The sequence below is a fragment of the Ambystoma mexicanum genome, chromosome 2p, assembly GCF_040938575.1.
Source record: "Ambystoma mexicanum isolate Mex_15411 chromosome 2p, UKY_AmexF1_1, whole genome shotgun sequence".
Taxonomy (NCBI): Eukaryota; Metazoa; Chordata; class Amphibia; order Caudata; family Ambystomatidae; genus Ambystoma; species Ambystoma mexicanum.
In genome coordinates this window covers 146,176,023-147,163,603 of record NC_090923.1, presented here as the reverse complement: position 1 = coordinate 147,163,603, position 987,581 = coordinate 146,176,023, and the positions used below count along the sequence as shown (strand labels likewise).

Here is a 987,581-nt window from a genome sequence, read left to right as displayed (position 1 = left end):
GTGGGGATTAGAGCAATCGCTGTACTCCGGAAGCCCTGCCACTCTACCTAGCCTCAGAACATAGCCCACCAGGCTCTTAATACTAACCAGCTTCACAACTAGTGAGGATTGTGATTATTACCCGAGTCGCAACTAGAGAATACTGCGACCATTGGCCTGTGCCACATTGAGGCAGAACTGTGAACATTGGCCGGCGTCGCACTCAGAGTGTTAATGTTGCATTGAATCACATCTAGAGAGTGCCACATTGAGATAGAACTGTGACTATTGGCCTGCGCCGCATTGAGATAGAGGTGAGAATATTGTCCTGCGCCAATTGAGTTAGAACTGTGAATATTAGCCTGTGTCACATTAAAATAGAACTGAATATTAGCCTGCGTCACACTCAGAGAGAATTGTGAACATTGCCTTGTGTCACATCTGGAGGGGACTGTGGGTGGGGGTAGAGGAAGTGAGGGTAGGATGGGTGGGTGTTGGTAGTGTGAGGGGGGTATGGTGGGTGTTGGTAGTGTGAGAGGGGGGTAGGGTGGGTGGGGTAGAGTGTGGGGTCAGTGGGTCAGGGTAGAGGGGTAGGGAGGGAGGGTGGAGGTAGAGAATGGAGGTTTGGTGGGGGTAGAGAGAGTGTGGCTAGGCTGGGTGAGGGTAGGGTGGATGGGTGCAGAGAGTGAGGCTACAGGGAGTGGGGGTAGGGCGGGTGATGGGTTAGGGTGGGGATAGGGAGAGAGGACATGTTGGGTGGGGGTAGAGAGATTTGGGTAAGTTGAGTGTAGAGAGAGGGGGTAGGGTGGGTATGGGTAGAGAGTGGGGTTGGGGTGGGGTAGAGAGATTGGGGGTAGGGTGGGCAAGGTTAGAAAGAGTGGGGTAGAGAGTGGGAGAAGTGTGTGTGGATGGGAGTAGAGAGGGGGTGGGGGTAGGGGGTGGGAGGTTGTGTGTAGAGAGTGGGGGTAGGGTGGGTGGGCAGTAGCAAGTGGGGGGTTGGGAGAATAGGGCTGGGAAGGTAGAGGGTGGAGAGAGTGGGGCAAGGGTGGGAGGGTGGGGGGTGAAGGTAGAGAGAGTAGGGTGGGTGGGGTAGAGAGAGTTGGGGGTGGGTTGGCTGAGTGGTGGTTGTTGTTTGGGGTCAGGAAACTTGAACAACACAGCAGCCTCAGCAGGACTTTTCAAATGTAGCCTAAAATAGCCCAAACATAATCCAACTAATGCATGTAATGGGAGTGGGGTTTGGTGGGGGTAGTGGGAGTGGGGTGTGTGGAGTTTGGGTTGGAGAGTGTGGGCATGGTGTGGGTGGGTGACGAGCTTCCACTTTGCCTGTGGTGTATCTTAGCATCACGTGAGATAGTAGTTCTTCATAAATCAAATACGAAATTTCTTTGCAACAATAAAGATGACTTTATGGAATAATTCAATCAAAGTATGGCCCAAAATACCTACTGTATCCAGGGGCATTATCGTATAGATTAAACATCCTTTAAGCAGTTGTGGCCGTGCATATACTTCATGATGACTACTTGTCAAAGCTTTGCCAAGGAGGGTAGCTTTTAATGCATGACAAACATGTATTTAAATGTGTAATGCACTGGAGTCGATCAATGTTTTGAATAGTCAAATCATTAAAAACAATCCTTTTCCAGATACTTCTAGAGTCATAATGTAACTGAGTGTCTTTCACACCTATGGTAATTTTATGAGTTAATTGCCTTGATGAAGACTGTTTCGATTCTGGGGCGTGCATTCTTGGATGACTTCAAATGAAACAACTAGACTAAGGTAACATATTATATTTGTTTTAAAGAAAAGAAGTCTCCTGTGTCCACCTAATACCAGAACTGTACACCAAAGCAATAGTTGGTAGACAAAATAAGCCACTTTTTCAGTAAGCTTTTCTGCAGAAGAAGATTATCACTTCAGATACCCACTTCCTCTACTGCAATCAATTAAAATCAGCGGTATACAAAACCCTTCGACTCTTGTCAATTAAAGTACTGCACCTAGAGTTAAGCTTTAGATGCTCCCGCAGAGCCGAAAACAACCGTTAAGTGGTTGCAGATTTAACTAGCGATGGAAGCGCTTTGTAGAGAAGGAGTGAAGTACCCCACCTCAACTACTTTGCCCATAGTGCCTATATGTTGGGAGCCATAGTGTGAGACATGTGCAGTACTAGTGAAACTACTGATACCTAGGAGAATCTGGGAAGCAAGGTTCCCATTGAGAAAGCTATATCTACATACGAGACAGTACAATGGTCATTTGAATGAAATTCCAGAAGAAACAGGACAAATGAATGACGAAGATGAATGGTGATTTCACACAAAGAAAAACTGACATAAATAGAAGAGATGCAAGAGAATGCAGATATTCTATAAGGCATCAAGAAAATATCAAGGATAAGTGACATTTTCGGACCAAGGTGAAGAAACCTATGCCACAGAACTGATGAAGATATCAAGCCAGTTTACACATGTACATATGCAAAGAAATGCAAGCAGACAAGGTATTCCGGAGACTAGCTTTATAATGAATAGATTGCGTCATGCGCCAAAATTACTCATCCCGCGGTAGCGGCTGTGTAGTTATGGTTAAGTTGCTAAACCCATAGGAAGAGCACTTTTTGGATGGCTTATAACTTCGCTCCCCCTGGAGGAATCATCAACAAAAGTATATGGACCACTCTGAATTTTTTTGCAAAGTTTGGTGAGGTTTGGTCCAGGGGGGACAAAGTTATAGGGGGGTCCCAAAATTTATTTTTTCCCATAGACTGAATGGAGAAAAAATGTCTGTTGCGCCTACAGCCCAAACCGCTGGACGGATTTTCAACAAATTTGCGGCAGAAGTGGCGGCTTGGTCCCGAAAGCGTGCTTTTGTAAATTTGGTGAAAATCCGTACAGTAGTATTTTTTTTTTAAACGACCGAAAAGTAGGTCTAAAAAAATGTTGATGTCTATATCCGCTCCGTGGACACACTTCCCTGTTCGCTCTGCGGACAGGACACCGATTGGATAGTCGGCTTGCGCCTTGTCTGCGGACACGGAACGTGCTCTCTGATTGGATGGGATGTGGCGTGAGGTGCGTCAAATTGTTTCGATGCGCCCGCCATAATGGATACGCGGACATGCGCTGGAAGTAAGCATAAATCCAATTTTGGGGAGTGTTGGTGTGTATGAGTGCTTGGAGAGGGTGGGGGAGTAAGAGATGGGTCAAATGCTGTTTTTGTTTAGGTGGGAGAAGGCCGTGATGTGTTTGTGGTGTCCGCGGACATATAAGACACTGGCCGCACTACTGGCTATTTTAGTTTAGTATGATGTTGGTTTTGGGTCGTTAGAAGAGCATTGGGTGAAGAGGGTATGTATTGAAGAGTTTGTACGTTGGTTGTATTTATTTTTTAGAATGTTAATTGAAGTGCACAGTTTTGAGGTGGATGTATTATGTGTTTGGGTTGTGGTAGTTTGGTGGGTGTCTGTTTCTATGGGTTTGTTATGCTGTGGTGGTTGTGGCCAAGGTCTAGAGTCTTGGGTGCATGGCCGAAGGCCGTACGCCATGCACCCAAGAATCTAGGCCCTGGCCACAACCACCAGAGCATAAATCAACAATGCTACCAAACATTTTTATTGTGGTATGTGGGCTGCTTAGGGGATATGTTTTCAAAAATGTGAGTACTGTTTGGTAGTAGTGTAATAGTGTTTACAGGATAGTAAGATAATGCGTGGATTGGGTGAGGGGAAGCACTTACTTTTTTGGGTGGAAAGAGTAGGTTTCTTGCGAGTTCTCGTTCATACTTCAGATGCTGTTAATGTAGACATGGATTTATTTGTTTTTGAAGCAGTAGTGCTTTCTGATAACTGCATAGCATGCACCTGCACTTTTCTTTGCCAATGTGCATTCTGTATATTTTATTTAGAATCTGTTAGTTGAATGTTCTTTAGAAATGAGTACAATAGTAAGTGCACAGAGCACACTTGGCTTCGTAAGGTGGTGTTATTGGATGTTAGGGGATAGAAGAAATAATCGTATGCTTTGTTTGCTATTTTTACAGGGTAAATGGCAGGAACTGTATGGAAAAGTATGTAATGTATGTATTTGTGAAGGTATGGGAAATAAATCAGAAGGATTTGATGGGGTCAGCAGCTTATTACTCAGTTGGTTATTACCAAAGTACTGGATGATTCTGTGGTGTCAAGGAAGGACCTGGTGCTTGTGTTGCAGACTGAAGGGAAGGGGGGAGTTGTTGTATGTCTTGCTTTACAACACTGTACATAGTTGTAGATGATGTGATAGATATGACTGCACCTGTGCATAGTTGAATGCTGTTGTGAAATCTAGCATGGAATGGGCAACCAGCTGGAATGAGAGAGCTGTCTAGATTGGAAGAACAGTTGTAGAGGCAGTGGATTGTTTCAGCTGGGAGCCTTTCAAATGATATTGGCTATCTGGGTGCATAAATAAAGATGCATGTACTCATCTTGGCTGCGTGTAATTTTATAACACACTAGAAAGCCTTTTTCCATAATTATACTGTTATTTCTCCCATCTTTTAACCTGAAATGGCACTTTGTTAGGTAGCTGTGTGTGTTGTGTCTGATTACTAATATAGTCATTTGGAAAGGAAGTTGAAATGATAGAATGTATGTGAAATATGCAGAATGTATAGAAAGGAAATTGTATGTACATTTTTTGCACTACAATGCATTAAATGCTATCATGGTTGAAATGTGGTTAAATACGTGGCAGTGGTTACAGAAATTATAGAATGAATGAAGAAAATAACAGTTTGCACATTGCAGTTAATAATATGGGTAAATAAAAATTTGGAGAGCAGACAACTTTGCAAGTGACACTTGATCATAGCAGATGGGAGCAATGACAGTAAGCTTGTTTTACAGGTTACACAGGGTAAGTGGCAGTTCTGTTTATATGCCTTTATACAATAGATGTACATGTACTATACATGCCAATCCTCCTGATTTCGGCGGGAGACTCCCATTTTTCCATTAAAAATATTGTTGTTTTTCACATTCTGCTGCCGAAAATACATCTTTGCCCAATGCATTCTTATGACACAAATGTTGTCTCCTGATTTTTCGCAGGTTATTTCCCTCCCAGGTGGGTTGGAATGTTGGCATGTATGATGTACTGTGCAAAAACTATTCTTACCTGTACTTTGTGTTCATGCATGTGGATGTGCATGAATCTGCAAGTCGAAATGGTGGAGAGTTTACTAGTATTTGCTGTAAGTGCTTTGCAGTCACAGCGCAATTGTACTCAGAGTGATCAACAGTACATCTAAAGTGCTTAATTGTGATGATGTAGTTAGATGTAAAGATCTTGCATGTGATTGGTGGATGGTTGTGTGACTGCTTAACAGTAGCCGATGAGAGAATGGTACAGAGGGTGACGTGGAAAGGGTAGAAGGGCTGCCCCAGTGTTACTTACATGCTCCGCAGATAGTGCGGCTGTTCGCAGACAGGAAATGGCACACCCGGGGCTTCAGAGCATGAAATGGGAGTGTATTTTAAGGATTAGCCAATCAGGTGTTGAGGTTCTGCTTCATATTGAGAGAGGCTGTGTGTAGTGAAGATGGCGGGGGTGGAGAAAGTCAGGGTGGTGGTGCTTGGAGATATGTTTGTTAATGGTTTGGAGCAGTATGCAAAATGTAGGAATGTGGGAAAGAATTTTGATGTAAAAGGAGTGGAGGTGGTGTGGAGCACTGCTCCTGGCTTCAATTTGCAGGCAATGGTAGAAGTTTGCCAATATATGGCTAGGGTTAACAGTCCACATGTGGTTGTCCTGCATTGTGGTGCTTTGCATTTGGTTTATGTCAGTGCCCCTACTTTGTTAAAAGATCTAGAAAACTTGGTTCAGGCAGTAATGAAACTACTTCCAAATGCCAAGGTAATTTTTTCTGGTTTGGTACTTAGGACAATATGCAACAATAGTTCTGTTTTTTGTCCTCAGCAAAATATTGCTAGGTGTTTAAGCAACCGAGGCGTGTTTGCTTTTATGCTTAAAGCTGGTGTGTTCTTTTGAAACATTTACAACATTGACTCTGGTAATGTTGATTACTTTAAAGAAGATGGCATGTCTTTATCTTTTGTGGGAAATGCCATGCTGTTTTGGAACATAAGGGTTGCTTTGGAGAAGCTAAAGTGAAGATATTTGGAGGAAAATACGGAAAAAACAGAAAATTCAAAATAAAAGGTGTTTCTGAAGCATCTGCAAAGAAAACAACGGATCTTTTTAGAGCCAACCTCAAAGGGGAAATGGGGCACACTATTTAAATTTGAATTCCCCACACTCAGATTTTTCGATTTGTCCACGGACAGCGCGTATTACATACAGGATTTTTGAGGTTGAGGGGTATGCAAATGAGACATAGCACAGCAAGGGATTGGTCAATAGGGTTTACTTGGTGTGATGTGTGAGCAGAGAGTTTGTCAGAAAGACTTTTTTCCTGAGAGGAGAGGAGATAGCTATGGCTGTGTGTTTTAGAAAGCATATTGTCTGTATTGTGGGAGATTCGTGGATAAATTGGTTGGAGGTGCATGCAGATCGCTGCGGAGTAGCTGTACATCTTGGATTCTCTCATGTGGAAGTGCACTGGCATGGAGTGTGTGGAATGAAGTAGCTGGATTTGGTACCACTTTGTGCTACCTTGGTGACAGTGTCATCCAGACATTATTACTATTCATTGTGGAGGGAACAGTTTACGACATGTTCCTGGAATTTCTTTGTAATTTGCAATGAAAGAAGTACTTGGGGAATGTCATGGACATTGATCCAAACTCCAGAATAATTTTTCCCCGTATTGCGCAGAAGCTTCAATCTTCTTCATTTGGTCCACAAATGGAGAAAGCAAGGTGCAAAGTTAACAAGGCTGTCTGTGCCTTTTTGAGAGATGTTGGTATGTGCTCTTTTCACAATGAAAACATTATGTTTTGTAGTACACACATTTTTCGCAGAGATGGAGTACATTTTACTTATCCCGGCAATCAGATTTTTCTGCGAAATATGCAAAATGCATTGCAACCTTTTTTTTAAATTACAGCAATCCATTTTGCAGCGGGACAAGAGGGGGCAAGGCGCGCATTCCAGTTCCCAACCGATATACTACCTGAAACAAAAATTACTGGGTTAAAAAAAGTGTCGAGTACATTCACAGGGTTAAATCGCAACTGCTGCCAAAATGTTCATAGGTTTGAATCCCTTCAGCTGCATTTGTAATGCTGTTCTCCATGTTCACAGGTTTGAATCTCTTCAGCTATATTTGCACTGCTGTTCTCCTCCTAGCGCTTTCCTGTCTCCAACACTCACCAGGGAGGCTGTGTTGCCTATCTTTCCAGGTGATTCCAATATAATTGTTATTGCAGTCTCTAAGGATTATGGTAGCTGTAGTGAAAGCATTTTAACAATTCAGGTGACCAGATAATGACTCCCCTCCAGAAGCACACATCTTTCCCTTAATAGGGGAAGTGGTGAAAACCATAATTATGGCTCTCCAATGTGGGGCATTATAACCCCGGTGCTCCAGCCCCTGGAGTCCGGATCTCCATAAAAATACATGAAAAACAAGAGGGGGCAAGGCGCACATTCCAGTTCCCAGCCAATATACTACCTGAAACAAAAATTTCTGGGTTAAATCCCAAAAGGGTCCAGTACATTCACAGGGTTAAATCCCAACTGCTGCCAAAATGTTCATAGGGTTGAATCCCTTCAGCTGTATTTGTAATGCTGTTCTCCATGTTTTGCAGTATGTGTTGACCATTTGAAGTTTTCAAAACAAAAAAAACCACAAAAAGGCTCTTTTCAGAGCCACCTCTTCCTCCCCAAGAAAAGTGCAATGGTCGTGACAGGGCAGCACTGCAAAGATTTTAGCGGTCCGTGGACAGTCCGCGGACTTGTAAAAATGCACAGGGCCTTTGCGCATTTAAATGACACTTCTCTTTTTGAACTGTGAAAGGAGGCTCTGAAAAGAGCCTTTTATTTTTAGTTTTTTATTGTTTTATTTTTTTTGGTTTTGTAAACGCGACACACAAGGAAAGGAAGGGAAAGGAAGGTAAGGAAGGGATGCCAACCGCGGGGATAAGAAAGGGCAGGTGGAGAGCGGAAGATGTAGGGAGAGCCTTATTCAGGTAGGTAGCAGTTCTTCTCATGCTCCTTGACCACAGTCTCGAAAGCACTTTGAAGGTTCTCCCATGCAGAGTACTGCGTCGCAGGGCATGCACAATACTGTGAACATTGAAAGGTAAGGATCAACAGCATCATGTTATGCCTGCGAGGCAGCTAGAGGGATGCGCTGCCCCACAGGAGTGTCTCTTGTGGTGGCAGGAGGGGAAACGGAGGATGCTGCAGGGGAACTCGACCTACTATGTTTATTGCAAAGTACAATGTTACGAATAGCCACACCGTGGAACGATTTTAGGTGTCGCTTCATTGATGTAGTACCATAGCTGTACAAACCTGGTTTCCCCAAGACTCAGCACCAACTTGCACCGATTGCAGGTCACCTTGTGTGCACATGCTTTTGGTACTCCATCAACAGTGGTAAATAACCTCCACACCCAAGATTTGCGGTGAGAACTAGTAGTAGGGACTTCCACTACCTCATCCTTGTCATCCTCTTCATCACTGTCCTCTGTATCCTGACGCCTGTTCCCCTCTGCAGGCCCTTGGGGAGGTGTTGGTGGTGGAGGGGGTGGGGGTGCTGCTGAGACAGCAGTAGCACCAGCACCAGCCATGGATGCCATCAGGACAGCTGTTTCAAAGAGCAAGAGCAATCCAATGCAACAAGGAGCAGTCTCTGTCCTGGAAGCCCAAAAACAGAATAAGGAGCAGCTCTGGGGTGTGGCCTTTTATAGGGGTGCTGAGGCGTGCTTCACGGACAGCCGCGCTGTCCTCGAACATTTTGAACACCAAGAAAGGGCTGAAATTCCTAAAAGTATGCAGATCACCAGGGACTTAGTACGGAACATGTGCAAGGGTGTACTTTCCCAGGAAAATATCTTGGATTGCTTAAAAAAACACTTTTAAGTGTTTGGGGGCCTAGACAGTGCTCGCTTTGCTTAGTGCACAATGACGTCGAGGACACGTTGGTGAATGGGACACCGTAGGACACCAAATGCGCGGGTTCGGGTCTATACATACGTAATTAAAAGTGCGAAACACATGCAGCGGTCAGTTGCGAACAGGCACAATGTTTGTAGGGGCAAGGGTGTGCTACGCATGCGTGTGGGTGTTCTACGGACAGTATTCAGGTCCCCAAACAAATTAAATGTGTGTCACAACTTTGTGGACAGGCGGACATATTCATTCTGGTTACGGACAATGCGAACAGGGGAAATGTTCTTTGGACACTTTCTTTTGCATAGCTACGAACATGCAGATGTCTTTAGTGTTCTGCGGACACCCCATTTTGACTACGGCAATTCGAACAGGTATAGTGTCCTTAGGACACCACATTTTGCTTAATCACGGACAGGCGGACATCTTGTGTGTCCTAAGGACACCTATGTTTTGATTTGCAACAATACAAAAAGGGTGTACTGTCCTTAGGACACCCCCATTTTGGTTAATTGAGGACATCCCGGACAGCCGCGCTGTCTGCGGACAGCCTAATTGCCTTTTAAAAAAAAATAAGACCCAGAGGAATATACTAACACACTTCAGATGTTTTATTATTGTATACAAGTATAAAAATTATGAAAGAGAGGGGGAACCAGAAACTGAAACAAATACAGGAGAATTAGGGGTTTGGACATTATGGGTGGTAGGGGAGGAAGGGATTGAAGTATCATCATAACGTTTCTTCTTGCTCGGGAGGTTTTGGGGATAGTTGGCTGGGACATGGAGAGGGGGAACAGGTACATGGGGGACAGTGATACTTAATGTTTTCTTTTATAGGATCCTCCGCAAAGTTTTTTAAAAAGAATTACATTTTTTCAATAACAGATCAATTTTTTAGCTCCATTCCCTGCAGCAGATTTTCTAATGTCTTTCTTGGTATATTATTTTTAATGTCGGTATGGTCTGTTAAAAAAAGATTGTTAAGTACACATAAAGTAATGGTTATCAATTGGCTTAGATAGAGAAGTGTAGTGTCTACCATTAGTATCACTGTCTTCACTCATTTCATCCCAACGAAAAGTTTCTTCTAGCCAATCCAAAGTACTGGACATTTCTGTGTCAAAAAAATAAAAAAAAAAATATTAATTTTAGTGTACCTAATACAGAAAATGTATAAATATATGCAATACATGTAGTGTACTCACTAGTTTGTTACTAAGTTTTGCTGTTACTGCTACATAGGTGTCTTGTTGATTTTTGCTGTGCAATTTCTGTGAAGTAATTCTGTTGGAGGCATATTTATTGTGTTTTGGTATATTCCACTATGTTGCATATGCTATGTAATTGGACTGTTAGTTTCTAACATATACAGTTTCACTTCTTATTTATTATTCAATGTAATTTATTGATGTGCTGCTTTTTGAACACGTCTAGTGTTTTATTTGGAAGATATAACAATGTAAGATACCCCCTGAGTTTTTGGATAGTGTTGATGTTGTCCGAGTCCGTCCGCGAACAGGCGCATGGCCCACAGATATCGGACCCACTAGCGCAGGTAGGGGGTTCAGTATGTTCTATGTTATATGTATATAAACTAAGGGCATCCTAGTAAACATGTATCAAATTTACATTATCTATATATCTATATTCAGTGAAAAAAAACTTTGTTACAGGAAGGTTATGGTTCCAAGTAAAACCGAAAAAAAACCCTGTTATGGTAAACTAAGCAACCATAACTTGTGCCACCACCGTGCACTGCTAAGACTAACACCCAGGACATCAAAGATGACATCACAAATGTCACTGATTACATCACTGATGACATCACATGTCTGGCTGCCTCTTTTTTCCTTTACTGACATATCTAGGCCACATGGTTTTCTTCAGTAACAGTCAGGAACTAAAAATTCAAAAGGTACTATATTTGTAGACTTATCCTTCAAATATGTTCTTACAGTAATTCCCTTAGGGTCCAGTTACACTATATGAAACATATACATAGGGGAAGACACAGGCTTGAAAGACGGCAATCCTTTCTGTGCATGAAGATAACCAGTAAGGTTATCAACACTTTCTGATAGTTCTGCTGTTTTTTTATTACTGTACTTTCCATGTATATGCTCATATTTGTATACATTGTACTCACACTACTATCCTTAGGGTCCAGTCACGTCATGTGATACATATACATAGGGGAAGTAGCAGCTTTAAAGCAGAGCAATCATTTCTGTGCAGGAAGATGATCAGTTAGGTTATAAACTCTATCTGGTAGTACTGCTGCTTTTTGTTGCTTACTTCACTTTCCCTGTATATGCTCATATTTGTATGTGTTGTTGTCTCTTTGTGTTTTGTCTGTAATAATGCAATTATGTAGTAAGTGAGTTTTGTTAGCTACTTATTACATGTTTCACAGTTCGCAAAACTCTAATAGAAAGCATTTATCATTTCACTATTCAACATGGCAAGATTATTAATATTGCACCTCCATCATGTATGCTGCACACAATGCCTATGTTTCTACATGAGTAGCTTAGTATACTGGAAAGTACTTCATAATAGAATTCTATTTGCGTCAATGCATTGCTTAATGGACTACGTACCTCATGATATTTATTCCAATGATCCTTGACACTTTTTTGTCAACATTACAATAAGAATGCCTTGTACAGACTTTTCATGAAAAGTAAATGCACATGTAATGTCATCAGTGATGTCAGCAATGACATTTGTGATATCATCTTTGATGTCCTGGGTGTTAGTCTTAGCAATGCAAGGTGGTGATGCAAGTTATGGTTGCTTAGCGTACCATAACTGCCGAATTTCTGGGTGTTTTCGGTTTTACTTGGAACCATAACGTCCCTTTTAACAAAGTTTTTTTACTGAACATACATGTGTATATATGAGTGAGTAAGTACGTACAATAGCAGAGCTGAGCAAAAGAAGTAAGGCTGTTTTTCCAGTATGTCGCAGTTAGAAAAACAAGTGAATTACAGGCGAATCTCAGAAAGGCGAGGCTGATGAGCCGAGATGCCAGGGCCGTATCAGGCTGGAGTGAGCTGACATTGGATACAAATCATGTGAAAGAATGAAGCTCCTGTTCAGAAGGTGTCACGGTGCTTGCCCGCAGACATCAGGAGCAGACCAGCCTGCCCAGGGCACTGGCACCCATGGGGACCTTGAAGGCTCCAAAGGATTGCCTAAGGGCTTCCTGGATGCAGTCCTGGCGCCGTTGGCGCCAGGCTCATACTGCCTTCTCAGGCAGGGCAGGTTATCGAGTAACAATCACTTGCAGCCCAGTCTGAGGCTGGTTGAAGGGACTACTTTACCTAGGGACTATTTGATAGGGTGTGGTTGATGGGACTACTTTACCTACTTTAACTACTTCTGGGAAGCTATTTAAACCACGCCCGCAGAACACAACACGCTTCCCGTTATTCTGCACTCCTCCAGCATAACGCTCACCGTGTTTGCAAGCTCCAGTCCTGTCTTCAGCCACGCCCGTCCTGGTCATCGTGATCCGTGCCTGCAAAGGAAGGAGAGAGCAAAGAATAGAACAAGACTCTTACCTGATTCTCTATCTCGATCGTCCGGGAGTTTTTGCATCTGCAGAAAAGGAACACCAGGTGAACCGCACAGAGGAAGAAACAATTTAAAGACATTGAGCATTGCGCAACGTGATACTCACCTGAATGCTGTTCGTTTTTGCAATCCAACGAGGCACACGCACGCGATCGCCCTCCCGGAGCTGCCGCACCTGCTGAAAGGAAATGAAAGCATCAGGTGAGCTACGCCTCTCTAAAGACATTCAATCTCACGCAGCATAGATACTCACCTGAAGCTGCATTCGCTTGCGGTTCCACGAGTCATCATCACACGATCTTCGCTCCGGAGGCAACGCACCTGCGGAGTAGAAAAGGGACAGCAGATTAGTTACACAGAAGAACAATATTGTATGTTTAGACATTATAGCATTGTGCAAGTATAGAAACTTACCTTGGCATTCTATTCACCTTTTCCAGAGGGGAGTCGCTTTTTATCCGGTGCATACCAAAGGGGAATCTGCAAAGAAAAGACACAAGAGTGAACTTTGGACACCCTGAACTCTAAAGCAATCCGTGCTATCTAATATTGGTATAAAGACTTACCTCAGAGTCATCGTTGTCTGGAACTCTGCCATAAAGCTATAGGATCAGTGAAGTTAACTGGATCCCTGAACCTCGACGCACCCCTGCACACAGTCACAGGATGGAGAGCCCACCCTTCATAATATTAAGGTGAGACATAGTAGAAGGGGGCGCAAGGGGGTCATGAGTGTTGGAAGTCGGTCCTCCTCCTTACAGCTAGTTAACATATCATTTCAACATTTTAGTCAAATCTTCCTTCATGCCAGAAAGACGAAACTAAGTGGGCAAGTGCAGTCATTCATCACTTCGCTACGAGTCACGCTGGTGGAGGCCGCTGCAGTCCAGCTTCGTTCGGCGCCCCTGTGGAGACCAGGTGAGCGTAACAGAAGGCATGGACAAAAACAAGAAGACGTAAGAGGTCTATTAGAAAATAATATTTTAATACACTAGAAGCTTGATTTCGTGGTGTTCAGTCACCTGAGGAGATGTTGGACTAGTATGATGGTCAGACCTATGCACGAGGGCAGAGCGTGCCTTCTCTCCCCTGAATTTCCCAGAGCAAAGAACACTTCCAAAGACAAGTTCAAAGCCCTAATTGACAGAAGACCACTGAGGTGATGATCAATGGTTATATTAATTGGTGGGAAGCTTTGGTTAAAACAAGCTCACCAGCACCTGGACGCCCAGCCTGCGTGCTGCTCTACGTAGGTGGGAAGCTATTGACGGAGGTTAGAAGCTAACCAATGATAGGGGACGGCACAATCATGAGTCCTATAGTTATGTAGCTAATGGAACGTTGTGTATTTAGTGACGTTCATAGTAACCTGTTTGAGAGGAGGGCTTATTTGCCCCACCTGATATTAAGAAGCAAATCATATTATTCCGCTGCCCTAGATAAGTACTTAGATGATCCTGTTAGACCTTATCACATTTGCCACTAGGTTGTTGTAGTTTGCCACGTAGGATGACTTAGTAGTACATGGGTCACCTATGATGATTTTTTGTTATATAAACAAGCTTTTTTCTAAAAAGCATTGAGAGATTTTGCGCCTAGACGTCCGTTGATGTCCGTTGTACTCCCTGTTTTAGATAATTGATATTAAAACAGTTATACTTTTGCCAACTACCTGAGTTGTTTCGTTTATTGATGTTTGAATAATTTCTGCATCCGCCATCCATCTCAAGGGTATTCTACCTCATCTTAAAGGGTTGGGAACTCCAGTTCAGCTTCTGCCCATGCTTGTACTTGTAAGTCAAGCTGCAAAGTCTGTTCCTCTAATAGGGACTTGCCGGAGCTTTAACCAGGGTGAGTGTGACTGACAGTGATTGAGGGCAGGAGAAGCCGAGCATTCTCCCTTTCATGTATATAAGCACAACTATAAGCACACAAAAGAGAAGACAAGCAAATAAAAACCACAACGAGCGACCTGTAAAATGTATAGGCGACTTGGACTAAAACAAGCCCAAAGTTGCTTATAATAAGCGACATGGCAACACTGCTCACAAGGCACTTGTCCAATGCGAGCTGGTGCCAAAGATATGGTGTTTCCGGGTCCGAGGGTGGGACTTTTTCAGGATCAACCAATTAATTGAATAAGTTTCGTGCCACCTGCCAATGGAAACTCGGCACTAGTATCCCAATGACAGTTAATAAAGTAGAGCTTCCTCCTTGCGGGCAGTAAGTGAATCAGGAACAGCGGTCCGAGCTTTCTTTGATACAGAGCTTGCCAATTGTGCTTTGTAACCGGACAGGCGACTGTGCTTTGTAACAAAGGGCTGCATTACAGATATGGTGGTGGCAGTCGCACTGGGGATGCCGGCAGCACTGCCAAGCTGAAAATGGCTGCAGCATCAGCTCAACTTGAAAAGAGATCGCTACGCAGCCGACAAAGTCTGACATAAATTCAACTAACACAAAGCATTGGTTAATATAGTTCCACACATTTATTTTGCTCCAACTTCAGAGCGCCACACAGCTCACCAGCAACAGCAGACGGACGGGGGACGTGAGCGAGAGGGTGAAGGCACAGGTGGTGCTTTGGCCATTTCATCGCTGAGCGTTAATGTTTCCATGACAATGCCATACACAGTTCCCAAACTCCCATTCTTCTTTCTTTATAACAACAATGTTTTGGCATGATTGGGGCTTCCGACACAAAGCGCCAAAACCAAAAAGGAAGTTCAGCATGTTCAAGAGGCTTCGGAAGAAATCGAAGGAGGTAAATAGGGTCCAGCAAAGGCTTCTTAAGAATAGGCAGATTAGTTACATGCTTAAAATAGAGTGGAGAACAGACAAGTAGAGCAGTATTTAAGAGGCGAGTCCAAAAAAAAGGGTACACCAAAGAAATAGAAGAAGATAGCAAAGAGTGAAGAGGAGCGAAAAGAGATGGGCACGGTAAGCCACAAGAGCAGATGTGAGTAGTAGAGAGACTTGGGAATGATCAGAGTGGGGTGTTGCGTCCCAAAATACTTGACTGGGCCTGATAAAGATCCCAGTTGGTGTGTCTGTGATAGTAGGGCTCATGCAGTAGTGCAGAGGAGCACAGGGCTTTGCTCTTCCTCCTTTCAGCATCTTCTCCCAGTGCTCTTGTACAGTGGCAAAATTCACCACCAAGCATACCATAGAATTGACTAGATTAGAGGTAACCTGGGATCCATCACAAATGGCTTTTCTGAAACCATAGGATTGAAGAGAGAAAATGGAAAAGTCCCTTTCCCCCATTCTCATCTAAACCATGGCCTAGAACATCACGGCCCAAGCACCCCTTGCAAGAGGAATTTGACCTACTCACTTCTACACCAGATGGCAAGATCCACTGTGGCCACACCCCACACGCCCGGGGAGCCTGCCCACTAATGAAACCACGTCCGGGAACCTCAAGTGGAGCTGACATTAACTTCATGGACCAACTTGATTAAGACAGCAACCACAATCATCATCGTTAGAGATGCCATGACGACATTGCCAACAGACAAGAACCCACTTGCCACCATGCACATTGGTCACTCACACACCAACCTACACGAAGAACATCTTTGTTACTTTTCACATAGGCCTTCTACAGCACCCCAGAAAGGCAAGATGCCTGAAGAGCTCGTGTATATATGCTTGCAGATGCTTTTTCACCACCTATCACTATGAAGACGCCTATATATATATATATATATATATATATATATATATATATATATATATATTGCTGCTGTGACACTCGGTCACCCCTCGCGACCTGTCAAGTGACTCCAATCAAGCACTCCCACTAAGTCAGTGTCTTGTCTGGGATTGCTCAAGCGAAGCCCTTATTTATATATTATTATGACAAGTTATACTCTGGATGATAAACCCTTATATAACACCCTTCTCTATGAATCTCACTGAGCCAAGAAGTAGGTTTGTTTTGCAATTTAAAAGATTTATTGTAAAAATTAAACAACATATATATATTACACTTTTATAAATAAATTAATATTTGATAGCACACGTATGTATATAATGTTGGTCAACAATAGATAATCTGACACTAGCACACTTCTTTACAATCAATGAGGAGTTAGTATAGGAAGGATAAGGTAGCGGAAAATACTTTTATGGTTTCAAGGAAAGCAATGAGGGAAAAAAGCAGCACAGAAATAAACTTGATATGATTTCAACAAAAGATAATATGATCACTTTTTCTTTGACAATACCTTCCCCCCTATGCAAGAGAAGGAGAGCACACAATTCTCAGGAATACAAAATGCAATACCAATTTCCAGTTCCCCCCAGCGAGCTTAGAGGAAAACAGTTATGATTTTAAAGCAGGCAAGATCCTTTTAAATGTGGTGGCAATGAAGTGAAAAATATGCTGAAAATGCTTTTAATTCCCTCTAGAGGTTCAGGGTGAGTGAGAGATACTTTAAATCAGTTCGGGTCAGCCCTACCAATGATTCAGGGATGGTTATCAGGTTGAAAACGGGATTCAGTAATGGAAGCAAAAGACAGATATTTTTACACGTGGTTGAAATGAAGCAAACTGTCAATTCGCGGCACTTTTTTTCCGAGTGCATCGATCGCGATTGCAGAGGAACTAAAAGTCGTTTCTAGGCTTGTTGGAAAGCATAGAATTAACTAAAACTCGCTTCTAACACAAACGGTCCAAGAGATACGGACAATTTAGTGGAGGTAGATTTTCAGAAATTAAATTACAGTTTCAGAATGACAGATGCACTTGGAAGGTTTGAATCAACAGGATGGACACATGATTCCGTATGATGCAGTTCTAATAGGTTAAAATAGTTTGAATTAGATTATTTTAAACTAAGAGATTGGTTTTGCACAGTTCTGGCTGAGTACTCACACTATGAATTTGAAATAGGCAGTCAGGGTCTGGTCAAGTTTGCCCTCTCTGGTACTGGTTCTGCTCACAGCGATCTGGATACAGCACTGCTTTCTGGGTCTGGTACCGGTTCTGGCAAAAGTTCTTGGCATAGAATCCAACAGCTCGCCCGGCTGTAGAATAGTTTGGTTGGATTGCTGGATTCTGAAGGCCTGCTGAGAAGAGTTCTCAGCTCGTGGGTTAGGCCTTTGCTTTAAATTCTGTAGTATATCTGGAGTCTAAGTTCTGGATGTTCCTTCTAGATGTTGTGGTGTCCGGCAAAATGCTCCGCAAGAAAATGAAAAGTGAATGTTGCCTGCCCAAGCAGTCTCTTTTTATGTGTTTTGAAAGTGGGTGGGTCGGCTCATTCTGCATGCCCAACCCTCTCATGATTTGATAGGTCAAGGATTCTCTGTGACCTGATTTGTGAAGGGATAGTATGTCAGAGTGAGTCAGAGTCTTACAGTCTATTGAAGAAACGCCCCTTTGCTTTTACTTAGAAAATGAATTTTTCATAACTAACAGGGTTCCCAGATACACACGTCGTTGAAACTACATACACATTTCACAGATTAATTTAATATACACTCTCGCCCAACTCTGATCCCCCTCAGAGCCTGGGTTCACAAATGGCAACATTTTGTGCTTTTTAGTGACTTTTGCCATATTTGTTTTTCCTCAAAATTTACACAGACCTGCACCCCTTCCCTGAGCATATTACTGGAAATTACTATGTCTCTATCCTAAACACAGTGTCTGCAATATTAATAAATAGCGGGGTTCAGTCCCAGAACACCGTACAAAGTGGAATTTGGGCTCAAATCGTGAGGGCATTTTTCATTTTCAGGATCCCCAAATTGTACATTTCTGTGAGCTTAATACAAGATTTTAGAAGCATTTAACTTAAACATATATTTGCTGCAATATGAATCCACAGTCCTGTCTGGCCCGCCCCTAGGAACTGGGGGAGTCAGGGATCACATGTCTCTCCTTCCAGGCAGAGCTCTGTTTACAGTCCACACCCAAAATCAGCATACCCCATTCAATTGCAAGGGTCTATTGTATTGGGTCCAGCAGGCAGCAGGGAAGTCCCCTCCCTCTCAATCAACAGGGCCATGTGATATCCTGCCTCCTGGTGTGGGTCTCTGGGGTGTTAAGAGTTCTCAGGAAAGGCCAGTCTTTTGAACTTTTAATTACATAAGACCCCCTTCTGTTCACTGCCCAGTTCTGCAAGGCAGCTCTCCTGTCAGGATTTATAGAGCGCCAGCGCCGGTCAGTGTCCAATGCCGGTACTGCACCTATTTTTGACAGCTGTCTTGAATTAATACATTTCAAAAGGAAAGGATTTTACTTGATAGTATATGATCCTTGGTTGATATGGCATTGATGTGGATCTGTAGTAGAGTAAAGTAAAACACTCAACCATAGTTGGATTTTTGTTTGGTGGTTTTGGGCCCATGATGTTAGCAATTTTTAACATTAATAAAAACGGGTTTTGAACAGAACCATCTTTCTTTGCACTGGTGGGTGGCAGGTCAGGGGACCATTTTGGTGTGCACGGAACTGCACGGTTCTCCTAGATTCTGGCGCAAATGTGGGCTTTTCCACCATCTTGGATTTCCTAAGCCCACAGCACTAAATGTTGCAGCATAATAGTCCAAACGTGGGTCAGGACACCCAACAGACCCCCATATTATGGCTTATGTAGCGCCACCCAGAAGCTGGGCCAAGGTAGGCCACAAAGCAAGAGTCCCTAGGCAGGAGCCTCTCAGACGAAAATCCTCTCAGATGAAAATGCAAAGTGCTGATCGCGCAGAACGAGCCCCAACGAGAGCCCACAGCCAAGGGCGCGATGTTGCCCTCTACATGCCGCGCTCCCCACGCCAAGGTTACACCTGCCAATGCCAAACACTCCTCAGAGCGAAATACAAATCAAATGCTCATAATTCCATCCCGGCCACAGTCTATCCACAAGTGACCAAGCCGAACTGACAAGATGCCAAGCTTACGAGACATAAACTCGCTCAGGTCCCACGTCTGGGACACAGTTTGCAACAACAAATTGGACACCTACAGCAATGGGAAAGACATGCACCTTAGCCCATAGTCAGATCTGTCCATTGTCGACCACTGGCACATAGTTGCACATTGTTGCCAGTACCAGGTACACCGCGAGCTGGGAACGGCGGTGGTCCCAGGCTTGGGGGCTCGCGGGTGAACCAATCAGAATACGAGGGGCTCATCACTGACACCATTATAGTTAGTCAATCACCAAGTGTCCCCTTGTAACAACTTCAGTGTAACAATTGTTAGGGACAGCCAAGTGTACCACCTGACCCGTGCTCACCCAATAACCCTCTTCTCTATAAGTAACCATACTGACCCTACCACTTGGGGAGCCAACCCGAAGTGGCGATAGGTTTTAAGGATAGTTTTCCCAGGTGACGCAAGTAGCGCGTCATACAACGGTGAAAAGGGCCTGCGGCCCCCACTAATGCTGAGAGCCTCTCCGGATGCATGCGGTCTGAGAGTTATCCCTGCCGTTACTATAATAAACAGAAGTAGCTACCTTGCTCGTGTGTGTGCCTCATACTCCTTTTGGGACGCGGGAGGAGTTGGGGCCTTCCAAGCCCCGGAGGTCCGCGGACAGCTCTGCCGGCCCCTGGGAAATCACCCCAAGTTGGATTAGAGGTCTGAAACATGTGGCTCTCCAGATGTTTGTGACTATGACTGAATGATGCCACCCCAATGGCCATGCTGGCTAGGGCTCATGGGAGTTGTAGTCCAAAACATCTGGAGGGCCTAAGGTTGCAGTTCCCTGGTGATATATATGATTTCTAGATGGGAAAGTTATTAGCCGCTATCATAGAGTGTGGGAGAGGAAGCAGATGCAGAAGCCTGCGGAGTTGATCAAATCAAGATGGCATTACATTAAATAAGTGTCTGCATCTAGCGATAATTCAACTAAGGCGCTGACATTTCGGATAGTGTAAATATGCTCTGAGCCTTTGTGGTTGGAACATGCCTGCCTGAGAGTTGTCAATCTGAGTGGGTAACAATTCTTCATAACTCCAGTGCACCACTCTGCAGTATTTGGAAAAGAGGATGATTGCGTAGTGGGAGCCATGAACAATTGACCTGGTGTGTGAGAATAAGACTATGCAGTGAAGTTATGAAACCGAAGATCACAAATCCTTAAGTGGTCTATGGAGAACTGTGACTGGGTGCCGTTGACAAACATGCACCAGCGTACTCCAACATAGGGTGTTCACCATGACCCACTTGTAACGCATCAGAAAGACTTATATAAATAGTTTACAATGTTTTGAGGTTGTTAAAAAATAAGACTCAGGTCCAAAGATAGTGGTTGTTGCTAATATACTCTAATGTACTGAATTCGACCAATCCTTCATTTCAAAGATTCATACTCTTAGGCAAGAGATGATTTTTAGGGATGGCCAATTACTCACTTTAAAACTGACCATGTGGAAGATGGAGTATATATAAATAATCCACTGTACCTTCTAATGTATGGTTTCAGGTGCTCTTCTGATGGTTTTCTGGCATGCTTGACCTTGTCTACTACTAGAATTATATTGGGCATGTCCAACCAGATTAAGTCTGTTTTGCATGCAGCTACTAACTAAAGCCTTTTGGTCTACAGGCTAATTTTGGGGTCTGTGATACTGGCTCGCAGATCCACATGATTTTATTTAATTTTCATTTCATTATTTAGTGGGATTTTATAGCACAAATCAAGCTATAGAGTTCTGTACAAGGCTAACAGTTATTAGTACTCAATTTAGGGTGGGGTAGTTAATCCAGACAGGAATGATATATTTGTGTACAAAGTTGCAGATGGGAGATCAGAGAAGGGTAGAGTAAGAATATGGGGCAGGTGTAAGGGTGATGATAATTTAAGGGCTCAGTAAAGAAGTGTTTCATCAAATTCTTTCTGAATTATTGAGTGGTGGGAAGATTAAGATATGAGGATGGATCATTCCATTTCCTGCATCAGAGTTGGGAGTTGGAGCCAGGATCAAAACTCAGAACAGGCAGAGTGGACTAGAGCGCATGGCCCATCTGCAGTAGATGTATTGCCTTTCTGAGAAGTTGAGTTTCTCTGCCAGGTAGTGGTGTCGTAGATGTAACAATATGTATTATAGCAGGTCTTTTGGATGATGCAAGCCAGACATGGCAGATGAAGATATGATCTTATTTTATAGCATTGATTAGCCATATGACTGTGTTTAGTATATTCTTCAATGGGGTTAGGGTGTCACCGAAGATGGTAAAAGCCTAGAGCCTGGACAGTTCTTTTTTCTGAAGAGTGGAAGGTAGAGTCTTTTAGAAGGTATGAATTTCTAGATTTTTTTGCCCATGTTGGCTTTGAAGGAGTGGTCCTGATCCATGATAAATCATAGTCATTCGTATTTGAGAATAGTGTAGGCAATCTGTTGCATCTGCATTTGTGTGAGGACATCCCATGTTGTGGGTTAGGGTATGGGACTGAGGAGGTCCCAGGGACTGGGGACCACCACCCGCTATGTAATGTAATGTCTGAAGGGGGAAATGCTGGATTCAACATGTTTTTCCGTCCATCCCTGCACTCCTGTGTAATGCTCGCTTTGCCCCCCAGCTCCTACTGCCAATAATAGGAATTTGGGGTTCATGGCCATGTCCCAACATATCCCTATTGAAGCACCAGCCCTTAGGATTGCAGAATGTCCCCTCTCTTGGTTGTCCAGGTGAAGGGAGCCCTAATTTGGAGGTAGAACACATTGTGCCCACAGAGAGACTGGAACCTGCATACAACCAAAGCAATCTCCCCTTTTAGGAAACCCAACGATGGGCTGAAATATGGAGGATCTAATGTGAAGGAGCATTTCCTGTAAAGGAACTTGTGCTCTGTGATCACTAATGCAAAGTGGAGCTGCTGCAGGGAGTCACTTAAACCACTCGTGTCCGAGAGTTTAAGAATCTGTTTCAGTTTGAGACCTCATGTCTGCTAGCTGAGACAGTGGGAGTCTGCAGAGCTGGACTCACAAAGGAAGAACACAGCTCAGCACATCAAAAGCAGCACAGCTTGGACCCAGAGCTTGCTTACCAGCAGCAGCAGCAGTCAGTGGAAACAAACATGGAGAGTGGCCTTAATAAAGGCTAGGACTGTGAACACGCCTTCCAAAAGGCCATTCAGTCTGCTAAGTTGTCGGAAGGCTCCAGTGTGGGCAATATGCAATTAGAAGAAGCAGTGGGGAAGCCTTTCTTTGTTTAAAGGATTAGGAGAATTTAATATGTGTGGGAATATCTTCTCTGGAGGTCCATTGGAGAGAGAGTGCATGGCAGAGCAATAAAATGGATAGAGGTAGAAAAGTGATGAAGCAAAATATTGCGTATTTGGAGGCACTGATGGGAGGTATGCTGGGGGAGGAAAGATAAAGAGCGGAGGAAAAGTGCGGGGAGACAGAGAGAGCATGAGTTACAGAAGGGTGAAATGAAATAAGACCAAACAAGAAACAGGACGAGGTGGTGATAGTAATAGCCAGAGGAACTGCAGATGTACAAAACTGAGAAAGGTGTCTCAGTACTAGACTACTGGGGACATCGGGAAAAGAAGTGGTGGCACTAAAAGAGAAAAGTGTGTCAGAAGGCCCAGTAGGGCAAGTAACAACGGACAAAAGCCTAGATACTAATAATCGAATCAGAGGCGAGGAGGGGTAGAAAAAGAAAGTAGATAAGTTACATGGGCAGAGATTGGCATCTTCCCGCTGCAAAGCAGACCCTCCAGCCAGAGAGAGAGAGATTATTTTCTCTAGGAATTCCTTTTCCCCCATCCCCTTGTCCAGACTGACTCTACTTTCAACCTTTTCTTTCTTGTCCACCTCTGGCAGGCTCCAAATGGCTACCCTCTGACAGTAGTGCCCGATGCAAAGCTACTATATATGTCTAGCATGAAAAGCAGTCGAATGGTATTTGGACCTCAGGCATACAACATCCAAGAAAAGAGGTTTTGTACACTTAAATCTCCAAAGACTACAAGTTATTCTGTTGGCCAAGGCAAGGTGATCGCTGAGGACTGGAGGGTTAGGGTCTGATAAAGCAACTTTAGTTGTTCTTTGTTTGCTGCACCCATCTTATTTTTCAACCTTCCATGAAACCTTAGTTTTGTGTTCTTTAATAATGATCGTTCTTGAAATAATATCCCTGCCTACGATTTATCTATTGATTCAGTTTGGGACAAAGGTCACTCTTCAATCTGGTCATGTTATGTATTTGTGATGAAGATTAACTCTGCTATGGGGGCGTTGAGCTATTGGTTGCCAGTTTAGTAGCCTGAAATGGAAGCCACCTGGCCCATACCTCTCTTGAATGAGGGAACCACCAAACGGTAACTCCTCACTGAGCGTACAAGTCTTTGATAATTAGGTCAGACTGGAGAAGAGACATTTCAGACCATGCAAACTGATTTAAACTTCACTGTATTTGATAGCAATAGTAAGGTGGTTAGATGTGTTCATACTTCTAGATATAAAGCAGAGGCATATGGTAGCATCAGCATTCTGAACATGCTGCAGTTGTGCCAAGGTCTCAGCTGGAGGTCCTACGAAGGATCTATTTAAGGAAGGGATAAGGGCATTACCTCCATCACACAGTGAAGAAAAGGAATTTAATGCAGATGCTTCGTTACCTACAAAGTTGATTAAAGAAAGACATTATTATTATATTACATACTTGCGTACTCTACCAAAGAGTACTCTGAGATTTTAGACTGTGTTAAAAGCTTCTGGGGGATGCTCGCATGCTTGCGGCTACGATGGCTGCTTTCCTTTGAGTGGCAGGAAGGAGGGGGCCGAGACAAGCTACAGCCCACTGTCGAGAGTTCCCAATAGCGTGTTACGTGCAGGAAGGAGCTGTGCGACGGCCACTTCAGTTTGGGGTTTGGGGGACCAGAGCTTTGCCGCACACCAGCAACAGAGGAGCATCTCTTCCCCTCTCCGCCGACCAATGGCTGTGCCGACTGGCCCCTTGTGACACGCTGGTGCAGCGCTGTCGAAGTGAACTGCCCAAGAGGCTTAAGAGGGGATCGGCATACGGATCGGCAGTGCAGGCGAGTCATAAAGATATCCTGCTCCGGTGCGGCCGTGCACACAGCTAGCAGCCCTGGTTACAAGCCGCAAGGTCATATTGACTCAAGGTTCCCCCCTGGAATTGGGCTTTTGCCCTGGGCCCCCATGAACCCATTGCACCAGCTGCTGAGGTGAGCTGGGGGATGGACTGGTGTGGGGGGCCAGCAGCAAGCAGAGGACTGGACCTCCCTTGGGCCAGTGAGCACCCCGCGCATATGCAACTCGCTGCCTTTGCTTGTGGAGGGGCAACCCTACCTCCCAACTCAAGTAGGAGGATGACAGCACTGTAAACTTGCACCATAAAACAGGGAAACAAACATCCCCAATCACTAACTCAATGGGTGGCCTGAGGAAAACCGGGTGCCTTGTAATACAGAACGTGATAAGACTGTGCCTTGCTTCCGCTGATGATGCTTAACCAGTGGGGCCATACCTTTGTACCTGCAGGCATATCTGGTGAAGCGCCCCACTGATTGGCCTATTTCTGACAGCCTGAATCTACATAAACAATGCCAAATTACCACCGGAGTGCGGTTCTACAAGAGAGGCGACCTATGACGTGCACCGCCCCAGGCCCATGAGTGGGGAGGACTGGAGGCCGATGGCTAAAGGCAACAAGTCGCCTGATATTCACGTAGAAAGAGGGGCTGCACTCTGCATGAACAAAAGAGGGTCCCCGGGGCAAAGTGGTGGGGAAGGTGGATTGCCGCCGTCTCTGTAAGGGTTCAGGTCCAGGGGATCGACTGGCCCTCCCTCTGAGCTGTGCTTAGTATTGGTGGAAATAAATAAAGAGTGGATTTCCCTATTTGAATACCAAGCTGGACGCGATGGAATACAAGATGGATTGCATGCAAGACAGGCTTGAGAAGGAGAGCAGCCACACTAGTGAAGTGGAACATTGGGTCAGGATCCTGGTGGTGACTCAAGCGATTCATGGCCTGCAGGCAGTAGTCATCTGAGACAAGAATGAAGACCTTGAGGTGAGATCCTGGCGCAACAATATCAGAGTGGTTGGAATCCCGGAGTCAGTGCCTGCTCAGAATATGGAAACTTTCATCGGAGGTGTTGAATGATCTGCCATCTGCCACTGTCACCTCAGTTCCTGATGGAGAGTGCAAATCGAATGTCCACCCAAAACCTAAGCCAGGTCCGAACCCTCGCCCAGTCATTGTCCGCCTTCTGAACTACTTCAGCAGGGACGTCATCCTGCATAGGGCACGAGAACTGGGTGAGCTCCAGTATAAAGTTACCAGAGTCTCATTCTACCAGCACTTCACTCCATCTGTTCAGAGGGCTAGACTATCCTTCCTCCCCAACAAGAGACTGTCAAGAGAGAGTGGACTGCAGTATGCAATTCTATACCCATCAAAGCTACAAGTGATCCACAGGAATAAGACACATTTCTTCACAACCCCAGCCGAGGCTATCAGTTTTGTGGAAACACTCCCTAAGCCTTAGGAGCACGTGGCTCCGACTGGTGACCCCTCCTGTGATGGTCTCCGTGTGGGTGGGAACACGCTTGAAAGCTGTGCTGATCATGTGCTGAGCCAGGGAATAATTGTGGAACCCTATTGTGACTGTGTGCTGGAACGCTCGTACATGGCATGATGATAGTATTGTACTGTAAAAAAAATGCCTGTTGCTGGTCATCCAGAAGATGATAGGCCCTCTCCTCCCGGGGCAGTCTCGGAGTGGGTGGTTGTTAGATGTTGCTGAGACCGGTGCTCCCGGGTGGGAGCCCTGATGTTATGTTGAGGGTTGGTGGTCTACGGGGTTGGTAAATCTCACTGCTAGTTGGGGTTGGGCAGTGTGTATGGGTGGGGGTGTAATGGGCTGCGATGGAGCTGAAGTTGAGGGGTTTATGGGAGGGAGGCTGGGTGATGGGGCAAATGGTTCAGGGAAAGTTAATTTTGAAAACTGATTCACATCTATTTATGATGCAGTGGCACAAGGTTGAACAATGCAGGTGGGAGCGCGGGCCATGCCTGGTGGTGTAGAGCTGGCTGGGTGTCTGATACTATGGAGCAATGGCTGGTCCAAAATTATGAGTTGGAATGTGAAAGGACTGAATAATTAATTAATTACTGTGAGCGCCATGGCGCTGAGGTACTCCTGTTGTAGGAAACCCACTTGGTTGGAAGAGCAAAGGAGGGGGGGCTAAATCTTGGGGGTCAAGCAGATACTACACATCGTACTCAACATATTCAGCTGGGATCACAACACTCATTCACAAGTCACTCCCATTCCATCTGGTGGGGAAGGATATTGACCCTCAGGGCATATTTGTGATTGTAGCGGGTAGCTAGTCCCATGTCCCGACAACACTTGTGAATGTTTATGGCCCCGATGTTGATAACCCTGTTTTTTTTTTTTTTTATCACTCCTAGTTAGATGTTATAAATACATGCACACTAGTATGGTTTTGGTGGGTGATTTCAATGTTGTCTGGAAATGGCAATGGATAGATCCTCAGGGACAGCTTGCCCTCTCCCCCAACCAGCTGCAGTGGTGCGACGATGCTCGTCCGAATTTGGGGTGCAGGATGTGTGGCGGGTGCTCCACCATGGGGTGAAGGAATACTCCTTCTACTCATCGGTGCATGGCACATCGGTGCATAGCTTGGACTATGTGCTAGCGAGTCTGCCGATGCTGTGAACGATGCAGTGCTGCCAGCTGCTGCCAAGAACCCTATCAGACCACTCCCCTGTGTAATGGTCAGTAAACTTAGGCAGGGAAGGTGTGCCCAGGCAACACTGGCGATTCAAGGCAACAGCCATGTTGGATGTAGTGTACCGTAGTGAGGTTGTTAACCTTATGGGGGAAGCTACAAAACCATTATATTAAAAAAGACAGTCACCAGGGGGGCACGGATGGGGTGGTGCTCAAACACCACCCCATCCCCATCCTTCGGGGTGATTGCATGGCTTTAGGACTAGGTGTTTTGAAGACCATTAGGGGACAGCTCCAGGAACACAAGGACAAGATTAAGGCAACAGAAATGGCATTGGTCTCGTCGGATGATGCAGTAACCAGTGCGGACTGAGAGGGCTTATGGACCGATTTACCGAATTAGCTGCCAGCGAAGTGAAATAGCTAGCACGCCCAGTGATGGCGCGTCAATATGGTGAAGAGGACAGATCAGGTCAGTTAATGGCGGTGATGCTACGACATGAGTAGGGGGCCTCTGATATTGCGGCGATGCGACCGCTGGATGGGCAGGTGGTGGTGGAGTCTGATGTCATTCTTGATAATTTTAGATTGTTTTACAGATGTGCGAGTCGCGGGGTCCCCGTTTGAAAAAGACCTGGAAGAATATCTGGAGGCGGCAACGCTCCCCAGGCTTACCCCAGAGGCAATTGAGGAACTCGCTAGGCCGATCTTGGTTGAAAACATTCTTGCTGCTGTCCGGGCACTCCTCTCAGCTAAGGCTCCAGGGTCGGATGGCATAACATCGGAAATTCTGAAAAGAGTTAGGACCAGAGGTCGCTAAGTATATGGTGGGGGTCTGGGAGGAAGCACTGGGTTCGGGGACAGCTGCCCCCCCACGGTGTGCAAACCGGTGGTGATATTAATTCTAAAGGATGGCAAGGACCCACTGGAGAGTGCCATGTACCGTCCAATATCCATCATTAATTTAGATACCATGATCTTCGCCAAGATCCTGGCAGATAGATTGCTTCAATTTATCTGGTTCCATGTAATAATGTCGCCACAAAAATCTCGCCATGCAAAAATATCGCCAAAAAATGGCCATTTTTTGTGGCGACATTATTGCATGGAACATGCGGGGGACACCCCCGCAACCCCCAATTTTTTTTTTTTCTTTTTTTGCCCCTGTCCCCATATATATGGTCACCCATATAATATCGCCACAACCTTTTCCCGGCGATATTATTTACGGCGACCATATATATGGGGATAATATTACCTGATACCATTTATCTGGGGTGTAATGCACCCAGACCAGTCAGGGTTTATTCCGGGATGATCCACCGTGCTGAACCTCCGTCGTATGTTTGCTATACTAGCCCAGATAGACCCCAAGGTGCAAGCGGTGGCGGCTTTCCTTGACATGCAAAAGCATTTGACTCTGTTGAATGGAGCTAGCTCTTCGAGGTGTTGAAGGTGGTGGGAGCCCACGACAGTGGTGAGACTTCTGTACACTGGCGCAACCACTAGGATTTGGCCTGGTCAAGGCACCCGTCAAGGGTGCCCATTGTTACTTTTTGCACTGGCAATAGAACTCCTGGCAGCCAGGCTCAGGAAGTTTCACTTAGCATGCAGACTTGCAATGGGGGGACCGGGGAGGTCGTGTCTCTGTACGCGGACAATGCGATCTTGTATTTGAAGGCTCCGAGCAAGAGCCTACATCCGCTATCACAGGAGGTAGCGGTCTTTGGCCGGTTTTTGGGCCTCTGTGTGAACTGGTCATTCCCGCTGAATGAGGCTAAAATCAAGCTAGTGGATATTGATGGTTACATGTGGGAACAATAGTCTGTTAAGTATCAGTAGAAACTCTCGATCGTTGTTAGAAGAGAATGACTTGAAATACCTGCAAGTGCTAAGAACCAAAGTGAATAAGTGGTGTATACTACCGCTAACTCTTCTTGGGCGGGTGTCCATTGACACAATGTTGGTGGTCCCCAATTGTTGTATATGTTTCAGAATGGCCCTGTGTGGCCGGCCGCAATATTTCTTACTGAATTAAAGACCCTACTGGTGAAACTGGCGTTGCACCCAAAATCTATGCGAATTAGTTGGGACACTTTAACTCTCCCGTGGGACCGGGGTGGAATAGGGGAACCTGATATGGAGTTGTATTATCTGGCGGCGTAAGTGCAATTTCTTTCTTACTGGATGCCAGGATCGTCAAAATACCCACATATACGGATTGAAAAATGCTTGCTACGACCTTTTGCGGCCCAGGGGGCGTTGGTGTCAAGTAAGGTTACAGACAAATGTACATTTGGCCCAATGGTGGGCTCAGTGCACGCATGGAAAAAGTATTCTTAAAAGATTGGGGTGGATTTTCCAATTTATATCTCTGGAGTTATTCAAGATGGGGGATAAACCTAATAAAAGACTGCAATACTTCTGTATGCCGATTTTAAACTACCTGATTAACTCAGCCTCGGCTAGATGCCTTGTCTCCACCATATACAGTCAGGTACAGCATGATTCTCCCTAGACACCCTTGAAGTGTAGACAACATTGGGAGAGGAATGCTGGGTCCCCCTTTACAGACAAACAATGGGCAATGTTGCGTGAGCGCTCCCACAATGGAGTGTTCAATACCTGCCTCCGGCTGATTCAGCTTAAGACACTCCAAAGATGTACCTTGCACCAGCCCGTGCCTGGCCGACTTCGTCCACATGCTGTGGTCCTGTCCCCAATTGCAAGACTTCTGGGTGGGGGTAACGGGTGTCCTCTCCTGTATGCTGGGGTGCGATGTGCCTTGTGAACTGCTGTGCTGCATGTTCGGATGGCTTCCTACTGCACCAGGCCTAGGCTGAATGTTTCTGACCACTTGCATGATAGTGGCCCGGAGATGTATATTAATGAAGTGGACCGGTCGGGCCCTCCTACCACTCGGGCTTGGCTGAATTAATTGATCTGGCTGTAGGAAATGGATGGGGAATGCAGAGCACTGTGTGGACTGCGGGCTCGCCCCCAAAGTATTTGGAGCCCTCTGGTGTCAGGGCCCGGATCGGAGGTTGAAAACTAAACAGTACCAAAAATAATGTCTGCTATCTGCTCTCCACTGCCTTTAAGATTGGTTTTGCAATGAGATACTGAAGGTTGTATCATTCGACTGTGTCTACCACTATGCATTACTGAAATGTTTGTTTGTGTTTGATGTGTATCTCCCTTAATAAAAAAAATCTTTTTTTGAAAATAATATCTTCTGAGCTTGTGTCTATGCAAGTGGATCAAAATGCTAAACTACGCAGCAATACTCAAATTTTCCAGGCTTACGTTTCAACATATTCTCCAGAATCGGATCTTGCATAGATTCCAAAGTGGTTTGAATATTCCTTGTCATCAGGCTGGGAATCCCCGATAACATTAAAAGCAGTGTCCATTTACATTTTAAAAACTGCTGTCACATTAGAGCTCTTTTAGAGTTGTTTTGGGTCATAATAGCCCGCAGCCAATAGACCGGTCTGTAATAGTAGCAAGGGAGCTAATATGAGTGTCCCCGTTTACATGCAAGAAAAACTGTGCCCTGGAAATCCCCTGCCTCAGGAACGGAAGACCCAGCCATGGGAAAAGGTTCACTGTATTTATTAGCAATTCAACGACAGGGATTGTAGCATGAACAATGTAACGTTTTCCAAGTGCTCTTGCTCTCCAGATGCCTGCCGTCCAGTTTTCTTACTCTGCGAGTCACAAAAATATGGTTACATCCCAAAAAGGAACAGGTAAGTGGATTGGTTAGCGAGGTGAACTATATACACATTCTATAATGGGTTGGAGCAATTATTGGGCAAGCCATATCTGGTGGCTCCTCCTGGGACCACCTCTACGTGTTGCGAATTTAAGGTGATTGGCTAATGCAACATAGTGTAAGCTTAGCGTGGAAGGTGATTAGGGACTGATGAACAGGAAGGGTCATCTCAGCCTTGAGGCTTTGGACAGTTACAAGGCCAAGTGCAAAAACTCAAGGTAGTGGAAACGACCCCAAAGGTGCTGCATTTTCCCAATAGGTTACCATATCCGTTCTCATAGTCCTTGAGACAGAACATTCAGCTTTGAACCTGTATTCCTTTTGTATCCTCCTGCCTTGGTTTCTATGGGAACAGACACCTCAGTCTGGCTCGAATGAATAGACTCTGTCTAGCAGGTTCAGGTCACATGTGTAGGGACCACAAAATAGATTTCTCTTGCTTGCAAATATGAGGATTTTCGGCTTCTGTCCCATGCAGGTGCCCTATCTCTTCTGTTAACCTGAAACCTTCTTCTCTCGGTTTCGTTAGTGAGGCTGTGCACTGTGTCCACGCTGGAAGCCTGGTCTGCATGCTTAAGCAGGATCAGCCTGCCAGCCTTTCTCTGTGTTCTTGAATTCATCCTGCTTTTCCCATTCACTCCAATGTGCCTATGGCTTCCATCATTATTCGCATGGCTGCCCATGTTAATTGTGGTTAAGCGTCAGCAAGCAGTTTATATGTATTATTATGCATCTTACGGTTTCCGCCTAGCAAAAGGTATACGTGTGTCAGTCCTCCAACTATGTGAGTAATTAGCATATCCTTCGTGCCTAACAGCAATAAAGCTAATATGTCTGCGTAACTTCATGCTGGGATGTCTATGTGCTTCATGTCTAACGTAGCTATGTCATGATGTCAGTCGTGACATCTTCATAGATATTAGAGGGGGCCTATGTAGGGAGATAAAGAATTATATGAAATATACCAAGTGGGGCAGAATTGAAAGACTTTAACAAACATTTTTCAATAATTTATAGCAAAGAAGCAGAAAGTGGAAAATCCTTAACCTGGAAGGGAAATAAACCAGGTTAAACTGGGAGAGCCACAGCGTGATGATTGAAAGTCAAGCGGATGCAAGTAACATTGAAGATTCAAATGAATGCAAGTGGCATTGTGAGTCGTTGTAGAGACTGTCAGAGACTATCTTATGCTGTGTTTCGTTTGCGTGACCTGCAATTGGTGGACCGTGTGGTCTGAAAACTATGCCTAGAGCGATAAAGTAAAACTATTGAAATGCCTGTGGAATTTTCCTAGCAGGAGAGCGTACTGCAAATCTTGTGTCAATTTCTACGAACTGGAAATAATTAAAGAAGAGTGTTCTGACCAGGAAAGGAGCCTGATTAACTAGATGATAAAACCTGCCTGTTTGAAGAAGATAAAAATCCCCTTAAGTAAAGAACGTTTGGTTTTGGAAACCTTTGAAATATTTTTAGACGAGACGGGCTGTGACGCTCCCCCTACTTGCTGTTGTGAATTGCCTCAGAGCTTGTGGAAGGGTACCCCATTACAAGTTGCGAACTGTGAGAGATTGTGAACATTTGTTGATTACATTGAACTATCTTAAAGCTTGGGGGAGGGACCCCCTCTGCGAGTTGAGCACTGTGAGAAACTGTAAACACGTATTGAGCACTTATTGTTTGGAGACTAAAAACCTGTACACCTTTTCCCAGGGCCAGGTCAGGTTTTGGACACAGACAGAACTTTTGATTTGGACATCCTGACGCAGACAATACTTAGCTTTTTTTAGGTAGGGAGCCCCCATTTAGAATAGTGCAAGTTAGACCTTTTTTCCAGCCTCATTTTTATTTAATACAAGTTTGTAGCCAGAACTACATCTCTTGTGTCTGTGTCTGCTTACAATGCTTTTGCAGTATGCATCCCAGCTTGAATTCAGTGGTTTCTACTGCGGGCAATAGGCACTCCTCTAAACCATCTTCCCCATTCATGGTTCCACCCGATAAGGAAGGCAAACAGCTTGAATCCTTTGGAAAGCGCAAAATATGCACAGCCGTGACCCACCATCAAGGTAGCCAATTCCATGGGTAACTGTCCTCGTATGACTGGGAGTTATGGTACATATGGGCCCCATCCTGGATTTCTTGCCTGATGACAAGAAAGAAGCTTTCTCACTTGTTTGTGAAGATGAAGCTGTATTGACCAACCCTCTATATCCGTGGCCGTTGATATTGCAGACACTGGTGTCCACCAAATGGGGAATGGAGCTATCACGCCCCATCTGGGTTGGCTGAAGACAACACATTTGTGACCAGAGGTACAATCTAAGGTCATATATATGCCCTTAAATGGGGAGGACCTCTACGGGAAGAAGGTGGATGACATCCTCCAAACCATCAACGTCAGTCCTTTTGCATTGGAAAGGCATGTTTTTCCTAGACATCTTCCCATCAATCTTACTTGTACCATTTAAACATATATGCCACATCTGAAGGCTACAAGAGAAAGACCTACCGTGGCAACCCATTTTTGGGAATCCACGTCTACCTGTACCTGGACGACTGGCTGGTCAGGATCGCCTCTCTCCCTCTGGCCCTTCGACACACAGAAGCTAACATTCTTTGTTTATCAATGCTAGGATTCTCTGTCAATTATACAAAGTCCTGCTTGGCTCCTCAGCACGCTCTTTTTTGAATCCCTGAAGTCCCTACAAGGGATTATGTCTTCCTGCATTCCCCTGATCCAGCACTGCAGGCTTCGGATGAGGCCTCTCCAAGACTTTTTCAATACCTGCTGGAAACGATTGGGAGGACACAACTCTTCTCACATGGCCCTACCACTCCAATATTATCCAAATGGCACTCTTCTGGTTGCCAAACCATCAGGTGACCGTCATGACAGATGTGTTACTAGAAGGCTGGGGAGTCCACATGGACATCTGCCATGCAGAGGCATCTGCCATGCCAAAGGCCCCTGGTCACAGGAAGAGAAGCTACTACACACCAACGTCCTGGAGTTTCAATCAGGGTTCTGGATGCTGAGGTCCTTTCATCTAAAGCTTCAGGGCTGAGTAGTTCGAGTGGTCACTGACAACACAACCACCATGTTTTATATCCCCAATCAAGGTGGCAACCTTTCTCCCATTCTAACTTCACTAGCCTAGGCTCTGTGGAAATGGGCCCCAGCCCACAGTATGTTTCTCATTTCGTTGCATCTGTCAGGTATACACAACAAAGCTGCACTTTGGGTTTGAACCCATCAGGCTTACACCAGGCTTACAAGCACAAGACTCTTGCTTTACCTTTTTATCTCTGCCTCGGCATGGATTGGCGCATTTCTCAATCAAGTTACATCTTGCAGCCAAATCAGCGTTTGCGTATTCCTCTAGTACCTTCTTTATGGTCTCAGTCTCATTCCAGAATTCCTCAAGGAGCTGTTCCATTCCAAACTGCATTTCAAGCACTGGTTCCTGCCTAGGAGTTGAATGTAATCCTCTCCAAGCTTATGTGTCCTCCCTTCGAGCCCCTACACAAGACCAATCTAAAGTTCCTGTCCTGAAAGACTGCCTTTTTGTTTGTGAGGGGTGTCTGGGAAATACAAGATTTTTCATACAAGCCTCCCTACCAAGTATTTTATTCGTCCACGGTGGTTCTTTTCTCAAATTGTACTTTCTTGCCCAAGGTTCCGTCTCTGTTCCATCTATGGTTTGACTTTTTTTCTTTGGGTCCCCCACCACTCTGGCTGAACGCTTCTTTAATTCCTTGGATGTTGTGTGAGTTCTGAACTTCTATGTTGCTTGCACCAATGAATTCAGAAAATCTTCTCCGCTATTTGTCACATTTGGTCCTTCGGCCATGGGTAAGGGTCTTTCCAAGTCCCCCATTTCCCTTTGGCTGTCTGCATGTATATCAAACTGTCATCAGCTGGCCCACAGGTCCCTTGCAGGCAGGCAGGCCTAGAGCTCCCTCTATAAGGGCTGTTGCTGCTACTACAGCGTTTCTCTCTCTGTGTTTCCCTGGTAGATATCTGCAGGACTGGCACATGGACACTGGTGCACACCTTTATGAGGTTCTACTCTGTCGACCGGGATTCCACAGAGGAGTCCAAGGTCAGCTAAGCAGTGCTGCGCAATCTGTTTTGGAGAGGTGAGTTTTTTTTTCCAGGTAAGCCTTGCCTCCACCCTTATTGTTTCTTGTAAGTACTGCTTTGTAATCTATTCAAACACATGTGAATCTATGAAAGATCCAATGAAAGATGGAAAAGCAATAAGTTACTTGCCTGTAACTCCTGTTCTCCAGCATTGGTATCTTTCATCTTCTATCTCCAGAACATTGGGCAGTAGATCTCATAGACTCCCAAATTTGGGAAATCACCACGTGTTTGCTTTTAAATCTTCACTCCAAATATCATAAAGTCTGACCAGGGACTGGAGTGTGACATAAATGACCATATTTGTTGTCGAGACAAAGCTCTCTATGCCAATATCATCTTTTTTCCCTGGTTTCAAAGTGGAAGTAGTGAATGCAAGTTTCTGTGAAAATTCCACAGCACGTCTGACCCTGTCCAGCTTCTTGACAGTAGAGTTTACTGTTGCTGATACAGAGAGGGCAGGTGACCAAACCAGATTGAAACCGATTTTCAGACATCACTTAATGAAGTGCCACCATTTCAACACCAGCTTCACAGCCGGAAAATACCACCCCTGAAGAATTTGCTAGAACATATGATACATTTTTGATACAGACAAGAAATATGTTGGGATGATAATGGCTTCAATCAGGCATCCTATACATATATGTTTAGGATTTTAATATGTTACTTAAATTGGGCTCATTTATTATGTGTAATGTTTGATTTATGTTTGTTAACATGTCATGGTTGTATGGTATCTTGATTAACTGTGTATTTGTGTCATTTGATATATGGCTTTTTATCTGGTGTTACTACTTGTGTTCTCACTAATTTGCGACTAGGTCTATGTATTTCTTTATCTACTATTTTATGATTGAGTATTTAACTACTTTTTTGACAGTCTATTGATTTGTGCAGATTCAACCAAACACTCGTTGTTCCGTGATCAATCTTTTACTTTTCATTAATACATTTCATATATTTTTTTTTTTTTGCAACATCAGTCTAATATGTCTCAGCGTAACACTGTGACATCAGACTTTTATTACAACATTTTTTTTCGCGTGTTCCTCCAAAAACGCTACCATTAGATCAAACCGAGAGAGAAAAATGCAATAAAAATATGTGCAAAGAGAACACACAGGAGCAACCGAAGCCACCGTGCAAGTGCCATCTAGCTTCGTGATTAGGGCGGCACAGTCTGAGTTAATTGACCCACAGCCTTCAAATTGAGAGAGGCGATGAAATCAACTATCGCACAGCATAGTTTCACCGAATTGCCTGCCATTGCATGAGACCACCAATCTCGAGAATCTGGGCTCGCAGGATAAAAGTTCCCAAGATGTAGGATACGTTTTGCCGTAATTGACGTGCATTTAGTTATTAAGTGTTCAAGGGTTTCGGGCTCCTTCAAGCAAAATCGGCATATATCATCAGTTACTTCTTTGGAATGCCGAAGCCACAACATGGCTCTTGTGTCAATGGCGTTCAGCCGTATTCGCAGGAACTGCTCACGATGGTGTCTCGACGGGCAGTTCGTCAGATAGTTACATGGAACTCCCTGCTTAAGTTCACCTATTCCAGCATCTAATGTTGAGGCCATCTTTCTCCTTTGTTCGTTATTCTGAATCCACTTCACAGTCTCAAACTTTTTTTTCGCAGATTGTGGTCTCATTATTAGTTCGTCGATATTTAAATCGGCACCAGTTAATAACTGTGTCGAACGTTGTTTCCATTCTTCAAGTAAATTGGAGTGACCAGGTCCAGCACTCTTGGAAAAAATCTGATAAGCAGGAGACATGGGCGATGCAATCATTTTCCGGAATGCCATTAAAGATTTCCACAAGACAGTAGTGTGTAACGAGTTTAAAGAAAGCTCATGTCTTAGCTGAGTCATTGAAATGTATGTTGGTAGCTTCAGGATTCGCCGCCAAAAAGTGCCCTCGCGTTTCTACCAAAAAGCCATGTCTATGCACCAGCCTGCTTCCGAGCCAAAAGTAATGGCCGGAACTACTTTTTGAGAATAAAATGTCAATATGGGTGTAAGAGTGAATTTCCCACGTAATTTGTTCAAGAGCTGTGCTTGTATGCTGAATTGAGTCATTCGAGCTATTAGGTCGGTTTTCCAGTGATGTTCACAAAGGGAATTATTAAAAGAGATTCCTAGGTATCTTATTGAGTCCACTACATCAAGCGGATTCTTATCGATGTACCAAGTGAAGGCCCTTTGTCTTTTAAGGTTTGGTCTACCAATGACAACGATCTTGGTCTTGTCAGTGTTTATCTCCAGATCGTTTTTGATGAAATATTCGTGTAAGTTTATCAATTGCCGTTGTAGGCCTTTCTGGGTCTTATCTAAAAGGACCACGTCATCCGCGTAAATGAGACATCCAATTTCGGTGTTATTTAGAATTGGTGGAAAACATCTCACATTTGTACGATGGGCTGGGATGTCGGCAATGAAGAGTTTGAACAGCTCGGCAGCTAGTGGGCAGCCTTGTTTCACGCCCATGTTCGTAGGTATTTGATCAGATAAGGCGCCTTGATTGTTTAAGCGTATGCTGATGGCTGTGTCAGAATGAAACGCTTTTATTGGATCGATCAAGTTACTTGGACAGTTCCAGTTTTCCAATTTTTGCCATAGCTTAGAGCGATTGATACTATCAAAGGCGCCACGTAGATCGATAAAGGCGACATACAGATGTGTTTTAGCCCTTATACTTTCAAGTTTTAAGATGGTCATTAGCAGCAAGTTCACTTCAACGCCGACTCCTTTTGTGAATCCTGTTTGTCGCATGTCTGGGATTTGTTCCACGACTGACCATTGAGAAAGCTGCTGACGTAGAAAAGAGGCAAACATTTTTCCAATGGTGTCCGAGAGGGCAATCGGGCGATAGTTGGAAGGATCTGCCCTATTGCCCTTCTTATGGATGGGAACTATTATAGCATCCCGCCAAGAAACAGGTATTTTCTTCGTTGAAGATATTCTAGCAAATAGGGATTCTATGAAGATAGCCCATTCCGCCTCATTGTTTTTTAACATTACATTCATTATGAGGTCCGGACCAGCGGCGTTAGAGTTCTTCAAAGACCGAATTGCGAGTTTTATGTCTTTGGCTGAAATACGCAAGTCCCATGAAGACGGATTTTGCTTAGAGCCGCTTGCGACTTCATGTTGTGGATTACTGAAAATGTTTGCGTAGTGACGCATCCATTGCGCTGAGTCAATTTCATTTGACGCCGTGGGCTGATGTTTGGTATTCCCAGAATTGAGGATTGCCCATATTTCCCGTGAGTTTTTCTGGACTAGTTGTTTCATTAGTAGCTCAGCTTTGTCCTGCTCTATTATTATTTTCTGAGATTTTAACCAGTTACGATATACTTTACGTCGTCTATGGATTGCAGAGATGATGGAGCTCGTATCGTTGGTAATCTGGAGCAACTTATTCAGCTTCCTCACGTCATGTCGCATCGTTTTTTTGGCTTGCGTCAGAATTGACGATGATATATGTTTGTGTTTATGCCCCATGGTAGAATTTGCCACTCGAACAGTTACGAAATCGGAGAGCAAGGGGAGATAATCGACCGCTGTTGCTTCTTCGTTGCTGAAGTTTTGGCTGATCTTTTGAATTTTTGCTTTGTCGATCCTTAGACGGTTGCCACCTGCATTCACTGAGATAGGAATGTCGTAGCATCGATTTTTTGTTGGCCATTCCACCGGACAGGTGAGCCGCATAATATTGTGGTCACTGTTGGTCATGGGTACGATTGTTAATGACAATTCTTTTTCAAACAGGTTTTGCGATACCCAGAAATAATCAATGATTGAATGAACCTTATTGTTTGACCACGTTTGCTGTGGAGGGCGGTCGCCTGTCACATGCCCGTTGACCATTTGGCAATTCCTCATGTGGAGTGCTTGACTTCATTGACGACCCCGAAACGCTATTTCTTTAGCAGGAGCTGGCTTGTAACTCTGGGTTCCTTCATCGTACTTGAACCAATTGTAGTTCAAGTCTCCTGCACAAATTATTGAGAGATTCTTATACTTCAATATGACGTCATCAAGTATCTAGATTATAGACTCGATGAAGGATTTCGTAGTGATTTTCCCCGGGTTCCAGTACCCATTTAAAATGAGCAAATGCTTCCTCGCGCCTATGTTTGGATGATTTGAATGTAGTAAGGCGCTTTTTACAAACGGATTGGGGATGTATACATCCTTGAGCTGCCACCATGTATTAATCCTAATCATCATTAGAAGGCCTGATGAAGGACGCCCTATTTTGTTTTTGATTGCAGGATTTAATAAGATCATAAACCTGTCTCTTGTTGGAGGCACACTTAGCCATGTCTCTTGCAAACATATGACAAAAGCTTTTCCCACATTCACATCAAAATGATTAAATAAATGGGAGAACCCTCTGGTGTTCCAAGAGATGAAATCACGCGGACATTCATTTCCGGGAATTAATGGCTAATGCCAGTCTGTTTTGCCATTTCTCGTATTGCTTTTAGTAGTCTGATCAGAATGCGATCTTTGGCAGTCGGTAATGTGGTCAATCTGCCGTGGGTCCGAACGTCTTTGGTCCTTTTGATTGAGATTGGCCTGTTCTGGACTTAACTTTAGATTGGCATGACTGGTGCTTGTTGGTTCGAGAGAAATATCGAATCCATAGCTCAGTAATGCTTCCGCAGCGTTCATGATGGTGTTGCGGACTAAGGCAGACGAGATGTGCAAGAGAACTTGATCGCAGCTACGTTCAGTTGCATACTCCACGATTTTTATGTCGTCAGATGTAATTGTTCGTAGTGATGGAATACAGGTGAATAATTTCATCACATTACGCCGATTCATGTTCAAGTCATCCTCATCTTGATGGAGATATTGCAATCGTAATTTGCAAATTGAAAAATTGGTTCGAGAACTCAATGATGTGGAAGCCTTTGAGATGTAACGCGCAGACTTATTTCCTTGAGAGCTGGTGTATTTTGGATTCAGGCGAGATGACTTTTGTTCCTTGTTTTGCTCAGACATCTTTGACTTGTTATCAGGTTTCACGTTGCTGCTTGATGCTGACACTCTATTCGAAAAACGCCCCACTTGTGGAACTTCCAAAGCCACGCCAAGATTGGCGGTGGGTTGAACGTCCGACGTGTCGTCAGAATATGTGGATAGATCGCAAATATCGATCATGGATTTAGAGATATTCCCTGCAGAGCTTTCAGGATCGGAGTCCATTCTTTGACGTTTACTGGAGTGGACTTCCGATGGCCCTACAGCGTGTGTTGATCTGACTTGATCTTTTGCGGTGTTAGCCACAGCCTGTTTAGTTGTATCAGCACGCTTAAAAAGGCCTGGGTTCGCATCTATAGGTAGATTGCGAATCAGGTTTCGTGTGTTTAGAGACGGTTCACCTTTCCTGGTTGCCTGCCTCGATTTTCTTGGTCGTGTTTGTGTCGATGGCCCCTTTAAAAAGCCTTCAGTGGTTATTGGTTGAGCTTCTTGTTGTTTTGACGGTCCTTGGAAGATTCCAAATGACACTATTGGCATCGTGTCAGTGTGTATCACTGGTGAATCAAGCTGTGATTGGCACGTAAATTGAGCGGTCGATGCAGCATTGCCAGTTGAATCAGACTTGTGCTTGCTTGGAACCGAAGCTTGATTCAGTTGAGACACTATTGCGGGGATGGCCTTGGGTATTAAGTTGGTATTAAGTTGGCTGTAGAGCTGGGAGATGGCCGCTCTTTTAATTTGTTAGAGCCTTGGCTCGAGGACTCTGATGAAGAAATTGAGCTTGCGTCAGCTGTGCTTACTGATGATAATCCAGTTGTTTGGGTGTCCACTCTGGATATTAACTCAGCAGAAGAGTGCCGCATCCACTTCACTGCCTCAAGTAGACCGTCTGCAAGCTTAAGGTTCGCTCAGCTTCCTGGATGAGCTGGCTTTGTAGAAAGTTTGTAACTGAGTTGGAGCTATCCATCTTTTCTTTTAGAGAAATGATGAGTGAAGACTGGTCTTTGTGGGCCTCGTGGAGTGATTCATACATCTTCAAGAAGGGCAGAAGTGCGGCTGACGAGGCGGCCAAGACATTGTTGCAGATCTGCATGGCAGCTGCCGACGAGAGGCTAGGCTTAGACTCGGCACTAGTTTTGTCGGCCGTATTTGAATGGGAGCTATTTACTGAGTCAGACTGGGGATCAGATGTTAGAGATGAGTCTCCATTTACATTCATAACGGCACCCTTTGGGGCGTGTGGTGGATTTAAAAGCGTTCTCCTGTTTCTCGAAGAATGCACTGGCGACATCCTGTGCTGCTGGATGCAAGAATTGTGTGACCGACGACTTAAAGCATGGATTTCTCTATCATCAAAGCTACTGCGGCTGTGTACTAGGTTTCCACAGTGTGGGGCGAGCCCTGACGAAAGGTCAATTTGCCCATCACAAGGAGGTTTTAGCAGCGCGTTACTTGACTTGTGGGCCTGGTCGTGCAAAGTCTCCTGGACTCATTGGATCTGGCCAGCGAACGGGAAACTACACGTTCGCGACGTGGCATCGTCTGTCTCAAAAAGTTGAGCCCGTGGGTAAAAAAAGGAGGCACAAGGGAGTGTTTTTTTGAGAGATTTTACTTCAGTTTCTCGACAGGGGGAGGCTCTTTGTCCTGTGTTTTTAGGGTCAATGTGATCCTTATTGTTTGAATTGATTGCTGTGGTGCCGCCGGCCAGAATGGTGTCGTCATGATCGTTGACGCAAGTAGCAGGTTCTTTCAAAAGTTTTGAAGATGGTGCGTCCAGATCGGTTTGTGATAAGGTGCCCTCCTCGACTTGCGAAGCTTCCATAAGCTCGGCGTCGGTCAAGTCAAAAGCCGTAAAAAACTCATCTCCTTTATCGGAGTGAATTTGAGTGACAACGGCTGGTGACACAACATTTCGTTGAAGGAAAGGCAGATCAAGTAAGGATAGTAAAGGTCTTTGTGGGAGGTAAGCATCTTCTTTGTTTACATCCATGATTGCAATTGGGTTTTCGACCTCGTTTACTGGGTCAGGCTCGGTCACGCCTGTGGCCGCAAAGTCTGTTGCCGGGCTCGATGGTCTCATTTCAGTGAGACACTCATTGACAACAGTTACAGTTTCGTTTAGGTCAACGTGACCAGATGATAGTAGGCAAGTTGTACTATCGGAGTTGTCGAAAGAGATGGTCACGCTCAATGGGCCTGCAATTTCTGCCCCGTTCTCAACAATAGAGGTGTCTGTACTGGCAGGGAATAGGTCGGTTGATAAGCATTCAAAAATCTTATTCTTTAATACAGGTGAAGGACTGTCGCGGTGGCAGGATACCGTTTGTGCTAAACGTAAGTCCAAGCAGTTCTCAGGCACTCGTTTACGTGGCACTGTGCTTACCTTAGAGGACTCAAGCGACGAGTCGGCTTTCAGGGCGGTCCATGGGTTTTGCATCCGACGTTGTTGGATTGTCTTTCGTCGGGTGAGGGGGCCAGTGCCTGGAACCGCCAGGCCACTCGTGCCTGATTGCGCCGTCATTGCGGTCGCGCTGTTCGTTAGGAGCCTCACAGCCTTGACCAGCCGCGGACTGCCGTAGACTGACTCTACGCTCGACACCGCGCGCGCTCCGCGCTTGGGGTGAGTTTAAGTAGAGTACGCCCACCGGCACCAGCAAGTTCCTTAAAGGCACAGTGCGGGAGGACTCCAAGCGGCAGCACAACCACGTCGCTGCAGCTCCTCTCAGAAAAAAAAAAAAAAAAAAGATAGTCGACTGACGTAGACTGACTCTACGCTCGACTCCGCATGTGCGAATTTACCACGGGACCCCTCCCCCGCACCTCGCCACACCTCGCCTCGCCTCTCGTCTCTCACCTCTCACCTCTCCTCTCACAGGCGTAGCGTAAAACAGTGTGAGGCTCCGGCAGGCGTTGTTTAGGGGCTGCTGGCAATGGAGCACTGGAGCACTGGAGCACTGGGGCAGTGGGGCACTGAGGTTTTTCCCCAACAACTCTGGTCTCACAGCTCACAGTGCCCAGCCCACAGCTCAACACCCGGCTCGACACCCGGCACATGCCACAATGCCCAGCCGCTTCAGCTCTACCGGCTCCTCCGGCTCCTGCAGCTCGCCTCACCTCCGCTCCGCTCAGTATGGTGCTGACTTCCTGATAGAGGAAAGAACCTTAGAGGATTGTCAAGCCGCACCAGTGAGCCGCTCTGCTCTCCGCTCTCTGTGAGTTTCACGCTGGCCGCTTCCGACAATCGCTCACTTTCATATATTAAGAATTACGACTTCATGGGATAGAATTGAATTCTTTACGCCCTTCTTCAGATGCACAACATACCCGTTCTTCTTTTATGTACTTTATATTATTGAACCTGGTGTGACCAGGGTGTACAATATCCTGGGGTCCCTCTCTTTATCTATGTGCTGATACAGAGAGGGCAGACTCCTCAAAAAGAGCCAGTGTAACGAGGAGAGAATCAATCTCTTAATGAGGCACATATATTTGGCCTTCATTCTCTAAACTCACACACAGCTCTAAAAATGTTTTCGACTTCCGCCAGAGGTCGATTACAAGAACTATTCATTAAATCCCCAAATACTTGAGTGAGCAGAGGGGCTCCTTGAAACTCTGGGCTAGGCTGGAAGGTCTACAATCCATAGAAGATTTAGAGGCCAGTGAACGGGGGAGTGAATGAGTCATTTTTGTCTCCTCCTGATTGCTGGATGGAATATTCTGTGAAGCCAGGGAATGTATTGTGGAGTTTGAGGGAGATGCCACAGAGGCAGCCTGATTGTTGAGCCCGCTTTGTAGATAATATCTTGGAGGATTAGTTGATGACAAAGTCGTATCAAGACCAAAAGCAGGCAAAATAACAATGAAAACATTCAGATCCATTGGTAATAACCTTGTACCATGCCCACTAATACAGCCTCTTAAGGTAAAGGTTCACAGAGCAATTTGTTCTTATGGCAACAAGCTGTCAAGCTCCACTCTTAGCAGTACTTACTGCAGCTCTCAGATCCCAAAGAAAGGGTTTACCTTTATATCCCGTCCGGCAGCAGCTCTTAGTCTATGTCGCATAGCTGAAGGACCGGGACGTCTGCGACACTTGAACGCCTGAGCACTGGCACATCCCCCAGCATTCCAGAGCAGAAAATCAATGGCCTGTGAGCCAATAATGCACCCCATGGGAGTCACACCAGGTGGGCTAAGAACATGAAGTGTAAATTATGAAGCTCCCAGCAGCTGACACTGCTGCTATGCTGACGCTTGGAGTCTCAGTATCTTAAGTATCAGCACGGCAGGAATGTGCTCCAAGCCCTCTGTGCCTTTTTGGCTATGTACTTTTGAAAGTAAATGGTACTGTCAACAATGTGGCCTCTGGGAGTTTGACAGCTGAGGGGTGAACCCTGCCGTTGTTGCATGGGTTGGTGATTGGTGGGGGGCTGATGAGGACAAATTCGGTCTTGGGTGCGTTCAGTTTAAGTTAAGCGTTTGACATCCATGTCTGGATAGTAGACAGGCATTTGCGGTGGCCAGCCATATCCTTGTGTCACTGACCTTAAGGTGCAGCTGATTGTCCTCACCGAACTGATGCGTTGCTATGTTGGGGTCATTTAGGAGAGTTCCCAAGGGTTCCGTGTATAGATTGAAGGCAATTGGGGAAACCTTGGGGGACCCTACACGTGACTGGGATTCAGTTGGATCCGAATGAGCTCACCTGTACGAGCTGGTGCATATCAGAGAAGTAGGATGCAAACCATTTTAAGAAAGTTCCAGATAAGCCCATCCTGTTGGCGAGGAGGGTGAGGAGTATTTGGTGATCAAGTGGGGGAACCCTTCACAACTCCTTCACTACCCCATCCCATCCCCTCCCCATCAGAACAACTGCCCCTTATACTCTTTAATTAAGGGGTCAAGGGAGTGCTGCCTGTATTTTTATTATTGTCATACATTCTAGCCGGCTACAAGAACTAATATATAATATAGATTAATTCTACGCTTTCCATCCATCACTTTTAGATATCTGGTTATTGTTTTGGAGCCATGGTTAGGTCAAAGAAGAGCTCAGTATTTTTTCATCAGCAATTGACAGAGCAGTTGTGCTTTAGAGGACAGGAATCATTCAGTATTCCCTTTGCCTCTTGACAAGACCAGGGTACAGGCCATGTCACACAATGCAAACTCAAACCTAAGAGACAGTCAACAATATCTCCCCACCTGAATCAATCAATGTCTTGCTTATGCTGTCTGCACGTAAAATGTAAGGAGGCCACAAAAGAAAACTAAAACCCAAAAAAGCTCAGAAATATTGTCTTGCCAGAAGTAGAACACTATTGTCACTTCCCCAGCCCCTTCGCTGTTAGAAAAATTAGCCATATTCCCACCATGTAAGTCATCACGACACTTATGCCTCCAATGCTGCTTGATAGTACCCTTAAAGGCCACACAGGACCTAGTTGCATTCCGAATCTTCCACCTCTCTGCACGTCTCTCTCATCCCTCAGATTTTGTTTGCATAAAGTGGCTGTATCCTTCTTCACTTTCTCTGCTAAACCAGCAGCTTGCCTCTGTCTCTGCCTCCCATCCGTCTGCTAATGCTCCTCTAGTGCCACTGTTCTTTGCTCTCCAAGGTACTTCTTTTTGGCTTGGTCTTCCCCAATGAAGCTCACCCGGGATCTAGTGGAAGCTTTAGTTTTACTGACGCACAGGACCTAACTGAGGCCTGAGACTAGCAGGACGCTGCACTGCCCACTTTCTGGGAAGAATGATGGGAGGCGCCATCACTATCACTGTGCCCATTCATCTCTATGCCCTTAAATAATGGGTTCCTTAGCTGGGGCTCATGATTGCTACTGGCCTCTAGGAACCCCCAACCTCCTTGCTTCCTCAAAGGTTTGGCTTGAGCAGTTCGGCTTTCCTTAGCTCACTACCTCATGAGTGCCCCTTTATTGATATAGATCATGCAGATCAAATACTTTCAAGGCTGCTCAAGTCAAGTGCCATTGAAGTGATTAATAAATGCCTGCCAGTGCTTCTAATGTTATCGGAACACTTTATTTTCTATTTTTGATAACTAAGCTATAGGCACAGTCTGTATCAAATCCCAACCGCTGCCCACCAGTGTGATGAAATGACTACAGCCCCGCAAGAGTACAATGATGAGCAGTGTCTAAACCACCACTCGGGCCTCGCATTACTATGAAACAACAGTGATCCCCGCAGTAAAGGCCAACCAAGCAAAGTCAAGAGATATACCTTCTTCGCCTTTTGCAGTAATGTGGACTGAGCACAGACTATTCTCTTAAGAAGGGTGTGAATGCGAGACAGTAGCAAACCAAATAACAATAGTACAACAGTCCAAACTAAATGAATATCCAAACTAGGTTCTATAAAAATATACATAATTTAACAGATAAATAGAGTAAGGGTGCAGAGGAAGGACTTGTTTGGTGCTAAAGACTTTTATTAAGTGATAGTCATAAATCAAGTGAACATCTATCTTTCCCTATTCCTAATAGGGGTTTCTCTGCCTCAACTAAAGATCTAAGGTGACTGTCAGGGTGTCTGTTAAACTAAAAGTGTCCACCGTCCGGTGTCAAGAAAACCTTACTTCTATAAACTAAGGAATAAAGCAGTACTGTGTATGTGTTTAATGCTGCCCTTCTCCCAGGTTATGGTAAACGTTCCACACACTGTTTCTTTGGTGGGTCAGGAGAATGCCTACCTTTTCCTTACATTCAGTCTCAGCTAGCCTGGGTAATTGACTCCCTTCCCCAGGCCTGTTGGACCTGCCTCCTGTTTCGAGTTACCAGGGGAATGACTCCTTTCTCCTGGTAATTGTAAAATAATCTCTTACAACCAGGGGGAATTACTCCCTTCCCCTGGTCTTCTCTTCATTAGGTTTCAGACTTGTATCACCCAACAGTGAATGTTATTCGGGTCCACGACCCTGGCTTCTCTTCTTTGTTGATTGGGCCCACTTGGTTCACTTCCTGGCCAAGAACTGCCACGAGGAAGATGACATATCAATCTCTTAGTTTGGGTCCCTGACACTTGTATCTGTTCTTCTTCGGTTTGCCCCACTTGCTTCACTTCCCTGCCAAGTACTGGCACAAGGAAGATCACTCATATCAATTTCTTGGTTTGGGTCCCTGACCCTTGTTTTTCACCCCTTTTCTTTATGTCCTTTTTTGTCCTTGCTTGCCAAGTACTGGCATGAGGGGGGTTAGTCCTGCTCATTAAATCTGTACAGTGTTTTTGCCTCCTCTGCCTTCCAGCTCCTAGCGGTCCCTGCGCCTCTCCCATTAGCTTGTTCTGGGGAATTTCTCTTACTCTGTGTGCTGAACAGGCATCTCTGTGTCTTAACCTCATGGATCTCCTGCCCGGGCCCTTGGACCGATGGTATGGACACTGCCTTTTGCATTTACGTCGCCATCTGCCAGCCTCCTTTTACTATCTGGAAGCAGTTTGGAAAAGGAGCCTCGTTGTCCTCTTGATTCTGGGAGTGGACTGCTCTGTGCTCCGTCCTGACCTTCTCTGTGTCTCATTCGTGGTTCCCAGCCTTCACGGTCTCATATGCTGATTGGCTGTCTCTCCCTGATAGGCAGTCCTTTGGTTTTTATGCCATAAAAGGAACCACGCCTCCACGGAAGTCTATACCACTGTAGTTCCTTCTTGGTATTGCTCTTCATTGTTCCTGTGTTCCACCTCGTTCAAGTACTTGGATGACCCATGTTCCAGATATTCTTTGTCTCAGTACTTTCTAGAACCTTGAGGTATTCTGCTTTGTAACCATACATAGGTCTACTGTCTAAAGAGAGGTTAGCAGATGCGGTGGCCAAGGTAAGGCCCCCACGGACAGTCAGCACAAGGAGCTCTCTCTAGTGCCCCCACCCTCGAGTTCCGGTTTATATAGCATATCATAGGCAAACACTAATATGTCTCTGTACTTTCACAATAGGGGTGTTTGGCATGACATTACAAACATTTGGCAAGAACTGTCGACATCTTCCTTGTGACCTTGTGACGCAGTTCTGCAGAGACATTGTGTTGTATTATGAATAAGCGGCATTCGCAGAAAGCCCTTCTGATATCTCCCATATATGGGGCTAATGTTAAACTTGTAGAGAATAAGCAGAAGGGAAGGTCTGATGTGTCCTCTGCCCCAGGAGGGGTTTAGGCCTGTCTGGGGTGTCATGCAGAGCAGGCCCAGGGTGATCGAGGGAGGTGACATGGAGGGTCTGAAGCCTAATTGTAAGGGAAAGCCTAATAGCATTGCATAACATAGCAACACACCTGGACCCCCCACACCTAGTAACAAACCGTGTTTATGTGACAGGACACATAAACCACGGGCACAGTGGCTCTCAACCCACTTAACTAGGAGACAGCATCATGTCTGACTAGCTCCAAAACCTGAAATTTATTGTGACAGCGCACAATCCCTTTCCTAAATCACAAGAAAATGCAATCAATATTTAAACATCGTCTTCAAACAGTGCAAGCAGCAAAACAAACTGCAACATAAACAGCTAAACCCAACATGAAAAATGCATAATCCAAACAACCAGTGCGCCAAGCGATACCAAATTTACCAGTAGTATAAACAACAACAACTCTTCGTTCATTCTTACCCAGAACATGACAAATAGACATAAACTACATTATACAATAGATCAGTTGTTTGTCAGAAAGGCCCTTTCAACAACAACAAAAACTCCAACTTTCTTGCTTTCTGTAGTCCATAGCTTGACTTTATCATTGTTTTATGTTTGTCGAGAACATTTGCAAAAACATTAAACACTGAAAATTAAACTTTCAGGCTTCTATGGTGCGCTGTGCCAGCTCTTTCTGCATTCGGATCGTGCTGCAGTGATACAGAGAAGAGGTGGTCATGGGGAAATGCACGGGCACTGCTCTGCTATACTATGGGACACTATCTGTTTCTTTATTTGACAGCCATAAACTGTACAAAAACTTGTAATACTATTTATTTCTCAGTAAATGGCTAATCATTTTTTAAAATCCTTACGCGCAAGATAGCTTGCTGCACTCAATCTGAGTTATTCAATTTTATCTCTACTCCGAATCCAACATCTAGCAACTAGAAGCCCACAACAGACAGACCGAAGACAAACTCAATGAATGCACTCGACAGAACTGATCTGCCATGCTGCTCTCACACAAATACTCGGCACAAAACATCAGGGCTTGTAAGGAGTGAGAGAAAAAGCCTATAAGACATTGCAAAACAACTTTAGTCAAAATAACATTCAGTGCCGAGACAACACAGTGCCATACGCAGAAGGTTAACATTTACCACTCCGTTTGAGGAAAATCCAATCAGGTTCACTGTAATGCTCTGCGACAGAGATTTTCCAGGGGCCGCTTCCCAACCACACTACTGAGTTTGGCATCTTTGCAGATAACAGGAGTGCCAATGCTTCTTAACAGCACTCTAAGTATTATGAGGACCTAATGTAACCGGCTGGCGGTGGCCGATGGCAGCCCCCAAGAAAAACTCCTGGTCAAGCCTGACCAGATATCACAGCACCATTTCTGTGGTAGCCAAGATAAGGCCCCCATGGCCAGTCTCAGTTTGCAGCAAATAAGGCGATCACACAGCCAGGTGGTAAATCAAGCTTCATGTATTTATATCACAAATACACATCATACAGAGTTATCAGCAGGGGAAAAACAGCATGCAGCATGCAAGTGTTCGGGCAGTTGGCACAATGAGCTATCTCTAGCGCCCCCACCCTTGAGTACTGGTTTATATAGCATATCATAGGCAAACACTAATATGTTTCTGTACTTTCACAATGGGGGTGTTACTTGGCACAATATTACAGATATTTGGCAAGAACTGTCGACATCTTCCTTGTGACCTTGTGACGCAGTTCTGCAGGGACATTGTGTTGTATTATGAATAAGCGGCATTTGCAGAAAACCCTTCTGATATCTGCCATATATGGGGCTAATGCTAAACATGTAGGGAATAAGCGTGAGGGAAGGTCAGACGTGTCCTCTGCCCCAGGAGGGGTTTAGGCCTGTCCGGGGTGTCGTGTAGAGCAGGCCCATGGAGGACGAGGGAGGTGACATGGAGGGTCTGAGGTCTAACTGTATGGCAGAGCCTAATAGCATAGCAATCCTGCACATCATAGCATAGCAATCCTGCACAGCATAGCAAACCTGCCACATCACAGAAAAAGGAGAGGCTAGAGTGTGTGGGGGTCTGATGTTCTCATGAGCGCTATACTCTATAAGGTTCCTCATCTCCCTAGGGGGAGGCCCTCCCCATGAGATCCACCCGCATTATACCACCCCCAGGAGGACTATCGGGTAGTGGCCTCACCTCCCTGGCCTCATGGGAAAGGGCTCTCCCCTGGCGAGAAGTGACGACAGCCAGTGATTCGCCACAATCGGCAATAAAAACTGTATTAGAAAATACTACCAAGAACCCACCCTTATAAAGGAAGACAGAGAAATGCAGTCATGAAGCAAGCACTCTAGATTCTTAGTTGGGAGGAAAAGGCTATAAATCGCCACAATGTTGTCAAAAATAATATGTCTTTGGTTGAAAAGGTTCAAAATGGATGATTTAAAATACTCTCTAAGGCCCCACAATTGGACCTAGGGGACTCAGGCCATCCAACAGTACCCTGATCAGTTATTTGCAGTTCAACAACGCCAAACCAGGTTCTTTATGTTGTGTGAGTGGGTCGTACCTTGTGTGGATGTAGCGAGTTGTGGTGATCCAGACGGGGAGGAAGCGTTGAGTCTGTTTAGAGATAAAGCTGCTGAGGTTCAATACAGCATTTAAATCCTGCCGGTCAATAAGGCCACGAATATTGGTTCGGCACAGTCACGCTTTGGGTCAGTGAAGAAGATCCTGGTGGATCTAGGTGCTGTTTGAGATGTAATGGTTCAAAGATTTCTGCAGGGGTGGCTTTTTGTTTGAGCCGCAGCAAGGGGTGTGCTGAGCTGGCACTGTGGAACAGTGAACTAGTTTGAGGTGCAGCAATAGCGGTTTGAAGAAGTGCCAAAGGCAGCACTGCAGGTCATGCTGGTTTGAATGTGTTACAATACAATCTACAAAGGTTGGACAGAGGTGCACATGGTAGAATTCAGGGGACAAGCCGCTTTGCTACTTCCATAGCTTTGAGTCCCAATCAGGGGCTCAGAGGCTCAGGGAAAAAAGGAGTCCTTGTTCTTGTTCTCCAACCCGGAGGAGGCTGCCTAACACCTGCAAGAGTACTTCAACTTCAGTGAGCTGCTGGGTATTAGTATAGCTGGCAAAGAGTCAGCAGCAGTTCACCCCAATGTGCCCTCTGAATGTGTAGGGAGTAGAGCTTGCCTCTGCCTTAGAACACTCATTCACCTCACTGGTGGAGGACTTTGGGAAAGTCTGCAATCCCAAGAAATATCCCAATTAATTCTTCTTGAAGTCCAGGAATGAATCAATGAAAGAGGGGGAGATCCCTTCCTTATAAAGGAAGCAAACCATGGGGGATTGGTAAAAGCAAACCCGCTTTAAGGGGTTCAAACCATTTTATGGTAACATATGACTTGTGCCTTTTTCTTATCAACCCAAAGGTCTTTGCTGTGCAGGAAGTGTAAGAGACAAAAGGGAAAGAAAAGCTCACAGAAAACTAAGAGGGAGTATTCCTTCTCTCTTGTGGTCTTCTCTACCTGATTGCCTAAACACAACTCCTTCTCTAGAACGTAGGTATAAAAAACCCTAGTGTAAAGCAGCCGTTTGATATGGAATTGTCTCTTTAAAATTAGGAGGCCAGAAGATCTCCTGTTGCGAGTCAATGGTCCTGGCAGGGAGGAATTACCCAACCTCCCAGGGAGTCAACAAAGGCAGGCATCCTGCCCTTTGTCACATTAACTGGAATGCAGCCAGGCAGTTGCCTGGAATGCACATTGCCTCTCATAGATGTGCATGGTTCACAGGTTAACACTGGTAGGCTACAATAATATGTGGCTTTTATTAATTATGTTAAGCATCAGCCCCATTACAAAGCCTAGGCATGGTTTATGTTTCTAGATTATCCTGCCACCAGGCTGATAGTTGAGCATAATTACAAACATTTTGAAACAGAGGGGCAGACTTACTGCAACCTCTGCAATGCCATGACTTTGCTTCCATTGCAGGTGCCAAACAGGGCAACTGTGACCTCGGAACCTGCTCTATGCCACTAGAGAGCAGGAGCTGCAGGTCAGGAGACTGACGCAGCAGGGCAGAGGCTCCTGAAACAGGGTTTGGTTAGCAGACCACCCTTTCTGAGATGGAATTATGTGCATCATTTTATTATTTCATCCATCAAAAAGCTAGAATTTAACACCCATACTAGAAGGCAATACCTCACATAGTCCCCGTCTGCTGCCTCCAGACTTGCTCCCAAAGAGAGTTACTAAAGGGCTCTCAGCACCGGCAGTCAACAGCATCACACCGCTGTGTCTGACGATGTGTATCTCCTGCTTATTGGGCATTCAGTCAGATCTCAAAGATAGTTTACAATCTCCTTTGCACTTCCCTATGTTCTGCTTCCTCCCTCTGCATGAGAGCCCCATTTTCCATGTTTGGACCCGGGATCCTGCAACTTGGAAGTCACCATGTGGTGGCTACGCTGCAAGGTTTCCTGCTCAGGATTTGTCGAATACAGTGATCCAGCAATCATCAAGTTCCCAACCACTTCACACCTCACACCTCAAGTCCAGGCGAGTTCACTGCTCACTAACACACAGCTGCGACTGCACTGGTGAAGGCTTGCACCACTGCTCTTTCAGCCACCCCGCTGGTTTCACTCTCGCATTGGCAATCCCTTTATCTAGGCCTAACTTATATTTGGATTCAGAGTAATTAACTTAAATATGGGATTAAATCGCACAGGGTGACATCAATTACTCACCTTTTATCTTGATTATACTTTTTCCTGCTAATCATCATCAGTATAATGATTTCTAAAAAGCTTAGTAAGGACTATGACAACTGATAATGTGATTAATTGTGATAAAGATTACCGTCAGTAAATGCATTACCATCTTGTCCCTTCACCTCATCACAGTCCTTATATCTCTGGAAAATACACAAGATAACCTTTGATCGATTCCCACTCCAACACTCCAATCCACTACTTCCTCTCACATAAAAGGTCATTGCCTTGATTTAGTGCTAGCTAGAGGAAAGGGGATCAGTTTGGTTGATACTCTGCCCATTTATTGGACAGACCACTACCTTAGGTTGTTTTATATTAAAATCGAATTGCACAAGGTCCTTTTGGAGACCTCTGCAAGTACCAAACAGATGCAGGAAAAAAAAGATCTGAATACCATACCAGGCATGGAACTCAGTACAGCACTGACTAACTGTATTCAGTCTAATGACTGTATTACCCTTTCACGAGAAGGTACTCTAGCTATGAGCTTTATCTGCACCAAATATGCACCCATGAAAAATATGGCCTCCAAGAAAGCTTCTAAACCTTGGGTTACTAGAGAGCTCTTGGAGATAAAGAAGGAACACAAATATCATGAAAATAGATGGTATAATTCCAAATCACAGCTAAGTCGCTTTTTCTATCGACTAAAATTTCATCCGCAATAAATCACCCTAAAAAATTATTTAAAACCATTGCTGATTTTGTCAATCCAAGTACACATGCACCAGTGAAAACTTCATCTGAGAATCATGCCAATGGTTTAAATAATTCCTTCAGAGATAACATTTTCATAGAAAGCGAGCTACAATCCCGGAATCTGTGGCTGTTAGTCCTACTATAGACCATGTGGGACAAAAAATCCAGTTTGATTTTAAGAAAGTTTTAGCTGAGGATATTATACCACTCTTATCTGAGCTTAAACCCACAAACGATTCTCTTTTCCCATTGCCAGCTTTGGTTGCCAAATGACTCTGTTTGGAACTTACACCTTTTATGTCTAAATTTGTCAACCTCTCACTTGCCCAGGGACTTGTCCCAGATGCTTTGAAAATCTTGATTGTTACTCCCTTGTTAAAAAAAACTGGACTGGATCCAGAAGACTATGGCAATTATCGTCCTATCGCAGGTCTTCCCTGGCCAGGCAAAATCTTAGAGAAAGTAGTGACTAAACAGTTATAGGACTTTGTCGAAGATCACGGCCCACTCCATCCTTTACAGTCTGGCTTCCGTTCATTACACGGGACAGAGACTGCACTTACGGCGATCTGGGATGAAATGTTGCAGGCAGGAGATGCTGGGAAACTCTCCATGCTTGTGATGCTTGATCTCTCAGCCGCATTTGATACAGTGGATCATAGTATTTTGCTAGATTGCCTAAAACATCTGATCAATGTGGGTCGCGGGGCACTTCAATGGTTTACATCTTTTCTCACCGACCGTCAGGAAAGTGTCAGAGTAGGGGGTTTTCTTTCAGAAATACTCTCTCAGCGTTGTGGTGTGCCACAGGGTTCGGCTCTCTCTCCACTTTTGTTTAATATTTATCTCCGTGCCTTCATGAACATCCTGGAAAAATATAACCTCAGGTTTTATTCTTATGCTGACGATACTCAGCTGTACATTAGAATTGATGATGTAGACAATGCTCTTACCGTGGTTACTAGGTGCCTAGACGAGATAAGCACTTGGATGGAGGAAAACTGGCTGCAATTGAACCCAAAAAAAATGGAGGTGATTCTGTTTGGGCCTAAACATTTCCTTGAAGGAGGAAAATGTCCCCCTCCTTCTCAGTTTTTGGAGACTAGCCTTAAATATTCCCCCAAGGTAAAGAATCTGGGCTACATTTGGCAGAGTGACCTGGGATGTAATGCCCAGGTCTCAGCCAAGGTACAGTCCGTATTCTATAATATCCGTCTTTTGCGCCAAGCTCTACCTTATGTGCCTAATGTAGATCGTGCTGTAGTGGTGGGAGCATTGGTCAACTCAAACGTTGATTACTGCAATGGACTTCTGGCCGGAGCACAGAGTAATCAAATCCATCGTCTCCAGAAAGCACAAAATGCCGGAGTCAGACTGGTGTTTGGTGTACCTAAAAATACTCATATATCAGGTCTCCGCCGATCACTACATTGGTTGACAGTCGAAGATCGGATCAAATCTAAGACCGGTTGCCTGGTTTATCGATGTTTGCATGATATGGCACCAGCATATTTAATAGATAAATTGAAACAATACCAACCCACTCGTACTTTTAGGTCGGAGGACCATCTCCTCCTTGTAATTCCTAGGATGAAGTACAGGGCTAGAGGAGATCGGTGTTTCTCAGTGGTCGGACCCAGATTGTGGAATAGTCTCCCGCTATATCTGAGACAAGCTAACTCCCTGATGACTTTTAGAGCAGGTCTTAAAACTCATCTCTTTAAATAAACTTGGGATTTTGGATTAGTTTTTTGTTTTTACAGTACTGTTTTACCAAGTTGGTTCTCCTGGACTTCTGAGCCTCTCTGTTTTGTTCCAACTGCGCCATGATACGATTTGGTTCGTTGTGTGCGCGTTTATAAGTGTTTCAAAATTCAAAATTCAACACTCAATGACAAAAAGAAAAAGAGTTGATAAGTATAGTAACAACTGTCCTCCTAGTCCCTTTCATCATTTCATCAAGCAAGGACAAAAACTCAGCACTTTTCTGCAGCACATAACAGACATTATCCATTTTTTATTTCTGTTGGTAACCGGGCGACTGCTTGGCATTAGCACAATAGCCTCCGTTTTGCCGTTGGTCCTTTTACATCCAACCAGGCCATACCCCACTTATGATTATGTTTTGGAGGGGATTCTGGCCATGTGGGATAAATAGGGACTCTGGACTATGAGGAAAGTATACACTATGGTGAGTAAACTTTTCTTATGTCCCGTCCACTTTCCTCCATACTTTCATAGATTCCCAGGCACTGGTACCAAGAGAGGAGAACAGAACTATGTCTAACCTACCCAAAAGATTCTTTAACACTGTTGGGCCAAACTAAACACTGGCCATGGAACAGTCATGCATATAGTAACACTTGCAAAAGTCTAATGGAGTAGCCCTCATTATTGCCTTATCAATGATTCCCCATTAGACATGGTGTGGAAAAGCCACCAACTCCAACTTTTGCCCATACTGCAGGCACTTGAAGACCCTTGGAGGAGATAGATATTTGGCAAAATAGCTCTTCAAGATGTAGGAGACAATCTAGAGGGAAATGGTAGCCTTGGAGGTCTGCCTACACTAGGATAGTTATCACACCTCCATCCCACCGCCCCCAAGAGATGAAACAAGTCTCTAAGACTAGCAGAACCTCTTGGTTCTGTCTAGGTAGAACTAAAGGGCTCTTCAAACATAGAAAACTCAATACGTTCTCCATGCCTTCGAAGAGGAATAAGAAAAAGGTTAGTCCGAGGTTTTGTGGTTTTAAATGGGAGTCTGTGAGCATCTTAGGAAAAAATGATGAATCTTGAAGACGACCTTGTCCTAGTGGAAAACTCTGAACGTTTTTCCTACTGATAAGCAATCCAGTTCTCCTGCACTTCTGGCCAAAGCGCTAGCCGCAGGAAAGTGGAGTTTTTCCCAAAACCAGGAGGATATCAGATATGCTTTCTCTGTCTACATCCATTGTCTATTCATCCTGCACTGTAACTAAGTCATTTTCTTGAAACAGCGCCTCGATGCCCCCAGGCTGCTGGGCGCTTTACAAATGCAATATAAATATCAAAGTTAGCCATGGGTTCAATGGACTTGTGACTGAGAGAGTCACATACTGATCCCATACTGGATGAACTGGTTTGCCAGGGGGGGAAAGGATAGCAAATTGTGTAGGTGACATTCCAGTACAGTGTTTGAGAGAGAAAAGGAATTCCAGTAAGCCCACACAAGCCACCAAGTAAATGCAATTAGAATCAATCTGTAAACTAAAACTGAAAATATCTAGAGTACACGCCAATGGGTTGACTGTACACTTAATGCCTCAGTGGGAGAATTTAGTGACTTGCTTTTATACTGGGAGCATTTAAAATCCATTTTAGCATTTGACTTTGAATGACTTATGTTCCATTCCAATGATCTAAGATGATCTATGATCATCTGCACTGGTATCAAATTGCTAAGAGCATTGATTGAGGGGAGGGGTGGAAAAGACCACCGTCCCTCTGAGACAGAAGGTGGTGCCTGATGGTGACCGAACTAGAGGGACCCCCGCCAGAGTCTGCAGGTCCAAGGACCAGAACTCTGCTGGCCACTAAGTTACGATTAATATCACTGTGCACTGCAGAATTTAATGCGAATCAGGGGAGAGTGGAAAAGGCATATGCCATTATCCCCGCCCAGTGACTCTTGTGAGTATCCCACTAGCAAATCGGGACGCCTGCCCAGCCACAAGTGCACACTGGTGGTCAGGTGCATGGCAAAGTGATGCATTTGTGGGTAGCTCAAACGAAGGAACTGAAAATTAAAAAATGTCTCTGGCTGACATTGCGTTTACATGCTCAAGCATCAAAGACATTGGGATGCCCACATGTGCAACGGCCGCTTGAGTGGTCATCTGATTAGCACATCTAAGCCCTGTAAAGAGAACGAAGTCGAAAGCATGAATCCTTATGTCACAACCACAGTCACATAGCAGCATATCTCACAATCCAAATTATGACAGAATGTTTTAAGTGTCTTGATTAAAGGAGGCCCTACCTAGGATAAATCACTAGGTTGCTGTGGTCCTGTGATCTATTTCACTATGTGTATGGCTGGTGCAGCGAATAAAATCAGGGAATATCACAAGTATGTGCACCGTCATTGGTAAGGTGCCGAACAGATCTATGAGAGGCCGTTATGGACATAATTCAACATTGGCAACACTTGCTTCTCATTAGAGAAACCAGTACACATCATGCGCTGAAAAGGTTTAGCCCGCTCGAACGATGATGACAAAAAATGGAACTGGCGGTATGCCACACGGCTATAAAGTGGGGAAGAGAGCGGGAGATTATTTGCAAATATATCAAATAATGAAATACTGATATCAAATAATGGAATCAGCATGCCATATCTGCTAAGTAATGGAAATATGACTGAACATTCTTGCTTTGTCCTTTATGGGCACACATACAACTTACCCATGAAGTTATTTTTTTATTTGAATTTTTGTTCATCACTGCCACTACCCTGAGGGTCTCGAAACGCCTTAAAAGGTACAAAAGGTTGGCGATGAAACAGAAGTTACAAAAGGTTTTCAGGTAGGATAGGAAGATGAGGAGAGACAAGTGGCAGCCGCTGAGATGGACGGGCAAGATTACATGTGGGTACACAGGTAGCTTTTGAGGCTCTTTCAGAAAGTGGTGATTGATGGAGGGTGCAGTGCCGATGTAGAGCGTCAGAATGAAGATGCGGCATTAGGGATTGATCCCGAATTAATAGGCAACAGGGATTTAACCCATAACAGAAGATTCATTAAACTACGGATGCTAAACAGAGCAACAAATGAGATACTCAAGAACAAACTTATAATAAGGCCTTGAGAAGGACCATACCGGTCGAAACACGTGTCGGCTATACTATTACTTCATGATCAGAAGATAAAGGAAACACCAACTTGAATATATTGTCTGGACTTTTTTATTTGAACGAATCATATGATGAACTACAACATAATGAGGAATACTAGTCTCAAGCGCGGAGATAGTCTTGCAATAGTTTGTTAACTATTCTCAAGACCGATGTGGAGTGGTAGGGTGCTGCAACCTCTGTGTACCCATGGGGTAAATGCTTGTTTTGTGTGCATGTTAGTTTGGAGAGAGGAATCTGTAGAAGATGGTGGCTAGCTTGCCTGGTGTTTGAGTGATGTGTTGCAGTTTGTCATGAAGGTACAATGGGGTGTGGAGGGGATGTCTTAGAAAACAATGCAGAGCTCTGAAGGCAATCCTCTGATGAGGTAAGCGGAGCTAGCCGAGAGCTGGGGCGATGTCTGAGTATTTAGGTAGATGGAGGATGGTTGTATGGTTACAGTTTATGCTTTTGCAGAGAGCTAAACCGCTATATGCCCTCATTTGCTTTGCACTGGTCCACGCATGCAGCTGCCGGCTTCTTTTTTCTCCACACGCACGCAGCGTGTTGCTGTCCTTTCATTCAGAGGCAACTCTTATTTTGTCAAGTCAAGACACGGGATAATGTCAAGTAGGCTGAAATTTAAAGCCGTCCATTTCGGTGAAGCAATGTGTGCCCCCAGCAGCAGCAGCTGCGGAGTTGTGTTACTGGCACTTGGAATAGCTCACGTGTCAGAAGGGTCCTATCTGTCCGGGCTGGAGGTGGCGTCCGTCCTGCAAGCCACGGATTTCCTGTCCCTGTCCCCACATTTACGCGTGGACTGGCACTGAAACCTAGCTGTCTGCGCCCGGATTAACGCGATCATCTCTGAGGTAATGATTGTTATGGTGGTTGCGGGATTATCGGACTTCAGTTTGGCTCTCCAGCTGGTTGAATATCTCACTAATGGTAATGTGATATAATCGGGAGAATATTAAGGATAGACCAGCCGCATAGATATTCACGTGAACGTACAGCATTTAGAACACACTGGGGTGCGCACAGTTCTAAATAACGTCAGAGGCTAGAAAGAGGCTCTCAAGTCAACACTCGATTGTTCTGCCATGCACAGCTGTCAAAGGGATTCCCTGACAATTTTTAGGATTTTTCCTATTCCCATTTAGTAATGTCCCCTCTAATATAAACTAACCACGTCATCACATTTCTGGGTTTTTTGTGCGCACATATTGGAGGTGGCATGCCTACGTGCAGATATTGTGATTTACGTAACACACACACGCCTGCAACATAAATTTGTAGTATTCTGTTTAAGCTGGACTACAAGACAAGCTACCATGATAACATATGACAAAATGAACTAAAAATAGATTGTGGCGCTCACTGGAGTAATAGTCGTGAGGGCGGCACTGGATATAGACTCGAGCGCTGTTATGCAACGAAGTTGCCATATCTTTTTGGACACCTACTGACTATTAACTAACATGAATCACTGTTGTAAAGAGAACTGCCACCAGAACCTACCCACAGAAGTAAAGTTCATTCATTCATTTAGAAGGTGGCCATTTTAAACGGATTCTTTCTAAATATCTTTAATCTCTGTAACCAGGCCACTGCTAACCATTTTCCCGGGATTATTTCAGGCAATGTACACCCTCATTTAGCCAGCAACACCCACTGCATGCCCAGGTATGGTGTCATTGGCCCTGCTAAAGCCAGATGTGGCAAATTACACCGTCGCCACGCCAGGCATCATTTCCCGCTGTTCAGAGAGGAATTGCCCCAGCATTTCGGTGCTGGACTGCCCATGTGGGCGGGACCAAGACTGATATGCAAATGGATATTTCCCATCTGTGAAAGGTACAGTGAGCAAAAAGTGTGTGCTGCAAACTCTCATCTCAGAACAGGTTATCATGCCGTGTTCATTCTGGAGAGGAGCGCCTGCTACCTTTTTTAAAATCATTTCCCACTGCACTGCCACCATCAGGCAGGGGTAGGCTAAAGTACCAAGTAAGGTATCTTGTGCTCAAATGCACAAATAATCTGGACAGTATATATATACCACACTCAACTACATGTATTACATAAGGGGCACACCTAACAGATGCCTACTTACAACCATCTCAAGCCCAGGTACACCGACCAGGTACCTATGCCAAGCTCAAGGTGTCACTAAGTGTAGAGTGTCGAGACAACACTGTTATAATGTTGCATTTATAATGCGCCTATACACAAGTGTTTCTAGGCGCGACAAGACAAAGAGGGGGGAAACAGAGGGAGGACAAAACAACGATCTTACTAGGCCTTGTGTTATTCAGATCGCGCAAGTGCAGGGAAGTGGAAGGGGGAAGTGCCGAGGGGTGGGGGAGAAGTGCAGGTAACTCAAAAAGTGCAGTCAGCGGGTGGCTCAGTGCAGGTAACTCAATAAGTGCAGCCAGCGGATGGCTCCTAAGTGCAGAGAGAAGGGACTGTAGGGTTGCAGATACAGACCACAAGTGCTGGGCTAGCCAGGAAGCAGTGTGAAGGGCAACTGTACATGAAGGAGCCCTGGCCCAAGTTCCAAGGATAGCCAGGTGACCAGTGCATGGAGCAGTCGGGACGTCAGCAGGGGAAAGGAAGAGAGAAAGCAGAAGCGAAAAGGAAGGTCTTGAGTTGCTTCCGGAACCTGAGGTGGTTCTGCTCCAGTTTGAGAGAGGCAGGGAGGCTGTTCCAGAGGGAGGCCCCAGCCGAAGATATAGATCTTCCCCCAACTCTCTGCTTGGAAAAGCGACTGACCCTCAGAGAGTTGGAGGTGGATGAGCGGAGAGCTCGAGAAGGGAGATGTTTAGGAAGAGAGAGATGGAGATCCTTATCTACTCGCTTGGACGCTTTGGAGAGCGACATTGCAACTGCAACTTTGGCAACTTTGGTGGTCGCGTTTCTACACACCAAAACCCCTGACCTTTACATTTCTTTCCTGTCTGCCTGGAATGAGCTGAGCCGGGTCCCTTGGTTGAAGATTTAACCTGATTCGCTGAGCGAATCCTGACTATAGTGTGAGTGTTGGTGTCAATGTCGAAGTTGGAGGTGGGATGACTCCCCCTAAATGCAGTAAGTTACTGTTCACACTTCTATTTCATCGCTTGTTTTGTTTGACTGTTTTGGCGCCTGTTGTAGCCGTAATACGTGCCCATTATGCAGAAGAATTATAATTTAAGGAGTAACCCAATCACGGATGAAGTAGGTCAAAGAGTGGAAGGCTTGATATTAAAGACCACGGAATCTGTAGCGGGAGGGAGGCTGGCAAGTCTGGGTGGATCACACACTTACAAATGCATATGGGTCCAAACACACCGCAGCACAGCAATTTAGGCATAATTTAAATGTTTGAGGACTTGCCACTCATGGGTCCAAGCTTAGGGAACACAGTTTGTGGCATCACAGAGAAAATTAACTTGAGCAGCATAGAAGCGGCTGTCTTCAATGTTGACCTGCCAGTAAATGGTACTATTGCTGCTAACATCGATTTGGTGGCGGGCCAACATAGGGAGGGGGTAATTGAGGCTGTTTTAATTGCAGCCACAACTATAAGCAACGACGGGCTGAAGGTTGTTAACATTAACTTCCCCTCCTCATCACCTATCATAGATGGATCAAAGAAGACTCATACAGTAACCTTTGACGTGTCCCCTGGTATGCAGCGGGACGCTAAAGACACTGATTCGCCCCCTTCTTTGGCCGATGGCCAACCAGCCCCAGGCTTGGGTTTAGTTTATTCCCTGGAGGACACTGTACCCGGCCACGGATACCCCACAGAAAATAGCAGGATACACAGAGCATCAGCACCACCCCAATTTTTTTTGCATGTGTAGAGTAACCTCACACCAGAAAAAATACAAACATCTAGGGAAAAAGGCAGAACACACCTCCTGCATGGAGAACAAAGATGGAGAACAAGGTTTAATCTCACAAAAATACAAGCGCTAGCTTTTAAAGGTACAAAGCGTCACAAGTGACATACATAACATAGGTTACAAATCCAGATAGCTGGTTGGAGTGACCCTATACACATGTAGCCTGCTCCGTATGGGATGCCAGGCAATTGCCCCAGCATATTCTACCCATCTTCTTCCACGTGGGGGATCTTCTTCTTTTGTCACAGGCCATCATTTCACAACTCAACAGTGCACCTGGTACCAAGAACATGAGTGAGGTGGTTACTTTTAAGGTCATAAACTTAACTACTCAGAACTGCGTGCACCTCCGCTCCTTCCCCAGACATGTTGGCGTAACCACTTCTTTCTCACTCGTGGCATAAATGTGTTACCCTCTACCATGGTACCTTGCTGCATAAATCACATGGACTAATAGTGGGGACAGTCCACTCCTACTCTGTGATCTTCTTGATGGATTGGTCACTTTACAGTTTTGTGGCCAGGGGTCTTGGGCTGCTCAGTGTGCTGAAATGTTTGTATCCTGGTCTTTGGAGGTCTCGGGCTGCTATAACCTGTAGATCTGGACAGTAAATGCCTAAAAGCCCCCCACCCCCTTTCTCGTGCAGTGCACATTCTTTCTGGGTTGCATGCACTTCTAATAAGACACAATGAAGACCTGTGCGTGTTGGTTCAAGAAATGAACCTTCTGCAAAGCTGCCAGGTCTGCGAGCAACCCGTGCATGCACAGCCTTCTAAACCAGGAGACTGAATATAAATGAACTAACATAGCTGTGGCACCAGCCTTGAAATTCAAGATGGCGTCTAACTTCTAAAATGGAGTTTAATTAACAGATGTGATTCTATTGTTACTATTCACTACGTTTCCACTACAATCCAGCTTCTATGAGTAGGCCCCCTTCATTCTACTTGCGGGCCTGAGACTTTTGCCCCTGCTTCCCACCACATGGCAGGACACCTTGGGCCTGCAAGGGATATGTGTTGGCAGGCACGGCGGGGCTGATCAGGAATTAACTGCATAAATGTCTGAACTTCGGCAGCACCACGACCATCGGAGCGTCAGTCCAATCTAGTCTTGGGCTCCCTAACACCCTCCAAGGCTTCATGGAGCAGCAGGAAGGAGTCTGCCATAATGGTTGGGCGAAATGTAAGGTTGATATCTGGACACTCCATGATTGGAGTGAAGAACACAAGCTTTACCTTGCATCCTCCCCTACAGGGAATGCCTAAAATCCAGGCAGCTATGCCCCCATCATAAATCAACAAAACCATTTCAGACTTCTATAAGACAACTGGCCCACTTACAAGTACTGATCTCAGGTCTCAATAATTGGCCCAGATGGGCTTACTAATGATGAGACATACACCAACAGTCAGGAGACTTTTAATTCCCCCCATCAAGATTGACAACTTTCCTTATTTCCTGACAGAGCACCCAATTAGTCTGACTAATTCACTTGTGGAGGACATTACAGCAAATGTAATCGTCCTGCAGCAGCATTTACACCACACACTCAGAGAACTGGACAACCAGGTTAGACTGACTGCCCCAAAGATGTCAGCCCTTAACATGGTTGTAAACTGTGTTTCCTCTCTATATGACAACATATGTTTGAAAGTGATGACACACACTCTTCAACTTATTGATGTCAAGATCAACCTGAAAATGTTCTACAACTCTGTCACTAATTCGGCTGATATTTTAGGCTCATGGGGCCATTCGTCTGGCGAAATGGGCCAATCATTAACCAACGGCCACATCCATAACCACCCCATGAGCCCTGCGGTGACAGCAAATGTGGGTTTGGTCCGTAAGAAAACACACGGGCCAGAACAAAAGACAAGAAAGCCAGTAGAGTTCCTGCATAACATTAATCTGACGGATGACATAGCTGACCACGTGAATGAGGATGGGGCTGATACTTGTGCTTTGGTCTATGATGAAGAGAGAAAGAGTTATCGAAGTTGGTGCTGGAATTTAATGATGATTAATGATGCTATTATTGGAGATGTCCCTCCAAACTTCGCATTGTCACTCGGGAGGAAAACATCATTCTTATACTACCTGTTTTGTCTTCTGAGTAATTTGATCTTTGTGAAGAAGTAAGGTTCAGAGATACATCCAGAGTGACCACAAATGGTTGACAGCCCACATGAAGTGTTATTAGCCTGTGGTGGGACCAACCTATTTGGTGATATTGCAGTCAATGTTTCCGGTAATCGATTAACCTGGTTTGTTAGAAATGTTGGCAAATATAACAACAACATGAATTCTTTTTTCCCCACAACTTCTCGGGAAGAGAAGAGGGAAGCAGTAGCACCCCAATTTTTCCAGGCGTATGTTGATCAATTCAAAACGATTTCCGTCGGTAATAGGACGGCAGCTCGACTAGTGACACTCTGTTTTGATCCCATCATCCAAGAGAGGAAGAAAACTTTGAGAAGAGCCTTAAGGGGTTTGGCAAGGGAAGGTCTGTGTAGGGCAGAACAAAGGGGAGGTGCTAGAAAACGTAGGCAGAAACACAAAAACTGGGTCAAAAGCTATACATTAATCTCATTGCAAAACAAGGTTGAGGAAATGTTGGAAGCATTAACCCGGAGTGACTCACAACATTTATGGGAGGTGGTTAGCAAGATGAATACTCCGCAAGAGCAAGTATTAAGTAACCATATTACCAAGATGATCTGGGTGAATCACTTTCTGCAGCTCCACAGAGAATCAAATAATCTCTTACCCGTTGAGCGCCTGAAAATCCCATTGGCCCTGACCCTATCAGTGGACCTAATTGAAGACTCTAATTCAAGGGCACCAGAACCTAACGGGTTGTCCAATGCAGTATTGAAGCGGGACCCCCAATTGTGGGCCCGTGTTCTATACATAAGGTTCTCAGAAATTATAGCAACTGGGGTGATGCCCCCTCTTGGTATCTTGCAGTAATAGAGCCCATTTATAAGAAGGGAGATAGGAACAGTCCTCTTAGCTATCATCCTTTCTACCTTCTTGACTGTGAAAGTCAAATCTTCGTGGGCCTAGGGCTGAGGGAGCACCTCTATGGGAAGCTTGCAAAAGTTCCAAACGGGCTTCTGGAGAGGAATAGGGACCGACCCGACGTGAGCGTTTTTGTAGTCCACTGCCTGAAGGAGGAATCAATGAGGGTTGGTAGCCTTAGAGTTCACATCGCGGCCATCGATTACTCCCAGGCATTTTTCTGCACAAAACCGCAATTTACTTTGGCAAAATGACTGATTATCCTGCTCTGCTCACTATTTTGGCCCACTTATACGATTCAAAGCTTTGGTTGAACGGGTAGGGAGCCCTGATGGAAGCTTTGAATCTAAAAGAGATCCCTGCCAGGGCTGCGTATTGGCTCCCTGCCTGTTTAACCTCTATCTGTCAGACCTGTGAGAGTTTTTGGACAAATCTTGTTTTGCTCCTCCATGGATAACAACTCTGACAGTTCCCTATCTCACATATACCAACAACGTCATCCTTCTTTATAGAGCCCGGTGGTCTTGCAGTTGATTTGGGAGTACTTATCTAGGAATTAACTTGAATCAACGAGAACAAAACAAACATTATTAGGTTTCACTACAATGTTAACAAACAAATGGGCTATAGTTGGTCTATTGGCAATTCAAGGGTAAACCCGTCTCGAGGCTTTGTCTACCTTGCCTTTGGATTAGATGCGGTTGATAATGTGGTATTTTATCATCGCGTTTAATGGCTATGGCTAAGTAATTATCCATCCAAATGTGGAAAATCAACTCTAGACTTTGCTGCTTTTCGATATGCCCTCTCCTAAAATTTTATAAGATGAAAGTAATTCCAAAATTGTTATATGGCATGGATATTGACATGAAAACTAGGTCCCTACATTTTGATAGGGTACAGTTTTGAGTGTGGAAAGAGGCCTTGAATCGTCGTAGCTGTGTTCCAATTGAAGCCTTACATTTCAAGTCTGGTTCAACATCTCTGGGCTATCAACTAGAGTGGAAAATTCTATTGCTTTATAGGAAACTGTTTGCGCTCCAAGGGGGTCTCTATATTCTGATGTCGCTGAGATTATGAAGATTCCATCTATTAGCCCGTTATTGAACTTAACAAAACGAGTTGACGAGGTCCTTTGTAGATGTGAGGAAACAGTGGAGGCCCTCACTTCCAGTGCTATGCCACTTAATAAAGGACTGTTTGACTGTGATTGGATGTCCACTGTATTTAAAATGAGATCTTCCAAAGAAGTCTGTGCCATCAGGTCACCTCTGGATGGGGGTATTGAAGAGTGTTGCTTTTGTAATCATAACGAGGTAGTTAAGACCAGAGAGCACATTCTTGTGGCTTGTCCATCACTACAGTCCCAGAGATCGTTGTGGCTAGGCCAATTCATTCATAACCCGGATTACATAGTAACGGGTGAGCTATTCAATAGAGTTTCTGGTGGGGAGGAAACTGCAGTGACTATTTCAATGGTTAAGCTTTTGTAACATGCAGGTCTGGTTCGAATCAGATGCTGAATAGCGTGCACCACATAGAGTTATGGTGTAAACTGGACATTTTTTGAATGACTATTGGTTTTTTAATAAATTCTCTTTTGTTCTATTTCATTTCATTTGTTGTACTGTGGAAACTGTGATTGTTTTTTATCTTGATTGGTATCTTTGTTTTTTCTTTGTTTATTATCTCTAAGGCTGGGTATGAACAACCAAAACCACACTAAAAAAATAAAAAAACAAAAAAAGCCTCAAATGTTCAGGCACAACCTCATGAACAAAGTACAAACTCATATGCTTACGCAATCCTTTAACTCCAAGGAACTGCAGTGTTATGCAAGGTGCAGCTTCATGCACTGAAGCCTGCAGGTTCCACATGTCAACCTATCTGTAATGGTGGAGGGTTAGGCTTGTTGGGTAAGGGTAAGTGGAGGACACTGAAAAGTGTATTATAACTAGATTTGGTATGTTTATGGGATTTATACAGCACACTGCTGCCATTTGCATGGTCTCCAGGCACTCAGGCAGATCTGATAAAGGGGGATGGTGGGCTGGGTTGTATGGCCCTGTAGCCCTAAATTTAGGCTTTCCTGAAGATCAGGTGTTCCTCAATTGCGTGTATTTCCCTCTGAACGGAATTCCAGAGTTCTGTTGAGATGATCGAAAATGCTGATCTGCCTTATTTCATTTGCAGATAATGCTTTGGTTTAATACTTGCTAGACCTCCAGGTTTTTCTTGCTCTGTAGATGTGGAGTTTTGCTTGTAGGTATTCAGCTCTTTATCCATGAAATTGCTCTGTAAACATGTCAAAGTGCTTTAAAATATAATAAAACACTACTAGTAACCAGTGCAGAGATCCAAGTGCTGGTGTATGTGCTTGCTCCTCCTGAGTCTTAGTAAGAATCTTGCTGCTGTGTTTTGGAGACTTTATAGTTTGGTGTGGTAGTCAGGCATTCCATGGTAAATGCTGTTTGCCTAGTCTATTCTTGACAAGACAAGTGAGATGATGGTGAATAATCTGTGTGAAGGTGAAAAGGGTATGACAGGTAAGAGGACTTAGGGAATATCAGTAATATATGCCTTCCGATTTGCATCATTGTTCTTCGTGATTTACAGTAATCTACCATCCGGCCCCAAACTTTTGTTTTGGATGTAGGGCTTCTGGATAACAGTTTTTAAAGCTGGTTGTGAGCAGGGCCATGGACCCATTGGGCTGTTGACCCCTCCCTAGAAGACCAGAAGGCTGAATATCTATTACACCTTCCTTTGGTCCATCAGATGCATCATTCACCCCAATTCAGGGGATATTTAGTTTGACAAAGAGATGCTAATCATTGAAGGCTTTTGACCTCTCCCTCTCCTATCAGAACTACGGGCTGTCCGTCATGGCATAGTGCTATCTTCTACTTGCAACCTCCTCCATTTGGGAGGGAATAAACCCTCACAAGCCTGGGTATGGTGCCAACTCTGCATATCATTCACCCATTCTATTCAAAACATTCAAGTCAAATACAATTGCCATACAATCCTCACTGGTTACAGTAACCTATTTCATAAGAGAGTCCACCAAACTAGTGATGTGTAACAATTCAAACTATAGGTTATTTATCTTAAATCACAAGGCATTTACACATCACAATTAGGGAGTGTAAGATGTTTAAATCGGGTGACATCCAATTTGGGGAATTTTCCAGCCACCCCAAACCATGCGTGCACAAGTTTTATTTATTGTATAAAGTTATTTTTTGGAACCTGGAAGCCCAATTTAATACTGTTGATTGCCAACAGCCTCACTTCCATTTCGGACATAAACACATGCAGGGTTGACCAGAAGTTCTATTTATTAATAAAACATATATAATTAAATTAATTTAAATATGGACACATTTTGCATCTATGAAATTCCAGCTTCCATGGTCAAAACAGCATTTATATTAAAGTAAACGTTTGAAGCACATGCATCACCATATGTACATTAAGGGGCCAATTCATGGAACAAATATGCGCCGAAAATCGTGGCGCAAGCTGGCGCAAGCGTGAAAAAGCAAGCGCACGCGTGCGAATCATGGAAGGCCCTGTGCGTGTTTCCCCGGGAGGTGCGCCAAATCCTTGCGTGGCGCACACGGGCGCACATGTCATTGCAACATCCAGAACGCCGTGCGTGACGCGCACAGTGAAAGCGCACAAAGTCAGCGCACACACCAAAAAGAGGGCTGAACACGGGGCAGAACACGCGGAATGGGGAACAACACGTGAAAAAGAAGGCGTAACTGGGGAAGAACTGCAGGGAAATACACCGAACGCCCACACACACGCGAACTACACGTATTCATGGAATCGGATAGAGGAAACCCGCGCATGGCCAAAGACAAGCACAGGCCTAAACACGTCTGCCACACGAAGGCAGGCGGTAGCGTCCCTCCGCATTACAAAAGTGCGCGCAAACAAAAAACACGTATATAAAGCTATGATGAATGTCCCATTATGTGGTCCCCTAGGAGAAATGACGTGTCACGCAACGCTCAGGCATCCCAAAAAAGCAAGAAAAAGAGATAAGCGACCCCTGCAGCCCACTTGCTTGTAAAAAAACACACGCAGTACGCTGTGGCAGCCAGGAACACAAAAAACACCTACGTGATCAACACGCAGGCTAGTATGCCCTGAAAAAAAAGGGGTTTGCGAATAACAGGTACACCGCATTATTAAAAATAGCGTGTGCGACTCACCGTCTGCCTTGCATGTAGAAGTAGAAGGCGTAGCCAACACCCACGCCAAAAGTACGCACTGTAGCCGCTGTGAAGTAATTGTATGTGAACCCCAATGCCTGGAAAACACACGCACAGCTTTCCATGAAAAGCACATACAGAGCGATGGAAACCTACGTGGGACCTTCAACCCGTGCCAGGGAAACGCCTGCGCGCACATTATGTCACATACGCGCTTACGCGCTAAGGGCCTTTCCTCGAATTACACGCTGACGTGCAGTTTTTTCACGTGCCAAATCACTCTGTATCAAGCTGGCCACGCCACAACACACGGAAGACCATGCTCCTGCCCAGAAGGCCATTTTCCTGCCCCCCAGAACCCCGAGCCTGCTCCCACCTGCCACCTGCTGCTGCTGCCTGCCTGCTGGCCACATGCCCTGCTATTTGGTGCCTGCACGTCAGCCATCTGCAGGGGTCCAGTTGCTGTGACCAACCCTGCTGGAACAGAAGACTCCCGACTGAAGTTCCATCGCTCCACAGCCTAGCAGCAGGACCCAGTTGCCCACCCACACCTGCCTCGGGGGTTGCCATGTTGGGGGAAACACCATCGGAGACCACTGGCAACCCCCAGCCAGAGAGGCAGAGGGCTACCAGCTTCAGTGCCGCAGAAGTTGGTATCCTGGTGGTGCAAGTCCTGGTGCATTACATAGCTCTCAACTCACACGCTTTTGGCGGGTGTCACCCGCCTTGGAAACAGCAGACTCACCCGCCAAGCCTCTGACACGCCCATTCATTTCAATGGGCCTCTCACCCGCCAAACACAAAATCGGGTGATTTCACCCGCCTTTGCATCGCAAATGGTTGAGAGCTATGGCATTATGATGCCCTCTTCGGAAGACCACGCGCCGACAATGAAGGATGGAAGAGGATCTGGAAGGTAATCGTGGCTGCCATCAACATGGAGGGGGTGGCAGCCCATGACATGGCACATGCCCGGAAGCGCTGGGAGGACTGCAGGTCCAGGAACCTCAGCAAGGCCCGGTGCATCTTGGAGGCAGCGCATGCAGAGGGGTGCCGGGTCTGCCTTACCAACAACCAGATGAGGGTCCTGGAACGTATATGCCTAGCGCTCCACCTCCAGGTCCTTCAGAGGCAGATCCGTCTGGAGTCGAGCGGTAAGTGTCCATGGGTACTGATTGGGCGCAGTGCATGTTGAGGTGTGCCAGGAGTGTGCAGCTTGGACATATGTCTGGAAAGCCCCATGTATGGATGTGTATGTACTGTGGCATGGTTGTGGTGTGACACATGGATGCTGGTTACACCTTCATGTACGTGCATGGCATATATGTGTGTGTGTGTTTGACTTGTGTGTGAATGTGATACGCCATGGATGTTTTGTGACACAGACATGTAGGAGGCTGATTGGCAGATGTGACATAGTTGCCAATGATTTCACTGTGACAGGTGGTGGAGATGTACAGATGCATATATGTCTGGTGGCATGTGTGCATGTGTTTGGCACTCACTGTGTTGCATGAGACATCAGGCTAACCTTCAGATGCTCATGCTGTTGTATGTGCATGGATGTTGCTGCCTGTGTGTGTGGGTTCAAATGATATGTGTGTTGGGGAGTGTGATGCCATCTGTGAAGTTTGACACTGCCACTCATGTGCAACTGTCATGTGTGTTTCAGACCATTTTACAGTGCCCTGATACCTGTGTACTATCTCTCCCTGTCTGCAGCGTCAACTGATGAACAGGGCAGAGATGGTGCTGTGGAGCACAGCGGCAGGGATCCCACCGCCAGCTGGAGACGCAAGGCCCAGCTCCCCTCCCGGGTTGTCATCTCTTCGGGGAGTGAGGAGTCTGGTGCCACGTCCGCGGCCACAGCTGCCGAGGGTAGGTCCAAGAGGCGGAAGTCGGAGGTGAACTCCTCGGCAGCAGAAGGGGCAGCTGAGCCCCCACATGGGCCTATGGAGGAAGATGTCATGGAGTCATCCAGGTTGGTGGGGGGGTTGGTTGAGGAGGAGGCCGTGGAAGGCCCACGCACAGGGCCTGGAGGGGGGCATTCCACTGGTGCTAGTGGTGCAGGACAGGGACAGGAGGCAGCACAGGCCGCCGCGGAGGTGCCTGTGTGTAATCCTGTCCCCGATCCTGTGCTGCATCATCCCGCACCAGCAGGGATGACTTCGTCCAGACCCATTTTCAGGGAAGGGAGGCGCAAACAACAACTGGCCTTCCTCTCCCTGCGGACGTGGCTATCCGGGACCGAGTTGAGCCTGTCCTGGCTGGTGTGGCGTTGCGTCAACGTGGCATTCAGGATGACGTGCAGGGTTCTCGTGTGGACAATGCACGTAATTTTGAATGCCTCATTGACCGCGTTGACCTACTAGGACGGGTCAGCAGTGCTGGGTTCCTCCATGTGCTGGAACTTCTATCGACCCCCTCCTCAACTGAACCCCCTATGTGGCAGTCGTTCTCCGTGCCATCTTCCTGCCTACGTATCACCTGGGCACCCTGTGGAGCTGCCCCTGACCCAGGCTGGTGGAGGACACATCCCTGCCACAGTCGGGAGTCGCGGGTCCAGCAGGGGCGGCCCCCCCAACAACTGGACTCCAGCTGTGGGAGGACGTGCAGGCATCAACAGGCGGGCACATGCACGGCAGCAGCAGGATCAAGGTGGGAGCGATGATGGTTTGGGGCCATCAACATCACAGGGGCAGGCATCGGCCAGAGGGCAGGAGGACCCTGGATTGGGAGTATCTTCTGTGTGGCAGCGGTTGGGCCGGCAAATAAATGCAGAGCGGCGGCAGGCGGAAGATGCACGGCTCACTATGGTCAGGGCGGAGAACTCCATGTGCAGGGCGATGAGGTGGGCTGAGTGCCTCGAGGCAACTCGCAGGGAGTTGGAGGAGGCCATGGTTGCATCCCTGTAAGACCTCAGGGCAAGGGAAGAGGCCCGCCTCCAAGACGTTGAGGAAGAGTTTGATGATGCCCTGGCTCGGGACATCAACAAGTGAGCCGCCTTTGTACATAGTTCTTTAGGGTTAGGTTTCCTTTTTTTCCTTTATTTTGGAGTTCATGGACTTTGCTCCACTTTATGTATATAGTTATTTTTATCGGCTTTTTGGTAGGTATCCTTTGGTTTGGGCATCATGGACCCTTCGGACTTGCAGTGTATATAGTTCCAGACTTAAACATACTTTAGTTATTTTAACATCCCATGGATCAATGGTATTTTTTATGTTTTTCATGTACTTTATTTGGACATTGGAAATGGACCACTTCCCTTTTTTCCTCTTGCGGATTTTTGTTTAACATTGGACTTTTATTTTTATTTTTTTCATTATCTCTTAATTTACAATATGTCAATATGTTTTTTCATTACATTTTTAATACATATCATATATCTTCATTATTGGTGTGGTCTACTCTCATTGGTTTTGTGCATGTCTCTATGAGCATTGCCTCAGTCATGTGTTGCCACTGTGTGGCTCTAATGTACATTTATGCATGGCCATAGTGGTTCTTTTGAGACTCTCATGGCATGGGTAATTTGGGAGTGGGTGCAGTGGATGGTTGCGTGCTTGTACTGGGCGGCAAGGGGGAATAGGGTTGACATTAGGGACATGGGTCTGTTTTGTTAGGACATGCTGTTTGGTGGGACATGAGTCGGGGCCTGCTGGCAGGTGCCCGTCACTGCTGGGTGGGTGGGGGATATGTGTTGGGGCTCACAAGTGCATTGTGCCATGTGGGCTGCCTGCAGGGCATGGTCATGGGTGTAGGGTAATCCCGAGGTGAGGGCTGCCTGCAGGGCATGGGGAGGGGGGAAAGGGCACACCCAGGAGTGCCCACACTGCTAAATCGCGTGTAAAACTCCCTGTGCATCCCTCGGAATACACACAGGCAGCCCATCGTCCCTCCCCATGGCCCAGAGGCAGCCCATCCACCCTCCCCATGCCCCACAGGCAGCCCATACCACAGGGAGGACTTTTTCCACACATTTGACCTAATGCGAGAGGAGTATGTGTATTCCGAGGGGTGCGCGGGGAGTTTTCCAGGCATTTTCGCTAGCGCGAGAGGGGTACGTGTATTCCGAGGGATGCGCAGGGAGTTTTCCACGTGCTTTCAATAGCGCAAGTGGGGTATGTGTATTCTGAGGGGTGCGCTGGGACTTTTACACGCGTTTTCGATAGCACGAGCGGTGTACGTGTTTTCTCCCCCGAGGGGTGCGCGGGGACTTTTACATGCGTTTTCAATAGTACGAGCGGGATACGTGTATTCCGAGGGGTGCGCGGGGACTTTTACACGCATTTCCGATAGTGCGAGTGGGATACGTGCATTCCAAGGGGTGCGCGAGGACATTTACACGCGTTTTCGAATACGCAAGAGGGGTACTTGTATTCTGAGGGGTGCACAGGGACTTTTACATGCGTTTTCGTGCTTGGGGGGGCTGTATGCTGGTCCCCTGGCCTTTGTGCCATGTAGGGGATTTGTGCGATGTTTTTGGCGCATGGGACGAGATTGGGGGCATTACTGGCACTGGTGCAGCGTCACTGCGACGCTCTGCGCCACAGATGTTGAAATCCATGAACACGCTGTGCGTTGAAATGGGTTTTGACGCACGCGGCTGGCGCAGACTGACGCACGCGCATTCTGTGCGCCAGCCGCGTGCGCCACTTGTGCGCCGAATTCTATAAATTACCCCCTAAATGTATCCTGAGCACACACCCACCATGCGTTGAACAGTGTATGAGGGCTTGGGATAAATTGTCATTTTGTAGAAAAGCAAATTAAATCAGAGCATTTCTGAGTATCTATATATCTCTACTTTTAATGAATTGCAAATAAATACCCCCCCTCACTGAACAAGTCAGAATTTCAAACCATGTTCTAGAAAACTCAATTGGAAGACAGCTACTTAATATTCCAGCATGTGAATCACTTAAAAAATGAAAGTGCTTGTTTGCTAAACTCCTTTGAGTGGTGTTTCTATTGTAGTAATGTGTGAAAGCGTACATTCTCATTTTCAATGGGCAACTTAAAGGCGGGAAAATGGGATACGATTAATCAACCTTTACCAGTTTTCTTAAATGGATCAGCACCAGTATCAAGAGTCTGCTTGGTGATGTAAAAAGGAACTGTCCACAATAGCCTTATTTTTTTAGGTATGCATACAGTGAGATGTCCTTTTAGCTCCCTAACTACTTCTTCTGTGTTTGATCATTACTCAGAGGAGTCAGTCTCCCAGTTTACACATCATAGGACCTAGTCCTACAAATCTATACTTCCAGAAGCTTATAAACTTCTAAAATATGCATTAATTTCTCAGTATGTCAAGTCTGTTTACATAGCCCTACCCCTCAGTTTATCAAATGAAAGGGGTAAAGGTTTTAATCTATTACACTTTAGAGCATGTTTCCACTCTGAATTATATTTCCCCTTGGGATTATAGTTACAAAGTAATTTATTTTGGCTGTCTCACAACCAGGCGAGTACACCTTAAGGATTGGTTCCATTCTCCCATCTTGTAACAGGTGAGAACCAGTCTGCAAGATGGGGTCAGCTTCCCTCAACAGCCTGGTCTCCCTCTTTCTGTATTGGACCTGTCTGCTGTTGTTTCCACTGAAGAAGGTCTGGGTTTTTAACTCATTTCTATTTCGTATATTGAATTTATAAAGCGCCTTTTGCCAAAAGCGCTATTACAAAATATTAGAAAACAGTAACATTTACATGATATAGCAAACAACAACTAAAAACAGAAGGACGGGAGAGAAACAGAAAGTCACTAAGTAGAAAGAAGGGAGAGAAGATGACTTTTCAGGTTATATTGTAAAATATGAAGAGCTGAAGAAGAGCAGATAGCGGGGGAAAGAATTCCAGTGTTTAGGGGCTAAGAGGGCAAACTATCAGAAATGGGAACAAGCAGTGAGAGGAGACAGTGACAGTGAGTAGAAGCAGATTCTGTGATCGGAGAGTCGAAGAGGGAGGATAGAACAAAACTAATGAAGAAAGAGAAGCCGTGAGTACAATTCAAAACAATTGATAGAAAATGGTAGAGAAGACGTGATTCAAAGGGAAGCAGTTAAAAAGACTGTAAAGAAGATGTGATAACGGAGTGAAAAGGTAAAGCGAAGATAAGACGAACAAAGGATTATAAATAGATCAGCGAGGAAGACGATGTGAGGCAGGGAGGCCAAGAAGAAAAGAAGAGCAGTAGTCGATATGAGAAAAGACCAGGCAGAACAGAAGAGGTCTAGTAGCATGAAATGAGAGATAGGGCGAGCACAATGGATGTTAAAAAGGGCATAGTGACAGGAGCGAGTAATAGAAGAGATATGCAGGTTAAAGAAAAGCGAAGGATCAAAGATAACCCCAAATTGCATAACCCCTCAAAAGACAGACGCAGGGGAAGAGTAGATGGAATAGTTGACGCAGTAAAAACCAGACCCTCGGTTTAGAAGGATTGAGGTGTAGAAAATGAGAAGACATCCAGTTTCGGACAGCAGAAAGGCATGTTGATACAGTGGAGTGCAGAATAGAGTGAAAGGAAGAAAAAGAGAGAAAGATTTGAATATCATCTGCGTTCCGATGAAAGGAAAGATTAAATCAATAAATAAGAGCAGAGAAAGGGGCACGGTAGGGAGAGAAAGGGAGAGCACCAAGTACAGAAACTTGATGGACACTGTAGAGAAGTGAGGATGAGATGTGTGCAGCCCAAGTTACAGAATACGACCGCTGAGAAAGATAGGAGCAGACCCCTGCTCCAGGTAAACCTCACTTACAGTGCGCAACTTTTAATCCAACATGGGTCCAAATGAAAGGAATATATTCCATTCTCCTTTCTGTTATACATTATACTTTCTCTCCTTCAGTCAGCCAGTCAGGTTGCAAGTGAGTGAGTCCATGTCCCTGGAATATCTGGCATGGACGTTTAAACAAGAGAAACCACTTCCATTAGAAGTGTGCATAATTTTCTAATCCAATTGGTCAATGTATGTGATTGGACAGTGTTCCAAAAGCAGAAGAACAGGATCCACAACTAGCAACCCTACTTCCATACACATAAGGTGGTTGGTGCCTCAGAAAACATATGACATACACAGGTTGTCAGTGAAAATATGCAGAACCATACACCAGGTTCAATAGAAAATACATATTTTAATTGATATACATTGTAACGTAAAATTTTAAAACAATAAAAGAGCAAATACAAGACAAATATTATTGCGTTGCGTTTATGAAGGAGCCATACATAATGTGGCTCAGGAGACAAACACAGGATGTTAAAATGTAATTCAGTCTTTTTGTGATGTTAGTAACAAAAAGTGGCAGATGAAATCAGTCTCCATGTGAGGATCATTTCTCATGGAGTGTCAACACATATTTGTGTTTCTAGGTATTAAAGAAAACACCAGTATCGACTAGATCTTTTATCAGTGTGTCTTCAAAACCGTCTTCAGGACACTTAGAACAGTAGATATCAGGGCAAGTTCACACTTTGCTTCGTGCACAAGGCCTTGAGTGCCAAAACACTTTTGACGATAGTTCCATACCGAAATAAGAAACAGCACGCTAATGTGAAGCGTTAGTTATCGTGTAGAATGGTGCAGACAGAAAAGGAAATCTGTCACGCTGACCTGAGTCTCTGCAGGAGCAATGGAGTCCTCCGGTCCCTTCTCTCTTTTTACACCACCCCTGGTTAGTATGAAGTCTGACCTGCCAAAAAAGGTAAAATATTAGGGTTTTTTAAGGGAATTGTCTAACCCTCTGCCTTCCCCCAAGCCCACATTGATGACTGATTACTATAGTGCATGTCTCACCAGTGGGATTAATTTGGTGCACACTCCATCCTGCTCGTGCAGGGGCGCTATTCTCTGGGAGATGTTCGGGCGTTGCTGTTCTGCGATTAGTGTCTACTGAGTTCGTGGTTGCCCAGTTACTGCACTGGGTTTTTATAGTTCAGGTAAGTTCTGGTAAGCAGTATTTTTTTTCTTTTTATTGTTTTGGTTTATTTACAAACCTTTACAAAATCACAAAGATATCAAACCTTGATTTTACAGAAAATTTAAAAGTAATACAAGAATAAAAAAAGTACCAAACTGTGTTAACAGATTAATCCAAAATTTGCAAATTTTGTATGAAAATATTCATATCACAGTAGTCTTACATTACATTTCCAGAATAATTTTTTTTTTCTCTCAAATCCAGATCCTCAGAAATCCAAAAAAGAAAATGTTACCCTTATTAACTCAAATCACAGACATTTCTTAAAAAGGTTGTTACACAGATTTTTAAACTTGTGCAATTATCATGCAGCATTCTATACCATATGAATTCTCTATTCACTTCATTAGTTGAAACTACAAATTTCGAAAAATACTCTAACCTTTGAGTCTTTAAATAGGGGCAAATCAATAAAATATGTTTCAAAGTTTCCACAACAGCAACGATTTTACAAAATGGGCACCATGGATCTCCTTCTAAGTTGCGATTTCTAATACATTTTATTTGATTAGTAGGTAAAACATTAAAGCGAAAGCGCATGAAATCATTACGCAGCCGCTTACACGGGTATTTGATCAAATAGCCTTCCATGACAGCTTGCCATTTCCAGGTAGAACAGGCAAATTTATACAGTTTTGAATCTAAAATTTTCCCTTTCATTCTTTGCCAATCAAAACCCATTAAACTGATCTTCACTTTACCCGGCTTGTTGCATAATGAAATCACAGATAGACCTAGCTCTTTCAAACAAGTCTTGCTTTCACATTTTAACGCATACATGAAGGGATTCAATGATTCTTGGTAAGCACATGTATACAAAGTTTCATCCATTGAAGTTTTATATTTTTTCCAGAGGCATAGTCTCTTCCAAGTTGCATAGGAAGAAAGTGAGTGCAAACCCAGTTCATATCTTATCAGGGCCAGTGGTATACATTTGGGCAAAAACCATAGCACAGCTCTCCAGATTTTACCTTCAATAGTGGTCAGATGTGCATGTAGTTCATCAGAAAATAATTCAATTCCATAAGTTAAACGTGGTATAACTTTTTTGTTATAGAATTCTCTCAACGGAACCATAGTAAATTTTCCAAATTTGTTGTCAATAGCCCTCAGCTGTCAAATGGCTATTTCAGATTTCAGAGTCAACTGGCTTTTTATCAGACTAGTGGAATCCTGACTAGAGAAATAAAATCCCAGGCACTTAAATGAGGGTTGTGCCTTAATCCTCTTTCCTTCACATGTCCAAGCAAAAGCACTCTCTTTTTTTATTATTTTTACCAAACCGGACAGTAACTGTTTTTGCGGGATTTATTTTAAGTTTGAGATTCTCTATAAATATTTCGAAGGCTCTAAGTATCCTTTGTAGTCCAATTTTGGTTTTGTCCAAAAGAAGAAAATCATTGGCGTAAGCCATCCAGGCTATGCACACATTATTCAATTTGGGACATACCATACCTTTACTGCCAAGGGCGTTTTGAGAACCACATACACAAAGGTTGAAAACCGTAGGGGCCAGCATACAAACCTGTCTTAGTCCGTTCGGAATAATGATTACCTTGGAGAGTAAACCCTCTGTTATTAAGCAAACCTTCAAACTAGTGTCAGTGTACAGAGCAATAATAATCTGGAGTAAATGAACTGAATACCAAGTTCTTGTAACTTTAGCCACAGAAATTGCCTATCTACAAGATCGAAGGCAGAGCTACGGTCCATCGAGGCCACAAATAGAGGTCTCTCTCCCTGCTTCATGGATTTGGCTATTAAGGTTTTCAACACAAGACCCCCACAGGCTGTTCCAATATTTTTTTTTGAAACCTATTTGTTTTAAATCAAGAATGGATTTAGCTGTAATCCATTCTTGCAGTTCCCTTAAGACCAAAGAGCAGAATATTTTTGACTCTGTGTCAGCAATTGCTATCGGCCTATAACTAGTGGGACACATACGTGAACCTTTCTTGAAAACCGGTATGACTATGGAAACTTTCCAAGAAAGTGGAATAACCTTGGTCTCTAAGATGTTGGCATACAATGTGGACAGAATATTTCCCCATATTACAGGGTCCATATTTAACAATTTATTAGACATATTATTCGGTCCGGTGGCTCCTGAGTTTTTAGATTTCTTGATAAGATCTATAATATCATACATTGAAGCCTTCAAAGACCAAGACTGACTTTCAGCAATTATTAATTTACATGTCGCCTCATTGACAGTATATAATTTGGAAAAATGGCACCGCCATACATCCTCATTAATAACATTCACAGCCATATCCTGAAGCTCTATATTGAATGTGCCAATTTTTATAAGATTGTTTAATTTTGTTTTTTCTCATGCTGTATTCAGAAGGTAGTAAACCTTCTTTTTTTAATTGTCTGAGTTCTCTTCTATGTAAAAATTTAAGTGCATGGACCACTATATCCGTGTGGTGTCTATTTTTGATCTTCACTTTCTTACCCGTCTCAGGAAGAGTAACCAAGTTGTCAATGGTATTTTTAATGTAGTTAGAGAAATTTAAAGATGAGTAGCAATCATCACGATGGAGCTCAGACATGGATAGATAATCATTTATCATTGTCGATGTAAACTTCACATTCTTTTTGTGGCACCATTTAATTCTGTTCCCCTGCTGATTTAACATCACCCTGTGAGTATACTTTTCATTAACAGGAGTTTGAAAATCAAAGGCCATTTTAAAGGTGATAAAACAATGATCACTCGTGCTAGAGTCCAGAACCTCAAAATCACTTATAATCCTAAAAATACCAGAAGAAAAAAGAATATAATCTATAGTTGATTCAAGACCTCTGGCTTTCCAAGTGTGATGGCCCCCTCTGAGAAGATCTAACCCCAAGGATTCCGCAAAGTGCATCCACAGCCTTCCACGTAAAATGCTGTTACCTCCCACCCGTGAATGCTGTTCTGCATTTGCCAACATTTCATCACCCGATAGCTGTTCACAAAGACAGTTGGCATTCATATCACCAGCCATAACAATTTGACCTCCCCGGTTTGACTCTCGCCAGGAGTCAATTATTACACCCAATTTGGTAAGTTCCCTTCCAAGTTGCTGGTCAGTCAGTTCACTAGGGTTCTAATAGATGTTAATAAAGAGGACAGAAAGACAATCTTTGTTTGTTCGTAATTTAAATGCAGCCACAAGAAAGTGGTGTTCCAGACACCATTCCCCCATTTTGGAGAGAAGATTTGTTTGTTTGATGGCTATAAGTAAACCACCCTTTGGGCAACCCCTATTGGAACCATGTGCACAAATGGTAACAACAGTAAACCCTTCCCAGCACAGCTGCTCCCTTGACCAAGTCTCCGGAAGAAGAACAAAGTCAAATTGCGATAAATAGCTCATAACTTTTTCATTATTCAAAAGATTCAAGCAACCCCGCGAGTTCCAGCTCACCAGTTTAAGGGTCAAACAGGAGGTAGAGGGGTTTACCAAGTTTTCTGAGTGAATCGATAGATTCCCTCAGAGTCAAGGCCAACCACCTCCATTCCTGCTTGTTCAAATCCGATTCATCATCTGAAGACTTATTAGCTTGGTTTGATTCTGATTGCTCTGCCTCATGCAGCCTAGGCTTCTGTTGTAGTGGCACTTGAGTTTTGTGTTCATAGATATCAAAACCTAGTTTTTGAAGTAATTCGGCTTTCTTTAACAACAGAGACCTTACCAAAGGAGAAGGAATAACGACCCTTACATAGTCGTATCTAAGTCTGTGAATAAAATCAACCAAAGTGATATCCGCAGAAGTGATCAAACTAAGCTCAGGTATAGTAGCTAGTAAGGATAAAATGTATGATCTGTTTAATGAGATATGACCTTGATCTTTAAATAGTACTTTCAAAATCAGACCCGGGATTTCAGGAAACACAGGTTTTCTTAAATCGGTGTCCATGTTATCGGAAAAGGAATCCACAATATCAGTTTCGTGTTCATTAAATTTGACTTTGTGGTCAGCTCTTCCCGTCCCACTAGGTGCATTCCCCTGGGTTGAAACGGGGACCTCTCCTTTTGGCAGTCTAGATTGGTTAATTCCCAAGGTACAATTATTAATAGAGGCCTGATTCTCACCCAACACCTTCAAAATAATACGCCTTAAATCATTCTCTTTTGCCTCTTCATTAGTACCCAGAGCAACAACAATTGTCTCATGATTGGCATTGGAAAAAAGAAACTCACATTCCCCATTCACATTGTTATTAACATTAGAGTGAGTGTCTGTTCTTCCAACACCATTGTTGCTACTCCAATCCACACTGCCCAAACCAGTATTAACTGAAATTTCAGATTGTTTCACACGAGTGGTTACCTTAGGTTGCATTTCATAGATCGATTCTCTAGTGTGACCTACACAGTTGACTAATATGGGATGCAGCATTTGTACAGCCTTGGGGGCACTGTTAGTAGTACAACCTTTGTGGTGTTTAATACCCCAGACACCTTTTGGGTTTTGATTTTCTTTACTAAGGTCCAGAGAATGAGGTCCTTTATAGATTTGATACATGATATCTGATTTTCGTTTTAAGGCTTCACTCAAAGTATTCTCTCCTTCTGTGAAAGCGCCTCTTTGAGCACATTCCACATCAGTTGTTTGTCCAGTCATGATAGCCGTTGTCAAAACATTAGCCCCCGAGTTTGTCTGAATCAAAGTAGGGTCCAAAAGCATAGCACCCTCTTCACAGGCTAATTGTTGTATGTCCACTTTTCTCATACATTTTTGCAACATTTTGTCTCTAGCCGCATTGTTGTTTTTTTTCTTATTTTGTTTGGCCAATTTCTTACTCTGTCATTTAGAAATGTTCACCTCACAGACGTCGTTCTTAAGAGTCTTCAAGGAGCCATTTTTTCATTACCAATGTCAGTGGCCTCTGCCTGTGTCTCAATAATTAAGCTTTCCGAGAGTGAACCACCCCCAACTGCTTGTGTAGATGGAATAATGATTATCTTTTCAAGTGCAGCATATTTATCCAGGACAGTTTTTACATTATCCCTTAGTAGCCCTTGGACATGGGCCACAATAATGGGGGTTTCTTTATTCAATGCCTCAGCAAAAGACTCAGTTATATACTGAGGCATTTTCAGAAACTCTGCAGTTAAATTAGTCAGAGCTGCTGTCTGTTTTCTCATTTCCGATAGAAGCAGTCTGTTAAATATGCTTAGAGTTGCAATAAAATAAGATCCTACTCCCCTATCGGTCGGTTGATTTTTAGGTATAGCATCCGAAACTGACCCATGCCTTGCTTCCATAGATGGGCTAAATGGGGTATCAGCAAAGTTGTCATAGCAAAAACTGCTTTTTTTCATCACATTAGGTTCCTCCAAAACAACCTCTTCCACAACGTTAGTCTCCCTCCCCGAAATAAATTCAGGTAGTTCTTCATCTGCAAAGAGAGGTTGCGAGGGATCTATTGCATCGTCTGTAGTTTTACAATTAGGAGAACAATCCAGCGCGCATTGCAACAAGGCTTTTTCCTCATCACTAATAACTGGAAGAAGAAGAGCAGCAGCCCGCGCCAAACTCGCACGACGTGTGCTAACAGCATTGAAAAAATCAACTCTAATATCTTTCATTGCAAAGGCAGCTTTCTTTTTTTTCCATCTTCGATCACAAAAGGCAGATTGAAATACACCTTATTGCCCACTTAAGCAAAGAGACTCAGAGAGAAGTAATGGATCAATTACGTCTGTCAAAGTAGCACATAAATGAAACAAAACCAACTAAGTCACAACTTATTCTTACCAGCCAAAAGTCCAACACTGAATCTTTTTCCACCACAGTAGATCACCAATCATGTACTACTAGGGGTAGAAAGTAACAAAAAAAACGTTAAACCGACACCTCGCACCAGTCACAGTGAACAGTAAACCGTGCTTACTGGTGCTTCATGGTGCACGCGCAGGTGCGCTGCACCATGGGTATTAGTAGAAAAGAAAAAAAAAAGAAAAAAAAATCAGAGCAGGCAGGGGGCGGAGCCAATGACGCTCGCTGCAAATCAAGGAAAAGAAAGCAAGGTAAGATACTTGAATTACCTAGTACTTCTTATAGTACTTCTTACAGTAATACAATAGTACAGACTAAGAGTCCGTACATAAATGCCCATAAGTCTGTATTTTTACACAAATCCATTGGCCAACGGAGTTTAGATACAATCCAAAAACGCTGTGTAATCACCTTCAGACAAAGGCGGTGTTGCAGCCAAAGATGTCCTCTTGGCGGCACGGCAGCAGCAACATGTGAAAAGGTCCTCACACTCCTCCAGCCGGTCCTACCAGTAAACAGTGCTTACTGGTGCTTCGTGGTGCGCTGCACCATGGGTATTAGTAGAAAAAAAAATAAAAAATCGGAGCAGGCAGGCGGCGGAGCAATGACGCTCATTCAGGCAAAGGCGGTGTTGCAGCCAAAGACGTCCTCTTGGCGGCACGGCAGCAGCAACATGCGAAAAGATCCTCACACTCCTCCAGCCCGTCCTACCAGTAAATAGTGCTGTCACGATTCCTCCCACGCGCACACCACTGGCCCGGGATCGTGTGGTCTCCAAAGCGCTCCCCCGCCCCCCGTCTCGCTCATCCCTTTCTCCCTCTCCTCTCCAGGACTCACGTGGATACTCACATGCCTTGCACACGCGGCCGCGCCTGGTCCGTACCAGGACTGCTCTCAGGCTACGGCCGTTTCTTCACTGGCAGTTACCTTGGCGCCTGGGATCACGAAGGACTAGCATCGTGCTTCCGCGTCGCGGGACTGTAAGGTCGCGTGACGCGCTTGCGCGATCACGTGACCCAGCCGCGCATCACGTGACCCGAAGCGCTCATCACGTGACCAGAAGCGCGAGTACTTAAACACAGGAAACCCAGGTACTCATTGCTTCACAGCTGTGCTCTGCATCCTGTTTGGCGTTACGTACTTCGGATCATTGAGTACTCACGGAATCGACCTGGCCTGCTCTACTGGACTCTTCTTGGTTTTCCCCTTGGATTTGTTACTTGGTGATTATTTTCGGCTTTCGACCACGGACTGTTTGGACTGCCTCACGGATTCTCCCTCTGGCACTTCGACTCTTTGGACTTCTTGTCTCACAGCTCCACGTTTACTCCTGCTAACAGGCGGATAAGCCGACTACTACTCCTTTTGGGGTAATTCAGTCCACGTGGGTCCCGTACCTCCCCATTAGTTTCATCATCTCTACCTTGACCTCCTTAGGTAAGACCTTTACGTTTTTCCTAACACTGTGGTTTATTGCTTATTGCTTGGTACCTAATCCGCATTTTCTTGCAGCAGCTTGGGGTCCCAGAGGTTCGCGGTCCCGGATTTGAACATCTCCGCCTGTGGCCTCAACGGCTGCGCAGAGAGTGACTTTGGGTTCTCTCTGTGCGGAATTTGGGGACGGAGGCCTCTTCTGCCTACACGACACTCAAGTCACAACAAGTGCTTACTGGTGCTTCGTGGAAATTAATATTGAAATCAGCAGTAACAAAAAATGGAACGGAGAACACATGACAAGGACTTTGGTGATCTGTTAGGAGCAGCCGTGGCACAGCTCCCCGAAGTGCAGCCAGTAGTCCTTCTTGCAGTACAGCTGTCCGTCCTTCTCATAGTACTTGTGGGACAAGGAGGCACCACACTCGCAGCACACAAGTGACCGATCTAAACAGCATCTTCTTTCTCCTACAGCCAGGTATCCAAGTGCACGAAAAGAAGCAGTCACTTGTCACACCAGTTTGTAGAGTCACCAAGTCCGTGACCACCCAGAACCACACTGGGGTTGTATAATTCAAATAACTCTGTTCCGCTATAGCGTTTGCTGATTCGCGTGCCCAGTTTCAGCACTGAACTGTAGAGCTGACTGTGAAGCGGAGCTGTGGATCAGAAGAATTCTAACTTATTTCTCTGCAGGGTCCCCAGCGTCGGATGAAATTATCACAATAGGCGGTGGAAAAGCTGGTTCTTGCTCCAAGCAATGCGCAACGTGTATTTCAGTTCTGTCTTTAATCGCGCAGAGCGGGGATCTGTATGCGCAAAAACTCACTGCTTGCCTGATTGCCTTTCTCTCTTCTTCTCGTTCCAGTATCGAAGCCGATGATACGAGCGCTGAAGCCAGCCACGGGAAAACTGAATCAGAATCTGAAGACTGTGAGCTGGACGGCGGTAAGCGTGTGCTGCAAGCTACAGTAAGCACACGAAGCACGGGTTGATCTCCGGGTGTGGATTATAAAGGCAGCCATGCCTGCAAACTAGAACGCACTGATTGCTTCAGAATGGCACACAATGCCCATATTGGAGTGCCAAGAAGTGAAATAAAGCATGATTAAACAGGGACAAGGTGTGTAACTTCCTATGGAATGGGAGTGTCTGTTCTGATTAGCTGATGTGAATGTTCCCCCACCTGCCCGTGCAAAAAGGGAGAGGGGTCTAATTGGGAGCCCAAAGTTGGTAGTCATAATAGTACTGTGTAGAACGGTGCTAACAGAAAAGGAAATCTAGTCTGAGTACCTGTGAAGCTGCATCTGAGAGAATAAGTTGCAACTTATGCAGATTAATCCTCCAGCGAGACAACCATCCAGTAAAAGGCTTCACACACTTAGAAAAATTACAATAAAAGTGTTTTGGTACACAAGGGCTTGTGCACGAAGCAAAGTGTGATCTGGCCCTGATATCTACAGTGCTAAGCGTCCTCAAGACGGGTTTTGAAGACACACTGATAAAACATCTAGTCGATTATTGTGTTTTCTTTAATACCTAGGAACACAAATATGTGTTGACGCTCCATGAGAAATGATCCTCACATGGAAACTGATCTCATCTGTCAGTTTTTGTTACTAACATCACAAAAAGACAAAATTACTGTTTAACATCCTGTGTTTGTCCCTTGAGACACATTATGTATGGCTCCTTCATAATCACAACACAATAATGTTTGTCTAATATTTGGTCTTTTATTGTTTTAAAACTTTACGTTACAATGTATACCAATTAAAATATGTATTTTCTATTGAACCTGGTGTATGGCTGTTCCTATATTCACTGACAGCCTGTGTATGTCATATGGTTTCTGAGTCACCAACCACCTTATGTGTATGGAAGTAGGGTAGCTAGTTGTGGATCCTGTTTTTCTACATTGCCTTCCTCAACCACAACAGCCCCCTGTCAAAAAAGAGGAATTTCTTTGCTCAACCCTTTTTTACCCCAGTGTTCAAAAAGTAACATCCCACTAAACCAACTGCTAATTGGGCATATTAATGAAGAGGGAAGTCTTATTGGAGTGACTTCTACAACCAGTTGTCCTCCCAATTGATGTGATGTCATCTTGTAGATGTGCAGATTAAACAATTGTAACTTTCTAAAATAGCATGTTGTACAAATGTGATTGTGTTACTAATCAGTTCATCAGATTACTATCACTCAGGCGAATTAAATTATGTGATTTGCGTCGAAACACGATGTGTGGTTTGTGTGTTACAGATGTTTGTATTTGTCTAATACTTTTACACAACAATTCAATTTCCAGCTTAGAATAAAGGGCTCTCTGGCACAGATGCTAGGACCTCCCTTAGCATTCGCCTAGCCCAGGGTCACTCTACTCGCCTTCCTCCTTACAATCTCTTACCCCCCGCATTTGCATGCTCTCCACTCGTACCTGCCCTTCCTAGCATTAGCACTTTCCGGTCTGACTGGCACTTTCCCCCACCTCCCCACTTCACTGAACTTCTTGTTACTGTACTTGCATGATCCAAATGACACAAGGCCTAGCAGGATCATTTTTGTTCTTCTTCATCCCTGCCCCCTCTTTGTCTTGTTGCTCCTTAAAACACCTTCTGCTCTATGTCTATGTAAAAAATATCCATGTGTGCCTAATTTACATAATTACATGAGCATTAAAATAATAATTTCATACTCAAGTTGACCGAGCTTTCAACCTCATCATTTGAAAAAAAATACTCTCTATGACCTTTCATTCAGCAGTTAAAATCAATAATATAATTTCCAATGTGAGGTTCATTTAGGTATATATTGTTTTCTTATTTCCAAAATATTACATGGCATCTCTAGTTTCTCTGCAGTGTAACAGAACATCTGTTATCAACTCCTTTTGGAGCTGAGTGCTGAGGCACTCATGACTCCTGTGAATGCTGTTGCCACGGTGCAAGTTCTTTGACTGCTGTCAAGGCGATTTACCACTTCAGTGCAGCCCCCTTGAGTGATCCTAGGATTTAACTTTTGTAGACATCCAGTCTCTAAAAATGCAAAGTTCCTTCTCCATTAAAGATGTCATTAAAGATGGGGGATTTTATTTCTTGAGAGGTGACTGTTGCAGAGGGCCTATTTCTTGATATTTAAAATCTTTAGCCTAAGCTCAGAGACAGGAAAAAAAGTTGTAAATGAACATCATTTGTTTTGATTTTAGGGGCCCGCAGATAGAGAATCAATTCCAGGCAGAGTCATCAGATTTTATGATCGGATTCCACAGTCACACCTTTCTCCAGGGAAATCCCGCCATTGCCCCAGTCCTGTTGTTGTGTTGCGGTGGATTGGGTGAGCAATATCATTCAGCCAAAGTGGCTTTATTCACAAATGTGGCCCTCCTTTCTCCATTGCATTTGTCACTGAAAACAGAGCAGTATAACTTTTTCTTTACACTCAAAGTCCTTTCCCAACTTATTTTTAATATCTCTGTATGTTTCTTGATATAAAGCTGATTTCTAGTCCTGTAAAGTAAAATATCACATGTAAAATATACACAATGCCATGCCCAAATTCGGGTTTTGCCTCTCCTGTGACATGCTGTGTTTTTCATCTCAGATTGGACAATTTTTCAATGAGCAAATGATTGCTGGGTTCTTCTGCTTTGGACACATAGTCTGATTATAGGTGGGCTGCTGACATTTCCTTGTACATCTCTTTTTCAAATGCTGTGAGCAAGCTGAAGCTCCCAGTTCTGTTTTTAAACTGGTGGTGGTCTTTCTTTGAATACTTTCCTTTGGTATAGATTTTCCTACCTGAGCATGGCTTTTTTGGAGGAATGTCCCAGTTAAGCACTTTCCAATTTGTGGTGGTCTGTCATTACTTAACAGTTTTTTCTCCATGATGCACTTAACATAAAGAAATATGCACCTACCAAGCATCAAGGATAACATCAAGAAATCAATGAAGAAAGTTATATTTCAGCCTATGGTGTGTGATTCAATCAGTAAGTTCCGACGTCGAGTGCTTGTGTTGCATTCACTGAGACCTGATTGTGCTAGTAAGAGACTAGGGTGCCAATATAGCTTTGACAGTAAGCTCCTGAAGTGAATGTGGTTGCAGTGCCCGTAAAGGCCTGTGCACTATACATGCATGTGGAGCAGTAGCACTTAGGCGAATGTGTGCACATGAAAGAAGCACTTAACTTATATTCTTCAGAGCACCTGTGCAAATCCTGTGAACACTGTCCCTTCAAATGATTTGGATATTTTGCAAATAGAAAGACTAGAGGAGGAACTGCCTGCATCATTGGTTCTTCAGTTGTGAGAACCAATCTTGGGCAGGCAAACTTTTGTAGTTAGCCGCACAAAAGATGGCGACTCTTCATAATCTTGTGATATGTGGCCCCATAGTGGAATTGCGCTTTTCTGCCTCCATAGTTCTTCTCATTGAGATTTGCAATACTGATGAACACACAAAGTGCCCTTTCTGCCATGAGATACCCAGCATCTCTGCAACTAACCTCCCACATATTTATTCCCTCACACATCACTGATATGTTTAAAAGCAGAATAATTGCACCTCTCCATAGTATGGGGGTGGATGCAAACTACACTGCCGATGTGCAAGGCTTTAGCCTTGCCAAACAGGTTGCATGATCTACTGTACTGAAGAGTAGCCACTCAATGCAATACGTGATTTGGCACTGAGCACCTAGTGAAGTTCTGCACTGTGTTGAAGCTTTTATTACACTTGTACATGCTTTGTCACCAAAGCGCTGATAGTGTACAGAATGGGATGCTTGACTTGGAGCTAAGCAAGGCAGTGAGCTATATTACCATATATCCTCCAGTGCTTTATTGTTTTTGGGTCAGGCTAAATAGAACATTAACTGATAAATGTTAGATGGACCCTGCTGCCTCCATAATTCATGCCAAAGTACAATATGGTGAAAACTCAGCTATAGATAGTCCATTTTGGAAATGCCACTTCCACTGTGTGTTAGGTGGTGGGGGTTGGGAAGTATATAGTTTTGCATCAAAGAGTTCCTTTCATGTATTCTGCCTATTACATTGATTCTTTCACCTGTGTGTTACATTTACATTTATTATTCTTATTTTCTATAGGTTGGCAGGTGCTCTGAGAATGAATGACCGAGTGGATCATGGTGATGCTTTGGTCATAAGATAATTTTATAGCAGTCAGTGGTAATGAGTAGTTGAAGTTGGGAGGGACTTCATTAAATGAGCTGCAAACTCTTTTTTGTCTTTAAGGAACTATTTGCAAAATTAATTAATTCAAAAAATAATTCAAAATTATTTCACATGCTTTGATCAAAAACACTATTTTTAATCCTAGTTCCTAGCAAGAAACTCAGTGTGAGGAAATGACTATGTCTCTGCAGGAGTTCAAGGATGAATAGTAGCTAAACCACTTGCTCACCCTACACTATTAAATCAGGAGTGATTCTAAATATAATATAATTATAAAACAGGCACAGCCCGACAGGTATATCGCTGTAGTATCTTTTCTTACTTTGGGCTTAAGGAAGGCTATAATCTTCAGGACGGGTATAAGTTAATATAGTTGCAACATCAACAATATGACAGTACCAAAATAAAAGAATGTCCAACCGCGGTTCTAGAAAAATAGGAGTGTTTATGAAAACAAAACAATGCACACAACTAACAAAAAATAATAAGGACCCACCTCTAAAAAGGGAACAAAGAGAATGCAGCCTTTAGGTATAAAGGTGGTACGCCGGGTGAAGAAAGGGAGCATGCAATTGATTTGAGCAGCACATGCCAATGTTCATGGATATGACTTTTAGGAAGAAAATGAAGAGGATGCTTAAAAGCCACAGGGATCCTTTAAGGCAGACCAAGGGGACAGGGCACTTTCAAATGCCTTATTTTCTTGTCTTTGGGGAACAACAGCATTGAGCCAGGCTTTCAGCTCAAACCGAGTCTGGGAGATTTTTTGGTGGTGAGCTGGGGTGAAGTCGAGAAGTGGCAGGAAAGGGTCCAATGATGCTGTGCTGTTCGCCAATGGTGACCGCCCGAGGGTCAAATATTCTGGAGATAGCAGGCGATGTTAGTTTGCTGGTGCTAGAAAAGTTGACAGCCTAGGGTGTAGAGAAGTGGAGTGAGCAGGCTAGTCTGGTTCAACATGGTGCAACATGGCATCAGGGTACTGTCCCAGCATCAGCTCCCAGCATGAGCTCGGAGCTGCAAGTAGCTTATGGTCAGGCAGCAGTGTCGAGTTAGGAATGATTGTAGATTCAGCAATTCTCATGATGGAATTTTAGTGTCGCGGCTGAGCGAAACTATAGATGCAGAGGCGGTAGGGCATCTTCAAGGTCATAGAGAATGCCAGCAGTTCCCGGGCATCAAAGTTGCCCAAACCAGCATTGAGGAAGTTTGGAGATGCAAGGAGAGCCAAGGTTCACTTCCATTCTTTCTGTGGGCGCTGGGAGACACACTTCAGTGTCTCAGGAGCAAGGTAGGTCCTTTGTGTTGCACATTCCAGCCAGGAAGAGTTGTAGAGCACACCTGAAGGGTACTGCAACCTTTTGTACATCAGTTCCTGGGCACCAGTGTCTCAGTTGCAGAGGCCTTGTTCACAGCAGTGTCAACCAAAATGTATCCCTAAGGTGGTTAGGAAAAGGACCTTTCTTTTCCTTGGAGAAATCTAGCTTCACCTCTATGATAAATCAGGTAAATCCTTCTTGTCCTGCAGTCCAAAGAAGAATCATCTAAGATAAGGGTTCTTTCCTTTTAAAGGCAAAATGTAAGAGGGGATTCATCCAAAGAAATCCAGTTGTCAGGGCTAAAATCTAGGCAGCTGAAACAATTATCAGTTGTCTTGTGATATCATACTCAGAGTGCTTTGTCGTCAGGAAGGGGTCAGGGCAGGATGTGTAGTTAGCCCTAGCAGAAATCAAGATTTTGAAACCACTCTCCCGGCTTACCCTCTGCTCTGCACTATTCTAACTCAACAACCTTCCAATATCTGTCGACTTCAAAGGGACTCCATTGATCAGCAGCCTTGTGCGAGTGTGTCTTTGATATGTCAAGACTACCTTTGAAGCACCGATTCTTAGTGGACTTCATTATGAGGTTCCTGTTGATGAAGAAGACATAAAAATCAGACTCCAGTTTAGATGAGATTAGTTTGGTAGATATTTAACTGCACCAGCTGCAAGGAAGACACATGAACATACCAGACAAGTACCCATCCTGTGCATCCCCACCCCTATTACTTCACTTTCAGTAGGTGTTCTAACACACTGAAGCTTATGAGCATGGAATAAGAATGTATGACTTTTTAAGGAGGTTCATCACACCAAGCAAGTATGTGAAAGCAGCCAACGTTGGAGCTCTCCTGGAACACTCCCTAAACCTTCTGAATGAAAGCAGAGCACTTGTGTGCTTGCACTTCAATTGCACCTGCTATGCTTTATCAGTGTTCTGTTTGCAGCTAGTGCAACCTGCTGGAAATGAGTTGTGTGCACAGATTTATATGAACAAGGATGGTGCCTCAGTTAGGCAAGAATGTGCATATATTCTGTCTTCAGTGTGCCAAAAAGGAAATCCAGCTTATTAGCAAGTGTATATATGTTAAGATGAAGTCCTCTAGCTAAACCTAGGCAATGAAGATTAGAAGGCAAGGCTTGTTTTTGTCATTTGTTATTGCCATCAGTGTTTGCTTAGACATACATTGCAACTTGATATTTCCGCGACTCCTCATTTCAACCTACTGCCGTATTCTTTCCCAATTCTCTCTGCTGAGTCTAACTCTGCTAGTCTTACATCTTCACACATATTGAGGGAACAGTTCATACAAATCAATGTGAATTTTTTAAATATCAAAAACAACTTTTCATGAACCTGTAATTAATTAAGTCTTTTTCTTCAGTCATTTCAATGCTCATCTAGCCAACAAGTATTAATAGGATAATACCCACAGTGTGGTAATGCAAAAATCAGCATGAAATCTTCTAGTGAGCCAATTGAACTGGTCAACCAGTGCCATGGGGGCCATCTAGTATATGTATTTTCTGCATACAGTACATATGTTCTCGTATGAGTTATGATGTGAGATTAGATATGATACATAGGGTCAATAGGTTTTTTTGGTACTATAGTGCATTTAGTAACTTGATCATGAGTGATCAGTGAACAGAAAATTGCTCTATCATTTGTCACTTTCTCCAGAATTTAAGGACCATTTCAGCATCTGCTTATGGTTCACTTTAACACCTACTCCAGGCATTATGAGTCCCATGATATCATCGAGAGTTCCCAACCTAATACATTCTTCTTTCTTTGTGGACAAGGCACTTTAGATAAATGTCTAATGGCAGGCAGAATGTACCCCATGCAGCATCTACCACCCCACTCCATGGGTAAGAAGCTACAAGCATTGGTTTCACCAATAAAGTACACTCTGTGACAAGTGGAATGTCCAAAATTCACAAATGAGAATCATGTGTCAAACGAAAAAGTAACATTGTTAATAACCAAAATTGTTCTAGTATATAGAGATTATCTGCATCAGTTCATGCCCAAACAAGAACCTCTATCATTGTCACAGAGGAACGGGGAAAGTTCAGAGGGCCTGAAAATCGTAGCAATGAATAATGACCAAAGCATGGTTTAGGACCTTTTGATCCAGAAACTAGTCTAAGGTTATTTCGAAATATCATCCCAGTTAAAGAGAATGTGATTTAGTTTCTGGATACAGGAAAGCCAGAAGCTAAATCATGTGTAAGTGGAACACAGTTCCAGCAATAGGAGATGGTCTTAATGCAGGCATACTGCCATGTAGCATGGAAAAACATGTTTTCTTTCAATCCAAGGGTGTTCATTAGAACTGTTATTGTGAACGACAGCACTGAAGTTGTAAAAGTATCATTTTCTAAGCCAGCTATTAAGAATAGTTATTGTCTCAGCTGAATGCTGCTCTGGATTTGTATGGCAGGCAAGGCACGTTCAAGATTTAGTCAGTTCTTACAAGTTCTCGAAAAGCTGGTATGCTGACTATATGGCTAAACGCAAGAGAACGAGCAATGGGAGCATACCACAGTTGTCATTCGGATTGGTTAGCAGATGAACTGAAAGGTCACCTGGATCTGGCATAGGTGACCCTAAATGCAAATCACAACAAGTAGGCCAACCAAATACAGAATCAATCCAGCAACACAGTTGTACATCGGAACCCAAAAAGGTTTTTCACAAACAATATCTTTGCTGCACCTCTGAACATCTCCTTCAAGTGTCTCATGATTCAAATGAGTCATGACGCTCGGAAACACTATACACAAAATCAGGCAGACCTCTTATCAGAATACAATATATTCTCAGTACCCTCCTCTAAATGACAGAGGTTATAACCACAGTGCACTGTAAAATCAGAGCCTTATGAAGCACAAACAAGCACAGGCTGCCATCATGCCGTGCTTGAATCGGCACTCACTGACAGTGTGAATCTGCAACTTGTTGGAGCTGCCTGAAACACCATCACTGGAGCATCAGGATAAACCTGAGAAGGTGAAGCTATCGCAGTTCCCGTCTCAGGATCACTGCATATGTGTAAAGACATCAATGAGGAAGAGTTGGCGGATGCCCCCTCTCCAGTATTGACCAGAGAAATGGTCACAGATGCTGTTGAAGTTGCTGAGGTGGGACTCACCGCCCCGGACACTTCACGGCTGTCTGAGTGGTAAGAACCTGTAGAGGCCAATTCCAACCAGGTTCCTGTGCTGACTTTCTCTGGTGTATTCCCAAGTACTCCCATTTTCATAGCTGAAGGGAAGGCAAGGTGCGGCAGCTGGACCAGGATGTCTTTCCATGACCTGCAAATGGAGAAATCAGATAAACATGTGTAAGTCCCTTGTGAAGGCTAAGACATTTCCATCTTCTAGTTGGAGAACCAAACACGTTGAGTTCACAACATGGCATACGCATAGGATGTCTAGTCAAAGTCTCATGAGCCAATAACATATGCTTCTTGTTGGAATTATTTTGCATATGTAATTATACTAATGGCAATGCTTCTGACCATCAGAAGCCAATCTCTTCACAAAATGTGAACAGGAAGTTTAATATCACCCTTACAGTATTGAACTGTTCCACTAGATTGAAGATGGTAAGCACAGTAAAAACGCTGAAGACTATTAAGAGCCCTCTACATGTCTCTGACCACCGGCCCAGAGAAGGAGAAGCCTCTGTCACTTTCAATAATAGCAGGAAGACTAAATCTAGGTCCGCAGCTCTGAGGCGTGGAAGTGGCACGAACCAACCACCCCCACTGTGGTTTTGGCGCCTGCAAGACTGGGCATACGAGAGTGAGGACAACAGGGATGAGGATTAGGAAGAGGTTTTGGATGGGTACGTGAACATAGGGTAAGTAACACAGTGTACACGGTATTAGCTCCTAAACACTCTCACACGTACATGCCTAGATGACCCCCCCCCCCCCGGAATCTATGCAGTGCACAACAGTGGGCTCTGGCATGTACCAGTACTAAACAGAAGAATGCTCTGGGTATGGCTGCTGGAGTGTCCCTTGTTGACTCCTCACCTGTGTGCACTCTGGTCTGGACAGCAGGAGCAGTTCAAATGCTGCAAAGATAGCCAATATTACTTCACACGAATAAGGCTGCACGTGGCTCACAGCTTGCGTGGGTTCAACTGTGGGAGGCTATGGGCTCTGGGTTAGCAGCATAGGAATGCTAATGACATGCGGGGGCCGCATGTGTGTTTTACATGCAGCGCTATTTGTTGCGGGCCGCACCTGGCTGAGTGGCATGCAGCATTAGTTGGAGGCCGCACATAGCTAATTTGCATGCAGCGTGCAGGTCCGTGAGCCTGTGGTCCTCCGCATATCAGGCTGAGGTTGTCCGTAATCAGGACAGCCTGTACGCCATCCTAGTAATGCTTGCGTTGCCTATGATGACCGGGTTAGGCGCGCAGGTAAATGTGGGGTTGCTTGAAGCTTGCAGCAGCTGGTGCGGTACTTCGGTACTTAGCTTATGGGGAGCAGGGGCCCGTTTTCGGGTTGGGCCCCCTGCACATATCCCCCTGCTTCCCCACTGTCTTTGAGAGCACTGCAGCATTATAATAACTTTGCGAGGGGCTGGGATCGTGATCATGTGGGGCGTGGCTCCACGCATGTATCCCTGTGGCCGGTGCTGCACAGCATGCATCTTGCCTGGGAGGAAACTCGAGCACAAGCCCTATGCTTTGCTCAGCGTGCATGCACGCCAACATGCCACTCCCAACATGGCTTGTTTATTGTAGTTCCTGGCCATGGGACTACTGGGAAGTGTGGTTTTGTAGGCTTCTGTCCTGCAGTGAGAGCAGAGAACCTTCGATAAGGCTTGATAGTTTTGTAACACTTTTGTCTTTGGTTTGTTTGTCTTTTTGGCCTTGATTGTTGGTTTCTTGAGCCTTCATTCCCCACTGCACTCGCACCACACACACTCTAGCTTCCAGCCTTGAGAAAGTTTAGGCTCTGTGAGAAGTTTCTTAGCCTCAGTGATGAATCAGCTTTTTTATTTTTTTATTTAGCAAGGACAGGCCTCCATCCTCCCTGTAAATATGTCAAACACCACGGGACAGAACTCACATTTGAGACATTAGGGAACCTTCATGAAATCGATCTGCACATTAATAAAGGGATCATCCAGGGTTAGATGTACAGACGGCAAAGTCTATACAGCTTTTTCCACATTTTGGGTTAAACAAATAGGACAATGTAAAAAAATAAGTCTGTACTACTGTGTACTGTAAGTAGGCAGCATGCCAGTCTCTATTAATCACAGCGATCATTACTCCTTACCCACAATGAGCTATAGAACGTGTCAATCCGGCAAGATGAGGAAGGAGCAGTCAGGGCTCTACTAGGCAACCATCCACAGAGCATCAAAATACTACCGTTTTATTCTCAGGAGCCCAATCCTACAGCACCGCTAGAATGGAAAGAGTTGCAATCAGTGATTGTTGCACTGAAACACAGACAAGGATAGTGTTTGGTGCCAGGGGTGCCTTCTGTGGCTGCAGTTCAGCCTTATTCATCAGTCAGGCTGTTGCCCTCCTCTGTAAAGTGTGGAGCAGAAGATCATCCATTAAAGCACAAGCTTATGTTCCATTAAGAATAGGGGTAACAGTGGAGGTCAGATAGCCATGCTGCTTCCAGAGCACACCAAAATAGTGCACCACACCACTGGTGTACCCGAATCAGTATACATTGGAGCTATTGTACCCATAGCCATGACACACGCATGCATGAGTTCCACCAATTCAAAACCCTAGCCAAATGAACATTAGCCAGCTGATATGCCTCCAAAACAACATGTGGCTTACATATTACGTAACTTGCAGAAACACTGCCTAGGTTATTACAGAAACACAATTCAACCACAAACATAATCATTTAAGGGCTATGAAGTCTTCTAGGGATCATGACATTTACAATTACCACTATACCCTCATGGGCTCCCCAACTAAGGGAGTTGGGAGGAGTGAGGCAGGTTTTAAAACAGAGCATTGATTTAAGGTTACATTCACTGTAACGATTAGCAATTTATCATAACTTGTCAACTGGGAATTTTAAAGGTCATGGGTCTTGCCCTTCAGAAGCTGCAGAAAACAGGAAGTGATACCAGAACAATACCTGGATGTCCCTGATACAAAGCATCAGCTTTCCCAACTAATACATTAATTGCTGCCACGGATTGCAAAAACATGATGGTAACCCTGAAGCCACATGATCTAGTGCAGCATTGTAATATGCAAAAGAGCAGGTCTCATCACCATGCATTTCAGTTAAAACACCTTGACCAAAATGTTCCCGTTCATCATAAAACAGGGTAAAAGACTGTTAAGAATTGGGCAGACCCAAAGCTGGAGCTTTTACAATTCGTGCTTGATTTTTAGTAAGGCTTCTTCAGCTTCAGATGACTATTGGATGGGTAGAGGATCCGAATCAAGAGTAAGATTTTGGAAGGGGTTACTATTCAGGCACATTCCAATATCCATTTCTGACAGTTAACAGTTGTTCCAAGAAATCCTCTCATTTGATTTTGAATTTGGGTTTTGGACACTTGCAAAATCACATTAATTCGCTATTCAGATAGGTGTCTTAGCACTGCAGATAGGTGAAACAATTTTGCCTTTGATGATAGAACCATGAACTTTGGCACACGTTTAGACCACACCCTAATGAATATTTTTGGCTATGAGAAAATCTCTGATTTTTTCTATAACAAAGTTGGCAGCCCTTTTTAAAAAATGGTGACTAGTTGTCATTTAGGTATCCTAATTTGTGTAACTATTAATTGCTCAGTCATTTACTTGTGGTCATGCAATGCTTATTGTACATTTTAGAAGTATGAATGAAGCCTAATAGAAATAATGTTTTTTTCTCATAATGTATAGCACAATATATACATTCATTGATTTAGTCAATGGAAGAAAAACAAAACCATTAACAATTATTGAGTGATGTTTATGTAATGCAAATACAGTGTCTTTTATTACTGATTGTAATGTTATATGTTATTGTTTGTTATTGAATGAATATTGATACTATTCCTCAAATAGATTTTTGGTAATAACCTCCCCCTTAGTTCAGTCAGTACAAAGAGCATCACAAGTACAAAGAGCAGTAAGTACACTGGAGGGCAGCCTTCTTACACTTGTACTATTATGTACAGCCACATTGAAAGAGTTCCGTGTACGCTTGCATAGCCTCTGGTAGGGTTGTACAGGATCTTTCCCATCCACCTTCACCCTTCTTCCACCCCCAATCCCTTAGCGATGGAAGCTGAGGTGTTGCGACCATCGTTTGGGCCTATCAACAACCAGCCTGGTAGGCAGTTCCTTTTGTATGCTGAGCGCATCTTGATTTGGAGATAGACTCAATTGCTCAACCTTTCTGAAGATTGTCAATTGCTCCACCAGTCAATAGATGTTTTCTTGCTTCATTGACATGTGTGTTGGTTCTAGTACAATCATATAGCAATACTACAAATCATTCCAAAGGCTTCAGCATTTCTTCTACTGCCTGCTGATTAGGCCTGCCAGCCAATCCACAAAAAGCTGAGGTGACATGTCAGTATGCATTGCAGGTGTCCCATGCAGTCCTCCTGCCTCTTCCTCCAAAAAAGGACCCAGTGCCACACCCAGTTATTGCATGAAACATCAGTAAGGCAGTACAACGATCAGGACCCAAAGCTCTTGCTAACTCATGAGCGGCAAAGAACCAGAAGTTCTTCCAAACTCCAAAAGCAACCCAAAGTTCCTCAATGTTCAGATGTTGTGCCGAATTGATGGCAAGACCTATGACGTCGGTGCCCACAGTGCGTATTTTGGCATTGTTATATCCTTACTGCACAGCATCACATAAATAGTATGCTTCTTTGTGTGAGCATGGAGCCAGTACCACACCATGATGATGATATATAGAAAGAACATTGTTACTATTTGTGGTAATTACCTGCTTGTTTGTGTCAATAGGTGTTAAGGTGTTTGCCAAGAAAGAGAACAATTCAGTCTTATCAACCCTGAGAAAATCCTACCCATTTTTAGGAAGTGCATTTCTTGGTTCAATGCGTTTCTGGACACCTTTTACCCCCTTTTACTGCGTGTGTCACACTTCAAGCTATCAGGCCTGTACACAACCCAGGTGATATCTAGCCTTGGAACATATTGAAGATGAGATTTTATGTAGGGTATAAACACAGTACTGGCATAACCATCTAATATTTTTGCAAATCCTGGTGTCAGCATGTTGACAATTGCAGCGCCGACAAGGATGGTCATTTGGACTGTTGGTTTGGAAGTAGTGTTTTTCTGGGTGTGAGTTCTTTCAGACAAGTCAATAAATCAGACTTTGTTCTGGTTTTCAGACTCCATAGATTCGACAGTGCTGGAGGATAGGCTTGTTTTTGGTGTCTAAAGAAATCATCCAGGTCTCCATTACGTATCTGGTCTAGAAAATAGTGAGCAGTCATTCCTCAGCAATGTCAGCTGTAACTGTTTACTTGGATTTTCACGAACTGGAGGATGGCTGACGTGGTGGCGGTTACTCCGCTTAATAGGATCTGAGATACGTTTAGTTTGATTACTAAGCCTGTTGCTGACATCATTCATACTGGTTAACTCAAATTCTTTCAATATTTAGCAATGTGTCTGCAACTGGTGGATGTACTATATTTCTGCTGTGAAGTACCTTTAGATCACAGCTGCTCTCCCTAAATTGGTTTTCCATATTGTGTGTTGCATGAGTAAGAGACCCAATATCTTCAGCAAATGACATCTGTGAATGTTTGTTGGCCTCGTGGTGACACTCCTAATTTTCCCAACTCTTTGTAGAATTCAATTCTTCAACTAGGCGGCCCATCTCAGGACCATCCAACGATGCAGAGCTGTTGGGTTTTCTGTCAGGCCTACAGCCCTTCCATCACCTTTTACTGATGTGTTATGTTGTTCATTGGCCTGATCAATGGCAATAGCATAGAACACACTCTGACTTTTTTGTGACAAACTTTCTTTGCATGAATTCTGCATAGATGTTAGGGTAATGCTTTTAAAGGGAACCCATATCACGTAGATGGGCAGGAATCCATTGTGCATAGTGTGCATGGTCCAAGGAGTAGAATGACGTAACAATCTTGGATAGCGCCTCTAAATAGAGCTGAAAATATCCTTGTATCGCTCTTACAAAAGTCATCATAAGTTCTAGTTTTAGAATGATGTACCAGAATTTCAATTGGGTACCAGCATCACTTCTGTCTTTACACCAGTCTTCAAGTGACTAAACTTGACTGCTATCCTCTATGTCTTGCCTGTAGTCATTGCAGGCCTGCTGAAGATGTAAAAAGAGACTACTGGCTGTGATTTGATGAGCCCTGTGGGTACAAATCACATGGGAACCTTTTATAAATGTATCTGCTTTTCCAGCTGTGGTAATATCGGCCCGAACAAGTGCTCCAGTCCACTCACTTTCATCGAAGAGATTTCCAAGAACCTTGAGAACTGCCATCTCATTATGCAGCCCACCAAATATTACAATAAATTGATCTTCGCCATGAATAGTTGGCCAGTTGCACTGGATTTGTTTTGCCAATGCATAGAATGGCTACTCAAGCGTAATGTTTGGAATCTCCCCAGCATTAAGACCTTTAATTGTATGGTGAATTGAATTGTGATTGTATTGTATTCATTGAGTGGTGAATCATGGCCACTGACATAGCATGATCTGGAAATAGAGGACGCATGGATGAAAATTTTATTTCACAATCTTTTTGAGTTTCTTCTTGTTGACTTGCGTGATATGGTGCCAAGGTGATTACTTCATCCCTTGTAGGTTGTCACAAGCCAGAACCTTTTACATGCTTCAGCCAGGTATATTCCTTCCTACTGTTGGCAGAGGACAATCGGTTCTCATAGGAGGAACAGGGGGTAAGCTGGTGCAGCACTCAGGAAGATGTTTAGTCACTTGCTCAGCACAAGGAATTTTAGTCATAGTCCAATCCGTCCCTGTAAAATTATCATCTGGATGTTGAAATATTGATATTCCTCTAGCATGGAAAGAGTCATGAGCTGTGGAAGAGCTTGTATTGTGGTCTATATTGTCAACCGCACTAGTTTTGAACATCCCTCCTTTTAACTGAAGAGGAATGACAGCATTTTCTGTGTGATAGTGATAACCCATTTCATTGCCAAGTTCAGATGATATGTATAGCACACAGTCGTCTGATTTGCTTAAGCTGAGCTTCTGCAGGGTTTCAATAGGTTCCTGCTGGCAAGTTCGTGCATGGCTTAAATACCTAAGTAGATAGGCAAAGGAGTTTCCCGCTCTCCATTGTGCCTGAAGGCTCTTTCAGACTCATACTTCCGACGTCTCACTAAACTGTTGTATGTTAGTAACTAACAGTGAGGATTGGTTGTGGCATTGTTGGAGAACTTGAATGTGCTTTAATGTTTGGGATGTTTGTAACCATAGCAACCAGTGCTAACAGAGATGCTGGCACAGAGTATTCCTGACACTTGTCTCTAAAAGATCAGTTGAAGTGATTTTTCATTTTAAAGATGTCTCTTCTCACTATATTTGCTGCTTTAGAAAGATGAACAGTGTCACTATCTGCTTCGCATTCATATGCTTTGCTCAGCGCAGATCCAATATCATTATTAAATATAAGCATCACATGATGGCATTGCTTATGTGCTAGTAATCAAGTATCCTGTTTTTCAGTTCTGTAGAATGTATGCGTCCTGAAAGATCACTGCTAGGTTGATTCATCCGCATGCTGTACAGATTGTATAGGTCAACAAGTTTAAATATGGGTGCAATTTCATTGTCCGTTCGAGCATCTTCAATGTATGTTAAGTTCTACAAATTGAATTCCATGGTTAGTTTGGTCCATCAAAGTCCCTTGTGTTTTTTGTGTCTCTTGCTCTATTACATAATAATATGAGGCAATGAATATGCTACATGACATCTTGTGCAATAAGATCACTTGCACTCAGTTTACCAAGCAGGGGGTTATCTTCTAGTTTAAGGGCACAGTGACAAATGTAAGTATCAAGGCCAAATGCAGATGGAAAATATAAAGGACACTCCTATCCAGTACACATAACCTGGATTCTGATATCGCAGCTCTAATCAGACAAGTCTTGAAACAAACAAACATTTTTAATTATTAACGCTAGTTCTACACACATACAAGTTCTGGCCTTCATCAGGACTTCCCAATATTGTTTTTAATATTGGGAATTCCTGAACAAGGCCCGGCAATATCAAAGGAGGTTCTTGTGCTGATAGCAGGATAGACCCCATAGACTTTGGCCCAAAACAAGGATGTGTCGATAAGTGTTGTTCGTGAAACATTGTAGATGGTGACACTGTGGTCACTGAGTTTTGTAGTTGGATGCACAATCACCACACAACAAGTCGACAAAGGCGCAAGTGCAGTGGAAAAACTGGGATTGTTACACAAGTATTGCTGAACAATAAAACAGTTTTTTCCTCAATTTAAATTCTGATCTGTGCAAGATCTCAAACAAATACATTGTGTATATGTCACAAGTCTCTCCCCTTCTCACCTGTTTTTCCTTGCTTGTGACCTTCTCGGATGATTTCTTGCGCACGGTCCGGGATTTGTATAGACCTGTGTGCTGGTCTTCGGGTTCCAGCGTGAGGATAGCAGTCCTACACCAGGAGGCGTTCAGATGTCCAGGACCACGAACCAGGAAGGGAACACAGTCTGAGCTCGCCGTGAGCCGAGCGAAGGCGAGGATCCAGGAAGAAGCTCGAAGGTAAGTTTGAGGAAGGGGAAGGAAAGGAAGAAGATTCAAGGAATCGGGGAACAGGACTCGGAAGGAAGCCCCGAGCGAACTCCGGCAACACACGTCCGATTACACCGAGCGGCAGCGTTGAGACGCGCAGAACCGCGGGGCGTGACTGTTTTGTAGAATGATGAACGTAACGCGTAAAGACTGGTAATCTGCGTTCAGCATCAAACGGCCATGTTGGGAGATCACGGAATTCAGTCCTCTATGGGTCAGGGACCATGTCCAGAATGGACGCAGGTGGCGGTTCATGACAGTATGCCTCCTCTGAAGCCCAGCTCCTCCGGGTTTGCCTGGATGGATGAGATGGTATCTTCATATCAGCCGGGGGGCATTCATGTTTGAAACGGGTTCCCAGGTGCGTTCACTGGGAGGATACCCTTTCCACTCGACCAAATACTGTAGTTGACCACGTTGATACCTAGAGTCACGAATTCTGGAGACCTCATATTCGAGGTGGTCATTGACAATCACTGGGGTAGATCTTGGAGCAGTTCGAGAGGGCTGAACATATGGTTTTAACAGAGAAGTGTGGAAGACTGGATGAATCCTTTTCCATGACTCTGGTAGTCGGAGTTGAAAGGCCACTGGATTAACAATTTCTTTCATAGAAAAGGGTCCGTAATACCTGGGAGCCAATTTGTTTGGTCGTAGGTGACGAGGAGGGAGTTTAGAGGATAACCAGACCTTATCGCCTATTGAATAGGAAGGCCCAGGTCTTCTTTTGGAGTCTGCATAATGTTTAACATCTCTTCGGGCCTTTTCTAGGTGTTCCTTTGATTCTTTGTGCACATTGATTAGTGCTTCAATCCAGGAATCAACCGCAGGAACTGGGGGAGGATGTGGGAGAACGAATGGTAGGACTGAAGGATGAAATCCTTGACTACAGAAGAAAGGACTGGCCTTGATAGCAGAATGATCCGAATTATTGTATGTGAATTTGGCCACAGGTATTAAGAGTGACCAATCATCCTGGACTTTGGTGGCGAAGCAACGAAGATACTGTTCCAGGGTTTGGTTTACTTGTTCGGTAGCTCCATTGGTCTGTGGATGATAACCCGAATTCCCAATATACGACATAGCCGTTTCCAAAACTGGGATATGTACTGGGGTCCTCTGTCGGAAATGATTTTGGAAGGTAGTCCATGAAGCCGGAATAAGTGTTAAAGAAAAATCCCAGCAAGTGCAAATGAGGATGGTAGTTTGTATAGAGGCGCAAAGTGAGCCATATGTGTGATCAAATCAATGGTAACCGTTATAGTCGTGTAGCCTTTGGAAGAAGGTAGTTCTAAGATAAAATCTGTGGAAATGATTTCCCAGGGTCTTGTTGGTAGTGCTGGTTGATGTAGGAGACCTGCCGGTCTTTTATTGTCATGTTTGTTCTGATTACAGACTGCACAAGTCTGGACATGGATCTTGATGTCCTCCTTCATCCTTGCCCACCAAAACTGTCTTTGTATAAAACGGAGGGTGTTAGTGATGCCATGGTGTCCTGAATGGAGAGTATCATGGCATAAGCTTGTGATCTTTTGTCTCAATCCAGGAGTAGGGATGACCAGCTGATTGTCCATGAATAGATATCCGTCTATTGTTTTGATATTCCAGGGTTGTTCAGAGAACTGAGTTTGGACTTGAAAATCCTCCAAGAGAGTAACTGCTTGAGCAACAAATATGGTGTTGGGAAACACCTTAGGAAAGGTCCGGTCCTTAAGGGGTTCGTAATCAGGACGTCTGGAAAAGGCATCTGCTATAATGTTAGGTGTTCCAGGAAAATGATGGATTTGAAATTGGTATTGGGCAAAAAAGAAGGCCCAACTGGGTTGGCGACTGTTTCTACATTCCAGGGATTGTAGGACTTGGAGATTCCGATGGTCCGTGCGGACTTGTTCTTTGGCTCCTAGATGGAGATAACACCAATCAGTGAAGGCTTGACGAATGGCTAACAATTCCTTCTCCAGGATGGGATAATGAGAATGGGAATCAAGGTGCAGGAGAGATAGGCAATGGGGTGTTCTAACCTGTCGCCAAGTTCCTGTTTCAGGTCTGCCCTGATGGCGTAGTTGGAGGCATCAGTTTCATCAAGGAAGGGTCGGTCAGTGTCGCGTTGGGCTAGGATGGGAGCTTGTGTGAACTCCGACTTCAACCATTGAAATGCCGAATCTTGGGCTGAGGTCCACTGAAAGGGGGTATCTTTCTTTAATAATGTGACAATGGGGTGCACAATCTCAGAAAATGTGGGTATAAATTTCCTGTAGAAATTAGCAAGCCCCAGGAAGGATTGTATTTGTTTAACATTGGTTGGAACAGGCCAAGATAGGATGGAGTCACACTTGGAAGAATCCATTCCAATCCCCCTTGGGCTAAGAACGAATCTGAGATAGTGAACGGTTGATAAATGGAAAAGACATTTCTCGGGATTGGCCAGGAGCTTATGCTCTCGTAAACTTTGTAAGACTGCCCTTACATGTTCTTCGTGTTTCAGATGGTCCTTGGAGTAGATCAGTATGTCGTCTAAGTATACAATGATGAAGAGGAACAGCAAATCAGAAAAGACCGATCCATGAAACATTGGAAAATTGCAGGGGCATTAGCAAGTCCAAAGTGCATGACCAAGTATTCAAAATGGCCGAAGGGTGTTCTAAAGGCTGTTTTCCATTCATCACCTTCTCTTATACGAATAAGATGGTAGGCACCCCCAAGACATAGTTTTGTGAAGATGACTGCACCTCTCACTGCTTCCAGGATGTCCGAGATAAGAGGCAATGGGTAACGGTCCTTGAGAGTGGATTGGTTAAGGCCACGGTAATCCAAACATGGCCTAAGCTCCTTGGAATCCTTCTTAGGGACGAAGAAAAGGGAAGCGCCCGCTGGGGACTAGGATGGTCGAATAGTTCCATTTTCCAAGTTGGTGTCCAGGTATTCCGGGAGGGCTTTATAGAAAGAAGAAGCTCTTTGGTTTGAAGGGTTATGGATCCTGAAGATAAGGGTCTCCCATCAATAGCTTCTACAGGTTGCATAGTCTCTCGTGTTTCGTGGGGGATGTTGTGACTAGTGACCCAATCATGATCTATGAATATGCCCATGGCTCCGCAATCCACTAATGCCAGGATGGGGTAGGATTCTTTCTTGGAAGGCGATAGGAATGCCTGTAGAATCACAAGATTGTTTTGTACTGTAAGCAGTTTCAACCCAGCACTCCAACTAAGTCAATGCCTACTATGGGATGCCCAATGGAAACCCTTATTTATGTATTTTTATGTCAAAAGTTCTTTTAATTCTTGATGATGTACCCTTATATAACGCCCCTCTCTTTGAATCACCCCGGCCTCACTGAGCCAAGAAGTAAGTTTGTTTTGCAAATTAAAAGATTTATTTGAGGGATTGTACAATATATATGTCAAACTTTTATGAATATAAACAATATCTGAATATCACACTTATGAATATTTATGCAATGATCAGAATGGGTAATATGACAATATCAACAATCTCTTTAATCAATTATGAGAAGGAATAGGAACATTAATGTAGCAGAGAATACTTTGTATGGGTTCAAGGAAATGCATGCAATGATATGAAAGAATGCAACACAGAAATTAACTTGATATGAATTCAACCAAAGACAATATAATCACTCTTTCCCTCTGTTACTACTCACTCCCCCCCAATATGCAATATGAAGAGATGGAATGGGGGCACACAGGTATCAGGAATAACAATCAACAATTTCAGTTTCAATCCCACTCCCCCCTCCGAGCAAGCTTAGAGAGAACAGTAATGATTTTAAACCGGTCAATTGTTTTGAATTGTGGTTTGAATTGAATGGGAAAAATGCTAAAATTATTTTAATTTGCTAAATTGAATTACGAACTAGTGAGAGTGGCTTTGGATTGGTTCAGGTCAACACTAGCAATGATTGTTGAATGGTTAGCAGATGGAAAACGAAATTCAGAAGTTGAAATCAAGAAATAGCTGTTTTTACATGTGGTGAAATTGTGCCAAATGCAAATTCGCTGCAACTTTTCCGCGTGCGAGAAACGCGATTACGGAAAAACTATAAGGAATTGGAATGTCGTTTTGGGTTTGTTTGAAAGCTGAGGATGTTAGCTTCAAAATGACATTTAAATTTCGTACGGTTCAAAAGTTACAGAGGTTTTAGTGAAGGTCGATTTTTCTCAAAAGAGTCGAGATTTCAAAATGAAAGATGCGCTTTAAAGATTAGGAACCAAGATGGACTTGTACTAAGGGGCTATGAAAGTGCAAGATACCCAATAGCCAGCCTCCAGAACATCCGCTCTGACTTTTGTCCTCCAGGACACTTGACTTTCTTCAGAAAATATATTTAGCGCAAGGATAATTTATCGCTACAGTTATCACAAGACTATATGATGAGAGGATTCAGGATGGACACAAGATTCTATAATGCAGTTCTGGATATGTTGACATGGATTGAATAGGATTACTTTAAACTAAGAGATGACTATGGACAGTTCTATACTAAATACTCACTACTATGGCTTTGGAATAGAAAGGGCCCGTCAAAGATCTGGTCAAGGGTTTGGCTGGGATTCGCTCGCCACCAGACAGGTCTCAGGCGCTTGGTCCTGCTCTCAGCACTCTGGTCTCTGTGCGGCCTCTTGGATCGGATCGGACAGGTTCTGAGTTACAGCTCTGCTGGAATTATCTGGATCTTGGGTTCTAGCAAGAGTTCTTAACCAGAAGCAGAAAACAGCTCAGCCAGGCTGTTGAATGGTTTAGGTTAGGCCCCGTGGAAGTTTAGGGGTTAAATCAGGTTGCTAGATTTTAAAGGCCTGCTGAAAAGGGTTCAGCTTTTTGGGTTAGGCCTCTGCTTCAGGAGTCTGGAGTCTGGTTCTGGAGACAGGTTCTTCCTGCAGAGCGCTTCGCCAGTAGATCAGTGATGAGTGAAAGTGTGTCTCTTCTGGGTCCTCAACAGTCCCTATTTATCCATTTTCCAAAGGGGTGGGGAGGCCGATTATACAATGCCCAACCCTCTAAGGATCTGATAGGTCAGAGAATTCCCCCTCTCCTGATTTGAGAAGGGAACAGTGTGTCATGATGTGTCACCATGTGTCAGAGTACCACTGTGTTTAGAGTCCAGAAAAAATCCCTCCCCTTTGTGTCTAACCAGGAAATCTACTTTTCATAAAAAAACATATTTCCAATATCAGAAACTTGTTGATAATTCATATTTACATTACAGATTACTTAAGGTACACTTCTGTCAAAGTCTCATATTCCTACGAGTTTTGGTTTACAAATGACAGTTTTTCACACTTTTGGTTGGTTACACATTTCGGATCTGTACAATTTTTTACATATGCATGCACATACCCTCTGGGCATATTCTTGTAATTGTTCAAGTTCCTAACATAATCACAATTTCTATAATATGAACATTTCCGGGGTTCAGTCTCTGAATGTCGCACAGATTCCAGATTAGTTTTAAACTGTGAGCAAATTTTTCATTTTAGTAACCTACAAATCACATATTTTTATCAGTTCTGTACAATTTGCTATAAGTCTTTTTCTCAAACAATATTTTCTTCAGTGTCAAATCCACATTTTCAGTCTGGCCATCCTCCAAGGCTCGGCTGAGTCAGAGAGTCACAAATAGAGTCGCATGGTCTTCTTCCTGCCAGGGCAGTTGGTGTCAGTCACACCCGGATTAGCATTTTCATTCAGCTCAAGGGAGTCCTTTGTCTTCACTCAGAGCAACATGCCAGAGTGCCCCTCCCATTTCCTTTCACACTTGCCTGTCAGATCCTCAGCAGAGCACAGGGGAAAAGATTCCTTTGTTTGGGAGAAGGTGTTGAATGTCTTTGATGCTCAGTGTGGCTAACTTTAACTTTTAAAAACAATGTCTGAAATTGTCTTGTCCTAAAATATAAATGTATCAATCAATTTCTTAATTCAAGCCTTTTTAAAATAGTTTTGAATTGTATCCACCTCTTAGGCTTCTGATAGCAAGTCCTTCTTTGGCATACTTTGAGCTCAATCTACAACTTTAAACATGACAGGTTTTAGAAATCACCAGCTTCTGACAGAGGTGAGTAACGGTATTGCACCCATTTTCAACATAATTTTCCAAGCAAGCAATCTTCAATGTGGATTTTCTTCTGATAAGTGTACTTCTGTGGACATTGTATTTATGTGGATTCTTGAAGTCGAATGATGTTTAACACCCAACAAGGAGGTTGGATCTTTTGGGTGGTTTGTGAGCCATGATTTTTGTAAATTTGACAACCAAGAAAAATTGATTTTCACACAGCTCTGTGTTTCTTTTTCAATCAGCCTTGCTTTTTGGGCAGCCAAATGATGGGTTTTGGCAGTGGTCTCCTGTGTTACCACTTAGATAGGCAAAAGTGGATGGCGGCCTATTTTTCAGATTTTTACTGCGCTCTTCTGGGTGATTTTTAGCGAGCAGCATGCTTTCCGGCGGCCATTCTGATGTTCCTGATGCAAGCAATGCACAGTAACGTTGCAGGGCCTGGACTAGTGGTGTAAAAACATACCACAGTCCAGGAGAGCTCAAGGAAGGAATTGATGAGGAGCAGACACCTTTCTCCCGAAACTGTGCCCCATCTAGGACCAGGAGCTGGCATTTCCCAAACGCCGTGGTGGAGCGATAGGGCACTCTCTCACAAGGTGTTTATCGGAGGCGCAGTGCATGCACAGTCCAGTGTGAATCCGGCGCATCCTTTCTTGTGGGGTAATGGGTCCACGGAAGGCCCCCAGTTGCATGGGTTCTGGATCCGAGTTTGGAGAAGCTGCGGGCTCTGGTCTGTATGGATGGTCTGTGGCAGCCTTTTGGGATGTTGACTTAGACTTCCTTTTCTCTGCCTTTCTTTCCTGGATTCAAAAGTCGATTTGTAGGGAAAGGTCCATGAGGGCCTGGAAGGAGCTTGGGCGAACTATGCTGGCTAACTCGTCCTTTATTTCTTCATTTAGGCCTCTTCGAAAGAGGGTGAAGCTGGCTTCTTGGGACCAATCAGCCTCTTTTACAAGTTGTTTAAAGCGGGTCACATAGGTAAGCATATCCTGGGATCCTTGTTGAAATTCAAGTAGTCGTTCTTGAGCGCTGTAAACTAGCTCTGGACGATCAAACATGGCTTTTAGGGCTTACACAAACCCATCATAATCATCCAGGAGGGCGTTGCCCGAATTGACTATGGGGGTTGCCCAGGTCAAGGCATTACCAGTGAGGTGTGAGATCATAAACCCCACCTTTGCTCTTGGGGTGAAATGCACCAAACATGAATCAAGGAAGGCACGAAGGTTCTTTGGAAAGCCATCATATTTGTCCGCTACTCTTCCCAATAAGACACTTGTCCTCATTACGACCTCGACGGTAGCCATGACTCTATTGGCAGCATGGCTGCCACCAAAATCGCAACCGGGTTCCCAGAATAAGGAATTACCGGGCCATTCCGAGTCCGCAGGGCCCGGTAATTCCTCCCTCCAAGAACCCAGACCTTCCCCATTCCCATTTGAGCCCCCATAGGACTGAATGGGAATGGGAGAGGGAGCAAGCAACGGGCCGATTACGAGTGGCCCGTTGTTTGCTCCCTCTTCCCCTCGCGGGATCCGGTAAGCACGCCTGGTTTTACCAAGCATGCTTACCGTGTCCCACGAGGGGACCTCGTAATGTGGCGGAACGAGTTTAACGGGTCTGCATCCTTTTGCGGCACCTGTTAACCCGTTCCGCCAGGGTCATAATGAGGCCCACTTACTTTAGTTGCAGAGCCACAAGACAAGACTAGCTGCTTTAAAGCAGCATTCTCTGCCTTAAGGTTCTGGACTTCAGTGGTTAATTCCTGCATACCTCGCATGAGGTCTTCAACCACGGCTTCCATCTCTGTATTCGTATCGTTTTTTAGGCATCTCAATCTGTCACAAGTCTCTCACCTTCTCACCTGTTTTTCCTTGCTTGCAACCTTCTTGGATGATTTCTTGCGCACGGTCCGGGATTTGTATAGACCCGTGTGCTGGTCTTCGGGTTCCAGCGTGAGGATAGCAGTCCTACACCAGGAGGCGTTCAGATGTCCAAGACTGGGAACCAGGAAGGCAACAATGTCTGAGCTCGGAGGCACGGAACGCCGTGACCCGAGCGAAGGAGAGGATCCAGGAAGAAGCTCGAAGCTAAGTTCGAGGAAGGTGAAGGAAAGGAAGAAGATTCAAGGAATCGGGGAAGCCCCGAGCGAACTCCGGCAACACACGTCCGATTACACTGAGCGGTAGCGTTGAGACACGCAAAGCCGCAGGGGCATGACTGTTTTATAGAATGTTGAACGTAGCGCATAAAGACTGGTAAGCTGCGGTCCGCACCAAACGGCCATGTTGGGAGGATAATGGAATTCAGTCCTCTATGGGTCAGGGGCCACGAAGTCCAGAATGGACGCAGGTGACGGTTCATGACAGTATACATTTTAGATGCCGGTTAGAATTGTGCAATTTCTGCCTCACCTCCACTCAATGTGTTTGTTTTTTATCTTAATCATTGTACTATATGTTGTGATGTAGACCTTTGCACCAGAGCTTTTATGTGTGTAGAACTAGCTTTAACAATTATACATTTTTGCTTGTTTCAAAACTGGTCTGATTAGAGCTGTGATGTGAGAAACCGGTTATGGTACTGCATATGAGTGTCCTTTTTATTTTCCATGAGTACACCCACGTAGGCATTTAGTGTTTTCACTGAAATGTGATCTATATGATTTGTGAAACTGAGCATTACATCGTACCAATGTTGCCTCGATACCTCCACTTTCATCAAGACACAACAGAGTAGATGTCCTTGGTAAACACACAACACTACTAAACCCCACAAGCAGATTGGATATTATCTTATAACCCGTCACCTTTGTATCAAGTTTAGTCTATGCTGGACAGTGAAGAACCTCTGAAATGTCTTCTTGGCAGATGAAACACTTGGTCCACTGTTTCTGTGATTTATCTAAAAGTACCAAGCTTTAACAGTTTCATCAGCTTGTGTACTCTCTCCATATTTGTATCTTATCTTTCTTCTTCTTAAATTCTCATACAAACTGTTTGATCTGTGAAAAATAAATTCATAATATTACGCTACTCTTTTTTTGCACCCTTGTTTTGTGTATGCATTTTTATGAACTATTGGATGTTTTACACACATTTATAACATACATTCACGGAAAATCACATTTAATATGGAAGTAATTAAGTGTACTTGCACGATCCTTACGCACCGTGTCTGAAGATCATATGTCTGTTCTGGCTTGTCTTCACCCCTTAATTGCACTGGTACAACTGCAGAATCACTGTCAGGCCTATTTGCTGTATCTCAAACTGTTAAATGTATTTTACGCACTTACTCTACCTGTGAAGACTTTTATTGTCTTTGAATTTCAAGGCCTCTGAGCGACTGTTGTTTTTTCCCCCATGTTCCCGCCCTGCTTGAGCGCTTTGAAACACTTGCCTGTGTATAGGCACTTTATAAACAAACAATACCATACCATACCAATTAATAGCATCAAATAACACATGAAAGAGCAGATTAAAAATGTTCAGAGGTTGTAATTTTGAATGTCTGCCACTAGCGTTAGTGGGAAAATCTGGGATGGCCTCATAGCCAAGGTAAACCCTTTCCATACGTGGTATATGTGCCCCAAGTGGTATCCAGTGATAATGTTGCTAGGGGAAATAGCTGCCAGGTGGTGACATTTCCCCAATAATGCACTCTCCAGACAATCAAACACTTTCCCAAAATATTCTAGGATTGGAGGTAATAATATATAACTATACCCTTCCTTTCTAGAATATTTGGGGAAAGAATTTTAGGGGTCAGGAAAAGAGGTCACCGGCCTGGTGACTTTTTCCACAGTGACATTATCACATGGAACCCCCCCGCCCCCAAGTTTCATGCTTTCGTCATCAATAGAACAATTCTCCCAAATATTTCACCTATCTGCTTCTCTCCCCAGCCAGCAGAGATATCATGACCAAGATAATGAACTCTGGTTTAACATAATTTAAGGTTTTCTTTAGCGGCTTTGTGTCCCATCAAGGCAAGAGTTTTCAACAGATCCAGAGAATCTTGTTTGCAAATTTCCAATGAGGGGGACGTCAAAAAAAGGACATCAACATATGGAACCAAAATTCATATCCCTTTGAACACTGGTCAAAATATTTTTTGAACACCAGGGAATATATATTTTTTAAGTCTGGTAGAGTGTGTCAGATGTTCCACATACCCCTTGGGCAGCCTCGTGAAGCAATTCTGAAGATTCGTATAAGTAAAGAAAAATAAAAACAGACTGGCAAGGTGCACAGGTATAGAAAAGAAGGCATAACACAAATCTGCCACATTGAAATGTGTAGCAGTGGCAGGAATGTAGGGGAGAATGGTAGCAGGATTAGGAACAGGAAAAGGAGGCTTAACCGCATCATTAATAGCACAAAGGGCTTGCACAAAACGATAAGTATCTTTCTCAGGATTTTTGATGGCCAAAATCAGGGTTTTACAAGGACTATGGGAAGGTAAAATAATTCCCTGCTTAAGCAACCATTCGATGACAGTCCTTATACCTTCCCCAGCTTCTTTCGGAATTGGGTACTGTGGGAATGCACAGAAGAGGTTTAGCTGAGTTCTGAGTAATGCACCCGCGTTCAACATTCAATATGAAATCCCTCTTTATTTACATTCATGGACCACAATTGCGATGGGACCAGATCCAACAGTCCCTGTCGCAATGAGGGAGTATTGTTACATGGATCTTCTTTCATATTTGGGCCCTTGCAACACAGCCGAAAATTCGAAATCTCTATGTACTGGGACATCTAGACAAATACCATCAGGAGAACAATGGATAGTACAGGCCATATTACACAAGACCAGTCCCAATAAATTCACATTCACAGATGTGCTCCATGGAAGGGCTCCATCGAAAATCATGACCCTCGGAGTATAGAGGAAATAAATGGATGAGTTATTGGGCAACCACAATTCCTACAGAATTTACCACTTCCTCTGAACAAGGGGCCGTGGAAAATGAGAGGCTCTCAAAGTTGAGCATTATGCTCCGGTATTGATAAGGCATAACACACTCTTTCTGCTACCAGCACAGTTAATATAAGGTGAAGGATTAACCTGTATCAATGGTTCAAAAACATTATAAACCTACTGGCTGCCCTTTTGTGTACTAAATGGGCTTGATGTCGGAGGCGGCCGTGTTAGGCGTTGCGGCCTGACGTTGCCTCTTCCCGTTTAGGGTCCCTTACTCGGATCTCCATGTCGGGAGTCCGGGACCAGAGAGTCGGAGTAGGCAAGGTGGCGAGGGCTGCAGCAGTGACTGCTGTCGTATGTGGAGCTCATCCGTGAGGCTTACAGCTGTACACTCCACTAGGCCGTGCCTGGTACATTCATTGGAGCCTTTTGAGCCTATTTTCCAGCCCATTGCCCGTACTGTCCCCAGCTCTGTAGTCCGTACTGTCTGTAGCTCTGTTTCTCTCCAGCCATCGTTTTAGCTGTGTCTCCAAATACCTCCAAATATCTTTAAGGGCCATCTAGCTACCTGCGCAAGTGTAAGCGTTCAATCGGTTCTGTGCCTTCATTCGCGGTTAAGTGAATAACACAGGCTTGTGCCTACTTTCCTGGTGAACACTAGAGACAGGCTTTCCCGGCATCGAGAAAGTCCAGGGGACCGGCACTCTCTGGCCTTTAAACATGACAGTGACGAGGATGAAGGCAGTGTCGGGCATTAACAAGGGTACTGACCTGACCATCATCATGTCTAGGGAGGAACCTTCTATGGAGGAACCTTACATACCTATGCCATTACTAACCCCTCGTAGGAACAACAATTGTTTATCAGAGGTTTTAGCACTTAATGCCAAACGTAGACTAAAGCTACAGCAAGAACAGCTTGCCTGTTCTAAACTCCTGCTCACTCAATAGTAAGGAGTCTCAGAATGATCTTCAGAAGGATCTCCTTGGTAAGGATAATTAGGCCGACCCCTTGACACCTTCTGTTATACCACCGGAGACAACTCCAGCCAACCCCCAAGCTAATAAATGAGGGTTCAATGGGCTGAAGGACAAGAATAGAAGTGGATCAACATGAGGGATATATTCTGATGGGAGCCCTCTCTGGGCTATTTCAGTCAAAGATAAAGGGGGACTGGCCAGGACAATGCACAGTACTTAACTTAGACAAGGATTCGGTGGAGTCCAATACCTCAGAGCCCTAACGACTTCTCCAAGAACAGTTCTTGCGAGACCTTGAGGCCTGCTCGAACATGAAGGACTTTCAGAGATGGGCGGCCTCGGTTAGTTCCAACATGCTCATCACAGCCCTTCACATCGCGAAGAGACCGAACCCTCCCGAGTCAAGAGAACGGACAACTTTTCACAAACTTCCCCCCCTAAGAATGGTAATAGGTATGATCTTCTCTCAGCTCGCATAGAGCCCTGTGCTACTGGGGCACTCTCTCCAGGGCAGCGTGTTACACCGGCGCCAGGTCGGGGGGCCAATGTCTCTCGTGAAGCTATCATGCCTCTCTTTAAGTCACTTACTTCAATGGCTCGGCCACCCAGTAGTGACATTCGACAAAGAAAAACCAAAATGGACCAAATTACAGACCTGAATATTAGGAACTTTGCCCTAGATTCAAGGAATTTTATAATTACTATTGTTGCCATGCCAAGCCAATTTGAATCTAGGGAAGCCCTGAAAAATAAGTTTTTGGCTTGGCTTAACTCTATATTGGGCCCTAATCGCGTGAGAATGCTGGACTTAAAAGTACTCCGGAGAATTCAGATTGATAAGTGGTGCTCTATGGCCAATACCGACTGCATTGTTGTGGGTTGTGGTGCCAGCAGCTTACCCATGTATTTAAACAAATGTTTAAATCTCGCAACATGTGTGTTTTATCTACCAACCTCAGAATTGTTCTGAATTAATTCGCGAATGGTAGTAGTCTTTGTTAACAGCATGTGCGTTCACTCTTGCTCTGTTACACACATGTCTTGCTTTGTAGAACACGGCCATAGTCAACCCTCTCAATGTTTGGTGTTAAGATACTTGTGGTTGTATGTGTGTTTAATGTTTTATTTTGTGCTTTGGTGGATAGGTTAGTTGTATGATTTATGTCAAGCGCCCTGATGCCTGTGGGCTTTCGGCGGTCTATAAGCATACAAATAAATAAATAAATAAATAAATGTATTCGACAGCAGAGGTGGTGGAAAAGACTGTCTGAAGCAAGGAGCGAGCAGTGTTGTTCGAGCCGACTGCTGAACCGGTCAATGCCTGCACTTCCAATGCCCAAACTCTTTAAAATAATTGTATTGATAATTGAATACATTCATAGTCTGTCTATCCTGCAGTCCTATGTGACCCATATTAGCCAGGTCTTTTTCTCTTCCTCTGCCCTGTCCTCGTCCTCTGAAGCTGGCAGCAGTGGTCGAAGTGGACGGGGCGGTTGGGAGAAGTGCCCCTCTACTTTCTTAAGTTAATCTTTACTGTTCTTATACTTTTATTTTAAAAAGAAACAATTCCGGAATGGTCTCGTTGAAAGATAAAAGCAGGCACGTTTGTTTGGGGGTTTGTATTATGTGTGTGAGATGTGGCGCAGTGTTGGGGTTTGTGGTGAGTGGGGCCAGGTCAGTAGGGATCATAGCTCCACTACTTCCTTTCGTACACTTCGACCACAGGATGCACCACCCTTTCCTGCACACTCTGGTGCTGCTGAATCTGTAACACCATTGGTACAGCCTCCGTGTTGTTTTTCTATCTTTCGGCATTTTCATGGAAGATCTTTGGAACTAGAAATACTTCTGTAAAATGCTTGCCTTCCCACTAAATACGGTCTCCTTGAATTACTTTAGCAATCTTGGGCTGCAGTTCCATAACCAATGTGCTGAAAAAGTTGCTTGCAGTGCCATAATTCCTGCATTCAAAATCCCTGAAAACTGATTCAAACCATCTACATTTTTCAGAATAGTCAGTAGGGTTCTCACCTTTAGTCTGTTTACATGTGTTAATGTTTGCCAATCTGTAAGATGGTGTAAAGCAACCCATCAGTGAAATCTTTCAATGCCTTCAAGAAAGGGGTCTACAACTTACGGCTTTCCAGATGTATTCTACTACAACTCCACCATAACCTGCAGTCAATGGTGAGGGTTCACGGTAGTTGAGCCAAAGACATTGGTAGAGCCACAGGTTGTGGACCTCTTACCTAGAGGGGTCCTTCTATGGACAATTGCTTTTCTGTTTCAGTAAAGGGAAAGTGTCTAGAGCAATGCTCCCTCTAACTACTTTTCTCTGTGTTGAACTGGTGGGCGTTCATGCAAACATTATTTTACATGTGAGCCACTGAGTAACGGGTTAAGCCATTTTGTGAGTATGCATAGATAGTGCACTATCATTTCTGAAGAGTGTGTGCAGGGGAATTTCCTCCTCCATAACCTCAGCAATTCCTTACAAATAGGTATAAAAGGTACACCCTACAGCACTTTCTTCAAAGATATAGGCAAGAATATGATTATAAAGAGAGCTGATCAACCAGTTCAAGAATTCAAGATATGCCAAAGCACCTACCAAAAGTACTCCTTTGCCCACAAAAAAAAACATTGTATGCTCATTATAAACAATAGTTTAGTTGTGGCTATTAACTTATGCCATTGGAAATAAAAAAGACTCCTGGGTATTGCAAACAACAAATATTGCTTAGAACAACTGATGTGGCTGGCAAACAATTCAGACATGAGACATTATTTGCCAGATGAAACATTGGCAGCTCAAAGAAGTGTGCCATAAAACATGCCAATAAACGTTCATGTGCTACTTTAAGTAATTCACGGGCCAGGAGAACATGGCTCTCATAATGTGCGTCAGTATGATGACTGAATCATAATAACTACAGCACAGAATATGATGATCAGAATTCATGTGCCACTGCTTACTGTGATGAATCTGATGGTGTCATCACTTCTTTCCCGGCGGTAACCTCTCCCCATGTGGCCAGGGGATGGCAGCCGCTACCTAATCCTGACCCTGGGGGTGGTGGCTATATGAGGGAGGATCACATTGGGGGAAACAACCTGTGGGATAGTGGCATGGCATCATCGGATGAGACATGGTATCTCCCTTTTCCTTAAGAGGATACCCTGCCCATGCCAAGTGCCTTTATAGCATATTGTCATGCTTTCCCTTGTCCACCTAGGAAGAGTACTGCACAACGTTTTATAAAATCTGAATGCAAAACAATTTCTAAAAATGTGGTTTGCCCTTTAAAACTCAGGAAAACATCCTTTCAGGCTCTACCTACAAGTTCTCCAGAATTGACTTACCCTTAAAAATCATTGAAGACATTGGGCCTCATTACAAGTTTGCCGGTCCGGGACTAATGGTGCCGGTTAGCTACTGGCACCGTTACTACCGGACTGCCAAACTACGAGTTCTGCGGGCGGGTGCCGTCCCGCCGCCAGGTCTGACCTGGCGGGCGGACCGGCATCCGCCCGCAGACACTGACGTTAGAAGGGTGCCGGTGCTAACATCATCCCCCATTCCCATTGAGCACTAAGGGACTCTAATGGGAATGGGGATTAATTAATTCCGGCGCCCGCGAATGGTCAAATACCGGATCCGGCTGGGCCGTAATGACCCAGTAATTGCCCATTCGCGGGTGATATGATATGATAAGGCATTTATAACGTGTCTATACACAAGTGTTTCAAGGTGCGACGAGGCAAGGGAGGGGGAAAGAGGGAAGATAGACAAGGATCCTACTAGGCCAGGTGTCATTCAGATCGCGCAAGTGCAAGGGAAGGAGGGAAGTGCGGGGGAAAGGGACAGTGCAGTACATGGGTTAATAGAACGGCCAGCAGGTGGCATGTGCAAGGGTAGAGGGTAAGTGCAGGCATCAGGTGTCAAGTGCAGATAGTGGGACTGTAGGGATACAGAAAACAGTCCCCAAGTGCGGGGGTTGCCAGGAAGGCAGTGCAGGTGTGCGACTGGCGGGGGAGGAGGCCTGGGTCCGAGAGCAGAGGGTGGCCAGGTAAGCCAGTGCAGTTTCAGCCAGGAAATCAGCAGGGGAGAGGAGGAGAAAAAGAAGAAGGACAGAGAAAGGTTTTGAGGTGCTTCCGGAACCGGAGATGGTTCTCCTCAAGTTTCAGGGGGGCAGCAAGGCTGTTCCAGAGGGAGGCCCCAGCCGAAGAAAGAGATCTACCGCCAACTTGTTGCTTGGAGAAGCGACTGACCCTGAGGGCGTTGGAGGCGGATAAGCGAAGAGCTCGAAAAGGAAGATATTTAGGAAGAGAGAGTAGGTACTGGGTGCCGGAGAAATTGCACGTTTGGCGGCAGCCTGCCGGTTTTACCGGCAAGGCTACTGCCAAACTTGTAATGAGGCCCATTGTCCTGGACTCAATATACAAATCATCATGAATGCACTTCTATTCCCATAAACGTCAGATACTGAGACAAGGAAGATGGGCTGAGCAATGTGGAGCAACGAAGGCCAAGAGCTCAAACAATGCTGTAGTTGTTGTGAGTGTCTACATGCACCTGGGAGATTTAAACAAGCCAACAGCTGACTGGGGCCTACTGCTGGCGGGGGAAGGATGTCTCTCTCGGTATTGACCAAAGAATCGTGAGGCGAGAAAGTACTCGTGGCTCGTGTGGAATGAGAAGGAGAGCTGTCCAGAAGCAAGAACATGGTACAAGAATGCCAGAAGCCAGTAGAGGAATGCTGGGCATTTGCAGATATTATAAGGATGTATCCACCGTACAGAAGCATGAGACACCGCCGAAAATCCCAGCGGGGACCGCGAGAAAAGCCAGGAAGCAAAGCGGCAAACAAGAAGAAGACATAGAACAAACGCTGCAGGCTTACCATGTGAGACACAGAATGCCACGAAAGAACCGATGAGTGCTCCCAAGGGAAGCAGGGAGACCGGGGTGTATTGGCAGCCATGCTAAATTCAAGTACTTGTTGATAAAGCACACAAAAGCGAGCAAGCTAATGACAATTGCTTTAAAGGGGAAATTAAAACCACTATAAAAACGTTAAATTCTGTGATTGCATATGAAATGCAGATATGAAAAGTCCTGGCAGAATAATATACCAGGCGGATGAAATAGTAGAAAACATCAAATGTGGAGGGGGGTGCAAAGACCACCTCAGAAAAGCCATGGCAGGAGAGTATACCAGGCAAGTCAAAGATACAAGAAAATACATATGAATAAAAAGCCCTGGCAGCATAGTATACCCGAAAAGTTAAAGGTACAAGAAAATACAGATTGCAAGTATAGTTTTGAATGAAAGGACCTGTCAAGAGAATATACCAGGCACATTTGAATCACTGGAATATATATGAATGAAGAGCACTGTCAGGAGAGTATGCCAGGCAAATACTGATTGCAAGCGTGTTTATAAAGGAAAGCCCTGACAAGATATTATACTAGGTGGATACTGGTTATGAGCATGTGTATGTGAAAAGCCCTGGAAGGAGAGTATTACAGGTAAATATAAATTGCAAGCTTGTTTATAAAAGGAAAATCCTGGCAGGATAGTATACTAGGAGGATACAAGTTATGAGCATGTGCATGTGAAAAGCCCTTACATGAAAGTATATCAGGCATGGTGAAGATGTACAGTGTATAAGAGAAAGAAAGCCAAGAAGTCCTGATAAGAAAAAACACATCATCAGAAAAAAGCTGTGATAATACATGAAGACAGGATAAACCTGCCAGGAGAGTTAGCCAGGTATCCTAACGAGATGAAGATTGAAACCCAAGTTGTTTTGTTCTGGTTGTGTTGTTGAGCAATAGAGAGTCAAGGAACTGAAATTCCTAAACATAAACAATAGTGAAGAGAAATCCTGGGGAAAGGAGCCACCTTCTGGAACCAGAAACTACCTTGTGTTAAAGTTACGCATTTCTTTTTTAACATTTATTCACCACTAAAGGTCAAAGACATTATCATTTTCACCATAAAGTTGTTTTGTCAGAATGTGAGGGCCAGAATAGTACTTTGGACACAGGATGTTTTACTTTGGACATTCTGACGACTGACAGATCCTTAGTTTTGGTTTTAGACAGGCAAACACATCTCGAGCAGGGACAAAGAGGCATTTCCCAATGCCTTTTAATTTTAGTAAAAGTCTTTTACCAAACGTATGAACCCCTTGTTTCCGAGTCTCATTCCTAGGTCATCACATTACCTTCAACACTAGATTGTCCTGTGAACACAGCAGTGATAACTCTTACTCAAAATCAGCTCTACAGATAAGAGGCATACATGCCACCCAATTGTACTGTAAAAACAAGAAAATGTGCCTGACAAAAAATGAGAACAAACAAGCCCAACAAAAAATCGGAAACAATGAACAAATCGGAGCCTACAACCTGCTTCTGCCCACACAGTCCCACATATATTTTCGAATCAGGGACCAGAAAAGCAGTTCTATTGGAAGTAGCTCTAATAATATTACTGCCTGATCTCAAGAGGAAATTCAAGGGGAGAGAACTTAAGCATTGTGGCAAAGCAAATTACTTTTTTACTTCTTAAAAGATCATTTGCTTCCAAGTAAGGCATCAAATCTGATCAGATTCCTGCTTGTAACCATTGCATAGTATGTGAGATGACTGGGCTGCATATAGTTGTTTTCCCCACCCTTCCTCACTCCAGCCTAGATGAAATTCAGTAAGAGCCTCACTGAGGTATTTCTTTATGGAGGTGCTTTGAAGATCATCACATATATTTACATTTTGAGTTAATAGCAGCAATCCTCAGAGGCACAACACATGGAGTGTCTTTTCCTGTAACAAGGGTCCCTCTTCTGCAATACCTTAAAAAAAATGTATGAGGATGCTAGAGGAACTAAACACAGAAAGAAATATGAATATATTGAAAAGCCATCAACAGCTGAGCATAGAAAGAAACAGAATGTACAGTCTCATATTCTTTTACTAGAGTTTGCTATCCTTTAATACAATAAAACAACACAGTTCCTTCACAGTAATGTACGGCCCAAACAACTGACTTTAAAAGTTGCTGATTTGTTCTGTGCCCCACCGGACAGTTCTCCTGTGCCCCGCACCCATGGATCCTATGCTGGCCTCCAATGCTAGTTGACAGAACTCTGTAAAATGTAAGGATATATAGCAGTAAAACACTTGCTGGGACATTTGCATACCCACAATACTTTGCAAGCAAATATTATGTAAAGCCTCACCATAATATTATGGGCAGTTTAAGAAAATGTCATTAACATGCATGGAAACCATTATTTTGCAGAAACCCGATTGATTGCAAAATCCCCTTATATTGCTGGAAAGGATTATAAAAGTGCTTAGTGAAACCATTTTTGTATAGCAGAGAATTAGCATTGCATTTGTTAAGGCCTGTGCCCAATGGAACTCTGAAAAGAATGCATGCAGGTTATGTGAAAAGCAATTTAGCTGTTTAAATATTCATTGCCCTAATGCTATGAATGAGTATTGCCAGGCATATCCCATATCCATTATCCCTTGAAGACCAAGCAGAGGCTATTGCAGTGTTGCTCTCCACTTATAGAGTAACATTAGCAATGTTAACACAGAAGAGGCTGTGCATGATATTTGCCAACTCAAAATCATTAGAGGGCAAATTAATATTGACGATTCATAATGCAGTAATTTGCAAGGATACTTCAAAGCACCTCTGTGACATATGTGCAAAGAATAGGAATCATGGTATGATGTTACACAACCAAGTAGACTGCTTACTGACAGTCAGTATATATTTCAGCTGACATTTGGGCTACATAGTGCAGGTGACGTTTTGCTGAGGCACTTTTGGCTATGGACATTTCTGTGCTGGAACATTTTTCATATTACAACCTACATAAAACTACTGTTGCTCATGCCCATTTAGCTCTTCAGAAAGTGGGAATTACCTTTGTATGCTGCTAAAACTCTTCTGGGCGGCACCGAGAGGGAAGCTGGGCAAGCGCACATGCAGACAGCTTATAGGGAATATTGGTGAGGGAGGGTAGCCCTCAATAACTGGTTGACATTAGAACAATTAGGGATCTAACAGTCAATGATAACCTGCAACTCTTCTTGAAATAACAGGATCTTCATGAGTCTTAGGAAATCTTTGCACAATCTTGAAAAGATTAGCGGAGGTCCCTTGTGCACTATGACTAATGCATCGCCTGCCTTAGGCAACTAACTGGCTTAAAGGGAATGCTGAAGCACCAGTTCAAGGGGATGGGTTACGGAACACTTAAAATGTTGAAGATGCATGCGAGCAGCCGAACAGATTAGGATTTAGGCATCCATTGCATAATGCAGCAAAAGCTGAAAGAGGTCGCAATGAATAGACTTCTGGTTATAGGCATTGACTGTTAATATACTGGAGGTTAACAGAAAGATGATTCTTGGCTTTGAAATTGGTTAGGCGCGCTTACTGGTGGTACCGGACAAGAGGCAGCTACTACAATTTGATTGGGTACCTAATAAGGTGCAAAATCCAATATGGCACGGTTCTATGAGTCTAAAATGTCCTCAGAAGTTTCTCTGGTGGGGGTAACAACTGCAGTGCCAGATAAATGGGGTCATCACAAGTTTGGCTGTAGCCCTTAAGTGTGGCGGTAACACTATTACCACCACATTTAAGGGTCCTTCAAATATCGAGTTTGGCTGCATTTACCCCCAGCTCCAAGCCGGAAAAAATTCCCATTTTCTGACACAATGAACGCTGCGCTATAAGCACGCGTTAATTGTGCCAAAAATTCCCCATTGAGTCCAATGGGAATAGGGAATTACAGTTACCGCCAAACCCTTCATCCAGCACCAAGAGCGCCGGACCGGGTGTCGGTAACACTATTAGCGGGAGGGCCCAACTTGTGATGAGGCCCGAAGTCTGTTGGCTATTAGGTGGCATTGAAAGTCCTGCCTTTAAATTCGAAACTAATGTCATTAACATAAGAGGTTCAAATATGGGCTTTTGAATGAGGCTTTCCAATGGAGATGATATTTGAGGAGGGATACACAGTTGTAATCCCTCCCATTCCCTGCCCCTAGCCAATGTAATCCCTTTGGCTAATCCCACCCATTCCTGCCCATCTCAGAACTCTTTGATTTTGTGTGAGCTCTTCCATGGAGGCAGCGATCTCGAATGGCTGTCTCTAAGGGAGCTCTCTGGAAACAAGCAGGCCATCTTTTAATGGTACAAATGCCATGCATCTTCCAAATAAAATGATGCATTTTTCAAAGAGCTAAAGCAATTTGCATTTTGGGAGCTTGTTTTGATTTTACTTAAATATGAAAACAGGTTTGGCAATGGAATTAGATCTGTGCTACTTTGGCAAAAAACAGGTTCCGCCAATCAACCCATGCCATTCTTCATTCATAGAATGAAATCAATTTTGCAAATGTGTGTTTTATTTAGAAAATACTCAGCAACCGCCCTATGCTGTTGCACAGCATTCTGTTAAACTGGCTGGTGCCGAGCTGTAGGAGCATTGATCCATTTGACATGTGTGCTTACTTCATTTTCAGGAACACAATAGGATTCTGGGAACAACATGCATGTGAGCACGCCATGGTCACTGTTGTGGGACTGCCACACTTGCAGGATCCCTCCTCCCCAAACACCCACTGCATACATGGAGGAAGCTGCAGATGTCTGCTGTCGCCAAAGCCTCCCCTGCAGCAACACCCCTCCTCTTCCTCAGAAGAAATCAAAGCAGTGAGACCTGTAACTGTGCTCAGAGCTGCCTGGATCCAGTCCTTTTTTCAGTTGTTGGCAATCAGGGACTCAGTGATATTACGTGGCAGCTGCCAGGCATAGCACAATGAAGCAGCAGGGGCGTGTCCCGACTAAAGAAAATATTGTTTATTTTGTGAATGTAACCCACTGGAAACATGTCAATTAGTTGGCCGATGGTGGTATCGAATATATTTACCCTGTTGCATTCTTTACCTCTGCGCAGTTACTGTAAATTGTTTAGCCCTGAGTGACAGCAGGCATGTGCCAATGAAATGCTGAAGTGGACATCCAGGTCAGCGTATGGTGTGTGATGTGAAAATCAGGAGCTGCGGCAGTGCTGGCAATCAGTAGGTGTGTGTTGAAAACTTTGTACACTTTTGCAAGCATTGGAAGGGATGTTTGAGTGAATGCATGCATTTGAATGTGTGCAAATGCAAATGATTAGAGTGCAAGAGTGCATGACTTTGCTAATAACTAGTGTGTAGATGCCACACGTCTGTTAACGTTAATGTAGTTTGTGCATGCAACGTGTGTGTGTATTTGGAGGGCTGGTGATAGCAGGGTGGAGGCGAACAGTAGTTGAACGAAAACGGTGCATGGCTTGCTTTGAATAGGCCTGTTGTGCACGCACAGTCCAGGTTTCATTCTCCACACTCCCCAACCCCATGTACATTACTCAGGACAGGGAGGTCTATTGATGATGTTAGGGTCACATTACATGATTTTATCCCCTCAATCCTAAGACCCTATTTGGACTAATACTCATTAGAAAGCCCTGTGTGCACAGTGCTCCCCTATTCAAGTAATTCTTTGCTTTGTGCTAAGGGCACAATTATTAAAAATGTACTGCGTGTTAATTAATTTTAGACAATTGTCTGCAAGTGTGGCCAGAATATTGCTGTATTAACAGTTTAGGTGGCATCAATCAAGCAGCTGCTCCAGAAAACCAGAGACCCTCCTCTCTATCAGCTGCAGTCAGACCCACTAAGCTACCACAAAGAGATGTCACAATGAGGCATGCAGACAGGAATGCAGTTGGGGTAAGAGCCGAATATGGCATGTGACACGTGCCAGTGACACGTGCCACTACATGTCACTACTCCAAGAGACACGTGTCATGCCAAAATATTTCTGAATTGAGGAAAAAAAAAACTCAGATGTGCATGTCACTACATGTCAAACAATGTCATAAAAGAAAGAACTTTCGATCTATCATTTTAAAACCCATTGCAGGGACTTGATCAGATGAGTTCCCAAACTCATGCCTATTTTCTTAACCACTAAGCCACCACGTTATTGTAGTGAAGAGCCATCAGTTTCCTTAAAACACAACTGCTTTGTACTGTTATGTGCTTCAACGTTAATCATTTTTCAGTTTTAAGTCAAATCCTATTCTATAGTACTAAATTTAAAGAAGAGTTTCATACACAATCTGTTACTGTTTAATGCTTAAAATGTCCAATTCTATTGTTTACATGTTTTCCAAAACAGCATGGTAACAATACTGAAGTGTATGTAGATTAATTCATACTTTTCACACTTTACTGTATGACGTGTGATAAATACAGTACAGTAAAAATGTACTGATAACATGTATAACTTATATTACAGAGTATATGTAGATTCATGAAAACGTTTTCATTTACAAATGCTGCTAAATCTTCAGATTTAGGTTAAACAACACTTACATATATTACATTCAGTCTTGCCCAATGAAAGTTTTCAGAAGCTCTGCAAGGCAATGTAATATAGTTTTTCATTTGCATAGCGCCTTTTCCCATTGGTATGGTCTCAAAGTGCTGTAGATGAATGCCCTTGGGGGCCTAAAGTCCATGGTATGAGCAATTTGGCAGATGAGTTTAGAATACATGTTTACATTGTGGTGTGGTCTCCTTTAAGGTGCACAGATGGGGTATGTCATTGTGCCGTGTCAATAAATACAGCATTGCGTCAGCATGCAGGGCAGTGCGCGAGCAGGGATCGAAGACCCCACACGCTGCGTTTGTGTCTCTGTTCGGGTCGGAGAGGGCATCCGTGCACCCAGGCCTGCTGGTCCCATCGGGACACTGCATGAATTATGGTCAATACAAAGGAGGGTAGGAGTGGCCAATCCTCTACTAGCTACCCGTATCGAGCTGGCATGTGGAAGGCTGCTGTAGGACCGTCTGAATAGTATGCGTATGCAGGAGGCTCATTATGTGTCAAGCTAGACTGAATTTTTGTCATTGGGGGTAGCTGCTGCATTTTTATGGCAGATGTGTTGGGCGATATATTTTAAGAGTGGTGTGTAGTGGCAGATGTGTGTGGGTGGGTGGCCTTGCCATCGTTTATTTTTCATGAGCATGGAGTTTGATATGTACCTGTATGCTCTGGCTTGTTTCCTGGTTTCGTAGATGTGGCATGCATTCTGCCCTTTTGACCGCTGGAGTTTATTTTTTCTGGTCTCAGTACATTTTATTTGCAGGTTCATTGCTGCCCCGGCCTACCTGCGAGGTAGTTGCCGGGAGGTCTTTCGATGAGTAAAAACTGTGGGTAAGGGATAGATTGATGAGAAATTTCACAAGGAGGGATTCACACTCTGCATTGCAGGCTTGTTGCTCAGAGTGTGAGATGGAGAGGTGCGATTTGTGGAGGATGACGATCCTGCCTGTTCTGCAAGTTCTGTTATGGGCGATGAGTGTGTAGCCTGTGGGAGAATGCCTTGTGTGCGATGGGTCGGACGTCATGAGAGAAACAGGTTTCTGTGATGAAAGGGATGTCTGGACTTTCCGAGGCAATTAGGCTGTATATGTTGTGTCGCTTTTTGACAACAGATCTGGTGTTAATGAGGATGCATGAGAGTAAGCAGCGGGGCGGGTGTTTGCCCCCGGAAAGGCGGGCTACGGAGTGCCTGTGGTGGGCACGGAAGGGATCCCCTGGTGGGGCCCTCCATTGGGCGGTGCAGTCTGAATAAGGGAAAGGGTAGGGAGTGCAGGGAGAGGGAGAGAAAGGGGAAGTAGAAGGGGAGAGGTAGTTAGGGGAAGGTGAGCTGTCTCTGATGTCAAGGTGGTATGTGAAGGCTATGAGTATTCTTTGAAGGTCAGAAAAGAGGGTTTGTGGTGTAAGGTTCCAAGGGAGGAGGATTGGAGTGGGGGAGGGGGTAAAGGGAGAGTGTGAGTGGGGATTGCAGGTGTGGAGTCAGGAGGGTAGGGGGCAGGAGAAGGTACAGGGTGGTGAATGGGGTCGCTGAGGGGGTTGTTGATGAAAGGAGTTTGGACGAAAGGAAGGGTGTAAGGGGGAGAGATAGGGAGAGGTGTGCTGAGATCAGAGGGTCCGGGTGTTTCAAATTCTGTGTTTGAGGGGGTTCTTTGGTACATGTGGCGTGTGTGTGAAGGTCAGCGGGGCGGACCAGGTAGAGTGTTGGTAAGGGAAGCATGAGTGACGCTAAGGGAGGCAAAGACTGAGGAGTGAAGGGGTCGAGGGGAGGGTGGTCACACAGGTGTTAGAGGCCATTGTGGAAAGGTTAGGGCTAAGGTTTATGAGGGGGCAGCGGGAGGTTCTGAAGGAGACAGTTGTCCCCCAACGGCTGGTTGTGTGGAGGGTGCTGTGGGGAGGGGTCCACAGGGCAGTTGGCCATATCTTCGGTGCGCCAAAGTGCCTCTCTGATCTGGGAGTTGCTTTTCATGGTGGATAGCATGTTGCGTCTGCTCTGATGTCTAGAAAGGCTAATGGGGGGGCTGCTCCACTATCAGTGTACTCCAAGGAAGCTAGATTAGGGAAGGAGGCAAAGTTTGAGGCGCTGCTGTAATCAAGTTTATGGCTACAGGGAGATTCCATGCACTGGCTTTTCTCAGAATGCAACTAAATTTAACACAGTAGTGAACTCCAAAGCACTGCTAGCATGGGTGGGAGGGCTGGAGAAGTTCAAGTACAGCTAGCCTGCACTCAGAATGCAGCTACATTCAATGCAGCTCGGTGACAGTTAGGTTCAACACAATGCTGTGGTTCAAGCACTGCTAGAAATAAAGCATATGCTAACCTCAAATTACAGCTAGCTTCAGTGAAGGGGCTATACTCAAAGACACCTCAAAATAACACGGTGGCAGACTCAAAGTGCAGCTGAATTCACTGCAGCTAAGTTCAACACAGTGGCTATACTAAACAACCAGTTACTTTTTTTATACAGTGGATATTGTAAGGATGCAGAAGTAGACGCAGGACACAAAGGCGGCATGCTTGTTGGTATAGACCTATATAGGACTGAAAATAAGCAAGAACCCTACCGGTCCCGACGACTAAGAGGGTTTTCCCTGCTGCAACCAAAACTAAGGATAACGTCAGAATGCGAGTCAAAAGTATACAGTCCACTGTCCTGTGTCCTAAACCTATTTCCGTCCCTTACACTTCAACAGAAAACCTATAACTAAACTACACCCTTTTTAGAACAGGATGACTCCCTTCTTCGGGATGCTTTAGGCAGTTCAAAGTTCCTAAACAATATTGGGAAGGCGTCTCCCTTCCCCAAGCGTTCCTCACCTTCTCTTTATCAATAGTCTCTTTATCACAGTTATGTCTTCTGCCAAAGGATAGGACTCCCTTCCTCTGGTCTTCTCGTGCTTTATACCAAAGGTTCTCTTCCCCTGGACTTCTCATCTCGTTCTGTGGGTCTCAGACCCCTTTTGCAACTCTGTAATGTATCTTAACTAGTCCCGGCTCACTAAACTGCCAAGCCTCTCTTTCAGTCTCTCTGGGTGTTCTTTCACTCCCTCCTTCCTCAACTTGGCTCTGTTGATGTTTGGGTCCTTGACCCCACTTTCAGCTTTTCAATCTCCTTTAACTAGGCCCGGTTCACTATCCTTCCAGGGCTCTCTTTCAATTTCTTTGGGGCGCTCTTCTACCCCAGCCATTCTCAACTTGTGTCTCTCTTAAATGTTTGAGTCCTTGGGCCTCATTACACGGACGGCGGGAACCATGGTGCTATTAGCGCCATGGTTGCCGCCGATATCTTACCGAGTCCGCCATGGTGAATGGCAGAATTACCGCCCTATTCCAAGGTGTGTGGGTGCGGTAATTCCCCATTCACCATGGCACTTCCCCATTCCCATTTTTGCCCCCATAGTGCTCAATGGGAATGGGGAAAGCAGTAATTATGGCACTGCAAATTGCGGTACCGTAATTACCTCCTAGGTCCCTTTGCGGGTCCCGTACTTAAGGTAGGGACCGACAAAGGGACCTCGTAGTAAGGCGGTAAGGGTTTACCGGCACTGGTACCCGTACCGGTAAACCCTTACCGCCATCCGTGTAATGAGGCCCCTTGACTCCTCTTTCAGCTTTGCAATCTTTTTAACTGGGCCCTCTTCACTATCCTGGAAGGCCTCTCTTTCAGTCTCTTTGGGGCACTCTTACACACCCGATGTTCTCAACTTCTGTCACTCTTCGGTCCCACTGGGACGAGGAAGATGGCTTTGCGCTTCCTCCCAACCACAGCCTCAGGGGTATATGTGTTCCTTCCCAGTGCCCCTCTGCATACCTTTGTACTTGGTCGGCAAGGGTTCTGTTCCTCTGCAATACAAGACAGCTTCCTCTTGACTCACGCAGTCTTGGCATGGTATTCGGCGGCTGTATCACACTGGTTTCTCTCTGCGCGTCGGGTCTTGCCTGGACCATTCAGGAGACTTTGCTTCTGCCACTGGACCGCAGATCCCACAACCATGTAAGTCGTGTTGCTTCCCCGCCTGGCGGTTCTCCGCCTCTCTGTTTCAGGCAGCCGTGTCTACCAAGGGAGCTCTCCTCAGCATTTGGCACCCCAGCGGAAAGCTGCTCTGTGGCAGCACGTAGCCTGCAGCCATCAACCTGCAGCGACTGATCAGGTAAGTAAAATCTGGGTGTGTTGTATTGTCCTGTGCTCAAAAACATGCCTTTATTTCCCTCTTCTTGGAAAGTCGAATTTGGGTGTTTCGCATTCCGGTTACTTTGTGCATTGATGCTGGTTCTCTCTAGGCTCCCACCTAGATCCCACCCCCATGAGTTACTTGTTCGCCTCCAGTGTCTTCCTTTGTTGTGACCCCGGCCCCCTCCTCCTTCCCCTGCACATTCGAGTTATGTGCTACAGTACAGAGCATCTCTATCTTCTCTCACCCCCTTCCCTTCCACCTATCTCTCTCGCACCTCCTATGGTGCTCTCTCTCTCCCCTCTTCTATAACTGCTTCCTCTATCTCTTACCCTATTCATCTCACTAAGTCTGGAAGGAAGAAGTTCAAGAGGTACTTCCTTGTCTCCAACCCAGGCCTCCCTCTCGCTGATACCTACACCAGTGCTTCCTCCAGACAGTCTCTCACTGACATCCTCTTTGTCGCTCCCTCTCCAGACCTATGGACCCTTCATATGGTCTCTGTCCTGTCTCCTTTCTCCTCCTCTCCCATAAACGGTGGCACTAGGCAGGAGGTCCTCTTGGCCCCATTCCACTCCTCTAAGACCATCATTAATGTCCATCTGAACGGCACTGTCCTGGTTCAGGGCCCTCAGCCCAATCTCCTCCTTTTTGATAGGCATTTCCTGCATCTTATCAACTTCCTCCCTTCTCCTGCTACCTCTTCCGCCACCTATTTGGCACCGTCATCTTTCTTCTCTGCCCACCGTCAGTCCCCTCTACCACCTCTGCAGAGTGTACCTCAAGACTGTACCCTTCCTCTGAAGTCTTTCAAATGTGGCAACCTGCTCCATGTCGCCACTCTCAACTTTCGTTCTGCTGTCAAACACTCCTCTGACATCTGTCACCTCCTCGAAGAACTACGACCTACATATGCTTGCTCTCATCGAGACATGTCTGTCACAAGTTTTGACATTCTCCTCCCTGTGGGCTTCAAGATCCTCTCCAAACCCAGAACCAACTGACCTGGAGGTGGAGTGGCCCTGATCTTTCTGGAGTGGGTCCCGGCCTATGTCATACCTTCACAGGCCTACTCCTCCTTTGAATACCTGGTCTTCAGGCTCTCTATGTCTCCTGGCCTCTCTCTAACTGCGGCCACCATCCACAGGCCACCTGGCCAGGTCGCCCTCTTCCTCTCTGAACGGGCCGACCTCTCTTCTTCTCTCCTTGCCTCTACTTCTCAACTACTCCTCCTCAGAGATCTCAAAATCCACCTGGATGCTTCTAATCCCTACGATGGGCTTTTTCGCAACCTCTGCGACACACTCTCTCTTTCCATTCTGCCTTCTGGCCGGACACATTCTGCTGGACATACTTTGGATCTTCTCATCACCTCAGATGAGGTGATGAGATAACCCTCTCACCACTTCTCTCTCTTGGACTGACCACATTCTACTCTCCTCTCATCTGAAACTCTCTATCCCTCAGGCAAAGCCCCCTGCAGCGCTGCCACCTACCTTCTCGGTACTTCGGCCCATTAAGTGTGTGTCAGTGGATGCCTTTGCTTCAACTTTCTCTGCTCTTCCTACTCCTGTAGCTGACTCACATCCTGACACAGCCCTTTCAAATATGCATCTTTCTATTTCCAACACCATGGACATCCTTGCCCCTGTCATGAGAATTCAGCTTAAGCCTACCTCCAAGTGCAACAATTGGTATGATTGCGACCTCACCGTCCTGACACTCAAGTGCAGGGGAGCGGAGAGGAAGCTGAGGGCTTTGGGTGCATCGTCTGACAAACGGGCCTGTCGCTTGCTCCGAAAGCAATAAAGACTCTGTCCTGTCCAAGAAGAGTACACACATTCAAGCCCGCGTCTCTTTGGCCTCTAACTACACAGCCAAACTCTTTAAAATATGCAAGGAACTGGCCAGTGCTGTTGCAGTCTCCACCTCTCCTGTTCGCTGCCAGGCCCTCTGTATGTTTCTGGCCTCTCACTTCTCTGCTAAAACTGAGGACATCCTGTCCTCTATCTCTTCTTCTTCTCCCTCTTCCTCTCTCTGCCCCCCTTTGGCCCAAATAACTCTCTTGAGCGCAAATTGCGAACATCCAAAACCCCTCTCAACAGATCTATGTTCTCCCGCCATCACCGTAATTACAAATCCAAGATCCGAAAGGCCAAAAAGGCCCATTATAATAAACGAATCCTGAACTTTTGCAACAGCAGCAAAGAGCTCCACAGGATCATCTCTGAATTCATGAAACCCTCCTGCAACCCTCTGCCCTGATCACGCCCACGCAAACCTTCTGCGACTCCCTCTCCCTGCATTTCTACAACACATCACAAGACAGGATGGCAACCCTTAATACCAGACTTTCTACCCTCACCCCCTGCCCCACACCTGCCCCTCCTGACTCCACTGCTCCATCCGCCGCAATGCCATCTTTTCACTCTTTCAACCCGATCTCGAGAGACTAGTTTCTTGATCTACTATCCGGTAGCAGACCCTTCGGATCTGCCCTTGACCCCTGTCCGGCCTCCCTTCTGAAAGAAATATTCTCCTCTACATGTGCAGGAGAACAATGTCCATACTAAATCACTCCCACACCTCTGGCATCTTTCCCAAAGCCTTTAAAATAGCGCATGTCAAACCTCTTCTGAAAAAGGCATCCTTTGACCCCCTTGAGCCTAAGAATTCCAGGCCGACTATCAACACCCGATTCCTGGTGAAACTCATTGACAAAGCTGCTTACTCTCAGCTTAACTGTTTCGTAGAATCCAATAACCTACTCAACCCTGTTAATCAGGCTTCAGGCCGCGCTATGTAACAGAAACCACTCTGATCTTGGCCTGGGATGATCTCAAGATCTCGGCAGACTCAGAGGGCTGTGCAGCGCTGGTTCTCCTTCATTTATTACCTGCCTTTGACACCATTAACTGTTTTATCCTCATTGACCGACTCGAAATCCTCTCAACCGTCTGCATCGTCAACACTGGAGTACCACAAGGTGCCTGCCTCTCTGCTCTCCTCCTCAACCTCTATAATAATAATAATAATAATAATTAGGCTTTTATATAGCGCTACGAACCCTCAGGTATCTGAGCGCTGCTTATTATTACCCACGGTGTGTGGTGCTCATTTATCGACCTCGGAAGGATGAAAGGCTGAGTTTGGCCCTGCCGGGATTCGAACCTGCGGTAACAGGCTCTGCACGGATGTCAAAGCGAGCGCTCTACTCGCTGTGCCACTTGACCGGCATAGTGGCACCACTCTACCAGGGATCATCCGTGCGCACAACCCCACCTGCTACAACAACACTGACGATACCCAAATTATCCTGAGAATTCCCAAAACATGCTTCAACCCACGACCAGACATTGAAGCTTGCCTCAGAGACATTGACCGATGGATGACAAGAAACCACCACCTTCTATGCACTATGGACTCTGGGTTAAACCTCTCCCATCAGATCAATAATGTATCACAATCCTGTCACTACCACCTCAAGCTCCTAAGATGCATTTTCCCTTAGCAGCTTACCCCAACATACTCGCTGCTATTATGTCCACTGTTATGTCGAGATTCGACTATGCCAACTCCTTATATTTGGGTGCATCGGAATACCAACTTAATAAACTCCAAAGTGCCCAAAACGCTGCTGCCAGACTCCTTCTTGCACTGGGACACAGGGATCACATCTGCCCCGCTCTTCTCGCACCCTTCAATGGCTCCCTATGGGATGAAGGGCCACTTTCAAAATCCTATGCATTACCCACTGAGCAGTGCACAAGACCGGTCCAGCATACCTACAAGAGAAGATTACACCCTACCACCCATCATGCACCCTAAGGTCAAGCACTGCCCCCTTACTAGTGATTCCAGCCTCCAATGCAACCAGGATTGCAGGGTCTGCCTACTCAACCTTGGCTCCAATTCACATTTTACCTTCCTCGTGACAGATCCATAGTTCACTTTCTGCATGGGTCGTCAAACTTTTGATATCTTCTTGCAATCTGGGTGTCGGATCGGCATCCAGTTTGCAATACGCTAGTTTGTCACCCAACAGTCGCAAGCATTCCTTCTCGTAGTCACCAGTTTGCATAATCACTATTCCCCCTCGCTTGTCTGCAGGTTTTATTGTAATTCCCTCTGTCCGACAGAGCCTGTTCAGGCTCTCTCTTTCGCCGCTCGTCAGATTGTCTTGGGCATAATTCTTCTTGTTAATTACATTAAGGACCTCCCGAGAAACTATTTTTGAAGGCCTCAATCTCAGGTGGACAGGCATGTGGAGGAGGGTTGAATGACGATTTCTCTTTCAGGCCATTTCTTTTGGGTACTGTTTCTCCAGGATCCCTTTGTCTTCGATTCTAACTCTCTTGTTTTTGTAAGAGAACTTCAAAATAGTGTTTCAGGCGTATATTCCTGAAAAACCTGTGAAGTTCTAATTCAGTTGTAAATCGATCCGCCCTAGCTACAGGTACAAAGGACAGGCCTATAGATATTAAATCCCATTCTGATGTATCCAGGACATGTTTGGCTAGATTGACAATGGGTATCTTGTCAGTGTTTCTCACTGATTCTGATACCATGGTCTGGTTCTCATACTCTTGTATAATCAAACATGGCCAGCAGGGTCAAACACAGGAGGTAGAGGTGCACAACCCCAACAATGGTGTTTTCAAGGGGACAATCAAAAGAGCCTCCACGACAGAGCCCCGGTATGAGAACCAGACAATGGTATCAGAATCAGTGAGAAACACTGACATCCATTGTCAATCTATATGTCAAGTCTATATAGGTAGAAGGGAAAAGAGCCCATATTTCCTATACAATACCCATAATTGGGTCACTGCCGCAATTGCTTCAAGCTTAAGAGCCTGATTCCCCAGACCCAAGGACCGTTTTGCTTTTAACAGTACACCAAGGTTTCTAAATTCAGTAACCTCCTCCATTCCGGTTCTACATCGATTCATAACGAGGATCTTTGACTCGGGCACATTTATGTCCAAACCCAAGTCCACAAAGTAATTAGCCACAGTATTTAATGACCTTTGGAGGCCCATTGCAGTACAATCCATAAGGACAAGATCGTGTGCATACAGAATGTAATGCAGCTTCAGGGAGTCCAGTCTAGGGGGATTAACCACAATACTAGCTAGAGCTGCCCCTATGCCGAGATAATAAAGATTAAATAAAAATGAGGCTAGTACACATACCTGTCTTAAGCCCCGCTCGATAAGGATCCAGCCAGAGAATGATCCCCCTTGATTCAGGCTGGCTTTGAGTCCAATGTCTGAATGTAGGTGTTCCAGAATATTAACCAAAAGCCTTTGATATGTCCAAGAAAGCCAAGTACAGGCAACGTTTGGTTTGCGCTGTCTGGTTTGACAAAAGCTTTATCAACAAACAATTCATGCCTGACTGGATTAGGTCATATCTGCCAGATTCCTCAGCCCAACCTTCAAGGTCCTGCAAAAGTGAGAGAAGATTTTGTAGGAGGCATTAAGAAGGGAGATGCATCTCCCTTTCTTGAAGATCACAACAACTATCGCCTCCTTCCATTTCTGGGGAAACTGATGAGTAGCCAGGATTTTCTGAAATAGCATCAGTAAAACTGAGTAACGTCATGAAAGCTTTTGTTCAAAATGTAATTTTTGAATATATTAATTAGTGATGATATATATGGGCAATATTAGGGATGGTCCAAATCCTATATTAATGAAGGTGGGGTTGTAGAGAGCCTAATTTCAGATCAGGTTGATTCGGCCTTCTGTTTTCTGCTGTCAGCAGTTGTTTCCTCCATAGGGCCTCTGGCCTCCTCAGCGGCTGGCAGAGCGCCCCCTCCTTCTGTCAAACCTGGTGAATAGCCGGTGCGCGAACACTCCTTTGAACAGTGTCTGGCCTTTGTCTGGAACAGCAAAGGTGCAAACAAATCTGGGCATGTTTTTGACAAAAGCTCTTTAGCTGCTGCAGCTGCCTCAGAGGACGCCAACTCCCTAAGTTTCAGGTTGATCGTTACTAAAATCGATTGTCTGCACTCTGCTGTTATCGCACAATTGGGGTTACCTATAAGACAAACCGCTCTGTGTGCCCAACCAGCCAGAATATACACATGAATAGAGGTGTCAACTTTGGCCACCATTTGTAAGATCTTGGACAATGGATCTACGGAATCGAGTAGCGTGTCCTGGCACGCTACCCATGAGTGGTCAATGCTCTTTTTCAGGTCCTTGGTGTACTTCGCCATGAGTGTAAACATACAGGGGTCCACCTCCGGAGTGTTCGCTACTTTATCCAGCAGAGAAGGTCTGGGAAATTCTGCCTTCAGTTTGCTCCTCGCCTCCTTATTTGAAGGTGTGTGCAGTCGTTATACGCAATTTAGACATTTAGACATAGTGCACGTATATAAGAAGATGCCATTTTGCAGATATTAAGTAGCCATAGTCGAAGCATAGGGCCTGCACGGCCATGCAGAATTTAGTATGTTAGACGCAGGCCATGAGCCTGAAGGGGAAATCTGAATAGGCCCAAGTGCTGACGAGAGAGGCCCACGCTGCTAACCTTTACAGTAACTCTTCTTTGTTCTAAAATTGTTGCCAATATGTGTGTTCTAGAACGAATGTTCCCTGCAAGGCCAAAAGACAGCACTAGGCGCCTTGGTACGTGTTATCACACACAGGCCAAAGCAGGGCTCCGACCTTCACCCAGCCAACCCCAAGTTATAGCCCCTACAACTGCCCTAGTGCCAAGAACCCTGAATCCCGAGATACCAGGTGACCCCAGAACACTGACCATAAACCAATCCACCATAAAAGATGTAAGAGCATGGTCATTCCACCTTTATTTCAAAGCAACATGATTTGTAATGCGAGGTATAGGGAAGGATACAGTATACATCAAAAGCCTTGAAAACCAATAGACGCGATCGAGATGAGTGAAGGATGTGTGGGTTAGTGTTGACTTCGAGACTTCCCCTGTGCCACTTTTTGAGCATGACAGGTGCATTATATAATGATAGAGTAACACTGTTCGTAAATGGAACTAATTGCTTCTTTGGCCTTGGTTCCCTGGAGACAATGAGCCCAGCAGATCCCACGTGATAGAAGACTGATGGACTGGGCTAGGACCAATAGCCTGGCATACCCTATGGAGTAGGCCGCCCCTGTATAAGGTTGCACCAACCAGCCACGTGGGTTTCCACTGTATACAAATGACAATCTATGATGCGTTGTCCCCTTTTAAGCTTCTACTCGCACATTTTTTGTCCAGAACGTTCCATGGCAGCACAGTTCTTGCTGATGCACCTATTTTTGTAGAAGAGTTTATTGGGCCACCAGGAAACCACAGAAACATGCAGACAACAGCACATGTTCTACCTTCCCACTGGTGTCCCAACGAAAACGGCACCTCACATGTGTGTGTGCTTACCTGGGTCGAAAGAAAAAAGGGTATACTGTCCGCAACCCCAGCGGAGGTCCCAGGGAGACCTGGCAGGGTCTGCATGCCTCACTGATTGGAAAAGCTGTAACTGATAACAGCCAGAGGTCTAAGGGCGCTGCCCCTGGCCTTGGGCGCCTGTCTCCCATGTGGGTTGACCGTCCCCAAGCCCAGCAGCGGTTCCACGGAGCTCCAGCAAGGTCCACATCCCTCCCCGGAGGGAATAGCTGTAAGGCAGAGCAGCCAGAGCTCCAGGACAGTCTGGGGTGAGGTTCCCGGCTACGGGTGCCTGTCTACCATGTGGGTCGACTACCCCCAAATCCAGAGGCAGTTCCAGGGAGCCCCGACAGGGTCCCGCATCCCTACCCGGAGGGAAAACCTGTAACGCAATGAATTAGTGCAGAAGTTAAATAACTTGAAGTCTACCAATAAAGCAACGTTGCTGGTAGGTGATTTTAATAGGTAGCGAGGTAACTCACTCGACAAGTATGCCTTCTTGTAAAACCATGAATAATATGGATTTGAAGGTTATAAATAATGAACCGATGACAGCTAAGGGAAATCAGCTAGATTGGATAGTAACACAAAACCTTAATACACAGATGGTGGCGACATTGTCGTGTATTTGGTCCGACCACTTTACAGTTACTTTCGAGGTAGAAACAAATTATCCTCTAAAAAAGCCATATATCCACACAAAAAGGTTCCATGTAGAAATTTTAAGAACTAAGGGCCCTCTCAACTGGATCAATGCCTAATAAAGATACAGGACAATTTTCAGGAAGGGGACTCATGTGAGGATATGCTTTGGCAATACTCATACCTGATCTCCGATCTTGTGGAACAGCTAGCACCACTTAAGTCGAAACTGGTTAGGAAAAATACCAACCATCAGGCTTGGTTTCATAGTGAGCTAACTAAGATGTTTGGAAAGGAAGTGGCTTAAACACCCGTTTCTAGTTATTAAAGAACAATGGAAATGTATTCACTTGAGATATATAAAAGGGCATTAGAGAAGCCAAATGAAACCAGTATAACGATTTGATAGCAGCCGCACCAAATTCCACCAGCATATGATTCGACATTCTTAAGGCCATAGAAAAACCTAAGGCTCTATCTCCCCCTTTTGCCCCTACGCAAAAGGATTGTGATTTAGTGCAAAGGGCTTTCGCTTGCAAAATTCAGAAAGCCAGAGACACTATAATTTTGGCTAGAGAAATGCCCAATAGGGTGAAATCCATTTTAGAGGGGGAATTGAGACAGAGGGTAGCAGCCAATTTCAATTTCCAGCCCATCTCGGAAGAGATGGTTAGAGTGCTTGATACTATGAAACCCACCTCATGCTCTGAGAACATAACACTTCCAAAAATCATATTGGAAATATTTTCACCAGTCCTGACCAAAATAGTAAATGCCTCATTCAAAGAAGGCACGCTGCCCAAGTCCATTAAGGAAGTTACCATCACCCACGTCATTAAGAAGCCAGGCCTAGATCCTAAGGACCCCGGCAACTTGCGCCCCATCACTAACTGCAATTTTATACTTAAGGTCCTGGACAAAGTAGCAACAGCTCAACTCCAGAAATATGTCAAAGCCAATTCTATCTTGCACGACAAACAATCGGCCTTCCGTGCTGCACACAGCACTAACACCGCTATGCTGGACCTACAGATATATATGTTCATCATTCTTGATGGGGGCAAGACAGGGTTACTGATGCTTTTGGACCTCAGCACGGCCTTTGACAAAATTGAAGATAGGATTCATTTTAAATCCCTGACACTAGTGCATAGGTGCTTGTACATTACTGCGCCAACATACCTCAAGAAAAAGATCACACGTTACACCCCAAATCATTTATTGAGCTCAAAGGCTCAAGGGAGGATTACAGTGCATTCTTACAGTTGAGCCACTGGTCTGGGCAGAGCTTTTCCTGCTCTAGCAGCAAAGTATTGGAACATGTTTACTTAATTCTCCAACTTGAACCCAGCCACTGGACTTTCAGAAAGAATCTTAAAACCCACCTGTTTAAATCATTAATATTAGACCACCGGATGGCACGTTAACTCAGGTTAGAGTGTTTCAATTTTGCCCGTTTCGTCCATGTTTTGTGTATGTGCCCCAATGCCTGTGGGCTTTCAGCGCTTTAGAAGCATGTATATAAATAAAATAAAAATAACGCATCCCAGCCAGAGGTCCAGGATGGTCAGGTGTGATGTCCACGGCCTTGGCTGCCTGTCTCCGATTTGGGTGGACAGCCCCTAAATTCAATGGCTGTCCCAGGGAGCCCCGGCAGCGTCCCCGTCCCTTCACAGAGGAAGAGTCTGTAACGGGACAGGGGCGCTGCCAGGGCTCCCTGGCAGCACTGCTGCACCTGGGGATGGTCGACACACATCGGAGACAGGCGCCCAAGGCTAGAGACATCACCCCCGACCATCCAGAGTCCTGGCTGGCCTGCATTACAGCTTTTCCTTCCAGGGAGGGATGGGGACCCTGCCTGTGCTCCTTGAGACTGCCACTGAACTTGGGGACGGTAGACGAACAAGGGAGACAGGTGCCCAAGGTCGGGGCCATCACCCAGGCCATCCTAGAGCTCTGGCTGGGCTGAATTTGAGTTTTTCCCTACGGGAAGGGACGGGACCCTGTGTCACCGGGATCGGTGATATCTTCGTCCGAAAGTGTAGCTTCTGAAATCTCCCCCTCCCCCGACTCCTCACCTTCTTCTTCCTTCCAAGAACCCTTCTTTTCTTTTCTTCGAGTAGACACCTTTTTTTTATGAAGATAGGGACGACCCCGGAAGGAAGCCACCGTGCTCCCCAAGAAGGGAGAACAGGGGGCCCACCCCCGGGATCGACCAAGAGGGGAAAAAGCCTTAGGCACAAAAAACCCCTGTAGTATCGTTGGGTGTCTTGTAGACGTGGAACCAGGAGTACTTATAAGGTAAGATCTGGTAGCAGTGGCTGGAGACAACACGTGGAGTGAAGACTCAGAAACACAGGCAGTCCATTAAGAGGTCCGAGGAACTGGTACACAGGCTAAGTGAGGAAGTACTAATGCAGCAAGCAAAGGTAGTCCAGGGGAACAGGCCGGAGTCTGGTACACGGGAGGTCACAGAAGCAATACTGAAGGTAGGCGAAGGAAGAGCGGAGAGAGTAACAGACCGGAAAAGGAAAAAGGCGGTAAGTGAAGATGGGAAGGTGGGAGGGGAAGCAAGATGGAAGGAGGGCAAGGGAGAATACTGCGAACCAAAAGAGAAAGGGAAAGGCAGACAGGTACAGCGGAAAGAATAACAGAAAGGTTCAGACAGGGTACGAGGACCCGACCAGCAGCAAGCGAGAGAGCAGCACGAAAGCCACAGGTAGCAAGCAACTCAGCCTACGGACGAAACCGGAAGCGTTGCAACGCGTCCGTGACCCGGAAGTGGCCGGTTAAAACACCGGGCCGCGGAGCGTCTAGCCAATCGGAATCAGCAAAAGGGAACCAGGAAATAGGGGGCGTGGCCGAAGCTAGGTTCCGCGTCGCCAGCGGCTCCATAGACGCCAGGAACTCGGCGGTATGACAGTATGCCCCCTCCTATACGCTCCTCCTCCGGGTTTCCCTGGATGGAAAAAGTGGTATTTGCGAAGTAGGACAGGAGCATTAATGTGTGAGATGGGTTCCCAAGAGTTTTCCGAAGAAGGGTAGCCCTTCCACTTAACCAAATATTCCAGCCTGCCCTTATGATACCTGGAGTCACAGAGTTGGGCGACCTCATATTCAGCTCGAGTGGAACCCTGGGGAATAGGAGTCTGTCTAACCTGTCATGCCCATGTATCAGCATGAAATGACTTAAGTTGGGAAGCATGGAAAACGGGGTGTACCCTTTTTAGGTTATTGGGTAGTCTTAGGCGAAAAGCCACAGGATTGATTTTCTGTATGATCTCATATGGCCCTAGATATTTTGGAGATAACTTGGAGGGATGTACCCAACGAGGTAAATATCTAGTGGAGAGCATAACTTGGGTACCCACATCCCATCCTGGTACAGGTCTACGATGTTTATTGGCTTGAATGCAATATCGGGCTTGGGCTGACTTAAGGCCTTCTTCTACCTTCTTGTGTGTCTCTCTAAGGAGGGAGAGTGAAGAATCTACTGAAGGTACGTTAGTAGAAAGGCCCGAGACAGGAAGAATGGAGCGAGGGTGAAAACCATAAGTACCAAAAAAAGGGCTGAACCCCAGAGCTGCATGTGTGGAGTTATTATAAGAGAATTCAGCTAGAGGGAGTAATGTGCACCAGTTGTCTTGTTGGTTGTTGATAAAGCATCTTAAGTACTGCTCCAGGGTTCCGTTCAAGCGTTCAGTTTGCCCATTGGATTGTGGATGGAATCCAGAGGTGAGAGCTCTTTCAATACCTAGTCTGCTACACAGGGCCTTCCAGAACTGGGAGGTGTACTGACTACCCCGGTCTGAAATAATCTTGTTAGGTAGACCGTGTAACCGGAATATGTCTTGGAGAAACACTTCCGCCATCTTGGCTGCCGTAGGGACGCCAGGTAATGGGGAGAAGTGAGCCAATTTGGTAAATGAATCCACTACTACCATGACACAGGTGCATCCTTCAGACGGAGGTAAATCCACTATGAAATCAGTTGAAATTGTGCTCCAGGGACCCTTGGGTACAGCATTAGGTTCCAGTAGACCAATTGGTCTTTTTCGGGATGATTTACTCCTCAGACAGATGATGCATGACTGAACGTACTGCTCTACATCCTTTCTCATTGTAGGCCAATAGAAATGTCTTTGAAGATAGTCATGAGTACCAGCCACACCCCTGTGTCCTCCTAGTTTATAGTCATGACACCAGACAAGTGCGGTCTTACGAAAAGCCGGAGTGGGTAGATAAAGTTTTCCTCCTACTAGGTAAAGACCGTTCCTGATTTCATAGGCCAGATCTTTAGAGTGTTTTTCAATTTCAAAACGACCTCCAGAATCCTCCTGTACCTGTTGAAGGAATTTAGAAATTATTCCGATAGTCCTGGACTGGGGAAACATCCGTTCAAGATTCGTCTCTGACTCTGACACGTAATCACACCGGCGGGAAAGAGAGTCGGCTACAACATTATTCTTTCCCGGGATGTAAGTTATGCTGAATTCGAATTGGGCGAAGAAGTGAGCCCATCGGGCCTGTCGAGTATTGTAACACTCAAACTGTTTGAGAACCTGTAAGTTCTTATGATCAGTCCTTATGGTGAACGGGAACCTTCCTCCTTGAAGTAGATGACGCCATTCTACACAGGCCGCTTTCATGGCTAGAAGTTCTCGCTCAATAACCGAGTAGTTCCTTTGGCTGGAGTTTAGGGTCTTCGAGAAATAAGCCACCGGATGTTCTGTACCCTGGATTTCTTGAAGAAGCACAGCCCCTATTGCGGCTGAAGAAGCGTCCGTCTCTAGAATGAAGGGTAGATGTTGGTTTGGTTGTTGTAAAATGGGTGCTGAACAGAAGGCTTCTTTAAGAGTACCAAAGCTGTCTTCTGCCTCCGTTGTCCATTTAAATGGAGTTGCAGATTTCTTTAAGAGCGAGGTGATGGGTAATATCTTTTGAGAGAAATTTGGGATGAATCTCCGGTAGAAGTTTGCTAACCCCAGGAATTTTTGTATCTCTTTGACTGAGGTGGGTGAGGGCCATTCAAGGATGGAAGACACCTTATTTGGATCCATGGAGATTCCGTGGTCTGACAGAATGTATCCTAAATAAGGAATGGAGGAGGCTGAAAACACACATTTGGTGAGTTTAACCGACAACTGGTTTCTCTGTAGTCTTCTGAATACTTCCCTAACATGTTCCACATGGTCTTCAGGTGTACGAGAGTATATCAATATGTCATCTAAATAAACCAATGTGGTTTGGCACAGGAGATCTGAGAATAGTCTGTCCATAAATCGTTGGAATACCGACGGGGCATTTACCAATCCGAACGGCATTACCTGGTATTCAAAAAGTCCGAAAGGAGTCCGGAATGCTGTCTTCCATTCATCTCCTTTCTGCACCCGGAGTAAGTGATACGCATTCCTCAGGTCGAGTTTGGTAAAGATGGTAGCACCCTGTACAGCTTGTAGGATATCGGTTATCAATGGCATAGGATACCGGTCCTTTATGGTAACCTTGTTTAGGCCGCGATAGTCTATACACGGCCTCAACTCCTTAGAATCTTTTTTTGAGATGAAGAACAGTGATGCCCCTGCAGGGGACTTGGAAGGCCTAATTAGCCCGTTCTCCATGTTGCTGTCCAGGTACTTTCGGAGGTATTGTTTTTCTTCTAATGATAGTGGAAACATCCTACCGAAGGGTACCAATGCACCTGGGGTGAGATCGATGCAACAGTCTTCAGGCCGGTGAGGAGGGAGCTCTACGGGTATCTTTTCAGTTGCCACTTCATTGAACTCCTTCAGATAGTGGGGAAGACAGTGCACCGTTTTGACTTCGCAGCTATTAGTGGTCTTGACGGTCTCGAATCTTGGTTCTGGCAAACATTCCGATTTGCATAGTGAGGACTGAAAACTAAGTAGGTTTCTAGACCAGTCTATACAGGGGTTGTGTCTGCGTAACCAACAGATACCCAGGATAAGAGGGAAGTGAGCAGCTCTGATAATATCGAATGTGATACTTTCGGTGTGTTGTTGGATGGATAAAGTAAGTGCTTTAGTGGTATGAGTGATCAAACCCGAGCTCAAAGGTTCGCCATCAACTCCTTCCACCTTTTGATCTTCGTTTTTGGCTATCCTCTTGACTCCATGTCGTTCTGCCCAATGGGTATCCATGAAGTTTCCTGCTGCTCCACAGTCGAGTAGTGCTAAAGCGGTTACTTCTTTGGGGCCTACTCTGAGAGAAACTGTGAGCACCATCAACCGGGAGTCCTCAGATGTTTCTGTAGAGGATACAGAAAGTGGTGCGTAGGGACTAAAAGCAGCCCCTCGGTAATGCGTCCCAATGCTTACCGAGGGCGAGCGTTTCCCGATCTTCTGGGTGGTACTTCCGGACAATCTCTTAATAAATGTAATGAAGATCCACAGTACATGCACAAGGAACCCTCCCTGCGCCGTTTCCTTTCTTCCGGTGTCAGTGGGGCTCTGGTGGTTCCAATCTGCATGGGTTCTTCTTTAGTTGTCCGTTGGAAGGGTATAGACGCTGGTGAAGGAGTCTCCATGGGAGGGGGTACGCTTAGCCTGTTCTTCCTCTTTTCTTGACGTCTTTCCGTCATCCTGAAGTCAATTCGGAGGGTAGCTGTCAGAAGTTCGGCGAAAGACACCGGTCTTTCTATTCGGGCAAGTTCGTCCTTCAATTCCTCCCTTAAACCTCGCCGAAATATGGCATACTGAGCCTGTTCCTGCCAACCTGCCTCTGCAGCCACCTGTTTGAAAGTGGTGATGTAGGTCAGTAAATCAGAATTCCCTTGACGGATGTCAAGGAGGTCCTCCGAGGCCAAGTATGTACTCTCTGTTCGCAAAAAGGTTTGTTGAATCAGGGCCTTAAAGGCATCGTAGTCCTGTAAAACCGGGTCTGACTGGTTTACTAGAGGGGTAGCCCAAGCCAGGGCATTTCCGATCATGTGGGTGATCATAAACCCCACCTTGGCGTGATCTGAGGCGAAGGTCTGAGGGCGAAAGGTAAAATGAAGATTGCATGCGTCCAGAAATTCTTTAACCTTCTTTGGGGATCCATCAAACTTCCCTGATACTAGGGGAAGTGGAGGTAAATCGGCTAAAGGTCTTTCTCTGTCCGTCATACGCTGTTGAAGGGTGGCGTTAGCAGTCTTAAGGTTCTGCATCTCTAGACTTAGACTTTGTACAGCGGCTACGAGTTCTTGTACCTGCTGTGGGGTGGCCATCTCTTTTAGGCGTTGCAAACTGTCACCGGGATCGGTGATATCTTCGTCCGAAAGTGTAGCTTCTGAAATCTCCCCCTCCCCCGACTCCTCACCTTCTTCTTCCTTCCAAGAACCCTTCTTTTCTTTTCTTCGAGTAGACACCTTTTTTTTATGAAGATAGGGACGACCCCGGAAGGAAGCCACCGTGCTCCCCAAGAAGGGAGAACAGGGGGCCCACCCCCGGGATCGACCAAGAGGGGAAAAAGCCTTAGGCACAAAAAACCCCTGTAGTATCGTTGGGTGTCTTGTAGACGTGGAACCAGGAGTACTTATAAGGTAAGATCTGGTAGCAGTGGCTGGAGACAACACGTGGAGTGAAGACTCAGAAACACAGGCAGTCCATTAAGAGGTCCGAGGAACTGGTACACAGGCTAAGTGAGGAAGTACTAATGCAGCAAGCAAAGGTAGTCCAGGGGAACAGGCCGGAGTCTGGTACACGGGAGGTCACAGAAGCAATACTGAAGGTAGGCGAAGGAAGAGAGGAGAGAGTAACAGACCGGAAAAGGAAAAAGGCGGTAAGTGAAGATGGGAAGGTGGGAGGGGAAGCAAGATGGAAGGAGGGCAAGGGAGAATACTGCGAACCAAAAGAGAAAGGGAAAGGCAGACAGGTACAGCGGAAAGAATAACAGAAAGGTTCAGACAGGGTACGAGGACCCGACCAGCAGCAAGCGAGAGAGCAGCACGAAAGCCACAGGTAGCAAGCAACTCAGCCTACGGACGAAACCGGAAGCGTTGCAACGCGTCCGTGACCCGGAAGTGGCCGGTTAAAACACCGGGCCGCGGAGCGTCTAGCCAATCGGAATCAGCAAAAGGGAACCAGGAAATAGGGGGCGTGGCCGAAGCTAGGTTCCGCGTCGCCAGCGGCTCCATAGACGCCAGGAACTCGGCGGTATGACACCCTGGCAGGGTTTAACTGTGACCGCTGCTGGACTTTGGGAGGGTCAACCCACATGGGAGAATGTGCCAAATGCCTGGGAAATCACTCACTGAAGGGAAAAGCTGTAACTGAGGCCGGACAGGGGTCCTGGACGGCTGGTGGTGCTGCCCCTGGGCTTGGGTGCCTATCTCCCATCTCGGTTGTCCATCCCCATGCCCAGCGGCAGTTCCAGGGAGCCCCGGCAAGGTCCACATCCCTCCCGGAGGGAATAGCTGGAGAGATCAGCCCTAGCCGATCACAGAGTAGAAAATCAGGGGTGGATGGCAGGCGGAAGAACCAATGGTAAACCCACTACTCTGCAAAAACGTAAAGTGTGCGCGACTGCCCAGAGGAGAGGGAATAGTCGTATACACTGAGACTAGAGATGCAGAGAAACACCTCAGACTGACAAGAGAAGCTAGTGCGAAGGTAGGATTCATACAACTGCCCCTACTGGGGAAGGGAGGGGGGGGCAACCTCTATTTATACCATGGAAAAACACTGACAAGGAAAACATGAGATGCAGGTTACCTTTGTTAACAACGGATGCATGGAAATGGATATACAAAATCGAAATAATGACAGCAGGCCATAGATTAGCACGAGGGGACGTAGAGGGACTACTAGTGGCGATCCTCGGAGAGGCCGCTGATGACGTATGGAAAAGGACGGGGTTCCCAGGAGCGACTATCCATGACACGGCGCACAATGGTTCGCCATTTGCAAATTGCAGAGCAGCCGTATGGCAAGCTTTAAGGACACAATACCCAGACATGGCAGACATTATTGCGATTATGGCCCGCAAGATGGGGCTAGACAAAGATCCCCTACCCTATATTCAAGAGATCCAAGAGCTTTGGCGCATTGAAACGTGAGAACCGGTACAGGAGCAGCTCAAGAAATTAGTGGGTATGGAGGCAAAACCTTGGCCAGAAATACAACTCACGATAGTACACAATTTTAGGCTATTGTAAGAGAAAATAAGGAAAAGGAAGCAAAAGGAAGCAAAGCTAGTGCAAAAGAAATTATCGAAGTATGCCTTAGAAGGGGCAGTACTGACAAGTGTAGAAGCACAAGGGACACCACAGCAACAATATGCACCGCAGCCCACGGGGTGGGGGGGGATTTATGGGGCAGGGGAACATGCAGCATGGGTTTCGAGGAAGAGAGGGCCCCCCCAGGGGACACGGTATGGGCCACAAATACATCACAACCAAGGAGGTGTCCAAGGAGGGTTTTGAGGATATGGGCAATAGGTGTAGCAGGGCCCAGGTGATTACGCAGAGAGTTTCAAGGGGCAAGGGAGGGAGCGACCACAGTGCTGGTTGTGCGGACAGATAGGGCACATGTCTAGAGTGTGAAGAAGCAGGGGGGTGCAACACAATTGGGGAGCGCAGTATCAGCAAGCATACCAAGGGGACCAGGATGAATACTACACACAGGTCCAAGCACAACAACAGCAAGGACTGACACTGAGTGCACACCCGCAGACACACCAGCCTATGACACAGATACCACAGAAACAAGCATCCATACCTGAATATTTGCAATTGCTCAGACTCAAGGTAACACACAGCAGCTACCACAGACACAGAACAGCATGCCACCTAGCGACAGGACAATGGCATGCATAGACTCCATAGCAATGACCCCCATTAGGAACCTGGGAGGGGTCACCATGGTGAGGAACAATACATTTTCTGGCAATGGGATGTCCTGGTACCCTCAGAAGGACAGCACACAGATGGACTTGATGTGTTCTATCCAGTCGATCACACCCAACCCTGCGGAGTAACCATGCATTGGGTGTCAATATGTGACAAGACTTTTTTCTTTCTTGTGTAGACACAGGGGTGACTAAATCCTGCATCCAAGACGGATGCTTTAAGTTGTCAGGTGATGCCATGAATACTCAAGGATTCTCTGGGGCTAAGCAAGTGGTTCCTTTCAGACATTAGCGCCCTTTCTATGGGGAGCACGATTTATCTTTGCCTTCAGTTTACTCTTGACAGACAACTGTAAACATACTAGGGAGAGACATCATGAGCAGACTTAACAAGACTATTTCAATTATAGACAAGGGGAGAGTGTGCTCTAAACCAGGGATATACTTTCTCAACATAAGGGAAATCATTCAAGCATATTGTGGACGGAAGGCACAGAGGGGTGTGCCAGTGGACGAGGAGCTGTTCCAATATGGGACTGAGATTGCAATTGCATGGCTCCCAGGGCTTCAAGGGAAGATGTGGCACATTCCAAATGAGTATTTGCTCAGACCAGAGATACCATTGGATCAGGCAGAAGGGACAGTAATACCACTGGAGATCGAGGCAGTGATTGTGGGAGATGAGTGGATAGCAGTACATGGGATGGACAACACAGGAAGATCATGGCGAGCAGTGATCACCATAGCTGAAGGGTAAAGATTGCCCACAGTGACAGACCAAGAACCAATCAAATACAACAGATCAGACCATGAGATGGTGTTCGAAATGAGTGTGACATATTGGATAAAGATACACTACAGAGAGGTACCACAGAGGATGGCAATGGCGCTGAAGTCACCACCATCCTTCTAATAGGAGGATTTGGCCAACTTTCCCAGCATCCTATGGAACACTAAACCCTATGATGTGGGGCTTTTGAAAGGAGTGGGGGGGTGAAGATAAAGCTGAGGCCAGGAGCAATGTTGCCCAGAGTTAAACAATACCCACTATCAAACGAGGCTGACGAGGGCATATATTAGGCAATTGCAGCACTAGTGCAGCGGGGCATTCTAGTGACATCAGAATCACCATGCAACACTGCTGTGTGCCCAGTCAAGAAAGCAAAAGAGGGTCATGGCATTTTATCTTTTGGTTCCGAATCCACAGTCAATTTTATTTAGCATTCCAGCAGAAGCTGTCTGTTTTGCAGTCATAGACTTGAGGACTACCTTCTTCCCTATACCATTACACCCACAAGACTGACAAGATTTGACTTCCTTTATTTAAAGACACAAGAAGTGTAAACATACAAGACTTCCTCAAGGGTACTTTTAGTCACCCTCCATATTCAATAGGGCCCTCCAGATGGACCTAGGCAACGTACAGATGGAGAACACGGTCATACAGTATGTAGATGACATTTTGATTTTCAGCACGACAGAAGAACAGTGTAGAAATAACTCAGTTCACATGCGGACAGTGCTAGCTGACAAGGGTTACAAGGTGGACAAGGCCAACTACAGTACTGTCAGAAGGAAGTGCTATACATTGGACAGGTGATCTCCCAAAATAGCTGACAGGTGACTCCGGAGAGGGCAGAAGCAATGCAATATGCAGGACTGCAAAACGCACGACAGTGAGGGAGAGGCAATCATTTTTAGGACTGTGCAGGGCATGGGTCTTTGACTACAGCACTCATACTAGGCCTCTACCGAGTGCTCTGAAGGAAGCACAGAAGGGACTCAAGATAATACGATGGACAACAGAAATGACTGAGGCATTCGATGAGCTGAAGGAAGCAATATGTACAGCTCCAGTGTTAGGGATCCCAGATTACAAAAACGAATAATTCTAGTTCTCACACTCCGATGGGGTAGTGATGACAGCATTTCTGTCACAGAAGATAAGCTTGGGGCACAAGCCACTAGCATACTACAGTGGGACGCTTGGCCCAGTGATGAGAGGACATCATCCTTGCGAACAAGCTTTGGCTGCTGCCGCATTAGCAGTAGACAAATCAGCAAGTATTACCATGGGGTGCAACACCACTCTTCACGCGGAGCATGCCCTCTTTGCAATAATGGAGAAATCAAAGAGCACACTGACCACACAGAGAGAGCATGTATGATGTGTTACTATCAAACGATCACTTAAGGTAGTGAGGTGCAGACTCGTCAACCAAGCGACTTTTCTTGCCGACATCTTACAGGACGGTGACTATGCACATGACTGCACAGAGAACATACAAGAACTCAGTGACACCCGCAAGGTACAGGAGGACACCCTTGAGGGGTGAGACATGCTTTACATTGATGGATCCTCGACAAGTGACCAGATAGATGGGTCAGGCATACAGGAACAGCAGTGGTGAGGCTAAGAGAGGATGGAACAAACGAGGAAGTGATCAGTGCATGATTGCCATCACACTATTCAGCACAGGCAGCAGAATTAGTGGCTTTAATATTCGCACTGGTACATAGTAGAAGAAAGGAGGTGACCATTTACTCAGATTCCCCGTACCTGACGTCCACAATACACTCTAGACTGTCATGATGGATGAGGAGGGGCTTCGGGAGGGCTGACAGGTCCCCAGAACAACATGCACATTTGTTGGGCAGGTTAGTGGAAGTCATACAATATCCAGAGCAAATAGCCATAGTGAAATGCCAAGCACACATGCAGAGGGAGGATCCTGTCTCAAGGGGGAATGAAGCAGCAGACACAGAAGCAAAGTGCACCTTGAAATAGAGGCTTCGTCACATGCACGTGACTATGCAAAAACAATGATACTAAAAGAGGGATACAATATATTGCCAGCAGCACAAATAATGGAGCTGCACCCAGGGAAGAAAAATACCTATGGACTAGGAGGAGATGTACAATATCTCTAACAGATGCCCTTTGGTGACAGAATAACACTGGGAAAGTGGTCATGCCGCTCATATTGTTGCACACAGCATTGACTCAGTTACATTATCCATCACACACAGGGAAGGAGGGGCTTACCGCCCATATTGGAGAAACATTTTTCTGTCCCAATTTGGCAGAACACGTGTCTGAATTTATGACCAACTGCCTAATCTGCAAAAAGTTTATGGCAGGACATACATTGAGAGTTGTGAGAGTAGCCATAACTTGTCCAGCTGGTCCTTTCCAACATTTTCATGCTGTCTATGTTGACATGATCCAAGTTAACCACGCATACTGCTACATGATAGTTGTAGTTTCCCCTATTCACTCGGTGGATTGAGGCAGGCCCCTGTTCTCATCCTGCTGCCCTCAGTGCAGCCGAATCTCTGGACGGGAAGTGTTCCCACGATGGGGCATGTGTGAGGTCTTGTGGTCTGACAACAGCTCTTACTTCGCCAACGAGATGTTCAAGCATATAACAAAGTTGCTGGGAATTCAACACATGTTTTCATGAGTTTACCACCCGCAAGCAATCAGACTGTGTGAACGCCTCAATGGTCTCTTGAAGGAAAGCATTGCCAAAACCAAAAATAGTACACAAGAATTGGCTCCACTGCTTACCATTGCCACTCTTTGCATTGCGCAACAGGCCCGTGTCCGACCACCATTTAACCCCACATGCAGCTTTCCCTGGCTCCTCCCACGAGGGCACTAAAAGACGCAGAAAGTGGTGCAGCTGTGTTAGGCCAAGAAATGGATGACTACGTTACTTCCTTAATTACCAGTGCATCTTTTATCTCTCGCCAAATATGACAGCAGGAAGGCCCTGAAGCCAGCGGAGAAAACGACATTGTCAACGACCCAAAGGACTTGAAAGAACTAGTTTGCCTGGGGGATCAGGTCCTTTTGCGAAACTTTGTCCATTGATAGGACAGACCCAGATTCAACAGCCCATACACAGTTGAGACGTGGCCGAAGGAGCAGTGAAATTGGATTGAAAAACAGTCTGAAACCACCTCGAAGACATCAAGCCCTACAAAGCTGTGACCTTGCCTGGCAAAGAGATCGACAGGGCAAACGATCAGCAGCAAGATAACTCATAACATACACTGCCGAGCGGACTACACCCAATAGTTACTCGCTCAAGGGCAGCAAAGTTAGGTCAAGGACGTCCTGCACATTCAGAGTCAGGATACACGGTCTGTTATTTTCTCCTCTATATACATTCTTCGTGAAAGTGAGACTGTAATATTTGATGATTGTTCATGTTGTCCAATGATTTACAACTTGATACATTTTCTGGCCAATTTGTCAAGTTTATTAGATGACCCAACTGATTCCGAGCATGTCCACCTAGAGTATACTATCTTGTTTTCATAGCATACTTGGCCCAGGCTTACCCACAACTTGAACGAGGAAACCCTTCAGTTCTTGCAATACTAAGAGACCCTGGAATTAAAACGGTGTGGGAACAGCTATTTGCATTTGCCATAAGTGATTACATGGCCCACGGGGCTTAAAAATAACCTGAAATTAACCAAATAATGCTCCCTTTTGCGCATTTCAGTCAGGCAACTGAGATCTTCAAACTGAACAAGGATCCAGCAGCACGGGCAAAAATGTGCTTATTTTGTCGTGTCTCTTATTCCCAAGTGGAGTATTTGTATTCACATTCTGGAGAATCTCGCTTGTGTCCATTGAAACTGCTGTATCCACTACTAATATTACCCCAACCCCAGTACGCTGAACAACCATGTCTGGTGGACAGGAGAGCACTGAAGGCACAATAAGAAGAGGTAAGCGCAGTGCTGACACTAACATGAGGGGTGTATACCTGTATCTCACCAACACTGCTCGAGTGTCTAATAACATGTGGTACAAGCACATGACAAGAGTAGGTAAGAAAACCACCAGGGAGATGGCTGCTCATTAATCCCCTACGCCATGAGTGCCTCCAGAAAATGTATAGCAACTGAAATACCAGCAGCAAGAGCCCAATGCCTCTTCATGGTTACAACTCGAGGAAGATTTCAAGGGAAGACAGCAACATTGAGATGGATGTCTCAGGCAACCTTCTCGTACAAAGATAGTTACATAAAGACTATTGACATGATGAACAACTAATTGGCAGTTGCACCAAGCTATACAATATATAACTGAGGAGCCACAGAAAAGCGGCATGGAAACGATAACACTGAAGGAACTGCACTGCCCAAAGAGAGGGGTTAAGGAAATAGGCGGAGAACCAGGATGTTGGTAAAGACCATGGATGCTTATGTATGGCCAAGTATACACAGAAGAATGATGGAAAGATGGAGTAGTAGGAAGCAAAGCACACACACTAGTACAAGCACAAGTTAATACCGTACAAGTAGAGAATGACAAGTGCCTGAAGGAAAGGTATGCAAGTGCCAAGTTGATCACCTGGGTAGAGAACGAAGCTGGCCCGATGCCTATAATACCCTTGAAGAAACGAGCATTGTGCTACAAGAATGAGGGAGAAGTGAAAGTTGGTGAGAACACTGAATGTCGGTACACCTTAAAGCATCCAGCTATGAAGATAGGCACCGCAGTACTGATGGATCATTACTGGGCATGTGGATCCAAGGCATACGAGAAGCTGCCAACCAACTGGAGAGGAGTTTGCTCCTTGATACACATCAACATGCCATCACTGGTAGTGCCTCAGAAGGATATAAAGCTTGAGGACTTCCCTAAAATGGACACTAATAAAAGGAAGAAAAGGTCAGTTAGATTGGAAGAAAAAGTAGGAAGGAAACTGAGGAAGTGAGTAGAGTGAAAAGTAACTATTTCTCAGATGATGTGCCACCTGAACACAGGCTATTTAGCAGAACAGAATTTTTTTGCGTCTGTGGTTCCAGCAATCTGGACATATACCAAGGCAAAATGGAGGCAGATTACCAGGTCGGAGTTGATGCTGATGATAAACTCTACAGTGAATGGATTCAGTGTGATAAAAGACGAGCTTGAGCCGTAAGGTTGATGGTGTTCCAGAATAGATATGTTCTGGACCTTCTCACAGCAATGGAAGGAGGAGGAGTTTGTGCAAAAATCATGAGTTCCTGTTGCACGTTCATACCTGCCAATTTCGGAGAGAATGGCACACTGACCGAAGCAGTGACACAATTGTCAAAAATGCATACCAAAATGGAGAAAGAAGCCAAGGGGACTCAAAAAGACAAAAGCTGGATAGCATACCTCTGGTCATGGATGCCATCATGGCTGGCAAACGGACTGAAAGTATTACTAGGGGCACTAATATTGGTACTAGTGGTACTATATGTGATAAAGATCTGCATCACTCAATGTCACAAGATGACAGAGAAATTGATAGGGATGAAGGTGATGATGATGTGAATATAGAGTTGCAAAGGACAAGATAGGGGAATAAAGAGACAAGCTGAGAGCAAGACTAAGGCGATTTGCACTATTCCCCTAGGATAAAATGAAGTTAGACAATCCATATGACAGCAAGAATTTCAGAGGGAAATGGGTATGGTGCAACCCAGAAGGAGAGTGCAAGTACATGACCTGGAATTTTGACAATCATGCAAATTACTACGGACATCTCGGAGGACTGGTCAAGATATTTTTGACAATCATGCAAATTACTACAGACCTCTCGGAGGACTGGTCAAGATATGGCTACCCATAATAAAGGTAGTACCATATACTGAAGTGGTCAACAGGTCAACCAGAGGGGGGACTGAAGAGAGGGTCCAAGGAATGCCCCTCCTCACCCCCAGGAACATAACAGGACGTAGAACCAGGAATGCTCAAAAGTCACCCATCTTATTTCGGATGAATCCCAAGTGCAGTTTGCTGACCAGCTGCAGAAAAATGGAATACATCCTCATAAATGCAAGCTCAAGAGCTCGATTTTGTGGTTTACAAGCATGTGATGCCGCCGAGCTAGACAATGGGCACTCGCCTGTGGCGGGAAAGAAGAACCAATTCCAGCACACCAGTCGAGGAATGAAACAAGTGTAAACGTGGAGCGTACTGTCATAGGCAAAGGCGGTACACTACCAGATACAATACAGACACATAGACGTTTCACATCGCCTTGAAAGGGTGCACAGAGGGCTGAGAACCGAATCGAGTCCCAGGCCTGGGGAGATCAGCCCTAGCCAATCACAGAGTAGAAAATCAGGGGTGGATGGCAGGGGGCAAGAACAAATGCAAACCCACTACTCTGCAACAATTTCTTGAGGACAGGACATGCCAGCCACCTGACATATGAGGACCAGTAGAATAACCTTGATAGGGAACTTCCATAGGGGTTACCACTCGATACCAAATCATTTGTGGTGATACATTTTTCGAGGAAGGGCCCAGGGGTGACGTAATGTGTCCACAAAACCGGTGCATGGAAAGCTGATAAGTACCGAAGAATATTGATTGTCTTGTATGATCTCTGACAGTTTTTTGTAATAAACCACAGTTCTAACTTGGTGTTGGCTAAGTCCTACATTTATTCTGGGGAAGAGTGTTGGGCACTTGAGAGACAGGCAGACCACCAGACGACCTCTGGTATACCTGGGAGAATTGGGGTCTGTGCCAGTTCTGGGGCTGGGTTTGGGTGGGGCTCTGTGCTTCCTATGCTTGTCAGTGTTTGTTGATAGGTCAGTCCAACTCTGCAGGTTCTTCCCCAGGTCTCTGGTATTGGTCCTGCCGGGACATTCTCTGAGCTCTATCAGTAGTTTTGGGCTCCTTTTGCTTCCTTGTGCCATCTGGTTTTGCATACACGTGGGTGCCGGTATTGGGCTTCTCTGCCTTGGTGGCTGAGGCCATATGCCTTCATATTGCTGATCCCTCTGATGGCATTTGGCAGACATTGCCTGTGTTTAGGGCCATGGGGTGTAAGGACCACCCCCATCTATTTGGGTTTAGGGAAGTCTTGAAGCGAGTTTTGTTGCTGGATGTTCTTTCTGGGCTTGGTTTTTTCATGCCCCAGCCCTTGTGGGGGTTCTCCTCCTTGGGATTGAACCCTGGTCTTCTTTTTCCTTCGGCCTTCTGCGGTTGAGTCCTTTGTCTTCCTTGACCTAAGCTGCCTGGTGCTCTTGGCTGCTTTCTCATCACTGTTCCTTCGGCTCAGAGGTCCTTGGGGTGGGCCTCCCTTCCAATGGTTGCCTGTTACTTGGGTGGGGTGCTGTGACCCACTTTCCTCCCTTGTTGGTGCCAATGTTTCTTTCCCTGCAGACATGGTTCTTCCCACTTACGGGTCCCCTATAATCCTAGGGTGTGGGCCTGAGCTGCCATTGCTGTGGCTTGCTCTGTATTGTTATCCCTTTCCTGAACTGAGGGGTTTTGTATGTCGGGCAGCCGCTTGATTGCATTGGCTGGGAGGGCGACTTCTGTGATGTTCATCGGTCATTGCCTTCTGGCTGTATCCTATGGCTTCTGTATCGGCTGACTTGTTGGTCCCTTTGGTTGTGCTGGGGCGCTGCCCTCTAGCCAGGCTCCCTTCGGGAGCTCTGTTGGGCTGCGCCTTGGGTTACCCTTACGCTTTGTACGGCTCTGCTGGCTTTGTGTCGCTACTCCCAGTGATGGTTCCTTTAAGGTGGATTGTGCTCTTGGGGTGGTTTCCTTCTGCCTTGTGCTTTGGTGCTGGTTGCTGCATCTGTGGGCTATTGTGGTGTGTGTATCATTGGGCCCTTCCACATGAGTTGGGCTTTCTGTCTGCTTCAGAGGTAAGTACTGGGACGAGAAAGAGCGAGGTGGATGTAATGCCACGATTACTTACCGGTAATCTTCATTACTCTTAGTCCTAATCTTACTAGTTGCGGTACTGATGACCCACCGCACATGCACGGGGAGTGGACAGTCCCATGATCCGACGTGGTAATATGAAAACTGAGGATTGTGGGCAAGTAGGAGGTTGTATAATTTAAAAAAAAAACTTCCAGGGAATCCTGAAATCGGGCCCCGGCGCAACAATTACTACGCGAATGGGGGCATGAAATGCTTTTCACGCCCCCATTTCCTTCCCCAGCGCTCTCCCCCAATGAGAGGAGTGTGCCTGTGAGCACACCCCCTCCCCACAACAGGCCAGCAACATAGAGGTAGACTAACATTTTATTTGTATTTACTTTGGTTCTACTTCTATTTCTGTGGCCCGTCGCGTTTAAAAAAAAATCTGGTCACCCTACCTCAGAGATAAGTACTGTGACGAGGAGGAGTACGACTAAGAATAATGAAGATTATCGGGCACTAAATACCCCACAGAACCTCAGCATTAGTTTCCCCGCTGTGCATTCCTCGCACTCTTTCTCCCATACCGTACTAAATTTTACCGACTGCTCCCTTTAGAAAATGAACATTTCACCCTCGTTGCAGGAGCGTTCCACAGTGGCGGTTATCGCTACATCCATGACGTTCCATTGCTTAGGTACGCGTAGCCTGCAAGAGCTCATTACACATGTATTGCAGCAAGGCCGTTTCTCTGTGATACAAAAGGCAGAGCTGAGCCTCAGCAATGGCAGCGCGCGCCGCGCATGTCCGATTTGTACGAGTTTCATCGACGTCATGCGTGACCGTCCACGACGTCGTAGGACGTTCCTTCTCTGTGTCGGAGGTACACAGCGTAACAAAAATGCTGCGAAGATGACGCCGAGTTGACGTGTTATGGCGCCCCCTACTGACAAATTGTCATAATCACAAAAAAGGCGGGCATCGTAGAGCTCGTGGCTGAGGTAAGTCAGTGTCATATTTCATTCAGGAACGATGCCACTTTAAGGCAATTTCGAGTCGTTTTTGGGACAAAGTCAGTGATTGTATGGAGCACTACTCAATCGAAATATTGTTTGGCTAGAGATGGAAGGGTAGTCACCAGAAGGGAAATACAAACCCTTTAAAATCAGAAGAGTCTTTGAGAGACTAATTTGTAAGTGTAGGATATTTCTGAATACAAAATGTATGACAGGAACATTCATAACTCTCAACTTTTTGTGTCACCAGGGGTGTGAAAACATGCAATTTTGTTTTTTTGCAGTGAGAGCCCATTGAAGGGCATACAACTCAAATCACATGCTTTGAGCGGGTGTCACCCACCATGCAATCATTGCACTCACCTGCTAAGCCCCTTACACACCCATATAGTTCAATGGGCTCTTACCAGACAAAAATAAAATTGGCTCTTTTCACCCACCCATGGGATACAAAAGGTCGGGAGCTATGGCAGTGTATGATATGATATGATATGGCATTTGTAACGCGCCTATACACAAGCGTTTCAAGTGTTTCAAGGCGCGACGAGGCAGGGAGGGGGAAACAGGGGAAGACAGACAATGATCCTACTAGGCCAGGTGTCATTCAGATTGCGCAAGTGCAGGGGAAGGGGGAAGGGACAAAGCGCAAGGGGAGGGGAAGGGGCAAGTGCAGTACAAGGTAAGTATATATAATAAAATGAATAGGGCCAGCTGGTGGCAAGTGCAAGGTAAGTGCAGACAAGTGCTGGGAACGGGGGCTGTAGGGATACAGAGACAGTCCCGCAGAGCAGGGGTTGCCAGCGAGGCAGTGCAAGTGCAGAGTGGCTGGGCGCAGGACCGAGGTCGGCGAGAGTGGCCCAGTTGCAGATTCGGTGCAGATTCAGCGAAGAATTAGCAAGGGAGAGGGAGAGAGAAAGCCGAAGCAAAGAGGAAGGTTTTGAGGTGCTTCCGGAACCGTAGATGGTTCTCCTCAAGTTTCAGGGAGGCAGGAAGGCTGTTCCAGAGGGAGGCCCCTGCCGCGGAGAGAGATCTACCCCCAGCTCGTTGCTTCGAGAAGCGGCTGACCCAGAGGGAGTTGGAGACGGATGAGCGAAGGGCTCGGGAAGGAAGATATTTAGGAAGAGAGAGTTGAAGGTATTTAGGCCCCAGAAGGCCTTGTAGACAATGCAGAGGGTTTTGAACTTTATCCTCGCAGCCACTGGGAGCCAGTGTAGAGACTTCAGTCCTGGAGAAATACGGTCCCTGGGCTTAAGGCCAAGGACAAGTCTCGCAGTTCTGTTCTAGATGAGTTGCAGAGGGCGGAGAGTGGAGGCAGGCAGATTAAGAGAGAGGCTGTTACAGTAGTCCAGCTTTGAGAGAACCAGGGCCCGTGAGACAGTGAGCTTCTGGGGGAAGGAGAGGAAGGGAAGAATACCTCTGAGGAGGTGCAGCTGGTAGTGTGACTTCTTAGAGACGTCAGATATATGGGGAGAGAAGGAGAGTGTTGAGTCGAAGATAACCCCGAGGTTTTTTGCCGTGCAGGTAAGTGCAGGAAGAGGGCCAAGAGAGGCCGGCCAGAGAGCTGCAGGGAAGCAGGGAGTGGGTGTGCCGATGAGTAGAATCTCAGTCTTACTGGCATTAAGGCAGAGGTCATTGGCAGCACACCATTCCTGGATAGCCGACAGACAGTCAGAGATGAGGGAAGGAGAGGAGGAGGCCGAGGGTAGCCTGAAAATGAGCTGGGTATCGTCCGCATAGCACTGAAAGTTGGGGCAGAGAGCGGCGATGCGGTGGGCAAGGAGTGCCAAGTACTGGTTGAACAGCCAGGGGGAGAGATTTGATCCCGGGGGGACACCACAGGTGGAGAAAAAGATGTCAGAGAGCAAGGACCCCAGTTGGACCTGGGAGGGTCGATTGGAGAGGAAAGAGGTCAGCCACGCCAGAGCCTGACCAGTGATACCCAGGTTATCACGGAGACGGTTGAGCAGGATGGCATGGTTGACAGTGTCAAAGGCAGAAGAGAGATCGAGCAGAATGAGAACACACGGAGTGTTGGAGTCAAGGTTCAAGAGTAGGTCCTCACGGATATTCAGGAGAGTAGTTTCCATGCTTCTGGCAGCTCTGAAGCCAGATTGATGGTCATGAAGACTGCCAACAGATTCAGCATGGAGGTTAAGCTGGGAGATGGCCAGTTTCTCCAGGAGCTTGCCCAGGAAGGGAGTGATGGAGATTGGGCGATAGTTAGCCTGGCAGGAGGGGTCAGAAGAGGGTTTCTTAAGAAGAGGGTGCACAAGGAAGTGCTTAAGGGGGGATGGGAAGACTCCAGAGGGATAGAGTGGTTGCAAAAGTCAGCCAGGGCAGGAGCCAGGGCGTCGATGTGGTCCTTGATAGTTTTGGAGGAACAGGGGTGAACCTGTTTGGATGAGACTTTCATAGATCGGACTTGTCTGGAAACCTCATCAGCAGAGAAAAGGGGAAAGGCAGAGAAGGAGGGAGGAAGGGTGGCTGTAGAAGGGCCAGAGGAAGAGCCAGGAAGAGAGGGAGGGAGGTGATAGGAGGAGAGTGAGGACAGGATGTCCTGAGTTTTAGAGATGAAGTGAGAGGCAAGTGCAGTGCAGAGGGCCTGGGAGGGGACAGGAGAGGTAGAGACTGCAGCAGGGTTGGCAAGCTCCTTGCAGATTTTAAAGAGTTCGGCCGAGTTGTTAGATGCCGCAGAGATGCGGGCTTGGATAAAGGCTCTCTTCTTGGAGAGAACGGAGAGACGGTATTGCCTTTGGAGCAGGCGGCAGGCCAGTTTGTCAGAGGATGAACATGAAGCACGCCATTTCCTCTCTGCCACCATGAACTTGCGTTTAAGGGTAACGAGCTCCGAGTCATACCAGGAGTTACATTTGGCTTTAGGCTTCAGGCGGATTCTCATGACAGAGGCAAGGGTATCAAGAGTATCAGATATAGCAGAGTGGAGCATGGCGAGGGCAGTGTCAGGGTGGGAGTCAGAAGAATGGGGAGGGGGGGGTGCGAAGGTGGCAGCGAAAGCCTCAACTGACACGCGCTTCATGGGTCGGATGACCGAGAAGGTGGGTGGCAGTGGTGAGGGTGGCTTTGTCAGTGGGGTAAGGAGGGTGATGTGGGAGGATAGGAGAAAGTGATCACTCCAGGAGAGAGGGACGGAGAGGGGAAGGTCAGAAGAGATCAGAGCATCAAGAGCGTGCCCTGAAGAATGAGTAGGCCCAGACGGGAGAATAGAGAGTGAGAGAGAGTCGCAGAGGTCACGAAAGAGTCCCGTGGGGGGACAGGAGACATCCAAGTGGATGTTGAAGTCACCAAGAAAGAGGAGTTGAGTGGTTGAGGACAGGAGTGAGGAGGAGAGGTCAGCCCACTCGGAGAGGAAGGAGGAGATTTGACCAGGTGGCCGATAGATAGTAGCCACCGTAAGGGAATGGCTAGGAGAGAGAGAGAGACGGCAGACAAGGCATTCAAAAGAGGAGTATGACTGCGTAGGAGTGACAGTGGCAGGAATCCACTCAGGGAAGATAAGGGCTACACCCCCCCTGCACGGTTGGGCCTGGGCACGGAGAGGATCTTGTAGCCGTCGGGTAGGAGTGTGTCAAAGCTGGTGACAGAGCTGGCCGTGAACAATGTCTCAGTGAGACCGAGGACGTCAAGGTCCAGTTCCTCAAGAAGGTGACAGATATCAGAAGAATGCTTGATTGCAGAGCGAGAGTTAAGAGTGGCAATGTGGAGAAGGTTGACATCCTTGAAGGACTTCCGGGGAGGAGTACAGATCAGAGGTACGCCCTGTGGAGGTGTAGAAGAAGGAGCAAGAGAGGGGGCAGGGAGGGAGGGTAGAGGCAAGGTAGCCGAGGACAGAGGAGGGGGGACAGCAGGAGAGGAAAGGAAGTTAATGAGGCATGGGAAGCGTCTGTCAAAGAGGTGAAGGTTGGCCTGAGGGGCTTGGACCAAGACGGTCCCGTTAGCGTAGACATTAATGATGGCCTTAGAGGAGTGGAAGGAGGCCAAGAGGACATCCGAACGGGTGCCACCATTAATGGGAGAAGAGGAGAAAGGAGAGAGCACAGAGACCATATGAAGGGTCCATAGGTCAGGCGAAGGCACGAAAAAGAGGATGTCAGTGAGAGTTTCCTTGGAGCAGGCACTAGTGTAGGTGTATGCGATAGGGAGACCTGGGCTGGAGACCAGGATGTCCTTTTTAAACTTTTTCCTACCAGATTTAGTGAGGAGAGCAGGGTAGTCAATAGAGAAGTAGTTAGAGAAGATAGGCGAGATAGAGAGCACCATGGAGTAGGAGGGAGTGGGGAGGAGGACAGACGATACAAGAGCACGCAGGCAGTGAGAGAGCGGCCAGCCCTAGTTTACCACATTACAGAACAGTGCACCTCCAGTGCATGAGTGCGTATTAGGTACAGAGGCCACCTAAGTTTGAGAATCCTGCGGGGGGAGAAAAAACCCTGATTACCAAAATTCAGGGTCGTGAATGGGGCTTGGCGGGTGAGTAAAATGAGTACAGGGCGGGTAACACCCGCCAAAAGCATGTGAGTTAAGAGCTATGAACATTGTTGTTGCATGCTAACCAATTCCCCTGTTTGAAGCGATATAATATGACTGTTTTTTTCTTTTCTAAGTGAGACCTGCCATCGTCTATAATACCAATCGTCATCGTTTCTGCTCCTTTGCGGATCCACTGCCCTGATGTTTGTTTATACCAATGCAAAGTCTAAAATAATAATTTTGTGCAGAGAAAGAGTGCCTCATCATAGCTTTGGCGTTATCCCGGTAATAGCGCTGGGATACCACCAACGTTATTAGCGTTACCGCTGCCCGGTCTGGCACGGGTCCATAGGGCTTGAGGGGGATTTTCGGCGCTTGCGGTAATAGCACCAGCGGTAATAGTGCCGAAAACGGGCGGAAAGCTGGAGATGATTTACCTCCAGCTGATAGCTTTCAACCCAAACTTGGGATTGGGTGGAGCACTAATGCAGTGGTAATAGCGTTACCGCTGGATTTTTCCCGCTCCACCCAACCCCTGATGAGGCCCAAATGAGAAATTACAGTGTGTTTATAATGGGATCTGAGAGAGCCGCTAAGCCTGGCAAATGGAAATTGAAATGTGTGATTGCACACTGGGAATTATTACCCACGCTCACGTTCCCCGCTTCATGCATCTATTTGCATACAACAATTAGCTGTAGCACATTGCTCCAGCGAGACCACATAGATGGGACAAGTGGGTTGATTTTGGAAGAACAGTCAGAGAGAAAATCAACTAGTGTGTGCATAAATGTAGAGCAATTTAAGGGAAAAAATGTGTTTACAATTACCTTCATTTAATGACTTCTTTTGTCAAGAACACACACCATTTTGTTTCTTTCAATGTCTTTTCTTCTTAGAAAGGATTATACTCAATAGTCTATTTCTTCTCTGAGCATAAAGGCAAAGTTTAATTTTGCCTTCTGGCCACAGATTGGTTGAGCATGCAGCCGAGCCTGTGCATTTGTTGCATACGCAGCAACACTAATAATTATCCAAAAATAGAAAATTGCAAATTCATTTTTAAACCCTGCAGTCTCTGGTCCCTTACATCATCTGTCAGAACTCCAGCATCCCCCTCATAGCATAGTCATGTCACTGCCCCTCCACATTCAATGTGCCCAAAGTGTTATGACGTCATTCCTGCAGGCCACACACAGTGAAAATGTATGTCTCCAAATACCAAGCCAGATCTTATCTTGGGGCATCCCATGTCGCTTATGCTATCCTACTTTTACCATGAAAAAGCACCCCATTCAAGATATCTGTATTTTCTCTCTGGTCATGCTGCTGTCAGCAATGGCTGTGGTGGCTCTAGAAAATGTACACCTTGCAATGCACATCATGGAAACAGACAGAGATTGCGTGAGAGAAGGGAGAGAGAGAGAGAAACATAGATTGACAGGACAGAGAGTGTCAGAGAAAGAGCAGAGGGAGAGCGGGGAGAGAGAGACAGAAAGAGAGAGAGTGAGAGAGAGCTAGATCGCACATGGCATATAAGATATGGGCACAGCTAGCGTAATAGTCACCCACCCCTAAATCCTCCCACTGGCTGTGCACCACTTTCCAAACCTTCCCAACACGGAAGTCTACAACAAAGCCTGACACCATTCCTCATTATTAACATTGCAACTTCCAAAGCAAAAATTCTCTCCTGCCATTCCATCCTTAATGTATCATGGGCTAGCCTGGCCATCCAAATAGAACTACTAATTCCTCCCTCATTTTACTGCTGCAATGGTCATAACCACCGATCAACAAAACGACCTCTGTAATCGACATGTAGGAAAATCATCCCGTGGTGCTTTACTGTCTCTATGTCATTTTAAGTTATATTCCACAAAATCCCTCAGCATGCCAATAAGCTCAATTAGTTAATACTTGTTTCCCCATCAGGGCTAAGTGTACATCATACTGCATAAACATTATGGGAGCCCAACACCATATCCCCTAAGGCCATCTATTACATCCATAGTACCTACAAAACATTTCAGGTTCCTATTTAACGTTCTACTCTCACCAGTCACTGCCACTGGTCCTTTGCTCCATGCCAAAACTCTACTGGGAACAACTCAATCTAGATTGTTAGTATCACTTCCGTTTTCAGTGCCCCACATTGTTCCTAACAAATTCGTTTTACCATCAATGTATAATCAAAATTGCTGGGATCCTGTAAACTTTCCCATTATGGAAGGCAAGTGAGCCACTTTCATGCCCCTCTTGCCCTTATCATGCCAACCTTACCATGATAGCACACCAGCTACATTGCAGTTGCATTCCGTAGGCCCTTCTGCCTGCATACTGATCTGCCCTATTCACTAATTTGTGTTTGTTTACAATGCCACTCACATTTTCTGTATCGTCTGAGTAGAAATAAAGAACAGTGGCATTATCCTAAAAGTATGAGTAGAACAATCTTTACTGTACAACCTTAACTTACAAAGGGCCTTCTGCAAACTGGACAGCCCTAGTCTGTGTAAAAACATCCCGTTTTCGCCTGGTCTTGGTCCCATTGGTTTTTTAATCATCCTTCGATCTTCCTCCATCCCAGTAAGATAAGCCCATTGGAAACTCGTAACCCCTCTACTACCCACCAGCCCCTTAAACCTGAATGTTCCAAAATAAATCCACAGCCAACATGTTTTGAATAAATGCTGTTCACAAGCTGATAGGCACATCTCCGCCAAAGTCTCCATCAGCCCTCTGTATAGTCCTACCATCGCCAACCCTCTCAAAGCCCTGTTTTTTCATCTTCGCCTCAACCAATCCTCTAACAACCTCATCATGTTTCAACTTATTCAGGTCAAAACCCCAGGAACATTTTCCATAAAATGTGATCTGAACCAATTTCTCTCTATACATCACTTGCAAAAGTCTCTTTTTTAACATATCTGGTTTAGAACTCAACACATTTTTCCTTCTCTTCTCTACAACATAGAAACATTTCCAGTGCCAAGTTCCACTACAAAATATCTTTCCAGTGCCGTGCTACACTACTAAAAACGTTTTCAGTCCAGAGTTTCATTAATCACAAAGCCAGACTACTCGCTAGTGTTGTGTGTTGATGTCAATTGTTTATCAACTAGAGCCAATGCCCTCGCTCGCTGTGAGTCTTTTGGAATCTTGTTGGCAGATCCTCTGCTGCGTAAACCAACCCCTGGAATCTCTACCAGTGGGAATGTGATATGGTACAGCTATACCATTATCAAAAGGTGGGATATGCTTTGCTTTCAAAACAGTGTTGTGCACCATGTAATCCAACGTAGACTCTCCCGGAACCTTCAGCACCCCCTTGTCTCTGCCAACTGCCTGAACTTCACTGCCACCACTGATTCATTGCCCGCATTAAAGTTCACTGTATTATTCCCCCCTACAATGTGAAAACTATTAACAGCTGCAGAAATTCCAACATCGTTATAACAAACCTCTTAGTTTGTCAACTTTCCAACCTTCTGTTTGTTTACCTTTTGTCCTGCCAATATAGTCCAAAAACCCAGCATCAGATTTACCTAAAAAATATCTGCTCCCCTCACTGAACCTGAGCTCTGTGCAACCACATCAGCACTCAATTAGTGTTCTGCAAAAACATAAGCCGTATCTGTAAATCCTACCTTCCTCCACTCACTTTGTGAGGAGGAAAACTTGCCATCACTGATGACCTAGTCTATATTCCTACAAGACGTTCTGCCTCCTACCACCATCTTACAATCAGAGTTCAAATGCCACAGAAGATTCTGTACCTTTCTCAGTTGCATTTACATTCACGGGTTTATCCTTTTTTGTATGCTGCAGCAGAAATGCCAATGAAGGGCATAGTACCCTCATCTTCTTACGATCATATAGAAACCCCAATTCCTTTATCAACTGTACAGCCAGATAGCCAGCCATGTAGCACAGATAGGAGAGCGCTCGCTTTGATATCCGTGCTGAGCCTGCCAACGCAGATTCGAATCCCGGCAGTGCCAAACTCAGCCTTTCAGCCTTCTGTGGTCGATAAGTGGACACCACACACAGCGCTCAGATGCCCGAGGGTTCGTAGTGCTATATAAATGCAAATTATATTATTATTACAGAATTGAGAAACCACATTGAATTTTTTCAGGAACCCACATATGCCTACAGCAATGCAGAACAAGATGGCGGATAGTCCCGAGGCCTTGCCTTTATTGGCGTTCGACTCTAGGGAGGCTCCCACCCCTTTTGCCTCCTCTACTCTGAGCCTTCAAGATGCGCACTTACCGGATTGTGCACTGCTATTGTCTCAGATGAAAGCTGGTTTTGACTCCGTCAATTGCAAGCTGGACTTCTTGGTCTTCAAAATGGAGCAATCAATAAAGAGAACGGCTAAATCTCTGAAGCCGAAACTGGACAGACTCCCTGGAGGATGAGAGTGCAGCGACTCTGAGCCAGGTCCATTCCCTATGCAAGGAGGTGAATACCGTTCAAACTAAGAATGAGGATCTCCAGATGAGGTCCCGCAGAAACAATGTTCATATTCACGGCCTTCCCAAGGGGCCACATCACCCAAATATTGAGTCCTTCAATAAGAGTTTTATTGAGGAGGTGTTGCAGGACCCCCTGCTCTCATCACAATTTCTGGTGGAATGGGCGGACAGGCCTTTGGCACCCACCTCAAAGCCTCAGACCGGTTATCGCCTGTCTGCTAAATTACGCTGACAGAGACTCGATACTTCACTGAACACAGGAGCTGGGGCAGCTAAAGTATCATGGAGCCTGGATTTCCTTGTGTCCAAACTTATCAGTGAAACAGACAGCGCGGGAGAGGGATCTGAAATATGCCATGCTCTTTACCTCTAAACTGAGAATTGCTCATTATGGCAAAACGTTATTTTTTACTAATCCAGATAAGATGGCTTCATTCCTGGACTCCATGCAGAGAATGGTCAATTCTGAGACTAGACCCGGGGATGCAGGCAACTGAGTGATTCTTATTTCAGTTACTTGTATGCTGTCCAGGTGCCTACTGGCAGGGGAGTGTTGAGTACTGTGTCTCAAGTGCCTGATAGACACTGATTCTGATTGCCACTGTCTTATTCAATGGCAGGGTTTAGTATTCACTTGTTCAAGAATGTAACAGTTGAGTCTACCCTTTGCAAAATGAGTCTGTTAGGCACTGGCGGCCTCTCAGTGTGGGGTAGGGTCATCACAGCGGCTCCTCTGGCCCAAGGGCAGTTGCCCACAGTTGTGGTTGTGGGTTTATGGGAGGGTTCAAACTACACATTGGGTATTGATAGTGAGGGTAAGGAGCGTGGGAGATTAAGGGAAGTTGGTTACCCAGTTGGACTTGGTTAGTCACTCAAACAGCAACGCAAACAAGGCTGCAAGCAAGGCATGGTATGTATTTGTTCTCTGCATCATGATGGGCACTCCGGTAAACAGGCCCATTGGCACCTCGGGCAACCTAAAATCAATCAGACTGTCCCCTACGTAACTGGAATGTAAGGGGCCTGAACAAAGCACAAAAGATACAGGCGTATCTGGAATCTCAAGGCATCAACATTGCGCTTCTTCTGGAGTCCCACCGGATAGGCGCAGGCAATGTGTACTTTGCAAAGGTCTGGGGCCCCCTTGGTTGGCACAACTTGTTTCCTTCTAATTCATGCAGCGTGATTCAATTAGTCCCCTAGTGTCTCCCTTTTACGGTCTTCAGTCACGAGTTGGACCCTGACGCAACATAAGCCTGGCAGGGACAAAGATAACATTGGTAATGGAGGCAGGGAGGATAGCTCAAGGGCAACGCGTTTTATGTTGGAAGCAAGACAACGCATAGCAACACAGGTTTGAATCCTGGGCTTGTTCTGAGAAACTGGTTGCTAGTATTAAGCACGTTATAAAAGAACAATTATAATGTGTATGCACCCAATATAGATGACCCCCAATTTTTTCTCAGCATCACAAATACATGTCTGAAGTACTGTGCTTCCCACATTATATGGGCTGGGGATTTTCGCAGTATCCTGGACATTACCCCAGTACATCCCTACGTCAATCTCTCGGGCAGCTAGGGAGATTCACAATAGCATGGAACAGCTCGAGCGTATAGATCTTTGGCACACACTTAACTCAGATGCTCGGGAGTTCTCCTTTCACTAGTCTGTGAATGACATACACTCATGAATAGAGCTGCTCCTAATCCCCTGGGCACTGGTACAACAAACGGCAAGCTGTGAGTTGCTTCTTAGAACTTATTCGAATCATTCCCTATTGAGGTGGTCCCTTTCTTTGGGCTCATGTACATTCCTCGTCCACCCTGGTTCTTTAAAGGTATGGAGCTTCAAGATCCTGTTTATAAAAATGAGCTGGACAAAGCCATTGAGTCCTTCTTTGAAGCAAATCTGGGATTGGTCCCTAATAAAGCCACAATCTGAGAGTCTTTTAAAGTATGTATCACGGGTATATCAATTGGTCTCAAAACGGGTGTATTAAAAGTTATCAGAAAAGAATTGATGTTCATGGAACTTGAAATTTAAGACCTGGAAAACGCAATGATAAATCACTGATCTCTCCTCTACAATCCGAATAGGTTACACTTAGAAGTGCAGTGGATAGGAAGGTACCATTTTTCAATGGCCCACTCCTGGAACGCAGATTTGCTGACGGGGATAATCCAGGACGCCGGCCTGGTTGATCAGAGGGAAACAGGGTAGATTGGATATTGCTTCCCAGAGCTCGACAGGCGCTCTACTGACAGAGAGGTAGGCATTGGGAGTGCTTCTTCATTATTATTCAGCACTATATGGAGCCACCTCGGTGAAATTTCCGGACGATATCTCCCACTACCTACGGGAGATTCCCATTCCAAAACTGTAACCAAAATGCCCTTAAGGAACTTAATTCCCCTTAAGGAATTTAATTCCCCAAACCAAGCAATAATTATATCCTAGAGTCTATTTCTGCATTTTTGTCATTAAAGGGGCAGACGGCCTGAGTGTGCAATTCTAGAAAGAGCTTGGCTCCAGGCTGGCTGGGTTTCTCTCTGAGGTATATAGTGAGGCTCTTGAACCTGGCTGGCATGTGTTAGAGACAAAGGAGATAGTCTGTATTCGAAATAAGTTACCCAAGGAATTGGCCGTCTGCAAGTTTTGCTGGAATTTGAAGGTAATGGAAGACTTAAAACATCTATTATTATTCTGTCCCGTGCTGCTGCCGCCCCAGCGCATTGTATAATTTGGGAAGTTTGTCTATATTCTGGCGCAAGTAGACTCAAAGAGCCTATGGTTAAGCATGTTGGGGGGCAGACCAGTAGCATAGACACTGGCTGTGGTGAGATTTCGAAAGATTTTAGGTTTATGTAAATTACATTTTGTGTAGTTTTATGGATGTTTTGGTCATTTGTGTTTTACTTGGGCAGTCATGTTACTGTTCATTGTTATCCTTTTTAGAAGTGTAAAATCAGAGATGTGTTTAATGTGAACATTTAAAATGTGTTGTCTATGTTAATGTGATGATAAACCATAACCAATAACAACAACAAAAAGAAACGGGCTTGATCCCTGACAGTGACTATGTATGAAGCCCTCATCTCGTTTCTGTTAAAGTGTGATAAGAACCCAGTGTCATTAGCTCCTGCATGCCCATTTCCCTTCTTAATCTGGACAATAAGATGTTTGAAAAATCATAGCCAATTATTTGGTCAAGCACATTTCTGCCGTGATTCATAGTGACCAGTCAGGGTTCCTCCCTGGCAGATCCACTGCCTTGAATCTACCCAGTTTGTTTGCGGTTATCGCACAGGTGGACCCGAAAGTAAACACGGTAGCATCTTTTTTAGATGCATAAAATGCCTTGGAATCCCTCTTATGGGACTTATTGACTGTCCTTGAGTGAGTGGGGCTGCAGGGCTATCTTTTGGGATGTGCTCACCTGCTTTATTCTGCTCCCTCTGTTAGAGTGATCACATTGGGACGCTGCTTGCATTCACTCAACCTTGGCAACTGCACCAAGCAGGGTTGCCCCCTTTCTGTGCTGTTATTCGTAATTGCGATGGAGCCTCCTGCTAGGATTAGGCGGCATCACATCCACAGGGGCCTATCCCTGGGAGAGTGTCAGAGGGGAATAATCTCTCTCTATGTGGCTGATGGGTTCTAAGTTAAAAGATCTTTTTCTAAAGATCACTTCCAAAAAAATCTATTTAGAAAGACCACTCCATGACGGCACGGAGCAGTCTTTCTAAATTGAACTGTCACGCCCCCTGCCACACACAAGTTTGCGCAGGGGCTGACAGGCTCAGCGAGACCTGGAAGGGCAGGACGAGGAGAACGGGTAAGTGTGTGGGTTTGTGTATGTTGGTTTGTGTGTTGTGTGTATGTATGTGTTTTGGATTAGGGGTGTCTTGGGTGCAGAGGGGTGTGGTGACGGGCGGAACAATAGGGGTGGGGCATGAGGTAATAGCATGGGAAAGTGGGGCTAGGGATGGGTGGGAGGATCAAAGAGGGGCTCGGGTACTGAAACCCTGCGAATTGTAAATAAAAATGAGGCAGTTCTGTGTGAAAAGACCACATTATTACGGTCTCGGATGTATGATCAAAAGAAAAAACGGTCAATAAATATTGGTCTTTTTCTCATGAGATCTTAATAATGAGGTCTTTTCACATAGAACCGACTGATGTGCTCTTATTCATCAACGTCCGCCCCTAAGAGAATGTATCCTCTTTTACTCAAAAAATAATAAATTATGGTCTCTACTCTGGACTGTGGATCACCTGGTCTAGTCCATCCTCTTCTCATTAACAAAAGGTACTCCTAAACCAGACAACCTGGGGGGTTACAGATGGGAACCTCAAATGGTAAAGTATTTAGGTATAGCCATCAGTAAGGACCATTAGTCACTGCTTCTTAACAACCACATTCCCCTGTTAGAACTAGTGGAACACAAACGTACTAGATGGTGTAATCTCCCGCTGTCCAACTAGGAGAAAACCACCATGGCCAAGATGTTAATATTCACTAAATTCTTGACTGCTTCCTAAGTTGTTCCATTGATAGTCTGCCTAAAGTTAAAACCCTTGGCGTTCTTTTCGATCAAAAAATGAATATGACCGCCCATGTCAACAGCTTGATATCCTCATCTTCCTATTACATCACCTGCTTAGGCAGACCAGACCTTTTCTGACGCATAACAACTGCACAACCATTGCTAGAAACATCATCAGTGCAAAACTACATTATTGTGGGAGTCTGTTGCAAGATATTGGGAAAAGCGACATAGCCAGGCTTCAGGTTATTCAAAACAGTGCGGTTCGTGCTGTTGAAGACTTGGGTAAGGGGGATTGCATCTCTGAGGCCAGGAGAGTGCTTCACTGGTTGCCAGTGGATGCGAGGATCACCTGCCACCTGCATTCCTGGACTCATAAATGCCTTTATGGGCAAAGTCCAACCTATTTATCCAAAATGGTTTCTTGGCTGCCCTTACGCAGAATGCTGAGATCAAATAATGCCTATCTCTTGTACGTGCTGTGAGCTAATCTAACCAAGGTTAGCCAGAGTGCATTTCACTATGTAGCACCTAAATGTTGGAATCCTAACCTTCCGACCTTAGGGGCTGTGCTTTCCTTGATTGCTTTAAGCGTGGATTAAAAACTGCTTCATTTAAATGAATGATTCTGTTTAGTTCTTAATGTCTGCCTCTTCAGTCGTGATTTGCTAGGATTTTTGTTATCTGCTTGTCTGTCTTGTTAACGCTTCAATGCCACCGGGCCTTTCATAAATAATAATCAACAAACACTCCCGTCCACCCGGTGTGAGACTGGCATGTTATCAAGAGATGACACAGACAACAGATGTAACAGTTTTCAGAACCTTTATTAAAATATTGGGATGGGTGCAATGCCTAACGTGCCCTACAGCTATGTTGGGAATAACCCTACCTAAAGAAACTAAGGAAAAGTCTAAGTCAGTAAATTCAACTCAAAAGTCTGTGTCGAAACTTATGCTTGCCCTCACGTCTAATATAGAAATGTAGTGGGTGGATGTTCTAACTTAAATAGTGTTCAACCTAAAGTCTGGAGCAGTTTCTAGCCTTCTTCACAAGTTCAGGATACAGTTCCAACCACAAAGTCCAACAAGCATTGGCAACGCCAACAGTTTTGGCCTGCATACAAGTATTAGGCATTTGCCAGGCACTGCTATAAGATGCCTAGGTACTCGCACTATTTTACACCTGCTACCATCAATGGCAAGTTAATATCTCTGCGGCAGTGCCTGGTAAGTGCCTTTCCCATACCAACACAAAAGCCCAAACTGTTGGCATTGCCAATGATTGATGTACAGCTATTCAACATAAATGTTTATCCAAGTTAATTACACACAGGTTGGTGAGGAAGATGCATTTTTGTTTAAGGTATGAATATGATGAACAAATGACAGCTGTGGTAATTCGAAAAGAGACACCCTACATCCAGGAATGTGAAGAGAGTATTAGCCTGACAGGATAGCTCAGGGGCAACGTCACTGCTTTGAAAACACGATGATGCCAGTGCAACATTGGTTCGTTCTCCGGTCCTGCGGTTTGAAGCCGGGGGAGTCTGACACAATGTAGATGACCAATACCACTACGCGCTGCTGTTAAATACCCTTGTCCTTGCACCATTTTGTAGCTGCTACAATCGATGGCAAGTTAATACCACTACAGCAGTGTCTGTGAAATGCCTTTCCCGTGCCTATCCAAAATCCCAAACTGTTGGCATTGCCAATGCTTGTTTTTAAAAGTAACAATTTATTCCGGGTTACACAAATACTTTAATGAACACGGCTCTCGTCACAGTGCTGCATGTCATGAAGGACAGTGCTACTCTTTTGGAAATACTGAGTCTTATTTGGTGTGCCACGACTCACATGTACGATTATAATGGATCAATGCTGCTTCTTCTCATGAGCGCTTTACTGTCTACGAGTTAGAGAACTTACGTGCAAGTCACACCATGAGGTACAGTGCTTTCACCATTGACCCTCTATGAGGTACTAAGCATTCAGTGTCAATGTAACAGGCGTCATAAAATATCACACTGGTGTGTCACCCATAATTTAAGCGGTGCAGCACTTTCTGCCACGGGCAGTTTATGGTGCAATCTCAGCAAGGTGATGCAATATATGCAGTGCATTATAGCTGTACCTTGGGCACTGGGTGCGGCAAGACTCGAAACGAGCCACTGGAATGTGCAAGACTATTATACAGAGACCCTGGTGCGAGGCACAATACTGCTGCTTTATATGTTTTTTTAAGTACAGCACTGACGTGCCATGGACAAATGAGTCATACATCACCAGGCACAGTGTGGGTACACTGATAGGATGCCGGTAAATGCTACATCACTTAGCCTAAATATGCTACTACCAAACAACAACGAAAACAAATGATTAGTGTCCAATTTTTTTACACAACTACTATTCCCCCGCTCCCAATCCCCAGCAAGGCTCGTCAAGCAGGTGAGTATGCTCATACCTGTTCCAAGGATGATCAAGTCAAATTCTGAGGGCAAACTCTCGGCCATCCTGGAGCAGGATGATGGAATTGATTATGGAAGTGATACTCACGTTTCCAGTGCAGGACGTTTAGCAAATGCATGTTGGGAATTGTGGTTTCTATTCCATGTCAGAGCCCACTACTTTGTGCGCACCGCTGGATGCGCACACAGTGTTTGGGACACAGTGCACCCCGTCATCCCCTATTCGAGCAACTGCTGAGCGCAGGACGTTTAGCAAATGCATGTTGGGAATTTGTGGTTTCTATTGCGTGTCATAGCCCACTACTTTGTGTGCACCACTGGATCTGCACGCAGCGTTTGGGACACAGTGCACCCCATCATTCCCTATTAATGCAACTGCTGAACGGTGGCACTATCAGCTTTCTTAAGTAGCCTAGTGACGAGTGTACCACTCGCTCTGCGCACTTTCTATCAGCATGCCTTTTGAAGTTGGATTTCGAAGGCAGAAGAATGTTTTGGGGATGGAGAAATTAGCAAATCACAATTTTTTTATGGAACAATATGGAACGCTTCACACAGTATCCTGTAGGCGTCCATGATAGCCTCGCTGCTTGAAACACCATGGGCTGAATCCTCATGGCAAGAGTGATTGAATGCTGAAATAAAATGTCAGCCGTACAGAAACACATACCGCAGAACCAATGGCATCCTTTTGACATCATTATCTGCACAGCCAATCAGGTCGTGTTTACATCAGGAGACACTTGAAACACAACCCACAAATCAGTATATGGAGAATTTGAAAGCCATTTTACAAAACACGTATCTTTAACAAAACGACTTTATTTTGAAAACCAAATATATGAAAATGTTTAACATATCTTAAAAGATGCTGTTAAAAGCATCAATCAAGTGAAATAACTTTAACATGAATTAACAGATGACGGCCGCCATTTTGGAAGTAAAAATGTCTGACACATTCACCACACAGTTCCCTTCCCTAAGTTTTGAGCACTTGCTCTCAATGTTCAGCAAAATTCACATTGTTCAATAGCATTCATATTTCAAAGTTGCTTTCGCACTTCTCCTTGTTGGGGCGTCCTGGTCTAGGCACAGTTTACAGGCTGCACGGCCCACACATTACAGGTCACGCAATCAGTTGCCCTTACCCAACTTTCTACCACTTTGGCCAGTTACAGGATTTCACCAGTTCTTAGATTCAGGTCTTTGCCTTTTTTGATAATTCTTTGGTTCTCCTTTCTATCATGCACAAGCTTGACTTTCAGTTACAGATTTGTTTTGCGTGATCAGCATTTTGCTCACACTTCACTGGCTCCCCTCGGGTTGCTCGTTCATCACCTTCACTCTCTTATTCACAGTATTCTTATTTTGTGATACTTTCACACTGTTCTTTGTTATTTAGAGACTTTTGAACACGTATCACTTAACTGTTAACACTCGGACACAATGTTCCCTCAGCGGATGGGAACTGTTCCATGTGCCTTGCGGAAAAGGCAGATTTCTTTCACTTAATGTGATTCTGTCTGGTGGATCTTGGGTGTTGTCATGTGCCTCCGATATTCTGGGTGCCGTGGTCCCCTAAGACCTGTTGGCCTGCCTCCTGGGTAAAGGGTTTGATGCTTCTGGGGGGCCTGGAAAGTTGCCATCCAGACTCTTCCTCCCTGAAAAGTGCTGAATCTGCATGTCCTGAAACAGCAATATTACTCCCTAGGAGACAGCCTGGATGAGGGACCTGGTGAGGTGCTAGGAAACCAAAATAAGCTATAGTAGTCTGTGCCCACAGTGCCAGTGACCCTCGGGATATTTGGGCCCCTTCATGCAATACTTGCTGGAGATATCCGATCAGTTCTCATCACACGCTCACTGACACCTGATTGAGTGGTTGTCACTCCAGGGGCTCCATGGGGGATTCAAAGTGCCCTCTGGTGATTAATTGGAAGGGTTTTGTAGGAGGTCCTGGGGTTGTAAACAGAGCGAACTATGCACTACTTGAGGTGGGGCAGACCTGTTAACATGTACTGGATTGTGTAACTACTTTGATATGTATGATTATTAATATTTCTTTCTTCTTCTTCTCTCTCTTTTATACTTCTGTGGTGAAAGACTTACTGAAGTCAAAGCACCTAATAATACATAAAACATATGTCTAATGTGATTGCTTGGATTTGTTGGCTTTGCTTTGAAAAGACCTTAAATAAAAGATTTTTTAAAACATTGTGCAACACCTGTGATCATTTTGACCAGGGGGAATCCAGTTGAGTGACCCTTGCAATGGCCCCACAATTCTTCCTTTCGTTAGTTCCTCCCACATCTTCTACTCAAGCTCTACATGGCACCACTGGTGGAACTCCTCAATAACCTTGACATCAAGATCCACCGATATGCTAAAGACACCCTGCTCTGCTCGAAGGCCATTTTGGTCAATAAAATCCATCAAGTAAAACTCATCCCTTTACACATTCAGGTATGGATAACAAGCACCTTCTTAAAACTGAAACCCAGGAAGACATAAAGTGATTCTCAGCAGGTACTTTACCAAATATACTCAGATTTAGGATTGACTGATGGCAATTAAACTAATGTCTTTGTTCCTCATCACACCACCTCACTTGGCTTCATCATTGACAGTGACCTTACCTTCAATACCCATGAATTGATGAAAAGACAGTCTCAAACCAGCTCTCTCTCCTTTCCAAAATCTGGCCTTTCATTATACCGCAAACTTTATACACTTGGTTCTTGCCCTTGTATGGGGCCAAGGTTATCCATGCCAGATTATCGACCTACTCCTTAGCCCCACTAAAATGTCTTTAGGAAGCCACAGCTCATCTCATCACAGGGCTGATGGCTACATCACAACGATCCTCAGGGAACCACACTGCCTACCCCCTAAGCTGATACAATGTTAAACAAAACATGCATCTTATTCAAGCATATGACAAGCAAGGTTCCAACCTAACTAGCTGTAAAACACAGCATCCTCGGTGTCCACTGCAGCACCATATCTAAATAATTGCCAAACTAGAAGTTATGTGATACAAGAAGTAAAGAACCAGACTGTAGGAGTTCTCCTGAAAACTTCCAGGACACTGGAAATTCCTACCAACACACATCTAATAGGCCCCAGCTCCTGAATTTCCAGACAGAACTGGCGACCCTGCTTATGAAGGAGCACATTGTCACTTGTAGTCCACCTGACAGCATTTCTCTCCACCCCACCACCCAATACTGGCTCTCCTGCTATTCTCTCTTTGTTTGCTCCATTCTTTATTACTAGTTGTGCTATAATGAATTACATACATACATACATACATACATACATACATACATACATACATACATACAGTTAATTATACCCTCAAAGTATCTGTAACTCAACTTGGAACCAGACTGAAAAGTGCCTCCAATAAAGTGTCCCTTCTCAGTCTCTATAATATTGCAGCCACTCCTTCATCACTGATGACCAGGAACAAGGTGGACCAATGAGTACCTATTTCAATGGGTTATAATCATATTTGACGTAATGTGTCAAAACCTTTTCTACACATCATCTCGTGGCATACCCATGGTTTTCATTCTTTTCTTCTCAACACCAAAGGTCTTTCTTTGCTTTGGTCCTCAGATGTATTTTTATTGCAAGAGACCTGGCTGCATGATGGCTTTTCATTAGACAGCTACATAGTACTAATACATGCTGCCACATTATTAGATAATGGGCGTCCTATTGGCAGTCTTTGCATAGGCGCTAAAACGCATTGTCAGTCTCCAGTAAAATATCGTTGGTGAATTTGTATGACCATCTTTGCGTTTGAGGGTGATGAAGTCTGAGTCGTACCAAGATTTGCACTTGGCTTTGGGCTTCAAGCGGATCCTCATGACAGGGGCAAGTACATCAAGAGTGTCAGAGATAGAAGAATGGAGGTTGGAAAGGACTGTGTCAAGATGTGAGTTAGCCAGAAGTGCAGGAGGGGGAGAGAAAGTGGCGGCAAAATCCTCAACTGACACGCACTTCATGGGTCGGATGACCGAGAAGGTGTGTGGCTGTATTGGAGTTGGTTGGGCCTGCGGAGTATAGAGAGGAGAGGAGAAAGTGGTCACTCCAGGAGAGAGGAGTGGTGAGAGGGTTAGAGAGGGGGAGGTCTGAGGAGATCAGAACATCCAAGGTGTGCCCTGCAGAGTGAGTTGGGCCAGAGGGAAGAATAGAGAGAGAAAGAAAATCAGAGGTTGCAAAAGAGTCCAGAGGAAGAACAGGAAGCATCCAGGTGGATTATGAGGTCACCGAGGAGGAGTTGAGAAGTAGAGGCAATGAGGGAGGAGGAGAGGTCCGCCCACTCAGAGAGGAAGGAGGTTACCTGGCCAGGCGGTTGGTAGATAGTAGCCACATTAAGACAGAGGCCAGAAGAGAGAGAGATCCTGCAGATCAGACATTCAAAGGAGTAGTAGACCTGCATAGGAATGATGGAGGCAGGGATCCACGTCAGGAAGATCAAGGCTACACCTCCACCGGGACAGTTGGGTCTGGATGTGGAGAGGGATCTTGTAGCCATCAGGAAGGAGAGTGTCAAAATCCGTGACAGATCTGCCCGTGAACCACATCCTGGTCAGACCGAGAACATCAAGGTCGAGTTCTTCCAGGAGACGGCAGAATCTGTGTTTGACAGCTGAGCGAGAGTTGAGAGTGACAATGTGGAGAAGGTTGCAACCCTTGAAAGAGGGGTACAGGTCAGAGGTATGCCCTGCGGAAGTGCAGAAGGAGCCCAAGGGTGGGCAGAGGAGGAAGGAGGAGAGGGCAAGGTAGCCAAGGAGGAGGATGAAGACGCCAGAGATGTGGCAAAGGAGGAAGGCTACAGGGTAGCCAAAGAAGAAGTAGAGGAAGCCAAAGATGTGGCAGAGGGTGGAGGCAGAGGAGCCAGAGAAGGGAAAGAAGGGACAGCAGGAGAAGAAAGGAAATTGGTGAGGCACGGGAAGCGTCAATAAAAAAGGAGGAGGTTGGCCTGAGGGCATGGGAACAAGACAGTGCTATTTAAGTAAACAATAATGGTTTTAGAGGAGTGGAAGGGGGCCAGGAGGGACTCCCACGGGTGCCACCATTAATGGGAGAGGAGGGCAAAGGAGAAAGCACAAAGAACATATGTGGAGTCCATAGGTCTGAAGAAGGAACGACAAAGAGGATGTTGGTAGGTGTGTTCTTTCTGTTTGGTTAGTGAGAAAAGATTTCAGCATTGTAATGCAGAGTTTTTTATGCCGCATTCTCCAGTCTCTTCATTAGCATTGTGTTTCTGATTGTTTCATAGCCGGCTTATATGTCTAGTAGTATGAGTTCCGATTGGGTGCTTTTGTCTGCGTTCTTTTTAGGTCGTCTCATATGGAGAGAAGTGCTATTCAGTGCCTTTCATGGGTCTGAATCTGACTTGGGATTGGTTGAGTATTTCGTTGCTTTCTACATGATTGAGTAGTTCTTTGTAGATGTGGTTCTCAAGAATTTTCGCTGGGTAAGGTAGATTGGGTTGTCTGTAGTTAGTAGGGTCTTCTGCCTTTCCTGATTCGTCTTTTAGGAGGGGCTTGATGTATGCTAATTTGAAAAACCTAGGTACTATTCCCCTGTTTAGGGATCAATTCATTAGTAGTTGAAAGTAAGAGGACAGTGTTCTGTGGATGAGGAATTGTTTGAAGTTGCACGGTGGACTTGGCTTACTCGGGAATCGGCGAGATTGGTGTCTTTTATTAGTTTGTTGTAATGTTCCTCGCTTAGAGGTTTGAATCTATTGAGTGTTATGGTGGTTGATGGTGCGCTGGTATCCGTAGGTCTTGGTGTGGGGGGTTATGGGTAGGTATTTGTGGTAGTACGGTGTGCATCGATAGTCCTATGTATTGTTTCTATTTTTGCTCTTAGATGGGTTGTGATGTTGCCACATAGGGATTTTTATGGTACGATGCATTTGTTGCACGAGGTTAGGTCTTTAATTTCGTTGATGATTGTGAACAATTCTTTTTGTGAGTTTTTTGCCAATTGGATTCTTGTAGTGTGATACGCTTGTTTTGCTTTCAGGACTGCTGATTTGTATTGGATTTGCCAGTCTCTATTTGTTTCTGTCCAATTGGTTGTAGTCTATTTCCAGTTTGCAGTTTGTTTTTTTGAATTCTCCCAGTTCTTTGTTGAACCATCTTTCTGCAAATTTCTTTGGGAAGGGTTTGAAGAGTTTTGCTGGTGCTAGTTGATCTACAGTGTTTGTGATCCAGGTGTCCAAGTTTCTCTTCCACTGAATCCGGTGTCATTATATTTAGCTGGGAGGTGTTTGATTAATATACCAGAATATGATATGATATATGATATGGCAGTTATACACAAGTGTTTCATTAATATACCAGAATATCGTTACTCACACAAAAATAAAAAATATCATTACACATAATTATGATGGTGGATCAGCGACGACACTACGGCTCACATGCTGGAACATGGCACCAGGACCTTTAGTGAAACAGAACTATTGGAGAACAAATTGTCATTTGTTGTGACTAAGGGTGTAGTGGCATCTGATGATAGCTCTAATTTAGATTAATCTTTAAGAATACACGTTCCCCTTGAAGATCTGTAAGTATTTCATACAGAGCAGCGCTGGGTGTAATTTCCAGGGGATTGCTTTGATTGACAGATTTATATCAATGCAGAATCTCACTGCTCATGGCTGTTTTGAATTCATGCGTGATTTCCATGGTTGGTACTCAAGGGTTTGGCCAGACACTCTCTCACTGGTGGCCTCACGCTCTAGTTCCAACAGGAATTGTTCAGCCTGAGGATGCATGATGCACTTAACAATGTTGTAGCACCATTGCCTTCCTAATTTGGTCTATATGAAGCTTAACATGTAGGGACTTTAGGCACCTCACTCCTTTGAATAAGCATTGGAACAGGGATAACAATGAGGCTACATGCAAATTGGACCATGCTCAAAGGTTTTGCAGCTGAGGAGTGTTCAAATCGTTCATGATGATGTCACAAAGAACTTAGCTAGTATTGACGTGCCCATATGTGAGGTTTCAAATACGAATGCTCTCTTAATTGGTAGTGGTGTTGACAGCAGAGCTCTTTGGTTTGGTGATGGTAGAGGACAAAGCTTCTCGTTGCTGGATTTAGAAATCACAATAATGGATGATCCAGTGTCTATGATGACCTGTGTCAAAGTCTGCCCTATTGGCATTGGACTCTTTGGTTGTCTTCTTTTGATAGGTAAGGCACCAAAGTCAGACAATAGGAGGAACACTTCCTCTTCTATCACCTCAACAGTACATTAATCACTCTGGTTTCGAAAAGACTTTTATGCTGTTATTGCATCTACTTTGAGCCTGCACGTTGTCCGCTCTGCTGTCTCTTTCAGTTCCTGCCCCTGTGCGACGATCTTCAGATACTGCTGAAATGATTGCAGGACAGGCCTTTTATGACACAGTTCAGGTGAGGACAATCCCTGCACAGGATAGGCATGTCTTTAGGAGCTCTTCGGATGTCTGTTGTCTCCTTCCTGTTCGTGTCATCGGTTGTCTCCCTGCTGGTTAATCTCTGGCTACATTGCCTCATCAACTATAACTGCGCGTAAGGCTTCTGCCATTTGTTTAGTATAGAAGTTAGCTCTTGCCCGCTTCAGGATAACTATTTGCCTGATTCCAGGTTCTATAAGTATAAATTTGCAGAACTTGTCAGACGAGCACCCTCTTCGGCCATCAAAGCACAAGTCCATGCTAGTGTGAAGAGGCTGGCATGGAAAGCATCCATTCATATCTTCGGGTTCTGAACAGTTTGTCTCAGCTTAAACATCATGTAATCCACATTGACAAGAAGCCATGTATGTCGTTAAAACAGCATATTCCACATAATGAGTCATCCATCACAGGCAACGTCTTAAACATATGTTGAGCCGCATCTGCTGCAAAGTATAGTAGTAGTGCATTTTACGCCACTTTTACTATCTTCCCGGGCAGCTACGAAATATATTTGCTGTCTTTCCAGTCATAAGGCCCACCTCGAGCCAAGCGTTGCAGGAGCGCCATGGATTTCGAACTCGCCAGGTGGAGATATATGAGATATTGGAGTCCCCAGCATGGGAAACAGTGAAGCCATGCTTTGTGTTCCACTCATAAGGGCTCCACTGGTATGTCTCTGGAGAGCGGGCTGACATAGCCATGCTGGCAGAGCCATCACTGTGACTCCTCTGGTCCATGTCAGGACTGCATAGACAACTACCTCCATGTGTTGAGGAACACCAAAACAGGGACTGTGCTACGAAACCTTCCACATTTAAGAGTAGATGGACAGAAGGACAGTATTCTGGCCTGTAGTTATCCCTGCAATATGGCAGGAGGGACTTTTGACGTGGCCACTCGCATGCATAGAGGTATGACTGCAGGGCTATTTTTTCCTTATAGCCCACGGGGGAGTGGGGGCGCAGCAGTTATCCACACATGTAACGTAAGAACCGGACCTCCTCACAAGAAAAAGGAACTTCTCATGGGCTGGACATAGCTCTGGCAGTGCCTTTGGCGAAACAAAATTTGGTGCTTCCACTCCCAGTGCCCCGTGAAAGTGGGAGCTGGAGGCTTTTCAATTAAATAGGTTGGCTCTAGCCCTTGGCTTGGGGGGCTTAAACGTCCCACTTTGAAGAGGTTACGGGCAGCAGGCAGCACTCTTTCTTGATATCCGTGTGTTAAACATTGTGCTACAATGGGAAAGGTTTGCTAACAAGAGCCAGTCAGATTTTCACCTGGGAGAGCAGACTATTTACATTGAAACATTCATTAATGTGGCGGCGGCGGCAGCAGCAAACATACATTGGCAGAGGACAAAAGCCTGCTGGGGCGCTATCAATATACCCGATGATGGCGAGCTTTCAAAAGTGTCATCCAGCCACCCTCAACTCCCCAAAAAATGCTGAGGCTGGATCCACGACTGCGACAGCTCAGGGGAGCTCTTCAAGGCTCCCTAATGCCCTATTTAAAAGAATACCTCCCAATACCAGCACAGGAAGCTTTTCTGTCTTGTGGACAAGGGTTGACCAAGGAAACTCCCAGATCTGCTTCAAAAGACTTAGCACGAGACTGGCTGATGAAACAGCAAGTCACACATCCTGTTCAAAAGATGGCCATATTGGTATATATGTCCTGCAATTTACATACATTTTTTGGTTAGGCTGAGTATTGTGACCAATGGAAACAGCAAAGTTCAACTTCGATTGCTCATTCGAAAGAATTTCTTGCGGAATCGCTATCACAGACATGTTTGAAATTTACAATTGTGGGCATTCTTGTTAATAATCCCCACTATTGTAAATTTCAAACATGCATTTTGCATAAAAGCAAAGAGAGTTTTGGGAACACCCGAAGGAGGGAGCTTTTCACTTTAATAGGGTGCCACCACAACACCTCGGGGAAGCATTTCAAAAGCTTTCCTGTGTTGGCATGGCAGTGGTGTCTTCTTTAAGTGAAAATCTTCCCGCTCAAGCTCTGTGTGCCGCGCCAACTCTGAGCTTGGGGAAGCTTTCGGCTGCCACATGCTGTTGTGGCAGCGGTGCCCTATTCAAATAAAAGCTCCCTGCTTGAGCGTCTGGCGCCAGCACGAAAACAGGAAGATTTTAACTTAAATAGGGCGCCTCCACCACGCCAACTCGCGGGAGCCTTCCAAGGGCCTTTGTAATAAAAAAGCATCACCCCCATTTTGGCACAGTAGCAGTGCCCATCGCCAGTAAAAAGCTCCTCCCACGGAGGGGCGGCTTTTCACCTACGTAGGGCGCCACTGCAGCACCAGCATGTGAAGCCTTTTATTTGACACAGGGCCCCACTCAGAGGCGTTTCTAGGGGGGGGCTTGTGGGGCTATAGCCCCGGATCATTTCGTTGTAGCCCCGGATAGAAGCTCAGTTGCTACAGCCAAAAAGGCTAGCTAGCCCCCAGTCCTGACAGTCCCAAAATTAGCATAGCCCCTGATCTTTTCCAGACCTAGCATCACCCTGGGCCCCACTGCTGCGCCAGCACAAAGTAGCTTTTTAAAGGCTCCTCCATGTTAGCATGCCAGAGACTATGGCGCCTTATGTAAATGATATTAGTTTAGCGGGCACCCTGTGCAACCACTCAGATCCCCCATGCCCGCTCTTGCCATACCAGAGTAGCACTCAGCTACCCCCACTGACAAAGCCAGTTCTAAGGGCATATGGGGAGTTTGTTTCAGTGTGCAGGCAACCAGTGCATACATAATGCATGCGCCAACGCCTTTTGAGTAGCTTACACAGACTCCTGCCCAGGGCGCAGGTGTCCACTTTATTACTCATGCATGGTGACATTTTATCCCGTTACTCTATGCGATAAGTAGCAGTGAAAACACGTGCCGTCAACTCATCAAAGAACACCCAGATGCCGCAACACGTGGTAGGTACCACAGAGCCCCAACAGATGACCTGCAGCAACGCATAGACATTGATACTGCCATGCAGTGCTAATCTTTCTATATGCCCTATATTTCAATGCATGATTGTTTTCAGCATTTCGTGCAATAGGTTCTGTAGCTATACTGTGATGAGTGAACCAGTGCTTTACATTCCCCAACACCATAGTCATAGGAAATGGACTGAACGCCGCAATCTATGAGTGTGTAGAGTTTCTATGATCGAACGCGTAAGGAATATTATAAAACAAAACCTCATTACAAGTTGGGAGGTGTAGAAAAAAAGTGGTGGTAATTCCGTTATCGCTACTTTTCCCACGGTGACAAATTATAATTATTGTGGATTTACTGTGCAGTAAATATGCTGGTTTTCATACGTAAAGTGGTGGATTCACCTCCAGCTTGCTGCTGGAGATCAATGCTCCACTTCACTTTACTTCCAACATTCAGATGATATACCGCACAGTAATTCCCAGCCAGCGGTAAATACACCAAAAATCCTGATGGAGTCCTGTAGACTCCAAAAATGGGTAGTTACTACCACTTGTAATTCTGTGGTAACCCCACGGGACAAAGTGGTGGTAACAGTAATTGAATTTGTTGGTAATTTGGCAGAATTACTGCAGAATTACCGCCACATTCGTAATTGAGTCCCAAAAGATGTAGCACAGTTTCGTTTTTCACATAGGTCATGCCCTGTAATCTTCACTACCACCCCCACTCTCACCCCAGCAAGAAATTGATGATCATGGGTAGGGGCTGCAAGGGAAGTGTTTGGAAATGGTCATCTTGTTCCGATCGAGACCTGTTGGTCCTCATTAAATATTTGGAGCGGAATAAGGATTCCTTCACTTGTGAACCCAATGTTTTGATGTCACTGGTACAGCTTGAGTACCAGAACTGAAGGCAAAATAATGATAGCGTGCCATGTCAATCACCGCCTAGGTCCACCTCACAAGCCCAGTGAGTCTAAGCCCCATGTATTTCTTAGGTCATAGGAAATGTGCATACTACAATCTGGGTATGCTCTGACGTCCGATCACCTCTCTGCGCATAGAACGGTTTGAATTACATGACTTCCTTTTTCACATACACATTCTGTCACTTATTAACGCAGCCATAGCTAGCCTCTAAATACTAAAATCCTTTGACCCATCAGAGATCTTGAATTGAAAATTTGGGAATATGATAATAGCACATCGATCTGTAAGGGTTAAGTACATTGCCTAAAATCAGCACCCTCACATCATGTTAACCAGTATTTTATTCTGTTTCCTCTCCTTTCTCACCAGGGTTATCAGTTATATTAAATCATGAAAAGTGAGGACATGAGGCAAAGGAAAAAAGAGGGCAGAACCAAAAATGGAGAGCGGGCCAGGAATAAAGCAAAGAACAAGAGTAAACAGAATGACAGAAAACCTGGCACCACAGAGGCCGAGGATGTTCCTTTGGTCTCCAAAAAACAGCAAGCTGAAGAGAAAGTGGCCATGGCAAAGCTGGGTGAAGAGTCTGCCAAAGCCATTGGCCTGCAGGTCATTTTTCCATACTTGTTGGCCGGAATGGGAATGGTTATGGCAGGCATGGTGTTGGATTCTGTTCAGGTAAGAGGATTGGAGTGCCTCTGCTCTTAACATATTTCCCAAATGCTACACTATTCTAAAGCTAGTTACACTGTAAAGCTGGTTCCTTTTCCATGATTCTTTAATTAAACTTTGTGTGAGGCTCCCTTCAAAATATTGCATCATAATTATATAAATGCGAATACTGTATCACTGTAGTGGGTTTCATTATATGTGTGCTACGTCGTGCCATGTATGATTTAAAGTAGAAAAATAATCAAATTTTCTTTTCAGCGTTGTCATCATGGCTTGTCAAGCACTTTAATTAACATACTGATACTGAAATATAAGCAATTCTAATGTAGCAAGTTTACTTTTTATGAAAACGCTGCAAGGATCCATATCCGTTGCTTTCAACACCTGATGTAATGAGATGATATTTCTCCAACATCAATGAAAACTGTTTTCTTCTCGTAGCAGAAGGCATTTTATTATGGCTACCTTTAATGTGGATGAAATGTGTTTGTTCTGTTATGGATTTGGAAACTTTCTGTTGTGATGGTTGCTCGGGATTGAGTGGGGATACAGGAAATGGTTCTGTCCAGTCGTGATGTCCATTATTGAGGCGCCTGCGTTCAAGTGGTTGCAAGCTCTGCGTATAAAGTAATCGCGCCTTGAAACACTTGTGTATAGGCGCGTTATGAATGACATATCATAACATATCAATCATGGTATCAAAAGAGGCTCTGGTTGTTTCTGGTCATAACTGAGAACAAGTTCACACTCCTCGATAGGAGTATGAATATGACAATCACTTGTATGTCATGCTCTACACACATAGCCAAACTCTACAGCCACCTTCTGACCAAACCTGACAAAAAACGCGTGAGTCAGTGCAGTGAACTCTTTCTCGTCTAGGCCCCTCAAAATCTGCAATCGACTTTCTCTTAAAATAGGGGCTCTGCCTATCATAACTCTCTGGAAAGTCTTAAAGTGCATTTTCATCTCCTAAAAAGCTATAGAAGATGCCTGTTCTCATCACCCAATGGCTGGATAAGAGTGGTATGGAGCCTATCACACTTGTGGTCTGCTTACGCCTGGAGACTATTGGGTTTGTAGTTTGTGCATCATAGGCTACCTAAAAGGGCAAATAATATAGATAACTGGAGGAATTAATTGATGCATAGATCAAAGAATAGCCGTGTTGCTATGCATGTAACATTAACTACAATTGACACGTCCAGTCGACGTCGTTACTTTCACAATACTTTTACCAACATTTAAAATGGATACTGTGGCACTGACTGGAAGTGTATGGTGTAGCAATGATTTTTTTTTGGCTTTGTAAACCCGTATGTAGGCCTTTACATTCTACTCACTTCACTAGCGTACCATGCATACCTTGAAATGAACATAGCTACAAATACATGAAATGTTTTTATAGAGTTCAAATTCATTAGTTTAAATTTCATAAATGTTCTCCTTGTTCTATGTTTAAACAACATGTCAAAACGTGGTTTAGAGGTCAGCTTGCCCTTAACTGATAGATAAGCTGGCACTGCAATGTTTTTTCGCTTGCCAATAGCTGTCACGAGATGTGTAGTTTAGTTTAGTGTATTACTTAATATAGCACACCTAACCCAGGGGGATCTGGGCGCTTTTGCTTGAATACAAATGGGGTTACCAAGATTCAGCACACAGGTTACATAAATTACAATATACAGCATGTTATAATTACAAAATTACATGATATAGTATTACAAAGTGGCCTATTTACAGTACAATCAGAAATCTAGGTGCAGGAACACAATCTAGCAGTAGCACTCCATGAGAGGTACAATAACTATGATAGGCACCCGACTTGGGTTACAGAAATGCCAGGATACATCCCATCAGACAGTGAGAGACAATTCTATACATGCATTTACAGAGAGATGAGAAGGTAAAGGGGGGAATATTGCTGACAGCTTTATTGTATTAAGAGTGCTGAGTGAGGAGCCAGTCTTTTACTTTGGCTCTGAAGGCCCAGAATGAAGGTTCGGCTCTAATGGCTGGAGGGAGAGGGTTCCAACATTTGGCAGCTAACACAGGAAAGCTAGAGCCTCCTGCTGATTTCAGATTGTATTTCGGGATGTTGAGGTGATTGAGATGGTGGGTCTGCCCGACTGGATCCTAGAAAATGTGTCTAATAGATATGTAGGGGCCGTATTGGAGAGGCCTTTATGCGTGATGACTAGCGAACGGAATGTGATTCTGTCGCCCACAGGAAGCCATCGTGCGTCCTGTTTGAAAGCTCAGATATGGGAGGATCGAGGGATGTTAAGTGCCGATCTAAGGGCATTATGCTGGAGCACTTTTTAGATTTTGTACTGATGATCCCAGGAATAGGGTGTTACAATAATCCAACTTTGAAAGGATCCGTGCTCTGGCTAGCGTAATGCGACTGTTGGTAGATAGGAAGTGTTTGCAAGCATTAATGATTTTGTTGGTATATGCGGTAGTTGAAGATATGGTGTTAACTTGTTTTTTGAGGGATAAAGTGGAATCTAGATTTACCCCTAGTGTTTTCACCTCGCTAGCAACTTCGATGGTGTTCCCATCAATGTTAAAAGCCTTGTAGCTTTTATCTAAGTTATTAAGACAAACTTGTGAGCCGATGATCAGAAGTTTCGTCTTATCGTTTAGACAAAGGCTGTGGGCGGCCATGCAGGCTTGAATCCAAGGTAGATATCATTTATCAATTTGGAATCTTTCACATAGCAGCCAAAGAGCGTAATGAAGAAATGAGTGTCATAAGCATAATTAGTGTAGATGACACCCAAGTTAACACGACGGTCAAATAGAAGCTTAGTAAAAATGTTATAGAGCGTGTGCGAGATGCATGGACCCTGCGGGACTCCACAGTAAATATGTAATGGAAGAGCGGCTGCTGAGGTAGAAAAGACCCTGTTTGTTCTATTTGATAGGAAAGATTGGATCCAACTGGCAGCTTTCGGTGAGAAGGCTGCAGTTGAAGTTAGGTGTTTGGTCAGGATTTGATGGTCGACAAGATTGAACGCTGCCGATAGGTCTAATAGAAGGAGGATGTGGACTCCACAGTAAATATGTAATGGAAGAGCGGCTGCTGAGGTAGAAAAGACCCTGTTTGTTCTATTTGATAGGAAAGATTGGATCCAACTGGCAGCTTTCGGTGAGAAGGCTGCAGTTGAAGTTAGGTGTTTGGTCAGGATTTGATGGTCGACAAGATCGAACGCTGCCGATAGGTCTAATAGAAGGAGGATGGCCAGCTTGCCCTTATCTTTGGATTCGTTCATCTGGATTTTCAGATCTAGGAGGGTGGTTTCGGTGCCATGCCTTGGTCTGAAACCAGACTGGCGAAGGCCTAGTAGCTCATTATCTTCCACCTGTTTTTGGATTTGGATATAGGCAGCACGATCTAGTATTTTTAAGAGAAATGGCACTGTTGTAATGGGTCTGAAATTGGTTGGAATGTTGGGGTCTAGGTTGTGTTTTTTAAGAAGCGGCATGACCCAAGCCTCTTTTAAGTTATTGGGGACTGTTCAGTTTTTGAAGGAGGAGTTAATTAATGCTGTTATGAACAGTGCTGGTGCTCTTGCTCCTTCTTTGATGATGGGAGCTGGGCAAGTATCTTCCTGACAATTGGAGGGTTTGAGGCCCAGAATTATATTTTCTACTTGTTTGGTGGTAACTGGCGAAAAGCGGAAAGGAGTGCATGAAGGGGCTTGAAGATCGGGTAGTTTGTGATTGATGGCATTTGAGGCTAGGCTCTTTTTTTAAAATTCTATTTTGATTTAAAGTAAGGTTATTTTGTTTGAGAGAGCCTTCTGGATGTTTGCACACCAGGCCTCATCTTTTTCATGCAGGTTTCTGGGGGAGGTGCAGGTGACTCTAGTTCTCTTAGTATGGAAAAGATCTCTTTTGTGCTGGACTTGGCGTTCTGAATTCTATCATTATAGATTTCTCGTTTAGAGATCATGATAGCTGCTTTGTAGGTATTAGCTGCTGTAGTGAATTTTTCTTTGTTGAGGATCAAGGGGGTTTTTCTCCAAGTAATTTCCACAGATTTCTCGGCATTACAGAGCAGATTTAGGTCATCTGTAATATGTGATGCACATTTTTAGAATTCCAGGAATGATAAGCACCCACTAAACATGCACCCTCTGACCTGTTCCGGTAGCTCGAATATGTTGAATATGAGTAGCCCCCTAGGGAACCTCTTCCTCTCCCACGTTCTAATTAAGTCAGGAGGGAATGAGCTCTCCAGGGAAACCCTCTGGGGTAAAAAACCCTGACCGCTCTCTGTAGATGTATGCCTTCTATGTTTCACAGGATGGAGTGAGGTTCCGGTGCAGTTCCAGGTGACTGAATGCAAATACAACAAGGAATAAAGGAAAGGAGAGATTAGAAGTCAGTAAGTATGAGGGCTAAAGAATGAAATAAACAGAACCAGCTGTTTAAGAAACAATTACCCTTTAGAAGGTGAAATGCACATTAGAATGTTCACGAGTGCAAGAGTAAGATTTCCGTCTGCAATAAAGATATTACAGAAATAAAGGTTTCTATTCTTGAGTCCCTAAAGATGGTAACTTCATTCAATCTGCTGGGAAGAGTGTTTTACGATACCTGAGGGACAGAATCTGATCGAGAAATAAAGGTGTGTGAATACCGTGGTGAGAATTCTAGATATTGAATCTGCTGTGATAAGGAATAGAAACAGGGGATACGATTAGACTAATCTATCCAAACCTAAGCGTTGGGGAAGGAATGAAGGTAAGAAAAGATACCTGATAAGCAGGTTTCAATCGTGAAGTACGTGGAAATTGTTTCTGTGATACACAGTCGGGGAATGTAAACAGTAGCTGGACCGGATAAGTAAACACAGAGCGTTCCGGCCAGTCTTGCTGTACATGATCACCGGTGGAAAGTGAAGGATCGGGTCTGAGCTGTCCTTGCACTCGGAGTGAACAGACGATACGAGGCGTAACAACTATCCACGGAATACGATTTGGAAAGTCGAAGCGCTGTTTGGTAAGAGTAGCAACGCACTTCGGCGTTGTGCATGCCGATAGATATCCTGATCTTTGCAGAGTGGGCGGAGCCATGGTTGCAAGTACCCACTGCAAGGCTGGAATGCTACAATCTGTCGGCGCCACCATCTTGGGAGAAACAATGGATGTAATTTGTGACTGGGACCAACGGTGCCGCAAAGACCATCTTCTTCAGTGAGATATGACATCATCTGTAAACCATTTATTTAAATGGGCGAATGGTTTAGCCTTTCTAAGTTTTAGTGGGGCAATTTTATTTAGAGCTGATTCCAGTGTGTTATTATACACTTCGGCCAGAGAAGAAGGGTCCTTGTCTGAATTACCAGGTATGATAAGAATGGGCTGTAGAAGGGGCCTTAGGTTGTCAAGAGTGATGGCGCGCTTGTTTCTGAACAGTGTTTGTGGAGCTATGATTGAGTTTTAGTTAGGGCTATTCTTCTCCTGGATGGAGAAGGTGATGCAGTAGTGGTTAGACCAAGCACAGGGTACATTATTGAGGATTGTGGTGGAGCAATTGAGGTCTGCCAACCAATCCAGAGTTCTACCTTTGGTGTGGGTTGGCTCACTGAATCGGAGTTTAAAGCCTAGTTGGATGATGGTATTTTCTAGGGTGATGGCATTCGCATCTTTGGGGTCATGGAGTCCTAGATTCAAGTTCTCCAGAATGATGGTTTGTGACCCAGGTTTAGTGTTTCGTATCAGGAGCAAAGAGATGTCTTCGTCGAAGGAAGAGATGGGGCCGGGAGGCCGATAGATTAGATGGAATAGTAAGGTACGAGTGGTGAGAGCGGGAGTTTAGCTGGTGTTACATTGATGGGAGGGGAGTGCTTGTAAATTCTCTGAGGCCAAGTAGTGATTTGGCTATGAAAGGCACACCACCACCTTTGCCAGTAGCTCTGTCAGCTCTGATAATTGTATAGTCATCAGGGAGGGCTAGCGCTACAGCGGGGTCTGCAGCTGGATATAACCATGTTTCTGATATGCCAGGATGTCTAGTTGGTTGGTGGAGATAAGATCTGAAATATCAATAGCATGGGCAACCAAAGAGCGAGCATTGATGAGAGCTCCTTTGATGGTTGGGATGTCAAGGGGTGGGCCATCTGGTGATGAGACTATAGGTAAGCATTGGTTATTGATGGGGAAAGGGTGCATCATGCTGGAGATAGTGGAATGTGCCGTGGGTGATCCTCTGCTAACTTGTAGACTAATATGGTTAGTTTTTGCTTTTAAGTGTGGGAATCGAGATCCCAATCTTGCATTCCTCCTAGTAAGAGAGCAGGGGACGAGTGGCGTTGGACGGGAGGCATAGCAGTAGATCCATTCTGCTGGTGTAATTTGGCAGGCATTGGTTGCAGCTGGTGAGTTGGGGCCTGCAGACAGTACATTGGACTGGATGGGAAGTAGGAACTTGGTGTAATGGAGTGGAACAAGGGTAGAAGGGTGACCATAGTGAGCGTTTCCCTACGCAGTGTGGTCATTAGGGTAGAACTCTGAGAGCAGAGCATGTGATTGGAGTGGTGCTACATGCATCTGGTATAAGCCAGAGCACCCACCAAACAGTAGAGGTAGTCTTGTGGGAGAATGTGAGATGATAATAGGGTAAAGTAATCAGCTCAATAGACCTGTGATGGGAATCTAGGCAGTACAGTGGGGCGATACCATGTCTAGGCGCAATAGGCAGTATTAGCGGGTAATGCAGTGGCTAACAAAATCAACAGTACTAGGTGTAATGCACAGGCTAATTTACACAACAAAGAGGTGTGAGGGAAATTACGTTTTCATCTGTTCTATGGGCATCAACCCTCAAAAAAAGGTAGTTAACCTTTAACATAATACACAAAGGCTCATGAACAGGACTCCAAACCTTCAGAAATTCACAGGGACAAGAACTTCGATGGACAGAACACTAATTGTCACTAGGAAAATTCAACCTACTGACCAACACAACAGTTGTCAAAAATACTTTTTTTTATTAATACATAATGTAAAATACTAATACTAACACCAATTTGTCCAATAGTACATATTCATATAACTGACAAAAGACAGGTACATATAAACATACAAATGAACCGGGAAGTAAACAATTCCTTCCTCTTTGTACAAGGCTCAAAAAAAGAATTACTAATGTAGCCTTGTAATCAGAAGACAAATTTCAATCAGCAATCCACTTATACAACTCACAATTAATCCATTCAAAGTCAAAATAATACATACCCACTCATCCCAACAAGTTTCATTCCTCTCACAGTCAACATACCATAAAATCAAGGGAAATTCATTAGGGGAACCCAATATCTGGGGAGCATGTGCAATATACAACACAAATCAAGTTATGATCAATAGTGGTTTAGTTTACAATTTGATGACATGATCTGTAGCTTACTAATACACTGCAAAACAGTCCAAACTTTATTGCAGCTTCAAAGTTTGCTGCCTTGAAAAGGCAGGTGGTGGTTGTTCTCATCTGGAAGAGAAATGGAACATCGGTATAACTACGCCTTATGTCCATTACATGAATTCTTATTCACAATTGGTTAAATCAAAGGTGAACATATGTGGTATTTACATTTTCAACCACTTTTCACGTTATTAATACTCTTAACATTAGCTTGCTCCGGACATTTGAGCAGCCTAGGCTGTCACACTTACTATATTCGTGGTTATCAGATAAGCAAGGGAAAATCAGATGGAATCAGAGTCTTAATTTATTTTCTCACTTTGCTCCTCTGTATTTAGATTCAAGATCTATCATCTGTTGCTAGGCCAATCCTCACTCTAGGATAACCTTCAAGTTCCACAATGCCACCTGGTCAGAACAAACGTCAATGTTACATTGCAACACATATGTACACCCAGTGGTCAAGAAAGGTGCTCACCCAAAAGTGGAAGGGCGTATTAACAACCGCTAGTATAATTGTCATCAATCTCAACAGGTAAAGGCAGACAAGCGCACTCATTTGTAATGGTGTAGTTTTCGTATCCGTCAGCAAATAGTGCTGGCAGCTGTGTATCACTGTCTGTATCAATGAACAGGGCAACACAGGGACGAGAAGACAGAACAACTAGTGTTCCAACCGGGTCGCAACTAACAATATCTTGGGTTACACTTATTAGGTCGGTCATAGATTTTATAATCACCTGAGGTGTCCACCGAGTACGATTATGGATAAGCGTATTGACTCGTGTGGTCTTGTCAGTGGACGTTAGGGCGGCATTCCCTCTACCGAGCTGTCAAAAAATGCAGAATCAAAAGAACAGACAGACAATGTCAATGCAGAATTCGATAGTTAACTGTGTCTAAGTAGACGTACAAACACATTGCATAAATCACCTGAGGTATGCAGTGTTAGTGACCCGTCTGTTGGGCTCAGGCTGGGGTGTTGGGGGTTAACGGCAGCATGGTCGATTCAGTCCCAGGTGAGCTGCGCCCGTGGTTGGTAATGGGAGAAACACATGTCTCTGCAGTTCGCTCACTACAGGTACCTATCGGTGGAAGTCACACAAAGGTGTTGTTGTTGGTATACTCTACGGGATTCACTCGCGGCATGGAGTGTCAGCATTGGGTTTTTATGGCGCCATGCCGTAATTACGTCGACTCGTCTTTGACCATCGAGGAGGGAGTGGTCCCATAAAGCTCTAGCTATGAGTAGTAACAATTAAACCACTCCCGTGAATCCAAAAAGTTTCCGCCAAACGATGCCGCAGATGGAAACACCCACCATTATGGAACACAACAGTCCAACTCCTGGGTGGAAATTTTCTTGTACCGGGTTTGTTTAATATTTAATGGAATTAACAGCGGTTGCTGGAAAGGACGGGCCTTTGTTAAATGGTGCATAGCTGTTGGCAGCTTTCTAACCCAAACTCTGATGTAAACGATAATCTAAACCCTGAAGTTGAGACATATCGCTATGTTTGAAAAAACCTCGAAAAAGTTCATTAATAGTTTACAGCCAAGATGCATACAAAAAAGTGTTTTCTTTTTTATAGGAATGACTTCAGTCAAACTGCCCATTTTATCATCTAACCCCTTGGCTGTTGTTTTTGCAATGTAAATCAATCTTTGCTCTTTGTTCAGTAGCCGTTGCTTATCTCTATTATCATCTGAGCTGGGATTGAGTTTCCATATGACCGTCCACCCTAAATCATCCAATGTGTTTAGTTATTCGACCCAATGGTCTACTAAAGGGGCATTTTGGGTCCAGTTGCAAATACAACTCCTATGTTCTCCAATTTGGGTTTTAATCTTCCTCTCTGTTTTACCAATATATCGTTTTTCGCATGGACACCAGATGCCGCATATGACCATGGTCGAATTGCAGTTGGTCGGGCTTTTCTGTGTCCAAGGGGTTGTCAAACCCAGATGAATCTCGTTACTTTTGCAAGTCGAACTGCAACTCACGCAAGTGCCACAAGGAATATGACCAGTCAGTTTTGGCATACCCCACTGTTCTGGGAGCGTCATCTGTTTGGCCAGAGTCCTACTGATATTGTTTCTAGTGACGTTATCCTTTATATTGGCACTCCTTTTAAATGCTATAACCAGTTTCACTAGCAGTTTAGCTCCATGGGACAGAATATTCCAGTTCTTTACCACCATTTTCGTGATTGAGTTACAAAGGTGACTGTAGGTATTGACAAAAACCAACTTGTCCTTTTTGTCTTCTGTAGATCTTACTTGGTATTCCAATAGAGCATCTCTATTGTTGTTGTTTGCCCTTTTTAGGGCAGTCTCGGTTAATTTCTTTGGGTAGCCTCTCAGTTATAAACGTTCACTCAACATAGCTGCTTCTGACTTAAAGTCCTTTTTATGAGTGCTGTTTCATTTCAGGTGTAAAAATTGTCTGAGCGGTAGGTTGTCTCTAACATGCCTCGGGTGGAAATTTGTGTAGTGTAAAAGTGAATTCTTATCTGTGATTTTGTGATAAGGCTTTACACAGAGAGTGTTCTTCTGATGTTCGATTGTGATGGTAATATCTAGAAAATGGAGCTCATGGGTACTGCTAGTGTTGGTAAATTTCAGATACCTATCTTGCGTGTTGAGCCATTTGCAGAATTGATCCAATTGTGTCTCATTTCCCTTCCAAATGACGAAAATATTGTCTATGTATCGTCTCCATATTCTGATATTACTCAAGAACGGATTCTGGTTCGAAAGAACCTTGTTGGTTTCTAATTGCTCCATGTACAAATTAGCAACACTTGGTGCTAAAGTAGCGCCCATAGCCATGCCTTGGATCTGCTTATAAATGTTTCCATCGAAGTGGAAATAGCTCTCCGTAAGTGCCATCTCTTCTGCACACCACAAAACAAAAACATAGGGGTGGTTGAAGTAGGGTATTCTAGAAGAAGTTTTTCTTCAAGCATCATCAGGGAGGCTCTTTGTGGGATACTAGTATAAAGAGCCACCACATTGAGTCCTAGTAAGATCTCGGTGTCAGGATCGAAGTCAAGTCCTTCTACTTCTTTCTCCAACATCAATGAAAACTGTTTTCTTCTCGTAGCAGAAGGCATTTTATTATGGCTACCTTTAATTTAAACAAACTCATTTTCCGTACCAGAGGTTGTAGGAAGAAATCAACGAAGCACGATAGGGGCTCCAAAACTGATCTTACACCTGAAACAATCGGTCTACCAGGGGATCAAGACATTTGTGTATTTTCGGTCATGTATAGCACTGCAGAGCCTGAGGATTCACAGCACACAAGAAATCAGCTTTTTTAAAGGAGATCCAACCGCGTTGTTGGGCTTTGATGACTTTTAGCTTAATCGTTTCTTGTAATCTTGCTGTTGGATCACTAGGCAATGGTTCATAACAGTCAAGATCGAGCAATTGTCTATTGCATTCTGAAACATATTTTGTATGATCTAGTAAGACTATTGCCCCACCTTTCTCCGCCTTGCGTATCACAATGGTTTTATTCGCAAGGAGATTATTCATTGCCATTTTCTCGCGGTTATTGATGTTACAAAAATAAGATTTGTCTCTTGCTGATTTTTCAAGAATGGCTAAATCTCTCAGTACCCTGTTCTCAAAGACTTGAGCTTCCGCAGTCCTTTCATTGACCGGTACACAAAATAACGATTTTCTGTGTAGACCAGAGTCCGTATTTTGGACATCCGTTTTTTGGTCTTGAAAAAATTCTTTCAGGTGTATTCAGGTAATGCACAGTCTAGACAAAGTCAACAGTACTAGGTGTAATGCACAGGCTAGACAAAATCAACAGTACTTGGGGTAATGCACATTATGAACAAAATCAAGAGTGCTGGGGACTGGGGATGGGATGCTAGGCAGTACAGTAGGGCGGTGCTATGTCTAGGCACAAAAGGCAGTGCTAACAGGTAATGCACTTGTTAACAAAATTAACAGTACTAGGTGTAATGTACAGGCAAGATAAAATCAACACTACTAGGTGTTAAGAACAGGCACGATAAAATCAACAGCTATACGGGTTAAGCACAGGCAGAACACAATGAGCTGCACATGGGGTTATGCAATGGCTTAGACAAGATCAACAGTACTGGTGGGTAAGAGCTGAGTCTAGGTATGATGGTCAGTGCAAGTGGGTAACACAGTGGCTGGACAAGATCAGCAGTAATAGCTAGTAATACAGAGATTAAAACGTGCTAGGCAGTGCAAATGAGCAAAACAGGAAAACTGCACAGCGATTAAATGCAAGACAGCATCAGCCTTGTTCTTCTCTGAAGAATAGTAGGTCACCCCCTTTATAAATAGTAAGCAAAAAAATATTTTGGATATATTCAAATAGGAAGTAATACCATAGATGTACCGTAAACGTAAGGGTTATAAACAGTTTGAAGAAAGCTGTCTAACAACGTGGATTTTGTGGCTGATTTTGAGTCTTAACTGTACTTCAACTATTTCAACAACGGCTATTGCATAACAAATGTAAGTCTAGTATTGAAAAGCAGAATTTCCACCATGATAAACACACATTGACAAAGCCAATATTTTGATACCATATGCATAGGTACCGCTGGGAAGTGTCAGAAGGATTGCTCCATCAGAGAGTTCACAGGTATATAAAGACCACATGGAATGAACCTCAGACAAGGGACTCATATCACAACTGTGCTGGGTTAAAGTACTGTTGGTCGATATTTCATTAAGTAGCCATATGCAAATATTTCCTGTCAAACAATTTTTTATTCTGTACCCAACACGTGTTTCAACCCGCCTGGGTCTTTCTCAAGGCCAGTTGTATCAATGCTGTAGCCGGTTTGACCAATGAGGATTCTATTAGATACTGATCAGTACTGCCAGCTGTCCCTTTACCAACTTGTCAAGAATGTTTTCCAATAGGAGTCTTCTTCAGAGTTATTCACTTCTCTCGCCTGTGTTTGGTGGAGGTTCGCTCTTAGGTTGGATGAAAAAAAATGTAAGGTTCTTGGTCAATCAATTCAACTTTACTTAGGTCAATAACCATACTTGTACAGAACAATACAAAAACACTAAATTACCACCAATATAATTCCTAACCAAATACAAAAAAACAATATTGTCATAAAAACAATTAATTAATAGATTAATTGGCGCCTGGAAACACCCTTGTATAGGCGTCATAAACATGTACAATAAAATAAATAAAAAGATAATAAACATAAAACATGAATCATTAAATGGATAATAAAACATCTTTAGCTAAAATTGCTGAGGATATTCTCTCTTCTCCACCATACTTTGCCAAGATAACTCGAAACAGAGGGTGTGGGTGTTAGTGATTTACATAGTTCTTTGGCTATACACTGGGATTGTATACCTCTATTTGCAAGGCATGGTTTAAAGTTTTTCCTGCAAATATCGACTTATATGTGCACTGAAATAGATAATGCTGCACCAATTCAATTATCCCAGGACAGAATGGGCAACAGACAGGGCTTTAGCCCACCTGGCCTTGACAGAGTAAATTGGTAAAATACCACGACAAAACTTTATAGTTGAAGCTTTTTGTGTAGGACTTGCAATAAGGCGAAGTTACTCTTCCAGGGAATACCCATGCTTAATTGACAGATAGGTATAGCCAATCAACAAACACAAGCACCTACTTATGTGTTGTCTTGTGGTATAATCTCAATGGGCATCCAGAACTTCCTGCTTGCTGTTTTCGGGGATGCCCTCCGGGTTAGCCCAGTAGTGTTCCAGGTTCAATAAACCTAATGCATCTTTGATATGTTTAAACCATGGAATAGTTATGATGTTCTGATAGGTTAGAATACCTCTTAGGGCTAATCTATATTTAGAATAGCTATCTCGTGCCCAAATGCATTCCCAGAAAAGCAATGGTTTCAAAGCCACATGATCCTGTATGGGCATACAGTGAAGTTCCAAATATAAAAGAACATTAGGTCTTTTTTTTGGCAGTCACAGTAGTTTCTTATAAAGTTGTTGTCATGGCTTTAATCTTGCAATGGCCCCATATCTCAGCACCATAAGTAGCAGATGTGATTGCCTGTGCTCTATTCATTTTAAAATATTATTTCCATATGTTTTTGAGAATCATAATATTCCATTACCTTTCCTCATTTGCTTTATCCGGATGTCTTGCCCATTTTCCATCTCCCGAGATCCTAATCACAAATAATCAAAATATGAGTCCCCCTCAATAATAATTTCTCCTATTGTGAGGTAAATACGTTTTGGTGGTCAGTACAAGTTCTTGGTAATCAACAAGAGTCCACTACTATTACTCTGCCCTGGCTGGACCATGACCGGATACTCAAAAGGGCTGTGCCAGAGGTTGCCGTCTCACCAGTTGGGGTAGGAATCTTAAGTACCTGGGGACTTTTACTTGTTAGTCCATAGATGAAAACTCCTTCTTCATGTGAGGCTCTGTCGACTCTCTCCTGGTTTATCTGCATGTGCCGCCTGAAAGGCGCTGAGTGTCACTATCTAAACTGGTGGTGCTGGACACTGACCTTTGGTCTGCCTCATTAGATGCAGGACCCAAGTTGTTAGTTGGGCATTGGGAGCCATCAGGACTTGCCAACCCAGTGGTTGGAATTTGCCTGTGACGTATACAAGTGCGGGAGAGGAAGGATGGTCCCTCTGGCATGGCTTTCTTTACTTCCACTATAGAGAATTATCAGGGCATTGTGGTTTTTGTGGCCCCAGCCCACTCTCAGTCACTCCTAGTTGGGGTAGTTTTCCTTTACTAAAACCTCCTCCTTCTCCAAATTCCAGATGTCTGGCTCCTCCCTATGGGAGTATGCTCATAAACAATGCAATTTAGTACTTTACTCGTCATTGATTTCTAGTTGTTCTATCGTTTTTAGTCCTTGGGCTCAACACATAAGTCTCTGCATTAATGAAATGTTTATATCTGTGCTGGCAGGATAGCTCAGAGGGGTTAATTCTGCCCCATTTATCTTTTCTGCAGCTTTCTTTGTCGAAAATGTTTGCCAAAAAAAGGCAAGGTAAGTGGGGGTGTCCCACTTTCCCCCTCCCCTATCATTTATTCCCTATACACCACCCCACCCTACCGCTTATATGCCCCGCATATTTTTCGATGTATTTTTTCTGCAAAACATTTCCGGCAAAAAATGCCACGAAAAAAACCAGGCGATGAACGTTAGACCCTCATGGGCAACACGTTTGTCTTGGAAGCAGAGAAACACAGTTCAGCACAGGTCCGAATCACGGTCCGCGCCTAGAGACTGGTCTCTGGTGTTAAGCATGTTATAGAAGGTTAATCAATCAACACAGCAACTCAGCAAAAAAAAAGCAAGCTTCATGGCCAAGAAAACAGATTCTTCGCCAAAGAACCCCTCACCCATCATGTATTAGTCATAGTCTGGGTGTTAAAGTAGCCCCACCTTCCTTTCTTGTGCCTTGTTTGTTAGGGTTTGTGATGAGGCAGGGGAGGATGAGGAAGATCAGAGACAATTAAATGAGGGAGATCAGAGCAATTAAATAATTAAATCACCTTTGTGTCATTAGGAAACTTGGAAGAGTGAAGTAATGAGGTCATAAAGGGTAGTGAAGGGAGGGTCCTATCTCTTGGAAGACAAGCGAGTGGTTCAATGAGAGACAAAGAGGACTTTCAAAATAGGTGCTTTTCTTTAATACTGGACTTCGATGTGTTGTTTTTCAGGCTTTGGAGAAGAGTGAGGAGGAAGGGGTTACCACTGAGGAGGATGTTGTTTATGAATGGGCCTATTGACAATACGTTGCCCAAGAGTTAAGGCAAGTTATGCTTCTGTTGAGCGTCTTATGAAGATTTGGTTAGAAACTGTTTGAGCTGAGCTGAGGAGAAACGCAGAGAACTGTTGTGAGCGGAGAGCCTGTGAAGCCGTTGTGAAGGTCGGAAGCCTGAAGAGAAGAAGAGTAGATGAGCCGTAAGTGATCGATCGAGATGGCTTCAGCCCGGCGCTGCTGGGTGAGGAGCCGACAGAGCAGCTGTGAATGACCAAAGCCCCGATTCAGCCCCCACCCTTGCGGAGGAGGGGCCAGCACTGCGAAGCCCGCTACAGCCGCCAGAACAGCTGAGAGGTCCCTCGCAGCATCACTCCAGCCCCCACCGTTGTGGGGGAGGAGTCGACATACCAAAGCCTTCGCCAGCTGAGAGATCCAGCGAGGCTTCGCTCCAGGTCAACGCGGCGAACAAGCCGGCTGCCAGTGACAGCTGATACGAACGTCACAAGGAGGGGACGGAATACTTCTCGGAGAGAGAGGCGGAGCCACGTTAGGAAAAGGTGACAGCTACGAACCACAGAGCAGTTAAAAGGGGTGAAGCTCAGAGAGAGGAGGAACTGCTTCCCGATTCCAGAGTAGGTCCTTAACAATGAACATGCTACGATTATATAAATAGAAAGACTTGGTTCTGATTGATACGTGACCACAACTCTTTGACTGCTACACCGGCCCTGCCACTTATAGGGTAGAAAGTAATTTCACAAGAAAGACAAGGTGCATAACAAGAGATTGTTTGTTTAACAACCTCGAAGGTTAACTTACAAAGGCATAAAGATTTAAAGACTCTTTTCCAGCAATATGCACACGCGCCACGTCAGGCAAACCGAAGAAGAGAAATAGCGGCTGGCGAAGTGGAGGAAAAAAAACAGAGACAGAGCTCCAGCTGTAGAGTTTATTGTTTGTTCTGTTCTGAAGCTACTAAATATAGAGAAATAAACAGAGTTTAAACCGAGCTGTGTTCTGAGTGATCTATACCCATCTGCTCTTCTCTCTTACATTTGGTGGCAGCGGTGGGATAGACTGGAACACGATGGAGGAGTTGATAAAAATATTGAGCGAGGGCCAACAGTTGTTACAACAAGCTCTGCAGCTTCAAGGTCAGCAGGCACAAGCTGATAGACAAGCCTTCCAGCAAGCCCTGCAGCTCCAACAGGCCCAATTATTAGAAGCCACCAACTTGAGAAGTCACACACCGGTGCCAACGTCGGTCCTTCAAACGTTTTCCAGCGGGGAAGACCCTGCGCACTTCTCCGTCAACTTCGAACGAGTCGTCAGGAATGCCCAGTGGCCAGCCGAGAGGTGGTGTCACTACATCGCCCCTCTCATGACCGGAGAGATGCAGGGTGCCTATCAGGCAGCTAACCCGGCGGGAGACACCAGCTATCCAGACATGAAGCGGGTGGTGCTGGAACGGCTTGGGCATGATGAAGAAGCTTATAGGATCAAATTCAGGGATACTAAGCTCTAGGCAGAAGAAACTCCCCGACAACACTTTTACCGAATAAAGGAATTTGGGGAGAAGTGGCCGCAGACCAGCTCCTCAACTACCCACGAGATGGCCGAGAAAGTAATTTTGGAACAATTTGTGAAGGCCTTACCCTTACCAATGTAGAGGTGGGTCAGGCAGCATCATAGACCTACCTTGGTCGAAGCAGTCAACATCGCCTCTGCATATCAAAAAGCCGCACAAGCGAAGCTGATGTTCTACCCCTCCGCTCCCAAGGCCGGGGGAAATCCTGCGGGTGTGGGGAACCGGCCTGCTTCTCAATGGCCGAATTCGATGATCAGAAAACCGGAATGGGAAGGAGCAAGATTTCGCCCTAACAGTGAAGGAGCGGGACAGCACATATTGTCCGACCGCCTAGCCTCAGTGCACGGGGGCCACAATGCTTTGAATGTGGGGAGTGGGGCCACCTAGCAAGATTATACCCAAGGAAAACTAAGTCAGAACCAATGGATGTGGGATCTTTTGAGCCAACCAAAGAGGTCAACCAGTGTGGTGCTACCCCAAGCCATAAAGCCACATACCAATATGTCTGTGAAGCTCAGGTAGAAGGTCAACCAACCAGGGCGATGTTGGATTCGGGAAGCTTACAAACGGCCGTGAACCCAGACCTGGTAGGTGGAGTGGAGTAATTGAATGAAAGTATTCCTATCCGGTGTGTGCATGGTGACATTAAAGTGTACCCAGTCAATGATATCATGATAAAGATGGCTGGGGAACAAATAAAAGTAAAAGCCGCCATAATGCCAGCGTTGCCTGAACCCCTATTAATTGGCTCCGACATACCTGATATTCCTGGGCTTATCCAGAAAGTGGAACATCAGTGGTTGAAAGAAGCACCTTTTTATGATCAAGAAGTCAAGTTACAAACCAATTAGGTGAAGAAGAGTAAAAATGCAAAGATGTTGGAAAACACACCTAGCTCGAACAGAACATGTATCCCATGGCTGTAGACTGGAAAATAGATGAACAAGGGGATAGTTTCCGTATGGCCCAAGAACTCGACCCTCTATTGAAACATGCAAGAGTCTCAGCAGAAGTGGATCCAAAGGGGAAAAAAAACACTTTATCAAAGATAATGGTTTGTATTATCACATAACGGTTGACCCTGGCAATGAGACGGTCCGTCAATTGTTGGTACCTAGCAAGTATTATCGACCAGTACTTCAGGTTGCCCATCTTCAAGTAGGGGAAGGTCATCTAGGCGTGGAGAAAACCTTGCAAAAGGTTCTATTGACCAGGTGTATATGGCCAGGTGGCCCATTTTTGTCAGCGATGTGCGGAGTGGCAAAAGAATAATCAACCTTTTGAGGTGGGAGTATTTTACTCCCTGTTTTTAAACTTTGAGAGTAAATGTGATTTTAAGAGAGTAAAAATGACTTTTCTCCTTTGCAAGAGAGTAAAATGTATGTGACATCCAGCAACGCATGCACAAACTGTATGGAAAGCCTTACATCCATGTAGATAAAAATCAAAAGAAGCCTTCTGGTTTGTGTCAAGTAACCTGATTTTTGCAATGCCCTCTGCTCTAAACCTGTGTGTAAATGTACGCAGGAAAATAATAAAGCTGTTGTATTTGCAAGATTTTCATGCGTAAAAAGGACTGGTACGCACCTTATCTGGAGGCCTGTACCCAAGGCTCCTCTCCAATCCATGCCGTTGATATTAGAACCTTTCCAACAAATTGGAATGAATATTGGGGGACCTTTGGACTCTACACAAGTATTTGCTGGTGATTGTAGATTACGTAACCAGGTATCTTTAAGCTTTTCCCTTGCGCTCCACGAAAGCCTAGCAAATATGTGATGTCTTAGTTCCTTTCATCTCAAGAGTGGGCATACCTAAGGAGATAGTTACGGACAGAGGTACCAACTTCATGTCAACTGTGTTAAAGCAGGTATGTGAAACATTACACATCACCCAACTAAAGATTGCTGTTTATCATCCACAAACGGATGGTCTGGTTGAGAGATACAATCAGACCATAAAACAGATGTTGAGGAAGACCATCCAACCAGGGGAGCGGAATTGGGATAGAGTGTTACCATGAATTCTGATGACATTGAGGAATACACCCCAATCCTCTACGGGGTTCGCCCCATTTGAACTGTTGTGCGGGAGGCTGGTGAGGACTCTATTGGACATTCTAAAGGAGAGTTGGGAGGAGCAGGCGAATCCCGAAATTTCCTTAACAGAGTACGCTTCACAGCTTAAATCAAGAGTAGAGAAACTGCAGTCAATAGCACAAGTGCATCTCCAAGTAAACAAGTAAACAAGAGCAATATTACAACCAGAAGTCATGAGTATGAAGTTTCCAGGTAGGAGATCGGGTCCTTGTGCTCCTCCCTATGACTGAAAATAAAATGCTGGCGTCATGGGGCCTCATTACGACCCTGGCGCTAATGGATTAACGGCGCCGTAAAAGGCTGCAGCGCCATTAACCCATTAGCACCTAATTACGAGGTCCCTTTGCGGGACCCGACCTTAACGGCTGGTCTAGACCAGCCGTTAAAGTATGGACCCGCAAAGGGACCTTCGCGGTAAGTATTGTACCGCAATTTGCGGTACCATACTTAGCGCCTTTGCCATTCCCAATATGTCCTATGGGGCAAAAATGGGAATGGGGAAAGGCCATGGAGAAATGGGGAAATACCGCCCCGCCAACCTTGGAATGGACACGTTACGATACTGGCACCAACCATGGTGCTAATAGCGCCATGGTTTAGCGCCGGTATCGTAATGAGGGCCATGGTCATGGAAGGGACCTTATACAATCGATGAAGTATTGGGACCAGTAACCCAGAGTTCGTCAACCTGAGAGTAAGATCACTCTTCAGACTTATCACTTTAATCTGCTAAAGAAATGGATCGAGCCTGATGTTGTGGTGGCTATGATTAATGTGGAGCAGGGTTCGGCAGAGTATCTACCGACAACGGAGGCGCCGATAGGAAGAGAGGCTCTAAACTTCAACCCAAATTTAGATCCTGTTCAGAAGAGGGAACTCTCTGGGTTGGTGGAGCGGTATGCGGATATATTTTCTTCGATACCAGGGAGGACTTCTTTGACTTGTCATCACATTCAAACTAACCCAGGAGCAAAAGTGAGAATGCGACCGTACAGTATCCCAGAAGCAAGATTACAAGCTGTCGAGAAAGAAGTACAGGAAATGCTTCGCTTGGGGGTAATTGAACCATTACATAGTGACTGGTGTTCATCTATGGTGATGGTGCCGAAACCAGATAGGAGCATTCGCTTCTGTATGGATTTTAGAAAACTAAATGAGGTGTCCAAATTTGATACTTATTCCATGCCTAGAATTGATGATCTTCTGGAGAAACTGGGTAAGGCAAAATTCCTAACAACAATTGATTTAAACAAAGGTTATTGGCAAATACCTTTGTTTTCTCCAGATAAAGAAAAAACAGATTTTGCTTCTCCTGGTGGATTGTTCCAATTTGCTGTCCTTCCATTTGGTCTTCATGGTGCACTGGCCACTTTCCAACAATTGATGAACTACTTAATAAAAGGTCATGAGAGCTATGTGGGCGCCTATGTGGGCGCCTATTTGGATGACATTGTGGTGTACAGCCAAAGTTGGGCGGATCCTTTGAAGCATCTTGCGTCAATTTTTCAGATCATCAGACCGAAACAGGAAAAGAGAGAGGCCTGTTAGGGAGAATTCTCATTTATGGCTAATTCCCCTCACCTAGTGAGTCCCCCAGCAGCTTTGCTGGACTTCTGGAGTTTATTTTTTTCCACTTGGTAAGAGTGAGAGCTTTTTCCCCCACTCTTACCTGTGTTTTGCTATGTGTTTACATCTGTTTTTGTGAGTGTGGACTCTGAGGTACACCACTTCAGTAGCCCCCTTCTTTGTGTGTGTCACACAGCACCTTCAGTGCCGTGGCACAGGGTTGTCTTTGAGACTCCCCTCGACTCCATTTCGGAGGCGACTACTGTCCCCCAGAAAAGGGTAAAGTTACCATTAACTTTACTTAGTCAATCTACCACAGATCAGTACACCCCATCTTCCATAGAGTACTGGAAAGGGTTAACTCGTATCCCTTTTTATCTGTACCTCCTAGAGCATGGTTTCGCTGTTTTAACATTTAGATTTGGCTGGTGGCAGTGGTATCTACCCTAACTTTTCTACCACGATTATATTAGATAAACGTGGCACTGTTCTTGGCTATTATATTAGCCTCGAACATAAACCCGCTTGACCAAATCGTCTTTCTTTTGGCTCCGGTTGGGTTTATTCGCCATTTCTTTTTGTTAAAGTCCTTCTTGTGTTTTACTTTGCGCGGCAAACCAGGTTCGCCTTCTTTGTTCACTGTCTTTTGGAGGGCTTCTGCTCAGAGGCTCTCCTCAAGGCGCCTGGGTGTCTAGGTGGGCTGAATGTGAGGGAGGGGTGTAGTCACCTCCTGCACAGGGTATCCTAGGAAACCCAAGTCGCACTTTGTCATAATTGGCCAGGGTAGTTGTCCGGGCTGGCCAACCCCCCTGCTGGGCGATTGACAGCCAGGCTTGGTGAATGGGGGTTTTTCGCATAAAAGGCAGGTCTCTTGGGCTAGAAGTCAGAGAGTCGCCACTGGAACTAGAAGGAACCGAAGAGAAGCGGAGAGAACGACGGCTGCTGCAACTACCCCGTCCCGGTGAAGCCCTGCTGCAGTCCTGAGCTATCTGCCCTTTAACATCTCAGAGAAGATCCAGACGGGAGTCTTCTTCCCTTGAGCTTGGTGGGGATAGCCAGCTCATCTTCTTCAGCCAGAGGATCCTCTTCTGTGGTCGAAATCGCTGCACACTGCTGTAGTAATCCGGATAGCCACCTGAAGAGCCTCTCCTGTTTTTAAGGAGTGCACCTTTTATTCCGTGTCGCTGCTGCCGGCCTCATCCCTGTGTGGTGCAGACCCCCTTCAGACATCCTTCCTTCTCGATGAAGCTCCAGGAATCGTGGGTCTGCGGGAAACCAACAGGAATAACTGCCAGGGCACCAGCTGCACCATTGGAGCAAGGTACCTTGTTCTGTTGAGGAAACTGGGTGAATCCCTTTTCTTCATTTTTAAGGCTTGCCCTTGTCTTCCCTCCTTCTTATAACTTTTGCCTCGGAACATTGACAATTTCGAAGTACTTTTGGCTGAGTTGAATCGTGAACTGTCTGACCGTGTGATCTTTGGCAACTGGCCCTGGTGTCTTTCGACCCTGGCTCCGGCCTTTGACTTTTAAACTCCTGTCTCTGAGTGTTTCTTGATTCTGCCTGCCTAACCAAAATATTGCCTGTGATTTTTGCCTCCAACTCCCTCTGGGTATCTCAGGTGCTAAGTGTGTTTTTGCCCCGGTAGCATTTCATGTCACGGATACGCGTTTGTTTAGTAGACCAAGCTGTCATAAAGTGATCGCAATCTTATTCGCGGTAACGTGTTTTGTGCCTAACACCGGTTCATTCCAACACAGGGTACTTACCTTGAGACTTACTGTACAAAGTGAATTGGTTACTTGTAGTATATTTAACGTGTGGTTTTTATTGAAGTTTCATAGAAGTGTTGTGTTTATAACGAATGGTTTAAAAATAAAGGTACTTATATTTTTCTACCTGAAACCTTGAGTCAGTGTTTGCTTGAGTCACAGTAATTGTGGTCCCTTTGTGTAATCTCTGCTACTGCTCATATACTCTTGAGATAGGCCTGGCTGCTACCACTATGACATAGTAGTAAAGGCTTGTATCAAAGGTAAAACTTGTATCAGCACCTGTAGTCTTAATTGTGTGTAGTGGTCCTTAAGGGCACCTCACAGGATTCTGCCTAACACTGGTGGCAGTGGTGGGATTTCGAAGTAGAGTGATTACACTTAGAGTGCTGCTGTTGCTTGGGTTCAACTAACCACAACGCTAACACCACTAAGTCTATTTAACTGAGAAATCATGCCAAATATGGAAAACTACACTGAAGAGAGTCTTTTACTCTATACTGCCGAGGTTCTGAGAACCATGTGTAGGGATAAGAATATCTCTGATAAAGGAAAGAAATCTGAACTGGTTGCAAAGTTAATGGGAAAAAGTCTGGAGAGTGGGTCAGAAGGACCTACCACTCCAGAAAATGTGGATTTTGATGTTTCTGATTCTGAGAGTGTTAATGGTGAAGAAGTAGATGAGTCCTTGCTAGGAAACCCTGCAACTCCCCTGCCTGCTCAGAATGCACAACCTCTGTCCACAGGGACCCCCACAGGTCCTACACTTACTCTTGAATTTATTGCACTTGAGAAATGAGACTTGAATTAGACGTGAAACGTATTGATGCACAAACATCAAGAGTTAAGGCTCAGAGAAATGGAGCTTAACCATGAACTAGAAATGAAGAAACTGTCTCTAGAATATGCTTCTCTCATAGAGTCCTCTAGGTCTTCAAGCCCTAAGGGACCCCGTATGCCAAAGGAAATTATTGGTATGTATGAGACTAAACTTGATATTTTGGATTGGTTAGCAATGTTTGAGTACAATCATGGGATTCAAGGTATCTCAGTGAATCAGTTGATTTCTTGGCTTTTCTCTAGGCTCCCCCCTGTTGCAAGTGATGCTGTAATGGAGTTGGGGCAGGAGGATAAACAGGATTATGAATGTGTGAAACTAGCATTAATAGCTAGATTTGGGAAGACCCCTTCCCAGTATCTTAAGAGGTTTAGAACCCTCAAAAAGCATGATGGTACCCCTTGGGGTACCTGGGTGTGTGAATGTTTGAAAAACCTAGATGGTTGGGTTAAGGGTTGCAAAGTGAACACTTATGAAGGTTTGAGGAATCTTGTAATGTTGGAGTCTATTTTTAATGTCTGCTCTCCTGAGCTTAGACAGCACTTGGGTGATTCAAAGGAGATAGATCCTAAGAAGCTAGCTAAGGCTGCTGACTTGTGGGCTGCCAACAGGGATACTCACAAGGATTCTGGGGCTACTCAGAAGAAGGATGAGGGGAAGCAGCCAAAGAAAGACAACAAAGAGAATTCCAATAATTCCAATCCAAAAGAGGGCCCCAAACATAACCAGGGTAAGCCACAAGGTAAACCGAATCAGGCTAGTGTACCACCTGGTTCCACACCAGATGGAGGGCAGAGCAAACCCCCATTCCAGAGAGCATTTGGGAAATGCTTTGTTTGTGGGTTGCCTGGCCATGTGAAAGGAGATCCCAAGTGTAAGGGTAAACCTTCAGGGATCAACACTGTCTCCTTAGCCTTCTCCCATGTGGATGTGATAGTGTTTCTCATTCGCCGTCCTCGACAGCTGACCTTCCTCAGGTTCCTCAAAGATTCTGGCCTTCACATACCCAGCAGAGTTTCTACTTCCTTTGCCATCTTCTGATATCTCCTATATTCTCCTCCCACCTGTTCTGCAATCTCCTTGATGCTCCACTACTTGCTTATTTCACCTCCCCTCTTTATTTCACTTCTTTCAGGCTGATATCATGCCTGCAGCACCTCTTTAGAATTCTAACTAATCACTGATGATAGCTCTTCACCGCTCCTCCCATAAAATCTCTCACAAACATTTCCACTCCTTTTTGTTTCGTTCACTCCTTTTGATACTCTACCTTCTGGTCTTTTTTCCCCCACCACCATATCACTCTGCTTTTTCTCCTGGTTGATCTTCAATTTCATCCTCATCACCACTCCCTACTTATATTCTCTTATTTGCTCTTTGCATCCTCTACTCTTCCCCCTCTTTCCAGCCTTCTGCTCTCCTCTCCAGCTTGACATACTTCTCTCTGTCCTCCTATTTCCACTCTTCTGCACCACATCTCATTGTCTTCAAGCTCCCATCACCCTCTGATTATCCTCGGCCTTATGTAATCTTAACCACAGTTCTCAGGACTTTACTTGCTTAATGAGGCTGCCGTGTGTGTGTGTGTTTGTGTGTGTGTGTAGGTGTGAGTGGGGAAACATAGATGGTTAATCTTCTGTTAGCCACAGTGTTTTTGCTGCCCCTTGGCCTGCCTCTTCATTCAGCTGAACCACAGCACAAGCTTTCAAGCTGAGTTGCCACCATCTATGATTTCCAGTTCACACATGCACTGGAAGGGAGAAACTCAGTGGAGCTCAGAGATCCGTGGTCTTGTCTGGCATGTGAACTAGGAGCAGACAACAGAAGTACCTCTGTGGAAAGGGATTTGCACATATATATTTGGGTTTCTCTTCACTGCTTATCGGTATTTCCCAACCACAGCTCTCTATAAGCCCATATCGGGTACATTAAATCTTCCAGGGACTTGTGCAATAATCACAATTCTGTAACAATGGATGACGTGGACTCTAATAACCCTAAGGAAGTTAGCTTTGTTACCAGGTATCTTCCTGTCAGTCCTTTAAAGGGAGAGGATTATGTATCTTCTTCTTGTGAGTCCCTGCTACATAGCTGGGTGGGTTAAGCCAGGGATCCTCCCAGGTCTACCACCAGTCCCAGCATTGTTTATCATGCAACGGCACCAAGGCTCCATGGTTTCCCTACCAAAAGAGTGAGGCAGGTAATTTTGTCAAGGGGCTCTACTACACAATTTCTCAGCAAGCAGTGCTTAATGGCATGGAGTGAGAGTGGCAAAAGAATTAGGTTAATAATATTTCACTTTCTCAAAAGTAAACATAAGATGAATGCCTGTGGAAGCGAAGATAGCTGGGAACCGAATAATAATCAAAATAAGCAGTGAGCAAGAGGGGCAGGATCAATTGACAGTGATTTAATTTTATTCTATTTGCCTCATTTATATATAGCACAAATACAACCCAATGGGTGTCACATTGCTGGGAATCCAGAAAACACAGACCAGTGTAAAGATACTGAAAGAGGGAAATAGTGCTTACCGGCTCTGGGCTGCTCCTGTTCCTTGGGAGCGAGGCTGCCTAAATACTTTTCCTAGGAATCACCCCAGATTTTGAGTTACCTACTCTTAGGATATGGGTTGGAGGAGCTCCTGCAGCGATTATGAGGTTAATATGAAAACACAAGATGGAAAAACTATGGCTAATGGTGTCAGGATAAAAGATTAATAGAAAACATGTGATGGGACCTGATATCATTGGACTTAGTGCTACAGTTTAAGCCCAGTTTTTGTACCCTAAATAAATACAGTTTAGTTCTATACGATATCACTTAGGTCTCTTCAAGTCACTTTCAGCGTCAGGGCGTTTTAAGCACATCAGCAAGTATCTTCCATGATTTGTTCTACTAGAGTCGAGACTCAGATATTGTCACTCTATGGCTGGAGTTTACCTTCCTAAACTCCTTGTTCGAATAATCTTCAGCCAGAATTTCTCCCCATGCATGTGTGCATCTCAAACTTTGTTTTTCACACCAACCACCCAAGCATCATCTTCCTACGCTAACACCACTGCATGTTCCGGTCTTTTTGGGCTGCATTGGTCAGAGTTCAGTTTTTGTCAGTTTCACTGGCAACTGTGTGTGGGGGGTATACCTTCCAGCAGGTTAGCAATACTCATTACTCAAAATGTCGGAAAAAAGAGGATCCCAGATTGGAACCCTCCCGTCCCCTGCACACTGTTATCTACCGTCATAAGACAGTTAAAGAAGCATTTCGAAATGTAGAATAATGAAAAAACAGTTATACAAAATGTTTACATACACAATTCTCATAAAGATAGTCTGTATGGATTAAAAGGAGAAATATTGAATGAATACACCATTTTTTCAATAAAGATATACAGGTGTCCAATATCTATGGCTGACACGTTTCGAGACTTTCTCTCTTCTTCTTCTTCTTCTTGAGCCTATTTGGACTATGAACAAATGATACAAAAGAAATACTATAAGGATACTTGTTAACCTCGATATACATCACACATCTTAAAAGTAGTCTGTCGAACACATTTGATATGGGTCAATCATGTATTATCCATCCACCTGCATCAGTACCTTTTCTAGCAAATATACAACAAGGCATGTGGATCCACCCCTCACAAAAAACAGATGTCTACGTATCTACAAAAGATATAAGTCTAAATGAGGTAAAACCCTGACATGGCCTGGAGTTCCCAATAATGTAAACCCACACTGTGATGATACAAATTCTCATCACCATATGCTATCATATTACATTGACCTCAGTGCACCAAAAACTCTTCTTCTTGTTTCAATACTCATTACTCCTCAGGTTTTATTTTTTACCAGCGTCTTGGATAAAATCATAGGCAGACTAGTGATATCATTCTCCAGTTCTCTTACTCACACCAAGTTCTTAAATCTGTGGTGTCAAGAAGGCTCTCAGTGCTAATCCCGTCTGTCTAATCTCTGTCAGTGTATGAGCCACAGTTTCCCTGTCTTAGACACCTCCATCAGTGGGCTTGGCCTTACCAGAACCCCTATAGCTGGTTGCCTGCAGAACTCCTAAACACTCATGGGGGCACCTCAAGCCCATTAGGTATCCACAACATGACTTCATGTAATACCACCACCACACTAGCATTGGCCTCCATGAAAGTTCCACCAGCCAGTAAAGGAAGCTCTTACCCCTTCATTTGATTACATTTTTTTCTGGTTCAAAACAATAAACGGTAGCACTTCATTGCCCCTAAAATCTATTGATCCTCAACAGACCTGTCACAATTGCCTTTGTCACATCCCCCACTCTTTCTAAATTCCCCATCATGATTTTCTTTGGGAAGGGTCCTTTACCGTTGGTAGCTGGAAAGCCCATCACGTGGTTAAATATGATAATCCTGGGATCTACTGGCTCAGAGATGGCTTTAATAGGACTTTCTTGAGAGTCAGACTTGGGGACATTGCAGGGTGGTTCCAGCATCATCATTTTTGTAACCAGGCTGAGAAGAGACTTTGGGATACTGGTTAATCTTTAAAACTGCTCTGGGCAACCGTAAGCCATTTTGGGAATAAGACAGATTTGCACTTAGGACTACAGAGTCTAGGCAGGATCACAGCCTTCACAAGGATAGTTTCATTTTTTGGCATCAGAGTGTCCTTAGTACAGCCCTCACTAATCCAAGCTGATGCCTATAATCTGCTTGTGTTTTACCAGGAGCATTTCTGCGCCAAGGGAAGTTTGGTAAATAAAGAAAAACATTGAAAATGGTAGGCTGCACTTTAGAGGGGCTGGGGCACGCCCTAAACCACCAGGGAATTTTGTAATGTAAAGAGGGGTGCACCTCTCCACCCCCACCTCAAATGGAGGGGCAGGCCATCTCATGTAGCCCTCCCTGGGGTCAGGTGTCCCTTCCTAGGAGCAGATATCTCTCTCCCCCCACTCCATTTTGGGTGGGGGGAGAGGGATACCACCCCTTCCCATTACAAAATTCCCCGGCACTTTGGGGTGCCCCACAGCCACCCCCCCTAAAATCCTGTCTACCATGTTCACTTTTTTGCTCCGTTTACCCAACTCCCTGTTGCGCAGATGGGCACAATGGTGTTGCATTCTGCCCCCAGGGTGTCCAAAACCTACTGCCCCACCCATTGGGGGCCTGTCCAACATTTTCTGGTGGCTCCTCTCCCCCAACCCCAAACGGATGGAGGGGGCACCTCATGCAAGCCTCCCTGGGGCTCCGTCGAACGGCTGCATGAGGTGCCCCCCTCAATTTGGGGTGGTGGGAGAGGGCCACGTAAAAATGTGGGACAGGCCCCCCAGTGGGTGGGGCAGTAAGGTTTGGGCACCCTGGGGGAATATTGGCACGCCAATGTGCCCATCTGCGCCAAGGCAAGTTTGTTAAACAAAGAAAAACAAATTAAAATGGTATGTTGCATTATAGGGGGGCGGGGCTGAGGGGCACCCTAAACTGCTGGGGAATTTTGAAATGTAAAGGGGGTGCATTTTGCCACCCCCCCAAATGGAGGGGCTGGCCATCTCATGTAGCCCTCCCTGGGGGCAGAAAAGGGGGGGCCTGTCATACACTCCTCCCTGGGGTCAGGTATCTGCCCCCAGGGATGGCTGCATGACATGGCCCACACTCCATTGTGGGTGGGGGGGGGGGAGAGGGCCACCACCCCTTCCCATTACAAAATTCCCCAGCAGTTTGGAGTTCTCCACAGCCCCCCCTATAATGCTTTCTACCATTTACACTTTTTTCCTTTGTTTACCCAACTCCCCTTGCCCCCCCCTTTCATTTGGGATGGGGGGGAGAGGGCCACCAAAAAATGTGGGACAGGCCCCCCAGTGGGTGGGGCAGTAAGGTTTGGGCACCCTGGGGGCAGATTGGCACACCAATGTGCCCTTCTGCGGCAAGGCAGGTTTGGTAAACAAAGAAAATAATTGAAAATGGGAGGCTGCATCCCTATTGGATGGGGGGGCACCTTATGCACTCCTCCCTGGGTCCAGAAATCTTCCTCCAGGGAGGGTTACAAGGGGTGCCCCCATTTCCACTTGGGGTGGGAGGGAGAGGGCCACCACCCTTTCATGTCTTAAAAGAAATCTGTGGGGGCTAGTGGTCCCCAACCCCCTCCCCCCTCCCCATTTCGTTCATATATATATATATTTTTGTTTTCAAATATCCCCATCTGCCCCCAGGGGTCTCCATGCCGGTGGAACCCCCGCGTTCAAAACACATCCCTGGTGTTCCAGTGGCATTGTTGGCACGGGTCGAGCGCTCTGCGCCCAATCCGTGACCAGCAATGGTTTCACAAAAGGTGTCGTTGGAAAGGGGAGAATCTCCCCTTTCCAACCACCTGCCTTAAAATACAGCCGGAGAATGAGGCAGAGCAAGGTGGACACTCACCTTGTGTTTTCACTGCGGCAGCCAAAAGTGGCTGCCGCAGTGAAAATACTTTCAGTTTCACGTCGGCGTGCGTTACGCACGCTGACGTGAAACTGAAGGTAAGCCAAACCCCTGGCAGTGAGGGGGGACCTCCCCCTCACATAGCCCGGGGGTTGCATTACAGTTTTGTTCGATCCCTGCTTTGACGGGATCGCAGAAAACAGAGTGCCTAAAAGGATGAGGTATCTCATCCTTGGCAACAAGGAGGTAATCCCAAGGACGAGATAACTTGCCCTTGGCATTTAAGGGGTTAAAGTGCTAATGGATGATAGGAGTATTGTGTTCAGCTAATCTGCTTTCTCTTGTAGCAAAAATCAATTAATCTCTTTTATTTGTTTGTTTTGCTAACTACATTGAAATCATTGCAGAAGATTAAAGAACATATGGCGTCCTCAAGGAAAGACATTATTAACGTATCTCTAATTTTTACATCTGAAGGAACAGTTTGTCTCGGGCTATAGCTCAACCTCTTCCCCCTTCCCCAGAGCTGGATGATTCCATCTCGGCTCATTTAAGATGTGATGGGGTTAGTTCCAATGAGAAGTCTCCTGCTATCTTTGTACATCATACCATCATGTCCAATGACCCTTATCAAATTCCTATGGAGGATATAGGTTTTCTTACCTCAAGTTATTCAGAATCAGATAATGGGGATAGAAGCGCTGACAAGGGCTTTGCTGTTACCAACAGGCCTCATTGATTCTTTGTTGAATACTCCTTCCCTGTTCTCAATGGGAGAGATCTCCCTGTTAGCATTATCTGAACATCTTGAGGAAGAAAGGCAGGGGGCTGTATCATTTAGTTCAGCACAAAAGCCCGTAAGGGTATCCTCACAAGGAGACTCGGATTGTTATAATCATAAGGCTATTATGCAGTCTACCCAAGTGGATATGTTAAATAAAATGAAAGCGCATACAAAAGGTTTATTAGAAATATGTATTCTTTTAGCCTCACTGATTTGTGTGGTTAGGGAAACAAAGGACGATTTTCAATCAAGGGCCACCCCTACTCATTTAGGAAAATCTATTGGGGTTTCTGTGATGCAGGACGACCAGATGAGTCAAACTGAATATGCCAACCCACCTAATATTATATACCCGAGGGACGCTGTGATCACCACTCCTGCAAACAGCAAAGGGGCTGTCTCCAGCAAGGAGGCTCACAACATTAGAACTTCCAATTTTTTTTTTTTTTTTTAAAAAAAAAAAAAGAACTTAAAAACAATACTGAAGTGTTCGAACACTTATTCTAGAAAATATATGCGCCAGGTTGCGTTTTCAGACTAGCAAGATTGTGAGCTTACAGAAGAGTACCCTTTGTTGATAGACGATGCTGATTGTAGGATGGTAGGGGAACTCAATGTACAGTCGGCCATGACAGCCAATGAGTTCCAGGAAGATAAGCAAAGGGATCAAGGGGATCAAACTGTTAATGCTCCAATGCTCTTAATTCCGAACCTAGATTGACCGACGCAATGAAACATAAAGGGAGGGGGGTGGAGGGGCGTGGCCTGGAGCGCGGACTATGCAGTCGCCTCCTTGATGGCCTCCGTGGGAAGCCTGCTGCATCCCAGCTTGTGAAGGTTCCCAGGCAGCGTTTTTGGACCCAACTCGGTGAGGGGATGTGAGAAGGTCCGGAGCCCCGCCGCTGAGCTGCTGGGACCCGGATTTGCCGAGACAAAGATGATCGGGCCGCCTGCATTTCGCGGCCCCTCCGCCGCGTAATCCAAGATGGCGGACGGGACCCAGCGACGACGGCCGAGACGCGGCCTCGCCATCGGAGCTCCTCCTATGGACCCCTGAGCACTCCGGCGATCCAGCTGACATCCCGGGCGGCGGGAGACGAGGTAGGAGCTTCGGGCCCCGGGGCCCCCTTTGCTTTCCCCTCTGTCCCGGACGCCCCCAGGAGAAGAAGACCTTGCAGCCGCCCCAAATACACCGGGGGCGCGCCACACCACGCAGCTGCGGTCCCTCGGCTCTCGCCCTCCGCTACGCCCCGCCGCCACTTTGGAAGAGGGCGAGCCTCGGACCAACTCCACCTCCATCAGACTTTGCACCCCTGCAGGAACAGATCTCCATAGTTCCGGATGGCGGCGCCACGCTCTACTGCCCTCCTAACGGTGACATAAACCCTCTACTGCCACCATTACCACCAGGAATCCGGCGGGCACCCGTGGCGATCTGGACCCGCGCCCTCCTCTCTGAACTGGCGTGCCCCGGCACCTGAGCTGCTCCCGCTCGTCCCTTTGTTTGCTTCCTGGGGCGCCCCAGCCCACGCCCGCCATCCCCCCCGCCCAGCTTGGTACCAGTGAGACTGGGACGACACTTTAATCCTCCTCCCCTTCGCACTAGAAGCCCCTGCAACCAGGACATCGGAACACTCATTCCAGCCCCCGGAGTGTCTCAGGCTACCCTCAAGCCATCGCCACTTTTGCGTATGAACTGCCTGTGGCCCTGACCCACGCTTGCCAGGCCACACCATGTCTAGGCAACCGAAATCCGCCAAGTCCTCAGACATAGCAACAATGCTAATGTCGTCCGACAAAGCAAAGAAACTGGACACTCTTCCCCCCGCCTCACGAGAATCTCTGGACAACAGGGGACCGTTAGCAACTAAGGAGGACATTCGTGATTTCATGGCTGACATTAAAACCGAATTTAGATCATGTATGTCGGAGCTTACGGCCAAGTTGGAGACTACCGATAAAAGGGTCTCGGAGATAGAACAGAGAGTGGGGGAGATTGAGGATCGAGCCCAGGACCACGCCTCCTCCCTGTCTGAGATTCAGCGCTCCGTGGGGCTTTTGCAGGACAAATGCGAAATCCTGGAGTATAAGCAGGAAAACTTGGAGAACAGAGCCCGGCGCAACAACCTCCGCATCCGAGGGGTTCTTATGTCAGTCCCAGACCAAGAGCTTGCCGGATACGTGGGCCTCTTCTTTCAGTCTCTCCTCCCAGATATGGAGGATTCACTGCTGCTACTGGATCGCACTCACAGACTGAACCCCCGCCGTGGAGTTGAGTCAGACGGCCCTCCTGATGTGATCACCAGGGTGCATTTCTTTACAACAAAGGAAGCCATATCAGCAATAAGTCGCTCTGAGAACGAAATCACCTTCCAAGGGATCCCTCTTCAGATCTACCAAGACCTATCTCCGTTGACCCTCCAGAAAAGGCGAGCCCTTCGCCCACTAACCACCTTCCTTCAAGCCCAAAAGGTTCGCTATAAATGGCTCTTTCCTACAGCCTTGCAATTCTCCTATAAAGGTACCATACGCAGGATCAATCATCTGGACGACGCTGGAAGTATATTGCAGCCGGTCCCCGCTAACTCCTCGCCCTTACAGGCCACTGAAGCGGCAACTGACTCGGACCTCATAGCCTCCCCTAGGCCCAAACAAAATACATGGTCGAGGGTTCCGAGATTTAGGAGGAGAAGATAACCTGGAACGACCTTGCAAGGGACCCTTCCGACCCCTATGACCCAACTCAGCGATCCTGGCGCAGCGGAACCAACCGCCACTCTTGTAAACACGGATGGATTTCATCCCCGATGCAGCGGACCCCCCCCCACGGCTCATGCCCAGCTTCAAGGTACATTCCATCTATGAGTCCTTGGAGCAAACCACTCACATTTTCAGCCATGTTGGCTATTCTTTGGTTCACGGCCCCGTTGGCCAGGGGAGGGCCCAACCCCATAATGGGTCCTCTATCCCCAGTTAAAACTTGGACTTCCCGTTGGCGGTCCGAGCAAAAACCCCAGAAGCAGGATAACAGATGGCCACATCTCCCACGACATAATGGCTGATTCCTCAGTAGCTCCCCCCCTCCCACAAGCTTCATCAGCGACCCCAGGTCCCGCTCCGGAACAGCAAACCTGGAAGTTTATCTCTCTAAACGTCAAGGGCCTGAACTCACCGGCTAAACGCAAATCAATTCTACAAAAACTCCAGAATGAGGCCGCCGCCGTGGCCATGCTACAGGAAACTCACCTGCTACCGGCAGACTTCAGCCGCCTACACTGTCGTGACTTTCCAAAACAACTCTTCGCATCCGGCAACTCCAAGTGAGGTGGCACTGCAATCCTGTTCCGGAGGGGGCTGAATCCCCAGATTCTGGACACCATAAGCTGCCCGGAAGGACGCTACATAGCAGTGAAATGCCTACTAGCGGGACAACTGTTCTCCCTGGTCTCCGTATACGCGCCGAACCTGGGCCAAGCACCCTTCTATGATTCGCTAACCACAACTCTTTCGCCCTTTCTGGAGGGCCAGATAGTGATCGGTGGGGACTTTAATGGGGTCCCGGACCCCGTAAAAGACAAATCGCACCCACCCTCCCCCGGAGACTTCACCACGGCCTTAGCCCTCCTGCGCTTGTTCAGGACTTTGGGAGTGGTGGACTCATGGAGAGTGCTCCACCCATCTGAAAAAGACTTCTCCTTCTACTCTTATGTTCACCGGACATTCTCCAGGATAGATCTCCTTCTAATATCCCCGCAAATCTTCGCCTTCACTGAAGAGGTGACCATAGGCTCCAGAATCCTATCCGATCACGCCCCGGTCACCTTGGAACTCCGAGTTCAGGGTCCCCCTGATCCCCAGCGACGCAGATGGACACTATACGACCCCATCCTTAATGAGATGCCACTCAGAGACGCTATCACAACCACGATCGTCAATTTCTTCAAGGAAAACCCTAGCGAAGATACCTCCCTAGCTAACACCTGGGATGCAATGAAGGCAGTGGTGCGGGGAGAACTGATTGCCAAAGGGGCAGCCTATCATAGACATAAACAACAAATTCGTCAGGGCCTTGAAGAAGAACTGGAGAAGGCAGAAAAGACCCATAAGGAGAAGGGCTGGACCCCTAAAACGCAGCGAGCTCTCCGAATAGCAAAAAAGAAAATTGAAGCCCACTATGCGGAACATACCGCCCATCAAATGACGAAAGCCAAACAGTTCTATTATGCCAAAAATAATAAAGCAAACAAACTACTGGTGGCTAAACTGGCTAAGATAAGAAGAAACAACACAATCGTGGGCCTACGGGACCAGCAGGGCAAGACGCAATACTCAGATCACGACAAGCTTCGAATTGCATCGGCCCACCTGACCCAGGTAATGGCCGCCCCGCCTCGGAAGGTCGAAGAACAGAGGGAATACCTGCAAAGCGCGGCGCTCCCCCGACTGGAGGATGCAGCCCGGGACTCATTGGAAGCCCCAATCACCGGCGAGGAAGTCGATGAGGCGATAAAATCCCTCAAGTCTCGAGCCCCTGGCCCGGATGGCTACACGACGAAATTTTATAAAACTTTCAAACCCCAACTCCTCCCACCTCTGGTACAGCTGTTTGATTCATTCAGAACCACGGGCACTATAACCCCGTCAATGCAAGAATCAATCACCGTCTTGCTGCCTAAACCTGGCGGCGACCCAAAGAATCCTGCGTCCTACAGACCGATTGCTCTGCTCAATATAGACGCCAACATATACTCCAAAATTCTGGCAACCCGCCTGTCCCGGACCCTACCAGAGATAATTGACGCCGACCAGAGTGGCTTCATCACACACCGTTCTACAGCTGATAATATTCGCAGAGCTTTGAACCTGGTGGAACTTGCCTCCCGAGACTCCCGAGAGCTGGTGCTTCTGGCCCTGGACGCAGTTAAGGCCTTTGACAAAGTGGACTGGAACTTCATGAGGCTTACTCTCGAGGCCTTTGGCTTTGGTCCAGAGTTCTGCGCCATGGCTTTGGCTAACTATTCTGCGCCCAAAACCTTTCTTAGAGTCAATGGCATCCTTTCTCCCCCTATTGGCCTGACCTGCGGAACCAGACAGGGCTGCCCGTTATCGCCACTGCTTTTTGCATTAATCATGGAACCATTCGCCCAACGGATCAGGCGAAACCCGGAAATCAAGGGCTTCCAATCGGACACAACACACCATAAACTGGCCCTATATGCAGACGACGTCTTACTAACCATCACAGAACCTCGCACTTCCTTCCCTCAGGCCCTAGCTGAGATAGAGAGCTATGGAAGGGTCACCGGCTTTGCCATCAACTTCCGGAAATCAGCTGCCATGGGGGTGGCCCTTTCCCGAGAGATTCGAGAGGCTCTGGCCCCGCTATGCCCGATACAATGGTCAATTAAGAGCATCAGCTATCTGGGGGTCCAGATCCCAGCTGACCCGGGGGAAGTCTACCGAGCAAACTTTCCCCCCACTGTTCACGGAACTCGTGGCGGACTTAAAACGGTGGACGGCGCAAGAAATCTCACTGATGGGCCGTATCACGGCCTGTAAAATGAACTTGCTTCCGAGGTTCCTATATGCTTGCTCTTCGCTCCCAGTACCGATCCCGGCACCGGCCCTTCAAAATCTGCAAAAGGAAATGTCACGGTTCATTTGGAAAGGGAGAAAGCCCAGAATCCCTAGGACCACGATGCTGGGCAATGCTAGACTGGGTGGCCTCGGAGTTCCAGACCTACAAAAATATCAGATGGCGGCCCAACTCGCCTGTATCCGAACATGGCAGATACTTACCAACCGCCCGAGATGGGTGGACCTTGAACAGGCGCAACTGCCGCTCCCGCTACGTTTTCTCCCACATATCAATCTCTCCGAGCGCCGCCAGTGGCAGAACCTCCTGAGGTCCACCAAACACACTGTGGCTACCTGGGACAAAGCACTGAAACAAAAGAAAATCCCAGTGGGACTCAGCCCCTCCTCACCGGTGTTCCTGAACCCGGCCTTTACACCTGGCTGGGCCACCCGGAACTTCAGATCCTGGATAGCGGGAGGCCTGGTGACCCTGGGGCAACTTTTCGAAGGAGGACAGCCCTGCACCTTTAGGCGATGTAAAGAACTCTTCCAACTTCAGGAGCAGGACAGATTCACGTATATTCAGCTGCGCCACTGGTGCTCCCATCCACAGACCCGCCAAGCTGCCACCCGCCCCCCCACGGCCATTGAACTGACTCTAAATGATCTCCCAACTAGGGGGAGCATCTCCACCTTATACAAACGCCTCCAACCTGACTTTCTAATCTCTAAAACCCGGTATATGGCCCAATGGGAGGCAGACCTGGGCCGCCCAGTCGAGGACCAGCTGTGGGTTGACATTTGGTCGCGGGCTCATACTTCTTCATCTTGCATTACGAACAGGGAAGGCGCCTATAAAATCCTCCTCCGATGGTATTATTCTCCCCTAAGACTACACCATATGAACCCGACGCTCAACCCGAACTGCTGGAGGCAATGCGGCCAAGTAGGGACTCTCTTCCATATGTGGTGGTCATGCCCGAGGGCCCAGGCTTTTTGGGAACAATGCCTAGCAACAATCACAGACATCACTCAGGTGCGACTTCCCCTGGAGCCCGAGCCCATCCTCCTGGGAGCCCCAGTCACCGGAATCTACCCCAGATCTGGCCCTATGGCCAAACTGTTATCCCAATGCCTATTGGCGGGCAGAAACGTAATAGCTCGCACTTGGAAAACAGCAGAAGGACCGTTAATGCCCTTTTGGTGGGTAAAAATCTGGGACATCTTAATCGCAGAGAAGGTGACGGCTGCCGGCCGCCTACATCGCTTCGAAAACATTTGGGGCCCAATCCTAGACTTTGATCGGAATTATCCAGCCCTGACATACAAGCCCCAACTAGCCAGGAGGACTTTACGGGACGATAACTCCCAGCGGCGACAGGAAGAAGAAGAATGTTAAGACACGGGGGAGGGAAGGGGAGAGTAATCTACTGTGCTTTCTTTATGCCATTTGTCGTGATTGATCATTTTGTATTGCCTAATCCTGCCTGTTTAAAATAAATATTTAAAAAAAAAAAAGGGAGGGGGGTGAAGGGCAAACAGCCCACAGTGTTCGATATATTTAAACGGACGGACTCTGTCTCCACGGTTAACAATACGTCGTTTCCTCAGGTTCCCGTTGGGGACCAGGGGACGACTTAGTACAAATCACACAATTGGACTTAAGAGCCCAACCCCCATGTCCCAAATAAGGCTGAAAGCAATTTTACACCTTTTACAACTGAAATGGGTATAGGTGGGGGGGTGGTCACAGCCATAACATCTAGTGCCGGGACTTTACATATAAGCAATGGATCCGTGCCCGGGTATCTTGGTGAACCAGAAATAAGAAAAATTGTGAAAAATATTTTGACCAAGGACCATATGCATACATTCCAAACAGGTAATCCAGGTTATCAGGTTGCGGGGGTGAGTGCTATGGATCTTTAAGGATGACTGAACCAAACAACGAACATGGTGGAAGTGGACACTCAAATCAGGGTTGGCCGGCAAGAGATGACCTGAGACAAAATATATATTAACCATCTGTAAAATCCGGACCTTTTAATAACACCACAAAGGCAGTTCCTAGTGTGTCTATTGACCCATACAAGGCCCTGTTAGTTAAAGATCTTATGAATCATTTGTTAGATAGGTCAAAGCAAATTTCATCTGCACCCACATTTTATGCTAATATTGCAAATGTCATTGATTCTAATATAAAACAGGACCAAGGTGGGCATTCTAACCGCTCCTTTCGTACAGATAGGGATTTACCGATGAGAGAGACAGTATTTCCGGAAGAACCCAGTATTATTCTTAATTAGATGTTTGATCAAATGGGGCCACATTCCTTAAATAGATCTTACATATTGGCTCTCATTGACAAAATCCCAGCTCTCAGACTTGTTAGTTCTAAGGACATAACATTAGTAGATTTCATACACCCAAGACGCTATGATTATGTTAGATTGGTTATCCCTTCTTGTATGATTTTTTTAAAGGAGGCACCTCATGTTCAGAGAATGGGTTATGATTTGAGCCCATTTTCTGTTGGAGGGGATGATGAAGGCGACAGGCCAATACAGGATGAACTGATTGAAGTACATTATAGCCCAACCATACCGAATGAGGTAGGGTGTAATCTAAATTCTGTAGAGGAACCTAATGGTAACAATAATCTACGTTGGCTTGCCCTGTCTCTTCGTAATATCATTTCCCAACTTAAGGAAATAAAAAGTCCCCTTTAGTAATGAGGGGCCTTTAGCATTTCTTTAACGGACGTTAGATGTTTTTGTTCCCTGTCCTGTGACCCCTCCCTCTGCTGCAATCTTAGAAAGTACGATATTATATTTTTACAAGAAACATGGATGTTAGGGTCTCCTGTTTCTGATGGATATGAAACAATAGCCGAACCAGCTAAACAAGGTCCTAGAGGTTGTCCAGCCAGTGGCCTTTTAATTGCTATGAAATTGTGGAAGGGCCGTAAGGTTTTAGAAACTTGGAGAGTGTCTAAAGGCTTACTCGCAGGAGCAGTTTAAGTGTCGGTTAAACCCGGGATGAAGATACTTTCGTTGAACCTATATTGGACCCCGTCAGATAATCTAGCTTACACTCTGGCGAATGTAAATGTTGTATTGGAAACCTGGTTTCCCCAGCAGTAAAATAATGTTTGCAGGGTATTTTAATGCTGATTGTTTGTCCAGTACCTTTTCTGATATTGAGAATCTTATTTCTGAGAGCACAGTGGTCATAAGTAAAATGCTAGAGGGGTACAATTCTCTGGGCCAATAGGAAGAGGGTAGAGGGCACAAAATTGTGTCTATTTTAAGAGGTTGGGGTATGACAATGCTCAACGAGGATCACCATCTTATTACGCCAACTTGGACTAGCTGGAATGCAGCCTCAGTTATTGACTATGTATTTCTTACTAAATATTTGCATAATTTAGCTACTAATTTAGTTGTCTTACAAAATATTTATAGTGATTATGCCATGTTGAGTGTACAACTCGAGTGGCTCTTCTCTCTATGTCCGAGGGAGTATCTTCCTGTGTCATCAAAGACTAACGTAAGATGCAACAGTATATCTTTGCACAACAATAACATTTATAAATTAAATATGGTAGTCCTAAAGGACTTTGAGGGCTGCAACTATGAGACAAAAAATGCCACTTATTAATATTCTGTTTTCGGTTTATTTAAAGTCTGTGTTGGGTATAATACCCAAGCTTATAAATAAGAACACAAGATCCAGAAATCATCATCATAAATTAGATATTCAGGTTAGGAACATGAAAATAGATACAAGAAAGGAGATCTGTATGGTCAAGTTATCCTCCAAAACGGAGGCAGATATTGCCAGTTGGATTATGCACCTGAGACAGAAGAGGAAGAATTGGCTGAAATCTCATCGTCATTTAGCCCTCCAAAGGGACACTGAAGCTATGATGGAAGCTCTACGACAACAAAAAATAAGACAACTAATTTCTGGTCACTACTCAATGAAATGGAGATAAACCAAATGGTTATTCAGACTAATCCAATTGCAGAACAAATCTGGTATAACCATTTTGTAAAACTTTATAAATCGATATCTCCTCAGCCTACCAAGCCGGACAATGTGGCCATAAGCTTTGACTGGCAGGGACTGGTAGAAGAGAGTGCTATTGAACGTGCAATCAGTCTGGCAAAACCTTCTAATGCTTGTCCCAATTCCATTTCCAATTTAGTGTTTAGAGAGACTGGACCATTTTGGTCTTCAATTTTGGGATTTTTGTTTAAGGACATTGTTTCTACTATGTGAATGCCCTCATCCTGTAGGACTTCTTCCGTAATACCCATATTTAAAAAGGGGACAAATCTTCCCCTTTGAATTACCACCCAATCGCTATTATGGATGCAGACCCCAAGATATTTGCTGCAGTGATCTTGGCGCACATAGAGGTTTGGTGTAATTCTAACCATATTTTTGCCTTTAATCAGATTGGGTTTTGGAAATCTTTGGGAACGGACTGTGGCGGTATTGTGTTAGCCAGTCTTCAGCACTCGGTATGGTCCGGGAGCTCACCTCCAATGTATATAGCCTCCATGGATCTTTCCGTGGCTTTTGACAGGGTTGATCGTTTGACCCATTGGGCAAAACTGGAAAAGCTGGGTCTGCTGGCGCCCTTATTACGAATATTAATACATATGTATGAAGGTTCCTGTATACAAGTTAGGTTAAATAATCAGGGCCTACTATCCCGCCATATTCCAATTAAAAATGGTCTGAGGCAGGGTTGCATTTTTGCTCCCTGCCTATTTAACATTTATGTAGCAGATGTTGCTATTCCTCTATCTACTGCTTTGTTTCTACCTCCACGAATAGGACGGGTAAACATCTCTTGTGTAGCCTATGCTGATTTCCCGCTAATTGACCAAACTCATAAAGGATTACAGCGTTTTTTAACTGGCTTTGATCAATATATGAAAGCTAATAACTTTACTGTTAATCCGCAGAAGTCTGTGATAATAACATTTAGCAAAAATAAACGTGGTATTCCTTATCAATGGTCTTTGGGTAATTGCAGATTGCAAGTAATATCTTCTGTGGTGTACTTGGGATATCCGATTATATCCAAATACACAAAGGCCTTTTATAGAATTTATTTGAAAGATAAGACATGTACTTTAGCCAGACAGATGAGAAGAATGGATGGGAAATATGGCACATTTTCTGCATTGCCAGTGCACAAATTCTATCTGGCAAAAGCGGTACCCAAAGTTTGTTATAGCTTAGAATTCTTTCCTACTTGGATATCATCTGAAATTAGCACTTTGGAAGCTATGTTATGGCGTTCTGTTTTCTATTTCCTCCCAAAGTGCGTGTCCATATGGCGATCAGATATTAAGTGGGCCTACAATCATTACAAAGTATGGTTATTTGGCGAAGACTATCTCTCTTTACGACATTCTACATAAATCCAGAGAGAAGTCTTTATGCTTAATTGAGAGTTGTGTGATGGTACATTGAAAAAGGGTTTCATCTATGTATTTCATGCAGATTGTATAAAGAAGTTGGGGATCACAGATCTATTGGTTGAAACTTTGCTTATTAACCAAAAGAAAGCAAAGAAATGTATCCAACAGTGGGATTGGGCTAACACATGGACGAATTGTTTAACTGTCGTCTTTAGAGGCATATATTCTCTTGCCAAAAAGAATTGGGTACAGCTGTGTCTTATTTATGCTGCTTTCCAAATAAGGCAATTACAGAAAGAAGCAGGAAGACTCTGTGGGCCAGATTATTACTGTAAATCACAAATCTGAAAAAATTGTCCAGAGAGCGAATTATGTTTATCACAATGGTGTATCAAATTTTATTCACCATGATACAAAAAATTAATAGAGTCAATTAATGACATATTAATTTACACTGCATTATTATATCACATAAAAAAGAAAGCAAGGGTATACATACAAACTGGCTAAAAGTAGTCCAACAGAGTAAACATTCATAGTGCAGCATTCAGACCATACACAACACGCAGTGACATTCAACCATACAACAATTGCTAAAAGGCATAACAAAATTGATAGGCAATAGGAGGTGGGATAACTTTCCTCACATCCAATCTGATTATTTTAGTATTTGAAGTTTTACAAAAGCAGCAATAGAGATAATTAAAAGCAATCTATCGCAAGGGTGGATCTAGGAAGGAGAATATTATGTAGGTCACATCCCTGGAGAATTGGCTCAACCGGTTTTCTCGTAGAATGTACTTTGGACAACGTCTTCATCAGGAGAAAGATGGGAACATTCTCTTGAAGGGTGGCCACGCACAACATTAAATGCTGCTCTCTGGGCCTCTTGGGGGTTTCTGTGTGTAGAAAGTTGATGATGCATGGTCCCCACTTAGCAAGCCCTTCCCACCTGGTGCCTTCCTGGTTGCCGCTCTTTTTCCCCACTTAGCATGCCCCACCCGCCTGGTGCCTTCCTGGTTGCTGGTCCTTTTCCCTTCTTAAGGAGCCCTTCCGCCTCTTTTCCTTTGCAGATGGGGAGCAGGTGCAAGTGGATCTTGGTCACCTTGCCTAAGCCCCGCCTACCTGGTGCCTTCCTGTTGTTGCTCCTTTTTCCCCACTTAGCCTGCCCTGCCCACCTGGTGCCTTCCTGGTTGCCGCTCTTTTTCCCCACTTAAAGAGCTCTTCAGCCTCTTTTCCTTTACAAATGGGGAGCAGGTGCAAAAGGATCTTGGTCACCTAGCCTAAGCCATGCACACCTGGTACCTTCCTGGTTGCCGCTTTTTCTCCTGACTTAGCAAGTCCCGCCCACCTGGTGCCTTCCTGGTTGCCGCTCTTTTCCCCCACTTAATGAGCCCTTCAGCCTCTTTTCCTTTACAAATGGGGAGCAGGTGCAAATGGATCTTGTTCACCAGGCCGAAGCACCGCCCACCTTCTTAGCCCTGCCTATTCCTTCCTGCTCTTTACTCTTACATCAAGGGCATCTGAAGCGAAGGGCAATCGAAGAAAAGTGCAATTTCTGTTTGGACCTGTTCGGACCAAGAGGATCCAGGGCCCGAATCCCTGCTCAGACAGCAGGTAAGCATTCACCAACATGTATCTACTCCCTCTGTCCACACAGGCAATCCCCACCCCTCTGGTCCCCCTGTGATGGTCCCTTGTGCCCCTCCCTTCTCGCACACAGGTTTTGCCTGTTTTGCTTGATTCTTCTACCCAGCCCCCCCCCACCTACTTCTGCAGGAGTCTGTCCTGATACATTCTCGGTGCGTCACCCTTTCTCATGGTGGCCCTGAATCATGCTGTTCTCATATTCATCTTGTATACAGGCTTGCAACATTATGTGTTACTACTGACTTCTGCAATTGTATTCACTCTCCCCTCTTGCTTCTCCACTCTTTTTGACTGCTTACTCTATGTTCTCTGCTCCTCTCCCTTTCTCCCTTTTCCTATCTCCTCCCCTCCTCCCCTTACTTTCTTCTATACACTCACTCTATCAGAATTGTCACTGGACCTAGTATTATAGCAACCTCGTCTGTCTCCTCCCCCCTCCCCTTGCTTGTCCCCACCCACTCTCCAGCACTATTTGAAATTTCGGCAGACCTAGTACGATTGTCGCTTGTTTTGTTCCTCCCCTTCCTTTCTGCACCCCTTTCCCTCACCTTTTGTTTTCTCTGGCTCTACCAGAAATTATGTCAGGCCTAGAACAGTAGTCACCTGTCTGTTTCCATTTCCTTCCCACTCCTCCCACCTCACTTCCTTATCTATGTCTTAGCTCTTGCACTATCTGAAATGTCAGGCCGAGTATGATAGTTAATTTCACATCCTTACTGTTCATGGCCTGTAAGAATGTCATTGTATTTCCCTTTGTTCCCTGCCTTGCCTTGAAGTATTTTGAAACACATTGGCCCTCATTACGATACTGGCACTAAACCATGGCGCTATTAGCACCATGGTTGGTGCCGGTATCGTAACGAGTCCGCCAATGTTCAATGGTGAATTACCACCCCATTCCAAGGTTGGCGGGGCGGTAATTTCCCATTGACCCTTCCCCATTCCCATTTTTGCCCCATAGGGCTCAATGGGACTGGGGAAGGCGGTAAGTACGGTACCGCAAATTGCGGTACCGTACTTACCTCGAGAGTCCCTTTGCGGGTCCCTAATTTAAAGGCTGGTCTAGACCAGCCGTTCAGGTCGGGTCCCGCAAAGGGACCTCGTAGTAAGGCACTAAGTGTTTAATGGCGCTGCAGCCTTTTACGGCGCCGTCAAACACTTAGCGCCAGGGTCCTAATGAGGGCCATTGTGTATAGGTGCTATATAAATAAACTATCATATCATATCATATCATATCATGGTGGTTTTGGTACTGCAGCTCTGCAAAGAAGCTAGAAAAATCAGGAGAGAACCTCTATTTGAATACTCCATGCTATTGGGGACACTCTTTATTCCAAATGGGGACATCATTTACTCATACATTTCTACGTGTTCCCTTACAGCATATTTCTAGTTTCTGTGATAAGCGGTCATAAAACCATGTGATGGTTTTTATTTATTTTATGGGGCCTTTGATGAAACTCTTTTCTGCACTTCTTCCCTCTTTCAACCTGAGTCCACTCTCCCTCAGATTCAGAGCTATTGCTGGAACCCTATTCATTGTTATCATCTGGGCCCTCCCTTCTGATCTGATTTTGGGAATGATTTTTAAATGCACGAGAATGGGCTCCTCCATTTGTTCTGTTCTCTGGGACTTTGCAAGGTTATTTTCCCAGGATCCCTTTTAGAGGTTGGATAATAGTAGGCTTCTTCCTCTGAGGATTGAAAATAAACACTGTCTCTTCCCCTAGATGGCCTGGAAGAATCCCCCCAGTTTGCCTGACAGAAGAGACTTTTGAAATGCCAACCTGGGCTGAATATTTTGTCTTTCTATCTCTGTCCAGTGGGCAAGATGATTTCTCTTCAGGATAATTTTCTGAAGTTCTAGGTCTCTCAATCCTTCTTGATATTTTGTCTCACATCCAGATGCATTTTTATTTCCACTCCTGTCTTTTCCTGACATGCTAAATAGGGCACCCTCCCCCCTTCTTACTGTTAGAGTGAGAGGTAATCTATGTCTGATAAGGAATGCTGTCTGGTCAGAAATATTTGGGAGAGGGTATGTGAAACACTGCTCAACTCCTTGTTCGCTACAGAGGTCAGACATATTACGTCCCGCAGCAAAGAAACATGGGGATCATATTGGACCTCAGTGTTCTGACAAGGCTGTCCTTGAGGAAGATGAACTGATTAGGGTTGAGACCATTAACAGTATTTGTTTGCAGAGATTCTGGTCTCCCTGAAGTGGTTCCAGCAGGGCATCCGACTTAGACCAGACTCAGTATCGTTTGTCACACATGCAAGAAATTTTCTGTTAAGTCACCAGGAGGAACATGCACAAGAATTGAGGAGATTTGAGAGGCATTGTGTGATAGACCCTGTTGAAGCTTAAGAGAGGGTGTATCCCATTGTGGTGGTATGGAAGCCCAATAGGAAAATACAATTGTGTGTGGATTTTAGAGCAGTGAATTGAAACAGAATTGTGGACAGATTTCCCCTCCCCAATATTTGTTTTGTGGGTATTACCAAAGTGGTGAGCACATTAGGCCTAGCTTCTACATACATCTAAGTCAAACTGCACCCAGCATCCCACACCTACACTACTTCATCACATCTAAAGGCATTTATTGTTTCAAAGAAAAGCTGTTTGGGTTAATCTCCGCAGTTTAGTATTTCAGCCCCTCAGGCACATTATATTCATAGACACCAAGCGAGTCACATATTTCCAAGAAGACATATTGGCTTCAGGGAGGACTGAGAGAGAACATGATCTTGAATTCCAGATTACCTTTTGGAAATTAAACTTGTTTAAGACATGTGTTGGCATGTCCCTCATTCTTTTCTTTTACAGCTGCCACCTAAGCTTAATACTGGCAATGAGGATGGGATGTAGAAATGGAGAAGGACTAAGATTGAGCATGATCAGAGGAAGATTTAACCTTGCAGAGAAAAGTACATATTTAGGGGAATCTCTATTGAGTATTTGTGTCACAATCAAAGTGAGACAGGTGTAGATTTCAAGAAAAACTTAGTCAGTGCCCTAGTAGATCTGGCTGTGCCCAAGGATCAACATAAGGTGATGTCTTCATTAGGTCTAGTGGAGTATTACTCCAAGTTCGTGGATCACTCTGTTTACAAGTGCAAACACGTACACCATCTTTGTAAGAAGGGAGTGGCATTTCAATAGACAAGTGTGGGACAGGGAATTAAAGATATGAAGCAGGTCATTGTGAGTGCTCCTGCATTGACCCAGTTTGTCACAGAAAGTGACACATGGGTCATGAAAGAGGCCAGGAAGATGGGGTGGTCCTCCTACTGAACCAAAGGGGAATGGAGAGAGTCATTGCATTTGCTTCATGTATTCTTAGAGGGACGGAGTTCAAATACTGTGATTGCAAAGAATCACTTAGAGTTGTGGATGTGGTGAAAAGGTTCTGTACGCTCTTAGGTGGGGCGTGTGTTTATAATTCTTAGTTTTATTGAGAAAGGTAACCAAAACAATAGGTGAAATTGTTTTCCTATCCAGCACCTATTGTCCAAGTCCAACATTTCTAATATCAACAGGCTCTACTGTCTAATGCTCAAAGTTCCTAGGCTTGAACAGGACCTAATGTAAAGGTATTGGAGTTCCTGGAGGATAGCATTCCATCCTTTGCCTTGAGATTCTGCTACCCTCCGACTACTGGTTGCCATTATTATTATTATTATTAAAAATAATAATAATAATAATAATAATATTATTATTATGGTATTTATTGAGCACAGACCTAGCTTCGGGAAGCAACAGAGTGCTTTACAATCATAGGAGGAAAAACACAGTGAGGGAAGCAGATACACATGGAGTGGGGAGCTAACAGGAGAGGGCGAGTGTGGACATTTGGCAGCAAGTGATCTGCAAGCAACCAGGGGAGGAGACAGTGTGGAGCAGATTACCGAGTTTCAGGTAGGGTGGGGAGTGCAGGTTGTGTGGACCTAGGTGTTAGGGCGAAGTCATTCTTTGAAGAGCAAGGTCTTGAACGATTCCTTGAAACGATGGGCCAAGACTGATGTTGACAGGGAAGCGATTTCAGAGTCTTGGAGCATAGACATAGAAGGCCTGTCTTCTAGTTCTTTCTTGCACCGTTGTAGTTCAAGTCTGCACATTTCCTTACTTGGTGGATTGCTGGCCTCTGTAGATGCTGAGGTTCTCATTGAGGTAGCTTGGGGACTTTAGGGTGACAGCCTTGTTAAAGATGAAACAGAATTTAAAGATGATATGGGCTTGCACCGGGAGCCAGTGCAGTTTGATTACGGCCAGGCGGATGTGGTCGAAATCCTTTGATGAGCCTTGCTGCAGCATGCAGAACCCATCTCTGGGGTACCGCAGTAGTCAGCGGAAGGCCTTCCAAAAGGGCATTTCAGGCATCCAGGTGGTAGAGTACCAACGCTTGGACAGTATATCTAAAGTTGTTTTCTGGTATGAAGGGCCATCCTTAACTCCTGAAGTTTGATGTAGCAAACATCTGCTAGCAAAAATATAGTTTTCCAAGTTCCCTTAGGGAATATGCTATGAACAGGGATTTCTATCCCCTGGCAGGACGCTTGCCAGACTGAAGTTATTCTAACACATCAGGCATGTGTAACCCTTCTTAGCTTCAGCCCACAACAGCCTCAGTATTCTACTCATTGTACCAGTTTATTGGTTCGAGAGAGGGCCTGACGTTTACAGGCTTAGTCTCTTTCACAGGCTTCTGCCAGCGTCTAGGTTATAGCCACCTCCGGCCTAAAATTAAATCTTCTCCTGGCTATAGTCCACTGCAAGCTTTCTGCAGTGCTTTCTCCTCTCGCTTTTGTCAGTGACTGAGTCATAGCTCTCTGTAAGCTATTACTCCTGTACACCTATTTTGCTCCTTTATTTCCTGAACTACTATTGTGGACTACCGTCCTCACACCATCATAATCTGTTTCTCCCTGCATCATTTATTTTTGTCTATCCTCCTAGAGCACCTAATATTGCATTGTTTAGCCAATCTAGCTATTCATGCTGTGCAGAGTGATTGTAGGGAATACTTATTTAGCTGCCTTTCAACCAGCATGCCTGCTTCCCTTGCTGTGGACCACCTGTGCACTCATTTTTCCAAGCAGACCAAAGGTTTGTATCCCCTGCCTGCCATATTGAGGTTAGGTGGCTATCCATTCCCTCTTCCGGCTTACATCTCTGCTCACTCCCACGGATTTCTCTGTGTGTAACCCAACTGGGAATTTTCAGGGGTCTGAACCCTCTGACTGATAAGCTCATCTCTGTTTTCGAAACATCACAGAGTGGTTAGTGAGCCACCCATGAGAGATTTACAGAGCTTTATATACCGGGAGTCTATTCCCGGACAGTGAATTGATACAGGGCCCCTCTAACTAGTGAATTTGTTTCTCCACTTATATTTCTCAGTCAGCGTCCGGACAAGTGAGATCTATACTTTTCCCCATGCAGTACATTTGTGGATTGTTGTCGGGCTGCACACCAACTTCATGAAACTTAAAGGGTCTTGTACTCCACTGCTTCTGTGCCCGGGGTTGCTGGAAAGGGAAAGAGAAGACTGTGTGGGATCCTCCATATATCCCCTTCCATGGTTGCATCGCTGAGCAAGTATTTTCTCATAGCCCCAGAGTCTGCCTGTCTCCTCTAATGCTCCCACCTCAGTCCATAGCATCACAATGGTGACATCCCATCCATCTCTTTAGCTTTTGATCACATAACTTCTGCAAGATGAAATGCCTCATGTCCCATACACGACTATCCATGTCCTGTTTCAAAATAATAATGCAGAAAATGTTTCTGTTTAACCCATTTGTAATACTTAGAGAAAAGGCTGTAAAATCAGTAACAATAAAGATTGCCCATGCTTACAGCGCAGGGTAGTCTTGATTCAATTAAAGACATAGAGGTGAGCAACATGCTTAACTTTCGTTAATACTGCCATTCACAGTATTTCAAATGTTAATATAAACAACATTTTAAACTCAACATTTTGTTTTAGGAAACATATGAAAATAACTCGGTGGCAACGTGCGCGCCTTGGAAGCAAGACAACACGAAACAACACAGGTTCGATCCCGGGTCCTCGCTTAGAAACCACTGGGTGTTTAAGTGCCTTATAAATACGCAACTAACGAAAAAAAAAACAATTCTCGTAACAGCGCCTCGATGCCCGCGGGCTGTGTGAGCGCTTTAAAAATATAAAATAAAAAATAAAAATAAAAGGTCTAGGAGTTTAAATATCCAGTAAAAACTACAAACTCCCATGAGCCTCTTGTGTATACTAGTCCCGAGTCACTCTCTGTGCACCTATCAGTGCTTGGGACCTCGTATAAATAGCCTCCAACTCAGGTCCTTTCCTCTTTCTTTTGGCAGCAAAACTCTGCCCGAATTGCTCAACATTAACTCTCAAACTTTGAACTCTTGTGGAACCCAAGGGCCCTGTCTTCACGTGTCGGCCAGGGCTATGGTTTTGACGGAAATCCCAGTGAAAAAGACTGGCCCCGAAGAAACAAACTGTGCACAGCTTCACTTTTTTTCTTGTGTCTCAGGTCGTCTTCTGCTCTTGTTTGTTTTGTTTGTTTGTTTTATTATTTATAATGCGCCTTCATACCCTCGGGTAACAGTGCGCAGCATTTACATGAGATTGTGAAGCTTAGTTACAACAACAACAGAAAATATATAACATACAGTAATATCAGGAATATATACATTTGTACAGGTATGCATCAGTGGGTACAGCAAGCGGGGTCTGATAGACTGGGCACCTGGCTATGATGGGAGGCCTACGTTTTCAGCCATAGAATGAAATTGGAGCGGAAGTCCTTATAGTGCAAGTCCATTCTAAGGGGAGGTGGTAGAGAATTCCATAATTTTGCAGCTTTGACTGGGAAGCTGTTGCCTCCTATGGTAGAACGTTTAAAGTTGGGGACAGAAAGGCAGTCTTTGTAGGCTGTTCTTTTTGGTCTCAAGGAGGTCGGTCTATGGAATCTATTGATGAGATAGATGGGGGCAGCATTGTTGAGGAATTTGTGAGTGAGTGATGCTGTTTTTAGGAGGATTTTGTCTTTGACAGAAAGCCAATTGTTCTGTTGACGATATGCTGTAATGTGCTCTCTTCTAGAGATGCCCAATGCTGCTCTAAGAGCATTATTCTGGAGAGTTTGGAGTTTATTGGTAATGGCTTTTGAGGACCCAAGATAGAGAGCGTTACAATAGTCCAGGCGGGACAGTATGAGGGCTCTGGCTAGGGTCAAGCAACTTGTATCCGATAGGAACGGTTTGGCTGCACGGATCAATTTGCAGGTGTAGGCCGTGGATGAGGCTAGATAGTTCACCTGTTTGATGTGGGAGAAGGTGGAGTCAAGGTAAAAGCCCAGGGTTTTAACCTCTTGTCCCACCTTTATGCTATTTCCATCGATCATGAAGGAGCAATAGGCAGAACCCAATTTCTTCAGGCTGGTAGTAGTACCTAGAATTATAAGTTCAGTTTTATCATCATTCAGGCATAGTCCATGTGTGGCCATCCATGCCTGGATGATGACGTACCCTCTATTCAACAAGGCCAAATCCTTTCCATAATCCCCAGAAAGCGGAAGGAGGATCTGGGTATCATCCGCGTAGTTGGTGTAGGTGATACCGAGATTATCCAAATCATCGAAAAGGGGCTTAGTAAATATATTGTACAGATTGGGTGAGACAATGGAGCCCTGTGGCACGCCACAGGTGATGGGAATGGGGTCTGCTGCAGCTGTTGTTGAAAAGACCCTCATAGTTCTGCCATTGAGGAAAGATTTAATCCATGTAATGGCCTCACCGGAAAAGTGGGATGACAAATGTAGTTGAGTGCATAGGGCCGTGTGATCGACCAGGTCAAAGGCTGCGGAAAGGTCTAGGAGGAGGAGTAAGGCTGCTTGGCCTTGATCTCTAAGTTTGTCAATCTGGGCTTTCAGGTCAATGAGGGCAGTCTCGGTCCCATGTTGAGGACGGAAACCTGATTGCCTAACTCAAAGTAAGTGGTGTCCTTCCAGATACTTCTGAATTTGCACGTTTGCAACCTTATCTAGTATTTTTAGCAGGAATGGCACAGTCGTTATGGGTCTATAGTTTGTGGGTGTGACTGGGTCAAGTGTGGGCTTTTTTAGAAGCGGCAGTACCCAGGATTGTTTTAGGTTGGTAGGGATAGAGCCAGTGGAGAAGGAGGTATTAATTAATTTTGCGATAAAAGGGGAAAGGTCACAAGCCGCATCTTTAATGAGCTGTGCAGGGCACAGGTCGCCCTGACAGATGGTTTTAGTGACAGGATGATTTTTTCTACTTCAGGTATAGTGACTTTGGAGAAATGAAAGCAGGTGGTTTCCCTTAACGTAGGCTTCTCAGGTGATTTGGAGGTGGGAGTGTCATTTAGGGAGGCTGTTTTGTAGGAAATGTTATTTTGTAGCTTAGCAATCTTGTTGCTCCTCTTGTCCCACCTCTTGTTGAATTTCTGAGCACCAATTTTTATCTTTAGTGCAGGTATCTGGCGGTGCAATAGGGGTTTCTACTTCTTTCAGGATGGAGAATAGTTCCTTCATATTAGATTTTTCTTGGGCTATGCGTGAGTCAAAAGAGGGTCGTTTAGCAAGGTATATTTCCTTTTTGTTGAGGGCAGCTAGTTTGGTTAGTTTAAGTTTGTTAGGTACTGAAGGGTGTTTTTCCAAGTGGCTACACAATTTCTTTTTTGCTGTCTTAAATATTTGAGGAATGGTGTATACCATTTGTTCAGATGCGTTTTAGGCTTACCTGGTCTAAGTTTGAGGGGAGCAATTAAATCCAATGAAGTGGACATGATTTTATTATATTCTTCAACCATGGTTTCCGGGTTCAGGTTATCCGGGAGTGAGTTTAGTTTGGGAAGTTAGTTCGGGATGAGTCTCTCCACAGTACTGCTCTTCTTATTTCTTGTGAGTGTGGGTGGGGCCCTACTAATAGGTAAAGGTGGTGGCCGGATGGTAGAGAGCGTGAACGATACCAAGTAGTGGTCGGTCCAGGCTAATGGTGAGATGCCGGTGATGCTGGCTAGACAATTGTAGTCCGCCACCCAGTCAAGTATTCTGCATTTGATGTGAGTAGGTTCCATGCATCTTTGGGTAAATCCTAGATTGGTTAGGGTACTGAGTGTAGTATTGGCATTTTGGTCCTCTAGGTCGTTATAGCCCATGTTGAAGTCCCCAAGGGTGAGTACTTGGGTGGAGTTTTTGACGTTACTAGATAATATAGTATTAATATCTTCATCGAAGGTTCCTATTGGGCCTGGAGGGCGATATATCAGGTGTATGTTAAGAGTTTGGGAATTGGTAAGAGGGACTTTAACAGAGAGTAGTTCACTTTTTTTCTTGTGTCTCAGGTCGTCTTCTGCTCATGTTTGTTTTGTTTGTTTGTTTTATTATTTATAATGTGCCTTCATACCCTCGGGTAACAGTGCGCAGCATTTACATGAGATTGTGAAGCTTAGTTACAACAACAACAGAAAATATATAACATACAGTAATATCAGGAATATATACATTTGTACAGGTATGCATCAGTGGGTACAGCAAGCGGGGTCTGATAGACTGGGCACCTGGCTATGATGGGAGGCCTACGTTTTCAGCCATAGAATGAAATTGGTATGTTCACCTGTTTGATGTGGGAGAAGGTGGAGTCAAGGTAAAAGCCCAGGGTTTTAACCTCTTGTCCCACCTTTATGCTATTTCCATCGATCATGAAGGAGCAATAGGCAGAGCCCAATTTCTTCAGGCTGGTAGTAGTACCTAGAATTATAAGTTCAGTTTTATCATCATTCAGGCATAGTCCATGTGTGGCCATCCATGCCTGGATGATGACGTACACTCTATTCAACAAGGCCAAATCCTTTCCATAATCCCCAGAAAGCGGAAGGAGGATCTGGGTATCATCCGCGTAGTTGGTGTAGGTGATACCGAGATTATCCAAATCATCGAAAAGGGGCTTAGTAAATATATTGTACAGAGTGGGTGAGACAATGGAGCCCTGTGGCACGCCACAGGTGATGGGAATGGGGTCTGCTGCAGCTGTTGTTGAAAAGACCCTCATAGTTCTGCCATTGAGGAAAGATTTAATCCAGGTAATGGCCTCACCGGAAAAGTGGGCTGACGTATGTAGGTGAGTGCATAGGACCGTGTTATCGACCAGGTCAAATGCTGCGGAAAGGTCTAGGAGGAGGAGTAAGGCTGCTTGGCCTTGATCTCTAAGTTTGTCAATCTGGGCTTTCAAGTCAATGAGGGCAGTCTCGGTCCCATGTTGAGGACGGAAGCCTGATTGCCTAACTCCAAGTAAGTGGTGTCCTTCCGGATACTTCTGCATTTGCACGTTTGCAACCTTATCCAGTATTTTTAGCAGGAATGGCACAGTCGTTATGGGTCTATAGTTTGTGGGTGTGACTGGGTCAAGTGTGGGCTTTTTTAGAAGCGGCAGTACCCAGGATTGTTTTAGGTTGGTAGGGATAGAGCCATTGGAGAAGGAGGCATTGATTAATTTTGCGATAAAAGGGGAAGGTCACAAGCCGCGTCTTTAATGAGCTGTGCAGGGCACAGGTCGCCCTGACAGATGGTTTTAGTGACAGGATGATTTTTTCTACTTCAGGTATAGTGACTTTGGAGAAATGAAAGCAGGTGGTTTCCCTTAACGTAGGCTTCTCAGGTGATTTGGAGGTGGGAGTGTCATTTAGGGAGGCTTTTTTGTAGGAAATTTTATTTTGTAGTTTAGCAATCTTGTTGGCTAATGCCTTTTGAATTTCTGAGCACCAATTTTTATCTTTAGTGCAGGTATCTGGCGGTGCAATAGGGGTTTCTACTTCTTTCAGGATGGAGAATAGTTCCTTCATATTAGATTTTGCTTGGGCTATGCGGGAGTCAAAGGAGGATCGTTTATCAAGGTAGATTTCCTTTTTGTTGAGGGCAGCTGGTTTGGTTAGTTTAAGTTTGTTAGGTACTGAAGGGTGTTTTTCCAAGTGGCTTCACAATTTCTTTTTTGCTGTCTTTAATATTTGTGGAATGGTGTGTACCATTTGTTCAGATGCGTTTTAGGCTTACTTGGTCTAAGTTTGAGGGGAGCAATTAAATCCAATGAAGTGGACATGATTTTATTATATTCTTCAACCATGGTTTCCGGGTTCAGGTTATCCGGGAGTGAGTTTAGTTTGGGAAGTTAGTTCGGGATGAGTCTCTCCACAGTGCTGCTCTTCTTATTTCTTGTGAGTGTGGGTGGGGCCCTACTATAAGGTAAAGGTGGTGGCCGGATGGTAGAGAGCGTGAACGATACCAAGTAGTGGTCGGTCCAGGCTAATGGTGAGATGCCGGTGATGCTGGCTAGACAATTGTAGTCCGCCACCCAGTCAAGTATTCTGCCTTTGATGTGAGTAGGTTCCATGCATCTTTGGGTAAATCCTAGATCGGTTAGGGTACTGAGCGTAGTATTGGCATTTTGGTCCTCTAGGTCGTTATAGCCCATGTTGAAGTCCCCAAGGGTGAGTACTTGGGTGGAGCATTTGACGTTACTAGATAATATAGTATTAATATCTTCATCGAAGGTGCCTATTGGGCCTGGAGGGCGATATATCAGGTGTATGTTAAGAGTTTGGGAATTGGTAAGAGGGACTTTAACAGAGAGTAGTTCACAGGAGAGGAAGTTTATAGAGGTTACAGTTCTCATGGTGAGGCTGCATTTGTGTATGATAGCAATGCCCCCTCCTCTGGAGTTGGCACAGTCGTGTCTCAGAATAGAGTAATTATCTGGGATTGCAAGCATGAGCACTGGGCCTGCTTCCGGGTGTAGCCAGGTCTCTGTAACGGCAAGGAGGTTGAGGTTGTCTTTGAGGATCAAGTCTGCAATTTCGTTAGCGTGAGCTACTAGTGACCGAGCCTCGATTAGGGCTGCCTTCATTTGGGGGCTTGCGGTAGTCTCTTCTCCTAGGAAAAGATGAGAACACAATCGTGAGGGTGGGAATACGCCTGAGTGTTCATACTTCATAAACATACTTTCAATTATTGCCTGTTTGGGGATATAATGCTCGCCTCTGTGTCTTTAATAGAATCAAGACTACCCTGCGCTGTAAGCATGGGCAATCTTCATTCTATGTTGAGATAGGAGGCGAGCATTATGCTTGTTCAAAGCTGTCCACCACTCTATTAGCTATCTGAGAGATAGGCTTAAAATAAAAGGTCTTAAAGGTCCATTCGGTAGACCAGTGTGCTGATCTCATAATGTCTTAAAGATACTCCTGCTGCAAAGGCTATGGAAGCCATCGGGCCCCTCGCTGAATGTGCACCATACTTGTATAAGTCTATGCCTGCCCAATGCATAACTTCTCCATCTAGCTATCGTGGCTGTAGCTACTGCGTGATATGGCTTCCTGGGTACTATGAGAAGCTGAGTCACTCCTACCGGTCTCATGCTGGCAGTGGCTATCTCGTTATCTTTTATACATTGCGCTACACCTAGTTTCTTATTCCTTGGGAAATAAGGGTAGGAAATAATGTTGGAATCACATTTTTTCCGTTTTGTTATACTGAAGGCTACACCTTCAGGGTAGAAAACCTTCCTCTCTACCTCTAAAGTTTTAACATTGGAAACTCTCCTACAGGCTACCAAGCAGAGCAGCATTGCTAGCTTCCCTGAAAGCTGAGATCGCAAATGATTGCTATTATCTGGCCCCTCGAGAAGCAACCGAAAGACGTCTTTCACGTCCCAGAGAACAGTGAGCATTTGGGTTCTGGCGGTTTCCGCAACTTACTCCTTTAAGTAAGCGCACTACAGCAGAGTGTTCCCCTACTGGTTTTCCTTCTATCTAATCATGTCCCACTGATATTGCAGACCTGTAAACACTGAGCATCCTGTAGGCGCACCCGTGGTGAAACCTATCTGCTAGGGAATTGAGTATCTGAACTAAAGGTGCTAAAATAGGATCAATACTGTGAACAGCATACCAGTCGGACCAATGTCACCAATCAGCACCATAGCTCCGAATGGTGGAAGGCACCCAGGAATGTCTAATGAATTCGGCAGCCAGCCGCAAAATGCCTGACAATTCCCAACTCTTTCTGAAACCCTGCATGGTATCAAGCTAAGACTGCCTTCTTCTATGAGCGGGTGTGATTGGCTGTTCGGACCTAGAAGAAGTTCTTGGCTGTGTGGTATCCTCCTCAGGAAATCCAAAGAAAGTTCCATCTCTACTGAAACCAGGGCTGGGACTTCCATAATGGGACTAGTATCACCAGTTCCGCTGACTCTGCAGCCTTTCGCTAGAAGTCTCGTCAGCATGATAAACGCCAGGAAGGCATAATGGACTGCTTCGGTCCACTGGTGCAAAAATGTGTCTGCCGCCACTGCCCCCGGCTCTATCCTCCAGATGAAGTACCTGGAAGTCTGTGCATTATATACAGATGTCTGATGAGAGACACCACTATTACATCTAGTTATGCCAAATAAATGACAATCAATGTATCCCCAAGGTGCATAACATGGAGTTTGATACATAAGGTTTAGAACATACAAATCCTACCGTCATGGTACATCAAGACAGGGGTCAAAATGCGCAGGTACAACGACAATGTGAGTGAACATAATAACATAAAAAGAAAACAGTGAGTATATTGCAACACTGTGACTCAGGGGAGTCTAGGTCAAACTCTATCTTATGCACCTTGTGGATACATTGATTGTCATTTATTTGGCATAACTATATGTAATAGTATTGTTCTGTGTGGTGTCTCTCAGCAGACCTCTGTATATAATTGCTTCAAAATATAATGAAAAATGTTTTGGAAAACAATGTAGGGGTGTCATCTTTTTTGTGATTAAGCAGATTGGTTCATCTCCATATGCTTAAAAGTGCTTGTGGTACAGTGTTGTTTTTGCACTAGACCCGTTCAATTGTGTCTAACGACAATTTAGACCTCCTGGGCAGAATAGGGTCTTAACCAGGAGCCCTTTTTTTGATCAACGGAGGTGTATTCTCTCCATATTGAAGTCTGTACGTCAGCCATTCATTCAGACTCTTCAAATGTATAACTGGCCTTATCTTTTCTCCTCTGTTTACTAAGAACATATTGCTGAGGATCGCCAAACCTCCTTGAGTATCACGCTATATTGCGTCTTGGCTGGCTAAGCTCCGTAATTCGCTGTGAAGTAGCGCTGTTTCTTCTAAGGGCATATGAATCGGTTGGGGTTCTACTCTCTGAGCATGCTCGCCTGTGAACTGTAGGCACCCATGCATCACTGGATAGCCATCGTCATTGGCGCTCCCTCCCACTTTCGGGATGCTTGCGCTTTGAGTACTCACCACCTGCTGCGCTCTGATGTCTGTAAGAGCCTCTTCCTCTGAGTCCCCTGGGAAATCGCGATCTGGCTGGGAAGAATGTGTCCTGTTGTCTATTCTCCCAATATTGGGCTTGGGCCCTTGGGGTCTCCGCTACATGTTAAAGTGACCGGATGATCGACCCCAATGTTGTCTGGTCCGTGCAAAAATGCACCACGGAAATATTTTCCGTATTAAACTCTGACCTTTCCCTAAAGCAGAATATGTGCCTACGAACTGTGCCATCTCTTTGTACCACCTGCTGCGCTCTGATGTCTGTAAGAGCCTCTTCCTCTGAGTCCCCTGGGAAATCGCGATCTGGCTGGGAAGAATGTGTCCTGTTGTCTATTCTCCCAATATTGGGCTTGGGCCCTTGGGGTCTCCGCTACATGTTAAAGTGACCGGATGATCGACCCCAATGTTGTCTGGTCCGTGCAAAAATGCACCACGGAAATATTTTCCGTATTAAACTCTGACCTTTCTCTAAAGCAGAATATGTGCCTACGAACTGTGCCATCTCTTTGGCGAAGGCCTCTCTGAAGAGTAAACCTTTCGCACCTTCTTCCGCTTCGTATGAAGACAAATCGCTGAGCTTGCTGTCAATTTTCAGAGGTACTCCCCTTCTCCTCTCTGACAAGAGTGCACACACAGTTGGAGATGCCTAGAAGACATACGGCTCACTGAGCCCAAATCCCTACGGCTTGGGGGTCAACTGGGGTACAGGTATCTTTGGCCATTTCAGCTAGGTCCATAATCTTTGCAAAAGGGCCCATCAGGTCTAATCATTTGTCTTGACTGCCTCTTCAAGCACAATCAACGCCTTAACGAATATATCTGGCTGTCTTAGTGACAAAAATCACCATTTGAGGGTCTAGATCTGGGGTGTCCATTACTTTGCCTGGTCTCATTCTGCAGCGAACCTCTCTGTGTGGTGGCTTTCTGATATGTTGTGAAATGTACAGGGACACTCTTAAATACATTGTTCACCCATGGGGTAGGGTGTCGTGGGTGTGGCACTGTCGCATTCAGCAAAAAGGATTTCTTAAGTCTGCTGACAGGATTGACCAACTGTTGGGGCATTGCGTCAACCCCTTCTTTATGGCCCAGGGGGTTCGAAGAGGGTGGCCTCTTACGAGCCTTCTTACACCCCTCATGGTGAACCTCTGTCTGGGGGTGTCTGGCTGATATCCCCTCACCTGGGCTATCTAGCCGTCTTTTCCTGGAGGCTTCTTGGTACACTTTCTGCTTGGCCAGCATAGTCTATAGCATGTCTAGTCCTTGTGTGAGGGGCTGCACTCCCTGCGACACAGCATGCGCGATGGAGTCTCGTAGGACTCTCTTAAAGATGAGGAATAAATCAGTGTCCGCCTCTGTAGGCTCCTCTGTTCACTCTTCTTCATTCCATTCTGGGGAGATGCTCTGTGATGCTTTTGAGCCTTTATAGTATGCCATGGTGTGCCTGTGTTGCTTGAACGGGCATGGTGCTGTGGAAAATCAGCCTGTGCAGCGGGTTCTGCCTAATATAATAATCTGCCTTTCTTTATTTTATTTTTTTATATATAGGATGTTTATTCTATCAATTTGCAGTATCTGCGCAGCGTAATAGAGCTCACACGAAGCCCCGACGTGAAAAGAGAATTGAATTGAGGGCTTGAGGATGCCGTAAGTGACGCAGCGCGTCGTGCTCTCCTCCGGGTCCTAGTGCCCTCCTTTTCGGTCGGCCACAGCGAGAAAACGGGAACCAAGCTAAAACCGGGGTGGGGGGACGGGACCGCCTGCCTAATGTGAGCTCCTTCGCTCGCGGCTCCCGTCTCAACTTCCCATGAAGCTGCGGTGGTCTGGGAACACCTAACGCTTCTAAAAGTACTGCGCGTGCACTGTGTACTGAGGTAAGAATTCTGACGAGGATAGGAGCTAGAAATAAACCCGAATGGCGGTCCCGCTCGGGGAATAGTTTACATCCTTGTCCCCCCTAAGGGAAAACACTTGTTCGTGTAATACTGTACAGAACTGTCCCTTGTAAGGGAAATCATAGGACACACACTGATAAAGGGCCTCATCACGACTTTGGTGTTAACACTTAAATCCTCTGGATTTAAGGGTCCGCCAAATCAGGACTTCGGCGGATTTCGGCCCAGCTCTTGGCTGGGGGGAAATCCGCCGAAAATTTGCGCTATTACCGCTGGCGGGAAATCCACCAGCGGTAAGAGCGCAAATTTTCCACATTGAGCCCAATGGGGAATGGGGCATTCCCGAATGGGCTCAATGGGGAATGGGGAATTACATTACCGCCAAACTTGTGATCCGGCGCTATTAGTGCCGGGGAGTTCGGCGGTAGGGCTAATACTGCTGGCGGTAATACCGCCAGCGTTACCGACAAAGTCGTGATCAGGCCCAAAGTCTAATAGAAATGTTCACTTCTCTGAGTGCAGCAAAAAGAAAGAGCAAAGGACCCGGGTTGGAGGCTATTTATACAAGGTCCCAAGCACTGATAGGTGACCAGAGAGTGACTCGGGAGTCGGGACTACCATACACGAGAGGCTCATGGGAGTTTGTAGTTTTTACTGGACTTTTAAACTCTTAGACCTTTTAGTTTCGTAACAGACAAAATGTTGAGTTTAAAACGTTGTTTAATTGCAATTTTAAATGCTGCGCGTTGCAGTATTAAAGAAAGTTAAGCATAATGCCCGCCTTCTGTCTTGACATAGAATATTTGGTTCTGTAATTGTAAAGGAACTTTATGCCATGGCACGTTCACTTTCGAGCATTGTGCAGTAATTACGTTCACATGACTCTAGGGTTAGCCGTTAAGGATTTAGTAGATTAAATGTATTCATAAATACGCCCCCCAAATGTCCTTGTCACCATGCACTGCAGAACCTACATTAATCAAAAATAACAACAAATCGAGTTTTGTAGCTTTCTTATTGCGGTGCGTTTTGTGTTATAGTACTTATTCGGAGCATTATGTTAAATACATTTTGAGAAATTGTGATTTACCTTAGTTTACTGGAAACTCGCTCTAATCTGAAGCGATCAATGCAGATAATGTTTGCATCTGAGGCCGATTGGTGAGTTCTGTGGAATTTTGTACCAGTATATTTTCCCATCCTGCTCTGAACTCCACACGAGAATAAACCGGGGCAGGCCGAGCACTCGAGACTTCCTGGCAAGCACACCGAAGGAGAATAGAAGTAGGTACACTGGATCGAGTACTTCTTACAGTTTACCTCTGCGTTTCCCTGAAATCTCATGCATCGACAAGACTATCTTGAACAAAACTAAGAAAGGAGGGCTACAGAATCTCAACACGTGGAAAGTCGCAACATCGATGAAGTTGGTGGCCAAACAGACTCTATTCCACACATACGACAAAAAAATGAAGAAGCTGCATTGTAAAACCTTGTAACAGCATGACTGGAAGAAGGGCCTCCAGGTTTTCGTAGACACGGGCTCGTCTTTACAGCCTTGCGGACCTTTGCACCAGAGTCACAAGCAAGTATTTCTCGTTTTGCCTCTCGACCTTGTGTTTCATTGCGTGGAAGCGCGCAGTAGCTCAGACTGTTCCACATTCTTTTCCTTCCTTGTAGTTGCAATTGGCGACCTCTCTGTACCCTCGGAGACACTTCAGCGCCTTTTCTATTTTTAAGGCTGTACGAATGCTTTGAAATGCTGCACTTTTCTGGCCTATTTTCATTCAGAAGGAAGAAGGGCAGCGAACTTTGTGAAAGCACATGCCAAGAAAGAGCTGGAGCCGCACAAACAAATTAGAAACGTTTTCTTTATTTCTTGACCAGCCGAGGATGGGTTAACAGAGTTGGTCATGGTGGTCACTCAGCTGGAGCTGGAGCTCTGCTTTCACGGGAAGAAGTTGCGAGGATTCACGTGTAAGCTCACCAGATTTCCCAATGGATTTGTTCCAGAGACATCGTGCAGCGTTGCATGCCAGGTCTTTCTTCCCTTCCTCCTGGCAGGTCTGGGAATGGTGGCAGCCGGCCTTCTGATGGACCTTGTTCAAGTAGGTAACGTTTACTATCTCACGCAATCAAATGATGTTTTCCAATTCAGACAAGGAATCATATGTAAAGTGCAGTAGTAAAATAAAGTAGGAGTGATTTTCCCTTTTATACTACCAATTCAGAAAGCAGACAGAATATGTCTAACATATTATGAATGCTTTTCACCATTTCCTTATAAGTGAATGCATTAGTTCATTTGTATACATGTATTGTTTGAATAGAGCATGGAGGATGCCAGACTCCTAGTTTTAGTTTAATTGCTAATCATCAAGTTCTCTGTGTGACTGTATCTGGTTAATCTGTATTAGTTTGTAAAGCGTGGTCCGAAAAGTTTAATGGCTACTTTATATCTCAGCAGATACCGCATTATGGCTGTAGAGTCATTGTTAGCTGGACCGTAGTTATGTTGATCAGGGAGCTTAAATGTCACAAATATTTTAACAAGTCCAGTAAAATATGTATTGGGACTGTAGCCAGGACTTCATGACAGGGTGTCCCTATACCATTTACACCTAGGCGTAGGACAGTGGCCCCTGTGTGCTGTGCTGTCACCTGCCACAGGGGAAAATGGGACCTCAGGGCACACTCTTGTCAGTGGCCACAGAGGGCACGTGGTACAGTTGATGGAGGTGCTTATTGGTGACTTGAACATCACCTGAGGAAAGGGTGGATAAAATCCTGTGTGGTCCCTTAAAAAAAGTATGTCTTCAGTTTTGCTATGAGGTACCGTCACCTTCAGTGGGAAGGTGATTCCAATAGTGGGATGATGCATATTCAAGCCAACATTTGACCAGGGTACTACCTCCATCGAGTGATGTTTTACTGTCAAGAAGAGCAGGGGCTTTTATTTTTTCAAATGCATGTTTATGGGCATTTGAAGTGAAAACATACCGTTTTGTGCTTGTGCCAACATTATACAATGCATTTCCCTACTTTTGCTCTTTCCTACCATTCAGCACCCACTAGAGATCTAAAAGCTAGCTGGTGAAATGACACCACACAGAGATATTTACATCAGGTCCGCTAATTATTCAGAAGATAAATAGAGTGGAGGTAGGGTGGTTGGGTGTGAGAAGAGTGAGTGGACGTAGTTGGGTGGGTTTTAGTAGAGCGAGGGGAGGTATGGGGGGTAGGGCATGGGGGAAGGGCGAGGGATTGCGTGTAGAGCGGGTGGAGGTAGGGTCAGAAGGTGGGATACGAGTGAGTGGTGGTAGAATGAGTGAGTGGGGGTAGGGACAGTGGAGGTAGGGTGGGTGGGGGTAGAGAGAGGAGGTGGGCAGATGGATGGGGATAGAGAGAGTGGAGGTAGGGTGAGTGGGAGGGGGTAGAGAATGTGGAGGTAGGTTTGGTCGGAGCAGTAGAGAAAATGGAGGTATGGTGTGTGGATGGGGGAGTAGAGGGTAGTGGTAGGGTGTGTGGGGGTAGATATACATGATGTAGAGAGGGTGGGGTAGAGAGTGGGGGGATGGGTGGGTGAGTGGGGATAGAGAGAGTGAGGATAGGTTGGGTGGGTGGGGGTTAGAGAGAGTGGGCATTGGGTGCGTGGGAGTTGAAAGAGTGGGTTAGGGTGGGTGGGTAGAGAGTGGGGGTAGGGTGGGTGGTCAGGATTGAGAGAGTGGGGTATCGTGGGCAATTAGGGTAGAGAGTGTGGGGTAGGGTGGGTGACTGATAGTAGAGAGAGTGGGGGTAGGGTGAGTGGTTGGGGTAAGAGCGAGTAGTGTGTAGGGTGGATGGGGGGTCGATAGTGGGGGTAAGGTGATGGGGGTAAGGACTGGGGGTACGGTGGGTATAGATAGAGTGGTGATAGGGTTAGTTGGTGGGGGTAGCGAGAGTTGAGGGAGTGGGTGGGTGGGGTAGAGAGAATGGGGGTAGGTTGAGTGGGTGGGGATAGAGGGAGTGGTGGGTAGGGTAGGTAGGGGGGGATTCAGACAGTGTTGGTTGGGTGGGTGAGTGAGGGTAGAGAGAGTGGAGGTAGGGTTGGTGGGTGGGGGTAGAAGGAGTTGGGGTTGGGTGAGAGGAGGTAGAGAGAGTCGGGATAGGGCGGGTGACTGACTGTAGACCACCTGCCAAAATATATCGTACTTTTTCCGGTCCATAAGATTCGTGACACCTTTTTGAGATTACGTTTACATTTATTACCAACACGAGAACTATTAACGAAAACAAAACAAATCCCGACCAATTTAGCATATTGTCGATTCTGCAAACAAACTGAAATTCCAAAGACACTTTTCCACATAATCATGGAATGCACTGCATTGACTAAGAAGCGCAGTTTGTTTAGAGAGCTCTTCTTGCCACCCAATATTTTCCGATGGAACTAAAAGAACGGTGGACACAGATTTTGCTGGGTAACAATAGGAATCTACTTTATACTATTATTTACTTCTGGAACAGCATAATGGAAAAAGATATAAAAGACTGCATTTGTAAAGTTAATGAATTTTACCATGTGATTAACAGATTGTATATAAATGAAAAGTTTAGAAATAAACTACATCATTTTAATAATAGAAAAAAGACTGACAGTAGAGAGAGTGTGGGTAGGGGTGGTGGGTGTAGAGAGAGTGGAGGTAGGGTGGGGAGCTGGGGAGGAGAGGGTGGAGGTAGGGTTAGTGGGAGTAGAGAGAGTGGAGGTAGGGTCGGTGGGTGTGACGGTAGAGAGAGTGGAGGTAGGTTGGGTCTGAGGGGGTAGAGAGAGAAGAGGTAGGGTGGGTGGGAAAGGATTGAGAGAGTGGAGGTATGGTTGGTCAGAGGGGGTATAGATAGTGGCGGTAGGGTGTGTGGATGGGGAGGAGAGGGTGGATATCGGCTGAGTGGGGCTAGGCGGAGTGGGGAATAGGGTGGTTGACTGACAGTAGAGAGAGTGTTGATAGGGTGGGTGGGTGTAGAGAGACTGGATGTATGGTGGGTGGATGGGATGAGAGGGTGGAGGTAGGGTGAGTGGGGGTAGTGAGAGTGGGGATAGGGTGAGTGACTGATAGTAGAGAGTGCGGGTAGGGTGTGTGTAAAGAGAATGGGGTAAACAGAGATAAGGTGGGTGGAGGTATAGAGAGTGGGAGTTGGGTGGACGGGTTGGGGTAGAGAGAATGGGGGTAGGGAGGGTGGGGATAGTGGGAGTGGTGGTAGACATGGTGGGGATTGAGTGGGTGGGGTAGGGTGGGTGGTGTAGAGAGAGTAGAGGTAGGACAGGGGTGCGGGGCAGAGAGTGGGGTTAGGGTGGGGGGTTAGGGTGGGGATAGGTAGGGTGGGGTAGGGAGGGTGGGTGGCTGTAGAGAGAGTGGGGATACTGTAGAGATAGTGGGGGGGTAGGGTGTTGGGGGTAGAAGGGGTGGGGGTAGGGTGGGTGAGTATGGGTAAAGAGAATGGGGTAGGGTGGGTGGAGGTAGAAAAAGCAAGGGTAGGGTGGGTGGGGGTAGGGAGATTGGGGGTAGAGAGATTGGGGGTATAGTAGGTGGGTTGGGGTATAGATAGTGGGGTTAGAGTAGGCATGATGGGGGTAGGGTGAGTGGGTGGGTGGTGCTAGAAAGGGTGAGGGTAGGGTGGGTGGATGGGGGTAGGACGGTTGTGGGTAGAGCATTTGGGGTTAGATAGGGTGTGGTTAGTGTGGGTGTTTTGTGGTAGGGAGAGTGGAGATTGGGTGGGTGAGGGTAGAGGGGGTTGGGATTGGGTCGGGTTAGAGAGAAAGAGGGGGTAGGGTGGGTAGTGGTGCGTGAGTGGGGTTAGAGAAAGTGGGGATTGGTTAGGTAGGTGATGATGGTTGGTTGGGGGCAAAAAACATGAAGAAAAAAGAAGCCTTGAGAAAAGTACCCCAAAATAGCCCCAACACAACCTGACTAGCACACATAATAGGGTGGGGTGTGGTGGGGTCGGTATGGATCAAGAGAGAATGGTGATAGAGTGGGTGTGGGTTGGTGGCTAGCTGTGGAAAGGAAGCCTCAGGAGGAGAATACAAATCTTCAGTCAAAATATCCCAAAAATATCCCAAGTGTTCGTGAAAAACAGTCGAAAATAGCCTATTATGAAAACATTGCGCAGCTGGGAAATGGAAAGGCCGGCACCCGACTTCTTCACACAAAGCTGCTGACAGGAGCAAATATTGTTGGGCAACTTCTCATTGTGGAGTAGGGGGAGGAGATTGGAAAAAGGTTTTAGTGATTTGGCAGTTTCATGCAGGCATCTCTTTTATAACAATGATTTTGGCAATTTTGTGTAAACCAAAAAGGCTACCATGTCCACTTGAAACTTTTTGCCATCTCTTGAATCCCACCAATTATCGCCTGATCACCATACTTTGTTGCGTTTCTTTCTGCTTTACTTTTGGAACATATTGAGGCTTGGGCTGCTGGGGCTGGAAGCTTATACATTTATCAATTTGGTTTTAGGAAAGTGGTTGGCACTGACCTAAATGGTTTTTTATTACATCTTTTGTGGCATAATCCCACTTACGGAAGACCCCTCTATATGGCTTATGTTGATTTATCCAATGTGTTTGATAATGTAAATAGATCTAAAATGTGGAAGAAACTTTTATCCTGGGGTATGCCAGCCCCCCTTTTGGACATACATGTTAACTTGCATCTTAACTTCTCCTTGCAAGTCAGGTTGAATATGTCAGGCAGATGTTCAAGATAATATTAACTTTTGATAGCCTGCGTCAAGGATGCATGTTGGCCCCGCTGCTTTTTCATTTATATTTTTCAGACTGTTGTATAGTTAATGATTCAATGGAATGCTAGTGTAGCTTACATTCAGGCTGCGCTCAGAATGTTTGTTTTTGAAGGAGAATGTTAAGGGAGATCTAGAAGAACTGAGTCAGTCGATGTTGGCAGCCGTAGTAGACAGATGTAACCGCAGTCATTAGGCATATTCTGAATGCTTAATTAAGGTATTCTTACCTATGAAGGACCTACTGGCTTTATTATAGTGGAAACGCGGTACTACACTGAGGGTGAGCGGCAAGAGTACAAATCCCTGTGTTGAGCGGCTGTGTTAGACGGCAGGAGGTTGCCTGACCTTCGTCTGCGGATCGGGTTCGGAGAGGATGCACCGGAGAGGATGACTTTGCGCCCTGCTCCTCGATAGTGTCTGCAGCCCTGGTGTGGGGCACTGTGAAGTGGTGTTGACGTGGTGAGAGGGACACCTGTTGCTGTGGCAGACAGTGGTGGGACTAGGTCATGAGGGTCACATGGGTATTTGGAGGACAAAGTCATTCATTCAGTTAGATTTTGGTGGCCACACATGGACAAATTCATTGAGGTGCGTGTTAAGGAGTGTGATGAGTCCCGCAATAGCGACAAAGTGTGGAAAGCTGGGGTTCCTCCCCTGGTCATGCCTCAGGTGCCCTATATACCATGGGGAACTGTAGCAATAGATTTGCTGGAACCATTGAATTTTCCCGTGACATGAAACATTTATGTGTTTGTTGCTATAGATTTCATTTTGAGCGGTCTGAGTTACGGGTGCCCAAGGATTTTACCTCGAGGAACTTGATTAAGTTCTTAGAAAATGTGTTCTGGAGAGAAGTTTGGCCCTCAAAACTATTGAGCGACAAGGGCCCTCAGTTTGTGTCAAAGGAATTTCAGTCATGGTTGAAAGAGAAAGGGGTGGTGCAGATGAGGATGGCTTTGAACCACCCCATAGTAATGGATGTGTGGAGCCCTTCAACAGGACTGTCATGGACAGGGTCAGATGGTTGTTTCTAAACAACAGGGATTGGCAGAGAGACTTGATCTGGAGGATGTTTCAGTACAGGATGTGACTCCTCATCCTACCACAGGAGTCACTTTGTTTGAGCTCATAAGGGGTTGCAAACCCAACACGTCATTGCCTCCAGGGTGGTTATATAGGTCTACGGTGGTTGACCTTGATGTTGGTTGTGATTTGAGAGTGTGACGAGGCATCCAGGTCCTGGTATGATATCAAGCATGGGTCTAAATCCAGAGAATTGTCTGCTGGTGATCAAGTCAAAATGAAGCTTCCCAGGAAGCCCAGAAAATGGAATCCAGATTTTCTGGACCCAGAACTGTTGAGAAGGAATATGGAAGTGTGATGCGCCTAGCAGGAGGCGATGTTTGGAATAAGAGCAGAGTGGTGAAGTGGGTTCAGTGCGTTCAAACATTGAGAGTTGGAAGTGAAGGTGTGTTCATTAAAGTTATATACACTTCTGCATGCAGAAATTTCTGTTTCTCAACCCCTTTCTTCTATTCCACACCACAACCCTCCATTTTGTCCCACCGCCACCATTTCCCTTCCCACATTTAAAATTTTTCTCAGTCTAAAGGAGAGTAAGTGTGCTGTACAGTTAAGGATTCAATGGAATGCTAGTGCAGCTTACATTCAGGCGGCACTCAATGTTTACTGTTCAAGGAGAATGTTGAGATCTAGAAGTAGTGAGCCAGTTGATGTTGGCAGCCATAGAAGACAGATGTAACTTCAGTCATTAGGCATATGCTGAATGCTTTATAAGGGTATTCTTACCTATGAAGAACCTACTGGTTTAATGTCCAGACTTCAATGCTATGTAAAGTGAGCTCTTTCCCACAGAAATTTGGGACCATTCTCTTTTATGGCTGGCCTACGCAGGCGTATTGAGCCTTTTTTCAAAGTCCCCAACCAGTCTTCAGAGATCCTTAAAGTATTTGAGGACATCATTAAGTTTAATAACTTAGTTATTAACTTGGTTAAAACAAATATTCTTAGCACATCTAAGTCATGGAAATGTAACTCTTTTGTCTGGAATTTGGGACAAAAAAGTTTGGAAATTGTGAATGAATCCATGATGAAAGCCCTGAGTAAACACAATACAAGAGATCTCTAGACTCTCCTTAATCAAAACACTGGGCCTGATTCCAAGTCCGGCGGTAACCGAGCTGGAAAAACCGGCAGGTTGCTGCCGGACTTGGAATGAATTACTGCCTCTGTGATTGCCGGCATCACCATGGCTTTACAACCCTTGTGACCTGGTAATTCCAGAGGCGGAATTCCGTAAATCCTCATTCCCATGGAGTCGCATAGGACTCCACAAGGATGGGGACAATGGAAACACTGATTCCGTCCATGACGGAGCCGGTGTTTCCACTTCCGTCTGCAGTCGGGTGGCATTACGCCCTCTAGGTCAGACCTGGCGGGAGTGGCACCTCCCGCCTTCAGAACTCGTAATCTGCCGGTTCGGAAACAACAGTGGTGACGGGTTTACCACCACCGTTGTTTCCGGACCAGCAGACTCTAAATGAGGCCTATTGTCTTTCAACATCGACTGGATTTCTCATTTCAAATCTCTATACAGCCCTAAGACGGATCTAGAAACTCTGACAAATCATCACAGAAACGATAATAAAAACTGGTATAAACTCTGGGATTACGAAGAAATCCTAACACACATTAAGAGACTAAACACCTTGAGAGCACCAGGACCTGATGGCTTAAGCAATCACACCATCAAAAAACAACCAGAAGCCTGGACCAAACTATGCATTCATAGCTTCAAACTAATTTCTGGAAACAAATGCATACCAGACACATGGAAAACGGTGATCATAATCCCTGTCTTCAAGAAAGGCGAAAGGAACCAACCAAAAAACGACAGCCCGCTAGCAATGCTAGACCCAATAGGAAAGATTTTTGCATCTATCCTTGTAAAGAGATTCATTGAATGGGCAAAGACAAATAAAAAGCAGGACCCACGACAGACCGGGTTTGTAAACAATGTAGGAACGAATATCAATTTGCTGGTCCTCAACCTACTGAAACAAGAATCTTTAAAAACCCAGACTCCAAAACACGCCATTTTTGTTGATCTCTTAATGGCATTTGGTAGTATCAACAGAAGTAATCTGTGGAAAAAGCAGAGGCAACACATCTGCCCGTATGAACTGCTTGAACCAATTAAAGCCCCCTATACTGATACCGCCATTCGAATACGGCTGACTAATGACAGAGTTCTCTTGTCAGAGATGAAAACAACAAACAGACTCAAGCAAGGGTGCCCTTTAGCTGCCTCTCTCTTTAGTTTCTATCTGTACGATGTTGCTGAGAATCAAAATATCATTGCAACCAATCCTCCTAGAATGAACGCAACCTCTGTCCCTTATATGCTATACGCAGATGATATAGTGATAATGGACAAGATGCAAGTCTGTTAGGCAGAAACCTGTGCAGTTCCCTTAGGGAACACTGCAAAAGATTTAAGACTACAGGTATAGCAGTAAACCCACTTGGTAGCAGTCTGTACCACCCAGATTTACCTGGTAGCTGTGGCTGAGCAGTCAGACTTCCCTTAAGAAGAGTTAGGCAGTATGCGAAGTATACACAATAGGTACCTAAACACAATAGTACAAGCAAACACTGACCAGAGCTTGGTTTCAAAAGTATATAGTTATTTATTTTAAGAACACATAAGTTGGAAACACTCTAGCAATATATAGTAAAACACGTCAAACACAGTTATATGGAAAGCAGTCCCAACCCTTATTCCTATCTAGACAACTCTAGGTTAACATCACATAATTCAAACAGAGGTGAGTGCTTAACTTTAGATGACACTCTAGTAGGTTCAAAGAAGGGAGAGAAAAAGCAGGAATAGGCGAAACACACCACTCTAAGGTCAAGAACACTTTCAATAGGCTCAAAGAAGCATAAAGTCACAGGTGAGCAAAAGTCACTAGGCAGGGCCCACTCTTAGAGCAGACAGAGCAAAAATGTGCCCAAGATCACACTGTTATTAGGGATTTAGAGTCTTGCAAAGAGTTCAGGCGGAGTTTAGAGAGGCTTAGAAAGTTTAGCCAGGGTGTCCCAGGCACTCCCAGGTTCAAAAAGCCGGGGGCTAAAACTACCCCGTACAGTCGGTGGCAAGGGAAGCCAGGCGGAACACGGAACCTTAGACGGGAAGGATCCTCCAGCGGTGGCAGTTGTTCCAGGCAGTGGCAGCAAGGCTCGACGTCGGTCAGGGGAGAAGAAGTTCTCGCTGAAGAGCAGAAGAAGAAGGTCGTTGCACTGCCCGGGAAGAAACCAGCCGCGGAGTCCTCCGGTTAAAGGGTTGTACCGACTTTCGCGGTTGTGGTAAAAGTGTGGTATTCCGGTTGCCGGGGTGCTTGGCACGGGCAAGGCGGCCACGAGATACCTCGAAGAAGCGAAAAGAAGGTGAAAACTGGTTGTCCCCACCAGTCAAGGGAAGGAGCCACTCCGTTAAGAGTTCTCCTCGGTCGTTGGGAAAAGTGGTGAGACGGTTCAGCAGGGCTCCACCTGGTGGTGTCGTCGCAGCAGGTCGGCTCAGCTCTTCCCTCGTCGGATTCTTGGTCCTGTGGCGACTTCTGAAGTTCCAGTCCCCAAAGCCCTGCTTTTATGCAGCAAACCCCCATTCACCCAGCCTAGCTGTCACTCAAACATGCTAAGTGGTGAGCCGGCCGGCTCACCACTTGGGCCAATCAGGACGGAGTGCGACTTGAGTTACCAAGGTAACTCAGTCCAGGGTGCCTAAATCCCCCTCCACCCCTCCTAAGTACCCCAGACAGAGTGGCACCACTTTGGAGGGCTTCTGTGGAGAAGCCCGCCAAAAGTGGGACAAAGGGCTCCACTTCGGGTCAGAGTTACAGAGGCGAACGCCAACGCCATTTTAGAATCAAGTTTTGGCAAAAAAATCCCAACCGGAGTTATAATAATAAATATATAAACCGGCGGTATGTTTGAGGCTACCGTAAATAAATAATTAAATGTGTTAGCCTAAAACAATGGGAAATCCCATAGGAAAATATTTGCGGTCGAATATAAAAAGTAGTTTCCACCGGCACCAGCCAAAACTCGATCAGGGGGGACGGAGACGTGCCCCCTTGACTAACAGACCCTGGGGCAATCGAATTGCCCCAGCCAGTACGTCCACAATATGATGGTTTGTACTGGTTCTGTTCAGGATTTAAGACTAGTAAAGTCTTTGGTGACTTTACATGCCCTGGGAGACAGTAGTCAGTCCCAGGGTATGGAGTCTATGTTGGGGAGTCCCTAGGACACCCCTGGGTTACGGCACAGAGGGTGCTGTGTAACCCACATCACAAAAATACATGAGGCCCTATGGAGTAAAAGACCCCATAGCCCATTCAACACAAGGTTTAACCAAGAAAACACACTTCAACATGCCCAAGGGTGAGGGTAAAAGAGTCTCACTCTTGGCAGGAGAAAAAAAGAAACCCTAGAAATCCAGCAAAGCTGCTGGGGGACTCACTAGGTAGGGAAATTCAGCCTAAACAGAGAATTCTCCCTAACAAAGTCAGCCTCCAAAAAAGATTGAAGACTCTTGTAAATTTCCTTGAAAGCAAAGACATGAAATTCAATTCCAGCAAGACACAAGTAATGACACTGGGATATTGTAAAAGAACTCAGTATACCTGCCAACCATCTATTTGGAAGGGGAAAAACTGGAGGTAGTTAAAGAATTTAAATACCTCAGCATCCGCTTCAACCAATCTAAAGTCGAGTTGAACTGGTCCATCCATCTGAAGAACAAAGCCTGTACACTAGCCAGACAAGGCTTGATTATTCACAGGAAATACGGCCACTATTCTATGAAACCAGTCATCACCTTCTATAGGCAGAAAGTAACCACAATATTACTGTATGGAAGTGAATCATTACTCAATATCCCTCAAGCTATATGGATCTTGGTTGAAGGTACATCCTGGCGCAAGTTCCTCTCTCTAGCACCGTCTTATCCGATGCCTAGAATACGCCATGAACTCGCTTTGCAATCGCTATACTGCAATAAAAACTGGAAACAGCTAGATATATAAAGAAAGATAATCAATAGTGACGACATCCCGGCAACCTATATATTGAAACAATTGAATAAAACATCGAATGATTCCATCGTAAATAAATGGAAAGATGCCTGTCTGCATATGCCTAACAAAAATGATGTCTGTTGAGACGCTGATAAACAGACCTATGGAGGTGAAAAAAGAGAATCAAAGAAAATGACTGGATAAAAACTGTCAGCAACAAAGCCCGATAAACAATGAATATAATTTCAGAGAAACTAGAGGGCTTAATGAATTACCAGCATATTTGACAAGATTCCCCTCCAGAAAAATCAGAGACTTATACCTCAGACTCCGTTTGAACATTCTCCCTACTATAGATTACTTAATCACAACTAAACAGATTCCAGAAGAAAATAAATTCTGTAGATTTTGCAAGCAAATGGACCAAGATGAGACGATTTATCATATTCCAATGAAATGCCCTAGCTTGAATGAACAAAGGATTCAATTTGGAAAGGTGATGCCTCACCCTAAAACAAGCTATGGAGAAGAAGAGAGATGGCCCAGATAATCTCTGGCAAAAACAAAAAGATGATTATTATGACAATTCAATTCTGGACACATATGATAGATGAAACCTGTAGATAAGAAATGTTCAAATTTTAAATAGTAATGAAATAACCAAATGCACAATTTGATGATGAGATATGGAAATGTAAAAGTTTGTATGCAAACTATGACATTTTAATTAAAATATATATATTTCTGAGGCTTGTGGAATCTGCTTAGATCACATGCTGTGCATAGGCCGACATCTAGTGGAAGCTGCGGAGTATTACAGTTTGTTTTTCGAAACTCGAAAATGGGCGTCGACACAGGGCGTGCCAGTAATACTATCCCTAGTGTGACGTCCACTGTACCCAAGATCCCTCACGCGTCTAGGATCCTCAGATTGTTTTTTTCCGCCATACTGGTCGGAAGCATCTTGCGGAGTCCCCTGGCCTTAGCCATACTTTTGCTAAAATTATAAAATAATAATCTATTGACATCCTTCCCCACCCCAACGTCGAACTTTGACACTGGACGCCGGCTGGAGAAGAAATCGACCGTCGGCTGCTGCACAACGGATTTGGGCCTCGGAAGGCCGCTGGCCTCGGCCCGGGCCTGGTAGGCCGCTGGCCTCGGCCCTGCAAGTAGGGAGAGTGGGGGGTGGTACATACTCTACACTCTTGGTATATAGGTACACCTTATATATTTCCTACACTTAACAGCCCGCTGCCTCAAGGTGCGTATGGAGGGTACCCCTTTTCAATTCTGCCCCAAGTGCAACCGCAAATACCCTTGGGTCGACAGGCACGCCACGTGCAATCTCTGCTTGCCGAGGGACCACCCCGAAGCGAACTGCAGAGCGTGTAGTAGGTTTAAACCTAAGACACTTAAGGACCGTTTGACGAAGCGTTGGGCCCACCACGCCAGGCAGGCGGCCATGGCAGCGGAGGGCGCCTTCAGCGATGGCAGCGACGCCGTACTTTCGGGCGGCGAGGGCATTACGGCGTCGAAAGACAGCCGAGCGCAGGTCCCCGACCTCGGAAGGTCGTCCGGCAGGGCGGCTATGGGGAAGACCCCCGGCGACGCAAGCGCTTCACATACTACACACACTAAACACACTAAGTCCAACCGAGACTCGACGACGTCGAGTTCTCGGAAAGAGGCACAGACAGAACGGTCCAACTCGGTGTCCTCTGGGCGCTCTCGATCGAGATCGCCGCATGACGCCAGGCAATCATCCACTCTTGCCAAGAGTGCCTCGCTCCCTAGGCTAACAGAAGTTCGATCGTCGGAAGACGAAGATGACTTCCACCCCCAGGCCGCGCTCCAGGAGGCAGAGCCCGCAATTAAAACCAGCAAGGCCCCACGCTCAAAGGACAGGGACACCTCTCCCGATCCTCGACGCCACAACCAGCAAGGCTACTCAGGATAAATCCCATAGAACTGCTGAGAAAGTCATTCCCAGTTCCAAAAAATGGTCCAGTGAAGACATAGATAGGGTCATGTCAAGAATGTCTTCCTTGGCTGATATTTATGATAAAAATCCTCAGGCTCTACTGATCCTATCCCCCCGAGTAAGAAGGCCTGGTTTGAAACCCCGATGAGGTCTGAACCCTTCGAGGTACAACCTTACGCGACATCATACGCTCGATATCAAGGAGAGGCTTCCTTTGGTGGAGACCAAGAGTTTGATATGATAGAAGAGCAAACCGGGACGGGATACTATGGGGATGATGAGGACCAGGAAGAAGAAGAGGATGACCCGGAAACATACAAAGTAGATTCCCCGGTAGAGAACGAAGCCCCGGTTACCGACTCCCCGGTCGATAACCAGCCCCTCCTAAACGAGGTTCTCGCTCGCGCAGCAGAACATTTTCACATTGACACCCACGATGTACAGGAGGAAAGGGACTTCGCAGAAGAGTTAGTGGGAGAAAGGAGGCCGGTTGCCCAGACCATCCCTATCCTTAAATCCATTCAGCGAAGAATAGATCCGTCCCTGGTGAACCCAAACCTCACCAGAGCAGTCAATCCTAGGGTTGAAAAACTTTTCAGGGCAGCTCAGTCTGACCCTCTCTATATAAGAGGACATCTGAAGCCAGACTCCCTAGTTGTTACCAACACTCGTAAGAGGGCTGGAACACCCTTGTCTTCGTCAGAAGCTCCTCCCGAAAAGAAGAGCAAAAAACTATACGGTTTCGGCAGGAAGGTAGCCTCAACGTCCGCCTATCAAGCAAGGATTGCTAACTCCACCACCCTGTTGGCCAGCTACAACTGCCATCAGTGGGAAGAAGTGGCGGCTCTCATAGCCTCTGCTCCTGAACCGTTAAAGGGCCAATTAGCTCGGATTTCCGCAGAGGGTATAGCCGTGTCTGGTTGCATTTTGAAAGCAACATTCGACACCGCCGACAACGCAGGCAGATTGATAGCAGAAGGTACTGTTATCAAGAGACATGCATGGTTACGGCAGTCTGGTTTTAAGACAAAAACTCAGGCATCATTATTAGACAAACCGGTGGAAGGCGGTGGAAGACGTACTGAAAAATGCCAAGGACGAATACGAGAGACTCAAATCCCTTGGCCAGTTAACCAATAAACCCCCCAACCAGAGAGGGAATAGTAATTTTCGTCGCCCACGCGGCCAAAATTCCCAGAGAGGATCTAACTATTCCCAGGGGCAGGGTACACAGTGGAACAACAACCAACAATCTACCCAGGGTTACGGCAGAGGTAATAGGAGAGGTCGTGGTAAAGGCAGAGGCAGCCCCAGCAAGGGAAACGGCACGCCTCCACCAAAGCAGTGACGCTCAGTTCAGGGTCCCTTCTCATGCAACCCCAGTAGGGGGACGCATTTCAAACTTCACCCAGGCTTGGGAAGGGATCACATCAGACAGATGGGTGCTGTCAACAGTATCCACAGGGTACTGTATAGAACTACTGCAGCGTCCCCGGAACCATCCTCCACGACAAAAAGTACACTCCCTAGAACATCAGAAGATTCTCCTCGAGGAGATCGCCATTCTTCTACAAAAGGACGCGATAGAACTCGTCCCGGGACACCAGGTAAACAAGGGTATTTATTCAACTTACTTCCTTGTGCCAAAGAAAGACTTGACAATGCGCCCAGTATTGGACTTACGACCTGCCAACAAGTATGTCAAGCCCCAAAAATTTCGTATGACCACGCTACAAGAGGTAATCCCCCTCCTAAAAAAGGGGGATTACATGGCAACCTTGGAAATGAAAGATGCTTATTTTCATATTTCCATGTTCCCAGCGCACAGAAAGTACTTGCGCTTCAAGGTGGACAGTCGCCACTACCAATTCAAGGTACTTCCCTTCGGGATAGCTTCAGCACCAAGGGTATTCACCAAGGTACTGGCGGTGTCAGCTGCACACCTACGCAGGGAGGAAATCCCAGTGTACCCTTATCTGGACGACTGGCTCATAACGGGGGAAACCCCAGGAATTTACAGGACAAACATTCAAAAGACTATCGACCTCCTCCACGAATTGGGCTTCTCAATCAACGAGAAGAAGTCAAGCCTAGTCCAAGCACCTCAAAACAATTCCTAGGAGCAATCCTGGATACCCAGGAGGGGTTGACCTTTCCTTCAGAAGAAAGAATTCGGAATATACTACTGCAAATTCCGCATTATCAGTCCGGTCAACAAATAACGGTACGCAAAGCAATGCGGTTACTGGGCATGATGGCGTCATGCATTTACCTGGTCCCCCACGCGCGCCAGCGCATGCGTCCCATGCAGGAATGGTTGGCGAAACAGTGGTCTCAGGCAAGTGGTCAGTGGGACGATCTAGTGGTCGTTTCGCCAACACTTGTACAAAGCCTCCACTGGTGGACAAGAGAGAATCTCGCAAAAGGGAAACCCTTTTACGATCCCGAAGTACAGGCAATAGTCGCCACAGATGCATGCCTGACGGGGTGGGGAGCTCACCATCTCCACCACAAAGCACAGGGTCTCTGGTCTCACTCAGTGGCCAAGAACCACATCAACCTGATAGAGCTTCTGGCAGTATTCAGAGCGCTTCAGGCGTTCGAGCCCCATCTACCAAACCTGTCAGTGCAAATACGGACGGACAGCACTACAGCCATGTTCTACCTGAACAAGCAAGGAGGGACTCGCTTGCCAAATCTGTCCAAGCTTGCCCAGAAAATCTGGAGATGGGCACTCAGACGGAACATCTTCCTGTCATCGCAACATGTTCCAGGGGAGCTCAATTCCCTAGCGGATGCTCTGAGCAGAGACTCCCTCCCAGAGGAACACGAATGGGTTCTTCACAGAGAGGTCGTAGAAGATCTCTTCTCTCAGTGGGATTTCCCCACTATAGACTTATTCGCCACAAGCGAAAACAAACAATGCCCAGGATTTGCATCCAGGTTCCCCCAACCAGACTCCCAGGGGAACGCCCTATGGATGAACTGGTCAGGGATGTTTGCGTACGCTTTTCCACCAACTCCTCTCATCAGGAGAGTGGTGAACAAGATGAACAAGGAATCGATGACGCTCGTCCTAGTTGCTCCCATGTGGGCAAGACAACCGTGGTTCCCACACCTACGCAGGATGGCGGTGTGCGAGCCCATCAAACTTCCAGCCTGGTACAACCTACTGTCCCAGCACCAAGGTCAAACAGTGCACCAGCAACCCAACTCAATGAACCTGGCAGCATGGCTCCTGAGGTCATAGAGTTTGGACATCTCAATTTGCCACAGAGGTGTATGGACATCCTAAAGGAATCTAGGAAACCAAACACAAGGCACTGTTACTTTGACAAGTGGAAGAGGTTCGTTATCTGGTGCCAGAGTAGACAAATCAACCCGGTTGATTGCACTCCTTCCAACATTGTTACATACATGCTCCACCTGCTGGATGCAGGATTGGTTTTTAACTCACTGAAAGTACACCTGGCAGCCCTCTCGGCTTACACCACTTCCCATAGCAAGGTGTCGTGGTGGAAAGTACCAGTAGTTAAAGCCTTCATGGAAGGAGTAAAGAGACTTCACCCTCCTATTTCAAACCCACCACCAGGTTGGGACCTTAATGTGGTGCTAGCCAAGCTCATGGGCCCCCCTTTCGAACCCATGCATAAAAGCAGTCTCAAACACCTGACTTATAAAACGGCCTTCTTAGTAGCTATTACTTCTATAAGAAGGGTCAGTGAAATTCAGGCTCTGTCAGTGTAGGATCCCTTCTTTACTATCTATAAAGACAAACTGGTTTTACGTACACACTCTAGGGTCTCACCTAAATTTATATCAAAATTCCATGTAAACCAGTCCATAGAGCTTCCGGCTTTCTTCCAGAACCCGCAAAGCTCTGCTGAGGTGAAACTACACACCCTAGATGTGCGTAGGGCGGTCCTCTACTATGTAAATAAAACAAGACCGCTAAGGAAAACAGATCAACTGTTTGTCTCCGTAGCTACAGGCAGAGAGGGGGATCGCGTCTCTAAAGGTGCCATCTCGAAGTGGATTATTAACTGTATCCAGCTGTGTTACTAACTCTCTGAAAAGACTCTGCCTTTTACGCCAAGAGCCCACTCTACTAGAGGCATTGGGGCCACTCTGGCTTTCATTGCAAATGTCATCCTTGACACCATTTGCAAAGCAGCTACTTGGAGCTCTATTCACACTTTTACTCAGCATTACTGCATTGACACACATTCCAAGGCAGATACACAAGTGGGACAAGCAGTTCTAAGACACTTATTTGCTCATGACCCTTCTCACATCCCACCTCCTTCTTCTGGTACTGCTCGCTAATCTATGCACAGCATGTGATCTAAGCAGATTCCACAAGCCTCAGAAGGGATACATTACTCACCGTAATCGTATTTCTGATGCTTGTATCTGCTTAGATTCACATGCGACCCACCCTTCCTCCCCTCCGAGAGAAGGCGCATGATTGCTTGTAGTCTTACCTTTCTGTCTATCTGCTTGGATTATCTGTACTCACGCTACTCCTCATGCTACCTCATGTCAGAAAAAATACAATCTGAGGATCCTAGACGCGTGAGGGATCTTGGGTACAGTGGACGTCACACTAGGGATAGTATTGCTGGCACGCCCATTTTCGAGTTTCGAAAAACAAACCGTAATACTCTGCAGCTTCCACTAGATGTCGGCCTATGCACAGCATGTGAATCTAAGCAGATACAAGCATCAGAAATACGATTACGGTGAGTAATGTATCATATATATATATATATATAGGTTTTCGTGTCTGCTCAAATGAATATAAAGCATCTTTCCAAAAATATGTGACAGAAAGTAATGGGTCTTTGCAGTACAGATGGGTAAGCTTGACTACAAATATGGTTGATTTTCACTCTTAACACTGTGGACCAAGGTCAAAATACCTTTGGCGCGGGTTTGCACACCCTTAATATAGTACAGAGACTAGATAAACATTAGATTCAAGGTATTTAAAACTTTTTTATACAATGTTTTTTGCTTAACTTTAAACTCCAATTAATACTCCAAAACACTCCTAGTTTGTTTTAAAAACACCAGTTGTATTAATTTCACCAATCTTTCAAAACTACAATATGCAGCCTCTGCCAGAAAAGGCTACCGATGCCAATGCATTTCGGACCATGTGTCCATTATCAGGGCCAGTAGCTCTATACAAATTACAAACAATAATATTCTCAGTCACCCAGACCATATATGTATACGAAACCAAAAATGACTGAATAGTGTTAGACATCATTCCAACAATTCACAAAATGGCAGTTAGAGTACACCAACCCATAATATTGGTGAAAATAAACAAATATTCATCACCATCACATCATCAATCAGAATACAATCAACCAATGGTGTCATAGTTGAAAGCATCATAACAAAGACCATTTCCATTAAAAGAAACAGAAATAATGCACTTACCATGCAGTAGTTCACAGAGCAAATTGTTGAGTAAATAAATTGTACAATATAGCAAAAATAAAAAATTACAATGACAAGAACAATAAGGGACAAAAACAAGACATAACATAAAATAAAAAAGGGGAACAAATAGATGGAGATAAAGGGTTAGAGAAAGGTCAAAATAGATTCACACTATGGCCTCATCATGAGTTGGGCGGTATCCCAGCGGCATTCCTGCCGGGATACCACCCACGCTAATAGCGCTACCGCCACCCGGTCTGGCGCAATTAGTTCCGGATCACGGGTTTGGCGGAACGGTCTTTCCCGTTCCCTATTTGACCCAATAGGGAATTTTTCGGCGCGTTTACCATCGACGGTATTACCGTGCAGTAATAGTGCTGAAAATTGACAAATTGCCGGCGGATTTCCCCCCAGCTCAGAGCTAGGGGTAAATACTGCCAAACCCATGATTTGGCGGACCCTTAAATGCGGCAGTAATAGTGTTACTGCCACATTTAACGGTTACCGCCCAACTCATGATGACCCTGTATATGTAGTTTACAATACTACTTGTTTCAGCTGTCTAAATCCTACTGCACAACATACCGCCATGATGGTCATATTCCTTCATTCAAAGCAAAGAGAGCACAATTTATACTGTGGAACCCTCAATCTAGGTACCAAGTCATACTTGGCGTTGAATCTAAGATCAATGTGTGTCAGAATGACACAAATGTCGGACGTATGCAATCCAACACATCCGTGTCCTACGGATCGCGGTATCAACTAACGAAATCTAAAGGAAAGTGCACATACGTTCCATCAGATGCTACTATCTGTGCAAGCCAGATATTATAATGTAATGCCTATGTGACCTCATCCTACTTGTCATTCGAAACTCGTCTTCTCGCACAAAACGATATGTGTGTCACTTCAATCTCTCTCTGAGTATTTTGTTAGAGAAGAGACCCCGTGACCTTCTCCCATGTGACTGCGTGAAAAGTCCTGTGTGGTTCAAACATGTAATGAGAACCAACAGCCTTGTCTACATGTTATAATGTTGTTGGGGTGATTATCCCGGGGTCGGCAGAGCCGTCCGCGGACCTCCGGGCTGGGAGGCCCCAACTCCTACCGTAGTTCCCAAAAGGAGTATGAGACACACAAAAGGAGCAGGGTGGTTCTGCTTTTTATTATAACAACGGCAGGGATGGGTCTCGGATCGTACGCATCCGTCCAGACTCTCACTCTTAGTGGGGCTCGCAGGCCCTTTTTACAGCAGTATGACGCGCTACCTTCGTCACCTGGGAAAGTTATCAAAAAACCAGTTGCCACTCCGGATTGGTTCCCCGAGTGGTAGGGTTAGTATAGGATACATATGGAGAATGATTAGTGGTTAAGGATGAGTCAGGTGGTATACTTGGGTTGTCCCTACTTTTAGATACTTGAAAATTGCAACAAGGGGACCCCTGGTGATTGGCTAATACTACTGATGTCAGTGATGAGCCCCCCTGCGTTCTGATTGGTCCTCCCGCGAGCCCCCAAGCCTGGGACCATCGTTGTTCCCAGCTCGCGGTGTACCTTTCATTAGCAACAATGTGCAACTATGTGTTTGTGCAGACAACGTACAGGTCTGCTCATAGACTTGTGTGCGGGTCGTTCCTATCGCCGTAGGTGTCCATCTTGCCGCTTCGCTGTTGCAACCTGTGTCCCAGACGTGGGACCCAGGCGACTTTCTGTCTCGTGGGTCTGGCACTTTGTCAGATCGGCTTGGTCACGTGTGTAGAGACCGTAGCTGGAGCAGAATTCTGCACATTAGATTTGTATTTCGTTTCTGTGGGCTTGGCTTTTTTACAGGTGTAACCTTGGCGCCGGGCTGGTAGCATGCGAGTTGCAACATTGTGGCCTTGGCTGTGAGCTCTCGCTGGGGCTCGTTCTGCATGATCAGCACTTGTACTCTTGCTCTGAGAGGATTTTCATGGTGGGGCTCTTACTTGCGGCCTACTCGGGCCTAGTTCATGGGTGGCGATACACAATCCATTGTATGGAGATCGCGTGTTGACATGGTGTCACAAGCAGTGTTAGGTATACATGATGGTGTTGTCACAGGGCGAGTGGTGGGAGAAGCGTCAGCAAGTGTATACATGAGTTCTTCAAGCGTCTTGCGTTTCTGCATTACTCTAAAAAGGCCTATGTGAAAAATAAAAATGATGCACGTCAGTGGGTGTGTCAGTCACCTACGTCATAGCACTGGATATGTTCTTCATGTAGGTTGGTGTGTGAGTGACCAGTGTGCATGGTGGCACGTGTGTTCTTGGCAGTTGGCTAGGTCGTTATGGCATCTCTAACGATGTGGATACTTGTGGCTGTTGTCTTAGTCGAGTTCATCCATGCCGCATGTGTCGGCTCGAGTCGGACAGGCTGGTGGGCATACCCTTATGTTCCTGAACCAGGGTATTTTGTCATCTGGTAGATAGACGAACCCGTCCAGTAGGGGGTGCCTGGGCCATGATCCTCTAGGCCATGGTCTTGATGAGATTGGGGGGAGCTTGTTTTCCCATTCTCCCACTTCTCCTCTTACTCTCCATACTTTAGTTATTCCAGCCAAGTGTCCATACTGGTTGACATGATCTTCGAACGACCAGTACATATAAACACAGCTGTCACCTGGTTTGCAGTATACCCATCTTCCAACATAGCTCCTCTGGTTTCTTGGGTTCTCCCATTTTACAGATGGCGGATCCAAGGGGTTGGTAATGATCTGTTTACGCAGTCTCTCTCTTTTCTTTATTATCACGTTGGTGTGCTGGTCGTCATCAGTTGGCATCAAGGGGTGCATGCCGACCATTTCTATCATTTTGTCTGTAGTGCATGCTTTCCTGGCCTTCCAGAACCTTATTACAACCAATACTGCTGCAGCTAATATTATGGATCCAACTATAATCTTCAGTCCATCTGATAGCCATGAGGGCATCCATGATCATATGGATGAAAACCAGCTGGTGTCCTTCTTTACCCCTTTGCTTTCTTCCATAATTTTGGAGTGCATCTGTGCTAGTTGTGATACTGCTTCAGTAAGTGTCCCATTATCTGCGTCGTTAGCAGGGTTAAATGTGCAGCATGATTGTCATATTTTTGCACAAACTCCTCCATCCATAGCTGTGAGAAGGTCCAACACATATGTATTTTGTAGTGCTACCATTCTTACCGCTCGTAGCTCTTCTTTTATGGGGTTGAATCCATTACTGTCGTATTAATCGTCATCATCAGTTCCCACCGGGTGATCTGAAGCCATTTTGCGTTCGCATATGCTTGGAGTCCTGGGTGTATTATTGATGAGAAGAACATTGCAGCCCTGCTGAATAATCTGTGTTCTGGTGGAATGGAAGTGAGTGCTGTTTCCGATCTTCCCCAGAGGTAGTTTCCTGTCAGGCGTTCTCCTTGTCTTTTCATTCTTGGTAGAATGTTATTGTTGTTATTTTTCTCTCCTTCTTGTGATTTTACAGACCTTTTCCTCCTCTTGTTCCCTTCGTCCATCTTGAGAAAATTGGCTATGTTAACATGTTTTTGAGGCACTACCAGTGATGGTACGTTGATGTGTACCATGGTACATATTCCATTCCATAATGGAGGCAAGGTGTGGTATGCCTTATCCCCGCAGGCCCAATAGTGGTCCATTATAACTGCCGTTCCAGCACCCCACTCTGGTAGTTCCGCTACGCTTCCACAGTTGGCGTTGTATCCCACATCCAAATCTCTTTTGTGTTGGTAGCATAGTTTGGGTGCAGTCAGTGGTAGTATGCTTATTGGGTCTTCATCCTCCTCCATCCACGTCAGCTTGGGTACATATTTACCCCACATCGTCCAACATCTGTCGTTGTGCTCCTGTATGGTGGTAATATTTTCTCTTGTTATCATGTTGGTCCCAACCACTCCTATTTCCCATTCATTGTTCATGCATATTTTCCCAGTTATTGTTATCAGTGGTTTCTCCCAGCATCCTTGTACACCAGGAACTTCAGTGGCGTACAAATCACACAACAGGTATTCTAGCGTTACTTTCTTCGTTTCTCCTTTGTCGGGGCCATCCGTCATGTATCTGAATGCTTCAGCATGTAAGCTGCATCTATGGTAGTTCAAGTATGTCTTGAGGACATTATTTTCGTATGGGTATGTGTCCCTTGTTTTCCACTGCATTCTCACCACCGCCCCTTGAAATCGTCCCCTCGTTTGAAATAGTGCTAGATATATTATACATTGCACTGTTTTTTCCTGTATTTCAGTGGCAACAAATGTTCTTGATGCGCTCATGGCGTATGGGATCAATGAGCACACATAGCAGTTGTCCTCAGTTGTCTGCTTACCAATTTGGGTCATGTGCTGGTACCACATGTTGTTTGAGACGTGTGCTGAGTCTGTTATGTAATTATCGATACCTTTATTGTCAGTGTATGTGCTGCGTTTAACTCTACCTCCCTTACCTTTAGGGTTGCTAGTACCACCTGATATCATACCTGTTACAGACGTGGGAGGGGGTAGGTTAGTTTTGGATACAGCCACAAAATTGGTAGCATAGCTTTTCTGCCATACAGAAGTAGCCAATAGACCAGTGATGACGAACACTCCTATCAATTTTATTACAAGAGCTATTCTCACTGGCATTTTTGCTCTTACCTCGCTGCAGTCCGGCAGCTTATTCTTGCGACGTTAAAGGTGCCCGCCTGAAAATCCTGAACGTGCACGTTATTATTGTTAATATTTGTTAGTTAAGCTCTCTCTATCAAGTAATCATTCCGTGCCCAGGCGAAGAGCTGCTCCCACGCTAATCTTAGTGACCTATCTCTTAGAGCCGGCAAGTGCTTGTGAAGATGGGGAAATGATTGTTCTATGGGCAACACAAATGCGGTGTAATATACGCGTACCCTCCTTCTTTTTAGGTACTTTGGCCTTCTTATATGATATACAAATTGGTGTGATAGGGCCTCAGGGGAGTTATCATCTGCAGGCAGCATCTACTCCTGGGCACAGCACGCTGTTAGTTACTTCACTTTCTAAACAATACAATGATATGCGGTACCTGCATGTGCGAGAGAAGGTAGAAGAAAAACATACAAGTGTTTTATATGTGTGTGTGCAACATCCAAGTTCCTTGTACAATGTCCTTCAATCGGTAGTGTCTTTTACGGGGCTGGGGCTCGGGGGACTGGGGCTGGGTTGGGCAGAGGTTTGTTTACTTTGTGATCTCGTGACCATGGGGTGGGCTATGGGCAAGTGTCCAAAGTCTATGGCAGTGTTTGTGGCTGAGGAGTGGTCAGGGGCAGTGACACAATTGTCCTCAGCGGCGGTTGCTGTATCCTTGTCTGTAGCTGACGTTGTCGATGTTGTTGGTCTTGTAATGGTCCTGTCGTCAACGCTAGGGCGGTTCTGATGTTTGTAGGGCTTCACGTCGTGTAGGTGATTCCAGACACGCTTATCGTGTATTTTCACCGCTCTGGGATCCACTGCCTCTACCAAGTGGGGCCCGGTAAAGCGTGGGCTGTTCCACTTTCTATTGAAGTTGCGGAGGAGCACATGATCTCCCTCCGCAATAGTGCATAGTCCTTCCTTCTCTTGTTCCTCGTTGGTGTCTTCTTGTTGAGAGCTCTTCGACCCGCCCCGCTTGCGCTCGAGCTGTTGAGATACAAAGGCGACACTAGTAATCAAGGAAGACACATATTGATACATTTCGTCACCAAAAACAGTTGCAGTGTTATCATGGTCAGTAAATGCTCTTGATGTTGGCGTTAAAGGAAGGCGCATTTGACGTCCTGTCACCACCTCGTGGGGAGTGAGGTGGTGATCAGATCCTGGCCTATTCCTCAGCTCTAATAGAGCCAGCGGAAGGCAGTACAACCAGCTCTTTTCAGTTGTCTGCTGAATTTTTGCAATTTCCTCTTTTAATAGGCCATTCAGGTGTTCACATAGACCGTTGGCCTGCGGATGGTATGCACATGCACATGCAAATTTATGTTTAATACCCAGCAGAGATGTGATGTGGTCAAACATTTCATTAGCAAAGTGTGGGCCGTTGTCAGACCGCAGCACTTCGCAAACACTCCACCTAGGGAAGACCTCTCTCACTAGAAATTTAGCTGCTCTAAACGCATCCGCGTGTGAGCAGTGTCCGGCCTCGATCCACCTGGAGGATGGACATACCACTACAATCATGTACCTATGTCCTTGACATACATTGATCATATCAACGTAGTCAATATGGAGGTGTAGGAAGGGTCCTTCAGGCCGGGGTATAGTACCTTTTATCACTTGCAGCGTGTGACTAGCCATAAACTGTTGGCATGTGAGGCAGTTGCTGATGAAATTAGTAACATGAGAATTTAACTCGGGGCAGAACCAAGCCTCCCTAATTTGTGCTGCAATCACTTCCTTCCCTTTATGTGCTGGATGATGAAGCTGGGCCAGGGCGGTGTTCAACAGTGCCAATGGCATGACCACCTTTCCAGTATTATTTTGACACCACAGCGCGTCTGTTGGGGACATCGTACATCCTCTCTTTACTCACAGTTCCTTTTCTGCCATTGGTGTGGCTGCCTGCAATTCCATTATCTGTGTTGCAGGGAGATGAGTGTACCCTTCCTTCATCATCATCTGTCTTACCATTGACCTCCCCCTCCCTCTCTCTGATTCTGGGGGGTCCATAATTCACCAAAATATGCAGCATGCTTGGCATGTGCGTCTGCTGTTTCATTACTTTTCGAATTATAGTCATCTCCATTAGTGTGTGCTGGACACTTAACGAAAGCTATCTCTTCGGGGTCGTTAATTACTTCAATCAATTCTGCTAGCAAGAGGGCATGTTGTACTGGGGTGCCATCAGCTCTTCTAAACACCCTTCTCTGCCACTTTATCAACCCGGAGTGCACCGTTGATGTGACACATGCGCTGTCAGAGTATATAGTAACTCTTTTGTCAACACTTTCCTTTAGTGCCGAAATCAGTGCAACTAATTCCGCTGCCTGAGCCGAATAATGCTGCGGTAATTGCACGCATTTTACTGGGACATACATCAAATCTTCCGTCATTTTAACTGCTGCTTCCCCAGTTCTCCTTATCCCATCGCTCTTGTCAATAGTTGATGAACCATCAATGTACAATATCTCACCCCCTTTAAGGGCATCCTCCTCCACCTTCCTTGTGCTGGAGTACATTTCAATAGTATGAGTGCAATCGTGGGCATAATCACCTTCCTCAACAACTTCCGCTATGAATCTGGCTGGGTTTACGTTACTGCATCTGACAATTGTCAATTCGGGTCTGGATAAGATAATCTCGTAACATCTATGTGGTCAGTGTGGACTTGGTTTGTTCAAAATTGCAAACAGTGCATGCTCCACAAATAATGTGGTGGGGCACCCCATTGTTATCAATGATGATTTTTCCACCGCAAATGCAGCTGCGGCGAGGCCCTGTTCGCAAGGGAAATGTCCTAACATGACAGGGTCCAAGTGACTTCTGAGTCAATACTGCTTTCGTTACTGTTGAGTCGCAATGTGAAAAAATGAAAAATTGATGTTCGTAATTTGGAGTGGCTAGTACGGGAGCTGTGGATATGGCGTGTTTCAACTCATCAAACGCCTCTTTCATTTCTCTTGTCCACCCCAATCTCTTGTCCCCTTTTTGTGCCTCTCGTAGTGGTATGAGCTGTAGTCGAAAACCCATGCTCTACAGTAGTTGCATAGGCCCAGGAACTGCTGCAGCTCCCTCACAGTTTGTGGTTGTTGTGTGTTGGTTATGGCTTGTGCTCTTTGTGGTGCAATTTTTCTTCCGTGCTGGGATATTAGTTGGCCAATGTATAGTACCTGTTCCTGACAGTACTGTAACTTTTCCTTATCTACCTTGTACCCCTTTTCAGCCAACACTGTCAGCATTTTTACTGAGTCTTCCCTGCACCTCTCCTCAGTTGTGCTGCAAATTATTATATCATCAACATATTGCAGCACCCTGCTCTCCATTTCACTTTTTCCCAAATCCATCTGTATACTCTGTTGAAAATTGAGGGTGACTCGCAGTACCCTTGTGGTAATCTTGTGTGTTTCCATTTTGTATTCCTGTATGTGAAGCTTGTAAAATCTTGTGAATCTGGGTTCAGGGGTATTGAGAAAAGGGCATTTCTTAGGTCAATTACGCTGAACCGTGATGCCTCTGCTGGTATTCCACATAGTATTGTGGCTGGGCTTGCTGCTATGGGGTATTCTGCCTCTACTATTTAATTCAAGGGCCTGAGGTCCTGGTTGAAACGCCAAGACCCTCCTTTAGCCTTGCAAACTGGGTACACAGCCGTGTTACATGCTGACTCTGATGGTACCAATATGCCATTATTTATCAGGGCTGTTATTGTTTCGTATATGCCCTCATCTGCCTCTTTTGATAGTGGGTATTGTTTCACTCTAGGTAGTATTCCACCCTTTTTCAACTTTATTCTTACTCCTCCAATGCTCTTTATGCAGCCCACGTCATAGGGAATGGTGGCCCACAGTGATGCTGGAACTTTAGCCATGTCTTCCTCGTAAAATGGTACTGCGGTAGATGCAGGTGCCTCCGGTGCCATTGCCATTTTCAGTGCTACTTGCTTGTATGTCACTCTTAACCAGATGTCAACACTCATCATAAATACCATCTCCCCTTCTCCTTTGTTCTCTGAAAAGAGCTCTTCGTCAGACACCTGCATCAGCCTGCATCCCTCAGCTAGTGCTATTACTGCTCTCCATGCTCTCCCTTCCCTGTCTTGGGCATGTACTGCGATGTAATCTGCAGTTGCTATAATGCTCTCGATGCTCACCAAAATCACCTTCCCCTCTGGTTCACTAGTTGGTATCTCAGGCCCGAACAAATATGCTACTGGCCTCTTCCAAATCTTCCCTTCTATTCCTGGCATCCATGCAAATGCCATGTCTGTTCCATATTGGAACAGTTCGCCATCCACAGGCTCAGCTCGAGCTACTGTCTGGCCACAGTAAGCTTGCAGTATTTGTTGTGCAGTAAGCATGTTTATTCCTGGTGTGGAGCAAATTATGCCGTTCTTCGTGAAGGAAATTGTCATATTTAATCTGCTCATTATGTCCCTTCCAAGTATGTTCACTGGCGACTCCTTTGAATACAGGAGTGGGACAGACATGCTTCCTGTGTAAGGGTTGTGTCACAAAACAGTCACCCTCCCCAACTGTGTTTGTTGTAGCAGTGTATCAATGGGTGTCAATTTATGGTCCTGTATTTGAGTGAGCTGTTGTACTGGATGCACTTGTTGTTGTTGTGTTATTGCCACCTACTGCTGTGGTGGTGTGTATGTCTGCAACTGTTGTTGTGGTTCAGCGTAGTGGTGCATCTGTTGCTGTGTCTGTTGTGGTGATACTTGCTGCTGTGTGTTGCTCTGTTGTGTTCCCTGCTGTTGTTGGTAAACCTGCTGCTCCCTCATAGACCCTTGTGGTCCCTGTTCCCCCCAGGCTGGTGGGGTGGGTCTCATTCTACATGTGCGTGACATGTGTCCCAACATTCCACAAACCCAACATACAGGTGGTTACCTGGCCTGCCATGGGAAACTCCCCGCATTGTCTTGGTACCCTTGTTGCCCATTGGGGTAGTAACTTCGAAACCCTCCCCCTTGCTGTTGTGCATGTTGGCCATATCCTCTCCCTCTCATCATTCCGCCCCTTCCCCGGGGGTTGTTATAATATCCATTTCCCGGTGGCATGTACCCTCCTCCTGTGGGAGCCGTGTATGGTGGGGGTGGTGGCATCTGTTGTGTTATAAGTTGTCGCGGTTGTGGTAATGGTACTATTTGTTGTTGCAAGGAATCTTGTGCAGCCACTACTTGCGTGGGGTTTGGTGCCATTATTGTCGGTGTAGTTATTAGTGCTCCTTCCATGGTATACTTAGTTCATTTTTTCTGCACTAATTTTGCCTCTTCTGCTTTCCTATCTTCTTCCTTTTGTTTCATCTTTCTTTTCTTGCCACATCCTACAGTGGTGTATTATTGTTAGTTGTATTTCCGGCCAGGCCTTAGCTTCCATTCCCACTATCTTCTTCAGTTGTCTTTGTACTGCCTTTCCTTCCTCTCCTTCCTCCGTCCTCGTGCCTCTTGCTCGAGCTGCTTAATCAGTGCACTCCGCTCATCCCTCAATTCAGCCAATCGTTCTTCCAACATCTCCTCCTCTTCCTGTGACAGCTCTCCTTCCCTTGTGTTACTCTCCTCACCCCCTATTCCAGTACAACCTGTGTCGTCTTTATTCATTCTCCTCACCACATCTTTTTCTTCTCCTGTTAATGTTCCTCGCAGCTTTAAGAGCACCTGCGCTGCTATCCATTCGTCTTGTCCTATGTTCGAAATCTGCTCCTCGCTTTTCTTCCCTCCCTTTGTGCGCGCCTGCGTGCATCTCGAACCCACCATGCTCGTCACCTCCTCCCCCCTCTGGTAGCTACCTGTAGCGGTATATGGTGGAGGGCTGTATGCGGGGTTGAGTAGCCCTCAGCTTCCGTCAGTTGTTGCCTTGCTGCTTCTCGTAACTCTGTCACAGGATATAACCCACCTTCCTCCTTCTTCACTACCTTCGCTAGGGCCCTTAATGATAAAAAGACTGAACTCCTTATTGTGGCATCTAAAAACACCCGGGCAAAACTGGATCCTAACTACGCCTCTTTTCATATTGCCAACAACACCATCACAGTTCAAAAGAAACTCAAGACCTTGGGAGTAGTTCTTGATGAGGTACTCTCCATGAAACCCCATATTTTTAGCGTAAAATCTAGTTGTAGTGTTATAAACAAGAGAATCGGATGTATTCAACCATTCATATCGGAAGAGAGCTGTGCTCTATTGTCCACTGCATTGATACATTCAAGATTGGACTATTGTAACAGCCTCCTGGCGGGCACCACAGCCTCTAATATTCAATCCTTACAAGTGGCACAGAACAATGCCGTGCGAAACATCTTCAATCAGTCAACGTCGCACACACATCTCTACTTTTAGGAAAAGACTCCACTGGCGACCCGTTAAACACCGCATAACGCATAAGATGCTTACTACGACCCATAAATGCCTCTGTTCTAGCAGCCCAACCTATCTGTCATCCCGTATAGGCATCAAACCCAACGTGAGGATCCTTCATTCTTCTTTAGCGGTCACTCTCAATTATCCCAAATTCAGGACAGCCAAATTTGGAGGCACAACACTGGATGTTCAGGGTCCCCTTTTGTGGAACACACTTCCAGCAGGTATACGGCAGATCCAGAGTTACACCGCGTTCAAACGTGCCGTCATGACTCACTTATTCAACTTGGAATAATTTCCTGACCCATTTATCCTTTTTCCACTTTTCTTGTTTGTCCTCGTCTTGTTTTTGTTCTTTGTACGCCCACGGGCATGTTGGGGCATTACAAAAATTAAAATAAATAAATAAATAAATGTCTTCTATCCCTTCCCTCTTTACTTCTACTTCATGTCCATTATCAGACCTTTCATCCCCCTTCCTGTCTCTTTCCGCGCACTGGGCCTCATTACGACCCTTGCGGAAATGGAAAAATGATGGCGGAAATGCAATACCGCCATCGAACACCGCTCGTTGCGATCATGACCCGTCACCGTAAAGTACGATGCCATTAGCGACACCGCAGTGAACGGCAACGCTAACTGCACCAAGTACGCGCACGCGCGCCTTGCAAAACCGGAATCACCGCCATGGCGCAACGGTACGCGAATTCTGACCCTAGCGGACATGTACTGAACGCCATCAAGCACGTCGTAAAGTACCATTCCGCCATGGCGAGAAATACGGCATCGTGAACCAACCGTAAATGGCCCACTGAGTGCCTGTACTCCACTCCCTGGCCACATTGCACAACTCCTGGCAGGCGCAATGTACCCACACTATGCAACCAGTGAAATCTACAAATCACCCATGCATGCCAACGTAGAAAAGCATGCAGGGGCTCAAAGCGCCCCGTGAGTGGGCATCCATGTACGGCATGTCACCATAGCCGTACTGACGCAGCACAGGCATGTGAAGGTACAATACATCAAAATGAAAATCAAGAACACATGACACAAAACAACAGTAGTCCCCCATCGCTTGCCACCAGCGCAAGGCAACATCCAAAACAGCATCCTGAGGGGGATTGCACCAGCCCTGTACTCTTGCCAGTAAACAAACCAACCATCAGCAGAAGCATGTACCACACAAGTTGGCAGAGTGACTGAGCAGCCAGGCTCATCCCAAGAGGGGCCGATGGGAGCTGCAGGGCACAGATGGCATCAATACAGAAGCTAATCCAATGGACATGACCCCAGTCCCCCTCCAACAAACGCACGCAAACACAGTCACCTGTGACCAGCCACATTCTGAACATCCCATCATTCCACCAATCGACCTGGCTGACAGGCACCAGTCGGCCAAAAGCCAATCCCCCGCCCCTGAACAGCACATCATGTAAACAGTCACAATGGCAGCCCCTATCCGTGACCATACTGTGCTACGTAGGCAAACGCGGCCAGTACTGTACCACACAACTCAACTCAGAAGGCGGAACACAATGCAGATCATCTCGCAATACATACCGCCACAAAGCGAAAATCGCCACATCACCTGCAAAGAACAACGCAACACGACAAATATCGGAATACAATTTAAATGCACATCCAAATGACAAAGGCCCCACAGCAATTTGCAAAATAACACCAAAACAACCATCATCACCGAGGGCTGCATCTGCAATAATTGACCAGCTTCCACTTGTGTGACGCCCTGTACCATCATGGCACACAGGGCCTACATCAACGTTCCAAAAGGCAACATGGAAGCGGCAAGAACCGCAGGTCCGTCCCATGAGGCAGGCACTAGTCGAGCTGAAAGGCCGAAATGTTGCACCTAGCCACCAGTACAGCGTAAGGGCATGTGGCCCATTGGCGATCGTCCCATAAGATCGAAATGGTGCTCCACTGATTCACCCGAAGCTGCAGGAGTCGAGAGTAAAAACCATCTGGAGGAGTGGCGTAGAGATGGCATCTGCAATAGGGCAGGAGATACCTGTCACCCAAAAGAAACACAAATTAACCGATTGCATTACGGGACTCATGATGCATTACAATCTTCATTCAACACACCAAATCCACACCCATATGCATGCTAGCCCACTCCAAAGGAATATACACAACCCTAAATCAGTATCGAATCATAACGAAATCAATCGAGCTAAATACACCATTGGCAACGTCGGTTACTGTGCATGCGTCCGTCAAGATAGAACCCATGACATGGGATTAGTAACGTGCCTAGAGACAAGTGTATGAAGGCACGTCGAGACAGGGAGGATCCGACAAGGGCAGATAGACGTATGTCCCACTATGGCAGCCTTGCATCACATAGCGCAGGGGAAGGGGAGTGATTCAAAAAACCCATGTACATGGCAGACCCTAAACGGAATCATCAGTCCATGCATCCATTCATCATTCCCTCATCCCGCAATGAAAACGCATGAATATTCACTCACATTATATGTGAAACTTCCATCGCGTCTGTGCGTAATGCAGTCCGCAAAAACCACTGTGCCCCTGGCCGGATCTGTAGTGTTGTGAAGCAAGATGGATTTGGGAACGTCCTGCCTTATCGTCCACTACGCTATTGCGCATCCCATTCAATTCATATCATTCATTGCCTGCTCGTTATGGGCCATGTCCCAAGGACATTCTACAATAGAACGTTACATTTCCAGCCAGACCTGTGGGCGTATCCTCGCCGCTACTTCAAAACCAAAAATGCTGGCCTTCGAATTCCTCACTTGCAACATTACGTCGAAAAGGCTTCTGTGAACGCTTGCATTCACAATTACATCAATGTAGTGCGGCTGTGTGTCATAATGCTAACTGGCTGCAATCACAAATGGGACGCCACGCCCGTCGGTGAAGTACGTTACTGTGCTGCATGAGGGTCGGCCATCGATCGAGCCCTACATACCACTGACTCTTCACAGGTATGTAAGCGGCTGCAATCATAGCATGTGTAACAATGGGAGCATAGCATGAAAATCAGTCAAAGTACATCACACTGCCATCGGGATTTGATACATGATTCCAATCCCAAGATGCCATGCGGCCAAATGCAGCCTTACGTGCGGGACGTGCTCGGCCAGAAGGGATAGCATCTGCCACAGATTCATTCAATCAGCACAGGTGGAGGCCATACAGGCCGACAGCACATATATTGCAGACCCAAACCCCTCCCACAACCACTCCCACTCCAAAATGCTACCGGCAGGACTAGCGATGTTGGGCCTGGGGGACCAGATAGCACTGCAAGTGCTACAACTACAAGAAGACGACGAACAACAACAGGTACAACAACCGGGCGCACAGGGGAGACGGAGGAGAAGGAGGAGGTGGAGGGCAAGGCAGGGTCAGCAAGCCCCACAAGCACTGCCACTACCACCACGCAGGCGGCCCGCAATCCCACGCCTCCGAGCCGATCCGTTCAACCTCACTGCTGAGCAGATCCACACCCTCTACCGTTTGGACCGGGACACCATAATCGCCATTGTGGACATGACACATGCTGACCTCGTGAGCATGATAGATAGCCCAACCGCCATCCCACCCCTACTGAAGGTGGTGTCTGCACTCCACTTCCTGGCCACAGGCACCTACCAGCACACAGTGGGACAGTTGCATGGCATTTCACAGCCACTGTTCTCACGGACACTCTTCCAAGTGCACGATGCCCTCCTGAAGCACGCCGACGACCACATCACACTACCACGCACGTACCAGGAGATTACCAACGCAAAAGTGGGATTCCATGCACTTGGCGGCATCCCGGGTTGCATTGGTGCCATCGACTGCACCCATGTTGAATTGGTTGTCCCACATGCCATGGAGGTCCAGTACCGCAACCGGAAACAATTTCATTCAATCAATGTGCAAATGGTGTGTGACTCCAACAAGATATTTACGCATTGTTGTGCCAGATTTCCAGGATCTACCCATGATTCTATGGTCCTGAGGAACACAAGAATACCACGCTACATGGAGCGACACGCAGGGCACAGATCCTGGCTACTCGGTGAGTCTCATTCCATGCATGACAACGTGGCCCATTTGATGCGTCAATGACCTTGCAGGAGGGGGGGGGGGCTACTTAGCACTATCATTCCACTGACACCCTTTATTCGTCTCATACAGGTGATGCCGGGTATCCACTGAAGAGATGGCTCCTTACACCAATCCGGAACCCACAGAACGAGCATGAGGAGGACTACAACCATGCCCACTCACGTACCCGTGTGGTCATTGAACAGGCATTCGGCCTACTGAAGGCTCGTTTCCGCAGCCTCAGCAGGTCTGGCGGGGCACTCATGTACAGCCATGAGAAGGTTTCTAAGATGGTCATGGCATGTGTCATGCTGCACAACATGTGCATACGTAGGAATGTGCCCATGCCCCCTGACGCTGTACTGCATGCACCTGAAGATGATGATGATGATGAGGGTGGGGATGTGGAGGCACCTCAAGGAGTCCATGAGGCACAGGATGCACGTGCAATCCGACAGAGCATCATAGATGCATGCTTCTAGCAACCACGCATGGTGCCCATTACACGGAAAGGGGACCTGTGGCACTGTGTGTGTGTAGTACAGGCACATTGTGGACTGTACGCCTATGAAGGCCTCGTACGCAAATATCAATGTCCACACATGTCATTGGATGATTATGAGATGCTGTATTGTTAATGTGATTTGATTTATACACCCTATGGACCCGCCACCCAGTGAAGCCCAACACACCCCCTCCACCCTACTACCTCCCCCCCCAACACCAGTGTCCAAATATGCATGCTGTCCGTGGTTGGACGCTATTGCAAGCCCCCTCTACGGGTATCAGGGGCACCCCTGCCCGTGGAGCGCAGGTTCCTGCCAGATCTGCGTTGGGGGCTGCCCTGGACGGAACTTGCCACGGATGATGTCTCTGCCTGCTCGCGTCCATGCATGTCTCTGAGGGTTTGTGAGAGCTCCGAGAGCACACGGCGCACAGCAGCAAGTTCAGCACAAACGTCTTTGGACGTCGCATGCAGTTCCCCCCTCAGGCTCTCGGTGCTTTTCTCCATTTGTGCTCTCAGGCTCTCGGTGCTTTTCTCCATTTGTGCTCTCAGGCTCTCGGTGCTTCTCTCCATTTCTCCCCTGAGGCTCTCACTACTTTTCTCTATTTGTGCCCTGAGTGTCTCGGTGGATGTTTCCATGGCTGCCCTGGAACCCCCGCATTCATTTGCATGGTCCTTGAGTAGCGTGGACACTTCCTGCTGTTGCTCGATCAGCAGGTCGAGGGACTGTTGCCTCTGCTGGGCCATGGACATTTGCGGTGGTGTGACAGGGGGGCTGCTCAACACATGTTGCCTTGGCACAGGACTTGTGGGGGTTGGCCAGTCGTCGTCTTCAGGGTGCCCCTGCGTGGTTTCGTCATGGTGTAGGGGATGGGACATGCAGGGGGATTGGGAAAGGTCATGGATGGTATCTACGTCGCCAGCACTGTTTTCCGTGTCGGAGCATGCTGGCATGACAGCTGTGTCACCTATGGTGCTGCTAGCACCAGAGGCAGTGCCATCAGATACGTTCTTTGGGGGGACCTGTGGTGCTGGGGTTGTGGACTTGCTGGCTGCTGGGGTGCCTGTTGCAGTCCCCTCCAGTGTGCTGCCACTTGATTCCTGCTGCTGCCGTGTCTTGATCCTTGCACCTGAGGTGGAGGCTCTTGGGACGTTGGTCCTGGCCCTCTTTGCAGGCGTGCTGGTAGGGGTGTCCTGCAGCTCGTCGTTGGTATCGGACCCTGTGGTGGAGTAAAGAGGGGCGAGCGTTAGTTATGGGTCTGTCGGATTTGGAATGGCAACGTATCAAATGCATTGGGGTGGTACATGAGGCTGATTTGGGACTGGGCCTTGGAGGTGGTCTCATTTTCGTGTGGATTGAGGATGCATTCATTTGGCTGCCTGCAGTTAAGGGGTGCATGCTGCACATGTAGGGGTTGTTTATGGCATCTTGATTGATTTGTTTATTCATTCTGACTTTTAGAGGGCGCTGTCAGGGCAAAGTATGTATTGCACTATGGGGTCACATGGTACTGCACATGTTCGTGGTTTGTGGATTTCGCATTGTTTCTCTTGGCCAACCTACCTGATTCTCCGGATGTCGGCACTCCTTTCTCCATCCCTCCGACTCCCTCTATGCTCTCCATTCCTATGGTGGAGGCGCAGATATCCTCCCAGGGGGTCAACTTGATGGGCGACTCTGATCCCCCCCGGTAGCTGTGGCGATGTTCCTGTTCGCAGAAAGTATGCTGCGTACGCGGATCCGCAGGTCGTCCCACCGCTTGCGACATTGCTGTGGCGTGCGGGGTGTTGTCCCCACCGCACTTACGCGCTGTGCCACCAGGGCCCATATGGCCTTCTTGTTGGCAAGGGCCGTCCTGGTCATTTGACTGGAGAAGACGACGGCGGCATTTTCCTGGAGGGTCTCGGTGAGCACGGTCAGTTCCTCTCGGGAGAAGTGTACCTGCCGCTTGCGGTCACACGCTTTCTTGGCTACCTTTCCCATATTTATTTTTTTAACTGGGGTTGCTAACGGGTTGGGATGTGTGTCAGGGTCGGATTTTTAATGGTTGTGTTGGGATTCGGTTTTTATAGTTGTGCGGCGTGCTGTTTCCCGTTCCGGCCACATGCTTTTACTTCCGTTTCCGTATATTTACGGTGGCCGTAATTTGCGGTGCCCGCTCGTTACGGTGACCGCTCATTACGGTGACCGCTAAGATGGGTGGCGGTATTGCACCTGGTGCAGCGTACGGCGGCGGTAAGGGCCGTTTTGGGGTCATTTCCGCCATCGCAGCCTTTCGGATTCCGCCATGGCGTAATGCTCGTGCCCGATGGGTCGTGATTAGCCGCACTTTGCTCCTTCGTGCAATGGCGGAAACGCTATTTACGCTGTTGCGGTCCGGTCAGTCACTTTCCGCCAGGGTCGTAATGAGGGCCACTGTGCGTTACTGGTCGCCGGTTCCCCATTCCCTTCTTCCTCCTTAATCTCCTTCCCCTCCTTTGTCTCTTCGCTCCCCTTCTCTTCTGCCGTCCCTTCCATGGTGAAAAAATCGGTTGGTCCTGGCCGGGATCCCTGGAACATCCTCCACAACTTAAACACCTCCTCGTGATGTGCCAACTTCTTCCCTTTGTGCGTGTTGTGTATGTGTGTCAGCAGTGAGTGTTGGACGTACGGATCAAAACTGCCGTTAGGCGGCCATGGTGTCGTCATTTTGTTGTCTGTTCCTTGTGTCCATTCTATGCTATATTTGATAAGTTTTTCCCTGTGTGGCTACAGCGTTTTGCAAATATGTTGCAGGGGGTAGTCGGAGTGTTCCCCCACCCTCCAGATCCTGACCCGTATGACATGGTTATACTGTTCCTTTAACTCCCCTCAGCACAACTGTCGTTACCTGGCCCCGTAGATTGGGGACTTCCGACGTCCACTAAAGGTAAAACAATCAAGTAGAACAATTACAAGTATACAGTCCTTTTCCTCTGTTTGTTTCCTTCCCTTGATACCGTTTGTACGGCCCCCTGCAGCCACGGCACACGAAGTCCCCTGCGGCTGCGTGCCCTGTGTGACATGCTTGTACAGCCGCCCCTACTTTTCCACTCCCCTCTTCCTTCCACTTTACTCAGCGTGGCCGGCGTTCTCCGTGCACGGTCACTTCCCCCTTTTTACCCTTCCCGTATTTGGGGGTGGCCGGCGTTCTCCGTGGGCTGCCTCCCCACCTCTGTTGTGCCGCCCTTATCCTCTGCTTACTCCCCTACCACCCTTCAAACAACGCAATGTGGTCAAGGTGTCCTATGAAGGCCCTACGGGTGACGTCACCAACCTCTTTCAACTACTACCGGTAAGATCTTTACACTTCAAGAGAGCGCGCAATAAGTTTTAACTTCTTGTCCCCGTTAACCCCACAGCTGTCCTCTTGTTACGGCCGGAACAAGCTAACCAACAATTCACTCTTATAATCGGACTGCGCACGCTGTGTCGCCTCGCGTGCGACACGCCCCTCACCAGGGGAGCTTAACCAGCCAATTATCTTCCACACTCGGGAACAATCTAGCTACCTCCTGCAGGAAAACATCATCTATATATCGAGTTTCAACTGCTCAATTAATAGGGATCCTTATCTACTCATTGATCAAAAATGTCAATTCATAGGAAAGCCACACACACCCCCTCTACAGGTGCCCACGATCTGGACCAATCAGTGTCTACGAGCAACCGCACGTGGTGCCTTCTGGCTCCACCCATCCTGCTCCTGTGACGTGGTAGAGGACGGCCCTCGTGCCTGTCCCGTTACCGCTCACTCGTCTATCAACACTTATTAATCAAATCCTCCAACACACTGTAATAACACCTCCCGCCGCCCTTATTACAACTCCTCCCCCCTCCCTCACAATGTCACATTGCTCGTTGGGTATGCCATACTCACCAAGTTCTCATGATGCGGGGCCGCTCGACTGCGTGCACCCCTCCAAGCGGCTCGCCACCTCCCCTCGTCTGGACCACGTCTGGACACTCGCCAACCGCGGGCGAGATACTTCTCAACCGGCTCCCGAGGGCCAATATCCGGATTGCGCTGGCCGGGCTTCTCGCAGTTCCGCGATGGTCCTGTAGTCCTCAAAAGGGGACAGCGGCAGAGGGGGCCACGCCGCCGGGCCTCCTCGCAACGAGAGGCCTTGGAAAAAGAAAAAAACAAAAAAGGATAGACCTTAAAGAGATCTCAGCAGTGCTTCCAACTTGTCGGGGTGATTATCCCAGGGTCGGCAGAGCCGTCCGCGGACCTCTGGGCTGGGAGGCCCTAACTCCTCCCGTGGTTCCCAAAAGGAGTATGAGACACACACAAGGAGCAAGGTAATTCTGCTGTTTATTATAACAACGGCAGGGATGGGTCTCGGATCGTACGCATCCGTCCAGACTCACTCTTAGTGGGGTTCGCAGGCCCTTTTTACAGCAGTATGACGCGCTACCTGCGTCACCTGGGAAAGTTAGCAAAAAACCTATTGCCACTCAGGATTGGTTCCCCGAGTGGTAGGGCTAGTATAGGATACCTATGGAGAAGGATGTTAGTGGTTAAGGATGAGTCAGTTGGTATACTTGAGATGTCCCTACTATTAGATACTTGAAAATTGCTACAAGGGGACCCCTGGTGATTGGCTAATATTACTGACGTTAGTGATGAGCCCCCCTGCTTTCTGATTGGTCCTCCCACGAGCCCCCAAGCCTGGGACCATTATCGTTCCCAGCTCGCAGTGTAGCTGTCATTAGCAACAATGTGCAACTATGTGTTTGTGCAGACAACATACAGGTCTGCTCATAGACTTGTGTGCGGGTCGTTCCCATCGCCGTAGGTGTCCATCTTGCCACTTCGCTGTTGCAACCTGTGTCCCAGACGTGGGACCCACGCGACTTTCTGTCTCGTGTGTCTGGCACTTTGTCAGATCGGCTTGGTCACGTGTGGGGAGACCGTAGCTGGAGCAGAATTCTGCACATTAGATTTGTATTTTGTTTCTGTGGGCTTGGCTTTTTTACAGGTGTAACCTTGGCGCCGTGCTGGTAGCATGCGAGTTGCAACATCGTGGCCTTGGCTGTGAGCTCTCGCTGGGGCTCGTTCTGCATGATCAACACTTGTACTCTTCCTCTGAGAGGATTTTCATGGTGGGGCTCTTACTTGCGGCCTACTCGGGCCTAGTTCATGGGTGGTGATACATAATCCATTGTATGGAGATCGCGGGTTGACATGGTGTCACAAGCAGTGTTAGGTATACATGATGGTGTCGTCACAGGGCGAGTGGTGGGAGAAGAGTCAGCAAGCGTATACATGAGTTCTTCAAGCGTCTTGCGTTTCTGCATTACTATAAAAAGGCCTATGTGAAAAATAACAACGATGCACGTCAGTGGGTGTGTCAGTCACCTACGTCATAGCACTGGATATGTTCTTCATGTAGGTTGGTGTGTGAGTGACCAGTGTGCATGGTGGCACGTGTGTTCTTGGCAGTTGGCTAGGTCGTTATGGCATCTCTAACGATGTGGATACTTGTGGCTGTTGTCTTAGTCGAGTTCATCCATGCCGCAGATGTCGGCTTGAGTCGGACAGGCTGGTGGGCATACCCTTATGTTCCTGAACCAGGGTATTTTGTCATCTGGTAGATAGACGAACTCGTCCCGTGGGGGGTGCCTGGGCCGTGATCCTCTAGGCCATGGTCTTGATGAGATTGGGGGGAGCTTGTTTCCCATTCTCCCACTTCAATGTAGACTTTCATTATATAACTTTCACTACCTGTACATAGTTCCAATTGAGAGTGTTAAATCACATGAACGTGTCGTATCATCTTTGAGAAGATAACATAACACTACACTCGCTGTAATTTAAAGTTTTATGGAAACATAATGCGGATCAGCCCGTGCTTGGATATCTAATAAACTAAACATGTTACAATTGGTGTAATGCTGATGTCCTGCAGTAAAGGTAGGTAGGAGATTGGTGAAACTTGAACACCTTGCACATCCAGATTTTACAAGAAATTTAACCGGACTATCTGATAATGCATTAGCTCTCAGCCAATCCTGTGGGATAGGCTGTTGCATACCCGTACGCTTACTAAAAGACTACATGTGCTCTTCTATGAATAAGAGATAACGCTGAATAGTGTCACGTACCAGTGAAAACTAATAGTGTCATGTAAACCTTTCTGGTGGAGCCTACACGTGGGTACAGCCTACGTGATAAATCAGAAAAAGACTGGAAACAGAGAAAAAAGGGAAGGAAAACACAACAGTCAGCCTATGACAAACAACTGAGAAAAATGTAATTAACCCAACTACAGACAAACAAAATTCAAAAACAGTTGGATGCATGATCATCAAACATTGTCACAAACTGTGTCTGTATTCAACTGCCATAGTCGCAAAAATAGTGCAATTCCATATGCAATCTGATGTACATTGAAATCTTATTCATAGAAAACGGTGTAAATTCAGTTCTTCATTCATGACATAAGGCACTAAGGATTCCAGTCTGTGAACCCAGAAAGCTTCTCTTTGCGCTCTTCTCCTTGTGATGTCACCTCAGAATTCCTTGTGTCAAGAAGGGTAGTGTACGAAGTGCTACGTTCTGACAATATACCGCACTTTGGGAAGAAGTATTTGAGCACATCACTATCCTTTTGGGAATAAAGCTCAAATTCTTGTCCACCTATCATCCTCACGCAAACAGCATTTGGAAGCACCTAAACAGCCTCTTCGAAGAAAGGATTGCCAAAATTAGCGATACTCTTAAGAAGAGTTGTCTACACTGCCTTCCTTTAGCAGTATTTGCTGTACGTAATCAGCCAGGCTCTGACCATCACCTGACTCCGCATGAGTTGGTGATGGGGCGCTTAATGCATACTCCCATTGCTCCTCCATCACAGGGTTGGAACTGATGTTGAGAATGCTCCAACTGTGTTTGGGGAAGGAAATGCATGATTATTTGGCAGCAATGATGGAATCTCTTACATCTATGTCTCGACAAGTGCAGATGTGGGCTCGAAGAACACAGACGAAGTACCTCAACAAATTGATCCAGACAATTTGTTAAAGCCCCTTTTGTTGTACCCAGGAGATAGGGTGTTGTGCCAAAGTTTTGTTACGAAGTGGCACAAGCAACGCTTCCAAAGACCTTACATCGTGGAATCTCTCACTGCATTTGCTGTCAAAGTAGAAGGCGAGAGAGCCTAGATCCACCTCAGTAACATCACAGTATATAGTGGTGAGACCCCCCCACTCTGCAAATAATGAGCTGAAGGTGAAGAAGACATTAGAAGACTTCAGACAAGATCGATGACGAGAGCCAATCAACAACAAGAAAAATAAAGACGCGGTGTTTTTTCTTACATAAATGTACATTTGTTCCAACATCCTTTAAAGATGCTCATTTAAAAATAAAGTGTGGCCATTCGGAAGTGAAAGACAAATAACAAATGTTCCCCATGGCCATCCTATTGTTCCTGGGCCTGTCATTTTTTGTTTACACTTACACCTTTCTAGGAGCCTGGAAATCTGTCTGACAGTATTGTTATTTAACATCCGGACAGATATTGTTCTGGAAAGACACTTCCTCTCACTTTTAACCAGGTTCTTCCTGTAAACACGTGCTCTCTTTAAGAAACAAAAGAAACATTTCCAATGACAGAAAGATACATCCATTGAACAAGATTAGGTGTTTTCTTTTAGCGCCTAGAAGATCATATACGCATAGGTGTCTGTAAAAGGTAGCTGCCCCAGCAATCATGATAGGAGCAACATATTTCCCCTTTAGTTGTCTGTATTTTATTTACTGGTTCACAGTGCAACACTGTAGCATGTAATGGAAGGCACGATCAGCTTTTTATGTGATCCATGATGTTAACACCAGTACAATACGTACAGTAATGCCAAATGAAACAACCCCTAAGACATATCCCAAACATAGCACTCCAGGAAGGAGGGCAAAAAGAAGTGTACTTTATAATAGACACTTTGTGGGACAATGGGCTTCATTACACGGACGGCGGTAAGGGTTTACCGGTACCGGTAAGGGCACCGGTACCGGTAAACCCTTACCGCCTTACTACGAGGTCCCGTTGCGCGTAGGTACTTTAACGCCTGCTGTTTAGCAGGCGTTAAAAACCAACCCGGAAAGGGACCAGGGTGCTAATTACGGTACCGCAATTTGCGGCACCGTAATTAGCCCCTTCCCCATTCCCATTATGCCCTGTGGGGCAAAAATGGGAATGGGGAAGGGCAATGGGGGAAGGGGGAATTACCGCCCCGCCAACCTTGGAATAGGGCGGTAATTCCCCTTTCCACCAAGGCGGTGCCGGTATTTTACGGGGATGGACCAAGGTGCTAATAGCACCTTGGTCCTCCGCCTACCGTGTAATGCGGCCCAATGTTTTGATAATATTCCCCATGTTTCTAATCATTTATGGTATCAGTATTTGAGCCATGTGCGGAAAGAGACATCTGATGAGAGCTGTTTTGTGTGTTCCCTCATATCCTATGCCATGAGTGCCTTCAGAATATTCATACCTAATGCACTGACAAACGCGGTTGAGAAATTCCTGAATCTTGAGACAGAGGTCAGCTACAAATAGTAGGACATATATTTCGGCAGAAGGCTGATTGGCTATAAAGCAGAGGTGCTGCTAGAGCAACCAGAAGTGGCTGTGCAAAAAGTAAATAAGGAGTGCCTCAAAAAATGAACTATATGCACTAAAATTATAACATGTGAAGTGGCTGACGCTCCCCTTTAAAAATGCCGCTCTTTGCATAAAAAATACGAGCACAGTAAAACATAGGGGAAAATAAAGGGTGCAAACGCATCTACGATTTGCCTGGAATGAAGGTAAATATGGCAGTATTAATGGACCACTATTGGGCTTGTGGTTCCAGAGCCTACATGCAGCTCTTTCCGAATTGGGTAGGCATTTGCTCCCAAGTGGTAATAAGTGCACCGTCCTAGTAGTTCCCCAGAGTGCGGTGCAGATTGGTGATTTCCCCCGAATTAACACACACCTAAGAAGTAAGAGCTCCCTCACCGTTAAACACACAAGGAGGGATAACTATTCCTTGGTAAAAGCAGCCAGTGCGTATGACGCCATACCAGGCAAGCATAAATTATTCAGTAGCACGGAAATGGTATTTACATCCTTCTTTACTGCCGGCTTGCACGCGCATGCCAATGCCAAGTGGTCGCAAAAAACACGGTGGGAACTGCTGCAGAAAAGAAATAGCCCTGTGAAAGGCTTTAATGCCATAAGAGACAAACTGAGAGCAGTCTGGCTTATGACGTTATTACGGCCATGGAAGGTGGCGTGTGTACAAACATTGGACCGTCTTATTGCACGTAAATACCTGCCCGTGATGAGGAGAATGGAACCCTTACAGAGGCGATAACCACCTTGAAAGAAGTGAAAACAAAAATGGTGGAAGAGGCGGACGACATTGTAGATGATGACTGGTTTACCTATCTGTTCTCATGGATTCCCACCTAGGTGGCTAATACATTCAAAGTACTAGTGGCCATACTGGTACTAGTACTACTGACATTCTGTGTCTTGAGAATAGCAATAAGCCAATGCAAAAAAAAACTGCCAAAAGGGCTGTAGGAATGAAAATAGTGGTAAACTTGGATACTCATGTACAAGAGTATACACAAATGGATGACTTTCTCCGTACCCAAATAGTGAAAAGTCCTATTACACCACCTCAGTCAAAATTCTCCTATCCTCTGGACTCCCACAAATACACAGATCACTGGGTATATTGTGACACTGAGGGGGAATGGTGCTACATGACTTGGAGTCCAGACAAACACGTGAGTCGTGAGGGTAGCTTAAGGGGGGTGAGTAAAATATAGGTATCCAAATTGCCCTATTTGGGTGAGAGCAGAAGAATGAGTGTGGGGGAGGACTGTTGGAAGGCAGATGAATACGTGATCCTTAGATTCTGCCCCTCCACTAAATCAATACCGCAAAGGTGAAAGACAATACTCACTGAGACAGCCGTTCCGCCCTTATCCCCCGCACACACAACCGGGTTTGGGAATAATGTGAACTGAAGATGGCAAAAGCATACTCATATGTCCCCTCCCCTTTCCTCCATACGTGTGGGACATTCCGTCAATCGGACGGGACTGGAGCACTTTTAAAGCATCAAAAAATGTACTTTTGTGTCCATTGTCTGCAGCCCCTCCTTCCAGAGCTCCACCCCACGCATCGCCCTTTTGTCTTTTTCTCGTCGGGGTCAGACACAGTTGCATCTCAGGGAATATTTTTCTTTTTGTTCCCCAGTCCTTTATTTTCCTGCTCCGGTTCCACGGTCTTCTTTCTTCCGTCTATGCCGAAGCGTCTGGGATTCATGTCCTGTTCATCGTGAGAACGTCTTTTCACGAGGTCGGATCCCCACTCTCTTTGCCTGGAGTGCTAAAGCCTGAACACCGGTGGGACTCGTGCTTCTACTGTGACTCCCTCTCCGTCCAGGCACACCAGCGTCGGCTTGTCAGGTGGGAGGAGGTGTTCCAGCAGATTCCTCCACCACATTTACAGCAGTTCATTGAAGAAAAAAGGAAGCAACTGGCACTTTTGTTCCTTTTTAGGACACCCTGGCCAGGGGACTCCTTCCTGGGGTCTTTTGGGTCTGGGAGGGGCTCAAGTGGCTCTGTTACCAGGGATCTCCCTAAGGTGTCCCGAAAAGGATCTAAACGGCACTCCGGAGTTTCCTCTGAGGTCCACTGCAAAGGGGCTGCCAAGAACAGATCTTCATCCAAGGTTGCCCTTTTGGGGGCTAAAGGTAGGCCCAGTACTTCGGGGGCCGTTGCACCGGCGTCAGTCCTGAGGTTTCCAAATGTGGAACTAAGTGTACATAGTCTCGGATCGAGGTTCCTGGTAAGGTGACTAAACGTACCTGGGGTACCAGCGAGGAACCCCGTCTTGGGGCTATGTCTAAGACCAGCAAGATTGAGGGGCCCCCTTCGAGGGCTCTGGCTTCTGGGGGGACTCTAAGCCTTCCCACACTCAGGCCCGTAGTCAAAACTATCCTGCTGAGATGACAAAGAAGCTATTTCAACACCTTATGTCTTCTAGTACCGGCTCTGCCTCGGTCCCCTCAATGGGGACTAATACATCAGCAATCTCTAAGGCAGTGGTCTTCAACTTTTTTGGCCTGGGCCCCCCCTGAGCAAAGTTTGGGCAGGCCGGGCCCCCCCAAAAGTGCCAGATGGGCAGTATGTAGAAATCGCTATTAACATTTGTGTGCCGTCACCGCACCCTACTCCCAGTACGGACCCTGGGCTCTCCCCACCCTACTCCCACCACTATCCCAGTGCTGCTGCCCATCCTGCTCCCACCACAGTCCCATAACACAAGGATACACGCATCCAGACACATTTAAATAAATAAATCGCCAAAAAACGTACCTTCTGCAGGGGCCTGTGCGTGGTTGCTAAAATGTCCCGCTCCAGGTTGCTCTGCCCGTATATGCGAGGAGGCGCAGGAGCACACCCTCGCAAATACATACATGCAGTGCCCCAGCCAGCATTTCCAATGAGCTATGCAAGGCTGGCGAAGCAAAACACCCCCAGTGTTGCATGGCTCAGTGATCATGTCACACCCCCTCACCCATTATGGATGAGCTGGCAGGCTTGGACTGGCCTATAGGATAATAGGGCAATGACCGTACCAAAAATGCAAAATGCTAGTGTAGGCCAGTCAAAATGGGACACTTTTTTGGCCAATGTGGGCCAGTTTGAGGAGTTACTTCACTATGCAGCAAGTAGTTTTGACTATTGTTGCTGAATAAATATTCTTTAAATATCACAATTTGTTTACATTTGAACAAAAAACAACCCCTTGGGTACTATTCAAACAGTCTGTGACTAAAGCACTGAATATCCATTTGCAACTGCTGGCCATTTTTTCATTGGTGCCTAAGACCGTTTTATGGTCCAGTCTGGCCATGTGAGCTGCCCCTTCCCATTTCCTCCAATCTCTAAAAAAGAAATAGTTTGAAGACCTCGGTGCAAAAGCACTCTAGATCTTCTAGCACCAACTCTGCTGAGGCTCCTTATGACAAGGATAAAATGGAACGTGAGTCCCCTGGGCTTGAGCGATACGATCCCTCAAGCCCAGGGATCGTATCTCTCCAGGACTGAAATCTCTGCACTGGCTCCCAGTGGCTGCGAGGATCAAGTTCAAAACCCTCTGCATTGTCCACAAGGCCTTCTGTGGCCTGGGGCCTCATTACCTTCAACTCTCGCTTCCTAAATATCTTCCTTCTCAAGCTCTTCGCTCATCTGCCTCCAACTCCCTGAGAGTCAGTCGCTTCTCCAAGCAACAAGTTGGTGGTAGATCTCTTTCTACGGCTGGGGCCTCCCTCTGGAACAGCCTCCCTGCCCCCCTGAAACTTGAGGAGAACCATCTCCAGTTCCAGAAGCACCTCCAAACCTTTCTCTTTGCAAATGCGTTTTCTCCTCCTCTCCCCTGCTGACCTCCTGGCTGATTCCAAATCTGTACTAGTTACCTGGCCACCCTCTGATCCCGGGCCCAGGTCCCTCCCCCACCAGTCACACACACCTGCACTGCCTGCCTAATCAACCCCTGCACTTGGGGACTGTTTCTGTATCCCTACAGTCCCACTACCAGCACTTGCCTCCTGATGGCTGCACTCACCTTTGCACTTGCCACCTGCTGGCCTTTACATTTACGTATTGCTGTTATTCTATTCCCATGTACTGCACTGTCCCTTCCATCTACCCCCCGCACTTTTCCCCCTTCCCCCTCCCTTGCCCTTGCGCGATCTTATTGACACCTTGCCTAGTATGATCGTTGTCTGTCCTCCCTTTGTTCCCCCTCCCTTGCCTCATTGCGCCTTAAAACACTTGTTTATAGGCACGTTATGAATGCCATATCATATCATACCCCTGTGGTCACCACGGCCTCACTGACATCTGTGATGCAGTTCACCTCAGGCATTAACAAAATGGCAGCCCAACCCCTGCGGTCTACGGTGGCCATTTTGTCTACCGCTCTCACACCAATGTTCACAACGGCTGGTACCGAGGGGCCTGTTTTTGGGGCTGAGCAGCCTTTTCCACGTTTCATGAATAATAAGAATCCATTCTGCACTCCAATGGATTGGCATGCTCGGTCTCCGCTGCCACACACAGTCTCGCTTCCTCCTACATCTGCTTCCTTTGTTTATGTGGATCCATTTGGTGGAGGACCATTCTGGCAACCATCCTCTTTGCATTCCTGGGGTATGCCCATTCTGAGCGGCCTCTACCCCCTCAAGCGCCTACGACTTCTTCTGAGGATGCGTTTTTTGGCAAGTTTCAGACGCTTATGCATTCTGACCCAATGAAGGCATACTTTAAGGATTTATTCACCTGTGCTAAAGACTCCCGTGGTGCAGTCACGTGCTGCAGATCATGATTGTGTTCCTGCCGCACTCGATGAGGACCAAGCGGACCAGGACAGCGACAACCCTCCCCGCTCTATTAGAGCCTTTCACGACCGGGTTGTGGATATGATGGCGTTGCTAGACATCCCAATACCCAGGCCTCCAGCTCCACAGGAAGGTGTTCTGTCTGGAACCTTTACTCTGTCGACACAAGAGCGCACTGGCCTATTCCTCCGAGTTTCAGGAATGTATTCCTCCTGACAAGCTCGAAGACTTTAAGAGCGGTTTACCTGATGCCAGAGTTCTGGTGCAGGACCTGCTGGAAGCCGCGGCCCATCATGTTGACACTGCCACTTGGGGCATTATGGTCGGAGTAGACATCCCTCGCCAAGCGTGGCTGCATGCTACAAAGTTCTCGAAGAAGGTTCAGGACAAGGTACTGGATCTTCCTTTCGAGGGTAAGGAACATTTCCACTCCTCCATTGATGAGGAACTCACCAAGACCAAGGCAAGCACGCAAACTGCTAAGTCATTGTCGGTCCTTGCAAAAACCCAGCTAAGGCAGCTTATACTCTGAGGTTGGGGTCTCAAACACGGTCCTTCTCTGGTTTCAGAGGCTTTCAGGACCTCCAGGTGTGCCGGGCAGATGCACCCGCTGGTGGGCCTCGCCGCAAACAGCAAAGGCAGGTGGGTGGTTTTTCTCTCAGTCAACAGCCCCTTCAGCAACGGGCAGTCTCCCTGCCGATAAACCATCTAAATGATGTTTTTATCCAGTGGGAGGACAAATTCCGTCTCATCTAGAGGCGTGGCAGACCATCACAGAAGACCGATGGGTTTTGTCCGTCGCCCGGGTGGGCTTTCGCTTGCCCCTTCCCCTTACCCCACCTTCTCACCCTCCTCTTCAGCAGACTGCGTGCTTTCCCTCAGAGCCGAGGTACTGAAACTTCTAGACCTCAGAGTGGTGAAGCCTGTTCCCTTGCGGTAGCAACGGGAGGGCTTTTACTCATTTCTGTTTACAGTGCCCAAACCCAACCAGGCCGGCCTGCGCACTATCCTCGACCTCTCAAATTTCAATCTTTCTACATCAAGATGATTACGCCCAGCCAGATAAAGTCCTCTCTCCGGAAAGGCGATTGGCTCAGTGTGGTAGACCTTCAGGATGCCTTCATGCATATCCTGATCTGGAGCCCGCATTGAAAATATCTGCGGTTCTCCTTTGGAGCAGAACACTTTCAGTATAGTGTGCTATCGTTTGGTCTCAGCTCAGCACTGTGTGTCTTTACGAAGAGGATGGCGGTCATTGCTGCATTCCTCAGACTGCAGGGAGTTCATGTATAGCCATACTTGGACGATTGGCTCCTGCGCTGTCCTTGCCCACAAGTCTCAACGGCCAATCTTCAGTCCTCCAGCTCCTGTTCCATCTTGGGCTGTCAGTGAACTGACGGAAATCGTTGATGACGGTTGCGCAAGACCTGATCTTTCTGGGTTGCCTTTGGGATACTGTCAGTACCAGAGTGTTTCTGATGGAGGACAGGATTGCAGACCTTGCAACGATGTGTCAGCTCTTCCTCTCACATGTCGGCCTGGTGGTTCCAGAGACTCCTAGGCCTCATGGCTTCTTGCGTGTTAGCTCTACCTCTTGCATGACTGAAAATGAGGTGAATTCAGCTTGCTATTCGAAGCTTTCCTCCATACTTGGGACTGGACCGGAGCACTTCTGTAAAAAAGCATCAACAATTTTTGATTTTATCCTTCTGCATTGTTACACGAGGCCATTGCACGTGACTCTAACCCCGCCCTCCTGAGCTCCACCCCGTGTATCGCCTTTCAGCCCTTTTCTCTGCGGTTCTTCTTTGAGGATCCTGTCGGTGAGGTACATTCTTCAACCTTCCCACGTGCAGGGTCGTGGTGGTACTGGTTCTGTCGAGGGGGCGCAAAGGGCAGTCATGCATCACAGGCCGTTGAATACTGGCTCTGTCGAGGTTCCTCCATTGGAGGCTAATTTTGGGACAGTCCCTAAGATGTCAGGTAAACATCCTAGACTTGCCAGTACCGGCTTGGCCGAGGATCCTTGCTTCAAGGCTAAAATGTCACTTAAGACCGCTGACTCCCCTGAAGAGACAGTTGCCTCACTTTCTCTGGTGATGCAGTTCACCTCAGGTGTTGACAAAATGGTGGCTCAACCTCTATGGTGGCCATTTTGGATACCTCTCTTACACCAAGGTACACGACGGCTGGTGCTGGGAGCATTCCTTTTGGGGCTGAGCAGTTTTTTCCACACCATGTGGACAACAAGAACCCGTTCCGCCCTTCAATCGATTGTCGTGCCCAGGCACTGCTGCCTCATACAGTCTTGCTCTCCCCTGGTTCTGCTCCTCTCATCTATGTGGACCCAGCTGGTGGTGGACCTTCCTGGCAACCATTCTCCTTGCATTCATGGGGGCATGCGCCTCAAGAGCGGACTCTAACAGGTCCAGCGCCTAGACTTTCGTCTGAGGATGCGTTTTTTGGGAAATATCAGACGCTAATGCACTCTGATCCCATTAAGGAATACTTTAAGGGCCTGTTTAGGGAAATGTATCCGGGTTCTCCTGTACCACCTTCCATCCCGGCTGTTCCTACGCAGGTCCCGTTCGTGCCATCTCCTCCACCTCTAACTGCCAGACCGCCTCCACAACTTCCTCCTCTACCTCTGCTTTCCCTGATAGAGAAGACGTCGGGGGATCAGCCAAACAACACTTTAGGCTCTGAGATGCCACGTGCAGTGGATCAGTCTACTGTTCCTGCTTCACTGGACGAGGGCCAAGCGGACCTGTACAGCGATGAACAGCCTCACTCTATTAGAGCATTTCATGACCGTGTACTGGATATGATGTCTTTACTTGATATTCCAATGCGCAAGGGCCCCACTTCACAGAAGGGGGTGCTTTCTGGAGCCTTCACTCTGTCATCTCAGGAGCGTACTCAGGAGCGTACCAGCCTGTTCCTCCAAAAGGATGTCTTGGCTGAGGCCTGTAAGGTCTGGTACAAACCCCATACCGGGCTGCATCTCAACAAGACGATTAATGTTCGATACAAACTTCATGCCTCTACTGCAGCAGCCCAAATCCTCTCTAAAGAGGATAAACTTCTTGACGCCATTGGTAGACGAGTCTTTTCCAATTCGGCGCTCCAACTTCGTCAGGCCAACACCAAGCTCATCCTGGCAGCAGCCAATCTTAAACTGTGGAGGGAGCTAGTCTATTTCCAAGAATGTATTCCTGCGTATAGGCTAGAAGACTTCAAAGCCGGTTTCTCGACGCCAAAGTGTTGGCACAGGATTTGCTGGAGGCTGCACTGCGTAGATACCTCTGCTCGAGGCCTCATGACCGGGGTCAACATCTCCCGCCAAGAGTGGCTCCATGCTACAAAGTTCTCAAATGAAGTGCAGGACAAGGTACTAGACCTTCCTTTTGTTTCATTCCTCCACATATAAGGAACTCACAAAGACTAAGGCCAGTACCCAAACCGCCAGTTCTTTATCGGTCCTGGTGAAAGCTCCAGCTAAGGCCCCTTATACGGAGAGCCAAAAACTAAGGTGGGGACCCCTACATGGGCATCTGGAGTAAATTCAATATATACTAAACAAATAGGATGCCCTATGTGCTGAAAACCTCAATAAATGTTTTTCAGAAAATGCATGCTCAGGGCCAGAGAAAGTGTTCTTATAAAAAATATAGCATTTTATTCTGTTAGAATTTCATGAAATACATCATTTCTAAACAGTTATAAGAAAACAATTCATTTCCAATAAACATGTATTTTTAGTAAACAAAAGTTTTTTTTTGTGCAAATAACGCATTTTTGTAAACATTTTGTAAACGTCGATGCCGTTTTTGTAAACATTTCTCCTATACATATATCGCTCAAAACTTAAAAACATAGGCAAACAACATTGTTAAAAAAACACTCCTCAGTATATTACGATTATTTCAAGAATGCTCGGGGTTAATTAATCTCCCTGTGCACAAAAAGGTAAATAAATTACCACTGTTAGGATGGGCCAATAAGTACCCAACTGTCTTCAAATAGAAACCAGGAAACACCCTTACTATACATTCCTGCTAAAGCTCAAATGTTAGCTTAAACAAATATATATAAGCCCACAAAGGTGCACAATAAAAAAGGGTTAAAAATATCTGTGAAAAAAGGCTTTCGAAGGGATTGTGTCCTCCGACGTATTCCTTATCTTAGATATCTCCTTCCAGCTTTGCTGGCCTCGGAATTTTTTTCTCTAGAGGGCGCTGCGCATCGACGTCCGCCGAGTCGATGTCCCTCGACAGCCGCCGTATCGACGTCGACGTCATCCTGCCTATAAAGGCTGCGCGCAGCGTCCGTTGCTCAGTTCCGTTTTTCCGCGCTTACTCAGTGCCTCGGAATATTGCTGCTCAGTTTCGTAGAGAATTAATCCAATTTCCTCGAGATATTCGATCCATACTCGATGGCTTCCTCGTCGGAACCGACGACCCCTCGGTCCGGCTTTAAAAAATGCAGAGACTGTGGAAAAAAGATGTCGCTGACTGACCCTCACAGAGTTTGTCTGTGGTGTTTGGGAGCTGAACACCATTGTTCGGAGTGCGAGGACTGTATGTCCATGACAGCTAAGGCCCTGAAGGAGCGTAGGGGGAAGCTGGAAAAAGGTAAGACTTCTAAAGCTTCTTCTTCCTCGACGAAGTCGAGACATTCGTCTCCTCGTCACCATTCGCGCTCTAGGTCTCCAAGCGGGTCCCATCACTCCTCGAGATCGAAGCACTCGAAGAGGAGACGTCGAAGATCCCCTTCTTCGTCCTCCTCTTCCTCTGTTTCACCTAAGAGAATCCCTTTCCCCACGAAACATAGTTCCCGGGCTGAATGGGAGGAATTCTGAAAAAATATGATGAGCGTCTTCGAGAAAGCGGCCTCGACCCCCTCGAAGACTGCCGAGAGCGATGCTCTGGTCGAAAGACCCGAAGGTCCAAAACGCCGCGAGTCGCAGTACCCGGCGAAGGAAGCTTCTCGAGCGAGTCACGAACCCTCGAGTAAAGCAAAGACCTCGAATCCTTCTTCGAAGGTTCCGTCGATGCCGTCGACGAAGGTTCCGTCGACGCCGAGGTCGGTGTCTTCGACGCCGTTGTCGAAGGGACCTTCGACACACGGGTCTGTCGACTCGACGCCATCCTCAACACCGACGTCGACGCCAAGGAAAGTCACGGTTGCGGCGCACCCAGTAGCTATTCCCAGGTCTTCGATGACGATGTCGTCGAGATTGTCGACATCCTCAAGCAGAATTCCAATTCTATCGAGGACCTCGAGGCCTCCGCCTTTGTTTTCAATGCCACGTTCGAAGCCTTCGACGTCGACGACATCGACGTTTTCGAGGCCGATTACAACAAGTTTGGCACCCTCTGCCTTGGAGATGGGTTTCACACCCTTTGTGAGTTCAGACCAATTGAGAACAATGTCCTCAATTATGGAAGAGGGAGAACTATCTGACCAAGAAGAGACATTTGAGTTGCAGGGATCTGCAACCCCATTTCAAGAGGAGTTATCCTCAGAGGAACGCAGATTAAAGGAACTCCATGATTCCTTACATGAGGCAAGTGGTTTAGACACTTCCCCTGAGGTGGAGTTCGCTAGGCCAGACCCGGGGGAGCATGCTGAAACCCCTTATAGAGCCTTAATGGCCAGGATCACAGAATTTATGGGGTGGTCAACACCTTCACAGGCTTTCCAACAGGATGACCTCACGGATATTCTTGATAAAGGTCCACAGGAGGATCCTATAGTACCTTTTCATAAAGCTCTTCAAAGGAAAATCATGACGAACTGGGAAACCCCAGATGTCGTCCCGGCAGTAAATAAAAAACTGTCTACTAAATACAGGGTATCTTCTGCAGACCCGGAGTTTTTGTCCAAACACCCATCCCCAGAAAGTCTGGTGGTACAGGCAGCATCTTCTACTGACATCAAGACTGCTTACCCTACCGTCCCACAGGACAGGGACGATAAAAAATATGATGCTATGGCTAAGAAAGTCTTTTCGGCATGTAGCATGGCGTTAAAATCTATTAATGCTACTTGCACCCTTGCTAGATTTAGCCATACACTTTGGGAGTGTGCTTCTACAGCGGCTGACTGCATCCCGGAGGGAGAAGAAAGGGAGGCGTTCCTAAATATCATACAGGACGGTAAAGACGCTATGTGCGAATCCCTCCAGACGGGCATTGATTCGGCTGACAGTATCAGCAGAGCAATGGCAGCAAGTACAACAACCAGGAGATTTGCTTGGTTGAGAAAGTCTGGTTTTGCCCCAGATGTGCAAGCCAGGCTCTTGAACATGCTATTTGATGGCTCTTCTTTGTTTGGGAAAAAGGCGGATGACAGTTTAGAAAAACTGCAAACATCAAAGACAGCAGCAAAATCCCTAGGCGCTGCAATCCGTCAGACATCTTTTCGTCTCACAGGAACCTCTGCGAGAGGCAAGTCCTTTCGCTTCTACTCCGCATTCGGAAGAGGTAGAGGACGACCGGCTCAAAGGGGAGAAAGAAGACCTACCCGAGGTGGACGGGGTAGATATTCAGAAGCCGCAGCAACAGCAGGTGCCTCTTTACCATCGGCATCTGCATCAGCCGCCCCAAAACCACTCTGAGGACTTCCCTCACAAGACACCTGTAGGAGGCAGGTTAACTCAACATCTGGGGGAATGGCAGGCTATCACGTCAGATGCTTGGGCATTGGAGACAGTTGCACAAGGTTACTGCCTGCCTCTCCTACGCATACCTCAGAGTCATCCACCGGGGATCAGCTCTCAAAAAGCTCCAGATCCGCTCCTCTTGCAGGAAATTTTAGACCTGCTAGAGAAAGGTGCCATAGAACCGGTACCTGTAGCGGAGAGGAACAAGGGCTGGTACTCCCCTTACTTTCTCATTCCAAAGAAAGACGGAGGACTGAGACCCATCTTGGACTTGCTAGAATCGAACAAATTCCTCAGGAAAGACAAATTCAAGATGGTAACTCTTTCTCAGATCCTTCAGGCCCTTCTGTTCCAGGACTGGTTGGTATCTCTGGACCTTCAGGACGCTTATTTCCATGTGCCAATCCATCTCAAACACAGGAAATACCTGAGGTTCGCAATTGGCAACTCTCATTATCAATTTCGAGTGCTGCCATTTGGGCTGACCTCCGCCCCGAGGGTCTTCACCAAGATAATGTCGGTAGTGGCTGCAAGTCTAAGGAGGGAAGGGATTCACGTCTACCCCTACCTGGACGATTGGTTGATCAGAGCTGTATCTTCGGAACAAGCTCAGATCCAGCTAGATCATGTTGGCCACTCCCTTCACAGACTGGGCTTCTCCCTCAATTTAAAGAAGTCACAAATGATACCATCGCAGAGACTCCAGTTCATCGGAGCGATCCTGGACACTTCCCTGGGAAAAGCCTCACCACCAGAGGTGAGGGCTCAAGATATTCTACAGATGGTTACCAAGTTTCAAAATGCCCAACGTCTCCCAGCCTTCGACTTTTTGAGGTTGCTAGGCCTCATGGCATCCTGCATTTTCCTAGTGCCAGAGGCTCGCCTGAGAATGAGATCCCTCCAGTGGGCACTGAGAACTCAGTGGTCACAGTTCTCAGGGAGAATGACAGATATTCTTCAGGTTCCCGACAGGGTGGCTCGAGACCTTCAGTGGTGGGCCTGTCAGGAGAACATTCTGAAAGGAGAGCAGTTTTGGCAACCCTGGCCGGAGATAACAGTAGTCACGGATGCCTCACTCACAGGGTGGGGAGCCTACGCCAAAGACTTGACCATCAGCGGTCGTTGGTCTCCATCGGAGTCCAGACTACATATCAACCTGTTAGAGCTGATGGCCATCAGACTTGCGCTGAAGGCTTTTCTGCCATCTGTACAAGGAAAGAATGTCCTGATAATGACAGACAACACAGTGGCCATGCATTACCTCAACAAAAGAGGAGGCGTAGGATCACTACCTCTGTGCAGAGAGGCGATGCAGCTCTGATTTTGGGCAATCCAAGAAGGAATCTCTCTATCAGCAGTTCACCTAGCCGGAGAGAAGAACTTGACAGCGGACGCTCTGAGCAGGCAGAGCACAGTCTCCCACGAGTGGGAACTAGCTCAGGAAGTCCTTCAAGAGATCTTCGCCCTTTGGGGAACCCCTCAGGTGGATCTGTTTGCCACCAGTGTCAACAGGAATTGCGATCTGTTCTGTTCAAGGGAATTTCCCCCGAGAGGAGCTCTGGGAGACGCGTTCATAGTGGACTGGGAGTTTCCGCTTCTGTTCGCGTTTCCACCGGTCCCTGTCATTCCTCAAATGGATTGGGCCAGGAGAACGTGGTACCCGGACCTTCTAGACGTGTCCATCTGCCCTCCAATTCGACTTCCACTCAGAGAGAATCTGCTCTCACAGAAGGGAGGTCAGGTTCTCCATCCAGACATCAAAACCCTCAACCTTCACGCTTGGCTTCTGAAACGCTGAGGTAAAAGGATTGGGACCTCCCTGATGAGGTTATGGAGGTGTTGCTTTCGGCAAGAAGGCCAGCAACAAAATCTTTATACCGCTGCCGTTGGAACAGATTTTGCAGCTGGTGTAGAGAAAAGAATATCGATCCCTTTTCATGTGGTACAGCAATGGTTTTGTCCTTCCTACTTTATTTAGCAAATTCAGGCCTTCAAGTTGGCACCATCAATGGCTATCTCGCAGCGCTATCCATCTTTAAGCGCACTGTGGAAGAACCATCCTATTTCAAGTTACCCTTGGTAATACAGTTTCTAAAGGGGTTAACTAACGTTTATCCCCCAAGACCATTCCAGGTTCCCCTATGGGATTTAAACTTAGTCCTAACTTTCCTGATGGGCACACCTTTCGAACCACTCCACTCTTGTTCGTTAAGATTTCTTACCCTTAAGACTGTTTTATTAGTAGCACTTACATCTGCTAGAAGGGTGAGCGAGTTACAAGCTCTTTCTTGTAAACCCCCTCATACAATCTTTCACAAAGACAAAGTTGTTCTGCAAGTGAAGCCTAATTTCCTCCCAAAGGTGGTTTTTGAATTTGATATCACTCAGAAGATTACCCTTCCATCTTTCTATCCTCCTCCCCATCCGGGGAAAGAGGAAGAGAGGTTACACAGACTGGACCCAAGAAGGGCTTTAAGTTTTTACATTAGTAGACTGGCTAGGATAAGACAAGCAGACCAGCTGTTTGTAGGCTACGCAGGTCACAAGATGGGGTTACCGATAACTAAGCAGACCATTTCCAGATGGATCATTTTAGCCATTTTGGAATGTTCTAAACTGGCAGGAAAAGAGCCCCCTCAAAATCTTAGGGCTCATTCGACCAGAGGTATCGCAGCTTCATCGGCCCTCAAAAGAGAAGTGCCGGTTAGAGACATATGTGCGGCTGCCACATGGTCGTCCGTCCATACCTTTACACGGTTTTACAACTTGGATTCCTCCTCTAGTCAAGAGACTAGGTTTGGAAGGGCAGTATTGCACTCTATTCATCAATAAGAGGAAGCATGAAGTCAGTACTCCCACCTCCAATAACAGAATACTGCTATGGGAGCCTATCTAAGATAAGGAATACGTCGGAGGACACAATCCCTTCGAAGAACAAGTTACTTCTTACCTTGTAACGTTCTTTCGATGGGATGTTCCTCCGACATATTCCTTATCGACCCTCCCATCCATCCCAGCAGTACTGCTTCCCTTGTTGTTGCAGTTTACGCTCCTTCAGGGTGATTAGTCTAGTCCAGAAAGAATTATTGTGGGCTACAAAACGGAACTGAGCAACGGACGCTGTGCGCAGCCTTTATAGGCAGGATGACGTCGACGTCGATACGGCGGCTGTCGAGGGACATCGACTCGGCGGACGTCGACGCGCAGCGCCCTCTAGAGAAAACATTTCTGAGGCCAGCAAAGCTGGAAGGAGATATCTAAGATAAGGAATACGTCGGAAGAACATCCCATCGAAAGAACGTTACAAGGTAAGAAGTAACTTGTTCATCTCATCTATACCTTTAAACATCATTTTTGAAAACTCTTTTTGCTGCTTTGCAAAAAGTTCCAATTCTCATGGTTTCCCACTGTGTCTTCACACTAGCGTTCAGTGAGTAAATACAGATGTTCTAGTTCCACTTCATAGGCTAAGTTTTCTGCTAAATTCAATTCCTGTAGGCATTGAAAACAATAATAAGTACATTTTAGCTGAAACATAATATGTTTCTTGTTTGTAAAAGCGGTGTTACATCGTTGTGCTTTAGGTCTTTAAAGTGCTAGTGGCTGTAAAGGTGTATCGGATTTTACACAAAAAAAGGGCATTTTACCTTCACTAAGCATCTAGCGAACCAAGGCACACGTGCTTCCCCACTGCAAAATTCGTCCAACTACTATTGACTAAAAGGGAAGGGGGGTGGAGGGGATGAAAAAAGAAAAGAAAAAGAGAATACTCAATGGACTTGTCTCTTTACTTAACATAAAGATTTGTCTGGGAGAGGGTCCTAAACTAGCTTACCTTAGTGCTTGCTTCAAGGTCAAGAGCCTCGCCTGCTCGGAACAACGCAAGGAACAGCAACGCGGAGGTCAGCTGCGCCGAACTGAGCACTACGTTTACTTCCTGCTTACCTATAAAGGATAGCTGCACTCAAGTCTACCAATCGCGCGGCAGCTCCTTCAAACATGAAGGAGATAGAAAGAGGACTAGGCGTTACCTCAATGCTACACAAGTCCAGAATCTGGGCATAGAAACAAAAAACTGACTATTTCTTCAGAATTTATTTGAGCAAAGTCACTCTCTGATGTATAAAGATGGAATGCAACAAAGGCTAAAAAGTTAATACAGCCCAAACGGATCAAAAACGTTTTCTTCCTGCTTACCTATAAAGGATAGCTGCGCTCAATTCTACCAATCGCTTAGCAACTCCTTCAAACATGAATGCGATAGAAAGAGGACTAGACGTTACCTCAGTGTAACACAAGTCGGGAGTCTGGGCATAGAAACAAAAAATTGACTATTTCTTCAGAATTTATTTGAGCAAAGTCGCTCACTGGTGTATAAAGATGGAATGCAACAAAGGCTAAAAAAGTTAATACAGCTCAAACGAATCAAAAAGGCACACCTAAATGCCTATTTTGTCATTTGAGAATAACGTAACTACCAACGCCGGTTCATGATGTTTCACAACATTTCTGGACACAAGGGTATGCTAACCATAGCAGATGTATTAACTCCATTCCTCCTACGCATTGAGCCCATCAGTGTTACCTTTGGTATGACAAATCCACCATTGTTCCCTTTGTGAAAGCCTTTTGGCAGTATTTGCTAAATCTGTACCTCTTACTTTCTCGATGGCCCACCATTTTAAAGTATCCGGGTTATGATTAAATTCCTGAAAGTGAGCCACAAGATGTGCGTTAAGCTGTTTGTTCCTTAGTTTTGATCTATGTTCAGTGACTCTTAATTTCACTGGGCGCGATGTCTTGCCTATGTATGTTTTTCCACAAGGGCATATAATAGCATAGATTACGTTACTGCTGTTACATGTAGTATGGTCCCTCAGGGCCCAAATCCTCTTATTAATACTGATGTTTTTGCAGGGTGTGGTAAGGTTACCGTTGCAACATCCACCACAGGGTTAATGGCCTAAGACTACTGGCATATCCCATAGAGTAGTAATTAATGGTTGTTTATCTTGTATACTACTCCTATCTGCTTTACAGGTCCAATTTTTTATATTCTTTCCTTTCTTAAAGGCAAACATTGGTTTAGCCAAAGTCGGTAAGTTTAGTTGTTGATGCAAATGCCAATGTTTGACTATGATCTTTTTTATCTTATTTTGATGTGTATTAAATGTTAATGCACATACTAAACGATCATTTGGAGGTTTGAGTTCATTATCTTTTTTGGAAAGTAATATCTCCTGGTGTTGATACCTAGCTCTTTTTTGGGAGTTTCTAAGTAGTCTAGGTGGATATCCTCTCTCTTTTAGTCTGTTTTCAATAATATTAGATTGTTTTGCAAAATCCTCTAATTGGGAACAGTTTCGGCATGCTCTAAGAAACTGACCATATGGGATATTGGAAACCTGTGAATGGAAACTTTCATGATGGAGGATGGCATTCCTATCTGACTCTTTCCTACATAAGTCCAGCAATAGAACACCATTGGTTTCTTTAATCAATAGATTCAAAAATGGGATCTCCTTGTTATTCAAATGTATTGTGAATTTCAGATTAGAATTTAGCTCATTTATCCACTTAAAAAAGGCAAGATGATTGCCTTCTTTTCGGTCCCATATTATTAAGATGTCGTCAATGTATCTTTTGTAGAATTTCAGTGCTTTTTAAAAAGGATTGTGGTATGCCAAGATGTTACACTCTTCAAAGGCCCACATATATAATGTTGCATAATTGGGGACAAAAGGCATTTTTTGTCAATGCTATCTCAAGTAACTCAAATAAGAAGTCGCTGGGTACTGTGTCTATATCCAACCTTGTGTCTAAGCATTTCTTAATGACTCTTAGTGAGTCTAATTGCGGAATGTTTGAATACAAAGATTCGACATCAAGAGTAATCAGAAGTTCACTATCTGCGTTGAAAGGTAACAATTCCACAGCTCGGATCACATCAGTAGAGTCCGCTAAGTAAGTGGGTGTTAATTTAACCAGTGGTTTCATAAAGAAATCCAAATATTGGCCAATGGGAACTAAAATGGACCCACAAAGGGATGCAATAGGCCTTCCCGGTCGATTAGTTGTAATCTTATGTATTTTGGGCAAAATATATATTAGAGCGGTCCTGGTCTTATTGGGAGTCAGAAACAAAAATATTTTTTCTTTAAGATACCCTTTTCTAGAGCTGTATTGCATAATTCTCTAATGTCCTTCAGAATGGACTCAGTAGGGTCACCTTGTAGTTTGACATATATATCTGTGTTGTTTAGTTGCCTCATCATTTCTTCGTCATAGTTATGTGCATCCCAAACGACTATTCCTCCTCCCTTGTAAGCCTTTTTAATTACCACAGATTTTTCATTTCTTAAGGACTGCAAGCATTTCCAATCTGTTTTGGAGAAGTTGAAACTATGTTCTGATGTTTTTGCACCGTTTGCCCTTCATAAATGGCCCCAAAATTCCATAGTACAGTTTTTTCAAAGATTGCTGTCTCCTTTGAAATCATGTGCAACGTAGGGGTAAAAGAAGAAGCTGGTATAATGGGTATTGGCCCCTATCATTTGATTATTTGTTTCACTCACTCCAAACAAAATCTTTTAAGTCTAACTTAACGTAGATGGGCTCGCAGTTCTATTTGTGTCTCCATCTGGCGTGGATTCTTCGTAGGGATAAAGGAGAAGCCTTTTTCCAAAAGGGAGCTTTCTTCTGATGAAAGTGTCCTATTAGAGAGGTTGAATACTGAGGAAGGTGAACTTACCTTATGTAAGACCTTCTTCTCGTTTCGAACACATTTTGTAAAGGCAGTGGTCCTACCTGCTGAGGTGGAAAAGGGAGTTCAGGCAAACCTTGGCCTTGAATATTAAACCCTTGGGGATAGCCATACGGGGGAAATAATGGAAGACATTTTGAAATCCTCTCCTACCTCCTCTCGCACGCCCTCTATTTCTCTGTCTCGGGTTGTACTGATTGCCTCTTTGGCCCCTCTGGCTGCCTTCTCCATCATCTGAAGACGTATCAGAGAAGGTCACTCGCTTTGTTCTAGTAGCTACGCCCATAGTGCTAGTGTCTTGATCCTTCCAATATTGCGGTCCTTAATGGTTAGGGCTCAAATAGGGATATGCTAGCTCCTTAGAGAAAATTTTCCATCTTTTTAGTTGTTGTTATTTTAATGAACTCATTAACTTGTTTTTCAATGGTTTCAAATTTTTCTTTAATGTTCAATATAGTTTTGTCTGTAGCAAAGACTAATTCAGCTTTCTGAATTTCTTCTTCTACTAACATGCTCTTTTTAATAGCTGTGTTTATCGTCAACAGCATCCAATCCCTGCTACATTTGGTACCAATTCCTGAAAATGCATGTTTGTATTCTACATCATCTACAAAAAGGCAGGGTTCATTATTATATTTTTCTTTAAATATTCAGTGAGGAGATGGCTGTGCATTTTTGTACGAAATGTCTTCTTTTTAAGACTAATAATACTTTCACTAGAAATATTTAGGTAATATTGTCTACCTGTGGCTTCTCAAAATATGATGGCCCTTTAATTACCTCTGCCAATTGTTCTTCGCTAAACCAAACTGCATCAGATGCAGCCATGATCGGAATGTACACAAGACATTTCCAACTGCAAATGAAGACAGAATCGCTGTGACGGATAAGATCAAACCTCACTGCTAAACAGAAAAAAGGTGAAAGCACTGTCTTCCCATACAGCAACATTTTTATGCTCTTAAATCCCAAAACTAAGGTGGGAACCCCACATGGGCATCTGGGGTAAATTCAATATATACTAAACAAATACGATGCCCTATGTGCTGAAAACCTCAATAAATGTTTTTCAGGAAACGCATGCTGAGGGCAAGACAGTGTGTTCTTATTAAAAATATATCATTTTATTCTGTTACAATTTCATAAAATACATAATTTCTAAACAGTTATAAGACAACAATTCATTTCTGACAAACATATATTTTTAGTAAACAAAAGATTTTTTGTGTGCAAATAACGCATTTTTGTGTAAACATTTCTCCTATACACATATCGCTAATACACAATTCAACAATTCATTATCACAACCAAATCTGGTTTGTATAAAGACATTCTAAATAACTTTTACAGTAGTAATATTCCTACTTTGACAGTCCACCATTGTACATCAACTACAAGTATCCAAGATTATTCTAGTAGTATTCCTCTCATCATTGGATTTCCTTTTGTATAATTTTGACTTGATATCAATTGGCCAGATTTTTCATAACCATTGGTCAACGTCTTCTTCAGGATTAGTAGACTTATTCAAAGGCTTTATCAATGCTACAACATATAAAAACAACAACACCACCATGATTTAAAACATTAACTAATGCTTAAAAACATAGGCAAACAACATTGTTAAAAAACACAATCTCTGAACTTCCTCAGTATGCTACCGTTATTTCATGAATGGGGAGCAAACTCAAATTTTTGTATAGACTCAAACCCAGAATGCTCGGGGTTAATTAATCTCCCTGTGCACAAAAAGGTAAATACATTACCACTGTTAGGATGGGCCAATAAGTACCCAACTGTCTTCAAATAGAAACCAGGAAACACCCTTGCTATACATTCCTGCTAAAGCTCAAATGTCAGCTTAAACAAATATATATAAACCCGCAAAGGTGCACAATAAAAAAGGGTTCAAAATATCTGTGAAAAAAGACAATCTCATCTATACCTTTAAACAACTTTTTTGAAAACTCATTTTGCTGCTTTGCAAAAAGTTACAAATCTCGTGGTTTCCCACTGTGTCTTCTCACTAGCGTTCAGTGAGTAAATACAAATTTTCTAGTTCCACTTCAGAGGAAAAGTTTTCTGCTATATTCAATTCCTGTAGGCATTGAAAACAATAATAAGTACATTTTAGCTGAAACATAATATGTTTCTTGTTTGCAAAAGCGGTGTTACATCGTTGTGCTTTAGGTCTTTAAAGTGCTAGTGGCTGTACAGGTGTATCAGATTTTACACAAAAAAAGGGCATTTTACCTTTACTAAGCATCTAGCAAACCAAACATTTGTTTACTAAAAATATATGTTTGCTTGAAATTAATTGTTGTCTTATAACTGTTAAGAAATGATGTATTTTATGAAATTGTAACAGAATAAAATGATATATTATTAAAAGGAACACACTCTCTGGCCCTCAGCATGCGTTTTCTGAAAAACATTTATTGAGGTTTTCAGCACATAGGGCATCCTATTTGTTTAGTATACCCTTATACATAGAGGTCAGGGTTCCAAACTCTTTCCTTCTCTGGGTTCAGGGGGTTTCAGGATCACCGTGCGTGCCGATCTGAAGCTCCGGTTGGCGGGCCCCGCTGTAAATAACAACGGCAAGGTGGCAGGTTTTTCTCTTGGCCAGCAGCCTCCTCTCCAGGGACAGGTAGTCTCCCTGCCGACAAGTCATCCATATGATATATCTGGTCGATCGCACAAGACTCCGGTGGGGGATGAATCTCGTCTCATCTGGATGCGTGGCAGACCATCATCGAAGACCGTGGGTTTTGTCCATCGCTAGGGCGGGGTTTCGCTTGTCTCTCCCCAATACCCCACCCTTCAACCCTCCCTTCAAGCAGAATGTGTCACCCTCCCTCAGAGCTGAGGTACAGAAACTTCTAAACCTCAGAGCAGTGGAACCTGTTCCCCTTAGGGAGCAAGGGGAGAGCTACTACTCCCGTCTGTTCCCAGTGCCCAAAACCAACCAGGCTAGCCTGCGCACTATCCTCAATCTTTTCCAGTTCAACAGTTCAATCTATCTTTTCCCCAAGAGAAATTCAAGATGATCACTCCCTGCCAAATAAAGTCCTCTCTTCGGAAGGGCGATTGGCTCAGTGTGGTGGACCTCCAGGGTGTGTACATGCATATTTTGATTTGGAGCCCGGATCGGAAATATCTGCGGTTCTCTGTGGGAGCAGAACACTTCCAGTTTAGAGTGCTCCCTTTTGGTCTCAGCTTGGCACCGCGTGTGTTTACGAAGATGATGTCAGTTATCGCAGCATTCATCAGACTGCAGGGGGTTGGACGATTGGCTCCTGCGCAGTCCTTGCCTGCAGACGGTTACGGACAATCTCCAGTCGCTCCTTCAGCTCATGTTCCATCTTGGGCTGTCGGTCGACTGGAGGAAATCATCCATGATGGTCTTTCAAGACCTGATCTTTCTGGGTTTCCGTTGGGACACTGTCAGTACCACAGTGTTCTTAACGATGGACAGGATTGCAGACCTGTTGACCGTGTGCCAGATCTTCCTCCAGTCTTCTCACATGAGGGCCTGATGGTTCCAGAGACTTCTAGGCCTCATGGCTTCTTGCATGTTGGCTCTGCCTCTTGCACGCTTAAAGATGAGGCACACTCAGCTAGCTCTTCGGAGCTGCTGGTTCCAGGCTTCGGACCCAGATTCCAAAATGATCACAGTTTCATCCGGCATGATGGCGGATCTACAATGGTGGTCTTCCGCCGGCAATCTTTCAATAGGGACCTCATTTCAGGAGTCCTGCCCACAAGTAACAGTGACTACAGACGGTTGTAGGTCAAAGGATCGACAACCAAAGGGTCGAATGGCCAAAGGATCGACACCAAAGGACCGAAAACCAAAGGATCGAATTTATTTTTTTATTTTTTTTACTTTTTTTTTTGGGGGGGGGGTCCCACAGCCCCTGTTTTTTTACTAAAAACCATTTTTTACCTATATGAATACATAAAAAAAATATATAATAAAAAAAAAATCGATTCTTTGTCCTGTCGATCCTTTGGTGTCGAGCCTTTGTCCTGTCGACCCTTTTTTTTCGATCCTTTTACTAGACACCACTACAGACTCCTCCCTTCTGGGGTGGGGAGCGACGCTACATCACCTCGAGGTGTTCGATGTGTGGCCCCTCAAGGGAGGCAGTTCCATATCAATTACCTGGAACTCCTGGCGGTGTTCTTAGCGCTCAAAGCTTTTCAAACGACTATCAGCAACAGCGTAGTCCATTTCCACACAGACAATTCTGTTGCAATGTTTTACATCAACAAGCAGGGCGGGACCAAGTCTTCTCTTCTTGTGGATCTAGCTATACAGATGTGGGACTGGGCCTTCCAGCACAATGTTTTGGCTACCGGCGGTGCACATCCCAGCTCACATCAATGTGGCTGCAGACTCACTCAATTGCCAGTTGGCAGCCAGTTACGAGTGTGAAATGAACAGCGAACTCCTCCCCAACATTTTCCACCAATGGGGCACGCCAAAGGTGGACCTCTTTGCAACTTTCTTCGAACATGAAATGACCCCTTTATGAATCCAGGAACGGGCTCGAAGCGTCCTCCCTGGAGGACGCCCACGAGATTTCATGGGACAACATGAAAGCTTATGCTTTTCCTCCATTGCCCCTGATTCACCGGTCACTCTGCAAGCTCAGAAGCACATCAAACTGCACTCTCCTGTTCATGGCTCCCTGGTGGCCAGCCAGGTTCTGTTTTTCGGAACTACAGCATCTGTCGGCACTTCCCCCGATCAGATTACCGAACATTCCCAACCTTCTTCACCAGAACAATCATCAGATGTGGCACCCCTCCCCACAATCGTTCAGCTTGGTGGCCTAGTTCAGATCTTTAGCACAGTTCTATCTGTCCGAAGACAATATGCACATTATCCAAGCAGCCAGGAAGTCTTCTACAAGGACTAAATACAGGAGCAAACGGCTCTGTTTTTGCCATTGGTGTTTAGCTAAACAGCTTGATCCCAGGCACGCTTCGGTTGAGACCATTCTCTCCTTTGTGTCTCATCTGGGAGCTTCCAACATTCATGTCCTCTCATGCAGGACTTACCTTTCTGCTATTGCGGCCTACCTGTCTACGGACAGCTGTCGTTTTTCATTTACTAATCCAGTCATTAAAAGTCATTTTGCAGGTCTTCTTTATCTTTTCCCGCCGGTGCGCACCCCTCATTCCATACCTTTCTTGGAAGATTGCCTTTCTGATTGCATTAACATCAGCGAGGCGAGTTAGTGAACTACAAACTTTTTCCGTGGAACATCCGTTCCTCACGTTCCACAAGGATGAGGTTGTTGCTTCATGGAGCTATGTTTCTTCAGTCGAGGCTTGCTCTCTATCAACCTAAGAGAAACCTTTGCTCGCCTGACCAGCTTCTGGTTGGCAGGCTGATCCTTTTCAGTGCTAGCACCTACGTTGTGGAATGCGCTTCCACCGCATATCAGGAGCATTCAGGCACGATCCGTCTTCCGTAGGCAGCTAAAAACCTGTCTGTTCTGAGTCTGTTTTTTACTCCTCCCTCTCTGATGGTTCACTGTCTCCAGTGCCTTGATGCCTTTGGGTCTTTGCCGCGTTTTATAAATCAGTATGAAATACAATCACTTCAATTTATTTAGCATTTATTTCACAACTATTCTTAGACATTATGGGATTGCATAGTCAATAAATAGAAAATGTAGTCAAGTTAACAAACTGACCAACACATTTGCAAATACAATAATTCAATTAATTGCGTATATCCAGGTTTCATTCAGATTTTTATGGACATCCTGAAAACTGTTAAGCAAGTGTGACAGGGTCAGGGTCATGACCATGTCAGGGGGAACAGGGACCCTTCCCTTACAAATGACCAATAAAATAAATAAAACATTCCCAACCTGAGATAGACAAATTACCAGTATGTATACCGTAGCCTGTCCAACCCCAGAGACAGAGTGAGGGAGTTGGTGGGGCACTTCCTGCCCCCTTGCAGTGTACATTGTATATGACAGCTGGTACCATTGTCTCTTCCACCATGCCTGCCAGTCTTTTTCAGAGCCTCAACTCCCAGAATACTCCTGGGTGCAACCAAGAAAACCCAGATTTGAACCGAGGCAATGGAATAGAGATTGAGCATGGAATGGACTGGGATTTTTCCTGCCAAAAAGAGATGAGAAAGCAAACACCCAGCCCACCACCTCCGGGAGAATGGCGGAGCACCAGAAAACAAAATGAGTGAGAAGGGATTGCAGAGGAACATGAGAGACACATTCATCCTCCAAATAGCCATTTGGGAACCAACCTCACCACCACAGGATGAAAGCTGCTAGTAAAATTAGCAGCCTGAGCACATGGCTGCCATCCTGCAAATGGAGTTTGTAAAGGGTGTGTGCTAAAGGCTTACTTCAAGCCTTTCAGACATACCTAAGCCAATAATTGGCCAAGGGGAACATGTGAACAGGGAGGCTAATAAATCCCGGAGGAGCATTGGAAGGGGGTAGGCTGGGCTATAAGAGATTGGAAAGTGTGCAGGTGAGGGCTGGTGGAGCAGTGATGGACCAAAAAGCCAGGAGAAGTTGGGATAGTGGAGTGGAGTGCTAAGGAAACTGTGTCAATGTTCTCAGGGTGTGTAGGTAAGATATTGTGTGTAGGAGATAGTGGTAACTGTTGAGTGTAGAGTGGACAGAGGGGTGTGAAAGGTAAAATAGAGAGAGAGAGAGAGAGAGAAAGAAGTGTAAGTGATTTTGAGAGGGAATGTGATTGAGTGGAAGTGATAGAGTGTGTATGGTAGAAGAGTGTTGAGAATGTGCAAGGCAGTAGTGGGAGTAGTGAGTCATTTGAAAGGTAGTTGGGAGGGAGAGCTGGAGAGTGTAAGAGGAGACAGAGGAGTAGATACTACAGTACATGACTTTGGACTGGCTTTGCCCTGCAAAAATACTTTGCACAGTTCCACGACTCAGGGTTTGTGTCAGCACCGCAAAGTCATTTTTAAGCAGTGCAAAGTCACTTTGATTGATGCAAAAAAATCCTCGAATCGAGCCCTTTATATATATGCTCTCCCTCATCTAAAATTGGTGCTAAAATGGGGCCTCTAATTTCACAGCCAATCAATCCTCCTATCCAAATATTGAATCTGGATGAATGAGTATATGATTCATGGTTACCAAAACATTAAAGTTAGGGTGAGTGTAGTAGAAAAGTTACATGAACACCAAGGACAGTGTGTATTGTGTACCTAGAGATTCGACGATGCAACCTTTTTATCACTGATATTTGTCAAATTTAAAGGTGTGTGCTTAGTCCTAGGTTCCCAAAATGCACTTTGATTTTATGGAAAGCGGTCAGGAGCTTGCACTGGTGGTATTTGCCCCCTTCCCTTTTCTTATAGGGGTACTTCCAAACAGTAAAACATAACTGTAGAAACTGTCCATCTTTGAATACTAACCTTCTATCAGAAAATAAGTTATATAGTAATTCTAGATTTTGATAATATGTATTGCTCATGTAAGTGTAAAATTCACATGATTACACTGTATAATGGCATGGATCAATAGAAATGAACATTGTAATCCTTTAAAAAGAGCCAGTTAAATAATGTATTTTTAACAGGTTATTTTGCAGAGATTACACACCATTTGAATTATTTATTTTGTGTTCCTTCATGGAAAGGTTTGTGCTCTGATTAAATCCATCCGTTTCTTCTGTGAGCACCAAGGCAATGCTTACCTTTGTGTGCTGACTGCTGATTGAACAAACACTAGGAGTTAATACAAACTAGAAAATAAACACAGTTGTCGGCCCAGTAATTTAGTGCTTAGGTCCCTTACCATTGCTGGCACAACCCTCGAACTACCCACAGAGCCCATCTTTGCACCTCTCACTCACCTTGTAGGCACAATCCCTCCTCAGTGTGATGGCGACATTCATACAGGACACATACAATGATAATGTAGTTTCCTGATAATAGACTGGTTCCCCTCTATGTCACTACTGCTCTGGTTCTAAGTTTAACCAAACAGAACACAGCAAACCCCACGTCTCAATATATGTTTTTTCCCCTGGACTGGCTGCAGTCAGCAACAGCTAAGGTGGCTCTAGTAAATGCAAACCTGTCAATATGATTCTTCCGCACAGAGATTGATGGACAGAGACAGAGTGGGACAAAGAGATAAAGAGACGCCACAAGTGATAGAGAGAGAGAGAGAAAGAGAGAGAGAGCAAGAGAGAGAGAGCGAGAGAGAGCGAGAGAGAGCGAGAGAGAGAGAGAGATCGGCTGATTTATTTTATGTAGTGCTATTGCTATCTAGTTTTGTCAGTGGTTGAAAAAGTACAGATTCAAGTATGAGTGCATACCCTTTGGGTTTACCATGTACTTTGTCTATGTGCCCCAACCTGGTCAAGTGGGAATGAGAAGGTGAAACACTGGCTAGGAGAGGGTCATCTCTTGCATGGAGTAGAGAAAGGCTTCTTTTTCAACCGCAAGATACGAATGCCTACGATGTAGGGTAACCTACAGTACTGAGTGGAAATAAAGACGTACCAAAATGTTCCTCAATCTTCTATTTTGTGGTTAATGTTGGTTTGATTTGAAGGTTTGGAACTATTAGTAAGTACTGTTTATCTTCTTTTCTTTACAGCACTGGGATGTGTTTAGACAAATCACAGAGGTGTTCATTCTTGTTCCTGCCTTGGTGGGTCTCAAAGGAAACCTGGAAATGACACTTGCATCTCGGCTCTCCACTGCCGTAAGTTTTACAGCCATTGGCCCTTTGATTTCCATTACAGTAAAGTGATTTAATATTGTTGCCCCTGTTTCCTTTATCTTTATCATATATTGAGTTTTTATAGTGCTACATCCAACTCATTGACTTCTTCAGGATGCTCAAGAGCATTTTTGAAGCAAAAGTTTCTTATGAAAGATGAAGATGGGACGTTTTACAGGTCTCTAAAGTAAAGGCAAATACCAACACTGTTCATTCAGGGGGAGCAGTACAATCTTATTTATCAGACAAACACTTGTTGCAATCCAACTATTTTCAGTTAGATTTCAAGCACTGAAAATTATCCTTTTGTTCTCTGAATTGAGAGTAGAGCAATCACTATTCCTGGGCTTTTCCTTTGCATAGGCCTGACTAATATTTATTCTATTTATTTCTTTGAAATGATATAGTGCTACCGTCAAAGCGCTGTACTAAAAGGCTTATAGAATGGTAACAAATTCATTTTGAAAACAGAAGGTGTCCATCATAGAGCTACAATTTCATTCTGGACATACAAATGAAAAAACAAAAACTACAGAGTACAGAGTTTGGTCAGAGGGTACTGGCAGAGAGGAAGGGCATTCTAGAGATTAGAAGAAAGAAGTGCAAATGGGCGAAAGCAGGACTGAACACAGGGAAGGTGAGGACTATCCAGATAGAACAGCAGGAAGAGGAAAGAGTACGATTGAGATTATAGAGAGGGACCAGAAAATAAAGAAATGAAGTCACTGGACCATGGAAACAATTACGAACAAAACAAAGATAACTGAACTAATGGAAGGTATGAGAACATAACATGTGGCAAGATGTCATGGAATGTTATATATATTGTAGTCCATTGTCACAAAATCCAAATGCCACAATTGTATTAATTAAATGTGGACACAGAGCCACATGATATATACCAACCCTTGCTTTATTTAGCATCTACTGTCTCATCCTTTCATCTGAAGGAAGTGCTCCCTGATATGAATTCCAGTTCAATATTTCCAATAGTTTCTACTGGAGCAAGTGGCTGAAATATAGGTTATTATATATCTCCTGAATTGCTATCAAGAACATTTAAGGGGTGATTTTATTATGAGGCGAATTTCCATTGTTTCTGCTATTTATAGCATATCACACAACATGCTGTCCCAAGAAAACTAGTAGGAATATAATTTCCACAGTCCTCAGAATAGCATTATTAATTTGTCAGATTGCATGATAATGAAAGCCGTGCTTCTTTATTCCTCAGCAACAATTGGACATATGATCTATATAGAAAGAACAATGAACACACAAATGGCTTGGACATCCCATGCATCAAATGCCTTTAGCACATGAACATTTCTATAATTAAAACATCCAAGTTTTGAACCTTTCTCCAAATATCCCATGAATATGTGCGGTACCACTTCACTTACTGTCATTACCAGATAATCTAATAACTGAAAGTCACCTAAGAGGGCAAGGAGTTGGAAGACATTGCATCTCTTTTTGAGCATGTAAGGTTGACAGGAATGATTTTTAAAGACTATGGCGAGGGGCAAAAGTTGAAGCTGCCAATGTTTCCTAGATTGTCTTAGATCTTAAATGGGGTGAGTCCTAAACACTTTCAGGATATCCATAATGAATACTTTGGAGGAATATGTGCATGTACTGAACTTCCGTGAAGATAATTTCTATAATTAAGGATTGCATTGAGGATCTCCAGAGCAAGCGCTTCGTACAATCCCCAAAAACCTGTTTCCTCACTGTTTAAAATGTGAGGCTCAGTCAATTCAGTTCTCTACTAATCCCAGTGCTATTATGTACATCTTGAGAAAAAGCAGTGTTACTGTTCAGAATCCTCTTGTAAAAGGATATTCGCATGTTGAATTTGAATCATAGAAACCTAGGCTGGGCATAGTTCTATTCTTTGAAGCTGTTGAATTTACTGAAGATGTCCGTTTCTCCCCAAACACACATTAGCACTCCAAACAGCAGCAGATAATATTCTCTGTTATTGGACTTTATACCACAAATCGGTTCCATGTGCATGTCTCCAGGCATTTACGTGAATCTGAAAGGGGAAAATGTGTAGCACTGGGTAAGTGAGGAGAGGGAAAAGACAACAAGTTGTGCTTAACTTTTGGGGTATGTAGTAGCAGGAGCAAGGTGTGTCTGTGTCTGTGTGTATTCTAGGTGGATATTGAATTTGTTCTCCAGAGACGTTTCGTTTTGAGATGTAAAACCTCAAGTGTCTGAATAATGAAGATATTTTTTCCAGTGGGTGAGTTTTGCAAGTTGATTTGAAAGATGTAGCGTTGTGACTGTTTTGGTGTGGGGAAAATGATTTGTTTAGTCATTTGTGTTGCTCGGTTGTTGAGCATGCGATTAATGACGGTGGTTGAACAGGAGGTTGTTAGTCGGTAATCGTCCTGGGAATGCTAAATTAGCCTCCTTTGTGAGTGGTTGGGTGACTGACCGATGCTACTGTAAACTCATTGTGGCGGCTTCTCATCCATTTGAGACTCCTTTCTATGTACTGATTTTGTATTTTCGCATTCTCAGAATGTCTCCAATCAGAGCATTCTTAAATGCCCCTCCTCTGAATGACAAGTGCAAGAACTAGAAATCTATTCAGATGAAATCTGCATCATTCATTTGCTAGAAATGTTCTCATAAAGGCATTGCTTTGTACGTACACTATTAGAAAAACAAGCAAGGCATCCTTCACTGTCACCACTTATTAGACTCTGACAATGATACCTATGCTTCTACAGTTTTGTTTAATCAACCAGTAGAGACCCTTATTAACAAAAAATGTTTTTGAATGACATTTTTCATTCCCAAATTAATTGCCGTACTATGAACTTTAAGGTTTCACATTTTTATATTTACACTTTTTAATAATAATTCTACTATATACTGAATAATATTATTATCACCGGAAAACCAGTCCCAGAGTACTTTGTAACCAATGTTACATATTACTGTCATTATTTCCCACATGGGAGGTGAAGGGCTGAGTCGATTTGACAGGAGTATCTAACCCAATGACGCACTGCCTTGTCCTGTTTCCAAGGCGGGCTTGTCGTGTTTGAGCTATTCATCCGGCTGTATTTGTGTTATGGAAACTGTCTTAAATTTTGTAAAATATATGCAACCCTTTTAAAGGAGAAATGAGATTTACACATTTAAAATGAACTTTGATCACTTGATAAACCAGACTTGATTTAACGTACCTTGTCCAAGTTTTAAAGAGGTACTCCACATGGTACCTGCTGCAAAGAACTTTCAAAGATCATTTTGAACTCAGAAGAGCGCGAAAAGGTGGAATATGTAGTCCCGGTAAGGTAGCTAAGTCTTATTGATTCGTTTAAAAAGTCGGAATTCAAAATTACAATGTGCCCATCCCTATTATGGAGCATAATGGGGTTATGTCTCCAAGAGGTCAATATAAAATGCACTTAAAGAACAATCGAAACCTCTAAAATCAAGTCTAATGCATCATTCTTCAAAAGCCAGATTCACTGCTTCGTCTCCTAACTCGTTTTTTTTTCTTTTACAGCTGTTTATTTTTTTACAGATTTCTGTAAAATAGTTTGTTTTAGCTGTAGATACTTTAACAGATGCAGTTATTCTACTGAAGATGCGTACTTCCCACACTGAGTATGTGTTCTCTGTTTCTAGGCAAACACTGGGCAGATGGATGATAGCAAGGCGCGGTGGAAGATGGCCACCTGCAATTTAGCTCTGATTCAGGTAAGCCTATACCAGTTTACATTGTTTGTTTTGGTAAATCGCACATCTCTTGGGATGGTGCATCATGATAGCACGTTAACAATGATGTATGCCAGAGCCCAAAATGCTTATTATCATGCTGTCTGGCATCACAGAGCGGTGGACATCAGCGATGGTCCTGATGTTCGGTGGCGCAAGACACTACATTCAATTTTGTCTTGTAATTATGTGGCGAGCCCATGAAATGTACTGAAATCACTTTAATATCTTTTTCATGCCCATGCCTCTTGTTCCTTCATCCTTTCTCTCCCTAGCGGTCTTGACTGACAACATTCACTCTGCCTACTCCTTGGTCTTCCTCTAAGATGATTTTACCACAAGTTTCTCTCATTCATTCTCAATCTCCTCATTAGCCTTGTTCATCTCCTTAAAGGCATGGCCTAGTAAAAAATGTTATTGTCCCTACGGGTCGGCCATGTTTTTTTAAGCCTAAGTGGCTCGATTTTAGAAAACTTTCCTATGGACCTTACCCGAGTTTTCGTCCATTAAACGCACGCGAAAACAGGCACCAGGGACCACCATTTTGTGATAATCCTATCACTTGCTGCATCGCCCTGGCTGCTTTTGCGGCACTAAATCATATCCCCCATCCCTGAGCCTGACATTATCAAACATTCATATTCCCCGCCTCTCTCCGTGACGTCACTGTGCTGCGTAGGCAAACGCGCCCAGTCGTCTTCTACGCGACTTCACACAGAACCCGGAAACCAACACAGACCATCTCACAACACAGCGCGCCACAATTCAGAATATGAAACTGTACTTTAAAATAAAACAGCAACACGGTACACGTGGTAAAGTACATTTATTTGACATTAAGAGGCCGATTCATGGAATAATTAGCACCGTGCAAGTGGGCAAAAACGTGCGATTCTCAGTGGAATAGCGAAAATCGCAGTGCAAGTGCGAAAATCGCACGAAAAGCAGCGCACATCGATTCATGGAAGGGCGTGCGCGAAAAAACCATCTGATGTGCGCTAAAAAAGTGCGCGGCGCACGTTGGCGCACAGGCCATCTAACGGCGTGCGCCAGGTCACAGCGAAAATCGCACAGGCCACAGCGAAAATCGCACATAGCGCGGCGCACACAACAAAAGTAGGCGGAACACGGGTCGTAACACTCGGAATGGGGAACAACTTGCCAAAATGTGGGCGTCACAGGGGAAGTACAGGGTGCAAGTGCGCGGAATGCCCACACGCTCGTCTACAACACGTATTCATGGAATCGAATAGGGCAGAACAGCGCACGGTCAAACCAGCGCACAGGCACAAACACGACCGCCACAAGAAAGCAGGCGGTAGCGTCCCTGCGCCTGTAAAAAATGTGCGCCAAAAGGTGCGCCAACAAATAGCATATATATACAGTTATGATGAATGTCCTATACTGTGGCCCTCCAGGACAAATAACGTGCAAAGGGGTACCCACAAACACGGACACCCGCTGACTGAAAAATAACGTGTGCGTGTATTTCGGGGTGCGTGGGAAGTTTCACACGCGATTTGGCTGGATACGTGGATTCCAGGGTTGCGCGGGAAGTTTCACACGCAATTTGGCTGGGTACGTGGATTTCAGGGGTGCGCGGGAAGTTCCACACGCGATTAAGCCGGGTACGTGGATTTCAGGGGTGTGCGGGAAGTTCAACACGCAATTTGGCTGAGTACGTGGATTTCAGGGGTGCGCGCGAAGTTTGACACGCGATTTGGCTGGGTACGCGGATTCCAGGGGTACGCGGGAAGTTTCACACGCGATTTGGCTGGGTACGTGGATTTCAGGGGTGCGCGGCTAGTTCCACACGCGATTTGGCTGGGTAGGTGGATTTCAGGGGTGCGCGGGAAGTTCCACACGCGATTGGCCTGGGTACGTGTACTACGGGGTGCGCGGGAAGTTCCACACGCGATTTCTGCAGGGTACGTGTATTGCGGTGGTGCCGGGGAATGCTACACGTGATTTGGCCATGTGGGTCCCCCCAGGTGTTCCCTCTACACCCTCCACGGCCCCTGCAGGCAGCCCACACCACAGGGTACTACCCTGCACCCCTGCTCATGTCCCACAGGCAACCCATCCACCATGGCCATGCCGACCAGCCAACCCACATATCACCTTGCACCACTGATCACAAACACATGTCTCCCACCACCCCCACCCCCCAGCAGTGCAAGGGCAGCCTCCACCAGGCCCCCACTCATGTCTCCCACCACCCCCAGCCACCAGGGGCAGCCTCCACCAGGCCCCCACTCATGTCACCCACCACCCCCACCCCCCAGCAGTGCAGGGGCAGCCTCCACCAGGCCCCCACTCAAGTCTCCCACCACCTCCACCCCCCAGCCACCAGGGGCAGCCTCCACCAGGTCCCCACTCATGTCTCCCACCACCCCCTACCCCCCAGCAGTCAGGGGCAGCCTCCAACAGGCCCCCACTCATGTCCCCTATTACCCCCACCCCCCCCGCAGTGCAGGGGCAGCCTCCACCAGGCCCCCACTCATGTCACCCACAACCCCCACCCCCCAGCAGTGCAGGGGCAGACTCCACCTGGCCCCCACTCATTTCTCCCACCACCCCCACCCCCCAGCCACCAGGGGCAGCCTCCACCAGGCCCCCACTCATGTCTCCCACCACCCCCTACCCCCCAGCAGTCAGGGGCAGCCTCCACCAGGCCTCCACTCATGTCCCCTATTACCCCCACCCCCCCCGCAGTGCAGGGGCAGCCTCCACCAGGCCCCCACCCATGTCTACCACCACCCCCACTCCCCAGCCACCAGGGGCAGCCTCCACCAGGCACCCACTCATGTCTCCCACCACCCCCACCCCCCAGCCACCAGGGGCAGCTTCCACCAGGCCCCCACTCATGTCCCCCGCCACCCCCACCCCTCAGCAATGCAGGGGCAGCCTCCACCAGGCTCCCACCCATGTCTACCACCACCCCCACCCCCCAGCCACCAGGGCCAGCCTCCATCAGGCCCCCACTCATGTCCCCTATTACCCCCACCCCCCCGCAGTGCAGGGGCAGCCTCCATCAGGCCCCCACCCATGTCTACCAACATCCCCCACCCCTCAGCCACCAGGGGCAGCCTCCACCAGGCACCCACTCATGTCTCCCACCACCCCACCCCCCAGCCACCAGGGGCAGCCTCCACCAGGCCCCCACTCATGTCCCCCACCACCCCCACCCTTCAGCAATGCAGGGGCAGCCTCCACCAGGCCCCCACCCATGTCTACCACCACCCCCACCCCCCAGCCACCAGGGCCAGCCTCCATCAGGCCCCCACTCATGTCCCCTATTACCCCCACCCCCCCGCAGTGCAGGGGCAGCCTCCACCAGGCCCCCACCCATGTCTACCATCATCCCCCACCCCCCAGCCACCAGGGGCAGCCTCCACCAGGCACCCACTCATGTCTCCCACCACCCCCTACCCCCCAGCAGTCAGGGGCAGCCTCCACCAGGCCCCCACTCATGTCCCCTATTACCCCGACCCCCCAGCACTGTGGGGCACCTGCCAGCAGGCCCCCACTCATGTCTCCCACCACCCCCACCCCCCAGCAGTGCATGGGCAGCCTCCACCAGGCCCCACCTCATGTCACCCACCACCCCCACCCCCCAACAGTGCAGGGGCAGCCTCCACCAGGTCCCCACTCATGTCTCCCACCACCCCCTACCCCCCAGCAGTCAGGGGCAGCCTCCAACAGGCCCCCACTCATGTCCCCTATTACCCCCACCCCCCGCAGTGCAGAGGCAGCCTCCACCAGGCCCCCACTCATGTCACCCACAACCCCCACCCCCCAGCAGTGCAGGGGCAGACTCCACCTGGCCCCCACTCATGTCTCCCACCACCCCCACCCCCCAGCCACCAGGGGCAGCCTCCACCAGGCCCCCACTCATGTCTCCCACCACCCCCACTCCCAGCCACCAGGGGCAGCCTCCACCAGGCACCCACTCATCTCTCCCACCACCCCCACCCCCCAGCCACCAGGGGCAGCCTCCACCAGGCCCCCACTCATGTCCCCCACCACCCCCACCCCTCAGCAATGCAGGGGCAGCCTCCACCAGGCCCCCACCCATGTCTACCACCACCCCCACCCCCCAGCCACCAGGGCCAGCCTCCATCAGGCCCCCACTCATGTCCCCTATTACCCCCACCCCCCCGCAGTGCAGGGGCAGCCTCCACCAGGCCCCCACCCATGTCTACCATCATCCCCCACCCCCCAGCCACCAGGGGCAGCCTCCACCAGGCACCCACTCATGTCTCCCACCACCCCCTACCCCCCAGCAGTCAGGGGCAGCCTCCACCAGGCCCCCACTCATGTCCCCTATTACCCCGACCCCCCAGCACTGTGGGGCACCTGCCAGCAGGCCCCCACTCATGTCTCCCACCACCCCCACCCCCCAGCAGTGCAGGGGCAGCCTCCACCAGGCCCCAACTCATGTCACCCACCACCCCCACCCCCCAGCAGTGCAGGGGCAGCCTCCACCAGGCCCCCACTCATCTCCCCTATTACCCCCACTCCCCAGCACTGTGGGGCACCTGCCTGCAGGCCCCCACTCATGTCTACTACCACCCCCACCCCCAGCCACCAGGGGCAGCCTCCACCAGGCCCCCACTCATGTCTCCCACCACCCCCTACCCCCCAGCAGTCAGGGGCAGCCTCCACCAGGCCCCCACTCATGTCCCCTATTAGCCCCGCCTCCCCGCAGTGCAGGGGCAGCCTCCACCAGGCCCCCACCCATGTCTACCACCACCCCCACCCCCCAGCCACCAGGGGCAGCCTCCACCAGGCACCCACTCATGTCTCCCACCACCCCCTACCCCCCAGCAGTCAGGGGCAGCCTCCACCAGGCCCCCACTCATGTCCCCTATTACCCCCACCCCCCGCAGTGCAGGGGCAGCCTCCACCAGGCCCCCACCCATGTCTACCACCACCCCCACCCCCCAGCCACCAGGGGCAGCCTCCACCAGGCACCCACTCATGTCTCCCACTGCCCCCACCCCCCAGCCACCAGGGGCAGCCTCCACCAGGCCCCACTCATGTCTCCCACCACCCCCACCCCCCAGACACCAGGGCCAGCCTCCACCAGGCCCCCACTCATGTCCCCTATTACCCCCACCCCCCCACAGTGCAGGGGCAGCCTCAACCAGGCCCCCCCAGGTCTACCACCACCCCCACCCCCCAGCCACTAGGGGCAGCCTCCACCAGGCACCCACTCATGTCTCCCACCAGCCTCCACCAGGCCCCAACTCATGTCACCCCCCCACCCCCCAGCAGTGCATGGGCAGCCTCCACCAGGCCCCCACTCATGTCCCCTATTACCCCCACCCCCCAGCACTGTGGGGCACCTGCCAGCAGGCCCCCACTCATGTCTACCACCACCCCCACCCCCCAGCCACCAGGGGCAGCCTCCACCAGGCCCCCACTCATGTCTCCCACCACCCCCTACCCCCCAGCAGTCAGGGGCAGCCTCCACCAGGCCCCCACTCATGTCTCCCACCACCCCCACCCCCCAGCAGTGCAGGGGCAGCCTCCACCAGGCCCCCACCCATGTCTACCACCACCCCCCAGCCACCAGGGGCAGCCTCCACCAGGCACCCACTCATGTCTCCTACCACCCCCACCCCCCAGCCACCAGTGGCAGCCTCCACCAGGCACCCACTCATGTCTCCCACCACCCCCACCCCCCAGCATTGTGGGGCACCTGCCAGCAGGCCCCCACTCACGTCCAACTCATGTCCCCCTGCACCCCCACCCTCCAGCAGTGCAGGGGCAGCCTCCACCAGGGCCCCACCCATGTCTACCACCACCCCCACCCCCCAGCCGTGCAATTTGCCTGGGTACGTGTACTTCGGGGTGCGCGGGAACTTCCACACGCGATTGTACGTGTACTTTGGGGTGCGCGTGAACTTCCACACGCGATTTGCCTGGGTACGTGTACTACGGGGTGCGCGGGAAGTTCCACACGCGATTGTACGTGTACTTCGGGGTGCGCGGGAAGTCCCACACGCGATTGGCCTGGGTACGTGTACTTCGGGGTGCGCGTGAACTTCCACACGCGATTGGGCCTGTGAGAGTGGGTTACATGTATTCCAGGGGTGGGCGGGAATATTTACCCGCGACTGTGCCTGTGAGAGCGTGCTATGTGTATTCCTGGTGTGGGCGGGAAGATTCACACGTTCGCCTACGACATGCCGAAAAATGGTCCAATCCTGAGACACGTACGCCAGCATGAAGCAGGCGTACGTCGACCCGCGCAGCATAAAAGTGCACGCAAACAACAAACATGCTCATACGCCAGGATGAATATACCATTCCTTTGGCATGCGTGATGACCAGGTGTATGGGAGGTACAGGTTTCCCCCACACATAATACTGGACCTGGTCAGTGAGTGGGAGGATGTCCTCACATCACCCACCCTGTGCTCCCAAGCACTCAGCCCCCTGGAGAAGGTCCTCAATGTACTGCACTTCTTGGCCCAGGATCATTTCAGCGGACAAGTGCCATAGTGGGTGGGGTGTCACAGGCCACGCAGTCACGCTGCCTACACCAGGTCTTGAACATCATCACTGCACACCCATCAGTCCGTAGGCACATATACCTGCCCAGGACACCTGCAGAAAGGCAGGCTGCCACCCTCGATTTCTACGGTGTGGCACAATTTCCAAAAGTGCTAGGTGCCATTGACTGCACCCATGTGGCACTACGTCCCCCCAGGGCATCTGAGCACATCTATAGGAACCGCAAGCACTGGCATTCCATCAACGTGCAGGTAGTATGTAATGCTAAGGGAATCATCACCTCAGTATATGCCAACTATCCATGGTCCACCCACGACAGCTTCATTTACCAAATGTCTACCCTAAGCCGGGACCTAGAAGGTGGCCGGCATGGCGATACATGGCTGCTTGGTGAGTATGAATGCCACTGCACATGCATGCATGTCAGATGCAGAGTTATGTCACTACCCCACTAATGATACCCATCACCTCCTCACCAGGGGACAGTGCCTACCCTCTGAGCACCCACATGATGACGCCAATTCGGAACCCCATCACGCCTCCAGAGGTAAGATACAACACAGCCCATATTGCAACCCGGGGCATAGTGGAGCAGACATTCGGAGTGCTCAAGTCATGCTTTCGCTCCCTTGACCGGTCTGGCGGGCAGCTGTTATATGCGCCCCCAGTAGTGTGCAGGATCATAGTGGCAGCATGTGTCCTGCACAATGTTGCAACATGCCGGGGCCTGGCCGTGGACATGGTGGTTCCCCCACATCCCCAACCACATGCACGCCCGCTGCGCATGGGAGGGGAGAGGGCACGGGGTGAGGCAGCCCGTACGCAGCTGGTGGATAATTACTTCACATAGAAATCACACCCCAGTGGAGTGCACACAGGCCTGGCACATACCATCTGATAAGCAATGATGACTCGACCTGACAATTAAGACAAACTAAGGGACTGTCAACTGTCAGAACCATAGCAGCCTGAGATTGTTCATGTGGAAGGGTCACAATGTGTGCATCCCTACCTACACAAACACCACCAATTCAGTGTCATGAAAAGACACTTCCATGCTGCAGAAATGAATACCCACTTGCAAAATACTACATGAAAACAGTGCCATGTCACCCACCCCCTCCCCGGCACGGCCACACAACACACCATGGCATGTCATGCAATGTGAGAGGAAAGAAATGAATCCCCACAACATGCCCCAAGTGTCAGCAGCTACAGTGTCCCTAATGGAAACCTGTCCACACATGAAATGCTCACAGTAATGCAGGACCTACAACCCACATTACCAAATACTTACCAAGAATACCAATCACCTACACAACCTCCAACCTACTTTAAACATGCCATTACAGACTTAAAAATTAGCTAGCCTCACCACCTGATGATGACATCCCTCCAAACACTTGCAAGTATACAGTGTTAGCGCCACGCAAGAGTGTAGGCGCACTGCTTACAACATGGACTCCAGTTCCAAGGTGGACCGCATTGTGAAGACATGAGGAATGTACCTGAAAATATGGAGGATGAGATGGATGCAGAGGCACATATCAATGCACCACGCAGTGTACAATACAACAACAATATGCACTATGAATGTATACACAGTATTGACTACAGACTGCCCACACAGCTCATGGGAGTCCAATGTCACCATGTACGTCAATGTCACTTGGGCACACCCTTTGCAAGCCCATGGAAACGGGAAGCAGGAGGGGTGTGTGTGACAAAAACCCAAGCATCTGAACCAAATCCATGACAAGCCTGCATGTGCCCAGCCACAATGCAGCGTATGCCCACGGGAGCCACACAAGGCAACACACTGTCCCCAAAAAAAAGAGAATCAAAAATGGCCATTAATGGGCCTGGGGGGTTTGGGGAGGCCACCCAGGAGGTCCGAGGACAGGGTGCACACCAAAACCCACCTGTGTGGATCTTGCGAAAAAAAACACCTCCATGGGCTCATGGCCTACACGGCTACCCTATTGTGGGAGTATCACTGCTGTCGCTATTCTCACCCTCTGCAGCTGCATCCGGAGGTGGTGGCACTATGGGAGGCAGCCCACGCAAAGCCCTAGTCTGTTCCTCCATGGCTGCAAGCATACGGGTGTGGTAGGTCTCGTTCTGGAGGATGAGTGTGCGGAGGTCCCCATGCAACAACTCACGGGATGCCCGGACCTCCGCCCTAGTTGCCTGCATCTCAGCTGAGAGCGTACGGGTGAGACGCTCCAGCTGCTGTTCTGTCCTTCGGTTTGTTGAAGCCTCAAGCACAACAAGAGTCGTCCTGAGGTGAAGGAGTTCCAGCCTCAGGGCTTCCCTGTGGCCCTGGGACTCCATGGAGATGGCTTCCCGCAGAGTCGCCAGTGCCGCCCGCCTGTCCCTGTCGGACGCCAACATGTCCTCCCTGTGTGACTGGCAGATGGAGTCGGTTGCCTGCTGTAGTCGCTCCATCAGCCTTTCGGGGGGGACAATGGAAATGGCCACCCTATCCATGGCCTGAGCCATCATCTCTGATGATGCTGCCTGTTGGGTTGCCATACCGTAAATGGATTGCTCCCATGCGGTATTGCCAGGTGGCATACGGCCACCACGTCGGCGGGCACCACACCTGTCTGGGGCAAGGCGAACTGCGCCTTGCTGTGCCGGCACTGCCTGAGGCTGCAGGACTGCATTCCCCCTCTGATCTGCTGGCCCAGGAACAGGATCAGATGTCGCGGAGTGTGACCCTGCATCCGTAACCACCAAAGGCGTACCTGCCAACACTGACATCCCCATTGAGGGTTCTAACCCTGGTGCAGGTGGGTCGGACAGAACAGAATCCCTCCCAGGAACACTCACCTGCGACAGCACGTAGGTCTCATCATCGGAATCAACACCTGAGTACAGCTCGGGGGAGGTGCAGCCAGAGACACCCCTTGAGAGCACGACCTGCAGCAGTTGTGGGTTCTCACCCACCACCACACCACGTCCCTCACTGGTGGTCGGTCGGCCCTCAGACCCCTCCTGGGTCTGCACCATCTCCACAACCCCAGCAGTATCAGGTGCGTCTTCAAGACATAAAAGAAAACAAATGGAAACAGGCATTAGCACTATGGCACACAATGAGGGCTGAGAGGCTACAGAAACAGTACTTGATTGACACATGTCCCACATGACTAAAACACTCCCATGCATGCACCGTCACTGCGTGTGATGGGGAGGCAGATGGCACACATTGATGACACCAAGATGGAAGATGAACACATTTGCTGCATGCTGCCTAGCAGTGGCATCACACATTGGCCAGTGATTGGCAGGTCAAATACACATGCCATCACACAGATGGCATGTACCCTAGCCATGAAGTGAAGAGGGAGAGGAGGTCACCAATTGTTCATTCAGTCCAGTTTGTTCATATGATTGATTATTTTCATTGTAATGGTTCTAATGTTTAACATGCAGCTGCCAGTCAAAAATGGTCCAATAGCACAGGGACATGTCCAAACTAATCATGTCCACGAAACTGAGACAGTCCACTGTACCATAGCCATGTCAGACATGTGACAATAGGACTGAGAAATCCCGAGTAAAAGTGGTGGTATGCAAACAATCTGCCTGAATAAACAGAGGTAAATAAGCAACAGTGTAGTGGCAAGATGACACTCCAAGGGCAACTGGCGTGGTGTTGGGCTGGATGTCTAATGTTGGCCGAAGGGATGCTGCTATACCCAAATGCTGTTGCCAAGAATGTTTAGGAAGAGGCACATGGGTGAGCCAAACCACTCAGGCACACACAGCCTCCCCTGGCACTCAAACAGAAGCCCTCCACACACAACATGCACATGGATGACACACACATGCGTGTGCACTCACCGGACAATGCCTCGTAATCTGCCACTACTCCCACGCCTTGGATCTGTTCCTCCGTGACGTAGGTCCCAGCAACCTGCTCATGTGGAGTGAGTTCTATGTCGTCTGCTGGAGACCCACCTCCAGTCACTAGAGTTGCGGCATGAATTGAGGCCAGCTTATTCTTTGCCCTGCGCTTCAGATCATTCCAGCGCTTGTAGCAATCATTAGCTGTGCGCCTCACGATTCCAAGGGCACTTATGATGTCCGCAATGGTCTGCCAGTGTGCCTGACGTTGTGCAGGTGTGGTCTTGGATCCTGCGGACACATACTCTACAAGTGCATTCAGTTCGGCCTCATTTTAAGCTGGGCTTCCTTGACGGGCCGGACTGTGTAGCCTTGTCTGAGGCATCAGCCTCTACTGGACGAGCACTCTTCCTCTTCCGCTTGGAAGGTGGTGGGGATCCGGAGTGTCCTACGCCGCTCTGGACACTAGGGGCAGGAGCGTGGGATTGCACACTCAGCATGGGAGTTGGTGCAGGCATTATCTCAAGTGTGATGGTGTCAGGGGGAATGTCAGCATGATGGACTTGGACCGACACTGTCCTGAATGGGTGTGTGAGAGGTGGGGTGGATGGAGCCGCAGCTGCCCCTGCAGCCTCCCCAGCCTGCCTACGCGGGGCAGCAGATGACCTAGCTGCCCCTGATCCACGTGGCCTGATGACACCAACGTTCACCGGCGCACGTGGCCTAGACCTGCTGACCTGGAAGTCAGCCATGGAGTCACCCTGTGCCAGGTCCGGTTCCACAGTGGGTGTTAGGGAGACTTCTCTGTTTAGGCTGAATTTCCTAACCTAGTGAGTCCCCCCGCAGCTTTGCTGGATTTCTGGAGTTTGTTTTTTCCCATCCTGCCAAGAGTGAGACTCTTTTTCTCCCACTCTTGGACATGTATGTGTGTAATTCCTTCGAATGTCAATGTGTTCTATGGGCTATGGGGTCTTTTACTCCATAGGGTCTCATATGTTTTTTATGTGTTACACCGCACCCTACGTGCCGTAGCACTGGGGCGTCCTAGCGGACCCCCACCATAGACTCCATACCCGGGGACTGACTACTGTCTCCCCGGGCATGTAAAGTCACCATTGGCTTTACTAGACCTAAATTTACTAACAGAACTAGTATAAACCATCTTATTGTGGACGTACTAGTAGGGGTAATTCGATTACTCCTGGATCTGTTACTCGAGGGGGCACTGTCCCGTCCCCCCTCGTCGAGTTTTGGCTGGTGGCAGTGCAAACTACTTGTTATGTCCGACCCCGAACATAACCCTATGGGATTCGTCCCATTGTTGGAGATTGATACTTTTTCTCGTTAATCTCTAACGTACCACCGGTCTACTTATCTTAAATAAGTTTATCGGATGGTATTTTCTGCCAGAACTCGGTTTGTAAAATGGCGTCTGTGTTCGTCTCTGTGACTCCGAAACCAAAGGTTGAGCCCTTTGTTCCACTTTTGGCGGGCCTCTGTACAGAGACCCTCCAAAGTGGTGCCATTCTGTCTGGGTTACCACAGGGGTGTAGGAGGGGGTTTAGGCACCCTGGACCGAGTTGCCTTGCCAACTCCGGTCGCACTCTAGAGTGATTGGCCCAAGTGGTGAGCCTCCCCGCTCACCACTTAGCATGTGTTGATTGACAGCTAGGCTGAATGAATGGGGGTTTTCTGCATAAAAGCAGGGCTTTTGGGACTGGATCTTCAGAAGTCGCCACAGGACCTAAGAATCACGAGGGTAACGCTGAGCCGACCTGCACGACGACACCTCCGGTGGAGCCCTGCGGAACCGACTCACCACTTCCCGACGACAGAGGAGATCTCCCTGCTGGAGAGTCTCTTCCCCTGACTGGTGGGAACAACCAGTCCCCTTTGCTTTTTATTCGCCTCAGGACGCAGTGGTCGAATTGCCCGTGCAGAGCACCTCGGCAACCGGATAGCCACTACCCCTGTACCGCGACCAAAAGGTGGTGCCTTGTGACGGAACACTCCGCGGCTGGTCTCTTCCCTGGTGGTGCACCAGACTTCACTTTTCTTCGACGACGAGATCATCTCTACTCTTGGCAAAGACCCGACGTGCATCCACCACCAGGAACAACTGCCCCCGCCGGAGCTGCCCTCCACAACAAGGTACCGTGTCCGCCTGGCTTCCCTTTCGATCGGTTCGAGTGAGGTGTCTTAATCCTCTGTGTTCCGTTGGGTCGCCTCCAAGCTTTTCTCATTTATTGTTCTGAATTGGTTCAATCTGCCGATAACAATTTGCTACAAAGACTTGAATGCATCTCCACTAGAGACTTTTTGGGACATCGCGCCTTGCCTCTCTCCGAGTGGGCCTGGCCTCTGAACTTTACGATCTATTGCGATTCTTGCCTTCCTGCCTTGCATTTTATCCCCGAAGGATTGAACTGTGTTGATTTCATAACCTGCCTATCTTTTTCTCTTCCGTTCTAACTAATATTAGAGTGTCATCTAGGTTGAGGTATACACCTCTGTCTGAAAATAAGTGGTACCGGTAGAACCTAGACTTGTCGAAATATTGCTAGGGGGATTGATTGTTTCTTCTTCGTAGAGTAATTGTGTTTGATTTGTTTGCCGTGAATTTGCCATAGTGTTTTTCATAGATGTTTCGTTATAAATAAATACCTTAATATCTTTACACTAAGCCTCGTTGCGTGCTTGCTTGTCTTGCTATGAAGAATTGCCCTATTTTGTATACTCCACATACTGCTCAACTCTTGAGGGAAGTCTGACTGCTCAGCCACAGCTACCAAGTGAATCTGTGTGGTACAGACTGCTACCAAGTGGGTTCACCGCCAAACGCCTGTAGTCCTAAATCTTTTGCAGTGGTCGCAGAGGGAACTGCACAGGTTTCCGCCTAACAGTGGGCTGGTCCAACAAGGGCTGAGCATGGATGGTGTCAGCCACGGTAACCTCAACCAGGGGGGGGTGGCATGGGTGTCCCTGACTGCTCCTCCACACATGGGGGGCTAGCGGCACCCTGCAAGTCACGGCCACGTCCCCTACCGGATCCACCACGGCCACCACTTGGGGCTCGGCCACCTTTGCCACCCTTACGGCTTGTTCGCCTCCCAGCCATAGCACTGATGTTATTGTGCGTATGGGAGTTGATTTGAACTATTGTCCTGGGCAATTGGGGGACAAAGGGCTTGGGTACCAGATGGTAATCGTACCCTAGTGCTCTAGCAAGGCTGTATGTCACCCCTGGGGAAAGATGACGGGTCACGCAACGCACAGGCACCCCAAAAAAGGGAAGTAAGGAGCACGCAACCCCTCCTAGACCACGTGCATGGAAAAATAAACCTGCACTACGCTGTGGCACCCAGGAACACAAGAATGAACGTATGCGTGTCACACGCAGCCTAGAATGACCTCTGAAGGGGTACGCGACACACGGGGCAAGCACAGATGTTAGATACGTGCGCGACTCACCGTACACCAGGAACAAAAGCGTGAAAAATATGCACCTGTGCGCGTTGGCAACACCCCTGCCAAAAGAAGAATTGTACGCTGTCTGAGGAGACAGGACAACAGTAGAAGGGAACGCTGTTTGAGGAAACAGGCCCAGGAAAAAGAGGAAAAGAGAAAAAACTGTCAGAGGTAACAGGGAGTACGAACTGGAAACGCCGTGAAGTAAATCGCGTGTGAACCGACAAGAAGTACAGATTTCACCCACTCGCTCTCCACAAAAAGCACGTACAAGGAAATGGCGTTCTACACGTACCTTTTATACACACGTCACAGACGCGCATACGCAATGAGGCCATTTCCACCAATTACGCGCTTTGACACTCGGACGTGTATCTCTTCAATTTTTACATGCGCCATTCTCTACGGCCATGCGCGTGACGTCACAGCTGCGCATGGTGGCCTTTGGGCCAATGAAATCGCATATGCGAGCACATGTGGTAAAACTGCACGTCCGAGTGTCATCGCGTGTAATCGGAGGGAAGTGAGCGTACACGCGATTGGCCTGGGTACGTGTATTACTGGGGGTGCGCAGCAAGTTCCACACGCGATTGGTGGAAATCCACATGTGCTCTGTCATCACGTGTAATGAGGGAAACACCCGCGCGCCTCACGTCACAGACGCGCTCACGCGCTAAGGGCCTTTGGTCCAATGAAATCGCAAATGCGTGCTGACGTGCATACGCGCTTAGGGCCTTTCCTCGATTTACACGCAGACGTGCAGGATTTTCATGTGCTAAATCACTCCGTATCAAGCTGGCCACGCGTAAGCACACGGAAGACCACGCTCCTGCCCAGAAGGCAGAACTACTGCCCCCCAGAGCCCCGAGCACGCTCCCACCTGCCATCTGCTGCTGCCTGACTGCCTGCTGCCCACGTGCCCTGCCATTTGCTGGCTGCACATCAGCCAGGGGTGCTGTTGCTGTGACCACCCCTGCTGGAACCGAAGACTCCCAACTGGGATTCCATCGCTCCACAGCCCAGCCCCAGGACCCAGTTGCCCACCCACTCCTGCCTCTGGGGTTGTCATGTCGGGGCAAACACCATCTGAGACCACTGACAACCCCCGGCCAGAGAGGCAGAGGGGCACCAGCTTCAGTGCCACCGAAGTTGGTATCCTGGTGGAGCAAGTCCTGGGGCGGTATGATGCCCTCTTCAGAAGTTCCCGCGCCGACAAGGAAGGGCAGACTCGGATCTGGACTGACATCGTGACTGCCATCAACGCGGAGGGGGTGGCAGTCTGCGACTTCCAACATGTCAAGAAGCGCTGGGAGGACTTCAGGTCCAGGACCCTGAACAAGGCCCGGCGCCTCTTGAAGGCAGCGGATGCCAAGGGGCGCCGGGGCCACTTGTCGGAAGAACAGATGAGGGTCCTGGAACGCATATCCCCAGCGCTCCACGTCCAGGTCCTTGAGAGGCTGACCCGTCTGGAGTCGAGCGGTAAGTGTACATGCATCCTGATTGTGAGCTGGGCGTGTGGTGATTTTTCAGTAGTGTGCAGGTTGCACATCTGTTTGTATGGAGTCGAGTATGGGTGGGGGTGTACAGGGCCGTGGGGCTAACACATGCGAGGGCTGGAATGTGTGAGACATGGATGGTGCTTGTGTGTGTAGGCTTGCATGCCAAATGCAGTTGTGTGGGCACACATGTTTGGATGAATGTGTATTTAAGTAGACATGTCCTTGATGTCACGCACGTATGTTGTTTTCAGCTGCATGTATCAGCACTGTGTACATGTGCATGTGTGTGTATTTGACAAGGGTGCAACAGTGATGCAACATGGATACATGTGACAGCGGTATGTGGAAGCCTGATGGGCAGATGTGACATGGATGCCCATCTGAACACTGCGACACTTGGCAGAGGTGTACACATGCATGCAAGTGTGGTGGTGTGTGTACATTTGTGGTGCACTTCCTGTGTTGCATGTGATGTCTGGCTCACCTTTGCCTGCTCATGCTGTTGTATGTGTATGGATGGTGCTGGCAGTTGCGATATGGCTGTGGTATGGCTCATGTGTGCGAGTTGAAATGACATGTGTGTTGGGGATTGTGATGACATGTCTGTGGTTTGCCAATGCCACTCATGTACAACTGTCATGTGTGTATGTGTCCATTGTACAGTGCCCTGATGCCTGTGTTTTATTTCTCCCTGTCTGCAGCGTCAACTGATGAAGAGGGCGGAGAAGGTGCTGTGGAGCACAGCGGCGGGGATCCCACCGCCAGCCGGAGACGCAAGGCCCGGCTCCCCTCCCATGTTGTCATCTCGTCGGGGAGTGAGGAGTCCGGTGCCGCGTCCCAGGCCGCAGCTGCCGGGGGGAGGTCCAAGAGGCGGAGGTTGGAGTTGGACTCCTCGGCAGCAGAAGAGGCAGCTGGGACCCCACAGGACCCAACGGGGGAAGATGGCACGGAGTCATCCAGGTTGGTGGAGGGTTTGGTGGAGGAGGAGGCCGTGCAAGCAACAGAGACGGGGTCTGGAGGTGGGGATCCCACTGGTGCTAGTGGTGCAGTGCAGGACCAGGGACAGGAGGCAGCACAGGCCGCCGCGGAGGTGCCTGTGTGCAATCCTGTCCCTGATCCTGTCCCTGCATCATCTTGCACCAGCAGGGATGCCTACGTACAGACCCGTTTTCAGGCAGGGGGTGAGCTCACGACAACTTGCCTTCCTCTGCCTGCGGACGTGGCTATCCGGGTCCGGGTTGAGCCTGTTCTGAGTGGTGTGGCGTTGCGTCAACGGGCCATGCGAGGTGACCTGCAGTCTTTTCATGAGGAGACTGCACGTCATCTCGAATGGCTCGTTGACCACGTCAGCCTGCTGGGACAGGTCACCCAGGCCGGATTCCTCCGTATGATGGGACTTGCTACGACCCCCTCCTCAACTGAACCCCCTACGCGCCAGTCGTCCTCCGTGCTATCTTCCCACCGATCAGTCACCTGGGTGCCCTGTGGAGCTGCCTCTGACGGTGCGGCCAGGCTGGTGGAGGAGGCATCCCTGCCACAGTCAGGAGTCGGACGTCCAGCAGGGGTGGCCACGTCAACGACTGCACCCCAGCCGGCGGAGGATGTGCAAGCAGCAGGAGGCAGTGCACGGGCAGAGGCACAGCAGCAGCAACGTGGTGGGAGCCATGAAGGCTCGGGGCATTCAACATCGGAGGGGCAGGCATCGTCCGGAGGGCAGGAGGACCCAGGACAGAGAGTGTCTTCCATGTGGCAGCGGTTGGGCCACGGCATAGAAGCAGAGCGGCAGCGGGCGGAAGAGGCACGGCTCACAATGGTCAGGGCGGAGAACTCCATGCGGAGGGCCCTGAGGCGGGCCGAGTGCCTCGAGGCAATCCGCAGGGGTTTGGAGGTGGACACGTCGACGGCCCTGCGGACCCTCGGGGCCATGGAGGAGGACCGCCTCCGGGACATTGAGCAGGAGTTCGATGATGCCCTGGCCCGGGACATCCACAAGTGAGCCGTCAAACTAGCCCGCTGCCCTTGTACATAGTTATGTAGGTAGTGTTAGGTTTCATTTTTTTTTTGATTTATTTTGGACCTTTCGGACATTGGCCTCATTTTTGTATATAGTTTATTTTTTTAGTCAGTGTAGTTAGATAGGTTTGCTTTCTTTTGTTGGGATAATGGACCCTGGCTTGTTCGTATGTACATAATTCACTGTTGGATTGTATTTTTCTTTCACCTTTTAACCGTGGAGAAATGGCTTTCTATTTTATTTCCCATTGGATTTTTTTTTCTGGACAGTGCCTTTGGACACCATTACTTTGGATTTTGATTTTTGGTTTTGCTTTTTTTCACGGACATGCTTCTTTTCATTTTTGTACATTCCCATTTCTGTTTCTTTATTTTTGATTCTATTTATGTTTCCTTCAATACATATTTTTTTATCACACTTCAATGTGTAGTATCATCTCATTGGTTTAATGCATATCATGATATGGCTTTTGAGATTCACTGACACCCATTGGGTGTATCTGAGGGAAATGGGTTTGTTTCGGAACTTGCAATTGGTGTTCTGTCATGTAATTGCCAATTATGAGTGGGTGGATGCAATACTCGGGTGGGTGTTTTGCATTTGGAGGCTGACCATAGGGACCAGGGATCTAGATTGTGATGACATGTTGGCTGGGGAACATGAGTTGGACATGGGTGGGGGCCTGCTGGCAGGTGCCCCACAGTGCTGGGGGGTGGGGGTGCAGGGGTACATGAGTTGGACATGAGTGGGGGCCTGCTGGCAGGTGCCCCACAGTGCTGGGGGGTGGGAGTGCAGGGGTACATGAGTTGGACATGAGTGGGGGCCTGCTGGCAGGAGCCCCACAGTGCTGGGGGTGGTGGGAGACATGAGTGGGGGCCTGGTGGAGGCTGCCCCTGCACTGCTGGGGGCTGGGGGTGGTGGGAGACATGAGTGGGGGCCTGGTGGAGGCTGCCCCTGCACTGCGGGGGGGTGGGGGTAATAGGGGACATGAGTGGGGGCTTGTGGAGGCTGCCCCTGGTGGCTGTGGGGTGGGGGTGGTGGGAGACATGAGTGGGGGCCTGGTGGAGGCTGCCCCTGGTGGCTGGGGGGTGGGGGTGGTGGGAGACATGAGTGGGGGCCTGGTGGAGGCTGCCCTGCTGGGGGGTGGGGGTGGTGGTAGACATGGGTGTGGGCCTGGTGGAGGCTGCCCTGCTGGGGGGTGGGGGTGGTGGTAGACATGGGTGTGGGCCTGGTGGAGGCTGCCCCTGCACTACTGGGGGGTGGGGGTGGTGGGAGACATGAGTGGGGGCCTGGTGGAGGCTGCCCCTGGTGGCTGGGGGGTGGGGGTGGTGGGAGACATGAGTGGGGGCCTGGTGGAGGCTGCCCCTGGTGGCTGGGGGGTGGGGGTGGTGGGAGACATGGGTGGGAGCCTGGTGGAGGCTGCCCCTGCACTGCGGGGGGGTGCAGGGGGACATGAATGGGGGCCTGGTGGAGGCTGCCCCTGGTGGCTGGGGGTTGGGGGTGGTGGGAGACATGGGTGGGGGCCTGGTGGAGGCTGCCCCTGCACTGTGGGGGGTGGGGGTAATAGGGGACATGAGTGGGGGCTTGGTGGAGGCTGCCCCTGGTGGCTGGGGGGTGGGGGTGGTGGGAGACATGTGTGGGGGCCTGGTGGAGGCTGCCCCTGCACTGCTGGGGGGTGGGGGTGCAGGGGGACATCAATGGAGGGCCTTGTGGAGGCTGCCCTGGTGGCTGGGGGGTGGGGTGGTGGGAGACATGAGTGGGGGCCTGGTGGAGGCTGCCCCTGGTGGCTGGGGGGTGGGGGTGGTGGGAGACATGAGTGGGGGCCTGGTGGAGGCTGCCCCTGCACTGCTGGGGGGTGGGGGTGGTGGGAGACATGAGTGGGGGCCTGGTGGAGGCTGCCCCTGGTGGCTGGGGGGTGGGGGTAATAGGGGACATGAGTGGGGGCCTGGTGGAGGCTGCCCCTGCACTGCTGGGGGGTGGGGTGCAGGGGGACATGAGTGGGGGCCTGGTGGAGGCTGCCCCTGGTGGCTGGGGTGTGGGGGTGGTGGGAGACATGAGTGGGGGCCTGGTGGAGGCTGCCCCTGCACTGCTGGGGGGTGGGGGTAATAGGGGACATGAGTGGGGGCTTGGTGGAGGCTGCCCCTGGTGGCTGGGGGGTGGGGGTGGTGGGAGACATGTGTGGGGGCCTGGTGGAGGCTGCCCCTGCACTGCTGGGGGGTGGGGGTGCAGGGGGACATCAATGGAGGGCCTTGTGGAGGCTGCCCTGGTGGCTGGGGGGTGGGGTGGTGGGAGACATGAGTGGGGGCCTGGTGGAGGCTGCCCCTGGTGGCTGGGGGGTGGGGGTGGTGGGAGACATGAGTGGGGGCCTGGTGGAGGCTGCCCCTGCACTGCTGGGGGGTGGGGGTGGTGGGAGACATGAGTGGGGGCCTGGTGGAGGCTGCCCCTGGTGGCTGGGGGGTGGGGGTAATAGGGGACATGAGTGGGGGCCTGGTGGAGGCTGCCCCTGCACTGCTGGGGGGTGGGGTGCAGGGGGACATGAGTGGGGGCCTGGTGGAGGCTGCCCCTGGTGGCTGGGGTGTGGGGGTGGTGGGAGACATGAGTGGGGGCCTGGTGGAGGCTGCCCCTGCACTGCTGGGGGGTGGGGGTGGTGGGAGACATGAGTGGGGGCCTGGTGGAGGCTGCCCCTGGTGGCTGGGGGGTGGGGGTAATAGGGGACATGAGTGGGGGCCTGGTGGAGGCTGCCCCTGCACTGCGGGGGATGGGGGTAATAGGGGACATGAGTGGGGTCTTGGTGGAGGCTGCCCCTGGTGGCTGGGGGGTGGGGGTGGTGATAGACATGAGTGGGGGCCTGGTGGATGCTGCCCCTGACTGCTGGGGGGTAGGGGGTGGTGGGAGACATGGGTGGGGGCCTGGTGGAGGCTGCCCCTGGTGGCTGGGGGGTAAGGGTGGTGGGAGACATGAGTGGGGGCCTGGTGGAGGCTGCCCCTGGTGGCTGGTGGTGGGGGTGGTGGGAGACATGGGTGGGGGCCTGGTGGAGGCTGCCCCTGCACTGCAGGGGGGTGGGGGTAATAGGGGCCATGAGTGGGGGCTTGGTGGAGGCTGCCCCTGGTGGCTGGGGGGTGGGGGTGGTGGGAGACATGAGTGGGGGCCTGGTGGAGGCTGTCCCTGCACTGCAGGGTTGTGGGGGTAATAGGGGACATGAGTGGGGGCCTGGTGGAGGCTGGCCCTGGTGGCTGGGGGGTGGGGGTGGTGGTAGACATGGGTGGGGGCCTGGTGGAGGCTGCCCCTGGTGGCTGGCGGGTGGGGGTGGTGGTCGACATGAGTGGGGGCCTGGTGGAGGCTGCCCCTGCACTGCTGGGGGGTGGGGGTGGTGGGAGACATGAGTGGGGCCTGGTGGAGGCTGCCCCTGCACTGCTGGGGGGTGGGGGTGCAGGGGGACATGAGTGGGGGCCTGGTGGAGGCTGCCCCTGGTGGCTGGGGGGTGGGGGTGGTGGTAGACATGGGTGAGGGCCTGGTGGAGGCTGCCCCTGCACTGCTGGGGGGTGGGGGTGGTAGGAGACATGGGTGGGGGCCTGGTGGAGGGTGCCCCTGGTGGCTGGGGGGTGAGGGTGGTGGGAGACATGAGTGGGGGCCTGGTGGAGGCTGCCCCTGGTGTCTGGGGGGTGGGGGTGGTGGGAGACATGGGTGGGGGCCTGGTGGAGGGTGCCCCTGACTGCTGGGGGTAGGGGGTGGTGGGAGACATGAGTGGGGGCCTGGTGGAGGCTGCCCCTAGTGGCTGGGGGTGGGGGTGGTGGGAGACATGAGTGGGGGCCTGGTGGAGGCTGCCCCTGGTGGCTGGGGGGTGGGGGTGGTGGGAGACATGAGTGGGGGCCTGGTGGAGGCTGCCCCTGCACTGCTGGAGGGTGGGGGTGGTGGGAGACATGGATGGGGGCCTGGTGGAGGGTGCCCCTGTTGGCTGGGGGGGTGGGGGTGGTGGGAGACATGCATTGTTGGTCAGTGGTGCAAGGTGACATGTGGGTTGGCTGGGGGGCATGCCCATGGTGGATGGGCTGCCTGCGGGACATGAACAGGGGTGCAGGGTAGTCCCCTGTGGTGTGGGCTGCCTGCAGGGGCCGTGGAGGTTGTAGAGCGAACACCTGGGAGGACCCACACGGCCAATTCACGTGTAGTACTCCCCAGAACCCCTGAAATACACGTACCCTGCTGAAATCGCGTGTGGAACTTCCCACGCACCCCTGCAATACACGTACCCTGCTGAAATCGCGTGTGGAACTTCCCGCGCACCCCTGGAATACACGTACCCTGCTCGCACGGGGCCAATCGCGTGTGGAACTTCCCGCGCAAACCTGAAATACACGTACCTGATGGAATCGCGTGTGATACTTCCCGCGCACCCCTGATGCACACGTACACAGGACGATCGCGTGTGAAACTTCCCGCGAACCACTGAAATACACGGTCCCTGCTTCGCGTTTGCTGTTTGCCAGCCCTGTGAACTGGTCCAGGGTTGGCGCAGCCCTTTGCGATTATTTGGGGATTTTGAGGGCTTTTCCTTGTGCAAGGGCGTTCTTGGGGGCGTAACTGGCGCTGCTGCAGGGTCGCTGCGCCACGGCTGGTTTTGGATGCGAAAATCCATGAATACGCTGTGCGCGGAAATCGATTTTAGCGCACGCGGCTGGCGCAGACATTCGCACGGGCATGCTGTGCGCCAGTCGCGTGCGCCACTTTTGTTCGAATTTCTATGAATTACCCTGTAAATGTTTAGAGAATATTCAGCAATTGCCATATGAACTCCGAAAGCCATTTATTTTCTTTTATCTGTATCCGCAATGGTACACAGGGTGTTGCTTTTCGTTAAACGAAGCACTTTGGAAGCATGGTGAACGGCAAGGCTGTTCCATCAACTAGGCACTAGTCCATCGTAAAGGTTGATATGTTGCTTCTAGCCACTAGTACAGCGTAAGGGCATGTGGGCCCTTGGCGATCGTCCCATAAAATTGTCAGTGTGCTCCAGGTGTCTCACGAAGAAACCGTCTACTGGTGTCTCAAACCGATGGCAGTAGCAGAAGGGGAGCAAATACCTGTTATGAAAACAAAAAAATTATAATTAGTCTCGCCAGCCGATCTTCATTAATATTACTCATTTTATTTATTACAGCCGATCAGAAACTATTTGCTTGCAAGGATAGTTCAATGGAGTATGTTCGGCTCTAAAATCAATGCGAAAAGTAACAAAATAAATCGAGGCCAACACACAATGATAAACGACAGTTAGTCTACATGCGTGTGGAATGATATGATATATGATATGGCATTTGTAACGCGCCTATACTCAAGTGTTTCAAGGCGCGACGAGGCAGGTGGGGAACAAGGGCAGAAAGACAACGATCCTACTAAGCCAGGTGTCTTTCTGATCGCGCATGGGGAAGGGGGGAGTAAAAGTGCTGTACATGGTTAGTCGAATACAAGATAAATAATAGGGCCAGCTGGTGGCAAGTGCAAGGTAAATGCCGGGAGAAGGGGCTGAAGGATACAGAGACAGTCCCGTAGTGCAGGTAGGCAGTGCAGGGAAAAGTGGCTGGGCCAAGGACCGAGATCGGTGAGACCAGTGGACCTGCATGCCCATGTGGCCAATACGAACATGTTTTCCTTGCTTTTCCTAGCTCTTCATTCATTCATTTATTCATGCATCCATTCATTAAATCTTCATTCCGGTATAAAAGCGTGTAAAGATTTACTCACATTATATTTGAAATTTCCATTGTGTCTCTTCGTAATGCAGTCTGTAAAACGGACCGTGCTCTTGACAACGATTTTTCGTATACTGAACTAAAATGAAACTCGGTCTAGTTTCTGAATTTTCTGCCTTATCGTCTCTTGCGTTATTGCGCACCTCCTTCAAATATAGTTCTTTCGGCATGGTCCCTGTCTCAAGGTAAAAAAACAATAGATCCTTATACTTCCAGTGCGACTTGTGGGCCTCATCTGGGCGCGAGCTGAAAATCAAAGCCGCTGTCCTTCGCATTCTTTATTTGCAACATCACATAGTAAAGGCATCTGTGAGAACTTGAAGTTTAGAATCCCTCTATGTGGTGCACCTCAATGTGCAAATACGAACTGGCTTCTCTCCCAAATGCCACGGCCCGCTTGGCGCGTTCTAAGTCCCCCAATTTTGTCCCCGTTGTTTGCGAGCTTTGCAGCCCAAATGGAGACATTTAATTTTTGGTGGAAGGTCAGGGAAAGTATAAAGTACCACAGGAGTTGAGTTAAAAATGAGATTTATTGCTTGTTTGTTTGTTTTATTTGCAATACGCAAGCCTCCCCTCCGTAAACAGTGCACAGCATTTACATTTACATGAGATGAGATATGAGAAAAATATATACATACACATATATGAGGTGAATAGAGAGAATTCAAAGATGACACCCAGCTTGTTCGCCATCCATGATGGTGAAGGTAGAGGTTAGGGTTACAGGTACACTGTACAATAACTTTTACTTACAAAAAGACAATCGTATTGCAATTATTTAAACTGGGATTTGTACTTCACAACCAGCTGTGCTTCGGGTGGACATGGCACAGTCGCAATGTTCGGTGGCAATGGATCACTGCTCTGCACAGAAACGTCCAAAATTCCATATCTGTGCTTCTCTAAAACAGCAACAATAAGGCCTTTCACAAAGTCAAACTGCATTTCATCATAGACTGGTTTGATCACCCATTGCTTACTTCGTTTTGAAAACACCTTAGTGTAGCGAGGCATCCTTACTTTACCCCTAGTCCTAGATTGTTCACGACCGACATTGCTGTTATGGGCCAAGACCGCTAGTAGAGTGCGATGTTTCATGCCCCGAAAGCTAAAATGCAAGCGCTTTGGCCTGTACTGTAGGCACATATTGTGGAACACCTCCAAATCTCCTCTGTGACAGAATTCTGTCAGTCCTCTCAAATCTCTTGATAGAGTTTTGTCGAAAACAATCTTCTCAATGGCTTTATGTGTCGGTGAAGATGGAATCAACCACTTCTTCTTCCGTGCCTCCTCTGGGGACAAAGGGCCATGTTCACATTGGTGGAAATGTTGATTTTCTGTCCAGCGGTGAACGTTGGTACAGTGGTCCATCAGTGACCGCCATTTTTCAAGTAGTATTTACACTGACCCTTCACAAGTTTTTGAGCTCCACCAAAGATGGTTGGTGATAGAATGTGACCACTGCAAAATACTTTCAAAACCTTTTTTTTTTTCCTGCAGCCGAAATTTTCTTACTGATTGATTTAGCAAGATGCCATACGACAAATTGATGATTAATATGTGGGAACTGCTCTCTCATTGTCTTGGCAATTGAAACGTGTTTGTCCGTGGCTATGAGGTTGATGTGCATTCCCCTTGATTGTAGATATTCCACTGATTTTATAAATCCTAGTTTCTCCATGGCCACTGACGATGTACATTGTGTTACCTGCACGACCACCAAACTCACAATTATCTTACTATCCATGTCCTGAAAGTGGTAGGTGCAGTACTTGGCAGAAAATCCAGGGCTGTCGCACTGTCCATCGCCGGCTAGCCTGAATCGTTTGCCTTTGAATGTACTTGCTAGAGACAATTGTTCAATTTTCCAAGCATCACTAATGGCCGGAAACAGATAATCACGTTGGTATATGTAGTACAGCGATTTAGAAATGAAATGGAGTCCCACAAACTGAAAGAAAGCCTCTAACTTTCTAAAACTGGAGCCACTAAAAAGTGATGCAGCTGCACACAGTAGATTGCCTACTGGCATTTTCCCCAGCATCGTTTGTGCAGACCATGAGAACCTATGATTTAATCTACAGGCGGCATTTATTTTGACGTTACTGCCTTTTATTTGACGAGTCACATTAATCAATGGCTTCCCACATACTTTCCCTCTAATGGAATGCACACATTTCAGCATACTTATAATTTCCATCAAATACAATGTATTTGCTCTCTTTCATTAGACTGTCATCCTGCGTCAAGGCCTGTGACTTTGAGGAGATTTCAACACATTGGAAAGTAATATCGCTGATATCAAGTTCTGATGCGTCTATGGATGCTGCGGCTGGTTCATTCTCTGTCATTTCGACATCTATTACTTCAACATTGATGGGAGAACACAACAATGTCGGCAGGTTTTTGGGTGGCACATTTTTGGCGGGTGTAGATTGTGTGAATTGATCTGCAACTACTTCAGAGCTATCTTCAATACATTCAATAACATCTTCTTGTGGTGGTGCGGTCGCACTGTAGCAATGGTCCAATGCAACTTTGCTGTTTTCTCCAAACACAGTTAGTTCATGTTCTGGCCATTGGACATGAGCATCTCGAGCCTGAACACGCCTCGCCTCAATTAATAGTTCCTCCATAGTGTACATGGTCTGGCAAGCAACATCTCTCATTCGCTTCACTGTCTGTATATGTATAGTTCTGACACCCACGGGTAACTGGAGGAGAGATTGGAAAAGGGATGTTCAGTTTAAACACAAGATAAAGTGTAGTCCAATTGACTGGAAAAAAACATAAAATAGTCCCCAGCACAAACATTTTTTTTAAATGATGAACTGTTTGTAACTAACCTTTTTTTGTTTTTTTTTCTTTGCAACTTTTTTGACTCGACCTTCAACATCTGCACGCTGTAGCTCCGATTCGTTTCCGCATGTCTTCCCTTCCTCTTGCGCTGCAACGACTATATTTTCTGTATCCATATAGACAGCACGGAATGAGGCTCCATCGTCTCCCTGAAACATAGTACTTTCATTACTATGTATCAAAATATTGTTAGCATAAAACACACATGAGGACAAACACACAGGTACATCTCAATAGCCAAACACGATTTAAACATTGTGTGCAACAATCAAACGACAAGTATTCGACCAGTGATGATCTATTTCGATGGAGCTGTCAGTATCCATACCTCTGGCTCTGCATGGACTGCCATGAATGGTTGTATTGGAGAGGAGGCATCAGCCTCTCCCTGAAACACAGTACTTGCATTAGTATGGTTTTTAATATTGGAAACATAACACACACTTGGGGTCGACGGCACAGGTACATATAAAGAGATAACCAAAAATGATGCATTGTCTAAAACAATCAAGGAAAATATAAGTATGCAGATTTCATCGACTTATTTCTCAGATTCCTTTACATCTGCATCATCAAAATGGGATGTTGTGATTGTAGTGGAAGCTCCGTCGTCTCCCTGAAACACAGTACTTGCATTAGTATGGTTTTCAATATCGGAAACATAACACACACTTGGGGTCGAACGCACAGGTACATATAAAGAGATAACCACAAATGATGCATTGTCTAAAAGAATCAAGGAAAATCTAAATATGATCACATTTCATCGACTTATTTCTCCGATTTATTTACATCTGCATCATCTAAATTGGATGTTGTGATTGTAGTGGAAGCTTCGTCGTCTCCATGAAACACAGAACTTGCGTTAATACGGAAGAAAGTATAGCAAATGGAATCACGTTATATGATCTCGCATGATGGAGCTGTCAGTATCCATACCTCGTGCTGCTGAAGAATATCTATGGATGTTGCAAATGTAGTGCGCACTTCCGAAAGCTGTTGCGCCGATTCGTATACGCATGGTCCCGCTTCCACTTCCCCTGGAATTACTTGAATGTCAGGCTCTGCATCAAGTGCAGGGGTTGACGCTCCATCAACTGCCTGAAACATAGTACTTGCATTAGTGAGGATTACAATAGTGAAAACATAACACACACCTGGGGTCGACAGCACAGGTACATATCAACGGCTAACCACGAATGAAACATTGTGTAGAACAATCAAACGACAAGAATTCCAGCTCTGATGATGACGCTCGATGGAGCTGTCAGTATCCATACCTCCTGCTGGTGAAGAACATCTAGAAATGTTGTAGATGTGGCGGATGCTTCAGCATCTCCCTGAAAGACAGTACTTGCATTAGTATGGATAGCACTAATTATAACTGAAAACAAACACCAGTGGACGATAACTAAGGTGTATATCAATTGGAAAGCACTAACCAAATATTCGGTAAAATAATTACACGATAGAATAAAACTATTACTTGACATGCATAAAACAAGTCTGTAGCGGATTAGCCTAGTAAGATTACCTGATACGCGCTAGCAGTGGTTTATAACTGCGACCACGTCAAGGATGTAGAATGTTCTTGCTTCAGATTCAAGGGATAGTCAAGAAGTTGTAAAGGTAAATTAATGATTGATAATGAAATGCCAATATTAAAAATAGCCATGTAAGGCGACAGAATACTTGAAAAATGCTTAATACAGCACAGTTCCCTGTTCCCATATATATACATTGCGTTTGTGGGTTATGAAATCGAAAAAGAATATATTGATAAATGTCATTATTCAAAAAACTATACACTCATATCAATATCAAAATTATTACAATGGATAGAACACCTACAATATCAATTAATCCATTCGGCTACCTACACACTACCGCAAGGCCTAAAGCTAAATCCGGACACTTGACTCACTGGTGGCGGAATGTGGACGAATAGAGTGGGAATAGCGTTTTCGAGCAATTTCTGTGTCGTTCGCCGTTTATTCTTCTTTGTTACCCAAGATGTTGTGTACATGTCCAAGGAAAAGTGCCGGCTGCAGATGCGGTATCGATCACCTCTCTTGTCCTGTAAGACTTGTTGGACTCTACTTTCCAGCTCCTCCAGTGGATATCCGCAATGTCTGACCCATTCTCTTATTCGATCAACAGTTTTCGGGAATACATGCATTGTAGTGCCTTCAGATTTCGCATGGGTCTTCGAAGGGCAACCGCTAATCGAACAGGCAGGCATTGTTGATAAATCTGAAAAGTAAATATCGACATTATTATACAATCTTCAAGAATAAAGATTTGAACAAAAAGTAAATGAATCATACAATGATCAATGCAAGGTTTGTTTTGGTCGAAGGAACTATACCAGTTCATTATGTGCGGCTTAGTATTTGCATAAGTTGCAGAAATGTATAAATGATGTGACTAAAATCTGAACATGTGACTCGTCCCTTGGATGTTCTGTCTTGCACGAGAAGGAAACATGCTTACATTATAGACTGGACCCCCGAAGGATGCAATTCGATGACAATAGACACAGATGAAAATAAATAGATCTATTGATAGCATAGCAATCTAAACTCAAGTCAATAGCAATGAGACCAATGAACATAGCACTATTGTGTACTCTACTCGCAAATAGATAGAAATTTAAAAATCTGCGAAATATGACTAGGGTACATGGCCTTACCTTGACCAACAAACAGTTGGATTCAGCAAGCAAAGCAGTATGTTGCAGGAGAATAGGTGGGTGGCCACAGGTAGCACACTGATGGGTTTGCTCTAAGCGGTCACAGAAGTTCACGGATAGCACGACGACGAGCAGATTAGCGTAGATCTCAGTGGTTGCCAGGTAGCACGTTCAGGAGTTGACTTGCAAAGCACAAAGATGTTCTCATGAGACATATCAAGTGGTTTATAAAGTATTAGAAACAGAGGTGTGTTTGTGAATGAATGACGTATGTATGTCGTGGTCTTAGGGGGGCGGCCTGCTTCAAGGGGAGGCCTGGCTGGAGACACGGGGTCTGAGGAGGCCATGTGAGCAATGGCCCCTTGGCATGGGATACCTTTTGAAGTGTACATGCAGTTTGGCACCTTGGCCTTTCGCGCCCGTGACAGCGCGCATCCCCGGGTGCGAACCGCCTTTGATAGAGGGGGTGTGATGGATGGGCCTGGGGCGTGCAAATAAGCACAGGAACACTGCTTAATGGAGACACACTTATGTGGATTGCAGGGGGGCGGCCTGCTTCAAGGGGAGTCCTGGCTGGAGACACGGGATCTGAGGAGGCCATGTGAGCAATGGCCCCTTGGCATGGGATACCTTTTGAAGTGTACATGCAGTTTGGCACCTTGGCCTTTCGCACCCCTGACAGCGTGCATCCCCGGGTGCGAACCACCTTTGATAGAGGGGGTGGGATGGATGGGCCTGGGGCGTGCAGATAAGGCACAGGAAGACTGCTGAATGGAGACACACTTATGTGGATTGCAGGGGGGCGGCCTGCTTCAAGGGGAGGCCTGGCTGGAGACACGGGGTCTGAGGAGGCCATGTGAGCAATGGCCCCTTGGCATGGGATACCTTTTGAAGTGTACATGCAGTTTGGCACCTTGGCCTTTCGCGCCCCTGACAGCCCCCCATGCCAGCGCTCATCCACTGGCGCGAACCGCCTTTGATAGTATATCGTTGCTTATCAATAACAAATGCCACATAGCAGAGATTCTTGTGAGCACAGACCCACACTTCAACCGGTGTATTATAGTGGTCAAGACCCTAAGGCCTGTATAATCCAATGGTAATTGTTAGTATAGATATATGTGTGACTTTTATAGAGACATAACCTACTGAAAGACTTTGAACAAGTGTTATTTAGTGCATGCATTATCGAGAATATGTTATGTTAGCTTAGATAGATAGTGACCACCCTGCTTCACAGCGACCAGACCTTCACCCATTCGGAGCACAGATGTCTGACGTCCATCCTTGAATGGAGACACACTTGATTCATTTAAAAAATCGTAACAACCGTTGTTAAAATATATGTGGTGTTTTATTTTGTATCATATTTTCATGACACAAAAATACAAGACTTTAAAGATTATACAGGTCAGGTTGCAGCACAGCGAGAGAAAATCCCCTGTACTGACCGCTGTCACTCGGGAACGTTTCTCTAATGGCACGAACGGCATAGGCGGATATCACTCATCGAACGCGGTGTCCAAGCCTCCCGTGGAGCCACCATGTAAAGGAACGATAGGCCACCAGCCTGTACCACCTGTGAAAAGGAATGAAACAAACTGTTTTTAAATGACCAAGATAAGTTTAATAAACGTTTGTTGTCAATGACAATTCTTGTAACTAATGGCATTCTGCACGGACAAATGCTATCTAGACAATGCACACTATTGAACGACTTACATGCGTTACAATGATATGTAGATGTAATTTTGGATATAATAGAAGAACATGAAATAGGAGTGGCATGACAAGCAGAGAATACTTACTCGTTACTCGGATTACGAGGACGAACAGTTGCGCGAAGTTCGTGCATAAGCACCATCATTATTCTCAACACGGCCCGTGTGAGGCAGGCTGCCCTGAAGTCTGGCAGCTCGGTGATGCATTGCGGTCGTGGCTCGCCTTCTAAAATGTAGGCCAGGCATCCCAAGTTTTCTCGACAGCAGCAGTTCTCCTCCTCGGTTGGCATTAGCTCGCACCAATTGCATGTGCACCAGGTGGAGACGCTGTCCATGCGACTAGGCCCAGGCTCTTCATCTGTTGATTCGTCCTGCCAACTGCCGTCCGAATCCCCATCGTTTTCACGTGCTTCCCTTTCCAGTAGTTCCTCCTCGGTATACTCGGGCTCATACATGTAGGGCATTATTGTAGCCATTGTGTGGTAAACAAAGTAAAATAATTTACCAAGATGGTACAGGTGTTCACACAGGCTACAAGCGGCGAAGGTAGCTGACCAGAGCACAGAAACGAGTCACAAAATACTCTAAGTAACACAGAGAGAGGAATGGAATCGAAAACCTGCTGCTGTGTGTTGTGAAACGGTCTGTTTATTCTTATTGAGGAAAGAGGTATCCTGCCATTTCCATGGCGATACGTCATTAGCTGAAGCACAGCGAATGTTGACACAAGACGTGCTTTGGTGTTGGGAAATGGGCGGTACGAGTCTGCTGATGACAGGCTCAGGGGCGGGGGAATTGATTTAGTGCCGCAGAAGCAGGTCAGCCAGGGCGATGCGGCAAGTGATAGGATTATCACAAAATGGCGGCTCCCTGGTGCCTGTTTTCGCGTGCGTTTAATGGACGAAAACTCGGGTAAGGTCCATAGGAAAGTTTTCTAAAATCGAGCCACTTAGGCTTAAAAAAACATGGCTGACCCGTAGGGACAATAAAAATGTTTACTAGACCATGCCTTTAAGTCTGGCAATTCCCATATGCGTGCAACTATTTGAAACTCCAATGAACCTTGAGGCCAAGGACAAGGCTCGCAGTCCTGTTCTGGATAAATTGTAAAGGTCGAAGACTAGAGACAGGCAGATTTAGAAAGAGGCTGTTGCAATAGTCCAGCCTAAAGAGGGTGCAGGCTCTGGAGACTGGGAGCTTGTGGGGGACAGTGAGAAAAGGCAGAATACCTCTGAGGATGTGCAGCTGATAGTGTGACCGCTTAGAGACGTCAGAGATGTGAGGAGAGAAGGAGAAGGAGAGGGTGGAGTCGAAGATGACACCGAGATTTTTAGCCTCACAGGAAGGAGCAGGAAGAGGGCCCAGGGTGGGCAGCCAGAGAGGGAGAGAGAAAAGGAGGGAGGAGGTGTCCCGATGAGGAAGATCTCAGTCTTACTGGCATTAAGGCAGAGATCATTGGCGGCACACCATTCCTGAATTGCGGCCAGACAGCCTGGTATGAGAGAAGGAGCAGAGGTGGCTGAGGGGAGCCTGAAGGAGAGCTGGGTGTCATCTGCATAACACTGAACGTTAGAGCAGAATGTAGCAATGCGGTGAGCAAGACATTCCAGGTAGTGGTTGAAAAACCAGAGAGAAGGGTTAGACCCCTGGTGAACACCACAAGTAGAAAGAGAGATAGAAGAGAGGAAAGACCTGGGAGGGTCGGTCAGTGAGAAAGGAGGTCAACCAGGCCACTGCCTGACCAGAGATAACCAGGTTGTCGCGGAGGAGAATGAGCAGGATGGCGTGGTTGACTGTGTAAAAAGCAGAGGATAGCTCGAGGAGAATGAGGACAGAAGGAAGGTTAGAGTCAAGATTAGAGAGCAGGTCTTCACAAGCGTTCAGTAGAGCAGTTTCCATGCTAATGGCTGCTCTGAAGCCAGACTGGTGGTTGTGGAGACAACCAACAGATTCAGTGTGCAGATTTTTGCACAGGAAAGGAGTGATTGAGATCAAGCGATAGTTTGCCGGGGACCTCCTGTGTGGCATAGATGAATACTCATCAATATCAGACAGGACAGGGACTGGCCTTCTTGATCAGTTGGACTAGGCCTGGTTAAGTCTAACTGCCTCATGTTGCAGTGTTCTTGATAGGTGGCATGCATGAGGTCGGTTCACATTTGTTCATGAGGGGTTGTAAATGACTGGCATGAGACCCCTCTTGGGAAGGGCGCCTCACCTTGATCAGTGGGCCTTGTCAGGGTGCCTTAGGGCCTGTTTATAATTTTTCAATTTTCTTGGTGAGACTCTCACACCTGCTTCTCTCCATATTTATTTCCTGTTGGTATTCAGAGAGCAGTTTTGTTTAATTCTGACACTAAGGCCTGATTAATCCCATGCACCCTGCTCTGAGCTACCAACCGATCTTTTGTTTGCCGCACCTCATGCTGAAGTGATTAATTCTCCCTCTGTGAGCCTTGTATGCTGCGTGCATAGTCAAGATGATTTTGCTTCAGGAGAAGAATCTCTTTCACTTGCTCATCCCTGCAATTCTCTGCCTCTAATAGTTTAGCTTCTATTTGTCTCACATGCCTTTCTAGCTCATTCCCTTCTTCTCTAATTCTGGTCAGTTCCTGAGAACCTGACTGTCCATTTGCTACCTCAATTTCCACCTGATTTATCCTCTGTAATAGGACACTGTTACCCTGATTCAAGATGTCTTTTTCCTGAATCAGCTGCATCCTCTGTTGTTTAAGAGTACTTATACCTCGGTGCATTTCATCAAACTCCTTTTGTGAGTCCATTTAATTAATGATAAACTGACTATTTTCCCTTTACAATTTCCCTAATGTGTTGTTTGAGGGACACAATGTCATCTAACAACCCTCTCTTATATATATTCTGATCATTTACCTTATGTTGCAGTGTGCTCAATACTCCTACATCCCGTCCCCGCCCTTCGGGATGGGACCGAAGCACTTTTGAAAAAAAGCATCAAAATGAAAATGTGTTGTCCTTCTTCTCTTTTTACGCAGGGTACCGCACGAGGCCGTAATCCCGCCCTCCTGAGCTCTGCCCCTCGCATCTCCCTTCAGTCCTTTTCTCTGCGCACTTGCATCACCGGGAAGTATTATTCTTGTTCCTGTTGTTCTCTTCTTCTGCTCCGGTTCTGTGGTCGCGTAGATCTGCGGCTATGCCGGAGCGTCTGGGATTTGTGTCCTGTTCTTTATGCGAACGTCGCTTTGCTAGGGCGGATACCTGACCACCACTGGAATTCGTGCTTCTACTGCAATTCCCTCTCTGCCCAGGCACTCCAACGCCATCTTCTTTTTTGGGAGGATGTCTTTCAGCGAGTTCCTCCACCTTTTCTTCATTTTTTTATCGAAAAAAAAGAAGAGACGCCCAGTAAATTCCTTACTTTTTAGGGCACCGCCGCCGGAGGACTCCTTTCCGGGGTCTTCTTGGCCCAGGAGGGGCCCGAGCAACTCTACCACCAGGATTTCTCCTGAGGTGCCTCGCAGGCCTAATAGGCGTACCAGAGTTTTCTCAGAGGGTTCCCACGACGGACCTGCCAAGACCGGAACACGTTCCGAGGTTCACCTGTCAGGTGCTAAATGTCAGCGCAGTTCATCTGTGGCTTTGGACACCGGGGTTCGCTTCGAGGTCTCAGTTTCTGGAGATTTCCATACAGACGCCGGGGCTCGTCATGAGGCTTCCTTTTCTGGAGCTTTCTGTGCCAAGCCATGGCTGGAGGCCCCTCTTGAGGGAGCTACACATACCGGGACGAAACCCGAGGTTCCTCTTTTTGAGGCTAAGGTCTGTACCGACAAAACCAAGAGACCTGTTCCTAAGGTCTTATCTGTAAGGGTGATTTCTCAGCTCTCCCTGCTTTTCACGGTGATACCGGTTCTGTGGAGGGGACAAAGAGGGCGGTCATGCAATGTAACTCCTCAGTTACCGACGCTGCCGAGGTTCCTCCTCTGGAGGCTATTGTTGGGACCACCTCCAAGATGTCGAGTAAACATCCGAGATCCCCCAGTACCGGCTCTGCCGAGGATCCTTGTGTCAAGGCTAAGATGTTACTTACGTACCCTGACCAGCCTGAGGAGATGATTGCTTCATCTACACATGTGACACAGTTTTCTTCAGGCATCAACAAAATGGCAGCCCAACTCTCATGGTCCACGGTGGCCATTTTGGATTCTTCTCTTACACCTACGTTCTCGACAGCGGGTGCTGGGAATCTTACTTTTGGGGCTGAGCAGCCTTTTTCACCTCAGGTGGAATGTAAAAATCTGTTCCGCCCTTCTTATGACTGGCGTGTTCGGATGCCACTGCCACATACTGTTTCGCTTCCGCCTTCTTCTGCCCCGCTGGTCTATGTGGACCCGATTGGTGGTGGATCCTCCTGGCAACTATCCTCATTGTGTTTGTGGGGGTATGCCCCATATGAGAGGCCTCTGCCTACCCCAGTACCTAAACCTTCATCAGAGGATGTATTTTTGGGAAATTTCAGAGGCTCATGCATTCTGATCCTATGAAAGTGTACTTTAAGGGTCTTTTCAAGGAAATCTACCCTGACCCTCCAGCTCCACCTTCGACCCCGGCGGCTCCGGCGTCTCCTGTGGTGGTACCACCTCTTCCTATCGATCCGCCTCCAGTGCTCCCTCTCCTACTCCCGCTGTCTCCCATAGAGAAGACACCGGTAGAGCGGGATAGCACTTTAACACCTGTGGCGGCCCAGCCGTCTGCTCCCGATTCGCTGGATGACCATAAAGCAGATCTGGATAGCGATGAGCAGCCCCGCTCTATCAGAACATTCCTTGACCGGGTTCTGGATATGATGGCCCTCCCCGACATTCCAGTACCTGAGGCCCCCGCTCCGCAGGAAGGGGTGCTTTCGGGAGCGTTTATCTTGTCATCACAAGAGCGTACCGGCCTGTTCCTCCAGAAGGACGTTTTGGCTGAGGCCCGTAAAAATCTGGGATAAGCCCCACACTGGGCTGCATATCAATAAGAGAATCGACGCCCGATACAGGCTTCACAGCTCTGAGGAGATAGCCTTGGCGTCTTGTCTGCTCCCTTCCCCGACGGTGGTAGCTGCGGCCATGCTCCAATCTAAGCTAGCCTCTGCGACCTCTACGGCTGCAGCTCAGATTCTCTCCAAGGAAGACAAAATTCTGGACTCCTTGGGCAAGAAAATCTTTGCCAGCTCAGCACTGCAACTTCGCCAAGCAAATACCGAGCTGATAATGGCGGCAGCTAATATGAAGCTCTGGAAGGAGTTGGCTGATTTCCAGGAGTGCATTCCTACCGATAGGCTAGACGACTTCAAGGCCGGTTTATCAGATGCCAGGGGGTTGGCACAAGATCTTCTGGAAGCTGCGGCACACCATTTGGATACCTCGGCTCGAGGCCTGTTTGTGGGAATTGACACCTCCCGCCAAGCGTGGCTCCATGCAACAAAGTTTTCAAAGGAGGCGCAAGAGAAAGTTCTGGACCTGCCCTTCCATGGCAAGGAATTGTTCCATTGCTCTACAGATGACTAACTTGCAAAGACTAAGGCGAGCACCCAAATCGCCAAATCTTTGTCGGTCCTGGCAAAGGACCCAGCTGAACCTCCCGTTGGCGTCACCCGTCAAAAACAATGTGGTCGGTTTTTCTCTCGGCCATCAGCCTCCTCTCCAGGAGCAGGTAATCTCTCTGCCAACAAATCTGCAAAATTATATTCTTTGTCAGCTGCACGAGACTCCGGTGGGAGGACGAATCTCGTCTCATCTGTAGGCGTGGCAGACCATCACGAAGACCGGTGGGTTTTGTCCATCGCTCGGGTGGGCTTTCGCTTGCCCCTCCCCCTACCTCATCCTTCAACCCTCCTTTCCAACAGATCGGGACACCCTCCCTCAGAGCCGAGGTTCAGAGCTTCTAGACCTCAGGGCGGTGGAACCTGTTCCCCTCGGGAACCAAGGAGAGGGCTTCTACTCTAGACTGTTCATGGTGCCCAAACCCAACCAGGCTGGTCTGTGCACCATCCTCAAACTTTCCCAGTTCAACCTTTCTCTTCCCCAAGAGAAATTCAAGATGATCACACCCTGCCAAATAAAGTCCTCTTTCGGAAAGGTGACTGGCTCAGTGTAGTAGACCTTCAGGACGCGTATATGCACATCCTGCTATGGAAACCGCATCGAAAGTATCTGCGGTTCTCCCTGGGAGGGGAGAACTTCCAGTTCCGTGTGCTCCCATTTGGTCTCAGCTCGGCGCTGCGCATCTGTACGAAGATGATGTCGATCATCGCAGCTTTCCTTCCGCTACAGGGTGTTCATGTACATCCGTACTTGGACGATTGGCTCCTGCGCAGCCCTTGTCCTCTGATAGATATGATATGATAGGTTATTTTTAATGTGCTTAATACTCAGAGGTTTCTAAGCGCGGACCCGGGGATCGAACCTGTGTTGCTCCGTGTCATCTTGCTTCCAAGGCGAGCACATTGCTGCTGAGCTATCCTCCATAAACAGGCTTTGAGCAATCTCCAGTATCTCCTCTAGCTCCTGTTCCATCTTGGGCTGTCGCTGAATTGGCGGAAATCTTCCATGACGGTCTCCCAAGACCTGATCTTCCTGGGTTTCCGTTGGAACACGATCGACTCCAGGGTGTATTTGACGGCGGACAGGATTACGGATCTGTTCACTATGTGTCAACTCTTCATCCAGTCAGAGCACATGATGGCTTGGTGGTTCCAGAGACTTCTGGACCTCATGGCCTCGTGCATGCTTGCTCTTCCTCTTGCGCGTCTCAAAATGAGGCGTACAAAGTTAGTTCTTCAGAGGTCTTGGGGTCAGGCTTCGGAATCGGATTACATGATGATTCCATTTCCATCCTGCATGATGGCAGACCTTCTATGGTGGTCCTCAACCAACAATTTTACAGTGATGGTTTCCTTTCAGGAGGCCTGCCCACAAGTGTTGATTACCATGGACTCCTCACTTTTGGGGTGGGGAGCAACTCTGGATAATCTTCAGGTCCATCATCTATAGACGCCACAGGACAGGCAGTTTCATATAAATTATTTGGAACTCCTGGCTGTTTTCTGGCGCTGAAAGCTTTCCAACCATCCATCATGAACCCGGTGATCCGCTTCCATACAGACAACTTGGTATCAATGTTTTATATCAACAAGCAGGGTGGTACCAAGTCACCAGCTCTTGCGGACCTTGCCATTCAGGTTTGGGAATGGGCGATTCCGGCACAGCATTTGGCTGCTGGCGGTACACATTCCGGGGAAACTCAATGTGACTGCAGACTCACTCAGCCGGCAGACAGCGGTCAGCTACGAGTGGGAACTGAACATGGAAGTCCTCGCCAACGTTTTCCGCCAATGGGGCACTCCAGAAGTGGACCTTTTTGCGACTGCCACAAGCAGGAAACTTCCTCTATATGCATCCAAGAACAGTGTCGGGGGCCTCCTCTCTAGTGGATGCGCTCGAGATTCCGTGGCACAACATGAAGGCATATGCCTTCTCGCCTCTTCCTCTGATTCTTCAGTCACTCTGCAAGATCAGGAATGCATCGAATTGCACTCTCCTGTTCATAGCTCCTTGGTGGCCAGCCAGATTCTGGTTTACGGAACTTCAGCATCTGTCGATTTGTCCTCCGATCAGACTGCCGTTGATTCCTAACCTGCTTCACCAGTGCGATCAGCAGATGTGGCACCCCTCCCGGCAATCATTCAGCTTGGCGCCTGAATTCAAATCCCTAGCGCAGTTTAACCTGTCTGAGGACAATATGCACATTGTCAAGCGGCCAGGAAGCCTTATATGAGGTCTCAGTATAGGAGCAAATGGCTCCGGTTTTGTCACTGGTGTTTAGCTAAAAAACATGACCCCAGACATGCTACGATTAACACTGTCCTTTCGTTCATTTCTCATCTGGCTTCTCCAGGCATTCATGTCTTGTCTTGCAGGACTTACTTGTCGGCTATTGCCGCCTACCTGTCCACTGACACAAGTTCCTTTTCTTTGACAAATCCAGTAATTAAGCATTTTGCAGGTTTAGTGCATCTTTTTCCACCTGTACGCAATCCTCATCCAAAGTGGGATTTAAATGTGGTCCTGACCGCCTTATGCCATAAGCCATTTGAACCCATGGCTACGACGGATCTAAAGTACCTTTCTTGGAAGATTACCTTTTTGATTGCAATGACTTCCGCAAGGTCGAGTAAGCAAGCTTCAAGACTTGTCCGTGGAGCACCCTTTACTTACCTTCCATAAGGATAAGGTTGTGCTGCGCACTCATCCTTCTTTCCTTCCTAAAGTAGTGACTGATTTTCATTTGAATCAATCGATCTCCTTAACTGTCTTTTTGCCGGACCCGGTCTCAGACGGCGAGAGAGTATTACACAATTTAGAAGTCAGACGAGCCCTGAAATTCTATCTAGACAGAACAACTGAACTCAAGGGCTCCTCCCAACTCTTTGTCACGTTCGGAGACCCAAAAGGGAAAGCCGCTTCAAAAGCTACTATCTCCCGATGGATTGCCTCCTGTATCTCAGAGGCGTATACCATTCAAGGCCTTTAACATCCGAAGGGCATTCATGCCCATCTTGTACTTGTCAAAGCGGCTGCTGTTGCCTTCCAAAATGATGTTCCCTGAGAAACCATTGCCAAAGCGGCTACGTGGGCTTCCCCATCAGCTTTTCGTAAACATTACTGCTTGGACCTGAGCTCCAGGGCTGATGCTCAATTCGGCTAGGCTGTTCTTAAAAACCTTTTTCAGTAAGGAAGTTCCATTCCCCCATATTACCTTTGAGGGGTGCTTTGGAATCTCTGACAAGTATGGAGGAAAGGGGACGGTACGTAGTAGTATAACAAAGTTACTCACCGTAGTGACTACCTTACTCCTAGCCCATAGTCCCCTTTCCTCCATACGCCCACCCGCAGTCCCCTCTAATAAGTATCCTTTATTATTGCTTAAATGGTCACAGACCTGGCGATAGAAACGGACTGAAGGACGACGCGTGGGGCAGAGCTCAGGAGGGCGGGGTTACGGCCTTGTGCGGTAGCCCACTTAAAAAGAGAAGAAGGAAAAACATTTTTCAATTTTCATGCTTTTTATCAAAAGTGCTCCGGTCCCGTCCCGAAGGACGGAATGTCCCACAAGTATGGAGCAAAGGAGACTATTCACTAGGAGTAAGGTAGTCACTACGGTGAGTAACTTTGTTCATTTTCCACATAATCCTTATGTGCATTTTGCAGTGCAGAAAACTGTGTTTCACACTCTGCACTCTCTTGCTGCTGAGTTCCTAACTCATTTGTAAGTTGTTCAATGAGATCCTGGGCCTGTGACAAGTCACCAGCCTGATTTGTCATTCTAGCCTCACTATTCTGCCAACACTCGTTCACTAACAGCAAATGAAAACATAACTGAGCATTTAGCTGAGCCATTTGTATTTGTTAATCACGAGCAGTTGTGGTCATATAGAATGCCTCAAGCGCCTGGTGTACCATTCCACCTTCAGGCCAAATATCATTGCTTACTGAGGTAACCTCCCACGCAATTCTGGTTTGGCAGTTTCCAGCATCGCCCTCAACCCATTCTCCTTTAAGAAATAATTTAGCTAGGAGATGCTCCCTGGCTTCACCAATTTATACAGTACTCATTTTCACAATGGCTTTTTGCACCTTAATAAAACTTTCTTTATGCAGGGGCAAAAATCATCCTGTTCCTGCTTGATTTCCTCACACAAATCAATTCTTACACAATCTTAATTTTTCACCTATACACCTCCCTGGAACTTAGGGGTCAAGTCATCGCGGCACTTTAACAAAAGAAAGGGGATTTTCCCTCCACCTTAATGCAATTGCATCAAAATGTACAGTTTTTCCCAATGCACTTTGCCATGAGTCGGAAATAGCCAGCTAAATCTCGGCCACAAGACCCCAATGTGTAACGGTTTATTGAGAGACTACCCTCAGCACGGGGAGTTTCTTCCCTCCCAACTCAAGGTGTATGCAACAAACTGTTTAACAGATTATTTTATTCCGCCCTTTCTCCAATTTATAATACCCCTTGAATTCCTCCCCCTGAGCTACCAATGAGCCAAGAACCAGGCCGCTGTACAGAAAATATGTTTATGTTTATTCTGATTAAATGCTACAAAACTCGCACTGAAATGTCAAACACCACTTTATCCGTGGCACAACTTGATGAACTTCTCTCAATATAAATAAATCACGAACATGAGTTGAAAATGACACAAATCACATTTTTCTACTTTCTCCAAATTACACTTCAAGAAATAATTAGTGCTGGTCAGTGAACACATTGATAAATGTAACGTTATGCAATTTCGATTTTCCTGTGTGCTTAAAAAACTAGCAGTTTATTTTTACAAATGTGTGCGAATACATGTGGCTATTATTATTTCACCCAGAACTTCCGCTTTAAAAAAACACAGGGTGATTTAGCGGTTTGCTACTATGGTCTGAGTTAGGGAATCTGACAGAAAAATTGTAATTGGAATTGGAATAATCTGGGAATTTTGCATTTTCCACCACCCTCCACTTAAAGGCTGGTGTTATGGGAAAGTTGGACAAAAAGATTGGACTGATCTAAGAAGAAAGACACCCCTCTTAAAGAAGTCGGGGTCAACTGGACAAAAAGGTTTACCTAATTAAATTTTAGGCTATAGTTTTTCAGTGCACACTGGGAAGTGTGCTTTGTTAATTTTGAATTGTAGCAAAAATCACCCTGTAGTGTTCCACCAACTGGGGAATTAAATGAATGTTTTTAGTTAAGTAGGCCAAGGATCTACACAGTTTCTGCCCCCAGCCACCCACTATAAAGGAAAAGGATTTAAGACAAGCAGGCTCCCCCACCTTTTGGTTTCTCAGGGCTCCGTTCTACAAACATAGAAAGCCTCTATTTAAAGTTCAGGAATGCCAGCTGCATGTCAGGACACCCTGGAAAGATACAGCAGGGGTCTGATCATTCCACTGTCAAGAATAGCCTCCAGCTCTCTACCATAGGACACCGTCAGCGTTTAGCCTTTCCTAGAAATAGACAGCTCCACCCAGATGCACTCTCAGCAATCTCCTCTTGTGTTTCCTTGTAGCTGTCAGATTGTATTTTCCATCAGCTCTCTTCGATACTACCTTTCAACTGCTCTGTACCTTCCTTTTAGTGCATTCCCTCTTATATAGCAGCAATGACACCATCAAGTTTACAATCTAAGGGGAGTACCCTGCAAGAGGGGAGTACCCTGCAAGAGGTTTCGCAAATAGGATTGGACAGTTACCCTTCTCTCTCCTCCTAAATCCAGCCCTTCTTTACGGATTGGTTTAAGAGTCTGGAGCAGACATATGGCAGCTCCATTTCCAATCCCCATTTGTTCTCATGTCAAATTTTGGCCAGAATCTAGTGATGTGGCAAAACTTCATAATTTTACTCGCAACTGCCACAATATATAGATTTTCATATTCAGTTTGTCGTGCCTTGAAACACTTCTGCTTAGACACGTTATAAATGCCATATCATATCATATCAATCATGGGGAATTAAATAAGATGACAGCCAGGTCAGTATCATGTTGCACGGCTGTGTGGCAATTTACCGCAATTTTTACCAAAAATGTAATAGTTCGGAACATGTAATGTATTCCCCATATTTCTAATATTACCCTTCACTCGTGCACCAAATCTCATATTTGAAAATGTTCAGATCAGCCAGAAACCCACAGATGGTCATCACAGTTCCCTGAGTCATAGGTGGATGAATTTTATATCACCTCAATCACCTAGAAATTACATAAAAATTGACACATAAATAAAACAAAATCTGACTAATGGTTATTGGGAAAAAAGGCCAAAGTTATAATAGTCCTTTAAATTAATTGTAAGTCTGTATATTCAGCAAATGGCAATTCTGATTCATCCAGCCATGTGTCTCTCTCTGGGCCAACCTGAGACCAGAGTTTTATGAGTCTCTTTGAAGTTGGTAGTTTGCTCTTTGAAGTTGGAGTTTCATCCTCCCTTAATTGTATTGTCTTCACACCTCCTGTCTACATTCTGGTCATGCCCCAGCCAAGGGAAAATCGTCCTGTCACCCTGCAGAGACAGCAAGTCTAAAGGACAATTGGTTTCCACACCTTCCAGAGACTGCATTTTATTTCAGTTGTAAAATATCTGGGGCATGGAGTAATAACCAGCCATCCAATGGGGGAGTTCTTTATGACATGTAACCTACAGCAAGCAAACGGGGTTGCCTCTAGCCCACAGAAACGTTTCCATGAAAACAAAGTGGGTTTTCTTTTCAAATGTCTGCTGGTATTTTACATGTGTAAAATAATATACATTGCTTTTTGTCAACACACACCATTTTCCATGACATTTTTATGTTGGCAGGGGTACATTTTTTCACATTTAGATTGCAAACACATGAAAAGCCGTTTTTGTGTCAGTGTTTACAAATCCTGTTTTTCATGTGAAAGCGACCTTTGAATTCCCCTTCCTTTGTAAATTAAATAGCTGCTTTTCCTTGGGTAATGACAGATAGGCCTGTTCACATGGCCCTTCAGTTTTCATTTGCAACCACAAAAAATGCAAATCCATTTTTTTGTGTCAGTGTTGAAAAATCCTGCTTTTCATGTGAACTGAAACGTTCATTTTGGGGCCTTTGATTGTACCCCAAATTCCAATAAGCAGCTTATCTGAATCGAAGTCCGTGAAACAGTTAACTAAGACAGGATTTAACCATTTCACATTCTACAGAGGTCTGTTACAAACTGCAATTATACAATTAGAGATGTACTAGATAGTTTAGAAAAAGCTATTGTAAACCATATGACATCATATAAAATACCATTTATGTCGCACACATCACAAACATTTTTCTTTTTCCTTTAAATAGCAGAGGGTATTATTGCCCAACACAAATGGAGCATATGTTTTACACTTGGAATAACAAAAGACAGGGGCGAGGATCACCTGCCGATTACATTGAGATCTAGGGAGTAGGCACACTAACCCATTGAGTTACTTTACAAACTTGAAATAGATCTCAAATGGGATGAGAAAGGTGGGCGCTGAATGGTGGTCAAATGCAGCAAAACATTGTTGATTTGCAACTAGCCTGAACTTGCAACAAGTGAATTTACAAATCTTTATCTTTGCTTTTAGCAACACAGAAGATGCACACACAAAAGAATTTACCTGTTTACTTAATAGTGTGCCGCTCTTGCCAGTATACCTTTTTATCTTCTGTTCAGTAATCCCTGAACCTCACAATGTTTCTTATCATAGAAGAATGGAATGCTTCTTCACAGGCTCTGTCTTCAAGAGAGATGTGTGTGAACAGTTTAGCAGCACAGGTCCTTGCTCCCTCCTGTCTTGTCAGTTCTAGCTTTCTCAGGATAGGAAACAACTTGTAATCTTTGGTAATGAATTATAACTTCCTCCGCTGTTAGTGCAAATAGTTATATAGAATGTGATATACTATTGTTCAACAAATCATTATTTATTATATATTAGTTTTTATACACAGTAAATATATTATTTTTTATACTCTTCAGAATCTTACGCTCCAGTATGGAACAGCTATTATGGCTTGCACTAGATAAAGCCGCTCGTTTCTATGGTAGAGAAGTGAATTCATAACAGCTGGTCTCTGCGATCTGACGTATAACGCTCCGGTCGGTGGGAAACTTTGCACAGCTCGCATTTGATGTCCCTGAAGAAATTCCTAGGTTAATTCTGTTATGAAGGAATGAAAAATGTCAACCATTTCTTCCCTGTCTCCCCTCCTGCATGGTTGCACCTATATGCTTTTGGAAAAACTGCAGAATCGCTGTCAGATTTATTTGCCATTATCTACACTTTTAATTGTATTTATACACTTACTCAGCCCAGGCAGACTTCTTATCATTCACAAATTCAAGGGCTCTGAATGACTGTTGTTTTTCTCCCCTTGCCCCCCTCTCGGAGCGCTTTGAAATGCTTGTCTTGTGTATAGGCACTGTACAAATAAACATTACCATACCATACCATACACCATATTGACACGGCTAGTCGTGGAATAGTGATGGGTGCAGACATGCAGAGAGTTACTTGGATGCCCGATACCAAATGTACGCAGGAGGTACAGGATCGTATCCTCAATCTCCGTTTTGATGGACCTTCACCACTCCTCCACAGATGAGGAGCTAGATAGGGATAAAACCTCCATCCCCAAGAAGAACCAGTCTGCACTGTGGGCAATCCTGTACCTCTCCTTCAACCTCCATCACCCCAATAAGGCGTTCAAGATGATAACACCTCTCAGATTCTTGGCTCAGTCCAGAGCAACGATTGGTTTTGAACGGTGCACCTAAAGGATGCCTATCTCCATCTACTGATAAGAGACCCACACCAGAAGTTCCTCAGGTTTTCGATTGGCAGGCACCACTAACAATATCGGGCCCTTTCGTTTTGGCTCAATACAGTACTGAGTTTATTCACCAAGGTGATGGGTGCTGTGGCCAGCTTGTTATGGATCAGGGAAATCCATGTGTACCCCTACCTGGACGACTGCCTGGTCAGGCTTCACCCAGCCAGGAGTCTTCGGAAGTGACCAACATCCTGCTGAGTACCCTGTTCAATCTGTGGATTTCAGTGAACTTTGCCAAGACCTTGCTTACTCCAGCCCAGAGGCTCACATTACTGGGGTTTGTGTGGGATTTGAGGCTGGGTAAGATTGTTCCTTCGCTACTAGCGCATCTTCAATATTTACTTGACAGTCATGCATTTTTGTTCCTGGACAGTGATTAAAGCATGGTTTTACCAGTGTTTATTGGGACTCATGGTAGCTTGCGTCCTCTATGTTCTGCACACAAGGTTGAAGATGAAGCCCCTGCAACGCCACATGAGCGGCTCATAGACACAGACCACAGGCAAAAAGTCACAGTGCTTTTCCATACCAGCCTCTCTGGGTCAGGATCTACTGTGGTGGTTTGACCAGAAAAATCTTTTGCAGAGGGTTGCCTTCAAGGAACCACTGACCGATACAGTCATCACAACATACTCGTCCTTCAGCAGGTGAGGAGTTAACTTGGGGACCTCAAAGCCCAGGGACTGTGTGGTCCAAGCAGAAGACACAACACATAAATGCATTGGAACTATGAACCATTTTCTATGCGCTGTGAGCATTCTTTCCGAACATCTGCTAGAAGTCGGTCCTTGTACAAACGGACTGCTCAACTGCTATGTTCTATATAAACAAGCATGGGAAACAAGGTCACCACGTCTATGTCAGCTGTCCGTCTCCATCTTGGAATGGGCCCTGGCTCATGACATTGTGTTCAGGGCAGTCCGTCTGTTCGGGGTTCTGAACAAGTAAGCGGATAGTCTCAGCCGATTAAAAAATTCCAACAACGAGTGGGAGATCAATCCCTTGGCGCTATGCCATATCTTCTTGGATTAGGGTCTCCCGAGATGATCTGTTTGTTACACTCGAGAACAAAAAGGGTCTCTGATACACCTCTCGGGCAGTATGGGTGCAGGATCTCTGGGAGACGTGATGAACATATCCTGGGCGGGGAAATTCCTTTATAACTTTCTGCCAATTTCTATGATTCCCAGGGTGTTAGCCAAACTGAGAGGAACCGTTGAGTGCAAAACTTTACTAATAGTGCAACAGTGGCCAGCCCGCTTAGGGTACTCCGAACTGGTCTGATTCTTCTTCAACCATGGCATGGCATGACCTCCTTGTCCAAGAACAAGGCAAGATCCTTACTCAATGCCCTCAATTGCTCAGTTTAGCAGTAATTTAGGGTTGTCCACAGAGAACATGAAGGTAATTCGGGTGGCAATGAAGTAATTGACATGATCGCAATACAAGAATAAATTAAGCAGGTTCTGTCATTGAGCCTTGGGAAAAAGAGTCAAACCTCTCACCAGCGACTTGGATGATGTGCTGTCCTTGGTACCTTTGGGCGACTCAGTCGACTCATATCGCACTTATCTAGCGGCCTTTGGCGCTTACCGGAACATGAGCAAGCCTACCTTCTCCACTGCAAATCCAGTCGTACAAAGATATCTAGAAGGCCCTCTTCGGTTGCAACCACCTATTCAGAGGCCCTGTTGGTTGCTAGTCACTTCCGCAAGGAGAGTGAGTGAGATACAGGCCTTCTTGGCTTCAGGACCTTAAATATGTTTTCACAAAGCAAGGATGTGCTGCACACGCATTTGGCATTCTTGCACAAAGTAGTTTCCTCCTTCCATATAAATGAGGAGGTTATCCTACCATTGCTTTTTCTGGAACCACAGTCATCTGCAGACTCTGTCCTTCGCTCTTTACATGTCCATAGGGTGCTCACATTTTACTGACACAGAACCAAGTAATTCAGACAATCTGATAACCACTTTGTCACCTTTGGGGGACACAGCCCAGGCAGTCAAGCATAGAAGGCCACTATCGCTCAGTTGCTTGGGTCGGCTATTAACTAATGTTACTCCTCATAGAAGCTGTCTACCCCTAAATGTATGCATGCGCATGCAGTAAGGGCCAAGGCCACTGTTGTAGCTTTTCAGAGACATACCCCATGGGACGTCATCAGCAGGGCTGTGTGATGAACTTGAAGAAGGGCTCGGACTACATGTGGTCATGATTCAAGAGTTTTATTTAAATAAAAACCAAAAATACCTAGCAAACTCTATCACTAGGAGGGAAGTTCCCACCTAACAAATGTAATTCAAGTCCAAATACAAAGTCTTTTTTCCTAATCCTAAGTAGCTAACTGGCCCTACCATTTTAGAAAATGCCTTCCTCAAAAGAAAAGGGAGGCTGTTTCATTAGCCTGTAACTATGGCCCGGGGGGCATTACCTGGGGCGGTATTGGCCCGCAGTGTCGTGGCTTATTGCCACCTTATGGACTTCTGCCTGCCCATTTGTATTTGACTTGTTCTCAATCTTTAAAATTTCTTTTAGTACCAATTCATTTTGCAAAATCTACAACTGTCTTAGCCTCTGCTAAGGAAACTGTTTCTTATTGTAAATGTTCCAATCCCTCTAGGACGACTTGAATATACACTTCTTTCTTCCCCACCTTTGTAGTGTTTGGGATTTCCCAAAATTCTGTTAGCTGTGTAGTAAAAAGTATTATCTCTCAGTATACGATTCAACGTAGGGTTCTTGCCCAGTCAAGTAACACTGCTCCCTGTGTATATGCACTATGCTGTCCGTGTTGTAGAGTATTCTGCTTCCATTTAATCTTTCGCAACATGGGATGTCTACCTCTGCTTCCAGGCCACTCTTGGGGCTTACTTCAACTTTGATGTACAGTTTCTGTTCAGTGAGGGCTGTGTAGCCGTCTCACTCTTTTAACTTGGCAATCTTTGTCAGCTATTCTAGCCTTGTATTGCATTGTTTGTATCCCTTTTCTCTATAGATCAGAGAGGGGCAGGTGCCTGTTACATTCTCTTGGTTTTGTGTAGTATTGGCGGCTATTCAAGCCTTTCAGTACAATGTTGTTTACTCTCTGATTCAATGGGACTGTAGGCCTGCTACATTTGTTCTGGATTTCGTTCCTATGTCGGTTTCTGTGCTCCTACAAACCCACAGTCAGCTATCTTGCTCGCCTTGTAGCGTCTCTTTCCCTATTGGTGCCTCTCGTGGCGGGACAGACGGTTGTCGGTGGGAGCTCAGGATCTTGGGCTCCTCTTTTCTCTCGGGTCTCAGAATTGGTTTCTGGGCTGCAGGCCTACCACTGTTCTTCAGTGGTCATGCCACCCAGGAAGACGGTTGTCTTTCCTTTCTCTGTCTCGCCTTGACGAGAGCCTCTTGCCTGGTTAAGACACCCGCCATACAGCCTCCAGCTCCAGGGTACCCGGTTTGCTCATTACAGTTGGCTCTGGGACTCGATGTAGCTCTGCCTCTCCAAGACGTAGGTGCTCCAGTGGCTCGCCTCTGCGTAGCACTTGTTCTTCTCATACCATGGGAGATCCCTCTCCATTCACAAAACACTTGCATCTTATACGCATCATTATAATGAATGAAATTATGTCTGTCTTTCATGCTTATGGTACTCAGGCGAGATTCACCATTGCCAGAAGCCAATTGTGTCAAAGAAGGATCTTTGTGATTCATAGTTGTAACAGTGAAAGCAACAGTTCTTTCCAAATCCATATATGCAGAAAGGGTAGTTTAGACTGGGAGTTTCATGTTGGAATGAGAGTCCTTGGGCCTCATTACGACCCAGGCGGTAAGTTACCGCCTGGGTCGTACCTTTACCACCATGGCGTAAACTACGTTTACGCCATGGTGGTTGGTGGACTTACCGCCCCATTCCGAGGTTGGCGGGGCGGTAACTCCCCAATCCCCATTTACCCTTCCCCATTCCCATTTTTGCCCCATAGGGCATAATGGGAGTGGGGAAGGCGTTAATTACGCCACCGTAAATTACGGTGGCGTAATTAACAACAAGGTCCCTTAGCGCCATGGATTTTAACACCTGCTAAAAGCAGGTGTTAAATCCTCCATGGCGCTAAGGGACCTCGGAATCAGGCGGTAAGGGTCGGCGCTGTTTACGCTGCCGTAAAACCCTTACCGCCTGGGTCCTAATGAGGCCCCTTGTCCCTAAGAGGGGAGTCACTGCCAGTGAGGTGCCATTTGCCCAGACTTGCTTAGCGGGCTTACCTACCAAAGCTTAAAAGGTGGTGCCTCCCCTCTGGGGAGAAGGGACAAATTGTCCAGATTCGTCACAGCTGCCACAGCTGCCAAATGTAGTCACTACAGTGAGTGGATCAGGTTGGTAGGAAGATCCCAATAGCTACTATTTTCCGTTGAAGCACCCAAAAAATAAGGGGGTGTTTTTCCAAGTCTCTCAAGTGTTAAAACCGGTATAAAAATAAGTTGCACCTGTTGTAACACTGAATGTTTTGGCTGGCGCAGTTGGGGCATGGAAAAAGTGACAATTTCTGCCTGCCCCATATTCTCCTCCTGCCAAAACACCATCAATTGTAAATGTTGCCTGCCGTGATCGCATGGCAAGCAGCGTTTACAATTAGAACTAAACATGTCGAGCAGGGTTGAATTGTAATTGTGAACACTGTTTACCATGCACGTTTGGTAAGCAGTGTTCACAATTGAAATTAAACCATGCCCCTGACATGTAATCGTGAGCGCTGCCTGCCATGCGAGCATGGCATGCAGCGATCACAATCAAAAGTAAATGCTGCCTGGCATGGTTTACTCACATTTGCTCACGTTTACTCACATTTGCCCTTGCAAATGACGAACATTTGGCAGCAGGGCCCTGGCTACGCCTGAGTGCAAATGTGCCAGGTCCCTGCTGTCAAATTATGAACTGGAGCAACATGAGCTCCCATGCATTAATGCCAGCATGATTTTGATACTGGCCTTAATGCATAGGACTGCTATGGAATCTGCCAGCATTTAGCACCTGTTAAGAGCTGACAGATTCCACATGTTAAATGTTTACCACCTTGAGTACATGGTGGGAGGCATTTATACTGCAAAATGTAAATGATGCCTGTAATATTGGGTCAGCCTAGATTTGTATGCATTTTGTACACTTCATGTTGTAAACCAAGAACAATTCAGGGAGAGGACTAGGTTTTAGGGCAGTTTTTCTAAAGTCCAACTAAGGGCTTCATAAAACCGTATCTGAAGCAGTACACATCTCCACGCTTAGTATAAGGCTGTAACACCTTAGAACATTTGGTAGCGTAGACAGAGCAGCCAGACGTATCTTAGGAGAGAGAGAGGGCTGTAGTTTGGTACAAGGAAATTGTAGCATACATATGGTCCAAAGAAACACTGAAGCACTGAAACACTGTGAACCTCATTATGAGGTCGGCAGTAATCCGCTGATGCCACCAGCGGATTGCCGCCGACCCCGAAACGCTGTTTCCGGCGCCTGACATCCCAGTGCCACAGGGACATTACAAGTCCCGGGGAAACGGGAAGTCAGGTGCCGGATTTGGCAAGTCCATATTCCCGACGAGTCCCATAGCACCGGCACTGTTGCTAACAGTGTCAGTGCTTCCGTGAAAACTCTGCCTACCGGGCACGATGCACCCGGCAGGGTCAGACCAGCCAGGCGCGACAGCTCCTGCGGGCAGACTTGTAGTGTGGCGGTCCGGAAATAGGAGTGCCAGTAAGCTTACTGGCACCCTTATTTCCGGGCCACCACACTCTTATGAGGCCCCTAATAAATTTTTATAAATACATGTAGGCCACTTGGGAAAGGGAAGTACTATCACATATCATATAAACACAATTATAAAAACCAACTCAATAGTTATGGTATACAAACCAAAGTATAACCTTATTTAGATTACAATAAGCAGTTAAGGTGAGTCAAACCTATAACAGGTTCAGAATAGCATTATGCTATTCTTGGGGAGTAAAACCAGGTTAGGTATACTTTCAGAATACAATAAGAAATTCAAGGGTAGTAGGCCCTATTGGGCCCAATATACATTGTTATTCAGTTGTAGGCACACTTAATTAGACCAACACTGTTGCAAGTATCTCTTGCAACATAGGTAACTTTCTTCTATTATGAATGTATGCAGTTACACACCAATGTTAATTTTTAGGACACAGTTCAGAGGGAGTAACTAAACTTGTATACTACCTAGAGGGGCCTTAAGCTGCTCAAGGATGAGTATGAACACAGTGAAATTGTTTTAGTAGTACTTTGGAGCAATTCAGGGAAAGCACAGCCCAACAGGTGAGTAATTTACCATGTACTCTTCTAACCGCACACGCAGTGACTTCAGTCTGGCAAGTAAGAGTACTTATTTGAATTAACTCAGCAACCTTACAGTTTAATAAGGGCAGCCGCTATTCAAGGTCAGTAAGTAACCTAATTTCTGATGTTTGTTAATCTGCTTAGAATCACATGCTGTGCATAGGTCCGACATCCAGTGATCACTGCGGAGTATTGCATTTTGTTTTTCGTAGTCGAAAAGGGGACGTCGACAAGGCGTGTCTGAAACACTATCCCTATAGTGACGTGCGTTGTACCCACAATCCCTCACGCGTCGAGGTCCCTCAGATTGTTTTTTTCCGCCCAGCTACTGGTCGCCTTTACGCGGAGCTCCTCGAGAGACATTGCAGATTTCATCTCCTCGACCTTTGGTTGTTTTCCTATTAATATATAACACATAGAACCCTCCCTCGACTCAGTTGTGAAGCTGTTTCTCCGCCGAGCAAGATCTTCGACGGAGGGGACGAGCGGAGGAGATCCTTCGGCGTTGCCGAACACGTGGCCTGGCCTCGCAGGCCAAATACAGTAGGGAGAGTGGGGTCGTGGGACATCTCTGTTTCCTTTCTGAGAATGCCTTTCCTTTTCCCCTTCCTTTCCCTTGGGGTCGTTATCACGATTTACTGCCTCGGCTATGGAGAGGACACCCTTTAGGTTTTGCCCGCGTTACAAGGGCAAGTTCACTTGGAAGGACAAGCATTCACGGTGTAACCGCTGCTTGCCCCTCGATCACAAAGAGGAGGGTTGCACGGCTTGTCGGCTTCTTAAGCCAAAGACTCTAAAAGACCGTAGGGTCAAGAGGTGGGCGGCCTACGCTATGTCAAAGGCCGATTCCTCACCCGCCGCTGCTACCACCGACAGTGACGAGGAACGTGATAACACGACCTCCACTACGGAAGTCGTAGAGCCCTCTAAAGAGCGCTCGCGCTCTTCGTCGTCTGTCCCCGGCCCCGAAGGGCTCGGCTCACGCACTGCTTATGGGGATGAACACCCCGGCGACACTGACGCACACGATACCACACATAAGCACACAACCCACGGTTCTTCTTCGTCGAAGACGAAGAAAGCATCAGCGCCCAAGGAGACGCAGGTTCCACCGGCGGCCTCCTCGGACCGTTCAGGTTCGAAGCCCCTCTCGCAACCGCAGCCGCGACCAGCGACTGGGCTTTCGGCAAATAAGTGCGCCAACCCAAACCATCGGCCGGCGCGCACCAGCAGAAAGCGCACGCCGCCGTAGAACGATCGACACCTGTAACGTCGAAACCACAGCCCTCCTCTGACAAACGAGTCGCAGAGAGCTTGGCGAGGATCGTTGTAGCCGACGCCCAGAAGCGTACGCCGAAAGACACGTCGAGCGCTACGCAAAGGTCGAGAGACACGCCGAAAAAGCCAGAAGAAAGACAGGGACTACCCCCTTCAGTCGGGGGGACACTCAGCACACCGGAAGGCTTTTCGGAAGGCAACGGGACACTTTCCTCGACGTTATGGGAGAGGTCGAGCCGTTTTCAGGCGGAAGACACTAATTTTCCCCCGCTAGGCCGCTCAGGGGTACCCCATGAGACCATGGAAAGGCTCCATCTCTGCATGGAGAGAATGGAGAGGTTTATGAAGACCCAGAACGAGGACCCCAGGGCCAAATATCCGAGACTATTCAATCCCCAGCAGGACACAGCCTCAGATTTCCATAATGTGTATGACCTCACTGGTGAGGAACAATACTTGGAGGAGGAGGATGAATTTGTGGACGATGAAGAGGGACAGAACCAGGAGGAAGGTCTGGAAGACAGCCCAGACATGGTAGGAGAAGGCTTCAGAGAAAATCCAGAAGAAGGGCCTTCACATCCCTGGCAATCCCCATCAGTATATTCGGACACTGATGTCCTGAACCTAAATTCTCCTGACAATTCACCTGTTAGGAACACGTCTCCCATAGATGATCAGCCCACATTCAATGCCCTGTTGCGCAGAGCAGCAGCACATTTCGAACTGGACACTGGGGAGATCTCTCCTGAAATAGACTTTGTGGAAAGAGTAATTAAGGAGAAACCCCCGGTCAGCCAGACCATTCCCCTCCTTTTCGCTTCAGTGAAGAGAAGAATCATCCCTTCGCTATCCACGCCCGCACTAATCAGAGGAGTTAATCCAAGAATTGAAAAACTTTTCACTCCTTCACCCTCAGACCCGCTGTACATCAGGGGATATTCTATTCCTGACTCCCTTGTAGTAACTAATACAAGGAAGAGGGCAGGGGTGCCGCTGTCCACCAGCGAGGCACCACCTGACAAGGAGGGCAAGAGATTATATGCCCTTGGAAAGAGAGTCACATCCTCGGCTGCCTTTTCTGCAAGAATTGCGAACAACAATTCTTTGCTAGCTAGCTACGCGGATGCGCAGTGGGCCAAACTGCGCAAAGACGCCGAAGAAGCGCCAGAACCACTACGGACACGCCTGCTATCAACTATTGGCGAGGGAACCCAGGTCAAGCAGAGCATTGTGAAGAACTCTCTGGATGCTGCAGAGACAGCGGGACGTTCCCTGGTTCAGGGAATACTCCTAAAACGCCATGTATGGCTGCGTAACTTAGGGTTCAAACCGGAGACACAGGCGTCTTTAATAAATAAACCTATTGAAGACTCAAACCTCTTCGGGAAAGCGGTGGATGAGGCTCTGGAGATGGCTAAAAAAGAGTCCGATACTATCAAAACTCTTGACCAGATCTCTAAGCCCACTACCAGACGCGGCTATGGCAACAAACGCTTTTTTCGTGGCCAACGCCAACAGCAGAATCAGCAGCAACAGTACCCTGCCACCAATTACCAGACCAATAGTGGGCAGTACAGCCAAAGAGGCCAGCGCCGTGGCAAAGGGAGAGGTCGGGGGTCCACCCCCAGAGGCTCCCAAGCCCCCCAAAACACCAAGTGACGCGAAGATTCGCGTCCCCTCCCATGCAACACCGGTCGGGGGCCGGCTAACATCCTTTATTCCAGAATGGGAGGGAATAACGTCAGACCGCTGGGTACTTTCCACCGTAGCCCACGGATACTGCATCAAATTTTACGGTTCCCCAACATACAGACCCCCGAGGGGACGACGCATGACACCATAACACCTTGCCATCCTTCTCCAAGAAGTAGAACAACTGCTGGAAAACGGAGCCATAGAGGTCGTGCCTCTATCTCAGGTAATGGAAGGTATTTATTCAGTGTACTTCCTAGTAACCCAAAAAGGATCTAACCATGCGCCCTGTATTAGATCTGCGCCCAGCGAACAAGTTTGTCAAACCCCAGAAGTTTCGTATGGTGACCTTACAGGAAGTGATCAACCTGCTATCACAAGGAGATTACATGACAACACTAGACATGAAAGATGCATACTTTCATATTTTAATGTTGCCAGCGCACAGAAAATACCTCAGGTTCATGATAGAGGGCAACCACTACCAGTTCAGAGTGCTACCCTTCGGCATAGCATCTACACCAAGGATATTCACGAAAGTACTGGCAGTGGCAGCGGCCCACCTGCGCAGGTTGTCCATCCCAGTTTACCCTTACCTCGACGACTGGCTCATAACAGGGGATTCTTACGAAACATGCTTCTCCAATACCCAAAAGACTGTAGACCTTTTGTTCCAGCTGGGCTTCTCCATCAACGAAAAGAAGTCCAGCCTAGACCCCAGCCAGATCAAACAATTCCTATGGGCTCTAATTCAAACAAAGGACGGCCTCGTCTTCCCCTCCAACGAGAGGGTCCAAAACATGCTGTTTCAGATCCCTCAATATGTGGCCGGTCGAGAGGTGACGGTACGCAAAGCAATGCGCTTGCTAGGCATGATGGCGTTGTGTATTTATTTGGTACCTCACGCGCGCCTACGCATGCGCCCAATGCAAGAGTGGCTCAACAGCCAGTGGTGTCAGGCCAGCGGACTATGGGACGATCTAGTGGTGGTCTCGCAGGCCTTGGTTCTCTCGCTACAGTGGTGGACAAAGGAAAACCTGGAAAGAGGGAAGCCCTCTGCCACACCCGCGGCGGAAGCCACTCTAACCACAGGCGCATCCCTCACAGGATGGGGGGCTCACCTATCCCATCAGACTGCTCACGGAGTGTGGACTCCGAACGTAGCATCCAAACACATAAATCTACTGGAGCTACTAGCTATGTTCAAGGCGCTAAAAGCCTTCCAGGAACACCTACAAGGCAAAACAGTGATGGTCCTTACAGACAGCACCACAGCCATGTACTACATCAACAAGCAGGGGGGCACCCACTCTCCAGGACTGTCCAAACTGGCCCAAAATATATGGAAGTGGGCTCTCAAACAAACCATGTTCCTACTGTCACAACATGTACCAGGGGAACTCAATCTGCTGGCAGACAAACTCAGCAGAGATTTCCCCCTGCCCGAAGAGTACGAATGGCGACTGCACGAAGACATCGTCTTCGACGTCTTCACACAATGGGGATTCCCAGAAATAGACCTGTTCGCAACCCTGGAGAACTCACAATGCCAAAGTTACACCTCCAGGTACCCCCAGAACCAATCCAAGGGGAACGGTATGTCGATGCAATGGTCAGGGAAATTTGTTTACGCTTTTCCCCCGACTCCCCTTCTCAACAAGGTGGTGCACAAGATTCACCAGGAACAAGTGACCATGATACTGGTGGCCCCAATGTGGGCCCGACAGCCATGGTTCGCTCACTTGATGGAGATGTCGCTATCTCCCCCAGTGAAACTCCCCTGCCCGTACAACATGCTGTCACAAGACAAGGGCAGGACTCTGCATCCATGCCCCCAGAACATGAACTTAGCAGCCTGGCTCCTGAGATCATAGAATTTGGACATCTACAGCTCCCGCAGAGATGCATGGACATCCTCAGGAAAGCCAGAAAACCTAACACTCGCCACTGCTATTCTAGCAAGTGGAAGAGATTTGTCATCTGGTGCAGAGGAAAGAGCATCAACCCGATTGACTGCTCTCCCACACATATTGTTCTATACCTGACCCATTTATTGGATTTATGTCTAGTGTTCAATTCCATTAAAGTCCACCTAGCGGCATTTTCTGCATACACCACTTCCCAACTCAAAGTGTCGTGGTGGAAGATCCCTGTTATAAAGGCCTTCATGGAGGGAGTAAAGAGAATACACCCCCCGATAGCTGACCCAGCTCCCGGATGGGACCTTAACGTGGTACTTACCAGACTCATGGGCTCACCATTTGAACCCATGCACAAAGCATCTCTTAAAGACCTCACTCTTAAGACTGCTTTTCTAATAGCTATCACCTCCATCAGGAGAGTAAGTGAACTACAGGCTCTTTCTGTTCTAGACCCCTTCGTTACAGTTCACAGAGATAAGGTGGTTCTACGCACGCACCCAAGGTTTGCTCCAAAATTCATATCGAAATTCCACATAAACCAGTCTATAGAACTACCAACGTTCTTTCAAAATCCTTCCAACTTGGGAGAAAAAAGTCTGCACACACTAGATGTGCGCAGAGTGGTCATGTTCTACATGGAAAGAACCAGACCACTGAGGAAGACTAATCAGTTCTTCGTCTCGGTGGCAGCAGGAAGAGAAGGGGATGCAGTTTCAAAGTCCACTATTTCTAGATGGATTGTTCAATGCATCACTCTCTGCTATACTCTTGCTAAGAGAGAACTGCCCTTTAAGCCAAGAGCACACTCTACTCGAGGCACGGGGGCGTCCATAGCATTCATTGCAAATGTTCCCCTTGAGTCCATCTGCAAAGCGGCTACCTGGAGTTCTGTGCACACCTTTACAAAACACTACTGTCTAGATGCACACTCGAGATCTGACTCCCAGGTGGGGCAGGCAGTATTAAGACATCTTTTCTCTACTGTTCCTTCTCATAACCCACCGCCAACTCCGGGTACTGTTCGCTAGTCTATGCACAGCATGTGATTCTAAGCAGATTAACAAACATCAGAAGACAATGCATTACTTACCGTAAAAGCATTTCTGATGGTTGTATCTGCTTAGATTCACATGCGCCCACCCTTCCTCCCTGCTCGGATGGAAGGAACATAGACTTCCTTTTATATCTCTCTTTTCTGTACTCACTCACGTCTAGAAGGCTCCCTCAGGGCAGAAAAATACAAACAGAGGGACCTCGACGCGTGAGGGATTGTGGGTACAACGCACGTCACTATAGGGATAGTGTTTCAGACACGCCTTGTCGACGTCCCCTTTTCGACTACGAAAAACAAAATGCAATACTCAGCACTGACCACTGGATGTCGGACCTATGCACAGCATGTGAATCTAAGCAGATACAACCATCAGAAATGCTTTTACGGTAAGTAATGCATTGTCATACTTTTCAGAATGGTATTATACAGTTCTAAGGTACGTACAAACTTTATGACTATTTTAGAAGTGATCTAAAGCAGTTCAGGGAAAGCATAACCCAATCGTACACTGTATTTCAAGGTAAGTAAGGAACCTCATATACTGTTAAGAGAGGCTACAAGCAATCCAAAGACAAGTATTAACTCCAAGACTGTTTTAGAAATGCACTTAAGCAGATCACGGAAAGCCAAATCCCAATGACACACATTTAGACGAGCACACAGCTAATCAAGGTGGGTAAATCCCATTGGAAGGCTTTTACACTCATTCACTTTATAAATGATAAAACATTACCAACTCTATTACTTTCTAGAAGTGTGTACCACAATTCGAAACTATTAAAATAACTTAAAGGTAAGTATAAACGTTTAGACACTTTCTAACTTCTTCTATTGCAGAGATATAGTTACCACACTAACTCATTTACAAGTAAGTAATTTTACACCCAGGCAGAACCTGTAGCATCGAAATCCTTCCCTAGTCTATAGCATGAGTTTTTGAAGTTTTCCAAGAGGCAGAAGAGGGGCTGCTTACCAAGGCATCAGAGACGGTGGAAAGATGAAGAATGTCAATTTCCCTTTTTGGCTAAATTGTTCACAATTGCAATTCATCCCTGCTTGATATGTTTAATTCTAATTGTAAACGCTGGTGCCATGCGAGTACGGCAGGCACGAGTTTACAGTGGATCCGTTAGGGGTCTGGCTGCTTTATGCTGCTGCATAACGAGGCATACCCGTTAGGGATCTCCAGCATTTGTGCTGGCATGAAAATCCATGACAGAGCAAATGTTGGAACAGCTGAAAATCAAGTTGCGTTCTGCTCCTACTCTTGGCCATACAAATGAACGAAAATGAGGGGTAACATTATTGGAAAGCATAAAAACTTCCCTCATGGCTTTACTCCTTCCATTAATGTTACCTACCATTGAAAATGAGCTCCATAGTGTTTTGGCTGTAGGAGAGTATGGGGCATGCAGAAATTGTCATTTTGTTCCATGTCTCAATTGTGACTGCCAAAATATTCAGTGTTACAACAGGTGCAAAACCAGGTATAAACCTTTAATGTGTCTTTTTATAACGGTTTTAACACTTGAGAGACTTGGGAAAACACCCCCTTATTTTTTGGGTGCATCAATGGAAAATAGTAGCTTTTGGGATCTTCCTACCAACCTGATGCACACACCGTAGTGACTACATGTGGCAGCTGTGACGAATCTGGACAATTTGTCCCTTCTCCCTAGAGGGTAGTCGCACCTAGAAACACTTCCGTACAGGCGCATTATAAATGCTATTTCATATATCATATCATATATCAAGGGAGCCACCCTTTTGAAGCTTTGGGAGGTGAGTCCTCTAAGCAAGACCCTCCCTAGAGGTCTGGGCAAGTGGTACCTCACTGGCAGTGACTCCCCTCTTAGGGACAAGGACTCCCATTCCAACATGGAACTCCCAGTCAAAATGACCCTTTCTGCATATATGAATGTTGGAAAAAACTGTTGCATTCACTGTTAAAACTACGAATCATAAAGATCCACCTATGACACTATTGGCTTCAGTCAATAGTGAATCTCGTCTGAGAGCCATAAGCATGAAAGACGGATATCATTTCATTCATTCTAATGATGTGTATAAGATGCAAGTGTTTTGTGAATGGAGAGGGAACTCCCATGGTGGGAGGAGAACAAGTGATATGTAGAGGCGAGCCACTAGAGCACCTACGTCTTGGACAGAGCTACATCGAACCGCAGAGCCAAATGTGATGAGCAGATCGAGTAATCTGCCAGCGGGAGGCTGGATGGCGGGTGTCTTAACCGAGCAAAAGAGGCTGTGGTCAAGATGAGACAGAGGACAGAAAGAAAAGCATCTTCCCGGTTTGCGTGATCACTGAAGAACAGTGGTGGGCCTGTAGCCCAGCAACCAATGCTGAGACCTGAGAAAAAAAGAGGAGCCCAAGAACCCGAGCTCCCGCCGACAAGTGTCTCTACCGCCACGAGAGGCACCAACAGGGAAGAGATGCTACGAGGCGAGCAAGATACCTGACTCTGGCTTTCTAGGACCACAGAAACTGACAAATGTACGAAATCCACATCGAATGTTGTACGCAAACAGCCCCATTGAATCAGAGAGCAAACAATACGAACATTGTACTGAGAGGCTTGAATAGCCACCAATACTACTAAAAGCCAAGAGAATGTAATGGGAACCGGTCCCTCCGATCTATAGAGAAAAGGGATACAAACAATGCAATACATTGCTCACTCTCACCAAAGTTTCATACAAAATTGGACTACGGAAGACGTTGCACGGCTCAAGATGCCCTGGTATTGGTGTTTTACAGCCCAGCAAAGTTACAGCACGCTGAGGAATGGCTTGTTTTGCAGGTCTTCTCAAGACTAGTGGATCTCCCCAGCCTGTGGGTAGGAGTCATCAGATTCGGGACCCCCAGGTCGCTTGGAAAGAAGAGTTACTTCATGCTCCGGTACACAGCAGGCTCTCTGACCACTGGAAATGGTTACAGCTGTTGTTTCTTCATCTTCCTTTCAAGTTTGGTTCCAGTGGTCGACTTGTCAGCAGCTTCTAGGATTGGAGTATTTATCAGGAACTACAGCACAACATCTGCAAACTCTCCTGGCAGTTCACAGAAAGGGGAGGTCTGGCTGTCCAATCAGGACAGCAAGGCCCCCAGTAGGAACTGGTTCCTTTCAGGCAAAACAAAGGGCTGCAGAGCTTTGGACTCCTCCCTTGCTTCCTGGCTTCTCAGACACTCTGGAGCCTTGGTGGGGAATACAAAGCATTCCTGCCAAAGACAAAACTTCAGCCGAGGTCTTTCCATCTAGAATGGCAGAAGAAGACCTAAGAAAGAACAAGCAAATGAGAAATGGTGAAAAAAAGAAGTAGCCCACCATTCTAGCAGAATGGTGGCCCTACTGTGCATTACCACGGATGATTTGATAGCCTATGAGTAATAATGACTAAACATCATAAAAGTAGTTTCATTGCCACCAGCCATTCAAGTTAACTTGTAATTGTAACCGAAATGTTACCAGGTAAGTGAGAAATGGAATACAGTGTATCTCCCAGCACTCCACATAAGGTGGGGTGTGCTGGCTCACTATATAAAATGTAAAGGGGATGTAAATTCCACTTTACCCCTTGGGAACAGTAGTTCACCCAAGTACATTAAAAATAAATTAAAAACAGAAGCCCAAAGGGACAACCCAGCCTAAGCCCAAAAGGAAACTATAACTCCAATCACACAGTATGGCGGGACATGGAAATGTCACCCATAATAGGAGTAAAAGGGGTGAGAGGGGAAAAAGATTCCCACTAACCTAGGGAAAATGAAAAATAATCACCAGGTTCAAGAAAAGAATTCTAGGGTTGACACAGTTCAGAAAAAATATTCACATTTGTAAAAATCGTACCTAACCTTACCTTTTTCATAGTAAAAATAGTACAGTTTTGATGCTAAGATGCATGGAAGTGCACAGGTTGCCAGTCCCCTGAGTGAAATTCACACTTTGTTTTAAATTACACATAAGGTGTTTGTATGGCGCACAAATAACCTGCTTGTTTGTATCTGCAACTCCTGAACACTCTAAATCAGTGGGAACCTTTAGGTAGTAAAGTAATGTGATGTAATTCATAAAATAAATGCGCAAGTGTGTGAATGTGCAACAGGTGCATGCAACAAAGATACATATGTTGGATACTTGCAGTCATATCTGATGTTTTGAAACAAAGTTTGAATGTATTTGATGTTTACTTTGTAGGTGCAGGCCACCGTTGTGGGACTGCTAGCCGCTGTTGCAGCAGTCATTCTGGGAGCGATATCCAAAGGCTACGTGGATCTGGGCCAGGCAGCAGTGCTGTGTGCGAGCAGCGTGACCACTGCCTTTATTGCAGCTCTTTCTCTTGGTAAAATGGGCAGCCCACTGCCACTGATTCTTAACCTGGAGTTTTTGTAAAGCAATGCAGCATTAACCATATTAATAGTGCATATTCATAGAAATGTTACATTAAAATACTTTGAGTGTGGAAACTGCACCTCAAATATCAAAGGAGCAAGGTGATCAAATAACAATCTGGAAATCCTTTCAGTTACTGTATTTAAATTAGCATTCTTTGTGTGCCCTTAAAACAAAGATCATGCTAGCTCTTTTGGAAGATCATATTTGTACATGCTATCCCCTTTCCTCAACACTCATGGGTACTCTACATGAATGGGAACAGAACCTTTTGCATAATAAAAACACTACATTTTCAAAAACAATGACAGAGTAGCAAGGGCATTTGTGCAGCCTACGGCAACCCTGATACTGATTCCACTGGTGTGCTGCCTACTTGTTGCCTCCTGTGTGCCTCCTTCTATGTGAACCCTCCCCCTCTGGTGCTCACTGTGATGCGTGGCTGTGGGCTGTGCTTCTTCTCCTCCCTCACTCTCCCCTCTTGCCTCCTTGCACTCCCTATGGTGCTCTCAATCTCTTCCATCTTCTCAAATTGCTACTCTATTTCCTATCCTATCCCTCTCACTAAGTCTGGAAGACAAAAGTTCAAGAGTGATATCCTGGTCTCCAACCCAGTCCTCCCTATCACTGATACCCACATCAGTGCCTCCTCCAGACAGACTCTCACCGCCATACTCTTTGTCCTTCCTTCTACAGACCTAAGGACCTCCCAAATGGTATCTGTTCTCTCTCCTTTCTCCTCCTCTCCCATTAATGGTGGCCTGCAGTGTTAGGCCCTCATGGCCTTCTCCATACCTCCAAGACCATCATCAATGTCTAACTAAATGGTACTGTCATGGTCCAGGGCTCTCAGTCCAATCTCCTCCTTCTTGATAGGCATCTCCTGCATCTAATCAAATTCCATCCTTCTCCTGCCACTCCATCCAACACCTTTCTGGCCCCTTTGCCATCTTCTTCCTCCTCTTTGGCCCATTTGCCACCTCTCTCTATAGCCTCTGCCCACTCTCAGGCCCTTCTACCACCTCTGCTGGCTGTGCCTCACCCCTGCACCCCACCCCAGAAGTCTTTCAAATGTGGCAACCTGCTCCATGTAGCTACTCTTAACTCTCGCTCTTCTGTCAAACATTCCTCTGACCTCTGCCACCTCCTTTAAGACCTTGGCCTGGATGTCCTCGCTCTCACCGAGACATGGTTCACGGCCAGCTCTGTCAAGAGTTTTGACACTCTCCTCCCTGAGGGCAAAAAGATCCTCTACAAGCCCAGACAAAACCGGCCCAGAGGTGGCGTGGCCCTGATATTTCTGGAGTGGATCCCTGCCTCTGTCATTCCTACGCAGGCCTAGTCTGCAGGCTCGCTATCTCTCCTGGCCTCTTTCTGACTGTTCCCACCATCTACAGGCCACCTGGCCAGGTCACCCTGTTCCTCTCAGAATGGGCTGATCTTTCTTCTTCTCTTCTACCTTCAAGCTCTTAGGTTCTCCTCCTCTGAGACCTCCACATCCACCTGGATTCTTCTAATCCCTTCTCTGGGCTATCCCGCATCCTATGCGACTCTCTCTCCCTTTCCATTCTATCCTCTGGTCTGACACAATTTCCTGACACACCTTGGATGTTCTCATCTCCTCAGACATCCCCCTCCCTAACCTCTGACAACTCCTCTCTCTTGGACTGACCACTCTGTGCTCTCCTCTCGCCAGAAACTTCTTGTCCCCCAAGCAAAGCCTAACCCAGCACTGCCCTTCTTGGTCATTCGGCCCATGAAGCGAGTGTCAGTGGGTGCATTTGCCTCTACTTTCTCTGCTCCTCCTGCTCCTGCGGCTGACTCGCACCCTGACACAGCCCTTGCTAACCTGCATCTTTCTATCTCCAACACTCTGGACATCCTTGCCCCTGTCATAAGAATCCACCTGAAGCCTACCTCTAAGTGCAACTCTTGGTACGACTCGGACCTCGCTGCCCTGAAAAGCAAGTGCAGGGTGGCTGAGAGGAAGTGGAGGGCTTCTGGTGAATCCTCCGACAAACTGACCTGCCGCCTGCTCCAAAGGCAATATAGAGTCTCTGTCCTCTCCAAGAAGATGGCCCATATCCAAACCTGCGTCTCTGCGTCCTCTAACAGCACAGCCAAACTCTTTAAAATCTACAATGAGCTGGCCAATCCTATTGCAGTCTCTAACTCCCCTGTTCCCTCCCATGACCTCTGTATGGCTATGTCCTCTCATTTCACCACTAAAACGCAGAACATACTATCCTCGCTTTCCTCTTCCTCTCCCCCTTTCTCACTCAGGCCCCCATTGGCTGCCCCTCCCTCTCCTGTTCCTTTTTCCTCCTTCTCTTGTCTCTAGACAATTCCGATCAATGAAAGTGTCGTCCAAACATGTGCTTCCCTGCTCCTCCAGAACCATCAAGGACCATATTGCACCCTCGCTCCAGCCTTGGCCCATTTCTGTAATCACTCTTTCACCACTGGATCATATTCCTCTCTCCTCAAGCACTCCCTTGAGCACCCCCTCCTAAAGAAACCTTCTGCTGATCCTACCTGTCTGGCAACCAGCACCCGATTTCTATCATCCTTTCTGATGCAAACTCCTGTAAAAGCTGGCCATCTCCCAGCTTACCTTCCACACTGAATCTGTTGGCTGCCTCCATGACTTCAGAGCAGCCTGAGGCATGGAAACTGCTCTACTGAACACTCGTAAAGATCTGCTCTCTAACCTCGACCTCAGCTCTCTCTCTCTCTCTGTATTCATCCTCCTTGACCTTTCCTCTGCTTTCGACACAGTCAATCACGCCACCCTGATCAACTGACTCCATGTGAACCTTGCCATCATGGATCAGGCCCAGACATGTCTGACTTCCTTCCTCCTGGACCGTCCCTTCCAGGTCCAACTTAGGTACTTTCTATCCATCCTCTCTCCCTCCATATGTGGTGTTCTCCAGGGCTCTATCCTCTCACCCTGGCTCTTCAATGTCTATCTGGCCCCTTTGGCCCACCTGATCTCCACCATCTCTTCTAACTTTCAGTGTAATGCAGATGACACTCAGCTCTCTTACAGGCTTCCCTCAGCCTCCTCTCTTCCGTTGCTCATTCCTGACTGTCTATCCACGATTCATGATTGGTGCGCCTCCAACGAACTTTGCCTTAATGCCACAAAGACAGAGATCCTTCTCATTGGGACTCCTGATCCTACTTTCCCTCTCTCACTCTGGCCATCCTGCTTGGGCACTCTACCCTCGCCTTCTTGTTCTTGGTATCATCTTCGACTCCACTCTCTCCTACTCTCGCCACATCATAGACCTTGCCAAAAAGGCCAACTTCCAGCTGCACCTCCTCAGAGATATTCTACCTTTTCTCGCTTCCTTCCAGCTGCACCTCCTCAGAGATATTGTACCTTTTCTCACTTTCACCCAGAAGCTCACTGTCTTCAGAGCCCTGGTTCTCTGCAGGCTGGACTACTGCAACAGCCTCTTTCAAATGGATTGTGTCCTTCCACGTATTCCTCATCTATGATATCTTCGTTTCCAGCTTCAGCTGCTTCATAAAAAAATGTCTCTCAGCAGAGGGTACTGTGAGTCAAGACGGCTTCCATCTCGGCTAACGTCACCGTCGAGTGTTAGGCAGAAACCTGTGCAGCTCCCTTAGGGACCACTGCAAAAGATTTAAGACTACAGGTGGTTGGCAGTAAACCCAATCGGTAGCAGTCTGTACCACACAGATTTACCTGGTAGCTGTGGCTAAGCAGTCAGACTTCTCTCAAGATGAGTTAGGCAGTATATAGAGTATACACAATAGGTACAGAGATACAGTAGCACAAGCAAACACTGACCAGAGCTTTGGTGTAAAAGTATATAATTATTTATTTAAAGACACACTTGTAAATTACACTAGCACAAAAAAAGGTAAGTAAATTCAACACACAGTCACGATTATATATATACAACCCTAATTACTTATTAGACAAGTCTTACTGAGAAACACCACTTATTTTCAGACAGAGGTGAGCGCTTAACATAAGATGGCACTCTAATAAGTTATTTAAAAAGGGAGGGAAAAAGGCAGAGTTATGAAAGCACACAAATCTCAATACTTTTCAAAGAACCACAGTGAGGCAGGTTAGGCAAAGTCTACTGGATAGCAAGGAAGTTCAAATGCCAGGCCCACTCTTAGAGAGAGAGCAAGCGAAATGTGCCTAGGATCACACAGTGGGGTTATGCTCAAAGAGTCTTTGGAAATAGTTCACAAAAGATTGAGATCAAGTCAGGAAAAGTTAGTTAACAGGCCCCAGGCTAACCCATGTTAGAAAGTCGAGGATTTACTGTCACTCCGAACGATCTGTCGCAAAGGAAGCCAGGCGGGACACAGTACCTGAAAATGGGAAGAATGCTCCAGCGGGGGCAGTTGTTCCTGGCAGCGGGTGCAAGTCGGTGTTTCGTCCAGAGGAAGAGGAGGTCTCGACGTGGAGGAAAGCTAAAGGTCGTTGCACTGCCAGGGAAGAAACCAGCCGCAGAGTTTCCCGGTTACAAGGTACCACCCTTTTCTTCGCGGTATTGGTAAACCGTGGTATTCCGGTTGCCGGGGTGCTTGGCACAGGCAAGGCGGCCACAAGATGGTCCAGGAAGGCGAAAAGACGGGCAAACTGGTTATCTCCACCAGTCAAAGGAAGAAGACTCTCCGGGCTGGAGATCTCCTCTGTCGTCGGGAAAAGTGGTGAGATGGTTCAGCAGGGCTCCACCGGTGGTGTCGTCGTTGCAGGTCGGCTCGGCTTCTCCCTCCTCGGATTCTTTAGGTCTTGTGGCGACTTCTGAAGTTCCAGTCCCCAAAGCCCTGCTTTTATGCAGAAAACCCCCATTCATTCAGTCTAGCTGTCACTCAAACATGCTAAGTGGTGAGCCGGGCGACTCACCACTTGGGCCAATCACACAAGAGTGCGACTTGAGTTGCAGAGGCAACTCAGTCCAGGGTGCCTAAACCCCCTCCAACACCCCCCGTGGTACCCAGACAGAGTGGCACCACTTTTGGAGGCTTCTGTGGAGAAGCCTGCCAAAAAGTGGAACAAAGGGCTCGACTTGGGTTGGAGTCACAGAAGCGAACACAAAAGCCATTTTGGAACCAAGTTTGGGCAAAAAATACCAACTGGTGAATTTATATTAATTTAATAAACCGGCGGTATGTTCGAGGCTATTTTAAAAAGTGGTAGCCTCGGACAATGGGAAAATCCCCTAGGAATATATTCCCGGTCGAATATAAAAAGTAGTATCCACTGCCACCAGCCAAAACTCGGTCGGGGGGGACTGGATAGTGCCCACTCGAACAACAGACCCCGGGGCAATCGAATTGCCCCGACCAGTACGTCCACAATATGATGGTTTGTACTGGTTCTGTTCACAATTTGAGACTAGTAAAGCCAATGGTGCCTTTACATGCCCTGGGAGACAGTAGTCAGTCCCAGGGTATGGAGTCTATGTTTGGGGTTCGCTACGACACCCCTGGGTTACTGCACAGAGGGTGCTGTGTAGCCCACATATCAAAAACACATGAAACCCTATGGGGAAAAGGACCCCATAGCCCATAGAACACATACAAAGTCAAAGGAACACCTTAAATCATGTCTAAGAGTGGGAGGAAGAGTCTCACTCTTAGCAGGAGACAAAAATAAACCCCAAAAATCCAGCAAAGCTGCTGGGGCACTCACTAGGTTTGGAAAATTAGCCTTTACAGAGAATTCTCCCTAACATTGGCCCCCCCCCCCCCAGACTAAGGGACAGGAGGATTTCCATCCATCCACTCCTGGATGAATCTTATACCGCTACTCGATGACATACATCCTAGAGAGACCATCAGCATTTTGGTGGTGACACCCTGACCTGTGCTGAATGGTTAAATCAAACCCTTGCAGGCAGATTGACCATCTCAATAGTTTTGGATTTTCCCCTTTCATTTGCATCAACCATCTCAAGGGTTGGTGGTCAGTCTGAATGACAAAAGTAGAACCATACAATTATGGCCTAAACTTCTTCAGTGCCCACACAATAGCAAAACATTCTCTTTCGATAGTTGCCCGCCTTGTCTCAGGATCCTTCCGCTTTCTGCTGATGAAGCGTGCTCCCTACCTTTCTCATCCAGTTGGCTAAGGACTGCACCTATACCTACATTTGAAGCATCTGTCTGCACAATGAAAGTTTGGTGGTAGTCGGGAGCTCTTTTTGGAAATTTGGAGAGGAGATTACATTCAGTGGATAAGCTATGGTCCCATAGTTCTCTATGAAATTCCTGTAATACCCAGTGAGGCCTAGGAAGACTCTCACCTGGGTTTGAGTAGTAGGTGTTGTCCAATTTTGCACAGCTTCAATCTTCCTGAGCAAAGGCCTTATTTCTCCACCTCCTACCTCATGCCCAAGGTAGACCACCTTACTCTGACCAATTTGGCATTTACTTGCCTTTATGGTCAATTTGGCCTGTCCAAGAGCCTGCAAAACATGTCCTAGGTGGTTAACATGCTCGTCCCAGGATTGGCTGAATACTGCAATGTCATTCAAGTATGCCATGCAGAAATCCTCCATCCCAGCCAGAACCTGATTTACCATACTTTGGAATGTTGCAGGTGCATTTTTCAATCCAAAAGGCATAACCTTAAATTGGTATAAGCCAACTGGGGTAGAAAATGCAGTCTTCTCCTTGGCATAGTATTTGCCAATAGCCTAACGTAAGGTCAAATGTGCTGAGGAACTTGGCTGAACCAAGTCTGTCCACCAACTCATCTGTCCTTGGCAAAGGGTGGGCATCAGTCTTTGCGACTGCATTAAGAGCTCTGTAGTCCACACAGAATCTCAATTCTTTGTATCCTGCCTTTGGTACTAACACAACTGGGCTAACAAAATGGACTAGTAGAGGGCTCTATTACCCCGAGATCAAGCATCTTCTTGAACTCCCCTTTGATGTGGTCATTACATTTTCTGACATTCTATATTCTCTGCTTTTGACTGGCAGACAGTCACCAGTGAGTATATCATGCTGTCCCCAAGACGTCAAGCCTGGTGAAAGAGAGAACAGAGAGGCAAACTGATTTAACATGGCTTTGCACTCTTCCTGTTGCTCAGGTGTCAGATTCGAAGATATATTTACTCCTTCAATCTTTTCGTCCAAGAGTAAGCCTCTGGGGAGATCAGGGAGAGCTTCACTCTCTTCTTCCTCTTCTGTTGAAGCTAGGAGCAAGGCTCCTACTTCAGGCCTGGAGACATACGCCTCCAGGCTTTAGTCGGTTGGTGTGGAAGACTCTGGGAGCCTCCTTGGGATTGCCCAAGTCCACCAGATAGTTCACCTCTCCAAGTTTACCCACAACCTTGAAGGGTCCCATCCATTTATCTTGAAAGGCCCTCTGCCTTGTTGGGATCATAACTAGAACTAGCTGGTCTTGAGTGAACTCAACCATGTTAGCCTTTTGGTCATGCCAATGTTTGACCAAAGCTTGTCCAGCTTTCAGGTTATCACTTGCTTCTGCCATCATTTGTGACATTCTCCTCCGGAGACCTATCACATAGTCAGTCACTCTGACTGGCTTGGGGGAAGGAGCACTCTCCAACCCCTCCTTAATCAGGGCCAATGGACCTCTGACTGGATGGCCATAAAGAAGTTCAAAGGTAGAATGACCTACTCCCTCCTGAGGGACTTCTCTATAAGCAAAGAGAAGGCATGGCAATAGAAGGTCCCACTTTCTTTTAAGGGGATCCTCTAAAGCACCTATCATGCTCTTCATGGTTCTGTTGAACCTTTCTACCAACCCATTTGTCTGAGGGTGGTAGGCGGTAGAGAAATTGTAAGTAACTCCACAGGTTTTCCACATGGCTTTCATGTAGTGGGACATAAAATTAATTTGACCCCCTGTCAGAGATTACTTCCTTAGGAAACCCAACCCTGGTAAAAATACCAAGGAGGGCCTTAGCCACAGCCTGAGCTGTAACAGTCCTCATAGGAATTGCCTGAGGGTACCTAGTAGCATGGCCTACTACAACAAGGATAAACCTGTTGCCTGAGGAGGTGGGGGGATCAAGGGGACCAGCAATGTCAATCCCTACCCTCTCAAATGGGACTCCCACAACTGGGAGCGGCACTAAAGGTTCCACATTCTTGGACCCAACCTTACCAGATGTCTGGCGGGTATGGCAGCTCTTGCAAAACTTATTAACCTCAGCCCCCATCTTTGGCCAATAAAAGTAGTGTGAGAGCCTTTCCTTGGTCTTCTTGGAACTCAAGTGACCAGCCAAAGGAATCTCATGGGCCAGTTGCAAGAACTGTTGTCTGTTTTCTTGAGTTACTACAAGCCGCTTGTAGTCTCCAGGTGCAGACTCAGTCGGTTCACTGTAGAAGAGGCCATCTTCCCAGTGTAACCTATACTTTCCAGGCTCTTGCCCATTAGCCTGAGAAGCTGCCTGTTGGCAAATACCTTCCAGAGTTGGACATTCTCTCTGCCCCTTACTGAAGTCTGCCCTGTTGGGTCCACCTTCTGCCAGTAAAGACTGCAGCTCAGGATGGTCAACTGTAATGTCGGTGATAATTCACAGGAAGAAATAAACACTTAACTGGCAGGTTATCCCAAAGACTCACCGGTACCTCTCTTCCTCTCCTTGTGACTGCGACCTTAGTGGGAAGAATCTGCTTGTTCCAACAGGGGGGACGAATGCGAAAAGCCCCCCAGATACCCCTTCTCCCCACTAGAAAACCATAGAGGAGAACAGATCTCAGGGAAACCCTCTGGGGAAGAAAACCCAGTGTCGACGGCTGCGGGAAAGTAGTCTTCAATGCAGCGGAGATTCAGGTGAAGTTCGGAGACTGGTGGTCTTGAAAAGAAAGAAAATGGTAAGTACTTGCAGGTAGGTGAGAGGTGGAAATGTAAGAGAGTATGATTCAGATTACCCTTAAACAGGAGTGGGATACGAGGAAAGATGACAGCCGGAAACCTCCGAGAATCCCTAGGGTAGCATGAAATAGTGAGATTAGAACGAGTAAGAGGACTGGATAGAATCGGGATGAGGCCACGGGAGAATCTTTTACCTGGATAGAAAGAAGGACGGAGCTTGGAGTTGAGTCAGTAGTGAAGGGTTTGGAGCGAACGGGTACAGTACCTGTGTCGCGTATGTCTGTAGATGTAAAAAAAGGGAGAAGGTAATTGAGTATGGAGACATCCGGAAGGTGGAGGATCTGTGTCAAAGTGACGGATCTCGGAGAGTCTGAATGTCGCTTACCGCGTTCCGGAGAGGAACCGGTGAGCCGTTTGGAGCGAGAAAGTGTTGGAGTCCGGGGAGTCAGGAAACAGAGACGTGGTACGGTAGGCACTGAAATCGAGATAGGATAAAGATTGTTTAAGATACAGAAAGGTTAGTAATATGCAAGACGTATCAGGAAGATCCTAGATGCAAACTCACGGAGCGCTGTCGAGGAGTAACAACGCATCCGTGCGTCGTTCACAGGAACAGATAAACCTTTTCTCGGGTAGGGGGATGGTACTTCCTGGATACTGAGGCGTGCAACATCTAGACCCGCATCTTTAGTTGCGGCGGCCATCTTGCCAGTAAAAATGGCCGACACCCGCCGTCCCAAGGTCCATCGATGCCACAAGGACCAACGCCTTCGGAGAGGTGTGACAGTATGCCCCCTCGAACGACTCGGTCCACCCGGTTTATTCGGATGAGATCGAAAAAACTGGCGGACCAGATCTGGAGCATGAACAGCTGATGCAGGTTCCCATGAGCGATCGGCCGGGGAATACCCCTTCCAGTCAATCAAGAACTGCAGACGTCCCCGAAAAAGACGAGAATCGCAGATGCCAGCCACTTCATATTCGGGACCCATCGGAGTGACGACAGGAGGGGGGGCACCAATTCTTACTCGGGAAAAACGATCAACAACGTCTTTTCAATTGTGACACATGGAACACAGGATGAATCCTGGACCAAAACGGAGGGAGCTTGAGTCTGTAAGCAGACGATCCCAATCGTTGCAAAACAGGAAAGGGACCGAAGTATTAGGGGACAATTTGGAAGGCACCAGATGTCGGGGCAGAAATCGTGAAGCCAACCAAACTAAATTACCCGGCACCAATCTCGGAGCCGGAGTGCGATGCCTATCAGCAAAGCGTTTGACACGGGCCTGGGCTTCCAGAAGAGAGGTCTTAGCTGTCCGATGTCCCGTCTGAATAGTATCAATGAGATTGTCCACATCGGGAAACTTGAACGAGGAGACTGGACCACTGGGAAAACACATAGGGTGATAACCGTAGGAGCAAAAGAAAGGACTGCGCCCCAAGGCAGAGTGACGAGAGTTATTATAGGCAAACTCAGCCAAGGGTAACAAGGAACACCAGTTGTCTTGCGAGGCAGCAATGTAACAACGCAAATATCCCTCCAGAGTCTGATTAAGACGTTCCGTCTGACCATTCGTCTGTGGATGGAACCCTGAACTTAACGCTTGGGAGATGTTCAAACTCTTGCATACCTGCTGCCAGTATCGAGAAGTATATTGCGAACCGCGATCAGAAAAAATTGTTTCAGGAAGCCCGTGAAGAGAGAAAATTTGTGAAAGAAAAATCTTTGCCATCTGGGCTGCGGTGGGAATCCGAGGAAGTGGAACAAAATGTGCCAATTTTGTAAAGTAATCGGCTGTGACCATGATTACCGTGCAACCGTCCGACAATGGAAGTTCAACAATAAAATCCGTTGAAATCATTTGCCAAGGACGGTTAGGGACAGGCATAACCGATAGGAGACCTGAAGGGACAGACCAAGGGTATTTAGATTGTAAGCATATGGCACAAGCGGAAACATAGTCTGTAATGTCTCGAGTCATTTCCGGCCACCAGAAATTTCGCTGGATCAATTCCTTGGTATTAGTCACACCTCTGTGACCAGCTAGGTAGGAGTCGTGGCATAGATGTAGAACCATTCTTCTTCGTTCCACCGAAGGGAGAAAGAGCTTCTTGTCTTTATAAGCACATCATTGGGACAAGGTACATTTCCAAATGGACACAAACTTAGGATTCAACTGGATGAATTGAAAGGTCGAATTTGCCACATTGTGAAGAAATGTGGTAACCACCTGCACAAATTTGACTCGGGGGGGGGGGGGGGGAAGGCTCTGATCGGAAAGGCGTAGAGGAGTTATAATCCTTTCTGGACAAAGCATCCGCCTTAAGATTGGCTCTTCTGGGAATAAAAGTAAATACAATCTCATAAGGCGAAAAGAAGTGTGCCCAACGTGCCTGTCGACTATTCCGGGTCTGAGAATACTGTAATGCGCGTAATTTACTGTGGTCTGTTCTGACCTCAATCGGGTGTCTTGCCCCCTGTGAAGACGGATTTCTGAACTCTGTCCTGGTGGCGCAGAAGTTCAGAAGGCCAACCTAATTACTTGGAACAGGATAACCTCTGGACGAGCCAGACCAATCAAGGTAGCGATCGCGGCGGTCAAGACTAGGTCTCAAGAGGGGTGAGGGTGACTGAAAGCCCGCAATGAGCACACAAAGCAAGATCGCTTACAAACTACTCCAAACAGTTGTTATATTAAAAATATATACACATTTATTTCAAGGCCTTTAAAACAATGACCGTAGCGAGAAAATCACAATATAACGATAGTAAACCAACACATACCATATCAACACAATATATATACAAATACAACAAGTCTCAAGCGTTATATGCACGAAATGTGTAGTCCACCTAAAAGGGAGAGAAAACAGGCAGTGCGCAATAATGATTAGACCCAGTTCGCCTTCAGAGGCACCTAACTAGATGGAAGTCCGAGCCCTGCGAAGAGTGGAGCCTTGTGCTCAAAAGTACCTGCATGCGCTGGTGCCAACGGGCAAAAGGAGAAGCTCTTCGAGGGAAATCAGGCAGTTCAGTTTAGTGCACAAAAGAAGAAGAACAAGTTCCGCGACTCAAGCGCAGCCTCCACAGTGGGCAGAAGCAGAGCGCGAGTACGGAAAAGGGTGCTGTTTGACACAGCGGGGAAAAGCAATGGGCTCCTGCAGGAGGGTGACCAGATCCTAGCTATGCTACTCACCGGTCCCCGATGCAAGCAGACCCAGGCTTCTCCGCGTCCGTTTCAGTAGCTGGCAGGTTCAGAAGAGCAGGGAACGCCTCGTCGTCGTGTTGAGTAAAAAGACGTCCCAATTGAAGAAACCCGCACAGTTTGTTACCACAGCAGGGCAACGGAGCGGCCGTGTGTATCTGAGCCAAATGTACACTACTCACTTTCGACCTGGGAACGCCAAGTGTACGAAGCGTGTGAGAGTGACAAGGACTCGAAACACTACACAACCTGGCGGCGGTTACAGAGCAAGACTCCCGTGTAAGCTGGTCAGTCAGCTGGATGGCCCAGAGACGCTTCCGAAGGCTTACTGGCAGGAGATGGTGAAGATGCCGAGAATAGCTGTTCCCGCTATTCCAAGGGTCGAAGTACCAGTACAGGCCTTCTGGTTCGATCAAGGTGAAAAGGGTTTCACAAGGCAACATCAGTGCAGAGGAGAAGTCCTTCAGCGGGTCACCAGCGATTCCTCGGTCCAGCCTCTTGGTTGCAGGATACTTGGCTCCTGTATTCCTTCGTTCGTGAGAACTCAGGAGATCGACCTGGTAGTGGTGTTTCCAGCCCCCTCTTATCCACGGTTCCCTTCGCGCCAAAACGGAGGGGACCCAATGGGAGATCCGCTCATCAACACTCACACCATTCGTGGACCAATCACGGACCACGGTGGTCCCAGGCATTCACACCACCCTAGACTCTCTGGCACCCAGGATGTGTATTGGGACCAGACATCCCAGCCCACATCCTGGAGGCACACACAAGACATGTAGAAGCCCGCGAAAGCATCCGTGTTTCGCGGGAAAGTACATGCCCAAATAAGGAAGGCCCCGGGTCGGCTCGAACTGGGGAAGGTGAAGGGAGCAAGACGGTCAGCGGACAGGACAAAGGAGCCTCGTGGTCTGGCCATTTTGGGAGCCAGGCCACCATTTTGGGTTAAGCGCGAGAAACGCGCTTAGAACGCCAAAAGGAGCTCAAAACACAAGAAACGATCGCTGCCACCATTCCCGTCCCTGAATGACTTGCACCGATCAGATACAATCCTAAACGAGTATCTAGGGCCTGTAGAAGGCTAGAGACCCAAGAGAACTGTAACTTAGCTTACAGTGCCCTCTTGTGTCATGTTGCACGAAAGCCGCAACATGATAAAAGAAACTACGGGAAACAGCGTTCCCCGGTACTGACTGTTTTAAGGGCATGTCAGTTTCCCCGTAAAGGAGCGAAAGCCCAGAGGAGTGCGGCAGAAGGCTGCACTTCTCTGGCAAAGTCAAGAACAAGGTGAAAAACAATAGCAAAAAGTTTAGGGGTTGCCACATGGAAGGAAAATTACCTACAATTACGAAATCTTTCCTAACACTCGCCCCTCCCAGACTATGGACAGGGGGAACTAATCCACCCCTGGATGAGTCTCTTGTTCAGGTTGGTTAAACATTCTGGACAACCCATCAGCATTGCTATGTTGGACACCTGGCCTATGCTCAATAGTGAAGTCGAAGCCTTGTAGACTTATGGACCACCTAAGCAACTTTGGATTCTCCCCCTTCATGTTCATTAGCCACTTTAAGGGCTTATGGTCAGTTTGCACAGTGAAGTGGGTCCCATAGAGGTAGGGCCTCAGCTTCCTTAGGGCCCACACAACAGAGAAACATTCTTTCTCTACCGTGGACCATCTGAGCTCTCTGTCCTTAAGCTGGCGGCTAATAAAACCAATAGGGTGTTCCTCACCCTTCTCATCTACTTGTGATAGTACAGCTCCTATCCCAGTGTCCGTCTGCACGATAAAAGGTCTTTGATAATCAGGGGCCCTGAGGACAGGGTCCTGGCACAAGGAGTCTTTTAAGCCATTGAAGGCCTTCTCACACTCGTCGGTCCAAGTTACCTTCTTGGGTTTCTTCGGAGTTGTGAGGGCAGTCAGAGGGGCAGCTATAGTGCCATAGTCTGCCACAAAATTGCGGTAATACCCCGTGAGTCCTAAGAAGGCTCTCACTTGGGTTTGCGTAGTGGGGGTAGGCCAGTCTTGTACTGCTTGTACTTTACTGGGAAGAGGCTGTATCCTCCCTCCACCTACTTCATGTCCAAGGTAAACCACTGAGCCTTGTCCAATCTGGCATTTAGTAGCCTTTATGGTCAGGTGTGCTTTCTGAAGAGCCTGGAGCACAATCCCGAGGTGTTTCACATGGTCTTCCCAGGTGGCACTGAAAACTGCTATATCGTCCAGATATGCAAGACAAAATTCGTCCAACCCATTCATCACATGATTCACAAGCCTCTGGAAAGTGGCAGGTGCATTCTTCAACCCGAACGGCATTACCCGGAATTGGTAAAGGCCGTCTGGAGTAGAAAATGCTGTCTTCTCCTTGGCATGTTCTGCTAAAGCTATTTGCCAATTGCCAGCAGTGAGGTCAAACGTGCTGAGGTACTTGGAGGCACCCAAAGTATCCACCAGCTCATCTGTTCGAGGCAAGGGGTGAGCATCTGTCTTGGTGACAGCATTCAGAGCCCTGTAATCCACACAGAACCTCAATTCAGAAGTGCCTGCCTTTGGAACCAAAACCACAGGGCTGGACCAAGGACTACTAGAGGGTTCAATCACCCCAAGGTCTAACATCTTGTTGACCTCGGTCTTAATATAAGACCGTACTTTGTCTGACATCCTGTATCCCCTACTTTTGGTAGGTACACTGTCTCCTGTGTCAATGTTATGTTTGCACCAAGGTGTCAAACCAGGCGACTGTGAAAACAGGGGGGAAAACTGCCTAAGCAAACTTTTCACCTCAGCCTGCTGATCAGAAGTCAGGTGAGGGGCCACTCGGACACCCTCAAAGGAGCTATCTGAAGGACCGCTTTGGAACAGGTCGGGGGGAGGTTCAGACTCCTCTTCCTCCACATCTAAAGCCAGTAGCAGTGCTGCAATTTCGGCTCTTGGGACGAAAGCCTTCAGCCTATTCATGTGAAACACTTTTGGAGCCTGTCCAGGCCTTCCAAGGTCCACTAAATAGTTAACCTCACCCAGGGGCTCCACCACTGTGTAAGGGCCTGACCATTTGTCCTGTAAAGCTCGAGGCCTTATGGGATTCATGATCAGGACTTGCTGACCAGGTGTAAAGTTGATGAGGGAAGCTTTCTGGTCGTACCAATGTTTCACCAGCGCTTGTCCTGCCTTCAATTTATCACTAGCCAAGCCCATCAGAAGTACCATCCGTTTTCTGAGCCCTAGCACATAATCAACTACGTTGGTAGTAACAGGGGGAGTGGACCTCTCCCATCCCTCTTTGACGATGGCTAAGGGTCCCCGTACGGGATGACCGAACAGAAGTTCGAGGGGCTGAAGCCAACACCCTCCTGTGGTATCTCTCGGTAGGCAAACAGGAAGCATGGTAAAAGAAGATCCCATTTTCTTCTCTGAGGTTCCTCCAGAGCCCCAATCATGCTCTTTAACGTTCTGTTGAAACGTTCCACCAGACCATTGGTCTGGGGGTGGTATGCAGAAGAGAACTTGTAGGTGACCCCACATTCTTTCCACATAGCCTGCATATACTTCGACATAAAGTTGCTGCCACGATCCGACACATCTTCTTTAGGGAAGCCAACCCTAGTAAATATGCCAAGTAAAGCTTTTGCAACTGACTTGGCAGTTACAGTTTTCAATGGGATGGCCTCAGGATATCTGGTTGCATGGTCGACCAGCACCAGGATAAACCTATTGCCCGAGGATGTTTGCGGGCCAAGGGGACCAACGATGTCGATCCCTACCCTTTCAAATGGTACCCCCACAACTGGGAGCGGTACCAACGGAGCTTGGATTGTCGCGCCAACCTTACCAGACAACTGGCAGGAGGCACAACTCCTGCAGTGACTTTCTACTTGCACCCCCATCTTGGGCCAGTAGAAGTGCATGGATAACCTTTGCTTGGTCCTCTTCATACCAAGGTGACCAGCAAGGGGAACTTCATGCGCCAACTGCAGGAGGAAGGGCCTAACAGCAAGGGGAACCACCAACCTCCTATGGTCTCCTTCTGTAGACTCTGTGGGCTCACTATACAGGAGTCCACCTTCCCAATAAATCCTATGCGTCCCAGGAGGTTCACCCTCAAGCTGGGAGCAGGCCTGTCTCCTTAGGCCTTCCAGAGATGGGCACTCACGTTGGCCTTTACTGAATTCGTCCCTATCAGGACCTCCTTCAACTAACAAGTCTTTTAGTTCAGGATGATCGTTGGGGTCAAATACTTCAGGCATCGCCACCTCCTAGTCAGGCCCGGGCGATTGACCAACTTCCTCCACCGCAGTGGTAGACGAGCTCGGGGGAATATTCTCTTTCCCTCGTCTTGACTTGTCGACTCCTTTCGCCTTGGGTTTCCCCTTCGGCTGGGGCGGCGTATTGGTCTTGGCCAATGCTGCCCGTGCTTGAGACCGTGTGTAGGGTCTTTCGGCAGTGTCTCCTACGAGCCCTAAAGCTCTGAGATCATTACCTAACAAGACCTTTCCCGGGACGTTTCTCTGAATGCTCACTGGAATCCTGACTGCTGTACCATTTAAAGTAAGATTTAAAGGTATTACTGGGAACATACGAAGTGGGCCGTCAGCCAACTTAGTGGGCATCAGAGTAGCTCTGGCAACTTCCTCTGAGTCTACCAACGTAGAATCCACTACAGTGCGACTGCACCCACTATCCCTAAGAGCTGGAGTATCTACTCCATTGATCAGCACACTGTCTTTAAAGTAGTGCTTGGTATTATCCGGAATCCTAGCATAAGCCTCTGCTACTTTAGGCTCCCAGGAACCCAGGGACACTAAAACTACCTCTGCCTCTATCCCGCTGGGAAATGAGTCTGAGGAGAAGGATGCTCCTGTAATCTCTTCTTCCTCGTAGGAGGAGAAGGCCAGATTAGCGGAGTGGACCCCCAAAGGTCTAACCTTACACCGGGGATCCCCCTTCACGTGGTCAGTTGCTCCACAAGCAAAACACGATCCATTGGGTCTGTTTACATAGGGAGGCTTATTGTAACCAGAGTTCTGTTTCGGAGGCTGACCTCCACTACCCTGTGAGTTCTCTTGTGTCTTACCCTTATTTTTCTTTTTGTGGCCATTATGAGAAGAAGATTTATCAGATTCTCCACCCTCCTTATCTTTGGACTTTTTCCCTTCCTCTTGCTTACGAGGATGAGTTTTGTCCTTATGGGACACTCGATGTGACACCCATAAGTCGGCTGCAATGGCCAGCTTCTTAGGATCTATCTCCTTCGAATCGGCCAAATGCTGCTTAAGCTCCGGGGAAGAAGATGCAAAAATGTGTTCCAGCATGACAAGATTTATCATGCCTTCGAAGGTAGAAACCTTATAACCTTCGACCCAGCCAGTTAAGTTTTTCAAGGATTCAGTGACATAAGATACACAAGTACCACCTTCCTTTTTCTTATACTCTCTAAAACGTTTCATATATTGGGCCGGAGTCTTCCCAAACTTTAACGTGAGAGTTTGCTTTAACATTGCGAAACCAGCTCGCTCAGCCTTCGACATTTCCATAATGGCACTACAGCCAGAATGGGGCAGTCTGCTGAGTAACCAGGCAATCTTATCAGCATTGTCAACTTGTTGAACATCGCATGCATACTCAAACACATTCAGCCAGTCCATAATGTCATTCCTTTCCTCATACACACTGAGCAGATCTTTCGGAAACCGTGGATGAGAGGAGGCCCCAGACCCATGTCCAGGACCCTTGGACCCATTTGCAAACTGAAGCTTGGCCAGTTCCAACTGGTGATCCCTGTCTTTTTGTTTTTCTGCCTGTTCGATTTTTAGTTTGGCTATGCTGAATTCAAGCTCCTGCTGCCTAAACCGCAGCTCTTGCTTCTTGAATTCAAGCATAGCCTCCCCATCAGCACTGGCAGAGGAAACATTAGACATCTCGTCCTCCCTGTCCTCGTGGTCGCGATGGATCAGTGCAGCGGCAGAACCGTCGGTTCTACCAGTGAGAGCAGCCCCACCACCTTCCGCACTGTCCTCAGAAGTTATAGCGTCAAGCTGCGCTTCTTGCCACGCCACGATTCTTTGGATCATTTCCAATTTCGTGCCTTGAGAGGAAACACCTCTCTCCGCACACATCTTTTTCAATGTTTCTGATTTGGAAGCATTTAAAGTTAACAAGGTATTTGTTTCCATACTGTTAGATAGGACTATGGCCTTTTTAAAGTTATACTACAACAATTCACTACGTGTCCTGGTTGGAATAACCTGAAATGCCTTAGTTCGTGCGCAACACTGGATACCTTCAGTCGTATCCCACCGCTGTACACCAATTTGTTAAGACGGATTTCTGAACTCTGTCCTGGTGGCGCAGAAGTTCAGAAGGCCAACCTAATTACTTGGAACAGGGTAACCTCTGGACGAGCCAGACCAATCAAGGTAGCGATCGCGGCGGTCAAGACTAGGTCTCAAGAGGGGTGAGGGTGACTGAAAGCCCGCAATGAGCACACAAAGCAAGATCACTTACAAACTACTCCAAACAGTTGTTATATTAAAAATATATACACATTTATTTCAAGGCCTTTAAAAGAATGACCGTAGCGAGAAAATCACAATATAACGATAGTAAACCAACACATACCATATCAACACAATATATATACAAATACAACAAGTCTCAAGCGTTATATGCACGAAATGTGTAGTCCACCTAAAAGGGAGAGAAAACAGGCAGTGCGCAATAATGATTAGACCCAGTTCGTCTTCAGAGGCACCTAACTAGATGGAAGTCCGAGCCCTGCGAAGAGTGGAGCCTTGTGCTCAAAAGTACCTGCACGCGCTGGTGCCAACGGGCAAAAGGAGAAGCTCTTCGAGGGAAATCAGGCAGTTCAGTTTAGTGCACAAAAGAAGAAGAACAAGTTCCGCGACTCAAGCGCAGCCTCCACAGTGGGCAAAAGCAGAGCGCGAGTACGGAAAAGGGTGCTGTTTGACACAGCGGGGAAAAGCAATGGGCTCCTGCAGGAGGGCGACCAGATCCTAGCTATGCTACTCACCGGTCCCCGATGCAAGCAGACCCAGGCTTCTCCGCGTCCGTTTCAGTAGCTGGCAGGTTCAGAAGAGCAGAGAACGCCTCGTCGTCGTGTTGAGTAAAAAGACGCCCCAATCGAAGAAACCCGCACAGTTTGTTACCACAGCAGGGCAACGGAGCGGCCGTGTGTATCTGAGCCAAATGTACACTACTCACTTCCGACCTGGGAACGCCAAGTGTACGAAGCGTGTGAGAGTGACAAGGACTCGAAATACTACACAACCTGGCGGCGGTTACAGAGCAAGACTCCTGTGTAAGCTGGTCAGTCAGCTGGATGGCCCAGAGACGCTTCCGAAGGCTTACTGGCAGGAGATGGTGAAGATGCCGAGAATAGCTGTTCCCGCTATTCCAAGGGTCGAAGTACCAGTACAGGCCTTCTGGTTCGATCAAGGTGAAAAGGGTTTCACAAGGCGATAGCAGTGCAGAGGAGAAGTCCTTCAGCGGGTCACCAGCAATTCCTCGGTCCAGCCTCTTGTTTGCAGGATACTTGGCTCCTGTATTCCTTCGTTCGTGAGAACTCAGGAGATCGACCTGGTAGTGGTGTTTCCAGCCCCCTCTTATCCACGGTTCCCTTCGCGCCAAAACGGAGGGGACCCAATGGGAGATCCGCTCATCAACACTCACACCATTCGTGGACCAATCACGGACCACGGTGGTCCCAGGCATTCACACCACCCTAGACTCTCTGGCACCCAGGATGTGTATTGGGACCAGACATCCCAGCCCACATCCTGGAGGCACACACAAGACATGTAGAAGCCCGTGAAAGCATCCGTGTTTCGCGGGAAAGTACATGCCCAAATAAGGAAGGCCCCGGGTCGGCTCGACCTGGGGAAGGTGAAGGGAGCAAGACGGTCAGCGGACAGGACAAAGGAGCCTCGTGGTCTGGCCATTTTGGGAGCCAGGCCACCATTTTGGGTTAAGTGCGAGAAACGCGCTTAGAACGCCAAAAGGAGCTCAAAACACAAGAAACGATCGCTGCCACCATTCCCTTCCCTGAATCACTTGCACCGATCAGATACAATCCTAAACGAGTATCTAGGGCCTGTAGAAGGCTAGAGACCCAAGAGAGCTGTAACTTAGCTTACAGTGCCCTCTTGTGTCATGTTGCACGAAAGCCGCAACATGATAAAAGAAACAGCGTTCCCCGGTACTGACTGTCTTAAGGGCATGTCAGTTTCCCCGTAAGAAAGGAGCGAAAGCCCAGAGGAGTGCAGCAGAAGGCTGCACTTCTCTGGCAAAGTCAAGAACAAGGTGAAAAACAATAGCAAAAAGTTTAGGGGTTGCCACATGGAAGGAAAATTACCTACAATTACGAAATCTTTCCTAACACCTCCAATAGCAGGTGTCTCCACTCTTCAAATGCTCTTTTTATAGCCAGTAATTCCTTTTCGAGCACTAAATAATTTATTTCTGAAGGCGAAAGTGTCTTCGACAGATAGGCTACCGGACATTCTATTCCTTGATCGTTCTCTTGAAGCAGAACGGCCCCAATGGCCTGATGAGATGCGTCCGATTCGACAATGAATCTTTTGGGTTGGTCTGGAGTAATCAGGACGGGTCCCGTGAGGAGATGTTTCTTCAGTCTCTCAAATGCTAGATGTGCCTCTTCCGACCAATGAAATCGTACATCTTTCTTAAGAAGAGCTGCCATTGGGAGAATCTCTTCTGAATAATGCGGGATGAAACGTCTGTACAAGTTTGCAAATCCCAGGAATCTCTGTAGATCCTTGATGCACATCGGAATAGGCCATTCGGTAATAGCTGATATCTTCCTAGGGTCCATGACTACCCCTTTCGCTGATATTATGTACCCCAGATATGCCACCTGGTTCCTGTGAAACTCGCATTTGTCCAATTTGCAATAGAGATGATTGTTGAGCAATCTCCTTAGGACTTATTTTACATGATGACTGTGTTCAGATGGTGACGTAGAGAAAACCAGAATATCATCTAAGTAGACTATAACTGTGTGAAGCAGGATATCTGAAAATAGGTGGTCCATAAAGCGTTGGAAAACAGCTGGGGCGTTGGACAGACCGAATGGCATTACTTTATATTCATAATGTCCCAAGGGAGTACGGAAAGCCGTCTTCGCTAGCTCGTATACGAATGAGATGGTAGGCCCTGCGGAGATCTAGTTTTGTGAAGATGGTAGCTCCTTTAACGGCCTCAAGAATATCTGGTATGAGGGCCATAGGATAACGATCAGGGGTAGTAATTGTATTGAAGCCCCGAAAATCAATACACGGTCTGAGTTCCTTAGAGTCCTTCTTGGGGATAAAAAATAAGGAAGCCCCAGCTGGCGAGGTGGATTCCTGAATAAGCCCATTGCGTAGATTCTTTTGGAGGTATTCCTTGAGGACTTCTCGTTCTCGCCTAGATAAAAACATACATGCGACCGAAAGGAATCGGTGCATCTGGAACAAGTTCCAAGGCACAGTCATCTCTACGATGTGGGGGAAATTCTGCATATTCTGAATCGGAAAATACTGTCTGAAATTCCCTGTATTCGTGCGGTAATTCTTGAATATTGTTCAACATAGAGGTGGAATACGTTTTTTCTAATGCTGAGATCGTGGGACGAAACCCCAGAGCTCCGTCCGAGAGACAGTGTGTCAAACAATGTTCTGAACCTAGGAAGACAGTGCCCGCCTTCCAATTGATGTAAGGATTATGGGCTCGAAGCCAAGGTAATCCTAAAATCACCGGGTAGTGTGCCGTACAGATTACATCAAATACAATGGTTTCTTGATGGGAAGAAATATTCATCAGCAATGGTATTGTTTGTTCCTTTATGGGACCTGAAACTAGCGGACTACCACCCACCGACTCAACTGGTATTGCCAAGGTTTTTACAGAACATGGGATTTTATGAGTTGTCCTCCAGTAGGTATCGATAAAATTCCCTGCGGCCCCACAGTCTATTCAGGCCGTGACCAGAATGGAGTCTGAATCTCCCCATTTGATTTTGACTTGCAAGGCCAGCATAGTGAGATCTGGGATGTCTGTTACTTGTGATGACAATGTAGCTGTTGAGGAACCTGTTACTGACTCCCTAGCCGCGGTTCCCCTTGCGGTTGGGAAGTGGCGTTTCCCTGTCTCTTGACTGGGGTGAGAGGGCAATCTTGAACTGTGTGTTCTTTGGAACCACAGTACATACACCGCCCCTTGACTCGACGTCTATTGCGCTCCTCAGGGGTAAGTGGGCCTCTTGTAGTTCCTATTTGCATAGGTTCTTCAGCCTGCGTTCTCCCGACACTATGAGAGTAAGTAACAGGCTGTCCCACAAGACGGCCGCAACGTTGTTCCCTTAATCTTTCTTGCACCGGTAGTCCATCTGCATCACCATTGTTATTAATTCTGCCAGATTTGGCGGTCTAGGAACTCGGGAGATCTCATCCTTTAATTCCTCCTTTAATCCCCTACGGAATAAAGTGATTAGAGCATCATCAGCCCAGGAGGTGCCAGCTGCTAACTGCTTGAAAGTGGTGATGTAAGACAGCAGATCTTGTGATCCTTGTTTAAAATCCAGTAACTGTTCTTGGGCTGAAACTGTGATCTCTTGGCGGTTGAACATGGCTCTGAGGCTGTTCAAAAAGGCAGGGTAGGAATCTAATAAAGCATTATTAGTGGTAACAAGTGGTGTTGCCCATGCTAAAGCAGGACCTGTTAAATTTGCAATCATATGTCCTACCTTATCACGGTCATTCTGAAAAAAGGCAGTCTTGAACGAAAATTGAACCGTACAAGCCTCAATAAAGGCCTTGAGTTTATGTGGATTACCATCGTACAAAACCCCCGGAATTGGGCCTGGAGGTATCTCGGAACAACTAGGGACTCTCCCCACCTGTTGTCAGAGAAAGGCATTCTCCTGTTTTAACGCCTGAACTTCAGCAGTCAGTGCTTGCACCGCTGTAACCAATTGCTGTTGTTGGGCCGGGTCCATATTCTCCTGTAATATGTAAAAATGAACCCCTGAGATAACCTGATCAGACCTCCTGATCTAATCAGGATGGTTTCAAATCTCTGGGCGTTGCTAACTGTAATGTTGGTGATAATTCACAGGAAGAAATAAAAACTTAAATAACTGGCAGGTTATCTCAAAGACTCACCGGTTCCTCTCTTCCTCTCCTTGTGACTGCGACATTCCAGCAGTGGGAAGAATCTGCTTGTTCCAACAGGGGGGACGAATGCAAAAAGCCTCCCAGATACCCCTTCTCCCCACTAGAAAACCAGAGAGGAGAAGAGATCTCAGGGAAACCCTCTGGGGAAGAAAACCCTGTGTCGACGGCTGCGGGAAAGTAGTCTTCAATGCAGCGGAGATTCAGGTGAAGTTCTGAGACTGGTGGTCTTGAAAAGAAAGAAAATGGTAAGTACTTGCAGGTAGGTGAGAGTTGGAAATGTAAGAGAGTATGATTCAGATTACCCTTAAACAGGAGTGGGATGCGAGGAAATGTGCCAGCCGGAAACTTCTGAGAATCCCTAGGGTAGCATGAAATAGTGAGATTAGAACGAGGAAGAGGACTGGATAGAATCAGGTTGAGGCCAGGGGAGAAACTTTTACCTGGATAGAAAGAAGGGCGGAGCTTGGAGTTGAGTCAGTAGTGAAGGGTTTGGAGCGAACGGGTGCGGTACCCGTGTCGCGTATGTCTGTAGATGTAAAAAAAGGGAGAAGGTAATTGAGCATGGAGACGTCCGGAAGGTGGAGGATCCGTGTCAAAGTGACGGATCTCGGAGAGTCTGAATGTCGCTTACCGCGTTCCGGAGAGGAACCGGTGAGCCATTTGGAGCGAGAAAGTGTTGGAGTCCGGGGAGTCGGGAAACAGAGACGTGGTACGGTAGGCACTGAAATCGAGATAGGATAAAGATTGTTTAAGATACAGAAAGGTTAGTAATATGCAAGACGTATCAGGAAGATCCTAGATGCGAACTCACGGAGCGTTGTTGAGGAGTAGCAACGCATCTGTGCATCGTTCACAGGAACAGATAAACCTTCTCTCGGGTAGGGGGACGGTACTTCCTGGATACTGAGGCGTGCAACATCTAGACCCGCATCTTTAGTTGCGGCGGCCATCTTGCCAGTAAAAATGGCCGATACCCGCCGTCCCAATGTCCATCGATGCCACAAGGACCAACGCCTTCGGAGAGGCGTGACATCAACAGGATCCAGATCTCCAATGAATTCTTGGCCTTCCACTAGCTCTTCTTCAGAGTCTAGCTCCACCATACAGGGTTGTACCTCCCTCTCAGCCTTAGCTGGAGGTGGAGTTACAGGTGTAACTTTGGACAACCTAGGGGAAGTCCTTGTTGGGAGCACTGGAGTGCTTGCTGTTGGCTGTTTCTTGGAAGTCTTGGGTTTCCCCTTTGCTTCTTTTTGTTCAGTGATAGCAAGTTGTAACTCCAGTGGAGTAGGAGTGATATCTTTCTTCATCATCTTCTTGGGAGTACCTCTCATGGATCTCTCCCTTGCAGGTCTGGTGAGCTCCTGTAACCTATTACTAGGAGGTCTGGGGGTATGTGACACTGCTCCAAGAGTTTTCAGGGCATTACCCAACAGAACCCTTCCTGGTACCTCACTTTGTATGCTGACAGGTATCTTCACAGTCATATCATTACATTGGATGAGAACTGGTAATTGGGGAAGGATCTGCACAGGCCCTCCAGCTAACTTGGTGAGGCGTTTGGGTGCTTTAGCAACATCCTCAGCCTGAAAAAAAGATTTATCCACCACAGTATGCTGGCCCCAGTGTCCCTAATGGCAGGAGTTTCCTGACCATCCACCTGGACACTGTCCTTATAATACTCATTAGTATTATCTGGGATAGAGTTATAGACATCTAAATTCTGCTGTTCCCACAGACCCAGAGACACTAAAGAAACACTGGCTGAGGCTCCAATAGGTTCATCAGCCAGCAGTTGAAATTTTCCAATTGCCATTTGTATTTCCTCCTATGGAGCAAAGGCTAAGGAGACAAGCTGGACCCCTGAAGGTTTACCCTTACATCTGGGATCTCCTTTCACATGGTCAGGCGAGCCACACACATAGCATTTACCAAATGCTTTCTGGATTGGTGGCTTGCTCTGACCTCCTTCTGGTTTACCACCAGAGGGTACACTACTCTGATTTGGTTTCCCTTGTGGCTTACCCTTATTGTTTTGTTTGGGGCCCTCTTTGGGATTGGAATTATTAGAATTCTCTTTAGAGTCCTTTTTGGGCTGTTTCCCCTCATCCTTTTTCTGAGATACCCCAGGGTCCTTGTGAGTAGCCCTGTTGGCAACCCACAAGTCAGCAGCCTTAGCTAGTTTCCTGGAATATAATTCCTTTGAATCAGCCAAGTGCTGTCTGAGCTCAGGAGAGCAGGATTCATAAATTGACTCCAACATCACAAGATTCTTCATTCCCTCATAAGTATTCAATTTGTAACCCTTAATCCATCCCTCTAAGTTCTTCAAACTTTCACTCACCCAGGTAGCCCAAGGGGTACCATCATGCTTTTTGAGGGTCCTAAACCTTTTAAGGTACTCGGAAGGGGTCTTCCCAAATCTAGCTATCAAATCTAGCTTCACACATTCATAATCCTTCTTATCCTCCTTCCCCAACTCCATTACCACATCAGTTGCAACAGGGGGGAGCCTAGAGAACAACCAGGAAAGTAACTCATTTCCTGTAATGTTCTGGAAACTCAACCAATCCAACACATCCAACTTAGGCTCATACATACCCACCAACTCCTTAGGCATCCAGGGTCTTTTGGGACTGGAACTCCTAGAGAATTCGGAGAGAGAAGCACTTTCCACAGACAATTTTTTTAATATCTAGCTCATGGTTGAGCTCCATTTCTCTGAGCCTTAGTTCTTGGTGCCGTTGTTCTGTTTGAGCACTAATTCTTTTGAATTCTAATTCAAGCTTCATTTTTTCTAGTTCCATATATTGGGGATTAAGTGTGGGACCTGGTAAAGGTCCAGTAGGTACAGCTGGCAGGGCAGGTAGAGGCCCAGGGGAGACATCTCTAACATCTTTCCCCTCCCCTTCTGCTTCTGACTCAAAGTTATCAATACTAACATTCATATCAATATCATTGCTGTTATCCACAGTTGCTGGAGTGGTAGGTTCCTCTGAACCACCATCCAGACTTTGGTTTGCTAACAAACTTTCTATTAGCTCAATTTTCTTGCCCTTAGTCAGGAGGTTCTTATGCTTACAGAGAACTCTTAAACAATCAGCAGTTTTTGTAGCAAGGGACTCTTGACTATAACTTTCCATAGTTGACAGGTTTAGAAAATAACTTCTTTAGTGCTAAGCTTTGTGGTTAGTTGCACTAAGGTATCTATAAGCACTCTAAAATGTATACTCAATACAAATCCCACCGCTTTACACCAGTGTTAGGCAGAAACCTCTGCAGCTCCCTTAGGGACCACTACTGCAAAAGATTTAAGACTACAGGTGGTTGGCAGTAAACCCAATTGGTAGCAGTCTGTACCACCCAGATTTACCTGGTAGCTGTGGCTGAGCAGTCAGACTTCTCTCAAGATGAGTTAGGCAGTATATAGAGTATACACAATAGGTACAGAGATACAGTAGCACAAGCAAACACTGACCAGAGCTTTGGTGTAAAAGTATATAATTATTTATTTAAAGACACACTTGTAAATTACACTAGCACAAAAAGAGGTAAGTAAATTCAACACACAGTCACGATTATATATATACACAACCCTAATTACTTATTAGACAAGTCTTAGTGACAAACACCACTTATTTTCAGACAGATTTTCAGCTTAACATAAGATGGCACTCTAATAAGTTATTTAAAAAGGGAGGGAAACAGGCAGAGTTATGAAAGCACACAAATCTCAATACTTTTCAAAGAACCACAGTGAGGCAGGTTAGGCAAAGTCTACTGGAGAGCAAGGAAGTTCAAATGCCAGGCCCACTCTTAGAGAGAGCAAGCGAAATGTGTCCAGGATCACACAGTGGGGTTATGCCCAAAGAGTCTTTGTAAATAGTTCACAAAAGATTGAGATCAAGTCAGGAAAAGTTAGTTAACAGTCCCCAGGCTAACCCATGTTAGAAAGTCGAGGATTTACTGTCACCCCGAACAATCTGTCGCAAGGGAAGCCAGGCGGGCCACAGTACCTGAAAATGGGAAGAACGCTCCAGCGGGGACAGTTGTTCCTGGCAGCGGGTGCAAGTCAGTGTTTCATCCAGAGGAAGAGGAGGTCTCGACGTGGAGGAAAGCTGAAGGTCGTTGCACTGCCAGGGAAGAAACCAGCCGCTGAGTTTCACGGTTACAAGGTACCACCCTTTTCTTTGCGGTAGTGGTAAACCGTGGTAATCCGGTTGCCAGGGTGCTTGGCACGGGCAAGGCGGCCACGAGATGGTCCAGAAAGGCGAAAAGATGGGTAAACTGGTTATCCCCACCAGTCAAAGGAAGAAGAATCTCTGGGCTGGAGATCTCCTCTGTCGTCGGGAAAGTGGTGAGACAGTTCAGCAGGCCTCCACCGGTGGTGTCATCGTTGCAGGTCGGCTCGGCTTCTCCCTCCTCGGATTCTTTAGGTCCTGTGGCGACTTCTGAAGTTCCAGTCCCCAAAGCCCTGCTTTTATGCAGAAAACCCCCATTCATTCAGCCTAGCTGTCACTCAAACATGCTAAGTGATGAGCCGGGCGGCTCACCACTTGGGCCAATCACACAAGAGTGCGACTTGAGTTGCCGAGGCAACTCAGTCCAGGGTGCCCAAACCCCCTCCTTTACCCCCTGTGGTACCCAGACAGAGTGGCACCACTTTTGGAGGCTTCTGTGGAGAAGCCCGCCAAAAAGTGGAACAAAGGGCTAGACTTGGGTTGGAGTCACGGAAGCTAACACAAACGCCATTTTGGAACCAAGTTTTGGCAAAAAATACCAACCAGTGAATTTATATTAATTTAATAAACCAACGGTATGTTCGAGGCTATTTTAAAAAGTGGTAGCCTCGAACAATGGGAAAATCCCCTAGGAATATATTTGCGGTCGAATATAAAAAGTAGTATCCACTGCCACCAACCAAAACTCGGTCGGGGGGGACTTGACAGTGCCCCCTCGAACAACAGACCCCAGGGCAATCGAATAGCCCCGACCAGTACGTTCACAATATGATGATTTGTACTGGTTCTGTTCACAATTTGAGACCAGTAAAGCCAATGGTGACTTTACATGCACTGGGAGACAGTAGTCAGTCCCAGGGTATGGAGTCTATGTTTGGGGGTCGCTACGACACCCCTGGGTTATTGCACAGAGGGTGCTGTGTAGCCCACATATCAAAAACACATGAAACCCTATGGGGAAAAGGACCCCACATCCCATAGAACACATACAAAGTCAAAGGAACACCTTAAATCATGTCTAAGAGTGGGAGGAAAAGAGTCTCACTCTTAGCAGGAGAAAAAAATAAACCCCAAAAATCCAGCAAAGCTACTGGGGGACTCACTAGGTTTGGGAAATTAGCCTTTACAGAGATTTCTCCCTAACATCGAGTACATATAACAAGCACAGCGTCCCCGTTGGCTTCAGTTCCATTTTTTTCCGTGACTGTGATTGCTTCGAGATTAACGGCTTGCTTCAGTTTTCTCCGAAAAACGTATCAAAAATGGCCTTGTCTTCAGCTCTGAATACTCCAAAGACAGGCTTCAAAAAGTGCCTAGAATGCAGCATCAAGATTTCCATCACGGACACGCATAAGATATGCCTCTGGTGCCTGGGTGTCGAGCATGTAACCGAAGACTGTCGATCTTTTCAGTCGATGACAGGTAATGCCTTAAAAGAGCGTAAAGCTAAGCTTTCAGCAGGTAGGATTGTCCCTCAAATCTCCTTCCACTCCTTCTGAATCCCACGAAAAAAAGATTGAAACAACGATCCTACTCGAGGAGCAGACACTCAAAAATCAAACAGTAGTCATAGATCACTTTCTTCTTCCTCATTTTTTTCCACAGAAAGGAGCATAGTATGCCCAATGAAACCTTCCTCCAAAGAGGAGCGGGAACTCTTTAGGAAGAAAATGTGCAAAATCTTCAAGGATCAGGTCCCGTCCTCGAAGCATAAGAAAAATGTCCAAGCTCCGGTTAAAGACAACCGTGAAGCCAAGGCAAAACCCTGCGCACCTTCGAGCCCAGGCAAAACCCTTCGCACCTTCGAGCCCGGGTCATAAGCCTAAGTCTACTCGAGAATCTTTGAGTACTCAATGAGATAAGAAATCGTAGAAGAAACCGTTGAGCCTAGGGTCATGTCTCTCGAAGCAGAAGACCAAAGTAATGCCGTCGACACCATCGACGTCAGTACAAAAAACATTGACGCAGATTGTACATTCTTCAATGCCTTTTGCACAAAAAAGCCAAGAAAAGGTTTTTAAACCTTTTTCCTAAAAAGGATTTCTTCAGGTCCTTGATTTCTATATATGACGGGTATGAACCCTCTGATGCCAACCCTCCATGTGGTATCCAATTGGATACACCTAGTATTCAAAAGAATACTAATATACCTAAATGTCCTCAATATGACCCTATTTTACCATTCCATGTGGCACTGCAAAAAAAGGTTGCGGCAAACTGGGAGGCTCCAGAGTCCATCCTTGCAGGAAATAAAAATGTGACAAAAAAATACAGGCCATCCAGTAGTGATCCTGGCCACCTGTCAATTCATCCAACTCCGGAAATCCTACTAGTACAAGCAGCTACATCTGCCTCCAAGCAAACTGTATACCCAACTATACCCCCTGATAGGGATGACAAACGTATTGACTTTTGGGCAAAGAAAGTCTTTTCTGCTAACAGCATGGCCTTAAAGTCTGCTAATTCCACATGTTTACACTGACCCTGTGGGTCAGCGATGGCAGCTGATCACATCCCTGAGGGTGAGGAAAGAGACGACCTGGACACTGCTGACAGCGGCCATGGCAGCAAGCACTGTCATACCAGATTTTCATGGTTGAGGAAGTCAGGATTTGCACCTGATGTACAATCCAGACTCCCAACATGCCCATTGACAGCTCCCATTTATTTGGAAATAAGGCTGATGAAAGCCTTGAAAAGCTGTAGACCTCAAAGGTGGCAGCCAAGTCCTTAAGTGCCGCAGTCACCCTAGTGGATCATCTTGGAGGGGTAGGTCTTTTTGCTGCTACTCCACAGTTGGAAGAGTGAGAGGACAGGCTGGTCGAGGACAGAGACGATTTTCTCGTGGTGGACGAGAGAGAGAGGTGCAAAGCCCACCCAAGCAGCAGCATTTGTACCATCAGCCTCTGCTCAGCCGCCTCAAAACCACTCTGAGATCTTGACTCGCGACACCCCGGTGAGAGGCAGACTGTCACAGCATCTGAAAGAATGGTGAGGTATTACTTGGGATACAAGTGGCACTGGAAACAGTAGCCCAGGGTTACTGCCTCCCTTTTATACAAAGACCTCAGGATCATCCACCAGGAAACCATTCGCTAAATGTTCCAGATCCATTCCTGTTGCAGGACATTTTGACCCTACTACAGAAAGGTGCTATAGAACCAGTACATGTGATGGAGAGGAACAGAGGATGTCCTAATCCCCAAGAAGGACGGACAACTGTGACCTATCTTGTACTTGGGATATTTGAACAAGTTCCTCAGGAAAGACAAGTTCAAGGTGGCCACACTTTCAGAAATCCTTCAGGCCATTCAGCTCCAGGATTGGATGGTATCGTTGGACCTAAAGGATGCTTAATTTCATGTGCCAATTCATCTCAAGCACAGGAAGTACCTGAGGTTCGCCAATGGCGGTTCTCATTATCAGTTTCAAGTTCTGCCATTCGGGCTGACCTCCGCCCGAGGGTTTTCACCAAGTTAATGGCAGTGGTGGCAGCAAGTTTCAGGAGAGGGGGGATTCACGTCTGCCCCTCCCTTGACGATTGGCTGATCAGGGCACGTTCACCCAAACAGGCCTAAGAACATCTCAGTATCACCTGCCACTCCCTCCACAGACTGGGCTTCTCCCTCCAGGGGCGCCTCTAAGGGGTGGCCAAGGGTTGCCACGGCCATCCTTATAAAAGGACGCCCCCCCCACAGGCCCATTCATTTATGTAGGTATCCAGTTAAAATGTCAAAAAAAATATTTCGAATGCAAAAATGTCGAAAAAAAGAATGCAGAAAAAACAAATTTCAAATGCGTATTTTTTTATTTATATATTGTTGGGGGTTTAGCTAATAAAAATATATTGTAAATAAAAAAAAACAGGGGGTCGGGGGGACTTCCCACCCCTTTAAAAAAATAAACGAAATCATTTTTTCTGCATTTTTTTCCGACATTATTGCATTTGAAAATATGTCATTCGACATATTAACTATAAACTATTTATGTATGTTTGTTTTGGTGTGCCAGCCCAAGACTTCAAGTGTGGCTACCACTATGAAAAATTTCTGGGGGCGCCACTGTCTCCCTCAATTACAAGAAGTCCCACATGATACCATCTCAGAGACTCCAGTTCATTGGAGCAGTCCTGGATGCATCCCTGGGAAAAGCCTCGCCACCCGAGGTGTGGGCTCAAGATCTTCTGGCCTTCAACTTTTTGAGGTAGCTCAGCCTCGTGGCATCCTGCATTTTTCTGGTGCCAGAGGCTCACCTGAGAATGAGATCCCTTCAATGGGTTATACAGGGCATAAACAAGGTCTGTCTGTTACCAAGCAGACTCTATCCAGAAGGATCATACTGGCTATTTCTGAGTGCTACAGGCTAGCTGGGAAAGATCACCCAGAAGGGTTGAGGGCTCATTCCACTAGGGGCATGGCAACTTCCTGTGCCCATCAGAGGGGAGTTTGGATAAAGGATATCTGTGAGGCAGATACCTGGTCCACCATTCACACATTTACATAAAATTACTGACATTTTAGAACATAATCAAAACTGAAGTGTTTTTCCTTTGTTTTTGTGTTGTTTTCTGCTCCTTCTCTAAACGTTGTAAATTAATGAATTGTATATGAGAATTTAAATGAAAAGTTTATATATAAACTGTATCATTTAAAAAAAAAAAAATAATAACATTACTGTTTAGACACCACTTTCAATGAGGTAAGATTTGGGAAGGCAGTTCTATGCTCCATTCTAGACAAACATTAACTCTTCAATTCTTACTCCCTTCTCCAGGAACACAAATACTGCTTTGGGAGTCAACAATCCATTGAAGAAAAAGTTACTTACCCCATGTAACGTTTTTTCGACTGGATGTTCCTCCCACGTATTACTCATTGCCCTCCGAACCTACCCCACTGTAGAAGTTCTTAGCTTTAGACCTTGCACTGTTTTAAGGTCTGATAATTTAAAGGCACTTATCAAGGCTGTTAATTCTGCATATGGGTGGCGAGAAAACAGAACTGAAGCCAACGGGTGCTGCACGTGGTATATGTAATCGACGATGACGTTAGCTGAGATGGAATCCCTCGAGGGACATCGAGTCGACCGTCTCGATGCATTGCACCCTCTGCGGAGAGAAATTGTTTTCCAAAGCAGCTGAAGCTGGAAACTAAGATATCATAGATGAGGAATACGTGGGAGGAACATCCAGTCAAAAGAACGTGACCAGCGGTAAGTAACTTGTTCTTCTCAACTAATGCAACTAATCCAGAACAGAACTGCGAGACTTATCCTGGGCCTCGAGCCCAGGGACCATATCTCATCAGCCCTGAAATCTCTCCTCTGGCTCCCGGTGGCTGCAAGGATCAAGTGCAAGACCCTCTGCATCACTCACAAGGCTTTTTGGGGCTGAGGCCTGCACTACATCCAAATCTCTCTTCCGAAATACCGCCAGAAACCTTCCAGGTTCTGTCATCAGGGTTTACCATTTGGTAATACTTCATTGCCTCAAGGCCATCACAGAGGCTAAAACCAGAGACCTGGTCCCTGACGGTATAGCACTGTCTCTGGGTTTTGCAACACCCAGTTTATTGGGATTTCTCCTAAGCATGTCTGACTATACTAGAGGTATTGCTAAGCCCTAGCTATTCACAATCCACGTCTGTGACACATATTGACTATACTAGAGGAATTGCTAAGCCCTAGCTATTCACAATCCACGTCTGTGACACATATTGACTATACTAGAGGAATTGCTAAGCCCTAGCTATTCACAATCCATGTCTGTGACACATATTTGAGTGGTGTGCAAAATGGCAGCTCGTGTGGAATTCTTCCCAGGTGACTTTGGACTCCATTTTGGACCCCAGTTCAGTCAATGTGCAGAAACATCCTAGGCTGACGCTGATGATATCCCTCAGGACGATGAGCAGATTTTTGTATCCTCTTTAATTGAAATTCTGGAAAAGTTGCTGAAACTCCCACAGAGACAGGATTTCACCCTTGCTTACTTGATGATTTTCTTATGCATGAGTCCGTTAACTTCCCAGTTGACTGGTCCCTAATGAATTAATTGTGTATATGTTGACAGATTCCTTCTACTTCATGCTTTCATTATTCTGAGCTATAGTCATCCATATCTTGGGTGCTATCAAGGCAGCTACAGTCTAGCAGTTCATCCACATCTTTCCTATCCAAGCCTTCAGGAGATTCTTCTCCAAATAGGGGTAATTGCTTGGCTGCATATTCCTTACTAACTTAAATTATTCCATCTTCATCACAGAGTTTCCAACACACCAATTTTGATTACTCTTCTAGATTTGGTTTCTCTTGTGAATTCATCTGGGAACTTTTACAATATTCATTTCTCTCTTCTACAACTATTGGAATGTTTATGTCCAGACTCAGGTCGCTTGTTCATGGATAAGCCGTATATACGTTAGACTTCAATGGTGCACATGCTTTCCAGGTGTCTCAGCACTACCTAGATTGAAGGGACTCCCAAGGATCTCAGCACCTTTTGGTTCCCGTGCCTCTCAGTGGATTCAATATTATTTAATTGGAGTGCATTGGCACATTCTCAGTACCTATATGGTTTGAGTGCCTCTTAAGGTTATCAATATTTCATTAGTTCAAGTACCTTTCAAGGGTCTCATCATCTCTTAGATTCCAGTGCTTATAAATTTCAAGGTCAAAGGTTTTCCCAGACATCTGAGCAGGTCTTAGGGTCAAGTGCTCTTCAGAACTTCTCAACAATTCTTTATTCTTAGCATCAAGCACCTACCTCGATTTCAAGATGTTCCAGTGCCTTTTAGGTCAATGGCTCCTTTCACTTTCTCTGCATCTTGTCAGTGGTTCTTGTTATCAAAGAATCACATTAGCTTCTCAGCACCTTTGAGTCAAGCACTCTTCTAATGTTTTCTGCATCTTTTAGATCAAATGATTGTTTTGACTTCTCTATACCTCTTAGGTCAAGAGCTTGTCTTGGCTTCTCAGCGACTCATGGGTTGAGTGATTCTCTGCTTCTCCTTGGCGCTGACTTCCAGCACTCATGCCTCAGCATGCTTGCTCTGAGACACAATCAACACTGTGCCTTCAGGACATACTTTTTTATTTCTCTGGTACGCCTCTCCATTTATTCCTTGACTTGTATTGGGTGGTCTTCCTCTGAACCTCAAAGACATTGACGAGTACTCATGTATTCCCGCCTCTTTCTCTCAGTAACAGTACCTCTATCTGGCAGTTAATAAATCCTCTGTTCACCATCACCATTTTGTATCACCGTTCTTTCCTTCAGTACTGACAGATCCACCATGGCTCCTTCAGATACTACCAATATTGTACAGGATTAGAGTTTGCTGAGATGCTTGTTTCCTAGCTTCGGGGGCTCATAGATCACAAATGTCTGCTATCAACTCCTGGGATCTATGCTAGCCTCTAGATTTACATACACAAACCCTTAAGATAATTCTGTTTCTTTGCAGTTCTGCAGTTTCTGCCAAAGAAATGTTTATCTCCCTGCCATGTCAACACTATGGGCCTCATTACACGTTAGGCGGTAAGGGTTTACCGGTACCGGTAAGGGCACCGGTACCGGTAAACCCTTACCGCCTTACTATGAGTTCCCTTTGCGGGACCCGACCTTAACGGCTGGTTTGACCAGCTGTTAAAGTAGGGTGCCGCAAAGGGACCTCGGTGCTAATTACGTTTCCGCAATTTGCGGTACCGTAATTACTTCCTTCCCCATTCCCATTATGCCCTATGGGGGCAAAAATGGGAATGGGGAAGTGCCTTGGTGAATGGGGAATTACCGCCCCCGCTCACCTTGGAGTAGGGCGATCATTTCGCCATCCACCAAGGCGGACACGGTAAAATACCGCCGGCAACCATGGCTCTAATAGCGCCATGGTTACCGCCTACCGTGTAATGAGGCCCTTTGTCTTGCTTACCTGGCAGCACTAGAAGCGTATCCAAATTCAGAGTCTATCTGTTTTTCCTGCTCCAATCCTATTGTTAAGAGATAATTTGAGGCCCTCCACTAATAACCCCCCATTTAGGAACTCCCACCCAACATGGGAACCGATCAATGAGTCTATTGCACTACCTCAATAACCATTTAAACCAATGTCCATGGTGGACTTACAGTTGGTCAAACGGAAACCGCCTTTCTAAAAGTGATCACATTGACCCATCAGATTAGCCAGCATCCAGCAATATTAACTTTAGACCAGTTTCCAGTTTTAAATAAAGGCAACATTGTCCTTTGGGCCCCCTTGGTTGTTCTTCCAACGGTTCTCTTAGATTTTCAGGAGATTTAAATTTGCCCAGCTTTTTCCTTAAACCTCTTTTTTATATCTTAAAGTGGCAAGCATCCTGGCAGAGTAGTTGCCAAAGTTTCAATAGCTTTGTTGAAGCTCGGATTAGATCCTGGATCTCTAGCAAAATCTAGATGAGGTCAGACGGAAATATACCCTATTCTAACCTATAATCGTCATAGGGTCCCAGAGCAACACCGGGCACTCAATTGTGTCTTGGCCACCCTCTTCTTCATACCCCTGCCTATGGGTGCCTGACAAGCACTCATCTGCATGTTGATCATATGACCCTGATGGCAGCGACTTCCCAACACCCCCTATCTCCTGTCCACCGTCCTGCACAGTGACCTAACAGGTCCAGCCAGAAACACTTTCTGTGCAGCAGACGGGATCCTCTGTGCTGCAGGCCTAGACCTGTTCAGGTAGAAATCATATCATATGTAGTGTAGTGTAATGTAATGTAATGGGTATTTGTGTAACACATGTCTCAAAGTAGTGTGTGTGTGATTATTGTTGTGCTGCATACTGCAAAAAGTATATCAAAAACCAGTAAGCATAGAAGTGAATACCCCCAATATAAGAGATGAGTATTGTGATACCAGCTGGTTGAGTGTGGGGCATTTATTTACATTGGCTTAGTATTGATTGTTTCTAGTGTTATCTAAATGTGTATTATTACTGTTTTGCAAACTGTGTGATTGTTCCCATATTACCGGATGAAAGATTTATGCCATAGTATGATTATTGTTAACACTATAATTTGAGCTCTGTTGTTTTTGATTTTGTCCCCATAGGTCTGGTAATGATTGCTGTGATCATTGGATCCAGAAAAATTGGAATTAACCCAGATAATGTAGCTACCCCAATTGCAGCAAGCCTTGGAGATCTTATAACCCTTTCCCTGCTGGCTGGAATCAGCAGCACCCTCTTCAAGCACATAGGTATTATGAAAATGTGTATGATAATAAATGCTTTATTGTGGGAGAGCATTTCTCAACCTTTTCAAGGTTCATCAATATCCATGTTTTCCAAATGAAAGGGTTGCTTGTACAACACTTACCTGATAACCTTTAGAGGTGTCATTTATAAGAGATGAGTTCCATATTGTGCAACAGAACTGGGAGATTGCAAATTCATCTTCAATAGCCCTTCCTTTGCATGGGTTTCTCCTGTAGCAGAGGCTTTGACATTTCAATATTTCAGTGGATGAGCTAATTGAATTGATCAACAAGCGCTATTGTGTACTTCTCCTGCATTGGATATTTCATAGATTCATAGATTCAATTGCTGTTTCACTATTCCACGTCGTCAGGCTGGGAATTGGTAACATTTGGCAGTTTCATAGAAATAAATGTACCCTTTAGCCAATAGGCAGTGCCTCCCTTAGCTACATCTCTGGAGTAAGATGAATTTCTAAAATCAACCCTAGTTGTGGATTTTGGGAGTCCAACCTATTGTGTTGAACAGGAGAGATGCTGAAGTCTAGCCAAACCCAATCAATGTAGGTAGCAGAGCTGTAAGGCTTAGACTTAGGAGCATGTGTGAGAGTTGTCTAGGGCTACAGTGAGTCCACATAGAGCAACACAATGATTCCAGATAGACAGGTAAGTACAAAGATATACAATTATTTATTAGGCCTTAAAAATACACACTAAGCAATGCAATCTCTAGGCAAATATGATCACACACTTGCTATAAAATAGATATATACATTCACCCATAGGAGAATATATAAAAGCATATTATTCAAAACCAGTGCAATAAAGGTAGGTAGTAAGATGCATAAAACACAATAGAAAAACTTTAGATCAACCCTTAAATAAGTCTCTAGCACTTAGTAAGTCCAGTCCTAAAATGTATTGAGACCTTGTGCCCTAAAGTCATCAGTTCGAAAGGTATACTTTTCAAGTAGGTCGGTGACAGTGGTTGCAAGGGAAGTTCAAGTAAGTAACTCTCTTAATCCCACTACACTAGTGTAGGCTCAGCAGGGTATCCTTCACCAGATCACTACCACCAGATCACTACCAATCTGAAGTCAGGAAAGAGAGCGATAGGGCCAGTACTTCACCCCTATGTAACCCTATGTAGGATATGGGGTGAAGGGAACAGTTGTGTTAACTACCCCCTTCCTCCATTTCTCCAGATTTCCCCAGAGACCACTACTGAGGATCCAGATTCCATTGTGGACACGTTCTTTTGCGCTTGGTCGGGTCGAGGGAGGCACAAGGGCCATGAATTCAAAGGTCAGTTTGGGGCATGGGATTTAGTTTTGGTCAGTTGCACATCTTGAATCTAGGTTCTAGGCACCTTCTGCTGAACATGTTGTGTTCTCTCCAACTTCTATGAAGACAATCAACTTTTCCCCGAATAGCGCCCTCAGATTAATATTACAAACACCCTGAAATATAGCATGGAGTAAAAAGGCAGGATTCCTGGTCAGGAACTACCCCAACGAACACGCTCCCAAGCTGAAATAAAAGTGAGAATAGTTACTACCACATCTAGTTAGACACTATCAATACATTACATAGTAGAGAAAACAAGAGGGTTACCATGGGGTGTAATAGAGCATTTGCGAAGAGGAACGTGCACAAGAAATGCTGAAATAGTAATGGCAGTGCAACAGGAGTCAGTCCAGAGGTCAGATAATGGTCTGAACGATCCCCAAGCTAGACGAGCCCACCACAAAGTCCAACAGCAGTTTGCAGGGACCTGAACACAAAGACATGAGGAAGCTACTAAGAATACCGGAGACTAGTCAAGTAAGTATCCCCAGTGAACATTGCTAATTCCAAAAAAGTGTGAATCCACAGTATCAGCAAAAGCATGTAATCAGTCAAACCCCAAACTAGGGTCCAACAGGATGTATAATCTCCAAGAAACAAGCAAGAACCCCAAAGAAGAGATAATCTGAAATCAGTCTGTGTAGCAAAGTCAAGGTCCGCAATAAAGAATCCACAAGCCAACAACCAAAGGGGAAGGCAAGACAGTCCAAAAGAACAATACGAATCCAAATAACCCAGAAAAACAAGAACAACAAAAACACAGCACTACTCGGGATCTAAATCACTATTGAGAAGCAATGGAGCCGGAAAAGCCAAAGGGCTTATATTTCTTGGATGTCAGAGAAGTCGCAATGCGATTGGTGAGCATTCCCGTGAACATGCTGACACCACGCAACGTCCACTATGCCAAAAGGAAAAGCGCAGCTGATGTCAGACGCTGCCCGGAATGCGAGCAAGGAAGGTGCTGCATCGAATGAAACTGCCAAGTCCCCATGGCAGCTGCCAACGATGGTGTAGTGTATCCACGTGCAGTTGCCAGTGAGACATGACAGAACACCCTTGACAAGGTCATCTCCGACTTTCATTTTTCTGCCGTATTGTTCACTTCACCTAATCCATCTTAAATGGATGACATTTTTCATCGCCTGGACCCCAAGTTGTCTCGCCATTGCTGTGGTTCTCGGGGGACATCAGGCACAAAGACCAGCTTTTTGTCACGTTTGCTGGTGTTTGGCTGACAGCACTGTTATGGAATTGACAAAGTCCAGATAGATTGTTCACTTCATTTCTGAATACTATGATCTGGCCAACAAGGAGTGCCTACAAGCCTTTGGGCTCATTTGACAAGCTGCCTGTTGGCTACCTCTGCTTTACAGAGGAGTGCCCCTGTCATGGCCATATGTTAAGTGGCTAAACAGGCCTTGTTGCACATCTTTGCTAAGCACTATTGCCTGAAATGCACATCTTCATTGGTCATGCAGTGCTTCAGAGTTTCTTGATGTACGTTATGGTTTATCATAGTTGTTCCTCCTACAAGTGCGGTTTTGCTTTGGGAGTCTTTCAAAGATGAGGACTCTGTTGGATGAAGGGGTCCATTACAAAAACAACATCCTGCTTTGTTTTTTTTATGTTGGATTAGCCCTGGTTTTACAGATACCCAATCACCCTCTCACCCTGCATCTCATTATAGATTGTTCATCACTTGTGATGGTTCTGCTGTTCCTCAGCCTCTGAACGTGTGAACAATTTGGTAGAAATGTCATGAGGTGTTTCTGGATCCATATGTACAACTTTTTGTCAGATGTTTTAATCGGGCGACAACTAGTTTGGGGGACTTTTCCACCCAACGTAAATCAGGCGGGCACAATTTTTATTTATTGAATAACATTCTTTTTATGATCCTGGGACCCTCAATTAACAATATTGTTTTCTAACAGCCTCCCTCCCATTTCAAGATAAGGTTGCACAGACATCATATTTATTAATAAAATAGAAATAAGTAAACCAATTAAATATAAACAATGTATGCATCTATGAAATTCCAATGTCAGTGGTGGCTATAATGAAGAATGATGAATACACTGGTCACATCACTTTTCTATGCTAAGTTTACATGAATGTGGACTTTTGTAAACACACACATCAACATGTGTACCTTTGGTTTGCCTTGAGTGCACATTTATCATGGGGTGAAAAACATATGTGGACCCCGGATAAAGCTTTCATTTGATAAAACAAAATTAAATCAGAACGTCTCTACCTATCTAAATCTCTCTACTTCTTATTTATTGAAAATGGCTCCTCTCTACCCAGTAGACATGTGAGCCTCTCAAACAGAATTCCAGAAAACTAAATTAAAAAGACAAGCTAGTTAACACTCCTGCATGTAAATTGCTTGCAAAGAGCTGGGTGGATAGCTCAGGGCCAATGTGTGTGTCTTGGAAGCAAGACAACGCCGAGTAACACAGGTACGAATCCCGCATTTAGAGACTGGTCTCTGGTATTAAGTATGTAATAAAAGATGAATGAATTAATTAGAGAGGAAAGGATTAATGTTTTTCTGGATTCCATTCAGTGATGTTTCTGTTGCATTAATGTGCAAAAGTGTAAATTGTTCATTTTCAATCGACAAGGTGGGTAAATGGGTTGTGTTTAATAACCCTTTCCTCCATTTTCTTCAGTGGATCATCACCTATAACAGCACTCTGGTTGGTGATGTAACCAGGAAATTACTTCAGTTACCTTATTTTACTAGCTATGTACAGAGTGAGATATCCTTTTAGCTGCCAGAATACTTCTTCTGTGCTTTATCATTACACAGAGGAGGAGTCAGAGGATCTCCCAGTATATACACCATATTTTATTTATTGTTTATTTATAAAGCGCTTATACACAGGTGAAGTGCTTCAAAGTGCTTCAAGGTGGGAAGGGAACAAGAGAAATACAGTAATCATTCTTAGGCCTTGAAGATTCCGAATGATCTAAACAGAGAAATTAGAATACTAGGCCTGACAATGTTTCTCCTAGTGCAAGTGCATGAAGTGTTACAGTTGCAACCATGTTCGGGGACGGGCGAGAGATGGTGAGGCGGGGGGTAATAGGACAGACATCTAACTGGTCCTAGCACATTTAGGTGAGATTACGTTCAGACAGAGGCGCAGGGAGTAGGGTTATGGGGATCAAAGTGAGTCCGGTCCAGTAGAGCCCTGGGTTAATTGCAGAGAGGTTGCTCTGCTCATGGAGCGTAACCTGAAAGTGCAATAATGCTTAACAAAGTGCAGCATCCCGGAGGAAAGTGCAAAAAGACTGGCGGGGAAGCTTGGGACCTATAGGCTCTGGAGGTGATCCAGGCAACCAGTCAGCAAAACTGAACAGAGTTAGAGGGGAGAAGGAGGGTGGGGAGAAAGAACAGAGGTTAGCAAGGGAGAGGGAGAGAGACAGAAGAAGAGAAAAGGAAGGTTTTGATGAGTTGCCAGAACTTAAAGTGCTCCGACTCAAGACGCATAGAAGCAGGGAGGTTGTTCCAGAGGCAGGCACCTGCAGAGGATAAAGATCTACCCCCAAATCTCTGTTTGTGAAAGCGTCTCACCCGCAGAGAGTTGGAGGAGGATGAGCGGAGGACTCTAGAGCGAGAACATTTTGGAAGATAGCGTTGGTGCCAGAAAGCCTTGTGGATTATGCAGAGGATCTTAAACTTGATCCTTGCAGCCACAGGGAGCCAGTGGAGGGATTTCAGCAACGGAAAGATGCGGTCCCAAGGCTTGAGGACAAGGATAAGCCCACCATAGGGCCTATTCTATCAAATCTATAATTCCAGAAGCACATACACTATTGCTATTGCAGAATATTTTCTATTTTCTTTGAATGTACAGTCAATTCATATACCATTTTCCCCCTCGGTCCTTCTATTCCCCTTCAGAGTATCGCTCCCCTCAGAATTATTTCCCCTTAATATTATGCTTACGTAGGAATTTCTTTTTGGCTGTCCCACAGACGGGCAGGCACCCTCTTAAGGACTGGATCAAATTCTCCCTCTCTAAGCACAGGTGGGCATCAGTCAGCAAAATGGTGTCAGACGCCCTCCACAGCCTGGTTTCCTTTTTTCTGTATTTGGCCTGCCTCTTCCACTGAAGAAGGCTCAGGGTATACATTCCAGGTACGTTTCACTTACAGTGCTCTGCTAATAATCCAAAATGTTCCAAAGGAAAGCAATGTATTCCTTTCTATTGTTGTCCATTCTCTTTTCTCACCCTTTTCCCATCCTTGAGCCAGTCAGTCAGTCTGTGAGCAAGTGAGTGTGTCCCCAGCATCTATGGGTTTGGATTTTTATAGATCAGAAGCCACTCCCTTAAGAGGTGTGTATCATTTCTCTATTCTCTAGCATGGGGTCTGGCATGGATTCACCTGCTCATGAATATTCCCCGTCATCAGGCTGGGAATCCTCGGTAAAAGAAAAAAGATTCACTTTCACTTGAAAACTGTATTTCGAGTGGATTGTGTCCTCCTACGTTTTCCTCATCTTTGATATTCGATATCCAGCTCTAGCTGCTTTGGAATTTTTAAATTTGTTTTTGGCAGAAGGCGCTGTGCGGCCTTGGTGTTTCGGTCTCGAGGATGATGTCATTGAAGGTATAGATAGCATGTGCAGCGCCCGTTGGCTTCATTTACATTTTTCCATGAATGCTATTGCTTCGAGGAAATATAGTACATTTCGTTATTAGTCATACACGAGTATGTCTTCTTCGTCGACACCGACTACCCCGAAGACCAGGTTCTTGGAAGGCCCTGAAGGAGCAAAAGGGGAAATAGGTTCTAGGTCTAAACCCAAAATCATCTACCCCGACCAAAAAACCATTGACCGTCAGAAGAAGAAAGTTAAGCGGTTGAGAAGTGACTCCCACCACTCCTCATCGTTGTCGCAGGAGTCCAAAAAGAGGCAGCAAAGGTTGCCTTCTTCGACTTCATCGGCAGACACCCCCCTTGAGACGGTGTCTTGCCCGAAAAAAAAATCCATTCCTGCCGAATGGGAGGCTTTTAGGGCAGAAATGCTATAAATATTTGAAAAGCAGCAACTCGCGGCAAGCCATGCACTTAGCGTGCATTCCAAAGAAGCCCGTAAGGAAGGGGCGCAACCGAAATCCAATGTGCCCTTGAGCCCGGGACGAAGGCCTGATCCTCACGAGAGCCGTCAAGGTCTCAATGCGATGACGTGTCATTGAAGGATCTGTCGAGCCGAAAACATAAGCAGCACAAGTCGAGGTCATCGACGGCATCAACGCCAGTGACGCTGGCTGGCACCTTCGACACCAGCCAAGCCCTCGACATTGGCATCCCCTTCGACATTGATGGCGTCGACGCCAGCTGCGCCATCAATGCCAGCTGCACCAATCGATGTCGAGAGCCCCATCGAAATCTATGGCGCCATTGAAAAAAGATTAGACGAATCCTCCAGCGTCAAATCCACTATTCATTAAACTATTGATGCCTGAAAAAACGTACGTGCCTTTACCAAGGAAGGACTATTTTAAATCCCTTACCTCAATTTATGAGGAAAATTAACCCTCACTACTACACAATGAGATCTTGACACCTCTGAACTATTCCCTACAATGATCTGTGTCCACATGGGATCCCACCTGTTAGAGCTTACTCGAAAGTGAAAACCCAAGGTGAAATACACAATCTTGTATTAAAATAGTTCAACTCGCTCACAAGATTAAGTATTTGTTTTATAGCTCACACATAATTTCTCAAACAAATTGTTGCTTTATTAAATAAATTTGTTAAAACAAATATAATAAAATTCAATCACATGCTTAATCAAATAAAGTGACTTCTGCAAAAACAATGAGAATATAAAATTCTCTGGTGCATTTATGCCAAGAACATCAATGGAAGGAACAATTATCCTTAAGAAATGACTCTCAAATCTGCTAGCACTTGATTGAGTAAACCATCCATGTGTCTAGCACTAGAAAAACTCTTGTCTTTGACAGATACCTTAATTAAGGACCTAAAATAGACAACAAATGTCCAATTCCAACTGTCTACTAAATGTAACAGTATTCACAATCCCGACATGTTTCATTCTTATTTTAGTCAGAAAACAATGTAAAGAACTTCATCAGGGGAAATTCCTGTGCCATAAATCATTGGTTTTCAATGTTAACCATAATAATACTGGGTTTCCAATCTTGAGCGCTCCACAATGAACCCTCAGACAACGATGCACCATTTGGCCCCCAATTTGGTACGCCAAATGTGCCAGAAAGTTTAATCTCTGAGGAATCAAGGTTGAAAGACCTTTATGACAATCTGCAGATGCCACTGGAGTGGACACCTCACCTGAGCTAGAGTTTGGAAGATCAGAGGCTGGGAAGCATGCTGATGCATCATATAGACAGCTCATGTCCAAGGTAGTGGATGGAATATATGGGGTTGAGCAGGCCGCCATTACTATTTGAACCGGATGACCTGACGCACATCCTGAATAAGGGTCTCCAGCCAGATCCTATGTTACCTTTCCACATTGCTCTCCAAAAAAGGGTGGCAGTGAATTGGGAGATGCCAGAAACCAATCCGGCTGTGAATAAAAGTGTGACCAAGAAGTACCGCCCTTCAAGTAGTGACCCCGACTACCTGTCTAAACACTCTACTCTAGAGAGTTTGGTGGTACAGACAGCTACCGCAACTTCTAAGCAAGCAGCTTACCCTACCATCCCTTCAGATAGGGATGACAAAAGAGTAGATGGATGGGCAAGGTATGTATTTTCTGCTGGGAGTATTACGCTCAAATCAGCCAACTCCAGATATGCCCTTGCAAAATTTACATTCACTCTATGGGACTGCATTTCCATGGCGGCAGAGCACATTCCCGAGGGAGGTGAATGAGAGGGGTCCTTAGCCCTAATTAGAGACGGCAAAGAAGCCATATGTGTGAGTCTCTTCATTCAGGTCTGGGTTCTGCTGACTGCATCAGCAGAGCCATGGCTACTAGCACTATTATACGCAGATGTGTGTGGCTGGGGAAGTCGGCTTTTGCACCGGATGTGCAATCCATACTCCGCAACATGCCCTTTGATGGGTCTCACCTTTTGGCAACAAGGCTGACAAGAGCCTTCAGAAGTTGCAGACCTCAAAGGTGGCAGCCAAATTTTTAGGTGCCGCTATTAGGCAGCCTCAGCCTTTTTTCACCCTCGTGGACAGCCTTGGAGCAGTAGATCCTTTTGCTACTACTCCTCAGTTGTAAGAGCGAGAGGAATGGCTGATCAAAGGGGCCAAAGAAAGTTCCCTTGTGGTAGACGAGGGAGAGGTGTGAAGCCAGCTCAAGCAGGGGCATCTTTACCATCTGCCACTGCATCAGCCGCCTCAAAACCTCTCTGAGGTCTTGAGTCACAACTCACAGTTGGGGGGCAGACTGTCTCAGCATCTAGAAGAATGGTGAGACATTACTTCGGATGCTTGGGCATTGGAAACCATAGCCCATGGGTAATGCCTCCCTTTCATACAGAGACCTCAGAGAAAACCACCAAGGAGTTACTCTTTGAGGGTGCCAGATCCGCTCCTTGTGCAGGAAATGTTAACCCTGCTAGAGAACGGTGCTATAGAGTGGGTGCCTGAGCGGAGAGGAACAAGGGATGGTATTCCCCTTATTTCCTAATACTCAAAAAGGACGGAGGACTGAGACCCATCTTGGACTTGAGATACTCGAACAAGTTCCTCAGGAAGGACAAGTTCAAGATCATCACACTTTCTCAGATCCTCCAGGCCCTCCAACTCCAGGATTGGATCGTGCCATTGGACTTTCAAGATGCTTATTTTCATGTGCCAATCCATCTCAAACACAGAAAATACCTGAGGTTCCAGTTGGTGGTTCTCATGATCAATTTCGAGTTCTGCCATTCGGGCTGACCTCTGCCCCAAGGGTATTCGCCAAACTGATGGCGCTAGTGGCAGCTATTCTCAGGTTCTCCAGCATGGGGTCTGGCATGGATTCACATGCTCATGAATATTCCCCGTCGTCAGGCTGGGAATCCTTGGTAAAGAAAAAATCAGTATCAGTTTCGTTTCTGATCTGTCTTTCGTAGTAGTAACCAATCACTGATCTCTGCGTCATACTGACCACAGCCAATGACTGCCCTCTACCTAAGCCCGCCTCTGGCAGCCATCTTCAGATTTTTACCGCACATTCAAGTGTTGGTATCCTCGTGCTATTGCTCTCGAGCGTTAGTGCTTTTTTCACGTTTTTTTCTCAGAAAAATTTCTCTTTTTTCGGTCAAAAGAGCCTCAAGCTCCACCGTCTCTTCATCCGATTAACGGGGACCCGTGTCGGATTCGTCTACGCCCCTCGAGGGTGAAGATTTCGTTGAGCCACGCTTTTGGAGGACTCCAGAAGTTTCTCAGGCCCATCTCGGACATGGCCCAGGAGAAGGGAAGCTCGACGCCCGGAAAGCTGTTCAGGGTCTGCCCTGGATGCCAGCTTCAGAATGTCTTTAAGGAGGATGAACACTCCCTTTGCCTTTACTGCCTACATGAGGACAAGACGCACGTGGAGAAGGACTGTGCGTTTTGCGGCAATATGTCGGAGCGGACCATGAAGGACCGCCATCAACGTCTCGCCAACTGGCTGGAAGGAAAGAGCCCGTCAGGCGAGAAGAAGAAGAAGAAGTCTGAGCGGTCTTCTAAGACCTTTGAGGGCGCCCCGGCGACGGGGGTCCAACAGAAGGCCAAGCACCGCGAGTCCGCTGGCACCGGGAGAGCTGAACGGTCGGGCTCTACGGGCGCCAGGCAGGGCGCATCCTCCCCGGCGCCATCAAGCACGAGCCAACGCTCTGGCTCGGGTAAGAGGAAGGCCGAGCACCCGGCGAAGCTCCTGGAGAGACCCCGGTCGAGCTCGAAGGCCCCATCGGAGGGGGAGCGAGGCGGTGACCCTCCCCCCAAGGAGAAGGTGGTGAGTGCACCTAAGGTGGTGAAAGCCTTAATCCACCCGGCCAAGGCCTCTATCGAGACAGTCGCGGCGGCCCTGGCTCAGCCTGTCGAGGCTACACCAGTGGTGGCGACCTCGGGGCCCAGAGTCTCCCTGCCACCGCGGAGGGAGTCCTCTTTCATGCCCATCGACAGGACCCCTGTGAAACCTCCGACGGAGAAGAAAAAGGGGGGCAGGAGGTCATCGTGGATTCGGCCTCAACCTCTGAGGAGGAGCTGATCGAAGTCTTAAGCCACGGCATTGGCGTGGAAGAAGACCAGCCCGTCGGGAGGGACCCCGACGTAGGAGACGACGAGAACGTCAAGGGTGCCGACGGGGCTCCTGACCGCCCGTCGGACTCCCCTCAAACAGTGCCGCAAGACAACTCAGCGGCCATTTTGTTGGCTATTCAGTCCTTATGCTCGGAGATAAGGACGAGACTGCCGTTACCACCAACGGAGGACCCGCTCCCGACGGGGGACCCGGAGCCAGGCCCTTCTGGGAGCCCTCCCCCTAAGAGAAGAAGGATTCATCCTCCACCTCCTTTTCAGCCATCGCGCCCTGTTCAGCCCTCCTCCCCATCCATGACACGTGGGGATGATACGGGGACTGACATGGCCGCAACGGGTACAGACGACGAGGTTTACGACGAGGATCTCCCGTCGTCACCTCCCACCCGGGCTTCCCCGCCCGACGAGATTGGATCGTTTCACTCCATGATCGCCAGGGCATCCAAGCTTTTCCAGCTCTGCCCGGAAGAGAAGAAGAAGGAAGGTTTCCTTTATCAACGGCGCGAGACCAAGAGGAAGACGGTCCTCGCTGTACCTCTACTAGACGATATTTGGGATGAGGGCCTCGCACTCCTCAAGAACCCATCCACGACGCCGGCTAGAAGGGATCGGTACGAGAAGAAGTACCGGGTCCCGGACGCGGCCCCCTTGTGCCTTCGGGCACAGCCGACCCCGGACTCGGTCGTCTCTGCGGCGGCCAGGAAGAAAGCGGGGGGGCGCGGCCTCTACATCAACCTCACCGCCGGACGCAGAGTCATCTCGTCGGCAGCGACGACGATTAAGGCAGCCAACGCCTTGGCTATCGTAGCCCGCTACGACAGGGAGTTGTGGTACAAACTGGTCCCCCTGCTGGACTTCCTACCAGACGACAAGAGGGCGGAAGCCCTAGAGATCTTGCAGGAAGGAGAGGTGGCGTCGGACCACGCCATTACGATTGCAACGGACATCGCTGACACTGGATTTCGCCAGTTGGGCAACGGCGTGTGCCTTAGGCGGCATGGATGGCTCAAGGCTACTGACTTCCGTCAGGACGTGCAGACCAGAGTCTTGGACATGCCGTTCGACGGAAACAACCTGTTTGGGAAAACAGTGGACGATTCCCTTCAAGCCATCAAGGCGGACACGGAGACGGCCCGGGCTCTTGGGGTTCTCCAGCAACGGCGGCCACCCTTTCGGAGCGGCGGAGGCAAAAAGGGTGCCTCCAAAGGTTCCAGCGGCGGATTTTCCACCTACCGTCAAGCGGCCCGTTCGTCGTCACAGTAAGCTTACAGGGGACGAGGCAAGTCAGGCGGACCCCGCCGTCGTCGCCAAGGAGGACAAGGCGGCAAAGCCTTGTCGAAGCAGGACTGAACCGGCAATGGGTACGGGCTACCACCGACGCACCCTGGTGGGAGGCCGGCTGGCGAGCTTCGTCAGCGTGTGGGAGTCCATCTCCACCGACCGTTGGGTGCTGGATGCCCTGGGTCAGGGTCACGCGCTCGAGTTTCTAAAGAGGTGCCCGCGCGTCCCCCCTGTGGCCAGGAAAGAACATCACGTCCCTCAACTTCTCTTGGAGGTAAAGGCGATGCTCAAGAAGGGCGCCATCGAGCTCGTCCCAAAGAGGCTTCGGGGCTCCGGAGTTTACTCAAGATACTTCCTCGTGAAGAAGAAGATGGGAGGATGGCGTCCCATCCTGGACCTACGACGACTGAACAAATTCATCAAGGCACAAAAGTTCCGGATGGTCACCCTCCAACACGTCCCGGGTCAACTGGAGGAGGGCGATTTCCTGTCGTCGTTGGATTTGGAGGATGCCTACTTCCATATTCCCATCCTAAAGGGACACCGAAAGTTTCTCAGGTTCGTGGTCCAAGGGCGTCACTACCAGTTCAGAGCCCTTCCCTTCGGATTGAGGTCGGCACCCAGGGTGTTCGCCAAGTGCCTCGCACCTGTGGCGGCGCAGCTGCGCCGAGAGGGGATCCACGTCTACCCCTACCTGGACGACTGGCTCATCCGAGCAAAGACGAAGGAGCTTGCCGTGGAGCACATGGCAAGGACCGTCCAACTACTCACGGACCTGGGATTCTCCATAAACTACGCCACGTCCCACCTGGTGCCCGCGCAAGACGCACTGTTTCTGGGAGCGAAGCTCGACACAGTGTCGCTTCTGGCCTCTTCGTCGGAGGAAAGGACGAGGGCCATCTTGGGCAAGGTGCAGCGGATGCTGGTTGCGGACGCGGCCAGGGTGAGGTCCATCAAGTCCCTCCTCGGAATGATGTCTTCTTGCATTTATCTCATCCGCCTGTGCAGGCTCCGGATGCGACCGTTGCAGGAGTTCCTGGACGCGTGTTGGATCCAGACGACGGGCAGCTTCGAGGAGAGGATCACACTCGACGAGAGTTTCCGACGAGCGATCCGGTGGTGGGGCACCCGCGCGCATCTGATGGCGGGCATGGACTTCCAGACCCCCGGCCACCAGGAGACAGTGACCACGGATGCCTCCCTGGAAGGGTGGGGAGCGCACACCAAAAATCTGCACGCGAGAGGCCTTTGGCTTCCGACGGAGAAGTCCCTCCATATCAACGTCCTGGAGCTCCGTGCCGTGTTTTGGGCCCTCAGGTCCTTCCTTCCGTCCCTCAAGGGCAAGGTGGTGAGGATCTTCACCGACAACACCACCACCATGTTCCACATCAGGAAGCAGGGCGGTACCAGATCCCCAGCCCTGTCCAAGGAGGCGCAGGATCTGTGGCATTGGGCCGTCGCCCAAGGGATGTTTCTGGTGCCATTTCATCTGGCAGGGATGAAAAACACCATCGCCGACTCACTCAGCAGAGAGCTGCGCTCGTGCCACGAGTGGGAACTACGACAGGATCTAGTGGACCGCCTCTTCCGAAGGTGGGGCACTCCCCAGATCGATCTGTTCGCGACGGCGACAAACTCCAAGTGCCGGAGGTTTGCCAGCAGGATTCCCCAGCCGAGGAGCATGGGCGATGCTTTCTCGTTCCCCTGGGAGGGCCTGTTTCTATACGCGTTCCCTCCATTGCCATTGCTGATCCGGCTCATCAACCAGCTCAAGAGGTCACGGTGCAGGATGATCCTCGTCACACCTGCGTGGCCGAGGCAGATATGGTTCCCGGACCTTCTGGACTTGTCAGCGTCCCCGTCAATCAAGCTGCCAGTGGACGCGGATCTTCTCTCCAGGGAAGGAGGCGCCATCCTCCATCACGACCCGAAGTCGCTGAACTTGCAGGCCTGGCTCCTGCAGCGTTAGAGTTTGGAGGATACAACATACCGGCCGACTGCAGAGAGGTTCTTGCAAAGGCCAGGGCGTCCTCAACTCTTAAATGCTATGGACACAAATGGAAGAGGTTCTCTGTCTGGTGCCACGCACAGAAGATTAACCCTCTACGGATTACGGCTCCCCAGGTACTGCCATACCTTCTGACGCTGGCCAAGGCTGGACTGGCGCACACGTCCATCAAGATTCATCTTGCTGCGATCTCCCGATACACCAGAACCACGGGGCGGACGTCTTTGTGGTCTCATCGTCTGGTGAAAGAATTCATGAAGGGACTGTTCAGATCGTTCCCGCCGGTGAAGGCTCCGGCCCCGGCGTGGGAGCTCAACGTGGTGCTGACCAAGCTCATGGGACCTCCGTTCGAGCCTCTGCACTCAGCTCCGTTGAAGTTCTTGTCGTGGAAAACAGCGTTTCTTGTGGCCATCACCTCCGCACGAAGAGTGGGAGAGATCCAGGCCCTTTCCTGCAAGCCCCCATACTTGACTTTTCACGACACGAGGGTACTGCTCAGGACGCACCCCTCCTTCATGCCCAAGGTGCGTTGGACTTCCACCTCAACGAACCCTTGGTGTTGCCTGTTTTCTTCCCGTCGCCTTTGTCGCCGGCCGAAAGGACTTTGCACGTGCTGGATGTGGCTAGAGCGCTGAAGTTCTATGTGGACCGCACAAAGTGTTTTCGGAAGACGTCACAACTTTTTGTGAACTTTGGACCTGTCAATCAGGGGAAGGCTCTCTCAAAGGCCTCCATTTCCAGATGGCTCTCCGGCTGTATCATGTACTGTCATCGGTTGGCAAACCGACCGCAGCCTGGCCGTCCGAGAGCCCATTCCACCAGAGCAATCGCAGCTACCACGGCGTTCCTATCTGGTGTGCCCTTGCTGGACATCTGCAGGGCTGCTACGTGGAGGTCGACGCACACCTTCACGAAATTCTACTGCGTCGATCTGGATTCCAGGGAGGAGTCCAGGGTCGGCCAAGCAGTGCTGCGCAACCTGTTCGCCTAAGGTGAGCCTGGTGAGGAGGTAAGAATTGCTTAATGTTGAGTTTGATGTAATGCTTAATGTTGAGCCTTTGCCACCTCCCGTGGTTGTGCATGTGTGTACTGCTATGTATTCTTTATTCATGAGCATGTGAATCCATGCCAGACCCCATGCTGGAGAAGGAACAAGTTACTTACCTGTAACTGGTGTTTTCCAGCATGGGTCTGGCATGGATTTACATGCGATCCCTCCCGCCTACCCCTCTGCGGCTCTTCACTTGGTCATACTGCCACTTCACGTGCTACCAAATCTGAAGATGGCTGCCAGAGGCGGGGCTTAGGTAGAGGGCAGTCGTTGGCTGGGTCAGTATGACGCAGAGATCAGTGATTGGATACTACTACGAAAGACAGATCAGAAACAAAACTGATACTGATTTTTTCTTTACCGAGGATTCCCAGCCTGACGATGGGGAATATTCATGAGCATGGGAATCCATGCCAGACCCATGCTGGAGAACAACAGTTACAGGTAAGTAACTTGTTCCATTCACGTCTACCCCTACCTGGATGATTGGCTGACCAAGGCGTTCGGGATCATCTCAGTGTCACCTGCCTCTTTTCACAGACTGGGGTTCTCCCTTAATTACACAAATTCCCATATGACTCCTTCTCAGAAACTCCAGGTCATTGGAGCTGTTATGGATACATCCTTGAGAAACAGCTCGCCACCCGAAGTGAGGGCTCAAGACATTCTACAGATGGTCACCAAATTTCAAAGTGCCCAGCATCTCCCGTCCTTCGTTTTCTTTTTTTTTTTGAGGTTGCTCGGCTTCATGGCATCCTGCATCGTTCTGGTGCTAGAGGTCCACCTGAGAATGAGATCCCTTCAATGGGCTCTCAGAACTCAATGGTCCCAGTTCTCAGGAAAGATTCCGGCCCTACTTCAGGTTCCAAGCAGTGTTGCAGAGGATCTTCTGTTGTGGGCCTTCGAGGACAACATGCGGAAGGGAGAACCCTTTTGTTAACCATGGCCGGAGATAACAGGGGTAGGGACCGCAAGCTAACGATCTGACAGTCAGCGGTCGATGGTCTCCATCGGAGTCCAAACTACACATCAATCTTTTGGAGCTGAGGGCAATCAGACTAGCGCTGAAGGCCTCCCTGCCCTCTGTACGGGCAAAGAATGACCTGATAATGACGGACAACACAGTGTCCATGTACTACCTCAACAAGAGAGGAGGTGTAGGGTCACTACCACTGTGCAGAGAGGCAATACAGCTCTGGTACTGGGCAATTCAAGAAGTTATCTCTCTATCGGCTGTTCATCTAGCCAGAGAAGAGAACACGGCGGCGGACGCTCTGAGCAGGAAGAGCAGTGTCCCACGAGTGGGAACTAGCTCAGGAAGTCCTTCAAGAGATCTTCACCCTTTTGGGAACCCCTCAAAAAGATATGCTCGCGCCCAGTGGCATCCGGAAATGTGAACTGTGCTTCTCTGGTGAATTTCCCCCAAGAGGAGCTCTAGGGGATGCATTCATAGTGGACTGGTATTTTCCATTCCTTTACGCATTTCCTCCAGTCCCCGTCATTCCTCATGTGATCAGGAGGTTGAGAAAGTTTGGGAAACACATGATCCTAATTTCTCCGGATTGGACCAGGAGGACGTGGTACCCAGACCTTCTGGACATGTCCATCTGTCCTTCAATACGTCTTACACAAAGAGGGGACCTTCTCTCGAGGGTGGAGGGTCAGGTTCTCCATCCAGAGGTCAAAACACTCAGCCTGGTTTCTGAGAGGCTGGGATACAAGGATTGGTACCTCCCGGATGACGTAATGGAGATTTTGCTTTCGGCCAAAAGGCCAGCTACAAAGTCCTTGTACCATTGCCGTTCAAATTCTGCAACTGGTGCAGGGACAAGAATGTAGACTGTGCAAAACACCTGAGGTATTATCTTTTCTACTATCCTTAGACAATCTGGGACTCCAGGTTAGAACTATTAAAGGCTATTTGGCGGCACTATCCATCTTTAAACGCTGTCTGAAGACTGTTCCTATTTCAAGATTCCACTGGTGACGCAGCTTCTAAAGGGGCTCACCAATGTGTTCCCCCCCCATCTCCTTTCCAGGCTCCTATTTGGGACCTTAATCTGGTACTAAGATTTCTAATGTGTGCACACTTTGAACATTTACACTCAAAGTCCCAAAAATTCCAGATGGTCACATTGCAGTACATGCTCGGCCAACTGGAAAAAGGGGATTTCTTGACATCATTGAACCTGGAAGACGCCTATTTCCATGTCCCCATTCACAAGAAACATTTGAAATTTCTACGTTTCATGCTGCAGGGCCACCACTACCAGTTCAAATCCCTACCATTCGGCTTGAACTCGGCCCCAAGAGTGTTCACAAAATGCCTGCCACCGGAAGCGGCCCATCTATGTCTGCAGGGCATACACATATACCCGTACCTGGACAATTGGCTGATACGTGCCTGCTCGCTGGAGCTGGCCGATGAACACACAAAGGCGACTGTCCGACTTTTTACAGTTCTGGGATTCTCTGTCAACTATCCGAAGTTCTGCTTAACGCTATTCCTCAGCGCCAGACTCAACATGGTGTCTTGCCTGGCATTGCCCTCGGAGGAGAAGGTAGCAGCTATTCAAGGAAAGGTGCAATGTGGTCATCGGCGAAGACAGCCACGGTTAAAGTCGTTAATGGGCATGATGTCATCCTGCATCTACCACATCTCTGCAGGTTGCAGATGCGACCCCTACAAGAATTCCTGGATATCCGTTGGATACAGGTGTCTGGATTTTTCACGGACAAGATCCCTGTCACTGAGGAGTTCCGACAGGCGATAGAGCGGTGGTGTGCCAGTGCACATGTTTTCAAAACTCCCCATACCAGGAGACGGTCGCCACAGACTGCACGCCAGAGGCCTGTGGCTGCTGGAGGAGAAGGATATGCATATCATCATACTGGAGCTGCGGGCGGTGTTCTGGACCCTCAAGTCATTTGTACCCTCTCTAAAAGGCAAGGTGGTGAGGATCGTCATGGACAATACTACCACCGTGTTCTACATCAGGAAGCAGGGGGGCCCTTGATCCCTGGTGCTCTCCAAGGAAGCTCAGGACTTGTGGCACTGGACCATCAGACAGAAGATGTTCCTCATCCCTCTCCACCTGGCGGCAACCAAGAACACCATTGCAGACTCCCTCAGCAGGGAACTGGGCTCCTGCCACGAATGGGAGCTTCATCAGGATCAGGTGGACAGTCTGTTCGTCGAATGGGGCAGACCCCAGATCGATCTGTTTGCCACAGCCGCAAACCCCAAATGCCAGACGTTTGCCAGCAGATTCCACCAGCCAAGGAGCTTAGGGGACGCGCTCTCCTTCACGTGGGAAGGGCTGTTTCTGTACACATTCCCTCCATTCCATCTGCTGCTACAAGTCATCAACACACTCAGACAGTGTCAATGCAAGATTATACTCACCACCCCGGCGTGGCCGAGGCAGATTTGGTATCTAGATCTTCTCAGCCTATCAGTGTTGCCTCCAATCAAGTTGTCAGTAGTTCCCAATCTGCTCACCAGAGAGGGAGGCGCAATCCTTCATCATGACCCAAGATCACTGAACCTGAAGGCTGGGCTCCTGCATCCTTAGAGTTAGAGGTTATAAGTTGCCAACGGACTGCAATGAGGTCCTTGTCACGGATAGGGCGTCAACAACTTTAAAGTGCTACAGCAATAAGTGGAAGCGTTTTGGTACATGGTGCCGATCGCAAAAGATTACCCTTCCGAGGGTCATGGCTCCTCAGCTCCTTCCATACTTGATGTCCTTGGCAAAAGCTGCAGTGGCTCACGCATCCATAAAGGTATATTTGGCGGTCATCGCCCGCTACAACAAGTCCCCAGGGAGGTCCTTGCTGTGGTCCCACAACTTGTCAAGGAGTTTCTCAAAGGCCTTTTCCGATCATTCCCACTGGTGGAGGCATGGGAACTCAATGTAGTTCTGACGAGGCTCATGGGGGCCCCCTTTTAGCCTATGCATCAGGCCCCACTCAAGTTTCTCTCGTGGAAGACGGCTTTCATTGTGTCCATCACCTCTGCCAGACATGTTGGTGAGATCCAGGCCTTATCCTTCCAGCAACCGTACCTGCCTTTCCACAAATCAAGGGTGGTACTGAGTACTCACCCCTCCTTTATGCCAAAGGTTCTTTGGGAATTGCTGGTTTTCTTCCTGAAACCTTCGTCTCTGGCAGAGAGGGCTTTGCACTCAGTGGACGTTGCTCGTGCCTTGAAGTTCTATGTGACGCGCACAAAGAGTTTTCAGAATACTAATCAATTGTTTGTGAACTTTGGTACTGTGAACCATGGGATGGCCTTGTCCAAGGCTTCCATCGCAAGATAGCTCTCTGGCTCATGCACTGCCATCGCTTGTCAAACCAACTACAGCCGGGCCGTTTGAGAGCCCACTATGAGAGCATTTGCTGCGACAATGGCGTTCCTGTCTGGTGTGCCCCTGCTAGACATCGCAGGGCTGCTACGTTGTGTCCACACACACCTTCACAAAGTTCTACTGTATCGACAGGGATTCCAGGAAGGAGTCCCGAGTCAGCCAAGCAGTGCTACGCAACCTCCTTGCTTGAGGTGAGTCTGTTCCAGAGGTAAGAGTTAATTACCTCTGAGCCTTGCTACCTCGTTATTAATGAGCATTTGAATCCATGCCAGACCCCATGCTGGAGAAGGTTTAAGTTACTTACCTGTAACTATTGTTCTCCAGCATGGGTCTGGCATGGATTCACCTGTGAATCCTCCCTCCGGCCCCTCTGCGGATCTTCTTGGTCATACTGCCACTTTACGTGTTTACCAAATATGAAGATGGCGCAAGAGGCTGGCCTTAGGGAGAAGACTGTCATTGGATGGGGGCATTATGACCCATAGGACAGTGATTGGTTTAGACGAGAAATACAGTTTTAAAGTAAAAGTGAAACTGTTTTTTCATTTACTGAGGATTCACAGCCTGATGACAGGGAATATTCAGGAGCATGTGAATCCATGCCAGCCCCATGCTGGAGAACAATAGTTACAGGTAAGTAACTTAAACCCATCTAATTGGTCAGTGTATTTAAATTGATAATGTTCCAAAAGTGACATCACATTAAATCATCCCCTGCATACTCACAGGGCATATTAATGAAGAGGGCAGTCTAATGGGGTTAACTTCTACACCCAGTATCCCTACAACTTGATGTGATACTTGATGTGATATCATCTTGGTGATGCCTACACAATTATAATTTTCTGAAACATCATATTCCTCACATCTGAACATGTTATTAATCAACTTGTCATGCGGCGATGCCTATGTATGTAACTAAAACTTGATACTGTAAATTGAAATGCCTTGTAAACGTATATATCTAAAACATTGATACCGTAATTCAAAATGCGTGTAAACTTAACAACCTTCCTTCTGTAACCAGCCAAGTGCTTATATGTAACAGCGCCACGATGCCCACGGGCTGAGCGTGTGCTTTAAAAATACGAATAAATAAATAAATAAATAAATGCTGACAGGTGGCCCCACTAGGCACTCCCTAGGGATACGAGATTCCCAACGTCTAGTTCTACAACTAATGTTGAGCTAAGCCAACTAATCGGGTTGTCTCAAGACACGGGGCCTCATTACGACTGAAGCGGAATGGGTTAACGGGCTTCGCTAGAGGAGGCAGACCCGTTAAACCTGTTCCGCCTCATTGCAAGCTCCTCTCGCGGGACCCGGGTGCCACGAGGGGAAGAGGGAGCAAACAATGGGCCGCTCGTAATCGGCCCGTTGTTTGCTCCCTCTCCCATTCCCATTGAGCCCTCTGAGGGCTCAAATGGGAATGGAGAAGGTCCGGGCCCGGTTTCCTGGAGGGAGGAATTACCGGGCCCTCCGAACTCGGAATGGCCCGGTAATTCCCCATTCAGGGAACCCGGACCCGATTTTGGCAGCAGCCATGCCGCCAATAGCGGCATGGCTACTGCCAAAGTCGTAATAAGGCCCACAGTATCTAATTCAATTGTTAGAAAATATTTCAAGATGCATTCAATTCCAGGCTATTGTTGCCTGCGTAAATATTGGAGTACTCAAAACGGGGCCTTCAACTGTCCCAAGCCATTCAATATTAGAAAAATTAAATAAAAGAACCACTTCAAATTCAATCAATTGGGTTTCAAATTATAATTAGGAAGACAAATGTCAAAAGGAAAATGACAATTCACCCGAAAACAATGGTACAAGTGTCCATATACATGTACAAAGGCTGTTCTCATCAGTATGTCACATCACATTGCACAGTTGTTTTAAAAGCTCCACACAACTATATTGTATAAAATCCTGGACACAATTGTTCAACATGTGTGTGTTCATTCACATCTACTAGGCTCCTATACTAGTGTCATAATTGCCAAAGCGTTTTTGGATAGTAGATCCTTCTTCAGGGCCTTAGAGCCTAATATTTCTTATTCACGTCCAACTTGCATGTCAGGATGTGTACCTGAAAGGTAACACACAGAGACAATGCTTCAGAGAGAGTTGTGAGTCACAAACATAACGATAATGGTAAGTACTAGTAATACAGGTAGACTGACCTTAAGTCTTCCTTATAGCAACATGTGTTCCTCATACAGTTTTGGGAAAAGTGTATGCTTCTGCAGCTCTGGGAAAAACAACTGGATATTCAAATCATGGACTGGCTGTTGGAGCTGTGATCTTGCAGAGTCTCGCTGGCCAACATATAGCCACTGTGATAATGACTTCATAGGGCGTTCATGGACAGATTCAACTGTCTAAATCTGGAGATTAAAGGAAAAAGGGAATTTAATTGACTCAAAGTTTTCAGGATATCATGTGAGTCTAAGCTATAATGTAAGTCTAAAAACTGAGGGTGTCAGCGATATTAAATATGCACATCCAGATAAGAGTATCTAAATTTTAACCCCATGACTAAGCACAACTCAAAAGGTAACACTCCGCCTACGGTTTATGTCCCGTGCCGTTATGTAAAATCAAAACATCACTAGGATGCAGAAAACAAGTCACTTTAGTTATTTTGTGTACGATAACTAGACACAAGCTAAGTATCAATGCAGCCCTGAGTGTATGATCAGACACTGTGCCATTATATTCAATAGAGGAAGCTGCTATGCTGTTAGAAGGACAACAAAGTCGTACAATCCTGGGTACGCCGTCGTAATGCAGGGTGCGCCAAAATGTTATTCAAATTCGTGTCCTGCTCACCTCAATCTCGACATTCCCTGACCAACGCCAGTCTCCTCTAGGGAGTGAGTCCGCCGAGAACTGTGTTAATATGGTTGCCAGGCAACTATAAAGCATGCACATTACGTCAGATTGAAACCATCTTGGTGTGGGCGTGTATACGTTGCCATGATAACGTCTGTCTCGCATATCCACTAGTTACACTAGTCGAGTGGGCTTTTAACAGGAGAATGAGAATCGGTCTCTGTACAAAATGTGGTCACAACCAATATAAGTGAAGGTATACCATGCAGGTCAATGTCGGTAAGGGGTCATCACTTATATGTGACTCAGGCCCGCAAGATTATGAAGGCCTGCAGTGATTCTCTCCATTACATACAAATTCTTTGCCACATTAATCCATTCACTCTTACCAGAGAGGGACTCATTCTTCCATTTGGTAGCTATACATGCTCTTGCCACTAACAATAATGCTGCTGCCATTTTGGGTAACCTTGTGTATTACCCTTCCTCCTCGATCCCACACAGAACCACAAGCGGTGATCTAGTCCTTGCAAACCCGTCTGTATCCTTTATCCTCCCCATGAGCTCGTCCCAATAGACCTGGACCCTTGGGCAGCCCCACCACATATGCCAGTAATCCGCATTTCGAATGGATTGTGTCCTTCCACGTATTCCTCATCTATGATATTTGTATCTTGCTGCTTCAGAAAAAGGTCATGGTGTCGATGTCCCTCGAAAGTCTCAGTAGCGTGTCGATGTCACCAGCAGTATAAGTAGCTCGTGCCTTGCCCGTTGGCTTCAGTTCAATTTTTCCGATATCTTTGCAATCGAGTTAACAGCGCGCTTCGTATTTTCCTCAGGAAAATGTCATCATCTTCGACCCTTCCACTTCTAAGACGGGGCTTAAAAAGTGTATCGACTGCAGTTCAAAAATGTCGATCACAGACGCTCACCGTGTCTGCCTTTGGTTCGGACCATCGGACCGGTGACTGTGGTTCCTGTCAATTGATGACGGAGAAAGCTCTTCGTGAACGAAAAGGTAAATTGGCGTTGGGGCGGGAAGCTTCGAAGGCCTCTTTGAAGAAGCATAGGAAGTCTGGTGAGTCGAAAGACTCGGATTGGCATAAGCACTCGAAGAGTCTTTTTCTAGGAGCAGATTGAGACGTTCTTCATCTTCTTCTTAAAAGAAGGCAAAGAGGAGACATTGATCTCCCTCTTCTTCATCGGATACCTCTACCGAGGTTGTACGATGTCTGACTAGGTCGAAATCCCCTAGAAAATGGGAAGAATTTAGAGTGTACACGATGAAGGTTTTTGAGAATGCGGCCCGACCCCCTCAAAGAAACCTGGAAAGAGCCAGACCCGGGTCGCTCCTTTGGACGACGCAGGAAGGTCAGAAACTACTTTGGCTAAGATCAGTAGTAAGCGGAAACTCAACATTCTCGACCCGACGTTAAAATGTTGAAGGTTCCTCGAGAGTCGAGTGATTCTCCGAGACCGGCTAAGAAGCATAAAACGTCGAAGCATTCGACGAGTTCATCGACGCTGTCGGCTCCGATTGCTTCGATGCCAAAGCCAAAGGAGACATTGAGTCAGTTATTGAAGATGTCATCGACGCCTTCGAAGATTCCTTCGATTCCCTCGAGGCAAATTCAAGAGCAAGAAAAAAGGTACACAACTTTACCGAAATCAGACTTTTTAAAGTATAAATCCTATATTTTTGAGGAGGAAAATGCCTCAGAGGAAGGTATCTCTCCATTGGGAGTAGAATTTGGTACTAGAGATGTACCAGAGGAATTGATTGACCGTGAGTCAAAAATTAGAGATCTTTGTGACACCCTTCACTCTGCCAATAGCCTTGATATGTCACTGTTAGGGAGAATTCTCTCTTTAGGCTGAATTTCCTAACCAGCAGCTTTGCTGGATTTCTGGAGTTTGTTTTTTTCTCCTGCCAAGAGTGAGACTCTTTTTTTCCCACTCTTGGACATGATTTATGGTGTTCATTTGACTGTGAATGTGTTTTCTGGGCTATGGGGTCCTTTACTCCATAGGGTCTCATGTGTTTTTACTATGTGTGTTACACAGCACCCTCCGTGCAGTAACACAGGGGTGTCATAGTGACACCCCACCATAGACTCCATACCCTGGGACTGACTACTGTCTCCCAGGGCATGCAAAGTCACCCTTGGCTTTACTAGACCCAAATTATTAACAGAAACCAGTACAAACCATCATATTGTGGACGTACTGGTCGGGGCAATTCGATTGCCCCAGGGTCTGTTAGTCGAGGGGGCATGTCTCCGTCCCCCCCTGATCGAGTTTTGGCTGGTGGCAGTGGATACTACTTTTTATATTCGACCGCGAATATATCCCTATGGGATTTTCCCATTGTTCGAGGCTACCAACTTTAATTATTTAATTCTCATAGCCTCGAACATACTGCCGGTTTAATTAATTCATATTAATTCACCGGTTGGTATTTTTTGCCAGGACTCGATTCTAAAATGGCATTTGTGACTCTTCTGTGACTCCAACCCAAGTCGAGCCCTTTGTTCCACTTTTTGGCGGCCTTCTCCACAGAAGCCTCCAAAAGTGGTGCCACTCTGTCTGGGTACCACAGGGGGTGTGGGAGGGGGTTTAGGCACCCGGGACTGAGTTACCTTGGTAACTCAAGTCGCACTCTTGTGTGATTGGCCCAAGTGGTGAGCCGGCCGGCTCACCACTTAGCATGTTTGATTGACATCTAGGCTGAGTGAATGGGGGTATGCTGCATAAAAGCAGGGCTTTGGGGACTGGAACTTCAGAAGTCGCCACAGGACCTGAGAATCCGACGAGGGAGAAGCTGAGCCGACCTACCACGACGACACCACCGGTGGAGCCTTGCGGAACCGACTCACCACTTCCCGACGACAGAGAAGATCTCCCGGGTGGAGAGGCTTCTTCCCCTGACTGGTGTGCACAACCAGTTTACCTTCGTTTCTTCGCACCCCAGATCGGTTTGTGGTCGAACTGCCCGTGCCAAGCACCCCGGCGGCTGGATAGCCACTTACCACTGAACCGCGAATCAACGGACCGCTCCTTGTACCTGAGAAACTCTGCGGCTGGTTTCTTCCCTGGCAGTGCAACGGACTCCTGTCTTCCTCCCCAACGAGATCCTCTCTTCCCCCGGACGAAGCACCGACTTGCATCCGCTGCCAGGAACAATTGCCCCCGCTGGAGTGTTCTCACCACTTTAAGGTACCGTGTCCGCCAGGCCTCCCTTTCTAAAGATTGCTACAAGGTAATAATAACCCCTTAAGCTTCTGGACTAAATCTTTTGCAGTGGTCCCAGAGGGAACTGCACAGGTTTCTGCCTAACAGTCACCAGAGTTAGATTTTTCAAAACCTGATCCTGCAGAACATGCAGACTCAGGGTACAAGAACCTGATGAACAAGGTTGCTGATTATATGGGTTGGGGTAGATCTTCGCCAACCTTCGAACAGGATGACATGACAGACATCCAGGACCAGGGCCCTCAAAAAGACCAAGTTCTTCCTTTTCATAGGGCTATTCAAAGAACAGTGGTAGCAAACTGGGAGGCTCCTGAATCTGGGTCAGCAGTCAATAAGAATTTTCCCAAAAAGTATAGACCATCAAGCTGTGACCCTGATTATCTTAGTAAGCACCCTACGCCTGAGAGTTTAGTGGTCCAGGCTGCAACTCCACAAGACAGTCAGCCTATCCATCTATCCCCGCGGATAGAGATGATAAAAAAAGTGGACGCTTGGGCTCGCAAGGTGTTTACCTCAGGCAGTATGGCCCTTAAGTCTGCTAATGTTACCTGTACCCTGACCAGGTTCACCCATACCCTGTGGGATTGTGTTACGGCAGCGGCTGAACATATTCCAGAAGGTGAAGAAAGGGAAGGCTTTCTGAATATTGTGAAAGATGGCAAGGAGGCAATGGGAGAGTGTCTCCAATCAAGAATGGATACTTCTGACAGCTTCAGCAGATCCATGGCTGCAAGCACAGTACTGCGCAGATTTGCGTGGTTGAGGAAGTCGGGTTTTGCACCAGACGTGCAGTCCAGGCTACTCAACATGCCTTTTGATGGCTCGAGGCCGTTGGGCAGTAAAGCTGATGAGAGCTTAGAGAAACTCCAGACCTCCAAAGCGGCGGCTAAATTCCTTAGCACCCTATGCGACAGCTTCAAAAAAATTATTCGGGCTCATCTTCCTGGAGAGGTTGTTCTTTTTATACTACTCCTCGTTTGGTAGAGGAAGAGAACAGGCTGTGCAGAAATGCCAAAGAAAGTTTGCTCGTGTTGGATGAGGAAGATGTGTGAAATCAGCCTGAGCAGCGGCATCTTTGCCCTCAGCTGCTCCTGCAGCCTCCCCCAAATCACTCTGAGACCTTGTCACACAAGACCCCGGTGGGAGGCAGAATCTCTCAGCATCTAAATGAATGGTGGGGCATTACTTCCGATGCTTGGGCACTGGAAACAGTAGCTCAAGGTTACAGCCTTCCCTTCCTCAGGACCATCCACCGGGAACCAACTCTGTCAAAATTTCAGATCCGCTCCTTGTGCAGAAAATGTTAACCCTGCTAGAGCAAGGTGCAATAGAACATGTACCTGTAGCGGAGAGGAACACGGGTTGGTACTCCCCTTACTTTCTCATCCCAAAGAAGGACGGAGGACTGAGACCCATCTTGGACTTAAGAAGCTTGAACAAGTTCCTCAGGAAGGACAAGTTCAAAATGGTAACCCTTTCTCAGATCCTTCACGCTCTCCAACTCCAAGACTGGTTGGTATCATTGGACCTTCAGGATGCCTACTTTCATGTGCCAATCCATCTCAAGCACAGAAATTACCTGAGGTTCGCAGTTGGTGGTTCACACTTTCAGTTTCGAGTTCTGCCATTCGGGCTGACCTCCGCCTGAGGGTTTTGACCAAGATGATGGCAGTTCTGGCAGCCAGTCTCAGGAGAGGGGAGATTCACGTCTACCCCTATCTGGACGATTGGTTGATCAGGGCTCATTCCCCCGAACAAGCTCAGGAACATCTATCAATCACCTGCCACTCTCTACGCAGACTGGGTTTCTCCCACAATTACAAAAAGTCCCATATGGTACTATTCCAAAGACTCCAATTTATCGGAGAAGTCCTGGATACTTCCTCGGGCAAAGTGTCGCCTCCCGAGGTGAGAGCTCATCACATTCTGCAGATGGTAACAAAGTTCCAGAATGCCCGGCATCTGCCGGCCTTCGATTTTCTGAGGTTGCTTGGTCTCATGGCATCCTACATTTTTCTGGTGCTGGAAGCCCAATTGAGGATGAGATCCCTTCATGGGCCCTCAGGACTCAGTGGTCCTAATTCTTGGGGAATATGTTGGATCTTCTGCAAGTTCCAAGCACTGTTGCTCAGGACCTTCTATGGTGGACTTGCAACGACAATATCCTCCATGGAGAATCTTTTTGGCAACCATTGTCGGAGATAACAGTAGTGACGGACGCCTCACTCACGGGGTGGGGAGCCCACACCAACGATCTGACAATCAGTGGTCGTTGGTCTTCATCGAAGTCCAAACTACAGATCAACCTTTTGGAGCTGAGGGCAATCCGACTAGCGCTGCATGCCTTCCTTCCCTCTGTATGGGGAAAGAATGTTCTGATAATGACGGACAACACAGTGGCCATGTACTACTTCAACAAGAGAGGAGGTGTAGGGTAACCATCACTGTGCAGATAGGCAATGCAGCTCTGGTTCTGGGAAATACAAGAAGAATCTCTCTGTCGGCAGTTCACCTAGTGGGAGAGCATAACACAGCGGCGGACCCTCTGAGCAGGCAGAGCACAGTCTCCCATGAGTGGGAATAAGCTCGGGAAGTCCTTCAAGAGATCTTCACCCTTTGGGGAACCACTCAGGTGGATCTGTTTGCGACGGGTGTCAACCGGAAGTGCGAACTGTAATGCTCAAGGGAATTTCCTATGAGGGGAGCTCTAGGAGACGTGTTCATGGTGGGCTGGGAGTTTCCACTTCTGTACGCATTTCCTCCAGTCCCCGTGATTCCTCATGTAATCAGGAGTTTGAGAAAGTTTGGGAAAAACATGATCCTAATTGCCCTGGATTGGGCCAGGATGGCGTGGTACCCACACCTTCTGGACATGTCCATCTGCCCTCCAATACGTCTTCCACAAAGAGAGGATCTTCTGTTACAAGAGGAAGGTCGAGTTCTTCATCCAGAGGTCAAGACACTCAACCTTCACGCATGGTTTCTGAGAGGTTGAGATATAAGGATTGGGACCTCCCGGACGACATACTGGAGATTTTGCTTTCGTCCAGAAGTCCAGCAACTAAATCCTTGTACCAGTGTCATTGGAATAAATTCAGTAACTGGTGCAAGGATAAGAATGTGGACCGTTTTCAATGTGGCACTCCTATGGTGCTATCTTTTCTGTTACATTTGGCCAATCTGGGGCTCCCGGTTGGAACAATAAAGGGATACTTGGCAGCGCTTTCCATTTTTAAGCGCTCCTCGGAAGAGGTTTCCTATTTCAAGATTCCATTGCTTATCCAATTTTTGAAAGGGCTCCCCAATGTGTACCCTCCAGTACCATTTCATGTCCCTGCTTGGGATTTGAATCTTGTGTTGAAATTCCTAACTTGTATACCATTTGAGCCTTTACATTCCTGTCCTTTAAAACTTTTAACACTTAAAACTGCCCTTCTTGTGGCTTTAACATCGGCCGGCAGGGTTAGTGAGTTACAGGCTCTCTCGTGCAAACCTTTGTATACTACCTTTCACTTAGAGTTAAACCTTCTCTCTTGCCGAAAGTAGTTTCTGACTTTCACTTGTCACATAAAATAGCACTCCCAACCTTCTACCCTCCTCCTCATTTGGGTAAAGAAGAGGTGAGGTTACACAGAATGGACCCAAAAAGGGCTCTGAGTTTTTATATAGCAAGAATGTCAATATTAAGCCACAATTGCCAACTTTTCGTGGGTTGTACCGGTCATAAACTGGGATTAGCAGTGACTAAGCAAACTATAGCCTGCTGGATTACTTTGGCTATTGTGAAGTGTTACAGGTTAGCCAGGAGAGACCTGCTGGAAGGGCTTTGTGCCCATTCCACGAGGGGTATGACATCTGCGGCTCTTCAGAGTGGAGTCCCTGTAGTTGGTATCTGTTCAGCTGTAACTTGGGCATCAATACATACTTTTGTTAAGCATTACTGCTTAGATGCCTCTTCTTCCCATGAGGGATTGTTTGCAAACGCTGTACTTTATTCTATCCGTGATAAAAGTAAATAGTACTCCCACCTCCTAAATTATCACTGCTATGGGAGTCTATCATATATGACATTCGTATCTCGCCAGCTTTGATGCTTCGGAAAAAAAATGTCTTGGCATAGGCCGCTGTGCATGAGGAATACATGGCAGGACACAATCCATTCGAAGAACAAGTTACTTACCAACTGGTAACATTCTTTCAACTGGATGTTCCTCCCACGTATTCCTCATCGCCCCTCCCATCCTACCCCACTGTACAATTTACATAATTTACACTTTGAGTTTCACGAAGAACTTAGAGTCTGGGGCACGACTGAATGATTAGTTGATTATATGAAAAAACAGACGGCACGGAACAAGCTACTTATACTGTTGGTGACGTCGACATGCTATGGAGACTGTCGAGGGACATCAACGCCACGACTTCGTGCACAGCGGCCTCTGCCAAGACATTTTTTTTCCGAAGCATCAAAGCTGGCGAGATACGAATGTCATATAGATGAGGAATACGTGGGAGGATCATCCGGTCAAAAGAACGTTACCAGTTGGTAAGTAACTTGTTCTTCTCCCGCATCCCCTCCAACACTTGGGACTTGCATTAGGGAACATCCTCAAGAGTCTGACAGGGTCATAGTGCCACCTATGCAGTAGCTTAATGGAGTGGAGTTTATATTGGCATGAGATTGATGTCCGGGTTATACCCTTACACAGCCTGTCCCTCAGATCCTGTTTAATGTCAATGTTGATCACTTGCCACACCTGATCAGCGCTCCATACATGGCTGAGATCAACCCCTTCATTACTGTTCTTTTATCTAAAAGCATATCAAAGGGTGTAAGATCCCTCTGAATCTTTTCCCTCAGGTGTGCCCCTGTGAGAGCCCCTTGCAACTGAAGATATGTGAATACAGAGAGTTTACCTATCCCCAATGCCTCCTCCAAGTCCGTTACGGCTATAAAATTGCCTCCCTTTCAGAGTGACCTATCCTCTCCAGCCCGGCCTTGTACCATTTTTGGAACCTTTCAGGGTCAGGTATCATGTCCCAGTGCGGAAGGCCATGTAGTAACCCCCTTCATGCCCCTCCCTTGAAGCCAGATGTCCCACCAGGTACCGATAATTGGGTGATCACGGATCCTCCTCAGATTTTTATTTATAGGAACCCATAGCTACTCCCTGCCCATTGCAGGGTACAGCAAGAGATTGTCAAGCACCACCCACTGCAGGTCGCACTGGGATCAAAGATGGAGTACAAAGACCCTGAGCTGCGCTGCCTTGTAATACAAATTAATGTCTGGGAGGCTCACCCCACCCTTTTCTTTGGGCAAGACCAGAGTATCTCTTCGGATCCGTGCCTTCTTCCCCTGCCAGAGAAATCACAAGGTGGTATATTGAATCTATTGTATTCTAATTTATTTTTATATAGCGCTAAAAAACCTGCAGACCTCAGAGCGCTCAAACATACAGTACAACATAAAACACAAAAGAAAAGGTGGCAGCAGATGGAATCGGTAAGCTATTGTCAACAGGTAGGCAATGGAAAAAACGGCATACAAGCCACCTCCGTCAAATAAGAGAGTCTTAAGAGCTTTCCTAAATTGGGCTAGAGACAGTATTTGTCTAATAGACAAAGGGAGACCATTCCAGATTCTAGGCACCCAAGCATCAAAGCTCTCTAAAGAATCCATCCGGAATATGCATGGGAAGCATCTGGAACGCGCATAGGACTCTGGGGAGAACCACCATTTTGAGAGCGTTAAAATGGCCTAACCATCACATAGTGAGCTTACCTCACTTCCGCAGATCTTCTTTGATTTTATTCATAAGGGGGGTTGGCCTCGAATAGTCCCCCACAGGAACTAGTAAGATCAATGCCCAGGTATCTCATTTTATCCATCCTTACCTGCATGCCCAGAGGGTGAACCTTTCAGCCTTCTCAGTAGGTCCATGAATGTAATTTAACTTTGTAGTTAGTCTGCTCAAATCTAAGATTCTTGAACAAGGTCTTCAAGTAAGATTTATGGAGTTATTTTAAGTTCTTGTATTTGTTTTTAATATTTTCTTTGTAGAGAGTCTTTTTCTCAGGAACGAATTTAACTTGCGATGGAATCTTCACGTGGAAAGCCAGAAACCGCGGGAAGAAAAAATCACACGCTTTTTCTCCAAATCGCGGGAAATTCGCACACGCGTTAACAATCAAGTTCGCGGGAAAAACGCACTCGCGCTAAAGTCCAAGACGCGATAAAAATTACACGCACTTTCCTCCAAGTCGCGGGAAATACGCACACGCGCTGACGATTCAATTCGTGGGTAAAACGCACTCGCGCTAAAGTCCAAGACACGATAAAAATTACACGCGCTTTCCTCCAAGTCGCGGGAAATACGCACACGCGCTGACGATTCAATTCGCGGGTAAAATGCTCTCGCGCTAAAGTCCAAGACGCGATAAAAATTACATGCGCTTCCCTCCAAGTCGTGGAAAATACGCTCACGCGCTGACAATTCAATTGCGGGTAAAACGCACTCGCGCTAATGTCCAACTCACGAATAAATAGGTACACGCGCAAAATACACACGCGCTTATATTATCACGCAGAATAAACCCTTGCGTAAACGAACAGTAAACGCGAGTCCAAAGTACACGCTCGCGCTTCACTCTCACGCGCAGAGACACACGCGCGGGCGAAAAGTAACGGACAAAAAACTCACGCGCTAGTTTGATTTGACACGTAGAGATAAAAACAAACGTACACGCTTCAATCTTTTTAGATACAGATTTGATTTCAATCCCTTAGATAAATATAACCTTTTTACAAAGTTCAACAAAACTGGAAAGTCACTTATTTTGTGAATAAGACTTGAAAACTTGTTTTCTCAGAAAAAATGGAAGTTTCTGACTCCTGTCCTGTGTCTCCACCAAACTCCAAACACAACTCTTGTTATACTTTCAGATCTTCCGCTCAACTCCTAGAAACTTGTCACCCTTGACAAAGTTAAGCAGGAGCAACAAGGCACACGACCTCTCAGCTGGGCAAGGACGATGAAAGGCAGTTTAGAATGTTCATTGTCCTCCCTATAAACAATCTCCAGCGAATCAGAATTTAGACTGAGAACCTCCATCTTGGCTTGGGGCAATCTCCATAGACTGCAATGAAGGTTAAGGGCAAAATTGGCTGTTTAAAAATATTACCCATAATAACTTCCTAAAACATTTCTATACTAAATATGTGTCTCCCCTGACCCAATGTAAATGAGTATATGATACTGTATGTAAAGAATATGTCACTCCAACCTGACAGTACCTGACAGTACCCCCCCTCCTAACGCCCAGTCCCTGTGCCACTCTTCAATGGAAATTTGTTATGGAATCTTTCTACCAAACGAGGAGCATGCACATCACTAGTTTTCTCCCAAGTGCGCTCTTCAGGACCAAAGCCCTCCCAATCAATGAGATACTGTAGCTTTCCTCTTACTCTTCTAGATTCCAGAATTCTCTTAACCAGAAATTCTTCGGAAGCATCTTCCTCAATCAAAACTGCCGAAGGAGTAGGTGTTAATCTAGTTCCTTTAACCACAGGTTTTAATAAACTAACATGGAAAGTTGGATGAGTTTTCATATGACTGGGTAATTTAAGACGAACAGCCACTGGATTAATCACCTTTTCAACAACAAACGGTCCTACGAAACGAGGACAAAACTTATTTCTTCCTTTAATTCTCAAAAACTTGGTTGATAACCACACCAAATCTCCCTCACTATATTGAGGACTAATCTTCCTTTTACGGTCAGCAAACCCTTTGTATTTTTGTTTACTCTCCACCAACACCCCTTTTGCCTTTTCCAAATTTCTTTTCATAACTTCTAGTCTCCTTTCGACTTCTGGGTTTCCTGAATCATTATTAATCTCAATACTAAGAAAACGAGGATGAAAACCTCGTCCCAAATAAAACGGAGACATAGAGGTGGCATCCTTACTACAGTTGTTATATGCGAATTCTGCAACCCACAACAAATCTACCCACTCTTCACCTGTCTGCAGATAACACCTTAAATATTTTTCCAACTCCTGATTTATCCTTTCTACCTGCCCATTGGTTTCTGGATGGTAACCTGATGATAAACATACCTCCACTACCAATCTCTTACAAAAAGCTCTCCAAAACTTAGAAATGAATTGAGAACCTCTATCTGAGATGACCTGACTGGGAATTCCATGTAATCTTACCACTTCTTGCAAGAAACTATGAGCTAAACTATCAGCGGTAACCTCTCCCTTCATTGGAATGAAATGTGCTTCTTTGGTGAGTAAATCAACTACAACCAATACCGAAGTACAACCTTTATCTTGTGGAAGATCCGTGATGAAATCTATAGACACTGAGTACCAAGGCCGCGGTGGAACTGGTAACGGCTCCAATAACCCGGAAGGCTTTCCGATGAGATTCTTAGATCTAGCACAAATTTCACATGTCTTAAAAAAATTAAGGGTATCTTGTTGAATTCGTTCCCACCAAAAATGTCTTCTGATCAACTCAAGAGTCTTCCGATACCCTGGATGTCCTGCCAAGACTGATTTGTGACACTCCTTCAACATTTCTTCTCTAAGTTCAATTGATGGTAAATAGTGTCTGTCATCTAAATAATGTAAACCATCTTTAATTTTGCGAGCTGGATCCAAATGAACCCAATCTTCAAGTTGTGTCTCAGAAATGGATTCCCTTACTTTCTTGAAGATTTCTTTCTCCTTTTCAACCCCAGCAAGAACAAAACGTTCTGGAGCGATCAATGGAAGATGCTCACAAACCAACTTAACCTCACTTTCTGGAAACTGCCGTGACAGAGCATCTGCCTTTTTATTTTGATTACCTGGCTTAAAAGTAACTATAAAGTCATAATCCGCAAAAAATAATGACCACATAAGTTGTCGAGGTGTCAGAGTTTTTGCTGTCTTCAAAAAGAGTAAATTTCGGTGGTCAGTTAATACAGTCACAGTGTGACGTGCTCCTTTTAAAAAATGTCGCCATTCTTCAAATGCTGCTTTGATAGCAAGAAGCTCTCGGTCTGAAATGGTGTAATTTTCCTCTGCAGGTGAAAATCTCTTAGAAAAGTAAGCCACTGGATGCAATTGTCCTGTAACATTATGCCTCTGAGACAACACTGCTCCCATTGCCACATTGTTGGAAGCATCAGCCTCTACAAAAAATGGTTTGGACGTATCAGGATGAATCAAAATAGGAGCGGTAATGAATTTCTCCTTCAAAATATGAAAAGCCTCATCAGCCTTAGCTTACCAAAGAAATGGAACTCCTTTTCTTAAAAGTCGAGTAATTGGAGCTACTAAACTGGAGAAGCCTTCAATGAATCTTCGGTAAAAATTGGCAAATCCCAAAAAGCTCTGGATCTCCTTCACCTTAGTTTGAGTAGGCCAATCACGAACGGCTTTCACCTTTTTTGGATTCATTTCCAGACCACAAAGAGTAATCACAAATCCTAAAAATTCTACCCAATCCGTATGGAACTGACTCTTCTCCAATTTAGCAAAAAGATTATTCTCTCTCAATTTCCTCAAGACCTGTCAAACGTGAATTTTGTGTTTCTCCAAATTCTGTGAAAAAAATCAAAATGTCGTCAATATAGACGATAACAAAAACATCAAGAAATTCCCGAAGAACCTCATCGATAAAAAATTGAAAAGCCGCTGGGGCATTGCAAAGACCGTAAGGCATCACTTGGTACTCGCACAGGCCAAATTTGGTTTTAAATGACGTCTTCCACTCATCCCCCTCTTGGACCCTTACAAGATGATAAGCTCCACGTAAATCCAACTTAGAAAATATGGTTGCACCTTGGATTTGATTTAACATTTCTGAAATGAGAGGGAGAGGATACCGATTTTTCACTGTCATTCTATTTACTGCCCTGTAATCTATACAAGTTCTGAGAGAACCATCAGCTTTAGGCACAAAGAACAATGGTGAGGCTGCCGGCGATTGAGAGTGCCGAATAAATCCCTTAGCCAAATTTTCCTTTAAATATTCTTTCAAATAATTATTCTCTTTTTCAGTTAAGGCATAAACCCTACTGCTTGGTAAAATAGCTCCAGGCTCCAACTCTATCTTGCAGTCAAAAGGCCTATGAGGAGGCAACTCTCCAGCTTCCTTTTCATCAAAAACATCCCAAAAATCCTGATAACAAGTTGGAAGTTCACCCACAACTGCTCCAATGTCAAAACCTATTGCCCCTCTTTCTGCAAGCGAGAATGAAACGGAATTCACAACTTTTTCTTTCTCTTCAAAAGATTTTCCTGAAAGACAATGTTCCTGACAAAAGGTTGATTCTAAGGATACAATTCTTGCACTCCAATCAATTCTGGGATTATGAAGTGTAAGCCAGGGCATATCCAAAATAATTTTCAAGATTGGAGCGTCAATTAACTCAAAAGAGATATTTTCTTTATGACCTCCAGTCATCTCCATCTCAAGTAACTCTGTATTATGAGTGATTGGACCTGAAGAAAGAGATGTCCCATCAACTGCTCTGACCTGCTCCATTTCTTTCTTAGCAACTATAGGAACACCTAGAGTTTTAGCCAATCCTCTATCTACAAAATTACCCGTAGTTCCTGAATCAATAATAATTGGCCCAGAACCTAAAAATACCTTTTCAAACATCAAGGATATGTTCACCGTTATGTGAGGAACCGCTGTCTGTATTGTGTTTGCCACTTGTTACCCTCTGCCTGAAGATTTGGAGATCTTCTTGGGGGTAAAAGGACAGGTTTCAAGAAAATGACCACTCCTACCACAGTATAAGCACAAATTATTCTCCCTTCTTCTTGCCTTCTCTTCCTTGGACAACGGACCTCTCACCCGGCTCTGCTGGTCAATTATCTTTGACTTCACTTCTCTGTTCACCACCTCAACTTTAGGCCGCTCCATTCTTCCCGGAAACCTAACCTCTCCCTGAGTACGTCTACGCTCAGAAAGTCTTTCTGTTAAACGAAAATCCAACTGTACCACCAAATCAATTAAGGCATCTAAAGTATTTGGTCGCTCCAAAACTCCAGCCAGAGCATCTTTTAACTCATCCTTTAAGCCCCTATAAAATAAGGAAGCCCTCTTCTCCTCTGGCAATTTACTTTCTAAAATTAAAGTTCTAAATTGAGTGATATAAGAAATCAACTCCTTTCCTCCCTGGCGCAGTTCCAGTAATTCTCCATCAACCTCTAAAGATAACTGTCTCTTATCAAACATTTTCTTAAATTCTGTCTGGAAAAGGGAATAATTATTCAAAGCCAAATTCTTTTGACTAACCAAAAGACTTCCCCACGCAGAAGCTTCTCCAGATAAATATGATAAGATGAATGTTAGCTTTGAAGCACCTGTGGAAAACAACTCTGGACGACTTAAAAAATACAATTCACACTGAGTCTGAAAGATTTGAAACTTTCTAGAATCTCCTAAGAAACGCTCTGGAGCTGCCAAAGGAATAGGCCTAACTAAAGTTCCTAAACCTCTCTCTGCCCCCCTGGGAAGCCTAGGTTCTTGTTCTTCTCCTACTCTTACCAACTCAGGTGGGTTTCCTGCACCTTCCGAAACTTCACCTTCTCTTTCTTGTATTTGGGTTACCTTTAAATTTAACTCATCCATTCTTTGACAAAGACTTGAATACTCCTGATGAGCCACCCGTACCGTAACTCTTCTCTCATTTCCCTAACCATTACTCCCAATGCCTCCATGGTTGTCTCGTCGGGGTTCATAACAGCTCGGGCAGACACTTTTTTTTTTATTGGCCTTTCATACTGTCATGCTGAGAACCTGGTGTCTGCAGAAGCTGCTGAACCCCCGACAATCCACCGAAAATGTGGCACTCTGAGCTGACATAAATATAACTGCTCAGTTTACCTCACATTCAGGGGAAAGGGGGAAGGGACAAAGAAACAAACACCAGGCTGGAAGCTATCAACTCGCTGGTTCTTCACCTGTAGTTAAAACATAAACATGCAATATACCTCATTACTCATGGGTTACTAACCTTAAACTCTAAATCCTTAACCAAAATAGTTTAAAAACCATACCTGGTTCTTCTCTTCAGAATGCCCAGAGAAGTGAAAAGCAGACAAGACTTCCTTACTTGTGGACCAGAATCTTATAGATAATTCAGCCTTCTCAGTAGGTCCATGAATGTAATTTAACTTTGTAGTTAGTCTGCTCAAATCTAAGATTCTTGAACAAGGTCTTCAAGTAAGATTTATGAAGTTCTTTTAAGTTCTTGTATTTGTTTTTAATATTTTCTTTGTAGAGAGTCTTTTTCTCAGGAACGAATTTAACTTGCGATGGAATCTTCACGTGGAAAGCCAGAAACCGCGGGAAGAAAAAATCACACGCTTTTTCTCCAAATCGCGGGAAATTCGCACACGCGTTAACAATCAAGTTCGCGGGAAAAAACGCACTTGCGCTAAAGTCCAAGACACGATAAAAATTACACGCGCTTTCCTCCAAGTCGCGGGAAATACGCACACGCGCTGACGATTCAATTCGCGGGTAAAACGCTCTTGCGCTAAAGTCCAAGACGCGATAAAAATTACATGCGCTTCCCTCCAAGTCGCGGAAAATACGCTCACACGCTGACAATACAATTGCGGGTAAAACGCACTTGCGCTAATGTCCAACTCACGAATAAATAAGTAAACGCGCAAAATACACACATGCTTATTTTATCACACAGAAAAAACCCTTGCGTAAACGAACAGTAAACGCGAGTCCAAAGTACACGCTCGCGCTTCACTCTCACGCGCAGAGACACACGCGCCGGCGAAAAGTACTCACGCGCTAGTTTGATTTGACACATAGCGATAAAAACAAACGTACGCGGTTCAATCTTTTTAGATACAGATTTGATTTCAATCCCTTAGATGAATATAACCTTTTTACAAAGTTCAACAAAAATGGAAAGTCACTTATCTTGTGAATAAGACTTGAAAACTTCTTTTCTCAGAAAAAATGGAAGTTTCTGACTCCTGTCCTGTGTCTCCACCAAACTCCAAACACGACTCTTGTTATACTTTCAGATCTTCCGCTCAACTGCTAGAAACTTGTCACCCTTGACAAAGTTAAGCAGGAGCAACAAGGCACACAACCTCTCAGCTGGGCAAGGACGATGAAAGGCAGTTTAGAATGTTCATTGTCCTCCCTATAAACACTCTCCAGCCAATCAGAATTTAGACTGAGAACCTCATCTTGGCTTGGGGCAATCTCCATAGACTGCAATGAAGGTTAAGGGCAAAATTGGCTGTTTAAAAATATAACCCATAATAACTTCCTAAAACCTTTCTATACTAAATATGTGTCTCCCCTGACCCAATGTAAATGAGTATATGATACTGTATGTAAAGAATATGTCACTCCAACCTGACAGTACCTGACACATATAGAACAGGTGCTTTGCTCTTGCCCTCTCCAGGATTCATATCCTGTCACCGTAGCTGTGGAACCGGACTAGGACCGATCTAGGACCTCCTGCTGTAGCCCCTGCCCTGTGGAGCCTTTTGATCTTTGGTTCGTCCCCCATGTCATTATCGAAAATGAGTTTTGTGATCTCATATAGGACTCTCCTCAGGTCCGCGTCGGACTCAACCTCCATTTCCGATATCCCGAAGATGCGAAGATTGTTGCGCCTCTCCCGGTTTTCAAAGTCGTCCATCTTTAAGAGTGTCTCCTCCTCTCTTCTCTCCACCTCCGAGAGGCGAGCATCCATCTGGGACTCGAGGGTGTCAGAGGTCTGATTTTGTTCCACCTCCTCAATCCTTTTTTCCATTTTATCAATCCTTTGATTAATCTTGACCACTCTTCCCCCAATATCCGCTCTCATGTTCCTTATCTCCTCCATAAGAGCTGCAACATCTTTTTTGGTTGCGGCTGAATCCTCATTGCCCTGTGACATGGTGCCATTTGTTCGTAGGTCCTCCGGGTTATGATATGGTAGGTTATTTATAACTCGCTTAATACCCAGAGGTTTCTAAGCGTGGATCTGAGGTTCGAACCTATGTTGCTCCGTGTTGTCTTGCTTCCAAGGTGAGCACGTTGCTGTTGAGCTATCCTCCTGAGGTTCGCCTCCGGTCTGTATGTGTATCTCGCTAATTTAGCTCTGGGGTCCATAGGCTTCTTTACCACCCGCCCGCCCTCACAGTGTCCGCCGATGATTCCAAGTCTGGCCACTTTCTCTCCTGCGATCTGATTGTGCTTGGGGCTACGACTATCTCAGGGAGATCTGTCCGTAGCAGGGTTCTGAGAGACCCAATCATGGTCTGTCCATATAGCTGTGCCCTCTGCCCAAGGTTTCACCTGTGGGAGTCAAGCACACGCCCCAATCAAGGGGTCCCACACTTATGTCGTCTTCCTGGCCCCCAGGCTTCTCCGGTGCATCCGTATCTGTTCTGCGGGATGTCTGTTGGTCCTAACAGTTTGGGACTTATTATCATCTCTGGATCCTAGGGCTCTGGGGACCCAGCGATTGCTCCGGTGGTCCCAATGCGCATTTAGGGGCGACCTCCTGAGTAGCCGTCCCTGTTGTCAAGCGGTCGGGTGATGTCAACGGGAGATTCAGGATGGGCTCCAGAGTTACGGGTACACGTGGGGCCTTTCCGTGCAGGTGGTGCTCAGGTCCTGTGGGGCTAATAGGAGTTGCGTGGGGATGCCCCAGTGTGTTGAGCCTGGTCTCCTGTGGCCCACATGTTATGCCATCCCAGAGCCTTGAGGAGAGTTCCCGGGCCTGTGCCTACCAGCTGACAGCGCGATTCTTTATGGGGTCTGAGGACCTGGGGCGGACGGGGCAGGACTGGCTATGAGAGGGGACAGCCCCCCACTCCCTTTGTGCTCCTCAGCCCTTCCAGCCCGCAGGGAGGTCCAGTCATCTCACCCCTAACCCTGCCAGGGAGTCCTGGGGGCCTGGTGGTGGGGGGAGCGTGAGAAGAATGATCCGGACCAATAGTGCACAATCCCGCAATCGCAGCGTAGTATTGTCATGGTGGGGGAGGCACCAAATTAATTCCATGTTCGCAGGTAAGTAACTCCCTAGGGCGGCTCAGTGACCAGCCCGGAATGCCCTGTGGCAAATCAGCTTTGGGGGAAACGCCTCTCCTCAATTACCGTAAACATCCTGAATGCACACCGTCGCAGGGCGCCTCCTGATGGCCGCGCCCCGTCCCGTTTTATAGGTGGCTGCAAGAGGGAGGGCCAGCCTGGGGCCTCCACTCCCCCGTTCACCTCACTGCAGTCAGACTCCTCGGGTGCGTGGGAAGATGGGGGGGCGCTCCTCCCGGCTTCTTTCACTGTCTTCCGGTTCCCATTAAGGAGCCTGAGGTGCTCCCGAACACCGCCAGGTGGGCGACCGTCCACTGCCCATGCCGCTCCTCACCTCATAACGAAATGCGTCCAGCAAAGTGGAGGGGGGGGGCAGAATGGGCCCCGGTCAGAGGGTCGCTTTACTCCTGGGGCACTCAACAGGGTTCGCCACTTCGCCTGAAGGCACCACCAGTGCGCTGTTGGCTGCCCCTCAAGCCTGTGGCCCATGCGAGAGGAGGCACGCTGCCACAACACTGCTACGCCAGCGCCTTTCATATGATATGAAATTTTATTTCTATCGCGCTCGTACACAAGAGTTTCAGGGCAAGGGAGGGGAAACAGGGGAAACAGGGGAGAACAAAACAGCAATCTTACTAGGCCCGGTGACACTGAGAACGCGCAAGTGCATGGGAGAGGGGGAGCGGAAAAGTGCATGGAAGGGGGGAGGAGTGGAAAGTTCAAAGCAGAGGAGAAACAGATAAATAACAATAAATAAATAATAGAGACAACAAACAGTGGTAGTGCAGCCAGCAATTTGCAAGTTCTAGGTTTAAGGCAACAGACAGGGTAGGTCTGATAAGTGCAGGAAGAAGAAGGGGGTCTGTATGGGTACAGATACAGACCCCATTGCAAGGGGTGGTCCGAAGGCAGTGTGGGAGGGTGGCAGGCTGAGCAGGTACCTGGGCCCGAAGGACAGAGGGTGGCCAGGTGCACAGTGCCAAGAGAGAACAGATCAGCAGGGGAGAGGGGGAGCGAAGGCAGAAGAAAAGAGGAAGGTCTTGAGGTGCTTCCGGAACCGGAGATGGTTCTCCTCAAGTTTTAGAATGGCAAGGAGGCTGTTGCAGAGGGAGGCCCCAGCTGAAGACAGAGATCTACCGCCAGCTTGTTTCTTTGAAAAACGACTGACCCTGAGGGAGTTGGCGGTAGAGGAGCAAAGAGCTCGAGAGGGGAGGTATTTGCGGAGGGATAGTTGAAAGTATTTTGGACCCAGGCCCCAGAAAGCCTTGTGGACAATGCAGAGGGTTTTGAATGTAATCCTTGCATCCACTGTGAGCCAATGGAGAGATACGATCCCAGGGCTTGAGGCTGTTCTGGATTAGTTGCAGAGGGCGGAGAGTAGATGCAGGTAGATTTAGAAAGAGGCTGTTACAATAGTCCAGCCTAGAGGGACCCAGAGCTTGGGATACCGTGAGCTTCTGGGGGAAGGAGAGGAAAGGCAGAGTACCTCTGAGGAGCAGTCAGAAACTTGACTTTTTAGAGACCTCAGAGATGTGGGCGGAGAAAGAAAGGGTGGAGTCAAAGATGACCCCGAGGTTCTTAGCATGGTTCCCCTGCATGTTTTCTCCTATTCTTTGGGCAGCTTGGGGGGTGGAGGGGAGTCTTCTCCTTCAAGCACACATCAAAGTGGCCAAGGGGGAGCAATGAAGCAGGGGCAAATTCCACTTTTCACGGGCCCAGGTCAGGAGAGCGCTTTAATGCGGACAGCTCATCCGCGTGCCCCCTGGTGGATTCCCACTGTTATACTTTTAAACAAATATTATTTTTCCACCTCAGAAGAATGGCCTATCCGGCACAGACGCTAGGCTATATGAATCACTAACAAACGCTGTTTCAGTATAAAATATTCACATTCCCTTCATTTGCATATTTGAACAAATATCAAACTAATATCATTTTACATTCAGCTGATAGAGCTTTTCACCCTAACAATTAAAAAAAGTACCTTTCTATGACATTTCCTTCAAAAGTTAAACAGAAATATGATTCCGCATGTAAAACATACATAGGGCATTTTATTCTTCACATATAATAAGATTAGTCACAATATAAAATTGCATACCATCTTCTGCCTGACAACAGAACATCTGGTGTCATCCTCTTTGATGATTAGAGCTGGTCCCTTTTGACTCCTGAGAATGTGGTTGCTATAGGACCAGAGTCAGAAGACTCTTTGAAGTTACAGCTTCTGGCAATGGCCATTCGTGACCCAGTCCTGCCCCCTTGAGGGAGTCCAGCATCTTCCTGTCCCTTGTTCCCAGAACAAAAGCAAAACCTTTGGTCCTGTGGTGGTAGGCTGAGTCATAAAACTTTATAGTTCAACTTCAAAGGCTATAAGTTTAATTTCCTTGGAGCAAGCCATCCCCCTCGATAGCTGTTGGGGCAAGCTTAAGAAAATGCGACTTTGCTTTCCAGGCCCACGTTGATTTAATTCGCAAATGCAGCCTTTAAAAGTAATTGTATAATTTTATTGCTCACATTTCTCAGTATAATTGTCACTTTAAACTGTGCAACATAACATTTTCTGTGCAATCAATCTCTGCTCAAAGACTTATACAGCGAGTTTCTTAAGTTTTTTGATTTTCTAATGCTTGTTCTCAGTCTGTAAAGAATAGTATACCCACTGTAGGGTCCAATTCAGTTTTTTACTCTCTTATGAAATGCTGCTCTTTTCATCCAGTTTGGACTGTTCTTCTATTAACAAAAGATTGCTGCATTCTTTCATGTAACTATAACAGTTATTTTGCACATATATTCGTGTGGAGTAGCACCTGGAGCGTATCAAGTGCTGGACGGGATTACCACAACAACTAATTAAGGGCCCTAATAACGCAACAGATTCAAAGAATATCGCAAAGTACTACTTTATTATCAGTTCAATTAAGCAGGGAAATCTGGCAAGCATAACAAATCACAACTTACTCACTCTCAAATACATTTCCATTACACAATGGTTTCATACCCCAATATGCGTCAGCTATGATGTCATTGTAGGTGGCAAATAGTAAAAACCTATAGGGCGGAGGGATTGGTTAGGGGAACATATATTTCGAAGGGATTGTGTCCTCCGACGTATTCCTTATCTTAGATAGAAATCCTTCAGCTTTGCTGGCCTCGGAAAATTTTTTCGCCAGAGGGCGCTGCGCGTCGATGATCGCCGAGTCGATGACCCTCGACGGCCTCCGTGCCGACGTCGACGTCATCCTGCCTATAAAGGCCGCGCGCAGCGTCCGTTGCTCAGTTCCGTTTTTCCGCGCTTCGTTGTGCCTCGGAACACCGTTGCTCAGTTCTCGTCAGATAACGTATATAATATTTAACCTCGATATCGATGGCATCCTCCTCCGACCCGACGACCCCTCGGTCCGGTTTCAAAAAGTGCCGAGACTGCGGGAAGAAAATGTCGTTGACGGACCCTCACAGGGTCTGTTTGTGGTGTCTGGGAATCACGCACCAGAGTTCGGAGTGTGAGGAATGCCTTTCCATGACGGCGAAAGCCTTGAAGGAGCGTAGGGGGAAGCTCGAGAGAGGTAGGTCAACTTTAACTTCCTCGAAAGCTTCTTCGGTAGAGTCGAGACGTTCGTCTCCTCACCATAAAAAACACTCTCGATCTAGATCACGAAGTGGCTCCCACCACTCGTCGACATCGAGACACTCGAAGAAGAGACGTAGGAGATCCCCTTCGTCATCTTCGTCGAGTTCTCCTGAGAGAGTTCATTGCCCCACAAAACGCAGCTCGCAAGCTGAGTGGGAGGAATTCAGGAAAAAGATGCTAAGCGTCTTCGAGAAAGCGGCCTCGTCCCCCTCGAAGACAGCTGAGGGTGATACCCCGGGTAAAAAACCCAAAAAATCTAAACGCCGCGAGTCGCAGTACCCGGCGGAAAAGTCAACCCGAAAGCGCCTCGAGCCATCGGGAGATAAAGCATCATCGACGCCATCGTCGAAAACTCCTTCGAAACAGAGGTCGGCGCCATCGACGCCGTTGTCGAAGGATTCATCGGCGCATCAGTCGATCGAGTCGACGCCGACGTCGACGCCGATATCGACGCCGGTGAAGGAAAGAACCACGGCTACTCCACAGCCAACGGTTAGACAAAAGACCTCCGACTCGACGCCGAGAACGTCGACGTCGTTCTCGAGCAGGACTCCGATCCTTTCGAGTTCCTCGAGGCCTAGTACACATTTCTCGACGCTTTTCACGGCGCCTTCGAGTACTTTCACGTCGGTGTCGACGACATCGACGCTTTCAAGGCCTGTGATGATGGCTCCTTCTGCATTGGAAATGGGGTTTATACCATTCCAAAAACCAAAGTATCCCCCTTTAACCTCGATTTTTGAGGAAAGGGAGGATTCAGACCAAGATATTGATTTACAGAGGACCACATCACCAGAGCCAGAGACTTTCGCCTCTGAGGAAAGAAGATTAAAAAATCTTCAGGATGCACTTCAGGAAGCTAGTGGCTTGGACACTTCTCCTGAAGCAGAATTTATCAAACCAGACCCAGGAGAACATGCGGAGACTCCATATAGAGCTCTGATGTCTAGAATCATAGAATTTATGGGTTGGTCTGCACCTTCTCCTGCCTTTCAGCAGGATGACCTCACTGACATACTGGACAAGGGCCCACAGGAGGATCCTGTGGTTCCATTTCACTCTGCTCTACAGAGAAGGATTTTGACAAACTGGGAAACGCCGGAAATTATCCCGGCAGTAAATAAAAAACTGTCAACAAAATACAGGGTGGCTAGTTCTGACCCTGAATATTTGTCAAAACACCCTACTCCTGAGAGCTTAGTTGTACAGGCTGCAACCTCATCAGGCAGCACATCTGCATACCCCACTGCTCCGCAGGATAGGGATGACAAAAAGTATGATGCCATGGCTAAGAAGGTTTTTTCTGCCTGTAGCATGGCGTTAAAGTCTATTAACGCGACCTGTACGCTCGCTAGGTTCAGCCACACCCTTTGGGAGTGCGCTTCATCAGCGGCTGACTGCCTCCAAGAAGGAGAGGAAAGGGACGCATTTTTAAACATCATCAGGGATGGTAAAGATGCGATGTGCGAGACCCTACAAACTGGCCTAGATTCTGCTGACAGTATCAGCAGGGCCATGGCGGCAAGTACCACAATCCGCAGGCATGCGTGGTTGAGGAAGTCTGGTTTTGCCTCTGACGTGCAGACCAGGCTTTTGAATATGCCCTTTGACGGTTCTACCCTCTTTGGAAAGAAGGCGGATGACAGTTTGGAGAAACTGCAAACGTCCAAGGCAGCAGCCAAGTCATTGGGAGCTGCTATCCGTCAGAATACCTTTCGTCCTTCGGGATCATCGTGGAGAGGACGGTCCTTTCGTTACTATTCCTCATATGGAAAGGGCAGAGGACGACCGGCTCAAAGAGGCCAAGGAAGATTTACCCGTGGTGGACGGGGTAGGGGAAAGAAAGCCGCACCCGCAGGAGCAGGAGCCACTTTACCTTCGGCAACTGCATCAGCCGCTTCAAAACCACTCTGAGGTCTCCCCTCACAGAACACCAGTAGGGGGCAGGTTAACTCACCATCTGACGGAATGGCAGGCTATTACGTCAGATGCTTGGGCTCTGGAGACAGTGGCCCAAGGTTACTGCCTGCCCTTCCTACATATCCCTCAGAGTCATCCACCGGGGAACAACCCTTTGAAGCTTCCAGATCCGCTCCTCTTGCAGGAGGTTTTAGACCTGCTAGAGAAAGGTGCCATAGAACTGGTACCTGTAGCGGAAAGGAACAAGGGTTGGTACTCCCCCTACTTCATAATACCGAAGAAGGACGGAGGACTGAGACCCATCTTAGACTTACGGGAATTGAACAAATTCCTCCGAAAGGACAAGTTCAAGATGGTGACTCTCTCTCAGATCCTTCAGGCCCTCCAGCTTCAGGACTGGTTGGTATCTCTAGACCTCCAGGACGCTTATTTCCATGTGCCGATCCATCCCAGGCACAGGAGATACCTGAGGTTCGCAATTGGCAGCTCTCATTATCAATTTCGAGTTCTGCCATTTGGGCTAACCTCCGCCCCGAGGGTCTTTACCAAGCTAATGTCGGTTGTGGCTGCAAGTCTAAGGAGGGAAGGGATTCATGTCTACCCTTACCTAGACGATTGGTTGATCAGAGCTGTATCTTCGGAACAGGCTCAGAGACAACTAGATTATGTTTGCCACTTCCTTCACAAGCTGGGCTTCTCCCTCAATTTAAAGAAGTCACAGATGATACCATCACAGAGACTCCAATTCATTGGAGCAGTCCTGGACACTTCCCTGGGAAGAGCCTTGCCACCAGAGGTGAGGGCTCGAGATATTCTGCAGATGGTCATCAGATTTCAGAATGCCCAATATCTCCCAGCCTACGACTTTCTGAGGTTGCTAGGCCTCATGGCATCCTGCATATTCCTCGTGCCGGAGGCTCGCCTGAGAATGAGATCCCTCCAGTGGGCACTGAGAACTCAGTGGTCACAGTTCTCAGGAAGGATGACAGATCTCCTTCGGATCCCGGTCAAAGTAGCCCGAGACCTTCAGTGGTGGGCCTGTCGGGAGAACATCCTGAAAGGAGAAATGTTTTGGCAACCATGGCCGGAGATAACAGTAGTCACGGATGCCTCACTCACGGGGTGGGGAGCTCACGCCAACGACTTGACCATCAGCGGTCGTTGGTCTCCATCGGAGTCCAGACTACATATCAACCTGTTGGAGCTGAGAGCCATCAGACTAGCGCTGAAGGCTTTTCTGCCGTCTGTACGGGGAAGAAACGTCCTAATAATGACGGACAATACAGTGGCCATGCACTACCTCAACAAAAGAGGAGGCGTAGGCTCACTACCACTGTGCAGAGAGGCGATGCAGCTCTGGTTTTGGGCAATTCAGGAAGGAATCTCTCTATCGGCAATTCACCTAGCCGGAGAGAAGAACTTGACAGCGGACGCTCTGAGCAGGCAGAGCACAGTCTCTCACGAGTGGGAGATAGCTCAGGAAGTCCTTCAAGAGATCTTCGCCCTTTGGGGAACCCCTCAAGTGGATCTGTTCGCCACCAGTATCAACAGGAAGTGCGACAGATTTTGCTCAAGGGAATTTCCCCCGAGAGGAGCTCTAGGAGATGCGTTCGTAGTGGACTGGGAGTTCCCACTTCTGTACGCGTTCCCTCCGGTCCCTGTCATTCCTCAAATGATCAGGAGGTTGAGAAGGTTTCGGAAGACCATGATCCTAATTGCCCCGGATTGGGCCAGGAGAACGTGGTACCCGGACCTTCTAGACATGTCCATCTGCCCTCCAATTCGACTGCCATACAGAGAGGATCTTCTCTCGCAGAAGGAAGGTCAGGTTCTCCATCCAGCCATCAAGACCCTCAACCTTCACGCTTGGTGTCTGAAAGGTTGAGGTACAAGGATTGGGACCTTCCGGATGATGTTATGGAGGTGTTGCTTTCGGCCAGAAGGCCGGCAACTAAAACTCTATACCGCTGCCGTTGGAACAAATTTTGCAGCTGGTGCAGAGAAAAGAATATTGAACCCTTTTCTTGTGGTACACCTATGGTGTTGTCATTCTTACTTTACCTGGCTAATTCAGGCCTACAGGTTGGCACAATTAAGGGCTATCTCGCAGCGCTATCAATCTTTAAGCGCACTGCAGAGGAGCCTTCATACTTCAAAATTCCATTGGTAATACAATACCTAAAAGGATTAACTAATGTTTATCCCCCGAAACCTTTTCAAGTTCCCTTATGGGATTTAAACCTAATTTTAAACTTCCTAAAGGGTGCCCCTTTTGAACCACTACACTCTTGTTCATTGAAGCTTCTCACCCTCAAAACTGTTTTGCTAATAGCATTGACATCTGCTAGAAGGGTTAGCGAGTTGCAAGCCTTATCGTGTAAACCTCCACATACAATCTTTTACAAGGACAAAGTTGTTCTTCAGGTGAAGCCTAACTTCCTCCCGAAGGTAGTCTCGGAGTTTCACATCACTCAGAAGATTATATTACCTTCTTTCTACCCTCCTCCTCATCCGGGGAAGGAGGAAGAGAGACTGCACAGGCTGGACCCTAAGCGAGCCTTGAGCTTTTATATCAGCAGATTGGCTAAGATCAGACAAGCAGACCAACTCTTTGTAGGTTATGCAGGACATAAGTTGGGCCTTCCAATAACAAAACAAACCATCTCCAGATGGTTTATTTTAGCCATTCTGGAGTGCTACAAATTGGCAGGAAAGGAGCCTCCTCAAAATCTAAGGGCTCATTCTACCAGGGGTATCGCAACATCCTCAGCCCTTCAAAGAGGGGTGCCAATTCGAGATATATGTGCGGCTGCCACATGGTCGTCCGCACATACATTTACCAAATTCTATAGCCTGGATTCCTCCTCTAGTCAAGAAACTAGATTCGGCAAGGCTGTGTTACACTCTGTCCATTCTGGAAGGGTAACATAACTTTTATTACTCCCGCCTCCAGTCACAATACCACTGCTATGGGAGTCTATCTAAGATAAGGAATACGTCGGAGGACACAATCCCTTCGAAGAACTAGTTACTCTTACCTTGTAACGTTCTTTCGATGGGATGTTCCTCCGACGTATTCCTTATCGACCCTCCCATCCATCCCCGCAGTATGACTTCCTGTGGGTTTGCAGCCTATGCTCCTTCAAGGTGATTAGTCTAATCCAAAAACATTACTGGGGACTACAAAACGGAACTGAGCAACGGACGCTGCGCGCGGCCTTTATAGGCAGGATGACGTCGACGTCGGCACGGAGGCCGTCGAGGGTCATCGACTCGGCGATCATCGACGCGCAGCGCCCTCTGGCGAAAAAATTTTCCGAGGCCAGCAAAGCTGAAGGATTTCTATCTAAGATAAGGAATACGTCGGAGGAACATCCCATCGAAAGAACGTTACAAGGTAAGAGTAACTAGTTCACCTATAGCTTATCTAGGTGTTAGTAACATAATTGGCTGCTGTTTATCTGGTAGGCATACCTAGAGCAACCTCTTACTGCGTACAATACAGATAATAGTAGAATAACAGCAGCGGATCGGCTTCTGCAACAATGTATGGTGCACCATTGCATAGGCTATCCCGATTGGTTGGCATTCTCTTCCACTTTAATTTATTTAAAAAAACCAGGCCCAAATAACTGTAGGAATCGACCATCTCCAGTAATTGGTCATTCAAATTAAACTTAGAAACGAGACGAGCTTGATGCCCATGAGGGGCACAAACCATTATCTTCGTTTTTGAGTTGTTGATACGAAGGCCTTTAGTAACACATCATTTCCCAAAGGTGTCAAGCTGATGTTGTAACCCCACCAGTGTTTTACATTCCTCTCTAGGGACGCCCAGAAACAATCTCAGGGAACAGTGTTGAAAGCCGTTTGCAGGTCATGTGAGAAACCTGAAGATGTCTCACCCGCTAGTCCACAGGTATCTGTCATCCAGGTGGCCAGGACACAGCCATCACTCTTGGAGCCAGTTCTGTGGGTGGATCACATGGATGGGGAGTCCTTGGGGAGTGGAAGTGGGACAGTGATGGGTGTGACGTGGTACCTCCTTCCTTATAACACCTTTTCCCCATCCTACCCCATAGGATATTCAGAAGTTATACCCCCCTTTTCTAACACATACACTTTCCTACACAGTGAAAGACAACCGAGTAACACCAGAGACATTTATCTGATTTGTCCCAACACAAGGGTCAGGCAGAGTTAGGCAATTGACAATAACTACACACACCAGATGACCCTTTTCCTTCCCCACAGGTATAAAAGGCAGAGCACGAGAGCACACTTAGAGCAAGGCCAAACGCACGCGGAAGCAGCTATTCTGGACCGGCAGTTCCAACGAAGGAGAAAGGCGGCGAGACCTGAAAGGACGACGATGAGGAAATTGCCCTTGCCCTTTTCAACTCAGACCCACGAAACCTCCAAATGGGAAATCATAAGACCGGGAAGTCCAGCTGGCGTATGGTGTAACAGGTGTCAACGGCACACAGGGCTCTCCCGCGCTGATAGCCAAACCCGGGAGAAGCGCTTGCCACTGTGGTGCCGTCCTTGACTCTGAGACAAGAAACTCCCAACAGGTCAGCACAGCCAGTGAGTCTGAGAAGACTGATAGTAAACCGAACTGTGCTGGGCCCAAGGTTGCAGGCAGACAGCAACATTGTTTTAACAACAAACTTGTGTATTTGAACTTTAAAGAAACCCCAGTAAAGGTCCAGGGGCAGGGTGGTTCGGCACCACAGGGGTGCTCATTCGAAGGACTCTGACTGGAGCCTTTTTGCATTGTTTTGTTGAAACTATGAAAACCAAGAGGCCTTAGGAAGGGCCGGTCGGAAGCGTCAAAGTGGTCCTATGAGTGTTGAGCAAAACCCTTCGTACACTCGAAAGTCTTCGACACATTGAGGAAAACTGAGTGAACTGTGTTGGAATGGCTATGTGAACCCGACCGAGGGATGCCTACGAATTAGGGGTAAACAGTGATATAACCTGGAACATTGTGGCGAAAAGTGTGAACCCGGCTAAGGCTGTTCACAGTGAAGAGTTGTGTAAAAAGACATTGAAACTTTTTGAAAGTTACGTTTTTGAGTGAAAGGCCTTAGTGAAGCCAAAGGAGGAAGGCTAACACTGAGGGAAAGATCAAAGCCCGGCTGAGGGGGTCCAAAGGTAAAGTGTAATCGCCCAACCTTGGACATTCAGCTTGTTAGCAGCAGGTAAGCAAAACGAAACCCAGGTGCAGGGAACAACATCAGACAACTGCCCACTTGGCCAATTAGCCTTACCATCTCTCATCAGTTAGGCCCTAAGCCAAGGCCTCTTCTTTGTAGTTGACCTTGCTGACTGTTCTCTTTTCCAGAACTTTCCAGAATTGTGACTTTTCAGGACGTACCTCGTCCACGAGTCTGACGGGACTCTCTCCATTTGTATCACCCACGTCATTTAGAGAAACCATGAACAACAAAAGATCGTTTGGATAGTAATTTGTATAAGAATAATTGCCCAGATTTGAGAAAGGCAAAGTTAGAGTGCCGAAACACGTGTCATCAATATGGGCTGCAACTAAAAATAAACAAGGCTGAAAATGAACAAACATAACTGCTTTTGAACAATATTTTTTTGGTGGCGCAGTAATGGATGTGTGTAGAACTTTATAGTTTCATTTTTGACAAGCGAAGTGGGGGAACTCTGTGTCTTCGCTCTCTACACACATCATTGTGACACGATTGAGTTATTACTTTTGTATTAAGTCGCGGAGGTTTAAGAGTGCAGCTAGAAAAGTTCCCCAAATTTGCCATACATGTTGGAACCCATGAAAACGGTGCAAAAACCAATCTTTATCTTCGGTCTCATCTACTTCTTCCACCATTTTACTATGCAGGGTCACCAGCATAGTTATTGCTTCTGTCAGGATTCCATTTTCTCCATCGTGGGCAGGTATGTAAGTACAGCAATAAGGCCAGATCTTGATGCCAACGCCTCCTTCCATTGCTGTAATCAAGTCCAAGATATAACTTTTCTGGAGGGTGATGAACCTGATGGCCCTCAATTCTTCTCCAATTGCATTAAATCCTTTTATTGTTGTGTTGATTGTCTGTAGCAGTTCCCACCTAGTGGTTTTTAATCACTTGACGTTCACTGAAGTTTGAACTCCTGGTATGAATATGGCTGTGGATACCACTGCTGTTTTACTGAACAATTTGTTCTCATCTGGAATGTCATCATATGCTGCTACTGCTTTTGACAAGAAATAGTTCTCTCTCTTCTGTTGGATAATTCTTCACAAGCACTCGGTCCCCTGGGCACCTCTTCTTCCTCTGGTGTCAATCCATATTTGGAAATTCAGTGATACAGAGATCTTTTTGTGGAATCAACAATGCAGGAGCATGTATGATCACAATATAGCATATTCCTCTCCAATTCTTAGGCCGCTGCATATAAGCTTTGGATTGACAGGTCCAATAATGGTACATTAGCATGGCAGCTCCTCCATTCATTCCTAGGACATCAATTATTTGCTTGTATCCTTTATTTTCTTCAACTGTGATCAGTCTCCTGTTTCTGAAACACAGTGTAGCATTCTTCATTGGTAGTATGGACATGGGTCCTGCTTCATTTTCAACCTTGGCCCATGCTTTTAGGCATTCATCATCCAACATGTTCACTATGTGTACTGGTGCTGCCATCCATAAGTGTGCACTGCATGCTTATATTCTGTCTTCCCCTCCTGTACTGGTGGCAACTTGTCCATATACCAATAGCTGAGGCCTCTCCCAGCATCCTGGCATTGCTGGTGTTTCTGATACATCTCCAAAACCCAGTCTCTTTTGTTCAACAGTCTTTATCTGCTCTCCAGTCATACCACTGAATGAATATTGGAGTCTTCCCCTTTTCCAATCTAGTTTTCTTTTTTAATTTGTTTTTAGGTAATCATCTTAATATGGAAACGTTATTTTTGAAATCCAGCGGACGGTTGCCCATCTTCCTTTAAATTGTTCTCTTGGGCATTCTGCTAGATGGCTGAGACACTGCATCATGGATAGGTATTTCTCTTGCAATTAATATTCTCGCTGTGCTCATGGCATAAGGGATGAGAGAACACATGTAGCAGCTTTCATCTGACATTCTCCTCCCCACTTCCTTCATGTGCTGGTTTCACACGCTATTCTTTAAATGGGACGAATTATCAAGATATGAGTTTATATTCACTTTATCTTCCACAGCATCTCGTTTAGTCGGATAATTTGTTTGGAAATATTAGAGAAAATATCACTTGTGCTTTTGTTAGGAATAGAAATAGATGTCTCATTGCAAACCCCTCCATCTGCATTATAAAACATAATTTGATGAAATGTTACAAGCATGAGAAAGTAAATGGAGCACATTGTGCAAAATGTAACTACAAGAATTACTGCAAAATGTGCATGTGTCGATTTATATCCTCTACAGTAGGTGGTCTTCTTACTAGCAATGTGTAGCTTATATAATAAAGATTCCCTTTCTCTTTTAATTCAATTGTTCAGTTTCCGTTACTTTTATAAACCACAGTTTTATAACAGCAATTGTAATGTGATTGTAATGATGATCTTGCAAATAATAGGACTGTTTTTAGGATTTCCAAAAAATATAACAATATCGACGTGTCACCTTATTAAGGCTGGTTAAGATCGGAGTATGCACACAAAAACAGCATGCAGAAATGCAAATAATGTATCAGCAACATAAAGTGTCATGTGCAATCTTTGTTTTCTTTGTTGTTTTAACACATTGGGCCTCATTACACGTTGTGCGCTAAAATCCGCATATTAGCGGCATGGTGCTATTAACGTGTCCGCCCTCGTAAGAGGGCGCTAATTACGCACCATTACGAGTACGCGGACACGAGCATAGCGCCATGCCGGTAATGACCCTACCGCCATGGCGCAAAAGTCCCCAAAAAGTCCCTTACCGGCATTGACGAAAGTGCAGATAGCACCTCCGCCCTCACGCTACATGCAAATTGCGGTCACCGCTATTAGCGGTCATCACTATTAGCGGTCATCGTTATTAGCGGTGACCGTAAAATAGCGGAGGCGGAAATAGCGTCATCGCGCCGGAACGGGAAAGAGCCCGGCGGCCATCTTTAAAAACACAATCCATTGCCATCCACTGCCCCCTGGACCTGTTTGGAGTGGCCTGCAGTTCGAAATCATCAGGGACACCCTCAACATGCCCAAGGCACTGAAGAAATCGAGTGACAGGCTGCGCAAAGAAAAATACACCAATGAGGAATTGGTGATGCTGACACAGACCCTTGCGGAGAATGCTGAGGTGGTCTTCGCAAATGACATGCGCCGGCCAACCCTGTTGAGGAAGAAAGCCATCTGGGAGGAGGTCGCAGCCAAAGTCAGTGCAGTGGGCACCAGCACGCGCACTGTGCGCGAATGCAGGAAGAGGTGGGACGACCTCAGGCTGCGGGTGAGGGGCATCCTGGCGGAGAACCACCGCATTGCCAGTGCTGGTGGAGATGGATCCCCAATCCTGATGAAGGAATGGGAGGAGACGTGCGCCAACATGATTGCCGTCGAGTCGATAGAGGGAGTAGGCAGCATGGAGCTCGGCGTGGGAACCACTTCTGATGGAGGTGAGTGTACACATGACAGGATGCGACGTGAATGTACTGTACCCCCCCATATGCAAGCACAGACTCCTCTCATGCATGGACACACATCCACACATGCATCCATCCATCACCATGCCTGTGTCAGACAGACACACACACACACACACACACACACACATGCACACAACACCACAGACAAGTCCCAAACACTACCATGCATGGATGAGGCACTGAACTGGCACATCACCTGCATCCACAACCACTAAGTCCCAATTGCCACAACTGCATTAATAATGTAATCTGCATTAAGTAAATTGAAACGCAACCAATGCCATCCCCCATCTCGCCCCTGACAGGCTCACATACAGATGGGGAGGATGCCGCTGATGCAACACAGGCAACTGCTACATGCAAGAGGCCAAGGGCACATGAGCCGGCGGATACACCAACGACATCAAGGGGCAAGGGGGGCAGGCCGCACCAGACGAGTGCCAAACTACGTCGGAGTGCCACTGCCACGGCAGTAATAGCTGCACCACCAACTGCGGCCCCACCACCGGTGGTGAACCCACCCGCACCGATGCCAGCCACCGAGGGCCCACCTTCAGCTGCAGCAAGCTCCACTGGTGAGGCTGCCGCCACTGCCCCCCTATCCGATCTGGAGGACACCCTAGACCACGCCATGGAGATGCACACCCCAAGCCCCCCTGGATCACCAGAGCCAGTGCCATTCCACACCCCTGCATCTGATACCACAGTTGAGGACACCGTCCCTGCAATCATGTCCCCCATGTTGCCATCACCTGCTGTGGTGGATGCATCCGGGGGAACAGCCTCAAGTGCACACTCACCCAGCACTACCCACCAATTGTCCACCATCCTGCAGCGCCAACAAGACCTGTCTGTGCTGGTTGGGCAGCATGTTGAGGAGGCTGCCAATCGCAGTGACAACATCGTGGAGGCGCTGAGGCACTCCACAGAGCGGATGGATGCCAACACCAACAGGCTGTGCGATGAGATAGGGAGGCTCAGGGAGGTCCTGGTACGCATGGCTGACACTATGGACCGCCACATTTCCCAACAAGGCCAGTCTGCACCATCCTCATCCTCTGGGTCGAGGCAAACAAGCCCCCTCCGGCGCTCATCGCGCACCACCAGGCGCACATCTGCCAACCCTCTGAATCCCCCTGAGGACAATTGATAATAGGGGGTCGATAGGGATCCCTATGTGTGCATAGGCCAGGGCAAACCTGGCAAACACATGAGGGACTGTTGTGGGGGGTGGGGGGAAGGGTGTTATGGGTCTGTTGTGGGGGTGGGGGGAAGGGTGTTATGGGTCTGTTGTGGGGGTGGGGGGAAGGGTGGTGGGATGTTTTTTGACTTGCACTTTCACACCTTAATGTTACTCAATACACTGGTTTCCGATCTAAACACTGGCCTGGACAACTTCATTGTGTGTGTGTACTTTATTGGGGACAGGGTCCATTGTGTGCTCGTAATCATACACCAGTGCATGACTCCCCATTACCATGTGACAGTACGGAAACATGTTCCTCAGGATATTTGGTTGATCTGATACTGTCTCACAGCACGTCCCTCCTGCCCATCCCCTCTTGCAAGACCTGCATCCCCTTCACCTCCGTCCTCATCACCATCATCGTCCTCATCAGGTGCCTCTATTACTACGTCAGGGGGCAGTGGCACATTCCGTCTGATACACATATTGTGCAGCATGACACATGCCATGGTGATCTTGGCCACCTTCTCATGTCCATACAGGAGAGCACCACCAGACCTGCTAATGCACCTAATGCGTGACTTCAAAAGTCCTGAAGTCTGCTGGATCACGATGCGGGTACGTGTATGTGCACGATTGTATTCCTCCTCGTGCCTGTTCTGTGGGTTCCGTACAGGTGTTGAGGAGCCAGCTCTTCAGGGGATAGCCCGCATCACCTGTATGGGGGAATGAACAGGGTCCTGTTACTGTTCACCTCATGAGCGGCCTGTTCACATCACGCTAATTGACATTGCATTGTGATTCAAGTACTGAATTGACAGCATACATGCAGATGGTCTGTGTGGCAGCAGCGTGCAAGGGGGAGGTTGACCCTGCAAGTAGTAAGGCAACATTAATGCCTCCACCAGCATTTGACATGTCCTGGGTGAGGCCAGGTCTTAGGTGTCCCTGTCCCAGGCAAATTTGGTACCACACTGCGAGTGTACTGTCATTCTGACACCAATGTGGCCATGCTGTGAGGCATCACTTCAGTGGCGCTATAGGTGTGTGGTTCAGTGCTATGTCTAGGGGTGATCCCTTTGCATTCATTCAAGGGCGCATTGCTGGATTGATGTTGTGCTGCGCTGATTGTGTATTACTATCTTGACGCCATGTTGCAGATTCTTGTGAGAAGTGGCGTGGTGGGATGTTCAATGTGGATGGATGTGTGTTATTTTGCAACCTGCATTATTGTCGATGTTGTGCAGCTTCAAATTGCATGTGGGTTCATTCCAAGTACATCGTGGCCTTCCCGGATGCACATTGGTGTACATCTGTATGTCCTTTTCTCCTACGGACGACAGTCGACACCCTGTTGCAGTATGTTTCTCTCCCTCCCCCCCCCAATCACGTTGCCATGTGCTTGCCCTGCTACTCACCGAGTAGCCACAAACGTTGTCCAGGGTTTCGCTCCATGTAGCGTGGGATAGTTGAGTTCCGCTGGACCATGGATTCATGTGTTGATCCTGGAAATCTGGCACAGCAATGTGTGATCATCTTGTTGGCGTCACATACCATTTGGACATTGATAGAGTGGAATTGCTTCCTGTTCCGGTAGACTACTTCATTGTGATGTGGGACCACCAATTCCACATGTGTACAGTCGATGGCCCCAATGCAACTTGGGATGCCTGCCAGTGAATTGAAGCCAACTTTTGTGTTTGCATTCTCCTGGCCAGTCCGTGGCATGGATATGTGTTCAGGTGCATGCTTCAGGAAGGCATCGAGTACCTGGTTCAGCGTGCGTGTGAATACTGGTTGTGAGATGCCATGCATCTGTCCCACTGTATGCTAGTAGGTGCCTGTGGCCAGGAAGTGGAGCACACTCACCACCTTCAGTTGCGGGGGGATGGCAGTTCTGATGTCTATGTGGCTCACGATGTCGTCGTGGATCATGTCCGGGATGCTGGTGATGGTAACCCTGTCCAGACGGTACAGGGTGTGTATCTGCTCAGGGGTTAGGTTGAATGGACTGGCTCTGACCCTGGGGATTGGTGGGTGCCTCTGTGGTATGCATAGGTGCCGTTGTGGTGCTTGCTGTGCCTGTCTTGCCCTCCTCCTCCTCCTCCTCCTCCTCCTCCTCCTCCTCCTGCGTCTCCTTTGTGCTGCCTGTTGTAGTAGCAGCTGCGCTGCAATGAGGTCCCCCAGGCCATTTACTGCTGCCAGTATTGGGACCATCTTTGTGTGGGAAGGGGTGTGGGAAGGGGTGTGGTGTGCTCCTTTTGAGCTGCCACAGTCTCCATTGCCTCCACCTGTGCTGATTGTGTCCACCTGTGGCAGGTGGGAACACTGCTCATTCCTCTTAACGGGTGGTCCGCGATGCCGGTATTAGCACCATGGCGGTAAGGGGTTTGGGTGGATTTACCATGCCGCTATTGGCATGTCCACTGGCCTTGTGATGCTGTGCTAATAGCGGCATGGCGTAATTTACGGGATGGAGGGTCGCGCGCACACGGACTGCCCGCTATTAGTGGCACCGTAATTTGCGATGCCGCTAATAGCGGTGTGCCGGGTCGTGATCCGCATGGGGATTTAACGTTACCGGTATTCCTTTACCGGTAACGGTAAATCCCTACCGCCATCCGTGTAATGAGGCCCATTGTCTCTTTGGCATAGCTGAGATAGTTCTTCAAATCCGCAAAAATCTATGTACTTATTTCCCTTCAAATAGTCCGTAATTGAAATAGTTTTTGTTTCCTGTTCTTTGTTCTGGCTCTTGGTAGCCGATCGCGTCTGTATAAATGTAGCTTCTTCTCTTGCTTCCGTGTCAGCGGGTGCAGGAGGGGACAGGGCCTCTCCTTTGTAGAGCTTTACGTCATTCAAATGTAGCCAGGCTCGTCTTCCTTTGAGTTTCACAGCAGTAGGAGGGACCACCTCTACTAGGTACGGTCCCTCAAAGCGGGCTTATTCCAAGTGTGCACATAATTCTTCACAAGCACTTGGTCCCCTGGGTACAGACTAGGTTGCTTTAGCAAGTCAGTATGATCAACTGTTTGCCTACATCAATCTTCTTTGGCCCATCCCTATGATGTTTAACCTGTTGAGAAATAAAAGAAACACTAGCGGTCATATTTGTTAAATAATCATGCAGCTCATCTCCTAATGTCTTTGCTACACTATGGGCATCAGTTTTTATTCGAGAGGAGGAGCAAGGGGTACTCTCATGCAGCGTCCAGTCACCAACTCATGAGCAGTCAGGTGGTGATTCGAGCCCGGCTGAGTCATCAGGGCAAATAGAGCAAGTGGTAGGCAATCCCTTTAAGGTCATTTTGATTTTGGCAATCCTTTCTTTAAGGAGTCTGTTTGGCCTCTCACAAACACCATTCACCTTTGGGTGATAGGCAGACTAAAACCTGTAGTTTATACCTAATAAAAGAGTTATCTGTTTGAATAATTCATTACAAAATGCGGCCCATTATTATACCGCAGGACTTCGCACACACCCCATCTAGGAAACACCTCACATATGAGAAACCTGGCAGCACATGCGGCATCGGGGTGTGTACATGGAACAACCTTGATCCATCTGGACAAGGGACATACTACCACTAACATGTATCTGTAGCCATTGCATACTTCCAACATATCCACATAATCTATATGCAGATGCTGAAAAGGACCATTGGGTCTGGGTATTGCTCCTCTCACTGTTCACAAGGCATGCCCTGCTGTGAACATCCGGCAAACAATACAGTTCACAATAAACTGTGCAATGTGTTCTAATATACTTGGTGAAAACCAGTCTTCTGCAATCATAGCAGCAAGTTTCACTCTATTTGTATGCACAGGATAGTGAAGCTGATTCAGCACAAACTTCAATAATGGTAGAGATATAGCTGGCTTTCCAATGCTACCCTGTCTCAATAGAACCTCAGAGATGATAAAGAACACCCATAAATCCTGTTCTTCCTGTGATGCTCGACCTTGCAACTCAATTAACTGTACAATGGATAACATAGTAGTAGAAATCTTTATTTCATCGATAGCACACCATAAAAGAACACAAGGCAATATAGAAATCAGACAATGGGCCTCATTACACAGTAGGCGGAGAACCATGGCGCTATTAGCGCCATGGTTCATGCCGGTAAAATACCGGCACCGCCTTGGTGGAAAGGGGAATTACCGCCCCATTCCAAGGTTGACGGGGCGGTAATTCCCCCTTCCACCATTGCCCTTCCCCATTCCCATTTTGCCCCATAGGGTTCAATGGGAATGGGGAAGGCGCTAATTACGGTACCACAAATTGCGGTACTGTAATTAGCTCCACTGGTCCCTTTGCGGGTTGGTTTTTAACGCCTGCAAAAAGCAGGCGTTAAATTCCCCAACCCGCAAAGGGACCTCGTAGTAAAGCGGTAAGGATTTACCGGTACCAGTACCGGTAAACCCTTACCGCCTACCGTGTAATGAGGCCCAATCTCTCATCAAATTACAAAACATCATAAATAGCATTGTAACATTAAGGGCCCCATAACTAGTTGAGCGGTATCCCAGCGGTATTACCGCCCAACTGTATTTGCGTTAGCACCAGCCGGTCTGGCGTTATTAGCACCAGATCACGGGTTGGGCGTTAACAGTAAATCCCCATTTCCCATTGGTTCGACTGGACCCAATGGGGCAATATCGGCACAAATACTGCACGCTAATGCAGCCGGCGGTAATACCACCGAAAACACGTCGCTTAATGGAATTTCCAGCTCCAGCAAAAAGCTGGAGGTAAGACAGCCCATTTAGCGCCCAACTCGTGATGGGGCTGGCCCTTAACTGCGGTGGTAATAGTGTTACCGCCGAATTTAAGGGCTACCGCCCAACTTGTGATGAGGTCCTACGACAGATAAAAACATTTCCTAAAAGCATGATTAAAAAAGGTTACAATCGCCTTAATTTCTACTATAAGGGTGCAATTTTTCAATATTTCCAATGCAGTAAAAGAGGATTTTCCACCAAGTCGAGACCAAATTGGCTTCAGCCAACGGGAACTCTTCCTGGCGTAGGCAGTGCAGAAGTAAAAAAGTGCTTTTCATCCTCAAGTGGGGCCAAACAACAGTGGCACCTAGCAAGCAGATTCTCCCCCCATTTGCAGGTGTGGCATGCAAGTATCAAAATACCCAACCTGAGTTTTACAAATATAGTTTTCACTTTTAAGTACAAGTGGAAATCCAAATACTGTTCAAATTCCCAAGTCTTTTTAATCAAGAGGTAAGTGACCGCCTGCTTGCTCCCAAAACAGGAGTCTATCATCCTCCCACAGGCCCAATGATTAAACAAGGTCCCAACAGGGCCTTTATACCCCAAACCCATTTTAGTAGGATTTGACCATAGGTCTGTAAGGCCAATATTAAGAAGCATAGTTCGTACATGTGAGAACTAAGGAATCGGTCGACCTCCCGCCATGGAAAGCAACTTGGTCAGCCCTTCCCTATATGGTACAAGAGCTTTGAGTTCCAGATCCTCATCCAGTATAAGATATGCGAGAGCTTTATTAAATATTTGATCTGGACTCACCCTACTTCACATGCAACTTGCGCAGAATGGCAATTTATAGGCAAACCAAGTAATCTTTTAAAGAATGTATTCTCAACCACTTGGATAGGTTCAAAATCAGACCAGCCCCATAACTCTGCTCCATAGAAAATTACAGATACCACTTGAAACAAGTATAGTTTTAGGGGTAGCGAAATTGCCTCCCCCCTCAATCGCGAAACCATACTACTAATAAGGCCACACTGTCGTGAACCCGTCCAGGCACTCCTCGCCGACAGGGGTGCCCATTTTAATTTATTTAAAAAAAAGAGGCCCAAATAATTGTAGGAATCGACCATCTCCAGTAATTGGTCATTCAAATTAAACTTAGAAACGAGACGAGCTTGATGCCCATGAGGGGCACAAACCATTATCTTCGTTTTTGAGTTGTTGATACGAAGGCCTTTAGTAACACATCATTTCCCAAAGGTGTCAAGCTGATGTTGTAACCCCACCAGTGTTTTATCCAAAAAGAACAGCACTGTCAGCAAAGAGAAGTAGGCTCCATTTATGGGAACCCAAAGCAGGAGCATCCTTGGCCACTTTGTGTAGATCTGAAGCAATGGCATTAATAAGTAATAATAATGAAAGAGGAGCCAACACATATCCCTGTGTTACACTGATCTCAATTGGGACTGGCTCTGTTTTTCCCCATTGGGGCCCCAACAAATACGAGCACTGTTACCAGAATATAATGCGTTAATGGCGCATCCCAAACGGGGTGGGATTTACATCCTCTCTAGGGACGCCCACAAACAATCTCAGGGAACAGTGTTGAAAGCCGTTTGCAGGTCATGTGAGAAACCTGAAGGTGTCTCACCCGCTAGTCCACAGGGATCTGTCATCCAGGTGGCCAGGACACAGCCATCACTCTTGGAACCAGTTTCTTGGGTGGATCACGTGGATGGGGAGTCCTCGGGGAGTGGAAGTGGGACACTGATGGGTGCGACGTGGTACCTCCTTCCTTATAACACCTTTTCCCCATCCTACCCCATAGGATATTCAGAAGTTATACCCCCCTTTTCTAACACATACACTTTCCCACACAGTGAAAGACAACCGACTAACACCAGAGACATTTATCTGATTTGTCCCAACACAAGGGTCAGGCAGAGTAGGCAATTGACAATAACTACGCACACCTGATGAACCCTTTCCTTCCCCACAGGTATAAAAGGCAGAGCACGAGAGCACACTTAGAGCAAGGCCAAACGCACGCGGAAGCAGCTATTCTGTACCGGCAGTTCCAACGAAGGAGAAAGGCGGCAAGACCTGAAAGGACGACGATGAGGAAATTGCCCTTGCCTTTTTCAACTCAGACCCACGAAACCTCCAAATGGGAAATCATAAGACCGGGAAGTCCAGCTGGCGTATGGTGTGACAGGTGTCAACGGCACACAGGGCTCTCCCGCGCTGATAGCCAAACCCGGGAGAAGCGCTTGCCACTGTAGTGCCGTCCTTGACTCTGAGACAAGAAACTCCCAACAGGTCAGCACAGCCAGTGAGTCTGAGAAGACTGATAGTAAACCGAGCTGTGCTGGGCCCAAGGTTGCAGGCAGACGGCAACATTGTTTGAACAACAAACATGTGTATTTGAACTTTAAAGAAACCCCAGTAAAGGTCCAGGGGCAGGGTGGTTCGACACCACAGGGGTGCTCATTCAAAGGACTCTGACTGGAGCCTTTTTGCATTGTTTTGTTGAAACTACGAAAATCAAGAGGCCTTAGGAAGGGCCGGTCGGAAGCGTCAAAGTGGTCCTATGAGAGTTGAGCAAAACCCCTCGTACACTCGAAAGTCTTCGACACATTGAGGAAAACTGAGTGAACTGTGTTAGAATGGCTATGTGAACCCGACCGAGGGATGCCTGCGAATTAGGGGTAAACAGTGATATATCCTGGAAGATTGTGGCGAAAAGTGTGAACCCGGCTGAGGCTGTTCACAGTGAAGAGTTGTGTAAAAAGACATTGAGACTTTTTGAATGTAATGTTTTTGAGTGAAATGCTGTAGTGAACCCGACAGAGGGAGGCTAACACTGAGAGAAGGATCGAAGCCCGGCTTATGGGGTCCAAAGGCAAAGAGTAATCGCCCAACGTGAAGAGTTATTGAAGACACTTTTTTTTTGTTGTTTATGGTTCAATCAGGCCTTCTAAGGCAAGAGACTTTGCAGAAAAGAGACTTGGCCGCAAAAAGTTCTGGTATTGCTGAAAGGAACTGTAACCTCGTGCTGGTGACGCCCAGGAATGTGGTCCCGCCTTGGCCTGTGCTATAAACATGGAGAAGAGAGACTGCAGCCATCCCATCTTGACATCATTTGGTGAACACTTCTTTCTTTTCTTGTGAACATTATCCCACACTATTTAATAACTCAGTAGTAAAGATTGGCAATAGTTTGTTTGTAGGATAGGCCTTTTTTATTTGACAAGACGCCACTAGAACTGCCCTATCATTATTTGATGGTTGTAGCTTGCTCCCATCTTAGATTTAGGTTTAGATTAGGTGTTTTTCTCACCCATTATACAGTTTAATAAACACTCTTGAACTGTGAACACTTGTGACTGTCTTTACTGTTGCCACCATGAGTTCTTCACAGTCAACAAATGCTAAATACATTGGTTGTCTTTTCAAGGTTACATGTTTAAGCAGAAAGAGATCCATCCTCATGGCTTGATGAAGTGTAGATACCCCAGGGTGAAAACCTGCCTGTACACGCGGGAGGATACCTACATTATCAGCCCAGTACTCTAATCGATGCAGGATGACCTTTGAATAAATCTTTGCTAGTGAATCGATCAGAGAAATGGGCTTAAAGTTAGATGACTGCTTTCGATCCCTTTCTTAAAAATAGGAATAATACTGCTTCTCTACGGAAAACAGCATTACAAAATGTGGTTTAAAGGGACCCAGATACCAGGTTCACGCTTAACCAAATCTACTGGAAGGGAATCATGCCCGCAGTTCTGCCACTTTTCTGCTCGAGCACTGCTGTTTCCACTTCCTTAAATGTGAAAGCATCTGGCATAGATGTCTAATCTTGAAGATCCGGCCATTGCTTCCCACTGCCCCCATTTAATGACTAATGTCCAGGCGAGTACACTGAAGAAAAGGGCCTGAACCATTTGCCTGGTTCGATGTTATATGAATTTGACTCCTTCTAAGGCTTGATGTCAGATTTGACTAATCGGCAAAATGTTTTACTGTTTTTTGCCCCTGCCACAGCTTCCAAAGCCTGTCAGATACTTTCACCATGTTCCCTCTGTTTCTGAAGCAGAAGAGACTTATAGGCAGATCTATAACTAGCTACCTTTCCTGAGCTCTTGCCATCACAATTTTTTAATACTTTTAATAGAGCCGCCTTAGCCAATCTGCACTCCTGATCGAACCATTGATACTGGTTAGTGCTAGTGGTGGAAGCCCCTTTATCCCTTCTCATCATCAAAGATGCCTATTTAACCACCACTAAGTTATAAAAGTCGATATGAGATGTTAGGAAAGGTTTCTCTAAATGCAATTTTCCCTCCATATTATGGAACCCCCAAATTTTTTGCTTTTGTTTGGCTATTCTGACCTGACTTTTCCAGTGGCACACAGCCCTGGGCTTTTGCTCATTTGTTATGGGGAAACAGACACATTTCCTTCAGGCTGTCATTACTGGGAAACTATGTTTCCCTTAGTCTTTTCCTTTGCTGACATTTCTTGGTAACGTTTTATCAGTGCACAAAGTACATTACTGTACCATGCACTGGGGTCCTTTTGTTTTAAGGCCCTAGACGCCATCTAAGGAATTTCTAGTGAATGTACAAGTGTGCCATACTTTTCTGGTATTTTAATGACCTTTTATGTAACTATATCTCGTTTAACGCAGATCTATGATCGACCCTCCAAGGTCCAACTTGAGTCCTTCCTTTCCTCTATCTCACTCTGTACCTGTGGTGTTCCCCAGAGGTCTAACTTCTCTTCCTGGCTGTTCAACTGGTATCCAGTCATTGCATCGAATACCAAAGCATTGAATGCCAAAGCATTGAAAAAAAAACAATCAAATGCATTCTTTTTTCAAAGGGAAAGGTTTTATTTTAATTATAATGCGTTTTAAGGGGTAAAAAACGGGTTGAGGGAGCCCCTTTAAAAAAAAAAGAATAAAAATGCATTTTATGCTTTTTTTTCGTTGCTTTTTTTTAGATGCTAAGGCATTCAATGCTGTCACTATAAACCGTTCAACAAATACCTGGCACCTCTCGCCCACTGCATTGCAGCTCTCTGCTCCAACTTTCAGTGCTATGCGGATGACACTCATCTCGTTTTCAGGCTCCCCTCTGCCACCTCTTCTCTTTCTCTTTCTCTTTCTCTCAGCTCAGACTGTCTGTCTGCTATCCAGGAGTGGTGGGCCACCAACAATCTCTGCCTTAATGCCAGTAAGAGAGAGATTCTCCTCATCGGCACACCTACACCCTCCTTTCCTGTCACTCTCTGGCCGGCCTCCCTTGGCCCTCGTCCTGCTCTCACCTGTGAGGCTAAGAACCTCAGGGTCATCTTCGACCCCACACTCTCCTTTTCTCCTCACATCACTGACATCTCTAAGAAGTCAAACTACCAACTGCACCTCCTCAGAGATATTCTTCCTTTCCTCTTCTTCCTCCAGAAGCTCCCTGTCTCTAGGCTGGGCTACTGCAACAGCCTCTTTCCAATTCTGCCTGCTTCTACTCTCCGCCCTCTGCAACTCATCCAGAACAGGACTGCAAGACTTGTCCTTGGCCTCAAGCCCAGGGATCGTATCTCTCCAGCACTGAAATCTCTGCATTGGCTCCCAGTAGCTGCAAGGAATTAAGTTGAAGACCCTCTGCATTGTCCACCAGGCCTTCTGGGGACTGGGTCCTCAATACCTCCAACTCTCTTAGTAAATACCTTCCTAATCGAGCTCTTCGCTGCTCCACCTCCAACTCCCTCAGGGTCAGTTGCAACGAGTCTACAAGCAACGAATTAGTGGTAGATCTCTTTCTTCGGCTGGGGCCTCCCTCTGAAACTGCCTCGCTGCTTCTCTGAAACTTGAGGAGAACCATTTCCGGTTCCGGAAGCACCTCAAGACCTTCCTCTTTGATTCTGCCTTCTCTCTTCCTCTGCCCTGCAGGTTTCCTGTCTGATACTGCACTGGTCGCCTGGCTACTCTCTGATTTCAGGCCCAGGTCCCTGTCCGCCCAGTTGCACTCCTGCACTGCCACCCGGCAACCCTTGCACTTGGGTCTGTATCTGCAACCCTACAGTTCCCCTACCTGCACTTTTGGACACCTGCTGTCTGCACTTACCCTTGCACCTGCCACCTGCTGGCCGCACTTCTTGTTATTGTTTTGATCCCATGTACAGCACTGCCCTCTCCCCTTTCCCCTGACACTTTTCCCCTCCCCGCCTCCACTGCACTCGTGCAATTTCAATGTCACTTGGCCTAGTAAGATCATTGTCTCTGTCCTCCCTCTGCTCTCCCTTTCTTACCTCGTTGCGCCTTGAAATACTTGTGTATAGGCGAGTTATAAATGCCATATCATATCATATCATGGCTCATGACTGTGGCCAGTGCCAAAAATGGTTGTGCCACATAGTCTTTTGTTCTGTCCTTTGGCCATCTTGTCCCTTTGCCTTCCCCCAGGTCGAGCTGACCCGGGAATTCCTTATTTGGGCATGCAGACTCCCACGAAAACGCCATCTTTCGCGGGCTCCTGCATGTCACATGTGCTAGCGCCCAGGAAGAGTGTTGGAACTGTCTGGTGTCAGGATGTGTGGTGTGCATGAATGTATGGTTACCACTGTGGACCATGATTGGATCACGACTGGTATGCATGCAAGGGAGCAGATCTTCTATTGGCTGTCCAGATTCGATCACTGATCGAACTTTGGATAAGAGAAGGGGCCCTGCATCCATTCCAGGTCGATCTACAGTGGTTCATTTTGAACTACCGAAGGAGCCAAGTATCCTGTGCGCTGAAGCAGACCCGTTGACCCGCCAGAAACGAACAGGAAGGTTTGACACCCTGAGCCCGCTCTTGTCCCCTTGGAACCCTGTTTCGTTCTCGACCTTAGAAGGCCTGGAAGGGCACTTTGACCCTTTTAAGTAGTGGGAACAACTACTCTCGGCGTCCCCTGATTTCCCGCCAAAAGAGCCTTCTCGGAAGTGTTCCTGGGCCGTCGAGTGAACTGACTAGCTCTGTCTTGGGACATTGCATAGAAGCGCAGCCGTTTTGAGTTGAGGCTTGAAACTTTGGGAATACCTACCTTGTGGTTCCTGACACTCTCCCACCAAAATTCAAAGGCCTAGCCCCTCTGAGTTGTGAACAAGGAGAGTGCGTCATGCTGCAAACCTTTGCGGTCCCTTGCTCACTGCGTTGTGGTGACGGTCGCTGTGGGTGGCATTCCCACCTTCTTTGCTATGCCGTGAGTACTGCTTCTCCAGAATGTTCTTCTTCCTCCCTTCGTGGGCTACTTACCCATCACAAACTACTGTCCCGTCCCGCAGCACCTGAGAGCAGAGGCAGGATTTACAACCTCAGACGTCTTCGTCTAAACTGGCATCTTTTAGCCTGGTTTGAAGCAAGGGGCAGTGAGTACTTGCATAATTTACCCGTGGCCCTGGCTTATCCATTTCTTTTTACCCACAAGGATTCTTTGGGATCCTCTCGTTGGCTGGGACAGCCTGCACAGTCTGGCCTGTTACAAAAGTCAGAAACTACTCTGTCCGCATAGGCAGACCCTTCCCTGACGATTGGACCTCCTTCTACTCCCTTCAGGACCCTTACCTAACTGTCCCAGCATCTTGAAAAGGTACTGGGCCTCATCACAAGTTGGGCTGTAGTCCTTAAATGCAGCGGTAACAGTATTACCACTGCATCTAAGGGCTGGCCCTATCACGAGTTGGGAGCTAAATGGGCTGTTTTACCTCCAGCTTTTTCTGGAAGTGAACATCTCATTTAGCATCATGTTTTCGGTGGTATCACCGCCGGCTGTATTAGCCGTATTAGCGCAGAAAATGCCCCATTGGATCCAATGTACCCAATGGGGAATGGGAATTTACTGTTACGCCACACCATGATCTGGTGGTAATACAGCGGCACCGGTGGTTGCTAAGGCTATCACGTTTAGGTGGTATTCCAGCCAGGATACTGCCCAACTCGTGATGAGGCCCACTTTCTTTGCTTTACCCACGACCGCACGTTTTTACGCACTGATGTACTTTGATCACAAGGCTCCCACTTGATAGGGCTGGACTGAATGAATTAGGGTTTCCATCCTGAAGACTGCCTAATGCCTAATGTTAACTCCCCTTCTGTTACAGGTTGTGAACGTTTTTCTCCCTTTATAGCATTAGGCTACAGTGGTTGTATATATGTTAAATAGTGATATGCTTGTGTGGTAACTGATGCATTATTAATTTGGTTAATTGTGTTGTTTTATTGGGCCTCAACTATGTATATGTATTTTTGATACACACCTGTCTAAGAGTATTCTGTGGTATCTTTACTGTGTGTTCTCACTGTGGGCCTCTGAACACTCTCACCCCTCTTGAGACTTATTCTTGACTGCCTGCCAAGCTACCATGATTGGTCTAGCTTGTCCAGAATGTTCCCCTCTTTCACTAAACTAGGATGGCCTCCTAAACCCTGTCCATCAGGCCAGAGTTTAGAAATCCATTCTAACATGAGAGAGCAGAGAGTTCGGTTTAGAGAAAGCAACAAACACAGGAAGCAAAGTCTGATAGGTCAAGGGAAGCAAGCTCCTCGAGATCACTTATGAACAGCTCAGCGTCCTTAAAATAGTGGAATTTGCAGGAAACCAGTCTGACTACCCCATGACTTCTCACCCAAGACAGACACACTGGACGATTAGCATTCAAGGAGGGGATCATGATAACTCTCGGCACGTTCTGCAACACCAAAGGAGGCCACAGCCTCCTAATACCGCATTGATATCCACATGTAATCAATATGGCTACTCCTAGCTTGGGTACGAAAAGTTGCACAAGCAGGGACATCCTCAGGAATCCTCCCGTTACATGGACGCAGCCCATGAGAATACAACATAACACAGACTTTATTGGCATATGGGTAAACAGACCAAGGACTCCACCACTGGCGCCGGGATGCCACACAATTCGTCTTCCTCGACTAAATCAGACAAGTTTTGGCTAAGGGCCTACAACTGGCAGTTAAAGTCGCCAACCAGGACACAGCATAAATCACCATGCCCTATGACCAGAGGATCTAAGCTGCTTAATGCGTTCTCCAGGAACGCTATTGCTTGATCGTTTTGCCTTAGATATACATTTAAGATTGCTAAATTGATGTCGCCCTCACTCCTCACGATCACACTAGAGATATCGGGTGAATTCAATTATATTTGACTACACACAATTTTAAGGCTTTCATGGACCCAAATGAAGAGTCCACCCTTTGGACGGCCCCCCTTGCTTGGAACTGCTGGTCTATAATATGTCTGGTAGTTTAAATTATGGGTCTGGGTATTGCTCCTCTCACTGTTCACAAGGTATGCCGTGCTGTGAACTTCAGGCAAACAATGCAGTTCACAAACTGTGCAACGTGTTCTAATAAATTTGGTGAAAACCAGTCTTCTGTAATAATAGCAGCAAGTTTCTCTCTGGTTGTATGCGCCGGATAGTGAAGCTGATCCAGCGCAACCTTCAATAATGCTATAAGCATAGCTGGCTTTTCAGTGCTATCCTGTCTCCATAGAACCTCATTGGGGGATGAAGAACACCCTGTCTCCTCAATAAATCATCCTGTTCTTACTGTAGTGCTCAACCTTGCAACTCAATTAACTGTACAATGGATAACATATTAAAAGCTTCCCTCATCAGCGTAAAGTGTAATGACATTTGCTTAACATCTTCTACTTCAAGATTAGAAAAATTTAGAAAATATGCTGCTGTTTTGGCTTCTATGTCTGAGGCTTTGTTACCGCGAGAAATCATGTCTGACCTTTTAGTATGGGCTGCGTATTTCATCACTGCGATAGCCAATGGGAGTTTTAGTACCTTAATAAGCTTGTCCAATAGAGGCGAATGTTCCACTGGTGGGACGTCTGCACAGAGGAAGCCTCTCCTTTTCCAACATGACAACCCTGCATGAACGGTTGGTGTCCCAATTAAAGGGTCAGAATACACTGTCACTTCCTCATCATCATATCTCTCAAGTGTGGGGATAAGCACCACTAATTATCCAACCTGTGCAGAGCAGTGTGAGGCACTCTTGCACTTTTCACTACTTCAATTTCACCATTACGGTTTAACTTCACTACTGCTGATCCAGTATGTCTTTCTCCCAACGTTTGATACATTTTTAAATAACCATAAATGAAGAGAATTTCTCCTCCAAGAGCATTTTCTCTAACATGGAGAATATCATCACAAAACTCAGTATACGTTGTGCAGTCATGTACACATTCGTTCTTCCCTAATGATTCTGCTATATATGTCGCTGGATTCACTATTCCACATCTAACAATTTTGATCGCTGGATGCAAAATAATCTCTTCATACCCTGACGATCTTTGTGTAGTCACTGTGCTTTTGGGGTTCTCCAAAATGGCAAATAAGGAATGCTTGACATTTGAACACCCCATTGTAATACTTGCAGCTTTTTCAATCGCAAAAGCAGCAGCTAACGCTTATTTGAAAGGGTAATGCCCTTTCATTACTGGGTCTTTAATCCCACTATAGTAGGCTACTGTTTTATGTCCATATCCTAATGTCGTTTTCTGTGTGAGCACTGCTGTCATCACATCTCCATTCGAATTTGAGAATAAATAAATCTCCTCATTGTAGTATGGAATTCCTAACACAACAGGGGCTGTTCAAATCACCCTTTTTAATTCTTCAAATCCTTCAGTCATCTCATCTGTCCGTATTATTTTACTTTTACCTCTCCGTGCTTCCTTGAGTTCTTTTAAAAGTGGTTGAATATATGTACTGTAATCAAAACCCCTGGCCCTGCAATAATTACATAGCCCTAAAAACTGTTGCATTTCCCTCAGTGGTGTTGAAGTTTTCATGATCGCTTCTGCTCTCTCAGGTGTCACTTTTCTCCCCTCTTGAGATATTAACTGTCCTATGTACAGGACCTCTTTCTGGCAATGTTGTAGCTTCTCCTTGTCTACCTTTTCTGCTAGTACAGTCATTAATTGAACTGAGTCTTCTCTGCATCATTCCTCTGTCTTACAGAACTAATATGTCATCTATGTACTGAATTATTGTGCTCTCAAATTGTACATTACCTAGGTCCATCTGAAGAGCCATATTAAAGATTCCTGGGGACTCACAGTACCCCTGAGGTAATCTTGTATGTTTCCAGCGCAGGTTTCTATATGAAAACAAAGTCAATTATTATGAGTCTTCATGAAGGGGAATTCAAGATTTTTTTAAATATATGGCCGTAAAATATTTGGCTTTAGCCGGGATGTTGCATAATATTGTAGGTGGATTCAGAACCAGCTGAAAACTCTGCTTCAACAATATTGTTTAGAGTGTGTAGATCCTGAAAAATTCTCCATGACTCCCCTGTTGCTTTCTTCACCGGGTACACAGCCGTGTTACATGGAGCTTCTGATGGTACCACTATTCCCTGCTGTATTAAAGCGGAAATGGTTTCAAATATGACTTCATCTGCTTCTCTGGACATGGGATGTGTTTTGCTTGTGGCAAAATTGCTCCTTATTTGAGTTTTATTTTAACATCTCATGCTCCACTTAATAGACCCAGGTCATATGGACTACAAGTCCATAAGATGCTTAGCGCCTTTTCTAAATGTTCCTGAAAAAATGGCGGTTTCTTTTTTACGAATGCCCTTCTGTGTATCTCCCTATTCTCAGCTTTAATCTAAAAAGTGAGAATTTTCAAAAATACTAATTCATCATCTGAATAATTATCTCTGAACAATACTTAATCTCTCTGGTCTGTTAGTCTGTATCCTTCACCAAGAGCTATTACTGCTCTCCATCCTCTCCCCTCATTTTCTGTCCCATGAACAACCACCCTTTCCTCTCTTGCCACTGCTGCTTCTAGTTCTAAGGGGATAACCTGTCCTTCATTGTCATCCATAGGTATGTCTGGCCTAACCAAAAATTCACCAGGTATTCTCAACAATTGATCTACCAGTCTAGGAAACCATATCAACAAAATATTTACTCCATACAAAAATACTTCTGGGTCTAATGGAACCCCTTGTAATGCTTTTTGGCCTGTAAATGCTAATATTAATTCACTTACATTTATGTAGTATATGCCTGGAGTGGAACACACTGTCCCTTTGTCAGTGAAATATATCGTCATGTTTAGTTCTTTCATCATGTCACGTCATAATATGTTAGCTGGTGTCTGCTGAGAATACAATAGTGGCTAAGACACGTCATGTTCTCCTATGGAAAGTGGTAATTCGTCAGTAAAAAGAACCATACCCGTAGCCCCAGACATTGGGTACTTTCAATCTCAAACATAGGAACAAGTTGCTCCTGTGTTTACTAGGAACGACAATAGCTTGCCTCATATCGTTACTCTGACCCTGGGTTCTTCTTGTATGTCTGGTGTCACAGATAGCACTGAACACATCAAGTCCCTCTGTGGGCTCTCCTTGAGTGGGAATACATTCATCCCTGTGCCTATAAAAGGATTTCCTCCCATTATGGTCAATCTCTTTATCCTAGGAGTGGGTACTTGTGGGACTTCTGTATTCACTTTTCATTGTGGCACCGGTACTTGTTGCATCAGAGCATACTGTGGTTGTTGCACCTGTACTTGTTTCTTTGCATAGGTGCTTGCTGTGGTTGCCCCTGTGGCGTGTTTGTGCAGTGCGTGTCTGATACTGTATGTGATCTTGGGCATAATACCTCCTGCGGTTCTTCACTATACCGCTCACGGAGCTTGCCAGTTCTGCTGCATGACCCTTCAGCTTCTACACGTGCAGGCTATATGTCCTGTCCTCCCACAGTTCCAACATTGCTGCGGTTGTCCTCCATTAAATCCTCCTTCCCCTTGAGGGTTTTGAAATCCACCTTGTCCTCTGGGTCCATTCCCTCTATTTCATGGGCAAAAAGTTTGCCTCCATCCCTAAGTGTCTTCATTTGCCGTTGCACTGGATCGGGCAGTTCCTGACATAGAATATGATCAAATAATGCATCTGTTTTATCCCATGGTTCTCTCATCTCAAGACGCCAACATTCTTGAATCTTCTGAATAAAAGCAACAGGATCTTCATCCTCACCCATTTTCCTTGTCATGATCGCCTCCATATCTGATCTATCAGGATATTGTACTCTGTGCACCGTCCATAGGTCTGCTCTTCAATTATTAAATGGCACTCCATCATGTGTCATATTTTGTGCTCTCATATTCGCATACCACGCTCGTCTCCAAATTTTGTCTGCTCTCTCCCCTAGGATAGCTGCTAGTAGGCCTTTTACGTCACTCACTGTTAACGTCATTCCCGCTGTCATTCTTTCTAACTCATAAATTCATTTTCCTACACCTGCAGTCAAACTAGGTAATTTGTATTTCAAATTTTCTTTATACTTTTGTGGCCATGGTATATGTTGTGGTCATACTCCCCCTTTCTCTAATAACGTAAATTGTGTGAATCCTGGCCAACAATCATATCCACCTACGCTGTTTTTCGGGTGGGGCTAGTTTTGCCCGTTCATGTTCGTCCTGGAAGTGACCTTAATATACTTTCATAAGACAGGGATATATCCCTTGCACTATGCAACCATGCTTATAGTCATTTAGAATATGGTGTAGGTTCTGGTGTTTTTTCTTTTGGGTCCTCTAAATCTGACCACTTTACGACTTTTTCTATGTCTATATCTGTCTGCGCCTTGCCTCCGTGCTCTCTCGTTCTCTTTACTTTCTTCGTCAAACATTATTATACCCCAACTGGTATGACTGTTGTCCCTTTCTTCATCATCAAGATATATTGTGCTTAAGGACATCATTCTATGGTTGTCCATCATTACATCATCCGATCGATCTGTTTCTTTCAGTGGAGATCCTGCAATGCTCCCTCTGGTCTCGTAACCATCTTTCTCTCTCATTTGCCTTGCCTCCGTGCTCTCTCGTTGTCTTCCCTTTCTTGGTCTGACATCATTATACCCCAAATGGTATGACTAATGTCCCTTGTTCATCATCAAGATCTAATCTGCTTAAGGACATCATTCTATGGTTGTCCATCATTACATCATCCGATCGATCTGTTTCTTTCAGTGGAGATCCTGCAATGCTCCCTCTAGTCTCGTAACCATCTTTCTCTCTGATTTGCCTATATTGATCCCCAATCCTTTTCCCTATGCCTGCCTCATGCTCATCAGCCCATGTCTGTATTCTTGGTATCCCCTGCAGCTCCCTATGAAGCTGTTCTGACCCTCTCTTTTCTTCCCATCGTTCTTATGCTTCAATTGGTAGTATACATCTATTGATGTGTGATCTTCTTCGTCATCCCTTTTTTCGCTATGGCTTCTCATTTCTTCCCTTTTTCTGAACTCCTTTTTTCTCTTTTTCCTCTCGTCTTCTTTGTAATGTATGTTCTTTCAATCTTTGCACTTCTATTTCTTGATGTTTCTTCTCCTCTATTCTCTCTTTCTCTTTTTTCTGTTCTTCATACCTTATTCAGTCTTCCTTTTGCTTCGTCTCTTTTTCCTTCTCTTCTTTATATATCCCCTTTTTTGTTCCTTTTCCTTCTTATCCTGTTCCTCTTTTCCTTTGACTTCGTCAATACCCTTTCTGTCTAATTTGAGTAGTATCTGTCCTCCCATCCACTCGTTCTGTACTATTGTCACTCCACTAGCTCTGTCTTTCTCTCCTTTTTTTTCATAGCACATTTTATTCGTTTTATTGGCTTTTAGCGTAGCCCATACCATTACATAACGAAAGAAAATATAATACAAACATAGTTTAAACAAAGTACAACAAGCAAAACAAGCACAGATCAGTACCATCTTTTTTTTTAAACACTCTTTATTGGCATTTCAATATAACAGTTCCTCAACTATCCCTCCACCCTCCCCAACCTCAAAAATCAGTCCCTCCCCCAAATTGTCAAATCTTAACCAACAGTACATCCCCTTCCCCCCTCTAATCCTTTCCTCCCCTCCCCCCAAGTACCATCTTTGAAAGTTTTACAGTGCATCATATCCATAATGTATGACCTCCACCTATTTGGCTGCTATACAGAGGTTGTCGATTCATTGTGCATTTTCCCACTTCTGCCACATTTTTAGAGCTTTCCCGGGGCATCCTCTGGCAGTGTAAATTCACTGCTCCATTGACATACAGATGTTCATGTCTGTTACCCATTGTTCATATTGCGTTGTTACATTGGATCCCCATAATTTCGCTATATTCCATTTGACCAGTCACGTGGCTGTTGAGGGAAACAGTTTCTCATAGCGTGTCATTTCCTCCACCTCCTCAACACCCAACAACATCCAATTGGTCTCTAGAGACAGTGCGACCCAGAACTACAGACAGTTTGTTATAGCATTGTTGCCAGTACTCCTGAATCCGGGGGCACACCCATAGTATATGAAAGAAAGTACCATCTTCCTGTAAGCAGCGTAAGCAATTGGGATCTGTGGCTCTGCTCCAGCGATAGAGAGCCACCCTCGGGTAGTACACTCTGTGCAAAACTTTGAGCTGTATCACCAGGAGTCTAGCAGAAATGGCCGACTCCCACGGATACATTAAGATCGTAACACAATCTTCAGGTAATATTGGACCAACATCTCCTTCTCACTTACATTTCAGGTTGCAGAGTTCTGGCGTTGTGAAGGAGGATATGGCATTATACATCACAGAGGTTGTTTTGTTAGCGATGCGGTCGAGGACAATATTCCTCTCTAGCGGTGTACATTCAGACATGTCAGCCAGAAGGGGGAGATGTGTCTTTAGTGCGTGTTTTAGCCGGATGTAGCGATATCGCTCAGTTTTGGGAAGACCAAATCCGGTAGCTAGGTCTTCAAATGACGTCAGTCTACCGTGTGCAATCACATCCCCTACTTTGGTTATTCTCAATGCCTCCCAGCTCGTCCATGCCGGAAGTTTGTTTAGTTCGGGCAGGTTTCTGTTCCCCCATAGAGGTTGTACTGGCGTAACTTTTTTGTCCCAACCAATGTGTCTGAGAGAATCCTTCTAGACCATCGCGATGTGTGTTGTCATGTTGCGAGGCAGTGAGGGTTTCAGTGTCTGATAAAGGCATCCCAATGGGGACAGCTCCTGCATCGCAGCAATCCCTGCCTTGATGTGGGGTAGACCTTTGTTTTCGTGACCACTGGCATCTGGCTAGCCCAGTAGTATACCTGCAGATGTGGCAGTCCTATACCGCCTTCCGAAATGGAGTGTTGAAGTGTTTGTAGCACTTTTAGCGGGTGTCCCCCCCACCTCATAATAGTGAGCCGAGAGTGGTGTCAATTCTGTGAAATTCTAGGGTTGGTACACAGAGAGCGGGACATTTTGTAGTATGTATAGGAAGCGGGGAAGAGCGTTGCTCTTCCCAGCAAAGTTAGTGGAAGTAGTACCCAGTGACGCACATCTTCTATGAATCTGTTTGTAATCGGGAGTAGGTTCTTATCCACATATTGTGTGAGATTAGTCGTGATCTAAATGCCCAATAACGGAATTTCAATGCAGTATGGACAATTATCTGGGACAGCACTCCCTGCACCTTTGATCGGGAAGAGTATGGATTTGTCCCAGTTCACCTTTAGACCACTGAAAGACCCATATCGTTCTAATAGCTCTGTGACTATAGGACAGGAATTGGGTTGGATCTCGCCGGAATATAGGAAAACCTTATCCTCCAAGTCCTCCCGCCAACGGAACGCTCTCCATGATGTTGCAGTTCTTAGCATTATAGCTAGTGGTTCAATTATTATCGTGAAGAGCATTGCATACAGGGGGCAGCCCTGTCTTGTTCCTTTCCCCAATCTGAAGACTTTCGAGGGCCATCCGTGCACCTTGACCTCCGCCTCGGGAGAACTATATAGGAGTTGTACCCATCCCATGAACTGCTCCCTCAATCCTATTCGCAGCATCATTTCCCACAAGGCTTCCCAAAATACTGAATCAAAGGCTTTTTCTAATCTATCGCCAGGAGGGCAAGAGATTCTTGGAGGGCGGGGGCTCTTTCTAATGCTAGGTTCATGCGTGTGGACCTCTTCGGCATGAACCCACATTGGTCCGGATGTATCAAACTGTGGGGTGCGCCCCCCCGTGGGTGGCGCGACCGCATCCCAGGGGGGGCGCCAGAACCCAGCATGAAATGTAAAAAAAAAAAATTAATGTCTTTTTTTCTTTTTTTTTTAGATTGGAGGAAATGGGAAGGGGCAGCTCACACGGTCGCACTGGACCAGAAAACGGTCTTAGGCACCAGTTAAAAAATGACCAGCAGTTGCAAATGGATATTCAGTCCTTTAGTCACAGACTGTTTGAATAGTACCCAAGGGGTTGTTTTATGTTCAAATGTAAACAAATTGTGATATTTAAAGAATATTTATTCAGCAACAATGGTCAAAACTACTAGCTGCATAGTGAAGTAACTCCTCAAACTGGCCCACATTGGCCAAAAAAGTGGCCCATTTTGACTGGCCTACACTAGCAATTTGCATTTTTGGTACGGTCATCGCCCTATTGCCCTATAAGGCAGTCCAAGCCTGCCGGCTCATCCATAATGGGTGAGGGGGTGTCCACCCACTGGCCACCTCACCCATTATGGAGGAGCCGAGGAGCCAGCTCAGTGAAACACTGAGCACTCCCTCAGCTGCTTTTTCCAGCTGAGGGAGTGCTCCTGGGCTGGCTGAACTGTCAAAGGGAAACACTTTATACCTTTGACAGTTAATTTCCCCAGCCGCACATGATCACTGAGCCATGCAACACTGGGGGTGTTTTGCTTCGCCAGCCTTGCATAGCTCATGGGAAATGCTGGCTGGGGCACTGCATGTATGTATGTGGGAGGGGGTGCTCCTGCGCCTCCTCGCACATACGGGCAGAGCAACCTGGAGCGGGGCATTTTAGCAACCACACGCAGGCCCCTACCGAAGGTACGTTTATGGCGATTTATTTTTTATTTAAATGTGTATGGATGTGTGTATGCCTGTGTTATGGGACTGTGGTGGGAGCAGGATGGGCGACAGCACTGGGATAGTGGTGGGAGTAGGGTGGGAAGAGCCGAGGGTCTGTACTGGGAGTAGGGTGCGGTGATGGCACGCAAAAGTTCATAGCGATTTCTACATACTGTCCATCTGGCACTTTTGGAGGGGCCCGGCCTGCCCAAAGTTTGCTCAGGGGGGGCCCAGGCCAAAAAAGTTTGAAGACCACTGCTAATATACTTGGTGAAAACCAGTCTTCTGCAATCATCTGCAATCATCGCAGCAAGTTTCACTCTATTTGTATGCACAGGATAGTGAAGCTGATTCAGCACAAACTTCAATAATGGTAGAGATATAGCTGGCTTTCCAATGCTATCCTGTCTCAATAGAACCTCAGAGATGATAAAGAACACCCATAAATCCTGTTCTTCCTGTGATGCTCGACCTTGCAACTCAATTAACTGTACAATGGATAACATAGTAGTAGAAATCTTTATTTCATCGATAGCACACCATAAAAGAACACAAGGCAATATAGAAATCAGACAATGGGCCTCATTACACGGTAGGCGGAGAACCATGGCGCTATTAGCGCCATGGTTCATGCCGGTAAAATACCGGCACCGCCTTGGTGGAAAGGGGAATTACCACCCCATTCCAAGGTTGGCAGGGTGGTAATTCCCCCTTCCACCATTGCCCTTCCACATTCCCATTTTTGCCCCATAGGGTTCAATGGGAATGGGGAAGGCGCTAATTACGGTACCACAAATTGCGGTACCGTAATTAGCTCCACTGGTCCCTTTGCGGGTTGGTTTTTAACGCCTGCAAAAAGCAGGCGTTAAATTCCCCAATCCGCAAAGGGACCTCGTAGTAAGGCGGTAAGGATTTACCGGTACCGGTACTAGTACCGGTAAACCCTTACCGCCTACCGTGTAATGAGGCCCAATCTCTCATCAAATTACAAAACATCATAAATAGCATTGTAACATTAAGGGCCCCATAACTAGTTGAGCAGTATCCCAGCGGTATTACCGCCCAACTGTATTTGCGTTAGCACCAGCCGGTCTGGCGTTATTAGCACCAGATCACGGGTTGGGCGTTAACAGTAAATCCCCATTTCCCATTGGTTCGACTGGACTCAATGGGGCATTATCGGCACAAATACTGCACGCTAATACAGCCGGCGGTAATACCACTGAAAACACGTCGCTTAATGGAATTTCCAGCTCCAGCAAAAAGCTGGAGGTAAGACAGCCCATTTAGCGCCCAACTCGTGATGGGGCTGGCCCTTAACTGCGGTGGTAATAGCGTTACCGCCGAATTTAAGGGCTACCGCCCAACTTGTGATGAGGTCCTGCGACAGATAAAAACATTTCCTAAAAGCATGATTAAAAAAGGTTACAATCGCCTTAATTTCTACTATAAGGGTGCACTTTTTCAATATTTCCAATGCAGTAAAAGAGGATTTTCCACCAAGTCGAGACCAAATTGGCTTCAGCCAACGGGAACTCTTCCTGGCGTAGGCAGTGCAGAAGTAAAAAAGTGCTTTTCATCCTCAAGTGGGGCCAAACAACAGTGGCACCTAGCAAGCAGATTCTCCCCTCATTTGCATGTATGGCATGCAAGTATCAAAATACCCAACCTGAGTTTTACAAATATAAATATAATATAATTTTCACTTTTAAGTACAAGTGGAAATCCAAATACTGTTCAAATTCCCAAGACTTTTTAATCAAGAGGTAAGTGACCGCCTGCTTGCTCCCAAAACAGGAGTCTATCATCCTCCCCCAGGCCCAATGGTTAAACAAGGTCCCAACAGGGCCTTTATACCCCAAACCCATTTTAGTAGGATTTGACCATAGGTCTGTAAGGCCAACATTAAGAAGCATAGTTCGTACATGTGAGAACTAAGGAATCGGTCGACCTCCTGCCATGGAAAGCAACTTGGTCAGCCCTTCCCTATATGGTACAAGAGCTTTGAGTTCCAGATCCTCATCTAGTATAAGATATGCGAGAGCATTATTAAATATTTGATCTGGACTCACCCTACTTCACATGCAACTTGCGCAGAATGGCAATTAATAGGCAAACCAAGTAATCTTTTAAAGAATGTATTCTCAACCACTTGGATAGGTTCAAAATCAGACCAGCCCCATAACTCCGCTCCATAGAAAATTACAGATACCACTTGAAACAAGTATAGTGTTAGGGGTAGCGAAATTGCCTCCCCCCTCAATCGCGAAACCATACTACTAATAAGGCCACACTGTCGTGAACCCTTCAAGGCACTCCTCGCCGACAGGGGTGCCCATTTTAATTTATTTAAAAAAAAGAGGCCCAAATAATTGTAGGAATCGACCATCTCCAGTAATTGGTCATTCAAATTAAACTTAGAAACGAGACGAGCTTGATGCCCATGAGGGGCACAAACCATTATTTTCGTTTTTGAGTTGTTGATACGAAGGCCTTTAGTAACACATCATTTCCCAAAGGTGTCAAGCTGATGTTGTAACCCCACCAGTGTTTTATCCAAAAAGAACAGCACTGTCAGCAAAGAGAAGTAGGCTCCATTTATGGGAACCCAAAGCAGGAGCATCCTTGGCCACTTTGTGTAGATCTGAAGCAATGGCATTAATAAGTAATAATAATGAAAGAGGAGCCAACACATATCCCTGTGTTACACTGATCTCAATTGGGACTGGCTCTGTTTTTCCCCATTGGGGCCCCAACAAATACGAGCACTGTTACCAGAATATAATGCGTTAATGGCGCATCCCAAACGGGGTGGGATTTACATCCTCTCTAGGGACGCCCACAAACAATCTCAGGGAACAGTGTTGAAAGCCGTTTGCAGGTCATGTGAGAAACCTGAAGGTGTCTCACCCGCTAGTCCAGAGAGATCTGTCATCCAGGTGGCCAGGACACAGCCATAACTCTTGGAACCAGTTTCTTGGGTGGATCACGTGGATGGGGAGTCCTCGGGTAGTGGAAGTGGGACACTGATGGGTGCGACGTGGTAGCTCCTTCCTTATAACACCTTTTCCCCATCCTACCCCATAGGATATTCAGAAGTTATACCCCCCTTTTCTAACACATACACTTTCCTACACAGTGAAAGACAACCGACTAACACCAGAGACATTTATCTGATTTGTCCCAACACAAGGGTCAGGCAGAGTCAGGCAATTGACAATAACTACGCACACCTGATGACCCCTTTCCTTCCCCACAGGTATAAAAGGCAGAGCACGAGAGCACACTTAGAGCAAGGGCAAACGCACGCGGAAGCAGCTATTCTGGACCGGCAGTTCCAACAAAGGAGAAAGGCGTTGAGACCTGAAAGGACGACGATGAGGAAATTGCCCTTGCCCTTTTCAACTCAGACCCACGAAACCTCCAAATGGGAAATCATAAGACCGGGAAGTCCAGCTGGCGTATGGTGTGACAGGTGTCGCTGATAGCCAAACCCGGGAGAAGCGCTTGCCACTGTAGTGCCGTCCTTGACTCTTGAGACAAGAAACTCCCAACAGGTCAGCACAGCCAGTGAGTCTGAGAAGACTGATAGTAAACCAAACTGTGCTGGGCCCAAGGTTGCAGGCAGACAGCAACATTGTTTGAACAACAAACTTGTGTATTTGAACTTTAAAGAAACCCCAGTAAAGGTCCAGGGGCAGGGTGGTTCGGCACCACAGGGGTGCTCATTCAAAGGACTCTGACTGGAGCCTTTTTGCATTGTTTTGTTGAAACTACGAAAACCAAGAGGCCTTAGGAAGGGCCGGTCGGAAGCGGCAAAGTGGTCCTATGAGTGTTGAGCAAAACCCCTCGTACACTCGAAAGTCTTCGACACATTGAGGAAAACTGAGTGAACTGTGTTAGATTGGCTATGTGAACCCGACCGAGGGATGCCTACGAATTAGGGGTAAACAGTGATATACCCTGGAACATTGTGGCGAAAAGTGTGAACCCGGCTGAGGCTGTTCACAGTGAAGAGTTGTGTAAAAAGACATTGAGACTTTTTGAATGTTATGTTTTTGAGTGAAATGCCTTAATGAAGCCAACGGAGGAAGGCTAACACTGAGGGAAGGATCAAAGCCCGGCTGAGGGGGTCTAAAGGTAAAGAGTAATCGCCCAACGTGAAGAGTTATTGAAGACACTTTTTGTTTGTTGTTTATGGTCAGTCAGGCCTTCTAGATCCTTTTTGCATTGTTTTGTTGAAACTACGAGAACCAAGAGGCCTTAGCAGAAGCCGACGGGAAGCATCAAAGTGGTCCATGATGGTTGAGCAAAACCCCTCGTATACTCGAAAGTCTTTGACACATTGAGGAAAACTGACTAAACTGTGTTAGAATGTCTATGTGAACCCAACGAAGGGATGCCTGCGAATTGGGGGTAAACAGTGATAGTCCCGGGAACATTGTGGCAACAAGTGAAAACCCGGCTGAGGGATGTCCACAGTGAAGAGCTGTGTAAAAAGACATAGGGCCTTATTACGGGTCCGGCGGTAACCCTGCCGGTGCTACCGACGGGAAGTCAGGCGCCAGCAAATTGTAAATCCCCATTCCCACAGAGTCCTATAGGACTCTATGGGAGCGGGGACACAGGAGCACCGGCACTGTTAGCAACGGTAGCAGTGCTCCCGTGAAAGGGTGCCTACTGTGGCCACTGCACCCGGCAGGGTCAGACCTGTGGAGCACAGCGGCCATGGCAGGCAGACTTAGAGTTTGCTGATCCGGAAACAAGGGTGCCGGTGAGCTTATCGGTACCCCTGTTTCCGACCGGCGAACTCCTAATGAGGCCCATTGAGACATTTTGAATGTTACCTTTTTGAGTGAAATGCTGTAGTGAACCCGACAGAGGGAGGCTAACACTGAGAGAAGGATCGAAGCCCGGCTTAAGGGGTCCAAAGGCAAAGAGTAATCGCCCAACGTGAAGAGTTATTGAAGACACTTTTTTTTTGTTGTTTATGGTCCATCAGGCCTTCTAAGGCAAGAGACTTTGCAGAAAAGAGACTTGGCCGCCAAAAGTCCTGGTATCGCTGAAAGGAACTGTAACCTCGTGCTGGCGAGGCCCAGGAGTGTGGTCCCGCCTTGGCCTGTGCTATAAACATGGAGAAGAGAGACCGCAGCCATCCCATCCTGACATCAATTGGTGAACACTTCTTTCTTTTCTTGCGAACATTATCCCACACTATTTAATAACTCAGTGGTAAAGATTGGCAATAGTTTGTTTTTAGGATAGGCCTTTTTTATTTGACAAGACGCCACTAGAACTGCCCTATCATTATTTGATGGTTGTAGCTTGCTCCCATCTTAGATTTAGGTTTATATTAGGTGTTTTTCTCACCCATTATACAGTTTAATAAACACTCTTGAACTGTGAACACTTGTGACTGTCTTTACTGTTGCCACCATGAGTTCTTCACAGTCAACAAATGCTAAATACATTAATTGTCTTTTCAAGGTTACATGTTTAAGCAGAAAGAGATCCATCCTCATGGCTTGATGAAGTGTAGATACACCAGGGTGAAAACCTGCCTGTACACGCGGGAGGATACCCACATTATCAGCCCAGTACTCTAATCGATGCAGGATGACCTTTGAATAAATCTTTGCTAGGGAATCGATCAGAGAAATGGGCTTAAAGTTAGATGACTGCTTTCGATCCCCTTCTTAAAAATAGGAATAATACTGCTTCTCTACGGAAAACAGCATTACAAAATGTGGTTTAAAGGGACCCAGATACCAGGTTCACGCTTAACCAAATCTACTGGAAGGGAATCATGCCCGCAGTTCTGCCACTTTTCTGCTCAAGCACTGCTGTTTCCACATCCTTAAATGTGAAAGCATCTGGCATAGATGTCACATCTTGAAGATCCGGCCATTGCTTCCCACTGCTCCCATTCAATGACTAATGTCCAGGCGAGTACACTGAAGAAAAGGGCCTGAACCATTTGCCTAGTTCGATGTTATATGAATTTGACTCCTTCTAAGGCTTGATGTTAGATTTGACTAATCGCCAAAATGTTTTACTGTTTTTTGCCCCTGCCACAGCTTCCAAAGCCTGTCAGATACTTTCACCATGTTCCCTCTGTTTCTGAAGCAGAAGAGACTTATAGGCAGATCTATAACTAGCTACCTTTCCTGAGCTCTTGCCATCACAATTTTTTAAAACTTTTAATAGAGCCGCCTTAGCCAATCTACACTCCTGATCAAACCATCGATACTCGTTAGTGCTAGTGGTGGAAGCCCCTTTATCCCTTCTCATCATCAAAGATGCCTATTTAACCACCACTAAGTTATAAAAGTCGATATGAGATGTTAGGAAAGGTTTCTCTAAATGCAATTTTCCCTCCATATTATGGAACCCCCACATTTTTTGCTTTTGTTTGACTATTCTGACCTGACTTTTCCAGTGGCACACAGCCCTGGGCTTTTGCTCATTTGTTATGGGGAAACAGACACATTTCCTTCAGGCTGTCATTACTGGGAAACTATGTTTCCCTTAGTCTTTTCCTTTGCTGACATTTCTTGGTAACGTTTTATCAGTGCACAAAGTACATTACTGTACCATGCACTGGGGTCCTTTTGTTTTAAGGACCTAGACGCCATCTAAGGAATTTCTAGTGAATGTACAAGTGTGCCATACTTTCCTGGTATTTTAATGACCTTTTATGTAACTATATCTCGTTTACCGCAGATCTCTGATCGACCCTTCAAGGTCCAACTTGATTCCTTCCTTTCCTCTATCTCACTCTGTACCTGTGGTGTTCCCAGAGGTCTAACTTCTCTTCCTGGCTGTTCAACCGGTATCCAGTCATTGCATCGAATACCAAAGCATTGAATGCCAAAGCATCGAAAAAAAACAATCAAATGCATTTTTTTCAAAGGTAAAGGTTTTATTTTAATTAAAATGTGTTTTAAGGGGTAAAAAAAAAAAGAATAAAAATGCATTTGATGTTTTTTTTTCGTTGCTTTTTTTTAGATGCTAAGGCATTCAATGCTGTCACTATAAACCGTTCAACAAATACCTGGCACCTCCCGCCCACTGCATTGCAGCTCTCTGCTCCAACTTTCAGTGCTATGCGGATGCCACTCATCTCGTTTTCAGGCTCCCCTCTGCCACCTCTTCTCTTTCTCTTTCTCTCAGCTCAGACTGTCTGTCTGCTATCCAGGAGTGGGGGGCCACCAACAATCTCTGACTTAATGCCAGTAAGACAGAGATTCTCCTCATCGGCACACCTACACCCTCCTTTCCTGTCACTCTCTGGCCGGCCTCCCTTGGCCCTCGTCCTGCTCTCACCTGTGAGGCTAAGAACCTCAGGGTCATCTTCGACTCCACACTCTCCTTTTCACCTCACATCTCTGACATCTCTAAGAAGTCAAACTACCAACTGCACCTCCTCAGAGATATTCTTCCTTTCCTCTTCTTCCTCCAGAAGCTCCCTGTCTCTAGGCTGGGCTACTGCAACAGCCTCTTTCCAATTCTGCCTGCTTCTACTCTCCGCCCTCTGCAACTCATCCAGAACAGGACTGCAAGACTTGTCCTTGGCCTCAAGCCCAGGGATCGTATCTCTCCAGCACTGAAATCTCTGCATTGGCTCCCAGTAGCTGCAAGGAATTAAGTTGAAGACCCTCTGCATTGTCCACCAGGCCTTCTGGGGACTGGGTCCTCAATACCTCCAACTCTCTTAGTAAATACCTTCCTAATCGAGCTCTTCGCTGCTCCACCTCCAACTCCCTCAGGGTCAGTTGCAACGAGTCTACAAGCAACAAATTAGTGGTAGATCTCTTTCTTCGGCTGGGGCCTCCCTCTGAAACTGCCTCGCTGCTTCTCTGAAACTTGAGGAGAACCATTTCCGGTTCCGGAAGCACCTCAAGACCTTCCTCTTTGATTCTGCCTTCTCTCTTCCTCTGCCCTGCAGGTTTCCTGTCTGATACTGCACTGGTCGCCTGGCTACTCTCTGATTTCAGGCCCAGGTCCCTGCCCGCCCAGTTGCACTCCTGCACTGCCACCCGGCAACCCTTGCACTTGGGTCTGTATCTGCCACCCTACAGTTCCCCTACCTGCACTTTTGGACACCTGCTGTCTGCACTTACCCTTGCACCTGCCACCTGCTGGCCACACTTCTTGTTATTGTTTTTATCCCATGTACAGCACTGCCCTCTCCCCTTTCCCCTGACCCTTTTCCCCTCCCCGCCTCCACTGCACTCGTGCAATTTCAATGTCACTTGGCCTAGTAAGATCATTGTCTCTGTCCTCCCTCTGCTCCCCCTTTCTTACCTCGTTGCGCCTTGAAATACTTATGTATAGGCGAGTTATAAATGCCATATCATATCATATCATGGCTCATGACTGTGGCAAGTGCCGAAAATGGTTGTGCCACATAGTCTTTTGTTCTGTCCTTTGGCCATCTTGTCCCTTTGCCTTCCCCCAGGTCGAGCTGACCCGGGAATTCCTTATTTGGGCATGCAGACTCCCACGAAAACCGCATCTTTCGCGGGCTCCTGCATGTCACATGTGCTAGCGCCCAGGAAGAGTGTTGGAACTGTCTGGTGTCAGGATGTGTGGTGTGCATGAATGTATGGTTACCACTGTGGACCATGATTGGATCACGACTGGTATGCATGCAAGGGAGCAGATCTTCTATTGGCTGTCCAGATTCGATCACTGATCGAACTTTGGATAAGAGAAGGGGCCCTGCATCCATTCCAGGTCGATCTACAGTGGTTCATTTTGAACTACCGAAGGAGCCAAGTATCCTGTGCGCTGAAGCAGACCCGTTGACCCGCCAGAGACGAACAGGAAGGTTTGACACCCTGAGCCCGCTGTTGTCCCCCTGGAACCCTGTTTCGTTCTTGACCTTAGAAGGCCTGGAAGGGCACTTTGACCCTTTTAAGTAGTGGGAACAACTACTCTCGGCGTCCCCTGATTTCCCGCCAAAAGAGCCTTCTCGGAAGTGTTCCTGGGCCGTCGAGTGAACTGACTAGCTCTGTCTTGGGACATTGCATAGAAGCGCAGCCGTTTTGAGTTGAGGCTTGAAACTTTGGGAATCCCTACCTTGTGGTTCCTGACACTCTCCCACCAAAATTCAAAGGCCTAGCCCCTCTGAGTTGTGAACAAGGAGAGTGCGTCATGCTGCAAACCTTTGCGGTCCCTTGCTCACTGCGTTGTGGTGACGGTCGCTGTGGGTGGCATTCCCACCTTCTTTGCTATGCCGTGATTACTGCTTCTCCAGAATGTTCTTCTTCCTCCCTTCGTGGGCTACTGTCCCATCACAAACTACTGTCCCGTCCCACAGCACCAGAGAGCAGAGGCAGGATTTACAACCTCAGACGTCTTCGTCTAAACTGGCATCTTTTAGCATGGCTTGAAACAAGGGGCAGTGAGTACTTGCATAATTTACCCGTGGCCCTGGCTTATCCATTTCTTTTTACCCACAAGGATTCTTTGGGATCCTCTCGTTGGCTGGGACAGCCTGCACAGTCTGGCCTGTTACAAAAGTCGGAAACTACTCTGTCCGCATGGGCAGACCTTTCCCTGACGATTGGACCTCCTTCTACTCCCTTCAGGAGCCTTACCTAACTGTCCCAGCATCTTGAAAAGGTACTGGGCCTCATCACAAGTTGGGCTGTAGTCCTTAAATGCAGCGGTAACAGTATTACCACTGCATCTAAGGGCTGGCCCTATCACGAGTTGGGAGCTAAATGGGCTGTTTTACCTCCAGCTTTTTCTGGAAGTGAACATCTCATTTAGCATCATGTTTTCGGTGGTATCACCGCCGGCTGTATTAGCCTGCAGTATTAGCGCAGACAATGCCCCATTGGATCCAATGTACCCAATGGGGAATGGGAATTTACTGTTACGCCACACCATGATCTGGTGGTAACACTGCGGCACCGGTGGTTGCTAAGGCTATCACGTTTAGGTGGTATTACAGCCGGGATACTGCCCAACTCGTGATGAGGCCCACTGTCTTTGCTTTACCCACGACCGCACGTTTTTACACACTGATGTACTTTGATCACAAGGCTCCCACTTGATAGGGCTGGACTGAATGAGTTAGGGTTTCCATCCTGAAGACTGCCTAATGCCTAATGTTAACTCCCCTTCTGTTACAGGTTGTGAACGTTTTTCTCCCTTTCCAGCATTAGGCTACAGTGGTTGTATATATGTTAAATAGTGATATGCTTGTGTGGTAACTGATGCATTATTAATTTGGTTAATTGTGTTGTTTTATTGGGCCTCAACTATGTATATGTATTTTTGATACACACCTGTCTAAGAGTATTCTGTGGTATCTTTACTGTGTGTTCTCACTGTGGGCTTCTGAACACTCTCACCCCTCTTGAGACTTATTCTTGACTGCCTGCCAAGCTACCATGATTGGTCTAGCTTGTCCAGAATTTTCCCCTCTTTCACTAAACTAGGATGGCCTCCTAAACCCTGTCCATCAGGCCAGAGTTTAGAAATCCATTCTAACATGAGAGAGCAGAGAGTTCGGTTTAGAGAAAGCAACAAACACAGGAAGCAAAGTCTGATAGGTCAAGGGAAGCAAGTTCCTCGAGATCACTGATGAACAGCTCAGCGTCCTTAAGATAGTGGAATTTGCAGGAAACCAGTCTGACTACCCCATGACTTCTCACCCGAGACAGACACACCGGACGATTAGCATTCAAGGAGGGGATCATGATAACTCTCGGCACGTTCTGCAACACCAAAGGAGGCCACAGCCTCCTAATACCGCATTGAAATCCACATGTAATCAATATGGCTACTCCTAGCTTGGGTACGAAAAGTTGCACAAGCAGGGACATCCTCAGGAATCCTCCCGTTACATGGACGCAGCCCATGAGAATACAACATAACACAGACTTTATTGGCATATGGGTAAACAGACCAAGGACTCCACCACTGGCGCCGGGATGCCACACAATTCGTCTTCCTCAACTAAATCAGACACGTTTTGGCTAAGGGCCTACAACTGGCAGTTAAAGTCGCCAACCAGGACACAGCATAAATCACCATGCCCTATGACCAGAGGATCTAAGCTGCTTAATGCGTTCTCCAGGAACGCTATTGCTTGATCGTTTTGCCTTAGATATACATTTAAGATTGCTAAATTGATGTCGCCCTCACTCCTCACGATCACACCAGAGATATCGGGTGAATTCAATTATATTTGACAACACACAATTTTAAGGCTTTCATGGACCCAAATGAAGAGTCCACCCTTGGGACGGCCCCCCTTGCTTGGAACTGCTGGTCTATAAAATGTCTGGTAGTTTAAATTATGGGTCTGGGTATTGCTCCTCACACTGTTCACAAGGTATGCCGTGCTGTGAACTTCAGGCAAACAATGCAGTTCACAAACTGTGCAACGTGTTCTAATAAATTTGGTGAAAACCAGTCTTCTGCAATAATAGCAGCAAGTTTCTCTCTGGTTGTATGCGCCGGATAGTGAAGCTGATCCAGCGCAACCTTCAATAATGCTATAAGCATAGCTGGCTTTTCAGTGCTATCCTGTCTCCATAGAACCTCATTGGGGGATAAAGAACACCCTGTCTCCTCCATAAATCATCCTGTTCTTACTGTAGTGCTCAACCTTGCAACTCAATTAACTGTACAATGGATAACATATTAAAACCTTCCCTCATCAGCGTAAAGCGTAATGACATTTGCTTAACATCTTCTACTTCAAGATAAGAAAAATTTAGAAAATATGCTGCTGTTTTGGCTTCTATGTCTGAGGCTTCGTTACCGCGAGAAATCATGTCTGACCTTTTAGTATGGGCTGCGTATTTCATCACTGCGATAGCCAATGGGAGCTTTAGTACCTTAATAAGCTTGTTCAATAGAGGCGAATGTTCCACTGGTGGGACGTCTGCACAGAGGAAGCCTCTCCTTTTCCACCATGACAACCCTGCATGAACGGTTGGTGTCCCAATTAAAGGGTCAGAATACACTGTCACTTCCTCATCATCATATCTCTCAAGTGTGGGGATAAGCACCACTAATTATCCAACCTGTGCAGAGCAGTGTGAGGCACTCTTGCACTTTTCACTACTTCAATTTCACCATCACGGTTTAACTTCACTACTGCTGATCCAGTATGTCTTTCTCCCATCGTTTGATACATTTTTAAATAACCATAAATGAAGAGAATTTCTCCTCCTCCAAGAGCATTTTCTCTAACATGGAGAATATCACCACAAAACTCAGTATACATTGTGCAGTCATGTACACATTCGTTCTTCCCTAATGATTCTGCTATAAATGTCGCTGGATTCACTATTCTACATCTAACAATTTTGATCGCTGGATGCGAAATAATCTCTTCATACCCTGACGATCTTTGTATAGTCACTGTGCTTTTAGGTTTCTACAAAATGGCAAATAAGGAATGCTTGACATTTGAACACCCCATTGTAATACTTTTTCAATCGCAAAAGCAGCAGCTAACGCTTATTTGAAAGGGTAATGCCCTTTCATTACTGGGTCTTTAATCCCACTATAGTAGGCTAATGTTTTATGTCCATATCCTAATGTCGTTTTCTGTGTGAGCACTGCTGTCATCACATCTCCATTCGAATTTGAGAATAAATAAATCTCCTCGTTGTAGTATGGAATTCCTAACACAACAGGGGCTGTTCAAATCACCCTTTTTAATTCTTCAAATCCTTCAGTCTTCTCATCTGTCCGTGTTATTTTACTTTTACCTCTCTGTGCTTCCTTGAGTTCTTTTAAAAGTGGTTGAATATATGTACTGTAATCAAAACCCCTGGCCCTGCAATAATTACATAGCCCTAAAAACTGTTGCATTTCCCTCACTGGTGTTGAAGTTTTCATGATCGCTTCTGCTCTCTCAGGTGTCACTTTTCTCCCCTCTTGAGATATTAACTGTCCTATGTACAGGACCTCTTCCTGGCAATGTTGTAGCTTCTCCTTGTCTACCTTTTCTGCTAGTACAGTCATTAATTGAACTGAGTCTTCTCTGCATCATTCCTCTGTCTTACAGAACTAATATGTCATCTATGTACTGAATTATTGTGCTCTCAAGTTGTACATTACCTAGGTCCATCTGAAGACCCATATTAAAGATTCCTGGGGACTCACAGTACCCCTGAGGTAATCTTGTATGTTTCCAGCGCAGGTGTCTATATGAAAACAAAGTCAATTTTTATGAGTCTTCATGAAGGGGAATTCAAGATTTTTTTAAATATATGGCCGTAAAATATTTGGCTTTAGCCGGGATGTTGCATAATATTGTAGGTGGATTCAGAACCAGCTGAAAACTCTGCTTCAACAATATTGTTTAGAGTGTGTAGATCCTGAAAAATTCTCCATGACTCCCCTGTTGCTTTCTTCACCGGGTACACAGCCGTGTTACATGGAGCTTCTGATGGTACCACTATTCCCTGCTGTATTAAAGCCGAAATGGTTTCAAATATGACTTCATCTGCTTCTCTGGACATGGGATGTGTTTTGTTTGTGGCAAAATTGCTCCTTATTTGAGTTTTATTTTAACATCTCATGCTCCACTTAATAGACCCAGGTCATATGGACTACAAGTCCATAAGATGCTTAGCGCCTTTTCTAAATGTTCCTGAAAAAATGACGGTTTCTTTTTTACGAATGCCCTTCTGTGTATCTCCCTATTCTCAGCTTTAATCTAAAAAGTGAGAATTTTCAAAAATACTAATTCATCCTCTGAATAATTATCTCTGAACAATACTTAATCTCTCTGGTCTGTTAGTCTGTATCCTTCACCAAGAGCTATTACTGCTCTCCATCCTCCCCCTCATTTTCTGTCCCATGAACAACCACCCTTTCCTCTCTTGCCACTGCTGCTTCTAGTTCTAAGGGGATAACCTGTCCTTCATTGTCATCCATAGGTATGTCTGGCCTAAACAAAAATTCACCAGGTATTCTCAACAATTGATCTACCAGTCTAGGAAGCCATATCAACAAAATATTTACTCCATACAAAAATACTTCTGGGTCTAATGGAACCCCTTGTAATGCTTTTTGGCCTGTAAATGCTAATATTAATTCACTTACATTTATGTAGTATATGCTGGAGTGGAACACACTGTCCCTTTGTCAGTGAAATATATCGTCATGTTTAGTTCTTTCATCATGTCACGTCATAATATGTTAGCTGGTGTCTGCTGAGAATACAATAGTGGCTAAGACACGTCATGTTCTCCTATGGAAAGTGGTAATTCGTCAGTAAAAAGAACCATACCCGTAGCCCCAGACATTGGGTACTTTCCCTCTCAAACATAGGAACAAGTTGCTCCTGTGTTTACTAGGAACGAAAATATCTTGCCTCATATCGTTACTCTGACCCTGGGTTCTTCTTGTATGTCTGGTGTCACAGATAGCACTGAACACATCAAGTCGCTCTGTGGGCTCTCCTTGAGTGGGAATACATTCATCCCTGTGCCTATAAAAGGATTTTCTCCCATTATGATCAATCTCTTTATCCTAGGAGTGGGTACTTGTGGGACCTCTGTATTCACTTTTCATTGTGGCACCGGTACTTGTTGCATCAGAGCATACTGTGGTTGTTGCACCTGTACTTGTTTCTTTGCATAGGTGCTTGCTGTGGTTGCCCCTGTGGCGTGTTTGTGGAGTGCGTGTCTGATACTGTATGTGATCTTGGATATGATACCTCCTGCTGTTCTTCACTATACCGCTCACGGAGCGTGCCAATTCTGCTGCATGACCCTCCAGCTTCTACACGTGCAGGCTATATGTCCTGTCCTCCCACAGTTCCAACATTGCTGCGGTTGTCCTCCATTAAATCCTCCTTCCCCTTGAGGGTTTTGAAATCCACCTTGTCCTCTGGGTCCATTCCCTCTATTTCATGGGCAAAAAGTTTGCATCCATCCCTAAGTGTCTTCATTTGCCGTTGCACTGGATCGGGCAGTTCCTGACATAGAATATGATCAAATAATGCATCTGTTTTATCCCATGGTTCTCTCATCTCAAGACGCCAACATTCTTGAATCTTCTGAATAAAAGCAACAGGATCTTCGTCCTCACCCATTTTTGTTGTCATGATCGCCTCCATATCTGATGTATCAGGATATTGTACTCTGTGCACCGTCCATAGGTCTGCTCTTCAATTATTAAATGGCACTCCATCATGTGTCATATTTTGTGCTCTCATATTCGCATATCACGCTCGTCTGCTCTCTCCCCTAGGATAGCTGCTAGTAGGCCTTTTACGTCACTCACTGTTAACGTCATTCCCGCTGTCATTCTTTCTAACTCATAAATTCATTTTCCTACACCTGCAGTCAAACTAGGTAATTTGTATTTCAAATTTTCCTTATACTTTTGTGGCCATGGTATATGTTGTGGTCATACTCCCCCTTTCTCTAATAATGTAAATTGTGTGAATCCTGGCCAACAATCATATCCACCTACGCTGTCTTTCGGGTGGGGCTAGTTTCGCCCGTTCATGTTCGTCCTGGAAGTGACCTTAATATACTTTCATAAGACAGGGATATATCCCTTGCACTATGCAACCATGCTTATAGTCATTTAGAATATGGTGTAGGTTCTGGTGTTTTTTCTTTTGTGTCCTCTAAATCTGACCACTTTACGACTTTTTCTATGTCTATATCTGTCTGCGCCTTGCCTCCGTGCTCTCTCGTTCTCTTTAATTTTTTTCGTCAAACATTATTATAACCCAGCTTAAGGACAGCATTCTATGGTTGTCCATCATTACGTCATCCGATCGATCTCTTGTTTCTTTCAGTGGAGATCCTGCAATGCTCCCTCTTGTCTCGTAACCATCTTTCACTCTCATTTGCCTTGCCTCCGTGCTCTCTCGTTGTCTTCCCTTTCTTGGTCTGACATCATTATACCCCAAATGGTATGACTAATGTCCCTTGTTCATCATCAAGATCTAATCTGCTTAAGGACATCATTCTATGGTTGTCCATCATTACGTCATCCGATCGATCTGTTTCTTTCAGTGGAGATCCTGCAATGCTCCCTCTGGTCTTGTAACCATCTTTCTCTCTGATTTGCCTATATTGATCCCCAATCCTTTTCCCTATGCCTGCCTCATGCTCATCAGCCCATGTCTGTATTCTTGGTATCCCCTGCAGCTCCCTATGAAGCTGTTCTGACCCTCTCTTTTCTTCCCATCGTTCTTATGCTTCAATTGGTAGTATACATCTACTGATGTGTGATCTTCTTCGTCATCCCTTTTTTCGCTATGGCTTCTCATTTCTTCCCTTTTTCTGAACTCCTTTTTTCTCTTTTTCCTCTCGCCTTCTTTGTAACGTATGTTTTTTCAATCTCTGCACTTCTATTTCTTGATGTTTCTTCTCCTCTATTCTCTCTTTCTCTTGTTTTCTGTTCTTCATACCTTCTTCAGTCTTCCTTTTGCTTCCTCTCTTTTTCCTTCTCTTCTTTATATATCCCCTTTTTTGTTCCTTTTCCTTCTTATCCTGTTGCTCTTTTCCTTTGACTTCGTCAATACCCTTTCTGTCTAATTTGAGTAGTATCTGTCCTCCCATCCACTCGTTCTGTACTATTGTCACTCCACTAGCTCTGTCTTTCTCTCCTTTTTTTTCATAGCACATTTTATTCGTTTTATTGGCTTTTAGCGTAGCCCATAACATTACATAACAAAAGAAAACATAATACAAACATAGTTTAAACAAAGTCCAACAAGCAAAACAAGCACAGATCAGTACCATCTTTTTTTTTTAAACACTCTTTATTGGCATTTCAATATAACAGTTCCTCAACTATCCCTCCACCCTCCCCAACCTCAAAAATCAGTCCCTCCCCCAAATTGTCAAATCATAACCAACAGTACATCCCCTTCCCCCCTCTAATCCTTCACTCCCCTCCCCCCCAAGTACCATCTTTGAAAGTTTTACAGTGCATCATATCCATAATGTATGACCTCCACCTATTTGGCTGCTATACAGAGGTTGTCGATTCATTGTGCATTTTCCCACTTCTGCCACATTTTTAGAGCTTTCCCGGGGCATCCTCTGGCAGTGTAAATTCACTGCTCCATTGACATACAGATGTTCATGTCTGTTACCCATTGTTCATATTGCATTGTTACATTGGATCCCCATAACTTCGCTATATTCCATTTGACCAGTCACGTGGCTGTTGAGGGAAACAGTTTCTCATAGCGTGTCATTTCACCCACCTCCTCAACACCCAACAACATCCAATTGGTCTCTAGAGACAGTGCGACCCAGAACTACAGACAGTTTGTTACAGCATTGTTGCCAGTACTCCTGAATCCGGGGGCACACCCATAGTATATGAAAGAAAGTACCATCTTCCTGTAAGCAGCGTAAGCAATTGGGATCTGTGGCTCTGCTCCAGCGATAGAGAGCCACCCTCGGGTAGTACACTCTGTGCAAAACTTTGAGCTGTATCAGCCGGAGTCTAGCAGAAATGGCCGACTCCCGCGGATACATTAAGATCGTAACACAATCTTCAGGTAATATTGGACCAACATCTCCTTCTCACTTACATTTCAGGTTGCAGAGTTCTGGCGTTGCGAAGGAGGATATGGCATTATACATCACAGAGGTTGTTTTAGTTAGCGATGCGGTCGAGGACAATATTCCTCTCTAGCGGTGTACATTCAGACATGTCAGCCAGAAGGGGGAGATGTGTCTTTAGTGTGTGTTTTACCCGGATGTAGCGATATCGCTCAGTTTTGGGAAGACCAAATCGGGTAGCTAGGTCTTCAAATGACGTCAGTCTACCGTGTACAATCACATCCCCTACTTTGGTTTTTCCCAATGCCTCCGAGCTCGTCCATGCCGGAAGTTTGTTTAGTTCGGGCAGGTTTCTGTTCCCCCATAGAGGTTGTACTGGCGTAACCTTTTTGTCCCAACCAATGTGTCTGAGAGAATCCTTCTAGACCATCGCGATGTGTGTTGTCATGTTGCGGGGCAGTGAGGGTTTCAGTGTCTGATAAAGGCATCCCAATGGGGACAGCTCCTGCATCGCAGCAATCCCTGCCTTGATGTGGGGTAGACCTTTGTTTTCGTGACCACTGGCATCTGGCTAGCCCAGTAGTATACCTGCAGATGTGGCAGTTCTATACCGCCTTCCCAAATGGAGTGTTGAAGTGTTTGTAGCACTTTTAGCGGGTGTCCCCCCACCTCATAATAGTGAGCCGAGAGTGGTGTCAATTCTGTGAAATCCTACGGTTGGTACACAGAGAGCGGGACATTTTGTAGTATGTATAGGAAGCGGGGAAGAGCGTTGCTCTTCCCAGCAAAGTTAGTGGAAGTAGTACCCAGTGACGCACATCTTCTATGAATCTGTCTGTAATCGGGATTAGGTTCTTATCCACATATTGTGTGAGATTAGTCGTGATCTGAATGCCCAATAACGGAATTTCAATGCAGTATGGACAATTATCTGGGACAGCACTCCCTGCACCTTTGATCGGGAAGAGTATGGATTTGTCCCAGTTCACCTTTAGACCACTGAAAGACCCATATCGTTCTAATAGCTCTGTGACTATAGGACAGGAATTGGGTTGGATCTCGCCGGAATATAGGGAAACCTTATCCTCCAAGTCCTCCCGCCAACGGAACACTCTCCATGATGTTGCAGTTCTTAGCATTATAGCTAGTGGTTCAATTATTATCGGGAAGAGCATTGCATACAGGGGGCAGCCCTGTCTTGTTCCTTTCCCCAATCTGAAGACTTTCGAGGGCCATCCGTGCACCTTGACCTCCGCCTCGGGAGAACTATATAGGAGTTGTACCCATCCCATGAACTGCTCCCTCAATCCTATTCGCAGCATAATTTCCCACAAGGCTTCCCAAAATACTGAATCAAAGGCTTTTTCTAATCTATCGCCAGGAGGGCAAGAGATTCTTGGAGGGCGGGGGCTCTTTCTAATGCTAGGTTCATGCGTGTGGACCTCTTCGGCATGAACCCACATTGGTCCGGATGTATCAGCGAGACTATTACTCCTTGGAGTCTTTTCGCCAGCACTTTTGCCAGGATTTTGGTCTCACTGTTGATTTGGGATATTTTTCTGTATGAGCTACGGGGTTTGCCTGTTTTGGGGACTACGATTAAACTAGCTTTCCTCAGGTCGGGAGACAAGGTTCCTCGCACCCTAAGGCAGAGGTCTTCAAACTGTGGGGCACGCCCCCAGATGGGGGGCGCGGCCGCATCCCCGGGGGGGGGGCCAGAGCCCAGCATGAAATGTAAAAAAAATGTCTTTTTTTTCTTTTTTTTTTTTTACATTGGAGGAAATGGGAAGGGGCAGCTCACACGGTCGCACTGGACCAGAAAACGGTCTTAGGCACCAATTAAAAAATGGCCAGCAGTTGCAAATGGATATTCAGTCCTTTAGTCACAGACTGTTTGAATAGTACCCAAGGGGTTGTTTTTTGTTCAAATGTAAACAAATTGTGATATTTAAAGAATATTTATTCAGCAGCAATGGTCAAAACTACTAGCTGCATAGTGAAGTAACTCCTCAAACTGGCCCACATTGGCCAAAAAAGTGGCCCATTTTGACTGGCCTACACTAGCAATTTGCATTTTTGGTACGGTCATCGCCCTATTGCCCTATAAGGCAGTCCAAGCCTGCCGGCTCATCCATAATGGGTGAGGGGGTGTCCACCCACTGGCCACCTCACCCATTATGGAGGAGCCGAGGAGCCAGCTCAGTGAAACACTGAGCACTCCCTCAGCTGCTTTTTCCAGCTGAGGGAGTGCTCCTGGGCTGGCTGAACTGTCAAAGGGAAACACTGTATACCTTTGACAGTTAATTTCCCCAGCCGCACATGATCACTGAGCCATGCAACACTGGGGGTGTTTTGCTTCGCCAGCCTTGCATAGCTCATGGGAAATGCTGGCTGGGGCACTGCATGTATGTATGTGGGAGGGGGTGCTCCTGCGCCTCCTCGCACATACGGGCAGAGCAACCTGGAGCGGGGCATTTTAGCAACCACACGCAGGCCCCTACCGAAGGTACGTTTATGGCGATTTATTTTTTATTTAAATGTGTATGGATGTGTGTATGCCTGTGTTATGGGACTGTGGTGGGAGCAGGATGGGCGGCAGCATTGGGATAGTGGTGGGAGTAGGGTGGGGAGAGCCCAGGGTCTGTACTGGGAGTAGGGTGTGGTGATGGCACGCAAAAGTTCATAGCGATTTCTACATACTGTCCATCTGGCACTTTTGGAGGGGCCCGGCCTGCCCAAAGTTTGCTCAGGGGGGGCCCATGCCAAAAAAGTTTGAAGACCACTGCCCTAAGGGGTAGGAACATTTTCAGTAGGTGTGGGGCTATCTCGTTGCCTCCCAGCTTTTTCCATATGTCAATCGGGAAACCATTCGGTCCCGGTGTCTTCCCCGACTGCAGTTCCGATATGGCTAGCAAAGTCTGTTATATTTTTCTCACGAAAATGATCACGTTCATGATATCTTTTATTGATATGTTCTCCGAAGCTGTCGTGGCATCTGATGTTTCTTGCGCAACCATGGTAGACGTCATTGGGGTAGCAAACTGGTCCATGTTGCTTTGTCTGGGGGAATTTTTTACTTTGTCCTTGACCATGATGACATAAAGTCTTAGGTTCGTGTTTATTCAGTCGTTTAGTGTTTGGGCATGGTGGAGATAGGATGCAAAGAAGCCCCACTCAGTTCCATGTGGATCAGGGGTTACCAGGTTAGTTTCCTTTAGGACAGTTCCAAAGGCAGGGTGTGCATGGGGTTATCAGGCAGTGCCTCTGTTACAGGAGCTGTATCAGGTATCAGTAGGCTGAGCCACTTGGTACACTCTTCATCAGTGCTCACATCACAAAGATGAATGCAATTGTTCATTTCAGGAGGCCTTTTTGTCTCCTCAGCTGTTTCTCAGAGTAGACCGCTCCTGTGTTGCATTGGACCCGTGTTGAGCCCCAGCGTCTATTGGTGTTATCACTGCGTCTACCCCCGAGGGTATTTCACTGGCACAGTGTTGGTATCTGCTCCTCCCTCTGCTGCCAGTGTCATCTAGTGCTGCCAGGGTCTGCACTATAGGAAGGGGTGGGGAGTATGGGCTCGTAACCCAATGGCCCTCTGCTGTGAGTGCTCTTTTGAATGCTAGAAGGGGTCTGATCAGCCTCACTGGTCTGCAGTTGTATGGGAGAGAGCACAGGATCAGGACGGGAAACAGAGCGATTTGGGCGCACTGCCGTGCATTAGCCTAGGGAAGGCGGGTACAGCATTGCCTGCCCTCCGCACCTTGGCACGTATTATTGTTACGGTTCTGGGTAAGCGCTTCGTAGCTTGTATTTGGCCAGGTGCAGAGGTTAATGCTTTGTGGCTTCTCCATGGATCCGCCAGGCTCTTCTGTTACTCGCCGGGGGGATCTGGCGCTTCGCACACCGACAGGTCAGATGTGCATCTGCACTGTGCACTCACCATGATACGCCGCTCCGAAAAGGGTGTCGCAGAGGCCTCATCAAGCTTCAGTGTCAACCACCAGGAGTGTCTGGTTCTTCCTGTGCACACAGCCGGGACCTGGCGGGGGGCTCTCAGGGTGTCGGCTCCTCCATCCGACACCAGGTGCGACCTGGGGCTGTCACTGCACCCTCGCCACCGGGATGTTATGTTCTATTGTGCCTGTATGCTCCCAGTCCCCACACTCTCAGGTGTTGGTGTCGTGGGGGTCTGGCAGCCTCTAGTGAACCGTCGTCCCGTCCAATTCAGCCGCCACTCCCCATCAGGGCACGGCACCTCAGTGGCAGTCACAGGCACCTAGATCCTCGCTATGTCGCCACGCCACCGGTACCTCCTCCAAGGGCCATCGGAGCGCACCACTGCTCCGGGTATGACACCTTGCTCCAGGTCTCTCTGCTCCGGTTTGCCGTGTCCCCTGCAATGTGATCTCACACCAGTCACGCTTTCACAAGTAGCGTTCCGCGGCATAGCTCACACCCGGCGGCCATTTGAGCCAGGCAGACGTGTTGCTGGACGGAACTTTCTGCAGCGAGTATCTTCGCGGGCGGGCTGCGATTGATGGCCAGGTTCCCCTCATTTCTTCTGGTTTTCTCCCCTATCGGTCAGTGGTCTTAGGGATGTGAGACACTTCAGTTGTCAGGATATTTTCAGGATTAAGCCGGCAGCCCTTGGAGCTCAGAGGATTCACGTCTTCATAGTTCGGTGGTTGGCCACGCCCATCCTTCCTCTCCTTTTTGTCTCTTAGATTCTTCTTCCATCTCTATCTGCTTGTCCCTTCTTTCATCATGCTCTTTAAGTTCATCGCGTGTGGATATACATATATTTACACACTTTCATTTTGCTCTCTTCCATGTTATCCTCACTACTATAAGCGGGGGAGCGTATATTGGATTAACATACCCTGCCGGTGCCTTTAACTCCTTTAGGGGATAAATTCAGTTTTTATCTTCAATTGTACTATCGTTTTTAGGAGTTGAAAGAGGAGCTGAAGGCCTTACGTCCTCCTCCTTATGTTGATTAGGCATACACTCCTTCTCAGGCAGGTCTTCTCTCTCGCTCTGATACATCTTCCATAGCTCTAATACAGCTAACCTTTTCTGTAACCTCTTCACTGAGTATGCAGCATGTAAGTATGTTGCCATGTGTTGTAATACTGTTCTTGATAGCCAACCTTCTTGCAGCCAAGGCATGAACATTTTGACATCTGTGCCATTTACCCACTCTGCATGGTATTTCCTAATCTTTGTAATGTGTATCTTGGTAATGTTTTGCACAGGTGTAAAAGGGGAGTGTCCCCCATTATGACAAATCCTTTTTTGACTGTCAATATTACTGGTTCTTTTATTCTGTTATTACTTTGATTAATTACACCACAACAATCAATTCATGCAAGCACCCTCAATTCGCCACCCATTTCCCAAAACACTTCTGGAAACAATTTTCAAGCCTCCACAATAATATTCTTTTTACTTCTTTGTTTATGGTTCTTTCGATTCTTACTATCCTGTTTTTATTATTGACAATCTAAGAATCTTATTTTATTCTATTTTTGTTCAATTCCTGTCTTCCTCTGATTAATTAATTCTTTGATTGATTGGTGCCAATCACTTGTCTTTTAGGATCTAATAACCATTGGAGTTTATTACTTGATATTACTGTGATATTTAAATTATTGTGATAGTTTAAAATGAGTTGGGAGACTGCTGGTTTGCCGCAATCCATTTGAGGTTCAGTAGAGGCGGGGACCGCAAGTCTTCTTTCCCTTTCTTTTCCACATTTCATTGCATTGCTGCTTCCAAGGCTGCATATAAACATCAGCCTGGAGAGGATGCAGGGCGGTCGTGAGTCTGACTGCTTCTATTTGAATTTGCCATTAGTCGCTGCTGTTAGTCTTGCTGGGATTTAAATCGCCTTTCTAATACATTTTTTAACAAATTTTAGGGTAAAGGAAATTATTGTAGTTAATAATCTTGATATTACTGTGATGTTTTAAATTATTATGATATTTTAAAATTTGTCGGGGGACTGCCGGTTCGCCACAAAACATTTGAAGTTCAGTGGAGGTGGCGGACACTAGTCTTCTTCCCATTTCTTTTCTGCATCACGTTCCTGCTTCCAAGGCTGCATATAAACATCAGCATGAGGCGGACACAGGACGGGGCGGGCGCACCCTGCGGGCATGCCGAGAACGCACCTGGGCTTGCCCAGGTGCTGGATGGTCTACGGGCCGCTGCACTTTGTCAAGATCGGGGTGTTGTCACTGAGGAACTCACCATTGGGATGCTTAACCGGTTAAGGTTCACATGCAGTGAACTTTCTGATCTGGCTCCAGAGGGTACAAGACTCTATCAGAGAGCCCAATGTAGTAGTTATATTGGGGATGCCCAAGATATTAGCTCTTCAATGTAAGAGTCTAGGGATGAAGGGAGAATCCAGGCTCTTACAGGCCCCCTTGAATGGCTGCTGATCAATGCAAGATCAGCAGGGGCTCACTGGTACGATTGATATAACATGCTGGTAGATAAGGCCCCAGACTTTCTATGTGTTACGGAGACCTGGTTTTCATCTAGCTCTGACCCTGATCTCTGTCAGATACTGCCGAAAACCTATGTGGCACTTTGCTTAGACAGGCACCCCCCAGGTCTAGGTGTGGGCCTATAAATAATTAATCTTGCTTCCTTTCAGTGCCAACTCATCTCAATTGATCACTCTCTGCCCTGTGAACTAATTCTGATTAGAGTGCAGGTCAATTGTAACACAACTATCAATTTTATATTGGTATATAGACCACCTTCATATGGTGGAGCTAACTCCTCTCTTAATTTTGCACAGTTGGTCGCTAATTTGCTTTTGATACATCCTAACTTAATTGTGCTGGGAGATTTTAACGTTCATCCAAATGACTTTACTGATCTGTGTGCCAGGAACCTGGTGACTAGTTTGTTAGACTTATATCTAGGTCTGCGTAATCATCTTCCCAGCCATAAAAGTGGGAATCTGCTTGATCTTATTTTTTCTGAAGAGGGTTTGACAGCAAGCTTTACCCCTGTTCCGGTCACTTGATCTGATCACTTTCTGGTACCCTTTATTGTTAGAGCACCATTTTGCTATCCTGAGGTCTCCGGCAAGCTTGCAGGTTATGGCACAAAGTTGACCCTTCTCTTTTGGCAGATCAATTGTTAGAGGCTAACATGGAGTTTAATGGAGAGAGTGATGATCCCTGTAGCTCTCTCCTTAAATCTCTGTCAAACGTGGCAGAGGTCCTGGCCCCTATGAAGTCTCATTTCGGGAGAACGAAGCCCGTAACACCATGGTTCATCCCTGATATTCAGACTGAAAAGCAGGCTTGCCAACGTCTTGAGAGGAAGTGGCAGATACATTATGATCTGGAAGCTTGTGCTGCCTATAAACAAGCTATGTCATGATACCACAAGATGATTGTGGAGGTAAAATGTACATTTTATGCAGACCGGATTTCGGAAGCATCATTTTCCTCTAGGGAACTGTTTATAGTGGCAAAAGAGCTGACTGTTTGTCCTTCTAAGAGGCAGGACAAATTACCAGATGCGCAATTGCAATCTAATCTGATTAGCACATTTTATTCTGAGAAAATTATAGATATCTGCCAAGCTATTATGAATGATCAAACTGCCACTGAGGTGGACCAGTCTCAGGACCCTCCATTAACACTGTAAGTGCCAAGGACGAGTATGCTCGTCCTTTTTGCATAGACTTGCATAATAGCTTGGCAATTAAGGGGAACCTACCGTACCTACCCCGGCTAATTCTTTCTACCTAGAGCCCATGGATGATGATACCATACTCTGGGTCCTGAATGGTTTGAAATCAGCTTCGTGTTTTGATGCAGTTCCATGACATGTTTTAAAAGTAATTCCGCAGAGAGCCATTTGCATTTTCATAGCGACCCTACAGCACTCTTTTACTGTTGGGGAAATCCCAGCCGATTTAAAACATGCAGTGGTCTCTGCTCTGCTAAAAAAGTCAAATTTGGATCCCCGGGCGGTGGCTAACGACAGGCCCATCTTCCGGCCATAATGAAACGTATGGAATATGGGATTACACTGCAGTTTTCGCAATGTATGGAAAATAATAATTGCCTACATCCATTTCAGTTGGCATTCCGTCAAGCTATGGGTACGGAATCAGTTATGATATCATTGTTGGATGATCTAGCTCTTCTCTAGGACCGCAGAGAGGTCGGAGTGCTAATTCTCCAGGACCTCTCTGCGCATTCGACACTGTGGATCGTGGCATTCTATTGACCCGTTTGGATCAAAACAGGTGTGACAGGGCCCCTTCTGTCATGGTTTGGGTCATTTGTTGAGGGACAGACCCAGATCATATCCTTTCATGCCTGCCAATCTCCAGTTTCCGGTCTAACCTGTGTGGTGCCCCAAGGGTCAGCTTTGTCCCTTCTTTTTAATTTGTATGTGTGCCTTTTGGCAGACCTAATTGCTGAGTCTGGAGTCCTCTTTTAGACCTATGATGATGACACTCAAACTGAACCCTTTGGCAATTTTTGTGACTGCCTGGATAACATAGGCAAGCAGATGTCTGCCAATTGGTTAAAGCTGAATTTAAATAAAACTGAGGTCCTTGTGTTTGGCCCACAAATGCCTGGCAAGCTCTGTAATTCTCAAAGCTGGCCTGACTCGCTTGGCCCCTGCCCAGTAGTATGTGCGTCTGTGAAAAACCTTGGGGTGAGCCTCTTTTCCAATGGTTCGAGAGAAGCACACATTTCGGCAGTCTTCTAAGCAGGGTTTGGGAAACTTAAAATCTTGAGCAAGTTACTACCCCTGCTACCTTCAGGCAGCCGTACTATGATGGTACATTCTACTAAATGGGGTCGGTGAATAACTGCAACGGGAAATATTTCGGGCAGCCTAAATATCAGATACAAGGTATGCAGGTACTCCAAAACTCAGCAGCAAGATTGGCGCTTAAGGCGCCTTGGCTCTCCCCTTCACCAGCCCTTCTGCATCGCATTCACTTGCTCCCAGTGGAGGCACGGATTGAGTTTAAGGTACTCTTTGTCACTCACCAGGTTTTACACAATGCAGGCCCAGAGTATTTGTAAAACAAGATTGAGTGCTACTACCCTACGAGGCAACTGCTCTCGGCCTCTTAATTTCTTCTTAAAATACAGAGGTATCAGCGTGAACGGCTGGGAGGCCGCTCCTTCTCAGTTATGGCTTCTACATTATGGAACTTCCACTGTCACTGAGAGTCATAGAGGAGTACCTCCCCTTGCACAGGGCACTTAAAACTCATCTGCTTTAACTTGTTAACGAGCAAATTATTTTAAGATTTTTTTTCTCTGTACTGCCAATACCAGCACCCAGACGCTTCCGGGCCTTAGTGTACACTTTATACATTTTTAGATATATAAATAAATAAATGACTATTGTTTTGTAGTTTCAGCCTTCAACCTATAATATCACAACTAATACAAAACACGTCAACTTTTTACACTTATATTTTCACAACCCCAAAAAAATGTGCACACTACTTTCTACGATCGTCTTCCTCACTTTCTCTAGCAAGAGTATCTCATCTCTATTTTACTCCATTTTAGAGTGTGTCGCACACCCTTCTTTGCCTCTTAGCCGCAGGAATCCCTTAAATAATACTCTCTTCTGGAGTTTGATGCAGTCCCTTCTATTCTCCTTGAGATTAGGAATTGAGTTATGTCTCCTTTAATCAATTCCCGTTATGTTCCTCACTATATATAAATGCATAATCTCTCCCCTTTTATTTGCCACTTTCAATGCTTCTACTTACATCCGTTGGTTCAGTGCGAGCCCTTCGGTATCGACTCTTCCTTAATTGACCACTTCGCCTTTCGTCCGTGGGGCGCCTGCGGGGACCGGTGAGGAATTTCTTCAAAGGGGCACCTGCCGACCGTTAAGAATCCGAGGGTCTGGATCTTGAACCATCCTCCGCTACCAAAATGTGCAGTAGCACCTGGAGCGTATTGAGTGCTGGACAGGATTACCATAACAACTAATTACGGGCCCAAATAACCATACAGATTCAAAGAATATGGCAAAGTGCTACTTTATTATCAGTTAAAGAAAGCAGGGAAATCGGACAAGCATAATAAATCGCAGCTTAATCACTTTGAAATACATTTCCACTACACATAGGCTTTATACTTCAATTTGCGCCAGCTATGATGTTACCCTATGTATCAAATAGTAAAAACCTATCCGGCGGAGGTATTGGTTAGGGGAACATATATACATATAGCTTATTTAGGTGTCAGTAACATCATTGGCTGCCCTTTATCTGGTAGGTACGCCTAGAACAACCTCTAACTACGTACAATACAGATAATAGCAGAATAACAAAAGTGGATTGGCTTCTGCAACCATGTATGGTCCACCATTGCATAGGCCATCCCGATTGGTTGGCAGCCACTTCCAACCTTGGACTTTCAGCTCTTTAGCAGTACATAAGCAACACAAAACCCAGGTGCAGGGAACAACGTCAGACAACTACACGCTTGGCCAATTAGCTTTACCATCTCTCATCAGTTAGGCCCTAAGCCAACGCCTCTTCTGTGTACTTGACCGTGCCGACCGTTCTGTTCTCCGGAACTATTAAGGGAGTGAGGGTACATTGCTATCTTCATCTGGAGCGTTATGAATAGCATTATGAATAGGCCTTGTTTTCTGGTCTTGCACAAGTGATTGACCATGAGTTCTCCATTCTATCCTTACATTTAATGCTAATCAATTCAATTCAATTATACTGGATGCTATTACTCTCTTTTGCCTTTGGAGACTTGGTTGCTCTGTCTTGCATATGCTTTCTTCATTTTCAATTGTACAATACTTGGCACTTGCAAATGTGTATTCCTTTGCTTAATCCAAGAGAAATATGTCTTACCTACATAGCTTATCCTTTTTGACTTTTGTACTTTGCAGTTGCTTCTCACTGTGGCATCCTTGATCTTTAGCCAAACAAAGAGTCTTTGCTCTTGCACGATTTTGTTTTTCAGTGCCTGCCTGTCAGCTCTGCAGCCTTGTTCTCTCTCCTTGTGGTTTTAAGCTTACTATTACACGAAACCGACATCCATCTTCTCAACATGGCTGCTTTACCCGCATTATATTTTCTGCTGTAACACGCTTCTATATTTAACATCTACCTTGCGTTTCTGCTTATATACATTTACTGCATCTCTTCTTACTTACCTTCTCAGTATATATGATTTATTCGTACCCATATTTCATTTACTTTGTTACTTCAGTTACATCTTCATTCTGCATATCATTTCAGTAGGTCATTGTGTCTTTTCTTTATAATGTCACTTTTCACCTATCAGACTTTACTTATAATTATTCTACGTCTGGTGGTGTCTGCAGACTGCCTTCTACTACTTCATTTTGAGGGTACATTCGATATGGTTGTCTGAGCACATAACGTCGTTCATATCTTTGATACGGTATTGGGACAATACCAGGTGCCATGCACATTGCTTTCTTACTGCTCTTCCAATATGACGGAGGGGAGTGTCGGACTCCATGAGGGACATGTACATCTCCTTTCGCTACACTCTTGTTGTAGATGGGTTGTTATTATTGCACATTTCCTCTCATGTGTCTTTTTCAGATGCTGTGTGCAGGCTGCCTGCATCTCACATTTTTATATTTAAATTTGGCATCCTTCTTTTTGGTGTAGATTTCCATACACCATGAATCAATGTAAGGTGTCCCGGAGCCAAACGGCTCAAAGTGGTGCCAACACAGTGCCCCAGGGTGCACCCTAGTAGCTGAAAGAATGTCCAAGATGTAGGATAGTTCTAAGAAGAGTAATATTTATTTTATTTTTATTTTATTGTTTAAAGTGTGGACCTAGCTCTAGAGCAGTGGAGCACTGTACAGAGTGCGGATAGTCAGCGTACGGGCTGGCATCCTTTAGCAGTAGCACAGTAATGTGAGTTGAGGTCTGTGTGTCATTATGTATGTCCATTGGGATTAGTCCTTGGTCAGGTGTTGTTGAAAAAGCCATATTTTTTTGAGGTTTTACGAAATTGTTGAATTGTGGGAGGAAGAATTAATCCATCAGAAAGAAAGTTTTCGAAGGGTACGTAATTTGTTATTTTGGTTAAAACTTGGTTTCCAGTGCCCAACTGATGCCATTTTGGTATCCTCCTCCACCTGTTGTCTCATGATTGGTAATTGAGAAGTATCCCAATCCTAAAACTAAAGAGCCTGGAATGTAAGAATAAGTAAAATATGATCAATGTCGTGCTTTTAGTCTTTCAGCCCCCTCTACTCCACCCAACCTAGCTATAAAATAGGTTGTATTCATGTGAAGAGAAAATTAGATTAAATGTGCAGAAGCTGGGGGGCATAGGCAGGGAATGGGTGGGGCTATCACTTGTAGGCTTTCAAGAGGGTCTTAGCTCTTATTGGGCCTCATTACGACCCTGGCGCTAAGTGAAAAACGATGGCGGTAAATGCTTACCGCCATCGTTTTCCGCCAGGTCCGATCATGACTCCTGACCGTAAACTACGATGCCAATAGCGGCATCGTAGTTAACGCTGCCGCTAACTGCGCTAAGGGTGCGCGCACGCGACCGCCCACACCGTACTTAGCGCCATGGCGGAAAGGTACGCAAATGCCGACCCAAGCGGACATGCACCTAACGCCATCACCGAGGCCGCTAAGTACCTTACCGCCATGGTGCAAATAACGCCATCGCGAACCAACCGTAAAGGGCCAATTCAAGTGAATGCAGCTGCCACAGGTGCACAGAAACAGCACAGGTGAAGGCAATACAGACTCAGGGGAGTACAAAAAGAGCACACCCCACCCCTACCCACACCCAGTCACACTCCACAATGATGCCAATACGACTAGCAATGTTGGGGCTGGAGGACCTGATAGCAATGCATGTGCTACTACAACAGCAACAACAACAACAACAGGCAGCACAGAGGAGACGCAGGAGGAGAAGGAGGGCAAGGCAGGCCCAGCAAGCCCCACCAGCACAGCCAGTGCCACCACGCAGGCAGCCCCCAATCCCACGCATCAGAGCCAATCCAAACAACCTCACTGCTGAGCAGATCCACACCCTGTACCGTTTGGACCGGGACACCATCACCGCCATCGTAGACATGACACACGACGACATCGTCAGCATGATAGAAAGTCCAACCGCCATCCCCCCCCTACTGAAGGTAGTGGCTGTACTCCACTTCCTGGCCACAGGCACCTACCAGCACACAGTGGGGCACCTGCATGGCATTTCACAACCATTATTCTCACGAACACTCATCCAAGTGCTCGATGCCCTCCTCAAGCACACAGACGACCACATCTCATTACCACGGACTGCCCAGGAGATTGCAAACACCAAAGTGGGTTTCCATGCACTAGCCAGCATACCCGGTTGCATTGGTGCCATCGACTGCACCCATGTGGAATTGGTGGTTCCACGTGCCATGGAGGTACCGTACCGCAACCGGAAACAGTTCCACTCTATCAACGTGCAAATGGTCTGTGACTCCAACAAGATCATCACACATTGTTGTGCCCGATTCCCCGGATCAACCCATGATTCCATGGTCCTGAGGAACTCCACAATACCACGCTACATGGAGCGACATGCAGGCCCAAGATCCTGGCTACTCGGTGAGTGCAATGTCATGGAAGTGGGCATGGGAATGACGTACCAGTGCATACTCCACCTGGCAGAAAGGGGGGGGGATGATGCATACTCCACCTGGCAGAAAGGGGGGGGGGATGATGCATACTCCACCTGGCAGAAAGGGGGGGGGATGATGCATACTCCACCTGGCAGAAAGGGGGGGGGGGTGATGCATACTCCACCTGGCAGAAAGGGGGGGGGGATGATGCATACTCCACCTGGCAGAAAGGGGGGGGGGATGATGCATACTCCACCTGGCTGTGAGTAACACAGAGAACGGATACAGAGGAAGGGCACTCACAATGCACAAAACCCCTCTGCATACATAGGGTGATGGCATGCAAAACAGGCCATGGCAGCAATGAGCATATACTGGTTGCATAGTGTGAATCAATTAGTGCATGTAGAAGTGAGCCAAGGTAACAGTTCCATGCCAGCCATGGTGGAACATCATGTTCCTGATCAGACAACATGACTGACACATACATTCTTGCCTACATACAGGTGATGCAGCCTATCCCCTGAAGAGGTGGCTCCTCACGCCAGTCCGGAACCCGCAGAACCAGCACGAGGAGGACTTCAACCGTGCACATACACGTACTCGTGTGGTCATAGAGCAGACATTCGGCCTCCTGAAGGCACGGTTCCGAAGCCTCAGCAGGTCTGGTGGGGCACTCCTGTATGGCCATGAGAAGGTGGCAAAGATCGTCATGGCATGTGTCATGCTGCACAATATGTGCGTCAGACGGAATGTGCCCCTGCCCCCTGACGCAGAACTGCAACCACCTGACGATGAGGATGAGGAGGGTGCAGATGGGGCGCCACCACATGGAGGAGGCGATGCACAGGAGGGGCGTGCCATGCGCCAAAGTATCATCGACCACTGCTTCTAGCACACACGGCTGGTGTTCATCGCATGGAGACTGCACTTGGGGCACTGTGTGTCTCTGGGACATGCACACTGTGGACTGTACACCAATAAAGCACACATACGCAATGAAAATGTCCACACATTTCCTTTTTTTGAAAGAAAAAAGTGTATTGGAACTATGAACTGTCGTGTCACACCCCCTCCCACCTCCCCCCTGCACACCCCAACACACCCCCTCCCACCTCCCACCTCCCCCCTGCACACCCCAACACACCCCCTCCCACCTCCCACCTCCCCCCTGCACACCCCAACACACCCCATGTAGCTGTCAACAGATGCCTGTGACAGTGTCCACAGGCCGTCACAAGCCCCCTCTCCCGGCACCCGGGGCACCCCTGGCTGTGGAGCGCAGGTTGCGTCCGGAACGGCGCACGGGGCTGCTCTGCGCAGAACTGGCAGTGGAGGATGTCCCTGGCTGCTCCTGTGCATGCACGTCCTGTCGTGTGTGGGTGAGGCCAGTGACCGCACGACGCAAGGCCGCAAGTTCTGCACAGATGTCCCTGGACATGGCCTGCATGGCATCCCTCAGGGTGGCAGTGCTCTGCGCCACTTCCGCCCTTAGTGTCTCCGTGGCCTGTTCAATGCTAAACCTAGCCCCCACACATTCCGCGGCATGCTCATCCAGCATTGCGGACAGTTGATGCTGCCGTTGAGTGATGTCCTCGAGGGACGGCTGGCCGTGCTGGCCCATGGCCAGTGCAGGTGGAGTGATGGAGGGGCTGGTCCCCTCCTGTGGAGTGTGGACAGGGCATGGGGTGGAAAGCCACTCCTCTGCCTCAGTGTGCCCCTGTGTGTCGCCCTCATGGGGGCTGGCGTCTGAGAAACAGGGGGAATGTAGTTGGTCAGTGGGGCTTCTGACCTCCTGCTCCATGTCCGAGTCAGAACATGCAGCTGTTGCAGCTGTCTCCCCGATGTTGCTGCTGGCCGCTGACCCCCTGCCTTCTGTGGCAGGCAATGTCGGTGGAGGTGGAGCAGCTGCTGCTGGCCTGCTGCCAACAGGGGTGCTTGCCGGTGGGACCTCCGGTATGCCTGCAGTGGGACCTGCTTGTCGTGGGGTCTGCCTCACTGCAGCTGAGGTTGAGGGTGCAGGGAGGTTGTTGTTGGACTTCGCTCTCTTCGGCGCAGGGGTGTCCTGGTCCTCTGGGTGTGATTCTGTGCCTGTGGTGGAGCAAAGGTGGGAGGGCGTTATTGATGGGTATACGGACTTTTGAATGACAATGGTTGACATTATTTTGGCCAGTGGATGAGGCAGATTTCAGGCAGTGCCATGCAGGTTGTCTCCTTTTGGTGTGGTATGTGGATGCAGGTATGCGGGTGCCAGCAGTGTATGCAGGCTGGTGCTCGCATGTGGCTATGGGCAGTATTGATTTGTGTTGCATTTACAACCTTGTGCTACACATGATTGGACTGCTGTGACTATGGCATGTCTTGTATGAGGCACCTACCTTCATCGCCTGATGTCGGGGCTCCCCTTTCCATCCCTCCAACGCCTTCGATGGATTCCATGCCGATGGTGGTAGCACAGATCTCCTCCCACGGTTGGAGTTTCAGGGGGGATTCCGACCCTCCACCGGTTCCCTGGGCAAGGTTGCGGTTTGCCGAGATGACGGCTCTGACCCGTATGCGCAGGTCATCCCAGCGCTTCCGGCACTGCTGTGGGGTGCGGGGTACGGTCCCCACCGCGCTGACGCGCTCAGCCACCAGGGCCCAGATGGCCTTCTTCTTCCCGATTGCTGTCCTGGTCATTTCAGGGGAGAAAACAACACCTGCGTTGTCCTGCAGGGTCTCCGCTAGCATGCAGAGTTCCTCCCGGCTGAATCGCTCCTGGCGCTGGCGGTCACATGCCTTTTTCACGGATTTTGGCATTTTCGGGAACTTGGATGGGTGGGTGTTTGGTTGGGACAGGTGTCAGGGTTGGGTCTGGTGTTGTTTGGTAGGATGGCGATGGATTGTGTTTTTAAAGATGGCCGACGGGCTGCTTCCCGTTCCGGCGCGATGACGCTATTTCCGGTTTGGCCTTTTACGGCCGCCGCTAATTACGGTGGCCGTAAATTACGGTGGCCGCTACTTACGCTGGCGGAAGGGCACCTTGCTCGCTTAGCGATGCCGGTAGGGGCCTTTTCCGCCATGGCGTTATTTGCATTACCGCCATGGCGTAATGCTCGTGCGCGATGGGTCGTGATGTGGCGCTCTTTACGCCATCGTCCCACGGCGTAAACGCTCATTACGCCATGGCGGTAATGACGGGCGATTACCGCCAGGGTCTTGTACTTAGGCACTTATTTGGTACTGTCTAATGAGGCGCATCCAAATCATATTCTGAATGGGTAAATAGACTAGTAATACAGTATTGTAACAGTAGTTTCAGCTTGCCTGGCTCAATGCTTTGAAGCAACCCGAGATATTTACATCATGTATTTGGGCATAATGTTAGGGTGCTCATTTTAAAATTGTAAAATTACAGCCACACATTGAAGTGGCTCACCAGTATTTGTGAAAAAAGTACAGTGCATAACCTGAGTGCTCCTACACCAAAACACAATGAAACATTTGTCAAATCCTGCCTTCAGGTTAAACAAAGAAATGAATGTCAGAGAAAAGAGTTGGACATGATGAGAAGAGGTCGAAGGGAGGGGCAAGAGGAGATAAATCTTCAAGTCCCTCAGTCCACCTATATAGGGGCGTTGGAACTGCATAAAAATAGCAACCACTATCCGAATTGCTATATACAACAATTAAAACGGGGCTCTTCCGTTTTCCCTAGAAGTGTTTACTGCATATTGTAAACTGATGAACCAAGAACCGGGATTCATATCCACACTTTGCCACATGACCAAATTATGTGCGCATGGATGTGACTCTTTCATTTAAAGTGTCCCTTTTTTAGCTCTTAAAGGCATGATAGAATGACCCTGCCTGTGGTAAACAGTAGAGGGCCATCCTGATTATGATATTGCATTATCACATTTTTTTTAAGCTCCTATTGATAGTAAGATATCTAGCATCAGGGTTTAGTACATTTGTATCTCAGCCTTTCTAGGTCATGGAATGCCCTATTGCAGAATCAGTGGGTTTTCATATAATTTGGCTATCAGACATTATTTCTTTCTGCATTATCTTGTTTTCTAAATTGCACATACCAATCAATGATCTTCTGTTTTCTTTAGCTGAATGTTTGTTTTATTTTGCAGATATTGTATACCTCTCTCCAATGATTTGTGCAGTCTTCATTGCGCTGATCCCAATTTGGATTGCTATTGCAAAGGAGAGCCCATCAATCTCTGAGGTTTTGAAATCTGGTTGGCAGCCAGTTATTGTTGCAATGTCTATCAGCAGGTGAGCCATATCATAATATGTTTTCCAATGCTGTTTGTTTTTAAATGGTTGGAACACAAGCTGGTTTTTTTAAGGGTATTTTGAAAAAGATTGTGTTTAATTTACAAATCATTTAAAAACATTGTTCACAACTATGACGTTTCCTCAAAAATAAGAATACATCTTCACACAATAATCTATAGTCCCTACCACACAGCTCTAGTGAACGAGTGGGTAGTTTAGTATTCATGCACATTCAATTCTTTTCTCTTGTTGGCTATGTACAGAGACAATGAAAGATGGCCCGATCTACTGTACAGATAGAAACACATTTGTTTTTTTTGTTCTAAACAAAATACCAGGTGGATATTATTTTATCCTTTCAGATTTCCAGTTCTCCCTGTTTCCCTTTGGGCCCCAACTTGGCAATCTTTATCTTCAGTTGCTTGATAAAATTTCACAGTTTTGCCAGGCTATTGAAAATTGTTGTCCCGTTCTCATGTTTTTAAGGTCTACTGAAGTGACCAGTTGCATTAAAAAGTTGATTGCAATCTTACATTATTTGGTTTGTCTTCAGTGATTTTACAGTGTTTGATGGCTTTCTTGAGAAACTATTTAATTCATTATTCTGAAAGATAAAAGGTATTTTGTTTTTCTTTCAGTTTTTCCACTTCCATCACAAACCAGTAGTGTAGTTGATTGAAAACAACTGATACAAAATAGCTTTTGTCAACTATAGGGATGAAATGTGATATTTATTGATCATTCTCTAGCTTAAAGTAGTCTCATGATGGCGTGGAAAATAAATTAGACATATTGCTGTATTTTCTCACTGGAAATTCTCATCTTTGCGAGCATTGGAAGTGAGTAAATGACACCTATAATTGTGCATAGAACTGCGTATAGGTCCTGGGATGGAGGTGAGATGGTAATAAATACAGCAGTACTCACTTTCATTTGAGGAAGTAATATCTCCTGTTTGATTACAGATACATTTTAAAATGTGTGAAGCCTAGTGGTCAACAGAAACATATATGAGCCTGACTTGTCACTGCTGTAATCCTAGCTGTAGTTAAATTGGGGTTAATAAAAAAGAGAGTAAGGAAGAGAGTGTTTTCCTTTCCTTAGTGACACATCTTGCATCTGAAATCAACTAAAGATAGTTTGATAGTATGCAGGTGTGTCGGCCTCTGGATCCATGCAAAAAGATTTAAGCGCTCTACCATCACATGCTTTTGTTCAGATGTCATTTTGTAAATGTTTTTTATTGAATACAATTGGTGATTGTTAAAAAATGTGTTCAGTTTTTTGCCAAATAATCATACAATTTCTGCCAACATTTTTTTGCACCCATATTCTAGCCCTTAAAGTGGTGGGCACTCTGGCCTCTTTCTGGAGGTTATTCCCATGTCTGAAAAATAGAAATTACTTCCCGAAATTCCGACTGAACATTTATAAGACTCAAGTAGTTTTGAAGTATTTTAAACTGAATACTGTCAACAGTGTTTCTTGCCGCTTTTGCGAAGATTTGGAGTCGACCAAAACATTGGAAAACTTGATTTTGTTTTTTGTGAATGTGTGTGTTAACCGCCAGACTTTCTTGGAGAGACATTTAGATGAAATGAAATCTGTAAACACTTTCTACATTTGGAAATTATGTTTGAACGGTTCGAACAGATCATTGTGTGCTGCAATAGTGGGGTTTTTAAATTAATTGGAGTGGAACGCTGCAGAAAAATTCAATGTTGTAAACTTATTAGAACTGTAAAGTAATAATTACATATGAAACATTGAAATTAAAAATTGTATTTTATCGCTGTTTGTTACGTTTTAAGTGTCTCTACAATTTTTTTATTGAATTGGATTGTAGCTTTTCTGAGTTATTTACTTTTTATTTTCCATTCTTTTATAGCGTTTCTTTTATTTATTAAGGTTGAACTGTTGTTTAGCCAATAATCAAATTCAAATTATTTTTAGCTATTTTTTCAAGGAAAGTCATGGATTCAAGAAGAGTTTTTATTTTACTGAACAGATTATGGAAATGAAAAGTATAAAAAAAAAGGTCAGCGGATGACAGAGAGAATAACCTAATTTCAACCATTTGTTACAGTTTAAGCAAAGCACATTTACTTTCATAGATGGAGATTTAACATGTCAATCTTTGTTGTTGACAACGGTTGTTTTTACAATGATATTGATGACTTTCTTTCACTGAGCCAATCTCTGAAAATAAAAATATTGATGCTTAGTTAAAGGCCATAGTCAGACATCAAGCCTCTTATGTAAGAGATATTATGGGCATTCTGAATAAATTCACTCTAACTCTAACCAAGAGTTAGAATAGAGAACATATGCCCCCTTCATCCATATTACTCAAATTCTAGCTTGATGGAACACTTCCCACAGAAACTGACCCAGTGAACTGCCTCATTTGCCTCTAAAGCCAGAAGGTCTAAGTCATTGTCATCCGCCTTCTCCTCCAAATATGCAATCAAGTCTGGAGTTTTCTGGATTTTCTCTGCCCCCTGCTTCTCCTGTGCGAATCCCATTTGGTCACAATGAATCATGGATGAGAAGGGCAAATCCAGATGTGTGGCCAGGACCCTGGTAATAGTTTTTACATCCACAATAAGCAAAGACATGGATCTGTATGTACCACAATTCTTCTTTCTCCACCCTTCCTTGGAGATAACTCATATAGTAGCTTCCAGGAAGGAGCCAGGTGGAATCACCTTCTCCAAAAAAACAATAAATAACATAGATAAGGTTGGCCAAAAATCTCTCCTAAGCATTTAATAAACACTGCAGAGAATCCATCTGGTCTCTGGGTTATAGCAAGCTCATATGCTGTATGCCACCCAAAACCTCTTTTCTCTTTATGTGGACTTCTAACCGGGGGAAATTGAACCTGTTTAGGTAAACTGTAATATGCTTCATTACCCCCCTCATCATCTTCCTGTGAAAAAAGGTTTCATAAAACTGTGAAAACCTTCGAGCAATCTCAAGGGAATCAGCAATTTCCCTGCAGTCTACATCAGTGGGGACTTACGCATAGGGAGTGCTAGGGTGGTGCCTCCCACTCCTTAATTTTTGGGCCCCAAAGGTCCCCTGAAGAAACACAGACCCAAAGAAATCTGGATAATGTAACAAGCGATTTTAACTCACACCATAATAATGCAAATGTAGTGGTGTCCCTTATGTCCTTCACAGCACTTTCCATGGTGAAGGCAACTAAATAAAATGTGCACATGCCATAATTCATGTACAGCTCTGTGAAAGGCATTGGGGAGACCATGGGTGACATCACGTCATACAGGATGCTTCAGGGGCTCTGAGAAATTTGGCTCTTGAACCATGCTGAAGAGGTCTTCGCCCTTCCCTCTGCCTGTCTATCCAAGGCCAGGGCTGCAATCTGAATGCTGACCCTACCCTCTGCCTGATCCAAGAATAGGCAGGAGGATGGGTCAAGGGCATCACCTGACCCCTGGCTGTCTTCCTTCAATGTCAGTGAAGTGGAGGAAACCCAGGCTGATGAGAGAAGGACACAGATGTGACCTGCAAAAGCATGTTTTTATAATAATACAAAGGAAATGTTGTGTATGCGTGTGTTTGTGTGAGTGTGTGTGAGAAATATTTTATTCTAAAGTGTCCTTGTGTGTGAGTGATAGAGTGTATCTGCATGAGTGAATTGTTCTGGTGTGTGCTGTGTGAATGATTGAGAGAGGTTGTTTGGGCGTGTGACTGCTTATGTGCATGTGTGTGTGTGAGGATTTGGGCTGGGAGGAGCATTGATGTGGGGCAGTACTAAGGTAAGAGAGCATGTTCTTGCTGGCCGCATGCCATTTTTTACCATGGCATGGAATTGTTTTCTGGATATCTATGATAGAGTAAGCTTGATAAGTGTTATTATGTGGCTGGACTGACATACTTTACTGCAGCCAGTCTGGCTGGGCCTCATTGGTAAAGCAAGCATGGTAAGTGTTGCTATGTGCCTAGACTAGCCTACATTGGCAAAGCCAGTTTAGTTTCTTTTTATTTTGGCATGGCATTTTTAATGGCAAAGCCAACAGGAGTAGCTCTAACGAGAGTATACTGGCATTATGTGCAAATCAAGCATGCATATGTTCTGATATGGTAATAGTGGCATATATTGGTGCAGCCTGCATGGCAATGTATGGGCACAGCCAGTGTGAACATTTGTTTTATACTGTCACATATTGTGGGGGAAGACATCATATAATTGTGTAGTGAAATGCTCCTGTGCACTGTTGGTCCCTGCCATCTCTTGGAGTTGTCCATGCGTTACCCTACAAAACTGATTGTAAACTGTCTGGCTTTTTGCCCATATTTTCACAGAAATTGGAATGCCTTTTTACCCACAACCATGGAGAACCTCAACCTCCTATGAATCTGTAATCGACCCCATTTTTGCATGGCTGAAAACCAATAGGAATGCCCAAAGTCTCCCATGCCTACTTGATTGCTCCCCGTTTTTTAATTTAGTTTCCTGTACAAAGTGAATACCTACATCTTTCCACACACACTCTATAGCAAAAGGAGGGTGAATTGAGGCCCTTAACATTCAACGTATCTGCTCTAATCCCACCATCAGCTCTACGAATGCCAAGGGCAGAGGGCATTGTTCATCCAACATGGCCTGCCAAACCTTTTCAAAACATCCTGAAAGAAATAACAACTGCTGTATCCTTTAACCCTTAAACAAACCGAAAGTCCCCTTTGTAGAACAATTCCCATCTTCACCCCCAGGTTTTAACCCCCATCCAAAAACAGACCCTCCAGTGAAATACTTAGCTTCACCTGGGCCACCAAGTAGAACTCCTAAGATCAGACCCCCAAAAGAGGCACTGTTTCACATTTTAAATAACTCACAATACCTCTGCACATATTACATCCCATTTTAATCTCTGCTCCGGCCCCCCAATATTGAATCAACTTACTGAAGAATTCAGCTAACCCCCACCAAGAATCTGATCATGAATCCCAGTCCACATCAACCTTACCCTTCATTCGCTTGCATGGGGATGGCGTATTCAGTTTCCTAAATTACTGGAGCGTGTAATTTTTTCCTTTGCCACATAGGGGGTCATTACGACCTGGGCAGTAAGGGATACCGGGCACCGATAATGAAATCCCTTACCGCCCTTTTCCAAGGTCCCTTGGCGGGGACCGGAAGGAACGTGTGGCCGGACGCTAAGGGACCAGGGTGCTTATAACGGGCTTGCAAGTGAAGGCGAGCGTCCCCCAAATAGCACGATCCTCCCCACAGTGAGAAACAAAAATGGACTCTCCCAGGATGGGAATAAGGCCAGGACAAAGTGCAGGTGAGCTTAAATAGGAGTTTATCAGAATAGGGCATGCAAAGAACTCTGCAAACTCCGAGAGCGCTCTGTCTGACAATAGCAAAGACAGGCGTATATATTTACAGAATGCGTCATAAGAACCTACATGCTATAGGGGGCACAAGTTCGTGGGGATTGGGTGGCGACGACTAACTATCGGTGTTGCTGTGATGTGGTTTGCCGTGGCTGGAGAATGTCACCGGTTACCCTCGTGTGTTGGGCTGGGCTTGGCAGGTCAGCTGGGCTCATCCGGACGGTGTTGTTGTACCAACCGTGACCAGTGTCAGTGATGAATGTCTTTCCTGGCTTTCTGCCCTAGGGCCACGCACACCGCAGTCATTCAACATTGCAATATTATCATCCCTGGTAAATCTTCCAATAGGTTATTCTACAGGTTAATGCAACACAGGAGGAATGCACCTAGAGTGGGGTCTTTTGGCAATACATCAATACATGGTTACCATCGTCCTGTTGACCGGGTATCAGAGGTCGCGAGGTTGGGTCTCAGGGCATGGGACAGGCGGTCCGCGTTATCATGTCTTGTTAGAAGTCATTATGGATGTGTTCCTGCAGTGTTGCCATAATATTGGGTGTCCTAATTTTACAGGGGCCATTAACCTAAGGTGAGCCGGTGGGTCGTGGAGCCTAAGAAAGGGCGCCTTTGGATCTGTGTTTTTAGGCCGGGGTTTACTGCTGGGTTGTAAATAATTCAGGTGGCAGGCCGTGGCCTTAGGCGCTGCGGGGGGAATGTGAATGTTTGAAGCGGTTCCAGCCGAATTGGGGGAGGTGGAGCAGAGCAGCACAGGCCTCTGCTTTTTCATCTGGCAGGCTTCACTGGGGTAAGGGGGAATGGCCTTGCATGTGCTTCACAAAGGTATTTTCCTCGTGTGTTGCAGATTTAGGTGGAAGAGACATAAACATTCACATAATATACAATACTCATTGAGTCTTTTCAAAGCTCACGTTTTTGACATTGCTAGTGCCATCCATATGGCCAATTCGAACATATTACTTATAGGCTAAGTATTTAACAACCACAACATTTTGTTACATGTCTATACATGTGCGGTAAGTGAGGTAGTAGTAAGGTTGGTGGAGCGCGCAGGAACAACCCGCCAATAAGACTGACGGCAGTGACACATGGTGAGCTTGGACCTACATATGGTGCATTTTCATGCACCCCTTACGTGAGCTCCCAATTGGGTTGCATTTGTCTTCCCTTGTACTCTAGCAGCATTAGTTCAGTTATGGCATGGGACCTTGGGGTGCAGGCTTCTTGGTAGAACACAAAACATGAAAAACCCCCGGGACACTTTTACTGTTTGCGCACAGCTACAGGGATGTGGGTGCTTCATCCCTAATGTCATATAAGCACACATTCTGCCATTCTTATGGAGGTTACAGGTTTTTAGTCAGAGAGGTTGTGGGGAGAAAGGTTTCATCACAGGTGGTTTGCTCATTAGTATTTTGGGACTCTGCTTTTGTCAGGGGACCATTTTACAGTTCTTTTCCACCCCGGCCCTGCTGGCCGAGTCATACTGGAAACAGCGATACACTGCGGAAGGTGAAATGTTACAGTGTTGGTATCTAACACTAGCTCATGTCCATCTGTCTGTGGGAACGGGCTCTCAGCGGATCTGCCAGAGAGCTGCGGCCACAGGGATAACTGAAACTCTCCAAGGGTGGGGGCCGCGCTGTGGTGCACAGGGCTCAAACCATCTTTATTTCACAAAATGGGTTCCAGGGCATAGCTAAATTCAGCAGGTTTGGTCAATGTCTTCAGCCAGTGGCCCACCCACCACCTGGGCCCTGACGAGCCATGGACTTCACCGCGGGGAGGGTAATGGGAGGGAGAGGGGGGTCTCCTGGACCAATCCTCCCATACATTTCCCCCCTTACGTTACTTAAGTAACGAATACTTTAAATCCTCCAATCTCCTGCACTCTTCCTCGTCAGCTATAGCGTCATCCCATGCAGGGGTGCCTTTTATGGGCATCCATGCCCTGCACACCCCTCGCAGGCTTTCGCCTCTTCTAGCATATTCATCTGGAGTGCAGGTCAGGTATATACAACCGCTCTCCCCTTCTAAGTCTACCCACACCTCCTCATACCATTCAAGTATACGGGGCTCTTTAATTGTAGTGTGCCATAATTTATCTACTATATCCTTGTCGTGGTACCTGGGCTCCATCTGGAATCTTGACGTGTCATCCGTTCCTGTTTGTACCTGTACTTCTTGCATAGTTTGTATTGTACCCCGGGCGTTGCCCATTGTCACCATCATCATTGCACCATTCGGTACTGCGTTAGCACAACATCGAAGACCCACCTGGCACAGGCAAAAAATAAAAAGGAGGAACACTACAGCCGGCATCAAAAATGTGACCGTCATTCCCAGCCACGATGGGACCCAGGAGAAGATGGTGTCGAACCATGTGCTTTCTTCTGCTCCACCTTCCATTTTCATTCTTTCTCCTAGATTATGTACTGCCTCGATCACATGGGACAGGGAACCGTTATCTGCGTCTTCGGAAGGTACGAAAGGGCAGCAGGTACTTCCAATTTTTCGGCAAACACCTCCGTCCATTGCTGTCAACAGGTCCAAGACATACCTATTTTGCATGGTCATTAGTCCACTTTTATTACGTTAAACCCTTCTTCGGTGTCATTTGCCAGCTGGATCAGCTCCCAGCGTGTGATTTGGAGCCACTTTGCATTAGCTCGCGCCTGGATGCTTGGGATGAGTTAGGCAAAGAAAGTTTCTGCAGAGCTGAATAATCGGTATCTATCCGGGATCTGTGCCAGCAGTTCTGATGATGCTTTTGATATGTAGTTCGATGATCGTTTGTTTCGGGACAGCACCTCCTCCTTGTTCCCGGAAGACAAGACATATACTTGCGACTCTGCAGTTGGCTGGGCCTCATTCTGCTGAGGGTTTTTTCGCGTTTTCTTGCTCCCATCAATGTGGCTTTCAGGGATTACCATTAGTGCAGAGTGTAGGGTGGCTAATGAGCAGCTTCCACCCCAGGATTATGGGAGGTGTAGGTATGCCTGATTGCCACATACCCAATAAGTGTCCATGAGGGCTGCTGTCCCCTCTCTCATATCTCGGATGGTGAGGGTCTTGTTACAATTTTTGTTTACCCCCATGATGGTTTTCCTGTCTCCCTTGAAACACAGTTCATAGTTTATTTCTTTCTGCAGCTTGAAGGGTTTTTCAATGGCCGTTACCCAAGTCAATTTTGAGATGTGTTCCTTCCATACTGGTGTGCATGTCTCTTCTATCCATTGCAGTTTCTCTGGTGCCACACCCTGCAGTGCTTCAGCCTTGCACATTATTTCTTCGTCTTTCCACTTGTTGTCTGAAAAAAGTGTCCCTTGTATTATAAAAAATGGCTCCTCCAAACATACCACTCCTACAGCCTTCGGATAACAGGTCTTCTCATTCTGCAGCATTTTAAAAGTCACCTCATGTGCCTGGAAGGTGTTCTTGATTCTGCACAATGTGAGATGAAGGAGACACTGGGCATCGACGATAGGCAACTCTTTGGGTAACAATACTTTGGGTGTACCTGAAGCATGGGGAATGAGGGAGCAGACATAACAGCTCTCATTTGTTGTTTGCTTAGCCGTTGCACTCATGTCCGCATACCATTTATTTGTCTGGTGGGGGTGTCGTGGGTCTTCCATTTTGTCCAATCCCAACCCATAATATTCATCATATTTCCTCTTCCCCGTCTCCCTTTTCCGTCTGTTATTTCTTTTTCTAAGGTTTTTCCCAGCTTCATGGGCGATGGATAGTGTGGGCCCCCCTTTCTCCCTCTCGCCCCCTTTGCCCAGTCATCATATAATACTTCATATCTCGCTGTCATTTTTTCATTCTCTTTCTTCATGCTATCTAGCAGGGTGCTTTCTGTTGCGGGAGCGGGCACGCTGGTGGGGGCATTATATAACCATGATATAACTGAGGGGTTACGATCATTTAGACTATGGGCATTGTAATTAGATACTTTAGGCGGGGAAGTTGTGCTGTTTTGCATTTTTTCCTGAAAACCTTCATTTTGCGAGATAGCAACATTAGATGGTGTCGTGTAATATCCCCATACTAGTTTAGTTCCATCCCATACCAAAAAATCACCTTCTTTAGTATTTGCAATTGCTGTTTCATTTGTCAAATTAATCCCATTATAACCTCCCCCCCCCTCGTTCATCTCGATAGAGATGAACGCTATAAACCAATACGTAACCAGGCCAAACAGTATTGTAAAAAATAATGTAATGCATACAGTCAATCCACACTCATACGAATATCTACATCTCTCAGCTAAAAATTCTCTATATCTAATAAATCTATCCGTTGCAGGCTGCCTGTTAGTTGCCATGGTAATTCCTGTTTGAGATATAAAAGTGCATTAAGTGCATGCATGTAAACATTTTTGTTGGCACTACCAGTGCCAAGAGGTCATGGAAGGGAGATGGGTCTGGGTAGGGGAGGGGGTTTGGGATGTACAGAGAAGGGGGCAGACAATATACATATTCCTCACATTATTATTTACACTTAAATCGTTTTTTTTTTTATCTTTATCGATAACCTGTAATATAATGTTTCTCGTTAACGATTCTGTCTGTCAGTTACACTCCTCCATTCACATGTTCACGTTCACTCATCATTTTCATTAGTATTGTTTGCTGTTGTCTGTGCCTCCTCTTCCACCTCTTCCTGCACACTATTATATGCCTTTCGCACATCCGTCAAATGTATCCAGTATTTGAGCCCCTTAACTTTTACAGCTGTAGGGGTACAAAATACCACTTCATATGGTCCGTGGAACCGTGGGGCATTCCACCGGCGCACAAAGCTCCTGACGTAAATGAACTCTCCTGGCATTAATTGTCCCTGTACTTCATGTTCTTCATGGGATCCTGTTGTGTTTCCTTCTTCCCTTGTGAATCGTGGAGAGAGCTGCTTCAAGATTGCGCGCGCTACCCTAGTTAGCTTTTTCAGATATTCTGTGAACTCATCTCCCAATATCGTGGCTCTTCTGTGTGCATCTGATTGTTGGCATAGTGGGGAATGTGCAGTGTGCATCCGTCTCCCTGTCACGATTTCGTGCGGGGACAAATGGTGGTCCTTGCTTGGCTGATTCCTCAGCTGAAATAGCGCAAGGGGCAAACAGTAGATCCAGTTTTTCTTTAATGAAAAACACAATTTGGACAGTCTCCCTTTTAGCAGTCCGTTCATCTTTTCTACAACGCCATTACTTTGAGGATGATAAATCGAGCACAATTTATGTTTTATCCCCAATAATGTGGTCACTTCTTTGAAGAGCTCGTTCACAAAGTGAGTGCCGTTGTCTGAGCGAATTACGTCGCAAATTCCCCAACGCGGGAACACTTCCCTTACTAGGAACTTTGCAGCGCTCTTAGCATCAGGTCGTGCACATGTACCTGCTTCCACCCACCTCGAAAATGGGCATACAACCACTATCATGTAGCGTGCCCCATTACATCTTTCCCCCATATCCGCGTAGTCTATGTGCAGTTCTCTGAAGGGTCCTACCGGTTTCGGAATTGTTCCCCTGAGTGTTCGTAGCGTCATTCCAGAGTTATAGATCTGGCACGTTGTGCACTCATTGTCAGTCTGGATATGTACTCCTGGAGACAGGGCACGAACCAGTCTTCTTGTATCTCTGCTGCAATGTGTTGTTTTGTGTTGTGTGCTGGAAAGTGTAATTGCTGAAATGCTATTTCTAATAGTTTGACCGGCATCACTACTTTCCCTGAGTTATTTTGTCGCCATAGTAAGTCTGTGGCCGATTGGCTGCACCCTCGTTTTTCCCACACCATCTTTTCATCACCACTTTCCCCTTCCTGCAGCTCTAATATTTGTGATATGGGCATGGCATTGTATCCTTCTGGGAGCTCTTCACTTGTCTTGTGCTGTAGCATGTACTCACCTGTGTCATGTTTTTCAAAGTACGAGGCTTCCTTGGCAGCAGCGTCCGCTGCCGCGTTCCCCAAAGACACAACATCTGTGTTGGACGTATGTGCTTGGCACTTCACTATTGCTACCACTGTTGGATCTTTTAGGGCCTCAATCAACTCCTTCAGTAGTTCTGCATGTTGCACTGGGGTCACAACTGCTCTTCGAAACCCCCTCCGCCCCCATCTTGCTAGACCTCCATGTACTGTTGTCGTCATGTAAGCTGAATCTGTATATATTGTTACTACACAACCTTTAGCTGCATGTAATGCTTCTATTAGGGCAATAAGTTCAGCTGCTTGTGCTGAGAAATGTGATGGAAGGCGATACTGTACTAGTATCTCATACTCACCTTCTTCTTACCTCACCACTGCCAACCCCACATGTTTCTCTCCTGTGTCCATGTCAATGGATGCTGACCCATCCACAAAGTACACCTCCCCCTCGCTCAAGGCATTCTCGCACACCACTGTGTCCTCCCCTGTTTCCCCTGTGTAAGTCGCACTATTGTGTTCCTGCATGTCCTCCAGTGTGATGAATGTTGCCGGATTTACTGTCCTGCATCGTACCACGTGGATATTGGCGCTGGACAGTATTATTTCATAGGCAGTTGCTCGCTGTGTGGTCAGTGTACTTTTTGATATGATATGATATGATGATATGATATGATATGATATGATATGGCATTTGTAACGCGCCTATGCACAAGTGGTTCAAGGCGCGACGAGGCAGGGAGGGGGGAACAAGGGGAAGACAGACAACGATCCTACTAGGCCAGGTGTCATTCAGACCGCGCAAGTGCAGGGGTAGGGGGAAGGGAAAAAGTGCACGGGGAAGGGGGGGGTATCGCAAATAATGAGTGTTCCACGAACAACGTGACAGGGCTCCCCATTACTATAGTGGCACTTTTCTCAATGGCGAACGCGGCGGCGGCGAGAGATTGTTCGCACGCAAAATGTCCTTGCATCACCGCATCCAATGTGCCACTAAAGTAAGCCAAGGGTTTGTGTCCTAGGGAAGTCTTTTGTGTCAATACAGCTGTCATGAGTGTTCCCTTACAGTGTGAGAACAGGTAAAATTTGCGTTCATACTCAGGATTGGCGCGTACTGGAGCGCTTGAAATCAATTCTTTTAGTGACTTAAATGAGTCGCTCATCTCTTCTGACCATTCTATTTTCCTGTTCTCCTGTTGGGCCTCCTTGAGTGCTTGCAGTAATGGTCTGGTATAGGCTGCATAATCTAATATCCATGCCCTACAATAGTTGCACATTCCCAAGGATTTCTGCATCTCCTTCACTATTGTGGGTTCTCTCACTGACCTTATAGCTTCCACTCTGTCAGGGATTATTCTTTTTCCGTCTCTTGATATCAGCTGTCCCAGGTACAACACCTCTGTCTGGCAGTATTGTAGCTTTCCCCTATCCACTTTGTACCCTTTATTCGCCAGCAGCGTTAGAAGTGTTACTGAGTCTTTTCTGCACATCTCTTCATTCTGCGCGCAGACGAGTAAATCGTCTACGTACTGAATGCTCGTGCTTTCCACTGATAAATTACCCAGGTCTTCGTGTAGTATGCGGTTGAATATGCTTGGGCTTTCACAGTATCCCTGTGGTAATCTGCAATGTTTGTATCTCTTTCCTCCCAATGTGAATGCTGTCAGGTACCTGTTTTCTTCTGCCAAGGGGATGGAGAAGAATGCGTTTTTCAAAACGACCACTGTGAAATGTGATGCCGTTTTTGGAATGCTGCACAATATTGAAGCAGGGTTCGGGACCAGAGGGAACTCTTTCTGTATGACGTCATTTAGGGGGCGTAAATCCTGGATCATCCTCCACGCCCCTCCCTTTGCTTTTTTGATCGGGTAGATACAGGTGTTACATGGGGAGTTTGAAAGCACTATTATCCCCTGTGCTAGCAATGCATTTATTGTCTCTTTTATCCCTTCCTCAGCTTCACGGGACAATGGATATTGTTTCACTCGGGGCAAAATTGCCCCTTGTTTGAGCTTTATTACCACTGGTGTCACTCCATGCAACAACCCCACATAATGGGGGCTTGTTGTCCACAAATTGTTCGGCACCAGTCGCATGTCATCGTCAAAAGACGACGCTGCCGTTCCCACCACTGCCATCAATTGGACGGGAATTTGTCTCGTCTGAATCAAAATGTCACAGGGCATTGCTATTTCCATTATTATTTCGGCATCATTTTCTGAATCAGAAAAGAGATCCTCATCAGACAAGTCCCGTAGGGCAATGTTGGCGTTGATGCACAGTACAGTGCGCCATTCACACCCATCTATGTCTATCCCAATCACTGCAATCCTTTTTGCTGATACCTGTACAGCATGCAAGTCTACCACTGACCCTGGTGCTATGTCTGGGTGCACTATTGGGGCGGAAGACAAATTCTGCGGGTATTCTCCACTCTAGCTTTTTTAGCTCAGGAACTACTTGGGCCAGTGTTTTTAAACCTTCAATGAACATTCTTTCGTCCACTGGCAGGCCATGTATTTCCGGAGCAGTTGTTTGAGCCTGTACTACCAGCATTACACGTAATGGGCAGATTCCTGGTGTCGAACACACTATTACTCTTTCTGTGAATGATATTGTCATGTTGAGCTTGCTAAGAAGGTCCCTCCCGAGCAAGTTTATTGGCGATTGTTCATAATACAGTAAGGGTGTTTTTACCGTTTTACCCCCCACTGTAACATCCAAAGCTTCTGTGTAAGGAACCTCAATTACAGCCCCAGAGAACCCCTACGTCTCTAACTTCCGGTTAGATAACGGAAACCGGCCCTCCCTAATGCATGATTTCTCCACTCCCGAATCCACCATGAATATGAACTGCTTGTCTCCTATCTGCGCCCCTACCAATGGTTCCTCTGCTGCATCGTAGGTTGTAGATAGAACAGGACACGCAAGTGTTCTCTGTGGGCTGTCCTATGCTGGGTGTCTCATTGCCCTCCCTGGTTGAATACACTCCCTGAAACTACTGATACACCACTATAGGGGGCTGGTGCTGGGGCTCCATTTGCTGTCGTTGCAAAAGGGTTGCCTGGGGTGTAGAGCATAGTGTTGTTGTTCTGTGGGTGATTCTGTGTTCTGTAGTGATGTGCCTGCCTTTGCTCAGTGTACCCCTGCTCTGGTTCTCTTTGTTGTTGCCCCATTGGGAGATCATATGGGCTTCCCGGGTGGGGGTGGCCATAGTGTTCTGTCTCTGGGAATCCGTTGTTTGTTCTACTCCTACATTCTCTAGAAAAGTGCCCCCACCTCCCGCAGTTCCAACAACTTCCCTGCGCACCTCTGGGACCCTGCCATCCGTTTCCTCCCATTCCCCCGTACCCTTGTCCACCCCCTCTTCGACCCCTGTATCCACCTCATCCCCCTCGAGGGGCCCACTCTTGCCACTGCGGACCTCCACTCTGCTCGTTCCACTGCCGTTGCCCTGCTCCTGCCCAACTCGTTGCCATCCTCCCTGTATTGCTACCAGCCCCTCCTCCTCCTCATCTCCCTCCCTGCTGTGTGGGAGTGCGGCTACTGCTGCAGCGACCTTCACCAGCTTTGTTTGTACTAGTTCTGCCTCGTCTGCCAATCTCCTCTGCGCTATCTCCTTTTCCCTCTCTTTTATTCGTTTACAGTGGTGAACTATTATGCTCTGTATTTCGGGCTATTTTGTCAAGTGCTTTTTGCACCTCTTTTGGGAGCCCCCTCTTTATTATGAAGTAGAATAATGATGTTGATTGATACCAGGGCGTGCCCGTTTCTGCTCTCCACATCTCTTGGACCCGAAAAATGTAATCCATAGCATCTTCCCCGTCATTCATTGTACATTGCATTACTGACTGCAAATCCGGGGTATCTGGAAACGTCTCCCGTAAGGCGTCCCACACCCTGGCACGTACTGTGTTGAAAGAGGTGCCATCGTGGCGATCGCAGTCTAATGTTACTCCCGGGAAGCCAGCCTTTACCCATACTCTGTCAGCTTGATCCCCAACTGCTGATACTAGCAAACTCTTCACATCACCTATTGCTAGAGGTACCCCGGCTGTGTGTTTCTCGAATGCTTATATCCACTTGCTTGCCCCTCCTGATAGCGGGCGCAATAACTTTAACAAATTGGCCTTATCCATCTGAGCCCAGGGTATGTAATTCGGCCTCCCTCCTCCCCTGTGTATTAGTGGGAGTTGTAACCTCCTCTTTGTCGGTGTATCTGCACTCGTCTTCATTCTGTTTTTTCCCAGTGGCGCCATTTTCCCCAACCTATTCCTTAGTCGTCCTGTCCACTCTTCGTCCATGGTTCTCCCTGAACATGCGCCATCCAACCCCTCGCTTCCCCCTCCCATTGCCATACTTAGCCTTTCACTTTCTTCTAAATCTTCTCCTATATCACACAGTAGCTCCTCTCTACCTCCTGTAGTCCTTATCTCATCATCAGTGCACCCCTCTCCTCCCTCTAGTTCAATTATTTGGGCCGGTTCTTCTTGTATTCTAAACAATATCTCTCCTTTTTTCCACCCCTCTTCAATTGTTTTATTCTCACTCTGCGCTCTTGATGCAGGCTCTGACCTAGCAGTATTGAGTGCAGTCCGCTCACATATGCTTTTTATTCTCGAGAGCTCGTCTTTGGCTATAGAGAGCCTGGACTCTAGGTCTCCTGTTAATTTCTCTATGTTCACCATTGGTGAACTTACCTGGTCTCACTCTCTATGACTCTCATATGGTGGGGGTGCTGTCGGCCCTTGAGTGGTAGTGGTCGTTGTTGGGGGTACATATGTTGGGTCACTGTATCCTTCTGCGGGCACTGGCTTATTTAGTATTGGGTACAACCTAGTTACCTCTACCGGTGGCTCCCCCTCTGGCAACACCTTGTCATCTTTTGGTATCAGTAATGGATTGTCAGTGGTAGATGGCAGATCAGTACCTAATTCCCTTTTCTTAGGCGGGGGTATTTCTTCAAACAGTCTCCATAGGTCTAATATTTCTCTCCTATTGTGTAGCTGCTTCCCATTGTATTTCAAACAAATGCATGTAGCTACTATATCTAGGACACTCTTGTCAAATGATCCCCCTTCGGGCCATATCTGAGGCAATCCTTCTCCCTTAGCTCTGTGATCCACTGATCATGATATTTCTTAATACGTTCAGCGTACCCAGGTAGACTCTTGCAAATATGCGATAAGGGTGTTTCTGCCCCCATACTTCGTGGTTACTCGATACGGACGTATATCTGTATATATCTTAATATAGATGTATCACCATATGAGTCTACGTATTTGTGTCTTACTGAGCGTGGGAACCTTCGTGGTTTTCCGCCACCTGTACAGTATGAGAAATGGCTGCGTATAGCCTTTATTCTATACACGTTAGGGGGCACATAGAAGAGCAAACTATCAATTACTTCAGCAATTTTACCCGACAAATCAAAGAAATAAACACTCACTTTACCACATTACACTCTTCTTTGTGATATTTCTTCTGGTCACACTTACCATAACCATACCATAATTATGCATTTCTGACCACCTTTACACACTTTTTATAACAAATATGTTCTGACACATACGATGCTTACACACTCATAGGCAACACTCTATTCATAGCCCAGTTTGTCTTCCCTTTCCTCCCTTGCCAGCTGTCCCTTTCCGTTTTGCTCTGATATGTATTCGTCTTCTAGTTCTGATATAAACTTGTCTTTCTACCTATATTATCTCTTTGTTTGTACTAACCCTGTTTTTTCCCCGTACCTAGAGAGAAGAATAGAAAAAATAGCAGTTACTAATGTATTCTCCGTGTCTTCCTTTACCAGACACCTTTATCTCATTTTCCACTTCTTCATATGTTCCCAGTACTAGTCAAGATAGCACTATGCGGCGCCACCTTCTACCCCTTCGCAGAGCTAGGTTCCCGTCTCTTTATCTCTTTTCACCTCTTAATCCTAATGGCCATATGCAAAGAAAAAGCAAAGAAAGTTTAGAGTGGTCCTTAGTAGACCCAAAGTGTCCCCTTTCAACCAGCCTCGTTCCCTGTCCTATATTTCCTCCCCTACTCCCTTTATGGTCGCTTGCACTCAATACTCACGTGCCCGCCTTGAACCGAGAGTCTCCGAAACTGGGTCCGTCCAGGCAGTGTTGCCGTACACTCAACGGTCAGCCCCGGCTCCGGCGAGCGGTACTCAAAGGGGATTTTTCAACCGGGATCCCGTACCCTCTCTCTGTTGAGTGCGCACTTCTGAGCGTACCGGTCGCCGTTGGCGGGCAGCCTTCAGGAGCCGGCGCACCATGCGTATCCCTTTTCGACCGGAGATTTTCGTGCCAAAGGGGACGGTAGTGATATATATATATATGTTAGGAGAAAAATAATAATCACGCTTTCGCGGTCACCACTGAAGGCGAGCGTCCCCCAAATAGCACGATCCTCCCCACAATGAGAGACAATAATGGACTCTCCCAGGATGGGAATAAGGCCAGGACAAAGTGCGGGTGAGCTTAAATGGGAGTTTATCAGAATAGGGCATGCAAAGAACTCTGCAAACTCCGAGAGCGCTCTGTCTGACAATAGCAAAGACAGGCGTATATATTTACAGAATGCGTCATAAGAACCTACATGCTATAGGGGGCACAAGTTTGTGGGGATTGGGTGGCGACGACTAACTATAGGTGTTGCTGCGATGTGGTTTGCCGTGGCTGGAGGACATCACCGGTTACCCTCGTGGGTTGGGCTGGGCTTGGCAGGTCAGCTGGGCTCATCCGGACGGTGTTGTTGTGCCAACCGTGACCAGTGTCAGTGATGAATGTCTTTCCTGGCATTCTGCCCTAGGGCCACGCACACCGCAGTGATTCAACATTGCAATATTATCTTCCCTGGTAAATCTTCCAATAGGTTATTCTACAGGTTAATGCAACACAGGAGGAATGCACCTAGAGTGGGGTCTTTTGGCAAAACATCAATACATGGTTACCATCGTCCTGTTGACCGGGTATCAGAGGTCACGAGGTTGGGTCTCAGGGCATGGGACAGGCGGTCCGCGTTATCTTGTCTTGTTAGAAGTCATTATGGATGTGTTCCTGCAGTGTTGCCATAATATTGGGTGTCCTAATTTTACAGGGGCCATTAACCTAAGGTGAGCCGGTAGGTCGTGGAGCCTAAGAAAGGGCGCCTTTGGATCTGTGTTTTTAGGCCGGGGTTTACTGCTGGGTTGTAAATAATTCAGGTGGCAGGCCGTGGCCTTAGGCGCTGCGGGAGGTATGTGAATGTTTGAAGCGGCTCCAGCCGAATTGGGAGAGGTGGAGCAGAGCAGCACAGGCTTCTGCTTTTTCATCTGGTAGGCTTCACTGGGGGAAGGGGGAATGGCCTTGCATGTGCTTCACAAAGGTATTTTCCTCGTGTGTTGCAGATTTAGGTGGAAGAGACATAAACATTCACATAATATACAATACTCATTGGGTCTTTTCAAAGCTCACGTTTTTGACATTGCTAGTGCCATCCATATGGCCAATTCGAACATATTACTTATACGCTAAGTATTTAACAACCACAACATTTTGTTACATGTCTATACATGTGCGGTAAGTGAGGTAGTAGTAAGGTTGGTGGAGCGGGCAGGAACAACCCGCCAATAAGACTGACGGCAGTGACACATGGTGAGCTTGGACATACATATGGTGCATTTTCATGCACCCCTTACGTGAGCTCCCAATTGGGTTGCATTTGTCTTCCCTTGCACTCTAGCAGCATTAGTTCAGTTATGGCATGGGACCTTGGGGTGCAGGCTTCTTGGTAGAACACAAAACATGAAAAACCCCAGGGACACTTTTACTGTTTGCGCATAGCTACAGGGATGTGGGTGCTTCATCCCTAATGTCATATAAGCACACATTCTGTCTTTCTAATGGAGGTTACAGGTTTTTAGTCAGAGAGGTCGTGGAGAGAAAAGTTTCATCACAAGTGGTTTGCTCATTAGTATTTGGGGACTCTGCTTTTGTCAGGGGACCATTTTACAGTTCTTTTCCTCCCCGGCCCTGCTGGCCGGGTCATACTGGAAACAGCGATACACTGCGGAAGGTGAAATGTTACTGTGTTGGTACCTAACACTAGCTCGTGTCCGTCTGTTAATAATAATAATAATAATAATAATAATAATAATTCGTGGGAACGGGCTCTCAGCGGATCTGCCAGAGAGCTGAGGCTACAGGGATAATTGAAACTCTCCAAGGATGGGGGCCGCGCTGTGGTGCACAGGGCTCAAACCATCTTTATTTCACAAAATGGTTTCCAGGGCCTAGCTAAATTCAGCAGGTTTGGTCAATGTCTTCAGCCAGTGGCCCACCCACCATCTGGGCCCTGGTGGCAGGGGTGACCCCTGACGAGCCATGGACTTCACCGGGTGTGGGGATGAAGGGGGGGTCTCCTGGACCAATCCTCCCATACACAAGTCGCGAGCCCGTTATTAGCGCCCTCCCCATTCCCATTGAGCCCTATGGGGGCTCAAATGGGAATGGGGAATGGTTTGTTCAATGGGGACTTACCGGTCCCGCCAGGGTCGGACTACACTGGTAAGTCCCCATTGAACAACACTGGACTCGGTCACGGTATGGGAGGCAGCCATGGTGCTAATAGCACCATGGCTACCGCCCATCACATAACGTCCTTCATAGTCCCTTAACAGCCACAAAGCTCCCTTATTCTTCTCTCCTCATACTGACGGTGCACCTGTTTTTGCAGATTCTGACAAGTGTTCCAGGGCCTGGCTAATTTCTTCCACATTTGTAACCCTGCAATCCTCTCCCCCCATTTTAAACACCAGAGAGAAGAGGTACCCCTATTCATCTATATCTAATCCAATGCTCATTCAGCCAGGAAGAGGCTTACATTCTCTTATTTTATTAAAAATGAGTTGAGAGAGGTCCTGGTAATTCTGAATCTTCACTCCATTAATTTTAGTGTAGTCCCTTACCCTTTGTGTCTTATGAGATCATCCCTAAGATCCCGATCTTGGCCTCCTCTCATGTGGCCAGGATAAGGCAGTCGCTATCTGATCCTGACCCAGGGGGTGGTACTATGCAGGAGGTTCATGTGAGAAAGGATTCATGTCAGGGGGAGTTGGAGGCCTCTCTCAATGATTCTCCTCATGTTCCTAAAGCCTTAATGGCTTATTGTACACAAACTGACAATTCGAAGGGATTGTGTCCTCCGATGTATTCCTTATCTCGATAGATTTACTTCCAGCTTGCTGGCCTCAGCAAATTTTTTCAGTAGAGGGCGCTGCGCGTCGACGTCCCTCGAGTTGGTGTACCTCGACAGCCTCCGTATCGGTGTATTGCTCGCCCAGAGTGCACGGACAGTCATTAATCACCAGCGCAATTGCAGAGCCAATACTTTAAACGCTGGTAGACGACGCAATGACTTACAACCACACACACGCTTAGAAAATAATGAGCACTTATATGGCTATTTATTCAAAGCTTGGAAGCAACAAGTGATAACACAGAAATAAATCACAGAAAAGACAGAGAGTTCAAAAGAAAATACATCACGGTGGGCGTAACTGAATCCCTCATCTCGCCAGAAGCGGCTGGAAGACCCCGATAACAGCCAGGCGGAGAGCACAACAGCCCACAGGTATGCCGGACAAAGGCGCCCCCCTTCCGACTGAGGTCTTTGTACTTGTCCCGTCTGACCATTGAGGGGTTCCGCATATATGCACGCCACAAAAAGGGGTGGTCATTTCTCAAACCTTCTGGCAAATGCACTTGCGCATTGATGGGCAACCTTTGGTTGCCAGTTGGGTCTACCGACAGTAACCTCATGGAGCAAAGCGCTTCCCTCCTCCAAGAATAAGCGCCACGGAAAACGGTCCCATAACTCATAACAAGACATAACAAAGACAGCTTTCCCAGCAGAATGTCCTTGACTGCATACCAGGCTTGGAAAGCATGTTTTCTTCAGCAAAGTAAATTCAGCTCTCAGCAAAATGAGTACAGCTTTTCACTGTGGCATGAAGTAAATATCCATTATGGCTCTGAGTGCCCCCAGAATACACTGCGCACCAGCGCCATGTTTTAGCTCAAGCATAACAATCGGCGCCAACGTCATCATGCGTATAAATAGACTTGCGCAGCGTCCGTTGCTCAGTTCTGTTTTTCCGTGCTTCGTGGGCCTCGGAATCGTGTTGCTCAGTTCGTTATTCAAGTAGATACTACTTATTCCTCGAGTATATCTTACTCTTTTCGATGGCTTCCTCATCTGAACTGTCGACCCCACGGTCCGGCTTCAAAAAGTGTCGAGATTGTGGAAAGAAAATGTTGTTGACGGATCCTCACAGGATCTGTTTGTGGTGCCTGGGATCGGAGCACCATTGTTCAGAATACGAGGACTGCATGCCATGACGGCGAAAGCCTTGAAGGAGCGTAAGGGGAAGCTCGAAAGAGGTAAGACTGTTAAAACTTCTACTCCTTCGAAAGTTTCCTCTGCAGAGTCGAGACATTTGTCTCTTCGCTGTCACAGGAAACATTCTCGTTCGAGGCCTCGAAGCAGTTCCCATCACTCTTCGAGATCCAAACATTCGAAAAAGAGGCGTCGAAGATCTCCCTCTTCTTTGTCTTCTTCTGTTTCCCCGGAAAGGGTCACCTGCCCCACAAAACACAGCTCTCCAGCTAAGTGGGAGGAATTCCGTAAAAAGATGCTTAGCGTCTTAGAGAAAGCGGCCTCGATCCCCTCGGAGACGGCTAAAGGTGATACCCTGGGTCAAAGACCCGAAAAATCGAAACGCTGCGAGTCGTTGCACCCGGCAAAAGAAACTGCTCGAGAGCATCACAAACCCTCGAGCAAAGGCAGTAAGACTGCGTCATCTACGCCTTCATCGAAGGCCCATTCGACTCATAAATCTGCGTCATCGACGCCATTATCGAAGGGCCCATCGACGCATAGATCGGTCAAATCGACGCCGTCCTCGACGCTGATAAAGGAGAAACCTACGGCTATCACTACCTCGCAGTCAGTAGTCATACCGAGGGCTTCCACCATGACCTCGAGAATGTCGTCGATAACCTCAACGACTCCGAGTAGGATTCCGATCCTCTCGAGTTCTTCGAGGTCGCTTCATACCTTTTCAACGCCTTTTTCGGTTTCTTCGAAGCCTTTAACTTCTGCGTCGACAACGTCGACGTTTCCTCAACCAGTTACTAAAAGCTTGGCCCCTTCTACTTTAGAAATGGGTTTTAAGCCTTTTCCAAGGTCAGATTATTTCAGAGCCTTGTCCTCTATTTATGAAGAAGGTGAGGATTCTGATCAGGAAAGACCTTTTGGGTTGCAGAGAACTACAACACCTGTACCAGAGGAATTTATCTCTGAAGAAAATAGGTTGAAGGACCTTCAAGAGTCCGTGCATGATGCAAGTGGTTTAGATACTTCCCCAGAAGTAGAATTTGCCAAACCAGCCCCAGGGGAACATGCTGAGACCCCTTATAGAACTTTAATGGCCAGAATAATAGAATTCATGGGTTGGTCTACACCTTCACCTGCTTTTCAACAAGATGATATTACAGGCAACTTAATTAAAGGCCCACAGGAAGATCCTGTGGTTCCATTCCATACTGCATTACAGAGGAAAATATCGGCCAACTGGGAAACTCCTGAGGTTATCCCGGCAGTTAACAAAAAACTAAATTTAGGGTATCTGCTTCTGACCCTGAATATTTGTTCAAACATCCAACTCCAGAGAGTCTGGTTGTTCAAGCAGCAACTTCATCGAACAGTAGATCTGCATACCCTACTGTTCCACAAGACCTGCTGGAGAAAGGTGCCATAGAACCGGTACCTGTAGCGGAGAGGAACAAGGGTTGGTATTCCCCCTACTTCTTGATACCGGAGAAGGACGGAGGACTGAGACCCATCTTGGACTTACGAGAATTGAAAAAATTCTTCAGGAAGGACAAATTCAAGATGGTAACTCTCTCTCAGATCCTTCAGGCCCTCCAGCTTCAGGACTGGCTGGTATCTCTAGACCTTCGGGATGCTTATTTCCATGTACCAATCCATCTCAAACACGGGAAATACCTGAGGTTCGCAATTGGCAACTCTCACTATCAATTTCGGGTTCTGCCATTTGGGCTGACCTCTGCCCCGAGTGTCTTCACCAAGCTAATGTCGGTAGTGGCTGCAAGTCTAAGGAGTGAAGGGATCCACGTCTACCCCTACCTAGACGATTGATTAATCAGAGCAGTATATTCGGAACAAGCTCAGATCCAACTAGATTATGTCTGCCACTTCCTTCACAAACTGGGCTTCTCCCTCAATTTAAAGAAGCCACATATGATACCATCACAGAGACTCCAGTTCATCGGAGCGGTCCTGGACACTTCCCTGGGGAAAGCCTCGCCACCAGAGGTGAGGGCTCAAGATATTCTGCAGATGGTCACCAAGTTTCAAAATGCCCAACGTCTCCCAGCCTTGACTTTTTGAGGTTGCTAGGCCTCATGGCATCCTGCATCTTCCTTGTGCCATAGGCTCGCCTGAGAATTAGATCTCTCCAGTGGGCACTAAGAACTCAGTGGTCGCAATTCTTAGGAAAAATGACAGATCTCCTTCAGGTTCCGGACAAAGTGGCTTGAGACCTTCAGTGGTGGGCCTGTCGGGAGAACATTTTGAAAGGAGAACTGTTTTGGCAACCATGACCGGAGATAACAATAGTCACGGATGCCCCACTCACGAGGTGGGGAGCCCATGCCAACGACTTGACCATCAGCGGTCGTTGGTCTCCATCGGAGTCCAGACTACATATCAACCTGTTGGAGCTGAGAGCTATCAGACTAGCGCTGAAGGCTTTTCTGCCATCTGTACAAGGCAAAAATGTCCTAATAATGACGGACAATACAGTGGCCATGCACTACCTCAACAAAAGAGGAGGTGTAGGATCACTGCCACTGTGCAGAGAGGCGATGCAGCTCTGGTTTTGGGCAATTCAAGAAGGAATCTCTCTATCGGCAGTTCACTTAGCCGGAGAGAAGAACTTGACAGCGGACTCTCTGAGCAGGCAGAGCACAGTCTCTCACGAGTGGTAGATAGCTCAGGAAGTCCTTCAAGAGATCTTAGCCCTTTGGGGAACCCCTCAAGTGGATCTGTTCGCCACCAGTATCAACAGGAAGTGCGATCAGTTTTGTTCAATGGAATTTCCCCCGAGAGGAGCTCTAGGGGACGCTTTCGTAGTGGACTGGGAGTTTCCACTTCTCTACGGGTTTCCTCCAGTCCCTGTCATTCCTCAGATGATCAGGAGATTGAGAAGATTCCGGAAGGTCAGAAAGTCCTTCAAGAGATCTTCACCCTTTGGGGAACCCCTCAAGTGGATCTGTTCACGACCAGTGTCAACCGGAAGTGCGAACTGTACTGCTCCAGGGAATTTCCCCCAAGAGGAGCTCTCAGAGACGCGTTTGTAGTGGACTGGGAGTTCCACTCCTGTACGCGTTCCCTCCAGTCCCTGTCATTCCGCAAGTGATCGGGAGGTTGAGAAAGCTCATGAATTGCATGATCCTAGTTTCCCCGGATTGGGCCAGGAGGACGTGGGACCCGGGCCTTCTGGACATGTCCATCTGCCCATAAGTACGTCTTCCACTGAGAGAGGACCTTCTCTCGCGAGAGGAGGGTTGGGTTCTCCATCTAGAGGTCAAAACACTCAGCCTTCACACATGGTTCCTGAGTGGCTGAGATACAAGGATTGGGACCTCCCAGATAACGCAAGGGAGATTTTTCTTTCGGCTAGAAGGCCAGCAAGAAATGTTTTGTACCGTTGCCGATGGTGCAACTGGTGCAGAAAAAAAAGAATGTAGATCCTTTTCTGTACAAAACACCTGAGGTTTTATCCTTTCTACTATCCTTAACCAATCTGGGGCTCCAGGTTGGAACTATTAAGGGCTGTTTAGCGGCACTGTCCATCTTTAAGCGGTCGTGGCGTTGAAGACTGTTCATATTTCAAGATTCCACTGGTGACACAATTTTGAAAGGGGCTCACCAATGTTCCCACATCTCCTTTCCAGGTTCCAATTTGGGAACTTAATCTGGTACTAACATTTCTAATGTGTGCACCCTTTGAACCCTTGCACTCATGTCCATTAAGGTTGTTAACATTTAAAATAATTCTCTTGGTAGCTCTAGCTTCAGCCCATAGACTGAGTGAATTGCAGGCATTTTCATCCAAGCCACCCTTTACTATCTTCCATAAGGATAGGGTTGTTCTGAGGGTTAAGCCTTCGTTCTTACCCAAAATCATTTCTGATTTTCACCTAGGGCAGAAACTAGTTTTACCTTCTTTCTATCCCCCACCATATCCTGGCAAGGAGGAGTAGTGATTGCATAGGTTGGACCCTGGCAGAGCTCTGAGCCTTTCTATCAAAACTTTGCATTGATGATCCGCTTTTCATTGGCTATACAGGCCACAAACTATCGCAGGCTGTTACGAAACAGAATTTATCCAGGTGGATCATTCTGGCAATTTTGGAATGTTACAAACTGGCAGGTAAGGCTCCTACTGAAGTATTAAGGGCCCATTCCACCATGGGCATGACGACCTCTACAGCCCTGCAACAGGATGTAGCGATAAAAAGTATTTGTGAGACAGCAACGTGGTCTACTATTCACACGTTCAAAAAACATTACTGCCTGGAGTCTTCCCTCGGTCAGGATGGGAGCTATGGAAAAGCAGTCTTGCATTCGGTTGGCTGGCTGGGCGTACCACCCGCCAGGAGTGGGAGGATTTCAAATCCTCGATGCTTGCAATGTTCAAGCAGAATGCTGCAATCTGCGCGGCTCCCCCCCCACGCAGCATGCTTCGGAGCCAAGAGCGGCACTCGGTGTATCCGACCCCTCTAGTGCCCCGGTACCGACAATGTTGGTGACAATAAATCTTTCAACGTCGAAAGAAATACAATGGAAGCCGGATTGCCCCTGTGCGTCCAAGGATTTGAACGCTACTGCGTCTCGATCGACAATGACTTGCACCATGCCGGCACGGAAAGACAAACCCTCGACGTCGAGGGTTGTCGAGAAAGTATTTACTACACAACCCCGGTCCACATTTTTCGATACCATAGCAAGTATCTTTGGCGATCACGGCGCTGATGACCTGGGAGGAAATGTTGACCAGGTGTACTTGGGTTCAGGAGGGGTTGACTAGTTTGACAACCAGAATAAGCTTCTACAGCTAGCTCAATGCCTCCAAATTGCCAGTGGTCTGTACACTTTGCCTGACCTCGTGTTTCAGCAGTCCCAGCCCTGTCTTCACAATACATCTAAATACAGGGCTCTGGTAGAAAGGGTTGTTGACACCCTGGGATTGCACTTATCAGTGGCACCTACACAAGGTTATGATCATACCGACATCCTTGATGAAGGCCTTGCCACTGAACGTTATATGCCTCTGAACATGGCCATTGCTGATCCTTTGGCAGCTATGGGTCAAAACCCATGTTCCATTCTTACCATCAGCTCCACCATTTACGGGAAGTAGAGGTCGGCTCGAGGAGACCCCTCATACCTCTCCTCTCTCGCGACGGTCTCTTCTAGGCCTGCATCTTCTACATCTACTCTGCCCGCAGACAGAGAAGCAAAAATAGTAGATGCATTGGAAAAGAAGGCATTCACTTCAGGTAGCATGGCCCTCAAAGCTACAAATGTGGCAAGCAGTTTTGCCAAATACTCCTTCGGTCTATGGACTTTAGTGGAAAATGCTACTCAGTATGTCCCGGAATGAGAAATGCGCGAGGGCTTCCTATGGCTAGTGGAGGAAGGGAAGGAGGTGGCCAAGCAGTCGCTGCGAACGGGCCTGGACATCGCTGTTTGTGTGGGCCGATCTATGGCTTCGGCCATAACACTAAGAAGGTAGGACTACTTGCAAACCTCTGGTTTTTCACCTAATGCCCAAGTGAAACTTCTGGACATGCTCTTCGAGGCCGATCTTCTCTTCAGCCAAAAAAGCTGACGATTCCTTAGAGAAATTCAAGGAATTCAAACTCGCTGCCAAATCCTAAGACCTATCTGCGCTGCCGGCCAAACCTGCATTTAGCTTCGCCTCTAGGGCACGGGGCTACAGGAGATATGCTTGTTATGGCAGAGGAGCGCCGCTCCCACCGGCCAGGCAAGGGCAGAAGCATTTCTCTCACTCCGGAATGGGCAGAGGGGCTTCCAGAGGCCAACAGGCAGCTTCAGCAACGGGGGTGACCCAACATCCGAAGCCGCTCTGATTTCCCCTCTCACAGTGCACCGGTTGGAGGACGGTTGACGGAGCATTTGCTCCAGTGGCATGGAATTACTTCTGATGCCTGGGCACTACAACTCATTCATTGGGGTTATTATCTGCCATTTCTATGAAAACCACCGGACATACCACCCCCACCTCCGATCCAACCTGGACAGGAGCTCCAGAGCTGCTGAAGGGTGCTGTGGAAGAGGTACCTCACGAACAGAGAGGATAGGGTTTGTAGTCCCAGTATTTCCTGGTGCCCAAGAAAGAAGGAGGTCTCCATCCCATTCTGGACCTCAGGGCCTTGAACAACTTCCTGAGAAAAGACAAATTCAGGATGGTGACGTTGAGAGAGATTCTCCATGCTCTTGAACTTCAGGACTGGCTGGTGTCCACAGATCTACAGACAGCTATTTCCATGTGCCAATCCATTGAAAGCACAGGAGGTTCCTAAGGTTCACCATAGGAGATATGCACTATCAGTTCAAGATGCTTCCACTTGGTCTTACCTCCGCCCAAAGAGTCTTCACCAAGCCCATGGGGGTAGTTGAAGCTCACCTCAGGTCCACATATCTGGACGACTGGTTGATCCGTGGGAAGTCTGTAGTTCAGGTCTTGTCCCATATGCAAGACACCTGCTACAGGCTGGACTTCTCCCTAAACTTAAAAGACGTCCCACATGACAACAGTCCAACGGCTCCAGTTAATCGGAGAAGTCCTAGATACGCGGTTGGGGAAGGCCTTCCATCCTGAGGAGAGAGTAATTAGCTTGGTACGGTTGGTGGACTTGCTCCGGGACCATGCCACTCTACCAGCGGTTTCCTTCCTCCACCTTCTAGGCCTCATTGCTTCCTGAATTTTTCTAGTGCCAGCGGCCAAGTTTCGCATGAGATCCCTGCAATGGTTACTGAGTGAGCAGTGGTCTCAGTACCTCAGCACTCTCTTGGATCTCCTCACAGTGTCCGCATCAGTGGTCAACGTCCTGTCCAAGTGGGTGGACTGCAACAGTCTTTTGGCAGGAGAACCCTTCTGATCTCCTTGGCCTCAGATCTGAGTGGTCATGGATGCGTCTTTGAACGTTTGGGGCGCTCACTGTGAGGAGTTGAAGGTGAGCAGCCACTGGTCAACGACGGAAGCCAAGTGGCACATCACCAGTCTGGAATTCGAGCTATCAGGCTAGGCCTGAAAACATTTGCCCCGTCTCTGCACGAAAAGCATTTCCTTGTTCTGACGGACAGCAGGGTGGCGATGCACTGTCTTAGCAAGCAAGGTGGTGTGCACTCCCGCCCCCTCTGCATGCAGGAAATGATGCTTTGGTTCTGGTTGCTGGAGAACAGGATCTCAGTCTCTGCAGTTCATCTGGCGGGCACAGAGAACAACTTGGTGGATGCTCTGAGCAGGCAGAGCACTGTCGTACACGAGTGGAGAGTGTGCCAGGAAGTCATAGAGGATGTCTTCTCTCTCTGCTGTACCCCAGCAGTGGATCTGTTCGCAATTGAGTCCAACAGGAAATGCAAACTGTTCTGCTCGAGGGAATTCCCAGTAAACTGTGCACTGGAGGAAGCGTTTCTGGTGGATTGGACATTCCCTCTCCTTTACACGCTCCCTCCGATTACCGTTGTTCCATGGGTTCTCCGGAGGTTGAAGAGGTTGAAGAGGTTTCGAGGGACCATGACCTTGATCACCCCGGACTGGGCGAGGAGAACGTGGTACGCCAATCTCTTGGATCTGTCCATCTCACTGGTTGCCTTGGCGTCCGGATCTCCTAACCCAGTCGGAAGGTTGGATACTCCATCCAATCCCGGAATCCTTCAACCTACATGCGTGGCTCTTGAGAGGATGAGATATTATGACTGGGACCTCTCTGATGAGGTACTTGAGGTGTTGCTTGGCTGCACGCAGACCATCTACAAGATCTTTGTAAGCGTGCATATGGAGAAAACTTGAGGCGTGGTGCAGGGAACGCGAGATTGATCCCATCTCTTGCCCCACCACTAAAGTGATGGAGTTTCTTTTGTCACTGGCCTCTGCAGGCCTTCAGGTCACCACAGTCAAAGGATATTTGACACCCTTTTCTGTGTTGAAGAGATCCCCAAATCAAGGATTGTATTTTTACGATCCCGGTAATGGCACAAATCCTGAAAGGTTTTGTAAATAAGTTTCCGCAATTCCCTTAATCTGATTCTTACATTTCTGATGGCAGCTCCCTTTGAGCCTATGCACTCTTGTCCTTTACGGCTTCTCTCATTGAAAACAGCCTTTTTTACCGGGAGAAAGTTTCACTCATGGTAAGGCCTGGCTTCCTCCCCAAGGTTGTCTCAGAATTTCACCTGTCACAGTCCATCGACTTTCCAGTCTTCGATCCTCCTCCTCGTCCTTCTGAGCAGGAGGAACGGTTACATCTCCTTGACCCTAAGAGGGCGCTGAGTTACTATATCGTCAGGACAGCTGATTTCAGAAGAGCTGACCAGCTCTTTATGGCTTTTTCCTTAGCCCGTAAGGGCCTATCCATAACCAAGCAGACTTTATCCAGTTGGATAATTCTCTGCATAGATGAATGCTACCAGCCCACTGGGAAGGAATTACCAGCCAGCAGGGATCAGGGCCCATTCCACAAGGGGGGATCTCTGCATACACAACATTGCAGAGAGGGGTCCCTGTCCGGGAGAATTTTCGTGCTGCGACATGGCCATCTTTGCATAACTTTGCAAAGCACTATAGCCTGGATGTGGCTCATACCTCTGATGCGTGTTTTGGCAGGGCAGTGCTGCAAACATTTTTGGTATAACTTTCTGCCTGCCTCCTTCATTACTGCTTTGGGAGTCTATCAGATGAGGAATCTGCGTGAGAAAAGGTAATCCATTGAAGGAGAAATTACCTTACCGTAATTTTCTTTCTATGGATTCTTCTCCCACAGGATTCTTCTCCCCCAGATTCCTCATCTCCCCTCCCATCCATTCCCGCTCAGAAAGTTGGTGGTTGGTGCACATCTTTCTATTTCACGTTGACTTGGTGATGGTCCTCTGTGTCAGTATTCTGTCTTCCTGCCACAGTTTCAAAACAAAGATTTTTCTAAAGCTACTTGTACTGTTCTTTTTCAATTGTTCCTCCTTTGTAGGTCTATAATTACTTTCTTTTTAAAGGGATCATTAGCTCGTATGTTCTCTCTGTTTTCCTATACTGTGTGTGGTGCTCTGGAAAAAAGGGGGAACTGAGGTTGGGGCGTAGTGACGCAGTACTTATACGGCACCTGATGTCACGTCCGGAGCCGACGACCAGACGCAGAGCAAGACGGATCGATGGTCGACGGCCGCATCAAGGTCCACTACGCCCTCTGTCAAAAATGTTCAGAAGCAGCGAAGCTGGATGGAATATCTATCAGATGAGGAATCTGCAGGAGAAGAATCCATAGAAAGAGCATTACGGTAAGGTAATTTCTCCTTCTCCTCTCCTCCAGATAGGCTCTCCTGCATTTCTGGAAATATTGAAACTCATTCGAATGAACACAGTGGAGAAAGTGCCTACCCCAGAATGGGATGATAGTCTCTATTCAGACATATTTTCAGTGCATAAAAAAGAACCAGACTGGTCTGAGGGTAGTGCTAGTGCTGGACCTTTTTTTCCTGAATCTTTTCCTTCCCCCTTAAGAATTCAAGTCGGTGACACAGCACAGATCACCCAATCACTAAGTGCATGGGAATGGATATGTTCGGTGTACCTAAATGATGCTTACTTGCATGTGCCAATGTGGAGGCTGCATCACAAGTCCCCCCGCTTTTCTCGAATGAATCAACATTTCCAATACACTGTTCTTCCTTTCAGCCTCAACTCTGCTCTGCCAGTGTTCACAAAGCTTATGAATGTTGTAACAGGAATGCACAGATTGAGAGGTCTACACACTTATCCTTATCTGGGACATTGGCTATTGATATGTTCCTCCCCAGAAGAAGCATCCGGAACTCTTCAGGACCTACTCATCCTTCTGTTTGAGTTTGTAATCTCCATCAATGTCCCCAAGTCAGAGCTCTTTCCAACTCAGATGTTGACATTCATTGGCTTCTGATGGGACATAATCTCTACAAGAGTATTTCCCAATCAGGAGAGGACCAATCTGCAGCAGCCTCCTACTTTCTAGCTAAACCGACTACATCAGGAATTATTTTGGTCCCGATTGCCAGGCTCAAAATTAGATGAATTCAGTTACATCTAGTTCAGCACTGGTCACAGGAGACAGGCAGCCAGAACGAAATCATGGATTACCCATCAGAGGGCAGCAAGCTCAGACTCTTATGGTGGGTGCTGGATATTCACCTCTCCATCAGTAATGCTCACCATCAATGTTTCTCTAGATGGCTAGGTTGCTACTACGGAGGTTGCTTCCTTCCACGGTCTGTGTTGGGTCCGGATCTCTCTGCTCACATCAGCATTTTGGAGCTGATCGCGATTTTCAATGTAGCCACGGGCTGTCTCTGGCACGCTCAGGACAAGGTAGTGCTTGTTCGGGCAGAGAGCATAACCTCTATGATCTATGTGAATGAAAAGGGGTTATCAGATCCCAGGCTCTGTCTCTTCACTGTCCGCCTTTGGGAGTAGGCTATTTCACAGAACATTTTTCTAATAGCATCTTACCTCTTGGGAGATAAGAACACTAAAGCCTATAGTCTCAATGTCTCGAATCACGAGGGTGAGCTCAATCCCTCTAATCTATAAGAGGTATTCACCTTGTTGGGCTTCCCGAAAATCGATCTTTTTGCATTGAAAAATAACTCCAAGTTATTATTTGCATCCTAGTTGGGCCTCGGCCAAGGACTACTGGACGATGCATTCGAGTGGAGTAACGGGATGTTTTATGTCTTTCCACCAGTTCCTCTTCTGCAGGGTGTTTTCACCCAGTTCAAGAGGTCTCACCACTGCAGTCTAATAATAATGGCCCAACTGGCCAGCAAGAATTTGGTTCTTGGACAGCCTCAATCTAGCAATGGAAGGGCCACTCCTATTTCAACCAGTGCAGGATCTCCTGTTTCAGCAGTGGGGCAGTTCCTCAACCTTGTCCTCAGTCTCTAGCCTTAGCAGCATGGTGCCTGATGAACTGACTTTAGGCCACTTAGGAATTTTCAAAGATAATCTAAGGGTGATCCAAGCAGTGTAAGGGTGTAGAAGTAGGAGACTGACACGCAGATGGCATGCTTTTGGTTACAAACCTTTATTATAGGATAAAAGAAAGAGAAAACCCTATCTAGCCCTTGGTCTAAGAGGGGTTTCCGTGCCTCAACTAAACACTAAGGAAGCTGTCAGGATGTCAGTCCAAAGCAAAATGTCCACCGTCCTGTGTCCAAAACCTATTTCCGACCCTTACACCATAAACCTAACAAAAGAAAAGGGGTGGTCTTCTTGGTCCAGAAGAATGACTCCCTTCTTCCGGACAGCAAGCCAAAGTTCACTTCCGGAGGATGCAAATAATGATTATTCCAGGGACTGGAGCGGCTTTGCAGCGGGTCTCTGTCGCTCTCCGGACTCTTCCAATCATTGCGGTGGCTCCGCAGAAGCTCTCTGCAGTTGGGCTGCGTGGCAGAGGCAGCTCCCTCGCTCCAGCCATCTTGCTCGGCTTGTTGCTCCGCCTTCTGCCTCTTGCTGCGGTCCTTCCATAGCGGATCTTCCAGGGATGCTTAATCTCACTGTTCATCCAGGGAGGGCCTCTCCCTCCTATTAGATTTCCTTCTGTTTTAATTGAGGCTCGGCCAAACGGAGAAATGTAACAACTAGACCATCCAGTAAGGTGTTCTTTATGCTTCCGCATTTCTTCCTCATCTCAGTACATAAGAAATATAAGTCCCTTTAGGAGTTCCCACTCTTCTTCGTCTCAGTCCTCCCTACCTGGCTGGTATTGCAAAAGTACATGGGCACACTAGGGAAGTTGCTGGTGGGAGGGTGATGTGAAGTTGTGTTAGGGCTAGGTGGGATATGAGGACACCATGTTCTCCCAAGGCCATCACTAATCTCATAGGGGGCTTCCCTTCCCATGAGATCCACCCGTTGAGGACCACCCCCAGGGGGACTATCGAGAAGTGTCCTCACCTCCCTGGCCTCATGGGAAGGGGCTCCACCTAGGGGAGAAGTGACGACATCCTAGGAGTCATCACTGCAGCAAGGAAACCATACAAAAGATCATCATTTCAATGTAAGTGTATATGTTTCTGCCACTGGGCATTGAAATATAAGTTGAATCCTCTAATGTTAATGTGTCACAATAAAACAATGTCTTATCGTTTTGCTCCATTTGATGCAGACTGAAATTCCGGTTGACACCTGTAGAACTTACCTAGCTGTGATAGGTGCTTACAGAAATACAAAGGATATCATTTTTTCATCTGTAAATCTTATTATTTAACATAACTTGGAAAGACTACTCAGGATGTTTCCTCTGATTAAGAAACTGCATATTGTGTGGACTACACACAATGCCTCTTCTGATTAAGAAACTGCATCTTATGTGGGATCTTAATATTGTACTTTTAGCTTTGACTCACAAATAATTCTAACCTAGGAATACAGCTGATATCAAGTTGGTCACTTGGAAGACTTTTTTTCTGGTTTTCTTATGTCTGCTGGAAGGATTAGTGAAATTCAGGCCTTCTCTTCTGCAGAACCATTCACAGTTTTCCGAAAAAGATAAGGTGGTCTTGCGTAGCCATATGCCCAAAATCATGTCTTCATTTTATATCAATCACGGGGGTGTCACCCCACCTTTTTTCCTTTTACTGCCTCAAGAGTAGAGAGGATACTTCTATGCCTTGACATCAGGAAAGCGCTCAAGTTTTACCTTGCATGTAGAAGGGTTTCTGAAAGTCTCAAACCCTTTTTGTGGCTTTGGCAGATCGTCACCAGGCCATTAAGCCTCTAAAGCTTCAATCACTTGCTGGCTGATTGCAGCCTATTCCTAAAGCGTGTAAGGTCCACAAAATCCCTCCTCCCAGTTGATGGCTTTCTTATGCTGTGATGGCCAAAGCCACTGTGAACAGAAACAGGTGTCTTAGGATGTTATCAGCAGAGAAGCCACCTGGTCTATGCCTTCCATATTCTGCAAGCATTACTGCATGTTTGCTGGTTCATTCAGTGATATAGCGTTTGGACAAGCAGTCTTGAGAAATCTGTTCTCTTAGTGCTGCTCAGGCTCCTCCATCTGTGTTCATGTGCTGGGTAAACTCCCATACATATGGAGAAAGGGGACGGGACATTGGAGTTTGAACTTTTTTATCACAGAAGTGACTTCTTCACTCTTCACCTCTAGTGCTAAAGGCTGGTCCATTTGCCCCCGTGGGATACCCATGCAGTATGGAGGAAAGGGTACTCTGGACAAGGTGTAGAGAAGTCAATTCTGTGAGTAAAATGTTCTTGATCATATCAGATGAAAACATCCTCCTTTATTAACACATAAGTACAGTAGCTATCAGGAATCCAAAGCTTACCTTCTGGCCCAATTATATTTTGTATCCACTCACCGCGGTTATTACTTGGACGTGACATACAGGTGAAGGAATGAGCAAAAAATATGCAGTGCAAGCAAAAGAGGTGGATTTCGCCTCTTAAACTTTGGACTTCAAGAAAGACCAGCTTTCCACCCAAAAAACCCACATGTAGCCTATCAAGAGCCTAAAATGTGCTGCATACTGCGATTAACTGATATTAGCCAGTCAAAAGTGTTGGAATATTGTGGCTCATTGATTGGTCAGAGTGTTTGCACTATGGGCCCGCCTCCTGCACTAAGCACCCAATCAGAGAAGTGAACAGGCTTTCACCCAAAAATATCCATCACTCATGAATGGAAGATTGCTCATTCTGCCTTCCACTTCCGCTGCAGAGTGGGCAGACAATTTACTGGTTTCTACCCAGGTCATACAACAGAAGGGTCCAAGTCATACATGGGCTATCCTTGGTCAAATCACCTGTCTTACAAATGTCACTATGTATTAACACATTACTAAAAAATCTTGCATGAGCAAGGATTCATATTACTTTGAAATGTGAAGGGGGTCTTAGAAATAGTATTTATGGAAGCACTCCCAAGTGGGTTAGAACACTGGCTTTTTTACCCACAAGTCCACACCCTAGGATTCACGTCGCCAACCTCTTGGATTGAAATAAAGATCTGCTGGGCAGGACCTAAAAGCAGCTCTTGTTAATCCAAAATCAGACAGTAAGCAAGGCTACCTCTGGGGAACATGGAGACACTAAATAGCATGCCACAAAATTGACTTTAACATCAGAGGCAAGCTATAACCTTGTGTCAGACTCGCCAGACTATATGGCTAGGAAGCTGACTACTACTCTGGAACATGTAGCTTATACTTTGGCCCCACCTAAGTGAAAAAATAAGCTATTGGAGGAAAGAAAAAGCAAACTGTGGTTCTCCCAGGAATTGCAAAATATGAAATCCTTGGTGCTTAAGCTATTCTTCATTTGGAAGGCCAATCCCACTCCTGTAACCGTTGTGGCCTTTAAAAGAGCTTCTGAGAATTATTAAACTGCCATAGTTACAGCTAAGAAGGATAACCATAACAGGAGACTCTTCCTCGAAACTTCGGATTCAAAGGAATTGTCTAAGATTCTGAAAGAGCAAGAAACAACTCCTCAACCTCAGGCATCCACTATCATTTAAGATTCCAAATGGTGCCTGGAAATCCAAAATGCCATGGCCCAGAAACTTACTAATATTTGAGAAGGCATTATACAAAAAAAATCTTTGGCAGCAATTTGGACACTAGGGAGCATAAATCCTTTATTAGGGACTCGTCTATTCCTATTTTTACTTAACCCCCATTTCTGTGGAGGACTTATCCATGTTGATTTCTCAACTCAAGGCCACCAAATGCAAGGGCGACCCCTGCTCTTCTCTTATTATTAAGACATGTCCACCAACTCTCATAGAGGCAATATGTAAGTTTATTAATTCATCCCTTACATCTGGCATGGTACCCGATGATTTAAAACTATCATGGATCACTCATCTCATAAAAAAACAGGTCTGGCAAAGGATAATCCGGAAAATTACAGATCACTAACGAACACTCCTTTTCTCCTGAAAATCATAGATTGTGTAGCATATTCTGAGATAGCTCAACATCTAAATCTCTTTCCTATCCTAAACCAGCTACAATCTGGTTTTAGACAGGGTTTCGGGACCAAAACCTCCCTACTGGATTTAAAATCCAAGCTACTGGGCAGAATGGACAAGGGATTTAGCTGACTCCTAATTTCCTTAGATCAATCTGCTGCATTTGACCTAGTTGATCATACCATCTTGGCAAGTCGATTGAAGGATGTATCCAATTTTTCACCAGTCGCAGTGCGTTGGATGTTATCCTTTCTCACTAATAGAGTAAGCAGAGTATGTGTGGATGAAGCTATGGCCACGCCAATCCCCGTGCTGTATGGAGTCCTGCAGGGAGCTTGTACCTCGCCTTGTATTTACAACATATACATGGTTCCTTTCTTTTTCCACCTTGAACAGGAAGGGGTTTCATTTCCCAACTATGCCGATGACACTCAGTGTGTCATCCCACTTATAGGCATTTATCTACAAGACGAAATAGAACTAAACAGAATATTTACCATCATTGAGAGTTGGATGATGCAGAATAATCTAGCACTTAACAGAGGTAAAACAGAGCTTATGATCGTGGACTCTCCAGGGACACTGACCAAACTAGATCCGGCTTATAAGCTCTTTCATCTAGGAGATGTGAGTATATCTCCTTTACCCAAAGTTAACATCCTTGGTGTCATTCTCGACCAGACTCTAAATATGAAATCATATGTAGGGCATACGGTCTCAACATCGATCTATTACATTAAACTCTTATTGCACCTCAGACCGTATATCTCACGAGCCAATGCGGAAGTTATTGCGCGTGCTATAATAGGAGTCAAAGTCGATTACTGCTGTAGCCTCTTAGCAGGATTCAGTAAAGCAGCTATTAAAAGGTTGCAAGTGGTGCAGAATGGCGCAGTCAGAGTTGTCACGGGATTGTCTCTTCGTGTCCATGTTGTGGAGGCCAGACGTTCATTACACTGGGCGCCAGTGGATGCTTGAATTACCTTTAGTCTATTAGTAATCACATTTAAGTGTAGATGTGGGACTATGCCATCTTACCTTCAAGATCTCATTAGGGACAAACCTAACCACAGAAATCTGAGATCCAATAATCAAAATTACCTCTTCCTTCCTAAATGCAAAACTAAGAAGGTCCAGTTAGGAGCCTTTTCTAGCATTGCCCCTCTTACCTGGAACTCCATTCCGCCAGCATTGAGAGCTCATTCATCTCTGCCTTTGTTTAAGAGAGAGCTCAAGACCTTCCTGGTCCGGTAATTGGGTTGTCGTCCTGTCATTAGCTATTGACTCCCCAATCATCCAGCACCTATTTGATTTTCGTTTCATTTTGTCTTGTTTGCGCCCTCATGCCTTCGGATTCATGGATGAGCATTATAAATGAAGTAAAGCAAAGTGTACATCATAGGGACAGTATGTACACAGACAGCATAATATCATGATACCTGGACCAGTCCTGGAATACCCATTGAAGAAAGCATATACTAAGGGTTGTCATTGGAGGTGCTTTAATGTGGACGGCACTTGGGGTCTTGTTCATATGTTATGGTTTAAGAAAGATACCTGTGCATGACATTATAAGGGACACACAGCAATATGAATGTGGTGGCAACTCAAGTATTCCTTAGTGAAAGGACGAGAAATAACAGAGCAGCAACTTTCTAAAATAATGGATTTAAGTGAGTCAGAGCATGTATATATTAGCTTTAATTATTTTAAAAAAAACTTTATTTAAGTAGGTTCAGAATTATCAATTCATTTTGCGCTAGCAGCAGTAAATATATGTTTCATATATTATTATATATTATTATATATTCATATAACATATTTTTTCGGAATTCCTCCCATTCAGCCCGGGAACTATGTTTCGTGGGGCAAGGGATTCTTTTTGGCGAAACAGAGGAAGAGGAAGACGGAGAAGGGGATCTTCGACGTCTCCTCTTCGAGTGCTTCGATCTCGAGGAGTGATGAGACCCACTCCGAGACCTTAGAGCGCGAATGGTGACGAGGAGACGAATGTCTCGACTTCGTTGACGAAGAAGAAGCTTTAAAAGTCTTACCTTTCTCCAGCTTCCCCCTACGCTCCTTCAGGGCCTTAGCTGTCATGGACATACAGTCCTCGCATTCCGAACAATGGTGTTCGGCTCCCAAACACCACAGACAAATTCTGTGAGGATCGGTCAACGACATCTTTTTCCCACAATCTCGACATTTCTTGAAGCCGGATCGAGGAGTTGTCGGTTCCGACGAGGAAGCCACCGAGTACGGATCGAATAACTCGAGGTAAATAGGATTAATCTGACTAAGAACTGAGCAACGGTATTCCGAGGCATTGAGTAAGCGCGGAAAAACGGAACTGAGCAACGGACGCTGCGCGCGGCCTTTATAGGCAGGATGACGTCGACGTCGATACGGCGGCTGTCGAAGAACATCGACTCGGAGGACGTCGCGCGCATCGCCCTCTAGAGAAAAAATTTTCCGAGGCCAGCAGAGCTGGAAGGAGATATCTAAGATGAGGAATACGTCGGAGGAACATCCCATCGAAAGAACGTTACAAGGTAAGAAGTAACTTGTTCTTCATCAGGTTTGACTACATTGCCGGAAAGAAAAGATTATGAACTTTACTTGCAGTACTCATAATGTCATCCAATTCTATGCAACATTCTTATTCATTACACCTCTTGTTATCATACTATGGTTCAGTTATCCACATCTCTCCGAAAAAGCATAGTGCATACAGGCTCCCTGAAATCAGTTATCCACATCTCTCCGAAAAAGCATAGTGCATACAGGCTCCCTGAAATCAATAGGTCTAGAACTAACTGGCAACAACCAGCAGTAATCTTGTTCTACATCGCAGCACCACGTTAAGTCTCTCAACCATTTTGAAAGTGTTGGGGCAGTTGAGGTTGACCAACGCATCACTATACATCGTTTTGCTAGTGACATACATATAGCTAACAATTTCTTACCCCCTGTTGGGCTACCCGGCAGCCATCCAAACATACAGCATAGAATGTTTAACGGAACAGTGAATTTAGTCATAGTCCCTGTTACCTCAGTGACCTGGTGCCAAATTGTAAACAGGTGAGGGCACTTTCATATCATATGGATGAAATCTGCATCATCGCACCTACATCTTGGACATTTCCTATCACTCTTATCATCAAACTTTGACTGAAGTACTGGGGACAGGTAATCTGTGTAGGATTTTAAGCTGAATCAGTTTGAAACACGAGTTAATAGCTACTTTCTTAGTATGTGCACCTAGCTTCTTCCAGTTCCTCACCAATATCAGTTTCCCATTGTAGTCTACAGCTCAAATCACCCCTCGGGATTGAACTAGAAGCTATGCTATAGATCGACGCAGCAATTCTTTTACAATTCCCTGAGTTTGCTAAGAATTTCAAAAGCGGTAATGTGCTGGGTGTCATGATCACTACAACTCTGCCAGGGCATTCCTCTCATTTGGACATTAGGGGTTCCCAGACCCATACGGGGGCTAGATGGATGGCAGCTTGGCACTCCTGGCATTCTCTATAGTTACAGGCATTCAACACCATTGAGGGTTAAGAACTTCCTTATTCTCTCAAGATGGCCTTTCAGTGGGCCTCAAACATTTCTCAAGAGTGCGCTAGTCTTTGAGCGTGGCTGCCTATTTAAGCCACGGCCAAAGTTCAGCCCGTGCTTCGCGTTGTTACTGCAGACCGCAGCGCAATGCTTACTGATGCTCCCGACCTGCAAGAGAAAAGGCACGTTAGTGTAAATATGAACATTTCCAGTTGAAGACATTAGAATCTACACTCACAGTTACGTTGCAGATCCTCCAGCACAGCTTAGAGCTCAACACCACCTCGGATTCCTTGCTTCCCGGCTTTCAGCGTTCACGGCTCCACGTAACTTCATCTGCTCTGGCGCTCTCCGCTACGCAGAACTTCAGCTGCTCCGGCACTCTCCGCTCCGCAGAACTTCAGCTGCTAGCCGCTTTCATCTGCAAGAAAGAAAGAATGTAAAGAATACAGAGTCATGAACAATCACTGAAAAGACAGCAAACCGTGCCTCACCACAACCACGCGCATTTGCATAAAATCAATCACAGAACAGCAGACCACACTGCACCATTACAGCATGCATTTGCAAAACAATCAGTGAAAACTGCAGACCATGCTGCACCGGTATTGCATGCATTAGCAGCAGGTCGCACACTACTACACGCAACACGAACATACCTTTGAGCAACACGTGCATCCCAGAAGAGGTCACTTCCGGCTTCGCTGTCCCTTCCACTTTCACTCGCAGAAGGGAAACGGAACAGGGGATCACAGTACAGCCATTTACTGCACCCATTTTCAGCACCCTCACAACACAGAAAAACAAGACTACTGCAAAGCGCTCTACGCACCAGCAAGAGAAGCAGAACTCTAACGCTAGTGTGAAGATGAACTGCATAAATAAACCTTACAACTACAACAAGGCTGTACCCCAGGACACAGCAGGACTGGGCTAGAGCGCCAGTGAAGGAACTGGCAACAACCTTCTCCAGGAACTCAGCATCCCTGCAAGATAGCAGGATGGAGAATTCACCCCTCATAACATGCAGGTGAGCAAGAGTTCACCCAAATCCCAGGAAGTTCAAGGGGCTAGGCACTGGGTGGGATAGGGTTTGGAACCCACAAGGTAGTAACCTGTGTCTCCTGTTTCCACAGAGGACTGCACACAACCCCAACTAGACCACCCACAGCACCCACTGAGATGAGATCAGGTAAGCGTTACACTGGGCTCCTCCGGAAAAAAAGACAGTACCAATGACCGGAAGGCCTGTTTAATCCTATAGATCTGAAATGCCAAACCGAATGTGTCCCCTAGTTTAGTCGTAATCTGCTCCCAGGAAACAAATGATCCTTTCAGAAAGAAATCCGCCAGAGTTCGCACCTCATATCTCAGACAGTCTCTTTTGATTTTGTCATCACACAGGAGTCAAACATTGAATGTCCCATACATCAAGCTCTGGGTATAGGGAAAGATCACCTTTATCTTACTGCTCAGCCTCCTCCACGCATGGACATAGCATGCTGCTGGATTCAAGGGACATTTATCATTGATCTTGAACGACAACAATGAGCTCTGTAAGGAATACGGTAACACCGACATCCTCTACAACCTAATATGCGTGAACTGCACTAAATCCGACATCCAATAAGATACAAAGGACACCTGTGCCGCCAAATAGTATAGTTCCAAATCACGCAATCTGACACTTCCCTGCTCCCGGGGTCTTACTAAAAACTCCTGTCTAACCCTTGATTTTTTCGGACACCATACTAATTTAATCATCAGGGACCTTTATTCAGCAAACAATTAAGAGCCCAGCCACCCCGGGACATTGAGAAACAGATACACAGTGTAGGCAAAATGATAATTTTCATAATTGCTACTCTTGCAAGGAGAGAGATCGGAAGTGATATCCACCGCTCGATTCGATCCCTCAGGCCCACCACATAAATTGCATAGTTATCTTGAAGAAGTCGCTCACAAGACCTACTGACATGTATTCCCACCTAAATCCCACCTAAATCTGTCTGTACCCACCGGATGCAATGTATTGTTGTTTAATGGAAACAGGATTGATTTAGACCAATTCACCACTAGTCCTGATACTTTCCCAAATGCTTCAATATCCTGCGAGAGGAGGTTATTACAAGGGTCTCTAATATATGAGATAATATTGTCCGTGTAAAGCGATATCAGTTCTCAAATGCCCCGGTGCTCATGAATTTGCTGCAGTCTCGCTACTAGTGGTTCAATCGCTGTAGCGAGCAGGAGCGGGGACAGCGGGCATCCCTGTCGTGTCCCACGTCCTAAATCAAAGGCTTCAGAATGTTTACTGAAAAGCCCTACCCTCGTTGTAACCCCTGTGTATAGCGCCCTCACGCATGACATAAAATAAGGCAGAACCCCGATCTTCTCTAGGACTGCAAACATATAATTCCATGCCACCGAATCAAACGCCTTTTCCATATCTAAAAGAGTACCTATCACTTGGATCGAAGGGTGAATCTGTGCCAGGACTCCAAGCTGCCTTTTCAGATTAAGTGCTGTGCTCCTACCCGGTATAAAACGGGCCTGATCTACATGTATTATTGATTAAAGGAAGGAAAGCAATTTGTCTGCTAACATTTTTGCCGATACCTTCGTATCCACATTAATGAGGGGAAGCGGTCTATATGATGGACAGTCCATTGGGTCTTAATCAGGCTTTAATATCAAAGTAATATGCCTTCCCACATCGTGGGGGTCAATGATCCAACCTCTATACTTTTGTACCACATCTGTATTAAGTACTCTGCCACTTCCGCACCGAATTCCTTAAAGAATTTAGATATAAGTCTGTCTGATCCTGGAGCTTTGGCTGTCGGCAGATCTCTAATGGCCCTCATAATATCTTCAATCGTGAAATTAGTGTTTAGAACGTCTACTTGCTCATCGTTAAGAGACTTCAGAGGGGCAGCCCCTACGAACTCTTGTAGGACATCTGGGTATATATCTGATCTTGCAGCATACAGATTCATATAAAAAGCCTGGTATTCCTCCGATATATCAATCGGATCTGTTGCCAGGGAACCCTCTAAATGGCGAATAGCTGCTATATCAGTGTGACCTTTGGCAGTAGCCAGCATCCTAGCTAAGTACATTCCGTGCCCGCTTATTTCCCCATATCTGCATGCAAGCTGCGGAGCTGCCAGTAGTCCCACCTCCCTGTCTGCCTCAGTTTAAAATTCAAAAGAACAGTAGCAACCTCTGTCAACAAACCAGCGGAACCTCCCTTCTCAGTCCCCGCCGCTAATACTGATAGGGTTCGTTCTAGCTCATCCAGCCTAGCGTCGATTCCCTTAAACATGCCATATTCAATAGAAATACAACAATCCCTCTAAATGATCTTAGATGATTCCTAGAGGCTACCAGCAGATGCAACAGATCCCACATTTATCTCAAAAGATTATTTAATAATGTCTGCAACTTCACTACGGTAAATTAAGAGAAGAGCTTGACCCTTAAATCTCCAGTGTGGTCGGATAATCACTAAGCTGTGCAACCTAAACTGCCATACCAGTGGAGAGCGATCTGAAAGTGTCTCTGGAAGCATAATACAGGATAAGCTGCTCTGGATCCATCCTGCACTCGCTAGTATATAATCTATTTGGGAGCTTGAATCATGTACAGAGAAGTAGACAGAATAACCACGCTCATTCACACATCAAGCAGTCCTAGATCAATCATGCCTCCACATATAGTTGAAGCAACTGTTGACTCTGGTCTCACACTCGCAGAGGATCTATATAGCTGTGCCTGTAATGTTACATTCAGGTCGCCTGCTATCACCAACTGTGTATGCGCATACTTCATACATTTTGAGCACATAGTCATAGATAGTCCCGGGTCCTCCACATTCGGTCCATACACATTCACTAAGGTAATCTGGCATCCAGCCAATATACCGGAAATTATAACATATCTTCTTTCTGGGTCCCGGTCCTGTTCCAGGACTTTAAATCCCAAGGATCTATGAATAATAATTGAGACACCTCTCGAATAGGAAGAGAAGGATGTATAATATCTGGTGTCTCCCCATGTTCGCGCTACACTTGCATTCAAGCTCCCCATCAAGTGTGTTTCCTGGAGGAACAAAATTCTAGCACCATGGCGCTCGGTGCATGCGACAACCTTTGCGCATTTTAGCATGATTGCTGAGGCCCCTAACATTCCAGCTAAGAAGAGTACAACAATCAGTACCCCGATACCTCATCATACATCTCACAGATCAATCTATTCTTTCTGCCAAATCGCTTATACAAGCATAGAATTCCTGTGCATCCAATATTGTCAGTACTAAGCATCTGAACCTCCCCCCAGAAAACCTTGCAAAAAACATTCTCATTACCTTGCTTCCCCCCCAATGTGTCTGATCTTCGTCATCCAAGCACTGCTGGAATCACCCCCAATGGCAAACCCCAACAGGCAGCGACAACAGCTCACCCATCCCCAACTGTGAATTGAAACCATTTTAGCCAGGGTGCCTACCCAGGGGTGCCAGACACAGCAGTCTTGTCCAACCTACTCCCAACAGCTCCTTCTCCCCAAAGAGGGGAGGGGCAATAGGCTCACTTCGATAAAACTTTAGTAAATGGCCCTGTTTGTTACATCAAGTCTCTTCCTTTTCCGCAAGTCTGAATACACCCATCTGATACTGACTCTGGAATCCCCATAACTCTAACATTATTGCGCCTCAATCTCGCTTCCAACTCTTCATTTTTATCTCTGATTTCTTTTACCTCCTTCTGTATGCTGCGAATAGTAGCCGTTACTTCGACGCTGGTGTCTTCGAACACTCCCACCCTGTGTTTGGCCTCATGGAGACTTCTGCTCTCCTTCTCTATCCTTTCCTGCATTCGATCAATTTTTTTAAAAATTTGATTTAATTGATTTACAATTTTTTCAAAAGAGAAAATGAAAACAGTTTCTTTTGTTTCCCCTTTTAGACTAATTTAGTGTTATGCTTCCAATGTTGGCGTTTGTTTGTGTCCTTGTCTGTCATTTTGTTTTTCTTTGGAGGCTGCCAGGTTGTTTATTGCAGACTTGTCATACTTGTTTCGTGATCTACGTTTCTGTGGAAACTAATCATCCTTGGTTCTACATACTTGTTTGTTGTCCTGGTTTAATTTTGAGACTATTCGGCATATTATGTAAGGTTATTGAGGTAAAATTAGACCACAGCTATCACAAATGATGTATTGCCACCGTTCATCAGTACCGTCCACCAGTCTTCATCATCATATGACCAGAATTTTGAAAAGTGATGGCTCAGGTAGTTTATTCTCTCCTTAGTTAAGCCTGGGCTGTAGAGTAATAAGTGTTTCAGGGTTTCGACCTGATCCGTTTCTTTACAATGACGACATTTGTTTTGTACAGATTTCCCCCTGATTGCAGTAATCTCGTTGGTGGGGAGGAGATTCAGACGCGTCATCAGATACATTCTACTTGTGGCCTTTGACAGGTAGCCTGGAGGCTGGATTAGCTTTCTACAGTTCATTAGTAGGTTAGCTGTTAGCTTGTAAGAGGATGCGATAGCAAGAGTGCAGATCCAATCACTTTCACCTAGTTTCTTTTACCCTTGTCGGATTGGACCTTAAGTCTGCTTCGGTACAGCCAATTTCTTCAATTTTTGATCTATTTTTAATTGACCAGTTGTTCAGCAGTTTGCTTGCCCTGCCCAGCAATTCCTTATTGATGATCTCATGAATTTTTAGGTGATTTGGCAAGCTGAATTTTCTGAACAACGGCAGGCTGTTCCATTCTACTGCAGCTTGAAGAGAGAGGAGACCCAATTCCATACGTATGGTTGCTATTGGCGTTGAATTTGGAAGGCCTAGTACTTGCCTCCAAAATAGCCCATCGAGCCGGGGCCAAGTTTTTGCTGGTATTTCTGGCATGGCCTCTGCTCCATAAATCAATGAGGGAACTACTTTTGCCTTGTAGTAATTCAAAATCGGTAACAGTGAGAAGCGGCCAAATTTCTTATCCATGGCCTTTGACTGGCTAGCCAGAGTTTTAGCTTTATCATAAAGTGAGGCTTGCATCGGGATCGCCACAATGCTGTTGTTCAGTGCTACTCCAAGATATTTGAATTGCTTTACTCGCTCAATCTGCACGTTTTCAAAAAACCATTGCAGTTTCTCATTTTGTTTTTGCAGATTTTTCAAAGCACATGATTTTTGTCTTTTCTTTATTTATCTCCAAGTTGTTTTCATTAATGTACTTCTGGAGACTATCTAATTGTCTCTGTAGGCCCACTGCAGTTTGATCTATTAAGATCAGATCGTCAGCATACAAAAGGCGGGTCACAAAAACACCCCCCTTTGGTAGGAGAGAAAGATCTGATCGAAGGCTGGAAATGCTGGAAGTCTGCCAGGTAGAAGTTGAACAATGCTGGTGCGAGGGGGCAACCTTGCTTAACGCCTCTAGATGTGGCAATTTCTGATGATAATATGCCATAGCAGTTAAGGCACACTCTCATAGAGGTGTTTGATTGGAGATCTATTAGGGGTTCTAGGATTGCCGCTGGGCAGTTCTGCTCTATTAGTTTTCCCCACAAGTTTTCCCGGTTGACCTATCGAAAGCCAGAACCAGGTCAACAAAGGCCACAAAGATCCTGGGTCTTCCGCCTGCGTCATTCCCTTCAATGTGCTCAAGAGAAGAATATTTGGAGATGTACCAATGTCATTTACAAATCCAGTTTGAAAAGGATCATTGCAACTAGCAGTCCTTGTCCAATCTTGAAAATGTCCCAATAGGAGGCAGCCGAAGTCCTTTCCGATCACATCCAAGAGGGCGATTGGTCGGTAGTTCCTCTGGTTTTCTTTTCGACCTTTTTTAAAGTTGGGGACCATTGTTGATGTTCTCCATTAGCTTGGGATCAAACAGGTTTCTGTGGATTGCTCTAGGACCTCATGGTGATAAATGCCCATTCCGCTGGATGTTCTTTCAAGATATCATTGGTTATGCCTTTGGGCCGGGTGCCCTTGAAGTATTCAACTTTCGTAATTTCCCTAGTATTGTCTGGACGTCGTGGGGGATAGCCCATGTTTTAGTCAAATTCATTGGTAGGTTTTGCGAGAGAGCATTTGATCCTTTGAAAACAGCTGAGAAGTGTTCCACCCATGATTTTTCACAAACGTTGTTCTGCTGGGGCTCGCTTGTGTCGGCTGCTGTGGTTTTGACCAAGGACCAGAAGTCTTCTTCCACATATTACTCGTAGCATTTGCTCTCAGTGATTTTGGTACATATTTGCTCTGTAGCTGGTTAACCAGTTTTTATAGGTCTTGATATGATTGCGATATTGGCTTTTTCTCTGTGTTCTTGAAGATTTGTCTTCCCTGCAAGGCATTTTGCTCTTCTCAGCACTCTTTGTTTTTCTACAATTATTATGTGATATGTATGAGTTATTCGTAGTGAGTCCCTTATAGGGCCTTGTTTTTTGGAGCGGTATCATTTAAGGAGGGGCATGTAGTCGACATTGGGGTTTCCCAGGTTATCTTTAGTAGCTCCACAGTTGTTTATGTAAACCGTTATTAGGTTTTCAATTGCATATCTACTCAATCTTAGATGAGTACCTCCATTCCACTCCCCGACTTTGAGTCGTCATCTTTTCTCTCTTCTGTTCCATTGCCACTGGCCGAGTTGTACTTAACAAGTTATGGTCACTATTTTCCGTCTTGATTACTTCGAATGATGTGATAAGGTACAGGAGATCTCTAGATACGAAGATGTAATCAATATATGCTTGTTGACTGACTCTTTCCCAGGTCGCCACTGGTGAATTGTCTCGCTTGGCTTCGGTCTTTAAGATGTGGAGGTCACGAGAGTTCACAAGTGATAACCATAAAATTCCTCTCTCAACTGGTGGTGGATGTTTATTAAGTCCACTCTTCCCTTTGTTTCATTTTAAGCAATTTGCATTCAGGTCTCTGCACACGATGATTTACTTAGTGTGCTGGTTTTTATTTATTTATATGTTTATATAGCGCTGCAGCCTGCAGGCATCAGAGCGCATTACAAATAGACGGACGTGAGACTTCAGAGAAACAGGACAATGGCAGAGCCACAAGGACATAACAAATTAATAATAAAGCATAGATACTGGAGTATCCAGGTGTTGAGATCTTATTTGAACAGAAGTGTCTTTAGTTGTTTTCTGAAGCATAAGTGATTGGTTTCTAATCTCAGTGTGGGAGGAAGTTTGTTCCATGTTAGGACGGCTTTAGTTGCGAAAGCCCTGCCTAATCCCATGGCTTTTTTGGCTGGTACGACTTGGAGAAGGCCAGTTTTGTTTGATCTTAGGTTGCGACATGATTCATGCCACTGGAACTGTTTTTTTTAGGTATATTGGCGCTTTACCGAATAAACATCGATGTACCAGGGTGATGGTTTTAAATGCGATGCGTTCCTCAATCGCAAGCCAGTGTAGGTCCCTTCTGTCATTTGTGACATGCTCTCTTTTAGGTTTGCCGTGCGTTGTCATTGTCGATAAGGTTTGCCGTCATTTCCAAGAACCTATCGTTGGGCATGGCTTGGAGGTTCCAGTAGAGATTATTAACCACCAGAGTGGACAACTTGTCTTGCTATGGTGGGTTAACTGGGTGTTTCCAACTCACCAGGAGTTCTTGGGCAAATAGGTTTGAGAATATTGTTTTTGTAAGGTTCAGGCCGCAACCAGATCTTCCTGCCGTTAGCAGACCAGCTGTAGGGTGTCCTTTGATTTCTTTGGACGGTAGGGACGGAGATAGTTAGTTCATATCCGTTGAGGTGAGGTTTTCCATCAGCCATGTTTCCTGGAGGCACAGGATGTCATAATCTCCCAGGTTTACATTACTATGGGCTGTTAAATGTTTAAAACCCCTCGTATTCCGCAAGGCCATTCTTGAAGAATATTTTGCATAAACAGTGGCCTGGTGGTTATCCTGCTTCGGTGAACATAGTCGGAGGGCCTTGGATGGCTATGTGCGAACTTGTTGAGCCAATGCTTCATGGATCCAGGACCAGTTAAGTTGTTCTTGCTGATTTTTTTTTTTTTACTAGTCAATTGTATGATAATTTCCTTTGTGTATTCAGGACGATGGTCTGGTTTAAATGTGATGTTCAGGATAAATCTTGGGCCCCCTGGAACACGACCAGCGTCCAGGGAATCCTTAAAAGCCTGAATCTCTCTTGTTTTTCCCACAAGTGTTGCTTCACGGGAGAGGCAGTGTTTAGGACTTTCTGAGGGGTTTCATAGCCTCCCTGCTACCTCCTCTATTTCTCGTGGGTGAGGTGGGGATTTGTTAGGGGTCTTAACTGATGTTAGATAAAAGCTGAGCATTAGTAATCTTTCCGCTGCATCTATCAACATTCCCTTTACCATCGGGGATGGAATATGAAGGTAGATACTATCCATACGGTGCTCATCCCAGAATTCAACTATATTCACGTCATTTGATAGGATTTGCCAGAGATTTGGGATACAGTGAAGTAGTGCCATGACAGTCTTTCTGTTTAATATCAGATCACCTTTTTCCAAAATTCTCCCTAATTTGAGTGTACGTTTGCTGTTTCGCTTTAAACTTGATGGGTGGTTTCTCATAAATTGAGGGTCCTTTCCTTTGTTTTTAACAGCATTCTGGTCTGATGATCTGTGGGTATCAGTCTTTAACTTATTGCCTGTTTGACTATTTGGTCTCATGTTTCATGTGTCTCTGTACTGTCGCTTTTACCGGACAGATGTCGGAGCTCGAGCATGATAAATCATGGTTCTGCTCCTTGTATTCTTTGAGTCGAGACAGGTTGAGAGTTTGTCTCAGATGACTTTCCAGTTATTTCCATGGTTTTATCTGAGTTTCTGAAGTCTAAACCAAGTTTGTTGGTTTCTAGTAGGACACAGCCATTAACCACCCTCTTCTTTCCCCCAGGGTCACTGGTTATTAACCATCCTATCTTACACGTGGTGGTTTCATGTGGTCTTTGGGGATTGACAGTAATTAGTTCCAGTGTTTTCTGCCTTCTGCCGGTTGTTTGATTCTCCATCGCTTCGCTCGTGAGGTACACTTGTTTATTTTTGCTCATTTGGCTCAACTCTGATAGTGTACAAAAGTTTCATGGGGGCAAGGGACCCATTGTCCCGATCTTCTCTGGAAGTGGAGGGTTTGCCCCCAAATCGTTTTTCCTTGTTTCTATAGCTGTGATGTATCCCTCCAAGTATAATAACTTGCAATGCATCATTGCTATCATAGTTGTATGATCTTTCAGGGTATCATTTATTGATTCGTACAATTTGGTGAATGGGGCTAGAGCTATGGTTACTGTTGAGATTATTGCAAATAGGTCTGGCTTTTTATTTTGTTTGTCTTTTGCTGTTGAGCCTTGATGATGCCCTGACCGTTTATCTTGGCAAGGTGAGACAAAGGGTTCTTGGGAATTGGGTATTTTTTGTGACCTTCAGGTAGAGGCTGTAAGGCCTCTGTTATATTACCTTGGTCCGGTCTCATTGGAGGTTGCTGGTGGGTCAAGTCTATCGAACAGGATCCTCACCTTGTCTCTTTAATGGTCTAGAGTGGGAATCCCAGGATGACTGGTCCCACCTGCTGTTTGGTGAGAGTTCATTGTTGTTTCTACTGATTTCTTGAGCTAGAGAGCACATCCGCTCTGGGTCGCTGTTTTTATTGTTACTAGGAGCAAAAGATGGCTTTTGGTGGCTCCAATTCACAAAAGGATTTGACAGGGGTCAATGGGGACCCAGGGGCCTCGGTTATTCCAGTCACACCCACTCCGTATATCACTGTAGGTTGATGAACTGCTGTGTTTTGCTGGCAATGACATGTGGGTTGGTTTTGGAAGAAAGATGGTTAGGGGTTTGTGATTTGGAGCCACCAAATGCCATCTTTTGGTTGTTAGTTTTGTTAATAATTCAGGGCAGGATATCTCAAGGTCACGTGCCTCTTCCATCGGGAGTACTGTGAGTTCTTTTACACCTTCAACAATCTCTGCATCAGAGAGTTCTCCAGCAGGGTCTGGGTGGAAAGACTTGCTCTGTTTATGAAACATATTTGAAAAGTTTATGGTAGAAGAGGGTCTCTTTGTGATTATTTTTCTATACGTTCAAGGTGCTTTAGTCAGTTTGACTGTGTAATGTTGCAGTAGTTTGGTACCAGACTGTGCACTTCCTCTAGACTGTGATGAGTTTTTGAACTTGACTTTTTGGTTTCACCAGTATTTTTGGTGTTTTTGATGCACATAAGTCCCCCCCACCCGCCCGGATTCCGTTTGAACTGGTTCCTCTCAGTTGATGTCGTTTTCTGGCCCATGGTGATTATGTTGGAGGTGTCAGAGATATTGGAGGTGTCAAGTTCGATTCCAGTTAGTGTCTCTATGTTAATCACTGTCCCTTCTTGTTCGTCAGCTTTATTGTCGACATTTGTTTCATGTTTGCTGTTGTCTACATTAGGTGGAGGTGGGTATTCCCATGCTTCAAACAAGGTGAGGTCACATGAGAAATCCTCCACGTGTGGGTAAATATTATGTATCTCCACTTGAACCAGGTAGTTGTAGAACTGGAATCAGTAGCAAGAGTCATGTTTCCTGTGAGCTTGCGACTTCCGTCGTGTTCTTCATGGAGTTGGTGCTGCCAGGTGGACAGGGTCGCCACTTGCAGAGTTTCCGTATGGGTACTTTGTAGATTCATCTTCGGTGATTCCAGTAATTTCTGGGGGTTTGATAGAGAGTCTAACTGGGTCACCCTGACTTCACATCTCTTGTGTTTTTAGAGTTTTCATTGACAACCACCAAATCAGTGATTACTGTAGTCAAAGGTTTCTTGGGTAAACAATGGTGTGGTTCTGTGTTTGGTAAGTCAATGAAAACACTGGATGTTAACACAGTTTTTTGATAGGTCGGATGCTGTAAGTGCTGGGGATGGGAGTTAACAACAGCAAGGTGTTTGCCGAGCTGGTTTGTTTATATCCTTACCTGTCGGTAAGACTTTGTTTGAGTTGTCGATCGTTGCTTGAAGTGTTTGTCGTCACATGGGCTCCAGGTCCCTTTCTTCCTCTCGCTGAGGTCTTGAACTGCAGAGGTAGCAAACTTCCTCCATGTCTGGCATCCCTCTCGACCCAGCTGACAGATGGACCTCTGCTTCCGAACTCCGCGGCTGCTCCGTGGCTGTGCAGGGCTTATAAGCAAAGGTCCTGCCACACTGGACTAGGCAAGGAAAAAAGACTGATAGGTCACGTAGAGAATACAGCACAGACTGCAGATGGAACTCTGCTCCCGAATTGTGCGGCCGCTCCGCGGCTGCGCAGGGCTTTTAAGCAAAGGTCCTCGCACACTGGAATAGGCAAGGAAAAAAGAACAATAGCCCACGTAGAGAGTACAGCACAGCCTGCAGATGGGACTCTGCTGCCGATCCATTTCATACTCCATACCTTCCAGCTTGGTATTCACAGCCGCTAATCTATTTTTAATTTCAGCCAGAACCAAACTCACCTCCGAGGATTGCTTCCCTACATAATCGGCCAAGGTGTCACTTTGGCCTGGGGCAACCATTTCCCCACTCCCCTGAGATCTAGGTGAAGCCATGCTTCCTTTATGCAGTGCTAGCCCTTTTTTGTGTAAATTGCAGGCATCACTGCTTCTTGTTACCCTTTGTCACTCGTCTGGGGCAAAACTCACCGGCTTAAATCAAAGGCTCCCGGGGACAGTTCAAACATTTGAATATAACATTGTCACGCAGGCTTTCCCTCATCAACCGGTTCATGTGCATGCATATGTTATGTAGACATGCCTGATAAAAATGTGTTCAATCTGAAGTAGTCTCTGCTGCAGACACAGCTATCTGTACAAGAGGATAGGAGTTCTTATTACCTGCAACCCGTCAGCCTTGCAGGTAAGTCGTGCCAAGCAGGCCAGTGAAGAGCTACCAGTGTATCCCCAAAGGAGCAAGGGCATCTACAACAGCAAGCATGTAAGAAGGAAGAACCACAGCTCCGCAGGCACCAGTTAGGGGTATATACTACATGTCAATCTATAGCAGCAATCCTTGTGTTGACACGTACTCCAGTGCGACAGTACTCTCTGTTCTCACTGCTTCACCCCTACATTTTCTCTCCTGCCCCTGGAATGGCCCCGCAAAGATGCAGATCTTAAACAGTCTGGCAGCAAGATGAGTCACCCTCCTTAAGAAAGCTTGCATTCCAGTCAGCACACAGTAAAAAGCACCTTTTCATCTGAGTACGCCCCTGCTCACCAGGTCTTCTTTGTGGCTTCCGTGATTTTTTAACTGGGGTAATTATGTACTCACACAGAGAAACCCATCAGTCCTTCATCCGAGTTGTAATTCCTCTTCCGCTCCACACTTGCCGGAGGGGTTACAGCCGAGACATTGAAGCGTGTTAGAGCCTCAGCGTCTCACAGCTGCACGTTGCAGGCGCCGGCACGTTTAGGTTCCCCTGCCAGTGGGGTCGGCTTCCTCAATCCAGCAGTGTGAGTCACCAGTCTACGACGCCTACACTTTCTCCGTCAATCAAGGTAGCGCTCAGTGTGGTGCAAGGAACATCATTGGGTTACTGCTGTTAGAGCGAGGGTAAGCCCTGGAGCGCGTGTGTCGCAGCATGAAAGACATGGACACGAGAGTTAGCGAACACGTCTTTCTTTATTCCCTTCAACAAAACTTCTCACCTTCTCCCTGCCCCCACCACGGGAGGGGTGCGCGTGGTCTCCTAGACAGAAAATCCGTGGGGTTTTCCCCTTTCCCTTGCCTGTGTATAATTTCGAATGCATAGTCTTGTAGTCTCAATCCCCATCGGGCAATGCGGGGTGGCATCTTTGCCTGGGGATTTCCGTACAGGAACAGTAAGGCTTGGTGATCCGTGATGACTCGGAACGGCTTTCCGTACAGGAATAAATGAAAGTGCTCACATGCCCACACAACTGCAAGGCCTTCCTTCTCTGCTTGAGAGTATGCCTGCTCGGTGGTGGAAAGACTCCTGCTGGCATAGGCAACGATGTGTGTTTGGGAGGGATCCTTCGGGTCTGCTTGTGCAAGCATGGCTCCCAAGCCTACAGGGCTGGCATCCACGGTCAGTTCAGTCTTCCTGCTGGGGTCGTAGTAGGTCATGTTTTCTGCTTTCGCGACCCTCTTTCTAATGATTTCGAACGCCCTCTGACAGTCATCGGTCTACCGAAAGGTCACATCTTGGTGCGTCAGGCGTCTCAGCGGCTCACTGACAGATGCAAAGTCCTGGATGTAGCGATTGCAGTAACTAGCTAGGCCCAAGAAGGAACACAATTCCGACATGTTGGCGGGGGCCGAGGTTGCGTTTAGCGCTGCCACCTTCTACGGGTCTGGGGTCATGCCTGAATCCGAAAACACATGTCCGAAGAATTTCAGTGTGCTTTTGCAAAACTCACACTTGTCTCGGTTTAAAGTGAGGTTTGCGTCGTTCAGGGCTTTGCAGACTTTCAGCAAGGTTTTGTCGGGCTTATTTACGTCAGTGCTGAAGACAAGTATGTCGTGACTGAAGTTGAGACAGTTCGGGATGTGTTTGATGATGTTGTGTACCTCGGCCTGGAAAATGTCTGCTGCCGAGGACACTCCAAAGCTCAGTCTCTTATACCTGAAAAGGCCAATGTGGGTGACGAACGTTGTGATGTTCCTACTTTCAGGGCTTAATACCAGCTGGTGGTATCCTTTCTGTAGGTCAAGTTTGGAGAAGACCGTTGCTCCATTTCGTAAGTGGATCATATCCATGATGAGGGGTGCTGGATGTCTCTCCCGCCTGATGGCTTGATTTGGGTGCCTCATGTCCACGCACAGTCGTATGGCCTCTGATCCCGTTTTGGGCACAAGAACTATTGGGGACACCGAGGTGTTGGGGCCTGTGGCATGTTCGATGATGTCATGTTCCAGTAGTTTGTGGAGCTCATCCTCTACTTTCTTCTGGATGTTGACTGGGATGCCTCGGTATGGTTGGGCTACCGGGCGTATTGAGTCCTCTACGTGGAGTTTGATTTGTCTGTTTTTTAGCTTGCCGATGCCTTTGAATATCCGGGGATACAAATGGTTGACCATTTTGACAGAGTCAATATATTTGTGAACCATTATGTTATACAGGATGTGAATGAGTCCCATGTCGGCAGCAGCCTTGAAGCTTAGGACACAGCCGCCGTCAGTCTCTGTGGCCATAAAATGTATTGGTATTTTCATTTCGTGTCCTTTGTAGCGACAGAGACCATTGAATTTTCACCATAGGCATAGATATCTACTGTTGCGTGGTGTAGTTTTGGCTTCTGGGGTAAATCGTTGTATATGTTTTCACTGACCACATTCACCGTGGCCCCCGTGTCAAAGACAAATTCAGTCAGTAGCTCGTTGAGTTTGATGATGAGTGTAGGGCTGTGTGCCGTTGCCGTGGGGTTGCCTTGGGCGTACACGCAGGCCCTTTTTTCTGATCACTCCCTGATGAGCTGGGGTCAGAGTCTGTGGGGGATTGCTCTACAAGGTATCGCACGTGGCGTCTCGATCTGCGCTCTGGCCTCGCACGCATGACGTATCTTCTTCTTTCTCTTCTTTCTCTCTTTTGCCGGTCTCGTTGATCGGGGTGGGGCTGGGTAGACGGGTTTTGGGTGCTTGGGGTTGGGATGGGGTTTGCGGGCCCCACACTTTGTGCTTTGGATCGGGATGGGTTGTCTCTGGGTCGGTCTCTTCCCCGGTCCCTGAATAGCCTGCATACTGCTTTGAAGTGCCCTTCCTCGCCACAGGAGGCACAGCATTGTCCAATCGCGGGGCACATCCCTTCGTGGGGGTATTCAAACCCGCACTTAGCAAAAGAGCTCTTCGGCCTTCCTTTCCAGCTGGAGCCTGTGCAGGTTTCCTCCTGGATTTGCGTTTCCAAAACTCTCTACCTGGGAGTCAATGGCCCTCTCGACTCTCGCGAACGCCAGTATCTCTTCCAGCGTGCAGGACTTTTTAAGCAGTTTCCTTCGGAACGCCTGTGATTCGCATCCAGATATAATTTGTGATCTCAACGCCTCTGTGTTCGAATAATTGGCGAAATCACAGTGTTTTAGCTTGGTGCGCAGACACATTACATAGGCATCCATCGTTTCACCCTTAGCTTGTTTGGTGCTGTGGAATAGATGTCTTTCATAATCCACATTGGTGGAGCGAGGTACGCGGCCAGCGCGTCTTTGAGGTCTTGGATGGAGTCTATGGAGTCAGGGGGCATTTCATCAATGATGTCATGTGTTTCAATAGGCAGACTTGCCTGGCGTCGGCGATTGGCCCTGTTGCTCCCATGTATAAGTCAAAGTCTCTAATCCACTTGGTCCATCTGGGACCCATGTTGCTGGTGTTGGTGACGTCGAACGCACCTGGCATCTAGGCAGCCAGCGTGTCTGGCAGATGGTATGGCACGGGGTCTGGTCCTTGTATACCAGGAGATGGGGGCCCATTTCCTTGAGCTTGTGCCCCTTGATTGTTCTCTTGGCCCGACATTTCCTCTGTATGGGGTTGACTTGGCCTGGGGTGTTCCTTCAGTCTCTTCCTGGCTGCTTGCCATCCAATCTCTCCCTCTCTGATGGCTGCTGCTCTGGCACGAGCACCATCAGTTGGGGGTGGTCCCTGGGTAGAGGCTCTCTGCTTCACTCTCCCTCTTCCTCAGGCCCTGACCCAGCATGCTTTCCTTGAGATTAGATGGCCGTCAGGAGTGGCACAAGCACCATCATTGGAGTCTCTTTGGAGGTTTTGGGCAGGGCATGCACAGCACTTACTGTTCTTTGGAGCTCCTCGCTCCGTGGGAGCAAACGCATGCTGGGCTGGAGCTTCTCCGCTCCATGTGTCCCACATGCTGCTCTCCCTTATCACCGCTGCAGGCCGGGTGCCATGTCAGCCTCCTCGCTTTCACTGCTGCTCGTGGTGGCCCCTCCCCGCCTCCTGCGCTCACCGCCGCAGCCCAGGCTACAGCTGATGTGGGCCTGTCTCACTAGTGGGCCCAAGTCCGTGGGCGCTACACTTCTCTTTCCGTGTGTGCTCCTGTTTGTGTGTTCTGTGGGCCTTCACGCTCTCCTCACGAGAGCGGCCGCGCTATCCAGGCTTCCCCCCTCGTCGACATTGTTAGAGCGAGGGTAAGCCCTGGAGCGCGTGTGTCGCAGCATGGAAGACACGGACACGAGAGTTAGCGAACACGTCTTTCTTTATTCCCTTCAACAAAACTTCTCCCCTTCTCCCCGCCCCACCCTGAGTTTAAATACAATTTGATTAAGTATTGTTGTATTGTTGTTGTATCATTTTATATACGTCATATGGTGCTGACGTCATACAATTGAGTCATGTCAGACGTATTGGCTTTAATATGAGACATCTCAGGAAGCCCCTTCTCAATGTCTATAGCCATCTATCTACAACAAGTGATGACGTGTTTTAGCAGATTGTGTTTGTGATGTCGAAGTTATTATTCACTCTTGATGAGTTTATGGAGTGTGATTGTGGATAGAAGATCGTTCAGGTAGAGTAAAGTTAAAAAACAACGTTATTATTAATGCCGAGACCCTTCATGCACGTCACACAGGGCTGACGTCATATAATGTAACCAGGTGGGACACAGTCTTCGGTATGAAGCCCTCGCAACGCAGGTTGTAAATTTTACAGTTGCAGCAGTGCTGAGTAGATTTGACACGTTCAGGATGTAGACTTGAGACGTCTATGACACTATTTTCCAATTTTCATTAAACGCTAACTGTTCGTTTTGGCAAGGTATATTTTTTTCAATTACTGTAGGTGTGATTCAGTGGTTTAACTGAGATTCTAAGGAAGTTATGGACATTTCTGACACAATAAGGATTTAGATGGTATCACCTACATTCGTGCACTGAACATGGAATGGTTTTATTAACTTTATTGATTTAACTGTGAATATGTTTCCTCTTTTAAGATAAACAATGGGCTGATTACCTTCCCTTCCACCATGGGGTCGATTCTGTTATGAAGCAGCATCCTTTTTCATTATGCTATAATGAATGGATTGCAGTATATGCTTCATATTAACTACAATCGTCTCTTTTCTTTTGTTTCTGCCAATTTTGTCAATTATGTTTGGGCACTGCCATATACATTCCATCGATAACCATTATCATCATCCTTGTCGGGATTGTTTTAGCAACAATGGTGAAACAAAATGAATCTTTGAATACTTTGTTCTTTTGTACCTATTTTTGGACACTCCTATATATTTTTGGTTGATGATTTTTGCCATAATTTATGTTGATAAGGGATAATTAATGTTTGTGACATATCTTCTTGATGAACTGCGGAATATGCGTTTATATGTATCTTTTATGTAATTAAGTTAGACCTTTTATTCAGTGGAATGGCCCTGATGAAGGACGAGTAAAAGTCTGAAATGCATTGGACACAGAATGTATTAACAAGCTTTGGTCTTTGCCTCTTTTTGTTAAATGTGATGGTCAAGTCTATACAACTTCTTTCAGCAATATATGTGGATGCAATTAGAAGTTGGAATACTGGTGTATATATATAGGTGCAATTAGAAATAACTTTAGGAGATTTTATCTGAAAGGGACGAAGTGGTACCAAGGGTTCTTCCATGGTCTTAGTTCTTGTGTACATTATATATGCCTCATTATGCTTTAAATACTTTCAAGATGTGTCCTAGTACTCCTTTAAAGAGAGTCCCAGACGCAAAGAGCTATTGGTTCATGTATGTTAGTTTGATAATAGCCTTGTGATTTAAAAGTAGCTAGCATCTTTTAGGCTAAAATCATGAGCTAAATAGGTCCCAGGATGAAGTGGAGGCGGGCCTTGCCATGGTCCGTTTCTCGAATGGGAACTAGACCCTACCCTTTACGAAAAGCTCATTTCCAGTTTCCAGGCAGCATCAGAGGCGGAGACTCAGTGCTACTGAGTGAGGCAACAGCTACATAACATCAGTTACAGTGCGGAGCGCACGCGGAGAAGTGGGCGAAAAGTGGTCTGTCATGGTCACTAACTGCAGTCTGCTTACCATTTTCATCATCCAGAGGCGGAGGCTCAGTGCTACTGAGTGAGGCAACAGCTACATAACATCAGTTACAGCGCTGAGCGTGCACGGAGAAGTGGGTGAAAAGTGGTCTGTTGTGGTCATCACGTGCCGGGGTAAGCAGCACGGAGCGCGCGGCCCTTCGGCTTCAATCTGGCCAAGTCAACACCATTGTCTCCGTATACGCCGTGATACCCCCGGGTCTGGGCGTATAACAAATGTAATAAATAAATACAGCAGCAGCACAATCCTGAACCTGACCGTCTGCGGAACGCACACATTGCGGTTTGACATACGGTAAGCGGAGTAATACTGGGATAAGGGCATCAGGAACTTGAGGCGTTTCATCTGAGACATTCAATAGGCCTCGCCCCCTCCCCTGAACAGCAGATATGGCGAGGAGGATTCCTAGGTCTACAACAAGTAGCTTTGTCCACAAAGAGGACGAGGGGAGTCGCCTACGAAGCTCTCGCCTGAGGCCTGACAGCGAGAAACTGTATGGGCACCTGCCACCCGAAATTGGGGATGGAACCCCTATAAACAAACATCAGCCACATCACAATTCTAACTTTGAAAGTCGGCCAAATCAACAGCATGTGCCACAGTGCACAGAAGACTCAGCCGTAATGAAAGGCACAACCATTGCTAAAACACGCAAGCTTACCTTACCATCGGCTTCTGAGGATCTGGTGGGTGAGGAGCAGAAGGCGTGATCCCAGTTGGCTGGGCGCGGCCCCTGGACGTAGGTTGTCGACCCGCTGGTCCGCGATGCTGCGCTTTCCTTGCCAGCGTCCTCCGGAGGGGGGCAGGGCAGGACGGCGCAGTTGGACGCGAAGGCGGAGGCGGACGGGAGGCGGAGCATTTGCCTGCAATGAGCGGGGAGGCTGTGCAGGCCGGGCTGACAGCAGTCCGGTGGTCCTCAGGCGGTGGGCAGGTGGAGCAATGCACGGGCTCGGAGTCCAGCCGAGAGCGTGTTCCGGGACTCGACGGCCACATGATGCCTGGCTGCTCGACACAACAAGCTGGAGATGGCACAAGCCAGCTTGATGGACAGGCGGCCCGCATAGTATCTGCTCAGATTCATGTATGCTCTGACTGCCTGAACCAGCAAGGATTACTTTTTCCAACCATGATACAGCCAGATGGATCAATCTCATCTGCAGCAATCACAACAGGTCTTACATTGGCACAAAATTTAAAAAAGTGGTACAGGCAAAGCAGTGAAAAGAGAGAGCAAAATAAAAAAACAAATTAAAAAAAGGGCAATTCAACACAGGGGCACAGACAATGAAAAGATAGTGCCCGCAAAACTGCACTTGCCTTGAAAGACAAACGAGCACACAGCGATAGCATGAGATCTGTAGGCTCTAATAAGCCGACCACAATGCATATCCTGACTGACTTTTTTCAGGCACAAATGTCCTCAAAGAACAAGGACTTTAGAAAACTTTCCGATGCTGAAATGCTGGCAGCCGTAAAAGAAACTGTTCCTTGTGCCAAACAAAGAAGGCTTGACGTTGCACCAGGTAAATGTCAAGTAATTATGGAAACTGAACATACACAGACAACAGCTCAGCAAGAGTGTAGCGAGGTAGACTCTCACCCAAGGCCACCTGAACACTCATCAGTCCCCACAGGATCTATGACTGCACATCTTCCTAGTCCGGTAAAGCATATACAAGATCACCCACAGAGTACAATGAGCTATGCGGAGGAGGCCGCCAATGATGAAAGAACCCAAAACGGAACTCCAGTCAAAACAAAGGAGCACATTTTAGGGTCCGTTTCAAAGCAAGCCGAAGTATCAGACGAACAGCACTCGCCAATTGTAAACGAAGATCTATACAGACTGCGTCCTATAAGGTCACCAGTGCAACCAAACAAGCAGCCCAAAATAGGCTCACGCGCTGCGAAAGAGAACGGCAGCGAAGCGTGTTCTCAAATGGATATATCAGGAAGGGTTACATCACCAGTAAGAACACGGCCGCGACTTGGAGTACATCTCGCAAGACCACAAATCGATGGGGTGGGGTTCTATGCTGAACCATAGAGCCAGAGGAGGAGCTTGTTGGAGGCAGTCGCCAACATGACTACTCAGAAAGCTCATCTCGCCAGCAACCGGTACCAAACACTAAGAAGAAGAGCTAGCGACCAGTATCAAACACCAGGAAAAAGAGACACTACTCAGACTGCGTCAGTAATCACTGAGACGCCCGCCAAGAAACCAGACATGTTAAGTATCATGTCCGCGATCACAATAGCTCTCGCCCCGTTTTGTAAACTTTATGAGGCGATGAATGACACAGTGAAGGACCAGTTAACCATTCAAGCCATGATCCTCTCCAAAGTGACTTACCTAGAGGGCTACATCTCAGCGAGGGAAGAAAGTGCCACCCAGGCCAGTATAACAGAGCAATTTCTGAATCAATTAATGGCAAAAATTACAGCGTCTACCAAAAGCCAAGCCGTACCCTGCAAAGCTGCGAACATGCCCCATGTCCTCAAAGACACAAGTTCACAAACGGTATCCATAATAGACTTAACAACAGACACCAACATGATGAATGAAAAAAGGGCAGAAGTGCTCAGAAAGCTGTAGTCAAAGTAAGAAAAATGATGGCACAGAGTCTATACAAAAAAACCCTACAGTATTGTTGATAGTGGATAAAACAGCATCGAGTATCACAAAAACAGCAGAGGAAATAGAACCAGCATACTCAATATTTGAAAAAGTAAAACCAAGGGCGGTCCTGACTTTTGGAAATACTACCTCACTGACGCACGAGGCGACCGCTCAGTTAACAAATAACGCAAACAAGTATACCACGACATCAACAACAAAAACATTAAAAAAAATGGTTCCATACATAGGTCAATCAATATGGATTTCGAGAACACACAGCAATCAGTGGCAGCACTAGATGAAGAAACAAGGCAAGACTCCCCAAAGTCAGCAGAAGACTTTCTTATAAACAACAAACTGATGAACATAAGGTTCTTCTCAGATGACGAAACAACAGTGCCAGCTATGCCATCACTTGCTACACTCACAGACACTGATCAGAGGCAAGAAATGGGCATCCAAGTCTATGGAGATATAAAAAAGGTATGTGGCAACCAACAGATATTGAGATCTGAAGATCAACAGGAGAGCGACGAAAGAGAGTTTGAAACTTTGGAGGAGAGATGTAAACGATTAACTCAAACATCAAAACGGAATTGGAGAAAGACGGAACAGGACTCAACAGAAACTCCAAAGCAAGACATATACTCAAAAAACTGAAAGGCCAATGAAGAGAGGAAATTCACAGCAAGAAAAAGTGAGGCATATGACCTGAGACAACAACATTGCTCACATACAGTGCATTTTTCCAAAGAAGACCGGCCAAAAGAAGCCTCAAAAGTCCATTATAGATCAAGAACAGAGATCTACAATTCCAAAAGTGCAAAAAGACAGGAAACAAGATGGACGTTCAAAATGGAGCAGAGAGCAAGCAATAAGACCGAACTAATACTGAACAGAAGATCAGTGTTGGTGATTCTACATCAAATTCCAAAACTGCGGACATTGAAATCAGAGGATTTGATCATTGTCGAACTGTGGCACGACCGTCATAGAGCAGTAACATGTTTGTACATTGGATCATCCACAGTACACAAACTGCTCTGCAATAGCATACCTGAAATCCACAGCCTGGGCTACAACCTTCTGAAATAATTCAAAAAGACGACAATATGGACATAGTAAAGCAAACCAGTCAAAATACTGATAAAATCAAATACAATAAACAGGACTATGGTAAAGCTAGAAAGGAGAGGATTCACTCAACAGCAAGACACGAAGCAGTCTATGAAAAATTTAACAATGATGACAACGAAGACACCTCTAAAATGAACAATGTATGAAAACACACAAGAGAAACAACTTCAATGTCTACAAACGAGAACACAAACGCAAAATCTGGAACTGACCTAGCGCACAGAGACCATAGCCCGAGAAGACCAAATATTAGGGCCTGCTCAACGACAAGAACAATTACTCAAGCAGTACAGAGTAATCAAAACCAGCTAGTACCAAAACACAAACCTGATAACAAACAGGGCCTCTGGGAATGGTTACCAAAAGTGCTAACTATGCATCTGAAAAAGTAGCAACCAGTGACTAAAGACCACAGGCAGGCTCCGATTCTTCAAGAGGCAGTTTCACCGCGAAAAGTCAAATTGTGCTCGTGGAATACACAAGGCCACTCTCACCTAACTGTGCCGGGAGAGCTAAACCTTGGAGCATACGACATCATATGTCTCCAGGAGACTTGGCTACTACATGCACCAACTCTAGAGGGATACCAAATTGCTATGGCACCAGCAGAAAACGGTCATCTTGGCCGCCCCTCATCAGGCATCTTGATTGCGTGTCGTAATGGTTGTGGGCTGTCCATGGGAAAAACTCTGATCGCAAATCTGTCGATATCAGCAGTTACTGCCACTTGGGATCAAAAGAACAATGAAGGCGACGCATTTAACACAGTCGTGATTATTATTACTTACTGGAATCCAGCTGCCATCAAAGCAGAAAAATTCATCTTGTTATGTGAGCAGCTGATCGACGAGTCCATGGCAACGCTAACGGTGACCTTCTTACTTATCTGCGGGGATCTCAACGCAGTATGCCAAACAGACAAAGGTAATCAAGCCAAATTCAATAAATCTCTGGCAGAACAGCAAGGGAAGTTGCTTGGTTGGCGGGAGGATTGACGTCAGACATTTGTGCTCCGGATGGGTGAAGGTCAGGTCGCTGTGAACACGGTGGTCACTATCTAAGCTAAGAAAATACATTCTGAGTAATGCATGCACTAAATAATAGCTGATCAAAAGACTCTTAGTAGTGTATCATGTCGTTATACAAATCACTCAAGGATTTATACCATCTACACATTTGGGTTATACAGGTCACAGGTTTAAGGGCCTTGACCACTATAATACTGTCATTGTACTATAGGGTTAGTCTCACAAGAATCTCAGGTATGTGGCACTTGTTAGTATTGGCTTGACTTGACCCAGTCGCGAGAACTTCACAATTTAGATGACGTCTTCATGCAAACAAATAGACCAACAACATGGGAATGTGCTGATTCGGTTGCTACAATCGATTATATCTTCGTCTCCCAGCCATTGCTGACACTAATTTGAAGTCCGGCGAACAATCGCCAGTGATCATAACTTGCTGGAAACAGGCTGGCAAATTCCTGGTAAGAAGAACAACAGGAGGAACACACAAGCTGAGACCAACTCGCAAGGATTACATATCAAATTGAGCGCAAATGCAATCAAAGATCTGACGGCAAAATACATAGTGAACGGGCAACAGGAGGAAGAGAAAACAGTTGACTATCAACTCTTACTATTGGCATATAAACAACAATTGCCAAGCCGGAATTGTCCGCGCATCCCAAAAAACCACGTCTACAACAAAAAGCTTGTAGAAAAGAGACTCAAATTCAGAAGAGACAAGAGGATGGCAAAAAGGTTGACGCGAGAAGCCTGCACAAAAATTAAAGAAATTATACGAGTGCATAAGGCATGGGTCAGATTTCACCGGAACAAGCTATATCAGCAGGACGCGGAGGGCATTGCCAAAACACACAATGCAAGAGACTTTGGACTCTGCTGAGAGACATTGATGCGCCATTGGAAGACTCCATGCCCAATAACATCGGACAGCAGGCCTGGGAAACACACTTCGACGCAGTATTCAAATCCATCAGGCCCAAGTTCAGTGAAGATGTGCAGTATAGCAATATGGAATGGATTAACCTTGAAAACAGCAAGGACATCAAGGAGGTAATCAAGAAGCTCAAAAACTCAAGGGCCCCCGGACCCGACGGAATTACCAACTTTGAGCTAAAAGCGCATCCTAATGAATGGGCCGTCCTGTTAAGCTTAATCTTCCGTCGATGTGCAGAAACGAGGTCACTTCCTCCATCATGGACCACTGCGATCATGATTCCGATTTATAAAAAAGGGAACAGAAACAACCCTCACAATTTTAGATCCATAGCTTTGCTTGATGCTATGGGAAAGGTGTTTGGGTCCTTACTGCTAAAAAAAATCCAAACTTGGGTCACCTCTGCAAACTGCAATGACCATCTGCAAGCCGGATTTAAAAGAAAACGCAGGGACAGCAGGCAACATTCTCCTGCTCAGCATCTTGAAAAGCAAGGCCCTACAACACGGTCAGCGCCTCTTTGTCGTTTTCATCGACTTTACTCAGGAGTTTGATTGCATCGAAAGATATCGCCTTTGGCAGAAACTCCTAGAATGGAAGTGCCCTAAAGAAATCTTGGCACCAGTATATGTCTTACATTCTAAAACCTCCATGAGAGTTCTCCTCAGCCGACAAGGTGATCTATCGGCAGAAATTCCAACTACATGTGGAGTCAAACAGGGATGTCCTTTGGCATCAGCTCTATTCTTGGCCTTTATAGTAGACTTCCAAAAGACTAAAGCGGCGATACGTGCATTCCCTCCAAAAATCGGAAACACTTCGATTTCACGGCTCCTGTATGCCGATGATCTTACATTATTCGAACAAACACCCATCGCGCTACAGTGGCAATTGAAGAGTCTACTCCTGTACACAAAAGAAAACTTTCTTGAGATCAACAAAGAAAAAACGAAAGTAATGATCCAGCAAAAATCTACCAGGAAAGCAGATGACAAAAAATGGTTCTTGGGAGAAACCCAAGTAGAGACAGTTGAGACATTTAAATACCTTGGAGTCACTCAGGACAGCTCCAAACGTGAAAATGCAGTGCAAGTCGCTCTACACGGAACGATCAAAAAGCTAGCGGCTCAGGCAAGAGCCATTGACAGAAAATTCGGGTGGTACTCCTTAATCCCGACAATAAACTTTTTATAAAAGGAAGGCGGTACCGGCCGTGACGTATGAAACCGAGGCCATGTAAACCATTCTGAAGGATCTATGGCCCAAATTAGAAGCCGCCTTTTGGAGATCTGTCCTAAAGTTGCCGAACTAAACATCAGGAGTTGCGATCAGATGCAAATTGAGTCTATTATCACTTAAGTGCACTGTCAGCTGCAATTCCATAATGCTGTATAGAAAGTGCAGAATGGCAGATAGCAACCCAATTTACAAAATGATCAATAAAGTAATGCAAGGTGACAGATGTGAACTGTTAACAAACTGGTAAAAAGAAAATGAACTTCTATTAGACACAATTGCTTCTGAAGAAGAGCTCATTCGAAACCTGTGCAGGGTCCTGCGCAAAATCAAAGACCTGGACTGGGCAAAGACGACAGAAACAGCGGCCAAAAACAAATTGATATCACATTTACCTCACAATACAAAAAAGTTAAATGAATTGCAAAATTATATCAAGAAATTCCCCAACAGGGTGGCTCAAAACCTGATAGTAAGAGCGAAATTAAACTTGTTAGAAACTAACGAAATTCTACACATTAGAGGTCGCTGTCAAAAATCAATCTGCCGCTTTTGCCAAGAGACATCGCCCCATTTCCAAGAAACCATTCAACACCTATTGGTGGTATGTTCAGGGACGCGATCAATTAGAGTACGATATCTAACCAATTTAGTTGGAGCTGACATACCGCCAAAGGAAGAGACTTGGGGGAACAGGCTAATAGACGGGGATAGAACAAGTTGGCATATTGCAACAGCAAAAATTCTCAAACATATTGTGAACAACGTGCTTCTTCAGAAACCACTCCCCTCTGAAGGTGATACTGTCATGAATAAGTAATAAAACGTTGCAAACGTTGACCTAAAGCAACACCCAATCATGGTTCAGTTGAGCTTCGACTGTAATATTGTAAAAATCTCATGTTGATTAAACAATAATAAAAAAAATAATAATAGGTCCCACCTCCATGCAATTTCCATCCCTGAACCTTGTCTAACTAGCATCACTCCCAACCCTTTACCTAGAATGAATTTTAGTCTTTTCATTTTTTTGCACTTCTTTAAAATGTTAAAAAGGGAATTTATTTTCTGCTCGGTTAGGGATAGTTTAGAAACATCAGCGTGCAGTGTTTGATAACGGTTTGAAATTGAAGGTCACTATGCTTTATGTAGGTAAATGATGAGTGGGAAATTCATATTTTTCTGGTTTATAGTCAAAGGTTCAACTACAAAAGGATTTAATGCAATACTTTTGAACCAAAAGGATCTAAAAAAAAAAAAATTCGAATGCTCGTTTTTTTTGGGGGGGGCGGGTCCCCCAAGCCCCTGTTTTTGTGGGGAAATACCATAAATTTTTCCTATACGATCCCAAAAAATAAAAAAGACATTAAAAAAGGGCATTCCCCAAACATTCTTTAGATCCTTTTGTTTCGAACATATTGCATTTCGAAACTTTGTATTCGTAACTTTGACTGGACACCTTTTTTCCTGCTATTCTTTAGAACGTCATTTACGCCCATTACACCTGGAGTTCAGCCATTCTCCTCTTCTGGAAGAAGTGAGCCCTGTTGAAAATCTGTCCTATACCGAAATGTATTTGGCCACAGGGCCTGTCTCAGCCTCCCTCTATATTTGCTGTTTGCACATTGCAGTGACTAGAAAATGAAAAATGAGAAATACTATAGGACCTGTTTGTGCCCACCCTGACTCACACGTGTGAAATGAATAAAACAGACACTCCCTGGGCAGGGAATAAGGCACAAAAGAGCAGGCTACGAGAGTTCAAGGAAAAGTTTATCTAGATCTCTGAGAACGCTCTGACTACATCAAGGTTACAACACATTTATATAGTACATCTACATTTTTAACATATGATGCTACGTTGGACCAGGATTGGTCAGCCGTGGTGGCGACTTAGGTGTGGGCATCATCTCTTCCTCTGGGTTGGTTGCTTGGTTGGCGGGAGGATTGACGTCAGACATTTGTGCTCCGGATGGGTGAAGGTCAGGTCGCTGTGAACACGGTGGTCACTATCTAAGCTAAGAAAATACATTCTGAGTAATGCATGCACTAAATAATAGCTTATCAAAAGACTCTTAGTGGTGTATCATGTCGTTATACAAATCACTCACGGGTTTATACCATCTACACATTTGGGTTGTACAGGTCACAGGTTTAAGGGCCTTGACCACTATAATACTGTCATTGAACTATAGGGTTAGTCTCACAAGAATCTCAGGTATGTGGCACTTGTTAGTATTGGGCACGATATACTGCACAGGGGTCTAATGTTAGTTGGGGGTCTGCTGGGTGGGTTTCATAGTATGGTTGGCAGTCTGGCACATGAAAGGGATGCCTCGCAAGGACACAGGGTTAGAATGGCAATAAGTTTCAACTGGTGAGGGTAAGAGGGCAAGGACACTTTTGTGGAGATGAACGAGCTATGTGCTTGGCTCATGTTGGTTCACATGCTGGACAGTGATCTCAGAGGAAAAGGGATGTGTTACATTTATTATTTGTTGCAAGCAGCTCCGGCCTCAGCGTGAGAATGGAGCTGCAGAGTTTTCCAGTTGGAGTGGGGACGAGGGTGGGGGCCATGTGCTCCGAGCTACAATGGCGGGAAAAAAGGAGAGATGCATTTTGTACTATCGCAGTGAGGCCTGGCTATCAAGATGGAGTCGAAAGGGGGTACAAAAAATGGATGCCCTGTGTCCTGCTCGGTGGTCCCATCTATGCGAATATAACCAAAAGTTAGTATTGCATAAGGGCGAGGGGCATACCCACCACTAGAGGCACTTGGTCCAAGTTTTGTACTGAGAAGTGATGGTAGAGAGGGGCCCATTGGCCCCTCGCTCCCACACATTCCCCCCTTTCGTTACATCTAAAGTAACGAATACTTCTAATTTTTATTCTTTTCATTCTCTCTTCGGTAGTACTCAACCTCTGCCACCGCCTCGTACCACGCGGGGATACCTTTTAGGGGCATCCAAGCTCTGCAAACGCTTCTAAGGCTGTTTCTCTTCTGGCATATTCATCTGGGGTACACATTAAGTGAATACCTCCATCCCCATCTAGATATACCCATACTTCTTGGTACCATTGCAACTCTCTTGGTTCCTTTATCGTTGTGTAATGCAAATTATCCACTATATCCCCATACTGCCTGTAAATTGCTGTCATTCTGTATTGTGGTTTGGTGTACTCTCCTGTTTGCATTTGTGCATCTATCATGGTAGCTACCGTTGTCGTTCGACCCATTGTCACCATCATCATAGCTGAGGTTGACATGCATTTCTCACAACACCGTAGTCCCAGTTGGCACTCACAAAAGAACAGGAGCACAAAAACGATGATGGGGATCAGTATTTTCATTGCCACATTTACCCATGATGGTATCCAGCTGAACAAATTGTCGAACCATGTACTTCCTTCTGCTCCTCCTTCCACTCTCATTCTTTCCCCTAAGTTGTGCACTGCGTATATCACATGGGAGAGTGTCCCCTTATCAGCATCTTCAGTTGGCACGAAGGTGCAGCACGCCCCCCAATTTTTCGGCAAACACCACCATCCATCGCTGTGAGGAGATCTAGGACATATCTGTTCTGCATTGTCATTAGGTGCAGCGCGCGGAGGTCTATTTTAATCACGTTGAACCCTTCTTCAGTGTCGTTGGCCAGTTGAATGAGCTCCCAGCGCACTATCTGCAACCATTTGGCGTTTGCTCGTGCTTGCAGTCCAGGGGCAAGAAGTGAGGCAAAGAATGTCTCTGCTGATGAAAAGAGCTTGTATTTCTGCGGGATCTCAGCAAGTAGTTTCGATGATTCGCATGAGATGTAATTGGAGGATCTTTTACTTCGTGTCAATCTTTTCTTTAGTTCATATTCTGACAATAGTTCATATGCTGGAGCTTCTGTTCTTATTAGTTGGGGCGCTGTCGATGGCTCAGCCGATTGCCCTGCTGCCGATATGCCAGCCGATTGCTCTGCTGCCGATATGCCAGCCGATTGCTCTGCTGACCCTTGGATGTGGCTCTCTGGTATTACCATCAGGGCTGTGTGGAGGGTGGCTAAAGCACAAGTTCCTTTCCATGATGCGGGGAGGTGCAGGTAAGCTTGCTTGCCGCAAACCCAATACATGTCCATTAGTGCAGCTGTGCCTTTTTTCATGTCGGGTATTATTACCGTTTTGTTACATCTCCTTGTCTCCCCGATGTCCACTTTCCCTTTCCCACGGAAACACAGTTCACGTGGAACTTCTTTTTGTATTTTGATAGGTTTTTCTAGTGCTGTGATCCAGGTTAGCTTTGCGACATGTTGTGACCAGATGGGGTCACATACCTCTTTTATCCACTGGAAAGTGTCATTTGGTAGGCCTTGAAGCGCTTCGGCTTTGCATTGCATTGTTTCTTTGTGCCATTTATTTTCTGCATATCGTGTCCCCTTGATAACAAGAAATCGTTCTTCGAGGCAAATTACTCCTTGACGTCTGCTTGTGCATGTTTTCTCATTCTCTAGCTTTTCCAATGTGACGGTGTGCGCCTGAAATGTGCTCTTTATTCTGCTTAAAACCAGATGAATTAAACATTGGGCCTCCGACAAAGGCACTTACTGTGGTACTAACATTTTCGGTGTTCCTGATGCATGCGGGATGAGTGAACAGACGTAGCAGCTCTCATTTGTTGCTTGCTTCGCCGTGGCACTCATGTCAGAATACCATTTATTTGATTGATCAGGGTGGTGGGGATCTTCTATTTCATCTAACCCCAGGTCGTGATAGATGTCATATCTTTTCCCTCCCTCCCCCCTTTTTCTCCTCCTCCTCCTTTCCATGTTATTGTTTTTCACCCTTTTGTAATGTTTCGGAAACATCCCAGCCCATGTTGTATCATTACTATTCAATATGGCATATGTCTCATCATCAGTAGCAGCAATATTGTGTGAGGTAGGTTGTAGGGTTGACTGTGCATTAATACTAGTGTTAATTAAATCATTTGTCCAATCATAATCTCCATCATATTCGTTATATCCATAAGCATTACTCATATTTCTCCAGCATGGGGTCTGGCATGGATTCACATGCTCATGAATATTCCCAGTCGTCAAGCTGGGAATCCTCGGTAAAGAAAAAATCAGTATCAGTTTCGTTTCTGATTTGTCTTTATTAGTAGTAACCAATCACTGATCTCTGGGTCATACTGCCCCCAGCCAATGACTGCCCTCTCCCTAAGCCCCGCCTCTGGCAGCCATCCTCAGATTCGGTAGCACGTAAAGTGGCATTATGACCAAGTGAAGAGCCGCAGAGGCTAGGCGGGAGGGTTCGCATGTGAATCCATGCCAGACCCATGCTGGAGAACAACAGTTACAGGTAAGCAACTTGTTCCTTCTCCAGCATGGGGTCTGGCATGGATTCACATGCTCATGAATAAAAGAATACATAGCAGTACACACATGCACAACCACGGGAGATGGCAACAGGCTCAACATTAAGCAATACAACAACTCAACATTAAGCATCTCTTACCTCCTCACCAGGCTCACCTTAAGCGAACAGGTTGCTCAGCACTGCTTGGCCGACCGTGGACTCCTCCCTGGAGTCCCGATCAACGCAGTAGAATCTTGTGAAGGTGTGCGTTGACCTCCACGTAGCAGCCCTGCAGATGTCCAGCAGGGGCACACCAGACAGGAACGCCGTGGTAGCAGCGATCGCTCTGGTCGAATGGGCTCTCGGACGGCCGGGCAGCGGTCGGTTTGCCAACCGGTGACAGTGCATGATGCAGCCGGAGAGCCATCTGGAAATGGAAGTCTTCGAGAGAGCCTTCCCTTGATTCACAGTCCCAAAGTTCACAAACAGTTGTGACGTCTTCCAAAAACTCTTTGTGCGGTCCACGTAGAACTTCAGCGCTCTAGCTACATCCAGCGAGTGCAAAGTCCTCTCGGCCGGCGTCGAAGGCGATGGGAAGAAAACTGGTAACACCAAGGGCTCGTTGAGGTGGAAGTCTGACGGCACCTTGGGCATGAAGGAGGGGTGCGTCCTCAGCACCACCCTCGTGTCGTGAAAAGTCAAGTATGGAGGCTTGCAAGATAGGGCCTGGATCTCTCCCACTCGTCGTGCGGAGGTGATGGCCACGAGGAACGCTGTCTTCCACGACAGGAACTTCAAAGGCGCTGAATGCATAGGCTCGAATGGGCCCCCCATGAGCCTGGTCAGCACCACATTAAGCTCCCATGCCGGGGCAGGAGCCTTCACCGGCAGGAACGATCGGAATAGTCCCTTCATAAATTCCTTCACCATGCGATGAGACCACAAGGACGCCCGTCCCGTAGTCCTGGTATATCGGGAGATGGCCCGCCAGATGTATTTTGATGGAGGCGTGAGCCAGTCCAGCTTTGGCCAGCATCAGTAGGTACGGCAGCACTTGAGGGGCCGTAATCCGCAGAGGGCTAATCTTCTGTGCACGGCACCAGACAGAGAACCTCTTCCACTTATGTCCGTAGCACTTGAGGGTGGAGGACGCCCTGGCCTTTACAAGAACCTCTCTGCAATCAGCTGGGATATCGTACCCTCCAAACTGGAAAGAGGATCCGCGTCCGCCGGCCGCTTGACTGGTGGGGACGTTGACAAGTCCAGAAGGACCAGCCAGGAACCAGGTCTGACTCGGCCACGCCGGTGTGACGAGGATCATCCTGCACCTGGACTTCTTGAGCTGGTTGATGAGGCGGTGCAGCAACAGCAACGGAGGAAACACGTATAGAAACAGTCCGTCCCAAGGGAACGAGAAGGCATCGCCCATGCTCCTCGGCTGTGGGAACCTGCTGGCGATCCTCTGGCACTTGGAGTTCGTCGCCGTCGCGAACAGTTTGATCTGGGGTTTGCCCCATCGTTGGAAGAGTCGATCCACTTGATCCTGGCGCAGTTCCCACTCGTGGCTCGAGCGCAGCTCCCTGCTGAGTGAGTCGGCGATGGTGTTTTTTATTCCTGCCAGGTGGAAGGGAACCAGAAACATCCCCTGGGCGGCTGCCCAGTGCCACAGATCCTGGGCCTCCTTGGATAGGGCTGGGGATCTGGTGCCTCCTTGCTTCTGTATATAGAACATCGTGGTGGTGTTGTCGGTGAAGATCCTCACCACTTTGCCCTTGAGGGACGGAAGGAACGACTTGAGAGCCCAGAACACTGCTCGGAGTACCAGAATGTTGATGTGGAGAGACCTCTCCTCTGGGAGCCAAAGGCCTCTTGCGTGGAGGTCTCCAGTGTGGGCCCCCCAACCCTCCAGAGAGGCGTCCGTCGTCACCGTCGCCTGAAATGCCAGGATTTGAAATTCCTTAATATCATCACTTTTATCTCTGCATATTCTTTTACTGACTCTTTTGGTATTTGCTTTCAACCTCATTTGTTTTCCCAGTAGCGCTGTCTTGCTCCTCCTGGGGGATTGTACTATTGTGTGCCCTCCTCACATTGGATAAGTGCACCCAATACTTCAATCCCTTCACCTTCACCGCGGTGGGTGTATTATAAATGACCTCATAGGGGCCATGAAACCTGGGTGAATTTCACCTTCTCACAAAGCTGCGGACATACACATGAGCCCCCGGCATCAGTGGCCCGCTTGAACTATCTGTGGTCGGTGTAGTAGTATCAGTCATCACATTTTCAGTAAAAGGCGGTGCTATTTGTCTCGCTATGCTGCGTACTGAGCGTGGTAACTGGGTTAGGTATTCCTTGAACTCTTCCCCCAGCACTGTGGCAGCCCTGTGTGCATCCGATGCTCTTCTAATCGGGGATACTGGCGTGTGTATTCTCCTCCCAGTTACAATTTCGTGAGAGCTTAAATGGTGGTCTTTACACGGTTGCGTCCTGAGTTGGAACAGTGCTAGGGGCAAGCAATACGCCCAATTTTTATTTAATGTGTTACACAACTTAGACAACTTACTCTTTAATAATCCGTTGATCTTTTCTACCATCCCATTCGCCATTGGATGATAAATTGAGCATAATTTATGTTTTACCCCCAAGAGTGAGGTCACTTCCTTAAAGAGGTCATTTACAAAGTGCGTACCGTTGTCTGATCTAATTACATCGCATATCCCCCATCGTGAAAACACCTCCCGCACGAGGAACTTGGCCGCACATTTCGCACCTGGGTGGGGACATGGGCCCGCTTCCACCCACCTTGAAAAGGGGCACACCACCACAATCAAATATCTTGCTCCGTTACACTGCTCTCCCATATCAGCATAGTCTATGTGGAGCTCTCTAAATGGTCCTGTTGGTCGGGGCAAGGTACCACGCAGTGTTCTTAATGTCATTCCTGAATTATATGTTTGGCATGTTATACATTCTACAATGAATTTTGACAGGTGCTCTTGCAAATTGGGGACGAACCAGTGTTCCTAGATGTCTGCGGCAATGTGTTGTTTTGCTACATGGCCAGGGAAATGCAGCTGTTGGAATGCTATTTCTAGTAATTCTATGGGCATTACAACCTTTCCTGTTGTCTCTTGCCTCCAAATGAGATCTGTGGATGATTGTTTACATCCCCGTTTGCTCCACAGTTCTTGCTCCTCTTGGGACGTTCTTCTTTGCAAATCTATTATTTGCGCTATTGGGGTGTTATTGTATGCCTCCTCTCGTGGATCTGTGGTGGTTGCTTTTGTGATGCATTCGAGTATTGGTGTCACATTGAAATACGAGGCCTCCTTCGCGGCTGTGTCGGCTGCCGCATTTCCCAATGAGATTGCATCTGTGTTGTTGGTATGGGCTTGGCATTTCACCACTGCCACTACCGATGGTACTGCTAATGCATCTATCAGTTCATTCAACAATGTTGCATGCTGTACTGCAGAACCGTCTGCTCTCCTGAACCCTCTTCTACGCCACCGTGACAGCCCTGAGTGCACCGTGGTAGTTTCATAGGCTGTGTCTGAGTATATTGTCACCGCTGTGCTTCAATCAGGGCAGTTAATTCTGCTGCCTTTGCTGAATAATGGGATGGGAGGCGCTTTTACACAATTGTCTCATATTCATCTTCTTCCATGTGCACGACCGCCATTCCAACGTGTTTTCCCCTGTCTCGGGGTTTATTGATGCTGACCCATCTATGAAATATATTTCTCCCTCCTGTAGGGCATTCTCGCTTGCTTTCGGGATGTCTTCACCTTCCCCCTCATATGTGGCACAATCGTGTTCTTGGATGTCCTCTGTCGTGCATGGCTCTGTAATAAATTTTGCTGGGTTCACTGTCTTGCACCTCACAACGTGTACATTGGGGCTTGAAATTATTACTTCATATGCTGTTGCTCTTTGTGTCGTTAGTGTTGATTTTGATCGCTCAAGGATGGCAAACAGGTAATGCTCCGCATATAGCGTTACCGAACATCCCATGACAATGGTGGCGATTTTTTCAATCGCAAAGGCCGCAGCTGCGAGGGCCTGTTCTCACGCGAAATGACCTTGCATTACTGGTTCTAGTGTCCCACTGTAGTAAGCCAATGGTTTGTGACCTAGTGATGTCTTCTGTGTCAGTACTGCTGTCATCAGTGTCCCGTTGCAGTGTGAAAACAAGAAAGATTCCCTCTCATAATCTGGGTTCGCGAGGACTGGGGTGTCAGCGATGAGGTCTTTTAATTTCGAATACTGTATTATCATTTCCTGCGTCCATTTTATTGTCACCCTATTCTTCTGTGCCTCTTTTAGTAGGGGGCGTGTATATGCCGCGTAATCAAGGAACCATGCTTGGCAATAATTACAAATGCCAAGAAATTTTTGCATGACCTTCACATTTTTTGGTATTATTATGTTGCGTATAGCAGCTGCTCTGTCTGGGAGTATTCACTTCCCATCTTTTGATATTAACTGTCCGAGGTATACAACCTCCGTGAGACAGTATTGCAACTTCCCCTTATCTACCTTATATCCTTTGGCAGCTAGCACATTCAGTAGTGCTATCAAGTCTTCTCGACACTTTTCTTCTGTATGGCTACAGACGAGCAAATCGTCTACGTATTGAATGATGGTGCTCTCTAAATCTATGTTTCCAATGTCTTCCCGTATAACCCTGTTAAAAATGCTGGGGCTTTCACAATACCCTTGCGGTAGTCGGCAGTGTTCATACATGTTGTTCCCTATTGTGAACGCTGTCAGGTACTGGGATCCTGGGTCGAGTGGTATGGAGAAGAAATCGTTCTTCAAGTCAATTACAGTGAAACATGTTGATTCTTTTGGCACACTGCACAATATTGATGCCGGTTTAGGCACTTATGGGAACTCTTTTTGAATGACATCATTGAGTGGGCGGAGATGTTGTATCATCCTCCATGCCCCTACCTTTGCTTTTTTGATCGGGAAAATCGCTGTATTACATGGGGCGGTGGATGGCACTATGATGCCTTGTTTCAGGAGTGCAGTTATGGTCTCTCTAATTCCCTCCTCCGCTTCTTTTGATATGGGATATTGTTTTACTCTCAGCAGCATTGCACCTGGTTTGAGTTTTATTTTTATTGGTGTCACCTCATGCAGCAGCCCTACATCGTGGGGCCCGGTGGTCCAAATTTCAGGTGCTACTTTTGTCATGTCTTCCTCAAATATAGTCAGTGGAGACCTGATGCTAGCCATCAGTGGGTTAGGTACCTCTGTACTGGACCATGATGTCGCATGGTATGCTTATCTCCATTATTATTTCTCAATCATCCTCACCATCAGTGAATAATTCCTCATCTGTTATATCTCGTAACATTATGTTTGGGTCTATGCATAACACAGTCCTCCACTCACACCCCTGCGCGTCCAGTCCTATGACCACAATACGTTTGCTGGATACTTGAACTGCCTCAATGTCTATGGACATTATCGTGCCTGGTACAATGTCTGTGTGTGCAATTGGACGGAATATGAATTCTGATGGGGTTCTCCATTCTTTTCTCGTTATCTGTGGCACCACTCGTGCTAACACCTTGATACCATATATGAACATGGTTATATCAATGGGTACCCCTCGCACCACAACTTCATTCATCACTGTGCTGATCATCAACATTGCTCGTACTGGGCATACTCCTGGTGTTGAACACACTATTCCTCGTTCTGTAAACGAGATCGTCATATTCAATTTGCTCAACAAATCTCTACCCAGCAGGTTTATTGGCGCGTCTTCGTGGTACAGTAAGGGTGCGCGCACTGTTTTTCCCCCCACCGTTATATCAAGATCTTTAGTGTAAGGAACTTTTAAAATAGCCCCAGAGAACCCCTGCGTCTCTAAATTCCTGCCTGAGAGCGGAAACTGCCCTTACATAAGACATGATTTCTCTGCTCCAGAGTCTACCATAAAGATAAACTGCTTATTTCGTATCTCTGCCCCCACTAGTGGTTCCTCTTCTGCACATAGGGTGGTGGATAGGACTGGACACGCAACTGTTCCCTGTGGGCTGTCCTAATCTGAATGTCTTTCTTGCCCTGGCACTGAGAAGACATTGTCCCCATTCACGGTCATGCCTCGGTACGGTTGGGCGCACCATTTGCAGATGTTGCATAACAATTATTGGTTGCGCTTCCCACTGCATTTTGTCTTGCCATTGGTTGTGGTGGTGGTTGCTGTCCTTGCTGTACCTGGGGTTCATTATAGCAGTAGTCTTGCTGTCTCCCACTTCCCATCGGTAGTCCGTAGGGGCTACCTGGGTGTGGACATCCCCAACCTTGTTTGTTCTCCATGGGCTGTTGCCCCTGGAAATACCCTGAATGCCGCATTCTACAATTACTAGAATAGTGTCCCCATCTCCCACAGTTCCAACATGACCCTTGTGGTCCGCCTCTCATTCTTTGGCCGCCAAATCCCCTATTTCCCATACCTCCAAACCCCCCTCTCTGGCCATGGTACCCATCTCTTGCTCTTGCTGGTCTTTCTTGCCACTGTTGCCCACCGTATTGCTCTTCTCTGTTCCACTGTCCTTGTCCTCCTGCGGCCCGCAGTGCTTCTATTGTTGCTGGTCTGTTTATCGCTCCTTCGTCCCCCTCGTTTTCTCGGTCTGTGGTTGCGCTGGCGTTGACGGCGGCGATCTTCACTAATTTGTTCTGTACCAGCTTTGCCTCGTCTGCCAGCCTTTTTTGTGCTATCTCCTTTTCTCTATCTTTGATCCTCCTGCAGTAGTGCACAATTATACTCTGTATTTCAGGCCAGCCCTTGGCTTCTATCCCAGCTATTTTGTCCAAGGCCTTCTGCACCTCCTTCGGGAGCCCCTTCTTGATGATAAAATAAAACAAGGCGGTGGACTGGTTCCACGCCGTGCCAGTTTTGCTTCTCCATAAATCCTGCACCCATAGTATGAATTGCGTAGGATCCTCGTTCTCCTCCATTGTGCACTGCATCACCAAATGTAAATCTGGTATATCTGGAAACGTGCGCCTCAATGCATCCCATACCTGTGCTTGAACATTATTGAATGCCGATCCATCGTGGCGGTCACAACTCATCGTTACTCCGGGGAATCCAGCCTTTTCCCACACTGCAGCTGCTTGATCACCAATTGCTGACACTAATAAGCTCTTCACATCCCCTATCGATAGCGGCACTCCTGCTGTGTTTTTCTCAAAGGCGTGTATCCATTTCCCAACCCCTCCCGACAGTGGGGGAGGACCTTTAGCAAGTTGTTATTATCCATTTGAGCCCACGGAATGTAATGTGGCCTACCTGCTCCTTTATGTATCAATGGCATTTGTAACTTGTGTTTCTTCCCTACCTTACTTACCGCACCTTTCTTTGTTTTACTTACCATCATATTTCCCCCTCGCTGTCTTAGCCTACCCTGCTATAGTGGTGGCGATGGTGTGTCTGGGTACCGGCGGTTTGGCAGTGGGGACCCGGTCTCGGCAGCTGCCTCTTCATATTCGTCTAAGTCACTCCACACCTCTTCTAGTTCTGATTCTTGCTCATTGTTCCCTTCACATCCTTCTTCTCTCTCACTGTCTGGGGTTGGTGGGCATATAATCCTCACGGGTTTGTCATTTAGATGGAACAGGAATTCCACCGACCGTCACTCTTTCTCTTGCCCTTGTGGTATGCGTGTTCCTTGTGATGATACTGACCGTGCTGGCTCTGAGATCGCTTGCGCCACTTCCCCTGCTATGCTCAATGTTGGTGTTAGATCCGCTATGGATAATGGTGGCACCTCTCCTCCCCCTGGCAGCATTTGGCTCCTGTCGCACAACGCTTGTAGCTTCGTTATCTCCATCTGTGCATGCGCTAGCTGGCGGTCTAATTCTCCAGTGATATGTGCTAAATTCACGGAGGGTGCGCTTGTTGGACTATACAAACCTCCTTTATCATAGGGGGGTGGTGCTGTGGCAACTGCTCCTGTTGTAGGTGTAGGAGTTGGACATGCTGGTATGTACAGGGGCTCACTATATCCTACTGCTGGTCTGGACATTAGAGGATATATTTTAGTTGTATCGCCTTCAGCTGTAGTGGTTGTGCACTCGCCCTTTGGCGTTCCGCTTACCTCTTCCTGTGTTTTCTGTGTTTCATTCACTTTCTCTTTATTTACCTCTGCTGCCGTAACTTCTTCAAACATTCGCCATAGGTCTAGTACTTCCCTTCTGTTTTGCAGTTGTTTCCCCTTATAGCTTGCTAACAAGTGTGTAGATACTAGATCCAATACTCCCTTGTCGAATAACCCACCCTCTGGCCAGATTGGCGTCACTCTGTCCCGTTTTATCTCCGTCAACCATTGATCGTGGTATTTTTGTATTTTCTCACTGTATAACGGAAGGTGCTGACAAATATATGCTAGTGGTGTTATTCCCCCCATGAAGATGTGTTTCCTTTCCTCCATTTGTCTGTACTTACCTTTCAACCTCCCTTTCCCCTTAATCACTTCTTCACCAGTTGGATAATATACCACGAGTCTTATCAATTACTTGTAATTTGTATGCACATATATGTATCAAGATATATATATATATATATTCAACCCCCGTTTCAACCTTAACCTTTTAGTTATTGCATGGTCAAATTCAACAGTTCACTGTTGCATATTTTGCCACTTTAACCACAAATTAATCACAGTACTTGGATATCCTTGACAAAAAATGGACAGAACACAAAAGCACATATAACACTTCTCATGCACATGCACTACCTGTGCAAGTTTTCTCCCCGTTGCTCTTTTTTCCACCCCTTTCCCGTTTCGCCTACTCTTCTCATTCACTCCCCACCTCTTATACCCTCTTACTCTTTTCCAAGAATCCTTTCGTACCCAGAAAAAGAATCTTCTAAATAACTACTCCGAGTCTACTCAATATACGAGACTCCTACTATTTTCTCTGTAACTTCACTTATTTATTCTGCACTGGACGAGACAATGCTATGCGGCGCAGCCTTTTATCCCGTTCGGGCTAGGATACCACTTCTCTTTTTCTCTTCACTTCTTACCAAAACCTAATGGCCATATAAAGGATAGATCAGAAAAGCTTCATCATCACTCACACAGGTCCTACTCTTCCCTACTACCCGTTACCACCTGTCCCCCCTATCTCCCCCTTACCTTTCCTTCATAACCTTCGCAACCGGCACTCACGTGTTCAGTCAGGTGACCCGAGGGTCGGTGCTCGCAGTCCGACCCCAGTCAGGCTCGCACACCAACCAAGCCATGGCCCGCCTCGGCGAGCAGCTTTTCAGTCGAGTATTCGTCAACCGGGAACCCTTGACCCTTCTTCATAGTGCGCACAGGCTGGTCGGCCGCGGAGGCAATGGTTTCGCTGGGGGGCGTCCCGGATCTCACCGCTCGGCGCCGGCCTCGAGGCACCTCTCCGATCACGTCGCAGGGGGTCACCAAATATTTGTGCCCACCCTGACTCACACGTGTGAAATTAATAAAACAGACACTCCCTTGGCAGGGAATAAGGCACAAAAGAGCAGGCTGCGAGAGTTCAATGAAAAGTTTATCTAGATCTCTGAGAGCGCTCTGACCACATCAAGGTTACAACACATTTATATAGTACATCTACATTTTTAACATATGATGCTATGTTGGGACCAGGATTGGTCAGCCGTGGTGGCAACTTAGGTGTGGACGTCATCTCTTCCTCCATGTTGGTTGCTTGGTTGGCGGGAGGATTGACGTCAGACATTTGTGCTCCGGATGGGTGAAGGTCAGGTCGCTGTGAACACGGTGGTCACTATCTAAGCTAAGAAAATACATTCTGAGTAATGCATGCACTAAATAATGGCTGATCAAAAGACTCTTAGTAGCGTATCATGTCGTTATACAAATCACTCAAGGGTTTATACCATTTGCACATTTGGGTTATACAGGTCACAGGTTTAAGGCCCTTGACCACTATAATACTGTCATTGAACTATAGGGTTAGTCTCACAAGAATCTCAGGTATGTGGCACTTGTTAGTATTGGGCACGATATACTGCACAGGGGTCTAATGTTAGTTGGGGGTCTGCTGGGTGGGTTTCATAGTATGGTTGGCAGTCTGGCACATGAAAGGGATGCCTCGCAAGGACACAGGGTTAGAATGGCAATAAGTTTCAACTGGTGAGGGTAAGAGGGCAAGGACACTTTTGTGGAGATGAACGAGCTATGTGCTTGGCTCATGTTGGTTCACATGCGGGACAGTGATCTCAGAGGAAAAGGGATGTGTTACATTTATTATTTGTTGCAAGCAGCTCCGGCCTCAGCGTGAGAATGGAGCTGCGGAGTTTTCCAGTTGCAGTGGGGACGAGGGTGGGGGCCATTTGCTCCGAGCTACAGTGGCGGGCAAAAGGGAGAGATGCGTTTTGTACTATTGCAGTGAGGCCTGGCTACCAAGATGGAGTCGAAAGGGGGTACAAAAAATGGATGCCCTGTGTCGTGCTCGGTGGTCCCATCTATGCGAATATAACCAAAGGTTAGTATCGCATAAGGGCGAGGGGCGTACCCACCACTAGAGGCACCTGGTCCAAGTTTTGTACTGAGAAGTGATGGTATAGAGGGGCCCATTGGCCCCTCGTTCCCACACAGACCTCATTACAAGTTTGTCAGTAATTCAGTGGTAAATTGACCCAAATGCCGCCAAACGAAATTACTGTTACCACCACTTGGTCCTGCATATTTTCCACAGGATTACAAGTGGTGCTAGGTGGTGTAAATCCCAATTTTTTTGGAGTCCATAGGACTCGATGGGGATTTTGACGGAATTACACGCCAGCATTAATTCTGCCGATTTTGCCTTTATTTTGGCAGTAAGGTGGAGAATTTAAATCCAGCATTTTGCTGCAGGAAAGTCCTCCACCTTACCATCAAAGTTGTAGCACAGCGGGGCGGTAATGCTGTGGCAATGCAGTGAATTACCACCATTTTGTCCTGCGCCGCCGTACTCGTAATGAGCCCAATATTCTGCCTTCACTTTGGTAAATAGACCAACTTTTCTTCACCCTTAAGCACCCTACTTTGCACCAAATTAGTAGATCAAGCTTTTTAACAGGAGAGGCTACTGTTTTCGTGTTTAATAACTTTTTCACTATCAATCACTCACTGCTTCATTTGCAAATTTTACTTAAAATAACCAACACCATATGAGTTATTCTAACTTCTTTCTGGTCTTTCTGTTAGTTTTTTGCAGTGTTGCGACTGAAGCAATAAACAGATATTACACATTTTAAGCACGTTGTTTACTAGAATGTCTAATATGAACAGTAACTTTTATTGAACTCAAATCTTTGTAACTGTTTTTCTTTCATAGCATTGGTGGGCTTATTTTGGACAAAACTGTAACTGATCCTAACTTTGAAGGGATGGCAGTGTTCACACCAGTCATCAATGGTAGGTTATCTAGCTCTTCATTTTACTTTTTCTTGCATGCTATATTTCCAAAAAGCCATGGACCAAATTACTAAAATTGCAAGATGACATTATAAATGTTTAAGGCTTTCAAAGCCACCCTTCATCTCCCTGTAATTCCACAGCGCTGGTGGTGTTAAGGTTAAAATGTGTACATCAAGACAAACTTTACACTTCTTATCTGTCATAGCTTATGTATGCTTTTCAGATTTAATGCCTGATAAAATGTGTATTTCCCTGGTAGGCCCTGAATTAATGCTATTTTGTTGTATTAGGAAAATGTATATTTCAGAAATATAATTGTGTTTTCTCGTCTAAGGCCTCGATTCGTTTTGGGGAGGTAGGGATTTTGGCGGTGTTGCTTTAATCACTGTGATCACATTCTTCAATGTGCATTTTATTTTGAAATTAGCATGCCACACTCACTGTTCCTCAAAGCAAGTGTTTGATGGTGTAATGCCTGAGGTATACAAGTAGCGAAAATATGTGTGTGTTGAATTAGATTGTTCTAATTCCAAATTTTCTCCCCACAGAATATTTTGACAGGCTCATCCTACAATTGTGCTGCAACACAATTGCGTCTGTTGTTGCATTCAATCTCTATATATGTAGTAGACTCTTAAATTGCCTCCCAAAACAAATGTTTCCAAATTGCATGGACTATTTGGGGAGCTGCAAAATGCTCGGATATACCTGTTAATCTAACATACATATATCAGAGAGATCTGGGCATGATCTGTCTGTAAACGTGTACAGGGATTTCCTTGAACCATTGCGGAAATTCTGAGAAAACACAGCCCAACGAACTGAATAATGTTATTCCAAGACCCTATCGTCTGGCTACTCATCTCTAGTGGCTTATGACTTCGTCTACACCACACTCACAAGAAATCCTCTCAAAGTAGATCAAATCCTCTTGATCCTCTCAGTCACATTTTATTGTATATATATATATTTATAGAGCGTGAACGTGGCCCAGAGGCATCAAGGCGCTAACAGCCAATGACAGGAGAGGGTGAATTATTCAGCTTAACTTCGGAAAAGGAGTGTTTTCTGGTTCCCTCGAAACTGCAGATAATCAGCAGTATCTCTAATAATCAGCACAGAATTCCACATAGCGCGGGCAAGGACAGAATAAGATCGTCCTTTCGCCCTCGCCCAGCCAGTAGTTTGAATTTTTAGCAGGATTCGCGAGCCAGCTTATATAGAACAAGTTTAGAGCAAAGGTATTATGCGCCAGAATCATGAATGGCACGGTGCACCAGGCATACAATTTTCAATTTGATATGGCTGCCAATAGCCAGAGCTACTGGTGAAGCATGTCTACCAAATGGGAAAACATTGAGGTTCCAAGAGCCAATCGAGCTGCCGCATTCTGTAAAATCTGCAGTCGCTGAAGCAGGACCGCAGGCAGTCCTAAATAAATACCATTGCAATAGTCGATGGAGCCCATGATTGAGTCTCCAACCGCATCTGGTACCCCTGCCACCTGCAGACAGTCTAGTTTAAACCAAACACAGAATCAGACCAAACTTAATTTCAACAGTCATGAGCCACCTCCCATAAATCGATTTCTGCACCCAAGAAAAAGTACTGTACATGTAGACTGTAGAACACCATCAACAAACCACCTACTATATGCTAAACAATCTAGAATTTTCGAAAACCTTCCAACCTCTGTCCCTTGTTAGAGGAACACTGCTAGAAATTCAACAACTTGTTCATTGATAAGGTCACTCAAATCCATATTGCTTTTGCCTCCCAAATAGCTATGCTTGTCCCAGCGGCCACAACTTCTCGACTCCAACATTCCTTTCAATTCTGCTCATCCACATCCAAATGTACTTATGCAGAAGACCATCCCATGTAAGGTACACATACTGCCATTGCCATTATTTGGAATTACATCATGATCTGCCTGTCACTCCCCAGCTACTATAATTACTTCTACTAGCTGCTGGGCTCACCTAGATTTGGAACACATTACAAGCAGACCACGAGAACCATCTCATCTAGCTCGTCCAACTAGTATCCTAAACCTGGAACTCTTGTTATCACATGAGCATATGCTTTACCAGAAATATAAACTAGCTATGGCCGGTGTATCATATGACAGTCTAGTCCTGTCTCTCTCTCTCTGTCAATCTGTCTCTACGTCCCTGCTCTCTTTCTCTTGCTCCATCTCACTTTATGTCTCTCCCTCTCTATGGGCGAGAGTGCAGTTGTCAGCTGCACATTTTCTAGAGTTACCTCAACCACTGCTAGCAACTGACACTAGACAAACACTGATATCTGAAGGTGCTGTGGTCTTTTTTGGTTAAAAGTAGAATGGGAGCAGAAGTGATAGAGGACTTGGTATTTGCCATCACATTAAGGGTGCATTTTGCACACAGGGGAGTTGAGGGGGACATGTATAGGCACTGCGGGTGGCATTGCTGATATTCTGACAGGCCTTGTAAGGAACCAGAGGACCAGGTGGCAGAATCGACAATTATTTGTTATCCTATTGTTAAACATTAGTGTTTGTACATAATGTAACAAATGCACAGGTTCAGCTGCACTACCAAGTAATATGTGGCCATCAGGCAAAATTAAGCAATGCATTGGTGCTCGCTGTAGAAACAGATCAGCAGTTTTAATTTGAGTATGATCCTTTCTAAGAAGGAAGCACATTCTGAGAGAGAAAATGGTGTGTTTTCTAAGCAAAAGATGCTATTGTATAAGGAAATTATTTAATTGTTCTGATATTGTAAACTGTCTCTTTTTAAAATGTTACAATTTTCCTTTAGAATAATTATTTCCAGTATATAATGTAGTTATAATAACAACACTAAACCTGTCATATTGAGCAAAGCACAGTATCAAAACCTAGAACAACCATATATATTCCAGGATGGACAGTCTGGTACACTTCTATTGTACTCTTTCGAAATACCTCTATGAGAAAGGGGATTGGGACAAATGGCACCAATGAGGATTCCTGGCTCATTTGCAGCAAATCACAGAGCATGTTGGGAACATAATGATCATAGATCTTTATAGTTGATAAATGTGTCTTTGATAAAGGGTTGATTGCTTGAATTGATATTGATATGGATATTGATATTGATATTTTATTTCTATCGTGCTCATACACAAGTGTTTCAGAGGGCAACAAGGCAAGGGAAGGGGAACAGGGGAGAACAAAAACAACAATCTTACTAGGCCCAGTGACATTGAGAACGCACAAGTGCAGGGTAGAGGGGGAAGGGGCATAAGTGCATGGAAGGGGGAACAAAAGGAGAGTGCAGAGTGAGAAAGGAAAAAACAAAAATAATAATAAAATAATAAATAAAAAGGCAACAAACAATGGGAGTGCAGCCAGCAAGTGGCAAGTGCTGGGCTTATGGCAGCAGGCCGGGTAGGTCTGAAAGTGCAGGAAGAAAAGGGGAGGGCTGAATGGCTACAGATACAGACCCCAGTGCAAGGGGTGGCCCGGAGGCAGTGCGTGAGGGTGGCAAGATGAACAGGTACCTGGGCCCAGAGGACAGAGGGTGGCCAGGTGCATGGTGCCGAGGGGGAGTATAATCAACAGGGGAGGGGAGAGGAGAAGGCAGAAGCAAAGAGGAAGGTTTTGAGGTGCTTCCGGATCCAGAGATGGTTCCCCTGAAGTTTTAGAGTTGCAGGGAGGCTGTTCCAGAGGGAGGCCCTAGCCGAAGACAGAGATCTACCCCCAGCTTGTTTCTTTGAGAAACGACTGACCCTGGGGGAGTTAGAGGTAGAGGAGAGGAGTGCTCGAGATGGGAGGTATTTGTAGAGGGATAGCTGAAGGTATGTTGGACCCAGGCCCCAGAAAGCCTTGTGGACAATGCAGAGGGTTTTTAATGTAATCTTTACATCCACTGGGAGCCAATGGAGAGATTTCAGAGCTGGAGAGATACGATCCCAGGGCTTGAGGCCAAGGACAAGTCTCGCAGTCCTGTTCTGGATAAGTTGTAAAGGGTGGAGAGTAGAGGCAGGTAGATTAAGAAAGAGGCTGTTGCAATAGTCCAACTTAGGGAGAACCAGAGCTTGGGAGACAGTGAGCTTCTGGGGGAATGAGAGGAAAGGAAGAATACCTCTGAAGAGGTGCAGTAGGAAGTTTGACTTTTTTGATACATCAGCGATGTGGGCGGAGAAGGAGAGTGTGGAATCAAAGGTGACACCAAGGTTCTTGGCCCCACAGGTGGGGATAGGAGGAGGGCCAAGGGAGGCCGGCCAGAGAGTGATGGTGTGCCAATGAGGAGGATCTCCGTCTTGCTGGCATTAAGACAAAGATCTTTGGCAGCACACCAATCTTGAATGGCAGTTAGGCAATCAGTGATGAGAGAGGTGGAGGAGGTGGCCGAGGGCAGCCTGAAAATGAGTTGAGTGAGTTGAGCGTCGTCTGCGTAGCACTGGAAGTTTGAGCAGAAAATGGCAATACAGCGGGAGAGAGTTGCCATATATTGGTTGAAAAGAAAGGGCGAGACGTTAGACCCCTGGGGAACACCACAGCTGGAGAGGAAGATAGATGATAGGAAGGACCCAAGTTGGACCTGGGAGGGTCGATCAGAGAGGAAAGAAGTCAGCCAGACCAGAGCCTGATCAAGTGATGCCCAAGTTATCCCGGAGACGGTTGAGCAGGATGGTATGTTTGACCGTGTCGAAGGCAGATGAGAGATCAAGTAGGATGAGAACAGAGGGAATGCTAGAGTCAAGGTTGGAAAGCAGATCTTCACGGATGTTCAGGAGAGCAGTTTCCGTGCTTCTGCCGGATCTGAAGCCAGACTGATGGTCATGGAGACAGCCAACAGAATCAGAATGAAGGTTTAGCTGAGAGATGGCCAGCTTTTGAAGGAGTTTGCCCAAGAAGGGGGTAATGGAAATTGGGCGATAGTGACCGGACAAGAGGTATCCGCTGTGGGTTTCTTGAGGAGAGGATGCACAAGGGAGTTTTTAAGATGGGAGGGGAAGGATCCTGAGGCAATGGAGTGGTTGCAGATGTCAGCAAGGGCCAGAGCGAGTGTATCAATGTGGTCCTTGAGAGTTTTAGAGGAACAGGGATGAACCTGTTTTGACTAAGCTTTCATAGATCAGACTTGTCTAGCAACCTCATCAGGAGAGAAGAGAGGAAAGGAAGAGAAGGAGGGTGGGGGCGTGGCTGGCGGAGGGTCAGTGAGTACCGACGGAGAGGGGAGAGGAGAGGGAGTAGAGGAGAGTGTGGACAGGATGTCCTGGGTTTCTGAGATAAAGTGTGAGGTCAGGGCATTGCAAAGAGCCTGAGTGGCAAGGGGAGGGGTAGAGACTGCAGCAGGGTTGGCCAGCTCCTTTCAAATTTTAAAGAGTTCGGCCGAGCTGTTAGAGGCTGCAGAGACACAGGTTTCAATGTGGACTCTCTGTTTGGTACGGACAGAGAGACGGTATTGCCTTTGGAGTATGCGACAGGCCAGTTTGTCAGAGGATGAGCAGGAATCCCTCCATTTTCTCTCAGCCGCCCTACACCTACTTTTAAGTGTAGCTAGGTCGGAGTCATACCAGGAATTGCACTTGGCTTTGGACTTCATGGATCCTCATGACAGGGGCAAGAACATCAAGAACATCAAGGGTGTGAGTCAGCCAGAGGAAGAGGGGGTGGGGAGAAGGTGGAAGCAAAAGCCTTGACTGACACACGCTTCATGGGCCGGATGTCCAGGAAGGTAGGTGGCAGTGTTGGGGTAGTCTTGGCTTGGGGGGGAAGAGAGAGAGAGATGAGAGGAGAGGAGGTAGTGGTCAACTCCAGGAGAGTGGAGTGGAGAGAGGATAGATAGGGGGAGGCTAGAGGATATCAAGACATCAATTGTGTGCCCTGCAGAGTGCGTTGGGCCAGAGGGGAGGATAGAGAGGGAGAGGTAATCGCAGAGGTTGCAAAAGAGCAAAGTTGAGGGACAGGAAGAATCAAGGTGAATGTTGAGGTCACGAAGGAGGAGGAGTTGAGTGGTTGAGGCCAGGCGAGAGGAGGAGAAGTCAGCCCACTCAGAGAGAAAAGAGGTGATTTGTTCAGGGGGCCGGTAGAGGGTGCCAACTGTAAGAGAGTGGCTAGGAGATATTGAGAGCCTGCAGATGAGGCATTCGAAAGAGGAGTAGATCTGAGAGGGAATTATAGTGGCAGGAATCCACTCAGGAAATATGAAGGCTACACCCCCTCCAGGGCGAGTGGCTCTGGGTGCGGAGAGGATCTTGTAACCAACAGGGAGGAGAGTGTCAAAGCTCGTGATAGAGCTGGCCGTGAACCATGTCTCCGTAAGACCAAGAACGTCAAGGTCAAGTTCTTCAAGGAGATGGCAGATGTCAGAGGAGTGTTTGACAGCAGAGCGAGAGTTAAGAGTGGCAAGATGAAGAAGGTTGCCGGCCTTAAAGACCTTCCGGGGAGGGGTACAAATCAGAGGTACGCCCTGCGGAGTTGTGGAGGTAGCCAGAAGATGGGCAGAGGAGGGAAGAGTGGGCAAGGTAGCCAAGGAATTAGAGGAGGGGACAGCCGGAGAAGAAAGGAAGTTGATGAGGCGAGGGAAACGCCTATCGAAGAAGAGGAGATTGGCCTGGGGATCTTGGACCATGACACTGCCTTTTAGGTTGACGTTAAGGATGACTCTGGCGGAGTCAAAAGAAGCCATGAGGACTTCCCATCGAGTGCCACCATTTATGGGAGAGGAGGAGGCAGGACAGAGCACAGGGATCATATGGGGGGTCTATAGATCCGGCGAAGGAACAACAAAGAGGATGTCGGTGAGGGTCTGTCTGGAAGAGGCGCTGGTATCAGCAATAGGGAGACCAGGGTTGGAGGCCAAGATATCCTTTTTAAACTTCTTTCCAGACTTAGTGAGAAGGGAAGGATAGTTGATAGAGAAGCAGTTGGAATAGATGAGTATGAAGAGAGGAGGCAGGCGGAGGGGTAAGCAAGTGCAGCGGTATGGAACAGTCACTGGGCTAGGAGGATTACAGTCAATGGGCAAAGTTAAATGCAAGATATACCCAAGTTTGACTTTTAAGTTAAATACAAAAATACACCCAAGTTTTACTTTCAAGTTAAATGCAAGATACACCCAAATTTGACTTTCAAGTTAAATGCAAAATACACCCAAGTTTGACTTTCAAGTTAAATGCAAGATACACCCAAGTTTGACTTTCAAGTTAAATGCAAAAATACACCCACGTTTGACTTTCAAGTTAAATGTAAAAATACACACAGGTTTGACTTTCAAGTCAAATGCAAAAATACACCCAAGTTTGACTTTCAGGATAGATGCAAAAATACACCCAAGTTTGACTTTCAGGATAGATGAAGGTCCTGTAGTTAAGGAGTCAAGTGGGAGTCAGATGGTAAGGGTGAGTACAGACACGACTACAATTTGAGAACATAACAAGGAGAGCTGAAGGAGTACCAGCAGAGTAGGTAGTACAAAGGAAGTCAGAAAGGAGGGACTAACCGCGGCACAATGTGTTGTAAGAGTCATGGTAGTTCAATAGTCCAGGGGTAACAGCCTCAGGGAGGGTTTGGCTGTGGCAGAAATATCATGTTGCAGCCTGTAAAGCAGACAGGGAAGCTGGCAGGAGCCTTTGTGTGGGCCTTGGTGCTCTGGGCAGGCTCCCACCACCCTTCTTCTTCTTCTTCTAAATTACTGAATGCGTGGGCGGACCCACGCAGGTGCTTCCCCATCCAATAGATGTGCACCAACCCACCAATCAACACATAGCCAACATAAACTCACAACTCCTCCCACCTCCCCATCTGTCTCACAAAATCCAACAACACACTGCTCCTCCTCCTGCCTCTCACCCCGTCACCTTCCAGCAAAGCCTTCCCACTCATCTCAGCCACACCCAGCGCAGACAACCGAACCCTCATCAATTCTCTCTCCACAACATGTCTCTCACACCTAAGCAAAAAATGTCCCACAGTCTCAGGCACCCCACACACTGCACAGTCCCTCGACTCACGCTTCCCCACTCGATGCAGACAGTCATTCCGCCCCACATGCCCTATCCTCAACCGATTCAGCATCACCTCCTTCCCCCTCCCCCATTCCAGACTTCCCGCGTCCACCTTCACCGACACTTTCCCACGGACACCAAACATCCACCTGCCCTTCACCCCACTCACCCACCTCTCCTGCCACTCATCTATGACCCATCTCACCGCCACAGCCTTCACCTCATCCACACTCAAAGGCAACCTCACATCAACCGTTCCCCTCCTCATACCTTCACCCGCCGCCAGATCCACCAACTCATTACCCAAAACGCCACTGTGACTGGGGACTCACGCCAACTCCAAATCCATTCCCCCACGCACACACCGATCAATCTTCCTCCTGATGTCCAAAATCACATCCTTCCTATCACCATCCCCTGCCACAATTGCTTGCAACCCACTTAATGAATCCGAGAACACCACCACCTTCTCATACCCCAACTCGCACACCCTATCAATTGCCAATGCAATCGCCACCAACTCAGCCGTACAAATAGACACATCATTTGTCAGATGCCCCCACTTTATACTCCCCAGTGCTTTCCAAATAATATGCCATACCCACTCTCCCAGACACAGGATCTTTCGAACCATCCGTGAACACCTTACATCCTTCCTTCCCCGCCACATACGCCTGACCCAAAGCCTTGATCTCACCCCGCAAACCCTGCTTCTTCGACACCACACTCGCCAACTCTAAAAACACCTTCGGAGACCCCATCATCCACATCGGCCATCTCACCAAATCCGTACCCGTCACAGCCAACAACTTGCCTACACCCCACTTCACCCCCTTCTCCCACATATGAAACCCCAAAGTGCCCCCCTTCCTCCTCCACCGGTCCCTATATTCGTCAAACCTCCAATTATACTTCAAACATTCACACACCGGATGAGCCACACTCTTCGCACTACACTTCACCCACCACCTCATATTTAACACATCCTTCCTCATCCCCAACGGCATCTCCCCCACAAGCACCTGCACTGAATTCAGTGGAGAGGCCCTCATCACACCCGAACACACCCTCAATGCCCTCGCCTGCACCCTATCAAACCGCAACTTCTGACTCACTGTGAAACCCACTGCCACCTGACATCCAAAATCCATCCCACTCAAAATCAACCCCTTATACAACATTTGTAAACACTTCTGCTGCTCACCCCACTCTTTCCCAGACACCGCCCGCAACAAATTCAACCTACGTTTACACTTATCCACCACACCATCCACCTGCACATTCCAGTTCAACTTCCTATCCGAAATCACCCCCAAGTACCGAAACTCTTCTACGCTCTTTACCTCACCCCTTTCAAAACCAAGTCCAACTCCTGCTGCACCCTTCTCCTCGAGAAGACCATACTCACACTTTTATTCACAGACACCGAAAAGCCCCATTTCCCACACCACTCCTCCATTCGCACTATCGCAGCTTGCAGCCGACTCTGCACCAACAACAAACTCCGCCCTCTTACCCATACCACACCATCATCTGCGAAGCAATCCACCTGACACCCGATTCCTGCTAAAGCCCGAATCAACCCATCCAGCATCACATTAAACAGCATTGTACTAATCACACTCCCCTGCGGCGTCCCATTCTCCATCTTCCAAACTTCAGACAGCACCCCCCTCACTCTCACCTGAAAGGTCCTATCAGCCAAAAACGCCTTAATCCACCGAAACATCCTCCCCTTCACACCCATCTCCAACAATCTTATCAACAACCCTCTCTTCCATACCATATCATACGCTTTCTCTAAATCCAAAAAGAACGCCCCCACCAACTCCCCATCACACAACGCCTCCTCCACCCCAGTCACCAACCTTACTAACGGATCAGCCACCGACCGATTCCTCCTAAACCCACTCTGAAAATCACTCAAACGCCCATTCGACTCCAAATAAAACCCCAATCGCTCAACCACCATCCGTTCCATTACCTTACACATCACAACCGTCAGCACAATCGCCCTATACGACATACACTCCGTAGGAACCTTGCCACCCTTCAAAATCGCCACCACAATCGCTCTCTTCCACAACTTCGGCAAAACTCCATTCTTCCACATCTCATTGAACAAAGCTAATGCATCCAACTTACATTCCACTGGCAACTTCTCCAAAAATACATACATGACCCCATCCACCCCTGAGCTAGACCACTTCCCCTTCCGAATCGCCCCATCCAACTCCACCATAGAAAACGGAACCTCGTACTGCTCCTCCCAAGGCCCAACATCCGCCAACAACTCCTGCATCTCTTCCTCAACCACACCCATACCTAGCCTCACCGCTTCTGGAAAATTCCCTGAACTGTGCACCTCTGCAAAATATTCCCCCAACAAATTCGCCTTATCCCCTTCCTCACTGACCACCTCTTCCCCTTTCAACAACAAAGACACACCACCCTGCGGCCTCATCAATCCGGACATCCGCTTGAACTGTTTCCAAACCTCACCCACACCAGAATCATTCCCCAGGGTCCCACAATAGCCCCTCCAATATCCACGCTTTCTTTCCCTAATCACCCTCTGCATCACCGCCTTAGCCTTCTTATATGTCACCAGATCCACCAACATTCCTGATCTCACCGCCCTGGCCCTAGCCTTCTTACGCGCCACCACAGCTCTCGAACATTCCACCGACCACCAAGGAACCTCGACCTTCCCTCCCTTCCCCTTCTCAATCTCCGGAATTGCTGCCACAGACGCTGCTCTCATTCCTTGCGCCAGATGCTCATTCCATTCATCCACCCCCCCTGAGGAACAATCAATTCCCGACACACTCCCTTATACACCTCCCAATCAGCCTTCCTAAAATTCAACCGACTCCCTGACATCCGTGGCCTGATCCCTACCTCACCCCTCACAGTCAACAAAATACCAGAATGATCGCTCCCCATGTCCCCATCCTCACGCACCTCCCAATCACATTCACCTGAATCGCAGCAGACACCCAGGTCAAATCCAAACACGACAACTTCCCAGTCCTCACATCCAACCGCGTACCCGAAACATCGTTCAGCAATACCAGACACAATTCATCAGCCATGTCCTCTAACAGTTCCTCATTTGTATCTGTCCGATCACAACCCCACAACGTGTTGGCACTGTTAAAATCGCCACACAAAACACAAGGTCCCACATGTCCCCTTAACACTCCAGACAGCATACCCACCTCCACCTCCTCACACGGATTATAATAATTCAACACCAATACTTCCGAAACCCCCACCCGAATCCCCGCCCCAATCGCCTCCACTGCTCCATCCACCACAATCTCCCTTGCAACCAACCCCTTCCGAACTGCTAAAGCCACACCCTCCCCTCTCCCCTCCAACCTATCCTTACCAAATAACTCAAAACCCGGAATCACAAACCTCAGATCACCCCTTAACCACGTCTCCTGAATACAAACCACATCAACATTCAATACCCCACACAGCACCGCTTTCAACTCCTGCCCATTCCTCAACAAACTCCTCGCATTCCACTGCAAAATCCTCATGCCGACACCCCACTCTGCTTCCGCACTTTAGAAACCATCCTAAACACATCCTGTTCCACCCCATCCACAACATTCAAAAACCTCCTCCCCTCTTCCACCACTCCTTTTGTAAGATCTGACACACTGACAGACAAATTCCCCTGAACCAGCTCCAGCACACTCACTATAAAGCACATAAACTCTGTTTTCGGGACAACCACCATTTCTACGCCTTTCACCTCACCCACCACTTTCTTCCTTCCCACAGCCTCATCCAACACCGGCTCTTTCCCACTCACCTCACTCACTACCCATACCGGTTTCACCTTTGCGACAGCCTCTGCATAAAATAAACCTTCTGCCGCCCTTACCTGAACCACCTCTCTCGCCACCCTGTGACTCTCATACCCCCTAAACGTGGTAGAATGTCCCTCCCCACAATTCACACACTTCTCCGGGGTCTCCACCTTGCATTCCTTAATATCGTGATCTCCACCACACCTCCCACAGTGTCTCTCATTCCTGCATACTCTCGCCACATGTCCAAACTGCTGACACTTATAACATCTCAAAGGCATCGCTACATAAACTTTCACACGAAACCTCTGGTATCCCAACTCCACCACTTCCGGACACTCTGTCCTCGCAAACCTCACTGCCACAGTCGTAGACACCACATCCCCATGTGTATCTCTCCTCCCCAACCTCCACGCTTCCACCACCCCTACATCCGCCAATTTCTCTTCCACCTCAGACATATTCACATACACTGTGTTCAAAGACCTTGGCTGTGAAGCCAGCGGTGCGGGCTGCACTCCTATGTCCACTGTTTAGTGGTTTCTTGAAACTTGGGATGGGTTGTTATCCGAACTCATAAAAAATCAATCAAATGTGCTTTAATTCTTATTTAATTCAAAAAATGGTAAAGGTAGGTAAATTAAATTAATGCAGGTGCCTTTAGGAATGGCCAATGCATTTCGGAAGTCCAACTTCCTTCATCAGGGCCTGGTAAGGGTTATCATTACAAAAATATAGCAAAACAACATCAACAATCCGACCCGGTATTACCAAAGTGCCGTATTCTACCATGTTGTATTAAATCATTTGATGCATGATCATATTAAATCACAGTTATTATGCAGTTCGTTCCAACAGTATTTATCCGTTAAATGTCCCGAAAACACAACCCAAAGTAATATACATTCATACCATAAGAAATCGAAACAAAGAGAGTATACATACGGGTTGCATGAAAAAATGCAGCATGTGTATGTCATCACCACGTATATGTAGATGTCAGAAGAAAAGAAAAGAAAAAAGAAACAGTATGAACGATGGTAGGCGATCGTTCTACAGGGAAAAATTCACTTAATACATGAAAACTCTGCGGGGAAACTGACCTTGTTTCCCTTCGGTGTAGGGATGCGTATAGAGTAAAAGTCACCCTGCTTGTTATCTAGTGCACGCGCGTTCATATGTAGCGTTTTCACTGACGTTCTGTAATAACAAATTAACGGTAAAAGTTAGCTTCACCAATGTGTCTGGTAAACTGAATAATTTGGCACACGGATGCTAAAGCTTACCTTTACTCTTCAAAAACGATCGTGAAACTGAATGAGAAGCCGCAAGGACGCGTGTAACTTCGCAAATGGCTTAGTTGTTGTGCGTTGTTATGGTTACCAATATAGGCTAGACAGGGGAGTGAGGTTGGGTCGTTCTGGCGGCCATGTTGTAATGTAACGGCCCCTCTATAAAGGAAGGTAAAGCGTGTCGTGTATGGTGCAAACTGAAAAAAGAAACGTTAAGAGAGTGAAATAATCATCAGACTATGAAACTGAGTGAAAAGCCGCGAGAACACGTATAACTCAGCAAATGGCTTAGTTGTTATGCGTTGTAGTGGTTACCAATATAGGCTGAACAGGGGAGTGAGGTTGGGTCATTATGGCGGCCATGTTGTAATGTAACGGCCTCTCTATACGGGAAGGTAAAGCGTATCGTGTATGGTGCAAGCTGAGAAAAAGAAACGTTAAGAGAGAGAAAAATGAATAATCATCAGACTTACTGCCGTGCTGGCTCGTGGATCTCATTTACCATTGATCCGACATGTAAGCCTAAAGTAAGGCTAGGTTACACATGAACTGCTGCCTCGGAGATCGGAAATAATCTATAGATCTCGAGTGAGCAAGGGATCGAAAACAATTAATATTACCATCTATAACCGAACTCATATGTGAGTCACAGATTTAGATAAAGCGAGAAAATGAAAAGTTAAATGAACTATTTCACAATTACATACATCAAAGTAAATTTTAAGTCCTATATTAAAATAACTATTTCAAAGTGGACATATATACGATCATCTTTAAACTCCTTCTTCTACTTCCCAGCTATTGACACTAATAGCCCTAACCACGTAATTACAAAAATATAGCACATATTCACAGACACTGGCACTCCATACAGCACCCCCTTACACGACACACCACTTTGATCAAACACTCGCACTGCATGTCTACCCAGACAACGCACCTCCAGAATCTTAGCCTTGCTACCAGCATCCGTCCCCTCCACCAACAACCGGCCCCCAGCCACCACTAGCACCCGAGTAACATCCCCCACAGCCGCCTTCACCCATCTAGCAATTTCCAATGGATTCACCCCGAAACGTCTTCTCGCGATTATCAGGCTTCAACGCCACCTTCCACACACTGTCACCCTGAATCTTCTCCTCCCCAGACACACCGCTCTCTGAGGCTTCCAGCCCTTTCAAAATGCGTTTTTCCTGAGTCACCATTCCAGAGTGGCCCCAGTCCAGCCCCCCTCCACCATCTCTCCGTGGAGACCTGCTACGATGGCGCTCTTCCCTTTCCTCTTTCCCCCCATCCACAGGTGTAGACTACACAGTCGGCGTTCTCTCCCTCTTCGCCTCCTCCTCCACCCCTCCCTTCTTTCCAACCTTCCCTTTCCCCTTACCCATTCTTACTGCCTCCCCCAAGCACACTCACTCTTTGCATCCGCCTCGAGAGTCCGCTCCACCTCCTCGAGCCCAGCACCCTCCTCCCAGTCACCGCTCCGCCCTGCCTGGGTCTGCCTCTAGAGCTCCGATAGCTCTTCTCTCTGCAGCCTGATGCGACACCCGATAGCTGTGTCAAATGCAGTCTCTCATCCACTACTCCACCGACCGGTCAACCAGTGTCTAGTTCCCCCTCCCGCCACCCGGTTGCTGCTATCAGTCTATGGCGACCTCTGCAACCAATGGGAGGGGAAGACCAGTGCAGGCCCAGTGGAGCTTAGGCAAAGGGAAAATGAGCAGTCATCTTGGAGGCAGGAAAGAAACAATGGGCCCCAATGAGGGAGAGGCAGAAATAGAGTGAAAACCAGGGTTTTGGGAAGAAAAGAGCCAGGTGAGGTCTCTCCAGGTAGTTAGTGCTTTGCCAGCAAGGTATTTTTCAATTTTACAGCACAAAATGCTGAGCGTGCCGTATCAGGCGCAAAACACACCAAAAATGGAGCGCTTACCCATTGAGAGGTGCTGGTTGTGCTGGAGTTCGTTGTAAAGCAGCAGGAGGTCTTCAAAAGCAAAAAAACGAGGGCCCCAAAGGTGCAGAGGATCGAAGGAGAAATTAATGCAGGGCCTCCTGTGGGCCTGGGTGCACTGGGCAGGCTACCTACCGCCTCCCGGTAGCTGCTATTGGTCTACGGTGACCTCTGCAACCAATGGGAGGTGGAGACCAGTGCAGGCCCAGTGGAGCTTAGGCAAAGGGAAAATGAGCAGCCCTCTTTGAGGCAGGAAAGAAACAATGGGCCCCAATGAGGGAGAGGCAGAAATAGAGTGAAAACCAGGGTTTTTGGAAGAAATAAGCCAGGTGAGGTCTCTCCAGGTAGTTAGTGCTTTGCCAGCAAGGTATTTTTCGATTTTATCACTAAATACATAACACACACTGGGTTTGGTGCTCATTACGTTTTTCACAACACTCATCATACTATTCAAGTGTTTGTAACCATAGCACATATATGCTCATTCAGACAGTTTTGGGTTGCTGCCCTATAGTTAATGTGAAGCCTGTGCACATAAACTTCGCCCAAAATTGTATTACTAATAACCTTTGACTACTTAGTGGATGGATTTGGTTGAGATTTTCCATTCTGAAAGTTTGTCCTGGACCCCCTCCCCCAAAACTCGACATTTTGGGCAAAATTTGAAAAAAAAGATGAAAAAGGTATAAAGAAAACAAAAAAATAGTTTTGTTTTTTGGCCTAGTGCCATTCATTTTCCCATAGGTAAAAAGTGCATCGATTGAATACCCTGCACCCGAAAAACGTTTATATAATTCTGTTGGCGCTTTTCAATATACACTAAAAAGCTTTTCAGAAATTAAAAGCAATTTATTTTCTTGTTGCAAGCGATTCCCACGGTAATACAGAGGGAAGCTGAAAATGATAAGTGCTCAAAATGCTATTTGGTGAAGGAAATTGGATGCATTGAAATCAGGCTAGAGGGGGAAGAGGACCCGTGGGCAGGATGGACTGTAGGACTAATGGATTTTCGTGCACCACCACCACGTCCTCCACTGGTGCTTGGTTGGGGCTCTGAGTACTCATACCCCTGCGCCATCTACTCCTCCTACCCCAGCATCTAGTGCCTCATCACCTGCACAAAAAGAAAAGTAATGAAGACATGCATGAACAGCATAGCCGACACACATAGGCATCACAATCTACACATCCAATACATTAATGAGACATGTCACACATGACACAAACTCTGGCATGAATGCAGTGGCAATGAAGTTGAAGGGGCCCCTGAAAGCAGACACTGATGACTCCAAAAAGGAAAAGCAACACATGTGCTGCATGGTTCATAGCACCTGCATCACACATTAGCCTGTGAGTGGCATGGGCAATCCACAAACATGACACATGCGAGCACACAGATGGCACGTAGCATAGCCATGCCAGAACTGACAAGGACACCCAGATGGGAGTAAATCACTACTGTCCCCCATCCATGTAAGACGCACATCATCAAATAGAACATGCTGCAACAACGCTAGTGTGTTCAAATACAGTGATGGGAGGCACATGGATACAACAATGGTAGCTCACTTGGACATGACACAAGTCAGTTGTCATGTTGAACCTGCAAACAGGGCTGAGAAGTGATCGGGTGCAGTGCATGTGTAGGTGCACAGCAGTCAATCAGCCGGATTGATGAAATCATTTGTGTAAAAAGTGAACATATGTGGGGCTTTGTGGGGGAAAATCCCTGTCTGAAGTATGGTGATTTTGGGGCAGAACGGCACACAAATGTGCGTTTATCATGCAAATGATTCCATCAATCAGCCAGAATGAAGAGAACAACTGTATTAAGAATGTTGTGGCATGATGCCAGTTTAAGGGCAAGTGCAGTCATAATGTGCAAAGTGTTTGCAGCAGTCAGTAGGGATACTGTGAAACCCAAACCCAAGGGGGGGGATGGCTTGGAGGCACTACATGGGTGACATATAGCAGTCATGACTACACAGCCAGACCTGGCACTCAATCAGAACACATCACCCAAGCAACATACACATGGTCTGGACACACATGTATGGGCCGTCACCGGACATTGGGGGTCATTACGAGTTTGGAGGTAGCCACGGTGCTATTATGCACTTTTTGCGATTCCGACAATCGTTCCTCCTTGCACTTAAACTAACATAGCCAATATCTGATACTAATGCTTTTAAGATACAACATAGATGGTACCAAAATCAACTGCAAGCTTACTAGCTTCACACACGGTCAAGTATCTCTTGGAAAGAAAACCTTCACAACAGTAGGCATAATCTACCACACTAGTGCCACAACCACTGCATACATTAAAAATAGATGTGGTTGGTTTGAATGCAACAACACTTCCATTACTCTGAAATGGAGATTACCAGCAAAAATCGCTGGCCTTGGGGATTGTCTCTTAGCTAAAGCAGAGCACTTCCATGTGCAAATCAGCTCAGCCAGCGGACACTAGGCGGCTTTAGGGTGAGGGCCGGGTAGCGGTCCACATAGTCCATAAATGAGGCCCAGGTGTTTTGGAACAGAGCGAGGTTGCCCAGGCGAAGACCCGCAACTCTTTCCGCTGTGACAATATCCCAACACTTGGCCCACCAAAGCGGAATGGAGGGGCCCTCGGCATGCTTCCAGAGGCGGGCAAGGGCTATATTGGCCGCCAATAGTAGGTGAGTGCCCAGGTGGGCTGCGTTCCCTGAGAGTGGCAAGTCCCCTCCCCCCGAGTATCCCAACAGAATGGCACCGGGATCCCACAGGATATTGAGGCCTGTGATTGCTCTAACATGTGTCAGGACCCCCTTCCAATAGTACACCGCTTTAGGGCAGTCCCACAGGAGGTTGAAGAGCGAACCTTCCAGCGGACAGCCCCTCCAACAATTCAGTGAGGGCCTCATGCCTGCTTTATGCAGCTGTACTGGAGTGATGTAGTACCTGAAGCAAACTTTATACCCACCTTCTCTATTAGTGACACACTGAGTGCTCCTATGGTGTCTTGTCCAAATTTTGTCCCAAGCCTCTGGCTCCAGGGAGCGCCCCAGGTCCTTCTCCCTACTCAACATGTATTTTTCTTTCAAATCCAGACTGGATTTCTCCAAAAGTTTATAGAGGCTGGAGATCTTGCCCCTTGGAGGGGGTGCAGTCAGTGAGAGTTCGAGGGGTGTAAGGTCTCTGGAGCCGCGCTCTCTAACGATGCGCTGCGAGATCCAGTGACGGATCTGTGTATAGCGAAAACGCTCCTCCTCGCTGACGTTGAACTTCGCCTTGCAGCCCTCTATTAGAAAGTCTGAGATTCTATGAAGGCTGCCCTCCGGCCATTTGGCGAAGCTGCGGACGCAGAGTCCGGGGGAGAAACCCGGGTTGCCCCAGATTGAGGTTAATGGGCCCAGTGAGCTCTTGATTCCCCACTTCCTGTTCGCAACTCTCCAATTGTCCACCGTGTTGCGAGTGGCTAAAAGTGGGCTCAGAGCAGGGGGGGCCTTCCGGGACTGGATGTGAGGTAGATCCGGCAGAGGAGACCTGCACCACGCTTCTTCCAGTTGCAGCCAGGATGAGCGGTCCACGGTGCGCGTCCATGCAAAGGCATGTGCGAGTTGAGCCGCACGTCTATATCTGGAAATGTCTGGGACCCCTAGTCCACCCAGCTGACGACTGCGGGTCATAATTATCCTGCGATACAGGGTCTCCCCCCCCCCCCAGATGAATTTCATAATGTCCCGCTGCAAGGAGGCGAGGTCTGCTTCCGGAATATGGGTTGGGAGCACATGGCACTGGTAAAGTACCCTAGGAAGTAAGTTCATTTTCACCGCCGCCGCCCGGCCCAGCCATGAGAACTCCTGCTTACTCCACCGTTTCAGGTCTGCGCGTAGTGTTTTGAATAGCCGGGGGAAGTTGTGTTTGTGGATTAATGTATTGGATTTGGGGACCTGGACCCCTAGATATTCCAGCGTGACGTTAGCCCATGGGATCAGCAAATCGGGGCATAGGGTGCTTCCCTGACGCTTTGGAAGGTTGATCGAAAGGACTGAGGACTTATCATAATTCACCCTGAACCCAGAGCCCGCCCCAAATGCTTCTAATTCTTCGAGTATAGGTTGCAGTGAGCTGTCCGGATCAGTGATAGTTAGAAGTACATCATCTGCGTAGACCGCCACTTTATGTTCGGTCCGGCCCACTGCAACTCCTTTGATATTTGGGTTGAGGCGGATTCTCGCGGTGAAGGGCTCCATTGACAGGGCGAATACCAAGGGCGATAACGGGCACCCCTGGCGGGTCCCTCTGGGTATAGGGATGCATGCTGATTTCCTCCCATTGACTCAGAGTTGCGTTGTTGGGTGTGCATAAATTGGCATCGTCCAGGTTATAAAGTTGTGACCAAAGCCCATACGGGATAGCGTGGACCTAATGTAATCCCAGTTCACTAAGTCAAACGCTTTATGAGCGTCGAGGGAAATCACAAGGATTGGAGTTTTTGTGCTGTTTGCAGACTCGATGATGTTAAGAGTGCGTCTAACATTATCGTGGGTCCCCCTGCCCGGGATAAAGCCTGTTTGATCTTTGTGTAATAACTCGGAGAGAATCCCACCCAGCCTGGCCACTAACACCTTGGAGTAGATTTTCCCATCGGTATTCATCAAGGCGATTGGCCTATATGAGGTTGCATGTTCGGGTCCTTCCCCGGATTTTTAAGTAAGATGGTAATTGATTCGGCCATGGAACGTGTTACCCTTTTAGTGGAAAGGAAAGAGGTAAATAGCAGAGTTAATTGTGGAACAAGGATGCGGGCAAATGACTTATAAAACCTGGGCGTCAGCCCATCTGGGCCTGGGGCAGCGTTCTTGAGCGACTTTATGGCGGCTAGGATTTCCTCTGCGGAAATTGGGGCTTCTAGGGAGTCAAAGGGGGTAGAAACGACAGGGGCGTCAAATGATTCCAGATAGTGCTGCTGATGGGCACCATCCTCTTGAGATGTGGGAGGCACTTGCATGACCGCCTTGTGGTGGTCCGTTAGGATTTCGATTATGTCTGAGGTGGCAAATTTTCTTAACCCATCTGGGCCTTTGAGACTTATAATGTTATTTCTGGTGTGAGTCTTTTGCAGTTTGTAGGCTAATAGCCGATTTGCCTTATTGCTATTATGGTAATAGAATTATTTAGTGTATGCCAGAGCCTTCGCAGTGTGATCAGCCCAGTGCATCTCTAGTGCCCTTCTGGCCTTTTTTTAGCTCCCTGTCTGCCCTTCTAGAATAATGGGTCTTTAGCTCTTTTTCAAGGGAGGCGGCTCTGGAGTTCAGAGTTTGTGTGTGGATCTTGGAGACTCTAAGCTGTTCAGCGGCTGCGCTAATAAATACTCCTCTTATTACCGGATTCATGGCTTCCCACAAGAGCCCAATTGAGGTTTTGGGGTTCTGATTTTCCTTGAAGTAGTTACTCAAGGTGTCTTCCGCCTCCCCCCTAATCACCTTATCTAGGAGCAGGTTGTCATTAAGCTTCCAGAATCTGGAAGGAGGGTTGAGAACCGCCGAGACATCCTAGTATGTTACTGAAACATGGAAATAAGGTGCTAGTGGCCAGTAACAGATCAATTTGGGAGTGGCCGCCGTGCGCATTTGAGAAAAATGTATAGTCGCGGGCATCAGGGTTGGCTACCCTCCAGATATCAACCATGCCGGATTCTTTTAGGAATCTGGCAAAGGCTAGGGCTCGGGAGAAGTCCGGATCGGATGGGGGCAGAGACTTGTGCTCTGCGGGGTTCGGAACTATGTTGAAGACCCCCCCAATTAGGAGGTACCCCGAGGCGAAAGTTAGGAGCGACCGGAGGAGCTCTGCTAAGAATTTGTCCTGGTTCACATACGGGGTGTAGATTCCCACGACTGTGATCGGCTGTTCTGCGATGTGTCCCCGAATGAGGATAGCAAAGTAGTTAGAATACACCAACAGGTATCGAACTGCTTAAAAAAAACCTTCAGAAATATAAAACTATCAACAGTTAGAATACGCCAACTGGTATCTAACTGCATCCATAATACTGCAATATTACTTTTGAATAGCAAAATAGGTAGAATACACCAACATGTATCTAACTGCTTCAAAAAACACCCTTCAGATCTCTAAAACTATCAACAGTTAGAACACATCTAGCTACGTCTATAGTACTGCAATGCTGCTTTTCAAATGCAAAACAGTTTCAATACGCCAACAGATATCTAAGATACCTTTAAAAGACACCTTTTAAAAAAAGAGTACAACAGCACTTTTGAAAAGCAAAACAGTTGGACTACACCAACAGATACCCTTCATTACACTTCATTGCAAATACACCATTATGATTATTCATATTGCAACACTGCTTGTAACACCAAATACACTTATTTTTGCACCTTAAACATTCCCTTGAGTACTGCACACTTCAAACAAACATACTGTGACACTTAACATCAAATAAATATAGTTCTTTTTAAATCCTGTATGGATTTTCTTTCCCAATTACCCAATGGTTATGCAAACAGAAACAGCAACTGTACACAATATACAGTAATGTTGTTTCAAACATAGTACTTAGATTGTAATGATTATGAGGGTCTAGAAAGTACAAAAATATGTGAGATTGTATGCAATGAGACATTGTAAACTATCCTACCTAATATATTGAACTGTGTTTTTTTTAACAGAAAAAGAGACAAAGATTTCTCCTTTATTACCATGTACAACAAACTCAACCTGTTCCCCCAATGGTACAGCAATCATAAGTACTATTTGCACTTCAATTGTATTGTGTCACCATGTTAGAAATACTGCCCACACACTATCTATAATTGCCATAAACATGTTATTATAATGGTTGTATCCAATGGCCGGATTCAATTTCTGTAGATATATTATTAAAATGGTTGTTGCCAGTGGCCAGATTCTTGAGTGCATGGTCGTATTATGCTGTGGTGGTTGTGGCCAGTGGCTAGATTCTTGGGTGCATGGCCTACGGCCTACATACTCCATGTCATACATGCAAAACTGGAAATGTACAGACTTATATAATTAAACCTTCCATAAATTGGTAATACCATTGCTCTGAATATAATTAAATATTTACTTTCTAATCTTCATTTCTTTTCTCACAGATTTTTTTGTATACTAGCCAAACTTCGAATTCTTAGATTATATATTATCATAATGCACATGGGCACATACTTTCTTTTGTATGTGATTATTTTTTAAAATAAAACCTGTCATTCAGAAAAGAATGTTTCGAGTGGATTGTGTCCTCCAACGTATTCCTCATCTTAGATGTATTCCATCCAGCTTTGCTGCTCTTCGGAAATTTTTTCGGCAGAGGGCGCCTTGCGTCGATGTCGTCGAGTCGATGATCCCTCGAAGGCCTCCGTCGAGGCTGACGTCATCGGGTGTATAAGTAGCACGCGCAGCGCCCGTTGGCCTCAGTTCCGTTTTTCCGCAGTACGTTGCTTCAGACATTCGGCGCGCCTTGAGTTCTGTCAAGAAATATAATATAACGAGAAGTAATTATGCCCTCGTCATCGAAGAAATGCAAGTCGTGCGGCTCAAAAATGTCGATCACGGACCCGCACCAAGAGTGTTTGTGGTGTCTCGGGGAAGGCCACGACATGGAGGCCTGTTTGAAGTGTCAGGCGATGACGGGGAAGGCCTTGCGAGAAAGGAGAGGAAAGCTACAGGTAGGTCGGAAGGATCGAAAAGCCTCTAGCGTTGAGTCGAGACCCAATGGGGAAAAATCTCCTTGACGCGAAAGGCATCGATCTAGATCCCGAAGCGATTCTCATCGTCTTCGTCGAAAAAGTCAAAGAAACGATGCCATAGGTCTTCCTCCACCTCGTCATCGGACGAGTCTCTGAAAATGAAATGCCCCACAAAACATTTGTCTACCGAAGAGTGGGAAGCATTCAGGGTCAAAATGATGGAGGTGTTTGAGAAGGCGAAGCCTCGGTCCGCACCTTCTTCGGAAGCCGGCCGGCAGCGTCATCGCTCCGACACTCGCATGCCCTCGAGCCCGGGTGATCGTAAAAGGAAGGATAGGGAACCTTCCAGGACGCTGAGTGATAAACGCTTGAGTCGAGTCTACCGCTCGAGGTCACGGACGCCGTCCGACACCTATCACACCTCAAAGGGGAAACCGTCGAATGCCGCCTCAATGCCCTCGAAGCAGACCCTGTCGACGACCACTATGTCATCGACGCCATCGACGCCTTTATCGACGTCGAAACCCTCTGCGCCAAAGGCTCCAAAAAAGGCCAGGGCAGCCAGAAAAAGAGAATGAAAAAGTTAAAAAACAGGCAATTCCTTCAGAGCCTGGTACTACACCTCTTCCTTCTCCTCTCCCAGAGAAGGTTTTCAAGCCTCTCCCTAGGAAGGAGTTTTTCAAATCCTTGACCTCAATTTTTGAGGAACAGGAGGGATCCGAGGAGGAAAATGTACCTTTTGGGTTGGAGTATGGCACCCCAAATGTCCCAGAATGCTTGATCTCAGAGGAAAGCAGAATGAGGGATTTGGTGGAGTCTTTACACAATGCAAGTGGCATTGACACCTCTCCTGAGAATTACTTCGGTAGACCAGATCCAGGAGAGCATGCCAGTCTATCTTACCGTCAGTTAATGACCAAAGTGGTAGATTACTTGGGATGGGCTAGACCACCAGCCAAATTCGTCCAGGACGATTTAACAGACATATTGGACCATGGTCCCACTGAAGACCCAGTACTACCTTTTCATGTAGCCTTACAAAACAGGGTGGCCAAGAATTGGGAAACTCTGGATTCTATTCCTCCGGTAAATAAATCCCTCGCATCAAAATACCACCCAGCCAGTAGCGACCCCGGCTATCTGTCAAAACATCCAAATCCCGAGAGTTTGGTCATACAAGCAGCCACAGCTTCCAACAAACTTGCGTACCCGGCTATCCCTCCAGACAGGGACGATAAGCGTGTGGATGGTTGGGCACGGAAGGTATTTTCAGTCGGGAGCATGGCATTAAAATCTGCCAACTCCACATGTGCCTTGGCAAAATCTTCGTACACTCTATGGGAGTGCATCGCAATGGCGGCGGAGCACATACCAGAAGGGGAAGAAAGGGAAGGTTTCCTAGCCATTGCAGGAATCCCTTCAATCTGGATTGGACACTGCGGATAGTGTAAGCAGGTCCATGGGCACTAGCACAGTAATGCGCAGGTTTGCGTATTTACGGAAGTCGGGTTTTGCATCGGACGTACAGAACCGCCTTCTGAACATGCCTTTTGACGGGTATTTTTGGCCACAAAGCTGACGAGAGCCTTGAGAGGTTGCAGACCTCAAAAGCAGCGGCAAAATCCTTAGGTGCTGCTATCAGGCAACCTCAGCCTTTGCGTGCGCAAGGGCAATCATGGAAGGGACGATCCTATCGTTATTACACCTCATACGGGAAGACGAGAGAAATGGCCAGTCAAATAGGCCAAAGAAAGGCCACTCGTGGTGGACGAGGAAAACGTGCTAGGCCAGCTCCAGCTGCAGCCACTTTGCCATCAGCAGCTGCAACATCCGCCACAAAACCACTTTGAGGACTTGCACCGCAAAACACCTGTAGGAGGCAGGCTGTCGCAGCATCTGCAAGAATGGCGAGCCATTACTTCAGATGTTTGGGCTCTAGAAATAATAGCCCAAAGCTATTGCCTTCCTTTTTTATAGCAACCTCAAAGCAATCCACCAGGGAGACACCCGTTGAAACTTTCAAACCCGCTCCTACAGCAGGAAGTTCTAACCCTGCTGGAGAAAGGTGCTATAGAACCAGTACCTGCAGCAGGGAGGAACAAGGGTTGGTACTCCCCGTATTTTTTGATCCCCAAAAAGGACAGAGGACTGAGACCCATCTTGGACTTAAGAAACTTGAACAAGTTCCTCAGGAAGGACAAGTTCAAGATGGTTACCCTTTCTCAGATCCTTCAGACCCTTCAACTCCAGGACTGGTTGGTGTCATTGGACCTCCAGGATGCTTATTTTCATGTGCCGATTCATCTCAAACACAGAAAATAGCTGAGGTTCGTAGTTGGTGACTCACACTATCAGTTTCGAGTCCTGCCATTTGTGTTGACTTCCGCCCGAGGGTCTTCACCAAGTTAATGGTAGTGGCGGCAGTGCACCTCAGGAGAGGGGGGATTCATGTCTACCCCTACCTGGACGATTGGTTGATCAGAGCGCACTGGATCATCTGAAAGTCACCTGCCACTTCCTCCACAAACTGGGCTTCTGCCTCAATTTCAAGAAGTCACAGATGACACCTTCCCAACAGCTTCAGTACATAGGAGCTGTATTGAAAACGTTCTTGGGAAAGAGCTTGCCACCCAAGTCGAGGGCTCAAGACATTCTTCAGATGGTTTCCAAATTTCAAAATGCCCAAAATCTCCAGGCTTACGACTTTTTAAGGTTGCTCGGCCTCATGGCATCCTGCATCTTTCTGGTGCCAGAGGCACGCTTGAGGATGAGGTCCCTTCAATGGGCCCTAAAGACTCAGTGGTCCCAGTTCTCGGGTCAAATGACGGATCTTCTTCAGATTCCGAACAAGGTCAGACAAGACCTTCTATGGTGGACCTGTACAGAGAACATCCTAAAAGGAGAACCTTTTTGGCAACCATGGCCGGAGATCACAGTAGTGACTGACGCTTCACTCCTGGGGTGGGGAGCTCATGCCAACGATTTGACAATCAGCGGTCGTTGGTCTCCATCGGAGTCCAAACTACATATCAACCTTTTAGAGCTGAGGGCAATCAGACTAGCGCTGAAGGCCTTCCTGCCATCTGTCAGGGGAAAGAATGTCCCGATAATGACGGACAACACAGTGGCCATGCACTACCTAAACAAAAGAGGAGGTGTGGGGTCACTACCCCTGTGCAGAAAAGCAATGCAGCTCTGGTATTGGGTGATTCAGGAGGGAATCTCTTTAACGAAACTCATCTAGCCGGGGAAGAGAATATGACGGCAGATGCTCTGGGCAGGCAGAGCACGGTATCCCACGAATGGGAGCTGGCTCAGGAAGTCATTCAAGAGATCTTTGCCCTTTGGGAACCCCTCAAGTAGACCTGTTTGCAACCAGAATCAACCGAAAATGCGAAAGGTATTGCTCAATGGAATTTCCCCCGAGAGGAGCCCCGGGGGACGCGTTCGTGGTGGAGTGGAATTTCCCACTATTGTACGCGTTCCCTCCGATTCCCGTCATTCCTCAGGTCATCAGGAGGCTGAGAAGGTTTCGAAGCCGCATGATCCTAATTGCCCCGGATTGGGCCAGGAGAACGTGGTACCCGGACCTTCTTGACATGTCCATCTGCCCTCCAGTACGTCTTCCTCAGAGAGAGAACGTTCTCTCTCAAATGGAAGGTCAGGTTCTCCATCCAGAGGTCAAAACGCTCAAGTTTCATGCTTGGTATCTGAAAGGCTGAGATACAGGGATTGGAACCTTCCAGATGACGTTATGGAGGTGTTGCTTTCGGGAAGAAGGCCAGCAATAAAGTCTCTATACCGTTGCCGTTGGAAAAAGTTTTGCAACTGGTGCAGAGAAAAGAATGTCGATCCTTTTCTATGTTCTATTCCGGAAGTATTATCTTTCCTTCTGACCCTAGCACATCCTTCGAAGGAGGAGGAAAGATTACGCAGGTTGTATCCGAAAAGAGCTTTAAGCTTTTACATCTCTAGACTTTCCAGACTTAGAGTGGACAACCAGCTGTTTATAGGTTACACAGGAAGGAAACTGGGTCAATCGGTGACAAAACAGACAATTTCATGCTGGATTGTGCTTTGCATTTCAGAATGCTAAAGACTAGCTCAAAAAGACCCTCCGGAAGGGTTAAGGGCTCATTCCACCAGAGGCATCCCCTCCTCCACGGCCCTTCAAAGAGGTGTTCCTATAAGATCCATTTGCGAAGCAGCAACTTGGTCTTCGCTACACACCTTCTCAAAATTCTATAACATGGATGCTTCCCAGTCTAGGGAGCTAACTTTTGGAAAAGCAGTACTATACTCAGCCATCTAAGAGTATCGAAAAATCTACCCACTCCTGCAAAGGAATTGCCATACTGCTTTGGGAGTCTATCTAAGATGAGGAATACGTTGGAGGACACCATCCACTCGAAGAACAAGTTACTTACCAACTGGTAACGTTCTTTCGATTGGATGTTCTTCCAACGTATTCCTCATCGCCCTCCCAGCCTACCCCTCTGTAGATTTTTCCGGATTATTGCCATCTCAAATCTCGCAAGGCTCATACCTGTCTGCCGGCACAATCTACACAGTACAAGATCAAAGATAAAAAGGGGGAAAAACAGAACTGAGTCCAACGGGCGCCGCGCGTGCTACTTATACACCCGATGACGTCACCCTCGACGGAGGCCTTCGAGGGACCATCGACTCGACGACATCGACGCACGGCGCCCTCTGCCGAAAAAATTTCCGAAGAGCAGCAATGCTGGATGGAATACATCTAAGATGATGAATACGTTGGAGGAACATCCAATCGAAAGAACGTTACCAGTTGGTAAGTAAATTGTTCGTTCATGTAATGTTATTACAGTAAGCAGAAATGTACATTTAAATGTGAACATTGACTATTTTCATAACACTTACTATTAAACCTGTTTTTACTTCTATCTATTGTTATATTTGTTTTTACTACTACAAAAACTTATTTTTTTAAAATAACTGAAATAGATTTACCAGAATCAGGTAATTTCCCTGCAATGAAGTATGTACTTGTTTACTGATACATGAAATTCTAACCATTTGTATAATGATTCATATTTTTATTTTAAACTTTATAAGTTGATAAGTACTACACATTAATTTTCCACAAGTAATCATATCATACTTCTGTATCCGTGTAATGTTCCATGTGATGTTGTTATTATTTTAAGTGTGATAAAATAAAATGTTTCAAAAGAGGTCAACAAAAATATTCTAACTTATTTATTCAGTAAGGTCACATTTGATGTAATTATTGATCTCATTTGTAATGTCATGTAAGATGCAATCAGTGATGTCTTCGGTGATGTCATCATTGTAGTCATACGCTGCGCAAAGAGAGGGTGGTTAGTTAGGGTGGAATTGCTCAAAATGGCCTTCAGCCATAGCCAGTGGCCACGGCTGAATATGTTGCATAGTTTCTTGAGGTCTCAGAAAATATGGGCTTCGGACATGGCCTCTGCTCTGTGCGTGCTACGCTAATATCTTTCTTTTGGGCCCACTAGCCATGGCCACTGAAATGTCAAACCATTACTTTGTTACCAAACACCTATTGCCCCCTGTCCAGTAGTTGTAGGCACCCCTTATTCCTGCAATAATTTTACAGTAATAAATTCCAATAACAGAAATTCCTGCAGCAAAGTATCTGTTCATTCAAATCTATCCAGCAAGCCAAAAGTCATTAGCCTCCTTAAACCTCTCTGCTGCAAAGCACAAAGGCTGATATGAAGGTTTTATGATGCAGGGGTCACCCCCTTCTCTGTCGAATATTTAGCAGGCGTTTTTTCCCAAAATTCTATTGCTAATAACTTTTGACATTCTGGATGGATTTGGATGAAATTTTCAAAACAAAATGTTTGTCAAGGGCCACACTTCCAACCTCCAAACTGCAAATTGTGGGAACAAAATGTCATAAAATTAAAAAGTTATTAAGAAAACAACACACCATAGTTTCAGTTTTCAGCCCGTTCATTTTCCCACTGCAGAGCATGGGTCTTTGATTACTCCACATACACCAGGTCACTCCTCCAGGCCCTTAAGGAACCTCAGAAAAACAAAAGCAGCATAACATGGACAGCTGAGATTAATGACAATTTTGACGAGCTCAAAAATGAGAAGGCACATGCACCAGTATTGACCAAACCCAATTACAAATAGCAGTTTCATTTGCTTTCCCACACATACAGTAAAGTAATGACAACTGTACTGACACAAAAGAAGGGACAAGGGACAGGGACATAAGCCAGTGGCATATTACAGTGGATCACTAGGCCCAGTGATGCAGGGACACTTTCCTTGTGACCAGACACTTACTGCAAATGCATTTGCAATTGAAAAGCTGACAACAATAACAATGGGATGCCCGGTAATTTTGTACGTGGAAAATGCTTTGTTTGCAGTACTAGAAAAGTCTAAATCAACGTTGACTACTCAGTGAACATCAGGTTATGAAATTATACAAACAGACCCTGCAATAGAAATTGTAAGATGCAGGATGTTAAGCCCAGCAGAATTCATTGCAGAACCCATAGAGGAGGGAGACTATACGCATCATTGTGTGGCTTTTATGGAGAGGAATGAAGGGAACCCCCTGGTAAAAGAAATAATTGACGGTGGGGACATGATCTTTATTGATAGGTCCTCAAGTATCGACACATTCGGGACAGAGGCATTCTGGTTTAGCAGGAGTAGGGTACAAAGATGGAATACATAAGGAAGGAGAGTTCACAGTTTTCTCCCAAACACGACTGCCAGCACAAGCGGCAAAATTAGGGGCATTAAGGCACTAAACATGTCAGAAGAATATGCAGTGAATATATTTTCAGATTCTGCGTATGTAACATCTACAGTACATTCAGGACTAGCAAGATGGGAGAGGAGAGGGTTCAAGAAAAGTGATGGCACACCGGTGCAACATGCAGCACTTTTGAGTAAACTATTAAAAATAATACCATTTCCAGTAGAATTGGCAATAATAAAGTGCAAGGCCCATACAGGGGGGCAAGATTTTATTTCATTTGATAACAAAAAAGCAGACAGAGCAGCTAAAGAAACATCATATCTGCCAGGAGGACATGTGTGCTGTTCCCTGGAGAGAAGGATAAAATACCACTTATAGCATTGATGAAAGCAACTATAGAACAAAATGCACTGCCACACTGCTTCAATGCAACACTGATACCACAGATAATAGAATTACAGGGAGAAATACCAAATGATGAAAAAGATCTTTGGAAGACAGGATGGTGCTCTGTCTCCAACTGTTTGATAGCGGGAAAATCTTCCTCGGGACCAGCCCTTGAGAGCAAAAATTACCCAATTCAGCCCAAAATACAGGTTCTATTGTGCCGAGCAGTGAACTCATGCTAGTGACAAATGACACCTTCAAAATGTATTAGTATTTATTCTAAACAGTGAATTTCAGCAACATTTTGGGATTCAAGTTAGAGAAGATTACAAAACACAAACTTAGAGAAATACAAAATATAGAGAAACATAGAACTTAGAGAAACATAGAGAAACACAGTCTTACGCCCCTTCAATCAGCACTAGGAGACCCTGGCCCTCATAAGCTAGCTGTTGCAAGCCCCGCTCAGAGGACAGCGTTGCAGGGTGCCGACAGAGCAACAGGTTCCGGACACTCGATTTTGCTCGAACCAAGTCCACAGATCGATCTCCCACCTGAGTCATGTGGGCATGCATTTTTATAATCTCGTGCTGTCAGTCCATGACGCACAGTTCTAGAACCTTCCCTGTGCAAAATATAGGCTTGCTCATGGAAAAACCCACTCTGTGAATTTCCACTGTGCTCCTTTCCTGTGCCCCTCCCTACTTGGAGCCCATCTGCGCGAAAGCTCAGGAATGTCTTATCAGTGCCTTCCCAGAGAAAAGAAGATTAGTTTACGAAACCATGCATGGCTACAGTTAGAAAGTCGAGATGAATTAAGCCTATGTGTGCAAGCTCTAAAAGGTATGCACTAATAGCTTAGTGTTCATAGCGCTTAAGACTGGCTATCTAAGCGCTATATAGGTGCCATAATGTTCCAAACACTCCAATAATTTCTATTAGCTACAGAACTGGGGCCTTCGCCCTGCCTGTCTATCTACAATGCATAATGTGACCTACCACTCCTACTAGGCCTGCTTATTCCTTGTAGCTCACTACTGCGTAATGGAAGTGCTACAACAGACTACTGTCAGCATTTTTGGCACATACTTTGAATAAACTATTGGCTTTCAGCGGCTAATGCTGTCATCTAAAGCCCTGATTGGCAAATTTGCAATTTTGTGTATCACTACACTCCACCCCTATTCAAAGTGTGTGCGACAATGCTGACTAATACCCATCAACATAGTATGTAGTGCAGTGATAAAGACCTTGCAAGAGGTTTAAGCAAACTATCTTCTAGCGGTTAGTCAGTGTGGCATGCAAGGTTAGTAAAAACACTACCTAAACAAAAATGTACACAAAGTGAACAGTGACATATACCCTTGCCAAAACCTGGCCTACACAAAAAATACCTACACAAAGTGAACATGGACATTTACTCTAGCCAAAACCTGGCCTACACAAAAATACCTAAATAATTATTGTATAACTGATTGTCAGTTAAAAAGCAGCATGCAGTTAGAATGTCAAGGCAATCCAGTGTAGTCTAATCTACAATGCACTATTGCATTTATGTATGGTTACCAATTCTAAACCCTGGCAGCCTTTCACTCTAAGGGCCTACCCTCCCCCTGATCCCAGGGCATTCAAACGTGACTATGGGCTGTGTGATTAGACACTTCCCCCATGTATGTGGAACCCAACCAAAAACAAAAACATCTAATTTCATGAGCAAGGTAAACCCATGGGCACCAGGTTACCTAAATAAACACAATTCTACTAATTTGCATCAAAGCATGGCATGTGTTATTCATGCAATCAAAAGCAAGCGATTTGATCCATATGTTTGCTGGTAACTGTAGCTCTGTGTGCCAGTGGGTTGAGGATGGTCGCCCCCACTCAGAGTGAAAAGCCAACACCTGCTGATTAAACAATGTTTGCCATAAAATGCATTGTGTGTATTTAGCAGTCTTGTTGACCTGCCCTATGGCAAAAAAAATGTCTTCATACCTAAAATTCCGCCATCTGAGGTGGTGGCCAATACTTGTAGCAGTGTTGGGCGTATCAATGGACCCCACTAGACCAGAAGTTTTATAGCAGAGCTGGCATCAGAACCCATAGAGGCTAGCTTATTGTGCACAGTTTCTATGTCAAAAGCGTATAAAGCTCCTGTTACTCCCCGCTGCTCCCACAATTAATGAATCTAGCTCCCTAGCTACGCGCACTCTGGTGATGGGCCATAGAAATTGACTCCATTTGTAGCAGCTTGGTAGTACTAAGGAAACATTGCCTTGTGATAAATCTATGTCTAAGTGTATCACTGTAATAATAGAGGTGTGCATTACCAGCCTACAATTTAAATGTTGCATTACTACTGGAAAATCTAACATGTTCACAGTTTCTACCTTGTGTGACTTGGAGAATACCCTTCTTCAAGTGGGATGCCTACCATATACAATATTAGTTTTAGCTACAAACACCATACTACCATCTGGCAGTGGCTGTTTCATCACACCATTGTGTGAAATGCATTTAGTCAAGTTATAGTCCATAAAATCTTGGCGAGAACACTCGCTGCAGTTCTTGGTCAGAAAAACAAATTGTTGGATCCATTCACTGAAACATTTGGGCCAAGGATTTCATGAGCACCAGTCATATGAGTCAGTGACAAAAGATGCCTGACAATGTGCCAGGCCAGTACGCTAGCAATTCCATGTGGATACTCATTTGTAGCGCTTTTCTAATGAATTATACTAAATATCTACAATCAAAAGGTGACTCTTTGCATAAGTGTGCTGGAGACAGCTGTCCCCACAAAAACATGAAACTGGTTGGTTTAACAAAAACCGTGTCACACACTGTGTCATAAAATCAAATATCAAGTCCGTCATGGTTTCATTTACCCGCCTTAAGGCTGGCTGTAAAAATATCCAGTGTTTCAAAGGTTACCATCTCAAATTAGAGCTCACACACTTGGCAGCATTACTTCAAATTAAGAACCTTAATCTACGCACAGCTGACTTTGGTGTGCGCACTCATTTTATCTCAAAATATATTACGCTCCTGCTTGCATAATCCTGCTGCCCCAACAATTCATAAATCATTTTCCTGGCTACGTACAACGTAGTAGTTTTTATTTTTCAAAAAAGCAAAGCATCTCTGGTTAAAGCAATTCAGTTGGAAGAGCAAAACATTTTGTCTTTTCGTTTCATCTCAAAAAGTGCATTTAAAAACTATTTTTCAATGTGTTAGCATTCAAGTGCTGTGTCATACAGCTGTTTGTGGTGCATGATTCACAATCCACAACTCATTGTCCACAGTCCTTTAAACAAGAAAGGCAAAACATATCAACCAGGTTATTTCCAGCAACTGAATCATTTGAATGTGCAGCATCAAATGTTTGATAACCAGCCAAGTCTGCACCGTGCCAGTTCAGCAAAAGTTATTACTCTGTTGGACACTTCTCACAGGTTGCAGAACAAATGTCCTCATACGTCATACATGTTAGCAGCATTGAGTGCGGTGCAGGACAGGTTCAAAGTTCACATATCATCTCGCAGTGACTCGCTGTCTCTGAGAATGCGTCTGCTTGACTGATCAGTGTCACCCGCAATTTGCACACATCTACCCCAATCATGGCACGCAACTGTCTTGGTTTTTTGCCTAGGCAAAATACAAACAGAAATGTTAGGATTTCATCAAAAGTACAATGTCATAGTTCTTCACATTAGGATTTCATCAAAACTACAATATCAGCGTTATCCACCCCTTCCCTTAACACCACCCCCACCATCAGAAGTCTCATCAGGTAACTACACCCTTTATCATTGCTACCACAATTATTTGTCACCCTTCTGCATGTTACTGGGGGCTTATTTGCACTCAACCATTCGGGGTGTAACTGCCTAGTCACAAACTCATTTGTGCAGTGCGATCATAGTTGGTCAATGGTACTTCAGACTGATCTGTGATTTTACAAAAGCCATATAACAAGTACCCAGGTCGCACTTCTCAATGGATCAGTGCTTTTCTTTGTCACCAGAGCGATCACGAATGTCAGGCGCCAACTTGCTCCCAGTGTTTCATGATCTTGATTTAGGTTGCCCTGCTGGCACCACTCCATTTTTCAAAGGTAAAGTTCTTCAGTCCAATACCGCCTGCAGTTGCACAAGCAGCTTTGTTTATTTTTCTCCATACAGCTAGTGTCTTTCAAGCCTCTGGTTTTCCACTTGTCATTTTCCCAAAGGGTGTCTGCTGATTTCTTGGGCCACCCCTTTGAGCGCAATAGTCTGAATCAGTTTCTTTTGTTGCTTCAACAAATCATTCATTCTTGCACTAAGCCGTGAGGCTTCTGGATCATGGCTAATGTGCAGTGTTCATGTTATACTCCAAAGCCCCGCTCTGCATGTTGTTTCTTGCAAAACGGCTACCTTTGTCAGTTTTGCTTCCATCTGGAACACCATAATGTCTTTGTCAGTTACTCCAGCCCTGGCAATGTAGCTTGCATTTTTGCCAGCTGTGTATTTTCACTTCTCAAAGCGCCTAGAGGTTTCTTCTCCAGTGCACAGCGCTTTACTTCAGTTCACATCACATGGAGTACTGGGATGCAGCTTGCACGGCAATGTCACTTTACCTCACATCACATGGGGCATGGGGATGCAGCTTGCACGGCAATGTCTCTTGAAATGGGCAGCTGTCTTTTCTTAGCCCATTCACAGATGCACAGGTTCCTCAAATGTTCAGATGTGATGTGCCCGTCTGCCATCCTGCATGCAGCATTTGTTTTCCTTCCAGTGTTGATACTGGGGTTATTCTTTACTTCTGATCAGCTCTGTTATTGCATGCCAGTGTCAGAAAGCATGCGTACATCAGCATGTGTAAGGTAGATTGCGCTCTTTTTCATTTTATCACTCACAGCAATTATTGCCTTCAGTTCTGTTTCAGCATTCTGTCTTTGCACCCCCCTCCTCAGTTTTTGCTCACACTGACGGTGTCTCTCACAGGGGATGGAATGCAGGAATGTCATTATTTATCTTTCGCGCAGCAAGCTTATCTCTTTGCCTATAACTCTTAAACTGTGGCGGCTTCAATGGAAGGCACTCGTTTCAGACAGTTCATTCAGATTAACTGTTTCCTGCACTGCTTCAGCAACTCAGAAAAACTCCCATATCTGCCAGTTTTTGTAAACACCATTTTACTGAACAGGAGCGCAGCATTCTGCTTTCCTGCCTTCCTCCAACAGTTTTCTTTTTTTCTTCGCGCACCTCGCCCAAGACAGTGCAAGTTATCTTCAAGGCACAAGCTCTGCACTGCAAGACTCTTATTTTCAAAAGAGGCACCTTTCTTGTCATCAGATTCTACTCCATGTAATTTTGCAAAATGTCAAAGCGTCTTTTTAGCCTGTTTTAAACTGATTAATGTTCCATGTAAAGGCATACATTTTTCTTTTTCCTCGTAACCTTGTAGTTTGGCTTCACAAACTCACTCCAATGCAATGTGCGATCTTTCAAAAGAACCCGCAACCCACTAAATCTTTGTGCTGTCTTATCACACACAGATTTTTCATTCTGTTGTACCATTGCCAAATTAAAACCAATTATTTCAGTGCATTTAAAACATGTCATGTGTAGTGCAGCTCCCTGCACGTTTTTCCTGCAAGTGCAACCCACACTCTATATTGCTTGTGGGCTGTTAATGTGTCAACAACATTTTTCACCATGTACCGTAGTCAACAGGTCACTTTTTCCAAAGCATACATCACTTATAACGCAACAGTACTATAATCCATTTCATAGCGTGGGAAGCAGTCAAAAATACTCCAGGGGCAATTTAGGGGCAATTTAGAAAAATATAAATTGTCTTTTCCCCCAACCCATTGCAAACTGATTCTGCAATTTCAAATCAATACACAAAAATCGAAAGTCCAAATGCCATTCACTCACTTTCTTTTTTTAAGTGAGTCTCTCACCCATTGTAAGCAAGGCTCAGCTAAAATGCAATGTAGCCATTTTAGTTTCCTTAAACAGAATGCACCACCAGCACATGGAATTTACAGTTGCCAAAAAAAAAAACCCTTTAGGCTCTCAACACAGATGTTACTCTTTCTCCTAAACACGGCTCATTCCCACGTTATCTTCAGGAATGTCAACACTTCAAAATCATACATTTAAAAAGCGAACCTTCGCCTCCTTACATTACAGCCCCCCACTCGCTAGCACACTGGGGCTGAATCAATGGTTAGATCTATTCACAATTTGCATGTCAAATCCTTGCAACTATTTTCCTGCCCTCATGACAGAATAGAGTTGAGAACTCCGTCTCACTTTGCATTTCAAATTGCAACTTTAAACTGGGGAAACCGCATGATAAAATTCTTTCCTAATTGAACATAAATCTTTCTTGACCATTCATCGGAGCGCTTTAAACAAAGCCATTTCCCGCTTGTTTATCGCCTTGTGCTCCCTGGCACCATTCCCAAGCAGTAAGTCAGCCACGACTGATTTACTGAAGGGGAAAGTCTTAACCACACAAGCTATCGGCCGCGGCAAGCCGACGCAAATGTTGCTGTCTTTTTTGAAGTCTCAGAGCTACAGTGAGACCACCAAGGAAATGCGACAGCCTGCTCATTACTCTGCACTGTGTTCTCTCACACAATTTGTCATTTCACAGCAAGACACTGCTCTGCACAAATCCCACCGCTGCCACCAAATGTCTTGATATTGGGAAAATCTTCCTCGGGACCAGCCCTTGAGAGCAACAATTACCCAATTCAGCCCAAAATACTGGTTCTATTGTGCCGAGCAGTGAACTCATGTTAGTGTTAAATGACACCTTCAAAAAGTTTTAGTATTTATTCTAAACAGTGAATTTCAGCAACATTTTGGGATTCAAGTTAGAGAAGATTACAAAACACAAACTTAGAGAAATACAAAATATAGAGAAACATAGAACTTAGAGAAACATAGAGAAACACAGTCTTACGCCCCTTCAATCAGCACTGGGAGACCCTGGCCCTCATAAGCTAGCTGTTGCAAGCCCCGCTCAGAGGACAGCGCTGCAGGGTGCCGACAGGGCAACAGGTTCCGGACACTCGATTTTGCTCGAACCAAGTCCACAGATCGATCTCCCACCTGAATCATGTGGGCATGCATTTTTATAATCTCGTGCTGTCAGTCCATGAAGCACAGTTCTAGAACCTTCCCTGTGCAAAATATAGGCTTGCTCACGGAAAAACCCAACTCTGTGAATTTCCACTGTGCTCCTTTCCTGTGCCCCTCCCTACTTGGAGCCCATCTGCGCGAAAGCTCAGGAATGTCTTATCAGTGCCTTCCCAGAGAAAAGAAGATTAGTTTACGAAACCATGCAGGGCTACAGTTAGAAAGTCGAGATGAATTAAGCCTATGTGAGCAAGCTCTAAATGGCTTGCACTCATAGCTTAGTGTTCATAGCGCTTAAGACTGGCTATCTAAGCGCTATATAGGTGCCATAATGTTCCAAATACTCCAATAATTTCTATTAGCTACAGAACTGGGGCCTTCGCCCTGCCTGTCTATCTACAATGCATAATGTGACCTACCACTCCTACTAGGCCTGCATATTCCTTGTAGCTCACTACTGCGTAATGGAAGTGCTACAACAGACTACTGTCAGCATTTTTGGCACATACTTTGAATAAACTATTGGCTTTCAGCGGCTAATGCTGTCATCTAAAGCCCTGATTGGCAAATTTGCAATTTTGTGTATAACTACACCAACAAATTTGATTTGGCGGCCAGACAGCACCAGCAAGGTGGTAATGCCAAAAAATGTGTTGAATGTGGCCCTGGAACAGCTTCAATACCCACATATTGGAAGAGCATGTGGCTGCGGGGCTACGTGAGGACCGGTTTGTGCCACATTTATATGAATGTGTGTATGAATTTGTAAATAATTGTATGATTTGTCAAAAGTTTTTATCAGGTCACACTTTGAGAGTGATACAAGGAACTTGACCAGGACCTGGAAGGGCCATCCCAGCACTTGCATATAGACTATGTTGATATGCAGGACCGATGTACCTCTTACAGATTCATGCTTACTGTGGTATGTGCGCTTTTCACATTGGATTGATTTGGCAAATTATTTGATTGGAGAAATAACTGCCATTCTGAGAATATGACACAAGCTATGTACCATACACAAATCAACGGTATGGCTGAGAGAATGAATGGCTTATTAAAGGAGCACTTGGCTAATCTAACACTGTTGCTTGATAAGACATGGTTGTACTGTTACCTCTTGCTCTCTTTGGTTTGTGAAATTCGCCTGGAGGAGACCATCATCTCACTCCTCACATAATTGTTACTGGTCAGAGAATGCATGCACCTATCTCACCGGCACGTACAATTTCTAATGCTAACTTTTTTTTCTAACATCTTGAGAGAGGACTTTCATACGTACTGAGAAAGGGGCAGAGCACAACATGATGGAGAGTATATATCAGCTTTCCTTAACTTTTTTCTAAGCAATAAGGTTTTTTAGAAGACCAACAAGTGGAGGAGAAGAGGTTGGTTTGCAGGACAATGTTTTTATAAACAAATGGCAAAAAATGTCTATTCTATAGAGTGTGATAATATTAACATTCATTAGTAAAGGATTAATATTATTAGGTTTTTTATTTAATGAAAAAACTGATATACGTTCAAACATTGGTGTGAAGAGAGGGAAAATAAATGTGTTAAATGAAGAGGAGTTCCATCATGACACCGAAAGGTGGCAGGAGATAACATCCGGAAATATCTGGTATGATGAAATGTTACGTGTGGGAAGAGAAAGGGTAACAGCACATGTTACATCTGTTCAGTCACCCCACACGTAATGGGGCGCCCAAGCGTTTCATGCCTCAGGCTGTATTAGACAAGGTAGCGGGATGCCTAATGCGCCTCTGCAAAACTAGTGGTCTATTTCAAGGAACATGTGTTTCTGTCCAGTGGGTGGACGAAGGAGAAGAGGTTTGCACAGATATGTATGTGCAACTTGACAGGATGGCTGAAAAAAGAGAAACCAACAAGATGGTAGTAGAATATATAACAGAAGGCTCTAAAAGGGGAGAGCAAATGATTAGTGAACATACACGACTGCAGTGTGTAGATAAAGAGGGGCCACATCATTTCCTGGCATCACACAAGACCATTTATGAGAATAAAAGAAGCAGTGTGGTATAGTGGCCAATGGGAGGGCGGAATAATGCAATGTTGTGCTGAAGGTTTGGTGGGATTCGAACAAAATGTGGTGTCCAAAATAAACAATAGCTGCAAGGCAGTCTGGGGGGAAATATGTGCATGCAATTGTAATTGGTTATTTATAATGCACTTGATACTGAGAGGTTTCTAAGCGCGGGCCTGGGGATCAAACCTGTGTTACTCTGTGTCGTCTTGCTCCCAAGGCAAGCGCATTGCCCCTGAACTTTGCTCCCAAGACCATGCATTGACTTGGATAGGTGAAATTCATCAACCAGTTTACATAAAGAGCTTTACACAATTCCCTTTGTGTTTCAGGTCTAGTGGGTACATTAATTTGGGAACTAACACTGGCTGTCCCAAGGTGATGAGGAGTGCTGTTCTGACGCAGGGGACAGCTGTCATAATGGACGTGTGGCAGGCATGTGGATCGAAGGCCTACAGCCAGCTTCCTCCTGATTGGAGTGGGGTTTGTGCGATTTTCTTTTTTACACTGCACAGCCCTGCCCTGGTGTTTCCCCGAATGAACAGCAACACAGGGCTTACACTAAAGGACCAGTCAATCGAACTGAAGGAAAAAGTGGTGCAGCAAGACAGAGAGAAAACAATGCAAGGAGTGCTAAGCAGAAAAAGGAGAACAAATAACTAATATTGGTGCAGCAAGACAGGGAGAAAACAATGCAAGGAGTGCTAAGCAGAAAAAGGAGAGCAAATAACGTGGTACAAGAAGAGTGCAGAAAATCTGGCAGCAATTCCTACTGATTTCCGACTGAAAAAGGTAACTACTTTTTTCATGTCTTTACTGCTTCCCGGTGTGCAGACTGCAGCTAATGCTAAGTGGCTGTAACTAACCAGGTAAGTGTTACTGTGACTAGCCAATTTAACAGCATAAGGCCTAAATGCAGTAAAGGAAGAGTTGAGAGCACTCATTTTGGTGGCACTTCAGAATAGGTACGTGTTGGGGGTGCTGTTGCGCACGTGGAAAATGGCTGCCTAAACCCGTTGCTCCTCCATCACCCCAAGATCCTGCGCTTGAAGATCCATCCATAGGCCGTCTTGAGGGCTGAAACCTGTCTTGAGGGCTGAAACCTGCTGTAGCAATTGCCGGCGTACTTGTCCACGACTTGTGGAAATCCGGGCCCGCTGCGGTACCGGACTCCTGAGATCTGGCTGTCGACAAACCTGCCGGCGCGAGCTTCGGTGCCGTGCCGATGCACGGCTCCAGGGGAATCTACCTAGCGGCCGTGGTTGCTGAGTGCTGCGGGCCGCGAGTGGGCTGAGTCTATTTTTTTTTTTTTAAAGTATTTTATTGGCATTTATATGAATACAACACAACCATCAAACTGTAACACAACAAACAAACTAAAACAAATTAACTAACTAACTACAACAGTCTTCATAGGCGAATATATTGTTCATAATTGTGGTGGCGGGGGAGGGGCTGGTGTGCGGCACACCCAAGTTCACGGGGACTTGATCATCAGGTTGACCATTCCTGGGGTAAGTCACAAGCAAGTCTCTAGTGAGGGTGAAAGCTCAGGGGGGTTTGTGGTCTGAGGCAAACTGGATGTCACTCACCAGGGCCTTCCATGAGTCTACGGTGTCGTTGGAGTCATCATCGTTTGAGCGGGTTCCATCCTGCCAGGCCCTAGTTTCAGCCTCCGTCCACTTTTCCAGGTCCCTAAGCCAACGTCCGTGCCTTGGGCCCCTTGGGGATTTCCATGCCATTGCAATGGATCGTTTTGCAAGGATGCAGGCTAGGTCCATCAGTTTGACCAGGTGTTTGTATTTGCTAGGCCTGGGGTGAGCTCCCAATAAGCATTCCTTCGGGTTCCACTCATATCTTGTAAGTCCCGCTGAGGTGCAGGTACGTTCCACCATGGACCAGAAATTTGCTGTTTTGGTACAAGTCCAAAACATATGGACCATGTCCGCTTTGTCATTTCCGCACCAGGGGCAGTTCGGGGGTGCATGTTTATTGAAAGTTGCAACTCTGAGTGGGGTCATGTATGTCCGGTACAGTACATTCAATTGAACCTGTTTAAATCTAATGTTCCTCAACACCTCCTTTGGGTATAGTAATATTCGCTCCCATTCACTGTCGGTTAGCGCGATCCCTAGTTCGGATTCCCATTTCTGTCTCAGGGACGCGCTTTTCGGGTTGGATCTATCATTTAGTTTGGTGTACAAGCGGGAGACCGGTTTCCAACCATCTGCTAGATCGTACATCTCCTGAAGGAGGGGGTCCGGTTGGGGTTCTTCTGGCCAGTCAGGCCACTGTGCCTTTGCTGTCCGTTTGAGGCGGTGGTACCACAGGAACTGGGTGTTCGAGATGCCTTCGTTGGCCTGTAGCGATTCGAGCTCTCTGAACTTGCCGTCTTCAAACAGATCTCCCCATGTATAAATTCCAGCTCTCTCCCACCTCCTGGCTGTCGCCAAGTCCGCCTGAGTTTTGCACACATCCACCAGGATGGGAGTATTGGGATTATAGGGGTGTTGCAGCTGTCGAAGAAAGCCAATTCTGGCCCATACCTGCCTGCCCAGGTTGACAATCATGGGGACTCCAGAAGTTTGCTTCGTCGGGTTCCAAAGCATTTCTTTAGGAAACAGTTTGGGGGACGGATGTCGCAGGAGCCCTGCTTCCGCTGAGAGGTCGTCGGAGAGCCATTTGGTTGTGTGGCTGAGCTGCGCGGCTAGGTAATACCTTTGCAAATCGGGTAGTTGTAACCCACCTTCTTTGTATGGAAGCGTGAGTGTGGGTAGGGAGATCTTGTGTCTAGACGACCCCCATATAAAGTCCTTGATCAAAGAATCCAATTTTTTGAAGAAAGGAGGTCTGATGTAGAAGCATACATTCGTGAAGTGGTATAAGAGACGGGGGAGAACTATCATCTTGACTATTGCCGCTCTACCCATTACTGCCAGTGGTAACTTCGACCAGAAGTTCATAGATTTACGGAGGGCTCTTACTGCTTTTTCAGTGTTGTGATCGTGCGTGAGCGCTGGGGTATGGCGCACCTCGATTCCCAGGTATTTGAACTGCTCTGGTTGCCATTGTATCCCGACATCTGGGAGGTCGGGCGCATCCAGGCCCCTGAGTCTGGCCAGTGGAAACGCACACGACTTTAGTTTGCTGAATGTTATTCCAGAGTATCGAGCATAGTTGTCGAGGATGTCCAATGCGACTTGTGCATTGAGCTGGGGATTGTTCAGATATAGGAGGACGTTGTCTGCATACATGGATATTATGGCGTAATCACTGCCCAGCCCAATGCCCGCGTCGAAGTGTTGTGTCCTGAAATAAGCAGCCACTGGCTCCAGGCCCAGTATGTATAGCATTGGGGATAGCGGGCATCCCTGCCGCGTGCCCCGCTGTATCGGCCAGGCTTCGGACAATATCCTGCCAGTCTTCACTCTCGCTGTCGGTGCGTTATACAGTACCTCGACCCACTTTACAAAGCTCTCGCCAAAGCCGAATTCTTTTAACACTTCGATCAGCCACTCCCAGTAGATTGAATCGAAGGCCTTTATGGCATCCAAGGAGAGCACCGCTAGGTCCTCGTCCCGATCATAGGTCTCTGCCATGATGTGTTGGAGCCTCCTCAGGTTCGCAGTGGTGTTACGTCCTGGCACAAAGCCGTTCTGGTCCTCATGAATCAGGGTTCCAATCACCCTCGCCAGCCTCTTGGCCAGGATTGTCGTCAGGATCTTGCAGTCGTAATTTAGCATGGCAATGGGGCGGTATGATTCGCAGTTATTAGCGGGTTTGTTGGGTTTGAGTATAGGGATGATAATCGTCTTTTTCCTGGTGTTGGGTAAGTTTCCGTTTTCGTATGCCTCCATGTACACCTTGTGGAGGGTCGGGGCAAGGGTTACTTCGTAGGCTTTGTAAAATTCAGGCGGGAGCCCATCGCTTCCTGGGGTTTTGCAGGTGGTCAGCGATTTAATCGCGTCTGTCACGTCCTCTATAGTAATTTCCGCATCCAGTGACTCTCTTTGGGGTTCCGTAAGTCTTGGGAGCTCAATTTCGGCCAGTGTGGCCTTTATGTCGTCCACTGGTATTTTGGTGTCGTGGGCGTACAATCTGGAGTAGAAGGCCGCAAAAGCTGAGTTGATGTCTAGCTGGGTCCGGTGAGTTATCCCCCTCTCATCGATTATTTCGGTTGGGAGATGTCTCGGGAACTCGCGCCTACATAGCCAGGCCAACATTCTACCAGGCTTATCCGCTTCTTTGTGAGCTCTGGCCGTGTAGGTCGCGTAGTCAAATTTGGACAGTCTGTTCCAGGCCAAAAGGCACTCCTCCCGGGTGCTCTTTAATTCTATTTCAGCGTCCGGGTTAGTATTGATTCCGGATTCCAGGTGGGTGATCTTGTTCTCCAGTTCCTCGAGTTCCAGTATCAGGAGCTTACGGATACCACCAGCTCCTGATATTACTTCACCCCTTGTCACAACCTTCATGGCCTCCCATAGTGTGTTCCAGCTTGACACTGAGCCTGTGTTAATGTCCAGGTATTCCTCAAGTTTGGTGCCAAGTTCCTCCCTGAATGCGTGGTCTGTGAGTGCTGCGGGTGGCATTCTCCATAGGGGGATGGGCGGTCTGGGACCTCTCGGGGTCCATTGCATGATCAGTGGTGAGTGATCGGATATGGTTCTGCCTAGGTAGAGTGTGTCATCCACCCGTTGAGCCAGCTCACGATCTATGAACAGGTAGTCTATCCTCGTATGGACACTGTGCAGGGCAGAGTAAAAGGAGTAGCACCTCTCGGTGCGATGTTGTTCCCTCCAAATGTCCACCAGGTCGAGCTGTTCTATTGCAGTATTTAGCGCGTTAGATGCAGGGCTGTTCGAGAGACGGGGGGGTCTGATCTGTCCACAGCGCCGTTTCTGATGGAATTGAAGTCGCCACCCCATATGAAGGCGCCCTCTCTCCGAGGAATCATTTTGGCACAGAGCATTGAGAGGTATGAGGGTATTCCATGTTGCGGAAAGTATGAGTTCGCCAGGCAGATTGGCGTGGATTCAATGGTACCCCATAATATTAGATATCTGCCCTCTTTATCTGCTTCGTAGCCCAACAGGTGGAAGGGCACAGTCGGACTCACCCACGTGAACACTCCTCTGGCGAATTTGGAGTATGGGGCTCCTTTCCCCATACCTCCCCATCTATCAGATAATTTAGCCATGGTTTCTTCTGTGAGGTGGGTTTCCTGAAGCATCGCTATTGACACCTTTTTCCTACGCAAGTAGGAGTGGATCCGGTTCCTTCTCAGATACGTGCCCATGCCCCTCACGTTCCACGTGATCACCTTAAGTTGGAGTGCCATTGGGCCTGCGTCTTGGTTTCATCTTCCCTGCCGCCCCCGTGTCCTGGTGGTGTGGCTTTCCCTCTAGGTTCTGATGTTTTCTCTTCCACCTCTCCCAAGGGCCTCCGGCCCCATATTACTTTTCCGCTGATATTCTGAAGACTGTGGTGTGAACAAAAACAATTAACAAAACTATAACTGGTGCGCCCAGCAACAACGGGGTCTTGCTGGTGCTCAGGCGCTCTCGCGCCGTCAGGACCCATCCGGGTGTCGGGCACGAAGGGGGTCGGTCAGGCAACGGGCCTGACCTGTGCTGTTCGTGGGAGGCGGGGCCCTGTGCCCGGCGTGGGCCGAGCGAGGGCCGTATCATCATTGCTAGCTGTTGGGTGATTTTACCTTCTCTTAAGTCATTCACGTTACATCCAAGTGGGGTTTATGAGTCGGGGTATCTTCGATGTCTCAGGCTCGGAGGGTTCAACAATTTTCAGTAGGTTGAGGGTCATTATCTGCAGCTAAATTGTTGTCTTCTAGCCACATGTTTGCGGCTGCCGGGGATTCCAAGAAAATCGCCCTGCCCTTGTGGATCACTTTCAGTCTTGAGGGGTATAGTAACATATACTTCAGGTTCAGTTGCCTAAGTCGGGCCTTAATCGGGACAAATGAGTTCCTTTCCCGCTGAACTTTCGGGGTGTAGTCGGGGTAGATCGTAATCTTCGAGCTCCCACGTTCGATGGGGCCCTCCTCTCTAGAGTGCCGGAGGATGGTCTCTCTGTCCTGGAAGTTGAGGACTTTGGCAATTATAGGGCGAGGGTGTGAGCCTGGCGGAGGTCTCTTCTGTAACGATCTGTGCGCCCTTTCAATCGAAAATCCTTGCGTCAGTTTTCCGGCGCCCACCTCCTGCTGTATCAAGGATTCTATGTAGGCCGTCGGGTTCGGGCCTTCAATTCCCTCCGGTACCCCCAATATTCTGATGTTGGCGCGTCTGGCTCGGCCCTCGGCCTCCTCAGCCCTGGCCTTGAGTGTGAGCACCTTCCGTTCTAAGTCCAGCACCTTGGCCTTCAGCTCCACCGTGTCTCCCGACGTCTCCTTTATGGTTGATTCGGCAGAGGTTACTATTTCTGTCAAATTGCGGGCATCCTGGCGCATGAGTTGTAGCTCGGATTTGAACTCTCCGATTCTGGAGTCTATAAATGCGCGCAGTGATGCAATTGCCTCCAGCACTTGGGCTTGATTTTCGGGAGGGTCTGCCGGATTTGTTCGGGGAGGTTCGGGAGTGGAAGCGCATGGCTGCGGAGGAGCTTTAGCTTTAGCGGACACATACGTGTCCATGGTGGTTGCCTTCGTCTTGTTCCTGGCCGCCATGATGGGCGTCACCCGGTCGTGTGGAGGCAAATGACGGCGGGGGAGGTTGGGGAGCTTATGGTTCCGAAAGCAGGGTGATCCGATTCGGGCAGAGTTAGTGATCAAGTTCTCGGAGAAATATACAATGGCACATGTTCAAATAGTTTATGCCCTCGCCCAGCACTCTCCTCACCTCCGCCTTCCTCCGCCGACGATGGCAGGGGTCCCCCGCACCGGGGGTCGGGGCGGCCCCACTCGATGCCGTAGTCCAGGGCACGGGCCCGGTCAGGAGCCCCCAGTTGGCTCCTCGCTGCAGAGGCGGAGGTTCTTCTTCCCCTCGGCCGCAGTTTACAAGTCGGTTTCGCTGCGACATCAACCTCGGAAGATGGCCGCCATCTTAGGTCCCGCGATGGGTGGGACCTTTATCTGGAAGAATCCGTGGGTCCGGAGGTCCAGGTCCAGGGGAGGACCGCAGCAGCGTATTCTGGGTCGGTTCCCCTTCCCTTGGAATTGGTTCTTTCCGTCTCAGGTGCAATTTTAGGCAGGCAAAAGGATCAGGATACGGCGCCTCGGCCGGAGCACGGCGACTCAGCTCCCACTCGCCATGAGCTCCAGGCCACGCCCCCGCGAGTGGGCTGAGTCTATGCTGGAGGCCCGCGCCCTGCCCTGCTGTCCGGCCTGCTCTCTTTACATGGTGGCGGTTGGAGGCGCCTGTCGATCCTTGGAAGCCCCCGGCTCTGGTCTGCCCCTACACCGTGCCATGATATTAGAAAGGATGTCATGTTTTCTAAGAATCACTTTGATACTAACATCATAATTGCCAGACTAGATAATTGCAGAGTTTGACTCTTTCAATTTGTTGTTTTCAATACATCGTAGAAAACGTACAAGACTGAGATCTTGACTATAATCTTCAAACATGTTGAAAGAACGCTGATTAAGTATTATTTTTGTATCTGTGTTTTGTCTTTTAGCCAGATCATCGGTATATGAGCTTGACAGATGGTCGCTTTTAACAATGTGAAAATGTATTAAAATTGTTCTTTTTGCTAACACCTACGTTCATGTGATTCATGCAGTTAAGTGTATATAATAATCACTTACAAGAATTTGCATCTCTCTGACAGTGTGTTGGGAAGTTGAGTAGCAAGTGGTATACCTTTGCTTGTGTCCATTGTATACTCCTCACATACCCTTGCCCCCTTACAAAAAAAGAGAAATTTAGTTATTGTGCTCAATTGATTCACTGCCCCTAGACCGGCCTGCTTGACACTCACTTCCTCTTGATCCCGGAGTAGCATGGCTTTCGCCCACGCATAGACCCGCAGGCGGCTGAGCTGGACAAACAAGTAGGCGGCCAGCGAGAGGTTGGGGGTGTCGCAGTGCAAACATTTCATCGAGATCCTCTAATCGGGGGCTGCGGTCCTCCTGATCCCCACCCGCCTCTTTAGGCCTGTAAACTCTCAGTTAGGCCGAGTGGAACGTGCCGGGCAGCTCGGCCATTTGATTGAGTTGGTGCTTCGCCGCCCCCATACTGCGGCTATGCGGCCCTTCTTGATAAGCCCTGCAGGCTTGGCCGAACCTCTTGATTCTCCTTTACGGACCCTGATGTTTGGGGGTGCGTTGGCCCACGTTCCGAGGTTTTGACCCTCCGGAGATCCTTGGACAAACTCACTCTGCACGCGCGACTCGCTGTGGCCGTGGGGGAACCAAGTAAGTCAAACAGGGCATCCAAAACCCCCGCCGGCAGGAAGAAGGGCCCTATGGACACGTTTACCAACATGACTAGTCATGCTGTGCCGGGGGACACACATCCGGACGAGGGTGCTCGGGGCGAGCTAGAGCTGGACGTGGTGGACAGAGAAGATAAATTGACCGCACTAGTACAGAACGGATTCCTTGCAGTAAACACTAAACTGGACGAAATAGTCGCTACCATTGGCTCCTTGAGGGCCAGAATAGACAAGGAAAGTGCGTGTGTCACAGGATAAGTGTAAACAAGGGTACTATTGCCCACCACAGTCTAGATGTATCCTATATTAAAGACACGATGAGCAAACTACAGAGCAAATGTGAGGACCTCGAATCCAGGTCGAGGAGGAACAATGTCCGCGTGGTCGGAGTGGCGGAATCCTTCGGCAGGGGCCAAATGGAGAAGCACGTGGAGGAACTTTTCAAAACCCTGTTCGGGCCTAACTCACTCTCTGAACATTCTCTGGTGGAGAGGGCGCACCGTACTCTAGCACCGGTACCCAAACCAGGAGCCCCGCCACGTACGATAATTGCCTGCCTTCTGAATTACAGAGACAGGGATACAATCTTTCGGGTTGACAAGGGAGGCCGGTACATTGCAATATGAGGGAAACCGTATACATGTATACCCAGATTTCTCTGCCTCTGTCCAGGCAAATAGACGCTCTTATGAACCAGTTAAGAAACTCCTCAGAGCACGACAGATTCCGTACGCCTTGATGATCCCAGCTAAAATGAGAATTCAACATGCAGGGAGGGCTCACTTTTTTGAAAACCCGTCTGAAGCCCAGTCTTACATCGAGTCCTCTATTCCCCTCCCTCCACGGGGGGAACAACCTGCACCGAACAATAGACCCTGGCCGGCAGACTAAGATTTGAGCGCTCTATTGATCTGGTTGCAGCTGATATGGTCCCTACGGCGGGGTCCTTGGTAAATGGATACAAAAGATGGCCATCTTCTATGTTTGGTGTTGGACGTAAGCCGTGGATGGCGGTCATGTGAGGCAACATGACTACCCCGGGAATATTCCACAAATTGAGGGACGGACATCGTCAAGTTGGGGGAGATGATGAGGGTGGGAGGCGAGTTGGGGAGTTTGGATTGGGTTGTTTTCAATGCTATGTCCCATGGTTTGAATTGGGAAAGGCCCCCTGCATTATGGCACCTTGCACTGGGAGGACTGTCCGGGGAGCTTGCTATAGTTTATTGGTCAAATAAGTGGTCTGTGAGATTCTGACGCTATTCAAGTTATTTGAAAGTCACATCCAAGAGGTTGGGGATGCTACTTGAACACTTCTACGTAAGACTTGGTTCACGCATTAAGGGTTAAACTGTTGTCATGGAATGTAAGGGGGCTGAACAATCGGTTAAAGACTAAGATGGTTGGAAATTATATTTTCAGACATGGCGCTCAAATTGTTATGTTGCAAGAAACGCACACTGTTGATACTGGAAACGAGTGCATACTTCCCAGCTGGGACAAATCCAGGTTTTGTACAAACTACTCGTCTCAGTCCAGGGTTGTCGCCATGCTCATACATCCAAATCTGGGATTTTGCCCCGAGGGCCATAAATTAGACCCCCTTGGTTAATATGCTTTGGTCTGGGGCTCGATTGCAGGGCAGCGGATGCTACTGGTAAACACATATGGCCCGAACATTGATGACCCCGCCTTTTGTACTAATATATACCAACTGCTATCTGCCATTGATATTCTCATTATAATCTGGGGTGGGGACTTCAACATCGCTATGGAACCCAAACTGGACAGATCCAGCACGATTGTTAGTGCACCTAGTAGGGCTGTTCTAACTTTGAGACACGTCCTTTCCCAGCTCTCCCTTAATGACGCCTGGCGAGTGATGCATCCGAAAGGACAGGCCAACACATACTTCTCTACGGTCCACGATTCCGAGTCCAGAATTGATTATTGGTTTATTTCCCCCACTATGCTTGCTATGATAAAGTCGTGTGAAATACTTCCCCGTACACTCTCTGAACACTCCCCGATAACACTTGAGGTTTCAATTCAGAACTGTCCTAGATCTCCCAGAAGATGGAGGATGCCCGGGGGTTGCTGAGTGACCAAGGGGTGGTGGAGGGGCTACACACCGAAATTGCAGAGTTCCTCGAAATCAACATGGGCTTGGTTGCTAGATGTTCCACGGAATGGGAATCCTTTAAGGTCTGGGCTAGGGGGACACTGCTATCCAAATCCGTGGGTCTCTTGAAGGGGGTTAGGGCTGACCTGACCCGAACTGAGGGTGAACTGGGGAAACTTGAAGACGAGTACTCTCGTACTCATGATAAGACTATACTGGCTGGAATACAACAACACCTCCAGGAATTTGGCAGACTAGCGGCTAGGGAAGTACAGTACATGGCGGCCCTGGTCCAAGCCCGTAGGTATGGTGAAGGTAACAAATCGGGTAGGACACTGTCTAAATTACTGAAACAGGATAGACACCCTAATCGAATTACCAGTATACAAACGGCTGGCGCAGAGGTTGTGCTGAATGAGATTGGGATTAATGCTGTTTGCTGCATTTTAACAACAACTGTATAGCAATAGAGACACTAAGACAATCACGGAAATCAGGACGTACTTGGAGACTCTGCAATACCGAAACTCCCTGAAGAGACCCGCCTGGCAATGGACCAACCTCTCACTACTGACGAGATTGTTGAGGCGATTAAGGACTTGGCATCCAATAAAGCCCCAGGGCTAGACGGCCTGGGTGCTGAGTTTTACAAGGAGTTTAGTGCAGAACTTGCACCATTGTTATTGCAGGTTTGGGAGGAATCCCTCCAATCCAAAATACTGCCCCGTACATGAAAGAGGCTCTGATAAATGTTCTCCCCAAGCCGCGCCGGCCGCCCCAGGACATGTCGTCATATAGGCCACTATCTCTGATTAACACAGATGCTAAGATATTTGCCAAGGTGCTGGCCCGTAGGCTTCTGCTGGCAGTTCCTACACTTGTACACCCTGACCAAAATGGGTTTATCCCCACTAGATCTACGGCTCTCAACCTTTGTAGGCTCTTTGGTATTATGGCCCAAATAGACCCAGCCAGAAACGCAGTAGCCATATCATTAGATGCGGAAAAGGCCTTCGATTCCGTGTCTTGGGCCTACTTGCTGGCAGTGTTGGAGGCATTTGGGGGTTGGCCCTAACTTCATTAGATACGTGGAGTTACTCTACACGGAACCTGAGGCCCGGGTACTGACCAACCAGTCAATTTCTGATTTGTTTTTATTGGGAAGGGGCACCAGGCAAGGCTGCCCATTCTTGCCCATACTATTTGCCTTGACAATAGAGCCAATGGCTATAGCGATCCGACTCCGACACTCTAATAGGGGCATTAACCTTAGGGGGGCTACTCAGCTTATCTCGCTATATGCTGACGACACACTCTTATATAAATTCGTGAACCTGAAAACAACCTAGTACCTATTATGGCAGAGATTCAAGAGTTTACCGCGCACTCGGGGTACTCAATAAACAGAGACAAGTCGGAGGTTTTCCCCCTAACACCGTCAACGGGCCGTCCCGGCTCCATGTGTGGTTTGAAGTGGTCTGGGGAGTCCATCCGATATCTGGGGATACTTGTCTCACGTGGGAAACACACGCTGTACACAGACAACTACGACGCCACACTACAGGCCTTGACGACTAAATTGCTGTTGTGGGACCACCTGCCGATATCTTTGCATGGTACGGTAGCGGTCCTAAAAATAATAGTCCTGCCGAAATTATTGTACCTATTCGTGAACATTCCGATATGGGGTTGCTGAGTGACCCAGTGGTGGTGGAGGGGCTACACACCGAAATTGCAGAGTTCCTCGAAATCAACATGGGCTCGGTTGCTAGATGTTCCACGGTATGGGAATCCTTTAAGGTCTGGGCTAGGGGGACACTGCTATCCAAATCCGTGGGTCTCTTGAAGGGGGTTGGGGCTGACCTGACCCGAACTGAGGGTGAACTGGGGAAACTTGAAGACGAGTACTCTCGTACTCATGATAAGACTATACTGGCTGGAATACAACAACACCTCCAGGAATTTGGCAGACTAGCGGCTAGGGAAATATCTATTCGGAGACATAGGCAAGTGCACCGAAAAAAACCAGAAGATTGTTCAATGTCTCGTGTGTAGTTGACAAAAAATGTATACTGAAGCAATGGAAGAATGCTGCGCCACCCACTGTAAATCAGTTCCTCTGGGAATTGACATATGTAAACGAAGCTGAAGAACAATTTGTCCTCACCCGCCCATCGGCTAGTAGACCTAAAGAAATTTGGGGGCCCTTCAGAATGGTTCTGTGTGATATGATCTCCGATGAAGATGAAGCTGTGTAGATGTACCACCTTGATGAGATGTATGATACATGTATTGCTTTTCTATTCTGTCATGTTTTCTTTTAGCTTTAAGGTAAAGCTGTAATTGTGTTATGTATCTTCTGGACCATCAATAAAGAAAAGTGTTAAAAAAGAAAAAAGAATATGTACGTGTTCAACCTTCTCACTGCTATAGAGGGATGAGTTTGTGCCAAGATTAGGAGAAACTGCTGCACCATAGTGCACGATGGAAAAGCATCGAATGGAGCAGCTATCAATGAAATACAAACATGAAAAGATGACAAATGAACTAATGGAGTGCAATAAAAAAAAAATGGCTGGAGACTCTTTTCACCTGGGTGCCCGCTTGGCTCTCTGGAGTATTTAAAGTGACTGTCCCGGCAGTGGGGATTGATATGATATGATAGGTCATTTATAACGCGCCTGTAAACACATGTTTGGGGGAGGAAAAGAGTTAGTTATTGATGGATCAATAAAAGGGGGCATAATGTGGTGAAAATGCAAGTTCAGCGCAGTAAAAGGTGTGAACTTGGCAGCTACAGGATTAGCCCACAAAAAGGGGAAGGGCCTTTGTTGATAGCCACACAGTTTCTATGCACTAGGCTGGAGAGTGCCTTTAATAATTGTGTTTCAAGCAACTTATAGGCAATAAAGTCTGGGTTTCAGGTAAGTATATGGAGCTTAACACTAGACTGAGGCACTGTAAACGGGTCTCAGATCTTGCTTTTTACCAGAAACAAATTCACATTTCATTAATTTGCTAAGGAGCAGCATATGCTGGCAGTACATTGCAAACTACATGCACACAAAGTCACGCAGTAAGAAATTAACAGCCTTTGATACTTTCAGGATCAGAAAGCATAGCTCATGAGTGCCGAGGAAAGGCAGTGAATGTACTATCATTTTATAATTTGGCGTATTAGTTTATGAAATTAGTCTACTGACAGTTTCAAAATGCCCCATGGCTGTTTCAAATTGCCCTTTACAAATGCAAGCCTGGGAATGGGTTCAAAGAGTTCTTAAGATGCAACTTGGCATGAAACAGGGTAAAATGTCATCATGCTACAGGTGGGGAGGGGGAAAGAGCACACCATGAGAAATTGGGGCGTTCAGAGCTCAAAGAAATAACTGGGTTTATTTTCATGAGCCACACAAAAATATCTGCAGTTATTTGCAGGCGTTTTTGGATAAGCAAGTTATTTGTAGAACATTGCAAACATAACTGCAGTACTCCCACATCCCGTCCCCTTTCCTCCATACCGCTAGGGGCGGGAAACATAAACTTTTTCACCAGAGAAAATTGTTTTCCCCTTTAAATTTAGAGCTGCATAGGGGTGCAGCACTGAAGTCATGCGCTCCCTTGACTCTGCCCACCAGCGCCACTCCTCAGTTCTCCACGTTGACAGGAATGGATCGCTTTCATCAGCGCTCCTGGGCTAGGCCTCCTGCTTTGTAATTCCATGTGCACTTCCCCGGAAGAAGTTATTTTCTGTTACTTTTTCTCTTCTATTTGTCAGATACTACTCTGTCCTCTGGTGCCATGCTCCTCCCCAGTGCATGTCAACGACAGCAGGATTCAGCAAGTATCCAGCCTGCGAGGGGTCCTTCCCTATGTCCTGCCCTGAGGCATTCTGCCTCCGGTGCCTTGGCCCAGACCATGACTGGGATGGCTGTTCTGTGTGCAACACCTTCACCCTGCGCACTCTGAAGAATCGGTTGGCCAGGTAGAGAGAGCTGTTCGAAAGATCACCTCCAGAGGACGTCTAAGCATATGTGAGGAGGAAGACCAGGCCTAAGGTAGGTGCTCTGTTCGCCTCTGCACCCCATTAGGGTGACTCCTTCCCCGGTAAGCGCCCAAATGGGAGGGACCTTCCAGGTCCTAAGACCAGCAAGGGGACCAAGGCTACTCTAGATACCGGCCTTCGGGCCGAGGGGTCACAAGATCCTACCGGTCCCATCGCTGATGGGCCACAAGGCTCTATTATCGGGCTCTGACCTGAAGGGCTTAACCCTAGTACCGGCCCCATGGACAACGGCACCCCGCCTCACAGGTCTTGACCTGAGGTGCAGGGAATATACAAGCCTTCGCTGTTCAGCGTGCAGATGGAGACTGGACCCAGCTCAGCAAGCACAACGCCCCCAGACATGTGGAGTGGAGCAAAACAAAATGGCTGTCGGGCCAGACAAGTTGGCGGCTCACCTGGTGCCTTATCCGTTTGGAGATCAGACAGGAGAGCACACATCCAGATGGGATTGGCCCTTACCTGGTCCACATTGTATCCTTCCACTTCAGAGTGGAGGTACGCATCCCCCAGTTTTGCGTGGCATGGACTGCCAAGGACACTGCAGCCGCTGGACCCAGCCCCTACACCCTCAGGCACTCCTACACCCTCAGGTGCTCTGCCTGCTTGCAAGGATAGGTTCTTTGAGGACGGGTCCATCCGGATCCACAAGTCTCCAGCGGGGGTCAGGCTTGCCCTTCACATACTTTCCTGGTGGACAAAGTTCACAGACCCGTGGATTCTCTCAGTTGTGTCCACGGGCTACCGGCTACCAATTCCTCTGTTTCCTCTTTCCTCCCATCCACGCCCACAGTTTGGGGTGGCAACTCTGTTGGCAGAAATCAGCTTGATCACAGTGAGCCAGGCGGCGGAGGAAGTTCCATCTTCACAGCGAGGCAAGGGCCTCTATTCCTGGATGTTCACCATACAAAAAAAGAACCAGGCTGGCCTGAGAGTTGTGTTGGACCATTCTTCCCTGAACCTTTCCCTTCCCCTTCCCCTCCAAAAGTTCAAGATGGTTACTCCAGCCTTCATGGCGAAGACTTTGTGCGGGGGAGACTGGTTGTGCTCCCTGGATCTGAAGGATGCTTACCTGCACGTCCCGATTTAGGAACCCCATCGTTTCTTCATACGGTTCAGGATCATGGGTTTTCACTTTCAATACAGAGTTCTACCCTTTGGACTCAACTCGGCCCAGGGGTCTTTACAAGGCTAATGAATGCGGTGGCAGCTCTGCTCAGGGTGAGGGCCACCACATTTATCCATACTTCGATGACTGGTTAGTCAGAGCAGAGTCCCCGGAGCCAGTGCAGCGCACAGTCTCTGTTCTCATGCACACACTATACGATCTGGGATTTTTAATCAATCTCAAGAAGTCACAGTTGTTTCCTACTCAGACTCTGGCATTTCTGGGTGTTATATGGGATACGAGGACCGAGAGGATCTTCCCCTCAGCAGACAAGATCACAGCAATAAAGAGGGCTGCGAGGCATTTCCTCAGCAGTGCAGTGACCTCAGCATGGTGGTACCAATACCTGCAGGGAATAATGGTGGCGTGTCTCCTCGCCATGCTACATACAAGGCTCACGATTAGGAGGCTGCACCTTCATTTCTCAGCTTCTTGGAATCAGGAGGGCTTTCAGGTGGAGCCAGTCACCATACCACAGAATCTCCACCAGCACCTGGTCTTGTGGGGTACAGAAACCAATTTTTTGGTAGGCAGGCCATTCCGGCAGCCGTTGCCACAGATCACCATTACCATGGACTCGTCCCTAGAGGGATGGCGACTACCCTAAAAAACCACAGTGTCCATGGATTACAGTCTCATCAGGAGCAGCTGGAACACATCAACTGGCTGGAGATGATGGCCTTCTGGCTTGCACTCAAAGCTTTTCTCCCCATGATCAGCAGCAAGTCAGTCTGCATCCATACAGGCAGCTCCACCTGTATGTATTACATCAACAAGCAGGGCAGTACTAGGTCCCCATCTCTCTGCAGCCTTTCGATCGACATCTGGGAATGGGCACTGTCGAACAACATTCAATTGTCAGTGGTCCACCTTCCTGGGGAATCCAAACTTGAGGCGGACAGGCGCAGCAGGCTTGGGATGGACAACTATGAGTGGCAGTTGAACAAAGAAGTCCTCCAGGGGATCTTCAGCAGGTGGGGCCATTCTCAGGACCTCTTCGCCAACCGGGGCAACAGAGGATGGCCCCTGTTTGCTTCCTGGCTAGGGCAGGGCAAGGGCTCATTGGGTGACACATTGCATATCCCGTGGAACAACATGTACGCAAACACCTTTACCCCTCACTCACCTGGTTCTCAAGGTCATCTATTGGGCCAGGGAATCATAGAGACTTCGGATCATCCTGATGGCGCCATGGTGGCCCGCAAGATCCTGGTTTTCGGAAATTCTCCGTCTGTCGGACCAGCCCCCGGTACACCTCCCGGTGGGCCCAGCCCACTTACTCTCCCAGCAAAGGGCTGAACTGAGGGCCCTGGTCCCCCCATCCTCCATCAAGGACCAGGCATCGATGAGCACTTAATTGATCCATACAGAAGCAGACAGAAAATCGGACGCCTGGGAGATTTCCATCATAGTCTTTATTGGCTGGAATAACAAGACACAGTCTCGAAGACATTTTTTCCTCTAACCTGCTTTAAAGTCTATTAGGATGATGCAACGTTCTTTTTTAGATTGGAGGAAATGGTCAGGGGCGGCTAACATGCTCAGACTGGAGAATAAAACTGTCTCAGGTACCAATGAAAAAGTGGCCTCAGTTTCAAATGGATATTCATTCCTTTAGTCACAGACTGATTGAATAGTACCCAACGGGTGTTTTTTATTAAAAAGTAAGCAAAATGTGATTTTTAAAGAATGTTTATTCAGCAACAATGGTCAAAACAACTACCTGCATAGTGAAGTAACTCCTGATACTGGCCCACAGAGGCCAAAAAAGTGGCCCATTTTAACTGCCCAAACTAGCATTTTGCTTTTTTGGTACAGGCATTGCCCTATTGCCCTATAGGCCAGACCGAGCCTGGCGGCTCATCCATAATGAGCGAGGGGGCGTCCACCCAGTGGCACCCTCACCCATGAGCCAGCCCAGTGAAACACTGAGCACTCCCTCATCTGCTTTTTCCAGCTGAGGGAGTGCTCCTACACTGGCTGAACTGTCAAAGGGAAACAATGTTTCCCTGTGGGAAGGGTCTCCAAGCATGCAATAGAGTGGTTTTGATCATTCCTGCTGGTTCGTCACCAACAGGCGAATTTGGGCGAATTCCTCTCCGACTCAATTTCGTTGAATTGCAGTGTCCCACAGAGATCATCACTCAAACCCCTATTGTTTAATTTATATATGTGTGCTCTTTTGGAGATTTTGAGATGTCACAGTATACGTTGTCATACCTACGCTGACGACACTCAGATCTGCATCAGGTTTGTTAACCTTGATGAAGCATTTGATAAGTTATGTCAATGTCTGGATGAGGTTGACCATTGGATGTCCAGCAATCAGCTGCAATTAAATGCAGGTAAAACTGAATTGATTCTATTTGGTCTAAAACATCTTCTTAGTGCAGCAAAGAGACTACCCGTTCCAACTCTTTTGGGTACAAGTCTAAGGTTCGTCTCCAAAGTCAAGAATTTACGTTGTGTATGGCAGAACGATCTCACCAGCAACTGCCAGGTTAATGCTAAGGTCCAGCCAGTACACCATACTTTGAGACTCCTTAGGCAGGTACTTCCTTATATCACTGAGGAGGTTTATGCCTCAGTGGTGGGTGCTCTGACGAATGCACATCTAGACTACTGCAAAAGTCAGTTGATGGGCATTCCGTCTTGGCAAATTCAGAGACTTCACAGGGCCCGAAATGCAGCTGTTAGGCTGTTTTTTAAGTTAGGCAAAACCGCTCGTGTGTCTCCTTCGCGCCATGCCTTACACTGGCTGGCGTTGGAGGATTATTGCATTAAATTTAAAGTGGCCTGCCTTGTTTTTAAATGTTTGAATGGGCTTGCTTCAGTCTACCTGGGAAATTTACTTCACCGCTATCAGCCTACCACAGATCTGCGATCCAGAGACTGTAATTTTCTGTCAATTCCTCATTCAGTGCATAATACGAGAGGAGACCGAAGTTTCGCTGTGTTTGGACCGAGGTTGTGGAACTCGCTGCCAATTGACATAAGGACTACAAAGTCATTGGGCCTCATTACGAGTCCGGCGGTAACCATGCCGGAAAAACCGTCAGGTTACCGCCAGACTCGTATTACCATTCCGCCTCCGTGATTCCTGGAATTACTGGGGCATTACGACCCTGGTGACCCAGGAATTCCGGAGGCGTAATTGTGTAAGTCCCCATTCCCATGGAGCCCATAGGACTCCATGGGGATATGGACCATGGAAACACTGGTTCCGTCTATGACGGAGCCGGTGTTTCCATGTCCGCCTGCAGTCAGGTGGTGTTAAACCCGCCAGGTCAGACCTGGTGGAAGTGACACCTCCCGCCTGCAGGACTCTCAATCAGCCGGTCCGGAAAGAACGGTGGTGGTGGATTTACCACCACCATTCTTTCCGGACCGGCAGGGTCGTAATGAGGCCCATTGTATAATTTCATAGGGTTCTCAACATTTTTCTATTCAAGTAGTTTCACCTAAACTCCTGGGCCCTCATTACGACCCTGGCGGAAAGCAACTGACCTGACCGCCGTAGCGTAAATAGCGTTTCCGCCATGGCACGACAGAGTAAAGTGCGGCTAATTCTGACCCATCGGGCACGAGCAGTACGCCTTGGCGGAAGTGCAAAGTCCGCGATGGCGGAAATGTCCCCAAAACGCCCCTCACCGCCGTCGTACGGCGACCTAGGTGCAATTCCGCCACCGGACATAGCGGTCACCGTAAAGAGCGGCAATCGGAAAATACGGTGACCGTAAATATACGGAAACGGAAGCAAAAACATGGTCCCGGAACGGGAAACAGCACGTCGTACACCTATACAATCAGAATATTCACACAACCATTAAAATTACTACCCTGAGAGACATCCCAACCCGTCATCCACCCTAGTGAAACCAAAACAATGGGAAAAGTAGCGAAAAAAGCGTGCGACCGCAAGCGGCAGGTCCACTTCTCACGTGAGGAACTCACGGTGCTCACAGAGACCCTCCAGGAGAATGCTGCCGTCGTCTTCTCGACGCAAATGACCAGGACGGCACTTGCGAACAAGAAGGCCATATGGGCCCTGGTGGCACAGCAGGTAAGTGCGGTGGGGACCGCACCCCGCAACCCACAGCAATGCAGAAAGCGATGGGACGACTTGCGGATACGCGTACGGAGCATACTATCCGCCAACCGTAACATTGCCACAGCTACCGGGGGAGGATCGGAATCACCAATAGCGTCTGCCCACTGACAATGAGCATCTTTGGACACTGGTGTTCGGGGGGGAGGTAGGAGGGTGGAGGGGGTGTGTTGGGCTTACTTGGGTGGCAGGTCGATGGGGTGTGTAACACAATTTCACATATGCTATAAACATTTCACAATCATCCAATGAGATGTGTGGACATTGATCTTTGTGTACGAGGCCATCATAGGCGTACAGTCCATATTGTGCATGTTCCAGACACACACAGTGCCACAACTCCCGTGTCCATGTATCAACCACCAGGCGTGAGTGCTAGAAGCATGAATCTATGATAATCTGACGAATTTCACGGCCCTCCTGTGCCTCGCGGACTCCTTGAGGTTCTGCCACATCCCCACCCACATCATGACCATATTCTGGTGCTTGCAGTTCTGCGTCAGGGGGCATGGGCACATTTCTACGTATGCACATGTTGTGTAGCATGACACATGCCATGACCATCTTAGCAACCTTCTCATGGCGGTACAGGAGTGCCCCGCCAGACCTGCTGAGGCAGTGGAAACGACCCTTCAGTAGGCCGAATGCCTGCTCTATGACTACACGGGTACGTGAGTGGGCATGGTTGTAGTCCTCCTCATGCTGGTCCTGTGGGTTCCGGAGTGGTGTAAGGAGCCATCTCTTCAGTGGATACCCGGCATCACCTGTATGTGGACAATAAAGGATGTTTGAGGAATGACATTGCTACGTAAGCACCCCCCCCTTCCTGGCAGGTCATTGCCGCATCACATACCCCACATTATCATGCATGAAATGAGACTCACCGAGTAGCCAGGATCTGTTCCCTGCATGTCGCTCCATGTAGCGTGGTATTGTACAGTTCCGTAAGACCATGGAATCATGGGTTGATCCAGGAAATCGGGCACAACAATGTGTAATGATCCTGTTTGAGTCACACCCCATTTGTACATTAAGAGAATGATATTGTTTTCGGTTGCGGTACTGGGCCTCCATGGCATGTGGGACAACCAATTCCACATGGGTGCAGTCGATGGCACCAATGCAACCCGGTATGCCGGCAAGTGCATGGAATCCCACTTTTGTGTTCGTAATTTCCTGCTCCGAGCGTGGTAGAGAGATGTAGTCGTCTGCGTGCTTCAGGAGGGCATCAAGCACTTGCAATAGTGTCCGTGACAACAGTGGCTGTGAAATGCCATGCAACTGTCCGACTGTGTGCTGGTAGGTGCCTGTGGCCAGGAAGTGGAGTACAGACACCACCTTCAGTAGGGGTGGGATGGCGGTTGGGCTATCTATCATGCTGACAAGGTCAGCGTGTGTCATGTCCACAATGGCGGTTATGGTGTCCCGGTCCAAACGGTAGAGGGTGTGGATCTGCTCATCAGTGAGGGTGAACGGATGTGCTCGGAGGCGTGGGATTGCGGGCTGCCTGCGTGGTGGTAGTGGCTGTGCTGGTGGGCCTTGCTGGCCCTGCCTTGCCCTCCTCCTCCTCCTGCGTCTCTTCTGTGCGGCCGGTTGTTGTAGTAGTTGGTGTTCGTCTTCTTCTTGAAGTTGGAGTACTTGCAGTGCTATCAGGTCCCCCAGGGCCAACATCGCAAGTCCTGCCGGTAGCATTTTGGAGTGGGTGTGGTTGTGGGAGGGGGTTGGGTGTGCAATTTATGTGTTTCCAAGCTGTATAGCCTCCACCTGTGGTGATTCATTCCACCTGTGCAAGCTGCAATCCCCTTTGGGCGAGCACGTCCCGCACACAACGCTGCAAATCGACGCATGGCATCTTGCTATTACAATCATGTATTTCATCCCGATGGCAGTGAGATATTGCTTCATATGTTAATTCTGCTATGCTCCCATTGTTTCACATACTATCTTTGCAGTCGGGAACAAACTTGTGAAGGGTCAGTGGAATGTAGTACTCGATTAACGGTGGACCCTCATGCAGCGCTGTACCGCGGTTCACCGACGGGCGGGGCGTCCCATTTGTGAGTGTAGCCAGTTGCCATTTTCACACACTGCCGCACTAAATGGATGGATTTGTGATTTCAAGCGGTCACAGATGCCTTTTCGACGTGATGTTGCAAATGAGGAATTCGAAGGACAGCGCTTTCGGTTTCCAGCTAGCGGCGAGGAGACGCCCACAGGTCTGACTGCAGATAGAAAGTTCTATTGTTTAATGTCCTTGGGACAGGGGCCATGCCGAGAATGCAATGATTGATATGAATAGTATGGGATGCGCAATAGCGTAGTGGAGGATAAGGCAGGGCGTTCCCAAATACATGTTATTTCACAACACTAGAATTCCGGCCTGGAGCACAGTGGATTTTGCAGACTGCATTAAGCACAGATTCAATGGAAATTTCTAATGTTATGTGAGTAAATAATCAGGCCTTTTTATACCGGGATGAGGGAATGATGTATGGATGCATGGACAGATGATTTAATAGAGAGTCTGCCATGTACATGGCTTTTTGGAATCTACTAACTTCCTCTGCGCTATGTGATGCAGGGCTGCCATAGTGGGACCATCGTCTATCTGCCCTTGTTGAACCCTCCCTGTCTCGACGCGCCTTCAAACACTTGTGTCTATGCACGTTACTAATCCCATCTAATTGATTCTGTTTTAACAGACGCATGCACACAAACACTCGTTTGTAATAGTGTTTTCACCTCGATTTATATAGTTATGATTCGCAAGTGATTATTGGGTGCGAATAATCCTTTTGAGTGGGCTAGCATGCATATGGCTGTGGATTTAGTGTGATCTTTGAAGTGAGTAATTCAAATGGAGTTCAGATGCCCATACTATTCTTTTTCGTTTCATTTTGGTGACAGGTATCTCCTCCCCTTTTGCCGCTGCCATCTGTATGCCACTCCTGCAGATGGCTTTTACTCCCGACACCTGCTGCTTCGTGTTAATCAGTGGAGCACCATTACGATCTTATGGGACGATCGCCAATGGCCCACATGCCCTTACGCAGTACTAGTGGCTAGGAGCAACATTTCGAGCTTTCAGCTGGACTAGTGCCTACCTAATGGGACGGCCCTGCGGTTCTAGGCGCTTCCATGTTACCTTTTTGAACGTGGATGTAGCCCCTGTGTACCATGGAGGAACAGGGCGTCACACAAGAAGAAGCTGGTCATTTATTGCGGATGCAGCCCACAATTATGTGATATGATTTGGAGTTCATGACCTAATAGCTGTATGGCCCGGGTGATTTTGTTGTGCATTAAATTTTGATTATGATATTGACCGTGTAGCGTTATTCTTTGCAAGTAATGTAGCATATTCCTATTTGTGGAGCGATGTATTGTGAGGAGATCTGCTTTGGGTTCGGCCTTCTGAGCATAGTTGCGTGGTACTGTACTGGGCGCGTTTGCCTACGAAGGCCAGTAAGGTCAGGGATAGGGGCTGCCATTATGACTGTTTTAATGATGTCATGCTCATGGGAGGGGGATTGGCTTTTGTGTAACAGATGCCGGTCAGCCAGGTGGATTGGCGGAATGATGTGATTTTCAGAATATGGCTGGTCACAGGTGCCTGTGTTTGCGTGCGTTTCTTGGAGGGAGACTGAGGTCATGTCCATTGGAATAGCTTCTGTATTCGTGCCATCTGTGCCCTTCTGCTCCCATTGGCCCCTCTTGAGATGTGCCTGGCTGCTCAGTCACTCTGCCAACTTGTGTGGTACATGCTTATGCTGCTGGTTGGTTTGTTTACTGGCAGGAGTACAGGGCTGGTGCAGTCTCACTCAGGATACTGCTTTGTATGTTGCCTTGCACTGGTGTCAAGCGATGGGGGGCCTGTTTTTGTTTGTCTCAGTTTTCAGTTCATGTTGCTGTACTTGGAGCTTCACATGCCTGTGCTGCATCAGTACGGCAATGGTGCCATGGCTAATATGGATGGCCACTCACAAGGCACTTGGAGCCCCTACATTCATTTGTTCGTTGGCATGCATGGGTGACTTGTACATTTCACTGGTTGCATTGTTTGACTTCATTGCACCTACGAGGAGTTGTGCAATGTGGCCAGGGAGTGGTGTACAGGCACTCAGTAGGGCCTTTTACGGTTGGTTTGCGATGCCGTACTTCTCACCATGGCGGAATGGTTCTTTCCGCCATGCTTGATGGCGTTAGGTACATGTCCGCTAGGGTCAGAATTCCCGTACCGTTGCGCCATGGTGGTAATTACGGTTTCGCAGTGCGCGCGTGCGCGTACTTGGTGCAGTTAGCGTTGGCGTTCACTACGGTGTCGCTAATGGCATCGTACTTTACGGTGACGGGTCATAATCGCAACGGGCGGTATTCGATGGCGGTATTGCATTTCCGCCATCGTTTTTCGATTTCCGCCAGGGTCGTAATGAGGGCCCTGCTGATTTACTGTCCCCTGGAACCTGGTTCTGTCTTGTTTGCATGCTATATATCATCTGCGGCGCTATACAGTTTAATCTGTCACGTGCGTGTTATAAATGCAAAAATCAAATCAAATCAAATGTTTCCCTTTGACAATTCAGTTCAGTTCCCCAGACAGTCATGCTCACTGTGCCATGCAAGGCTGGGGGCATTTTGCTTCGCCAGCCTTGCATAGCTCAGTGGAAATGCTGGCTGGTGCACTGCATGTCTATATGTGCGAGGGGGAGCTCCTACGCCTCCTTGCACATACGGACAGAGCAGCCTGGAGCGGGGCGTTTCAGTACCCATGCACATGCCCCTGTAGAAGGTACGTTTATGTTCATTTATTTTATATTTAAATATGTGTATGGATGTGTGCATCCTTGTGTTATGAGTGAGTGTATGGTGATGGTTCTTCATGTGAATGATAGAGTGATTTGTGTGTGTGTGTGTGTGTGTGTGTGTGTGTGTGTGTGTGTCCGTTGAGCTAATTTTGACGGGTGGTGGATAAGGTGGGTAGGAGGGTTGTACAGCAAAGGCATTTTAAAAAGGCCTTTGTTGCACAATCCCTCTACCCACTTGCCAAAATCAGCTCTCCTTCTGAGGCGCTGTGGAGATATCTATCATAGATGTCCAGTCAAAAATACCATGCTTTCCCCCTTGACCCTCCAGCGCCTGCATGCACACATAATCATGTTGATACTGTTAGGCACTGTGGGGCCCAGGGGACAGGGATGGTATCTTTTTACTGGACATCTATCCTAGATGTCGAGTAAAAGAAATATCATGCCTGCCGCCTGGGCCCTCCAGCACCAATTGCAAACTGTTTGACTTTTTATACATTTCTAACAAAAAGTATGCTCTAAAATGCAACATTTTAACCCATTATTTAAAAAGATTAATGGGGGGATAACCCCTGAACCCACTTGATTGATTTGAGCACCCTCTCCACACTTGGTTGCTATGGCATATCCGGGGGAAAAATGTATGCTCCTCCACTTAAAAAATTCACCACCCACCACTGGCCCTGGGACTGTGCTGGGAGTAGGGAGGGGGAGGCCAGGGACTGTGGTGGGAGCAGGATGGGAGGGAGCCATGGGTTAGTGGTGGGAGCAGGGTTTGGAGAGCCCAGGGTATGTGGTGGGGTGGGGTGGGGTGGGGAAAGCTGAGGGACTGGGTTAGGAGTGGGATGAGGGATGCCAGACACTTTAATGGGAGCAGATGGGGGAGCCCTGGGACGATACTGGGAGTTGGGTGCAGTGACAGCGCGTGATAGATAGATACTTCAAAATCATTGGATTCAGGCCCGGCTTCAGCAGAGGAGCCAGGGGGGCCAGGCCCCCCAAGGCGAACGTCTGGCCCCCCTAGAAAGGAGGCCTTGTTAGTGGTGTTTTTTTCTCCCTTTTTTCCTTTTTTTTGTAAAAGGTTCAATGTATTTTAATCATACGCAATAAATAAATTAAAAATTAACCACCACTGGGACAGGCGTGGGGGTACTGGAAGGGTTGGAGGCAGGGGGGATTTAGCAATTAGCATTCTGAGGGGCTGGATTGCAGGAGGCCCGGTCAGGATTTGTTTGCATGCATGGACAATGATTTATGCCCCACAGTTATTCACACCTCTAAATAAGGTAGCACACTTGTCAAACCAAGCTGCCTACAACTATCTAGCAAGATACTGTGTTGCTTTTTTAACTGCACTGTACATCTTACTTACATTTCAATCCTCACATTTACAAGGTAGCTATATTTTCAAACCTATCAGGTTGATTTCTGTAATTTAAAGTTGGTTTGTATGTGTAGAAATAGAACTGTTGTTTCCATCATGCTTAATAAGATGGTTAACTATAGCAAACAATAAATGGCAGGTGGTGATGCTTGGACACAGATTTCTGCACCAAGTGCATAAATGGCTTAGCCCTGACAAATTACATTCACTGGAACACAAGCCACTACACGCGTGCTTAGGCCTTGTGGTCCAGCAGTTGGGCAGGGCTGCTCAGATTAGTGACAGGCAAACCAAGGCTGATTGGCAAACAACGGTATGGAAGCCTGATCAAAGCAATGTCAGTGGCTATGATTGATTCAGAGACTTACATCCATCAGACTGAGGGCCCTTACAAATTACATGCAAAGTACATATTCTGCTGCATGACTTACTTGAGTATAAGTGAAACAATAAGGTAGGTAGTAAGAAAAATGTAATTCTGGAGAGGAGAGTGTAGTAAAATTAAAGTGATTTGATGTTGGGCTTTGAATTAGGCTATTAGGTGTAAGCCAGAATGATTGCATTGGACCACATATAGGATCGAGAAAGGATGTTAGGAGGGACACCCATTCTATGGACGCATTTGGCCATTTACCCATCCATTGCCATGTTAATCCCTATGATATTCCCACCAACTACTTGCCCTCTCCCTGCTGAAACATACCCTCTTGGGTACTCTTTGAGCTAGCTCTGTCACAAAGTAAAATTAAACGTTGTGCTGTATTGGGCCTGCTTGTGTTATATCTAAGCATTCTTTTGAGTGTTTTATGACTTTATCTGTGTAAATGAGCTCCTGTTGCAATAGAAAATCTCTTAACAATGTGTGTTTTCAGCAAGTAGATTTAAAAGCAACATGGGTATCCTCGCATCTGTTCCTTGCACTGCAATCCTAAAACAAGGAATCGCAAAGCCAATCATTTTGACATGTGTATAAGTGTTACACAGGCATTTGCCAGACAATGACATCCAATGCCTAGTTACCTGCACCATATTCTAGATGTTCCCACCTTTTTGCCAGATTGTATGTACACTTATGGCAGTGCCTTGCAAATGCCTTTATCATGTGTATTCAAAAGCCCAAACTGATGGATTTGTCTCCCTAAGCGAAAGTATATATGCCCAGATGTGGGTGCCTTGTCTGCAACGCCTAGGGAATCAAACTGCAACTCACTGAGTTGGTCCAACAAGACCCTACCTGAATATATCATGGCTAGGACGACATGCATGGACCAGCTTCAGACTTTCTTCTCATGCATACTTACCAGTGGGGTTCTGACCTAAATAGTATGTATCTTTGTCTGTGTGGAAGCCTAGTCTGCCTGGCCAGAACTTTCCATGAAATGAACAGATGAGTACTTCCTTGATAACATCATACAGTTGGAGTAACCATTAATAAGGTTTGTATGCAAACAGAACACATCATGTGTATTGTGGTTCTTGTTTGAAAAGTATGATATAACTGCTGAGTTTTTAGGCAGTGCCAGAAATGGTTATTTACTGTGGGATCCCACCAGTGACAGGGGGGTCGCGGGTCAGGACTGGAGAATTGCCCTCCCCCAATAACATTTTGCCTCTAAAAAGATTGATCATGAAGCCTTGAAAATAACACAAGAAAAGAGCATTTCCTATTATTTTTCTGGTGAAGAGGAAGTGCCAAGCACCATCCAGATTCCAGCCACCCCCTTCATAGTACCAGATACTTTCATGCCAAAATATGTGACGATTGAAGAACAGATAAACCAGCAGAGATCCGCAGTCGGGTTCTGCCCAGTACCTATCAGAGTAACAGAACCTATTGAAATACCGACACCTAAGAAAACCTGCACAGTAAGGTACCCATTGAGAAAATCATATCTACAGGCAAGATAAAACGACAGTTATCAGAATGGAATACCCAAAGAAGCCAAGACGATAATAAAGGAAGACGAAGGTGATGTCATAAGAAATCGCATTGACACACATATAGAGGATATAATGACCTGCGAATACTGACAAGAGACGAAATACCATGAATAAGTGACATCTTGAGCCTAAGGTGAAGAAGTTGATGTCAAGATGCAGAAACTCATGCCATATGAACAATGAAGATATTCAGTTAGTTTAAACGTGTACAGATGCAAAAAACCACAAGAAGCAAAGAAATCGTTAAAGCTTGCTTATGCTTAGTAGTAAATAAATTGCAGTAAGCGCCTACATATACATATATATATATATATATGTATATATATATATATATATATATATATACATATATATATATATATATACCTCAAAAGCACTTTACTTTATATATGAGTGTAAATCCACTATGCACATGAGCAGAAGTGAACACAGGTTACTAAAGGTCTTAAGAGGAGAGTGTTGCAGCAAACAAATCGAGAATTAAGACGGAGAGAAACCCAGCTGAAGGTAACCATGCCAAGAAGCCGAGGTCGTATCAGGCTGGAAAAGGCCAACAGTGGATACAATTAAAGAGAAAAAGAACAGAGTATCCTGTTCAGACAGGTCAAGATAAACCACAGATGGTAGAAGACTGGCAGAATTAAAATTAAATACACGAAAATACATGAAGAAGAGGCCGATTTCACGGTATCCAAATCACGTGACAAGGCAGCAGGAAGGGATGAGACTTTCACACCTACGCATAGATCTCTGCCATGCCCATACTCCTTAAACTTTCTCAGACCAAGAAGCAGACTCGAGGCCAAACTACAAAGCAGTAATTGACACATAACTACTGAGGTGATGATTGATTGTAACATAATTGGAGGGAAGCTGGGGTGCAGACAAACTCCCTGCACCTGGCTGGTTGTTCTGCATGCTGCTAGATGTAAGTGGAAAAGTATGAGTGGGGTTGATGCCAACCCAATCGTAGTGGACCGTGTACCCTGGAGTCCTTTAGTGAGTAGAACCAATGGGACGTCGTACATTTAGTGACGTTCATAGTGGCCATTTTGAAGGAAGGGCTTAGTTGACATTGATTATCCAATCCCCTCTCCCCGTTACCACATACAGTTATAAAACCTATGTTAAAGTTACCTTCCTATAACCAATTACGTTGCATGTTAGGTTTTTAAAATTGCGCGTCAGTGATGATGAGTTTTTGTTATAAATACTGTTTTTTCTTAAATTAAGTGGAGTTGAAGCGAGAAGGAAGATTGAGCGGTTGCTGATGTTCGTTGTACTTCCCGTTTTTTGTACTTGTCATCAAACGGACTCCCTTTGACAAACTGTTGAGTTGTCATAGTTATTTTATGCAAGAGTACACATCTGCATCCCAATCTATCTCAAGGGTGCTCATCTTAAAGGGCTGTTTGGAGATCCCCAGTCAAGTGGGCCGGCTGGGGACCATCCAGTTCATTGGAAAAGTATAAACGGTGCACATATGTTACACCTAAAAAAAATGGTATTGAAATAGTACCTGCAGAGTGCAATCAGAGGTGGATTTAACAGCCTTACAAGGGACAGATGCCCATGGGACACCCGTGCTCTGCCTTTCTCCTCTCAAAGTCAGCCAGGGCTGCACAGGACTTCCCAGTGAGGCCTTATTTTTTTTAACATGTCTCGGCAGCAGATTATTTAAAACAGGAAGTGATTAGTGAAGGCAAAAGGCGCTTTATTCTTTAAATTATATAAGCTTTTAATACACTATTTAAGCTGAGACTCTGTTAGACATTATGGGGTATATAACAAGCTGTGTGAAACAATGACTTTGTAATGTATTTCATTTCACTTTGTGTCTGTATGAGATTGTTTGTAAATTCCTCATAATTTGCATTCTGGTGCTTGTAGGCTTCCTTCAGGATTGGGAAAATAAAGCTACAATCAAATCATTTTACTGCCACTTTTCCGACTATTCAGAACATGGAAAATTACCACCTATAATTGTAGCTTTATTGGTAAAAGCAAGTGGATTCCAAATCATTAATTGTGGGGGAGATTTAAAATGTTCAAGCCACGTAGTGTAAAATTGAAGAGAAAAGGCAATTTTGCCTATGTTTTGCCATTTACTTTTCCAGTACTTTGTGGAACCCATTCAAATTGCCTGTAGGATCCCTTTAGCAAAGAAGTGCAAAAAGGAGTGGTCCCTTCAATGCAATTAAGTATTCAAAACAAAATTAGCCCAATACTCTTGTTCATCAACCTGTTTCTACAATAATGTTCACATTGGTGGGTTGTTTCATAATGTGACTTGTGCATTTTTTAAAGTAATCAGCATCAAATTGAGTATCGTATTATTATTTATGGTTTATTAGAAACATTTACAAAATATGTTAGTGAAGTAAGAAAAATAAACTAAATAAAATACAAAAAAGAAAGTAAAGAGAAAAATTGAATACAGAAATTTACAATAAACAACATTTCTTACATTCATTGGTATAAAAGTATACAATTCATACTGATACATTTTTTTTCCTATAAATCCTTTCTATCACTTAAAGTTTCTTTTATATGCAGAGTAGCATCTATAAGTAAGCGGGTAATAAGTAACATTTACAAATTCTGTACAAAAAGTGACTTGTGTGCCAAGACTCAGAATTGTATTATTTTAAACCAAACTTCAACTTTACCACTTAACCAAAGTGTGTAATGCTGGCCAAATCATTTAATCTCACTGCGTGTTTCCTGCCAAAATTAGGAGCCCTGTGAAGTGATTCAGTTTTCAGTATGAGCTATTAAAAAAAGCCCCACTCATGGTTTGATAGATGGGCAGCGCAGGGGTCAGGGCCCACCAAGCAGTCACACACGCACACACATTTTTCTTTGGAAAATATAAGGCCCCATTTATTGAACAGAATTTTGACATTCAATAGCAAAGCAAAGTAAACATGTCAAACAAAAAGTCATCATGGACAATTGCATATTATAAACATTATGTACCAGACAAATGTATAGGGGTGGCAGGGTAGCGGTGGCCCCTCCTCCCTGCCACATCCAACCGGGAGCGATACCAGGAAGCCAGAAACCCCTCAACCTGCACTATCTACCACCTGATCCCACACTCTCCTGGATGCTAGCACTCCCACACACCCTCAACTCAATTAAAATGTGCTGCAAAACTGTAACAAAAAATAAACTGTTGTGCTTCAAAATGTCATTTTGTAATAAACAAAATATCCTATTCCTTGCTTCAATATTTATCTAGGAGGAGGAAGGCTGTCTTTCATAGCAAAAGGGCTAGATCACAAGCACCTCCTCCGTGGACTGCTGAGAGTAGCCACAGTATTCAGTTATTGTTGAGCACACACCATCTTAGATGAATAAGGACTGCAGGCCTTGTTGCTCAGCCCCCGCAGAGGAGGAGGTGGCATCATCCTCGATTCTCCCGAGCCAGGCCAATAAGACATGGTGAGGGTAGGGAAGTGGGAGTGGTTGTAAATTGGAATGGTAGTTGGGGGGAGACGATGGGGGGTGACAGGGGGTGAAGGAGGAGGGGATAGAAAAGAAAGGGGAGAACAGATGGGAAGGGAAGATAGGTAGAGTGATATTGCTACACTATTTTCTCTGCTTCTCTTTTGCTCTGTGGTGTGTTTTTTAATATCTCAATTATAGCATTATGTTGTAAAAAGGTACAAAATATTTGTCTTAAGGGCATGATTAATTGGGATTCATCTCTTAGACCCTTGTTAAGGGTTCTGCAGTACACAGCTTTCATATCTCATGCTTTGGCAATAGTTTTCCTTATGGAGATGGGGCAGCGTATGGAAGATGAAGTGACTAGTGAATGGAAGGTCAGAGTAGTGAGGGAACCTATGGAAGGAAACAAAGGAGCAAATGGAAGACGAGTGCATCAGACTGTGGCAGGGGTATTGGAGACCCTGAGATTTTGGAAGGGATGAGCAGGTGGAAGGTGAGAGCAGATTTCCCATTTGAATCAATTGAGTGAACCAGGGCAAATCACCTTATGTCAGCAAAACCTGGTAAGGTGAACAGGCTGTTTCCAGCCAGTCATACCACTAAACACACAGCTCCAATAGTAGCAAAAGACAACTTAAAAAATGTAACATTTGTTGCACTCATGACAGCCATTAACTATTCCCACCATAAGCTCCACACCCATGCCCCACCTAGTCGGGACCATCGGTCAGCTTTGCCCAAGAATCCCTTTGTTTTTATCAGACATTCTGGTAGTCTTGCGGGTAAATGTGTCAACCCTGGTCTTAACAGCCTGGGTTTAAATACAGACTTCTGCACCTTTTAAATCAGTCCAACACACTAAACCAATTTAAGGGTGCAAAGGGATTTTTCCAGATCCAGGAAGACATTTCTTGCCGGAACATGGGTCTGAGAAATCTGGCTTAACAGCATCACTTTTATTGGGGTACTCAAACAGCCACACACAATGGAAGTTGGGACCCCCTGAACACAAACCTGGCCCACCCAGATATAAATTCCTGGAGGTGGGCCTGATTGGATGGCTTTTATTTTCTGTGTACACCAAGCCCACAATAGCATAGCTGGCATCCACAATTTTCTCTGACGCATGAAACTGATAAGCTTATTTTAGACTTGGCTGGACACAAGTATGACAGTGCTCAACCCTTGCCAAGAACATGTCCACGCACTGTTATCTATTCCTTATCTGATTGCTGAGGTGCGGCCAAGTTAGTTAGTGCCTTATGCTGTTGGAAATATATATATATATATACTCTATTATATGGTGCCAAAATAATACAGCTGGTCTCTCAGAATAGTCTGCATGACAAAAGGTGTGCCCTCTTTAATAAGAACATAGATACATTTATCTAAACTTCCCTTACTTATCTAACCTCATCGCAACCCTGACAATTTCCATTCTTAATCTAACAAACTTAATTACCTCACTGCAAGATGCTGCCAAAGAATGTCTCCAATGTATCAGCCTCTGTTGCTTGTTTGAAAACTTTTGGCATGGTTCCTAGTCTTCCACACCTCGCTTAGGCCTGGAAACCATTTTGAAATATATTTTTGTCTGTCACTACATTTTCCTTCAGGAAGCTATTATTGATTTAATTAAGCATCTCTCGCTTTACTTCCTTTATTCACAATATATCTTAGTACACTTATGGTATGTGTGTGATATGTGATTATTTCCTGGGACATCCCAGCTCAAATGTGTGCAGTGCCAGGTGTACTTTTTACTTTTATTAAAGGCATTCTAATCCTGATTTCTGCAATGATGGGACCATTTGATCTGCCTATCATGTTATCTATATTCAGTTGAGGGGGGAGGGGTTGGCACACTTTATACAGGGGCACAGTGGTTCACCACGCTCCGCAGAAGTTAGCCCTCGCATCTTGGTTCCTGAACACATTACCCTGAAGCATCTTCACCTGTCACTGGATAACCTGGCTATCATACAAGGGGCTAGAAACTCCACCAGGAGTCAGTACAGGAGCAAGTGGACCAGGTTCTGTCACTGGGCAGAAACAAAGAAGATCGATCCATTAACATGCTCATTGGACGATGTTCTGTCTTTCACATAGCATCTGGCTCATTCAGGTGTGCAGGTAGACACCTGCCATACGTATCTGGTGGCCATAGGGGCCTACAAGAAATCCGGTGATGACATCTTTTCATCCGCCAATCTGGTGGTTAAGAGGCACCTGGCTGGTCTAACCAGATTATATCTGCCGGGCAAATGTCCACATCCGGTCTGGGACCTTAACGTGGTGGTGGGCGCCCTGGCACACAAAGCTTTCGGGACCATGGCGTCCGCGGACATCAGGCTGGTTACCATTAAGACAACCATGCTGGTTGGCCTTAAATCAGCATGCCATACCAGCGAAATTCAGGCCTTGGTGGCTTCATAGCCCTGTACAACATTTCACTGCCTTTCTTCTTAAGGTCGTTTCCTCCTTTCACCTGAACGAGGAGATAGTACTCCCAACATTCTTTGCTGATCCAAAGGGTGAGGCTCGGAAGGGATTGCACTGTCTGGATGTCAGGCGTGCTCTAAGATTTGATCTGGACAGGATGATTTTGTCTTGGGAGGATAGCTCAGCAGCAACGTGCTCACCTTGGAAACAAAACGACACGGAGCAACGCAACACAGGTTTGTCCCCAGGCCCACGCTCAGAAACCTCTGGGCATTAAGCATGTTATAAATAACCTATCATATCATTACATCATGAAAAGCTTCCGTAAATTGGACACGTTGTTCATCACGTTTGGCGTGTCAAAACCAGGCTGTCAAGCCTCCAAGGATTCCATAGCAAGATGGATGGTTATGGCCATCAAGGAGGCGTATGAGGGGAAGCACAAGCATTGGCCATCAAACATGCACGGCCACACCATCGGAGACAAGGCCAAGGCTGTGGCTTTCCAAAGAAATGTCCTATGGCAGACGATCAGCAAAGCGGCTGCTTGTGCTACCCCCTCAGCCTTTTGCAAACACTACTGCTTGGAAGCCAGCGCCAGGTCTGACTCAGCATTTGGCCAGGCAGTTTTGAAGAACTTGTTTTCTTAGAACTTGTTTTCTCCTCCCTGGGGCTGCATTCAGTTGTTATCACCCATACAGTATAGAGGAAAGGACGTACTCCTAGTCCATAGTCCCCTTTCCTCCATACGTCCCACCGTCTGCCCCCTTAATAAACCTGTGTCATTAGGCAATTGTAATATTGTGGAAACATCAAAGGGGACTGAGGAGCGGCGCTGGTGGGCAGAGTCAGGGGGTCGCATGCTCCCAGGGCTGCACCCCCGTGCGCATCTAAATTTAAAGGAAAAGACAATTTTTTCTGGTGAAAAAGGTTTTGTTTTCAGTCCCCAGCGATGGACGCCCATACAGTACGGAGGAAAGGGGACTATGGACTAGGAGTATGTTATCTCACTACGGTGAGTCATTTATAATTCATAGGAAAAAATATTTTTTTTAAGGAGAGAGTGAACACAAATTTAGATTAGTACAAAAAAATGAGGAATTTTACAGCTATAATGAGGTGGGGTCTAATGGGTGTGAATGTATCCGAATGGTGCAATATGGAAAGTGGACAGAGCCTAAGGCCGTGGCCACTGGCCATAGCCAAAGCCCATGGCTAGTGTGCCCAAAAGAAACATAGTGGTGTGGCCATGGCTGAAGGAATAACCCCAAAAAATCTTTACTGTGCTCCAATATGGCACACTGTGTTTCATGACATAAATCTGTATGCTAATAGAAACCGGAGGGCTGGCACATGGAAGTCAGAAACTTTGTCTGAGTGTTGGTTAAAGAGCCAATGAGATGCACAACATACGGCCTAGGGGCCAAATGCGACCCTCCATCCCATGATGTGCGGCCCGCCTGGAGTGTTTACTTTTGCAATGAGATACGGCCCACTTCAAGCAGTCAGCCGCATTTCATTACATAAGTAAACAGTTTGCCCGGGAACATTCACCTTGGCCGCCTTTCTTCCCAACAGTGTCTATTTTAGCATTTTTCCTGTTTATTTTTTTCACGTTCCTTCAAGGGGAATTAAGCTGCTGAGCAGAAACATGTCATTGGCCTTTGAAATGCAAAGTCACTATAATTGTATGCCCAGTCAATGGCGCCCTACTCGCATAGTGACAACTGAAATTAGATTCAGTGTAAGTGTAACAAAAGCTTTGTGATTCAACACTTGATTAGCAACGGAACAGGTGGGGCAAATTAAATTTCATATTTACGCCACAAGTTAATTTGCGTGAGCATGTGAGCATACTGCAGAGGGAAATGTGATTGGCGATAATTTGCTAAAATGACTAAAAAGAGGGAACCAAAGGAAGGGCCTCTACAGTGTTTAATGACAGATGTCCACAATGGGTCTTCTGGGAGAATCAGGAACGGAAGCAGATTTAAAAAGATGATCAGGGTTTTGTACTTGCTGTAAAAATCATCAAACATTAAACTAAGCTGTATAATAAGGCTTTGTCAATTTCTTCTTTGCTGTTGATGAAAGTGAGACCTCCATGCATGCCAACAAGTCCCTTAGCACTCGACAGATTTTGGTCCAGTACTGTTTTTCTCTTTGCATTCTGGGACTTGTGGTCCAGAATTTATAAAAGAGAAATCCATGAATGCAAATGCCAGAATTAAATAAGAAAACCAGGACTTGGCTAGAATCTTTAGAATGGAATGGGAGTATTAGGGATGGGGAGTGTATGAACATCAATCATGTTCTTGGGAAGGGCAGTACAAAATTAATTGTTCATGCTGATACGTTCTTTCAAAAATACCCAATATCCATAGCACAAAAACACCTAATGCAAATCAGGGTTTTGCCCAATTGATTGATTGAGTGTAGGGATGTACTGAAGAGCATAAAAAGAGGCTCTGCCGGCTCACTGTGGCACCTAGAGGTAGGTGGGAGCAAACTCATGGAGTGTTGCTTATAGTAGGTGGCAGAGCCGCACCCCTTACCTTCAAGAAAAATGCTCCTGGAACCCCTCGGCATAAGAGGGAAACAGAAAGAGTGAAACATATGGAGGGAGAGAAAGAGAGAAACATAGGGAGGGAGAGGAAGAGGAGCGAAAGGGCCAGATTAACAGAGAGAGGAAGAAGGGAAGAGTTGGAAAGACAGAAAATGAGACAGAAATAGAAACATAGGGACAGACAAAGAAAGAGGGTAGAGACAGAGACACAGCAATAGGAAGAGGGATGAGAAAGAATGACAGAAAGAGAGACACAGAGAAAGAGAGACTGTGAATGTGGCATTAGGCAGCAGCTGAAGATAAATATGTGAAGACGTTAACAACATGGAAACATGTTGTGTTCATTTGGGTGAAATATATGGTACTGAATTGTGTTGAAGCCCTCTGCACTTCCAAATGAAGTGTTTATCTGCTGGCATTAACCTAACATGTGTGAGATTCGTGGTTTTTACTTACTGATAATCTTCATTACTCCTAGTTCTGTTCTTCCTATTCACAGTACTTAATCTCTGAGGGCCCCGCCTACATGACTAGGAAGCTTTTTGTGTTTCATTTTCCTTGCTTCGCCCCCTTGGTCGTGTCATGTGGTCACCCCTCAACCATTCCACGCAACACATTAGTATTCCGGTTGGCAGCTTTGACGGTACATTCGACCCTCCGAGAAAACCAGTTGTGCAAACCTGCACTAATGGCATAAAGGATTGTGCTTATATTGATGGACTGTGCTCTTATTTTATTATATGCTGGGAGACGAAATGCAGTCCGGGGTACTTGCGTTTATTTTTGCTTTCGGATATATATTATGTATTAAAGGGGAGTGACATGAGCCATAGGAAATCCGAAAATTCTATTGCTAATAAATTTTTACTTGGTGGACGGATTTGGATGACATTTTCTAATCAAAAGATTTCTCACAGACACTCAGACTGGAAATGATGGGAAGGATTTGTTGTGAAATGAAAATGTTATCAAGCACAAAGAAAAATGCTGTCTTCAGCCTACTCCCATTAATTTTCCTATAGAAAAAAAGTCCACATAAAGCCGAAGCGGAAAACCTGCTGGAGAGAATTAGCCCAAATAAGAAAAAAATTGGGAAACGAAGCATTGGCTTAATTTCCTGGACAGGTTTGGGGTTATTCCATCCAGTAGGTTTTCAAATATTTGACGAGGAAGTCAGTGTTCTCTTCTGCCAAAAAATATAGCTGTATCACCCATGGTACTTTGAAGCAGAGAAGCTTTTCAGAAATTAAAATCCCCAATTTTCTTTATGGCCACCAGATGCGAGCAATTACCATAGTAATACCAGGGGAAGCTGAAATGAAAAGCGCTCAAAAATCAATTTGGAGGAGGCAAAAGGATACATTGCATCAGGCTAGAGGTGGGGAAGGAGAAAGAGGATACCATGTGAAATTGGGAGTTGGGGTGGTCTGGGGAGCCAGTTAGGGTTTGAAAGTTTTTTGTGCTTATCGTGGGAATACCAGGGGAATCTCGCGAGAAAGAAAAGAAAATGCGTCACACGAAGCAACAAATGACAGGGGGTAATCGGAGAGGGTCTGTGAGGGAAAAAGCAGCTGAGGGTTGTGGGGGGGGGGCATGGAAAGTGGAGCGGGGTACTTGGTGAGTGCCTGTGAGGGCAGGAAGAGTTTCTTTTATTTCCAAATGTTCCCACATTATTGCGGAAGTACCATTTCCATTATCCAGGGAATATTGGGGAAATCCTGCAGGAATCGAAAGAGGGTGAAAAAAAAGAAATATTATACCTAGTGGGCCCAAAGATACCTATTGGTGCAACATGTACAGTGGCCACAGCTGAAGGCCATGGCCACTGGCCATGTCCATAAGCCATGGCTAGTGGGTCCCAAAAAACCTATTGGTGCAACATGTACTGTCCACAGCTGAAAGCCATGGCTATAGGGCCCCAAAGAAACCTATTGGTGCAATATGTAAAGTGGCTTTGGCTAGTGGGTCGCAAAGAAACCTATTGCTGCAACATGTACAGTGCCACGGCCAAAGGTCATGGCCAGTGGGCCCCAAAGAAACATATTGATGCAATATGTAAAGTGGCTATGGCTAGTGGGTCGAAAAGAAACCTATTGCTGCAACATGTACAGTGCCACGGCCGAAGGTCATGGCTAGTGGGCCCCAAAGAGACATATTGGTGCAATATGTTCAGTGTACACGGTGAAGGCCATGGCTAGTGTGCCACAAAAAAACCTATTTTTGCAAAATCACCTTTTTTTCAATTCCTGCTACTCATCTATAAATCCAACCATGTGCTTGCATCCTACTACTTCAATGAATGCATCTCGCTGTACTCTCCCTCTTGAACTTTCTGCTCCTCATCACTTCACAACCAATTAGTCCCCCGCCCTGTGCCTACTCCCACCTTTGTTACTTTTCCCTACTTGCCCTACTCCACTAGAATGCTCTCCCTCTGGCCATCAAAGTCATTCATTCAGTGGAACTCTTCAAACAAGGCTCAAACTCCAAAGCTCCTGCACCTCCTATCTAAGCAAACCGTCCAAGGCACCTCTCCTGCATTCTGCACTCACACCTACACTACACTATGTAATTTGTAAATATGCAAATACTGGCCTCATGCTTTCAATCTTAAAAATGTTGTAATTTTCGCCAGATCTTATTCATACCCCTTCACCACCTCAGTTTACGTCTTTCAATCCAACTATGCTCTTAGGTGCAAAAGAGGGCCAGATTATACAACTGTGATAAAGGGGTTGTGTACAATTCTGCCTAGAAGAAGCATACAATTCCTGAGTTTAGAAGAATAGAAAACATTTTTTTGTCCCGATTATCGGTTGGTAAATGCATTATTGATATTTATGAGTAACATGGCCAAGTGAAATGTTTAATTCTTTAAATATTGTGTTTATTATGCCATCCGTATGCAGGCTATTGTCATGTCTATATTTTGTATTGTAAATATGCAATGTCAAATTACAATAAACAAATTAAAAAAGAAAACTAACTCATCAGTAGTCACAATATGCTGTCTCCCCATCTATGCAGATGTTTTAACTGATATAAAAATACAGTAGGGAGTGTCACCAGTTAGAGTAAAATAACAAACCTGTTTAAACCAGTGGCATATGTTGTTTTTTAATTACATTTTTCATTATAATCTCGATTGTGCTTCTCAAATTAACAAAAGGACCAATTTTCAATCTAGGCATTTGTGCCTAGATTGGCAATTGACATTTTACTGTAACTGGTGCAGCGCTTTTTGAAATCGAATTTTGTACTTTTTTGGAGCATTATATAGAGATGTAAGGGAAGCATCTCTCCACATTGGTTTCATTGCGGCTCCCGTAATTAATGTACACTAGCTTAATGCACACTATTTTGAGTTGTATTCCCATTTGTTTCTACAGTAGGGAGTGTTGGTCCTTACTTTGTGCTCAGGCTCTCAGGTTGTTCAGGTTTGAAGGCCATTTCCTTGGTAGTACTATAAATCTTAAAATAAACCTGTTTGTCTGTTGGTAGCCAATGAATTGTACTGATGCCCTATCAAATTGTGATTTCTTCTTCCTGAATTGATTGTTAGGTGTGAGGAATTATTGCACACCTTCTGAAAACTCCCATGTTTTATCATAGGGGTAACATTTTCAAGTTGCAAGCTACTAGCCAGCCATAAGAAGTCACTCGCCACCTCAATTTTAAACATACAAATAGTGCACCGTTACTTACTTGCCAAGTGTCATTTATCATCAGCCAATGGTTATTGGGAGTGCAAATTATGCACCTATAGGCTAATCTAGAACATAGGATTGCATTCACTGGATGGCATCTCATCTCACTGGTAAGAGCTAATTGTACTGTAAGAGGAGACAACCAATGCCACACCTCAGGTATTTCTCAATCAGTCAACCGACTATTTGTTTTATTTGTTTATAAAATGCTTTACATCAAAGCACTTTACAGAAATGTAAGAATTGGTACAATTATTGATATGATGGCAATATTACGTGAACAGAAGGGCACAGAGGAAGAAAATTAAGAAAGATTAAACCATAGTAGCAAGAGAAATAAATTAAAGAGCCTTGCACTGTAACTAATGACGCTCAAGCAATAATGTGAATACTGTCGGACAAAATCAGACCTCTCCACCCATTGCCGAAGTAAACAAAACATAGGGGTGTAAGGGGAAGTCTAATAATGTCTTTCATGTTTAATGCTAATCACCCACACATCCCCCTTGCTCACCCCATTCCTAAATATTCCTATTAGTAGGAGTTGTACTTGGCAGTGAACCTTTGACCCAGACATCATTCTTTTTCCTATTCACTTGCCAAGAACTTGCCTTCATCCACCTGTTAGAGAACTCACATTCATGCTGAAAACAAATTCACAAGGACAATGGCCACACCACTCTAACCTCATAGTCCTACCTTAATCTGACCACATCCCCCCTGACAATGGTACTCAAAATCCTTATTTCCATGTATGATTGCATTCCTTCCTAAAGTATATTGGGTTCCATGTGATAATGTCGCCTGGAAAAAGTCGCCAGATAGTTGACTTTTTTTTCTGACCCCTTAAATACTTTCCCCAAATATTCTAGGAGGGGTACAATGTTATTTTACAAACTCCCACCGTAGAATATTTGGGGAAAGTGTTTGATTTTAATGAGGCTGCATTTTATGGGAAATATCGCCCCTGGTGGCCATTTCCCAGGCAACTTTATCACTGGACACCATATATTGTTGCTATTACTATGAAACATGCTCAAAGGAAATATGTGGGGTTTGGCTAGTCTACAAAATGTATCAATCTTGTTCATACTATTTATTATTAGGTACTGGCTCATAGGTGTCGCTAGTAGAGCAAAATAACTATTAGTTTAGACTCACCTACAAAACACTTGGATTAGTTGTGGATAATCAGTGCTTCTTACTGTTCATTTTTTCCTACCTCCCCTAAAATGATTATTGAAGTTTTGGTCTTCCCTCTTTACACTTATTATTTGAACTTAGAAAGCTGCTGGTGGGAAGCATATTCTGGAAGGGACAGAGTTCCTCTTATTATCTTGTCTACATGTACAAAAGGAAATTGTTTGGTTTGGATTGCTTTTATATATATTCAAATAATGTTGTAGAATCCTCACCACCGAGGGGAAAAAGTCAAACAATGCCATGCGTGGCAAACAGTTTTGGTCACCTAATTGACTGGGACATATTGAATCCTGCTCAATCCGGAAGATAAGAAAATTTGCTCACTTTCATTTGCTGACATTTTCACATGCCCTTGTCAGACATGATTCTATAATTGGCTAGATTCTTCCAAATCAGAGAGGGGTGGCTGAAGGGTGGATCCAACCTGTGTATCGCAGAAGTAAATGCAAGTGGGGGGGATCCCTGCCCATTCTTCCAACCACTTTCGTGGGAAACAGTATCAGAATCTCTTCCAACCCTATTCTTAAGATTCCTTCTTCATAATTCTGCAATATGAGTTGAGGAGGCTTTGTTGAGACAGGTATATCCTGAATTCACTCCAAAAGGCATGGTGAATAAGAATCCACAAAGCATCTGAAAAGTTAAATGTATGGTTTCTGGTTTATTATTTTAGACATAAGAAAGGGCACTCATATGTAAAATTCAACCCACAGGTGTTGGTGGAAATCTCGTAGCCATTCAAGCCAGTCGCATATCCACATTCCTGCATTTCTGGAGCATGCCTGGAGTGTTGCCATATAAGATGAGGCAACATTGGCCCAACCCATGTACCACTTTCTTCTCTTCAGGTGAGTTGGCTGTCTAGAAGAGCAAGGGCTCACATCAACTTTGAATGCATGTCGTTCTCACTGAGTGCCATGTGTGGTTATGACAATTTCCTGTTATGTTAGGGTGTTTTATATCTTCTCCTGTTTCCTTCATTTTTCCTCCTTTTCACTTCACAACATTAGAGATTTGGGAAGAGCATGCCAGATGTAGATAGCCTCTTTAAAGATAAGCCAATGAATTTTAAAGGTATACAGGCATCTTTTGGTCTTGTTTCGTTAGGTTGAGTTTAAGGCCCTATTTAGGTGTCTTCACCACAAGCTAATAATTGTTACGTGAACTATAGCCTATATCCTCAGTCTACCACATAAACTAGAGCATGTAGCCATTGTTCAAGAGTCTCATAGACATAAAAGGCCCAATTCTGAATATTACTAAAGTAAAAATAAATGATGTGCTTTTTTCTTTGGTGATTTTTGTCAATGTGTAGGTCACCTTTTCCACAAACGTGACCTGTGCATTTCTGGATGGCTCTGCTCCATTTTCAAATAATGTGCTGTCCCTTGCTTACACTATACTTAACTCACAGGTGTCACATGATTTCTGGAAGCACCGATCACAGTAAAAAGCAGATTTCACATTTTAAAATACAGAAGAAAAGAGAAAGGGCATTCCCATTTGAATGGTAGAAATACAAACGGTGTGACAGCCCATGACTCACTTCCAAAATGCCTGAACGTGTCACACATGACCGTCTCATGCATTGTGGGGTCCCGTGTGCCAGTTTTAAACAGGATCAGTTCAATGCTTTTGTTATCTGCATATTTCAAAGATCAACCAAAATCCAAATGTACTATCTACTTTGAAATACGCTGATAAAAACCCTGCTTTGTGCAGTTCTGCACTTTGAGACAGGGAATATATGCTGCTTTCATTCTGGTGCCCTTTTCGATTAAGGCCAATTTATTCTGATGCAAATGAAGAAGATAACCTAGGACATCCTCCTTCTCACCAGAACAACATTCAAGAATCTGGCCTATGATGCACTTGGTTGATGTGGGATAAGCTAATACAGAGTTTTGGCGGACTATAGAGTTATGGCTGCCTAGTTCTGGGGAACTCATCTCCAAATAGGAACAGTCAAAGGGAGTGCAATGAAGCTTCATGAAGAAAAAGTGAGCTATGCAAGAGAGCAGTTAGAAGAAGGTAAGATACATACTTTGTAATGTCTGTGGAATAAGCCCTCAGTAGAGATGTTGAGCATTTTTCTGATTAGTTGCCATTCTAGAGCTACAAGTCGTAGAGGACAAGCTCTACACTAACACAGGTGTTAAGATCGTCTGGTAAACCCCAGTTTAAGCAGAAGGATGAGAGGCCAGGAAATCCCAAACTCAATAACTGAAATAGTCAAATTGAAAGGCAAAACCGAGCTTTATTAACATCCAAATTAAAGCAGGGACAGCATACAAGCAACCAGAGGCGTTGCTAGGGGGCGCTGGCGGGGCTATAACCCCGGGTCTTTTGGTTGTAGTCCCAGATAGAAGCTCAGGCCCCAGTCCCGACAGTCCCAAAATTAACGTAGTCCCTGATCTTTTCCAGACCTAGCAAAACCCCTGCAAGCAACAGGGTTGCAGCTCTCAGAGCTTTCATACTAAACAATACCTTTTCTACTGAAAGTTAGCGTCCCCCAAAGACACAGTGAAATCTCCACAATGAGAGCCAATAATGGACACACCCCAGGAGGGAATGATGGGCACACCCCAGGAGAGAATGAGACCAAGACCAAGTGCGGGTGAGAATAAAAAGTAAAGTTTATCTAAAGTCAAAATAGGGCAAGCAGAGACCTCTGCAAACTCTGAGAGCGCTCTGCCCAAACATCAGAAAATGCACATTATATTACAAAATCATGTCATCTATGATAGGGGATACATTAACGGGTGGTCATTGGACGACGGGGACAGGACTGTATCCATTCTGTAGGGGTGGTGCTCCCGGATTGGCCGGCATGGAGTTGATTACTTCATGGAGCATGTGTGTCAGCTGGGCTCATCTGGGTGCAGTGCAGGGTCAGGCGATGTCCAAATTGTGAAGATATATACTGTCTAACATTGCCCTTGTGGCCACACATACACACATACCTTGAACATTATGTGTACATTTTGACATCTGAGAATTATACTATTAGACATATGACCTAAACGATAAAAAGTGAGGCTACATGGGTCCAGGTGCCTAATCAATTCACTATTATATGGACACCTTCATCAAACATTCCCTTAGATCCCAGGAGAGAATGGTTTATTGCTTGTTAGTGTAAAGAGAATATATTGCCACACAAGGGATCAGTTGGATGGGGTGAACTGGGATGACACACAGATGGGGGCATGCAACTGTTACATCAAAAGGTGTTGGGGTGAGAGGGCTTGTAGCCCATATTTCTTTAAATGGAGTCTAGGGGTGCTAACCACGTTTGAAGAAACCTTGTGTGTCAGGGGGCAATGGGGCGGATACTTGGTGCGGGCTCAGCAGAAGAGTGAGAGGTTACATTTGTTGCATTAAGACATTAGTAAGACAAGGGCCTCCGGCCATCATACCATTGTGAGGGGGAGAATGGTGGGGGTTGAGTGTGCGCTACTGTGCGCGGTGCTGTTGGAAAGGGGAGGGAGGCCCGGTGGCTCTTTGAGTTTGGCCCAGTTCGATTAGTGAGATTATACATGAACCATTGGAGTACAATAAAAACATGTTAGTGTCACTTCATTTACAACAAATAATAAGCAGGTTCTGATTACATTATGGGTTATGCCTTCGCATTTACCGTAATCATCATGCTGCAGAATGGTTCCATTTACATTAGCCTCATGGCTTCGTCGTTTATATTGTACACATGTGAGTCTTACATCAGTTAAACATACTTGTGAATATACATAATATTGAAAAACCAATGAGCATGTGGACCATACAGTTTGCATCATAAAAAACAGATCACCTATCATGTCATACATTTACGAGGATCTTTGGTAATCATCATTGTAAGACACTAGCATATGAAGCATCATTTCATGTTCATTGCTATTGATTTAGGAATGTTAATACATGATCATTCTGTTATAAAACTCATAGAATCGGCCCCCTTATACACAACCACAGGATGGGATTTATAGCTTTCACAGAGGGGATTAGCATTGTAGGTGAAACAGAGTGCACACAGTCGTGGGGTGTGTATATGCTACATCAAAAGAGGTATGAGGTTGGGGTGTTATCCGCAGTATATGTCTTAAGGTAGGGTCTGCAAGCAATGAGACATGTTTGTGGAGATTAATTGTTTTTTCCAGGACGAGTTCTTGCCTGGTCACTCACAGGTCAGTGATAGAAGGAGGAAGGAGAGAGTTACACTGTTTGACTTGTAGCGTGTTTGTGCCTAGTTTCCTGTGAAAACAGGGCTGCTGCAGGGGCACAGAGGGGAGGAGGCGTGTAGGGTATAGCTGGCTAACTGTGCGTGGTGTGAGTGGAGAGCTGCAGGCCTGCAGGCTGGCTTTTTTAAGAGACCTCCTTCAACATGTACAAGATGGAGTCGGTGTTTAGTACAAAATTGAGTTAATAATTGGCCCTCTAATTGAGCGTTGCATTCATATGTGTCGATCCGCAGCTGTCCGGCACCTCTGGCCACAGGCGCATGGGCAGCCGCGGGGTGAGCATTGTATGCCCGTGGGTAGGAATGGAGGGGAGAGGGCCTAAAAGACCTTTCCTCCCATACACTACTAAAAACATGTCAAAATGACGCCATCATAATACAAAACCTAAGAGGTAACGGGATTGAATAATATTTGTAACTATAGATGCAATCTATAAGTGTTAGACGTTGGGTAACTCTTAACTGATTGCTCCTCCTGAGAACACCTCTAAATTGATAGCAACAAAAATACATCACTTTTAAAATAATGCATAGATAGTATGTGTAATGGGCGGCTTGTCACTAGGAGTTTTAATTGTTTTTTTTTTTGCACAGACCAGCACAGTCCAGCCTTGGACCACTGACAGGCCATCAAGACATGAGCCAAATGGGCGTAGCGGACGAGAGGTCCACAGGCCAATTGTATTCAATAAAAGAAAATACCATCCCTCATCTCTAGGCGATGAGCCAGGGTGATCGCCTTTGTAGTTAACCTTGTGCTGCACCTCGTGTCTGGGAATATGTGGAAGGTGTGAGACAGGTGTGTTCTGTGTTCATGCTAATGAATAGACACTGTACTTTAATTATGGGTCACATGTGAGAAGACCACATTTGGAATGATTTCTCCTTGCATTTACAAGTATTTTACCTATTATTAATACAGATGTTATAGTCTCCTCTACCACTAGGTACTTCCTTGAGCTTATTCTTCATGGATTCTTCTGATTTATAATTACTCTGCATCTGGCTCACAGTGGTTGGTTGTACTTTTCCAAACTTTAATTTGGTAGTATTTCATTTGCGTCCTGGAAATACTTATCGCATGCCTTTTCCGTGGCACTCAGACTCTCCCTAATTTCTTAGTAACCGTTGCTCGAGCTGCGAGCTACTGTTTGAGCTCTACAAGGAGCTTCATTTTGTTATTTCAGAGTTTTGAAATCTCATGAAACCTTGAGGCCTTCCATTTACTTGGAAGCGTAGTACGGCTTTGATTTTAGAAAAGATTGCTGTCCATTATTGCTGCATTTCTATGTTAGTGAGCTATCCTCACTTGTCGTTCATGCTACATCTAGTTTATATAGTACTTATGTTAATATTCTTCATGTCTTTATGGTTGCAATGTTAGTTTTATTCATGTATAAATGCATATCTGACCTAGTCAGTTCTCTTTGTGTTAAGTGCATTTGTGCTTCATGTCTAGTGGCTGCATATATATGGTTCTATCATCTGTTTTAGTTATTCTCGCCCTCTTCAGGTTATATCATGTTCATCCCTTGCTATACCTGCTTGGACTCAGGGCGATAGGGTTGTTTTAAGGAGTAACTTTTCTCTCCTTTACGGTATTGGACCAGGGGAGAGGCAATAATTATGGGCAGCATATTCATCTGTCCCTCAACATTCCACCCTCTGATCGAGTCCTCAACCTCATCCTCCTTTTTGCCCTCCCCCACACATGGTATTTTGGTAATCCATACCTTAGTCACCCCCCTCAAGGTGCCGGCACTTCTTATGTGTTCATCCACACTCCAGGTCATATAGCAACACTCTCCATTAGAATCACAATACATTCATTGTCCGATATAAGTATGAAGGTCTTAGGGATAAGTAATTTTTTTTTCTTTTAATTTTAGTTTATTGAAATTTTCCCAACAAATCAAGAATCAGTACAAGTAGATATTAGGGACATATCAAGGCAATGTACATTCCTCTATCCCTCTTCCCCCCCAACAAGTTATACATAGAACATTTCAAACAGTTTTCCTCTCCCTCCACCTCTTTGCCCCCTACGGAACAGTGCATCCTCCCGTTATGTACGTTGGAATAGTTCTGAAGGTTGTGATTAGTGCCTAGTGTTTATGCTTTACAAACTACACTAAGCAGGGTTGCCTCCTTGTATCTTCTCTGGAACATACATAAAGGTCTCCTCTGGCTGTATTTTCCACATGTTTTCCATGATAGGGCAGGCGAAGATGTCCATTTCTCTTTCTTTTAGACCTCATACAGTCCCTGGCATGTATTTATTCACAAAGTTCCCCCACATTAGATTGCATTGTGTGGATTTCGCATGTAGGGCAGCAGTGATCTTTTCCATTACACAAATATTCGTAGCTACGTTGACCCACTCTCCCTTGCTCGGTACATTCTTAGATTTCCACTTCATTACCAAGGCGGCGCGGGCAGCCAACAAAAGGGGGGCAGTTAGACCTGTGATTCTTCTCCATTCATCCTCACATCCTTTGAGCCTAAATAGAGTTAGAAGGGTGTCTGCTACCCTTTGAATTCCATTGAGGTCTCTGATCCACCCTAGGACCTCATCCCAGAAAATTCTATTACGGGCACAGCTCGACCACATGTGCCAGTAATTCGCATTTTCTTTGCATTCACGCCAACATAATGGGATCATTGACTGGAACATTTGGGAGAGTCTGGACGGGTCATATTGCCACCTATGTAATAGTTTAATGGCATGGAGTTTATAGTGACTTGCTATCGAGACCTGGGAGGCGGCCCTGCACATTCTCCCCCACATGTCAAAATCAATCTCATCTTCGAGGTCACTCTTGCACCTATTCTTCAAGTGCATAGTAGATCCCTTCCCAGCGTCAATTAATTCTCTATATATGGCGGATATCGGGCCCTTCATTTCTGTTCTGGAGTTTAACAATTTCTCGAATGGGGTGAGATCTCTACTAACGCTGTCCTTCCACTTGTCCCTTGGCAGAATACCTTTAAGCTGCAGGAAATGAAAGACAGATAGAGGGCCAGGCCCCAGGGCTTCCTCCAATTCTGAGATTGTGATGAAGGGCCTGCCTCCCGACAGCTGGCCCACCCTCTCCAACCCTGCCTCTTACCAGGACTGAAATCTCTCCAAGTTAGGGATGTCCTCTCTAATGCCCAGTGGCCCATAGGTGGCTCAGAGGGGATGGCCACGAAGTGTTCTTTTACATGCCATTCCTTTCAATACATATTTCCCATATGGTCCCCAGTATCATGTGATCCCTTAGTCTCCGTAGCAGTTTATTCCTCAGTACCCAAAGCCATTCAGAGACTGTTGCTTGGGCTAAATAGTGGTTGTCTAGGGTGACCCATTGGGGTTCCTTGCGATTCCTTAGATGGGTGGCCTCGAATACTTTCTCAGATCTGGGAGGCCCACTCCCCCCTTATCTTTGGGTAATGTGAAGGTCTCATTGGCCACCCTTGCCTTCCTCCCCTGCCAGAGGAACCTCAACATTGCTCTTTTAACCTCATCAAAGAATTGCTTTGGTATTCGTATAGGGGGAATCTGGAACAGGTGAGCCTTCCCAGCCACGATATCGTAAGTTTCTCCCATCTAGCCAGATCCGTGTGGAATCTTGATAGAAGGGGGGAGAAATTGGCCTTATATAGTTTGTTAATATCCTTCGTGACATATATTCCTAGGTATTTCAGCATGACCTTTTCCACCGTAAGACTCAATGTTGAGAACCTTTCCATATCGTCTTGTGTGAGGTCGTGCAGGAGGAACAAGATGGACTTGGTTCTATTTATTTTGAAACCTGAGAGCACCCCATATTGTTCAATTAAATGGACTGCTCTGAGTATGGATGATGTGGGGTTTGAGATATGTAAGAGTAAATCATCGGCATATAGGCCCACCTTGTACTTTTTCCCCCCCATTTGGAGTCCTTCCACCTGATGGTCAGATCTCAGTCTCTGGGCTAGGGGCTCCAAGGAGTGCGAAGAGTATCGCTGAAAGGGGATATCCCTGTCGCTTTGCCCTGCCCAGTCCAAACCAACGGGAGTATTCCCCGTTCACGAAAACCGAGGCTTTGGGGGATGTGTATACCGCTTGGATCCCCTTCCTAAATTTCTGGCCTAATGCTACCTTTTGGAGGACCGCCATTAAAAAGCCCCATTCGACCCTGTCAAAGGCCTTCTCTGCATCCACCGATAGGAGAGCAGGGTCGTTGGCCATTTTTCGAGTCTCATTAATTAGATGTAGGGTCTTTCACATGGTGTCGACTCCTTGCCTGCCCAATATGAATCCGACTTAGTCAGCATTTATCAGGCGAGGCATGAGTGTCTCTAGCCTCGTGGCAAAGGACTCTGGTATAAATCTTTGCGTCTATATCTAACGAGGATATGGGGTGGTATGGACCACATTCTTTAGGATCCCGCCCTTCTTTGGGGATCACGGAGACGAGGGCTCGAACAAAGGAGTCGGGGGCCTTTCCAGTGTGAAGGATCTCATTAAACAGTTCGACCATAAAAGGGAGAAGAGGGAGAGAAAGGATTTGTAAAACCCAGCAGTGTATCCATCCTCGCCCGGGGCTTTCCCAAGAGATAGGCTCTTAATTGCGCTTTTTTTTTTATTTCCTCTTCCGTTATCGGGGCATCTCAAGCGAGGGATTCATTGCCTGAGAGTTTGGGCATCTCAACCGAGGCAAGATAGTCTTCCGTTCCCGATTGTCTGGGGTCCACTTCTGATTTGTACAACGTCTCGTAAAGAGTAGCGAAAGCCTCAGGGATATCTCCCCCATTACACTTCGGGGACTCTCTCCCTGCTCTATTTCCAAAACCCTTTGTTCTGCCTGTTGTTCCCTTAATCTGGCTGCTAACAACGCATCTGCCTTGTCCCCTTTTTCATAAAACTTCTGCCGCAGAAGTTGGAACTTCTGGACTATTTGCCCCTCCTCGAGGAGTCTGAGTTCTTCCCTTTTCCGTTTCGCCTCTAGAATCTTGTCGGCCCTTCCCTCCTCAGTTACCCTTGCTTCCTCATCTAGGTGACATATCTCCTTCCTAAGTTTGTCTTCAACCAAGGCTCTTTCCCTCTTCTTATCTGCACCTTCTCTAATTAGAATACCCCACCATGTTGCTTTTCCCGCTTCCCACACTGTCATTTTGGAGACCTCTCCTGTATTATTGGTCTTAAAGCATTTGTTCATCTCATGTTTCATCTCTGTCCTAAAGACGGGGTCTTTCCAAAGAGATTTTTCGCACCTCCATCGTCCCTCCTTGTTAGGTAGGTTGTCCCAGTGCATGTCGATTGTGACCAGGTCGTGATCAAACCAGGTAACCGGGACAATCTCTGAGCTCTTCACTGCATCATTTATTTCGACAGACAGAAACATATAATTGATCCTAGTGAATGTATTATGGAGGTGTACCCCGTTACCACCAGGTGGCGCACCCTCCATGCATCACGTAACCGGTATATTTCCATCATGTCCATAATCCCTGTGCGACCCCCATTGACTGGTTCCTTTGCATTGGGGTTACCTGCTCTCCGGTCCAATCTAGGGTCGGCCCAAAGGTTAAAGTCAACCCAAGGAGGACATGTCCCATTGTTTCTAATATAATTTTTGGAATCGATTGGTAAGGCATCTGGCCTGACCCCAGTTCGGGGAGTACACTGTAACAAATGTGATGGTTACCTTTCTTATAGAGCCTACTACAAGCAGAGCTTGCCCCTCTACATCCGCCCATATCGTCGTGAGTGTGAAGTCTAATCCCTTTCTAATGAGTATCCAAACTCCCCCCTTCCTCAGAGGGCCAGACCCCCAATACTCTGTCCCCATTCGTGTGCTAAGAATCCTTCGCTCCTCTCCACGGGCATATTTGGGTTCCTGCAGGAACAGGACATCGAGACCCGCTCTGCAAAATTCACTAAATACCAGGGATCTTTTGGTTGGGTGGTTCAGACCTTTGGTGTTTAGAGTCCCCACCCTGAGGAGACCTCTCCTCTGTGAGTCTAAATTAACTGCCATTTCTCCTAATGTGTGTCAAGTGACCCCTCAGTGGTGGTCGGCAACCAAGCGCACAGAGAAACATCAGCACCTTCACAATTCTGTCGCATAATGAGGATTCTGTTCCTACCCTTTCACTATGCCCCACTTTTCCTCTTCTGCCTCCTCCCCAACCCTTTCCCCCCTGTCGGCGTCCGATCAAACCCAGTTGAATTCACTGGGTTAGCGCTGGGCAACTGGCGGAGACTGTTACCTCACATTTGAGCCCCCCGTTCCCACTACCCCTTCCAAAACACAAACATTAACACTGAGTAATGGACATATGATTCCCATATGAGTTCAGTCCCAATGACCTGCTTTTTTTCCCCCAGCGAGGGATGTCCAATTTGGAAAAATTGTACCTGTACCCGAGCCTGTCAGCAACGGGACAGGGAGGGTCCCAACCGGTCACCATCAGCAAAACATTGTTCCGCTGACATGCAAGGCATGTGAAACTCCAGAATCCTGATACCATGGGGCAAGGGTCCCCCAAAGAGGCATGGACGAGGTAGCAGGGGAGAACCTCTGCGGCGGGACCAAAGTACCAGCCATCCACACATAGTAGTGTGTGTCTATGAGCATTAGGCCCCTTCATGGTTGAGTGGTGTGTGACATTTCGGAAACATATTATACTATCAGGTATGATCAGCCTTCCCCCTCCGGCGAGGTGTTCCCTCGTTGAAATTTCCTCGAGCCTTTAACACTCTTCATCCTTGGCCCTTGGATGCGCCACTGTCTTCCACTTTGTCCCTCCTCTCCCTGGTCCCTCCCTTCCTCACGGTTGTCCAGCAGTTCCGAAATACAGTTCTTGATGTCTCTTTCGGACCACAGCCGTTCCTTTTTGTCTTCATGCTCAAACGAGAGGGAGAAAGGGTAGCCCCATCTATAGCATATTCCGCGTTCTTTCAACCATTTTGCGAGAGGGGTGCACATGCGCCTCAGGGAGGATAAGTCTTGAAAAATCGTGAATCGCGCCTCTTCAAGGGCAACCGGCCCACTGCATTTGGCCTTTACAAGGATTCTAGCCTTGTCCTGATAATTGTGGAAGCGTGCCAGGACCGATCTAGGTCCGCCTGATGGTCCTCCCGCTCTGTGTATTCTTTCGGTGTTTGGCTCATCAATCACTTCATCCTCAAATAAGAGCTTCATTATGTTGAGGAGCATCTTCTTGAGGTCCCTCTCCGACTCCCGGGATGCCAAAAAAGCGTAAATTGTTCCGTCTCTCACGATTTTCTAAATCGTCCATTTTAAGATGGAACTCTTCCTCTCTTTGTTCTATGTCCGCAATTCTGTGGTCCATTTGAGTTTCGAGAGTACTTAGAGAGGTTTGGTTATTTTCAACTCCATTGAGTCTCTCTTCCATCTTGTCCATCCGTTGCGTGATCTTGTCGACTTTCCCACCTATCTTGGGCCCCATGTTCTTGATTTCATTTAATAAGGCTGCAACATCGCATTTGGTAGCTGCTGCCTTAGTTCCTGAGGTAGCCATGATTATGTCTTGGGGGTCCACAAATGCAGAAGGAAACGGGGAGTAAGCAAACTCAGCTAGTTTCAATTTTATGTCCATGGGCTTAGAGACAGGTTCTCCGGTCGAAGTTTGAGCTCACTAATGTGTGGTAGGAAAGAGAGTTCCTCCTCTTCGTGTCAGGAGTTGGGTTCTGTGGGTTTGTCTATGGGGCGATTTTGCTTCGATAGTGGGTACTCACCAGGGAGCCCGCCCTTTACTCAGGATTCTGTACGGAAATCATAGTCCATGACTGTAAGGCTGCTACCCCTCAGGATCTCCTCACCTCTTATTTCACAGTGCATTCACGGGTGTATTAGTGGACATTCGCTACTTCTGGTTCACCAGGTGTTGGCGTGGTCATGGTTTCATGCCTCTTTCTGGCGGATTGTCCATAGAGGAGGGCACACCCCCCAGGAATGGGGGCCCAACCCTCCTGGTGCCAGGTAGAGTTCGATAACGCAGGAGCCATGTAAGCGCCGTGAGGGTTCGTAGCGTGAGAGAGAGTCTTTGAATGCACGCTCCCAGGCGCCCTTTCGTTAGGTCTCACTGGCATGTAGGAGTGCGTGTTTTATGGTTGACATACCAATGGATATTTATCAGTTTGCCGGGGGGGCAATATGTTACAACGGCCGTGAAAGGTTTTTCCTAGAGGAGGGCACACGCCCCGATGTCGGGGGCCCAACCCTCTAGTAGTGACTCAGGTTGTGTGGCACGTTGTATCCACTGTGGGATATGAAAACTGTATTCCCCTTCGAAGTGTTCAGGGTCCCGTATGTGATGCGACCTGTCCATTCTTTATGTGCCCTTTCTTTATGCAGAGAGGGTGGCGGGTCCATGCTGTCCGAGGAGGGCACGGTTCCACCGTTTCCCCAAGGCAGAACTATTCGCCAGTGCTTTCACTGCTGTTCCATGGGGTGACTCTTGGTGTCAACCAGTCACTTTTTAAGTTATAGCAGGCTACCCACCCACCAGTGGTTGGCCTTATCAGTGTCCAGCTCGGATACCCTCAGGATGATTCCCGGAGCGCAGTGCAGTTCCAAGTGCACTCATGCACCACAAACCACTCATGGATGTACAGGCCTTTCCCCTCACCTCATAGTCTTATTCCGTTATAAGAGCCATGGCTCAGCTCCGTTCCTATATTGATGTGCCCGTCTTCCACTTGGCATAGCATGTGGGGGGAGCGCATCAGTCCTCCTGTGTTATCCGAGGCAGCGCCCTGTGTTTCCACATCCATGTGGGGATCTTGTGATTACACCTCTGATGCTGTGCCAGCGCTAGGGTTTGCGTGTCACACAGGTTTTATAGAGGGGTAACTGGAGGTGGGTTATAATATCCTCCACCTCGTAAAATCAGTGGCCGTGTGCTCCATAAGGACTTATGTTGCCGGCCCCTCTTCCTTTTATTTGTGCGAATTTGGAGCTGCACTCCGTAGGAGGCACCAACTTCTCAATCTGATGGTGAGAGCGGGTTGGATGCATAGGGTAGCCCCTTTGGTGCTAAGCCCACAATCGTTTTTCATGGGCTGCACATACGTGTTCCACCAGACTGCATCGATCTGTCTCCTCAAGCAACCTGTGTGGTTGCGTGGGGTCTGGCAATATGGGGCACCTATAAATTGGCCCGGTTCAAGACTCACCCACAGTCAACTGTAAAAATATTATCAGCTCACTCCATCGCTGTATGCCATCCCCGCATTGGAATGTCCTTGGAACTACGGCACCTCTGGTAGCGCAGAAGACGGACATGGGCCTCCGCAGGGGTCTCTGGCATCAGAAGAATTCAGCGGTGTGCCCCCGGTACCAATTCAAGCCGCAACGGTTCGGTCGCACTCGACTTCACGCACTTCTTGATGAACGGGAGCACTTGTAACGGACCTCAACGCGATCAGTACATTTTGATCCTGGATTGGCAATAGTGCTTTCTCTTACGTGGATATGAGATAGATTGTCTGTTTGAGTGTTTTCATGTACACAAGTATCCACATGTATTACAATTCTCATCCCAACTGCTCTCTTAGCAGCCTTTTTGCTGCCATGTATTGCTACTCTTACAACACAAAGCCATGGTAGTATTCATACTACTGGGGTCTTGGTATCTTAAATGCATTATCCAGCCAAATGGTTATCCAAGAGAACAGATAGTTGAACCAGTCATCATTTTAGGCTCATCCACCCCTTCCACCATCTTTGTGTGTAAGTCTTCTAAGGTGGTTATGGCCTCGGTAAGTGTTCAATTCCATTCTCTCGATTGTGGGAAGGTATGTACGTGCAGCAGTGTGGCACAATTTCTGCACACACACCACCCTCCATGGCAGCTATTAAATTGAGGACATACCTATTTTGGAGAGTCATGAGTGGCAAGGCTCCCAGCTCTTCCTTTATGGCATGGAAGCCTTTCACAGTTGCATTTATTGTTTGCAAAAGCTCCCATCTGGTTATTTGCAACCATTTAGCATTCATGTTTGCCTGAAATCCAGGAACAAAGAAAGATGTAAAGAACCCTGTTGCCCTGTTGACCAATTTGTGTTGGACTGGTATTTTATCAAAGGGGCCTCCATTGATTTAGCCGAAAAAGTAGTTTTCCCTTTTTTTTCGTTTTAAGGTAAGAGTCCTTTTATCCCTTAGGTGTACATTCATTTGGGGAAAGTGGCCAATATGTACTTTACTCTGAGGTACTACTATAGCGGGTGTTCTTATTGCCACTATAGAACATATACCTACCCAATTTGGGGGCAATTGCATGTAAGCTTTTGAACCACAAGCCCATGAGTACTACCGTACCAATTTTCCTACCAGGTATATTCATTATACGATTATAGCTGTCAGAAGCAGCCTTTGATTCCTATGTGCTGAATGAGGCCAAGGAAAGTGCTGAGTGCTGTGAACGGTATGGCTTGGACACTGAGCTGTCCTTTCCTCCTTTCCTCTAGCTTTTTCGATTGTCAGAGGTGGAGGAAGAGGAATATTCAGACAGCTGCGGTGTGCTGTGGAGAGTAGCATAGTGTGTGGTGTGCCCCTGTGCCCTTGCTGCAGGCAAGGCACAGAAGCTGAAGCTGTGAAGCAGCAAGGTTGTGAAGGTGAACCCTGTCAACCTCGACAATCTCGCCAACCTCGCCATATCACCTGCATTAATAAGCAATTATGTGCCCTCATTGTAGGATTGTGAGCCATTAGATATATTGGAGGTGGATTTTGCCTGTGTGGCCTGTGTAGTTTGGCCAATGTGGTCTGGGGGCCTGTGCTGGGTGTTAATTCTGGCCCGGAGGAATAGAGTTGTGCAGCTCTATTATAATAAATTATGTCATAACTGACACAATAATTGAGTTGTGTTGTTGAGCTGACCATCGTGTCAGCGCTCTTTAAAAACTTAACATATCAAACCTGAATATTCATTGGATATTAGCAAAGTGAGTGCTGGTTTTACTCAGGTTTGGCAGAAAAAGTCACAAAATGGGCTGCTTCCTTTCAGATCACTTTGGCTTTTCCTGCTGTGCTGAAATTACCGCAATTGCGAAGCCGTGAGAAAGTTTTCTGGCACTGTCCTTCATTCAATTTATCTTAGGTCCCATCTCCCATTAGCAGCCTCGGATGAAGAGTCGGTATAGACTCGAAACACGTGTCAGGCTACTTTGCAAATAAATCCATCGGACTTATAACCACATCTCTCTTCAATTACTTGCAACACATGTCTATATTGCACTCTTGGGCGCAGTGCGACTGAGAATTGCCCGTGCTCTAACTGGTTTTACTCAATACAAGTTCAAACTGAACACCTGCTTTTCCCCCTATCTGTCGCATTTCAAAGCAGCACGCGACATAGTCGCAGCCTCTAAACTGTCAAGTAACTTCATGTGCAACCTATAGAAAATAGTGGGTTCTGAACTGATGTAATACATTTTTTTCTGTTTTGCCATTAATATAAAGCTGCATTCAGTGCATTAAATACTTAATGGTGATATGTGTAAACCTGGAGAATAAGCAGAAAGTGATGTATAACTTAAGGAATCTAAACAAAGGAGTAAATAATACAGATACTGCAGCTAAAACAAAAAGGGGTCGATCTGAAGATAAGAGTAATGTGGAGACCTGAAGTGTAGAAAACTATGTAACTGCGGAAACCACAAAGAAGAAGATAAAGTACAAGACTGTGAGAAGCTCAGTGGTGGTACAATTATAGATTAATCCTCACAGTACATGGAAATCGATAATAACTTGCTACTGAATGTATGTTATTCATTGCAAACAAATATAGCAGCACAATTTATCCCACCCATGCATACTGACTTGGTCACACCCAGGGGGATGTACGAGAGGACCATTCAACATCCATTCAACATCAAAGGAGCTTCTGGTGCCTAGTACCAGACTGAGCACCACACCTCAGTTGTTCGTAGATACCTCACAGGTGGAGGAGGCAAGTCTTAGTGGAAATGCATCTGTGGAACTAATGACTGCGATTTCCACAATGCAATTCACATTAAAACTATTACTTAATCTGGAAGGGACGTTGAATGATGAAGTCAACCAGCATGGAGAAATACTGCAGTGAATTGATTCTACCCTAGTGGAAATTAAAGGAGAAATGGTAAACGCCAACCAAGGTGGAAAATTGATTGAGCATAAAAGTGCGGGGGGAGGGGGGTTGACCCCAAACATGGAACAAACGATTTGGAACCGCAAATGTACTTAGAATAATAGGGATTCTGAAGAATCCATTCAATATATGAGTCGGACACAAAAACGACTATTAAAGGCGCAACAAAGACATGCAGCAAAGGCGTGTGCTGAGGTACAAAAAGCAATTATGAACATAGATAAGAGGGGCAATCTCCCAACTAACAAGTAAAAGAGTCAAGAAAAAAGCCAATCGCAAGAAGAAAAGGGAAGCAGAAAACAGAGGAATTGACTAGCTGGCTTTTAAAGGACCACAAGAAGAATGGTGGGGGAGTGAAATCCTATAATGAAATCCTCGGTTTCGGATTCTGATATAAGGTCCGAAACAATAATCGCAAGAGGCTCCACACCGGAACCAAACAAGAAAATCAAACATTTGCAAAAGGGCTTTACAAGAACGTAAAAAGCCTGACTGTAACTTGGGCTCAATGAGTGGAAATATTGATCCAAATGTTCTGGTGAAAACAAGTGTTTGCTCAAATAAAAAAGATCAGTTAATAAACATATCAGTAGTTTTGAAATTATTGTCACAGATCCCTCATTTGAGTGTATTTGGCATGAATGATCTGGAGTTTATTGAAATTATTGAGGAAGCCAACATGAACACGTCACTTGTCACATTAAGTCTCTTGGAAGCCGGTGACATCTTCATGTTGTAAGAGTTTGATTTCATAATGGAGGGTCATGGCATAAATCAAAATAAAGTCCAAAAAGTAGCATTGGAAACAGCAGTTTCGAGACGGCAGCTGAACGAGAGAAGAAAAACGGCAAAACAGGAGGGGATAGCAAGGAGGGAAGTTGCCTTGAACTTTCCGACAAGAAATAATTACTTTCAAGAACCTTTGAGATTAGAAAGCATAGGCTGAAGAATCCTGTATTATGTGTCAGAGATATCCATCGCTTTCCTGCGTCACTAATCAAGGCAGGGATAAGCAGCAGCCGCTGTGGTACCGTCCTTGGCTCCAACAACAAAGCAGCGCCAGTGAAATCAACACAGCCGGTGAGTTGGGGAGACTGATGCAAGACCGGTCTGTGTTGAAGCCAAGGTTGGAAACGGCAACATTGTATGGCGAGCGCTGGAATGAACATTGTAAAAGTGCGTGTGATAAAAGACGCAATTAAAGTTGAACTGCTGATGAGTTTTTGAACCTTGAAAGACATTGATATGATACCTTTGACAGAGTGGTTCGGCACTGTGTGGGTGCTGTGAGAAACCAGGTGTCTCACCCACTAGTCCCTTGGGATCTGTCATGCAGGTGGCCAGGACACTGCCATCGCTTTTGTATCCAGTTCCTGGGGATGGACCATTGCGGAAGGATCACCTGGATGAGGGGTCTACAGGCAGTTTGATTGGGCAACCGTATGTGAGACACGGTATCTCCTTCCCTGCAACCCCATCCTACCAGGTAGGATATTTAGGAACTCAACCCCAACCCTTTTACAACACATAGACTTTCTCACAGACAGCCCACTGTGAGAGAAAATGGACTAACACCCGAGCTGTATACCTGAAATGTCCCAATACAATGGTCAAGCAAGGTCAGGCAATTACTGACCACCACACACACCTGACATCCATTACACTTCCCCACACCGATAAAGGGCGAAGCACAAGAGCACACTTGGAGTAAAGCAAATCACACGAGGACAGCAGTTCCAAGAAGCAGTCTAACAAGAGCAGAAAGACGGTGAAACAGAAGGGTATGTCAAGGAGGGACGTTCCCTTGACCTTTTTGACAAGGATCCATTACTTTCACAAAGCCTCGAGAGTAAAAAGCGTTAGACCAGGAATCCAGGCTTTGGAATCCTGCATTGTGTGTCGGGTAACCATCCTTTCTTTTACGTGTGGTTCCTCCGGCTCCTCTCATGAACTTTCCACAGTTCCAGAATTGCTAGTCGATTCTGCAACTGTTTCTCTTTATACATGACATGTAAATATGTCATGTATTGCAGTACTGACCTCGAGTGAGAGCATAAGCATCTTGTCCACAGTGTCACTCACCCAATGAGTGGGGTACTTGAGGATTTTGTCCTTGTATCCAGGTAATGCTTTACATAAGTGAATGATTTATTTTTTTATTTTATTAGTTATTTATAAGGTGCTTATACAACTAGACAGTTCGTTTTTTTTTTTGCGCTTAAAGGAGCTGTGGATCTCTACGCTAACATATATACTTTAGTTTATCCATGTACCGGTGTACATTCTTTAACTTGTCGCTTTTGCTGCTGCCTGCATGTAGGGTTCCTAGGGACCGAGCTCCTGCAGTCCCTGCTTAAGAAGTTATGTTCTGTGAAAGGGGATGGAACCCTGTTGTACAATGGCGCTGGTTCTGGTGTTCGCACTGATCAGTAACAGACCACGCACTACACCCAACCGGGCACAGATACCACTGAGGTACCATTACAGAACATACATCAGAAACAGACCCCCACGGGACAAGAAACTTATAAACTATGGCCTTGAGAAAAACCCATGGTTGAAACATGTGTTGGCACAGAAAGTATGAGCAATCAGCTTAAAAAACTGTCTGATAAACTGTACATCTAGATGCATGTCACAAATGTGACAAATATTACAAATTGCCCAAGTTTTTATTAGCCACAATCCCCAACAAAGTGTGATATTTAGTGGGGAAAAAACACAATGTTCACTTTGTCTGGGGTTCTGGGTAATAAATTCTGGGCTGATTCGCTCAAGTCAGACCTCTGTGCATTGCCACGGTTGTCCTCTTTTGGGAAATGCATGGGGATCCCTGTTTTCCTTGCTGGCTTTGACACCCTTGGCCCAAATCTTTAGGTTGCCCACATGAACAAAATGTGCTGTGCTGAAAGGCTAGGGTTACCAATGGCTTACCCTTTTACTTTTGCGCCCCGGTAGGTGCACCCACACATGTGAGGTACCGTTTTCATCAGGACATCTGTGGGAATACAGGACGGTAGGCCATGTGTTGTTGGCGACGTGTTTCAGTTGGTGACCGGAGTAAAATGTGCAGAAATTGTGTTTTTTCCCCAAAATTTGGATTTTTCCAGGGGTTCTGGGTAATAAATTCAGGGACGATTTGCGCAAGTCAGACCTCTGTGGATTCCCACGGGTGTCCTCTTTTGGGAAATGCATGGGGTTCCCTGTTTTCCTTGCTGGCTTCGAACCCAAATAGGCCCAAATCTGTAGGTTCTCTCCCCAAACCCTTTGGGGGTTACAAATGGTGTAGCCTTTTTCCTTTTGTGCCCCGGTAGGTGCACCCACATATGTGAGGTACCTTTTTCATTGGGATACCTGTGGGAACGCGGTAAGGTAGGCCATGTGGCGTTGGCTGCATGTTTTGGTGGGTGAGTATAGTGAAATGTCTGGAAATTGTGTTTTTTACCCACAAATTTGGACTTTGCTGGGGGTTCTGGGTAGTAGATTCTGGGCCGATATGGACACCATAGGCCCATATCTGTATGGTGCGTCCTTCTGAAAATGAAATTCAGCTGTCGGAAAAGACTTGGGGTTAGCTGTGTTTTAGGCTTTCCCCTTGGCGCCCAGGTAGGTGCACCCACACATGTGAGGTACCGTTTTCGTTGGGGCACCTGTGGGAACACGGGAAGGTAGGCCATGTGGCGTTGGCGGCATGTTTCGGTGGGTGAGTACAGTGAAATGTCTGAAAATTGTGTTTTTTACCCACAAATTTGGACTTTGCCGGGGGTTCTGGGTAGTAGATTCTTGGCCGATATGGACACCCTAGGCCCATATCTGTATGGTGCGTCCTTCTGAAAAGGAAATTCAGCTGTCGGAAAAGACTTGGGGTTAGCCGTGTTTTAGGCTTTCCCCTTGGCGTCCAGGTAGGTGCACCCACACATGTGAGGCACCGTTTTCGTTGGAACTCTTGTGGGAACGCGGGAAGGTAGACTATGTGTTGTTGGCGGCGTGTTTCGGTGGGTGAGCCGAGTGAAATGTGTGGAAATTGTGTTTTTTTTTGCCACAATTCGGACTTTGCAAGGGGTTCTGGGTAATAAATTGTGGGCCAATTTGTGCAAGTCAGACCTCTGAGGATTCCCACGGGTGTCCTTTTTTCGGAAATGCCTGGGGTTCCCTGTTTTCCTTGGTGGCTCGGATACCCTAGGCACATAACTGCATGGTGCGCCCTTCTAAAAGAATTGTGAAATTCAGCTATCCTGAAAAGACTTGGGGTTAGCCGCGTTTTTGGCTCTTCCCCTTTGCCCCTGTTAGACCATATATGGAATAAAAGCACCATAACCATGTACTAAATGACACGCCAGTCGTGAGGTTCGTTTTCCTAACAAGTCTGGTTTTATTCAGAGTATCTCGATCGGCCGATCGGGTCTCAACACCTCACAATGTGTGCTCACAAACACCGTGAGAGGAGAGCGAGCTGTTGATGAAGCAGTAATATATATACACAATACATCATCATTGTACATCATTATTCGGACCACCCATATACATGACGTGCAAGCTAGGGTTCAGTAATTGACAGTTAGGCACGCAACTTCATTCAGTCTAAACATTCGGTATTTCTAGCCGAGGTTTGCAGAGACAGGTTACTGTTTCGGGGAACGCGGGGCATTGGCACAAGGAAGGATATCATGTTCTAGCAGGGATATATTCCAACAATGTTATCTGGCTGCTGCACTCATGGGCTAAGGGTCAGCCAGTTCTAAAGCAAAGAAATACCATCCTTCGTGAAAGAGCACCGCTAGTTGCATATAATTCTCAGTTAACTGTCTTCTACGACAGCGTTTGCAAGACAAGATGGCACCTGGGCCTCTGATTAGCCGCGGCCCTTGTACAGCTTCAAGGCTTTACCGAATAATAAAACAATGCATTTCTGCAGGGTTTCACATTCCAGTCTAAACGGGATTCAGAGTTCAAGCTATGGCCTCGCACCGTGTGTGAGTCTAAAGCACAAAATATAGTTTGCAAAGCGTCAAAGAAAAAAGAAAATGGGGGACAGTTACAAAATGAATTCTCACTGGCCACATTTCGGCTTCATGGTTTGCGGTGTTCGTTGCATAATTAAAACTACTTGAAAAAGAGCTTAGTGCTCTACACACCCAGGAGAAATCTACGCTCGGAGGGTAAGTGCCTACTGACTGTACCTAAGTTCAAGGTGAAGTCCGGGTTGGGTAGATCCTTCCTGGTGTTGGCTCCTAAATTGTGGAACAGCGTTCTTGAAACTCTAAGGTCAGAAGTAAATCACCTTGCTTTCAGGAAGCGGTTGAAGACACACCTTTTTAGATGATGAATCGGGGGAAAGCAGTATTCAGGGTCATTTTTTCAGGCCGCAATATTCGTTATTTAATGTCTGTCATGTAGCTGCTGTGTGTAAGTGTAAGCGCCCTGATGCCCTCGGGCTACCGGCGCTAAATAAAAATAAAATACATACATACATACAAATACATAATGCAATTTGCTGACGGCCAACATACATAACATAACATTCAGGCTGTGCAATTACATTACAGTTTAACAAACCCTCCTTTTGGCCTTAAGCCAAGTGCATCATCCGTACATCGCATCTTCATCGGACCAAGTATCACTTTCTGAACTACCCAAGTCACTATCAAAATCAGTATCATAAACATTAATTGCCATGAATTCTTTAATCACCTCATTCTCTCGCTCAATATTTTTTATAGGTCCTTTAGATTTTCTTATTTTGTCACCTATTATCTGTATAAATTCATGTGTAATTCTGGAAGAGATGGCTGGCAGACATTGTATACAGCAACAACAAAATATGAGGATACCAAGTATCGCAGGAATAGAGACTACCTTCCATCCCCAGGATTGCAACAGTTCCCAGAACCATGTACTCAAATTTAAATGCCAGCCACCCGTGGGAACATTGATTTCAGAGCTAAGAACATCTAACCTTTTAATTGCTACAAATATAGTGGGGGCGGATTCATTTACGAAAACACAGCACGCTGATCCCACCAATTTGCATACACTTCCACGATCAGCCAAAGTAACGTCCAGGACCATTCTATTTTGAAGTGCAACTAGCCTGATCGCTTTCTGTTCTAGTGTCATGTTATACAATATATCAGTTGTTTCATTAATTGTTTTCTCCAACACTCTGGACAACCTTCTAATCTTCTGTGAATTTATGGCCTGCCCCCAGAAAGGTATAAAGGATTTGGCTATGTCACCAAAAATCTGTAAGGTAGCATCATCTCGTCGAGGTCGAGATTTAGATATTTTAGATATTTCAGAAGTAGTGGCAAGGAATACACCAGGTAAAAGTATCCCTAGAAAAGAGGTACCTTCACAGTCTCTAGGTAACCATGGATAGGCTTGATCCCCACATTCAAAATAAACTGGACCTCCTACATATAGTGATTTATCTTCATGTTCAAGTACAGCAGTATTCATGCATTTGCTAAATGTACCCATTGCATGAGAACTTTTCTTCCGCAGACAAAACGGGACAGAATGTGGACTATGATTAATAGTGTAAGAAGGAGGCATGGCGTCCTTATTACTTACAGGAGCCATCTTAAAAGTTATCAGCGACTGGTATGGTCTAGAGAGTCTATCATTGGGGATAGACTAGACAATGCTCATTTTACTCTTATCTGTAAACACAGAACATCCTAATGGTGTCAGTACCAATCTTTCAAATTCATTTATATAGGTTCCATCAAAGTTTCCGGTGGCACTATCGTTCCTTCTTCCAAAGAAGGGGGCTCGTAGTGCAGCATAGCAAGCAGTACTCAGGGGTAAGAGATGTACATACCAACCCATCCCTCTTTCTCCATGCTTGGGTAAATGGGAGCATACCCAGCAGTTAGATTTATTCAATATTGCATGGTTCATATTCATAATCAATAAAAGAGTATTGTTTTTATAACCTTTTCAATGCTTAACATCTCGTGCAGGGAGAGTGTAAGAAAGCACATTCACAGGGGTCGTAGTGGGAACAGTAACAGTTGGCAAAAGAGTATTCATTGGATATATTTGTTCTAAGTACCAGGTCATGGGAATCAGAGTAAGTAAGATACAAACGAGTACGATGAATAGCAGGATTTTCACAGACCAAGGGCCTCATTACGAGGTTGGAGGCAGCCATGGCGCTATTAGCGTCATGGCTGCCTCGAAACTCGTTCCGACTCCGCCCTAGTGAATGGAGCAATTACCGGTCCATTCCAAGGTTGGCGGGACCGGTAATTCCCCATTCACCAGGGCCCTTCCCCATTCCCATTTGAGCCCCCATAGGACGTAATGGGAATGGGGAAGGCGCTAATAACAGTACCACAAATTGCGGTACCGTTATTAGCTCCAGAGTCCCTTTGCGGGTCCCGTCCTTAACGTCTGGAAAAACCAGGTGTTAAGGGAGGACCCGCAAAGGGAACTCGTAGTAGGGCAGTAAGGGATTACCAGCACCGGTGCCCTTACCGGTGCCGGTAATGCCTTACCGCCCACCTCGTAATGAGGCCCCAAGTCTTTCTCGGAGCCGGCTCGATGTCAATATCTCCAGTCATAGTTCTATCTGCTTTAACAGTAGTACAAGAGGCAATAGAAGCAGAGGCAGACATTTCTCAGAGAAAATGATTTCAAGAAAATGTTTCTCAGCATCTGTACAAAAAAAGCCTTGCTGTTAAGCTTTTTCGTTCAATATCTCAGCGAAGTGGCAACAACAGTATTAGTCAGTAGAAGTTCAGGATGCAAAACAGATACAAACAGGTTCAATTATGTCTGCTAAAATGATAGCAAGCTGGTGTTTGCCTCAGAGGCTCCAAATGCAGGAGCAAGTATCAACATCAGATTTCCATAATGTCTGTACCTTTGCCCCCGCTTGTTCACACAAGGTTGCAAAGCCCTTCACTTTTCAAAGATAGCACCAGGAAACCGTGTGTCAGAGCTTCAGCCAGTAGCGTTGTACAGCTCATGCGCTCCTTTTCCCTAGGCCTCCATTTCCGGCCCCAATCCGTGGGTCAGAAACAAAGGCTGTTGCAATCACTTTCGAACTTGTGGACGTAGATTGTACCTTGTAGCAGCAGATACAGCGTGATCGGTGAAGAGTGCACTGTTGGTGTTTACAGCGGATGCAGAAACAGGGCCAACTGTCGAAGCAGAAAATGGTGATGATGATGCGACATACTAACAGGGTTGATGTGACACTGATGTCTCCGATTTTCTTGCAGTCTCCCCAGGCTCCTCCTTGAGCTCAGGAAGTGATTTCAGCTGAGTTTCGACGATGTCTTTATGATCAATTAAAGCCGGGTCACTCTGGAAATCGGAATCCTTGGTTTCTTTTTCATGTGGCAGAGGATGCAGGATTTGTTTCATGTGCGTTGCATGTATCCAGTGTTTTCGATCACTCACTCGGACAACAGTCTTCATGGCCAGGAGAATCTGGTACGGTCCCTTCCAGCGTGGTGCATGCGAAGATTTTCTCTCAAAATTCTTCAGGAGACACCAGTCACTGGGCTGCAGCCGGTGACCTGGACCCGTATATCTGGCGGGTAGAGCATCTTGCACCTGCTGATGAATCAAATGCAAGTTTTGAGTCAACTGTTTACAATAATCAACCAGTAATGGGTATTCAATACACCTAAAACTTTTCAGATGTGGCACATTCCATACATTGGCAGGTCTCCCCATCACAATTTTGTATAGTGAGAGACCTGTCCTTGATTGTACAACTGTGCGCATAGAAAGTAGGGCTATAGGTAGAGTGTCTGGCCATTTCAAGTTACTCTGGGCACAGATCTTTGCCAGCTTATTCTTCAAAATTCCGTTTTGGCATTCTACAAGACTGGCACTCATAGCATGTCTAGTTTAATGGAATCGTTTATCAATTACGAGACCTGCACAGATTTGTAGGATTACAGCAGCTATAAAGTGCGGACCATATAACACATGGCAAACCGAATCTGGGAAAGTATTCCTTTAACATGGATTTTGCTGTGGACATGGCTGAACAGTCTTTGAGGGTATTGGCCTTTAACCATTTACTGAATGCGCAGACCACTACAAGTACATACTTATAGTTCTGGAATTGTTCCATTTCAATGAAGTCGAAGTGAATTACTTCAAACGGCATTGAAGGAGGACCAAAACTTTCTATTGGTGTTGTGGTTCCTTTCCCAATGTTGTGTTGCAAAGAAGTCATACAATTTTGAATGAATCTCCCAACAGTTTTTGTAATATTGTCAATGTACTATACAGCATCAAGGTATTGACAAATTTTCTTTGCACAAATATGTGTTGGACCATGGGCCATAGTAACCATTGCCATAACATATGCGTTTGGCAACATCCATCTACACTTTTCTTTGTCCATCCAACATCTAATTCTGCTTGATACTCGGACCATTGTTTAATCTCCTCGGGAGTAGCCTCTGCTTGTATTTCTTTTACAGTTCCAATTCCATCCTCTATCATACAGGACGCTCTTTTTGTTGTCTTGACATACATTATTGTGGGTTAATCAGTGGCAGTTTGTTTCGCAATTCTGTCCGCAAATGCGTTTCCTTTTCCTACGGCACATATTATTTTCTTATATGTGTTACATTTTACTATTGCTAATTGCTTAGGAAGCTCAAGTGCTCACAACAGTCTTACTATTCAAATGCCATGTTGGATTTTGGTTCCATGAGATGTCAGAAACCCTCTTTCAGCCCATAATCGGCCAAAGGTGTGGACCACCCCAAAGGTGTACTGACTGTCAGTATATATGTTTACACTAAGGTTTTAAGAAATTTCGCAAGCTCCGGTTAAGGCTATTATTTCCGCAGCTTGTGCTGAGTTATGTGGGATTCGTTTACTTTCTACAATGGTTCTCAATGTGGTAATGGCGTAGGCAGCAGTTGATGTGCCATTTGGTAATTTAAAGCAGGAGCCATCACAGAACAATTCTACATCTGGCTCTTTCAGAGGTGTATCTGTTAAAGCAATCCTTCCTTTTGGTTCTTCCTCAGTTACAATTAAGCAATTATGTAGCAATCTCTCCTCATTTTTCCCTTCACTTGGGAGAGGCAGTAATTCAGCCGGATTCAAAGAGCAACATCTCTTAATTTGGATATGCGGTGCAAATAGAATAAGTTCATATCTTGTTAATCGGGCAGAAGTGAGATGTTGCGTCTGTGTTCTATTTCTATTTATTAGAACATCTACTGAATGGGGTAGCATCATGGTTAAAGATTGACCTAAAACCACCCCTTCAGTTTGTTTTACTGACACAGCAACAGCAGCAACAGCTTGCAAGTAGCATGGCAATGCACATGCAACAGGATCCAAAGTGGAAGACAAATAACCGCACTGTCGATTCTTCCCCCCCTGTTCACAATAGCATTTATACAACATGGATGCCCCCACATGGCTCAGTTCCAGAAATGAGCCATGCAGCCTATCATTTAGGGTGTGGTCGGCCCTGGGGCACCTGGGATACCTGCAGGCTATATAAGCCACACCCAAGTTAGAGAACACGCTTCGCGTTACTCTGCTAGTCGCAGCGTGACGCTCACCATGGTCTGTTGAAATCTTCCTCTGCATTCCGGGCCCGACACCTGCAAGAACAAGAACACTGTTAGAATTCGCTTACCTGCTTCTGTCCTCCGCTCACAATCCCGAACATCCAGCATCTCGGGGAACGCTCGCTCGGAAGCCGCAACCTGGAAGAATAGAGAAGCAGCGTTAGTAAGCGTTTCTTCTTCAACATTGAAAAAACAACCAAAAGCCGCACGCTTACCCGAATGTAACTTGCTTTGGGTCCACGTCCATCCCGGGCCATTCTACAACCTGCAAGAACAAAGAAAAGACCGATTAACACGCAGGAGTGCTATAAAGGGAGTTTGTGCAACACTTTACTTACCGTTCTCCATCTTCTCGGCAACATACAGCCCGGAACATCACGGTGGCCGGCAAGAAAAGGGACAACAAGCAGGTTAGCACAAGAAAGGCACATAGCTCCGTGCTTCCACTTACCATCTCGTGCACTGTCCCAGTAGCACAGCATCACCAATACTCCTTCCGCACCTGAGAAAGAAGGAAAGACATTAATAGGGGCAATTGAAAAATTAAAGGACAAACTGCCAAAACAGCAGACTTACCTGACGAAAGGATTCACAGCAGGTCTGGACTCTGAGGGGCCCGCACCAGTGAAGCAATTCGGTGGCGCCGCGCCCATCCACATGCTCCCCTGCACAGAACTGCAGGACTGAGAGCGCATCATAACAAACAACAAGGTGAGGAGAACACCAATGGGTCGTTGGGTCCACAAGGGAGGTGGGCTCTGGGCTAGAAGAGACAATAAAGCTAAACTCAAAACTACTGTGTTTTCAGACCTGGTACTCAGTCGAACAAGAGTCCAAGGGAGTGGGTCTAAGGTCGGAAGCAGTCCAGCCAGATTGGGTGACGTCCCCGTGGATACCAGGTGAGCGTTACACAAACGCCTCACCAAGTCATCTCTCGATCTCTCAGAGTGTCAGTGTGCCATCTCCAACTCCAACTAGCATCTCAAACTACCAACTCTCTCTCTCTCCTCAGAGAGCAGACCAGCAGAGAGTAGCAATCTAAATCTCAGAGCCTCACCTCTCATTATACTGTTCAGTGACATATACATATCCATGGTTACACTCGTTCTCTCTAAGCTAATATGCCTCTCTTTCTGTCTGTCAGCATTTCTAAATGTGAGCAGTGCCTAAAGGTCTGTGATGCATGTACTTGTACTTTTCAATCCCTGCATGTTCTGGTCAATCACTGTGTGTTCTGATCATCGTGACATTTGTCATCATATTTATACCATATCTTCTTCTGTCTGTGGTCACCATCTTACCATCTCCTCATATTTCTCCATTCACTCCATCTCTCCTTCTGCATGTCTCTCCCTGCAAAAGCACTCCCTCCATGGTGCTGCCTACCCCCACCTTCTCTCTGTCTGCGAAGCACCAGCCCAGGGCCTGATAAGGCCTCAATGCCTTCTTCACTCGGACAAGGGTCGCGTTATCTGTCTGCCAAGCAAACTGTTTACGCATACTTTGTACACTGTAACTCATAACAACTTCCGCACTCCGCTGCGCTTCTGTGTCTCTCATTGGAATGTGTACATACTTTCTCTATTCTTGAATGTAGTGCCTAACACATTCATTCATACCAACCACTACACTCAAAGCTCAATGCATATTCTAAGTGCACACTCAATGCGTGTCCCTCTACATGCATACATAATACATAACAACTATCTCTACATGTGTCTACATGTCTCTACAAATATAACATGTGTCTCTACATGGCATTTCAAATATAACAGGCCTCATTCTATAGCAAATTGCAAATGCATACAAAGTGGCAGAATAATGTGGATAGTCTAATGTCACTACTTCATGTCACTACTAATCAGTACTAATCAGAATGAATGATGGATAACTGGATCACTAAATGGGTCATGATTCTCTAACAATGGGTAATGATTCCATAATGATAACAAACCAGGCTTCTCCATACTATCAGGTTTCACACTGGAATTTCTTCAATGAAGCTTTATGTCCATGTGTCGCTAAATGTGTCAATAACAAGACTGTTATTCCTTGCAAATATCCTCAGAGTCTACTGCTAGGAGCAGATCATCAATATATTGCAATTAAATGTAACCTGATGGTAACGCAAGCATATCTAGGTGTTCCTACTGTAAATGCTTGGGATTTTAGTGTAACCCTGCGGAATCAGTGTGAATGTGAAGGAGCGTCCTCCTAATGTGAACGCAAACATGTATTTACTGTCTACATCTACCGGAATGCTAAAAAGCGCATTCTTCAAATCAATCACACTAAAATGTGATGCAGATGCTGGAATCATAGTCAAAATTGTGGTGACATCAGGAACTAACGGGAATTGTGGAGCAACAATTTCATTTATCGCGCGTAAATCAATTATAAAATGGTACGGGATTTCATTACCTCCTTTCTTGTAAACAGGAAGAATCAGGCTATTGCAAACACTTCTGAAATGTCTTCAATCACATTTCTATTAATCAAATCAGATACAATGCTCTTCAGGGCTTGCTCACCTATGGTCGAAGTTTTGTATTGCGGAATACGAGGTAAAGTAATTCCTTCTTTTAAAACAACTTTTACTGGCTCCATTTTCAGAATGCCTACATCGTTATCATTTACTGCCCATATACTAGTCGGTACTTTACTAAACTCAGTTGGCAAAGGTAAAGACATAAATTGTGATACAGGAGTTTGTTGTGGTGAAATCATCAAGTACACTCCATCAGGGGAACAATAAATTACTGCATTCAGTTTCTTCAACAGATTCAATCCCAACAAATTCTCACCGCAATTTGTCGTCAAAAGGAATGGACAAAATTCAGTTAATGGACCTAGTGTGATGGGCACTGACTGTGAAACAGGATAAATTACTGGTGTACCTGTGAACCCTACTGAAACATTGCTATGCCCTGACAGTGGTATATCTAGAACCCGCTGGTGATCAATTGAAAATTTCTGTGCACCTGTGTCCACTAGAAAAGTATGCTCTCTATTCCCAACTTTAATTTCTACGTATGGCCCTTTCTGATTAACGAGAATAGGCACTGGGTCCAAACCCTGCTTCGGGCTGTGCTAGGGGAACAGTACATCGTCAGATGTAAAGTGTCCGGAACAGTATGCATTGGAGGGATTATCAAAAACATTTGCACTATTTACTGAATTCTGTTGCTGGTTCTGATTAACCTGATTATCTTGAAATTGTGCATTTAATTGACTTCGGTTAGGACCCCCCACTCCTGGGCGACCTCTAAACGGTCTTCTTGAAATGGTTCCATTTGATTGCCGTATATGTGGGCATTGTGCTCGCCAATGGCCTTCTTGTCTGCAATAGGCACATTGATTTATACCTATCGGACTCCCATGTAAATTGGATGCTAATGCAAATTGGACTCTTGAAGGAGCATTCCCACCGCCTATATTTCCTCTGGCTACCTGTTGTAGCAACACTCTAGTTTTTAAGTCTACCTTCTTCTTTACTTCCTTATCGTTTTCTGAATTCACTCGGTTTTCATAATATTGTGCCGCGTCTAATACTTCAGATTGTGACTAAGATTGCCATGCACTTTTAGATGTCATTATTAATGTCTGGATCTCCGATAGCAATCCTCGCACAAATTTATCAAAAAACAATCTCTTCCCGGGTTCAGTACATAAATCCTGACCACTAAAGTCTGCAAATACTTCCTCAAATCAGTTAAAAAATTCCTGCCACCTTCCGATTTACCTTGTAAGCAAGCAGTTAATTTATCCCAAACAATTCTTTTTTCATGCACTAACGTTTTTAATTTTGATATTATTCGAAAGGCAGAGTTAAAATGAGTTGTGGAGGCTTCTCTCCAGCCTTTCCTTCACTATCAATTCTAATCAACTTCTCCCATGTATCGTCTAACATCGGCGCATCATTTATACTTCTAATTTGTTTCCATATATCAGCAGGAAGAATCACAGGGAACAACAAATCAATATCACTCAATGTAAAAACAGATGAATTCAAAACGGATTCAATTTGCTTATAGAAACCAGCAGGATTTTTCCTCATATCAGGGACTGTCTGGTTTATAGTATTCACTTCTTGTCTGGAAAAAGGGACATGTACAAACTGTGCAATATAATCGGCTTCTATTGTACTTGCTGGAATCTGTCCTACGGCAGGAATCTCAACCTTTGGAACGAACGTGGGAGGTACCTCTCTCATGGGTAACTGCAAAGTAGGGGGCTCTGAATCTGAGCGTCTATTGAGCAACAAAGCTAAATCAAAAGACAAAGCAGCAGTTCCTGTCTCAGGCAAAAATGCTCTCTTATAAATCGTCATCAAGTCAGCAGGACAATAAACTTTCTTTTTCATGCACTCATCCTGTAAATATTCCATCATAACTTGTAATACTTTTCTCTGCATATCCGGCGAATATTGACTAAACGTATCATACACTTCAATCAGAGAAATGGTAACATCTGTAATCCATCTAAGCGCATTTCGTGTGCAAATACGCATTTCCACACTAACAGGTTTCATCGGCGGAAGATATTGTTTCTGAAGATATGACATATGCGGTTCACGAGCATTCATTATATCTTATGCAAGTTCTCGTTTAAACACAAATATACGTTCTACATTCTCACGTATTTTCGTCGCACTATCTCGTGAATGGGAAAGGACATTCAAGTTACGCAACTCTTGGGGCACAACTCGATCAGTTAAATCACTCCATACTTTAAAAAGATATTCGCCCATATATTCTAACAATACCTGCTGTTCACCATTACCTCTATGAACAGATATGGAGCTCTGTACTGCCACTTCATTGCCATCATCAATAAATGTCTCAGTCCACCGTTTCAGTCTTCTTTTCACTCTTTACTAATCTTACTATGAATCTGTCTAATACTCCCTTTCTCAGGCCCTACTGATGAATAACTCATGTACTGAAGGAGGCAGAGGAAATTATGTCATTGGTGCAGATGGGACGGTTAATGCAGGTGCAGATGCAAGCGTGTGAATAGCAATAGCGGCAGAAGGGGATACATAAGGAGGCATCGCAACTGGGTCAGTACTCGGATGTTCATTTCTTCGCTCATTCAATATCTTATTTATCAGTTCGTCTGATGTATGCAAATCCTGTGAAGGGTATATTTTCTGTATATCTAATTGGAAGGCCCTATCAATGCTTTGAATGGCTTCTGTCTGCTTCTGTTGATCATGCACTAGCGTCTTCTCTACATTTGACATGTGCCTACGTGTGTGTTTCTCGCTACTTTTCAAGTGTTGATTCGCTTCCTTCCTTCAGTCCCTAAAAGTGTCAAACGCTGCGGTTCTGGCCTTCTTTTATCAGCAGTACTGATTCTAAATGCTCTATTCGCGCTAGCTCGAAGCTCCCATTATTCGGCCACTGAAGGTCTGATACACGTCTGGTCTGCCTATGCCGAACCGCATTAAATACAATGGCCCCATTCCATACTTAATGTACATCTCATACGTCGGCGACCCTTCGGGTGGCGCGACTTGGCCAGTTTCCAAAGATTGTCTACCACAGTGGAAAAATCTCACTAGACAGGAAGACAATTTCCCAGGCATGGTTAACTCTTACCTCTCTTACCTGGGTGTTTGTACTTGCAAGTGCAACTCTCAACCAATATCAGGATGTTTAAGAATCGGATCGGGGTACGACTCACCTGATCAATCAATTCCTCTCTCAGGACGCAATTCGCCATATACAGGCGCAACCAAGAAGTCTCGACCAGCGTGGCTGGCTCAATCTACCTCGATTCCAGGAACCTCGCCTTGATGCTCTCTGGCCGCTGCTCGTCGATCAGGGATCGGCTGTGTACATATCTGCAGAGGAGTCTCTAATCACTTCTGCAGGATTGCCCCAAACACCTTCCGATCCCGGTCCGACAGCTTTGTCCTCGACTCATCTTTGCCTTTAACGTACGCGATGGAGCATCACTGGAGGGTCCCTATTCGGCGGCATATACTAAATGACACGCCAATCGCGAGGTTCGTTTTCCAAACAAGTCTGGTTTTATTCAGAGTATCTCAATCGGCCGATCGGGTATCAAAACCTCACGACGTGTGCTCAAAAACACCGTGAGAGGAGAGAGCATGTTGTCATGTTGTCCCTAAACATTTATTAAAAATTGAGTGCCTGCTAACTCGAGTCTGTATTTCACCTAATTGCACTCTCACCATCCTGATAGTATACCGGCCTCCAGGAGCCGGTAGTACATTCTATGTCTAATTTCCGGCTTTTGTATCAGAGATCCAGACTAAATATCCAGAGATGATTATTACTGGAGATTTTAATCTGCCCCTTAATTCCACCACCATGGGGCAGGTGGCCAATTTTTATGGCCCAAATGCGGGACATAGGACTACCTCAATGGGTTACGGAACCCACCCATCGACATGGGAATATTTTGGACATGGTCTTTGCGCCCATGGCAACCATTACTACGCTATCCCTCTGCCCGGTTATGTGGTCTGACCACCTTCTGGTGCCTTTTTCACTTTCTCTAAAAACCTCTCTGTCCTTCCAGCCCAAACCTGCGATCCATAAGCGGAGCTGGTGTGGAATATCTACCACTGATGTGGCTGATTCCATCCAAGCCCACTGTGGTCCAGTCACTGACTGCTCTCTATCTGGACTTGAGGCCTCTTTTCTACTAACTGCCAACCTGCTGGCCCCAGTTAAACTCTCCCGACAGCGAAGTCGCCCCCCGGAACCTTGGTTCTCGGAGGAGCTTAGGACTTGTAAACTGCACTGCAGACAGACCGAAAGAAAATGGTGTCTCAATTATTCTGAGGAAGCTAAAACCGCTTTTCACCTTTCCGTCACTGCCTATCACAAAGCTATTATCAACGCTAAAAAAGCCTACTTTGGTCAAATGGTAGAAGGTGCTCTGAATAAACCTAAGACCCTATTCAATCTAGTACAGGTTCTATCTAACCCTGAAAAAGGACGCTCCTCAGTATCCCCCTTGCAGCAACTCTTTTTTGTGAACAAAATATCGACCATTCGGGATAATATCAAAACTGAGGCACTCACATCTCCAGCCACTAAGGACTATGACGAACTGGGTGTGGCGAAGAATGAGTGGTCTACATTCCCCCTCTTTTCCAACGCTGATATATTGAAAGCTATTCTCCATCTTAAATCAGCTTCCCCGGCTGATGCCATACCCTCAGCCATTCTTCAAAACACTTCTAATGAATTAATAGGTCATATTACCACCGCAGTTAATGCATCTTTTGTCACTAGTGTGATTCCTGCTTCTTTGAAACATGGGCTGGTCATCCCTCTGCTGAAAAAGCCCTCCTTAGATCCTGAGGTTCTGGCCAACTATCGCCCGATTTCCCTCCTTCCTTTTTTGAAGTTTTTGGATGGTTTTGGAAGCCCTTGTCTCTCCCCTCCTATCTAAATTTCTGGAAACTTCCAGTTATTTTGATCCTTTCCAGTCCGGGTTTCGACCCGGACGAGGGACGGAATCTGTGCTGAATTCAGTACTTGATGACCTGCAGCGCTTGGTAGATCAGGGCGATATCGGAGCAATCTTGTTAGATCTCTCTGCTGCTTTCGATACGGTCGACCATGCCACCCTGATCTCCTGCTTCTCTGCGGCTGGTCTTTCAGGTCAAGTTATAAATTGGTTTAAGGCCTTTCTGGCCGATAGATCTCAATCCGTATCCTTGCCCCCCTTCCATTCTGATGCATTCCTTTATTCTGTGGGGTTCCACAGGGCCCTGCACTCTCCCCTATACTGTTTAACGTTTATATTAAACCCATGCTGCGTCTTATTCAATTGTACGGGTTCCGTTATTTTACTTAAGTGGATGATACCCAAATTATTGTCCGTTTTGACCTCACTCAGACTGAAACAGCTAGTCGTCTCAAAAGATGCCTTGAGGATCTGGGAGCCTCGATGGGAAGTAACTGGTTAAAACTGAACGGCAGTAAGACAGGTCTTGGTTGTGGGTACTGCATCCCCCTGCCTGTTCTGGACCACTGAGTTCTGGCCTTCGTCACTTGGCCCTCTCCTCACCCCTATTACATCGGTAAAAAACCTGGGGGTTAGATTCTCCGCTTCCCTTTCTATGGATGAGCAAGTGACAGCAGTATGTAAATACGGCCATTTTAAGCTCCGCATTCTCCGTAAGTGGGAGCCGCTTTAGTTTTAAGCGTTCTGGACTACTGCAATTCCCTCTATCTGGCCCAGCCTCGCTATCTAATCAAGCGACTTCAGCTACTGCAGCACGCAGAAGCCAGAGCAATCTTACATCCCCCCTTTGGAACACATATGTCTCCTTTACTTAGGAAATTGCATTGGCTTCTGGTTGCAGACAGGATTTCTTTCAAGTCCTTGTGTATTGTACACCAAGCTTTCTACGGGAGTGGTGCAGAATATTCGCAAACTAAGTTCTCGTGCTATATACCTCGTGCTATATACCTACCCGAGCCCTGAGCTCTCAACCAGTTCTTCTGAAGGCAGTACCCTGTTACCGTTGTGCTCGCACTGAAGGACGCGCCTTCTCCGTGGCTGCTGCGAAAGCCTGGAATGACCTTCCTTTTGCTCTCCACAGCACAGCTGATCACCTCCTTTTCCGTCGTCTACTGAAAACAACTCTGTTTAAATAAATCCTTGCCTCTGTTAAAACGTCCTATCCTACTACCTAGCGCCAAGATGCCTTAGGGTGTACGTGCGCTCTCCAAGTTCGGTTAACATAACATAACATAACATAACATAACATAACAGAGAGTGAGCCGTTGATGAAGCAGTGATATATATACACAATACATCATCATTGTACATCATTATTTGGACCACCCATATACATGACGTACAAGCTAGGGTTCAGTAATTGACAGTTAGGCACGTAACTTCATTTAGTCTAAACATTCAGTATTTCTAGCCGAGGTTTGCAGACACACCTTACTGTTTTGGGGAACGAGGCACAAGAAAGGATATCATGTTCTAGCAGGGAGATATTCCAACAATGTTATCTGGCTGCTGCGCTCATGGGCTAAGGGTCAGACAGTTCTAGAGCAAAGAAATACCATCCTTCGTGAAAGAGCACCGCTAGTTGCATATAATTCTCAGTTAACTGCCTTCTATGACAGCCTTTGCAAGACAAGCTGGCACTTGGGCCTCTGATTAGCCGCGGCTCTTGAACAGCTCTAAGGCTTTACTGAACAATAAAACAATGTATTTCTGCAGAATTTCACATTCCAGTCTAAACGGGATTCAGAGTTAAAGCTGTGGCCAAGCACCATGTGTGAGTCTAAAGCACAAAATATGGTTTGCAAAGCGTTACATAAAAAAGAAAATGGCGGACAAAAACAAAATGGATTCTCACTGGCCACATTTAGGCTTTGTGGTTTGCGGTGTTCGTTGCATGATGCAATTTGCTTACGGCCAACATACATAACATGACATTCGGGCTGTGCAATTACATTACAGTTTAACACCCCCAGGTAGGTGCACCCACACATGTGAGGTACCGTTTTCGTCGGGATACTTGTGGGAACGCGGGAAGGTAAGCCATGTGTTGTTGGCAGCGGGTTTCGGTAGGTGAGAAAATGTGCAGGAATTGTGGGGTTTTTTCGCCACATTTTGGATTTTGCAAGGGGTTCTGGGTAATAAATTCTGGGCCAATTTGCACGAGTCAGACCTCTGCGATTCCCACGGGTGTCCTCTTTTCGGAAATGTATGGGGTTCCCTGTTTTCCTTGGTGGCTTGGACTCCCTAGAGCCAAATCTGTATGGTGTGCACGTCCATGAAATTCATCAAAATCTGCTGTCGGAAAAGACTTGGGGTCAGCTGCCTTTTTGGCTCTCCTCTTTGCCCCCAGGTAGGTGCACCCACACATGTGAGGTACCGTTTTCGTCGGGACACCTGTGGGAAGGTGCGAAGGTAAGCCATGTGTTGTTGGCGGCGTGTTTTGGTTGGTGAGCCCAGTGAAATGTGCAGAAAATGTGGGTTTTTTGCCACATTTCAGACTTTGCCAGGATTTCTGAGTAATACATTCTGGTTTGATTTGCGCAAGTCAGACCTCCGCGGATTCCCACGGGTGTCCTCTTTTCGGAAATGCATGGGGTTCCCTGTTTTCCTTGGTGGCTCGGACACCCTAGGCCCATATCTGTATGGTGCGCGCTTCTGAAAAAATTGTGAAATTCAGCTGTCGGAAAAGACTTGGGGTTAGCCGCTTTTTCGGCTCTCCCCTTTGCCCCCAGGTAGGTGCACCCACACATGTGAGGTACCGTTTTCGTCGGGACACCTGTGGGAACGCGGGAAGGTAGGCCATGTGTTGTTGGCAGCGTGTTTCGGTGGGTGAGCCAAGTGAAATGTGCGGAAATTGTGTTTTTTTCGCCACATTTCGGAATTTGCCAGGCTTTCTGGGTAATACATTCTGGGCCGATTTGCGCAAGTCAGACCTCTGCAGATTCCCACAGTGTCCTCTTTTCGGAAATGCATGGGGTTCCCAGTTTTCCTTGGTGGCTTGGAAACCCTAGGCTCATATCTTTATGGTGCGCCCTTCTGAAAAAAATCATGAAATTCAGCTGTCGGAAAAGACTTGGGGTTAGCCGCGTTTTTGGCTCTCCCGTTTGCCGCCAGGTAGGTGCACCCATACATGTGAGGTACCATTTTCCTCGGGACACCTCTGGGAATGCGGGAAGGTATGACATTTGTTGTGTTTGCATGGTTTTCATATGTTTCGATCCATTTGCTGCAGCCCTTTGTCACACAACCCTTTAATTTCCCAAATGTGACCTAAATTTAGTCGCTGCTTTAGGCACCATACACTTTTTGTAAACTGCACAAGTCACCTACCCTTGAAAAGGTCTGCCTGTGGTCTTTCAAAAAATGTTTGCTTGACTTCCTCCCCACATTGGTTTTACGTCTGTTCATGCCGTAAGCATAAAACTCCTGCGTACCATGGCTCCGATTCTTGGCTTGTGGTAATGCTTGTTTTGTGACAAATTACAAAAAATGTGTGATTTCCTAACTGCAAGAGTTGGGGGGGATGTAGCAGAGCGTTGTTTTTCTCAAAATTCATAGAAGCCATTGCCGTACCAGGCCAACCATGTCCACCACATACCTTTTCTGTCATTTTCCAGCTTTTTCCACAAACCATGGAATTTTCCCTTACCTAGTTCGTGCCTGACCTGCGCAAATCCATCCTTCCCAAACTTGGAATTTTGTCTACTTTACAGAAATGTATGCCCTTTCTGTTCTCCGATTCAGAATTCCTACCCTTTTCTTTCATTCCGTCCACGCATGTCCAATTGGCGAAACTGGCCAAAAAACGCCTACCTCTCACAAAACGGTTGATAACCACATCAAAATATTTTTTTTTCTTTTCTACTCAACCTGTCCCTGAAAGCCAGGAATTTGGGAAATTCAGCACAGCAAACCATTTGTTCCTAGCTCTTACAAGGAAAGAACCACAGGCTTCTTTGTACATAATTTTATTGCCATTTTTTGAAAAACCCAAAATGTTTGCCCTTTTTGCTTATTTTCTCTCACCCCCTTACAGCAATTTAGGATTCCTGTAAAGTGTTACGACCGCCTACATGTGGGAAAAAAAGGGTCCAAATTTGCTGAGATATCTCATGTAACAAAAAAGTTACAAGGTATTGAATGGCGACATACCGAAATCACCAAAAAACGCCTTGGCACTGGGGGGAAAAACCCATGGCACTTAAAGGGTTAAAGAATGAAATCTTAACCACCTAAAAATCAAAACAGACCGAACACCAGAACCAGCGCAATTGTACAACAGGGTTCCAAACCCCTTCACAGAATGCAACTAGACAGTGTTTTAAAGCGCCACAAGGCACAAGGGGAGGGAACAAGGGAGCAAATGTATGTATTTATTTATTTATTCTCATTTTTAAAGTGCTCACACAGCCCGGGGGCATTGAGGCACTGTTACAGGAATATGTCTCTTTGTTGTGTATTTATAACGAAGGTACTCCTACGTCCCGTCCCCTTTCCTCCATACTTATGGGACATTCCTCCGTCCTGTGTGCAAAGGTTTTAGTCCTTCCTCTCTTTCTATGCGGGGCCTGGCACGCGGCTGTAGCCCCACCCATCTCGGATCCGCCCCGCGCATCGCCCATCAGTCCTTTTCTCCGCTCGTTCAGGACTGGACGCACTTGCATCAGCGGAAGATTTCTTCCTTTTTCCTCCTCTCTGGCTCTCGCTAGCGATTGTGTACTAGTCTGTCTATGTCATTCAAACTAGACTTTCCAGATTGTTAATCGTGTCATCAATGCTTCGCGAGGGCGGATCCCCATCCTCTTTGTTTAGAGTGTTTGGGTCCAGACCACCGTTTTTATTGCGATTCCCTTTCGGTCCGGGCACTTCAGCGTCGATTGGAGCAGTGGGAGGAGGTGTTTTGATGTACTCCTCCTTCGCATTTTAAGTCTTTTATTGACGAAAAGAAGAAACGCCCGGTAAGTTCTTTACTTTTCAGAGCACCCCAGCCGAGAGACACCTTTCCGGGCACTTCCCGGGCCGGGAGGAGCATCGACCGCTCTATCACCGGGGATTGCCCTGAGGTGCCTTCTGGGCCTAATAATTGTACCAGAGTTTTCTCCGAGGGTCTCAGTAAGGGGCCTGTGGATACCGGAGTATGCTCTGAGGCCCCTCCTGTGGGGGCTGCTTGTAGACCCAGTTCTACTGAGTCGTGGGGTACCGGAGCTCGCTCTGAGGTCTCTTTATCGGTGTCCCTCAAAAGTACCGAGGGTGCGCCCTGAGGCCTTCGTTGGGCTTGGTGTTACCGAACAGATGTTCGAGACCCACGCTAGTAAGGCTGTAACCGGACCTGGGTCTGAGGTCCCTCGTATAGAGGCTAAGGAAACCAACATTTCTGAGAGGCTCGACAAGGCCTTTCGGCGAAGGCTGTTTCTCCACGTTCCCGCTCTTGTGGCAATGCCAGAACTTTTGATGAGGCAAGGAGTGAAAGTTCCTCCTTTACCGGCAGTGCCGAGGTCCTTCCTGTGAAGGCTAGTTTGGCCATTGGTATGCCGCAGAAACATTCCAGGCCACATAGTACCGGCTCGGCAGAGGTTCCGTTTGTAAATGCTAAAATTAAGACCCCTGATCCACCAACGGGGACCCATGCCTCACTTCCACAAGTGCCGTAGTTCCCCTCAGGTAATGGCAAAATGGCGGCTGTTCCCACCACGACCACGGCAGCCATTTTGGGCGCTTCCCCTACAACTACTCCATCGGCCTCAGGTGTAGGAGTTGGTTCTGCGGGTGAACATAAGATTCCTTGTGCGCATCCGTTTCGTCCAGTTTACGACTGGAACGCTCAGATGCCCCTTCTGCACAATATCTCGTTGCCTGTGGGTTTGGCACCCTTGATTTTTGTGGACACTTCGGGGGATGGGCCTGTTTGTCAACCCTCACCTCTGAGTCCCTGGAATTATCCTCCTCATGAGAGGCCTCCTCCAGCAGCTCCAAAACCGTCTTCGGAGTACGCCTTTTTTGGCAAATTTCAGACGCTCACGCGTACTGACCCCATGAGGGAGTATTTCAAGGGTCTTTTTAGGGAGATATGCCCTCCTGCGCCTCCGGCTCCACGCGCTCCCCCGGTGGTTCTGCCGGCACCGCCCTTGCCTTCGGTGCCTCCCCCGACCCTTCCGCCTTGCCTCCATTGTCCCCCGTGGGCAAGGCGGTGCCTGACACGGTTCAGCAGGATCCTGACCTGTTGGATGATGTGCAGGGCGATCAGGACAACGAAGACCAGCCCCGCTCTATTGGAGCCTTCCATGACCGGCTACTGGACATGATGTGCCTATTGGATGTTCCAGTGCCCGAGGCACCCGCTCCGCAGGAGGGTGTGCTTTTGGGGGCGTTCACCCTGTCTCCTTCTGATCATACCGGCCTGTTCTTGCAGAAGGATGTTTTGGCCGAGGTCCGTAGGGTCTGGGGAAAAGCCACACTCTGGACTTTTCGTCAAAAAGAAAATTGACGCGCAATAAGGGCTGCATTCTTCGGAAGAGGTGGCCCTATCATCTTGTCCGCCCCCCCCCTCCACGGTGGTGGCTGCAGCCACTTTACAGTCCAGGCCTGCAGCATCCTCTTCTACGACGGCTACTCAGGTCCTAGGGAAAGAGGACAAGCTCCTCGACTCCCTTGGGAGGAAGATTTTCGCTAACTCGGCCTTGCATCTCCGGCAGGCCAATGCAGAACTGGTGTTAGCGGGGGCTAATATGAAGATGTGGAAAGGTCTGTCGGAGTTCGAGGAGTTCATTCCGGTCGAGAAGCTGGAAGACTTTAAGGCGGGATTATCAGATTCCAGGATCTTGGCCCAGGATCTGCTGGAGGCCGCGGCTCATCACGTCGATACTTCGGCTCGGGGTCTTATGCTGGGAGTTGATACCGCTCGACAGGCATGGTTGCATGCCACCAAAGGAGGTGCAGGACAAGGTGTTGGACCTGCTGTTTGACGGTAAGGAGCTTTTCCATTCCACAATGGATGTGGAGCTGACTAAAACGAAGGACAGCACCCAGACAGCTAAGTCCTTCTCCCTCCTGGTTAAAACTCCTTTTAGGACCCAGAGACCGTTGTCACAAAGCCGGCCCTCCTCTGGTTTCAGGGGGTTTCTAGACTGGAAATCCCACAGAGTGGATACCCCTTTGGGTAATTCCTGCCAGAGGCAGCAACGGACTCGGTTTTTCTCCCGCTCTTCAGCCTCCTCCTCAGGTTCAGGTGGTAACACCACCGAAAAGCCTGCCAAATGAGGGTTCTCTGCGCACGCACGAGACCCCAGTGGGAGGACGCATTGTGTCTCATTGGGAGGTGTAGCAGACCATCACCGAGGAGAGGTGGGTCTTGTCAGTCGCTCGGGCGGGCTTCCGCTTAACCTTACCCCCTTACCCCCTGCCCCACCCTTCAACCCTCCTTTCCAGCAGTCGGGGTCGTCCTCCCTAAAAGCCGAGGTTCAGAAACTTCTGGACCTCAGAGCTGTGGAACCCGTTCCCATTGGGGAACGAGGGGAGCGCTTCTACTCCTGGCTGTTTACGGTGCCCAAACCCAACCAGGCTGGCCTGCGCACCATCCTAGACCTTTCCCAGTTCAATCTTTTCCTACCCCAAGAGAAATTCAAGATGATCACGCCCGGCCAGATACGGTCCTCTATGCAGATGGGCGATTGGCTCAGTGTGGTGGACCTTCAGGATGCGCACATGCATATTCTGATCTGGAATCCACACAGGAGATATCGCTGTTACTCTGTGGGAGAGGAGCACTTCCAGTTTCGAGTGCCTCAGCTCGGTGCCGCGTGTCTTCACGAAGATGATGCCAGTGATCGCGGCCTTTCTTCCTCTGCAGGGTATCCATGTGTATCCATATTTGGACGACTGGCTTTTACGCAGCCCTTGTCCGTTGAAAGCCTCCTGCAATCTTCAGTCTCTCCTCCAGCTCCTGTTCCACCTCGGGCTGTCGGTGAACTGGCGGAAATCTTCCATGACGGTCTCTAAGGACTTGACTTTCCTGAGTTTTCGCTGGAACACGATCGACTGCAGAGTGTACCTGACCGGGGACAGAATGGCAGATCTGTTGGCCACGTGTCAGATGTTTGCGCAGTCGGAGAGCATGTCGGCCTGATGGTTCCAGAGGCTTCTGTGCCTCATGGCCTTGTGTGTATTGGCGCTTCCTCTTGCTAGTCTCAAGATGAGGCGGACTCAGATGGCTCTTCGGAGTTCTTGGCGTCAGGCTTTGGATCCGGACTCCAAGTTGATAATGATTCCGGCTTCCATAAGAGCAGACCTGGAGTGGTGGTCGTCTCTCAGCAACCAGTCGGTGGGGGCGGGTTTTCAGGACCCGGCCCCTATGGTGACGGTCACGACGGACTCCTCCCTTCTAGGGTGGGGTGCAGCATTGGATCTTCTTCAGGTCTCGGATCTTTGGTCGTCTCAGGACAAGCTCCTCCACATCAATCATCTGGAGCTTCTGGCGATCCTCTGAGCGCTCAAGGCGTTCAGAGCAATCATTGCCAACAAAGTGGTCTGTGTCCGCACGGACAATGTGGTGTCAATGTATTACATCAACAAGCAAGGAGGCACAAAGTCTCCCCCTCTCGTGGACCTGTCCATCCATATTTGGGAGTGGGCGGTTCATCATGGTGACTGGCTAGTTGCAGTACACATTCTGGGCCAGCTGAATGTCACGGCAGATGCCCTCAGTCGGCGGACGATGGTCAGCTACGAGTGGGAATCATAGCCTCGTGGTTGCCGGCCAGGTTTTGGTTCTCAGAACTTCAACACCTGTCGGTGTACCCGCCGATCAGATTACCGGTGAGCCCCGATCTTCTTCACCCGGGGGAGCAACAGCTGTGGCACCCCTCCCCACAATCGCTTAGCTTGGCGACATGGTGTCTGAGTTCAGGACTTTAGAACATCTTAACCTTTCTGCGGATAACATGCGTATTATTCAGGCAGCCAGGAAACCCTCGACTAGGTCCCAGTACATAAGAAAATGGCTCAGGTTCTGTCATTGGTGTCTATAAAAACAACTGGACCCAAGGGCGGCTACGATTGACACGGTACTGTCTTTTGTATCTCACCTAGCAGAGTCAGCAATTCACGTTATGTCATGCAAAACTTATCTTTCGGCGGTATCTGCCTATCTATCTACGGACCAATGCTCTTTCTCTCTGTCTAATCCAGTGGTTAAGAGACATTTCGCAGGCTTGACGCGCCTTTATCCCCCGGTTCGTAGTCCGCACCCGTCGTGGGATCTAAATGTGGTCCTTACGGCATTGTGCCATAAACCTTTCGAACCAATGGCCAGGGTGGACCTCAAGCAACTATCGTGGAAGGTGTCCTTTTTGGTTGCTGTTACCTCAGCAAGGCGTGCGAGTGAGCTCCAGGCTTTGTCGGTGGAGCATCCCTTCTTGGTTTTTCACCTTCTTTCCTGCCGAAGGTGATCTCTGATTTCCATCTAAATCAATCAATCTGCCTGACGGTCTTTTTCCCGAACCCTGCTTCAGAAGCGGAAAGGGTCCTGCACTGCTTGGATGTTAGAAGAGCTCTTAAGTTCTATCTGGACAGAACTTCTGAATTTAGTTGCTCTTCTCAACTGTTGGTGACCTTTGGTAATCCACAAGGTAAGCAGGCCTCTAAGGCGACCATCTCCAGATGGATCGCTGCCTGTATTATCTTACACTGTCCAAGGACTGCAGCCTCCTAAAGGTATTCATGCACACCTGGTGCGGGGCAAGGCAGCCGCGGTTGCCTTTCAGAAATATGTCCCCTGAGAGACCATCGCAAAAGCACCTACTTTGGCCTCGCCATCGGCTTTTTGTAAACATTATTGTCTAGATCTGAGCTTAAGGTCTGATGCTCAGTTTGGCCAGGCTGTGCTGAAGAACCTTTTTCAGTAAGGGATTTTCCATTCACCCGTTTTCCTGTAAGGAGTGCTTGGGAATCTCCCAAAAGTATAGAGGAAAGGGGAAGGACGTAGGAGTATAACCAGGTTACACACCGTAGTGACCACCTTACTCCTAGTGCATAGTCCCCTTTCCTCCATACGCCCGCCCTCTGTCCTCTCTAATAAGGTTCCTCTGTTATTGCTTAAAGGTCTCTGACCTAGCGATAGAAAATGACTGATGGGCGATGTGCGGGGCTGAGCTGAGATGTGCCGGGCCCCGCGTAGAAAGAGAGAAAGGACTAAAATGTTTGCAAAATTTTGGGATGCTTTTACAAAGTGCTCCGGTCCCGTCCCACAGGTCGGAAGAATGTCACATAAGTATGGAGGAAAGGGGACTATGGACTAGGAGTAAGGTGGTCACTACGGTGAGTAACCTGGTTATTTCTAAGCGCAGATAAACTAAACAATGAAATTGGGAATGAATAGATAGAAAACGGACAGCGGCCCTACTAAACCTTGTGACATTCGGACTGTGCAAGTGCTGTGAAAAAAGGGGGCATGGGTTGGGGTAAGTACAATTAGGGTCCCTTAGGGGAGGAAGTGTCATAGGTGCCAGTTGGGAGGCAACAGGTAAGTGCATGGGTGCAGACAGCCCAGGTGACGAGAGAGGTCTACCACCACAGGTAAGTGCAGAGCTGAGGCAAATCACCCGACCGGCAGGTGTTGGGCCAGGGGGCAGTGCAAGAGATGGTGCTTGGGGCGATTGGGCAGAAGTCCAGGACTCAATTGGACTCTTGTGGGACCAGGCCGCCAATCTCAGCAACAGAGGGCTGGTTAGCACGGGAGGGGCAGAGGGAAGGAGAAGGAGAAGAGAACGGTCTTGAGTTGTTTGCAGAACTTTAGGTGTTCCAGTTCAAGTCGGAGAGAGAGAGGGCGCCTGCTGAGGAGAGAGATTTGCCACCAGCTCTCTGCTTGGAGAATGATGGGAGTATCTCCCATGATGATACGTCACAGTTAAATTCACTAATAGTTACCACCTCCCTGTTTCAATTCTAACTCGCTCTCTTTTCTCTCCTTCATAATGTTCTCCCAACAATATTCCCCTTATTCCCCACCACTTCCACATCTTTCTCCAAGACCACGCTTTCTGCGTCACCCAAACATCCCTGAGCGACACCACAACCGTCGCTCACGCACTGTACCACACCCTTTGGATCAGACCATAACTTCACGTCCTCCAAAATAAACACTGCTCTATAAAAAGAAATCAATTGCACAAAAAAAACACTATGGCCATCCTCCCAACTCTTGGTGAGGTAATCTTCTCTTATCGTCCTTACCTCATAAGGAGGTGTACTAAGCAGCCTTTCTTGACCTTGTCAAGAGATAGTCCATCATTATTAACTCACATGAGGTGTACTGCTAAGTCTTTTCTGACCTTGTCAGATGCTATATCATCATCTTCATTTACTTCATCACAATTCCCGCAAAATACAAACAATCCCCCTCCCCTTCATTTTGCTGGGCCAATGATGCTATACTTACATCCGTGGATCAGCAGAGGATCTTCCAATATCAAATTTCCCCTGATCAACTGGCCGCCCTACGGGGCAGCCTGCGGGGACCGCACAGGAATTTTCTCCAAAGGAGGCTCCTGTCAACCTCTCTCTTTTCACGCGTGATACCGCCCTCCGCAGGTTACCTCATAGTCTTCGGGCCATGGTAGAGAATCCTCGACAATCCGACTACCCTAGCCAACCATCAGCTCTGCTACGATATGTTAAGATGGTCTGGAAAACTCCAGTTTAAGCAGAGGATGAAAGGGCAGGAAATCAGATCTCAATAATGGAAATAGTCAACGTGAAAGGCAAAACCCAGCTTTTTTAACATTCAAAGAAAAGCAGGGACAGCATACAAATATCGAAGCTCTCATACTAAAAAATACCTTTTATACTAAAACACGTCAGAATGATGGCATCATAATGCAAAACCTGTGAGATGAGGGGATTGGAAAATATGAGTAACTAAATATGCAATCTATAAGTGTTAGTATTTTAATTGGGTAACTCTTAACTGATGGCTCCTCCTGAGACCACCTCTAAATTGTTAGCAACAAAAATACATCACTTTTACAATAATTCATTGGTTAGTAAAATGCATAATAGACAGCTTGTCACCAGGAATTTTTGTTGGTTGGCTTTGCACTGACCAACCTTGGACCACTGACAGGTCATCAAGATGTGAGCCAAACAGGAGTAGGGGGAGAGAGATCCACGGGCCGCTTGTCTTCAGTTCATGAAAATACCATCCCTCATCTCTAGGCCATGAGCCAGGGTGATTGCCTTTGTAGTTAACCTTGTGCTGCGCCTAGTTTCTGGTAATATGCGTAAGAAGTGAGGCAGTTGTGCTATCTGTGTTCGTGCTAATGAATAGACAGTGTACTTGAATTATGAGTCACATGTGAGGGGACTACGTTTGGAATTATTTTTCTTGCATTTACGAGTATGTTACCTAATATTGCTACAAATGTTATGGTCTCCTCTACCACTAGGGACTTTCTTAAGCTTATTCTTCATAGAGTCTTCTGACTTATAATTACCCTGCACCTGGCTCACAATGGTCGGTTGTTCTTTTCCAGACTTTAATTTGGGGGTATTTCATTTGCGCTGGGAATACTTAGCTTGAGCTTTTTCTATGGTGCTCGGACACTCCCTAATTTGTTAGTAACCTTGGCTCGAGCTGTGAAATACTGGGCCTCATTACAAGTACTCCGGTCCGGAATTAACACTGCCGGTAAAACCATACCGGCACCGTTTCCATCTCCGCCCAATCATGACCCGCGGCCCGGGTAATAGCACCACCCTCAACCGCCACCGCGGAAATAGGGGTCCCGTTAAGTCCGTCTGCACGGACACCCCTCCGTTACCGTCAACACAAAACACTGTGAGCATCACAACTAGCGCGGACACGGAAATACCGGCAAAAAAATGGCGTAAATACCGTGATCACGGTGGCGGAACCGCCGCCACCGCGAACATGGCGTTATACACTGCCTGCTAAACTGAATCAGGGAACAGGTGCACCAAATCAGCCCAGATGGACCTAGCAGGCCACTGGGAGCCTACAAAAGGGCCACACCCAGCCCAACACAACATAGAACCATGCAGGCAGCAGGTCTAGTAGCACTGGGACTGGGCCTACTCAACCAACAGGCAGCATTGCACATGGTGGCAGAAATGGCGCAGAGGAGGAGGCGTAGGCGGAGGAGGCACAGGCGGCAACCAGCCAACCCTGCAGCTATGGCAAACCCCATTGCCCAGCCAGCCCGACCCCGCCGCCAGCCAGCAATACCACGCATCAGGGCCTCACCCTGGAACCTCACCCCAGGACAGATCCACACACTATACCGGCTGGACCGTGCAACAATCCTGCACATCACCGCCATGATTGAGGACAACATCAGCAGCCAAATTGACACCCCCACCGCCTTCCCCCCCTCTTGAAGGTTGTCTTAGTACTGCATTTCCTTGGCACTGGCACCTATCAACACACGGTTGGTGAGCTGCACGGCATATCACAACCCTGTTTCTCAAAAATCCTGGTACAGGTACTGGATGCCCTGTTGCGCCATGTGTCGGAACACATAGCCCTACCCCGCACCCTCCCCGAGGTCATTGCCACCAAGTTGGCCTTCCATGCCATAGCAGGCATGCCAAATTGCATAGGCGCAGTTGACTGCACCCACGTTGAGCTGACAGTACCACGTGCAATTGAGGCGGTGTTCCGCAATAGGAAACAGTATCACTCTTTGAATGTCCAGATGGTTTGTGATGCCATGCAACTGATTACACACTGCTGCGCACGATTCCCAGGCTCATCACATGACTCAATGGTACTGCGGAATTCCACGTTGCCACGGTACATGGAACGCTATGCCGGACAAAGCACATGGCTATTGGGTGAGTACAGCTGACGATGCTTCAACCCTGTCGAAGTGGTGTGTGTGTGTGTCCAGGCCAATGAGCATTGTGAGTGTGCCGCTGTGACCGCACATGCATCACCCCCCTCCATCTACCAAATGCACAGAGGATGCCAAACATCATGAAGGAAGACAGGACAGTGCACCACAATGTGCCCGTGCACACGCTGGCACAGCCAATCCCGTCACTGTCCCATGAACCTTGTGCCACTGCAGACACCCACCCTCAATTGAAACACTGCCTCAAAAGGCACGAGAGGCGTGTAAATGAGACGACGTGTATTTACTACTTCCGTACAGTGGAGTCACTCTGCCATGTGTGGACAGCACTGCACCGTGACATGCACACAATCAAATGTCGCCCGCAGGGCACAGTAAACATGCAAGTTAATGTGTAGGCCCATATCCAGTTAGCGACATACGTCGTGATGCCCAAAACATACCTCCATACAGTGCATGGTACATATGCATGAATGAATGATGATACAAGAATGCACAGCAGCAGATGAGGACATGATGCCACAAACACTGACATGTTCCCCCATCTACATCCCATGTACGTGATGCGGGATATGCACTCACGCCATGGATGATGACACCTGCACGGAGACCAAGGAACAGGCATGAAGAGGCATACAATAGGGCACATATCCGCACACGTGGAATGATTGAGAGGACATTTGGACTGCTGAAGGCCCGTTTCCGCTGTCTGAGCAGATCTGGCAGATCACTGCTGTACAGCCCAGTGAAGACGGGCAAAATCACGCTCGTATGTGCCATGCTGCACAGTATATGCCTGCGCAGGAACATCCCAATGCCACCAGACGCAGATGAGGAAGATGGGGATGGGGATGGGGATGGAGATGGGGATAGGGATGGAGATGGGGATGGGATGGCACCGCCTCCCCCTGGGGGTCCACATGATGGCCAGAGAGCTCGGGATGCCCTGATTCGCATTTACTTTTGAGTAACAGCACATTCACAGAAATGCACGAACATGGTGACGACAATGAATTAATAGTTGCACTGCAAAATAAATGATCAATGTCCACACATGTATGTCTTGATTCGAAATGGTCATGTATTGATGTAATAACAACAGGGAAGGAGGTGCATTGGTTAGGGAAGCTGTACACCCGGGGCCACCCACCACCCAAACGTGCCCACCCCCACCCAGGCCCCATTGTTCAAACCCCCAAAACTACCTACCCCACCACCCAAATGTGCCCACCCCCACCCAGGCCCCATTGTTCAAACCCCCAAAACTACCTACCCCACCACCCAAACATGCCGTTAGCCTACTCGAGCGCCTCCTTTGACTGGCAGTAGTGGAGCTGGATGGGGTGGTTGTGCTTAATTGCGCAGAATCTGGGATTGAGGGCATCCGTGCCAGATTTGCCTGTTGGCCAACCAACATGGCCTCTACAAGCCTGGAGGTGTGGTCGTTGCCCTCCCGCACATGGCGTGCAAGGGTTACTACAGTGCTCGCAAAGCGTCCGATGGACCTCGACAGGCGACGCACTGAGGTGCTTTAGCTCTCCCTCTGCAGCCTGGATTCCTCTAGCTGCCTCTCCACCAGCTGGGTGAGGGTAGCCTGCTGGTCCTCCATCCGCTGCATGCGGGCTTTCAGTTCGGCCATGGATGGGGTGGGCGACCTCATGGGACTCCCCAGTGATGTGGGGCTGAACTCCAGCTCATGGAAGGAGCCCAGGTCTTCCAATGTGGGCATCTCCCCCTGTGGCCCCGTTTCCGAGTGCTCTTGCGGGGCACTGTTATCACTGCAGGCCGCCCCCTCTGCAGTGCTGCTGCCTTCGGTGTTGTGTTGGGTGGCCATGATAGGTTCCTGTGGCACCCGTCTAGACTCAGGCAGTGTGGAGACGGTGGGGATGTCGGTGGTGGTGGTGGGGGGCACATCTGTAGTGGCTGGTAATGTGGCCAGAGGTGCAGAACTGCCGGCAGCATCCTCCTGTGTGGTGGCGGTGGCTTGTGTACTTGCCGGTGCAGATTGGCTGGCCTGTTGTGCAGTATCACTGTCACTTGAAACGGCTGTGGGGACACAAAGGGCATGCAATTAGTGTTGTTGTGGTGGCAGATGGGTGCATCACATGCGTCATTAAGATTGTACATTGAATAGTGTTAGTCACATGCATCTGATTGCTGGTGTATGCATTCTGTGATATTGGTTGCCAAACGGATCATGATTGGTCCTTTGGCCCACACAAGCACTGCCTGGGGGGGGGGGGGTTGTTAATTGGTCCTTTGGCCCACACATGCACTGCCTGGGGGGGGGGGGTTGTTAATGGGTCCTTTGGCCCACACATGCACTGCCTGGGGGGGTGGGGGCTTGTTAATGGGTCCTTTGGCCCAGTACTCACAACTGCATATTTACATGTGGCATTCATGTTTGGGCACTTACCGGCATCTGCAGGTGGGCTCACTCCTGCCTCAGCCTCCCCGATCCCATGGATTCCCTCTAGGTGGAGGACGCTGCTGCAACGCTCCTCCCATGCTTGCAGCCTCAGTGGGGAAGGGGGTCCTCCGCCTGTCCCACTGCTGCGTTGGCGGTGCGTGGAAATGAGGTTGCGTACCCTCAGCCTCAGGTCGTCCTACCGCTTGTGGCAGTCCTTCACGCTCCTCACTGTCACGCCCACAGCGGTGCACTTGCGTGCAGCTTCGGCCCACACCTCCTTCCTCCGCTGCTGTGTGGCACGCCGTTGGTCAGCGCTGAACAGCATCTCCGCATTGTCCACAATGTGCTCCACCAAGACGGTTAGCTCCGCCTCGCTGAAGCGCTGTTTGCGCTGCCTCTGAGCAGGAATCCTGGCAGACATGCTGCTGGTCCCTTTTTGGCTTCTCAGAGTTAGGATTGTGCTTGTGCTGGCTCTGGATGGCAATGGATTGTGCTTTTATATGATGGCCGCCTCTCTGTTTCCTGTTTTGGCGATCATGGTATTTCCGGTTCCGTGTCCGTGGTGGCGGAGGCGGACACAGGTTTTGCGCCACTTGTGGCTGCGTTATTTCCATTTCCGTGGGGTTTTCCGTGACGGCGGGAAACAACGTTTCCGAGTCCGTGTGGTGCGCGCGACCGACAGCGTGTAATCGGACGGTTTTTCCGCAACCTTGCGGACACGGAAACGTTTTTACCGCCGTCACGGATTTTGCACGGTCCCGGACTGGCAGGTTGTAATGAGGCCCACTGTCTGAGCTCTGCAAGGATCTTCAGTCTGTTATTTCAGCGTTTTCAATTCTCGTGAAACCTTGAGGCCTTTCATTTACTTAGGAGCTTGATGCGGATTTCATTTTAGAAAAGCTGGCTGTCCATTACAGCTGCATTTCTATGTCAGTGAGCTATCCTCACGTTTTGTTTGTTTTACATATAGCTTATATAGTACTTATGTTAATATTTTTCATGTCTTTATGGTTGCAATGTTAGTTTTCTTCATGTATAAATGCATTTGTGACTGTGTGCATTCTCTTTGTGTTGAGTGCTCATGTCTAGTGGCTGCCGATATATGTTTCTATCATCTGTTTTAGTTATTCTCGCGATCTTCAGCTTACATCGTGTTCATCTCTTGCTGTACCAGCCTGGGAAAAGGGCGGTAGGGTTGTCGTAAGGAGTAAAGTTTCTCCCCTTTATGGTATTGGACCAGGGGAGAGGCCATAATTATGGGTGACATATTCCTCTGTCCCTCAACACAGGGAAGTTCTTCTTCACGGAAACATACATATATGCATGCAACTGTGTTCCTGCAAGGTTGCTGACTGTGCAATCAATTATCGTTTAAAAATGCAGTCGAATGATCAGAGTTCAAGAAGGCAAACCTTTTGGTATGGTATTGGCACAAACAAAAACACATGCAATGCTTTTGCACTTGGTGCTCCAAGTGTCAGCTGAGGTTGCTGGAGGTGGAACTGGGGATCGGCACAGGTATAAGACGAAACATCTTCAGCTGCACTGTTCCTCTGCCATACTTGCAACTACAGTGCCAGACGGGATGTAATTGCAGCCCTCCTTCTCAAGCCCTTGTTGAGCAGCCCCACTTTAAGTAGCTGCAAAGCAGGTGGTACTTCCATAGCGCTACTTCCAGAGACCAGGTATATCCTAACTGTAGCTGTGGCACGATATGCCATACAAATAAGCTGCATGGAATACAATCAACAGGCTTTATCCAAACTGTTAGCTATACCTTCTTGTACAGCCCACAGATTTTCCAATTGGAGGGACCCATTAGCATTCCGAGCGTTATTATTGATTGTTTTCTAATATTCTAAGTTCCGGTGCCTTTCCTTACCCAGGGACGTCATTTCAACCAAAATGCCAGGGGTAGCAGAAGTGACATAGAACAACCCTTGACATCTGATGACATCCCAGTAATTTGACCCCACCTCAGAGTAACATCACAGGAAGTGATGGAACATAATCTTTCACCCCTTGGCAAAACAGGAAGTGGCATCACATAACATTGTGCTTAAGTATACTACAATAAATATGGTTACGATATCACTGTAATGTGATATACATTTCATACAAGAATCAATCACCATATGTATTGTTAATATCAGTGTGTATAGGCCCATATTACCAAATTACTGTGAATGCAAACAGACGGCTGGTATCCAGAGTAATAGCCTGCCCCTTCAAACATCAAGGAGGGCCTCGTCCTGATTGGCTGGTTGTACTTCCTTCCTGTGCCAGGTTGGGGGTGGATCTCACTAGGATAGACTCTTTAAGATGCAGGGCGGCCAGCTTGGCTTCAGCTACTGTGCCCGACTTCACTCAGGCTGTGTGCTGCCTGTTACCTTCCCCCTGATGCGAACACAGGCGGTACTTGGTTATACCCCTTGTCTCAGATCTTCCCTCTTGGGATTGGTGGGCTCAGAGCTGTGCTGGGTATGTGTTTCCCAGCGGTTTAGTCTTTTCCTGCTTTCAGCAGGTGAGATTGGATGTCACAGGCTCTTGGAGAGTGAGTGAGAGACTGCAATTACTTTTTTCTCACCTCTTGATGAAAAGGAGTGTGGGTTCCCCTGGGCTGTTCTCCCTGGGTCTTATAAACATCCTTTGTGGGTTGACTCAGTGTGCCCCACATTTACCCATCACTGTGGCTGTGATTTTGGTTACCTGATCTGGGTTTTCATTGAGTAAGCCCAAGGCATTATGGGAGCTATGGACCTTCCCTTCAAGCTCTATGGAAACACACTGGATGACCTGGATTGGGGTGTTTGCTATTCAGGGAGCCATGTGACAGCCCTCTCCTGTGAGGGTGGGGTGCTATGGAGGCCACCTGGAGGGTTTTAGGGTCACCCGTCTAAGCAGTTATGAATCACAGCATGGGACCTCCTAACACATGGATATAAAGGAAATGTTTTTCTAATTGAGTTCAGTTTCAGTGTCAGTGTTCTGACCAGAATAGAAGGAGCTTTGGCATTGAAATGATGTTTTCAGCTCCAACATCTATCTACTTTTGGAGGGCAGAAACACCCAATGTCTAAATACTAGACTCAAATGGGCATGGCTTCTCTTAGAAGGACAAGGCTCCCTCTTCCCAATGCTTTGAGGAAGTCGTTTTTGTAGCTGGCCTACAAAGGTCCAGTGTCCTCTGCCTTGAAAAGTGCTACCCTGAAAGCCTTTCTCTTATGATGTCATTGCTTCAATTACCCTTTGAAATCATCTCTAACGGGTTCTTTACATTGCTTTCTTCATGCCCAAGGTACTTACCCTTTCATGTTGCCTTCAAGCGTTCACTGTTCGGTGTGTAACGCGGCCGGGGCTTCTCCAACTGTGTCATGGTGAGTGAGTCTTTGTTTTCACCGACACAGGCAACGCTTATTTTCGGCATCTGTCTTGGTCTTCCTGTTTGGTGTTGGCGTGGGGTGCATCTGCTGCAGATCACAGAAGTGGCTGGGGCGGTTTTGGATGTTTCTACTTTTGAGGAGCGCGCCCTGCTGGTGATTACGGGAAAGTAGTAACCTCTGATTCCGGGATGTCAATAAAAGATATGTGCAGGGTAATGCACGTCTATAATTACTGACAGATTACACATATTTTTTTCGCCCGTAGTGTGAGGGTGATGTTTGGGGTAAGTACGCATTACCGTTTTCAAAGTGAGCTTGGAAAATAATATGTTCCTGTGGCATTCTGAGCGCCTTCATTATAATATGTAGTCAAGAGTGAGGAGGAATATACATAGGCATTCTATCATTGTAAACTGCATAGTCGGCAGTTTCGAATGTCAGAATTCTGTGTTTACATGTATGCGTTTGTGATACCTTTGCTTGTGCTTTAATCCAGAAAGCTCCACTGTTTGATGTTTATTTGCTTGTTTTTATTCTAAAGTTTTATTAATAGAAAGTGACATTGACACTCCTTAATTGGTTGGTCACATATTCATGAAGGTCCCATAAGTACTTGCTGTTGGCTTTAGTCTCATTTGACAGTGGTGATATGCGAAATTCTGACCGCCAGGACCATGTGGGTGGATGCTATGAAGTTGGATTGGATTTTGCTGATCACTATAATGAGTTGCCCTTCCCCCGCAATGAGCTTGATTTTAACATTTGTTTTTTTTTTTATCAAAGATTTTATTGTTTTTTTTATCAAAGATTTTATTGGTTTTCAAGGTTAAACACCATTACAAACCTCTCTCAACATTCCAGGGAGGGGCATGGAAGGGAGGGGGGGGGGTGAGGGATGGTGGGGAAGAGGGGATGAAGGGGGGGAGAGAGAAGGGAGGGGGGGAGTGCCAGGGAAGAGGTGTGGGGAGGAGAGAGCAATGTAATCAAAAGAAACAACATTAACAGTTACAAACTCAGCTTCAGGGACCTTGGTCCAACAGACCATCAAGTTTTACATAGGATGATTTCATGGCACAGGGCGATCTTAGCAGAGTTAGTATTTCCCTTTCAATGGGTCTCACACAGTTACAGTGGATACAGGGTCGGCCTCGGCCTGCAGCTGTCCTCCTCCCATCTTCTCCATATTTTCCCTGCTTTTTGGGGGCACCCTCTTGCTTTGTACACCCGGTGCTCCATTACCGCACATATGTCCACGTCCGTGACCCACTGGTCATAGCTTGTTGTGCGCTCCGAACCCCACAGTTGCGCAATGTTCCGCCTAAGGACTGCAAACGCGGTTGACCACAGCAGTTTCTCATAGCGAGATAAGTCAGTCTCCCCGGAGACCCCCAGAAGCAATTGTTTGGGGCACCTCTGTATCGTCTTTCCCAGAACGTTAGACAGTTTATCGCAGCATTTCTGCCAGAGCAACTGAATATTGCAACACTCCCACAGAATATGAAAAAATGTACCTTCCTCTCGCTTGCAGCGTAGGCACTTCGTGTCCACGGCCCTGCCCCATCGGAAGAGTGCCACTCTCGGGTAGTAGGTGCGGTGCAGGATCTTCAGCTGGACGAGTCGCAGTCTCGAAGAGATGGTGGTTTCACGCGGGTACATCAAGGCCTCCGTCCAGTCTTACGGAAGGAGGGAGCCCACATCTCGCTCCCAATTTTGTTTTCAGGTCGGATAGCTCTGATGTTGCGAAGGAGGTTATTACAGTGTACATGGTGGAGGTGACCTTCCGCTCCACCCGCTCCAGGACTATGTTTCGTTCAAGCGGGGAGCTTTCGGGCAGATCTTGTATGGTCCGTCGGTGGGCTGTCCAGGCATGATTTAGCTGCATGTGGTGGAACCTTTTTTACGTGTCCGGCAGGGGAAACCTTTCTTGCATCATTTCGAACGTTGCCAGGTTGTCTTCCCGTACCACATCTCCAACGGTGGAGATTCCACGCTGGGTCCATTCGGGCCATTTCGGCAGTTTCCGTACTTCGGGGAGGTTGCAATTTTTCCACAACGGCTGGGCCAGTGTTGTTTTTCCGCCCCAGCCCAAGAATCGAAGTGCTTCCTTCCAAATTGTTGTTATGTGGGATGCCATTTCAGATTTCGGAGGGCGGTCCAAGTCTCTGTAGAGGAGCTCTATTGGCTTGATTGTAGTGTTGCAATGGAAGCCCTTGATATGCGGAAGACTCCTGTCACCGTGAAGAATGCCGTTTACTACCTCCATCTGACTGGCCCAGTAGTATGATTGCATCCTGGGCAGCCCAATCTCCCCCTCCCAAACAGACCTCTGAAGGGTCGCAAGAGCAATTCTTCCGTGGCCACCTTTCCAGAGCAGTTTCCGGAGGGTGCATTCGATTTTGTGGAAGTCCCGGTGGTCGATATGCAATGGTGCATTTTGCAGGATGTATAGAAATTTCGGGAGGGCGATCATTTTAAATAATGCTGCCTTACCCATCAGTGTCAGCGGCAAGGAGATCCAGTGGCGAGTGTCGTCTGCAAATTTTGCCATCAAGTGGGACAGGTTCAGGGCAGTATATTCAGTAGGGTGCATTGTAATGTGTATCCCCAAGTATTTGAATTGTTCCTTCTCGATTTGGTAGGGGCCAGACATGACGATGGAGTGTTCCCTATAGGAAAAAGGATGGACTTGGACCAGTTCATGCACAGTCCACAGAATACCTCATATTGGCCCATCAGCTGCACGACTCTGGGGCAGGAGGTATTTGGGTCCTTCAGGTAGATGAGTAGGTCATCTGCGTAAAGGGATATTCTGTCTTCCCAGGTATTGGACCATCGGAAACCCTCCCATGTTGGGTCGTTTCGTAACAGGATCGCCAGGGGTTCGATCGCAATAGCAAAGATCATGGCGGATAGTGGGCAGCCCTGCCTTGTACCCCTTCTCAAATCGAAGAGTTCTGATCACCAACCGTTGACCCTGGTCCTAGCAACAGGGGCTTTGTATAGTAGCTTCACCCAACACATGAAGTTCTCTCCAAAGCCCATGCGGCGCATAATTGTCTAGACAGCCTCCCATCTCACCGAATCAAAGGCTTTTTCAAAGTCAATTGCCAACAGGGCCAGTGGTCTCTGTATGCTGCTGGCTCTTTCCAAAGCCGCGAATAGTCTGCGGAGGTTCATGCGAGTTGATCTCTGTGGCATGAAACCGCACTGGTCCAGGTGGATCAAGGAGGGAATTACCTCTTGTAGACGGTCCTCTAGAAGCTTCGCCAGTATTTTAGTTTCAGAGTTGATGAGTGAGATGGGCCTGTACGAGCTACATCTGTCTGGGGGCTTGTCCGGTTTAGGGATCACTACAATTGTTGCTTCTCGGAGATCTGGGGGGAGAATGCCCCTCTCACGAGCATGGAGGTACATTTGCAGGAGCTGGGGGGCTATCACGTTAGTGCCCACCCTTCGCCATAGCTCTACCGGGAAGCCGTTTGGACCAGGAGTCTTACCGGTCTGGAGCCCAGAAATGGCAGCTAGGATCTCATCTTCTGTGATCTCCCGTTCCAGTCGTTGCCTTTGCGCCTCATTCAGGGTAGGGGTTTCAATTCGATCCATGATCGCGGCGTCCATCGGGGTTGTGGATTCACTGTATAGCTCTGTGTAGTATTCCGCAAAGCCCTGGGTTAATTCCTGGTCCATCACCCTTGCATTCGAACCGTCCGCTTCAAGTCTCCAGAAATGGCTACGTCCCTGCTCCTTCCTTTTGAGCCATGCCAGCATCTTACCCGCCTTGTCAACGGTTTCATAGACCCTTGCTCTCATTCCAGTGTGCGCTTGGCGCGCATTGTCCAGCGCTATGCTTTGCAGTCTTTTTTGTGCAAGTAGCAACGTCCGGTTAGAGGCCGGCGTATTTTCGTCTACGTGCCTCTCCTCTGCCTGTTTGACTTGGAGCTCTGCTTCAAGGATCTTACTCATGTGCAGCCTCTTTTTGGCCACCGTCCAGGATATTAGTACGCCCCTCAGCACTGTTTTATAGGCTTCCCATAGCATTTCAGGGTTTGTTGCAGTCTGTGTGTTTGACTCAAAGTATGAGGTGGTGGTCTCCTGTAGTTTATCTATCAGCTCCCAGATGGTAATTGTTCAGGCGCCAACAAGGCGGTGGGATCCTCCGGGACATTGTAAGTAGCATTTGTAGCGGAGAGTGATCCGAGATGCCTCTAAGTAGTATGTTTATTTCCTGTGCCCTGTGTAGGTCAGTTGCGGGAGTGAAGAAGTAATCCAGTCTAGAGAGCGAGGCATGGGCCCTTGAGTGGAAAGTGTACGCTTTAGCATCTGGGTGCAGTTCCCTCCACACATCGCAGAGTCCGAGTGCGTTGGCGAACAAGCCTAGTGGGGACTTTGGTGTTCCTATTTCGTATATGGGATCTATCCAGAGTGACATTCATCACTTCATTGAAATCACTATCAAGTATCAGGCAGTCAGAGGTGTCATTAGCAATTAACAGGGTAATATCAGTGAGCAGTGATTCTAGAAGGGTCGGTGGTGCATAGATGGCTATCAGTGCAATGGACTGCCCCCATAGGTCGCCTGTCACATATATGTATCTGCCTCCTGTATCATGGGTCACTGTGTAGAGGTGGAGGGGCAGGTTTTTGTGTATCAGGATCATAACGCCTCTTGAGCCCATCGTAAAGCCTGAGTGAAATATCAGCTTATAATTTGTATGCTTAAATAAGGTGCATTCTGTGCCTGCAAGATGTGTCTCGGACAGGAACACTATATCAGCCCCCCGTCTGTTCAAAAATTGGCGCACCAGGCGGCGCTTAATTACATTGCCAAGGCCATTGACGTTCCACGACATGAGCCTCAGTGTTCTGAGAGTGTCGACCTTGTTACGATACTCTGCCATGTGAGTGTGTGTCGGTGGCCGCCCTGCTTGTCGCCGGCAGTGTTATGCGCCTGTTGGAAACATGCCAGTGGTGTACTGGCGATCTTCCTGGCCATGTTCCTCCATTAGCTTGATAGGTTCCTGATGAAGCTGTGCCTAACAAACCCAGAACCCCCCACCCCATACTCCTCCCAACTAGAAGCATCGGTCGCTCAAACAAAAACTCTATGGTGTCAACTGGACACCTAACATGCACCGAACTTAATATCAAACAAAAGTGGTCCCCCTTCTAGGGAAAGCCTGGGGGGGGCAGTACTCCTCTAAAGGAGTACTGCCCAAGGGCAATCCACGCGTAAACTACACCTGGGATTTGTTGCGCTCTCGGGGGTGGGGGGGGAGGGGAGGCTCTTTCCTATCGTAGTGCCTAGGGCGTACCGCGGCCGCTACAGGTGGATGTGTGCTGCCTATCATTGTGTGTATGCGTGTACTCTGAGAAGATCTATGGTCTGAATTGCGTATCTCCGTATGGACACAGGATTGTTGAGGGGGTTATCACCCTCCTAGGTCTTCCGGTGGGTCCTGCGGTGGTGGTCGGTGGGGTTCTCGCCGCTGGTCTGGCGGAGGTCTTCGGTTTCTCCCCCTATTTTCGCAGGGGGTGGACTAGTCTCCTTCTATGTTTTGCTCGGCCCAACGCCAAGCCTCCTTAGGGTCACTAAAATGGACTGTTGTGCCTTTCTGGTAAATCTTGAGTTGTGCCGGGAAGAGCAGGCCATATTTCACGCCCATCGTGTGTAGCTGTCGTTTCAGGGAGTCAAAGGATTGCCTTGCCCTTTGCACTTCCCTCGTGTAATCCGGAAAAAAGGCGATTTTGGAGCCATTGAATGTGACTGCTCCTTTGGCGCGCGCATGTTGCAGCAGGGCGTTGCGGTCTCTGTAATTTAAGAATTGTGCTATCACAGTTCTTGGAGGGGCTCCAAGCGGTGGTCTGCCTGTGGGCACCCTGTGTGCCCTTTCTATGGAGAAGGACTTGGAAAAGGCATCTGGCTCGTATAGGTCAGAGAGCCATTGTTCTAGAAAGAGTTCCATGCAGGGGCCCTCTGCCTTTTCGGGTATACCCAGGATGCGTACATTATTGCGCCTGGACCTGCCCTCTCCCTCTTCAATTCTGTCTTCCAGCACCTTCAGTTTGGACATTGTGCTATGAAGTTGTTGTTGCACGGTGTTCATTCTGTCCTCCATATTAGAAATGCGCTGCTCGGCTTCCCCGGTGCGTGCTGACAGTTTTTGGAGGTCGTTCCTGAGGAGGGAGACATCCATGCTAATTCCGTCCATTTTCTGCTACATGGACATGAAGGAGTGGGTAATGGCGGCCATGATGTCTTTGAGTGATATTCCTTGGTCTGTCTCCATGTCGTCTGAGAGTTCAGTGGGTTGGGGAGGAGGAATGGTGTATTGGTCCATTTTGCTTTGGACGTGAAGCTTCCTCGGTCTATCTTTCCCCATAGCGCCCTGTCCACCGTGTACGCTATGTGGGCCGATGTGGTCAGCCTCGCCTGAGCACCACGCTGCCAGGTGTGCCCCTTGTCTCTTTTACCTTGTCGGCAGATCGCACCTTTCGTAGCTGCTGTGCTCCGGGGATATGTCCATCCTCCAGCCTCCAGGGCCGACGGAACCACCGCCCTGCAGTAGCGTGCCTCCTGGGGCAAGACGTGCTCTTCGCTCACACACCGGCCCTTGTGTCCACGCGTATGATACTGGGGTCGCCTCACTGCTCGGAGGGCAGGGCTCACTGGGGTGTACGGTCCTCTCTCCCCTTGCAGGTCTTCTTGGCTTCCCGGCCAGTGATGGTGCTCCGGCCAGTCCCCCGAGGTGGCGGGAGCCGGCGCGGGAGGCCTAGGCTCCACTCTTCAGCAGGCTCTCTTGTCTGTGCTGTCTTGCAGGGAGCGTGTCCGCCGATCGGGGCCTCCTCTGGTCCTCACCTTTCTCCCACTGTGATCGATCAGTCCGTTGCGGTTCGGCCACCGTCTCAACGCGGCCTCGCTGGGTGTGCACAGCTGCGTGCGCCCGCGGCCATTTTGAAGGCGGCCGGCTGCTGTCGCTAGAAAACTTCACACGGTCGTCTCTGGGGAATCCGACCGCGGTTCTCTTCGATCTTCGCTCCGGGAATGCCCAAGGGTGTTCGCTATCGTATCGGAGTATTTCCAGCTCGTAATACCCATGGAAACAGGCTTTTTTATATCAGGATGTTAGTGCGGCCGCGGGAGCCGAGCAGATGCACGTCTACTCCATCCCGCGGTTAGCCACGCCCCCCTTTTAACATTTGTTGATGTGTGCTCTGCGCATATGGCTCGGTTTACTGTTCTTCACTGAATGTTGTTGATGTTAAACCAGTGATTGTGGCTAATGGTTACCAATTGCATGTTTGCTGGATGAATGGATTGGTGGCTCCAGTTTCGCACCCGGTTTGTCACATTAGTCTGATAATGATCTGCACAGACCAGTACGGGCTATGAGGATGGGTGGGCTTCACCAGTATTTTGCTTGTATGTACTGGGGTATAGAACACTCTGGATGGGGGGATCTACATTCCATGGTACTACTGACCGTTTTGCTTTACCAAAACGCTTTTCTTCATGCCTGTCATATTTATTTATTCATTCATTCATTTTAGCATTTATAAAGGCACTAGCCAAAGGGCATCAAGACGCATAGATACAGGCAGTAGGTAGGTTTCACCTGTAACAGATACCATAGCCAAAACTTAAATGGAGAAATACATCTTAAGGGAATGCGTTACAGCAACGGTGAGGGGACCTGGCTATGCATCTGTGGAGAAGAGCAAGGAGAAAAGCTGTTTGCAGAATGCCCAGTATGAGTGTTAAAGTCTCAGTGTAGAGGGTAGATTGTTCTAGTTCTTTGGAGGTGGAATCTGAAGGTATTCAGACGATCCGAGTAGGTTGAGCGAGTAAGCCTATTGTGGCTTTGAAAATGTGGACGTGAGGTATCTTGGAGTGGAATTTGACATGCAATTGTGGGATATGGCTAGAGTTTTGAAACGGATGCGCTCTTTGATGGCGAGCCAATGCACATTTCTTCTAGCCTGCGAGATGTGCTCTTTCTTCGCAATGTTCAATGCAGCTCGTAACGCGTTGTTTTGTATAATCTGTAACTTGTTTGTTTCCAGTTGAGGTGCCTGCAAAGAGGGCAATAGTCCAATCTCAAGCCTATCAGGGCCCTTGCAATGGTGTGGCAGATTTCTGATGATAGGAATGGGCAGCATGCGCAGATGAGTTTAAAGATGTATGCTGCTGATGAGGTGATGTCATTGACATGCCTGGACAGTGAGAGTGTAGAGTCACGGTAAACACTGAGGGTGTTGACGTGATCACCAACTTGGATGGGAATGCTGTCAATATCCAAGGATTTGTATGCTGGATCGAGTTTGTTTTACAGGGTTCTAGATCCGACTATGAGCAGCCCTGTTTTCTCTTCATTAAGACAGAGCATGTGTGATGCCATCCAGGCTTGGATGGTTTGGTATACTTGATTCAATGAGGCGGCAGCAGTGTCATAGTCACTGTTCAAAGATAGGAGAAGTTGCTTGTCATCATCGTAGTTGGTATATGAGATTCCCTGGGCGTCGAGTAGGCCAAACAGTGGCTTGGTAAAGATATTATATAGTGTTGGTGACAAAGATACTTGTGGGACACCACATGTGACAGGGGTCTGGGGGCTGAGTCAGTGGTGGAGAATACTCTCATTGTTCTGTTAGATAGGAATGAGGTGATCCAGGAGATGGCTTTGGAGGAGAATTGGGCTGAGGTGAGAAGGTGCTGGCATAGCCTTTGGTGATCGACTAGATCAAAGACAGCCGAAAGATCAAGCAAAAGGAGTGCAAATTTTCCTCTGTCTTTAGATTCGTCAAGGTGATGTTTTAGGTCCAAAAGGGCTGTTTCCGTTCCGTGGCATGGTCTGAAACCAGATTGCCGCAGGCCCAATAGGTTGTTGTATTCAAGGTGTTGTTGAATCTGCAGATATGCTGCTCTATCCAATATTTTCAAGAGAAATGGTACCTTTGTATGGAGTCAGTAGTTGGTGGGGATGTCTGGGTCTAGAGTCGTTTTTTTCAGGTGTGGTACTACCCATGCGTCTTTTAAGTTGATTGGCTTTTGCTGGATTTTGCCTTGGAGAAAAGGAGATCTTACTGATTAAGGCAAGTTAGTGCACCACATGGTGTCTTTAGTGCAGTTGGTATTAGGTGGGGCTGGGGATTCAAGCTCACGGAGTATGCTGAGGAGTTCTCTAGAGCAGGAATTAGCTTTTTCAATTCAGGCATTGTATGGGGATCTTTTAGCTTCAAGGATGGAGGTTTTTTAGGCTTTGGTAGTGGATGCAAAATGGGATTTATTTTGTTAGGGTTGTTTCTCCATGATATTTCCGCTTTGCGTTTAATAGGGTTTTGAATTTCAAATAGAATTGAAGAAGCTTGGCCGGTTCTGTGAATGTAGCACTTTTAAGGATCTTGTTCCATATTAATTACACTTAAAGTATGATGCACCAGGTGTGCACATCTTTCAAATGTTTGTTAAATTCTTCTTTTCTTGTTGCATAGCTCTTATAATGTTGCTCTGTCTTATGGTGGGTCATCTTTTTGTGACCACTAACATGTTTTTCCTGGTTGTCCTTGCCTTGTATGGGCTAGGATTTCTTTTTTGTATTTTAAATAGTTTTATTTTTTAGTTACCAACACATCTAATGAATATGTTCTCCTTGAAAGCTATGACAGTGGATCACTTGAATCTGATTTTGTGAATGTAAATGGTTTGAATAACCCTGTGAAATGTATTGGCTTGCCTTAAATCTATGCCCTGTGATGTTGCCTTCCTTCAGAAGACCCATTTCACTGATGATGAAGGAAGTTAACTCAGACGCAGATAGGTGGGGCAGACTGATTTTTCCACGCTCAAGTCAGAGCTGAGGACTGATATAGAAAAATTGTCACTTCTGAAACTTTTAATATGGGGTAAAATTAACTGCATCAAAATGAACATGGTGCAGAGGGTCAATTGTATCCTTTCAATGCGGCCACTCAAGATGTCGAAATATATCTTCAAGGAACTTTGATGCGCTTATACAGGAATGTGTGCGGATGGCAATCTGCTCAGGTTGGCCCTATGAAAGATGCAACTCCCATTGAAGCAGGGGGGTATGAATTTGCCGAATTTCTTCGATTATCATCTCGCATTCACTGTTAGGCATCTGTGTTGTGTGACGAGGATTATTCTGGACCAGTGGGACGAATTTGGAGAGTCACCAATGCTGGAAATGTAAGCAGGCAAGGTGTACATTGAGGCACTCACTTTTATTCTGCAGCAAGAATGGAGACTTTTGGGAAGGGCCTGGTGCTGCATTGTATTGTACCATTCCCAGAAAAGCTTCCCTTTTGATTTTTGGAGATATGTCTTTATTAGTTGATCTGCCCTTTGCAAAGAATATCTGGCTTCTTCTGTGCTGCATTCTTGCGAAAAGGATGGTCCTACGTACATGGAAATAATCCAATTCCTTCTGTATCGATGATTGGGTGGAGGGGTTTGAGAGGGCCATTTTCAAGCCATTATCAAGCAGACTGGAGACACTGATAAATGTACTGACATATGGGGACTATAACTCGATGTATATGGCTGATATGATTTTGAGATGTGTTTCCTGATACGTTGTCATCCATGTCCATATCATTTTGGTTGCACTGTTGTTCTTATATTGCGTTCCTACTGTATATGTTATATGCATGGTTTTATTGATTTTTTCCATTTCGTTTCTCTTACACCTTGGCGTCATGTTTGGCGTCATGTTTGTCCTGCTTGCTGTAACCTGATTGAACTATTGCATGCCAGCACTGCCTCTACTGGTTACGTTTTTACTGTATTACTTTTGTCAAATCTTTTTGTTGTTTGCTTTTAGTACATGAAATAAAATCTTTCATTTCCAAGAAATCATCTCCAACATATACACAACAAAAGGCAAGATATTCCAATGTCCTGCCATTGCCTCCATACTCATAGGATGCTGATTCTATTGGGTTTGGTACTTGAGCATTTTTCATAGTAAAAGTATTCATTTGAATAAAACATCCCATGGAAGTAGGTGTGCATGGCCCTATCCACTCTGAATCTGGCTACCAGTTAATTTGAAGTGGTTTTCCTCGGGATGGGCTTCATCAATCCTTGTCAATGCTTTCTCTTACTGATGACTGTGACTCAGCCTCAGCCCCTGTCCTATGTCTGAAGGTCGGATATCCTTGGAATGCAATTTGTGTGTACACTGCTTTGCAGGGGCTGACACTCATACAATCTGCTTTGAGTCCCTAAACCCTGACCATCACTAGGTACTCTGCATGTCCTGTAACACCATTCCTTTAAGGCTCTGACTGCCTGATTTAGATGGCAAAAGATATATCGAGCTCCTCCACTGACATTGCTGAAGGACATCATAATGTCAAAGGTCAGTACTTCTTTCCCCCATTTTCTCCTTCGAACCTGTATCGCAGGGTGATGTATTTCTGTAAGTCCCTTCGAATAGACAAGGCCTGTTTGGGCCCTCAGCGGAAGACTACTGGGTTACTGTGGAAAACCCAGATGATCCCCTATTGATTTTATTGTTTAAATCGCAGACCTAGCTTGAGAGCAGCAGAGTAGTGCATATGAAGTGATTAGCCAGTGATTGGGCTGGCATCTCTTCACAGTAGCACGGTACTGTAAGTTGCAGCCTGTGCAGTGGTCTCTGCATCCATTGGGATAAGTCTGTGGTCAGGTGTTGTTGAGAAATCCACATTTTAAGTCATTATAACAAGAGAAGGACTGTGGTTCGAGCTGGCTGGCTGATTGGCTGTGCAAGAAACCTCTGCCACATGATATGTTGGGATTAGCTGCTAGATACTCTGATGTTCTACTCGTGACTGATTTTTAGAAGATACATGCAGTCTTGAACTGTATCCTAACCTAATGCCAGTGTTGTGAACCCCTGGGGGAAAACCCTGAGGAAGTGCACAGGTGCTCTTAGGTCTCCATAACTAGGGCTATCCCAGCAGGCCTTTAGGAGCTGTTACTGGAAAATCTTCTGGTGCTGCCAGTGTTCTGATTATCATCTGACAACTAAAGAATTCTAAGAAACCTTTAATCTATGAAGGTACAGCGGCTAACTCCATACCCTAACAGCCTTCAGTTGAATTGAATATAAGAGTTGCTTGTGGGATGACGAAATTTCGGATGAAGGGGCTCTGGTTCCTGTGCAGAGTGCTCACCCCACATGTATCTAGGCCCTGAAAAAAGGACCTATTATAAGACCATTGTATGGATTCCTTCTAACCAGATATCAGGGGGCAGCCAGAACTAATGCCCATCCGTCTCTCAAAGGTTTGGAATAACTGCAGCAATACCAGTCCACATGAAAGCCTCAAAGTTAAGAACTGTTGCCTTTGGGGAGCAATGGCGGTCAGAGATCGTGACACTGACGCCATAATTCTGGCATTGCCCTGACTTTGACAGACCTAGACAAAGTCAGGTTGTTTTTTAGCATATTGCACTCTGGCCATAAGATTTGATTGGTGAAGGCACGCCCCTAAACGCTCACATCAGAAAAAATACAACCCGCTGTGGAAAAAAGGCATGAGAAACTCTTGCAAGGATAATACGTTTTATTTCTACAAAAATAGGTGCATCAGCAAAGAACTCTGCTGCTAGGGAACGTTCTGAGGAAAAAGGGTGCAAGCAGAAGCTTAAAAGGGGACACAGCGTCATTTGCATACAGTAAAAACCTGCATGGCTGGTTGATGCAACCCTGTACATGGCTGTCCCGCTCCAAAGGGGATGCCATTCCAATGGTCCCACCCCGTCTGTCCGTCTTCCATCACGTGGGGTCTGCTGGGCTCATCGTCTCCAGGGAAACATGGCCAAAGGATCAATTAGTTAAATTTGGAAATAGTGCTATTCTATCATTATGTAGTGCACCTGGTATGCTCAATGACTAGCACAGGGGGAGTCTCGAGGTCACACTATCCCACCCACCCACACACACACACACACACACATACACATTTCACTCATCCCGCTTGCGCCTTTTGGCTTCCAAGGCTTTCACCTTCGCTTTGAACTATAATCTATCCCTTCCTGCACCTCACATTACAAATCATGCCATTGTGAAGTAAAGGTGGGACACCCATACTCTCAGATATTTTGGGGTGGATAGGTTTATAGTTGGTGGCCTGGGGTCACCTGGTATCTTGGAATTCAGGGGTCTTAGGGCTGGGACAGTTGTAGGGGCTATAACTTGTGGTTGGCTGGGTGGGGGTCGGAGTCCTGCTTTGGCCTTTGTGTGATTACACATACACCAAGGCACCTGGTGCTGTCTTGTGGCCTTGCAGGGCACATTCTTTCTTAGAACAACATATTGGCAACACATTTAGAACAGAAACAGGTTTCTGTGGAGGTTTTAAGTGTGGGCCTCTCTCATCAGCGCTTGGCCCTATTCAGCTTCACTGTCTGGCTTGCGTCCTGTATCTAACATGCCTGATACTGCATGGCCAAGCAGGCCTCATGCTTCGACTATGGCTACTTAATTTCTGCAAAATGGTGTCTGCTCATATACGTGCACTATGTCTAAACATCTGAATTATGTACACTATTATGATTGTGTGGGGACATTTTGATTGCCCCCTTGGACTATTATAGTTATTTCAATGGGACTCGCCTCAAAAGTGTCTAGGGGGTGGGATGCGTTTGCTCCCTTCCCAACAATCCCCCCTTTCGTTACTTATACAGTAACAAATTCTCCCCCACGCATGTACTCAGCAGTACATGTCATATAAATACACCCCCATTCCCTGCCAGATATACCCATACCTCTTCGTAATTTTCAGGGTCAGGGGGTTGAACAATGGTGGTGTGATACAAGCGGTCCACTTCGTCTCCATAGAGGATGGGGATCATGTGGGGGATGGCGTGGTCAGTTTGTATTTCCCTGTCCTTTGTGTTCACAGGTACTTTTGAAACCCCAATGGATACTATCAGCATCGCGCTACTATTATGTGAGGCAATGACCCATTCTCCTCATTTGTGGGAGGTACAAATGTGCAGCAGGAATCCCTGTTTTTCGGCACACACCGCTTTCCATCGCCATCTGCATATCGAGGACGTACCTGTTCTGCATCATCATCAGCCTTAGGGCACGAAGCTCGAACTTTATGACGTTGCTTGGTGTCATTTGCCAAATGGACCAGCTGCCAGTGTACAATTTGCAGCCATTTTGCATTGGCCACTGCTTGCATGCCGGTTAACAATAGGGAGGCGAAGGTGGTCTCAGCTGAGCTGAATAGTCTATACTCGTCTGGGATTTCATCGAGCAATGCGGCTGAGTCTCAGGATGGATAGTTTGACGATCTCTTCTTCCTCCACAACTTCTAATATTGCCCTCTTCTAGGTAGAATGTGAAATTCTGGCGCTGGTAACGGATTCTGTTTCTCGAACGCAGGAGAAACGGTCAGGGCTGTGTTGGGTATTGGCCTCCCTTGCAAGTGTTCTTCTTGGATTACTAATAGCGCTGAGTGCAGCGTGGGCAGCGAACAGTAGCCGCTCCATGATGGTGGGAGGTGCAAGTACGCTTGTTTGCCACAGACCCAGTAGTAATCGATCACAGCTGCCGTGCCCTTCTTCAGGTCTGAAATCAGGAGGGTCCAGTTGCATTGTTCATTAGAGCTGATATAAATAGTTCCTTCACTGTAGAAGCAAAGTTCAGATGTTTCTTCTCGGTGGACTGTCACTGGTTTTTCAATAGCCATGATCCATGTCAACTTTGTAATGTGCTCTGCCCAGATTTGTGCACAGGTTGCTTCCACTCCAGCCAGGAGTTCTTCTTCAAATCCCAGTAGGCTCTCTGCCAGGCAGCTGACTGTGGTCTCTTGCCATCTATTATTTATATAATTAAGTCCTTGAATCACCAAATACGGTTGCTGCAAGCATTTAATGGCTCTTGGATTATCTTTACATTGCAGAGGGCCTGGATCAATGAGCCCTAGTCGTACTCTGTGTGCCTAGAAGGTGCCTTTTAACCCTACATAGCGAAAGATGAACCAGTCATTGTGCCTCAATGATTGGTACTTGCTGTGATACTAATACCTTGGGGGCCCCCGACATGTGTGGGATTAGTGAACACAAGTAACAGCTGCCATTTGCTGTTTGTTCCCCTACTGCACTCAAATCTGTGTACCAGGTATTTGTCATTTCAGGGTGTCCTACATCTTCAATCGCATCCAGGCCTAGGCCATAGTATGTGTCGTACTTCGCCCTTCGTGCTTGCTTTTTCCTTCTCTTATGTGGTCCCATGGATTTACTAACAACACTTCCGCTGCTAATATCATAAATGCTTATGTTATGTAAATGGGAACAAATGTTCTATTATCATACTCATGCTCTTGCTAATACATATAGGTGTACTTGTTGTCTGCTATGACTGTTATTGTGCTCATTACTGTTATTATACATATTTACAGTCATGTTGGTGGTGTTTACATATCTACTCCCACTACCCACTCTTTTATCTGATCTCCCCATATAAAAGATGCTCCCAATAAATCCCTAATAAAACATCAAAAGGGTGAATAGTCCTGCACTGAAATGCATGCCACACATGTAAGAATAGGAACATCTTGTGACAGATTGATATCGAACATTTTTTTCAATATATACAGATGTATCTGATGTAGCTGCCTCGATTGTCTTCTATCCTGAAAGGAAAAATAAAGCACACAAAATAACGAAAAAAGGAAGAAGGAAAGATTGAGAAGAGAAAGAGAAGGGGTAGCGGCGAGAGAGAGTGAGAGAAATAGAGATGGGGATAGAGGATAGAAATTGAGAGAGAGAGAGAGAGAGAGAGAGAGAGAGATTTTGTAAAAATTCCATTTGATACTGGGTTTGCTGGGTTTGTGTGTTCCCAAATAAACTCGGGGCCAAAACGTCTTAAACTTGTTTACGTTATTATTGGAGCTGAGGTAGGGAAGCAGGGACCGGGGGCCTCATGGTGGTTGTGTACTGTTTGACGTGCCCTGCGTACATCTGAAAGATGTATCCAATAGCGGAGCCCCCTCATCTTTACAGCGATGGGGGTTGAAAATATGACCTTATAGGAACCATGAAATTTGGGGTTAAACTTCCTGACAAAACTCTTTATGTAAATCAGTTCTCTAGGCAGCAGTGGTTAGATGGTAGGGGAACCTGTTGCTATTGTGTTTGCACTGTCTGGAGTGTCCTCTTGTCGGGCTGTGCAATCTTTTGGGAGACACATTTAATTGCACGTGTTAGTGTTGTCAGGTACTCTTTGAATTCGTCACCTAACACTACTGCTGCTCCATGGGCATCTGATGTGCTCCTGACAGGGGATAGGGATATACTCCAGTGACCACCTCATGGGGTGATAATTGATGGTACTTGATGGGTTGTGTGTGTAAACTGAAGACGGCCAAGGGTAAGCAATGCACCCAGTTCTTTTTCAAAGTGGTGCAAAGCTTAGATAGTTTGAGAAGGCAGTTGATCCTCTCCACAACGCCGTTGGCATGGGTGATAAATTGAACACATCTGGTGTTTAATGCCAAGTAATGCTGTGATCTCTATAAAGAGCTATTTGAACAAATGTGTGTCGTTATCGGACTTCAGCACATCGCACACACCCCATCAAGGGAAGACCTTGCGGACGAGAAATTTGGCGGTGCATTTGGCATCCAGGTGTGCACAAGGTCCTGCCTCAACCCACTGTGAAAAGAGGGCAGACCACAGCAATCAAATAGAGGGACCCATTGCACCTCTCTCCCATGTCGGCATAGTCTATTTGTAGATTGCAGAACAGCCTAATAGGGCGGGGCAATGTTCCCCGTAATGTTCGAAGCATCATGCCTGTGCTGAACATTTGACATGTGGTTCAATGTTTGATCATGTTAGTGAGGTGCTCCTGAAGATTGGGTACAAACCAATCGTCCTGTATGTCGGCTGCTTTGAGCTGTGGGAGGGGTGGTGAAGTTGGTCGAAAGCTCCTGAGGCATGACTTCTTTCCCAATGCACTCTTGCCTCCACAACAAATCGGTTGGGGGCTATTTGCACCCTCTATTCGTCCATAGTAGTTTCTCCTCATCTAGCACCCTGCTGTCACATCCCTTGCCCAGAACCCCCTCTGGCAAACCCATTGGCCAGGTGGAGTCAGGACTCGGTCCTCTAGAGCCTGGCATCCTCTTCAAAAGCCCTCATGGGGCCAGTGCTGGCGCCTATGGCGCCAGGCTCATACACCATGAACAACAATGTGCTTGGGAACTACTTTATTGTATTGTCAGCCAACATGGAGGCATCCACATAGCTTGGTTCCTAAGAACCAAGCTATGCGTTCTAGTGTTTTGGGTGTGGCAGGCCTGGAACTACTTTCCCTGTTACTACTTTACCTGGGCTATATAAACCACACCCTGACTGCAGAACATGCTTTGTGTTACTTTGCAGCTTGCAACGGGACGCTCACCATGTCCAGCTATTCCCTCGAACCTCGGAGAATCAGAACCTGCAGGGAGACAAAAGGAACATCATTAGCAGCAGCATCTTACCTGTAGTCTTCATCTTTAAACACTCGCAGCTACTGAGAACAGCTTCCTTGAATCTGCACGCCTCCCGGACAGAACAACCTGAAAGAGGAAGATAGAGGCAACATTAAAGAAAGCTGTAGAGACATTTACAAATTACGAACTGCTCAAAAGGCTTACCTGGCTGGTCGCCTCTCAGCTGGCACCACTCCGGACATTCCACTCGCGCTGAAGAACACCGCGACCTACAAGGAAGGAAAACACAGTTTAGCAAAGGCAGGACTTTGCAGCGCTGCGCATAGCGCTTACTTGCCACATCATAGCGCTCTTAATGCTCCATCATTTACCAGTGGGGCTCAACCAAGCCAGCTCGCCGCGCTGAAGCTCTGCATACCCAAGGGAGAAAAAAGAGACATTTTAAACAAAGAAAGGCATGCAGGATAGCAACAAAACTAAAGAACAGCAATAAGACCTACCTGAACAATATCAAACGGGCCGGCGTCAGTGAAGTTACTGGACCGCACTCACCCATGAAAGACAACGCGCCCCTGCAAAGAAGGCAGGACGGAGAGCATGCCTAATTCTACCTCAAGGTGAGGAGAGGGCGCCAGAGGGACTGAATGCATACAGGGGTGGAAGGAGGATACTTACCCCAGTCGGTCAGTCTTGAACACAGTCTTCCTGTATTTTCAGGCAGAACCTTCCCCGCAGACCACATCCGGGTAAAGCTGAGAAGCATACCAGCGAGTAACCCAGCTGGGTGGTGTCCCTGTGGATACGAGGTGAGCGTAACAGAACACAAAGCCTAACATAACAAATCCACCTGGGCGCCATGGAGACATCAGAAATTGACCAATTGGCCCAATTACTAGGAGAGCTTTGTGCTGAGGTTCATTCTGCCCGACAAGAGACTAATGCCCTCTGGAGAGACCTAATAGGGACCGAAGAACGCACTGAAGAGATTAGCAGGCAATACTTGCAATCACAGGCAGGACAGGCGCCTCTACCTGGAAGCAATCCAACGATGCAAAACCCCGCCATACCACCCACTCCGGTACAGATCACGTTACCTGGAACAGTGCCCCTGGAACCACCAGAAAGGTTCTCAGGCGACCCACGGAAGTATGCGGCATTCATCAATCAGTGACACCTTCATTTTCTTTGTAGGCCTGGAGCATTTCCAAACGACCGAGCTCGGGTAGCTTTTGTCTTATCATACCTGAGTGGTAGTGCAGCAGATTGGTCGGTGCCGTTGGTAACCCATGATGATCCTCTATTACATGACTTTGGGGGGTTCCAGAGAGAAATGGAAAAACGTTTTGCTCTCCATACCCAGGAACAAGCAGTAGACAATGAACTCTTGTCCCTCCGACAGGGGAATCAGGACTTGTTAACGTACATTGCTACCTTCAACAGACTGGTTGCCGAAGCTAGGTGGCAAGAAAACAAAAGAACCACGTTATTCCATCGAGGCTTACGAGGCGAATTAAAGGATGTCTTAGCCCAGGTGGTTGATCCGCCCAGAGACTGTGCAGAATTCATAAATCTGGTTGTGCAGCTAGACCATCGGTTGCAGGACCAAAAGGCAGACCGGTCTGAGACGGACCCTCGGACCGTGTATGTTCGACCAAGGGAAAACACACCCCATGTACCTGATAATGCTGTAGAACCCATGCAGATTGGAGGGATACGGCCTCCATTAACAAAACAAGAGCAGGACAAAAGAAGACAACAACAGCTTTGTGTGTATTGTGGGAACCCAGGACATTTCCTGAAGGACTGTCCAGTAAAACCGCCAAGAAGGACAGTCGGGGCCACAGAGAAGGATGAAGCTAAGGAATCGGGAAACTACCAAGCTCGACAAACGTAGAGGTCACTTTGTCGAGTGAGAAGAAAGAGTTGCTGACCTCGCACTTTGCAATACCAGTGATCTTAATTAACCACCAACAGTCGTCAAGAATGCATGCCGTTGAAGCATACATGCATAGCGCAGCAGTTGGAAATTATATTGATCAAGAACTGGCAGCAGAGATGGGGCTTCCTTTGTCTTCTAAGCCAACTATGGACAAGGTAACCACCGTGGATGGGACAGAAATCGCTTCCGGACCAGTAACCCAATGCACAGCCAGGGTAACCTTGCTGTGTCAGGATGGAGATCGGGAGTCTATTTCATTCGATCTCATCAAGGCACCTCAGTTCAGGCTAATACTAGGGATGCCATGGTTGGTTGCTCACAACCCTTTGATAGACTGGCGGGCACGAGAATTAACCTTCCCCGGTGACTGCTCCCCTGCCTGCTATTACCAAGAGGAGAAACCCGACGTCTGTATCTCCATGACTCCCGGAGCGACAGTATTAACCCTGGGAGCAACTAATACCTTGCCAAGTGAATACCATGATTTCCAGGATGTTTTCCGAAAGGACCAAGCCAATACATTGCCGCCACACAGGCCCTATGACTGTCAGATCGACCTTGTTCCTGGTGCACAAATCCCTTGCGGCAGGATCTATGCTCTCACAGAACCAGAAAACCTTCATTTGAAATCCTATTTAGACCAGTACCTTGCAAAGGGATTTATCCGTCCTTCAAAGTCCCTCGCAACCAGTCCTTTGTTTTCCGTACCGAAAAAGGAAGGAGACTTGAGAACCTGTATTGACTACCGCGCATTGAACCAGATCACCATGAAGAACCGCTACTCCTTGCCACTTATCCCTGAGATGCTAGACCAAGTTAAAGATGCCCAGATTTATACCAAATTGGACCTTCGAGGAGCGTACCACCTGGTCCGAGTCAGAAAAGGAGATGAATGGAAAACCGCCTTCTGTACTAAGTACGGCTTGTTTGAATATCAAGTCATGCCCTTCGGGTTATGCAACGCTCCTGCGGCATTCCAATATTTCATGAATGATGTCTTGAGGGAGTTAATTGATGTGTGCGCCTTAGTGTACAAAGACGACATCTTAGTATACTCAGCCTCGGGACAAGATCATGTCAGGCACGCTCGTTCAGTCCTCACCAAGCTCCGTCAACATCGCTTGTCTGCAAAGCTTGAAAAATGCTTTTTTCACGTCACCGAAATAGAATTTCTTGGTTTTATCCTTACTCCAGGAGGCATCAGAATGGACGTGCACAAGGTAGATGCCATTCTGAAATGGCCTTCACCGACATCTCTGAAAGAGGTACAAAGCATGCTGGGCTTTATGAACTTCTACCGCTGGTTCATTCCAGACTTCTCTCAGGTTGTGCACCCAATCACAGTACTATTACGAAAAAACAATAAAAAGTTTGCTTGGACCGAAGAAGCAGAAGAAGCCTTTCAGGAACTTAAACGAAGGTTTACCTCCGCTCCAATCCTGCGACATCCTCGTCCAGACCTCCCTTATGTCGTTGAAACTGATGTATCCAGTCTCGCAAGGGGGGCTGTCCTTTCCCAGAGAGACCCGGAAACCGGCCAGCTACATCCTGTGGCCTTCTGGTCGAAAAAGTTCTCACCTCCAGAGATTAATTATGCCATCACGGACAAGGAACTCCTGGCTATCAAATCCGCCTTTAAAGCCAGGTGGCAGTACCTTCTGGGGGCCAGACACACCATTACAGTCATCACAGACCACCGAAACCTGCAATATCTCAAAACAGCCAAGGCCCAGTCCTCGCGCCAATTACGGTGGGCCCTTTTCTTCGCCGAATATGATTATGTAATCAAATTTCGACAAGGAGTCAGAAACGGAAAGGCGGATGCCTTATCTCGCATGGGCATAGATGAAATAGTATATACAACTCCAGACCCAGTACCTATTATACCCGAAGACAAACTCTTGGGTATCACGACAGCCTTAACACAAGCAGAACTACGGAAATAAATCCAACGGACAATGAATCCTAATGTCTACCTCGCTTGGCAAACTCAAGGAGAACAATATACCATCAAGGACCACCTACCCTTTTTTAGGGATCGCCTATATGTACCTAAGAAGGAATTACAACAGCATATTATTTCAAACTATCACAATTCACTGATCGAAGGGCATCCTGGGATCGCCAAAACCCTAGCTAAGGTGAAAGAGAACTTTTGGTGGCCTACCTGGCGTAAGGACATCATTCAGTATATTCAGTCCTGCGGTGGCTGCGCACAAAATAAATCACAGCAACAAAAACCATCTGCTCTAGTACAGCCATTGGACATTCCTCCAGTTCCATGGCACACTCTTTCCCTTGAATTCATCACTGATCTACCTCCAAGCCAAGGTTTCAACACCATCCTTGTAGTTGTGTACTTATTCTCGAAGATGGTCTATTGTATTCCTCTCAAAGGCCTCCCAGATGCAGCCACTTTAGCAAAAGTGTTCCTTGAGGGCGTAGTTAAGCTACATGGCTGCCCTTCGTTTCTGGTCTCTGATCGAGGCAGCCAGTTTGTTTCAAACCTCTGGAAAAAATGCTGTGCAATGGCGCAGATCGACGTTCGGCTATCCCAAACGGACGGCCAAACCGAGAGAACCAATCAGACACTCGAGCAATATTTACGGTGCATGCTGCACCACGAACAAAGGAATTGGAAAGACCTACTATGGATAGCCAAATATGCATATAACAATTCTTTGCATTCAAGTACGGGACAAACGCCCTTCTATACCCTTCATGGCAGACATCCGCGTATGTCTGAACTAGACCTTCCAGCCAGCTTGGAAATGCCAGCGGTAAAGACTCTACACACAACCATTCCTCAGGCTTTCAAAAGGGCAAAGGAACACCTTATTCATGCCAAAGAAAAACAAGAGATTCGCCGACCAACACCAGAAAAAGGCCCCTGATTATCAAGTAGGAGACAAAGTTTGGTTAGCCGCTAAATTCGTACCCATCAAGGGAACCCGGACCTTTCATCCCAGATTCTTAGGACCCTATACTATTAAGGCAATTATCAACCCAGCAGCCGTGAAACTGGATTTACCACCTAATCTACACATCCACCCGGTATTCCATGTGTCCCTCCTGAAACCAATGCAACCCGGCACACGGATTGGGACACCACCTAAGCCCATACTTGTTGACGGAGAACCAGAATTTGAAGTCAAAGATATCTTGGACTCTAAATACTCTAGGACCAAGCTATATTATCTCGCGATTGGAAAGGATTTGGACCACAAGATAGATCCTGGGAGCCCAGTGAGAATATCCATGCACCACGTCTAATCAGGACATTCCATCGGATCTTCCCAACCAAACCTGGGCCAGACAGAAGGAACACCATGGGAGGGGCCTTAGGGGGGAGTGCTGTCACGACCCTCGCCCAAAACCCCCTCTGGCAAACCCATTAGCCAGGTGGAGTCAGGACTCAGGCCTCTAGAGCCTGGCATCCTCTTCAAAAGCCCTCATGGGCCAGTCCTGGCGCCCATGGCGCCAGGCTCATACACCATGAACAACATATTCACCCCTCTCGCGGCATACCACTGCAGCACCTGTATATCTTTGGCCCGTCTCCTGGTCAATTGTTGCTGACCCGTCAACAAAAAGGACCTCCCCCTCTTCCAATGGACTATCTCTTGTCTTGGGGATGTCACAGCCATGTATTGCTAAGGTCTGTTCTGTACACATTTCTGTCAAAAAGGTGGCAGAGTTCACTGTTATGCATAGCACAATATGGATGTTTGGGCGTGAGAGAATAATGTTGTATGCTGAGGCTCGCTGCGTGGTAGAGTAGATTTTGAACTCTCTAAAATCGAGTGTTCTACATATAAAGTGAGAACATCCCATCACATTTGTGGAACTTTTCTTAATTGCAACCCTAAGAATTTCTACATGTCATTTTCTGTTATAGGTCTGGGGTTTGGCGCACACAGCCGCTGCAATGTCTGGTATGATTCATTTGCTGTTTGCTTATATTAATTGACCTAAGTACAGCACTTCCGGCTGGCAATACTGGAGTTTGGCCTTGTCAATCTTGTACCCCTTGTAGGCCTGGAGTTGTAGGAGTCTGAAAGTATCTTCAGCAGTTCTTTCTCATTGTCGCTACATATAAGCAAATCGTCCACATACTAGATGATTGTGCTGGGCACCTGAATGTTACCTAAGTCAGCATACAATATCCTGTTGAAAAATGCTTGGGCTCTCACATTACCCCTGGGGCAAACAAGTGTGTTCATAGCACTTTCCACTATGGATAAATGTAGTAAGATATTGTGAATTGGGGTGCAGAGGTATTGAGAAGGCCGCATTTTTCAAATCCATCACTGTAAAGTGGGTCGCCTCCTTGGGGATACTGCATAAAATAATGGTGGTTTTTGGGACCACAGGAAATTCTTTCTGTACCACATCATTGAGGGCGTGTAAATCCTGGATCATTCTCTAATTGCCCCATGTTGCCTTTTTGACAGGGTAGATCGCTGTATTGTACCGGGATGTGGATGGCACTATTATCCCCTGGTTGAGTAGGGCCTGTATCGTTTCTCTAATTCCCTCCTCTGCTTCTCTAGACAGTGGGAATTATTTCACCCGGGGTAGCACCACCCCTGCCTTTAGTGCTATGTGTAGAGGGGTTACCTCCCTTAAGAGCCCAACATCATGTGGGTTTGTAGTCCAGGAAGGGGGGGCAATGCTACTATGGCCATCAAAGGACACTGCTTTCTTTGGTACTGCACCATAATTTCACTGGGGAAGCAAATCTCAAATTATTTCTCCATTATTGTTATTGTTTTCAAATAATTCTGCGCCTGTCAACTCTTCGACCAGCACAGTGAGGTCTATGCAAAGCACTGTACGCCACTCACACCCATGCCTGTCTGTTCCTAGTACAACCACTCTCTTCGCTGATACCATCAACCCTTGCAGGTCGAGGGTTGTGCCCACCACCAATCCCGGGGACATCATGGGGTGAAATATAAAATCTGGTGGTACTCTCCATCAGTCCTTGGCAATTTGTGGCACCACCTCCACAAGCACTGTTATCCCATAGATAAACATGTATGGGTCTATTGGTAGCCCTCATACTACCACCTGCCCTGCCATTTAATGTATTATTACAGTTGCACTTATTGTGCGCAATCCTGGCATGGTGCAAACAGTGCTGTGATCAGTGAATGAGATTGTCATGTTCAACTTACTGAGCAGGTCACTGCCCAGAAGGTTGACAGGAGAAGTCTGAGAGTACAATAGCGGAGCGTGCACCACCTTTCCTCCCACTTTTACATCCAGCTTTAGTATTCGGAACCGTAGAAATAGCGCCAGAGAAGCCCCGTGTGTCAAGAGTGTTGTCGATAATGGGAAGTCCCCCTCACTGATGCATGATTTAGCAGAACCCGAATTAACCATGAACATGAATTACTTGTTTGCTTCTTCTGCCCCCACCAAGAGTTCCTAATCAGGGTTAAGGGTTGTTGACAGGACCGGACATGCAAGAGTTCTCGGTGGGACGACCTAATCAGGATATGTGTTTTTTACGGGGAACGAAATGGGGTTTCCCCCGACCATGGCTGTGCCTCGAAAGGGGGCGTCTGTACCATTTGGTGCTCCGTTAAATGGAGTTGGGTGTATATTGTGCTGCTTGCTGCTGCTGCGCAGGTGAGCCAGGTATCTGCAGGGGTAACTTTGTGTAAGCTTGGTGTACCTCGTAGGGTATGGATGTCATTCTGGTATCCGGCCCTTGTGGGGGCCCCTGGGGTGGTGGGATGTAATTATACCCCATCCCTGGTCTTGAAAAATACCCCCATTTCTCACAGTTCCAACACTGTGAGGGCTCCATTTCCCCCCGATCCCACTTGGCCCTCCTCCCCAAAGCATACTGCCCTTGCTCCCCGAAACCCACCTCTTCCTCACTGATTTCCTCCTTGTTGCCACTGTGGGCTGGGGTACTGTGGACCCCGCTCCACTGTCCTAGCCCTCCTGACCAAACTGCTGCTATTATAGCATTTACAAACTCTTGGGCTTTTCCAGCTGCTTCTGTCTGCACTTGCACCTCTACAGCGATTTTAGCTAGTTTGTTTTGTATTAGTTTCGCTTACTCTGCTTGTCGCCTCTGGGCCGTTTCCTTGTCACGCTCCTTTATTCTCTTGAAATGATGTATTATTATGCTCTGCATTTCGCCCCACCCCTTTGCCTTGATGCCAAATATTTAGCCTAGTACCTTTTGCATTTCTTTGGGCAGGCTCTTTTTAATGATAAAGTAGAAAAAGGGTATCAACTGGTCCCACAGGCTACCCATCTTTGCTCTCCACATCACCTGAACCTCAAGAATAAACTGAGAGGGGTCATCATTATCGCCCAAGGTATAATGCATTATGGATTGTAAATCGGGTCTGTTAGGAAATGCCTGCTGCAGCGCGTCCCATATCTGTGCCCGGATCCTATTGAACGATGCACCATCATGTGGATCGTTCTCTAAATTCACTCCCGGGTATCCTGCTTTTACCCACACATCCCCAGCCTGGTCTCCAATGGACGCTACCAATAAACTTTTTATGTCGCCGACTGCCAGGAGTACACTGGCGGTCTGCCTTTCGAATGCGTAAATACACTTACCTGCATCCGCTGTGAGGGGCAGGAGTGCCTTTATTAAATTGTTTTGTCCATCTGTGCCCATGAGACATAGTGTAGCCTGCCGGACCCCTTCTGTATAAGGGGCATCAGCATCTTCGCCCTTCCCTGGCATCTATTTTTCCACTTCTTTTTTTCCTCGCTATCGCCATCCGGTAGAACCTTCTCCTTAACCTACCATCGCACAAACTTTCCATCTGGGGATTTGTTCAGACGCTTGTTCTGCCTCCATGTCCTCATCATCCTTGTACGCACCCACTGTACTCCACCTGTCTTCCTCTACTCTGCGGGAACCTACATTCTCATACCAACCTCTCATACCTATGGGCTGTCCGCCCGCTCTCCACTTTCTCCTTCCGTTTTTATAAGCACTTTTTTTATGGCTGTGCTATCTATTCTGAACAAAATGTTTCCTGCTTTCCACTCATCTGGTCTTTGCTCTGTCGCTTTATTAGTGTTCCCTTCATTCTGGACTGCCCGCAATCCCTCATTCTGTGGTGCCCCCAATCTCATCAATTCTGTTTGTGTCAATGCCACTTCTGAGTCTCTTTTATTGGCATCAGCATGCGCTGGGACATCTGGAGGGGATGCATATGGGGGTGGTGGTGCTGTCGCTATAGTGGACACATAGGTTGGATTAGCGTAGCCTACTGCGGGACAAGCTGCCAATTGGTATATTCCTCCTCGCTCTGCTGGTGCGTGGGCCTCTTTTTGTGTACCATCGCCTCTGCTCTCATTTTGCGCTCTCCTTCCCTCAAGATCTTCTGTATCTTCGAACATTTTCCAAAGATCTAATATCTCGTCTCTTTTGCAACTGGTTCCCCTTATATTTGGCTGGCAAAAATATGGAAATGTGATCCAAAATTCCCTTATTATGGGAACCCAGCTCTGGCTAAGAGTGGGGCATCCCCCTCCCATTGTTTCTGTCACCCATTGTTTTTGATATTTCTCGATTATGTCATGATATAGAGGCAGGGCTTTATGCATATACTCTATAGGTGTTTCTCCTCCCATTATATTGATCCTTACGCCACACTGTCTTATGCCTTTGCTAACGTACCACGCACACTGCAGCTTATTTGTCAAAAAAGTAACTCCATACCCTCCCTTAAGTCAAACAATCTAAAATCTCCTCCCCCACCCTCTCTTTCTCCCCAAATCCCCACTCAAACACTCCACACACTCAATACACACTATTATTTACAGAATGCCCCTTCTTGGGCCTCTACCCTACACAATAAGAACACAAACATAACAAGCGAAAATAACAAGTTAAAATAAAAACAACTACTATTTCCGAGCTCACTAATTATGTGGGGCTCCTATTTGTTTCCTTTTTTCTCCATTACACAATATAAATGGTACCTCCTTCTTCCCCTAATCGGGAAGGCTCCCTATTATTCCATCTTCCTTTCCATAATATTCTCCTCCTTAAAAAAACTCAATAATAATAAAAATGACACAAACCACAACCACACCTCACCTCACCAACAACCTCGCTTTCCACGTGCTCACACTTTCACACTTTCCCATATACCCGTCCCGTACTTGCTATCATTTGCAAGGGTATACTCATATGCGAGTGTTCACACAAACTTCTCCGTCACAGGGTTCCCAATAATACCAGCCTGCACTCTCCCAAAGTGCAGACAGGCATTCTGCAAAGATGGCTCATTTAAAACTCGGGAATATGCGTTTTTCGGGACTTCCCGCTGTAGGTGGACGTGGCTCCTCTGGCGAAGCAGCCTGAACACCACCCCAGGCATGGGGGAGCTGGGATCACGTTGTGGTCACCAATTGAAGGCACGCCGCTAAATGCTCACATCAGAAAAATGCAACCCGCTAGGGAAAAAAGGCCAGAGAAACTCTTGCAAGGATACTAAGTTTTATTTCTTTAAAGATGGATGCCTCAGCAAAGACCTCTGCTTCCAGGAAACGTTCGGAGGAAAAAGGGCGCAAGCAGAAGCTTAAAAGGGGATTGGTGTGGCCGAACGCCGACGGAGATGGACGTGTAGCAGGGAGCTCTGAGTACGAGGAGAATCTTTATATAATGAGTGTTCTGCCGGCGTTTATTTATTCATAATATCCACTTTCATGATATTGTCAGCACAATACTTTAATTATAAAACACTTACAGCTCTATTCTTATTGCTCTGCTAACAACAACAATGCATGTCCAACTCCCATGAACTCCGATATTTACACCGAACTTGCTACAATTGCGTGAATAACTCCTTATTAGGTATTTGCCATATCATTTTCAGTAGTTATAATGGCTAGAAGTGTGGGTTGTTTCTTTCCGTACCCTCACCCACCATCAGCTGACAGGAATCAAATGCTCAACTGAAAAGGTCTGTGGATTTGTAGAGAGATGATTGAGGAGCCGTTGCAAAATACCACTTCACAAAACCTTATTAGGTATTTGCCATATCATTTTCAGTAGTTATAATGTTTTGCGAAGTGGTATTTTGCAACTGCTCCTCAATCATCTCTCTACAAATCCACAGACCTTTTCAGTTGAGCATTTGATTCCTGTCAGCTGACGGTGGGTGAGGGTGCGGAAAGAACCAACCCACACTTCTAGTCAGCTGATCTGGGCAATGCGAAAATCTGCTCGCTAAGAGGTAACACTCTTACTTCATCACACAGGCTGTAAGCAACCAAATATTACCTATAAGTGAATCTGCTCATTTATTGCAACACGCAATAATATCAATTTAAATGCTTTTTTCTCACATTTACACGTAACTAAACTACTTTGTTTTCTGTCTAAATAGCTAATATCACATTCAAGTTATATATTAATTTGTGGAATCTACTATTTAATACCTTTTCATCGCCTGGAAAACATATCACTCTATTCTCATTAAACTTTTCTGATCCATCCTAATTCATTATATGCTTTTACCTCTGTATACATTGAACTATATGACTGGACATCTTTAAACTTTGCTCAACCACAGTTGTGTCTCTAAAATATATTTGACAAGTAAAATGTAGGAGATTCTAAAAGGAGCGAGCCTAACATTAACATCCCCCTTTCCTTCACGTTTTATTGCCAGCCTGACTTTACACACAATCCAGAGCTGAATATACTTGCACCATCTCATCAGTCTTTGCATTCTTGACTTCCAGTATTGGTGTATCTTCTAATCTAAATAAGGCTGATGTTACTAAGAATACTGCTTCTTCTGATAATACTTCATTTAGCGCATGCATGGAGAAAATCCTAGGAGAACTTACCAATATCCGCTCCTCTATCTCCACATTGGATATCCGCTCCTCTTCAATTCACGAAGAACTCAAATGCTTTAAAAAAAACATCAAAACATTCTCGGGAAGGCTTGATGAGACGGAAGAAAGAATTGGCACTGTAGAGGATAGAGTTTAAGGTCTTATACAAATGCAAACCAAAATCTTACAACTAGAAAGTGAAGTAATGGAGCTGGAAGATACAAACCATAGAGACAATCTCCGCTTTTATGGGATTCAAGAAAAAGCAGAAGGAGATGACCCTATCAACTTCCTAATCAATTGTATCTCTTCCACTCTTGGAATCACATTTTCACTGCCGCTAGAGCTTCAATGTGTGCCTAGGATAAGACCATGCTTCACCAATAAGAATTCCTCAACTAGGCCTTTCATTGCCTGCTTCCTGCGACATCAGCAAGCACGCCAAATTCTTGTAGAGGCCAGAAAAAATTCCCCAATTCTTTTTCAGAACAACACAATCTTCATATCCCCAGAATTCTCCAGAGCCACTCAATCTAAAAGGAAGAGATACTTAGCTATGAGGCCTCTCCTTAAATCCCTAAATATAAGATATGGACTACTAGAACCAGCAAGAATGATCATCACAATCCCAGAGGAACACACCAAAGAATTCACGGTCCAAATGAACTGCACCATTTTCTTCAAGCCCTACGATCTACACCAGTGGAAACCTCTTCCCTGAGTCCTGCAACCAATTCTACTACAATGGATCTTCAACTGTCAGTCTAGTCTTTTAGAATTCCTAAAAATCAACACATCAAATACACTCCTAAACACAGTAGATCAACCTATTCAGTCCCACTAGACATGTCATCCACCTCAACTCATCTTAGAGACAAATCAAAATCTCCCATCAAATCCATTGATCCTTCACTTACAATCGTACAAACCTGAAGAATTTAGATCAGAGATTTCATCAGATCACCATTTTGGCCAAGTTTCATCCTATTACACTGTCAATTTATCAGCTTTACATCGTCATAGTACAACTGCTTATATAGAATAAAGATTTTCCATAATAACTTACTAGAAAGTCTTAATTCTATTAAAGACACAGAGGCGAGCATTATGCTTCCCTTTCTTTATTTAAATATTTAAAGAAATCTCAGCAGCAAGATATTTTCTCAGAGTACAGAAAATATAACAATATATTTAACAGTGAAACGACAAAATAGGAATTATAAGTCCTGGAAATAACATAAAACTTAATTTCCCAGGGGCCTGTGGAAAAGTTCAGCATAGGGTCAGCAAACATGTGACCAGTATCCACCAATGAGCAATCAAGTCCCCACATAAACAGTCTTGAATATGATGAACTTCCTCTTTCGAAGTTGCGAACTTGGCCGAGAGAAGATTCGGAACTGTAGTCAACTCGTAGTAGTAGGTAAAAAGGTGCCTTGAAATAGGCGGTTTTGTCGGTAAATGCTGTCAAGAGAGAGAGATAATTGCAGTTAGCTCATGTATACTACAACCCTAGTTCCCTTAGAGGAGTGGGAGAGAAATACGTTGTGTTATTTTGAAAAAACAGTCATGGTTTCAAAATCATATAACAATTATCAATGCAGTTATATGATCATTAAACGTGATACATTCCAATTTCTCGCCGGGTGGGATAATGCTTGCCTCCGTTTCTTTAATAGAATTAAGACTTTCTAGTAAGTCATTATGGAAAATCTTTATTCTATGTCAAGACCAGAAGCTCACATTATGTTAGTTTAAAGCTTACTTACCACAATAGATTCTGGCTGTTGTACCGGTTTTAGGTAGAATTGCTTGAATACCGATTCACTTGCCCAATCTGCCATGTTCATGATATCTTCCAGTCGGACCCCGACTTGAAAATACTTAGAAGCCATGGCTCCTCTCAAGGAGTGGGCTCCGAAGTGCAAGGTATCTATTCCTGCCTGGGTTAAAGTCTAAAGCACCCTGCGCGCTAGGGTCGGACAGGAAACTGCTTATGAGGTTTCCGTAAGGCTATTAACAGTTGCCCATCAGGAGAGGTTCTGAGGGGGTTCTGAGGGGAGCCGTGACCTCCTCGTAAGCCTTGAGGCATCTGACTAATCAGAGCCTGGGCTGATCTCTAAAGGCAGAATAAGAAATCACTCTGGAGTTGCACTTCGTCCTTCTATGTATGTAGAATACTATGCCGTCGGGGGAGAAGGTTCTGCCCGCCAGATAAAGGGCTCTGACATCAGTAACTCTCCTGCAGGAGACGAGACAGAGCAGTGTAGTGAGTTTGCCGGATAAGGCCGTGCAAGGTAACTCCCCATTATCTGGCCAAGATAGGAAAAGATTCAACACTTTGTTGACATCCCAAAGTTTACCGTAATGAGACGGAGCTGTAGGTCTGACACCCTTAAGTAGCCTGCAGACTAGATGGTGTTCACCAGCTGGAATTCCTTCTATGGGGTCGTGGCCTGCTGAAATAGCAGAGCGATATGCGTTAACTGTTCTGTAGGCCAGACCCCTTTCCACTAAGGATGCCAGGAAATTGAGAATTTCCTCTACAGGTGCCGAAACTGGATGTAAGCCTTTGTCTTGACACCAGCTCCTCTAGGCGTTCCATGAGTTAGAGTATCTTTTGAGAGTGGCCGGGGCCCAACTCTCCTCGATGAGGCTGACTGCCATGTGAGACATGCATGGAACTCTCCACCTAGACCTGAAATCCTCCATGCTGCTAGGACCAGAGATCCTTGGAGGAGGAGGGGGTGACACTGTCCTGCAGGATTCAGTAGGAGATCTGGAAATTGGGGTAGAAGGATTGGAAAATCCGAAGAAAGTTCCAGAAGAACTGGATACCAGGTCTGAGAGGTCCAGACCGGGGCTATAAGAACCAATTCTGCTTGTTCCTGACATGCCTTCGCCAGGGTCCGCACTATCATGTTGAAGGGGGGAAATGCGTAACGTACCCCTTCGGTCAAATGTTGGAGGAAAGCATCTGTCACAGTCACTGCTGGATCTGGATTCCAGCTGAAAAACACTGGTAGCTGAGTGTTCAGGCGTGAGACAAACAGATCTTTGGACATGGGACCCCAAATCTGCTGAAGTCGAAGGAAGACTTCTCTGTCGAGCCTCCAGTCGTTGTAATCGAATGCATTTCGGGAGTACCAATCCGCCACTACGTTCGTCAGGCCTGGTAGATATTCCGCTGTGACTGAAATCCGGTACTCTAGACAGTAATGCCAAAAATCATTGGCTAGTTCCGCTAGGGGCCGGGATTTGGTGCCACCCAGATGATTGATGTATCTTACCGCTGAAATGTTGTCCATCTTTAGTAAAATACATCAGCTCACTCTGTCTTTGGTAAAGGAGCGTACTGCGGAGGAACCCGCTAGGAGCTCTAGGCAGTTTATATGCATTCCGAGTTCCTGAGGTGACCATGTCCTTCTGTGGCTACTGGACCGCATCTCGCTCCCCAGCCGGAACGGCCGTCGTCTGACTCTATCACTATGTCTGGGGCGGATCCGAAGATTGCCCGGCCGTTCCAGGCCTCCATGTGTATGAGCCACCAGTTGAGTTCCGTTCTCGCGTCTGGTGATAGAGTCAGCCATTGTGAGTAAGAAAGACTGTGTCTTAGATGCTGTCCCTTTAACCTCTGTAACTCCCGATAGTGTAGAGGTCCAGGAAAAATAGCTTGGATAGAGGAGGAGAGAAGTCCTATTACTCTCGCTAGGTCTCGAAGGGATATATCATCCCTAAGCAGGAGTCTGCGGATTTCCCGTTTGGTGGAGTGAATCTTGGCCGCTGGAAAACGGAGCAGAGCCATTTCGGTGTCGACGACGAATCCTAAAAACTCTAGGATTCTGGATGCGTGGAGGAATGATTTCTCCCAATTTATAAGGAATCCGAGACTGTGTAGCAGATCTATGGCCCGTTTGGTCTGCTGCTCTACCAGAGCTTGAGATTGCGCCATGAAGATAATATCGTCCAAATATATTATCAGTCTGATGCCTTGTTCGCTCCAATGTGCCACTACTGATATCAGGAGCTTTGAGAAAGCCCACGGAGCTGAAGAGAGACCGAATGGTAGGCTTGTGAATTCCCAGTCTCAGTGTTTCCAGGAGAATCTCAGGTAGCTTGTGTGGTCCTGATGTATGGGCACGCATCTCTCAGGTCCAGCCGCATAAGCCAGGAGGTCTCTGAGCATGTGAATACCCTCCATCTTGAAGTGACGAAAAACGATAAAATCATTGAGGGCCCTCAGGTTTATCACTGGACGTACTTTCTGTTTCCTGCGTACCAGAAATATGGGGCTGAAGAAACCACCTAGACTTGTGCAGGGGCGAATTGCTTGCTTCAATGCTAAACTGTGAATTTCCTTGTCCAGCTCTATCTCGTCCTCTTTGGACATCGTGATCGGAATGGGACAGCCTGCCTGAAAAGGTTGTGTGAAGAATTCTAGGTGCTTGCCGCAAACTGTGTCTCTCACCCAAGTGTCCCCTGATAAGGAATCCCATGCATGCGCAAAAAGAGCTAGCCTCCCTCCTATAGGCGTTAATAGCGCGAGCGCTGCGATAGGTAGACTGACCTGAAGTTTGTTGCTGTTCTGGGTATCGGGCGTCTCTCCTCCAACTGCAACCTCTTCCTCGCCCTCTCGAAGGGAAGAAGGTGTCTGTGCGATCCTGCCAGGCTTGAAGGTCCCTGGATTGCTGAGGTCTTCGATCAAGAGAGTATCGGCCCGACGAGCGATCTCTACCTCGACCGGACCTGGCAAATATTATTGAAGAAAAAACTCTTTTGATGGAGGATTGCGCCTTGTCTAGTGCGGTAAATGTGCCCACAAATTTAGACATCTCCTTGACGAAGGAGTAGCCCAAGAGCAGACCTTGGGCAGCGGCTCCGGACTCGATGTCTGCTAACTCAGATAGCTTGCCGTCTATTTTGTAAAGGATACCCTTGAGGCGCACGGTTGAAATGGCACAGCTGGCGTTGCACAGCATACAAATGGCTCTTTGGGTCAATAGGATCACCTGTGGCAATGGCTGCTTCAGCCAGATCCATCATTTTTGCTAGCGGACCGGAGACGTCCAAAACCCTGTCTTGGTAGGATTTCCAGGCATGATCTATGCCCTTCTTGGATCCTTAGCATTCTTTCCCAGGAAAGTAATCATTTTGGAGTCTAACTCCAGTGTCATGGCTACCTTGTCTGGGATTCCCGGGCGTGGACATTCTGCTTCGAGTCTTTCTCAAAGTTCTTTATCTAAAGGCTTGCGCAGCCTGTCTTTAATGTACTCTGTTGTTCTTGGAGATGGCTCCCAGTCGGAAGATCTGAGATGCACTAAGTCTTCTGTGGAAAACATCCCCTTAGAGGAAGAATGCTCCTTAGCTATCTTTTTAGGGACGGGGGCTGCCGCAATCCCTGAGCTAGAGGGTCGTGACCCTATTGTTTGTGTATCCTCGGTGGAAGCGTTTGGAGACAAACTGTTATCATCATAACCTTCTTGGTCAAAGCCCTGTTGGTATCCCTCCGGGCTCGAGGGTCTGGTATCCCTGTTTTCTTCTGCAGGAAGGGGTCTCCTTCCTGTTCAAAAAGGCCTTTTCAGCCTTGAGAAGGCATCTGAAAGGGCAGCAGTGGCTGGTTCTGGCTGGCTCGGGTGGGGTCGTAGAGCCTTTGCTCAGGCGAGCCGGGATACATCCCCCATCCGAAAGGTGCTTTCTTTTTTTAGTTCTTTTTCTTGGTAGGGAGTTCTCTTGCAGTTGCTCCTCCATGTTGGCCAGGTGCTGCTGGATAGGCCGGAGCATCTCCGATACAGCTCTCTTGATGCTAGTCTCCACTGTGGAACCTAGAACCTTTTCTAAGCTGCTTGCCATCGCCACTTTATTTAATTTCATACGTATCTTCCTCGTATTCAGGCCAATCCTGGTCCTCTTGAGTGAAGTACTGAGCTGCCATGATGTAAAATTGCACCTTTCTTACTCCTGATTTTTTTTAAAATGCTTTTTATTAAATATATACACTTCTCTGTGTATGTATGTGTATATCTATGTGTGTATATATATATATATATATATATATGTATATATATCTATTTCTTCTTTGTGGGCACTGATCGCCTTCTCTCAAGCCCACAGAATATGGGGAGTCTCTATATAGCCCTGTATCAAATGGGCTGTGTCAGCTTTAGAACGGTCCCCTTTTCTTTTTTTTTGTTTTTAATGCTTCCCTGTTGAAACAGATTGTAGAAAAAATGGAGAAAATGAAGACAAAACAGCCTCTGGCGCCCGCAATCACAAATTTGTTATGAAACGTAACGAAAAATGCAGTCGCGAGCACCAGAAAACTGAAGAAAGCACCTGCAGAAGCAGGCAAGCCCTCTGGTGGCCGTGGGCGGGACTGCAGTCACACGGAGGTTGAAGCCGCTGCTTGCCCGGCCTGCTTATCACAGTGCGCGTCGGGGAAGCAGGCGGAGAACACGGACGAGGGTTCGCGAAGGCGGATCCTCGCGTTTACAATGAACGCAGCTTATTAAAGCCGAAAAAGAAGATTATATAGCCGCGCCGTGCTCTCCGATGCCAGCAGGAAGTAGCTGGCGTCGGAGAGATCTAGTCACACAGCTGATGGCGCGTAGTGCGTCTACGAGCTACAAATTAACTCTTTCAGGTTAACTTTCACGACGCGCGGTGAACTTCAGGTATGAAGTAAAAGCCTGAATATAAACAAGCATATGACAACATGCAGGAAATACAGACTAACAGGCAATAACACAGTTTTGAATATGATGTACGTATCTCTTGCTATGAGCAGCAAATAAAGAGGACATGCATCATATTCAAGACTGTTTATGTAGGGACTTGATTGCTCATTGGTGGATACTGGTCACATGTTTGCTGACCCTGTGCTGAACATTTCCACAGGCCCCTGGAAAATGAAGTCTTATGGTATTTCCAAGACTTTATAAGTCATATTTTGTCATTTCACTGTTAAATTTATTATATTTTCTGTACTTTGAGAAAATATCTTGCTGCTGAGCTTTCTTTAAATATTTAAATAAAGAAAGGGAAGCATAATGTGAGCCTCCGGTCTTGACATAGAATACTCAAATTCTTTTAACTAACTTCTTTCTTCGCTGTGCTCATTCCGTTTCCGCACTTCGGCAACCCCTGTGAAGTTCTTGATTACCCACTCTCCATCTAATCTCATTTCTACTTTTTTGTCATTTCTTATTCACATATATCAATCTTTACTTATTCTATATATATCTACATATTCTTCCTACTATTGTTGTCCTCGCCCTTGTGTTTTTCCCCATTTTTTTCCAATGCATGAATATACGCAATCATTCCTATTCCATGATTGTTATGAATCCCTTTCAAATGTACGCATGGTTACATGTTGAAGATTATTATGTACATGTAGTATATGCAATTTTGGTCAGTTTCTATGTAATCTTTTCCAATGTCTGTTAGAGTTCTAAAATGGAATGTTAAGGGGTTCGGCCATCCCATCAAACGTAGTAAAATTATTGCCCAATTAACTAAACAAAAACATGACATTACATGCCTCCAAGAAACCCTTTTAAATTCTGACAATGAAAATCTTAAGATCAAAGCTCCTTGGATCAACCACACTTTTTTTTCAAATGCTTTAGACAAAAAAGGAGTGTCTATTTTAATTAATAAACATCTGAATTTCTCATGGATCATTGTTGAAGCAAACATTAACAATCTACCCATTATCATTGTTAATGTCAATTGCCGAATGCCCCAACCCCACTTTTTGGTCTAATTTTCTTTTGATTCTTTCACAAAAGATTGCTGACAAACTCAAATTTTATGGGCATATGAATCAGATCTATGATTTTGTACTTAATCGTAAATCCACTTCATATTTTTTCAACTCTAAATCTCGCAATTGCTTCCGAAACCTATTGAAAAATCTAAACTTAGGGGACTCCTGGCGCTTCTGTCACTCAGAAACTAGAGACTTTACATTTTATTCCCCACCACACGAATCCTTTTCCAGAATCAAATATATTTTCTTTAACTCTACATTAACCCCCTTGCTGCATATTAAATTCTGAAATTGGCCCCATAACCATTTCGGATCATGCCCCAGTTATCACAGTTATTGAATGGACACCCACCAATAAACTTTCTCCTAGATGGAGATTCAATTCATTCCTTCTTAAAGATAAAACTTTTGGAAATAAAACCAATACCTTCATCAAAAAATGTTTCTTTACTAACCATCCTGAACATACGTCCATGCATAATAATTGGGATGCTTTTAAAGCTTCACTCCATGGATTCATTATTCAATATACTGCCTTCAAGAAAGGAAATCTAAACACACATATAACACCCTTCTAACACTAATAAAACCCTTGAACAATCCTATTACACAAGCCCGAATCCAAATACCCTAAAAGATCTTATGATTAAACGTATTGAATTCAATAAACTTAGTACCGATAAATCGGCTAATTCTATTCGGAGATCTGAAAACAAATTCCGCAACGGTTCTAATAAAGTGGCGGGCAAAATGCTTGCCTCATATCTTAAGAAAAAAAAATACAAATATCATATAACTCATGTAATTTCCCGTGAAGTTAATAGATTGACCGATCCGAAAAACATCAATCATGCTTTCCTTGACTTTTACTCTAATTTATATGCTTCTGATCCTTCCGTTAACACTGAAAATATAAATTCTTTCTTTGCAATAAACAAGAAGATGAATCGCCCACAACCAACTGACTTTTCCTCACTTAATACATCTATCACCCTTTTAGAAAGCAAACAAGCCATAATGGATATGAAACCCAAAAAAGCACCTGGCCCAGATGGATTCTCCTTTGATTTTTATAAATCCTTCATTGATTCTATTGCTCCCAAACTCTTAAAACTATACTCATATTTTATAGAAATTGGGCCAAGCCGTGGATCATTTGGGGAAGCCCTCCTAATACTGTTCCCTAAACCCAACAAAGACACAGCAAGGGTTAAAAACGACCGCCCCATATCACTCATCAACACAGACTCTAAAATGTATGCTAAAATACTTGCAAAACGCTTAGAGCAATTTCTCCCTAAACTTATACATACAGACGAATCTGAGTATATTAAGGGGCTGCCTTACCTCTTCTAATACCAGACTACTCTTTAACTCCTTAGCCCATTCCCAAAACTGTAAGGTATCATCTGCTCTTCTTGCCCTTGACGCTGAAAAAGCATTTGACCGCGTCTCCTGGCCCTTTATGTCTCATTCTCTATCTTGGCATGGCCTTCTTTCTTACTTCATCAATATAATCAAAAACCTCTACTCCTCCCCTACTACCTGTATCCTTATTAATAATTCTCTCTTCTTCATTCCGAATTGAAACAAGAACTCAGCAAGGCTGTCCGCTCTCTACCCTACTATTTAATCTCACTTTGGAACCCCTTCTTAACAATATTAGAATGCACTCGAATATTAAAGGTATCTCCATACACAATATAGAAATAAAGCTCTCTGCTTACGCTGATGACATTTTTATCTACCTTTCTGAACCTGCCTCATCCATTCAGCATTTAATTTCTACAATTAATAATTACACTACTGTCTCTGGATATAAACTGAATTTTGACAAGTCGGAGGTAATGCCTCTCACCTGTACTTGTAATTTAGCTAATACCCCTCTTTCCGGTTTATATTGGCAATCTTCTCATATCAAATATATGGCACTCTCTATAGCCTAAGATATACACACTACTATTACTCTTAATACTAATCACCTAATTGAGAAAGTCATAGAAATGACTGAAAAATGGTCACCTCGATTCTTATCTTGGTGGGGTCACTTGGACATCATTAAAATGAGGATTACTCCAACCATCCTTTATTCGCTATCTATGATCCCTACTGTAATCCACACCTCATTTTATAAAAAACTCAACTCCATTCTCATTAAGTTTTATGGAATCCAAAAACACCACATATTGCTATCAACAAATTAAAACTCCCCAAATCCTTAGGAGGAGTTAAATTTCCTAACTTACAAATGTATCATAAAGCTTTAAAACAACTAGCCATGTTTAAGCATTATGAATCCAATCCCAATAATGCCCCATTATGGATTAATACTGAAAGGAGCCATATCTTTCCACTTACTCTTTCCCACTTCTTAGCAACCTTGTCCTGGCCTAATATTACTAGATTCCCTTCACTACACGTCTTCAAAATTATTTGGAATAAACTTCAAGCTAGCTCTTTTTACCAAAGTTAATCCCTGTGTTACCTTCCTCTGGTTTGGTAAATCAAATTCCACCAAAGCCAACCTCTACTATTTATAGATGGTATAACGCAGGGATTATATTCACTAAACAATTAATCCAGAACACAGAAATAGTACCATTCTCGATGATTTGTTCACAATATAATATTCCTGGTTCTGACCTTCCCTTCTACGATTCTCTTACCAAATCACTCACTAAATCTTTACCTACTCTCAGTCAAAAACCCCCCTCTCCTTTTTTAAATCTTTTGATTAATAATTCCTATATTATTATATAAGCCGGCAAACTATATATGTTCCTTAGTGATACTTTTGCTTCAAACATACATAATCTCAATACTATTAGACAATGGGAAGTTGATTGGAATTTTCAACCCTCCTTAGATCATTGGACCAAGATTTGGTCAGCCTATCAGTCAACCTCCCCGGTTATTCGTCTTTCATTAAGCACTTCTCACACCTGTGCATATTGCCGAAACTATAAAGAGTTTATCGAGTCAAGTTGGTTTTGCTCTGAACCAAATGCAGATTGTATTCATTTAATTTTCAGTTGTAAATAAGTTCATACCTTCTGGTCTAAAGTTTGGTCACGTATGCAAGCCATTTTTCTTTTAACAGAACCACTAATACTAGCCAACCTCATGATTGGTCCTATTATTAATCCTGTTATACATCAAATTGACTCTCCTGCTCTGTTTAACCTGTTTGTGAATATCGCTTTTCAAAACATTACGTGTAATTGGAAAAATTCTACAAACCTTTCGCTCAATGTTTGGTGGAATGCTATATGTGCCATTCATCGAATAGAGCAATGCCATGCTTTCTCTTTTGATAACTTAATAAATGTAATGCCAAATGGAATAGGTTTTGTACAATACCTTAATACTCATATTTAGTAGATTTAAATTATTTTCTTCCACTATACTCCCCGCCCTATTCTTTCCTAATGTTTAGTGTCCTGTATTATGTTTGTACCTCCCTGGTTTGTCCCATTGTTGCACAATAATACCAAGTTTAAATGACATTGTTAATATCAAAATGTTATTATGTTAATTATATAAATTTGACATTGAAAGTTATATAAATGTTGGAAATAACTAAATCTGTTTGTATCAATTGCCTATACCCAACTTGAATAAATATTTAAAACAGAAAAAAGGGGACAGAGCAGCATTTGTGTACACTAATAACCCACGTGGCTGGTTGGTGTGACCCTATGAATGGCCAGTCCGCTCCATAGGGTGCCAGACCATTGGTCCCAGCCCAGTCTGTCAATCTTCCATCACGTGGGATCTGCTGGGCTCATCGTATCCAGGGAACCAAGGACAAAGGAGCAATTAGTTAGATTTGTAAAAAGTGTTATTCTGTCATTATGTAGTGCACCTGGTATGCTTAACGACTAGCACAGGGGGAGTCTCGGGGTCACTCTTACCGACACACACATTTCACTCATCCCAATCATGTCTTTTGGCTTCCAAGACTACCTTTTGGCTACCCTCGCTTTGAACTATAATTTATCCCTCCCTGTACCTAGCATTACAAATCATGCCATTGTGAAATAAAGGTGGGACGACCATACTCTTAGATCTTTTGGGGTGGATTGGTTCATAGTCGGGGGTTGGGGTCAACTGGTATCTTGGAATTCAGGGGTCTTAGGACTGGGACAGTTGTAGGGGCTATAACTCGTGGTTGGCTGGGTGGGGTCGGATGCCTGTGTGTGATAACAGATACATCAAGCGTCTGGTGCTGTCCCGTGGCCTTGCATGGCATATTCTTTCTTAGAACAACATATTTCTAGAACAAAAAAAGGTTTCTGTGGAGGTTTGCAGCATGTGCCTCTCTCATCAGCGCTTGAGCATATTCAGGTTTCTCCTTCCAGCTCGCTGCCTGTGTCTAACGTGCTGGATACTGCTAGGCCGTGCGGGCTTCATTCTTCAACTATGGCTACTTAATTTCTGCAAAAGGTTGTCTGCTTATATGCACGCACTATGTCTAAACATCTGAATTATGTACAATATTATGATCGTGTGGGGTCCTTTAGATCGCCCCCGTGGACTATTATAGTTCTTCCAATGGGATTCGCCTCACTCTAAATCTTCTAGGGGTGTGGGATGGGTTCTGTCCATTCCCAACATTGGCCACAGATTTCTTGGGCCAGGGCATAAATTAAGCCACGAGCCACCGAGCTGTTTAAGCTACAGGTCAGTCATTTGAATGGCAGAGGCACAGATGAGGAATTTCATCCTTCTGAGGTCAGAATGAGGTCAGAGCAGCATTTGTGTACACTAATAACCCACGTGGCTGGTTGGTGTGACCCTATGAATGGCCAGTCCGCTCCATAGCGTGCCAGACCATTGGTCCCAGCCCAGTCTGTCAATCTTCCATCACGTGGGATCTGCTGGGCTCATCGTATCCAGGGAACCAAGGACAAAGGAGCAATTAGTTAGATTTGTAAAAAGTGTTATTCTGTCATTATGTAGTGCACCTGGTATGCTTAACGACTAGCACAGGGGGAGTCTCGGGGTCACTCTTACCGACACACACATTTCACTCATCCCAATCATGTCTTTTGGCTTCCAAGACTACCTTTTGGCTACCCTCGCTTTGAACTATAATTTATCCCTCCCTGTAACTAGCATTACAAATCATGCCATTGTGAAATAAAGGTGGGACGACCATACTCTTATATCTTTTGGGGTGGATTGGTTCATAGTCGGGGGTTGGGGTCAACTGGTATCTTGGAATTCAGGGGTCTTAGGACTGGGACAGTTGTAGGGGCTATAACTCGTGGTTGGCTGGGTGGGGTCGGATGCCTGTGTGTGATAACAGATACATCAAGCGTCTGGTGCTGTCCCGTGGCCTTGCATGGCATATTCTTTCTTAGAACAACATATTTCTAGAACAAAAAAAGGTTTCTGTGGAGGTTTGCAGCATGTGCCTCTCTCATCAGCGCTTGAGCATATTCAGGTTTCTCCTTCCAGCTCGCTGCCTGTGTCTAACGTGCTGGATACTGCTAGGCCGTGCAGGCTTCATTCTTCAACTATGGCTACTTAATTTCTGCAAAAGGTTGTCTGCTTATATGCACGCACTATGTCTAAACATCTGAATTATGTACAATATTATGATCGTGTGGGGTCCTTTAGATCGCCCCCGTGGACTATTATAGTTCTTCCAATGGGATTCGCCTCACTCTAAATCTTCTAGGGGTGTGGGATGGGTTCTGTCCATTCCCAACATTGGCCACAGATTTCTTGGGCCAGGGCATAAATTAAGCCACGAGCCACCGAGCTGTTTAAGCTACAGGTCAGTCATTTGAATGGCAGAGGCACAGATGAGGAATTTCATCCTTCTGAGGTCAGAATGATTAGACCATGACAATGGCAATTTTCATGTAGATACCTTTTCTAGTCATAATGTTGTCAGGCAGCTTCTTTTCGCAAATCCATTATTTTTAGAGTCTTAATAGCTTCCTGAAGAGGGGTTTTCTTGTGGGAGGAGAATATGTCTAGACTTCACCACAGTCCGTGCTCTCTGGTTGGAGGTTCCCAGTGGCAGGGTCTTATTCCAGCATCAAATGATTCTTATGGGTGCAAGAGACATTGCCAGAACATAAAGCTTGGCAACATTATGTACTTGAAGCAGTGTAAAAGCCTAGACCTCCGAGACGTGCCATCTCACCACAGAACCAAAACAATCTCGTAAGTGATTCAGAATTAGTGAATTTCTCAGCTGCAGAGTGCTGTGGTGTGGGTCTGTAATCCTAGCCCATGAAAAAACTAGTAGGCAAGGGTAGAGAAAATAAACCCCATGGATACTTTACACATGTGGGTACACACCAAAACCCATGATGCGACAGGGGCCCATGAGAAGAGGAATGGCCAGAGATAAGACCGTTGGGTAGGCAGAAGTATGCAGGCCTTTGAGAAGCATTTTCTTTAAACAATTACCAGGAAAAGTCATTAATAGAGGTCAGGTATTTGAGATTTACAACAATAATACTACTACATCATGTCCCCTTTCCTCCATCTGCTGGGGGACGGCACTGAAAACTTTTGGCAGTGAAAAATATGAGCTTCCCCTTTAAATTTAGATATAGTGCGCACAGCCGCCGGTGTGTTCAACCTACTAGCCGCAACCTCTGGCGCCTCACCTCAGTCCCTTTTTCTGTGCTGATAGGAACGGACCTTGCAGTGACTTTGGGCATTTGTTTCTAAGCACCTGCTTCCCTGACTTTTCTGTCTATTTCTTCTCATTACTACAATTCATCGCCTTCTTCTCAGCATGTCCGTCGCTGGAGTGTTTACTTGTTGCGCCTCTTGCAACTGCTCCTTCCCGGTGTCAGACCCCCACGCCCTCTTTCTTGAGTTCCTAGGCCTCGACTACCGGTGGGATGCATGCAACGCCTGCCACGCTTTTAAAGCTTAGAACTTTAAAAAATAGATTAGGTTGAGGTGGAGGCAAATTGTCTCCAGATCACATCAAGACCTTCATCAGCAAGTCCTCCAAAGAACAGGAAAAGTTATGTCCACTATTTTACCAAAGCACCCCAGCAGGGGGACTTTTTTCCTGGGGGTTCAGCTGCTGGGATGGGTCATTCAGATTGTAATACCAGTGCCAGATCTGAGTGTTGGGTACTTTTTCCCAGTTCCAACTGGTATAGGCCTGCATAAGACTTATCTCTTGGTGTTAGGGACCCAACTCTTAAATAGGCCTGTACGACACAAGTCAGTAGAGTGGCTGAGCAGCCAGGCTTATTTTAGGAGTGAGTTATGTGAGCTGTAGAGCAGTACAAATAAATCAGTTCATACAAGGACCCAAGAAAACACTTACTTACTTAAGGTTATATTAAAATATATTTATGTATAGCTACACAAGGCACACAAGCAGATCTAAAATGCAGCAACTCTAACAATAACATTCAATGTAGAAATGGAATCAAATTATAGAAGGAACAATAATACAGGTGAATAACTTTTCATATACTTTTCATATCAAGCACACTGAGTGATGTCGATTAAGGTCAGTAATAGCACTTATAAGTATCACCTTTGTAAAATTGAGTATAGAGGGAAGTAAAAGGTTACACAGAACAGAGTTAGCAACTGTTAATAACAATGCACCCTTCCAGAGGGATTCAGGCAATCTGTTTGCTAACAATAAAAGTGTGCACAATTAAAGTCTGTGGAGGAACCAGCATTGCCGAAGGCAGTAGGATCAAGAAGATGGACCTTTGGGAAACCAGCAAGGCCAAAGTTAAATGGACAGTACCAGTTCTGATGAATATCTTCAGATGAAAAGTTAGTCAGCCAGTCATTGGTTCATGAAGAAAACACAGGAGCTCAAGAGCAGCCTTTCTGATAGCACACAGGCTGTATGGCCTTCACAGTGGAGTTGAGGTCAACTCCCAATTGAAGAAAACAGCCCTCCCAAAGCAAAGGAGCACCTGAAATGGCACAAGGTAAGTACAACCCAAGCCACACTGTACCTTAAAAGTGAAGAAGAAATTGTAGCTGACTACCTTTTAGGTGCAACGTTGCAAACCCTGATTCTTGCTCCTTGGTCGTGGTGATGAAAGGGGGCACCTTTGGCAGGCTTCTGTGGCAGCACTCAGGAGAAGGGGTCGTCAGCCACGGATTCAGCTCACTTCAGCGGCTCTTTGTGGGTTTGGGGCCTTCTTCTCAGTGCCAAAAAGAAACAAATATCGCTGGTTGGAGTCTCTTCCATTACTTGGTCCTGAACTCTGGTGAGGGGACTTTTGGTGAAGAATTCCTTCCTCTGGAATCCATACAGATGCCTGCAAAATTTCCGCTGAGTTCGATCTTTCGGAAGACGATGCACTCGATAATGGTCCAGGTACCCCAGCCTAAGGGAGGAAATCGTTCTTGGTGGATCTTCACTGTCGATTTGAAAACGGGGTCAGCACAGCTGCAGTGCTTCACCAGAGATTCTGTGGTCCTGAAAGGTGTTGCAGGTGGCTCTGCCCGTATTCTTCTTTAGATGCCTTGTTCCAGTGGTGGACTCTGCCTGTGGTCCCAAAATCCTCACCTTATATGCTGGAACTCATTCATTGACTTCCATGGAGCTATCAATCACCTTGGGGTTGGCTGTCCTACAGGACAGCCAGCCTCCCAGTTCGAGCTGGTTTCAGCCAGGCACACCTACAGACAAAAGACAATGAAAGTTTGGGACCCGCCCTCACTTCCTACCTTCCTAGACACACTTGAGCCTGGGCGGGCTCCCAGGGCTGAAGTCTCCCAAAGGTGAAACTCAAAAAGGACTGAAATCTACTCTAAATGATAGAAGAAAAGCCCAGAAGGAACTGACAAATGGAAAATGGCGAGAAAAGAAGACAGTAGCCATTTTGAGAAAATGGTCACCCATGGGTGATGTACTACAGCTGAGAAATCAACCTGCTGGTAACCTGCACAAGAGGTAGTCAAAGTAACCACTGCCACCAGCCATTTAAGTTAGTCAATGTAGCAAAACTGTAACCCCCCCAGCATCCCACATAGGGTGGTGTGTGCTGAACACACAAAAGAAAATGTAAGTACGATAAAAGCTATCTTACTATTCTTGGGAACTGTAGTTCTCACAAGAAAAGGTATTTAAACATAAAAAGAAGTCCAAGGGGCTCCCCAGTGACACTGCACAGGGGGTGCCGGGTGTCACCAAGTAAAAAGCAGATGCCTGTATGAAGCATATGGAGTTTACCAGCCTTCATAAAACAGTAGAAATAAAAATCCCAGTCAGAGAAAAAGAATCAGTGAGTGGTAAAAAGTTCCACTCAGTAGATTAGAATCAAAAAGGTCTAGGGTCCAGCAAAAGTGCTAGATGTCTCTCAAGTTAAAGGCAATTAGCACAGAAACTGAAAATTCTATGTAACACGGAGGATGATAAAGCTACCAGTGCTCGCGCAGAGGGATCGGGTGGTCTACACTTGTGAGGGGCCTTCAGGCTCATTATCCGGGCCTACACCTGAGGGAGAGCCTTCACGCAGCATGTGCCATACTACCAGTCGGTTGACTGAGGGTGCAAAGCCTACCGGAGCATCTTCCGCATTCCACTCAGAGGCCTACTACCAGGGACACTGCGCCAAACCCTTTTTTACCGCTCACTTCTGACGTACCAGTGCAGACGCACAAAATGATCGCCAGCCACGTGGCAGGCACTGCAGGGGCAGATGGCAGTTTTTGCTTGTCATCATCACCCTCAGAATGGGCTACGCAAGTTCGAAAAAAAAGTCCTCACTTTTAGTGTATGGTGCAGCTCCCGCTCACAGGGACAACTGTTCTCGGCAGCAGCAGGTGTACTCTTACCCTGTGCAGCGGGGATACCAATTCCCACAGTGCTAAGAGGAACAATCTAGAAGCGAGCATGGGAGGCCCACCGCCTGTCAGGGTATCTCAGCACACCGCAGCAGTCCTCACAGATGTCCTGCGCTGACGGATAATTCAACAGATTTTTGGCACTGATGAAGTCCCAACAAATGTCAGGGATTCTGAAGGGGGCTTATCAGGCATGTTATTCCACAAATGTTGCCTCACCAATCTCCTCCACAAGCCCCGCCTCTGGTAGTTCCAGAGCTGCCGACACTTCTACCCCCTCCACTGCTCCCCAACCCCTCCATCGTCCCCACACCCTACTGCCTTCACAAGCACTGTAAAAGACCACTCCCCATTTTATACGTGCAAATATAAATAAATATGACACACCCCAATGGGGAATGAGACTAAGAGAACAGGCTGCGAGAGTTAAGTTTTGTTTATGTAAAATTGGCATCCAGAGAACTCTGCTGCCCGAGAGCGCTCTGGCAAACAATACATGTACATGGAATTATAAAGCAAAACAGTGTCATTGATGGTGTCATTAACATAGGGTGTTATATTAGTGTATCATTGGTTGGAGAGCGATGTTACATATATTCGTGTAGGAGCTGCTTCTTCCGGATAGGCTGCCCAGTTGGCAGGAGGGTGAGCGTCACAAGGTCCTGCTGCCTGTGTCCAGGAGGGGTGAGGGTCAGGTCGCAGTGAGATAGGGTGGGCCCTAACTAAGCTAACATGAAATATTACTATTAGACATGTGTAACGATCTATGGCCCTGACCCCTACACGTATAACAGCCCCCTGGCAGCAGTGGGGCTAAAGCCCTTCACACTGGCCCCAAGGGCCTTAAAACTCCATCAGAAACATACATGGAGTCAGTCCAGGCTCATTATCAGGAATAAAGCAATACCAGTTTTAGACCTTAATCCAACATGGAGGCCTATTACACAGCTCAGTTCTTTAGAACCAAGCCATGCGGTCTAGTGTTTTGGGTGTGGCTGGGCCTGGAACTACTTGACCTGGAACTACTTTACCTGGGCTATTTAAGCCACACCCAAATAGCAGGAGACGCTTTGAGTTATTCCGCACTCCTGCAGCTCACCATGTCCAGCTCCTACTCATCTGCTTCTCCGGTGGCCCGATCCTGAAGCCCTAGATCCGGATTCCATTAATAACCTGGAAGAACAAGAACAGCATTAGCAAGCAAGAACACTTACCTGTGAAGTAACCAGCCTTGAATCCATCCTGCGCTTCGCTTACCTCTCCCATCTCCGGAGTTCGCCGAAACCTGCAAAGGTAAATAAACAAGGACAGCATTAATAACAATTATAACCTGGGCAAGCAGCGAGTCCTGGCAGCACCCTGCGCTTGCCTCGCCCATCTCTGGGTTTCACCACAACCTGCAAAGGAGAAGGAACAAGGGTAGCATTAACAAAGCACTTACCTGGGCAAGCAGCGCTTCAATCGCTCATCACTCCCGAACATCAACGCAACCCGTACAAAGACGAGAAGAGAACGCATGTTAGCAGTTAACACCAATAAACAACGCAGCGCTCCGCGCATCAATAACTCACTGTGGTCTTTGCCATCGGCGCGGCAACTCCAAGATCGCAACCATCCCTGTGAAAATAAAAAGAGACATTGTTAGGGAACAGGGTAGTGGAACAAGACGCCAAGAAGACAGAGAAAACAGAGGGAAAGAAAGAGACAAAATAAAGATGGAAAAGACATTATAACTCACCTGGAAGACAGCAAGCACAGTCAGAGTCACAGCCGGTCTGGATCCGACATAAGGGCACACGGACCAGTGAAGCAACTAGGTCCATGGAACGCCTGCACCAACCATGCACCCATGCACAGAGATGCAGGACGGAGAGTTCAACGCACAAAAACCTAAGATGAGCGATAACCCCAAGGGAGGGGATTTGAACCAGAGGGAGCTGGGAGTCCACCAATCACTGAACCCTCCATTCTCCTGTTATAGGCGCTACCCAATGTCTGGCACATAACCAAGCAGAAAGAGGTCTGGGATAGCGCTTAGACATCCATCCAGTATCGTGTGGCTCCCCATGGATACCAGGTGAGCTTAACGCATGCACTAAATAATAGTCACTACAAAGCCTTTGAGTACATTATCATAAACCTATAAATTGTATTAATAAAACACAGCATCACTCATTGTGACTTATATGAAGTCCTTTGGCTTAAGGTCTTGGTCAGTAAGATAACATGGATGGTGGGGTGGGTCCAGGCGCATCAAAAGAGGCGATAATGCATTCTGACATTTGTTAGTTCTAGGGTGCAATATACTGTGCCAGAGGTCTGATGTTAGATGGGGGCACACGTCTGTTACATCAAGAGAATACCTTGCAAGGGCACTGGGTTATAGTGGCAGTCATTTTCCAACAGCGTGAGCAGAGGGCACTGGCAGGTTTGTGGAGACGGATGGGGATGTTTCAGGCTGGTTCACACACAGGACAGTGATCTCAGAGGAACAGTGAAATGTTACATTAGGGTATTTGTTTCAATTATCTCCGCCTCATCCATGACAACTGGAGCTGCAAAGCTTCCAGACAGAGTGAGAAAAGGTGGGGGCTATGAGCGTGGTGTGCGCGGCGCTCCCGAGGGGAGAGAAGCCTTTTCGTATTATCGCAGTGTGGCCTAGTCCAAAGATGGAGTCGAGGGTGCACAAAATGGAAGCCAAGTGTCCCGCACAACAACCTCGCCTCTGCCACTGCTAGTGAAACTGCTAGTGTGCATGCAAGCAATGGAAGCGTCCCCCATTATTGTACGAGCAAGTGGTTCACATTGTGCTGAATGTATGAGGGGGGCCTAAAGGACCCCTCACTCCCACACATTCCCCCCTTTCGTTACATCTAAGGTAACAAACTAATTCTTATTATTATTCTCCCTCCGATAATACTCAGCCTCTGCTACTGCCTCATCCCATGCTGGCATGCCCTTTATTGGCATCCGAGCCCTACATGCACCCCTTAGGCTCTGCCCTCTCGTTGCGTATTCATCAGGTGTGCACGTCATTATATGCCCCCATCCAAATCCACCCACACTTCCCTATACCATAGCAACTCCTGTGGTTCCTTAATTGTGGTGTGGTATAGGTTGTCTACCCTGTCCCCATGCTGGTGATACACAGCTGTCATGCGATACTTTGGTGGGGTGGCCTCCCCAGTTTGTATTTGTGCATCTATCATGGTTGCTACCGTTGTCGGTTTGCCCCTAGTTACCATCATCAGAGTTGAACTAGGCATAGATTTTTACAGCATTGAATGCCCAACTGGCACACACAGAAAAATAGCAAAAGAAAAACGGCCACTGGAACACATTTTTTCGTCATAGTGCTGACCCAGGAGGGTATCCAGTTGAACATGTTGTTGAACCAGTTGTTCGGCTCTATACCACCTTCCTTCCGCATTTTCTCCCCCAGGTTGTGTACTGGCGAGATAACGTGAGAGAGGGTCCTGTTGTCCGCATCTTCAGAAGGTACGAAGGTACAGCATGCGCTCCCGATTTTTCGGCAAACACCGCCATCCATTGGTGTGAGAAGGTCTAGGACATACCGGTTCTGCTTGTCATTAGGCGCATGGTGCGCAGTTCCACTTTAATCACGTTGAACCCTTCTTCAGTGTCGTTGGCCAGTTGGATCAATTCCCAGCGGACGATCTGCAGCCATTTGGTGTTTGTTCGCGCTTGAAGTCCTGGCGCCAGGAGGGAGGCAAAGAATGTTTCAGCTGAGTTAAACAACCTGTACCTGTTAAGAATCTCGGCAAGAAGTTTGGATGATTTATTGGAGATATAGTTTGACCTCCTTTTGAGGGAGAATCTGTCTTGTAGTTCATCTTTGGACAGAATGTCGTATGTGGAAGGCTCTGTTGCTGTTAACTGGGGTTCTGCCGATGTGCAAGCCGAATCCCCTGCTGCCGATATACCAGCCGACTCTCCTGCTGCTGATATGCGCGCCGGATCTCTTCCCCCTTGGATATGGCTTTCTGGGATTACCATTAGCGCTAAGTGCAGGGTGGCCAGGCTGCATGTACCCTTCCATGATGCCGGTAGATGCAGGTAAGCTTGTTTGCCACACACCCAGTACATGTCCATGAGTGCTGCTGTACCTTTTTTCATGTCTGGGATGATGATTGTTTTGTTGCATTTTCTGTTGGCGCCCATCTGTACCTTCCCTTCGCCATGAAAACAAAGTTTGTGCGCTATTTCTCTCTGGGTTTTGATGGGTTTCTCAAGTGCAAAAACCCACGTGAGATTTGCAATGTGCTGGAACCAAACTGGAGTACATGTTACATTGACCCATTGAAAGTTTTCCTCAGTTAAGCCTCGTAATGCTTCTGCTTTGCATGTGATTTTCTCGTCTTGCCACTTGTTTTCTGTGAACCTTGTCCCTCTGATTACAAAAAAGGGTTCTTTGATGCAAATCACTCCTTGCGGCTTGCTCGTGCAGGTTCTCTCATTCTGCAGCATTTCTATTGTAACTGTGTCACTGGAAAGTGCTCCGAATTCTACATAGTACAAGATGAATTAAGCTTTGGGCATCCGACAAGGGCACTTCTTGAGGTATAAGTATTTTAGGTGTGGGGGCATGGCCAGCACGCATGGAGTCAAGACGCGAATCCACGCAGCTCCCGTTTGAGATCCTGTAAATGATCCTGTAACGGCGGACATAGACTTATCCGACGGCAAGCAAACACAAATAAAGTTGGCAGAACCATTTTCCTACCCTCCGGTGCCCCCCCGGAGAGAAAACAGACCAGGGAAACTGTGGTGGCGGCTGTTTTGCAGGACCTCCCTGCGTCCTCCAAGATGGCGGCGAGGGCTTCCCGAGGCGCGTAAGACCGGGCGGGCCATCTCCATCACCCCAGAAGCCTACCGAGCGCCTGAGACAATAGAGGCAGCGGGGGGCGAGCCCTGCAGACTTAGGGCCCGGGTACGACCGCGTGCCTGCTCCTTGCGGCCGTCGCCGACCCGCAGGCTGACGGGCCTAGGCGGGCTGGTGGAGAGGCGGTGACCGAGGAACACGAACGGCGGGGAGTGGTGCCCCCTGGACAAGCGGGCTCGGACAGGCCATCACTGTCACCCCTGACGTCTGGGAACCGACTGAGCGCTTGAAGCAACAGAGGCGGCTAGGAGTGAGCCCCGCAGACCCCCGAGCCTGGGCACGGCCACCTGCACCTCACGGCCGCCGCGGACTTGCCCGCTGGCGGGCCCGGCAGGACGAGGAGCGCACTGATGACACAGCGAGGAGCGGAGCCCGCCCTGGGCCACCGTCTCGCCTCCGGTGGAAGGAGGCGGAGGGAAGACGCCCGACCGAGGAGAATAGATCGGGATTGCAGGTACTCGGAGATCCGGATCGCCCGGAGCGCCTGTCCTGGGGTGGCGTGCCCGTGTGCTGCGGCCTCCTGCTAGGCACACACGGCCGTGTGCGCCGCGGCCCTGGGGGACAATAAACCATCTGGTCGCAGCGGGCGGGAGGCTGCTGTTCCCCACCCATGACACGAGATTGCATACGAGACTATACAGCCCCCCGGGAAGAACGGGCAAAATCTGTTCCCGCAACCTCCTCCCTAACGGCGTAAGCGACGAACAGGACAGCCTCACCCGCCAATCCGGCTGCCACGGCTGATAGAAACCCGGCGGAAGAGCTTGCCTCTCGGGGGAAGCTAAACCCCAGATAAAATAACAGCGGTTTTGAATTGAGAGCAGATCATGGGTGAAAGGGACGGGAGCAGAGCCATACCTAATTGCCCATATACAAACAATGCCTACTAACAAGAAAACAGAAGTGAAAACTAAACAAGCTACCAGGGACACTTTCGCTACAGCACCTGGGAACAAGCAACCAAACGTACAGGACGGGGTAGCGGCGGAGGCGAGCGCCCCACGCCAACTAGTCAACGGGACAAACGGAGAGGTCCTGGAGGCAATTGCTTCCCTAAAGACGTGTCTCGAAAACAAAATGGACATGGCTATAGGTGCCCTGAAAGCATCCCTGGAACAGAAACTGGACACAGTCATGGTGGATGTGGGCCTCCTTCGGCAGGATGCCAGGAACTTGATGGACAGGGTGTCGACAACAGAGCAGCAGTTACAACAAAACACCGCAGATCTCACGGTTACAAGGACAGAAAGGTCAGAAGTGCTGCAGAAAGTCAGGCTCCTAGAACGGAGGGCAGAGGATGCGGAAGGCAGGGCCAGGAGGACCAACGTCCGCATAATTGGAGTTCCGGAGGGCCAAGAGGGGAACAACCTCACAGAATATGTAGAAAATATGCTCCTTCAGGAAATCGGAGCGGGGTTGTTATCCCAGGGCTTTGTGGTGGAACGAGCACACAGGGCACTAAGAGGCCTCGGCCCGGGGCCCCACCGAGAGCAATGATCGCCAGGATAATGAACTTTAAAGACAGAGAAAGGATACTGGCATTCTCGAGGGGAGGCGGATAGATCATCAGATATTCCTCCAGGATCACAATATATCCAGACTATACTGCCACCGTCCAGAAACAAAGAGCCCAGTTTGGCCCTACAAAAGAACGCCTCAGAAGGGCGGAGATAAGATACATGCTCCTTTTTCCGGCCAAACTAAAGGTGATATATAAAGGGAAATCTTATTTTTTCGAATCTACGGAGGAAGCTCAAGCATGGATGGACGCACTGGGATCCCCCAGCTGACACAGAGGGATGCCAAAAACGGAAGGGGCCGACCCCGGTGAAGGGATCCGCAGCCAACTAGGAATAATGATGCCAAAAAAAAAAAAACATTGACTATACAATGGGAGTTCGGAGAGTGCAGACAGATAGAAAGGAGCGACTAGCTCCACTCAGAAGCGCCGGCGGAGGGGGAAAGGCCAAGCCCCTAAGAAGAGCGCAACGCGAGTTTGGATGCCAGTTCTAAGGTATCACGCTGCAGCGAGTTTGCCTTGTCCAAAGGAGCATGACAAGAGAAGTGGCGAAGCCCGAGCGGGGGGAGGGTGGCTGGGCGTTAGTTTAAAGGTTGAAGTTTGGGTTAAGAAAGTTACGGTTTACGTGTTGGTTGATATTAGACATGGCCGACTGGCACACGGCACCATCGACGGATGGGATGACTCAAGCAACTACAGCATGACCCGAGTGGGTGGAGATCGAGAAATCACACAACAGCAAAGCATGCGGACCCACCACAGAGGCGAAGGAGGAGATAACTTGGCAGGAAGCAGGGCAACGAACAAACTGAAGGCTATGGGTCAACAGAGCCGAAAGAATCAACGCATATATGAACCCTGACGAGATAAAAATAGCAACTTGGAATGTGCGGGGACTCAATGCTTATGTCAAGAGACTCAGAGTATACGCCTGGCTAAACAGGATGAATGTCAAAATAGCAATGCTCCAAGAGACTCACTTAACATCGGAAAAGCAGGCCAAGATGGCAAAGAAATGGGGAGGACAAGTATATAGCAGTACATACTCGAATTATGCAAGAGGGACACTAACATGGATTGCACCGGGAGTGCCGTTCCAGCTCATGATGCAAGAAACAGACTTGGAGGGGAGGCTAGTGCTGGTACACGGAATGCTAGAAAACAAAGAAGTATGTCTGATCAATACTTACGCTCCGAACCACGAAACAGCCAAGTTCTTTAAGAAAGCGGCACTCAGAGTGGCTCAATACAGAGACGCCACACTCATCTGGGCAGGAGACTTCAGACCCACTCCTCGACAGATCAGATGACAAGTACAGGAATCCGGCGCCTCCAGCCAAGGAACTCCATAGAACACTCACATGACTGCAGCTGGTGGACGTCTGGAGGCAGGTACACGGAGGAGGGAGGGGGTACACTCACTATAGTATGCCCCCACGGGGTATTCACACGGATTGATTACCTCTTCACAGGCGTTGAATCCTTAATAGAATTCACAGGAATTGACATTAAAGCACGAACACTATCGGATCATGCCCCGGTAATAGCAACATGGACGGATACCAATAGAAAAAACCCAATACCAACATGGCGCCTCCGAGCGGAGGCGCTGGAGGAGAGCGAATTAGAAGCACACCTACAAGAGGTAATAGAAGAATACTTTGAACACAACGAGGGAAGTGTAGGAAGTAACGCCGCACTCTGGGACGCGTTTAAGGTAGTGATAAGGGGGCGGCGATTGGGAAAACAGGAGGGCTAAAAGGGGCAGCCATGGAGGAACTGGATAAAATAGAAAGAGAAATAAGAAAGGAGGAAAAAAGGGCAGAAAAGGCGGGTGGGGAACCCAGGGAATTTCTGACGCTAAGAATAAGATGTATGGAACTCTCGGAGAAATTGGGGAAGCTAAATTATGGGAAATACCTACAGAGACTGCACGCAGAAGGGGATAAACCCAGCAGACTCCTAGCATGGCTCACAAAGCAAGAAAACAAAAGGGACCCCATAGTGGTACTGGAAGATGAAACAGGGACAGAGGTTAGAAGTCAAGAAAATATAAACAACCTTTTCGCCGGCTTTTATGAAAAGCGAAAATGCTCCTAATCCGGAAGTGGAACCGGAAGACATTCCGGACGCCCTGGGCGAGATAAGGTTACCAAAGTTAACGGAAGAACAGGCCCAATCATTAGATGCCCCCATCACATTAGATGAAATTGAAACAGTGATTTCCGACCTACCCTGGGTAAGGCCCCGGGGCCTGACGGACTTCCGGGAGAATTTTACAAGGTATACAAGAACACCATTGCCCCGAAACTACCGAGACATACCTGGAGCCCTATGAGAACATACAACTACCAAATAGCATGTCGGAAACGACGATTGTACCGATCCTTAAACCCGGGAAATCCCCAAGGAAATGTGCCTCGTATAGACCAATCTCCCTCATCAACCAAGACACCAAAATACTCACGGCGGTCTTAGCGAACCGCTTGAAAATAGTGATACCCACATTGATCCACTCAGATCAAACGGGCTGCGTCCCAGGGCGCAATACGTCATGGAACCTTCGCAGATTACATCATGTTATAGAGCAGACGAACCAGAGACAGGGCGAGTGCGCGGTGGTGTCACTAGACGCCGTCAAAGCATTCGATTCAGTTAGCTGGAACTGGCTACTAAGTGTTTTGGCCCATTTCGGCATAGGGGGAGGGTTCTTTAGATGGATCAGGCTACTATACAAGGATCCCAGAGCCAGAGTAAAGACAGGAAGGCACATCTCAAAAGCTTGGAGAATATACAGGGGCAACAAACAGGGCTGCCCACTGTCCTCAATGTTATATATATTGGCCTTGGAGCCATGGGCGGTCTTCCTTAGGGCAGAATACGGAGACACAGGAATAAACATAGACGGAGTTGTACATCAGATCTCAATATATGCAGATGATATCCTGCTCTTCGTAGAAAACCCACCTGTTAACCTGCCCTGCCTCCTGGAAGCAGCAAACGCATACACCAGACTCTCAGGGATAGCCATCAATAAAGAGAAGTCGATCCTTTTCCCCCTGGCTGACCTCAGACGAGTCCCCCGGGACAAACTCCCAGACATGGGTCTGACATGAGCACCGCACTCCTTTAGATATTTAGGAATAGAGATACACCATAGCACTGTAGATTCACATGAACGTAATACACTAGTAGCATTAGACAAAATACAAAAGGCCATGAGCTTCTGGGAGACACTCTCTCTGGGGATGATGGGAAGGGCAGCCATCTTGAAGATGGTAGTACTCCCAAGGTTGCTATATTATTTCACAAACATCCCGCACGCCATACCCAGAGCCTTTTTCAGACACGATGGCGCAGAGGTTCCTGTGGGGCGGGGGGAGGTGCAAGATCGCCATGACAACTTTGCAAAGACAGTATGAAGCAGGGGGTATCAGGTTAGCTGATTTCGAAAGATACTACCTAGCAGGGCAACTTCAATTTGTAGTCAAATGGCTGGGGGAGGATGAAGCAATAGATAAAATACTCTTCCAACCGGCATTGAAATCATACTACCTACGAGAAATCCCATAGCTAGACGAATCTCTACGCAAGACCTTACCAAGCATGCTCAGGCTTGCGACAAAACTGTGGGCGAGGGCTTGGACACTCCAGAAGGCGATGGACCCTTGCTCGTTACAGATCCCATTAGCCGGACTATTGGGTACAGATCGGAACATGCTTGCGACATACAGATCCCAATGGAAAGCCAAAGGGGTGGCACAAATAGGAGATCTGAGGATAGAAGAACAGTGGGCAGAGTTTCAAGACATGGTGGAGAGTTTTGATATACATGAAGGCCAATTCATCCTATATAATAGGATGATACTGACAATTAAAAAGAGGTGGCCTGAGTGGCCAGAACAAGAGGATGAAGAAAGGGAGTTAGATGTATGGTACGATATGGCAGAAGGTGGACACACAACTTCAAGGCTATATGAACAGTTGCTAAAATCTAATAACTCACAGGCGCCACACACGAGAGGAAGCTGGGAGGAAGAAATCGGATGATCCCTTACCGATCAGGAGTGGACCAGAGCATTGAAATATCCCAAGAAAGTATCAAGGAACGCAAGGTTCAGGCAAGCACAATTATTTGTCACACACAGAGTGCACTTAACACCCAAAAGGATGAATTTAATAAAGCTGGTAGAACCCCGCACATGCCCACACTGTCCGGAGGAGCAACTGGGCATGGTGCACATGTTTTGCACCTGCCCAGTGATACAGGTCTTTTGGGACGGAGTCAGAAGCAAGGTGGCCGGAAGCGGACTCCAAATACAAGTAGGGAACCCTGATCTATACCTACTGGGACTCTTCCCTAGAGGAGGCAGACATAGGTCGCACCTCGCAAAAATGAAAGACTTAATATGTATATTAGCTAAACGACGGATAGCAATGGCGTGGAACTCGAAAGACGGCCCAAGAATAGACTCTTGGTGGGCGGATCTCAAGAAATGGGCGATGACAGAAACGGTGGTGTGGATGAGGGGAGCACAGAAAGGAGAAGAGGGAATAGGACAAAAAATGATGGAGTGGAACTCCCTGATGCAGGACCTATTCGAACAAAGAGAGGACAGTGAAGAGGGGGACCTGGGAAGGGAGGAAGAAAAGTAGAGGAGGGTGCTCGCAGCACCCCCAGTACAAGAAGGTGGAAAAATGAGACCGCTACACCGCCACACAGACAGAAGAAACTCAAATGGCAGGGTCGCCTGCCCACTCGGGGGCAATGAGAAGTAGGACACTTATACAGAGTGCCAAGAAGCCAGTCATGTAATGTGTTGTATGTTATATGTTTGTTCGTTTTTGTAACGTTATCATAAATAAAAATAAAACCAATAAAGTGTTTTTTAAAAAAATATATATTTTAGGTGTGCCTGAAACATGTGGTATGGGGGAGCAGACATAGCAGCTCTCATTTGTGGCTTGTTTTGCTGTTGCGCTCATGTCTGAGTACCATTTGTTTGACTGATCTGAGTGGCGGGGGTCTTCAATTTCATCTAGTCCCAGGCCATGGTAAACATCATATCTTTTCCCTCCCGCCCCCCTTTTCCGTCTCCTCCTCCCCTCTCCCTTGTTTTTTATCATTTTCACTCTTTTATAATTTATGGAAAAGACATCTGCCCATGTCACGTCACTGAATTCACTAGCAGCTTGCCAGGACTGTTTTACTGGAGTGTCTTGTGTACTTACAGTGTTAGGATGTAAGTGCATTACAGTGCCTTGTGAGGTAGGTTCTGTGGTTGTGTACACATCAGTATCTATTAGATCAGGCTCACTATCCCAAGAGTAGTCCCCATCATACTGATTGGTCTTATTAAGTTTACTTAGTTCTATAGAGGAAGGAGGGAAAAGTGTGGTTTTGGACGTTCCATTTTTACACAACGTGGTAAGATTGTTCTTTACAGGGCCATTATGTTTCCACATGGTTGTATCTCCAGCCCATATGATTGTCGAGCCTTCCCGTATTAGTTTTGCCCCACTCCCCCTTCTTTCATATCCTTAATTATGAAAGCCACCATCCAGTACCATGCCGCAAAAAATAACATTACAGAAAACAATATTGCAGAAAACTTTAGCCCACATTTGTCATGATGCCTACCCCCGGAGCACCAGGCCAGGCCCAGCACCCCCGGGAGCAGGCATCATGCCCCCGGGTAAAAGCCCAGCGGCCCCTTATAGGGGCTCTTTGGACTCTGTCCTGGCGCCGTTGGCGCCAGGCTCATGTTGGACATCAGCCAGGCTCATAAAGGAAGGTGTTTTGTGCACTTACCTGATGCAGACCATGCTGCAAGATTCAGGGCTCCCTGAGACCTGAAAGGGACTATTTTTTCATTGGGACTATTTTGCCACTCGGGCGTGGCCAGGGAAGGATAATTACCTGGAACTACTTTGAGGGCTATTTAAGCCACGCCCAGACAGTAGCTCACGCTTCGCGTTGTTCTGCATCCAAGCAGCTGAACGCTCACCGTGTCTGCTCCTGCATCTGGTCTCCAGCCACGCCCGCCTCGATCCTGGAACACCTGTAAGGAAAGAAGAGAAGAGAAAGGTGAAAACCAAGAATTTTATCAAACTTCTTAACTGCATCCGGAACCTTCACGCCAGCGTTCCTGAGAAAAGACTTTCATTTAAAAGCACAGCGTTGCTCGCTGCAGCGCTGCGCTTCACTCACCTGTTCTCGGGAGTCCTTCTGGCTCCACCGCGACTGTCTGCTCCGGTCGCCACATCTCTGCGCCTAGGGGAGAGAAGACGAGACAAAAGGTGAGCAGAAGGAACATATGAGAAAAGCCTAATTTTCCGCCATAACACTTACCGGTCTTCTGTTGGTGGACCATTCCTCATTTCGGGTCGGCGCCGCTTCGTTGGCAGGTACCGCACCTCGGCCCCTATGGGGAAAGGACAAAAGACATTACTGGAAGAATATAAAGACATTAAGAGGGGTCGCCCCCATCGCTAACTCACCTGAGTTTACCATCGGCAATTCAATCCCTCAACGCATCGCCTTCATTCTGCACCTGAAATAAAGGACAGATCACAGGTTAGGAAGGCAACAGAAAAGGAGGCTCAACACTTGAACTTTTGTAATCTTCATACTTACGGCGTTCCGCTCGGAAAAGTCAAGTGGATTTTGCCAGCGCCATTCTGAAAACCAGTGAAGTAACTGGACAAACATGTGCCCCTGCACCAGAAGCAGGATGGAGAGTTCAAACCATAAGGTGAGCTTCAACCGGGGATTTCGGAGGAAGTTAGAGAAGAACGAAGGGGGGAAGAGGGAGCAAGCACACTATTCTGCAGACTGTTAATCCCCTTTCTCATCTGCAGAAGGATATTCCTACGGGCCAGACAAGCAAGATTTAAGGGTCCTGTTCAGTTGGTGTTCCGAGTTCTGTGCATCACGCTCGAAGAGGCCACAGCAACCCAGACTAGACCAGCGCCTCCGTGGGAGTCAGGTGAGCGTTACAGAACGCAAAGCCTTCCTACAAATTCCCACCCAGGCGCTATGGAAACTTCTGAAACTGATCAGTTGGCCCAACTACTGGGGGAATTACGGGCCGAAGTACACGCCGCTCGTCAAGAGACTAATGCTCTCAGGAGGGAAGTGATTGTATCAAAGGAAAGAACTGATGACCTGGCTAGACAGTTTTTGCAAGGTCAAGCTGGACACACTCCTCTACCCGGTTCCGGAGGGAACCCCGCTCCTGAGGTTCCCACTAACCCTGTGCAGATTAATCTACCTGGAGACATGCCGCTGGCCCCACCCGAACGCTTTGCTGGGGACCCCAAACGATTCGCCGTATTCATGAATCAGTGTCGTTTGCACTTCCTATGCAGACCTGGGGCCTTCCCTAATGACCAGACCAAGGTAGCCTTTGTATTGTCATATCTCAGCGGCTGTGCTGCCAATTGGTCAGTTCCACTGGTTACTCAAGATGACCCGATACTCCGTGATTTTCAAGGATTTCAAGCAAGCATGGAAATGTTATTTGCTCGACACTCTCAGGGGCAGGCTCTGGAAGACAAACTCCTATCCCTGTGACAGGGCAATCAGGACCTCCTATCCTACATTGCAACCTTTAATAGACTAATTGTGGAAACTGGGTGGCCAGAGGATAAAAGAATCGCGTTATTTTATCGAGGTCTACGCAGAGAACTTAAAGATGTCCTGGCCCAAGTTGTAAATCCGCCCCAAGAATGCACAGAATATATAGGAGGTCCCTCATTACAACCTTGGCGGAGGACCATGGTGCTATTAGCACCATGGTCCATGCCGCTAAGGTTACGATTCCGCCATGGTGGATGGCGGAATTACCGCCCCATTCCAAGGTGAGTGGGGCGGTAAATCCCCATTTCCCATTTTCCCTTCCCCATTCACCATTTGCCCTTCCCCATTCCCATTTTTGCCCCCATAGGGCATAATGGGAATGGGGAAGGCGCTAATTACGGCACCGTAAATTACGGTGCTGTAATTAGCTCCAAAGTCCCTTTGCGGGTTGGATTTTTAACGCCTGCTAAAAGCAGGCGTTAAACACCAACCCGCAAAGGGACACTTGTAATCAGGCGTTAAGGGTTAACGGCGCCGACGGCGCCGTTAATCCCTTAACGCCTGAGTTGTAATGAGGGCCGGGGTCATTACAACCTTGGTGCTAAGTACACCAACTTTACCACTGTGGTGTAAACTATGTTTACACCATGGTGGATGGCGGATTTACCGGCCCATTCCAAGGTGAGTGTGGCGGTAAATCCCCATTTCCCATTTTCCCTTCCCCATTTTTGCCCCATAGGGCATAATGGGAGTGGGGAAGGCGCTAATTACGCCACCGTAAATTACGGTGGCGTAATTAGCATCATGGCGGATTAGCGCCATGGATTTTAACGGCTGCTAAAAGCAGGCGTTAAAATCAGAATCAGGCGTTAAGGGTTAACGGTGGCGTTAACCCTTAACGCCTGAGTTGTAATGAGGGCCATAGACTTAGTGGTCCAATTGGATCACAGACTTCAAAACAGAAAAGCAGATCGGTCCAAGTTTGAGACCCGGGTGTTGGTCAAGACCCACGCTAACCCCAAGGGTGCTGATGTCTCTGAGCCTATGCAAATTGGAGGGGTTAAAGGACCTTTAACTCAAAATGAACGTGAAAGAAGACGGCAGATGCAATTATGTCTTTATTGTGGGTCCTCTGGACACTTTCTACGAGATTGCCCGGCAAAACCGCCCAAGAAGGTGGTAGGAGCCACTGATAAAAACCATGAAGACTCTGTTTCGGGAAACGACCACGCCCGACAAGCGTAGGGGTCCGCTTGCCGAGCTTGAAAACTAACTCTCAGACCTCGCATTTCATTGTGCCAATGGTCCTCGTAGATCCGGAACAGCCTAAGCGGTTGCATGCAATAAAGGCATACATCGATAGTGGGGCTATAGGAAATTATGTGGATCGTGAATTGGTCTCTAGGATTAACCTCCCTCTGCGTCCTAAAACCAGCAAAGATGTCAGCACCACAGTCGATGGAACCGAAATTGCCTCTGGACCGGTAACACATTCCACTGCTGAGGTGACACTTATAGGTCCGGACGGCCATCGGGAGGCAGTTGTGTTTGATGTAATCAAGGCTCCACAGTTTCAGGTTATTCTCGGAATCCCTTGGTTAGAGACACATAATCCTCGAATTGATTGGCGAGCGAAGAGAATAACCTTCCCGGATTGTGCACAAACCTGCTACCCAGAAAATCTGAAGATTAGTCTAGCGTCTGTAACCTCTGTCTCCATGCAACTACCTCCGGAATACCAAGACTTTCAGGACGTCTTCCAAAAGGAACAGGCCAACACGTTACCTCCCCACAGATGGTACAATTGCCAAATCGATCTGGTGCCCGGTGCACAACCCCCTTGTAGCAGGATTTATGTCCTTACTGAACCTGAGAATCTGCATTTGAGACAATATTTAGATCAATACCTAGCCAATGGTTTCATTCGCCCGTCAAAGTCTCCGGCATCCTCAGCTTTGTTCTTCGTGCCCAAAAAAGAAGGCGACCTTAGAACTTGTATCGACTACCGCGCATTGAACCAGATAACTGTTAAAAGCCGTTACCCTCTGCCTCTGATCCCTGAACTCCTTGACCAGGTGAAGGACGCTTGCGTATACACCAAGTTAGATCTCCGGGGGGTTTATCATCTGGTGCGAGTAAAAGAAGGCGACGAATGGAAAGCGGCCTTCCGTACAAAATATGGATTATTCGAATACCAGGTGATGCCTTTCGGGTTGTGCAACGCGCCTGCTGCCTTCCAATTCTTCATGAACGATGTCCTTCGGGAACTCATCGATGTTTGTGTTGTCGTATATATCGATGACATTCTTGTGTACTCCTCTTCGGAATCTGATCACAGAAAGCATGTCAGGGCCGTCCTTGAGAAATTGCGCCAACACAAACTGTTTGCAAAGCTGGAAAAGTGCGTTTTCCATACCACCGAGGTTGAGTTTCTTGGATTCATCCTGACACCTAAAGGGGTCCGAATGGACTCACGAAAAGTGGATGCCATCCTCAAATGGCCATCACCTAGTTCGGTGAAAGGTGTCCAAAGCATGCCTGGTTTTGCTAATTTTTATCGCAGATTTATCCCGGAATTTTCACGTGTGGTACAACCCATCACTGCACTCTTGCGAAAAAATAAACGCTTCGAATGGACCGAGGAAGCTGAACAGGCCTTTCAGGAATTGAAAGCTAAATTCACGTCCACACCTATTTTGAAGCACCCGCGTCCCGATCTCCCTTATATAGTTGAAACCGACGCGTCCAGCTTAGCCATGGGAGCTGTCCTGTCTCAGAGAGACCCTGAAACCAACCAACTGCACCCCGTAGCATTTTGGTCCAGAAAGTTCTCGCCGCCTGAGGTAAATTATGCAATCACCGACAAGGAATTATTACCCATTAAGTCCGCCTTTAAGGCTTGGCGGCATTATCTTCTTGGCGCCAGGCATACCATCACCGTGATCACTGATCACTGAAACTTACAATATTTAAAAACTGCCAAGGCTCAATCGTCATGTCAGCTCCGATGGGCTTTGTTCTTTGCTGAGTTCGATTTTGTAATCACTTACCGCCCCGGCTGTAAGAATGGCAAAGCGGACACGCTATCTCGAATAGGAATGGGAGAAATAGACACAAACTCAGAACCTGTGCCGATAATTCCCGAACAAAGAATTTTGGGGAGAACCTCTTTACAAACCCTTGAAGACATTCAAGCACGGGTAAAACAACTCCTGGACTCTACAGCCTTGCAGGATTGGATCCAAAGGGGGTCTTACTTTTCGGTTAACGATGGCCTACCTTACTTCCAAGGACGCTTATTTCTGCCAGAAAAGGAATTGCAAGAACTGGTTATTTCCCGTCATCATGATACTCTGATGGAAGGACATCCTGGCATTGCCAAAACTGAGGAAAAAATTAAACGACAATTCTGGTGGCCTTCCTGGCGAAAGGATATTAAATCTTTCGTGATGTCCTGTGGAGTTTGCGCCCAAAACAAAGGCCAAAAGACAAAACCCGCCGGTCTTCTTCAGCCTTTAGACATTCCACCAGCACCTTGGCACACCTTGTCACTAGATTTTATCACGGACCTGCCCCCTTGTAATGGATACAATACTATTCTGGTTGTGTTGGTATTTTCCAAGATGGCCCATTTTATTCCGTTGAAAGGATTACCTTCAGCTTCTGTCCTAGCCAAGGAATTCCTCGAAAATATCATCCGTTTGCATGGATTCCCGTCCATACTAGTCTCCGACCGAGGAAGCCAGTTTATTTCTCATTTTTGGAGAAAGTGTTGTCAACTGGCACAAATCGACGTAAGACTCTCAACCAGCCACAGACCAATGGTCAGACGGAGAGAACGAATCAGACCCTTGAAAAATACCTATGATGTATGTTGCACCAATCGGAGGGTAATTGGAAGGATATTTTATGGGTGGCCGAATATGCATACAATAACTCGGTACACTCTGGAACTGGACAAAGCTCCTTTTATACCCTATATGGTCATCACCCGCGTACTTCAGACCTGGACTCACCTCTGAGCCTTGAAATGCCCGCAGTGGACCATTTGCATTTTACGATAACTCAAGCCTTCAAGGATGCAACTGCACATTTGCAACAAGCGAAAGGGAAATACAAAAAGAATGCGAATCTGCATCGGAGTGAGGCGCCTCCATACCAAATAGGGGATCAAGTATGGTTGGCTACCAAACACTTATTGCTCAAGGGACCTCAAACTTTTAATCCAAGGTATTTGGGCCCTTACTCGATCAAAGCTATAATTAACCCAGTGGCAGTCAAGCTCGATCTACCAGCTAACATGCGGATTCACCCCGTTTTTCATGTGTCACTTTTGAAACCAGTGCAACCAGGAACCAGATTAATAAAGCCACCAGAACCAATCCAGATAGATGGGGAGCCTGAATTCGAGGTGAAGAACATTTTGGATTCTAAGATCTCAAAATCAAAACTTTTCTATCTAATTGATTGGAAAGGGTACGGGCCTCAGGAAAGGTCTTGGGAACCCAGCGACCACGTACATGCACCTCGGCTGGTAAAAAGGTTCCATCGGAATTTCCCAAACAAACCGAAACCTCCAGAGGGAACGACCTTGGGAGGGGCCTTGGGGGGGAGTGCTGTCATGATGCCTACGCCAAGAGCACCAGGCCAGGCCCAGCACCCCCGGGAGCAGGCATCATGCCCCCGGGTAAAAGCCCAGTGGCCCCTTATAGGGGCTCTTTGGACTCTGTCCTGGCGCCGTTGGTGCCAGGCTCATGTTGGACATCAGTCCTGGCGCCATAGGCGCCAGGCTCATAAAGGAAGGTGTTTTGTGCACTTACCTGATGCAGACCATGCTGCAAGATTCAGGCCTCCCTGAGACCTGAAAGGGACTATTTTTTCATTGGGACTATTTTGCCACTCGGTCGTGGCCAGGGAAGGATACTTACCTGGAACTACTTTGGGGGCTATTTAAGCCACGCCCAGACAGTAGCTCACGCTTCGTGTTGTTCTGCATCCAAGCAGCTGAACGCTCACGTGTCTGCTCCTGCATCTGGTCTCCAGCCATGCCCGCCTCGATCCTGGAACACCTGTAAGGAAAGAAGAGAAGAGAAAGGTGAAAACCAAGAATTTTATCAAACTTCTTACCTGCATCCGGAACCTTCACGCCAGCGTTCCTGAGAAAAGACTTTCATTTAAAAGCACCGCGTTGCTCGCTGCAGCGCCGCGCTTCACTCACCTGTCCTCGGGAGTCCTTCTGGCTCCACCGCGACTGTCTGCTCCGGTCGCCACATCTCTGTGCCTAGGGGAGAGAAGACGAGACAAAAGGTGAGCAGAAGGAACATATGAGGAAAGCCTAATTTTCCGCCATAACACTTACCGGTCTTCTGTTGGTGGACCATTCCCCATTTCGGGTTGGCGCCGCTTCGTTGGCAGGTACCACGGACCCCGGCTCCTATGGGGAAAGGACAAAAGACATTACTGGAAGAATATAAAGACATTAAGAGGGGTCTCCCCCATTTCTAACTCACCTGAGTTTACCATCGGCAATTCAATCCCTCAACGCATCGCCTTCATTCTGCACCTGAAATAAAGGACAGATCACAGGTTAGGAAGGCAACAGAAAAGGAGGCTCAACACTTGAACTTTTGTAATCTTCATACTTACGGCGTTCCGCTCAGAAAAGTCAAGTGGATTTTGCCAGCGCCATTCTGAAAACCAGTGAAGTAACTGGACAAACACGCGCCCCTGCACCAGAAGCAGGATGGAGAGTTCAAACCATAAGGTGAGCTTCAACCGGGGATTTCGGAGGAAGTTAGAGAAGAACGAAGGGGGGAAGGGGGAGCAAGCACACTATTCTGCAGACTGTTAATCCCCTTTCTCATCTGCAGAAGGATATTCCTACGGGCCAGACAAGCAAGATTTAAGGGTCCTGTTCGGTCGGTGTTCCGAGTTCTGCGCATCACGCTCGAAGAGGCCACAGCAACCCAGACTAGACCAGCGCCTCCGTGGGAGTCAGGTGAGCGTTACAACATTCCAGGTTATACCACATATTAATTCTGCTATCTACCCTATTGCTATCTACATTCGTGTCGTTGCTAATGAGGACCCTCCTTTATGGCATGTTTCCACCTGAATGGGCGTTATAAAATTGTTAAGTACAATGCATATATATTACGTTACTTTTTTCATTACTCTTTTTCCATTCATATCACATTTATTTTCTACTTTTTCTCTTATTTTCTTTAGCATACTTTCATTTTGCATATTCCTATTCTAATTTATTAACTTTAACATCCACCGACCTAAATATACACTCTTTTGTAGTAAGAGAGAGAGAGAAATAGAAAGAGAGTTTTTTGTTTTTTCTTATACACATGTATATACACATTATTACTTATGATATTTTACCCTTTCATGCATTTTCACTTGTTAACCCTTTTCAGTTGCTAGTTGTGTTGTTTTGCATTTTTTTTTTTATTGTGATATAACCACATTTGGGTTTTTTTACACATTCAAATTCATAAAGAAACAAAAAAAAGGTATATACATACAAACATCACATTATAAGTTATATCTAGATAACATTTAAAACTAATTCATCACAATCTTATGAATTTAACATATTAAAATTGAATTCATCACATCACATTTTGTTTCATGGCCCGCGATCATTCTTTCCCAAAAAGCGTCAGAGGATAGTCTATCCAATGACCCAACTGAATTCCCTAAATGTTCCACCCTAATTTCCCAAGTGCCTTTACAGAATCTTAGCAGGTGCTCTAAGGTTTGCTTGCTTAAATCTGAGCATTCTGTGCATAGACTCCGGGCCCCTTCAGTGACTCCCCATTTGGTTAATACTGATCCAGTTTTAATCAAGTTTTGCATTTTGCAGACCTGTATATTAGCCATTTGCAACCTCGTTGCTTTCATTTTGCTCACTCTGAGGTGTTGTACTATCGTGTGCTCTTCTCACATCTGACAAATGCACCCAATATTTCAACCCCTTTACTCTAACCGCAGTTGTGTACAATATATGACCTCGTAGGGTCAATGAAACCTCAGGGAATTCCACCTCTGCACAAAACTTCTCACATACACATTTTCCCCTGGCATCAATTGTCCCGTTGGGCTGTCCTGTGCAGGCGTGGTAGTATCTGTCTGTATGTCATGTGTAAACGCGGGTGTGATCTGTCTTGCTATGCTACGCACTGCGCAGGTCAGTTGGGTAAGGTATTCCTTAAATTCATCCCCCAGCACTGTTGCAGCTCTGTGAGCATCAGATGCTCTCCTTACTGGGGAGAGTGGCGTATGAATGCGCCGTCCCGTCACTATTTTGTGCAGGCTCAAAGGATGGTCCTTGCTTGGCTGTGTTCGCAGTTGGAACAGTGTGTGGGGCAAGCAATACACCCAATTTTTCTTGAGGGTGCTACACAATTTGGACAGTTTGCTTTTAAGCAGGCCGTTGATCTTTTCTATGACACCATTCGCCTGCGGGTGATAAATAGAACATAATTTATGCTTCACACCCAACAATGTGGTTACTTCCTTGAAAAGATCATTCACAAAGTGTGTGCCGTTATCTGACCTTATGATGTCACATATGCCCCACCTTGAGAAAACCTCCTGTACCAGGAACTTAGTAGCACACTTCACGTCTGGGTCACAATGAAATATCTTGCTCCATTCCATCTTTCCCCCATATCTGCGTAATCAATGTGGAGCTCTCTATATGGCCCCTCAGGAAGCGGTAGTGTTCCTCTCCGTGTTCTAAGAATCATTCCTGAACTGTATGTTTCACATGTTGTGCACTCTACAGTGAATTTTGACAAATGTTCCTGCAAGTTTGGGACAAACCACTGTTCCTGTATTTCACCTGCAATGTGTTGTTTAGTTACATGTGTTGGGTAATGCAGTTGTTGAAATGCTATCTCTAACAATTCCACAGGCATTACTACCTTCCATGTTAGTTTCTGCCGCCATATCAAATCTGCCGGTGACTGTTTATATCCTCTTTTTAACCATAATTCTTGTTCTTCTACAGGTGCACGTCTTTGCAGTTCTATTATTTGGGCAATTGGGGTATAGCTGTATCCTTCCTCTGTTGTATCTGTACCGGATGTTTTTACAGTGCACTCAACTGCTTGGGGGATATTAAAATATGCAGCTTCTTTCGCAGCGGCGTCTGCTGCCGCGTTCCTCAATGAGATCGCATCCGTGTTATTGGTATGTGCTTGGAACTTTGCCAATGCTACCCCTGACGGTTCTGCCAATGCTTCTATTAGTTCATTCAACAGGGCTGCATGCTGTACTGGTGAACCATCTGCCCTTCTAAACCCTCTTCACCGCCAACGTGATAATCCTGAGTGCACTGTTGTTGTTGCATATGCTGAATCAGAGTATATTGTCACCACCCAACCTTTGGCTGTATGTAGTGCCTCAGTTAGCGCTATTAGTGCTGCTGCTTGCACTGAGTAATGGGAGGGGAGGCGTTTCTGCACAATCACTTCATACGCCACTTCCTCCATTCTTACCACTGCCGCTCCAACATGTTTTTCACCTGTCTCACTGTCTATTGATGCTGACCCATCTACAAAGTATATCTCTCCCTCTTCTAGGGCATTTTTACTTGCTTTAGGAATGTCATCTTCTTCTCCTTCGTAAGTAGCACAGTCGTGTTCCTGTATGTCTTGTACTGTGCATGGTTCTGTGATAAAAAAGGCTGGATTGACTGTCTTGCACCTCCCTGCGTGAACGTTTGGGCTTAAAATTATTATTTCGTATGCTGTTGCCCTTTGTGTGGTAAGAGTGCTCTTCGACCTCTCTAATATGGCAAACAACGAATGTTCTGCGTATAGTGTACTGAGCACCCCATCACGATGGTGGCGCTTTTTTCTGTTGTGAAGGCCGCTGCAGCGAGAGCCTGTTCGCATGCGAAGTGGCCCTGCATTACTGAATCTAGAGTACTGCTGTAATAGGCCAATGGCTTGTGGCCTAATGATGTTGTTTGCGTTAAAACTGCTGTCATTAAAATTCCATTACAGTGGAAAACAGGTAGAACTCACGATCATAATCAGGGTTCGCTAAAACTGGTGCGTTTGCAATAAGATCTTTCAATTTGAAATATTGTGTCCTCATTTCGTCTGTCCATTTTAATGGGACATTATTCTTTTGCACTTCTTTTAGTGCCTGTAAAGTGGGTGTGTGTACGCTGCATAATCAAGTATCCAGGCACGACAGTAGTTGCAGATGCCAAGAAATGTTTGCATATCCTTCACTGTTTTTGGTATCATCAGGTGGCGTATTGCTGCTGCTCTGTCTGGTAAAATTCTCTTGCCATCTTTTGAAATTAGCTGCCCTAAATAGAGCACCTCAGCTAGGCAATATTGCAGCTTACCTTTGTCCACCTTGTATCCTTTTGGGGCGAGTAAATTTAACAAGGCTATTGAATCTGCTCTGCACTGTTCTTCACTTTTACTGCAGATGAGTAAATCATCCACGTACTGTATTATTGTGCTTTCTACATCAATGTTACCAAGATCTTCATGCAATATTCTATAGCAAATGCTTGGGCTTTCACAATACGCTTGTGGTAACCTATGATGCTCATATCTGTTGCCCCCTAGGGTGAATGCTGTGAGATACTGGCAGCTTGGGTCAAGTGGTATTGAGAAGAAGGCATTCTTCAAATCCACTACTGTAAAACAAGTAGCATCTTTAGGTATGCTACACAAAATTGAGTCAGGATTAGGTACTAATGGGAATTCTTTCTGTATGACATCATTAACTGGGCGTAGGGCCTGCATCATCCTCCATGCCCCGCCCCTTGCTTTCTTAATCGGAAAAATTACAGTGTTACATGGTGAATTTGATGGCACTATGATACCTTGTTGCAGTAATGTATTTATTGTTTCTCATATCCCTTTCTCTGCTTCCCGTGATAGTGGGTATTGTTTTACTTGAGGCGGTATTGCATCTGGTTTCAGCTTTATTTTGATGGGCGTTCATTCTTTTATTAGTCCTACATCATGGGGGCCTGTGGTCCATATTTCTGGCAGTACTTTTTCCATGTCTTCCTCAAATATAGTGGGTGGCACACTGACACTAGCCATAAGAGGGTTATTTATTTCTCTATGTTGAATCATTATGTCATATGGTACACTTATTTCCATTATTATTTCCCCATCACTCTCATTGTCAGTGGACAGTTCTTCATCAGTTAGGTCACGCAACATTATATTTGGATCTATGCCCAGCACTGTTCTCCATTCGCAACCATGTTTGTCCAGTCCTATTACTGCAATACGTTTACTCGAAACCTGTACCCCTTCAAGATCAATAGACAAAATTGTGCCAGGTACAACATCTGTATTCACAATCGGGCAAAGACAAAGTCTGATGGCACCTTCCATTCTTTTCTCGTTATTTCTGCCACTACTCTGGCAAGTACCCTTATTCCGTATACAAACATGTCCATGTCTATGGGCATCCCTCTCACAACTATTTCATTAGTCATAGTGCTTATCATCAACATTGCCCTTACTGGGCACACTCCTGGGGTGGAACACACTATTCCCCACTCAGTAAAGGATATGGTCATGTTCAATTTAATCAGAAGGTCTCTCCCCAACAGGTTTATTGGCGCGTCTTCATGATACAGTAGGGGAGCTTGCACTGTTTTTCCCCCCACCGTTATGTCAAGATCTTTTGTGTAAGGATCTTTTAAAATAGCCCCAGAGAACCCTTGCATTTCCAAATGTTTTCCTGAGAGCGGGGACCGGCCTTCCATGAGCCATGATTTTTCAGCTCGCGAGTCCACCATAAAGATGAACTGTTTGTTGCCTATCTCTGCTCCCACTAGTGGTTCCTCTTCTGCACGTAGGGTAGTGGATAGGACTGGACACGCAAGTGCTTTCTGTGGTCTGTCTTAATCCTCATAAGTTTCTGTCCCCCACTACTGCTGCACCGCGGATAGGTGCCGGCGCGCCATTTGCAGATGTTGCAAATATGTTGGTGTTCGCATTTCCCATAGTGTTCTGCCTTGCCATTTGTTGTTGCATACCTCTCTGCTGCTGTGGTTGTTGTCTGTGTTGCATTCGTGGTTCCCTCTGCTGTGGTTCGTCATAACATTGTTCTCTTTGCCCACTCATTCCCATAGGTAACCCATAGGGACTGCTCATTTACCATGGGGGGTGCCCTTGATAATAACCCATTGGTTGCATTCTGCATTCCCTTGAAAAGTATCCACACCTCCCGCAATTCCAACATGGCCCTTGTGGTCCTCCCCTCATCACTGGCCCACCAAATCCTCTGCTTCCCATTCCTCCGAATCCCCCTCTCGGTCCTCGATACCCACCTCGTCCTCTTGCAGGCTTTCCTTGCCACTGGGGCCCCCGTACTGCTCCTCTCTGTCCCATTGCTCCTGTCCATTTGCAGTCCAAGTTGCGGCCATTCTTACGGGCGGATTTCCTGACCCCTCCTCTCCTTCCCCCTGTCTGTCAGTAGAAGTTGTGGCATTCATTGCTGTGACCTTCACTCATTTATTTTGTACTAACTTTGCTTTGTCTGCCAACCTTCTCTGCGCAATCTCTTTTTTTCTCTCTTTGATCTTCCTACAATGGTGCACTATTATACTCTGAATCTCTGGCCAACCTTTGACTTCTACCCCAGCTATTTTATCCAAGGCCTTCTGTACCGCCTTCGAGAGCCCTTTTTTAATTATAAAATAGAACAGGGCTGTGGATTGGTCCCACGCCGTGCCCGTTTCAGATCTCCACAGGTCTTGCAACCAGAGGATGAATTGCGTAGGCTCCTCGTCCTCTCCCATAGTGCATTGCATCACTAAGTGTAAATCTGGAGTGTCTGGGAAAGTTCTCCGCAATGCATCCCATACTTGCGCTCTGATGTTATTAAATGATGACCCATCATGGCGGTCACAGTTCATTGTAACTCCCTGGAAGCCAGCCTTCACCCACACTGTGTCTGCTTGATCACAGACTGCTGACACTAGTAAACACTTTACATCCCCTATGGCTAAGGGCACTCCTGCTGTGTTTTTCTCAAATGCATGTATCCACTTCCCCGCCCCACCCGAAAGTGGAGGAAGAAGTTTCAATAAGTTGTTCTTATCCATCTGTGCCCAGGAAAAATAGTGCGGCCTCCCTGCTCCTTTATGTATCAGTGGCATTTGTAGTTTTATTTTTCCTCCTTTTTTACTTACCGTTCCCTTCTTTGTTTTACTTACCAGCATGTTCCCTACTCTTTGTCTTAACCTCTCTTGCCACCTTGGTGCAGCCCTTTCATCCTCTTGGTCGAATGGGAATGGCAGCGGGGACCCGCGCTGCACCCTCTTCGTATTCATCTAGGTCACTCCATACTTCCTCTATATCCTCTTCTGACTCCCTTTCTCTCTGCCCTTCCCCTCTTTGGCTTTCTGGGGTTGCAGGTCGTATTATCTTTACAGGTTTGCCATTTAAATGGAATAAGAACTCACCGGATTGCCACTCCTGTTTCTACCCTCTTTGAATAGGCGCCGGCAGCAGCGCGGATAGTGTTGATCCCCCTGCGACACTTGCGGAGGGGTGAGGTCAACTGCCGTCAATGGTGGTACTTGCCCTCCCCATGGCAACATCTGGCCCCTATCACATAAGGCTCTTAATTGCGTTATTTCCATTTGGGCATGTGCGAGCTGTCTGTCTAAGTCTCCCGTTAGCCGTGCTAAAGTCACTGGAGGGGTACTAGTTGGCCCGTATAACCCTCCCGTTTCATAGGGCAGCGGGGTGGTGGCTGATGCTGCTGATGGTGTCGCCGGGTTAGTTGGTGTGGTGGGTGCTGGCACATATAGTGGCTCACTGTAACCCACTGCGGGTCTTGTCAATAATGGATAAATCCTAGTGAGATCATTCTCTTTCGTTGTCACTGCGCATTCTTTCCCTGCAGCACCGTCTCCCCCCTCTAGTGCCTTCTCCTTCTCTGTTAATGTGTCTTTACTTACCTCGCCGCTAGGTGTTACTTCCTCAAACATTCGCCATAAATCTAGTACCTCCCTCTGTGCTGCAATTGCTTTCCCCTGCATTTCGCTAACAGATGTGTTGATACAAGGTCTAGTACACGTTTATCAAATGACCCTCCCTCAGGCCAGATAGGTGCTACACCCTCTCCTTTTATTTCCAACACCCACTGCTCATGGTACTTCTATATTTTCTCGATATACAAAGCGAGGTGTTCACATATATGTGCTAGCGGTGTAGTCCCTCCCATAATACCATATTCTTTACTCTTACTGGTATTTTACTTCTTTTTTCTGGGTATAATTATGCAATGTCAATTACCAAATAATCTCCTTTCTTTAAAACCTTTGTTCAACCTTGTTTCACTGTCAACATCAAGGAAATATTAACAACCTTTTTTACTTACACCCTTTTTGCTCAAATCACAAAATATTTTTCAACATGGATTACAAATTATTTACCAACATTTCTTACCAGACCTTATTTTTGTGAACACATAGGCACTTACTGACAGACCAATATGTAACACTTTGACACATTCAACATCTAACATATATTATCTTTCAATTTGCTCCCCCCTTTCAATTGTTTTAGTTTATCATCCCTAGTTCTTATTCTCTCATTCACTCCCCACCTCTACACCCCATTACACTACCTCTGCAAATAATTCTGCTCACACAGAAAAAGAATATTCTAAATTATTACTCTGAGCCTACTAAATATATGAGACTCCTACTTTTGTTTTTCTCTTTATCTCCACTTGTTCCCTGCACTGGTCGAGACAATGCTATGCGGCACCGTCTTCTACCCCCCTTCGGAGCTAGGATCCCGTATTCCTTTTTATCTCTATTTCCACAACAACCTAATGGACATATAAAGGATAGGTAAGAAAAAGCCTTAGTTACATTCACACAGACCCTGAACCTCATCCTCAGTTTCTATTGTTCCCGCTATTTTATCCCTCTTATTTTTATATCTATTTTTCAATGTTTTCTTTTTTCCCCTGCAAGTCTCTCAACCAGTACTCAGGTGTTCAGTAGGGTGGTCTGAGAGCCGCCGTTCATGGTCTATCCACAATCTGATCCGCACCCCAACCAAGCCTTGACCCACCTTGGCGAGCAGTTTTAGTTGGGTATTTGCAAAGATGACGGGAACCCTTGGAACCGTACGTTTGTGTGCGTGAACTGGTCGACTGCGGAGGCAATGGTTTTCCTGGGGGAGTGCCGGATCTCGCCACACAGTACAGGGCCTCGGTGCACCGTCCCAATCACGTTCCGGGGTCACCAAATGTAAAGGCCCACTCCCCGTCTTAGACGTGCAAAAATAAATAAATATGACACACCCCAATGGGGAATGAGACTAAGAGAACAGGCTGCGAGAGTTAATTTTTGTTTATGTAAAATTGGCATCCAGAGAACTCTGCTGCCCGACAGCGCTCTGGCAAACAAACAATGCACAGCAGGGTCACACGTCTGTTACATCAAGAGAATACCTTGCGAGGGCACTGGGTTATAGTGGCAGTAATTTTCCAACAGCGAGAGTCAGAGGGCACCGGCAGGTTTGTGGACACGGATGGGCATGTTTCAGGCCTGTTCACACACAGGACAGTGATCTCAGAGGAAGAGTGAAATGTTACATTAGGGTATTTGTTTCAATTATCTCCGGCTCATCTGTGAGAATTGGAGCTGCAAAGCTTTCAGATAGAGTGAGAAAAGGTGGGGGCTATGAGTGTGTTGTGCGCGGCGCTGCAGAGGGGAGAGAAGCCTTTTCGTATTATTGCAGTGAGGCCTTGTCTAAAGATGGAATCGAGGGTGCACAAAATGGAAGCCAAGTGTCCCGCACAACAACCTCGCCTCTGCCACTGCTAGTGAATCTGCTACTGTGCATGTGGGCAATGGAAGTGCCCCCCATTATTTTACGAGTAAGTGGTTCACATCGTGCTAAATGTATGAGGGGGGCCTAAACGAACCCTCTCTCCCACACACCACCAACACCTTTGACTCCCCCGGTGGCCGCCACATCACAGGACATCTCGCAATCCTGCCTATGGGAACCTCAAACCAGGGTGCAGGGACTGGGTAAGTGGATACCTCGCAGCACAATGGCTCGCATGCTGATTAGGGGCCGGGACTAGTGGCCGGTAATAATACAGATGATGATGGTGACGACGAGGAGGAGACCTCTGCATCGGCCAAATAGTTCACTGGAGGAAATGGAGGATTTGTCAGAATTCCTAGGGTTGCAGGAACCTGGAGTTTTAGCTGATATTCTGTTGCTCAGGGCTGCCAACAGATCTGGCATACCTCTGCAAAAGGATGTAGTGATGTTGGCTAAAAAGGTGTAGCAAAAGCCACATTCTAGCTCTTAGATGCACGATTCAGGCAGTTGGAGGGTGACACAGTGATGCTTTCTACAAACCCGCAGCCTCGCTCATCCATGGTGGTGGCAGACTCCCTGTACTCCAAACCCTCTAGTTAAGCGGCAGCATTGTCATATTTAAATTGCCTTGGCAAAGAGGACAAGCTGCTAGAAGGGTTTGGTAGGAAGGTATATCTTAAGTCGGGGCTACACCTCAGACAAGCCAATGCAGATGCATTGTTAGCGGCGGCTAATCAGAAATTATGAAGGGAGATAGCTGACTTCATGCAGGATCTTTCTCTGGACAAAGAAGCAGTCTTTAAGGCAGGACTGGCTGAAGCTAAAGGAATAGCGCAGGATATTGTGGACTCCTCTGTGGACTACATTGACACTGCCAGAAGAGTCTTTATGTCTTAGTGTGGATGAGTGCAGAACAGCATGGATGCATGCCACATAATTTGCCAGTGACGCTCATATAACAATTCTCGACCTTCCCTTTAAGGGTCAGAACTATTTAATTCCTCTACAGATGAGGAGCTTACAAAAAAGAAGACTTGTACCCACACAGCCAAGTCACTTGCCATTTTTACCAAAGCCTCCACAAAACCGTACATGCAGGGACAGAGCAGACCCGATCAAAAGCCCTGAGTGTTTGGTGGGTTCAGAGGCTTCCACGATCCCGCCAATCTGACAGATCTCCTAGTTTGCACATGAGACAGCAGCAGCACTCTGCAACTAAGCGGTTCTTCCAGTCCCCGTCCCCATCCTCTGCCTCAACCGCAAGTAAAAAATGATATTCCAGGTCAGGGACCACAGGTCCCCTGTGGCAGGCAGACTGTCTCTATATTTGGCCAACTAGCATCTTGTTTGCAATAACCCCCGGATCCTTTCAATAGTTTCCTCAGGGTTCAGACTAACCATCTCCCCCCACCCCTACGTTCTCTGACTCTAATTTAGATTGGCTCTTCGGCACTACTCCGTAAAATTGTGCAAATCTGCAAAGACCAGGCAGCGGAACCTGTGCCCACCCTGGACAGGGGTAGTGGGTTTTATTCCAGGATATTTGCAATTTACAAGAAGAACCAGACTGGGCTGCGGGTAGTGCTGGATCTTTCCTTTCACAATATTTTACTCCCCTAGAGCAATTCAAGATGGTGACGTCAGCCCATATTGCAGTGGTTCTCTGCAAGGGAGATTGAATGTGCTCTCTGGACCTCTTGGATGCATACTTACATGTCCCCATTCTTCAGCAGCACAAGAAATTCCTACAATTTACAGTGATGGGTCCGCATTTTCAATAGAAGGTGCTGCCATTTGATCTGAACTCAGCCCCACATGTATTCACGAAGCTAATGAACATGATTGCAGCTGTCCTCAGGGACAATGGTCATCATCTCATCTTTATCCTTACCTTGACGACGAGCTTGTGAGGGCCAGCTTACCATAGGGGGTGCAGTATTCCTGTTACAGGTTGGCGGATATGCTTCATCAGTTGGGGTTCTTCTTCAAGCTCAGGAAATATCAACTATCACCTATACAGAGTATTATCTTTCTGGGAGCCAAATTGGAAACTGTAGCCCACTGGGTTTTCCCTACAGAGGAGAAGAGAGACTTTTTTAAATTCGAAAAGGTGGTACATCATGTTTTGAGCAGACAAATAACGTCTACGTGGTGTTTCAAAAATCAATTGGGACTTTTATCCTCTTGCATTTTGACAGTTCTCCATGCCAGATTCAAAATGAGAATTCAGATTCGTTTGGCCAAGTACATGCCTCCCTCAGATACAGGTCAAATCAGTCCTAGTGAGAACGGACAGCTCACTCTATGTTCTGCATAAACAAACAGGGGAAACCAGGTCCGCGCTGCTATGTGTGATATCGATGGACATTGGGGAACTGGCATTGGCACACAACATACCGCTCAGAGCGGTTCTCCTGTCTGGAGAGAGCAACTCAGAGGCCAACAGGTTAAGCAGGTTGAGTGGGAATACCTATGAGTGGGAGGAGCAGATGCAATCCCTCAGGCCGATCTTCAACAAATGGGCTCAAGCCTAAGTAGACCTTTTTGCATCGGAGGACAATAACAAATGTCACCTATTTGCATCATAGGAGGGGAAGGAGAGCAACTCCCTAGGAGATACATTTCAAATCAGCTGGGGTCAATCTTCACACTTATGCGTTCCCTCTGACCCTGCTCCTGCAGAGGGTAATCCGCTGTAGAGGAGCAGCTGAATGCCTCTGCAGGAAATCCCGCACCCCCCTGCTTCCGGTATGTTGGGAGCCTGCGATTGTGCCATGTTTGACACCAGCAGTTGTGTCCATACCTCAGAGAATATTCGAAAGAAGGTACCCACTAAGAAAATCATACCAGATGTATTACCGAAGAGACAACAATCTGAGGGAGGAACTCCCCAAAGGGTTATGAGAAAGAGCAAAAGACGAGCTAATGACGTCACAAGAGACGAGAGTGACGCACTAAAAAGACTGGCAGAAGAAAATCCATGGACCCTATAGAAACCTATGACGAAGTTATGAATTGGGTAAAGTTTCATGTACGAAAAGAAGATTGCACGTTTGCGATGCACTGCAGAAAATGCAATCCGTTCAATAACTGTACAGATGCAGCAACGCAAGTAAACAAAGTGATCTCAGAAGCTGGCTTTATGTAGTGAATAGACTGCAGGTGGAGCCAACATTGTATAGAAGCTGGACTTCGGTGTCATGAATTAGTAACCCCAGACCCATGGAGAGGAAAGGCCGCAAGCTGTGTTGCAGCAAAGAATTAGCTCAGATCGTGGACGAGTGGCAAGGCTGTCTGGCCTGGTACCAAAGTTGAAGCAAGCCAAGGCCGGTTATCTATTCTCAAAATCAGTAAAAAGTGAGAAGCTGAATCATCCCTTGTTAATGTGCAAAGAAAGGACACCAGGCGTGCCAAATCTTATTCATTTAAGACATTTAAATGCTTCAAAACTGGTCTGACTCGTGGTCTCCTGTCACCTGAGCACAAGATGTAAATAGAGTTGGGCATGGAGTTCCAGAACTACGATAGTGCGTGCCCGCACTCCCTTATATTCCCAGAGATAAGAATACACTTCAAGGCCAAGTTCAAAGACAATCTTCATAGCAGAAGGCATGGGTGATGAGAGACGATGGGCTAATTGGGTGGGGGTGTAAAGTCATGTCCACATCCTGGCACCTGGGTAGTAAACCGAATGTTCCAGACATGGCAGGAGCGTGCCAACCAATTCTAGAGGGCCATATAACGAAGGGCCTTATAGTTTGAGAGCCAATGATATACCGCACAAGTTGTTCACCTGACAGTAGATACCCAATCACAATCTCACCCCTCATAGAAGGTATACTTCCCCTTGAGCCTATCACAACCCTTCATATGTTTTTTTCGTATTTGCCACGTAGTAGGACGTCACTTATGACACATTTTTATATATAAATGTGTTTTTTATGAGATTTGTTGAGAGACTCGAGGGAATGTCTGTTGATGTCCGTTGTAACTCCCTGTTTTAGACAATTGATAATAAAACAGCAAACTTTGCCATCTTCCTGAGTTGTTTTGATTATTTGCTGTCAGAGTTATTCTGCATCCCATCCACTGCATGCGTGCTATCCAAAGGGTTCTAAGCTCACTGCAAGTTCAGAACATCAGACAACTGCAGAAAGGTGCTAATAGCCGCACAGTGGCCCTCCCAGGTGTGGTACTCTGACCTGTTGCAACTAGCGACAAGCAACCCTCGAATGCTGACAGTACATTCACAGGTGTTCCTATTGCAGCAAGGGGGAACTGTCACTCACCTAGAGTGGAGGAGCTAGCCCTAGCAGCCTGGCTCCTGATCAAATACAACTATACCGCTGGGATCTTTTGGACAGTAATCTTCGCATTATTCAGTGTGCTCGGAAGGAATCAACCAGAACCCAGTATAAAAGCAAATGGGCGAGACTCTGGACTAAAGATTAAGGATTTGACCCAATGTCTTGTTGTCACGATCCATGACCCTGACCACCTCAGATATAACATCCCCCTGGCAGCAGTGGGGCTAAAGCCCTTCACACTGGCCCCAAGGGCTTTAAAACTCCATCAGAAACATACACAGAGTCAGTGCTGGTGCCTTTGGAACCAGGCTCATTATCAGGAATGCAGCAATAGCAATTTTGGACCTTAATCCAACATGGAGGCCTATTACACAGCTTAGTTCCTTAGAACCAAGCATTGCGGTCTAGAGCTTTGGGTGTGGCTGGGCCTGGAACTACTTTATCTGGGCTATTTAAACCACACCCAAACAGAAGAAAACGCTTCGCGTTATTCTGCACTCCTGCAGCATAACGCTTACCGTGTCCAGCTTCTGCTCATCTGATTCTCCGGCGGCCCGATCCTGAAGCCCTAGATCCGGATTCCATTAATAACCTGGAAGAACAAGAACAGCATTAGCAAGCAAGATCACTTACCTGTGAAGTAACCGGCCTTGAATCCATCCTGCGCTTCGCTTACCTCGCCCATCTCCGGTGTTTGCCGCAAACTGCAAAGGTAAAGAAACAAGGACAGCATTAATAATAATTCTTACCTGGGCAAGCACCGAGTCCTGGCAGCACCCTGCGCTTCTCTTACCTCGCCCATCTCCGGGTTTCACTGCAACCTGCAAAGGAGAAGGAAAAAGGTAAGCATTAACAAGCACTTACCTGTGCAAGCAGCGCTTCGATCGCTCATCACTTCGGAAAATGACTGCAACCTGTCCAAAGAAGAGAAGAGAACACAGGTTAGCAATTAACACCAATAAACAGCGCAGCGCTCTGCGCATCAATAACTCATTGTGGTCTTCGCCATCGGCGCGGCAACTCCGAGATCGCAACCATCCCTGTGAAAACAAAAAGAGGTATTGTTAAGAAACAGCGTAGTGGAGCAAGACGCTGAGAAGACAGAGAAAGCGACAGAATTAAGACATTATAACTCACCTGGAAGGCAGCAAGCAGAGTCGGAGTCACAGCCGGCCTGGACCCGACATAAAGGCACACGGACCAGTGAAGCAACTAGGTCCACGTAACGCTCGCACCAACCACGTGCCCCTGCACAGAGACGCAGGACGGAGAGTTCAACGCACAAAAACCTAAGGTGAGCAATAACCCCAAGGGAGAGGATTTGGAACAGAGGGAGGTGGGAGTCCACCCATCACAGAACCAGTATCTTAACCCTCCATTCTCCTTTTATAGGCGCTACCCAACGTCTGGCAACTAACCAAGCACAGAGGGGTCCGGGATAGCGCTTAGACCTCCATCCAGTATTGTGTGGCGCCCCCGGGGATACCAGGTGAGCGTAACACTTGTCTTTTTTGGCATATCTCGCTCACTCAGCAGTTCAGGTGGACACGTGCCGCACATACTTAGCAGCGATTGGAGCGTACTAGAATTTAATGGCACAGTTTTCACTGTGGCCAATCCTGTGGTCAAAAGCAATCTTAACAGTGCTCCGGGTTCCCGCTGTGTGGGACCTAAATGTGGTATTGTTGACATTAAACGGGTCACTCTCAAGACATTCTTGTTGGTAGCGCAAACATTAACTTGCAGGTTTAGCGAGATCCAGGCGCTATCAGCTTCACAGTATTCCACAGAGATCAGAATGCACCCCAAATGCTTACCAAAAATGGTTTCTCCATTCCACATCAACCAGGAGATCTGTTTACCTATGTTTTTTCTGAATCCTCCCTCTGAGGGGAAAAATCCCTACACTCGCTGGACCTTTGCAGGGTTCTCAAGATCTACCTCCTCTAGCGTACAAGGGCAGTCAGGAAAACTGAAGCTTTATTTGTCACCTTCGGGGGCTCCAGGCCAGGTTCACAAGCATCTAAGGCCTCATTAGCCAGGTGGATGGTGTTAGCTATTGTCGAAGCGTACAAAGCACAAAAGAAGGATATCCCTAGAGGGATTCATGCGCATGCGATAAGGACGAAATCAACCGCGGTTGCATTTCAAAGACATGCATCTTGGGATGTTATCAGCAGCGCAGCTAAGTGGGCTACACCATCAGCATTCTGGAAATGCTGCTCCTTAGATACAAGTTCCAGATCAGACGCAGCCTTTGAGCAGGCTCTGTTTAAAAACCTGTTCATGTCTAATTAGCCATAGAGAACCTCTGGCCATTTTCGAGGGTTACATTGGAATCACACATACGACCCACCTTCCATCCCCCTCAGTTTGGACCATAAACTTATTTTATAAGACCAGGTCTAATAATGTCCGACGTGTTAAAGGAGACTGAGCTGAGTCGCCGGAGGGCAGTGCTAGTAGGAGAGGACACATTGGTGGCTGCGGCTCTTTATGCTGTATCTAAATTTAAAGGGGAAGTTCATATTGTTTGCTGCCAAAAGGTTCCGGTACCATCCACGTACAGGGGGTGCCCATACAGGATGGAGGAAAGAGGACTATGGACTAGGAGTATTCTAGTCACTACAGTGAATAACATTTGATTTCTCTCCCCCTCCACCTCAAAAGAAATCCTGTGATTGCTGATCCTCATGGACCAGCTTTCCTCCTGTGAGAGGAGGAAAGCTGGTCCCAGTTGGTATATAAGCATCACTCAGAGCTGGTAGCACAGCCTCGTTATATGGCAGGTGTGATTGCTATTTCGGATTTCCTTTGGGCAAATTAAGGTCAGTCATATTGTCGACAAATAAAAAGTTGTACTGAGTAAACTTAATTAACTAACACAAGATCCTCATATTTTTTATAATATTTTTTTCCTTTTTGCCAGCTCTATATTTTTTTGGGGACTCAGTAAAATAATTGGGTTTGCAGATTAAACGTTGAAGTTCTGAAAGTACTAAGGAGTAAGGAGTAAGACGGAAACATTTTCCTTGCCTACCAACACATATTTTCACCAGGATTATCAAGACATTGATGATGAGAACAAAATCACAATCCACAGTGACTGGTTGAATTTCCTTGATATGATACGATGTGGCATTTATAACACACCTGTACTGTTTCTAGACTCGACAAAACCAGGAGGGGGAAAAAAAGGGAGGACAAAAATAACGATTTTGCTAGGCTTTGTGTCATTCAGATGGCGCAAGTGTGGGGAAGAAGGAAGGGGAGAAGTGCCCGGGAAAGGGGGAAGTGCAGTTAACTCACAAGTGCAGCCAGTGGGTGGCTCATGGGTGCAGAGAGAAGGGACTGTAGGGGTGCAGATACAGACCCTTAAGTGATGGGGAGCCCAGAGGCAGAGCAAGGGCAACTAGACATGCAGGAGCCTGGACCCGAGTTCAGAGGGTAACCAGGTGGCCAGTGCGCAGAGCAGTCTGCAGGGGAGATGAAGATAGAAAGCAGAAGCGAAAGGAAGGTCTTGAGTTGCTTCCGGAACCAGAGGTGGTTCTGCACAAGTTTGAGAGAGGCAGGGAGGCTGCTCAAGAGTGAGGTTCCATCCGAGGAGATAGATCTGCCCCCAACTCACTGCTTGTTGGTAAACTCAGGTATACCACTCCTGCCCAAGGGCAGACAGGGCTACATTCCTCACAAGCCATCATCCATTAAGTTCTCAGTTCAGCACATTCTGCTATGTGTGCACCTTTACAGGTTCTCTATAAACGGTTTATATCTCAATCGCACATTTCAGTGACTTCTTAATAGTTTATATCACAATGACAACATTGCAAAATTACATTACACATTTCACATGAAACACATGGAGTATTTTGAAAATGATTATGTAGATGTAAGACATATTTCTAAATTAAATGTTACTTTTAAGTGCAGTTTTGGCTAAGTATTTTACATGTGACTGCATTTTGTAGCTACGTATTTGCAATAGCATTCATTGCATGACCATATACTTGCCAAAGAAAATTGTTTCATTAGCATCTTTTGGCAATTGCAAATATGCTCAAAATACAATATGAGTTTTAGTATGCTTAAACTTAATATGTGGACATGTCATGTTGTAAGCCTCTGCTATGTGACTATGTGACTATGTGACTCTAATTTTCTTCACTCAAAAGATTTTGTGGTTAGGCATTTCTGTCTCTATGCATAGCCACATTAACCAAGCTTGTTAACCGACTTTTGACTGACTTCAAACTACCTAGGGTTCCCACATCAAAAGAAATTGCAGCATTTTAAAAGATTCACTTTCACGGCAACCAGAAAATGGGAAGATATTGAATTCTCCTCATGGTTTAGAAAAGCGTTCAACATTGGGATTCTCTTTAGCACCAGCAACTAGTGTTTAGCAATCCAATGTGCATAATAAAAAATCCAATATACTCTAGCAAATCTAAAGTGCTGATTTCTAATGAAACCCATTTTTAAAGTCCACTACTTTATTTACATGTATTTGTAAATGCACAGTAGGGTAATGAATCAACTTTGTAGAAGGATGACGTCTTACTGCAATCAGCTTAAGGCGTGCTTTTTAGATTTTGACACACATTTTTTAAATAGAAATAATATTTGCAATATTCAGTTTATCTAATTACAATTATACTAGATGCTTTTTTTAAACAAATGCTTGCATGTGGATATTCAACTGGATATCCAAATAAAGCTTTGAAAATATATTCTCTTGGTCACTTAATTATGTTAAGAGGTTAGACTATAAATGTGTTAAAATTCCCAGAAACAATGTTCCTGGTTTTGTTTCAAAAAATGTGCAGTTATTGCTAGCATGCAGACCTCAGAAAGACACATGATAAATGTTCTGCAATGTTACAATATCGCATCCGAATTGCATTCGGGAGTGTGGTTGTTTGGCTGCCACCCTTGTTTGCTCCTCTGCTAACATGCTGCTATTCACTGGCCGTATTATCAGGAGGACGTCATAAGCAAGTGGAAGCCTCACTGCTGCCGTAACAGCAAAATTCTAAAATTCCGCTTCTGCATTTGCCTAGCTCCGCCTCTCTGCCCGCCCTCAGCCTCTAGCCACTTCCTCTTAACCACTAGTGCACGTGCATCCGAATTGCATTCGGAAGTGTGGCTGTTTGGCTGCTACCCTTGTTTGCTCCTCAGCTAACCTGCTGCTGTTCACTGGTCGTATTATCAGGAGGACGTCGTCGGCAGGTGGAAGGCTCACTGCTGGCGTAACAGCAAAATTCTGAAATTCCGCTTCTGCATTTGCCTAAGTAAATTTGGACTCTTTTGAACTTTGACTTGCCTAAGACCGCGGGTTCCCAGCGGATACCCGCGGGTCTCATTGTACTCTTTACTGTTGAACTTAATTTATCAGCTGCCGTCTAACGTATTCTCTTTTTCTGCAGCTCTGCCTCTGTGCCCGCCCCAGCCTCCAGCCACTTCCTCTTAAGCACTGTTGCACGCGCATCTTGCGCGCATCCGATGTGCGTTCAGAAGTGTGGCTGTTTGGCTGTTCAGCGTGGCGGCGTGGAGTGGGTGCCAACTTCGAAATGAACCAGCTGTCTGTGTTATGAAACGAAATTGCACCCTATATTGAGGAAAAGTCAACTGTTTGCCTGCATTACATTTCTGTTTCATTTTTTACACTGTGTGTCATTAACCTTAGTTCAGCCCCCTTAAACGTCTGCAGTATTGGTGACACACAGGTATATATTTTATGGAATGTGCGCCGTTTATGTGAAGCGATTTATAACCTTCCTTCACATTGTTGATACCTTTAGTATTGATCCTGGTATTGGCGCACACTGCCTATAATAGCTGCAAGGCATTTTCCTCTCAAACAGGCGTATATTTACTTACCAACAGCCACTGTAAGATCTATATTCTTACTATTTCCATATTACGCGACTGTTGCCCACGTCTCAGAGTGGTATTACTACACAACTGCGACAACTTCAATGGAGACTTGCATTTTCACGTTGTGTTATTAATATCTGGCACTCTGTTAAATTACATGATACTCAGACACTATCTAATGTTTGCCTCCTTTGTAAAATCTGCTTCACTGTGTGATCTCCTGTTTCACAAGATTTCTAAGTAGTCACTGAACAGGACAGTGTAACCCTTTTCATTTGGCTCTTTATTTTGTTAAAATAGATATTAGTCTCAGAGGTGGTAAGCGCCTTGGCGATCAGCCTCTTCAGTCATTGGTCAATCAGCTCCTATGCGATCAAGAAGTAGTAGCACTTATTCCCTTGACTGGGAAACGTTTCTTACTTTCTGTGTCACCTCAATCCCTTGACCATTCTACCACGGCGCACTTAAAGAGCCCCTATCGACACTACCATCGGCCCCTTGTCACACGCCTCCATTCATTGCCATTAAGAAACCACCTAATTCATCCACAAACTGCGCTTTCTCTATCAAAGATGTGAATTAACACGACCCTAATTCCAACATACCCTCCTGAAGAGGCTCAAATATCTGACCCGACACTTACTGACAACCCACAAGATGACGGCCTCATGATCCCCATATCTGATAACTCTGTTAGCTCCTGCCATTATAGCCGAGCTTGACAAAGGTGTTTGTCTTTCACTTGGTCCCTCAACTCCTGTATCAAAATGACATCTGCATCATGAACACGTTCACTTTCATAAGATGAACGTAGTTTCATTTCTTGGCTCATCCTCCCTCCCTCCATTGCTCCCCAGAGGTAATTCTCCTCCCTTACGGCGAGCTCCCCCTCCTCTGCTGATTTGACATTTCCATCAGACTTTTCCCATCCAGTCCCAAGTCAAGTTCCCTTTACTTTGGGGTCACTCAAGAATACTCTGTCTCCATCATTTCCTACACAACCTATCATTTCTCCCGCCTCACAGGAAGAAGACGCAAGCATCTTATTTGAACAAGATCCCCACAATTTCCCATTTCTGACTCGAATCCTCAACCTACTCGATAGGGGGCATGAATACACAAACGTTGTGTTAAAAGAACTTAAAGATGCTGCTGCATTGACCACAACCAAATTGTGCACAATTGAAGCGGTCATTCTTGCACAAGAAGCTTGTCAGCATTTTCATGCTTCCTGTCCTGAAAGGTCTCTCTTGGCATTCCAAAAAGCATTACTTTTGCAGACTAAAACTTCTACTTCCTGTTCTGTTCACACACAAACTGTTAAAAAATGGATTACCGAAATCGTTTGCTCACGTTGCCCAGGGCTTGTATTCTGCTTCAAACGTGCATCCTTAGTCACTCTTCATTGATCTAACATCTTTTGCCAAATTACAACGCGGCAGAATACTCCAAATTGAACAAATTCTTTTTAAGGCCAATTTAGTGCCTCAATACCTGATTGAAGAACTCCCATTGGGGCCCGGAGAGATTGCTCTAGGCGAGTCTCCTGACAGTCCATCGGCAATTACCGATCTCTTGGACCAACAATTAGCCATTTCACAAATAATTCTCCACCTGACATTCCTCCTGCACATAATGATACATCTTCCGCACAATATTTTATGTCAAGTAAAGACAAAAAATCCTGCTAAAAGAAGACTCCAAAATCAATATTAAGACTTCTAGTGCTTTGGGTTCAAAAGCTAAACCCAAAATCAGCCCTCCCCTACAGTTAAAGGCCATAATTCTAACGTAAACAAATTATGTAACCTCTCTCTCGAGGATAAAGCACTAGACCTTCATCAACTTAATGACGAGAGCAAAATCGTACTTCAAATAAAATCAGAGATAGGGACTTCTTCATCTGTAACTTTTGCAATTGGCACAGCGACTTCTCAGCCCCTGGTGCCCACCAATATTACTACTTGCTCAGCATCGACATCCGCCTTACCCACGAACGATGGCACTAGTCAAGCGCCTCTTGTTCAATTGCAATTGTCTACCTTTTTTCCTCTAACTGTTAACAAAAAAGCCTTGATTGCAATGCAAACTGATGAAGTTTGTCCTCCCTTAATTGCAACCTCAGGTCCGGCTCGTTCAGCAATTTGTTCCTAAAGTAATTCTGAATTTAATCAGACCTTACCCCCGAATTGAGCCTTGCAAGCTCTACAGCATTATCTCTTTGTTCTCCCTCCAGGATTCAAGTTCCTTCTTCTAAGCTTCTCTCTAATACTGCTCCAGTTGTTTCTTCTTTTTTGCCACATGCTAATGCTGCTCTTAAGCATGGTGTCAATCCGCCTTCTTTTGCTTTAGTGATCTCAAAGACTTCTCTTATTTCATTTATGGAAATTCATAATGAAATTCAGAACATTTTGGGTTGGTCTAGTGATCCTTCACTTAATGGTACTGCACGCATAAACCGTTCTTTTTTGATGAACGCTTTATATAAAATTCCATCTTTGTGCAATCTCATATCCAATAATGTAGAATGGATTAAGCTTTCCAATCTTAACAACAAACGGATGCTGTGCAAATTGCAATCCCCCATAATTGCAAAACTTCTTTGGGACTTCAAATCTCACTTGGCCTTACTTGGTCTTGAGATGCAGGCCTTTCATTGCTAGAGGATGCATGGGCTTTTCTTGATTTTCAGCCCATTCTCAAACCAGAATCGGACTCAGCAGGTTTTAATGGTTCTTTTTCTAAAGGCAACAATAATGAAATGTTAGAACAGCTCGCAACTTTGGCCACTGCCCTTAAGGGCTTAACGTGGCTTGAACCCTTAATTAAAGCAGCGGCGCATGACGGTGATCCAAAATCCACCTCATAACCTACTTGTTTTGCTTTTTATTCATGGAACTGTTGCGGCTTCAAAAGCCTTAGTGCATAGGTCAATTCTCTCGCTTTAGATACTTTTCCATCCGTCTTTAGGATACAGGAGATTATAGGGCCTGATCACGACTTTGGCGGTAATCCTTAAATCCGGCGGTAGCGCTAATACCGCCGGATTTAAGGGTCCGTCGAATCAGGGCTTCGGCGGATTTCGCCACAGCTCTGAGCTGGGGGGGAATCCGCCGAAAATTCGCCATTGAGCCCAATGGGGAATGGGGCATTCCCGAATGGACTCAATGGGGAATTTACTTTACCGCCGAACTCGTGATCCAGCGCTATTAGCGCCGGGGAGTTAGGCGGTAGGGCTATTACCGCCGGCGGTAATGGCCAAGTCGTGATCAGGCCCTATGTGCACTGATGCCCTACATCGTCTTTTCATTGTCCCGCAAAACGTTTCGCTACAGGAAGACCCTCTGGAGGATTGGTAATATTGATCAATAATAACTTTATTGTTAAGCAACTCGATATAGTCGATCTTTGTCTTATTTTAGAACTCCAATTGGAGGACTTTTGCTGCAAGAACCTCATTTTGATTTCCCTTTATTGAAATCCCGCTGCTATTTCTTTAGACACGGCTATTTGCTCATTAAACACTGCGCTCTCCGAATTGACTTCTCATAGCAAAGGCTATGAGATTATGGGGGGCGATTTCAATGCAAATCTCTATGCTGATAGGTCCATTCCCTCCAAGTCCACCCTGTCTGCAAATTAGAAGCTTTCCCTTGCAAGAGTTGGTAGCTGGATCCTTTTCTTGGAAGAATGGGACATCAATCTTGATTCCCCCTGCCTCCTCCCATACCCATACAACTTGGCAGAGGGGAACAGCACATTCTTCAATTGATTTTATAGCAGCATCTAGGACTGTTGGGTCTTCTTGCTCCTATTGTAAACTATAATCCTTTGCTTGGCGATCATAGAATTACTTCTACATATTTGCAGCCTATGCCTCGTGGCTTCCCGCTATGCCGTTCCTTTCCATCTTACAAATGGATCGATACGCGCTCTCTAAACATTGGAACCCCAAGATTTGTAGGCAATTGACCTTCCTCGTTAACCGCGACCTGTGGGATGTTACCAACGGAAATGTTTCGCCAATTTCTAAGGCAAAGATCGTTCAAAGGAACTTAAAAATGATTCAGTTTCACATGTTCTCTTTGGCTTCTAGTGGTGTGGCTATGCCATTTTCTTCGCAACTTAACATCTTCTCTTCTTATATTGCCCTTCTGAAGAATTCTAAATCGCGACCTCAGAAGAGCAAAAATCACAGCATCTGACCATACCACTTATCTTCTGCTCAAGAAACAACTCGCAGCTAGCTATAAACTAGAACAGAAAAAAATGATTTAATGCACACTTAGTTGCAAATCAAAGGATGGTTCATAACCTCTGTAAACATAATACCAAAGATATTTGGTCACTTCTGTGAAAACCTGCCCAATCCTCTGCTTCTTCCTCGCTCAAATCATCAATTGATGCCTTGTCTTGGTGCAATTTCTTTAAAACCAAATATTCGCTTCCACTGTCTTTTACTCCTTTTGATCCAATTCCCTTACTTAATCATATCCCAGCAGTTTGTCCATGGTTCACTGATGATATTGTGTCAGCTATTCATAAACTTAAATTCTCAAAATCTGCTGGCCCAGATGGTTTGGCGCCATGTGTAATAAAGAATGACCCGCTCTTCTGGGCATCCTTTTTTCTGGACATCTTTCGTACCATTGTTTTGTTCCAAAATTATTCCAACTTCTTGGCTCACATCAATAATCATGCCTCTACACAAAAATGGTGCATGTAATGACCGTAACAATTTTCGGCCTATTGCCCTAATTGATGTAGCAGCGAAATTCTTCGCTCTGCTCATTTTGAACAAAGTAGAACAATTTATGGTAACCAATCTGATACTTTCTAAAGTTCAGGTTAGTTTTAGAAAAGCCATGGGAACCCAACTAAATGTAACGATTCTGACTCATCTTATTTCTACATCACATCACGCTGCCAATGGGCCGATTTTTATGGCCTCACTCGACCTGTCATCAGCTTTTGACAGCGTGGTGCGTGGACTGTTATGGAAAAAAATGCTGGACTATGGCTTTCCTTCCCATTTAGTTGCTCTTATAGCACTTCTTCATCACAACACCAACTTTAAAGTATGCATTAACCGCGCAGGCCTCCTTACAGACGCTATTCCGACTGCGATCAGTGTCAAGCAAGGTTGCAATCTTGCAGCAGTCCTTTTCAATCTTTACCTTGCTAACATCGATCGCATTTGGAATTTTCCAGAGATTTACACTGTCAGACTTCATTGGCTTGCGTATGCGGACGATGTCATCTTGTTCGACCACACTCAATCTGGTTTACAAAATAAACTAAAATATTTCTCATTTTACTGTTCACACAATGACTTATCTAATTATTCTCTGAAATCCAATATACTCATATAGTCTTCCAAAAAAATACCTTGCACCCTTAAATGGCTAATCAGTCTAACCGAAATTAAACTCTCGTATGATTTGACCTATGTAAGGTACAACCTCTCGAACTGTAATTCCCTTGCTAAATGGCAGGCTTGTCTTTCTGCTAAGGTCCTGCACCTAATGGCACAAATGAAATGTGTTCTTGGTAAGTACTGCAAATTTCCTCTCACTCCCCTTATCGATTTTCATCTTATGAAGGTGGAGGCAGTGATCTTATATGGGCTGGACCTTTGCCTCGCTCAAATTGAATCCTACTTAAACTTCAGGGAAAAATGTGGAAGGTTGTTTTGGTCTTCCAAATTATTTACAAAACGCATACTAAGACATGCATTGGGCCTCAATTCACTGGCTTCCCGATTCAATTGGCGGATGCTCTGTAACTATATTAAGATGTTATTTCCTCCAACTAATTCTCCATACGAAGATCTTGTTAACATGCTTGTTAATTCTCCATTTTGCTTGCTCAATTCCAAAACCACATGCTTGCCTTACTAGCACATATTAGGATCCTGAAGATCTTAAATGGTGCTTGAACCTTGCAAAAAAAAAGACACTTTCAGAATGATTGGGCCGCTACTGGTGATCAGATTTCCACTTGTGCCTCATTTGGGGAATCTATAACATTTAGACATAGTCAACTGACTCGCTTGCCCTACCTTATTCTGTTTCCATGTAACAAATTACGGACTCTCTACATGAGATTCAGTTTGGACCTTTTTCATACTAGATTACGCACTAAACATTGGGGCCTCAGTCCGGATGCAACTCGAGATATAACTTGTCGCTTTTGCGGCCTTTTGGGTGCACAGGAATCACTAAAACATATTTTCCTTTACTGTTCTCATTTTGAATTACAAAGATTATCTTGTCTGAAAGATTTTCAGCTTGTTACTTCGCCCTTTGCTCGTAACTTAATTTGGGTGAGATGTATGTGGGGTAGAGGAAATACAATTATTCTTGCCACTTGCCGCATGCTAATTTACACTGAAACTGAACTAAATTTAGGGATGGTCAAGAACATATTATTTCAACATGGATGTGCCAAATCATATTTTAATTTATGTCATACATATGATATATTTTATTATGTAATTTGTAGTTATTGTGCATTTATGATTCATTGCGTTTAGATTACTGGTAATTTATTTGCTCTTTCTTATTTTTGTAGTGATATGTCATGTATTCTAGTATTCAGATATGAATATTGTTCTTTATTTTCCCTCATCACATTGTCTTTGTGCAACTATTGGTTACATTTTGTTTTGGGAGAGTATTAGTCAAATTCTGCTACTTCTAATTTTCTTTTTATCTGGATCAAATTTCTTTTTTTGATCTGTTGTTGCTTTATTGTATATTGCCTGTATTGTCCTTTTTAGAAAAAATGTATCTTGGTGTTGCTTGTACATTGTGTTTTAAAGAAATAAGTATGATATGTATTCTTCCTTTTTAATTTTGTAGAGGTGCTTTTGCACTATAAACAAATTACAATATCACAACCACTTAATTGTCTGGGAGGACATGATTAATGATGGAGACTTTAGACTTTGAACACAGTGATTACACTGATGTCACTGCATGCATAGATGTAATACACTATACTCCTGTATTCCTCCTAGGAGAATAAAAGGAGTACATATTCATTTTTGATCCAGTGTTTGTTTTTTTAAATGTAAGCTGGACATGCGCATTATTTGTGGAATGTGAAGTAAACGCCAACTCTGGACATGAAGGTGTGAGGAAGTCTTTATTGATTTCAGAGCTACAGGGCAGCAGACAATCCTCCTCACCAACAGCTTCCAACTCTCACAACATTCTTTGAGCTCTTGGCCATTCTGAAGCTCTCTGTGACATCAACAGGCAATTTAGGATTCTACCCATGGGTAAGCAACTATATACAAGAATGACCATTTAACTATATACACTATATAACACACACCCCCCATTCAAAACAGCAGAGGAGAAGGAAAGAGGCTTAGAGCCAGGTGCATAACATACCAAATAACATAACAAAAAATTACAAATGATCAAAACAGTTAATAAACAACATCCACAGTTGCAGCTGTGCTTGTTCCTGAAGTTATGATCTTTTGGCATTGGGAATACGCTCCTTGTTCCACCCTTCGCCTCCTTCCAACAGAACCGCATTCCCTTAACTCTTCCACGTGGTTCTTATGCCAGGAAACTTTGAATTGACATTTCTACTCCATCTCGGAAGTCTAATGCTTACTTCATCACCTCTATTGAATCTCACCAACCGACATCCTTTCTTCAAATCAAAACCTTCCTTAGATTTCTTTTTACACAATCTTATTCTCTCATGAATCAGATCCACATCCAGATCCACCAATTTAAGGTGACCTTTCCATCCTGGTACCAACAAGGTGTTCAGCTTGTGCCTCCTCATGAATTCAAAGAGAGACACAGCTCACCGGATGAGGTGTGCACCTGTACTAGAATGCCCTCCAAAGTAATTCTTTCTGTCAGTCACCACCAGATTGCACTGACAGGCAGATACCATTCATCACGGTTCTGTTAGTGTTCCACACACCCAATGCTCTGCGGGTGATGCAAGGATGTCTGCTTATGCTTGACACCATTCTCTTCAAGCCACTTCTGAAACTCTCTCAATACAAATTGAGGTCCATTGTTACCGACCAAGCAGGTAGGCCAAACCTCTCTCCAAAAACTTTATTACATTCTTAGATGTGATATCCTTAATCACACCTACTTCTGACCACCTTACGAGCAAATCCATAACTACAATATGAGTCTCTACTCCCTCATAAATGTAACGCCCCAAGTGAATCAATGTCAATGATGTCCCACAGAACTTTAGGAGCATCACCATGGGCGGGGTCTTTGTCACTAACACTTTGTCTCTGTCCTTACACTCCACAAACTCCTTAATTTTCATTTCAACAAATGTAACCATCCCAGGCCACCAAACGTCCATCCTTATGAGGGCTTTCATCCTGCACACACCCATGACCAATGTCTACTACCTTCTCTCACATCCCCACTGGGACTAGCAGTCTCTGACCCCTACACACCAGGCCATCTGAAACACTCAATTCTTCCCTCACCCTCCTGAACTCCTTGGGCTGATCACTCAAATCTTGGTCTTGGTCACTGTACAGACTGTACAGACTCCATCTGGTTTCTATCAACCCCTTGACCTTTTGATATAGCTCATCCTCGCTACACGCCTCACTCCAGTCTCTCTCTCCAGTCTCTCATTCAATGATTCTTCCACCACAAATATATCTTTAATTCCTTCATCGGAAAGGAAATCAAATTCATCATGTTCACAAATGGGATTTCTGGACAATGCATCCGCCACCACATTATCCTTCCCATTGACATGCTCAACCACAGATTTGAAACCCTGTTATCTTGTCCTTTCCTGTTAAAAAAGGCAACGAAAGGTTTGTGATCCATTCTCACGGTGAACCCTCTTCCATAAAGAAAAACTCTGAACTTGGTTATCGCCAACACAGCAAAGGCCTCCTGCTCTATCACAGAATATTGCTTTTCGACCTCCTTGAGTGCCCTAGAGGCATATGCTATGGTCTGAAAGCCATTTTCACCTTCCTGCACGAGTACTCTCCCTGATCCTAGTTCAGAAGCATCAGTGAACACAATTGTGTGTGCATTGTCCCTGAAACCCTGAAAGATGGAAGCCTTTATAATGTCCTCTTTGACCCTCTCTAACTCCTCTTGACGTCCAATTCAAACATCACACCTTTTCCGGTCAGCCTCCTCATGCTCACCGTTTTACTTGCAACATTTTAAACAAATTTGGCATAATAATCAATAATTCTCAAGAAAGATGACACTTCTGCTTTGTTCCTGGGTAAGTGCATTTCCAATATGGCTCTCACTGTGCTCATTTTGGGTTGAACACTATACCCAGACAAGCTGTACCCCAAATAGTCTGCCTGTGGAGCCCCAAATTTACATTTCTCGAGGGTCAGAGTCATCCCAGCTTCATCCAATTTCTAAAGCACTCCTCGTAACCTATTGTCATGTTCACACCTATCCTTTCCCCAGACCAAAATATAATCTTGGTAAAATGTCACACCATCCATACCTCCTAGGATATTGTGTATTATTCACTTGGAAGACGCTAGCTGCTGAAATCAAACCAAAGGGCATTCTGACACGGTTGAATAGTCCAAAATGTGTAATGAAGGTAAGGATGGGAGGCAAGATGCATCCTAATCCGATGATATGCAGATTTTAGATCCAATAAAGAGTAAATCTTGGCCCCACTCAAATCTGCAATCATCTTGTTGATCTTGGGCAAAGGGCATCTCTGTCACAATGCTCTTATTGACTTGTCTGAGATCAATGCATAACCTTACAGAACCATTGGGCTTCTTTACAAACACTATGGGACTAGCCCATTCAATTGATTGCTTTTCTCCCACAGATTCCTCATCTTTGAAGTTATCCATCATCCAGCTCTGCTGCTCAGAATCTTTTCGACAGGGGGCATAGTGGACCTCGACTCGGCTGTCGATCGGCGATCCGTCTTGCCCGGCTAGCGATCGTCTGCTCCGGAAGTGATGTCCGATGTCGTATATATAGCACATAACTATGCCCCATGCTTCAGTTCCTTTTTTCTGCGCTCTTGCATGCTGCATCAGGAACAGGACTCGAGTTTACTCAATGTTTTTTGTACCAAATTGTACTATTTTGCTAGAAGACCTCGATGCAATGTCAACTCACAGGATTTTCAGGCTTCAAGCGATGCCGTGATTGTGAGGCCAAAATGTCTGTGACCGAACCCCATGACATCTTTCTGTGGGTTCTGGATGTTAGTCACGACACGGTGCTTGCGCGTCGTGTGCAAAGATGCAGCCGAAGTCCCTACGGGAGAGGGCCGGGAAACTGGCTTTGGGCCGATAATCCGCCAAATCTCTGGCACGGTCTCTCATCCGGTCTTCGGAGGCCGAGACGGAAGAGCCCATCCGACAAGGGGAAGGAACGACATTGCAAGAAGACCAAGAAACGGTCCCGATTTAGGAGCCATTCCTTGACATCTTCCTCACAGAAGATGAAACAGCACCACCACCATTGACGCAAGTCCAGGTCGTAATGAGGTATGCCCTCGGTGGGGCGGACCACTTGGCAAGAGTGGCAATGTTTTAAAAGTTCTATGCTCAAAATGTTTATAAGCAATCTACTCTAGGTGCAGCTCCGGCCCCGACCAGCAAGCATTGGCAGCAAAAGCGGCGCTTGATGTTCCCGACCCCAAGCTAGCCACACCGTCGTCATCAAACACCTTTGCGGCGTCACGCAGACTAGGCATTAATCACCAGAAGGCCGCAAGTTCAAAGCCCATGGCGTCAATTGGTCGCCTGAGAGAACCATCGGCATTGAAAACCACTTTGGCTTCGAAACCTATTCCGGCGGTCAAGTCCTCGGCACCTACAGTCAGCGATAGTTCTTTAGTGCTCTTATCAAGATCGGGATTCTTTGACTCAATGCAATCCATTTTCGGCATCAATGATCCCGATGAGCAGGTAGACCCAGTTTATACAGGAGCCATCGGCGTTGATAATTTTGACGACCAGGCCGATTTATTGGCCTTGGCTCAAGGTTTGCAGGATGCTAGTAGCCTGGATACCTGTACAGATCTTGAGTTGCAAAAGAACCAGTATATACTCATGCTAGTGTCAAGTTCACAGGGTTGTTTGTCACCCTTGGAATGAAGGTGTCTACTATGACTCTTCCAGAGTATGAACTCACTGATATCTTGGACGAGGGTCCCACAGTTAATCATAAAATGACATTTAATCCAGCCATTGCGGTCCCTTTACCCTCGTTATGGCAGCAGCCTTACCCTATTCCCCCCTGTAAACGCCAATGTTACAGGGAAGTACAGGCCAGCAAGAGGAAACCCTTCTTACCTCACCACACACCCTTCCCCGGAAGGGTTGGTTATACAGGCTGCCCCTATTTCCACCAGACCAGCAGCATCCACTAGCAATCTGCCTACGGACAAAGAGCGATAGAAATCAGACGCATTAGACAGAAAGGTGTTCACCTCTGGCAGCATGGTGCTCAAGGCCACAAACATAGCCTGTGGATTTGTGAAATACTCCTTTTGGCTAGTGCCAAGCTGTGGAGCATGCTGCTGAATACATCCGAGGGTACCATGCGGGACAGATTCTTACAGCTAGTGAGGGATGGGAAGGAGGTGGCCAAGCAGTCATTGCAGACGGGCATGGACATAGCAGACTGCTTTGGCCGAGCAATGACGGAGACATGCTTTTGGTCAGAAAGCGGACTAAGAGTACCTCTTCCATGGCACTCTTCTACAACAGGGCTCTCATTTCTTCCTGGAGCTCCTGTCTCGGTTGGATTAGGGGATGGGGGTGTATCCGGGCAAACAAGGACCCCACCGAATCAACTGCAGGGCCCAGGCGTCAGAGGTTATCTCCTGCCACTGAGGCAAATGCCCTGCCAACCGTCACCCAACTAGTGCATCATGGGAGTGGAAATCAAAGCGGCTTAGAGGGCGCAGGCGTCCCTGCTGCTGTTGCTGCTTGTTGGCCCCTAGAGGCCCCTCTGTCCCTTCTGGGCGCGAGTAGCGCCTCTGCCCCTGTCTGACTTGCGGGAGCTGCACCTTCCTACCATAGGCTACATAACGCCTATAGCCCCTGCCTCTGGAGGCAAAGCTGAAGGCAGGCTTGGCTGGCTGCGCCGTTAGGCCCAGTGATTTAGCAACCAACTTGGAGTCTTTAAACTTTTCCAAGGATTCAAACCGTGTTGCCAATAACGGAGTGTAATCCTATTAATTGCCTTCTCTCACCTGATTAAAGGAGATCCCTGTCCTGGGTCAGGACCAATGTTCCCTCTAAGTTGTGTGCATGTGCGCTTGCCCAACTTTCTACTGGGTGCCGCTCAGAAGAATTTTAGCAGTGGGCATGGACAATTCCAACCTTCTCAGGAATTAACAAGGCGCAAGCCACAACAATTACCTGACATTTGTTTTCTTTCTTAATAAAGCAAAATTATTCTAATTAGTTCTCATATTCTGGTCTTTTCTATTTACATGACCCTAATATGCCTAGTGTGAACATAAAAATCTAAAAACTCTAAAAACAGAAGAAACCCTCTAGAGGTTAAGAATGAATATGAAAAAGTGGCTCGATGTACAGAAGATCCAACTGCACACATTCACCAAATAACCCTCCCCCCCCACGACTCCTTTACTTGACCCATCCACATTTATACCTTATGAATTTAACGTCCGCCCCGGCCGCATTTAGATATCACTGGTCAACCTTGACACTGCCTACCTTGACCATGTGAAAGGTTACCAGACTTGTACCTACATCCACTTGTTTTTTGTTTGTGGTAATATGAATAATGTTCAAGTACTAGAATTCCTGTTACCGAAATGGTGTCTTAGCAAAAGGTTTACCCACACTATGTAACCCAACCGTCGGCTGCAATATTGGATACTGACTATAAGTAGGCAGGCTAATTGGATATGTAACCTCATCCAATGCAGGCTAATTGAATATTATAATATCCAATGCTTGTATTCTTTGTACATATGTCACACACATGCTTTAAAGCTGTACCCTTACAAGTGAATGCATTAAGAAACTCAAATATTAATTTACATTCTAAGGATTTTGAGTAGGCAAATGTCATGCTCGTCATCTCCTGCTTTAGCATTGCTAACCTTACCCTATAAGTGGGGAGCCAAATTGCAATAGCATTTACCTGGCCTGCAAGAGATAATGGGTATGGACTATGCCTGTAATTACTCATAGATAGCATTAGAACAACAGATATTCAAACAGCTTGATTGCTTTTCACACTTTCTACATCCCATTCAAGTTGCCGTAGTTCCAGTGGGAATATATCTTACGAAATGGTATGGTAAATTTCTGCTTTACAAAAATGATTTCACTGAGCACTTGTATAATTCTACCCAACAATATTAGGGTTGGGTAGGTTGCCTAAAGTCATGCTAAGCATCTCCTGCTTTAGCATTGCTAACATTACCCTATACGCGGGGATCCAAATTGCAATCGCATTTACTTGACCTGCAAGAGATAATGGGTATGGACTATGCCTTGTATTACTCATAGATAGCATTAGAACAACAGACATTGAAATAGCTAGATTTCTTTTCACACCTGCTGCATCCCATCCAAATTGTTGCAGTTCCAGTGGAAATAGACCTTAATAAATTGTATGGTAACTTTCTGCTGTACAAAAATGATTTCACTGAGCACTTGTATAAGTCTACCCAACAATTTTAGGGTTGGGTATGTTGCAAACAATCCAGTATGCACTGCAAAATATTTGTGTGCATGCACATTCATGACATTTGTTTCAATTGCCAATATAAAAGACATGGTGAGGTATTAAAAACATTCACTTGCAAAGTATTGTGGGTATACAACAATCCCATTGTTTTAATGCTACAATCCTTCACTTTTTACAGAGACTTGTCAACGAGTATTTGGAGGCCAGCATACGAGCTGGGAAGGGTACGGGGGAAGAGCGCAAAAGAAAACTCCTCCTTGGGGTGAAGAACAAATCAGCAACTTTCAAAAACCAAGTCAGACATTTCAGCGGTACAGTCCAGTGAAGGAAATGGGTTTTTAGCTAAGCATAGGAAACTCTAGTAACAGTCTAGGAAACTTCACCTTCTGTTTCGTTCTATGCTCAGCTGCTGAGGGATTTTAATTATAATCATGTGTTCTGGGTGTATTGCCTCTAGAATCCCCATGCAACTTGTTCAACTGATAACAGGGAATTGCAGAAGAGGGTCCCCTAGTTACAGAAGAAGGCACTCAATCTGTTGTATTGCTTAGTATCGCTGCTATTAACTAAAAACAGCAAATATATGATTTTCTTCAATGAAAAATCCATAAAAATCCTCAGTAAGACTCTCATTGAATTTTGTCCAGCCGTGGTGAGGAAGGAAGGGCAAAACCATAGACTATATTGTGTGCCATGCCTTTCACCTACTATGTCAGGGTTGCAAGCAGGGCTCTGTGATTGTACTCCCTACTTCAGGGAGTAAAAAAGTAATTAGCTTTGCCAGTTATTAAAATAAGTTATTTCTCCTTAAAATTCCTTTTGAGGTTCAGCAGTAATATTGTTTGAGTTCCTTCCTATGCCACTGCCCTGTTGGTCACTGATTCGAAAAGGATTGGTGGAGCTTTGTGGGTAGAAGCAGAGGGTAGGCTCTTATGTTTATTGGTTCCCATTTTTGTTTGGCTCATTTTCCTGTTTTTAGGGTGTACAAATGGACAGTGTGTATGCCTCTTAGCTGTAAGGCTGTTTTTGAGTGTTGCCTGTTCACAGGACAATGTAATGTAAGCACAGCCAGAGGAATTTGGATCATCTTATTCTGAAGTCCAATTATTCTCATGTCATCCTTACACAAATTATGGGAGGTGTGTTCTCCTGGCTCTTGAATTGCTACATTATTCCATCGCAAATACTGTATTCTGAATTTTAAACCAGCCTCATCAAATATGATGATGTGTAATACACAAGTGTTTCATTTCAATCTCATAAAACACTTTCTGCATTGTCTCTGGGCAGTGTCTACAAATGATTATCACAAACTAAACTTATTGTTTACACGGAGCAAATACTTTTTTTGGGTGCATACACATATTTTTCTCTACACAGGAGTACTTTGCTAGCTACTATCAAACTTCTTGAAGTCTTTGACTGGTTGATGAGCTGTATTTATAATCACATATAAAATGATTTTTTGACCTATACATTTGGAAAAAGTGCTGTAAGATGCACTTTGTACACTGATTTGTAAAAAAAAATGCAATGATTGGGAAGGGGAAATTCCTTTCCAAACTCTCTTCGCAGATGATAGCTCACTAACTAAGCATGCTCACAAATTGGCTTACCTTGTTAGTCAGTTCTGCACATGGAAAATAATGTGCGCATGAAAGTCATCCATTACGCGCCTTAGAGAAAAATAATTAGCGGGAACAATTGCCAGGACCGCTGTAGCTGTAGAAACTCACGGGTGCTATTGTGTGTATTTATAACGTTTCCTATACACCGGTGATGTTAGCTAAAAGTAAAGGTCTGACTAAAGTACAATTGCACTATTCAAAATCGGGCTTACCCGTGCGCTTTCTTGGAGTTAGAACTGAACTGTACCATCTATGCAGAAATAACCAAATTCATAAAACTACGGATAGGTATCCAATTAATTATCTCTAATAGTGAACCCTGAAGGGTTGCTTACATAAGTTGTCCAATTGGTCTTTTAATTTAAATTATTGCATGTATTAAGTGCATTGCCTTGATAAGTATTAAAATAATAAGTGGCACTTATGTGTTGCCGTGGCTAACTTGGTAATATTACACACCTCACTATAAACTGGTCTTGTTTCTTAATTGCTCATGTATAATACATGGACTTGATGCTCTAGGGTGGCGAGTAGACTGTGTGTGGCACATTTTGGTGCCGGTAAACAGTGATATCCTATGTGATTGGCCAACTGATTTTGTCATCCCTGTGTGGACTTTGAGTGATGGTTCCAATACACACAGAAGCGGCATGTCTTTGGAATAGTACCCTCCTTTAACGATGAATGGATACCTTCAAACCGTAATGGCAATGCTAGTATCTCAATTATACAGTCACACGTAACCCATAGGGTCAGAACAGGAGGCACATTTCTACAATATTAGACTTGCCAACTGGTTGGCGAGAAGCGTTAATACGCCCGTAGGATATGCCGATCAGATAATTAGGTTATAAGAAGATTACGTTAATTGTCCTTATTCAGACTATCTCTTATTGCTTTCAGTTCAAAGATCAATCTGGCTTCTTTTCTTCTCATTTCACGTTCTCTGTTGTCACATCTGGGGGCTGGTGCAAATTTCCTATATCAATAAATCGAATTCCTTTTGTGTCATTTTGATGTCCAAGAAGCCAATGTGCCAACGAATATTGTGTATTTCCTGACCTGATTGCATAAAGGTGTTCTTTAATTCTCAATCTTAACTCTCTATTGATACGCCCTATGTTACATACATAGATATTAAGATAAATGACATATGTAGATTGACAGATGATTAACCCATACATGTGAATCGTTCAGTTTGTGTAAGTTGTGACTTCAGAAACTTTATTGAGTGCATAGCCACACATGTTGCATGTGCCACTATTGTAGAACCCTTTAGGTTTAGACAGCCAATTGTCGTGAAAATGGTACCCATGTAGCTTGGGCTGCCATCTTGTCCTGTGGTCATAGCCTTAGTCAATACTACATCTGGTTTCTCATTCATGTAGTTACTTACATCTTTGTCTAGAAGTAGTATGTTGTAATGCCTGTTGAGTATATTGTTTACCTCTCTACTCTGCTCAGAAAACTGAGTAATTAATCTAACAAGATTCTTTTCAGTTGTGTTGTTTCTACTTTTGGGTGATAGTAGGGTGCTCCTATTTACACCTCTTGCCTTCTCTATTGCTGTTGCAATACTCCTGTTCCTATAACCCATTTATCTAAATCTTTAGGTAATGAGCAAAACGTAATTCTCAAAATGTTCAGTTGTGCTGCAATTTCACTTTGCCCTCAACATCTCTTCTTTAGGTATATTCTTGACGACACTCTGTTTATGTCCACTGGTGGCATGTAGAATTGAATTCACCTCTGTGCATTTATGATAGGTAGTAGTTACAATTCTGTTGTCTGGGATCCTATTTTTTGATTTAGATATCAGCATAATAGATGCTCAATTAACAGAATACAAGAGACCATTTAGGTATAGCGCTGCAAGTGCCATACCAAGATTATGCAATGCCATGCACGAACAGCATTCACTTATAGCACACTGATACACACAACTTTAGTGATTATTCTGGTCAATTTGCATTAAAAGGCATAAACCTACAAGCCCCAATACAATTATTGTTTCTATTTATTTTGATGAATTTGTTGATTTTAGGTCTATGTTTATTATTTTCAATTTTTTGGAACTAAAATAAACTGCTAAAAAAGAAAAAAAATATGTATTTGTACTAACATTGTAAACTGGCTCTTTTCAATATTCATTTGTGTTTATTTCTAATGATCACTTACTCTATATTGCAGTAGTAATAACATTGCCCTCATCTTACTTTGCAAAGAACATGATTAAACCTATGTCACAGGCTTGCCAATAACTTATATAACAGTATGAGTACATTTTCAGTTTTATTAGGATCAGACATAGAAACCAAGGCATTTGGCAGTCTGAATGTTGGATCACTCCATGTGGAGAGGTGGGCTCCTATCTCTCTAACCCAGGCTGCCTCCTCCCAAAGGTAGTAGTGGTTTACTATAGACAGCGTTCCTCTACAGTCTAGGCTTGCCCTGCTCTGTTTTTCTCCCCCTTAGGGACTTTCTAGGCTTCCTAAACAGTGGTAACCTGCTTGTCTCACTGTACCCATCCTCAATGCCAATCCCTTTCCTTCTCTTATTCTCAATCTTCCCTCTACTTTTTCCCACTACTCTTCCTCTGGGCCTTACTCCCCATTTTCACAGCTCACTCCTCCTATGTCAACTGTCCTCTCTCCTGGTCTTCCTATTCTTACTTCGCCTCTCACTCCTCTTATCTCTACTTTCCTCCTCCCTCCTGAACTTCCTCTCCTGCTCCCTTCTGATCAGTCTCCCTCTCTACTCCCTTCAACTCTCCTGATCATATTTCCTCTAGTTATCCTCTTATCTCTCCTCTACCATCCTGATATTCCACCTCCTCTCATTCTTTCTCATTTTATCTCACCCACACACAGACCTACAATACAATTGGTGCCCTGCTCTCAATCCCAATACCTGACTTCATTCTCTCCAAGCACACCACTGCTCCCACATTACTTGAACACCTTTCACTGGAAACAGACTCTCCCTGACTCTCCCTTGCCTACGCCAAACTCCTAATCTCCATTGGAATTGTACCTGGGAGTCTTCATAAAGGCCCTTGGCCCTGGCCAATTTATTACTTCCATTTCTTTCCACCCGTCCATGTAGCTCTAGTGTTGTTTGCACTCTATTCCCCAACTGTATCAGCTAACCCGCTGTCCATAGTGATAGTGGGGAGTATTCCTTGGTCTCCACCACTTCTGTGCCACTCCATGCTGACACCAGCTCTACTGCCACTGCTCCACAGCTCCTCTAAAGCAGGCCTGGGGACCCCCCAGCAGATGTTGCGTCCCCCATTCAGCTCTGGGAAGGGTGAGGAATTCCATTTTCTACAAGGCAACTAGATGGATTTTAGCCATCAGACCCAGATGCATTGTGGTACTTTTAGTTCTTGTATTGGTCACTGAAAGCTGTTGCTCCCTGTAGTCCACTGGCCATTCCATTGAGATGAGGTGGGTGTTTGATGTGATGGCTGTAGTCTCTGGTTCTTGTGTTAGTACATCCGGCTGCCCTGAACACAGTGAATCTGGGAAACCACCTGAAAGATTAGAAAAAGTACAGGCCAGGACAGAGGCAGATGGGCACTGAGACCGTGAAAGAGGTACCAGTGCATATGCACGACTCCAACCACACCAGGGACCTATGAAGGAGGGACTTCTCAACTCCCTCTTAACATCTCCAGGGTAAAACTGGGTCTGTCCTTGGCCTATTAGGCCGCCTAACCCATGTTGACAGGAGTACTAGCCCCCCTAACAGAGTCATACCCATGACCATTTCACACCTATTACTTTCTCTTTTTCTGATACAAAGTTATCATTCCAAGGTGGGCAATCTGGTATACTATTGTACTCTTTTGGATGCGATTGGAGAAAGGGGAATTGGACAAATAGCACCAATGCCAGTTTCTGGCTTATTTGCATAAACTTAAAAGGGCCTTTTGGGAACATAGGACTGAGCACAGACCTTTATAATTGATAACTATGGTTAAAGGGTTGTATACTTTGAGTATATAATGCACACTTGTGTTAGAAGTCATGTTATCTTTCACAACAATCACCCTAACTTTAAAATGTTTGTAACTGTATATACTAGTTCGGACAGCCTCAGGATTTTGATGTGAGGATAAACGGGCTGCAAGTTCTGTCACTCTGAGAAAGAGGGCCCACTTGAGCAAGACATTTAGAAGAATAGGTGCTCTTAAAGATAAATCTTGGCAGCATCCACAAAAAAGTGAACATTTAAGCTGAGGCAAGTATTAATGTATTAGAGAACAGATGGGTACCTTGTTAAAAGTAGGAACCCCAAAGGCTTGCCTTATTGGATACCATTGGGGTAAGGAGCCAGCCGAAACCTTATGGAGAATGGCTTATGATAATCTGCTGATAATAATCTGCAGATGATATACACCTCTACCTCAACATATCCTCTATCGAATACATCCACAGGGTCAAGGCTTGCCTGTAATTGATCCAGCCCTAGCAGTCCAGTCCTTACCTGAAGCTTAACCGCTCTAAGACTACATTTCTACTGCTGACCAACAACGCAGAAACCCCTAACATCCAGACCTGGCTCTCTGCTTCACACCCCAGTTGGCCACATGCGACACGTCCCATGGGTTTGAAATCAACAGACATACCTTCAAACAGCACATAGCAAGGACGACACACACAGGTTGGTACCCACATCCTCTCCTGTGGAAAATGAAGCCCAGAAAACAGCTTAAGATCAGCTCTCCAAGCTGGATGCTGGCAATGTCCTTTAGGAAGGCATTCTGGAGACTACCCTGGTACCCTGAGATGTGTCATATATGCTGCAGCACAACTTATCAAAGGACTCTGCCAATTCAAGCACATCACCAGGATATTACTGCACTGGCTCCGGCTGCAAGCTCATTTCATCTTCAAATCCTGCTGCATCATTTGCAAAGAGGTCGGCCTGAAGTCCTAAAGCTACCTCACTAAGAAACTCAGTATCTTCAGAGGCCTACGATCCACCAGAAGTAAGACAATGCGCATACCTGAACTTTGCCAAGGCCGATGGAAAGAACCACAAGGCAGGAGTTCTCCGTCTATGCCTCAAGACTATGGAACCTCCTCCCCGTCAATACCAGGCTAGCACCCTTGCTTCTACATTTCATGAAAGAGCTAAAGAACCTCCTCTTCAAAGAATGGCTCCTCACAAACATAGGTCCACACACCCTCCACTCCTCACCCTACTAGAGATTGCCTGGTCTCCTCCTCTCCTGGTTGCTTTTAGATCCCTTGCTTCCAAATTGTCCACCCTCTCCCTTCCTCATTGTTAGTGCCCAACTACCTTGTATATCTGCTTCCCTCACTCTGTCCTTTCCCTTATGATTTGTAAAGCATACCATTGCTTCCCTAAGCTAAGGTCCAGGCTCAACAAATACCCTAATAATATTAATAATAATAATCCTACTTCACAGGCTCATTCAATTTACCAACACACATTCCAAGACTCTATTTCGATTACATCATTTTGAATCTCACTGCCCAGGAGTTTTAATGGAATGGATGTTGAGATTTTTCGTTTAGTTTGGAGATGGGGGATGTATAGTTCTAGGGCTGGCTGCACAGGTGGTACATGCATGGGCTGCCCCTTGGCTTCAATCCTTTTAAGCTTTAGTTGCTATACTCAGTCAGTGTCACCTGATATCGACAGTTCGCAATTGTTTGTAATATGTAGGGTTACAAGTCCTGGGTTTTCATTGGATTATAACTGTTCTTTGTTCTTTTCTCCCTAGGAGTGAATTCCACATCTGCTCGTGTCCTCTTCCTTCTTGTTGTCCCAGGACACCTGGCCTTCCTTTATACAATTAACCTGTTGCAGGGTGGTCATACTGCTATAACTTTCACATTTGTGATGTTTTATCTAATTGCTGCTTTACTTCAGGTAAGTAAACCTCAAGAGTTGTGTGAAACGTTTCCAAGCAGTTGTTATTGATCTAAATAGTTCCCATTGCTAAAACTGTTATAGTTTAAACTCTACAATTAATCGTTGCAATATAGAGTACAGACCGGGGTGCTGATATATGTTCATGTCAATGTTTGAGCAAAGTAGTACAAACACGTTTTTGAGTTACGGATGCTAATTGCAGTTGAGCTAACCAACTCTTCAATCTTTAGAGGTAAAAGGTGATCATGTTTCCTTTATGCTGATATGTTCACTTTGCCACATGCTAACTGAATCAAATCGTGTTGAGGTGTGGGAAGTTACATTTGGAAGAGCATATTGTTCATAATATTGTGGTTCCAGGACTAGAAATGTATTACAGAATATATTACATGGTACAGAGGTAGGCAGAGGTGTACAGCACCCTCCGCTTAAGCGGGGCGAACACTGACACCATACTCAAACTAAGACTTTGTTGGAGAACTCTGTAATATAATGCCAATCTCCCAACTGATAGGAGATTCTCTTGGCTGGATTGGTAGATGAACAAATCTCAGTGGATTTGCTTGGCGCAGCAGCTGGCGATGTAGGAAAAATGTACCTAACTATTGTCTGAGTCATGGCCTTTCCTTTTGATGTTGATGACCATGACATATCTTTCAGACATCACATTAAAGCCCCCTTTAAGTCTGCAGTACTGACAATTTATATTGCAAAGATAAGAGCAGTCCTATTGTATGCTATTGTTATATGGGGCCATAATTTAATGAAACTTGTCGAAAAATTCGAAGTTTGTTTGCTTAGGAAGCTGCTTCGATTACCCAAATGTGTAAGTGCGGAACACATATACCTTGAACTTGATCTGGTGGCAATCTCCTATGTATTTGTTAACCATTGCGTTATTAACTTTGAGAAGCTGAAACGTCTCCAGATAGACACAATCATTGGTGCATATATGGTTGCCTACTTGCGCCTAGTGCGTAACTCTAAATTTGGAATAATGGGCAAACTACAAAAACTTCATAGAAGATGGGATTGCCAGAATTCCCCATATAGATTGATGAGTATGCCCCTCATGAAGTTAAAATTAAAGCATGTACTGAAGGAAGTCTGCTATGAACAGCAGATGATAGACCTATCCACAAAAACATTTAGTGGAATCTATTATAATGAGCGCTCATCACGTTGCAAACTCCCTAGTTATATTAATGCATACCCGAGCCCTCAAACGGTGCGGCAATATTTGCTACTAAAATTTAATATTTCTGAGGCATTGGAAACACATGGAACACAAATGGGTATTCCTCGTGACATGCGTTTCTGTCGATTGTGCGGCCATAATGTCACAGAGACACTAAACCATTTGCTAATTGTATGTGATAGTTTGTATGCACTGCGATACAAACATATGAAGTCATATAATAATACCATTAATCCTGACGAAATTGAGACACTGTGGCCATTGTTTATGAGTGGTAATGACATAAATCTAATTTATTTTATGGTGATATTTTATAAGAAAATTGTATTGATATTACATTGTATTGTATAATTATGTAGGGTACCTCAAGACTGTCGTATGAAATCAAATGTGTTTTTTAAATGTGAGTTATTAGTAAATTGGTATATAATTTTGTATTTTAATACTGTAATAATGTGTAATCTCGGTATATAAAACATTTGTTTTGTTATATGTATACCTAATAAACTAAACTTTAAGTCATTGCAATTCTCATACCGTAAGGGCAGTTTTGAGTCCTGCTGAAATGGAGCCAGCAGGATTTATTATTGTCATCTCAGTCCAGAAAATGGCAGAGAAAAACAAAGGGGTCATTCTTCTCTTCTAGCAACAAATCAAAGAATAGACAGGCCAACATACAAAGACGACATCTCCCCTGTTGAGGGCAGAGTCTCTCAATTTGGCCTCAACTGAAAACATATAACTAAGCACCTTTGGCTCATCACAGAGCTTTCTGATGTCCTGTTTGGCCCTAGCTCTGCTCTAAGGGTTTTAATGAAGGTGGTGACATCTTGCAGGACTCACTTGAGGAATTGAGAAATTCACATTCACCTTGATCTCAATGATTGATTTGTACGGGCCACCAGTCATTGCATTTAGCCTCTCTTCAGCTGACACTGGATATTGTTCTCCTGGGACCTTTTTGGGCAGTGTCAAGAAATCCACCCTCCCGCCAACCCAATCCATTTTCTACAATTCCTCTGGGATACTTAGTGGGGAGTGGCCATCTTTCCTTGAATGACAGATGTTCAGCTTTCTGCAAGATAAATTCCCAAAATTCTACATTTCTCAACATTGATGTGTCTCACCTATCAAAGGATTTTGGGCCTGATGTCTTTGTGCGCTCTTGCAGTGACTTATGCCAGATTGCAAATTACAGGACATAGGTGCATCTGTTAGTGAGCATGAATCAGAAGTTTCTTTCTCTTCTGACAAGGTGGAAGTATCGAATTCTGTCAAAGCGAGCCTTCTCTTTGGGACAGACCCAACTGTGCTGTTGACAGGAATTATCTTTTTCGAACCGGGACACTCCTTGATTGGGGTGCTACGCTAGGTCACATGTATGTGTGAGACCTATGGAGCTCATTTGGACAGGACATTGCATATCAATGTATTGGAGCTTAACACCATTTTTCTATCTTTCAGAGCTTGCACCTTTCCATCAAGGGCATGAGAGTGTTGATCTATATGGACAACACTCTCTTTCTTCAATTTTGGAACTCTGAAATACAGAATGAGATTTTTAAAGTGGCTATTCAATTGATGGGTGAGCTCAATGCAGAACGGATTACCTGAGCATACTCACTCAAGCAAACCAAGTGGGAGCTCCTGCAGTGGTGGACAGGTTGTTCAATCTTTAGGTTTTCCATTTCCTGACTTATTTGCCACCCACACCAATCCATCAGATCAACTCAAGTATTGGAAGCCATGGCCACGTTCTGTTTGACTACCCATGGCATAAAATACTTGGCCATAATGAAAACACCAGCTATAGACACATTGTATTCTCTGCCACTATCTGATATTACTTTCACAAATCAAAGAAGATTTGGCTAAACTGAGCAAGCTATTTCGTGGCTGAGTTTCATGAGGTCTTTGTAAATGCCCATTCTCCCAAAATGTTTATACTTTTTCCAGGATCCTACCAGTCAAGATACCCAGGCTATATTGAACTCACCTAAGGAAGCTGGCTATCTCTTTTGTATGGGGGTATACCTCCATGAATTTCTGAACCATTATTAAAGTGCCTTAACATACAGGAGAACTTGCTTTCCCTGATTTGGGATATATTATGATACTGCCCAATAGACTCGCGCTAAAATAATTCTGATCGACTATACAATAGGAATGGGCAGGGCAGGACAATGCTGCAAAAGGCACCTTGTTAAAGAAAGCTCTCTGGTGATCAAGGTTGGACCATCCACCCAATGCTTATTTTAGTAAAATCACATACACTATGTTTGGTATGTGGGATCTTCTGAACAGGAAATTCAAATTGACTACCTTTCCATCGCCCCTGACCCTCAATCACTTCAAGCACAACTTCACTCTCGCAACCTGTCATTAAAGCAGACATATCTGCAGTGCACTCCATTTGAAAAGCTGCTGGCAAGCCACTGTGGTTCCAGTTGTTTAATTACATTATTATATATATGCACTTGCACTTTATGATCTTGATTATGCACAATGAATGATTTATGTTTTATGTCTTTGATTACAGGGAGAACTTGCTCTATCGTGTTTTATGGATTTCAGCTTGTTACTTATAGGATTTTATGTGTATAATTGGAAGGTTTCTATTTTGTACTTGATGGCTCACGTTCAATAAAGTTTTCCAAAAAATTACTATATAGGATGATTACGGATGCTGAAAAGTAAATTAGACACGGATACATAGAACATTGGGGACAATCAGTTGGCGCTAGTATCTGTGTTGATACATGGCAACTACCGTGGTTAGATCTACTCCTATCTAGTAGATCTGTGCAGATTAGGGAAGCAGCTTTCAAGTATTCTACTCAGTGGGTATTGTTAGGGCCTTGGGAGTAAAAAACCTACACAAGGGTGGCATATTGATTGATGAATACCTTTATTCACAACACAATAAAGGGGATGGTGAAAGTTCTAACTAGCCCGGTCTATGAAGGGATTCCCTGCCTCACCAAAACTAGCTAATGATGCGGTCAGTGTCAGGAAGTCCAAATATAATCTACCGTCCTTTGTCCAAAACCTATCCTATCCTCCAGAAACTAAACTTGGGGGGGGGGGGGAAGGAAATGCATTTTGACTGCTGCCCAGCAGTTCAGATGTACAGTTCAAAATGAAAGTTAAAAACGTAGGTGTAGAAAAGCAAACAAGTTCCATAAGGCTTGGGGTTGATTTCCTTTCCACATAGCCTAAAAATATGTTTTTTCTTATAGGTTCAAAGCTGGCGTAGGGAAGCAAGCAAATGTTCCACAAGGCTTGAGGTTTAATTCCCTTTCCCTAAAGCTTTTCCAGTGTTGGACAAAGAAGGTTTCTTTATAGGTTCAAAACCGGTGTAAGGAAGCAAACAAGTTCCACAAGGCTTGGGGTTTGATTCCCTTTTCCCAAAGCCATTCCAGTTTAGTCAAGTTTATTCTAGTTGAGCAGATCTGGTTCCCAGGGCTGCAACAAGATAAAATAGCTTGGTTCTCTCTCGCAAGCTGTGAAATGATTATTCCTCTCACTTGCTGTGGGCCCCAGACCCTATTCACGATACCCCTCTTCTTGACCCACTCTCTTGCCAAATAGGATACACATGGTTCTTCACTTCCCAGTTATGTCTCTCTGCTTTCACTTTGACCCACAGCCTTGGTTTACTCTGCTGCCAAGGTGTGTGAACTGTGCCTCATGCTTTGTTGGTCATCCGCGGGTCTGCCTCCCATCTTCGTGTCGTCGGCTTATGCCTTACAACAGTTCATTGTGGTACTTGTGGAGGGTACAGTGAAGTGGGGTGAGTAAAGGTGGAAGGGTTAAATGAGTACTGCATTCTCACTGTGTAGTCTCATACCTCAATGGGTGTAAAGAATGGAGGGGGGTTTCTGTACTTCCTCCCCCTAAATGGCAGTGTAGAGGCACAGAGCACCCCTGCCAAGATTCTCTGTATGATAGTCATGGACGAGCAACCAAGGCTTAAGCTCTCAGGGGGTGATGCAGACTGGTTCTTGAGTACAGTGAGTCTGCAAGCCCCCACCAAGGAATGCCCACACACTTTCGTTGTGCTACCATTTCTTTATATAAAATTATGGTTCAGATATATATGCACAATTCAATAACACACTTTGTACTCTGGAAATACTATAATTACAAATCTGTACAATTCTATATTGTACCACACTTAGACTTTAGATTCCTTTAAAATGCATCAGCTGTTGGCAGTTATAATAGAGCATACACATCATTCAGTAAGGTGCATCAGCATAGATAGATAGAAAAGGAAGGGAGGCGGGTTAATGTTAAGTAATGGCATGCAGAATGCTTTCTTTAGAGATAGATGCAAAATTCTGATTGAAGATCCCCGCCCACATGGAAAACATGTAGTAATGAAGTAACAAGCACAGTCCATATATGCTCAATAAGTCGTGATTCTTGGTTAAAAAGTTCAACCACCCCAATGTAACTGAAGTGGAAGAGTTTCTTCGATGGTATCTTTCGAGGGTGGACCCTCTCTGAAAAATGAGCCACGATCCTCGAGGAAAAATGGTACACAGCAGCTTCGACCTACGCAGTGCTCTTCGACGATCGATCTTTCGTTCGATAGTGGAAGCCCTGGGAAGATGAGGCTTGCGGTAGGCCTCGATGCAAAATGTTTTGTGCCGCAAATCACACTCAGTGGACTTGAAAGGCCTTTGGTGGTGATGAATGCGGGCCCGGAAGCAGGCGTTGGGTGTCACGGTCGGCAGCCCTCTGGCCTGTTGCTGCTACAGCCGCAGCACATACCTCGTGAAAGCTTCAGCGATTGGGTCTCGACTATGGCGGGACCTTGGATCTTCACTCTGTCAGCGTCCTTGGGATGTCTTTGTCAGCTTCGGGTTGTGGGAAACCCACCGGCAGACTTTCTTCAGTGGCCGACGACCTTCGATTTCTCTAGCGTGATAAAGGGGTAGGCGGTGATGGCAAGGGAGCCCTCTTTGAAATGTTCTTAGGCAATGCAGAGCTTTTCAGCTCTGGGCGTCAAGCAGCACGGCGTCAAGGTGTCCCCACTTCTGGGCAACACAATACGATTTAGCTTCCGGTGGCCGCGGAAATCTTCCGAATCCCCAGTCGATGTCAAATGTCTTTGACGACCATCGATATCCAGGCGCTTTCTTCAGGATTCTCGGTGGACCCCTTCTCCAGATATCCACCCACAGAACTTGCTTCCAGGGTGCTTCGATGAAGAGCAGCAGATATTGCATGATGATCCCTCGTATCTCAGGAAGAGGTTTCCTAGCCAGGTCCTCTCTTGGATCAGTCCTCGACAGCTCTTGGATTACATTGAAGGAAATGACGCAGCAATCTTCTTCTCCAGCTGGGTTTCGGAAAGTAGCTTCAAGTTTCTACTTCAGTTTCTGAACGAATCGGTCAGTGAGAGGTCCCCAGATATACACAGATTTACACATCTGTCCCTCATTCCATCTGGCTGAGCCTGGCTCAGTTAACAAATCACACAGAAGGGCATTTATGCAGCCAGGCAGCCAATCAGGCTCACATGCATTCGGGGCATTCACTTCCACCCAGACACCCACAACAAGGAATGTGGATTGGGGCAAGCACACAACCTTTCGGCACACTATACTGCATTCATGTCAGTTGCAGACAGGGCTGTCCCATTCATTATGCCACACACACAGCAATTAGACACCCATAACATGGAATGCATATTGGTCACACACTCCATTCACACAGGTCCCACCCCAAGGGTGTACCCGCAACATACAGTCACTGGGAAGGCTCCAGCCAGTCTGGCCTGGTCTTCCCCACAATGCCATATATGGTTCTTCCACCCAACAGCCAGTCAGGAGAAGGGACACAGTCAGGGCTTCCCAGGACTTTGGGAAAACAAAGTAACCTGCAATAGAAACTAAGAGGCCCTAGGGGCCATCTTGCCTTCTTTTAGGAATCCACTGATTCCTATGGCAGGGCCTGGGTATCGCAAAATAGAGGATACTCAGAGCTCCTTTCACATCAGCATGAGGCTGCCAAAAGCCCACACCGTGCTCTGTGGGCAACACACAGGTGCCCATAAAAATAGACTAGGGGTACAGGCTTGCACCCCCACCAATGGGTGCCATAAGGGTATCTCAAGGGTCTCCACAACCAAAAAGAGGAAGAGCTGCACTGCCAGGGGTTCCAACTGGACTCCTGTGCAGAAGAAAACACAAAAGACTGATAAGGGAGTAGACGATAAGGACAGGGAGGCCCTATCCATCCAATGCATTTCCAGTATCACAATTGGGTCCTCCCTCCCCAAGAGGTCCTCCCACTGAGTGCAGCTTCCCCAGCTAAACCAGAGAAGATACCTTGGAATTTGTCACAGTATCTAACCCCAGTGTGCCTAAAAAGATTTATCCCGTGAGGCTTCGGATCAATGCCGGTAAGGCTGCAGTCAGAGATGAGGATTTATGTAATGTCAGGCCGTCACAAATTACAATTCTACTGGAAGGAAGCCATGAGCGCCATAGAAACGTTTTTTGTCTTCTCACTGCTACTCTGTCCTAAGTTTCTTTTATTTGGGGCTAGAGACCCCAATTTGCCAGCCTTATTGACCAAGGAATAGATCATACTGTTTAATTTTACAACTGCAAAAAAAGGTGTAAATTGATGTCTTCTGAAAGAACGAGTTATCCAATATGCATTCACTTGCTACACTGTATGTGGGGAAAATGTACTGCTTAGACAAGTGTCTCCCCCCCCCCTCTCGCCAAACATTGATTTCTTACAGTATACCTCAACAATCGTTCATGCCTGCAAAGACTACTTATGTTGAACCTGTTTGTATCACCCTATTATGTTCTTCAAGTAATAACTTGGGACATCTCCTTCTTATTCTCTGTTTTTAAACCCATTACAAATATTTGCAAACAATATCTGCGCATTCACCAGTGACATGTAAAGGTCAGCTGCTAATTAATAACATGGTCAACAACTCACAAATTAAGATATCAGCCAAATTTAGTCTGAGCTTAACTCTATTTCTTGCTGCTTCCATATGTTGGCAAGTACATCTGTTAATAATATCACATTGCTGTCTAAGACATTACTGCTCCATTTCCCTTAGTTATTTTGGGATTAGGGGGGAAGGTAGCCTTACAGTCACTTTTAAGATGCTATGCTTTTCCTTCTGACCCCAGCCATAAATCTGGCTAGGTATCTATTTCGGTTCTTGTTATTAAATTCCGAAAGGCTATGCATAATGTTCTAAGATGTTTTGTGCTTACCTGATAAAAAGAATATAAAATAAGTGCCCTCTGTATGCCTCTTAGGAGGGGGAAGGTTATGAACACCAAGGATACTCCTTTCTCCACCTATTGAACAACATTACAGTAATTGCCTTTCCTTCTGTTCCACTAAATCTGAAATGTGTCCACAAACGAAAGAACAGCTCCAGATGCCACATGATTCTGATGGATGCCGATCGGCGGAGCCGGTTTTGATGTTCTGATACACTTGCAGTTGTCACCCTGTCTCTGAGAACTTGACCTGTGGCAATGTAAGTCTATCGCAAGAGAACATGAAGGTTATTATGGCAGCAAGGAAACCTCCCAGCAGGATCCAGTACAATGAAGTATGTTCTGCCACTGGGGCCATCAGAAAGATATCAACCCCCCAGGGGCCGGGGGGATAGCTGCATACAAGACAACATAGAGCTTCACATGTTTGAATCCCGTTCCCATGCTTGGCAAAAAAGTCTTCTGTTTTTTAGTTTTTTTAAATTTGATTTTATTAGTTTCAAACAAAGGAAATTCACATTACATATTACGTACATACAATCTCTTGGTTACACGAAAAGAATAGGATTTTCGTTTCTTTTTATACATTAATACAACTCTTATTTGCGTCATCATTCTTCGTTTGTAACAATTAACAAACCAAAACATATCCCTCACCCACCCCCCCTCCCTCCCGTTGGTTGAGCAAACCTCTTAAAGGCATATATTTTATGTGTGGGCCAAATAAGTCATAGTTTTACTGTTTTGGGGCTTCCATGAATGCGGGGTCTGGGCTGTCTCACCAGGTCATCGTGTGAGTTTTGGCTTTTATTAGGTCCTTGAAGGTTCCTCAAGTTGGGAGTCTGTGATCGTTTGAAGGTGTTCATTTTTGAAGCCCGACCATAGGGCCTCACATTGTGATGCTTTGTTGTGTAGAGAGGCTGTGATCATTTCTATGGTGTAGATGTCGGTAGCCACGTTTATCAATTCCTTCCTTTTGCTCAGGACCGTTTTGGATTTCCATTTCATTACTAGTAGGGCTTGGGGCGCTAACAGTAGCTGTGGGACCAATCCTCTGATTCTGATCCATTCATCTTCATCTTTCTCTAGACCAAACAGAATTGAGTGGGGATCGGAGTCTCTCTGTATGCCCTATTTCTTTAATCCACCCTAGGACCTCATCCAAAATACCTTTATGTATGGGCAGCTCCACCACATATGCCAATAGTCAGCTACCTCGCCACATTCCCTCAGCATCTGGGGCTTGTTGTCTGGAACATTTTGGAGAGTCTGAGTGGGTCATATTGCCACCTATGTAGCAGCTTAATGGCATGTAATTTATATTGGCAGGATATGGATGTTCTGGATGCCGCTTTGCACATTGTTTCCCATTGGTCAGGGCTAATCTCATCTCCTGTGTCTCTTTCCCATCTGCTTTTGAGTGCTTCCGTGGACCCGTCTCCAGCCTCAAATAGCTCATACATTGCGGATATCAGGCATTTCATTTCAGATCTAGAGTCTAGGAGCTTTTCGAACGGGGTGAGATCCCTCTTCAGTTTCTCCCTCCACTCCGATTTTGTTAGGACACCTTTTATCTGGATGTATTGGAAGGTGGATAGCGGGCCTATTCCCAACGCTTCAGTTAGTTCTGGAAGTGGGATTGGCCTTTTTTATGCAGTTGTCCCACTCTCTGCAGGCCTGCTTCGTACCAAGATTGGAATCTACCTACATTGGGTATGTGATCATTTATGCCGGGAGACCATAGGTGGCTGAGCGGGGATGGCCAAGTGGTGATCTTGTACATTTCTTTACCTGGTCGCCATATGCTCCAAATGGTGCTCAGTATCGGGTGGTCTTTGATTCTGCGTTGCAGCCTTTTGTGTGGGGCCCATAGCCATTCTGATACTGTGGCTGGTGAGAAGTAGTGGTTGTCCATATGAACCCATTGAAGGTGTTTGTGATCGCGTAAGTGAGGGATGAGGATGCGTAGTTGGGTAGCTTTATAGTATGTTTTTAGGTCTGGGAGACCAACTCCTCCTTTTTCTTTGGAGAGTGTTAGAGTGCTATATGCGATCCTCGCTCGCTTCCCCTGCCATAAGAACTTGACTATGCTTTTTTTTGACGTCTTGGAAAAACCTATTTGGAATCTCAACCGGTAGCATCTGGAAGGGGTAGAGGAAACTTGGGAGGCATACCATTCTTATGGCGTTAACTCGTCCTATCCAGAAAATCGTAAGCTTGTCCCATCTTTTTAGATCGGCTGAAAAACACTGGAGAAGGGGAGGGAAGTTAGCGTCATATAGTTCTGCAAGAGTTTTGGTGATCTGTATACCCAGGTATTTCAGTGTGGAGTGCTCAATCTTGAGGCCTAGAGGGAGGAATTTAGTTTCATTTTCTTCTTTCGTTCCTTGTAAGGGAAATAGTATTGATTTGGTCCTATTCACTTTGAACCCAGAGAGTTGGCCATATTCTTCTAGTAGATGGAGGGCATGGGGGACAGATATCAAAGGATTAGTTATGTGTAGCAGTATGTCATCTGCGTAAAGTGCTACTTTATATTCTATTGTTCCTAGCCGCATGCCTTCTACCCTGGGGTCAGATCTCATGTTTTGTGCCAGGGGTTCAAGGGAGAGCGCAAAAAGGATTGCAGATAGGGGGCATCCCTATTGGGTTCCGCGTTCTAGTTCGAACCATCTGGAGTATTCTCCGTTTAGGAAGATTGATGCCTTGGGGGATGTGTAAACCGCTTGGACTGCCTTTCTAAATATCGGCTCTATTCCTACTTTCCGCAGGACCGCCCTCAGAAATTCCCACTCCACTCTATCGAAGGCCTTCTCTGCGTCTAACGACAGTAGGGCAGGGTCACCGGGTAGGGTATGTGATGTGTGGATTAAGTGAAGTGTTTTACGCACGCTGTCCGCCCCCTGCCTGCCCAGTATAAATCCAAACTGATTGTTGAGGCATCAGTACCTCCAGCCTTGCAGCTAGTACCCTGGTATAGATTTTAGCATCTAGGTTGAGTAGGGAGATGGGGGCGGTATGATCCGCAATATTTACGGTTTCTCCCTTCCTTGGGGATCACCATTATCAATGCCCTCGTGAAGGAGTCCAGGGTGTCTCCTGTCTCTATTATCTCATTGAATAGTTCTGTCAAGAATGGTGTTAGCTGTGCACTAAAGGTTTTGTAAAAACCAGCGGTGTAGCCATCATCCCCAGGGGATTTACCTATGATTAGCCTTTTTATTGCATCTTGGACCTCTAGTTCGGATATTGGGGCGTCTAGAAGTTCGGATTCTAAGTGTGATATTTTGGGCATGTCGATTGAAGCTAGGTAGTGTTCTGTATTCGGTTGGTTGGGACTCACTCCCGAAGTGTACAGTGTTTCAAAGAAGTTGGCGAAGCTCTCAGGGATGGTGTGGGGAGTGTGTGCTGTGGGGGAGATTTCTTCAACTATCTCTTTTACTTTTCGCTCTGGCCTTTGCTCTCTGAGTCTGGCGGCTAGTAGCGCGTCGGCTTTGTCCCCCTTTTCATAAAATTTCTGTTTGAGGAATCGGAGCTTGCACACTACTTGTTCTTGTTCCAAGAGTCATAATTCCTCCCTTTTGCACTGCGCTGCGTTTATTTTATCCTGATCTACGCCTGGGCTTCTCCTGATATCACCCTCGAGATAAGATATTTCAGTTCTGAGTTTATGTTCTATAATCTTTCGCTCCCTCTTCTTAGAGGACCCTTCACGTATTATGATACCCCTCCATGTGGCTTTACCCGCTTCCCACACTGTTTGTTTGAATACCTCATCATTATTGTTCAGTTTGAGGTATTCACTGATTTCAGTCTCCATGAATGCTACATCCTTCCATAGACTCTCGTTGCACCTCCATTTCCCTCCCGGGACAGGTAGATCTACCCAATTCACATCGACTAGGACCATGTTCTGGTCCGTCCATGTTATCGGGACAATTTCCGAGCGTGTTACAGTTTCACTGATATCGTTTGTAAGGTATACGTAGTCAATTCGGGTAAATGTTTTGTGCGGGTTAGAATAAAAAGTGTAGCCTCTATCATTGGGGTGCATGATTCTCCACACATCTTTCAGATTGTACGTGTCCATTATGTCGGTTAGTTCAGTGCGGTCACCTCTATTCTGGTTTCTCATTTCAAGATTTTTCCAGTCTTTGGTTGGATCAGCCCATTGGTTGAAGTCTCTGCCCAGTATAATATGGCCTGAGGCCTCCAACATTATTTTGGGAATTGTTTTCTCTAGGAATTTGACCTGTCCGGTGTTGGGGGAATATATCACCGCAATTGTTACTTTTATCTTTGCGATTTTCCCAGTTATCAAAAGGGCTCGTCCGCTTACATCGGACCATGTCTTATCTACTTCGAAGTTGAACCCCTTCTTAATCAGGATACCTACGCCTCCTCTCCTAGTGGGCCAGAGCCCCAAAACTCCTCCTCGCTTCCCAATAATGCATCGCTCTTCGCCTTTGGCAAGCTTCGTCTCCTGTAGGAGAAGAATATCATTTTGTGATCTTCGAAATTCCCTAGCCATCAATGACCTCTTGGTAGGTGAGTTTAGGCCTTTCACGTTAAGCGTTCCCACCCTAAGGGACTCTGTTCCCTTCTGTTCTTCATTTGGTGCCATTATTAGTGCTTGTTAGGCAGTTGTTTGTGACCTGTGCCCAGTAGATTGTTTGTTGAGTCCCACATTGTCCTGAGTGTTCTGAATTATTACCGATGTTGCTACAACCTTTCCCATTTCCTACTAGCCCATTCCCCCCGCCCCCCTCCCTTCCCGGGTTGTTGGCGTTCGACTGCACCCAGGTGAGAACACTGGTACTGCATCGAACCACCTGAAGGGTTTGTTACTTCACGTCCCTTTGGTCAATGTAACATCTCAAATTTGATTGAGCCCCATTTCACCCCCCCCTTCATGTCCATTTCCTGACTTTTATTGTAAGCCTGTATGTTTTTCTCCATTCAAGTCAGATTGTGTGTAATGGATAAGTGTCATTTTACCATAGCTGTGAATCGTTAGTTGTCTCCCCTCGGGGGGTGTTACCTCTCCGATATTTCCTCGAGCCTTTTACTCGTTTCCTCCTGGGGCCTTGTATCCGCCAACCTCTGTCTTCTCTCCCTGGTCCTTCTCGGTCGTTTTCTTCAGTGCGAGGTGCGAGGTCCGAGCAGGTCGGAGATGCAGGCCTTGATTTCTTTTTCCGAGCTTAGCTTGATTTTACTGCCCTCGTACTCAGAGAAGGGGTAGCCCCACCTGTATCTTATGTTCTTTTCCTTCAGGTTTCTGGTTAGGGGTCTGCACATCCGCCAGAGCGCAAGCGTCATGGACGATAGGTCTTGATATGTTGAGATTTGGGCACCCCAGAGTGATCGAGTCAATGCCTCTTGCTCTTTCGAGGATTCTGGTCTTGTCCTGAAAACGATGGAATCGTGCAAGTACAGATCTTGGTCCTCCCGGGGGCCTCCGGCTCTGTGTATCCTCTCTGTTTTGGGTTCGTCAACTTCATCATCAGCAACTATAAGTTTGATGATGTCGTGGAGAGTATTCCTTAGATCGCTCTCCGTCTCCCCTTCTCGTTCCGGGATACCAAAAATGCTCAGGTGTTTCGTCTTTCCTGGTTTCCCAAATCGTCGAGCTTGAGTTTGAAGTTTTCTTCACGCCGTTCCAGCTCTGTTATCTTTAGTTCGAACTGTGCCTCCAGGGTGTCTATGGAAGCTTGGTTATTCTCTACACTTTCCAGTCTTTCTTCCATGCTGTCCAAGCGGTGCATAATCTTATCTAATTTGCAGCCAATGCTGGCACCGATGTTTTTTATTTCTCCCAATAAGGCGGCAATGTCCCCTTTGGTGGCCGCTGCCTCATTTGCCGCGTTGTCTTTGTTTGCTATGTTGAGGTTGCGGTTCTCCAGGGGTGATGAGGTGTAGGCAGATGCGGCTAGCTTTTCTTTTATGTTCATAGGGCCTCTGATGCCTCTGAAGTAGCGGTGATATTGTCCGGCAACAAGGTGGGGACTGGGGCAGAGGAGGCACACACCCCTGAGTAGGGGGCCCAACCCTCTGTGCTGTGCTGTTCACAGACAACTTCAATTTGATTCTTATTAGAGGATGTACACCGGGATCTTGTATCTCTTGATAGTGCACTACTTCCTAGAGTTTGGAGGCGACTGGGTCTTCAGGGCATACACTCCTCTCCATGCACGGGCCGTCGGCCCAGTGTAATCAGGATCGTCCGCGTCTCACACGGCCTTTGGTGGGGGAGGGGAGTCATGGTACTTCGCCGGGCCCTCTGTGAGAAAGGGTGCTGGGAGTCGAGAGGTGGCGCGGGGTGAACACTCGTTGAGCATGGTCCTTTATCCTGAGGCCCACGTAGTTCGTGCTTCAGTCCGACGCGGGATTCAGCGTGGGCGCGGATGATATAGGGCAGGCCACTGTCTCGGTGGGTGCGGCGAGGTTCTGGGGGGAATGAGGGTGTCCTCTCGGTGGGCACAATATTCTCGGCTTTGCTTTGTTCCGCAGGCCCGGGGGACCTCCTAACTTTCACGCGGGTTTCGCCGGATATGGAAGGGCCGCGGAGTCGCCGCACGTGAAGTTTCTTTGAGGGGCAGGTTTCCAGGGTCCGATTTCTTTCTGATTTTTTGCCAACCGGGGGGGGGGGGGTCTTCCGCTGACCCCACATTTTTTAATCTTGGGGGGGTGTCGCAGGGTGGGGGCTCAAATCACCTCAGGGACCCAGAAGCATGGAGGTCACACAGAGTTAGGACTCATCCGTGCGCCCCCTGGTGGCCAATCTCCAAAGTCTTCTGATCAATCAGCCATTCCGGGACAGAATATAGATTTGGGCTAAACCTTGAGTGCGTGATGAATTTAGATTTGGCCCATACATGGCGTATGTGCTTACCTGTCCACAGCTCTTGCACACTTTTGGCGTTCTAATCCTTCATCCTGAGGCAATTTGATGACATGGGTAAGCTTTACCCCATGCCAGAATGCCTCGCCCAACTTGAGAGCTGAACGTTATTCTATCATCATTTGCGCACAATCTTTTCAACCTATGGCCTCTACTGACGTCAAATTTGAGACATGGAAAACAGAGTTCTTATTGTCTATCACTTGAGCAGTGCAGAGTAAGTGAATTCCACACTTTCTGTTTAGACCCCCCCCTCCCAAATCCCCCCACACACCTTTCAATCTTTAATAAGGATATTATGGTGGTGTTGGTCTCGCATCCTGAGCTACTGTTGGCAATTGTAACGGATTTCCTCATTAGGCGAGAGATAAGCCTTCTGGTTTTCTTTACAAAGCCAGAAACTGAAGCTGAAAGGTCCCTACATAACATTGTTGTTAGTATGGCAATGAAACTCTCTTTAGACTAGATAAAGTAAATGTTCTCATATATCTGTGACATACAGTGGTACTAAGTTGGGAACTAAGGCAGCATAGAGCTCTTTTGCATGCTGGCTAGACAACTGTCTTCTGCACTCTTATTCAATGTTTATAGCAGACTCCAGCTCAATGTTTTCATGTTCAACTGGTGTTGGTCAAAGTTGCCTTGCTGGCCTTTTAATGACTACTTGTACCATTACAGGGCATCTGTAAACTCTTTAAGCCACATGGGCTACCTCACAAACGTTTTGCAAACATTACTTGATTAACACAAGCGTCTTTCATTGTGTTTTGTCTTCATGGTCTTCTGCTATCAATCCATATAGGAGTATGTATGTGTTTAGAAATAGCCCACAAATATGGAGGAGGAATATAGTGACAACTGTACTTCTCCAGCATTGGATCTTTCATGGATTCACATGCTTAGAATATTACTCCGTCGTCAGGCTGGGAACGCTGGGTACCTTTTATAAAGACGTTTTCCATAGGAAAACATTTCGAAACTTCTGTGTCCTATCTACGTCGTTTTGGCCCGCTTACGCATGCCCCAATAGGACGCAGCGGTATATAAGCCTCACCCCTGCGGCTGCCATCAGATTTCCAAAGTAGCGGGATCACCTCGCGTCATCTACTATTTTTTTGCTAGGTTGTTTCCTCGTTTTTCCTAATGTCTGGAAAAGCTCTTTTTCGTCCGTGTGCTACATGCGGATTAAAGAAGGTGTATGAAGGAGATGGCCATATGGACTGTATATATTATCTCCATCCTCACCATTCGGCAGACAATTGTGACATCTGTAAAGGCTTCTCCAGAAGACCCTCAAAGACCGGAATAGGCGGTTGGTAGCTTGGTTGAACGATGGAGTGGGTGCGTACCCCCCCTTCGGAGGTAGGCTCCACGCTTAGCTTGGCCTCGACAACTAAATCTCTAGGGACCCCCCACCGTTCAGTATCAGCTGAACCTCCGGCGAAGAAAGTGCGTTCGATGGAGAAAAGCTCATCGGAAAAACATCCCACGAGAGAATCTTCGTTGAAAACGAAAACCTTGTCTTCCTCCTCGTCAAAGTAGGAGAGAAAAGACCTGTCAAGATCCTCCTCAGGTGATCATCATAGATCATCCTCGAGTCGAGATTCTTCAAAACACAAATCAGGTTAAAAAAAGGCAGGAACGCCTCAGGGCTCTGTACATCCACCAGCGTCGTCGACGGGAGTGCGATCGTCGACGCCCTCACTGCCAGTGACGCAGATTGTCTCTTCAGGTGTTCCGCCGCAGGTGATGACGACGACGGTGACGATAGAGGAATTGACCTCGTCGACGGAGACTCCACAGGAGGGCTGGCGACCGGAGGTGTACGATCCGGTTTTACCAGAAACCTTGTTGCAACAGGAGGCAGCCCTGTCCATATCCTCTGCGGATGACGATCGTGAACAGGTGGCTGGGCCCGCGGAACTTGGGTTGCAAGGGGTTAGCTCTCTGACTCTTTCGACCCGGTTAAATATCCTCCGTTGCTTATGCCTCAAACGGTTTTATCACTGAATGTTCTGTCTACATTACAAAACTTGTTGAAGAAATTAGATGAAAAGTTACCTCAGGTTGCTGCTCCAGCGAGACCAGTCGACGACGAGCCAGGTCCTTCCCATCGACCGACTCCCATGGCGTCGACGGCAGCGCTGGTCCGTGAAGGCCTTCCATGTGCGCGCCCGGAGGAAGGAGTACTGCCGGAATCCGAGTCAGAGAGAGAGTCCATATCGGATATATCGTTGTCCCCCTCTAGAGACCCGACCTGGGAGTCGGAAGCGGAGATGGAAGTGCCAAGAAGCCCAGCCGTCCCCCGCAGGTGACATTGGTTCTTTCCATGGGATGATGAGTAAGGCGTGTACCGAATTTGGGCTGGCCCAGGAGGAGGAGAAAATATTTGTTCGACCATATGGGAAAGAGGAGAAAATTGGTATTTTCAGTCCCCATCTTAGATCATGTATGGCAAGAAGGATACAAACAATGCGTCATCCGTTCTCAGAGCCGGCAATAAAAGGTAGACTGGAAAAGAAATGTGAGGCTCCCGAGTCTACTCCGAAATGTTTGTCCTCTCAACCGGCTTCAGAGTTGGTGGTATCGGCGGCTGCGGCAAGGAAGGCAAGGTCTCGGCACAAATGCACAACTCCTCCGGAGAACGAGGCCAGGAGACAAGATGCCTTTGCAAAAAGGTGTTGTCGGCGGGTGCAACAACGGTGAAGACGGCCAATTCTCTGACTATTATGGCGAGGTATGACAGAGAGATGTGGATAGTTTAGCACCCATACTGGAACATCTGCCAGACGAACACAGAAAGGCTGCGATGTTACTTGTCCGAGAGAGGGAAGAGACCTCTAATAACTCTATAAATATTGCTGTAGACCTGGCAGAATCAGGCTTTATGCAGGTTAACAACGGCGTTGTTCTGAGGAGACAGGCATGGCTCAAATGCACCAACTTTTGACCTGAAGTGCAATATAAAGTGTTGGATATGCCTTTTGAAGGAGACCTTCTTTTTGGGGAGAAGGTGGAAGAGGCCTGAAAAGGCATGAAAGAAGATTCTGACACGGCACGTTCTCTGGGAGCTCTCCAGAGTGGCAGAAGTTTTCGTTTGTTTCGCCCCTTTAGAGGGGCGTCGGGGAAACTCCCGGTTCTCGTCATCAAGGGACCGTACTTCCAATAGACCGTCGTACTCCTCTCAGGGTTACAGGCGAGCTTCTCAGACTGCAAGAACACTTCGAGACTATGAAGCCTCAAGGAAGAAGGGAGGTTACTCATTGTCGTCGAAGGACAATCAAAAGACCAGCAATGACGAGTTTCAGAATGTCCTGGGAGGCAGGGTGTCTCACTGTGTCGACGAGTGGGAAAAGATAACTTCGGACCGGTGGGTATTGGACACTGTGAAGTGCGGCCATTCCTTACAATTCAAAAGCAAGCCGTTGCACATTCCACCAGTGTTTTCGGCTCAACCCCACCTGAACATTTTAAAGCAGGAGGTAGTACTGATGCTACAAAAAGGGGCTATAGAATTGGTACCTGTGTCACAGAGAGGTCAAGGAGTGTTTTCCCGATACTTTGTTGTGAAGAAGCCCAACAGAAAATGGCGTCCCATTCTCGACCTTCGAGACCTCAACAAAACATTAAAAAATCTGAAATTCAAAATGGTCACACTTCAGGAGGTCATCCTGTCGATTCAACAGGGGGATTTTCTGGCGTTGTTGGATCTCCAGGACGCGTATTTTCATATACCAATGCGTCGACGACACAAAGTTCCTAAGGTTTGTAGTTGGGCGGACCCACTACCAGTTCACAGTGCTCCCATTCGGACTAAAATCATCTCCCAGGACGTTCACAATGTGCCTAGCCCCGGTTGCAGCATGGTTAAGAAAGCAGGGGCATCATGTTTACCCTTATCTGGATGATTGGTTTGTGAGGGGTTTGTCCCCTATGACAAAGCAAGCAAGTCTAGAGGCCACCATGCAACTTCTGCGACGAATAGGATTTGCGGTAAACTTCGAAAAGTCCTCATTGACTCCCTCAAGAAGCTTAGTGTTTTTGGGTGCAGAGTTTGAAACTCAGTCAGGATTGGTGAGACCATCTGTGGAGAGGATCCACAGGCTTAATCAGCTGGCAAGACAGTGGAAAGTCAACACCAAAGTGTCGGTAAGGAGATATATATCGGTACTGGGAGCCATGGCTTCGTGCATCCCCTTAGTGAACTGTCGCCTCTTCTTGAGGCCAATTCAAGAATTCCTGGCAGACCGATGGGCCCAGAGCCAAGGACTTTGGTCGGACAAACTGACCGTCAACAACAAGCTCCTACAGCACTTTGATGGTGGCAAGTCGTCGAAAACCTATCCAGAGGGGTTCCCCTGCAGGAACCGGAGTTTCACATGACCATAGTGACGGACACGTCGCTGACTGGATGGGGGCGCATCTGGGCTCTCTCCAAACGCAAGGCCGGTGGTCGGCGGAGGAGTCACTCCTTCATATCAATGTGTTGGAGTTGAGGGCAGTGCGTTGGGCCCTGAAAGCTTTTCTGCCGCACATAAAAGAGTCAGTGGTGAGGATACTGACAGACAACACGACAACGATGTTTTACTTGAGAAAACAAGGAGGCACTTGCTCCAGAACTCTTTCCACCGAAGCTCAGAAAGTATGGCAGTGGGCCCTACAACAAAATATAACTATAGTAGCCCACCATCTTCCGGGAGTAAAGAGCATACAAGCGGATTCCCTCAGCAGGGAAATGGATCAGATACACGAATGGGAACTGAACGAACATCAGTTGTTGGAGGTTTTCAGAAAGTGGGGACAGCCTTCTGGATCTCTTTGCGACGAGAGAGAACAAGAAGTGCGAACAGTATGCCAGCAGATGGCCACAGATCGATTCACTGGCGGAAGCGTTCTCCTTCCCGTGGACGGACAGGTTTCTATACGCTTTCCCCCGTTTCCACTCATACGATGGACCCTGCAATGGATTCACAGGTACCGATGTCGAGTGATCTTAGTGGCTCCTTATTGGCCGAGGCAGGCGTGGTTCTCCGACCTGCTACAGCTATCCATAGCACAGCCAGTAAGGTTTCAGAAGGTTCCGAACCTCCTGACCCGGGACAAGGGAACAGTGTGGCATCACGATCCAGACAGTCTCAACCTGACGGCATGGCTCCTGACTTCTCAGAGTTTGGTACCCTGTGTCATTGGATTGCCGGCGAATTCTGCAAGCCGCGCGAGCTCCGTCCACGAACACTTCATATGCATGCAAGTGGAGGAGGTTCTGCATTTGGTGTGAAGATCAGCCAGGGTTAGAGCCCCTGAATATAACTCTGGAACAGCTTCTGCCGTATTTGCTGCATTTAGCGGAGAGTGGGTTATCTTTTTCATCGATAAAGGTTCACCTGGCAGCCATTTCAAGATTCACGCGGAGAAGGCATTCGTTACCATTGTTTAGTGATAGGCTGATGAAGCACTTCATGAAAGGTTTATTTCGCACATTTCCAACAATTAAAAAGTTTCCTCTGAACTGGAGTCTTAACCTAGTGTTGACGCAACTAATGAAAGCTCCCTTTGAACCTATGGCTTCTTCATCTATGAAATTCTTATCGTGGAAGTTGGCTTTTTTGGTGGCTATCACTTCAGCGCGACCACTCTCGGAGATACAAGCATTAGTCATAGATCCTCCATACTTGAGATGCTTTAAGGACAAAGTGGTGCTGGTGACCATCCCTCATTTCATACCGAAAATTCCTACTGTCTTTCATAAACATTCGTCGATTGTATTACCTACATTTTTCGCGACTCCTTCATCGGTCGCGGAAAAAGCTCTCCATACACTAGATGTGAAAAGAGCTCAGAAGTTTTACCTTCATTGTACTCAGCAATTTAGAAATGCAAAACAACTGTTTGTGGCCTATGGACGGTCGACAAAAGGAAAGGCGATCTCAAAACAAGGACTAGCTCGATGGGTCTCGTCGCCGATTGCCTTTTGTCACTCAAAAGCGGGGAAGCTACTGGAAAGGCGTCCGAGAGCCCATTCCACAAAATCAACTTCATCTTCAGGGCGTTGTGGGCCGGGATTCTGCTGGGAGACATCTGTCAGGCGGCATCCTGGTCGGTAAAAGGAAAGGGATTAGTAGGCACACTACCAAGTGTTAAAGGTGTGAAATCAACTTTCTTCTAATATGGTAACTTAGTTATTCTTTTCAGGCACGGGGGAGGAAATGTGATCCTGGCACAGAATCACTAAAACATGTATGTAGGAAAAGAAACGAAGATCCAAAGGTAGGAGGACGGGCGGGCTCCTACCTTTCGATCCTCGTTTCTTTTCCGGCATCCTGGTCGGTGCCACATACATTTACCCGCCATTACCCGCCATTATTGCCTCAAACGGCAGCATGCAGACGATGTACAGATGGGACGAGCAGTCCTACGTCATCTGTTTCAGTGAGGTAAGCCCTGTTCAGGGGAATGTCCTTTCATCTATTTGTAACATATATATATATATATATATATATATATATTTCAAAGGGATTGTGTCCTCCGACGTATTCCTCATCTTAGATATCTCCTTCCAGCTCTGCTGGCCTCAGAAATTTTTTTCTCTAGAGGACGCTGCGCGTCAACGTCCTCCGAGTCGATGTCCTTCGACAGCCGCCGTATCGACGTCGACGTCATCCTGCCTATAAAGGCCGCGCGCAGCGTCCGTTGCTCAGTTCCGTTTTTCCGTGCTTACTCAGTGCCTCGGAATACCGTTGCTCAGTTCTTAGTCAGATTAATCCTATTTACCTCGAGTTATTCGATCCGTACTCGATGGCTTCCTCGTCGGAACCGACAACTCCTCGATCCGGCTTCAAGAAATGTCGAGATTGTGGGAAAAAGATGTCGTTGACCGATCCTCACAGAATTTGTCTGTGGTGTTTGGGAGCTGAACACCATTGTTCGGAATGCGAGGACTGTATGTCCATGACAGCTAAGGCCCTGAAGGAGCGTAGGGGGAAGCTGGAGAAAGGTAAGACTTTTAAAGCTTCTTCTTCGTCGACGAAGTCGAGACATTTGTCTCCTCGTCACCATTCGCGCTCCAGGTCTCGGAGTGGGTCTCATCACTCCTCGAGATCGAAGCACTCGAAGAGGAGACGTCGAAGATCCCCTTCTCCGCCTTCCTCTTCCTCTGTTTCGCCAGAAAGAATCCCTTGCCCCACGAAACATAGTTCCCGGGCTGAATGGGAGGAATTCCGAAAAAATATGATGAGCGTCTTCGAGAAAGCGGCCTCGACCCCCTCGAAGACTGCCGAGAACGATGCACTGGTCGAAAGACCCGAAGGTCAAAAACGCCGCGAGTCGCAGTACCCGGCGAAAGAAACCTCTCGAGCGCGTCTCGAACCCTCGAGCAGGACTATGACCTCCAAACCTTCCTCGAAGGTTCCGTCGACACCGTCGACGAAGGTTCCATCGAGGTCGATGTCTTCAACGCCGTTGTCGAAGGGACCTTCGACACACGGGTCTGTCGACTCGACGCCAGCTTCGACACCGGCGTCGACGCCAAGAAAAGTCACGGTTACCACACATCCAGTGACTATCCCCAGGCCCTCGACGACGATGGCTTCGATATTGTCGAGTAGAATTCCAATTCTGTCGAGGTCTTCGAGGCCTCCGCCTTTGTTTTCGACGCCACGCTCGAAGCCTTCGACGTCGGCGTCGACGACATCGACGTTTTCGAGGCCAATAATGACAAGTTCGGCACCCTCTGCCTTGGAAATGGGATTTACTCCCTTTATGAGTTCAGAACAATTGAGAACTATATCCTCAATTTTAGAAGAGGGTGATTTGTCTGAACAGGAAGACACATTTGAGTTACAGGGACCTGTAACCCCAGTTAGAGAGGAATTTCCCTCTGAAGAGCGCAGGTTAAAGGATCTTCATGATTCTTTACATGAGGCAAGTGGGTTAGACACTTCCTCTGAGGTGGAGTTTGCTAAGCCAGACCCAGGGGAGCATGCTGAAACCCCCTACAGAGCCTTAATGGCCAGGATTACAGAGTTCATGGGGTGGTCTGCACCTTCACAATCTTTCCAACAAGATGACCTCACGGATATTCTTGACAAAGGCCCACAGGAGGATCCTGTGGTGCCTTTTCATAAAGCTCTTCAGAGAAAGATCATGACAAACTGGGAAACCCCATATGTAGTACCAGCAGTAAATAAAAAACTGTCTACAAAGTACAGGGTATCTTCTACAGACCCAGAGTTTTTGTCTAAACACCCATCCCCCAGAAAGTCTGGTGGTACAGGCAGCATCCTCTACCGATGTCAAGACGGCTTATCCTACCGTCCTACAGGACAGGGACGATAAAAAATATGATGCTATGGCAAAGAAAGTCTTTTCAGCATGTAGCATGGCGTTAAAATCTGTTAATGCTACTTGCACCCTTGCTAGGTTCAGCCATACACTTTGGGAGTGTGCTTCTACAGCGGCTGACTGCATCCCGGAGGGAGAAGAAAGGGATGCGTTCCTGAATATTATACAGGACGGTAAAGACGCTATGTGCGAATCCCTCCAGGCGGGCATTGATTCGGCTGACGGTATCAGCAGAGCAAAGGCGGCAAGTACATCAACCAGGAGATTCGCTTGGTTGAGAAAGTCGGGTTTTGCCCCAGATGTGCAAGCCAGGCTCTTGAACATGCCATTCGATGGCTCTTCTTTGTTCGGGAAAAAGGCGGATGACAGTTTAGAGAAACTGCAAACTTCAAAAGCAGCAGCAAAATCCCTAGGAGCTGCAATCCGTCAGACTCCTTTTCGTCCCACAGGAACCTTTGCGAGGGGCAAGTCCTTTCGCTTCTACTCCGCATTCGGAAGAGGTAGAGGATGACCGGCTCACAGGGGTCAAAGAAGAACTACCCGAGGTGGACGGGGTAGATATTCAAAAGCCGCAGCAACAGCAGGTGCCTCTTTACCATCGGCATCTGCATCAGCCGCCCCAAAACCACTCTGAGGACTTCCCTCACAGGACACCTGTAGAAGGCAGGTTGACTCAACATCTGGCAGTATGGCAGGCTATCACGTCAGATGCTTGGGCATTGGAAACATTTGCCCAAGGTTACTGCCTGCCTTTCCTACGTATACCTCAGAGTCATCCACCGGGGATCAGCTCTCAGAAAGCTCCAGATCCGCTCCTCTTGCAGGAAATTTGGGACCTGCTAGAGAAAGGTGCCATAGAACCGGTACCTGTAGCGGAGAGGAACAAGGGCTGGTACTCCCCTTACTTTCTCATTCCAAAGAAAGACAGAGGACTGAGACCCATCTTGGACTTGCGAGAATTGAACAAATTCCTCAGAAAAGACAAATTCAAGATGGTCACTCTTTCTCAGATCCTCCAGGCCCTTCAGTTCCAGGACTGGTTGGTATCTCTGGACCTTCAGGACGCTTATTTCCATGTGCCTATCCATCTCAAACACAGGAAATACCTGAGGTTCGCAATTGGCAACTCTCACTATCAATTTCGAGTGCTGCCATTTGGGCTGACCTCCGCCCCGAGGGTCTTCACCAAGTTAATGTCGGTAGTGGCTGCAAGTCTAAGGAGGGAAGGGATTCGCGTCTACCCCTACCTGGACGATTGGTTGATTAGGGCTGTTTCTCCGGAACAAGCTCAGATCCAGCTAAATCACGTGTGCCACTTCCTTCACAGACTGGGCTTCTCCCTCAATTTAAAGAAGTCACAAATGATACCATCGCAGAGACTCCAGTTCATAGGAGCGATCCTGGATACTTCCCTGGGAAAAGCCTCGCCACCAGAGGTGAGGGCTCAAGATATTCTACAGATGGTTACCAAGTTCCAGCATGCCCAACGTCTCCCAGCCTTCGACTTTTTGATGTTGCTAGGCCTCATGGCATCCTGCATTTTCCTAGTGCCAGAGGCTCGCCTGAGAATGAGATCCCTCCACTGGGCACTGAGGACTCAGTGGTCACAATTCTCAGGGAGAATGACAGATCTTCTTCAGGTTCCCGGCAGGGTGGCTCGAGACCTTCAGTGGTGGGCCTGTCAGGAGAACATTCTGAAAGGAGAACAGTTTTGGCAACCCTGGCCGGAGATAACAGTAGTCACGGATGCCTCACTCATGGGGTGGGGAGCCCACGCCAACGACTTGACCATCAGCGGTCGTTGGTCTCCATCGGAGTCCAGACTACACATCAACCTGTTAGAGCTGAGAGCCATCAGACTTGCGCTGAAGGCGTTCCTGCCAGCTGTACAAGGGAAGAACGTCTGGATAATGACGGACAACACGGTGGCCATGCATTACCTCAACAAAAGAGGAGGCGTAGGATCACTACCCCTGTGCAGAGAGGCGATGCAGCTCTGGTTTTGGGCAATCCAAGAAGGAATCTCTCTATCAGCAGTTCACCTAGCCAGAGAGAAGAACTTGACAGCGGACGCTCTGAGCAGGCAGAACACAGTCTCCCACGAGTGGGAGCTAGCTCAGGAAGTCCTTCAAGAGATCTTCGCCCTTTGGGGAACCCCTCAGGTAGATCTGTTCGCCACCAGCCTAAACAGGAAATGCGACCTGTTCTGCTCAAGGGAATTTCCCCCGAGAGGAGCGCTGGGAGACGCGTTCATAGTGGACTGGGAGTTTCCGCTTCTGTACGCGTTCCCACCGGTCCCTGTCATTCCTCAAATGATCAGGAGGTTGAGAAGATTCCGGCGAACCATGATCCTAATTGCCCCGGATTGGGCCAGGAGAACGTGGTACCCGGACCTTCTAGACTTGTCTATCTGCCCTCCAATTCGACTTCCACTCAGAGAGAACCTACTCTCACAGAAGGGAGGTCAGGTTCTCCATCCAGACATCAAAACCCTCAACCTTCACGCTTGGCTTCTGAAAGGCTGAGGTACAAGGATTGGGACCTCCCTGATGATGTTATGGAGGTGTTGCTTTCGGCAAGGAGGCCAGCAACAAAGTCTTTATACCGCTGCCGTTGGAACAGATTTTGCAGCTGGTGTAGAGAACAGAATATCGACCCTTTTTCATGTGGTACACCAATGGTTTTGTCCTTCCTACTATATTTGGCAAATTCAGGCCTTCAAGTTGGCACCATTAAGGGCTATCTCGCAGCACTATCCATCTTTAAGCGTACTGCGGAAGAACCATCCTATTTCAAATTACCCTTGGTAATACAGTTTCTAAAGGGGTTAACCAATGTTTATCCCCCAAGACCATTCCAAGTTCCCCTATGGGATTTAAACTTCGTACTAACTTTCCTGATGGGTTCACCTTTCGAACCTCTCCATTCTTGTTCGTTAAGATTCCTTACCCTTAAAACTGTTTTATTAATAGCACTTACATCTGCTAGAAGGGTGAGCGAATTACAAGCTCTTTCTTGTAAACCCCCTCATACAATATTTCACAAAGACAAAGTTGTCCTGCAAGTGAAGCCTAATTTCCTCCCAAAGGTGGTTTCTGAATTCCATATCACTCAGAAGATTACCCTACCATCCTTCTATCCTCCTCACCCGGGGAAAGAGGAAGAGAGGTTACACAGGCTAGACCCTAGGAGGGCTTTAAGTTTTTACATTAGTAGACTAGCCAGGATAAAACAGGCAGACCAGCTGTTTGTAGGTTACACAGGTCACAAGCTGGGGTTACCAATAACTAAGCAGACCATTTCCAGATGGATCATTCTAGCCATTCTGGAATGTTATAAACTGGCAGGGAAAGAGCCCCCTCAAAACCTTAGGGCTCATTCGACCAGAGGTATTGCAGCTTCATCGGCCCTCAAAAGAGACGTGCCGGTTAAAGACATATGTGCGGCCGCTACATGGTCGTCTGTCCATACCTTTACATGTTTTTACAATCTGGATTCCTCCTCCAGTCAAGAGACTAGGTTTGGAAGGGCTGTACTGCATTCTATTCATCAATAGAAGACAGCGTGAAGTCAGTACTCCCTCCTCCGATAATAGAATACTGCTATGGGAGCCTATCTAAGATGAGGAATACGTCGGAGGACACAATCCCTTCGAAGAACAAGTTACTTACCTTGTAACGTTCTTTCGACGGGATGTTCCTCCGACGTATTCCTGTGGGCTACAAAACGGAACTGAGCAACGGACGCTGCGTGCGGCCTTTATAGGCAGGATGACGTCGACGTCGATACGGCGGCTGTCGAAGGACATCGACTCGGAGGACGTCGACGCGCAGCGCCCTCTAGAGAAAAAATTTTCCGAGGCCAGCAGAGCTGGAAGGAGATATCTAAGATGAGGAATACGTCGGAGGAACATCCCGTCGAAAGAACGTTACAAGGTAAGAAGTAACTTGTTCATCTCCAGCATTGGTATCTTTCATGGATTCCCATGCGCCCGCCGGCCTCCCCTCCATGCAAACTATATGTGCCCCATCCTACTTTGGGGGGTTAAAATCTGATGGGAGCCGCGGGGCGGGGCTTATAATCTGCTACGCCCTATTGGGGCATGCGTAAGCGGCCCAAAACGGCGTTGATAGGACACAAGTGTCGAAATGTTTTCCTATGGAAAACGTCTTTATAAAGGTACCAAGTGTTCCCAGCCTGACGACGAGGAATATTCTAATCATGTGAATCCATGAAAGATACGATGCTGGTGAAATGGAGTTACAGGTAAGAAGGGAATAGCCTTCTCCAGCATGGGGTCTGGCATGGATTCACATGCTCATGAATATTCCCCGTCGTCGGGCTGGGAATCCTCGGTAAAGAAAAAAACCAGTATCAGTTTCGTTTCTGATCTGTCTTTCGTAGTAATAACCAATCACTGGTCTCTGCGTCATACTGACCACAGCCAATGATTACCCTCTACCTAAGCACCGCCTCTGGCAGCCATCTTCAGATTTTTACCACACATTCATGTGTTGGGATCCTCGTGCTATTGCTCTCGAGCGTTAGTGCTATTTTTTCACGTTTTTTCTCAAAAACTTAATTTTTTCGGTCAAAAGAGCCTCAAGCTCCACCGATTCTCCATCCGATCAACGGGGACCCGTGTCTGATTCGTCTGCGCCCCTCAAGGGTGAAGATTTCGTCGAGCTACGCTTTTGGAGGACTCCAGAAGGTTCTCAGGCCCGGACATGGCCCAGGAGATGGGAAGCTCGACGCCCGGAAAGCTGTTCAGGATCTGCCCTGGATGCCAGCTCCAGAACGTCTTTAAGGAGGACGAACACTCCTTTTGTCTCTACTGCTTACATGAGGACAAGACGCACGTGGAGAAGGACTGTGCGTTTTGCGGCAACATGTCGGAGCGGACCATGAAGGACCGCCATCAACGTCTCGCCAACTGGCTGGAAGGGAAGAGCCCGTCCGGCGAGAAGAAGAGGAAGAAATCCGAGCGGTCTTCTAAGACCTTTGAGGACGCCCCGGCGACGGGGGTCCAACATAAGGCCAAGCACCGCGAGTCCGCTGGCACCGGGAGCGCCGAACGGTCGGGCTCTACGGGCGCCAGGCTGGGCGCACCCTCCCCGGCACCATCAACCACGAGCCAACGCTCTGGGTCGGGTAAGAGGAAGGCCGAGCACCCGGCGAGGCTCCTGGAGAGGCCCCGGTCGAGCTCGAAGGCGGAGGGGGAGCGAGGCAGTGTCCCCCCCCCTCAAGGATAAGGCGGTGAGCGCACCTAAGGTGGTGAAGGCCTTAATCCATCCGGCCAAGCCCTCTATCGAAGCTGTCGCGGCGGCCCTGGCTCAGCCTGTGGAGGCTACACCAGTGGTGGCGACCTCGGGGCTCAGAGTCTCCCTGCCACCTCGGAGGGAGTCCTCTTTTGTGCCCATCGATAGGACCCCCGTGAAATCCCCCGTGGGGAAGAAAAAGGGGGGGCAGGGCGTCGTCGTAGATTCGGCCTCAACCTCGGAGGAGGAGCTGGTCGAGGTCTTAAGCCATGGCCTCGGCGTGGAAGAAGACCGGCCCGTCGGGATGGATCCCGACGCAGGTGACGACTACATCGTCGAGGGTACCGACGGGGCCCCTGATCGCCCGTCGGACTCCCCTCTGCCAGCGCCGCGAGACAACTCGGCGGCCATTTTGTTGGCTATACAGTCCTTATGCTCAGAGATAAGGACGAGACTACCATTGCCGACGGAACCTCTCCCGTCGGGGGACCCAGAACCGGGACCTTCTGGGGTTCCCCCTACCAAGAAAAGAAGGATCCACCCTCCTCCTCCTTTTCAGCCGTCGCGCCCCTTCCAGCCCTCCTCCCCGTCCATGCGAGGGGATGATACGGGGACTGACACGGCAGCGATGGGTACGGACGACGAGGTATACGACGAGGATGTACCGTCGTCGCCTCCCACCAGGGCTTCTCCGCCCGACGAGATTGGATCGTTCCACTCCATGATCGCCAGGGCATCCGAGCTTTTCCAACTCTGCCCTGAGGAGAAGAAGAAGGAAGGTTTCCTTTATCAGCGGCGCGAGGCCAAGAGGAAGACGGTCCTCGCAGTGCCTCTATTGGACGACATTTGGGATGAGGGCCTCACCCTCCTCAAGAACCCTTCCACGACGCCAGCTAGAAGAGACCGGTACGAGAAAAAGTACCGGGTCCCGGACACGGCCCCCCTGTGCCTCCGGGCGCAGCCTACCCCGGACTCTGTTGTCTCCGCGGCGGCCAGGAAGAAAGCGGGGGGGTGCGGCCTCCACATCGACTTCCCCACCGGACGGCGAGGGAAAGAAATTGGACGCTATGGGACGCAGGGTCATCTCGTCTGCAGCAACGACGATTAAAGCTGCCAACGCCTTGGCTATCGTGGCCCGATACGACAGGGAGCTCTGGTACAAACTGGCTCCCCTGCTGGACTTCTTGCCGGACGACAAGAGGGCAGAGGCCCTGGAGATCCTGCAGGAAGGTGAGGTGGCTTCGGACCACGCCATTACCGTTGCGACGGACATCGCCGACACTGGGTTCCGCCAGTTGGGCATCGGCGTTTGCCTTAGGCGGCGTGGATGGCTCAAGGCTACGGACTTCCGTCAAGACGTTCAGACCAGAGTCCTGGACATGCCCTTCGATGGGAACAACCTGTTTGGGAAAACAGTGGACGATTCCCTTCAGGCCATTAAAGCGGACAACGACGGACGCCCTGTCGGAGCAGCGGAGGCAAGGGCGCCTCCAAAGGTTCCGGCGGCGGTTTCTCCTCCTACCGTCAAGCGGCCCGCTCGTCGTCTCAGGAGGCCTACAGAGGAGGAGGCAAGGCTGGCGGACCCCGCCGTCGTCGCCAAGGACAAGGCGGCAAAGCCTCGTCGAAGCAGGATTGAACCGGCCGTGGGGTCGGGCCCCCACCGAAGCACCCCGGTGGGAGGCCGGCTGGCGAGCTTCGTCGGCGTGTGGGAGTCCATCTCCACCGACCGTTGGGTGCTGGACGCCTTGGCCCGGGGCCACGCGCTCGAGTTTCAAAGAAAGTGTCCGCGCGTCCCCCCCGTGGCCAGGAAAGAACTTCACGTCCCTCAACTTCTCCTGGAGGTAAAGGCGATGCTCAGGAAGGGCGCCATCGAACTCGTCCCAAAGAGGCTTCGGGGCTCCGGAGTTTACTCGAGATACTTCCTCGTGAAGAAGAAGACGGGGGGATGGCGCCCCATCCTGGACCTGCGACGTCTGAACAAGTTCATCAAGGCGCAAAAGTTCCGGATGGTCACCCTCCAGCACGTCCTGGGTCAGCTGGAGGAAGGAGACTTCCTGTCGTCGTTGGATTTGGAGGATGCCTACTTCCATATTCCCATCCTGAAGGGGCACCGAAAATTCCTCAGGTTTGTGGTCCAAGGGCGTCATTACCAGTTCAAAGCCCTCCCCTTCGGACTACGGTCGGCACCCAGGGTGTTCACCAAGTGCCTCGCACCGGTGGCGGCGCAGCTGCGCCGCGAAGGGATCCACGTCTACCCCTACCTGGACGACTGGCTCATCCGAGCCAAGACAAGGGAGCTCGCCGTGGTTCACACGGCAAGGACCGTCCAACTTCTCACGGACCTGGGATTCTCCGTGAACTACGCCAAATCCCACCTGGTACCCGCGCAAGACGCTCTGTTTCTGGGAGCGAGGCTCAACACAGTGTCCCTTCTGGCCTCCCCGTCGGAGGAGAGGACCAGGACCATCCTGGGCAAGGTGCAGCGGATGTTGGTGGCCGACGCGGCCAAGGTGAGGTCCATCAAGTCCCTCCTCGGAATGATGTCTTCCTGCATCTACCTCATTCCCATGTGCAGGCTCCGGATGCGCCCGTTGCAGGAGTTCCTGGACGCGCGCTGGATCCAAACGACGGGCAGCTTCGAGGAAAGGATCACACTCGACGAGAATTTCCGACGAGCGATCCGGTGGTGGGGCACCCGCGCGCATCTGACGGCGGGCATGGACTTCCAGACCCCAGCCCACCAGGAGGCAGTGACCACGGATGCCTCCCTGGAAGGGTGGGGAGCGCACACCGAAAATCTGCACGCAAGAGGCCTTTGGCTCCCGACGGAGAAATCCTTACATATCAAGGTCCTGGAGCTCCGTGCAGTGTTTTGGGCCCTCAGGTCCTTCCTTCCGTCCCTCAAGGGCAAGGTGGTGAGGATCTTCACCGACAACACCACCACCATGTTTTACATCAGGAAACAGGGCGGAACCAGGTCCCCAGCACTGTCCAAGGAGGCGCAGGACCTGTGGCATTGGGCAGTCGCCCTAGGGATGTTTCTGGTGCCGTTTCATCTGGCAGGGATAAAAAACACCATTGCCGACTCACTCAGCAGGGAGCTGCGCTCGTGCCACGAGTGGGAACTACGGCAGGATCTAGTGGATCGCCTCTTCCGACGGTGGGGCACACCCCAGATCGACCTGTTCGCGACGGCGACGAACTCCAAGTGCCGGAGGTTTGCCAGCAGGTTTTCCTCATGCTACATCCCGCAGCTAGAAAGGTGATCCCGATGCAGAAGGACGAGGTTGTCTTGGCCAAAAAGGGCTGGCTCAAGGCCCACTCAGCCAAGCCGGTCAGTCCACGCCTGGATGCCAAGTACAGGCAGAAGGAGGGGGAAACACTCTTGCTATCGGCCCATCCTCAGCCGCACTCCTCAGTGATTGCTGCGGCATCAATCTACTCCAAGCCTCTGTCGTCCTCGGCCTCCTCGTCAGCAGCACTGCACGTAAAGGAGGAGAAGATCTTGGAGGTGTACAGGAAGAAGCTTTATTCCAATGCTTCTCTGCTTCTTCATCAAGCCAACGCTGATGCCATGCTGGCAGCCGTTAACCAGAGGCTTTAGTGGGAAATTGCTCCCAGAGCTTCTGGCGCAGAGCCAGTCACGATTCAACGCGGGACTGGCGGAGGCCAAAATGGTGGCACAAGACATCATGGAGTCCACTGTGGCTCACATTGACACATCTGGCTCCGGGCTACTAAATTCAACCTGGATTTCCCGGAACGCATTTTAGACCTGCCATTCGAGGGGGGGGGGTGACCTCTTTCACTCCACCATGGATGAGAAGCTGGATAAAAAGAAAAACCGCTCGCAAACGGCAGACTTTATCCATCCTTACAATGGCCATGCCCAAAACATACACCTAGTCATAGAAGCGCTCGGACGAGGAGCGTGCATACAAAGGGTTCTGCGGCTTCCAAGAGCGGAGGTCCAGGGAGCCGGACCGTTCACCGGCCCAACATCGACGCAAGCAACAAAAAGGGGGGGGGCTAAGGGCTTTTTCCAGTCTCCCTCCTCTGCAACAGCCTCAGAGGAAAAGAAGGCATGACACGCCCCTCCGGGCCCACGTGTCTCCAGTGGGGGCAGGCTTGCTCACCATGCAAACTTCTGGCACCAGAATAACACTGACCCCTGGTTCCTCTCTGTAGTATCCATGGGGTACCGCCTACCTATCCCTATCCCTGTCTCTCCTCCTTCTTACCCTCCACTCCCACAGGTTGGGGCAGCAACTCTTTTGGCAGAGATGCGGTCGCTCGTCAAGAGCCAGGCAGTGTAGGAAGTCCCAGCGAGGCTTTGGCTTCTACTCCAGGATTTTTGCCATTCAGAAAAAGAACCAGGTGGGCCTGAGAGTTCTGCTGGACATTTCCACCCTCAACCTCTCCCTACCTCTACAAAAATTCAAGATGGTTACGACATTGTGCAAGGGAGACTGGATGTGCTCCCTGGATCTGAACGACGCGTACCCGGCAGGAGTACCACATCAATTGGCTGGAACTAAAGGCCACCTGGCTAGCGCTCAGAGCCTTTCTTCCGATACTCGGGGGCAAGGTCATCCTCATTCAGACAGAGAACTCGACCAGCATATTCTATGTCAACAAGCAGGGAGGTACCAGATCCCCCTCCACTGTGCAGACTGGCAGTTAGCATGTGGGAGTGGGTCCTGGAGAACAACATCTACCGCATGACCGTCCACCTTCCGAGGGAATCCTTCCTGGAGGCGGAGAGGCTCAGCAGACTGGGAGCGGACAGTTACAAGTGGCAACTGAACGACCTCGTGCTGCAGGAGATCTTCAGCAGGGGACCTCCTTGTCCAGGTGGACCTCTTTGCCTCCTGGGACTACAAGAAGTGCCAACAGTTTGCATCATGGCAGGGACGGGGCCCCGGCTCCCTGGGCGACGCATTTCAGATTCAGTGGAATGGCATGACTGCATACGCCTTCCCGCCCACACCGCTGATCCACAAGATCAAGGAGTCTTGCCACCTCAGCGGAGCTGCTCAGCCTCTGCGAGATACCACCAATTCACCTTCCAACGGGCCCAGCACATCTTCTGGCTCAGCAGGGGGGCAGGGTCATCCACCCACGCCACAGAAGCTAGCCCTCACAGCGTGGTTCCTGAGCAAGTCACGCTAGGTCACCTCAGCCTTTTGCAGGCTTATCTAGAGATCATACAGGGCACAAGGAGCAAGGCTACCAGCACCAGGTTCTGTCACTGGGAAGACTCTAAGGATAGCAACCCCCTTGCATCTACGTTGTATGACATGCTCTCCTTCTCGGCGCGCCTCGCTGGCTTGCAGGTAGATAGATGATGCACTTATTTGGAAGCCATAGAGGCCTACAGAAACTCAGAGGAAGAGGTATTGGCCTCTTTCAACCCGATAGTCAAGAAGCATTTGACTGGCCTCACCAGACTCTACCCGCCCATCAAGAGGCCACAGACTGTATGGGACCTCAACGTAGTTTTGGGTGCTCTGGCGCACAAACCATTTGAGCCGATGGCATCCGCGGACATCAGGCTGGTCACCATTAAGATGGCCTTGCTAGTCAGCCTCACTTCGGCTTGCAGAGTCCACGAAATCCAGGCGTTGGTCGCCTCAGAGACCTATACTACTTTTCACAAGGATAAAGTGGTCCTGCGGACGCACCCAGCATTCCTACCTAAGGTGCCGTCTGCTTTCCATCTAAACGAAGAAATAGTGCTGCCTACATTTTTGCTAATACTAAAGATGAGGCTCAGAGAGTTCTGCACAGCCTCAATGTCAGGCGTGCCCTAAAATTCTACTTGGACGGGCCCAATGGCTTCTGAAAGTCGGATGCACTGTACGTCACCTTCAGCGGATCAAGACCGGGGTATCGGGTATCCAAGGCCTCTATAGCCCGATGGATGGTCTCGGCCATTAAGGAAGCATACGAGGGACAGCATAAACCACTTCCGGCCAACATGCATGCTCACGCGGTCAGTGGCAAGTCAACGGCCATCGTATTCCAGCGGCATATCCCATGGAAAGTCATAAGCAGGGCGGACACCTGGGCCCCCTCTTTGACTTTCTGCAAGCATTACTGTTTGAACGCCGGCTCTAGATCAAATGTGGCTTTCGGACAGGCGGTTCTTAGAAACCTGTTTGCGTAAGGAGGGTCTCCTCTCCACCCTGGGGCTACACTCATTTGTAATCGCCCATGCAGTATGGAGGAAATGGGACGGGACGTAAGAGGAATTATAAGTTACTCACTGTGGTGACTAATTAATCTCCTTTCCTCCACACGTCCCACCATCCTCCCCCCAAAATAAAACTGGTGTCATTAGGCAAGGTTAATCCATTGCCGACGCGTCTATGGGGACTAAGGTGTGGCTCTGGAGGGCGGAGTCAGGGCAGCGCATGCTCCCAGGGCCACACCCCTGCGTGCCTATAAATTTAAAGGGGAAGATGTTTTTTTTCTGGTGAAAAAGGTTCCGTCTCCCGCCCCTAGGAAGGAACACCCATGCAGCATGTAGGGAAGTGGACTAAGGACTAAAAGTACATTAGTCACTACGGTGAGTAACTTATAATTTCGTCCATATGGCCAAACTTTATCCCCCTTAAAAAGAGCCTATAAAAATTGTTCTGGTTTGAAGGACTGACAGGTGGAACCTGGAAAATGCATGAGGGTGGATCAGTCTGCACATGTGCATGCGCTCAGCACATTGTTTAAAAAAAGAAAAGAAATTAAGGCTGCTCGGTATCATGCTCTGATCCTGTCCGCATCAAGTCTGGATGAATGAGGGCAGTGGCATCTGAATACAGTCACTATAGTGAATAATGTGTTATTTTCGCCTTCAATTAAATGATGTGTGGCATTGGTGTTATGTGGACGCATTAAATGTGCTATATTGTATAGGGTTTTTTACTTTATTTCTTGTAAACCTTCTGCTCTGCTACAGGACTTAAAAACTTTGCGGAGATGTAACCGAACATTGTTCACTGAACATATTAGTAACATCTGCAACGTCAGCCTGCAACTGTCACACTTCTAAGTCCAAAACCTGGTTAATTGACAAAAGCTATTGTCATTCAACACTTGACCTAGGGCTTGGCATGACTGAGCTATTTGTGAGCAGTAAACAGTGCAGTCATATTTTGTCAGTCCTTCAAATTTACCACCTTGTATGTTTAATTATGTTGATGTACATAATTTCCTTACTTGAGAAAACTAAAATGTAGTGCATTTTTCTAGGGCATGCTTTCTATTAAGTCTGAAGGATAACACTTTACTCGGGTAAGGGGTTCATCGCCTTCTTCATTAGTTCTTCCTCCATCAGCCTTAGGCTGCATCCTTCTTCCAGATCCACCATCTCTCTCCTGTTCAAACCTAAACACTCTAAACACTCTCTTCCTCACATTCTAACTGCGTTCCATCTGGGGCAGTTCCATTCCACTCTACATTCTGAAACATGTCACCTCTCAGTCCATATACAACACACCTCCTTCCCTCAATGTTCAGAATGTCAATATATTTTTCCACCACTTACTTTTCCTTGCGTCTCACATTATTTCCCATGTCTTCCTCGACCATCATGGGTCTTGAGTATTTCGATGCACAATTGAACACGTGCCTAGCCTCACTTTCACCATGGTTCCTTTTGGAAAACACACATCACCCACACAATTCTTCCTATTATACCTTTCTGTTGCCACTCACTGGCTATCCATCCTCCTCCTTTTTATATTTATTTGTATTTATTGTTTTTGTATAGCGCTTTAATCCAAAGCGCTTTACAGTTAAACAACAAGAATACATCGAACATGAAACAGTAGAAGCAATAACAATATACATGAATCAAACCAGAAAAAACAGTATGAAGAACAATTTGCATATGCGGATGAAGAAGAGAGGAGGGGGTGGGGAAGGAAGAAAGGGGGAGAAAGAGTAAGGAGTAAAGTGAGTAGTAGGAAGTGTCAGGTCCAATCTTGAGTCTTCCTGCAGGAGTGATGCTAGCCCACCAGACCCCCCCCCCCCCCCAAGTCTGCCCGCCTAACAGTCTCTCAGCAGATAAAACTACCAAGCTGGCAAACCCAAGGGGAAAGGGGAATTGGAGAACAAAACAAAGACAGATCTTCACGGAACTGCACTGATGCCCTCTAGTACTGGATTGCTTGATTGCTCACCTCAGTGTCTGTGAAATCTAGGAAGAACAATAACATATATGTTGATATTTATATGATAAATATGAATACCTTTTTCTTTTAATATTTTTGCTTTCTTTTTCCTGAAATACCTGTTGCCTATGCTTTAGTGCTGATAGGCTTTCTTTTCTTTTCAGAAGATGTCGAGCAGAAACTTCTGTAGAACTTGAATAACTTTTTTATGTCAGCTGATTTGTAATACTCTTAACTGAATTGCTTTTGACTAAAAACTAAACTTATAGTACTTCAAACAGAAAAGTGTGTGCACAGGTCTTTGAATTGCGTGCACACAATACGAAGACTGCTGTATTGAATGGAATCCGCAGATGCTTTTGAAGCTTCACTTCAGAATTCACGAACCGCGCTTCTTTCCGGTGTTAAAACAACCTACCGCGCTGTAAGCCAATCTTGCTTAGCTTACTACGAACCGCGCTGACAACCGCCGCTCGATTTCTTGACTGAAGAACCGCGCATCCATCCGACGCTTGCTGAGATGTCAACGAGCCGCGCACAGCTTCCGAAAAAGAAAAGACGTGTACGCGACGGCACGTAATGAAAGTAAGGTTCTTTACTCTAACCTTACAATAACGGCGAATGCGAGACCAAGATAGGCTCACGCACGGAACTTCTAACTAATTTAATAACACAAATACAACCCAAGCTTAACTGTATTTGTAAAGGGAAAAATATATATAATTCCGCGCGAGTGTTAGTAGATAAAACATACGCATATAAAAACTGTATGAACACAAAAATATATATTTGCAATATGCAGAGATAATGGAATCAGTTCTGAAAATGGAAAGTTCAGTTTTTTCAGTTTAGCGTAAACAAATGTCTCTCTTAAAAAAAATAGGCAATTGAAAACCTCACTCAATTTCAGAAGTCTTGAAAAAGTGAATCAATTAGCTTGCTTCATCTGTATCTTCACTGCCCTTTGGAAAGACTTGAATTTAATGTCTTTTATTCTGAAAAACCTTCGGAAATCTTTTAAGTACTTCTGGAAAAGGCTAACTATAAATATTTTAACATATACTCTAGAGCTAAGTAGACTGCGACCTGCCACTAAGATAGCAAAAATGAAAGGCAGTTTAGAACCTTGAGCAGCATTCCAAACTACCTCATAATCTATTTACACCAATCACTGCTGCAGAAAAGACTCTCCATCTTGCTTTGGGGAAATAAGCGATTCCTGAATGTACATTAAGGAATATTTTGTACAAGTTCTATTTCTATTTCAAACATAACCCAAACTTCACACTATTCAGTAAAACTACACCCAAAAGGTTTGTTGCTAAATTATGTTTCTTACTTAAGTGGGAGCAATTGAAAACTATGAAATTATCTTGGAATGATAACAGTATGTCTTTTGAGGTTGTGAACCTTTGAAACCCTAGAAATGTACCATGGAATCCTGACAGGAAGAGAGGAGAACTTAGAAGAGACGGGGAAGATAAAGAGAACTATGATGGGGTACTAGAGGGTTAGAGAGAAAGGTGAAAGGAGGAAAAGGTGTCATGGTGGGGAATGAAGGAGTGATTTCAAGGAGGAGCGGAAGAAGGAATAGGTGGGGATTGAGCGGATAGAAAGAGGTAGGGAGTTCCAGTGTAGGGGGGCGAAGAGCTGAAAGGAGCGGAAACGAGAAAAGGCACAAGGGGGTGGGGAGACAGAGTAAAAAGAGATCTGCAGAACGTAGGGAGCGAATGGGGTGTAGAATGAGAGAAGAGAGGAGAGGTATGGAGGGGCAAGGTAAAGTGAAAGATTTTATTTCCTCCTCTCTGACCACTTCTTTACTTTCTTTATATTTGGTTCAGCCAACCAGGACTCAACCTAGCATTTGTTTTTCTTCTTTGCAAAACCTCAAAAGGAGACATGCATGTTGTTTGATGAGGAGCTAACCTATATTGAAAAACTCTGACCATTACAGCATGCACCCAGTCCCCTCCTGTTGCCAAGGCTATCCTGATGGCATCCATCAGTGCCCTGTTAAATCTCTCCACCGTAGCATTCCCTTTGGGATTATACTGTGGTAAAAATGCAAGTTCAGCGTGGTAAAGAGGCGCAAACTTAACAGCTGCGGGATTGGCCCATAAAAAGGAGAGGGGGCTTTGTTGATAGCCACGCAGTTCTATCCACTAGGCTGGAGAGTGCCCTCAATAATTGCGTTTTAAGCAAATAACCTATAGGTGATAACGTTTGAGGTACAGGTAAGTATACAGACTTAACATTAGACCGATGCACTGTAAATAGGCCTCGGAGCTTGCTTTTCACTAGAAACAAATTCACATTTATTAAATTGCTTAGCTGCCGCAGAGGCTGGCAGCACATTGTAAACTGCACGTTCCCAGCATCCTACAGTAAGGAATGAACAGCCTTTGATACTTTTGAGTTCAGGAGGCAAAGGTCATGGGTGACGAGGAAAGGCAGCAAATGCACAAGCATTTTATAATTCAGCATATTAGTTCATGAAACTGGTCTACTGATGGTTTCAAAATGCCCATGGTGGTTTCAAATTGCACCTTACACATGCAAGCCTGGAAGGGTTTCGGAGAGTGTCTAAGATGCAATATTAGAAATAGATGGAGATGACAGGTGGCAGATGAATAAAGATCCGCTGGTCATCTTAAATGTCTCAATGTTTTGGCACTGTGATGTGGGAATTGTGGGTTGGGCTGTGATGTCACAGAGGTGGTCAAGGGTGTGTGGCAAGTTTTGCAGGGCCTAATTATTTTAGGATCATTATGTCTTGCTATTGGGGAATGACGTAGCTCTACCAATTAGCCTCACGTGGAGCACTAAAATAATGTTGCAATGTGGTTTGATGCAAATTTGTATGATTATAAAAGCTTTTGTTTTTGGGGTGGATCTTTGACAGCACTTTTCATGCAGTTCTGTTCTGTATTCTTCTTGAATTCTGCTCTCGAAGGTCTGCCTGGGCCCAGAATGAATAGCATTACTTCTTGCTTGGTGTACACTCCTTATTTGGATTACGTTTGTAATTTCTATTGGTGAGTTCCGAGGCGACCTGCAGTACATTTTTGGTGACCAGTATGGGGAGTCATCTTTCCCGACCAGATCTGGGAATTCCAGCCGTGCTCCCGGAGGAATATGGGACACTGTTTACAAACCAGTCCTAAGAGCTCAACACTGAGGGGACCATACAGACACTGAGTTCACAAAGGTCTGCCTGGTCGGAGCACTCCCTGCGCTCTGTAAGGGGTACTGGCCTTTAAAGGAAGACTCTGGAGAAGACTCGAATCTTAGAGGAAGTATACGTGAGTGTACCCTTACATGAAAGTGCTGAGGGGGACAGATTATTTTTACTGTGTATAGGACGCACCCTGAAGAGGTGAAGGCCGATTGGCCGTAGAAGTCGTAGATTTTTGGTCCACTTACCTGATAGGGAGTGAGTGGACAGTGGCATATCTCCGTTAGAGCAGAGAGTTGCGTAGTAAGTGGCGGACCTTGTTAGACGAGAGTTGCACGTAGTGCAGGCAATTGGTATAGTTGCGTCATTTTATATTTACAGGTTTTGGAGTATCAAATAAAGATTGTGAGGAAAAAGAGAAAAGGCATATGCATTGGTGTTTTGTTGAAACAGTAGTAGTTTGTTGTGATAACGTGTAGTTACCATGTTTTCTGTTTATTGTGGCTGTGGAATTTGTGGAAGGACCAAAGCCTAACTAACATGTAAACATCAGAGGAGCTGTGTAGCACGTGCCAGGGTCACGGTTGAACGGAGGAAGGAGCAACTGAACCCTAGTCACATTAACATAGGGCATCACTGTTAAGGTGGCAGGCCTGTGGAGAGGGCCATTGTGTGTAAGTGATGTGAAAGAGCGGGGTCTGAGGAGAAGGCCAGTGTGAATGAAATAGGGTGAACAAGTAAGACGGTAAGTATAAGAGTGAGTGAGTGAGTGAGAGTAAGGAAGGGGTACAATATTTGAGATATAAGTAAGGGGGGGCCAAGAATAGAAGAAAAAGTACTCTAATAAATTGGGAAAAAAAGGCACAATAATGTCATCATACTATATGGATTCACCCCTTGATCATATGTGTAAAGAAAGTACCGCAATATTGCGATAAAATACTAAAATACCTCTTTCAGTGGATGAATGACGCAGTGGGAAAGTGTTATCGGGAATGGCTAGGAGAGGAAACAATTGACAGTATGCATTTATACTTGTTAAGGAGAAACGTGTTACGCTCAATTGATATCCACGGGGGCACCACACGACACCGGATGAGAGGCTGTGCACTATCCTGGACCCCTTCTGCTTGTTTGTATGTTGGCTGGTGGACAAATCCTGTGACAGGAGAATGGAGGTTAGGTACTGAGCCTGTGATGGAGACTCCCACTGACCAGATCCATCCCCTTGTGGTTCCGCCTCACCTTGGTTTCTTGTACGTTGAGCTCTCCATCCTGCATCTCTGCGAAGGGGCGCGTGGTAGTCGTGGGCCTTCAGAGGGCCTAGTTACTTCACTGGTCCTGTGCCCTTGTGTCGGGTCCAGACCGGCTGTGACACCGACTCTGTTTATCTGTTTATAGAATTCAGGTAAGTCTTTCAGTTTCTGTTCCTTCTCCTGTCTTCTCTTTGTTCCCTGTGTCTTTTCGATGTTGCTTTTCTCCTTAGTGCTCTAAAGTCTCTTTCTGTCTTTGTGATTGCAGGGCTGCAGCACCGGATGGATAATGCTGACGTAAGTAGTTTAGCACGAAGCGCTGCGCCGCTCAGTATGAGCTAGTTGCTAACCTGCCTTTCTTTCTTTCTCGTCTTCTTACAGGATGCAGTGCGCTGACGATCCGGAATGAAGTTCAATCAACGAATGGTTATTCAGGTGAGTGAGTTTTAGTGTTTTTGGTGTTTTAGCTTGTCACCTTTGCAGGAAGCGTTGCATGATGTCGAACCCACTGCTTGCCGGGTGCGGGTTATTAATATGCTGTCCTTTTATTTTGCAGGTTGCAGTGCACTCCGGAGATGTCGAGTTCACCGAGCGCAGATGGATGTAGGAGTTGTTACTCACAGGTAAATATTCCTCGTTGATGCTATTCTTGTTCTTGCAGGTTGCGGAGCACTACGGAGATTGGTGAGATCGCTGAGCGCTGATGGAAGTGCGGATGGACGTAGGAATTGCTACTCACCGGTAAACTTCTTTGTTTATGCTGTTCTTGTTGTTGCAGGTTCCCGATGAGATCCAGGTTGATGGCTCCAGGCGTAAGCCGTTAGGAGAAGCTGATGAGCTGGAGCTGGACACGGTGGGCGTTACGCTGCAGGAGTGCAGAATAACGCGAAGCATGAATCCCAGTTCGGGCGTGGCTTATATAGCCAGCCACACCTGAAGATCGACCACACCCAAAACACTAGACTGCTAAGTTCATTTCGTGGAACTGAGCTGAATAAAGGACCTCCATGTTGGATTAAGGTCCCAAGTGGTGTTTGCTTCATTATGAATAATGAGCTTGGCGCCAAAGGCGCCGGGACTGACTCCATGTCCTCTGCTGATGGGCCTTTAAGGCCCTTTGAGCCATTGTGGGGGGCTGTAGCCTAACTGCTGTCAGGGGGCTGTTGCCTCTGAGGGGGGTCACGGATGGGGGTTGTGACAAAAAGCTTAGCTAGAGACGGGACATTTTAGGTCTCTAGAAACTTAACAAAGAAACTAAAATAGAGAAAAATAAGAGAGATGGGGAAGAGGAGAAGGCTAGTGCTGCACCCTCTCCCTTTGATTTGATTCCATTGTTAAAGCCGGCTGCAGGAAATGCAAATCCTAGGTGGGTATCTCCAGACAGGTAGAAAACTAAGAAAAACAAGGCAGATTCAGAAACTGATTTGTAGGATAGGGAAGAGAAAGGGAAAAAGAAATACTTAGCAGACATTAAAAAAGCACCCAACAGCAACTGGATTTAATGTTTAGAGAAGCAGAAAAGCTAATGGAGAGGGAGATAGAGAAAAAAGGGAAGGAACAGGGAAAGAGGGAGGTCCAGATGGGATGGAGACCAGGACGTACACAATTTTAAATTGATAACTGGGGACAGGACATGGAAGAGGACAAGCCAGATACGACAGAAGGTGATCACACTGCATCAGACTGGGCGGACAGCAGCAACAATGACAGTAGGGATGATGAATACGACCGTTGTGATTTAACAAGTGTGAGTAGAGGAAGGAGGAGAAAAGAAGGGGAAGAAGAAGAAAGAGAAGAACAAACAAGGAACTGGGGAAATCGGCTTTGAGGCAGAAAAACAAGAAGGACAGTAGTAAAAAGACTACAACGGGGGCCTCGGCACGAAGCACGGACCCAGTTGCCCCTTCTACAGAAGGCAAAAGGGGAAGTACATTAATGACAGGGGCCAGCAAGTGGATATATGTATTTGAGAATGAGACAGTAGGGATCCCATTGGCCATAACGGACATTAAGAGTTTATTGGCAGTTTTGGTGGGTGAACGAAGTGACACGATTTTGCAACAAGCAGGGTATGCAGGGGTTAAATTCAGCACTAACATACATGATGGAGCAACTTTTAACAAATACCGAGCATATGTGTGGAAAGCTCTGAGAGAGCTGTACCCAGATACTTCAGATATGGGATCAATATTAGCATGTAAAATGAAGCCAGATAAGGACCCTGCAGAATACATATGATCAATACAAGAAATGTGGATGCAAGAGAATAAACAATTATGGGACGATAAGATACCTTTACTCTATCACATTTTGCTGAGGGGGATTCCCACACATGTGCAGGCTTCCCTAGAGGAAGTTGTAGGGATAGAAGCAAAAGGATGGCCCGAGATACAGGTGACTATTGTGCATTATTGTAAATGAAAACAGGGAAAAGACAAGGAGGCAGCAGACAACGCGGTAGAATCGGAAAATAAACTTGTGCAGAAGAAATTGGCCATGGAAGGGGCAGTGCTTACGGTGCTTACGATAGAAGGAACATTACTGTGACCGGAAGGGCCCTTCCGGCACTTGCATATAGACTATGGTTATATGCAAGAAAGATGTATCTCTTGCAGATACATGCTTACTGTAGTATGTCCATTTTCACATTGGCTTGAGGCTGGTCCCTGTGCCTGTAATGTTGCCTGCTCAGCGGCAACATTTTTGGTGAGGGAGGTATTTCCAAAGTGGGGTATCCCAAACAAAATTTGACTCGGACAATGGTCAGCATTTTGAAATTATTTCATTGGGGAAATAACTGCCCTTCTGGGAATACCGCACCCGCTATATACCATTTACCGCCCACAAGGCAATGGTGTGACTGAGAGAATGAATATCTTATTAAAAGAGCGATTGACTAAGCTAACACTGATGCTTGGTGTGACTTGGTTGTACTGCTTATCTCTTGCTCTCTTTGCTTTGCGAAATTTGCCTGGAGGAGACCATCCTCTCACTCCTCACAAAATTGTTACTGGCCGGAGAATTCATGCGCCTATCTCACTGGCACATACAATTTCCGATGCTAACTTTCTTCTAACATTCTGGGCGAGGGGTTTCCTATGTACCTCACAGAACTTACAAGATCGCTTGCCTATATATCCAACTGATAAATCCAAGGTTAACGACAGAAAAAGCAAGTGAAATAAACGGTGTCAAGCAGTGTAAGGAACACATGGTGGCAACAGTAAAGACAGGCACAAGTGATCACAGTTCAAGGGTGTTTATTAAACGGTATGTAGGGGTGAGAAAAACACCTAATCTAAACTTTAAGCTAAAATGGGAGCAAGCTACAACCATCACATAATAATAAGGCAGTCTTAGTGGTGTCTTGTCAAATAAAAAGGGCCTATACTAAAAACAACTAGTGCCAATCCTTACTACTTAAGTTACAAAAAGAGTGTGGGATAATGTTCACCAGAAAAGAAAGAAGTGTTCACAAAAATGATAAATCAGGATGGTATGGCTGGGTCTCCCTTCCCCACGTTTCAAGCACAGGACAAGGTGGGACTTCTGAGCACAGCACACTCCCGGTCCTCGTTATCATAAGGTGCACAGTTCTAGTTCAACGATTTTCAAAACCTTCTCAGGCTAAGTCTCTTTCCTGTAAAAGTCTCTTGCCTTAGAAGGTCCGCTGATTCATAACAACAAACAAATGTTCCAATCGGTGTTTTATTTCGCCTGGGCGATTGCTCTTCACCCTTAGGATCTTTCTCTGTCGAACTCGGATCCTCTCTGTAACTTGGGCCTCCTTCCATTGGGTGCACTATGGCCTTTCCTTCACAAAGTTCATGAAATTTCAACAGAGTTCATGATTTGCTTATCTTCATCAGAAAGCCTGGGTTCCCTTCCCCCAACTTTCTTCTGCATCCCTCTGTCAGGTTCACGCTTGCCTTATTTCACAGTTCTCAATCTTATCAGAAAGCAGGGTTCTCTTCCCCTAGCTTTCTATCCGCCATGGGTCAGGGACTTTCAATTGCACAAAGGGTTGATGTGGCATTTGTAGGACCACTCTGACATCTCATTTCGACCATTTCCTAGGGCCTTCTGGTACTTGTATTTTCCGATTCAAAAAGGGTCCAACGAGAGTCCTTCGACTGAGCACTCCTACGGTGCCTGACCACTCTGCAGCTGGCCCTTCTCTGGGCTTTGACATAAAGGTCAAACACACACAAGTTCTTTTTCATCTAATGTTGTCACTTGCAACATTGGGCTCAACAGATGGCGGTTTGTTATCAGCTTTGTCCGACTCACCGGCTGTGTTGAACCCATTGACTTGTCTTGCCTCTGGAGTCAAGGGCGCTACCACAGTAGCCAGCACGCCTCCCCGCCTGTGCTATCAATGCGCGAGGCCCCTGTTCACCGTTGACACATTTTACTCTGCATGCCTGCTGCAACCCCCAGTCTTACGATTTCCCTTTCAGAGGATTTGCGGGTCTGAGTTGAAAACGCCAAGGGCAGTTCCCCCTTCGTCGTCCTTACAGGTCACACCGCCTTTCTCCTCCGTTTGATCTGCCAGTTTGGTGTAGCTGTCTCCTCCTGTGTTCAGCCTTGCTTGAAGTGTGCTTTTGTGCTCCGCCTTTTATTCTTGTGGAGAAGGTAAACAGCCTTCAGGTGTGCAGGTGTGCATGGTTTGTGTTAATTGCCTGACTCTGCCTGACCCATGTGTTGGGACATATCAGGTAAACGTCTCTGGTGTTAGTCCTTTGTCTGTTATAGTGTAAAAAATTGTGTTGGAAAAGGGGGGTAGAGCTTCCAAATATCCTATGGGCATTAGGATGGGGGTAAGGGGATACCATGTCTCAACCCTCAGTGTCCCACTTCCACTCCCTGAAGACTCATTGCCCTGGTGATTCTCCCCCACTGGTCTACCCCCAGGAACTGGATCCAATAGCGTTAGCCGTGTCCTGGCCACCTGGACAACCGTTCTCCGGGGACTAGTGGGTGAGATACCTTCAGGTTTCTCACAGCAGGCAAGGGAATATTCGTAAGCAGCACTTCTTTACCCCGGGGACAAGATCTTTATAAAAAAAACACATCAGAAAGTGGAGAGAGGAGGGCTTTAATGGGCCGCATACATTGACCTATTTGACATCAACTGCCATTAAAGTTGAAGGTCGCTGGGGATGGGTTTATCTCACGGACGTGTGCAGGAAAAAGAGCACCAGCTCCCCCTGAGAAGAGGGGCAGAGCACAATGCGATGGGAGTATACATTAGCTTTTATTAACTTGTTTCTCAGCTATAAGGTTTTATAGAAGACCAACAAGTGGAGGAGGAGAGGGTGGTTTGCAGGACAATGTTTTTATAAACAGACGGAAAAAGATGTCTATTCTATGGAGTACGATAATATTAACATGCATTAGTATAGGATTAATATTATTATTTTTTATTTAAAGAAAAAGCTGATATACGTTCAAACATTGGTTTGAAGAGAGGGAAAAGAAATGTGTTAAATGAAGAGGAGTTCCATCATGACACTGAAAGGGGGCAAGAGATAACATCCAGAAACATCTGGTACAATGAAATGTTACATGTGGGAAAAGAAAGGGTGAACGGCACATGTTAGGTCTGCTCATTCATCCCACACTAATGGGCGCACCCAAGCTTTTCCTGCCTCAGGCTGTATCATATGAGGAAGCAGGATGCCTAATGCACCTATCCATCGGCAAAACTAGGGGTCTATTTCAAGGAACAATTAACACTGGCTGTGCCAAAGTGATGAGGAGTGCAGCGCTGAAGAAGGGGACAGCTGTCATAATGGATGTGTCGTAGGCATGTGGATCGATGGCCTATACCCAGCTTCCTCCTGATTGTAGTGGGGTGTGTCCGATTGTTACACTGCACAGCCCTGCCCTGGTGGTGCCCCGAAATAACAGCAACATGGGGCTTCCGCTAAAAGAGCAGTCAATAGAGCAGAAGGAAAAAGTGGTGCAGCAAGACAAAGAGCACTAATCAGAAGAAGGAGAGCAAATAACTATTTGTTCGAAAAGAGTGTAGAAAATCTGCCAGCAATTCCTGCTGAGCTTTGACTGTTTTCCCAGGCAGCCATTTTTGTCATGTCTTTACTGCTTCCGAGTGTACAAACTGCAGCTAATGCTAAGTGGCTTCATCTGACAAGGTACGAGTTACTGCAACTGGCTAATTGAAAAAGGCCTAAACACAGTAAAGAAAGAGTTAAGAGCACTACAGTTTGTGGCACTTCAGAATAGGTATGTGTTGGACCTTCTCACTGCTATAGAGGGTGGAGTTTGTGCCACAATAGGGAGCAGCTGTTGAACCGTAGTGCCCGATGGGGAAGCATCAAATGGAATATTGAGAGCAGCTATCAATGAAATACAAACACTCCATGAGAATATAACAAATTAAGCCAATGAAGTGCAATCGAACAACTGGCTCGGCACCCTGTGCAACTGGGTGCCCGCTTGGCTCTGTGGAGTATTCAAAGCGACTGTCCCAGCGCTGGTTCTCATGCTTGTCACCTTCTGCATTGGCAAAACTATTTTGAGACTCTATACTAACAAAAGGAGAGGGACATGTATGCTGCCCCTGTATGTTGATGGGTAAATGATCAAAATGAGCCCATTACAAAACTAACAAAGGGTGAAAAAAATTGATGATGAAGTTGACTGGGTTACAACACAACCTAGAGATATAGAGAACTAGGAGGCCTATTGGATTTAATGTTTTAAGGACGGACGGTCCGGGGTGTATACTGATAGATGGATCATTGGAAGATTGGGAGGAAGATGGATGAGATATGAGTAGACTAAAAACAGTATGGATGACTAAAAAGAGAGCCACAGAGTGGGGATTAGGGGAAGGAAAAGAGTTTGTTATTGATACCTCAATAAAAGGGTGGAATAATGTGGTAAAAATGCAAGTTCAACGTAGTAAAGAGGTGCAAACTTATCAGCCGCGGGATTAGCCCACAAAAAGGGAGGAGGCTTAGGTTGATAGCCACACAGTTGTATTCACTAGGCTGGAGAGAGCCCTCAATAATTGTGTTTTAAGCAAATAACTTATAGGCAATAAAGTTTGAGGTACAGGTAAGTATACAAGCTTACTTGGGGTACTTACCGGGTACTGTAAATAGGCCTCAGAGCATGTTTTTCACTAGACACAAATTAACATTTTATTCAATTGCTTAGCAGCCTCATGGGCTGGCAGCACATTGTAAAGTATACATTCCCACGATCATATGATAAGGAATGAACAGCCTTTAATACTTTTGAGGTCAGGTGGCAGAGTTCATAGGGTCTGAGGAAACTCAGCAAATGAACAAACATTTTATAATTCGCCATATTCACTTTTTGAAATTGGTCTTCTGACAGTGTAAAAATGCCCCATAGTGGTTTCAAATTGCCCCTTACACATGCAAGCCTGGGAAGAGGTTCAGAGAGTTCCTAAGATGCAACATTAAAATGGTAACTTATCAATGGTTAAATGCTCTTTTAGTGTCATGATCATTTCTATTCTCATGAGAACTTGATGGAGATGACCAGTGGCACATGAGTAAAGATCCGCTGGTCATCTCATATGTCTCAATGTTTCGACACTGTGATGTGGGAATTGCGGGTTGGACTGTAACCTTACAGAGGTGGTTGAGGGTGGTGTGGCAAGTTTTGCAGGGTGCAATCATTTTATGATTATATGTCCCCTTATAGGGGAAGAAGCAGCTGTACCAATTAGCCTCACTTGGAGGACTAACCTAATGTTTCAATATGGTTTGATGCTAATTTGTTTGTATGAGTATAAAAACTTTTGCTTTTCACAGCATATCTGTTACAGTGCTATTCATGCAGTTCTGTTCCGTATTCTGCTTGAATTTTGCTTTCCCAGTGTGCGTGGGCCCAGAATAAATAGTATTACTTCTTGCTTGGTGTACATTCCTTTTGTGGATTACTTTTGTAATTTCTATTGGTGAGTTCCAAGGCAACGGCAAGTACAATACAATGCCGTTGTGGCGTTCTGCACCCCATTCTCTCTCAAAACTTCTTCCATCTGCTTTGCCAAGAACTGCAGGCTACTATCAGAAACTATTTTCCTTGGAAACCCTTCTCTCCAAAATATCGATTCCAAGAACTGCACCACTCTTTAGTGTGCTGATCTCTCTCACAACGGACACCTCAGGCCACTTGGACAACATGTCTTCTTGACCTCCTCTCACTGCTAGTGGCCCATAAATATCTACAGCCCCCACATCCCACACAAAACAGGACTCTCCACCAACCTCTCTGGCGGAATATGCGTATGCAGCACCTTACTCCCAGCTGCCCTTTGTGCGCAACTTCCATTATTGATGCCCTCAGCCCTTCCGGCACTACCACTCGGTGTTCTCTGACCAACACATCTTTTTCTGCACTCAGCTCATTTTTTACCCCCCTATAAAACGTATAGTCCTCCCCTAATTCTTCAGTGGGCCAGCCCTTGCGCACAGAGTCCTATCCGCTTTTATATGTTTCATTCATGACACAATGAATAATCCATTCCTTTCATCACCCACGTGAGCATATGTGTACATTTCACCTCCCATTTCTCTCATCTCCTGCTCTGGGCCCAGTTTGACACCATACTTGTCATCAGCAGCATTGCGTGATAGCTCATCCACTACCATATTCTGATCACCTTTGATATATTGTAACTCAAAATCTAGTCCTTGCATTTACTAGCATCCATCAGACTATTCGTCTGTCCTGTTAATATTGCCACCAATGGCTTATGATCCATTACAAAGAAAAATGTCCTTCCCCATACATTGCTCTTCAACTTCACCATACCCCAAAAGCCTGGCAGCACCTCCCTCACCACAACCGAGTACCTCTTTTCTCTGCATCTCTTAAAAGTGTGACGCAAACACCACTGTTTGAGATTCACCCCACTGTGTTGCATGAGTATTCACTCTAACCCACTCTCACTGGGATCCGTATATAAATGCACCTCCCAATCCTCTCTGAAACCTTTCAGTATAGGAGCATCCACCAAACACATCCTTATGTCCTTGAACTCTTCTTTACATCTCTAATCCCAAACAAATTTCACATTTTTCTTTGTAAGCTCTCTCGTGCAACTGATTCTTTTGGCCAAATTCTTCACAAATGTCCCATAGCACTCTATCAAATTCAAATACAAAGACAATTCAGCTTTCTTTTCTGGTGCCTTTATTCTCACTATAGCTTCCACCGCATCCAGCTTTGGCTTGATACATGAGCCCAACAGCTCATGTCCCAGAAATGTGCATTTCTCCAGCGAAATTGTCAGACCAGCCCAACACAACTTCCCTAATGCTTCCTTCAATCTTACATCATGCTCGCTCCCCACACAGAATGCCATGTCATCTAATCCATTAAACAGTTTATTGATGACTCTTTGGAACATGTTTGAAGCAGAAATTAAACCAAATGGCATTATTTTACACCTATATAAACCAAAATGTGTAATACATTTTAAATCCACTGACGAAGGATGCTGCCAAATCTGATGATAGACTGTTCTCAGATCTATGGTAGCGAACATCCCAGCACCAGATATCTCCATCAATAACTCATTTATCTTTGGCAAAGAGAATCTGTCCGGTACCACACTTTTGTTAAGGGCCCCCAAATCTATGCAAAGCCTAACCCCTCCACTAGGCTTGCACACTACCACAATGGGAATTATCCTCTCTGCCACCTCCTAAATAATGCCTTTGCTCACCATGCATCTAAGTTCCCATTCTATCACTTAATCTTAATGGCACTGGTATCGTTCTCACCTTGGCCCTAACAGGCTCTGCCCCGTCTTCAATTGTATGCAGTGCACAAATCCCTTAAGGCACCCAGTCATCTCCTTGAACACACTGAGATATACAATCCTTTATATCCTGTTCTTGCCACATGACATCCTTCCCCTCCACCACCAACACTTGTGAATGATGCTCTGGGTCCAACCTTATGCCCAAATCTGCTTGTGTGTCCCATGACAATAGATTTCCTCCCTTACTGATAACCCTCACTTCACACATAGCCTTTCGTCCCTTGAAACCGAATTGTGCATCGAATTCGCCCACAATGTCAATTGGTACCTTACCATATGTGTGTGTTACCACTGTCGTCTCCTGAAGGTCTCAACAGTCAAATATGCTCTTAAATGTATTCACATTCATAAGAGCATTGTTACCTCTGATGTCAATGAACAAATTAACGGCCACATAATTTATCTTAATCATGGCTTCACCCGCGTTGGTCTATCATTCACTGCACCGCATTGTCTGTATCATACCACCCACTGCGTCAGTAGGTTACATCCTGACCAGACTTTGCTGCCCCTTTTTGTGTTCATTGCCTGCAGCACCAGCAGCAAATGTCCTTTTCTTCCGCAGTCTCGGCAGATCACATGCTGAGCAAAACACTCCTTGTCGTTCGTAAAGTGTTAGGTACTCCCACAACAAAAACATTGCCTTCCACTTGGGCTTCCTTCTGCTCTTTGATTCACCTCAATATGCCTCCTGGGTTATTACTTACTCTTCCACCTTCTGCTTTGAATCCTTATTCTTGGCACTCCGCACAACCTGATTCACGCCATGTGCATCCAGCTCCTTCATGCCAGTCTCGGTATGTTAAAACATCTTTGCAACTTCGATGTCTTTCTCCAACCCTATGTCGCCCTCCCTCCACTGGGCTTCTCACACCTCGTGTTTGCTGCATCATTTCATCAGCTGGTACCACAGGCGCTCGTCCTTGCAATGTTCAAAACCACACTTAATGGCCAGACCCTGAAGAATGGGGATCAATTCCTCAGTGGTCTTGTTCTTCCTTTGGTCCCTAGTGGCGTAGTGATACATGGCCAGGATTGTATTCTCTTTTAGAATAAAATGCGTATCCAGCTTTGCAATGCTTCGTTCAAATGCATTCAGACCCTCAGCCTCTGCCAAGGGAGGTACAGTGGTACAGGAGAGAGTCTTCTATCAGCATCAGAAATTCAGACACCATAGAGGTACGGGAGAAATCCTTCTTTCCACTCCTGCCACTTGCTAGACGGTTTGTCTGGTGATGTCAGGGAGAGAGGGGACTTTGGGATATTTGCCATAAGCTTGGCTCATGACCTGCAAGGCTCTTCTGTGGGCCCCTCCTACACAGTCGTTTGTTCACTCTTTGTAATCCATGTTAGTTTAATATCCTGTTACCCAGGTTTGCATTTGCGATCCTTTGATGTTGTAGGTAGTACCTTCCTGGTCCCTGTGGTACTGCAGAGAGTGCAGATGCCATCGCTGACAGCGCCCTTGTTGCTACACGACACATGCAGATCCGTCACCAGACATATTCCCAGATCACGGCCGTGCCCCGGGTTTGTGCACCTACAGTTGCTAGGTACTGTTGGAGCTGGCACGAACGTGACCACTCATCGTATCTCATGGTGCTTTCTGCAGCATGGTGTCTGGCATGGATTCACATGCTCATGAATATTCCCCGTCGTCAGGCTGGGAATCCTCGGTAAAGAAAAAAAACAGTATCAGTTTTGTTTCTGATCTGTCTTTCGTAGTAGTAACCAATCACTGGTCTCTGCGTCATACTGACCACAGCCAATGACTGCCCTCTACCTAAGCCCCGCCGCTGGCAGCCATCTTCAGATTTTTACTGCACGTTCATGTGTTGGGATCCTCGTGCTATTGCTCTCGAGCGTTCGTGCTATTTTTTCACGTTTTTTCTCAAAAAATTTGTTTTTTTCGGTCAAAAGAGCCTCAAGCTCCACCGACTCTCCATCCGATCAACGGGGACCCGTGTCGGATTCGTCTACGCCCCTCAAGGGTGAAGATTCGTCGAGCTACGCTTTTGGAGGACTCCAGAAGTTTCTCAGGCCCATCTCGGTCATGGCCCAGGAGAAGGGAAGCTCGACGCCCGGAAAGCTGTTCAGGGTCTGCCCTGGATGCCAGCTGCAGAATGTCTTTAAGGAAGACGAACACTCCTTTTGTCTTTACTGCCTACATGAGGACAAGACGCACGTGGAGAAGGACTGTGCGTTTTGCGGCAACATGTCGGAGCGGACCATGAAGGACCGCCATCAACGTCTCGCCAACTGGCTGGAAGGGAAGAGCCCGTCCGGCGAGAAGAAGAGGAAGAAATCCGAGCGGTCTTCTAAGAACTTTGAGGACGCCCCGGTGACGGGGGTCCAACATAAGGCCAAGCACCGCAAGTCCGCTGGCACCGGGAGCGCCGAACGGTCGGGCTCTACGGGCGCCAGGCAGGGCGCACCCTCCCCGGCACCATCAACCACGAGCCAACGCTCTGGGTCGGGTAAGAGGAAGGCCTAGCACCCGGCGAAGCTCCTGGAGAGGCCCCGGTCGAGCTCGAAGGCGGAGGGGGAGCGAGGCAGTGCCCCCCCCTCAAGGAGAAGGCGGTGAGCGCACCTAAGGTGGTGAAAGCCTTAATCCATCCGGCTAAGGCCTCTATCGAGACAGTCGCGGCGGCCCTGGCTCAGCCTGTGGAGGCTACACCAGTGGTGGCGACCTCCGGGCTCAGAGTCTCCCTGCCACCTCGGAGGGAGTCCTCTTTTATGCCCATCGACAGGACCCCCGTGAAACCTCCGACGGAGAAGAAAAAGGGGGGGCAGGAGGTCGTCGTGGATTCGCCCTCAACCTCTGAGGAAGAACTGATCGAGGTCTTAAGCCACGGCGTTGGCGTGGAAGAAGACCCGACGCAGGAGACGACGACATCGTCGAGGGTACCGACGGGGCCCCTGACCGCCCGTCGGATTCCCCTCTGCCAGTGCCGCAAGACAACTCGGCGGCCATTTTGTTGGCTATACAGTCCTTATGCTCAGAGATAAGGACGAGACTGCCGTTACCAGTGGATGAACCACTCCCGTCGGGGGACCCGGAACCAGGCCCTTCGGGCAGCCCCCCTCCTAAGAAAAGAAGGATTCACCCTCCACCTCCTTTTCAGCCGTCGCGCCCCGTCCAGCCCTCCTCCCCGTCCACAACTCGAGGGGATGATACGGGGACTGACACGGCCGCGACGGGTACAGACGACGAGGTGTACGACGAGGATCTGCCATCGTCTCCTCCCACCCGGGCTTCCCCGCCCGACGAGATTGGATCTTTTCACTCCATGAACGCCAGGGCATCCGAGCTGTTCCAGCTCTGCCCAGAGGAGAAGAAGAAGGAAGGTTTCCTTTATCAGCGGTGCAAGGCCAAGAGGAAGACGGTCCTTGCGGTACCTCTACTGGACGATATTTGGGATGAGGGCCTCGCCCTCCTCAAGAACCCATCCACGACGCCGACTAGAAGAGACCGGTACGAGAAGAAGTACCGGGTCCCGGACGCGGCCCCCTTGTGCCTCCGGGCACAGCCTACCCCGGACTCCGTCGTCTCCGCGGCAGCCAGGAAGAAAGCGGGGGGGGTGCGGCCTCCACGGCGAGGGAAAGAACTTGGACACGATGGGGCGCAGGGTCATCTCGTCTGCAGCGACGACGATTAAGGCGGCCAACGCCTTGGCTATCGTAGCCCGCTACGACAGGGAGCTGTGGTACAAACTGGCTCCCCTGCTGGACCTCCTACCGGACGACAAGAGGGCGGATGCCCTGGAGATCTTGCAGGAAGGTGAGGTGGCATCGGACCACGCCATCACGATTGCGACGGACATCGCCGACACTGGATTTCGCCAGTTGGGCAACGGCGTGTGCCTTAGGCGGCGTGGATGGCTCAAGGCTACTGACTTCCGTCAAGACGTACAGACCAGAGTCCTGGACATGCCGTTCGATGGGAACAACCTGTTTGGGAAAACAGTGGACGATTCCCTTCAAGCCATTAAAACGGACACAGAGACGGCCCGGGCTCTCGGGGCTCTCCAGCAACGGCGGCCGCCCTTTCGGAGCGGCGGAGGCAAGGGCGCCTCCAAAGGTTCCGGCGGCAGATTTTCCACCTACCGTCAAGCGGCCCGTACGTCGTCTCAGGAAGCTTACAGGGGACGAGGCAAGACAGGCGGACCCCGCCGTCGTCGCCAAGGAGGTCAAGGCGGCAAAGCCTCGTCTAAGCAGGATTGAACCGGCCGTGGGGTCGGGCCCCCACCGAAGCACCCCGGTGGGAGGCTGGCTGGCGAGCTTCGTCAGCGTGTGGGAGTCCATCTCCACCGACCGTTGGGTGCTGGACGCCCTAGCCCAGGGCCACGCGCTCGAGTTTCAAAGAAGGTGCCCGCGCGTCCCCCCTGTGGCCAGGAAAGAGCTTCATGTCCCTCAGCTTCTCCGGGAGGTAAAGGCGATGCTCAGGAAGGGCGCCATCGAACTCGTCCCAAAGAGGCTTCGGGGCTCCGGAGTTTACTCAAGATACTTCCTCGTGAAGAAGAAGACGGGAGGATGGCGCCCCATCCTAGACCTACGACGGCTGAACAAGTTCATCAAGGCACAGAAGTTCCGGATGGTCACCCTCCAGCACGTCCTGGGTCAGCTGGAGGAGGGCGACTTCCTGTCGTCATTGGATTTGGAGGATGCCTACTTCCATATTCCCATCCTAAAGGGGCACCGAAAATTTCTCAGGTTCGTGGTCCAAGGGCGCCACTATCAGTTCCGAGCCCTTCCCTTCGGTCGGCACCCAGGGTATTCACCAAGTGCCTTGCACCAGTGGCGGCGCAGCTGCGCCGAGAGGGGATCCACGTCTACCCCTACCTGGACGACTGGCTCATCCGAGCCAAGACGAGGGAGCTCGCCGTGGAGCACACGGCAAGGACCGTCCAACTTCTCACAGACCTGGGATTCTCCGTGAACTACGCCGAGTCCCACCTGGTACCCGCGCAAGACGCACTGTTTCTGGGAGCGAAGCTCGACACAGTGTCCCTTCTGGCCTCCCCGTCGGAGGAAAGGACCAGGGCCATCCTGGGCAAGGTACAGCGGATGTTGGTTGCCGACGCGGCCAAGGTGAGGTCCATCAAGTCCCTCCTCGGAATGATGTCTTCTTACATCTACCTCATTCCCATGTGCAGGCTCCGGATGCGCCCGTTGCAGGAGTTCCTGGACGCGCGCGGGATCCAAACGACGGGCAGCTTCGAGGAGAGGATCACACTCGACGAGAGTTTCCGACGAGCGATCCGGTGGTGGGGCACCCGCGTGCATCTGACGGCGGGCATGGACTTCCAGACCCCAGGCCACCAGGAGACAGTGACCACGGATGCCTCCCTGGAAGGGTGGGGAGCGCACACCGAAAATCTGCATGCGAGAGGCCTTTGGCTCCCGACGGAGAAGTCCCTCCATATCAACGTCCTGGAGCTCCGTGCAGTGTTTTGGGCCCTCAGGTCCTTCCTTCCGTCCCTCAAGGCCAAGGTGGTGAGGATCTTCACCGACAACACCACCACCATGTTTTGCATCAGGAAACAGGGCGGAACCAGGTCCCCAGCACTGTCCAAGGCGGCGCAGGACCTGTGGCATTGGGCTGTCGCCCAAAGGATGTTTCTGGTGCCGTTTCATCTGGCAGGGATAAAAAACACCATCGCCGACTCACTCAGCAGGGAGCTGCGCTCGTGCCACGAGTGGGAACTACGGCAGGATCTAGTGGATCGCCCTTCCGACGGTGGAGCACACCCCAGATCGACCTGTTCGCAACGGCGACGAACTCCAAGTGCCGGAGGGTCGCCAGCAGGTTTCCCCAGCCGAGGAGCATGGGCGATGCTTTCTCGTTCCCCCTGGGAAGGCCTGTTCCTATACGCGTTCCCTCCACTGCCACTGCTGATCCGGCTCGTCAACCAGCTCAAGAGGTCACGGTGCAGGATGATCCTCGTCGCACCTGCGTGGCCGAGGCAGATATGGTTCCCGGACCTTCTGGACTTGTCAGCGTCCCTGTCAATCAAGCTGCCAGTGGACGCGGATCTGCTCTCCAGGGAAGGAGGCGCCATCCTCCACCACGACCCGAAGTCGCTGAACTTGCAGGCCTGGCTCCTGCAGCGCTAGAGTTTGGAGGATACGACATACCGGCCGACTGCAGAGAGGTTCTTGCAAAGGCCAGGGCGTCCTCGACTCTTAAATGCTACGGACACAAATGGAAGAGGTTCTCTGTCTGGTGCCACGCACAGAAGATTAACCCTCTAAGGATTACGGCTCCCCAAGTACTGCCGTACCTGTTGACGCTGGCCAAGGCTGGACTGGCACACGCGTCCATCAAGATTCATCTTGCTGCGATCTCCCGATACACCAGAACCACGGGGCGGACGTCCTTGTGGTCTCATCGTCTGGTGAAAGAGTTCATGAAGGGACTGTTCAGATCGTTCCCGCCGGTGAAGGCTCCGGCCCCGGCGTGGGAGCACAACGTGGTGCTGACCAAGCTCATGGGCCCTCCGTTCGAGCCTCTGCACTCGGCCCTGTTGAAGTTCCTGTCGTGGAAAACAGCGTTTCTTGTGGCCATCACCTCCGCACGACGAGTGGGAGAGATCCAGGCCCTATCTTGCAAGCCACCATACTTGACTTTTCACGACACGAGGGTGGTGCTCAGGACGCACCCCTCCTTCATGCCCAAGGTGCCGTCGGACTTCCACCTCAACGAACCCTTGGTGTTGCCTGTGTTTTTCCCGTCGCCTTCGTCGCCGGCTGAGAGGACTTTGCACTCGCTTGATGTGGCTAGAGCGCTGAAGTTCTACGTGGACCGCACAAAGTGTTTTCGGAAGACGTCACAACTCTTTGTGAACTTTGGACCTGTCAATCAGGGGAAGGATCTCTCGAAGGCTTCCATTTCCAGATGGCTCTCCGGCTGTATCATGTACTGTCATCGGTTGGCAAACCGACCGCTGCCTGGCCGTCCGAGAGCCCATTCCACCAGAGCGATCGCAGCTACCACGGCGTTCCCATTTGGTGTGCCCCTGCTGGACATATGCAGGGCTGCTACGAGGAGGTCGATGCACACCTTCACGAAATTCTACTGCGTCGATCGGGATTCCAGGGAGGAGTCCAGGGTCGGCCAAGCAGTGCTGCGCAACCTGTTCGCCTGAGGTGAGCCTGGTGAGGAGGGAAGATTGCTTAATGTTGAGTTTGATGTAATGCTTAATGTTGAGCCTTTGCCACCTCCCGTGGTTGTGCATGTGTGTACTGCTATGTATTCTTTATTCATGAGGATGTGAATCCTTGCCAGACCCCATGCTGGAGAAGGAACAAGTTACTTACCTGTAACTGTTGTTCTCCAGCATGGGTCTGGCATGGATTCACATGCGAACCAACCCGCCTACCCCTCTGCGGCTCTTCACTTGGTCATACTGCCACTTCACGTGCTTCCAAATCTGAAGATGGCTGCCAGAGGCGGGGCTTAGGTAGAGGGCAGTCATTGACTGTGGTCAGTATGACGCAGAGACCAGTGATTGGTTACTACTACGAAAGAGATCAGAAACGAAACTGATACTGGTTTTTTTCTTTACCGAGGATTCCCAGCCTGACGACGGGGAATATTCATGAGCATGTGAATCCATGCCAGACCCATGCTGGAGAACAACAGTTACAGGTAAGTAACTTGTTCCTTCCTCACACAATCGGCTTGCTTCACAGAGGTCTGTGTGCTCTTGCACCTGGGTCAGGGCACTCACGCCAAGTTCGCCCGTAACCCCCGAAACTTGTGAAATGGATCTGTGGTGTCGTTGGCCGCCTTCTGTCCCTCACCAACTCGAAAGCTGCCCCTTACTAACTATGGTGCTGCGCTGTTGCGCACATCAGCTGCACAGCTAGCTGCATGGCGGTAGATGACACTTGTTACATCCTAAGATGGTCTAATTGCTTGACTGCAGAGGGATCCTGTGCTGCTCAGTGAAGCACGGCTGGGGCTGCTGGCAGCATCCTCGTCGCCAGTATTAAGTCTGAAGGATAACACTTTGCTCAGGTGAGTGGTTTTTCTCCTTCTTTATTAGTTCTTCCTCCAGCAGCCCTTGCTGCCTCCTCCTCCCAGATTCACCATCTGTCACCTTTTCAAATCAAAACACTCTCTCCCTCACATTCTAACTGGGTTCCAAATGGGTTAGTTCCATTCCACTCCACATTTTGAAACACCTCACCTTCCAATCCATATACAACACTTACCAGTGCCTAGAATTAAATGTGAAGTAGCTTAGGTGGCTAGCATGCCTCTCCCTTCACTTATATAGTAACAAATTACACCTGTACTACAAATGCTTCCCCATTCCATGAATTTTGTGCACAAATCACACTCATGAATACTATTAGGAATCCATTTAGACAGAAGCTTATAAATAAACAGCAGGTCTCCATTAATACAGAAATAGCAGCATGTGTCCAGCTTTGTGACTTAAAAGCACAAAGTGATTATTATTCATCAGAAATGTGCAGTCATCAAGACAGAGCACACATTAAAACTCCTTCATTGGTAAAAGTTCCTGTATTCAGATAATCTGTGAAATCAGTTTACCAACAACATATAGTGAACATGAAGGGCTGACATGTGACTGAGGCTTTGTTAATGGAGTTTACATCGAGGAAGGTTGAGTTGGCCTTAGGGGCTTAAAAGAATAATAAGGCCCCAGGCCCTGATAATATTCCAGGAGATCTCTACAAAGCAGACCCTTCAATCTGGGCACTGCATCTGGCCAGACTATTCAATTCTCTAAATGTGTGTGCACCACCCCCTGGGACATAGATAAATAAGGAAATTGTCACCAAAGGGGACGGGAGGATCCCTTAAAATATCACCTAGTGTCTTTACTTGATGCTAGAAGCAAGATATATGCAAGAGCACTGTTAAGCCACTTAGAAGAGTGGGTCAGGGGAAAGGACCAAATTAACCATCTACAGGCAGGCTTTCGTCTCCAGCTGCTTGTCGATAAATATGTAGGTATCAGGAAATTATACTTGTACATTGTGTTGTCGACTTGCAGACTGCTTTCAATAGCATTCCCTGTACTATTTTAAGGAATACCCTTAAAAATCTGGGGATACCTGCAGCATTACTTTCAGCCCTGCTCATATTGTATTATAAGAACCAAGCTACCGTAAGGTGGAATTAATTAAAATGGGGAGATGTCTAGACGATTTCCAATCCAAAGGGAGGCACACAGTTGTGTTTTGGCCCCAGAATTATTCTGTATATTTATTAATGGAGTAATAAACAAATTATTGGCCAAACATATGGATACCCCAAAAATGGGGAGTGGGGAATATCCACTCTTACTGTTTTCAATTTATGCTCTTCGATGAATTCCTTGGGGAAAATTAGTGAACATAAATACCAAAAAGACAAAAACGGTGGTATTTGGAAGCAAGAGAAGGAAAATCCTAAGGTTGCATATCGGCCACACTAGTGAACCAATTGAGCAAGATAAATCATATGATTATTTGGGCCTGCGATTGACTGAAAAAGGGAATTTGGGGAGCCAAATTGAGAAGGCAGCCACCGTGCTGACAAGATATAGGTTCATAGTGATAATCTCAAATGGCAAAATCTTGAAAGTCAAAATGTGGAAAAGAAAATGTCGAAAAAATAATTTGACATTTTTTTTTCGACATTTTTGTCTTTCGACATTTTATTTTCGAGATTATGACTGACCACCCAAGATGTAGTAACGCCATTTGCAGTATTTGATAGGAAAAATACTGGGGGTCAATTACGGTTACGACAGAAGTCTACACGAGACACGCATGACAGGCTGCCTTATATGGGACAGAACTTTGGGAAAGGGCAAACTCCACTAGTTTGTTATCCAATGAAAATAGGTTTTTAAAAGTGTTTTCAGACTTCTGGTATCCACACCCACAGTCCCTCTACACATAGAAACAGGACTGCAGACCATAGAATAGTTAATAAAATGTAGCCCGCTCCTTCATTGGGCGAAATCCGTAGTTGCCTGGGTTTACCAGTATACAAGGAGGCACTGAAGGATCTCCTATCTCAGGAAGGTGTTTAAACAGGCACATGTAATTATGAACAACAGCACTTAGTGGTATTGGCTGTAAAGATCTATTGTACAGACTGAAAACTATGAACAACAACACTAAGGGGCTAATAAAAAGGAAGTATCAATGGGCAGAGCAGGAGAGAACAATGGCCTTGCTAAATGTTCGATAAGGTTTTCTTATTTGTGATAAATCTTACTGACCTGTGTCAACCCCAGAACGTTTTGTGTGGACTTGAAGATTATTTTCCCTTGTCCCTAGGTGAAGGGGAATCTTTTTCCACTCTCACCTAGTATTTTACTCTTTTTATGGGTGACCTTTTTATGTCTCTCCATAGTGTATGGTTTGAGTTATAGTTTCCTATGACTTTTGGGCTTAGGCTTGGTTGCCCCTCTGTTATTTCTCCTTGGGAACTACTGTTCCCAAGGTGTAAAGAGGGATTGTCACCCCCTTTACATTTTATATAGTGAGCCAGCACACCCCTCCTTTATGTGGAGGGCTAGGAGGATACAATGTATCCCCTTTCTTACTTAGCTGGTATAATTTGTGTTACCATTGCAAGTTTACTTGAATGGCTGCTGGCAGTGGTTTAACCTTAGTGACTTTTAAGTCTTATTAATCGCAGGCTATTAAATCAGTCTCATCATTTCTTCTTTGCTTGTTGTTTCTGAGGTCTTACCCTGCCACTCTATGTGGGAATGACCTCAGTGGAAGTTTTGTCTTTGGCGGGAATCCGTTGTATTCCACACCCAGGCTCCAGAGTGTCTGAGAAGGTAGGAAGTGAGGGTGAAGTCCAAAACTCTGAAACCCTTTGTCTTTCACCTTGCCTGAATCAAATCTAATCTCATTGGGGGGCTGGCTGCCCTGAATGGACAGCCAGACCGCCCCCTTTCTGTAAACTGCAGGGGGAGATTGCAGAAGTTGTGCTGTAGTTCCTGAAAATACTCCGAACCTGGAAGCTGCTGACAAGTCGACCACTGAACTGAAACCGAAGAGGAAGCTGAAGAAAGGACCCCTGTAGCGATTTCCAGCGACCGAAGAGCCTGCTGTGTAATCAGAGCCTCATGTAACCCTTCCTTCCAATTGACTTGGGGGTCCTGAATTTGATGGCTCCTACCCAGAAGCTGGTGGGATCCACTAGTCTCAAGAGGACCTGCATTCTGAGCCATCCCACGATATGCTGTGACCTTGTGGGACTGCACAACACGAATACCCTGGGACCTCGAGCCTGAGTGTGATGCATGATCCTCCGAAGTACAAATCCAGCTGAAAAATTGGTGAACTCCTCCTGGACCTCCAGAGCTTTGAATCCCTGAAGTCCCCTCACCAGAGTGCAGGACTGAGAGAGTGAAGAGAATCAGACTGGCAATATTCATTCTTCGTCTGGCTGCTGTGAAAAGATGCCAAATCCACAGAGCCACGAGAATCTGTGAAGACACCTTTGCTGGAAGCCTCCTCCTCCTCTACTGCTCTATGTTCCGATCCAGTGTCCAGTTTTTTCATTTCCAGACCAAGAATCCAGGGAGTGGGTTCTGTGCAGCTGCACCCTGAAGGCATCAACCCAGAAACTCTTCTTTTCTCCTAAGTTACTCTGCTGGCTTGGGTAATACTTACCTTTAGTCTGGTGTGCATACTGTGGGCCTCATCACGAGTTGGGCGCTATCCCGTCCAACTGTAATAGCGTTAGCGCCCAGAGGTCCGGCGGTATTAATACAGGGCGCTAAATGGGATTTTCACATCCAGAAAAAAGCTGAAGGTAAAACAGCCCATTTAGCGCCCAACTCGAGATAGGGCCAGCCCTTAAATGTGGCAGTAGTACTGTTTTTTATGAATGATTCATTTTAAATACCTTTTACGGTGCATATGTTAGCTATTTCTCATGTTTAGCAATTTATGTACACATTTTTGCCTGATTCAAATTGTATGTAAGCGTCCTTTTGTTAATTTTCTGTGTATTTATTTATTAGTATGTTTCTCTGATGAATAAAGCTATTGATTGATTGATATTGTGCATCAATAACACTTTAGGGGATATACATTCTGAATGGATGACCAGCTTAAATGTTAAGATTCGCTCACAACCACACAATGAGGAAGTGATACTCATGCCATCTTCTCCTCACAGACTTTTCTGGGAAGCATCTATGTGCAATGCTTTCAAACATCTCAATACTCAATTGAATAATCTTTACCCGTCTTAGGAAGAAGCCATATTATCCAGCCTAGTTTCAGCAGTTCCTTATAAATAATAGCAAGCATCTTGTAGTAAATATGGTAGGAATTGGAAGCAAGTTAATGAGTATAGATAAATGTTTATTCATTTAGAATCCAAAATGTGGGCTATGTCTCACTGATGTTTCAAATAGATACATATAAATGTGTTGATATATTCTAGCCTTCCAAAAATAGAAGAGCAAAATATGTCTTATGTTAGTCAGATAGTGATGGTGAACAGCCCCTAGACCCAGATTTCTATGTCTTAGTTCCTGAATTGTAAGTGTGTTTTGTCTTTCACATTACCTAGACATGTTTCGATTACTTATTAATAAAACTCCAAGTTGGCCAAACTCAATCTCTGCTGCCATATCTCAAGAATATCTTGTAATTTAGTTGTTGCCTCTTTCTATCCCCTTTTATTCACCTTTTACTTTTAATATCATATTCTTCTATTCCTTTCCTTTTCCCTTTGTATTTAACAATGTTCCTTCCTCGCTGTCCCTCTTTCTCTGCCCACCTCTTTTTCTTCATTCACTTTCGATATGTATGCCTTCTTTTTTTTTCAATCTCCTACTCTCGATATTTCTTTGTTGCTGTCCCTATAGTACAGTGTGGTTACCCCCGAAACAATTCAATATGAAATAAAATATTGCTCATGACAGTTTTTATACATAAATACTTTCACTGCTGTTTTATGTACACTAATATTATTATATCCTTTCAGAATGACTTGCCCAGTTTGCCATTTCTACATGGTTCTGACATGTTTTGTTTCCCTTCAAAGGTCTGTATCCTGCTCTACCTAGCGGACCTTATTGTGCGGTTCATGTGGAGAAAAGAACTGGACCCTGATAACTTCTCAATCCCCTACCTCACCGCTCTTGGCGACCTCTTAGGAACTGGTTTCTTGGCTCTATGCTTCCGAGTGGTGTGGCTCATGAGTGTACAGGACCCAGAAATGGGAAACTAATCAAACTGTTCATCTCGCCCAGAACCATAGAAGAGAGTTGTGGATTGACTCCTGAGTCACGGGAACAAGAATGCATCTGTATTTACATTTTAAATACTTAAAACTTTGTGGATTTTTCGGATAGAATTTGTTGAACATCATTGTTTTTATGGCACTATATCAAGCATTGCATTGAAAGTAATCATGAACTCCTGTAAATAAAGCAAATATAACCATGAATACAGTACTTCCGATGCTGCTGAGAATAGATCCCTTTCTCACTCTAAAGTCCTTTGGCCTGATTCATGCAAGTGTTTTATAATGGTGTAATCCCATAGGAAAACGTTCCATGAATCGGGCTTCTTATGTTTTCTTTATAAACCTTTCTTAATTTATTGGGAATAAATATGTTGATATGACAACATGGGGATTGCAGTATAATGATTGTTGTGCTGGACAAGAAGCGCACACTTGATTCAACGCCTGCATTTGAAAAGTTAATTACCAGAATAGGTATCATAAATGCCACACGGAGTAAAGACTCAGTGCATACCAAAACAGATACAGGTAGAGTGTGATGAAAAAACTAATTACTGGAGATGTATCTGTCCGTACACACCTAGGAAATTAATCTTAAATACACTCTGCTTCTTTTTTAGAAAGTGAGTCTTTGCTCCTTACATGGTGACCATGGTATTATATTTTTTTCTCTTTTTGGCTAACTTGTTTGTGGACCTTGTGCAAACCGGTTTACTAGAAAGAATACACACGTGTTCCAAGGTACTGGCAAAACTACCCAAGGCAGAGGGATCTAGAGGCTGATAACGTCCCTGTGCTTTACTCAGGCCTAATAACTCAGGCTTGTGGTCTGTTACTAGCCTGTACAGCTCACCACCTCAAGAAAAGTCTAAATTATAGCCAGGTTGGAAGCATTGAAATTGTTCATAATTTCTTGATGAATTAAATTTCCCTTATGATCTTTCCCATTACAATGTAATCCTCAGACAGACCCGTGGTGAGAATTAGCGATGGAGACCTGTGGTGAGCATTAGCGATGGGCATGATCTCAAACAACTTTGAGCCTGTCAATGTCACTCTACATCCAGGCCCTTGCATCTCCACAGCCAGTGACTCTTAAGTAACTATTTGGGACCTTTCTAATACACAGGTGCAGAAATAAAAGGTTTTTCAAAACTCGTGTGTAAGAGCTCTACTTCTTTCAAAACAACGCAATACCATATTGACAATAGTGGTGCTTATCCCTATGGAACACTTGTTGGTTAAGATTAATATTTGTATATCTTTATAGTATTTTTAGGTTTATACTATAGGGTTCATGTCATTGTAAGTGTATTACATTTGCATAAAATATTGTTTTGTTGTATTCTCATTATGGTTATTTTTGTAAACTCTACTTGCAGACCAAGCCACCTCTGCGTGTGAAATAATGCTATATTTTTTTTTAATTTGTTTTTTATTTGTTTAGTTGATAAAATCAACCTTTCAAATTACAAATCAATTATCTATATCCACTTAAATTACAAAAACATTAAAACACAAAAAAGAATTGACAAATACAAAAGACACAAAAGGATAAAAATTGAAGTAAAAACAGAAAGTAATATACAATACTTTAGGTAGATACAAAATGAAATGAAACAAGTTTACCTCAACTATATAACAAACTATAACAAACAGTACTGGCATTTCTCTATAAAATTTACATTCGACAATTCAATTGTGGTGTCATAAATCTGGGACTATGGCGTCCAAAAACTGTACTATTGCTATTTTCGTAGCTAATTTAGCACATGAAAAAATGTGTTGCCATATATCAGCGTGGATATACAAATTTTGTTCTTCAATACATTTTTTGAAGTAGTACTTCCAAATTGACTTGAATTGAGGACAGTAAACTATGCAATGTTCCAATGTCTCGTGTTGGTTTACATTTTTACAAAAACGACACAGGTTTTGAACCTTCGGAATTTGTTTCCTTCTTGCCAACACATCTGATGTTGGCCATAAATTCAAACGGAATCAGAGACACTTTATCACAACTTTGATGAGGGAAATTTAACCAAATAGTCGGCAGTAGTTCTATATGGTTTATGACCAAATAATTTGCGATTGAAATCTTTGCATGTTAGACATTTGTTTTCATTTACACCCCAATCATGTTGATGGATCTTTATTTTAGCACGATCTTGATTAGCATGCAGCAGCTCTAGATCAATTGAGGCATCTGCCAGTGCATTCAAGGTAAATTTGCACCAAGTTTGTGAAAACACCTGATTCCGAGACAACAATTGGTTGGCCATTATTCCTAGAATATTCGAATGGTTTAAAGACAATAGACATTTTCCCAACAAAGCACAGTATTTCCAGGTGACATGAGAATTTATGGATAAAAACAAACAATTCAAAGCGAATTGTCATGAACCACTGTTCCGGCCCTTCTGGACTTCGTGGTCCATGATGCACCGCAACATCAGGTCGGCGATCCTCCCAACATGTCCATGCGCAACGCGCTGCTTCCTAGAAAATAGGCACGCCCCCGCGGCTCTGCGCGTCTCAATGCTACTGATCCGAGTTGTTCGGCGTGTGTATCGTTCCCGTCTATCTTCCAGTTTCCTACCCTTTTCCTCCTTCCTGGAGTCCCTTCTTTTTCCTGCCTCGCTTCGGTAAGGCCATTCTCCCCTTCATCCTGGAATCCGTCTCGTGCTCGGTGCCGCGGGCTCCCCGCCACCCGCTGAGCATTGGACATCAGTTTCCCTTTCTTCCTGGATTCCTCTGCAGTAACTTCCCTGGATACTGAACGCAACCTGCTTAAGGCAGTCGGCACTCCTCACACTGGAACCCGAAGACTCACGTCCCTTCCTGTACAAGTCCCGATCAGTGAGGAAGAAGGAAGGAGTTCCCAAGAAGACCGCAATCGAGGACAAACAGGTGAGAAAGAGGGAAGGGTGTGACAGATTGAGACGCCAAGAACCTGATATCAGAATTGACATGGAGGCTGCAGTCCAAGACCTCATGGGAGGAATGCAAGAATTGACTACAGAGGTTCAAAATCTCAAGGCCGAAAATGCGGCATTAAAACAACTTGGGCCTCATTACGACCCTGTTACAGCACCAGCCCCCTTCATTCTGGGAGCATTGATTACAAGCTTCCCATCACGGGACCCGGATCGCACACCTGGTAAAACCAGACGTGCTTTCCGGGTCTAGCAAGGGGAAGAGGGAGGCAATAATGGGCCAGATGTAATCTGCCCTTTATTACCGCCCTCCCCATTCCCATTGAGCCCTATGGGGGCTCAAATGGGAATGGGGAAGGGTTCCTGCATGGAGGACTTACCGGGTCCTCCTATCTCGGAGTAACCCGGTAAGTCCCCATTGCAGGAAACCGGTAATGGATCCCGGAAGGGTGGCCACCATGGAGATAATAGCTCCATGGCTATCACCGTTCTCGTAATGAGGCCCCTAGTCTTGTCCCGGGATTTCGCGTTCAAAGAAAGCGCCCTGGTCGGGGGTATTGTGGACAAATATGATGGCTCTTCCAAGTCCCTGCGTTCCTTCCTTGACTCCTGCCTGGTGCATTTCACGTTCAAACCCTACTTTTTTTTCACACCACGGGCTAAGGTAGGGTTTATAATATCTCACCTCACTGGCAATGCCTTAACATGGGCGACTCCCTTGGTTAACTCGGGAGACCCACTCCTGGATAATTATGATGGATTTATAGAAGCCTTTAAGGCCATGTTTGATCGACCAGAACTCGTCTACAGTGCCCAGGAAAGTCTTCTGGAATTCCAGCAAGGGAGTCAGAATATGCATACTTACTTGACCTGATTCAAACAACTAGCTGAAGAAGTGGATTGGTCCCTATTCCGGAGAGGCTTGAATGACGAAGTCAAAGATGAGTTAGTCAGAGTGGCCCGCCCAAGTTCCTTTCAGGCCTTAATGGACTTATCCCTGAAAATCGATTTCAGAATCCAGGAGAGAAAAGCTGAGAAAGGAAAAACAAAGACAACATCCCCAAAGACAACCATGGAATACCCTTGTCTTAAGGAAGCACCCATCCAAAATTCACCAGACCTGGAACCAATGCAAGTGGGTGCCTTCCGCGGACCAATTTCTCCACAAGAAAGGATCCGTAGGATCAATACCGGACTTTGCATGTATTGTGCTTCTGATAAACACCTTGTAAGAGAATGCCCTATAGCACCACCCAGGCGCTCGGGAAATGCCAGCTACCGATCCTAAGCTGAGCACAGATTCGGGAGAAAGTTGCCCGCTCCGCATCCCTTCCTTCCTTAAATGGTCTTGGCCAAAACACCTTAGTGGTTCTCCAAACGATCGTGTCACCCACAGAGAAAGACTCATTTCCCATCCTGGCTCTAGTGGACTGCGGTGCCATGGGAGTATTCATAGACTATGACTGGACTGTCAATATTCCTCGAGAACCCAAAGAGATAATACAACCTGTCGAAGGAATAGACGGGAGACCATTATCTTCCGGGCCTATTACTCACCAGACCAAGGAACTACTGATTTTGATAGACAACCATCAGAAAAGCTCAGTTTTGATATTATAAAGGCTGCTCACTACCCCATGGTTTTAGGCATGCCCTGGCTCTGGAAACACAACCTGTACATCAACTGGGCAGCCGGATCCCTCTTTTTAGGTTCTGAATTCTGCTTGTCCCATTGTTTGTCTCAAGACTCGCTGCATAACGCTCCTGTGAACTCCCAGAATTCCGAACAATCACCTTTATGTGTGTCCAACATTACCCAAGTGCCTGAAATATATCAAACATACTCAGATGTGTTTTCAACAGCCATCGTTCAAACTCTTCCACCCCACAGACCTGAGGATTGTGCCATCGAAACAGATGCTTCAGCCGTAATCCCATTCGGCAGAATGTTAATACTATCTGAACCTGAAAAAAGAGCCCTATGAGAATATCTGGATACCAACCTGGCTAATGGAACCATTCGTCTTTCAAAATCTCCTGCCGGTGCCTCTCTATTCTTTGTACCTAAGAAAGATATCGAAGAACTTCGACCCTGTTTGGATTACCGTGGTCTCAACCAGTGCACTATCAAGGATCGTTAGCCTCTACCGCTCATTTCTGACATCTTGGAGGCAGTTTGCGGTGCAGTCATCTTCACCAAGCTCGATCTTTGGGGTGCCTATCACCTTATTCAGATAAGGGAAGGTGATGAGTGGAAGACAGTCTTCAGAACCCCTTTTGGACATTTCGAATATCTAGTAATGTCCTTCGGTATCGCCAACGCCCCTGCCGTCTTTCAGCGGTTCATGGATAGAGTCTTTTCAGATATACTGTTCCTTTTTGTCATCGTATACCTGGATGATATACTGATCTTTTCCAACGACCCCCAAGTCCATCAGGAACATGTAAATGCAGTTTTACAACGACTATGAGAAAACAAACTCCTGGCCAAACCAGAAAAATGTCTGTTCTATGTCCAGACCATTCATTACCTCGGATTTGTGCTGAGTTCCAAAGGAATCGGAATGGATCCTGCCAAGGTTGACTCCATACTCCCTTGGCCAGTGCCTACTACAGTAAAACAGATTCAATCCTTCCTGGGACTTGCACATTTCTACAGAAAATGTATCCCTACATTTTCAGACATTTTGCATCCCATAGTCACACTCTTAAAGAAAAACGCACCATTTAATTGGTCTGCTGCTCAAGAGACAGCCTTCCAGGAACTAAAACGAAGATTCACTCAAGGTCCCATCCTGGCTCAGCCTGACATAAATAGGCCCTTCCTGGTAGAAACAGATGCCTCAGACTACGCCATTGGGGCAGTCTTAAAACAAGAATTCGAAGACAAGAGGGAACATCCTATTGCATACCTATCCCGCACCTTGACTCCCAGTGAGACCCACTACTCTGTCCTGGAAAAGGAATTACTGGCCATCTGACATCCTTTACCGACGGGCGCCATCTACTCTTGGGCGCCAAGCATCCTGTGCAAGTGCGGACCGATCATAGAACCTTGCAGGTCCTACAGTCCCTGGAATGCAGAAATAGTCACCAAGCCCGTTGGGCCTTCTTTTTTGCCCAGTACCAGTTCCGCATTCACCACTTTCCTGGAACCTTATAGCAGATGCCTTATCGAGGTGTCCCAACTATGAGCCTGTCGAAGCACGTGTGTTCCCGAAGATGTTTCCTAATACAGTGTTTGTCGCCCAGGCCAATTCCTTCCTGGAAGACGTCCGTGCCGAAACACCTTCTTCTGATCTCTGGGAGGACTACATCAAGACAAATCAATGGAGCCTGGTTTCTAAGGATGGCTATCTCTTCAAGGATAAGAGATTTGTGTTACCCACACAAAGATTGAGAGACAAGATCATAAGCATTTGTCATGATACCTTCCATTCGGGGCATCGATGCATCACTACAACTCTTCACCTCATTCAGAGACAATTCTGGTGGCCGAGGATGATCAATGGTGTAAGAACTTACATCCGAACCTGCGCTGTTTTTAATCAAAACAAGTGTGATAACATAAAACCTGCAGGTCTCCTATACCAACCCGGGTTACCAACACGCCCTTGGGAGACAATCGCCACAGACTTCATCATGGAATTGCCCCCATCCAGGGGACATACAACTATAATGGTTACTATGGATCTGTTCACACATATGGCTCACTTCACACCCTTGTACAAGCTACCATCTTCACTTGAATTGGCAGGGATATTCTTAAAACATATATTCAGGCTTCATGGATTACCTACCAAGATCATTTTCAACCGATGACCTCAGTATATATCCCAGTTCTGGAAACATCTATGCCAAATGTTAGGCATGCAGTGTGCACTATCCTCGGGGTATCATCCTCAGACTAACGGTGCAACTGAACGTGTAAACCAGACCCTGGAACAACACCTATGCTGTTTTGCTACCAAGGTCCAGGATGATTGGTCACTTTTGATTCCGGTAGCTGAATTCGCTTACAACAACTCTGATCATTCGGCTATCAAGACTAATTCCTTCTTTTGCAGTCAAGGGTTTTACCCTTCAGTTCTGCCATCTGTTCTACCACATCCTACCCCGGTTCCCTCAGTTGATTCCTGGATCGAAAGACTGGTAAACGTACATAGGGACGCCAAAGATCACCTGGAGAAAGCCAGGATAGAAGTCAAGAGATATGCAGATACCAAACAGAGACCCAGCTCTCCATATGAAGTCGAGGACAATGTCTGGTTATCCTCGAAACTCCTACCTCGACATCTACGGCCAAACAAACTGGCTCCCAAGTATTATGGACCTTTCTCCATTAAGGAAATCATCAATCCAGTGGCCTTTCGACTTCAGCTCCCAGAATCCTGGAAGAAGATACACCTGGTCTTCCACACTTCCTTGTTGAAACCGTATGTACAGCCCACCAGATCGACTCCTAGACCTAGCCCCGTGCTTGTCAATAACCAGATTGAATTCGAAGTCTCCAGGATATGTGATTCTAGATACAGACGGGGTCGACTCCAATACTTAGTGGAATGGAAATGATACCCCCCCCCCAGCGAACGCACCTTGGAACCAGTCTCCAACATGAATGCCCCTGTCTAGTGCAAAGGTTCCATCAAATCCATCCAGGCAAACCTGGTGGATCAAGATTTAAGAGGGGGCATGCTGGCATGAACCCCGAATCCGGCCCTTCTGGACTTCGTGGTCCATGATGCACCGTAACATCAGGTCGGCGATCCTCCCAACATGGCCGACAGCACGGAAACACTGCTCTCTAGTGTCCACGCACAACGCGCAGCTTTCTAGAAAATAGGCACACCCCTGCGGCTCTGCGCGTCTCAACGCTACATATCCGAGTTGTTCGTGTGTGTATCATTCCCATCTATCTTCCAGTTTCCTAAACTTTTCCTCCTTCCTGGAATTCTTTCTTTTTCCTGCCTCGCTTTGGTATGGCCATTCTCCCCTTCATCCAGAATCCGTCTCATGCTCGGTGCCGCGGGCTCCCCGGCACCCGCTGAGAATTGGACATCAGTTTCCCTTCTTTCCTGAATTCCTCCACAATAGCTTCCCTGTATACTGGAAGCAACCTGCTTAAGGCAGTCGGCACTCCTCACACTGGAACCCAAAGACTCACGTCCCTTCCTGTGCAAGTCCCGATGAGTGAGGAAGAAGGAAGGAGTTCCCAAGAAGACCGCAATCAATGACAAACAGGTGAGAAAGAGGGAAGGGTGTGACACGAATTAATGGTGAAGGAGTGCACACAAGAAGATGCAAATAATGCTATAAAAGAATGGGTTACCAGAATGGCTCATGCAAATGATATTCAAGACAAAACGCACTTTGTACAGCAGAAAACAGCAAAAAAAGACACCCTTGTGGATATCTTGCATTTCTATTGCATTGTCACACCGTTCAGCTTCTCAAGTCTTCAGAAACCTCCTAAACTTCCTTGACTGTGTGTTCCCACTCCAAAGCCAAGCTTCCTTATCACCAATATGAGTGCCCAGGGGCGGTCGAAGATTTCACAGCTGTTTCGAACTGTCACGTGTATTTCTATGAATTTTGCAAAGGGTCAAACACTACCACGGCTCTCAATGCAATGTTCAAGTCATACTGTCCAATATAAAAATCATAGACTCGAGAACCAGCAAAATAGAGCTCTGCAAGCCATTTTAAAACATTTTTGAGGTTTGGTAAAAGGCCAAGCTTGTTTCTGCTTCCTCTATGGGTTTTGTATGGCTGTTGATTCATGAGTGGACAGGATAGGCTATCAAAAAGATTGTTTTTCGGGGAGCCTTGGAGTGCTTCTGGAGTGTTTAGAAGAGGTTTGGAAGATTTTGATATTTGTGGTGTTTTTGATGTTTCCTGATCCCTTGATCCCTAGTCGGCCAGAAGTGGGAGACAGAAGCTGAGGAGGGGCAGAGGTAGGTGAGACGGAGCCTAGGGAGGTGGAAACAGTGGGTGCAAGGAGGCAATGGCCCCTCCTCATCCACCCAAACTACTCCCCTGATGACCCCCATCGAAGCCAAAACATGTCTGGGGGTGCTTGTGGTCTTGTGCAGAAGGGATGTGACCCAACAATTTGGGCTGGACTGCCCCTTTGGGGGTGGAACCAAGCCTGATTTGCATATGGCCTTTCCCCTTCTGTAATGGCTTGGCAGGCTGGAAAACGATGGTCTGGAGGGTTGCCCAGAGCTGTGTCTGTGGTTATGATTAATTCAACCTTTCAGCCATCACCTTTTTGTTTTGCTTGATTCTGCAGCATTGCCTGCAGAGTGGGCAAGGTGTTTAGGATTTCCTCAAGAGGGTAGCATAAGGTCAGAAGACATTCCCACCCCGCATTACCACCCATCTAATCATGGTTATGGGACTACTTGCTGATAGTATGACTGTCTGGGGGAAGTAAGCAGTGTAATATGCGACCTTTGCCAGATGACCGTTCATTAGGGTAGCCAAGTTAGTGTGCCTTGGGCACCTCTGGAATACACAAGCGCTGCAGATTGTGTCACAATGATGTGCTCAAGAAGCACACCTCACATGTCGCAGATCAAGCTGGTGCAGCACTTTGCCCCAGTGATGATGGGTGGCCTCAAGGGAGTATAAGTTGACACGCCAGCTTGTTGCCTGTCATTCCCTAGCAAGCAAGCCCATTGCTCCCTGACTTTGGGCCTGCCAAACCATCTGCTCAACGCCTTATGTCTGATCCAGCACAGCATGAGGTACTGCCTCCATTGACTGGCAGGGCCGTTTTACCACCACTAGTAGTACAGCCTCCTCTTGGTGGTATAGGGTTCATGGTGTGAGGCCATTTGGGCAGGACAGAGTGACAAGGAATAGAGCCAAACTGCATGAATTTCCTGCTTGCTGTCAGTAAAAGGGAGTTAGAACCCATGGTAGGGCTGGATGTCCGGGAGAGACATATGTTCCTGTACCACACTATACTGGGCAACAGAATTAGTGTGAATTAGTTTAGAGGTAAAGGGCACAAGATCTCTAGCGACATTTTTTATTATTTGTGCTGGGCAACTATCTCCCTGGCATCTTGATGGTTTGAGGGGGTAATTACTTTTTCAACCTCGAGGTTAGAAACTTGTGAGAATCTGAAGCTTTGAGTGGGTTTAGTTGGAGGATTTGGTGGAGTGGCATGGGTGACTATAGTGGGTAAAGTGGCTCTTTTGTCCCCTATCTTGTTCTGGAGAAGAGAGATTTTGTTCATTAGGGCGTTCTGTATGTTAGCACACCAGATTTTGTCCTTCAGGCAGTCTCTGAGATTTGGGAGACACCAGTTCTCTTAAAATGGGAGAGTTCCTTGGTACTTGAGCTTGATTTATGAATTCTATCATTGTAGGTTTCCTGTTTGGTACGAATTATTTCTTTTTTGTAGAAAGCAGCACTATTGTCCAGGTTAGTTTTATTTTCATCAGAAGGTAGATGTCTCCATATATTCCTTCTAATTTCCTTTTTTTTGCTCTTAGGAGTTTAAGTTATGGGGGTGAACCAGGAGTTCAGATGAGCTCTGGGTTTACTTTTTTGCATTTTCAGTGGGGCAATTGCATCAAGCGCTTTAGTCATAGTGTCGTTGTACACATCAACTAAGGTGTCTGGATCGGATGAATCCGGCAATGCGTTGAGGGTGGGGATTGAATGTGGTAAGATCTTGTCCACCATGATGTTTCTATTATTCCTGGTGGGGAGTGAGGGAGCTATTGGATTAATTTTGGTGGTATGAGTTTTAGCTAAAAGGGTGAAGGATATAAGCTGGTGGTCTGTCCATGTTTGTTGACTAATAGAAGTGATAGATACTACACAGTTCTAGTCCGCCACCAAATCTAACGTTCTGCCTTTGATATGAGTGGCCTGGGACACCCTTTGGGTAAGTCCGAATTCGGTAAGCATGTTTGATAATGCTAAAGTATGCTGATCATTAGGATCATTGAACCCAAGGTTAAAATCCCCAAGCAATAATATTTGGGATGATACTTCTATTGGCACATGAGAACAACGTCTGGGCGAGCAGTCAGTAGTGATACTACAGGCAAGAGCATACATGCAAAGCATATAAGTCTACGGGCACATGAGAGCATACAATTTTGCGGGCACGTGAGCACATACAATTCTACGGGCACATGAGAGCATATAATTCTGCGGGCACATACACGGGGCTAGTGGGTGAGACACCTAATGGATTCTCACTGTCTAAAATGTTAGAAAGTGGTAGCTCTCTCGTGCCATCACTATGAACAATCAACTTCTTTGAGTAGACTCAAAGTATGGGAAGTTTTCCATCATTCCTTGCATCAAGTATTATGAGGGGAAGATTATACCTAAAATCCTATATGGAATTGAAATATTTTCGAGTTGGGTTTTTGATTTATTACCATTAATTGAGGGGAAACTATGAAAGCGTGTTCTCAAGCTTCCGAGCAGTGTTCCATTGGTGGCCCTATGTTACCATTAGGGTGTATTCTCTCTAGAGAATAGAGCACAGGGGACGTTTTTGGCAATCTACTATAAAATCATGAGCTCAACTACAGACGATTTGAAGTGCATAATAGAGGAAAGAGGGGATAAATATCTATGTGCTCTTTCTAAAGTTGGTTTGGGTATTAAGTGCAGCCTGGATATGTCTTTGATTGTGTAGAGGAGCAGCTGAATGCCTCTGCAGGAAGTCCTGCCCCTATTCTGCCTGTATGTTGAAAAAACGGGAATTACGACATGTGCAACGCCAGTAATGATCCCTATCCCACGAAGAGCCTTTGAGATAAAGTATCCACTGAGAAAACCCTATATGATGTATTCCCGAAGAGATGACGTCTCCTGAGGGAGATCCCCGAAGAAGTGTGAAGTTGTGAAAAGGATCGACTGGTGACATCACAAGAAATGAGAGTGACGCATTGAGAAGGATGACCGAAGAAGAGAATGCATAGACCTTATCGAATCTGATGGCGAAGTAAAGAATCGAGAAGACTTTCATCTGCGGAATGAAGATTGCACGTGTGAAGAAGCCCTTCAGAAAATACAAGCCGTTTTATAAACTGTACAGATGCTGTATGCAAGTAGACTAAGTAATCATAAAAGCTGGCTATACCTAGTGAATAGACTGCAGGCGGTGCTGCCATTATATAGAATCTGGATATTCGATGTCACAATTTTAGTAAACTTAAGCCTGTGGAGAAAGAAGGATGAATAGCCATGTGTGTTGCAGCAAAGAAATAATCTGAAGCTTAAAGATGGACCAAAGGAAGGCTGTTTGGCCTGGTGTCAAAGGCTAAGGCAGACAAAACTTCTTTATTAAAAGTGCCAAGTGTCTTTATCCAAGACAATTAAATGCTATAAAATGGGCCGATTCACGGTCTCCTGTCACGTGAGTCCAGGGTGGAAATAGAAGTGGGCATGCAGACATGAACCTTGATAAGAACATGCTCACACTCCCTTATATTCCCAGAGACGTGAAGCTGCTACAAGGCCAAGTTCAAGGACCATCTGAATGGCAGAAGGCATGTGCGATAAGAGAGGATGGGCTAATTGGTTGGGGAGTTACGGTCAAGTCCACCCACTAGCACCTGGGGTACCAGTTTACGTGCTGCTAGAGATTTGAAGGTTCCAGAAGGGTACAGGTGTGCCAACCAATTGTAGAGGGCCATGTAACTAAGGGTCTTATAGTTTGAAAGCCAATGATATGTTGTGTACTTAATAACTGTTGAAGATGACTTGCACTGGGGAGGGCATATGTTTTCCACCTGACTGTAGAGACCCAATCACAATGCAATCCCTTATCAAAAGTATACTTAGATAATCCCTTGAACCAACCACAATCCCTTATAGGTTTTGTTAGTTGGCCATGTAGTATGATGTCACGTATGAGTTTTTGCTATAAAAGTGTAGTTTTTTATGAAATGCTTCGAGACTATGCTGTGCGACGTCCGTTGATCTCCGTTGTAACTCCCTTTTTTAGATAATTGAAAATAAAACAGAGACATTTTGCCAACTTCCTGAGTCTGTCTCATTATCGAGCGTAAGAGTTATTCTCTGACCCCTCCATCGTATGATATGTTGCCTCGAATAAAAGGACCATAAGGGTTCACTTGGTAGCATGTCAGATGGTTAAAGACCCATTGACCAGTAGACTCCAGTGTTTTGGACAATCAGGCACCCTCCGCCATCTAGCCGAAAGATCGCAAGGTTTCCTATGGAGAGCGGCCATTATAGAATTCTTGCAAGAAAATCGAGACGGTGGGACGGGTCCTTCTTTGCCGAAATCCCTCCTGGATTGCATGGACTCTTTGCAGATGGAAGGCCAAAGTGGTCGATTGGAGGAGGGAGTCGATACCCAAGGCCTTGAGCAGAACGAACGAACAAACAAACTAAAGAATGGTGAGTAGACTAAGGGGAATGGCAAACTGAGGGATGGGATTGTGGGAATTTAGAATGTAACGGGGAAAGTAACAGGAGACTTTTTGGTGTAACGTGGGAGAGAGCCAGAGAGTCCTAACCCACGGGGGTTCAGAAGAAATTGTTATACACTTCAGTTGAAGTAAACTAGGCAACATATAAGACAGGTCCACATAAGATAACAATTTAAATCCTGTAATCAGGGTATTATTAGGGGTGGAGCTAAAGAGTGATCACTAAGGATTATTGTGAAGAGTCAACTAGTCTGTCCATTTGTGTATTTGTGGTAAATTAAGGTGTCGAAGGGCGACAATTGTGTAAGTAAAATTGAGAAAATGTTAAGGCGACATAGGGCCTCATTACAACTGTACCGGTCCGGAAACACCGGTGCCGATAAACCCGGCATAGTACAACTCTATGGACAGGTGCCGTCCCACTCGCCAGGGTAAGACCTGCCGGGCAGGACGGCACCTGCCCGCAGAGTTACACGCAAGCACCAGCACCATTTTTAACGGTGCCGGTGCTTCCGTGGTCCCCATTCCCCATGAGTCCTATGGGATTCAATGGGAATGGGGACTTACAAAATGACCGGCGCCTGACTTCCCGGCCGCTGGGGTTATAATACCTTGGTGTTACCGGGAAGTCATTCACCAGTAGTTTTTTTCCGGTCTGGTGGCAAGAAGCCGGTATCACCGGCAGGCTTACCGCCAGGCCCGTAAGGAGGCCCATAGTATCTATCTAGAGAAACTGTTGATACGGACATTTGTTGTTTTCATAAAAGTATTTTTGTAAACACTGGTAAGTATTGACAGTCAATTGAGAATTGTCACAATGGGAGATATTACTCCCCTGATGCATTTATGTAAGACATTGCCGAAACACATGCCAAAACTCAAACAGTACAGTGCAGAATGGGTGAAAAGCACAGCAGATAAGATGTTCATGCAATGGCCCAACAGGGATCATTGTCGAAAGCAGTATTGCAACACATGACCACATACTTGCACGCTGCATACATGGGAAAGAAATTGGAGAAAAGGTTAGCTATTCTAGAGCTTTGGAAGATGTACTAGGAAGAGAGGGAAGATCAGACACCTGAGGAGTGGATGCTTAACCAGTGTAAGGAGGAAGGTGTTGAGCCTCCAGCTCCCTAGGCCTCGTCTGAGGTAAAAGGCGATAGAACAGAAGACATAGGATTGTATCCATTAAAGGAACTGAAAGTGGCGACGGGGTATAGTAATCCGATATACGAACTGCTTGCTTATAGTAGTCACGGTAGTCCAGAGGAGACTAAGAAGAAAGAGGAGATCTTTAAGGTCTTACAAAACAGGGAAGAGAAAAGTGAGTGATTGAATGTATCAAGAGATATAGAATGAGAGATCAAGAGATGAAAAGGAGAGAAGGATAAAGCTGATTAGGTAACGCTCGCACAGAACAAATGGATGGGAGGTCAGATATTACTCAAGCTAGATGGGAAAAGCATTGAGGAAGTAAGGCAAGGGGAAGATCAAGATGAACAGGATAGAAAAGACAGGGAACGAGAAAAGAGATTAAAAGAAGATGAGCATAAAAGGAAGAGCAGACATCGGCAAGAACAGATGCATCAGGAGGAGCAACAAAAGAAAGAAGAAAGGGAAGAGAAGCAAAGGAAGTATGACAAAAGACAGAGAGCAATAGAAGAACAGGATAGGCAAGAAAGGAAAAGAAGAGGAGATAGTGCAAAAATTAGGATATAAAATAATACAGAGAGGAAAAGAAGAGGGAGCGAGAAGAGCAGGGATAAGGAGAGAAGAGATAAGACAAGAGGAAAGAGATAGAATGGGAAGCAAAAAAGCGAAGAGAAGTAGATGAAGAATTAGAACAAAAGCTGAGACCTCACAATATTGACCTCATTCAAAAATAATACATGGAGCCAAGTCCAGCAATACAATGGGGCAGTATAGAAGAGTTACTCCCGCTACAGGGAGCAACGTCAGGGTCATCTACAATAAGAATAACCCTAGAAGAGGACTTCGACATAGGAAGCATCAGAGATAGGTTTAATAAAGCCTTTCAGGACTTAAGAGAAGGTGGCAAATCGGGAAGCTGAGGGAAGGGAGAACAAACCCTAGTCTTCCAATCACGAAGCAAAGAGAATAATCCATTTAGTCTTGAGCATAGAGCCTTGTCTTTAAGTAGACTGACCGTAGATAAGGCTGAAGGGGATGAGAGTCACACTTGTTGGGGACCAGATATGTCAGACGAAAAGAGAGAATCCTTCAGTGGAGGAGGAGGAGATGCATGTGCCCCGAGGGAGGCCTGCAGGCAGACAAGGAAGTAAGATGATCTGATCTGGAGCAATTTAAGGAAAAGACGCCAGAATCAATGGCATATCCAGAGTGCCCTAAAGGACGATCGTATAGCGAGAAGAGAGAATCACTGTCATATGTAAACAGGTTAAGGTCATTGCCATGAAGAAGGCGATCAGGAACCATTGTCTCCACTATGGATAGGCAGACGATGGGAGCCGATTGCAGATCGGGATTTGCACAGTTTCCCTTATTGGAAAAAGGAGGAGCAAGACCACAATATATTCTGTGGCCACAGATGGATAAGAATAATTTGAGATGCAAACTCAACGTTTAACGGCGGGTGCGGGAAAATGGATTTATGAGTCCGAAAAAAATTACAGGAGGAAATACCTTGGCAATAGAAGAAATTAAGGATCTCAAAGCAGCCATTCTTGGGGAAAGGGCTGATGACATTTGGACGAAAGCAGGCTATTCAAATGTCATGGTACAAAACACAGTGCACGATGGAGTGCCATTTAATAATTGTAGGGCAGATGTCTGAAGGGCTCTCGGAATACAGTATCCTGATACATCAGACATGGGTGCGATTATGACACAAATGATGAAAGAAGATGAGGATCCGCTTGCCTACATTCAGGACATTCAGGAATGCTGGACTCTTGTAACGAGCGAGCCATGAGAAAAACAGTGGCAGTATTTTACCACATTTTATGTCAGGGATTGCCTGAGCAGGTACAGAGGTAACTCAAGAAGCAAGTGGGAATGGAAGCAAAGCCATGGGCTGAAATACAGCTGACTATAGTGCATCATTGTCGGCTGTTATAGGAGAAAAATAAGAAGAAAGGCGATGCTAGAAAAATTGAGGATGCCAAGTTAGTTCAGAAGAAATTGTCAAAATATGCCATAGAAGGGGCGGTATTGACAAGCGGAGGAGGACTAGTAGTACAGCAAACAGGGGGTACATCGCAGGTGAGTAATCAGCACCCTATGGCCCAAGGTGGGAATGGGTTTGTACCACGAAGTAGAGGCATGGGCTACAGAGGAAGGGGTGGATTTCAGAGCACACAGACTGAGAATCAGAATGTGCAAGGAGGGCTCAACCAAGGGGAACTAGGCAGACAGGGTCCTCATATATGTTGGACATGTGGGATGACAGGGCACATTACAGAGGTACGCGGTAGCTAAGGGTATGTACAAAATGGCCAATTCTCAAGAGGGGGGACAGCTTATCCTCTAGCATATAGCTCACGAGATAGGGAAAGGTTCGCCCAAGACCACACACATGTATCATGCACCAGAGCCGCAAATGCAACAGGCACGACAACCACAGTAAGCACCATTGAATCCACCACGAGGGTAGTCGCAGCACGCCCCCATGCAGATACAGCAGAATGCAAATACAGGACAATTATTGACGCCTAGAATAGGGGGTGTCACTGTGGTAGGAGGGAATCCTTTCACAGGTACAGGGGTATGCATGTATCCACAATAGGACAGTTCACAGGGCGACTTGATGTGTTCAGTACTGTCTGTGACACCAGACCCCCAAGAGGAACCAAGGGTTGATGTGACGATAGGAGGCACATCTTTTTCATTTCTAGTAGACACTGGTGCAACTCGTTCATGTATACGAGAGGGAAATTATGCAATGTCGGGAATTGCCATGGGTGCTCAAGGGTTCTCTGGAGCTATGAGTTGAGTTGTTTTTACTGATGAATTACCAATCTCTATAGGAGAGTGTGACATGTCTGTTCCATTGTTGTATTCACGACAGACACCAGTTAATATTTTGGGAAGAGACTTAATTACAAAAGGTAACATGATGATTTATTTTACTGACAAAGGTATAGTGTGCTCCACTCCAGGGATACACTATATGAATGTGGGCAAATTTAGAGAGGCATTTACAAGGCAAATGGCTCTGGAAGGTGTGCTGATAGAATCGGAAGTTTTCCTTTATGGGGTGAACATTCTGTTAACATGTCTACCTGGTTTTGTGGGAAAGACTATGAGGATACCTGATGAATTTGTATTCAGTCCACAGATATCTATGGACAAAGAGGGGGGACAGACCATCCCCCTATAGTTAGATGCAGCTATACTACGATAGGAGATGGCAAAGCTCGGAATGGATGATGAGGGTAGGCCATGCAGAACAATAATTTCCATTGGGGAAGGGTGCAGATTGACTGACGTCACCGACGATGACATGTTTGTAGATGATCCATCAGATGATGAAGTAGAGTTCTTTATGAGCATTACATATTGGATTAGAGTAGCAGAAAAGGAAGATCCCACAGCGCATGTCGATAATGCGGCAGCACCCATCATTTCTTTTACAAGGACTTAGAGAAAGTGCCAAGCGCTTTATGGACTACAGGCCCTTATGATGACGGCCTACTGAAGGGAGTAGGGGAGGTTAAAATAAAGCTGAAACCAAGAGCAATTTTACCTCGAGCAAGACAGTACCCCATGTCTCGAGAGGCAGATGAGGGCATTTTTTAGACTATTTCAGCACTAATGGAACAAGGTATTCTGGTACCATCAGAATCATTGTGTAATACCGCGGTGTACCCTGTGAAAAAATCAAAGGGAGGGTCGTGGAGATTTATAGAAGATATGAGACTGATTAACCAGATTGTAGAGGCAGAGTTTCCTTTAGTTCCTAACCTAGCGACAATACTATGCAGTATACCAGTAGAAGCGCAATATTTTATGGTGATTGATTTGAAGAATGCGTTTTTCTGAACCCTGTTCCACAAGGACTCACAAGATTTGACTTTGTTTACGTTTTGTCAAATCCATCTGAAACACACTTGTTTGCCTCAAGGGTACTGTCAGTCCCCATCAAACTTTAACAGAGTCCTACAGATGGACCTAGGCAATATTGATTTGAAAAGTACCATGATACAGTACGTAGATGACATTTTGATTTGTAGCACTACAGAAGATGAGTGCAGACAAGACTCAATTCAGTTAATGTCCATACTAGCAGACAAGGGATACAAAGTAGACAAAGAGAAGTTACAGTATTGTCAAGAAGAGGTGCTGTACATAGGTGCTGTACACTTTTACCTGGGAACATATATTTTCTCCTTGCTACATCTGTGTAAGAACTGTACTGGGACTTCCTAGACAACTATCCTCAAGTGCAGAGAGGGACGCTTTGCTGAGTGTGCACCAACTCAGATCTAGTGCGCCCCTCATGCTGCCCGGGGATAGTACCCTAACTAACCTCCCTGTTTGTTGTTTTATACTGCCGTTGTTTTCCTCCTTGCATCTGGTCCCAGTAACAAGCGGTAAGAGTAACTCCTCTCCTTTGATATCTTACCTGGGGTACCCTATAGACCTGAATATCTCTTTTCTGTATTTTGTAGGGTTTGCCATTGTATTTCTCGGGGTCTGCCAGAGAAGTGCCCAGGTATACTTCTTCAGCTTTAGGGTTTTGTTACAACTGCTACCTATTCCATAGCTCATTGTTTGTTTTTCTTTGCAGTTGGTTCCGTGGCGGAGCATTCTCCCCGTTCTTTTAGGTGATCGGTCTCTTTGCCTGTTTTTACCTACAGCAAAGAGACATATCATAGAAAAGATCTTTTCCTTTAAAGAGAGGAGGTTTGGATGGAGGCTCCAACCCGAACTCTTCAATCAACAACCTCAGTACTTACAGATGTGGTCTCCTGCCTCGGTCATTCAACGTCCGGTGAGTAACAACAGGTGAATAAGGAGAAAATATAATGGACTGAGGAAATGGAGGGAGGGTTTGAAGAATTGAAGAAAGCAATTTGTACACCTCCTGTTTTAGGAATTACCAATTATGCTGAGGAGTTTTTCTTGTGACACATATAAATGTGACAGTTATGACAGCAGTGCTTACACAGAGGACTACATTAGGTTATAAACCTCTGGCATATTACAGTGGGATTTTAGACCCATTTATGAAAGGCCATTTTCCTTGTGAACAGTCATTGGCAGGCGCTGCGTTTGCAATTGAGAAATCTACAAGTATAGTAGTGTTCTATGACAGTTTTTGTTTGCCATTTTGGAGAAACCCAAGGGTACATTGACATCTCAGAGAACTTCTGTACATGAAGTAATAATATCAAATCCAGCATTTAGAATTGTCAGATGTAAAATAGTGAATCCTGCCACCTTTGTAGCTGAGCCAGTGGCAGAGGGTGAGCCTGTGCATGACTGTGAAAATTACATAGAGTTCTATGAAAGATATACCATGCATAAAAGAGAATGCATTGTCAGGAGGGGAAATTCTCTTTATTGATGGTTCTTCGAAAATTGATCAAACAAGTGAGGAAAGGCATTCTGTCGCAGCTGTAGTGAGGCTTAGTGAGGCATAGAGCAAATGGTGAATTTGAGGTTTTAGCAAGTGCAAGACTACGTCTCACTTTTCAGCACAAGCGGCAGAATTGGAAGCACTTATTGTCGTGCTCGAAAAACATGAAGGGCAGGAAGTGACACTGTACAGTGACTCCACCTATGTGACGTCAACCATACATGCAGGATTAGCACGTTGGAAAAGGAGGGGCTACCTCAGAGCGGACGGCACGCCAGTGCAACACGCATCATTATTGGACAGGCTTATTAAGGCACTGCAACTCCCAGTAGCCATAGCGATAATTAAATGAGCGGCACATTCTGAGCAAACTGAATTTATCTCTTGCAAGAATAAATCCACAGACGCAGAAGCATATTCTTCATATATTTCAAGATTTGATACTCCAGATGTCAAGGAGAAGGTAGTTACGATTATGGTAGTAAATGAAGGATTTAATCATTTACCAAGATCCCAGTTAATGGAGATTCAAGGCAGTAAACCACAGGAAGAGCAGGAATTGGGGAAACAAAAAGGGTGTTCTTTATCCCACACAAAGCATTATGGTGACAAGACAGCACTGGAAAGCCGGTGATGCCAGTAGCATTGTTAAGAGTAGGAGGTGCCAAACCTATTAGAACACATTGCATTTTATGTAATAAACTGCATCGTATGTCAAATGTTTACCACTGACACTGCCAACAATTAGAGAAGTGATTCCTCAATCAAATGGTCCTTTTCAGCATTTACATATCGATTATGTTGATAAGCTGCAAGTATGTAATGGATACATGTATCTGATAGTGGTTGTGTGTTCCTTCTCCAAGTGGATCAAGGCATGTCCTTATACACACCCTGATGTCACTTGCGCAGCAAAGTTTTTAGTGCATGAAGTCTTTGCAAGATGGGGAGTGTGTGAGGTGCTGAGATCCGATAATGGGCCACATTTTGTTAATGAAGTATTTGAACAAATAGGATTATTGGTGAGCATTCAACACAAGTTTTCTTCTGCTTTTAACCCTCAAGCGAACAGAATATGTGAGAGACTCAACGACCTTCTTAAGGAAAGAGTCGCCAAGCTTAAGTTGATGCTGAAAAAGGGATGGCTATATTGCCTACCCCTAGCTCTATATGCCCTAATGAATCAGCCCGGGTTGGACCACCACCTCTCACCCCATGGGCTAGTGACAGGAAGACAAATGATAATGCCTTTAACTCCTCCATCGAGGAGTAGAAGCAATGCCCAGAGTACAGCAAAAATGTTAGGAAATGAAATAAATGAATATTTGATATGTATGACCGCTAGTATCTCGGTCATTCCTGGTCAGCCAGGCGTCAGGGGGGTCAGCCGCAGAACACAGATGAGAACCATTCAACAACTGGATCTTCAAAATTACTGTCAGCACTGTGACTGTTTGCTGGTGACACCGTTCTGATCAGAAGCTTCACTAGGGATTGGCATTAGCCAAGATTTATTGAACCTTTTGTAGTGGAGGACATTACTCCCTCAGCAGTAAAAGTTCAAGGCAGACAAGCTTGGATCCACCTGAACGACGTCAAGCTCTACACCGCAGAGGCTGAAGTACTCCTAGCCATCGGTACAGAAGCAAGACAAGAAGAAGAATTTTAGCGTGTGCAGACTCGCTCGATGACAAAGAAGAATGACGATAAACCAAAGGATTAACCGATAAATGCAGATTTGCAATTGGACTCTGGCTCTTACTGCACACTCCTTATAGATATTATAGGAGGCGTGCAAACTCATTACTTGAGTCACAGAATTCTTTGGAAATTCACTTTAGAAAGTTGTTGACACATTACAAAAATGCCTAAACTAGATTTCGAGTTCGGTTTTGATCATTTGAAACGTGAGCAGTGCCCCAATTCATTTCTTACTGAATACTTGTTTGACTGTATGGTTGAGTGTATGGTTCTCCCCTGAAAGTAATGTGCAGTGTACCATGTTTGCTATATTTGTGTTTATTCTTCGAGCTTATCCTGCCCTTGTTAGTAGAGATGTAGATATCCACACATTTTTACAGGATCGTAAGAATGGCCCTGTAATAAGGAGGCTACTTATAGCAATTGTAGAGGAGTTAATACAAGTACCAAATATACTACAGTTGCCAGAGTAGTGTTTTTCCTTCCTTAAAGAAAGTAACGATTAAAATGAGAAATATTGAAAATGGTACGATTTCAGAAACTGAGCAAGCCCAAGAGACACCAGAGTGGCACAAGTGGTGGCTATTGATATGTTTGTTTGCAATATACATATGCACTTTTATGCTTGGTGCCTTTTTGTTCCTCCTGATTTATTATTTTATTGGTCCAAAGAAAGCAGAAGTTCTTTTCATTCTCCCCACTCCAGTAACCTGTGTAGATTTGCCCATTACTGATGAATCAAGGTCTCAAGTGTTTTCTTCTCAGAGCAGAGCTGCTTTACAGTTGTTTCCATGGGCTGCGACCATCATGGTAGGAAGACACAGGAGAAGTACAGAGGAAGATGATAATGGGATTAACACATATTTACACAGTTCAGCACACTTGGGTAATAAAATGTGGTATCAAAACATGAAAAAAGTGAGAGGGAGAACTTCCAAGGAGAGCTGATATGTTTGTGATCTCATACTGTATGCTATGGGGACCGCCAAGATATTCATAGCTGCAGAGGTACAAGTTCAAAAAGCTCATTGCCTAATGCATCTCACACTCTGGCAGACACAAGGACAGTGCCAGGGTCGAACAGCATCCTTGATATGTAAAACTGAAAAGACATCACAAAGAGAAGACAAAGACAAAGAGAAGACAACTATGTAAAAGATCTGAAAACAAGAAAGAAACCAGAATCACAGATTTTAGCGAAAGGAAAACAAGATGCTACAATGTCAAGGCAAGAATCAAGAAGAGATACAGAGATGTAAGTAAAGAGGTAAATTACAAATCAAAGGAACAGTTTTGACTGTGGAAGGATGGGTGGAAGGCCCAATTGTTTGCAAGGCAGAATTACTAATGGGATATTATGAGCCAGTTATAGATATTGAAGAAAATGAATGCAAGCACCACTGGCTGAAAATTGTGAAGTTGTTAACATAGGTTGACGATAAAGGAGGACCGTTGTAGATCGTGCCTCTGTCCAGTGCAGCTCTGTGTTTCAGAAACAATGGCACTAGGAAAGTTGGAGTTAATCATCAGTGTGGCCACATTTGTGATGTACCAGGCATGAAGGATGGGACAGTAGTTCTGATGGACCACTACTGTGCCTGTGAGTCCAGAGCTTACATGAAGCTACACAAGGATTGGGCAGGGATGTGCTCCATATTGCTTATTCACGTTCCAGCATTAGTGATTCCGTAAAGTGACCTGAACATTGTAGAGTTTCTAAAAGCAGATGCTCATTTGAGAAAGAGAAGATCACCCAAATTCCTCAACCGGACATGGAGGGAGAATTCTTTCTCAGCTAAATCGATAGAAGCATTTGACAGGTTGTTCAGCCAGACTTCAGCGATATTCATGACTATTTTTATACCTGGGATCCAGACGATGTGCAACGCCAAATGGTTACAGATTACCAGCTAGATGGGAGCTCCTGCAGACAATCAACACCACCACAAAGAGATTCAATGTGATCAAGGAGGAATTGAGGGCCATAAGGCTCATGGCCTTCCAGAACAGATATGTCCTTGATATGATCACAGCGGTAGATGGAGGTGTAAAATCGGAGAATCATGTTGCACGTTCATACCTTCTCATGAAGACTGGTATTGGACCTTGACAGAGGCCATAACATTGCTAACGAAGCTACACGATCAAATGGAAGATGAGACAGAAGATATTGCCGATGACAGCTGGTTCACGTCTATTTTCTCATGGGTTACACAACGGATGGCGAATATGTTCAAATTCCTGGGAGCAAAACTGATGATAATGATGTTTGGATTCTGTGTGATCAGGATAATAATCGCACAATGTAAGAAGACAGTGCTTAACAAAGGCAGTAGGAATGTAGATCATGATCGATGTTGAATCAGGGTTTGGACCCAAGGAGTTGACAGACGAAGAAATCAGAAAATATATAGAGGCTAGCATTTTAGCACCTTAAGGAACAAAGTTCCTGCATCCAAGAAATCCCAGGAAGTACGTGGGACGATGGATCTACTGTAATGCAAATGGACAATGCAGCCACATGACCTAGAGTGTTGATTAACCTGTAAAATCAGCAGGATCCCTGAAGGGAGTGGTGAAGGTCTGCACTCCAAAGAAGCACTTTTTCAAGAGAGAATACCAAGCTGTGGAGACTGGTGAAGGAGTAGTCCATATATCAATCAGAGAGGGGAGTGTAGAGGAGTAGCTGAATGCCTCTGCATGAATTCCTGCCCCAATTCTGCCTATATGTTGGAAACTGGAAATTGTGGCATGTGCATTGCCGGTAATGGTAACTATCCCGCAAAGAGCCTTTGATATAAAGTATCCACTGAGAAAACTGAGAAGGATGAGAAGGATGACGGAAGAAGAGAATGCAGAGACCTTATAGAATCTGATGGCGAAGTAAAGCCTCGAAAAGACTTTCATGTGCGGAATGAAGATTGCACGTTTGAAGAAGCACTGCAGAAAAAGCAAGCCTGTACAGATACTGAAACGCAAATAGACTAAGTCATCATAAAGGCTGGCTCTACATAATGAATAGACTACAGGCTGTGCTGCTATTATATATAATCTGGATATTCGATGTTACAATTTTAGTATGCTCAAACCCGTGGACAGTATGTGTTGCAGCAAAGAAATAAGCTGACGCTTGAAGATGGACCCAAGGAAGGCTGTTTGGCCTGCTGTCAAAGGCTAAGGCAGCCAAAACTGGTTATCAGTCCTTGAAGAACAAGTGAATGTTAGACGCTGAGGCATCCATTGTTAAGTTGCAAAGCTATACCACCATGAGTGCCAAGTTTCTTTATTCAAGGTGTGAGTCCAGGATGGAAATAGAAGTGGGCATGCAGAATGAACCTTAATAAAAAAAAAATGCTCCTCACTCCTTTATAGTCACAGAGACGAGAAGCTGCTACAAGGCCAAGTTCAATGACAATCTGAATGGCAGAAGGCATGAACGATGAGAGATGATGGGCTAATTGGGTGGGGAGGTACAGTCAAATATACCCACCAGCATCTGGGGTACCAACGTACGCGCTGCTAGAGAATCTAATGTTCCGGAAGGGTACAAGCATGCCAACCAATTGTAGAGGGCCATGTAACAAAGGACCTAATAGTTTGAGAGCCATTGATATGTTGTGTACTTAATAACTGTTGAAGATGACTTACACTAGGGGAGGGCATAAGTTGTCCACCTGACTGTAGAGACCCAATCACAATCCAATCACTAACAGAAAGTATACTTAGATATTCCCCTTGAACCAAACGCAATCCCTTGCAGGTTTTGTTAGTTTGCCACATGGTATGATATCATTTTTTATAAGTGTTTTTTTAATTAAATGCTTCGAGACTATACTGTGCCACGTCCGTTGATGTCCGTTGTAACTCCCCGTTTTAGATAATTGAGAATAAAACAGACATTTTGCCAACTTCCTGAGTCAGTCTGATTATTGGGTGTAAGAGTTATTCTCTGTCCCCTCCATCGTATGATGTGTTGCCTCGATTAAAATAACCATAATGGTTCACTTGGTTGCATGTCACTCATCGACCAGTAGACTCCAGTGTTTTAGACAATCAGGCACCCTCCACCATCTAGGCGAAATATTGCGAGGTTTCCAGTGGAGAGCAGCCGATATAGAATTCTTGCAAGAAAATCGAGACGGTGGGATGGGTCTCTCTTTGATGAAATCCCTCCTCGTTTCGAAAGGCGCTTTGCGGATGGAAGGTGAAAGTGGTTGATTGGAGGAGGGAGTCGATACCCAAGTCCTCAAGCTGAACGATCGAATGGTGAGTAGACTAACAGGAATGGCAAACTGAGGGGATGGGATTGTGGTAATTTAAAAAGTAAACAGGGAAAGTAACGGGAGACTTTTTTTGGCTTAACAAGAGAGAGAGAGCCCCGAAGATCCTAACCCAAGGGGGTCCAGAAGAAATTGTTATACACTTCAGTTGAAGTGAACTAGGGGACGTATAGGACAGGTTCATATGAGATAACATTTTAAATCCTGTAATCAGGGCATTAGGGGTGGAGATAACGAATGATCACTAAGGATTAATGTCAACAGTTGACTAGTCGGTCTTTGTGTATTTGTAGTTAATGAAGGTGTCGAAGAGTGACAATTGTATAAGGAAAATTGAGAAAAGGCCAAGGAGACATATGGCCTCATTACAAGGTTGCCGGACCGGTAAAATCATTGCCGGTATAACCGCACTGGCATCATTTACCGGACCGGAGTATTACGAGCTGCAATGCCGGTGTCACCGGCATCGACAGGGACACACTGTCACCGGCCTTCCCATTGCCGGTATGAGTAGCGACACGCAGCAGCTGTGCAAGTGACACCGGAATGCAGCAGTTAAATGCAAATTAGGAGGTGCACGGACATGCAATCACCGGCATGGGAATGCCAGTAATATTGGTTACAATGATGACATTAACTCCGGAATCGCGGTGCAGGCATTAATAGTAATCTGCTGTGTAGAAGCCTGCCACAGATGCACACAATCAGCACAGGTGGAGGCAATGGAGTCTGGCACAGCCCAAATGGAGCACTCCCACACACCACACCCCACCCAAATCCACAAGGCTACCAATAGCACTTGCAATACTGGAGCTGGAGGACATGCTTGCACTGGTACTCCTTGAGGAGGCAGTGAGGCAGAGAATGTTGCAGAGGTGCAGGAGGAGAAGGAGAGCCAGATTGGGCCAGCACATACCCATTGTGCAGGCAGTTGTACCCCAAAGGCAGCCACCAATCCCTCGCCTAAGGGCCAGCCCATTCAACCTAACCCCTGCACAAACCCACACCCTGTACTGCCTGGACAGGGACACCATCACCACAATAGTGGACCTCATCCAGGATGACCTGGTGAGCCTGGTCAATATCCAGACAACTATCCCCCCCTTGCTGAAGGTGGTGTCTGTGCTACACTTCTTTGCCACAGGCACTTATCAGCACACAGTGGGGAATCAGCATGGAATCTCACAAACCTGTTTCTCCCGTGTGCTCAACCAGGTGCTAGATGCACTCCTTAAACACGCAAGCAAGCACATCAAGTTACCAAGGACTGCGGAGGAGGTGAATGCAATCAAAATAGCATTCCATGCAGTGGCAGGCATGCCAAATGTAACTGGTACCCTCGACTGTACCCATGTGGAGTTGGTTGTCCGTCATGCTGTGGAGGTAGTGTACCGGAACAGGAAGCTGTACCATTACCTGAATGTACAGATGGTGTGCGATGCACGCAAAATCATTGTGCATTGCTGTGCAAGATTCCCTGGCTCCACACATGACACCATGGTGCTGCACAACTCCACGCTTCCCCGCTACATGGCAAAACATACCTGCTGCTGGGTGAGTGTAACCACAGGCCCATGAGGGGTGTTGATTGGGGGGGATCACAAGCATAGACAACGTGCCTGCTGGCTGGCCCACGAGGAGTGTTGATTGGGGGGGATCACAAGCATAGACAACGTGCCTGCTGGCTGGTCCATGAGGTGGGTTGGAACATATCACAAGATTGCATGCATGAGGAGCACAAGTGGACGCCACAGGCATGATTCCATCATCACTCCAGCAAACAGCCACAAGCATCACAAGGCAAGTCAAAGTTGGATGAGGAATCAGACCTACCAACCTATACATCCCCAACCTGCACGTCATAAAATCACACACAGAATGGAACCACTGCACACACTGCATCCTGGGTGGCTAAATCTGTGACCTTAGTAAAAGCAACAGAATGTGCAACTCAGGCAATGCTTGCATATGTGCCAGACCCACAAAGCTGTGTGTACACACAATCAACAGATACAATGTGCACACCAGCACATGCATCCGGAACATCAGAAAACGTGAACCTCATGTACCACAATGCACCAGCCTGCAGTCACAATGCATGAAATACATGAAATCTCAGCAATGGAAATCATGAGTCACAATGCCCTGCCAGAGCTAAATCCATCAGCCACACAGAAAAATCTCAGTCACTGCACTCAGTCAAAAGGTACACCACAGATCAGTATGGCAGTCATGTCACCTTAAGGGACACCTCCAAGTACAATGGGTCAAGCATGGAAATGAATAAAAGCCTAAGACATGTAGTACCACCAAGAAATGATTGAGAGGAGCAAGTACTTTCCAAAGTACCTTACTACCACAATGCCACCCCTCCATCCAGCCTTATCACAGAAAAATAACCCTTCAGCCATGGCCCATACCACAAATGTGAATCTGACCAATTCATATAGGTGAAGGTGTTGATGGACATGTACATGCTCACATGATGCACATTAGGCAAATGCGCAATTATGCACTGTACATGCACAGGCCATTCCCATCGGAGACACATCAATGAAACCTGAGGACATCATGGACGTTAGGACTTGATTTGTGAGAGTGCAGGTACACGTTGAATGGTCCTTGGGACGTCAACAGCACCGATCTGTGAGAGTGCAGGTACACATTGAATGGTCCTTGGGACGTCAACAGCACCCCTGCACCCCCCAACATTGGAAGATCCCTAAGTATACTTCCCTGGGTCTTTGAAAATGGATGAAGTCATGTGTAGTTATGAACCCTTAGTTGCATGTAATCATGAACACCGTACAGCCAGTGGTAACATGAAAAGCACATATGACTCACAATTACCCTTCCCATTGCTCCCATGCAGGTGATGCCGGGTATCCCCTGAAGCCGTGGCTCCTGATCCCCATCAGGCAACCAGTCAACAGGCACAAAGAGGACTACAACCGTGCACATGCAAGCACTTGTGTCACCATTGATCAGACATTTTGGCTGTTGATGGCCCGGTTTCACTGCCTCAGCAGGTCGGGGGGAAAGGGCACTCATTTATGGCCCGGAGAAGGTGGGGAAAATTGTGTTAGTATGTGCCATGCAACACAACATGTGCATCCGGCTCAACGTACCCCTGCCCCCTGAAATGGACATGGTGCCACCTGAGGATGAGGATGATGATGGGGGAGATGGTGGAATTCCTCATCGGCACAATGTTAATGAGGGACATGCAGTACGGCTGGATGTGATTGACCACTACTTCTTATGGACTGGAGAAGACAAGGGCACTGGGGATGGCTCACATTGGGCACTGGGCACTGTACTTAATTAAATTGACACACACTCAAGAAGCAATGGCCAGTCATGTGCTTTGCTTTTTCATACCTGCTGTATTGATCATTGAATAACTATGTACATGTGCCATTGCAGAACTACCAGTGCTATCCCCTTTAATTGACCCCAACACCCTCCTCCCCCACTACCCCACACCCAATACCCCAACACCCCATCCCCCCATACCCCCACACCCAATACCCCAACACCCCACCGCCACTACCCCCACACCCAATACTCCAACACCCCATCCCTCAGTACCCCCACACCCAATACCCCAACATCCCCTCCCCCAATACCAACACAACAACTTAACTACTGCAACCCAACATGCAGTTCTGAGTTCTATTCACACACCCTTTTTGGAGGGGGGGTTAGCACAGCACTCATTTGTGTCGAACTGGCGGTGTGCTGCCTGACAATGGACTGGGCTGGGGGGTTGTGGCTACATTACGCTGCTCGGCAGTGGCGGTTGCTAATTGTGTGATTGACTGCACCAGGGCAGTACACGGCCCTGCTGACCAGCCTTGCATTCTCCTGCAGGCCTTCCTGTATGGCCTGCCGTGTTTCTTCAGCGTTCAACACAAATTGGGTCACCATGGCCTGCATAGCCTGCTGCCGGCCTTCCATGCGTGTCAGTCTCCCCTCAATGTCCCTGATCTGCTGTGGACCATGTGCTGGCAGGGGAGGCGGGCTGTGAGGGCTTGCTGAGCTGAAGACAGCTTTGTCGCTGTAGGTGTCAGGGGCTATATCCTCCACTGTGCATTGCGCACCCGAGCCATGTGCAGGTGCCCTAGGTGGGCTTCCCTGCCTGGGTGGTGTTGATTCACCCTCCCCTTGCTGGATGCGGTTTGGTGAGTCTGCCACCTCCTCCTCACTGTGAAGTGCAGATTGCACCGCCTCACCCTGCTCCCTCTGAACCGCTGAATGTACCTCCTGGTGCTCACTGGCCATGGGGGATTCCGGCTCCTCCCCCTGAAGCGGCTCCTGTACCCCTGATGTGATATTTGCTTGGGTCCTTCGTGTCGGGAGTAGGTGTTGGTTTGGGGGCCTTGCCGCCAGGAGTGGATGTAGCCCGGAGGGCTTTGCTGCTGGGAGTCAAAGTTTGCTGGGGGGGCTTGCTAGAGGTAGATGGTGGCTGTTCTGGCTGCTGGACGGCCTGTGTGTCCTCTTGGCTGGGGGGTTGTGGCATGGAAGGTGTGGTATGCTTTGGTCTCATTGTGGAGGTGGATGGCTCCTGGCTGGCGGTGTTGTCTTTGCCGCGGCACAGACATGCAGTGGCTTTCAGGGGTGTTGGGGCATGTTCAACCTCGCTGTCTGTTCCTGTGCCTGTGGGGGACAGTGAGGCAGGCCATTAGTAATGGGTGTGCATACATTCAACATACATTGATGCTAGTACATTCAGAGTCATGCACATTCTCATGGACATGTTGCAGGGCCTGGCATGGTGCACACAGGACTGGGGGAGTATGCAGTGTCGGAGCAAGCTTCTGGTGTGGACATGTGTGGCGGGTGGCCTACAGGTGTGTAGTGGTTTGTGTGTTGTGGCCATGCCACAGGGGCTGTATGTCATGTGGTGTTTGATTGAGGAACTGATGTGCACCCATTCTGTACGTTGATGCATTGATGTTTACACTGTGTGTATGTACATGGTGGTTGTGTCAGGTGTACAACTGGTGGAGGTGATGTGTGCATCTTGCCTTGAGGTGGCACAGGGGTGAGGGCTGTAGCTGCACAGTGATGTGTATGTGTGTGAGCGGAGGCAGTTGGTGCTTGTGTTGGCAATTATGGGATCATGTGTGCTGTGTCAGTGGGGTTTGTTGGATGTGTTTGTGGCAGGTACATTGTAGTTGTGTGGGAGGTATCTTTAGGTGGGTGCTGATGCAGCGGGAATTCTGTGCCACCTACTTGGCATTTGGACTTCTCCATTGGGGTTGGAGTGGAAGGTGTGTGGTGTGACTTTTGGAATTACAGTAAGGGAGATTCACCATCATCCGTTATTACAGCTCCCATCCCTGCAGGTTTACAGCGACGGGCAGTGCCTTGTCTGGTTGTCATGTTGCTCAGGTTTCTTCCTGCCCACTCTGTTCGCCTGTTGAACTGCTATGGACTGAGGATTGCACCGAATTGTGTTTTTAACAATGGTCGCTGGTGCATTTCCCGTTCTGGCACGATGACGTTGCTTCCGTTGCGGGTATTACTGGTAGCGGCATGCCAGTAATACCGGCATCGTTGGTGCCGGTGCCTGCGGCATCGTGGATGCCGGTGTCGAGGGTTTTGGGGCCGTTACCGGCATGCCGGAGCTACAGTTACCGGCAAGCCAGAATGCGTATGCACGCTGACTCAGAATCTACCGTAGATTCTGGCAGCAGTGCTACACGGACACAGTAGCACCGGCATGCCGGTGTTGTTGGATTTTTACTGGCAAACTCATAATGAGGCCCATAGTGTCTATCTAGAGAGACTGTCGGTAGACTGAGATTATTGAAAAATAGAGGTTTTGAGCGGCGATTGTTGGAGCACGCTCATATTTGTTGTTTTCATAAAAGTATTTTTGTAAACACTGGTAAGTATTGATAGTCAATTGAGACTTGTCACAATGGGAGATATTACTCCCCTGATGCATTTATGTAAGACATTGCCAAAACACATGCCCAAGCTCAAACAGTACAGTGCAGAATGGGTGAAAGGCACGGCAGATAAAATGTTTCTGCCATGGCCATAACGGGGATCATTGTCGAAAGCAGTATTGCAGCACATGACAACATACTTGCACGCTGCGTACACAGGAAAGAAATTGGGGACAAGTTAGCTATTCTAGAGCTTTGGAAGATGTACCAGGAAGAGAGAAAAGATGAGCCACCTGAGGAGTGGATTCTAGAACAGTGTAAGGAGGAAGGTGTCAAGCCTTCAGCTCCCCTGGCCTCATCTGAGGAAAAAAGCAATAACACAGAAGACGTAGGATTGTATCCCTTAAAGGAACTGAAAGTGGCAACGGGGTATAGTAATCCAATTTATGAACCGCCTGTTTATAGTAGTGACGATAGTCCAGAGGAGACTAAGAGAAAAGAGGAGATCTCTAAGGTCTTAGAAAACAGGGAAGAGAAAAGTGAGCAATTAAATGTATCAACAGTTATAGAACGAGAGATCTAGAGATGGAAGGGACAGAAGAATAAAGCTGACGAGGTAACGCTCGTACAGAACGTATGGATGGGAGGTCAGATATTACTCAAGCTAGATGGGAAGAGTATTGAAGAAGTTGGGCAAAGAGAAGATCAAGACGAACAGAATAGGAAAGACAGGGAACGAAAAAAGATATTAAAAGATGAGCATAAAAGGAAGAGCAGACAGCAGAGAAACAGATGTATTAGGAGGAGCAACAGAAGAAGGGTAGAGTAGCAATGGAAGTATGACAAGAGAGAGAGCAATAGGAGAACGGGATAGGCAAGAAAGGAAAAGTGAAGAGGAGGAAGCACAAAAATTAAGAGATAAAAGAATACAGAGACGAAAAGAAGAGGAAGCAAGAAGAGCAGGGGTAAGGAGAGAAGAGAAGACAAGAAGAGGAAAGATGGGAAGCTAAAAAGTGAAGAGAAGTAAATGAAGAATTAGAACGAAAGAGGAGACAGCGGAAGCACGATATTGACCGCATTCTAAAGGAATACATGCAGCCAAGTCCAGCAATACAATGGGGCAGTAAAGAATAGTTCCTCCCGCTACAAGGAACAACATCAGGATCATCTAGAATAACCCTAGAAGAGGACTTCGATATAGGAAGCATCGGCGATAGGATTGATAAAGCCTATCAGGACTTAAGAGCAGGTGGCAAATTGGGAAGCCGAGGGACAGGAGATCAAACCCTAGTCTTCCAATCACAAAGTGAAGAGAATAGTCCATTCAGTCTTGAGCATAAAGCCTTGTCTTTAAGTAGACTGACCTTAGATAAGGGTGAAGGGGATGAGAGTCACACTAGTTGGGCACAAGATATGTCAGACGAAGACAGAGAATCCTTCCGTAGAGAAGGAGGAGGTGCAGGTGCCCCTGAGGAAGGCCTGCAGGCAGACAAGGAAGTAAGATGGTGTGATCTGGAGCAACTTAAGGAAAGACACCAGATCCTACAGCACATCCAGAGCGCCCTAAAGGACGATCGTATAACGAGAAGAGAGAATCACTGTCATACGTTCACAGGTTAAGGTCATTGCCAGGAAGAAGGTGTTAGGCAGAATCCTGTGCAGTGCCCTTAGGGACCACTACACACAATTAAGACTACAAGTGGAAATACAAGTTCACCTTTGGTACAAGCCTGTACTACACTGTTAAAGTGGTAGCAGTAGCGGAGCAGCCAGAGTTATCTCAAGAGTAAATGAGCAGTACTAGAGATTACACAAAGGACCACAATTACTGTGACTCAAGCAAACACTGACTCAAGGTTTCAGGTAAAAAATATAAGTGCATTTATTTTTAAACCATCTGTTATAAAACACAACACTTCTATAAATTCAAAACCACACGTAAAATACACCACACAACCAATTCCACTTGCTTCAGTAAATTCAAGGTAAGTACCTTAGGATTTGACAGACCGGTGTTGCGATACTAACGCGTATCCACTGATAGAAATGCTCACGAAGTTAAAACACACTTTGTACTTAAGAATTTCAAACAAGGGAAAAGTGAATAAAAATCATAGGCAATACTTTTTCAAGGCAAGGAGACTCGAGGACTTATTCAAAGTTACAGACTAAAGTCAATAGGCCTGCGCCAGTGTCAATGGAGCAGATGCTCAGTTGCCGAGTATCACACGTTGAACAGTTCGAGATTCGAGATGCCAAGGGTTCGTAAAGATTGTCAAATGGAAGAAAAAGTTATAAGAGGGAGGGAAGAAAGAACAAATCTTCATGGAGGAAAAGGGTTCACCCTGATTCCGGCTGGTCAGACGGAGAGAATGACCAAATGTGCACAGTACCTTATTACGAGAAAATCTGGTGCCACGGCAGTTGTTCCTGGTAGTTCCTGTAGCCTCACGGTTCCTGCAGCTTCAGTCGTGGGGACAAGAAGGAGGACGTCTGGAGCGATCTGCACTACTCAGGGATGAGGCCAGCAGCAGCGAAAAAGACAACGATGAATAAAAGGTGTGCTCCTTCAATTCAGGAGAGGGCTCTTCTGATGGCTATCCGGACCACTACAGCACAGCAGTGATTTGGACCCAGGAGAGGATTCTCTGACTGAAGAAATGACGAGCTGGTTGATCCCACCAGGCTCAAGGGAAGAAGACTCCAGACTGGATCTTCTCTTAGTTGTTGAAGGGGTAGATAGCTCAGGACTGCAGCAGGGCTTCACCGCGAATCGGGGTTGCAGCAGCCATTTTCTTCTCAGATTCTCTTTGGTTCCTTTTAGTTCCAGAGATGACTCTGCCTTCTAGCTCAAGAGTACTGCCTTTTATGCCAAAATCCCCCATTCACACAGCCTGGCTGTCAATCACTCAGCAGGGGGGTTGTCCAGCCCGGACAACCACCTCAGCCAATCAACACAAAGTGTGACTTGGGTCTCCAAGGAGACCCTGTGCAGGGGGTGACTACACCCCTCCCTCACATTCAGCCCACCTAGACATCCAGACACCAAAGGAGGGCTTCTGGTCAGAAGCCTGCCAAAGGTCGGCGAACAAAGGAGGCAAACCTGGTTTGCCGCGCAAAGAAAGACCCAAGAAGGATGTTAACAAAAAGAAATGGCAATTAAACCCAACCAGAGCCTAAATAAAAAGTATTTGGGCTGGCGGGTTTAAAGTTTGAGGCTACTAAAATAGCCTAAAACAATACCACATTATGTAATATAATCGTGGTAGGAAAATTAGGGTAGATACCTGCCACCAGCCAGTTAAGGGAGCGAAACAATGCTCCAAGAGGTACAGACAAAAAGGGCTAAGAATGAACCTTTTCCAATACTCCATAGAAGATGGGGTGAACTGGATCTGTGGTTAAATGTCTATGTAAAGTTAATGGCAACTTTACCCTTTTCTGGGGGACAGTAGTCAGCCCCAGAAATGGAGTCGGTGGGAAGTCTAAAAGACAACCTGTGTCACTGCACTGAAGATGCTGTATAACACACAAAAGAGTGGGGCTACTGAAGTGGTGTACTCCAGAGTCCACAATCACAAAAACAGATGAAATACACATGGCAAAACACAGGTAAGTGTGGGGGAAAAGCTCACACTCTTACCAAGTGGAAAAAATAAACTCCAGAAATCCAGCAAAGCTGCTGAGGGACTCGCTATGTAAGGGAAATTAGCCATAGAATGAGAATTCTCCCTAACAGAAGGTGATCAGGAACCATTGTCCCCACTATGCATAGGCAGACAATGGGAGCTGATTGAAAATCGGGATTTATGCAGTTTCCCTTATTGGAAAAAGGAGGATCAAGACCACAATATATTCCGTGGCCACAGATGGATAAGCATAATTTAAGGTGCAAACTCCCCAGTTTAACGGCAAGGGCAGGAAAATGGATTTATGCGTAAGAAAAATGACAGGAGGAAATATCTGGTAATAGAGGATATTGAGGATGTCCTAGCAGCCATTCTTGGGGAAAGAGCTGATGACATTTGAACGAGAGCAGGCTATTCAAGTATCATGGCACAAAACACATCGCACAATGGAGCCCAATTTAATAATTGTAGGGCAGATGCCTGGAAGGCTCTGAGAGTACAGTATCCTGATACATCAGACATGGGTGCGATTATGACACAAAAAATGAAAGAAGATGAGGAACCACTTGCTTACATTCAGGACATTCAGGAATGCTGGACTCCTGAAATGAGCAAGCCGTGGGGAAAAACAGTGTCAGTATTTTACCACTTTTTTTGTCAGGGATTGCCTGAGCAGGTACAGAGGCAACTCAAGAAGCAAGTGGGAATGGAAGCAAAGCGATGGTCTGAAATACAGTTGACTATAGTGCATCATTGTCGGCTGTTACAGGAGAAAAACAAGAAGAAAGACAATGCTAGAATAATTAAGGATGCCAAGTTAGTTCAGAAGAAATTGTCAAAATATGCCATAGAAGGGGCGATATTGACAAGTGGAGAAGGACTAGGAGTACAGCAACCAGTGGGTACATCGCAGGCGAGTAATCCATGCCTGATGGACCAAGGTGGCAATGGGTTTGTACCACGAGGTAGAGGCATGGGCTACAGAGGAAGGGGTGGATTTCAGAACACACAGAATGAGAATCAGAATGTGCAAGGAGGGCTCAACCAAAAGGGACTAATCAGACGGGGTCCTTCTATAAGTTGGACATGTGGGATGACAGGGCACATTGCATGCGTATGCGGAAGCCAAGGGTATTTACAAAATGGCCAATTCTCAAGACAGGGGACAGCTTATCCTCCAGCATATAGCTCACAAGCTAGGGAAGGGTTCGCCCAAGATCAGACAGTGTATTGGGCACAAGCGCTGCAAATGCAACAGGCACAGCAACCACAGCAAGCACCATTGAATCCACCACAAGGGCAGTCACAGCAGGCCCACATGCAGATACAGCAGAATGCAAATATAGAACAATTATTGATACCTAGAATAGGGGGTGTCACTGTAGTAGGAGGGAGTCCTTTCACAGGTACAGGGGTATGCATGTATCCACAATGGGACAGCTCACAGGGCTACTTGATGTGTTCAGTACTGTCTGTGACACCAGACCCCGAAGGGGAACCAAGGGTTGATGTAACGATAGGAGGCACATCTTTTTGGTTTCTGGTAGACACTGTTGCAACTCGTTCATGTATACAAGAGGGAAAATATCCAATGTCAGGAATTGCCAAGCATGCTCAAGGGTTCTCTGGAGCTATGAGTCGAGTTCCTTTAACTGATGAATTACCAATCGCTATAAGAGAGTGTGACATGTGTTTTCCATTGTTGTATTTGCGACAGACACCAGTTAATATATTGGGAAGAGACTTAATGACAAAACTTAACATGACGATTTCTTTTACTGATGAAGGTATAGTGTGCTCCACTCCTGGGATACACTATATGAATGTGGGCTAATTTATATTGGCATTTACAGGGCAAATGGCTCTGCAAGGTGTGCCGATCGAATCAGAAGTTTTCCTTTATGGGGTGAGCATTCTGTTAACATGATTACCTGGTTTAGTGGGAAAGACTATATGAGGATACCTGATGAATTTTTTATTTAGGCCACAAATTCCTATGGACTAAGAGGGGGGACAGACCATCCACCTAGATTTAGATGCAGTTATAGTACAAGGGGAAATGGCAATGCTCGAAGGGACAGATGATGAGGGTAGGCCATGGAGAACAGTGATTGCCATTGATGAAGGGTGCAGATTAACTGACGTCACTGACAATGACATATTTGGAGATGATCCATCAGATGATGGAGAAGTGTTCTTTATGAGCATTACATATTAGATTACAATAGAGAAAAGGGAGATCCCACAGTGCATGTTGATAATGAGGAAGCACTCGTATTTTTTGACAAAGACTTGGAGAAAGTGCCAAGCGCTTTGTGGACTACAGGCACTTATGATGTAGGCCTATTGAAGGGAGTAGGAGAGGTTAAAATAAAGTTAAAACCAGGAGCAATTTGACCTCAAGCAAGACAGTACCCCATGTCTCGAGAGGCAGATGAGGGCATTTTTTAGACTATTTCAGCACTAATGGAACAAGGTATTCTGGTACCATCAGAATCATCGTGTAATACAGTTTCCTTTAGTTCCTAACCCAGCGACAATACTATGCAGTATACCAGTAGAAGCGTGATATTTTATGTTGATTGATTTGAAGAATGCATTTGTCTCAATCCAGTTGCGCAAGGACTCCCAAGATTTGAATTTGTTTACGTTTCGTCAAGTCCGTCTGATAACACACTTGTTTGCCTTAAGGGTACTGTGAGGGACCATCGATCTTTAACAGAGTCCTACAGATGGACCTAGGAAATATTGATTTGAAAAGAACTGTGATACAGTACATAGATGGCATGTTGATTTGTAGCACAACAGAAGATGAGTGCAGACAAGACTCAATTCCGTTAATGACTATTCTAGCAGACAAGGGATACAAAGTAGACAAAGATAAGTTACAGTATTGTCAAGAAGAGGTGTTGTACATAGACCAGTTGATCTCACATGAGGGAAAGAGCGCAACACCTGAAAGAGCTGAAACAATCATGAAAACTACAAAACCGCACCGGCTAAACAGATGCAACAGTTTTTGGGATTATGTCATTATGTGAGGGCATGGGTGTTTGACTATAGTTCATACACAAGACCCCTTTTTCAGGCTTTAAAGAAAGCACAGGTAAATAAGGAGAAAATAGAATGATTGAGGAAATGGAGGGAGGGTTTGAAGAATTGCAGAAAGCAATTTGTACAGCTCCAGTTTTAGGAATTCCCAATTATGCTGAGGAGTTGTTCTTGTTTTCAAATACAAATGGGATAGTTATGACAGCAGTGCTTACACAGAGGACTACATCAGGGTATAAACCTCTGGCATATTACAGTTGGATTTTAAACCCGGTTATGAAAGGGCATTTTCCTTGCGAACAGTCATTTGCAGCCGCCGCCTTCGATATTGAGAAATCTACAGGTATTGTAATGGGTTGTTTTATGACTCTTTTTGTGGAACATGCTTCGTTTGACATTTTGGAGAAACACAAGGGTACATTGACATCTAAGAGAGCTTCTGTATATGAAGTAATAATATCAAATACAGTAATTAAAATTGTCAGATGTAAATTAGTGAATCCTGCCACCTTTGGGGATGAGCCAGTGGCACTCGGCGAGCATGTGCATGGCTGTGAAAATTATATAGAGTTCTATGATGATATACCGCGTGTAAGAAAGAACGCATTGTCTGCATGGGAAATTCTCTTATTGATAGCTCTTCGAAAATTGGTTAGACAAGTGGAGAAAGGCATTCTGGTGCAGCTGTAGTGAGGCATAGAGCAAATGGTGAATTTGAGGTTGTAGCAAGTGCAATACTACTGTCTCTCTTTTCAGCTAAAGCGGCAGAATTGGTGCGCTTATTGTCACGCTCGAAAAACATGAAGGGCAGGAAGTGACAGTGTACAGTGACTCCGCCTATGTGACATCAACCATACACACAGGACTAACATGTTGGAAAAGGAGAGGCTATCTCCGAGCGGACGGCACTCCAGTGCAGCATGCATCATTATTGGACAGGCTTTTAAGGCACTACAACTCTTGAGTAGCCATACCGATGCGCAGCACATACTGAGCAAACTGACTTTATCTCTTGCAAGAATGAAGCCCCAGACGCAGAAGCCAAAAGGGTTGCATATTCTTCAGATATTTCAAGTTTTCGTACTCCAGATGTCAAGGAGAAGGTAGTTACAATTATGGTAGTGAATGAAGAATTGAATCATTTGCCAAAAGCCCAGTTAATGGAGATTCAAGGCAGTGCACCACAGGAAGAGCAGGAATTATGGAAACAAAGGGGGTGTTCTTTATCCCCCACAGAAGCATTATGGTGACAAGACAGCACTGGAAAGCCGGTGATGCCAGCAGCACTGTTAATAATAGCACTTGAACAGCTGTACTACCCAGCGCATCTAACTAAAGAAAGTCTTGCTGCAACAATTGCAGAAGATTGGTTTGTGCTGAACCTATTAGAATACTTTGCATTTTACGTAGTAAACTGCATCGTATGTCAGAGGTTTACTGCTGGGCATACACTGCAAACAATTAGTGGAGTGATTCTTCGACCAAATGGTCCTTTTCAGCATTTACATATCGATTATGTTGATGTGCTACAAGTATGTAATGTGTACAGCTATCTGATACTGGTGGTGTTGCCCTTCTCCAGGTGGATCGAAGCAGGTCCTTGTATACACCCTGATGCCACTTGCGCAGCAAAGTTCTTAGTATGTGAAGTCTTTCCAAGATGTGGAGTGTGTAAGGTGCTGAGATCTGATAATTGGCCACATTTTGTTAACAAAGTATTTGAATAAATAGGATTATTGTTGAGCATTAAACACACGTTTTCTTCTGCTCATCACCCGCAAGCATATGGAATATATGAGAGATTCAATGACCTTCTTAAGGAAACAGTCACCAAGCTTAAATTGAGGCTGAAAAAAGGATGGCTATATTCCCTACCCCTAAGCTCTATATGCCCTAAGGAATCACCCCGGGTCGGACCAGCACCTAACACCCCATAAGCTAGTCACAGGAAGACTAATAAGAATGCCTTTAACTCCTCCATTAAAGAGTAGAAGTGATGCCCAGAGTACAGCATAAAGGTAAGGAATTAAATTAAGTTAATATTTGACATGTATGACCACTAGTAAATGTTCAAGGCAGGCGAGCTTGGATGCACCTGCACAAAGTCAAGCTTTACACAGCAGAGAGGACCAACACCACCAGCCATCGGTACAGAAGCAAGATAAGAAGAAGAATGTCAGTGTGTACTGACTCGCTCGATAACAAAGAACGATGATAAACCAACGTGTTAACTGATAAATACAGATTTGCATTTGCACTGTGGCTCTCACTGGACACTCCTTATAGATATTATAGCAGGCGTGCAAACTTGTTACTTGAGTCACAGAATTCTTTGGAAATGCACTTTAGAAAGTTGTTGACACATTACAAATATGCCTGAGCAATATTTCAAGTTTGGTTTTGATAATTGGAAACGTGAGCAGTACCCCAATTCATTTCTTACTGAGTACTTGTTTGACTGTGTTTATGGTTCTCTCCGAAAATAATGTGCATTGTATCGGGCTTGCTATTTTCATGTTTATTCTTCGAGCTTATCCTGTCCTTCTTAGACGAGATGTGGATATCCACACATTTTTACAGGATCCCAAGAATGGTCCTGTAATATGTAGGCTTCTTATAGCAAACAGAGGAGTTATTACAAGTACAAATGATACTAGAGTTGCCAGAATAGTGTTTTTCTTCCTTAAACAATTTAACAGTTAAAATGAGAAATATTGAAAATGCTACGATTTCTGAAAATGAGCGAGCCCAAGAGACACCAGAGTGGCACAAGTGGTGGGGAATGATAAGTTGCTTTGCAATATACATATGCACTATTATGCTTTGTGCCTTTTTTTCCTTCTGATTTATTATTTTATTGATCCAAAGAAAGCAGAAGTCTATTTGATTATCCCTGCTCTAGTAACTCGTGTAGCTTTGCCCATTACCGATGAGCCAATGTCTCAAGTGTTTTCTGCCCAGAGCAGAGCTGCTTTAGAATTGTTTACATGGGCTGCAACCATTATGTTAGGAAGACACAGGAGAAGTGCAGAGGAAAAGATAATGGGATTAACACATATTAAGACAGTACAGCATACTTGGGTAATAACGTGGTATCGACACATGAACAAAGTGGGAGAGAGAACTTCTAAAGACAGCTGCTATGTTTGTGCTCTCATACCGTATGTTATGAGTACCTCCAAGATATTCATAAATACCAGTCAAAAAGCTCATTGCCTAATGCATCTCGCTCTCTGCCATACACAAGGACAGTTCCAGGGTCGAACAGCATCCTTGATATGGATAACTGAAAAGACATCCCAAAGAGAAGACAACTTTGTGCAAGATCTGAAAATAAGAGAGAAACCAGAAACACAGAATTTAGTGATAAGATATGAACAGCCTGAAATGAACGGAGCTGTTATGACTGGCATACGCCATTGGTCGCTATGGTGACGTTGGAGGCAAGTCCTTGACATCAGATGTGGATCCCGCAACATGGCACCCTTGTTTCTGGGCAAGGATGCAGGCGTCCTCTCAGAGACACGGCTGGCTCTGCCCCCGAGGCCGAACAAGAATATTTATGAGGCCCTGATCACTGCAGAACCCCGCGTCACTACTCCTTTCACATGACGCATACCCCTACTCGAGCATACACCCAGCTTCCCTGTTAGGGATGCCGCAACGGCTTTGTTTCCTGGAATGGCACTGTGTAAACCAGGCAACGTTACGAGATCGAAACACACAGCATTACGCTCGCGGATCGTCTGATCCATCCTGCCACATTTATCTACCCCTTTACGTTCCATTATGTTTTTTTAATTCTTAGACAGTGCCGTATTTACTCCATGAACACTGTGGAACCTTCCCCCAACAAACAGCGCTCAACGCCATTCAGTTCCTTGTGCTTACAGTGCACCGGAGCCTAGCAACGGTAGGATACAGACTCATTCTCTACATGCCTCTCTTAGGCTCTGCTCACATCTTTATATATTCTGCTCCTCTAGTTCACAGCTATCAAGAAATACCAGTTCACATCCACACAAGCTCTTACTGTTCTTCCTACTCCGCCTTCACCTATGACAGCCCAAAGGTAGGAAACTATTCCTTTTCTGTCTTCTTCACCTTCTAACTGAAAAGAAAGCAAGGGGTATTAATCCTTGTTACTCCTACCCGCAGAACATCCTCATTGATCCACAATCATATTTCCTATTCCATATGGACACCCATGGCTTCAGCATAGGTCAGGATTTGGTCTGGACCTTTCCTTGCACAAAGTAAAAACTCTCTTCTAACTCCTCTCTTTGTACTTCATAGGCAGTCCATGTTGAAGGCTCCATTAAGAAAACTCTCCAGCAAGGCGAACCCCGCCACAACTGCAACACTTTAACCGAAGATCTACAACATCAGGGTTTTCTTCCCCAGGAGGATTTCCCTCTGGGTTTTGGGATTTCCCTCAGCGGAGGAGGAAACTTCTCACATTCAGCATTCCCAGCTTCTGATCTAGGTTAGTGCAAGCATTATATGAACACTCTGTAGAGTTTGCTTGTTTGGTATAACAGTAAGTGACACCTAAGAGTTGCTCCATCATGGATCAGAATCAGTTACAATAGTTAGTGTCTTCTATGCAATCCTTGACTGCAGAAGTCCAGGCTTCGAAGCAGGAAAACGCAATACTAAATGTTTAGGGCACCACAGAGCTTTGAACTACACCAAGGACCACTACCAGGGGGCAGGTTTGAAGGAAACCCACACAAACTGAAGGAGTTTTTGGACTCCTGTACTGTGCAATTCGCATTTAAAGGTTATTTTTTTCTGACTGATCGAGGTAAAGTAGGTCACATGATTTCACAACTATCCAGGTCCCTGTGAGCATAGGCAACTCCCTTAGTCACCACGAATAACCCCATATTAGATTCTTACCCTGCATTTGCTAGCAATCTACCAACCATGTTTGGTAGACAGAAAATAACGATATCCTCTCAAGAACAATTGTTAGATTTCCACCAGGGATCACAAGTCCTCCTCTCATACATCACTAAGTTTAAACAAATGGCATCAGACAATGCTTGGCCCAATGATGCACTTATCATCCTCTTCAGAAGAGAGCATTCTGAAGACTCAAAAGATTTGGTGTCACGGGTACCAAAACCAGGTGTCGGGGGGAAATTCTGCCGGGGTCGGCCGGGCCGTCCGCAGACCTCCGGGCAGGGAGGCCCCAACTCCTCCCGTATATCCCAGATGAGATAGAGTATGAGACACACACAAGGAGCAAGGTGACTCTGCTGTTTATTTAGACAAAACGGCAGGGATGGGTCAAGGAGCGTACGCGTTCGTCCTGACACACACACAATCGTGGGGCTCGCAGGCCCTTTTACTGCATTATGACGCGCTACTTGCGTCACTTCAGAAAGTTAACAAAAAAACCTATCGCCACTCTTAATTGGTTGCTCGAGTGGTAGGGTTAGTATAGTACACATATAGAGAATGATATTAGTGGACAAGGTGTAGTCAGGTGGTATATCTGGGTTGTCCCTACAATTAGATACATAAGAATTGTTACATGAAGACTCCTGAGGATTGGCTAATATTACTGACGTCTGAGATAAGAGCCCCATGTTCTGATTGGTGCACCCGTGAGCTTCCCAGCCTGGGACCACCGTTGTTCCCAGCTCTCGGTGTACCTGTGATTGCAACAATGTTTCAATATGGGTACGTGCAGACAATGTGAGGATTTATTCATAGGTGGAAGGCTGACCGCTCCCACTGTAGCAGATGTCCATTGAGCCTTTCAAGTGTATCGGCCTGTGTCTCGTAGCGAGGGACCCAGACGCCTTTTCTCTCCTGGGTTTTGGCATCTCGTCAGGTTCGGCTTGGTCACGTGGGGAGGGACCGTGAAAGAGGCAGAATTCTGCACAATTAATATTGTTTTTTCTACTGCGTGTCTGGTTTAATTTGCCGGCGTGACTTTATCGTTGGGGCGCGGAGTGCGAGGTTGCAACATCGTGCCTTTGATGATTTGTTCTTGGAATGTGGGTTTGCAACATTGCGACCTTGGCTGGTTGCTCCACCGGGTTCTTTCTGCAGGATCAGCAACCTGACTCTTGCTTTGTTAATGTCCACGGGAGCTCTTGTTTGAGGCCTACTCGGGCCTGGTGCATAAGTAGTCCGTTTGGTGCATAGGTGCTTTTAGGCTATAATAGCATATATTTCCATGACCAGTATCGTGTTTCCATTATACCTCTCATGGTGGTAACGGGTTTCAAGAGAAGCGTGAGCAAGCGTTATAGATGAGTTCATGATGCGTCTTGCGTTTCTGCATTCTGAAAGCCTATGTAAAAATAATAAAGATGCACGTCCGTGAATATGCCTGTCGCCTACGTCAGAGCACTGAGTATGTTCTTCGTGTAGATTGGTGTGGAAATTTTCAGTGTGTATATTTGTACAGATGTGCTTCCTGTTGTCTAGGTCGTCATGGCATCTCTAACGACGTGTAGATTTTAGTCTAGCTGATCCGAGCCGCAGGTGTCGGCATGGCCAGTGCGGGCTGCTGGGCAGGCAGATGGACACATCCGTATGTTCCTGTACCAGGGTACCTGGTCGTCTGGTAAATGGACAAACTCTTCTCGCGGCGGGTGTCTGGGCCGTGACCCTCTAGGCCAAGCGCGAGAGGTGAAGGACGGGAGCCTGGTCTTCCATTCTCCCACTTCAGTCCCCCCTCTGGTCGACTTGTCGACCACAAACATATCCTTCTCGTTATCTCCTCTTACCCTCCATATCTTAGTTATCCCTCCGAGATGTCCATAATGGTTTACATGATCTTCAAATGACCAATACATATATTCACATGTTCCTCCAGGAGTACAGTATACCCATCTTCCTATGTAGCTCCTGGGGTTCCTCGGGTTCTCGATCTTCACTGATGGTGGGTCTAGATGGTTGGTGATGATTTGGGTGCACAACTTCTCCCTCTCTTGTATTATCACACCTGTATGCTGGCCGTCATCTGCTGGCATTAAGGGGTGCATTCCCACCATTTCCAGCAACTCGTCAGTCGTGCGTGCCTTCCGGGCCTTCCAAAATCTAATTATGATCAGAGTAGCTCCAGCCAAAATAGTACACCCCACTATTATTTTCAGTCCATCTGACAGCCAAGATGGCATCCATGACCATAATAGTGAAAACCAGCTCCTATCCTTGTCTACACCGTTACTTTCATCCATCATTTTGGAGTGCATCTGGGCCAATTGTGAAACTGCTTCTGTCAGTGTACCATTGTCAGCATCGTTGGCAGGTATGAACGTGCAGCAAGATTGTCCTATCTTTGCACAAACTCCTCCTTCCATTGCTGTGAGAAGGTCCAATACATATCTGTTCTGGAGTGCTACCATCCTTACAGCTCGCAGCTCCTCTTTAATTGCGTTGAACCCATTTACTGTTGAATTGATGGTCATCATTAGTTCCCATCTGGTTATTTGGAGCCATTTTGCGTTTGCGTATGCCTGCAGTCCCGGATGTATTATTGAGGAGAAGAATATTGCTGCTCTGCTGAATAGTCTGTGTTCTGGCGGTATTGATGTTAGTTCCGTTTCCGACCTTCCCCACAGGTAATTTCCTGTCAGTGGCTCTCCTTGTCTTTTTCTCCTATTTAGGACAGTATCATTGCTGTTGGTCCTGTTCTCTTGCTCCTTCTGAAGTGGTGCAGATCTCTTTCTTCTCTTATCCCCTTCATCCATTTTAGGAAATTTCGCCACATCGACATGCTTCTTAGGTACCACTAGTGATGGTACATTGACGTGTACCATTGTGCACACACCATTCCACAGGGGAGGCAGTGTATGATATGCCTTTTCTCCACAGGCCCAATAATGGTCCATTATTACTGCTGTTCCCGCTCCCCCCTCAGGTAACTCCATCACGCTTGCACAATTGGTGTTATATCCTACGTCCACCTCTCCTTTATGCTGGTAGCATACTTTGGGCGCAGTCAATGGTAGTATTGTTATTGGGTCTTCATCTTCTTCTACCCACGTGAGCATTGGTACATACTTGATCCACGTCGTCCAACATCGATGATTGTGTGTCTCGATGGTTGAGATAGTTTCTTTTGTTACCATGTTGCTGCCAATCACTCCTATCTCCCAGCTGTTGTCCAGATACACCTTTCCTGTTATCGTCAGTAGCGGCCTCTCCCAGCATCCTTGTTTACCCGGAACTTCAGTGGCGTACCAATCACATGGTAGATACTGCAGTGTTACCTTCTTTGTTTCTCCTTTTGCAGGGCCACTTGTTATGTATTTGAATGCTTCAGCATGTAAACTGGTCTTGTGATAACTCAGATAGGTCTTGAGGAAGTTGTTTTCATATGGGTATGAGTCTCGTGTTTTCCATGTCATGTGCACTACTGTTTCTTGAAATCTTCCTTTCGTTTGGAACAGGGCCAAATATATTATGCACTGTGCTGTCTTTTCATCTATTTCTGTGGCAACAAATGTTCGTGAAGCGCTCATGGCGTATGGTATTAATGAGCAAACGTAACAGCTATCCTCAGTTGTCTGCTTACCAATGCGGGTCATGTGCTGGTACCATATGTTGTTTGTGACGTGTGCTGAATCTTGTACATAATTATAAATACCTTTATTGTCTGAGTATGTGCTGCGTTTAACTCTATTTTGCTTGGGTGCAATGTTACTATTACCACCTGACGTAACACCTGTTGCAGCAGGGAACGGGGGTATATTAGGTTTGGGTGCAGCAATAAAATTGATAGCATAGCTGTACTGCCAGACAGAGGCAGCCAAGAACCCGGTGATCATAAAAATCCCTATTATTTTTATTACATATGCTAATCTCACCGGCATTTTGCTCTTACCTTGCTGCAGTCCTGGCAGCGTATTCTTGCGACGTTAAAGTTGCCCGCCTAAAAATTCTCAAAAGTGCTCGTTATTAAATGTTAGTTTTGTTTCCTTTAAGCTCTCCCTATCAAGTAGTCATTCAGTGCCCAGGCGAAGAGCTGCTCCCACGCTACTCTAAGTGATCGGTCTCTTAGGACCGGCAAGTATGGGCGGAGGTGGGGCATGTAATATTCTATGGCCAGGAGGAAGGCTGTGTAGTAGACACGTACCCTTCTCCTTTTTAGGTATGTTGGCCTTTTTATTTCGTATACAAATTGGTGTGACAATTCTTCTGGGTAGTTATCGTCTGGCAGTACCATCTACGCCTGTACACTGAACTTGTTAATTAGCTTTTTCTTAACAATACAATATTACGCAGTTCCTGTATGTGCGAGAGAAAAAAGAGAACATTCACGTGTTTACATGTGTATTGGTGCAAGCAATGTCCTTCAGTTTTAGTTACAACTGTACTTGGGAGTCAATGGGGGGGGGGTTTGCGCTCAGATGGCGGAAGTATTTTTACTCTTTGAGCGTGTGACCATGGGGTGGGCAGTATGGGGATCACCCCTTTCTTCGTCAGTTATCGTCTCCGAGGGAACAATTGGGTCGTTGTCTGTGGTGGAACTTTCTTCCGCTGTCAGGGATGTTGTTGCTGTTCTTCCAATGGACCTGTCGTTGGCGCTGGGGCGGGTCTGCAGTTTGTAGATCTTTACGTCATGTAGGTGGTTCCAGGCACGCTTATCCTTTAGTTTTACTGCTCTTGTTGATACGTCCTCTACCAGATGGGGGCCAGTGAACCTCTTCTCGTTCCACTTTCTATTGAAATTGCGAAGTAGCACGTGGTCACCTTTGGCAAGTTTGCACAAGTTCTCCTTTCCCAATTCTGTACTTGCGCCTTTTTCTTGATTGCTGATAGACCCGCCCCGTGTGCGCTCGAGCTGTTGAGACACAAACACGACACTAGTAATCAAAGAAGACACATATTGATACATTTCATCACCTAACACACTCGCTGAACTTTCGTGGTCGGTGAATGCCCTTGACGTTGGGGTTAGGGGAAGGCGCATTTGACGTCCAGTAACCACTTCGTGAGGGGTGAGGTGGTGGTCGGACCCTGGCCTATTTCTTAGTTCAAATAAAGCTAACGGAAGGCAATACAACCAACTTTTCTTTGTTGTTTGTTGTATTTTTGCAATTGCCTCCTTCAATAAGCCATTCAGGCGTTCACATACACCATTAGCCTGTGGGTGGTATGCACATGCAAATTTGTGTTTAATGTTCAGCAGGGATGTGATATGCTGGAACATTTTGTTTGCGAAATGTGGGCCGTTGTCTGATCTTAACACCTTGCACACTCCCCACCTGGGGAAGACCTCCCTTACTATGAATTTGGCTGCTCTAAACGCATCAGGGTGTGAACAGGGCCCTGCTTCAATCCACCTAGAAAATGGGCATACTACTACAATCATATACCTATTACCTTGACATATGTTGATCATATCAACATAGTCAATGTGAAGGTGCCGAAAAGGTCCTTCTGGCCGGGGTATGGTACCTCTTATCACTTTTAGAGTATGACCGGCCGTAAACTGTTGACATGTGAGGCAATTGCTGATAGAATTTGACACATGAGAGTTTAACTCAGGACAAAACCAATCTTCTCTAATTCGTGCTGCGATTATTTCCTTGCCTGTATGGGCAGGGTGATGTAATTGGCTCAGGGCGGTATTTAACAGTGCCAACGGTATTACAACTTTCCCAGTGCCACCCTGGCGCCATAGTGCGTCGGTTGGTGACATTGTACATCCTCTTTTTACCCATACTTCTTTTTCGGCCATTGGTGCAGCCGCTTGTAGCTCCATAATCTGTGTGGCTGGGAGATGGGTGTACCCTTCTCTTATTAACATCTCCCTAGCTATTCCCCTCCCTCTCCCTCTCTGTGAGTCTGTGGGGTTCCATATCTCACCAAAGTATGCAGCATATTTCGCATGTGCGTCTGCTGCTGCATTCCCTTTTGAGACGTAGTCTTCACCATTGGTGTGTGCGGTGCATTTGACTAGGGCTAGTTCTTGGGGGTCGTTTATTACTTCAATTAGTTCAGCCAACAAGAGGGCATGTTGTACTACTGGAGTGCCATCAGCTCTCCTAAACCCTCTTCTTCTCCATTTTGATAACCCTGAGTGGACAGTGGATGTAACATATGCACTGTCGGAATATATGGTTACTCGTTTATTAAAACTTTCCTTTAATGCCAATATTAGTGCAACCAGTTCCGCGGCTTGAGCAGAGTAATGCTGTGGTAATTGTACACACTTCATAGCCACACACACCGGCGCCTCCATCATTTTTACTACTGCTGCCCCAGTCCTTCGTATCCCATCTCCTTGATCAATAGTTGATGACCCATCAATAAACAAAAGCTCACCTCCCTCTAGTGCGTTTTCTTCAACTTTTCTAGTACATGAGTACATTTTAGTTATTTGGGTGCAGTCGTGGGCGTAATCTCCCTCCTCAATTACTTCTGCTAGGAACCTTGCAGGGTTAACCGTGCTACATCTAACAATTGCTAGTTCAGCTTTAGACAAAATAATCTCATAACCTGATGCCCTCTGTGTCGTTAGTGTGGACTTAGGTTTATTCAATATCGCAAATAGTGCATGTTCCACAAACAGTGTAGTTGGACACCCCATAGTTATTGCTGATGCTTTTTCTACTGCAAAAGCAGCTGCAGCAAGACCTTGTTCACAAGGGAAGTGGCCTAACATCACAGGGTCTAAGTGACCGCTGTAAAATGCTACTGGTTTATAGCCCATGCTCGTTTTTTGGGCCAATACTGCTTTCATCACTGCTGAGTCGCAATGTGAAAATATAAAAAAGCGTCGCTCATAGTCTGGGGATGCCAGTACTGGAGCAGTTGATATCGCGTCTTTCAATTCGTCAAATGCCTCCCTCATTTCCATAGTCCACCCCAACTTTTTCTCCCCTTTATTTGCTTCCTTCAAACCCTCAAGCAGGGGTCCTATGTATGAGCTGTAATCAAATACCCATGCTCTACAGTAGTTGCACAGCCCAAGAAATTGCTGCAGTTCTCTCACAGTCTGTGGCACGGGAGTGCTTGAGATGGCCTGTGCTCTTTGTGGTGCAATCCTTCTTCCATGTTGGGATATCAGTTGGCCAATGTAAAGTACCTGTTCCTGACAGTATTGTATCTTTTCCATGTCTACCTTGTACCCCTTTTCAGCCAATATTGTCAACATTTTTAAGGAGTCCTCTCTACATTTACTTTCGTTTGTACTGCAAATTATTATGTCATCCACATACTGTAACACTGTGCTTTCCACCTCAACGTTACCCAAATCCATCTGTATTACTCTATTGAAAATTGAGGGTGATTCACAATACCCCTGTGGTAATCTGGTATGTTTCCACTTTGTATTTCGGTAAGTGAAGCTTGTCAAATCTTGTGAGTCTGGGTGTAATGGTATTGAGAAAAAAGCATGTTTAAGGTCAATCACTGTAAATCGTGATGCTTCTGCTGGAATGCCACACAATATTGTGGCCGGGTTTGCTGTTACTGGATACTCTGCTTCTACTATGTTGTTCAAGGGTCTGAGGTCCTGTATGAAGCGCCAAGACCCCCCTTTAGCCTTGCGCACCGGGTACACAGCTGTGTTACATGGTGATTCTGAGGGGACCAATATGCCATTGTTTATAAGGGCCGTTATGGTTTCATATATGCCCTCATCTGCCTCTTTTGACAATGGGTACTGTTTCACTCTTGGTAGTATGGCACCTTTTTTCAATTTTATCCTTACACCCCCTATGCTTTTTATGCATCCCACGTCATAAGGGCTAATAGTCCATAATGATTTGGGCACCTTTGACATATCCTCCTTAAAAAATGGGACTGGGGTGCCTGCGGGTGCCTCAAGTGCCATTGCAATTTTCTGTGCTACTTGTTTGTGAGCCACTCTTAGCCATATTTCTACACTCATCATGAACACCATTTCACCTTCCTCCTTTTCTTCTGAGAACAGCTCTTCATCTGACACCTGGGTCAGCCTACATCCTTCTGCTAGTGCTATCACTGCCCTCCATGCTCTCCCTTCTTTATCTTGGGCGTGCACAGCAACATAATCAGCTGTTGCAATAATGCTCTCGATGTCCATTACAAACACCTTTCCTTCTAGTTCATTAACTGGTGTTTCTGGTCGGAACAGATAGGCTGCTGGCCTCCTCCATATTCTCCCTTCTATCCCTGGCATCCATGCAAATGCCATGTCTGGGCCATACTGGAATAGCTCGCCATCTACTGGCTCCGCCCTAATCGCTGTCTGTCCACAGTATGCTTGCAAAATCTGTCGTGCTGCGAGCATGTTAATCCCTGGAGTAGAGCAAATTATGCCATCCTCTGTAAAGGAGATCGTCATATTCAACCTGTTCATTATGTCCCTCCCCAGTATATTTACTGGTGAGGCACTATAATACAAAAGTGGGACTGACAGATCATAATCTCCAATAGATAAGGGAACGTTATCAGTAAATGGAACCAACCCTTTAGCCCCAGAAAATCCTTGGGTGTTCATGGCTTCGCCTGACATCTTAAATTTACCTTCCCTTATGCAAGACCGGGTTGCCCCGGTGTCAACAAGGAATGATAATTTTTTGTCACCTATCGTTACCTCTATGCGTGGTTCCTCCGCACTATTATGTGTTACTGACAGGATGGGACACACCAAGGCCGTCTGTGGGCTGACCTATTGGGGGTACAATGATTGGCCATTCCCTGTGTAAGGGTTGTGTCCCAACACCGTCACCCTACCCAATTGCGTTTGTTGAGTTTGGGGTGGTGGTTGTATTAACGCTACTTGTTGTTGTGGCGGTGGCAGTTGCTGTGTTATTTGTTGTTGTGGCAGTGAATATGTTTGTGGCTGTTGTGTTGTTTGTTGTTGTTGGTCACTCCCTTGTCGTGACATCTGCTGTTGTTGTATGCCCTGCTGTTCTTGTGAGGTCCTAGGTTGTGCTTGTTCATTCCATGCTGGTGTTCCTGGCCTGACCCTACATGTACGTGACATGTGTCCTAATAGTCCGCAGCTCCAACACACGGGTGGTTCCCTGCTTTGCCATGGGAAGCTCCCTGTGTTGTCCTGGTATACGGGTTGCCCTGTGGGGTAGTAATTTCTAAGTCCCCCAGCCTGTTGTTGGGTATTATATCCGTATCCTCTCCCTCTCATAAATCCTCCTCTCCCTCTGTTATAACTATAATACCCAGTTCCTTGCATTGGGTACCCTCCTCCCATGTTTGGTGCGTGTAATTGCAGAGGCGGCACTTGCTGTATTACACTTTGTGGAGGCGCTATTTGAGCGGGATCTTGTGCAGCCACTACTTGCGTTGGGCTTTGGGCCATTGGTGTGGGCGTAGTTATTAGTGCCCCTTCCATTGTGTATTTAGTAAGTTTTTTCTGTACTAGTTTGGCCTCTTCTGTTTTCCTGTCCTCTTCCTTTTGTTTCATTTTTCCTTGCCATGTCCTGCAGTGATGTACTATAGTCAGTTGTATTTCTGGCCATGGTTTTGCTTCCATCCCCACTACTTTCTTTAGTTGTTTCTGAACTCCTTCTGGGAGCCCTTGTACTAGTATATGATAAAATATGGCTGGTGTTTTGTCCCATTGTTCTCTAGTTTCCATGCGCCACTTCTCTTGAATATCCTGGATATAATCAACAGGATCCTCATTCTCACCCATCTTACGGGAAGTAATGGCTCCTATGTCTGATGTGTCTGGGTACTGCACTCTCAGTGCCTGCCATAGCGCATGTCTGCAGTTTGCAAATGGTGCCCCATCATGCGATGTGTTCGTTATTGTTACCCCATGGAATCCCGCTCTCTTCCAAATGTCATCCGCTCTATCCCCTAATATTGATATTAACAGGCCCTTCACATCTCCTACTGCTAGTTTCTGTCCTGCGGTGTGTTTTTCCATTTCATATATCCACTTACCCGCACCTCCACTTAGTGATGGGAGCCTACATTTTATATTTTCTTTATCCGTATGTTTCCAAGGTACATACTGTGGTCTAACCCCTCCTCTCTCCAACAGTGGCATTAAATTCTGTCTTGTGTCACCCTTTACGCTCCATAATATTGAGTCTTCACACCCCTCCTCTTCCCCCGTTTCCTTTACCACTTCAAATTCTTCCTTACTACCCCTGCTCCTACCTCCCTCTTCTTCCTTTCCCCTTTTTTCGTCATTTCCTGTGTTTAATATGGGTATGTTTATTTGTCTGTCTCTAAGCCGACATGCATAGGGAGTCAATTCGTCCATGAAGGGCGCAAGCTTTATTGTGCGCAGCGAGCGTGTGGCGGTTGAGCATGTAGGGCGCAATGATAGTGTGGCTTCATGGGTTTGTTTTTCCACTAGTTCGTGCACCCTCTCCTCACTTCGTTCTAGCTCCTCCCTTCTCTTACTGATCCATGGCGAGTCTATGTTTGTTCTAGTGAGGTACAGCTTATCTAAGCTTTCCCTTTCACTCTTTCTTCCCCCCCTATCTACTCCTTCTTCCTCCTCACTGCAAAAATCAGTCATAAATGGTATCCCCCACTCTGCCTTTTTCCCTTTTACTGTTACTGTTTCTAAGTCTATTAGCTCCATTTCTCCTCTTCCTTTGTTACCAACTGCTCCCCCTGGTGTCGATGTTGTTGCTACTTCTCTACTTCTATATACATCCCCCCATTTTTCACTCTCCCTATTACTCCCTTCTCTTTCCCCTTCACTCCTCTCCTCCATCTCCCTACTATTTTCCTCTCTTTTCCTTTTTAGTTCCTCCATTACTTCGTTGCTCATCTGTTCCAATATTCTTTCATCCTCTTTCTTCCTTTCCCATTTCACCCTTTCTCTTTCTAGTTCTTTCCCCTCTTCATATTTCTTAGCTGCCTCTGATACTACCCTCCTCCTCCATATTTCCATTTCCCTTTCCTTATCTTCTTCTTCCTTCTTTTTTTCTCTCAACACTGCTCTTGACACCCTGTCTGCTGCTGCTTTTACCCTTTCAGCTTCTATCCTCCGCTCCTCGTTTCGTTCCCTTAATTTTTCCAATTCATCTTTGCCCTCTTTTTTTCTCCTCACTCTCTCCTTTTCCTCTTTCTCAAGCTGTTTTATTAATTCGTTCTGCTCATCCCTTAGTTTTGCCAGTTTTTCCTCCAAGATCTCTTCTCTTTGTCGTAATAGCTCCTCCCCCTTCCTCTCACTCTCCCTTGTACTATCCTCATCTGTCCTCTTTATTGCCTCCCTCTCTTCTCCCGTTAGTGAGCCCCGTAATTTTAATAATATCTGTGCAGCTACCCACTCATCATGTCCTATCTCTACAATCTGCTCTTCTCCAATCCTCCCCTCCCCCATTGGTATCTTCCTATGAGCCACATATGGTGGAGGGCTGTATGCCGGGTTCGAGTATCCTTCAGCCGCCCTTAACTGTCCTTCTATTTCTCCTAATTCTCTTAAAGGGTACAACCCTCCTCCCTCTGTTTTCACTCTCGGTGTTATGGGTATCTCATTGCTCGGTTCCTTTTTTATGTCGTCTGATTTATCAATCTTTTCTCCTCCCTGTCCTCCGTTCCCCGTATTCTTTGTGCTTTCACACCCCTTTTCCCCATCCGTTCCTTCTTTCTTAATCTCCTTTTCTTCCGGTGTTTCCCCCATAGTGAACATTCCATTTGGTCCTGGTCTGGACCCCTGGAACATCCTCCATAAGTTAAACACCTCCACATGATTTGCCAACTTCTTCCCCTTGTATGTATTGTGCAGATGGTTTAGCAGTGAATGTTGGGCATACGGATCGAAACTACCATTAGGCGGCCATGGTGTTAACATTTTGTTGTCCGTCCCCTGGGTCCACTCTATGCTGTACTTAATTAATTTCTCCCTATGTGGTGGCAGTGTGGTGCATATGTGTTGTAGTGGGGTAGTGAGGGTGTTCCCCCATCCTCCCGACCCTCTCCCGTATGACATAGTGGCACTCCCCTTGTTACCCTTCCCTTTACTAGCAGTTTACAATATACAACCTTGTATTGCTTACCTTGCCCCGCAAGTGTGGGGATTTACGACAATCCTTTTACAAATTATGCAATAATAAAAAAAAATAAAAAAGAATAATAATAAAATCAAATATATGTATATATGTATGATGTTATATTATTTCCTTCCCCTACGGCCCCCTGCGGCCGAAGCGCACGCAGCCCCCCGCGGCTGCGTACCCCTTACGACGATCTTATACAGTCGTCCTGTTTCCCCGTTCTCCTCCCCCTTTTACACTTGCCGTGGCCGGCGTTCTCCGTGCGCAGCCACGCCCCTTTCCCCTTCTCCTCTTTCGATCCACTCGTTTATCGTTTATCTCCGTATCCGCTCCTTTATCATGTTTCTCTTCCCCACCACTCTCAAACCCAAAGTTCCTTGTGCTTGCGATATCCTATTAAATTCCTACTGGTGACGTCACCGATTTCTTCGAGCTACTGGTACATTCTTGTTATGTTCTTTAAGTTCAAAATACACTTGCAATCTACCCCGCTAACCCTACAGCTGTCTTCCTGTCTCTCCTGGAACAAGGTAATCTCATCAATAATATAACCGGACTGCGCACACTGCGTCGCCTCGCGTGTGATACGCCCCTCAACAGGAGGGCTTAACCAGCCAATTATCTTCCGTTTTGGGCAACTATGTAACTAGCTACCGCCTACAGGGAAACGTCATCTACCTATCGAGTTTCTTGCTCGAACAATAGGGAACCTCATCTACTCATTGATCAATAAATGTCAAATCGTAGGAAACCACACACACCCACCCTCACACGTAGTTGCAATTTAGGCCATCAGTGTCTTACGAGCGGCTGCACGTGATGTTTTCGTGCCCCGCCCCCCTCTTTCGCGTAACGTAGCCGACTGCTCTCGCACTCGTTTCGCTACCATTCATTCCATTGGCAACACTCAGTTAAATCTTCGCCGCACATCTGTACAATACCTCCCTCCTCCCTTATTTACTTCCTCCCCCTCCCTCACAATTTCGCATTACTTGTTGTGCGTGTCATGCTCACCAAGTTCTCTCGATGCAGGGCCGCTCGACTGCGTGCACCCCTCCAAGCGGCTCGCCACCTCCCCTCGTCTGGACCACGTCTGGACACTCGCCGACCGCGGGCGGGATACTTCTCAACCGGCTCCCGAGGGCCAATATCCGGATTGCGCTGTCCGGTCTTCTCGCAGCTCCGCGATGGTCCTGTAGTCCTCAGAAGGGGGCAACGGCAGAGGGGGCCGCGCCGCCGGGCCTCCTCGCAACGGGAGTGCCTGGAAAAATTAAAAATAAAAGTCGATCTTAAACAGATCTCAGCAGTGCCTCCAACTTGTCGGGGGGAAATTCTGCCGGGGTCGGCCGGGCCGTCCGCAGACCTCCGGGCAGGGAGGCCCCAACTCCTCCCGTATATCCCAGATGAGATAGAGTATGAGACACACACAAGGAGCAAGGTGACTCTGCTGTTTATTTAGACAAAACGGCAGGGATGGGTCAAGGAGCGTACGCGTTCGTCCTGACACACACACAATCGTGGGGCTCGCAGGCCCTTTTACTGCATTATGACGCGCTACTTGCGTCACTTCAGAAAGTTAACAAAAAAACCTATCGCCACTCTTAATTGGTTGCTCGAGTGGTAGGGTTAGTATAGTACACATATAGAGAATGATATTAGTGGACAAGGTGTAGTCAGGTGGTATATCTGGGTTGTCCCTACAATTAGATACATAAGAATTGTTACATGAAGACTCCTGAGGATTGGCTAATATTACTGACGTCTGAGATAAGAGCCCCATGTTCTGATTGGTGCACCCGTGAGCTTACCAGCCTGGGACCACCGTTGTTCCCAGCTCTCGGTGTACCTGTGATTGCAACAATGTTTCAATATGGGTACGTGCAGACAATGTGAGGATTTATTCATAGGTGGAAGGCTGACCGCTCCCACTGTAGCAGATGTCCATTGAGCCTTTCAAGTGTATCGGCCTGTGTCTCGTAGCGAGGGACCCAGACGCCTTTTCTCTCCTGGGTTTTGGCATCTCGTCAGGTTCGGCTTGGTCACGTGGGGAGGGACCGTGAAAGAGGCAGAATTCTGCACAATTAATATTGTTTTTTCTACTGCGCGTCTGGTTTAATTTGCCGGCGTGACTTTATCGTTGGGGCGCGGAGTGCGAGGTTGCAACATCGGGCCTTTGATGATTTGTTCTTGGAATGTGGGTTTGCAACATTGCGACCTTGGCTGGTTGCTCCACCGGGTTCTTTCTGCAGGATCAGCAACCTGACTCTTGCTTTGTTAATGTCCACGGGAGCTCTTGTTTGAGGCCTACTCGGGCCTGGTGCATAAGTAGTCCGTTTGGTGCATAGGTGCTTTTAGGCTATAATAGCATATATTTCCATGACCAGTATCGTGTTTCCATTATACCTCTCATGGTGGTAACGGGTTTCAAGAGAAGCGTGAGCAAGCGTTATAGATGAGTTCATGATGCGTCTTGCGTTTCTGCATTCTGAAAGCCTATGTAAAAATAATAAAGATGCACGTCCGTGAATATGCCTGTCGCCTACGTCAGAGCACTGAGTATGTTCTTCGTGTAGATTGGTGTGGAAATGTTCAGTGTGTATATTTGTACAGATGTGCTTCCTGTTGTCTAGGTCGTCATGGCATCTCTAACGACGTGTAGATTTTAGTCTAGCTGATCCGAGCCGCAGGTGTCGGCATGGCCAGTGCGGGCTGCTGGGCAGGCAGATGGACACATCCGTATGTTCCTGTACCAGGGTACCTGGTCGTCTGGTAAATGGACAAACTCTTCTCGCGGCGGGTGTCTGGGCCGTGACCCTCTAGGCCAAGCGCGAGAGGTGAAGGACGGGAGCCTGGTCTTCCATTCTCCCACTTCACAGGTAACATGGAAGAAATGGTTATTCTGGTAATGCAGTTTGATTACTGTCTCCAGGTACGCCATAGAGAAAGACAAAGGTATCAGAAGCCCCGTCCTTTGGCGGAATCCTTAACTACTACCTCCAAGTCAATCCCGTCTGAGGAACCAATGCAGTTGGGAGTTGCTCGAGATCCTCTTACCCTGGAAGAACGAGTTTGTAGACATACTAACGGTCTATGTATGTACTGTGGTTCAAAGGACCATTTGGTGAACGTCTGTCCAGTCACTCCCCCTCGCCGTTCATGAAATTCAGGAGCCCGTTCATAGGGGGAACCACGATACGGGAAAAGACTACAGGTTCCCCTACACACAACGGTAGCCCCCCAGAATATGACCATTCTCATTCACCTATGGTCATACTCTTGGTTGCCCTTTCCCTACAAGCTTGTAAACTCACTGAGGTCCCAGCCCTGGTCGACAGCAGGGTTGCAGGAAATTTTGTGGACGATCAATGGGCACTTAAGCATGGGCTTCCTTGTATAGCTAAGCTAGTATCAGTCCCGGTAGAGAGTGTCGATGGTAGTCCTCTTACCTGCAGCCCCATACAGGAACAGACTCACCCAGTTCGTATGAAGATAGGAACCCATTCTGAGATCATCACCTTTGACATCATGATTAGAACTGCTCATTATCCAGTTATTTAGGGTTTACCTTGGTTAAGGCTGCATAATGCCTACATTAACTGGGCTGCGGGTACCTTCTTTCTGGGATCTGAACATTGCCTCACAGAGTGTCTTACTGGCGGGACGTTTTGTTTTGCCACTCCTTCCTTGACTCCCATGGTGCCCCAAGTTAGTCCTCAGGTTCTTACCCATGTCCTGGACATTTTTTTTCAAACCTTACCAATCATATCAGGAGGTGTTTTCTAATGGCCAGTTTCAGAATTGCCTCCACATCACTACTATACTTTTTTTTTTTTAAACAATTTATATTATTTTATAACAAACACGTCAACCATGGTAACTTTTAGGACATACATAATCAATATCAAAACATCACATTATGCATTGTCGCTTCCCGTCCTCCCCCCTCCCTCCCCACAAACTAGAGCCATCACAGCCTCATCATCTACATGAGCATTTTCGGGAATCTCTGTGTTCGTTGACTCATCTGAGTCTTCCGTATCATGATTGACCTGGTGGGAGCTTGCCATTGAGGTCACCAGCTGCCTCCAGGCTATCAGGGTGCCCGCTTCCTCCTCCCCCCCTTGGTGACAGCTTCAAAGCATACCACAGTTTCTGCTTCCGCCCATCTCAAGAATTCCGCCCACCATATCTCCACTCTGGGTCTGTGGGCCGCTTTCCAGCACATTGCGATTCTGCTTTTAGCCAAAATATAGGCCAGGTCCTTCATTTTACTGATATGCTTCGAATGACGTGGCCTGGGGAAATTCCTGAGCATGCAAGCCCAAGCAGATCCTACGTCCAGTACCACTCCCCCACCAGCCATTTTCATCGTTATTTCCTCCCAGAATCTGTGCACCTCAGGGCAGGCCCAGAACATGTGTAGTAGTCCTGCCTCCTCCTCCCCACACCTGGGGCATTTTTGTACAGCCGAGCCTCCAAACTTAGCTATTCTACTGGGAGTCAGGTAAGCTCTATGAGTGACATACAGCTGGATCTGCTGGAGTCTTGCATTCCGGGACACCTTTTTATGGTACCTTTGGGCTCTATACCACTGTCCCTCTGTCATGGGTTCCCCCACCTCCTCCTCCCAGTCATGCCTCAATTGGAGCAGCTCCTTCCCCGTCTTCGCCCTCAGAAGCTCATATATCCTAGATATTTCGTGCCCACGCTTCGAGACATCATACATCGTTTCTAGGGAGGAAGCGGGTTATTCCTCTAGCACAGTCTCAGGCCACCTCTCTCTCACCTTTTTCATGAGCCTGGTATAAGTAATAAATTGGCCTCTATGCACACCTGTCCCATCCTGCAGCTTCTGGAATCCCAACGCCTCCCCTTCCTGCCATATGTCTCCAATGGTGACCAATCCCACTGGTTCCCAGTACCTACGGACCGCTTCGAACAATTGGGAGTCGTCCCCGCATAGCACCGCCAGTGGGGCCTGCAGAGAAAGCGGATCTGGGTCACCCACCGTTCTCCATGTCCTGCGCCATACTTCCCAGCCCAGCTTCAATAATCTCCCCATCTTCGCCATTTTAGTTTTGCACAGCCATACTGTCTCCCTCAAAAAGTAAGGAGCCGATTCACCTTGCAAAAGCCTAGCTTCTGCCGAGTCTTCTGCAGACAACCACCTAGCCACATACAACAACTGTCCTGCCATGTAATACAGCTCAGAATTCGGTAGGTTTATGCCCCCCTTATCACATGTGTTCTGTAGTTTCCACAGGGCCACCCTATTTCTGGAGTTGCCCCATATGAAGCCCCTGCACATGCCATGAAGTTTCACAAAAAAGCGTTTGGGGATAAGGTATGGGACATTCACAAAAAAATGCAAGAGTCTGGGCAAGACCACCATTTTGAGTAGAGCTGCTCTCCCCATCATGGCTACGGGTAATTTAGACCAGAACACCATGCGATTCTTAACTCCCTCCATCGCCTTCTCTGTGTTATGTTTGTGCTCTGTCTCTATATTGTGGTAAACATTTACGCCCAGATAACTGAATGTCATGGTCTGCCAGGGTATCTGCAAGACGGGCAGCCTCTCCAATGGGGTGCTCTTGTAATTTCCCAGGGGGAACAAACTGGACTTCCCGGGGTTCACCGATATGCCCGAGAGGGTGGCGTAACGACCCATCACCTCCAACACATATTGCAGGTTCTCCTCCGGGTAGCGCAAGTATAGAAGCACATCATCTGCATACAATGATATCAGGTGTGTGCCCCCTGTCGTGCGGATCCCCACCTCCCTGTATTGTTGCCGCAGGCATATTGCCAGCGGCTCTAATGCCAGGATGTATAACATTGGTGACCAGGGGCATCCCTGTCTGGTCCCCCTGCTAAGTTGCCATTTATCTGAGATTGTGGTTCCGGTTTTGACTCTCGCCGTCGGGGTACTATATAACATCTGGACCCATCTAATATATCCTGGTCCCATCCCGTATCCTTTCAGAGTCGCTTTCAACCACGGCCACCGCACTGAATCAAAAGCTTTCACTGCGTCCAACGACACGATAGCCAGCTCGCTCGGGTCTCCCTCAGTTTGGTCAATAATATAGTGTAGCCTCCTCTGGTTATCTGTAATATTTCTACTGGGGACATAGCCCATTTGGTCTGGGTGTATCAATTTGCCAATTACCCTCTTCAACCTATTGGCTAGCACTGCCGTGAGTATCTTATTATTCTGATTGAGCAAAGACAAAGGCCTGTAGGATCTGCATTCCACGTTTGGTTTGCCTGGTTTTAGGAGCGGAATGATCACCGCCTCGCAGAGGGACACCGGCAGTTCCCCCGCTCATATGCTTATATGCTTCATTAAACATGGCCAGCAGCGGCTGGAGTAGCTCCTGTTTGTACGTTTTATAAAACTCGCTGGGTACCCCATCCGCCCCAGGCGCTTTACATGTGGGCAGGTGTTGGATCACCGCCTCCAGTTCGTCCACGGTGATGGGGGCTTCCAGGTCCGCTCGCTCTAGGTCATCCAAGGTGGGCAGCCCTATGTCCTCTATCGTATCTAGTATATCTTGACTCATGTCCTCTCCTGTGTCCTCGTATAATTGTCTGCAATACTTGAGGAACACCTCATTTACCCCTTCCTGGGTATTATGGATTTGAACCTCCGCGTCCCTGATCTCTCTGATCACTGAGCAGGGGGTCTCATTCCTGTATAACCAAGCCAATAACCTACCCGGCTTATCCCCCCAGCATGCAGCCTCTCTGTGTATTTCTTATAGTTCAGTTTGCATAATTTGTCCCAAAGTTCACTACAAGCTAGCTGTAAGTCCTTTATTTTTGCCCTGTTCACACGGGTGGTCCCCTCATTTCGTATCAGGTCCTCTAGCTCTCTTTCTGTCTCTTGCAGTTCCTGCTCAATACCCCCTTGGAGCCCTTTGGATTTAGATATTGCTACTCCCCGCATCACCACCTTGAATGCCTCCCATGCTGTTCCCACCAAACTTACACTGCCCGTATTAATTTCAAAGTATTCCTCGATGGCCTCCCTCAGATCCTCTTGGAAGCCCGCATCTTGTTGAGCCTCAGTCCTGAGCCTCCACGTCGGGATCCGTGCCCTGGGGGGTTGATGTTGCCACTCTATGACCAAAGGCGAATGGTCGGAGTACCCGGGCTTTGTATTCCGCCCCCACCATTTCTCCCACTATCTCGGCAGATGCAAACACGTAATCTAGCCTTGTGAGCAGGTCGTGTGGTGCTGCATAGTGCGAGTATTGCCTATCCGTTGGGTGTAGCCTTCTCCACACATCCTCTAGGCCAGGGTCCATCAACAGTGTCCTCAGCGCTTTAGCTGCTGGCGCCAGTTTTTCTAACTTGTCATCTGACCTATCTATCCTGGGGTTCAGAGTGCAATTAAAGTCCCCTCCCCACACCATCGCGCCACCCGCCAGCCGGCTTATTTTACTATATAAAGACCTAATATATACCGCTGTATCATGGTTAGGGGCATACAAATTTATGATATTCACTTCTCTGTTCTCCAGGAGTCCCACCACCACCACCATTCTGCCTCCCGGGTCTATTGTCGAGCTAAGCAGCTGAAATGGTACATGCGGTGCCACCCATGTAATCACCCCTCTTGCATATGTCGAATATGTGGCCCCCATGTCCGTACCCCTCCATTTCCTCCTGATCACCTCCAACTTCTCCTTGGTGACGTGGGTTTCTTGTAGCAGAGCTATGTCAATCTGCATCCTCTTTAGGTACATCATCACTTTGTTATGTTTTAGATAGCTATTAAGGCCACGCACATTCCATGTCACAATTCTGAGATTACCCGATGCCATTGATTTGTTCGTCATTTCCCTGTAGGCTCACACACAAACTAAAACTAAAACTCCCCACAACTATATACACCACAAACTTCCCCCCCCCACCCACACTCAACAACACCGTCCCCAACCATTGCCCAGCTCCATCCCTGGATCTCAGGCACCCCCACATCTAGCCCTGCCTAGCAAGTCTATGCTCAGGGCTCAGCAGGGTAAAGTCGCCCTAATGGCTACTTAACTACCAATTCTCAGGGGTAGGTTGCTACCATCCCATTGCTCCTACTACCCATACTATCACGCATGATGTTAATGCTATTCAGTTCCAGCATGCAGTAGATACTCTATATTCCAGTCCAGCCAGAGCACAAGGTCCAAGGGCTACAAATTCACGCAAATCTCCCGTATTCCCGAAACAAGTCCACTTTCCCACTCATCCCCTTAATGTCCATGGCACTGACCCCTCACTTGTCACGCTCGTGGCGATCTCAGTCAGCCTTCTGTTCTGGGCAGCCCTGCAGGTCCAGCCATGACGCCGCCTCCTCCGGAGTGTCAAAAAAAAGCACCTTGCTCTTATGCAGCACCTTTAGCCTCACCGGGTACAGAAGCATATATTTGATGCCCTCAGCACGTAGCCTCCTCTTGACGACCACGTAACTATACCTTTGCCTCTGCACCAGCATTGTATAATCCGGGTACGCCGTGATATTGGTGGATGCTCTCTCAATTGTCCCACCCTTACAGAAATATTACAGGATCTTCTCCCTGTCTTTGTAATTCAGGATCCTTGCGATTATTGGCCTCGGCGGAGCTCCAGGTCGTGGCCTCCTCATCAAGGCCCGATGGGCCCGCTCAACAGTAAACCCCTGTGAGAGTTTTTCTGCTCCTATCCCCTGTAGGATCATGTTCTCTACATAGTCCATGGGATAATGCCCTTCCTCCCCCTCAGGCAGGCCGACCACACGTATGTTGTTCCTCCCTGCTCTTCCTTCTGCCTCCTCCACTCGATTTTCAAGGTTGGCAACCTGCTGTTTTAGCACATAGACCTCCTTTGCATTGCTCGTGCTGACCTCCGTGTTGACTTTCACTGCGCTTTCCAGGCCACTTGTTCTCTCCGCCAACGCACGGACATCTTGACGCAGCAGGTTAACTTCAATTCCCACAGCGTCAATTTTATTTTCCATGGCCGTCTGCAAGTCCGCCATCGCTGTGCCCCATTTAGTGCTCAAATCCGTTATGGCCGCCAGGACCTGACGGTTATCTCCTTCTGCGGCACCATCACCAGAGGCCGTGCCCGTGCTTTGAGCCGCTGTCGTGGGGGTCCGCTGTGTTTTCGCAAAGACCTCCATTGTGGATTGTTTGGATTTGGCTCTCAGTCCTTTCACAGACATCTCGCGATTCCCAATCGTATCTGGTCCACACACTGCGATGCTGATGTGTCGTGCTCTGGTCACTCAAACGCTAGGGCGCTAGTTGCGACGGGTTGCGTTGTGCTGTGGAGCGCGGCAATGTATTCAAATGGGCTGTCTTCTCCCATGTATTCCTACTGCACACAATCATCCATGCGCCATCAACGTACTTCGAGGTGCCACACAGAACTCAACAGCTGCTCATCTCCTTTGCAATGGCCTAGTCACATGTATGTTTTGCCAGACCGGGGTATGTCCTGGTAATAGTGTGTTACACACTCGCATGTCTCAGCCATGTCAGCTGCCAGGCGCTGCTGCAAATGTCTTTACTTCAATCCGT

General features: G+C 46.4%; 1 protein-coding gene across 4 annotated transcripts; it reads left to right on the top strand.

Moving 5' to 3' along the window:
• Window positions 1–59,451: 59,451 nt before the first annotated feature.
• SLC41A3 (solute carrier family 41 member 3) lies at window positions 59,452–923,732 on the top strand. Of its 4 annotated transcripts, none has more exons than XM_069643389.1 (11): window positions 59,452–59,626; window positions 186,351–186,659; window positions 317,251–317,358; window positions 321,031–321,102; window positions 382,383–382,527; window positions 419,154–419,300; window positions 533,107–533,251; window positions 616,182–616,261; window positions 697,429–697,563; window positions 857,775–857,923; window positions 922,374–923,732. In XM_069643389.1, exons 2-11 carry the CDS (start codon window positions 186,372–186,374, stop codon window positions 922,557–922,559), a joined length of 1,455 nt encoding a protein of 484 aa, XP_069499490.1. In that variant the 5' UTR covers window positions 59,452–59,626; window positions 186,351–186,371; the 3' UTR covers window positions 922,560–923,732. The 4 variants fall into 4 exon arrangements, with proteins under 4 accessions (XP_069499490.1, XP_069499491.1, XP_069499489.1 ...); XM_069643390.1 differs by lacking the exon at window positions 59,452–59,626 and adding an exon at window positions 88,299–88,426; XM_069643388.1 differs by lacking the exon at window positions 59,452–59,626 and adding an exon at window positions 158,482–158,624.
• Window positions 923,733–987,581: the final 63,849 nt, after the last annotated feature.

Excerpts from the sequence above, each read along its gene's own strand:
- SLC41A3 (XM_069643389.1), top strand. The coding sequence starts at position 186,372 with ATGAAAAGTGAGGACATGAGGCAAAGGAAAAAAGAGGGCAGAACCAAA. Across the intron at positions 317,359-321,030 it reads CATCTCGGCTCTCCACTGCC|GCAAACACTGGGCAGATGGA; the intron begins GTAAGTTTTACA and ends CTCTGTTTCTAG. Across the intron at positions 321,103-382,382 it reads GCAATTTAGCTCTGATTCAG|GTGCAGGCCACCGTTGTGGG; the intron begins GTAAGCCTATAC and ends TTTACTTTGTAG.